This window comes from Hyla sarda, chromosome 4 (assembly GCF_029499605.1).
Source record: "Hyla sarda isolate aHylSar1 chromosome 4, aHylSar1.hap1, whole genome shotgun sequence".
NCBI classification, from domain to species: domain Eukaryota; kingdom Metazoa; phylum Chordata; class Amphibia; order Anura; family Hylidae; genus Hyla; species Hyla sarda.
In genome coordinates this window covers 194190254-195343686 of record NC_079192.1, presented here as the reverse complement: position 1 = coordinate 195343686, position 1153433 = coordinate 194190254, and the positions used below count along the sequence as shown (strand labels likewise).

Sequence of the window (1153433 nt, the reverse complement as noted above, 5' to 3'; positions counted from 1 at the left end):
TAGCTTCAAAAATGCAAGTAAAAATGTCCCAGCAGCTCTGTGAAATAAAGTGAAAACACCTAATCTTCCAAATCCAGGACCATGGAAAGTGTCTTTTTCCCTCCCTCACGTGTCTTTTTCCCTCCCTCACGCGTCTAGAAAAAGTGTATGCGGTAGAGATTTTCCCACCTCAGCAGAGCTGCGCAAAATTAATTATCCTGCTGCACCTTCTTAACAAATAAGATGCACGCTAGTCAAACACACGTCCCAAATAAACCTGGGAAAATAGCTCTACCGTAGACATTCTTTGATAAATCTGGGCCATGGTGTATCTGAATAGTGTCTAGTTTGTCTAAGTTTAGATCCAACCATCTAAATCCATGCTCCCTTGCTGAGAAGCCGTGCCTTTTTTTTTTTTTTTATAACCAGAGTGTCAAAAAAGTAAAAAAAAAATTCCATAAGAAATGGGATAAAAATCCTGTAAGACATTTTTGGAGTGAATTGGGTCCAGATTTTTCTGCAGTTCTGCGGCATTTGCAATTGCGAATCTGGACAACTGGTCATCAGAATAAAGCTAACATACTTTTTTTACAGCAACAATGCCATGCCATTGCACCAATACATATTTGTTTTTGTTTCTTAATACATTATTTGGTAAAATAAATGGATTCCCTTAAAAAGTACAACATGTCACACAAAAAGTAAGCCCTCAAACAGCTTTGGAGTTATGTTTTTTTTAAAGGCAAGGATGTAAAAATAAGAATGAAAAATATAAATAAATACATTCTCACACAAGACAGTTGAAAAAAACTATGTGCAAATATAGCCAAATTCTAGGCACATTTTTTATGTTCTTTTTCTTTAGTATATAAAAAAAATGGGTAGAAATAAAGGAACATAAAACTGTGTGTGAACAAGGTCTGTCATGTATGATTCTCTCGCTAGAGCATTTGTGACCTTAAAGGAAAGCTGTCATATGTTTTCTCCCGCACTATACACAGGTACCGATGGATAGTGCGGGAGACGCTGAACATTTTGAGTCCTACCTTGCCCAGATGCGCTGTGCTGTTCTCCTGTTATAGCAGTTTTTCTGTATATTTAAATTAGCTGCTAACTGGCATGGGCAGGGTTACTGCCTTCATCTTGCACTGTGACTTAACTGCCGCCCGGCCCGCAGCACCGCCCGGCTAATGAATATTCATATAATGTCTTACACTCTCCTTCTCATCCTGGCCGATACTGCGCATGTGCGGGATTTCCTACTGTACCCGGAAGCAGTCTTCAGCGCTGCTTCATTAGTATGGAGCAGCGTTGGAGTAAAGTTGTAGGCATGTTCATGCCTACCATCTATTAGCTTGTTTTTGTAATGATATCAATCATTTCACCCAAAAATGTATGGCAAAACCAACATAAAATTATTTGTGGGGCAAAATTGGAAAAAAATATGCAATTTTGTAGCTTTTGGGGGGCTTCCAATTCTATGCAGTGTGCTTGACACCATACATTTTTTTTCTGTAAGTCCATACGGTTAAAATTATACCCAATTTATATAGGTTTTTATTTTATTTTACTACTTAAACTTAAACTAAAAATTATAACTACATGCCCCAAAATTTGTATGTTTAAAATTGTCATCTTCTGATCCCTACAACTTTTATTTTTCCGTATACGGGGTTGTTTGAGGGCTCCTTTTTTGTGCCGTGATCTGAAGTTTTTATTGGTACTATAATTGTTTGATGGGACTTTTTGACCGCTTTTTATAAAAAAAAATTTAGGGTATTCAAAGGGACCAAAAATACGCAATTTTGGACTTTGAATTTTTTTTTTACGTGTACGCCATTGACCGTGAAGTTCTATTAACATTATATTTTTATAGTTCGGACATTTATGCACGTGGCGATACCACATATGTTCATTTTTATTCTTGTTTACATATCTATTTTTTTTCAATGAGAAGAGGGTGGTTCAAACTTTTATTCATAAAGGGGTTAAATGACATTTACTCACTTTTTTAAAAACTTTTTATACACATTTTTTAGCCCCCATAGGAGACTATTACATACAATCCTTTGATACAGTCCTCTAAGCTGTTCAGGATGCCACGATTTCCCTGCGGCGGTTTTAGCCATGGGTCCTGGATTTTTTCTCAAACGTCATTGACCACGCAGTTTAATTAATGATATATTTTTATAGTTTGGACATTTTCACATGCAGCAATATCACATATGTTTATTTTTATTTACACCGTTTTTTTAAATAGGAAAAGGGGGGTAATTCTTACTTTTCTTAGGGAAGGGGTTAAGTGATCTTTAATAACTTTTTTCACACTTTTTGTTTTGCAATTTTTTTGCCCCCCACTAGTGGCTATGGCACTGCACATACTGATCTTATACACAGATCACCCCTATGCATTAACCTGGAGATGATCAGTGTTATCGGCGGTCGATTGCGATTTCACCGCCATGGTCCCGATCAGTTTGACTGAGCTGCCGGGAGTGTATTATTGTTACTTTAGATGCGGCGGTCAGCTTTGAACGCCGCGTCTAAAGGGTTAATAGCATGCGGCACAACTATTGGTGCCGTACGCTATTAGCCCAAGGTCCTGGCCTTCATTAGCGTGACCCCGTGTTATAAACCTACACAGCCCTGCATCCTTAAAAGGTTAAAATACTAGCTCTCTTGTAGTTTCTCACAGATAGGTGCTAAGGGAGATGCAAAGCAACTAACAACAGGTATACACAAGAATTAATGTGGGAGTTATAAAAGATATGGGAGAGAGATGATAAAAAGGAAAGTGCAGAAATTATGAAGCCCAGGATGTCCTTTCAGACTCCTGTCTCAAAATCATATTTTCCTAAGAAATTAAATGTGAAACCTATATTTACTTCAAGGCTATTGGCTCCTATATGTAGCCATCTTTTGTTTAAAAGGAAAAAGTTTTTTTTTTTTTTTTTAATATACTGGCAGTTATATAGTGCAATGTGTGTAACCAGTCATTTTTCAGATAAGTACCATTGAATGCAATAACTTGAAAAAAGACAGCTGTCTTTTGTACCATACAATGGTAAAATAACAGCCTTTTTTGGAGATAAAACAAGCATGTCAACTTTATTTTGTGGGTCAGTACAATAACAGTGATAACCAATTTATATACTTTTTATGTGTTTCAATACTTACAAGAAATGAAAAATATATAAAAAAAAATGTAATCTAACATTTTGCAAGATGATTTGTAGTTTTTATTGCCAGCATTTTGGGGTAGATGAGACAAGCTCTGTAATCAGTGTTTTTTTTTTTTTCAGTTTGAGTGTTTTATATTCCATCTTTTCTGGGATACAAAGTGGGCCTTTTTTTTTAATTCAGAGCATTTCAATTTTTAATAAATGAGTGAAATATATTACGATGGCAATAAAAATCATTCAATACACAAAAGAAATTAGTAAAAAAAATATATATATAAAAATACAGTATAAACAGCAATAATTTTAGAGCAAAAAAAAATCTAAAACATCTCTATAATGAGACTAAGTACTATAAATGGCCAATGGATAATGGAGGTGTCAATAAATTCTGGGTCACAGCAGGCATAATATTTTGGTTTTCAGGCATATTTTTTAGTTTCCTAATGGTGTTAACAATGGAGTGGATAATTAGCTGACTAGTAACCCAGGGGTTAGATGACGTGACTTTGCTTCACTGCCCTCTAAATTAAGGGAAAAAGCTGCTGCATATTAGTAAGCAACAAAGGTAATGCCTTATGAATTGCTAATGTTGTTGTCTAATTCATGCACAGCCAGAATTACTATAAAGTAAAAAAAAAAAAAAAAAAAAAATCAGCTTTTAATACTAGAAATACCAAATGAAAACTGTATGTAACATTTCTGACATTTTTACTTTATATAAACATTTTTATATTTTGTAAGGGTTACGTATAGCTTGGTGGAGGTGGCTAAATCACATTAAACAGCACTCAGAGACAGTGACACAGAAGTAGAGTTTAATCAGGGCTTCTCCTGTCTTTATTTTTGCTTGATATAATGACCATACAACCTTCTTCTTTAGGAAAAAAAAAAAAAAGGGAAACTAAATCCCTGCTTGTCTGAGTGCTAACATACAGGACAGCATCCCTAACTAACAATTTGAGCCAAGCGCTCAGCGCCTATATGTCTCACATAGACTTGGAACTTTTGGTTCCTACAGGCTTAGCAAAGACTGTCTCACTAGACTGGAAGTCATCACTTGGGGAGGTCTTAAAACTCTAAGGCTGGGTTTGTCTCAGAATTTCTGAGATTCTGAGTGTGGCCCCCTAGACAGCAATGTCTGCGGAGAGGATTCCGCTAGAAGAATGAACAAGTTCTGGGCTATAATGAAACAAAGCTAAAGTGGAAGATGCCCTTCTCTCCTGAAATCCAGCTCTTGTTTTTGGAATATATATTCACCACGAAACATGAAACAGCTGTCTTCAGATGGGTAGAAACTTCCCTTTTGGGGAGTAGTCTGGCTTGGCATAAAATCCCGATCAGCTTTTCATATTCCTTAACAGGAGCTAAGCTGATGCCAGGGAACATTACCTGAAAAGGTGATGTAATGAGCTGCTTTGCATATTCCCCTACCCAGAATGCCCACGGAGCACGGAGTGCTTAATGGCCTTCTGAAGTTCCGTTACACCAGGAGTGGTGGCCTCACCCTGAGGCAAATACTCATCCCCTTTATATATATATATATATATATATATATATATATATACACATACAGTGGAGCAAAAAAGTATTTAGTCAACCACCAATTGTGCAAGTTCTCCCACTTGAAAAGATGAGAGAGGCCTGTAATTTTCATCATAGGTATACCGGAACTATGAGACATAATGAGAATAAAAAATCCATAAAATCACATTGTCTGATTTTTAAAGAATTTGTTTGCAAATCATGGTGGAAAATAAGTATTTGGGCAATACCAAAAGTTCATCTCAATACTTTGTTATATACCCTTTGTTGGCAATGACAGAGGTCAAATGTTTTCTGTAAGTCTTCAAAAGGTTTTCACACATTGTTGCTGGTATTTTGGCCCATTCCTCCATGCAGATCTCCTCTAGAGCAGTGATGTTTTTGGGCTGTCACTGGGCAACACATACTTTCAACTCCCTCCAAAGGTTTTCTATGGGATTGAAATCTGGAGACGGGCTAGGCCACTCCAGGACCTTGAAATACTCCTTACAAAGCCACTCCTTCATTGCCCAGGCGGTGTGTTTGGGATCATTGTCATGCTGAAAGACCTAGCCATGCCCTTGATTGAAGGATAGAGATGAAAATCTCATTATACATGGCCCCATTTCGTCTTTCCTTTACACAGATCAGTCGTCCTCGTCCCTTTGCTGAAAAACAGCCCTAAAGCATGAGGTTTCCACCCCCATACTTCACAGTAGGTATGGTGTTCTTTGGATGAAACTCAGCATTCTTTCTCTTCGACAAGTTGAGTTTTTACCAGAAAGTTCTACTTTGGTTTCATCTGACCATATGACATTCTCCCAATTCTCTTCTGGCTCATCCAAATGCTCTCTAGCAAACTTCAGATGGACCAGGACATGTACTGGCTTAAGCAGAGGGACACATCTGGCACTACATGATTTGAGTCCCTGGTGTGTAACTGATGGTAGCCTTAGTTACTTTGATCTCAACTCTCAGCAGGTCATTCACTAGGTCCCCCTGTGTGCTTCTGGGATTTTTGATCACCATTCTTGTGATCATTTTAATACCACAGGGTTAGATCTTGCGTGGAGCCCCAGATCAAGGGAGATTATCAGTGGTCTCGTGTCTTCCATTTTCTAATAATTGCTCCGACAGTTGATTTCTTCACGCCAAGCTGCTTGCCTATTGCAGATTCAGTCTTCCCAGCCTGGTGCAGGTCTAAAATGTTGTTTCTGGTGTCCTTTGACAGCTCTTTGGTCTTGGCCATAGGGAAGTTTGGAGTGTGACTGTTTGAGGTTGTGGACATGTGTCTTTTATACTAATGACAAGTTCAAACAGGTGCCATTAATACAGGTAACAAGTAGAGGACAGAGGAGACTCTAAAAGAAGAAGTTACAGGTCTGTGAGAGCCAGAAATCTTGCTTGTTTGTAGGTGACCAAGTAATTATTTTCCATCATAATTTGCAAATAAATTCTTAAAAAATCAGACAATGTGATTTTATTTTTTATTTTTATTTCAATGGGATTTTTTTTTTCTCATCATGTCTCTCATAGTTGAGGTATTACAGGCCTCTCTCATCTTTTTAAGTGGGAGAACATACAGAATTGGTGGCTGACTAATATAACTTATTTTTGTGCTGGAGCTTTAAATTTAGTGCAGGCAAAAAGTGAAGAACATTCAATTATTCTTAAACTGCAAGGTACAGGGTAAGTCTGCTGGCTAAGACTGTGTTGTAAAAAATCTGTTAACTATGTCAGACTGTGTGATTATGATAAAGTGCTGCATTGTATACTGCAATGCTGATCTGTTAGGTGGAATCATAACAAACACAATGTACATACACTTAAAGGGAGAGAGAGTCACTTTAACCTGAACAAGCTATGGTTATCATCCTTAACCTACAAGTATACAGTACATATCACCAATTTGATAAATCAATATGATAATAAACTGTCCAGCAGTGGCAGTTATAATACGGGCATTGCCATCCTTGGATCTATACATACTGCAAAATCACTCAAACCATGGTCCTTGTGCCTAGGTGCTTTGTCATTCAGATACACATTGTAGTAATTTTTTTATGTATGTTTATATTTATCTCTCCTTTGCAGATCACCAGAGGTTGCTAATGATGTAAACATATAACAGGCAATTTAACCCCTGTAAAAAGCCTTCTAAAAGCCATTTATTTTTTTGGTGCCCTATTTAATTTTGCAGGACAAGTTTTACTTTTTGTCAGCCCCATTTACTGTACTATTGAATTTGTAAAGAAGGAAAAATATGTATTTGAAAGTTGAGAGTTGAAAAGGAAAAAAATTGAATTTTTGTTTTGTTTTTTCTTGTTTTAAATTATATAAAGAATCTGTCAACTGTAATTGCTGATAAGAGCTGCATGCATCAATGAATAACTGTTGGGGTATAAAAGCAAGCAATACCTTTCCTGGAGCTGATGGTGTATGCTGCAATTAAAAAAGTCGCCTTTCTATCCCTGTCAAGTTTAAGGAGGCCGAGCCGCTTAAGCACCCCAGCCTGGCACATCTCCTCATTTGCCCCCACTTCCAAGCACCTCCTTAACTGCCCTAACTGCTGTACTGCCCACACACACACAGGGCTGAGCTGAGTGGGCTGGGAAGTAGTGGAGGCTTCACTCAGAGGGCAGGGCTACAGCTAGGAGACAAGATCCAGCCATTCCTTCTGGGATATCAAAGGGTAATGCTTCATCTTGGAAGAGAGGGAAGAGCCAGAGAGATGTTGATACAACACCATACTCAAATTGGAGGGCTAGCACAACTCTCTGTCAGGGTTATTTCACGTAAAAACATGCTGGTGCCAGAACAATTTGTAACAACACTATATTACTAAGTTATATATCTTGGGACTTTATTTAAATACAATTTTCTGATACCACAATACCCCTTTAACCCCTTAAGGACGCAGGACGTAAATGTACGTCCTGGTGAGGTGGTACTTAACGCACCAGGACAAACATTTACGTCCTGTGCATAACCGCGGGCATCGGAGCGATGCCCGTGTCATGCGCGGCTGATCCCGGCTGCTGATCGCAGCCAGGGACCCGCCGGCAATGGCCGACGCCCGCGATCTCGCGGGCGTCCGCCATTAACCCCTCAGGTGCCGGGATCAATACAGATCCCGGCATCTGCGGTAGTTCGCGATTTAAATGAACGATCGGATCGCCCGCAGCGCTGCTGCGGGGATCCGATCATTTAGAACGCCGGACAGAGGTCCCCTCTCCTTCCTCCATCCGGCTCCCGGCGTCTCCTGCTCTGGTCTGTGATCGAGCAGACCAGAGCAGGAGATGACCGATAATACTGATCTGTTCTATGTCCTAAACATAGAACAGATCAGTATTAGCAATCATGGTATTGCTATGAATAGTCCCCTATGGGGACTATTCAAGTGTAAAAAAAAATGTAAAAAAATGTAAAAGTAAAAGTAAAAAAAAAGTGAAAAATCCCCTCCCCCAATAAAAAAGTAAAACGTCCGTTTTTTCCTATTTTACCCCCAAAAAACGTAAAAAACATTTTTTATAGACATATTTGGTATTGCCGCGTGTGTAAATGTCCGAACTATTAAAATAAAATTTTAATGATGCCGTACGGTGAACGGCGTGAACGAAAAAAAAAAAGTCCAAAATTCCTACTTTTTTAATACATTTTATTAAAAAAAAAATGATAAAAAATGTATTAAAAGTTTTTTATATGCAAATGTGGTATCAAAAAAAAGTACAGATTATGGTGCAAAAAATGAGCCCCCATACCGCCGCTTATACAGAAAAATAAAAAAGTTAGAGGTCATCAAAATAAAGGGATTATAAACGTACTAATTTGGTTAAAAAGTTTGTGATTTTTTTTAAGCGCAACAATAATATAAAAGTATATAATAATGGGTATCATTTTAATCGTATTGACCCTCAGAATAAAGAACACATGTCATTTTTACCATAAATTGTACGGCGTGAAAACAAAACCTTCCAAAATTAGCAAAATTGCGTTTTTCGTTTTAATTTCCCCACAAAAATAGTGTTTTTTGGTTGCGCCATACATTTTATGATATAATGAGTGATGTCATTACAAAGGACAACTGGTCGCGCAAAAAACAAGCCCTCATACTAGTCTGTGGATGAAAATATAAAAGAGTTATGATTTTTAGAAGGCGAGGAGGAAAAAATGAAAACGTAAAAATTAAATTGTCTGAGTCCTTAAGGCCAAAATGGCCTGAGTCCTTAAGGGGTTAAAATATATGAAATCAGCAGTCAGCTGTTGTCTTAAAGGGGTACTCCGGTGCTTAGACATCTTATCCCCTATCCAAAGTCATAGTTATCACGCCTCCTCCCGTAGGCTTGCATTGAGGGGCGGAGCCTGACGTCACACGCCGCCAGCCCTGCGGTCGACCGTAATCAGACCCGGAGCGAACACGCTCCTGGGACTGATTACAAACGGGGTGCCGCGAGCATGATCCCGGGGGTCCCCAGCAGTGGGACTCCCTCAATCAGGCATCTTATCCCCTATCCTTTGGATAGGGGATAAGATGTCTATGCACCGGAGTACCCCTTTAATTATATTATTATAAAAAAAACACTTGCATTAAAGGGTTAAAAATATTAACATAGCACTACTATTCAATGAAATGATGTTGAATATGAAAACTTCCCTATATATTTTCTCTGTTTCATGATACCCTGCTATGACTTCTTTGATTACCGGATATGACATAATAATTTGGAACCTATCTCCACAATAATATAATACATGGTGATCTGCATCTCTACACTTTCTCAACTAACATCCCTTTTATTATTGAGTCCTCTATCTATGACCATTTTTCTTCATATTTCTACATCTAATTTAACCCATTAGGTGCAAAACAACTTAGGTAAATATCTAATAACTCTCTCTACTGCATAACAACAAAAAAAGAGGAGCAGTTGCCTTTAGCTGGGACCTTTCTAATATTTTAGAGCTTAGAGCAAAGTGTTGATAACAGGGGGTATACATAATAACTTGTGTGATCTGTGACAATATTATTTCAAGGTTTTGCTTTATTTTTAGCATGTATAGGATGGATTTCATCTAATCTATTATCTGTTTGTTTGTTTTTTTTACTAACATCTCATGGTGTTTAAAGTGAAACTACACCATCAAAGCTAAAAGTGTTGCACAACACATAAAACATATCTTGCTTTAGCAACAATGCTCCTATACCAAATAGCAATAGAAAGAATAATGTCTGTATGTTAAAGTGCAACTGTCACCTCCACACAAGGTACACCTTAACAGTTAGGGAAAAAGGGATAAAACAGACGGTACTTTTTTTTTTTTGTGTGGCCACAATTTTTTATATTATATTGCAATTTTTGATGTCATCTAAAGCTCAGATTATATTGGACACTTGCTGGCAACTTACAATATATATTTAAATAGGCACTGGCATTTCAACAAATTACATAAATCCATAGTGCAAGCGAAGATAGGAAATTTTGCAATATATTTTGTCAAACAAAAATGCTTCTTTCTCCTATTATCAAGCATCATTCCTCACTTATTCCCACCTCTGCTAAACTGCCATTGACTTTGGAAAAATCAGGCATCAAATTGCAGGCAATACAAGTCTATGGATGGGTAAGAAGGGAAGAGAGAAATGGAAGGGGGATTGCCTAGTAACACACACAAACAAGATATCTTTACCCAAGGCTTTATAAACAGGGAGAACTGAAATCTATTAAAAAAAAAAAAAAAAAAGGCTAAGGTCATGTCATTTAATTTTCAGAAATAGTGCTGATTCTCTTGTACACACAAAGGACAACTGAACCTGAAAAATCATTATACCTATAACTGATCATACACCAACATTTCTAGTATTGTCTAATTGTACAAAAAAAAAAAAAAAACAAAGAGCCACCCACCAGCACACGAATATAACACTCTAATAAAAAAAAAATGGTGGGGACCAACTAGCTGTTGCTAGCACCATTTTCTTTGCAGTTTGTGAGGTTTTTTTTTTCATGGAAAGCTCATGTTTATGTGTTGAGTAGTGTTGAGCGGCATATGCCATATTCGAATTTGCGATATTTCGCGAATATATGGACGAATATTTGTCATCTATTTGCTAAATTCGCATATTCGTAATAATCGCGTTTTATTTTCACATATGCGAAAATTCGCGTATGCCAAAATTTGCATAAGTGAAAATTAGCATATACAAAAATTAGAATAAGTGAAAATTTGCATATGTGAAAAATTTGCATATGTAAAAAAAATGAATATTCGTAATTACGAATATATAGTGCTATATTCCCGAATATGCGATATTCGCGAATAAAATTTGCATTGCGAATATTCACAAGTAACACTAGTGTTGAGAGGGAGGACTCTCTTTTTGTATAATTATACAATAAAGGATTATGTTGTTATGAAAATTGTGGTGTGTAAGCAGTTGTAGGTATATTGCATTTGTAGTATTTTGGTTGCACAATATACTGTGGTATTGCTTGGGGAAATGTGGGTTCTTCATTAGAGTTGAGCAAACTTTTCAAAGTTTTCAAAATTTTGTTTTTGCATTGACAAATTTTCTAAAAAAAGTTTCTACGAATCGGCAATGAATATGAGTGACATAACATCACTAATTCAACAGTTGTCCTTACTGACAAATCTTGTTGCCTCTTCAAAAGGCTTGAACATGTGACATGTATCTCTAATAAGCTGTCAATTCCCAAGATGAAAGTCATACTGGTTCCAAAAATTGTCTGTCTGCTGTATTAGGAAATCTATCACCTATTTGTGCTGCTGGTACAGCAATTCAACATGTTTTATATTGAGTTTCACCATGTTGGAACGCTGCAAATAAGGCAGTGTTGATGAAAATCCATTTTGGTTCTGTAGGTCAAGGAGGGCATATTTAAAAGCAAAAGAATGGCTTTACTGAACACATTTTTTCTTACACATAGCCAGCACATCACTAAGACTGCCACAATATCACAAGAAATGTTTAATGAAAAGATTTAGTATGTGTGCCATACAGGGAGAGTGGGTCATGCCACCTAGATGCATTGTTTTTATGATGTTTGTGTCATTATTGGCAACTACATTTCCTATTGTCAGATAGCAAGTAGAGCCAGTGTGTAACTGCAAACTTGCAAGGTATTCTGCATCTGGTAAGGTAGAAAATACATTTCATACAGCAGAATACTGGGCAGGGACAGCACCATCTAACTGGGCACCTCCTCTGGAATTTTTTTGTTATTCAAACCTAAAGATGCAGCAGAGTCACTGTAACCTGAGCTGATCAGGTTATCAGGAAGTGGTATGCAGCAAGGAACCATACACAACAAAAATGGCAGCAGTGGTGGATAGTGCAGCTGACTTTTTTTTTAAGCCACCCTTAAATCACAAATTCCTTTCCCTAGACAATCTCTTTTAAAGGAAATTCCCAAGTGATAGCATATAACTAGGGACATAGGATAGTGTGGTGACACGGGGGTGCAAGATATACTTGTCAAATTGTGACGCCAAGGTGGTGGCAGCTTCTTCTGGGCCAGGCAAGGGGCAATAAACACACCAATGTCAGGTTATGGATAACTGTCTTTTTACTGAGTCAGGAGCAGATGGTAGAATACTCACAGTACAGAGCAGAGTAGAAGAGAGGCAGTATAACCTGTGGGAGCCCTGTGGCCTTGCTTGGACTTATGGTGCTTTTCACCCACTTGAATTGAATTAGATAGGACAGACTTGAGACTTGGAGATAGTCCACGCTGACTAGGGTTCTGCTCAGGTCCAATTTACTCACACCAACAGGGTATGAACTCACCAACTCCTGTGCGGGGAACACTTGCAGAATGGCGGGTTTGATTGGATAAGAGATTTTTTTTCAGGCTTCCCTTGGCATCACCTAACGATTCTTCTGACTCCATTCCACGTTGCAGCTCACATGGAGCTCTGCACAGAGCAGAAACTGAAACCAGTCTGAAGCTAGGCCAAAACTGAACTAAATAACTCCTCCCTCTACACAATATGCAGGGCAATTTGGGGGTTCCCATTGGGCAATCAGGGTCACATGGGTATTCTGCATCATACCTCCTCACAAATATCCTGAACATTCCTTAACCCCTTAAGGACTCAGGGTTTTTCAGTTTTTGCACTTTTGTTTTTTCCTCCTTACCTTTAAAAAATCATAACCCTTTCAATTTTCCACCTAAAAATCCATATTATGGCTTATTTTTTGCGTCGCCAATTCTACTTAGTCATCTTACCCAAAAATGCACGGCGAAACGGAAAAAAAAAATCATTGTGCGACAAAATCGAAGAAAAAACGCCATTTTGTAACTTTTGGGGGCTTCCGTTTCTACGCAGTGCATATTTCGGTAAAAATTACACATTATCATTATTCTGTAGGTCCATACGGTTAAAATGATACCCTACTTTTATAGGTTTGATTTTGTCGCACTTCTGGAAAAAATCATAACTACATGCAGGAAAATTTATACGTTAAAAAATGTCATCTTCTGACCCCTATAACTTTTTTATTTTTCACGTACAGGACGGTATGAGGACTTATTTTTTGCGCCGTGATCTGAAGTTTTTATCGGTATGATTTTTGTTTTGATCGGACTTTTTGATCACTTTTTATTCATTTTTTAATGGTATAAAAAGTGACCAAAAATGCGCTTTTTTTGACTTTGGAATTTTTTGCGCGTACGCCATTGACCATGCAGTTTAATTAATTATATATTTTTTATAGTTCGGACATTTACGCACGCGGCGATACCACATATGTTTATTTAAATTTTTTTTTGCACTGTTTTATTTTTTTAATGGGAAAAGGGGGGTGATTCAAACTTTTATTAGGGAAGGGGTTAAATGTCTTTTATTAACACTTTTTTTAAACTTTTTTTTTTGCAGTGTTATAGGTCCCATAGGGACCTATAACACTGCACACACTGATCTCTCATCCTGATCACAGGCGTGTATTAACATGCCTGTGATCAGTGTTATCGGCGCTTGACTGCTCCTGCCTGGATATCAGGCACGGAGCAGTCATTCGCCGATCGGACACCGAGGAGGCAGGTAAGGGCCCTCCCGGTGTCCTGCAAGCTGTTCGGGATGCCGCGATTTCACCGCGGCGGTCCCGAACAGCCCGACTGAGCAGCCGGGTCACGTTCACTTTCACTTCTAAAGGGTTAATATCGCACATCGCCGCGATCGGCGATGTGTGGTATTAGCCGCGGGTCCCGGCCGTTGATGTGCGCCGGGACGGACGCGATATGATGCAGGATCGCGGCGCGATCAGCTTCATATCGCGGGAGCCGGCGTAAATATACGTCCTGCGTCGTTAAGGGGTTAAAGACACAGTGTGACATAATATAAATTAATAGAACAAATATTAAAAGGAATATCACAGCATCACCTGATCAGCAGGGCCCACCCCAGGCACCTGAAGCAATGTTTACCTGACAGGACGCACTCTGGTACTGGGATACCACAATAGCCTCTTTACAAGTGCTTACTGAATACTTGACAATAATTTCTGTAATGCATTGTAAACAAGGTATTTTTGAAATTATGTAGATGTTGTGATAAATATAGTTTTTGCCACACTGTTATGCATATTGTAAAATGATACGTCAAAAGTATACATATTTTTAGACAAAGCAAATGTGTTGCCTTGGAAACTTGCTTTTTACTTACATTTAATTAACAAATTATATTTTAGTCATTTTGCTACATAGCATATGTTCCTTCTTTTCTTTTTAGTGGTGACTATATTATGTCATGTATGAGAACATATATCATGTATCATATGTGAAACAGCATTGGAATTATATAGTCGATAACGAGGTTAATTATTGACATGTAATTAAAACAAATGACTAAACTTGCCTTAATGTTATTTAAAAATGATATTAATTATATTATTGTATACTGTAATTATGACAACTGTGTAGTGAGGCCATTTAAGCAAAGTTTTGATGTATTCAGAATTGTAAGTTGAAAGCTTATTTCAAGTAAAGGAAAAAAAAATCTTTAATTGAAGAAGTAAAGGAAATGAGGATAAAATAAGAAAAAAAAAGGATATCCTTAGTTTCTCTTTACTTCTATTTGTCTACATTCTGGATTGGAGATGACTGCTGTAGATTTTGCTACCCATTGGGGAAGATTTATCAAAATCTGTCCAGAGGAAAAATTGCTGAGTTGCCCATAGCAACCAATCAGATCGCTTCTTTCATTTTGCAGAGGCCTTGTTAAAAATGAAAGAAGCGATCTGATTGGTTAATATGGGCAACTCAACAACTTTTCCTCTGGACAGGTTTTGATAAATCTCCCCCATTGACTTCAAATTCTTTGAAATGCATACTATGATAGTGGAGACAGAGTTAAAACGGAGATACATTTGATTCAGAGTACTGTTCATGGACACCATGCAATCTATAGACAATAGAAACATTATGTGAAAAATGGCAAACATTTCCACAAAAAATCCTGTCCACTGAGACTATGTTCACACCTTATTATTTAGCCATTTTTTTAGCAGTAAAAAAGTTTTGCTTTTTATTTAACCTGTTAAGGACCAAGGACATATTGGTACATCCTGAGTCTTTTCCCTTCCTATAACGCATGGCCACAGCGGGTCGTTCCCAGCCTCTAACAATGGCCGGGACCCGTGGCTAATAGTGCGCGGCACTGATCGCGGTGGTGCACGTTATTAACCCTTTAGATGCTGCGTTCAAAGTTGAATGCTGCGTCTAAACTGAAAGAAACACAATCCCGGTTAGCTCAGGGGGCTGTTCGGGATGTCCTCTGTGAAATTGCGGCATCCTGAACAGCTGTGACACAGCAGGAGGGTCCCTTACCTTGCCTCCTGGTGTCCGATCACCGAATGACTGCTCAGTACCTGAGATCCAGGCATGAGCAGTCAAGCGGCAGAATCATCGATCAATGGTTTCCTATGAGAAACCATTTATCAATGTAAAAGATCAGTATGCACCCACTTATCCCATCGTAGAAGGAATTGCAATTCCTTTCCCATACGGGAAGCCACCAGCCTTTCCATAGAGCAGGAGAAGTCCACCTTAGTTAGCAGTAGTGAAAAGTCCGGGACATCAATAGATTGCCATAATGAGGCTATGAGGAGTCTTGCAGAGGTGAACATATGGAAGGCTATAGTGCAAGAGTCCTCAGGTAGATCACTAAGATTCAGAGAGATCAATGCCATGCCTGGTTGAGTTGGTATTGGAAAGTGAAGGAGCTGTGAGAGAACATCAAAGACCTTTTTCCAAAATAAGGTGAGTGCAGGACAGGACCACCAAATATGGAAGTAAGTCCCCTTATGCAAGTTGCATCGCCAGCATCATTGGTTAACAGTAGGGTACATATGAGACAAACGGTCAGGGGTGTAGTACCATCTTACGTGATGATTCTACATGGTTGGTACATTTGGATAACTGATACGGTAGAGTATATAGAGAGGCCCATTTATCAGTACTAATCGGAGTGCCTAAATCCGCTTCCCATGCCGACTGGAAGGGAAATGGGCCGTGAGGTAAGGTGTGCTGTAGGGAGCGATAGGCTGCTGACATTCCCCCTCTAGTGTCCCTATGTGTGTTGAAATATGCAGTATATAACACATCACCCTCAACTGCAGGCCATGTATGGTAAGAGAGGAGGTGGCGTAATTGCAGATATTTGTAAAAGTCTCGGGCAGGTATAGGATATTTAGCCCGAATGTCTTCAAATGTGAGGAGAATCCCGTCTGCACAGATATCCCCCAGGAAAGAGACACCTTTATCAATCCACTCAGTAAAGGATACATGGGGGAGTAGGAGGGAGAGTACAGAGAGAGGGGTTTTAGAAAAGGAGATCAGTGAGAGAAGACAAGAGGAGAGAACAAACAGCCAGACATCCTGACAGGCAGAGATGGAGGGACTAAACGTGATAGCGGGAGCTCTAGTAATAGCCACCTTCCAAAGGAGTTGTTGTAGTGAAGGGACCCCCGAAATGCGTGTTCCCATATCCAACCATCTATTGTCCGACTCCGAACCCCACCATTGTTGAAGACCCACAAGGTGGGCGGCTCTGTAATAATTTAGTAGGTCAGGGCACCCCAGACCCCCCAGATTGGTAGGTAAATACAATAATTTAGCAGAAACTCTCGCTCTCCTACCTTGCCAGATAAATCACATCAGCTGTGACTGGAGGCGTTCAATAACAGCAGTAGGGAATTTAACAGGTAAGTTGCGAAACAGATACAAAATACCAGGGAGGAGGAACATCTTCACTACCGCAATGCGTCCCGCCCAGGATAGGGGAAATTTAGAATATCTCGAAATATCAGTAGAAAGTTGTGAGCATAGTTTAGTGACATTAGCAGACACCAAGGCAGTCGATGAGGGGGTGAGGAGGATTCCCAGATAAGTAATGTGAGAGGTAGCCCATTGAAAGGGGTAACGGGAGGAAATAATTTGAGTATCAGAAGAGGGGAGGTGCAGAGGGAGGATGATGGATTTACAGAGGTTAAGTTTATAAAGACTAGCAGAACTGAAGATGTTGATAATAGTAAGAACATGAGGCAGGGAGTTGAGGTGATAGGACAGTGCGATCAGGACGTCGTCAGCAAACAGGCTAAGTTTATGCTCTACCCCTCCAACCAGAATCCCCTGGACCATAGAAGTGTTTCTAATTCTTTCAGCAAAGGGTTCCATAACTAGGGTGAATAACAGGGGGGAGAGGGGGCAGCCCTGTCTCGTGCCATTCGTGATGAAAAATGGTTGAGATACTACCCCAGACGTAAAAATTCTTGCAGAAGGAGAAGAGTACAGGGACATCAGAGCTAAAATGATGGGGGGAGGAAAGCCGAATTTATGCAAGACGCCGCATAAAAAGCCCCAATGCACTCAGTCGAACGCCTTCTCCGCATCCAACGAGAGGAGCAGAGAAGGCGTCCGAACACAACGTGCCGCCGCAATAATGTTCAAAACCCGCCGGGTGCCATCAGCGGACTGACGGCCCTTAACAAAGCCCACCTGGTCTCCATGTACCAGGGTGGGTAAAATGTCAGCAATGCGATTGGCCCACAGTTTAGCGTACAGTTTGATATCTGTATTGAGGAGGGATATTGGGCGGAAGTTTGAAGGTATAGTGGGGGGTTTGCCCGGTTTCGGGAGGGTGACAATAACAGCCTCCAGCATCTCCGATGGGACGGAACCGGTGGAAGCAATATGATTAAAGAGTGCTGTAAGGTGGGGGGCAAGTAGGGGGGCATGTAACTTGTAGAAGTTGTTAACTAAACTATCCTGTCCAGGGGATTTGGCATTTTTCAACACCCCTATCGCTCCTAGAACCTCCTCCAAAGAAAAAGGGTCAGAGAGGGAGGCAATTGCAGCAGAAGACAAAGTTGGGAGAGAGACTGAAGAAAGAAAATCAGAGATAGAAGCAGGGGTAGGCAGGTCAGAAGAACCAGAGGAGGAAAGGTTATATAGAGAGGAGTAATAGGAGGCAAAGGCATTAGCAATAGTTTGCGAGTCCAAGGCTTTAGATCCATCGGGCAGGTCAAGGTAAGTAATCTTATGTTTAGCTTCTTGAACTCTGACCTGTCTGGCTAGCGCCTTGCCAGGTTTATTAGCCATCCAGTAGGAGTTCAAACGCAGGCACCGAAGCGCCAGATCAAATTTGAAGCGATCCAATGTATGTAAGGATTGAGTGAGTGCAGAGATGCGGGTTGCAGTAGTTTGGGAGAAAACTGCCTTATTACACCTGTGCAGGTCAGCGAGCTCCTGTAGAATTGCCAAGCGTTTCTTTCTCACTTGTTTTCTGTGGTGGGCAGATTGGCTAATAAGGAGTCCTCTAACAGTCGGTTTGAAAGCGCACCATACAGTGGAAAATTTGTCAACTGAACCTATGTTATGAGTGAAGAAGGACTGAATAGCTTCTATTAATTTAGGCTGATAAGTCGGATGTTGTAGGACATACGGGCTTGCACGCCACAAAGATGTCCGGGGAGATTGAGATTGGTCATGAATAATGATAGAGATGGGCGCATGGTCAGACCAGGCAATGGTGTGAATCTAGGCATTAGAAGTGCAGCGGAGTAGTAAGCTATTAACTAAAAAGAAATCTATGCGTGTGTAAATAGAGTGAGGGTGTGAAAAATAAGTGAAATCATGACTGCGTGAGTTATGGATCCTCCACACATCAAACAGTGCCTTGCGAGAGACTCTCTGGAAAATAGGGGTAGGTTCTGGAAGACGTGAGGAGGATGTGGAATCCATAGAGGGTCACAAGGTTGCATTAAAATCGCCCACCACTAGAAACCTGGGGGCAACACTGGAGCTCGCCACCTTTTTGAGCACATGTTTAAGTAAAGCGTGCTGTTTCCTATTTGGGGCATAGACAACAACTAAAGTATAAGCTACAGTATTTAAAGAACAATTAACAATAATATATCTACTGCCGCTGTCTGCCTCCACCACCACATCAGAAACCGCCAAAGTATTTTTAAAAGCAATGGCAACACCCCATTTTTTATGAACAGCGTGGGCATAGAAAATATGGGGAAAGGCCTTACGGCTCAGTCTGATGGAGTCGGACTCTGAGAGATGCATCTCTTGCATGCAGAGAATGTCTGCGTCCAACCTCTTAGCCTCGGCCCAAACAAGTGAACGTTTAAAAGGAGAATTTAGACCCCTAACATTTAAGGAGACAATTTGTATTCCCATAATGCGGTGATAGGTGACAGCGGCGGCCGATTGCTTACTATAATTACAGGGGCACTGTGGCACAGTGGCAAAATCAAACCATCATCGATAAATAGGCCACAGGATGTACAAAATAATAGCATATCCATAGTGACTCGTGGAGAGAGCCACCCGGGGGGGGGGGGGGAGTATGGAAACGAAAATATCACCATATTGTAACATGAACCTGTCCGGTACAAAAGCAAGACAGTATACCCTTAAAGCATTCAAGGAACGGATTTGCGCTTCCCGTATCTTACCACCGACCAGTCATCTGAGAGCCTCCGAGGCGAATGGCGGGGTAAGTCCGAAGATTCCGGGGATGGAGAGATCTAGCAGACCCTGCGGTGTGGAGGCCACATGTTTAGCCCCTCCATGTGTAATAATAACTTTGGTGGGGAATCCCCACTTGTAGGGGATACCCTGAGCCCTCAAGATCGCTGTGCCTTTGGAAAATTCCCGGCTTCTTGAGAGCGTTGCGGCGGACAGATCCGCGAAGATGGAGAGGCCAGAGAAACGGTCCGGTAAATCTGGCGGGTTTCTAGCAGCCAAAGATATCTTCTCCTTGACATGGAAAAAGTAGACCCGAAGAATAACATCACGGGGAGAAGTAGCAGGTACCAACTTAGGCTTGGGGAGACGGTGTACCCGGTCCAGAAGCAGGTCTTGCGCAGAAGCTGTGTGTAGAAGTACCGCAAAGTAATCCATCACAAAGCCAGCCAATTCATCAGTTTTGACATCTTCAGGGACCCCTCAGATGCGGAGGTTGTTCCTCCGGGAACGATCTTCCATGTCAGCCAGTTTTGACCGGAAGGCATCCACCTCTTCTTCAAGTGCAGAGACGCTGTCCCCCACTGTGTTGTGGACCGAGGTGAGTTCGCCCATCTTGGACTCGACATGCGAGGTACGGGAGCCATGAGAGGCCAGCTCCTGCTGAATGCTAGCTACCGCTGTTCTGGTTTCGCTCCGGATGGTGGAGGTGAGATCTGCAGCCACAGCCAGCAAGGCCGCTTCAGTGAGGACCGGAGAGGGACTCCGAGGCTGCTTTCCCGTAGCTACTGCAGAGCGCTGGGGAGTTAAGGCAGGTAAGTCCACCGACTGAGTCAGAGAGCAGTGCTGAGCAGAGGTGGTAAAGGCCGATCCGGCAGAGCCCGGAAAGGAAGACCCGCTAGGAGAGTCCTCCGTCCCTGCCCGAGGGGAGCTTCCAGAAGCAGGAGTAGATTTTGTGCCAGAAGCAGGCAGGCCGCCGGCGCCATCTTGAGAGTCCGCAGCAGGGAAGAATTGGGTTAGTTTCATCAGGCTTTTCTTTCCTTTTTTGCCATGGGCCATCCCGCAACCCTTGCAGGAGCAGTCAGGAAGTGAATGGAGGTGATCAGGGCAAATGATAGCCGGTGTGTGCCGCTAAAGGACCGGTGTCGGACGGAGCTAAAAAATTAGCAAAAAATTTGCCCTCAAACCGCCCCATACACAGAAAAATAAAAAATTTATAGGAGTCAGAAGATGACAACTTTAAATGTATACATTTTCCTGCATGTAATTATGACTTTTTCCAGAAGTACAACAAAATCAAACTTATATAAGTAAGGTAAAATTTTAATCATATGGACCTACAGAATAAAAAGAAGGTGTAATTTTTACCAAAAAATTTACTGCGTAGAAACGGAAGCATCCAAAAGTTACAAAATGGTGTTTTTTCTTTAATTTTGTCGCACAATGATGTTTTTTTCCATTTCATCGTAGATTTTTGGGTAAAATGACTGATGTCATTACAAAGTAGAATTGGTGACGCAAACAATAAGCCATCATTTGGATTTTTAGGTGCAAAATTGAGAGTTATGATTTTACTAAAGGTAAGGAGGAAAAAAAGAAAGTGCAAAAACAGAAAAACCCCTGGTCCTTAAGGGATTAAAGCATTTTGTCCAAATTATTGTCCCTTTTTATTTATTGAAGGCATTATTTGAACCATACAGTAACATGTTGGACCCAAATACTTGGCAAAAAAGCCTGTTATAAAAGGCGCTACCCACCATATAAAATTCCAATGATAAAGGGGCTAAAAAATAAAAATAAAACATTTATTAAGCCAAACACAGACGCGTTTCAATACTGCCACGTATCTTTCTCAATGTGGTAAATGGCATGATACAGACAGTGATACAAACAACTTCCCTAAGACTTGTGATGAATGGGGCCAATACAGATGACACGATCCCACCAACGCAGGAAAATGATGTTATACACTGAAAAAAAATAACTAAAGGATTTCCCTGGAGTTATAGACACTATTAGGAAAAGTGCTACATACAAATGGCATATGAATGAAAAGTAAGGAACATATTATATCGATACATTTTTATAAAAACACTCAGGCCGGTGGGCTGGTACATACAAAACAACCTGAAAAGGAGCCTCCTGGTGTACCTGTTGCTCCCGATCCTTGATGAAGTGATGGGCAGAATCATAACTGTTATATGAATAAAATCGAGTGCGTGGAGATGGCAAGAGATATGTAAAGGGCGTTGGATGATGCATGTGCATGTGACCTGATTGTCAAGTGGAGGTGAAGCTCTACTGCTCCTTTATAAAAGCAGTGAAAACGGGTAGAGAGTGTATTAGGTTAAATGCGTAAACTAGCGTATGCACACTAGGAGAAACAAACAGCCTGAGGAATCTAGATGCCTCTGTTCTTCATGGACCATCTGAATGTCATATTGGCTGGAAAGGAAATGGATGTTGGACATCTGTAGGTGAGTGGAAGTGTGCTCTAACACATGCATTAATATTGCAGTTGCTCTGACATATATAGCAATATTTATAGCAACATTACTAGTTGGATTAGGATGGATTAAAGATAGCATAGATGTTGTTTGGGTTTTAACCTAGGTTTATAGAATTTCACAAAATCTACACAAGTAATATAGAGCAATATAGAAAAATTGTTGATCCAGATAATGAGCTGGAGGCATATAAAGGGACTTTTTTTTAGATGATTTCTATGTTTTTATTAAGACCAAAATGTTTATTATACGTCCCAGGACGTATGCATACGTCCAAGTTGCTAGCTAGTTAGGGCAACTGGAAGTATGCATACGTCCTGGCGATCTCCTGCTCAGCTCAATGCACTGCAGGAGGTCACCAGCAGGACCCAGCTTTCACTCCCAGCTGGGGTCCCGCTGCAGCTGTCGAGACCGGGATTGTGGCAATTTTGGCAGCATTAACCCCATAGATGCTGTGATCAGTCCTGATCACTTAATCTATGGTGTTGACAGGGGGAGGGGGCTCGCAATCAGGGGATCCTGTTGGTTGCCATGGCAGCAGGAGACCATCTGATGGCCTCCTGTCTGCCCAGTACGACAGCCTGTGAGGTCTAGCCATAGGCTGAATCCCATAGACTGATAGTCAGTGTGTAACTGAAAGTTATATTGTGCTGCAGTAAAGATGTACTGCAGCATAATATAACAAATAAATAGTGAAAAGTAAAACAATTAAAAGGTTTTAAATAAATTAATAGTGTAAAAAAATAAGTTAATACCCCTTTCCCAATAAAACCATATATTATCACCCCCCCCCAAAAAAAAATGCCCAAACCTATATGTAATAGGTATTGCTACGTCCATAATAACATGCAAAATAAATTGATAATTGTATCTATCCTGCACGGTGAACGCCGTAAAAAACAGCAGCAAAAAAAAAAAAAAAACACTAATTTTTGTCCAAAATGTGGAATAAAAAAGATCAAACGGTAGAATGAATCTAAACAATTGTACCAATAAAAGGTACAGATTGTCCCGCAAAATATAAGCCCTGACACAATGGAGTTGTCTGAAAAATTTTAAGGTTATGGCTGTCAGAACATGACAACACAAAAAAGGGGAAAAAAAGGATTTTGTTGAGAAAAGGGAAAAAGAACATAAAAAAGGCTATATAAATTGGGTAAATAAATTTTTCACAATATTTTGGAGCTTTTCACATAAAATGCTGCATGAGTCAACATAGATTTACCACTGATTTAAAGTATAATATGTCACAAAAACTCTCAGAATCGCGTCGCAAAGTAAAAGCATGTCAGAGGTGTTATCACTTAAAGAGGCACAAGACAGATTTGAAAAATTGGGCCTGGTCATTAACCCCTTAAGGACGCCGGGCGTATCCATATGCCCCCGTTTTAAAGTCCTTAAGGACTGAGGGCGTATGGATACGCCCGTGGGAATTCCGGTCCCCGTCGCCGGGTGGGGACCGGACTGGGGTGACTGCTGATATCTATCAACAGGCACCCCGTGCAAACTCCTGGCACCCCGTGCAAATCGTCGGTCAATTCAGACCAATGATTTGTGGCTTTTCCGGGTCAATCGGGTCTCTGGTGACCCAGTGACCCGGAAAAAAGGGTGAATGGGGCTGTCTGAGACAGCCCCATTCACCCTTACCCAACAGGAGTGAGGTGGCACAGGTGCCGCCTCACGATCACGTGATTGATCGGTCGGAACGACTGATCAAGCACGACCCTGCTGGGGGGTGATCGGGGATGGCGGAGATCGGCATCGGCGGGGGTCTACTACCTTGCTCTGGTCCGGCAGGGTGCCCTCGGGATCGGTGGCGGCGACAGGAGCAGCAGGATCAGCGGCAGCAACGGTGGCGATCCCAGCAGAAGGATACAGCAGGAGGTGAGGCCTGATCACTTCCTGCTGTTGCTTAGCAACAAATCGCAGCATGCACAGGCAAAGGGCATGCTGGGAGTTGTAGTTTTGCAACAGCTGGAGTTCCAAATACAACTCCCAGCATGCCCTTTGGTAGTCTGTGCATGCTGGGGGAAACAGAGTGTCTCCAGCTGTTGCAAAACTCCCAGCATGCCATTGACTGTCAAGGCATCCTGGGAGTTTTGCAACAGCTGGAGACACCCTGTTTGGGAAACACTGCCGTAGGGTATTTATGTGGTGGATTCAAATACCCTATTTAGTCCTCAAATGCGCATGGCGCTCTCTCACTCCGGTGCCCTGTTGTATTTCAAGGAAAGAGTTTAGGGCCACATTGGGTATCTCCGTACTTGGGAGAAATTATGTTATAAATTTTGGGGGGCTTTTTCTCCTTTTACCCCTTATGAAAAGGAAAAGTTGGGGTCTACACCAGCATGTTAGTGTAAAAAAAATTGTTTTTTTTACACTAACATGCTGGTGTTGCCCCATACTTTTAATTACAGTACAGAACTACCCCATATGTGGGCGTTAAGTGCTCTGCGAGCGCACAATACTTAACATCCATATATGGGGTATTTCCATACTCAGAAGAAATGGGGTTACAAATTTTGGGGGGCATTTTCTCCTATAACCCCTTGTAAAAATTTAAAAGTTGGGGGAAAACCAGCATTTTAGTGAAAAAAAATTAAAATTAATTTACACATCCAACTTTAACGAAAAGTCATCAAACACATTTGGGGTGTTAAGGCTCACTGGACCCCTTGTTACGTGCCTTGAGGGGTGTAGTTTCCAAAATGGTATGCCATGTGGGGTTTTCTGCTGTTCTGGCACCATAGGGGCTTCCTAAATGTGACATGCCCCCCAAAAAAAATTTCAGCAAAATTCACTCTCCAAAATCCCATTGTTGCTCCTTCCCTTCTGAGCCCTCTACTGCGCCCGCCGAACACTTGACATACACATATGAAGTATTTCCTTACTCAAGAGAAATTGGGTTACAAATTTTGGGATCTTTTTCTTCTTTTAACCCTTGTAAAATTTGAAAAACTGGGTCTACAAGAACATGCGAGTATACGAAATTAAGATTTTGAATTTTCTCCTGTACCTTGCTGCTATTCCTGTGAAACACCTAAAGGGGTTAACACACTTTCTGAATGTCATTTTGAATATTCAGAGGGGTGCAGTTTTTATAATGGGATCATTTGTGGGCTATTTCTAATATGAAGACCCCTCAAATCCACTTCGAAACTGAACTGGTCCCTAATGAATTCCGATTTTGAAAATGTTGTGAAAAATTGGAAAATTGCTGCTGAACTTTGAAGCCCTCTGATGTCTTCCAATAGTAAAAACATGTCAACTTTATGATTCCAACATAAAGTAGACATATTGTATTTGTGAATCAATATATAATTTATTTGAAATATTCATATTTTTTACAAGCAGAGTTTCATAGTTAGAAAAATGCTAAATTTTCAAACATTTTATGAAATTTGGGGATTTTTCACCAAGAAAGGATGCAAGTAACAACGAAAATTTACCACTGTGTTAAAGTAAAGAATATGTCACGAAAAAACAATCTCGGAATCAAAACAATCGGTAAAATCGTCCCAGAGTTATTAATGCTTAAAGTGACAGTGGTCAGAATTGCAAAAAAGGGCTCAGTCCTTAAGGTGAAAAAAGGCTCAGTCCTTAAGGGGTTAAGGTAAAAAAAATGTGGCGTCCTTAAGAGGCTAAGTCTGTCAAATCTGTCTTCCATCTCTGGATGTTATCATGTCTTTTACACAACTCTGAAAGGTGAGCAACACCATTTGAATCTTATTTAATACCTGAACGTTATTACCCTATTGGAAACTTTGCTGTAATTTTATTATTTTGGTACTATATTATTTGACCCATAACTGACAATTTTTTCACTCACGTCTGCACTAATGATTGATTTTCAACTGACAACAATGGGACACCTTATTGTAAGAAACTCAGTTTGTAGCTGATTTTTAACCGTAAAACCCCAATTTTAGGCTATGTTTACACTGTGTATTTTCATGCATATTGGGCCTCATTTACTAAGAGTTTCGGGTTTTCACTAGTGGGAAAAGTTGTTTCAGACGTAGGATTCCTCTCTATTTGCTATTGGGAAAAGTCAGGAACATTTTCTGACCAGCTTTTTCTAGGTCGATATTTCCAGCTATTTACCCACAGGCAGGGGCGTAGCTAGAAACCACAGGGCCCCGGTGCAAAAATTTGCCCAGGGCCGCCCTATCACCTGACAACCCGCTTCCTCAATCCCAGATGACCCCTTACTCGGCCGCTCAAAGATATCAGTGACTACAGCACTGATGGGACACAGTCAGGAGAATACACAACGATATAAGTGACTGACAGGCAGGGCCAGACAAAACATAGGCCCGGGCATTTAAGAATAAGCAGCCCATTTTTCTACTGGGGGTGCAACTGCTGGGACCCCCACCAATCACCTTGGTTCCAGTTGCTCTCCAGCTGTTATAAAGCTATAACTCCCATCTTGTCTGGAGAGCATCAGGCATTATGGGAGTTGTAGTTTTGCAACAGATGGAGAGCCACAGATTAGGGTACAGCGTCACCTATCATCACTGCAGAACTAACAAGTGACTACAGCTCTGATGGGACAGTCAGGAGAATACACAGTGATATCTGTGACCTGATTGACGTCTTCTCTGTTGTCTTTTCTTTTCTTCTCCAACTGGTTCAGACACTAGGACGTCTTCCAGCACCATCTTCTCTGCAGAGTCTGATACCCGGACATCATTAACTCCTCACTATGTCAGTAGATCCTCATCCTCTGTATGAAGATATGAATCATTATTATTCTGCTAAATACTGTACCCCTGAATATAATACTGCCACCCACTGTACCCCCTGAATATAATACTGCCACACACTGTACCCCCTGAATAAAATACTGCCACCTACTGTTCCCCCTGAATATAAAATTGCCACCTCCTGTTCCCCCTGAATAAAATATTGCCCCCTACGGTTACCCCTGAATATAATCCTGCCACACACTGTGCTCTCTGAATATAAAACTACCACACACCATACCCTCTGAATATAAAACTACCACACGGTGCCCATGAACGTAATACTGCCACCCACTGTACCCCTGAATATAATAATACTTCCACACACTGTGCCCCTGAATATAAACCCTCAAAAATAACGATGCTATACGATGTACCCTCTGAATATAACCCTGCCACACACTACCTTCCAATTATAATAATCCCTCCAAAACAATAATACTAATATTGTTACACACTGTTTCTTCTAAGTTTAGCTGAATCACACCTGTCCTCCTCCAGACCCCTCTGTCCTCCTCCTAGCTCCTCTGTTCCAAACCCCCTTTCCTCCCAGACCCATGAGTCGTCCTACATGCTCCTCTTCCCCCCTCCCTAGACCACTAAGTCCTCTCCAGGCTCCTCTGCCCCCTCCCCAGACCCCAGAATTCTGCTCTAGACTCCCCTGCCAAACTCTCCAGACCCCAAAGTCAGACCCATACCCAATCACCTCCTGTCCCCCCACATTGATGAACAGTATATGTATTTATGTATGATAGATGTGTATGAGACTGGTGTATGTATGGTAGATGTATGGTTATGATATTTGCGTGTATGATAGATGTATGATACATATACACAGCATACACCCATCTATCATACATACACACACCTATCATTCATACGTACATCTATCATCCACACATCCATCATACATTCACATACATCATACATCAACACATCATAGATACATCCATCTAGCTTACACACATCTATCATACATACACACATCACAAATACACACACATGTACGCACACATCTAGCTTACACATATCTATGAAACATACACACATCATACAAACACACGCCCGGCGCCTCCCTCCTACACCCACCCACCCCACACACACATGCATAATACATACATATACATGCACATCATACACACACATACATTATACATAAACACATATCATACATACACCTGCCGCCTCCAGATCTCCCCGCATAATACATCTCCACACATCATACATAAATTCTTCTACCTTACACACATCTCCACACATCATACATACATCTTGCTTACACACATCTATCATTCATACACACACCATTCATGCACACACATCATTCATACATCTTACATACAGTATATACACACACATCATTCATACATCATACATACAGTACATACACACATCATACATACACACTAGCCGCCTCCCCCCCACATGCATAATGCATACATACACACACATCATACATACACACATCATTCATATACACACCCGCCGCCTCCAGATCCCCTAGCATAATATATCTCCACACATCATATATACATCCTTCTAGCTTACACACATCTCTACACATCATACATACATACATACATGTTGCTTACACAAATCATTCATACACCATACACACATCATACATACACCTTACATACAGTACATACACACACATCATACATACACCATACATACAGTACATACACACATCATACATACACCTTACATACAGTACATGCACACACATCACACATACACCATACATACAGTACATATACACATCATACATACACCATACATACAGTACATGTACACACATCATACATACACCATACATACAGTACATTTACACACACCATACACACACCATACATACAGTACATACACACACATCATACATACACCATACATACAGTACATACACACACATCATACATACACCATACATACAGTACATTTACACACACCATACACACACCATACATACAGTACATACACACACATCATACATACACCATACATACAGTACATACGCACACATCATACATACACCATACATACAGTACATATACACACATCATACATACACCATACATACAGTACATACACACACACACCATACATACAGTACATTTACAAACACCATACAAACACCATACATACAGTACATACACACATCATACATACACCATACATACAGTACATACACACACATCATACATACACCATAAATACAGTACATATACACACATCATACATACACCATACATACAGTACATATACACACATCATACATACACCATACATACAGTACATACACACACGTCATACATACACCATACATACAGTACATACACACACATCATACCTACACCATACATACAGTACATACACACATCATACATACACCATACATACAGTCAGGGACGTGCACAGACATTTTGAGGGGCAGGGGCTCAAGTAAAAAAAGAGTGCGCTTTTCATAATTTAAAAAACGTCTGCCAGACTTAATGGGCAGATGTGCTGCGGCCCAGGGATACAGTGGACTCCCACCGGGCCTCCTCAACATTCCTATCCCCCATAAAAGCTGGTGTTTTTGTAAAATCGAATCAAGAACAGTTTATCTGAGGTCTGTCATGTGTATATACACTTTGGCTGTGTGAAAGCTGCCCTATAATATATTGTATAATAGAGGAGATCCATCAAAACCTGTGCAGAGAAAGAGTGGTGCAGTTGTCCATAGCAACCAATCAGATCGTTTTCCAGAAGGATTTTCCTCTGCAAAGGTTTTAATAAATCTCCCCCTATATGCCCGGTCTGACCTCTATATGACAGAACCCATCACCAATCACCCAGCACCCATCACCAATCACCCAGCACCCATCACCAATCACCCATCACCAATCACCCATCACCAATCACCCAGCACCAATCACCCAGAACCCATCACCAATCACCCATCCCCAATCACCCATCCCCAATCACCCAGCACCCATCACCAATCCTCCATCCCCAATCACCCAGCACCAATCACCCAGCACCCAGCACCCATCACCCAATCACCCATCCCCAATCACCCATCCCCAATCACCCATCCCCAATCACCCATCCCCAATCACCCAGCACCAATCACCTAGCACCATTACCTAGCACCAATCACCCAGCACCCATCACCAATCACCCATCCCCCATCACCCAGCACCAATCACCCAGCACCAATCACCCAGCACCCACCTTATGCAGGAATTTCCACACAGCCCTGGTTCTTACACTGAAGAGATGTACACCACACTAATATATGCTTACATGCTGCAATATACAAGAGTTGGCAAAAAAAAAAGAATTATAAATATACAAAGACGGCCAGGCATAGCACAGCATACAGGATGGAGGCAGTATGCGAATTGCTAGTATGCGAATTCAGTCTTGTGCACAATGGAAGCTCCGCCTCCATTGTGCACAAGACTGAATTCGCATACTAGCAATGTGGGGCAATACCTAGAAAATGGAAAGACCAATTTTTGTATACATGCACTGTAACCTAGTGTATTGGGTTTAGTGCGATTAAACAGCCTGTCAGTTTCCCTTTAATTATATACCGTACCCCCCTTAATTCCCTATATACTGTGCCACCATTCATCTATTAATTCCCTATATACTGTGCCACCATTCATCTATTAATTCCCTATATACTGTGCCACCATTCATCTATTAATTCCCTATATACTGTGCCACCATTCATCTATTAATTCCCTATATAATGTGCCACCATTAATGAACTATATACTGTGCCACCATTAATGAACTACATACTGTGCCACCATTAATGAACTATATACTGTGCCACCATTCATCTATTAATTCCCTATATACTGTGCCACCATTCATCTATTAATTTCCTATATACTGTGCCACCATTCAACTATTAATTCCCTATATACTGTGCCACCATTCATCTATTAATTCCCTATATACTGTGCCACCATTCAGCTATTAATTCCCTGTATACTGTGCCCCATTAATTATCTATATACTGTGCCACCATTCATCTATTAATTCCCAATATACTGTGCCACCATTAATGATCTATATACTGTGCCACCATTCATCTATTAATTCCCTATATACTGTGCCACCATTCATCTATTAATTCCCTATATACTGTGCCACCATTAATGAACTATATACTGTGCCACTATTATGTAACTATACTGTGCCACCACTAAGGGTGCGTTCACACGTGCGGAACCTGGGGCTGTGCCTGGGGGCCCGACCTGCGGCCGTAGCATAGTATAGTGGCAGGGGGGCCATGCGGGCCCCCTGTGCTGAGGGGCCTGGCCGCAATGGCGACCTTTGCGACCTCTATAGCTACGCCACTGCCGACAGGATTTTCTGTGAATTCCTTAGTAAATCGGTCGGTTGTGAAACCACGCCCCTTTTGAACGGTCACCGCCCCCTTTTGTGACAGACCACGCCCCCTTTTCGGGTTTGTTGGATTTTTCAGGCGCACACTGTCGAACACTGGCACACACTGGTGCAGACATGTCTCAGACAAAATAACCAGACAAAAACTGGTTGGTTTCAGCTTAGTAAATGAGGCCCATTTTGTTTTAAGAAAATTAGTCTGTAAAATTGTGAAAAGTCTCCATCCATTTTTGCTAAATTAATATGCTCTATGTAAATCTATAGGAATCTGGTTGTCTGTGCACACCTGATTTACTAAGAGTGGAGTGGAGTTTTCTTTGTAGGTTTTAATTCCCTAAAAAAAATTTCGATGACATTTACTAAGGTTTCCCTACATTTTGCTCTTTTCCCTACATTTTACCTTTTTTTTTTTACACATGCTCTGATCTGTAGGGTTTTCCTCAGCTCAAATCCACCAAATTTTTTGTGGAAACCTCAGTAAATATGTTGGTTTTTTGTGAAAATGTTGGGGACACGCCCCTTTTTTGGGTTTCGCAGTAAAATGGAGAGTTGGTTGTTTTTTTTTCAATTTTGGCACAAATTCTGGCACACATTCTCAGAATCTGGCGCACAACCAAACAAGACATGTCTGGTTTACAATAGTAAATCAGGGTCAATGTATATAAAATAAAAAACTGACATATTTTTTTCCTTCTGTGTAAATAAGGAACATGTCAATTAAAGAGCATGGAAGAAAAAGTAGTACATTTCAGGAGCCAGCTATAGGTATAGAAAAATACCAAAAATCTTCAAAAATGTATTTGCTGCATATGTAATAAATCTGTAGCTGCTAATGCAATATCATTTATTAACATAAACGTTTTTTGGACCCTGTTATGGACGCATGTTATATTTGAATGTCGCTCTAAAGCTCTTTAAAGACCTATTTTTTAGGGTGCATTAACATCTTGGATTTGTGGATCCGGCAAAACCATCCCCTGCTGCACTGCTGTTGGATCCACACCATTCCCCATAGATTTCAATAAGCTGCTGGAGTCAGGAAATGTCAATGGTTGGCTCTTTTCAGACTGTGTACATTTTTTTAACTGGACTGAAACTGTGGCCTGCTACGCTTTTCAGTCTGGTTTAAAAGCAGAATACAGTAGAAACATTAGCAAACTAGAGATACTTTCTTACTCTGGGCAGCTCATTGAAATCAATGAGGTATGACGTGGATCCGGCAGGAAGTTGTTTTCAACTTCTTCTGCCATATCATTCTGCTGGATCCACAGAAGTGAATGCACCCTTAAAGAATATATTACTAGACTATTAAAGGGGTATTCCAGGAATAAAACTTTTTTTTATATATCAACTGGCTCCAGAAAGTTAAACAGATTATTAAATGACTTCTATAAAAAAAAAAATCTTAATCCTTCCAATAATCATCAGCTGCTGAAGTTGAGTTGTTCTTTTTGGTCTGACAACAGTGCTCTCTGCTGACACCTCTGCCTGTCTCGGGAACTGGAATTGGAGAATTGGAGATTTTTTCTATGGGGATTTGCTTCTACTCCTTACAGTTCCCGTCACAGGTGTCATCAGAGAGCACTTAGACAGAAAAGAACGACTCAACTTCAGCAGCTCATAAGTACTGAAAGGATTAAGATTTTTTAATAGAAGTAATTTACAAATCTGTTTAACTTTCTGGAGCTGGTTGATATATATAAAAAAGTTTTTTTTTCCTGGATAACTCCTTTAACTGTTTTAACCTATGAAACATATACTCTGCTTATACTTTGTGTGCTTTTATTTACCAAATTAAGCTTTGTTTATATTTAGCAATCACGTAGCTTCAATGCAGAATAATTATATAATTTTGTAAATTGTATCTAGAATGGATAATTATTATATTTATAGATGCTGCATGTCATAACAATGCTTAATGGGGCAACTAGCATAAATTATAATGTTTTTAGCTCAGGAAAGGAAGCATTTTAACCACACATAAATATGGTCATAATTATACAGAGGAAATTTACACTCTTTAAAAGACAGTTTACTTTATGCATGATATAACCCTTCTTTTTTCTTTTTTTTTTCTCTCTATTTAGGTGCAAATTAAGGAAAGAGGAAGGGGGAGAGGGAAGAGTAATGCAGGTTTATTAATACAAAAAGTATGTATGAATGTGGGGGACAGGGGTTGGACAGGGCACTTGACCCAAATTTGCTAGTTCTAAAGGTTTTTTTATATTTTTTTCAATAATGTGTGAAGATAATGGTGGTCATATTGGTGGTAATTATACAATGAATTAATAATTATTGTAATTGAGATATAAATAAATATTTTAAAAAATATATATAGCCCCTTCTTGTTTTGAAATTTCCTTCTGCATGCGTCGTGTGTACTTAGATACAAATAAATATATAGTCTTTCAAAATGTTCATAAATTCTATAAATGCATTAATCTTTTCACAGAGCAATATGTTTAGTCAGTGTTCAACTTATTTGTAATTTATTTTATCTCAAAGAGTTTTGCTATGTTTACCTGAAGCTTGGCCTATAAGATGGGCATGTAACGTGAGAGCTAATAATTTTATACTACAGTAATATATTGTTTCTATGTGTGTACTTTAAGCACATGCTTGACAGGTTTACATCTGGATATCATGGCTTCCTTTTTTTCAATAAAAGCCAATAGACATATGGATTATAATGTATGGCATATGGTTGCATATATTTACAAGAAAATAAGCTAAAATTTAAAAAAAATCTTCACTTTCTCTTTTTTTTTTATTATGAAGCTGTTATGGCTTACATTTGGTTTTGTTGAGATTTGCTGCATTTTAAATGTCATGCAGAAAGTGGCAACAGGCTGAACATATACTTTGCATGGATCTGAATGTATAGCAAATGTACAAATGCATCCCTATAAAATACAAAATTAAAGTATATTTCAATTGTATTACAAAAATTTGATGTAAACAGTTGCAATAACCAGGTTCAAAATCAACAGTACATGATGGAGCACAAGCTCCATGGTATGTTTAGTCTTACATTCTTTGTGCTGATACAGTTAGAGAAATGTGTTAAGGCTAAATGTAATATGATTGTATCACCCATAGAAGCTGTTTTTTTATATTAAAAACAGCTTTCTCGGGTTAAAGCTGAAGCCAACTATAATATTATTGTCTTATGGCTCTCTTTGTCTGACCTAACAATTTGTTATGGGTAGGGGGAGGGAGGCTTTAGATTTTCCAGACTCATTATGAGGTGCACATTTGTTACTGCCTTTAAAGGGGTTATCCAACATAACTTTAGTATTTAAGTGTCATACAGTAATGGACATGTTTACCAAGGATCTGTGCTTTTGTTGGTGGAAAATAGCTGTGTCCTGTGTCCCCATCACACTGCTGCTGGCTTGTTTTTTTTTAAATTGGCTACTTCCTGTTTATGTGGCCCCCTTCAGACTTCAATCCCCCGGATCCTTTGTTTCAAGATGTGAGGTGACTTATTTCCCTCCTACACATCGGTCTCCCCACATGTTGCCACACAGTCATGCTCCCTTTGATCACATAACTTTCCCAACATCACCTGACATACAAGCTGTGTATTTGTGTGATAATAAATACAGGCACGTGTGTACCAGTAACATCATCAGGGGGATGGCTTCACACGCAACAGACAAAGTAACCAAGCCCCCTTTAAGCACCTGACTTGTAACGTATTGTCTAGGGATGCAAATTACTCAAAAAAAGGGACCCAAATGAGGGGTGGACTAACTAATTAATATATCTGCAACTCACCCTTAAGTAGACCAAGTTAAAATGTCCACTTTTATCCCTCACTGTAAATAAATAAAACTTAACTTTTATTCCAGTATATTAAATTGTGAGTAACAAAATTTGGATAGTAGGTTAAAAACCCAGCACATGCTACACCAATTAACTACATGTTGTCTTTTGCTCTATAAGCATACTCTATCAGAGGAGTTCACAAGACATACCTGCAGTGTATGCCTCAGTTTTGGTGTTAGTGCTGACTTTAAAAACACTATAGGGGGCTACTGTTATAGTGCTTTCAAAGTCAGCACTAACACCAAAACCTAGGCATACACTGCAGGTATACCTGGTGAACTCCTCTGATAGAGTATGCTTATAGAGCAACAGACAACATGTAGTGAATTGGTGTAGCATCTGGTGGGTTTTTAACCTACACTCAAAATTGTGTTACTCATAATTTAACATACTGGAATAAAAGTTTTATTTATTTACAGTTAGGGATAAAAGTGGACATTTTTACTCGGTCTCCTTAAGGCTGAGTTGCAGATGTATTGTCTAGGGCCGCACAGCAAGCTGGGAAAGGTCCAAGAAATTCATTTTGTAGGCTGCAGAAAATGTACTTCTGGGGAAAATATAGACAAAGGGGGAGATTTATCAAAACCTGCCCAGAGGAAAATTTGCCCAGTTGCCCATAGCAACCAATCAGATCGCTTCTTTAATTTTTGAAAAGGCCTCAGGAAAATGAAAGAAGCAATCTGATTGGTTGCTATGGGCAAATGGGCAACTTTTCCTTTGCACAGGTTTTGATAAATCTCCCCCAAAGAGATTTGATACCAGCCACCAAATTCTACTTTGTAATGACATCAGTCATTTTACTCAAAAATCCACGACGAAACAGAAAAAAAATCATTGAAGACAAAACACCATTTTGTAACTTTTGCGTTTCTACGCAGTACATTTTTTGGTAAAAAGTACACCTTCTCTTTATTCTATAGGTCCATGGGATTAAAATGATATTCTACTTATATAGGTTTGATTTTGTCGTACTTCTGGAGAAAATCATAACTACAGGCAGGAAAATGTATACGTTTAAAATTGTCATTGTCATTTTCTGACCCCTATAAGTTTCTTATTTTTCTGCGTATGGGGTGGTATGAGGGCTCATTTTTTTGCGCTGTGATGTGAAGTTTTTAGTGGTGCTATTTATGTATTGATCGGACTTTATGATCACTTTTTTTTTTAAGTAAAGTTTTATTAAAGTTTTGCAATAACACAGGTATACGTATACCAAGTACAGATAACCTTGATAATAGTAGAATACAACACATCCCTAATGTACTATGACGGGGGACAATGCAGAAAAAAGGTCACTCTCAGGCGTTGGTGACACCGAGGTAGAGCGCGAACACATGGAGAGTAGAAGGATGTGAAGTTAGCACAAGGTCCACCTCACGTGACATTGATAACAACAGGGGGAAAAGAGAAACAGAGGTAACATGTATCATTGAGCACTGTTATGGGAGGGCGTTAGGAGTCGAACATCAGTACCTGGGAGGAGTTGAGAAATAGAGAGCTAGGGGGTGGGGGACAAGGGTGGAGGCAAAGGGGGTCAGAGAGACGGTGGAGAAAGAGGGACGGGGCGGGAGAGGGGGGGAAGATAAGAGAAGAAGAGAGAAGGAAAAGAAAAACAGGCAGGGTAGAAGACAGAGCGTTTACAGTAGTGTACATACCTCTCGAGCCTGGACACCCACTCCAACCCCTGTGGTGAATCACTTCGGTACGCCCCGAGTCCGAAACTCCGGAGAGGATAAGAATTGTAGCCACGGAGACCAGACCGATTGGAATTTAAGGAGCTGACTCTGTGAATCCGCTAGCAGTTCTTTCATGCGACACACCTGAGAAACTTCCTTGAGCTAAGCCGAGTACGTTGGGGGAGTAGAGGATTTCAACAATCGCGGTATGACCGCTCTTGCGGACAACAGGAGGAAGTGAGTTAATTTCGCGGCTGGAGGGGGTATCGCAGGAGGAAGGATAGAAAGCAGTAGTGCGGATGGGCATTTCGAGAGTGAGAAGGAAGTGAGTGCATGTATCGTGTGGAGGATTGATGACCAGTAACCATCAAGATCCGGGCAGGTCAGCCAAATGTGTGCCATGGTCCCTCCCACATGTCCGCATCTCCAACAAGTGTCTTGGACCAAAGGATATATGAGTGAGAGAAGAGCAGGTACCCGATACCATTGTGATATGATTTTATAGTTGGTTTCGTGGGCGCGATAAGAAATAGAGGACTTATGACAGAATCTAAAGACGCGCGTCCACTCACCGTCCGATAGTGTACAACCCAACTCCCTCTCCCAGGCAGCGCGGAAGGGGAGTGGGGTAGAGGAGTTTGCGTCCAGGAGTAAGGAGTATGAGACTCTGACTGTATGCGGGACCACCGAGTCCGTAATACAGAGGTTCTCAAACAGGGTGAGGGGGCGGTGTAAAAGGAGGGAGCCCTTATGGGCAGCATAGAAGTGGCTTAGCTGTTTGTATTGGAACGAATGCATTATGGAGTGGGGGGAATCCCTCAGGATGTCAGGGAGTGATTTCAGGCCATCGACTAGAAGTAACGATTGAAACGTAGATCCATCCATCCGTTTCAGGGTAAGGAATGTAGGGGCAGAGAGGGCAGGGGGGAAAGATTTATTGCCAAACAGGGGGACCAGAGGACCGTCCGGGGAGAGCAAAGGTAGTCTCGCCAGGTACATTGAGTAACTATTGGCGATCGAGTCCATAACCGGGGGGCAGAGTGGTGGAAGGACGCATGTTGGAGAGGGTATCAGGCAGTCATAGCAGGTTTCTGGGGGTCAGGCCACATGACTGGCTCTCCAGTGTCCCCCACTGCTTTCCATTGTGGAGTCGAAAGCTATCCAGGATGCGTACCAAGACCGTCGCTAGATAGTAAGAGAGCCCCCCCCTCCGCCTTACGTCTATACAAGAATTTCCTAGCTATCCTCGGACGGCCGTTGGCCCAAAAAAAGCCCGACTGGAGCGCAGACACCTCTCGGAAGAAGGTGCGGGGCACACGTGTGGGGACACAGGCAAAGAGATATGAGAGGCGTGGGAGCACGTTCATCTTGAAGATATTAATACGGCCCAGCCAGGAGAAGTCCCTGCGCTCCCATCTGGTCAAGTCTGAGTGCAACGCATGTAACGGGGGGGAAAGTTGACTCGGAACGCGACTGTTAAAACGGCGGAAGCGTGAACGCCTAGGTACTTAAGAGAGACCGGTTGCCACCTAAAGGGATACTGAGACTTGAGGGATTGGACCACATGAGAGTCGAGGGTAATGTTCAGGGCTTCACTCTTAGAGGGGTTTAACTTATAGTTACTGTAGTTGGAGAAAGCTGAGATAGTAGCGAGCAAGGACGGTAGGGAGGTGAGCAGGGAGGACAGGAATAGGAGTACATCATCATGCCGAGCATTTACAATGGGCACGAGGCACGGGCAAGCCCCTGATATCTGGATTATTGCGGATGGCAGTGAGTAGGTGCTCCATGCAGAGTACATATAGGAGAGGTGAGAGGGGGCACCCCTGTCTCGTGCCATTGCAAATCTCAAAGGGTTCGGACAGTTGGCCATTAATACGAATTTGAGCTAGGGGGATCTATATAGGGCCATGATACGTTGCGTCATTAAGGAGCCCAAGCCAATTTGAGACAGGGTGGCCACTAGGACTCCCAATCCACCCGGTCGAAGGCTTTCTCCGCATCGAGCGAAAGCAGGAATAGAGGTATTTTGCTATGGCGCGCATGATGTATGGCAGCGAAGGCCCGGAGAGTGTTATCTCTCGCTTCCCTACTACGAATGAATCCGACCTGGTCCGGGTTGATCAGGAATTCCATATGGCCCGCCAGTCTATCAGCTATTAGCTTTGCAAAGAGCTTGGCGTCTAAGTTCAGCAAAGAGATGGGCCTGTAACTGGGGCACAGGAGGGGATCTTTCCCTTCCTTAGGGATTACCGTAATAAAGGCCCTGAGGAAGGATTGGGGGACGGGGGAGGCGTCGGAGACAGCATTAAAGGCAGCCAGTAAGGGGGCGGTCAGTTCCTCCCTGAGGACCTTGAAAAATGTTGCTGTGTAGCCTTCCTGCCCGTGACTCTTGCCCGTAGGCATGTTGGAGGTGGCAAGGTTCAGTTCCTCAGGGGTGAACTGAGCTTTGAGCGAGACAATGACCTCTGGATCGAGGCGTGGGAGGGCAGTGTCGGCTATATATTGGGCAAGGGAGGATTGGGAGGAATGGAGACCCGAAGGTTTAGGGAGATTATAGAGGGTCGTGTAGTAGGAGCTGAAGGCTTCTAGAATTTTCAGAGTGAGATATGTGATCTGTCCATTTACAGACCGGACAGCAGGAACCTACAGGGAGGACATTTTTTCTTTTAAGGCTCTCGCCAGGAGGCGCCCTGACTTATTACCCCACGTATAGAACAGTTTACCCGTGATTTGGCGGTAGTATCTGTGCTTGGCACTAAGTAACGCCAGGAGTTCTTGGCGCACTTTGAGGAGGTTCCGAAAGGTCGCTTCCAGCCGTGACCGTTTGTGTTGAGCCTCTAAATCATGAAGTTGCTGAAGGAGAGAGTTTAACTCGTCTGAAGCTGCCCTCTTGAGCCACGCCCCATGCCTCATCAAAGTGCCACGCAGTACACATTTGAGCGCTTCACACTTAATTAAGGGGCGAGAGGCATCATGAGTATGGTCCTGAGCAAAGTGAGAAATGTCTGACTTGAGATCTCGAAGGCACAGCTCGTCAAGCAGTAAAGATTCATTTAACTTCCATGAGGCATGTGGTTTAGCGAAAGAGGGCATCGAGAAGGTGCAGGTAACTGGGGCATGATCTGAGACGGTCCCAACTCCAATCTCGGCCGAAGAGAACCTAGGCAGGAGGAAGTGTGAGCAAACAGTGTAGTGGTGGTCTTGGGGCCTCAGGGCTCTCCAGACATCTACCAATTGATGGAGATGAAGTTTGCACTTCAGAGCTCTTAGTTTGGTGTGAGATAGGTAAGTGTGGCCTGAGGAGGTGTCGTCCGCAGGGCAGAGAGGCAGGTTGAAGTCTCCGCACAGGATTATAGGGCCATCTGCAAAGTGTGTAAGTCCGTCTAGGGTCTTTATTAGAAAGGTAACCTGATCATGGTTATGGGCGTAGATAGACACAACAGTAAGGGGTGTGTCAGAGAGTGACCAGTTAGCAAAGACATAGCGCGTGTCAGGGTCCGAGACAGAGAAGCGGACCTTAATCGGGAGGGATTTGTGGAAGGCAATAGAGGTTACCTTTGTCCTGGTCTCCGGATTAACACTATGTATCCAGGTCGTGTAGTATCTATTAGTGAGTGGGGGGAGATGGCCTACTTTAAAGTGTGTCTCCTGTACAGCCAGGACATGCACCCGTTGTTTGTGAAGGGAGTATAATAACTGGGCTCGTACTTAGGTGTGTTAAAACCTTTAACGTTAAGGGTGGCGACACGTATGTCAGCTGCCATGAGTACAGTCAAAAATAGCAACAAACTCACCGAGAAGGAAAGGGGTCGGAGGGGGATCCAGTCCGAGAGGCCAACACCACATGAAGTCCAGGCATCTGTTAAACAGAGGAACAAAAGAGAAGACAGAGGGGTGAGAGAGGGCAGAAAAGAGGGAAAGCAGTAACTGCATAGGCACAGGTACAAAGGGTCTAAAGAGGGAGGCCATAAGGGCCACAGACTTATTCAGATCCAGTACGACGTCTATACTAATGTGGGCAATGCAGAAGGCACGCAAGAGCAAAAGGTGTACACAATAGTAAGTCAACATCGTACACAGCAAGCAATAAGAGGGAACTATGTGGGCCTTAAATATGACCTTGTAACATCATAGGGGGCCCGACACTAACATAAGAGTGCAGTGCGCTAATGAGTAACAGGCTATGAACTAGCAAAGAAAACTAATGGCTGGGAGGCAATATGGGCCAATTAACAAAATTAGGGTGTGGTGGTTAAGGAACAAAAAAGATACACAGTCAACCGTCAGGATTCCATCGGTCAGGGGACAGCGGACAGCCATTCAGGAGCTGCGTCTCAGCACAGGAGAGTCCAGTGATCACTTGAGAAACAGATAGGTATGGTCCGCAGCCAGATCAGATCTTGCGTTTTTGTTGTTGAGGCAGCTGGTCCGTGGTCTTCTCGATTGGTCTGGGCTGGGAGGGTCGGTAGAGTGGGGAAGAGCTTGGTGGGCCCCTTGGCATTGGGGTGAACATTAGGTCCCATTCGGGCAGGTGTATTGTAGGCAACTTGAATGTGGAGAGGAAGCCAGGCAGGTCTGCAGGACACCGGAGTGTAGCAGTCGTCGTCCCGTGGCGGGCTGACAGCGAAAAAGGATATCCCCACCTATAGACAATCTGAGCATTCTGGAGCATCTGGAGAAGTGGTTTCAGCGATGCCCGCAGGCAAAGGGTACGTAAGGACAGGTCAGGATACAGGTGGATCTGAGTCCCATTGTAGGTGACGTTCTTAATGATACGGACGCTAAGCATTATCTCATCTTTTTGTAGGAAGTGGTGCACTCGCCAGATCACGTCCCTCGGTTTCCAGGGGGTCCGGATTTTTTGCTTTAAGCGCTCTATGGGCGCGATCGAGTTCCAGTGGCGAATCTGCAAGCTTCTGTAGGATTTCGTTAAAAATCCTCTGTAGGGTGGTAGAGAGTTCTTGTGGGGGTACTGTTTTCGGTAGACCTTTAACCCTGATGTTGTTTTTGTGGTTTCTATTGTCCATATCGTCAATGTGGTCAACCGTTAGGGACTGTTGCAGGGTCAGGTTAGCTGTGGCTTCCTGCAATTGTTGTAGCTGGGAGGTAGTCTTGCAGTGCAGGTATTCAAGCTTGTGGACTCTATCCTGCAGGCAAGAGACGGCCGTCTTCACTGGCTTGAGGTCCTGCTTCCAGGCAGACCTGAGTTCCGAGGCTAGGGCATGCATATCAGCTTTGGTCGGTATTAAGGTCAGAAGAGCCTGCAGTTCTAGGTGGTCCTTAAGGACCTGAGCCGCTGCCTCAGGTGAGGAAAGCGTAGGCAAAGATAGAGCAGTGGGGTCAGCAGGATTGGCAGGCTTCAAAGGTGCAGGCTTAGTCACGATATGTTTGGGAGGAGACCCCCCAGTTGGGGTGTGCGAGTCGTCAGAGGATGAGCAGTCAGATGTGCGTCGCCGGGATAGGCTGTGTTTCAGTGGAGTCTTAAATAGCTTTTTTTTTTGCCGGCGGGCTCTCAGCCCAGTATTTTGGAACATCACTGTCAGCAGAGGAATCATGGGAGCCCTTATCAGAGCAAGAGGCGTCAGGAATCCATTTCACCCGTCCTGTCCGTTACATCCCTGGTTGGGGGTCCCCTGACTGGAGCGGGGTGTTTCAGCAGTTGTGGGGAGAGCCCCCGGGTTAAGCAGGGGTCAGAGACCGCAGGTTGCAGGGGTCCAGGCTGTCAGACAACGTTGTGCCATTGATTAGGCAGGGCAACACAGGGGTCTAGGTCAGGCACAGAGGTAGTCTGTGTCAGGGGCTGTGGATAATGGCTGACGCCGGGCATAGCAGAGCCTCCAGATGGCCGAGAGGGGTGGTTCGCTGTGGCTGGAGCAGGGAAATCTGGCACAGATCACTATTAGGCTCGGGTCCCGGCGGGGCTCAACCCGCTATAGAAAGGGAGTGGGCTGAGGGCGTATAGGTATGCCCTCGGTCCCCAAGGAGTTAAAGTTCAATCTCTGACCCTTTTTCAATACAAATGAGGTAGCATGAAATGCCATGACAAAAAATAAGTATATTTATCCCTCCGTTCATTTCTGGTCCAGCACTACCAATGCTTCAGTCAAGTGGACAACACCCCTGAGGAAGTTGCCGACGGGCAACGGAACGCGTGGGGTCTTTAGGGGGGTACTTGCCTGATAACACCTCCACTAACCGTCCTGTGTCACTTCATCATTACTTGCTACATCAGAATACAGGTTGTATATGGGCTGTTGTGATGAATATAGTGTTATGCGGTAGTTTATTTGTATGACATAGTGACGATATTGATGTACTGTAATAGGCAGGTGCCCTGGGTGGGGTTCCTTTGTTGAGGGGGCTCACCCTGTTTTGTGCTTTGGCTGCTTTAGGTCTGTTTTAAATGTTTTTAAGAACCTTGTCTGTTTTTTTGATTTATGTATTAATAAAGAGTACTTTTTGATATCTATGGGTGTGCGCTGTTTTGCGCGTTTCTTTTTCTTTTTGGATACTCAGTCAAGTGGAAGACACCACTGGGCCACTTCCATTGGGTAGTCTGGAGTGGCTGCAGCATTGACCCTGGAACCAGTAAACATAGTTTTTCTTGTCCATTTTGCCATTCCATGTAACCTGCTATTTTTTTTTTAAATGGGACAGATAACCTCTATAAAATTGTTTATTATATAGGGTCTAATGAAGATGATCCCACCACTCTAAGCAGGGAAATGTAGACTCTTCTGTAAACTATATGGTCATGTGTTCTGTGGAATCTCATCACCATGATACAATTACTTGAACTACCCATTTTAATTATTTTTGTACTAGAAATATCAGTAATTATCCAAGTTCGTTGAAATTTAGAATCTTAAAATGAATGATGACATCCAGTTATCTATTGACTTTGAAACAAATTTTACAAGTATTAACAGTAACAAATGTTATATAAAACATGACAGTGATCAGAAGTAGGGTGGGTTCACACTACATTTGTAGTGTACGGGTGCTGGATCCAGTTGGGAGGAGCGAAAATAGTCCACTCCCATATCCCAGCCGGATCCGGCCCAAACCCTTTTCATTTCAATGAGCCGACCGGAGTCAAACACTGGCTCCCGTTGGTTCATTTTTGCCCCATATACGGTTTTCTGACTGGACCAAAAACCGTGGCATACCACGGTTTTAGGTCCGGTCAGAAAACCACATACGGGGTAAAAATTAGCCAACCGGAGTCAGCCTTAATTGGAATGAATGGGGTTCGGGCCAGATCTGGCTGGAATACGGGAGCAGAAGGTTTTCTCTCCTCCCAACTGGACCCAGCACCCATACACTACAAATGTAGTGTGAACCCACCCATAGTAAAATACACTCAATGTAAAGGTTATTTTCTTATCAGCTGTGAGTAGCTGTTGGAGCTGTAACCACTATAACAATATAATACTGTATCACTATTCTTAACTGACATTGGAAACACATACAAAACACAGTATGTAAAAATTTAACTTGCCCTTTTTCTGTTTGCTTTTATCTTAGATTAGATGTATATTTATCCCAGATCCATGTAATCATCTTTATTGGTTATTTACAACCTTTTCTGTTGCAGGTTTGTTCCCAGGATCTACTACTTTTTCTGTAAAATTATCTTGTCTGATATTGCTTCTGATCATCCCCCTAACTAACCCCACGTACTTCTCCCTTGTTCTTGTATTTAGCTCCATATCATGTATGGCTGCAGATGGAGTTCCAGAGTAAGGACTGATGACACTTTAATATATGGTATGATTCCGTTCTTTAGATTCATTTTTGGCACAAAGAAAATTTCAACCAATTGACCATTTATACACTGATAGGTTGGTAAAAGTCAGTTTGGAAACCAAATGTATAAAAAATGCTTGTTATAAGATAAGAAAAGGTTGTGCAGAAGTGTCTATTTATTTTCCAAAAATTATGCTGAAATATAGGCAGAAATCCAGAACTCCTATGGCTACTCCGGGGGTTACGATGCTAAAAATATAACTTTGCATGGCCATCTTTTATTATTGCTTGATAATTTTGCACTGCAAAATATCTTCACAACATAGTGAGTCTCCCGAGTGGCTGACTGGGAAGGATTGCTTAATGCCTAGTCTGCCAGTGGCAGGAACAAATTAATACAAACAAGATACAAAGTGTGGATCCAGGGTCAGAGTTAGCCAAAAATGCCTCTTGTTATTAAGATGTAGACACTTCCAGTGTATCCAAGAATAGATTCCATTTGGGTTGACAGGCTGTTGCCATTAGAAAGCTATTATACAAAGAGCTGAGATGAAAGCACATTAACAAAAGGTATTTTTATGTCAATTATTAATGATGTGAAAGTATATGAACAGATTGCCGATAAAGATGCTGGCATCACAAGTCTTCCTCACAGGTCCACATAGCAAGTATTTGACCCATTAGCTTACTGTTTGTAAAATCAATATATTCATGAACTATTAATTCATCTGGTCAGACTATAGATTTCGGTTACTCTAATGCAGAGGGGATATTTTTGTTGTTACATTATTCAAAGCTAAAACAATCAATACTGTTCATAAAAGTACAAATGCATATCATGATGTATATACTATATGATATATGCGGAACCTGCATACAATTGCATTCAGGAAATGTAACTACTATGGGTGTATGGGGATAATAGGGGAGATTTATCAAAACCTGTGGAGGGGAAAAGTTGTCCAGTTGCCTATTGCAACCAATTAGATTGCTTCTTGCTATGGGTTGTTACGCCGAGCGCTCCGGGTCCCCGCTCCTCCCCGGAGCGCTCGCTACACTTCCCTCACTGCAGCGCCCCGGTCGGTTCCACGGACCCGGGGCGCTGCGTTACCACCTCCGGCCGGGATGCGATTCGCGATACGGGTAGCGCCCGCTCGCGATGCGCACCCCGGCTCCCGTACCTGACTCGCTCCCCGTCAGTTCTGTCCCGGCGCGCGCGGCCCCGCTCCCTAGGGCGCGCGCGCGCCGGGTCTTTGCGATTTAAAGGGCCACTGCACCGCTGATTGGTGCAGTGGTTCCAATTAGTGTTTACACCTGTGCACTTCCCTATATCACCTCACTTCCCCTTCACTCCCTCGCCGGATCTTGTTGCCCTAGTGCCAGTGAAAGCGTTCCTTGTGTGTTCCTTGCCTGTGATTCCAGACCTTCTGCCGTTGCCCCTGACTACGATCCTTGCTGCCTGCCCCGACCTTCTGCTACGTCCGACCTTGCTTCTGTCTACTCCCTTGTACCGCGCCTATCTTCAGCAGCCAGAGAGGTTGAGCCGTTGCTAGGGGATACGACCTGGTCACTACCGCCGCAGCAAGACCATCCCGCTTTGCGGCGGGCTCTGGTGAAAACCAGTAGTGACTTAGAACCGATCCTCTAGCACGGTCCACGCCAATCCCTCTCTGGCACAGAGGATCCACCACCTGCCAGCCGGCATTGTGACAGTAGATCCGGCCATGGATCCCGCTGAAGTTCCTCTGCCAGTTGTCGCTGACCTCACCACGGTGGTCGCCCAGCAGTCACAACAGATTGCGCAACAAGGCCAACAGCTGTCTCAACTGACTGTTATGCTACAACAGTTACTACCACAGCTCCAGCAATCATCTCCTCCGCCAGCTCCTGTACCTCCTCCGCAGCGAGTGGCCGCTTCTGGAATACGACTATCCTTGCCGGATAAATTTGATGGGGACTCTAAGTTTTGCCGTGGCTTTCTTTCCCAATGTTCATTACACTTGGAGATGATGTCGGACCAGTTCCCCACTGAAAGGTCTAAGGTGGCTTTCGTAGTCAGCCTGCTGTCTGGAAAAGCCCTGGCTTGGGCCACACCGCTCTGGGACCGCAATGACCCCGTCACTGCCTCTGTACACTCCTTCTTCTCGGAAATTCGAAGTGTCTTTGAGGAACCTGCCCGAGCCTCTTCTGCTGAGACTGCCCTGTTGAACCTGGTCCAGGGTAATTCTTCCGTTGGCGAGTATGCCGTACAGTTCCGTACCCTTGCTTCAGAATTATCCTGGAATAATGAGGCACTCTGCGCGACCTTTAAAAAAGGCCTATCCAGCAACATTAAAGATGTTCTGGCCGCACGAGAAATCCCTGCTAACCTACATGAACTCATCCATCTTGCCACTCGCATTGACATGCGTTTTTCCGAACGGCGTCAGGAGCTCCGCCAGGATATGGACTCTGTTCGCACGAGGCGTTTCTTCTCCCCGGCTCCTCTCTCCTCTGGTCCCCTGCAACCTGTTCCTGTGCCTCCCGCCGTGGAGGCTATGCAGGTCGACCGGTCTCGCCTGACACCCCAAGAGAGGACACGACGCCACATGGAGAATCTCTGCCTGTACTGTGCTAGTACCGAACACTTCCTGAAGGATTGTCCTATCCGTCCTCCCCGCCTGGAAAGACGTCCGCTGACTCCGCACAAAGGTGAGACAGTCCTTGATGTCTACTCTGCTTCTCCACGTCTTACTGTGCCTGTGCGGATGTCTGCCTCTGCCTTCTCCTTCTCTGCTGTGGCCTTCTTGGACTCTGGATCTGCAGGAAATTTTATCTTGGCCTCTCTCGTCAACAGGTTCAACATCCCGGTGACCAGTCTCGCCAGACCCCTCTACATCAATTGTGTAAACAATGAAAGATTGGACTGTACTATACGTTTCCGCACGGAGCCCCTTCTAATGCGCATCGGATCTCATCACGAGAGGATTGAACTGTTGGTCCTCCCCAATTGCACTTCTGAAATCCTTCTTGGACTTCCCTGGCTTCAACTCCATTCCCCAATCCTGGATTGGTCCACTGGGGAGATCAAGAGTTGGGGTCCCTCTTGTTCCAAGGACTGCTTAAAACCGGTTCCCAGTAAACCTTGCCGTGTCCCTGTGCTTCCTCATGTAACCGGTCTCCCTAAGGCCTATATGGACTTTGCGGACGTTTTTTGCAAAAAACAAGCTGAGACTCTACCTCCTCACAGGCCTTATGATTGTCCCATTGACCTCCTCCCGGGCACTACTCCACCCCGGGGCAGAATCTATCCTCTGTCCGTCCCAGAGACTCTTGCCATGTCTGAATACGTCCAAGAAAATTTAAAAAAGGGCTTTATCCGTAAATCCTCCTCTCCTGCCGGAGCCGGATTTTTCTTTGTGTCCAAAAAAGATGGCTCTCTACGTCCTTGCATTGACTACCGCGGTCTTAATAAAATCACGGTTAAGAACCGCTACCCCCTACCCCTCATCTCTGAACTCTTTGATCGTCTCCAAGGTGCCCATATTTTTACCAAACTGGACTTAAGAGGTGCTTATAATCTCATCCGCATCAGAGAGGGGGATGAATGGAAAACGGCATTTAACACCAGAGATGGACACTTTGAGTATCTGGTCATGCCCTTTGGTCTATGCAACGCCCCTGCCGTCTTCCAAGACTTTGTTAATGAAATTTTTCGTGATCTCCTATACTCCTGTGTTGTTGTATATCTGGACGATATCCTGATTTTTTCTGCCAATCTTGAAGAACACCGCCAGCATGTCCGTATGGTTCTTCAGAGACTTCGTGATAATCAACTCTATGCCAAAATAGAGAAATGTCTGTTTGAATGCCAATCTCTTCCTTTTCTAGGATACTTGGTCTCTGGCCAGGGACTACAAATGGACCCAGATAAACTCTCTGCCGTCTTAGATTGGCCACGCCCCTCCGGACTCCGTGCCATCCAACGTTTTTTGGGGTTCGCCAATTATTACAGGCAATTTATTCCACATTTTTCTACCATTGTGGCTCCTATTGTGGCTTTAACAAAAAAAAATGCCGATCCCAAGTCTTGGCCTCCTCAAGCGGAAGACGCCTTTAAACGACTCAAGTCTGCCTTTTCTTCGGCTCCCGTGCTCTCCAGACCTGACCCATCTAAACCCTTCCTATTGGAGGTTGATGCCTCCTCAGTGGGAGCTGGAGCTGTCCTTCTACAAAAAAACTCTTCCGGGCATGCTGTTACTTGTGGTTTTTTTTCCAGGACCTTCTCTCCGGCGGAGAGGAACTACTCCATCGGGGATCGAGAGCTTCTAGCCATTAAATTAGCACTTGAGGAATGGAGGCATCTGCTGGAGGGATCAAGATTTCCAGTTATTATTTACACCGATCACAAGAACCTCTCCTACCTCCAGTCTGCCCAACGGCTGAATCCTCGTCAGGCCAGGTGGTCTCTGTTCTTTGCCCGATTTAATTTTGAAATTCACTTTCGGCCTGCTGATAAGAACATTAGGGCCGATGCTCTCTCTCGTTCCTCAGATGCCTCTGAAATTGAACTCTCTCCTCAACACATCATTCCTCCTGACTGCCTGATTTCCACTTCTCCAGCCTCCATCAGACAAACTCCTCCAGGAAAGACCTTTGTTTCTCCACGCCAACGCCTTGGGATCCTCAAATGGGGTCACTCCTCCCATCTCGCAGGTCATGCGGGCATTAAGAAATCTGTGCAACTCATCTCTCGCTTCTATTGGTGGCCGACTCTAGAGACTGATGTGGTGGACTTTGTGCGAGCCTGCACTATCTGTGCCCGGGATAAGACTCCTCGCCAGAAGCCCGCTGGTTTTCTTCATCCTCTACCTGTCCCCGAACAACCTTGGTCTCTGATTGGTATGGATTTTATTACTGACTTACCCCCATCCCATGGCAACACTGTTATTTGGGTGGTCGTTGATCGATTCTCCAAAATGGCACATTTCATCCCTCTTCCTGGTCTTCCTTCAGCGCCTCAGTTGGCTAAACAATTTTTTGTACACATTTTTCGTCTTCACGGGTTGCCTACACAGATCGTCTCGGATAGAGGCGTCCAATTTGTGTCTAAATTCTGGAGGGCTCTCTGTAAACAACTCAAGATTAAATTAAATTTTTCTTCTGCATACCATCCTCAATCCAATGGACAAGTAGAGAGAATTAACCAGATCTTGGGTGACTATTTACGACATTTTGTTTCCTCCCGCCAGGATGACTGGGCAGATCTTCTACCTTGGGCCGAATTCTCGTATAATTTCAGAATCTCTGAATCTTCCTCCAAATCTCCGTTTTTCGTGGTGTACGGCCGTCACCCTCTTCCCCCCCTCCCTACCCCCTTGCCCTCTGGTCTGCCCGCTGTGGATGAAATTTCTCGTGATCTTTCCACCATATGGAAAGAGACCCAAAATTCTCTCTTACAGGCTTCTTCTCGCATGAAGAGATTCGCAGATAAGAAAAGAAGAGCTCCTCCCATTTTTTCCCCTGGAGACAAGGTATGGCTCTCCGCTAAATATGTCCGTTTCCGTGTCCCGAGCTATAAGTTGGGACCACGCTATCTTGGTCCTTTTAAAGTTTTGTCTCAAATTAATCCTGTCTCTTACAAACTTCTTCTTCCTCCTTCTCTTCGTATCCCTAATGCCTTTCACGTCTCTCTTCTTAAACCTCTCATCCTCAACCGTTTTTCTCCTAAATCTGTTCCTCCCACTCCTGTTTCCGGCTCCTCGGACATCTTCTCTGTCAAAGAAATCTTGGCCTCTAAAAAAGTCAGAGGAAAAACTTTTTTTTTAGTGGATTGGGAGGGTTGTGGTCCAGAAGAGAGGTCCTGGGAACCTGAGGACAATATCCTGGACAAAAGTCTGATCCTCAGGTTCTCAGGCCCCAAGAAGAGGGGGAGACCCAAGGGGGGGGGTACTGTTACGCCGAGCGCTCCGGGTCCCCGCTCCTCCCCGGAGCGCTCGCTACACTTCCCTCACTGCAGCGCCCCGGTCGGTTCCACGGACCCGGGGCGCTGCGTTACCACCTCCGGCCGGGATGCGATTCGCGATACGGGTAGCGCCCGCTCGCGATGCGCACCCCGGCTCCCGTACCTGACTCGCTCCCCGTCAGTTCTGTCCCGGCGCGCGCGGCCCCGCTCCCTAGGGCGCGCGCGCGCCGGGTCTTTGCGATTTAAAGGGCCACTGCACCGCTGATTGGTGCAGTGGTTCCAATTAGTGTTTACACCTGTGCACTTCCCTATATCACCTCACTTCCCCTTCACTCCCTCGCCGGATCTTGTTGCCCTAGTGCCAGTGAAAGCGTTCCTTGTGTGTTCCTTGCCTGTGATTCCAGACCTTCTGCCGTTGCCCCTGACTACGATCCTTGCTGCCTGCCCCGACCTTCTGCTACGTCCGACCTTGCTTCTGTCTACTCCCTTGTACCGCGCCTATCTTCAGCAGCCAGAGAGGTTGAGCCGTTGCTAGGGGATACGACCTGGTCACTACCGCCGCAGCAAGACCATCCCGCTTTGCGGCGGGCTCTGGTGAAAACCAGTAGTGACTTAGAACCGATCCTCTAGCACGGTCCACGCCAATCCCTCTCTGGCACAGAGGATCCACCACCTGCCAGCCGGCATCGTGACATGGGTAACTGGTCAGCTTTTCATCTGCACAAGTTTTGATAAATCTGTGTGTTTAATTCCATTGGTGAGAATTTACCTGTTTGTTTGATGAAGAGGGCATTTCTTTTGGAATGTCTGGAGAAAGCTTAGTAATGCTTGGAGTAATGGGTGGTAGGATACATTCTTTAAGCTACCTAAATGAAATAATATTATGTACAAGTTACAGTATAAGTAATATCTTCTGTGCATTGTGATTTTTTGTTTCCCTGTGGGTATATAAGGAATAAATATTATTGGAAAAATTGTAATTTTTTTCATGACCCTCCCATGACCCCGACATGTCATACTGTCATTTAGCTAATGACTGGTCTAGGTGGGTCATCGCCGCAGACAGCAATTAACTAAGCGACAGTGTGAAACCAATACTGGGGGCACCAGGGGAGCAGTGAAAATGTAGTCAATGATTATTTATTTAATTGTGCAAGACCGGGAACATAGAGAGGAAAACATTTATTTCTGGAGTACCCCTTAAAAATTTGGTTTTGCATCACTTCACTGAAAATGGCTGATACACGGTTGAGGCTTAGTTCACATCTGAGTCAGAGCTCCACTCGGGGGCTCCATTGCAAATTCTGTTTAAAAAGCAGGACCTAAGCTGGCAAAAAATGCTTCACGTAGTGTTTTTTTTTCAGATCTTGCTAAATAGGATCCAAGGGGTAGCAAATTCAGTAATAATAACTATGACAAAATCTTTTGTTCAATAGCTAAACATTCTTGTTTCTTGAAATACACCTAAAAAAATTAAAGTTATTTTAATGTCCTATATCTTCAGATGAAATTGTTGAATGTTGAGGAACAAATTGCAGTTTGTACTTTCTGGCTCCCCCTAATGAGGTTTGAATAAGTAGGGGAATGGACATCACCACTGAAAAGTACTATTCTACATGAATATGGTGGGCTCTGGTGTTATTTGTGCTGGATGTGGTTATGGGTGACAATTGACACAGTTTGTGATACCAGGGTAGCGTTACTCACCACATTCCAAAGGTTGCAGTCCTCCTGAGCCAAGCATTGAGGTAATAAGTACTCCAGATGCAGAGTTACAGAAAGCTGCATTTACTGAGCATCAGGACAGATGTTACAATCCTTGACAATACAGATCAAAGCAAGGGAAATGCAGGATAACCCAATTAATCCTTTTGTCCTGCTGGGGCTTGTGGTAGACTTTTTTATCTGACTTTTCATCGCACTGACTTTAGTTACTTTAGACTTTGACTGGTGACTTAAGACAACCCATAGTATTTTTCTTAACATTAAGTATTCCATTACTTTGTTATCTGCATGATCAAGAAAAGCATATGCCATAAATTAAAATAAAGTACTGTCACCAGTTTATAGAAAAACTGACAGCTAGTTCACCCACACTGAACCCACTATACTTAATAGCTGTAAAATGTGTCATGTCTGGTTAGGGAAGGAGTACACACTGTTCTTGCCCACTCCCCTGTCCCTGCCTACTTACATACCTGCCCTAGACAACAGGTCCGTAACCACGGTGACAGTCCCTTCCTAATTAAGTAAGGGACAGTCAAAAAGTCAAAACAATAAACTACAAAACACACAAAAGGTCGGGAAAGGCTGGAGGTACACGACTAAAAGAAAACAAACCCAAACACACACACACACACATAAATACATAGTCAGAAGGCCAAGTCTAAACCTGGAGAGCACGAGGTACAATAACAGAGTATCAAAGGGAAGTCAAAAGCCAAGCCAAAAGTCACAAAACCAGAATAAACAGAATGAGTACAGAGATAGCTAGGTAAGTTACTAAGAACTATCACAAGCAGAGAATGACTGAAAAGGGCCTACTTATATATGCCTAAGATGCAACCAGGAGGACTCTAATTGGCTCAGCAAGCTTAACCACACCCAGGAGCACAGAGGCGTCGTCCCAGCAACCAAAACAAACAACAGGGCTAGAAATCATTAACCCTATGGGTTTTGGCAGAACCAGTCATCATAGTACCCCCCCTTTTATGAGGGGCCTCTGGACCCTTACAGATCTTAGAGGGTCGAGAGACAGACGGACCATCGATCTCTTCTATCATGTCCTCATTCTCCATATTACACCATTCATTAGTGTCATCTGGCTAAATATTATCCTCACCACAGTCCTCCGACACAGGTTCAACATGAACAATTTTAGCTGGCTTCTTAGAACTCCCAGAAGAAACATTAGTTGATACAACAGGCATATCAACTCCCCCCAGAGACAAATTGTCAGGTTTACATTTTTGGGAATCGGAAAATGCCTTTGCGCCCAAGTGACCGCCACAATGACCACTTGGATGCGGATGCTTGGCCCCAGTACTGATGAAATGAATATCCTCTCCACAATAGAAACACAGGCCATTGAGATACCGGAACCTTTTACGCTTTTCTGGAGTAGATATGGAGCCAAGCTGCATGGGTTCCTCCTCAGACACCGGTTGATGATTGAAAACAGAAGATGAGACAGGCAAAAATGGAGAGACAGAGGAGGAAAAACATTCTCATCTGCGTTCACGCAAACGTCTATCCAAACGTACCACTAAAGTCATAGCTTGGTCTAAGGTGTCAGGAGAGGGGTAGGTCACCAGCATGTCCTTTAGGGGGCCAGATAACCCCAGTCTGAACTGGCAAATCAAAGCTGGGGTGTTCCATTTGGAAGCCACACACCACTTCCTAAAATCTGTGCAATACTCCTCGACAGGTCTACGTCCCTGTTTTAATGTATGCAGCTGAGACTCAGCATACGCAGCTCGGTCAGGTTCTGCATACAGAAGAACCAAACCAGCAAACAGAGCAAACAGAGAGTCCACAGAGGACAACTCAGGGGCATCAGGATCAAGAGAAAATACCCACTCTTGGGGACCTCCTTGCAAAAGAGACATAATAATACCAACTTTTTGGGCCTCAGTACCAGATGAATGGGGTCTTAACCAAAAGTATAGCTTGCAACTTTCACAAAACGTTTTAAAAGCTGTTCGGTTCCCTGATTAACGCTCAGGAAGACTAACCTGAGGTTCCAAAGGAGATGAAAGAGAAGTATGAACAATTGAGTGTGAAGACTCAAGCTCCAAGATTCTGGACAACAATCACTGATTCTGATGCTCTTGATGTTGAAGCCTCTCAATCAAGTCCTGGTTTATTCTAGACTGAGATTGAGACAACTCTTGCCACTGTACCTTCTCAGCTAAATCCTGGACCAACTGAGTTAGGTTCTTCATCTGACCAACAAGAGCTGTCATGGGGTCCATGATAAACAACAAAAACAGATGCAGTAGTTGGACTTGTGGACGTCTGGACAGGAAAGGAGTGCACACTATTCTTGCCCACTCCCCTTTCCCTCTCTTCTTACATACCTGCCCTAGACGACAGGTCCATAACCACGGTGACTGTCCCTTCCTAAATAAGTGAGGGGCAGTCAAAAAGTCAAAACAATAAACTTCAAAACTGACAAAAGGTCGGGAAAGGCTTGAGGTACACGACTAACAGAAAACAAACCTAAACACGCACACACAAAAATATGTAGTCAGAGGGCCGAGTCTAAACCTGGAGAGCACAAAGTACAGTAACAGAGTATCAAAGGGAAGTCAAAAGAATAAACAGAATGAGTACAGAGATAGCTAGGTATGTTACTAAGAACTATCACAAGCAGAGAATGACTGAAAACGGCCTCCTTATATCTGCCTGAGCAGCAACCAGCAAGCTTAACCACACTTGGGAGCACAGAGGTGTCATCCCAGCAACCAAAACAAACAACAAGTCTAGAATTCATTAACCCTATGTGTTCTGGTAGAACCAGTCATCACAAAAAGAAGGGTTACTAACATATTTAGGTGCAGTACCTCCTGTTCTCCCTGTTTCTAATTCCATAGCTATTGCACTGCTTTGCGCAATGAAGGTGGGAAGCTGGCTCACCCAGCTTCCCTGCCTCCTCAATATTCACTCCTTGGCCCATTCCCTTCCTAAACATGCTAATATCTTTACTCTTGTGTCTGTGAAGTGAGAGCCTGCAGGGGGCTACTCTGCTCTTTGCTACACCTGACTTTCAGCTGTAGAAAAGCAGCGGCGCCTACCCTCATCTTTCAAAGCAGAGCACTCTTTCCTCCCACAGGTTCTCACTGCAGGGATGTGAGCGTGTTAGCATATTCAGGAAGGGGGTGGGCCGAGGAGTAAATATTGAAGTGAAAGGGGAGCTGGGTGAGCCGGCTCCCCGATACTTGTTCAAAGCTGCACAATAATTGTGGAATTAGGAACAGGCAGAACTCAGAAGATACTTCAACTTAATGTGTGTGTAACCCTTCTTTTTACAGCTATTCATCTGCACTATAACCCAGTATATGTGGTTTAATGTGGGTGAACTAGCTGTCAGTTTCTCTTTAGAGTATCATAAGGTCAGAATTTTCAGCGATTAACACCTTCAGTCCGATCTCAGCAGCTGCTGGTGGGTGTCGGCTGTAATAAACAGTCAGCACCTGTTCCTGCTTTAAATGTCCCCTCCCATGAATTATGTACATGCATGTGATAATGCATAAGGGAGTATAAAATATTGTTATCTGAACTAGTGTCATGGAAAAATGCAACTTATCCTACAAGAAGAAAAAAAAAAAACAAGCCCTCATCTAATTATGGCTCTCGGAGGGGGGGGAGTGACTATCCACTAACTGTAGCAGTTCCTAATGTATGTCACTCTTTTTGTTTACTTTAATGTTTTTGCTCTGCAGATCTATAAGAAATATGGGAACTCAGTAGTGTGGGGAAATGAGTACCATTAAAGCAACACAACAATGTGATCTTACTTGCAGCATGCATATATTTTAAGCAGTTGGATCATTTACCACAAATGGTCCATTCAGTCATGCCTCCATAACTACAATTACACTTTTTTTGGGGGGAAAATAATAATTTTTTTTCTTGACCCTCTAAAGTCTTCAGATTTCAAGAAAATGCTTTCCCGTTCCTTGTAATAAACATAGATCAACTTATCTTGCATGATAAAAGCCCATTAGGCAATATAATTAACTTTGTAGAATATGGAGTTTATAAATCACAATAGGGTGCATTTGAATAATGTATTGTTTTATTTTCAGCTATTGTAAATTTAAACTGTGAACTGAGTCAGCGCCGGCTCTGAGGTCTGTTGTATAAATCTTTGGCACTGCACTATAAGCAAGAAATTAATGGCACGTGGCTAGAACTAATGGTGTGCGACTCCGAACATTCCTCTAGAACCTTACGGTAACACACTGAAAATAAGATTGTTTGCCACTGAGATGATGAGAAAACTAGGCTCATTCTGGCACTTCAAATGGAACAAACTGTATTTATCAGTTTAAAGCAGACAACATTAGAGTGTAAAGTAAATAGAAAGTAAACAACATTTTAGTATATTCTCTCTCTCCATCTCACTATATGTATATATATATATATATATATATATATATATATATATATGTGTGTGTGTGTGTGTGTGTGTGTGTGTGTGTAACCAAACTATAGTGGTACTGTCCACTTTCAGAGGTTAGGTCTCCCAGAACATGTGAAAAAATAAAGAAATATAATAGGGAACCTTTAAAACATTTAATGTTTTATTCCATCCTTCTTAAAATTTATCATAGAAAAAATAGTGATAAACAATTAAACAATGACCGCCACCAGTGTCATGGAGTAGTATACTCCGCAAACGCAACAATTTGTTGCAAACTTCAATACTTCAAAGTTCATATATGACAAAATATCCAGTTAGCCCTTGTTTCTGTCACCTTTTTCGTTTGTATAGAGATTCATGCTTTTTTGCGCACTGTTCACATTGATGCTTCGTTACTTATACATGGAAGTCCATTTTAACAGTGTCTAACCGTTGGTGCACAATGTATCCAATAGTATCCTTATACCAATGTCAAATATATCCAGGTCATCAAAGTTGCTGTGATAAATGTCCACACATGCCGATTTCAGTACTAGTTTGTTGTAATTATTATTGTGCTGGTTTTTCTAAGTTTTGTGACATTATTTCACTCGCATATTTCAACATCCATTATATAGTGACCTTTCCAGGCAAGAAATTACATTAACATTCAGGTAGATGAGTTCGTAGACAATGTTTATTATTCCAGGAAATTGACACTGCTTTGCTTAACCCCTTAAGGACCGGAGGTTTTTCCGTTTTTGCATTTTCGTTTTTTTGCTCCTTGCCTTTAAAAAATCATAACTCTTTCAAATTTACACCTAAAAATCCATATGATGGCTTATTTTTTGCGCCACCAATTCTACTTTGTAATGACGTCAGTCATTTTGCCCAAAAATCTATGGTGAAGCGGGAAAAAAAATCATTGTGCGACAAAATTGAAAAAAAAACGCTGTTTTGTAACTTTTGGGGGCTTCCGTTTCTACGTAGTAAATTTTTCGGTAAAAATTACACCTGATATGTATTCTGTAGGTCCATATGATTAAAATGATACCCTACTTATATAGGTTCGATTTTGTCGGACTTCTGGAAAAAATCATAACTACATGCAGGAAAATTAATACGTTTAAAATTGTCATCTTCTGACCCCTATAACTTTTTTATTTTTCCGTGTATGGGGCGGTATGAGGGCTCATTTTTTGCGCCGTGATCTCAAGTTTTTAACGGTACCATTTTTGCATTGATAGGACTTATTGATCACTTTTTATTCATTTTTAAATGATATAAAAAGTGACCAAAAATGCACTATTTTGGACTTTGGAATTTTTTTGCGCGCACGCCATTGACCGAGCGGTTTAATTAATGATATATTTTTATAATTCGGACATTTCCGCACGCGGTGATACCACATATGTTTATTTTAATTTTTATTTACACTGTTTTTTTTTTTTATTGGAAAAGGGGGGTGATTCAAACTTTTAATAGGGGAGGAGTTAAATGATCTTTATTCACTTTTTTTTTCACTTTTTTTGTGCAGTGTTATAGGTCCCATAGGGACCTATAACACTGCACACACTGATCTTCTATGTTGATCACTGGTTTCTCATAAGAAACCAGTGATCAACGATTCTGCCGCATGACTGCTCATGCCTGGATCTCAGGCACTGAGCAGTCATTTGGCGATCGGAGAGCGAGGAGGCAGGTAGGGGCCCTCCCGCTGTCCTGTCAGCTGTTCGGGATGCCGCGATTAGCCGCGGCTATCCCGAACAGCCCGACTGAGCTAGCCGGGAACTTTCACTTTCACTTTTAGCCGCGCGGCTCAGCTTTGAGCGCGCGGCTAAAGGGTTAATAGCGCGCGGCGCCGCGATCGGCGCTGCGCGCTATTAGAGGCGGGTCCCGGCTTCACTATGACGCCGGGCCCGCCATGATATGACGCGGGGTTACTGTGTAACCCCGCGTTATATCAGAAGAGCAGGACCAAGGACGTACCGGTACGTCCTTGGTCCTTAAGGGGTTAAGTCTTTATTCAGACCGTATCACTTAGGTGATGCGTGTATTCTTTATTACACCTACCAATTTCCAACATGTAGCATAGACTCCTGAGTTGGTCTCTACATCACCGTGCACATTGATGTAAATTATTGGAGCGTTATTTAAGCTTATTGAGGTCGGACCGTCACTACTGCATAAAATGACCGCCATCAGTGTCAGACATCAAAGCCTAAAGATCCCCATAAACAAGCCTGTAAATGGTTCCTGAGGATTTGGCAAAGGAAACGCGTTGAACCGGAGTGTAACCAAGATCTACAATACACCTGGGATCACCATCAGGTTTTATTTTATGCATACTTGATGGCTACCACACACAATACAACTATGTTGGACTGTGTTAACTTGAGCAGCATATTATATGGCTATAAGATGGGACCTATAAACTGAACATGTTTTTGAACCATGCATTGTGGATAAGAAACTGACATTCTGACTGTTACCTTACAATATGGAACAATAAGTTGGAAAGTGATATATAGGTTGATACAACATGGGACTATGTAAAATCTGAAGATTGTTCCTCTAGACGTATATAGGACTTAGGATTCTAACTCAAACATTGTTCCTTTAAACGTTTATAGGATGATGAACAAAAATCTATTTGTCTACTAACTAACATTATCTATTGAAATAAGTTATAACACAAAAAATGCGGGTCAGCATGCAATTATGTTAAAATTATGGTTATATGAACAATTGACTTATTTCATACCTTTAAGTGACCCAGCAAAAATTAAATTCGATATAAACAGAAATAAAGCATAAAAGCACTAAAAAACGCACCCACAGTCTGAATATAGCCCTAATGAATTAGAGGCAAGCCCTCACCAAGATAATACTAACTAAAATTTAAGAAAATACTTACAAACTAAGGGCACAACAAGAAAGTGAGCGGTTAACTTGAGTAACCGAAAGATAAGCAGAAATAAAAATAATACAAAGCTTGTGCAAATATAACTGTGTGAATTAAGGAATGCAAGTGTGTGATACAAATGTGAGTAAATACAACTCTCCATTGCAACATGGTTGCACATGCCAAAATAAACTCGCTATTGTAACAATGTTGCAAACTACACCATAGGCAAATACTATGTGGGTTGTGCCACGGTGATATAAATCAATAAACTTGACACAACTTAAATACAGTAATATTACGATTGATATAACTGTAGATTGTCCCAACTCCATTACATGAATGTATGAATGAATATGTACATATTGGTTGTATGGCTTTAATAGTTTAACTAAGTTGCAGTAGTGACGGTCCGACCTCAATAAGCTTAAATAACGCACCAATAATTTACATCAATGTGCACGGTGATGTAGAGACCGCACTGAGTCAACTCAGGAGTCCATACTACATGTTGGAAATTGGTGGGCGTAAGAAAGAATAAATGCATCACCCGAGTGATACGGTCTGAAGAAAGACTTAAGCAAAGCAGTGTCAATTTCCTGGAAGAATAAACATTGTCTACAAACTCATCTACCTGAATGTCAATGTTATTTCATGCCTGGAAAGATCACTATATAATGAATGTTGAAATATGCGAGTGAAATAATGTCACAAAACTTAGAAAAACCAGGACAATAATAATTGCAACAAACTAGTACTGAAATCAGGCTGTGTGGACATTTATCACAGCAACTTTGATGACCATGATATATTTGACATTGGTATAAGGATACTATTGGATACATTGTGCACCAACGGGTAGACACTGTTAAAATGGACTTCCATATATAGGTAACGGAGCATCAATGTGAACAGTGCGCAAACAAGCATGAATCTCTATACAGATGACTAAAGGTGACAGAATAAGTGGATATTTTGTCATATATGAACTTTGAAGTATTGAAATTTGCAACAAATTGTTGTGTTTGCGGAGTATAAAACTCCATGACACTGGTGGGGGGTCATTGTTTAATTGTTTATCACTGCTTTTTCTACGATAAATTTTAAGAAGGATGAAATAAAAAGTTAAAATGTTTTAAAGGGTCCCAAAAATGTTTCTTTATTAATATATATATATATATATATATATATATATATATATATATATATGTAGCTTAAGATCCCACCATCGTAAGTGGATACTGGTAGAATGGTTTTGAATCTGATATATTTGTAATTTGCTTTTGCTGAGAATAAATGTATAAATCCTAGACATGTTTTACTTTATAAGAAAAAAGAAATTCAACAGTTGTGGTTTATGTGGTTTATGTTGCAGTGGATTTGTGTTAGGTCACCTGGATGTAAAACTGGAACCCAATAGGCAATATGACCTCGAGCAATACAAAGAAGCTAAAGCAAGACATTTTGTTTTTGAGGAAGAATAACAAGATATGTAAAAATACCATATTCAGGAGCTTATATTTACTGTAAGTCTTTAAATGAAGTAGTAACTATACTTAAACAGAATGTAGATGTCAATTCAACCTCAACCCCTAATACTTAGCGCACAACAATATGCATGTATGTTGCACAGCTCCACGTTCACCACATTGCCAGACACAGTGATCGAAAACAGACGGCTGCTGTTATCAGCAGCTAAGTCTTCATGGATAATGGTAAACATCAGAGATCCTGCTGATGTCTGCCAATAACCTTTCAGATGCTATGATCAATTCTGATCATGATTCACGGCATCTGAAGTATTGTGCAGGTATACAGACGCATTCCTGACCACCCCAGGTGCAAGATGGCCGACAGAGCTCCACTCACCTGCTCTGGTTGGCTGCTGTGCTCTTCTTCTCTGATCTGACCTCAAGCAGACCAGAGAAGTAGATCGCAGATAATACTAAACAGTGCTATGCATATGCATATCAGTGTTCAGTATTTGCAATGAAAAGATTGCAATAAATATTCCTCTGTGGGTACCAAAAAAAGTGTAAAGAAAATAAGTTTAAAAAAATGTTTTAAAAAAAGTGAATAGGCCCCTCCCCCAATAAAATGTATTTCTCCTCCTTTCATATTTTACCAAACAAAATGTAAAAAATAAATGTAAAAAATCAACATATTTTGTATCTTCATGTGCGTAAATGTCCGAACTATTAAAATAAAATGTTAATGGTCCCATACGGTGAAAGACGTAAATGTAAAAAAAAAGTCCAAAATTGCTGCTTTTAGTCCCATCCTATCCCCCCAAAAATTTAAAGAAAGTGATCACAAAGTCACTGCAGATCACTGCTCAAAAAATAGCCCTCATACAGCACCAAATACCCTTGTACCAATTGTGCCATGTACAATTGGTTGCATAAACAAACAATTCCTCATTTGGGTCTGTGGATTTTAAAAAAGTGAATGGCGGCATTTATCATTGTAAGTAAGTGAAGCATTTTTCTACACCTTTTTTTGTGTGCTGGTAATGTGTAGGAGCACCAGATTTATTAAATGGCCACAGAGCATTTGATAAATTTTGTGCAGGTAAAATTTTCGGAAATTTCTCTCTTCACATATACCAAAAAGCTAAGTCTGGGCTGGGGTAGTTTTAGAGACTTTTCAGTGGCTTTGCGCCTTTTCACAAAAAGGATCAGTTCATAAAACCCTTCCATATCATGTGTTTTGCCAAAATCAGTGGCTTGCAACTCAAAATCAGAAGAAATGTGTAAACCAAAAGCGCTGCTTGCGCTTTTTTTGTGCCTTTTCTAGACACAAAAAATAGTCTAAAGACAATGATAAATGTCGGCCAATGCCTTTTAGAAGACGAGGAGGAAAAAATTAAAATGCAAAAAAATGTAAGCCATGATTAATATCTCGGCATTATCAGGATGCATAAGGCCCAAGGCCTACAGGTAGGAGCTTAGAGCATGTGTACAAACAAACACACATGTTCTTATGTATGTGTTCACACATGTATGCTATTTACTATTTGGTGATTTTAAAGCTCACATTATTAAAATGAAGTTCAGGCCCAACTGTGTATGTGTGTGTGTGTATCAGACATATCCTACACCTGTATTTATTTGGACCACATTATTTTTTAAAATTATGTATTGTTTTTATTAAAGAAAAAGTAGCTTCTACTTATCATGTGATATACATAGTGTCCACATTCCTTTTATTTAAAGGGGTACTCTGGTGAAAACCTTTTCTCTTTTAAATCAACTGGCTCCGGAAAGTTAAACAGATTTGTAAATTCCTTCTATTAAAAAATCTTATTCCTTCCTGTACTTATTAGATGCTGAATACTACAGAGGAAATTCTTTTCTTTTTGAAATGCTCTCTGATGACATCATGAGCACAGTGCTCTCTGCTGATGTTATTATAATAATAAGTCTTTATTTATTGTTGTCCTTAGTGGGATTTGAACCCAAGGCCCCAGCACTGCATGGCAGCAGTGCTAACCACTAAGCCACTGTGCTTGTGATGTCATCAGTGTTCCAAAAAGAAAGGAATTTTCTCTGCAGCATTAAGCAGCTAATAAGTACTAGAAGGATTAAGATTTTTTAATAGAAGTAATTTACAAATATGTTTAACTTTCTGGCACCAGTTGATTTAAAAGAAAAAAGGTTCTCACCGGAGTACCCCTTTAAATTTCATGGCATTTCATCATCACAATTTTTTTTTTTCAACAGAACATCAATTTTAGAAAAACACACCATTATGTAAAAGTGCAGTGAAGTTTTCACTCAATATATTGAAAAAGCTTCTATTTAAAAAAAGTGTGATTGCCATGGTGAAGAAAGATATTCCAAAATATACACAATGACATATTTTCTTCTTTTGATGGTAGGCTACCAGTTAATGGCCAATCTATGTATTTTCTGTCCAGAATATCTTAGTTTGAGAAAGGCAATATGCCAAAAAGTGATTGTTTTCAGGGGGAAAAAAAATTGGGTCTTTAATATGATTGATGGATAAAGACAAGCCATACCATTGATGTGTTTTCTGTGTTTTCTTTTTATAATTTTTTTTTTATTGGATGCCACCAAGCAGCATGAGATCAATGGTTTGATAAATGTATCACAAGCTGAAATAGCTTTACAGCAAAATGCAAAAAAAAAAAAAAAAATCTATTAGATAAAGATATGAAAAATACTGTGCAGTATGTTTTCTATTTTAGTGTTAATGGCAGCAGTGGCTGTTAGTATACATATTGTTGCCTTAAAAAAAATACATTTTGAGACCATGTTGGTACAAAAGACTCTCTGGCAACTTTAGTACCAACCAGTATGACCATATTCAGGAGTAGTGTTGCTCGCGAATATTCGCAATTCGAATATTATTCGCGAATATCGCATATTCGCGAATTCGCGAATATAGCGCTATATATTCGTAATTACGAATATTCGTTTTTTTTTTTTTTTTTTTCACAGTACACATCACAGTGATCACCCCTCTCTGCTTCCAGCTTGTGTGGTGTAAAGAAGGCTGTAATACTACTGTGTGAGACTGGCGTGCTAAAATTCGCATATGCGAAAATTCGCATATGCTACTTTTCGCATATGCGAATTTGTACGCTTGCATATACCAATATTCACATATATTAATTTTCGCATACGCGAATATTCGCATATGCGAAAATAAAACGAGAATATAACGAATATGCGAATATTCGCGAATATAAGACGAATATTCGCCCATATATTCGCGAATATTCGCGAATTCGAATATGGCCTATGCCGCTCAACACTATTCAGGAGTCATATTACATGTGTCCTGAATATGGCTGCCATAGCTTTCTTTTATACAAAAGCAAACTAGAAGAAATGCTTAATAAAAATAATACAGTGATCCCTCAACTTATGATGGCCTCAACATACAATAGTTTCAACATGCAATGGTCTTTTCTGAACCATTGTAACTTGAAACCAGACTCCACATACAATGTTACGGACAGTCCAGATCTCTGAAACGTGTCAATGGCTGGAAGAACTGACCAATCAGAATGGACATTTCAGAAGGGCATTGTCTGGTAGCACCCCCCTACAGTACAGGGAGGTATTACATGTTCTCTACTACTCTTTACCTGTGCTACTCTTTACCTGTGCCACAGTTTACCTGCTTCTTTGGACACCAGGTGAGGGCAGCTCCATTTTACTTTTTACCCCTACATAGACAGTGATTTACAGCTCCCAGCAGATCTTTTTTACTTTTATATGTAAGGACTTGCTTTATCTGTATTAGTTATCTACTTATATTTGTTTAATTCTCACTTTTTCCTATTTTTGGATGAAAATTTGGTGGCCTCAGAACCAATTACCAGGTTTCCATAGCGTTATGGTCTCAACATACAATGGTTTCAACATTCAAGGGTCGTCCTGGAACCAGTTAATATTCTAACTTGAGGGACCACTGTATAGTCCTTCCTGGAGACACAGTGCAGTGGCTATTTGGATCTATTTCCAGATAGAAAGATAGATAGAAACAAATGCAGGCAGCACACCACGATTGAAATCCAAATAGGGTGAGTTTATTCAATGATGTGAGAGAGACCTGAGAGAGAGTCTCTCTCACATCATGGAATAAACTCACCCTATTTGGATTTCAATCGTGGTGTGCTGCCTGCATTTGTTTCTGTGGATTGGAGAACCAGTGGGCCGAGGTTCAAAACATGCGTGCACCCCGATTTCCTATTTTCATTTTTCTGGATGTGCTGTTTCTATTGAACTTTTAGATAGATAGATAGATCACCAGGGTGTCCAGGAGACTTCACAGAAAAGGTAGATGTACCAGACTCCCAGAAGAAAAGACCAATCTCCTGGTAAGTGCTATCACACAAAAATTTCAAGGGTAATGGACTTTCACCATATATGTTGATATGTAAAAAAGAAGTCCATTTCAAAATTCATTGGTATCAGCCTCACATCGAGCCTCTGCAATTTACATGTACTGTAATTGCTATTAACATCATGTGATTTATTAACTGGCCAGAGTAAAAAAATGTTTGTGGGAGTGCGCCTTTAATTTTCAATACGCATTTTTTTATGCATCATAAAGGACTTATTTATCCTCTAGTTGTCATTATTTCCATCTTTCATTATGTTTTTTCAAAAAAAGACTAAAATATGAAAATTTTAATTTGTATTACTTTATCTTGAAATCATAACATGAGGCAAAAAGCTATTATACACTTGAAACATTTACGAAACTTGTGTTTGTAATCTTAACCTTGCACTTGAAGCAAATTAATTATATATACTGCAAAGATATAACTGCCACTGGCAAACAGAGGACTTTATAATGCAAATTCCATTTTACAACAATTATAGAAAAGTGTTAATTTGATCTTCAAGTGACAAAGAAACTTTCCACAGGGTTATTATCTTAAATAGCTTTTAAATAGACCTTTTGCACAGTTAAGGGCTTATGTAATTTTTTTCCCGTTGCTGCTTGCCATACACCTACAGTTATCTCCCAATTAACAGTTTGCTAAAATACTGAACATCTGATAAAGATTGTTGGAATAGATTGTTACGGGTCAAAAATAGGATCTTGTTCACTTGCTTAAGATCCTATTTTAGGATCTTGTTCACTTGTATATACACTGATCAAGTAAAAATTGGGCTTTGTCATTTATGTGGATGTTACCAGTATCAACTTCCTAAACATTGCTGCAGACCAGTACACCCCTTAATAAAAATCAATTTCCTAATGGTACTATATTCTTTAAGTCGAATAATGTGTCTTGCCACACAACAAAAATTGTCCAGGAATGCTTAAAGGAACATAACAAAGAGTTGTCTATGTCTTCAAATTCAGTGATCAGATATGCAAAATTATTTTTCCACAAAGCCTGCAAGGGGCTCTTACCTCCCAGCACTTAGAATACAGAAAGGAATCTTACTAGTGAAAAATATTTTTCACTAAAAGAAAGGGGGAGTGCTTTAAATCGTAACTTTTAATATGTTACCTAAAATCACATCTTAAATCATAATTTATATACTGATACCAACACCAAAATCATAATAAACTGTTACCAAGATTCATACCACTAGTGAGTGGATTTATTACAAACCACAGCAATTAATGCAAAATCCCTACGCGTTTCTGCTCTAATATTGAGCGTCATCAGGGGATAAATACAACTTGTGCATGTAGATAACTCAGATATTGAAGTATCATAGATTAACAAAGTGGCACCCGATACTCAGTGGTCACTATTTGTACTCAAAGTGGCACTAGTTCATAATGCTATGTACTTAAAGTTGCGACAGATATGCCAACTAGTGGTGATAGTCTGGACCTGTAAAAAAGATAAAGAAAAAACCTTTCAGCAATAGATTTCTCACTTTGTATGGTGACTCCAATCCTATTGGTACTGGGTACTGTACTTACAGTCCCAATTTACATGCCCGTCACCTAAGGGAGAAAAAACACATAGACATGCCTCTCTCCGTCTGGAGAAGGAAAGGTTTAGTCTTAAGGGGCGACACGCCTTCTTTACCGTGAGGACTGTGAATTTATGGAACGGTCTACCTCAGGAACTGGTCACAGCAGGAACAATTAACAGCTTTAAAACAGGGTTAGATACATTCCTGGAACAAAATAACATTAATGCTTATGCAGAATTATAAAACTACATCCCTTTCCCTTATCCCCTTACACCCTTCACTTCAATTCCCTGGTTGGACTTGATGGAAGTATGTCTTTTTTCAACCATACTAACTATGTAACTATGTAGCTATGCCTATTACTGTTGGGGTCCGGAATACCTGCAAAGGAATCTAGCAATACGCCGCTAGAAGGCTACTCACTGTTGTCCGTCGCATCACCGATATGGTGTCTCGGATGGGGCACAAACCCGCAGTGGCGGGGAGCCGTACTGTTAATGTCGGCTGCTCTGTGCTCACCATGTGAGACATTCCGGCGTCTGGCATCATATCCTGTTGCCCTGGCACTACGTCACTCAAGCGACGCCCTCTGCATTTTAGCGCACCAACACTGGTAGACATTATGCTACTATAATAGTAATTTTCGGGCATATGTGTGGCCCCAACTTGATAGGTAGGATTCACTATGTGGGGTGTGGTCTTATTAGGGCAACATAATTATAGGGTGTTCCATCTGGCTTCTCATAGATACCTTTCTCTTTAAAATAGTTACACTATTAATTAATATTTATGTTATTTACTATGTGGGTTGTGACTTGGAGGCTTTCTGAGACTGAGCGTGGTGACACTAAGAATGAGGGACCCAGTATCCATTTAAAGTGATAGGATATGCTGTGACTCGCTCGATAGGATTCATTCTGTCTCCAAGTTAAAGAATTATAAATTGACACACTCTAGAAAACCACAGATAATTGAGACATAATGTAACTCATGAGGACTCACCAGCTTTAATAAACATTACACTACTGGTTTGTTTATGTTTTGATACATGTAGTTGGTTATAGCAACTTAGCTAGCCGCAATCACTATAGCTATACTTCCGGTCCCTTACCAGGCACAGCGCTCGGGACTTAGCTCTGCCCTCTTTACGCGTCATCAGAGGGCGTCGCTTGAGTGACGTAGTGCCGGGGCAACAGGATATGACGCCAGAAGCCGGCATGTCTCACATGGTGAGCACAGAGCAGCTGACATTAACAGTCTGCTCCCCGCCACTGCGGGTTTGTGCCCCATCCGAGACTCCATACCGGTGATGCGACGGACAACAGTGAGTAGCCTTCTAGCGGCGTATTGCTAGATTCCTTTGCAGGCATTCCAGACCCCGAACAGTAATAGGCATGTCTATGTGTTTTTTCTCCCTTAGGTGACGGGCATGTAAATCGGGACTGTAAGTACAGTACCCAGTACCAATAGGATTGGAGTCACCATACAATGGGAGAAATCTATTGCTGAAAGGTTTTTTCTTTATCTTTTTTACAGGTCCGGACTATCACCACTAGTTGGCATATCTGTCGCATCTTTACGTACATCTGTTTTAAGTGAGCACTATGAACTAGTGCCACTTTGAGTACAAATAGTGAGCACTGAGTATCGGGTGCCACTTTGTTAATCTATGATACTTCAATATCTGAGTTATCTACATGCACAAGTTGTATTTATCCCCTGATGACGTTCAATATTAGAGCAGAAACGCGTAGGGGTTTTGCATTAATTGCTGTGGTTTGTAATAAATTCACTCACTAGTGGTATGAATCTTGGTAACAGTTTATTATGATTTTGGTGTTGGTATCAGTATATACATTATGATTTAAGATGTGATTTTAGGTAACATATTAAAAGTTACGTTTTAAAGCACTCCCCCTTTCTTTTAGTGAAATTATTTTTCACTAGTAAGATTCCTTTCTGTAGGTCTTCAAATTTTCACACACATCAGGTTCACACACATCAGGCATCCGGCCTAGTTCCCTCCAGTGTGGACAAGAAGGAAACTGATGCTAGAACTGATCCCATTCATTTGAATGGGACAGTTCACAATCATCCAGCATCTCAATTTTGACGCCGGATGGTTGGCCACACCAGAAGGCACCGGACAGGGGAACACAGCTTGCATTGCTTCTTGATGCTGTATGCCATACAACTGATGACAACTGATGCACATTGTCATCAGTTAAGGCATCAGTTGAGTCGAGATCTAGGCTGAGTTCACCTATGCTTTTGGCAGACGTATGTAACCCATACAGATCTGTAAATTACTTCTATTAAAAATCTTAAGCCTTCTAGTACTTATGAGCTGCTGTTTACTACAGAGAAAGTTGTGTAGATCTGACCACAGTGCTCCCTGCTGACAGGAACCGTTAAGAGCAGAAGAAAATCCCCATAGCACATCTCTCTAGCTCTGGACAGTTCCTGACATGGACAAAGGTGACAGCAAAGAGCACTGTGGTCAGACTAAATAGAACTAGCAACTTCCTCTGTGGCATACAGCAGCTAAGTACTGGAAGGCTTGAGATTTTTTTAAAAAGAAGTAATTTACAAATCTGTTTTAACTTTCTGGTATCAGTTGATTTGAAAATATTTTTTCCTTCCAGAGTACCCCTTTAATTGAGCATCTGTGGTGTGTACCAGAAAAACAAATCATAGCCATAGAGGTCTCACCTTGAAACTTACAAAATATAAATTGTTTGCCCGACCATTAAAATCATATTTAATGCATAGATCATAAATAATATTTCCAATTTAAGTTCCTCTTAAACAATGATCTTTTGAATAGATATGATATTAACCTATATAACATGGAGCTATCTTAAGTTCAAAGTGTATATAAATATGCATGTCCACCTAATGGCTAGTGAGGAGGGTGACACATGCCGTGTCTCTTCATGGCTATCCTCTGTTCTCTGCAGAGCAGGCATTAAACATATCTTTCTGCCCTACCATTTATAACAGGGAAGGCCAGAGCCTTTTGCAGTAGCTTGGCTTAATAGTCTACAGGATTCACACATTTTTACTCTTTAACCTCAATACAGAGGTCTGGGATTAGTTGTGGGAAAGCCCTGGCTACTACTCTCGGAAAAGTCTCCATTGCTAACACCTGACAAGATTCTAAAGCTTGTTACCAAAGCAGAAAAAAGAAGAATTATTAGACAAGCCAAAGTCAGAGGAGAAGATGGACTGGAGGTGAGGGCAATTCTCTAGAAATGGATTATGGTCAGGACAGGCAGCAGACAGACAAATGTCATCAGGAAACAAGTCACTTCTAAAACACAGTAATCAGAGGACAGGCGATCACTTTAAGAATACCAAAAACCTTTTTAAACCTTGATATAAAGTAGCATGCAAAAAGAGGCAGAGCCTGAGAGAGGGGAAATGAATCGTGGGGGCTGAAGTCAGGGGAATAGCTGATGGGCTCGCATATAGCGCTCAGTCTAGCAAGGAGTTAAAGCATGATCTGTACTCCCGTCTGTCTAGCTGCAGACACAGCTCAGCCTCATCATTTCCAGATTTGACAAACAGTTAACCCCCTGAATTTCATAATGAATCTGGGTTCGGGGGCTTAAGCTTGCTCAACTCTAGTGTGTATGTGTATAAGTGAAGTCTTGTAGCTAGCTAGCATGTCTACTACTGCAGTAATCCCCAGAGCTGCCCTCACTATTGTGCTATTGCATCATTATTATTGGACACTTGAGTCTGGGATTGAGCACCACAAGGCTAACACTGGAGCCGGAAATTAAGGTGTGAAGCTGTGAGGGATGACTAATATTGCATTGAATATTGAAGCAAATTACTGGACTGTTCTCAAGCCTCAAAAATGCTACGTCCATAAGTTAAATGGAGTTAAATTGTGGTGGGGGCATGGCAAATAGAGTTATAGAGTTGAGCTTGAAATGGGGGCAGTAAATTGAATCATTGCCCTGGGTGCAGAAAAACCTAGCTATGTGCTTAATTTAAGTTGTGTTCTTATCACAAGCCCCGGCAAAATAAAAACAAAAGGACTGGAAAGATATTATACATATAACTTCTGAGCTAAAGTTATATCATCTGGCGATTATTTGGAGACATCTCAATACTTTCTTGTTTTTGTAAGCTCTAAAAGCTTGTTTTTGTAAGCTCTAAAAGCTCAGATACAACCGGAAAACAAGTAGGTGGATCAGGTACAGTAAAAGTAATAATCACAATGGATGTATATATAGTGAGGTCAGGACATGATGTAATATGGCTCCTATTCAATAAGAAGTAACCAGGGGTCCAGAAAGGGCCCCAGTAGTAATGAGAAGCTAACTGCTATATCACATGATTAGTATAGAGAATGGGCCCAAAGCATATCAATAATGAATAGTGAAATGAACCTCACTTACCCATAATGGAAGCCTGTAACCACCGTCCCAACGTACGTTTCGTCACCCGACTTTCTCAAGGGACGCTACCCGACTATGTACATGGCTCCCTTTTATACTGTGTTTGTTATGGATATTGCCTACCTTTTATATCATTCCTAAAATAAACAAGGATCCCCTCAATCCTCCGGGGCGCCCGATCGTGTCAGGGATTGATGGTATATGCGATCCTATATGTAAATTTATTGACTACTATCTACAACCGCTAGTAGAATGTTTACCCTCTTTCATCAAAGACACGACGGGAGCCCTGGCACGGATTGATGGAATCTCCTTGGAACCAGATATGTGTCTGGTAACTGCAGATGTGGAGAGTCTTTATACATGCATAGACCATGTGGACGGTTTGAGGGCTATCAAATTCTATCTAGACTCTGGTCCGTGGGATGCCGACACCTGCCAATTAATCCTTGAATTATTGGAGTTTGTTTTAACTCATAATTTTTTTACGTTTAAAAACCAATTTTACCTTCAGAAACGCGGCACTGCCATGGGGGCTGCCTGCGCCCCTTCGTACGCAAACCTCTTCCTAGGGTACTGGGAGAGGGGTTTGTTTCAGTGCGGATGGGCGGAGGCGGGCTCCCATGTACAGTGCTGGATTAGATATATCGATGATATTCTTTTTGTTTGGCAGGGATCGGCTTCCCAATTGAAGGACTTCATGACAATACTCAACACTAACAATATTAATGTGAAACTTACCTATAAGACAAGTAGAGAATGCGTAGAGTTTTTGGATATACTTATAAAATGTAACACCCATGGTTCTCTGTCAACAGACGTATACCGTAAGCCCACTGCCACCAACTCCCTTTTGCATGCAGCCTCCTCACATACTCCATCAACTATCAAAGCCATATCAACAGAACAATTCCTGAGAATACGTAGAATTTGCTCCTCGGATGATGATTTCAAGAAACAAAGTGCAATACTTACGGAACGTTTCCTCCAGCGTGGTTACAGCAGACGATCTCTCAAAAAGGCCTATCAGAAAGCTCAACATGTACATAGAGAGGACCTCCTACAAGATAGGAAAAAGGTCACAAATAAACAAAGTGACAATGTGAGATTTATCTCCACATATAATTGTAGGTGGGAACAAATGAGATCTTGTATTCAAAAAAATTGGGCTATCTTACAGACAGACTCTTTAGTGGCAGCGACTTTACCTCCCCGGGTCCAAATGACAGCTAGACGTAGTCGCAACTTACGCGACATGTTGGTTAGAAGTCACTATATAGCTAATACCCTCAATCTTTTTGGGTCAAAAGGACCCAGAGTTGGAAGTTATCCCTGTGGCTCCTGCCGAGCCTGTACAAACATACAGCGAGCCACAGATTTCCTGTCTGCAGATGATTCTCGTCCCTATCAAATTCGCCAGTATATCTCGTGCACCAGTACCTTTGTGATCTATTATGCCACATGTGGTTGTTCAAAAATTTATATTGGACTTACGTCCAGAGAATTACGAATAAGAACAAGGGAACATGTACGAGATATACTGGCAACAAAAGAAGAGGATGATATTACTCATCTGAAAACGCTCCCTAGGCACTTTAAGGAATTCCATAATTCAGATCCAACGACCTTGAAAATTAAAGGGATAGAAAGATTGAATATGAACATCAGAGGGGGAAACTATAAAAAACTCCTGGCTCAAAAAGAAGCCAGATGGATAGCTAAATCGGGCACAATGGTGCCCAATGGTTTAAATGAACAGCTTAGTTTTGCGCCATTTTTGTAGGATCCTCTTGTCTCTGTACCAATATTTGCCTTGATTTTAATGCTATCTTTTCTTTTTCCAAGATTTTAACAGTTGGGAATTTTTTCCATTAACATCAGTCAGCTCCCTTTATACCTCGTACAACAGCTTATGCACCTACTTCATGAAGCACTATTCTTTGGTGAAAGATGAAGCCAATAAATAGTATTATTATACAATGTTATTCTAGTTGTTATTATGAATTTGCTAATATTGTTTATGTTTTTATATCTATCCTCTGACTTATCTATATACTAATTGAGGAATATACCTATATGGCTACTAGGAGATACTTTGTATTTATGCAATATAATTAGTGCCTTTGATATACAGTGTACATGCTGCTACTATATAGGTTATTGAATAATTCCCTGCTACACCATATATGGTTACTTCCATTGTCACTTTACTTACAGTAATAATTTGTTTGTTTTTAAGTACATCCTCACTTTTTGTTATTTTTGACACTTTTTTGTTATTACCATCCCTAAGATGGTCCTAACATATTAAATTTATCCACAATTATTTTTTAATTCAATTGAGGGTCACATTATTATTATTATTATTATTATTATTATTATTATTATCACTATTTACACACTATCACTAGTGTCATTTTACCTTCACATATATATATTTATTTATATATATATATATATATATATATATATATATATATGTTTTATATATGTATTCTTTACATATATATATTTTTTAATATTTACTTATTTTTTTATTAATTCTCATTAACTTTTTCATCAATTTTTAATTTTTTGTATATCACCCTTCACTGTTACGATTATGGTAATGAGTACACTCCATCTACACTTGATGTTTTTATTATTTTTATGTTAATTCCCCAAGTGTATACACTTTAAAATAGTAACCACGTGTGGCTATATGCAGGGGCCTATAACCAATAAGTGCATATAAATTGAGCACTTTTATTCATTACTTGAATTAACGCTGTAATTATTTTCCAATCTATGCCTTATGAGTTGCTGTTTGTTATTATAAGTACATTCATCTATATGTTTATATATATATATATATATATATATATATATATATATATATCATGACTCATGTTATCGGTTGCTATGTGAGGCTAGATTGATGTCAAGATATTGATGTCATAAGGCTCGGTTAGTTATACTGCTAAGTATAGGTTCAGATAGGGTTATATACATATTGTCTATTGACTTTGTGCAATTTCTAATGCAAGGCGCCAATTTCTGATTGTGCGCATGCGCGGGGCCCTTTTCCTGGCACGGACTCCCCGGGCGTCAATAGGCCGTGCGCTCAGGTCCGGAAGTGATGCTTTCGTGACCTGCGGGTACTGGCTGTGACACGGCGGTGAGCGCCGATTCCATCCGGGTCGGGACCCTGCGCATGCGCCGCACGGCGTGCAATATCCATAACAAACACAGTATAAAAGGGAGCCATGTACATAGTCGGGTAGCGTCCCTTGAGAAAGTCGGGTGACGAAACGTACGTTGGGACGGTGGTTACAGGCTTCCATTATGGGTAAGTGAGGTTCATTTCACTATTCATTATTGATATGCTTTGGGCCCATTCTCTATACTAATCATGTGATATAGCAGTTAGCTTCTCATTACTACTGGGGCCCTTTCTGGACCCCTGGTTGCTTCTTATTGAATAGGAGCCATATTACATAATTTCCTGACCTCACTATATATACATCCATTGTGATTATTACTTTTACTGTACCTGATCCACCTACGTGTTTTCCGGTTGTATCTGAGACATCTCATTTTGTATTGCTTTATACATACACACCTGGTATTTTATCCTTATTGAAATTAGTCACAAATGTGTGACGCTTTTTAACATTTTGGATATAACAATACAATTTTGCATATTTATCAGTAGCAATTGCTCTCTGTTTGAGTTTTTTCTCTTCTTTTGCATAAAATAGTTTATGGAGCTATACTGATTTACGACTTATAGACCCCTAGCACCTAGTACATATCATGAAAAACAGAGTACAATATATACCAATTTGGTGCAGTTTATTCTTTTTGTGTTTAAATACTACAGAAAGTATATGCTGCAAGTGTTAATAAATGACTGGACAAGAGTGATAACAGCTAAGTCACTGAGGGTTGTATTAGAAGTCCTTCAATGAGAAAATGACTTGATGTATTGTAGTAGCAATCACACTCTGCACAGTGATGATTCAACTCTCATATGGTTCCTATTATAGAAGGTCAGCGGAATTGATCCTTCATATAACTGACATAACCTTTTTAGCAAAGTGATTAATGAACAGAAATGATTTAGATCAACAAAAATCTCTTATTCGTGTTGATGAGAACATGTGTGCGAGATGATAGGTAATAGTGGGTATGTGAGCATCTAAAATATGAAAATAGTCACAACACACTTCATATTTTCCTCAAATCTATAACACCTGTGAATTGATGAGCTTGCTAGCTTATCACATTCTGTATGTTTGGGACTGACTTGGCATATTAATATTAAAATATTAAATGCTACTTGGTGAAATGTTTGATGCAAAAGAATGCAAAAAAAGTGTCATGGGCATGGGCACAAAATCTGTATGGCATTGCAGTAAGTCTTAACATGGGCTTTGTACAATGCCAGACAAGCGTTACCTATCTGCATATATGACATATGCATTAAAATGCTCAGTGTCTCTGTACATATGTTTCCAATGGAGTATGAATGATTTTGACAAAAAATAAAGGTGCCATAGCACTGCATAAGAGACATAAGTCCTTAAAGGGGTACTCCACCGAAAAACATCTTATTACCTATCCAAAGGATGAAGGGTTAAGATGTCTGATCACAGGGGGTTCTGCCGTTGGGGACCACCGCAATCTCCGATGCGGCACCCTAGTCATCCGTGCACAGAGTGAACTTGCTCCGTGCCGGATGACGACTATAACTGCCACGCCCTCTCCATTCATGTCTATGGAAGGAGGCTGTCACGCCTCCTCCCATAAACATGAATGGAGGGGGCATGGCTTGCCATCACGAACAAGGAAGCTCCAAGCCTCCTTCTTCCGAACACCGCCGCTGCTAGCCCAGAGATCGTAGCGGTCCTTCGGATAGGGGATAAGATGTATTTCTGCAGAGTACCCCTTTAATCAATACATTGTAAACTTAGTGACAAACAACATAGATCTTGCATAAAAGAACCCCCCAATCCCACAATGCATGCATTGTTAAAAAAACACAAAAACATACAGTACAAGGATATTGTTACTCCAGGACTCAGAAGTTCTAGACATTTTTCCTTGTCTCTTTGCTACTTTAGTTACAGCAACATCAGCACCTTATCTGAACTTGAGTTATTAATCTCAATCTTCAAAACAGTGACTGACTCAAAGTTACAAACTCAAAGTTTTGGGAACAGCTTCTCTTTTCCCTCACTCTTACTCCTCTTGCATATATATATATATATATATATATATATATATATATATATATATATATATATACAGATAGATAAATAGATAGATAGATAGATTTCAATTCCTATGCTAGGTTTCAAAAGACATTGTTGTATTGAAGGTTAAATGTTTTCTGTGGTCCTGCTAATAATTATTCCACCAAACTGTATATAAAAACTACGCTTATCCTGTCATTTGTGCATGTTAAGTTCATTGGGAAAGAAGCTGCCAGCAGACCCCTCAAACAGTGATTTTTCTACTGTGGGAACAAAAAGATGGGTTCTTCCCCTCTCGCTGCAGAAGAAGGATCTTATGGTAAGTCTATAGAGGAAAGATAGGGAGAGCAGTGAGCCAGGGAGTGCAGCACTCAGCCATGCGCTTTTCTTGGCTTGTGTTAACAAATCGGTGGGCGTCTGAAAAACTAGTGACAGGAACACTTTAATTTCCCTCAACTGCAAAACCAAAATAAATGTACAAAAAAAGTGTAAAAAGTGCGTGCTTTTCAGAAATGACTTCAAATCAGAGATACAAAATGTGTCCAATGCAGGGAAATATACCACGCAGCATATGTTGCTCCTATGTATTCTTGGTACAATATATATTACTGCACTTTTTATTTAACACAAAATATATAGGGATGGGTGAATCAAATCGGACGAATCCGAATTCCTTAGGAATTTCAAGAAAACTTAAATTTGCAACGAATGCGAATATTGCCGCAATTCGATCGCGCAAATCGCTTCATTAAACTCCATTTAGTGCGGTCAAGGTTCCAGAGCATCTAAAATGGCAGATCCACATGTGAGGACATAAGGCAAGGAATCCTGGGAAGGCAGGAACAAGGGTAGGCAGTATGACCCTGAATCACTATCAGCAGCAAGCCACCCCTGTGATGTCACAGCCCTATATAATCGGCAGCCATCTTGTGGCCAGTCACTTCAGCCTTTTACTGCACAGAGATAGATAGGGACAGAGAGCGCTGTGTTTTGCACAGAAAAGCATTTTTCCAACAGTGATTCACCTCCCTGTCACGTCAGCGTTCTGTTGCACAGAGAGAGGGACAGAGAGCAGTGTGTGTTGATCAGAAAAGCATTTTTACAACAGCGATTCACCTCCCAGTCACTACAGCGTTCTATTACAGAAAGGGACAGAGAGTAGTGTGTTGCACAGAATAGCAGGATTCACCTCAAGGTCAAATCCTGCCTGCCTGCCTGCCTGCATACCACATACGTACATCTAAGTGGTGTACTATATTGTTCCTGTTAAAGTCTTAAGGGCCTAGATACTACAAAAGGACAGCCAAAAGTACTCACCGGCTGGTGTTGTACACAAATACTGTTTTAGGCACACTGGAGCACATTGTCCTCCCCTCATAAGTACATACCACATACATACATCTAAGTGGTGTACTATTTTGTTACATTTAAAGTCTTAACTGCCTAGATACTGTGAAAGGCCAGCCAAAAGTACAAACCGGCCGGTGTTGTAAACAAATACTGTTTTAAGCGTACTGGATCGTATTATACTCCCCTCATATACGCACTAAGTATGTCAGGTATAGAAGTGCCAGTACGTGCACAGAGGAGTGGCATAAATTCATCAGGCAGAGGTCACAGCAAACTAGGGGCAAGTGGCAGCAGGAGTCACAGCAAGGGGTCTTAGCTCCTGGAATCAGCTAGCGGTCGTGTCTCAACCAGCAACCCATCTGCTGTCATCGATTGGTTAACACAGTCATCCACTTCATCACAAGTGACATCTGATAACCCCAGTCAACAGTCGGTGGGTTCCTCAGACACTACCCTAAGTTGACATGGCCTGGGAGCAGTCCCTGTCCTCCCATTGTCTCTGTCCTATGCTGTTCCCTCCCCCACAGAAGTATCTTATGTTGTGGGTTCAGCTCCACTATTTAGTGAGGACAATCTAGAGGACAGTCAGCAGCTACTGCCCAGCCAAGAAGTGGAGGAGTCATCCGCCACTTGCTCCGCTAGGTGGGAAAATAGTGATGAGGAGAGTGGCATGGGAGGTGGTGTTGCAAGCATTCAGGGTCCAGAAGCAGAAACTAATGGGGAACCTGAGGAAGACATCAGTGACATGCAGACACAACTTGATGATGATGAAGTCGATTGCACATGGGAGCCGGGTGCAGAAGGGGCTTCATCATGATCATCATCAGGAGTAGAGGGTTGCAGGTTGCCCGTGAGGCAGAAACTGAGCCAGCAAGGTGGTAGCATGGTTGGCAGTCAGCATGGTGGCAGAAATGGAAAGTCTGGAGCCAAACATGTCTGGGGTTGACCAACTGCTTTGCGGCAACTTATTTTCCCAGGAGGTAGTGAAACAGGAGTTCCTGGAGTTAGTGGCAGTTGCAGTCAATCAGTGCGGACTGTTGGTGGGAAAATCAGTTACTTGGGTGTGTGACAGTTTTTCATCAAGCATCCCGAGGATGTTAACCTGGCCACATGCAAGATGTGTTGGCAGAATGTGAAGCATGGCCAGGGTCCCAATGTTGGCACTGCGGTCATTTCTTTGCGAAGAAGGCAGTACCAGCCCTGCATAATTTTGTGGAACAGAAGGTGGGCCAGTCCTTGAGCCTGTCGGTGTGTACTAAAGTGCATGGCAGCACCGACGTGTGGAGCTGTAACTACGGTCAGGGACAATACATGTCATTTACGGCCCACTGGGTGAATGTGGTTCCTGCACAGCCACAATAGCAACTAGGACAGGTCACGCCGCTTCCGCCTCCATGCTCTCAGGCCGTTGGTCCTATGAGAGTATACAACTCCGCCTCCTCATACTCCATCGTGTCTTCAGCCTCCACTGCACGGATAAGTTTCTGAGCCCCTCCAGCATACCATGTGTGCAGGGCACAGGGGTGTCACACTGTTCTTCACATGGTTTGCCTTGGCAGACGGAGTCACACAGGGAAGGAACTGCAAAAAGTAATTCATGAAGAAATCGAATCATGGCTTACTCTAAAACTGGAAATGGGAACCATGGTGAAAGACAACGGGAAGACCATCTTAATGTACATATTAACCACACCTCAAATATTTTACCATATCATATGGTGCATAATGATTGAAGAAAGAATGGTTAGAAAAAATGCTGAATTTTATTGCAATTTAAAAATATTTTTAAACATGCATAAAAAACAAATATACAACAATATAATGAAGAATAAAAATAAAATGAGTTAAAAGAAGCACTAATTAAATGTTCCACCACTGGGCCCTAGTGGTAGATGATATATGGTAGTGATCACTGATTTGTACCGGCACTGCAATGGTTAATCCCATAAATATCCCGATTAGGAATCCACTAGTTGCATTGGATCCAAATAGAATACAAATAGAATACAGTTCTTAAGTATGAAATAAAAGTCCTTGTATATGGGAGGACCCGTGCAGACTCACTGTTGCTGTAATTGAGACAGATATATTAACTCACCAGTGTGGTCCCATTCTGCTGTATTTTAACACTGGGATGATTGTTTGCGGAGACAGCCGGTGATGTTTTGTGTTGCCATGAGTACCGACGGCTGTTGTCACATCAGGGCTCTGGCAGGAGCAGGATAATCGTCGGACTGGGGCTCTGGCAGGAGTGTACTGTTCGCAAACCCAATCTGGCAGATAGAGAATTGAAATTTGTGGTCTCACTTGCAGCGGGTGACGTCAGCAGCTATTAGAAGCTCTGAAGATGGATGAGTCCTGGATGGCTTGAATAGTGGTTCCTCGGGAATGCCATTGGGGCTGTATATATGTTATATCTAGACACGTTTCAAGGCGCTTAAAATATCAATATGACCCCTTCCTCAGTGGATAAACTTGTATAAAGAATAGCTGGATACGGTCTCACTTAAATAGCCGGTCCACATTTGCTTGTCATTAGGCTTAATTTGGAACCTATGAAATGGACTAAAAAGAAGATGGATTCCCCAACATGCAGGGTAATATATAAGACCTGGATTGATCTATGTGTGCAACAAAATTTATAAGACACAATTCATACTAATGTAGCAGCTGAAGGAACAATTACCAGCTTTGCGCAGCATATAAATATTTAGCACAAGAGGAGGTACTTGTAACAATGAAACACCAATAATATACAAATATAGAGCGAATCTTCATTGCAGTAGACCTAAATGTAGCAAAATAATCGTCAGCCTCAGTTCACACTAATATGAAATATAGCAACTCAAACATAAGACATCCAATCACAGTATTCTGGACTCTATGGCCCACATTTATCATTGTCTTTAGACTGTTTTTTGTGTCTAAAAAAGGGGCAAAAAAGGAGCAAGTAGGGTTTTTTACGCTTTTTTTTGCCCCTTTTTGTTTACACATTTCTGCTGATTTTGAGTTGCAATTCACTGATTTTGGCAATACACATGATATGGAAGGGTTTTATCAACTGCACCTTTTTGTGAAGTCTCTAAAACTACACCAGCCCAGACATGGGGGGAGATTTATCAAAACCTGTCCAGAGGAAAAGTTGCCCAGATGCCCATAGCAACCAATCAGATCACTTATTTCATTTTTAACAAGGCCTCTGCAAAATGGAAGAAGCGATCTGATTTTTTGCTATGGGCAACTGGACAACTTTTCCTTTGCACAGGTTTTGATAAATCTCCCCCCATGTCTGGGCTGGTGTAGTTTTAGAGACTTTTCAGTAGCTTTGAGCCTTTTTGGTGCTTTTTGGTGTATGTGAAGAGAGAAATTTCAGAAAGTGTGACCTGCACAAAATTTATCATATGCTCTTTGACCATTTAATAAATGGTCATTACCAGCACACAAAAAAATAAGGTATAGAAAAATGCTTCACTTACACTACAATGATACATTTGGACCTATATGTGTAATAGAAATAATGATATTGAGGGGCATTTACTAAGGGGTTTAGTCATTTTTTTCTGACTATTTTTGGCGCAAAATTGTCGCAATTGCGCCTACCCTATAAAATGTGCGACTTTCCCTAGCAAGAGCTAGAAAGTCAAATTTTTTTTCCCGCTTAATTTACGCAAGTTTTCAGTTTTTACTTGCAGTGGTCAGGAATTTATTAACTGAGACAGTCGCAGTTGCGCAATAAACTGTCGCAACGGCCATAAAAATTGACTAAATTTACTACAGCTCCAACATGGAGCAGGAAAAGCTACTGCCGCCCGGGCTCCGACATACTTTCTCCCCGCTACCCTCACTGCGCTACCGGGACACTGCAGTGATTTACATCCCCCCCTCTCACCTGCCAGCGCCACACAGCTCCCATCTGTCTGCTGTTGCAAGACTACAAGTCCCAGCATGCCCTTACAGTGAGGACATGCTGGGAGTTGTAGTCTTGTAGCAGCGGGAGCTGAGCGGCAACATCTGGAGGCACCCTGGTTGGGAAACACTGGCCTAAAACAGTGTTTCCCAACCAGGTTGCCTACAGATGTTGCAAGACTACAACTCCCAGCATGCCTGGACAGTCAAAGGCTGTCTAGGCATGCTGGGAGTTGTAGTCTTGCAACATCTGGAGGCACCCTGGTTGGGAAACACTGTTTTAGGCCAGTGTTTCCCAACCAGGTTGCCTACAGATGTTGCAAGACTACAACTCTCAGCATGCCTGGACAGCCTTTGACTGTCCAGGCATGCTGGGACTTGTAGTTTTGCAACATCTGGAGGCACCCTGGTTGGGAAACACTGTTTTAGGCCATTGTTTCCCAACCAGGGTGCCTCCAGATGTTGCAAAACTACAAGCCCCAGCATGCCTGGACAGTCAAAGGCTGTCTAGGCATGCTGGGAGTTGTAGTTTTGCAACATCTGGAGGCAACCTGGCTGGGAAACACTGGCCTAAAACAGTGTTTCCCAACCAGGTTGCCTACAGATGTTGCAAGACTACAAGCCCCAGCATGCCTGGACAATCAAAGGCTGTCCAGGCATGCTGGGAGTTGTAGTCTTGCAACATCTGGAGGCAACCTGGTTGGGAAACACTGGCCTAAAACAGTGTTTCCCAGCCAGGTTGCCTCCAGATGTTGCAAAACTACAACTCGTAGCATGCCTAGACAGCCTTTGACTGTCCAGGCATGCTGGGACCTGTAGTTTTGCAACATCTGGAGGCACCTTGGTTGGGAAACACTGTTTTAGGCCAGTGTTTCCCAACCAGGTTGCCTACAGATATTGCAAGACTACAACTCCCAGCATGCCTGGACAGCCTTTGACTGTCCAGGCATGCTGGGGCTTGTAGTCTTGCAACATCTGTAGGCAACCTGGTTGGGAAACACTGTTTTAGGCCAGTGTTTCCCAGCCAGGTTGCCTCCAGATGTTGCAAAACTACAACTCCCAGCATGCCTAGACAGCCTTTGACTGTCCAGGCATGCTGGGGCTTGTAGTTTTGCAACATCTGGAGGCACCCTGGTTGGGAAACACTGGCCTAAAACAGTGTTTCCCAACCAGGGTGCCTCCAGATGTTGCAAAACTACAAGTCCCAGGTTGGGAAACACTGTGCCCGGCCTCCGCCCCACCTTACTGTAAGGGCATGCTGGGAGTTGTAGTCCTGCAGCTGGGGGCAGGGGACAAGCTTGTCACTTGCCCACACATCTCCTGCACCACACAACTACAACTCCCAGCATGTCCTTACTGTAAGGGCATGCTGGCAGTTGTAGTCGTGCGGGGCGGGAGATGTGTGAGCAGGTGATAATAAATGTATTAACCCATTTTTTTTGTTTTCTTCTCATTTCAGATCCGTGTATCCTGTGGACTCCTTCGGATTCGGTGGACTACTTCGATGACCAGCGTTTTTCTTTGTTTGATTTTAATAAAATGGTTAACGAGGGCTTGTGGGGGAGTGTTTTTTGTAATAATTTTTTTTTAAAACCTGTTGTGTTTTTTTCTTACTTTACTAGACAGGCTTAGTAGTGGAAGCTGTCTTATAGACAGAGTCCATTACTAACCTGGGCTTAGCGCTAGCCACAAAAACAGCTAGCGCTAACCCCCTATTATTACCCCGGTACCCAACGCCACAGGGGTGCCGGGAAGAGCCGGTACCAACAGGCCTGGAGCGTCAAAAATGGCGCTCCTGGGCCTAGGCGGTAACAGGCTGGCGTTATTTAGGCTGGGGAGGGCCAGTAACAATGGTCCTCGCCCACCCTGGGAACGTCAGGCTGTTACTGTTTGGTTGGTATTTGGCTGAGAATGAAAATAGGGGGGACCCTATGCATTTTTTTTTAAAATAAATAATAAAATATATTTAAAAAACGCATAGGGTCCCCCCTATTTTTATTCTCAGCCAAATACCAACCAAACAGTAACAGCCTGACGTTACCAGGGTGGGTGAGGACCATTGTTACTGGCCCTCCCCAACCTAAATAACGCCAGCCTGTTACCGCCTAGGCCCAGGAGCGCCATTTTTGACGCTCCGGGCCTGTTGGTACCGGCTCTTCCCGGCACCCTTGTGGTGTTGGGTACCGGGGTAATAATTGGGGGTTAGCGCTAGCTGTTTTTGTGGCTAACGCTAAGCCCAGCTTAGTAATGGACTCAGTCTATAAGACAGCTTCCACTACTAAGCCTGTCTAGTAAAGTAAAATAAAAAAAAACACAACAGGTTTAAAAAAAAAATTATTACAAAAAAACACTCCCCCACAAGCCCTCGTTAACCATTTTATTAACATCAAGCAAAGAAAAACGCTGGTCGTCGAAGTAGTCCACCGAATTCGAAGGAGTCCACAGGATACACAGATCTGTAGAAGAAGTAACCCAAAAAAAAAAGTGTAAGTACATTTAGGGAGAAAAAAACTGTGTTAAAAAAATGTAATAAACACACACACACACACACACACACTAAACACTGTTTACTACTTCTGAGCCATGACTACAATTTACAGTGATCCCTCAACTTACAATGGCCTCAACATACAATAGTTTCAACATAAAATGGTCTTTTCTGGACCATCGTAAGTTGAAACCAGACTCAACATACAATGCTACAGATAGTCCAGATCTGTGAAACGTGTCAATGGCTGGAAGAACCAACCAATCAAAATGGGCATTCACTGGTAAAACCCCTGTATTACTGAAGTGTATGCACTGACTGGTGTCTGGTATTACATGTTCTGTACTCTTTACCTGTATCAGGGTTAGCTGCTCTTTTGGACACCAGGTGAGCGCAACTCCATTACTTGTTTGGGACATTGCCTGTACTGTACAGGACCCCTGAAGACGCTCCTGTCCTCTACATAGACCAGTGTTTCCCAATCAGGGTGGCCCCATCTTTTGCAAAACTACAACTCCCAGCATGCCCGGACAGCCTTTGGCTGTCCAGGCATGCTGGGAGTTATAGTTTTGCAACTGCTGGAGGCTCCCTGCTTGGGAAACACTGACATAGACAGTAATTTACAGCTCCCAGCAGATCTTTCTTACTTTTATATGTAAGGATTTGCTTTATCTGTATTAGTTATCTACTTATTTTTCTTTGTCACTTTTTCCTATTTTGGATGACATTTTGGTGCCTTTAGAACCAATTACCACGTTTCCATAGAGTTATGGTCTCAACATACGATGGTTTCAACTTACAATGGTTGTCCTGGAACCAATTAATATTGTAACTTGAGGGACCACTGTAGTTATTGAATTATTTAGATGTGGTGAAAAAGCTAAAAAAAAAAAACTCAAAAACAAAAGATCCAGAAGGAATCCAGCAGCCAAACCTATTCAGACAGCAGGAAAAAGGAACAGACTATTTTTTCTACTACATGAAGTAAATTTCCCACTTTTGCCTATGTGTGCCAAATTTATTAATGCCGTGCAACAATTTAGTAAATTTGTCCCACATAGTCAAAAATGAAGTAGAAAAAAACAGGGTAAAAACCAGACTACATAGTAAAAGATTAGTAAATGCCCCTCATTGTGTATTGATAAAATATACAAACAGAAATAAATGAAAATAAAAATGAAAAAAAAAAGAAAGAAAAAGAAATAAACATAGCAAAATAATAATAGAAAGAAATAAAATAAATAAAAATGAAAATAAAATAAAAATTATATTGTTGTATATTAGTTTTTTATGCATGTTTAAAAAATATTTTTATATTGCAATAAAATTCTGCATTTTTTCTAACCATTCTGTCTTCAACCAATATGCACCATATGATATGATGAGATCTTTGAGGTGTGGTTAATATTTAAATTATTTATTTCCCTTTCTGGCCAGTGGGGATTGGCTTTTAACCACTTAATCTTGGATCTTTAGTTGTGAGCTGCACACATGGTTTTTGAAAGAACATCTTGTCTGCGCTGCAACAAAGAAGCCTGAGCCATGCGCCCTGCATGGCACACATATTCATTCTGGTTGTCAAGCGGTTTCTGAAGTGTTCCCCCCCCTCTGCAAGACATCCTAACAATGGGAAGGAAACTTTGCATGCACTTCAGCCACTCTTACACCGCAAACCCCTCCCTCCTTGAGCTGTAGCATCAGTACAGCATCCCCCAACATAGTCTGATTTATAACGCTTCCACACGTTGGAATTCCACCCTCCATATATTGGTCGGACTATAAGAACAGAGAAAAGCCATCACCAATTTCTTGATGATCCAAGCGGATAGGTGGACTCCCCTGTGTAACTTCAATGTCAACCAGTGGCAGCAGGGGCGGACTGACCGGCCGGTCCGATTGGACGACGTCTGAGGGCCCGGCCAGGTTAAGGGCCGCCGCCGCTGCTACTGAGGAACTGGGACATTCGTCCCAGATCCCCAGTAGACAGCCCTGCCTTCTATGGTATGTGCGATACACGCACATATAGGAGAAGGCGTCCCCTCTGTCTTAGCCGCATCTGCAGCTTAAACAGAGGAGACGTGACCTCTGCCCCCATGCAGCACGAAGTACAGGCGCCGATGACGTCACTCATCGCCGCCTGTACTGTGGAGGGGAGAAGACGTGGACCTCTGCTGCTGAGGAGATCGCTGCATGGGACATCAGGTGAGTATATTTTTTATTTTATTTTTTAGCTCTACCTATGGGGAAGGGGGGGGCTGGGAAATAGAGAGATGCTCCTGTGTTGGGCCGCCCTTTTTAGGACAAGTAACACTAGCCAAGAATGGAATTAAAATGCAAGAGTAGGGCCCTACCAGTTACAATGGACCATACGTTGTTCCCTTCCACCTTTTAGAGGTCTTTGCATCACATCAATACTTGGTGGTGTAGGTGGCACATGGTGTTTTTTTGCACACCTTTCCTTTTGTTTGATTAAAAAACAAAAATTGGGCCCATATATTTGATCCTAAGCATACAGTCATGGCCGTAATTGTTGGCACCCCTGAAATTTTTCAAGAAAATGAAGTATTTCTCATGGAAACGTTGGACCACTCTTCCTTTGCAAACTGCTCCAGAGAGATCTTATTGGAAGGGCGCCTTTTCCCAACACAATTTTAAGATCTCTCTACAGGTGTTCAATGGGATTTAGATCTGGACTCATTGCTGGCCACTTCAGAACTCTCCAGCACTTTGTTCCCATCCAATTCTGGGTGCTTTTGGACATATGTTTGGGGTCATTGTCCTGCTGCAAGACCCAAGATCTCTGATGCAAATCCAGCTTTCTGACACTGGGCTGTACAGTGCGACCAAAAATCTGTTGATTTCATGATGCCTTGCACACATTCAAGGCACCCAGTGCCAGAGGCAGCAAAACAACCCTAAAACATAATTGAACCTCCACCATATTTTACTGTAGGTACTGTGTTCTTAGGCCTCATTCCGTTTTTGGTAAATAGTAGAATGATGTGCTTTACCAAAAAGCTCTATCTTGGTCTCATCTGATGTTTTCCAGTAATGATTTTGGCTTACTCAAGTTTATTTCGGAAAAATGTAGTCTTGCTTTTTGATGTCCCTGAGTCAGAAGTCCCTGTTTCATTCAAATGTTGACAGACTGACACTGATACTTCCTGAGCCTGCAGGACAGCTTGAATATATTTGGAACTTGCTTGGGGCTGCTTATCCACCATCCGGACTATCCTGCATTGACACCTTTCATCAATTTTTCTCTTTTGTCCACACCCAGGGAGATTAGCTACAGTGCCATGGGTTGCAAACTTCTTGATAATGTTGCGTACTGTGGACAAAGGCAAATCTAGATCTCTGGAGATGGACTTGTAACCTTGATATTGTTGATATTTTTCCGCAATTTTGGTTCTCAAGCCCTCAGACAGTTCTCTTCTCCTCTTTCTGTTGTCCATGCTTAGTGTGGCACACACAGACACACAATGCAAAGACTAAGTGAACTTCTCTCCTTTTCATCTGCTGTCAGGTGGGATTTTTTATATTGCCCACCCCCTGTTACTTGCCCCAGGTGAGCTTAAAGGAGCATCACATGCTTGAAACAATCTTATTTATTCACAATTTTGAAAGGGTGCCAATAATTATGTCCAGACCATTTTTGGAGTAGGTGTGACATTATGTCCAGTTTGCATTTTTTCCTCCCTTTTTTGGTTTTGTTCCAATACACACAAAGGGAATAAACATGTGTATAACAAAACATGTGTTACTGCAATCCTTTTCTGTGAGAAATACTTTTTTTTTTTTTTTTTTTTTTTTTTTTCAGGGGTGCCAACATTTTTATATATTGCATATCCTTAATACTTACTTGTGCACACTAGCACTTTTACAAAAGAGACAGTTTTCATCTGCCTACCTGCCTCAGCTACTATTCCGATCCTGCCACCCGCCTGATGCCACACATCTGATGCCAAGTTCTCCTTTTTTCACCCACCTTCGTCACCGGGTACTGGTATTGCCACGCACTGCACCACTCTGTCACCGGGTCCCTTTCAGGACTCCTGATGCTACTGATGCCACCTCCAGGCTGTCTCATTCCGCCAGCATATGTTCTCCTCCTGTTGATGACAGCTCAAAGCTGTCTCATTCTGCCACCATATGTTCTCCTCATGCTGCTGCCACCTCCAGGCAGTGTCACTCAGCCACTATAGGGTCTCCTCATGCTGCCGCCAACTCCAGGCTGTGTCATTAAGCCACACTAAATGGTCTCCTTGTGATGCCGTCAATTCCAGGCTGTGTCTTTAAGCCACTATATGATCTCCTCATGATGCCGCCAACTCCACGCTGTGTTGTTCAGCCACTATATGGTCTCCTCACGCTTCCGCCACCTCCAGGCTGTGTCTTTCAACCACTATATGTTCTCCTCATGCTGCCGCCAACTCCAAGCTGTGTCATTTAGCCACTATATGTTCTCATCATGCTGCCGCCACCTCCATGCTGTCATTTAGCCACTATATGGTGTCCTCATGCTTCTGCCACCTCCAAGCTGTGTCATTCAGCCACTATATGGTCTCCTCATGCTTCTGCCACCTCCATGCTGTGTCATTCAGCCAGTATATGTTCTCCTCATGCTGCTGCAAAATCCAGGCTGTGTCATTCTGCCACTATATGTTGCTGCCAACTCCAGGCTGTGTCATTCAGCCACTATGTGGTCTCCTCCTGCTGCCACCAACTCAAGGCTGTGTCATTTAGCCACTTTACTTTCTTCTCATGCTGCCACCACCTCCACGCTGTGTCATTCAACCATTATATGGTCTCCTCATGCTTCCGCCACCTCCAGGCTGTGTCTTTCAACCACTATATGTTATCCTCATGCTACTGCCAACACCAGGCGGTGTCATTAAGCCACTATATGGTCTCCTCAAGCTGTCGCCAACTCCAAGCTGTGTCATTTAGCCACTATATCTTCTCCTCATTCTGCTGCCACCTCCACGCTGTGTCATTCAGCCAGTATATGGTGTCCTCATGCTGCCGCACCCTCTAAGCTGTGTCATTCAGCCACTATATGGTCTCCTCATGCTTCTGCCACCTCCAGGCTGTGTCATTCAGCCAGTATGTGTTCTCCTCATGCTGCTGCAAAATCCAGGCTGTGTCATTCTGCCACTATATGCTGCCGTCAACTCCAGGCTGTGTCATTCAGCCACTATGTGGTCTCCTCCTGCTGCCACCAACTCCAGGCTGTGTCATTTAGCCACTTTACTTTCTCCTCATGCTGCCACCACCTCCACGCTGTGTCATTCAGCCACTATATGGTCTCCTCATGTTGCCGCCATCTCCACGCTGTGTCAATCAGCCACTATATGGTCTCCTCATACTGATGCCACCTCCAGGCTCTGCCGCTCTGTGAAAGTGATTCTAATAGTGACGACTCTGATCTTCATGTCATACTGAATAACAGTATTATTTCACTAACCCAGCACACACTCTATGCGTGTTACAGCAAGTAAAAGTGTTCTATACCCCTACTGAGTCTCTCTGTAGGCCAGAAGTAGACGTTTTTATTAGTGATTCGCCACAAATAAATTCAGACCAAAACAAACATTTTTTAAATTTGTCGAATCGGCCAAATTGAATTTTTCTAAAATTTGCTCATCTCTAATAATATATAACAATACAGATGCTGACATAAATATTTAACATTACATATATTGCTTTTGGGCTATTGGAAATTCATTATCCCTTCCTTCTGAAATAGACATACTGCAATCTTTAAAAAGGCAAATGTATTCCCAGCACATGATATATTAGCTAATACTTCACAAAGTTGTTCAGCCTATATATGTTTTTTTAAACGATACTGAACTAAACTCTTCTAAAGTGTATACTTATACTGAAGAATTACATACATTTTTGCAGTAAGCTAAAGTATAGGCATTGGAAACCAGAATAACAAGTTCTAATCAAGAGGAATAAATGCATTCAGTAATTGAGACAACACACCCTCTCGCTCATCCTCTACATACTTTACATCTGTATCCCAGCCTTTAATATGTATTCTGGAGCGAAAAAAGTTTTCAACTGGTACCAGAAAGTTTTACAGATTTGTAAATTAGTACTATTACAAAGACCCTAAAGCCTTCCAGTACTTATCAACCTCTGTATACTCTGAAGTCATTTGTGTATTCTTTCCAGTCTGACCACAGTGCTCTCTGATGCAACCCCAATCCCTGTCAGGAACTGTCCAGAGCAGAAGCAAATCCCCATAGCAAATATCTAGTGTTCTGACAAAGGTGGCAGCAGGGAGCTATGTGCCTGACTGGAAAGACTACTTGACTTCCTCCAGGCCATACAGCAGCTGATAAGTAGTGATGTCGCGAACATAAAATTTTTGCTTCGCCAACCGCGAACCGCCATTGACTTCAATGGGCAGGCGAATTTTGAAACTCACAGGGACTCTTTCTGGCCACAATAGTGATTTAAAAGTTGTTTCAAGGGGCCTAACACCTGGACTGTGGCGTGCCGGAGTGGGATCCATGGCAAAACTCCCATAGAAAATTACATAGTTGATGCAGAGTCTGGTTTTAATCCATAAAGGGCATAAATCACCTATTATTCCTAAATGGTTTGGAATAATATGTTTTAGCCCCCTTTAGGCAGCACATAAAGCTCCCCTTTAGGCATCACATAGTTAGATTCCCCCCTTTAGACAGCACATAGATTCCCCCATATTAGGCAGCACATAGTTAGAGCCTCCCTTTAGGCAGCACATAGTTAGATTCCCCCTTTAGGCAGCACATAGATTCCCCCATGTTAGGCAGATCATAGTGGGATTTGAACCCAAGGCCCCAGTGCTGCAAGGCAGCAGTGCTAACCTCTGAGCCACCATGCTACCCTTAGCATGCATCTAATATCCACGGTTCCAAAAATGGACAGAGATGTCAGCAGAGAGTACCAGAAAAATTAGGCATGTACACATGACTGAAAAATTTGGTATTGTTGCAGCTGCTTCTGTAGCAGCGGCCATAAAAATTGCAGCACCATGACAATTGCAGCAGCAGAGGCCAGAAAAATTAGGCATGTACACATGGATGAAAAATTGGGTATTGTCGCAGCCGCATCTGTAGCAGCAGCCAAAAAAATTGCTCTCAAATACAGCAGCATGTGGACCATTTTTAGGCCAAGGCAGCTCATCTGATCAGGCCTTGTTCAGTCAAATGTATCGCCCAGTGTCAGTCCCTTCGGGATCCATCCCTCATTCATCTTAAGAAAGGTGAGGTAATCCAGACTTTTTTGACCAAGGCGGCTCCTCTTCTCAGTGACAATACCTTCTGCTGCACTGAAGGTCCTTTCTGACAAGACACTTGAAGCGGGACAGGCCAGAAGTTCGAGTGCAAATTTGGATAGCTCAGGCCATAGGTCAAGCCGGCACACCCAGTAGTCAAGGGGTTCATCGCTCCTCAGAGTGTCGATATCTGCGGTTAAGGCCAGGTAGTCTGCTACCTGCCGGTCAAGTCGTTCTCTGATGGTGGACCCCGAAGGGCTGTGGCGATGCGTAGGACTTAAAAAGCTCTGCATGTCCTCCATCAACAGCATGTCTGTACAGCTTCCTGTCCTTGCCAGCGAGTTTGTGGGAGGAGGAGGAGGATTACTTTCACCTCTTCCTCTGTTAGATCCCTGTTGTGCTGTGACATGACCCTTATACGCTGTGTACAGCATACTTCTTAATTTATTTTGGACCTGCTGAATCCTTTCCGCCTTGCTGTAATGCGGTAACATGTCAGGCACTTTACGTTTATACCGAGGGTCTAGTAGTGTGGGCACCCAGTACAGGTCGTTCTCCTTCATCCTTTTTATACGAGGGTCCTTCAACAGGCACGACAGCATGAAAGACCCCATTTGCACAAGGACGGATGCCGAGCTACTCATGTCCCGTTCCTCATCAGATGTCAGGGAAGGTCTAATCTTCTTCCCCCCAGCCACGTACAACACCACGGGAACCAGATAGGTGACAAGGAACACCCTGGGATGCCTGCTGTGGTTGGTCTTCCTCCTCCTCTTCAAAGCCACATTCCTCCTCTGACTCCTCTTCCTCACAATCCTCTTCCAGCGTTGCCGCAGGTCCAGCAAGCGATGCTGATAAGGCTGTTTCTGGTGGTGATGGTGTCCACAACTCTTCCTCTTCATGCTCATCTACTGCCTGATCCAGCACTCTTCGCAGGGCACGCTCCAGGAAGAAAACAAACGGTATGATGTCGCTGATGGTGCCTTCAGTGCGACTGACCAGGTTTGCCACCCCCTCAAAAGGAAGCATGAGCCTACAGCCATTGCACATGAGCCTCCAGTAATGTGGCAAAAAAATTCCCAGCTCCGCAGATGATGTCCTAGCACCCCTGTCATACAAATATTCGTTGACGGCTTTTTCTTGTTGGAGCAGGTGGTCGAACATTAGGAGTGTTGAATTCCAACGTGTCGGGCTGTCGCAAATCAAGCGCCTCACTGTCATGTTGTTTCGCCGCTGGATATCTGACAAGTGCGCCATGGCCATGTAGGAATGCCTGAAATGGCCACACACCTTCCTGGACTGCTTCAGGACATCCTGTAAGCCTAGGTACTTGAGCACAAAGTGTTGTACAATCAGATTACACACATGTGCCATGCACGGCACATGTGTCAACTTTCCCAACCTCAATGCCGCCAACAAATTTGTTCCATTGTCACAAACCACCTTGCCGGTCTCCAGTTGGTGCGGAGTCAGCCACTGGTCCACCTGTGCATTCAGGGCCGACAGGAGCGCTGGTGCGGTGTGACTCTCCGCTTTGAGGTAAGTCAACCCCAAGATGGCATGACACTGCCGTATCCGGGATGTGGAATAGCACATGGGGAGCTGGGGGGGTGCCAGTGATGTGGAGCAAGATGCAGCAGTGGAAGAGGACTCGGCCGAGGATGTTATGGAAGAGGATGGAGTAGGAGGAGTAGAGGAGGATTTGCCTGCCTGCAAGTCGTGGTGGTGTCATCAACTCCTCTGCAGAGCCACGCATTCCATGCTTGGCAGCTGTCCCCAGGTTTACCCAATGCACAGTGTAGGTGAAATACCTGCCCTGACCATGCTTTGCAGACCAGGTATCAGTGGTCAGATGGACCCTTGCCCCTACACTGTGTGCCAGATATGCCATAATTTCCTTTTTCACAATGGAGTAAAGGTTGGGGATTGCCTTTTGTGCAAAAAAAAATTTGCCCGGGTACCTTCCACTGCGGTGTCCCAATGGCTACAAATTTTTTAAAGGCCTCAGACTCCACCAGCTTGTATGGTAAAAGCTGGTGGGCTAGCAGTTCTGACAAACCAGCTGTCAGACGCCGGGCTAGAGGGTGACTTTGAGACATTGTCTTCTTGTGCTCAAACATCTCCTTGACAGACACCTGACTGTGGGCAGGTGAGCATGAACTGCTCAAGGCGAGAGACGGAGAGGCGGATGGTTGAGAGGGGGCAAGGAGGGCAGCAGTGGTTGACCAGGCTGAAGATGCTGAACCAGGAGGAGGATGGCGGCTTTGACTTGTGTGCTGCTTGTACTGACGTGTGGATCCCATAGGCGTTTGTGATGTGACATCATGTGTCTTCGCAAAGCAGTTGTGCCTAGGTGGGTGTTGGACTTCCCACGACTCACTTTCTTCTGGCACAGGTTGCAAATGGCCTCGCTGTTGTCAGAGGCAGACACGCAAAAAAAATGCCACACTGCTGAGCTCTGCGATGACGGCATTCTGGTGGTGGCAAAAGCATGCGTTGATTGGCGTCCAGTCTGGCTGACCCCGGGTGCCGTTGCATGCTGTCTGACTGTGCCACTAGCTCCTTGCGACGACCTCCCCCTGCTTCCAACTCGTCTCCTCCTCCTCTCTGTCTCCCCATCTGAACTTTCCCCCTCTTATTCTCTTCTAGCGGGCACCCACGTGGCATTCACGGACACATCGTCATCATCAACACCTTCACCGCTATTTGACACCTCAAGAAAGGAAGCAGCAGCGAGTACAACATCATCATCACACCGTACGTCCATGTGTGTAATGCTGCCTGACTGAGACATATCCCTGTTAACTACATCCTCTGGCAATAATGGTTGTGCATCTCTCATGTCTTCAAACTGATGTGCAAATAACTCTTTTGACGGATCAAGTAAAGCTGCTGTGGTGCTAGTGTTGATGGTGGCAGCAGGCGGGTAAGTGGTAGCATGAGAGGTGCCCGAAGCTAAGCTAGAGGAGAAGGACGGTGCATCAAGGTTCCGAACGTAAGCTTTAGTAATAGATTGGGTATCTTGTGATAGCCAGTCAACTAAGTCCTCAGAACTTTGGGGGTTCAGGGTACATGGCCTCTGAACACTGGCCATTCTAGGGCCAAAGGGAATCCCAGCACCACGACGGCCCCTGCGGGTTGGCCTTCCTCTGCCTGTAATTTTTTTGGTTAAATTTTCACAAATGTCACACCTAATGGGATTTGCACTAGGGTGACACAATTTGCCCTGCATGCAGGAAAAATGGCAACTGTGACGTGAACTAACAGTGACGACTGATTTTATTTAACAGCAAAAAAGGTATTTTTTTTTATTTGCACAACTGTCACACCTAATGTGATTTGCACTAGGGTAACACAATTTGCCCTGCAGGCAGGAAAACTGGCAACTGTGACGTGAACTAACAGTGACGACTGATTTTATTTAACAGCAAAAAAGGTATTTTTTTTTATTTGCACAACTGTCAAACCTAATGTGATTTGCACTAGGGTGACGCAATTTGCCCTGCAGGCAAAAAAATGGTAACTGTGACGTGAACTGACAGTGACGACTGATTTTATTTAACAGCCAAAATTTTTTTTTTTTTTATTTGCACAACTGTCCCACCTAATGTGATTTGCACTAGTGTGACAATGAGCAAAAAAACTTGCCAGCAGAGTTCCCCTTTTATGCAGTGGTCCCCCACCAGGGTGCCTCCAGCTGTTGCAAAACACACGGACTGATATCTTTCAGCCCTTTGAATACTCTAGTAGATAGTTGCTTGAAGGAACTTAAGTTTGATTCTGGAGTACCCCTTTTAGCCAACGGTTCCCTCCCCACCAGGACTGATATCTTTCAGCCCTAAAAAGGGCTTTTTTGTGTGCTGTCCTTAAAGCAGATGTTACACTAGTGCTTTAGAAGTAAACTAGACCCTGAATACACCACCTAGCAGCAACCTAGCTATTGCTTTCCCTATACAGCAGGAGCAGCTTCTCTAACCCTCCACTTCCTAAGCCTGCAGCATGCTGAATGAGGCTAAAATGGTGTCCGTGCAAGAGGTAGGAGGGTCTGGAAGGGAGGGACTGCTGCTGATTGGCTGTAATGTGTCTGCTGACTCTGACTCACAGGGTCAAAGTTAACTGCAATGTTAAAGTATAGGGGGCGGATCGAACTTCACATATGTTTGCCCGGCGATGCGAACGTGGACATGCGAAATTCGCGGGGAACTGTTTGCCAGCGAACAATTCGCGACATCTCTACTGATAAGTACTGAAAGCTTGAGGTTTGTTTTGTCTAGATTTTTTTAATTAGAAGTTATTTACACATATTTATAACTTTCTGTCACCAGTTGATGTAAAAAAAAAATTTACCCCACAAATATTATAATTTTTTTTTTTTTTTGCATTTTACCTTATATGGTAAAATGATGGGTAAAAAATACAACTTTTCATGTAAGTGTAAACCCTAATACAACTCTGTTATGTGTGGAAAAATTAAAATGTTAGGCTGGGTTCACACTGTGGAATTTCTGGGCAGAATTTCTGCCAGAGATCAAGCCGGCGGCACTAGGACTGCGCGGACTGCATTGCCGTCCCCATAGATGTCAATACATTTCTAAGCAGATCTCCCAAAAGATCTACCTAGAAATACATTGCTGTCTATGGAGACTGCAATGAAGTCCGTGAGGTCCTTATGCCGCCAGCTAAATCTCCGGCAGAAATTCTGCCCAGAGATTCCTCATTGTGAACCTAGCCTTATAGTTTTTTTTTAGGTTTTGAAATCTAAAGTTGGTGAGCAAGGAAGGGGTTAAATTAACATACATGTAATGGAAAAAACCTACCCCCCCCCCCCACTTGTTTCTCTTCTCCAGATTTTTATGTTACCTCCCTCTGCTGATCAACAATATGATTTTTTTAAATATTTTTTTTGACAAAAAAAAATCTATAAGTATATAAAAATGTGAACAAATGTATTTTATATCTAAAAAAAAAAATAGGTGACACATTCTCTTTAAACGTTCCTCCTTCTCTCTTCGGTCTTCTAGAGTACAGAAGAGATTGATATCAGCTTCCCTGAGAAGAGGCTTTTATTAGAACCTATTACAGGCTAGGGGCAAAAGAGAGTAACTAGCCAGAATCCCTGATGATCTAAGAGAAATATGAAGAAATGGCTGTAGACAGTAGTGGTCTGCAGCATAGAAAGCATTGTTATCAACATCTGTTAGGGTTAAGGGAAGGGAATGAGATTATATTGAAAACCTAGAGTCTAGTGGATTATTCCTTGTTTTAAAGGGGTACTCCACTGCTAGACATCTTATCCTTTATCCAAAGGGTATGGGATAAGTTGCCTAGTCGCGGGGGTCCTGCTGCTGGGGCCCCCTGCGATCTCCAGCAACACCTGGCATTCTAAACAAATGCCTGATTCCTGCAGCAGTGGTCGTGATAGCACGGCCACACCCCTTTTAACGGCAAGTCATGCCCCCTCCATTCATGTTTATAGGAGGGGGCATGTCAGTCGAGGGGGCGTGACGTGACGTCACAAGGGGGTTTGGCCGTGATGTCTTGATCACTGCCTCCGGCTCTGAGCATTCTGAACAAAATGTTCAGATTGCTGGAGCAGCAGAGTACCCCTTTAATCCCAGCATTGCCCCTGTAACATGAGGCTAAACAATGGTCATTCATCTTCCAGTTCCGTTCCTGCATTGATCAGCACAAGAGGGCATAGAAAGGACTCTTTGGCTAGCATTAAAGGGGTACTCCGGCTCTGTCAAGCCCCCTCCTATAGGCTTGCATTGAGGGGGCGGAGAGTGATGTCACATGGGGGCGGAGCCGTGATGTCACAATGCTCCGGCCCTGTGATCGACAGTAATCAGACCTGGATCGAACACGCTCCGGGGACTGATTTTTACGGGGTGCGGCGTGTAAGATCATGGGGGTCCCCAGCGGCGGGCCCCCCGCGATCAGGCATCTTATCACCTATCCTTTGGATAGGGGATAAGATGTCTAAGCGCTGGAGTACCCCTTTTAGAATTTAGATCCCTTCTATGGACATTTCTGAACTTTATGAGCTGCACTGTATAGGGGAAACTGTGGTCAGGATTCCTTCATCTAAACTCCAACATTAAAATAGCTATTTTGTGTTCTATTTCCCACACCACATTATCACGTGTGCTATCGGTGGTGTCAAGCTGTGCTGCACTTTATGAGGAGGTGGAGAGGAGTCATGCAGTGAGGGAAATTGTTTTTATACAGCTTGAAAAAAGTTACCTGAATGTTTTCTTACATTCATCACCAGGTGGCCCATTTTGTCAGTGAAAATTTCAAAAACATTAAAACTACACTATATTTCAGATAAATGACACATTGCTTCTGTTTACATGCTGAAACTGAAGGTGCAGAATTGTAAGGGTCAAGGCTCCATGCAGAAGAATATGTTTATATTTTAGCAGAACATTAGTGGCAAATTATTTTCACATCATCAGCTTGTGGGACTTAGTAGACCCTGGAAAAACTCTATCCTTTACTCATTGGCCCCGCGTCATAGCGGGTCGGGCCCGGCCTATAACAACGGCCAGGAACCGTGGCTAATCGCAGAAGTAAAACTAAAACGTTGCCGGTTAGCTCAGGGAGCTGTTCGGTATCAACGCTGTGAAATCGCGGCATCCTGAACAGCTTACTGGACAGACGGAGGGTCCCTACCTGCCTCCTTGCTGTCTGATCGCCGAATGACTGCTCAGTGCCTGAGATCCAGACATGAGCACTCAAGCGGCAGAATCATCGATCAATCGTTTCCTATGAGAAACCATTGAACGATGTAAAAGATCAGTGTGTGCAGTGTTATAGCTCCCTATAGGAGCCCCCTCCCATAAGCTTGCATTGAGAGGGTGGAGCATGATGTCCCACGGGGGTGGAGCCGTGACGTCACAACGCTCTGTCCCCGTGACCGACAGTAATCAGACCTGGAGTGAACATGCTCCGGGGACTGATTTTAACTGGGTGCGGCATGCAAGATCACAGGGGTCCCCAGCGGTGGGACCCCCGCAATCAGGCATCTTATCCTCTATCCTTTGGATAGGGGATAAGATGACTAAGCGCCGCAGTACCCCTTTAACCTGTTCAGGACCCATGACGTAATGTTATGTCCCGACACCCTGGGTCTTAAGGACCCATGACGTGCAGTTAAGTCATGGGCAGTTCCGGTCCCCGCCGTGCGCCGGGCGGAGATCGGACCGGGATGCCTGCTGAAATCATTCAGTAGGCATCCTGTGCAAATGCCCAGGAGGGTCATCAGACTACCCCATGTCGGCGATCGCGGTAAATCGCAAGTGAATTCAAACTTGCGATTTGCGCGATTCCGGGTCATTCCGGGTCTATAGTGACCCGGAGACCCGGAATGTAAGGGGGATCCCGGGTGTCTAAGAAACCCAGGATCCCCTGAAGCGATCCACCCTTCCTATCCCTGCTATTGGTGGTCTAGACGCGACCACCGATAGCAGATCGGGGGCGGGGGGGGGGGGGGTTACTTTCGTTTTCCCTGTCCTGCCCTCCCACAGTAAGCGGGGCAGGATGGGGAAACGACGGGGACCGGCGCCGAAGATCCACTTACCGATCCGGGCGGGCGACAGAGGCTGCGGGTGACGGAAATTGGCGGGCGGCGATGACATGCGGCTGGATCCGACGGAAGCCGGTGAGTTGCCTAGCAACATCTGGAGGGTACAGTTTGAGACCATTATACAGTGATCTCTAACTGTAGCCCTCCAGATGTTGCAAAACTACAGCTCCCAGCATGCCCAGACAGCTGTTTGGGCATGCTAGAATATGTAGTTTTGCGACAGCTGGAGGGCTACAGTTTGAGACCACTATATAGTGGTCCCTAAACTGTAGCCCTCCAGATCTTGCAAAACTACAACTCCTAGCATGCCCAAACAACTGTTTGCTGTCAGGGCATGCTGGGAATTGTAGTTTTGCAACAGCTGGAGGACCACAGTTTGGAGATCACTTTGCAGAGTTCTCTAAAACTGTAGCCCTCCAGATGTTGCAAAACTGCAAATCTCAGCATGTCCAAACAGCGATCAGCTGTCTTGTCATGCTGGGAGTTGTAGTTGCATACCTCCAGCTATTGCATAACTACATCTCCCAGCATGCCCTTTCGGCGATCAGTACATGCTGGGAGTTGTAGTTTTGCAACAACTGAGGCAGACTGGTTGGAAAATACTGAGTTAGGTAACAGAACCTAACTGAAGGTTTTCCAACCAGTGTGTCTCCAGCTGTTGCAAAAGTAAAACTCCCAGCATGCATGGTCTGTCAGTACATGCTGGGAGTTGTAGTTTTGAAACAGCTGGAGGTTTGCCCCCCCATGTGAACGTACAGGGTGCATTCACACGGGCAGGCTTACAGTAAGTTTCCTGCTTCAAGTTTGGGCTGCGGCAAATTTTTGGCTGCAGCTCAAACTCCTAGCGGGAAACTCACCATAACACGTCAGTGCGAATGACCCTAAAAACACTACACTACACTAACACATAATAAAGAGTAAAACACAACATATACAACCCCTTACACTGTCCCCCCCCCCCCCCCAATAAAAATTAAAACCGTATTGTATGGCAGCGTTTCCAAAATTGAGCCCCCAGCTGTTGCAAAACAACAACCCCCAGCATTTCCGGACAGCCACTGACTGTCCAGGCATGCTGGGAATTTAGCAACAGCTGGAAGCACCCTGTTTGGGAATCACTGGCATAGAATACCTCTATGTCCACCCCTCTGCGATCCCTAATTTAGTCCTCAAATGCGCATGGAGCTCTCTCACTTCGGAGCCCTGTCATATTTCAAGGAAACAGTTTAGGGCCACATATGGGGTATCTCCGTACTCGGGAGAAATTGCACTACACATTTTACTCCTTTTTCTCCTTTTACCCCTTATGAAAAGGAAAAGTTGGGGCTACACCAGCTTGTTAGTGTAAAAAAAAAAAATTACACTAACACGCTGGTGTTGCCCTATACTTTTTATTTTCACAAGCGTTAAATTTGTAACGCAATTTCTCCTGAGTACAGAAATACCCCATATCTAGGCGTAAAATGCTCTGCGGGCGCACAACAAGGCTCAGGAGTGAGAGCGCACCATGTACATTTGAGGCCTAAATTGGTGATTTGCACAGGGGTGGCTGATTTTACAGCGGTTCTGACATAAACGAAAAAAAATAAATACCCACATGTGATCCGATTTTGGAAACTACACCCCTCACATAATGTAATAAGGGGTGCAGTGAGCATTTATGCCCCACAGGGGTCTGGCAGATTTTTGGAACAGTGGTCCGTGAAAATGAAAAATTTAATTTTTCATTTGCACAGCCCACTGTTCCAAAGATCTGTCAAACGCCAGTGGGGTGTAAATACTCACTGCACCCCTTATTAAATTCTGTGAGGGGTGTAGTTTCCAAAATAGGGTCACATGTGGGCGGGTCCACTGTTCTGGCACCACGGGGGACTTTGTAAACGCACATGGCCCCTGACTTCCATTCCAAAATGTTTTTTCCCAAAAGCTCAATGGCGCTCATTCTCTTCTGAGCATTGTAGTGCGCCAGCAGAGCACTTGACGTCCACACATGGGGTATTTCCATACTCAGAAGAGATGGGGTTACAAATTTTGGGGGGTCTTTTCTGCTATTAACCCTTGCAAAAATTAGAAATTTGGGGGGAAGCACACATTTTAGTGAAAAAAAATTTTTTTTTTACATATGCAAAAGTCGTGAAACCCCTGTGGGGTATTCAGGCTCACTTTATTCCTTGTTGCGTTCCTCAAGGGGTCTAGTTTCCAAAATGGCATGCCTTGTGTTTTTTTTTTTTTTTGCTGTGCTGGCACCATAGGGGCTTCCTAAATGTGACATGCCCCCCGAGCAAAATTTGCTCTCAAAAAGCCAAATATGACTCCTTCTCTTCTGAGCATTGTAGTTCGCCCGTAGTGTACTTCAGATCAACTTATGGGGTACCTCCATACTCAGAAGAGATGGGGTTACAAATTTTGGGGGGTATTTTCTGCTATTAACCCCTGCAAAAATGTGAAATTTGGGGGGAAACACACATTTTAGTGAAAAAAATATCTTTTTTTTTACATATGCAAAAGTCGTGAAACACCTGTGCGGTATTAAGGCTCACTTAATTCCCTGTTACATTCCTCAAGGGGTCTAGTTTCCAAAATGGTATGCCTTGTGTTTTTTTTTTTTGCTGTGCTGGCACCATAGGGGCTTCCTAAATGCGACATGCCCCCCAAGCAAAATTTGCTCTCAAAAAGCCAAATATGACTCCTTCTCTTCTGAGCATTGTAGTTCGCCCGTAGTGTACTTCAGGGCAACTTATGGGGTACCTTCATACTCAGAAGAGATGGGGTTACAAATTTTGGGGGGTATTTTCTGCTATTAACCCCTGCAAAAATTTGAAATTTGGGGGGAAACACAATTTAGTGAAAAAAAATATCTTTTTTTTTACATATGCAAAAGTCGTGAAACACCTGTGGGGTATTAAGGCTCACTTAATTCCCTGTTACGTTCCTCAAGGGGTCTAGTTTCCAAAATGGTATGGCATGTGTTTTTTTTTTTTGCTGTTCTGGCACCATAGGGGCTTCCTAAAGGCAACATGCCCCCCAAAAACCATTTCAGAAAAACGTACTCTCCAAAACCCCCTTGTCGCTCCTTCGCTCCTGAGCCCTCTACTACGCCCGCCGAACAATTTACATAGACATTTGAGGTATGTGCTTACTTGAGAGAAATTGGGCTACAAACATAAGTATAAATTTTCTCCTTTTATCCCTTGTAAAAATTCAAAAATGTGGTCTACAAGAACATGCGAGTGTAAAAAATGAAGATTGTGAATTTTCTCCTTCACTTTGCTGCTATTCCTGTGAAATACCTAAAGGGTTAAAATGCTGACTGAATGTCATTATGAATACTTTAGGGGGTGTAGTTTTTATAATTGGGTCATTTGTGGGGTATTTCTAATATGAAGACCCTTCAAATCCACTTCAAACCTGAACTGGTCCCTGAAAAATAGTGAGTTTGAAAATTTTTTGAAAAATTGGAAAATTGCTGCTGAACTTTGAAGATCTCTGGTGTCTTCCAAAAGTAAAAACACGTCAATTTTATGATGCAAACATAAAGTAGACATATTGTATATGTGAATCAAATTTTTCTTATTTGGAATATCCATTTTACTTACAAGCAGAGAGCTTCAAAGTTAGAAAAATGCAAAATTTTCAAATTTTTCATCAAGTTTTGGGATTTTTCACCAAGAAAGGATGCAAGTTACCACAAAATGTTACCACTATGTTAATATGTCACGAAAAAAAATCTCAGAATCAGAATGAAAGGTAAAAGCCTCCCAGAGTTATTAATGCTTAAATTGACAGTGGTCAGATGTGCAAAAAATGGCCGGGTCCTACAGTGAAAATTGACTGGGTCCTTAAAGGGTTAAAGGGGTACTCTGTGAAAAACTGTGTTGTTTTTTTTGTTTAAATCAACTGGTGCCAGAAAGTTAAACAGACTTGTAAATTTCTTCTATTTAAAATTCTTAACACTTCCAGTACTCATCAGCTGCTGTATGCTCCACAGGAAGTTGTGTAATTCTGACACCTGTCAGGAACTATCCAGAGCAGGGAAAGTTTGCTATGGGGATTTGCTCCTGCTCTGGACAGTTCCTGACATGGACAGAGGGGGCAGCAGAGAGCACTGTGGTCAGACAGAAAAGAAATACACAACTTCTTCTCGCTCATACAGCAGATGATAAATACTGGAAGGGTTAAGATTTTTATATAATAGTAATTTACAAATATGTTTAACTTTCTGGCACCATTTGATTTGATTTGATTTGATTAACTAAAATGAAGGGCTAACTAGCTCTACATACTATGTCATCTGCCACTGTAATGTTGCTGTCCGACTCTATAAAACCTATCCCTCTTTGCCACTGCTTAACTTCTGCTTCACTGAAAGTTATTTCTTAGGTTAGGTTAAGACTACGGAATCTCCGGGCAGAAAATTTCCGCCCGGAGATTCCGAGTGCGGCCAGCGCTCCAATAGACTACAATAGACTACAATGTGTTCCGCGCGGATTTTCGCCTGAAGAAAGAGCAACCCCTTTCTTCAGGTGGAAATTTCCAAGCGGATTTTCCGTTCACAAATTCCGCTTCACAAATTCCGAAGTGTGAATTTGTGAATGGAAACTATACTATACACTATACATTTTAGCAAGGGGAATTTCCGTAGTCCGTAGAACCTAGCCTTAAATTGAAGAAGTTTGGAACAACAAGAACTCTTCCTAGAGCTGATGACCCCACCAAACTACTTAACTTCTTAAGGACCAAGCCCATTTAAACCTTGAGGACCCGTCAATTTTTTGAACATCTGAGCACTGTCACTTTAACCATTAATAACTCATTTTGATTCCGAGAATGTTTTTTCGTGACATATTCTACTTTATGTTAGTGGTAAATTTTCGCCAATACTTGAATCATTTCTTGGTGAAAAAATGGAAAATTTAGCATTTTTCTATCTCAAGCTCTCTGCTTGTAAGGAACACTTATGTGAGAATTTTTATTCACATATACAATATGTCTACTTTATATTTTCATCATAAAGTTGGCATGTTTTTACTTTTGGACGACGTCAGAGGGCTTCAAAGTTCAGCAGCAATTTTCCAATTTTTTACAAAATTTTCAAAATAGGAATTTTTTATGGACCAGTTCAGTTTTGATGTTGATTTGAAGGGCTTTCTTATTAAAAAAAAATACCCCATAAATGACCCCATTATAAAAACTGCACCCCCTCAAAGTATTCAAAATAACATTCAGAAAGTTTGTTAACCCTTTAGGTGTTTCACAGGAATAGCAGCAAAGTGAAGGAGAAAATTCTAAATCTTCATTTTTTACACTCGCATCTTCTTGTAGACCCAGTTTTTGAATTTTTACAAGGGAGAAAAAGCCCCCCAAAATCTGTAACCCAGTTTCTCTTGAGTAAGGAAATACCTCGTTTGTGGATGTAAAGTGTTCGGCGGGCACAGTAGAGGGCTCAGAAGGGAAGGATTGACAATGGGATTTTGGAGAGTGAATTTTGCTGAAATCATTTTTGGGGGGCATGTCCCATTTAGGAAGCCCCCATGGTGCCAGAACAGCAGAAGACCCCCACATGGCATACCATTTTGGAAACTACACCCCTCAAGGCAAGTAACAAGGGGTCCAGTGAGCCTTGACACCCCACAGGTGTTTGATGAATTTTCGAATTTGCAAATGAAAAATATATTTTTTCATTTTCATGGACCACTGTTCAAAAAATCTGTCAGACACCTGTGGGGTGTAAATGCTCACTGTACCCCTTAATACATTACATGAGGGGTGTAGTTTCAAAAATGGGGTCACATGTGGGGGGTCCATTGTTCTGGCACTGTGGGGGCTTTGTAAACACACGTGGCCTTCAATTCTGGACAAAATTTCTCTTCAAAATCCCAATGGCGCTCCTTCTCTTCTGAGCATTGTAGTTCGCCCGCAGAGCACTTTACATCCACATATGGGGTATTTTCTTACTCAGAAGAAATGGGGTTACAAATTTTGGGGGGATTTTTTCCTATTTTCCCTAGTGAAAATGAAAAATTTCCGGTAACACCAGCATTTTAGTGAAAAAATTTTTTTCTCATTTTCCCATCCAACTTTAATGAAAATTTGTCAAACAACTGTGGGGTGTTAAGGCTCACTATGGAACAGAGAAGAAATATCAAGCATCCAGGTAAGTTCCAAGGGTAAACTTTATTGGAGGTAGCAATAACACGTATATATCTCTGACGCATTTCGCGCGTTAGCGCTTAGTCATAGAGTAATAGAACAATGATACAATACACTTATAAATACTAAAACCATTTGATCACATGACCATGTTGAAAAAGAACACATAAAAGATCCGTACTGGATTCTGATAATTCTAAAACCAGAAATGGAATGACAGCTATACAATTCCTCAGTACCTGTTCACAACTGCAAATTTTAAAATGACCAGAAATTGTCTACTATATCTGAGCACGTAACAACCAGAATAGGTGGCAAAATATTCAAGGCAAGGAAAAAAAACTAATTTAATTAAACTAAACATAAACATAAAAGAATCATATCCGAAACTCTTCAGAAAAAATTATTCCCTGAGGATTCTATACTAACATGCCAAAAATATCTAACAGTGGGGAATAGTTATAATGTATATATTGATATCTGTAACTACAAAATATATCAAACAGAGGGGAGAGGATCATGTTTAATTATGATTATTGCATTACCACATCTACACATAATTATAAAACTACAAAAAAGGGGGGATAAACATACATATGTGTATATGTTTTTTTTTTATTTCTTACCCCATTGATAATTATGATGTTAATAATGTATTTTCTAAACATATATATTATTTTATATTATTAGTTGGTATTCTGTGCATATATATATCAATTTATATTATACTGTATCAATTAATATCATATATTGCAGTAACTGTACATATTAGATTAATTATGCTATGATTAATTCATTTTATGTTTATATTATACTGTAAGTTATATTATTATTCTGTTCCTATGAGTCGATCATTTTTGTGATGTAATGTATTCCAACTGAAGAATAAACAATATCCCCATAAATTTCTTAGTTTTACTTTGTTTATGATATACTTTGTTTATGATAATACATCATTTATTTTATTCTGTTGTATTCATGGATATATTTCTTAGCCCCTCAGTTATAATTAAATGCCCACAATATATATCAACTCCAAAAAAACTACTATCAATATGACATAATTAAATCTAATCTATGATCTAAACCTTGATTGTATCTCTATCTATCTCTATTGTCTCTCGGTTGAGTAATTTTCTCCTCACGTCTCCTCCTCTAGTATTACACCTAACTTTCTCTATTCCATGACACTCAGGCTACTAGTGTTTCCTGCATGTTGTTCTCTGAAGTGTCTACTCAAAGCTGATATATTGAATTTCTCCGTGCGGATATCCGAAATATGCCGTCTGATCCTCTCTTTCAGGTGATTACTCGAACAGCCAACATATTGTTGTTGGCATATATTGCATGAGGCCAAGTATATAACTGAACTTGTATTACAGTTTATATAAGATCTGACAGCATATTTCTTTTTAGTTACATAAGACATAAAATCTTTACTTATATTCATGTATGGGCATGTTATACATTTATTATGGCCACATTTCCAATTTCCCGTAGTATTCAGCCAATTCCCATAAATTTTTTTTGGGGGGTACTGCTGAATAAACTAGGGGACACTTTAGAGCCTATAGTGGGACCTTTCCTTGACACCACGTTCACACCACTCTCAATAGTTGCTTTAAGTATTGGATCCATTTCCAAGATAGGTAAATACTTGTTAATGATCCGTTTAATACGTATGAACTGATTGCTGTAGGCTGTGACAAGCGTGGGTTTCCTCCAGCCCATGTTCTCACCAGTTTTCCCTTCTCTGCGCGTTTTTAAATTTTTTCCTAAATTAATAACTGTTTTACTTTTGTCATCTCTTGGTTGATTTATCGTTTTTTCCTCTATTAGATCCTTCCTATCTATTCTATCCACTCTCTCTTCTGCCATTTGTATGTCCTGCATAGAATACCCTCTCTCATAGAAGCGTTTTCTCCATTTATTTTTCTCTTCTAGGAAGGTTTTGGAATCTGAGCAGTTACGTTTAATACGCCATATTTCGCCGAATGGTATATTTTTAACTACATGGCGTGGATGACAGGAACTAGCGAGCAATGTTGCATTGCTCGCGGTTTCCTTCCTATATGGATTAATTGTAACACCATGTTCATCTGATGAAATAGTAATATCCAAAAAGTTTACTGATTCTCTACTATAATGTGACGTGGATTTTAGATTAAATTCATTTTGGTTGATGAATTTCATGAATTCTCCAAATTCACATTCAGACCCTTTCCACAGCAGTAATAGGTCATCAATGAAATGACCTATCCACTGGATGTGGTGAGAGTATGGATTATATGAGGTGAAAATGAAACACGCTTCTCAATAAATCATATAAATATTAGCTAGCGAAGGTGAGTATTTGGAACCCATTGGTGCTCCCCTTGCTTGAAAGAAAAACTGATTATCAAACATAAAGAATTTATGCTGCAACAAAAATTCCAAAGCTATACAAATGAATTATTTCAAGCCAGGGAAATAACTACTGAAACAATCCAAACAATATTTAACTGCAACCATCCCCCTCGACCAAGATATAGATGGATATAATGCTACCACATCGCAGATAGCCCAGGACAATCCAGGCTCCAACGTGATGTGATCCAATGTATTTATGACATGTTTTGTGTCACGAGTATATGTGGGGGATCATTCTACTAATAAGTTGCAGATAGTGGTCCACCCACTCGCCTAATCTTTCCACAAGGAACAATAGGTCTAAAAGGTGGGGGGAAGGCTCCATTGTGAATTTTCGGCAGCGAGTGGAACACTGGCATAACAGGATTTTTTACATACAAATATTCCTCCAATTTGTTATCAAGTGCACCTAGTGCTACTCCTTCACTTAAAACTTTTTTAAATTTCATTTGACAAACGTGACTTTTCTATAGACATTTGTGTCTGATAACATTTCCAAGTTTAGTTTATTATATAGCCCTGAGTCTAAGACAACTATATTCCCACCCTTATCCGCATTACGAATTGTCACATAATCATTTTCTGTAAGCTGTTTTAATGCTAATTTCTCTGCTTTATTCAAATTACCACCAAAATTATTGCCACGCTGCTCATACAATTTCACTAAATCCTTCTCAACCAATTCCTGGAATTTATCCAGAGCCTCAGAACGGGAGGCTACTGGATAAAATCCAGGATTGGTTGTACAAAAATGTGTTCCCAACACCTGGTCACACGTACCATTTGAGTCATTTTCCAAAATACGTAAATTCAATAAATTGTTTTGATCAGAAAAGTCCCGACACTTTATGTTGGTTATATCATTACTGTCAATATGACTTGGAGTGTCCACCAGGGGGTCCTTTGTAGCAAAATCCCCCAAAGAAAAATTTCTCTGTAATGTCAAGTCCCGTGCAAATTTATTTATATCAAGTATAGTATTGAATAAATGAAAATTATATGATGGTACAAAATTCAACCCTTTGCTCAAAAGATTAAGTTGTGCAGCTGACAAAACACAGGCAGACAAATTCAATACAGGACTTATTTATTTGCTAGAACAGAATGTAGAGGGTACCTGTTGACATCTGTGTTTGTGGCCAGCTCGTCTGTATCTCTGTTTGGGCAGTTTTTTGGAATCGCTCCCTCATTCTGTGTGGATCTTCCACAGGTGTTAACTGACTCATTGGAGGACGCAACTGACGAAGCTGAGTTTATTTCATCTTGAGAATTATCCATGTCAGAAAAACTGACAAGGCTCACTATACCCCTTGTTACGTTCTGTGAGGGGTGTAGTTTCCAAAATGGGGTCACATGTGGGTATTTATTTTTTTGCATTTATGTCAGAAGCGCTGTAAAATCAGCCACCCCTGTGCAAATCATCAATTTAGGCCTCAAATATACACAGTGCGCGCTCACAAATGTACATGGTGAACTCCTGAGCCTTGTTGTGCATCCGCATATGGGGTATGTCTGTTTTCAGGAGAAATTGCGTTACAAATTTTGGGGGTCTTTTTTTTCTTTTACTGCTGGTGAAAATAAAAAGTATGGGGCAACACCAGTATCTTAGTGTAATTTTTTTTTTACAATAACAGGCTGATGTAGCCCCCAACTTTTCCTTTTCATAAGGGGTAAAAGGAGAAAAAGCCTCCAAAATTTGAAATGCAATTTCTCCCGAGTACGGAAATACCCCATATGTGACCCTAAACTGTTTCCTTGAAATATGACAGGGCTCTGAAATGAGACCGCACCTGCGCATTTGAGGACTACATAGGGATTGCATAGGGGTGGACATAGGGGTATTCTACGCCAGTGATTTCCAAACAGGGTACCTCCTTCTGTTGCTAAACTCCCAGCATGCCTGGACAGTCAGTGGCTGTCTGGAAATGCTGGGAGTTGTTGTTTGGCAACAGCTGGAGGCTCCGTTTTGGAAACACTGCCGTACGATACGTTTTCATTTTTATTGGGGGGGGGGACAGTGTAAGGGGGTGTATATGTAGTGTTTTACCCTTTATTATGTGTTAGTGTAGTGTAGTGTAGTGTTTTTAGGATACATTGACACTGGCGGGTGTTTATGGTGAGTTTCCCGCTTGGAGTTTGCGCTGCCGTGAAAAATTTGCCGCAGCCCAAACGTGAAGCAGAAAACTAACTGTAAACCTGCCCGTTTGAATGTACCCTGTACATTCACATGGGGGGGGGGGCAAACCTCCAGCTGTTTCAAAACTACAACTCCCAGCATTTACTGACAGACCGTGCATGCTGGGAGTTGTACTTTTGCAACAGCTGGAGGCACACTGGTTGGAAAACCTTCTGTTACCTAACTGAGTATTTTCCTACCAGTGTGCCTCCAGCTGTTGCAAAACTTCAACTCCCAGCATGTTCTGATCACCGAAGGGCATGCTGGGAGATGTAGTTATGCAACAGCTGGAGGTACGCAACTACAACAACTCCCAGCATGCCGAGACAGCTGATTGCTGTTTGGGCATGCTGGGATTTGCAGTTTTGCAACATCTGGAGGGCTACAGTGATCTCCAAACTGTGGCCCTCCAGATGTTGCAAAACTACAAATCCCAGCATGCCGAGACAGCAAACTGCTATGTGGGCATGCTAGGAGTTGTAGTTTTGCAAGATCTAGAGGGCCCCAGTTGGATCACTGCACAGTGATCTCCAAACTGTAGCGCTCCAGCTGTTGCAAAACTGCAAACCCCAGCATGCCCACACAGCAAATAGCTGTCTGGGCATGCTGGAAGTTGTCGTTTTGCAACATCTGGAGGGCTATAGTTTAGAGACCACTGTATAGTGGTCTCAGACTGTAGCCCTCCAGATGTTGCTAGGCAACTCACTGGCTTCCATAGCCGTCCTCTTCTTCCGCCGATTGTCGCCCGCTGACACCGTCGATGAGTGAGTGGACCTCGCCCTTGGTCGGTTTCCCCGTCCTGCCCCGCCTATTGTGGGTGGGCAGAACGGGGAAACCAAAAGTTAACCCCCCCCCCCGCCCCCAATCTGCTATTGGTCATCGCGTCTTGACGACCAATAGCAGGGATAGGAAGGGTGGCACCCCTGCCACCTCACTCCTATCCCTTCAGGGGGATAGTCGGTGTCATGGACAACCGCGATCCCCCTTATATTTCGGGTCACCAGGTCACCATATACCCGGAATCGGCGCAAATCACAGGTGTGAATTCACTTGCGATTTGCACCGATCGCCAACATGGGGGGGGGGTTGTTGACCCCCCTGGGCATTTGCGCCGAGTGCCTGCTGATCGATATCGGCAGTCACCCCGGTCCGATCCCCGCCTGGTGAGCGGCGGGTACCGAAATTCCCACGGTCCTTAAGTACCAGGGACCAAAGGCATACCTGTATGCCCTGGGTCCCTATGTGGTTAAAGGGGTTATCCAGCATAAGGGGATTTTAGTACATACCTGGCAGACAGTAATGGACATGCTTAGGAAGGATCTGCGCTTATCTTGGGGCTAAAGGGCTATGTTGTGAGGTTACCATAACACTCTGGCTGGCTTTTTTTGAACTGGTATTTCTTGTTTGACTTTTCTTTCTTTCACTACAAATCCCAAAATTCCATTTTCCTTCCTCCCACACATCAGCCACCCCACCCATTGAAACATAAATGAGCTGCATCCATTCAAAGACCTGTGGTTTTCAATCAGGGTGCCTACAGCTGTTGCATTAGTTGCAGATTGATCAGTCTCCCACCAAGCGATCCCTCCACCCATTGAAACAGATAGGCTCCCTGTCATCAGCTGACTAGTGAGTCAGGTCTCGGCCGCATTGCAAGCTGGAAAAAATAAATATTGAGGTGCAAATTGCATAACAATTGTGAGAAAACAGTCACACACAGGTACAGACACTATATTATGAACAACACTAACTTTACAGCCCCTGTAGCATAGTCAAATTAAAAAAAAATTCTGGAATACCCCTTTAATCAGGAGAAAAGAGTCTAGAGTGAGGTGACCAAGAATCCGGTGTGCAGGTCAGAAAAACTTCCAGAAGGTTAACCATCACTACAGCACACCACTAATTTGGACCTTATGGTAGAATGGCCAAAAAGAAGCATCTCCACAAAAGCACACCAAGAGTTTGCAAAGAAGAAGGAGTCTCCGAGTGTGAGAAACAAGCTTTTTTGGCCTGATGAAACCAAAATGTAACTGTTTGTTCTCAATTCTAAGCATCATGTTTAGAGGAAGCCAGACATTGGTCATTATCACCTGCCCAATACTGTAAAGCATAGTGGTGGCAGTAGCATCATGCTGTGGAGATGTTTTTCAGCAGCTGGGAAAAGGACTGGTTAGGATTGAAGGAAAACTAAATGAAACAAGCTATTCTTAACAAAAACCTTATTCAGAGTGCTTTGGACCTCAGATTTGGCAGAAGGTTTACTTTACAACAAGATAATGACCCTTAGCACAAAGCAGAGGCAAAACAAGTGCCTTAGGTGTGGATGTCCTTGAGTGGCCCAGCCAGAGCCTTGACTGAACCCTATTGGGCATCTCGCTCGAGACCTAAAAATTGCCTGACAAACCTGACAGAGCTTGAGAGGATCCCCAAACTGCGAATATGCAAATATTCTGGCATCATACCCATGAAGACGGCTGCAATTGCTGCCAAAGGTGCTTCAACTAAGTACTGTGTAAAAGATCTGAATGCTTATGCCAATGCAATAATTTAGGTTTTCCTTTTTAATATATAAGATTCTGTTTTCACTTTGTCATTATTGGGTATTGATTTTGAGTGCAAAATGATGGGAGGAACTTAATTTTTTTCTTTGTTTATTTTACCACAAGACTGAAACATGGCAAAATGTGATAAAAGTGAAAGGGTCTGAAGACTTTTCGAATGCATTGTACGCATGTATGTGTGCTGTTTTTTCACTGCTGGTATGTATTTATGCTTTTGGTATAGTCCCTGCTGGTGTATATTAATGTTTATATTTCAGTTTTTTCTTTGCCTTAGGCAGCAAAAAAACTAGAATTGCCCTGAAATTCAAGATATTCAACTTACATATAAAAAAAGAAATACTATACTAAAATCCTAATATGTATAGTGACTAAAGTCTATGGCCTTCAGCAGTATTTTAAAAACAACATTTGTGTAGAAAAGAAAATGCATCCGTTTTAGCCAGTTTGATAACATTTTAAATTTATATTCTCTTATGCTATGCAGCAAGAACATGTCTTTTAAAAATATATTTAACTGTTTTGGAGAGATGTGCAAGTTATAGAAATAAAGATCATGAAGAAAGTAGCAGAATGCTGACTGAGCACATTATGCCTAATGATCAAGACATTAAGCTAATGAGAGTCATTTATCAAGGTATGGAAATTGAAAATATATATATATATATTATCCTCAATTCTGGTTGTCCTATCAATCATAGCATAATTCTATGCTGCATGAGAACCATGATGAATTCAGTATAAATATTTTTCTAATTTACATAAGTTTCCGATAGCTTTCACCAGATGAAAACAATGTATGGGGGAATTTATCATTTACAGTGTTTTCTCTTTTTTTTTTTTTTGTGGGTTTTTAACCAATCCAGGACGTAAGGCCTTGCATCCTTGTAGTTAAGGACCAAGGGCATACCTGCATGCCCTGATCCAGGGTTTAAACTGTTCTCAAGAGTGGAGAACGCTTCAAACCCGGTGGGTCCTAGCAGCCAAATTCTCTCTCCAAAAGCCCTATGGCGCTCTTCCAAGAGCCCTGTTGAGCGCTCGCACAGAACTTTACATCCACATACGGGGTATTTCCTTACTCAAGAGAAATTGGGCTAGGGGGGCGTGGTTTGGCCGCTGCACTGAATGGCCGCGTGAGTGAGTAGCTCCGTTAGAGGCACCGGTAAAAGCTGATACAAATGCCTGCCAGCGACTGTTACTGCGGCTTACTGGATCACAGATCCGAGATGGCGACTTGGGGCAGGACCAGGACCGATAAACAGAGAGAAGTGAAGTCCCTAAAGCATTTTTTTTCAGCCGGACAAGTCGGGGAGGCGGCGAAATAAAGATGGCGCCGGAGCGTCTTCTCCCTCACTGACTGAGCGGGACCCGCTAGCGATTACTGCCCAACGCCATGAAGCGGAAGCAGCACATCTCCCAAAACAACAAAGGCTCAAGGTAGGATGCAATATGCCCTCCTCTAGAGCCCCTAAGTCTTGTGAACTGCCGAGAACCCATAGCTCACCTGTGTCCCTGGGGGGAGCGGACGCCCCAAAATCCAGACATGGCAGATGACACATTGCCCCTATCCCTCGCTGCTTCACTGCAGGATAGGGCGGACAGTAGCGGCAGCATCCGGGATTGTGTCCCTGGAGACAATATAGGGCACTCGCCCCAAGTTAGCCCTATTAAGCAGAAGCCCAGAATGGACTTAGACGGGGGCTGTGCAGATGGTGAGAGAGGAGACAGCAGTGCAGAGGGGGCCGAAAGAGAGTCCGACATCTTTGCAGCTTATCAAACCTCTGACAAGACAGTGTCTGAGTCAACATTGAAGGACATGCTGTTACTGCTGCGTTCATCCATCCATAAGGACTTTAACATGCTACTGCAACCAGTCCGAGCTTCCCTACAAGTAATGGACACTAAGATCCTACATGTAGAAAACAAAATGGGCTCTTTTGCTCAGGCTCATAACGAGCTAGTTGATGCTCACAACGTCTTGGACGATAAAATGGAAGCAGTACAGGCTAAACTAGTGGATGCTGAAGATAGAAATAGGAGAAATAATGTAAAGTTCCGTGGCATCCCGGAATCAATTCCTGGCTCCCAGCTTTCTCAATACATTAAAGAGTTAACCCATTCCTTACTGCCTGATTTAGATGGCTATGAATATAGCATCGACCGAGCGCATAGGATCCCTAAGCCTAAGAATCTACCTGACGATGTCCCCAGGGATGTGCTCGCTAGGTTTACTTTCTATAATACTAAAGATATGCTACTGAGATTCTCCAGAAAACACAAATCTTTGCCTGAACCATATGAAGACATCCTGATGTTTGCAGACCTGTCGGCGGCCACATTGCAGGCAAGAAGAGACTTTCACCCTTTGACACTGGAACTGCGCAGACTAGGCATCCCCTATAGATGGGGATTCCCCGCCAAGGTCCTGGTTCTGAGACAGAATAAAATGTTTGCTCTAAATTCTGTAGCAGAGGGTATGAAGACTCTCCTATCCTGGGGCCTAGCAGTCAGAGACCCTCCGGAGCCCTCTCCAGATTTGGCTCAGAGGAGCCGATCAGAACCGGCTTGACAGATGAGATGGTAACATCTGTGACTCCACTCTGACATTACTACTGGTGCCTTGGAGGTGACTTGGCATTTGTGACTGTTCTGTTGTTCATTTGACTTCTATTCTATTTTTGCTCCATGATACCCCATTTGAAGCGTACACCCACTGGCGATACACTGTGTTGATGTTATTACTGTTTTACTCTTTGAGTGATATTGTGCACTACTTCACTATTATTAGTACTTGGAACTAATTAGCTACGGGGAACCTGTTGTTATAGGTTTCTCGTTGTATGTATATTTATATATTTGTTTGTTTTATTGCTTTATTCTTCTTTCCCCCCCGTGTCCCTCCCCCCCTTCCCCCTCTCTGATATATATACAGCAGCCGCCATGAGTGTGGAGGTATTTTCCCTAAATGTAAACAGGCTAAATAGCCCCCCTAAACGTAATTTTATGTGGCGGGAGTTGACACGAGCCAAGGCAGACATAGCCTGTATACAAGAGACTCATGTAGGTGACAAAAATCCCCTTCTCTGACTCATAGGAAATATCCCACTGTCATATGCTCTTCTTTTAAAAAAAAGAAGAGGGGGGTCATGATAGCATTTAGTGATAGGATTGCACTAACTATAGAGAAACAGATTATTGACCCCCAAAGTAGATATATCATTGTGGTATGCCTTATAAACAATGTTCAGTACACGTTGGTCAATTTGTATGCCCCAAATGTACGCCAGAACCTCTTTTTAGAGAGAGTTTTCAGGAAGATGAGCGCTGTGAGGAAGGGAGCGTTAATTGTGTGTGGGGACTTTAACCACTTAAGGACCTAGGGCGTATGAATACGCCTTGACGTCCTGGTACTTAAGGACCCAGGGCGTATCCATACGCCAGTGGGAATTTCGGTCCCCGCCGCGTGCCGGGCGGGGACCGGGCCGGGGTGACTGCTGATATCAATCGGCAGGCACCCCGTGCAAATGCCCAGGGGGGTCATCAGACCCCCCACGTCGGCGATCGGCGCAAATCGCAAGTGAATTCACACTTGCGATTTGCGCCGATTCCGGGTCATACGGGTCTATTGTGACCGGAATAGAAGGGGGATCGCGGTTGTCTAAGACACCCACGATCCCCCTGTAGGCATAGGAGTGAGGTGGCAGGGTTGCCACCCCTCCTATCCCTGCTATTGGTCTGCTATTGATCGTCAGAGGCGACGACCAATAGCAGACCGGGGGCGGGGGGGGGTTAACTTTCATTTTCCCCGTCCTGCCCACCCACAATAGGCGGGGCAGAACGGGGAACCGAAGGGGACCGGGTGCCGACGTCCACTTACCCGTCCGGAGGCTGCGGCGACGGTGATCGGCGGGCGGCGTCACGTGCGTCTGAAGAGGACGGCTGCAGGGATCCTACGGAAGCCGGTAAGTAGATCTGGAGGGCTACAGTCTGAGACCGTGGTCTCTAACTGTAGCCCTCCAGATGTTGCAAAGCTACAACTCCCAGCATGCCCAGACAGCTGTTTGGGCATGCTGGAATATGTAGTTTTGCAATAGCTGGAGGGCTGCAGTTTGAGACCACTATACAGTGGTCTCTAAACTATATCCCTCCAGATGTTGCAAAACTACAACTCCTAGCATGCCCACATAGCTGTTTGTTGTCTGGACATGCTGGGAGTTGTAGTTTTGCAACATCTGGAGGTCCATAGTTTGGAGATCACTGTGCAGTGGTCTAAAAACTGTAGCTCTCCAGATGTTGCAAAACTGCAATTCCCAGCATGCCCAGAAAGCAAACAGCTGTCTCGGCATGCTGGGAGTTGTAGTTGGGTACTTACAGCTGTTGCATAACTACATCTCCCAGCATGCCCTTCGGTGATTAGTACATGCTGGGAGTTGTAGTTTTGCAACAGCTGGAGGCACACTGGTTGGAAAATATTGAGTTAGGTAATAGAACCTAACTGAAGGTTTTCCAACCAGTGTGCCTCCAGCTGTTGCAAAACTACAACTCCCAGCATGGACGGTCTGTCAGTACATGCTGCTGGGAGTTGTAGTTTTGCAACAGCTAGAGGTTTGCCCCCCCCCCCAATGTGAATGTATAGGGTACATTCACATGGGCTGATTTACAGTAAGTTTCCTGTCTCAAGTTTGAGCTGCAAAAAAATTTCCGCCGTAGTGCAAACTCCTAGCGGGAAACTCTCCGTAAATCCCTACCTGTGTGAATGTACCCTATGAACACTACACTATGCTACACTGAAAAATAATAAAGGGTAAAACACTACATATACACCCCCTTACACTGCCCCCCCCCCCAATAAACAATTTAAAACGTCTTGTACGGCAGGGTTTCCAAAACGGAGCCTCCAGCTGTTGCAAAACAACAACTCCCAGCATTTCTGTACAGCCACTGACTGTCCAGGCATGCTGGGAGTTTAGCAACAGCTGGAGTCACCCTGTTTGGGAATCACTGGCGTAGAATACCCCTATGTCCACCCCTATGCAATCCCTAATTTAGTCCTCAGATGCGCATGGTGCTCTCTTACTTCGGAGCCCTGTCGTATTTCAAGGAAACAGTTTAGGGCCACATATGGGGTATCTCCGTAGTCAGGAGAAATTACACTACAAATTTTGGGGGGCTTTTTTTCCTTTTACCGCTTGTGAAAAGGAAAAGTTGGGGGCTACACCAGCCTGTTAGTGTAAAAAAATTAAAAAATTTACACTAACATGCTGGTGTTGCCCCATACTTTTTATTTCCACAAGCGGTAAAAGGAAAAGACCCCCAAAATTTGTAACGCAATTTCTCCTGAGTACAGAAATACCCCAGATGTGGGCGTAAAATGCTCTGCGGGCACACAACAAGGCTCAGGAGTGAGAGCGCACCATGTACATTTGAGGCCTAAATTGGTGATTTGCACAGGGGTGGCTGATTTTACAGCGGTTCTGACAAACGCAAAAAAAAAATACCCACATGTGATCCCATTTTGGAAACTACACCCCTCACCGAACGTGACAAGGGGTATAGTGAGCCTGAACACCCCACAGGTGTTTGACGAATTGTCATTAAAGTTGGATGGGAAAATGAAAAAAATTATATTTTTTCACTAAAATTCTGGTGTTACCCTAAATTTTTCATTTTCACATCGGGAAATAGGAAAAAAGCCCCCCCAAATTTGTAAACCCATCTCTTCTGAGTAAGAACATATCCCATATGTGAATTTAAAGTGCTCTGGGGCAAACTACAATGCTCAGAAGAGAAGGAGCGCCATTGGGATTTTGTAGAGAAAATTTGTCCGGAATTGAAGGCCACATGTGTTTACAAAGCCCCCATAGTGCCAGAACAATGAACCCCCGACACATGTGACCCCATTTTGGAAACTACACCCCTCACGTAATGTAATAAGGGGTACATTGAGAATTTACGCCCCACAGGTGTCTGACAGATTTTTGGAACAGTGGTTCGTGAAAATGAAAAATTAAATTTTTCATTTGCACAGCCCACTGTTCCAAAGATCTGTGGGGTGTAAATACTCACTGCACCCCTTATTAAATTCTGTGAGGGGTGTAGTTTCCAAAATGGGGTCACATGTGGGGGGGTCCACTGTTCTGGCACCAGGGGGGGCTTTGTAAACGCACATGGCCCCTGACTACCATTCCAAACTAATTCTCTTTCCAAAAGCTCAATGGCGCTCCTCTTCTTCTGAGCATTGTAGTTCGCCAGCAGAGCATTTTACGTCCTAACATGGGGTATTTCCATACTCAGAAGAAATGGGGTTACACATTTTGGGGGTCATTTTCTCCTATGACCCCTTGTAAAAATGTAAAATTTAGGGGAAAAACTGCATTTTAGTAAAAAAAAAAAAAAAATTTATTTACACATCCAACTTTAACGAAAAGTCGTCAAACACCTGTGGGGTGTTAAGGCTCAGCGGACCCCTTGTTACGTTCCTTGAGGGGTGTAGTTTGCAAAATAGTATGCCATGTGGGTATTTTTTGCTGTTCTGGCACCACAGGGGCTTCCTAAATGCGACATGCCCCCAAAAAAACATTTCAGCAAAAGTTGCTTTCAAAAAGCCAAATGTGACTCCTTCTCTTATGTCCTAACATGTGGTATTTCCTTACTCAGAAGAGATGGGGTTACACATTTGGGGGGGCATTTTCTCCCATTACCCTTTGTAAAAATTGTAAATTTGGGGGAAAAACTGCACTTTAGTGAAACATTTTTTTTTTCATTTACACATCCGACTTTAACGAGAAGTCGTCAAACACCTGTGGGGTGTTATGGCTCACTGGACCCCTTGTTACATGCCTTGAGGGGTCTAGCTTCCAAAATAGTATGCCATGTTGGGGTTTTATGCTGTTCTGGCACCATAGGGGCTTCCTAAATGTGACATGCCCCCCAAAAACCATTTCAGCAAAATTCCCGCTCCAAAATCCTATTGTCGCTCCTTCCCTTCTGAGCCCTCTAGTGCACCCGCCGAACACTTGACATACACATATGAGGTATTTCCTTACTCGAGAGAAATTGGGTTACAAATTTTGGGGGGATTTTTCATCTATTACCCCTTGTAAAAATTCAAAAACTGGGTCTACAAGAACATGCGAGTGTAAAAAATGAAGATTTTGAATTTTCTCCTTCACTTTGCTGCTATTCCTGTGAAACACCTAAAGGGTTAACACACTTACTGAATGTCATTTTGAATACTTTGAGGGGTGCAGTTTTTATAATGGGGTCATTTGTGGGGTATTTCTAATATGAAGGCCCTTCAAATCCACTTCAAAACTGAACTGGTCCCTGAAAAATTCCGATTTTGAAAATTGTGAAAAATTGGAAAATTGCTGCTGAACTTTGAAGCCCTCTGATGTCTTCCAAAAATAAAAACACGTCAATTTTATGAAGCAAACATAAAGTAGACATATTGTATATGTGAATCAATGTATAATTTATTTGGAATATCCATTTTCCTTACAAGCAGTGAGCTTCAAAGTAAAAAAAAATGCAAAATTTTCAATTTTTTCATCAAATTTTTGAATTTTTCACCAAGAAATGATGCAAGTATCGACAAAATTTTACCACTAACATAAAGTAGAATATGTCACGAAAAAACATTCTCGGAATCAGAATGAAAGGTAAAAGCATCCCATAGTTATTAATGCTTGAAGTGACAGTGGTCAGATGTTCAAAAAATGGCTGGGTCCTTAAGGTATATTTGGGCTGGGTCCTTAAGGGGTTAACTCTGTGGCAAACCCTGGCTTGGACCTCTCAGCATCAACAGGTCACAGATCTTTTTATTTGACAAAGACAATTATTGAGAATGATCTATTTGATATCTGGCGCATTCAACACGCAACTGAACGAGATTATACCTACTGTTCGCCTAGATTTCACACATATTCCAGGATAGATTTAATCTTAGTTGATAGGGGTATGATAACTAAAGTACGGGACACCAACATTGGAGTACCCACGTGGTCGGATCATGCGCCTGTCAGTCTGACCATCCACTGCAATCGAGACATGCACAGCGACTTTGTGTGGAGGGCCAACTCCCACATAATAGCACACACAGACCATTCATTGACGATAGAAAAAAAAATGGAGGAATACTTTCAGCTTAATGCTACTGATGATGTGACTCCAGCTACAATCTGGCAGGCACACAAAGCGGTGATGAGAGGCTCTTTTATCCAGCTGGGTGCCACCCTGAAAAGGCGTAGACAACAAGATATGACGGAAGCCCTCAACAATATTGCCACTTTGGAGGCCTTACAGAAAAATCAATATGATCGAACTGTAGACACCCGACTCAGCTTAGTGGTGTGGATGCTGGATGACCTCGGCAAGGTGCTTGTCCAGTCCTGGTAAAAACGGCGATGCTTCTCTGGGGCGCCTCCAGATGCGTAGATGCTTCAACTCCCGACCCAGGTGGGGGTTGAAGAAGGAGGAAGATACGGGAGCAATTGAAAGTTTTTAAAAGCTTTATTCAGACGACGCGTTTCGCAAGGGGTCCCTTGCTTCATCAGGTCACGACCTGATGAAGCAAGGGACCCCTTGCGAAACGCGTCGTCTGAATAAGATCCTCTATGCCCACAACCGTCTCAATTGGCTATTAATACCTTCCTCTCCTCTCTCCATCTGCCTAAATTAGACCCGGAATCCCTCTCCTCAGGCTATCACCCCTCAGGAAATCAGGTCGGCAGTTCGCTCCCTCCCTTCACATACAGCCCCTGGCCCGGATGGACTCCCCAATGAATATTATAAACGATTTCTCCCTACACTCCTGCCCCATTTACACTTAGTTTTAAATATAGCTATGTCTACGGGTTCCTTTCCTCCTGACATGTTAGAGGCCCTAATCACAACAATCCCAAAACCAGGCAAGAATAGAGAAATAGTTTCTAATTACCGCCCAATCTCACTATTAAATAGTGACGTCAAAATTTATGCTAAAGTGCTCGCTGTGAGACTGCAAGTGCTCTTGCCCACCATTCTACACACGTACCAAGTGGGCTTCACGCTAGGCAGGCAGGCACCGGATAACACTCGCAAAGTTTTATCATTACTTCAGCATTGTGAAGTTTATAAAATTCCCTAGTTTTTTTTGGCATTAGACGCAGAAAAGGCCTTTGACAGGGTGAACTGGCAATATACGTTTTCGGCACTTGAGAGTTTTGGATTCTCTGGACCGATATTATTAGCAATAAAGGCCCTTTACTCTAACCCCGTGGCAAGAGTTTTTACTAATGGAGCACTTTCCCGCCGGTTCACCCTGTCTAACGGCACGCATCAGGGCTGCCCCCTGTCGCCCCTAATTTTCCTACTGTCTATCGAACCCCTAGCGCAGGCTATCCGCCTAAACACAGACATTATGGGAGTACAAATTAAAGCAACTGAACACAAGCTCGCACTCTTTGCGGATGACATACTCCTCTCACTTACTAATGTCCAACAATCTTTACCAGCACTGTTCCAAACTATTCACACGTTTAGCCAAATTTCATACTACAAATTGAACGTTGCCAAATCACAGATCCTTCCTGTGGGCCTTCCCCAGTTGCTGTTATCCTCCTTACAGAATACATTTACACTAGACTGGCAAGACACATCCATCACTTACTTGGGCATACAACTTACTTATCCGTCCTCACGCATGTTCCATACTAACTTTTTACCACTACTACAGTCACTGTCCATGGCTATGCAAACTTATGCGAAAGCCATTTTGTCATGGTTTGGGAGGATGGCGTCCTTCAAGATGTTCTTACTCCCCAAACTTCTATATTTATTTAGGACTCTCCCCATACACATACCTACCTCCTTCTTTAAGGACATCAATAAATTGATAAACAGCTTTGTTTGGCAGGACAAACGTCTGAGAATTCAGAAAAGAGTCATGACGCATCATAAGCTCTCTGGGGGATTAGGCTTACCTCACATAGAGGACTACTAAAAAGCGTGCATATTAGACCAATTACAGTATTGGTGGAAACCTACACCAGATAAGACATGGATATCTCTGGAACAGCAGTGCAGCCCAGACTACTCATTGAAATCAAGATTGATAGCCATTGCAGCTAACAAATCGGTTCCAAAGTCCTACTTATCTGCAGTGTCGGTGTCAGAATCTATCTGGAAAAAGGCTCTCCAACAACCCAGCCCCTTAAGTGCCTGTCAGCCTGCAGACATACCCCTTGATTTTTTGTCCCTATGCATTCCTGACTTGGATCTAATGCAGTGGATGCAGTTAGGGCTTACATCAATCGGAGACGTTCTAGAACCAGATGGGAATATACACTTTCCGTCACTTAGAGAGTAGTCGGATCCCACATAGAGAGTTTTACAAGAGCATACAAATTAGAAGTCTGATTAACACTAATATCCTCAGCACTATAAAGATTCCAACGAAACTACTGAACTATCTACACAGGGATGGTAAAATAATTAAGGGTATAACTTTCTTTTATAACTATCTTAATGACAAGCAGTTGTTGCTACATTTTGATTACATGAAAAAATGGGAAAAGGAACTAGCGACCATACTTACTGATAACCAATGGCAGCTATCATTCCGTTGGGTGAAGAAAATATTTAGGTGCACTAACCACCAAGAGGCAGTGTCTAAGACAGTGTTTAGATGGTATTACACGCCTATGAGATTACACCATGTCAACCCATCATGTTCACAAAGTTGCTAGAGGGAATGTGGAGCTTTGGGCACGCTTTCGCATGTTCTTTGGCACTGTCAAATAATACGCCCACTCTGGAGAGGTATTGAACTGAGTATTAATAGGTTACTTGGCTACCAGACTACTCTTACCCCTCAAACGGCCTTGCTACTCATTGACTTAGAGGACTTCCCAGTACCCTCCCGCACTGTGATCGCTCATCTACTCATATCCACTAAATTGTTAATTACCAGAAATTGGAAAACTATAAAATCCCCCAGCTTGACCGATGTGCTACACCATGTGAATCTAACCTGTGAATATGAACGCTCTTATGCCTTGGCCCAGCATCAATACACAAAATTTGAAGCCCAATGGAACCTGTGGCTAATTTTTCATTTTCATGTCCAACTTTAACAAAAATTCATCAAACAACTGTGGGGTGTTAAGGCTCAATGTACCCCTTGTTATGTTCCTTAAGGGGTGTAGTTTTCAGAATTGTGCAATGTTTTTTTTTTTTGTTTTGTTTTACTGTTCTGGCACCATGGGGGCTTCCTAAATGCAACAAGGCCCCCAAAAACCATTTCAGCAATATTCTCTCTCCAAAAGCCATAATATGCTTTTGAAATGGCAGTTGAGCAGTGAATCCGCTGAACCTGTGTGGATGATGACGTGGGCCGTACCAGGGAGCAGAGTCTAAGGTACCACTGGTTTTCACCAGAGCCCGCCGCAAAGTGGGATGGACTTGTTGCAGCAGGCCGCACCCAGGACGCTACCCCTGATACAACTTGTCCACACAGGCTGCTGAGGTGCTATGCGGCACAGGTAGGATGAGGCAAAAACCACAGGTAACAGTTTTGCTTTTGGAGGGTTTTTGGGTTAAGACGGCGCAAGCTCCTAAAGATGAAGCATCTACCTCCAAAAAGAAGGTTTTTTTTTAGGATCAGGTCATGAGAGGAGAAGGCCTCTTTGGCTCTAGGAGACCAAGACTTGGGATTACAGTTCTTTTTTCGGAAGAAGGCAGCATAGCCAAAACGGACGTTGGAGTGGGGGCATCCCTGTATACTTGTGGATATTATTTACACCTTGGTGGTTTTTTGTACTGCATATGTTTACATATTATGCTACCTCTTGGATACACGTGCAATATATGGCCACTTGAGCCTGTACTGTTTACTATGTCTACTACATGGTTCTGTATGCACTCTTTATAGCCAATTTACCACCTAAGATTACGGTCTATACTTGTAATGGTATTAGCCCAACTATTGTTTGATGCTGATAATCTCCTGATACATATATGTACTGATTTTAGGTCTCTTATAGACCCTATTTTTTACTTGATTAAACTAATTGTCATATATTTCTATAAGTGACCCCATGCTTCTTGGTTCTCTATTCATATCATTAGGAGTTCACCCAATGTGCTTACATACTATATTAAAGATATATGTAAGATTAAAGAAGATTAAATATAATTTTGAAATTTTAAATTGAAGATTTTAGATATATTAAAATAAAATAAAAAAATTAAGGTGCCAACAGCATAAAGAGACCATATGGTAGCACAATAACACAGCCTGGAGCTTGCAGCAGCATGACTAGACAAGAGGGCTTTACAATCCCTAAGATTAAAAGATTAATTTTAAAATTGAAATTGAAGATTTATCATAGCTAGTGCTACCATAAAATATTTTTATAAATAAAATAATGTCCCAGGCCCAGCAGCATCAGTAAACCATATAGTGGCTGAATGGTACAGCCTGGAGCTGGCGGCAGCATGAGTAGACAATAGGGCTTCACAATCCATAAGATTCAAAGAGGAATTTTAAAAGTTGAAATAAAGAGACCATATAGAGACTGAATGGCACAGCCTGGAGGTGGCAAAGCATGAGGAGACCATACAGTGTATGAATGGCACAGCTAGGAGGTGGTGAAGCATGAAGAGACAATAGTGTCTGAATGGCAAAGCCTGGAGTTGGATGAAGCATGAGGATACCATATAGTGGCTGCATGGCACAGCCTGGAGTTGGCTGAAGCATGAGGAGACCATATAGTGGCTGAATGGCACAGATTGGAGTTGGTGACAGCATGAGTAGAACGTATAGTGGCTGAATGGCACAGCCTGGAGGTAGTGAAGCATGAGGAGACCATAAAGTGTCTGAATGACACAGCCTGGTGTGGGCTGAAGCATTAGGAGACCATATAGTGGCTGATTGGCACAGCCTGGAGTTTGTGGCAGCCTGAGGAGACCATATAGTGTCTGAATAACACAGCCTGGAGTTGGCTGAAGCATGACGACACCATATAGTGGCAGAATTACACAGTCTGGAGTGGGCTGAAGCAGGAGGAGACCATATAGTGGCTGAAAAGCACAGCCTGTGGGTCATGAAGCATGAGGAGACCATATAGTGTCTGAATGGCAAAGCCTGGAATTGGCTGAAGCATGAGGAAACCATATACTGAATGTAGTGGCTGAAGCCTGTGTGGCACAGCCTGTGGGTCATGAAGCATGAGGAGACCATATAGTGTCTGAATGGCAAAGCCTGGAATTGGCTGAAGCATGAGGAAACCATATACTGAATATAGTGACTGAATGGCACAGCTGGAGTTAACTGAAGCATTAGAAGACTATATAGTGGCTGAATGGCAAAACCTGGAGTTGGCGGTAGCATGAATAGAACATAAAGTGGCTGAATGGCAAAGCCTGGAGTTGGCTGCAGCATGAGTAGAACATATAGTGGCTGATTGACACAGCCAGGAGTTTGTAGGAGCAGGAGGAGACCATACAGTGTCTGAATGGCAAAGCCTGGAGTTGTCTGAAGCATAAGGAGACCATATAGTGGCTGAATGGCACAGCCTGGAGGTGGTGAAGCATGAGGAGACTATATAGTGTCTGAATGGCACAGCCTGGCATTGACTGAAGAATGAGGAGACCATATAGTGGATGAATGGCCCAGCCTGGAGTTGGCGGCAGCATGAGTAGGGCATATAGAAGCTGATTGGCACAGCCTGGAGTTTGTGGCAGTAAGAGGAGACAATATAGTGTCTTAATGGCACAGCCCGAAGGTGGCTGAAGCATGATGAGACCATATAGTGGCTGAATGGCACAGCCTGAAGTTGGCTGAAGCATGAGGAGACCATATAGTGTCTGATTGGCACAGCCTGGAGTTGGTGACAGTACGAGTAGAACATATAGTGGCTGATTGGCACAGTTGGGAGTTTGTGGCAGCAGGAGGAGACCATGTAGTGTCTGAATGGCACAGCCTAGAGGTGGCTTAAGCATGAGGAGACCATATAGGGTCTGAATGGCACAGCCTGGAGTTGGCTGAAGCATAAGGAGACCATATAGAGACTGAATGGCACAGCCTGGAGGTGGCGAAGCATGAGGAGACCATACAGTGTCTGAATGGCACAGCCAGGAGGTGGTGAAGCATGAGGAGACCATAGTGTTTAAATGGCAAAGCCGGGAGTTGGATGAAGCATGAGGAGACCATATGGCAGCAGCATGAGTAGAGCATATAGTTGCTGATTGGCACAGTCGGGAGTTTGTGGCTGCAGGAGGAGACCATATAGTGTCTGAATGGCACAGACTGGAGGTGGTTGAAGCATGAGAAGACCATATAGTGTCTGACTGGCACAGCCTGTAGTTGGCTGAAGCTTGAGGAGACCATATAGTGGCTGAATGGCACAGCCTGGAGTTGGCTTAAGCATGAGGAGACCATATAGTGTCTGAATGGCACAGACTGGAGGTGGTGAAGCATGAGTCGACCATATAATGGCTGATTGGCACAGCCTAGAGTTTGTGGCAGCATGAGGAGACCATATAGTGTCTGAATGGCACTGCCTGGAGGTGGCTGAAGCATAAGGAGACCATATAGTGGCTGAATGGCACAGAATGGAGTTGGCTGAAGCATGAGTAGACCATGTAGTGGCTGAATGGCATAGCCTTGAGTTGGCAGCAGCATGATTAGAACATACATTGTTTCAAGATTGAGATTTCAACATTGATCTTTCAATGTAAGGGGATATGAAACCCTCGGGTGTACTGCTGTTCCTGCACCTGACTGCTCCTGTGTCTTTAAGGAATTACTTGGCTTACTGATGCATCTGGGCTTGGGCCTTACATTTTGGATGTTTAGCACGAGCTAAATATATATTTAATAGAAATTTCAACATTGATCTTTCAATGTAAGGGGTTATGAAACCCTCAGATGTACTGCTGATGCCTGCTCCTGACTGCTCCTGTGTCTTTCAGGAATTACTTGGCTTACTGATGCCTCAGGGCTTGGGCCTTACATTTTTGGATGGTAACACTAGCTAATATGCATCTTCTATAGAGATTTCAATATTCACCTTTTAACCCCTTAAGGACGCAGGACGTAAATGTATGTCCTGGTGCGGTGGTACTTAACGTTCTGTGCATAACTGCGGGCATCGGAGCGATGCCCATGTCATGCGCGGCTGATCCCGGCTGCTGGTCGCAGCCAGAGACCCGCTGGCAATGGCCGACGCCCTCGATCTCGCGGGCGTCCGCCATTAACCCCTCAGGTGCCGGGATCAATACAGATCCCGGCATCTGCGGCAGTGCGCGATTTCAATGAATGATCGGATCGCCCGTAGCGCTGCTGCGGGGATCCGATCATTCAGAACGCCGCACGGAGGCCCCCTCACCTTCCTCCTTCCGGCTTCTGGCGTCTTCTGCTCTGGTTTGAGATCCAGCAGACCAGAGCAGAAGATGACCGATAACACTGATCTGTTCTATGTCCTATACATAGAACAGATCAGTATTAGCAATCATGGTATTGCTATGAATAGTCCCCTATGGGGACTATTCAAGTGTAAAAAAAATGTAAAAAAAATTAAAAGTAAAAGTAAAAAAAAAAGTGAAAAATCCCCTCCCCCAATAAAAAGTAAAACGTCCGGTTTTTCCTATTTTACCCCCAAAAAGCGTAAAAAATTAATTTAATAGACATATTTGGTATCGCCGCGTGTGTAAATGTCCGAACTATTACAATAAAATGTTAATGATCCCGTACGGTGAACGGCGTGAACGTAAAAAAAAAAAAGTCCAAAATTGCTACTTTTTTAATACATTTTATATAAAAAAAAATATTTAAAATGTATTAAGTTTTTTTACATGCAAATGTGGTTTAAAAAAAGTACAGATCATGGTGCAAAAAATGAGCCCTCATACCGCCGCTTATACTGAAAAATAAAAAAGTTATAGGTCATCAAAATAAATGGATTATAAACGTACTAATTTGGTTAAAAAGTTTGTGATTTTTTTTAAGCACAACAATAATAGAAAAGTATGTAATATTGGGTATCTTTTTAATCGTATTGACCCTCAGAATAAATAACATACGTCATTTTTACCATAAATTGTACGGCGTGAAAACGAAACCTTCCAAAATTAGCAAAATTGCGTTTTTCTTTTTAATTTCCCCACAAAAATTGTGTTTTTTGGTTGCCCCGTACATTCTATGATATAATGAGTTATCTCATTACAAAGTACAACTGGTTTCGCAAAAAGCAAGCCCTCATACTAGTCTTTGGATGAAAATATAAAAGAGTTATGATTTTTAGAAGGCGAGGAGGAAATAATGAAAACGTAAAAATGTAATTGTCTGAGTCCTTAAGGCCAAAATGGGCTGAGTCCTTAAGGGGTTAATGTGAGGGGTTGTGAATCCCTCTAGTGTACTCATGCTGCTGCCTGCTCCTGTATGTGTCATATATCAACTACATGATTTAGTGATGCTGCTGAGCCTAGGACATTACCTAAATATGTTTATGGTAGCACTAGGTACCATACATCTTCAATTGCAATTTCAAAATTCATCTTTTATTGTTAGAGATTGTGAGGCCCTATGGCCAACTACAAGCTGTGTCATTCAGACACTATATGGTCTCTTCTTGCTTCAGCCTCATCCAAGCTGTGTCCTCCAGACAATTTATGGTCTCCTAATGCTGCCACCACCTCCACGCTGTCTCATTCAGCCACTATATGGTCTCCTCATGCTGCCAAAGCCTCCACGCTATATCATTCAGCCACTGTATGGTCTCATCGTGCTTTAGCCTCATCCAAGCTGTGTCATTCAGCCCCTATATGGTCTCTTCCTGCTGCCAACACCTCCAATCTATGTCATTCAGTCACTATATGGTCTCATCACGCTGCCAACATCTCCACGCTGTGTCATTCAGCTACTATATGGTCTCCTCATGCTGCCAACACCTCCATGCTGTGTCATTCAACCACTATATGGTCTCCTCATGCTGCCAACACCTCCACGCTGTCATTCAGTCACTATATGGTCTCCTCATGCTGCCACCACCTTGACGCTGTGTCATTCAGCCACTATATGGTCTCCTCATACTGATGCCACCTCCAGGCTCTGTCATTGTGCTGCTCTGCCTCAGTGATTCTAAAAGTGATGCCGGTAATCTGCATGTTATTTTGAATAACAGTATTATTTCACTACCCCAGCACATACCACATGCATGTTAGAACACAGCAAAGTGTTATATACCCCTATTGAGGTTCTCTGTAGGCCAGAAATAGCCATTTTTAATATAGATTCGCCGCAAATAAATTTGTATCGAAACTAATTTTTTTCGGAAAATTCATCGAATCGGCCGTATCACATTTTTAAAAAGTTTGCTCATCTCTACTCTCTCCTGTCTGATAATACTCCTCTGTGCTATCTACTGTCTGATGTCACTGCTCTGTGCTTTCTACTGTCTGATAGGACTCCAATGTGCTCTCTCCTATCTGAAAGGACTCCTATGTGCTCTCTCCTGTCTGATAGCACTCATCTGTGCTCTTTCCTGTCTGATAGCACTACTCTGTACTCTCTCTCATCTGATAGTACTCCTCTATACTCTCTCCTGTCTGATGGCCCTCCTCTGTTCTCTCTCCTGTCTGATAGGACTCCTTTGTGCTCTCTCCTGTCTGATAGCACTCCTCTGTGCTCTCTCCTGTCTGATAGTACTCCTCTATGCTCTCTCCCGTCTGATAGCACCCGTCTGTGCTCTCTCCCATCTGATAGTACTCCTCTGTGGGGGCTAAAAAAATAAATAAATAAACTGTTAAAAAAAGTTAATAAAAGTGAATTAACCCCTTCCGAATAAAAGTTTAAATCCCCCTCCCCCTTTTCCCATTTTTAAAATAAAATAATAAAATAATCACAAGTGGTACCGCGGAGTGTGTAAACTGCCGAGTATGTTTGAATTATTAAAATATAAAGTTAGCTAAACCGCACGGTCGATGGCGTACACATAAAAAAATGCCAAAGTCCAAAATTGGGCATTTTGGTCACTTTATATACCATAAATATTTTTATAAAAGCGATCAAAATGTCCCATCAAAACAAAAATGGTACCGATAAAAACTAAAGACCACGGCGCAAAAAATTTGCCCTCATATAGCCCCGTATGCAGAAAATTAAGACAGAAGACAATTTTAAACATACTAATTTTGGTAGTTATACATTTTTTTAAGTAGTAAAATAAAATAAACACCTACATAGTTTTTGGTATTGTTGTAACCGCATGGACCTATAGAATAAAAATAAGGTGTCATTTTTGCCCAAAAGTACACTGCATAAAAATGGAAGCCCACAATATTTACAAAATGACATTTTAACCCCTTGAGTACCTAGCTCATTTTGACCCTAAGGACCAGAGCATTTTTTGCAATTCTGACCAATGTCACTTTAAGCATTAAAGGGCTACTCCACCCCTAGACATCTTACCCCCTATCCAAAGGATAGGGGATAAGATGTCTGATCGCGGGGGCCCCGCCGCTGGGGACCCCCGCAATATAGCATGCAGCACCCACCTGTATCTGCTTCCGGCAGCGCTGGAGGTTCTGGCTCCCGACCAGGGGAACAGAAGATTGTGACGTCACAACTCCGCCCCATGTGATGTCACACCCCACTCCCTCAATGCAAGTCTGTGGGAGGGGGTGTAACAGCCATCACGCCCCCTCCCACTGACTTGCATTGAGGGGGCGGGGCGTGACATCACATGGAGGCAGAGTTGTTACGTCACGATCTTCTGTTCCCATGGTCGGGAGCCAGAACCTCCAGCACTGCCGGAAGCAGATACAGGTGGGTGCTGCATGCTATATTGCGGGGGTCCCCAGCGACGGGACCCCTGCGATCAGACATCTTATCCCCTATCCTTTGGATAGGGGATAAGATGTCTAGGGGTGGAGTACCCCTTTAATAACTGAGATGCTTGTACTTATGATTTGATTCAGAGATTGTTTTTTCGTGACATATTCTAATTTATGTATATGGTAAATTTTTGTCGACACTTGAATCATTTCTTGGTGAAAAATTCAAAAATTTCATAAAAAATTCATGAAAAATAAAAAAAAAAATGTGTTCCAGTGGAGTACCCCTTTAGGGGTTAAAGGGATTATCCAAGAACATAAAAACCGAGCTGATATTCCTTAAAAAAAAACTGCACCAAACCTGTCCTCAGGTTGTGTGTGGTATTACAACTTCTCCATTTACTTCAATTGAACGAAGCTGCAATACAAGACATGACTTGAAGAAGTTGGAAGAAATCATATTTGTTATTCTAATCCTGGATAACCCATTTAAGTATACCAGGTTAAGAATTAAATGTGAGCATTATTTTACAATATTGCAATGTTTACAATCTCTCAAGAACAAGAAACAATAAAAGGAAGATATTTGATATTCAAATACCCTTCAGTCAACTTAATAAAATAGCTTTTAGATCATTCTCCAAGGCGTCTGTAACATGAATCCAGTTAATGGAACTCTTAAATGAATTCCACCTGTTTGTGTGTTTGTTTTCCCTTTAATTGGTAAATATTTCCCTTTGCTTGCATATATTTCTCAAACACGAGAAAAGTCTACCAAGGGACATCATTCTCCAACATAGTCAATGTAAAAAATGAGGAGTCCATATGGAAAAGAGGATTTTAATGCACACAGTTTAAAACTGTATAAGATGTCAGATATCAAAACAAGAACAAATAAAGTAATAAAATGTATTTATATATAAAACCTCATAGTTTGAGGGTTAGGTATTTCTGCTTGGGAATAGTACAAAGACAGATTGTCAAGTAGGGGTGTTACGCCTAGCGCTCCGGGTCCCCGCTCCTCCCCGGAGCGCTCACGGCGTCTTTCTCCCTGCAGCGCCCCGGTCAGTCCCGCTGACCGGGAGCGCTGCACTGTCATGGCCGTTGGGGATGCGATTCGCACAGTGGGACGCGCCCGCTCGCGATTCGCATCCCAGGTCACTTACCCGTCCCGGTCCCCTGCTGTCATGTGCTGGCACGCGCGGCTCCGCTCTCTAGGGCGCGCGCGCGCCAGCTCTCTGAGACTTAAAGGGCCAGTGCACCAATGATTGGTGCCTGGCCCAATTAGCCTAATTGGCTTCCACCTGGTCCCTGACTATATCTGACCTCCTCCCATGCACTCCCTTGCCGGATCTTGTTGCCTTGTGCCAGTGAAAGCGTTTAGTGTGTCCAAAGCCTGTGTACCTGAACTTCTGCTACCCATCCTGACTACGAACCTTGCCGCCTGCCCCCGACCTTCTGCTACGTCTGACCTTGCCTCTGCCTAGTCCTTCTGTCCCACGCCTTCTCAGCAGTCAGCGAGGTAGAGCCGTTGCTAGTGGATACGACCTGGTTGCTACTGCCGCAGCAAGACCATCCCGCTTTGCGGCAGGCTCTGGTGAAAACCAGTAGCCTCTTAGAACCGGTCCACTAGCACGGTCCACGCCAATCCCTCGCTGACACAGAGGATCCACTACCTGGAAGCCGAATCGTGACAGTAGATCCGGCCATGGATCCCGCTGAGGTGCCGCTGCCAAGTCTCGCTGATCTTCCCACGGTGGTCGCTCAGCAATCGCAGCAGATTGCCCAACAAGGACAGCAGCTGTCGCAGTTGACCGCCATGTTACAGCAACTTCTGCCTCTGCTACAGCAGCAACCATCTCCTCCGCCAGCTCCTGCACCTCCTCCGCAGCGAGTGGCCGCTCCTAACCTACGCTTGTCCCTGCCGGACAAATTTGATGGGGACTCTAAACTCTGCCGTGGATTTTTGTCTCAGTGTTCCCTGCATATGGAGATGTTGTCGGACTTGTTTCCTACAGAACGGTCTAAGGTGGCGTTCGTAGTAAGCCTTCTTTCAGGAAAGGCCTTGTCTTGGGCCACACCGCTCTGGGACCGCAATGATCCTGCCACAGCCACAGTCCAGTCCTTCTTCGCTGAAGTCCGAAGTGTCTTCGAGGAACCTGCCCGAGCCTCTTCTGCTGAGACTGCCTTGCTGAACCTGGTCCAGGGTAATTCTTCCGTTGGCGAGTACGCCATACAATTCCGTACTCTTGCTTCTGAACTATCCTGGAATAATGAGGCTCTCTGCGCGACCTTTAAAAAAGGCCTATCCAGTCGCATCAAGGATGTGCTGGCCGCACGAGAGATTCCTGCCAACCTCCAAGAACTCATCCATTTGGCTACCCGCATTGACATGCGTTTTTCTGAGCGACACCAAGAGCTCCGCCAGGAAAAAGACTTAGATCTCTGGGCACCTCTCCCACAGCATCCTTTGCAGTCTTCGCCTGGGCCTTCCACCGAGGAGGCCATGCAAGTGGATCGGTCTCGCCTGACCCAGGAAGAGAGGAATCGCCGTAGAGAAGAAAATCTCTGTCTGTACTGTGCCAGTACTGAGCATTTCTTGGTGGATTGCCCTATCCGTCCTCCACGCCTGGGAAACGCACGCACGCACCCAGCTCACGTGGGTGTTGCATCTTTTGGTTCTAAGTCTTCTTCTCCACGTCTCACGGTGCCCGTGCGGATTTCTTCTACAGCCAACTCCTCCCTCTCAGCCGTGGCCTGCTTGGACTCTGGTGCCTCTGGGAATTTTATTTTGGAGTTGTTTGTTAATAAATTCAGCATCCCGGTGACCCGTCTCGTCAAGCCGCTCTACATTTCCGCGGTCAACGGAGCCAGATTGGACTGCACCGTGCGTTACCGCACAGATCCCCTCCTCATGTCTATTGGACCCCACCTTGAGAGGATTGAGTTCTTCATTCTCCCCAACTGTACCTCTGAGGTCCTCCTCGGTCTGCCTTGGCTCCGGCTTCATTCCCCCACCATTGATTGGACCACCGGGGAGATCAGGAACTGGGACTCTGCCTGCCACAGGAAGTGCCTCTCCCCCCCTCCCAGTCCCGTCAGGCAAGCCTCTGTGCCTCCCCATGGCCCCCGTCCTGGTGTCACACTGCCCCGTGCCAGGCCTCGCCCTCTGCCCTCCCTCCCCATTCCCACTCCTGCTGTACTGCCTGCCGTTGAGGAAACCCTCCATTCTTTCCCGGTGTCCTCATCCCAGGGGAGGCAGTTACCGGACAAAGAGAAGGGGAGACCTAAGGGGGGGGGGTACTGTTACGCCTAGCGCTCCGGGTCCCCGCTCCTCCCCGGAGCGCTCACGGCGTCTTTCTCCCTGCAGCGCCCCGGTCAGTCCCGCTGACCGGGAGCGCTGCACTGTCATGGCCGTTGGGGATGCGATTCGCACAGTGGGACGCGCCCGCTCGCGAATCGCATCCCAGGTCACTTACCCGTCCCGGTCCCCTGCTGTCATGTGCTGGCGCGCGCGGCTCCGCTCTCTAGGGCGCGCGCGCGCCAGCTCTCTGAGACTTAAAGGGCCAGTGCACCAATGATTGGTGCCTGGCCCAATTAGCCTAATTGGCTTCCACCTGGTCCCTGACTATATCTGACCTCCTCCCATGCACTCCCTTGCCGGATCTTGTTGCCTTGTGCCAGTGAAAGCGTTTAGTGTGTCCAAAGCCTGTGTACCTGAACTTCTGCTACCCATCCTGACTACGAACCTTGCCGCCTGCCCCCGACCTTCTGCTACGTCTGACCTTGCCTCTGCCTAGTCCTTCTGTCCCACGCCTTCTCAGCAGTCAGCGAGGTAGAGCCGTTGCTAGTGGATACGACCTGGTTGCTACTGCCGCAGCAAGACCATCCCGCTTTGCGGCGGGCTCTGGTGAAAACCAGTAGCCTCTTAGAACCGGTCCACTAGCACGGTCCACGCCAATCCCTCGCTGACACAGAGGATCCACTACCTGGAAGCCGAATCGTGACAAGGGGTTTCTCAAATTAACTTTCTAATAACATAGATGGACATTTATCAAGCGATTTACCCATTTTTTCCCCTAATTTGTTGCAAAAATGTTGCAATTGCGACTACGTGTTTTTTCGTGCGACTTTTCCTCGGAACATCACGAAAAGCTATTTTTTTTCTTGACTACAAAAGCATTTTTTTTTATTTTACTTAGCTTTAGTCACGAATTTACTAACTGCGACATTCGCAGAAAAGTCGCAAACACCAGAAACACTGACTAAATGTACTCTAACCCAACCCTGGCTTAGGAACCTTGAAACTTTACTACAGTCAGGTAGTGTATTATTTTTATTTGTGTTTCAACATTTATCCCTTGTCGAAATTTGATATAAACATACACATGACTAACATGATGATTTTTACATTTTAAAGAGGTTGCAAAGTTGGCCAACTTTTTAAATTAATTAAATAAAAACAAAAAACAAAAAAAACAAAACAAGGTACAGCAGATTTTTCCATTAGACTGTGTAGACCAACGGGACTTGAGCAAGTGTGAGAAGACCTGCCCGGGTGAAAGCTTGTTGCGGACTAACATGCACCCCTGCCCGAGCAGATAGTAAACAATGTCAATCTCCAAAATCGTGTTTCACACTATAGTAGTGGCTAGCTAGGTGCGGGGGCAGAATGGTGTAAGGGGGGAAAGAGGATAGAATGGGACAATGTGGGCGACGGGGTAAAAGGAGGCTGTGAGGGAGGATGAGAAAGTGACTAACAGGGAGGGGGCCTAATTAAGAAGAGGGTGGGGCAGATTGAAAAAACTGTTTTCTAGGGCTGTGGGGCCTGAATGAGTTCAGGTAGATGGACTTTGTCAAAATGTGACTAAGGGTACAAATGGGGGAAATAGGTGACAAAGGGGGGATGGCGCAGAATGTCTTGGTGCTTTGGATGTGAATAAATATGCCAAGGGGTGGCAGAAGGTTAAAAAATGTAAGGCCGCAATTATGGGTTCAGAGACTGGCAATGGGGGGGAAGGGGTAGAATTTTAAGGAGTTTGATGAATAATGTGACTGTATTATAATAAGAGACTTGTATTATGGGGGTGTCATGGCCGTTGGGGATGCGATTCGCACAGTGGGACGCGCCCGCTCGCGAATCGCATCCCAGGTCACTTACCCGTCCCGGTCCCCTGCTGTCATGTGCTGGCGCGCGCGGCTCCGCTCTCTAGGGCGCGCGCGCGCCAGCTCTCTGAGACTTAAAGGGCCAGTGCACCAATGATTGGTGCCTGGCCCAATTAGCCTAATTGGCTTCCACCTGGTCCCTGACTATATCTGACCTCCTCCCATGCACTCCCTTGCCGGATCTTGTTGCCTTGTGCCAGTGAAAGCGTTTAGTGTGTCCAAAGCCTGTGTACCTGAACTTCTGCTACCCATCCTGACTACGAACCTTGCCGCCTGCCCCCGACCTTCTGCTACGTCTGACCTTGCCTCTGCCTAGTCCTTCTGTCCCACGCCTTCTCAGCAGTCAGCGAGGTAGAGCCGTTGCTAGTGGATACGACCTGGTTGCTACTGCCGCAGCAAGACCATCCCGCTTTGCGGCGGGCTCTGGTGAAAACCAGTAGCCTCTTAGAACCGGTCCACTAGCACGGTCCACGCCAATCCCTCGCTGACACAGAGGATCCACTACCTGGAAGCCGAATCGTGACAAGGGGTTTCTCAAATTAACTTTCTAATAACATAGATGGACATTTATCAAGCGATTTACCCATTTTTTCCCCTAATTTGTTGCAAAAATGTTGCAATTGCGACTACGTGTTTTTTCGTGCGACTTTTCCTCGGAACATCACGAAAAGCTATTTTTTTTCTTGACTACAAAAGCATTTTTTTTTATTTTACTTAGCTTTAGTCACGAATTTACTAACTGCGACATTCGCAGAAAAGTCGCAAACACCAGAAACACTGACTAAATGTACTCTAACCCAACCCTGGCTTAGGAACCTTGAAACTTTACTACAGTCAGGTAGTGTATTATTTTTATTTGTGTTTCAACATTTATCCCTTGTCGAAATTTGATATAAACATACACATGACTAACATGATGATTTTTACATTTTAAAGAGGTTGCAAAGTTGGCCAACTTTTTAAATTAATTAAATAAAAACAAAAAACAAAAAAAACAAAACAAGGTACAGCAGATTTTTCCATTAGACTGTGTAGACCAACGGGACTTGAGCAAGTGTGAGAAGACCTGCCCGGGTGAAAGCTTGTTGCGGACTAACATGCACCCCTGCCCGAGCAGATAGTAAACAATGTCAATCTCCAAAATCGTGTTTCACACTATAGTAGTGGCTAGCTAGGTGCGGGGGCAGAATGGTGTAAGGGGGGAAAGAGGATAGAATGGGACAATGTGGGCGACGGGGTAAAAGGAGGCTGTGAGGGAGGATGAGAAAGTGACTAACAGGGAGGGGGCCTAATTAAGAAGAGGGTGGGGCAGATTGAAAAAACTGTTTTCTAGGGCTGTGGGGCCTGAATGAGTTCAGGTAGATGGACTTTGTCAAAATGTGACTAAGGGTACAAATGGGGGAAATAGGTGACAAAGGGGGGATGGCGCAGAATGTCTTGGTGCTTTGGATGTGAATAAATATGCCAAGGGGTGGCAGAAGGTTAAAAAATGTAAGGCCGCAATTATGGGTTCAGAGACTGGCAATGGGGGGGAAGGGGTAGAATTTTAAGGAGTTTGATGAATAATGTGACTGTATTATAATAAGAGACTTGTATTATGGGGGTGTCGCGTGACGTCACAGGTGGCGGAGCTATGACGTATTTGACCCGCTGCACCTGTGATGGTACGACACTGGCATGGAGCTCTTTGAAGCTCCATGCAACAGGTAAGAAGGGTTTCCTCGGCCGAGAGCGCGGCGGTCCCCAGCAGCGGGACCCCCCTGATCACACATCTTATCCCTTATCATTAAGATAGTTGATAAGTTGTCTAAGCGCAGGAAAACCCATTGAAAGGATTTGATCAATGGGAATGTGACAGTGGCATTGTAGGGACCCAAAGATAACAAGGGTGGCTAAGTGGGAAGTTAATTGTGAGAAAGGGTGCCTAAGGTTACAGAGTGGTGCTTGGTTGTTAATATTACCAGGGGTAGGAGGGATGAAATGTGATTGTTGTGGAATTATGTGACGGACGGGGGAAAAGGAGTTAAACAGATACTGTGGGGAATGTGGACAAATGAGAGGGAAAGGGCAATATGTGAATGTGATGGTTGAAAGGGTGCAACATTTAGAGTGTAGGCTTTAACCCCTTAAGGACCGGAGGTTTTTCCGTTTTTGCATTTTCGTTTTTTGCTCCTTGCCTTTAAAAAATCATAACTCTTTCAAATTTACACCTAAAAATCCATATGATGGCTTATTTTTTGCGCCACCAATTCTACTTTGTAATGACGTCAGTCATTTTGCCCAAAAATCTATGGTGAAGCGGGAAAAAAAATCATTGTGCGACAAAATTGAAAAAAAAAACGCTGTTTTGTAACTTTTGGGGGCTTCCGTTTCTACGTAGTACATTTTTCGGTAAAAATGACACCTGATATGTATTCTGTAGGTCCATACTATTAAAATGATACCCTACTTATATAGGTTTGGTTTTGTCGCACTTCTGGAAAAAATCATAACTACATGCAGGAAAATTAATACGTTTAAAATTGTCATCTTCTGACCCCTATAACTTTTTTATTTTTCCGTGTATGGGGTGGTATGAGGGCTCATTTTTTGCGCCGTGATCTGAAGTTTTTAACGGTACCATTTTTGCATTGATAGGACTTATTGATCACTTTTTATTCATTTTTAAATGATATAAAAAGTGACCAAAAATGCACTATTTTGGACTTTGGAATTTTTTTGCGCGCACGCCATTGACCGAGCGGTTTAATTAATGATATATTTTTATAATTCGGACATTTCCGCACGCGGTGATACCACATATGTTTATTTTTATTTTTATTTACACTGTGTTTTTTTTTTTATTGGAAAAGGGGGGTAATTCAAACTTTTAATAGGGGAGGAGTTAAATGATCTTTATTCACTTTTTTTTCCACTTTTTTTTTGGCAGTGTTATAGGTCCCATAGGGACCTATAACACTGCACACACTGATCTTCTATGTTGATCACTGGTTTCTCATAAGAAACCAGTGATCAACGATTCTGCCGCATGACTGCTCATGCCTGGATCTCAGGCATTGAGCAGTCATTCGGCGATCGGACAGCGAGGAGGCAGGTAGGGGCCCTCCCGCTGTCCTGTCAGCTGTTCGGGATGCCGCGATTAGCCGCGGCTATCCCGAACAGCCCGACTGAGCTAGCCGGGAACTTTCACTTTCACTTTTAGCCGCGCGGCTCAGCTCTGAGCGCGCGGCTAAAGGGTTAATAGCGCGCGGCGCCGCGATCGGCGCTGCGCGCTATTAGAGGCGGGTCCCGGCTTCACTATGACGCCGGGCCCGCCATGATATGACGCGGGGTTACTGTGTAACCCCGCGTTATATCAGAAGAGCAGGACCAAGGACGTACCGGTACGTCCTTGGTCCTTAAGGGGTTAAGGGGCAGTGATGTGCCAAATTCTTTGCTCCAAATTTGTCTTCGTGGGTGGTAAAATAGACAATGGCCCTCATTTACTTAGAAAATCGGGTTGTAAGTCTATCTTGCTTTCTTACCCGACTGCTTTTTTTCACTGGTATTTTTTATTATGTCGCATCCTGTTTGTCGCACGTGGGTTTTGTAGGTTTTGGTTTCCAACTCCTCTGAGTTGTCTAGAAAAAATCCACAACAATTCAACAAATTCGGGTTGGAAACCTTTATAAACACGTGGGAAAGCTCAGAAATGTTGGGTTATGCCCCTTTTTCGGGTTTGGGAGAATACACAGCGAGTCCGTCCGGAAAAAATGTTGCATCGTGTCGCAGACTGGCGCACGATGTCTGCAAAATGTCGCAGACAAAGATGCTCCAAAAAAAAACGACAAAACAAGTCGGGTTTAGAATAGTAAATGAGGGCCAATGTGGGGCAGAAGGAGACAAGGGAAGGGGCAGAATGTGAATGCTCTGGTGTTCACGTTGACGCTGGCCTGCTTGTTATACGTTTACGATGTCATTGGAGATGAAGGTGGGAAAAAGCAGAAAAGCACATAGGAGCACACTGTGGGATTCCAATCTACAGGTCGATTGTAAGTTTGGGGTGGGAAAAATCAAAGGGTAGATGCACAATGCTTGATGTGAAGCAATAACTTTATTTTTTGTGAATTGGTTTACCTATGTCCTCCAATTATGTCAAGTATACTTTGTAAAAAAAAACAATATCTCATCAGCAGCTTACGCACTATGCCTGTTACACAGGCTTGTAATGTAGGTGATGCTGATTACAATGCAAGATATTTTTTAAGAAAAATGCTGCAGTGTTTTGTGCAATGTCAGTAGAGTAGGTGTACAGTTAATCATAGTGTTTGAACTTAGTTTTGTTCCGTGGGGTGAAGCGTGGACACATCTCCCTCATTTTTGTCAGCCGAAACGGACGCCAGCCACAAGAAGCTTCCGTTCTGGCTCATCTCAGTTTGCCTTTTTTGATTTAATCACGTATGGAGGCGGACAGGCGACATGTGCGTTGCTTCTGGAAGTGCTGCTTCACAAAAGAACAAGACACAGGTGTTAGACTGTGAGGAGCCAGGCAGGCAAAATCAGGAGCCAGGCGGGCGCACAGCAATGCTAAAATGTCATAGGTAAGTCTGTTTACCATCCCACGTGACAGTTGTGATCCCCAAGGTGTGGAGTTACAGGTCACAAAATATGTAGATACCAAACAACTATTGTGGGGTAACTATACTGGCAAGTATTGTGGGGGAATATACTGTCAACTATTGTGGGGGAATATTCTGCCAAGAAATTGTGTGGTATTATACTGTCAACTCTGGTTGGGGAATACACTGCCAACTATTGTGGTTGAAGTATACTACCAACTATTGTGGTGGAGCCAGACTAATAACTATTGCAGGGGAATATACAGAAAACTATTGTAGGTGAGCAATCCTGCCAACTATTGTTTGTCAGCTATATTGCCAACTATTTTTGGGTAAACTATACTACCCACTCTTGGTGGGTGAACAAGAATAGCAACTATTGTGTGGGATCTAGACTAGCAACTATTGTATGTGAAAAAATACTACCAACCATTGTGGGGGACCTATACTACCAACTATACTAAATCCTGCCAAATATTGTGGGTAAAGTATACTACCAAGTAATGTAGGGGATCAAGACTACTAACTATTGTTGGCAAATATTCTGCAAACTATTGTGGGGGAACTATCCTGTCAAATATTGTGGGGGAACTATACTGCCAAGTATTGTAGGGGATCTATACTACCAACTATTGTGAGCGAACATACTGCAAACTCTTGTTGGGAAAGTATACTGCCAACTATTGTGGGTGAAGTATACAGGCTTTTTTTTTTTTTTTTTTTTTTAAAGGAAGTTTACTTCCGACTCTTGTGGAGGAACTCTACTGCTAACTATTGTGTGTGAACTATACTGCAAACTATGTTGGTGGAAAATATTGCCTATTATTGGGGGGGGGACTATGCTGCTTGTATCATGGGGTTACTAGACTGCAAACTATTATGTGAGAACTATACTGGTAACTCTTGTGGCGGAACTATACTGGCAACTATAGTTGTGGAACTGTACTGCCTACTAATGTGGGGGAAGCTAATGCCAACTATTGTTGGGGGAATTTCTCTAATAGGTTGCCACACATCATCAGAAAATTCATTATTTAGAGGGATTATTTGGTCCGCTGGTACTCTTAGCGTGCCAAATTTCACTCAAGGTGTACCCGCTTACATGCTCTCAACCTCAGGGACTACAGTTCTTCCAAAGTTTGAGAACCACTGCTGTGGAGCATGGTGTCCTAAACTGAGTGCCTCGAGCTGTTGCCAAACTCCAACTGCCAGCATGCCCGTGTAGCCTTTGGCTATTCGTGCATGCTGGTAGTTGTAGTTGGGCAACAGTTCAAGAGTCCAAGGGTAGGGGGAAGGGCTCTTGAGCATTGCTTTGCAATTAGAGTGCCTCCAGCTGTTGCTTAACTTCAACTCCCAGCATGTCTGGCCAGCTTTGCTCTAGACAGGCCTTATGGGCGTTGTAGTTTTGCACCATCTGAAGAGCCGCAGGTTGTGTAAAGGTACTCTAGATTTTTTCCAAATCATGGTGTTTCTAGCTGTTGCAAAACTACAATGCCCAGCATGCCTTGTCAGCCATTGTCTATCCGGCCATGCTGGGAGTTGTAGTTTTCCATCAGCTGAAGAATACCCTGGGTAGGTGAAGGTGGTCTACCTGATCTCAAAACAGCTAGAAGCATGTCCGGAGTGCCTTTGGCTATCTGGGCATGCAAGAGTTTGTAGTTTGGCACCAGCTGAGGAGCAACAGGATAGAGTAAAGTGCTCTAGAGTATTGTTTCCCATTCCGAGTGCCTCCGGCTGTTGCCAAACGGTTACTCCCAGCCTGCCCGAACAGCCTGAGGCTATCTAGGCATGCTTGGCGTTGTACTGCAGCAATAGCTGAAGAGCCACAGGGTAGAGGAAGGTGCTCAAGAGCATTGTTGGCCAATTAGAGTGCCTCCAGCTACTGCAGTATTATAACTCCCAGCATGCCCCGACAGCCTTTGGCTATCCGGACAGGCTATGAGTTTTAGTTTTGCAACAGCTGAAGAGCCTCTGGGTTGGGGAAAGTGCTCTACATTGTCTCCCAATCAGAGAGCCTCCTGATGATGCCAAACTACTACTCCCAGCATGGACGGACAGCTTTTGGCTATCCGGACATGCTGGGAGATGTAGTTTTGCTACAGCTGACGAGACCCAGGGTAGGGGGAATTGATCTAGATCATTTTGTCCCAACCGAGTGCCTCCAGCTGTTGAAAAACTACAACTCCCAGCATTCCCAGCCAGTCTTTAGTTGACTAGGCATGATGGAAGCTATAGTTTGGCAACAGCTGGAGTCACCCTCAATTTTAAACACTGGAGTAACATCCACAGTCCATTATGTTTATTTTTTATTTTTTAAATAAGCTATGTTAACATATGTGCGCAACCTTTGTGTTTTTTTTTAAATAAAGGCTGCAAAAGTGTCAAAGTTAGCCCGAAAGAAGGAAAGCCATTTCAAATGGAAAAGTAGCCATAGGATAAAGTTCATAAACGTTGGGGAAACTTTGTTAACATTTAATAAGGGAGGTGAAATTTATATTTACCTCATCCACAAGCATCTCCATCTCCTGATGGGTACAATTTTTTTTAACACTTCGTAAACGCTGCTTTGGGGGGGCAATAGTATCCCCAAGTTCCGTGTCTTCCTGAGTGGGATTTTTAAGCAACGATGGCAAGGATGGTGGATTAGCTATTGCAGCAGACATCGTTTGCAGGATTTCCTCTGCAGGTGTAGGCTGTGAAACATTTTATTTTTTTTTTTGCTCGCCCTTTTCACTCCCACTCGTGACATGACAGCAACAAGCTTTCAAGTTGTGAGGCTAAGATGGTCAGAATTTACTATATTTAGTTGAAAATTTAAGTGAGAAAACGTGGCACTGAACCTCCGTGACCCTTCTAAAACTCTGACTGGAAATTTTACTTCAGGCAGTCAAAAAAAATACGCTTTTACCTAGGTGCGACAAATTTACTAAAGCCTTGCGACATGTTAGTAAATTTGTCGCACGAATGCAAAAATGAAGTTAAAAAAAAAAAACACTAAAAAAAAGACTATGTAAGCAAACTTTGATAAATGCCCCTAATAGTCCTCAGCAATTGTACTAACATTTTCTTTGGTTGTAGGTTACAATCACAATTCAGGATGGAAATTGGCAATTATATTCACTTTAATGTAGTGTTTATCATATGTTGTGGTACATGGCTGCCATCATTATTGCTGTCCATTGGTGGACTGAAAATTGTCACAATTAGATAGGCTGAGCCCACTGACATCGCCACGGCCAGTGATACGCCAACGGCTCTGTGGCGTCCCCGTCCCCAGGAAGTGGAATGACGTCAGCACTGCCGGACTGTGAGGTCTGTGCCGGACCAACAGGGGCTCGTAGGAAGGTATGTATGAGTTTATTTTGTTTATTTTTGAGGCCCGGGCACAGGCATATATAAATGTTTACCACTGCATTTGTCCTTTAATAAGTAATAACAGCAAATCCTTTAACGAAGTCGCAATATATGCTTAGTTTTTAAGCATTTCCCATAGATGCCCAATGGAAAAGAGATCTGAGGAATTTAAAGACCAAATCAACACCCTGCATTCTTTGTAATGTTCCTCAGACCATCATGTTTCTTCAGACTCTTACCTTAACCCCTTAAGGACCAAGGGCATATGGGTACGCCCTGGCTCCCTGGAACTTAAGGTCCCAGGGAGTACCTGTACACCCGTGGGAATTTCAGCCACGCACTGGTAGGGCAAATGCTGTGCAAATGCCCAGGAGGATCCTGAGACCCCCCATGTCGGCGATAGCCGCGATCTGTGGCAATTCCGGTGCCCCGGAAAATAAGGGGGATCAGGAGTGTCCAAGATACCCACAATCCCCCTGAAGGGATAGTAGATAGGTGGAAAGGGTGCCACCCCTTCTATCCCTGCCATTGGTCGGTGAGAAGTGACCAACTAATAGCAGATCGGGGGCGGGGGGGGGGGGGTTAAGTTCGGTTCCCCCATTCTGCCCATACACAGTAGTGCGGGCAGAACGGAAGCGGGCAGCAATGACGTGTGTCTGGCTCCCTGGTGCAGAGTACGGAAGCCGGTGAGTTGCCTAACAACATCTGGAGGGATACAGTTTGGAGACCACTATACAGTGGTCTATAAACTGTAGCCCTCCAGTTGTTGCAAAACTACGACTCTCAGCATGCCCAGACAGCTGTTTGGGCATGCTGGGATTTGTAGTTTTGCAACAGCTGGAGGGCTACAGTTTGGAGATCACTGTGCAGTTGTAAAACTACAACACCCAGCATGCACACACAGCAAACGGCTGTCTCGCCATGCTGGGAGTTGTAGTTGCGAACCTCCAGCTGTTGTATAACTACATCTCCCAGCATGCCCTTTAAAGATCAGTACATTCTGGGAGTTATAGTTTTGCAAGAGCTGGAGGCACACTGGTTGGAAAACACAGAATTAGATAACAGAACTTAACTGAAGGTTTTCCAACCAGTGTGCCTCCAGCTGTTGCAAAAGTACAACTCCCAGCATACACGGTCTCTCAGTGCATGTTGGGAGTTGTAGTTTTGCAACAGCTAGAGGTTTGCCCCCCCCCCCAATGTGAATGTATAGGGTACATTCACATGGGCTGATTTACAGTAAGTTTCCTGTCTCAAGTTTGAGCTGCAAAAAAATTTCCGCCGCAGTGCAAACTCCTAGCGGGAAACTCTCCGTAAATCCCTGCCTGTGTGAATGTACCCTATGAACACTACACTATGCTACACTGAAAAATAATAAAGGGTAAAACACTACATATACACCCCCTTACACTGCCCTCCCCCCAATAAAAATGAAAAACGTATCGTACCGCAGTGTTTCCAAAACAGAGCCTCCAGCTGTTGCAAAACAACAACTCCCAGCATTTCTGGACAGCCACTGACTGTCCAGGCATGCTGGGAGTTTAGCAACAGCTTGAGGCACCCTGTTTGGGAATCACTGGCATAGAATATCCCTATGTCCACCCCTATGCAATCCCTAATTTAGTCCTCAAATGCGCATGGCGCTCTCTCACTTTGGAGCCCTGTTGTATTTCAAGGAAACAGTTTAGGGCCACATGTATTTCCATACTCAGGAGAAATTGTGTTACAAATTTTGTGGGGCTTTTTCTACTTTTACACCTAATGAAAAGGAAAAGTTGGGGTCTACACCAGCCTGTTAGTGTAAAAAATTTTTTTTACACTAACATGCTGGTGTTGCCCCATACTTCTTATTTTCACAAGAGGTAAAAAGAAAAAACGACCCCCAAAATTTATAACGTAATTTCTACTGCGTACGTAAATACCCCATATATGGGCATAAAATGCACAGCGGGCGCACAACAAGGCTCAGGAGTGAGAGCGCACTATGTACATTTGAGGCCTAAATTGGTGATTTGCACAGAGGTGGCTGATTTTACAGCGGTTCTGACATAAATGAAAAAAAACAATATCCACATGTGACTGTAACAAGGGATATAATGAGCCTTAACACCCCAGAGGTGTTTGACAAATTTTTGTTAAAGTTGGACGTGAAAACGGAAAACATTTTTTACTAAAATGCTGGTGTTACCCTAAAATTTTCATTTTCACAAGGGAAAATAGGAAAAAAAAGCCCCCCAAGGTTTGTAACCATTTCTTCTGAGTAAGAACATACCTCATATGTGTTTGTAAAGTGCTCTGCTTGCAAACTACAATGCTAGTAGAGAGGGTATGTGTCCGGAACAGAAGGGAATGTGTGTTGACAATTCCCCATAGTGCCAGAACAGTGGACACCCCACATGTGACCCCATTTTGGAAACTACATCCCTCACAGAATGTTTTAAGGGGTACAGTGAGCATTTAAGCCCCACATGTGTCTGACAGATTTTTGGAACAGTGGTCCATGAAAATGAAAAATGTAATTTTTTATTTGCTCAGCCCACTGTTTCAAATACCTGTCAAATGCCAGTGGGGTCTAAATGCTCACTGCACCCCTTATTAAATTCTGTGAGGGCTGTAGTTTCCAAAATGGGGTCACATGTGGGGGGTGCACTGTACTGGTACCACAGTGAGGCTTTGTAAACGCACAAGGCCCCCGACTTCTATTCCAACCAAATTCTCTCTCCAAAAGCTCAATGGCGCTCCTTCTCTTCTGAGCATTGTAGTGTGCCAGTGGAGCACTTGACGTCCACACATGGGGTATTTCCATACTCAGAAGAAATGGGGTTACAATATTTTTTTTCATTTACACATCCGACTTTAACGAAAAGTCGTCAAACACCTATGGGGTGTTAAGGCTCACTGTACCCCTTGTTACATTCCTTGAGGAGTGTAGTTTCCAAAATAGTATGCCATGTGTTTTTTTTTTTTGTTTGTTTGTTTTTTTTGTTTTTGTTCTGGCACCATAGGGGCCTATTAAATGTGACATGCCCCCAAAAACAATTTCAGCAAAATTTGCTTTCCAAAAGCCAAATGTGACTCCTTCTCTTCTGAGCATTATAGTACGCCGGCAGTGCACTTGACATGCACACATGGGGTATTTCCATACTCTGAAGAAATGGGTTATACATTTTGTGGGACATTTTTTCCTATTACCCCTTGTAAACATGTAAAATTTGGGTGAAAAAACTGCATTTTAGTGAAAAAAAATTATTTTACACATCCAACTTTAACAAAAAGTTGTCAAACACCCATTGGGTGTTAAGGTTCATTGGACCCCTTGTTACATTCCCTGAGGCGTGAAGTTTTCAAAATAGTATGATGTGGGTTTTTTTTTGTTTTTTTTTTTTGCTGGGGGGCTTCCTAAATGTGACATGCCCCCCAAAAACCATTTCAGAGAAACTCACTCTCCAAATCCCATTGTCACTTCCTCCCTTCTGAGCCCTCTGGTGCACCCACAGAGCACTTGACATACACATATGAGATGTTTCCTCACTCGATAGAAATTGGGTTACAAATTTTAGGGTGATTTCTCTCCTTTTACCCCTTGTAAAAATTCAAAAACTGGGTCTACAAGAACATGCGAGAGTAAAAAATGAAGATTTTGACTTTTCTCCTTCAGTTTGCTGCTATTCCTGTGAATCACCTAAAGGGTTAACACACTTACTGAATGTCATTTTGAATACTTTGAGGGGTACAGATTTTATAATGGGGTAATTTATGAGGTATTTCTAACATGAAGGCCCTTCAAATCCACTTCAAAACTGAACCGGTCCATGAAAAATTCTGATTTTGAATATTTTGTGAAAAATTGGAAAATTGCTGCTGGACTTTGAAGCCCTTTGATGTCTTCCAAAAGTAAAAACATGTCAACTTTATGATGCAATCATAAAGTAGACATATTGTATATGTGAATCAATATATCATTTATTTGGGATGCCCATTTTCCTTTAAATCAGAGAGTTTCAAAGTAAAAAAAAAAATTCTACATTTTCAGATTTTTCATAACATTTTTTAATTTTCACCCAAAAATTATGCAATTATCGATGAAATGTTGCAACTCACAAAAAAGTAGAATGTGTCACAAAAAAAAAACATTCTCAGAATCAGAATGAAAAGAAAAAGCATCTAAGAGTTATTAATGCTTAAAGTGACAGTGGTCAGATGCGCAAAACTTGCCGGGTCCTTAAGGTGAAAATGGGCTGGGTCCTTAAGGGGTTAAATAACTGACTATTCACTTGTTGCCCAATTGAGCAGTTACCTTATGTTGAGCAAATTGATTCTGATAGTACTTGGTTCTCTAAGCTCAAAAAATTCTGATTAATATTTATCCCCAATCCAAGGGATATTGTATAAGCATCTGCTCTCAGGGTTCTGACCGCTGGGACCCCTCTCGTGCACAGACTCTTCTAATGCTTGAAGTGGGGGTCGGTGCGCGCCCTCCGTGCATCTCTATGGGAGAGCCATAGAGATACACAGAGGGGGAATGTTGGCCACCCCTTTTTCCATGGTCGACACAGCTCCGTGCATGGGGAGAGCCGGGACACTGGGCAGGAGATTGTGGGGGGTCTCAGCGGTCGCACCCCTCATGATCATACACTCGTCGTTTATTCTTTGGATAGAGGATAAATGTGCCTATACTGGACCATTCTTTTAATGCAAATGTAAATGTGTGGATTCTTGTTGGGTAAATTTCAACAGGGACATGAACTCAAGTATTTCAAAATACTGTTTGTTTCAGCCCCTCAGTTAAAGTGAGTCTGTCAGCTCTGAACCTCACTTAAGCAGGAGAAGGAGGATAGAAGACCTTGTCTGATAAAGTGGGGCAAGTCATCACCACCTGACCCATGAAGTCACTTAGCATGTCTTTCAAACCTCTTCCCGGGATTCAGTGTTATCTCTCTTTCATCCCTTGTGCTATCTGTTTTGTTCTTCACTGGTTCTGTAATTCCCACTTCTTTGAAACTCACTGCTGCTGTTAGCTTATGAATGTATTTGAAGCATGTCATAAACTAATGGAGTCTAATGCCCGTGCTTTGCCAATAAGGCTTTTCTTTTTTCAGCTGCAGACTACTTTCCTACATCTATCTATTGGAGGGCACATGTTTCTTTGGGGTTATGTGCACAGGTGTGCACCCTGTCCTTGAGAGACTACTTCACCAGGGTATTCTGTTTTTTTCATTGGTCAGGGACTAGAGAAGCTGCTGAAAATGTCCTGAGGGGAAGCGCACAATGTAGCCACTGTACTGGTGTTTTTTTTCGAAAAGGTATACCTGTATGACTTTACCAGTTTGCCTTTAGTAAAAATGTGGTCAGGACATACAGTGTAAGCATCTTGAATTCCGGGACTTCTGCTTCTATATGTATTTTCTGTGGTGACCAAAGGCAATAGTGTAGGGCACTACTGAATTACATAAAAGAACAAGGACTACTGTCAAACACTTGATAAAACATTGTTTTCCTTGCTGCCCAGTTAAGAATGATCACTAAGATAAAGGACAATGCTGATACGTCACTACTCAACTTACCACTTTGGTGGGCTGAGTGCTTTGCACCCAGCCAAGCAAATATTAACAAAGCAGTGAGTAATATCAGCACCTGTATGAATCTGAATCAGCTGTCAAATCTGAATTGAATGCAACAGCCAATCAGAGTAATTCCTCCTAAAGTGCATTTCATGAGGTTCGCTCCTCTTTATTCCCACTCCTTGACAGGTGCTCACCATCACCAATTCCTGCAGTGTCATCTGCTTAGACCCAGCTCTGCTGTATTAACACATTTCACTACTGCAGCTGGGCCATGTGATGTCTGATCTGCTGCCATTTTGATTTCAGATTTAAACTGCATTTTCTCCATTTCAAATCTGCTATCAATTATCACAATCAGTACAGTATCACATGGGCAGCTAAAATCAGTACTATTTCTGCTTGCTGGGATGGCAGTGTAATAATCCTCATCTCTATATTCTCCTAAATAAGATAGCAAGGATAATAACTGCAAGGATACAGTAAGGAAAACTGAATTGTCATCAAATCCCTTATAACTGTGTAACATGAGCTGAATTATCACCATCAGTAACTCTAATGGGAGTTTTTGCCTCCCTCCTGTGGGGAAGTGGTGTAGAACAGTCCATGTAGGAAGTTCTACTGACCGAGATGGTGTCCTCTATTGAGAGCAAAAAAAAACACAAGTCATTTCAAGAAGGGGTGGAAGGGGGGCCAACCATAAAATCACACAACCAAACCACATAAAATCTATTGAATTAAAATTGTTTGCAAAATCAATGAGGATGGCACAAGTTAACAATTGAATGCTTTACTTTATTTGAGCTTTGACATATATTTTATCATCTATTTATATAATTGGAACATTGTATGCTAAATAGTGGTATTATTTGGGTACAACTTGACAGTATTATTTGGGTATTGTATAACAGATTTATTTGCTTCTTATAAAGTCTAACACCGAGCTATTTCATAATTTCTAAATGCCACAAGGGTAAATAGCAGGACAATACAATATTCTTTCTTTATATGTTAGTACTAAGTACCACTTTATATTATTATACAGACAAAGCAGCATTTGGTGAATACAGACTGACAAGTGATTTATAATGGAGGTGCTTTTGTTTTGCAATCTCTCCAAAGCTCTGTACATACAGTAACAGTGTTATTATGCAGAAAATATTTTCATGGAATAAGTGTTCTACCAATTTATAATTAGTTTTCATATTAAATAAAAAAAAAACTTACTCATATGAATATATACCCTTTTGAAGGCTAGTTTGACCCGTTTCATTCAATGCTTAATGCCTATTGTCATTTCATTGTGCTTTGTTAAATAAAAAAACATAAATCATGCTGTGTTGTTGCTTGGTAACAAACACATCTTTCAGATTCTTACTGAAATGGATTTACAGTGAAAATTCAGAGCTGCCCATAGCTAAAGATGAACGAAAAAGAATGACAATGCAAAATAAATAATGTATTAATAATGTTTAAAACAATTAAAGCAATAGTTGTCAAATTATTAAAATTAATAATAAAAAAAAAACTTGACACAGAGGAATACATGAGACTCCTTAAAGGGATACTTATCAGCTGCTGTATGCTCCAGAGCAAGTTGAATTGTTATTTTCTGTCTGACCACAGTGCTCTCTGCTGACACCTCTGTTCATGTCAGGAACTGTCCAGAGCAGGATAGGTTTGCAATGGGGATTTTCTCCTGCTCTGGACTGTTCCTGACACAGACAGAGGTGTCAGCAGAGAGCACTGTGGTCAGGCAGAAAAGAACAACTCAACTTCATCTGTAGTATACAGCAGCTGATAAGTACTGGAAGGATTAAGATTTTTTAATAGAAGTAATTTACAAATCTAAGTCTCTAGAGATTCACCTGGCACTGCTGTAGGGCGACCAGCAAATATATCTTGTGGTCGTATATTGAACGTTATTCACACTGGCATTTAGGTGGAGGTTTCTCGCTAGATAGTCACTGTATACATAAACTGCAGAGATATGAAAAAAGAAGCCGATAACTCACCACTATTACGATGTTGAGCTCTTAATTTGGATGGTAAAACTATACATGGACAGACGGTATGGCAGGGCAGGGGATCATGGGGAGCCGGGTCCGGAGTGACGGCGGCGTTTCCTCAGGCCCGGAATTGACCAAATTTACAAATCTGTTTAACTTGCTGGAGCCAGAAAAAATAGTTTTCCCCGTCAGCGCCAAGTACCCCTTTAAGGTTCTGGCATCATTCTGGAACAAATAACTTGTAATCTCTACATAACTAAAAGATATTCACACATAAGTGACTGCTGACATCACAACATCTGTCTTAACTTTTTTCTGACCTCAGAGAACGATTGTGAAGTTGTGATTCGAGTTCTCCACTTAGAAGACACAAAGACATTTAGATGCAAAGATCAGCAAATGCTTTCTTCATTTTTCAAGAGCACTTGTGGGTTGGAGTTCGCACAAAGCTTGATGGTTAGAATACAGTAGGTGGCACCAAGTCTTGAATGTAGCTGAATGTCTAGCACAAAAGTTAACAGTGACAAACTAGTACTTTAGGGAAGAGAACAGAACCGGATCCCATTTTTTTGTTAAATCTAACGGAATAAGGATTACTACTAGGGTTGTCACCTTTTTTACAAAAATAAAATCCAGTAGCAACCAAGGTACAAAAAAAAAGGGGGGGGACACGGGGGGGTGTTTGGGGGACACGGCTTAACACAGAGTATCATTTGATCTAGGTAGAGATGAGCGAACTTACAGTAATTCGATTTGTCATGAACTTCTCGGCTCGGCAGTTGCTGACTTTAGCCTGCATAACTTAATTTAGCTTTCAGGTGCTCCGGTGGGCTGGAAAAGGTGGAAACAGTCCTAAGAGAGAGTCTCCTAGGACTGAATCCACCTTTTCCAGCCAACCAAAGCACCTGAAAGCTGAACTAATTTATGCAGGCTAAAGTAATCAACTGCCAAGCCGAGAAGTTTGTGACGAATTGTATCACTGTAAGTTAGCTCACCTCTAATTATAAGTCAACACTGTATAAGCAAGTGTCTTCTCTTCACTTTACTGTACTGTACATATTATATCAAGGATAAATATCAATATTCCGACCTGACATCCTACTCAATCCAGGCCATAGTCTTGGTGACTATCATAACTATGATTCTCAGACTACTGCTTCTTTATAATGAAAACATAGACACGTGTTGGCAGAACCATTCCGCACATCTAGACATTATTGTAAATACTATCAAAAGTCCCTGGGGGGTATTCCTGAAGTGGAGTAGGTGAAAATCTTTTTATTCCATTGATTTGTGTGGTGGAAACTGTGTACCTACACCAAATTTATAACATGGTGCAGGGGATGGGATGAATCTTGTGCTGATCCCATTTCTTACATCAGTACTCCACTTTATATGGTGTTTTTCTGCGACTTTTTGGGCGACTTTTTAATCCGTGCGACGGTTATGTGACTTTGTAATTACGCTGTCCACGGTAAGTTTGTAAACTCTTTTTTATTTGTTGGTGATTTGAGCCCTTTTTGGTGGGTTGTGCCAAAGTATGCAAATTTTTTTTAACTCTCTGTTTCATAAATCCCTTACCACTACGAAAAAATCAACCAAAAACACGTCTACTAATCCAAAACACAGATAAATAAAAAAATTGCAGTAAAAGTCACAAAAAGCCCACTGCACCAAAATATTGGGACAAATTTGCAAAGAAAACAAGGGTAAAATGCTTCATAAATACCCCCCCCCCCCCCCGTCCTTATCTTATATGAAGGATAGGTGGTAGCCTATAATGAATAATGTGTAGTTATGAGCAGTAGGGGCCACATTCGAATTTGCTACATTTCGCGAATATATGGACGAATATTCATCCGATGTTTGTGAAATTCCCCTATTTGCTGTGTTCGTTCCAGTTTTTTCCATGCAAAAATCCGTAATGAAATTTGCATAATGCGTATGCGCAATTATATCTTTCACCTAAAAGAAGGGAGGGATCAGTGTCCTCTAGAAGTGCCGATATTCGCTAATATTTGTATGTTTGCATAAACGAAATATTCACGCTCCACACCGACTCACACAGTAAATAATATTGGAGCCTTCTTTGGACCACAAGCTGGAAACAGGGGGGGATGATCACTTTTGTTGTGATGTGTACTGTGAAGGGAAAAAAATGAATATTCATCATTACAAATATATATTGCTATATTCTAAATATTCTTGAAATCGCAAAGTGCCGATATTTGCGGTGAAATTTGCATTTTGAATATTCACACTCAACACTTATAATGTGGTAGCCCAAGATGACACTTTTAATTTTATTTGGGTGTAAATGGATGCAGCGGGTGCAGGTGGAGACGTGAAAAAATCTGAAAAAGGATAAATATACAGGGGAAAAGTTACAGCACATATACACAATTAAACTGAAAGGTACTACCAGTTGTAGATGCATAGATTACAATGTGCATGTGAAAGTATGGCCAGAAAAGACCACTATGGCCCTCATTTACTAAGAGTGTTGTGTAGGTTTCTTTGTGGGTTTTAATTCCCTACAATTTATTTTCCATGGTATTTACTAAGGTTTCCCTACATTTTCCACTTTCCCTACACTTTGCTTTTTTTTACACATGCTCTGATCTGTGGAGTTTTCCTCAGCTCAAATCCATCACATTTTATGTGGAAACCTTAGTAAATATGTTGTTTTTTTGTGAAAATGTTGGGGACACGCCCCTTTTTGGAGGTCAAGCCCCCTTTCCCAGCAGCCACGCCCCTTTTTCGGGTTTTCTTGGCAAAATGGAGAGTTAGTCGGGGTTTCTTCAATTCTGGCGCAAAATCTGGCGCAAATTCTGGCGCAGACAGAATTTGTGGCGCAGATTCTGGCGCAGACAGAATTGCTGGCGCAATGCGGCAGAATCTGGCGCACAACCCGACAAAACATGTCGGGTTTGCAATAGTAAATATTAATATGTTATTATGAAAATACTCATAATAACATATTAATATAATTCCATCAAGTAATTAACTAGGGTTCAACACTTTACTAAAATGAGAAATAATAGTTAAAAAGCTATTTAATAAATATATCAATAATCTACAATCATCTGATAGGGAAAGGCTTTGTTTCTACCTATCAATAGTACAATAACTTGTTATCCCAATGAAAGGTTCCTGTTAGTGATTGAGCCAATGACCCATTGGAGTATGTGAGTAGTTTGACAACCTGGATGTATGCCAGCTAACAAGATATGTGATGTAACCAAATGTGACCTAAACAATATTAAGCTATGTGTGCCTGTGCATCAGTGCCTTGCATTTATTTTAGCTCTACGATCCATCTGTTCAAGTGTGTTCATGTTTAACTAATTCCCTTAGATGAATACTATGGCTTCACATCATTTTATCTTCTTTCCTGCAAGTTTTTATGACTTTTGTGGACATGATGCATTATACCGCTTTCACTTTATTGCATAATATTCTCATTAGAACACAAATGAACCTTTCAGTGACATTGGAAAGTCTTACCATTTTGGTGTTATTATCATAGCTCACATATAGGGAAAGCTCTCATGGGTAATTGGCTGGAATGCATTTATGCATTATATTGCTTTGTTAGCATGCATTTTGGAACAAATGATTCCTTTAAGTTGTTTAATGATCGTGAAATGTGCCAGTGCAAAGACAACTGAAAATGACTTACGCCACTTACGATGTTTCCACAAATGTGCACAGTGTGTTCTGTTTTAATACCGGTTGTGCTTACTAAGGAAGAAAATGAAGCTCACTAGACGTTCTTGGGTTATATACAGTATGGAATTAACAGTTTTACAGGTCACTGTTTATTATAAGCATGGGACGTAACATGACTCCTCAATGACGTACCACTGCACACTAGCAAGAAGTACCGGCACAGTGGAGGAAGCAGAGTAACTTTTTTTTTTTTTTTTTAATAAACAGGCAAAGCTTATTATGAAGAAAAAACTCTCCCCCCTTCCCCAATCCCCCACAGTGAGATGGATGTACTTAAATTTTGGTCGACATAGATTTGAGTTTGGGACACATGGACAGCCATAGGTGCCTCTTAAATCGGTTGCATCCTATTTCAGCCTACTATACTTTAGCTTAAAGGGGTATTCCGCCCCTATACATCTTATCCCCTATCCAAAGGATAGGGAATAAGATGTCTGATCGCAGGTGATCCCAGTGTTCGGGAGAAACATATTTCTCTCTATAGACTTAACTATATTTACATCCTAAATACTAATATTGAGCAGCAATGCACGGGGTCGTATCTATAAACCAAATGTGTTCAATTTGTTCAAACTAATGTGTTTAATATTCTTCTGCTTTATTATAAAACAATCCATAATAAAGCAGAAGAATATTAATATTTTTTATTTTGTTCCAGGTTCAAATCATTTACAGAACTGTATACATAAAACAATTTATATAAAATTATTTATGTACGTTATGTACCATATATGAATTTACTTAAATTGAAGTTAAAAGGATTTTTAGTTTTATCCACACACATTCATGGTATGTACGACATGGCCGCCTGGGCCTTAGCTCACATTTATGTCCTGTAAGTGCAGGAGTTCTATGAAGCGAGTTCAGAAGCTAAGCTTGCTTCCTAGCCATTGAGCAATGACTACTATCAGCAGTCAGCACTCACCATTAATCTCTGAGACTGACATCAGCGATCACAGTCATTTAACTCCTTTAAGTTCCGCAATCAATAGTGATTGTGGCTTTTAAGAGATTGAATGACAGGTGCCACACCTGTTGGATGCTCGACTGAAACCTCAACCGGCTATAAGTCTTTCAATTTCCCATCTACAGGACTTGTTTTATGCGTGACCAATTGTAATTCTGAATTACAATATTATCTCCAAATTATATAGGTGGGTTTTATGTTACCACTTTTAAAAAATAACAATTTTAAAGAAAATCAGTATGCTCAAAATTGTCCTCTTCTGACCCCTGTAACAGTTTTATTTTTTTTTCATATATGGGGCTCTTCAAGGACTGATTTTTTTGTTGTGATCTTTACTTTTTATTAGTACCATTTTTTTATGAGATATTCTGATATCTTTTTATTAATTTTTTTTTTCAGGTTTAGGAAGTGACCAAAATCAATAATTCTAGCATTTGGTATTTGTTTACAGTGATGCCATTTACTGTGTAGTTTCATTAACATTACATTTTAATAGTTTGGAAATGAGGCTTAATAGCTGCTTTCCCCCAGATGGGTAAGTGGCAAAGGTCACTTATTCAAACAAAATTATTCAGACCAGTTTCTAGCATCATAATAATATTAAGGTGCCTACCTGTCTAAACTACTGGATCACCAGTTAGCCACTGTTACCAGTAAGGAATGTCATGGTACTGAAGCAAATAGTAGGGATACAAAACTTGTTTACAAATGATAGAGTTGGTTTATTAGCCACTTCTAAACTGGGCCAGTTTCCCCTTAGCAACCTAACTGAAAGTTTTTAAACTTATTTGAAAAAAATTAAATATGCACTGTGATCAGTTGCTATGGGCAACAAGAAAATGTATTTCATAGAGGGTCATGGTCTTCTTTTGACAACTGCAGAAAAAAATGTAGTCTAAGGTTTCTTTCACACTGCCATTCGGACACAGCAGTGTGATGTCTGTCGGGGAAGCCAGGGAGAATAGTAGGAGGAAAAATACATCATGCAACGTTTTTTCCTCCCTCTACTCCCATTGAAAAACAATGGCACCTGACGGATCCTATTATAGTAAATGGAATCTGTCAGGACCCGTTGTTCACGTCAGCGTGAAAGGGGCCTCACATGCTATCCATTTACATGTAGGTGAATTCCAGCTGAATACTCTACTTCAATCTTATTTAAAGGAACACAGAGAAAAAGCTCTCTTTTTTATATTTTTTGTAACTGTTTTTGCAAAGTGTCTTAAATCAGCTGGATTGTTGATTCTTCTGTGTTTTCAATTGTGTTTCCTCTTTACAATATGTTGTAAATGACAATAAATGAATGCATTAGTATTTCCTGGTAATATTAGAGGGGTACTCCGGCAATAAACATCTTATCTTCTATCAAAAGGACAGGGGATAAGATGTTAGATCGCACGGATGCCGCTGCTGGGGAGCACCGCGATCTCTCCTGCAGCACCCCCATTTTTCAGCTGCACAGAGCGAGGATCATGACGGCACGACACTTGCATTGAGTGGGGGGGGGGGGCTGATGTCACGAGGGGCAGACCGTGACATCACGATACTCCTTCCCCTGCACCGCCGTCATTAGCCACAGAGCGATCCTTGCTCTGTGCAGCTGAAAAACAGTGGTGCTGCAGGAGAGATCGCGGGGGTCCCCAGCGGCGAGATCCCTGCGATCTAACATCTTATTGTTATCCTTTTGATAGGGGATAAGATGTTTAGCATCGGAGTACCCCTTTAACACACTTAAGGGCAAAAAATGATCAATCTACTGTACTTTCCTAAGTATTAATGTGGCTTACTTAATTTAGCTGAACAGCTGCTCTGAGGAGAGATGCAGATTACAGTTTTGCCCACAACCATCCTCTTTCAAGAGCATGCAAACTTCTGCATTTTGAATATTAGCATCAGATCATTTAGCTCAGTGAAGTCTTAAGCCCATGAGACTGAATTCAGTGAAAGAATAGAAGTTTTTCTTCGGGAATAATGATTCCTGTGGAATTAAATGAACAAGAGTACTTCTTCTTAAACACCCAAGTGGGCTCCTTTCTAAGTAAATATTAATCATGCCTATTTCTAAATATTCCCCGGTGACCAGAAATGTTACATTTTACCTTAATTAAAAGAATCATTTTCTTCTCTTTTAGTAATTACACGGTGATGATAATTCAATGCTAATAAAGTATACATCAAACTGTCCTACAAAAAAAAAAAAAAGAGTAGTAAAAGAGATCCATCACAGATAATTGCTGCTCCAGAGGACACATCTTCTGGCTGGCATAACATCTTTGAAATGGCCTATTGCTCCCATGTAACTAAGCCTGTGTTCTTTGCATATTAATTAAATGTGGAGTAGGGTTGATGATATGTAGTGTTATTCAATAATGTCTACCTAGTGCCATACATTTACATTTACATTTTTATTTATAGTCTGATGTTGTTTAGTGAATTGTAGTTTTGCAGTCTAGCCTTGACTTATCTGTTGAACTACTGTGACTAGACTCTTGTACTAGGCAATTTACAATTAGGCCGGGTTCATGTGTAGTATTCAGGCAGTATTTTGGTAAGTTTTTTAGCTAAAACCTGAAATGGAACTAACGCGCAGAAAAAATAGAAAGATTTGTATCTTTTTATGTGTGTTTGGACCTACTCCAGGTTAAGAAGGTGAACAAATATTTTTTTACTCATGTGTCCTACCACCACCCAAAAAAACAGTAACTGTCCCCCCCCCTACTATAATTGTAAAAAAAAAAAACGGATTAGTTTTGTATTTACAAAAAAGACTCACTGATCACCGAGGAGTCAATTACATGCTGCTTAAAAAAAGAAACTAGAAGAGACAACAAGAGACCAGGCAACTTTACTGTATTAAAGATCCCCCCAGTGCTTGATTCACAGCTTAGACTGCCCAGTACTATTCTATAATGCTCTTCTTGCTTTTGCTGCTTTTAAGGGTGTGTATATAAATGGAAAAAAAAGAGCAGGATCTTGTCTTCTGTGTGTGCTGTGTTCAGAAGCCATCATAGTGTCTAGTCTGCACTTACTAGCTCAGGGACACATGAAAATTAGAGATGAAGCCTGGAGAGCACAAAATAGAAAGATGAAAAGTGCTATATGCAAGTTACAGTGTACATAATGGCCAGAAATAATGCTGCTTCTCATGTACACACACAGTGCAACTTATCCTGTATGTTCCCAGAAGAGGGTTCCAAATCCTGTTCGAGGGGCAGAACTGTCCCCCCAGGATGTTGCTTAGCTGTATGGTACAAACCGCAAAAGTGTAAAGAACATTTGCTTAGGCTAGGTTTCTTTTTCCTTTTTTTTCCCACAAAGAAATAAATAAAAAACGGCCCGAAAAAATGGAACAAATGTCAAACAGCATTTTTTGTGGTGAAATATTGCGGCGACCAGATGTTAATCAATAGGGAATTATAAAATGCCAAACCTGTGGAAGGGCAGGCTGAGATGCTGTGTATGGTGGGGCAATAATAACTTACAGCTTGTGAGGCCAGGGTAGCGTTGACCTCCATGCTCAGTTCAACAGTAGTGCAAAGTTCACAGGAGTTTTCTGCAGGGATCACAGTTGCTTCAGGGCACTATCATATAATTCTTGCTGACTAACTAGCTTATTTCTTGCTGAATTATATTTAGACTTCTCTGGTTTTGATTGTTAAGCTTGTATCAGATTTATGAGCTGACCAACACTAACTCTACTCTGCACATAGGTATCCAGAATTAGGGCTCACCGCCAGTAGAAAGCTGTAGGTTTCTGGACCAGAGTTGCCTGATGCTTTCTATCTCATGTAATCCACTTCTTTACTAATGGGGTCTGTGGGCTTTCTTGGATCTTCTCCTCACTGCAGACTTGCTTCTGACTGGAATGGATTTCCTGGTCAGTGGGTTCCTGTGTAGGAGGAGATAGTAAATAAATAAAAATATGTGTAAATTTGCCTTTTTATTTTTAATGTGCTAAAAAAAAGGTGCTAACTATATCTGTCTTTAAAGGGGTACGTTGCCCCTAGACATCTTACCCCCTATCCAAAGAATAGAAGATGAGATGTCTGATCCTGGCAATCTGGTCACTGGAACCCCACATCCCCTCCACCCGCGGTCTCCGTGCCAGCACCACGGTGTTCTGAACATTATGTGATGTCACGCCACTCCCCCTTGTGACTACACCCCACTTCCTATCCATTTATGTCTATGGGAGGGGGCATGATGGCAGTCACGCCCATTCCCATAGACATGAATGGAGGGGTGTGGCGTCACAAGGGGGTCAGCCCTTTGGATAGGGGATAAGATGTCTAGGGGCAGAGCACCAATATACAGAATACACAGTATTTCATAGGGACATCTATATTTTTGAATATGATATAAACACACAGATTGACTTCTACACTTCCAGATGAACAAAAAAATGTTATACAACTAGGGTCAGGGAACTCAACCTCCCAGAATTCCTAACTGGATTGTGCCTGTTGTCACTTGCTTTTCTTTTACTTATTCTCAAGGATTAAGTAAATTAATCATTCCTATAGGCTACAGAGAAGAAGTAAGAATTAATAGTGTTACCCAGGAAAAGCCAATGTCACTTACGGAGTCAATTCTCACATAGCTTCTTAACAACTGCCACTGACTTCTCAGACATCTTCCTTCTAATTCTTGTTCCTGTAGCCAACCCTTACCATGTAGCCAGCCTGCACCACTACTAGCATAGCCAGGCATACATTGACAGACAGTGAAAACAGATGGGGGGAAACACACCACTTCACCACAGACAGCAGGAACACAAGGCATCTCCCTTCCAAGCTGTCTTCAGAATATTAACATTTATAATCATCTGGCTTTATGACAAGTGGTCCTTTAAAATTTCTTCCTGTAAAAAAAATAAAAAAAAATAATTATGAAAAAACAAACCAAATATTGAGCCCTGGCCCATTGATAATAAATGATAGTCTTTAAAACAGTTATTGCAATAAGATATAGATGTTTACAAACAAATATGACTCCTTAACCCTTTAATGACTGCCTTCTGTCTCTTGACAGCAGGTGATGCATGTTCTCAGTCAGAAGCAATGTCTTTGGCTGCTTGAGAGTAGAGAGTGTTTTTTAACAAGTTCTCCTGCTCTAAGCTGTCATGTGTATTTATGATAGCACTAAGGTGGCCTCCATGGTGCTGTGCTTTTACTGTGTGGGTGTCCTGTGACACCTTGGAGTAGGTACTTGGCTGTCTACTGACTAAGTGCTGGGGGACTATCAGGGGTCTGATCAATGAATGGGAGAGCTCTGCGCAGTCATCACACAATGGACCCCATGGTTGCCTTTTAAAAACTATTAGGACATAGTGGGCAAGTGTTACCCTAACAGCTTCTGTCATAGTGAAACAGGGAATAATGTGTTAGCATACAAAAGTATACTTATACATTCTAATTATAAAATAAAGATATTAAATAGTGATTTCTTAATGGGATCAAAAATATGTAATAACATTTTACTAAAAAATAAAATGTGGATATCAAGATAAAATAGTTTTTTTTTTTTTTGCAAAAACTACACTTATTAAGAATACATATGACCCTTATAGCCTGGATATTCAGCATAGAATAATGAATGGCATACAAAATACAAAGTTTCAAAAGTAAAATATACATATCCCAAAACACTGGTACAAAAAATAAAATTTCAAGTACTATACCCCTGATCCTCTGCTGATCTCTGTTTCTTTAGGGTTCTGCATTGTCCCAATCACACATGATCTGATGGATAAGCTAATCAGTGACTGAGGAAGGAGACAGCACAGGCCACTGATTGGCTGAGATGGCACCACTGATTGGCTGAGATGGCACCACTGATTGGCTGAGATGGCAGGTCCTTTGGAGTCGTGACGACACAGAGCACAGAAGAAGCGGAGACCACTGGTGCACCGGAGTAGGTGAATATAGCAGCTTTATACAGTGGATTGTTGTATTTTAGAGAAACATTATGTGAAGACATGTATTCTAGGGTGATCAACAGCACAGAAGCACTACATCAAAAAAGGTATTTACTAGATAGAAACAATATGTTATTTAGAGAACAAATTGTATATATTCCTCTATAGTAATGTTACACTTTTTTATTATTAGCATTATTATCATCATTATTATAATTTTTTTGCTTTTACATGTCGTGTCAGAAGGCAATAGGATATTACCTATGAACATCATTCTTTGTATCTAAACCTCATGCAACAAATTCTTTGAACAGATGCACCTGTTGTTTCATGCTGTGTCCTCAGTATTGCATTCTGTTTACTTAGTTTATTCTTTGGAAACAGCATTCATGTCATTGGAAAAAATATAGTATACGTATTTGCAAAGGTTATTATAATCTGTTTATGTGCTAGGACTTGGTCTGTTCTCTTATGAGTTTATCTTTGAGTATGAGCACATGCTGCCATCTTTGAGCGCTCCTGTGGATCATCGCCGTCACCTTGACGCCTTCATAGGCATTTGCTGAACCTGGCTAGTGGAAACGATATGAGTACAAAAATAAATAAATAATGACTTCACTATGGCATAGATGATACTGGTATCCTACCACTGATAAGTCTTCTATCTACTATTTACCATCTGGAAAACTAATATAATATATTGGCAAGTTTTTTGAAAGAAACAATAAATATATTTTGTGTAAAGTGAAAAATAATGGAGTTTGGATTACGATCAGACCAAAACAATGAGCTCTTCCATTTTCAATGTCAAAGCTTATTTCATATAACAGAAGTTATTTGGATAGGTTTTACCAAATGATAAAAGTTATTATAGGAATACATATAGTAATAATAGGGGTAAACTGGATAGCTATTCTGCCACTCGGCCACACAACATATAGTCCTTTTAAGGTCTATAGCCATTAAAGGAGTACTCCAGCGCTTAGACATCTGATCTCCTATCCAAAGGATAGGGGATAAGATGCCTGATCATGGGGGTCCCGTCCTATAGGTCCCGAGGGGTCGCAGCGTGACATCACATGGGGGTGGAGCCGGGATGTCACAATGCTCCGGCCCCGTGATCGACAGTAATCAGACCCGGAGCGAGCACGCTCCGGGGACTGATTTTAACGGGATGCGGTGTGCAAGATCACAGGGGTCCCCAACGGTGGGACCCCCGCGATCAGGCATCTTATCCCCTATCCTTTGGATAGGGGATAAAAAATTACATTGACGTGATCTAAGGTGATACAAGGTGCTCAACCCCAAGTGCAGTTGTTCACCTACATTAGAGTGGAGGACCTGTACCTATGGATCATAATGTGGTTTCACTGCTGTGGTTAATGTAAACAATGACATTAGCTAACCCTCAAAACTGATGTAAAATTGAGACATTAGCCAGTATATCCTTATATGAAGGACACACTTGAGCCTGCAAACCACGCCACGGTTTCTCAAATGGTGCAGGACCTATCAACTAACCTACCTGGCCAGATAAATAAAACCAGGAACCAAATTACGGCAGCCATAGGTCCGACTTGCAGACTGCTCCTCAGTTACCTCCAGTGTGGACTAGACACACATACAATGGGAGGGAAGAGACAAGCTACAAGTCCCACCCTGGTTGGTTCATTTATAGCAGGCCTCACAGGTGAAACCCTAATGTTACCCAGCAAGATAAAAGGGTGCATTAGTAGAAGCCTTAAGCAAAGACATGTCGGCTAATATTTGCATGAACGTAGTTATAGTATGAAACTCAACCCCAATTGCAGTTGTGCACCTTTGCTGGGGTGGGGGTCCTGCACTTGTAAACCGTTGCTAAGGACGATCCCCAGCAAAAATTGCATACAATGGAGGATGCCTGCAGACGGTCACAAGTACCACAGTGGCATCCTGACACCAGATAAATGTGTATGTGGATGCGTTAACCATGACTAACTTTAAGCAAAAAATTACATTGACGTGATCTATGGTGATACAAGGTGCTCAACCCCAAGTGCAGTTGTGCACCTACGTTGGAGTGGAGGACCTGTACCTATGGATCATATTGTGGTTTCACTGCTGTGGTCAATGTATACAATGACATTAGCTAACCCTCAAAACTGATGTAAAATTGAGACATTAGCCAGTATATCCTTATATGAAGGACACACTTGAGCCTGCACACCACACCAAGGTTTCTCAAATGTTGCAGGACCTATCAACTAACCTACCTGGCCAGATAAATAAAACCAGGAACCAAATTACGGCAGTATAGGGGATAAGATGTCTAAGTGCTAGAGTACCCCTTTAAGAATGCAGGCAACAGACTAGTAGAAACCTTGCATTACTAATAGGGGCAAATTTGTGTTTGACGTGGAGGGAGGAAGTGGAGGGAGGAAAATTCATTAAATATATTTATATATATATATATATATATATATATATATATGTATAGCAACACCATACAGTTATCTCATGCTTACCAGTCTGTAATTCTGTAATGTGTCCTTTGTTGAAAAACAATAAAAAATAATAATTTGAATAAACTATATACATATATATATATATATATATATATATATATATATATACACACACACACATCACAAATGTTTTATAGATTTAAATATCACCATCATGTTTCTCAAAGTCTTTGACATTTTTTCCATTTTAATTCTTCAGAACTTCCATCTGTTGTATACAAGCTGAGGCGTGAATTGTTTGACAAGGAAAGCTATGCTGTCCCCTCGGGTCTACCTCAGGCACTATTTCAATCTGCAGAGCCTGGACCAAAAGGATTAGAAAAATTACTATGACATCTGAAGACCCAGACGATTGATAAGACATTGTGCATTACCTTAGGCTTTGCGCTCTGCATGTGTCTACACCAGGCTGTACCATAGTATTTTTTTATATTTTGAATAATTTTAAATGAAAAATAACTGGCAATGTAAGGCTGTATTCCATGGTGTGGAGCAAACTGGGACTTTCCCTTGGGGCACATTTTATTAGCCTTTTATTGTTAGGCCAAGATGTAAAGTATAATGCTGATTGAAAGGATCTATAGATAGGCCGAGCAACCTGAAGGAATATCAATTTGCTTTTTTAAATCCACCTCTCCTAATTGTCAGCCATGTGAAGTCATATATTATTATTTGAAGCAACCAAAAGCTGGAAATATCAATTCTTTGGTCAGTTTTTATTCTCCCTTGCAAGCTTTTTATGTCTAAAAGTTGTATGTTTTTGTACAACACTTTGTGACTTTTACAAATTTTTACTCCACTGGTTAAAATGTGAGCAGAATTTATCAGTGAGGAGTCACTGATATGTCTCTAGTAACATAAACAAGATATCTGTCTGTGAATAAACCCCCAGTAAAAATAAAAATTTCAACATATTTGGTATAGCTGTGTGTGTAAATGTCTGAACTATTAATCTGCTCGTCCTGCTCCCTTTCTATGACATGAGCTCAGGAGCTTAGCGCGGGTCATAGCGAGTCAGTCCCGTGTCTAATGCCGGACATCACCGATCGCGAAGATGCCCGGCATTAACCCCTTAGATGCGGCGATCAAAGTTGATCGCCGCATCTAAAGTGAAAGTAAATGTATCCCGGCAGCTCAGTCAGGCTGTTCGGGACTGAAATTGCGCATCCCAAATAGCTGAGAGGAGGGGTGAGAGTCCCTACCTGCCTCCATCTCCATCTGATCAGCGATCTGCTGCTCCATGCCTGCTAAGCAGGCTGGAGCAGCAAAGCACCAATAACACTGATCAATGTTATGCTATGGTATAGCATTGAACAGTGTGTTGCAGTCTAATGGTTGCATGTAACAGTTCCCTATAGTGACTGAAAAATGGTGTAAAAAAGTAGGGAAAAAGTTAATAAATGTGATTTAACCCCTTACCTAATGAAAGTTTGAAGAAGGGATAGCGAGAAAAAAGAAAAAGAGGACGACGCCTCGCGTAATTCCGTGGGCTAGAAATCCCGGAATGACCTTAGATTGGAAATATGCTCACCTTGGGTGAACCTTGGTTCATGTATTTCACCCCTTCCTGTGGGGTACAGTCGTGGGACCTCGAGCTGCAGCCTGCAGGAACGGATTGGTCTCCTCTCAGGGGTCAGTAAATAGCCAATGTGAATGAAGTAGAAAAGATGTTCTGTGGTGGCGCTGCCTCTTATGATTCACAGTCGGAGTCTGTGTAAAAAGTAACAGTGTATTTTTATTAAACACATGGAACTTTTACAAGATGTTGCAAGACGCGTTTCTAGGGTAAATTCATTCTATTTCAATTGCTAAAAAAACATCTTGTGCATTAACATGCAGTGAAGGTTTAAATATCATGAATTTAGAGCATCAAAAGAAGGGTCAGAGTTCAATGTGGGCGGTACAGAGTACCGGTAACAAAAGGGTTAAAAAGCGCTTTCAACAGAAAGATTACAATGAAATGCGAACATTTGCATAAAATAGCATGTAGTGATTAACCCCTTAAGGACGAAGACCATTTGGGCCTTAAGGACGCAGACAATTTTATTTTAATGTTTTCGTTTTTACCTCCTCGCCTTCAAAAAATCATAACTCTTTTATATTTTCATCCACAGACTAGTATAAGTGCTTGTTTTTTGCGCAACCAGTTGTCCGTTGTAATGCCATCACTCACTTTACCATAAAATGTATGGCACAACCAAAAAAACGTGCGCCGTGTTCTGTACTTTTTATTGATACCATATTTGCTTATATAAAACTTTTAATCCATTTATTATAAAAACTTTTTGGAATAAAATGTTATAAAAAAAAAGCAGCTATTTTGGACTTATTTTTTTTTTACGTTCACGCCATTCACCGTACGGTATCATTAACATTTTATTTTAATAGATCAGATATTTACGCACGCAGGGATATACAAATATGTATATAAAATATTTTTTAACACTTTTTGGGGGTGAAATAGGGAAAATGGGACAATTTACGTTTTTATTGGCAGAGGGGGTTTTTCAAATTTTTTTTACTTAATTTTTTTACTTTTATTTTTACACTTTAATAGTCCCCATTTCTCCCAATTAAGAAAATGCCCCATATGTGGACGTAAAGTGGTCTTCTGGCGTACTACAATGCTCAGAACAGAAGGAGGTTTTTGGGGGGGCATGTTGCATTTAGCAAGTCCCCGGGGTGCCAGAACAACAACAAAAAAAAAAACAACATATGGCACAATATCTGGAAAACGGCACCCCTCAAGGAATGTAACAAGGGGTACAGTGAGCCTTAACACCTCACAGGTGTTTGACAGGTTTGCGTTGAACTTGGATGAGAAAATGAAAAATGTTATTTGTAACACTAAAATAATGGTGTTTCTCCAAAGTTTTCATTTTCACACTGTGTAATAGGAGAAAATGGACCCCAACACTTGAAGCCCAATTTCTCCCGATTGAGATAACGCCCCATATGTGGATATAAAGTGCTCTGCTAGTGCACTACAGGTTTCAGAACAAAAGGAGCGCCATTGGACTTTTGGAGAGAGAATTTAGCTGGAATTGAAGTTGGGGGCCATGTGCATTTAAAAAACTCCCATGGTGCCAGAACAGCAGAAACCCCCCACATGTGACACCATTTTGGAAACTACACCCCTCCAGGAACGTAACAAGGGTTACAGTGAGTACTTACACCTCACAGTTTTTTTGAACAGTGGGCCATAAAAGTGAAAACATTTATTTTTAACACTAAAATGATGGTGTTACTCCAAATTTTTCATTTTCACATGGTGTAATAGGAGAAAATGGACCCAAAAATTTGAAGCCCAATTTCTCCCGATTAAGAATTTTCAATATTTTCACAAGTGTTCTGCTGTCAAATTACAGGTCTCAGAACAGAACGAGCACCATTTGAATTCTTGAGAGAGCATTTTGCTGGAATTGAAATCGGAGGCCTTGTGCATTTACAAACCTCCCATGGAGCCAGAACAGCAGAAACCCCCCACATGTGAAACCATTTTGGAAACTACACCCCTCAAGGAACGTAATAAGGGGTACAGTGAGTACTTACACCTCACAGGTTTTTGAACAGTGGACTGCAAAAGGTATTAATCCAAATTGTTTTAGTTTCACAAGTAGTAAATGAAAAAAAGCTCCACAAAATGTGTAGCCCAATTTCTCCAAAATAAGGAAATACCCCATATACGGTGGTAGAGCACTATGTGGGGGCAAAACAGGGTTTAGGAGTGAGACAGCACCGCTGTGATTTGAAGCCTAAAGTGGGGATTTGCACTGCAATGGTTGAAGTTCTGACATAAAATCTTTTTTTTAAAAACCCCGGTAAGTGACCACAATTTTGAAAATAAACCCTTCAAGGAAGGTAACAAGGGGTACAGTGAGTACTTACACCTCACAGGTTTTTATGAACAGTGGACCGTAAATTGAAAAATTTGATTTTTTTTCCAATAAAATGGTGGGGTTACCCAGTTTTTTACATTTTCACAAGGGGTAATGGGAGAAATTGGGTTACAAATTTTGGAGGGCTTTTTCTACTGACTATGGAAATACATTCACATATGGGGTAACATGCTGGGCTGGTGCACAACAAGGCTCAGAAGTCATAGAGGTCTGTTTGCCTTTGTGGCCTATGGCATATCAGTTGCAGACAGTTACATACATTCAGAGGAAAATACAAAAATGAAACACCCACATGTGACACCATTACAGAAAGTACCCCCCCCCCCCCCCTGAGGAATGGATATAGGTGTAAAGAGGACATTTTGAATGCACTGGTGTCTCCTAAATTTATTTTCCAGGAATGGATAAGGGTAGCTTTTGAAAATTGCTAATTTTAACCTATGCTCTGCTTCATCTTTCTGGGAACAACTAACATGTGACTCCGAATTGTCGCCTGGAAATACAACAGAGCTCATGAGGGAGAACTCTTCGGATTTAAGGGGAGATGTTTCTTACGGACCTAACTGACAGTTACATACATTCAGAGGAAAATACAATAAAGGAACACCCACATGTGAACCTATTACAAACAGTACACCCCTAGGGAAGGTGTATAGGGGTGAAGTGGACATTTGGAACAGACGGGTGTTCCCTAAATTTATTTTCCAGGAATGGATGAAGTGTAATTTGGGGGAACTGAAAATTGCAATTTTATTACTGATATGCCAATTATTTATTTATTTTTATTTGAGTATAGCCAAAAGTAAAAATTATGCCCACCCCAAACCCTATGCTCTGAATCATCATTCTAGGTATGCCGTCCCTATTCTGTTACCTCAAATGCGCACCCCGCTCAGATAAGGAGAGAGCACTGCGCATTTGAGGCAACTTGCAAACCCCCAAAGCTGTCGACTCTGTGTCCCATGACCTATTTTTTTGGGGAAAAAAACGATATCAGGGGTATTGGGAAAGAGTATTTTTCTTTATTTATTTATTTTTGTGGGGGGGGGGGGGTTTGGTTTCAAAATCTGGAAGACAATGCACTCTGGACTGGTACATTGGATAAGCCAAACAAAAACTAGACAGAAACAATTTAATAGGATGTGATAGGTGATGTAATGTGATAGGTGATGCCCAAAGATAATGCGACTCCTACCTTAACACAAAACCAGAAAAATAACAAATGGAGTAGTTGTGAAAGGATAAAACAAATGATTTATTGGTATACATTAAAAACCAAACACACTTATATGGTGAGGAAATGCGGCATTACTGGACATCCTGCACCGAAGATGTTGATCATGGGGCACAAACCATGCTGTTGTAATTTATGAATAAATGTGCATGAGCACCAGTCAAAAAATAATTACCGTATTTATCGGCGTATAACACGCACTTTTTAGGCTAAAATTTTTAGCCTAAAATCTGTGTGTGTGTTATACGCCGATACCCCCCCAGGAAAGGCAGGGGGAGAGAGGCCGTCGCTGCCCGCTTCTCTCCCCCTGCCTTTCCTGGGGTCTAGAGCGCTGCTGTCGGCCCTTTTCACCCCCTGGTTATCGGCGCCGCTGCCCGTTCTGTCCCCCTGACTATCGGTGCCGGCGCCGATAGCCAGGGGGAGAGAAGCGGCGCCGACAGCCAGGGGGAGAGAAGGGGCAGCGGCACCCATTGCCGGCGCCGCTGCCCCGTTGCCTCCCCCCATCCCCGGTGGCATAATTACCTGAGTCCGGTCCGCGCTGCTCCAGGCCTCCGTTGTGCGTCCCCGGCGTCATTGCTATGCGCTGAACGGCGCGGCGCATGACGTCAGAGCGCCGCGCCGTGCATAGCAACGACGCTGGGGATGCACGACGGAGGCCTGGAGCAGCGCGGACCCGACTCAGGTAATTATGCCACCGGGGATGGGGGGAGGCAACGGGGCAGCGGCGCCGGCAATGGGTGCCGCTGCCCCTTCTCTCCCCCTGGCTGTCGGCGCCGCTTCTCTCCCCCTGGCTATCGGCGCCGGCACCGATAGTCAGGGGGACAGAACGGGCAGCGGCGCCGATAACCAGGGGGTGAAAAGGGCCGTCAGCAGTGCTCTAGACCCCAGGAAAGGCAGGGGGAGAGAAGCGGGCAGCGACGGCCTCTCTCCCCCCTGCCTTTCCTGGGGGTATATCGGGGTATACACGCACACACACGCACCCTCATTTTTTCATGGATATTTGGGTAAAAACCTTTTTTTACCCAAATATCCTTGGTAAAATGAGGGTGCGTGTTATAGGCCGGTGCGTGGTATACCCCGATAAATACGGTATTTATCTCAATACAAACATATATATATATATATATATGTGTGAAGGAAAGAACAAGGTCCGGCACTAGGTTGCAGGTAAAAACTTCTTATTTCTTTATTTGAAGATTCTGCAGTACAGGGTAGAAATTCTGACACGTTTCGCTAAAGAGCTTAATCGTAGACGCACATAAAGTGTGTATGAGAAATAAAGTGCTACATGCTAATAATCATATAAGGTAACCAAAAAAGTGCATGGTATTATAAGTGATAATGCAACAAAAAAATTCCCACACAGGACCAAGTGGTCACTACTAGAATGCAGGGGCTGGTGATGCCGCATTTCTTGATGTATTGTTTCCTTACCAAATATGTGTGTTTAGTTTTTAATGTATACCAATAAATCATTTGTTTCATTTTTTCACAACGACTCCATTTGTTCTTTTTCTGGTTACTGGTGCATTGGAGTAGAATTCTAGGGAATTACAATGAGAGAAAAGGATTAAAAATGTAGTACTCCATGCAAATGTGAGACTCCCTGAAGCAATCTCTAATGCAGAGGCCAGGATGATCGGGGCAAGTGGTGGTGTCCTTCCAAATCCCCCTCCTGTGACACACTCTACATTTTTTCTGGGATCGTCCCTTCTTTCCAGTTTGGGGACCTCACGATCTGGGGCCCACAGTTCCAGAGGTGCTCTGGCAGTCACCAAAGATTAGGGCCTTTAAAAATTCCTCTTGAAACTGCAGGGATGTCCCTGTGTTGCGAGCGTGCTGGGACAGTACAAAAGCATTGTACATGGCAGCCTGTACCAAGAAGACCGCATACCCGTGTTTACCGCATGGCATTGTATGGCTTGAGTACTTGATCAGACAGAGCAACTCCCCTCATATACCGATTGTAGTCCAGAATACAATCGGGCTTGAGGACCGGTCCAGCGGTACCTTGCACAGGGACAGGGGTGCTGCCGTTCCCATGAATTGTGGTGAGCATAAGGACATTCCTCTTATCCTTATACCTGACCAGCAATAGATTTTCATAGAAAATGGCATGGGACTCACCCTGTGGGATAGGAGTCTGTATAGGATAGGAAGGAAGGCTTCTTTGATTCTTCCGCACTGTCCCACAAGCAACCATTGATCTGGTGGCAAGAGACTTGGAAAGAGGGATACTAGTTTAAAAGTTATCCATGTCAAGGTGGTAAACCTTATCCAGCAATGGGTGCAAAAAGTCCCAAACAATTTTATCGCTAACACCCAGAGTGGGGAGACATTCTGGGGGTTCAACACGGGAATCTCATCCCTCATACACTATAAACTTGCAAGTTTACCCTGGAGTGCTCTTGCAAAGTTTATACATCTTCACATCATACCTTGCCCGCTTGGTGGGAATGTACTGGCGGAAGATGAGTCTCCCCTTAAAGCTGATGAGAGACTCATCAATAGAGACTTCCCTTCCAGGGACATAGGCCTCCCAAAATTTGACCCCGAAGTGATGGGTTGGACATGCTGCATTATCAGCATAATGCAAACATTTCAAAATGGCCTCAAACTGAGGATGTGTCATTGCCATGCTGTAGAGCAGGGTCTGGTAGAGGACATCCCCACTCCAGTACTGCCTGACACTGTTTTTTTTTAACTAGGCCCATATGCAGCACAAGGCCCCAAAATGTCTTCTTTTTTGCTGCATTGACTGGGAACCAACTATTGGGCCTAGCTAAAATGGAGCCCGGGTCTGGGCATACAGATTCTTCTAGTTAAACATCAGATTGACAAAATCATCACTGAAATAATAACTAAAATAGTCCATTTCAGTGAACCCAATGATGTCAATCTTGATTCCTGAGTCGCCAACAAACTCCAGGAATCACGGGCTCGTGTCCAGACCAGTTCTCTGGTACAGGGCACCAGTGAACTTGGCTGAGGGGTTTGATTAATATGAGCGCCAGGGGGACTCATACTAGCATGGGGCACAGGGTCAGGAGCAGAGGAGGTTTGGTGGCTCATCATCAGAAGATGATGAGGAGGATGAGGAAGAAATAAGGAAGGTAGGGTCTTCCTCGTCGTTACTGGCACTTTCATTGTCGGAGGCAAGTAAGGCATATGCCTCCTCTGATGCAAATGCCCTGTGAGCCATTTCCCTACTCTAATGGGGGTGAAGTGTATGTATGTGTGGGGGGAAAACTTTATTGGTGTGTGTGCTGCGTGTGGTGCGATTCTTTCTACCCTAACCTGCCCGAACCTATTACCCAACCCGCCCAAAGAACAAAAATATAAAAATACAAAATAAAACGAAAAAAAAAGCCCAGCGCCCAAAAAAAAGTGTTTACCTAATCAGTGGTGTGCACACTGATTAGCGTGTGATGACAGCAGGGGGCGCAAAAGTCAGTGGGGGGGGGGGGGGGGGGTCCGGCCACCCAGCCCAGAACAGTAGCTGGTGGCACTAGCACAGACCCCCACTGACAGCAATAGGGCAGGAAGCACACAGAGGTATGATCCTTCCACACAGCACAGGCCTGCTACTGGCGTCACGGACCGACTATAGGTGCAAACAAGAAAATAATAAAAGCCGCTATAACCCCGAAAGAGCGCATGCACCACAAAAAAAATGTTGATCAGTACTACGGAACTGTTCAGTGCTGGGTGGGCTTTAGCTAACTGTGGCCGGCCACTCTTTTATATGGAAGAGGGTCAGCCACACAGTTAGCAAAAAATAAAAATAAAAAAAAGGTCTGAGGCCCCCCCCCCAAAAAAAGAAAATGTTGGGGGCAGACCGCAACAACCCTGTAGGGCCTGGGTCATGCAGCTAGAGGTGCTGCGTATCCATGGACACCTACAGACGGTATGCCACAAAAGATCTGTCCCTGCCTAACTAAACTGTCCCTAAGCTCTAATGTGCCAGGGGGCACAGAAACAATGCCAAGGGGCACTTTTTTGACTGTGAGGGGGGAGATGCAGCACGGTGCTCCATCCTGCTAAGCACCAGACACAAAATGGTGCTGAGCAGAGTGGAGCAAAGAGCTCATGCTCTCCTCCCTCCTTCCCATATGCTGTGATTGGTGAAGTCACAATGACCACTAAATCACACCTGCTCTGGGGGGGGGGGGGGGGCAGAACAGTACAGGGGATGATTGATGGTGTATATTACACCACTGATCATCTTCCTTTTCCAGGTCATCGGGTCCCCACATGTGACCCCAATGACCCAGAACCGCCGCAGATCGCCGGTCTGAATTGGCCGGCCATCTGTGGGGATTGCCAATATGGGGGGGTGTCTAAGGATCCCCCTCGGCGATATGCCGGGATGCCTGCTGAATGATTGCAACAGAAATCCTGGTCTGGTCCCCACCCGGCGAGCGGCGGAGACCGGAATTCCTACAGGCATACAGGTATGCCTGGAGTCCTTAAGTACCAGAACATCAGGGCCTACCTGTACGCCCTGCATCCTTAAGGGGCTAAAAACTCTAGCAGCAGATAACTCAATTATAATAAAATCAGCAGATAAAGGCGGAGGAATAGTGATCATGCTCAAGGAACACTATATCTTGGAGTCCAACCATCTTCTTTCGAATGAAACTTTCTACATGGTCCTTGGAAAAAATCCAGCATCCATATATTCAATAGAATTATCAGATCTCCTAGAAACTGGCCTCACCAACGGAGTATTAAGCAAACAAGATTTCAACTTAATCAAAACAACAGAACCAGACACCCCTCTGTTTTACCATTTATTAAAATTCACAAACATCCCACAAAACCTCCAGGACATCCCATCATCTCTGGAATTAACTCACTCACCTCCAACCTGTAACAGTATATAGATTCAAACCTACAAAAATATGTTTGCAAATCATCGTCATATACCAAGGACACCATAATCCATAATTGACCTTCAATGGAAAGAACATTACTAATTTCTTACATGGACATATCATCCTTGTATACGATCATCCAACATGATCAAGGAATAGCCACAGTATCCCATTACCTTGCATCAGAGGACCAAATGCCAGAACCTCAACAGAAATTACTATTGGATGCCATTAAATTCATATTAGAACACAATTTTGTTTGGGGTCAACGGCCACATATACCAGCAGCACTGTGGAACTGCAACAGGGATGCGGTTCACACCCAGTTTTGCAAAGTTATTTATGGGTGTATTTGAGGAACAACAATGCCATTACATCGACAATATCTTCATCGTCTGGGACAGTAGTACAGAAAACCTCAATGACTTCATCTCCTCTCTGAATAAAAATTCCTGGAATGTCCATTTCACACATACCCACTACAAAAATGATGCAGAATTTCTGGACGTCGTAGTGCAAGGGAAAGATAAAAACAAAAACCTTCTTTAAGAGCATCGAATGAAACAGCTATCCCGACTATACCAGCTGTCATTCAGAAGAATGGACCAAGAACATCCCCTATAGACAATATAAATGCATACGTCGCAATTGCACATCAAGTAAAGATTTCCAGATTCAGAGTGAGATCCTGGATGACAGATTCAAAATCCCTGATCCAAAATAGTAAGTAGAAAGCAAGCAGTCTGAATCAAAAGACCTGCTTACAACCAAAACCATCAGACACTCCATAGGATTTTGTGAAAGACCAACCATACTCCTAAAATTTCCTAACCACTTTCTCTACAGACCACAAAAATGTAAAATCCATCCTGCAATCACATTGGAATATCTTCCTAATGGATCAGTTTCTAAAAGATATGCTCCCAACAAGTCACTCACATTTAGGAGAAAAAAATCACTAAAAAGCATTGTAGCTCCAAGCAAACTGAAGACCATCAAGAAGCCCAATATGCTAAACAATGGAATTTGTAGGATCTTTCAAATGCTGCACAACAAATTGCAAATGTTGTTGCAACATAAAAAATCTCTGCAAATAATTTACATCGAAGATCACAATGGAACCCTGCAAGATCAAGAGTCTGATGTCCTGCAAATCCTCATACGTAATATATTTACTGGCATGCTCATGTGGCATCCAGTATATTGGAAGAACCACCCAGACTCTGAGTGCCGACTTAAAAAACATTATTCTAACATGAAAAATGGATATCAACTTCACAACGAATCAAGGCACGCATATACCAAACACAATTGTGATTTTTCCGTAGTACCAATAGTACACATTCCCACAACCAGCAACAGAAGATACACTCTACTATGCAGAAGAGAGAATTACTGTATTTTCAAGTTAAAAACCTTGATTCCGATGGGATTAAATGAATACTTTGAACACATTATCTAAAAGAATATTTACCACTGATCCGTACCACCAGATGTTATCATGTCTTCCATTCCCTGTTTCTCTTTCTCCTGAACGATGTATTACATTTTAGAATCTTGAACCATACACAGTGTCTTTGTAGGCATCACTGTGATTGGTCAATCTGGCTTCATAGAGAATCCAGCCTATTGGTTCTCCTTATGAACCAATCACACACGCAAACAATTTGACAGACTCAACACCAGAGCTGTTTTGAAACGAACCCTGGGAAACTCCTATTGGTTGATCACAGACCACGTGATTAATATGTCACACTCAAGCACCTTGCCCATTGGTCACTCCTATACATTAATGGAACAGCGCGATCCATCAAGTTCATAACACACCCCGGGAAACTACCATTGGCCACTCGCGTACCACGTGACCCGCACGGAGCTAAACATCCCTTTCCATCACAGAGTTTGACGTCCCACCAGTAAATCAAAATGATTGGTCGTTCGAGTTCATGAATGAACCAGCAGGATTTTTCAAAACAAACACTGTCTGTGGATCTCAAGCATTATTTCCAGAGACGAACATCCAAGCCCCGTTTACAACACGATACAGTAAACGCATAAAAACTCCTAAACAATACAAATAATACACTTTTGATCACTACATCCAGACTTTTGTGTGTATTTTATGCAAATGTTTGCTTTTTATTGTAATCTCTCCGTTGAAAGCACTTTTTAACCCTTTTGTTAGCAGTACTCTTTTCCGCCCACCTTGACCTCTGACCCTCTCTTTGGCACTCTTTGGCACATTATTTAAACCTTCACTGTATGCTAATTCACCAGATATTTTTTAGCAATTGAAAAAGAGGGAATTTACCCTCAAAACACATCTTGCAATGCCTTGTAAAATTTCCAAGTGATTAATAAAAATACAGTTACTTTTTACTTGGACTCAGATTGTGAATCCTAAGAGGCAGCGCCCCTGCAGAACATCTTTTCTGCTTAATTCACATTGGCTAATAAAAGTTGGAATCACTCCCCTTTTTCCCTTTAAGAAAAAAAATAAACATAAACATATGTGGTATTGCCACGTGTGTAAATGTCTGAACTATAAAATATAATGTTAATAAAACCGCATGGTCAATAGCGTACATGTAAAAAAAAATCAAATCCAGAAATTGCATATTTTTCGTCACTTTGAATACCCTAAAAAAATTATAAAAAGCGATCAAAAAGTCCCATAAAAAAAATGGTAACAATAAAAACTATTAAAGACCACGGCGCTAAAAATTAGCAAGACCACGGGGCTAAAAAGTTATTGGGGTCAGAAGATGACAGTTTTAAACATTCAAATTTTTGTAAAAAAAGTTATAATTTTTTAAAACCAGTAAAAAAAAAATCAAACCTATATGAGTTGGGTATCATTATAACCATATGGCCCTACAGAATAAATATAAGGTGCTCTGCATAGAATCAGAAGCCCCCAAAAGTTACAAAAACATTTTTTTTTCTGGTTTCGCCATAGATTTGGTGGTGAAATGATTGACCGTATTACAAAGTAAAATTTGTGAAAAAATAAGCCCTCATATAGGTCTGTAGGTGGAAAATCTAAAGCATTATGATTTTTAGAAGGGAAAAACAAAAGTGCAAAAATTAAAAAATGGCTCCAACCCCAAAAGGTTAAAATATAATGTTAATGGTTCCATACAGGAATAGCATAAACATAAAAAAAAATAGCTGATATTCGCTCACATCACATTCCAGAAAAAAAAAAGAATGAAAAGTATTCAAAAAGTCACATATACACAAAAGTGGTGCTAATAAAAACTAGAGGTCACAGAACTAAAAATGATCTCTCATACAGAAAAATAAGAAAGTTATAGACAGTGAGAATAGGGCGATTTAAAACATTCTCATTTTGTTAAAAAGTTAGAGTTTTTTTTTTAAAGTAGTGCAATAATAGAAATAGAAAAGAATTTAAAAATAGGTATCAATTTAATTCGTTTTGACCCACAAAAGAAAGAGGACATGTCAGTTCTACCTTAAAGTCCAATTTGGTAACCCCCCAAAAGACGCCAAATTTTCTTTTCAATTTCCCACCAAAAATAATATTATTTTGGTTGTGCTGTACAGGAGGAAAAACAAAAGTGCAAGAACGAAAATGTCATGTGCCCTTAACCTCCCTGGCGGTATGATTCTGTCTGGAAATTTGTACCAAAAGCGGTACAATTTTTTGCATTGAAATTCCACATCTCCCCCGTCACATTCCCCCTCCCTTGTCACATTTCCCCCCCCCATATCACATTCTCCCCCTCCTTGTCACATTCCCCCCCATCACATCCCCCCCCTTGTCACATTCTCCCCCTCCTTGTCACATTCCCCCCCCCTGTCACATTCATCCCCCCCCCTGTCACATTCTCCTCCCCTGTCACATTCATCCCCCCTGTCACATTCCCCCCCTTGTTACATCCCCCCCCCTTGTTACATTCTCCCCCCCTCCATGTTACATTCCACTCCCCCCCTGTCACATTCCTCTCCCTGTCACATCCCCCCCTTTTGTCACATTCCCCCCTCTGTCACATTCCCCCCTCTGTCACATTCCCCCCCCCCTTGTCACATTCCCCCCTATGTCACATTCCCCCCCCTTGTCACATTCCCCCCCCCTTGTTACATTCCCCCCCTATGTCACATTCCCCCCTCTGTCACCTTCTTGTCCTGCAGCAGTATACACTGGGTTTGCCGGGCAGATTTCAAACCTAGTGTATTTGCTGCAGAACAAGCCCTTTCCCCTTCAGCCAGTCACAGGCTTTACACCACTGCGGCCTGTGATTGGCTGAAAAGGGAAAGGTCCTGTAAGATGCATAGTGAAGAGATCAGGGACCAGAGCGCACGGAGGGGAACGGCATCTTCAGGGACCGGGATTAGGTGAGCAAAAGGTTTTTTTATTTTCTTCCTTTTTACTTTTACACTTAGCTCAGTGTTTTTCTCCCAGGGGGCCTCCAGCTGTTGTGAAACTACTGCTCCCAGCATGCCCGGACAGCCTTTGGCTGTCCGGGCATGCTGAGAGTTGTAGTTTTGCTACATCTGGAGGCCCCCTGGTTGAGAAACACTGACTTTTAGTATATGTCGTTACCTGCTCTGGCCGCCCCCCGCCACGGGAGTCGACCCGAGCAGATAATCACATATTTTACCGGGGGCTGCATCACTATATCGCAAAAAGCAAAAATCGCGATTCAATTGCTTTTGCGATATATCATGCAGCCCGCACAGCAACTCTGCAATTCTACCCCGAGCGTGACTCGGGGTTACCGCTTCTAGCAGTGAAAATTAACCCCGAGTCATGCTCGGGAATACCGCTAGGCTGGTTAAAGGGGTACTCCGGTGAAAAACTTTTTGTTTTTTAAATCAACTGGTGCCAGAAAGTTAAACAGATTTGTAAATTACTTCTATTAAAAAATCTTAATCCTACCTGTACTTATTAGCTTCTGAATACTACAGAGGAAATTATTTTCTTTTTGAAACACAGAGCTCTCTGCTAACATCATGAGCACAGTGCTCTCTGCTGACATCTCTGTCCATTTTATGAACTGTCCAGAACAGCATATGTTTGTTATGAGGATTTCCTTTTACTATGGACAGTTCCTAAAATGAACAAAGATGTCAGCAGAGAGCACTGTACTCGTGATGTCAGCAGACAGCTCTGTGTTTCAAACAGAACAGAAAAGAATTTCCACTGTAGTATTCATCAGCTAATAAGTTCAGGAAGGATTAAGATTTTTTAATAGAAGTAATTTACAAATCTTTAAGCCACTAGAAAGGGAGAGAGCTCACCGTGCAGCTAAACATGCAGATATACGATACCGCTGGTGTACACTGGCAGCCTCCGGACCCGATAAGTAACAACGCAGCACCTGCGGGGTGCACACACTAGATAAAGTATCAAACAATACAATGTAAAGAGCTAGCGTCCACTCGCCGTAGGTAAACAGCTGCAGGCCCGAGGTCCGGGATCACCACGACATAGACGGAGACGGTAAGGGGCGCTCTTAGCGCCCCTTACCGTCTCCGTCTATGTCGTGGTGATCCCGGACCTCGGGCCTGCAGCTGTTTACCTGCGGTGAGTGCACGCTACCTCTTTACATTGTATAATTTACAAATCTGTTTAACTTTCTGGCACCAGTTGATTAAAAAAAAAAAAAAGCTTTTCACCAGAGTACCTTTTTAAGGCCAAAATGGGCTGCATCCTGAAGGGGTTAAATTTAGTTACTGTCGATTCACCAACCACAACTGCTGGAAGTTTGTTCCGTGCAATTACTACTCTTTCAGTAAAACAATATTTTCTCATGTTGTTCTTGCACTAAAAGTCACCTTTTCCAACACAACACAGGCATACATAATATAGAGGCAAACCATGTGGTAGCTATTAGACCTTGAAGAGAGGGATCCATTCAAGGTAGGGCCCATTCTCTTTGCTGGGTGGGGAGACCTTGTGCAGGACTACCCTCTACTAAGGTACTACACTGTTGACAAACATGGAATAGGGAAATGATCAAGGTATGCAACCTGAGTTGCAAAAACTCAACTCCATAGAGGGGCCCACATCTTGACAATAATTATAGGACTCTCTCTTTTCTCTGTAATTCACTACCTATTAAAACAACTTCTTGATTCTTAGCCTTAGAATAACTACAAACGATAGTAAAAAAAGAAAAATACTATAGTAGTGACATTTACCAAAAAAGACCAAAAGTATTTAAATGAAGAGGTAAATTAACATGTGACTCTTTCATAGAATGTTCATATTTTTGCCCTCTGAGCCAGTTCTCTCTATTCTTGCTTCATGGAAGCAGATTAAATTGAACTTTAATCCGAAATATAAATTGAACTGTAAAATGTCCCAGGCAGGTGAAAATGATTTAGCTGTATATGAAATGGAATTTGTGTCTGCTACTTTGCCTTTCCCTAACAAGATTCCGACCCTCTAATGCAGTCCTTTAATCTTCTCATTGCATTCCAATTATTGTGTCCCGTAATATTTATTTAAGGTAGTTGTTGTAATATATTCTTGATAAGACTGGTCCATAATCATTTTAATTATAAAGAGAATTCCCTATGAAGAGTGTGTAAGCTTTTGTACTGCTGGATAATTAATTCCTCCATGGATATCTATTTGATGTTCTGTGGAATATAAAGCAGTTCATCTTAAATAATCCCTCAAAATTGTGCTGGCGTCTTATCCAAACACTGGATTAAACAATAGGGGTTTCTTTTTCAGCCAACTGCTTCAAAGGGTGGCTGAATTTTTTTTTCTTCTAACCTTCCTATACTTAAGTCTGTTTTTTACACCAATAAATTAATATAAGAGGCTTAACATAATGATATTGGAGACATTTTAGACTGAAACAACATTATTGTACAGGTATTACTAAATTGCATTTCAATTAATTGCTTGCTCATGTATTTAAGTGTTTACATAACTCTTAAAAAAATATGCAAATATGTCAGCAGTGGGAGGGAGCTAGTAGAGCATGTGTAGGGGAGGAGCCACAAACGACAAAAATTCCATATAAAAAAAATACACTAACTGAAAAATGGCAATGTATAATCTAGAAGCAGGACTCAATTCCAAATATAAAATCTTTTTTTTTTTTTCTGTTTCAAATTAATATTCACAACAGAAACACATATCAGAGTAGTGTTAGCTTACACATGTCAGACAACGTCCTTAAAGCGTACCTGTCATTTCAGGTCACTTTTTAGGAAAAGCTGTCCTGTATGTATACATAAGGAGAAGAATTATTTGTTCCCATTATATAACTTGTATATGGAATTTTTGGATTTCAGCTCTGCAGGCTACATCTATAATTTGCAGTTCTCCCAGAGCTGGTGAGCAGAACTCACTCCTTCTGTCTCCACAGACTTGTATTGGCTTGCCTTGCAGGCACATGACAAAGCTGAGATAATTTTCAGAATGGAATACAGTCTCACAGGAGCAGGGGAAGAGGGAAGAAGATTGATAACATGAGAAAGAAGTGTTTTTGTCTGATAAGCTATATTATATTAGGTTTCTTTTTTTCACTTGTACTATTGCTTGATGCAAAGTTTGTTCAAATGGCAGTGCCTATTTATTTCAAAAGGCTTTTTTTTAAGCATGTTGCATAATCCAAAATAACTTATCACAGACGATATTTTTAAAATGATAAAAAACACAGCTAAAGATCTTTGCTTTTGTACAATTTAACCCCTTAACGACCACGGACGCAAATATACGTCATGGCTTGGTGGTACTTTGCACACCAGAACGTACATTTACGTCCTATGTATGACCGCGAGCACCACTCCTATGTCATACACGGCAGGTGCTGATAGCAGCCGGGGGCCCGCCGGTAATGGGCAACATCCGCGATCACGTGGATGTCCGCCATTATACCCTCAGATGCCGTGATCAGTACAGATCAGGGCATCTGCGGCAATGCGCATGTTATAATAGATGATTGGATCGCCTGCAGCGCTGCCGCGGCAATCCGATCATCTGTAGTGGCGGACGGAGGTCCCCTCACCTGCCTCCGTCCGTCTCCTCGGGTCTTCTGCTCTGGTCTGAGATCGAGCAGACCAGAGCAGAAGATGACCGATAATACTGATTAGTGCTATGCTCTATGCATAGCACTGAACAGTATTGGCAATCAAATGATTGCTATAGATAGTAAAAAAAAAAAAAGGATTTCAATAGATGTTAAAAAAAAATTAAAATTGTCAGTTTTTCCCATTTTACCCCCAAAAAGCTTAATTTCTTTTTTTTATAAACATATTTGGTATTGCCTCGTGTGTAAATGTCTGAACTATCAAAATATAATATTAATGATCCCGTGCGGTGAACGGCGTAAATGTAAAAAATAAAAAAAAGTAAAAAAATGCAGCTTTTTCTTTCTTTTTCTGTCCCTGTCTATTGCCCATCTATCCCTTTTTTTTTTTCTATATTAAAAATGCTTTTTTGTCTGCCTGGTAGTGTGCTCACTACCAGGCAGACTTCCCCAACAAGAACGACGTCACTGATGCCTGCTGGGGGGGGGGGGGGGGCGACTTCTGCCCTTAGTTCATCTACACAGGGTGCCTCCAGCTGTTTCACCACTACAACTCCCAGCTTGCCCTGACATCTATTGGCTGTCAGGGCATGCTGGGAGTTGTAGTGGTGAAACAGCTGGAGGCACCCTGTGCTGAAAAGAATAAGTTAGGGCCATGACATGACCGCAACTATAGACAAAGGGAGACGGTGCTCCTAGTGTGATACCGTAAATAAATAGGATACAGTTTAAGCAATATTGCTCACCGATGTCGGTTGTACTGCGACCAAGTACAACAATGGTGTAGGCATAGACCCCATACGGGCGAAAACTCGGCAGCCACTCCTGGCAACACAACGTGAAGCAAAAACAGAACCCTCCAGGACAGCACAGGATAGAGCTGGCGCACAAGACTTCAAGGTAAAAGCAGATTTATTTTATCCGGCATGCAACGCGTTTCGCTGGATAACCAGCTTCATCAGGCATGTAGGGAAAGGGGGGAGAACTAGGGATATTTATACAAAGACATTAACCCATACATTGCTGGTATAAAACACAATGACAGGAAAAACATGTACAAATTATATAAAAAAAATAATAAATATTTAACAAGTAAAGCATATTAAAAAGTATATGGAAAACTGTTCATGCTAGCTCGCGTTCTCGATCATTTCATTTAATCCCTCTGGAAAGAGGGAACATAAAGAGAAAATCCAATAGGACTCTCTATTAATTAGTTTCTGGAAGCGGTTTTGAACGGCAGATGGTATAGCCTCAATAACTTTCAAATTTAGACAATCAAAATTCCCTGCATGTGTCTGACAAATATGACGAGAGACACTATGTAGCATGAACTGTTTCCCTACATTCGACCGATGTTTATTCATGCGGGACCGCACCGTCTGAATGGTGCGGCCCACATATTGTAGACCGCATATACAGGAGAGAAGATAAATAACATAACTGCTCTCGCAGTCGTGTAACCCATTAATAGAAAAATACTTTTTTGAAACATTAGAAACAAAATTATTACCTTTATCAATCATAGTGCAGCATTTACACCTGACTTTTCCACATACGATAGTGCCATTCTTCTGTTCTACAAATTTATAGGCATTAGAGGGGTTGTTTCTCAGACCATCACTAGGGGCAACCAAATTATGCAGGTTCTTAGACCTGCGGAATGTGACACCCAGGTGATCCGCCAGAACATCCCTCAAAATTGGGTCTCCCTTTAGAATATACCAATATTTATTCATTATTGTTTTTATTTTGGGTGCCGCACAATTAAAGTTGGTAATGAAATTATGGCTATAGCGGTTGTTATTCGGGTTATTTTTGGTCTCTTTTTTAGGTTTTAATAAATCCCCCTGTTGGTACGATTTAACTCGAATAAAAACCTTATTAAGTAAGGACTTATGATAGTGTTTTTCTTTAAAACGATTTTGTAAGATGCGAGACTGCTCATTGAAATCAAAATTGGAAGTACAATTTTTACGGATTCGCAAATATTGCCCATAGGGCACATTGTGGATCCATTTTGGGTAATGTGAACTGTTAAAATCCAACAGGCTGTTAATATCAACAGGCTTAAAAAACGTTTTAGTTTTTATATTGCCATCAGAATCCTTACTGAGTTGTAAATCCAAAAAATCAATAGAGGAAGAGGAGCAATGTAACGTTGCATGACATGACCGTGGCACTACCCCGTTCCTACACCTCCTCCCCCCCCCCCCCGTGTTGGAAACCCCGAACCGCACTTCCCCCTCCCGCACCCCCCAGCATTGGAAACCCCGATCCCTGCTCTCCCAAATAAATAAATACTGTACATAGTGCAGAGTGCAGCAGCTGCGTGCATAGGCGGCAACAGCAGCGTGTTAGGGAGGAAGGGCCGGCGTGCTAGTGTGTGAGGCCAGGGAGCCAATGTGCTCTCAACACTCGCTCCCACCTGTCTGATTGACAGGCAGGAAGCGAACGCAGGCTAAATGAATTCAGACCGATTGCCTGGCCGGCATCGGTCCAAATTCAGGCATGACGTCACGCCAGGCTGCAGCCGGCCACTAGGTGGGAGACCCACCCAAAATGCATAATTTTAATTTAAAAAAAATAATGAATGTATATTGGAGATATGTTGTAGTACATAAGTACTACAACATATAAAAAAAAGTTTGGTGAAAGTGCCCATTTAACTCCACTTTTAGTAAATCAGGGCCATTGATGGAGATTTATCAAAACCTATGCAGAGGAAAAGTTGCCTAGTTACCCATAGCAACCAATCAGATCACTTCTTTCATTTGTTATGGGCAACTAGGCAACTTTTCCTCTGCACAGGTTTTGATAAATCTTCCCGATTGTCTAAATATAAATTTTTTTTTGTGCCAATAGAAGTCTTGTAGGCTTGTTGAATCAAATAGATGCCACTGAAAGCCTAGTTGGGCAACTCACATATATTTTGTAAAAATAAAGGCATCACATTTTCAAGCAATTTTGCACATCTTATGCTTTTTTGGCCACAACTATAATAATTACTATTTATTTTAGAGCCTCATTAACAACAAAAAATATATATACTGATAATATATGCCTTATTGGATATAAAGGTGTGAGAGTGACACAGGTGATACCTGATACACCCTTGTATTTATAGGGCTTAGACAGCACATTGTCCATAGCCTTAAAAGGGGTACTCCACTGATTTTTTTTCTTCTTTTCTGCCCAGCTGCCAGAAATAAAAACCACCGGCGGACATATCACCTGTTCAGCTGGTTTGGCTGCACAGGGGCCCAGAGTGTTAGGGGGCCCACCTAGAGGCCCAGGTCACAGCCTGGGCCTCACAGTCTGGGCCCCTGCAGGGCCCCCTGCCAGTACTTCATACTATATGCTGCAGCAACAGGTCCCGGACCTGCTGCTGACAGCAGCAATTTACCTTTAAACCGGCCGTGCGAGACGGACAGGCAAGGGGCTGATGGCAACAGATGTGCCCCACGTAGGCACGCACGTCTGTTCCAAGCCCATGACGTCACATGTCATGGCCTCTGACCCCGGCAGAAGCGACAGGAGCAGCAAACCCTCCCGCCTCACACAGCCGCATCGCTGAGCAGATGAGGTGGGGAGAGCGACGATCGGGTGCAGGACGGTGGGGGGATTGTAATGATGATGAAGAGGACAGGAGGGGTGTTGAAGAGGTTGGTGGTGCAATGATAAGGAGGATTGGGGGTCTGGGAGAGCGTAGTGTGGATAAGAAGGACCATAAGGGGGGTCAGGGTGTAGTGATTAGGGGGTTTAATGTTGATGAGAAGGACCGGGGGTGTCAGGGGTGTAATAATGATGAGATGCTTAAGGTATATGAGGAGACTGAGGATGGGTTGCGTGGGGTGTATGGGGTGATGAGGAGACTGAGGATGGAGTGCGTGGGGTGTATGGGGGTGATGAGGAGACTGAGCATGGAGTGCATGGGGTGATGAGGAGACTGAGGATGGAGTGCATGGGGTGATGAGGAGACTGAGGATGGAGTGCATGGGGTGATGAGGAGACTGAGGATGGAGTGCATGGGGTGATGAGGAGACTGAGGATGGGGTGTGTGGGGTGTATGGGGTGATGAGGAGACTGAAGATGGGGTGTGTGGGGTGTGTATGGGGTGATGAGGAGACTGAGGATGGAGTGCATGGGGTGTATGGGGTGATGAGGAGACTGAAGATGGGGTGTATGGGGTGATGAGGAGACTGAGGATGGGGTGCGTGGGGTGTATGGGGTGATGAGGAGACTGACGTTGGGGTGTGTGGGCTGTATGGGGTGATGAGGAGATTGAGCATGGAGTGCATGGGGTGTATGGGGTGATGAGGAGACCGAGGATGGGTTGTGTGGGGTGTATGGGGTGATTAGACTGAAGATGGGGTGCATGGGGTGTATGGGGGGTGATGAGACTGAGGATGGGGTGCGTGGGGTGTATGGGGTGATGAGGAGACTGAGGATGGGGTATATGGGGGTGATGTGGAGACTGAAGATGGAGTGCATGGGATGATGAGGAGACCGAGGATGGAGTGTGTGGGGTGTATGGGGTGATGAGAAGACCGAGGATGGGTTGTGTGGGGTGTATGGGGTGATGAGACTGAGGATGGGGTGCGTAGGGTGTATGAGGTGATGAGGATACTGAGGATGGAGTGCGTTTGGTGTATGGGGTGATTCAGTGGTTGGTACAGTATTTGGCAGTATTTTATTCATGGAGTACAGTGGTTGGCAGTATTATATTAATGGAGTACAGTGTTGGCAGTATTATATTCAGGGGTACAGTATTTGGCAGTATTATATTTAGGGGTACATTGGTTGGCAGCATTATATTCAGTGGTATAGTATTTGGCAGTATTAAATTCATGGAGTACAGTGGTTGGCAGTTTTATATTCATGGAGTACAGTGGTTAGCAGTATTATATTCAGGGGTACAGTGGTTGGCAGTATTATATTCATGGAGTACAGTGGTTGGCAGTATTATATTAAGGGTACAGTGGTTGGCAGTATTATATTCATGTAGTACAGTGGTTGGCAGTATTATATTCAGGGGTACAGTGGTTGGCAGTATTCAGGGGGTACAGTGGTTGGCAGTATTATATTCAGGTGGTACAGTATTTGGCAAGGTTATAATGATTATTGTCATCATACAGAGAATTAAGGAACCAATGATGTCCAGGTGTCAGACTCTGCAGAGAATATGGAAGAAATCCTGGTGTCTGGACCAGATGAAGAAGAAAGGTAAAGACAACAGAGAAGACGTCACTCAGGTCAGTGATATCATTGTGCATTTTCCTAACTGTCCCATCAGAGCTGTAGTCACTGATATCATTGTGTAGTCTCCTGACTGTCCCATCAGCTGTAGTCACTTCAGACATGATGGAGGTGCAGCTTTCCAACATCTGGGGAGCCACTTGAACCAAGGTGATTGGTGGGGGTCCCATGAGTCAGACCCCAACCATAAAAATGGGCTGTTTATTTTAAAATGCCTGGGCCTATTTTTGGTCCCAGTCTGGCCCTGCCTGTAAGTCACTTCTATCACTAAGGAGCCAAGGAACCAGGGGGTGCCAAGGGGTGTCGTGCTAAGTCCAGGGGTGCGAGTGTAAAGGGGAGCACTGCCCTCTGCCTCCCAGCTAGATACGGGTCAGGCTGACCCGGGAGAGTACTCACGGGGCCTGGGCCGCACACTGAGAGGGACAGGGGTCACCCGGAGCCCACCTCAGGAGCCATTCCATCTACCCGTGGTGGATAAGGCAAGTGGCGACACTACACACGCGGGGTAAGTGGAGGCACTCCGGTGGGGTCTAGGTACATGAGGGGGCACAGTGCTGGGGGGGGGGGGGCAGGCACATTCTTTGCACATGTCTGTGTCCGCCCCTGATAAAAACGATAACAAACTTTAACTCATTGCCTACTGTTTCCCGAGTGTGCCAATAGTGCTCTCCTGTCTTCTGGGCACCGGTCTTCTTCCGCATTCTGGGGCCCGATGATGTGGCACACTGCATTGAAATTATCATCGGCCACAGTGATGTCCTGCCTCAGCAGGTGATATGCTTAGCAACAGTTTCACGTAACAGGCCTGGCCATCTTCCTAGTACTTGGGCTTGTTACATCACATTGCCGCTCAGCTTATGACCAGCCAAGACAGGATATTGCTGCAGCCTGTGTCAAGCTCAACTCAGTCTGATATGTCAGGCCCCAGAAAGTGAAGGAAGACTGGAAACTAGAAGACAGGAGAGCGATATCAGCACACCAAAGGAACAGCGGAAGGTGAGTTAAAGTTTGTTATTTTTATAAATTTTTTGGGCAGATTGGAAAAAAAAAAATATGTGAAGTACCCCTTTAATTATTAACCTGGTAGAAAAAATCATAAGTGTAATAGTTCTACTTAACAGTCCACAGCTTTCCTTTTAGATATAACCTGCAATAAAGGAACAAAAAGATTTAATCCACGGTGACCTAGTCCTCATTTTTCTTCTTCTAGATGACAGCCATTATACTCTAGGTCAGCGGAATTTATTATTGACTCATTAATTAAATGATGCTCTTCCCTGCGGATTCATTTCACCTAAGATTTTCTAATTCTCTAAAGTATGACAGTGATGAACTGAAAACACCAAACTTTAGAAAAAGGATACATTCTGTTGAGTTGTTTTCATGCTTCAGTCAATACATTTACGATGTGTGAACAAATAGACTGTAGATCAAACTTTGTTTCTCAAAAATTGATCTGAAGGGTATCAAATATTTACCCTACGCCATCACCTCATGATGAGGGGTTCAGGCTCCTAAAGAGCACTGCTAAATATATTTTCGTCATGGAACAACTTATAACAAATATGGTAACTAGAAAATGTAGCAATTATCATGGAATATCACCACCTCCTGACTGGATGTTCCTCTTTTTCACCCACAGGTGTATCTACCTTAACTGATACTACTACAACTACTACAACTCTTCTCAACATTCACTACTCCATGTACTGCTTATGTCTGTTTGTAATGAATGGTTCGATCTGGCTTCATTCTCAATCATTGAAATTATTGCCTTTCATTCTAAGCATCAAACCTAAATGTTTGGGTTACATTAATTTCCTTACTTTCTATTTCTTCTTTCACGCTTCTTCCTTGTTTCACACCTGATCACTGATTAGCTTGCACAACCACTATATATTGACCATTTTGTTACCTTGGCCATCCTGTGCTGTTAGTCTAAGTGATGTTAGTCAAATGAAGACGGCAGAATTACAACCAGTGCTGCACCAGAAAGGAGCCAACACAGAGTCAGTTTGGGTTACGTTGCAGTTTGGCAATCATGCAGTAACTCGTGTAGGTGTGATATATAGACCACCTGGCCAAGTCAAAGAAGTAGATGATCTACTAGTTGAAATATCTAAAATGACAATGAAAGGAGAAGATATCATTATGGGAGACTTCAATCTTCCGGATATAAACTGGAAAACCAAAATAGCTAGTTCTGCCAGGAGTACAGATATTCTAAATTCCCTCTTGGGATTATCTCTACAACAAGTGGTTGAAGAGCCAACCCGGAGGGAGGCCATTTTGGATTTGGTATTCACAAATGGGGATTTGGTATATGATGTTATTGTTGGCGAAAGCTTGGGATCTAGTGATCACCAGTCAGTGTGGTTTAATATAAGAACAGTGAAGGAGCCACACCACCCAAAAACAAAAGTTTTAGATTTTAGAAACTGACTTTTCAAAAATGAGATTAGTCATAAATGAGTCCCTATAATACTGGAACAAATTACATGGAGTTCAGGAGAAATTGGACTACTTAAAAGACACATTATTGAAGGCAACAGAAAATTGCATTAGACTTGTCAGTAAAAGCAGGAAAAGGAAGAGACCACTGTGGTACTCAGCTGAAGTGGCCAAAATCATAAAAAACAAAGAACGGGGGGCGGAGTCTGACCGCTGAGCTGGATGGCCGCTTAACAGAGCAGCTCTCTATAGCCACGGCCTTTACCTGCTCTTAACAACATCTCTGAGACCCCACCATGGGGAAAACTGACAAAGAACAACTGGCGAATACCTCTACCTCCACTAAGGGGCAAAAGAATCAGGCAGACATGGAGAAATTCCTAAAAAAGAAGCCGCTGAATAGCCCAGCGCGGCTCCCCAAGATGGCGCCGCCAGCCTCTGATGAAGCCGAACAGGAGAATGACACAGACAGAGAGAGCTACTGTGGTAGTCACTTCGAGTCGGGTAGTGAGGACAATAGACTCTCCTTCACTAAATCCTTCCTGCGCAAAACTGTTCAACAAGCAGTCGCTAAAGCCATGCAAGCTGCCTTCACGCCAGTGCTCCAGGAGCTGGCGGAGATCAAGGCGGAAGTGCGCGATGTTGGGACCCGCACTGACCACCTTGAATCCTCTCTAACTGAAACAGTCTCCTTCTGTGACTCTGCCTCACACCAGCTCCGACTACATGAGACTCAACAAGGCCTTTCTAATGCTGGAGGATCAAGAGAACCGGAGCAGATGTAAGAACATTAGAATAAAGGGAGTGCCGGAGTCCTATGCATGTGACTCCCTACCTGGAGTGGCGAAACAGATCTTCTCCTCATTGCTAGGCGAGGAGAGGGCGAGTGCCATCACCATCGAGCGAGTCCACAGAGCTCCACTTACCGTATGTGTGGCTCTACCCATTCGGAATCTCCATTCTGAAAGATGGAAGACGCCTCTCGATTCGGCATCCTGAAGAGTTAGAGAAAGTGTGGGAGTTTACCAGCCTCGATCCGATCCAGATCCCTTCTTGGCTCCCAGTGAATGTGTGCCACACTTTGCCACCACTTCCTAACCTTTAGCTGATTCACAAGGGGGACAAGATGAAATCCCCGAAAGCACGGAAGCAGGCTGCGAAAGCCCAGAAGCAAGTGGATGCGACCTGATTGCGGGACTCCTGGAAGTCTTTACGCTAAGTATCCACCGCCCGGTTTCTGTTTCTCATGTTGCTGGACCTATTTGTCCCGAGAATGCAGACACTATTCTTGTATGGAGATATCCTTCCTCTGTTTTTTTAATTGGGACAGTGCTTGTAAAAATTATCCCTCATCACCTCCAACCCCCCCCCCCACCTACAGTTCATGCTATACCTATTGCCTTACCATCTTGAGTATGCTGACAGTTGGTGACGTTACGGGATATATCCCTCACCCGACCACTCTTCCCCCCCCCCACCCTTCCAGGTCTCCCCATGTTTCGCACGAGTGGGATGCATTCGTTTGAGGTGCCTTTATTGACTCTACAAGCATGGGCTCCATTATGCTGGATGCCTTATGACTGGGATGCTGTGATGAACTGGGTGACTACCAATATGATACCTGGTCCTTTCACATTTCCTACCCCACTTTGATCATAGAACCATCACATGATGATCACCATGTCTTCCCCCCCCCCTTTTTAACTCTTTAACTCACCCTGTAAGCGCCATGGTATCTTCTGTTTATTGCAAAAGGATAAAGTGTCAGAGGCTTTCTTTCAAGAAACACATTTCAAAAAAGGAAGAATTCCAAAGCTACCTCTAAACTATTTTTCATCTTGGTTCCACAGCGGAAGCACTAACTCCTCCTCCTCTGAAGTCTATGACTCTGCTGATGGCCATGCACTGTTCATTAAAGGTAAGATCGGTTCTACACCATACACCCTGGCATCTCTCTATGCACCCAACAAACATCAAGTTAGGTGGCTGCTGAGAGCCTTGGAGAAATTGAGAATGTTTGCAGTGGGTCCCATTATCCTGGGGGCCGATCTCAACACCACCCTAGATCCGCTAGTCGACTCTACTACACGGAAATCATTGATTCCCTCCTTGGATCTCCGCACCCTACGCAATACTGTTACGCCGAGCACTCCGGGTCCCTGCTCCTCCCCGTAGCGCTTCTCTCTCTGCAGCGCCCCGGTCAGACCCGCTGACCGGGAGCGCTGCACTGACATTGCCGGCGGGGATGCGATTCGCATAGTGGGACGCGCCCGCTCGCGAATCGCATCCCAAGTCACTCACCTGTCCCGGTCCCCGGCTGTCTCGTCCTGGCGCGCGCGGCTCCGCTCCTTAGGGCGCGCGCGCGCCAGCTCTCTAAGATTTAAAGGGCCAGTGCACCAATGATTGGTGCCTGGCCCAATCAGTCAATTAGGCTCCACCTGCTCCCTGTCTATTTAACCTCACTTCCCCTTCACTTCCCTGCCGGATCTTGTTGCCTTTGTGCCAGAGAAAGCGTTACTGTGTTTGCCTTACCAGTGTATCTGACCTCTTGCTATTACTATTGACTACGAACCTTGCCGCCTGCCCCGACCTTCTGCTACGTCTGACCTTGCCTCTGCCTAGTCCTTCTGTCCCACGCCTTCTCAGCAGTCAGTGAGGTTGAGCCGTTGCCGGTGGATACGAACTGGTTGCTACCGCCGCAGCAAGACCATCCCGCTTTGCGGCGGGCTCTGGTGAATACCAGTAGCAACCCTAGAACCGGTCTACCGACACGGTCCACGCCAATCCCTCGCTGGCGCAGAGGATCCACATCCAGCCTGCCGAATCCTAACAGTAAATCCGGCCATGGATCCCGCTGAGGTCCCACTGCCAGTTGTCGCTGACCTTACCACGGTGGTCGCCCAGCAGTCCCAAAAGATAGAGCAACTTGGACAACAGTTCGCCCAACAAGGACAGCAGCTGTCGCAGTTGACCGCCATGCTACAGCAACTTCGGCCACAGCTACAGCAGCAACCATCTCCTCCACCAGCTCCTGCACCTCCTCCGCAGGGAGTGCCCGCTCCTGGCCTCCGCTTGTCCCTGCCAGACAAATTTGATGGGGACTCTAGACTTTGCCGTGGTTTACTGTCACAATGTTCCCTACATTTGGAGATGTTGTCGGACCAATTTCCTACATAACGGTCGAAGGTGGCTTTCGTGGTCAGTCTCCTGTCTGGGAAGGCCCTGTCATGGGCCACACCGCTCTGGGACAGCAATGATCCTGTCACTGCCTCCGTACAGTCCTTTTTCGCTGAGATTCGAAGTGTCTTTGAGGAACCAGCCGGAGCTTCCTCTGCCGAGACTGCCCTGCTGAACCTGGTCCAGGGTAAGTCTTCAGTAGGTGAGTACGCCATCCAATTTCGTACTCTCGCCTCCGAATTATCTTGGAATAACGAGGCCCTCTGCGCGACCTTTAAAAAAGGCCTATCCAGTAACATCAAAGATGTGCTGGCCGCACGAGAAATTCCTGCCAACCTGCATGAACTTATCCATTTGGCCACCCGCATTGACATGCATTTTTCTGAAAGACACCAGGAGCTCCGCCAGGAAAAAGGCCTTGATTTCTGGGCACCTCTCTCACAGTATCCTATGCAATCTACCCCTGTGCCTCCCGCCGAAGAGGCTATGCAAGTGGATCGGTCTCGCCTGACCCATGAAGAGAGGACTCGCCGCAGAGATAAAAATCTATGTTTGTACTGCACTAGTACCGAACATTTCTTGGTGCATTGCCCTATTCGTCCTCCACGTCTGGGAAACGCACGCACCCAGCTCACGTGGGAGTGGTGTCTCTTGGTCTGAAGTCTGCTTCTCCACGTCTCACTGTGCCCGTACGGATTTCTCCTTCATTCAACTCCTCCTTCTCTGCTGTGGCCTTCTTGGACTCTGGTTCTGCGGGAAATTTCATTTTGGCCTCTTTTGTTAATAAGTTCAACATCCCTGTGACCCGTCTCGCCAAGCCACTCTACATTTCCTCGGTCAACGGAGTGAAATTGGACTGCACTGTGCGTTATCGCACAGAACCCCAGCTCATGAGCATTGGACGGCATCACGAAAAAATTTAACTTTTTGTTTTGCCCAACTGCACCTCTGAAGTCCTCCTTGGTCTGCCATGGCTCCAACGCCACTCTCCTACCCTTGATTGGACCACCGGGGAGATCAAGAGCTGGGGTGCTTCTTGCCACAAAAAATGCCTCACATCTGCTCTCAGTCCTGCCAGTCAAACCCCTATGTCTCCTCCTATACCGGGTCTCCCCAAGGCCTATCAGGACTATGCCGTGCCTCCTCATAGCCCCCGTCCTGGTAACACTCTGCCCCGTGCCAAGCCTCACCCTCTGCCCCCCCTCCCCATTCCCACTCCTTCTGAACTGTCTGCCATTGATGTGCATACCCAGGACTTCACTGTCCCCCAGAAGGAGACACTACAATCGCTCCCAATGTCCTCGTCCCATGTGGAGCGACATCCGGACAAAAAGAGGGGGAGACCCGTTACGCCGAGCGCTCCTGGTCCCTGCTCCTCCCCGGAGCGCTCGCGGCGTTTCTCTCTCTGCAGCGCCCCGGTCAGACCCGCTGACCGGGAGCGCTGCATTGACATTGCCGGCAGGGAGGCGATTCGCATAGCGGGACGCGCCCGCTCGCGAATCGCATCCCAAGTCACTCACCTGTCCCGGTCCCCGGCTGTCTCGTCCTGGCGCGCGCGGCTCCGCACCTTAGGGCGCGTGCGCGCCAGCTCTCTAAGATTTAAAGGGCAAGTGCACCAATGATTTGTGCCTGGCCCAATCAGTCAATTAGCCTCCACCTGCTCCCTGTCTATTTAACCTCACTTCCCCTTCACTTCCCTGCCGGATCTTGTTGCCTTTGTGCCAGAGAAAGCGATACTGTGTTTGCCTTACCAGTGTACCTCACCTCTTGCTATTACTATTGACTACGAACCTTGCCGCCTGCCTCGACCTTCTGCTACGTCTGACCTTGCCTCTGCCTAGTCCTTCTGTCTCTCAGCAGTCAGCGAGGTTGAGCCGTTGCCGGTGGATACGACCTGGTTGCTACCGCCGCACAAGACCATCCCGCTTTGCGGCGGGCTCTGGTGAATACCAGTAGCAACCCTAGAACCGGTCCACCAACACGGTCCACGCCAATCCCTCGCTGGCACAGAGGATCCACATCCAGCCTGCCGAATCCTAACAAATACACTACAGGAACTGGGACTCAGGGATACGTGGAGACTACTGCATCCAGGGGATAACCAATATACTTTCTATTCAGCTTCACACAAATCAGCCCAGTGTCTGGACTACATTTTTTGCCATGACCGATTAGTACCCTCGATTCACTGTTCCGACATTGGGCCGAAAACATTGTCAGACCACTCCCCAGTCAGCACCACCTTCTCACTAACTCATCTCCCCAAACCAGACTGGACTTGGCGACTTAACGACACCTTACTGACTACTCAGACTCATGTCACTGACCTGACGGCTCACCTCCACACTTTCTTTGACATCAACCTGACTCCGGAGGTCTCCTGGCCGATAGTTTGGGAAACACACAAGGCCTATATGAGAGGGCTTTTAATAGCTCTAGGTTCAAGAGTCAAAAAGGAACGCAACCAGGCCGTCGCTTCTTTGTTGGCAAGGTTGACGGACCTGGAAAAGAACTGTACTACGCGTGATGGAGATCCTGTCGGTCAGGAGACCTCTTCTGTTAGGGACCAACTGAAGGATATACTCAACAAAAAACATGCTGACCAGGTTATCCGTTTCCGCCAAAAATTGTTCATGCACAGGGACAAGGGAGGGCGACTCATGTCTGCCATGATTAAAAAGCATAGAGAGAAGACTTTTATACATACTATTACAACGAAGAAAGGACTTAAAACCAATTCTCCATTCATGTGGCCGAGTCGTAGCATTACCTATCTTGGCATTGCCATGCCAGCCTTGTTGGGCGACTTATTCTTGCTCAATTACACCCCTCTACTGCAGAAGATGAGGGCTCAATTAGATTCCTACAAATTGCCTTACCTGTCATGGATTGGTAGGAGGAACCTCCTACAAACCTATATCATGCCATCAATCCTTTATGTCCTTCGAATGATCCCCATTAACCTGCCCCCTACATACCTCCTTCAATGGAGGAGACTTTTCACCCAATTCCTTTGGTCGGGGAAGAAGCCCCATATAGCTTGCTGGTCAAAACAAAAGCGACAAGGTGGCCTGTACCTCCCAGATGTGGAGCAATGGTATAGAGTGATACACCTCCAGAGGTGGGCTGAGATACTCTCTTCGACCAGCTTGCTACAGGGCAACTCTCTTGAGCTCGTGCAGTTGGCTTCACGAACAGCTGAGCGGGATCGAGCAATATGGCTTCCAACTGGACCTTGGCTGACCAAACTTACCAACCCCTTACTACGAGGCACCCCCAAACTCAAAAAGGCCTATAACCGAAGGGAACCTATACAAAAAACACCAAAACCCCTACTATCCCCGGCTCTGCCAAGCTCCTTAATACCCTGCGTCCTACAACCTGACTTACAGAACATAGATGGACTATGGACTCTACTCAGAGAGGTACCCCTGGCTGACCTCTGTCGCAATGGACAACCTCCGACCCAGACGCACCTAGCTATGCTGCTGCCGGACGTCTCACTCAACTTCCTCCAGTCATATACAGGGTGTATGGTGTAGCCGATGACCTGGCCTGGCTAGATAAACTGGCTTTTATGCACACCCCTGTTGGAACGAGACCTAAATTGGCTACGTTACATACTCATTATCTGAAGGAACTGACGTGCTCATTTCCACTCTTTCTCACCTCTTGGGAGAGGGAATTGGGTTTGTCACTCAGTAATGAAGAAAGAGATACAATTCTAATGAACTCACATGGCTTTTCACGGTGTGTGAGATTACAGGAGGGCCACTATAAATTACTAACCAGGTTTTACCGCCCTCCCAAATTGCTACGCTCCTGGGGTTTGTCACCGGATGCGCTTTGCTGGAGATGCAGGTCCGCAAAAGGGTCCATCTCCCACATTTGGTGGGACTGCACGGTCTTGTCCGCTTTTTGGAAAGACGTCAATACAGTCATTGATAGAGTGGTCGGATCTCGGGTCCTGTTGACCCCCACCCAAATTTTCTTAGGGTTATCCAACCCTACCTGTCTTCTCTCTCGGAGTACTCTGGTGTCACACCTCATAGCTGCAGCTAAGGCTCTAATCCCAATATATTGGCTTAAACCTGAACCTCCCACTGTACAAGAATGGATCATTAAAGTTTCCCCCATTTGTAGAATGGAGGAGTTGTCTAGTTGGAGCACCCACACTCATAAACAATTTCAACGTGTTTGGTCACCCTGGAGGATTTATAGAGATGCTTGAATCCGGTAATTGACGGATCTCCTAGATACGCTCCTATGATTCTACGCCCCGAACCACTACCTCTCCCCCCCCTTTTTTTCCCACCCGTGTGGACTCGCTAATTGCTGCAGTTTTAAACAAGTATAATACACTCACCAGTGTGGTCACGTTCTGCGACGGACCTTGTCAATGTATTGTTAGTAGTTTAACACTGGGAAAGTTACTCACGGAGACAGCCGATGTTACGCTGTGCTGGTTTGCACGTACTCTGATGTCAGATGTTACATTAGGGCCCCGGCAGGTGCACAATAATCATCGGGCTGAAGCTCTGGCAGGAGCATGCTGGTCACAGGTAAAGGATTGACAATTAGCGGTCTAACTTGCAGCGGGTGATGTCAGCAGATGTTGCAAGCTCTGAACAGGTACAGTAAGTCCTGGATGACTCAAATGGACAGTGGATCCTTGGGATATATGCCGTTGGTGCTGTATATATGATCAATCTAGACACGTTTCAGGGTACTTAGAATATCTATTTGACCCCTTCCTCAGTAGATGAATTTATGTAGAGAATAGCAGAAAACAGTCTTGTTTAAGTAGCCGGTCCACATTTGTTTGTCATTAGATATAACATGAATAACCTGTGGAATGGACTAAGAAGAGAATGGATTTTCCAACATACAAGGTGCTGCACAGAACCTGGATTAACCTATGTATGAAATATAGGTATATAAGACATAATCCACACTAATGTAAAGGTTCAAGCTAAATTTATAAACTTTGAGCAAAGTATATATATTTCGCACAAGATAAAATAATTATAAAAAGAAAGAGGGGACAAATATTATATAGAATAAAATAAATGTGACAGAGATCTGACAGATCTTAAAGTGCAACTGTCATGAAATCTGGGTGCAATAACCTGCAGGCTTTCTTGACCCCAAAAAAATGCTTTTGATCAAAGCCACTGACAATCGGATAGGAATGGCGCGAGTTACGCAATTCCCCGCCGCCACCACGTCCACCCCCTGTATGTCAGCGCTGGGACCGCTGTGTGATTGACACACAGGTCCCAGTGCATGCGCCCTTCAGCTAATCTAACATGCGAGAGTGAGAGAGTGCTCGCTGGGGGAGCGAGCGCTTGCTGGATGACACGCAGCGGCGCGCATGTTAGATTAGCTGAAGGGCGCATGCGCTGAGACCTGTGTATCAATCACACAGCGGTCCCAGAGCTGACATACAGGGGGTGAGCGTGGCAGCGGTAGGGCATTGCGTACCTCGCACCACGCCTATCCGACCATCAGTGGCTGTGATCAAAAGCATTTTTTGAGGTCATGAAAGCCTGCAAATATAAGGTAAAAAGTACAAAGGCTGTGTGCAGGTTATTGCACCCAGAGTTCATGACAGTTGCGCTTTAACATGATGGAATAATTATCAGCCTCAATTCACACTAGTATAACACAGAGTAGATTTAAACATAGAAATTACTAGAAGACATCTATTGCCAGTATTTTACACTCAGATGTATATAAAAATGTGATGTGTAAAAATGTATATGTGATGTGTAAAAAATATATACAAATATATGTAAAATGGCAATTAAAATATAAAAAATAATAGTAAATAATAATAGAGAATAAAAATTATAATAAAAATTTATAATAAAATTAAAAAATAAAAATAAAATAAAAGTAAAATAAACATAAATAAAAATAATAAGTGAAAAAATAAAAATAACAATGAAAAAAAATAGATATAAAAATAATAATAAAATAATATTAAATAATATTATTTTTATATCTATTTTTTTTTATTATTTTTTTTATACATTTTTATATAAATCAGAGTGTAAATTTCTGGGATTAACCATCTCAGTGCCGGTACCAACCAGGTATACTACCATATCACTATAAACTATATACCACTAGAGCCTAGTGCTAGAGCTAGAGGATTTAAAATGAGGATTTAAACTGATTTTTACTGTTTTATATTTGTGTCATATATGTTTTGTTACTTTTTACTTATATTGTAATACAAATTCTGAATTTTTTCAAACAACCCTGTTTTTTTTTAATCATTATGCACCATTATATATGGTGAGATCTTTGTGGTATGGTTAAGATTGCTATTTTTTACTTTTCTTTCTGGCCGTTGGGGATCAGCTTTTAACCACATAAACCTTATCAGCTGCTGTATACTACAGAGGAAGTTCTTTTGTTTTCAAATTTTCTTTCTGTATGTCCACAGTGCTCTCTGCTGACTTCTCTGTCAATTTTAGGAACTGTCCAGAGTAGGAGAAAATCCCCATAGCAATCCTCTCTTGCTCTGGACAGTTCCTGACATAGACAGAGGTGTCAGCAGAGAGCACTTGTGGTCAGGCAGAAAGGAAATTAAAAAAGAAAAGAACTTCCTGTGTGTAAGACTCATGGCACTAAGCAGGACTCACAGAGGTAGTAGAACCACTGGACCTATGTGGCAGATGACGCGGGCCATGCCAGGGAGTGGAGTCTAAGGTGTCGCTGGTTTTCACCAGAGCCTGCCACAAAGCAGGATGGTCTTGCTGCAGCAGGCAGCACCCAGGTGGCTACCCCAGGCACAACTCGACAACACAGGCAGCTGAGGTGATGCGAGGTACAGAAAGGCTGAGGCAAGACGTGGTCTGGATAGCGGGAGGTCAGGAACGTAGCAGAAGGTCAACAGGCAGGCGGCAAGGAGCAAGGTCAGGACACGGAATTCAAGGGTCTGGAACGCGGCAAGTCAACACAGAAAATGCTTTCACCATAACAGTACCCCCCCTTTAGTCTCCCCCTCTTTTTAAGGCTCAGAAATTTCTTGAGGAGATTACGGTCCAGGATATTCTCCTCCGGCTCCCAGGATCTCTCCTCAGGACCAAATCCCCTCCAGTCAACTAAGAAGAATTTTATTCCTCGCACAGTCTTAGTGGCTAGAAGTTCTTTCACTTGGAAGACATCAGAGGAGCCTGAAATGGGCATGGGAGCAGTATTCCTATGAGAGTAACGGTGATTACCAGAGGCTTGAGGAGAGACACATGAAAAGAGTCAGGAATGTGTAGAGAAGAAGGCAAACAGAGTTTATATGAGACTGGATTAATTTTCTGTAAGACCTCGACCGGGCCCAGGAAACGAGGACCCAACTTATAACTGGAAATCTTGAAGCAAATGTATTTGGAAGATAACCAAACCTCATCACCAGGAGAGAAAGACGGAGGAGGTCTTCTTTTCTTATCTGCCTGGGTTTTCATGCGGAAAGAGGCTAGAGATAAGGAGTGCCGAGTCTGTTGTCAAATGGAAGAGAAGTCACAGACAAGTTCATCAACAGCTGGTAGTCCTGAGGGAACTGAAACTGGAAGAGGAGAATGGAGATTATGTCCATAAGCAATAAAAAATGGAGAAGACCTCGTGGACTCAGAATCCTTATTATTATAATGGAATTCGGCTCAAGAAAGAAGATCAACCCAGTCGTCCTGAGGAGCTGAAACAAAATGGCGAAGATAAGTCTCCAAAATCTGATTTACCCTCTCCACCTGACCACTGGACTGTGGGGCGTAGGCAGAAGAGAAGTCCAGGAGGATGTCAAGATGAGTACAGAGAGCTCGCCAGAACTTGGGAACAAACTGAACTCCGCGATCCATGACAATATCACTAGGTAGACCATGTAGGCAAAACATATGTTGTAAGAAGTACTTTGCCAGCTGCGGAGCAGATGGGAGACCAGGTAGAGGGATGAAATGAGCCATCTTGGATAACCGATCAACCATGACCCAGATGACTGTGTTGTTACGGGATGGAGGCTGATTGGAAATAAAGTCCATGGCGATGTGAGACCAGGGAGTCTCTGGAAAGGGCAATGACTGTAAGAGTCCTGTTGGTTTTTGCCGAGGAGATTTGTCACAAGCACAGGTGACACAGGAACGGTCAAAATCAGGGACATCGTGTTTAAGAAGTGGGCACCAGTAATGTCGGGAAATAAGTTGAAGGGTCTTTCCTATTCCAGGGTGACTAGCCAGCAAAGAAAAATGACCCCCAATTCAGGACTTTCCGTCTCAGTTTAACAGGCACAAAGGATTTTCCGTGAGGAACTTGCTGGAGATCGGCGGGAGCTGCAGAGATCAAGCATTCAGGAGGAATAATGTGTCTGGATGTGGAGCCCAATCCTACGACATCGGAAGATCTGGAAAGAGCATCAGCTCTGATGATTTTGTCAGCAGGACGAAAGTGAATGAAGAAATTAAATCTGGAAAAGAAAAGAGACCACCTTGCCTGGCGGGGATTCAAACGTTGTGCAGACTGGAGGTATATGAGATTCTTATGGTCAGAATAGATGCTGACTGGATGAGGAGTTCTCAATCTCCAATGGAGTAGTTCTTCTCAGCAGGCGAGAAAGTCTTAGAAAATAAACCACAGGTTACTATCTTGCCCTTGGAGTTTTTCTAGGTAAGAATGGCACAGGCTCCTACAGAGGAAGCATCCACCTCCAAAGCAAAGGGTTTCTCCGCATCTGGTCTTGTGTGTACAGTGGCAGAGGCAAACACAGTCTTTAAAGGGGTACTCTAGTAGAATTTTGTCCGGTATTTTTCCCTTTTTATTTTATCATTTTTTAAGATGCCCCAATGTCTTCTAATTATTCGTTCAAACAAATGGTTTTGGTTGGAATACATTGTTATAATTGGCAGTTCGATTCTCTCTTCTCTTTATCATCCTTATTTTTGTTCTTATTTTTGAGTAGTGTTTTTATTTCTATTAGCGCCCCCTCTTTACTAGTTTGTTCAAGTATATGGTCTTCATACCCTTTATTCAAAAATGTTTGCTTTAAAGTGGTTGCCTCTAGAGATGAGCGAACTTACAGTAGATTAGATTGGTCACGAACTTCTCAGCTCGGCGGTTGCTGACTTTTCCTGCATAAATTAGTTCAGCTTTCCGGTGCTCCGGTGGGCTGGAAAAGGTGGATACAGTCCTAAGAAAGAGTCTCCTAGGACTGTATCCACCTTTTCCAGCCCACGGGAGCACCTGAAAGCTTTACAAATTTATGCAGGAAAAGTCATCAACTGCCGAGCCGAGAAGTTTGTGACTAATCAAATTTACTGTAAGTTCTCTCATCTCTAGTTGCCTCCTGTTGGTATTCTTCTATTTTTGTGCAATTTTGTTGTGCCTGGATGAACTGGCTCCGCAGAATGTTTGCTAGCCAAATCGTTAATGACAGTATGACAGCTTGTTTTCCTAATAAAGCTATTACTATCCGTTGGTTTGTGAAATATCCTAGTTTCGATCTTGTTTTCTTTAATATCAATATTCAAGTCTAAAAATGTTGTAGGTTGCAAAAAATTATAAAAATTATAAATAATTTGTATTAATATCTTTTAAAAACAGTTTTAAAAGTTCTTCTCCTCCTTTCCAGATAAACACAATGTCATCTATAAAGCATTTCCATAGGACCAAATTCACACCCAGCTCCCCCCCCCCCCCCCCTCCATGGTATATTACAAAATCTACCCAATACCCCACATATAGGTTTCAATAACTGGGTGCGAATTTGCTCCTTATCACCGTACCCCATGTCTGCACATAAAAATCTTGGTTATACTTAAAATAGTTGTGCTACAGAATGAATAAAATACAATCCCCGATGTATGCCACCTGATCCTGGGGTAGATTGGGCTCTTTACTTAGAAATAATTCTGCCGCAGTTTTTCCTTTGTCATGCTGTATGATGGTGTACATACGTGTCCAGCGTGCCCAGAATGAAATCCTCCTTCCATTCAATTTCATTTAATATTTCCAAAATGTGTGATGTGTCTTTTAAGTATGCAGGTAATTTAACCACACACTCCTGTAACATGACATCCACATAATGAAATAAATAAAATGTTTATGCCAGATACTATGGGTCTTCCTGGGGGGGTTTGCACGTCCTTGTGAATTTTAGGAATTTGGTAGAAGACCAGTACTTTTGGGTCTTCTACTACAATTTCTCCTCCTTTTTATTCACAATTTCCTTATTGAGTCCTATTTTCAATAAATTTCTCAATTCTTTTTATACTGTTCCATCTGGTTTCTGTTTAGTTTTTAATAGGTGCGAGTATCCTCTAATAGGCGCATACATTCATAATGGTATTGATCATAATTAACCCCTTAAGGACACATGACGTACTGGAACGTCATGTGTCCACTCCCGATCTATAACGCGGGGCCACGGCGTGGCCCCGCGTCATAGCGGTTCGGGCCCGGCCTCTAACAACGGCCGGGACCCGTGGCTAATAGCGCGCGGCATTGATCGCTGTGCCGCGCGCTATTAACCCTTTAGACGCGGCGTTCAAAGTTGAACGCCGCGTCTAAAGTGAAACCGAAAGCATGCCGGCTAGCTCAGTCGGCTGTTCGGGATAGCCGCGGTGAAATCGCGGCATCCCGAACAGCTGACAGGACAGCGGGAGGGCCCCTACCTGCCTCCTCGCTGTCCGATCGCCGAATGACTGCTCAGTGCCTGAGATCCAGGCATGAGCAGTCATGCGGCAGAATCATCGATCACTGGTTTCTTATGAGAAACCAGTGATCAATGTAAAAGATCAGTGTGTGCAGTGTTATAGGTCCCTATGGGACCTATAACACTGCAAAAAAAAAGTGCAAAAAAAAAGTGAATAAACATCATTTAACCCCTTCCCTATTAAAAGTTTGAATCACCCCCCTTTTCCCATAAAAGAAAAAACACAGTGTAAATAAAAATAAAAATAAACATAAATGGTATCGCCGCGTGCGGAAATGTCCGAATTATAAAAATATATCGTTAATTAAACCGCACGGTCAATGGCGTGCGCGCAAAAAAATTCCAAAGTCCAAAATAGTGCATTTTTGGTCACTTTTTATATCATGAAAAAATGAATAAAAAGCGATCAATAAGTCCTATCAATGCAAAAATGGCGCAAAAAATGAGCCCTCATACCGCCCCATACACGGAAAAATAAAAAAGTTATAGGGGTCAGAAGATGACAATTTTAAACGTATTAATTTTCCTGCATGTAGTTATGATTTTTTCCAGAAGTCCGACAAAATCAAACCTATATAAGTAGGGTATCATTTTAATCGTATGGACCTACAGAATACATATCAGGTGTCATTTTTACCGAAAAATGTACTACGTAGAAACGGAAGCCCCCAAAAGTTACAAAACAGCGTTTTTTTTTTAATTTTGTCGCACAATGATTTTTTTTCCCGCTTCACCATAGATTTTTGGGCAAAATGACTGACGTCATTACAAAGTAGAATTGGTGGCGCAAAAAATAAGCCATCATATGGATTTTTAGGTGTAAATTTGAAAGAGTTATGATTTTTTAAAGGCAAGGAGCAAAAAACGAAAATGCAAAAACGGAAAAACCTCCGGTCCTTAAGGGGTTAATACCACAATGCTGCCCCCTTTATCTGCCGGTCTCAAAGTTATGTTATTATTTGTTTGCAGTGCTTTGATGGCATTTTGCTCCACTATAATGAGGTTGCCGGAATGTTGTTTTTGGTGGGTTTTAATTTTCCTTAGGCCTTTGATGACCATATGTTCAAATGCATGTAATGATTCCGAATATTCATACTGTGGGGAAAATTGGAAACTTTTTTTAAATCAGTGTGTTCATATACCGAGGTAGAGGGTTCTGTTATTTTAATGGGGTTTTTCAGGAAATGCTTTTTTAAGGTTTGACTCCTCCTGAATTTTATGATACCAATAAAGGCCTCAAATGTATTAAATTTATTTGTGGGGGCAAATTTGAAGCCTTTTTTCTAAAAGGCTTTCTTTCTGAGATGATAAGGTGTAATTGCTCAGGTTAAAGATTTTTTGATCCTCCCCTTCCCTCAATTTAATTAATTTTACTTTTTTGTCCTCTTTTCTTGGGCGTGTTTCTCACCCCTTCGCCCTCTTTTAGAGGGGTTTGTTTGTTTTTTTTTTTACTCTTTTTTGAAAAAAAATATGGTTCACAGTTCTTCTTTCATTCGGAATGTTTTTTAGATTTTTACTTTGGTTTGCATTAAGTATTTTCATTCTTCTATTTGTTTCTCTACAGGGGTAATTTTGATCTCTCCCTTCATCCTGGGAATTCCCGGGTGTTTGTTCTTCTAACGTTGAGTATCTGTTTGTGGTCACCTTCTTGTTCCTGATTCCTCCTTGGGTGATTACTATTTGGTAGTAGTTCTCATTTCAATATGTGGGGAGAGAGGTACTGAAGTACTGGGTTCAATCTGTTCTTGATATATGGATAGTTGTTTTGATCCATAGGTTGCTCTACTATGGATTTCCCTATTATTTTGTCTATCTTGTCTGTAGCTCCTCTCCATTATCAGTCATTATGCTGATGTCTACCGGACAGTTAGATACCGCGTCTCTATGAAATTTACTTTGCTTTTTTTTATTTGATCTCCTCCTCTTTTTGATGTATTCTATGAAACTTGATGCTAGTTTATTTTTTATTTTATAATTTTTTATTTTTTTTTTAGATCTTTATATTTGTGAATGTCCTATAATAATTTTGATATAGTGTTTTTTGTATTTAGAAGACTAATTTTCCTTTTATTAATAATGAATGAGACGGTTTGTCTTGAGAAGGCATGAAACATCTGGTCCCAATTATCCAACATATTGGGATCAACCAAATCTCCTGATAATAATTTATGTACTATTAATCCTTTGGGTATTTTATCCCACTCTAGGTATTTCTCTAAGGTCGCTACCTCCCACAGGTCTTTCATCTCCGAGAGGTGTAACCTTTCAAGCTTTTTGAGATTAATTTTGGCTTTTTGGATTTCATCTCGTGTGATTTAATCTTGCATATTAATAGGGGATGCTGATGGTTTATTTGTATAATGAAAAAAATATTTTGAATATTGATCAACCTAGCTCTTCAATCCGCGCATAGATCCATTGGTGCTGCTTATGTAAAATATAGGGATAAAGCAAGTGTATAATTTTGTGTAATCACTGGCACTCCTATGGAGTGGATGGGGGGGGGGGGTTCAAAGAGAAAATTAATGTTGCTACCTGGTATAGTTATGGGTCCCTGTCACCCATATATACATAAATGAATAAATAAAATAAAAAAGTAAATATGGGCTCAACAAAGATATATAAAACTTACTGTGCTTTATTATTATTGGAAATGTATATTATTGCACAGGTAAAAGCCAAAAATATCTCCCATAGGATCACTGGGATGTGACGTAAGGTACAATAATAAAACACAGTAAGTTTTATATATTTTTGTTGCGCCAGTATTTACTTATTTTTCTATTTTACTTTGTAATGGCACTTATTTTTACCATAAAATGTAGAACGCATTTTGCAACTTTTGGGGGGTTTCCCATTTTAAAAGGATAGCAATATTTTTAAACAATAAATGACCTTGATCACCAGGTCATATTTGGGGCAGATGAATATTTCACCTTATTGTTCTTTTCAGAAATAACAGCAGGGACGGACCCAATGTCTCTCAAGGCATTGAATGTATAAGAGGACATGAGTTAAAATCTTTGCATGGCATGCACACACAGAACAAGTGTTATCTACAGACAAGCAACTAGCCCTAAGAACTTTTGGGGGTTGGTGGTGGTCTTAGATCTTTTGCTACATGTGAGGGGAGTCAATAATATAAATCATGGGTCTGTAAATCTGTAAGGATCCAGGATTGGCTGTCCAACACTCTCTTAAATGGATCTTGAAGGAGGGAGTTCCCAATGGCATTAAACAACTAAAATGAAAGATTACATGTATATGACCCATCCAAATTGCTTTATCTTCCATGACCACCCATTATCACAGAAAGGTTATTTTTCAGCCCCTCTCTGGCATATAATAGCATGGATAGACTCTTTCAGGGAGGCCTCCTCTCACTCTGAATGGATGATTTGTTATAACCTTGTGTGTCCCAGGCATGAGGTTATATGAAGGACACAAAGAAGCATAATCTGGGCAATATTTGGATTAAAATATAATTTGCAGAAGTATATTAATTATCCCGGGGGTTTACAGAAATACATCTGTGATGTTACTTATTTCTTGCTTACCCACATTTATTTTGTAGCTATTTAACCTGTCACATTCAAACAGCTCTAAAATGTACTTTCTTTTTTGGATGATTCATTATTTAGTAACTGTTACTAGAACAGTTGAAACCAACCACTATAGAAAACGGAGTATTCCTCAGCAAAAAAATGTAGGTTTATTGGTGGCAGGTTAAGAGATCATTGGTATTGTCTCAATGTCATTACAAGAGTAACATATATTTCAGATTTTATCAGTGTGTTCATATACCGAGGTAGAGGGTTCTGTTATTTTAATGGGGTTTTTCAGGAAATGCTTTTTTAAGGTTTGACTCCTCCTGAATTTTATGATACCAATAAAGGCCTCAAATGTATTAAATTTATTTGTGGGGGCAAATTTGAAGCCTTTTTTCTAAAAGGCTTTCTTTCTGAGATGATAAGGTGTAATTGCTCAGGTTAAAGATTTTTTGATCCTCCCCTTCCCTCAATTTAATTAATTTTACTTTTTTGTCCTCTTTTCTTGGGCGTGTTTCTCACCCCTTCGCCGTCTTTTAGAGGGGTTTGTTTTTTTTTTTTTTTTTACTCTTTTTTGAAAAAAATTATGGTTCACAGTTCTTCTTTCATTCGGAATGTTTTTTAGATTTTTACTTTGGTTTGCATTAAGTATTTTCATTCTTCTATTTGTTTCTCTACAGGGGTAATTTTGATCTCTCCCTTCATCCTGGGAATTCCCGGGTGTTTGTTCTTCTAACGTTGAGTATCTGTTTGTGGTCACCTTCTTGTTCCTGATTCCTCCTTGGGTGATTACTATTTGGTAGTAGTTCTCATTTCAATATGTGGGGAGAGAGGTACTGAAGTCCTGGGTTCAATCTGTTCTTGATATATGGATAGTTGTTTTGATCCATAGGTTGCTCTACTATGGATTTCCCTATTACTTTGTCTATCTTGTCTGTAGCTCCTCTCCATTATCAGTCATTATGCTGATGTCTACCGGACAGTTAGATACCGCGTCTCTATGAAATTTACTTTGCTTTTTTTTATTTGATCTCCTCCTCTTTTTGATGTATTCTATGAAACTTGATGCTAGTTTATTTTTTATTTTATAATTTTTTTTTTTTTTTATCTCCGGTAGATCTTTATATTTGTGAATGTCCTATAATAATTTTGATATAGTGTTTTTTGTATTTAGAAGACTAATTTTCCTTTTATTAATAATGAATGAGACGGCTTGTCTTGAGCAGGCATGAAACATCTGGTCCCAATTATCCAACATATTGGGATCAACCAAATATCCTGATAATAATTTATGTACTATTAATCCTTTGGGTATTTTATCCCACTCTAGGTATTTCTCTAAGGTCGCTACCTCCCACAGGTCTTTCATCTCCGAGAGGTGTAACCTTTCAAGCTTTTTGAGATTAATTTTGGCTTTTTGGATTTCATCTCGTGTGATTTAATCTTGCATATTAATAGGGGATGCTGATGGTTTATTTGTATAATGAAAAAAATATTTTGAATATCGATCAACCTAGCTCTTCAATCCGCGCATAGATCCATTGGTGCTGCTTATGTGAAATATAGGGATAAAGCAAGTGTATAATTTTGTGTAATCACTGGCACTCCTATGGAGTGGATGGGGGGGGGGGGGGGTTCAAAGAGAAAATTAATGTTGCTACCTGGTATAGTTATGGGTCCCTGTCACCCATATATACATAAATGAATAAATAAAATAAAAAAGTAAATATTGGCTCAACAAAGATATATAAAACTTACTGTGCTTTATTATTATTGGAAATGTATATTATTGCACAGGTAAAAGCCAAAAATATCTCCCATAGGATCACTGGGATGTGACGTAAGGTACAATAATAAAACACAGTAAGTTTTATATATTTTTGTTGCGCCAGTATTTACTTATTTTTCTATTTTACTTTGTAATGGCACTTATTTTTACCATAAAATGTAGAACGCATTTTGCAACTTTTGGGGGGTTTCCCATTTTAAAAGGATAGCAATATTTTTAAACAATAAATGACCTTGATCACCAGGTCATATTTGGGGCAGATGAATATTTCACCTTATTGTTCTTTTCAGAAATAACAGCAGGGACGGACCCAATGTCTCTCAAGGCATTGAATGTATAAGAGGACATGAGTTAAAATCTTTGCATGGCATGCACACACAGAACAAGTGTTATCTACAGACAAGCAACTAGCCCTAAGAACTTTTGGGGGTTGGTGGTGGTCTTAGATCTTTTGCTACATGTGAGGGGAGTCAATAATATAAATCATGGGTCTGTAAATCTGTAAGGATCCAGGATTGGCTGTCCAACACTCTCTTAAATGGATCTTGAAGGAGGGAGTTCCCAATGGCATTAAACAACTAAAATGAGAGATTACATGTATATGACCCATCCAAATTGCTTTATCTTCCATGACCACCCATTATCACAGAAAGGTTATTTTTCAGCCCCTCTCTGGTGTATAATAGCATGGATAGACTCTTTCAGGGAGGCCTCCTCTGACTCTGAATGGATGATTTGTTATAACCTTGTGTGTCCCAGGCATGAGGTTATATGAAGGACACAAAGAAGCATAATCTGGGCAATATTTGGATTAAAATATAATTTGCAGAAGTATATTAATTATTCCGGGGGTTTACAGAAATACATCTGTGATGTTACTTATTTCTTGCTTACCCACATTTATTTTGTAGCTATTTAACCTGTCACATTCAAACAGCTCTAAAATGTACTTTCTTTTTTGGATGATTCATTATTTAGTAACTGTTACTAGAACAGTTGAAACCAACCACTATAGAAAACGGAGTATTTCTCAGCAAAAAAATGTAGGGTTATTGGTGGCAGGTTAAGAGATCATTGGTATTGTCTCAATGTCATTACAAGAGTAACATATATTTCAGATTTTAAAGGGGTACTTTTTTTTTTTTTTTTCTAAATCAACTGGTGCCAGAAAGTTAAACAGATTTGTAAATTACTTCTATTAAAAATTATTAATCCTTCCAGTACTTATTAGCAGCTGTATACTACAGAGGAAATTCTTTTCTTTTGGGATTTCTTTTCTGTCACTACCACAGTGCTCTCTGCTGACACCGCTGTCCAATTAAAGGGTGAAAAACTTTTTTTTTTTAAATAAACTGGTGCCAGAAAGTTAAACAGATTTGTAAATTACTCCTATTAAAAAATCTTAATCCTTCCTGTACTTATTAGCTGCTGAATATTACAGTGGAAATTATTTTCTTTTTGAAACACAGAGCTCTCTGCTGGCATCATGAGCACAGTGCTCTCTGCTGACATCTCTGTCCATTTTAGGAACTGTCCAGAACAGCATATGTTTGCTATGGGGATTTCCTTTTACTCTGGACAGTTCCTAAAATGGACAGAGATGTCAGCAGAGAGCACTGTGCTCATGATGTCAGCAGACAGCTCTGTGTTTCAAACGGAAAAGAATTTCCACTGTAGTATTCAGCAGCTAATAAGTACAGGAAGGATTAAGAATTTTTTAATAGAAGTAATTTACAAATCTGTTTAACTTTCTGGCACCAGTTGATTTAAAAAAAAAAAAAGTTTTTCACCGGAGTACCCCTTTAAGGAACTGTCCAGAGGAGCATATGTTTGCTATGAGGATTTGCTCCTACTCTGGACAGTTCCTGACATGGACAGAGGTGTCAGCAGAGAGCACTGTAGTCATGACAGAAAAGAGATTCAAAAAGAAAAGAATTTCCTTTGTAGTATACAGCCTCTAATAAGTACTCCAAGGATTAAGATTTTTTAATAGAAGTCATTTACAAATCTGTTTAATTGGGCAACAGTTGATTTAAAAAAAAAAAAGTTTTCCACCGGAGTATCCCTTTAAGCCCCATTCTCAAAACATAGGGCACTTTTAGAATAACTATTTCCACAATGTTTAGCCATTTATAAAGTCAAAGGTTTAATGCAGAAATGGTTGCCTGTTTTTGTGTCAGGGCATGCAGAGAAGTGAGGGGTTGTAACTCTGGGCACCATCCATCTCCTAGTTTGTATATGGGAGAGATTGCTGCACAAACCTGGTTAAGTTTCAAGGACAGAGTACATGGCATGGAATGTGGTGGCACATGCACATTTGTTGGTAAGACACACCAATTCACATCATGTTTTACTGGTGCAGTTATCCCTATTACAGCACATCTCAACTGCAATCGTACTATCTGTATGTAATTTACTGTATCACATGTACTGCCTGCCAAATGCAATATAATAGTTCCAGGTCCCTACATTGAAAGACAAAATAGAAGAACACATAGTCACAGTGTCAGATTCTGCTACATATTGCAAACATACCTTGTCAGAAGTTTGTAAACACTACAGGGGTCAATATATTCAACATTTGTGTTTTACATATTTGTTTGTTTATTTCTACACATTTTAAGTCCCCCAGGGTCAGATCACGAAGGCCTTTGGCTGCCATAGTAAGCATTTAGCACCCCACAATCCCGGTGTGGGGATGTCCATTTCTTATTTAAATGCTGTGATTGCTATAAAATGTGGCAATTTAAGGTTAAATGACCGATTATAGCCTATAATTGCAGTGGATAGCAGCTGGTACTCACCGTGTACTCAAAGTGTCACTTTGTGGGAAGGGGTTTGGAACCTTCATAGGTTCCAAATGTGTTAGTCGGTTACTGGGGAAATTAGTTTCCTTTTTGGATGTAACCTTGTGTAGATTTTAATATGAACACATTGTGCTAGCCATCTTGAATGTGTGTGTGGGGGGGTGGGGGCGGATTTACTGTATTTCCTTGAACTGGGAGGCTAGTACATGACAGGGATTTAGAGAAAATTTCTGTGCCCCCTTAGACCCCACCATAGGCATAACACTGTAATTTCTAAATAGTTTATCACATTACATCATCAAGTAGAATAATCCAAATAACAAAAAATAACATATTTTTTTAAATAAACTTTATTCTATATTACAAATAGTTTTTTTTCCCGTTTGTTTTGGACTGCAAAATAGGAATGCATTATATTTACATACACAGGTATACAATTAATTATAACAAAGTTACAGAAGCTTGCCTTTACCAAGTTACAACTCTTTTTTCCAATTTAAATATTATATCTAGGATAATAAAAACCTCCTTTCTATTATGCATTTTTATCTCTTTGAGGCTCTCAGTAACACTGGGCTCTAAAGATATGATTATATAGGTGGAAACTTTATCAAAAACTTATTGTTGCCAAAGGATTTGTTGCCATGAAAAGTATTCTTTAGAATTCCTGGTCAGAAAGAGATTTTTTCTTGCATAGATAATTTGCAAGTTCAGTTTTTCAGAATTTCTGTACAATACATTACTTTCTACTGAGTACTGGAAATGAAGGCATCTTACACTGCCAATTCAATAATATTTAGATTTAATATAATATGATAGGAAGACTACGAAATTTAATAGAAGCATTTAAAATATTTTTTTGTCGTTAATATTAACTTTGGGATTTTTTTTCTTTGTTTAGCCACCTATGAACCTGGAAGACACTTAGAAGACTGATCTCAAACTGAGCACAAAAGACAAACACATTTTTGTGGTATTGAAGTATTGTGACTTAATAAGGATGAGCTGCAGTAACAGACACAACCCATGAATAGGAGAACCACCACTTCTGGACAAAAAAACAAACAAAAAAACTTAATTTTTCTTTGTAACTCTAGACATCCATTAGATCCAATAACCCCTTAAGGATGCAGGGTTTTTCCGTTTTTGTACTTTCATTTTTTTTCCTCCTTACTTTTAAAAATCATAACTCTTTCAATGTTGCACCTAAATTTTCTTATTATGCCTTTTTTTTTTTTTGCACCATCAATTCTACTGAAGAGAAAATTCAATTTTGTAACTTTTGGGAGGTTCCGTTCCTAGGCAGTGCTTTTTTTTGGGTAAAAATGACACCTTTTCTTTATTCTGTAGGTCCATGTGTTTAAGTGTTTAAAATGATACCCTACTTTTATAGACTTGATTTTGTCTTACCTCTAGACAAAAATCATAAATACATGCATGAAAATGAATATGTCCAAAATTGTTATCTTCTGACCGCTATACCTTTTTATTTTTCCGCGTATGGGCCGGTATTAGGGCTAATTTTTTTGCGCCACGATCTGAAGTTTTTATTGGTATCATTTTTGTGCTATAAAAAGTGACCAAAAATGCGCTATTTTGGACTTTGGAATTTTTTTGGCATGTACACCATTGACCTGAGGTTTAAAAAACAATATATTTTTATAGGTTGGATATTTATGCACGTGGCGATACCACATAAGTTTATTTTTATTTACACAGTTAGTTTTTTTTGAAAATGGGAAAAGGGGGGTGATTCTTACATTTATTAGAGAAGGGGTTAATTCTTCATTAGTCACTTTTCCCCCCACTTTTTTTTGCTATGTTATAGCCCCTGCTGGGGGCTATAACATGCATTACATTGATTTCTAACACTGATCAACGGCATAGAACTACAAGCGGATTAACAGTGTTATGGGGGCTTGACTTCCTCTGCTTGGATCTCAGGCATGGAAAAGTCAATTGCTGATCGGACGTGCCAAAGGCTGATAAGGTTTCACCGCAATGTTCCTGATCAGCCCGACTGAGCTGCCGGGATGCAATTTTTTCAACTTTAGACGCAGAGATCAACTTTGATCGCCACATCTAAAGGGTTAATAGTGCGCGGCAGGGTCCCGGCTTTCCTTAGCCGCCGGGACTGGCCCACTATGACGCGGAGTCATGGCGTGACGCCGCGTTATACACTGGTCGCAGGACGTACAGGTACGCCCTGCCTCCTTAAGAGGTTAAACAAGTTAATAGTATGATCACACAAAATGTAGTAGTCTGTATTCCCAAAGTGATGTCCAATGCTCTGCATCAAACATTTGAGAATAGCTTCTATTTATACATCATAATTTATTTATTCCAATATTTTATTTGAATACATATGTACAGTCTATGTTCAATTAGAAATATTATACTTTTATCTATTTTAACTAATTAATTATAATATTATTTAAGCAACTGTGACACTGAACGATGGTATATAGCCAAAAAATGTTAACTTTGAGTATACACATACATACACAAGGGGTCTATTCAGTAAAGATCTATTTTGTTCATTTTAAGATTAGTAAAAGTTACTAATGCTTTAGCATTTTCCCACTTTGCTTTTACATTGACCATATACTGTAGTCTTCAGATGTAAAACCTAGCATCTTTATAATACATTTTCATTGCCTCTATACATTTGATTTAACTGTGCATGATTTAGAAAAAAATTGCTACTGTTATTGAACGGCCTACTTGTAGCTTCATTTTGTATTGTGGCTTATGTATCGTATAAAAGAAGGACAAAATGAGAGGGGCAATGGTCTATTTCTGTTGTCAGTATTTATAAATACTTACTACTTGCATTAAAGGGGTTATCCACCAAAAGGAGATTTTAGTATGTACCTGGCGGACAATAATGGACATGCTTAGGATCTAAAGGGGGCTAAATAGCTATGTTGTGAGATTACCATAATACTGTGCCTAGCTTTTTGTGAACTCGTATTTCCTGTTTGAGTTTTCTTTTTTGCCTACAAATTCCATAATTCCATTTTCCTCTCTCCCACGCATCAGCCACCCCACCCATTGAAATATTAATGAGCTGCATCCATTCAAAAGACCTGTGGGATTTCAATCAGGGGGCCTACAGCTGTTGCATTAGTTGCAAATTGATCTCCCTCCCACCAAACGATCACTCCAACCTTTGAAGCAGACAAGTTCCCTGTCATCAGCTGACTAGTGAATCAGGTCTCGGCCACATTGCAACCTGGGAAAAATCTGAGACAACAGTCATTTTGTATGCTGTTAAAAATAAATATTGGGGTGAAAATCACATAAGAATTGTGAGAAAAATGTCACACACAGGTACAGACATAATATTATGAACTACACTAACTTTACAGCCCCCGTAGCATAGTCAAATAAAAAAAATCCTGGAATACCCCTTCTATTAGTGATCAAAGCAGCCAGTAATATTAAAGGGGTTTCCCAAAGAAGACAATTTAACACCTTACCACAGGATAGTTTAGAAGTTCTTGATACAGACTCTTTATTCTGATGATCAGTGGGGATCAAATGCTAACCAATCATGAGAACAAAGGTCCCAAGTGTCTCTTTTTAAATGGAGCAGTCATTGAGAATGCATTCTATTCAATGTCTATTGGACTGCACTAAAAAGCTGAGCAGAGTGCCTAGTTATTTCAGTCCCATATAATCTGAATTGATTGGCAGTGTGCATACCTGACCACTGGCCTATTTAAACAGGGGCACTCAGGCTCCCTGTTCTTGTGATCATTGAGGGTACCAGCAGTCAGACACCCTCCAGTCGGATACTTATTACTTATTCTGTGGATTGGTGAATGCCATCATTATGGGAGAACCCATTTTAAAGGGTTTTCTTGGATTTTAACTTGAGGACATATTCTCAGGATAGGCAATTGTTATCTAGCTACATATAGTATAATAGCCCATTCACACTTGTAAATGTATTTCAACTTTGGTATTAGATACAGGGACACGAATGTGTTTGACACTGTGTCAGTTCTGCAACAGAGAAGCCATGGCATACTGTTAACTCTTTCATTTATTTATTGTGTGGATTCTGGGATCTTCTTGCATTGATTACTTAAACTAAGGATATTAGTAAATATAAAACCCTGGAAGACCCTTTTAAATTATAATGATTCAATCAGACTTACACCTTATTCACTCAATGGTACATTTAACAGCATCCAATTTAGTAAAGTTTCACATCTTTATTAGCATGCCAATACAGAGCATGTGCAACATCTTTACCGCAGTGGGTCTTTTACAAGCACATGCTTGACAAAGATTTACTGCAGTCAAGACGTTGTGCATGCCCTGTGTTGGGTTACTAATAAAGATGTGAAACTTTACTTTGCTCGATCCTGTTGGATCTTCTATTTGTATGTATATGGCTGCCAGTTTTGGACTGTTGACATGCATCCTGATACCTCTATAAAGAAATACTAATACAATATTCGTGCTGCTGGAATACTTTTTCTTTACACCTTATTCACTGCTGGCATCACTATAAATTGATGAAACGGATATAGTTTTTGGCAGAATTATTCTATCCACTGCAGCTTTTGGACAGTTTTTAGATAGATTATTGTTTCTACATGCACAGAATAAACCTATTGAACATTTTGAGGCATTATGATATATGACACGGATACCAGATTTTAAACTTGCTGAAGCTAAATACAATTTTGATCAAAGGAGGTATTTTATTTTAAAAATATTAGATATATTTTTATTTTACCTTTAGTGAATGGTAAATCTCCTTGTCTGAATCCTTAGTGAAAACCAACTTTTCTTTTTAATTGAAAAGGACTTTGAAGCTCTTGAATTAAAACGTTAGTTTTATGACCAGGAAATACAATAGCGAATACTTTTTCATTTTCCCTGCTTTGAGGTCCACTCAGTCTCTATTTTTGTACAAAAGGCTTCAATGGTCCCCTACGCGGGAAAGAGTGGAATTGTCTTGATTTTTTTTTTTTTAACAATGCCAGTGGAGCTAATGTATTTTTTAAGTAGTCTGGATTAGGACCTCAACCCTTGTATTTCTTCATAAGCCTTATAACTTTATCTGTATTAAGGCTGAATTTGAAGCAGCAGGTTTATGGAAACTAGCATTAAACTGGTTCACCGACACTACATAGTCATTTTATAAACCTTTTCTATTTTAAAGACTTTGATAAAGTTTCCACCTTAACATTGAATATAGTCACATGACAAACCACTCAGATCAATGCTCTCAGGCAGACGAATAAAAAAAAGGAAGGAACTTAAAAGGGAAGAAAATGGAAACCACATCCACATCATCAGCAAGGCTTTAGTTTTCTTTCAGAATTAACTGTATTGACATGCGCTATTTTCAGTTTTAAGGGAAAAAAAAATTTAAAACTAAAAAGGAAAAAAAGCCCCTGAAAGCTAAGGTATGTTCCTCTGGAACTCCAGGGCCAAGACCCTACACATTCACAGCACAAATCTGGCAATTCTCAAGGCAAGAAGTTTAGAATAAGAAAACAGGAAGAGGTAAAGAAAATAAAGACAGGCAGCTTTGAAGCTCACAATGATCAACACGAAAAGTTACATTTTTCTATATGTACTTATCTTCTTTTTGTTCTGTTTTTATATATATTTGAATTGTCTGAGGTTGCCTTTTTTTGAAAAAAAAAAATGGAAAAAATATGTACCATAGAAATAAAGATTGAATGAATTAGATAGCATAGTGGTCTATTTGTATTCTTTCTGTACAGCTGTGCAAATCCAATTGTTTACGTATCATCTTCCTACATTTCATGCGAGATATCGGGACTGGAGCAGACACAAATGCATACTGGTTTGTCCTTTCCATCATTATCCTCACTAGGATGAGAAGAAAGCCTTTGAGATGTGACAATGTTGTGTCACCATAACCTTTGGTTTTGTCTACAATTCTTTGAGTGTGATGCTTCTTCTTCCCCTTGGTAAATGCAGTAGCCAGCCAAACCTTTAAGTCCAGTTAAATAGCATTTATAGTTCAGTAACCATCAATTCAAAGCAAATGCTATGAAGAGTTCAAATAAGGTGCATAAGGGATTAAGTGCTCTCAACAAAAATAGACATAAACCAATTGTTTTGTATCATTTTCCAGCTTGTTCCAAATTAAATTCATTCTAGTGTATGCCTGTAAATAAGCTGTATATATTTTATTAGTATAAAAAAAAATATGCTTACAGAATAGGAAGATTTGTATGCATTACTACTGTCCAACAACGAAAAAGTACAGTTTCACTTTGTAAAATACTGAACTGTAAATCCTGCAAAATTACAAAACAAGTTAGAGTAACCTTGGAAAAAAGTTGGAATAACCTGGAATTTCAAAGCAATAGCCTTAAAATGAGTAGCTACTTGTCACTTATGCTGGTTGCATTCACAGGCAATGCTAACCTTTTCAATTGGTGACATTCTCTTTTTTCATTCCAAATAAAAATTGTGCTGATTTTCTATTTTTATTTTTTTGCATGACTATAGTATGTTTGTGCTCCTTTTTTCCAAATGGCAGTTTCAAAACAAGCTTTTATTTTTCAAACCTTCAAGAACATGTCTAATCCTCCCAAGATTGAATGAATGAAAATGGCTTTCCCAAGCCTAAATGGATTCTAGTTTTCTCCTATAGTACATTACATCTTGGGTCTAAAGTGAATTGTGCTAATTACCTAGATCTTTTATAAGCTTCACATTGCCTGTATGTAAAACAATAGATCCAAGAGCTCAAACATACATACATTCAATTTCATCCTGTATTTTTAGAATAAGCCTTCTTAGTATATAACCTTTTATTATCATTCTACAATACAGGCAATTGACCTGGAAGCTTTGATTGTACCATTTGGAATGTGAGGATTTCACTTAAACCAACCAATTTTAATACCTGGAACATAAGATGGTGCACCTTTAACAGTAAGAAAACTATTGTTGTTTGTCTTTTCTAATGAAGATTCAAGATATACGTAAATGTAATGTTCAGATGAAACCGGGATCTGAAGTATGATGTTTTCTTATACCTAGCTGATAAGTCATTAGAATGCATATTGAAAGCCATCTGCGTGATCTTTTTGTTGCTTTATGCTTGATTTTATCAAACAATTTTAGTTTCTTGGGAACATTGAAATAAAGCAGAAGTATTAAAGAGTTTGCAGGACAAAAACTTATTTGGGTTGTTTGAATGGAGAAAATGACAAGGAAAGTTGAATAACTTCTTTCTTCTAATGGCCTCTGATAGATTAAAGGACTTTTGCATGTACTTGTTTAATGCTCCACGTTGAAGGTTAACTTGAAGACATCATGTGAGTCATGTAGCTGGGATATCAATAATGCCTTTTTTCTGCCAAAGAAGGATTCCATTTTTTATGGTTTAAAATGAATTAATACTAAGTTCACATTCCATCCATACCAAATGATGGCAGGGAAAGAAGACACAAGCAGCAGCACAGCATGTTAGACCCTCTAGCTGTCCATACTGGATAGCGTAATAGTTTATCTGTAAGCAGAGGTCTTAACTAGTATGTTTTTGTATCCCAATGTTTTCCACACTGTATGACCTCCTTTAATCCACTGGACATTTTGTATTATCCATGAGGTTCATAGAAGGAAGAAGAGGAAGCAGAAGACCCTGCGTCCAGCCAATCCGAACTTGCACTTGGTAAAGATGACAATCTTGACTGAGGCACGGCTTGGTTTATCCCTTCCAGGGTAACCTGGAAGAACAGTTTTCAGCTGTCTATACTCATCAGGGCAATGACTTGTTCTAATTTGTAGGCAAGTTTTTGCTTTCCAGCTTGGTCATCTTGATCTAAAGCTGTTAAAATCTGTAACAAGAAGATATATACACATTTTAATATATGTACAGAGGTGTGAGAGGTAAAGCAAATTTATAAAAATACAGTATCTCACATAAGTGAGTACACCTATCATATTTGTGTAAATATTTTATTATATCTTTTCATGTGACATCACTAAATAAATTACACTCTGCTACAATGTAAAACAGTGAGTGCGCAGCCTGTATAACAGTAGATAATGTTGTGTCCCATCAAAATAAATCAACACACCCTGGGAGCAAAAATGGGTACACCCTCTAAGTGGAAATGTCCACATTGAGCCCAAAGTGTAAATATTTTGTGTGGCCACCATTATTTTCAAGCACTGTCTTAAGCCTCTTGGGCATGGAGTTGCTACTGGAGTCCCCTTCTACCCCTCCATGATGACATCACAGAGCTGGAGGATGTTATTTATACCCACAGCAGCCGACCAGAGGATCAGTCTGTCTTTCTCTTTCTAAGTTGGATTACCCTGGAGTGTATTTATTTGTTGTTTAGTGTGGTCGTGGCTTATTTGCAGCACAACTCCCCCCCCCCCCCCCCCACGTGAGCACCCCCTACATTTTCGTCTATGTGACACAAATGATTGCCCTACTTTATGAGGTGCCCCTTCTTCTGTTTTTCAACATTTTCTCTGTATGTGTATATTTTTAGTCAATAATTAATGGGGAAACCCAAAACCTGTCAACTGATGACTTGTCCTCTGGTGATGTATATGCTTTTATGATGTGTTAAATATGGTAGCTTCACATTAGGCTGTTGAAGTGCTGGACATTTCTTCATTTACCTGATGTCTATAAATTGGTTTTGTTTGTAAAGCAAATAGCACAAGAAGTAAGCACTTTTAAAATAGCTATGGCAGAGAACTCATAGTGCAAAGATCTATCTGTCTTTTAGTAAAGTCATTCTGGCCTGGGCCCTGTGTTGAATTGGTTCTCTCAAGTCGGTTGTAAATAGTAATGTATCTATACCCCCATTAATGTAATTAAATCCCAATGACCCTGTGCAGAACAAAATATTTGCATTGCATTGAGTGGACCACAATACAAAAAGAAAAATAATAATAAATAAATAAATAAATAAATAAATAAACAAATACGCTTCTGTTACTAGATAATCCCCTTATCACTGGTCATGCAGTGTTAAATTGGTAGGCTGGTGAATGCCATCATCAGCCAAGGACTGCCCTCTCCACAGACGAGACTGAGCAGACATCTAATATTAGGCATCAGCTAAGTGTCTAGATGCTGTTTTAGACTTCTATCTGTGCCCCATAGGGCGGAAGTTTTGATTACTAATATGATAGCAGGCTTTTGATGCTACAGCTTTTTTTTAAATCTTTTTACAAAAATACTGCATGTTGATAAAATGATACCGGATTAAAAGTTATATTTTATCACAGTGTCTTTCCAATTTTCTAGTATACTTCGAGTTAAATATTAGTTAAACCCTCAATATTATTTCCTAGCATGTGCAGCTTTCATTGCTGTTGACTTATTTTGCAAGGCTTTGTAAATGACTTGAAATGTCCTGCAATTATCTAGTATACTTCAGGTGTTATTGCATCATTGTTTTCACGATTTCTGCTTTTTGTCAGGGAATTACAAAAGAGTTGCACCTAATGAGCCGGGCACTAGTGTTGTTTGGACAATGCAAGGCACAACACATTACCTTGGAAGATCTAGAATTCAAAGGGCAAAGCAATACTTTTTATTAAAGAATGTAAACGAAAAATGTTGTTAATAATCCTATTGACAGAGCCAAACTGAAAGACTAGGCTTCTTAGAATGTTTGTCTAGCACACGAAAATCGTCTGCCATTTGTTAAGAAATAAATCACAAGCCTGCAAGTTGTATCATTAACTTAAGCAAGTTTTCTTCTCTTCTCAAAAAACCAATTAGGATTTGGGGCGATATCAACCAGTGAAAAGCGCAGTGTGTAATGACTAATTATTTTGTGGCAAATGTCTGGCAGGAGCAGACAGCAATGCTTTCAAAAGGGAGCACAAGTGGTTCAAAAAGAGATAGAGAAGAAATGCAGTGACCTAGTTGTAATGAAATTAATTCATCAACACCCAGATAGAAGCTTTCAAACAACTCCTGCAGTACTCCGTGCAGTGGGAAAAGGAGTAAATGTAAGCAATCAAAACGCTTTACGGGTAGATGTCTGCAAAATGCATCTTCAAACACCAAATATAAACAAGACAAAATACTAGCAGATGTTTGTATTCAAATTAGTAAAAAAAAAATACACTAAAAGTTATAATTATATTTTTGGAAAACTGCAAGGCTCTTTAATTCACAAAAGATCTACAAAATATTAATTAAACCCTCAATATTATTTCCTAGCATGTGCAGCTTTCATTGCTGTTTTCTTATTTTGTCACTCAGATTGTGTGGTCATAACAATGGTTACACTCTATGAATCGAAACATAAAAAAGCAAGCTTTCTGCAGTGTCATTTCTAATTAGATTGTTACACGATGTGATAGCTTAGCAGTTATTGCTTTATAATTAACACGTCAACAATGGAATAGACCAATTTTTTTTGTTTATGAAGTTTTCAAAAAATTAGAATTCAAGTTTATAGCGATGTCACTGAAGCTGATATACTGTATGACAGTAGCTATAGCAAGTCTTGTATTATAACAACATCAGAAGTAATCATCATTATTTAAAGGAGTAGTGCAGTGAAACATAACTTATCCTCTATCCAAAGGATAGGGTAGAAGCTATAGATTGCGGGGGGGGGGGGGGGGGGTCCAACCACTGGGACCCCCTTCAATCTCCTGAACGGGGCCCTGGCAGTTTTCCGAAGGCGACCGTTCCGACCCCCCCCCCCCCCTTGCAGGAAGCGACGACTGACATGCCCCCTCTATGTATCTCTATGGGATTCTTGGAGGGAGCATGTTGTTTGCGGCTCTGTGCGGCTCAGCACGCCCCCTTCCAGCAGACTGCCAGGGGGGGTCCCAGCAGTCGAACCCCCCGCAATCTATAACTTATCCCCTATCCTTTCGATAGGGGATAAGTTATATTTCACTACAGAACTCCTTTAATGTTGATCATACCCACACTTTATCCTGAGTATATCATCTTTATGATGTAACCAAGTTTGCTATCAAAAACTTCTGAGCTAAAATGTCTAGGCCCCATGGACTCCCATCATTACAAGCGATCAATTTTTCAGCTCTGGTCTAAGGTTTCTTTTACTCTGGTAAGGCTAAACTCAAACTTTGCTCATTTCTGCACCACAACTATTAATCTGTTTATTAGACGGTCAGGGCTCAGCTTCTAGCACCAAGCTTGTTTGCAAATGTCAACCTGTGCTGTGCATGAGAACTTTGTTCCAGTGTCAAATTTGGAAACAGGGCTTGGCTTCCAGCTGACTGTTAAGGGGGGGGGGGGGGGGGGGCGAGGAGGTTTTCCAGCTCCCAGCATTTCAGGGGCTTGAGAAGTTTTTTTTGACTCTTTGCATAATATTCTATCATTTTCCTACCTTATAGAAGCACAAACTGATATAAAATAGGCCATGTGTCTCCTTGCCTTAACAGCTATCTAACCGTTCCAGTCTGGAATGGGAATTACAGCTTGTAGATTCTCTTTTATAAAAAAATAAATAAATCATATTTTAACTGATTAGAGCCACAGAAACATGTTCTTTTTTCTAATCTGTTACTATTTTCTAATTAGTAATTTTTTATTTATTTGTTTCTATATTTTTTGTTCATTATTATGGGACAGCCATAATTTACAGCATTTAGTGTGATGCTTTACAGCAGCATGAGACATTGGGCTGGAACGGACCCATTCATATCTATAGAAAAGTTTTCTAGACATGCTTTGTCATCGTACAGGGGAAGAAGAAAGAGAACTGCGATATCCCCTATTATCATTGGCTTGATCTTGTTTTATCTATTTACTGTTGTGACCTTTAATTTGAATCAGTCCTTGTTCTCTGATGACAAATTCCCCTAAAATTAAACACAGAGGAGGACATTTATCAAGGTATTTAGTTCCTTTTTTTTTTTTTTTGCGCACTCGGAGCGTGCAAAAAGTTGCATGTGGGCCTAAGAACTTTTTTTGTGTGACTTTTGTGAATAAGCAAAAAGTTACAAACATCCTTACCAAAGCAAATTTCAGTGTTTACTTTGCAGTGGTCATGAATTTATGCGAGCAAATTTAAAAAGTCTCAAAAAAAATCTCACAAAAGTCTCAGCTGCAACATTTTTGTTTTGCTTATGTGCTCCAAATTTATCAACCCCCTGTGATAGTATGATAAATATGTACCACATAAGCAAAACTAAAGCAAAAAAAAAAATGCCTGCAGAACTGGTTTACCAAAGCAAACAATGTGTGTGTGCAAACAATGTGTGTGTACCCCAATATATAACAAAGTTAGGGCCGTTACACCACCAATGGCAAAATTACTAAAAAGGCATGGGTCACTTTGGACCTGAAACACTTTACTAGTTCAAGTGTTAAACCCTATATACTGCTGAAATTGAATATGCTGGGATTCGCCTTGTTTACACATTGCTTTAGTCTTTTAGTTCTGCTTTTGGAAAAGCAGCAAAATCCCATTGGTACTATGATGGTACTGCAACACATCTATAACATGTGATCACAGCCTTAAAGTCACAACAGGAATTACTAACTCATTCTTAAATCGCCATTAACATCCACAAATTACATGTTTAACCAGAGGAATCCTTATCTTTAAAAATAGTTACAAAAAAAAAAAAAACTCGCCGATCACTGCAGCATAACCATACTTACCCAACATCATTTATAGATGCAGACATCGCCTTGGAAGAGAAAAGGATGCTATACGCAAAGTGAAACTATGCATTTTGCTCAACGATTCTCAGCTGTGGAGCTGGCAACTGATACCAGCAGCCAATTAATTTCCCTCAGCCAATAATTAAGTAAGTTTTTAATTAGAATGAAGAATTTCCTGCTAGATTTGAGATGGGCCGAGCAATGAGATGTGTTGTGCAATGAGATGTATCCTGCCATAAAGCACTGAAAGCCATTAATGCTCAGGGATTAAAACTCTCAAGTTAGATTTGACTTTGCAGGCTGTACAGGAAATCATCGCACCATATAAATTACTTAGTATCCAGGGAATCATTATCATAAAGCATACAATATGTACTATTTGTGCATGTGTCTCTTTATCAGTATGTATCCAAGTTTATTTCTGAATAGGGTCCATATGTTTTCTTAATTTCTTTGTTGATATGTCGATGACTCCCCAGATGTTCTGTGTCAGTCTCAGATGCTATACTCATCACAGAGCTGGCATCACTTCATAAGCGTTTCTTTCTTTCCAAATTCAAAGTTAACCAATAACAGACGCTCTATACACTGATCTCCTGTGTTAGCGCTCTCAGATCAGCCAATGCGTTGGATAAAGCTGTCATCTACATTAAGCTATGATATTTCCAATAGCTGTTAGCTAAATGCACTAAACACAAGAATTTAAATAAAAAAACAAATAACACAACTAAATACGAGGCAGTCCACTGGGCAAATAGCCAAAAGAGGTAATCTGACATGTTAAAAGATGTTATCTAGGATTAGATAAACACCTGTTCTTTTCCAAAAACAGCCTTAGACCTGTCCTCAGGTTGTGTGTGTGTGGTATTGCAGTTCAGTTCTGTTAAAGTCCACAGAGCTAAGTTGTAATACCACTCACATCCTGAGGACAGGTGTGGCGCTGTTTTTTTGAAAATAAAAATACCTCCTTAATACTAGACTAGAAAAAAAGTATCTCAGGTGATTGGTTATAGCCAAGCAGCTTTGTAAACGCTTTATTTTAAGTTTTCAGGTTGTTCAACTGCTTACTGTTGTTAACACCAAGTCCAAAAAGAACCATATGGGGGGGAGGGGGGCATAAATAGTGTACACCAGTTGTGATATGTCAGTTTTGGTTTAGGACTGTCTGTTTTTGCCACACTTTTGTCCAGATTTACAAAAACTAATTAGATTGTGTAAACTTAGTGGGCTTAAACAGCACCAGAATCTTGTGCCGAAATTCTTGCACACATGGCAGTGCAAATCGAGCCATGCTTTTTTATTTTTTACTGAGACCTTTCCCTTTATCCAAAGGCCCACCCCTTTATCAGACACTGGAAAATAGAGTCTAAAACTGATAAAAATGTGGCAGAAGTCATGTGAGGTAGATTTTGTCACAAATTATTCCAGAATTTGGTGCGTTCTCATAAGTAAAAATAAAAATAAACAGTAATTATATAAAGATACATGTACTAAAATGTGATCACTAAGGTAAATATTTAGCTAATTTTAAGAGTCATTAACTTATAGTCTATGTATACTATGTTACTAAAAGTAACACAAAGAGGGATAAATAGCATAACTAAAGTAAGTAAACTATGTGTGCAGGTACTTACCTCTTCACTATACTTTCCAACATATGAGTAGATCTCTGAGAGTGCACTCATGGTGTTGAACTCATTCATGTGCATACGCGATTGCTCTGCCAAGTAAGCATTCATATCTTGGTCACTGATAGCTGGCATTTTGGCAATGTCAGAATAGTACCTGGAAAAAGAATAACATCCGAAATGCATATTAATAGGATTGTCCTAACATTAACATTAAATATCATATTTATTCCATAGATCATAAAAAAATTAATTTGCTGTTTTTATGCTGTTAAAATTTTGATTCAATAAAGACTTATGACTCTTATATAGTTAGGTCCCACCAAAGGTGCAAATTATGCATGCATGTACACATCCACCTATGTGAAGGCTGAAGGACATGCATGTTTATTTACTGTCCTCACAGCTAGTTCTCTGAAGAGGGATCCTCTTTTCCTGCCATGCTTTCTGCCCTGCTTGACAGGAAGAGATCACAGCTTATGCAGCAGCATGGTATAATAGCTCTCAGGACTGAATTAGAAGTAGGACTAAAGTAAGGCTATATTGTCAGCTTCCAGAGGATGAAGGAGACTGATTCTGTCAACAGCCTACCACTGGCAGCTCAGTTTAGCTGCAGAACCAAGGGGATACATGGAAACATACAATGATAAAAATTTTATTTTTATGCCGGAAGTATTGAAAATTATGTTAAAACGTTTATCATATACCCTTTTAGTGTGCAAATGATACACAGGATTACACCTTTAATATTATACATACTTAAGGAACCCAGAAAACATAATTTTGCTTACAGAGCCATGATGTCTATTTATAATAAGTACACCCTATTTATAAAATTGTCAGTATTCACTTTTGTGACTATAAAGTGATTTTCTTATGGTTTACTATTAACTTTAGTAGACTCCTATATTGTACAAGTTTTGAGGCACCCCATTTTGGTAAGTACTTCACAGCTGTCATGGGATTTATTTTGAGGAGTCACATAAAGAGTAGTAGGTTTCTATATAACCTCTCGTGATCACTTGGTTACCTACATAGGAATGAAGATGTGTTTTGTTTTCTTTCACTTGATACATTTGCATTCATTTTGAAACTGTCAACAGTAGATAAAAGGGATCTCAGTGGTATCCTTGGGTATTAGGGATTCATTTTTATTTTATTCCCTAAAGATTCACATCTTCTGACTCATTAAGGAATGCTGTATTCTCCATGTCCTTCATCCCTCATGTAATTCCAGTATAAGCGGACGTAGTATGATGAAGGCAATCAGTCATTGCCATTCACATCTGTGCTTCGCTGTCAACTAGTTAATTAGACTCAATAATTTACATATTTAATTTCTTCATTCTGACATTCTGTGCACCAAAGAAGTCAGCAACATGATACATGATTTTATAATTAGGAGCAGAAGTCTGATACTAGAATAGCTGACAGGTGTCCTGTAGACATAACTGTGATACCTGCTGAGTACAGTGTAAAAACCTAACAAGTTCTACTGGACATGGACTCGCTAAATAATGAGTAAAGTATATTCCATAGAAGTGTATTACTTGATAGCATTTTGAGATCTTAATCAACATTTAATTCAGATAAATGTGGAATGTAACCACTGGCATATTTTAACCCCTTAAGGACTCAGGGTTTTTCCGTTTTTGCACTTTCGTTTTTTCCTCCTTACCTTTAAAAAATCATAACCCTTTCAATTTTCCACCTAAAAATCCATATTATGGCTTATTTTTTGCGTCGCCAATTCTACTTTGCAGTGAAATTAGTCATTTTACCCAAAAATGCACGGCGAAACGGAAAAAAAAATCATTGTGCGACAAAATCGAAAAAAAAACGCCATTTTGTAACTTTTGGGGGCTTTCGTTTCTACGCAGTGCATATTTCGGTAAAAATTACACCTTATCATTATTCTGTAGGTCCATACGGTTAAAATGATACCCTACTTATATAGGTTTGATTTTGTCGCACTTCTGGAAAAAATCATAACTACATGCAGGAAAATTTATACGTTTAAAAATGTCATCTTCTGACCCCTATAACTTTTTTATTTTTCCATGTATGGGGTGGTATGAGGACTCATTTTTTGCGCCGTGATCTGAAGTTTTTATCGGTATGATTTTTGTTTTGATCGGACTTTTTGATCACTTTTTATTCATTTTTTAATGATATAAAAAGTGACCAAAATACGCTTTTTTGGACTTTGGAATTTTTTTGCGCGTACGCCATTGACCGTACGGCTTAATTAATGATATATTTTTATAGTTCGGACATTTACGCACGCGGCGATACCACATATGTTTATTTTTTATTTTTTTTACACTGTTTTATTTTTTTTATGGGAAAAGGGGGGTGATTCAAACTTTTATTAGGGAAGGGGTTAAATGACCTTTATTAACACTTTTTTTTAACATTTTTTTTGCAGTGTTATAGGTCCCATAGGGACCTATAACACTGCACACACTGATCTCTAATGCTGATCACTGGCGTGCATTAACACGCCTGTGATCAGCATTATCGGCGCTTGACTGCTCCTGCCTGGATCTCAGGCACGGAGCAGTCATTCGTCGATCGGACACCGGGGAGGAAGGTAAGAGCCCTCCCGGTGTCCGATCAGCTGTTCGGGACGCCGCGATTTCACCGCGGCGGTCCCGAACAGCCCGACTGAGCAGCCGGGTCACTTTCACTTTCACTTTAGAAGCGGCGGTCAGCTTTGACCGCCGCTTCTAAAGGGTTAATACCGCACATCGCCGCGATCGGCGATGTGTGGTATTAGCCGCGGGTCCCGGCCGTTGATTAGCGCCGGGACCCACGCGATATGATGCGGGATCGCGGCGCGATCCCGCTTCATATCGCGGGAGCCGGCGCAGGACGTAAATATACGTCCTGCGTCGTTAAGGGGTTAAAGTGCAACTATTACCGTATTTTTCACCATATAAGACGCTCCGGCATATAAGACGCACCCAATTTTAAAAGAGGAAAATCTAGAAAAAAAAGATTCTGAACCAAATACAATGTAAAGTATAGGACAGTGATCTTCAACTTGCGGACCTCCAGATGTTGCAAAACTACAACTCCCGGCATGCCCGGACAGCCGTTGGCTGTCCGGGCATGCCAGGAGTTGTAGTTTTGCAACATCTGGAGGTCTGCAGTTTGAAGACCACTGGTATAGGAGGTAATACTCATGTGTCCCCGCCGCTCCGGATCCATCACCGCTTGTCACCCTGGATGTCCTATACGGCGAAAAATACGGTAAATATTTTGCTACATGTGTCTATACAGATGCAGTCAGGTTGAGTTTAACAACATTTGAACCTGGAACCATGTGATGCCATATCACAAAGCATCAGCAGTCATTCATAGGTCTGAAGACAAACCTTTCAAAAGAATCTGTCATGCCTCTTAAAAGGTAATCAATTATTGTGGCCCCTTGAGTGCAGATAATTTTTTTTACTATTTCCTATGGAATACGTTTAACAAGATCATGCTTCTAGAGCTGTTTTTATATTGTCAGCACAAGCTAGACATTGTCAGAGAGGCTAATGTTTAGGCCCCCTTGACACTGGACAGTGGAGACCACCCAGTTACATAGTTGATAAAGTTGACAAAAGACAAGGTTCAATCTAAGGCTAGGTTCAAATCATGTTTTTTTTATAGGAAGCAGCAGGAAGCTTTTTAAGGTCAGCTGTTCATTTTTTTTATTTATTTTTTATGGATCTGTTGCAAAAAAAGAAAAACTACCTTCTGTAGCGTTGTTAATGGCAACTGCAAGTTTTGATGAGAACAAATGGATGCCAAACAGAATGGAGCAATATGATGCGCTTATCCTGCAGCATCACGTTGCCATAGATTGCCAAAGGAGAAAACAATGATACAGCCTTTGTCTCTTCAGTAGAAAAGAAAGAAAAAAAAATGTATTCTGATGGAAACATGTTTGATGAAGGATGTCCCCATTGAAAACCAATGGATCCATTAATGGATCTATTTGAGAGGGGAAAAAAAGCCAATGTTTCAACAGGATAGTCATAGGTGATCAGATCCTAACTCTACAGTGCTTGATGAAATTGAAGATGGCACTCACCACAGGTAATGTGAATAAATCTTTTATTTTGCTGTAAATGGTCTAGGATACAGATGGCCAACAGGCCGTTTCACACCTTCCAGGGTGCTAAGTCGTGACCTCTCAGAGAGAGGTGAGTGCCATCTTTAATTTCTTAAAGCAGAGTACTCACTTGCTAACATTCCGTATAAACGTGTTTCCAAGGGAGCAAAGGGGTGTTGTCGTCCAATTATCCATGTGCAAGGTCTGAACAGAGGTAGTGCCGACCAAACTGATTCTCTTAATTTGGATTGCCTAACTCTACTGTGTTGATCCAGAGTAAAAAAAAAAAAAAAAAACTTATGAGGCTGATTGCCCCATACCAGAGGGAAAAAAAACCTTATTGCTTCTAAATTAAAAATTTCACCTGCATAAATCCTGTTACCCTAATATTTTTATTTTAACAAGATTTTTTTATTTGACTCATTTATAACATATTCTGATGGAAACATGTTTGATGAAGGATGTCCCCATTGAAAACCAATGGATCCATTAATGGATCTATTTGAGAGGGGAAAAAAAGCCAATGTTTCAACAGGATAGTCATAGGTGATCAGATCCTAACTCTACAGTGCTTGATGAAATTGAAGATGGCACTCACCACAGGTAATGTGAATAAATCTTTTATTTTGCTGTAAATGGTCTAGGATACAGATGGCCAACAGGCCGTTTCACACCTTCCAGGGTGCTAAGTCGTGACCTCTCAGAGAGAGGTGAGTGCCATCTTTAATTTCTTAAAGCAGAGTACTCACTTGCTAACATTCCGTATAAACGTGTTTCCAAGGGAGCAAAGGGGTGTTGTCGTCCAATTATCCATGTGCAAGGTCTGAACAGAGGTAGTGCCGACCAAACTGATTCTCTTAATTTGGATTGCCTAACTCTACTGTGTTGATCCAGAGTAAAAAAAAAAAAAAAAAAAAAAAAACTTATGAGGCTGATTGCCCCATACCAGAGGGAAAAAAAACCTTATTGCTTCTAAATTAAAAATTTCACCTGCATAAATCCTGTTACCCTAATATTTTTATTTTAACAAGATTTTTTTATTTGACTCATTTATAACATATTCTGATGGAAACATGTTTGATGAAGGATGTCCCCATTGAAAACCAATGGATCCATTAATGGATCTATTTGAGAGGGGAAAAAAAGCCAATGTTTCAACAGGATAGTCATAGGTGATCAGATCCTAACTCTACAGTGCTTGATGAAATTGAAGATGGCACTCACCACAGGTAATGTGAATAAATCTTTTATTTTGCTGTAAATGGTCTAGGATACAGATGGCCAACAGGCCGTTTCACACCTTCCAGGGTGCTAAGTCGTGACCTCTCAGAGAGAGGTGAGTGCCATCTTTAATTTCTTAAAGCAGAGTACTCACTTGCTAACATTCCGTATAAACGTGTTTCCAAGGGAGCAAAGGGGTGTTGTCGTCCAATTATCCATGTGCAAGGTCTGAACAGAGGTAGTGCCGACCAAACTGATTCTCTTAATTTGGATTGCCTAACTCTACTGTGTTGATCCAGAGTAAAAAAAAAAAAAAAAAAAAAAAAACTTATGAGGCTGATTGCCCCATACCAGAGGGAAAAAAAACCTTATTGCTTCTAAATTAAAAATTTCACCTGCATAAATCCTGTTACCCTAATATTTTTATTTTAACAAGATTTTTTTATTTGACTCATTTATAACATACCTAGCCACAAAAGTAACTATATGATTGTGGAAAAATAGAAGCAACAAATGAAAAAACAAACAAAGAAAAAAGACCAACAATAAGAACACAACAATCAATAAAAGGTTGGTGTCAGTGTTAATCCTTGGGTGAGAAGACTCGTCTTCTTTAAGCCATATGGATACCCAAAACTAGTATAAATCTCCTATGTAAACTGTAGAATACTAACATGATTCATAAATGCTCATTTAGCAATCAGAAGTCTAGGAACTCATTTAATCAGAAGTCTAGGAATTCATTATTATTCTGGAAGACACAACATCAATAAGTCCAATGCGGAATTAGTGGGCCGTAGTTTAATACTGCGATAGCTGCTACAGGTGGAAGCACAGCAGCTAGAAAAATCCCTCTTTTCTCTTTCAATGTAAGACATAATAACCGCCAGATGTGAATTCCATATTAAATGAAAAGTCACCGAGCTTTGCTAAAACTTTTTCCCCTGCGTATTAAGAACCTTAAATCTAAATGTATGGAATAAATCCATACATGTTATAGACTTGCTGAACTAAAAATGACACTGCACTCACTAGAAATGGTATGTGCCAACATGCTTGACACAGCACCAAATGTTCTCAGCATTCGCAATGTATTAGGCATACAAGAAAAGAAGGGCAAATGGGTTATCATTATGTTATCTTAAACCAGAAGTTCACAACATATGTCAAAGAGGTACATCCTTTTAATAGATCTTTAGGCATGGCAGTGTAATTCAGGAATACATGAGACTACAACATGCTATACACAGACCTTAAAGGGGTACTCCGCCCCTAGACATCTTATCCCCTATCCAAAGGATTGCTTTGAGGGGGCGTGACCGTGACTTCCGAGCGGGGCGCGGTCATGATATCACGAGCCTCTAGCACTGCACCCGACGCTCTATACGAATGCCAGATGCAACAGGGAGATCACGGGGGTTCCCAGCGGCAGGACCCCCACGATCTCCCTGCTGCACCTGGCGTTCGTTCAGAGTGTCGGGTGCAGCACCAGAGGCTGGTAACATTACGACTGTGCCCCGCTTGTGACATCACGGCCACGCCCATAGAATTGCATTGAGGGAGCGTGACCGTGACGTCACGATCCTCCGCGCCGCACCACCAGTCATCCAGCACATAGCGAAGTTCGTTCCGTGCACCATTGCACTAGGTAGAAGCACTGATGGTTTATAAAATTTATGAACAAGAATACTTCCATATTTAGAAAGCAATGAACATTATCTTGGTATTAGTTAAATGCATCTTCACTGTCTACAACTCACCTTTCTACCCAGTTTTTATAACTTGGGATGTCCTTGGCATAAAGGAGTTTGTTTGAAGGTGAGTCTTTCCCTAAGCGGTGCTCTGAAGTTGAGCATGAGTCCATAAATGTCTGTGCCACCACGGAAAGACAAGCATCTGTAATGCTATTCTTGTGGATGTCAAAGACAAACTGGGGGTTTTTGATGACATTGACCCAGAACCTCAATGGTAAGCTGCCATGAAAAAAAAAAAAAAGATATAAATAAAATATTGCCAAATGTGAACAGTAATCAATAACAATGTAATCTTTTCTTTAGGTGTATATTAAATATAAACATGTACTTTATGTGTGTAGTAAACTTGCTTTGAACATTTCTACCAGTGCTTGTAGAGAGAAATACTCATTATAAGGCTACGTACACACATTGGCCCAGATTTATCAATTCAGCTGAAACCAAAACAATCTGGTTTTGCTTATAAAAACCAATCACAGCTCAGCTTTCATTGTACCAGAGCTTGTTAAGATATGAAAGCTGAGCTGTGATTGGTTGTTTTGGGCAAAACCAGGCAGTCTTGAGCTTCAAAAATATATATATATATATATATTTTATAGGGATCAAAGCAAGAAGACAGCACTAGTATGCCGATCCAGAACCACATGTAACCATACAGTCAAGGTCACATGACAGACAGAGGCCCGAAATAATGTTCAGGCTAGGTTTTTTATTCCAATCCCCATAAGCTGTGATATAGATGATTATATACACTTGTTTTCTTTTATCAAATAATATCTAAGATGTGTTTATATATAGAAGTCTGTATACCACTTATGTTGTACTTGAGAAAGGCATTATTGCTGAAATGTTGCACCTTATGGAGAATACAATAAAGAACACAGCTTGAACACTATTCTGGCCCTCTGTGCTGTCATCTCTGTTTTGCTTTACAGGCAAACTTTCAGACATTTTTTGGCATTTCGAATTTTTTGCTCCATATTTTGCATTTGGACCAATTTTTTGTCCATATTTTTTAACTATTTTTCCATCCATTTTATGAGCTACAACAAATGTTAATATTAAATTTGCAAACCAGGTGTGGCCCAAAAAAAATGATTAAAAAAGGCTGAAAAGGTTGCATTTAAATTCTAACACAGAAACAACACAACCCTTAGCATATAATTTCACACAGATTACATTTGTTTTTAAATCAACTGGTAGCAGAATGTTAAACAGATTTGTAATTTACTTCTATTTAAAAATCTTAACTTTTCCAGTACTTATCAGCTGCTGTATGTTCCAGAGGAAGTTATTTTCTTGTTGAATTTCTTTTCTGTCACAACCACAGTGCTCTCTGCTGACACCTCTGTCCATGTCAGAAACTGTCCATAGCAGGAGAGGTTTGCTATGGGAATTTGCTCCTACTCTGGACAGTTCCTGACATGGACAGAGGTGTCAGCAGAGAGCACTGTGGTCAGACAGAAAATAAATTCAAAAGATGGGGAAATAGATGTTTTTAGATGTTTTACATCTCAGAATGAATCCCAGAATATTGTGTGTGAACACAGCCTTAATGTATAAGCAGGGATGCAGCAGGTGGGAGGAGGGTAGCTATTTTATTAATACACTGGACATTTGTACATGTACCAGCTTTGAAGAAAAATGAAAATCACAGATCTAACAATCTAATTAACTTTTCCCCTCTACACAAGATGGGGATAAGTAGCTGATTGGGGGGGGGGGAGGGGGGGGGCTGTCCGACTGATGGGACCCCCTGCAATATCCGTGACCAGAGACCCCGGCTTCTTTGGATCACATTGGTCTCTACATCTTTCTTGAATGGCACTCTCTTTTCTGTATTTAATAAGTCTAGAATTCTGAGCTGATATAGTAAAGCTCTGTTTTTTTTTTCTGATTTAGACATAGAATTACGTTCTTGCTGCCTGCAGCCAAAAATAGAGGGAGCTTAGTAGCTTCCTGCCTACTGTGTTATTATGGAGTTCAATGTATAACAGTATGACGCTGCCTCCTCAAGCTCAGAATTTGATCATTTAACTGATTGTCTATGCGGTGCATTTTGAGCTCTGCACCAGAAAAATTGAGCCCTAACTCTTATACATAAATATTAAGAAAGGCATCTGCATAAAATGTACTCTGTTCTCTATATGGTGTTAAAAGGTGGACATTTACCTAATAGATATATACATACATTTTTTTTAATTTAATCCATCAAACACAGCTGATGTTGCCAGCATTGCATTTATAAAATATCACACTGGCCGATACATGTATTAGTCAAAAGAAATCCCTACAATGCATTATGTATTTTAGCTCAGATCTGCATAATATATGAACCACAAGACCTTACAGTCGCATCCTACCATCCAACCTGTTGCTATAAACTATTATTATCAGGGACCTTTCAGATCTGTAGTGTAGAGCTAATAAGCACAAGCAGTAGTCTAGGCGTGTGGGATTCTTCCTGTCCCCGGTGACACTGAGCTGGATCTGTACACAGCAGTGACATGTACACACAGCCTGGGCACCAATAAGTGTCTGACTAATGAAGCATTAGCATATTATTAACATTATCTGCGCTTTTAATCTCAAACTGATTGCAGCCACTCAGGCTAAATGAACAGGAGGTTTATTTAAAGGGGTGGAGGGAGGGGAGAAAGGAAATGAAGAAATGATCTCCTCGCAATCAGATTAAATTAACTTGGAGTCACTTCTTACAGACCTCCTCATCAATGAGCCGGCAATCCAGGCTTCACCCAACCCTTGATCATAGGAGAAAATACGCTGTCACCCACAATCACCAAGTGACTGGTGCTGGCTGAGTGTCAGCGAGATGTAGATCTTGCATAACTTAATAGAAGCTAACAAATCGCAAGCTCCCCATCCCCAGCCATATCATATGCTTGTAAGTAAATATATGTTTAAAACAATTGTAAATGAATCAATATGTTTACAAAATGTTTATAAACAATGCTATAAACAAAAAAGTTACTCCTGTACTGTTTGATAGGAATGTGCCTGTTGCATAGAAAAGTACTGCTAGATACGCATGTGCCAGATAGATGTAAGGCTAAATCTAAAAATGAGACTCCAAAAATGAGTGAATTATAGGAGGTTTGCCGATCATTATTGGTAAGTGAAAACTGGCCTTTAATGGGAACGTATTCAGGTGTCTTGGGCAGCATAAGTTGTACATACAGCCCTGAATGAGCCCTTTCAAGTGTTAATGCTTTTTGTCTATTTATCATATCTACTATCTATTTCATATCAATCTATTATCTATCTATTTATCTATCTCATATCTACTATCTATCTATCTCATATCTATCTATCTATCTATCTATGTCATATCTATCTATCTTATCTACTACCTATCTATTTCATATCTATCTATCTCATATCTATCTATCTACTTATCTATCTATCATATCTACTATCTATCTATCTATCTATCATATCTACTATCTATCTATCTATCTCATATCTACTATCTATCTCATATCTATCTATCTATCATATCTATCTATCTCATATCTATCTATCTATCTTATCTACTACCTATCTATTTCATATCTATCTATCTATCTATCTACTTATCTATCTCATATCTATCTCTCTATCTATCTCTCTATCTATCTCTCTATCTATCTATCTATCATATCTATCTATATATTTCATATCTATCTATTTCATATCTATCTATTATCTTTCTATCTATTATCTATCTATCTGTCTATCTATCAATCTATTCATCATTGCATTTTCTTTCTTACCAATTGCTCTTCCAGGTGTGTCGCACATGGGGATCATGAATATTATGCTTGTCTGCTTGCTCATCCAGGAAATCGAACATATATTTGATGGCAAGAGGTAGAGCACTGCCTCTATGTGCTGTGCTAAATATGGTTTCAAACAAGTCATCCACAAATTTCTGTAAAGTGCCCTGTTAAGATAATAAAATGGAAGAATAAAGTAAGAGTCGTCAGTTGTTCCAGTTTTTCATTTTATGTTGTTTTTGCAGCAATATCAATAGAACTAAAACAGTTCATTACACATGGACATAATAAGTAGTGTTTATAGTAGGAATAACTGAAAATAAAATATAATGTTATATAAGGGAAATCTTTCCATGCATTACGGAACAGTAGTGTATGAGTGCCAGGAAAATGGTGGATACCAGAATGTCTGTATACAATTGTGCATTAGACCAGAGTAAGAAAAACTGTAATTGAAAGAAACAGAAAAAAGACAAATCCTTTTCAGATTTATTCTTTTTGAAGGTTACCATTATTTGCACGTGTTCTATTGTGCACTTATTGTACAGTGACAGTTTTATGCTACAGTAGCTTTTGTTGTGGTGCAAACAATGTACACAGGACACTGTATAAGCACCATAAGGGTGTCTTCTGCCTAACTAGAAAAACTAAAATAAAATTATGTACTGGCAGAAAATGGTAATCCAACTAATTCTTGGAGCAGCAAAGGAATAAATCTAATCAAAGTGGATTTGACAACACCTGCTTGCGTTATGCAAGTTTTAAGGATATGAATATTCTAGTTCTGAAGACACCTGCATTGGTGAATTCCCTTTGCATACCATCCAGCAAACAACACAAATAACTAATATCTTTAATATGCTGAAAAGTTGAATCTAGGAATATATTTAAAATAGGTCTTACCTATGTACTTCACAGTTCTATGGATTTTAGGGAACCGTTCATTATGAAGTATATGGAATAAGGTAACATACATATGCTGCAAACTAAATGCTGCAAACTACAACTTTTAGCAGATAGGTCCCTAAATTCTCACCAACATGGACTGCTAGGGGTTTAGGCACATGACATAAGAGCACTATGTTAAAGAGCCATGCCCAACATGTGTCTAGGATCGTACAATGCCTTACAGATTTACATTTACTAGACAGATTTATGGCAGCTCATGACATTGCAACGGCATTTGTTGCTATGTACTAAAAAAACTTTCAAAAAAGTTAGAGGATCACTGTAAAACAACCTAGACAGATCTTTCACTAAAGTATAGTAATGTTTGACCTTGAACCCAGAATTACACAGACTTTGACTTTTTGCAATAATTATACAGTTAAAGGGGTACTCCGGCGGAAAACATTTTTTTTTTTTTTTTTTTTTTTTTTTATCAACTGGTGCCAGAAAGTTAAATAGATTTGTAAATTACTTCCATTAAAAAAATCGTAATCCTTCCAGTACTTATTAGCTGCTGAATACTACAGAGGAAATTCTTTTCTTTTTGGAACACAGAGCTGTCTGCTGAATCACGAGCACAGTGCTCTCTGCTGACATCTCTGTCCATTTTAGGCCGAGGATTGCAGAGACAGACAATTAATGCACAACTCATTGTTCAATTCCAAAACAAATCATTTGTCCCCTTCTCTGGATTGCCAGGAAGTCTCAGTGATTGGATCCCCAACAAAATGTCACTTTCCCCCTATCCTGTGAATAGGGGATACCTGTATTAACTTGGAATAGCGCTTTAATAAAAGAGATCATAACAAATAGAGATAAATAACTTTAAGTTGATAACATTGTTTCAACATATACAGTCACAAGATATCACTGGTCAACTTGGCATTTTGATTATTGCTTCTTATATCATTAAGTTCTGCTAATGCTTTTCTATTATTACTTGACTGAGCAGAAAAGATGCATGTATGTTATTAAATATGGAAAGTAGTTACATTATGCACTGCTACATCTATCCACAATTAAATGGGCCTTCTGTACAGGTATGACCCACTGCATTTAAAGGGGTACTCAGGTGGAAAAAATAAAATGTTCAACTGGTGCCAGAAAGTTAAACAGATTTGTAAATGGCTTCTAGTACTTATCAGCTGCTCTATGCTCCACAGGAAGTTCTTTTCTTATAGAACTATACTGTGTTGCTTCTCTTGAATACCCTTTTTAAGGCTTTTTCTGAGCTCTATATTGATAATTCCCATAAGGCCTTTATTATAATGCAATGTTAAAAAGACAGCTTCTTCCTATGCAGTGTTAACTGTTCTGTGCTGAAACAATAATGTCAGGGGGTGGGACTGCTATGCAATACAAGTTCTTGGCATTTAGGTAATGAAAAGTCAACAGCATAAAGTTATGGAGCTGTCATGCAATCATTGTCCATAAAGAAATTCTTGCAGAGATAGATAAAGCTTTTTTTCCAAAAGATGCCGTTTACTTGTCTGACAGCTTTTAAAGCTTTATAAAAGGTCTCTCCCCGTCAGTCACTATTTTGTGTTATTACTTTTCAATGATGAATACTGAACTTCTTTCCTTATGGTTTCATTTTCTTTTGCACGCTAAGACATAACAAAAGAGAGCCCAAAGTAAATAGCATCAAAACCTAACAGAAACGGGAAAGTGAAAAACATTGTGATGAACAAAGGATTGCCAGTGATATAAACAATAAATAACCTGCATAGACATGGAAGAACAAGATGTAGAGCTGCATAATCAGGAAGGTTTTTTTGTGATGTAGTATAAGAATTCTAGACTATAACTCTTACAGGAATGTAAAGGAAAGGGGGTTGCCTATTGTGGAAAGTACATACAATGCATTCTGAAAGTTTATAGACTTTTTGAAACTTTTTTCCCATTTTGTTACGTTACAGCCTTTTACTAAAATATTCTGCACCCAATCTCCCACAATCACAAAGTGAAGACAGGAGGAAAAACTAAAATTTCACATGGTATTCAGTATTCGTACCCTTTGCTATTACCCTTGAAATGTAGCTCTGGGAGCCTCCACTTTCTCTCGATTATCTCTGAGATGTTTGTACACCTTGACCTGTGGTAAATTCAGGTGACCAAACAGGATTTGGAAAGACCAAGCCAAGGATAAATGAGGTCCCACAGCTGACAATGCATATTAGAGCAAAAACTAAGCCATAATGGGGGAAAGAACTGCCTGTAGAGCTCAGAGACAGAATTATGTGGAGGCAGAGATTTGGAGTAAAGCTACACTGCAAGTTCCCAAGAGCACAGTGGCTTCCATAATTCTTAACCCCTTAAGGACCAGGCCATTTTATACCTTAGGACCGGAGCGTTTTTTGAACATCTGACCACTGTCACTTTAAACATTAATAACTCTGGAATGCTTTTACCTATCATTCTGATTCCGAGATTGTTTTTTCGTGACATATTCTTCTTTATGTTATTGGTAAAATTTTGTCGATACTTGCATCGTTTCATAGTGAAAAATTTCAAAATTTGCTGAAAAAATTAAAGATTTTGCATTTTTCTAACTTTGAAGCTCTCTGCTTGTAAGGAAAATGGATATTCCAAATAAAAAAATTTTTTATTCACAAATACAATATGTCTACTTTACGTTTGCATCATAAAATTGACGTGATTTTACTTTTGGAAGACACCAGAGGGCTTCAAAGTTCAGCAGCAATTTTCCAATTTTTCACAAAATTTTCAAACTCACTATTTTTCAGGGACCAGTTCAGGTTTGAAGTGGATTTGAAGGGTTTTCATATTAGAAATACCCCACAAATGACCCCATTATAAAAACTGCACCCCCAAAGTATTCAAAATGACATTCAGTCAGCATTTTAACCCTTTAGGTGTTTCACAGGAATAGCAGCAAAGTGAAGGAGAAAATTCACCATCTTCATTTTTTACACTCGCATGTTCTTGTAGACCCAATTTTTGAATTTTTACAAGGGGTAAAAAGAGAAAATGTATACTTATATTTGTAGCCCAATTTCTCTCGAGTAAGCACATACCTCATATGTCTATGTAAAGTGTTCGGGGGGCGCAGTAGAGGGCTCAGAAGCAAAGGAGCGACAAGGGAATTTTGGAGAGTACGTTTTTCTGAAATGGCTTTTGGGGGGCATGTTGCATTTAGGAAGCCCCTATGGTACCAGAACAGCAAAAAATCCCCACATGGCATACCATTTTGGAAACTAGACCCCTTGGGGAACGTAACAAGGGGTAAAGTGAACCTTAATACCCCACAGGTGTTTCACGACTTTTGCATATGTAAAAAAAAAAAATGTGTGTTTCCCCCCAAATTTCACATTTTTGCAAGGGTTAATAGCAGAAAATACCCCCCAAAATTTGTAACCCCATCTCTTCTGAGTATGGAGGTACCCCATAAGTGGACCTGAAGTGCACTACGGGCGAACTACAATGCTCAGAAGAGAAGGAGTCATATTTGGCTTTTGGAGAGCAAATTTTGCTCGGGGGGCATGTCGCATTTAGGAAGCACATATGGTGCCAGGACAGCAAAATAACCCCCACATGGCATACCATTTTGGAAACTAGACCCCTTGAGGAACGTAACAAGGTGTACAGTGAGCATTTACCCCCCACTGGTGTCTGTCAGAACTTTGGAACAGTGGGCTGTACAAAATTTTTAATTTGCACAGCCCACTCTTCCAAAGATCTGTCAGACACCTGTGGGGTGTAAATTCTCACTGCACCCCTCATTATATTCCGTGAGGGGTGTAGTTTCCGAAATGGGGTCACATGTGGGGTTTTGTTTTTTTTGCGTTTGTCAAAACCGCTGTAACAATCAGCCACCCCTGTGCAAATCACCTCAAATGTACATGGTGCACTCTCCCTTCTGGGCCTTGTTGTGCGCCCCCAGAGAAGTTTGCGCCCACTTATGGGGTATCTCCGTACTCGGGAGAAATTGCATTACAAATTTTGGGGGGCGTTTTTCCCTTTTACCTCTTGTCAAAATGAACAGTATAGGGCAACACCAGCGTGTTAGTGTAAAAAAATTATTTTTTTACACTAACACGCTGTTGTAGACCCCAACTTCACCTTTTCATAAGGGGTTAAAGGAGAAAAATCCCCCCAAAATTTGTAACACAATTTCTCCCGAGTACGGCGATACCCCATATGTGACCCTAAACTGTTGCCTTGAAATACGACAGGGCTCCAAAGTGAGAGCGCCATTCGCATTTGAGGCCTGAATTAGGGATTTGCATAGGGGTGGACATAGGGGTATTCTACGCCAGTGATTCCCAAACAGGGTGCCTCCAGCTGTTGCAAAACTCCCAGCATGCTTGGATAGTCAACGGCTGTCCAGCAATACTGGGAGTTGTTGTTTTGCAACAGCTGGAGGCTCCATTTTGGAAACAGTGGCGTACCGGACGTTTTTCATTTTTATTGGGAGGGGAGGGGGGCTGTGTAGGGGTATGTGTATATGTAGTGTTTTTTACTTTTTATTTTATTTTGTGTTAGTGTAGTGTAGTGTTTTTAGGGTACAGTCACATGGGCCGGGGATTACAGCGAGTTCCCGCTGCGAGTTTGAGCTGCCGCGCAAAATTTGCTGCATCGCAAACTTGCAGCCTGATACTCACTGTAAGCCCCCTGCCCATGTGAATGTACCCTGTACATTCACAGGGGGGGACCTCCAGCTGTTACAAAACTACAACTCCCAGCATGCACAGTTTATCAGTGCATGCTGGTAGTTATAGTTTTGCAACAGCTGGAGGCACACGGTTGGGAAACACTGAGTTAGGATACAGACAATGTTTCCCAACCAGTGTGCCTCCAGTTGTTGCAAAACCACAACTCTCAGCATTCTCAGGCATGCTGGGAGTAGTAGTTCGGCAACATCTTTAGAGCCAGATGTTGCCGAACTACAACTCCCAGCATGCTGGGAGTTGTAGTTTTGCAACATCTGGAGGACTACAGTTTGCAGACCACTAATACAGTGGTTCCCAATCTGTGCCCTTCCAGATGTTGCAAAACTACAACTCCCAGTATGCCAAAACTGTCCAGGCATGCTGGGAGTTGTAGTTCTGCAACATCTGAAGGGCCAGATGTTACAGAACTACAACTCCCAGCATGCCTGGACAGTAAGGGCATGCTGAGGATGTGTAGTTTTGCAACATCTGGAAGGGCACAGTGGTCTCCAAACTGCGGACCTCCAGATGTTGCAAAACTGCAACTCCCAGCATGCCCAGACGCCAAGGGCTGTCTGGGCATACTGGGAGTTGTAGTTTACAGGGTCCCAATACAGCAATGCATGTCGCTTTACGGCGACGTGCATTGCTGTAAAGGGGCCGACCGCGGCTGAAGATCTACTCACCTGTCGCCGCCGCCGCCATCTTCCTCGCCGGGATCCGGGTCTTCAGGGACGAGGTAAGTACCGGGGCCGGTCCCCAGCACTCCCCCCGTCCCCCGCCGCATCCTCCGGTCTTCCTCCCGTCCTCTCCGGACTTCAAGGGGCCGGGCAGGACGGGAGGAAGTAACCGCCCCCCCTCCTGCGATTGGTCGGTTAGTTAACCGACGGATCGCAGGGGATCGGAGGAGGTGGCAGGCTTGCCACCTCGCTCCTATACTTCAGCATGGTCCTGGCTGTCTGTGACAGCCGGGATCATGCGAAATTACTGGGCGGTCGGGTCCCAGAGACCCGATCAGCCCGGTATCGCCGCAGATCGCAAGGGCGATTTCCTACATGGCCCCCCTCGGCGTTTGCCCTGGATGCCTGCTGAAGGATTTCAGCAGGCATCCAGTTCTGATCTCTGCCCGGCGAGCGGCAGAGACCGGAAATACAACAGGACGTTCTCTAATGTCCTTGGGCATTAAAGCCCAGGTAGTGAGGACGTTAGAGAACGTCCTATGTCCTTAACAGGTTAAATGGAGGATTTTTGAGCTGGATGCCCCACTAAACTAAATAATTGACAGAGAAGGGTCCTGGTAAGAGAGGTCACTCTGGCTGAGCTCCAAATATTTTGTGTGCAGATGGGAGACACTTCCAGAAGGCCAACCATCACTGCAGCACTCCACCAAACTGGGCTTCATGGTAGAGAGGCCAGAAAGAAGCATTTTTCTGTAAAATACACATTAAATCCTGTCTAGAGTTTACAAAAGTGCCTAAAGTACTCTTATACTGTAATAAACAGGATTCTCTGGTCTGATGGAACTTTTTGGCCTTAATGTCTGGAGAAAACCATCATCATCTGCCCAATACTATTCTGAAAGTACAACATAGTGGTGGCAGCATAATGCTGTGTTGTGTTTTCAGAATCTGGGACAGGGAGACTGGTCAGGGTTGAGGGAAAGCTTAATGAAGCAATGTACAGAGATAGTCTTAATGAAAACCTGTTCCAGAGTGCTCTGGACCCTAGGCTGGGCAGAAGGTTCGCCTTCTAACAAGACAATTACCCAATGTACTAGTCAGCACAAAATATTGGATATATTAATGATATGTGGACACGGATATAAAAAAAAAAGGCTGACTTTTTCTTTAAGAAAGAAAAACCCTTTAACCTGGAAATCTCATGTCATTTCAGGTGTATTGGATTTATTATTCTTTTATATCAAGGTTCCAAAGATGACTTATAGATTCACCAAACAAGGAAATGTGAAACAGATAAAATAAATACAAAATTCAATGTATATTTTCAGTTGTCTTTAGATCAATGACATTTTTAAACATACAGTAACTTACCTTGGTAGCCAACAATCTTGTCAGGTATATTTCAGATACCATTTTACTTCCTCTGTCCCCTTCTTTTTGGTCTCCATGTTCATGGTTTTTGACTAAATGCCAAACTTTAACCCCGCTCTCTAAATCTGGTGTTATCATGGGAGTACGGGAACGCAGGCTGTCAGGGCTTCCAGTATACTTGATCATATTCTCTGCAACACACACAAAAAAAAAAACTTAAACATAAGATTGCTTTTAACAATGTAGCCCACAAAAATTCCCTTAGATACAATTAACTATTTATTTACCAGATCACTATACTCTAGTAATGAAAATAAAAGGAAAAAACAAGGAACTCAACTTAGCGCTTCTCCCCAGTTGGTGGGGGTCTTACTATCTAAATGTCACTGATTAAAAGTTCCGACAGGTCTCTATGACTTGTTATAAGTATTTAATTAATGACAGTAAAGACACTGTAAAGCCTTTTTAGAAATGTTTGCCCCTTACTTGACAAGGAGTGTGCTTTAACTAAAAATTGGAGTTGCTTAAGGAAAAAGGTGCATGGATTGTGTGCGATTTTGGTCATAAAACACTGCGCCTGACTCAGCCTGATGCTACATTCTGGCAAAAAAGAAGTTACCTAATAGGTGTTCTATTTTTAGACTTGTCATTTAGACTAGTCATACATGTGCCACATTTATGAAACAGCATGAGTCACTGGGATGAACCAGGTGTATTTAGACTGTCTAGTCTAAATTTCACAAGTAAAAGGGCGATAGCTTAGAGGAAAAGGGCATTGCTTTGTGCACAAAAAAATTGTACCAAATTTTTGTACTATAGTTTGGCATCAGGTCAGGTAACTAATAGGTCTTATTCTTATACTGAAAATGACAGTCTAAAGAAGCACCGAGAGGGAGATTTATCAAAACCTCTCCAGAGGAAAAGTTGCTGAGTTGCCCATATCAACCAATCAGATCACTTCTTTCATTTTTGAAAAGTCCTCTGAAAAATGAAAGAATGATCTAATTGGTTGCTATGGGCAACTCAGCAACTTTTCCTCTGGACCGGTTTGATAAATCTCCCCCCAAATGTATCAAACAGACTGAACCACTGTTATAGCTCTGGTGCATTTGCAGACTCTTAAAGGGGTATTCCAGGCCAAAACTTTTTTTTTTATATATCAACTGGCTCCGGAAAGTTAAACAGATTTGTAAATTACTTCTATTAAAAAATCTTAATCCTTCCAATAGTTATAAGCTTCTGAAGTTGAGTTGTTTTCTGTCTAACTGCTCTCTGATGACTCACATCCCGGGAGCTGTGCAGTTCTTAGGGGGATATTAACCCATCATGCACAGCTCCCGGGATGTGACATCATCATTGAGCAGTTAGACAGAAAACTTCAGAAGCTAATAACTATTGGAAGGATTAAGATTTTTTTATAGAAGTAACTTACAAATCTGTTTAACTTTTTGGAGCCAGTTGATATATATATAAAAAAAGGTTTTGCCTGGAATACCCCTTTAAGCTCAAGTTTTCCTAAGTATTAGGCTACATTCACATGATGAATTTCCCTGTGCCAGTTTAAGCCGTGGTGGGTTTTTCATGTCGGTAAATCCGTAGCAGATTACATTGAAGTCAATGTTATCTGCTGCAGATTTTCCATTTTGAAAATTCCACAGCGGAAAATCTGCAGTAGATTACATTGACTTCAAAGTAATCTGCTGTGGATTTTCTTCTGTAGAAAACCCACCGCGGCTTAAAGGGGTTATCCAGGAAAAAAACTTTTTTTTATATATATCAACTGGCTCCAGAAAGTTAAACAGATTTGAAAATGACTGATTATTGAAAATCTAAATTTTTTCAGTACTTATGAGCTTCTGAAGTTGAGTTGTTCTTTTCTGTCTAGATTTTCTCTGATGACACGTGTCTTGGGAACCGCCCAGTTTAGAAGCAAATCCCCATAGGAAACCTATTCTACTCTGTGCAGTTCCCGAGACAAGCAGAGATGTCAGCAGAGAGCACTGTTGCCAGACAGAAAACAACAACTCAACTTCAGCAGCTGTTAATTATTGAAAGGTTTTTTAGTAGAAGTAATTTACAAATCTGTTTAACTTTCTGGAGCCAGTTGATATAAAAAAAAAAGTAGTTTTCCTGGAATACCCCTTTAAACTGGCAGCAGGAAACTTGCAGCAAATTTGTTTTTAAATCCGCCCATGTGAACATACCCTTAGACAGTATTTGTCCCAATGTACTTTAGGAGGCTTATATCTTTGTCAGTTTACCTTCTGTACCACTGGTAAAATAAGATGCAGGTTGAGATAGAAACAAAGTAAACATGAAAGATAACATTTTAAATTCATATTGTTATTTTAATATCAGCCAACTGGAAAAGATCTTGTTTATTATTTCTAAATTAATTAATAATGAATCAATAAATGGATGTATTACCCTGTTTGTATATTTGTGCACTAAGTTGTTATTTGTACCCATGAAGCAAAAGGGGTAACACAGATGCACTCATTTAACCAATGATACTCAACAATATTAAGAAAGTACTGTAGCTACTTATAAAATGATATCACAGGCTAGAGAGCCCAGTGAGTAGTAAAGTGCACAATGCAAAATACTTCATGATACTTTCAAAAATTGCTTTTGTAAAGATGTCAGATTAATATTTGTTTAATACCTATCATTAAAAGGCTGTTTAGAAAACGTGTTACAAAATATACCATCTATATACCATTTAGCTGTAAAATAACCTGAAATTGACTTCCCGAGAGTCACTAACTTCCTGAAAAGTGATCTATAAATTGTTGGCAGCCAAATTGGTTAATCAATACTAAGATTGAACAATCAATCCTCATCTTACTGTATGAAAAAAGATACAATCCTTATTTATACATTTGTTTATGAAAGCGAGAGGATAATTGACCTAAAGCCTCAAGTGATATATTCTGGTTATGTTCAATGGGAATAAAGCATGACAGACGAAAGTGATTAACTGAAAGTCAGTGTGTATAGAAGGTAATTCATAGTTCACTTGTGTGCTTATTGTCTACCTCTTAATCAGTCCTCGGGACAGAGAAATCTAGGACTATGCATCAATGCTCAAAAGTATATTGGGATTAAATAATTCTACAATGGGAGAGCAACAGTTCTAAGACACAGCACCAAAGAAACAACTTCTTACAAGAAGGCATACAAAAGATTAGACAACTAATTCATCAAAGACAAAAAGAACAACAAAAAGAGTAATTGTGAAGGGACATTGATTAGTTTACTACAGATTTACAGTCTGGCTCGCCAATATTGCCAGCCGCTTGTTTCTTTTGAGTCATTAATTTGTCGAGTGAGCTTGACATTAATACAGCTATTTACACTGCTACTGCAATACTAATTCCATTTACAGCCCATAGAGATAGTTTACTAAGGGTTGCTTTTATTGTCCACCACATCTACATCCACAGATCATGATGAACCCTCACCTTCATTCAATGTATTGATACTTTCCAATAAACTTCAAAGGGGTACTCCGCACCCCTAGACATCTTATCCCCTATCCAAAGGATAGGGGATAATACGTCAGATCGCCGGGGTCCCGCTGCTGGGGACGCCCGAGATCTCGGCTGCAGCACCCACCTGTACGGCTTCCACCTCACACCGGCAACGCTGGAGGCTTGGGATCCCAGCCACAATGGCGGACGAGCGTGATGTCATGACTCCGCCCCATGTGACGCCACGCCCCGCCCCTCAATGCAAGTCTATGGGAGGGGGCGTGATGGACCTGCCATAGACTTGCATTAAGGGGTTGGGGCATGACATCACACAGGGCAGGGTTGTGACGTCACGCTCGTCCGCCATTGTGATCGGGATCCGAAGCCTGCAGCGTTGCTGGTGTGAGGTGGAAGCTGTACAGGTGGGTGCTGCAGCCAAGATCCTGGGGGTCCCCAGCAGCGGGACCCTGATGATCTGACATCTTATCCCCTATCCTTTGGATAGGGGATAAGATGTCTAGGGGTGCGGAGTACCCCTTTAATCTGATAAATCTGAAAGCCGCAATATCACCAGGACCAACAACAAGTATTGACAACAAACTAATGTACTTTGAACTAATACGCTGAATTGAATCCTTTAGCAGCGGGATGCACCAGTTTCATTTTCTCAGTTCATATGCAAGGCAATGAGCTCCCAAAGTATCTGAGCAGATGGTTCATGAAATTGTACTTAAGGACATGAAACTACTCAAGCATGGACTGCGAATAGTACAATAGTAGAAAACCTTTGCAAAACTGCATTTTTAAAACAGATGACCATCACCTCTCCTCTGTGAATCATTCACGGAATATATGAAAGAAAAAAATTCCCTCTACTTCATTTAACAGCAGTAAAGTAAAAAGAAATTGTGTTGAATTATTTTGCTGAGCATCAGAATGACACATACATTCCCCAGGATATCTTAAGTCCAGCTTTGAACTCTGCTGTTAGAGTTCCTCAATTACTTTGGATATATTTGCCATGTGTGAAAATGTTGCTTGAGGAAATAAATGATACAAATGAATGCAGCAACATTGAAATATATTGTTTTCTCTACATGTTTTGCGTTAAAGAACGAATGTGATACCCCATCAGTGCACTATAAAGACTCCTTTATGCTGGAAACTCTTATGATGGAAGGAACAATGACTTTTAGTTAGGTGGTGGGGTCGCATTTGTATTGGTTTTCATGTTATGCTTCTATTGTTAATAAACAGAACTGTACATATTAACAAAAGGACCTCGGACACATTGAAATACCACTGTAATATTTTTGTAAACTAAAACATTGTTACCGCACTTCTGATCAATGTCCCCGTCAAGGCAAAACTTAATTAATAACTGCCTAACTGCCTAACTGCAGATAGGAAAAGAGGAGGAGATGGAAGCTGGAATCGCGCTGTCTTCAAGACTCGGACAAATCCGGGATACAGGTAAGTTACTTTATTGAAAACACACGTAACGCGTTTCAAAACACTCAGGTTTTTTCCTCAGGCGCCTTATGAAAAAAACCTGAGTGTTTTGAAACGCGTTGCACGTGTTTTAAATAAAGTAACTTACCTGTATCCCGGATTTGTCTGAGTCTTGAAGACAGCGCGATTCCAGCTTCCATCTCCTCCTCTTTTCCTCTCTGCAACAATGATAAATGTCCCCCTAGATCTTTAGTCTGCAGTGGTGTTTTTTTTTCTTTATTTTTCTTTCTTTCTTTCTAAGCATCCTACAGCTAGCAATGGCATATTCAATCAGGCAGGATACTCCTGTTTCTAAACTTTTAGGAAAAAGTATCCTCTTCCTTTGGTTTGTGCAAAAGTTTCACTATTTCTCATTCCTAGATCCTACTATACAGTACCCTTCACATCTCATCATGCCAGTCCTGTCACTTGCTCCTTTGTAGCTAAATACAGTATGTACACATCCATGGATCCATTTTTGTTGTCTAGAAGCCAACAGACCAAACTTCTTATGGTCAAAATAAAAATGAAGGGATGTGTTATATTATGCTTTGAGAAGTAGCTGCACATTTTCAATCTCCTGGAAGTTTTTAGACCCTGGCACATCAAGGATCCTGTGCAGAGAGGTTTGTCACAATATTACAAAATACAATGGTGATCTCCAATCTGGCTTTGACAAAAAAAAAAATCTCAACTTATACTTTGAAGTTAGTTTTTTTTGTCAGAATACATCAAATTTTACCATTATAATAATGTATTCCCAGTGTCATCCCTTCTTGCTTACTGAAGACAGTCTTTATAGAAAGTTTATGAACCTGTATTCGATGAGCAAGGAAAGACAATGTTGAGCACTTCTCCCCATTCATTTTAGAGATCAGTGAGTTGTTGACATCCAAACCCCAATTGATCAAAACTTCAGACACATCTCTGTGAGTACAGTTACACTTTAAGAAACAAGTTCAGAATGAACTTATGTAGAAATGCATAAAATAAAGATGCAGGACATGATAACAAAGAATCTAAATATAGAATACAGTGGGCCCTCAACATAAGATGGTAATCCGTTCCAAACGGACTATCGTTTGTTGAAACCATCGTATGTTGAGGGATCCGTGCAATGTAAAGTGTAGGACAGTGGTCTACAACCTGCGGACCTCCAGATGTTGCAAAACTACAACACCCAGCATGCCCGGACAGCCGTTGGCTGTCCAGGCATGCTGGGAGTTGTAGTTTTGCAACATTTGGAGGTCCGCAGGTTGAAGACCACTGGTAGAGGAAGTTGTATTCACCTATCCCCGCCGCTCCGGACGTCACTGCTCGTCACCGCTGCCCGGGATGTCACCTTTGATCGCTGTCGCCGAGTCCCTGTGGTGTCCCCGACGCTCCGGCAAGGCCTCTGCTTCCCCGGCATCCTCACTCTCCGTCGCCCGGTCTCCGTCGCCGCCATCACGTCGCTATGCACGCCGCTCCTATTGGATGACGGGACGTGATGACGACGATGGAGAGCGCCGACGATGCAGGGGATCCGAATAGGACGCGCCGGAGCCCCGAGGACAGGTAAGTGATCGTCAGCAGACCACACGGGGCACCGTAAACGGCTATCCGGTGGCAGCTGAAGCAGTCTGCGCTGTCGGATAGCCATCTATGCGATGGCCCCGACATACAAAAGCATCGTATGTTGATGCTGCCTTCAACATGCGATGGCCTCTGAGAGGCCATCGCATGTTGAAATTATCGTATGTCGGGGCCATTGTAGGTCGGGGGGGTCACTGTGGTAAAATAAGTTCAACTAGTAATAGATTTTACCTTAGGAGTTAAAACAATAGTACTTTGAAGCACTAGAACAAATGACAAATCCCTTTTAGAAGAAACAGAATGATGTGAGACAAGGATTCACTGTATGGATAACAGATAGCGTGGTTTGAAATGATACTGTATCATTATTATTCCCAATTGAAAAAGCATTGAACATTTCATTTAACAGCTACCTGTCACCTTTCTGACAAGAGAAAAATGTCTGCAAGAGCTTGTCAAACCTATTATAACTTTACTTAGTATTGTAGTTTTCAGCTCTGGCTCACACACTGGTTATAAGCACTTAGTATTATTTCAACCTAAAGCACACAAAGAGTATACCATAAATATCAGCATGAGGCCCAGCCCTTAAGTGAGCTGCCACGTGAAACCCCCTTTTTTGTCATGCCGTGTTCTGTTTAGAAACTCAGCTGCAATAATAAGCAAGAGTCATATAATTTTATGGTGGTTTCAATGTCAAAAACAAGTATGAAATAATTCCCAAATAATTATAGCCTAACATATAAAAGTAGTAATCATTTTCAAAGTGGTTTGCTATTGTAACATACATTATCGTTTTGTATACTATTACAGGAAAGGACACCAATTTCAAATCACTCAGTCAAAATGTGTTTGTCAGTATACATCTAGAGATACGTGCAGTATTAAAAATGCCTCAAAGTCAGAAGCTAGCGTATAACTAGGACATACTGCTGATAAATACCGTATATACTCGAGTATAAGCCGACCCGAATATAAACCGAGGCCCCTAATTTCACCCCAAAAACCCAGGAAAAGTTATTGACTCGACTATAAGCCTAGGGTGGGAAATACATCATCTCCCCCTTGTCATCATCCAGACCCCCGCAATTAACACCCTCTTCATCATCCTGTCATCATCCCCCCTTCATCATCACCGCCTGTCATATGGGGGTCTGGATGATGACGAAGGCCGCAGTGGTCTTCAACCTGCGGACCTCCAGATGTTTCAAAACTACAACTCCCAGCATGCCCGGACAGCTGATGGCTGTCCGGGCATTCTGGGAGTTGTAGTTTTGAAACATCTGGAGGTCCACAGGTTGAAGACCACTGAGGGCAGAGAGTTCACTCGAGTATAAGCCGAGGGGAGTGTTTTCAGCACGAAAAATTGTGCTGAAAAACTCGGCTTATACTCGAGTATATACGGTATATTATATAAAATTGATATATATTGGGCATTCACTTTAAGTTTCTACCCTTACCTCTCCTTTAATTTAGTTAAGGATTCCAATTTCTCGTGAAAACAATACAACACAAAATCACAACATTAAAACATGCAAAGGGCTTTGTTTACTGAAAGGGAATCTGACAGCAGTCTTGAGCTACCAAAACTGATGACAGTTCCATAATGCTGGGGGGGGGGGGGGAGTGGAGTGGAATGACACCTTTTGATTCATTATAAACATAGTTTTGTAAGTGTCAGAAAAGACAGACTTCCATGCCGAGCGCTCTTTGCATTGAGAACTTCCCTGACCCTGCTTATCATGTATAATTGACTAGAAGCACTAGAAGACCACTAGAGATGAGCGAAGTTACAGTGATTCAATTCGTCATGAACTTCTCGGCTCGGCAGTTGCAGACTTTAGACTGCATAAATTAGTTCAGCTTTCATGTGCTCCGGTGGGCTGGAAAAGGTGGATACAGTCCAAAGAGAGAGTCTCCTAGGACTGTATCCACCTTTTCCAGCCCACCAAAGCACCTGAAAGATGAACTCATTTATGCAGGCTAAAGTCAGCAATACTAGACGAGAAGTTTGTGACGAATCGAATCACTGTAACTTCGCTCATCTCTAAAGACCACTAACTCTGTTAATCTTACATGAGAAGAGGGGCCAGGGAAGCTGTCAGTGCAGAGACATCAGTTTAGTGCCAAAGCACTGAACTCCAGACAATACAGAGAACTTAAGACAGAGTGTCATTAAATAATGTTGTTGTGAAATATTGATTATTTCACACCATCCATCTTATAGATATGTTAAGAAAGGACTCATATAGGAATTTCCTAAAATGTATTCACTCCCCAGCAACCCCATCTCATATTTACCTACATTCCTACATTTCTGCATGGAAACTGAATTTTGGTTTGGATTTTAAATCTGCATTATGTTGGAGGGGTTATCCAGGAATTAAAAAAACACAGCTAATTTCTTTCTAAAACTGCCCCACATCTGTCTCCAGATTGGGTGTGGTTTTACAACCTGGCTCCATTCCCTTCAAGGGAACTGAGCTACAGATCCACACCCAAACTGAAGAAAGACAGGGAATCATTTTTAAAAGAAAGTAGCTTTGTTTTCCTAGTCCTGGATAACCCCTTTAATTTATGTTACAGAAACTGTAGCTTTGTTGTGTTGTAGTACTGTTACGCCGAGCGCTCCGGGTCCCCGCTCCTCCCCGGAGCGCTCGCTACACTTCCCTCACTGCAGCGCCCCGGTCGGTTCCACGGACCCGGGGCGCTGCGTTACCACCTCCGGCCGGGATGCGATTCGCGATGCGGGTAGCGCCCGCTCGCGATGCGCACCCCGGCTCCCGTACCTGACTCGCTCCCCGTCAGTTCTGTCCCGGCGCGCGCGGCCCCGCTCCCTAGGGCGCGCGCGCGCCGGGTCTTTGCGATTTAAAGGGCCACTGCACCGCTGATTGGTGCAGTGGTTCCAATTAGTGTTTACACCTGTGCACTTCCCTATATCACCTCACTTCCCCTTCACTCCCTCGCCGGATCTTGTTGCCCTAGTGCCAGTGAAAGCGTTCCTTGTGTGTTCCTTGCCTGTGATTCCAGACCTTCTGCCGTTGCCCCTGACTACGATCCTTGCTGCCTGCCCCGACCTTCTGCTACGTCCGACCTTGCTTCTGTCTACTCCCTTGTACCGCGCCTATCTTCAGCAGCCAGAGAGGTTGAGCCGTTGCTAGGGGATACGACCTGGTCACTACCGCCGCAGCAAGACCATCCCGCTTTGCGGCGGGCTCTGGTGAAAACCAGTAGTGACTTAGAACCGATCCTCTAGCACGGTCCACGCCAATCCCTCTCTGGCACAGAGGATCCACCACCTGCCAGCCGGCATCGTGACAGTAGATCCGGCCATGGATCCCGCTGAAGTTCCTCTGCCAGTTGTCGCTGACCTCACCACGGTGGTCGCCCAGCAGTCACAACAGATTGCGCAACAAGGCCAACAGCTGTCTCAACTGACTGTTATGCTACAACAGTTACTACCACAGCTCCAGCAATCATCTCCTCCGCCAGCTCCTGTACCTCCTCCGCAGCGAGTGGCCGCTTCTGGAATACGACTATCCTTGCCGGATAAATTTGATGGGGACTCTAAGTTTTGCCGTGGCTTTCTTTCCCAATGTTCATTACACTTGGAGATGATGTCGGACCAGTTCCCCACTGAAAGGTCTAAGGTGGCTTTCGTAGTCAGCCTGCTGTCTGGAAAAGCCCTGGCTTGGGCCACACCGCTCTGGGACCGCAATGACCCCGTCACTGCCTCTGTACACTCCTTCTTCTCGGAAATTCGAAGTGTCTTTGAGGAACCTGCCCGAGCCTCTTCTGCTGAGACTGCCCTGTTGAACCTGGTCCAGGGTAATTCTTCCGTTGGCGAGTATGCCGTACAGTTCCGTACCCTTGCTTCAGAATTATCCTGGAATAATGAGGCACTCTGCGCGACCTTTAAAAAAGGCCTATCCAGCAACATTAAAGATGTTCTGGCCGCACGAGAAATCCCTGCTAACCTACATGAACTCATCCATCTTGCCACTCGCATTGACATGCGTTTTTCCGAACGGCGTCAGGAGCTCCGCCAGGATATGGACTCTGTTCGCACGAGGCGTTTCTTCTCCCCGGCTCCTCTCTCCTCTGGTCCCCTGCAACCTGTTCCTGTGCCTCCCGCCGTGGAGGCTATGCAGGTCGACCGGTCTCGCCTGACACCCCAAGAGAGGACACGACGCCGCATGGAGAATCTCTGCCTGTACTGTGCTAGTACCGAACACTTCCTGAAGGATTGTCCTATCCGTCCTCCCCGCCTGGAAAGACGTCCGCTGACTCCGCACAAAGGTGAGACAGTCCTTGATGTCTACTCTGCTTCTCCACGTCTTACTGTGCCTGTGCGGATGTCTGCCTCTGCCTTCTCCTTCTCTGCTGTGGCCTTCTTGGACTCTGGATCTGCAGGAAATTTTATCTTGGCCTCTCTCGTCAACAGGTTCAACATCCCGGTGACCAGTCTCGCCAGACCCCTCTACATCAATTGTGTAAACAATGAAAGATTAGACTGTACTATACGTTTCCGCACGGAGCCCCTTCTAATGCGCATCGGATCTCATCACGAGAGGATTGAACTGTTGGTCCTCCCCAATTGCACTTCTGAAATCCTTCTTGGACTTCCCTGGCTTCAACTCCATTCCCCAATCCTGGATTGGTCCACTGGGGAGATCAAGAGTTGGGGGCCCTCTTGTTCCAAGGACTGCTTAAAACCGGTTCCCAGTAAACCTTGCCGTGTCCCTGTGCTTCCTCATGTAACCGGTCTCCCTAAGGCCTATATGGACTTTGCGGACGTTTTTTGCAAAAAACAAGCTGAGACTCTACCTCCTCACAGGCCTTATGATTGTCCCATTGACCTCCTCCCGGGCACTACTCCACCCCGGGGCAGAATCTATCCTCTGTCCGTCCCAGAGACTCTTGCCATGTCTGAATACGTCCAAGAAAATTTAAAAAAGGGCTTTATCCGTAAATCCTCCTCTCCTGCCGGAGCCGGATTTTTCTTTGTGTCCAAAAAAGATGGCTCTCTACGTCCTTGCATTGACTACCGCGGTCTTAATAAAATCACGGTTAAGAACCGCTACCCCCTACCCCTCATCTCTGAACTCTTTGATCGTCTCCAAGGTGCCCATATTTTTACCAAACTGGACTTAAGAGGTGCTTATAATCTCATCCGCATCAGAGAGGGGGATGAATGGAAAACGGCATTTAACACCAGAGATGGACACTTTGAGTATCTGGTCATGCCCTTTGGTCTATGCAACGCCCCTGCCGTCTTCCAAGACTTTGTTAATGAAATTTTTCGTGATCTCCTATACTCCTGTGTTGTTGTATATCTGGACGATATCCTGATTTTTTCTGCCAATCTTGAAGAACACCGCCAACATGTCCGTATGGTTCTTCAGAGACTTCGTGATAATCAACTCTATGCCAAAATAGAGAAATGTCTGTTTGAATGCCAATCTCTTCCTTTTCTAGGATACTTGGTCTCTGGCCAGGGACTACAAATGGACCCAGATAAACTCTCTGCCGTCTTAGATTGGCCACGCCCCTCCGGACTCCGTGCCATCCAACGTTTTTTGGGGTTCGCCAATTATTACAGGCAATTTATTCCACATTTTTCTACCATTGTGGCTCCTATTGTGGCTTTAACAAAAAAAAATGCCGATCCCAAGTCTTGGCCTCCTCAAGCGGAAGACGCCTTTAAACGACTCAAGTCTGCCTTTTCTTCGGCTCCCGTGCTCTCCAGACCTGACCCATCTAAACCCTTCCTATTGGAGGTTGATGCCTCCTCAGTGGGAGCTGGAGCTGTCCTTCTACAAAAAAACTCTTCCGGGCATGCTGTTACTTGTGGTTTTTTTTCCAGGACCTTCTCTCCGGCGGAGAGGAACTACTCCATCGGGGATCGAGAGCTTCTAGCCATTAAATTAGCACTTGAGGAATGGAGGCATCTGCTGGAGGGATCAAGATTTCCAGTTATTATTTACACCGATCACAAGAACCTCTCCTACCTCCAGTCTGCCCAACGGCTGAATCCTCGTCAGGCCAGGTGGTCTCTGTTCTTTGCCCGATTTAATTTTGAAATTCACTTTCGGCCTGCTGATAAGAACATTAGGGCCGATGCTCTCTCTCGTTCCTCAGATGCCTCTGAAATTGAACTCCCTCCTCAACACATCATTCCTCCTGACTGCCTGATTTCCACTTCTCCAGCCTCCATCAGGCAAACTCCTCCAGGAAAGACCTTTGTTTCTCCACGCCAACGCCTTGGGATCCTCAAATGGGGTCACTCCTCCCATCTCGCAGGTCATGCGGGCATTAAGAAATCTGTGCAACTCATCTCTCGCTTCTATTGGTGGCCGACTCTAGAGACTGATGTGGTGGACTTTGTGCGAGCCTGCACTATCTGTGCCCGGGATAAGACTCCTCGCCAGAAGCCCGCTGGTTTTCTTCATCCTCTACCTGTCCCCGAACAACCTTGGTCTCTGATTGGTATGGATTTTATTACTGACTTACCCCCATCCCATGGCAACACTGTTATTTGGGTGGTCGTTGATCGATTCTCCAAAATGGCACATTTCATCCCTCTTCCTGGTCTTCCTTCAGCGCCTCAGTTGGCTAAACAATTTTTTGTACACATTTTTCGTCTTCACGGGTTGCCTACACAGATCGTCTCGGATAGAGGCGTCCAATTTGTGTCTAAATTCTGGAGGGCTCTCTGTAAACAACTCAAGATTAAATTAAATTTTTCTTCTGCATACCATCCTCAATCCAATGGACAAGTAGAGAGAATTAACCAGATCTTGGGTGACTATTTACGACATTTTGTTTCCTCCCGCCAGGATGACTGGGCAGATCTTCTACCTTGGGCCGAATTCTCGTATAATTTCAGAATCTCTGAATCTTCCTCCAAATCTCCGTTTTTCGTGGTGTACGGCCGTCACCCTCTTCCCCCCCTCCCTACCCCCTTGCCCTCTGGTCTGCCCGCTGTGGATGAAATTTCTCGTGATCTTTCCACCATATGGAAAGAGACCCAAAATTCTCTCTTACAGGCTTCTTCTCGCATGAAGAGATTCGCAGATAAGAAAAGAAGAGCTCCTCCCATTTTTTCCCCTGGAGACAAGGTATGGCTCTCCGCTAAATATGTCCGTTTCCGTGTCCCGAGCTATAAGTTGGGACCACGCTATCTTGGTCCTTTTAAAGTTTTGTGTCAAATTAATCCTGTCTCTTACAAACTTCTTCTTCCTCCTTCTCTTCGTATCCCTAATGCCTTTCACGTCTCTCTTCTTAAACCTCTCATCCTCAACCGTTTTTCTCCTAAATCTGTTCCTCCCACTCCTGTTTCCGGCTCCTCGGACATCTTCTCTGTCAAAGAGATCTTGGCTTCTAAAAAAGTCAGAGGAAAAACTTTTTTTTTAGTGGATTGGGAGGGTTGTGGTCCAGAAGAGAGGTCCTGGGAACCTGAGGACAATATCCTGGACAAAAGTCTGATCCTCAGGTTCTCAGGCCCCAAGAAGAGGGGGAGACCCAAGGGGGGGGGTACTGTTACGCCGAGCGCTCCGGGTCCCCGCTCCTCCCCGGAGCGCTCGCTACACTTCCCTCACTGCAGCGCCCCGGTCGGTTCCACGGACCCGGGGCGCTGCGTTACCACCTCCGGCCGGGATGCGATTCGCGATGCGGGTAGCGCCCGCTCGCGATGCGCACCCCGGCTCCCGTACCTGACTCGCTCCCCGTCAGTTCTGTCCCGGCGCGCGCGGCCCCGCTCCCTAGGGCGCGCGCGCGCCGGGTCTTTGCGATTTAAAGGGCCACTGCACCGCTGATTGGTGCAGTGGTTCCAATTAGTGTTTACACCTGTGCACTTCCCTATATCACCTCACTTCCCCTTCACTCCCTCGCCGGATCTTGTTGCCCTAGTGCCAGTGAAAGCGTTCCTTGTGTGTTCCTTGCCTGTGATTCCAGACCTTCTGCCGTTGCCCCTGACTACGATCCTTGCTGCCTGCCCCGACCTTCTGCTACGTCCGACCTTGCTTCTGTCTACTCCCTTGTACCGCGCCTATCTTCAGCAGCCAGAGAGGTTGAGCCGTTGCTAGGGGATACGACCTGGTCACTACCGCCGCAGCAAGACCATCCCGCTTTGCGGCGGGCTCTGGTGAAAACCAGTAGTGACTTAGAACCGATCCTCTAGCACGGTCCACGCCAATCCCTCTCTGGCACAGAGGATCCACCACCTGCCAGCCGGCATCGTGACAAGTACCAACAAAAGAAAAAACAGGGTACCCGCACTCACCTCACCGCAGGGCTGCAGTAGCTCGACTCCTCTGGCAACAACGGATGACCTGATCTCAGACACGAAGAAGAGCGCTCAGAAGCAAGGCATCACTAGTCGAGCTACTGCAGCCCTGCGGTGAGTGCGTGTACCCTGTTTTTCTTTTGTTGGTACTTGATTTGTGAGTTTGGGCTTCTTTTTTCCCATGCACCTCCAGAATCACAGGCACTAGGACTCTCCTCCTCCCCAGGGACAGACCATCACTGACAGCTGTTCACTATTAGTGACTGCAGTCTGAGCTCTCTAGTTACAAACTACTACAGTGCCCTCTTCTCTTGTTTAGTAATTATTGTGTTGTAGTACCACAGCAAAATATGGGACTCTAGATTTAAAACAAGACAGGTTTATAAAACCATATCAACCCTTAGATGACATATGTCATATATAAATGGCACTGCCGCTTGGGCCATAGCGCACCACACTGCACCATACATTTAAGAGTTGCCATTATAGGAACCATTCCTCTCAACTGTCTGATCAGCACCCTTGTAATATGAATGTGGGGTACCGATTGGTTTCCATGCCAACTGTAGGCCTTCTGAAGGCCTCTGTGATGGTCAAAGGCAGATCAGCTATTAGAGTCTGTCTCAGGCAGACTTTACTATCAGTGCTGATGTGACTGATCAATGCTATCATAGCATTGTACTGTGTACACATATCGAATGATTGCTGATAAAAGTCCCCCTGTAGGGCTGGAGGGACATAAAAAGTATTTAAAAAAACGTTTAAGTATTAAAAAATGGCAACCTTAAGGGTAAATATATACATATATATATATATATATATATATATATATATATATATATATACACACATATTTTTTTTTTTTTTACCCATTTTGAAAAAAAAAGTTTCCACCTGTCTGACTACTGAATGAAAAATACCTATAGTCATTCTCAGGACTTATGTAGCAGAAAAGTAGCAGAAAAGTAAAAAAATTGTGTCTACCCAAGGCTATAAAATGGTACAGCACTTTTTTTTAGGCACTTACAGTATTTAAGTACAGTATTTTGGTATACACTTATACATTTATATTGATTTTTTTTTAAGCTTTGCTGTATTAATATTTTAAAAATGTGTAAAATTTTGGTATTTATATTGCTGATGATTTGGGGTTATTAAAGCATTCCTGACCCCATATAAACATATAATTTCTTTTTTGCCATAATATTAGTACTGGGGGTGGGGGGTATAGAAAAGCATACATATTTAAATGGTAACATAGACATTGTCACGATGCCGGCTGGCAGGTAGTGGACCCTCTGTGCCAGAGAGGGATTGGCGTGGACCGTGCTAGTGGACCGGTTCTAAGCCACTACTGGTTTTCACCAGAGCCCGCCGCAAAGCGGGATGGTCTTGCTGCGGCGGTAGTGACCAGGTCGTATCCACTAGCAACGGCTCACCTCTCTGGCTGCTGAAGATAGGCGCGGTACAAGGGAGTAGGCAGAAGCAAGGTCGGACGTAGCAGAAGGTCGGGGCAGGCAGCAAGGATCGTAGTCAGGGGCAACGGCAGAAGGTCTGGAAACACAGGCAAGGAACACACAAGGAACGCTTTCACTGGCACTAAGGCAACAAGATCCGGCAAGGGAGTGCAAGGGAAGTGAGGTAATATAGGGAAGTGCACAGGTGAAAACCCTAATTGGAACCACTGCGCCAATCAGCGGCGCAGTGGCCCTTTAAATCGCAGAGACCCGGCGCGCGCGCGCCCTAGGGAGCGGGGCCGCGCGCGCCGGGACAGAACAGACGGGGAGCGAGTCAGGTAGGGGAGCCGGGGTGCGCATCGCGAGCGGGCGCTACCCGCATCGCGAATCGCATCCCGGCTGGCAGCAGGATCGCAGCGCCCCGGGTCAGAGGACGTGACCGGAGCGCTGCAGCGGAGGGAGTGAAGCGAGCGCTCCGGGGAGGAGCGGGGACCCGGAGCGCTCGGCGTAACAGTACCCCCCCCCTTGGGTCTCCCCCTCTTCTTGGAGCCTGAGAACCTGAGGAGCAGACTTTTGTCAAGGATGTTGTCCTCAGGTTCCCAGGATCTCTCTTCAGGACCACAACCCTCCCAGTCTACTAAAAAAAAATTTTTCCCTCTGACCTTTTTGGCAGCCAAAATTTCCTTGACCGAGAAGACGTCCGAGGAGCCGGAAACAGGAGTGGGAGGAACAGATTTGGGAGAAAAACGGTTGAGGATGAGTGGTTTGAGAAGAGAGACGTGAAAGGCATTAGGGATACGAAGAGAAGGAGGAAGAAGAAGTTTATAAGAGACAGGATTAATTTGACACAAAATTTTGAAAGGACCAAGATAGCGTGGTCCCAACTTGTAGCTAGGGACACGGAAGCGGACATATTTAGCGGAGAGCCATACCTTGTCTCCAGGGGAAAAAACGGGGGGAGCTCTTCTTTTCTTATCCGCGAACCTCTTCATGCGTGAAGAAGCCTGTAAGAGAGAATTTTGGGTCTCTCTCCATATAATGGAAAGGTCACGAGAAATTTCATCCACAGCGGGTAGACCAGAGGGCAAGGGGGTAGGGAGGGGGGGAAGAGGGTGACGGCCGTACACCACGAAAAATGGGGATTTGGAGGAAGATTCAGAGACCCTGAAGTTATACGAAAATTCGGCCCATGGAAGGAGATCTGCCCAGTCATCCTGGCGGGAGGAAACAAAATGTCGCAAATAATCACCCAGGATCTGGTTAATTCTTTCTACTTGTCCATTGGACTGGGGATGATATGCAGAGGAAAAATTTAATTTAATCTTGAGTTGTTTACAGAGAGCCCTCCAGAATTTAGACACGAATTGGACCCCTCTATCCGAGACAATCTGCGTAGGCAACCCGTGAAGACGAAAAATGTGTACAAAAAATTGTTTAGCCAACTGAGGCGCAGAAGGAAGACCAGGAAGAGGGATGAAATGTGCCATTTTGGAGAATCGATCAACGACCACCCAAATAACGGTGTTGCCACGGGAAGGGGGTAAATCAGTAATAAAATCCATACCAATCAGAGACCAAGGCTGTTCGGGGACAGGCAGAGGATGAAGAAAACCAGCGGGCTTCTGGCGAGGAGTCTTATCCCGGGCACAGATAGTGCAGGCTCGCACAAAGTCCCCAACATCCGTCTCCAGAGTCGGCCACCAATAGAAGCGGGAGATGAGTTGCACAGATTTCTTGATGCCCGCATGACCTGCGAGATGGGAGGAGTGACCCCATTTGAGGATTCCGAGGCGTTGGCGTGGAGAAACAAAGGTCTTTCCTGGAGGAGTCTGCCTGATGGAGGCAGGAGAAGTGGAGATCAGGCAGTCAGGTGGAATGATGTGTTGCGGAGGGAGATCAACTTCTGAGGCATCCGAGGAACGAGAGAGAGCATCGGCCCTAATGTTCTTATCGGCAGGACGAAAGTGAATCTCAAAATTAAATCGGGCAAAGAACAGAGACCACCGGGCCTGGCGAGGATTCAGCCGTTGGGCCGACTGGAGGTAGGAGAGATTCTTGTGGTCGGTGTAGATAATAACAGGAAATCTTGATCCCTCCAGCAGATGCCTCCATTCCTCAAGTGCTAATTTAATGGCTAGAAGCTCTCGATCCCCGATGGAGTAGTTCCTCTCCGCTGGAGAGAAGGTCCTAGAGAAAAAACCACAAGTGACAGCATGCCCGGAAGGATTTTTTTGTAGAAGAACAGCTCCAGCTCCTACTGAGGAGGCATCAACCTCCAATAGGAAGGGTTTGGAAGGGTCAGGTCTGGAGAGCACGGGAGCCGAAGAAAAGGCAGACTTGAGTCGTTTAAAGGAGTCTTCTGCTTGAGGAGGCCAGGACTTGGGATCAGCATTTTTCTTGGTTAAAGCCACGATAGGAGCCACAATGGTAGAAAAATGTGGAATAAATTGCCTGTAATAATTGGCGAACCCCAAAAAGCGTTGGATAGCACGGAGTCCGGAGGGGCGTGGCCAATTTAAGACGGCAGAGAGTTTGTCTGGATCCATCTGTAGTCCCTGGCCAGAGACCAAATATCCTAGAAAAGGAAGAGATTGGCATTCAAACAGACATTTCTCAATTTTGGCATAGAGTTGGTTGTCACGAAGTCTCTGAAGAACCATACGGACATGCTGGCGGTGTTCTTCTAGATTGGCAGAAAAAATTAGGATATCGTCCAGATATACCACAACACAGGAGTATAACAGATCACGAAAAATTTCATTGACAAAGTCTTGGAAGACGGCAGGGGCATTGCACAGTCCAAAGGGCATGACCAGATACTCAAAGTGTCCATCTCTGGTGTTAAATGCCGTTTTCCACTCGTCCCCCTCTCTGATGCGGATGAGGTTATAGGCGCCTCTTAAGTCCAATTTAGTGAAGATGTGGGCACCTTGGAGGCGATCAAAGAGTTCAGAGATGAGGGGTAAGGGGTAGCGGTTCTTAACCGTGATTTTATTAAGACCGCGGTAGTCAATGCAAGGACGTAGGGAGCCATCTTTTTTGGACACAAAGAAAAATCCGGCTCCGGCAGGAGAGGAGGATTTACGGATAAAGCCCTTTTTTAGATTCTCCTGGACGTATTCGGACATGGCAAGAGTCTCTGGGGCAGAGAGAGGATAAATTCTGCCCCGGGGTGGAGTAGTACCCGGGAGGAGGTCGATAGGGCAATCATAAGGCCTGTGAGGAGGTAGAGTCTCAGCTTGTTTTTTGCAGAAAACATCCGCGAAGTCCATATAGGCCTTAGGGAGACCGGTTACTGGAGGAACCACAGAGTTACGGCAAGGGTTACTGGGAACCGGTTTTAGACAGTTCTTGGAACAAGAGGACCCCCAACTCTTGATCTCCCCAGTGGACCAATCCAGGGTTGGGGAATGAAGTTGAAGCCAGGGAAGTCCAAGGAGAATCTCCGAGGTGCAATTGGGGAGGACCAAAAGTTCAATCCTCTCATGATGAGATCCGATGCTCATAAGAAGGGGCTCCGTGCGGAAACGTATGGTACAGTCCAATCTTTCATTATTTACACAATTGATGTAGAGGGGTCTGGCGAGACTGGTCACTGGGATGTTGAACCTGTTGACGAGAGAGGCCAAAATAAAATTTCCTGCAGATCCAGAGTCCAAGAAGGCCACTGTAGAGAAGGAGAAGGCAGAGGCAGACATCCGCACAGGCACAGTAAGACGTGGAGAAGCAGAGTAGACATCAAGGACTGTCTCACCTTTGTGCGGAGTCAGCGTACGTCTTTCCAGGCGGGGAGGACGGATAGGACAATCCCTCAGGAAGTGTTCGGTACTAGCACAGTACAGGCAGAGGTTCTCCATACGGCGTCGTGTCCTCTCTTGAGGTGTCAGGCGAGACCGGTCGACCTGCATAGCCTCCACGGCGGGAGGCACAGGAACAGATTGCAGGGGACCAGAGGAGAGAGGAGCCGAGGAGACGAAACGCCTCGTGCGAACAGAGTCCATATCTTGGCGGAGTTCCTGACGCCTTTCAGAAAAACGCATGTCAATGCGAGTGGCTAGGTGAATAAGTTCAAGTAGATTAGCAGGAATTTCTCGTGCGGCCAGAACATCCTTAATGTTGCTGGATAGGCCTTTTTTGAAGGTCGCGCAGAGGGCCTCATTATTCCAGGACAATTCTGAAGCAAGTGTACGGAATTGTACGGCATACTCGCCAACGGAAGAATTACCCTGGACCAGGTTCAACAGGGCAGTCTCAGCAGAAGAGGCTCGGGCAGGTTCCTCAAAGACACTTCGGATTTCCGAGAAGAAGGAGTGTACAGAGGCAGTGACGGGGTCATTGCGGTCCCAGAGCGGTGTGGCCCATGACAGGGCTTTTCCGGACAGAAGACTGACTACGAAAGCCACCTTAGACCTTTCAGTGGGAAACAGGTCCGACATCATCTCCAGATGCAGGGAACATTGGGAAAGAAAGCCACGGCAAAACTTAGAGTCCCCATCAAATTTATCCGGCAAGGATAAGCGTATCCCAGGAGCGGCCACTCGCTGCGGAGGAGGTGCAGGAGCTGGCGGAGGAGATGACTGCTGAAGCTGTGGTAGCAACTGTTGTAGCATAACGGTCAGTTGAGACAGCTGTTGGCCTTGTTGCGCTATCTGTTGTGACTGCTGGGCGACCACCGTGGTGAGGTCAGCGACAACTGGCAGAGGAACTTCAGCGGGATCCATGGCCGGATCTACTGTCACGATGCCGGCTGGCAGGTAGTGGACCCTCTGTGCCAGAGAGGGATTGGCGTGGACCGTGCTAGTGGACCGGTTCTAAGCCACTACTGGTTTTCACCAGAGCCCGCCGCAAAGCGGGATGGTCTTGCTGCGGCGGTAGTGACCAGGTCGTATCCACTAGCAACGGCTCACCTCTCTGGCTGCTGAAGATAGGCGCGGTACAAGGGAGTAGGCAGAAGCAAGGTCGGACGTAGCAGAAGGTCGGGGCAGGCAGCAAGGATCGTAGTCAGGGGCAACGGCAGAAGGTCTGGAAACACAGGCAAGGAACACACAAGGAACGCTTTCACTGGCACTAAGGCAACAAGATCCGGCAAGGGAGTGCAAGGGAAGTGAGGTAATATAGGGAAGTGCACAGGTGAAAACCCTAATTGGAACCACTGCGCCAATCAGCGGCGCAGTGGCCCTTTAAATCGCAGAGACCCGGCGCGCGCGCGCCCTAGGGAGCGGGGCCGCGCGCGCCGGGACAGAACAGACGGGGAGCGAGTCAGGTAGGGGAGCCGGGGTGCGCATCGCGAGCGGGCGCTACCCGCATCGCGAATCGCATCCCGGCTGGCAGCAGGATCGCAGCGCCCCGGGTCAGAGGACGTGACCGGAGCGCTGCAGCGGAGGGAGTGAAGCGAGCGCTCCGGGGAGGAGCGGGGACCCGGAGCGCTCGGCGTAACAGACATCTTAGGGGGATTTCATTTTCATTTTAAAAAATTCTAATGTACTATATAAATGATGGTTCAGTATAATTTATAATGTTAGGTATGTGCATTTGTACTGTATTACTATGTGGTTTTGTGCTGAGGAAGCTCTATTTTACAGGGTGTAATTGCTTTGGTTTGGGCAAGATTAATGAGAACATTAACATTACTTTATAAATGTAGCACTTAGGATATGATTTTAACACCAGTGAATCTTATAACCTCTACTTTCCTTTACACCTGTTAAGCTATAGTGGCTCATAATTTTAGATAACAAGTCTTCCTTAGACCTTCAAAAGGGTAATAAAACAATAAGACATTCATAGTCTAATTGAAGTATTCACATTCTGCACACAGCATCCCAATGCAGTGAGGTCAGATCATTATGCACACCGAAAAAAATGGGGGAATACCAAGTGCTGTTCTTATGGCAATGATCCACTCAAGGAAATTAATACCGCTAATTAGATCCCTGTAAAAGTTTAACCATGTTTAATGATGTATTTTATATGGTTATTAACACACAGCAGCATTACAGATGAGTCCTGCATTGTCTGTTAATGCTTCCTGTCTTCCGTTATAATTACGGGGTAAGTGTCCTGTTCATTTACACAACAACTGCTCCAGACGGAAATTGATGACTTCTCATCCTCTAACTTTTTCCCCAACTTGGCACTAACAAGAAGTGCAAGGGGAAATATCTTGGAAAAGGTCACAGTGTCTTTCATTAATTGCAGCAACACTTCAGAAATGAATATTAATGAGTCTTCTTGGCTCACTCGCATCAGTGGATGGTGCTCCCCAGGAGATTAAGTGACTGCAGTATTTCTGTTATCTGCAGGGATGGGGGAATTTGTTCTTCTGGGTTTACTACAGATGTGATAACAATGAATCTGCAAGTACTTTGTTTGTAGCTAAACCTGAAAGGCTACAACAGTTCATTAACTCAGACATATGTACTGCAGGAAGAAATATTAAACATGTGCTAAATGTTCTCTATGGAACTTGTGCCATTATAAATTCCCAATGTTGCGAACTCACTTGTTACTCACACGGCTCCATTCTCATTGTTAAGTTGTTGTTACTGAAATCATCTAACAGCTATGTAAAACATGCTTAACTCAATATAACCTAAAGCGGAATGCAGTACAAAAATATACTGTTGCTTGTTGGTACAGTATAGTATGCATCCTGTGTGAACATACCCTTACCCTCCATTATCAGAGAGTATAAATAAAAGAATACGTAGTACTGCACCCTGTATATGACATTAGCTGCTGAATATAATAAAATCAAAACTAAAAACCTATCCCTTATCTGAAGGATAGGGGATAAGTGCCAGATCACCGGTGGTCCAACCGCAGAGACCCCCCCCCCCGCAATATCCCCTATGGTACCCCGCTCTTCTCATGAATGGAGGCATGTCAATTAATGTACTAAGCAATGGCCAACACAGCCCCACCATTTATATCTATGGGAGAGCCATAGATACAGCATTCATTCATACACACACCACTCATGCAGAGAGCCGGGAAACTGGATGGGACCAGTGGCACAATCTGACAGTTATCCTTGGTTCTGGACTACTCCTTTAAAGGAGTATTCCTACTTCATAAAGTAATGGCATATTTCTAGGCTATGTCATCAGTTTATTACAGTTAGGGGTCCAAATGCTGGGACCCCCACCAAGCATGCAGCATTGGTGTAGTGCAACCCAACTGATCATTAAGTGTCAGGTTGTTAAAGAGGTTATCTGGTGTTTGCAAAAATTCATATCAGGGGGGACAGAAAAGGACACCACTGCGGTCAGTAATTGGCTGAGCCAGAAGACCCTGCTCTGAGTGTTCATCTGAGAACAAGAAGAAGACAGAAGATAGGGGGACAGACAGGGCCGAACAGAATTTTGGGGGACCGGGGCTAGGTAAGTATAGTTTTTTTTTTTTTTTCCTAGCCAGGACATGATATTCATTTTTGCAAAAAGCCGGATAACCTCTTAAAGGCCCTAACTCCTTCTGTAATGAAGTGGTTAAGAAATCTTCAATGTAAAAAAAAAAAAAAAAGAAAGAACTCAGCTACAAGAAGAATTAATTGAGGATTTTTTTTTTTTTTAACAATGAAGGTGCCATGCAGGGATGCAACCATGAATTAATGGTGTACTATTAATTATACAATTTATTAACCTTTGAATTAGGAAACGTTAATTATTGTTGGGGGAGGAGGATGGCACTTTGGAAATATAGATTAAACCTCGGAGTGTATTTATGAGTGGGTGAAAACATAATTAACACATGCAAGAGCAAACCAGATTATGGAAAGCAATCATGTGTATTTTAATATATCTCCAACCATTTCAGTCACAGTGTTTTGCTTCTAATAGTGTATGACATTGCAATTTCATCAAAATAATATTTAACTTTTCCTTTCTGGCCATTCTTCAATGTATTAATGTATCCATATTTACATATAACATCAAATCAAGATGGGAGTTTGATTTTATTTTGTAGGCATAAAGCAACATAGTTTTCTTTCTTAGTTGTTAGTTGTTAATACAGTCACTGGATCCAGCTGGGGCATGTGAAAACCGGGCGCTCCCCTACCCCAGCCGGACACGGCCCGCATCTCATTAATTTGAATGAGCCGACCTGAGTCAGAAAGTGAGTCCGGTCGGCTAATTTTTACCCCATATCTGGTTTTGTAATCAGACTGAAAACCATGGTATACTACGGTTTTCACAAAATCGGATACGGGTCAAAAATGAGCCAACCGAAGTCAATATCTGACTCTGGATGGCTCATGCAAATGAATGAGATGTGGGTTTGGTCTGGCTGGGGTACGGGAGCACCTGGTTTTCACATCCCCCATCCATCCAGTGACCATATTAATGAATTGTGGTTCGAATGCACCCTTACTCCGATTGTTTCTGATTTCTCCCAATTGTATCTTATACTTCAGCTATCTCTTTACCAGAGCTTTTTCGGATATGAACTCTGAGCTGTGATTAGTTGTTCTGGGCCAAACCACACTTTTTGGTTTTAGGCAGATTAACAAATCTGGACCAATGTAGCGTATTTTGTGAGAATTTTAATCAACGCGTGTGATATACACTAATGTCCTCTCTGTGCACCTGTCACTTTGTAAAATAATGAATTTGCATGTTTGCAGAGAGAAAGTATCTAGCAGATTCCAATAGTACTGTAATTTTAGATACATTAAAGGATATTATAATCATTAAAGGAAAACGGTTACAGTGTGGGTGAACAGGAGACCAATGAGGGTTCAATGAGTTAAATACGAACCTTTAATCCAGAGCTGTGTCCCTCCAAAGATCCTCTTCTAACCCCGCTGAATTGCATACAGGAGGTGGGCCAGCCGGGTGAATTTTAATATTAATTTGGGCTGGTCACGTGAGTGCTCTGTAGGCAGAAGTGCTCACGTGACCAGTGCCAATGAATATTCAAATTCACCCGGCGGGCCCGCCTCCCATGCACAATTCAGCAGGGAAAGAAAATGATCTTTGGAGGGACACAGCTTCAGACTACAGGTATGTATTAAACTCATTGACCCCTCATCGGTCTCCTGTTCACCCACACTGTAACCCAGTGTATTGGGTTTAGTGTGGGTGAACAGGATGACCGATTTCCTTTAAACGTGTACTCCACTGGAAAACTTTTTTTTTTTAAATCAACTGGTGCCAGAAAGTTATACAGATTTGTAAAGTACTTCTTTATAAGTACTACTTATCATCTGCTATATGCTCCACAGGAAGTTATTTTCTTTTTGATTTTCCTTTCTGTCTGACCACTTTACTCTCTGCTGACATCTCTGTCCATTTTAGGAACTGTCCAGAGCAGGATAAGATCCTATGTTTCTTATAAGAAACTGATAATGAAATGTTCAACTTTAAAATGATGACTAAAACCCGGACTGAAACATTCTATCATGCACAAACCATTGTTGTTGATTCCGTTGAAGTAACTCATAGATTTCCACCTCAGATGTGGAAATAGAAGCTCCCAAGTAGGGAATGTGAATTTGCTAATAAAATGTTTATTCTAAGGAATCTGTGGTTTATCTTAAAAGTAAAACTAACAGGAGGATCACCTGCACTAACCTGCATATTATAGTGCGGTTTACCCTGTTTCTAATGATCTTTACCTAACAAAAATCTGTATAAATGTACATATGAAAACAAAGTAAAAATTGCCATGGGAGTGTGTTGTCATCAATTGTTACCACGCCATCTCCCTCACATCCAACATGTCCTTTCATCAATATTCGCCTCTTTCTCCTACCTACGTCTGCATGACAAGACAAATCCATGCCCGTGTCATAACTTGCATACCAGCCACAGCACGTGAGCAACATCCTACACAAGTGGGTAAAAATACAGCTTTATTACCCAAGTAAGCAGCACATGCACTGTGGCAGGTACGCAAGTGAGGACAAGGGTCCAGACTCGGCCTGTCATACAGACCTGGGGAGAGGAAGAGGTGAATATTTATGAAGGGGCGTGTTATATTGGAGGAAGTTGCAAAGTCTCAATATTCATGGTGTGGTCCCTTCTTTTTTCAAGACTTCTGTAATTTGTTCTGATATGGTGGATATCAGCTTCCTCCCATAGTATCTATCTGCATGTTCAAAATTTAATAAACAAATACTGATCACACGCCAAAAATTGTAGATTTTAAAAATACTGTTAGTAAAAAACACTGCTCATAAACAACTATATATACTACTGACCATTCTAAAGTTTAAAGTGTTTTTCCAGAATCCTAAACAGAACAGAGGTGATGTTAGAATACTGCTGTTGAAATGTTAACCAGGTCTCAAAAACACTCAGCAGCAATATTTGATAAGGCATATAAACCACTTTATTGGTGGGAAAACATTTTTTTAGCAGTTATATTTGAGATTTAGCTATTCCTTTTGAATATGTAATTTTTAATATTCTATGCCTTAGGTTCTCATTGGTATTTAGGAAGTGAGATACGTCATGTCTTCAAGTGATATCTGCTTTGTCCTCATGCTCTGCTTTTAATATGTATCATTAAAGCCTCGAAGGTTCTATAGAACAGTTTATATGTGTAGGGATACTAAAAATTGAGAAACATCGGCCTATACAACTCTAGTGGAAATTTAGGAAGGCTGTAAGAAGGTGATATCTTTTTTAATAACAGCATACATGGCAATGCAACCAATTTATAATGTGTCAAATACATTTTATTTTATGACGTTAAGAGCAATAAACTGCAGTAAGTGAAGTCATCAATATTTTGTACAGTCATGGACTTAGCAAAGAGTGAAGAAAGTATGGTTTGCTTTCAGTCGGTGGGTTAATGTACCACGGGAGATTAATAGAAAAGATCAGCCAAGCTCTCCGCTTAGCTATGTTGACATCAAAAATGCCTCATTACATTTGGTTTTGTAAGTGGCAGTCCTAGGAAAAAGGTTGGGGTTAAAAGCACAAGCTAATGATCCTTAGAATGCTTACAGACATGGCATGTCCATAATGACTAGCCTGTATGTTTTCCAGGATGTTTTTCCACAAATAATATAATAAGTTGGGGGATTGCTGTGCACAGTTTTTATGTCTTTTCAACCCCAGATCTTGACACAAATCCCTGCTCTAAAAATAATGAAATGATCAAAATCTTTATATACATATTTGTTTACAAATAATTTTCAAACCCATATGTGACCTTAAAGAAGAACTCCAGCCTAATTACAATACCTTTATATAGCTGCACATGATGAAGTTACATAACTTTGTAACATACAAGTGTAATTTTTGATGAGCCCATACTCTGTTTCTCTTAGCTTTACCTCTATGCAGGAAGTCTAGTAGTTCTTAGCCCACATGAGTTTGCTGGGCTTGGCACGTCACACTCCCTTCTCCTAAACTCAGAGAGCTAGCTCTTCAGTGTGCAGCATTTGCTTGTCCCTGATTGGCTGAGGCACACACTTCCCTCATCTATAGTCATTGCTTCTCTAACCATGTTTCAAGGCCATGTTTCAAGGCAACCCCTCCCTGCGGCTTACACAAGAAACAAGCAGGGGGCTGATGGTTTGTATTTTTTTTTTCCAGTTCTCAGCTGGATTTTCAGAAGAGGTTTATGGGGGCTGATTTTTTAACAAATCAGCTGGGATACCTTGAGGAGTCATGGTGAATATATATATATATATATATATGTGTGTGTGTGTGTGTATATATATATATATATATATATATATATCTTATTTAAGCTTTTATTTTTACCACTTTTGACTGGATATCTGCTTTAGCCCCTTGAAGATGCAGAAAACTTAGATTTTTCAACCACGCTTAATCCAATATATATGGTTGTAGTGCGGGTGAACCAGATTACAGCGAGGTATAACTTACCCCTATCTGTGGATAGGTTCCATTGGCTGTCCGGGCATGCTGGGAGTTGTAGTTTTGTAACAGCTGGAGATACACTGATAGGGAAACAGTGATCTAGATAAAACCAATGTGATCTCCCCCTGTCAGGTGTTTACTTAAAAATCCCCCTAAATCATTTATTATTGTATTTTTTTAATCCATTAGAACAATAAAAAAAATCTTAAACTAAAGGCAAACATATCCTATTGTTTTTACTAAAATTGCTTTGAATGCATATTAGTCTTTTCTGCTATATTTATGCAGGTCAGTAGTGCTCATATATTAGGAAGAAATTATAAATTCTATACATGATCTACCTGTTCCTTCTGGTCCTGCCTAACTTATCATAATTAGCTGTAGAATAGATGTACTGGAATAGTAAAAAGATTTGGCGAGATACAATGGCAATAAATTATGACACAATCTCAATGGTGTTTTTATATTTTCTGCAGTCAATCTCATTTTAGCCATGAGTTGAGAGAAGTCGTAAAACTTGTGTTCGCTATCAAAATAGGGATCTACATCAAAAGTGACATTAACTGTCCTCTGTATAAGCATTATAGTGATATGGGAAATCAAAGTAGGATAATAGCTCCTGTCATAGCCAATTAATATTCCAACAAACTGAGCTTGGCCTGGGCACTTGATGGCTATTCTCCTGGCAATAGTAGAGTACATCTTCCTGACGAATTTAATGTGGCACAGCCAGCACAACGCGAGTATGCTGACTGAATGTAAGAGATCTTACATGATCTGGGCTTGTATAAGGGCATGCTTACAACAAGACCATGCCCGATGTGTGATGCTAAGAAAAAAAGACACATTGAGTAGACTAGTAGAATAAAAGCAAGAGGGAAATGGTTTAGTGTAATACTATGTGACAATTACATTCTATCCTTATAACGGGAAATATGTTGTTACATCTTCCTCTCTAGAAATCCACATTATTTATTAACTTTATACAAAGCTGAACATATCTAAGTTGTCATAAGAAGCTGAAAACAGGCCCTTGCAAGAATGTTTTAGTAAAAAAAAGACAAAACCACAATGCTTTTCAACTGGCGACCTTCTAGTACAGCTGCTGTATGCTGCATAAAAAGTTATAAAGTTATTTCCACTCTGTCCACAATACTCTCTGCTGCCACTGGTGTCCATGTCAAGAACTATCCAGAAAAGGAGCAAAATCCCAATAGCGAACTTCTCCTGTTCTGGACAGTTCTTGACAAGATTTTTAAATAGACGTAGTTTACAAAACTGTATAATTTTCTGGCACCAGTTGATTTGACATATTTGTTTTTCTCCAGAATACCCCTTTAATTGTGTAAAATTAGACTAAAATAAGGTTGGCTTTCCAAGGCATGGATAGAATAAAAGAGGTTTTCCGGGCTTTTAAGAAAATGTAAAGGTAAGCTAGCTATTCATGAGGAATAGAATTTGGTCACAATCAATTGAATATTAGAGGCATATCCCAGGTAACCTCAGGATACACACGATATTATATTTTGCTTAAAGTAACATATCCTATTATCCGAAAGTAGTATTCTCTTTATCAAGGCAAATCTGTTCATAAGTTATAAGAGAACTATTTTTCTTCTTTTCGACTTGAGCTGTAACAATGACAGGTTGCACACAATGAACTTTTTAAAGCTAACAACTAAATTACTATATATCTTTTCTTACCATATCTACTGGCAGATGTCCTTGACACAGTAGAATTATTGACTGCATTGTAAGCCGTGACTTGTTTAGATACCAATGCTACCACTGCACCGTCTGGTACCTGTTGAGGAAAGAAAATACAATAAGTCTACAATACAATGCAATGTAAAGTGTATTACTTGTTTACCTAACAGAAATGTTATACCTGTAATTCCAAGTATGTGTTTTATTTTTATATTATTCGGGTTTGAACAGACATATAAGATGGTATATACATTGTACATAGTTATAAAAAATGATCTGTGTATAATGGGTTTTTGAAGATTTGCTAAGCTAAATGTGCCAAAATTCTGGTGTACATGCCTTAGTTTGTAGTATAGGCACTTCTTACACATTACTAAATGAGGGGAGTGACTTAGTGGAAAAAGGGGTGAGGCTCAGCTTGACTGATTGACATACAAGGCTGGTGCTGCTACAGCTCAGCAGCACCAGTTTGACCCTTCAGCCGAAAATGGCACTTTTATAACAATGGTCAGTTTTATACTCCTACTAGTTATCTACTGGGATCTGCAGCACAATGCAAAGCACAAAAGGAATTAACTGGTCACTCTGTGGCATCTAACATTTAAAACACTAACTTATGTACACCAGTCTTCTGGCATAAAAAAAGGGGAACATTTTCCCACAAGACCTGTTTTATGGACATTTTTGTTTGACTTTTTACCTATTTGCACCAGGCTCGCCTGTGGGAGGGGCTTAGCATTAAGGGAGTGTGGCTCCCAATTGCCTTGCACATTTATGATAATGACCACAAAACCCAATCTAACAAGGAGTCAGATGGCGGCACAATGACAGAGCTTAGAGGTGGCAGCAGCATGAGGAGACCATAATCTGGCAGATTGACACAGCCTGGAATTGGCGGCAGCAAGAGGAGACCATACAGTGGCTGACTGACACAGCCTGGAATTGGCGGCAGCATGAAGAGACCATAGGATCTCACAATCCCTAAGATTAAAAAATGAATTTTCAAATTTAAATTGAAGATTTATGGTAGCTACTGCTACCATAAAAATGTTTAGATAATGTGCCAGCAGCATGAGGAGACCATAGGGCCTCACAATCCCTAAGCTTGAAATATGAATTTTCTAATTTAAATTGAAGATTTATGGTTGCTAGTGCTACCATAAAAATGTTTAGGTAAGGCCCCAGCAGCATGAGGAGACCATAGGGCTTCACAATCCCCAAGATTAATTTTCAAATTTAAATTGAAGATATACGGTAGCTAATGCCAGCAGAACAATTTTTTAGGTAAGGTCCCAGCAGCATAAGGAGATCATATAGTGGCTGAATGACACAGCCTGGAGGTGGCGGAAGCATGAGGAGACCATATCGTGGCTGAATGGCACAGCCTGGAGTTGGCTGAAGCATGAGGAGAACACATAGTGGCTGAATGACACAGCGAGGAGGTGGCGGCAGCATGAGGAGACCATATAGTGGCTGAATGGCACAGCCTGGACTTGGCAGCAACATGAGAACATATAGTGGCTGAATGACACAGCGTGGAGGTGGCGGTAGCAAGAGAAGACCATATAGTGGCTGAATGGCACAGCCTGGAGTAGGTGGCAGCATGAGGAGAACATATAGTGGCTGAATGACACAGTCTGGAGTTTGCGGCAGCAAGAGGAGACCATATAGTGGCTGAATGACACAGCCTGGAGGTGGCAGGAGCATGAGGAGACTATAAAGTGGCTGAATGGCAAAGCCTGGAGTAGGTGGAAGCATGTGGAGAACATATAGTGGCGAATGACACAGCCAGGACTTTGCCCCAGCAAGAGGGGACCATATAGTGGCTGAATTACACAGCCTGGAGGTGGCGGAAGCATGAGGAGTAAATATAGTTGCTGAATTGCATAGCCTGGAGTTGGCAGCAGCATGAGGAGAATATATAGTGGTTGAATGACACAGCGTGGAGGTGGCTGCAGCATGAGGAGACCACATAATCACTGAATGGCACAGTCTGGAGGTGGCGGGAGCATCAGGAGTCCTGAAAGCGACCCAGTGACAGAGTGGTGCGGTGGGTGGCAATACCAGTTCCCCGGTGATGAAGGTGGGTGAAAAAAGGTCTGATGCGGAGGAATGTTCGTAACTGGGGAGCAGCGCCTTAAATCTGTTTGGCACTATCCATATTTGTGAAGTGCTGGTGTGGCACCATGGTCAATCTACTGCTAGTTGTGGCCACAAATCAAGTTTGGCTGCCCAGAAGTCCAGCAGATCTTCAAGGTGTGTTGGTATGGGCATCTCAAGGTATGCCACCACCTGCTGGTTCAGGTCCTGCTCCAGGTCTACCTGCTGCTGATGAGTTGCTACACTATGCAGGTGAAGAAAGGTACTCATCAGCGACAGTAGATTCATGGCAGTGGAAGGTAAGTGCATAGGGCCCTCTGTGTCAGACCTGTGAGAGGATGGATGATGGCACCGATAAGCGCCAACTGACTACATAGGATGCCTCTGTAGTAGGTCAGTTTGTCTTCCCTCTGAGTGGGTGTAAAAAAGGCCCCTATTTTGTGGAGGCAGAGAGGGTCCAATAAGGTGGAGATCCAGAAGTCATCCCGCTGCCGAATGGTGACAATTCGGCTGTGCATCGTGCCATTTGTGCAAGTGACTCGGAGGGACTCCGTGCCTCCATCTCCACTGCATACTGCCACGGTGTGTCTGGGTCCTCTGTCTTGCCTTCCTCATAACCCTCTAGCTCCTCTGGCTGCTCCTGCTCCTCCTCTCCTGTCAGATTACTAGAAGAACCGCCTATTTGGCAAAACCTAAACTGTGCTCCACTGTACCCCTCCCCTCCTCCTATTCCTCCAGTTCAGCCCCCACAGGGCTCATGTGGCCGTGAGATGTAGGCGCCATGTCTCCAGTATCCTGTGCAGCAATCTTTTCCAACACGTGATATAGGAAATGAAGCAGTGGAATGACGTCATGAATCCCGTAATCCTGGCGACTGACTAATAAAGTGGCTTCCTCAAAGGGCCTGAGCAAATGGCAGGTGTCACGTATGAGCTGCCACTGGTTGCCATTGAAGTTACACATGGGAGTCACCCTATCCACTTGGATCATCAAGAAATCGGTGATAATTTTTCATTTTAGTTTATTTTTTTAGTTTGTATAGTCGGTACAACATATGGAGGGTGGAATTCCAACGGGTGGCCACATTGCAAATCAGACTGTGTTGGTGGATACCGTTCTGATGCTGCAGCTCAAGGAGGGTGTGCTTTGCGGTGTACGAGTGGCTGGAGTGCATGCAAAGTTTCCTTCCCATTGTTAGGATGTCTTGAAAATGGGGGGGAACACTTCAGGACCCGCTTGACAACCAGATTGAACACGTATGCCATGCAGGGCGCATGGCTCAGCCTTCCTTGTCGCAGCGCAGGCAAGATGTTCTTCCTGTTGTCAATCACCATGGTGCCCATATCCAGTTTTTGTGGAGTAAGCCATGCTCTGATTTCTTGATGAATGACTTTTAGCAGTTCCTTCCCTGTGTGACTCCATTCGCCAAGGAAAACTGTGTGACACCACTGTGCCCTGCACACATGGTATGCTGAAGGGGCACTGAGACTTGTCCGTGCAGTGGAGGCTGACGAAACAGTGGAAGATGAGGAGGCACAGTCGCACACTGTCACAGGACCAAATTTCCAGAGAGCATGGAGGAGAAAATTCCCCCAGTGGGCCGTAAAGGACATGTATTGTCCCGGACCATAGGTACAGCTCCAGACGTCGGCGCTGCCACGCACTTTGGTACACACCGACAGGCTCATGGACTGGCCCACCTTTTCTTCCACAAAATTTTTGCAGGGCTGTTACTGCCTTCTTCGCAAAGAAATGATGGCTTGGGACTCTCCACCTCGGCTAAGCCATCAGTTCTTTGAAAGGTGCAGAGTCCACCACTTGAAAAGGGAGGGACTGCAGCACCATCAACTTGGACAGGAGCACATTCAGCTTTTGCGCCATTGGATGAGTGGGCGCATACTGTTGTCTCTTGGATATGGCTTCGCCGATGGATTGCTGGCGGAATGACTGACTAAAAGTAGCGGGAGAAGCGGGAGCTTCTGGAGTGAAAGAAGCAGGGTATGACACACAGCTCCGGTCGGCTGAGGAGGTGGAGCCTTGGCTGACTGAAAGAGGGAGCAGCGTGCCACTGGGTGATGCAGCAGGCTGGACCACCACATCGAAGCCAGCATATGTTGACACGGGGCCGTGGTACCAACATTGGGACCCCGGCCACACTTCACCTTCTGCCGAAACATCTTGCATGTGACTATGTTAACCTCCTCCGGATGCTTGATGAAAATCTGCCACACCTTCCACTACCTCCTGGGAAGGTAGGCTGCCACAGAGCAGGTGGTCTCCCCAGGCAAGTTTGGGTCCACAATTTCCAATTCTGCCACCATGCTGACTGCCAACCATGCTACCACCTTGCTGGCTCAGCTGCTGCCTCACGGGCAACCTGCAACCCTCTTCTCCTGATAATGATGAAGCCCCTTATGCACCCAGCTCCCAATTGCGATCGGCTTCAACATCATCAACAAGTGTCTGCACATCACTGATGTCCTCATCAGTTTCCTCAACAGTGTCTGCTTCAGGACCCTGAACTCTGGCAACACCACCTCCCAAGTCACTCTCCTCATAATTACTTGCCCGCCAAGCAGAGGAAGTGGCGGATGTCTCCTTCAATCCTTGGCTGGGCAGTAGCTGCTGACTGTCCTCTTTTAGATCGTCCTCTCTGAATAATGAAGCTGAACCCACAACATAAGATACTTCTGTAAGGGAGAGAACTGCATAGGACAGAGGCAATGGGAGGACAGGGACTGCTCCCGTGCCATGCCAACTGAGGGTTGTGTCTGAGGAACCCACCGACTGTTGACTGGGGGGCATCAGATGTCACTTGTGATGAAGTGGATGACTTTGTTAACCAATCGATGACATCAGATGGGTTACTGGTCGACACACGACCGCTAGCTGATACTGGGAGATCAGGCCTCTCGCTGCGACTCCTGCTCCCATTCGCACCTAGTCTGCTGCAACCTCTGCCTGCGCCTGATGAATTTAGGCCTCTGCCACACCTCTGTGCATGTCCTGTCACTTCTCTGCCTGACATACTTAGTGCGTATATGAGGGGAGTACTATACGCTTCACTACGCTTAAAACAGTCTTTGTCTAGAACAGCAGCAGGTATGTACTTTTGGCTGGCCTTTTACAGTAACTAGGCCCTTTGAGACTTTATCAGGAACAAAATGGTACAATACTTAGATGTACGTATGTGGTATGAACTTATGAGGGCAGAAAAATGCCCCGCAGTATGCTTAAAAAAGTAAGTGTACAACACAAGCCGGTGAGTACTTTTGGCTGTCCTTTCACAGTATCTAGGCCCTTAAGACTTTTTCAGGAACAAAATGGTACAACACTTAGATGTACGTATGTGGTATGGGCTTATGAGGGCAGAAAAATGCGCTACAGTACGCGTAAAAAAGTTTTTGCGTACAACACCAGCCGGTGAATACTTTTGGCTGTCATTTCACAGTATCTAGGCCCTTAAGACTTTTTGAGGAACAAAATGTTGCAACATGTAGATGTACACATGTGGTATGTACTTATGCAAAAAATGCGCTACAGTACGTTTAAAAAGTTTTTGTGCACAATACCAGCAGTAGACACCAGTGCTGCAGCACACAGTCGCTGTGTACTACAGCCAAAATTGCACTCTTTCTCTCAATCTCACTCTATCTATCAGTGCTTCTAGGCAGGATTTGTGCTTGAGCAGAATCGCTGCTGTTCTTCTGTGCAACACACTGCTCTCTGATCCTCTCTATAATAGAACGCTGAAGAAAGTGACTGGGAGGTGGATCGCTGCTGTTTTTCTGTGCAACACACTGCTGTCTGATCCTCTCTATAAAAGAACGCTGTAGACAGGGACTGCGAGATGGATCGGTGCATTAAGAAAGCTTTACTGTGAAAAACAAACTGCTCTCTGTCCAACAGAACGCTGACTTGACTTGGAGGTAAATCGCTGCTGGAAAAAGCTTTTCTGTGTAACACACAGCACTGTCTGTCCCTATCTATCTCTCTGCAGTGTACGGATGAAGTGACTGGCCACAATATGGCTGCTGATTATATAGGGATGTGACATCACAGGGGTGACTGGCTGCATCCGGCATGTGATTCAGGGTCATCCCGCCTACCCTTATTCCCGCCTTCACAGGATTCCTTGCCCAATGTCCTCACATGTGGATCCGCCATTTTAGATGCTCCGGAGCCTGGACCACACTAAATAGAGTTTAATTAAGCTATTCCCGCAATAGAGTCGTGGCAACATTTGCATTTGTTGCAAATCAAATTTTTCCTGAAATTCGTAACAAATTCGGATTAGTCAGATTCGATTCACTCATCTCTAGTGGAATCATCTGAATTTTACATATGGATGCTTGATAACTTTTTATATTGTATAATCTCTATACCGTCTATATTGTTTACAGAGGTGTATTCTGACAAAACCTCCCTTTAGTGATAACTATGTTTTTAAAGCAATTGAAGTTATCACCAGGCAACAGCATTTTTACTGTTTCCTCTGCAACAGAACACAGAAAATATGAATAATCAAGCAGAAACAGCCATAATGCAGAGCTATATAGGGAAATGTCTAAATAATAGGCTGCTAAAACATGTAATTTGGGTGTTATTACTGCTAAAGTGATAATCCCATCGATTGAATGCAGTAATACATTTAATCTTGCTGTACTACACTTTAGCATTAGGCCTGGCACCATAACTGGACACACAGCAGGAGGTAGCTTTTGCTACAAACACTGGAGTCCATAAAGTACTCTATGCTTATATTGTATGCATTATATAACATGCTAGCAAAGAGAATGGATAAAGAATGGATAGCAGTTTAATCTGAGCAACTAGGAATATGGCACAGAAAATGTACAGTAAAGCAAACAGTAGCCAATGCAGAAAACAAAAAAATAAAAATATATAGTTTGTAATAGTTTTTATGTTTTCAAAATCATCCATGTGAATTAACTTTTTAGACACCATTCCTTGGTTTATTTTTAGTACAACAAATATACATAAACATAATATTAATGGGATCTACAGAAAAAATCCTCCCCCCTTATTAGTGGGCTCAATTTACAGGGAGTGGTTAGGGACTCTGCCAGAAGCACCACCAAAGAGAAAGGCAGAAAGCGGGCACCCGGGGGAGGAGGAAACTGTTGCTCTAGGTTGCTCATAAGCTCACTGCCCTCTCCCAGCACCACTTTTGAGGTGAGTAGTGTGTGCGCATAATCCGTCAATGCACACGTAATCCATTCTGGGGGGGTTGGGGGGCATGGCCATAGAGACACGCTTCCCATAAAAGTTGCCTGGCCTGCCTTAATGGGAGGTACACTAATGAAACATATTCAACAATAAAAGCCAAAGCTTGTCACATAAACATATAATAAAAATATATCCAAGTATAGGTCTCCTTATGTTTTCTGCCCCTGGTATAAAATACGAGAAAAGATTTATTTATTTAGGAGATGTCTCCTGAATATCAGATAACCATAGACCTGTAAGTAAAAATAGCTGAACATGTGAGACTAAATACCAACTGAGATGCATACATCATTCAGGTATACATATTGAGGGGTATTATTATAATGGTATATTGTTCTGAAGACTGCTCGGTGAACCATGACATTGAATTTATTTGAACATTCTTATATTTTTGTAGGCATTATTATAGCCAGCTTCCTTACCAACATAATATTTGGGGAGATGAGCAGTGCACACATATTGGGGGAGATTTATCAAAGGATTTAAACAGTTTTTTCCCCATCTAAATTTGCCGCACAGAAAGTCGCAGTCTAAATATGTGCAACTTTTTTGCTTTTGAGGATTTTTAGAACATGATGCATTCTAGTTACATTGACCGAAAGTACGCTGAAATGTCAGATCATGCTGGAGCAGGTTTAAATACAGTCTAAACCATAGATCCTGAAGTCTGTGCGCAGAATTTATCAAGAGCCTTGCGACTTTTGATAAATTAAGAGCGCAATGGACCGTCCTAACCCTCTGTAGGTTGGTCTGTATTGATGCTGGAAATAGACAACTTTGATAAATCTCCCCCATTGATACAATACACTTGAATATTTTTTATAGCACTTTTGCATACTAGGATGCCAAGTACATTCTTTTCCTCATGTGTAAGCAGTTGAGCACATAGAAATAATGTCAGCCCTAACCAGTGGGACTGTTTTCCTGAAGTGTTCTAGTACCATTATTCGACAGGAGTCCCACCTTCTCTGGTATGTAACAAGGTTTTGATCTCTGGAATCATGTGTATTACTTATTGCCATTTTACATTATTTTAAATGTTTGTCTACTTTGTGCCTCTTTTTCAATAAAGATGTTATCTTTTGATTCAGATACTTTTTTTTTGGTTTGTGTTTCATATACTTCTGGACGTAGGATCATTTACTTTGGGGGTATTTTGTTGACACCGGCACCATGAAGTAAAAGAGACCATGACAATGGTGGTGAAACTATACTCCAACTAATCACAATTTATGATGGGTTGTACATGAAAATCCATGTGCTTTGTACACACACAGTATTTTGTTTGTCCTGTCCTTCAAGGCACAAATGTTTATCATATGATTTCGCCCCTGATGTAAATGACTTTCTAATCTGTTCTTTCATTCCCAGTTTATACCCCATGCCAAGAGACAACACCCTGACATTTAATTTAGTGATGGTGCCAAAACAGCACCAAGGGCTCTTTTTTTAGAGGCCATTCGGCTTATCTCCAAAATTATTTGCACATTAATGAACAAAGTGAGATTTTATCAGGCTCCTAGCTGGCAAAGGCAGCAGACAAACTACGCCAGCAGCATTTTGGAGAGAGGCTATTTGAGATGATTGGCAGCCGGACTGAGAAGGCAAGGTTTATCTCTATTATAGAGTAGGAATTGTCTGAACTCCTTTAGCCTTATCCTTTTTATGTTCAAGATTTCGCTTAGCAAATATTCTATAGGTAGTGTGAGAAGTTCCGGCAGAAACTGTTCTTGTCATGCAATACAATGATACACTGAACACAAACTGACTTTAGCAAAACACATGTTTCACTGACAGTAAATAATAAAGAAAAAGTTATTCCTACTCTTCACTATAAAACCATATTTGCATCCAGCCAATCCCTTATTCCCTAGAAATGTGTAAACTGCAATGGCCATTTTTTTATCAAAACTAAGAGTAAACCAGCATTGTTACAAAGTGCAGCTTTCATTGTTCTAGAAAGTTTAAGAAATGCAAGCTGAGCTATGATTGGTTAGATATAGGACAGATTTTCTTTGTTACCCACTAAATGTATGTCCATTAAAGGGGTACTCCATCCCTGAGACATCTTATCCCCTATCCAAAGGATAGGGGATAAGATGCCTCACCACGGGGGTCGCCACCCGGCTGTTTGTGAGCTGGCACCACGGCATGCAGCTAAAACAGGTGGGTAGTGAATACAAGATTGCGGGGGTCCCCAGCGGCGGGACCTCCGCGGTGAGACATCTTATCCACACTGAACTTTATGCTAATTTTCTATTCTCAAGTCATCTTTCCTTCCACACAGTGCCTTGGCTTCAGATGATGTTCCCTGCATTTAGGGGTGTGAATCAGGTACACTGGAACGGGGAGAGCTAGGTCAAAATTATTGTATAGATGTATAGAAGTCACATGGTATAAGCATCAATAAATGTAATTCTATGAAAATGTGGGCATTGTCTAACAACACAAAATATATGTAAGGTACCGGAGGTAATCTGTAAAGCAAAATCAACCTGACAGGTTCCCATTCAGTAAGGTGGCGCTCGAACATTCTGGAAAGTAAATGTTTGATACCACCATATTCACTATTATTTTTTTAATTATGTTACCATGTCATTGTTTCTATCCATTTTTATTATTTCAATATTTTAAAAGCCTATAGTTTTATCTTAATAGCTAATTTGTTCACATTTTTGTTCCTTTAAGTAAAATGAGCAAAAATGTGCTTTTATGTACACCTACATTATGGGGTCTAATGACATTGAATTTTCAGTGCAAGTACAAGTTAATTGCACATAATTATGACAACTTCAAACCAGGTAAATATATGATGACAGAGAGGATAAGACATTCATGCTTTCAACATCCAACTTATCAGACTGTAAAAGCATGGCTTTTAATAATCTCCTTAATGGAAACCGTAACTTTAGTTAACCATTTCAACATCAAACATTGCATAGGCCACTAGTATCATTATTTAACACTGGTAGATTCAAGATTGGAGGATGTCTAATAGACTGTCATTATTGGAACATAGATGGTCTGTGTTTTATATGGTCCATGATTATATAATTTTGCTACAATTCCCATTGAGAGCCCCATTATGTAAACAGGTTAAAATCAATAAATAATAATTAATGATATACTATATAGGATGTGTTAAATCATATTAAAAAGATCAGGTCATGTGTGTTTAAAGCCATGTATAATGTGTACGCCTGAAAATAATATTAAAATATCAATTCAATAAACAATTCTTGTCATTACATATGACACAATATACCAGATAGTTGAAGAATGGACAAATAAATAAATCCTGGAGTTCTTTAGGTATGCTAATGTAAGTTTTAAGATATGCTAATGCATAAACTATTGTCCTCCAGTTTAATATTATAATATTCCAAAAACACAACATATATATATATATATATATATATATATATATATATATATATATATCGATGGAAAGGTCAGTGGGCACTCCAGGATGTGAGAAAAGTGATATTTATCAAGCCTTGACAATGGCAACATGAGGTTGCCGAAACGTAGCACCATTTGACGTGAATGAAGATAACTTTTCTCACAACCTGGAGTGCCACTGCTCTTTCCATCGATATTATGAAGGATCCCTGACCAAGATTAACAGCAACAGGCACCCGTTCACCATTGGAGTGAGAGGCTACCAACCAACCTGATAGTGTGCGATAACATTCAGTCTCTTCCAGTCATTCTCTATTTTGGTGGTAATGTCTTCATCTTGCAAAATCATTCGAGCTCCACTTGCTTGCCTCCATTCTGAAAAAGAAAAATAGTGGGGAATAAATAAAAGCAGTGAAAACTGCTGCTAGTATTCAACCCTCTTTGCAAGTGTCTAAAACACATAGTAAACAAATCGCAACACATATACTGTACGTCTAGCACATTTGCAATAGTAAATGTGTCCTAATATATCAAGCAGAGATGATATTCAAAGGGGTCATGCATGGTGGAAAATAATTAGGTGTTTCCAATGACTACCGAGCTAGACTTATCCCAGTTCCCTTTCAACATTTATTTACTTTATTCATTTTCTATATTTTCCTTTTTTTTGTCTTTAAAGGGGTACTCAGGCCCTAAGACATCTTATCCCCTATCCAAAGGATAGGGGATAAGATGTCTGACCGCGGGGATCCTGCCGCTGGGGACCCCCGCAATCTTGCATTTGGCACCCACCTCTTTGAGCTGCACGCCGCACTGCCAGTTCACAAACTGCCTGGTGCCGACCACGGGGCCGGAGTATCGTGAAGTAATGACTCCGCCCCATGTGATGTCACCCCCGCCCCCGCTATGCAAGTCTATGGGAGGGGGCATTACGGCTGTCACTCCCTCTCCCATAGACTTGCATAGCAGGGGCGGAGTCTTGACGTCACAATATGATACTCCGGAATGCAAGATAAAATGTATTAGGGCCGGAGTACCCCTTTAACCCCTTAAGGACTCAGGGTTTTTCCATTTTTGCACTTTCGTTTTTTCCTCCTTACCTTTTAAAAATCATAACCCTTTCAATTTTCCACCTAAAAATCCATATTATGGCTTATTTTTTGCATCACCAATTCTACTTTGCAGAGAAATTAGTCATTTTACCCAAAAATGCACGGCAAAACGGAAACAAAAATCATTGTGCGACAAAATCGATGAAAAAACACCATTTTGTAACTTTTGGAGGCTTCTGTTTCTACGCAGTGCATATTTCGGTAAAAATTACACCTTATCATTATTCTGTAGGTCCATACGGTTAAAATGATACCATACTTATATAGGTTTGATTTTGTCGCACTTCTGGAAAAAATCATAACTACATGCAGGAAAATGTATACGTTTAAAAATGTAATCTTCTGACCCCTATAACTTTTTTATTTTTCCACGAACAGGGCGGTATGAGGACTCATTTTTTACGGCGTGATCTGAAGTTTTCATCGGTATGATTTTTGTTTTGATCGGACTTTTTGATCACTTTTTATTAATTTTTTAATGGTTATAAAAAGTGACCAAAAATGCGCTTTTTTTTTACTTTGGAATTTTTTTTTGCGCGTACGCCATTGACCGTACGGTTTATTTAATTATATATTTTTATAGTTTGGACATTTACGCACGCGGCGATACCACATATGTTTATTTATTTTATTTTTTTACACTGTTTTATTTTTTTATGGGAAAAGGGGGGTGATTCAAACTTTTATTAGGGAAGGGGTTAAATGACCTTTATTAACCCTTTTTTTTTTTACATTTTTTTTGCAGTGTTATAGGTCTCATAGGGACCTATAACACTGCACACACTGATCTTTTACACAGATCACAGGCGTGTATTAACACACCTGTGATCAGTGTTATCGGCGCTTGACTGCTCCTGCCTGGATCTCAGGCACGGAGCAGTCATTCGCCGATCGGACACCAAGGAGGCAGGTAAGGGCCCTCCCGATGTCCTGTCAGCTGTTCGGAACGCCGCAATTTCACCGTGGCGGTCCCGTACAGCCCGACTGAGCAGCCGGGTCACTTTCGCTTTAGAAGCGGCGGTCAGCTTTGACCGCCGCTTCTAAAGGGTTAATACCGCACATCGCCGCGATCAGCGATGTGTGGTATTAGCCGTGGGTCCCGGCCGTTGATGAGCGCCGGGACCGACGAGATATGATGCGGGATCGCGGCGCGATCCTGCTTCATATCGCGGTAGTCCGCGCAGGACGTAAATATACGTCCTGCGTCGTTAAGGGGTTAATGGCCTATTTTGGATTTGTGGGATTCATATAAAGTTAATATGAAAATAAAACAAATCTGCCACTGCTTACTGCACCAGTAACACCCTAATAGTGTCTTCACAACACAGTAAGTCAATATATGTCCAACTTCAGGTAATGCTTTTCAGTGGAGTGATAGTTCACTTAATTTTATTCCATAAAGAAGTAACAAACAAAAGCAGGAAGGAAACAACTATTTTATGCTAAATCACACTTCTGGCCTCCTGTCTCACTAGGTTTGTTGCCGTCCTATTTATATTTGTTACTGCTTTATGGAATAAAGTAAACTACCAACAATTTGGTGGGTGCCAAACTTTTCCTTTAGTTCTCATTGTAATAAAACATCACTAGTATGTCTGGTAGTCCTAATAGCCATGTTCAGGGTTTGTATTATGTTTATATTACTACTATATTATTCTAGTTGTGCTAAGAATTACTTATGCACACCATATTATATGGGCAAATGATTGTGTAGTTCCTATTTTAAGGTGACAAAGATCTAAAGAAAAAGTTAAATGTATAGTAGAAATGGTAAAATACTCTGTTAGGTTAACTTTCAAGGGTACATAGTATTTCAGACTTGATTAAAAAATATATTATTACAGCAGAACACTTAAAAGACACCTATTTTTGATAATGTCTTTCTTCCTAATGAATGATCCAATAAACTACTGAGAGAACTCAGTTAAAGGTGACCTCCACAAGATATTCATATTCACCAAGTCTAAGAACAGGAAAGTGTGTCCTATACATTGTCATCAGATCACTGAGCTCCTTTAAGCAGGAACACTAAAGACAGGCACTCTCCAATCCAATCTGTTTCAGCTCTACCTTGTAGAGAGAGGTAAGTAAAAATCCCATTATCTTTATCTCTCCTTCCAATCAGAAGTGCCGGTGAAGGCAAACTCAGAAGACAGCAGCTGTGAACTCTTTATATTTCATTCAGAAGATAGTGTATCTTTCATTGCATACATGAATTGCTGAATTTCTTTACCTCAAGTATTGCAGGAAGCTCCAATTCAGAGAATATCCTCAATAAAAGCCAAGGACAGCGCCAATAACAAGCAATTTCAGTGCTACTTACTTTGCGAGAATACAATGGGCAGCAGACATTTATTGTTTGCCATACACAGGCATTGTTCCATTAAACAAGAAATTAGAAATGTACGTTTTTAACAAAATCTATTTTGTAGTGGCAGCACGGGACCCTTGTCTTTTAGGTGCACTAGAGACTGGGTTATTCTTTATGATAACTAAAATTGAACAATGCCAAGATGCTTACGGTGGCTGCAAGGACCATCCAGAAGACTATATTGCTATACAATGTATGGTAGGCTGCTGGGAAATATATACTAAATAAGATGCTACCACCGAAAGAGACCCCAGTTATGGCTCTTATCCACATGTTAAATCAAGAAATGCCTCTCACTTGTTTTTTGCTTTGTACACAAGTGTTCACATAGGATACCTGCCTTATATTGTGAGATTAGAGCTAGTGTAATACTGTAAACTGCATGAGCAGGCAAAATGTCTTTTAATCTTTAGGGGCTCGAATGTGAGAACACTTTTCTCATTGACTACCTAAAATATCCATATTTTCTAGGCAAACTAAGAAATTTAAAAAGTGACATGAAAAGCATAGAAAGAATGATAGTCTTCTCTCTTTCTGGTCAGTGATACATAGCCATGAACTGGGCAGTCCATTGTCAAGACAATATGCAACTGATGTTTGTCTACACTTCAATGAGAGTAGTGACCATATGTACAAGAATTTGAATACATATCATTACCTTGTAAAAACTTACTATAAACAATGACCAATATACAGCAAACACAGCATCTATGTACTGTACATTACCTAAAATCGATCTATTTACCTAAGTCCATATCTGCTGCTTTAGGTCGATGCGAGCAGGGAAGGTTCTTAAAAATGGTGTCCAGAATCTTCTCCTTTACTTGAGTAATTGTGTCACAGTTGAGGATTTTCACTGGAATCATAGGACTGTTCACATTATCAGGATTAACACAATTGAGGACCTAAATATGATAAACAAAAAATAAATAAATAAAAGTAAATTAATGTTTATTCAAATGCAACTGGAATCTAAAAGAAGTGGTCTCAACAAGACGTCCCCTAATCTAAAGCAAACTGCCCATCTAATAGGTGATTTCTTCAGGCGCTCTGTGTTGGAAACTAAGGATGCAGGTACAATTTCACTGAGGTAGCCACATGCAGTAAAAATGTTGTATAACATAAACCCCTCTCATGTGTAGTTAATGGTTGCACCAGTCGAACAAAGAGATATCCCTTCCAAATACAACTATAAGAGATACTCCTTCAAAAAAGACTGTAAAATGTAAGTAAAGTTTATTTCCATACCTGAACTTACTAAGCATTGTTTGTAATTCATCTTATTCAACTGTATATTGTGATAAGATCTCAGCTGTGCTACATATCCATATAAAATGAACTGTGCACAGATTAATTGCTCTCTCACTAAATTCCAGTGTGGTACTGTAATATGCCTTTACTGCAATAAGTCAGTTCATGACATTTTTCCCCATGATTATTTGTGAATTTAAATATTAAAAACTGACAACATTTAGGAACAAAACCAACCTAGTCCTAAAATGAAGACCAAGTACAGTTACACAGCTAGGTTGCCGAATCCTGATGCAAAAAGTTTTTACAAATAATTAACATTTTACTGACTGCAGACCTCCAAACCTCATGACATTTGACATGACATTAAAACCTACACAAAAAAAGGTGCTCTAGAAGCACCTGCACGCAAGCTTTACATCCCTTTATAATTTACACCATACCAGACAATTGTATGCTTTAATCTTAATTGGAACAGTTTAAGGTAGGCACTTTTCTATTCCAGCATGACTATACCCCACTGCACAAAGCAAGGCTCCCATAGGCATGGTTAGAGTTTTTGGTGGAAGAACTTAACTTGAAGTTGTTAAAATGGCAAGGGGAGGGGGGCAATTCTATACAGATTTACAATGGGGTGTCTCAAGATCCTGTATGTGTAATGCGGAGGTGCCCCAATACCTATGTCCATATTGGATAGATAGATAGATACAATATTTCCAATATATAGTACATATTTATGCTAGAACAGGATTCAATTTACAAGACTTTGTATCTGAAAAGCTTCTTTATGGTATACTGGTTTTTGAGAATGATATTTGTGAAGAAACCTCGCTTCGAGGAACTTGTCCATTCCAACTACTTTCTGATTTATTTAAATACCAGTTGCAAAAGACATGTTAATATTTAAAAGATAGTCTGTTTTCTGGCCTGATAGCTCTGGTATTTTCTCCCTCAGGCTTCATGTGTTTTCTCTTTCATTCATTTCCATTGTAGGTGGGTATCTATCATCTACAGGAGAACATCCTATTCATCACGTCAGACACAGCCGGCTCTCTGTAATTTGACCTATTCATTTAAAGAGCCTGGTGGGATTTCAATTAGTTACTCAGACCTGTGATGTACTCTGTGCAGAATACGGTACAGAAAAACTTCTGAATATGACAAAAAAAAAACATTTGAAATGTTTTCTGCAATTGAGATGCATGGCAGGCGGCAGACTGGTGAGTTACTGTCTGATTTCACCTCAACAAACTTCTGCACAAAAGTTTGCCAGATTATTCATGAAGAGAAAACAACCTGTATTATTCCTGGCAATGTTTCAGGAAAGAAATATACATTTATCAAAGGTATTATTTATTCAAGTGGCACTCATTTCTAAATTGTACATGTTCTTACGAAGTAATCCTACTTAAAAGATTTGGTTATACAATTAAAAGTCAGTACAAGACTAAAGTGCTCTTTACTTTGGGTCACAGTATGTTCAGTATATTAACATTATATGAGTATTACTGTTCATAGGAGCACGTACATTTCTTTGTATTTTCAAAACCAGTTGGAATTATGAACTTTACATTAAGCCAGAAGTGCTTCTGGAAGGTATTAATGCATCAATCTTTTATCAACATATTTTCTAGTCTTTGCTGATGTACTCTGGTGCTGTGATGTGGTGCTCTAAGAGGCTTACTACTTTCATGGAAGAAATATCAGCATACACTGCCGTAAAATTACCTATATATCCCAGATGTCTCTAAAAGGGTGCAACTTTGTATGGCTGTAATATCCCATAGAGGAGGCAACCACTGAACTGCATTATCCCATAGCATTGTGTTCAAGACAACCAAAACAACTGACTAAACCTGTAAATAACAACAATGTTGTACTGTATATATCTTTATTGTCAACTCATTTATTTTTCATTTTTTTTATCCCTGTTGCTACCTAGTATGCAATGCAGCTAACGAGAAGCAGACATAACTAAAACAACACCTCAGAGTGATAATATTTGGTGGCTCTATGAGCTGTGGGTCCAAAGAATGGGGACAGGATTGCTAGTCACAGCAAAGACAAATACTTTGTTGGCATAGACTCCCATAAAATTGGAATAGGTCTCATGGAGATGCTTGTCTAGAATAAACTGTTCTTTAGAAGGTCTAAAATAAAATTACATGAAATAAGGAATAACTTAGATCAATAAATAACACTTAACTAAAGAATCATATCTCCATTTCGTCAGTATTACAATTAAATGGGTGTGTGGGTGTTTCCTCTTTTTAAGTTGTTTGTGACTAGCAGATTGTAAATAGGTTTTCTATTTTAGAACAACAATATTAATACACCCTATTATGGAATACTGTGAAGGAGGTCCATTACACAGCGTGAAGAGCAGTTAAAGTGGTACTCCGCTGCTCAACGTTTGGAGCAAAATGTTCCAAATTCTAAGAGCCGGTGTTGGGAGCTCGTGATGTCATAGCCCCACCCATTATGATGTTACACCCCGCCCCCTCAATGCAAGTCTATGGGAGAGGGCGTGATGGCTGTCACACCCCCTCCCATAGACTTGCATTGAGGGGGCGGATCATGACATCATGAGGGGCGGGGCTATGATGTCACGAGCTCCCGGTACTGGCTCTAAGCATTCGGAACATTTTGTTCCAAACGCTGAGCAGCGGAGTACCCCTTTAAAATGGGCTTCCCTTGCTCTGGAGAAGAAGTAGTGCATCATATCTCCTGAGGTGGCACTGCAGGAAACGTAACATTTACGGACAGGTTTCCCCATAGATTATAGCTGATTTCTGTGGTTTCCAAGAGCATTGTCAAGGGACCTAATCAGCCTATTATCAAGGGACCAAACAAGCAGGAATCATCCAAAATAGAAAACCTTTTAAGATAGACATAGCCAATATTATAATCACTGTATTTACAAATACACAATATAATATACAAATATTATACTGTATTTAGAAATACACACTATAATATACACATTAGGACATATGGATGTCATAGAGGTGGGTTCTGCACTTGAGACCTCTTCTATTAGCCATAACAGAGAGTTATCCATGTAAAACATCTGAATTGGCCGAAACACACAATTGCAATGCTTGCAATGTTATGTTTCTTTAGCTTCCCTCGGCAAACTCAACTGTTTGGTGTCTCTGTTTCCCTTTAAATCTTGCTGACAGTAACCTCTATAAATGAACAAATAGTGAAATAAAAGTTGTATTACCAGTGTCTTGTAGTCAATCTGTTGTCTGATAAGCTTGTCTTCGCTCAATGAATAGCGTGCTTCTCCTGTGATAGAATCAATGGGACCTTTTTCCATTTGTTGCTTTATGGCACAGAAGAGAGAAAACAGGGGCTCCCCTGCACATTCCTAAAAGACAACAATTTATGTTCAGTCAATGTCCTAATATAGTTACTGCAACCTGTCCGGGAATGCTGTAGGTTGCAGGTTTCCAACAGCTGAATAGATACAGGTTGTAAAGCTCGACTAATGAAAATTGGAGAAAACCGCTAACATCCATAAACAGAAACAATTTCATTTTTATATCAACATTATAAATAGCTCCTACGTCAAGCTCCATGTCTACAGACATCTACATTTACAGACAGCTGTTTTGAAATATTCTGTATGCAAACTGTCTGCTATTAGAATGGTCGATTTTTAGCAGGATAATCTGCCCAGATCTGTATGGAAATGTGGCCTGGTTATCACCTGATAATAACAGGGTGCTGACACGAATTACATGATGATTATATGTTGTACTCTGTTTACATAGGCATGAAAGCTGTAAAAATGCCCGGGCACAGTGGGACTCAGTAAACTTGTTTAAGATACATATTCCAGCTTGTGTGAGATCTGAGTTGTTTGCTGATACCCTGCTTGCAGCTAATGGCATGGAGAGCCTCTCTGACAGATATGATACACTGGCATTGCAGGTGCTGGGGGACTAATACTGTCTTGGCTTTAAGCACAGCGGTGTGAAGTGGGCTGCATGAAATTATCACATGTTCTGCACTTGTAGGATGATGTAAATAAACAACGTGCATTCACATGATTCAGTATTGCCTTCATTTGCTAAAACATCAACAACTCAGCAAGAATAGAAGGATAAGACAGTGACATTTTCCTATGCATTCAGAGTACAAGCTGTATGAGATCATCCTCCAGCTGAATGTACTGAAAAATGACCACAGCAGGGGCAATGGTTAGAATTCTGACTCATTTCGAAGTATACCATTCAATGACCATAGCCTCCTCTAAATATTGTTTTCTGCAGGATGGATAAATGGAAATCAATGTCCCAAATGACTAAAATGGCTGTAAACATTTTACATGAAATATGATTTCTTCTTCATATTCCATGAAATTAAAAAATACATTTGTGCCCGGGCATTATTTGGGAAGTGTATTGGATAAAAGAGTTGATTCAGCCTGAATAATTTGCTTGTAGAGGACATATGGAGGTCTTGGGAGCTAAAATTAAAAATGTATCTTTTTCATTCATTTTCACATTTTTGTGATTGTTCAGAATCTGAATGATCATACCCTGACAGATCAAAACTTTTCATATGTCTCTAAGACATTCGAAAATATGTACACCTGCCAGGAGTTGGCACAATAAGAGAAAAGCGAGTTGCACTAAATGTATCTTGCCACTTGCGTCATTATAATAAATTTCAGTTCACGAAAGAGAGTAACACGACACTGCATAAAGCGATGGAAGTACAGGAATATGTGCTGGATCTAGATGTAGCTGGATACGCTGATAGTGGTGCTCTGATGTAGGTAGCAATGTTCAGAAATATTCAAGAAGAAAAGGCAAACATCGGCGACTCACCGGTTCAGCTGAATGTATTCTTCTTTATTGAAGTATACTCACATATACATATTAGAAGGAAGAGGGTAGTGGGGGGACAGTGATGAGCGACCAAGCTCCGTTTCGCACGACTGGTGTGCCTCCTCCGGCCATGGCCGGAGGAAGCACGCCAGTCGTGCGAAACGGAGCTCGGTCGCTCATCACTGTCCCCCCACTACCCTCTTCCTTCTAATATGTGGATGTGAGTATTCTTCAATAAAGAAGAATACATTCAGCTGAACCGGTGAGTCGCCGATGTTTGCCTTTTCTTCTTGAATATTTATTATAATAAATGTATCAACATTTATACCATTTGCACTGACTATAAATTTATACATCTTAAGACACTGATAATTCTCCCTCAGTATTTCACGATGTTTCTAATGGAAAAATAATTGAGGTCAAATATTATTACATCAATGAAAATCCTTACCTTAAGGAACTTGTATAATAGGAATGTAAACCAGTTAGTCAACATCTTCTCTGCAACTGACTCTGTTCTAAAATAAAGAAAAAAAAATATTAAATATTATTAACAGCACAATACAACGTAAAAAATATATAGAGAAGGATAAGTAACACAATGCACTATAATGTGTTATGGATATCTTCTCATCCTTGTTCAACTCCCTGCACAGAAAGTTGAATATTGACCTTAGTGCTTCTAACACACTGGTTTCTTGTTTAAAATGATACTTTTTATACAGAAATCATTTACAAATCTGTTTAACATTCTGGCACCAGTTGATTTAAAAAAATATATATATTTCACCAGAGTACCCCTTTAAAGGTGTACTCAGGCGCTAAGACATCTTATCCCCTATCCAAAGCATAGGGGATAAGATGCCTGATGGCGGGGGTCCCGCCGCTGGGGACCCCCGTGATCTTGCACGCAGAACCCTGTTGCAATCAGTCCCCGGAGCATGTTCGCTCCGGGTCTCATTACTGGCGATCACGGGGACGTAGCTGTCACGCCCCCTCCCATAGGCTTGCATTGAAGGGGCGGAGCGTGATGTCACATGGGGTGGAGCCATAACATCACACTGCTCCGTCCCTGTGATCGCCAGCATTAGGATAAAAACTCTGGCCAACATAGCTTGAAGTCAGAAAATGTACTACAAAACACATGATAAAGAAATGGGCAGAAACAGAAGTCAATATTTGTGACAGAACCGTAAGAAATCAACTAACACGAGATCTACACATAAAAAGGCCAAACAAAATTAAACAAATAAAAACAAGGGTATAGTGGGCTACAGAGAAGTATTCATGAAGTGTGAGTGTTGATATGTCATGAAGACAGAATGTTCAACTATTACAAAAACAATTGTTACATATATATGTAAACATTTTAACGTTAAAAAAAAAAAAAAAACAACAGAATGAACATCCTCTATGTGCGGTCATTCATATATCTTCCACATCTTGGCTCAGCACAAAGGACAGCGCACTCTCTGTAAGAATACTGGGAGAATGAACCACAAGAACATTTCATAGGTAAGACAATGCTATGCTTGGGGTTTTACCCTGTGTATTTAACAAAAATATTTAAACAAAAACCACACTTTCTAGATGTTTGAATACATACTTGCCAGTATTTTTTTATCTTGGAAAATTTTTCAAAGATTGATGAAGTTTTGCAAACATGAAAGGGAAAATTTTACAAAATCCTCATTCACGCTATTGCACAGATTCAAAGGATTACTATGGTTTATCATGATAACGGTTCTATATAAATCAAGGAAAATATACAAATACTGTTTAAGACATGGGAGGGAGCTAAAAAAGTGAGAAACTATTCATATGTAAAGTAAATGGTTCCACTTTAAACACATAAATGCACTATTGTGTCATCATGGAAACCAGGCAGAAGGAAATGAAGGAAAGTGCGCACGGCACATGAATTTTGGTGGGGATGCAACAAATCAGAAATAAATCAGAAATTCAACATTTCAATCTAAACGCAACGTGTACCAATGAACCTGTCGGGTTCATTGGGAAAATGCAGTTATAGTGGCAGAATCTTTTAATTTATTTATCAAAAATGAAGCCCACAGTCATTTTGTAGTTTTTTTTAACCTGTTTTTATATGTGAAAACATCATATTTATTTCCCCAAGTGAATGTTTATCCTTTTTAGTTTAGAGAATGTGCCCTACATGCACAGAACTTTAGAATTCTGCTTCTCAGATGTGAACAGAAGGATGTAACTTTGTGTGAAAAGCCTTTAGTCATATTTACTCTTCTCCAAATTATTGTCATGAAAAAACTAAGAATTTTGAGTATACATTTAATATCAGTATGAATTATTTCTGAACTTTAAATCAATATGTTAGTATTTGAATTTTTTTTAATATACAGTAACTCATTTATTCCCCTTTTTTCTATTATTATGATTCAGTATTTGTAAGAATGTAGTACTACTTTCTAACACTAGATGTCATTGTCTCTCTTGCTGTCCATAAACACATTTATCTGATTCTTGATCCTAAAAAGTATCCCCTAACATTTTGTGGTGGGATAATAGAGGACTAGAATACCCAGCCACTACTCCTACAGTGTGTCAAAATATGACATAAATATATAAAGCAAACCAAAGCTGTAATACCACGTATTACCACCATACATAATATTATTGTACATTACCCTGTACGTTATCATACATTGAACTGGATAGGAATTACAGTCTTTATGCTGGATAACATGTAATATTTTTTTTTTGATAAAGATGTATAGTTTCTATTTTCAGAATATAGTGTGACTGGGGATGACAATCTGCTGCTTATATACATTTTTTTTAAATGAAGATTTTTTTTAAATATATGAAGCGTCTTGTGCATTTATGGTGATGATAATGAATTATTATTATTATTTTGAAATGCCAAGTGGGTTTCAGTACATAGGATAAGAAAAAAGTACAATAGGCATGAATATATAAGGAAAGGGGTCAGGAAACAGCTGAGGGTATTTATATTTTTTTCAATGGGGTACTTCGGAGCTCCAGCTCTCTGAACATTTTGTTCAGAACGCTCGGAGGCCATGATCATGATGTTACGGCCACGCCCCTCATGACGTCACGCCATGCCCCCTCCATTCATGTCTATAGGAGGGGGCGTGTCTATCGACACACCCACTCCCATAGACATGAATGGAGGGAGGGTGGAGTGACGTCACAAGGAGCGTGGCCATGACATCACAGCCACTGCCGCAGGAACCTGGCGTTTGTTTAGAACGGAACCCCAGCCATAAGATGTCTAGCAGCGGAGTACCTGTTTAACACTGTAAAATAATTATTTATAGCTAACTCTATAAACAATATTTCCCCCAGGACCTGACATGTCAGGCTGTTCTGCTCAGCTCTCTGAGATACAACAGATAGATGAAGAAGTACGTTTTTTCATCACCAGCCATGACTGTTTCCTAGTCACAGGGAAAGAAATGCAACAGCTTCTAGTCACTCCCGCTGCTCCCCCTGCTGTCAATCAGGTATAGTCAGGTATGATTGACATCCTGAATGCAGGGCTTCAATCAATACTCAGTTGTCAATCATGCCGGTCTGGGTGGCAGAGGGCACAGCTCAGTAGAAATAGCAACATCCCTATCCCGCAATTGGAAAACAGGAACAACAATTAGACTCACTTTTCAGCTCTTTGTGGTAATGCAGAAAGTTGAGAAGGGCAGCATGAGGATTCTGTTGTTCTGACCAATGGCCAGTGTGTATGGCTTTAAAGACCTAATTGGTTCTCTTTAAATATTGTCCATTTGGAGATGGTCTTTTAAATAAGGGAAAACGTTCCTATGCCGGAACTTTCTCCTTTAGTTTTTCCCTTACGTTATTTGGGTTTATTAGGCTACTGCAAAGGTCTGAAATCCTAAGTAAATTTCTACCCAAATATATCCCACTGTGCATATTAATGCCATCCTGCAGGTGACTGAGTGATTTAACACAAAGACTCCTAACATATAACACAGCGACATATTTATTCTGTTATACTGTGCCTGCCTTTAATGCTTTTAGCAATAAAAGTTTTATGAGACCGTAATTCCACTATAATTATGCTTGACAATTTGTCTTACACTAACTATACTTAATACTAACACTAACTGGTGATATGTGGTCTCACATAAAGAATAGTTTTAGATGTTAATGTTAAACCTATTAGAAGAGATATACTGAAATATTAATAATTACATTTCACATGTCAGTGATATGTTAATTTTATATAAAAATGGAAAAATAGCAAAGAAAGTGTAAATTCTTTATGCTATATATATATATATATATATATATATAAATATATATATATATATATATATATATATATATATATATATATATATATCAAATCCTGGGAAAAATAGTGTGGGAACTCACCAAAGATTTCCACTTAAAGGGCTACTCCGCCCCTAGACATCTTATCCTCTAGCCAAAGGACAGGGGATAAGATGTCTGATTGCAGTGGTCCCGCCGCTGGGGACCACTGCATTCCCCTGCTGCACCCAACATTCGTTTAGAGCATTGGGTGCAGCGCCGGAGGCTCGTGACGTCGTGGCCACAGCCCCTCAATGCAAGTCTATAGGAGGGGGCATGACGGCCGTCACTCCCATTCCTATAGACTTGCATTGAGGGGGCATGGCCGTGAAGTCACAAGCCTCTGCCCCCCTTCGCCATTCATTCGGCACGGAGCGAATGTCTGGGGTGCCTCAGCCAAGATCACTGGGGTCCCCAGCGGCGGGACCACCGGGATAAGATGTCAAGGGGCAGAGTACCCCTTTAAGGGCTGGTCCTGCAGGACTCCTGCTAATGGGAACTGCGTTCCTGCTGTGGAAGAAGTGCAGTAACTCCGTTCCCATGATTTCCTGCAGGACTTGAGCCCTGTATATAAAGGGGTAAGTCTTCTCCTTAGGGAGGAGCACCGCTTCCGGTGTAGAACGGAGATTCAAAAAGGCCATTAGCACTCCGCAGGCTTTCTGGGTAAGGAATTTGCAAAGCAGCTCATCACACCACATATAATGACTATGGGGACACAAGCAAGATAAAAAAAAGAGTACACATGTATATGTCTTGAAAAACATAATCACTAATCGTAAAGTGCTATTTTAATGACAACATTGTGTTCTGCTGATTCAGTTTAAAGAACAAAACTGATACAATGGCCCAAATTTATCAATCTACCTGAAACTAAAATGGTCTGGTTTTGCTCATAAGCATAGCAGCTCAGCTTTCATATCTTTTTGAGCTCTGGTAAAATAAAAGCTGAGCTGTGATTGGTTGTTATGGGCAAAGACAGACAGTTTTGGTTTTAGGCAGATTGATAAATCTGGATCAATGTGTTATGCCCAGTGTTCGGCCTAAGGTTGATATTTTTTTAATAGTTAATCATTAATCTTAAATTGTTAAACCCACCTGGTCATTTATTTAATTAACAATATATTTTTACAATTCGGACATTTACGCACGCGGCAACACCACATATGTTTATTTTTATTTACACAGTTTTTTTTTTTTAAATGGGAAAATGGGTGATTCTTACTTTTATTAGGGAAGGGGTTAAATGATCTTTATTAACTTTTTTTTCACTTTTTTTTGCAATGTTATAGCCCACATAGGGGACTATAAAATGCAGTACATTGATCTCTCATACTGTTCAATGCTATGCCATAACATAGCATTGATCAGTGTTTCTGCCACTTGACTGCTCATGCCTGGATCTCAGGCACAGAGCATTCATTCGGCAATCGGACACGGAGGAGCAAGGCAGGCACCCTCCTCATGTCCTCCAGCAGTTCGGGATGCCGCGATTTCACCGTGGTGGTCCCGAACAGTCCACTGAGCTAACCGGCACTTATTAGCTTTCACTTTAGATGTAGCGATGAACTTTGAACGCCGCGTCTAAAGGGTTAATATTGCGTGGCTATTAGCCATGGGTCCCGGCCGTTGCTAGGTGCCGGACCCGATCCGCTATGACGTGGGTCCACGCCATGGCCCCACATATAGAATGGGAAAGGACCCAGGATGGGAAGGGGTACTCCAGTGGACAACTTTTTTTTTTAATGAACTGGTGCCAGAAAGTTAAACAGATTTGTATATTACTTCTATTAAAAAATCTTTATCCTTCCTGTACTTATTAGCAGCTGTATGCTACAGAGGAAATTCTTTGCTTTTTGAATATCTTCTTTGTCTTGTCCACAGTGCTCTCTGCTGACACCTCTGTCCGTGTCAGGAACTGTCAAGAGTAGCATAGGTTTGCTATGAGGATTTTCTCCTGCTCTGGACAGTTCCTGATACGGGCATCAGGTGTCAGCAGAGAGCACTGTGGACAAGACAAAAAAGAAATTCAAAAAGCAAAACATTTCCTCTGTAGCATACAGCTGTTAAAAAGTACTGGAAGGATAAAGATGTTTTAATAGAAGTAACTTACAAATATGTTTAACTTTCTGGCACCAGTTGATTTAAAAAAAAAAAATGTTTTCCACCAGAGTACCCCTTTAACCTCTCTAGAAGTTTTGGCTATCCAACTGCTGCCAGTGGCCACAAGCAGGCCAGAGGGGACTGGGGGCCCTTGATCTTGAGTTTGGTACAAATTCTAGAGCTAGAGATAGAACCTTCCTTTTTTGGAGATTTATTGCATATCCAATGGACATGCTAGAAATGTACATGAAGGAATACTCCTTAAATACTCCCTGTCATTTCAAAAAACTTTTGAAATTTCAAAGAGACATGTCAAATGTTCTGACTGACCAGGGCCTCAGTGCTGAGACTCCTACAAATCAGGAGAATGAGCAGGGAGAAATGTGCAGTAGCATGCTTCACTTCCAAGCTTGCAGCCGTCTCCATCCAGCAGCCCCATAGTTTTTTTTGAATGGAAGGACACATAAAAGCCCTGTACTAGGCATCAAACAATAAATCAGATTTACCACAGTGTTCTGCAAGGATAAAAAAAAAAAAAAAAAAAAAAACAAGTGGGTATCCAATGATATAGGAAACTGTATACTTCCTGCTAAAGGGAACCTGTAACATAGAAAATGTAGTGTAATCTGCAGGGATAATTTTATATAGTAGGAGGAGCTGAGCGGATTGGTATATAGCTTTGTGGGAAAGATTCCAGAATAACTTGTCATTTATACATGTAAATCTCCTTCTGAGTTTAGTAGTCAGGTGGGCGGTCCTACTCAGTGATTGACAGCTCTATCTACATGAACACATACACATATAGCTGTCAATCACCATCCACATGAATACTCCCAAAGTGAGAGGTTTCCATGAATAAATGACAAGTTACCCTAGAACCTTCACCACCCAACTATATATCAAAGTGGTCAGCTCCTCCGGCTCTATAGCATGATACCTGCAGACTGGACTGCATTTTCAATGTGACAGGTTACCTTTAATGGCACTGAACGCAGAATCATGCAATAGGAAGTACATACTTTTTCACAAGGAGTATTTTCTTTAAATTATATACTTTTTAGACTCACCTTCTCAGCAATAATTTAGGATGATTCTTGCTTTCCAAGTTTTTATCTATAAGATCAGAGAGCAGTTGTTTCAGCACATCCGTGGCATATTCTAATTTGCTCTGCAACACTGTCATAATGAGGGAAGCCACATTGCCTCTATCACGCATGGAAAAGCTGCGCTGAGACTCAAGGGTCCGAATGAATGACAGTAAGAATACTTTGTTGTTGATCATCTGGGCAAATAGCTTCAAACCTTTCTCTACACGCTCCTGTCTGTAACCAGGGACCTGAGGAAACATGAACAAGTACAGACCTGTAAGCTAATGAAAAATAAGAATTAATATATTATATTGCATCTTTTTGCCTGTTATGTACTGTAACATCTATAGCGTTAGTTCTCCTAATATGTTTGTTTTAGTGAATACTTGTAACATTTTTCCTGCATTGCACCATTTCAGTATGGCACATCAGATGGGTATTCTTTAAAAACAGCCAACAGGGCTTGCTTACTGTGTAAAACAATACTATTCATTTCCATTTAAATTAGAAAATATGAAAATGATGTGTTCAAAACATAAGTCAAAAGTTGAAAGTGAAATCATATTGGCCAGAGCATTTATAATATTTATGGATGACCAAGCAGAATTTTGTCATGTACTCATATTTTTTTTTTTATCTATGTGTTCACGTCGGGCTCACAGATTTCCTAAAATAAAGTCATTAGACACCTATTATATTTCCTCTGTGTTTGCCAAAATGGATGTTTTTCTTCATTTTTTTACTTAGTATGTGACTTTTATAGATTAAAGAAGATGTCCAGTGGTAATAAATGTATCCCCTATAATTGTCTGATCGCAGTGGGTCCGACCGATGGGACCCTCTGTGTTCTCCCTTATGGGGCCCTGGCTCTGCTCTGTTAGAGCATGTTTCGTACCCAGCACCCAAACGCTGTGTCTCCGTCTCTTTCATACAGATGAATGGAGGAGGTGTGTTTGGATCAGCTGACCTGCTGTGGGCAAAATATCACACACAGGAGGCGAGCTGGGCCGAGCCTGAACCCTACTCGATTCAGACACTTTATACAGGTTTATTACCACTGGACATCTTCTTTAAACCACAGAAAACAAATACCATAATGCATTATTCCACTACATTCAGATGTTAATTGTGCTATGTCCATTTTTATCACACACACACACACACAAAAGGACACCAAATTTAAAATATCATGGCTAAAAGTCAATGGTTTGCCACCTATACATGTCCAAATATTAGGTCCTACAGCTCTGAATCTACATAGAGAGATTGTGTTGGTCATCCTTGACTTTTGGCATGAAGTAGATGGAGATTTAAAAATTAAGCTGATATAATATTACGTGTATGGAAAAATTTGACTCATTAATACTTTTTTAAAATAATTTTTTATATCCCATAGATATTTTAATACAAAGGCCTCTAGTTGTCTAGCTTAGCCAATTCCTTCTAGACTAGTGACCGTCATGTCTCTAAGCTCCATCAGACAACTCCAACCATCTGACCTTTGGTAAAACAGCTGTTGTCTGAACTGAATTATCTAATATGTCAGATATACATTTTTAATAAAGCAACTCTTTCAGAAAAGTGCTTAAAAGTCAAGAAAAGAATGATTCTCCTTTTAAGCCTTTTTTTTCCCCTAGGGTATATACAGTAACTGTGTAGGCTGCTCTTGAGGTTTCACTAGTAAAGAGTTGATACTAATCTTAGGCCCTTGAAATGAAATATATTTGTTCTGCTGATCATTGCCCCATGGAAACAAATGCAGGTAAACCAAGCTTGTTGGTTGGCGGATCCAATCATTTATGTATGCACCAAAATGCTTGCTGGTTGGCATATGTTATCAAAGTAATGCAAACTAGTTGATTGTTCGTCGCCCTTCCAACTGCCTGAATTGGATATTCCAATGCCTATGGCTAGCATTAGGGGTAGAACCAACTAACCAGGAGCATATTGCAAAATATTTATTTTTGCCACTAGAGGTTCACTATAGTACAGTGCTATTACTTCAGTCACCACTTTGCCAAAACAATTCTCCGTATACAAAGTATACAAAAATGAACAACGTGTATCATCTTCAACCCAGTGGACACAAGGATTTACAAAACTCATCAGAAACTTTCTCTTGTGTCATATGACTGCCAATTTCTCTGAGAAGCACATACAGATCTAGTTAATACAAATTTGTTTGAGGAATCCATGCTAATAAATATCTGCTTCACATATTAAATCTTAATTTGCCATCTGCTTTGCTTGTATTATTTTTTTTTTCTTCTGCTTGAATGTTTTCTAAAAAGCTAAAAAAGCTAAGCTAATTATGGAAAGACTTACAAAAACACCTGACAAAACTTAACTGGGATATAATAAAGGCAGGGGCATTTGTTTACCAGTAAAGGTTTCTTTCTGCACGGTGCTAGTCTGTAGTAAGCTACTGTACTGTAATTATAAAAGAAACAGAAAGTGAATGGGCCGAATAACCTATCTACATTATAAGGTGCAGAGAAGCCTTTTTCCGACAATTAACTTGAAAAGACATTCCTTCCAGGGAAGTGTTCTTGTTTCTGCTAATTACTGGGAGCCAATTAGCAGGAGACTGTAACAAAACAATTTCCATTAGACTTGTTCTATAGTATTTATAAATACAGTAGTTTCCACTATACATTCTTTTATAAAAGCCCATTATTCATATGTGATTGGAGAACGAAAAACCATTTTTTGACCTGTCGAATCCCCTGCTCTGACTGGGAAATGGGGAATTATTGACACTAACATTGACAGTCACAGCAGAGAGTATTGTTGGTATTGGTATGTTCTTGAAAAGAGTATGTTTGGATTAGTTATATGCACATATTCACATACAGATGTGTCCACACTGTCTTTGTCTATAATTTGGTTAAGCATTCCAATTTCTCATTAAACCAATTTAACGCAGTATCACGACATGCGAGATTAGAAATAAATTAAAGGGTGTGCAGGAATATCAGAGTGTGTAAAGGCGGGACAGTATTGAATTTTTAGGAGGGCAGATCATGCAGGCTGTCTACGTGTAGAGCACCCAGCACAAACTCACTGCAGGGAAGGTGGGGAAGCACATTTCTCAATACATGTCCATCCTTATGTTAAAGGGGTACTCCGGTGGAAAACTTTTTTTTTTTAAATCAACTGGTGCCAGAAAGTTAAACAGATTTGTAAATTACTTCTATTAAAAAAAAAATCTTAATCCTTCTAGTACTTATTAGCTGCTGAATACTACAGAGGAAATTATTTTCTTTTTTTTAACACAGAGCTCTCTGCTGACATCATGACCACAGTGCTCTCTGCTGACATATCTGTCCATTTTAAGAACTGTCCAGAGAAGAAGAAAATTTCCATAGCTGAACAGTTCCTTAAATGGACAGAGATGTCAGCAGAGAGCACTGTGGTCATGATGTCAGCAGAGAGCTCTGTGTTCCAAAAAGAAAATAATTTCCTCTGTCGTATTCAGCAGCTAATAAGCACTAGAAAAATTAAGATTTTTTTAATAGAAGTAATTTACAAATCTGTTTAACTTTCTGGCACCAGTTGATAAAAAAAAAAGTTTTCCACCGGAGTACCCCTTTAAAGACTAAAACACTCATGAAGTGTAAAAGGGAAATCAGTCAAGAAATAATACTACCCTGATTAAAGTGACCATGAAAAGGCAGCAGCCTTATGAAACCTATTGTATTATTACTATAATGGACTTTGCCACATCAGACAAACCAGTAACAGGTTACACACTGAGTTTCAGGATGTAATATGAAATAGCAACTTGAAATTTGGCGCAATTTTTTAATGCAAGGGAACCGCATGTATACATAATTTTTTCCCCCTGTGTGTACAAATTCTTTAAAGTTTAGAGGGAGCCTGCAGTAACTATTACCAACCTTCTTGGCCTTGATTGATCTCTTTCCATACCCAATCAGGGAGAGATCTATCAATCAAGACTGGTGGGGCGGAGAAAAGCTTCTGAGACCACCTCGATGACTTTTGGTTCAGGCAGCATGATAGTGATAACAGGTTCTTTCATGTTTATTCTTTTATTTTAATTGTATTTTTTTCATTAATGTTTCCTTCTTGGCATTTGCCATGTAAATAAGTGATATATATTATACAACATTGGTGTTTTACTCGCTTTATATATTTCTCTTTGTGTTTACTGTATATATAAAAATTCGATAAAAACTATTGAACCAGATAGCAATAAAAGGTCCACTTTAATATACTTTTAGCACATCCTTTTATAGAGTATATATGGAAATACCTCTAGGTCTCTCAATACAGGATGATCCTCAATGCCAGGGAACAACACTCTCATAGTATAGGTACGATAATCCAAGAAAGGAATGCCAGCTCCATCCAGGTCACTTGTCAGTTCATGGATATCTGTCTGTAATTCAGCAAATGCTAAAAAATAAGTAAGAAAGGTTGAAATGGTTTGAATGGTTTAAAGGAAGGTTGATTTTTCAATACTGAAATAAAATTCTTAAAGGGGTACTCCGTCCCTAATACATCTTATCCCCTATCAAAAGGATAGGGAATAAGATGTCTAGTCGTGGGGGTCCTGCCACTGGGGACCCCTGCAATCTCATTAATCACCCACCTTTGAGAGCTCTCCACAGCGCTGGAGGCTCCGAGTGTGTAGCGGAACGACCATGGGGCCGGAGAATTGTGATGTCATGACCCCGCCCCCCATATATCATGCCCCGCCCCATCAATGCAACTCTATGAGAGGAGGCATGAAAGGGGTCCGTTGGAGATCCAGTAGTTCACTGGAGTTTAGGTCTCTGAGCGCAAAAAACGAAACCCTTTATGAGACAACGCACAATTGCAATGTTAACTTAGCCCAAATAGCAGAGGTCAGACATGTACGGTACAAAAAAAAAATTCATATGGCTCTTGATACGTTCTGGTGTGATCAAGTATATATGGTTTTCCACAGGATTGCTGTGCATAGTAATAGTTATAGGGGTACTCCGGTGGAATTTTTTTTTAAATCAACTTGTGCCAGAAAGTTAAACATATTTGTAAATGACTTCTATTTAAAAATCTTAACCCTTCCAGTAATTATCAGTTACTGTATATTACAGAAAAATTTGTGAAGCTCTTTTCAGTCTGACCACAGTGCTCCTTGCTGACACCTATGTCAGGAACTTTCCAGAGCAGGAGAGGTTTTCTATGGGGATTTGCTTCTAATCTGGACAGTTCCGAACACGGACAGGCAGCAAAGAGCACTGTTGTCAGACTGGAAAGAACTGAACAATTTTCTCTGTAGTATCGGTAACATCTATAGCAGCTGTTAAGTTCTGGAAGGGTTAAGAAGTTTTAACAGAAGTTATTTACAAATCTGTTTAACTTTCTAGCACCAATTGATTTGAAAACATTTGTTTTTCACTTGTTTCCACTGGAGTTCCCCTTTAAACGACAAAGTCACTCTGCCACATCTGTATGTCAGCTGAATCCTACAATTAGAAATGTCGCAATGTAACTAAAAAAACAATAGGCAAGAACGTGTCTTTAATAATATGAGTTGATGGTATCATATTTATTAATTAAAACCAAACTAAAATAAATGATTTATCTATTTCCAAAATATTACAAATTAAATGTAATATTTTGGGGTGGTGTGGTTCAGTTTATTTTTATTATTAAAATACCACAATTTTCCATTGTTATTGACTATGTCACAGACAGGAAACTGGAGTCCAGTTTAATGGAACAGACATAAATTAAAATTTAAACGCTATTTCATGTTTAGTAAAAAATAAAGAAAAAGAAAAAAAGAGTATAAGAAAAAAACGAAAAAGGAGTAAGGTGGAATACAGAGGTTAGAACAGTGTTTTCCAAACAGGGTGCCTCCATATTTTGCAAAAATACAACTCCCAGCATGCCTTTGGCTGTCTGGGCATGCTGGAAGTTGTTGTTTAGCAACTGTTTGGAAAACACAGGACTAGAAGAATGAGAGACAAATAAGAAAGAAATAAAGCGACTAAGAAAGGACAAAAAAAAAAGAGACAAAACATGAGCAGGACGTGTGGAAAAATAAACCAGAATCCTGGGTTTAACACTTTAATCTTCACAGTGTCCATAAAGCTGTGGAAAGCTTTCCCTGCCTCCACGACACCAAGTTGTCATGACAACACATTATTGCCTGCTTTACTCTCGCCGATAACATTGAAAATAAAATTGAAAACAGGTTGAGGCATAATAATAAAATACTTTAGGTGAAACACTTAAAGGTCGTCACATTGAACCTATTTTGAAAGTATGTATTTGTTAAGCATTTCAGTTAAATGTTTTTGAGAAACTAATTTAACATGTGCCTTGACTTTACTGACATTCAATAATACCCAATCAGGCCCGGCATTGTAATATGTTTAGAACTAATAACGCACGAGTTAAAGAATGGTATGAAAACATATACTTTATTTTATGAAGGTGATTAAACTCTTAGAAAGCCTTTAAAATGTTTACAGCTGGGCACCAAACCTCCTATAAAGAAAGGAGCCCGGGGGGAGATTTACTAAGTTCAATATTTAACCAATATAAAACATATATTATATATATATATATATATATATATATATATATATATATATATATATATATATATATATATTATGGAAATCTTCAAACCATTAAAATGTTTTACATAGAGGTGATTATGGATAGTATTTTACTCTTCAATACAATGTCTATTTTGTCAATGGAGATTTCATCAAAATGAAAAAAAAATTAAATAAAAAAAATAAAAAACACAAATAATTACATTCTTTCAAATAACAGCGGAAGTATTAAGAATGAGTATGCCCCCATCCCCAAATCCTTAAGGACTCAGGGCGTACCTGTACGCCCTGGTCCTAATAATGGTGTTTAAACCCTTCTAATGAGCAGAGAACAGTTTAAACTCCATGGGTCCCGACTGTTATCAGCAGCCAGGACCCAGGGTTAATGCCGGGCACGGACGATCGGGTCGATGCACGGCTTTAAACCTTTGGACCCTGCAATCAAAGTTGATCACAGCATCCTAAACTAAGCCAAAAGTTTCTGATCGAGACTATCAAGACATAATCCCGATGTCCCGATCAGCTTACTGGACGAGGTTAACCCCTTCCCTAATAAAAGTTTAAATCACCCCACTTTTTCCCATTTTTTAAATAAAATAATGTGATAAAAAATTAAAATAATCATGTCTTACCGCCGCGTGTCCAAACTATTAAAGGAAAACAGTCAGATATTTTCTCCCGCACTATCCACTGATACTGGTGGATAGTGCGGGAGACGCTGATTAAAATGAGCCCTACCTTGATCTGATCCGCCCGGCTGTTCGCCCGCAATTGTTGTTTTTTTCTATGTGTATATCTTGCTGAATCTGGCACGGGTGGGGCTTCTGGGGGTTATCTGGCACTGACGTCAGTGCCGCTTATGAATATTCATCCCCCTCCCTCCAGTTCTCCCTCTCTTCGCCGCTCCTAACTGAAGGGAGGGGGGATGAATATTCATAAGCGGCACTGACGTCAGTGCCAGATTACCTCCAGAAGCCCCGCTTGTGCCAGTTACAGCAAGATATACACATAGAATAAAAATACAATTGCGGGCGAACGGCCAGGCGGATCAGGCCAAGGTAGGGCTCGTTTTGATCAGCATCTCCCGCACTATCCACCAGTACCAGTAGATAGTGCAGGAGAAAATATCTGACAGTTTTCCTTTAAAATATTAGGTTAGCTAAACCGCACAATTGATGGTGTATGTGTAAAAAAATACCAAAGTCCAAAATTGTGCATTTTTGGTCATTTCAAAACAAGCCCATATAAGGGTCTGTAGGTGCAAAATTGAATGTGTTATGATTTTTAGAAGGGGAGGAGGAAAAAATGAAAGTGCAAAGACGAAAAGCGAAAGTCCTTAAGGTGAAAATGGTCTAAGTCCTTAAGGGGTTAATACAGCTACTTTACTGTTTAATAACAACACATTTGTTTTGGCTTTGCAGCACCCTTGCAATCAATTTTGTTATTTGTATGTTTGAATTTTTGTTAAAGGGGTTATTCAAGATTAGAAAGACAGAGCTGATTTTTTCAAGAAATAGAACCACCCCTGTCCTCGGGTTGGGTGTGGTATTGCAGCTCAGTTCCATTAAAGTCAACAGAGATAAGTTATAATACCACAAACAGTCTGAGGACAGATATGGTGCTGTTTTTGGAAGGAATCAGCTATTGGGGAGATTTATCAAAATCTGTCCAGATGAAAAGTTGCAGAGTTGCCCATGGCAACCAATCAGATCACTTCTTTCATTTTGGAAAGGACTCTAAAAAATTAAAGAAGTTATCTGATTGGTTGCTATGGGCAACTCAGCAACTTTTCATCTGGAAAGGTTTTGATAAATCTTCCCCCTTGGGTTTGCAATCTGGAAAGGCACCGCAGAATTCTATGGTTGCTAAATTATGACTATGTACAATGCAACAAGCAGGTGGTACAGAAACATAATACAGTAGTACACATTCACCTTTACTTTCAGCAAATATTTTATAATACAGATCCCTAAAACATACAAATTCAAGTTTTTGTTTCACCAAATTTGTAAAAGTTAGAATCAAAATTTCGCTGTATTAACGGAGTTATCTCCATCTCCCCTATCCTCAATGTTTCTATTCCTAGATAACTCCTTTAATACAGTAAAACCTTGATTAAAATTTGATGAAACCTAAACTTGAATTTTTATGTTTTATGGATCTGCACTATAAAACTCAGCAGAAAGTAAAGGTGCGCACCTAGTGAGGACTGTCTAGGTAAATGGTACAAAGTAAAAGCAAATGGGTCCTTACCCTTGGGTGTTGCGCTAAGAGCACAACACCTACAGTGGTGTCTGGAATGAATGAATAGCCGGACAGCTGCCACGAGGAACTTCCCGGGGTGACGTCAGTCTCACCGGTAATGAGGCATAGATAGAAAAATTGAAAAGGTGTTCCCCTCAATGACGGTGCTAGTCCATGGATAGATAGATATACATTTATTGAAACATAAAAAGCAAAGCGTTTCAACCCCGGACAGGGGTCTTCATCAGGCATAATATGTATTACTATGCCTGATGAAGACCCCTGTCCGGGGTTGAAATGCGTTGCTTTTTATGTTTCAATAAATGCATATCTATCTATCCATGGACTAGCGTCGTCATTGAGGGGAACACCTTTTCAATTTTCTACCTATACTACTGTATTATGTTTCTGTACCACCTGCTTGTTGCATTGTACATAATTTAGCAACCATAGAAATCTGTGGTGCCTTTCCATATATATCAGACACTTAAAAATTAAGGCACACTCTCCTGCAAGTAAGGCTGCTTTAACACTATAAAAATACTTCTGTTATAAACGTCCATCATAAAAATTTAGAAAATTGTCCGTTAATCGGCCGTTAGAAAATCCCATTATAGTCTATGGGATTTTTCTAATAGCCGTTTTAACCTGTTATCGCCTGTTATTAATAATTGCCGTTATTTTTTTGAAGGGTGAATGAACGGAAGAAATAGTGCATGCACTATCTCTCCCGTTTCTTGGTACTATATAAAAAATATTATAATATAAAATAATAATAATGATAATATTACAATTATTATTATTCTCACTGGTATAACTGCTAATATCTCCAATGCCTTACATGGCTGCAGTGAAGAAGTGCTTTTCTCTCAATGCCAATGCTGCAGTCGATCACTGGCCTCAGTAGTCTTGGGAGTCTACGGATGAGGTCAGTGATTGGCTACAGTGGGGACATGAGTATATGGGCACATCATTGCTGTAGCCAAAAAAAAAACTATTGGGGGACCTAAGCAGTATAGTTTGGTTTTTACTATATCAAAATCCCGAGTGGTAAATAACAAGTTGGAAATACTTAGCTATGGTTTTTTGAAGAAAGCCAGTTAACAAGAAATGATCTGGTTGCCAATGTCTTACCTTCTTTGCACTCAAGTGCCACTCTTGATTCCAGGTTATCCATCTGCATTTGCAATCTTTTAAGAGTCAAGTCACTTTCTCTAGATTTTCGTTTGTAGGCTATGAGCACTGCCACAATGAAGATTATTAGTAGTCCACCAGCTGCTGCAATACTGACAATGGCTGGTACACTGAGAGGGCTATCAGGTGTTATGTAAACCATGCCAGGAGAAAATTCCATCCCACCAACTCGAGCCTATATGAATATTAAAAATTAGAGAATTAAGATAAAAATTATTAAAGTATATACAATGTAAAACCTAAGCCATAACAAAAAGTCATTTGTTTATAATTGTGCCACTCCATGCTTTGAAATGCTAGCCCTTATAATATAAATATTGATGATTATTATTATTATTATTATTATTATTATAATGTTGTTAAATTATATACACCAAAAGCATGTTGGAAATGCAAGGTTGAAGGTATAACCCAGAATAAAATCTAATAGCAATGCCACTTTCAGGTAGATCAGCTATAGAGTATTGGTTGGTTTATTGTAGACTATGATATGATACCAAAGCATCATGTTTGCTTGCTCCTAAGATATTCCACTGTCAGCTTAATACAAAAGATGTTATATACAAACTTTTCACCAAGTTATAGATGTTATTAATAGAGACTCTCTGACTAAGCCCCCTGCAGTCCACCAGGCGGCTAAAACCACAGGAATACAGTTATGACAAAACTATCTGCTACGTCAATAGTCCAAGCAAAATCCCTAGAGCTTAGTGAGACGTGTTAGAGATCACCTTTATTGTTCTTAGTGATAAATACATATTGGAATTTTCTGAGAGATTAAGAGACGGGTTCTGCACTTAAGGTTGCTAGACATGCAGAGATTTTTCACTTTTTCAATAAGCTAAAAAGAGTTTGTTGCTTCTTTTTAATTCTAAACAATCTTTAAGTATATACACAAAGATTTGCCACAAGCACCCAAGTGATCTAACCAATGCTTTTTAACAGTTAGACCTGAATTACCCTCTGAGCAAATAATGTATTTTCATGTCACAATTCTACAAGTGCGCTCAATTGAAGCAGAAAATGTCCAATTTATTAATAACCTCTTCAGCAAATGCAGAAAAAATTCTGAAAAAACATTTATTACACTTAGTACAGTTATCAATGAGAAAGATACTGCAATTCAAATGATCCGTGAGTATCTCTAGCAACATAAACTCGGAGAGAGAAATTTATCATTGTCTGCGCTAGACACAGACTGAAAAGTCGGAAAAGTTTGTTTAAGCTGCGATTTTGTTCCAACATTTGTAACTCTTTGAACTTTACGACTTGTGCATGAGTGGGCGGAGCTTGATGGAAAGGCAACACCAAATTAATGTAGCGTAAATTCTTGCTAAAATCTACGCTAATGCAGAGCTAGCGCAGATTTCAGAAGCACGACTCATGGACTGCTTTAGTGCTTGACTTGTGTACGTCTCTTAATAAGTCAAGGAAGTGGAGAGCAGCGCACTTTGAGGTTAAGACTGGTCTTCATAATCCTCCCCTCCCAATATCTAGCCTGAATGTATGCTATAGTATGAAAGGCTCATCGGTTCCTATACCACACTTATGTTTTTCTAGGCAAAAGTTCTTTGATTGAAAAGTATAGCCAACTACACCTTATAAAACAAGAAAAAGCGTTTTGCAGCCAGGATGGCCTACGATAAGAGGGGCTGGTGAGTATGTGCGCCAGGGCTTTTAAAGGGGGTAATCCAACGTTTTATTATTATTTATAAAAAAATAATATGGTGCTGGGCGAGGGTCTTTGGAAAATGTCCAGCAACACGGGCTCTCTCAAAAGCAGGGAAAAGATTGGGGGACTAAACAGGATAGAATGGAAGCTGCTGGGGAATGGGGCTAGGTAAGTATGTTCTTTTTTCCTAATCCCCCCACCGCCTTAGCACCAAATTATTTATTAAGCTTTTTTTTTTTGTATTATTAAACACTGGATAGCTCTCTTAATTCTATTTTGCAGTTACACCCATAGTGTGAAATGAACCCTATCTTATCCTCAGCATGTGGCTATACAACCAGTACAATCAGCAAGCCATGCTGAAAGAAAAAAACATATGCAGATGTAAATCTGAACCAGCTACTGCTTATATAGTTTGTGAGCCCCAATGGGGACAGAGACAGAAGTTATGACATTCTCTGCACAGCATCGCTAAACAAATAGGTGAAATTAAACAAGTGATACATAAATACATATTTTACTATTACTTATATACAATTAAGCATCTATATCCTCTCAGTAAATTTACCAAAGAACACAGAGAGTTAACTTTATTACAGTATTTCTATGGTAAAAGGAGACAGGCTTGAATATTTCAATAAGCATTAAAGCCTAAACAACAAAAACTGTATATAGACAACTGATAAAAATTGCAGACTATTTTATATCCAACAGAAAAGTTCAGCTGCCCTATTGCATGTCTGGGATTAAATCAGCTTTGGCCTTTGGACAATAGTAGAAAGTCATTGGGATGGATATGACAGTGTGGCTGTATATCAGAGACAAGATACAATAAGCTGAAATCTGTCCAAACTTATCTATCTTTCCTTTACCAGCATTTCTAAGTGATAACCTTGTCTCCTTTGATTTGCAGCGAACACTTTGGCACACCAATAGTTTTATGTCTACTTTAATGGCAAACCATTTAGCTCCCACTGAATGCTGGGTGTCATATTAATGAAAGCCGTTACCATGTTTAATGTTATTATCTTCATACTATGCATAATTTATTCTCAATAGGTTTTTGTATAACTTTTATTAACCTAGGGTGGATAAGGTCTTCCTACTAAATTAATAAGAAGGAAGAAGTCTCTGAAATTGGATAATAGTAATAATAACAGTAGTAGCTACAGCGAACCTCTCGCTCTCCTTAAAAAAAATTGACATTAAATGTTGAATGAATAAAAATACACAGTGTCTTCCTTTTTCCTTCTATATTTAAGTGAAATGGTGTCTTACTTCCCAGAGTACGCTATACACAGTGTACTTCAGTAGTCTGCCAAACATCCAATGATCATTGCTGGTCCATTAAAGGGGAGGAGGAGTCTTAAGACTACTGAGGCACACTGGGGCACTTAATTAAGACCGGCATTTCACATGCCGTTCTTACCTAAACCCCCACCAGTGTGACATCACATTGGATTTATCAAGAGCTACATGCTTCTCGATAAATCCAAGCACATGGTTTATTCCCCATGTTCCTGTGAATGAAATATATGCCAGATCAGGGCTGACATACCTGAAAACTAAAACTTACGCCTGTGTGCAGGCACATGTTTCAGCAAATCCAGCAGGCACGTGGGGTGTGTGCAAATCTGGATTTGCAAAATGTTTACAACTTTTTTTACACCTGAAAGCAGGCGTTAAAATCTAATAAATTTCCCTCACCGTCTAGAATAATCTAAAAGGCATGGGGGAAAAGGAAGGGAACCAAGTATTTTATCTTTACATTTATCAATTAATATATATTAAACAGTCAGTATAAGCTACTGAATGAACAACCTGAGGTGCGATAGTAAAAATAAGTATAATGCATACCTACAGGTTTCCATTCCCTTTCAAAAAGGATTACCAAAATTACAGCGCAATCGAAAAGTCTTAAGTATTTTTTTTACATTTTGTTATGTTGCAGCCTTGTGCTAAAATCAACTAAATTCAAGTTTTTCCTTTCACTCTGCATTTAATACCCCATAATAAAAATGTGAAAACATAATTCCTGACATTTTAGCAAATGTATTAAAGGGGTACTCCGGTGAATTTTATTTTTTTTTTTTAAATCAACTGGTGCCAGAAAGTTAAACAGATTTGTAAATTACTTCTATTAAAAAATCTTAATCCTTCCTGTACTTATTAGCTGCTGAATACTACAGTGGAAATTCTTTTCCGTTTGAAACACAGAGCTGTCTGCTGACATCATGAGCACAGTGCTCTCTGCTGACATCTCTGTCCATTTTAGGAACTGTCCAGGGTAAAAGGAAATCCCCATAGCAAACATGCTGTTCTGGACAGTTCATAAAATGGACAGAGATGTCAGCAGAGAGCACTGTGGTCATGATGTCAGCAGACAGTTCTGTGTTTCAAAAAGAAAAGAATTTCCGCTGTAGTATTCAGCAGCTAATAAGTACAGGAAGGATTAAGATTTTTTAATAGAAGTAATTTACAAATCTGTTTAACTTTCTGGTACCAGTTGATTTTAAAAAATAAAATAAAAAATCACCGGAGAACCCCTTTAAGGGATAACTAATATTTTGCATAGACATAAAACATATTCAGACACTTTACTCAATACTTAGTTGAAGCCCTTTTGGCAGCAGTTACAGCCTTTAGTCTTCTTGTATGATGCCACATAGTACACTTTGTTTTATATATTTTGAAAATGTGAAAAGTAACTTAATAATAATTAGTAATTATCAATAATAATGAGAAGTTATAGTTAGTTAAAAATATATTATTTCTCTTATTATATCAGTCTGAGATCTCTTTTATATATAGACTTTATAACAAATATTCTGAATTTGTTGCAATTCTTTAGGGGTCATTCAGGTGCTTACCATTACTTTGTGACGACCGGTGAGATTTGGGGACTCGCACAGAAGTTGGACATCAGACACTGTAACCGTGCATGGTTTCTCCCCAATGAACATGAAATACTTCAGTTTCATATTGCCTCCAGCAACTGGTGGAATTAAATTCTTTCCCTGCAATAAAAGGTAAAGATAAAACATAAGATGTCAGAAATTTGTACCAATAATGCTATAAAAATTTTTTAAAAAGTCCATACGATTCAAATTGCTGATTCTTTCATTTACTTTTATTTTTATTGATTGTTACTTTCTACAAAACTCCTTTACATTTTGGAAATGTGTTTGCTTTGTATTGGCAATATTTAAATTTTTACTAACTCATTTTTCTATATGAGGTCATTCATTAAAATATATATTTTTTTTATAGCCTACAGTAGGTCGTAATTATAAGATTTCCCAAAGAGAGAATGTTTTTGTGTATTGCACATAGAGTTGGGTCCCAAGCTTTTTGATATGTATATGCCCTCAAAGATTATTTGCATGCAGAGTGTCTTGAGACAATCCACAAGCTGTAATCTATTGACTCAATACTGGGGAAAAAAAGAGAAAAATATCTTGATATATATATATATATATATATATATATATATATATATATATATTAAGGTATAAAGCGATGGCTAGCCAAGAGGCCTTGTACCAATAGAACTTACTGTACATTCAGCTCAGATGTTTTAACATAGATAATAGAAACACATTTTCAAGGGCTGACAAATCACCTTACATATATTATGTTGCATATATCTACAGTCAAATATCAACCTGGTAAAATAAGGAAATCATGAGAAAATATAACCAACATTACAGCACGTATTCTAGTGAAGAGTAAACATAACACCTAATAAACAGCCTAAAGTATCTTATTAGTCATGATGTGTTAGTAATGATCTTCTATAGAACTATGGGCTAAACTGTGCTACCACTACACAAAAGATGCAGTTACCCTACCAATCTGTATCTGCTTCATTCAGGGAATACACATCTTAAGTTTAATAGTCTGGACCTCCACCGATTCAGTTACCTTTAATATAATGGGGCTTCCTGGCTTTAGTTCCATAATCCCAGAAGGGTTGAAGGATTCAAACACTGGATCTGGATAATACGTGAAATTGGTTTTATTGAGGACTAATAATGCTTGCACATTGTCCATGATGAAGCCAAACTCCTCTGGTCGCTCTGTGATATCGGGTTGGTTGTTAGAATTTACTGCCACAGCGGGAGCTTGACAGGTCATCTCTGTAGAGTTCAGCACTGTACAGTTCTGTGCAATAATAAAGAATGCATGTTAGTGAAGGTTTAAAGGGAACATGTCATCAAAAGAAAGAGCTATATTTACCTCAACTCAAATATTTAGCATCATTTTTAAGATTGTTAAATTTGTTCAATGCTATTGCCTAAATTAGAAATATATATACCGGATTCACCATTAACAAGTGATGATCACAGCTTCTACTTTCACAGACCACAGACACTATTACATATCTTTAGAAGACTTTTCGGGAGATTTATCAAAACCTGTGCAAAGGAAAAGTTAACCAGTTGCCCATAGTAACCAATCTGATTGCTTCTTTCATTTTGCAGTGGCCTTGTTAAAAATGAAAGAAGCGAGCTGATTGGTTGCTATGGTCAACTGGGCATTTTTTCCTCTGGACAGATTTTGATAAATCTCCCCCATTATCTTTATACTCATAGGGGGTTGGCACTTCTGCTATAGTTTTTGGTGCACATAAAAAGAGTAAATCCCATAGGAATCTGATATAATAAAAGCCAGTACAACATAAAAAGCAAACATGTCCAATTCAATTTGTTACAAATAGATTTTTCTTTAATTTTCATAGTTATCATACGAAAAAAAACTAAATCATATATTCAAACAAAACAGATAATCCGAATAGACAATATGATTGATAAGAAGTTAATGACTAAAATGCAGAAGACTAAAATGATGAAAAGGAAAACAAATATTTTCATGACATTTCTCCCATGCATAATGCAGAGGGAGACTGCAGACAGCGAGGATTTTGTTTATGGTTTTAGGAGGAGGCGGAGCAGATCTGATGACTGAGAGCGAGGAATTGTGGGAGATTTATCAAAACCCGTGCAGAGGAAAAGTTGACCAGTTGCCCGTAGCAACCAATCAGATTGCTTCATATATTTTTCAGTAGCCTTTTTAAAAATTAAATGAGCCATTTGGTTGGTTGCTATGGGCAGATGCTCCACTTTTCCGCTGCACAGGTTTTGATAAACCTCACCTATTGTAACTTTACCAAAAGAGCGCAGTTAAGAATGTCATATGGAACCAAAACTATATTTGACTCTATAATAATGAATACTTTATAATAACAAATTGTGTTAAAAAACGAAAGTGAAGGAACGAAAAATTCACTTAACAAGAAACTAAACTTAACAAAATGTTTCCATTGCGTGAATAACACAATGTTCAGAATACCAAATTAGGTTGAAAACCAAAAACAAGAGAGCCAATAAATGTGCTTAAGGAAAAATATACTAAACAAACAGAAACAAAAGTTTTTGATATGCACATGTCTAATAGGAAGGACTTGCTCTGACAATAGCCTTTGTCTACTTCTCTGATAGAGTTTATGAGATAAATTAACAAAGGTTAGACCTAAAATGTGTCCTTCTACCCTGACTTATCTTTTCAGATTCTTATGGGATGCACCCTTTCCACCTCTACCACAAACTATATCAGAAGGGCCGACCTCCTTTTCGTGCCACATAGTTTGCGTAGAACACTCTATCATACAGTAGAAGTCAATGGCCCTGATTTACTATTATATTAGTGTTTAAATGGGCACTCTCATTAAAACTATTTTTTGCTATTGCTCTCCTTATGGTAAATAAAAAATCTCTCTAATATATTTTGTTTAAAAAAATGAAGTTTCCATGTTTTATTTGTGTTTAACCCCTTAAGGACTCAGGGTTTTTCAGTTTTTGCACTTTCGTTTTTTCCTCCTTACCTTTTAAAAATCATAACCCTTTCAATTTTCCACCTAAAAAACCATATTATGGCTTTTTTTTTGCGTCACCAATTCTACTTTGCAGTGACATTAGTCTTTTTACCCAAAAATGCACGGCGAAACGGAAAAAAAAATCATTGTGCGACAAAATCAAAGAAAAAACGCCATTTTGTAACTTTTGGGGGCTTCCGTTTCTACGCAGTGCATATTTCGGTAAAAATTACACCTTATCATTATTCTGTAGGTCCATACGGTTAAAATGATTCCCTACTTATATAGGTTTGATTTTGTCGCACTTCTGGAAAAAATCATAACTACATGCAGGAAAATTTATACGTTTCAAAATGTCATCTTCTGACCCCTATAACATTTTTATTTTTCCACATACAGGGCGGTATGAGGACTCAATTTTTGTGCCGTGATCTGAAGTTTTTATCGGTATGATTTTTGTTTTGATCGGACTTTTTTATCACTTTTTATTCATTTTTTAATGGTATAAAAAGTGATCAAAAATTTTTTTTACTTTGGAATTTTTTTGCGCGTACGCCATTGACCGTGCGGTTTAATTAATGAAATATTTTTATAGCTCGGACATTTACGCACGCGGCGATACCACATATGTTTATTTTTATATTTTTTTACACTGTTTTATTTTTTTATGGGAAAAGGGGGGCGATTCAAACTTTTATTAGGGAAGGGGTTAAATGACCTTTATTAACACTTTTTTTAACTTTTTTTTTGCAGTGTTATAGGTCCCATAGGGACCTATAACACTGCACACACTGATCTTTTACACAGATCACAGTTGTGTATTAACACGCCTGTAATCAGTGTTATCGGCTCTTGACTGCTCCTGCCTGGATCTCAGGCACGGAGCAGTCATTCGCCGATCGGACACCGAGGAGGCAGGTAAGGGCCCTCCCGGTGTCCTGCAAGCTGTTCGGGACGCCACGATTTCACTGCGGTGGTCCCGAACAGCCCGACTGAGCAGCCGGGTCACTTTCACATTCACTTTAGAAGCGGCGGTCAGCTTTGACCGCCCCTTCTAAAGGGTTAATACCGCGATCGGTGATGTGTGATATTAGGTGTCTCCCTACCTGTCCATAGCACATTTTCCACCATCTTTTGCACAGATTTTGGACTCCTGCTGGCCTGGCAGAAGTCCAAACACAGGAAATGCAATCTGGGGTGCTGAGGGGGTGTGTCCAGCCTTATCCAATCATAGCTCCTCTCACACTTAACTGCCATTTGCTGTTGGTTGCAGATTAAGGGAGGAAGTTTTCCCCTATATGGCTTCAGGTTTATCATGATGGGGGCAGTGAACTGGGAGGATTATATCATTTATCAAGTTAATGAGAGGTACCCTTTAACCTCTGATCTAAGTAAGTCCTTCCTCATGGGCGTCTGCTAGCGAGTTTTTTATTTATGCTCTAAGGTCTCAATTTGACATCTCAAGCAAGATGGCTTCTCCTAACATCACATGCACAAAATACATCTAACTAATCTACAATCAGATAATAATAACAGATTAGGAAAAAAAGAATGTTTCCCAGTATCTGGCATTCATTAGTAAACAAAATATTGGAGATACATTGCCTTCTAGCCATCAATATATTATCTAAGACAAGCATTCAGATTTGAAGCAATTATATTATGATTTGCCTGTAGTTCATTCAATTATACTGGTATTTAGCTGCTATGATTCTTTTTGTTGTCCATGACACTAAAACCATCCCCTTTGCATAATTAATCATTTTTGTAATGGTAATACTATCCTATTTATTCTTCACACATGAAAGAAGGGACGCTTCTATATTCATAGAAACAATCTAGTTGTTGTTTTTTTTTTCTTTTTTAGTCAGTACTTTGCAATTAAAAGTAAATATACCGAAAATTGTCCTTCTCTGGCAGTCAGCACATACAATTAAACCTTCAGAATGGAAAGGTAGCCTATTGTCAGTTTATTGCTGTAAGGGGAAGATGTTATCGGCAAGGTAGCTCTCATTATAATAGTAGGTGGTGGATAAGAATGACAGAATGACAGTTCTATTGTGCTTTTGATAGGCCTAGATAACCATGGCCTAGACATACAGAAGCAATGACAAGTGGAAAAATATCAAGGTGAAAAAGGTGAGCAGTGTGTAAGAAAGTAAAAACATAGTAAGTCTACCTAACAATGCCCCCTAGGTCTGCCATCTTTGAACACTTAAGTCCTGCCAGTTGGCCATCTTTGATTTGATCATAACTGAACTTAGATGATGGCAGATGGTAGATCTAGTGATTAAAACATCCAGCAAGGTTACAAGTATATATATGATTAATGAATAGATAATATAATTATGAATACTCTTTCTTTGGCTTTTACTTTCCTTTATTTGGAGGTTGCAATGGTTTGTCAATAATGGCAGCAGAACAGGGGCTTATAGACAAGAAATTAAGTGAATTTCTTCTTATTCAACATCCTATTACACCCTTGTTGTACCTCGTATACAAAAAAGAGAGAAAGGTTGCAGCAGCACTCTTGGTCAAAAAATGGAGGCTCTTAGCACACTTTTGGATCAAAACGTGTCCCCCACCCACCGCGCGGAGGTGGCCTCATTTCGGATGGGACCCTAACACTCATTTCCCTCACCTCTGCTGGGTGACATGCAGGATCCACTACCAATTTAAAACCTCCTGTGAACAGGGAGGGGTGCAGGACCAGAGAGGGTGCCACTCCCCCTTGCTTGTAAAGCAAAAACACAAAAAAGAAAAATAGCCAGCAGAAGGTGAATTGATTTAGCGTGTTAGGGTTCCCTCCAAAATGAGGCCACCTCCGCGTGGTGGATGGAGGACACGTGTTGATCAAAAAGTGTGCTAAGAGCCTCCATTTTTTGACCAAGAGTGCTGCTGCAACCTCTCTTCTTTTTTTGTATACTCAGTATTTGCCACAGCAGCGTGCATTAGGTAGTTGTGCTGGCTATTTTTCTTTTTTGTGTTTTTGCTTTACAAGCAAGGGGGAGTGGCACCCTCTCTAGCCCTGCACCCCTCCCTGTTCACAGGAGGTTTTAAATTTGTAGTGGATCCTGCATGTCACCCAGTCAGAGGCCATATGCCCAGCAGAAGGTGAGTGAATCAGGCATGTCAGGGTCCCATCCAAAATGGGGCCACCTCATAGGAGGTTTTTAATTTTAATTTGATAGTGGATCCTGCATGTCACCCAGTCAGAGGCTATATGCCCAGCAGAATGTGAATTGATTTAACATGTTAGGGTCCCATCCGAAATGAGGCCAACTCCGCGTGGTGGATGGGGGACACGTTTTGATCAAAAAGTGCGCTAAGAGCCTCCATTTTTTTTTTTACCAAGAGTGCTGCTGCAATCTTTCTTTCTTTTTTGTATACTCAGTATTTGCCACAGTAGCATGGACCCATGTATTAGGTAGTTGTGCTGGCTATTTTTCTTTTTTTGGGATAAAATTCTTAGACCGATTGCTACTAAGTCCAAGTCATATTTGCAGGACACAAATGATTTCTTGTCTAGAATCTCTCAAGTGACACGGCCGCCAAATGTGTTGATTGCTAGCTTTGATATCGTAAGCTTGTATACGTCAATACAACACAAGAGGGGATTACAAGCTATTAGGAAATCCCTGGTAATGCTCAATTTGAATCTGAACAAATTTACCTTGTACTGGAATTACTTCTGTTTGTCTTACAGAACAATTATTTCTTATTTGATGAGAAATACTATATTCAGCTGTGTGGGACGGCCATGGGAAGTAACATGGTGCCCATGTATGCCAATATAGTAATGGCAGACTTTGAAGAAAGTCATGTCTATGTAACCCACCACTCCAGGAAGATCCTGGGATGGTGGCATTACATAGATGACATCTTCCTAATTTGGCATGGTACTGGAGGTGAATTGGTTGAATTCCAGTCCTACCTCAAACAGCATAGAGGTAGGACTAGAGGTTGCCATTGTTGAAAATAAATTGTCCACTGATTTATTTTGCAAACCAACTGATTGTAACACATTGTTAAGATATAACTCTTGTCATCCTAGGTCTATGGTTGAAACTTTGCCAGCAGGAATGTGGACACAAACGAGAAATTGTATAGGGCTATACAGAAAATGAACTCACAATTTATCTCTAGGGGTTACCCTGCTCCTTTGATTGAGAGATAGTGTCAGGGGTTGTGGCCCAGAAAGTCAGAAAACACTGGCACCTCATTAGTGATAGTTATCCTGATATTCATGAATTTAAGAATGTTACTATGTATGCTACCACTAATGACGTATTGCAGAACAAGGAATCTTAAAGATTGTCTTGTCAAAGCTGATGTGTCTAGACAGAAAGTAAGTACACAAAGATATTTGACAGTACAAACAAAAAGTTGTTTTCCTTGTAGGAGATGTTTAAATTGCAATTACCTCCAAAATGGGAACGCATTTGTACATCCGAAAACAGGTAAAACAATGCATATAAAATTCTATTTAACATGTGAAAGTGACCACGTGGTTTACATCTTATGGTGCCCCTGTAACCTCATTTATGTGGACGAGACAAACTGTGACTTTAAAACAAGACTTAACCAGCATCGCTACACCATACGCATAAACAGAGCTGACTTGCCGGGTTATGGAGGCAGGACATTCGGAACACAATTTAAAGTGCATGGCAATTGATCATATCCCCCCATTTAAGCGAGAAGTAGATAGAATCTCCATCTTAAAAAAATAAGAATTAAAGGGGCTATCCAGGAAAAAACTTTTTTTTATATATCAACTGGCTCCAGAAAGTTAAACAGATTTGTAAATTACTTCTATTAAAAAATCTTAATCCTTTCAGCAGTTATGAGCTTCTGAAGTTAAGGTTGTTCTTTTCTGTCTAAATCCTCTCTGATGACACCTGTCTCGGGAAACGCCCAGTTTAGAAGCAAATCCCCATAGCAAACCTCTTCTAAACTGGGCGTTTCCCGAGACAGGTGTCGTCAGAGAGGATTTAGACAGAAAAGAACAACCTTAAATTCGGAAGCTCATAAGTACTGAAAGGATTAAGATTTTTTAATAGAAGTAATTTACAAATCTGTTTAACTTTCTGGAGCCAGTTGATATATATAAAAAAAGTTTTTTCCTGGAATACCCCTTTAAGGTGTATTTATACCCTTGATGCTCTGAAACCAAACTGACTCAACGTAGAATTTATTGTTTCTCAAAAATTTTGATGTAATCATTTAGAATAACCCTATGAAATGACAGTGTCCAGGTAGTTATGTCTAGTCAAGTGATATTCAATTTATTTGGCTTTTTGATCTAATGATCTGCTAATATGATCTAATATGAATTTTCTGCCTAATTTCAGAAAATTTTGATCTAGTCATGATGCCATAAGAAGGAGAAAACAACCGCAGTCCTCTTCGGGATCCACAATTTTATTTCATTACATGTTATACTATTTCTTTTCTTTTTTTCTTCAGATGTGATCTATGAGACATGTCATCAGTAGCGCCACAAACATGTTTCTTACAATCCAATATAGTTATTATATGCCATGCAATGTCATGCAATATGTATTCAATAAATGGTACTGATTCATTACAGTGGGGATCAAAAGTTTGGGCACCCCAGGTAAAAATTTGTATTAATGTGCATAAAGAAGCCAAGGAAAGATCGAAAAATCTCCAAAAGGCATCAAATTACAGATTAGACATTCTTATAATATGTCAACAAAAGTTAGATTTTATTTCCATTATTTACACTTTCAAAATAACAGAAAACAAAAAAATGGCATCTGCAAAAGTTTGGGCACCCTGCAGAGTTAATATCTTGTACTGCCCCCTTTGGCAAGTATCACAGCTTGTAAACACTTTTTGTAGCCAGTCAAGAGTCTTTCAATTCTTGTTTGAGGTATCTTTGCCCATTCTTCCTTACAAAAGTCTTCCATTTCTTTGAGATTTCTGGGCTGTCTGTCACACACTGCTCTTTTAAGGTCTATCCATAGATATTCAATTATGGTGAGGTCAGGAGATTGTGAAGGCCATGGCAAAACCTTCAGTTTACGGCTTTTGATGTAATCCCCCGTGGATTTCGAGGTGTGTTTAGGATCATTATCCATTTGTAGAAGCCATCCTCTCTTTAACTTCAGCTTTTTCACAGATGGAATCATGTTAGCATCCAAAATTTGCTGAAATTTGATTGAATCCATTTTTCCTTCTACTCGTGAGATATTCCCTGTGCCACTGGCTGCAATACAACCCCAAAGCATGATTGATCCACCCCCATGCTTAACAGTTGGACAGAGGTTCTTTTGATTAAATTCTGTTCGCCTTCTTCTCCAAACGTACCTTTGCTCATTCTGGCCAAAAAGTTCAATTTTAACCTCATCGGTCCACAGAACTTGTTTCTAAAATGCATCAGGCTTGTCTATATATTCATTTGCAAAGTTCAAACGCTGGTTTTTGTGGTGAGGATGTAGAAGAGGTTTTCTTCTGATGACTCTTCCATGAAGACCATATTTGTACAAGTATCTCTTTATAGTGGAATAGTGTACCACAAGTCCAGTGTCTGCCAGATCTTTCTGGAGGGATTGTGGAGTCAAATGTGGGTTTTGAATTGTTTTTCTCACAATCCTGCGAGCTGTTCTGTATGATATTTTTCTTGGTCTTCCAGATCTTGCTTTAACTTCCACTGTTCCTGATGACTGCCATTTCTTAATTACATTCTGAACAGAGGATATTGACATCTGAAAATGTTTTGCTATCTTCTTATAGCCTTCTCCAGCTTTGTGAGTGTCGACTATTTTCAGTTTCAGATTTCTAGACAACTGCTTAGAAGAACCCATGGTGCTGATTGTTGGGGCAAGGTCAGATGAGTCTGGGCATTTAAAACCTTTGAGATTGACATCACCTGGTCTTCCCAGATGATGATTGAGAACAATCCATGACACTGGCAGGTCTCAGTTTTGCAAAGGGGGCAGTGCTTGCTATAAATTCAGCAGGGTGCCCAAACTTTTGCAGACACCATTTTTGTTTTGTTTTCTGTTATTTTGAAAGTGTAAATGATGGAAATAAAATCTAACTTTTGTTGACATATTGTAAGAATGTCTAATCTGTAATATGATACCTTTTGGAGATTTTTCCATCTTTCCTTGGCTTCTTTATGCACATTAATAAAACTTTTGATCCCCACTGTATCATTTGTTATATTATACTCCTTGTGCCTAGATGCCCCAATTTGATTGTACTCTGCATGTTAGGGAGTCTATTGTCACTTATCTTGAAATACAGGAGTGCCTAGGGATATACTCCATAGCCTGGTGGTGATTTTCATCGTACCTGGAATGGGGGTAGGTTGACAGACAGGATCTTGTATTAGACCATATCTGTCTTGCCTTAGGACACTTTCCAATAGGAAGATTGCTGTGTTTTGTCCCCATGTATGTATACAACTGAGTTTGAATGTGGGGTGGCACTCTAGGGGTTAAAGGGGTACTCCGGTGGAAAACTTTTTATTTAAAATCAACTAATGACAGAAAGTTAAACAGATTTGTAAATTACTTCTATTAGAAAATCTTAATCCTTCCAGTACTTATTAGCTGCTGAATACTAATAATTGCAGAGGGAATTCTTTTCTTTTTGGAACACATAGCTCTCTGCTGACATCATGAACACATTGCTCTCTGCTGACATCTCTGTCCATTTTAAGAACTGTGCAGAGTGGGCGAAAATCCCCATAGAAAACATATGCTGCTCTGGACAGTTCCTAAAATGGACAGATATGTCAGCAGAGAGCACTGTGCTCGTGATGTCAGCAGAGAGCTCTGTGTTCCAAATAGAAAAGATTTTCCTCTGTAGTATTCAGCAGCTAATAAGTACTGGAAGGATTAAGATTTTTTTAATGGAAGTCATTTACGAATCTATTTAACTTTCTGGCACCAGTTGATTAAAAAAAAAAAAAAGTTTTCCACCGGAGTACCCCTTTAACCTCTTCAGGACACAGGGCGTATGGATACGCCCTGCATTCCGAGTCCTTAAGGACCGAGGGCGTATCCATACGCCCGTGGGAAATCCGGTCCCCACCGCTAACCGGTTAGGGACAGGAGCCGGATGCCTGTTGAAATCATTCAGCAGGCACCCTGGCACATCGCCCAGGGGGGTCCTGAGACCCCCCCATGTCGGCGATCGGAGAAAATCGCATGTCAATTCAGACATGCGATATTCTCCAATTCCGGACTGATCGGGTCTCTGGTGACCCGATCACCCGGAAAATAGGGCTGATCGGAGTTGTCAGCAACAACCTCGATCAGCCTAAAGGATTGGAGTGAGATCGCAAAGCTGCGATCTACTCCTATCCCCTGCCATTACTCAGAACAGAGTTCTGAACAATGGCAGTGCAGGACAGGGGGTTGCCATGGCAACCCCCCATTCTGCCTGCCCCTGGATGTCGAGGGGCTCTGGGAAGAAGATGGAGGCCGTACCTGCAGGAGAAGATGCCTGGGGACCTGGGATCTTCGCTGGAGCCTGCAGGATCCTGATCAGGTAGGGAATCGACAGTGGGGGGGGGGGGAATTGAAAGTGAAAGTAAATCGATCTTTACTGTGGCAACCACTAGGGGGGCCAAACTGCAACTCCCAGCATGCCCAGACAGCCAAAGGCTGTCTGGGCATGTTGGGAGTTGTAGTTTTGCAACATCTGGAGGGTCACAGTTTGGAGACCACTGTTACAGTGGTACCCAAACAGTAGCCCCCCAGATGTTGCCAAACTACAACTCTCAGCATGCCTTGACTGCCCAGGCATGCTGGGAGTTGTAGTTCTGTAACATCTGTCCCTTCAGATTTAGCAATTTTCATGACATTTTTGAAAATTGCTGCTCTAATTTGAAGCCCTCTAATCAGAATCAGAATATTCGGTAAAAGCGTTTTCGCGTTATTAATTCGTAAAGTGACGGTGGTCATAATTGCGAAAAAGGGCTCAGTCCTTAAGGTGAAAAAGGGCTGCGTCCTTAAGGGGTTAACTATATGTGATACCACTTGATTTCCATTTCATAGAAGCTCCCCTGTATTGCATCCATATGCTTCAATATTAGAAATGGATTGCCCCTCTCTAAGATGGCGCCCGATGAGTCAATAGATGGATGTGATTTGCGCACTAAGTCAAGGCTTTTAGCCTTGAAGCACGAAGTTACGTTAGAATGATCCCCTCCTTTTTCACCATGGAAACAGTGACGCTGTGATGTAATTGGCCATAGCTCCTCTTTACCCGGAAGTGACTCTCAGTGTGCACGGCTGGAGTCCCGGGCTTGTGGACATCGTCAATCATCGCCATGAGGTTGATTGTCTTCCATTGTCATCATGTCTGGTAATGTTTTTAGTATCTGCACACTGTCATAAATGGTCACAAGAAACCGCCGATCTATGGATTGTATTATGGATCGGCGCATATGTTGCTATCCACATAGATTACATGTGACACACGTGTCTCTCATCATATGTGTATACTGCTATTGAGACTGTAATATGATTTTATGCACTTTGTTTACATTTGTATGCCTATGTATGATGTCACTAATTATGCAGATATGTATGATGTCACTAATTGGGGAAATGTGTATTTAAATCCCCTGTGTATCCCTTGTATTCACTTAAAAATGGCGATGAGAGATTGCCAAAACGTTGTCTGTTGCATCATGGAATAAAACCACAAGTTTTTTTTCACAACAATTTGGAGTGCTGCCTATATCTACTGTATCTTAAGAGGAACCGAGGCATTAAGGCTCTATTGTGCTTGCACCCAACCTTCATTTTGTCTGGATGTGCTGCTATTTATTGGATTGTATATACAGAATATATATACAGTCATGGCCATAAATGTTGGCACCCCTGACATTTTTCAAGAAAATGAAGTATTTCTCACAGAAAAGGATTGCAGTAACACATGTTTTGTGATACACATGTTTATTCCCTTGGTATGTATTGGAACTAAACCAAAAAAGGGAGGAAAAAAAGTAAATTGGACATAATGTCACACCAAACTCCAAAAATGGGCTGGACAAAATTATTGGCACCCTTCACTTAATATTTGGTTGCACACCCTTTGGAAAAAATAACTGAAATCAGTCGCTTCCTATAACCATCAATAAGCTTCTTACACCTCTCAGCCGGAATGTTGGACCACTCTTCCTTTGCAAACTGCTCCAGGTCTCTCTTATTGGAAGGGCGCCTTTTCCCAACAGAAATTTTGACCCCTTAAGAATGCAGGGTTTTTCCTCTTTTTTTCATTTTCCTTTTTTCCTCATCACCTTCTGAAATTCATAACGCTTTCAATTTTGCACCTATAATTCCATATTATGGCTTATTTTTTGCGTCACCTATTCTTCTTTGCAGTGACATTAGTCATTTTACCAAAATATCCATGGCGAAGCGGAAAACAAATTCATTGTGTGACAAAATTGAAGAAAAAATGCAATTTAGTATCTTTTGGGGGGCTTCTGTTTCTACGCAGTGAATTTTTCGGTAATACTTACATCTAATCTTTATTCTGTAGGTCCATATGGTTAAAATGATACCCTACTTATATAGGCTTGATTTTGTATTACTTCTAAAAAAAAATCATAACTACATGCAGGAAAATTTATACGTTTAAAATTGTCATTTTCTGACCCCTATAACTTTTTTATTTTTCTGCATGCGGGCCAGATTGAGGGCTCAATTTTTGCGCCATGATCTGAAGTTTTTATAGGTACAATTTTTATATTGATCTGATGACTTTTTGTTTGATTTTTATTCATTTTATCATGATATAAAAAGTGACCAAAAATACGCTATTTTGGACTTTGGAATGGTTTTGCACGTACGCCATTGACCGTGGGGTTTAATTTATTATATATTTTTATAGTTTGGACATTTCTGCATGCGGCTACCCCACATATGTTTATTTTTATTTACACAGTTTTTTTTAAATGGGAAAAGGGGGGTGATTCTTACTTTTATTAGGGAAGGGGTTAAATGATCTTTACTAACTTTTTTTTCACACTTTTTTTTTGCAGTGTAATAGCCCCCCTCCCCTTAGTAGCCATTACACTGCACATACCGATCTCATACACAGATCATTGCCGTGCATTGACACGGCAAAGACCAGTGTTTTCGGTGGTCGAATGCTCAAGCCTGTATTTCAGGCTTGGAGCAATCAACTACCGATCGGACATGACAAAGGCAGGTAAGGGGACCTTTGCTTGCGTTCTAGCTGATCGGGACATCGTGATTTCACCACGATGGTCCTGATCAGCCCTGACTGAGCTGCCAGGAAGCTTTTACTTTAATTTTAGACGCGGCAATTAACTTTGAATGCCGAGTCTGAAGGGTTAATAGCGCACGTCACAATGATCGGTGCCGCACAATATTAGTCCAGGGTCCCGGCTGTCATTAGCCGCCACGACCGACTCGGTATGACGTGCCCCCGCGTTATATACCGGGACCGGGCGCAGGGCGTTTAGGTACGCCCTGCGTCCTTAAGAGGTTAAGATCTCTCCACAGGTTTTCAATAGGATTTAGATCTGGACTCATTGCTGGCCACTTCAGAACTCTCCAGCACTTTGTTGCCATCCATTTCTGGGTGCTTTTTGCCGTATGTTTGAAGTCATTGTCCTGCTGGAAGACCCAAGATCTCAGACACAAACCCAGCCTTCTGACACTGGGCTGTACAGTATGACCCAACATCTGTTGGTAATCCTCAGATTTCATAATGCCTTGCCTACATTCAAGGCACCCAGTGCCAGAGGCAGCAGAACAACCCCAAAACATCATTGAACCTCCACCATATTTCACTGTAGGTACTGTGTTCTTTTCTTTGTAGGCCTCATTCTGTTTTTGGTAAACAGTAGAATGATGTGCTTTACCAAAAAGCTTGGTCTCATCTGTCCACAAGACGTTGTCCCAAAAGGATTTTGGCTTACTCAAGTTGATTTTGGCAAAATGTAGTCTTTCTTTTTTATATCTATGTGTAAGCAGTGGGGCCCACCAGAGTCTCCTGCCATAGCGTTTCATTTCATTTAAATGTCGACAGATAGTTTGCACTGACACTGATGCTCCCTGAGCCTGCAGGACAGCTCTAAAATTTATATTTGGAACTTGTTTGGGGCTGCTTATTCACGATCCGGACTATCCTGCGTTTACCCCATTTCATCAATTTTACTCTTCTGTCCACGCCGAGGGAGATTAGTTACAGTGCCATGGGTTGCAAACTTCTTGATAATGTTACTCACTGTGGACAAAAGCAAATCTAGATCACTGGAGATGGACTTGTAACCTTGAGATTGTTGATATTTTTCCACAATTTTGGTTCCCAAGTCCTCAGACAGTTCTCTTCTCCTCTTTCTGTTGTCCGTGCTTAGTGTGGCACACACAGACACACAATGCAAAGACTAAGTGGACTTCTCTCCCTTTTATCTGCCTTCAAGTGTGATTTTTATATTGCCCACACCTGTTACTTGCCCCAGGTGAGTTTAAAGGAGCACCACATGCTTGAAACAATCTTATTTTTCCACAATTTTGAAAGGGTGCCAATCATTTTGTCCAGCCCATTTTTGGAGTTTGGTGACATTATGTCCAATTTGCTTTTTTTCCTCCTTTTTTGGTTTAGTTCCAATACATACCAAGGGAATAAACATGTGCATAGCAAAACATTTGTCACTGCAATCCTTTTCTGTGAGAAATATTTAATTTTCTAATATAAAAAATATCATGGGTGCTAACATTTACAGCAATGACTGTATATATATATATATATATATATATATATATATATATATATATATACAGTTATGGCCATAAATATTGGCACCCCTGAAATTTTTAAAGAAAATGAAGTATTTCTCACAGAAAAGGATTGCAGTAACACATGTTTTGCTATACACATGTTTATTCCCTTTGTGTGTATTGGAACAAACCAAAAAAGTGAGGCAAAAAAGCTAATTGGACATAATGTCACACCAAACTCCAAAAATGGGCTGGACAAAATGATTGGCACCCTTTCAAAGTTGTGGATAAATAAGATTGTTTCAAGCATGTGATGCTCCTTTAAACTCACCTGGGGCAAGTAACAGGTGTGGGCAATATAAAAATCACTCCTGAAAGCAGATAAAAAGGAGAGAAGTTCACTTAATCTTTGCATTGTGTGTCTGTGTGTACCACACTAAGAATGGACAACAGAAAAAGGAGAAGCGAACTGTATGAGGACCAAAATTGTGGAAAAATATCAACGATCTGAAGGTTACTAGTCCATCTCCAGAGATCTGCCTTTGTCCACAGTGCGCAACATTATCAAGAAGTTTGCAACCCATGACACTGTAGCTGATCTCTCTGGGCCTGGACATAAGAGAAAAATTGATGAAAGGTGTCAACGCAGGATAGTACGTATGGTGGATAAGCAACCCCAAACAAGTGAACTTGATTAAGCCAAAATCCTTCTGGGAAAACGTCTTGTGGACAGATGAGACCAAGAAAGAGCTTTTTGGTAAAGCACATCATTCTACTGTTTACCAAAAACAGAAAAGAACACAGTACCTACAGTGAAATATGGTGGAGGTTCAATGATATTTTGGGGTTGTTTTGCTGCCTCTGGCACTGGGTTCCTTGAATGTGGGCAAGGCATCATGAAATCTGAGGATTACCAACAGATTTTGGGTTACACTGCAAAGCCCAGTGTCAGAAAGCTGGGTTTGCATCCGAGACACGTCAAAAACACGTCACCCCAAACATATGTCAAAAAGCACTCAGAAATGGATGGCAAGAAAGCGCTGGAGAGTTCTAAAGTGGCCAGCAATGAGTCCAGATCTAAATCCCATAGAACACCTGTGGAGAGATCTTAAAATTGCTGTTGGGAAAAGGCGTCCTTCCAATAAGAGAGACCTGGAGCTGTTTGCAAAGGAAGAGTGGTCCAACATTCCGGCTGAGAGGTGTAAGAAGCTTATTGATGGTTATAGTAAGCAACTGATTTCAGTTATTTTTTCCAAAGTTGTGCAATCAAATATTTAGTTAAGGGTGCCAATAATTTTGTTCAGCCCAATTTTTGGAGTTTGGTGTGACATTATGTCCAATTTGCTTTTTTTCCTCCCTTTTTTGGTTTAGTTCCAACACAGACAAAGGGAATAAACATGTGTATAGCAAAACATGTGTTACTGCAATCCTTTTCTGTGAGAAATACTTAATTTTCTTGAAAAAAAAAATTCTTTACCTGCCATGAAAGTGTTTTCAAACTATGACTCTCTTTAAAGAACCTGTAAAGATTGAAGGGAATCTTTGAAACACACAATAGCTTGGGCACTAAAGAGTTAACTAATTGAGATACTGTAGCCTTGTATACTCTATATGAGTATTCATACAAAATCCTTATGAAATCCTCCCCTTAAATCTTTAATCACTTGTATATATATATCCATACAACACTTCAGAGGAACGATGATGCATTATCATAAAGATGGAATCAATCTAGCACAAATCACCCTGACCATAAAGTCATTTGGTTCACATGTCAAGAGAGCGACAAGCCAGATGTGATGCACAAAGCATTGTAATGGCCTTCATTATTGTGACTATAATCCTTTGTGAGGGATAAAGAATGAGCATCTGTATATAGTTTAGGACAGCTATGGTGAAGCTTAATCAACTCTATGGTGATAGCTTATGCTACTCTTCTATGTCTATCTCTTAATTGTTAAACAATAAAATATCATAAAAATGATAATAATACTTGTGTATCCATGAGGGGTGCACTCCCCTATCTTGCAGCACTATATATATATATATATATATATATATATATATATATATATATATATATATATATATATATGTGTGTGTGTGTGTGTGTGTGGTGTGTGCGTACAGTAGCCTGTCATGCTTTGCACTAAAGGGTGGGAAATGCTTTCCTAATAATTTCAACCAGCCTCACTACAATACAACTGATGTACTATTTTAGTGTTCCTAGAAGCCAAAGTCTTGTGCTTCTGTTCTGGCTACAAAGAGTTCAAACCAGTAGCTGTAATATGCTTCCCAAGGTGACACTACAGTTACACTTTCAACAGATTTTTTTTTAAAAACGCATAGCTTGACTCTACAGTGCAGTCCTTGACTGGTGTTGGGAACTCAACTTTTGCAGGAGGTCCCACCAGGACAGGTTGCATTCACACTAAGTGACTCTAGGCAAAACAGCCTGCCACTGTAGGTCTCTTATGGGACTACATCTTGTCAAAGCATGCCCCACCTATTCACTGCAAGTAGAGACTGGGCTGGGCCTATTTCCTTTACAGAACTTGTAGCATATCCTCCTGATATATTCTAATATAATCTCCTTCTGACTTCTCTTCAGAAAAGCAACAGGCTTGGCAGTGACTCCATAGGTATTGGTCCACAGTACACACACCAGAAAAGGGGAGAAGGCAAAAACTGAGGGCAAAAAATCCCAGATCTAATAAGGGTGGTAAGTTTCACCTTCCAAGCAAGCAGAAAGGAGTTGGCTGGGACTAGAACAAAAGATGTTTAGTTACGTATAGCAGAGCTCTAATACCAGACAAAGGAGATCCTCTTTAATTAAAGGGGTATTCCGGGCAAAAACATTTTATCCCCTATCCAAAGGATAGGTGATAAAATGTCTGATCGCAGGGAGACTGGCGTACGAAATATTGCGAATTCGAATATGGCCTATGCCGCTCAACACTAGTGGTAAATAGGTTATCCAGTATTAAAGGGGTATTCCGGGCAAAAACATTTTATCCCCTATCCAAAGGATAGGGGATAAGGTGTCTGATCATGGGGGGCCCGCTGCTGAGACCCCCGCGACCTCCCTGCAGCACCCGCATTCTATGCAGGGACTGAGTCTCTAGTTTCGGAAACCTCCGGGTTTCCGGGACTGTGGACGTGACATCACGCCCCCTCCATTCATGTCTATGGGAGGGGGCGTGACAGCCGTCATGCCCTCTCCCATAGACATGAATGGAGGGGGTGTGGCGTGACATCACGTCCCCAGTCCCGGAAACCTGGAGGTTTCCAAAGCTGGAGATTCAGCCCCTGCATAGAATGCGGGTGCTGGAGGGAGATCGCGGGGGGTCTCAGCAGCGGGCCCCCCGTGATCAGACACCTTATCCCCTATCCTTTGGATAGGGGATAAAATGTTTTTGCCCGGAATACCCCTTTAATACTGGATAACCTATTTACCACTAGTGTTGAGCGGCATAGGCCATATTCGAATTCGCGATATTTCGCGAATATATGGACGAATATTCGTCATATATTCACAAAATTTGCATATTCATAATATTTGCGTTATATTTTCGCATATGCGAAAATTTTCATATGCAAAAATCAGCATATGCGAAAATTCGCACGCCAGTCTCACACAGTAGTATTAGAGTCTTCTTTACACCACACAAGCTGGAAGCAGAGAGGGGTGATCACTGTGATGTGTACTGTAAAAAAAATAAAAATAAAAATATTCGTAATTATGAATATATAGTGCTATATTCGCGAATATTTGCGAATATGCGATATTCGTGACTAAAATTTTCATTGCGAATATTCGCAAGCAACACTATTTACCACATCCCTCCCTCCAGTGCACAATAAGAAGGAAATACAATCAGCATCAATGCATTCATGTCTCTGGTACTGTAATTGGAGACTATGTTTATTTTAGACATAGTATCGCACGGAAAAAAATATTTACCATTTGAAAAAAAATGATTTTATCTATAAAGGAATACTTCTTTTTATATCAGTGGGTTTAATGGACAAAGTATGAAGGACATTTATTATAGCACAATAAAAAAAACAAAACAAAAATAAAAAAACATTTATCCCTGGCTACTCAAAAGGTAAATTCTCCTTTTAAAGTTAGTATATGATGGATACATTCCTCTATGATACAGTTGTGTTAGAAAGATAACATTTACAGAAAGTACATTCTATGGAAAATAAGTAAATGGCATCACCAAAGAGCAGAAAATAAGTAAAAAATGGAATTACATAGTAAGCAGCAGATACTGTGAAACACTTACATTGATGTGTTCTTTTCCATTAAACTTGGCTCTTATTTGGGGGTTTCTTATAATGTCCAGATTAGTGCCCCATACTGATATAGGAGTGTTCCCACTGGAAAATATATTTTTAACAGCTTTAGTGGATAGAAAAACAACAGTATAAAGTATAAAGGAGATCAATAGTATGCTGGTAACAAAGATTGCCCCTTTCTTAAAATGTGACACTGTCCATGATGATTTATTGGAATAGAGAGTGGACGAGGTATACCATATATTTCTTATGTCCATGCACTTCTAGCCTGTAGTGTCTTCATGCACTAGCTTATGTTCTAACTAATAATAGTTGGATCATGTATTAGACCATGTGATTTGCTCAGCAGGAAATAGTAAGTAAAGAACAGTGAAAGCTCTCATTTCTAATATTTGGAAGTAGCAATATGAGATAAAGAAATGTGCCTTTTGACTGTCATGATTGTTATTGTAAAATACTGTAATGATTTACAATAATGTAAATAATGTAGAAATATGAGGTCTATTGCTTTAAAGGGTTGTCTGGGATTAGGCGCTGTTCATGTCTACTTTGGAGGTGAAGTTTGGAGAAAGCTGTCAGTATGACAGAATGGCACAAACAATGGTTGTCACAGAGAACTTTGGTTATCTACAAAAGTCACAATATTAGTGTGAATATAGGGGGAGATGTATGTAGTTATGTGAACCTCTTTAAAGCAAGCTAAGTTTCTCCGTAAATCTCAATGTAATCTTCTAAATCCCATCTAAATCTTCCAAGTAATAAATAAGGAAGAAGGTCTAATATGCACTGAGTCCAGGTAAGTAATGACTAGGATCAGCAAGGCCGTCCATGCTATATGCCATTACTGCACCAGAAACTGCCATACTTCATCAGTCAGTTTTATTTTTGGCATAAAAGCACTTGGTAAAGCCAATGACATATCTCTTCTGCTTCATGATATTAGAAATGGACGTTTTTCATAAAGGAAAGCTTAAAATAAATTTGGATGGACTTCCGATTCTGGCACAGAATCTGGTCTGCAGGCGCAGGATGCCCTGAGCACTTATTCTGATTGGGTGACTGTTACTATTGGGATACCACAGGGGTCAGTCTTGGGACCTGTTCTATTTAATATATTTATTAATGACCTTGTAGAGGGGTTGAAGAGTAAAGTAGCAATCTTTACAGAAGATACTAAACTCTGTAAAACGGTAAACACTATAGAGGACAGTGCACTGTTACAGATGGATCTGGATAGGTTGGAGGTTTGGGCTGAGAAGTGGCAGATGAGGTTCAACACTGATAAATGTAAGATAATGCACATGGGGAAGAAAAATACGGGCTGGGATTATGTATTAAATGGGAGAACACTTGGGACGACTGATGTGGAAAAGGACTTAGGGGTGATAGTTAACAGTAAATTTAGTTTTAGTGACCAGTGTCAGGCAGCTGCTGTCATGGCAAATAAAATCATGGGGTGCATCAATAGGGGAATAGATGTCCACAACAAGGAAATAATTCTACTGCTGTACAAATCACTAGTCAGACCACACATAGAATACTGTGTACAGTACTGGGCACCAGTGTACAAGAAAGATATAGTGGAGCTGGAGAGGGTTCAAAAGCAGGTAACAAGGGTAATACAAGGAATGGGAAGACTACAGTACCCAGAAAGATTATCAGAATTAGGGTTATTTAGTTTAGAAAAAAGAAGGCTTAGGGGAGACCTAGTAACTATGTATAAATATATCAGGGGACCGTACAGAGACCTCTCCCATGATCTATTCATACCCAGGACTGTATCTATAACAAGGGGGCATCCTCTACGTTTAAAGGAAAGAAGGTTTCTACACCAGCACAGACGTTCTTTACTGTAAGAGCAGTGAGACTGTGGAATTCTCTGCCTGAGGAGGTGGTTATGGTTAACACGGTAAAATACAGGTTATGGATTCTAGATATATAGAGACAGAAGGTTGATCAAGGGATCTATTCTGTTTGCCATATTTGGAGTGGGGAAGGAATTTTTACCTCTATTATGAGGGTTTTTTCCTTCCTCTGGATCAACTCAGTAGGGAGTCATTAGGGTTATAGGCTGAACTTGGTGGACTCTGGTCTTTTTTCAGCCTTATGAACTATGTTACTATGTTACTCGGCGGCCTCCTTCTCCCTCTTCCCTGCGGCGGCCATCTTATACAGCCCACGCAGTGCTGCAGTGCAGACCTCCTTGAGCGCTCTCCGCATTCAGAACACAGAGCGGGTGGGATTGCATCCAGGTACCAGGGTATCCCTATTTCATGACTGTCTACACAGATACCAGCTCTGGGGCTGCTGCTCGGGGACTGCTCCGACCACGCTACAGTCGCATACAGTCTCAAAGGGACATAAAATGCGCACGGCCCCATAAGCACAGGTGCCGGATGCAGGAAGATATGCGCCATTATACAGTATAGCATGTGGGAGTGGAAGGCCCCTGTCTCTGGCCACAAGAACTACTGTTGGCCACCCAGTGACTGCTTCCTACTGTTGCCTCTGGTGACTGCTTCTCCCCCCACTTCCTAAGTTTGCTCAGGGCGCCAACATTAGTAGGGGTACCCCATCCCGCCTTTCTGGGACTTTGCAGCAGTGCCCTCTGAATAGGGAGCCATACTCCTCAGCGGTCTCTGCACCTTCTGACCCCAGTGACTATAGACCGTTATATACAGAGGGGATCCCTCAGACGGGGTTTGCTGACAGTGGCACTTTCTGTGCCTACCACAGTTGCTGCTACCACCAGAACTCTAACTACCAATTCTGTGCATCCCCAGGCAGACAGCCACCAGTCGGTGGCTATGGATGTTTCTGACAGCCAGCATCTGTTCACCCACAAAGACAGTGCCTCAGCTCAGCCTGTTCTTCCTCCGAACCCGCCATTGGCAGGGGTCGTGGAGATTTCCTTATCTCAACCTATGGATCTTTAAACACTGGCAGCTGCTCTGGTCAAATTGATCACACCTACTATTCAGCTCACCATGGAGAACCCCATGCGCTCCACCCTCACACAAATTCAATCAGACCATTGCACTCAGGGGGCCGTTTAACTGAAGCGGAACAAAGGATTATTGGTCTCGAAGATGAAAACAGCGCCCTTGCTACCCGACTCCGCCAAACTGAAACAGACCACTGCTATGTCAGCGAGAAGCCGGAGGATTTGGAAAATGGTTTCTGCCAGAACAATCTTCGCCTGGTGCAGGTAAGTGAATCTCTCAATCCCCATTGCAAACATATGCTGCTCTGGAAAGTTCCTAAAATGGACAGAGATGTTAGCAGAGAGCACTGTGGTCATGATGTCAGCAGAGAGCTCTGTGTTAAAAAAAATATATATATTTCCTTTGCAGTATTCAGCAGCTAATAAGTACTGGAAGGATTAAGATTTTTTAACAAGTAATTTATGGTCTTGCGCTCCTAGACTGAAGCATGCTGTCTCCTTTATGATGGAGCAGCGTGTAATGCTGCATTTCTTATGTGGCAGGCCTCCTGGTTAGATGGAATCGTACTGAGGCATGCAGGGTCCCCAGCATGGAAATAAAATGATGTAAACACATTCCTGGATCTCGTTTGTGCATGGTTGACTAATTGGAAGGATTTGTAGAGATGTCAGCTGTTTCAGTAGCATATTCCTCTGCTTAGATCTCCGCTTTGGCGCACAGTGCATAATACCTATTTTAGTTTGTTTTGGTGTGTAAAGGAAAGAAGTGACAGGTACTAAGTAAAAGGCTGTTTGAAACATCATAGAGTTCCCGTAATAAAATCTGTTCCTGCATTTTCCCTTCTTACCTATTCAAAGGTTTCTAAATTTAGAGCTTACCTTTTAGCCTTAATCAATGAGGTGACAAAAGCCAATAAGTACTACACTACATATGACAACATAAAAGTCTTAAAAGGTTTTTACTTGTCAATATGTCTTTTCAAGTAAACAGTCAAAATTGTACCATGGTAGCATAGCTGATTGTAGTAGATGCAATAAACTGTCTTCAAATTGCAAAACTACAACTTCCAGCATGATCGGACAGCCAACGGCTGTCCGTGCATGCTAGGAGTTGTAGTTTTGCAAGATCTCGAGGTTCACAGTTTGGGGACCATCACCATAGAACCATTTGCCCAACTTTACCATTATTACACCAGAGTTTAGTTTGGTGTACACAACGGTTTTCTATGGGCCCTTTAAAATCACCTTGACTATGTTTGTCAACAATGTGCCATAAGAGTTAAGTATTTTACCTAGCACCCTGTATATAATTTACTACAGCCTCTACCATACCTGAAAATACTCCACTCTGGTTCGATTTTCACAATTCTGGGATCTTCCACATACTCGAACTGCAGTTCTTGATTGATCTTGGCTCGGTCTATCTGAACAGTCACTTCTACCTTCTGCAGACCTTTAAGAGAAGCTGTGGTGTTACAGAAGATCTCAGTCTGGGTTCTCCTGATAATAAATGTAAAAAAAAGAATTAAAAAAATAGAATTAATCAAGCAATAAATAAATAAGCAAATAATGAATTCAAGAAAAGTTTAAACAAATGCAGTGTCTTTAATAATAGCATACGATTAAGTATAAAGAATCAATAGTAAAATAAAAACGAAACCCTGTTTATTTATTTATTTTTGGTGCTGTCCTAGGTGGCTGTTCACCATCTAAAGAATTTATTAAATATGTATATTATACAAAACATAATATGTCACAGAAAATTGTAAAAAAGAACCTGGTAAAATGGTAGAAGGGAGGTATGTATCATTAAGGCTTTTTGCCTCAGTAACGTAAGACTGGAGTTTGGGTCCAGGTTCTGGGCGTAACTGAAGGTTCTGGAGATAAAGTCACTTCCATATTCCAATTCTGGTGTTTGTGTTGCAGTCCTGAACCTGATATCACAGGTGTGTGAGCACTGCCAGAGAGCAGCAGAGAGGAGATGGTCCGAAGCTAACATCAGCTTGTCTGGGGTACAATGGATACTGCTACACTGTACTAAAAAGACTGACATTGGGACTGTACCTTCCAGATTTTGGTGAGAAGCTCATAAGTTTATGTTTCTACAGAAAACCCGATATGAAGGCCTTTACGTTTCTGTTATACTGCATGCTGCAAGCGGAACTCATTGCTGTATGTAGATTACTGCAATAAACCAAAGACTACAAAACTGTGACACCTGCCTGCTTGGGTCAGTTTGACTGTTGGAAGCTGTAGAAATGGTCCTGTCTCACAATATAAATATGATTATTACATGCATTAAGCATATTCATTAAAAGGGTTTTCTGATTTCTTTAAGAAACATTCACTCCATTCACTCTTTTTTGATAACATGCTGTCCTGCCTCTCTTGAGGATGTTCTGGACCCACCATAGCCCCATTGACTGGCCTCAGTGATTGGTTACAGTATGTGCAGGATATCATCAGGAGGGAGAGGAGAATGCATCAATCGGGTAAGTACACAGAGGGACCAGGCGGACTGGAGTGGTGGTGCTGGAGCTGGTGAGTACAGTACAGTGTATTATTTTATACCTCTATAATTCACCAATTTGCTGTTTTTTTAAAGAAATCACAGAGCCTCTTTAAAGTTCTTAGGAAGGGGATTTATTTCTTTATGGTATTTATGGTAAATATTGTAAGATCATAGAAACTGCATTCACCTTCAGGACTTTAGATATTTATGGATATTAAGGTCTATTTTACCCAAAGGTAAGACTAAATAACTATTTCTAAACAGCATTAAACATATTAATATTCTTAGTGGCTTCTTTTTATCATACAAATGAGAACCTTTTTTCATTTGCTGAGAAATTGCCTGCAACCTTAATCTGTAATTCGTATGTCGGATAATATATTCTCAGGAAAAAACTAGAAAAATAACTTTATCCAAGAAATCAGAATATTGAGAGCCAGCAAATTTATTTCTTTTAACTATTTCTGCATTACTTTACAATACATGTATAAATGGTTATACAAATGCAAAGTATGATATATACCATATTGGCACAAAGATTCACACCCGCTTTCATTTCATTTTAAAATACAAAAGACAAAAGCGCTCCCTCGTGTGACACCTTCAGCATAAGATTTAAAAATAGGTGAGCCAAGGGTTAACTCACGTAAAACGGTTGTGCAAATTCCGGCACAACACATATATGCACTTAATTTTTTAAGGCTGCTGCACATTCCTCCTCACACTTCCAAGCGTGAATAATAGATTCCAATACCACTCCAAACTCCATGAAGGATAATAGGCGCTGCCAATAAGGTGATCCAGGGGTGATGATGAAAACCTATTTTATTAAAACATGCTACGCGTTACGAAACCGGACCGGTTTCTTCTTCAGGCAAGTCCGGTTTCGTAACGCGTAGCATGTTTTAATAAAATAAGTTTTGATCATCACCCCTGGATCACCTTATTGGCAGTGCCTATTATCCCCCATGTAGTTTGAAGTGGTATTGGAATCATTTAATTTGAGAAATAATTGTCCATTGAGTTATATTTGGTTGTTATCAGTTATATGTTATGTAGGGGAGTACATATTTTTTTTCTCATTTAGCCTTTCTAAGATCCATATGAACTTCAAGGCAAGTAGAGAGTGCAAAATATCAAATAACTATGGTGGAAATTTATTAAAACCTGTGTAGAGGAAGAAAGGTGTAGTTGCCCATAGCAACCAGCTTGACGCATGAATGAATGCATTGTAGTGGTTGCTATAGGCAACTGCACCACTTTTTTCCAGACAAGTTTTGGATGGGAGGGGCATGATAGATGTCCAGGGGTGGAGTACCTCTTTTACCGAGCTCATTTACAGTTTATTATATTTATCATGATCTATAACAGGACCATCATTACCTTGAGGCCCTGTCAACTCCTGACCAAAATAATGTTTATGCAGAAAAAGGAATACCAACTGAAAAATTCTCAAACCCTCAGCCAAATGCTATAATGTAAATGTTCTAATCAATACCATAAATAAGTTAAATATTGAAAAAGTTAACATACCTGTCAAAAATACATGGCTGTTCTCCAAACATCACTTTGACGCTGCTCCCTGCATTCAAGTTTGTTCCAGTGATTGTCACCTGTGTCCCTCCTGAGACTGGTCCTTGCATGGGCTGCAGTTTGGACAATGCCAAGTTCTAGAAAACAAAATGACTGTATAAGTTTGAAGAATAACTTTTTAATGTGCTTTTTATGCATCTGCTTAGTTAATAGGAATTTACGTTTTGTATCAAGGTAGCTAAACTGAATGCTTTCTAATCTGTTAGCTACATCAAGTGTTGCTCTATATAATGGGTTAACCGTTGTCCCGTTGTGTGTACTAGTAATACCTCAAACATATATCTGCTAAAACACAAATCTGCTTGCAGCTTTGTGTAACCCTATTGTGGATTTAACCTTGCCACCATTAGCAAAACTATAAGCCTGAAGGGATTCATTTTTGTATTTATAACATGGTAACATATGATTACAACCTGATACCGAAGATCACAACAGTCCAAAAATAAACCATAAAAATGTCTATTTCAGAAATGAAAATGTAGAGTGTACACTTAGATTAGCATTTTAATGGAAAAACTCCTAAGGGCCGCAGGAGAGGAGAACATCTGTATTCAAGTGATGAGTTAGGCAGGAGTGACAGAATATTCCAAAACAATGGAGTGGCTTACTCTATGAAGGCTGAACTCGTGACGGTGAGTTACTACATACTGATCTGGGAAATATCAACTCAACTATAAATGCAAGTGGCAGTTTTAGTGCCTGTAGGTATTATATTAGTGGATAAACAAGACTGTTTCAGTTATATAAGGATCATGTTACCTAACATGACATGCAGTTGTAGTTGTCTTATCACTGAGGGGATTGAAACTTTGTTTTTCAGTTTATTTCTATCACTTTATTTCAATTGTGTTAAAATAGTGTAGACATTTGATGATCCTATAAAAATGTTTACCCGACATTCTAATGGGTTACTGTATATATCAAATTCTAAAAAAGTATAAAATGAGAACTAGTGTATCTGAGGTTATGTGAGTACAGGATAGACTACACACTGAGCTTCCAGATACATACATAATATTTCTCTTTAATCTGTGATCACCTGCCTGGGCCTGTTCCCTGGAAACAGCATATCCGCTCCTCAGAATGTGTTACATGTGCCTTAATGAGATTGCTAAAAGTCTATTTCACAATGACTCAATCCAGGGTTGCCAACCTGATTCCTTCCTTTCTTATTTTTGGGCAACTTGACAAAAAATCGCAGGCAGCTAATATTTGGATGGACAAACTGGAAAACTGTTGTAAATGTATAAATATTCTAAGGAATATACGATATCTCTGCAGCCCAGAACACTGCCATGAACACATTAGCTGCATCCACTGTGAATTGTTAAATTAAGATAATAATCTGTACAAGTTCCTCCAGCGTTAATTAAAATCTCTTATTTTTTGGACAGATCAAGAGTTTCTGAACAGTTGCCAATCCTCCTTCATTCCAAGGGTTACAAAAACTACCATATAACAAGTCATTAATACTTTTTGGGAATGCTGATTCATAGAGGTCCTTTATTTAATGTGTTACTGTCATTTCAAAAGGCTGATATGTTAAACAGACACGTCATAAGTTTTGATCAGTTGGGGTCTCAGTGCTGAGATCCCTTTCAATTTCTAGATAGAACCAAGAGTAGCACATGGCTACACACTATACTCTACTATACTATCTGTCTAATTTTAAGAGACAGGCTCCATAGACTTATAATGTAACCTGTTTCCTGCAATAAGATAGGTTGAGTGCTGAGCAGGGGACTGAAGTGTTTTTCATGGCTATATTTAGGGATTGGTGGGGTTGACAGCACTAATACCCTGAATGATTAAAACTTTTGACATGTCTGCATGACATGTCAAACGTTTTTTGAAATTGCAGTAGTGCTTTAAATTATTCTGGTTGTTTCAGGTAACTTTGAAGGATGTGTATACAAGAGTAGATGAATGAGTAGCCAGTGGGTGGAGCCTAGTCTCTATGATGTCTCCAACATACTGTACAAACACAGAAGAGGAAATCCTGCAACCCTATTTCATTATCGAAAAACTCTCAGAAGCAGCAGCAGCAGCATAGAGGACATTATAGAGCGGCACTGAGTAGTTTAAGCTGGTAATCAAGCCCTGGGGTAATATTTAATACTCACAGCAAGCTTGTATGTAGTATCTTTGCAGTATTTTTAACTTTTGTCTCTATCAGCTCACTTCCTCTCCCATCTCCCCCCTCACCCCGCCCTTTTCCACAGATTTGTATGAGCAGAATATAACTTGATTATCGGTCGATGTTTCCACAGCAAAATGTACAGCAAAGCTGATTTATTTGGGATTATACCTTCCCCAAAAGGAGTAAATCTATAATAAATCTGCAGAGTTTATGCAACTAAAATTAACATAGTGTGGGTTAAAAATCTGCAGTACAAATCAATTTCCATGCTGAATCTGCACCGATTTTTATACAGTTTGTGATGTGTTTAAACTTTTTTACATATTTGACTGGTCTTTATTGCTTTATACTTATCCAATAAAACCAGTCTACAAATTTCTATGGATGTTGGAGGTTGTACAGTTTTTCCCTTGTTGTCTTTTTCTTTTGTATTTAAATATTGTTCACTAGGGGGGGCGGAGCCTAGCCGCGGAAAGAGATGGACGCGTGAGCTCTCGGCTCTCCCGTCTGACCAGGGATTCAGCACCCTTAACTCCCTTGTTTTGCACGAAATATGGTCAAATACGGCAAGTCAGCTCCAGGAGATCCTGGGGATTCACCAAGACCTGTGAGGAGCCAGGCTGACATGGCGAAATTCTTCAAGAAGAAAGGAGGCCTCTCTCCTGCTCGCCTGCCCAAGATGGCGCAGGACGCGCACCCACTAAGAGACTCTGGAGATGAAGGCGAGCGAGAGAGCGAAACTGAAGAAGGAGCTCCGACGCAGCTCACCCAGCAGTTTTTAAAATCCTTCATGAAGAAAGCCCTGACTCAAGCTATCAAGCCGGTCCTAACGGAGCTGGCGGAAATTAAGTCGGAGGTCCAGGCCATTGGCTTCCGCACGGAAGCACTGGAGTCTGCCTGCGCGGCGTTGTCCACACACTCCTCTGCTATGGTGGACCGGGCTGCGCTAGTGGAGTCCCATCTGAACTCTGTGTATGCGCAAATCGAGGACCAAGAAAACCGAAGCCGACGCAAGAACATTCGTTTCAAAGGACTCCCTGAGACTTGGGCAAATGAAGCGCTGCCCGGAATAGCCGCTGAAATCTTCGCGGGCTTACTGGGCACAGACCGAGCCTCTAAAGTGGTCGTTGAAAGGATTCACAGAGCCCTCAGACCGAAGCCTAAGCCCACCGAGCCACCGAGAGATGTCGTTTGTGGGCTGCTATCTTTCGTTGACACAGCGGAGATCCTTCGGGCGGCAAGAGAGCAAAGACCTATTCGCTACGGGGATGTCCAAATCGCACTCTATCAGGATATAGCCCCCTCTACCTTGGCTAAACGACGCCTCCTGAAACCCTTCCTAGAAAAGCTAAGAGAGAAAGGGCTAATGTATGCTTGGCTCTATCCTTTCGGCCTATCGGTCACCTACAATGGGCGCAGAATTACCATCAGAACCCCCGCGGATCTCGACAAGGCCTGGTCAGCTCTAGATCTCCCCCCGATGGAGGTCCCTTCATGGCTCCCGATCTCAGACCTAACCCCGCTCCCCCCGCTGCCGAAGATGGACGACTGGAGAGTGGCCTCCCGCACGAAGCCCGGCAAGACCAAGAAGACCGCTGGTAAAGAAAACCCCCCGCAGCGCTGAAGTGGGGAGTGATGGAGTTCTCACTCTGCTGTCGACGGTGAACCTGCAAGCTGACAGTTGATTTATACTCTCACCTGATGCGACCAGGCGCTCCTGAGAGCCTGGATATGACTTGATGCCCAAGCGGACCCTCCTGGAGGGAAGGTACTGTACGAAATCCCTGCCCCCATCCTCCCTCTCCCCCCCTGGCCTTAGTTATGGCCCGTCTTCTTCCCATCTTCTTGACCTTGCAGCATACCCATGAACGCCCCCAAGCCCTCGCCTCTTCCCCGCAATAGCTGCAGTCCCCTACACGCAACAAGATGGACTCTCAGAACCTGGGCTTACCCCATTGATCCTACCTTAATCCTCCCGGCCCTGGGTCCTCTCTTTCGCAACTTCCAATATCAACAATTGACAGTTGACCCCTCGTTTCTATCTGAACTCATACACTCCCGGTCCCCTGGAAGATGCAGGCCTCGCTCACCTCCCCCTCTCCCCCTCCCTCCCCCCCCCCCTATCCATTAGGAGGACTGATGCTCATGACTGTTAGTTGATGGACCCCGGTCCACACACGAGCCGCCTGCCACTGAACTCATTAGACTCGACCTCGAAATAACCATGAGAAATGGCTATTACATGAAGGATCTAGGGGGGGAACCACCTCAGAGGTCCTTTGTGGGTGTTGTATCACGCTTGTGTTTTCTGTTATTGTATGCAGCGCTCTTCCATGTATTCACATCTTATATACTTGAAGCATCTTCTCCTCCCCTTTTCCCTGCGCTCCCTCTACCTCCATTTCTCCCCCCTCTTCCCTTACCTTTCCCCAAGCAGCTTACTGTCCCACTGACCCCTCCCCCCCCTCTCTATCCCACTCCCATTCTTCCCTACCTCTCCCTTCTCTTCTCTTCCCTCCCCTCCCTCATCATACCCCCCCCCTTTTTATCCCTCCACGTCCCTACCCCTGTCTCTCCCTCTCTTCTTCTCCCTTTTGCACTGGCTCCCTGCCCCCTCCCCCCCTACCTCCCATTCCCCTTCCGTCCCCTAACTTTCTCACATCTCTTATATCCTTCCCTCAACTCCCCTTTCCTTTCTCTCCTTCCACTATCGTTTGGTTAACCATCCTTTCTTCTCTCCAGCTCTGCCTTCCTTCCTCGACGGTCTGCTACTATCCTGGCTGCGGACCTGGGTTGCCTCAATTGTTCTGGCTTTACTGCCAGACCAGGCCTGGTTGCTTATTGTTATACGTGCTGATATATGCTCCTTGCTATGTTATAATTAGGTTGATCTGTATATGTATATACTAGTAGGGTGCTGTACCCTGGTGCACTCAGACTAGGATTTGTACTATGTACACCCCCCCCCCCCCCCGCTCGAATTGGTACACTGTAAGATATACCCTTTATTGAGCGATCACTATCCATTCACCCGCCCACCCTTACCTCCCCCCCACCCGATACTCCATTTCCCCACTTTAACCCTCTCACCAGACTTTCTCTCCGACCACTTTCTCCCTGCTCTATCCCCCTTCCCCCCCCCCCCCTCTACCGGTCTTCTAATTAGCTCTGCCAAAAACCGGCTATGTCAGCTGTGCATTTCGCTTCTTTTAATGTTAGAGGGCTTAATACTCCTGAAAAAAGACATCATGTGGTGGACCATCTCAAGAGTCTCGGAGTCTCTGTAGCTTTTATGCAAGAGACGCATTTCAAGAGAGATAGGATACCTAAACTGCCGATTAAGCATTTTTCACAGTGGTTTCACTCATGCCATGGCTCCTCGGCGTCGAAAGGGGTTTCTATAGCCTTTAGCTCATCCCTACCAGTTGAAGTTTTGAAACAATACGAAGACTCCGAAGGTAGGGCTTTATTTCTGCGTGTTCGCCTATTTAACTCCACCTACACACTGGCAAATATCTATGCCCCGAATCACGCCCAGGTGCCATGGCTCATCAACACACTTTCCGCCCTGAAAGCTTTCTCAGAGGGACCCATTATCCTGGGCGCAGATTTGAATGTAACCTTAAACCCCTGCCTAGACTCCACATCAATGCATGTCGGCGTCTCACAGAAACAAATTGCTAAACTTCACTCTAAACTTGCTGATCTCTCCCTAGCAGACTCCTGGCGGTTTCGGAACCCTTCCGTTCAAGATTACTCCTACTTCTCGTCACCGCACAAAACCTACCAGAGGATTGACTACATCCTAATTCACGCCTCCCTACTACCACTGGTGAGTGATGCCCGTATTGGGGTGATTGCGATCTCGGATCATGCACCTGTCTCTCTGTCTCTGTCCCTCTCCTCTTCCCCTATCTCTACTCCCACATGGAAACTGAATGAATCTATACTAGAAAATCCCGATGCTCTAGCTGACCTCACGTCCCACCTCAAGCAGTACTTTGACACTAATTGCACACCTGACCCCTCCTCCCCCTCCCCCCCTCTAATCTGGGAAGCCCATAAAGCCTACATTAGAGGCATTTTCATTTCATGGGGAGCTAGGTTAAAGAAAGTTTACAGAGAGAAGACCGACCGTCTGCTAACCGCTATCTCAAATCTAGAGAGGAAGCACAAGAGATCTTTGGTGGAGGCTACTTTGGTGGAGCTCAAGGCACTTAGGGACCAATTGCTTTCCCATCTGCACGATAGATCCTCCAAAGCTTACCTGCATCACCAGCAAAAAATATATGCACATGGAAACAAGGGAGGAAGACTAATGTCTTCTCTCTTGAAAAAAAGGAGAGCCAAACAGAAAATACATCAGATTAAGGATAGGACTGGTAAGACGCTTACGGACACCTCCCACATAGCTACAGCTTTCCATCAGTTCTACACAGACCTTTACAATCTCCCTTCGCCCCAGCTCTGTACCTCCCACCCAACTCTGCCCTCAGCCCAAGAAGCCTTTCTTGGAGACCTACAGCTCCCTCAGCTGGACTCGACCATGACCTCTGCCCTACTCTCCCCGATAACGGAACTAGAGGTCGCTAAAGTCATACAATCCTTCCCCCAGGGGAAAAGCCCGGGACCTGACGGTCTACCCCTTCGTTACTACACTAAATTCATGGACCTCCTGGTCCCACATCTTGCTAACTCTCTAAATCATCTACTGAAGGGGGGAACTATACCTCAACAAGCCTTAGAGGCCTATGTGACCCTCATTGCCAAGGAGGGGAAGGATCCGACGGAGTGTGGGAGTTATAGGCCCATCTCCTTACTGAACTTTGATCTCAAGGTATGGGCCAAACTTCTCTCACAGCGCCTCAAACCATTGCTGCCTCATCTGATAGCGCCTGAACAATCTGGTTTCGTCCCGGGGAGGGAGGGCAAAACCAACACAATCAAGCTACTTTCATGTGTGCACTACGCACACTCTCGTAATCGCCCCTTAATCCTTCTCAGTGTAGACGCCGAGAAGGCCTTCGATAGGGTTAGCTGGTCTTACATGAAGGCAGTCCTCCTCAAGTTCGGTCTCCCTCCCGCTTTCATAGACGCAATATTTTCCCTGTATTCGGATCCTTATGCCTCCCTACGCATAAATGATTCATTGTCCCACCCGTTTTCGATAGCGAATGGCACCAGGCAGGGATGTCCCTTATCACCCTCGTTGTTCATCCTGGTGATGGAGACCCTTCTCCAAAAAATCAGGCAAACGCCAGAGATCAGGGGGTTTGAAACCCCTGAGGGGGAACTCAAGACGCTAGCATTCGCTGACGACTTACTCTTCCTCCTGCCAGACCCATTAAACGGGCTTCCCTGCCTGGTGTCACTTTTCTCAGAATTCGGCATTGTGTCAAATTTTAAAGTTAACGTTCACAAATCAGAACTTAACAATATTACGCTGCCCCCCCGAATTGTTGCCACTCTGCAAAATAATACCCCTTTCCCATGGGCCCGCTCCTCCTTAAAGTACCTGGGAGTCCATATTACACCAACTATCCCTCAACTTTATAAAGCCAACTTCGAACCACTCCTCACAGAAATCCAGCAGCTTTTGACTGAATATGACAATCCCTTAATCTCATGGATAGGTAGATGCAATGTTTTGCAAACATACGTAGTTCCGAAAATAACATACAAGCTAAACATGCTGCCCATAGCCCTCCCTACATCTTTCTTCCTCTCCCTACGCAGAACGTTCTCACGATATTTATGGAAGAACAAAAAACCCCGCCTGGCGAGATCCCTGCTAGCTAGGCCTATCAACAGGGGAGGTCTGGGAATGCCAGAGATCCATGATCACTATAGAGCCATACAGTTGAGAAGATGGATCTCCTGTTATAGGTCATCTCACTCTTCTCACACTACGCAACAATTTAGGGAGGCGTTGTGGTCTCAATGGGCGTATGGCCCGGATTTTGTACATCATCTCTGGATTCCTAAACGACGAGTGTTTTCACATTCCCACCCCCAACTTCTCTTCCTAGGTCTCTTCATGGTCTGGGCTTCTCTGGCTCCTATTCTGTCTCCTTCGCTCTCTCCTCTGCTACCTGCTTCTCTCATTCCGGTGATCCTGGATCGCATGACCCCCACATACAGCTCACTCTGGTCTAAATTGGAGGGTTTCACAATCAACCAGATATTCGATAACGGAAGGGTTCCAGACATAGGGGAGATCACCTCGCTACTGCCAGCGGTGAGGTTGTCTTTTCTCCAGGTGTCCCATCTCAGATCTTGTTTCGAGGCGTTCTGGAGGGGTGTGACTCAGCTGAGAGAGCTAACTGCTTTTGAGATCGAATTAGTGTCGCCGCCGAGAGGATGGTTTCGGCTCTCGTACTCAAGGAAGTGGTGTGCCTCAAGTGGCTCAACCTCAACCCCTGGCTACCTCACCTCATGGGCGAAGGAGTTGAATGTAGTCCTCTCTGACGGTGATGTAGAATACATCCTAAGGTACTCACAAGGGTTTTCTAGATGCATAAGACTGAGGGAGATGCACTTTAAACTTTTGTCCAGATGGTACAGGACCCCGGAGTTCCTGCATGCGCATGGTCTGTCCCCTTGTAAACTGTGTTGGAGATGCAACACGCACACTGGCACCCACACGCACATCTGGTGGACCTGCCCAGGCCTGACCCCTTTCTGGACGGAGATAGAATCGAAGATAAATGAGATATTTTCCACTGATCTTAAATTGCAACCGGAGATGGTGCTGATTGGCAAACCTTCGCCCTCTTACCAGCCCCACAAAACCAAACTCCTCTCTCACCTCATATCCGCTGCTAAATCCTTAATACCCTTAAAGTGGCTTTCCCCCACACCGCCTAAGATCTCTGAGTGGGAGTCGAAGGTCCACCAGATCTGCCGATTCGAGGAGATGACAAGCAGGGTCGATCGGACACATGAAGATTTCCTTGTTACCTGGTCCCCCTGGCTGTCATACAAAAAGGGTCTATGAGACAACACCCGGTGGTAGATATGATACCTGCTACACATCCCCAGCAGAGAGGAAAACATCGCAACAAAGCTTATATGGAATTGTACTCAATTGTGGTTTTATTATTTGCACACAAATGACGTTGTCGCACTGATTCCCCCCCACCCACCCCCCCCAGGGGTATGCGCAGCCGCGCACGATACCCCCCTTCTCTCCACCCCCCCTTCTTCACTCCTGTCTCTTCTCTCCCCCCTTCTCCCCCCCCCTCCCTTTGTTGCTTCTCCCAAGCACCCTCCTTAACTCCCCCCATACCCACACACCCAGACTGCGCTTAGGCGCAGATCCTTTTCATAAGTGTTAAACTATTTGTTTATATTGCAAGGAAAGTTTATCTCTTGTATCTTCTTTATGATATCCTGATATTATGTGGATGTCTGTGTTGGAAAACCAATAAACATTTATTTGAAAAAAAAAAAAAAAAAAAATATTGTTCACTATGCTGGTACCCCAGCTTTTCAGCATACAAACCCGCCCACTCAAATCATAATGTCATCAATTACTAAAATTAGAAAGTGACTGGTTTGTACAAAATTACTCAGATACAATACAATACAAGTGCATACTCCACATGGCAAACATATCATGTATAGTGTGCAGCAAGATAATAAATGCTTGTGATTGATCGAATTTGTAATTGGAAGGTAGAAGAGTTACATACAAAGAAATATCAATTATTCAAGCCTATAGCTATGAATATTTAAATGACTATTTGCAGTATGATCAGAGAGGGAGCTATCTTGTTTAATTGTTTAATTCATGCAAACAGGAGAATACCTCAGAGAGACATAAAGAAGAATAACACTGGGAACACTTTTGTTCAATTGAAACTTTGAAAAGTTTAAGCGTTGCCGCAACCCCCTTCCTGCTCCATATTGTGGTGCAGATTTGTTGCAGATTTTCTTCTGCAAATGTTGTTGCAAAATACATAAATAGATTAAAAAAGGAAATAGAAAAAACTGAATTGGGGATAACAAGCTGATCGGTGTGTGATAAAGCATAACTTCTTCAGATGGTAATACACCTTTAAAACATCCACCATCAGTGCACAACTTCACTAAATGGGTTAGAGCTGTCATGTTTAACAAAGACCTCCTCTTATAGAAACTGTTATTACAGCAAAGAGAAAACCCATTCTATATTAATGCTTATGATTTTGGGACATAATGTAACATATAGGTCCCAAGTCAGGTCTCCATATAGATGGGTCCCATAGTTAAGGTCACTTTTCTACTTATCTATTTGTGGCAACCAATTTGACATTTTGTTTAACAATTATTAAGATTTACAATATTCATCTATATAACATTGACTTTTACATTGTATATTGACTAATTTGTGGAAAACTGATGAGCTGTCATTGCACATTTATGTTTGTATAACATTACAAAAACCTAAGGTATTGCATCTCAGTTCTGTTGTGAATGGGGCCAAGTAACAATATCAGACAGGACTTGTGGAGAGATGTGATGCTGTTTTAGCCATTTTAAAGGGGTACTCTGCCCCTAGACATCTTATCCCCTATCCAAAGGATAGGGGATAAGATGTCTGATTGCGGGGGTCCCACTGCTTGGAACCCCCAAGATCTCTCCTGCAGCACTTCCTGTCATCTGGTGCACAGAGCGAACTTCGCTCCATGCCTGATGACTGGCAATGCAGGGGCCAGAGGCTTGTTATGTCATGGCCCCGCCTCTTGTGATGTCATGCTCTGCCTCTCAATGCAATTCTATGGGTCACCACGCCCCCTTCCATAGACTTGCATTGAGGGGGCGGGTCGTGATGTCACAAGCCACCGGCCCCGGCATCGCCAGAAATTAGGCATGGATTGGGAATATGATGTCTAGGGGCCGAGTACCCCTTTAGTTCCTTTTCTATATCGTACACACAGACTCCACAGTGCTGTACAAATCAGTAGGAATTAAAAGTGTGGGGGGGGGATCCAAGCAAACATGGGGTAGAATTTGAACCTAGGACCCCAGCGCTGCAAGGCAACAACCACTGAGTCACTGTGCTGCTCAGTTTTCTTTTGAAAAACATTTTATACTGCCAATACATTTTGTTGTATTATGATGATCCTAATAAAACGTCACACAGTAAAGGAACAGATATGCTTTTGATACAAATTTTGTTGTAGCCCGCTTATATGTTAGTGTATTGTATACATGAAAGAAGCTCATTGGTTCTTTGTTTACTTAACCCTATGACTTTCGATAAATATATGTAGCAGAGTTTAATTTATTATTTACAATAATTATTTTCATAATGTCATAGCTGTGATATTACAGAAGGTTATTGACAATTGGTACTCTGCTTTATATTCATCAGTTGCCCAACTGTTAATCTCTATATACTCTGCGGCACTTGCTATGAAGGTTTCTTCTCTGGCAATGCTGTAGTTAACATGAACAGTTGATTCAGAAGAAACATTGCTGAGCTCAGCGCACGTTGGGTGCCAATCCCGCTGCTGCTTAGTAGCATTCATGAGGAAACGAATTACTCAAATCAAGTTGCATTACCCATCACCATGAAGAGGCAGAGGCAAATTCTCAAAGAGATAAACTCTCTTTCCTAATGTGCCCTTTTCAGATGAAATAATTAAGGGAAGTGTACAATGCAGTCAATTTTCAGTAACACTTCACTTCAAATGTTCCATCATTACAAACTCATTAGATGCTTGTGCAGATCTCGCATGCTTTTCCCACAGGCATTCCAATGCAATTTGGTGTTAATGAACACTTAAAAACACTTCCGGATTAAGTTGTTGCAACAATAGATGTGATGAACTATAAAGTTGCATTAAACAATCAGTCTTCCATTCAGTATGTATCTCATATGCCCAAATATGCTGCAGATTGGAAAAGCTAAGCATGCAAATCTACAGTCCCTTAGTGTTTAAAACTGCTGAGACTGCACAGATCCATGCGCTTGTAAGGCAATGCTCCTATTTATTTCACATTGGACCTCCGTTTTTCTTCAGATGTCCAGTCTCCAGTTTTCATTTTGTAAGCACTATAGCTCAACAACTATTTAATGTTATAATATGGATTTCCGAGATTAGCAGGCAAATAGCAGCAGAACAGCAGTCAGGGACAGTGCCACAGAAATCATGTTTAAATAGGGCTTCTTCTGTCTTTCTTTTCAGTCAGAAAACCAAATACTGCCTTTAACTTCAGGCATAAAAATACAAGTTTAATCCTGCTTGTCAATCACAGTATTCCCTTACTATAGAGATGACTTGCTACCAGTCACCTCATTAAAAACTATTGACAGCCAATGTGTTACTTACATAAGACTTGATGTGCTGAGTCCTATCTGACCATTGGCATAGTTTAACCAATTATTTGCTGCTGACAGATCCTTTTTTTTTTATATCAGAAAATACTGTATTTTGTACAGTAATTGCAAAAATGAAGAAAAAATCTATCAAAAAATCTAATATTTTATTTTGCGCCCCATATACTGTCTAAGCATAGACGATCTTTGAGGACCTCATAGTACTCACAGCTTGTGCAGTGTCACATTGACTCATGCAATGTGATTTATATACCACATACTGCTTTTGCTGTGATCAGCCTGATTTTTCAATGAATATTTGTGAATTATAAGCCATTTACCAGTGGGCACATTACACAGCTATTACCACATTCCTGCCTGTGAAAAGGTTTGCATTTACCATTTAATAGCAGGTAATATATATTGAGGGGCATAAGCCTTGTATTTAATGCTATTACAAGCTGCAGTTATGTTAAAGTGTATATATGTTAACTTACCACAAAGTAGTACAGCAAGGAAGATTTCACCATAAAGCCGTCTCTGCACTCTCCCACACAGACATCGACAAATCCAGCATGCTGGCTCTGCTGGGCGCTACCCATTTCACACACAATTCTGTAAATATTAAAAGGAAAATAAATGAGTGCACATTTAAGGGGGGGAGGATATGATCAATGTATATAAGTATGTAAATGGCCCATACAAAAAATATGGGGAAAACTGTCCCAAGTTAAACCCCCTCAAAGAACAAGGGAGCACTCCCTCCATCTGGAGAAGAAAAGGTTTAGTCTCAAGGGGCGACACGCACTCTTTACCATAAGAACTGTGAATTTATGGAACAGTCTACCTCAGGAACCGGTATTTTTTATGTTACAGAGATACCATATCTTTTTGTAAACTGATATGAACTTTTACATACACAAAATAATGAATGGGAAAATAGCCATGATCAGTAAATTAAAAGTTTCAGAACTGTTTTTTTTTTTTTATATATTCTATAAGAACTTTGTTTTATTAAAGCAAAGCCAAATATAACTATTGACTAAGACTTACTGCTCTGCAGGAATATATTCTTCAAACAGAGGTATACACTTGACTTCTGCAACTTTCACGTTATTCTGAATTTCCCAAAACTCCAGGCCCAAGTTTTCTCCTCGGATTGTCACTTTTGTGCCTCCCTCACGTGGACCAGTTACGGGAATAATCTAAAAGAAATAAAAGAAATCAACTTTTCATATTTGTAAAATAGATTACATGGCAGAGAAAGCTGTCAGTGAGGAACAATTCAATTTCCTATCCTGACCTAAACATGTCGGAGCTAATCATTCCGTAACCTCTGTTACCCTACAATACGAAGGAGACACAATTTACTAGACAATGGTATAATCCTTTGCAAACAGAATTAGTTACAAACGTGACATAGAAAATTAAAATTCCAATCTCATGATGCAGGAACATACTGGTGTAAGTAGAGGTTATGGAAAAGATGTAGATTTTGTAACATCATCTTTCCCTGTTGCCTTAAGCCAAACACGTACCCTTGTAGGTGTAAGCGAAGAATGCATAATTAGCTCTCTGGTGGAAGTCTGCGGCCCCTGAGACTTGTGATAAGCTTTTATTGAGCTCTGTAGCCTCCAACTCTTCTGCAAGCATTGCTAACCTTTATAGGATGTTATTGAATACACTACAATTTGATGGATTGCTTCCCTACTTATGTTTTAATTAGTACAAGAGTGATTTGCTATAGAGGAATATACCATTAGTGCCTTTTGTATGTGTAACTTTATCTCCAATATGATATCAGCCCTCATCTGAACCTCTAAATGTATTTGAATCCCTTAGGACCCTTCACGTAACAAGTGCCTAAGGAGAAGGTGGAACAGACTGAATGCATTTTAGACTAAGTACCGGTACTTTTATGGGAAGAAATTTAGACATATGTGGGTTTATAGACTAGAGTATGGCAACAGTTGTGACAATTTCTTCCTTCTGGAGTCCCTAAAGTCACATTCACGCTGGCTATATTTAAACTGTAGAGTGAGAAGAAGTCTAAAGACTTTCAGATGCAGATATCCTATATATAAAAAAAACAAAAAAAAAACCGATGGATTACACTTTCTATCCATTTCAAAGAGAATCTGCATCATTCATATCGCACATTGCGAACTATGAGAAAGGTTTTTGCCAACACAGATTTAAAATTGGTGTTGAGGCAAAAAAATTCATTTCCTATTCTTAGATGCCAAATTTGTGTGGATTCTGTGTCTAGAAGCCTGGACATTGTTAACTCCTAATGAATTGTGTCCAAAACCTTGGAAGAATCTGCAACAGTAATCCAAGGGTATTCCTTTGAATTCTGCTGCATATTCCATTATATATTATTCTAATGAAAAAATCCATTACGTTGAACTCATCCAAACAATCAAGCATATTCATCTTTGCTCCCATCAGTGTTACAGATACTGATTACAGGGCTCGATGGATTGTGTCACAAAGGACACAAACGGATCTCACTAAGTTTGAAAAGGGTCTGTCGGGTTTCCGTTAGATGTCCATTATTTCATGAAAAAATTTATTTATTCGATCTGATTTTATCCCATCATTTTAACAGATCAGAGAACGGAGCCCCTTAGGCTAATATGAATAATGCCTAACAATGACAATAAAATACACTTAATGCATGTTGCCCTACCTGGACATGTTTTATTCAGTAAAATCAGCTCTATAATTGGAAATGTTTCCAGTACCAAAATGGTGATTAAAAAGATTTTTGCTCATCTTAATGTGCATTTAGGGATAAAGTTGAATAAATGCCATTTTTGCACCCTATAACTGGCACACCATTGATCCCCTGTTTCCAATTATTTACAAGACTTTAGACCAGAAGGTCACAAGGGTGATAAGCGAGCTTTAATTGGACTACTGCATTATTGCCATTCCAGAGGTCTGTTCAGAAAGTGCAGATTAATTAAGAGGCATTTCCATGCTAATGTGTTGCGAGCCAAGTGATAATGTAGCATGTACGCTCCAGGTTAATAATTAATGGGCCATGAGGAGGCTTATCCAATATCATATATTATTCAATAAACTAATTTGATTCATTCCTAATCTATCCGAATAGGACTTTAGTTACATTAAACATTTCATAAAACACACCAGATTCCCTTATTTCATCCTATTCTAGCCCATTTTTCATGCATTTGACGGATATTAAGCCCAGTATAATTGATGGAGGCCTGTTTTAGCAAATAAACGCTAATAGAGAAATTAATTGCCATTCATTTTGTAATTATGAGTGAAGGTTGAGCAGTGATTGTACATTATTGTACTGAACATCTTACATGGAGGATTTAGTTGTACTGTAATGTATGGGGCAAATCCTTGAAGTGGTGATACTGTGAGGAAACTGACAATGCTAAATCCTAATACATAGTAACAAAGGATTAAAGTACCAGTACAGATTTGCATTTGTATGTATGTACACAATAAAATAAAGACAAGGAAGTATCTTGTATGAAATATATACTTGTCAATGTAATAAAGTGATTGATGTCCCCTAAGTTAAAGTTAATGAACAAATAAATCAGAATCTTATCACAATTATACTGAAGAGCACTGAAGGTCAAGATCTGAGAAAAAGAATTAACCTTAGGACACAGACCCTGAACATAGGTCTCAACATCCAAAATGGAGAGAAAATAACTAAACTTGCTAACAGTAAATTTTTTAGCCCCTTATTTTACTACTGCTTTAATATCTTACAAATTTACTAGATACTGTACTTAATAACTAAATCTACAGATGTAGCCAGCGATAGCGGGAATGTTACGCAACTTGCATAACTCCCATTCACTTTCATGGGAGTTAGGCAAATGGCCCAAGGAGCTATGCTGTTTATATAATGCCCAGAGTTACGTAAACAAAGTAGATAGAGGGGCCACGCCTTTTGCGCAAAACCATATTCTTGTCAGCCTTAATTAAAGAAAAAAGTAGAAGTCTAAACTACAGTTTATTTGACTTTACCTTTTTTTTATTATATGCACCATAGTTGACCATGTGGTTAAATAGAATTACATATTTCCCCAATATTTGCCCTTTTCTGTAATTAGGACCAACTGTCCACTTTCAAGGGTACTGATATTGGTCATATACAATTGAAAACTCTTCCCTTTGCGGTTGATATTCTGTTATGGACAACCCTCGTTCAATAAATCAGCCTAGAGAGGATGGTGCACTGTTTTCCCTTTTGAATGGAAAACAGAAACTATAACTTACTTAGGGTTCCAACCCCAGCCAATCCAGACAATGCTTCCAAATGTAACCATTATTATGTGCTTTTCTTTTCTTGGAAGATCTTATTTAATTGAGATAATTTCTTTCTGCTGCATCTTTTTCCATTAAAAACTATGCCTGTCCTATTAAGAAAATCTGATGATAAGATCACTAGTTAGATTTTTCTGGCCAGTCATCTGGGGTTCTAATTGGGGGAATCATATCAGTTTTACCACATTACAAAGACCAAATTTCTTAGAGGCATTAATCTTCCTAAACTTACGGTATAAAGTATTTCAGCCATTCTACACAACGCTATGGATTGGATGGGAGATAGGAAAAGATTTACCTTGATTTCTTTAGACAAGGACCTTGCCCATCTTTTGGCACTGACATTACTTTTACATTAAAAATTGCAAGAGATAGCCAGCATGCTCAAAGAGTGGGCTTTCAAGAATGCTTTGTAAATTGGATCCCTATACCTCCATCTTACTTTCCTTTAGTGGTAACCATTCACTTATTAATGGTAGACTGCCTCTAATCTATAAGGCTCTGGAACTTAAATATGTGAATAAAAAATTAGGTAACTTAAAGATGTATATACGGTATGTCTCTGACCTTCTCTCTGATAGGTTTACCTCTCTTTCCAATTGTAAAGTCTCTCACAAATTTCTTCTTCTACAAGAACACAATTTTATATACATTATATGAAGACACCAGGATGGTTTGGAAAAAATTTTTTTTTAAGAACTGGTGCCAGAAAGTTAAATAGATTTGTAATGTTTTTCTATTTAAAAACGTAATCTTTAAAAAAATATATATTTTCCACCGGAGTACCCCTTAAGCCTCATCCCATTGGACATTAGGAACGAGTCCCTTAATATTGTTTTGGCCATGGCTAAATGTATGCCCCTCTCACTTAGATCACTTTATGAACTTCTCAAACCTTCCCTGAATTGGGAGGATTCTTCTCTTTGTCCAGGTAGATGGATCTTGCCATTATTTACTTTCTCGGGACATGATCTATTGACAGCCACAATTAATTTCAATGCCATGTTACATTTTGACAGCTAAAAATCTATTGCTCTAATTTTTTTGCAGAGGGTATGCATTTGTCCTGGGTTGACAAAGATGTCAACTTCTGGTGCTTATAGTGGCCCTAAGTGCTCTATACTGGGTGCATATTGTTTCCATTGACTTTGGGGATGCCCCCACATTAAGGAGGTGGGGAACTTCCTATCTCATTATATTGAGAATACCTATGGGATAATACGGGTGAATGTTCTTCAATCAAAGAGTATATCACAATATTTTCTATTTCTATGTTCCTTTCTGGTGCTAATTTCTCTTGAATGCATACTTTTGCTAAATTTTCATCTTTTTATTCTTCAAAAAAATGGTCAGAAAACAAATGCCTTTTTTACCTGTGAACAGTTCATGTTTAAAGGTCTTAAAGGGGTACTCCGTCCCTAGACATCTTATCCCCTATCCAAAGATGTCTCAGTCCCACCACTGAGGATCCCCGCCATCTCGCTGCGGCACCCCAGACATCCCGTGCACGTAGCGAAGTCTGGGGTGCCAGATGACTGCATCAGGGCGGAGGCTCGTGATGCCACGACCACGCCCTGATCATGACATCACAACCACGCCCCCTCAATGCAAGTCTATTGGAGGGGGTGTGGCATCCTTCATGCCCCCTCCCATAGACTTGCATTGAGGGGGCATAGCTGGGACGTCACGAGCCTCCAGCACTGCACCCAGCGTTCATGATGCTCTAAATGAACGCCGGGTGCAGCAGGGAAATTGCGGGGATCCCCAGCGGTGGGACCCCTTCGATCAGGCATCTTATCCCCTATCCTTTGGATAGGGGATAAGATGTCTAGGGGCGGAGTACCCCTTTAAGGGGCCTCAGAGCTCTTAATGGTCAATGTCATGATATTCAATGAGAGCTGAGCTCTTTTATTTGTTATTAAATGCATGTTGTTTGCTTGTAATATATATCAGAAGAAGTGAATTTAGCCATGCACTTGGGAAGTATCTTGCCAGACTTTTGTTAACCTTGTTATTTGGGGTCTTAGACTTAGTTTAGGTTTACTGTTAGATATAGGCAGTTAAATATATTATGCAAGACTGATCAAAGATCAAATGTGTCATGTTTTATAGTATCAACACAGCTGCCAATAGTCTTATATACAGACTGGATATTCAGTTTCTACATTTCCTTACATTCTTCTGAACTGCATTCTAGTCACATACATTAACAATAAATGTATTTTTTGGGTTACAATTGATAAACCTTCAGTCATTTAATCGATCTTGTTTTTAGGATGAGGTATAAAAAAAAAAAAAAAATGATATCCTTGACAAGCAAGGATTAACCTGAAAGCAATAAGCTATACACACGAAGGATCAAGACAATCCTGGTAGCCTTAAAAAATCCTTCCACAAATGTACAAATAAAAAAAGAAATCCATGTGAAACATAACCCAACAAATCTGTGGCAGGTACTGTAAACAAATCAAATTACCGCTGGATGCAATGGAGATAAATGGCATTTTCTTTTGTTGCGGTACAAAGATTTCTATGCAAGGAGTATAGAAACTCCTTGGATATGGACTAAATGAAATGGCAATAGTAGTGGCAATGCTATTTAGGAATAAATTACAATTATTATAGGAAATGGAAAAAAAATGAGTTTAAATGTTCAAGCCTGTACCTTAATTGAAAGGGAATTACAGTCCAACGCAGGGTTTATGAAAGAGTAGGCGTCTACCTGCTACAATCTCTGCTGAGGTGCTGTTACTTTGAAAAAAATACACCAGATCATAACAAGCTGTCAGACTTCACACCCGCTGCTAACAGCAGAATAATGTTACAGCTTTGCATGTCATCCTCGGGAAATAGTTTGAATTTAGACAATTTTATAGTATTCTAATTTCAAAGAGTGTCAATATAAATGTAGTTATCGGTAAATAACCTCCGCTGATATTTTACTCTCCTCCCATTTCATTGCCCAACATACATCATTTCTCTTGAAGGAACCCGGTAATAATAATAATAATAATAATAATAAAATAAAAAACATAGTCGGCCTCGTTTACTATGAGTGGATTGTAGTTTACTTTGTGAGTTTTTTTTTTTTTTTTCTGACAGGTATTTTTCAAAGGTATTTACAATTGTTTCCAGTATTTGGCAATTTTCCCTACGTTTTGTTTTTTATACAACTGCTTTGAGCTGTTGGGTTTTCCAGAGCTCAAATCCAGCACATTTTCTGTGGAAACATTAATAAATTTGTAGGTTTCATAGGGAATTTTTTTTTTTTTAAACAAGCCCCTTTTCCCAGATTGGTACACCCATTTGAAGGGTTTTCTGAGCAAAGTGGAGAGTTAGTAGGGTTTTTTGGAATTTTTTTTGTTTGAAATTCTGGCGCATAACACATGTGACACAAAAAACCCTACAAAATCTATTTGGAAAAGCCTTAGTAAATGAGGCCAGGTATATTCAAGGCTTGTATACTGTAGTGCGTACAGTCGTATAGTCACTTCCATTCTAATGGTGCAGAGAACATAAACCAACATATACACCCACTTTGAAAAGCCTCAACAATTTGTTCTATATCCTTGAAGTAATGATAAAAAATTATGAAAAACATGATTCACACCACTTTTTTTCAATACAGTTCCAGTATATTTTTTCAATTCAAAAACCATACGGAACCGTATTGAAAACAGTATGAAAAACTGTATTGAAACATATACGTTTATTTTTTAACATGGGAGTCAATGGGAACCATACAGAACCGTATGTGCGTACAGTTCCATCTAGTTTTCACCATACGGTTTGTGAATTTGCACAGTTTTTTTTCTTGGAATTTCAATCAAACAAGTGAAACTTTATTCATAATGGAGTAAAAAGTTAAAAACTTATATTTTTTTTTCTTAAAAAACGGATGCAACTGGACATTATTTTTCAAACCATATACGGATTAAAATTTATACAAATTTATCAAAAACCTGATATGGGAACTGTAGTATTGCAAAAACGCAGTGTGAATCCAGCCTTATACAGATAGTCATTGTAACATGAATCACATGTACACACCTGTGTTATCCTAGGATTTTCACATTTTGCATGTGTCCCCGATAGCTCAAGCCAAGGTTTTTCTAAGGTTGAACAGTGTTGTTTGAGGGTGCACTTAGATTCTCCTGCACACCATCCACATTCAAAATCCGGATCAGCCTTTAAGCACAGGCCACAGCTGGGTCTGGTAGCACCACATTTGTACAGATGCACTAAGTTCAATAGGAAAAAAAGAAATGACATATTGTAAACCTGTTGATAGCAGTAAGAATATATTTTATTTTTTCAGCTTTGAAAAACATACATAAAGAAAAATCTAATCAAAATATGATCTGATATACAGAGGTGTCAGCAGAGAGCAATGTGGACAAGACAAAAAAGAAATTCAAAAAGTAAAGAATTTCCTCTGTAGCATACAGCTGCTAAAAAGTACTAAAAGGATTATGATTATTTAATAGACGTAATTTACAAATCTGTTTAACTTTCTGGCACCAGTTCATTTAAAAAAAAAAGTTTTCCACTGGAGTACCCCTTTACGTTCCGACATGTTTCCAGCATGGATCACACTCTGGATCATGGGTGACTAGGATTGGCCATGATTAAGAGTGCGATCCACACTTGACATGTCACAGAGACATATTAAAAGTTTTAATTGGTCTGACTCTCAATGGTGAGACCCCCATTTATAAGTAGGATGAGTAGGAAGAAGCACATACTTAACCCATTCCCACCCTATGATGTATATTTACATGATTGACAGTTATACGTTAAAGTGAACCTGTCATTACCAAAAACTTTTTATATAATTTAGATAATACCATTATATGTACATTGATTTCATTTTTTTTTTTATATTTTTGGGTTAAAACATGCTGTCTCTGCAGCTATTGCCTGTGTGTCTCTACAAGGAGTCCAAATACAGAAAGTGAGGGCAGGACAAGCCGGGCTCTGTGCAGGCTCCCGGCTTGTCAATCAGCCTGCTGTGTTAGCCGGGGGCATGTCACAGAGCCTCACTGCACAAAACCCTGCTTGTCTTCATTGCACAGAGCCCTGCTTGTCCTCAGTGTACAGGGCCTGCTTGTTCTCAGTGCCCAGATTCCTGCTTGTCCTCAGGGCCCAGAGCCCTGCTTGTCCTCAGTGTACAGAGCCCTGCTTGTCCTCAGTGTACAGAGCCCTGCTTGTCCTCAGTGTACAGAGCCCTGCTTGTCATCAGCACACAGAGCCCTGCTTGTCCTCTGCGCACAAAGCCCTGCTTGTCCTCAGTGTACAGAGCCCTGCTTGTCCTCACTGCCCAGAGCCCTGCTTGTCCTCACTGCCCAGAGCCCTGCTTGTCCTCAGAGTACAGAGCCCCGCTTGCCCTCAGTGCACAGAGCCCTGCTTGTCCTCACTGCCCAGAGCCCTGCTTGTCCTCAGTGCACAGAGCCCTGCTTGTCCTCAGTGCACAGAGCCCTGCTTGTCCTCAGTGTACGGAGCCCTGCTAATCAGTATACAGGGCCCTGCTTGTCCTCAGTGTACAGGGCCCTACTTCTCCTCAGTGCACAGAGCCTTGCTTGTCCTCAGTGTACAGAACCCTGCTTGTCCTCAGTGCACAGAACCCTGCTTGTCCACCCACACTTCCTGTGTGTGGGCTCCTCACAGAGACACACAGGTAATAGATGTAGAGACAAAATAAAACATGCTTTGTTAACCACAGGGAAAGAGAAGAACTCCAGCTCAGTTCAGGAAGATATGGCTTTATTCACATCAACGAGGCAACAGGTACAGGGAGAAAGTGACGCGTTTCGGCCAGGTGCTTGCCTTAGTCGTGCGGCTAAGGCCAGCACCTGGCCAAAACGCGTCACTTCCTCCCTGTACCTGTTGCCTCGTTGATGTGAATAAAGCCATATCTTTCTGAACTGACCTGGAGTTCTTCTCTTTCCTTGTGATTGTCACGATGCCGGCTGGCAGGTAGTGGATCCTCTGTGCCAGAGAGGGATTGGCGTGGACCGCGCTAGTGGATCGGTTCTAAGTCACTACTGGTTTTCACCAGAGCCCGCCGCAAAGCGGGATGGTCTTGCTGCGGCGGTAGTGACCAGGTCGTTTCCACTAGCAACGGCTCAACCTCTCTGGCTGCTGAAGATAGGCGCGGTACAAGGGAGTAGACAGAAGCAAGGTCGGACGTAGCAGAAGGTCGGGGCAGGCAGCAAGGATCGTAGTCAGGGGCAACGGCAGGAGGTCTGGAACACAGGCTAGGAACACACAAGGAAACGCTTTCACTGGCACGATGGCAACAAGATCCGGCGAGGGAGTGAAGGGGAAGTGAGGTGATATAGGGAAGTGCACAGGTGAAAACACTAATTGGAACCACTGCGCCAATCAGCGGCGCAGTGGCCCTTTAAATCGCAAAGACCCGGCGCGCGCGCGCCCTAGGGAGCGGGGCCGCGCGCGCCGGGACAGGACTGACGGAGAGCGAGTCAGGTACGGGAGCCGGGGTGCGCATCGCGAGCGGGCGCTACCCGCATCGCGAATCGCATCCCGGCTGGAGGCGGTATCGCAGCGCCCCGGGTCAGTGGAACTGACCGGAGCGCTGCAGTGAGGAGAGTGTAGCGAGCGCTCCGGGGAGGAGCGGGGACCCGGAGCGCTCGGCGTAACAGTACCCCCCCCCTTGGGTCTCCCCCTCTTCTTGGAGCCTGAGAACCTGAGGACCAGACTTTTGTCCAGGATATTGTCCTCAGGTTCCCAGGACCTCTCTTCTGGACCACAACCCTCCCAATCCACTAAAAAGAAGGTTTTCCCTCTGACCTTTTTTGATGCTAAAATCTCTTTGACGGAGAAGATGTCCGAGGAGCCGGAGACAGGAGTGGGAGGAACAGATTTGGGAGAGAAACGGTTAATGATAAGTGGTTTAAGAAGAGAAACGTGAAAGGCATTAGGAATACGAAGAGAAGGGGGAAGAAGAAGTTTGTAAGAGACAGGATTAATCTGGCGCAAAATTTTGAAAGGACCAAGATAGCGTGGTCCCAACTTATAGCTAGGGACACGGAAGCGGACATATTTAGCGGAGAGCCATACCTTGTCTCCAGGGGAAAAAATGGGAGGAGCTCTTCTTTTCTTATCCGCGAATTTCTTCATGCGTGAAGAAGCCTGTAAGAGAGAATTTTGGGTCTCTCTCCATATGATGGAAAGATCACGAGAAATTTCATCCACAGCGGGCAGACCAGAGGGCAAGGGGGTAGGGAGGGGAGGAAGAGGGTGACGGCCGTACACCACGAAAAATGGGGATTTGGAGGAAGATTCAGAGACTCTGAAATTATACGAGAATTCGGCCCAAGGTAGAAGATCTGCCCAGTCATCCTGGCGGGAGGAAACAAAATGTCGTAAATAATCACCCAAGACCTGGTTAATTCTTTCTACTTGTCCATTGGATTGAGGATGATATGCAGAAGAAAAATTTAATTTAATCTTGAGTTGTTTACAGAGAGCCCTCCAGAATTTAGACACGAATTGGACGCCTCTATCCGAGACGATCTGCGTAGGCAACCCGTGAAGACGAAAAATGTGTACAAAAAATTGTTTAGCCAACTGAGGCGCTGAAGGAAGACCAGGAAGAGGGATGAAATGTGCCATTTTGGAGAATCGATCAACGACCACCCAAATAACAGTGTTGCCATGGGATGGGGGTAAGTCAGTAATAAAATCCATACCAATCAGAGACCAAGGCTGTTCGGGGACAGGCAGAGGATGAAGAAAACCAGCGGGCTTCTGGCGAGGAGTCTTATCCCGGGCACAGATAGTGCAGGCTCGCACAAAGTCCACCACATCAGTCTCTAGAGTCGGCCACCAATAGAAGCGAGAGATGAGTTGCACAGATTTCTTGATGCCCGCATGACCTGCGAGATGGGAGGAGTGACCCCATTTGAGGATTCCGAGGCGTTGGCGTGGAGAAACAAAGGTCTTTCCTGGAGGAGTTTGCCTGATGGAGGCTGGAGAAGTGGAAATCAGGCAGTCAGGAGGAATGATGTGTTGAGGAGAGAGTTCAACTTCAGAAGCATCTGAGGAACGAGAGAGAGCATCGGCCCTAATGTTCTTATCGGCAGGCCGAAAGTGAATTTCAAAATTAAATCGGGCAAAGAACAGAGACCACCTGGCCTGACGAGGATTCAGCCGTTGGGCAGACTGGAGGTAGGAGAGGTTCTTGTGATCGGTGTAAATAATAACTGGAAATCTTGATCCCTCCAGCAGATGCCTCCATTCCTCAAGTGCTAATTTAATGGCTAGAAGCTCTCGATCCCCGATGGAGTAGTTCCTCTCCGCCGGAGAGAAGGTCCTAGAAAAAAAACCACAAGTAACAGCATGCCCGGAAGAGTTTTTTTGTAGAAGGACAGCTCCAGCTCCCACTGAGGAGGCATCAACCTCCAATAGGAAGGGTTTAGATGGGTCAGGTCTGGAGAGCACGGGAGCCGAAGAAAAGGCAGACTTGAGCCGTTTAAAGGCGTCTTCCGCTTGAGGAGGCCAAGACTTGGGATCGGCATTTTTTTTGGTTAAAGCCACAATAGGAGCCACAACGGTAGAAAAATGTGGAATAAATTGCCTGTAATAATTGGCGAACCCCAAAAAACGTTGGATGGCACGGAGTCCGGAGGGGCGTGGCCAATCTAAGACGGCAGAGAGTTTGTCTGGATCCATTTGTAGTCCCTGGGCAGAGACCAAGTATCCTAGGAAAGGAAGAGATTGGCATTCAAACAGACATTTCTCTATTTTGGCATAGAGTTGATTGTCACGAAGTCTCTGAAGAACCATACGGACATGCTGGCGGTGTTCTTCTAGATTGGCAGAAAAAATCAGGATATCGTCCAGATATACAACAACACAGGAGTATAGGAGATCACGAAAAATTTCATTAACAAAGTCTTGGAAGACGGCAGGGGCGTTGCACAGGCCAAAGGGCATGACCAGATACTCAAAGTGTCCATCTCTGGTGTTAAATGCCGTTTTCCATTCATCCCCCTCTCTGATGCGGATGAGATTATAAGCACCTCTTAAGTCCAGTTTGGTAAAAATGTGGGCACCTTGGAGGCGATCAAAGAGTTCAGAGATGAGGGGTAGGGGGTAGCGGTTCTTAACCGTGATTTTATTAAGACCGCGGTAGTCAATGCAAGGACGTAGAGAGCCATCTTTTTTGGACACAAAGAAAAATCCGGCTCCGGCAGGAGAGGAGGATTTACGGATAAAGCCCTTTTTTAAATTTTCCTGGACGTATTCAGACATGGCAAGAGTCTCTGGGACGGACAGAGGATAGATTCTGCCCCGGGGTGGAGTAGTGCCCGGGAGGAGGTCAATAGGACAATCATAAGGCCTGTGAGGAGGTAGAGTCTCAGCTTGTTTTTTGCAAAAAACGTCCGCAAAGTCCATATAGGCCTTAGGGAGACCGGTTACAGGAGGAACCACAGAGTCACGGCAAGGGTTACTGGGAACCGGTTTTAGGCAGTCCTTGGAACAAGAGGGCCCCCAACTCCTGATCTCCCCAGTGGACCAATCCAGGGTTGGGGAATGGAGTTGAAGCCAGGGAAGTCCAAGGAGAATTTCAGAAGTGCAATTGGGGAGGACCAAAAGTTCAATCCTCTCGTGATGAGATCCGATGCACATTAGAAGGGGCTCCGTGCGGAAACGTATGGTACAGTCCAATCTTTCATTGTTTACACAATTGATGTAGAGGGGTCTGGCGAGACTGGTCACCGGGATGTTGAACCTGTTGACGAGAGAGGCCAAAATAAAATTTCCTGCAGATCCGGAGTCCAAGAAGGCCACAGCAGAGAAGGAGAAGGCAGAGGCAGACATCCGCACAGGCACAGTAAGACGTGGAGAAGCAGAGTAGACATCAAGGACTGTCTCACCTTTGTGCGGAGTCAGCGTACGTCTTTCCAGGCGGGGAGGACGGATAGGACAATCCTTCAGGAAGTGTTCGGTACTAGCACAGTACAGGCAGAGATTCTCCATGCGGCGTCGTGTCCTCTCTTGAGGTGTCAGGCGAGACCGGTCGACCTGCATAGCCTCCACGGCGGGAGGCACAGGAACAGATTGCAGGGGACCAGAGGAGAGAGGAGCCGGGGAGAAGAAACGCCTCGTGCGAACAGAGTCCATATCCTGGCGGAGCTCCTGACGCCTTTCGGAAAAACGCATGTCAATGCGAGTGGCTAGGTGAATGAGTTCATGTAGATTAGCAAGGATTTCTCGTGCGGCCAGAACATCTTTAATGTTGCTGGATAGGCCTTTTTTAAAGGTCGCGCAGAGTGCCTCATTATTCCAGGATAATTCTGAAGCAAGAGTACGGAATTGTACGGCATACTCGCCAACGGAAGAATTACCCTGGACCAGGTTCAACAGGGCAGTCTCAGCAGAAGAGGCTCGGGCAGGTTCCTCAAAGACACTTCGAATTTCCGAGAAGAAGGAGTGTACAGAGGCAGTGACGGGGTCATTGCGGTCCCAGAGCGGTGTGGCCCAAGACAGGGCTTTTCCAGACAGAAGGCTGACTACGAAAGCCACCTTAGACCTTTCAGTGGGGAACTGGTCCGACATCATCTCCAAGTGCAATGAACATTGGGAAAGAAAGCCGCGGCAAAACTTAGAGTCCCCATCAAATTTATCCGGCAAGGATAGTCGTAGTCCAGAAGCGGCCACTCGCTGCGGAGGAGGTGCAGGAGCTGGCGGAGGAGATGATTGCTGGAGCTGTGGTAGTAACTGTTGTAGCATAACAGTCAGTTGAGACAGCTGTTGGCCTTGTTGCGCTATCTGTTGTGACTGCTGGGCGACCACCGTGGTGAGGTCAGCGACAACTGGCAGAGGAACTTCAGCGGGATCCATGGCCGGATCTACTGTCACGATGCCGGCTGGCAGGTAGTGGATCCTCTGTGCCAGAGAGGGATTGGCGTGGACCGCGCTAGTGGATCGGTTCTAAGTCACTACTGGTTTTCACCAGAGCCCGCCGCAAAGCGGGATGGTCTTGCTGCGGCGGTAGTGACCAGGTCGTTTCCACTAGCAACGGCTCAACCTCTCTGGCTGCTGAAGATAGGCGCGGTACAAGGGAGTAGACAGAAGCAAGGTCGGACGTAGCAGAAGGTCGGGGCAGGCAGCAAGGATCGTAGTCAGGGGCAACGGCAGGAGGTCTGGAACACAGGCTAGGAACACACAAGGAAACGCTTTCACTGGCACGATGGCAACAAGATCCGGCGAGGGAGTGAAGGGGAAGTGAGGTGATATAGGGAAGTGCACAGGTGAAAACACTAATTGGAACCACTGCGCCAATCAGCGGCGCAGTGGCCCTTTAAATCGCAAAGACCCGGCGCGCGCGCCCTAGGGAGCGGGGCCGCGCGCGCCGGGACAGGACTGACGGAGAGCGAGTCAGGTACGGGAGCCGGGGTGCGCATCGCGAGCGGGCGCTACCCGCATCGCGAATCGCATCCCGGCTGGAGGCGGTATCGCAGCGCCCCGGGTCAGTGGAACTGACCGGAGCGCTGCAGTGAGGAGAGTGTAGCGAGCGCTCCGGGGAGGAGCGGGGACCCGGAGCGCTCGGCGTAACAGTGATTACTCCAGGTGAGGTCCACACCCACTCCTGCCCAGTGTCCAGACCAGGGATTAAGCCGGGATACCTGCTTCTCGTATGTTTTGTTAACGACAGGTAAACTTTAAAGGAATAGTCCAGTGGAGAACAACTTATCCCCTATCCTAAGCATAGGGGATACATTACAGAACGCAGGGGGCCCGACCACTGGGTCTCCCGTGGTCTCCCGTATGGGGCCCCCTCGGTGGTCAGAGAGCGCGGCCAACCACCGCACGAAGCGGCAGCCGTCGCTCCCCCTCAATACAGTGCTATGGCAGAACCGGAGACTGCCAAAGGCAGCGCTCTGGCTCTGCCATAGCGCTGTATTGAGGGGGTGTGTCAGCCGCTGCTTCGTGCAGTAGTCGGCACGCACTCTCTGGCCAGCCAGTTGGGGCCCTGTACGGAAGATCGCAGGGGGTCTCGGCGGTCAGACCCCCCCGCAATCTGAAACTTATCCCCTATCCTTAGGCTGAACTACTCCTTTAACATAAATTGACGTTTATTGACATATTATGAACCATTAGCAGTCTATGAAGCAAGGGTAGGAGCTGTCCTCACTTACTGGGCCAGTATCAATGGTTGCTATCAGCAGCCAGCACTCGCCTCTGATGCCAGGCATTTGTGATCACAAAATGTAATGTTAAGTACTAAATAGGACAAGAAAAGTCCTCAGCCCGGATAGTAGAAGCAAATAAAATACCTTGTCTTTATTCCAGTATGGAAGGCACAAACAAGAGGATTGCCCTAACACCAATCTCAATTAAACTGCATGCAGAATGGTGTAAATGATAAAAAAAAAAAATACCCAAGTATAGAATTGCTGATTTTTGGTCACTTTGTATAACGGGAAAAAAAATGAATGAAAAGTCCCAGCAAAACAAAAATTATACTTAATAAAAGTAACATAGGGGTCAGAAGAGGACAATTTTAGGCACACTCATTTTTTTCTCTCCAAAAGTTATAATTTTTTTAAAGTAGTAAAATAAACAAAACCTATATAAATTGTGTATTATTGAAATCCTATGGACCTACAGAATAAAGATGATGGCCCTGATCTACTATTGTAAACCCGTCCTGTTTCGTCGGGTTGTCGGTAGATTCTGGTACATTGAGCCAGACTTTGTGCCAGTATTTAAAAAAAACCTGACCAACTCTCCATTTCACTGAGACAATCTCAAAAAGGGGTGTAGCAGTTGGGGAAAGGGGGCGTGGTCACTGAAGAAGGAGGCATGGTAGATTTGAACTGAAGAAAACCCACAGCTCCAAGCATTTGTAAAAAAAAAAAATATATATAGAAAAGTGTAGGGAAAAGTTAAAAATGTAGGGAAACCTTAGTAAATACCATGGAAAAATACCCTGGGAGAAGTGAACTGCAAAATTGCTTGTTCTTTTTTAATATTTGCCTCTCAACTAATTTTTTATTTTTTATTTTTTTGCCTCACCGTACATTTTGCATTTATAAAGTTCAATTGGCCCTACAAGCCTGCAAATGGCTCTGTAGGTGGAAATTTGAAAGGCCTTATGGCTATTAATAAGCAAAGAGTTAAAAAAAAAAACCTAATAATGAAAATTGCCCTATCATTAAGGCCAAAACAAGCAGCATCATTCAGGGTTGAGGTCTTCACTCCCCACAATAATCTCCATCCAGCTTCACTAGACACCCTATAGGCTTACAAGTTCCTATTGAAAAATTGCTTTATTTATAATTTAAGATGCATTGGTACAATATGTAAATTTAGTAACAGAGGCAGCATGTACCATTTCCAGTGATAGTATACTGTAGCTGCTGGCCACTGAGGTCTCTCTAATAATGTAGTTAGAAAGCAGCTAGCTAAAAGTAGCAACCAACAGGATAACAGATAAACAATAGAAAACAAAAGAAAGGAAATCTCCGATTCTTTAATAGCGATCAATACACAGTGATATGGAGACTGGAGAGGCTTATGATGAGTATTTTACTGGTACATATAAATACTGTGAGCTTATAAAGTATCACAATGGCATTTTCTATAGACATACATTTTTTTTACACACATTTATAAAAAAAATTTTTATCCTGAATATACATTAGATGATACCTGAGTATTTTGATGGTAAGTGGCTATACTAACAGTAGTCATACTAAATAAATGATATGGAAATGTGTGACTGTGGAGTTATTCAATTTCAATGAGAGTTATAAAAATGAGTAATGAAAAGGTTAGGCGTATGATACTTAACCGGAGATAAGTGATGTTGCTATGGAAACTATTTTCTAACCCAAACTGAAGTTCTACGTTACCTTTGTTCAGAGCTGGATTGTCAATGCTGAAATCCCCATTCCATACCACGGTCAGCTCCACTGGGAGACTGTCAATCTCCATGCCTTCATAGTCATACTAAATAAATAAAAAAAGGAAATTTCAAGTTAAGAGGTCCTTGAGTTGGATTTCTATCTCTCTCTTTATGTGTATCCAAAGAATACTTCATAGCGGTATAAATCTATATTTCTTGGGACATAGACCTGACATATCACCTACCAAGGACATCAGAGCTAAGAATTTAGGGATTGGTGTGAAGGATAACATTGTTAAGAGGAAAGCAATGCTGACATTAACCTCTTCACACATGAGAATGGGGCAGAATACTCCAAAACATCATAACAGGGTGAGGAGGTTTGATCAAAGACAGACTTAGCATACATAATTCTCATATAAACTGTATAAACATAGCTGAGCTACTGTATAGTAAGACAGGCACTGACTTTATATATCAACAGGTACTGTGAGTACAAAACACTTTTTCTTATGCCCGATTAAGGTGTATATATTCTGTAGCCTACAGATATACTAGAATTGGTGAATTCTGTCTTTTATTCTTTGGTTTCTGATAATTGTGTAATAAGAAAAATTAATTCATTTCCCCAGTTAAATTGATATCCCTGTGAACAACCCCACTGAAAAAAGACAAAGAACAAACATTTGTATGCCGTTTAGGGTCTGTGACAACTTCCATGATCACCTTAAAGGAAATCTGTCATCAATGTCACCTGCACTAACCTGTCCATACAGATAGGTAGTGCAGGTGACACTGATGACAACGATACTTACCTGGTCCCTTTCCGTGCTGTCATTCTCTGGCAATGCTCATCAGTATCTTCAGCTCTGGGCCTGACTTGGCGTAGCCCATGCTCCAAGTAAGGCCCAGACCTGAAGATGCCAAAGAAGATTGCCGGAGAACGACTACATGGAACGGGAAAGGTCCTGTTCCGTGCTGTCCTTCTCCAGCAATCCTCTTTGGTATCTTCAGCTCCAGGCCTGGCTTGGAGCATGAGCAGAGATCCACCCATGCTCCAAGTCAGGCCTAGAGCTGAAGATACCAAAGAGAATCCAGTTAAAGGGGTTATCAGGAATAGAAAAACAGAACTAATATTGTGTGTGATATTACAACTTGGCTCCATTCATTTCAATGGAACTGAACTGTTAAACCACATGCAACCAGAGGACATGTGTGGTGCTGTTGTTGGAAAAAACTGCCTTGTTTTTATGATCTGGGATAACCTCTTTAAAGAATTGCAAAGTATACTAGAGGCAATTTATGAATATATGCTTTGGTACTATTAATGACTGAGATATGTTTGTAGAGAAGCAGTGGGGGGAGGGAAGGGATTGGTTAGATAAACAGCATTAGGGTAGGGTCATACATAGCGAATTTTATTCTGCACAAAATCTTCTGTACAACGGGAAATAAGCAGCGCTGCGCAGCAGACTTTGTGCAGCGTTAAATACACTGCGTATACCCTACATGTGACCCTACCCTTATTGTAAAAAGTATGGATTAAGTAATATAGTGTATCAGTGCTATGTTTGTTAATGCAAAAAAGCTAAGGTTGTCATTTGTCACATTGGGGGATATTTTTCAAAACCTGTGTATAAGAAGAGTGGTGCAGTTGCCCATAGCAGCCAATAAAATAGCTTCTTTCATTTTTCACAGGCCTCTTCAAAAATTAGAGAAGCAATCTGATTGGTTGCTATGGGCAACTGCACCATTCTTCCTCTACACAGGTTTTGATAACTCTCCCCTCTTGGCCCTGATTGTCTTCTTTTTCCCATGGCAACCAATCACAGCTCAGCTTTCATATCTTAACAAGCTGTGGCAAAGTAAAAGTTGAGCTGTGATTGGTTGTTATGGGAAAAAGAAGATTAGGGTTTCAGGCTGATTGATAAATATGGGCCATTGTGTTGTGATATTGCATGTATTGTTATCGTTTACTAAGTCCGGTAATTTATTACGATGCACAGATAAAAGAGCAACATAACAAACACAGTTATGCTTTATCTATAGCTACAGTATGTAACGTAACATATGTGAGAAATCATTTTACAATATTGCAGAATATGTAATTGTTTAAAGGAGAGTTTGTGAACAAAATAATGCAAGGTTTATATAGCATTATTGCCATACATCCCAGCTATTTGTTGGCATCCTGTCAAAAAACAGAATGACAATGTATACCATGCTGGCATATAGCTGGGATATACAGCAATAATGCTTTGTAAAGCCATCCTAAGTTCAACCATTCAAGGAAATCTGTCATCAGTGTCATCTGTACTAATCTGTCAGTACAGACAGGTAGCGCAGGGGACACTGATGACAACAGTACTGTATTTACCTGGTCCCATTCCGTGCTGTCATTCTCCGGCAATCCTCTTTGGTATCTTTAGCTTCGGGCACGACTTGGAGCATGGGCCAGGTAAGTGCCATTGACATGGTCCTGTTTCATGCTGTCATTCTCCGGCAATCCGCTTCAGTATCTTCAGCATCGGGCCTGACTTGGAACATGGGTGGATCTCTGCCCATGCTCCAAGTCGGGCCCGGAGCTGAAGATACCTGTCACGATGCCGGCTGGCAGGTAGTGGATCCTCTGTGCCAGAGAGGGATTGGCGTGGACCGTGCTAGTGGACCGGTTCTAAGCCACTACTGGTTTTCACCAGAGCCCGCCGCAAAGCGGGATGGTCTTGCTGCGGCGGTAGTGACCAGGTCGTATCCACTAGCAACGGCTCACCTCTCTGGCTGCTGAAGATAGGCGCGGTACAAGGGAGTAGGCAAAAGCAAGGTCGGACGTAGCAGAAGGTCGGGGCAGGCAGCAAGGATCGTAGTCAGGGGCAACGGCAGAAGGTCTGGAAACACAGGCAAGGAACACACAAGGAACGCTTTCACTGGCACTAAGGCAACAAGATCCGGCAAGGGAGTGCAGGGGAAGTGAGGTGATATAGGGAAGTGCACAGGTGAACACACTAATTGGAACCACTGCGCCAATCAGCGGCGCAGTGGCCCTTTAAATCGCAGAGACCCGGCGCGCGCGCGCCCTAGGGAGCGGGGCCGCGCGCGCCGGGACAGAACAGACGGAGAGCGAGTCAGGTAGGGGAGCCGGGGTGCGCATCGCGAGCGGGCGCTACCCGCATCGCGAATCGCATCCCGGCTGGCAGCGGAATCGCAGCGCCCCGGGTCAGAGGACGTGACCGGAGCGCTGCAGCGGGGAGAGTGAAGCGAGCGCTCCGGGGAGGAGCGGGGACCCGGAGCGCTCGGCGTAACAGTACCCCCCCCCTTGGGTCTCCCCCTCTTCTTAGAGCCTGAGAACCTGAGGAGCAGACTTTTGTCTAGGATGTTGTCCTCAGGTTCCCAGGATCTCTCTTCAGGACCACAACCCTCCCAGTCCACTAAAAAAAAATTTTTCCCTCTGACCTTTTTGGCAGCTAAAATTTCTTTGACCGAGAAGATGTCCGAGGAGCCGGAAACAGGAGTGGGAGGAACAGATTTGGGAGAAAAACGGTTGAGGATGAGTGGTTTGAGAAGAGAGACGTGAAAAGCATTAGGGATACGAAGAGAGGGAGGAAGAAGAAGTTTATAAGAGACAGGATTAATTTGACACAAAATTTTGAAAGGACCAAGATAGCGTGGTCCCAACTTGTAGCTAGGGACACGGAAGCGGACATATTTAGCGGAGAGCCATACCTTGTCTCCAGGGGAAAAAACGGGGGGAGCTCTTCTTTTCTTATCCGCGAACTTCTTCATGCGTGATGAAGCCTGTAAGAGAGAATTTTGGGTCTCTCTCCATATGATGGAAAGGTCACGAGAAATTTCATCCACAGCGGGCAGACCAGAGGGCAAGGGAGTAGGGAGGGGGGGAAGAGGGTGACGGCCGTACACCACGAAAAATGGGGATTTGGAGGAAGATTCAGAGACTCTGAAGTTATACGAGAATTCGGCCCATGGGAGGAGATCTGCCCAGTCATCCTGGCGGGAGGAAACAAAATGTCGCAAATAATCACCCAAGATCTGGTTAATCCTTTCTACTTGTCCATTGGACTGGGGATGATATGCAGAAGAAAAATTTAATTTAATCTTGAGTTGTTTACAGAGAGCCCTCCAGAATTTAGACACGAATTGGACGCCTCTATCCGAGACAATCTGCGTAGGCAACCCGTGAAGACGAAAAATGTGTACAAAAAATTGTTTAGCCAACTGAGGCGCAGAAGGAAGACCAGGAAGAGGGATGAAATGTGCCATTTTGGAGAATCGATCAACGACCACCCAAATAACAGTGTTGCCACGGGAAAGGGGTAAATCAGTAATAAAATCCATACCAATCAGAGACCAAGGCTGTTCGGGGACAGGCAGAGGATGAAGAAAACCAGCGGGCTTCTGGCGAGGAGTCTTATCCCGGGCACAGATAGTGCAGGCTCGCACAAAGTCCACAACATCCGTCTCCAGAGTCGGCCACCAATAGAAGCGGGAGATGAGTTGCACAGATTTCTTGATACCCGCATGACCTGCGAGATGGGAGGAGTGACCCCATTTGAGGATTCCGAGGCGTTGGCGAGGAGAAACAAAGGTCTTTCCTGGAGGAGTCTGCCTGATGGAGGCAGGAGAAGTGGAGATCAGGCAGTCAGGTGGAATGATGTGTTGCGGAGAGAGTTCAACTTCTGAGGCATCCGAGGAACGAGAGAGAGCATCGGCCCTAATGTTCTTATCGGCAGGACGAAAGTGAATCTCAAAATTAAATCGGGCAAAGAACAGAGACCACCGGGCCTGGCGAGGATTCAGCCGTTGGGCAGACTGGAGGTAGGAGAGGTTCTTGTGGTCGGTGTAGATAATAACAGGAGAACTTGATCCCTCCAGCAGATGCCTCCATTCCTCAAGTGCTAATTTAATGGCTAGAAGCTCTCGATCCCCGATGGAGTAGTTCCTCTCCGCTGGAGAGAAGGTCCTAGAGAAAAAACCACAAGTGACAGCATGCCCGGAAGAATTTTTTTGTAGAAGAACAGCTCCAGCTCCCACTGAGGAGGCATCAACCTCCAATAGGAAGGGTTTGGAAGGGTCAGGTCTGGAGAGGACGGGAGCCGAAGAAAAGGCAGACTTGAGTCGTTTAAAGGCGTCTTCTGCTTGAGGAGGCCAGGACTTGGGATCAGCATTTTTTTTGGTTAAAGCCACGATAGGAGCCACAATGGTAGAAAAATGTGGAATAAATTGCCTGTAATAATTGGCGAACCCCAAAAAGCGTTGGATAGCACGGAGTCCGGAGGGGCGTGGCCAATCTAAGACGGCAGAGAGTTTGTCTGGATCCATCTGTAGTCCCTGGCCAGAGACCAAATATCCTAGAAAAGGAAGAGATTGGCATTCAAACAGACATTTCTCAATTTTGGCATAGAGTTGGTTGTCACGAAGTCTCTGAAGAACCATACGGACATGCTGGCGGTGTTCTTCTAGATTGGCAGAAAAAATTAGGATATCGTCCAGATATACAACAACACAGGAGTATAACAGATCACGAAAAATTTCATTGACAAAGTCTTGGAAGACGGCAGGGGCGTTGCACAGTCCAAAGGGCATGACCAGATACTCAAAGTGTCCATCTCTGGTGTTAAATGCCGTTTTCCACTCGTCCCCTTCTCTGATGCGGATGAGGTTATAGGCGCCTCTTAAGTCCAATTTAGTGAAGATGTGGGCACCTTGGAGGCGATCAAAGAGTTCAGAGATGAGGGGTAAGGGGTAGCGGTTCTTAACCGTGATTTTATTAAGACCGCGGTAGTCAATGCAAGGACGTAGGGAGCCATCTTTTTTGGACACAAAGAAAAATCCGGCTCCGGCAGGAGAGGAGGATTTACGGATAAAGCCCTTTTTTAGATTCTCCTGGACGTATTCGGACATGGCAAGAGTCTCTGGGGCAGAGAGAGGATAAATTCTGCCCCGGGGTGGGGTAGTGCCCGGGAGGAGGTCGATAGGGCAATCATAAGGCCTGTGAGGAGGTAGAGTCTCAGCTTGTTTTTTGCAGAAAACATCCGCGAAGTCCATATAGGCCTTAGGGAGACCGGTTACTGGAGGAACCACAGAGTTACGGCAAGGGTTACTGGGAACCGGTTTTAGACAGTTCTTGGAACAAGAGGACCCCCAACTCTTGATCTCCCCAGTGGACCAATCCAGGGTAGGGGAATGAAGTTGAAGCCAGGGAAGTCCAAGGAGAATTTCCGAGGTGCAATTGGGGAGGACCAAAAGTTCAATCCTCTCATGATGAGATCCGATGCTCATAAGAAGGGGCTCCGTGCGGAAACGTATGGTACAGTCCAATCTTTCATTATTTACACAATTGATGTAGAGGGGTCTGGCGAGACTGGTCACCGGGATGTTGAACCTGTTGACGAGAGAGGCCAAAATAAAATTTCCTGCAGATCCAGAGTCCAAGAAGGCCACTGTAGAGAAGGAGAAGGCAGAGGCAGACATCCGCACAGGCACAGTAAGACGTGGAGAAGCAGAGTAGACATCAAGGACTGTCTCACTTTTGTGCGGAGTCAGCGTACGTCTTTCCAGGCGGGGAGGACGGATAGGACAATCTCTCAGGAAGTGTTCGGTACTAGCACAGTACAGGCAGAGGTTCTCCATACGGCGTCGTGTCCTCTCTTGAGGTGTCAGGCGAGACCGGTCGACCTGCATAGCCTCCACGGCGGGAGGCACAGGAACAGATTGCAGGGGACCAGAGGAGAGAGGAGCCGAGGAGAAGAAACGCCTCGTGCGAACAGAGTCCATATCTTGGCGGAGTTCCTGACGCCTTTCGGAAAAACGCATGTCAATGCGAGTGGCTAGGTGAATAAGTTCATGTAGATTAGCAGGAATTTCTCGTGCGGCCAGAACATCTTTAATGTTGCTGGATAGGCCTTTTTTGAAGGTCGCGCAGAGGGCCTCATTATTCCAGGACAATTCTGAAGCAAGAGTACGGAATTGTACGGCATACTCGCCAACGGAAGAATTACCCTGGACCAGGTTCAACAGGGCAGTCTCAGCAGAAGAGGCTCGGGCAGGTTCCTCAAAGACACTTCGGATTTCCGAGAAGAAGGAGTGTACAGAGGCAGTGACGGGGTCATTGCGGTCCCAGAGCGGTGTGGCCCATGACAGGGCTTTTCCGGACAGAAGGCTGACTACGAAAGCCACCTTAGACCTTTCAGTGGGAAACAGGTCCGACATCATCTCCAGATGCAGGGAACATTGGGAAAGAAAGCCACGGCAAAACTTAGAGTCCCCATCAAATTTATCCGGCAAGGATAAGCGTATCCCAGGAGCGGCCACTCGCTGCGGAGGAGGTGCAGGAGCTGGCGGAGGAGATGACTGCTGAAGCTGTGGTAGTAACTGTTGTAGCATAACGGTCAGTTGAGACAGCTGTTGGCCTTGTTGCGCTATCTGTTGTGACTGCTGGGCGACCACCGTGGTGAGGTCAGCGACAACTGGCAGAGGAACTTCAGCGGGATCCATGGCCGGATCTACTGTCACGATGCCGGCTGGCAGGTAGTGGATCCTCTGTGCCAGAGAGGGATTGGCGTGGACCGTGCTAGTGGACCGGTTCTAAGCCACTACTGGTTTTCACCAGAGCCCGCCGCAAAGCGGGATGGTCTTGCTGCGGCGGTAGTGACCAGGTCGTATCCACTAGCAACGGCTCACCTCTCTGGCTGCTGAAGATAGGCGCGGTACAAGGGAGTAGGCAAAAGCAAGGTCGGACGTAGCAGAAGGTCGGGGCAGGCAGCAAGGATCGTAGTCAGGGGCAACGGCAGAAGGTCTGGAAACACAGGCAAGGAACACACAAGGAACGCTTTCACTGGCACTAAGGCAACAAGATCCGGCAAGGGAGTGCAGGGGAAGTGAGGTGATATAGGGAAGTGCACAGGTGAACACACTAATTGGAACCACTGCGCCAATCAGCGGCGCAGTGGCCCTTTAAATCGCAGAGACCCGGCGCGCGCGCGCCCTAGGGAGCGGGGCCGCGCGCGCCGGGACAGAACAGACGGAGAGCGAGTCAGGTAGGGGAGCCGGGGTGCGCATCGCGAGCGGGCGCTACCCGCATCGCGAATCGCATCCCGGCTGGCAGCGGAATCGCAGCGCCCCGGGTCAGAGGACGTGACCGGAGCGCTGCAGCGGGGAGAGTGAAGCGAGCGCTCCGGGGAGGAGCGGGGACCCGGAGCGCTCGGCGTAACAATACCAAAGAGGATTGTTGGAGAACGACAGCACAGAACAGGACCATGTCAATGGTACTTGCCTGGTCCCATTCCGTGCTGTCGTTCTCTGCCCATGCTCCAAGTAAGGTCCAGAGCTGAAGATGCCAAAGAGGATTGCCGGAGAATGAAAGCACAGAATGGGACCAGGTAAGTACCATTGACATGGTCCTGTTCCATGCTGTCTTTCTACAGCAATCCTCTTTGGTATCTTCAGCTCGGCGCCCAACTTGGAGCATGGGCAGAGATCCACCCATGCTCCAAGTCGGGCCCGGAGCTGAAGATACTGAAGAGGATTGCCGGAGAATGACAGCACGGAACAGGACCATTTAAATTCTACTTACCTGGTCCCGTTCCTTTCTCTAGTCAGCACTGGTAATACTATGTGTACACCAAAGAAGCCCTTTGTAAGTTTTTTTTCATCTAAAAAAACAAGTAAAGTTGTATATTTTTCATAACACGCTCTGGTCGATGCATTGTGGAAGGAAAACACACAAAGCATAAAAGATAAGGCTAATCTCTAGAGGAATTATTTAACAATACAAGTATTTTTACACATTTTCTATGAGTTTTTGCAAGGGCAAAATACTTGTCAAGTAAAGAAATCTGGCAACTATTGGGTTTGCAGTGAAAGCCTTTAAAAATAAATGACATCTAATACAATTATTGGCCTACATAGGAACAAGATGAACACATGTACTTCTAAAGACAAGGAGTGTGCACGCTAGTTTTTGCCGGAGGGCTGCCATTATCTGCTGCTCTGTTGTTTCATTCAGTCATTGTAAAGCCATGAAGCCAAATCAGGTCTGGAGAAAGTGACTATTTTAACCCATAGCACATATAAGCTATCAAAAGGCTGCTTAAGAATTGCATGCTAGGGAATAAATATTATTCTATCTATAACATCTAACATTTTTTATAGTCTGGAACTTAAAGATGTTGTACTTACGCTATTGAAATTAACTAGTTTCTACTATACCGCATGAGGTGCTGTTTACACTGTGTTTTATGGTAAAAACATTGCGGTTGTAGTAAGGTTGCATTCAGGTTGGCAGTATGTTGTAACTGTTTCTGAAATGCTGCTGATAACTTGCATTAATTAAGTACCTGGTAGCTTAAAGGGGTACTTTGGTGCAAAAAAATTTTTTCTAAATCAACTGGTTCCAGAAAGTTAAACATATTTGTAAATTACTTCTATTAAAAAATCTTTACCCTTCCAGTATTTTTTAGCAGCTGTATGCTACAGAGGAAATTATTTTCTTTTTGAATTTCTTTTTTGTCTTGTCCACAGTGCGCTCTGCTGAAACCTGATGTCCGTATCAGGAACTGTCCAGGGCAGGAGAAAATCCCCATAGCAAACCTATACTGCTCTGGACAGTTCCTAAAATGGATAGAGATGTTAGCAGAGAGCACTGTGGACAACACAAAAAAGAAATTCAAAAAGAAAAGAATTTCCTTCGTAGCATACAGCTGCTAAAAAGACCTGGAAGGGTAAATATTTTTTTTATAGAAGTCGTTTACAAATGTGTTTAACTTTCTGGCACCAGTTGATTTAAAAAAATGTTTTTCACCAGAGTACCCCTTTAAGCATATGTACCCTTATTACTACATAAGCAAAAGTATTAAAAAAAAACATTTGAATAACTGAATAGCAGCATTCCAGAAGCAGTTACTGCAGCACAATCGTGATACAACTGGATCATGTGTTTTAAAGGGGTATTCCAGGAAAAAAAAATGTTTTATTTATCAACTGGCTCCAGAAAGTTAAAAAGATTTGTAACTTACTTCTATTAAAAAATCTTAATCCTTTCAGTACTTATGAGCCTCTGAAGTTAAGGCTGTTCTTTTCTGTCTAAGTGCTCTCTGATGACACGTGTCTCGGGAACTGCCCAGTTTAGAAGCAAATCCCCATAGCAAACTTCTTCTAAACTGGGCAGTTCCCGAGATATGTGTCATCAGAAAGCACTGAGACAGAAAAGAACAACCTTAACTTCAGAAGCTCATAAGTACTGAAAGGATTAAGATTTTTTAATAGAAGTAATTTACAAATCTATAAGAATAAAAAAGGGGGGGTACCAAATGCCTCTAGACTAATACCATAAAATGGTACATGATGATGAAATTACAGAAAAACTAAAATAAATCGGACTGTGCTTCACTTTAAATGATGTATAAATTTAATATAGATTAATATAAAATATTACAAATGATTCATAAAATAAATAATGCAAATCTAATACATAAATGCCTCCTACCACAGGGTCCTTGTGGGGAGGTATGATATTTGAATACAAAGCATATATTAAAAGATGTTAAAAAATAGCATGTAAATTATATTCTACCGCTGTCCCAATATAATGCAAACCGACATAGTGTACTTTTGTACGGTATACTCTGTTCTCATGTGATTTAGAACAGTTCACAAAGTGATATAGTTACCAACTCCTAAAGGTAGTTTTGGCTGGACGTCCGAGAGATGGATGTGTGGAGGCTGTGTTCAGTGCTGGCATGCGCTTACGGTGACGGGCCCGGATGCCACAGGCCAAAGAAAGGATCACCGGTCACGGAATAAATGTAGGCTCGATGGCAGATGTAGTGGAGGCTGTGTCCAGCGCTGGCATGCGCTGGCGGTGACGGGCCCGGTTGCTGCAGGCCGAAGTGAAGTCACCGGTCACGGAGTAGCTCCGGAGATGGAAATGTGCTCGGAGATGGATGGAAAGGAAGGAAAGCCTTGTGGAGGATCTCTCGGCGTCTGGTGGAATGGCGGATGGAATACAGCCAGGTGTGGAAACAGCAGATGATGGAGTTGTATCGGAGGTAAATGATAGCGGTTTGTGGATTGCGGTGGTCATGCAGTAAATATTTCTTTCTCTAGATGCGTTTCAGGGTACTTTATATATGGAAAGGGTCATATATAAAGTACCCTGAAACGCGTCTAGAGAAAGAAATATTTACCGCATGACCACTACAATCCACAAACTGCTATCATTTACCTCCGATACAACTCCATCATCTGCTGTTTCCACACCTGGCTGTATTCCATCCGCCATTCCACCAGACGCCGAGAGATCCTCCACGAGGCTTTCCTTCCTTTCCATCCATCTCCGAGCACATTTCCATCTCCGGAGCTACTCCGTGACCGGTGACTTCACTTCGGCCTGCGGCAACCTGGCCCGTCACCGCAAGCGCATGCCAGCGCTGGACACAGCCTCCATTACATCTGCCATCGAGCCTACATTTATTCCGTGACCGGTGATCCTTTCTTTGGCCTGTGGCATCCGGCCCGGATGCGCATGCCAGCGCTGAACACAGCCTCCACACATCCATCTCTCGGACGTCCAGTCAAAACTACCTTTAGGAGTTGGTAACTATATCACTTTGTGAACTGTTCTAAATCACATGAGAACGGAGTATACCGTACAAAAGTACACTATGTCGGTTTGCATTATATTGGGACAGCGGTAGAATATAATTTACATGCTATTTTTTAACATCTTTTAATATATGCTTTGTATTCAAATGTCATACCTCCCCACAAGGGCCCTGTGGTAGGAGGCATTTATGTATTAGATTTGCATTATTTATTTTATGTATCATTTGTAATATTTTATATTAATCTATATTAAATTTATACATCATTTAAAGTGAAGCACAGTCCGATTTATTTTAGTTTTTCTGTAATTTCATCATCATGTACCATTTTATGGTATTAGTCTAGAGGCATTTGGTACCCCCCCTTTTTTATTCTTATATATTATTTTGTACTAGTATTTTTTGGTGTAAATACTTTCCATTTAGCCTCGACTAATTTATATTGTGAGCTGCACATACCTCAATTTCTTTCCGATTTAATTTACAAATCTGTTTGACTTTCTGAAGCCAGTTGATATATAAAAAAAAAGTTTTTGCCTGGATAACCCCTTTAACTCTAGGTTTAATGTCCACAATTAAAGGGGACCTCCGGTATTAGACATCTTATCCCCTATCCACAAATTAGGGATATGTGTCTGATTACAGGGGGTCCAGTCACTGGCAGCCCCTGCAATTTCCTGCCCGGCACCCAAGGAATTCGCATGCATGGAGCGATGTCCACTTCATGCGGGATTACTGTTGATCACAACCCCAAGCTGTGGTCAACACACCCTATATCTCTATGGGAGATCCGGAGATACATGAAAACCGTATCTCCATCTCTCTCATAAACATAAGTGGAGGGGGCGTGTCATCACATAAATGGTTGACACAAAAATGTTCAAAACACTGGGGAGATCACTGGCGTCCTAGCTGTCGATCCCCCACAATAGGGGATAAGAGGTCTAGTACCGGAGTTCCCCTTTAATAATAACTCCCCACCCCCATACAGAACATGTCCATAGGGTTCCCTAGCCAGATGGAGGAAAACAGGTTGCCCTTTTGTCCTCTTCCTATCCATTAGGCATTAGTATACAGCAAAAACATTTATGGAATAGCATAGTAGGCAATAGTGTTGAGCGGCATAGGCCATATTGGAATTCGCAATATTTCGCGAAAATATGGACGAATATTCATCATATATTCGCTAAATTTGCATATTCGTAATATTCACGTTTTATTCTCGTATATGCGAAAAAATTTTACATGCAAGAATTTGCATATCCGAAAATTCGCACGCCAGTCTCACACATACAATTATACATTTAAAGTGAATTAATATTATCCCCTAGATTTAATGATTTTTTACTGATTAAAGCCAGATACAGATGAATGCTCTTTTTTTTTAATCTTATGTGTTTTTATATTTTTTTTATTGTAAGTTATTATATTTTCATGTATTATGGGGGCAGCCATCTTACCTGAGCTGTTTGTAACAGCATTTAGGGACATATGTTATAGCAAGCCCTTTGAACAAAGGCAACAATAGTCTGAAGTGGTTCCATTACAATAAATGGAAAAGGCTGCTGGGTATTCCCTGACTGTGACCTTTTAGGGTACATTTTTATGGGGGTTGCCATTTTACCTGAGTTGTTTTTAACAGAATTTAGTAATATGATTTAAAGCAAGACCCATGGACCATAGAAAGCAATATACAGGACCTGTCCCATTCAGATGAATTTGTGACAATACTGGGCATTCTCTGTGACCATTTCACAGGTCATTTGTACAAATTTTTTTAACCAAGTTTTCCAGCCATCCATATATGGCCCTTGTCAAAGTTATACAGATCTTCATTCTTTCCCAATGTTTCTGCTTACAACACATCAACTACACTTATTTTTACCTATATCTCTGTGTCAACACAAATGCTGACTGTTTAAGGTGGTGTACAAAGTGAAACTGATGTCACCTGAACATAGACATCTCCTATGTGTACTCTTTAAGAAACTGAAAGTGATATGGATTATTTGTAAGCAGAATGAATACAGATAGTAAAAATAAATTTTTTTTGGCCACAATGCATAAAGCAAACTCCTCACAGAATCTATGTTCTTATCACATTTCAGAACAATCTTTGTATGAAGACTAAGAGATGAAAGAATGTGAGCATTGACTGTGTAGTTTTGTCGGTTCGAAGAGAGCCATATGTAACCTGCTCACAGTCTGATTTCTTGTCTTTAATGCTCACTGAGGCTTACACAGGGAATCTGCCGCCAGCTGCCTCTTTATATTAGCAAATTATTCATGTAACAAAAGGCACTTTTCAGGAGGTACAGCTGTTCAAGATGTTCAGGCAGAACCTCCAGGAGGGAACGCAGTACAGAGAGAATAACACACAGGTCGGACTTGGGTGCCATCCAAGCTCCAAATCTACCTAAGGACCTATATATGTACTGGCAAAAGATTAAGAGCGAGATTATTATTCCTGAGGGTTGTTGCTTCCCACTAACGTACATGTGTAGCAAACTGTGCTATATACTGTGTGGAAAGGATTATGTTTCATTAACTCATAGCCCTTTTCACTTGAGCCATACATTGAAACATTGCAAAAAATTTGTCTGTTGTGCTTATATTTCCTTTTATATGAGTCTACAATATGTCACCCTAAGAACTGCTTTATTGCCATGATTTACCACACCTGCCTTTTTTACATAAATCCCTTCATCCCGCTTTGGTCTTTACATATCCTTCTTGTAAAAAACATTGCTTCATGACATCCCAATCTGATTTTGTGTTGCACATTAAACCCAACACTATGTTATGTCCTGATATATTACTTAAATTGTATAGTCAGGAGAATTTTTGGGTGATGTAAGAACCCCCATGGTAAGTTAGTGGTTATGTAGTCTACAGACTTTCTAAGAGCTCGTACACCATTCACTCTACTTTATGTGCAGAACTTACCAAAAATGAAGAAAGACACTTTAAGAACGACCCTTCAGTCTAGAACACAACACGACTGTACATAGTAGCTGAACCTCAGGCCTACAGGTAACAGGACTCAACTATTATTCCTCTTAAGTCCCCATGGAACTGGTTTATCTCACAGCTCTGACTGGGCTCAGCTATAGCCATCCATAGAATGAATCTCAATTCTGTTTGCCCCTCCCTGGCTATCTTAACTAAAACCTTCCTAGATCTACCCTACCCTGGCTGACAGTACACTCAGGATATACCACTTCAGCAGTATCCTTTACTGAACATCATAGACTACCCTTCTTTAACCCCTTAAGGACTCAGGGTTTTTCAGTTTTTGCACTTTTTGCACTCGTTTTTTTCCTCCTTACCTTTTAAAAATCACAACCCTTTCAATTTTGCACCAAAAATTCAATATTAGGACTTATGTTTTGCGCCACCAATTCTACTTTGCAGTCAGTCATTTTACAAAAAAAATCCAAGGCAGAACGGAAAAAAAAACTTGATTGTGCGACAAAATTGAAGAAAAAATGCCATTTTGTAACTTTTGGAGGCTTCCGTTTCTACGCAGTGCATTTTTTCGTAAAAATTACACCTTTTCTTTATTCTGTAGGTCCATGCGATTAAAATGATTACTTCTGGAAAAAATCACAACTACATGCACGAAAAGAAATACGTTAAAAATTGTCATCTTTTTGACCCCTATAACTTTTTTTATTTTCTGCATACGGGGCACTATGATGGCTTATTGTTTGGGCCATGATCTGAAGTTTTTAGCGATACCATTTTTGTATTGATCGGACTTTTTCATCACTTTTTATCCATTTTTTCATTATATAAAAAGTGACCAAAATACGCTATTTTGGACTTTGGAAGATTTTTGCGTGTACGCCATTGACGGTGCGGTTTAATTAACAATATATTTTTATAGTTCGGACATTTGTACACGCGGCGATACCAAATGTTTATTTTTATTTACCCATTTTATTAAATGGGAAAATGGGGGTGATTCTTACTTTTATTAGGGAAGGGGTTAAATGATCTTTATTTAACTTTTTTTCGCACTTTTTTTTGCAATGTTATAGCCCCCTTTAGTGGCTATAACACTGCATACACTGCTCTTCTACACAGATGACTGCCATGCATTAACATGACAATGATCAGTGTTATCGCTGGTCGATTGCTCAAGCCTGGATTTCAGGCTTGGAGCAATGAATCACTGATCGGATGCACCGGAGGCAGGTAATGGACTCTCTGCTCGTGTTCTAGCGGATCGGGACATTGCGATTTCACCGTGATGTTCCCGATCAACCTGACTGAGCTGCCAGGAGTGTATTTTTGTTACTTTAGACACGGTGATCAACTTTGAACTCTGTGTCTAATGGGTTAATAGCGCACGGCACAACGATTTCTTTTTTGTGTTGTCCACAGTGCTCTCTGCTGACACCTGTTGCCTGTATCCGGAACTGTCCAGAGCAGGAGAAAATACCCATTGCAAACCTATGCTGCTCTGGACAGTTCCTGACATGGACAGAGGTATCGGCAGAGAGCACTGTGGACAAGACAAAAAAGAAATGCAAAAAGAAAAGAACTTCATCTGTAGCATACAGCTGCTATAAAGTACTGAAAGGGTAAAGATTTTTTAATAGTAGTCATTTACAAATCTGCTTAACTTTCTGGCACCAGTTGTTTAAAAAAAAAAATATGTTTTTCCACCGGAGTATCCCTTTAAGGACCCAGCTAAAATTACACCTTATCTTTATTCTGTAGGTCCATTTGGTTACAAGGATACTCAATTTATGTAGGTTTTATTTTATTTTAATACTTATAAAAATTATAAACTACTTGCACCAAAATTAGTGTGCTTAAAATTGGCATTTTCTGACCCCTATAACTTTTTTTATTTTTCCACATACGGGGCAGTATAGAGCTCCTTTTTACGCCATCATCTGTGGTTTTCATCGGTACGATTTTTGTTTTGATGGGACTTTTTGATTAATATTTTTATGGTATATGAAGTGACCAAAAATGCACAATTTTGGACTTTGGTATTTTTTTAAGTGTACGACCGTGTGGTTTAGCTAACCTTATGTTTTAATAGTTTGGACATTTACGCACTCAGCAATACTACATGATTATTTTTATTATTTTTTACATTATTTTATTTAAAAAATGGGAAAAGGGGGGTGATTTAAACTTTTAATAGGGAAAGGGTTAATGAACTTTTATTACAATTATTTTTTACACTTTCTTTTTTTTTAGCCCCCATAGGGGGGGCTACAATATGCAATCTTCTGATTGTTTACACTGATCAATGCCATCGCAATTTTGTCACGATAGTCCCGATCAGCTCCGCTGAGCTACCGTGATTCTTTCATGTTTGCTTTAGATGCCCCGATCAACGTTGATCGCGGCATCTAAAGGGTTAATACAGGGCATCGGTCCGATCAGACATGCCCGGCATTAGCTGTGGTCCTTGCTGCCCGTAGTAATCGTGACCCACCAGGTTTACCCGTTCTCCGCTGGTGAGAATGGTTTAAACCCAGTAAACAGGAGCAGGGAGTACAGGTACAACCTACATCCATAAGGAGCAGGGATGCAGGGCATACCTGTACGCCCTGCCTCTCCAAGAGGTTATTTTAAGTAACTGCAAATGGTATGTGTGTGTGTGTGTGTGGGAACAATTCAGGGTTAATATGGAGGTAGGGGGGAATCATCAGCCTATCTACCTGTCTAATATGGAGGATGGGGGGGGGGTTAATAGTCTATCCATCTCATATAGAGGGGGGCTAATCAGCCAATCTACCCAATATGGAGGCAGGGGATTGGTTAATAAGCCCATCTACCAATCTAATATGGAGGGGTGTAATCAGCCTATCTACCTATCTAAGAGGGCAATATTACCGCTTGGGGTACTATAAATTGTATTTTGTGTAGGTGGGGAATAGATAGGTAGAATGCTGCAAATGTGAGGAGTCTAAGATGTTTGTCTGGCAGAATCTGCAGAGACAAGTCGTGGCTGGGAGAAGTTGTCATGACATCTAATCAGAGAAGACGCCACCTGTGATTTACCTTAAGAAGACGTCATCTGTAAGTAACCTTTTATATGGTCTACAGAGCCGGTATAGAATGAATTGGTATCTAACACTATATGGGCACTTTATGGGGGAAACATTAGTTATTGTAAGATTAACGGCAGTAGGCTGTAGCACGCAGGGTAGTAGTGAATCCGCTGGACCTGTGTGGTAGATGACGTGGGGCGTGCCAGGGAGCAGAGTCTAAGGTGCTGCTGGTTTTCACCAGAGCCTGGTGCAAAGCGGGATTGTCTTGCTGCGGCAGGCGGCACCCAGGTCGCTACCCCTGGCACGACTCGACCACATAGGCGGCTGGGAAGGTACGAGGCACAGGATGGATTCGGCAGCTCATGGTCTGGAAAGCAGAAGGTCGGGGCTGGCGGCACAGATGCGTAGTCAGGAATGTAGCAGGAGGTCAAAAGACAGGCGGCAAAGAAGCAAGGTCAGGTCACGGAAGGGGTCAGGAACACGGCTAGGCAAGACACTGGATAGTTTTAACTAGGGCACAATCGCAAACAAAGATCCGGCAGGGGTTAGTGGGAGGTGCTGATACCTATAGGATAGGTGCATGTGTGGATCATAATTATGGACGCACTGGTCCTTTAAATCTTAGAGTTCTGGCGCACCCTAGGAGGTGAGGGCACACGCGCCGGGGCTACGAGAGGACCGGAGGGACAACACAGAGCGAAGGTGAGTGACGGGCTGGGATTTGCATGCGGGTGCGTCCCGCGATGCGAATCACGGCCCCGCCGGCTGAGGAGGAGAGGAAAGAAAGCGCTCACAGCCAGCATGTCCATCCGGAGCGCTGGACGTAAAAGTTATAATGGTGTTTGTATACACCTATGCCTGACTGAAAAGTGAGGGTACACCTGATTATGTAATAAAGGGGGAGATTTATCAAAACCTGTGTAGAAGAAAAGTGGTGCAGTTGCCCATAGCAACAACCAGATTACTTCTATTAGTTCTCAGATATCTTTATAAAAAATGAAAGAAGAAATCTGATTGGTTTCTATGGGCACCACAATTTGTGCACCACAATTTTTCTGCAAGATGAGATGAAAAAGTATGTGGGCTGGTTGGGTCTATGTTCCAGTGCTGTTTTTTTGTCCCAGTCTGGCCTGTCAGGAACCATAGTCCTGTTAGTCCCTGCTCCAAGAAGCCACCCAACTGGCCCTCTTCTTAGACTTGCTCCACACAATTGATGAACCTCTGCTTAGTTCTCCTTGGATCAAAATCACTCCTCTAATCTAACTAACAGGCACACCTCTCCAAACCTTTAGTTTACCAGTGCTCCCTATGACCAAGCATGCACTGGCTTCAAGCATACTGCAATCGTCCCAGGTGAAACAGCCCCAGGCCAAACTCTGGAAAACATAGTTCCAATAGGTTCATGCGCACTCTTTTTTATTGGAACCAAATCTCTATTTTATTTTCTACTAACTGCTTCTCCCAACATCCACCTTTCACCGCATAGTGGCCAGCAACACTAGGTAATTCCTGGGCCAGTCATACCATATGTACCTTCCTGTAGCTGACAACCATTAAGACTATCATTGTCAAAGCCACACAAAGTAGCACACCCCTATTTAACCCACTGTATATGCTTTTCAGTATATACATTTACAATTATATACTTATAGTATAGGGCTAAAACAATTGAACTGCCAAGAAATGTCTCAGGCAACAAATCATTTAATGAAAATCGACAAGCAACCAATAATACAGGATATAACCACAGTCTGTGTTCTGCAGAATGGGACTGTGTGCTCTAGGTTTCACGTTTTATTTAATTTAATTTTTGTGTTACGGAAGGCAAAAAGTTCATTATGTAGTTTACACGTGCCTGTTTTATAGTTCAGTTACTTCAAGGGTGATTACACATAATACTGCACAACAATGACATGTTATCAAATAGAAGGAATATTGAAGAAAATATGGCCTAGAATGTATGTCTTGATTCCAGCTGATGTTCACGGAGATAAGACATAATAAAACAATTTCATGATGAATAGGACTCCAATAAACTTTACAAACTAATCATGTAGTCTATAAAGCCCCAGTAAACTGTTCTCTCTAATCATATGTCTTGTCTCGCTATTCTATTCTGCCCAGAGGCTGCGCTATGAAAACTTTGTAATTCACTCTTAATTTTTCAATCCATAAAACCTGTGAAGTTCCACAAGATGTTCACATTCCAATAACCTGTAACAGTGGGTTTCATTTTTTTTATCAAATTCTCATTTGCATCAGCTCATAAAATTCTCCAATTGGTTTTCCATACAGATAATATATTTACAACATAGTAAATATTTTCAAATAATTGTTCATGTAATTGAAGTCAGTTTAATATTTTAGCAAATGATAAAGTGAGCTGAAACAATTGAAAAGCTAAAAAGCAATGATTAAGACCGTATGAAGAAAATAAAACCTCTGATTATATGAAGGAAATAGAATCCCATTGATACCGATAAGCTCTGTTAGCAAACAGTAGTGTCACCAGGAAGACCCTTTACATTTGTGAAAAGTACTAAAAATTCTGAATACTGCGCACAAGTACAACATCCGACATTGAGAGTCATAAATAAAGCATTACACCTATGATAATGAACATGTGTAAAGAAATTCTTTTCCTACTCAGTGACCACCATGACCTGTCACAAGTACCAGGAGAGATCAAATGACAAGCATGTAAAGTAGTCATCTGACTGTTCCTTCTGAAAGAAAGAGTCACAGCAGATTCTAGAATTAGAATTTGTTTTACCTCCTTTAAAACAGTGCAATAAGCTTAGCTGTTTTAGAGCATAAAATGGGCATAAATGCTTAAAGGGGTACTCTGCTTTTCCAAATGCTGGAGTCAGCACGGGGAGCTTGTGAGTTCATAGCCACGCCCCTTCATGACATCACACCCCACCCCCTCAATGCAAGTCTATGACAGCTGTCACGCCCCCTGCCATAGACTTGCATTGAGTGGGACATCATTTGGCATATGACGCCACAATCTCCCGTTGCAGGCTCCAGCTTTAGGAACAGTTTGTTCCAAACGCTAAGCAGTGGAGTACCCCTTTAAAGTGTCCCTGCTTCTGCAAAAACTTTTGTATAATCTAGATAATAACATTATGGGGGAAATCCATCAAGACCTGTGCTGAGGAAAAGCTAACCAGTTGCCTATAGCAACCAATCAGATGCCTTCTTTTATTTTTCAGAGGCCAAGTGATGGTCAACTTTTCCCCAGCACAGGTCTTAATAAAGCTCACCCTATGTGTATTTTTGTAATATACATCAGTTAATAAATGTGTATATTTTTGGATGAAAAAATACTGTCTTGCAGCTATTGCCTATGCGTCTCGGGTGGGACAAAACATAGGAAAAGTGGGCGGAACAAGCAGGACCCTGCGTAGGCTCCTGGCTTGTCGGTCTGCTGTGTCAGTTGGGGGTGTTTAACAAACCCTGCTTGTCTGACCACTCTTCCTGTATTTTGTCTCTGCGCAAAGACACACAGGCAATAGCTGCAGGGATAAGGCTGCATTTTTGCACCTAAAAATATGCACATTTATTTTACCAATGTATATTACAAATATAAATATAATGTTATTATCTACATTGTTTAAAAGTTTTTGCAAACAATAATTCACATTTAATGCTCTGAATACACAAGTTGGCTCTTTAAGTACCTTCTTTACACTGCACTAAATAGTTCAAACTAATTATTGAACTTGTACATATATTTAAGAACACCCAATATGACCCTCTCTTTGACAACATCTACAATGCTAACCTGTGGACTAAACCCAAAGTTTTCCTCCTCTGAAACCCAGACTCTTCAAGTACCCTCTCCAAAGCTGTATCAGTTTATAGGTCAACATACTGTCTACTTTATGGGGAAAGACAACCTTCAGGGTATATTTCAAGACACAGGGTCCCTCACAGTGATCATTCCCCAGCTCCTCCTTAGACCATTCCCCTGGTTAATACTGATTTCCAGTGGGCAGCCACTCAAACCTCCAATCCTCTGCCATCACAGCATAGACAAGTCACTACAGACACACTTTCTCTCGGGCATTAGACAGGCTCAGGTATACTTACTCTGTTGCACAGATAATTACAGGCTTGTTTTGAGTCCACATATAGGCTAACCTCATACTCCCCATGATGCCAAAGCATTATTATTTTTAAAAGTTTTTCTCTCAAACAAAGAGGCAGCACTGATGAGTATTATTACGTACCAAAAACGAGGCTTCAAGAGCCCCCACATAGCATACACACCCAACACAAAATATATAAAACCAACTTAAAAACATTTTTTAATAAAAAATTGTTGACAGTTGAACAGTATTTCAGTTACTGAATGGTTTCATTTACAGAATCACACTGGGATATTAACTAAAAAGAGTTTTAGGCTTGTATGATGTTGGACAGTATGGTTACCCCTTGAGCTAAAAAATACTGGGGATTAAATAAAAACATGAAGTTCATTTACAAGGAACCTCTAGGGCCAGTAAGTATGTACAATTCCCCCCACTAGTTTAATGATGTTACATCATCTTAAAGGGAACCAATCAGCATATTATAGCATATATTTATATAATGCTTGGCAATGAGTTATATCTGCTAAAATCATTATCCTCACCATCCCCGGGGGACGTTTGTGCCCCCAGGGATGGTGAAGATATTAAGTTATAAAGCCCCCCCGGCCGCCCGGCAAGTAATCCCACTTACCAGCTCCATTCGCTGCGACCATGGCCCCGCCCCGATGGCTTGAATGACAGCTCGGGTCATTGCTCTGCTCCCTAAGCAGACAGAGAAGAGCGGGGACGTGAGCCGTCATTCAAGCCGTCCGGGCGGGGCCACGGCCGCAGAGAACCAAGCTGGTAAGTGTAAGTCCCTGCCCAGTGGACTACTTGCCGGGTGCCTGGGGGGGGGATTTATAACTTTATATCTTTACCATTGCTGTGGGCACAAACGTCCCCCAGGGATGGTGAAGATAATGATTTTAGCAGATATAACACATTGTCAAACGTTATAAATGTTAAAATATGCTGATTGGTTCCCTTTAATGATAACCTCTTAAGCCAATCACTAGATTGTGAAACTGGACACTTCCAACTGTCAACAACTTGTGGATAATATATAGGATTTAGATAAATTACAATGACATATTTACATAGGCACAAGAAAACTTACAAGATCCACTGTACCAATTTAAAGGGGTTATCCAATATAAGGTGACTTTAGTAAACAACTGTCATACAGTAATGGACATTCTTACCAAGGATTGTGCTTGTGTTAGTGGTAAATGACCATATTATGTGCCCCCCATCAAACTGCTGGCTTGTTTTTGGGAAGCAGCTACTTCCTCTTTCTGTGGCCTTGCTCTTACTACAATCCCCAGGATCCTTTGTTTGAAGATGGGAGGTGAGTTATTTCCCTCCCACACATTGGTCGCCCTACTCATTGCTGCACAGCACAACTTGACACACTTGCTGTGGATCTGTGTGACGATAAATGCACGCATATGTGTGCCAGTAACGTCATAACAGAGGGGAGCACAAAAGAGGGGCACAACAGACAAAGCAGCCAACAGAAAAATCAACAAACCCCTCTTTTAGCACCTGACTTGTAATGTATTGTCTCAGGCCACACAGCAACTTGGGAAAGGTCCGAGACAACACTCATATTGTAGGCTGCAGGAAATGAACTTCCGGGGAAAAGAAATACAAAAAATTCAATACCAGCCACCAAACACAGGTAAGTGAAGTATATTAGTAACTAGACTGTTTGCTGCACCTGTCTCACATTCAAAGAACCATAAATCATGGAATACCCCTTTAACACTGATCTACTGTAGTACTAAATTAAGAATTATCACAACAATAAGAAGATATGAATAAAACACTTACAGAGGTATTTTGGCACTGAACACTCGAACTGTTGAACCTTAGTGCAGGGACCCTCTGCTCATCTCCTTGGATGTTCAGAATACATTCATAGCCTTTCTGACCCGACTGGGGCTGTGGTAGATTCTTTGCTTTTAAGGTGATGGGCTTAACAATATCAACTGGAATCAAGATCCTTTCAGTATGAAGAAGCTGAGGACATTCCTGGAAGAGAAGAAAAGTATATCATATTGAATGTTCTGCTTACACAATATCACATCATTTTGAATACCCCCACAGACTTTATAGCAGTGTTACCTAACTAGTGTGCCGCGATCTATCGCAAAGCTACTACCAACATGCCCGGACAGTTATACTTTTGAAACAGAGGATAACACACCCTTTTGGAATCAGTGCTTTAGGGTAGGGTCACACAAGCTGTATTTGCGGCTGCATATTTTCATTGACTTCAATGGGTAGAAAAATATGCAGCAAAATACAGCACATTTTATACTCTACTCTACTGACAGAGCAACGACAATAGAAGAAAAATCGCTATACATGAATATTATCCATTACTCTTCTGAAGTCGACATTTCCACAAAATAACATGTTGGCCATCTTCTACTACATATTGTTTTCATATAATTAAAATTTATATTCTGCCATTCTTCATAGTGAATACATCACATCCTGAACCATAATAGCTATGCTACTATATTCAATTGAGGTGTTTTTTCAGCACTATGATTAGAGGTTGATCCCTCATGGAAAACAATTATAACAAGCAAAACGAGAAGGTAATTGGAACTCGCAGCGCAACAATTATAACATTTTCACACATGTAGCCGGACCATTCAAATCTCTCTTACCTATGGAAGATGTAATTAAACAGCCTAAATGAAACATTATACCATAGGAGAATGTATTTAAAGGGGTACTACACTGGAAAACATTTTTTTAAATCATCTGGTGCCAGAAAGTTAAACAGATTTGTAAATTACTTCAATTAAAAAATCTTAATCCTTCCAGTACTTATCAGCTGCTGTTATGATCCACAAAAAGTTATTTTATTTTAGAATTTCCTTTCTGCCTGACCACAGTGCTCTCTGCTGACACATTTGTCTATTTGATGAACTATCCAGAGCAGGGTAGGTTTTCTATGGGTATTTGCTCCTACTCTGGACAGTTCATAAAATGGACAGAGGTGTCAGCAGAGAGCACTGTGGTCAGGCATAAAGGAAATTGAAAAAGAAAAGAACTTCCTGTAGTCCGAGTTAGGGGCGAGGCTAGCTGAGCATGGCGGTGGCGAGCAGCAGGCTGTAGACGCACCGCTATTCACCGGCCCTTAAACCAGCTACTAACCGGCAACGCGAATAGCCTAGACGGATACTGGAGAAGTATCGGGGACCTCTGTCTTCCAAAATCCCAGCATGATAAGAAGCAGGGCTAAGAAGAATAGCCCTGCTAAACTCACAAACTATTTTCATGCAGCAGAAGGAGGTGGGGAAACCGCAATTCGCAGACTGACGGCCAGAGACTCACCTGCCACAGCTCGTGGATCTCTCGGCGGAATCCCAAGAGCAGGAGGACTGGGTTCAATCCGAAGAGTGGAGACAGCAGAGAATCCCCGGGACGGCAGCAGAGGAAGAGGAGAAGCCGCGGAGGAGATGCGAAACCCTCGGGAGACAGAGAAGCGGAGTGCCACGATGATCCCGGAAGCGGCAACAAGCGGATCCCAGAGGGAGGCTGCACACATGACCGGGGCGCAGATGGAAGACGTCACTGCGAACGAGACGGAGGGAGACCCGGAGGCACGGACCGCGGCAGCAGCAACTACAGAGGAGGTGAGACGGAGAGACCTCCTCACTGGAGATGGAGTTGAATGGCCCTCCCTGCAAACTAGCAGCAACGGTGTAGGGGTAAGCCAGGGGAACACAACCGTGGGTGATACACAAGGAGGGAAGGACATGAATCAGGGATGGACGGGCACCCAGGGGAAGGTACCTGAGCCGAGAAGAGTTCCATCCTTGGCTACCTTGTCTGCACCGGTAGAGTTTAGCCCATATGCTAAATCCCAAATGATGTCACAAATGTCCCCTATAACTAAACCTAGCCCTGAGGGGATTAAATCATTGAACATGTCAATACCAGACAATGTAACCTCCTCGACCCCAACACCGGTCTCAGAAGAGGCAATGAAGGGAATGATAGCAGAAATGCCAGCTGCTTTTACCTCAATACAACAAACCGCAGTCCAGAAGATACAACAGGAAATGTATGAACTAGGCTCCCGCACCTCACAGGTGGAACATAATTTAGAAGAATTTAAAGAAGCCCATAACAAAACAGTGGATTCTGTTAAAACACTAGAAAATGAGGTGGAAAGTTTAAAATTGAAAATTTATGACATGGAAGACCGCTCCAGACCGAACAAATTGAGAGTAAGGGGGATACCAGAAACGGTTAAACAAGAACAGCTAATCCCTTACCTCAAAGACTTTTTCCAGTCTCTCCTTCTCCACCTAGCGGTTTTAGATCTCACCTTGGACAGAGCCCACCGCCTCGCCAAGCCCAACTTTATTGCTGCAGCTCAACCAAGGGACACAATATTACGGGTATACTTTTACCATATTAAAGAACAAATAATCGCGGCCGTTAGAAAACCCCCACCTCTCCCGGAAAAATATGCTAAGCTTCTAATCTTCCCAGATTTATCCCCAGGGACAATGCAAAAAAGGAGAGAACATGCAGAAGGCACAAAGTTATTGAGGGAAAAAGGGATTACTTACAAATGGGGGTTCCCTGTAAAACTGTTTGTTTTATACAAAGGAGAAAAATACACGGCAGCAAAGCCACAAGATTTAATAAAACTCTGTGAAGATTGGGGCCTTTACCAAGCACAACAGGCTAAGCCCCCCCCCCCCCACCAAGGACCCATTGCCAAGGTTATCACCTGAATGGACTACTGTCATGCATAAAAGAAAGGCTCGTTAAACTCCTTAGAGGGGCATGGGATTTTAGTGGGCCCTAGGACGATACGGGGGAGGGAAGAGAGAGGCGTATATGTCATATATATTGTTTTCCTACGCTTTGGCTTCCTTCTTCTCCTCCTATCCCTCTTCCATCTAGGGAGGTCTTGGTCTATTCCTTTTCTTTTCCTTTTTCACCCTTTACTACACCTCCTTCACGTAGGGTTATTGAATGTTATTATAATGCTTATATAAGCCTATATGTTATTTTTTGTTCCTGTTTCTTTCTTCGCCTTCCCTCTAGGGGTTACATAAATCTTGCAATAAAACAAGCCGGTATAGCTTGCGCAAGTAAGGCTGGGTGTCCCAGCATACCCCCTAGGAGCTTATAGTTAAGCTCACCCATAAATTATGAGTAAGTCTAAGTTTGGAAGTGTTTTTTGTGATTTTTAATTATCAGTCTCTCATGGTGGAAAGCACCGGCAGAAACTACAGAATATTAGAACAGATTCATTCGGGTACAACGCGAATTCTCAGACCAACTGCACTATGACAATAAGGTTAGTGTCACTGAACTGCAAGGGGTTGAATTCCCCATTTAAGAGGGAACTTATGTGGAGTGAGGCGATAAATTTAAAAGCAGACATCCTTTGTCTTCAGGAAACTCACCTGAAGGGAAAGGATGCACATAGATTACAGCACAAAGCTTTCCCCTTCATTACACAAGCACAAGCAGCAGGGAAGAGATCCGGAGGGGTGGCAATAGCAATAAATAATAAAGTGAAGATCGTAGTATCAGGGAGCATAGTTGACCAAGAAGGGAGATACCTCATAATTGGGTGTAAAATAGATGGAAATCCATATGTCCTGATAGGTCTTTACGCCCCCAACACAAAACAAGACACATTCCTACAGAAGGTCTTACGCAAGGCAGCATTTTCCCCAAAGGAGAGAGTAGTGGTTATGGGAGACTTCAATCATGTAATTTGGCCCTCCATTGATTCCATCTCTAAAATAATCCGATCAGAACTAACAGCAATCTCAAAGGTCATAGCTCAACACAATCTCTATGATGTATGGAGAATCCAGCACCCGTTAGAAGCGGATTACACTTTTTACTCATCACCACACAAGATTTACACATGAATAGATTACTTTTTAATTACAAACACAGTGCTTAATATATCAATATCATCTGAAATAAAAACCATTGAGTGGTCAGACCATGCGCCAATTATACTAACATTAGCAAACTCTAGTAGGGAGAGAGTGAAAAATCAATGGCGAGCTGACACCGAGACAATTTTCAACCAAGAAATGAAGGGAAAGCTTGATGCTTGGATTAAAGATTTCTATGAGACAAATAAGGGACCAGTATACTCCGAAACCACATTGTGGTGTGCCTTTAAGGCTACACTGAGAGGCCAACTCATCTCCCAAACGGCCCATATTAGAAAAGAAAAACAGCAGAAGAAAATAGAACTCCAGCTAAAACTGGCAGATCTCCATAGGCAGAATAAAACTAATTTCAACCCCTGCCTACTAGAAGCCATAAGTACCGTTACGTCAGAGCTGCATAATTTAGAATTATTCCAGTTTGATTTAGCTCTAAAAAAAATGAAGTTAGGTTTTTATTGGTTGTCAAACAAACCAGGGAAATTCCTGGCAAGTCAGATTAAAGTCAGGGAAGCCCAGAATAAAATTAACTACTTAAATCTGCCTACAGGGGAGAGGGCACAAGATCCCCAGGGAATAGTTAACGGACTAGCAGCTTACTTTCAGGGGTTATATAACTTAAGAGAAAACAACAGCATTACCCAACCATCAATGGAATCTATTAATGAATTTCTGACTAGAATACAGCTCCCATGTCTACGGGAGAGGAGGGCACAGTACTCACAACATCTTTTACACCAGCAGAAGTGGAAAAATGTATTAATACACTAAAAACTACCAAAGCACCAGGGCCAGATGGTATAATTAATGAATTTTATAAAGCACACACAAAGAGATTGTTACCACATTTAACAGAATTATTCAATTACATATTGCATTCAGGTCAAATAAGTAAGGAGATGCTGGAAGCCACGATTATAACGATTCCAAAACCAAGGAAAGACTTAAGATTTTAGACCCATCTCCTTGCTCAATAGTGATATAAAGGTACGCAAAATGAATAGCAAATAGGCTGAATGGTCTCCTCCCCTCCCGCATAAATGAGGATCAGGTCGGGTTTGTACAAGGAAGACAGGGCCTGGTTGGGACGAGACGAGTCCTGAACTTGATCTCAAAAGCAGTGTCCGATCGGGTGCCTTCTCTGCTACTATCATTGGATGCGGAGAAGGCATTTGATTGGGTACACTGGGGATACCTGGTGTTGGTGCTGAGGAAATTTAAAATATCACCCCAGCTGATTGCGGCAATAATGGCGCTCTACTCTCAACCAACAACCAGGGTAAGGTATGGAGGCGCGAGTTCATATCAAATAGAAATCACCAAAGGCACTAGACAGGGGTGCCCCCTATCGCCCCTTCTTTTTGAACCTCTAGCACAATCCATAAGAGACCAAGCAGAAATTAGAGGAATTGGACAAGATACACATAAGATTGAACTTTATGCAGACAATATCCTGCTATCCATTACAGAACCCCAGCTCTCTCTATCGCCGCTAATGAGAATCTTGGACAAATTTGCGTCAGTAAGCCACTACAAATTAAACATGTCCAAATCAATAGTTCTCCCTTTAATGTTAGATAAGGAAATGAAAGCTGAATTGATGTCAAAATTCCCTTTCCAGTGGGCAGAAGAGGCTAGTACATATTTAGGAATCAAATTATGTATCTCTCCAGGACACTTGGTAGCAATGAATATAGGGTCACTATTGGAGAGATTACAAGGAGACATTAAAAGACTCAGTAAACTACCCATTTCTGGGGTAGGTCGAATAGCCGTGATAAAAATGGTGTTATTGCCCAAAATATTGTACATGTTCTGCAACCTCCCATTGAAAATATCAAACATCTTTATAAAAAAAACTCCAATCCACCTTATGGAAATATGTTTGGGGTAATAACACCGCAAGAGTGTCAGCAGAAATTTTTAGGCAGGTTAAGGAAGGTGGACTGGGATGTCCGGAACTCGTAAGCTATTACAGAGCAGTTCACCTTACACAACTACAGAAGTGGTGGCATAATGATATAACGACAAAATGGATAAAAATAAAAACATCCTTAGTGGGAGCAAGGTCACTAAAATCAACACTATCCAGGATCTCAATAGAACAAAATACAATCCCTACAACTAGCCCAACAGCAAAAATAAGTATGGAAATGTGGAAATTTGCTTTAGCTAAAAATATCATTCACCACATCCCATACGATAATATATTCCGTTAGAGATAATAAGAGAAGCGCTCCCAAACACAGAACTCTTAGCATGGGTAAATAAAAGGTATTAGCAGCACTAAACAACTATGCCATAACGGCTTATTGTTACCTTTTGAACACATTAGGAAGCAATATGACCTCCCCTCTCAGGATTTTTTTAAATACCTACAGATTTGTCACTAATTAGGAAAATGCAAGGAAAATACGCAAATCACACCAACACCGTACGGGAAGTATTTCTTATTTAATAAGGGAGGGAGGGGAGCCATATCAAAAGCATATAAAGAATGCCAGTACACAACGCGGGGGATTTCTCTTAGTTTTCAAACAAAATGGGAAAAAGATTTGAATGTACATATCCCGCCTGAACACTGGACGAAAATCTATGCCCTACCCTCTAGATTGGCACACTGCGCCTCTCATTTAGAAAATTCACGCAAACTATTATATCGCTGGTACCTTACACCAACACGAATTAAGAAAATGTACCCGAGTGGCAATAATGCACTATGCTGGAGATGTAAGGAGGCCCCAGGCTCGTTTATGCATATCTGGTGGTTTTGTCCCCAAATCCAACCCCTTTGGAAGGAAATACATAATTTAATAATTTACATGACATGGGGAGTTTTAAAATGGGGTGCAGGAGTAGCCCTCATTAATATGGGGCTTGAAATCCTCCCCTATAAAGATAGAGTAATTTGTTTCCATCTGTTAGCTGCAGTTTGCATTGCTATAGCTAGAAATTGGAAAACCCCGGATCTTCCCAGTAGAATAGAAATTCTGAACGCCTTAAGTCATGCATGTATAATGGAAAGATTACGGTTGGACAACTTAGAAAACATGGTAAATTATAAGAGCAACTGCGAGATATGGGACCATTGGAAGGATAAAATCACGGAACTCCAAGCTTGGGTGATCTCAAGCTCTAAGAAATAGAGTACATTTAGGTCTTCAGTCTCTGCCTTTAGGTGAACCCACCCTTGAGAGAGTTAAAGAGTCGCTGGCAGTGGAATTAAGAGAAAAAACGTACATATACACGGGTGTGAATGTACCCAGGCTCTCTTCTTACCCATTCCTTTCTCAACTCTTTTCTTTAGCGTTATGAGATCTGTTTTTTTTCTTGTTGTTGTTGTGTTTATTGTATAGATGTAAATGGAAAATAAAATGTTAAAAAAAAAAAAAAGGAAAAGAAAAGAACTTCCTGTGGATCATAACAGTAGCTGATAAATACTGGAAGGATTAAGATTTTTTAATAGAAGTAATTTACAAATCTGTGATTCTAAAAAGGAAAAAAAAAAGTGGCACTGATACCTTCTAAATCCCGAGATGGATGATGGAAAAGCAGGGCAGGTAGCCAGGTACATCCAGGTGTGGTGGTGCTAGGACAACATGAATAGCAATCAGTAATACGAATGTAGAAGAAACAAACAGGTGTCCTGCACTCACCGCATAAGTACTGCTCAGTTGGCTCCCATCTCGGGCTGCTCCTCCGGATTGGTATGCAAGGTAGCGTGGGGCCCTCAGAGCAGCCCGAGATGGAAGTCGACTGAGCAGTATTTATGCGGTGAGTGCAGGATGCCTGTTTGTTTCTTCTACATTCGTATTACTAATTTACAAATCTGTTTAACTTTCTGGCACCAGTTGATTTAAAAAAATGTTTTCCAGTGGAATACCCCTTTAACAGAAGCTACCATTACACCATGGTAATAGCCAAGTATGCGATAAAAACATTAAATTATTGCAGGTTAATTTTGTAAAGAGAAAGTAAATATCGGTAGTAAAAATATGGAACACGTCTTAGTTTTACCATACACAATTTATATTGACTATAGGAACAGTGACAAAGAAAAAAAAATAAATCAATGCAATTCATAAGCTGAGAGAGAAGTAGAAAGCTAAGGAACTATGTTCAGATCAACACGTGAAAGAGGATGTGTAAGTTCTCTTGATTTTTGTGTGGGGAACTTTGGTTTAGTCAGACACCGCAGAATTATATATTGATATATTAAATGGGCACTGTCATATTCAAAAACTTATTTTGTACATCTTGGCAAAATATTAACCTTTCTAATATACTTCATAACAAATTTTTATTTGTTTTTATAAAGCTCATTGCTTGTAAAAAAAAAATCACCAGTAAGGGCTCCTATACCGTCCAGTACACAATCCTGTCCTGCTGCAGCATCATCTTTGACCCATCTGAAGCACAGGCTGAGACAAAGTCCAAGAAGTGAGGAAGAAGACTAGCACCTCTCTGTGCTCACTCCTGGCCTATTAGACTGCAGCATGAAAACAGAGAGGAAGGGTTACAGAGCACCCTGCAGTTATTGGATGAAAAAGACTCAGCACAGCAGATTTAGGGAGGAAGAAGAGTCATGCCAAGTGAGCACAGAATTGCAAACCAAGTGAGAAACAGATCGAAGGTATTTGTGAGCGAAATATAGGTGATAGACAAATAAAAATGATATGTACATTATCAGATTTTGGTACTGATTGGTGTAGCATATATTTTTTTCGTGCGATAACACAGGTATTCTTTGAACACAGAACTTTAGACAAACGCTGAGAAGAATGTGATGGACACCTCTGTGCATACATGACTTTATCACACATACCACCAAAATTATTTTAAAATAATTAGATAAATGCCAGCTAAATACCTCTGGTATTCTCTATCACCAGGGGGAAAAAATCCAGTCTTTGTGATTTTATTTGACCATTAAGTAGACGTCAGGGGACCACCTTAAAGCCTTGACAGGCAGTGGCTTGTTTGGAAGTATCTACTGACTATAGCCAGCGGCGGTTGCTTTGCAATCCAAAATAAAATTGCTTAACATCCTAAAGTGTGCTGTATTAAACAACAATTTCTTTGGTTTCATTGACTTGCTGGTTCAACAAACACCTAATAAGGAACTCAGGATAAACATTAGTATTCATGTCACAGAAGAAACCAGAAACCAACCAGTGCACCAAGTTTATCTGAATGTCAGGGGACGTTATATTGGAAAGCTGTGCAGCCTAATGAATCTGTACATTAGCTGTACATTCTTACTATGTACCCACATAACTTTTCAATTTAAATGTAATTCTCAACCTCACAGCTTGCAAGTGCACATTCTGATCCGGCTTCTTCTAAACATTATTTAATTTGCTTGAAATGTAGCTCTATGTTGATATCTTCTAACAGAAGTCTGTGATATTGAACCAACCTGGTCTTGTATCCTCTGAGAGCAATTTAAGGGAAAGAAATAGAAAGCTGGCAGGAAGTCAGGTGATGGCCAAGCTCTCAGTCATGATTAGAGCTCAATATTCCTGGAGTAAAAGCTTTTTTTCCTACAAGGCTTTGCTCTCCTTTATTGATGGATCCTTTGAGCCAATTCTTTAAACTTAAGCAAAAAAGGTTACTTCTTTTTTAACCTTTGAAATAAAAAAAAAATCATAAACCTTAAAGAAATCCGTTTTCTAAATGGCAATTTCAAGAACTAAGCAGGTAACAATGATAGTAGTCGTTTGAAAAAAATTGAAAAACATTGCCTGCTAAGTAATGATCAACACAAACGCTAATAAACTGTAGACTAAATTAAAAAACATAACATATGTTATCAGTCCAATTTAAAAGTACTTTGTATGCTATGCATCTTGTTTTACAGCTTTAAGAATGTATTTCCAGAGAAAGTTGGCATATGACAGCAATGAGGGAGTGCAAAATATACACATCACTCAAAATATGCACATCAAATAGCAAAGTTAGCAAGGCTAGACAATGTACATCCAGACTGGCGTGTTTTAGCTGGGCAGGTTGTATGCTCCTCTTGCAGATATTATTGACTTAAAAGGAGACATCAAGATTTGAGAAGCCAGTGAAGTCAGTGATTGCGTTCAGGTTTGTGGCTGAATTTTACTGTTGAGTTTGGAAACTATCAAACTGGATGGGTCAAGTTCTACCGATACAGTATCAGTAAAATGTAGTGTGATTTGAGTCATTGTAGCAGAGTGTCACCTGTAATGCTGTATGCAGCTGACACCTTATGTAATACAGACACAGACCTGCTCCTGTACCATCCCTGAGTCATTTACGATTACAGCTTGAGAAGCCACTTGCTTTGCCTTTTGCTGGTGCTAACCCAACAGAATGCCAGTATTGTAGAAGACACATTGAGAAATGGGTTAACAATTGTTTTTACACCTGATGGATAACTACTAGGGATGAGCGAATCAAATCTGACGAATCCAAATTAGATTAGAAATTTGAATATCGCCATGATTTTATCGCGTGAATCACTTCATTAAACTCCATTTAGTGCGGTCCAGGCTCCAGGGCACCTAAAATGGCAGATCCACATGTGAGGACATGGGGCAAGGAATTCTGGGAAGGCAGGAACAAGGGTAGGTGGGATGACCCTGAATCACATGCAGCATGTGTTGTACAGAACAGCAGCGATTCAGCTCAAGCGCAAATCCTGCCTAGAAGCACTGCAAGGGAAGGGAGTGAGATTGAGAGAGAAAGTGCAAATTTGGATCACTCCCCTCATAAGTGCATACCACATACGTACATCTCAGTGGTGTACTATTTTGTTCCTGTTGAAGGGGTACTCCGCCCCTAGACATCTTATCCCCTATCAAAGGATAGGGAATAAGATGTCTGATCACAGGGGTCCCGCTGCTGGGGACCCCCGCGATCTCTCCTGCCAGCCCCGAGTCATCAGCTCTCCGGAGCTAGGTTTGCTCCGTGGCTGATGACTCACAATACAGGGAACGGCGGTTTGTGATGTCATGGATCCGTCCCCCCATTACATCATGCCCTGACTTACATTAAGGGGGCATGGCATGATGTAATTAGGGGGCGGAGCCATTTTTTCACAAACCACCGACCCCTGTCATCAGCCACGGAGCAAACTGATGACTCGCGGGGCTGCAGGAGAGTTTGTGGTGGTCACCAGCAGCGGGACCCCTGCAATCAGACATCTTGGGGGTAAAAACCTCTCCTGTAAGGCCCTACTCTCACATTATTGATTCCCTTCTTTGCAAGTGCTACTCGTCATTAAAGGGCGGCCCCACAGTGGAACCTCTCCCTATTTCCCCCTACAAACACTGCCATTTCCCAGGGTTATTAGGTGGAAATAGAGAAAAAGTTTCCTGTGTGGGGCCGCCCCCTTTTTAGGGTGAGTAACACTTGCCAAGAAGGGAATTAATAGGGAGAGAGTAGGGCCTTACAGGGGAAGTTTTTATCCCCATCTGCTACAATGGACAATACGTTTTTCCCTTCCACTTTTTTGAGGAAAGTGTTACTCTTATAAAAATGGCGGCACCATACAGGAACCAATCCCTATTTCCCCCTAAAAACCCTGGGGAATGGCAATGTTTGTAAGTGGAAATAGGAAGAAGTTCCTGTGTGGGGCCGCTCTCTTTAGGGCGAGTAACACTTGCAAAGGAGGGAATTAATAATGCGAGAGTAGGGCCTTACATGGGAAGTGTTTACCCCCACCGGTTACAATGGACCATACATTGTTCCCTTTCCCCTTTAAGAGGTCTTTGCATCACATCAATACTGGTGTAGGTGTCACATGGTATTTTTTGCACACCTTTCCTTTGGTTTGATTTAAAAAAAGAATTTGGGGGCTATATATTTTATCCTACGCATTTTGTTCAAAGTCAAGTTTTACGAAATGCATATCCTCAATACTTGCACACTAACACTTTTGCAAAAGAGACCGTTTTCTTCTGCCTACCTGCCTCAGCTACTATTCTGATCCTGCCACCTGCCTGATGCCACACATCTGATGCCAAGTTCTCCTTTTTTTCACCCACCTTCGTCACCAGGTGCTAGTATTGCCACCCACCGCACCACTCTGTCACCGGGTCACTTTCAGGATTCCTGATGTTGCTGCCGTCTCATTCTGCCACCATATATTCTCCTCATGCTGATGCCAGCTCCAGGCTGTGTCATTCAGCCACTATATGTTCTCCTTATGCTACCGACACCTCCACCCTGTGTCATTCAGCCACTATATGTGCTCCTCATGCTGCTGTCACGATTCGGCTACGGGTTGTGGATCCGCTGTGTCAGCGAGGGATTGGCGTGGACCGTGCTAGTGGACCGGTTCTAAGAGGCTACTGGTTTTCACCAGAGCCCGCCGCAAAGCGGGATGGTCTTGCTGCGGCAGTAGCAACCAGGTCGTATCCACTAGCAACGGCTCAACCTCGCTGACTGCTGAGAAGGCGTGGGACAGAAGGACTAGGCAGAGGCAAGGTCAGACGTAGCAGAAGGTCGGGGCAGGCAGCAAGGATCGTAGTCAGGGGCAACGGCAGGAGGTCTGGAACACAGGCTAGGAACACACAAGGGAACGCTTTCACTAGGCACAAGGGCAACAAGATCCGGCAAGGGAGGAGATCAGATATAGCCAGGGAGCAGATGGAAGCCAATTAAGCTAATTGGACCAGGCACCAATCATTGGTGCACTGGCCCTTTAAGTCTCAGAGAACCGGCGCGCGCGCGCCCTAGAGAGCGGAGCCGCGCGCGCCAGCACAAGACAGCAGGGGACCGGGACGGGTAAGTGACCTGGGATGCGATTCGCGAGCGGGCGCGTCCCGCTGTGCGAATCGCATCCCCGACGGCCATGACAGTGCAGCGCTCCCGGTCAGCGGGAGGGAGAAAGACGCCGTGAGCGCTCCGGGGAGGAGCGGGGACCTGGAGCGCTAGGCGTAACAGTACCCCCCCCCCCTTAGGTCTCCCCTTTTATTTGTCCGGTAACTGCCTCCCCTGGGATGAGGACACCGGGAAAGAATGGAGGGTTTCCTCAACGGCAGGCAGCGCAGCAGGAGTTGGAATGGGGAGGGAGGGCAGAGGGCGAAGCTTGGCACGGGGCAGGGTGACACAAGGACGGGAGCCATGAGGAGGCACAGAGGCTTGCCTGACGGGACTGGGAGGGGGGGAGAGGCACTTCCTAAGGCAGGCAGAGTCCCAGTTCTTGATCTCCCCGGTGGTCCAATCAAGGGTGGGAGAATGAAGGCGTAGCCATGGCAGACCGAGGAGGACCTCAGAGGTACAGTTGGGGAGAACGAAGAGCTCAATCCTTTCGTGGTGGGGTCCAATACACATCAGGAGGGGCTCTGTGCGGTAACGCACGGTGCAATCCAGTCTGACTCCATTGACCGCGGAAATGTAGAGCGGCTTGACGAGACGGGTTACCGGGATGCGGAATTTATTCACAAGCGACTCCAAAATAAAATTACCAGAGGCACCAGAGTCCAAGCAGGCCACGGCTGAGAGGGAGGAGCCGGCCGAAGGAGAAATCCGCACGGGCACCGTGAGACGTGGAGAAGCAGACCTGGAACCAAGAGACGCCACACCCACGTGAGCTGGGTGCGTGCGTGCGTTTCCCAGACGTGGAGGACGGATAGGGCAATCCACCAAGAAATGCTCGGTACTGGCACAGTAAAGACAGAGATTTTCTTCCCTACGGCGATTCCTCTCTTCCTGGGTCAGGCGAGACCGATCCACTTGCATGGCCTCCTCGGCGGGAGGCCCAGGCGTAGACTGCAAAGGATGCTGTGGGAGAGGTGCCCAGAGATCTAAGTCTTTTTCCTGGCGGAGCTCTTGGTGTCGCTCAGAAAAACGCATGTCAATGCGGGTAGCCAAATGGATGAGTTCTTGGAGGTTGGCAGGAATCTCTCGTGCGGCCAGCACATCCTTGATGCGACTGGATAGGCCTTTTTTAAAGGTCGCGCAGAGAGCCTCGTTATTCCATGATAACTCGGAAGCAAGAGTACGAAATTGGATGGCGTACTCGCCCACTGAAGAATTACCCTGGACCAGGTTCAACAGGGCAGTCTCGGCAGAAGAAGCTCAGGCTGGCTCCTCGAAGACACTCCGGACTTCAGCGAAGAAGGCCTGGACTGAGGCTGTGGCAGGATCATTGCGGTCCCAGAGCGATGTGGCCCAAGACAAGGCCTTTCCTGAAAGAAGGCTTACTACAAACGCCACCTTAGACCGTTCTGTAGGAAACAAGTCCGACAACATCTCCATATGCAGGGAACACTGAGACAAAAATCCACGGCAGAGTTTAGAGTCCCCATCAAATTTGTCCGGCAGGGACAAGCGGAGGCTAGGAGCGGCCACTCGCTGCGGAGGAGGTGCAGGAGCTGGCGGAGGAGATGGTTGCTGCTGTAGCAGAGGCAGAAGTTGCTGTAACATGGCGGTCAACTGCGACAGCTGCTGTCCTTGTTGGGCAATCTGCTGCGATTGCTGAGCGACCACCGTGGGAAGATCAGCGAGACTTGGCAGCGGCACCTCAGCGGGATCCATGGCCGGATCTACTGTCACGATTCGGCTACGGGTTGTGGATCCGCTGTGTCAGCGAGGGATTGGCGTGGACCGTGCTAGTGGACCGGTTCTAAGAGGCTACTGGTTTTCACCAGAGCCCGCCGCAAAGCGGGATGGTCTTGCTGCGGCAGTAGCAACCAGGTCGTATCCACTAGCAACGGCTCAACCTCGCTGACTGCTGAGAAGGCGTGGGACAGAAGGACTAGGCAGAGGCAAGGTCAGACGTAGCAGAAGGTCGGGGCAGGCAGCAAGGATCGTAGTCAGGGGCAACGGCAGGAGGTCTGGAACACAGGCTAGGAACACACAAGGGAACGCTTTCACTAGGCACAAGGGCAACAAGATCCGGCAAGGGAGTGCAAGGGAGGAGATCAGATATAGCCAGGGAGCAGATGGAAGCCAATTAAGCTAATTGGACCAGGCACCAATCATTGGTGCACTGGCCCTTTAAGTCTCAGAGAACCGGCGCGCGCGCGCCCTAGAGAGCGGAGCCGCGCGCGCCAGCACAAGACAGCAGGGGACCGGGACGGGTAAGTGACCTGGGATGCGATTCGCGAGCGGGCGCGTCCCGCTGTGCGAATCGCATCCCCGACGGCCATGACAGTGCAGCGCTCCCGGTCAGTGGGAGGGAGAAAGACGCCGTGAGCGCTCCGGGGAGGAGCGGGGACCCGGAGCGCTAGGCGTAACAGCTGCCAACACCTCCACGCTGTGTCATTCAGCCACTATATGGTCTGCTCATGCTGCCGCCAACTCCAGGCTATGTCATTCAGCCACTATATGTTCTCCTGATGCTGTCGCAAACTCCAGGCTGTATCATTCAGCCCCTATATGTTCTCCTCATTCTGCCGCCACCTCCATGCTGTGTCATTAAGCCACTATATGGTTTCCTCATGCTGCAGCCAACTCCAGGCTGTGTCATTCAGCCACTATATGTTCGCCTCATGCTGCTGCAAACTCCCGGCTGTGTCATTCAGCCACTATGTGATCTCCTCATACTGCCGCCAACTCCAGGCTTTGTCATTCAGCAACTATATGGTCTGCTCATGCTGCCGCCAACTCCAGGCTATGTCATTCAGCCACTATATGTTCTCCTGATGCTGTTGCAGCTCCAGGCTGTGTCATTCAGCCACTATATGGTCTGCTCATGCTGCCGCCAACTCCAGGCTATGTCATTCAGTGACTATATGTTCTCCTGATGCTGTCACAAACTCCACGCTATGTCATTAAGCCACTATATGGTTTCATCATGCTACCGCCAACTCCAGGTTGTGTCATTCAGCCACTATATGTTCGCCTCATGCTGCCGCAAACTCCAGGCTGTGTCATTCAGCCACTATGTGATCTCCTCATGCTACCGCCACCTCCACGCTGTGTCATTCAGCCACTATATGGTCTGCTCATGCTGCCGCCAACTCCAGGCTATGTCATTCAGCCACTATATGTTCTCCTGATGCTGTCGCAAACTCCAGGCTGTGTCATTCAGCCACTATATGATCTCCTGATGCTGTCGCAAACTCCAGGCTGTGTCATTCAGCCACTATATGTTCTCCTCATTCTGCCACCACCTCCACGCTGTGTCATTAAGCCACTATATGGTTTCCTCATGCTGCCGCCAACTCTAGGCTGTGTCATTCAGCCATTATGTGATCTCTTCATGCTGCCACCAACTCCAGGAAGTGTCATTCAGCCACTACATGTTTTCCTCATGCTACCGCCACCTCCACGCTGTGTCATTCAGCCACTACATGTTCCCCTCATGCTGTTGCCATCTCCACTGTGTGTCATTCAGCCACTATATGTTCTCTTCATGCTGCCTCCAACTCCAGGCTGTGTCATTCAGTTACTATATGGTCTCCTCATACTGATGCCACCTCCAGGATCTTTCATTGTGCCACCATGTGACATATGAGACTCCTTGTTTGATTTGGTCTTTTGTAACCACACTATTTATTGAAAGTAAACGCCAGGGCTGGGGACATTACACTTGGTAGTGTAATCTTAAATTTTAATTTAAAAAAATCTATGTAATCTTTTCAAGGCTGAGGCCCTATGGTTGTCGACGTCATTCACCATTACTGACAATACAGATCTTTACAGTGGCAAATCCATTCACCTCAAGCCCGCATTCGTTCTGGCTAGAGAGCAGACACTGTGTAGTCACTAATCAGCGTTACTGACAATACAGATCAGCACAGGGGAAATCCATTGACCTCAAGCCCGCATCAATGCAGGCAGGCAGGCATGGAGAGTTTAGAAGTCGTTTCATAGTCTGTCAATTGAGATCATCACAGGAAGCACTCCCCATTCAAAGACTGCAAGCAACCATTGTGACACCATATGGTCTCCCAACCCTGCTGCCACATCCAGACTCTGTCATTGTGCCGCTCTGCGGCAGTGATTCTAGTATCGATGCCTGTAATCTGCATGTCATACTGAATAACAGTATTATTTCACTACCCCAGCACACTCCCTATGCGTGTCACTGCAAGGCAAAGTGTTCTACACCCCCTATTGAAGCTCTCTGTAGCCTGAAAACAGCCTTAGCCACAATATTTAAACTCAGTACTAGGGCAGTAAACTGTTTCTTTGCCCCAGATAAAACCTTTCTTTGAATAAAACTGTTATCCCCTGAGCAGAAACTGTAATAATTGGTGGCTCTATTGTTATTCACATAGTAATCTGTTCTAATAGAGCTCCACTTGTATTATATTCATTAGTATGCTTTGATTGCAAACAAACCACATTGGCATGAATAGGAAAATGTCTGAAACTCTTAAGGAGTTTGTGGTAGATAATTGAAGAGGCGAACTTCATTAAAAATGTACATTTTCATTACTTTCTAATCTGATTAACCTAATGTTCTTCTAATTAAATCTTATGGGTAACTCCTTTAGATGATTTACCGCATGACAAATTCATGGCCCTGCCCCTTTACCTTAGAGAGCTAGGGGTATGCCTTCAGCTTTCACTTCAAAGCTTACAATAATTACAATATGGTGAAATACAAAGATCTACTTTTTATACTCTTTGAAAATTGGTTTATGTTGTCGGATCTGCAGGAAAAATAACAAGACAACAATTAGTTGTTTTATTCTAATTTACAAAGTGCCTTCCAGGGAGAATAATGGTTGTTTGTTTCACATATTTCTCTACCTCACTGTTTATATGCTGACACACCTTCCATCTATTAACATTGCATAGCTTCCAGGAATAATCACACCTCCTTACATTGTAATAGCAATTATACAGACATCGATCACAATTCCTTGTTTGCTCTGTGTCAGCATCTGTGTCAGCATCTTCATCTGTTTCAGATCACAAACCACAGATTGGACCATCCTGGGGCTGTAAAATGTCAATACGATAAAGACTTATGGCTTGTGCGAGTATATATATATATATATATATATATATATATATATATATATATACACATACACAATGGGTCAAAAAAGTTAGTATTTAGTCAGTACCAATTGTGCAAGTTCTCCCACTTAAAAAGAGAGAGGCCTGTAATTTTCATCATAGGTATACCTCAACTATGAGAGACAGAATGAGAAAAAAATCCAATAAATCACATTGTCTGATTTTTAAAGAATTTATTTGCAAATTATGGTGGAATTACAAAGTTATTTACAGCAAATGGCAGGTTCTCAAGGACTTTAGAATGTGTATGGGTGTTAGGTGAATGGCTTTGAAGGTTATTTAATGCTAATGATTAGATGGTTTAAGACTTATAGGGTAAGAAAATTAAATGAATATAGTGCAGGTATTAGAAAATGTGATGTGTTGATGCAGGTGAGAAGACTATGCTTCATTACATGTCCATGGTACAAAAAAATTATTTTGAATAATACAACAGGTATAATGTAATAAAACAATAAATAAAAAGTAAGAGATTGTACAAGATCCTTGCAAACCTCTCTGTTAGGTATCAACACTATAACCACTGATTAAAAATGGAGTATGGGGTAGAGATAGTAGAGCGCTGCCCGTTTTGCAAGCACTGCAGTCCCCCAGTTCTTTGCCCACTCTGCCGATAAAGAAGTCTTTTTCTTTCAGTTTGAATTAATATGTGTGGCTTTTTGAGTGAAATGTTAAGCAAGCGCAGGTCTGGGACCGCGATAAGTGGAGAGTTCCAAGTTTGTGCAGGTTGTAGCACCAGTCTCACTTCCCCGGGACAGCGGCCGCAGTGAACGATAATGAAATGCTGGTACTATGTACCACTTACCCTTCCAGGCAATGGTCTCGGGTGAAAGAGTCCTGCGTTATCCTGATGTTAGCCGGCCTTGTGACGTAGCCTGCTTCCCGACAGACAGGTCACCCAAGTTGGAGATGCTGGTTCTGGGGATGATATCCGCAGGTCCTCGTGGGAGCGCACGCACTGGTGGTGGAAGTGACTTTCTTTGATGAGACTTTATCTTGTCAATATCGGGGTCCTTGAGCTGGGCAGTTGCACAGTGGTTGTGTAATGGTCTTTAGGTGTGGATGATCTGGATCAGACGCGTTTCGGACCCTCTAGGTCCTTCATCAGTGATCTAGTGACTTATTGTGTAGGTTCTTTTTATGAGAAAAGTTTAATAAGGAGGAAAGGGGGGAGTTTTACAAAACATGATGTACCCTGGACACGGATGCTGGTTGAGGACATAACTAAAACCTGGACCAGATTTCAGTATAGTAAGTAAAGTGAATATGTGTTTGAATAGGGCTAGATAAATGTATATATATATATATATATATATATATATATATATATATATATATATATATATAAATAAATATGTGTTTTAAGATGAATGTAGTAATAGTATAAATAGTATACAGTAATGTAAAAGAGGTGAAATTGATGGAGGAAAACATATCTTACTAGAACTACAGACATAACAAAGTTTAAAATGTACAAGAAATATATTATACAGTATATAAGTGTATATATATATATATATATATATATATATATATACACACTAGCTTTTGCCCACGGCTTCGATCGTGTTAAATTTGGGGTAACATAGATCTACTTTTTACAATCCTATAGTAATGAGGCTGCTCTGGGTAAAGTCTACGGGCATCCAAACAACCCAAATTCTATAAAGAAAAGAAAGGGGGAACCCGCCTTCTCGCGCTGCTTATATATTGTCCGGGTGCAGCGCGTGCATGTCGCATTTCTATGGGGTTGAGATCTGTAGACTTAATAGTCCACTCCAGGACCTTGAAATGCTTCTCACAAAGCCACTTCTTCGTTGGTGTGTTTGGGATCATGGTCATGCTGAAAGACCCAGCCACATTTCATCTTCAATGCCCTTGCTGATGGAAGGAGGCTTTCACTCAAAATCTCAGGATAGATTGCCCCATTCATTCTTTCCTGTACACAGATCAGTCGGCCTGGCCCCTTTGCTGCAAAAACAGCCCCAAAGCATGATGTTTCCACCCCCATGCTTCACTATGGTGTTCTTTGGATGCAACTCAGCATTCTTTCTCCTCCAAAAACGTTGGGTTGAGTTTTTACCAAAAAGTTCTACTTTGGTTTCATTTGCCATATGGCATTCTCCCAATCCTCTTCTGGATCATCCAAATGCTCTTTAGCAAACTTCAGACGGGCCCGGACATGTACTGGCTTAAGCAGGGGGACACGTCTGGCACTGCATGATTTGAGTCCCTGGTGGCATAGTGTGTTACTGATGGTAGCCTTTGTTACTTTGTTCCCAGCTCTCTGCAGGTCATTCACTAAGTTCCCCCGTGTGGTTTTGAGATTTTTGCTCACCGTTCTTGTAATAATTTTGACACTACAGGGTGAGATCTTGCGTGGAGCCCCAGATCGAGGGAGATTATTAGTGATCTTGTGTGTCTTCCATTTTCTAATAATTGCTACCTCAGTTGATTTCTAAACACCAAGCTGCTTGCCTATTACAGATTCAGTCTTCCCAGCCTGGTGCAGGTCTACAATTGTTTCTTGTGTCCTTCGACAGCTCTTTGGCCTTGGCCATAGTGGAGTTTGGAGTGTGACTGTTAGAGGTTGTGGACAGGTGTCTTTTATACTGATAACAAGTTCAAACAGGTGACATGACTACAGGTAACTAGTGGAGGACAGAGGAGACTCTTAAAGAAGAAGTTACAGGTCTGAGAGCCAGAAATATTGCTTGTTTGGTGACCTTTGGATAGGGGATAAGATGTCAAGGGGAGTAGGACCCCTTTAAGGCCAAAATGGGCCTGGTCCTTAAGGGGTTAATACTTATGTGTGAACATTTCCTTGAAATATAATGTTTCGCTACCCTAAGCTTAAAGTAATTCTACTCACAATACATGTATATGTACTTAGTAGTAATTCGGCAAAGTACCAAATAATGGGATGAAGATGAACACTCAATGCAATGGGGAAGATTTATCATTGAGTTTATCCCCTTCTCTTGCGCAGTGTCTTTCATTGCATCTTTTTTGTGCGTCTTTTTTTCTGGAAAAGCAAGCACTCTATTTTATGTGTATTGTGGAATGCATTCTACAGTGGATGCTAATTTATCATGTGCGTTTTTTTGTTTAGATGCATTTTTTTGCGCAAATACGTTTTTTTAATGCAAAAATACACCATCAAAAAGGACACATAGGAAAGTGTTCTACTGAGACAGTCGGGGAATGCAGGAGCTGTCCCTCAGCACTGCTAAACTACAACTACTCCCTTCATGGGACAGAGTCTGTCCCATGATAGGAGTAGTTGTAGTACAGCAGCGCTGAGAGATGGCATTTGCATATCCCCCCCCCCCCGGCGGGGATAGGCTGGGACAGTTAGGACTACTAGTCCCATCACGGACAGACTCTGCCCATGATGGGAGTTCAAGTCGAGGGGCTAAGGTGCAAATCGCACAGGGTCATTCTCCAGAGACCCACTGCCATCTGCATTTATTAACTGTAAAAGCCGGCGGCACATGCGGCTACACTGCGCTCCCCGCTGGCTCCTGTATACATTGTCACATTTCATAATCCCTGCCCGAGAGATGCGAGCTCTGATTGGTGAATAGCTATTCACCAATCAGAGGGATGCAAAAATAAAACTACAACCATTTCTGTGATTTCTACACTATGAAAAAGCTGGTGTGAAATTTTTCATATAAACTGGACTCTCCCGCTTTGAAAATATCCTGTAAAGCAGACAATATACGTGGACACGCCCACTTTTACAAAACCGACATGGACAGTGTAAACCACGGCAGAAAGCTCTTTGAAAATGTGGTTGATACTTTTCGCGCCAAAATTGATTTTTATTTTTTGGCGCAAAATTCTTTGAGAATCTCCCCCTCTGTGTACTTTATAAAGATTTATGATTTTACTATTGTGCAGAGTTTTGTTCGGCGCACACTGCTTCTCCAGCACTTCTAGCTATGTAAGCAGTGTACCATTGGAAAATGTCACAGCTCTGTGAAGTGTGAGGTAGAGAAGGAGTGCACGGTAGAGCGAGGGGGGGGGGGGCGTTTCTATATTTGCACAAAATTTATCAAAGGAGTGCACAACTTTAGTAAATCTTGAGTAGTAAGTAGTGTAAAGGGGTAGATCTGTGTCTACAATATACACCTAATGATAAATCTCCCCCAATGTGTATATTTAGGTACAACAAATAAATTACATTGCTTCTAATACTACATGCCAGGTGCAACTATATCCATATATACTACTATACTACACTATATAAAACTGAACAGCAATCTTCTTTTTTCTGGATGTTTGCATTATGACACCATTAATTCTCTTTGCCATAACGACACACACAAATGTACAAGTATGGCATCAGAGATGTTATTAAGTTGTAAAGCAGAACAGGTCAATGTAATCTAGGCAGAATTCCAAGCTCCATAAATTTCAGAGCATATTTGTCTCACTCCCTGATGAAATTTACATAACCGTTACAAGCTATCAAACTGCTAGGACATGCAAGTGGCCAACAAATGCAGAATGCCCCATATATTTTATCTCCCTACCTGAACTTTACTGTATCATTATATTGATAGATTGCTCACAAATCTCCTGCTTTAGCTATGGGAGGTTATGACTAGAAGCTTTTGCTAGAGAAAATCTCTGGGATTTATGGGAAGTGTGAGCTTTAGGAGAGATGAAAGCTAGTAATTGAATGGAAGTATATCCAGCATGTGACATATACAGTACTTCATTCATTGTCATGTGCTATGTTTACTGTCAGCAGGTAAGTAGCCCCCCATAGTGCATCACAAAATAATAGTTCCTGCTGCTGCAGAGCGAAGTCACAAACAAGGGACGGTATGATTTAAATGTGAAATATTTTATTTCCTACTGGGCATTGTCCTGTGGAGCTTATAAATAACCATACTGCAGGCTTTCCATTGTTTGCAAGTTACAAATTAAAAAGAAAGAAAGATCCTGAGGGGGTGTGGTCTGACACAAATGGAGGCAGAACCTCTTCGCCTTATGCTTTCACCGGGTACCCATCTCGCAAATCCATTTGAACACTTACTCCAGACCTTCCTTGCATTCCTCTACTGCCATGGGATAAACAAAGAAGGAGCCTGATGCCCTACAAAAATGAGTTCCTTTAGGCCACTAGAACGCAATATGGCACAGACAAAACTACTTTCAATATATAAGTTTCAGCAATGCCGACAAATCTAATGATGTGTAGTTACATCGTGACCTAAAGACCTTATTCACACATGAATTCTAGTAATCTAAACAAGACCTAAAGTAAATGGGTCAATCAATCCACCAAAACCATTAAAAAGGATTAACAATTTAAGTTAGAAAATCTACGGAGAAACAAAAAATATATATAATAATATTTCGGGGGCAAAATGGAAAAAAAGAAAAAAAAAAAACAATTTTGCAACTTTCAATGGCTACCGTTTCTACACTATGCACTTTTTGGTTAAAATGACATTCTGGGCCTCATTTACAAATGATTTTCCGAGTAGATTATGTAGGTTTTTTTGTGTCGTATATGTTGTGTGTCAGAATATCTGACAAAAAATCTCCCCCAAAAAACACCCTACTAACTCTCCACTTTACTCAGAAAACCCTACAAAGGGGGCGTAGCTATCAAGGAAAATGGACGTGCCTCACAAAAAAAAAAATATATATATTTTTTAAAAGAAACCTTCAAATTTTATAATGTTTCCACATTAAATGTGGTGGATTTGAGCTCTTTAAAACCTGAGAGCTTAGAGCATGTGTAAAAAGAGCAAAAATACCATGGAGAAATACCTGTCAGAAACAAAAACCCACCAAGAAAACAACACTCCACTCTTAGTAAATGAGACCCTTTTACTTTAGGCTTCTTTCACACTGCCATTGTGCGCAACCAAAATTGGACGTTAGGCTCTTTTTTTTTGCCCTTAATGGCCGTTATTGGGAAGGGGCACAACGGGTCCCAATGGATCCCATTGACTATAATGACGTCTGTCAGGCACCGTTGTTTTCTTAGTGCGAGTAGCGGGAGAAAAAGCCAGCGCATGCAGTAATTATTCTCCCCTCATTTTTTGACATTCGCTAACTGCCAGGTCACAACGGCAGTGTGAAAGAAGCCTTGTTCTGTTGGTCCATATGATTACAACAAAACCTAATTTATTAAAGTTTAAATTATTTTAATACTTTTTAAAATTATAACTTTTTGTAATAACAAAACTGCTATAACACTTTAATTTTTCCATCCATATAGGGATGCATGTGGACACATTTTTGGTGCTGTGATATGTAATTTGTATTGGTATATAATTCTGACAAAACTTTTTGATTGCTTTTTATATATTTTTTATCTATTTTATTTATTTATTTAATTTATTTATTTTATTCCGCCATTGACTGTTCAATTTCATTAACATTATATTTTAAAACTTCAGACATTTCCCATGTGATAATACCACATATGTTCATGTTTGTTTATTATAATATTATTATTTTATTTAAAAAATGTAAAATGGGTGATTCAAACTTTTATAAGGGTTATTCATATATATTAACATTAAAATTTTTTGCTACTTTTTTCCCCCCAATTTTTTTTGTCCCTATAGTGAACATGCATTGATCAGTGTTTTCGGGGCTCCATTTGTACAGGTTGCTGAGGCTGCATATAGCAGGAGTGCCAGTCGGAGAGAGCCGAGCATGGTATGGGGCCTCCGTCCAACCTTTCAGCTTATTGGGACCCTGCATTTTCTCTGCAGTGGTCCCACTCAGTTTTTCTGAGCTAACCCACAATATTTAAATACTTTTAGATGCCGCAATCAACTTGTGTCTAAATGTTGGTTAATGCTGGACATCAGCCTGATCGGTAATGTCTGGCATTAGCCATTGGATTGACCGGATATAAAGCGTGCTCAGCTCCTGGGCATGCTTCATACCCCGGGAGTCGGCACAGGTCATACATTTTTGCCCTGCGTCCTCTAGAGAATACAGTGATTTGTTGTGTGTATTTTTTGTTTATTTTGTCTTTTTAATACAAAAGATGTTTTGATTTTTTAATATAAAAGATTTAGAGGTATCACTTGAAACGTATGCAGAATCCACAACAGGGTTCCACAACTACTATGTCCTCTTGTGTGGCAGAAGAGATTGTGTGTAACTGCCACCTCTGCTCCCGACTACACATTTATTTAATTCAATAACTCATGAACACACGAATAAGCAAGTAAGAAATAAAGAAGTGACAGACTGTTGTTTGGGTATAGCTAGCATCTAAATAAAAACATCTAGACCTGGAAGATTCAGCTACTTATGCTATTCTTAATGGTAGCACTTGCTTTTCTTTGCACAAAAAGGTATTTTTTCACCCAAAAGAGAAGACATTCTTGCACACATGAGGTCTTTGGAAAATCCTTTCTGCCCATTCTAAACTTTAATAGTAATCTTTCTCCAGATAATGTCATATTCTAAGAAAGAGACAATCTGTTTCTTAAATGTGCTTTTCCATTCAAGCAAACCGTGTTTATTCAACACCCAGTATAAAAGCTGAGTACAAGAGGTTGACTTCACAAGTCTTCATGTTCGCACTCTTTCATGTTCACAGTTCTGTTTTCTTTAATGCTATTTTGTATTATTTTAAACAGCACAATATAGCCGATTCTACTCTTAAAAGTTTTACATACGAGGACATCTTCGCTAAATCCTCTTGCAGTGCTCATCCTTTTACCTGCTTTAATGTTCACCATTATACTTTATGACTGGCTTATTCCAGCCACAGGTTTGTGTCTTTGTTCTACAACTTCCTTTGATTCTTTATCCTTTCAATATGGATTAGCCATTAAATGGCTCATAATGCACCATATGTTAGCATCGTCAATTGAAAGATGCTGTGTCCAAGAGGTACAAAAAGTTCTTTTTTTGATTTATATCAATAAAGCCCTTGAGACCCCTTTACATGTTCAATGAGAGTGCTAGTCCCTCCTATAGTCCCATGGACAAAGCAGCAGGAGTGTTGTCTGTCTCAGCGGGTTGCAGAGAAATTAATCGAGGCTGCTTGTCTGCCGTCATACCTTACATGAGGAGCAGCTTTTAATCAGCCTCTTACTATCCTCAATGATGCTCAACAGGGCTCTGTAATGGAGGGGTTTCTGCCAGCAGCCCTTCATTCTAACTATTATTGAAGAGGCTCAAAGTACAGTATAACAGAATAGGCAAACAGAGCAGTGTGCATCGTGTCTTTGTGTCAGAATGTGGAAGATGATCTTGACTATGGATGGCTAGAGTGATTAAAGTCATTGACCTTCATCATCTGTTGAAACTTCAAATTCCTTTCCTAAGTTAGATCTGTAGAGTGCTAAAACATAAGTTTTATTTTTTATTTTATTTATTTTTTGTTTGTTCTATTTGTTTTTTTTTCTGTACTTCGGAAACAATAAAAAACTCAGCTTTTATTTTTTTAAAGTGCATGGAAAAATAAAACATTGATTCTGGTTGGCTGATGTTTGATATAAGACAAGTCAGTTTTTTTTTTTTACTACAGTGTCATTTTTAAGTAGTCTTCTGAAAAGTATTTCCAGTCCATTGTGCCCGGGCTGCAAAAAAAAAAAAAAAAAAAAAGAAAACAAACTTTGACCCATCCTCCTCTGTTCCCCCGTAGTGCTGCTACAGCTGTTCAGTCTTCTGGTCCAGTCTTCTTCAGTCTTCCATGTGCATGGATCATCACACTGCGCTCAGCCCATCACCGGCCAAAGCAGTACATTGCTGTGGCTGGTGATAGGCTTAGCGCAGTGTGACGATCCATGAACACAGAGGAAGGAGGAAGACCGGACCGGAGGACCAACAACTATAGCGGCACTACGGGGGAACGGAAGAAGGTGAGTTGAAGTTTTTTTTTTTTTTTTTTTGCAGTCCGGGCACAACAGACTGGTAATACTTTTCAGAAGACTACTCCTTTAATAGTATCTGCTGCCTCCCTAATAGTGGAATATATGTCAGATTGCAGGGAGTCTGACCGTTGGGACATAGAAACGTAGAATGTGTCAGCAGATAAGAACCATTTGGCCCATCTAGTCTGCCCAATAATCTTAATCCTATCAATAGCCCCTGGTCCTATCTTATATGAAGGATAGCCTTATGCTTATCCCATGCATGTTTAACTCCTTAAGGACATAGGGCGTACCTGTACACCCTACGCCCGGTCCCGGTGTTTAAAACGGGGTCACGCCGTGACCCCGCATCACACCGGGTCGGTCCCAGGTGCTAATCATAGCCGGGACCCTGGGCTAACAGCGCGCGGCACAACGATCGATCGTTGTGCCGCGTGCTGTTAACCCTTCAGACGTGGCGATCAAAGTTGACCGCCACGTCTGAAAGTGAAAGTAAACGCTTCCCGGCAGCTCAGTCGGGCTGATCAGGACATCGCGATAAAATCGTGATGTTACGATCAGCTGGGACGCAGGCAGAGGTCTCCTTACCTGACTCCGCGGCGTCCGATCGTCGATTGATTGCTCCAAGCCTGAGCTACAGGCTTGATCAATCAAGCCCCTATCTGACTGATCCGTGCAAAGCTATGGCTTATGGCTATGGCTTATGTGCAAAATTGAAAGCGTTATGATTTTTAGAATGTGATGAGGAAAAAATAAAAATGCAAAAACGGAAAAAGCCTGCGTCCTTAAGGGGTTAAACTTCTTCACTATATTTGCAGCGACTACTTCTGCAGAAAGGCTATTCCATGCATCCACTACTCTCTCAGTAAAGCAATAGTTCCTGATATTACTGCATAAACCTTTGCCCCTCTAATTTAAAACTATGTCATTGTGGTAGTTTCTCTTCTTTTAAATATGCTCTCCTCCTTTACCGTGTTAATTCCCTTTATGTATTTAAAAGTCTCTATCATATCCCCTCTGTCTCTTCTTTCTTCCAAGCTATATATGTTAAGGTCCTTTAACCTTTCCTTGGTTTATCCTGCAATCCATTTACTAGTTTAGTAGCTCTTCTCTGAACTCTCTCTAGAGAATCTATATCCTTCTGGAAATACAGCCTCCAGTACTGCACACAATGCTCCAAGTGAGGTCTCACCAGTGTTCTGTACAATGACATGAGCATTTCACTCTTTCTACTGCTTATACCTCTCCCTATACATCCTAGCATTCTGCTAGTGTTTCCTGCTGCTCTATTACATTGTATTCCTACCTTTAAATCTTCTGAAATAATTACTCCTAAATCACTATCCTCAGATACTGAGGTCAAGACTGTGTCAAAAATTCTATATTCTGCCCGAGGGTTTTTACGCCCCAGGTGCATTATCTTCTAGTTTTCCTAAATTATTTTCCATTTGACGTGTCATTCCAGGAACATCAACCCTGTTACATATCTTTGTGTCATCAGCAAAAAGACACACCTTACCACCGAGACCTTCGGAAATATCACTAATGAAGATATTTAAAAAAATAGGTCCCAGGGACCCCCGTGATTTGCCAGACGCCCGTCTTTCTGCATGAATGCAGTGTGTTGACCCCCGCAAGAAGCTGTGGCCGATAATCCCCCTTCAATGCATCTCTATGGGAGAGCCAAAGATACTGTATGCCCGGCTTTCACATAGAGATGTATGAAGGTCAACATGCCTCTATTCATGAGTAGAGCCGGGGCGCCATACAGAAGATTGCAGGGGGTCCCAGCGGTCGATCGCTCTGAGGATATGGAATATGTTTATTGATACTACATAACTGCTTGGGCAACCTGTCTGTCACCTGATTTTGGGACACAACCAGCAGCAGGTATTTATGTAATCGGTGTATATGACACCTGCCCAGTCCAGCAATGTAATACGATTTGAGATATTACCCACATGTATATCAAAGCAAGCTGTACTGCCCTCAACTTAACTGATGCAATGTGCCAGTGCCCGAAGCCTGGGATATTAGTCCAGGACTCCTTTCTTGTGAATAAAATCTCATATTGTGTAACATTATGGATCACATGGGCATCATACAACTAGTCTGCCTAAAGACTTGGGGGTTTAGAGTCCCAAAACCATGTAATAGATTGTCTTTAAAGGGGTATTCCAGGCAAAACCTTTTTTTTATATATATCAACTGGCTCCGGAAAGTTAAACAGATTTGTAAATTACTTCTATTAAAAAATCTTAATCCTTCCAATAGTTATTAGCTTCTGAAGTTTTCTGTCTAACTGCTCAATGATGATGTCACATCCCGGGAGCTGTGCATGATGGGAGAATATCCCCATAGGAACTGCACAGCTCCCGGGATGTGAGTCATCAGAGAGCAGTTAGACAGAAAACAACAACAACTCAACTTCAGAAGCTAATACCTATTGGAAGGATTAAGATTTTTTAATAGAAGTAATTTACAAATCTGTTTAACTTTCCGGAGCCAGTTGATATATAAAAAAAAGTTTCGGTATGGAATACCCCTTTAACTAAGGTAAAGGTAAGGTTGGACACATCTGTAGATCATACTTAAGTTAATACCGAACTGAAAAAAATTGAAAATCTGTACACATTCTGGTTAGAACTATTTACTTTGTGCATATGTTTTCTGTCTGCACACAATTCTATCCCTTATTTCTGTGATGGATCACTAGTTCCTCAACAATGATCTGTCTTTGCCTCCTTTAGTGCAAAAAGATCTGAGGTTTAAGGAACCTTTCCTGGAGCATAGAATAGCAGACTAGACTCCTCAGGATATTTCCTATTAGGGGGCTTAAAGGGGTAGTCCAGTGGTGAAAAACTTATCCCCTATCCTAAGGATAGGGGATAAGTTTGAGATTGCGGGGGGTCCGACCGCTGGGGCCCCCTGCGATCTCTCTGTACGGGGCCCCGGCTCTCGGCCCAGATAGCGGGTGTCGACCCCCGCACGAAGCGGCGGCCGACACGCCCCCTCAATACATCTCTATGGCAGAGCCGGAGATTGCCGAAGGCAGCGCTTCGGCTCTGCCATAGAGTTGTATTGAGGGGGCGTGTCGGCCGCCCCCTAGTGCGAAGGTCGACACGCCCCCTTCCCGCGGGCTGTCTGGGCTCCGTACAGGAGATCGCAGGGGGCCCCAGCAGTCGGACGCCCCGCTATCTGCAACTCATCCGCTATCCTTAGGATAGGGGATAAGTTGCTCACCACTGAGTCACCACTGGACTACTCCTTTAAGTAAGCTGACAAGTAAAAACATAGAATGGAAAGTTACAATAAGCAAAAAGCATATGAACTAGCCAGGCCCAGAGACGTGCATCCTGTAGCTAGTAGTCAAGCGTATAGACAAATATACACAATGATTGTAATTCTATCCATTTCTGCAGATAGGGATAATGAGCTGACTTGCTATTTATTATTTTGCTTGAATGCATCGCTAGCTATGAATTGTAAAATAACATTCACCAATTGCTATGATCGTGATAACAGACTGTAATAATAATTATGTAAATAATTGTATCCATTCAGTAAATGATTTCTAACCGGCAAATCTGGGCTGGGTTATTTTGATTATATGTGATATTGATCAATGTCTAATATTGATCAATGGTGTAGCTAAGTAGGGCTACCAGGGTATGTGCCCCAGTTAGGTGCTGTGCGATGCTAACAAGCAACTGGTAAAGGGAAGCCTAGCTATAAAGTGTCACTTTTAAAGGGGTACTCCTCTGCTTTATGCAGCATCGGCATTCAGAACTTTTTATTCTAAACACTGGGTGCGGGCGGCAGTGATCCTGATGTCATGCTATGCCCCCTTGTGATGTCACGTCACGCCACCTCCATTCATATTTATGGGAGGGGGCGTCAAGCCTCCTCCCATAGACATGATTGGAGGGGGCATGGCATGATGTCATGATCACCGCCGCCCACACGGATAAGTTCTGGATGCCAGGTGCTGCAGGGAGCAGCGGAGTACCCCTTTAAATATTTCTGACATGTCAAAGAGACAGGCCAAAAGCTTAGTTTGGGCTCCATATGTTTACTATAGTCAATCTTGAGCAGAAACATGCGTAAAGAGGTGATTAGCCACGTGTCACGGTACTGGTGGATACTGCTGAAGACCAATGGCAGAGACTAGGCCAAAATGCAGGAGACTTGCACAGGACTTGATAATCCGTCAGCAGGTACACAAGGTTAGCAGGGTAAACCGCAAGTGGAGGAACAGACCCGAGAGCAAGTTCCAGGCTAGAGGACTGTACAGGCAGGAACACAGACACAATACTCAAGCACTGAGCAACAGGCCTGAGGGGTTTATATATCAGACAGGAAGTAAGATGGCACCCAGCTGAGACACAATCCACCATCTTGACTGAGGGAAAACTTAAGGGAAAACCAGTCCAAACTAAACAGGCATAGCAGAGCTATTCCTGACACCACGTGCTTCTCTTTCCTCATTCTAGGGAGTGGTCTTAATACATAGATCCTGAACTATCATAACTTTTGACATGTCAAAACTTTTTTAAAGTGACATAGGCACTTGAAATTTGGTTGAAAATGTCCCCATAGGGTAAATATAGTCAGTATATTTTTTCTGCTCTAACAATGATTTGTTCCAATTGTAAATCTGATTGTGTAGTAGTCTTGATAGTAAAATGTAACTATGATAATCTGATAAAAAAAAACACAGAATTAAGTTTTTGTCTATTTATTTTGAATAGACATATAAAATAAGGTATTTTACTATGAAATCAGAAGAAAAAAGTTATATTATCCTGAATATACGCATAAATGTTCCTAAAGCCCATAAGACAGCTCGGCTTAACAATAGGCATGATCAGCGACAAAGCATATTGGCTCTTTGAGACGCTTTTTTTTCTTTTCTGAATCCATTTGGAAACATCACTTTCAATTTTCTTCAATTTCTGCCTGTAAATATGTCCCCAGATATAAGCCCAGGATGATTACCATCCAATTTTACCAGTGTATGTTTAAGACACTTGTATTTCTCCAATAACTTTTCATCCTTGTAGTTGTAACAGGCCTCTCACTTACAATATTACCCATCCATTTTCTCCTCCCTAAACACAGTGGGAAGTCTGCAGGTTTCCATAACAACAGCACTTCGCTCTCATCACCCCTTTTAATGATAGACAGGTGCCAACATCAATGGATAATAAACAGGGGGAAAATGAGATCTGAAGCCTCTAATATTGGCGGCACATTCATTTCCATAATGAAGAACAGTTATATTATGAACAGTGGTAGTGTGGCATTACACTAGGAGTGTCTAACAGGCTCAGCGGGGTTGTTTTATTACCTAAATCATCTGTCACGGATGATGTTTTACAAGCACCTCTCTATGTTTAACCCTGTTTGTAGGATGGATGTTGCTATCAATTGACATAGCCTATTACAAAATAATGTTTGAACGTATGTTACCTTTGTGTAGCCTTTTAGAGGTTGCTAGAAAATGATAATGCATTAAGATATTTGTTATCTTTTTCCTGGAATATATCAAGGCTTTATACACTTAGTCAACTCACACATATTTACACATTACATTCTTTTGTTTAAATATCAGTATAAATGGTATGTTATTGTAAGGGCATGCTGTAGGGCAAACAAGACAGATATTCATTCATTATGGGTAATGCAAACAAACTGGCTTCAAATACATACTGTACGTGCAATAAAATAAAGACAAATTGTTATACACAAAGGGGGAACTTTTTTTTATTTTATTTTTTTTATTTTATTTAACACCTCAACAGTACTGGTGCAAAAAGGCAACCAACATTATGGCAGCACGCATCTGGTTGGGCAAAGACTAATTCCACAGGTTGTTTGGTAAACCAAGGGTGAGTCTCTATTTGGATGGACTACGATGGACTATGATCAGGCTTATACAACACAGCCTGATAAAGGTCAACGATTGCTGGCTCCAAGAGGGTCCTTTGGTGAAGCAAGACTCTAATGCTTTGTACATCAGATGATAGATGCAAGACTCTGAAACTTACTAACTAACTTAGAACTAACTTAATCTAAGCCGTCATCTAAGAAACAAAGCACCATTTGTTTTATTTCATTATCAGCTATCTGCCCATGTCTCCATGATCTGAAAGATTCCTGTTAAGCACAGCCCTTGAATACATGTTTTGAAGGTGAAAAATAAAAGGGTTATCCAGGATTAAATAAAACAGAGCTGATTTCTTCCAAAAAACAGTACAACACCTGTCTTTAGGTGGTATTGCAGCACACTTCCATTGAAGTTAAAGGGGTTCTCCACCCCTAGACATCTTATCCCCTATCCAAAGGACAGGGGATAAGATGTCTGATTGTGGGGGTCATGCCGCTGGGGACCTCCGCGATCTCAGCTGCGGCAGCCCAGACATTCGGTGCATCAAGCAAACTTTGCTCCATGCAAGAAGACTGGCGATGCAGGACAGAGGCTCGAAACGTCACGGTCACGCCCTGTTCGTGACATCACGGCCATGCCCCCTCAATGCAAGTCTATGGGAGGGGGTGTGACAACTGCCACGCCCCCTCCCATAGACTTGCATTGAGGGGGCATGGCTGTGACATCACAAACTAGCGTCACCGTGACATCATGAGCCTCCAGAGATCGTGGGGGGCTTCAGCTGCAGAAGCCCCACGATCAGACATCTTATCCCCCATGCTTTGAATAGGAGATAAGATGTCTAGGGGCAGAGTACCCTTTAAGTTGTAATACCGCTTACAGCCTGAAAATAGGAATGATGCTGATTTTGAATTACAGGAGCAGTTTTTCTTTTCCTGAATAACCCCTTTTAAGAAGTTGTCCAGAATTAGAAAAGCTACTTTCTTCCAAAATCAGCACCACGCCCATCCACTGGTTATCTGTTACATTGCAATATCAAAAACAACCAAAGGATAAAAGTGGCACTTTTTCTCTTTTTCTGAATGCAGTCAAAATTTTCTAATCCAGAACTAGCCCTTTTAGAGTCCCCGTTTTTGACACGGATTACAGATTCATTTATGGGAAATCCTTAAATTTTAGAATGTTGAACAAGAAACATAAAATAAGAAAATAACTGTATATGTTAGTTATTTATTATTTTCCTAAACTGCGCTGATTACAATACATATAATGTACAGCTAAAATATCATTGTTAGAGTTATGCATCAAGAACATATGGGAGCTATTTACTAAGAAAATCCTGATGAGATGTTATTTAGCTAACAGCAGTACTAAAGAACTATTATAATCCTGAAAGACAAGCAATACGATTATACTGCGCGACATTGCTAGCATTGAGTCTTTATATGTATGTCAACAATTGTACAATGGAAAACATGGACTGTAAGTTGGCTACAATTTGTTGCATTGTTTTCTTATCTATCTGATCCACTTACAGCTGATAATAATAATGACACAGTGAGTCTGACCCTACCACAGGGACCATTATATCTCTGCTGAGGACCAAGGAGAGCGACAAAAAACGTTACCATGACAACTCCTTCAGGTGACAAAACTAAAAGCCACAAAGAAAGAATTAAAAGAAAAAAAAAACTGTGCTGAAAGTTGTTTTTTTTTTCTGCTTATCTTTTCTTGTGCTGCAGTTTATGACAGCAATAATAGCTTCCTCAGAGAATCATTTTAGGCAGCCATAGAGCACAACAGTGCTGTTATCACACAGATAATAGACATTTAGAACTTGGCAATATTGCGTTGCCATTATTGCACAGCACACATCTGGAGCTACGAGTCTCTGTCTGAAAATATTACCAGAACTTCTACATTTCCTGGACAAGAGAAGAAAAATAACGCTGTACCAAAAGGCAAGGAAATGGAGGCGAATCTACAACCTATGAGTCTCAGCTGACATTTTCTCCTGGTGACAAGCTGCATGTTCCTTATAGAACCTGTCTTTTTAAATATACACCATTGGCTTTCTACTATGTTTTTAGTCAATTCAAATCATTCACAAAGGCCATTTATTGCTTCGAGACATTTTCAATGTCCAATTTATCATGTGCAGTGGAGTGACACATTTGCCAATAAGAAGTATTACCAAAAATATGTCACTTTATCTAAGGCTGTGCTGACATTATCAGTTGGACATATTTATTTCTGGCTGAAACATTTATATTGCAATAGGAAAGTGTAAACCATATTTATTTATTTAACTCACAAAAAATCTAATAAAGAGTGATAGTTTATGAAATAAATGGTGTCTCGGCAGTCAGCTGATTCCAGCTTTTCTAACCCTACTGATCAGCCGGTACACTTAGGAGACGTCCTATTTGCCCATACATTACGTGTCCATTGTTACTGGAAGCCCAAGTTACTGCAGGGGAAATGTAAATAAATAGCCAAAAATGGAATGCTTAGATGGGCTTTTTCCCTTCAAAAACTTTGTGAGTGATATTTTGGTATTTCACACTGACTCATACAGAGGCACCCAAGTACAGATTATGTCTCTATGCCATATATGGATATATTAGGCTTCATTCACATTACATTTTCAGGGCTCCACTGAGTTATACACTGCTCAAAAAAATTAGGGGACACTAAAATAACACATCCTAGATCTGAATGAATGAACTAATCACATGAAATACTTTCGTCTTTACATAGTTGAATGTGCGGACAACAAAATCACACAAAAATTATCAATGGAAATCAAATTTATCAACCCATGGCATTCTGGATATGGAGTCACACTCAAAATCAAAATGGAAAACCATACTGCAGGCTGATCCAACCTTGATGTAATGTCCTTTGATGTAAGAACTGTCCAGAGTAGGAGAAAATCCCCATAGCAAACATATGCTCCTCTGGACAGATCTTAACATGGACAGAGATGTCAGCAGAGAGCACTGTGGTAATGATGTCAGCAGAGAGCTCTGTGTTCCAAAAAAAAAATCATTTCCTCTGTAGTATACAGACCCTAAAAAGTACTGGAAAAATGAAGATTTTTTAATAGAAGTAATTTACAAATCTGTTTAACTTTCTGGCACCAGTTGATAAAAAAAAATCAAGTTTTCCACGGGAGTACCACTTTAACACATAAGAACGGTTAGTATATCCACATTTATATCATCATATTATACTGTTGCAGTAAGGAATGTGAATACAGCTCTTCAGTACAATACAGACTGTAACTCAGTGCATGCATTAGCGTATTATTAATATGCAATATAAATAAAAAAATATTCAGCCTTTTATATAGATGAAGGTCTATAAACAGGAAAATAGTGTTTACAGGTGCACTTATGCTTGCAGACCAGAGTATGCAATGACCTTATAAATGGCCCTTTGCTAAAATAAAAAATGAAGTTTTCCCCCATCATTCCGCACTCAACAACCCCATAATAGAAACATGAAAACAGAATTTTTAGAAATGTATGCAAAACTACAATTCTGCATGAACATAAGTATTCAGACACTTTACTATGACACTTGAAAATTTAGCACTGGAGGCCTCCTATTTCTCTTGATCATCTCTGAGATGTTTGTACACCTAGACCTGCTGTAAATTCATTTGACTGGACAAGATTTGAATAACACATCATTGTCTATATAAGGTCTCATAGATGACAATGCATATCAGAGCAAAAACCAACCCATGAGGGGGAAAGAACTGCCTGTAGAGCACAAAGACAGGATTGTGTGGAGGCACAGATCTGGGGAATGGTACAAAAACATTTTGAGTACAAGAGTACAGTGACCTCCATAATTCCTAAATGAAAGAAGTTTGAAACAAGCAGGACTCAACTAAGTAATTGGGGGAGAATGGCCTTGGTAAAGGGTTGACAAAAACAACTATTAATTGTATATGCAAGCACGGGTATGTCTATAGACATTTTTGAGAGGCCTTTCCAAAAATGAAAGAAGCGATCTGATTGGTTGCTATGAGCAACTCAGCAACTTTTCCTCTGGACAGGTTTTGATAAATCTCCCCCATTGTGACTACTAGCAACTGTTGAATGTGAGTTAAATCCACACCGACAATGTGTATTATTTACAATGTTTATTATGTGTAAATATTTTTACATGAGGAATTGTCACTTATCCGATTGCTACAATATTATCAGCAGAGAATATGATCTGTGCTGATTTGTTTACGAGCTGATTTTCTATTTATTAAACTCTGACATCACAGACAGCTGACTGAGCGGATGGTTTATAAGCTGATTATCTATATTTATGGAGAAGTCTGACTTCTCCATATGAACTCTTTTGACTGGTCTATTGTGGTTTATGGAGTACAGTTTACGAATTGCAAAAAAGGATTTTATTAATAAGACGTATGAATTGTAATAGAGGTTTTTGTTACTGGGACTTGTAAGCATAATCTGTCATTACTTTTACTAGTGTAAATTAATTATATATTTAAATCTTGACAAATTAAGTATTTTTCTAGAGTGTTAACTTTTTAAGGAACATTTAATAAAGTTGATATTTTAATTGGGTCTTTTTCTAAGGCTTCTGTTAGTCACTTTGAATGGAGACACTGGTGTTCCTCATCTGGCTGTTTTGCAATGCAGCATAATCTCTCTATACTAACACATATTCATCTAAATTCATAAAGTGCTCTAGGATGCTAGTTGCTTGTATATACTGTATATTTTTATAAAAACAAATACATTGATGCATGCTCCTAACAGTATATATGGGGGGGGGGGTGTATATATATATATATATATATATATATATATATATATATATATATATATATATTATTATTATTATTATTTTTTTTTTATAATAATAATAATAAAAACTTAGAGATATTACTTTAATTATGTGTTAAAATGCACCTTTTCCCTTTTGTGTAGTGTGTAATTTTTAAAACCATTGTTTCTCAGAAAAAATATCTTGATAGTATATTTACAGTACAAGTAAATGGGGCCAGCTGCAGTTCCATGCACACAAGTGGCTGGTAGTGCCTCTTTGTAAAGAAGTATAGTAGTAATGGAGCTGCAACATTGCTTTTATGACATGGGAATACCCAGCACATAGCTTTACTATTTGATCCATATCCCCATGTGTTTGTTAAAGGGTACTCCGGCCCTGAGACATCTTATCCCCTATCCAAAGGAAAGGGGATAAGGTGTCTCACTGCGAGGGTCCCGCCGCTGACGACCCCCGTAATCTTGCATTCGCCACCCACCTGTTTGAGCTGAACACCGCGGTGCCAGCTCACAAACAGCCGGGTGGCGACCACGGGGCCGGAGTATCGTGACGTCACAACTCTGCCCCCGTGTGACGTCACCACACCGCTATGTGAAAGTTGCAGTTGATAAATTCATTACCACTGCACAAGACTAACCCTTAAAATCTGGCCTATACGCTCTTTTTTTTTTTTTTTTAAAAGGTGTAAGTCGAAAAGGCACAAAAATGTTCATGTTCAGGCGCAGCTCTGTGCCTAAATAGAGACAAATCTACACACAAAAACATCTCTAAAGACAATGATAAATGCCCCCACTTGTCTACCAGAAGGCAAGGTTGCCTTAGAAAATGTGAGTGATGCTGAGTTTAAAAGTGCAAAAAGAATCTAAATATAATATAATACATAGAAAGATTGTAGTTCATTACGACTCGCTTCCATATTTCATAATATTCCTTATTACTTATTGAATGTGTTATTTTTTTTTTTTTGGGGGGGGATATTTGATGTGTAATAATCATCATTTATTCTACTACAATAATTGAGAACAACTGGCACAGAACTGGGCGGGAAACAACAATGGGCATAAACTAGGGACATGGGAAAAAGGGCATTGTTAATTATGAGAGGTGATGTTATCACAGTTACACTAGCTGGTCATGTGGGGGCAGTGGAATATTATCATCCATAAAGTAGTAGAGGCTGGGGAATGATGAGTGGACAAGGCACTAGGGAAAAATACATAGAGGAGGGAACGACGGACATTTAATGTGTTTACATGTTTTGACCTATTAACTTAAAGGGGTATTCTGGTCAAAAACATTTTATCCCCATTTTATCTCCAGCGACTACAGGTTGCAACACCATATACCCTATGCTGACTTCATTGCTTATACCTCCACAGCAATATGGTCTGATGAAAGTCCAATGTGGACCGAACGTCATCATTTTTGGGATTGCAAATAAAGTTACCTTGATTCAATTGAAAAGTGGTGTGCTAAATTTTATCTACATATTGGAAAGGATTGGGATTCCTACTCCTGCACCCACAATTATTTAGAGAGTAACGTATCTCCATACAAAGATTCTTTGTTCAGCCACAAAGGCTTCCAACAGGGCAAGAGGCCAATGATGTACCTTAGACTTTTATATACCTTTAACTCCAATATTTTGTAACAATAATGTGAGCCATTCAATGGTACCCTCAAAACAAATTTAATAGTAATTGTACTTGTTACTGTTCACAGACATACGTTGTTTCCAAACTACCTGCTAGAATGAAATTAGAATTTTACAGTTTATAGTATAATATGTTTTCATATTCATCATACACAAAGTAATACAATGGAACATAAAATTATTACCTCTGGCATCTTGACTCTTCCTTCCTGAAAGGAACATGTCTGTGGGTCGTGGGTACAGACATGGCGATATTTACACCAATGGCACTGATATGGACTTTGCACACAAGAGAGGCACCTGAGAATAAAAAGGGAATATGTGAAATTAAAGTACACATGGTATAAATACAACTTTGACTTAATCAAAACCATTACTAAACAAATGTCACTGCAATTAGTAAACAATACGATCTATTAAACGGACACGGAGCAAACAAACAGTTTTAGAATGTTCTAGGTCTCTTTTATATACAGTATGTCATATACAGTGTGCAAGATTATATTGTCATTGGTGTTTTTTTTTTACTTTAAGATGCTGACTGTTCCTTTAAGATGTTGCCATAAAACTGAAATTACATGAGATCAGTTGCCATGTCATGTATAACACACACACATATGGGCCTCTTAACCTATCCAAACAGCAGTTATTGGGTATTTCATTGCATGTGGCTTTCATAGGTATAGGAGTATTGTAGCAATTTAATATAAAATACATCAAAGCAGAGTAGGTACCTCAGTCAGTAGGAGGAGGTGGAGGACACCTCCAACATAAAACATGTCTAACAGAACATAGATGCAATGGAATATTTGCTATTCAGATTGGTAACAAGCACTGATTCTCATAAATCAAATAAAAAATGTATATTGTATCACACTGTGTCAAGTCATAACAGTCTGCTTTGAATGCTTCCATTTTTTTGTAAATGTTTTTTTTTATTTCTGCCAGAGTACCTGGAAGCAGGGATATAGAACTGATTGCAATGAAATTAAATGTGGAGTAGCATATGGCAACAATATATAGATAAAATATACAAGTATTCACATCAATTCTAAACATGTAATAATGGTGGGTATGGTGTCTATAGCTATGGTAGTAAAGGTAAACTGACAGGCTGTTCACCCACACTAAATGCAATACACTGGGTTTTAGTGCAGAGGAGTAAAATGATTTATCACTTACAAAAATGTTATTTATTCTTTGGAAGTTATGGACCTTCATTATTATATTGCTAAATATCGTCTGTTCCTCCTCCCTATGCCGCGCCCCTGCCATTCCTATGCATATTCATTTTTCTTGACTCTCGTGACCTAGTGACGTGAGAGCCTGTGGCCACGTAAGTGTTCTGCTATTTTGCAGAGTGCAGGTGCCGCTCCCTCACTACACCCGAAAAACTGGCATCTGTGCTCTACTACAATAGCAGAGAACTTTTATATAATTAAAAAAAATATATAAAAAAAAAAATTGCATAGCATTATACAGTGTGATCAACACTCCACTGATACAATCTGGCTAAACAAGACTGCATCATTGGAGGGATGATCCAGCAGCCAGAGTCAAGAAATGGGACCCTCCCCCGCCATTTGAGCTCATTGGACCCCCACAATTATTTTGTGGGGGCCAATGAGCTCCCTGAGCTCATTGGCATTTATCATATATACTTTAAGATGCTGTGATCAGCATTATTCACAGTCTTAAGGGTTGATGATGGGCAGAGGTGAATCGTCCCTCTTCTTCATTAGCAGTAAGGGATATGAGCCTCCGCTTATTGACTATAAAGTGAGCACAGCTTCTGCACTAGATTCATAGTAACTTAAAGCGTACCCGCCAGATCCAACAAAAAAAACTTTTTTTAATGTATCACTCAGTACCTAATTCTTACCATGTACATCTAATTTTTATGCATCTAGCACCTTTATTTTTTTTTTTATTACACTTTTAATTTAGCTCACTAGTCTGAATTCCTCCAAAAAGAGATGGTGTGGCCTCACTGTGCAGTTCTCCGCCCCCTCCCTCAGTATGCTGTCTGCTCACATCTCCCTAGCATTAGCAAAACTACAACTCCCAGCTTGTCCTCACTGACAGTAGCGGGACACAAGCTGACAGTGGGAGGATTTTTCCTCCAGCTGTGAGCCCTGTACTCACAGCTGTCAATCAAGGAAGTGTGTCCATGACATAGGTGATGACGCATGGACACAGCAGGACTAGTGTTACGCCTAGCGCTCCGGGTCCCCGCTCCTCCCCGGAGCGCGTACGGCGTCTCTCTCTCCGCAGCGCCCCGGTCGGTCCCGCTGACCGGGAGCGCTGCCCTGTCCTGGCCGTTGGGGATGCGATTCGCACAGCGGGACGCGCCCGCTCGCGAATCGCATCCCAGGTCACTTACCCGTTCCCGTCTCCTGCTGTCATGTGCTGGCGCGCGCGGCTCCGCTCTCTAGGGCGCGCGCGCGCCAGCTCCCTGAGATTTAAAGGGCCAGTGCACCAATGATTGGTGCCTGGCCCAATTAGCTTAATTGGCCCCCACCTGTTCCCTGGCTATATCTAGTCTCCTCCCTTGCACTCCCTTGCCGGATCTTGTTGCCCTTGTGCCTAGAGAAAGCGTTTTGTGTGTTTATAGCCAGTGTACCAGATCTCCTGCTATCTCCCCTGACTACGAATCTTGCCGCCTGCCCCCGACCTTCTGCTACGTCCGACTTTGCTTCTGCCTACCCCCTTGTACCTCGCCTATCTTCTGCATCTTCAGCAGCCAGAGAGGTGAGCCGTTGCTAGTGGATACGACCTGGTCACTACCGCCGCAGCAAGACCATCCCGCTTTGCGGCGGGCTCTGGTGAAAACCTGTAGTGGCTTAGAACCGGTCCACTAGCGCGGTCCTCGCCATCCCTCTCTGGCACAGAGGATCCACTACCTGCCAGCCGGCATCGTGACAACTAGTATGTGTCCAAGCAGGCAGGGGGCAGTTATTTGACTGGCTTTTTCAGTATGAAATACTGAAAATTTTCTAATGAAAGTGATTCCTATTGGTTTTGCATGCTTTACAACATATCAAAAGTTTTTTTTTTTTATCTGACAGTGCCCATTCAACGCTCCAAGGAGTACATTTACACCCTGGTGCATTAAGTCCTAGGTGAAAAGGGGTATACTGTATGTACCCCCAATGTCATCTAGAGGTTGATACAATCTTAATGAAAAAGGAAGAATGACTTCATTTCATACAAAGGTTCATTTGGAAACACAAATCTAGCATAAATGTAGTAATGGCACCAGCAGAAAGTAAACAATTCTAATCATTCTCATTGTAGCTTAGAAAACAAAAATTCCATTGAACAATAATGTTTTCTGTGCAGAAATTTTCATTCATTCATTTTTGGACCTTCGTGTCCCAAAATGCACTTTTCTTTGTTTACAGAAGAATGTTTTGCCATTATCAGTTTTTCTCTTCATGAAACTACAAAAGCAAATGAAACACTTGTTTCAGAAATACCAGTGCTAGATGGTATACTGAATGCATTTTCCTTTTCTTCTTTATAAATGTTACTACCATAAAATATGAAATTGCCCACAAATGAGAGCAAGAACATAGATAAAGCCAATAACTACAGGTAATAGGAAAGTAGTGCAGAACAAATGCCTAATAAGTATTTATTTATTTTAACATAAAGGGTACCTGTAAAGTTGAAGGCATAGAGCAACAGAATTCATGCTAGTTGGTCAGGTTGGTGAAGCAACCATACAACACTGAAATGAGTTCCATGCACGAGCCCATTTCTAAATAAAAGTATTTCTGCACTAGGCTATTTTAATATTTACACAGGTGCTCCCTCTTCTTCCCCCTTAAACAGATGCCCCATTCTCTTTCACAGACTGCTCTCTGTGACCCTTCTCTCACAGACTGCTTTCCATTGCCTCCTCTTCCTTCACTCACTGCTCCCTGTTCTTCACGTCCCCTTACAGATTTCTACACAACCTCCTGTGGTGTCCCGACACCGTATTTCATACTGTGCCTTGGAAATTAGTCCCCAAAGTTAGAGTCACTAGGACTGTCGGGGTTCACTTTCCTCATTTAACCCCTAGTCACCCCTTAGTCAATTAATATTTGTAAATATCTATCTAAATAAATGTATATGGTAATACTCACTGTTTTAGAGTAGGACCTCCGCAGCTTACAAGACAAATTACTAGGCCCAAAGCCTTGCGGCTTAGGCCTGCGCTAGTGACGGATAGTTCTTACAATTCCCCGCTATCTCTGCAAGATCTCCGGACCTAATCCAATCCCTAAATCTGATGGATCTATTCAAATACAATCCTCAAAATCTAAAGGGAACTTTCCGGTCCTAAGCATCTGTCAATCACTGCTGTGCTGTTTGTAAAGACTATGTTATCTGGACTGTTACCGTTACTGCATATACAGAAAATCTTCAGTAAAGATTCCTGCAAGTTTTAAGTTCAGCACTGCTGTGGACAATCTATTTATTTTACACTCACCTATCGCTCTTGGGAAGGGTGGGGACAGGTCCAGCATCACTACAGTGTTTTAACTGTCACCCTGACATCACGAGTGACAAGGGTTAACAGCGCCCTTTATCATATAGAACCGCAACACCCCTTATGCCCTACAACCTCCAGGCGTACCACATTCCCGCACATACTGTTCTCCATAATGCCCTCTTTCACATACTGCTCTCCATGGCCCCTTTATTCAGACTGCTCTACATTGTTCCTCCTCTCACACAGACTGCTCTATATGCACCTTTATCGCACAGACTGCTCCTTTTACACCCTCGGCCCGCACTGACTTCTTCCTTTCCATACAGACTACTACTCTCTCTATGAACATAATGCTTCCTATGAACCCCTGCCTACTACAGTCCATAGTAGGAAGTTGAGTGCTGATTACTCAGCTGTTATTTTCCTCCATGCATTGATCATAGAGGTGAGTGCAGGGAGAAGAGAGCACTGTGTAGCTGTAACCATATGACTATAAGACAGATATCTTTATGACTGGGCTGTACTGCCATGGTGCTCACTGCTCAGCATCTTAAAGGAAACAGTACAGGTAGGACTCCTTTGGGAATAGGAGCCCTGAGCTATTACACAGTTCTCCGCCCATCCAATTCTGGCCCTGCATGCTGCTGTCTTTAACCTCATTACAGATTGTCAGAATAAAACTATAAAACATACAGTGTTACAATGTAGAAATAAAGCAATATATTTCTTCAAAAATATACATTTGAAGTAAGTGCTAAGGATATAAGCTTTATCTGTATAAAATAAGATACAAACTGCTGGGGACAACAAACATGGTTCAGAATGGTTCTCCTCCTCCAATAAAAAAAAGGCTGAGAACATGAATGGAGCAGCAGGAAGAAGAACAGTGTTCATGGCACATAGGTAGAAAGTCAGACACAACAATTCCGCTTAGGCTTCAGATTGTCATGGAAACCGAAAAATACAAGGAAAGACGCAAAATAAAAACAGTTTGAAAAAAGGATACATGAATTATGTATTGTACAACATATAAGGTACATATACATGCTCATTTACAGATTTATTGAAGATGATACTTACGAGTTGTGAACACTGCAGTTATAAAAAACAAAGTTTGTACTCGCAAATGTCATCCCAGTTTCTTTGGACTTAAGTTGGAGCTGAACAATATGATGGTCACCTAGAAAGGAAACAAATGAGTTACCACTCGAGCATACTCTAGTAGGAAACCTTTGCGCAACAATATTTAATAAACACAGAAGAAAACAAGGACTCATGTGGATGCAGTCCATCGTTTTTTAACATGAGAAAAGAAACATTTAGAAGACAACTAGGCAGCTACTAGATTAATTTCATAGCATAGCAATGCCTTACATATTGGTTGTAGACTGCTTAATACCATAAATGGGGTCTCGTAACAATGAAAAAAGCTCTAGAGGCTCCCAAAAGTACTAGGGAAAATAAAAAGCTTACATTATACTTAAAAAGGGGCATAACAGTCGGGAAAAGGGGGCATGGTTGCTGAAAAGGGGGCGTGTCCTCAATATTCTAAAACATTCTCAACATATTTACTAAGGTTTCCACGGAAAATGTGATGGATTGAAACTCTAGAAAACCCTACAGCTCAGACCATGTGTAAAAAAGCAAACCATAGGTAAAAGTGCAAAATGTAGGTAAACATAAGTAAATACCAGGGAAAAATACTTGTAGGGAATTAAAACACACAAAGAATACTACACTTCACTCTTAGTAAATCAGGGCCATTGGGGGAGATTTATCAAAACCTGTCCAGAGGAAATGTTGCCCAGCTGCCCATAGCAACCAATCAGATCGCTTCTTTCATTTTTAACAAGGCCTCGGCTAATTTTTTGCATCGCACCATGATTTGTAGTTTTTATCAGTATTATTTCTATTTTAATGGAACTTTTTGATCCCTTTCTATCTATTTTATTTTTATTTTTTTGTATATGAAGTTACCAAAAATATGCAATTCTGTTACTAAGTACTTTTTTTCCATTTATGCCATTGACTGCGCAGTTTAGTTAGCATGATATTTTAATAAGGTTCAATATTAGAAACTGCGTACGGCACTGTAGAAATAAGGAGAACTATGCGATCTCTCTGGGCAACGCTTGTTGAAGCTGTGGTGCTCTGACTAAATATAGAGTGCACCAAACGGAGCTTTGTCATCTTTGCAACCCCCCTATGTCTGTGCCCTACCCCTCTTCATATGTGAGTATTTAAATAAAGCAAGAAGATAAAGAAGATTGGTGATTGCCGGCTATTTTTCTACACCTCTTGTAACTGATTATATTTTAATAGTTCAGACACATATGGCGATAAGTTCCACATATGGCGATATCACATATGTTTATTTTTGTTTACTTTTTATTTTTTTATTTAAAAAATGTGCAAAGGGGGTTGATTTAAACTTTTTTTAGGGAAGGGATTTATTTTATAAATTTTTTTTTTCCTTTTTATACTATTTATTGGTCCCCACAGGAGACTATTACTTTGAATCTTTTAATTGCATACACTGTTTTATGCTGTGTTATAGCAGCATTACCAGTGTTATCGGTGCTCCATTAGTGCAGGCTTGTCATTTCATTTGATCAGGAACCATGGGGGAGATTTATCAAAACCTGCCCAAAGGAAAAGTTGCTGAGTTGCCCATAGCAACCAACCAGATCACTTCTTTCATTTTTGAAAAGGCCTCTGAAAAATGAAAGAAGTGATCTGATTGGTTGCTATGGGCAACTCAGCAACTTTTCCTCTGGACAGATTTTGATAAATCTATCCCAATATGAGTTACCAAAATCTGCATAATTTACATATTTTACTGCAGTATTTTTGTTTTTGTTTTACACTGTGTGAATATAGCCTTCCTGTACCAGATAATGATTTATATAGTGAATATAGCCTTCCTGTACCGGATAACAGGCTGAACAATTCACTCAATGACGTCACTATAATGAAATATGTAATATACAGTTCTGTACTTATTCCCCTTATTACCCAACATTGACCAATATCGAAGCCAGACCTTTTCTTGGTATCACAGAAGTCAAAATGACTTGTTCTTCTTCTAGTAAAATATACATTACTGTGATGTGACCAGATGATAACGTAAATGGATAGCCGCTCGACAGTAGTATACATATGTGTCCACCCTAACCTTTCCTTTAGTTTATTTAAAATATGCTATATTTCTTGACACCCATTCCCCACAATATCATTCATGACATAATATCAGAAAACTCCAAATAATTTATTTATTTATCAAGCACTGGGTGTCCACACGTATACAAAAATACAGCATATACACCAAATCACGATATTGTGAAAAGTTGGTAATCTCACACCATACAGCTCAGGATATGTTAAAGGGGTTATCCAGGAAAAAACTTTTTTAACATATCAACTGGCTCCAGAAAGTTAAACAGATTTGTAAATTACTTCTATTAAAAAATCTTAATCCTTTCAGTATTTATGAGCTACTGAAGTTGAGTTGTTCTTTTCTGTCTAAGTGCTCTCTGATTACACATGGCTCGGGAACCGCCCAATTTAGAAGCAAATCCCTATAGCAAACCTCTTCTACTCTGTGCAGTTCCTGAGACAAGCAGAGATGTCAGCAGAGAGCACTGTTGTGAGACAGAAAACAACAACTCAACTTCAGCAGCTGATAATTATTGAAAGGATTAAGATTTTTTAATAGAAGTAATTTACAAATCTGTTTAACTTTCTGGAGCTAGTTGATATTAAAAAATAAATAAATAAATAAATAAAAGTTTTTTCCTGGAATACCCCTTTAACTTTAGAGAAAAGTTGAGAAAGGGCACATCTGTAGGAACTTTCCTATAAAAATTTGATATAAATACAGTCTTTGTGAAAGTTATTCTGACTTCCTACCTTGTACGTAGTCAATTATTGCCGGCGCTTGAGTCTCTCAAAAAATAAGCAATATTGAATTTTTTATCACTAATGATAATATTCAGCTGGTATAATTGCATCCTTTTCTGCAATTTTCTCCATACAAATATATTCTCTGCATTAAGTATTTGCATATCCCCTTTCAGTGGCATACTGTATCAATGCACCTCCAGCACTCTGCTCGGAATGAAGAGATTCAATATTTTACACATTCAGCACGATCATTAACTACAACGCAAATTCACTTCAGCTGAATGCTTCATATTTTTAGAATAATTATTGCTTTGGGGAAGAGTCTCAAACTATTTATACACACAGCGGCTCATTGCTAGGTTTTACTAGAAAGCACATCACATGCTGCCAACCTCTGGATTTCATATCAAAACCATTAGAATTCAAAAACGCTAAATCATTTTTTAACTGTACTGTACTGTATGTGTTAGAATTCTTTAAAGAGGTGGTTAGGTCATTTAAAAGTTTTATAGTTCGGATCTAGTTTTTAGCTGCTATAATACCTTGGTCTTTTATGGACAATCACTTTTTTTTAGCCAGACAGTAGGGCAAGCTTGAGTTGGCTGTAGAAAGCATAACCATAATGTTCTGGCTAATAGAGGGGGACCCCCTTCTATGACACCCATATGCTCTATTTGAGTACAGTGGTCCGTCAAGTTACAATATGAATTAGTTCCAGGACAAACATTGTATATTGAAACTATTGTATCTTGAGACCACAACTCTATAGAAAACTGATAATTAGTTCCAAAGTGTCTTAACATATAAAAGAGAGAGAGAGAGAGAGGGCATGCTCCATAGTGTAGTATAGGTTAGTACAGGAGGAATAGGTTATTGAGGTAAGGGATCCGCTTACCCCAAATAGTTGTGTACCCCATACACAATGATGGAAAAGCGGGTATAAATATGAGTAGTCGTTCTGCAGCTCTTCTACCCGGCAGAAATGGAACCATATATGGACTTGCTTCAGAAAATGAAAGATATTTATGGTGCTGGAAAGACCATTAGAAAGGTAAAAGCCAACGCAGGTTTATTTTTCCCAAGATGCATTTTTCCCAAGATGCAACATGTTAATGACACGGCAGGCCGTGTCCATAGAAGTAGCTAATCCTGGCATAGGAAAAAGTAGTGCAGCACCGCATTAAACCATAGGGAGGTGCTACTAGAATGCCAGTAAGAACATGCACTTCAATAATACAGGGGCTTACCAGAGAAATGCCCATTCTGATTGGTCAGTTATTCCAGCCATTTAAACAAGCCACCGATCTGTTTCTGGCATTGTATGTTGAGTCTGGTTTTTAAGTTACAATGGTCCAGAAAAGACCATTGTATGTTGTATGTAGAAACTACCCAGGAGGAACAATGGATAAAAGCTATGTAAAATTATTCTATCCTGCTTTCAATGATAGAAAACAGTGGTTTGCAAGGCGTGGATGCTCCTTTAAGAATAATTGCAGAATAGAATGGTTACACAAATGACTATTTGCTTTACCAATGGCACAAGCTTTGATGGTTACAAAGACATGAAGTGGCACAGTAAGCTTGGTGTCTGCAGGTCACACTTGGTGGTAAGAAGAAAAAGGTTAAAATGACCTTAATCTTTATGTTCTCATCTGAATGGTCCTTATCAGGGGACCTTAAAGGGGTACTCCACTCTAAACATCTTATCCCCTGCGATCTCCCCTGCGGCCAACAGCGGCGGCGTCTGGAACACGGAAGCTTTCAGATTCTGCATTTGTGACGTCACACCATGCCCCCTCCATTCATGTCTATGGGAGAGGGCTTGATGGCTAGTACATAGCCGTCACACCTCCTCCCATAGATGTGAATGGAGGAGGCATGGCGGCTGGCATTGCCAGTCATCAGACACGGAACGGAGCTTGCTCCATGCACCGAATGACAGGGGACCGCAGTGGAGATCGTCGGGGTCCCCAGCTGCTGGTCCCCTGCAATCTAACGTCTTATCCCCTATCCTTTGGATATGGTATAAGATGCTTAGAGGGGAGTACCCCTGTAAGAATCTCTCCAGATTCACTGAAAGTCAGGTGGTTCCCCAGCAGGCTCTCAGCTTTTACATTGACATTCTAACATTGACATATATGGAAGCTAAGTCCAATGGGTACACTAGAAACAGTTTATTCCTTTTGGAGGAGAGTTACAAAATGTACATACCTTTTCCTAGGAATCATTGCCTGTAAGACTCTCTACACAGAATACAGTCACTACAATAACAGTACACCACTATTTTCTTAAGTGATTCAACTACATTGGGTAAGGAAATGTTTGCCCCTGTACCTGCTAAGTCTAGTAATATACTATAAGGGTAAAAATGGGTCTCTATATGCACATTTTGAGCACCATCTTAAAAGCATGCAGACAATTCTATTTTAAGATCTTCAACATTAACTTACCCACAAACCAGCTGAAAGGGCTATGGCTCTCCAGCTAGTTTGGCATCCCTATTATTGTTTCCCATGCACAGCTTTGTACATTTTCTAGAGGCTGTGCCTTGTAATGTCGCTCTCTGCAGCTCAGTACCATGTCATTGCATGGGACCCAGCTACAGTACCAGGCACAACCAACACATCATCTGATGTGTTCATCCTTTTTTTAATTGTCTCTAAACTCTAATGTATTTGGTGATAAATAGTGTAAATTCACCAGCTTTTCACATCAATTTTATTTGCAAAAACTTTATTATGCTTTTTGAGTGTTCAGATAGCATGTTGTGGTATTGTGTTGAAAAGGTTTTCTTAAAAGATTGGAATCCTTTACTTAACTGAAGATAGTAACTACTTGTAGGAAACAATGCCACATGTCCCTTCATATAAGACAAATCTAGGGAAACAAAAAAAACATGAAAACTGCTAAATGGGAGGGGTGTTATTTTTGGCTGAGGTGAAGTGCAGCCTTAAAGGGGTGCTCCATTGGAAACATCTTATTTTTATCCAAAGGATAGGGGATAAGATGTTAGATCGCGGGGGTCCTGCCGCTGGGATCTCCGCTGCGGCACCCCGTAATTCGGTGCAAGAAGCAAACTGGCTATGCAAGCTGCCATGCCCCTTCCATTTACTTCTATGAGAGGAGGCGTGACAGCTATGTACTAGCCATCATGCCACCTCTCGTAGACATGAATGGAGGGGGCATAGCGTGATGTCACGAATACGGAAGCTTCAAGCTTTCAAGTTTAGGACACCGCCACTGCCGACCCAGAGATCGTGGGGGTCCCCAGTGGCGGGACCCCTCGATCTAGCATCTTATCCCCTATCCTTTGGATAGGGGATAAGATGTTTTCAACGGAGTACCCCTTTAAAGAACATACAGTACTCAGATTACCATACAAGTTCTAGTTGAATTAATGTTTCAGCTTATTTGCTTGTTGTCTAATCGAGATGGTTAAACACAGAACAGACTTGCATATGGGATGCACATGGACGAATAAAAGTTTTCCTGTCATTATTTTCAGAAATAAATTTACAAAGTAGAGTGCGAATAAACACTGCACCGCATTCTCTACATGTGGGACTACTTAGCTTTCTTATTGTTAAAGAACACAAATTTAGTTTTGATGTTGTAAAATAGTTTTAAAGCCTTAAAAGTAAAGCAAAGAAATGTGATCTTTCTATTAGGTATTTTCTTTTTTATATTGCTTACATAATGTACTGATTGTAAAATAAACCCTAAAGGCCAATATATGACTCTTTCCAATCCAAGGCAATATTCAGTGGATGACAATAAAGATCTACAGACAGATCATTGACACTACAAGTCATAAAGGTAATGCTAATGGGTGTCTTGTTCCGAAGCAGGCAGCTGTATTCCAGATTTACAGCTCTGAAGGTTACCTTAAACATTAGTTAAATGGTATTGGCAAGTCAGCCCCCATATTCTGGGGCTAGAATAATGGCATTTTAGAATTAAGTAGGCAAGTTAAATGAATAAAAAGAATACATCTCTTAAGTGCGTGGTATGCGCCTATGTTTTGTCTCCAATTTATTCAGCACACATATTCTGTATGCTTTGCTTTGTGAGCAACAGCTCCTCTTACCATAGGGAACTATAACTCTGTACTTGCCAAGTTTCTGTCATTATCAGACACTGACCCTGCACTTGGTATCTCATCCCGGGAGGTTTTTCTGGATTCTTTAGAAAGACATCTTAACAAAACACTAAGGGCAGCCAAGTGTGAGACCTCCATATGATGAATAGTTATTCAGAGCCGGCACACAGTATGACTTTAAATGAATTAACCACTGCACCTAAAATGGATTTCCTGTTTCCGAGAAAGCAATTAAAGGGGACCCATATGAACACTAGGATTTCCATAAGATTCCTTAAAGGGGTACTCTGCACCTCTAGACATCTTATCCCCTATTCAAAGGATAGGGGATAAGATGTCAGATCGCCGGGGTTCCGCTGCTGGGGGCCCCCAGGATTTCGGCTGCTGCACCCACCTGTACGGCTTCCACCTCACACCGGCAACGCTGGAGGCTTCGGAGACCGACCACAATGATGGACGAGCGTGATGTCACGACTCCTCCCCGTGTGACGTCACGCCCCGCCCCCTCAATGCAAGTCTATGGGAGGGGCGTGATGGACCTCCCATAGACTAGCATTGAGGGGGCGAATCGTGATGTCACATGGGGCAGAGTCATGACATCACGCTCGTCCACCATTGTGGTCGGTCTCCGAAGCCTCCAGCGTTGCCGGTGTAAGGTGGAAGCCGTACAGGTGGGTGCAGCAGCTGAGATCCCAGGGGCCCCCAGCAGTGGGACCCCGGCGATCTGACATCTTATCCCCTATCCCTTGGATAGGGGATAAGATGTCTAGTGGTGCGGAGTACCCGTTTAAAGCGCAACTCTAATGTTGTTGTGGCAGGTGGATACACATTTTAAAACTGTCACCAACTCTGATGTTTACTGCTAAAGTGAACAGTGTACAGAATTACTATTAGTTCCATAGACATGCATAGGACTTCCGGCAAATCTCTAGATCTCTTGCTTTAGAAACAATGTCGCAGTTGTGCTTAAACTTTTACATTAATAATAAAAAAGACAGGAGATGTAACCGTGCTGCAATGTTTATCAATTTAATAAAAGGAAAATTGTCAGGACAGGTGATTGAATGACAACCAAGATCTATTCCTTTAAAAAATAAGTTTTTTTTATTTTTATTTTTTAAACAATGACATTGCCCATAGTAGTAATTTCTTACATATTTATTTCCAGTTACTTCGATTATACCATATTCTGCAGCCCTTTCCAGAGATTGCCACCATATGTATTAGTCATTCCGATTTAAACCCCCTATCTTACATTCACTAAAATTTACTTCATAAAAAAAACAAATACCTCTGGAGTTTAGGGGGAAACTGGAGAACCCAAAGTCACACTTTTTTTTTGTGCTAAGGAGGGCTTTGCACAAAAATTATGCCACTTTTTGATAATTTTCTGTGAACTCACCCAGTAGGCAGAGCTTGCAATGAAGGGGGCGAGGTTTCACTTAAAGGGAACAAGACTGCCGCAGTTCACCAAATTTAACACAGTTTACGCTTGCTAGCTCTGAGCTGACAGAGATTTCATGGAACGCGCACAGGCTGACGGATGTGTAGGGCTTTATGTAGAGGCACACACTTTTACATAAAGTGCCTTGTAAAAGTATTCACCTCCCTTTACTTTTTTCATATTTTGGTGCCTCAGAACCTGGAATTAACATGGATTGTTTGAGGGGACTTGCATTGAGGGGACGGGGCGTGACGTCACACGGGGGCGGAGTCGTGATGTCACGAACTTATGTTCCCGTGGTCGGGACCCAGACCCTCCAGCACTTCCGGACCAGAAACAGGTGGGTGCCGCATGCTATATTGCGGGGGTCCCCAGCAGCGGGACCCCCACGATCAGACATCTTATCCCCTATTCTTTGGATAGGGGATAAGATGTCTAGGGGTGGAGTACCCTTTAAAACAACACACATTGGTCAAAACCAGTACTCATGAATCCCAAAATGTAGCATCACCCTTTCTACCCCTGGCTAGGAGCCCTCTGTGCTAGATCACAGGTTCTTTTAAAGGGTAGCTCCCACCATCCTATTTTTTTTTTCTGTCCCTGCCCATTGCCAATCTATCCCTAACCCCTCCCTGCTTTTAATTTGTATTTTTACTATATTAAAAATAACTTTTTTTCTGCCTGGTAGTGTGCTCACTACCAGGCAGACTTCCCCAGCAGGCACCACGTCACTGATGCCTGCTGGGGGGGACTTCCGCCCTTAATGAATTTACATAGGGTGCCTCCAGCTGTTTCACCAATACAACTCCCAGCTTCTCCTGACATCTATTGGCTGTCAGGGCATGCTGGGAGTTGTAGTATTGAAACAGCTGGAGGCACCCTGTATGGATAAACTATTAGTAAAACATTATATATTACCCTAAAAATAATTGTTCTGACACTTACATCTTTAGGAATGCATTTTTTCTTTAGGGGGGTGCATTGAGAAGAGTGACTGTATTGCTATGCAAATTTCATGTATATTTGTGTTTGTTCCTAATCTTAATATTTAAGGATTCCATTCACATACCCCCAGCTGCAGGAATCTTTAGAGTTAATTAATGACAATAATTCTATAAAGTGGCACATGATTAAATTCAGGCTTCTGACCCCACCGACCCAAACCTCAATTATTTTCTTTCTCTTCCGAATGATTCATTAATCAATCATTTCAAATTGACCTTGACAATTAATCTATTCAGAAGAAGTTTACTGGATAAATTTACCTGTCAAAGTATTTTGCTGCAGAGGCCCATCTGCCACTTGTTGTTTTGACAACCCCGCTAAGAGGTTCTCATCTAATGGTACGGATGATTGACTACAAATATTATGTGACACAAAAGTGCAAATGAAGACTGAATATGGACTGTGTTAAATCTTGAGACACAGCTGCAAAATCTAAAACAAAAAGGAAATGCATTCTTCTTATATGTCAGAGGTTCGAGTAGTTGTGTTGTAGAAGATGTCCTATGCACATTGGGGGACCATTGTAGGTGGTGACCTGAAGATATGTAGCATAACTGTATGTTTTACTGTGTTATTGATTTTATTACAATTCTGTTTGTATTTTATGTATGTACTTAAAACTACTAGGTAGATTTTGAAATGTTTCCTCCTGTAATATAAGAGTGGAAACATTATTTCTGTAAGTAACACTGTGACTGCAACTAACATTCTATGCATCAAAGTAAAATGGAACCCAATGTCTCCTGTTACTTCATTTAATACTACGCCTAGGAATGTGGGTTGGAATAAAACAATAATTTTATAGCAATTGCGCAAGCACTAAAAATATTATGGGTGTTGGGAGAATTTTGGGCCCAAGAGAATTTAGTTTTAGAGCTAAAACGTTGTATGCCATGTGTATAACTGAACTGAGACAGTATTTTAAAAAGAACAATTCTTAACAAGTTGAACTACATATTTAATATGGCCACCTATTGGATGTCTATCCTTTTATTGCTGTTACTTATTACATCTATAGACATCAAAGAGAAGAGTGTGTAAAATATATTGGGACAGGAGCCATATTTTGCAAGAGTTACATTTGATGTTGGTCACCAACAGGTGCAAAAATATTGGGTTGTCCAACAACGTTATCACAGGCTTCTACATTTATGTTTAAAGGGTACCTCTCATCAAATAAACTTTTGATATATTTTTGATTAATGAATGTTGAATAACTTTCCAATAGCATGTTAATGAAAAATATGCTTCTTTCTATTGTATTTTTCCCGATCAGTCCTGTCAGCAAGCATTTCTGACTCATGCTGGAGTCCTAAACACTCAGAGCTGCCAGCCTGCTTTGTTCACAGCCAAACAGGCTGTGAACAAAGCAGGCTGGCAGCTCTGAGTGTTCTCCTTTGTGAACAAAGCAGACTGGCAGCTCGTAGTGTTTAGGACTCCAGCATGAGTCTGAAATGCTTGGTGCCCGGACTGGTAGGGAGACCCCTAGTGGTTATTTCTTCTAAGTGGAAAATTAAATAGAAAGAAGCATATTTTTTAATAACATGTAATTGTGAAGTTATTCTGCATACATTAATCTATAATATATCAAAAGTTTTAACCAGTGTCTAAACCAGTGTTTTCCAAAGTGGGCTATAATACATCTTGGGGCACTGAAATGATCGGGAGGGCAGGGGGGGCAGTAGTAGCCTTGGGTGCTGCAGTTAGGGGACATTGATTAAAAATAAAGGGGCTGTGGAAGACTAAAGAAGGAAGAATGTTTAGAAAGATTTTATGTAACAAAGTATAAGTTGTAACAAGTTAAACACCTGGAGGACCTTTGATGATTTTACAAGTATGCGATCAGTAACACAACTGAAAAGAAGTAAGGAAGCAAGAAAAGGTACTATTCTTTAAGCTGTGTACGTAGGTAGATGCAGGAGAGCTGTGTTAGTGTATGTGCTAGAGAGTTGTGTGTATGTGCGGCAGTGCTGTGTATTTGGGTGCAGCAGAACATTTTGTATATAAGGATGTACTTATTTATATAGATACTTCTTTCTGTTTGTTTGCCTAAATAAGGTAGATTTCCCGGTAGGAGCAGATTATTTTTTACTAAAAAATGGTGGCAGGCCAAACAAGTTTAGGAACCTCTGCTCTAGACTTTCTTTTACTTGCTCTTATACCCCACTATGTATAGGAAAGAGACAATGTATGGGCTACCTTAGGGACTTAGGCCTGGGTGCATTGGATTTTCTGCATCCCCCAGTTACTCTTTATGCTATGGTAAAGTGGTAAAGTTGCAGCAAGAGAATATAGATCAGAAGTCTGAACCAGGAGATGTGTGTTTACTCTTCCTGTAGAAAAAAAACAGTATATGGCGGTATATGCTGCTTCAGGATATAATGAGAACTCAAAAAATGTATTCTGATATGCGTCTCAAGTATAAGTTCAGCCTTAGCCTCACTCCACTTGTCATAAAACATATACAGGGTAGAGTATTGCATACAGATAATTGGGAAATGGCCAAAGCTAACATTCCGTTTTTTAGACAAGATTTCAAAGGATGAACTTCCTTCCTCAGGTCTATAACACTAAGTACAAATTCTTTACAGATGTCAGAATGAAAAAAGATGACAGTAGACAGTAAATAGGAGAGTTCTTCCTTGTTTTTAAAACACATGTTACATTAAGAAGATATGCTTTTGTTGAATTAATATACATCATTATTTAAAGCCACTCTTTAAGTTTAAGGCAATATTTTATTATTACAGTACTACAAAATGGTGATCCCACCAGTCAGAAAATAATGTCTAATGAGAGTCGTACAAGCCTGATGGTTGTGGTCACTGGTCACAAATAGTTTCTGCAAACATTTTATCAAGTATTTGAGTGTATTGAAGTTTTTGTGATAACAGTGGGGGAAGTGGCACTTCAGGAATGAGCCTGGTGGATTGTATATACTAAGGAGCTGAAGACTAATTATAATAAAATGCTTAGATAATGCTTACTTCATTTATACTTGTCAAATAAAAATAATTAGGGAGTGTTATATTTTGCATTAGGGGATTTATGTTGGACCTGAGGTGGTGAATAGTCCATTCTCTTAAAAATGTGCAGTCCTGATACTTACTAATAAAACCTTACAGAAGCAATCCAATACAATTATCTTCCTTCACTCTGCATGATCCTCCTGTATGTGCACAACTGTTCCACATACTTACCGTAGCTATTTTATATGACATTGTCTGACCCACCATAATTAGACATTTATCTGTTGGTATATTTACTTGTGTTACTAGGGAAATGTAAAGTATAACTTCAGCTAAACAAACCCAGAGCTATTAAATCTGTAGCCATCATCTTTAAAGGGGCACTCCCCTGGAAAAGATTTTTTTAAATTTTTTTTTTATCACCTGGTACCAAAAAGTTAAACAGATTTGTAAATTACTTCTATTTAAAAATCTTAATCCTTCCAGTACTTATCAGCTGCTGTATACTACAGAGGAAGTTCTTTTTTTTTTTTAATTTCCTTTCTGTCTGACCACAGTGCGCTGTCCATTTTAGGAACTATCCGGAGCAGAATAGGTTTCCTATGGGGATTTGCTCCTACTCTAGACAGTTTCTAAAATGGACAGAGGTGTCAATAGAGAGCACTGTGATCACACAGAAAGGAAATTCAAAAATTAAAGAACTTCCTCGGAATCATACAGCAGCTGATAAGTACTGGAGGGGTTAAGATTTTTAAATAGAGGTACTGTACAAATCTGTTTAACTTTCTGGCACCAGTTGATTTAAAAAAACAAACAAACATGTTTTCCAGTGGAGTACCTCTCTAAAGGGGTTATGCAGGATAGAAAGAACAGAGCCAAATTCTTTAAAAACAACAGCACCACACTTGTCCTGAGGTTGTGTGTGGTATTGCAGCTCAGTTCCATTGAAGTGAAAGTTGTAATACCACACACAACTTGAGAACAGGGGTGGTCTCTTTTTCTTTACCTGGAGGGCCTCTTTAAATGGGCACTGTCAGCTATAAAAACTTTTGATATGTTATAAAGTATTGCAAAACAATATGTTTTGCAATTGCTTTCATCAGAAAATTTTTAGGATTTCATGTAGAAAAAGTCAGTCAAAAAATTGGCCACTAGGGGGTTCCTCCTGCCTTCTGGGACACATACCAGTCAGAAACGTCCCGCTTATCACCTACGTCACGTTTTCATTGATTGCCAGCAGGTCCCACCCTCCTGTGCTCGCTCCCGGCCCTCTCACTGGCTGTGTGAGCACGTGGTCGCCAGTAGCCGAGCGCGCGCACATACATCAGCAGCATCTAGGAAAGTTTGTCAGTGCATATTTTTCATATTTGCATTTGTTGCAAGAAAGGGGGAGTCGTCCACTAGGTGCCCACAGAGGGAGTGGGCGGCTCCCCCCTGGAGTTGCCGCCCCCCCCTGGTCTTTCGGGTCCCCCGGCAGTATTGCGGCTCCCACCTGGTGTCGTGATCCAGGTCCCCCGGCGTGTGTCGCGGTCCCGATCCCCCGGCGTGTGTCGCGGTCCCCCGGCGTGTGTCACGGTCCCGGTCCCCCGGCGTGTGCCGCAGTCCCGGATTGCCTGGCGTGTGTCGCGGTCCCAGTCCCCCCGGCGTGTGTCGCGGTCGCCCGGCGGTGTTGCAGGATGAAGATGCAGAGATTCAGAGAGTGACAGGTCATGGTGAGCACTGTTTCCCAGCCAGGGTGCCTCCAGCTGTTTCAAAACTGCAACTCCCAGCATGCTGGGAGTTGTAGTTTTGCAACAGCTGGAGGCACCCTGTCAGGAAAACAGTGTTCTCCACAACCCGTCACTCTCTGAAACTACAACTCCTATCATGCACTGACAGATATACCTGTTCTCCTCAGTTATCACACTGAGGAGAACAGGGACACTCCCTCCTGTTTTTCTGGACTTGTTTTACTGTGAGCAGCATATCAAAGGGAATTCTAAGAGAAATAAAGGCTGTATATTCATAAAAATTACATATACATGATCAGGATGAGGTACTGAGCAACATAGAACATTTTTTTCTTTTTTTGGAGATCTGGCAGGTACGCTTTAATGCTTAACTGTTGATACTTCTGATCTCTTCTCGTTCCTTATTTACTAACAGGAAGGTGTTATCATTGTCCCCAACATTAAAGACTCAGTGGAGTAACACTATTACCAGACACTTGCCTAGATTTACTGAAATTGTTGAACACTTTGACATGTCTAAAAAGTGACTAAAACTCATAGAAAGGTTGTGGAAAGAATGTAAACATTTTGGCATATGTGCAATAGTAAAAACGGGCCACTGTTTCTACAAGCCTTCTTGTATAAATATATATTTCCTTTCATCTTCTCTATTAAGCCACTCACTCATTGCAATGAGAGTAGAGGCTGCTGTAATCACAGGAACAGAAAGTGTTAGTTATTTAAGCTTTATCTGTCTATCTATTTATTAATGAAAGCATGACAGCACATCCAGCACAAGACTTGGGTTGAAGTGGCTGTGACTGTTGGTTACAGGTCAAATTGTAATAGTCCGCAACAGGTACTTTGTCCTTGCTGATGTCTGCTGCAGAAGCAAATGGATAGATGGATGAATGGATAGATAGATTGTCTCCAAAAAATGCAGCACATCATTTGAAGTCCCAAATAAATAAAGTAATTTATTGTATAGTGTGTCGGCTGTCAACGTTTGAGTGGCCTCACAATTTGAAAATAGTGGCTTGACGCTACCGAAACTTTGTCAGCCTACATAATATGGAATAAATATGTTGATTTATTTGGACCTTCATCTGGCGTGCTGCATTTCTTGGAGGATTCTCTATCCATCCATCCATCCATCTATTCATTCATCTGCTGCTGCAGTGGGTATCAGCAGGGACACAGTAATGTAAAATGCTTCAGTATTCAAGTCTTGTCCACCTCTGCCCCACATTGAAATGATCAGCCAGCAAGTAAATGTAGCTAATACATAGCATAAAGCACTTATGTTTCAACTCTACATTAGAAATGGGAATTTACACAGTGATGTGCATATCCTAAGAGGCCATTAAATGGATTACCGAGGTATACTATAAGAAACTCATCATGTTATTTAAATGTGATAATGAATTTACCCTCAATACATATAATGTGACAAGACTGAAAATACTAGTGGCAAGTCTGATCACAAGTAATAATTATATTTTCACCCGTAGGGTGTAAAGAAAACAAGAATTTATGTGTGTGATATGTGATGAGAATGTTATGTCTCTAGTATAGTATATGTTCTTAAAAATGGAAACCTGTCTTGCTGTCAATGCACATGAATGCTATTTCTAATGCATATAAAATACTACATAATCAGTTAGAGCAAACCTTGTGCCGATATGATTGTTTGTCTGCCGGGTGCATTTAGTATGTATATACGACCAACTAAAAATTCATAGTAATCTGTTTGATTTTTTTCTTTCAGCCAAGCTTTATTCAAAGATGGAGCCCAGGGGGAAGATAATAAAGGATTTACTTTGTAAACTTTGATTCTAACCTCGATTAAGCGTGAATGCCCCTTCAGGGCCCAAAAACCTTTCAAGCCATTTTCTGTTCTCTGTTTTCTTTCACAGCGTGAAACCAACATATTTGCTTTCTTTACTGTTATTGACTGAAACTGACCTTTTCCTTGTTCTTAATATTTTATATCATCTTTGCTGTTCTACTTTTGTTGTAAGTCTATTGCATAGGAAGCTTTCCAGGTACTAGGTACACAAGAAAACCAACTTGAATCAATTTCATAGGAAAATAATAAGAGAAAAACTATAAAAATGCTAAAAGGGTACTTTCTTAAATCAGAGATCGTCATTGGTATGTCAATATAAAACATGCTCAATATTAACTGGTTCAAAGCAGTTATTACGAATACACCAATTAAACATCCTTTGAAAAAAGTGCATAAAATATGAAAGAATGTCTTTGTCTTTGCTGAACTTTTCTCTAAGGGGAGAAACTTTAGGCTCATCTGTGCCAGAATGGATGCATACACGACTCTAATAGCAGCAAAAGTTGGCAGCTCACCTCAGCCTGACTTTCCCATCCGCTTCCGGACTAACTGGCTGTGCCACCAGTCCAATAGGCAGAAGTAGAAGGAATGTCCAGCGCATGATAAGGTCAAACAGGAACTTTATTAGCGATCACATGGAGCACACTGAAACAACAACGCGTTTTGGGTCAAACTGGACCCTTAATCATGGCAAGATTAAGGGTCCAGTTTAACCCGAAACACGTTGGTGTTTCTGTGTGTTCCATGTGATCGCTAATAAAGTTCCTGTTTGACCTTATCCTGCGCTGGACATTCCTTCTTCTAGTTCATACACTACTCCAGGCTTCAACAGATTATAGAAAAGTAAGGAACTTGAGGAATGGTCTTACCATTTTCTGTGATGATACGTGGAACTTCCTTTTCTGCAGGGGAAATACATCGGATTTGGTTTCCAACTACAAGTCCATCCATCTCTGAGAGATCTTCAAATGTACAGTTGACGCCAGCAGACAGCTCTGGTACATTATAAGCTTCCAACACCAGCTGTAACCAATGGAATATAAACTTATTAACAACATAATTCAAATAAGATAAAAAAGAAGGAAAGAAAGGAAAGTAAAATGTTTTATCACAATGTCATCATTTATGAAAAAGGAATGGTCTATCCTCTTCAGACCTGTTTTACTTCTCTCCATTTAACTGTTTTGGCTAAGTATTGGTTTTAGACTTTTTTTTGCCTCTTTGCTAAACTCTAAGATAATTTTTGCTTCTTTTATTTTTCAGTGACAGATTTTTGATGATATGATTTTTATATATTTTTCTAGATTTGTATATGTAATTGTTTGCACAAATAAAATGTAATTTCCATCTCATAGAATGATGGCAAAGCTGTAGGGTATGCCATTACTTTATGAATGTTTAATATGGACCCAATCTCTGGGACCTTCACTTATTAGGTAAAAAAAAAAAAAGGGGGGGGGGGGGGCTGTAGCACTGTAGTGCTGCATGGCCTTAAAAAGGTAACCTAATCTGAAAGTAATTCTCTATGCACAGGATAGGGGATATCCGATCTTAAAAGCATTTGGCCACCATTCACACCAAGGACAATTCTGTCCCTTCTCTTGGTATTGGTCACCTTCTTATTCCCTATCCTTTAGCTAGGGGAAAACTTCTTCAGATGGGAATAACCCTCATTCACTTCGTTATTTGTGATGGCCCAACAGACAAAAAATAGAGCAGTGACCATGAAGACAGGGTGGGCACCATTTATCCCACTCTCAGGCTAGCAGAGGGTCGGACTCCCATTGATGTGCTTGTTATTAAAGGGGTATTCCAGGCAAAAACATTTTATCCCCTATCCAAAGGATAGGGAATAAGATGTCTGATTGCGGGGGTCCCGCTGCTGAGACCCCCCGCAATCTCCCTGCAGCACTCGCATTCTATGCAGGTGCTGAATCTCCATCATGCCCCCTCCTATAGACATGAATGGGGGGGTGTGGCGTGACGTCACGTCCCCAGTCCCGGAAACCCAGAGGTTTCCGAAACTGGAGATTCAGCATCCGCATAGAATGCGGGTGCTGCAGGGAGATCACGGGGGGGTCTCAGCAGCGGGTCCTCCGCAATCAGACATCTTATCCCCTATCCTTTGGATAGGGGATAACATTTTTTTTTGCCTGGAATACCCCTTTAAGATTCACGACATCAAAACAGGAAAAACCCTAGAAAGTTAGTGTGAATTTCCCATCAATAAATTAAAAGTTGCTACCAAAATAATAGCTCATTTCTGACAAACCCAACTGTTAAACTAATAATTTATTCTGCATCATTACATGTTGCATGTGAAGCAGGAACTATTCTGTCTCTTTCTTCTTGCTGGTGATGTGAAGGGAGGCACTGCCTTGTACATCAAGGGTGAATATATAAACATAAGTACTACTTAATACTCCCAGACCAACATGTACTACAGCATGGTTAGGTTATTGACTGGAACAGCCTTTGAAGGGAAATAAATGGAAAAGTAAGAGTTGTGTAGATAATCTGTCATTGTAAATTGTGTTGTCTAAAGTCATAGACGTCAATCAATGAATAAAATTGTGTCAACTGTGTCACATACTACGTAATTCATTGGACTTGACTTATACGCAACATATAAGACAGATGTATTCTACCTAGAGACGTACGTTGTGTTATGCGCGTACAGTATGTTGCACCAAAAAGAGGCACTAGTCAATAGTAAATTGCCACAACTGCTGTTGTTAAGTCAAGCACCACATTTTTTTCAGGTAAATGTGTTGCATTTGTTTTTGTTTTTTTATGACAATAATGCAACTTTTCTGCCTCACTGTTCTTGACAATGATCTTGAAGTTCTCTTTTTGAACTTTCAGACTCTTAAAATTCTTTTTATACACTGTGAATTAATATAATACATGAAAAATACATAGTTTTTCCATTGGAATAGTAATAAAAGATGCACAAACCGATATTCACGTTTTAAAAGAGGCAAAATTAAAATGCCTTGACAATGTTTCTGTTTAACTGCAGAGATTGTTCAATATTGCTCAATATTAAATGTGATTTTTTGTGCTAAAGAAGAGAACAGGCACAATAATATTATTTGCAAAAAGCCAATGCTTCACTCAACGTAGATACAATTGGGCCGCTCAGACCAAGAAAAGATGAGACGCTCAAAGAAATTGACGATTTCAAGGATGAGCACATTATGCTGAAATGGTATTGTTATTCCTCGCTGCTCTGAGACGAAGATCCATTCAAAATAGATCTTGTAAATCTTTAAAATAATTTTGCTGCAAATAATTACCCCAGAAGCTGCAATCATGTGCATTTTGCAAAAGAAAATCAATTACTCTTTTTAAAGCCGTAGATTCTTGAAAAACACAATTGCTAAAGGCAGAAAGACCGGTTATTACCGAGTCACTCTATTATCTTTAGTTAAATGGACTTTTCATGGAGTTTTCTGTCATTAGACGATATCCAGCATAACAGCAGTGGAGGTACACAACAAAAAACAAGTAGAAAAGAGCAGGGGTAAACTGTAAAAGATGGCTGCCACTTGTACAATATTTATAATGCGCCACGTGCCAAATATGTATCCCACATGTCATACATAGAAAACCAAAAAATGAAGAAAGAGGCACTTTATTGTTACAGGCAAAACACAAGAACAAACAAAATAAACAGTGGGATACACAAAGCGACATGTATGCATAGACTTAAAAGGGTATTCCAGGAATCTTTTTTATTTATTTATTTATTTATTTTATTTATTTGACTGTCTGTACCTGTGTGTGACGGTGGTCTCACAATTCTTCTGTGATTATCGTCCCAATATTTATTTTTAACAGCATACAAAATTAATCATGTCTCCCAGGATTTCCCAGGTGGCAGTGCATCAAGACCTGACATCACTAGTCAGGTGATCAGAGGGAGCCTGTCCTGCTTCAAATTTGCAACAGCTGTAGGCCCCCTGGTTAGAAAACACTGTGCTTCAATGGGTGGGGTGGCTGACGTGTGGGAGGAAGGAAAGTGATCTCAAACTTTCAAGCATGGAACTTTGGAATGTGTAGTTTAGAGAACAAAATCTAACAGGAAATACCCAGTTCTGGCAGGTAAGTACTAAAATCACCTTATGGTGGATAATCCCTTTAATAATGATGGTATATAGCATAAAACCTCCCTGCATAATGGTAAATACACCTGATAGGGATAATAAAGTGCATAAATGTAATGGAGATACAATGACCACACACCGCATAGAAATGCACACCATACAGTGCATGTGAATACACACAATATTTTCCTCGAAGAAGGTTTAATAATGAAACAACGTTGGGATGGTCTCATCCCATGACCTCCACCAGACTACCGTTATGGGTAATATGTTGTTTCATACCTTTGGGCATATGTCTTTACAGCTCTAGCATCACACATACCTCCTCTAGTAGATTACTGTTTACTGCCAGTTGGGATTGTGCAACAATACAGTTTCTACTGCAGCCATATTGCAATTGCACTTTCTTATTGGTATGCATTTCCATGCACTGTATGGTTGTTTGGAGTATCTCCATTACAATTATGACTTTATCATCCCTCTCTGCTCGGTGTATTTACCATTAGGTAGTGAGCTTTTGTACTATATATACCTCATTATTGAGTCTATACATAAATTTAGCAAGTGAAGCATCCTAGATGTCACTTTGTTATCCCACTGTGTGATTCTATGTTCTCCTTTTTTTTAATATTTTGTGAGTAACAATGAAGATTTGTTAATTATTTATACAAGTGTCTCTTTCTTCAATTTTGGTTTTCAGCAGTGGAGTGAAAGATAGATACTGGCATCATTCATTGATGAATTGTGGTGGTGAGGTTTGACCATTAACAATGTTAACCATCTTTTACGTAAGCAAAATGCTCATTATACTGCTTATTATAAGTACTGGTAGTTCTATTCAACAACCAGGTCATAGTATAAATAATGAGGAAACTCCATGGGGAATGGGAAAATTCATGGAAAATGTTTCCTTTTTAAGTATTCATGAAATGGGGTTTCTGGCAAGATATGATGTCAAGCACTCCTGCTGATCACTGTACAGCGAATGGGGATAGAAGCCTTGCGCTGTTAAGTTTATAGTGGTTATGCTGGGTAATTGCAGCTCATCTCCCATTCACTTCAATTGGAGGTGACCTGCAGTTACCCAGAGCCACCACCGTACAATGAACAGTGCCCTAGTTGTTGTGTAGTGTCCACAGCTAATCTGTATTGGTGCTGAGTGTTAGTACCCTGACAGTTACCAATTAATGATATCATTCCAGAAAACCCTTTCAAATAACCCTAACACTATGTCCACACAAGACAGTTTGGTGAAGTTTTTTTCACTGAGCTTAGATGGGGGATCTTGTATTTTCGTCATGCAAAGCTTGAAGAAAAATTTTAAAAAAATCTGAAGGATAATATGTGCACCGGGTCTTTTGGAAATATTCAATAATGAAGTGATCAACATAACCAATGATAGTGACGTGCCCATTGTTGGTGCATTTGGCTGTGTACATAGTCAGTTTAGACACTACAACCAGTGTACAGCAATTCTGCACATTATGTAGAAATCTGCGGGACAGAATTTGGAAGCAATTTGCATGAAAAAACTTACATGAATTGCGCTTTATTTATGATAATTTTTAGACAATGTTCCTCAATGTTAACTGTTGTAGAGCTTGGTGTGTTTTATTATACCACGCTATCAGGTTTTTATTTTATATGTAAACGGTATATTGTATTTTAAAGTGGTACTCCGCCCTTAGAAATCTTATCCCCTATCCAAAGGATAGGGGATAAGATGTCAGATCGCCGCGGTCCCGCTGCTGGGGATCCCCGGGATCCCCACTGCGGTACTGCGATATCATTACAGCACAGAGTGAGTTCGCTCTGCACGTAATGACGGGCAATACAGGGGCCGGAGCATCGTTATGTCAGAGCTCCGCCCCTTTCAATACAAGTCTATGGGAGGGCCCTGCCATAGACTTGCATTAAGGGGACAGGCCGTGATGTCACGCGGGGCAGAGCCATGACATCACACTGCTCCGTCCCCTGTATCACCCTTCATTACGCACAGAGTGAACTTGCCCTGTGCAGTAAGGATAGCGGGGTGCCGCAGCGGGGATCCCGGGGCTCCCAAGCAGCGGGACCACGGCGATCTGACATCTTATCCCTATCCTTTGGATAGGGGATAAGATGTCTAGGGACAGAGTACCCCTTTAAACTATTCTCTGCCATTCGTGAAATATTAAATTCATAAATACTGCACATCATAAAAAATCTAAAAGTGCCATCAACATTTTAAGTTACCCCATATATATATATATATATATATATATATATATATACACACAGTGGTTATACCTCAACTATGAGAGACATAAAATCACTAAGATTAAGAATTTATTAGCAAACTATGGTGGAAAATAAGTATTTGGACAATAACAAAAGTTCATCTCAATACTTTGTTATATACCCTTTGTTGGCAATGACAGAGGTTAATATTTTCTGTAAGTCTTCACAAGGTTTTCACACATTGTTGCTGGTATTTTGGCCCATTTCTCCATGCAGATTTCCTCTAGAGCTGTGATGTTTTGGGGCTGTCGCTGGACACCACAGACTTTCAACTCGCTCCAAAGGTTTTCTATGGGGTTGAGATCTGGAGACTGGCTAGGCCACTCCAGCACCTTGAAATGCTTCTTATGAAGCCACTCCCAGGCGTGTGCCCGGGCGGCGTGTTTGGGCTCATTGTCATGCTGAAAGACCCAGCCATGTTTCATCTTCAATGCCCTTGCTGGTGGAAGGTTTTCACTCAAAATCTCACGATACATGGCCCCTTTCATTCTTTCCTTTACATGGATCAGTTGCCCTGATCCCTTTGCTGAAAAACAGTCCCAAAGCATGATGTTTCCATGGATGCAACTCAGCATTCTTTCTCCTCCAAACACGATGAGTTGAGTTTTTACCAGAAAGTTCAATGTGATTTTATGGATTTTTTTTGTCATTATGCCTCTCATAGTTGAGTTATACCTATGATGACAATTACAGGCCTCTCTCATCTTTTTAAGTGGGAGAACTTGCACAATTGGTGGCTGACTAAATACTTTTTTGCCCCAAACAAGTACATTTTAGCAGTCTGTAAAAGACCCATGTTGCTAATGCAAACACTTGTCCAATGGTAATGAATTGATGTGGTGGACATGCTATGTGAAATGTAAACCTTTCTCTGCTACCAATCAAGAGTAAATGTCCTAAACCCCATGAGACTTATCTCAATTTCTAGTACAGATTGTGGCCTTAACACACAGAATGATAGGTTTCTCTTCCTACGGATTCAATTGAAAAGCAATTGCTTGACTATTAGGTAAATCTTTTTGTAAATTGCACTTATTATACCTGAAACACCAGCTAATAGGACATCTACTGTTATTGAATTATTGGCAGTGACATGGGTTGTGCACTAATGTATGTAAATTTGCAGTTCAAGAATACAGAAGGAGAATGGTTCTGTATCGGCTGCAATTCTGTACAGCTGAACTATCCATACAATTAGGAAAACCTAAAAAACATTCTCAATTTATTTATATTTCATTGTGCAGGCTGGCAAGTCTACTGTCAGAGAACCAGCACCCAACATACAGTATTAAAGGGGTATTCCGGACAAATAAGATGTCTGATCACAGGGGGCCTGCCGCTGGGACCCCCACAATCTCCATGCAGCACTCGCATTCGAGGTGGGGCTGCATCTCCAGTCTCAAAAACCTGAATCGTTTGTTTGGAGTGCTGCAATTCGCTTTTCTAACTTTTTGCAGTCTTGGAAACCCCTTTGTTTCCAGGACTGGAGATGTGATGTCACGCCACGCCCCCTCATTCATGTCTTTGGGAGGGGGCATGGTGGCTATCACGCCCCCTCCCATAGACATGAATGGAGGGGGCATGGTGTGATGCCACATCTCCAGTCCCGGAAACAAGGAGGTTTCCAAGAGTGGAGACACATCCCACATAGAAGGTGGGTGCTGCATGGTGATCGGGGGGGGGGGGGGGGGTCTCGCGATCAGATATCTTATCTCATATCCTTTGGACGGGGGATAATATTTAATTGGCTGGAATACCCCTTAAAATATGAATGACGAGTTTATTCATACCTATTATAACTTAGGTTTAAAATGTTGACTGATGTACAGACATTAAAACATATGCAATTGTTATGATAGAAACTGATCCTTACCAAGACATTGTACTGGGAGACAGATATATTGTTTGGGTGGACAGTGAGCCTGACACACTGCTTCATCTCTGATGCAAATCTTCTGGCCTCATAAGATCGCTCGCATCTCTCTTTTCTTGTACAGCTAAACAAAAAAAGAAAAATAAACTTTATCAAATGTTTAAAAATAACACCATAAAACTAAGTTGTTTAAGGACCCCTTCAAACGTTAGACATGACCTCTCGTAACATTCTCTTAGCAGTGCATGCTAATGGGTTTTTGTGGCCCTATTCACATGCAACAAAATATTTCAGTGTGAAATTTTTGGCTCCGCCACACAGAATTAGTTGTGCAGCCATAGCAGAAATGTGAGTGTCAACCTCAGATCTCTGCCAGTAGATCCTCAAGCAAATATGTGTAGGGTTAAATCTGACATACACAAGTCAATCTAAAAACTTTTTCTAGAGAACACAGTGTTGCTCACAAACCAGCCACCTCCTCCCTGTAGAATGACCTCTGTAAAGGTAACAGAGCATGCCCTGTCTCTTTCCCATTCATGAGAATGGAACAGCTTCAAGCTATTTTCAATGGGATGTGCTGTAAAGCAGTTCTGGCAAGATGGCTTCCCAATAATAGTGTACAAAATGAAAAAAATAATAATAATACAATCAGAAAATAGAAACAGATTATCTAGTTCTAATCAGTAAAATAAAATCAAGATGATACATTCTCTTTGAGCAAAGCATACATTATTTTTTTCAATATTGTTGACAGATAGATTGACAAACCTAGGCAGTGAGATCTGCTCTATAGCAATGAATGAGTTGCATACTCTTCATCATACTCTTCGTCATATAATATCAACCAGTCAGAACTTACTATACGCATATAATCCAGTCTTAAATAGTTATTAGTAAATGTCATATAAATATGAATATCTGTACATGACAATATTGCCTGTTGTTAACAAATGGTATAAAATACTGTATCATATTGATCAGTATAGAAATCCTGTATATATATAAGTGATTACTAAAGTCTCTTTCAGATGGCCCTAGTGGCACTGCATTTTAGTGTTCACAAGTTGGATTCACATAATCATGGGAAGGTCACTTAACGCAGCTATAAAATGGTTGCCAAAATGCAGCCATAATAAAGTCAGCTTTACAGGGTGATATGCTGTAATGAGAGAACAAAGCTGAGAAAATCTTAAGATCTCATTTTGAATACTCCACACTATAAAGAAGTCATAGCCGCATACAAATGAACTTTTCTCCAGCATCTAGATCTAGAAAACATGCCTTTTGCTGTATTTTATAAATATGCAAGAGTTCCTAATGGTAATTCTCAGAGGCAATGCATCCACTGTACTGGGTTAAGTGTATAAAACTCTTGCAAACCGAGGCAGATGCCGATAGTGCAGCAGGGGAGCTATTAGCCGTGAAAACAAAACCGCTCTCATCAGATCTTTCAAAGAGAAGAGGGAGCTTGGCACAGCAGAGACACCCACCGAAATCTACCAATCAGATAGGATTTAATTAGCAGAAAGTTAGAGGAATGCATTATTGGGATAGGCCTCCTCAAATGTACAACTCATTAGAAATCCCTGGTCAATTAATCTATGCTAATGGCAATGTTTATTTTATTTTATTTATTTATTTTAAAAATTTGCTTCAAGAAATTGAGATGAATGTTTCATGCTGAGGAACTCTTCAGTACAATAAGAAGCCATCTGACATCAGGGGATTTCTGTAGAACTGCTACCGCTATAAGGAAGTAAAACTAGAATATAAAGCTTGCATCTTATTACATGATAACACCTACTGTTTTATTTATTTAAGAATTATTGGTATCCAAACTATAAAAACTAAGATTTAGGTGGATCTAAGTGCTTGTTCACGCAGCTGGGCTGTGTCCCGTTCAGGGTCTGCACAGTGGCAAACAGCAATGCTGAATGGACCCTTTGCACAATGGACACCACTGCATCTCAACAGTTCCCTTTGACTTTAATGAGTTCCGGTAGGTGTCCAGAGTTTTAGAGGAGTTGAACAGAAAAAAAACTAAGAAAAAAGATTGCAGTGTTTTTTTCTCCACTCAACTCCCGTCCCCTAAATGGGATGAGCAACAGAGCTCCCTTTAGCAGAGTTCAATGGCAGTGTGAACCTAGCCTTACATGACATGGTTATGCTATGCAGGAATACCCTATACACCTTTATCTGCAAATGCTCTATACTTTACCATAAATCTTCAGTAACTCACAGAAAACTGATTTACTGAAAATTTCTGTAGATTACTGCAAATTGCCAAGGACCATGATAAGTACAAACAAAGAACAGATAAACTGGAAACAAAGCTTACAGGAAAACTTTCAGCCTGTTCACCCACATTAAAAAAATACACTAGGTTGTAGTGTGGGTGAACAGGAGTCCAATGAGGGGTCACTTACTTAAATATGTCAAGTAGGTCCTGATATGTGTGTCAGAAGATCCTCTGCTAAATTCAGTGAATCAGGGGGCGGGGCTTCACAGGCTCAATTTACATATTCATTGTGATCCTACTTCATTAGGATGTAGAGTCACAGACAATTAGTATGTAAATTTAGTTCACAAAGCCCCGCCCCTTATGATTCACTGAATTTAGCAGAGGATCTTCTGGGGGACGTATCTCAGGACCTACTGGAAATATTTAAGTAAGTGACCCCTCATTGGACTCCTGTTCACCCACACTATAACCCAGTGTATAGTGTGGGTGAACAGGCTGACAGTTTTCCTTTCAGGATGCCACATGTGTTTCCTGTGTAATATCACTCTAACATAACATAATATGATGATAATTAATATTAATATACATTTTATTTTAATAACAGTCTTATTGAACACATAATGTGTACTTTATAATAAGTAAGTACATTTCAGAATTAAGAAATTATTAAATCTGATCAATAAACTATGTTAAATATAACTTATTACCATTAAAGTGAACCTGTCAGCAGATATACACTCTCATACCTGCAATTTGTCTCTTCTAAAAACTATACTCAACTAATGGTTTTCATTGTGGCTCCCATTGGTGTCGACTCAAAAAATGATCTGACTAGAAAACCCTTGAAGCTTGAATGAAAAGCATATACTATATGCAGTAAGTGACGTGACCTTATTCTCTTCTCCTAAATTATTATAGGGAACATTTGTAACATGCCCAAGTTACTTTCCACAGAAAGTATTTTATTTATATTGGCAAATGGATTAAGTAATGTCATACAATGTGTCGCACATGTTATTAGCTCTCTACTGTCTAGTAGGTATAGCCAGAGTGAAAAGCTAGAGGGAGGGGCTGGTGAGCATGTGTCCCAAGGGTGGGAAGGGGCCAATAAACCACTTTACCTTGGATAGGGGATGTAGACAAGAGCTAGACTAGGGAAGCTTATCTTTAGTATAGACTCAAAAAAATTTGGAAAATATAGAAAAGTAGCTTGGACTGTGTAATGATCTTTAATGTTACTATGGGGTTGATACTGAGTTGCACAGCACATTCTAGCAAACAAACACAGAGTTTATCTTGTGAATGTAGACTACTTTACATTCCATTTATTTTTAGACTGTAGACTTTAATAAGCTTGATGTACACCATGCACAGATGTCAATAGGGAACACTATTTAATCTTGGTTTGCTGGTAACTGCATGCTTTTTAGGTTCCTTTCACACTGTGCTTTGTAGTGTTCCTTTAAGGTTTCTATCAAAACATACGGATATATTCATTTAATACATGCCACTTCTCTGTCATCCACTGGCTATCATGTTTAAAAAAAATAAAAATAAAGCATTAGATGGTTCTGTATGGAAGAGAACAGTCTGCTGCACTCTTCAAACAAAATGGCAACATCCTTTTGTCCCTCATCCAGTTATTCAGTTATTGGGCACCTATGGGTCTGTAAGTTGTCACGATGCCGGCTGGCAGGTAGTGGATCCTCTGTGCCAGAGAGGGATAGCGAGGACCGTGCTAGTGGACCGGTTCTAAGACACTACTGGTTTTCACCAGAGCCCGCCGCAAAGCGGGATGGTCTTGCTGCGGCGGTAGTGACCAGGTCGTATCCACTAGCAACGGCTCACCTCTCTGGCTGCTGAAGATACTGAAGATAGGCGAGGTACAAGGGAGTAGGCAGAAGCAAAGTCGGACGTAGCAGAAGGTCGGGGGCAGGCGGCAAGGTTCGTAGTCAGGGGAGATAGCAAAGTTCTGGTACACAGGGTATAAACACACAAAAACGCTTTCACTAGGCTCTAGGGCAACAAGATCCGGCAAGGGAGTGCAAGGGAGGAGACTAGATATAAGGAGGGAACAGGTGGGAACCAATTAAGCTAATTGGGCCAGGCACCAATCATTGGTGCACTGGCCCTTTAAGTCTCAGGGAGCTGGCGCGCGCGCGCCCTAGGGAGCGGAGCCGCGCGCGCCAGCACATGACCGCAGGAGACGGGAACGGGTAAGTGACCTGGGATGCGATTCGCGAGCGGGCGCGTCCCGCTGTGCGAATCGCATCCCCAACGGCCATGAGAGAGCAGCGCTCCCGGTCAGCGGGACTGACCGGGGAGCTGCAGGGAAAGAGACGCCGTGAGCGCTCCGGGGAGGAGCGGGGACCCGGAGCGCTAGGCGTAACAGTACCCCCCCCCTTAGGTCTCCCCTTCTCTTTATCGGGTAACTGCCTCCCCTGGGATGAGGACACCGGGAAAGGATGGAGGGATTCCTCAACGGCAGGCAGAACCGCAGGAGTAGGAATGGGGAGAGAGGGCAGAGGGCGGGACCTGGCACGGGGCAGTGTGACACCAGGAGGAGGGCCATGAGGGGACACAGAAGCTTGCCTGATGGAACTGGGAGGGGGGGAGGGGCATTTCCTGTGGCAGGCAGAGTCCTTAATGACCTTAGGGGGACCAGATACAGGAGGAACCACAGAGTTACGGCAAGGGTTACTGGGAACCGGTTTTAGACAGTTCTTGGAACAAGAGGACCCCCAACTCTTGATCTCCCCAGTGGACCAATCCAGGGTTGGGGAATGAAGTTGAAGCCAGGGAAGTCCAAGGAGAATTTCCGAGGTGCAATTGGGGAGGACCAAAAGTTCAATCCTCTCGTGGTGAGATCCGATGCTCATAAGAAGGGGCTCCGTGCGGAAACGTATGGTACAGTCCAACCTGGCTCCGTTGACCGCGGAGATGCGGAGTGGCTTGACAAGACGGGTCACCGGAATATGGAATTTATTCACAAAGGACTCCCGAATAAAATTTCCAGAAGCTCCAGAGTCCAGACAGGCCACGGCTGAGAGGGGAGAGCTGGCTGAAGTGGAAATCCGAACAGGTACCGTGAGACGTGGAGAAGCCGACTTGGCATCAAGAGACGCCACACCCACGAGAGCTGAGTGTGAGCGTGCGTTTCCCAGACGTGGAGGACGGATTGGGCAATCCACCAGAAAATGTTCAGTACTGGCACAGTACAAACAAAGATTCTCTTCCTTACGGCGATTCCTCTCTTCCAGGGTCAGGCGAGACCGATCCACTTGCATGGCCTCCTCGGCGGGAGGCCTAGGCGCAGATTGCAGTGGAGACTGTGGGAGAGGTGGCCAGAGATCTAAGTCTTTTTCCTGGCGGAGCTCTTGATGCCTCTCAGAAAAACGCATGTCAATGCGAGTGGCTAGATGAATGAGTTCATGCAGGCTAGCAGGAGTCTCTCGTGCGGCCAGAACATCTTTAATGTTGCTGGATAGGCCTTTTTTAAAGGTCGCGCAGAGAGCCTCATTATTCCAGGAAAGTTCAGAAGCAAGAGTACGGAATTGTATGGCGTACTCGCCAACGGAGGAATTACCCTGGACCAGGTTCAGCAGGGCAGTCTCAGCAGAAGAGGCTCGGGCAGGTTCCTCAAAGACACTTCGAATTTCCGAGAAGAAGGAGTGTACAGAGGCAGTGACGGGGTCATCACGGTCCCAGAGCGGTGTGGCCCATGACAGGGCTTTTCCAGACAGAAGGCTGACTACGAAAGCCACCTTAGACCTTTCAGTAGGAAACTGATCCGACATCATCTCCAGATGCAGGGAACATTGGGAAAGAAAGCCACGGCAAAACTTAGAGTCCCCATTAAATTTGTCCGGCAAAGACAGGCGGAGGCTAGGAGTGGCCACTCGCTGCGGAAGAGGTGCAGGAGCTGGCGGAGGAGATGGTTGCTGCTGCTGTAGCTGAGACTGAATCTGCTGTAGCTGCGACTGGAGTTGCTGAGTCATGGTGGTCAAGTACGACAGCTGGTGATCTTGTTGGGCAATCTGTCGGGCTTGCTGGGCGACCAGTGTGGGGAGGTCGGCGACAACAGGCAGAGGAACTTCAGCGGGATCCATGGCCGGATCTACTGTCACGATGCCGGCTGGCAGGTAGTGGATCCTCTGTGCCAGAGAGGGATAGCGAGGACCGTGCTAGTGGACCGGTTCTAAGACACTACTGGTTTTCACCAGAGCCCGCCGCAAAGCGGGATGGTCTTGCTGCGGCGGTAGTGACCAGGTCGTATCCACTAGCAACGGCTCACCTCTCTGGCTGCTGAAGATACTGAAGATAGGCGAGGTACAAGGGAGTAGGCAGAAGCAAAGTCGGACGTAGCAGAAGGTCGGGGGCAGGCGGCAAGGTTCGTAGTCAGGGGAGATAGCAAAGTTCTGGTACACAGGGTATAAACACACAAAAACGCTTTCACTAGGCTCTAGGGCAACAAGATCCGGCAAGGGAGTGCAAGGGAGGAGACTAGATATAAGGAGGGAACAGGTGGGAACCAATTAAGCTAATTGGGCCAGGCACCAATCATTGGTGCACTGGCCCTTTAAGTCTCAGGGAGCTGGCGCGCGCGCGCCCTAGGGAGCGGAGCCGCGCGCGCCAGCACATGACCGCAGGAGACGGGAACGGGTAAGTGACCTGGGATGCGATTCACGAGCGGGCGCGTCCCGCTGTGCGAATCGCATCCCCAACGGCCATGAGAGAGCAGCGCTCCCGGTCAGCGGGACTGACCGGGGAGCTGCAGGGAAAGAGACGCCGTGAGCGCTCCGGGGAGGAGCGGGGACCCGGAGCGCTAGGCGTAACATAAGTATTATTTATCACAAGATTTCCCAAGGCATGCTGCAACACTGTCCACTTAAGACACTGTTTAAAGAGCCTCATAAGGCTCCTATCTATAGCTCTTATTACTGCAGGTAGCTCCAGTTGTTCTATTTATCCTTAGTCAATATATAATTGGCCAGCTATACTCGATTGGGCTATTATGTAGCTCACAATACATTGGTATGTGTGCAAATGTAAGTTTGCATTCATTTTCTATACATTATTTTGAAAAATACTTGTCTCCTGGCAGGCAGGAGACAAGTTGTTTCAGGCAGCCCCTCACCGGGTACAAATGTCAAAAGTAATGAGGGCGCCTGCAGACCACCTCCAAAGACGTGAAACTTCTGCATGAACATCTTGTTTGATGACCAGAGGGGGCACTGACACATCTTAAAAGAAGAAGAATGGCCAATACAGACTGTTGTAGCCACGCTAGAACTTTTTTCAGAGCCATGTCTTATGCAGTAATGCTTTGTGCTATTGAAAGTGTTGCTATGAATTGCAGCTACACACAGATTATATCATCTGTAGTGAGTTATCTCAGCATGAACAATAAAGATCAATGATTTTGTACTATAGATAAATGACCAGAGAAAATGGGCCGAAAGAATGCAATAAAGCAGTCAGACATCTGTCTATTTTCTATCTGTTCAGGCCGGTATCAATATATTGACCACTAAGTGTTGTTATTGTAGTCTCATACTTCGAAAATATTTGTGTTCAAATTAGAGCATTGCTCAATCTGTTGATATTTTATGGCATTTATATCACCATTTTTTTGTAGACTTCAACAGGTAAATTTGTGGCATTAAAAACTCCAGTGTAGATTCTCCCATGGCTGTAGTAAGCAAAATCGCATTTATTAAAGAAAAAAGTATACAAGGCCTTATAGGGATCGTATTGTTTTATATGAGTGACTGTCAAGATGAAAACAATGCTAGTTTAGCCTAGCTTTCCATATGAATCTGATAAGGTTGGAAAGTGTTTCGGAAATAGGGTGCAGACTTCAATTTACTTTAATAGGACCTTGCAGAATAATTTTTTTTTTCTTTTAATTTAGAGTTGTGTGTTTTTTTATGGATTGTGGAACATTTATATAGCCCAACTTCAAGTGAAATGTTTTACATTTAATACTTTGGTTTATTATGTATGTTATGTGCTGTGCCGCAAAAAATTAAAAGGGATATTGCCTAAACAAATTCACATTTCACCCTTTTTAAAAACCAATAAAAAAGATACTATGTTACTATAAAACATTATTACTGTTCACTCACAGGCTTAATGACCAGATTTAGGGGCGTCTAAACTGTAAACTTCAGAACCAGAATCTCAGCATTTCACACTCTTGACTTTATGGTGACTGAAGTTAAAACGTTTCTGTACAATTTGTGTAGTACAATGTGGGTGAAACTACATTTACAAATGAAACGTCACCATGGCATTCTGGTGTTGAATAAAGCCACACCTTAACTATTATCTGGATGTGCTGCTGTGATATTTCATGCAGATATTACAGAGGCTGTTAGACCAAACCTTTCCATGCTGGCACCCTATCTGGACCTTTATTTTGTCGTGCTGCTCCTCTTCATTTTTTTTTATTAATCTATCTATCTAGAAATCCAGTAAACAGCAGCACAAAGGTTTGTGAAAAAATTGTGAAGATTTATTCCATTATTCCAGTGCAAAAAAACAGAGCAATGTTTCCGCAGCCTCCCGCTGCCTTTCTTAAGCTCCAGGGCAGTGGGAGGCTGCGGAAACGTTGCTCTGTTTTTTTTGCACTGGAATAATGGAATAAATCTTCACAATTTTCTCACAAACCTGTGAGCTGCTTTTTACTGGATTTCTATTGAGAGTGGAACCACTAACCCGGGCTCCCTTGCAGCGTGCACCTCTACCAGCGTTTATCTCTACAGGTTGTGCTGCTCTCCTTAGGATCTATCTATCTATCTATCTAGGAGAAACCAGAAGCCATAATGTACACTAAGCAGCTTGAAGAATAGACCCTTGCTGCATTTTAATGGTGGGGGTATTCTGATCCTACTTGAGGACCCATGGCTGCAATCTACGCTCAAACACTGACCAATTGGTCTCAAGGCATTCAGGGATATGATGCTCTTGGCAAAACTTCCCTATGCCAACATATGGACCAACAAAGGTGCCATGCGGGGGTGTTCTTTATTTATTCTATTGGATATACTGTAGAGTTACTTTCTGATAAGAAAAAATGGCTCATGTTGGTTCCATAAGATGGAAAATATTTAATCTGTGTATTCTATTTGTATTGGATAAGCATATCAGATGCAGGGTTGTAGAAAATGTTCATAGCTAAAGGCTTTGAATATAATTATTAACATATTGGATTGATCTGCATTTTATATACCATGGGGAGATTAATTAAAACCTGACCAGAAGAAAAGTTGTGGAGTTGCCCAAAGCAACCAACCAATCAGATCACTTCTTTCATTTTTGAAAAGGCCTCTGAAAAATTAAAGAAGTTATCTGATTGGTTGCTATGGGCAACTCAGCAATTTATCCTCTGGTCAGGTTTTGTAAATCTCCCCCCAATATACTTGGAGTTCATTTTTTGGAGACTGTACACTGTGTTTGCCAAACGTATGCCTGTTTCTGCTCCAACGTCAATATGGTGAACATTCTATAAATTCTGTACCATTTTCAATTACACAAAAACTGTCCGTGCAACAAAGCAAAGGCAAAATATTCAGCTCATGTATATATAACATCATATGTGTCTATAACTGCTAAATTCTTATTTTTAGACACACCCATTCTATGTGACTATGGGAGAGCTTTATTAAAACCTGTCCAGAGGAAAAGTTGCTGAGTTGCCCTTAGCAACCAATCAGATTGCTTCTTTCATTTTTCAGAGGCCTTTTCAAAAATGAAAGAAGCGACCTGATAGGTTGCTATGAGCAACTCAGGAACTTTCCTCTAGACAGGTTTTGCTAAATCTTCCCCACTAAAAACATATAGTGGAGATTTATCAATGTCGGTGTGAGGTAGAAATAATTAAAATCATGTATGTTTTGCATGTCTGTGCAAAATGTATCAACCGTGCGCAAGCTTGTTGATAAATTTTGCTCAAACATAGACATTCCTTCATGTTTCTACCGTATGACACATTGGTACTTGCACTTCTCAGTGTTCTATATTTGCGCAAAGTTTTAATATCTAAACAAAAAATATGCAATAGTAAATCAGTGTGTAAAGCATTTTTCTTTCTACGGTACACAAGCACGTAGAGAACATTGGGAAATATTCTACCAAAAAAGATGCACAAAAATCACGCAATGAAAGTCACTGCCAAATTTTTGCGCAAAAAAAAATACACATGAAAAAGAGGTAAACTCAATGATAAATGTCCCCCATATTTCCTATTTAGCTTACTTAGCATTATCATAACTAGTCAGCTCATGGCCATGGCTGCATTATGTATGTCCCTTTATATGCCTCTAATTTTAATATGATTGCTTTTTAGGGGATACGGTGCTGTAAGGAGGCACCATATGGCGATGTAATAGTAAGTGTATTGCACACTGATGACTAAAGACTTATACATCGTTGGTTGTTGGTTTGTTTTTTAACTGAAGTATCAGAACAGGATACAGAACCACCAATATAATAAATCAGTATATTCCCAGGTCCTTGACCTTGAGAAACAATCAGCACAGGTTCAATTCTCAATTTTAGTCTATATGTGGCTGGAACTCTTCTAGCTGTAATTTTTGATGGGTGCCACGTGCCACTCTTGGTCTGTCACTCACAGCACACAGTATCAATTCTTAAAATGACCTCTGCCCATCACTAAAATGTTCTTCTAGCAACAGCAGTAGAGGCTACAGCTTCATAATACAGAAGGATACAGCTTCATATACATAATACATAATACAGAAGGGTACAGTGCTATCTGTTTCTGTGTGCAGGAGACCTAATGCACATATACATTACGAATATAACCTATATCTAATAAGTGTATTGTGAATCATACACCAAGGACTGAAAGGGAACAAAGCATTTACATGAAAACAGAGCTAGCAAGAGAAATGTGTTCAGTGAAAGAAAATAACACTCAATGTCCGATATATTTTAATGTTTTGTTTGTTCCTAAAACTGATCTTATTGTTACCATTGATCAGTGTCTTTTCTGTAAGCCTGCCTATATTTCAGTTTACAATAGAAAAAACATATATGTAATAAGTCCCACTGGCGAGTCACAGATTTACACTATTACCAGCATATTTCATTTTTTGGAGCAAGAATTGCCTCTGAGATTATGAGCTGGATATTCCAAGTTATGGAAATCTCAAATGAGTCCCAATGGGCATATTACTGAAATCATTTTCCAGCTCATGGTCACCCAACAATGATCTGTCAGAAAAAAGTTTACTGTGCAATTCCCCATAAAACTGTAAAGTTATAAAATTATAGGTCATGATATTATTAGGAGCAAAAACCTCACCCTAAGGGCTCATGCACATGGCCATACATTGTACAGAGCCTCAGCAGGGCAACCATAGAGGTAAATGAGGCCTCTTCTGTGCCTTTTGGATTTCATTTTGGAACGTATGTAATCTCTAATATAATCTCATATTTGAAATTTATGTAATCTCTAATATAAAGTTAACATATTATTTATACTGTATAGTGAACATTATAAAAGTAAATCCCTAAAAATAATGGCATTGTTGCTGTTTGTTTTTTATCCCTTTCCCCAAATATTTAATACATTATTTGTATCCTATGCTCTGGAAAATCAAATGTTTAGCCATGAAAATTCCAGATCCTAGACTCCACCAAAAGAATAAACTTGCTTATTCTTTTGAAAAAATCTTCTCAGAAATGCATTGCCTTCTACAGAAACAGGCATTTTCGAGTGGTCAAAGTGCTGGCAGCTACTGCCCACAGAGTTTTAAAAGTGTGATCCCAAAAGTGGGAATGAGCCCTTAAATGGGCACTGTCAGATACAAAATGTTTTATATGTTGTACATCTTGGCAAAACATTAACCTTTCTAATATAATTCATAAGAAGATGTTATTTCCTTTTTATAGAAATCATGGCCTTTAAAATCATGGCTTTGTCCAAGCTGAAGCACAGGCATGGACAAAGTCCAGTAAGTGGGGGTGGGCTAGCGCTACTCTGTGCCCTCTCCTGTCTGATAGTACTCCTCTGCGTTTGATAGGACAGGAGAGAGGACAGAGGAGGGCTATCAAACAGGGGAGAGCACAGAGGAGTACTATCAGACAGGAGAGAGCACAGGGGAGTACTATTAGACAGGAGAGAGCACAGAGGAGTCCTATAAGACAGGAGAGAGCACAGAGGAGTCCCATCAGACAGGAGAGAACACAGAGGAGTAATATCAGACAGGGGAGAGCACAGAAAAGTACTATCAGACAGGGGAGAGCCCGGAGGAGTCCTATAAGACAGGAGAGAGCACAGAGGAGTGCTATCAGACAGGAGAGCACAGAGGAGTGCTATCAGACAGGAGAGAGCACAGAGGAGTCCTATTAGACAGGAGAGAGCACAGGGGAGTCCTATCAGACAGGAGACAGCACAGAGGAATACTATCAGACAGACAGGGGAGAGCACATGAGAGTACAATAAGACAGGAGAGAGCACAGAGGAGTACTATCAGACAGGAGAGAGCACAGAGGAGTGCTATCTGACAGGAGAGATCAGAAAGTAGTCCTATCCGACAGGTGAAAGCACAGAGGAATACTATCAGACAGGAGAGAACACAGAGGAGTACTATCAGACAGGAGAGAGCACAGAGGAGTACTATCAGACGGGAGAGAGCACAGATGAATACTATCAGACAGGAGAGAGCACAGAGGAGTACAATCATACAGGAGAGAGAAGAAAGGAGTCCTATCAGATAGGAGAGAGCACAGAAAAATACTATCAGACAGGAGAGAGCAGAGAGGAGTACTATCAGACAGGAGAGAGCACAGAGGAATACTATCAGACAGGAGAGAGCCCAGAGGAGTACAATCAGACAGGAGAGAGCACATAGGAGAACTATCAGACAGGAGAGAGAACAGAGGAGTACTATCTGACAGGAGAGAGCAGAAAGGAATCCTATCAGACAGGAGAGAGCACAGAAGAGTCCTATCAGACAGGAGAGAGCACAGAGGAGTGCTATCAGACAGGAGCAAGCACAGAGGAGTGCTAGTCCACCCTCACTTAGGCTGGGTTCACATATCTCAGGTGTCTGGCACACTTTCCCTCCGGCATGCACTGGAGGGAAACTAATGCTAGAACTGATCCCATTAATTTGAATGGGACAGTTCACAATCATACAGCGTCTCAATTTTTATGCTAGAAGGTTGGACACGCCGGAGGGAACCGGACAGGGGAATGCAGCTTGCGGCGCTCCGCTGTTCAGAAACAATGGACTACGGCTGCCATACAACTGATGACAACTTGTCATCAGTTGTGGTATCAGTTGAATCAAGATCTAGGCTGAGTTCAACTATGTCAGATGCCGGACATATGTGAACCCAGCCTTATTGGACTTTGTCCATGCCTGTGCTTCAGCTTGGACAAAGCCATGATTTCTATAAAAAGGAAATAAAATCTTTTCATGAAGTATATTAGAAAGATTAATGTTTTCCCAAGATGTACAACATATAAAACTTTTTTGTATATGACAGTGACCATTTAAGCTTTACTTATGCTTAAGGCTAGAATTAGTTATGTCACTAGGGAGTTAAACATACTCATTGGCCCTCATTTACTTAGAAAATCGGGTTGTAAGTCCATCTTGCTTTCTTACCCGACTGCTTTTTTCCCCTGATATTTATTATTATGTCGCATTCTGTTTGTCGCACACGGGTTTTGTTGGTTTTGGTTTCCAACTCCTCTGAGTTGTCGGGAAAAAATCCATATCAACAAATTCGGGTTGGAAACCTTTATAAATACGTGGGAAAGCTCAGAAATGTCGGGTTACGCCCCTTTTTCGGGTTTGGGAGAATCCACATCGGGTCCGTCGTGAAAAAATGTTGCATCGTGTCGCAGACTGGCGCACGATGTCTGCGACATGTCGCAGACAAAGATGCGACAAAAATCCCCGACAAAACAAGTCGGGTTTAGAATAGTAAATGAGGGCCATTGCCCCTGAATTATGCTCCAAGTATATTTAGCAGAGACGGCAATTCGAAATCTACAATAAAAAAGTCACATTTTCTTTATTTTCCAATCTTTATGTGACTGTTAAACTGAATTCACATGTGGCAGATTAGTTTCAGAAATTTCTGATACAAAAAAATTGATCCGGATGGGTCTGTTTCAGCAGCAAGCATATAGATTTCTGCAATCCCCCACATAGATGAATGGAATGGCTGCAGACATCTCTGAAACAAATCTGCCACATATGAATATACCCTGAGGGGGTTATTCCTATGGAGGCTGTGACAGGTTTGTGATTTCTAAGTAGATATTCTGTGTCTGTATAAAGCAGCCGATCTTCCTTTATTGCAGAGGTATTTTAACTTTGAAGTGTGCAAAGAAGAAGAATATTGTTGGCAAACAGCATAGTAAAGGAGACACCAGGGTACTTGGGCATCAGAAGAATAAAGGCAGCATTACTATTAAAGCACACACAGTCTCTTTGTTAGTGCAATAAACCTTTAGGAAACTGCCATTTCTCGCTGGGTTCAAAATGACACATAGGCAATAAGAAGTGACATAAAAGCAATATAAAGTCGACAGTTTAGGCTTCACTTCTATCTTATTTTTAATGGACACCTGTTTTTAAATGGTATAAAAAGGGTCTAAATGAGTGAGCTGTGGCATACAAATTGAATTCAATATACACTATAATCAGAACTAATTCTAAGTCTAAACTTAGACTAGACAGTCAAAGGCTGTTTGAAAACTAGGCACCTCTGTAGAAGGTATTGTCTGAGTTTGTAAATCTAAAAAATCTAACACTGTTATTTGCCAGCCAAAAGTCACGATAAAACCTACAAAAACTGGCACACACCCATATACTGTATGAAAATACAAAAAAAAACTTTATTGAAAATTACCCATAACCCCACCCATAAAAATACCTGCCCTTAAAGGGGTACTCCGGTGGAAAACAATTTTTTTTTAAATCAACTGGTGCCAGAAAGGTAAACAGATTTGTAAATTACTTCTATTAAAAAATCTTAATCCTTCCAGTATTTATCCGCTGCTGTTTACTACAGAGGAAGTTCTTTACTTTTTTGAATTTCTTTTCTGTCTGACCACAGTGCTCTCTGCTGACACCTCTGTCCACGTTAGGAACTGTCCAGAGTAGGAAAAATCCCCATAGCAAACCGTTGCAGCTCTGGACAGTTCCTGACATGGACAGAGGTGTCAGCAGAGAGCACTGTGGTCAGACAGTAAAGAATTACACAACTTCCTCTAAAGCACACAGCAGCTGATAAGTCCTGCAAGGATTAAGATTTTTTTTATGGTAATTTACAAATCTGTTTACCTTTCTGGCACCAGTTGATTTGAAGAAAAAAAGAAAAACTAATTTCCACCGGAGTACCCTTTTAAAAACCAACGACCCCAAAGGAATAGGAAGTCAGTAAATTTAGCAGTTTTATCAGTAATCTGCAAAAAATACCTAACTGCCTGTACACCCACATCGTGAGGGATGGGGGTGTACAGGCTAACTACATCAACTGAACACAATTACCAATCACTCTGCCAATGCATCTCGATTACAATATGGAGTAAATGTTGAGTGTCTTGGATGTGTGATGGAATCGCTGGTAGCAATGGACGGAGCAACCAATCTACATAGTGAGCCAGCCCCCGCGACTATGGGTCTGCCCGGGGGGGGGGGGGGGATGCTCAGTGACTTGTGCACTTTTGGAAGATGATACCATTTGGCTGGTTTCGGCATTCCTGGGATAAATTTTTCAGCATTTTTACTTGATAATATTCCCTTGGATACATAGCTTCTGAGAAATGATCTAAATTCTAAAGAATTTTAAATGTTGGGTCAGCAAGGAGTGCTGTGTAAGGGGCTCTTTCAGATAATTGCCTCTCGGCTTCTTCACTATAATATACTGTCTTAGACAGTACCACTACACTCCCTCCCTTGTCGGACCTAGTAACTACTATGTCGTAACGACAGAGTTTATGATGTTTCAATATATCACGTCAAGATGTGAAGATCAAGACTGGTGAGTCGCCGAATACCTTTCTGCCTGTTATTGCATATGGATTTTTGCTACGTATTTGCCAGAGCACCACCATACACTTCACCCCAGCAACCTTCATCTCTACTACCTGTCATTAGTTTGCTTTCATATACCTAGCAGTGTCGAACATTACTTCCTTTGCATCTTATTTATTTAAAGCATAGCCCACTATGATTGTTGGTATTTTGGAATACTATACGTGAAATTAATCAAGGGAATATAAGTATTAACTCCTATACTTTTGTTAAACATATACATCTCAATGACCGTTCACATAAAAAAAGTGAAAATAAACATATCGCCAATAAGGAACCCCCCCCTCCCCCCCCCACATGGAACTGCTTAAGATATCTCAAATTTACAATAGAAAAATATTTATTATGTCAAATAAGCAAAAAAGAGCATATCCTTGTTAAGGTTTTTAGCTATTGTGTACACTACAGTTCACAAAATAAATGCACCATTTTGTTATTTAATAATAATATTTACACTATACATACTTCATGTACCTATTAAGTATATAGAGTAACATTTTTTATTTAAATGGGCATCCAATAAGCCAGAAAGGCTGACAACCTGTAATTTCTTTATTTTATTTTTTTTTGTAGCCAAGACCTGCAATGTAATGTGCGATTTCAGGCCTAATAAATAAGTTCTCCCAAAGGGTGTCCTTTCTTTAAAAAGTAGGCATGTAAGACGATTAAATAGACTTCTGCTAATGTCCTCCTAACATTGTAATTTGTTCTTCTAAAATCCATGGAATCCATTTTTCTTCAGAAATAGTATTCCTGTTTATACCGCATTTCAAGCCTTGGGTGTTAACTGGTTTGGTTCTAGTACATAATGTTGTTAAGTACTATATTATATGTCCCATTTTTCATGTTTTTGAAATATAATAAGCTTTACATTCACCACTAATTTAGGATTGTTCAGCTAAAGTCACACATTAGCCATGGGAGCGTGAATAACCAGATATTGTAATGTTCCTCTAGAATTATGCAAATCCCAGGCTTCATCCACAACACATACAAATACACGGAAAGCGTGGAGCAGTTCTATTAAAAAGGGAGTTAGATTTTCTTTTCCCCAAAGCGCTACTGCCCAAGGGTCTGTGACTATAAAAGCTCTGCTCATGATGGCTGAGGATGCAATCTGATAGGTTTCTGTGTTTCAAGGAATTGTCATTTCCATTAGAGAAATTTAACCATGGCAGGTAGCGCTTCACTGCGCATTAGGAATATGTCTGACAATAGCTCACCTGGGGCTAGACTGTAAATCTCAGAACAGTCAGGGTAACTCTTAATCATTATACATATTTGCATCTTATTTCAGAAATGACAAAACTCATCTGCAGATTTTTCTGATATCTTGCTGTTTTTGCACATAAAAAATAAATATATATATATATATATATATATATATATATATATATATAGTGTTTTTTTGTTTTGTTTTTTTTTTCTCCCAAATAATAAGGAAGATTATTACGGCATCTGAAAAAAAATAGGAGCTATATTCTGATCGGCTGCTACACTGGTTTTGATTAATTGTAACTGTACATTTATTTGACTGATTTAAAGGGAACATGGGATCAATTTCCTGCTGCCTGGACTAGGATTCTTCAGGGTGGCCCCCAGTGACTGTCCTGCTAGTCTGAATTGAAATGTCTCTCTATATAACCAAACAGGAAGATCTATCGGTTATGAATGGTGGGCCGGGAAGAAGCAGTCGGGGATTGATCCCACTGGCTCGTAGTTCAGGCAGCATGAAAGTTATGACAGGTTGCCTTTAAACATATACAAGTATTCTCCTAGAAAAGAAGCCTGCACATTAAGACAAAGGGACAGATTTATGAATCTGTGAATAAAAATTACTGTCCAGGTTGCCCTTAGCAACAAATTACCTCATAGCTTTAATTTTTAAGAGCAGATTATGCATTATGATCAGTTGATATAGTCAACAGAGACAGTATTTCTTTTTTAAACACTGATTTATAAATCATGTATTATTATTACAGTACACCATTGTATAAAAGAAAAAGATAACTGTTCATCACAGTGCATCCCTCCACTATGTGTTTCCACTGCAGAGAATGAGGCTAGAGGGAAGCACTGTAGTGGGTAGAGGTGGGTATGTGGGGGCAAAGAAGGAGACTAACAGTAAGGCTGGGTTCACATCCCGTTTTAGGCAATATGGGACCGCATATGGCTGGGGGAAGCTAAAACTGGGTGCTCTAGTATACCTGCCAAATGCAGCCAGTATGTAATGTATTTCAATGAGCAGACCGAAGTGAAACACTGACTCCGGTTGACTCATTTTTGCACCATATGTGGTTTTCCCACTGGACCTAGAACCATGGTCTACCACGGTTTTAGGTCCGGTGAGAAAACCGCATGCGGGGCAAAAATGAGCCGAGCGGAGTCAGCGTTTCACTCCGGTCGGCTCATTAAAAATACATTACATATGGGCCGCATGCGGTACCGTATTGCCTAAAATGTGATATGAACCTAGCCTTATTCAGTATGGCACCAAATGATCTAATTTCCCAAGAGCGAAATACAATCTCAGAGAGAAGAAGACTAGGAACAACAGAAGGGAAAGAGGGTAGTGGGGAATTGGACACAGAGAATAGGAATGTCGGGCAGTGACGTCACAATGTAGTTCAGTGGAAGTGCTGCGTCTAGTGAAAATCTGACCCCAGGTCTGACCATAAACCCATGAACCTGAATGGTGGTCATAGTGAATAAATGGGACTGACTTCTCCGATCATCAGTGGTCAGTGGAGGGAAAAGCCAGAAAACGATGTGAATGTACACACATACCATCTGTGTTGTGTTGAGTACTGTACTATTTATACAACTCATAAAGTTAAAAGCATGCTTCTTTAATATAACATTTAATATAACGATAATAATAAAGAAGAAGAAAAGGGAAAACAGACATTTCAGTAATAGTCATAGGTAAATATCTAGTCACAGTTAAATAGCTATATTATATTGTCCAGACTAACAAAGATGACTCTATCTGAAAATACCCAGCCATATTCCAATGGCTTCTATTATCACAAATGACAAACCAGGTGAATTCAAATGTATTGCCTTATTCATTACTAGAGAAAAAGAGCACAGAGTCTTATGTGCATCGCAGCATTATTGACATTTAAAGTCATCTACAACAACCCTCTGACATTTACTGTCTTCTTGGGAAACGAGAATGGCGCCATAAATGTTGAGATACAGATATCATTAACCTTCAACTTTACGGTATAATGTGTTGAGCCCGACATATGTATTGGATGCTGTAGAACCTCAGACGCCACCTTTGTGTAGTGAAGCAGATAAAAAAAAACAGCAACCTTGCTGCAGGTATACAAATGAATCCAGTTGCTTATACCGCAAATACCTCCAGGCATCGAATTCTATAATCTGTAATTGCCCTAATATTGTCTCGGCAACAGTGAACAACAATTGACACTGCCATTGTAATCTCACAGCTCAGCGGTGGTACTCAGCACTTCATATCCCTTAAAAATGAGGCTTTACTAAGACTTTTTACACAACACTGATGATGAGCTGAGATTCTTATCCCAGAGGAAGATTGTATCGGACAGCACAAAATTATTGTCGAATCCTGGAGAAATGAGCAAATGCCGTAGATCTGCCATTTCCTGGGTTTGATTTCTTACATTCTTGCTTTGTCATTCGAGCATGTTCAGCCATCAATGGAGATAGAGTCATCTATTTACCAACTTTCAGGATCATAGTTGGGACACTACATCTTGGTTTATTCTTCAGTTTACCCCTAGTGTAATGGCAAACAAGTAAAACATTTTGAGACTGCAGATTTTTAGCAAAAAGGTCACTTTTTAACCAGTAGCCAGATAAAGCCATTGGGAAGATTTATTAATAGCATTGTGGCATTCATGTTATATTGTGCAAATTTGTACCAAATGCTGTGTATGGAATAATACATTTGGAGCAACTCGCTAGACATGTCAGTTACTATTCTTTTCTTTATGCCACCTTAAAGGAGGCGTGCAACAAAGCTGCAATTCTAAGCACAACCTCTAATAATACTAGATGCACACAATGCACTACAGGTCTATTCCAAACAGCTTATTGGTGGGTTGCGGCAAGTTTGGTCCACATTAGTCAATATTTATTGATTACAACAAAAACAGAAAGCACTTCATAATATATTACTGGGATCACAAGTAAATGCTCCAGGTGAATAGGCACGTACCCTTGGGGGTTGAGCTGGCCACGCCCAACTTTGGAATTTGTATAAGTGTGCATTGTCGCGTCTCTCTACAGCCTTCCCAACCAGTAGTATTACAATAAAGCAGACGATTCCTTCGGATGGATGATGGGTTTTGCGACAAGCGCCAAAAGAGTTTTCACACCCACCATCCATGTAGTGTGGAAGCTCTCTTGATGTCCGTTGTGATCATCTATCCGAAGGAATTGTCTGCTTTATCATAATATTGATTGATGGCCTATCCAAAGGATCTCTTACTTTTTTCTTTTTTACATGTTACTATTTTTATATTTATTTATTTATAATTTTTTTTAACTATGGGGTAAAACATAAAGGGAAACATGATCTATCTGGGGAAACATTAGATCCTGTTACCGGTGAATTGTATAAACAGACATGCATAGAAGACACAGATCTTTTCTCTAAGACTCCAAGCACAGGGAATCCCTGTAATAACATTATTGATATGACAAGGCTTCCGAACAACCATCCAAATGCTACAAAATGTTTTAGTAATGGGGAAATGATTATATCTTTACAGGTTACAAATATAGTGAATAGAAAATAACAGCCAAAAAACAAACAAACAAAAGTACTAGCTAAAAATGCATGTGTTTTAGATTCTTTTGATGGTGAAAAAGCCACAAAATCAGACTGTATGGAAGAATCTCTGTACAAGTAATATTTGCTATTACAGATTCAAATAGATCATTACAGTATGCATCTAGTATGTGACAAGGTGTCTACTTGTCTCCGTAAGTCTAGCAACCTGTAATGATGCTTTGATCAATGGCTTATATCATACCAGTAATGCTTGAGAGAGCTGACATTACATTTTCAGAAATTCTAAACTTATTAAGACGCCAATGTTTTAGCATTTCACTTGGTTGCTCTGCATCTGTTTTCTTTTTTCACAGCATTAACAAAATGAGAAGCAGCTGTTCCACCATCCTCTCTCCTTGCGGGGACATTCCACTTTGCTCAAAGGCCACCAAAGAAAAAATGGTTCTTCTTAAAATAGATGTAGCAAGAGCCAAACTAACCTTTGGTGCATATTGCTTCTTATTTACCACATAAAATGTTCTTCTGGCACTCTGCGTTGCATATGTAGCACATTAAAATCTGAGAATGGTGCGCTATGTGAATAGTTAAAAAGGTGCTTGCTATCAAACACACACACATACTGACTGTATATTAAAACAGTAAGCTAAAAACAAGGGTCATAAAATAACTACTAGAAAAGGAAGGATATTGCATATTTACACGCAATTGCTGCTTTGCCATAAATATTTTAGTTGTAAGGATAAATTGAAACGGTTTGGATTTGCTGCAGATAATTCCTGACCCACAATTCACATAAAAATCTACACAAATCATAGAGGTTTTAAAAACAAAAAAAGGCACAACACTAGCCAGGAAGACCAGAAAGTGAGAACTGAAAAACATTGTACAAACAGAGCTCCGAGGAAGTCAATCTTACACAATTCAATAAAGAACAAATGGTTCTGAAACATCTTTTGCATCATCTTACGCACATATAGTACTAGGTACTAGGCAACACACACATCATAGGTATTGGGGTTTATTTACCCCAATACCTATGATGTAGAGTATAGTTTTCTTTGTGGGTTATGATTCCCGACAGGTAGTTTCCTACGGTATTTATTGTTTTGGTATTATTCAAAACTGTCGGGGACATACCCTTTTATGTTGGGCCCCGCCCCCCTTATTCCCATGGCCATGCCCCCAGTTCAGGTTTTTCTTGTAAAATGGAGGGTTTCATCCCTTTTTTTTTGGGTCACAAATTTATGCGACACAATTTGGGCGAAAAACCAGAGAAAAAAGAGTCAGGATCATGTTAGTAAATAAACACCATTATGTACAATGGGAAAAAATATGTGGGAAAAAATAAATAGGAAGAAGAAATAGGAGTCAGTACTGCCCCATAGCTCTTGAGTGAATAGTATGTTCAATTCTGGTGTTTTGGTGTGTTGTGTGGCAAATACATGAACCACTTTCATACATCTCACAATAAAAATCTTCCCAAAAACACAAAAATAAATCTGTTGTAAATTATATGTGCAAACATTTGGGTGCAAAATCCTCCATGAAAGTGATAATTTCAATATAATAAATTGAGGCCTGAGTTTTTGACTTCCCATTGAACTCAATTGCTTATTCCCAATGATTCTGTGACATGCAATGAATTAAAAATAGAGGCAAATGTTAGCGCATTGCTCAGTGTTACACTATGCGCTCCGGCCTCACACGCTGGCCGTGAGCACATGGTCCCCTTACCTTCTGCTGCCGACGGGGCTGGGACTCGCACTGCGGGACGCACCCACATGCGAGCCCCAGTCCGTCACTCTCCGGGTGTTTCCCTGCCTCTGCTTCCACCTCTCTGCTCCGGCGCATGTGTCCCCGTCCTTTAGGGCGTGCACGCACTGGAGCTTTAAGATTTAAAGGGCCTGTACGCTCATTAGTGTAACCACCTGTGTCTTGTTTATAAATTCCTCCACCCTCCTCAGTTCTCTGCCGGATCTTTGTTGCCTTGTGCCCTAGAGAAAGCGTTCCTTTGTATTGCCTTGCCGTGTACCAGATCTCCTGCTCTTGTGACCTTGACCGCCTGCCTACTGAACTTCTGCTACATCCCGACTACGCTACTGTGCTGCCTGCCATGACCTACAGCTATCCTGACTAGAGTTGTCTCATCCCTTCTGTGCTTCGCATGTCCTCAGCCGCCTATGTGGTCGAGCCGTTGCCGGGGGTTACGACCTGGGTGTCACCTGCAGCAGAAAGCCCATCCTGCTTTGCGGTGGGCTCTGGTGAAGACCAGCGGCACCTTAGACTCCGTTCCCTCGCACGGTCCGAGTCATCTGCCCCACAGGTCCAGCGGATCCACATACACCGGAGTTCCTGTCTTCAGAAACGTGAGTGTTACACTCAGTTAAGCAAAAGTTTGCAACTATTTGGCAACTATTTGGCAGCACCAAAAGGGGCATGATGGCTCATCTGATTTAGTATGAGTTATGCCAGTGAACTGGCATAAATTATAGTGGAAATTTCATTGTAAAGCACACAGCCAAAGCTGCACAGTGGTAGATTTATTAACACCTTAATGTCACATACATTTTTCCTTTTTGTCTTCCAAGAACAGTAACAGTTTTAATTTTACACCTAAAGACCCATATGAGGATGTTTTCTTTGCGCCACCAATTCTTTTATTATATAAAGTGACCAAAAATAATCCATTCTGGTATTTTTTTACATTTACATCGCTCACCGTGTGGTTTTATTAATATTATACTTTAGTAGTTCAAACACTTCCGCACATGGTAATACCAATTATTTATTATTTATTAATTTATTTGAAAAATTGGAAAAGGGGGATGATTCAAACTTTTATTAGGAAAGGGACTTGTTTACATTTATTACCATTTCTTTTTACATTTTATTCCCTATTTCTAAGTCCCATACGGGACTATTACATGCAATCTCATAACACAACATTGACCAGTGTTATTGGCGCTCCATAAGTAAAGGCTGCTAAAGCTGCCTGCCCGTTAGAAACGCTGATCGGACAGAAAGAAGACAGGTAAGTGACTGTCTACCCTTTCAGCTAATTGGGACCCCACAATTTTGTCGTTTTGGTACTTATCTGCTCCTTGAGCTAACAGACATTAGTTTTTATCACATTTAGACACCACAATCAACTTTGATCATGGCATCTAAAGGGTTAATCCCTGACATTGGCCCAATCGGCAATGTCCGATATTAGCCGTGATAGCAGCCGGGACCCTCTGGGTATGAGAGTGCTCAGCTGCTGAGCATGCTTTAAACAGCAGGAGCAGACAATGGACGTAAATGTACATCCATTGTTGTTAAGGTATTAAGGAGATAGTGCCGCTTAATAAATCTGCCAAAATAAACAGTGACAATAATTAAGTTAACTTACTGACTTAAGACCAGCATGTGGTATGCTAGTCCCTACTATTTAATTTATTTGCAATACAAAATGTTTCATTCTGCAATTCTATGTACGATTGTGTGTATAAAACGTGTTTACAGTGTAAACGTATATATCTGTGTATGTGAATTTATGGCTATATATTTGTACCCGCAAGGCAATCTGTGTGTCTATTACTCAAGCACTGGACTGCTGTGTGCACTTAGAATTCCCCTTCTCCTACATTATTTATTCTTGTATATTATACTCGAGAGTTCCCAGTCTCAGCAAGGGATATCCATACATTTACAGGACACAACCTTCTGGTTAGAATATTTCTACAGACTAGTAATGGCTTAAGGCAAATAAAAGAATATTGTCAGGTGTCAGGACCCAGGTGTGCATGTGTGCTTAAAACAGTGTAATATGAAGGTTTTTCCACTAGCATTAAAGTTATCTGAGCTGACAGGAGTATGGCTATACAGTGCAGCTTACATTCATTGGAATATGTCATCAGAAATAGTGATAGATTAACACAGTGATCAGTTCAAGGCCCTTCCAGTCGGTACAGAATACATTATGTTGTCTGCTGGTCAAGCAATGCCAACAGTTTCATTTATATAGATACAAGTAATTTTATGAAGAGTCGCATATATTTTTCAATAGTCTCTTCCTGGACTGAAAATAAATGAAGTCATACACTATAGTGTACTGAAGATATATCAAGATTGGTGAGGCCTTGAAGAGGATGAAATGACCAACACTGCACCACACAATGAATTCAATGACCAAATTAATGGATAAAGCAACATGTGCCATAGAAAAACTTCACTGACACATGAGAATGGGGACTTGTGGGAGTGCATTAAACAGTTAGCTATTTGCAAAGATACCAGTATATATTTCCATAGCTATGATATAGAATGTATTATTTGAAGAATGATGTAGATGAGGCTGTAGACTGAAACCTTCAACCAGCACTGATGCAACAAGCATTATAGCATTGATTCCCTTTGTATACAAAGAAATCATTAAAGGTTTTCAAGGTTAAAACATTATACATGCAAATTTCTACATTCTGTAAATATACCTAGGTCTTCAGTCACTATTAAATACCAGGTCATAAGAAAGAAATGCCTATAGATGGCTCCTCAACCCTACATGCGTTGTTTCCGTTCATCCATCTTGCTTTCCTCTGACAGCAATGACAGAGTAACAACAAGGGAAAGATCAGACTGGGACCAATTTGCTTTCAGCAATTGATGTATGAACCCTTTTATTTGAGAGGTATGAATGTGGGGCACCTATAGCATGGAGTCCCAGTAAGAGCTGTCAGACTGGAGATGAATGGCATTTATACATACATCCACACATACATTATTCATCTCTGCATGCATGTCACTGATGACTTTTCACGTTGGAAAGAGCATGACTATGTTTGAATGTTTGAAATGTGTTCTCTAACAAGTCTTTACGTCTGTTTCTGGAAATGCACAGCAGGAGTCTTTAAACATCAGTGCCTGTATGTTTACCGATTCTTTTTCTTCACGTTTGGTAGCTTCCGCAACTAGACTGTTCAGTGTTGGAGAAGATGCCTATAATCTGGCATCCATGAAACAATTATGTGCTCGATTTTCAAATGTTCTGAATTACTGGGCATTCATAGAAAGTCATAATACATATAAGTAAGGGATTCCGGATGGAAGCACGAAATAAAATGTTAGAAGGATTGCCTAGTTTAGAAAACCTTTTGTCTAACAATGTTTTGGCATTATTATAAAATAGATGAATTTCTTTACTTGGGATCAGTACTCTACATGATCAGCTTGTTTTTGGGAGACCCTTTTAACCAGAATAAGGCAACACAAAGTAGACAATGACTTAAAGAAGGCTGGTGGCCAAGCCCTCCAAAAAAAAAAAAAAAAAAAAAAAATATATATATATATATATATATATATTTTTTTTTTTTATATAACATTATCATTTAATAGCTTAGAGTGCCCTGATCATACACCTTTTTACAGTTTCTCTATATTCCTTCCCTTTTCTTAGATGTGTGGGTTTATAGTTTTTCTGACAATTCAGGGAATCAGTCAGATGGACGTGAACTTAATTTAATAATGGAAGTGAATATCAGGTGATGGGTGGGGTCATACAGTCAGGGAGTGTGTATTAGGTATACAAGTGCCTTAATGTACAACATTCACCCCCTGACTGTATAATCCTGTTCATCACCTGATATTCATTCCCATTATTAAGTTCATGTCTTTGTGAGCGATTCCCTAAATTGTCAGACAAACTATAAACCCCATAAATCTTTTGAGGTTGGATTTGGCTACAGTTCCTCTTTAAACATACATTTGTAAGCCATTGGACATAAGAGTGTGTATGAATGACCACCAATCCATTCACTTCCTATGGAACTTTCAAAATTGTTCAGAGCTCAGCTGTCAGACTCCCACTGATAAACTAGTTATTATCTATCATGTGGATAGGTATAACTTTTTACCTTGGCATAGTTCCTTTAAAGGGGTACTCCTCCCCTAGACATGTTATCCCCTATCGAAAGGATCCCAGACATCATGCCCCCTCCCATAGACATGAATGGAGGGGGCATGGCTTAGCTCCACAATCACGGAAGCCCCAGGGTCAGGAGCAATTGGCTGACAGTTATCTAGTTTGTATGGCCAGCCTTAGACTGCTGTTTCGATTGTTGTGAAATGTCACTTTGTGAAGCAGTTCAGTTATAGTAGCATAGTTTGTAGTCTATGAAAGTCTAATTGTTATTAGTTTTAGAATCTGTTTCTATTGTTGTGAAATCTCACTTTGTGAAGCAGTTCAGTTATAGTAGAATAGTTTGTATTTGAAAGTCTAATTGTTATTAGTTTTAGAATCTGTTTCTATTGTTGTGAAATCTCACTTTGTAAAGCAGAAGTTCTGGTTAGAGCCAGAGGAAGCGCTATACAGCGTGAAACAATTGTCGCTCTCCTGTTTTTCCATCTCCCCCACTTCATGTCCACACCCGCACACCTTGCTCCCTATCATGTTCTGTGATGTCTGGAATGGAATAATATTTTGGGGTGAGTGCTCCATTTTTTCCTCATATCTTTCTGTGAAGATTTAGTAATAGTAGCATAGTTTGTAGTTTAAAGTCTACATGTTAATACGTTTTAGAATAAATAGAAGTTTGCTTTCCATTCTATGGTTTTTATAAAAGGAAGCTTATGACCAGAAGATCTAGAGCCATCACTGCCTGGACAACTTTCTAAGGCTGGATTCACATATGTCCGGCATCCAGCATAGGTAAACTCAGCCTAGATCTCGACGCAAGTTGTCATCAGTTGTATGGCATCCGGCATCTATTGTTTCTGGATGGCAAGCTGCGTTTCCCTGTTTGGTGCCCTCTGGCATGTCCAACCATCCAGCATCAAAATTAAGACATTGGAAGATTGTGAACTGTCCCATTCAAAAGAATAGGATCAGTTCTAGCATCAATTTCCCTCCGGTGCATGACGGACGGAAACTATGCCGGACAACTGATATATATGAATGCAGCCTAACTGCACTTAAACTCCACAGAAACATTAAGAGTGATTGACTGCATCACCAAGTTCTGGTTCGCAGGCTGTACAGAGTAGTCAATGCCCGCTCTCCTAACTAGTCAAAGGATTTCATAGATTTCAATCTCAAAATGCAATTTCCGACATCAAAGCTGGTCATATTGTTTACTTCTAAATCACATACAAAGTCTTTCAAACCATTTATTTTGTAATTGTAATACTTTGGTAGCTCGCACGCCGTTCAGCTGCATCACATCCTATATTTAATATTAAAATGTATTGATAAATACTTATTGGCAGGATACAGTGAGCCCTGCAGTACATTTGGGCTTATAAGAGCTTGGTGCAGTGAATGCTGAAGGCATAATGATCTTTATCAAATATTAATACCTAAGCATTGATTCCGTTAGAGGAAGAAAATAAGAAGATTACTTTCTATTACTTTAATGAGAGAACGCCATAGACATCCTTATAATGGACATCATTTCTTTCATATGTATTCCACATGCACTGACAGGAACATGTTATAACAGTAAATCCTCGTCATCATTACCTTGGAATGAACTGTGTTGGTTCACATTTTTACGGTTCACAAAAACAATATAATGAATTTTCAATAGATGCCTTTCTGTGGGAGCACATGTCTATTTTTGGACAGACTAGCCCTTAAAGGGGACTCCTGTGGAAAAAATTTTTTTTTTAATCAACTGGTGCCAGAAAGTTAAACAAATTTGTAAATTACTTCTATTAAAAAATCTTAATTTTTTTTAGTACTTTTTAGGGTCTGTATACTACAGAGGAAATGGTTTTCTTTTTTGGAACACAGAGCTCTCTGCTGACATCTTGACCACAGTGCTCCCTGCTGACATCTCTGTCCATTTTAGGAACTGTCCAGAGCAGAATATGTTTGCTATGGGGATTTTCTCCCACTCTGGACAGTTCTTAAAATGGACAGAGATGTCAGCAGAGAGCTCTGGGTTCCAAAAAGAAAACTATTTCCTCTTTAGTATTCAGCAGCTAATAAGTACTGGAAGGATTAAGATTTTTTAATAGAAGTAATTTACAAATCTGTTTAACTTTCTGGCACCAGTTGATTTAAAAAAAAAAAAAAAGTTTTCCACAGGAGTACCCCTTTAACCTGGTTATTTGGAGATCTAATCTTGTAACCTATCCACAGAATATGTGATGAGTGTCTGATTGGTGGTTGCTTGACCGCTGGGGTCAAGAGAACCCTGTTAATATGTGATATGTTTAGATCTTTAAATTACCTTTTTATGGTATTCCAACATCTCCTAAAAGTATCCCAGAAAACACACATAAGATAGAGCTCTAAAACCCCTGTTGCATGAAAAATTAAATGTTTTTTTTTCTTCTTAAGATCCAAAGTTACCCCCTATCCACAGGATAGGGGATAACTAGCTAATTGGTGATGTTACCACCAATCCCAAGAATGGAGGACATTTATTCCCCAAAAGAAATGGAACAGGAATCTTACAGGTGGTGTGTGAGCGGTCTCTTAGCAAGAGCACCAGGTCCACGCATCCTCCTCAATCAGAAGCTACCTCTGCTCCCAACCCCCCCCATCCACCCCCCCGAATGGAACAGGAGAGCTCCTTTAAAGGAAAACTGTCAGCCTGGCTTATAATGAGGGTAAACAGGAGTCCAACGAGAGGTCACTTACTTAAATATGTCTAGTAGGTCCTGAGATATGTCCCCCAGAAGATCCACTGCTGAATGACACTGCTTAGTGACTCCACTTTACTAGGATGTGGAGTCACAGACATTGAATATGTAAATTGAGTCGGTGAGGTCCCGCCCTATGTGAAGCCAACCCATCCCCCCCTCCCCCCCCCACTGTGTGAGGATCTTCTGGGGGACATTTCTCAGGACCTACTGGACATATTTAAGTAAGTGACCCCTCGTTGGACTCCTTTTCCCCCACACTATAAGCCAGTGTGCGGATTAACAGTCTGACAGTTTTCCTTTAATTGAGGGGACATCAGGAGGCAGTTTTCGTTTATTCTCAGACATCAGTTTAGAGTTGTTTTTTTTTTACTTTTAATTTCACTACACCTCAATTATTTCATGTGCATAAACCCTAAGGGCTTATTCACACTATGGAATCTCTGTTCTGAGAAGTCTGGGGCAGAGATTTCGTCTAGAGCTGGTGACAGTAAAAAGAAGCCGACACTAGGATTGCTCAGAAATGCGCTTTATTAATAGACATAATCCATTTCAGAGCGGATTCCATGGAAAGAATAAACACACTTATTCTTTTTGCAGTCATGGGTCCATCACAGAAATTCTGTAGTGTGAATTTTGCTTGGAAAATACGTGGTGTTTTTCGGAAAACTGCCCCTGCAGTTTATGGATAGTTTTATGGATAGTTTTTCACCTCTTGATCACCTCTTCAACATTAAGGGTACATTTACAAATAGTTGCCAACATTTGCCAACATTTTTGTTGTTCCATTCATCTAAATAAATTTTTTTGCATCTAGAAAAACTTATTCAGATGAATGAGAAAGTTGCAGAAATGTCTGCTACAAATCCATGTGTAAAATTAGGACACATAATATTCATAGATTATAAAGGACAGAATGTAATAAAATAGAATGTTCAGATCAGCAATTTGCATTTTAATAGCAGTGCAGTCACTTTAGTATTGAAACTTGTACTGGAATACATTTTATAGGTTATTGAAATCTAAGGGGGCAGACATGTCTTGTGCATGTGCCTAGACTTTGTTGTAAAGTGCACCAAAATTTGGCAAATTTCTAGTGAAAAATCTAGACACGTTTAAGAAGCAAATTTTTTTGTTTTTCACTTTTGTACTAGAAGTTTTCCATAATACTGCCATGTGTGACATCAGTCTACGTTTCCACTACGTTTCCACACTGCCTGTGTTTTTTAGCTAATGTCAGAAGTGGATCTAGTGGTAAGGAGAAGTATAAAGCCTCCCTTTATATTTCCCATTCCTTTTGGATCCACTTCTGGCGTTAGCTCAAAAACACAGGCAGTGTTGTGTAACACGAGCTTAAATAGGTACTCCAGAGGAAAGAAAATATTTGATGAGAGAAAATTATACAAAATTGTAAATTACTTCCATTTAAAAATATCAAACCTTCTCCGGAGGAAGTTGTGTAGTCTACCAGCCATTCACTGAGAATGGAGCACCTCTGCCTTTTTCATTCATTAACTGGGCAAAATATGAGCAAATGCCGCTAGCGAACATCTCAAGTGGCAGCAGGGCCCCAAATATGACTAGAAAGACCACTCAATTTCTTCCAGGGCGTACAGCAGCTTATAAGTCCTGGAAGGTCTGAAATGTTTTAAAAATAGTAATTTGCAAATTCATATCCTTTCTGTCATGAGTTGATTTGAAAACATTTTGACATGGAATATTGACGCAAAATATCAGCATCAACAAATAGTTTGTATACACAGAGAAATCTAAAGATGTGAAAAATGTATCATATAGCATGGACAAAGAATTAGTATGGCAAGGATTATTAAATCTGAATCTGCCCCAATGTTCTAATTTTTAACATCTCAGTAAAGATAACTATAGGGTGCAATTCTTGATCTTCCAAGTAAATATATCACTCTCCCAATGTTCCTTGATTCAGCATACCTATGAATGACAAGGTCTTATGAAGGTCATTACAAGTGTTTAGTCATTTACTTTGAGATTTGTTTGGAGTTGCCTTTGACATCTTTTGTCCACATTTGTCCAGATATCCTTGCTTTGTTATTCGTGTGGATCTATTTACTGGGCTATCAACATCAGGCTACAAATAGAGCAAATCAATGAGCATGCTTTGTTATGCTGCGCCTGGACTGAAAACCAATTAGCCTTCAACGCCATTCTCTCTTCTATCTCAATGGAGGAAAGTTCCAGGTAAAAAAAAAGAGATCTCTGGAGGGTCAGATGTCACAGCACTGTGGCTGAAATACATGGGCATGTATATGATGTCCAGCTGTATAGCTTTTTAGAAAACAGCTGTTTTTTTCTTATTTTTTCTTTTTGTCAAAAATGACTACTTCTTTACTTCAAAAATGTTAATAATGCATCAGTTTCTGGTTTGCCTTATATGGATTCAAGTCGTGGTCTCATATGCCTGTTAAACCACCCTATGTGCAAATTTGGTAAAAAAAAAAAAAAGTGTCTGATCATTTGCAGTAGATTGTAAAAGAGGTTACTCAAGGTTAGAAAATCAGAACTGATTTTTTCTAAAAACAGCTCAACAACTGTCTATAGGTTGTGTGTGGTTTTACAACTTTAATGAATGGAACAATGATCAAAGTGCCCCTATCTCTTTGAAAAACTTTTGGCATGTCCAAGAGACACCTTGAAAGTTTTGACTGGTCAGTGTCTGGTCAGACCTGACCAATTGTTAAAACGAGAGGGGAGAAAAGTGCAGCTGTCCAAGGCAATCCCTTAGACTTGCATTGTAAGTTTGTGTCACTTGCTGTGCTCTTCTCCCAGCTAGATCTAGCTATTGGTCAGACCCCGATCTATCAAAATTTTTGATATGTTTCTACAAGTATCAAAAGTTTTTTTTTTTTTTTTTTTATGACAGTACCCATTTAAAGGGGTTCTCCACTGGGAAACATTTTATTTGATCAACTGGTGCTAGAAAGTAAAACATATTTGTAAATTACTTTTATTTAAAAATCTTAACCTTCCAGTACTTATCATCTGCTTTGTGCTCCCCAGGAAGTTCTTTACTTTTTGAATTTCCTTTCTGTCTGACCACAGTGTTCTCTGGTGACACCTCTGTCCATGTCAGGAACTGTCCAGAGTAGGAGCAAATCCCCATAGCAAACACCTCTTTCTCTGGACAGTTCCTGACATGAACAGAGGTGTCAGGAGAGAGCACTGTGGTCAGGCAGAAAAAAAAAGAACTTCCTCTGTAGTATACAGCAGCTGATAAGTACAGGAAGGATTAAGATTTTTTTTAATAGAAGCAATTTACAAATCTAACAGAATGTAGATACAGAATCCGGCACTACTGTATATACAGCAAGTAATCAGCAACAGGTCAATGGCAGAAGCAAAAACCCAAATCTCTGTGGTGCTCAGTTCAGAGATAGTAGATACATCCAATATATGTAATAAGAATGGAGGACGGCACTCACCCAAGATGGTAGCTTCAAAAAGGTTCTTTATTACATGAACATGGTGGCGGTGTCAGAAAGGTGAATAGACAGGAACGCCGAGGCCCTCAGCGTTCCTTTCTATTCACCTGTCTGACAACGCCACCGTGTTAATGTAATAAAGAACCTTTTTGATGCTACCATCTTGGGTGAGTGCCGCCCTCCATTCCTATTACATATATTCAATTTACAAATCTGTTTAACTTTCTGGCACCAGTTGATTTAAAAGAAAATGTTTTCCAGTGGAGTAACCCCTTTAATCTCTGGGTTTACTGATAAATATTTTACCATTACAAGCTCTCCTTATTTAGATTTACAGTTAATAATGCTTTCTAGTAGGAACATAGATCTGATTTTTCTTCTCAAATAGCCCAGGTTGATAAAATGCTAAATGTTATTACTCACGTCACATGCAAGATCTAATTCTGTGTTGAATGTTAATAGTGTTCTAGATAGAGATCAACTGGAAAGCTACATGAAAATGAAGCCAAAATAACAGCAGACTTCATTTACTGCTGGAAACTACCAAGCTGGATTCATTCATTAGCCTGGCAACTCCACTGCCGCATGAATATCACGTGATACTTTACAAGCTACTTATATGAATAAATGATAGGTGACAGCAGCACAAGATGAAGATATGGAATCAGAATTTAGGTAGAGCATTCTCTTTTAAAATGTCCCTGAATTAAAAAAAAAAAAAAGCACCTTTACATGTCATAAAGTTGGAGGCTCAGTCCTGAAACCGGTAAAGAGAATGAATGGGCACAAGCATATGGTAACACACTTTTCTCCATGGATCTCAGTGATCTTTGTCTATGTTGACACAATGTATTTTGGGTCTCAAAATTTTTTTTTATTTTGTTTTGTTTTTATATTTTAAACATAACTTTGGAGCTTTTTTTGTTGTTTTTTTAAAGGGTTTTGTTTAAATAAGGTATTTTCTTGCAACTTTCCATGCTGCTACTGCTAGCTGTCAGGACATGGAGACATATGCAAGAATAGCTTTTTATATGTCTATAGTAAGAAAAATTATGTTGTGCAAAGAGCCAAAGAGGCATTCCCAAAATAAAATATATGAAACGCCATGTGTCTCCTTGTCCTAATAGCTATCTAAGGCCATGTTCACACAGCAAAATTTCCAAGCAGAATTCCACAGAAATATTCCTCTCAGAAATTTGGCTAGAGTTCCATTGATTTCAATTAGCTTAAAATCGAGTTGTTGTTTTTTGTTTTTTTTTTGTTATATTTACGTTCACTAATGATACATTAAGTTTATATTTGAGTACCATTTGCCCACTACATAGAAATACATAGAAGTTTAATCTAATATTTATTCCCACATCTCCAAGCCAACTGTCTGAACTGCTGCCTACTGATGTGTTGGAAGATTGAGTAACCTTATTGCATATTTACAGTTTACAGTATTGGTGCCAAGCCGAAGCGCCAGGAAGACACAAATGTAATAGCCTTGAGAATGAAGGCAATTAGTTTTGTTCCACCTTGGCATTTCACAGTGCCCAAGCTATCTCCTTTCTGTGCTATACTAGCGGTTCACATTGTCCAAAAAAAATATGCATCCTCTGGTTTATATTGCCCATAATGCTTTGCTATGAAATAAAAAATGTTTTCATGGAACCATTAGGTTTACTACTCTTGCAACTGCTTTAATGGGCTCATTCATGTGAGCAGTATGGTATCACATAAACAGATACAGTAATAAAATGAAAATCAGGAAATGGAAAGGAAAAGTATTGTATTTAACTACCATAAAGTGCATATTAGGTTTATACTGTTTCTGTGTGTTTTTTTTATTTTTTTTATTTATTGCTTCATAGTTTTATATTTGCTACTTTTTTGTTTACAAAATGAGCACTCTATAGTAAACATTAATAAATAATAGTTATTATCATTTACAATAGTTATTATAAGGCTGTTTGAGCCGTTCGCTCTATATAATCTCATTTAAGGGCTTCATCATGTGACTGATCTTTTCTGATGACATGAAGACTAATAAACATCTACGTAGCTCTGACTTGGCCCTCTAAATCCTCATGAATCATCAAGTACTGTCTTTTCCGTGGAAATAAAAGCCCAATGAAAAGCAGATCAAAAAGCTGAAAAATATTAACCGAGACCTGATCAAGAATGGAAATGGTGCAATTTCCTTCCATAAACTGTACAAGCTGCTACTGCTGTTTGTAATATATAAGCATGTCTGCTGCATTACCGCTGCCCATTTACCTGCACATCCAGCCAAGCCATTAATGAACGGTATGATGGAGCAGTATATTATTGGTCGTCATGACTGCCATACACACAGATTAATCCATTCACTCCATAAAAAGGCCACTAATAACCAACACCATTTCCTATCACTTCCCAGTTTACAGTAATTATCTTGATTGATTTCAATCAGGTTTTACATAACACTTTTCCTATCAACAAGACCTCACATTCTGCACTAAATCTTCTGCTGTAGGGAAACGGAGAAAACAGTCTGATGTAACACATAGCTATTAGCTAATATTAGCATGGAAGGAGTGAAGGGCCTTCTACGAAACACCTCTCCGTTGCCTAATAGGGCAGATGCATATGCTAATGACTGGAAACAAGTCGCTAGGTATGAAAAGACTGAAGCTAAAAGCTGGATAGTAGTCCAGTTATAGTCAGCATTATTACAGGTTATAACATCTAATAGGTAAGAAATGAATCAATGGCACTCACCATCCGTAATATTCAATGAGTTTAATGCATCTTCAATGTTGCACAGTGGATAAACAGTGAGAAGACAATAAAAACAAATCTCATTTAAGTTGCATCTCTCCCCCGTTTGTCTTTAGTGCCTTTCCGCTGTTTATCCACTGTGCAACATTGAAGATGCATTAAATTTGTTGAAGATTACAGATGGTCAGTGCCACTGATTCATTTCTTACCTATTGGATGTTATATATGATACCATCTGCACAATAGAGCACCACAAGTCAGTTGAAGCACATTGAACTCCTACCTGATATATCCCTCCGCTGTGTGAACTGTGCTATATTGCTCTAGCAGTGCCCAGACCTACCTACTCTTCTCACATACGATTATTACAGGTTATAGTCACTAGATTCTGAACAAGGGTTGTTGATCCAGGGATTTACACTTATTTGAAGCCAGAAAAGAAAAAAAGGGTTTCAATCACATGGAGAGTTATGTCCTACTTTAGAAGAGAGGATAAAATTATTATGGAGTTCTTATGCTCACATATAAAGGAGGGTGTGTATTTTCTAAGTAACAATCTTTTTGACATTGCAAGACTGGAGTATAGAATCTATGGGATCACCCTTAAATAGGCACCGTAATCTAAACACACTTAATAGTACAAGAGATTATAAGAAACCTTGTAATATATCTAATAAAATGCTTCTTTCTCCTGTTATCAAACTTTTTTCTAACAACCCCCCCCCTCCTGCTGCTCAAATATTCTTCTCTAAAAATCAGTTTAGATTTGTCCCATGTCTGCAAGACAAGCAATAAAAGTCTATAGAAAGGAGATGAGGTAGATAGAAGCATAAGTTCCTGTGAACATATACAGGCTGCAGAAAGACAGCACAGACAGCTTTTTAAGTAGGAGATCTCACCCCAGGGATTTATACACTGTTTAGACTGCTCTTGCTGTGGCCCTTTAGATTGTGCACGAAGTCACAAAAGGGCAGGATCTCCTCTTCGGTGTGCAGCGCATGGTAGACACCCTAGACATTAGGCTGTACCTACCAGCTCTGGGAGAACTGCAAATAAGAGATGAAGCCTGCAGAGCAGAAATTTAAATATATGAAAAATACAATATTCAAGTTATATAATGATGAGTGCTACTCCTCATGTTCACATATAAGGCAGCCTATCCTTAAAGACACCTGAAATGATGAGCACGCCTAAACCCCCACAGTAAGGTATATGGTATTTACTGCTGAAAAATTCCAAGCAAACGAGAACCAGACAAGCAATCCTAAACATGAGACAGAAGCAATATGCAGGAACAAGGCCAATGTCAGTCAGGATCAGAGACTAGACCAGAATAAGGGTCATAAAAAAATGTATAAAATTCACTCAGCAGACACTGGAAGTTGCTTGCCCTCGATATAGGCTGGCAAGCATGATGTCAATGGCAGCACTTGTTGACAACACAACACCACCAGGCAAGCATTCAACGGAATGTGTAGTAATATTGGCTCCAGGACACAGTGCATGTATTAATCATACTTTATGAGTAAAAAACTACGAGTGAGATGGTATTGAACACCAACTAAATTGGCCAAGTTTTAAGGTCCTAATTATATTTCACCATAGTGAGTAGGCAATCATTTATTTAAGGGGATTACAGTATTTTGTTATGATCTTACAGTTGTCATTGAATCTGGCTAGGGGGACGACGACTAGGAAACATTTGTTAATTTTGTCTTACTTACTCGCAACTACTCCTCTTACTGTTGTTGTTTTTTTCTAATTATTGTTGTGTAGGTGGGAAATAGGAACATGTAATCGGATTTTATTTTTGTGTCTGTACTTGACATGCTAGTTGGAACTAATAATAATATGAAAAGGCCATGTATTTCCTACATTTAACAAATAATCTAGAAACAACATGCATTAAAGCTAGCACCAAGATGGTAAATGGATTGTTTTAGTAAATATGATCCATACAGTTTCAAGTCAATTTATTCGTTCTTAAGTCTGAAACATGACATTGCCAAAACCATCACTGGGGAGGTCTAGTCCAGCAAAAAGCTGAGCTAAGCAGGAAAACAGCTGGATTTTTATAAATGCTACCAAGAAACGTATTCCATGTGTATTTAATATACCAGCTAGGAAATCAATGCCTTGAGGACTATCTTAGACTGCCTTTTACTGGCACATAACAAAAATACATTTTTCTAATGGCTGTAATATGTATATTACATGGAGGATTATCTCATTTCTGATAGTGAATAGTGTTTGGAATAGGTGCACACTACAATAATAGTTCCAACAATACTGTACTTTGAATCTGGTTAATGTTTTCTATTTCAACTGCTCAGCACAAAGAACAGTTCAGTTGAATCTGCATTTTCTACAAAGTCCCAAGACACACCTACCTGTAGCATATTAATCACATGTTAACCCAATCACAGGCAATTTGCCTTCATTCTGTTATTCTTGCTGTGCTGTTGAACTATTTTTCTCTTTTATGTAGCTCAGATTGCATGTGTCAAAATAAAGTACAGCACCTTACATCTCCATTAGGCTTTGAATAACTACTGCAACAATGCTCAAATGCCGACATGTGACTGTGTGACTAGTGAGATTATTATCTGGGAGAATATAGTGACTATAAAGAAAACAAAGCGGTTACACTTTATACGCTTTCTCAGTAATCTGGTTACTAGTGATGTCGCGAACATAACATTTTCGGTTCGCGATCCACGAACGCGAACTTCCGCAAAAGTTTGCGAACCGGCGAACCGCCATTGACTTCAATGGGCAGGCGAATTTTAAAACCCACAGGGACTCTTTCTGGCCACAATAGTGATTTAAAAGTTGTTTCAAGGGGACTAACACCTGGACTGTGGCGTGTCGGAGTGGGATCCATGGCAAAACTCCCATGGAAAATTACATAGTTGATGCAGAGTCTGGTTTAATCCATAAAGGGCACAAATCACCTATTATTCCTAAATGGTTTGGAATAATGTGCTTTAGCCCCCTTTAGGCAGCACATAGAGCCCCCTTTAGGCATCACATAGTTAGATTCCCCCTTTAAACAGCACATAGATTCCCCCATATTAGGCAGCACATAGTTAGAGCCTCCCTTTAGGCAGCACATAGTTAGATCCCCCCTTTAGGCATCACTTAGTTAGATCCTCCCTTTAGGCAGCACATATACTCCCCCATGTAATGCAGCACATAGTTAGAGCCTCCCTTTAGGCAGCACATAGTTAGATCCCCCCTTTAGGCATCACTTAGTTAGGTCCTCCCTTTAGGCAGCACATAGATTCCCCCATGTAATGCAGCACATAGTTAGAGCTCCCCTTTAGGCAGCACATAAGATTCCCCCATATTAGGCAGCACATAGTGGGATTTGAACCCAAGGCCCCAGCGCTGCAAGGCAGCAGTGCTAACCTCTGAGCCACCATGCTACCCTTAGCATACATCTAATATCCACGGTTGCTAAAATTGACAGAGATGTCAGCAGAGAGTACCAGAAAAATCAGGCATGTACACATGCCTGAAAAATTTGGTATTATTGCAGCCGCTTCTGTAGCAGCGGCCAGAAAAATTGCAGCACCATAACAAGTGCAGCAGCAGAGGCCAGAAAAATTAGGCATGTACACCTGGCTGGAAAATTTGGTATTGTCGCAGCTGTAGCAGCAGCCAGAAAAATTGCAGCACCAGAAAAAGTGCAGCAGCAGCAGAGGCCAGAAAAATTAATAATGTACTCCTGGCTGGAAAATTTGGTATTGTCGCAGCTGTAGCAGCGGCCATAAAAATTGCAGCACCATAACAAGTGCAGCAGCAGAGGCCAGAAAAATTAGGCATGTACACCAGGCTGGAAAATGTGGTATTGTCGCAGCCACTGCTGTAGCAGCGGCCAGAAAATTTCTGTTTGTTTCGCCAGGCAGAAAGTGCCCTAAAACATTGCGGCTTGAACCCTAGTTCGTGGCAGATAAGTCACGCAAGTCATCCGGGATTTAGAGTTCAAATACAGCAGCGTGTGGACCATTTTTAGCCCAAGGCAGCTCATCTGATCAGGCCTTGTTCAGGCAAATGCATCGCCCAGTGTCAGTCCCTTCGGGATCCATCCCTCATTCATCTTAAGAAAGGTGAGGTAATCCAGACTTTTTTGACCAAGGCGACTCCTCTTCTCAGTGACAATACCTCCTGCTGCACTAAAGGTCCTTTCTGACAGGACACTTGAAGCGGGACAGGCCAGATGTTCGAGCGCAAATTGGGATATCTCAGGCCACAGGTCAAGCCGGCACACCCAGTAGTCAAGGGGTTCATCGCTCCTCAGAGTGTCGATATCTGCGGTTAAGGCCAGGCAGTCTGCTACCTGTCGGTCAAGTCGTTCTCTGATGGTGGACCCCGAAGGGCTGTGGTGATGCGTAGGACTTAAAAAGCTCCGCATGTCCTCCATCAACAGCATGTCTGTACAGCTTCCTGTCCTTGCCGGCGTGTTCGTGGGAGGAGGAGGAGGATTACTTTCACCTCTTCCCCTGTTAGATCCCTGTTGTGCTGTGACATGACCCTTATACGCTGTGTACAGCATACTTCTTAATTTATTTTGAACCTGCTGAATCCTTTCCGCCTTGCTGTAATGCGGTAACATGTCAGGCATTTTATGTTTATACCGGGGGTCTAGTAGCGAGGACACCCAGTACAGGTTGTTCGCCTTCATCCTTTTTATACGAGGGTCCTTCAACAGGCACGACAGCATGAAAGACCCTATTTGCACAAGGACGGATGCCGAGCTACTCATGTCCCATTCCACGTCCTCAGTGATGTCAAGGAAGGTATAATCTTCTTCCCCCAGCCACGTACAACACCACAGGAACCAGATAGATGACAATGAGCACCCTGGGATCCCTGCTGGGGTTGGTCTTCCTCCTCCTCTTCAAAGCCACATTCCTCCTCTGACTCCTCTTCCTCACAATCCTCTTCCAGCGTTGCAGCAGGTCCAATAAGCGATGCTGATAAGGCTGTTTCTGGTGGTGATGGTGTCCACAACTCTTCCTCTTCACACTCATCTACTGCCTGATCCAGCACTCGTCGCAGGGCACGCTCCAGGAAGAAAACATGATGACCAGGTTTGTCACCTCCTCAAAAGGACCATTGAGCCTACAGGCTTTGCGCATGAGCCTCCAGTAACGTGGCAAAAAAATTCCCAGCTCCGCAGATGTCCTAGCACCCCGGTCATACAAATATTCATTGACGGCTTTTTCTTGTTGAAGCAGGTGGTCGAACATTAGGAGTGTTGAATTCCAATGTATCGAGCTGTCGCAAATCAAGCACCTCACTGGCATGTTGTTTCGCCGCTGAATATCTGACAAGTGCGCCATGGCCGTGTAGGAATGCCTGAAATGGCCACACACCTTCCTGGACTTCTTCTGGACATCCTGTAAGCCTGGGTACTTGAGCACAAAGCGTTGTACAATCAGATTACACACATGTGCCATGCACGGCACATGTGTCAACTTGCCCAACCTCAATGCCGCCAACAAATTTGTTCCATTGTCACAAACCACCTTGCCGATCTCCAGTTGGTGCGGAGTCAGCCACTGGTCCACCTGTACGTTCAGGGCCGACAGGAGCGCTGGTGCGGTGTGACTCTCCGCTTTGAGGCAACCCCAAGATGGCGTGACACTGCCGTATCTGGGATGTGGAATAGCACCTGGGGAGCTGGGGGGGGGGTGTCGGTGAGGTGGAGCAAGACGCAGCAGTGGAAGAGGACTCGGACAAGGATGTTATGGAAGAGGATGGAGTAGGAGGAGTAGAGGAGGTGGCAGCAGGCCTGCCTGCAAGTCATGGCGGTGTCACCAACTCCTCTGCAGAGCCGTGCATTCCATGCTTGCCAGCCGTCACCAGGTTTACCCAATGCGCAGTGTAGGTGATATACCTGCCCTGACCATGCTTTGCAGACCAGGTATCAGTGGTCATATGGACCCTTGCCCCTACACTGTGTGCCAGACATGCCATAATTTCCTTTTGCACAATGAAGTAAAGGTTGGGGATTGCCTTTTGTGCAAAAAAATTTCGGCCGGGTACCTTCCACTGTGGTGTCCCAATGGCTACAAATTTTTTAAAGACCTCAGACTCCACCGGCTTGTATGGTAAAAGCTGGCGGGCTAGCAGTTCCGACAAGCCAGCTGTCAGATGCCGGGCAAGGGGGTGACTTTGAGACATTGTCTTCTTGCGCTCAAACATCTCCTTGACAGACACCTGACTGTGGGCAGATGAGCAGGAATTGCTCAAGGAGAGAGACGGAGAGGTGGATGGTTGAGAGGGGGCAAGGAGGGCAGCAGTGGTTGACCTGGCTGAAGATGCTGGACCAGGATGAGGATGGCAGCTTTGACTTTGTGTGCTGCTTGTACTGACGTGTTGATTACATAGGTGTTTGTGATGTGACATCATGTGCCTTTGCAAAGCAGTTGTGCCTAGGTGGGTGTTGGACTTCCCACAACTCAGTTTCTTCTGGCACAGGTTGCAAATGGCCTTGCTGTTGTCAGAGGCTGACACACAAAAAAAATGCCACACTGCTGAGCTCTGCAATGATGGCATTCTGGTGGTGGCAACAGCATGCGTTGATTGGCTTCCTGTCTGGCTGACCCCGGGTGCCGATGCATGTTGTCTGACTGTGCCACTAGCTCCTTGCGACGACCTTCCCCTGCTTCCAACTCGTCTCTTCCTCCTCTCTGTCTCCCCATCTGAACTTTCCCCCTCTTCTTCTCTTCTAGCGGGCACCCACGTGGCATCCACGGACACATCGTCATCATCAACACCTTCACCGCTATGTGACACCTCAAGAAAGGAAGCAGCAGCGGGTACAACATCATTCTCCCACCGTACGTCCATGTGTGTAATGCTGTCTGACTGAGACATATCCCTGTTAACTACATCCTCTGGAAATAATGGTTGCGCATCACTCATGTCTTCAAACTGATGTGTAAATAACTCCTCTGACGGACCAAGTAAAGCTGCTGTGGTGCTAGTGTTGGTGGTGGCGGCAGGCGGGCAAGTGGTAGCATGAGAGGTGCCCGAAGCTAAGCTAGAGGAGGAGGATGGTGTAGTAGATTGGGTGTCTTGTGATAGCCAGTCAACTAAGTCCTCAGAATTTTGGGGGTTCAGGGTACGTGGCCTCTGAACACTGGCCATTCTAGGGCCAAAGGGAATCCCAGCACCACGACGGCCCCTGTGGGGTGGCCTTCCTCTGCCTGTCATTTTTTGTGTTAAATTTGCACAAGTGTCACACCAAATGTGATTTGCACTAGGGTGACACAATTTGCCCTGCAGGCAAAAAAAACTGGCAACTGTGACGTGAATTGACAGTGACGACTGATTTTATTCAACAGACAAAAAAGGTATTTTTTTGTTTTTTTATTTGCTCAACTGTCACACCTAATGTGATTTGCACTAGTGTGACAATGAGCAAAAAAGCTTGCTAGCGGAGTTCCCCTTTTAAGCACTGGTCCCCAACCAGGGTGCCTCCAGCTGTTGCAAAACACACGGACTGATATATTTCAGCCCTTTGAATACTGTAGTAGTTAGTTGCTTTAAAGAAAAAAAGCTTGCCAGCGGAGTTCCCCTTTTATGCAGTGGTCCCCAACCAGGGTCCCTCCAGCTGTTGCAAAACACACGGACTGATATCTTTCAGCCCTTTGAATACTGTAGTAATTAGTTGCTTGAAGGAACTTAAGTTTGATTCTGGAGTACCCCTTTTAACCAGCAGTTCCCTCCCAAACAGGGTGCCTCTAGCTGTTGCAAGACTCACGGACTGATATCTTTCAGCCCTTTGAATACTGTAGTAGTTAGTTGCTTGAAGGAACTTAAGTTTGATTCTGGAGTACCCCTTTTAACCAGCGGTTCCCTCCCAACCAGGGTGCCTCCAGCTGTTGCAAGACACACGGACTGATATCTTTCAGCCCTAAAAAGGGCTTTTTGGGTGCTGTCCTTAAAGCAGATGTTACACTAGTGCTTTAGAAGTAAACTGGACCCTTAATACAACACCTAGCAGCAACCTAGCTATCGCTTTCCCTATACAGCTGGAGCAGCTTCTATGACCCTCCACTTCCTAAGCCTGCAGCATGCTGAATGAGGGTAAACTGGCGTCCGTGCAAGAGGTAGGAGGGTCTGGAAGGGAGGGACTGATGCTGATTGGCTGTAATGTGTCTGCTGACTCTGACTCACAGGGTCAAAGTTTACTGCAATGTTAAAGTATAGGGGGCGGATCGAACTTCACATATGTTCGCCCGGCGATGCGAACGCGAACATGCTAAATTCGCCGGGAACTGTTCGCCGGCGAACAATTCGTAACATCTCTAATGAGAACATTTAATATCTGTGTTAATTGCAAAAATGATGTACATAATAGTCCTGTGAAAGGGACTTTTCCTTTAAGAGCAGTAATAATAGCTTACATTACTCTCCCATAAGTCCTTTGTGTTGCTGTAGCTACAGAAGCCCATATATAAAAGTAGTCCCCCATCTTCATGTTGGCCAAATGTATAGGCTAATGACCACCTTTCACATGATGGTGAATACACTTGGTTTAGAAGAGAATTGGAAATCTACACCACAGAAACTACAGTATATGGCACCAGTCAAAATAGAATTTTTCTATAGGCTATTTAAACCTGATATAAATGGCTCTTTGACTAAACAAAGTATATTTACTGAAAAGTGTAGAAGAATATATTGCCATCTTCACTTTTCATTTTATTTTGCTCCAACATACCTGTCCAAACAGTGTGGGCAAGAAAACACTTCTGTTTCATCTCGAATTTAATTCAAAGTTAGAAAGGAAAAATCAATTTTAAGTCATAGCCAGAAGGCAAGTACTGAAGTCCAGCATTGGGACTTTAGTCTTGTTAAAGTTTTATCTTTTATAACAAGACAAAAAGATTGGCTATCTGCCAGACTCTGTTGAGCTGGATTCATGTGGCGTTTGATCATTTAGGCTACAAGATCCTCTGTACAGGTTTCTAGAAATGTAACATAGATTGGAATTAATTGTGACTAGGTCATATTTAGAGCCGAGAGATAAAATGGAAAACATTACTTCAGATGTAGATGGTAAAAGAAATATTTAATGTGTAAATGTCATTTCAGGTAACTTTTCAGGATTGTAAACTGTCATGTGTGTACAAAAGGAATGGCACAATTTCTAACCATAATATAATTTGTATTTAGAATTTCTTACCCTCCATACTCTGAACCCCAGAATTGGTGAAGAGTTGCTGCTAAGAACTTTTCCATAGATAGAAAACACAAAAAAACTGTACATCCTGCTCTCTTGCCACTCTGTATAAAACCCTGGATGACATCAAATAGCAGTACTGAGCAGTAAAAGCTGTGAATCCAGTACTCTGGTGAGGCCATAAGCCATTCTTTCTGTTATATGTTACTCAGTACTTTATTCTGATTATGAACATATAATTTTTTATGTATCAAGCACCTATACCTTCTTTCTGTTGCTCACTTGGTTTGTCATTTTAAGCATTGGAGGGAGCATGTTTGCCCTCACTCTGCATAACTCATCTTCCTCCCTCATTCAGCTGTGCTGGGTCTTCTCATCCAATCACTGCAGGTTGTTCTGTAATAGTGTTGAGCGGCATAGGCCATATTCGAATTTGCAATATTTCGCGAATATATGGACGGATATTCGTCATATATTCGGAAAATTCACATATTTGCAATATTCGTGTCCTTTTTTACTATGCGCCATAAAATTCTCATGTGCATTCGCCATAAAATTTGTATGTGCAATATCGCATGATAAAAAAGCTAAAAGAAGGGAGGGATCAATATGCGCAAAAATTTTCATATGCGAATTTTCGGGCGCCCGCCTGACTGACACCGTAACTAGTATTGCAGCCTTGTTTATACCACAAGCTGGAAGCAGGGAGGGATGATCGCTGTAATGTGTACTGTGAAAAAAAGTGAATATTCGTAATTGCGAATACATAGCGCTATATTCGTAAAATTCGTGAATTCGTGAATATGCAATATTCGCAATAAACATTCGCATTGCGAATATTCGAGCCCAACACTATTCAGACAGAAGTGAGTACAGAGCAGTGCTAGTCCTTCCTCACTGGACTTACTGTCTATGCCTGTGCTTCAGCTGGGATAAAGATGATGCTGCAGCCAGACAGGATTATGATCTGGATGGTATGGGGACCCTCCAGTGGTCTTTTTTATAAGCCATGATTTTTTATAAAAAGGAAATAAAATGTTTTGCCAACATGTATAACACATAAAACTTTTTGAATCAGACAGTGCCCATTTAAAGCAGCTAAAAAGCCCTGCCCTATGGATTCCCCTTAACGTTTTATAAATTAGTGAACAGATATGAAAGAATGGGGAGGGAGATTAGAGCCTAATAAGTGAAGTAGGAAGCATTTTTCTTTAACAAGATATATTATAGAGGTTTTTGTTTACATTTGCTTGTACTGTGGATTTATACAAATTGCCTGCAATGACAGTTACAATTTTGTGTCAACTGTACAGCAGTATTTATAATAATTGGAAAATAATTGAAATTAATCTATTGAAAGAATTTTTAGGGTACTAAAGTCTGACTTAGCCGTCTTAAACGTAACCTGTCATCACACTGTTGCCTGACCAAAGAGTCATCAGAGTGGTTCCTGATGGCTTCTACCAGCCTCACCAGCCTTGATTGATACATTTCTCCACATATCCAAACAGGGAGAGATCTATCAATGAAGGCTTTTTGGGGTGGGCAGAAGCCACCAGGGACTGTCCCAATGACTCATGGTTCATGCAGTATGAAGGTGATGACAGGCTGCCATTAAGTTATTTGTGAAATACCAAGTAAATGTAACATATTAAGTTAGTTTGCCTGAAAAGTAGTAAAGTGTAGTTCTTTTCACACTATTCTAAGAACAATCAGCCTCAAATGGGAAGCATTTTAGCATATTCTTTATTTTCATCATTACTTGATACGAGGTACACTGGTCCCTCTGAAAGTGAAGGAAATTTGATTCACTCCAGTGCTTATCTGATTTAAAGAAAACCCATATTCCCCAAGCTATATAATTAGACTTCAATGAAACTAATTAGCTAAAACCCAATTCACACAGAAGTCCATGAAGCTGACAGACTATCCAAACAATGGCAGAAATGTGGATCAAGGCAAGGAGAATAACATTAACTGGAAAATGCCTAATGTGGTTTTGAGGTGTTTACTAAACTGCTCCAAATAATCATGTTTTGTCTTGTCAATAGAAACCTAGTAAGAGACTGATCATATTGGAAAAGTACATTCATTCACTGAATTACACGGAAGGATTCATCCAAAAAAGGCAACACAATCTTCAGTGCAACGCTGTCTTAGCATTGGAAAAATTTTGTTTTGAATGCTTGGAGCAAGCGGCGGGGGTCATGATGTCACTGCCACGCCCCCTCATGAGGTCACACAATGCCCCCTCAATGCAAGTCTATGGGAGGGGCAGCCACATGACATTCCCCACATTTTGATCAGTTGGGTGTTGATATGCCACCGTTGGCTAAAATAAATCAGAAGCACTAAATAAAGCACTGTGTCCTGTTGGTTTATGATAGGTCCTGCTTAGTTCTCCACAGATAGTCTAGCAAGAGTTACATAGTTACATAGAGTAGAGTAACTCTGTAGAGTCATAATTCATAAAGTTGAAAAAAAAGATCAGATTTCATCATGTTTAACTTATAACCGTACTGTGTTGACCCAGAGGAAGGCAAACTAAGGCTGCTGTCAACTGCCCCATACCAAAGGAGATAAATTCCTTCCTGACTTTTATGTGGCAAAATAAATCCCTGGATCAAACTTATCTACGCAACTATCCCCATAAATCTAGAACCAATAATCTGTAAAATTAGTAGAACCCATAACTTGTAAAATTAGTAAAATTATATTTTTCATGAAAAACATCCAGGCCCCCCTTGAACGTATTTAAGTCTCAGTGTTCTAGTGCTTTCCTTGAAACGTAGAGGATGCCCTCTTGTCATGGTTACCGGCCCAGGTATGAAAAGATCACTAGAAAGATCTCTGTACTGTCTATTTATATATTTGTACATTGTGATCAAATCGCCCCTAAAATGATTTTTCTCCAAACGAAATAATCCCAAGCTTGATAACCTGTTTTAGCACTGTAATTCTCCCATACCATTATTTATCTTTGTCGCCCTCCTCTGCAACCTCTCTAGTTCAGCCGTGTCCTTCTATACAGGTTGCCAGAATTGCACACAATACTCCATATATGATCTGACTAGTGATTTATATAGAGGCAAACTCTATTACTGTTTTGAGCCTCTATGCCTCTCTTGATACATCTAATAACTTTACCCAAGACCGTACTTAACTTTAAAGAGAGCCAAGAAAAGTACCGAAAAAACATTACTGTTTTTTTTTTCAGTTTTCTACTGTATTCCTACACTACAGTGTGCCATGAGAAATGCTGCAATACGTGAAGACTTAATGGTATAACCACTTCTGAAGTAGCACTCATTCTCTTTGGCCATATCAGTCAACATGCAACTATGAGAAAAAATGTCACATGTTTGAGGATTTGGTCCTTTATTACAAACTTCTAAAGCTCAAGTATCCAGCTAAGATGTTTCCTTTTTAGGCAAATTCGTAAAACATATATTTAGCCATCCTGTGGTTACATATCTGTTTCACGGCAAAAAATATAATATACAATCATACAGCCTGCCAAAAAAGCAGTTGCGACCTATCTCAGGCTCAGTAATTATCTGCTTAAAGGGGTACTCCGGTTGAAAACAATTTTTTTTCAAATCAACTGGTGCCAGAAAGTTAAACAGATTTGTAAATTACTTCTATTTAAAAATCTTAATCCTTCAATTACTTATCAGAGGCTGTATGCTCAATATGAAGTTGTATTTCTTCCTGGAATTATTTTCAGTCTGACCACAGTGCTCTCTGCTGACACATTTGTCCCTAGCAGGAACTGTCCAGAGCTTGTACTCTGGACAGTTCCTGATACAGACAGAGGTGTCAGCAGAGAGCACTGTGGTCAGACAGAAAATAATTCCAGGAATAAATACAACTTCCAGTGGAGCATACAGCCTCTGATAAGTAATGGAAGGATTAATATTTTTAAATAGAAGTAGTTTACAAATCTGTTTAACTTTCTGGCACCAGTTCATTTGAAATAATTTGTTTTCCACAGGAGTACCCCTTTAACTATGCATTAGAAATGACTTGGGGGTTTATCACTATATAGCTAGGAAGATTAGCTTTTTAGGATTCTAGGAAAGTTTTATGACAATCCTAGTACAATCTTTAATCATATTGCTTGTCATTCTGGAAACAGTCATACCTTAAGTGACTAAATAAAGGCCCAGTGCAATGGCTATAGTATTACATTGTGAATGAGCCATTTAGTTAGAGGTAAATACAGGAAAGGATCTTAAAAGGGTTGTACGGCTGAATTTTTTTTTTCTAAAAACATGCCCAGGCTGCCTTCTTAAACAAACAAAAAAAAGCTATACTAGCCTCTCACTCAGTCCCCAAAGTGTCCAGTATTGCTTCTTCTGGGCACCACCATTCTCCACTTACTGTTGCAGGGGTCAAGATGTCAAAGTGCTGCTCAGCCAATGTGAAGCATTAGGATCAGCGCAAGACATCACTGGCCACAGCAGTGTCTAGTCTCAGCCAGAGATTGGGTTAGTGGCACTCTGATGTAGTGACCCCCAGCATTAGGAAGTAAAGTGACAAGACAAGAGGCAGTGATACTGTTCTCTATGAGGAGACCAAGTGAGAGGTAAGTATTGTTTTTTTTTGTTTATGGAGGCAGCCTGGCCATGTTTTTACAAATATATACTTTTTGCCGGATAACACCTTTATTCTATCAGGCAGGATTTAATCCTGTCCTTAGCTCTAAATATATAGCTCCTGCATGAAGCTGTAATGTGGTCCCATGCACAAAGCCTTTTTTTTAACAACAGTGCAAATAACAGTGCATGTAAAGCGACTGATATTTATCTCTTGTTGTCTAGTTGTCTAGTATTTACTAAAAATGATGGTAGAATTTTTGCAATATGCCTCTTAGATTGTTTTTTCTTGGTTTAGATTTTTGCTATAGCTGTTTTACAAATATTTGTGACTCTAGTTAAAACCATTGCAAGCAAGAGGCCTGTTTCTGAGTTTCCTCTGTAAAATATATCTCCTCTTTTGTCTACATTGGACACCAAGTAGTGATGTTAAGTGGTAAATAGAAGAGATCACAGCAAAACAAGCACCGGTTCATGATCTCTCATTAATACCTGCTGTTTTATGCCTTCTCAGATTCACTTACACTAACTTCTATCGCCAATTCTACGTTATAACACGACGCCTTTAGGCTGTGCTGATCTAGAATATTGGTGATTATCTTGGGAGGAGATGAAAAAGATGGGGGGAAAAAGATGAAAATCAATACAATAGGGTCGATAGTCTCGCAGGGAGAATATTGGCTTATGCGACAAGGAAGCATATATCCAAGGAAGATTGCTTGTTCACGGCTAATGAAAGTCTGTTTTAATTAAAATACGGCCAGGACTTAATTGTCCATTCATGTCTTGTATTGTAATAAATTCCCATTGATCATAAGCTGAAATAGCTTATTGGATATGGCTATATAATTTGCTAGTAGCATAAAATGCTTTTCAAGGAGATCGAGCTTACTAGCAACTATGAAAGGAGCTGTTCAGCCTCAGTTTAACATTTCAATAAGCAATTAATGAATAAATAGACATATGTGGGAACATTTTAGAATATAGTACACTTCTCTAATTGAGAGCCTTTACTAAGTAACACCCATTTAATGGTGACACAGTGGCTTGTATATAATTATAGGAAATTAGAACAGCATTTATGAGTATTAGTGTTGGTGCACCACTGACTTATATGTCAGTATGAAATTTTTTGTAGCAATGTCATAACCCATCAAATCAAAGAATCAAAAATGCAAAAAGTGTTTTATTCCAGCTATAAATAAGACAAAGATTCTGTGGTCTCACACCACCTTTCTCAAGTCCTTGAGAAAGGTGGTGTGAGACCACAGAAACGTTGTCTTATTCATAGCTGGAATAAAACACTTTTTGCATTTTTGATACTCCGGTGTGCTGCAGCCGCTTTCTTCTTTAAAAAAAATAAAAATAAAAATATATATATATATATGTATATATATATATATATATATATATATATATATATATATATATATATATATATTTCTCATGAACCTCATAGAAAAGAAGTAAAATTCTGTAAAACCTTAACTTGCCTATCCATAAAAACCCCTTAAGAGTAAGAACATTTTTTCTACACCTCTAAATCATATGAACAGCAGATCCTATCCCAGCTGGGATCAAGTGGGTGTTAGTTGCACCAAGTAAACACCAAGTGAGGTAAAAACACACACACCCATTCATAGGATAACTCTATAATTAAAAGGACAACATGGTAAAAAAAAAGATCTCCCTTTCCAGTAGATACTTTCCTTCTTAAAAGTCTGTTTTTATGTTTTGACAGTATAAGGTCCACTTCTATCCAAGGGGGTAACCATTGCCACAAGCTTTATAACAGAGAAGCAAATTGGCTATTTTGACTAGGTACTAGGTCATAAATCTTCAGCAAGACTTGATTTATCAGTACTGATTCTGCTTATGGTATTGGTAATATGTACAGTGTTCATGTTTTGATCTTTTATTATCATCTTTCAGTATGTGAATGAAGATTTGTCCGTTGTATTAAATACCTTATTCAGTGGTAACATTTTTTAATAATTTTAAAATGTGTACATGATATGTTGTGTAGAATGCGTTTTCTTTCCTCTTTGTGTGATCATATTGTTTTAATATATTTTTTCCTAGCTTATCCCTCCTTTCTTTTTCTTCTATACTTGACAAAATGGTGCATTAGTAGTATTAGTTAACATTTTATACATCTTAAATTAAGCTATCAAGACCTGATAGGTTTCCAGCTGTAACACCTCCAGCCTTAAGCTTAAACCCCAACACCATAGGTCAGGGTGTTGGATAGGTATTTTATAAGTGACATACATTGATAAAGTGAACCGTCAAGTCAGTTCATTTTTTATATTATACAATACAAAAACATAATAATATATTCTTACCTGGTAATCTTAAAGGAGATATGCAGTGTTAGACACGTATCCCCTATCTGCAGGATAGGGGATAAGTATTTGATTGCAGGGAGTCCGAACACTAGGACCCCCTGCAATCTCCTGTATGGGGCCCGGATCTGCAGCAGCCCTCCCATGCAGGAGACGTGTCGGCCGCAGCATGGTGCCGCGGCTGACAGGTCTCCTGTATGAATCTCTATTGGAGAGGCGAGATGCTGCATTCATGCATCCCCACCTTTCTCATAGAGCTGTATGGAGGGGGCGTGGCTGACTGGTCTCCTGTATGAATCTCTATTGGAGAGGCGAGATGCTGCATTCATGCATCCCCACCTTTCTCATAGAGCTGTATGGAGGGGGCGTGGCTGACAGGTCTCCTGTATGAATCTCTACTGGAGAGGCGAGATGCCGCATTCATGCATCCCCGCCTTTCTCATAGAGCTGTATTAGCTATGCAGAGCCACGGCTATTCCAGGTCCCTGTACAGAAAATTGTGGGGGTCCCAGAGGTCGGACTCCCCTGTGATCAGACACTTATCCCCTATCCTGCAGATAGGGGATAACTGTCTAACACTGCAGTTCTCCTTTAAATCCAGAGTAGGATTTCAGGTACAGCATTAGTGACATAAAATAATACTTGTAATATATTGATATATGAATAACATTGGAACATTCTTTAAAACTTTGAGGAGGACCAATTTTGCCTCATTAAAAAGAATATGCAAAATTCATGGCATGTGTTATAAAGATAATTTCTCTTGCTTTCATTGAATTGTGCTCTCATGACCTACTTCTTTCTGCCCTTTAACACGCTTGCAATTGTGTTACCTAAAGTTTTCCTAAAAAAGAGTAAATTAAACAAGTACTACAATAAACAATATCTTATCCACTATCCGATCACCTGCATAGGGCCCTGGCAAGTCCGCATGAAGGAAGCGTTCTGTCCCCGCATGCCGTGGTGGCTGACATGCCCCTCGCCATTGGGGGGAGGGTGTCGGCCACCGAGTCATGTTGGGGACAGACATGTCCCCCAGACTGCCAGGGCCCCATAAAGGAGATAGGATATGGGATAAATTATTTTCTACTGCAGTACTCCTTAATTTAAAAGAACTCCCAATCCCATTATCTTATATGAGACAGGATATAAGAAATTGGCACATGGTACTGATAAAGACCTCAAAATCCAGCCATTTCTGCGGTTTTTGGCCAAACTGGTCAACTACCGTATATACTCGAGTATAAGCCGACCCGAATATAAGCCGAGGCCCCTAATTTCAACCCAAAAACCCAGGAAAAGTTATTGACTCGACTATAAGCCTAGGGTGGGAAATACATCATCACCGCCTGTTAATCCCTTCATCAGTGGTCTTCAACATCTGCGGACCTACAGATGTTGCAAAACTACAACTCCCAGCATGCCCAGACAGCCGATGGCTGTCCGGGCATGGTGGGAGTTGTAGTTTTGAAACCTCTGGAGGTCCGCAGGTTGAAGACCACTGCGGCCTTCATCATCATCCAGACCCCCCTTTAGTTTTCTACTCACCTCCCCTCGGTGGGAAGGAAGGGTGAGCTGGTCCGGGCCATCTATGCTGCAGGGACCGTCCGGTGGGGAGGGTTAGTCCTTCCAGGCTTTCCATCTTCACCGGGAGGCCCATCTCTTCGCCGGCCCCGGACTAGTGATGTTGCCTTGATGACGATGCACAGGGACGTTCATGCGCAGCGACCTCACAGACCAGCTCACCCTTCCTTCCGACCGAGGGGAGGTGAGTAGAAAACTAAAGGGGGGTCTGGATGATGACGAAGGCCGCAGTGGTCTACAACCTGCGGACCTCCAGATGTTTCAAAACTACAACTCCCAGCATGCCAATCGCTGTCCGGGCATGCTGGGAGCTGTAGTTTTGCAACATCTGGAGGTCCGCAGGTTGAAGACCACTGAGAAGGGATTGACAGGCGGAGAGTTCACTCGAGTATAAGCCGAGGGGGGCGTTTTCAGCACGAAAAATTGTGCTGAAAAACTAGGCTTATACTCGAGTATATATGGTATATAATGTGCATAGAGGCTAAAAGACCCTTTCCAAAAAATAATATTACAGAAGAGAAGGATCAGACATGTTGAATTTTTGCTGCCCAATCCTTTTCTTCTTAGAGAGATAAGTCACTACTAGATGAGTCTAGCAGCAACCTAACCCTCCCCTCTTTAGTCAAAATACACACATTCTTAACACTAAATTAAGATGATCACTTGTTTTCTCAAAATGTTATGTTCCAAAGATTATGAGGGGCTTGTATGAAAGATCATTGATGTGTTTTTTTTGTATAGATACTTTACATTATTATGTCGGCAGCACATCCTCTGTTTACACAAGCATGTACTGCCAACAACAACAACAATTTTTATGTCTAAATAAAAGACTTGATCAATGAATAAAAAAGCATTTGGTGGCTTAATCACTGTCCAATGAATACACAGGGCAATGATAGGGAATGAACATTTCTACAAACAATTATTTAGGCAATCATCCCTAATATGAGAAGCACATGAGTATACCAAAATTAGGCTAGAATATCAGAAGATTCATTTGACAAATATGTACCTGTTTAAGTAGGATTATTGTGCTAATATTCCTGCCCAATCTAGCATTGGCGTGCTTAGCGATAAAAGGTAAATGTATATTTCTTTTACGTTTTTTTATGCAAATATCAAAGGCTTTATACTTGACAAAAATGCCCATTTATCGCAAGCATTCTGAAGCTATTGATTCAATCTCTGCCACAGCAAAAAAGCATTGTGTGATTAAACCTCTTCTTATATCATAGTGATAATGTCATAATCATTGCAGAAGCTTTATTACCTATCCCTTCCAGCCCAATAAAGTTTCAGATCATAATGGGTTTAATAGTTACTATTATTACACATTGATTTTTCCATCTCGGCTTTACGCTTACAGCGCACTTGCCAGGTCTGCATGCTGCAATGGTTTGCTCTTCCTATTTGTTTTATCTATTTATTTTGGAGGAATGCGTTTTTTATGGTTTCATTACACATGCCAAAATCAATATTGTATTAAGTGTGCCACTCAATAAGTGAGCGCATGGTCTCTGACCTGCATCCATTCCCTTCTGTAGGGAGAGGGGACCACACAGTTGAGCTAGTTTAACCTGTTCTATGCCACAACTCTCTGTGCTGTCTAGTTGATTTTCTTTCATGAAAATGTGTAATTCTAAGATTCTATCTATATATTTATTTCTATTGTACCACATGGTAAAACTCTTCAACTTTTTGGACCTGTTGAGCCTACTTTTTTTTTCTTTTAAGCAATGGTCAGGAACCACAATTAAACTTTAAAATGAAAGAGATTTAATTTAAAGGTGGAGAAACAAAAAAAATCATGAATATGTAAACATTTGCTGGTCAAACACTATACTATAATATAACTGTCATTATGCCACCCACACTGGCATTGTTTGATGGATAGGGTTTGTATGCAATCATATATATTGCTAGTGCATCTGTAAATGACTATCATGGTGAGCCACACAACATGTTGGTGCAAGCTGCTTGTGGCTCAACTGCTGTAGAAGACCTTTTCTGTTGGTGAATACTTATCTAAACACATCCTTATAAAGTGACTGTTCTTGTTGCTGCATTAATTAAAAAGAAAATTTTACACATCATGCAAATTACCTTAACATATCCTGGTGGTGGCACTGCTTATCTGAAGAGCCATGCTAGCTAGCCCATAAACATACCCTTTCTGGCTCAGTTGGGTTCCCACAGGCTGGGATGTATGATTACAATAATTCCAGGCAGCATTCAACACAGTATGTGCCTAAGCTTTATTTGTGCATTCTTGGCCAATAGTACTGGCAGCATGGCGGCTCAGTGGTTAGCACTGTGGCCTTGCAATGCAGGGTTCAAGTCTTAAATGAAACCAAGGACAACATCTGCAAAGTGTTTGTAAGTTCTCCCTGTGTTCCCATGGGTTTACTTTAACCCTGCAAAACATATTGATGGTGAATTTGAATTTAGATTGAGAGCCCCAATGGACACAGGGACCGATCAGAGTGATGGCTCTATATAGCACTGCGAAATATATTGTGATATGTAAATAAATGAAAATATTATTATTGTTATTATTAATGATTATAATAATGCAGACCTAAGTAAACTTGTTTCAACCATCTGACGAGATGAATGGAAGAAAAAAGTTAGTGTGCCAGATTATTGCCATTGGCTAAAGCAAAGCCACATTAAAAAGCAAACCTACTCTCCGTTCCATGTTTAATCACAGTAAATAATATGCCTTCATATCTCTAATTTAGGTTTTCTCAGTTTGATTTTGCAAACCATGTAAAGGGTGTTACCATGCTAAAAAGGAATGTCTAACATAGAACAAGTTAATTAAACAGTAAAAATAGTGTTGCCGTTTTATCTAAAAGAGGATACAATAAGTGGCCCCTGTAAAATAGCTGATTTTCAAAGGTAAATGGTTGCTCTCTCCAATATGAGGAGTAAAAATGCTATGTAAATGTATGAGAGTTGATTGTAGTTTATGCTGTATATGTAATAGTGATAATGGCAAACAGTAGTGTGCCTCAGTCTGCTGTAAACAAGGGCACTTCCAGGTCTTCTCTTGTTGTGCTACTGTATGGGTTCTCTGGACACAGTTTTTCTTTTCTACAGCTTTTTCAGAGCCATGATCAGCGTGAGAGGCCTGCCCTGAAACTCCCATAGTCTTCATTGGGAGCATCAGAGAAGAACTGTATGGAAAGACGTGACATGCCACTATTATTTTGCATGGCTAACCATCTACTATTGAAATCAATGGGAGACGGGTCATGTAAGGTTGGGTTCCCATATATCAGTTGTCCGGCACAGTTTCCCTCTGGCGTGCACCAGAGGGAAACTGATTTTAGAACTTATCCCATTCATTTCAATGGGACAGTTCACAATTATCCAGCATCTCAATTTTGACGCTGGATGGTTGGACATGCCAGAGGGCACCGGTCAGCAGCCTTCCCCTGTCCGCCGTCCAGAAACAATGGATGCTGGATGCCATACAACTGATCACAACTTGTCATCAATTGTGTCATCAGTTGAGTGGAGATCTAGGCTGAGTTCACCTATGACCCGGACATACAGTTCATCCGGACATACAGTATGCGAACCCAGCCTTAGTGAGACAGCATGCTTTTTTTAGGCAAAAATAGTCATAGTTTCTGCATCAAATAACATGTTTTATTGGTCATGTGAACATGACCCAAATGTCACAGTTTTCTGAGTGGTTACTATACAAACAAAACTAATAATAATTATAATAATGATCTACTGAAAGCAATATAAATGTCAAAATAGACTTTATTTTATCTATGGTATGCAATTCTATTAGAGCAAACAGATACAAATAGATTATTTAGAGCCCAAGGACTGCAAAGGTTGGCCTGCCATACTGATTTGGTCATGAAAGGGCTGTAACAAATACTATTATAGACTCCATCTCATGTTTAGCACTGTAACAAATATTTTAACATTTCTCAATTTATTCTTTTGCTATTATGTTTCTGAATATCTCTTCACGGACATAGTTAATCCTTCTTAATCTTTATATGCTGTAATAAGGGACTACACCCTAGCAACAACAACAAAAAAAGACGTGGGTCACTAATCCTGTTTATGTAATCCTGGTTTTAGAACGTTTTTTCTTGCAACCATACTTTAAGGCCATTGTACAGAAATGTGTTGTGTTTATGTTCAATGATACATTTTACATAATACTGAAAGGTATCAACAGCCCCAGTACTTGTGTGCAACATTGGAAGCAATTATGTAACAAGCTATCAGAATGTTGCATTCAGTTTCCAAACTAATCAAGAAAAATAAAACTTGAAACCTGAATGGGTACGACAGGAAAGTCTGCAGATTTGTATTGAACTGTCTACATGCAAAGTGAAGATAAAGGAGAAGTGGAGAAGTTGCATATGAAAAATATATCTGGGATTGGTTACTATGGGAAACTGCTCAGTTTTTCCATTGCACCAATTACCATACATATTTCTTATTGTCTGCTCTTATTTTACATACACTGCTCAAAAAAATTAAGTAAACATTAAGATAACGCATCCTAGATCTGAATGAATGAACTTATAGTATGAAATACTTTCATCTTTACATAGTTGAATGTGCTGACAGCAAAATCACACAAAAACTATCAATGGAAATCAAATTTATCAATCCATGGAGTTATGGATATGGAGTCACACTCAAAATCAAAGTGGAAAACCATACTACACACGGATCCAACTTTGATGTAATATCCTTAAAACAAATCAAAATGAGGCTCAGTAGTGTGTGTGGCCTTCACGTGCCCGTATGACCTCCCTACAACGCCTGGGCATGCTCCTGATGAGGTGGCGGATGGTCTCCTAAAAGATGTCCTCCCAGACCTGGAATAAAGCATCCGCCAACTCCTGGACAGTCTGTGGTGCAAAGTGGCATTGATGGATGGAGCGAGACATGATGTCCCAGATGTGCTCAATCGGATTCAGGTCTGGGGAACAGGCGGGCCAGTCCATAGCATCAATGCCTTCCTCTTGCAGGAACTGCTGATACACTCCAGTCACATGAGGTCTAGCATTGTCTTGCATTAGTAGGAACCCAGGGCCCACCGCACCAGCCTATGGTCTCACAAGGGGTCTGAGGATTTCATCTTGGTACCTAATGGCAGTCAGGCTACCTCTGGCAAGCACATGGAGGGCTGTGCGGCCCCCCAAAGAAATGCCATCCCACACCATTACTGACCCACTGCCAAACTGGTCATGCTGGAGGATGTTGCAGGCAGCAGAACATTCTCCACGGAGTCTCCAGACTCTGTCACGTCCATCTCATGTGCTCAGTGTGAACCTGTTTTCATCTGTAAAGAGCACAGGGTGCCAGTGGCAAATTTGCCAATCTTGGTGTTCTCTGGCAAATGCCAAACGTCCTGCATGGTGTTGGGCTGTAAGCCCAACCCCCACCTGTGGAGTCGGGCCCTCATGGAGTTTCTTACTGACCGTTTGAGTGGACACATGCACATTTGTGGCCTGCTGGAGGTCCTTTTGCAGAGCTCTGGCAGTGCTTCTCCTGCTCCTCCTTGCACAAAGGCAGAGGTAGCAGTCCTGCGGCTGAGTTATTGCCCTCCTACGGCCTTCTCCACATCTCCTGATGTACTGGCCTGTCTTCTGGTAGCGCCTCCATGCGCCGGACACTACGCTGACAGACACAGCAAACCTTCTTGCCACAGCTCGCATTGATGGGCCATCCTGGATGAGCTGCACTACCTGAGCCACTTGTGTGGGTTATAGACTCCATCTCATACTACTACTAGTGTGAAAGCACTGCCAGCATTCAAAAGTGACCAAAACATCAGCCAGGAAGCATAGGAACTGAGAAGTGGTCTGTGGTCACCACCTGCAGAACCACTACTTTATTGCTAATTGCCTATAATTTCCACCTGTTGTCTGTTCCATTTGCACAACAGCATGTGAAATTGATTGCCAATCAGTGTTGCTTCCTGAGTGGACAGTGTGATTTCACAGAAGTGGGATGGGCTTGGAATTACCATTGGTTTGTTTAAGTGTTCCCTTTATTTTTTTGAGCAGTGTATTTGTAGCCCACAATGTCCAGACACTGCCACAATCATCAAGATCACAACCCAGGGACTGAATCATCAACAATAGAGAAGTAGTTCAAAGAGCTGGCATAAATAAATGGAAATTAATGGAAACCATAAAAAAAAACTTTTTACTTGAGGTTTAACTAAAGGAATTGCTAAGTGCTATTCAAGGGATATTATGTGTTTCATTTACTTGTATGAGGTACAGTATCTTAGAGCAAGTTCATTAACACAAAGTTACAACTTCTAAAGGTCAGAATCTCACAGGGTATTTCAGGATAGAAAACTATTTCCTGGAGAAATTTCTCCGAATGTTGGTACCAGGAACAGATAAATGTCAGGAACAGTAACTAAGTCCGGCCAAGACATGTATCCTGAGGGAAAGCTCATTTAATCTGCCATTTTCTCATACTGGCCAATTTGCCAGCTTCCATCTCTAGGGTGCACTTTTAAAACACATCAGGTTTTCTGGTACAACATAAGCAAAAGCAATCAGTGTAGTGTTTGTAGTTATTTTATACAGTTATGTCTGCGGTATAATTCACTTGAAAAGCCCATGATTACTGCACAAAGTTCATTCTTAAATGGGAGCCGTACTACATTTATATTTCCTACTTCATCTTTCTCTCAAGAATCAATAAGGCCGTTTCATGTCAATTTGAATTTTTTTCTGTTTCCTGAACCTAAGGGACTCTAATAAAAAGAAACTGTATTACAAATATTTATGGTATGTCCTGCGCCCCGGCCAGACACGCTGGCCATGAGCGCTTTCCAATTCTGCCTACCTTTGCCGGCAGGGCCGGGATTCGTATCACGCCCGCATGTCAATCCTTTCCCGTCACTCACCTCCCTTGTCCGTTGTCCCTCCTGTGTTCTTGCAGCGTCAGCATGCGTGCCCCTGCCTCCTAGGGCACGCGAGCACCGGTGCTCAGAGATTTAGAGGGACAGTACGCCCTTAATTATTAGTTACACCTGCACCTCAGTTATAATGCCTTGTGCCATTGTGAAAGCGTTATTCTGTGTTTGCCCAGCCGTGTTCTGACCCTTTGTTCCGTGACCTGCTCTTGCTCCTGTGCCGCCTGCCTATTGACCTTCTGCCACGTACCTGACTTTGCATCAGTGCCACCTGCCCTGATCTTCTGCTTTCCTGACAATGAGTTGCCTGCATCCTCCGGTGCCACGTATCTCCTCAGCAGCCTGTGTGGAAGAGTAGTGTCAGGGGTAGCGACCTGGGTGCTGCCTGCCAAAGCAAATCCATCCCGTTTTGCGGCGGGCTCTGGTGAAAACCAGCAACACCTTAGACTCCGCTCCCTGACATGGCCCAAGTCATCATCCACACAGGTACAGCAGATCCACTATACCATGACTGTTACAACTTAAAGGGGTACTCCGGTGGAAAAACATTTATTCAAATCAACTGGTGCCAGAAAGCTAAACAGATTTGTAACTTACTTCTATTTAAAAATCTTAATTCTTCCAGTACTTATCAGCTGCTGTATGCTCCACAGGAAGTTGTGTAGTTCTTTCCAGTCTGACCATAGTGCTCTCTGCTGACACCTCTGTCCATGGCAGGAACTTTCCAGGGCAGGAGCAAAACCCCATAGCAAACCTATCCTGCTCTTGAAAGTTCCTGACATGGACAGAGGTGTCAACAAAGAGAACTTTGGTCAGACAGAAAGGAAGTTCAAAAAGAAAATAACTTCCTGTGGAGCATACAGCAGCTAATAAGTACTGGAATGGTTACGATTTTTATATAGAAGTAATTTACTAATCTGTTTAACTTTCTGGCACTGGTTGATTTAAAGAAAAATGTTTTCCAACGGAGTACCCTTTTAAAGAAAGACTCTGGCATTTTGATAAAAACTCTTCTACTACTGAACATCTAATACACACTTGAAGATGCAAAAATATGTACTTTTATTCCAGAACCCTGAGGATCTGCTGGTCTTTTTCCTATAGAAATGCTGGTCACAGAAGTGCAAGTGGCAGGGAATGAATTAGGATACAAGTGAATAGCTATGTCCGCATAATAAGGGAATGCCAGGGTAGGGGAACAAAGTCCAAATTTAGAATCTGAAGCATGGAAAGAAATGGTCACACCAGGTGAGTAGCATAGTACAAAGTTAGCAGGCAAAGGCAAGGTCAGGTCACAAGCAGGGGTCAGAACAGCAGGATAGGTCAGGTTAGGAAACCAGGGAATACAGAGGTCAGGAACAGAACCTCAATCACTGGCACCGAACTAATATACAAGGCAGTTTAAACATGCTGCTGAGAGTTATGAACACCGGAGCTGATTGCCCCATTGCTCATTCCTCCTAATTATTGGTGATAAATGGCCCTTCAAAGTGCAGGGCTGTCACCAGGACAAAGATAAATGCCACTGAGTGCTGGAGAAAAAACTGGAGGCAGTGCTGTAACCGGGCCAGGTAAGTTCAGTACAAAGTGCGGTGCAAAGCACGTAAGCCCGTATTTTATCTCAAAATGCACCAAAATTTTTGTACAGACAGTTATAATCTACCCCAGCATTTAAGTCTAAAGAACTCCTTTAACACAAATTATTTTATTTTTTAATGGTTATCCAAATGTAATTTCATAGTTAATGCATATACAGGTTCTGAAAAGTCCAGGCTTCTTGTCCAATTTATTGCTCCAGTGATGATTTATTAAGGTTATCATTCCTATTTATACATATACTGTATGCAATGTAAATGATATTGGATAGTATAAAGCAAATCTTTAATTTGCAATTCTGTCCCATGTCAAACTATTTTTTAAAAATCTTTTTTCAACAAAAATAACATACATATAACAATATGCGCAAATTAACACAGATATTTTATTTTAAATTTCACCCCCACCCTCACTGCCTCCATATCATATGTATAAGATTAGCATTTTCCCCACTACATCGGGGTAAATTTGCATCCTGTCTTTTTCCCATCCTGAACAATCCCTATGGAGTATAACACAATCTATGAATATATTTATTTTGTGATATTTTATGATTTGTGCTAATAGATGATTTATCTATATTTCTAAATATTTCCCACCACTCCTCTTCCTCCAACACTCCTATTTCCTTCTCCCATTTTGATTTCATTATTTTAATATTTTTTTGTGCCTTGTGTTTAATTATTATCTTATAAATCTTCCCCACTTTATTCCTGGAGCTACTTTTTGTGTCTATCATAAAGTCAAACAATTTGTGATACCCAATTTCCCATCTAGGATTGTCTATATCTGCATTAAATGCATTTTTAATCTGCCTATATGCAAATTCACATCCCAAATCTAAACTATATTGGGTTTGGAAATAGTTCCAAGTAAGGAGACGCTTATTGTTCACTAACTACCCTAGCGATGCCATATTTTTCCCAGTTAACATATCCCCATAATTTATATATTCCTGTGAAAAAAACATTCCCCATATCTTCGTGAACTTCAGACTACATGGAACCCCAAAAGTCTTTTTGTAAATTTCCAAATTTTATTAATCATCTTGAAAAAGTATTTGCCAAAATAACATCAGCATGAACTATCCCTTCTAAAATTTCCCAAACCGTGTTCTTTTCCTTCCCAAACACAGCCCAAAAAACTTTTTATCACCCTTTCCTCCAGACAGAGCATATTAAGTTGTACCGTTATATAATAGATCTGAAAGTTGGGTATCGCCATGCCTCCCAACTTTACTGGGGGGGGGGGGGGGGTTTGATCATATTTTGCTTAATCCTAACGCATTTGCATCTCAAATTAGCTCATTTTTTTTTTTTTTTATACCTCTTTAAAATACTTATCCCCGATCCAGGTTGGAGCTGCTCTCAACAAATGTAATAACATGGGGAGTATAACACTTTTTATTAATACCACCCTATCTGCCATGGTTAAAGGTAATTTATTCCATATACCTATTTTACCATTAACTTTTTCTATTATTGGACAAATATTAAGCATAATATATTGTGACATGTCTCTAGAAATCTTTATTCCCAAATATTCCTGTGCCTCATTTGACTAATGAATGTTTATATTACCTATCGGAGTCTCAATATCTCTATCTAAAGGAAGAAGTCCTGATTTTGACCAGTTGATTTTGTAACCAGAATATTGCCCATATTCCTCATGAATTTCCATTATACCTGCTATTTTATCGTTTGGATTGCTTACGAAAAGTAGCACATCCTCTGCATATAATACAAAATTTTTATTTAGTACCATTAATACCAAATCCCTCAAATCTTTCTGTATTTCTAATAATGTGGTCCAAAGGCGCAATTGCTAAGGCAAATAAAATAGGGGAAAGTGGGCACCCCTGTCTTGTACCCCTTTCTAAAGCAAAGCTCTTTGAAATACTACCATTAATTTTTATCCTTGCAGTCGGGGAGTGAGATAAGGTTTTTATTGCTTTCTTTACTAACTACACAAAATTCATTTCCTCCACCACTCTCTCCAGGTATCCCCACTCCACCCTGTCAAATGCCTTATTTGCATCTAGTGACAGGATGGATTGGGGACCCCCTTCTCCAATCCGAATATTCAAAAATGTTCTCTGTATATTGACAAAAATATTTCTACCCTGGATGAAGCCTTTTTGTTCTTCCCCAATAACGCCATGTATCACCCTGTGTAGTCGCTTAGCCCATATTTTTGTAAAAATTTAGCAATCAGTATTAAGCAAAGAGATTGGTCGATACGACCCAACCTCCAACTCATCTTTACCCTTTTTAGGAATTAGGACAATACAGGCTTCTGCCATTGGTGGGGAGAGTTTGCCAGTCACTAAGCATTCATTATATGTTTCAAGTAAATATGGCAACAATACTTCTCCAAACACTTCATATACCTTGAACACTAATCCATCACTCCCTGGTGTAGAGTTCCCTGTAAATGACTTCAAATACTGTTTTAAGCTCCTCTAGACTTATCTCCTTATTTATTTCCTCTTTTTGCTCCTCAGTAATTTTTGATAATTTCAATTCACTTAAATAATTCTTGATTTCCTGATCCATTTTATTCCCTTCCTTTTTATTTAGTTCTTCATAATATTTCACAATTACTTGTTCAATTTCTTCCTTCGTATGCACAATTATCTTCTTATCATTACTCACTGCTTTGATTTCTTTATTCTCTCTCTGGTTTTTTATTCTACCCATAAGCCATTTATTTATTTTCTCTCCCTCTGTGTATTGTTTTTGTCCCTTAAAAAAAAGTGCATGTTGTGTCTTCTCCATAATGTATTCTTTATACTTATCTTGTGCCCTAACTAATTTATCCCACTCTTTAGCCTCCTTAGTTTGTGCAAATATAGTTTCTATTTCCTTAATTTCCCTTATCAATTGTTTTTCTTTTTCTCTACACTTTCTCCTAAAATGTATTATCCTTTTGGCTTTTAACGTGTGCCAAACCCTATGTAGCCCCGTGGATCCTTTATTTATCTTCCAAAATTCTACAATATGATTTTGAACCCCTTCTATTACTTCCTTAATGTGCAACCAGTGTGGAATAATATACATCTTATGTGTATTTTCCCCTTCTTCCCACTATTAATATGACCTATGACCAGGGCATGATCTGATATAGTTTTTGGTTTACTGAAGAAAGGGTTTGTACATCTACCAAAATGAAATCAATCCTAGACACTGTTTTATGTGTGGTATTAAAACACGAAATTTTTTGTTTCAATGGGTACAGATGATGCCATGTGTCTTCCCAACCTGTTTCCTGACACCATTTGTGCAGAAGTGTTTTACTAGTTCCTAACTCCCTACCTTTCCAATATAATTCTTTGTCCAAAACGCAATTAAAATCACCCAAAATATGGTTAGCTTCTGGAGGATTTCTACCAAAAATGGAGGAGGAATGTAAATTGCTGCTATTACGGTGTCAACTCACTCCCACCTACACAATGCAAACACATATCTACCCCTTGGATCTATCTCTACCACATATTCCAAATAATCAATAGCTTGATGGATTAACATTGAAACCCCTGAAGAGTAATTTGACAGTATAGAATGATATGCTACATTAACCCATTTTTTTCTTAATTAAAATTACTGTTTCTTGTGTTAAGTCGGTCTCTATTAAACACACTATAGCTGGGAGGTAGTTCACTATCCTATCAAACACAGCAAGTCTTTTCCTCTTCTCCATAATCCCCCCTAATATTCCATGTTATAATTTTATTTTCCATTTGATTTGATTTTCCCATGCTCTCCAATACCTGCTATTTGGCAACAGACTGGCATTCCCTCCCACTTGTCCCCCCCTCCCCTCTCTCTCCCATCACCTTGCCTCGCAGCCATCTTCTGCAAAACTCCCAGCCGCCCACCCCCTCATGACCACCATTAACCAGAAAAACAAAATTAAATACGAATAAACCAACCCCGGCTCAACTCCCCCCCCCCCCCCACAGACCTCTGCAGTCTAATCATTTATCTATCTCTTCCTCTGAGTAAAAGAATAATACTTGATCATTCTCACTGGAAAGAGCCGAGAAAAGGAGATCTCAACCTTTTTTTCACATTTACATCCTTTTCCTTTGGGTCTCTCTGGAAAAATCTGCAAACATCAATACTTTGGAATTACCCCTTTCTATAGCCCCCCTTTCTCTGGACAATTTCAATAGTGTCCTGATCTTGAGTTCTTGATGGGGAACCACAAAGCAAGATACGAGAAGACAGATTGCTTTATGTACTTGCCGACTCCCAGGAGGATCCCGGCCACGACCTGCAGGCTGCAGCTCCGGACCATCCACCAGTACCCCATCACAGAGGGGATATATGCATGAACCAAAGGTTCACGTAAGGTGAGCACATTACCTGCTGTGTTTCATACAATACGTGACCCATATGAATTACACAAGGCGCTGTCCTCCATTTTTTTTTTCTTGTTATTTCCATGATGGGGAACCAGGGACTGTTTATTATTTTATGCAATCCTATGTGCTCTTTCCACAGTAAAATTTACTGAAAAAGATTGTACACCAAATAATTCAATTAACTGGTCTTTCACAAGGTTAGCTTGGTCCTCCACTTCTTTTCCCTCCTGTAAACCAACAATTTGTACATTATTTCTTCTAGATCAATCTTCTAGATCAGTAAGTTTCTCTTTCAAAAAAATATTGGCCCAGATTTATCAAACTTTGTAAGAGAAAAACGGGGGTGATTTTCCAATAACAACCAATCACAGCTCAACTTTCACTTTACCACAGCTCGTTAGCTGACCTTTGATTGGTTGCTGGGGGAAAATCACTCTCAGTTTTCTCTCAAACAGTTTGATAAATCTGGGCCATTATCTCTTTTGATCTCATCTCATTCCTTACAGATTTCCCCCAAGTTCTTTTCAAGCATGGGAATGATTTTTTCTATTTGTTTAACTCTCCCTTTTATTTTATTAGTGTCCTCTCTAATGAGTGATATATCTGTGCTTATTCCTCCAACTTGAAGTGTAAAATCCTCAATGGCTTTGTTACATTTTTGCACTTCACCAAGAATTGAGGCTAGGACTTGGGTACTGCTTTCTCCTCTCTCAATCTCTTCGTTTTCCTCATCAACCAAAAGTAGATTAAACCTCAACCCTCCTGTTTGAGTTGTAGCAGTAGCATGGTGTAAAAAATTGTCATGTGAAGGGTTAAATCACAGTTTGATGTTTTTCCTCTGTTTTATCCGGTTTTTAATGTTTTCTTGCAATAACTTTAGCATTTAACTGTTATAAAAGGAGAGAGGTATTATTATGCCAGGAAAAAAAACAATATCATTTTCAACTTCATGTATTCAGAGCCTATATAGACAGTATTGTATTTTTGTAGTTAAAAAAAACAGCAGATAAATAAAAGGCTGTTTGTATAAAGAGGCTTCCTTTTTTTTCCCTCCTCTTGCAACAGCTGGGGTCCCTTTTTCGTTTCTCTTAAAACAAGTACTCAGCAAAGAAGTAGCAAGCTGGTTATATTTCTTGGTTATAAGGTTTGCTCTTTCTGAGTGTTGCTGTGTAAGAGGGGGCATGAAAGAGGAGTTTCAAAAACTGTGATTATCTGTTGTGCGGAGTGAATCTGTGGAGTGGGTGCAACTGCCTATAGCCCACATTCATATTTTGGGGGGAGGAGGAGTAGATTGGGCACAGGTGTATAAATCTTAGCTTGGGACTCTTATTGAGAGCTTGCTCTTTCTGAGTGTTGCTGTGTAAGAGGGGGCGTGAAAGAGGAGTTTCAAAAACTGGAGTTTGAAAGCAGGAGGTTGAGATCGCTGTGAGTGTTAATTTCTGAACCCACAAGGTCTACAAAAAATTTGAAGTGTAATTTTGACTGTCTGTTTTTGCCTATACATTTGTGAAATCCCCATAACTAGATGGCCTCCATGTTGGAAAATGCAGTCCAATGTACATCCTGTTCAATGTATGCAATCCTTGAACAACAGTTTGAGGGTGCACATTGTTGTGCGAGATGTGTGCTAGTTGTCCGTTTGGAAGCCCAGATCCTGCATCTAGAGGGGCGACTGGCAACAATGAGAAGCATTAACAACATGGAGAGGAGTCTCCTGCTCACTGAGCAGGCACTCTCGGGAATAGAAGTGGGGGAGGACAGTGGGACGGAGTTGCAGGACAGTCAGGCAGTTAGCTGGGTTACAGTTAGAAAGAGGGGTAGGGGAAAAAGTGTCAGGGAGGCTAGTCCTGAACTGGCACACCCCAACAAGTTTGCCCGCTTGGCAGATGAGGGGGATGCCATTACAGAGCTAGCAGAACTGCAGCAGGATACCGCCTCTGACCGCCAGGGGGGTGTCTGCTCCAGTAAGGAGGGAGGGAGGAGTACAGGGCAGGCCAGACAGGTACTAGTGGTGGGGGACTCAATTATTAGGGGGACAGACAGGGCAATCTGTCACAAAGACCGGGATCGCCGAACAGTGTGTTGTCTGCCTGGCGCACGAGTTCGGCACATCGCGGATCGGGTTGACAGGTTGTTGGGCGGGGCTGGAGAGGACCCAGCAGTCATGGTACATATTGGCACCAATGACAAAGTAAGAGGTAGGTGGAGTGTCCTTAAAAATGATTTCAGGGACTTAGGCCGCAAGCTTAAGGCAAGGACCTCCAAGGTAGTCTTTTCTGAAATACTACCAGTACCACGAGCCGCACCAGAGAGGCAGCGGGAGATTAGGGAGGTAAACAAGTGGCTCAGAAGCTGGTGTAGGAAGGAAGGGTTTGGGTTCATAGAGAACTGGGCTGACTTCGCTGTCGGTTACCGGCTCTACCGTAGGGACGGGCTGCACCTCAATGGGGAGGGTGCAGCTTTGCTTGGGGAGAAGATGGCTAGAAGGGTGGAGGAGTGTTTAAACTAGGGACTTGGGGGGAGGGAACCTACAGCAAAGAGGGGGAAGATAGTGTATATAGAGAGGTGGGAATTATAAATGTACCTGGGGGTGGAGCGGAGGGAGGGGTTAGAATAGTTAATAGGAATAGGCTTCATAGGAAAATAAAACTTACACCCTTGAATCCCATTAACCCCAATAACATAAAGGATGGAAATGTAAAGTGTATATTCACAAATGCCAGAAGCCTAGCAAATAAAATGGGGGAGCTTGAGGCCTTGATACTGGAGGAACATATTGATATAGTTGGGGTCACTGAGACATGGCTGGACACCTCGCATGACTGGGCTGTCAATCTGCAGGGGTTTACATTGTTTCGCAAGGATAGAATGAACAGAAAAGGTGGTGGAGTCTGTCTGTATGTAAGAAGTGGTATGAAAGTCAGTGTGAACGATGCCATAGTGTGTGATGATTCTGAGGATGTGGAATCATTGTGGGTAGAATTACAAAAGGAGGGAAATACTGAAAAAATAGTATTTGGTGTAATCTACAGACCCCCTAATATCACTGAAGAGATAGAAGTTCGGCTTCATAAACAAATAGAGAGGGCCGCCCGGGCAGGTACAGTGGTAATAATGGGAGATTTTAACTATCCAGATATAGATTGGGGTCCGGGGTTGGCTAAAACTACAAAGGGGCGACAATTCCTAAATTTATTGCAGGATAATTTTATGGGCCAGTTTGTGGAGGACCCAACAAGAAGTGATGCCTTGTTGGATCTGATCATTTCCAACAACGCAGAGCTGGTTGGTAATGTAACTGTGCGGGAAAACCTTGGTAATAGCGACCACAATATAGTTACTTTTGACTTAAAATGTAGAAAACAAAGACAGGCGGGGAAGGCAAAAACATATAACTTTAAAAAGGCAAATTTCCCTGGGCTGAGGACTGCACTACAGGACATAGACTGGGGGGAGGTGTTGTCAAATACTGATACAGAAGGTAAATGGGACATCTTTAAATCAACTCTAAATAACTATACAGCTAAATATATACCAAAGGGGAACAAATATAAACGATTAAAACTAAATCCTACATGGCTGACACATGATGTTAAAAGAGCAATAAACAACAAAAAAATAGCCTTCAAAAAATACAAATCTGATGGGTCAGCTATAACATTTAAACAGTACAAGGAGCTTAATAAAATCTGTAAAAATGTAATAAAAACAGCAAAAATTCAAAATGAGAGACAGGTGGCCAAAGAAAGCAAAACTAATCCTAAATATTTTTTTAGATATATAAATGCAAAAAAACCAAGGACAGAGCATGTAGGACCCCTTAATAATGATAATGGGGAGGTTGTCACAGGCGATCAAGAGAAGGCGGAGCTACTGAATGGGTTCTTTAGTTCTGTATACACTATGGAAGAAGGAGCTGACATTGGCCAGGTCAGTGCTGGTAACACATCATGTAATGTACTGAACTGGCTTAATGTAGAGATGGTACAAGGTAAGTTAAGTGATATAAATGTAAGCAAATCCCCAGGACCGGATGGACTACACCCAAGAGTTCTTAGAGAGGTAAGTTCAGTAATATCTGTACCCCTGTTCATGATATTTAGAGATTCTCTGGTGTCTGGTATTGTGCCAAGGGACTGGCGCAAGGCGAATGTGGTGCCAATCTTCAAAAAGGGCTCTAGGTCTTCCCCAGGAAACTATAGACCGGTAAGTTTAACGTGCATTGTGGGTAAATTGTTTGAAGGACTTATAAGGGATTACATACAGGAATACGTAGGGGATAATAGTATTATAAGTGATAGCCAGCATGGGTTTACTAAGGATAGAAGTTGTCAAACCATTCTAATTTGCTTTTATGAAGAGGTGAGTAGAAGCCTTGACAGAGGAATGGCTGTGGATATAGTGTTTCTGGATTTTGCTAAAGCGTTTGATACTGTCCCTCATAGACGTCTAACAGGTAAGTTAAGGTCTTTGGGTTTGGAAATTTTAATTTTGTAACTGGATTGAACACTGGCTCATGGATCGTACCCAGAGAGTGGTGGTCAATGATTCGTACTCTGATTGGTCCCCGGTTATTAGTGGTGTACCCCAAGGTTCAGTACTGGGACCGCTGTTGTTTAATTTATTTCTCAATGATATAGAGGATGGTATTAACAGCTCTATTTCTATCTTTGCAGATGACACCAAGCTTTGTAGCACGGTACAGTCTATAGAGGATGTGCATAAGTTACAAGATGACTTGGATAGACTAAGTGTCTGGGCATCCACTTGGCAAATGAGGTTCAATGTGGATAAATGTAAAGTTATGCATCTGGGTACTAATAACCTGCATGCATCGTATGTCTTAGGGGGGATTAAACTGGCAGAGTCACTGGTAGAGAAGGATCTGGGTGTACTTGTAGATCACAGACTACAGAATAGCATGCAATGTCAGGCTGCTGCTTCCAAAGCCGGCAGGATATTGTCATGTATCAAAAGAGGCATGGACTCAAGGGACAGGGACATAATACTCCCCCTTTATAAATCATTGGTACGGCCTTACCTGGAATATGCTGTTCAGTTTTGGGCACCTGTCCATAAAAGGGACATGGCGGAGTTGGAAAGGGTGCAGAGACGTGCGACTAAACTAATATGGGGCATGGAACATCTTAGCTATGAGGAGCGATTAAAGGAGTTACAATTGTTTAGTCTTGAGAAGAGACGTTTAAGGGGGGATATGATAAACGTATATAAGTATATTAATGGCCCATACAAAAAATATGGAGAAAAACTGTTCCAGGTTAAACCCCCCCAAAGGACGAGGGGGCACTCCCTCGGTCTGGAGAAGAAAAAGTTTAGTCTCAAGGGGCGACACGCCTTCTTTACCGTGAGGACTGTGAATTTATGGAACGGTCTACCTCAGGAACTGGTCACAGCAGGAACAATCAACAGCTTTAAAACAGGATTAGATACATTCCTGGAACAAAATAAGATTAATGCTTATGAAGAAATATAAAATCTCATCCCTTCCCCAATATCGCGCCACACCCCTACCCCTTAATTCCCTGGTTGAACTTGATGGACATATGTCTTTGTTCGACCGTACTAACTATGTAACTATGTAACTATGTAACTATATTGTGGGGACTCTCCCTCTTCTCTCCTCTTCCCCTTCCTTGCAACCGCTGGGGGTACATTTTACACAGAATGGGGGGGGGGATATTACAGTGTCCTTCAGTCCACATTCTCCTGCACCCCCGCCCTCTCCCAACCTCAATAACAGTCCCCTCGTTCAATGCCATAAAGCTGCATCCACTTACAGTCTGGTCACTTGATGAGGGAGAATCCTGGCACACTGCTTCATTGAGGGAGCTGACAAGGCCGTGATTAGGAGCACCCTCTCCTCTTCTTATCCATCCAAGCTACCATCTCAGTGCGCATCACCCTGTGCACGTGGCGCGTCACGTCATGCCGTCCAGGTCCCGCATCTCGTGAGATCCCGGCCTCCTCCATCACCCACCGGGACTTGCTTCCAGCCCAGGGAAGCAGCATCTTCTCCACGCCCGCCACCACTATAATCCTCTCCCCTCTCCCACAACAACCGATCGCATCCAGGGGACCAACATCAGGGGGCCCGGTGGAGCCGAGCCAGACCCATCCGTGCAGGAGCCATAGAGGTGGGCGGTCCTGGGTCCGGCACCGAAGGCTCACGTCATGCCATCACGTGTTCCGGTTCAACCCATTAACATAAATTGCTTTTACAAAGCATTTTTGCGATGCAGTACCTTTTTATTCATATCTGGGGTACAGAATGTATGTTATAAACTACTTGTTGGGTGGAAGTCACAGAAGATAGCAGGGAGGTAGCATGAGTAAAGGAAGACTGTAATGCTCCTATGCAGATAAAAGTAAATGGTAACCCAGTACTGCTCCTTTACAGTAGATTTAAGAGGACTTATTTAGCTTGCTACTATTACAAAGCTTTGCTATAGTTTGTCCCTTAGTCTTTTCTATAATGCTACCTATTGTATTTGTTTTTCTTAACATTATTAAGTATTAATGAGCTCTGCTTAAAAATGTCTGAGAAAAAAGAAAAATCACGGTGACTTACAGTATGTAACAACCAGGCTGGAAATAGATGGTCATTTTGTTCTTCTGAAGTACACACTGACATTGAGCCACAATGAGCATTTGAAGTATATATCTTGTTGCTTGTCTACCTGCTGGATTGGAAAGCTGGCCTCTAAACCCTCCCTCTTAAGAACATTAAAAGCAGACAAAGGCCTTTGTAATTCTTTCTCAGCCAATCATGCATTACATATTTCTTTTCCTCTCTGGTTCCAGCTAAGAAGTTTAGAAAGAAAAAAGGCGAAATCAAAGAAGTGCCTTTTTATGCAGGCTGAAAGTCAACCAAGCCGCATGGTTAAAAAGACAGAGTGAGATTCTATCTTACTCTCTGTAGACGTCTTGAGTTACCTGAGATCTATTAGCTATAATTCAGAAGACTTTGACTAAGAAAGGTAAACCCAGGGTCAATCAATTACACTGTGACGAGTGAATGGATTATTTTGCCTTCTACGGCCAGAAAGAGGTGGTTCTAGCTTAGCCTCATTATTAAGACATGAGGGGGTCTATTACAATATCATGTCTCCGGATACGTCAGAAATGTACAGTCCGATGTCCAGGTTTGAGGTTTAAAAAAAAAATTATAATAATCCCATTCTCTTGTGGGATTGACAACCTGACTATTAAAATCTAATCTCATATTTTTACAGACAAATAATCTATACATGATGCCCCAGACCAAATATATTATGGACACAGGTAGCTCTAGATGTATATTATATGTAGCACATCCAGAATACGTGTCCAGCATGTAGGTTTTCTGGTGATTTCCTCTCTATGCATTGTGAAAATGTATGTTTTGTGCACAGCACAGTTTCCTTACTTCCTTGTAAAAATCAATAGAGCGAAAGAGAGAAACAAATCCATGTGGAAATGTCATAATGTATGTTGCAGATTTTTAAGACCAAATCATGCTAATTTTGTTGCAGAAATCTAATAGATGTTTGCATCAATAGAAATATTCTGTTTCATTCTATTATAGATTAGATTTATAAACATACACAGAAAACATGTAGACATTGAACATGAAACATAAGGTTGCTGGAAGAATATACTGCAGTATTTCGGCAAATATGTATAGGTTAAGTATATCTATTCCAGCTACACATAAGACCTTGTTAGAATACCATTCAATCATAACCATAAAGTATCAACAAATGTCAACTTGAAGTGGACCTGCCTGAAGGAAAACAGTGGTGTAAATAAGCCTATAGCTAGATAGAGCTAGTCATCATGATTAGGAGCACATGATTTTTATATCCATAGTACTTTTCTTTACCAAGATTAAAAATAAGAAAGAAGAATAAAAGAACACTTTCGTTAATATGCAAATGAGAACAGGTAAGTCCAGGAAAGCCTAAGTACATTTTTCATGAGAATTTTTTTTAATGCTTTTTCTGTACAAAGTATAGGGCTACCACGTTACCTGAGCCACTGCTGTTCCTTGCTGAACTGTCCAGTTCAGATATTCTTTACATCAGCCAAATGGACTTATCAAAACTGTAGTCTAGAGATGACTGATTAACTTTTATGGGAAGTTTTCTGTGGCTTCTCTGTGACCTGTTCCAAAGTCATTGTGTAGGGAGGGGGAGGTGATAAATTGTGGCCATCACCTGTTAGCAATGGTGGAACCTGTGTTATCTGTATTTAGCTTTATAATAGAGGTACTGGCTCTCATTGTAACCTCTCCTTTAATGAGATGACTGCTGACAAATGATCTTTACAGTGCAGAAAAAGTCAGCCTATTCTGAAAAATGTAAAAGATGAACACAAAGCCTTGACTTTAACAATACAACATTTTCTGATTATGCATTCCCTATAATTGAGATGACTATATGTTAGTAATATTAAATCCTTTCTTATTTTCTACCTGCCATGTGATCCTATCTTGTCTCAACTGCAATGCAAAAAAAATTCAAGTAAAAATTGCAAATCATGGTTCACACCACATTTGTACAAATACTGGATACTCTTCGTGAAACTTGCCAGTTTCAAACATTGGCAAAGTTAAGTTAATTGGTTTTCATGGATGTAGGTGTATCCAAGGAGATAATCCATATCTTCCCTCTTCCTCCCAATCCTGTGCCTGGTGTTAAAACGCACAAGACTGTTAAAGGGGTACTCTGGTGAATTTTATTTTATTTTTTTAATCAACTGGTCCCAGAAAGTTAAACAGATTTGTAAATTACTTCTATTTAAAAATCTTAATCCTTATAGTACTTCTGTTGCTGTATGCTCCAGAGGAACTTGTATTTATATCTGGAGTTCTTTTCAGTCTGACCACAGTGCTCTCTCTCCAGAGCAGGAAAGGTTTGCTATGGGGATTTGCTTCTACTCTGGACAGTTCTTGACATGGACAGAGGTATCATCAGAGAGCACTGTGGTCAGACAGAAAGGAAATTCAAAAAGAAAAGAACTTCCTGTGGAGCATACAGGAGATGTTAAGAACTGCAAGGATTAAGATTTTTAAATAGAAGTAGTTTTCAAATCTGTTTAACTTTCTGGCACCAGTAGATAAAAAAAAAAAAAATATTCCACCAGAGTACCCCTTTAACGACGCAGGACGTAAATGTACGTCCTGGTGAGATAATACTTAATGCACCAGGATGTACATTTATGCCCTATACATAACCGCCAGCATGCATGGCAGGTCCCGGCTGCTGATAGCAACCAGGGACCCGCCGTAATGGCCGACATTAACCCCTCAGATGCCGTGATCAATACAGATCGGCAGATGGAGGTCCTCTCACCTACCTCCACTGCCTTCCACAGGTTTTCTGCTCTGGTCTGATATCAAGCAGACCAGAGCAGAAGATGACCAATAACACTGATCAGTGCTATGCTCTATGCATAGCACTGAACAGTATTAGCAATTGAATGATTGCTATAAATATTAAACTATTAAAGTGTAAAAATAAAAGTTAAAAAATAAAAATAAAAGTAAAAAAAATTGGAAAAATCCCCTCCCCCAATAAAAATGAAAATTGTCCGGTTTTCCCCATTTTACCCCCAAAAAGTGTAAAAAAATATGTTAATAAACATATCTGGTATCGCCGCATGCATAAATATCCAAACTATTAAAATATAATGTTAATTATCCCGTACGGTGAACTGCGTGAACATAAAAAAAAGGCCAAAATTGCTGCTTTTTTATAATATTTTATATAAGTTATAGGTCAGCAAAATAGAGGGGTTTTAAACGCACGAATTTGGTTAAAAGGTTTCCAATTTTTTTAAACAGCATAATAATAGAAAAGAAAAGAAACTGTAAAGTGTACAAAATGAGAACAAAACCTTCCAAAATTTGCAAAATTGCGGTTTTCTTATTAATTTCACCACACAAATAGTATTTTTTTTGTTGTGCCATACATTATATGGTAAAGTGAGTGATGTCCTTACAAAGGATAACTGGTCATGCAAAAAACAAGCCCTAATACTAGTCTGTGGATGAAAATATAAAAGAATTATGATTTTTAGAAGGGGAGGAGGAAAAAACGAAAAGTTAAAAATAAAATTGTCTGAGTTCTTAAGGGGTTAAGCTCAGCACCTCAGCCATTCAAGGGCCAAAAGAGATAAAGATAAAATAAATCTCCTAGTTCTGTGCAGGATTCCTACAGGACAGTTTGGTTTTCACATGTTGCGTGCAAACATCTCATGTATAGATGTGTCCTTCCTTACCTTTTCTTATGACTCAATATATCCCAAAATGTGTCTCAATAGATAACTAAAAAAAAGACACATGAGGAGTATACCGCTCACCTGTGTGAGTGCACAAACTTTAAAAAAAAAACTCCAATAGTAGAACAAAGAAAAAGGTTCAGCACTCGTTGGTCCGGACCAACGAGTGCTGAACCTTTTTCTTTGTTCTAGAAAAAACACATACCTTTGTGATATTGAGTCAGTTGATAAATATGTCATATGTGTCTATGTGTTGCCAATCTATGAAGTTCAACATGCTGAAGGTTTTTCTAGCATCGTCTCTTATGGGGAAAATGTTCTTTGGGGCCCCCTTAATCAACAAGGCCCCGATGCGACTGCTACCTCTGCACCCCTATAGCTACGCCCCTGAGCACATGGCAATTGGGGAGCCCTGTTATGGATGTTGTTTTAATACTCCATGGTAGCATTCTTCTTATATATGTTCTGAGACTTATGTGTTGCATCATAAGTATGGAAAAAATAAGGACCTCTATTTTCCAAGTGTATTATTTTATGCAACCCTTATCATACAATATGTACTTGCAGATCCTGGCACTATGGTGTCAAGTGCAAAAAACATTAATTATATTTCAACACTTGCTTTGGATTTTCCTTTCAAGGAAACCAACCTGCTCATAGCCAAAGATCTTTACAATGAATGTTGCCAAGTCTGTGTCAGAAGAAAACTTTAAAGGGGTACTCGGGTGGAAAACTTTTTTTTTTAAATCAACTGGTGCCAGAAAGTTAAACAGATTTGTAAATTACTTCTATTATAAAATCTTAATACTTCCAGTACTTATTAGCTGCTGAAAACTACAGAGGAAATTATTTTCTTTTTGGAACACAGAGCTCTCTGCTGACATCACGAGCACAGTGCTCTCTGCTGACATCTCTGTCCATTTTAAGAACTGACCAGATCCCCATAGAAAACATATACTGCTCTGGACAGTTCCTAAAATGGACAGAGATATCAGCAGAGAGCACTGTGCTTGTGGTTCAGCAGAGAGAAATGTGATCCAAAAAGATAAGCATTTCCTCTGTAGTATAATAACTAATAAGTACTGGAAGGATTAAGAATTTTTTAATATAAGTAATTTACAAATCTGTTTAACTTTCTGGCACCAGTTGATTTAAAAAAAATAATAATTTCCACCGGTGTACCCCTTTCACATTTTGTTAGTGCACTCGAGGCCAACACATTTGTTTCAAGAATGTCTAATGTCTAAAGCTTCATAAATCTATGAACATGACCAGAATCATGAAAAAAATGGGTGGTGCTCTACTGTCTTAGGGTATATGACTTACTGGTTACAACAAGGAATCACAGGGATAGTAGCCACCATTTATGAAAACATTTAGGGGGACATTTATCAAAGCATTTAGTAGTTGTTTTTTTTTGCTTAAAATTGTCGCAAATAAGTTGCACGTGCGCCTACTCTCTTTTTTCTGCAACTTTTTGCTTGTGCAGTGTCCTAAGCAAAAAATAAAAATCTTGCTTACCAAAGCAAAAAGTGATTTTTGACTTGCAGTGGTCAGAGATTTATCAAGTGCGAAAGTCGCAAAAAAGTTGCATCGCATGAAAAAATCTACAAAATTTACTCCAGCTCAGACAGAGCAGAAAAGCAGAAAAAGACACTACCAAAGCAAAAAAAGAAAAATTGCTTACGTGAAAGAAATTTATCAACAGACTGAAAGCAGTTGATAAATAAGTCGCACGTAAGCAAAAAAATTGTAAGAAAAAAATAAAAGGAATGCATAAGAAAACATTGATAAATGTACCTTTCATCAACAAAACCTTTTTATATAATGTAGATAATACCATTATTTGTATATTTGTAATATAAATTGGGTAAAAAAATTATTTTTGTTGCTACAGCTATTATCTGTGTGTCTCTGTGAGGAGTCCAAATACAGGAAGTGTGGGTGGACAAGCAGGGCTCTGTACATTGAGGACAAGCAGGGCTCTGTGCAGTGAGGACAAGCAGGGCTCTATGCACTGAGGACAAGCAGGGCTCTGTACACTGAGGACAAGCAGTCCCCTGTACACTAAGGACAAGCAGGGTTCTGTGCGCTGAGGACAAAAAAGGCTCTGTATACTGAGGAAAAGCAGGACTCTGTACACTGAGGACAAGCAGGGCTCTGTGCACTGAGGACAAGCAGGGCTCTGTGCACTGAGGACAAGCAGGGCTCTGTACACTGAGGACAAGCAGGGCTCTGCACACTGAGGATCTGTGACACGCTCCCAGCTCACACATTAGGCTGACTGACAAGCCAGAAGCCTGAGCAGAGCCCTGTTTATCCAGCCCTCACTTACTGTATTTGGTCTCCTTAAAGAGATTCACATGCAATAGCTGCCGGGACAGCATTTGTTTACCTCAAAAAATATACTTATTTTTTTATTAATTGTATGTTACAAATATACATTTAATGGTATTATCTACATCATATAAAAAGTTTTTGTTAACAAGAGGTACACTTTAGGTAACACAGCTTATCACAAGCTACTATTATCAATCTCTTTCTCATGCAGCACAACAATTCTATCCATTAGGTTAAACAGCTACCATGGGAGTCTTTATTTAACACTAAAATGAAGAACAGCAAGGCTTATTGTGCAAAGTTTTCTTACCTTCTTAAACTATCTCTATTAAAATGTTTTATATAGAAAGTTCTGAAAACATATTGTAATTTCTGGTGTTTTTTACAAGGCATATAGTAGCTCACATAAATGAGTTCACCTCTAACATTTTTGTAAATATTTTATTATTTCTTTTAATGTGACAACACTGAATACATTACACTCTGCTACAATGTGAAGTAGTGAGTGCACAACCTGTATAACAGTGTTTAATGTTGAGTCCCCTCAAAATACCAGAGCACACCGCCATTATTGTCTAAACCTTGTCAAGAAAAGTGAGTACACCCCTAAGTGGAAATGTACAAATCGGGCCAATTATCTACTTTCCCTCCTCAATGGCACATGACTCCTTAGGTTATACGGTCTCAGGTGTAAATGGGGAGCAGGTGTCTTAAATTTGGGGGTATTGCACTCACACTCTGTAATACTGGTCACTGGAAGTTCAACATGGCCATTAAAAAGAATTGTTGCTCTACATAAAGATGACAGAGGTTATAAGAAGATTACTAAGACCTTGAAACTGGCATGGTGAGCAAGACCATTCAGTGGTTTCACAAGACAGATTACACTAAGAACACACCTCGCCATGGTTGACTAAAGAAGTTGAGTGCACAAGCTCAGCGTCATATCCTAAGGTTGTTTTTTTGGAAATAGATGTGTGAGTGCTGCCAGCATTGCTGCAAAGGTTGAAGGTGTGTAGGGTCAGCCTGTTAGTGCTCAGAGCACACACTGCACACTGCATCAAATTGGTTTGATCATGCCAGAAGGAAGCCTCTTCTAAACATTAAGCAAAAGAAATCCTGCAAACAGTTTGCTGAAGACAAGCAGACAAAGAATATGAATAGCTGGAACCATGTCCTGTGGTACGATGAGACCAATAAAAACATTTGATTCAGAGGGTGTGAAGTGTGCGTGTGACAGCAACCAACTGAAGAGTACAAAGACAAATGTGTCTTGTCTACAAGCATGGTGGTGGGAGTGTCATGGTCTGGGGATGTATGAGTGCCTCTGGCACTGGGTAGCTACAGTTCATTGAGGGAACTGTAAATGGCAACACATACTGTGACACTATGAAGCAGAGCATGATCCCCTCTCTTTGGAGACTGGGCCCCAATATAGACAGTGTACCAACATGATAACAACCCTAAACAAACCTCCAAGATGACCAAGGCCTTGCTAAAGAAGCTGAGGGTAAAGGTAATGGGCTGGTCAAGCATATCTCCAGACCTAAACCTTATTGAGCATCTGTGGGGCATCCTCAAATGGAAGGTAGGAAAGTGCAAGGTCTCTAACATTCACATCCATGTTGTCATGGAGGAGTGACAGAGGACACTAGTGGCAGCTTATGAAGCTCTGGTGAACGCCATGCCCAAGAGGCTTAATGCAGTGCTGGAAATAATGATAGTCTCACAAAATATTGACACTTTGGGCTCAATTTGGATATTTTCACTAAGGAATGTACTTTCTTTTGTTGCCATGGTTTAGATATTATTAGCTGTGTTATTTTGAGGGGACACAACATTAAACACTGTTATAAGGCTGATTACTCACTACTTTACATTGTAGCAGAGTGTAATGTATTCAGTGTTGTCACATGAAAAGATATAATAAAATATTTACAAAAATTTAATGGGTGTACTCACTTATGTGAGATACTGTACATATGGCAGTTTTACCGTTCCTTATTAATTGGACAATATTAACCAATTAACTTCACTAAATGTGAAAAAAGTATGATGGGGGACATTTATCAATGTTTGCTCATGCATTCCTTTTTTTTGTTATTTTTCCTTACAATTCTTTTTGCTTACGTACGACTTATTTATTAACTGGTTGCAGCCTGTCGATAAATTTGTTGCACATAAGCAAGAAAATCTGGTAGATTTTGTCATGTGGTGCGACTTTTTTGCAACTTTCACACTTGATAAATCTCTGACTACTGCAAGTCTAAAATCACTTTTTGCTTTGGTAAGCAAGTATCTTTTCTTTTTTTTTTTTTGCCTAGTCGCACGTGCGACTTTTTTGCGACAATTTTTAGCAAAAACAAAAAAAAAGACTAAATGCTTTCATAAATGCCCACCGAAATGTTTATTAAATGATTTACAAACCCTGGCAAAAGTGATGGGCTCTCCAGAATTAGAGACAAAAGATCTGACAATTTGCTGTGCAGGCCCTAGGACATGTGGCTGAGTACCAGAGATCCATCACTTCCTACAGAGCTAAGAAGCCACTGATGTATGACTGGGTCTCTAACATGTTTCATGTCTAGATGTTGCCTGGGCAGTAGTAGACTGACAGCTTGGAAGTTGGTCCTTGACCTTCCCAGGTATGCCAGATTCTCCAAAGGCTTGAAAGCAGGTCTAAAAGATGTAACAGCTCCCTTTTACTGCTAAAAAGCACAGTTACTCTGTACAGGTTCAGGGACGGCCATAAATTGAGGCAATGGTTTGCACAGCTGGGAAGGCATCACCAAAAAACTCAGGCTCAACCAGTATTTTGGGGCCATTTGAGAGGTTGGGGTACATGTTAGCCATCTTAGGAGCATTGTAACAGCTAGGATGGCTTTTAATTCTCTGTAGCAGAATTCTAGCTAGATGTATGCTACCTTACTAGCGATGCCCCCAGGAACTCTTTTAAATCATATGTGTGTGTTTCATCTAATCTTTAGCTTCAGTTGTGCGGCATAAATCCACAGCTGGACCAATCTTTGAATGATATCTTGTCATGATAGTTCGGTAGAAAGAAATACAAGTTCCCCTTGCTTTCCTGCAAATGATAATTAAAGCATTTCATACAGTTAGGATTGTTTTTACATTTATCTTAATATTACCAAAGTATTCCTATGCACTAGGACAGTAATTTCTTGCCTGTGGGTGGCCACATGATGCCCTATGATTATTAAATGGTTCAGGTCAATAATGCACTTACCTAGAATGGAAGAGCTACCTACAGGCACTAAGCAGAAGTCTGACCAGCACAATATGATATGGGGGCCCTGGCTTTAGAACAGACTACCTTACTTACATCACCCAGATGCCCTTTCTTACCTCACTCTGCTCCCCAGGGTCAGCGGCTAATCATCCTTTTCTTCTAGAGCTTCTAACTATTACATGAATATGCACTGTTCTAGACTAGTGATGAGCGGCAGGGGCCATATTCGAATTTGCGATATTTCACGAATATATGGACGAATATTCATCCTATGTTTGCGAAATTTGCATATTAGATCCCTTTTTTTTCATGTGAAAATCGTAATGAAATTCTTATAGTGCTCATGCGCGATTTTATCTTTCAACTAACTAACACTATACCCTACACTAGAACCTATCTTCTATACTAACCTACCCTATCTAGCACTAACTATCACTTTTTTTTTTACACAGTACACATCTGTCAGGATCCGGGCTAGCGGCTGGTGATGACACTGGAGGTGGATCCCCTGTACCAGAGAGGTGATGACGCGGGCCGTACTGGGGAATCGGTTCTAAGCAGTTACTGGTGTTCACCAGAGCCCGCCGCAAAGCAGGATGGACTTGCTGCAACAGTAACTGCCAGGTCGTGTTCCCCAGTAGCGACTCGACCTCTCTGGCAGCTGAGACTGGCGCAGTACACAAGAATTAGACAGAGGCGAGGTCAGACGTAGCAGATGGTCAGGGCAGGCAGCGAGGTTCGTAGTCAGGGGCAACAGCAGAAGGTCTAGGTACACCGTCGCGCGCGTGCCCTAGGGAGCAGGACCGCGCGCGCCGGGAGGAAACAGACGGGGGTGAGAGGTAAGAGAGACGGGGCGCAATCCGAGGGCGGACACGAGCCGTGCCTCGGATCGCGTCCCCTCCGGGAACGAGAGAGCAGCGCTCGCGGTCAGCAATGCCGACCGGAGCGCTGCAGCCAGAGGAACGCCGTGAGCGCTCCGGGAAGGCAGTGGCACCCGGAGCGCTCGGCGTGACAACATCATTGTTGTGAGATGTAGTGTGAAGAAAAAAATAAGTAATATTTGTCAATACGAATATATAGCGCTATATTTTAAATATCTGTGAATTCGCAAAGTGCCGATATTCGCGGTAAAAAAATCGCATTTCGAATATTATAATATAATTCGCACTCAACACTATTCTAGACTATGGTTTTGCAGTGCGTCTTTCCCTTTTTTTTTCTCCCTTTCAGAGGTTATTCCATAAGCACACAGAAGGGCACCATCACTCTGACCCCATGGGACACTACTGAGAACTTTCTTGATTTATGCTTCTGACTTTGACATGGCAATAGCATCATTTTCTATTAACTACAATTTTGGTACACATTATTGAGCCCTATCCCTTGCTGTTCCAGGTGGTTTATCCATTGTATTTGCATTGTATATACATTTTTATTTCTTCCCCCCTAATTCCTTTGCTTTTGTAAACCCTTTTAAATGTACAAAAACTATATTCTTGTATAATAGCACAATAATGTAGAACCATGTAAATATGTATGTTGGCATGCATATGGTTTCTGCCTCCTTATCACACTCTCTTTAAACATTTTTCTTCCAAAAAACACATTATTGATTGCTCCTTTTTCCCAGCACCATTGCTCAGTATTTCTTATTCTTTCCTAGCCAGTCATAACCTTTGTGGTCAGGTTCAGTGATATACTTGTGTCATTGACGCTCACCTTGGTCTGCCAGTTGTATGTCTCATATAGGCAAAGCATCTACTTCATGCCAGCTAATGTTTAGACCTGGCAGTCTCCTGTAAATCCCAAGAGAATTTGGCAGCAGCCAAGTTCCACGATTCCATTTCACACTATCTAAATGATTTATCAGAGTCATTGTATGGGCCAGGATTCAGAACTGCTTTTTAAGGTCCTTAGAAGGGGCCTTCGGTTTGGCTAATCGTGATTATCTGTCATTTTTGCCCACATTAATAAAAGGAACAGCTTTGGCTGGAAACCTGCAGAAGACATGGAGTTACTTTGAATTAATGGACATGTACAGCACAGAGCTTTAGAGGGTGTATAGTCAATGCATCTGGAAGGATTAATCATGGAAAATAAAGGATTTGAGCCTGCTCGTGACTAAGCAATGTAATGAAAGCTGATTTTCTTTCCCTGAAAAGACGACAATGTCACAGTACATATTAGACGCTATAAAGAGAAAGGTGTTTTAGGAAGCATTGAAATGGGACTGGATTAAAAACCACATTATCAGAAAGGTTTCTTTCTTACTTTCTATTCAATAAATCATATTGTATGTTTTCATTCTAGTTTTGCCTCATTTTGCTAGGATATGACACATTCTCTATTTAGACTTTAGCCGGTCATAACAACCATGAAGTAGGGAGTAATAGATGTCCTTAAAGGAAATCTGTCAGCAGTATCACCCGTACTAAAGCTGTCTTTACAGTCTTGTAGTGCGGGTGATGCTGATCAAAACAATACTCATGGCATCCAGATTCGCCCAGCCATTCCGCCGCAATTCACCTTTTTCTTTTCATGCAAATGAGGGCATTGAAGCATGGGTGGAGCTCCGAACCGAGCTAGGGGCACGCTGACTTCATCTTCGCCGCGTGGGCATTCCTACTCATCAATATTTATAACCCCCCTCCCTGCTCTTGCACCACGTATTCGTGTACGGCGCATGCGCCGCTTCCCTCCCTGCTCTTGCGCCCCATGTCAGTGTACGGCACATTCGCCGTACACTAACACAGGGCGCAAGAGCAGTGAGGAGGGTTATGAATATTGATGAGCTGGGCAGTGTGCCCGCCCGGTGAAGATGACATCAGCATGCCCTTACCTTGGTTTGGAGCTCCGCCCATGCCCCCAAGGCCCTCATTTGCATAAAAAGAAAAAGGCAAATTGCGGCAGAAGGGCTGGGCAAATCTGGATGCCGTGAGTATCGTTTTGGTCAGCATCACCCGTGCTAAGAGCCTGTGTGACACCTTTAGTGCGGGTGATACTGCTGACAGATTTCCTTTAAACAGGTAACAGGCAACCTGTGTCTTTATTTGTCTTAAGAGATCACAAAACAGTCAAGTTCACTGTCCCATTGCTGGTAGAAGTTGAAGAAGGGTCTATAATTCTGCAGTGCGAGCTATGCATTATATAAGCTTTCTCAAAGTCCCCAAAAGGTTTGTTGAGGGGTCCCTCTGCTGGGAATCTGTGCAAACTGCTGTATCAACAGAAAAGGATAGGTGTGCTTAGATTTTTACCCATGCTTGTGGTCATCCAGAGCTGAGGGGTAGTTATTGGTGCTAACCATAAGCATTTGCTTACAGGGCAGACTGTAGGGGATGCTTAAGTCAGATAACCTCGCATTATTCCTTATTGTTCTATGATCATCTCCTATTTTTCAGCTTTTGAACATATCAGTGTACTAAAGTTATCATAGTAAAATATTATACAGTCCTATACAGGTATTTGAGCAGGTATACAAGTAAGAATCAAGTGGTATACAGTAGCTGCTTGATATTAATAAAACAAATATTCCGATATATATATATATATATATATATATATATATATATGCATTATATGTGAAAGCAGGTGAAATGAAATGATCTGCATTTTTCAGACAACTATATATAGATGTGTCATTACAGGGGGAACATGACATATGACTGAAACCAAATTTGGGACCTTAGAGATTTAGGAATGAAAGAAATAAATGTGTCCCTTCATACTCTTGTTCCTAAGTATAATGTACTATAAAGGAGTCGATACCTTCTGCTGTTTTCTTTCATTAGAGTCAGGTTTCCCATTGTAGAGTTAGGACAAGAGTAAGGTTGGTGAAAATCAATGACAGCTCCCTGGCATGGAGCCTTCACACAGAGAAGCCTGTATCACAGTTCAAATCAAAGCAGCACAGCCGTCACCAGAGTGCCCACCCTGTGCCCTCATCCTGCTGCAAAGGCACATAGCTGCAAATTAATCCAGCAGCCTCCTGGAACCAGGGAGCACAGATAGAAAAAGGAAGCTCATTGTACTTTGCAGTGGGAAAGATAATAGATTTAAGATTAAGATTTACTTTTTCCTCTTCTTGTGTTTCAGATGAAGGATTTTATGTAGCAATAGAAAATCCTGATTCAGTAGTTTACTTAGGTGTCTTTATTCCAGACGTGTATTCACACATTGACATATAGAACCATCTCTCAATGATGTACCGTACTCATCTTATGTTGTGCTCATAGAAGCCCTTGCTAACCATAAGATCATCGGTCTTGAGACCCCTTAGTTTAGTGCATCTTTCAGATACTTTATTTAAGAGCGTACTGCAACCGCTACATGGAGGTTAATATCCCATAGAGCTGCTGTTAACAGTCTTTGCAGCCTTTTGACTGAATTAATCTATTTTCTATAGTCCATGAAAACATGCTAAGTCAAAAAAAGATAAATATGGGGTTTGGGTTATATAAGGTAATTACTTAATATTCCGACTTTTAGTTTTAAATGGGTATTCCCATCTCCCCTAATGGCTTCCCTGCCCACTGGCATATACTTGGCTCCCAGAGGTGGCTGGGACGCTGAACACAGACAATGTGAGTTCTGCAATTTGCGTAAATCCTATTGACCAATCCCAAAGGAAATGTGCAAACAGTGTATCCCGGGAGCTATATAGTTATGTAAACAGCTATATGCACAAATCCTGTTAATATCAGTGGGAGTTTATGTTAATGTGTCACCTAGATTTTTTCACGGCTTAGAACCAGACAGTTATACATGTTATTTTTATTTTATTTATATATTTGTTTATTTTCTGATTGTAATTTTTTATTAACGTTTTTACTTATTTTATAATAGGGCTTTGCAAGAGCTTGTATTCTGTTAACAGCATTTAGAGACTTGCTTTACAGCAGAAAAAAAGTGACCATATGAGACAATTGTCTGGGGCTAACTCATGAGAGAGTTTTATAAGCATGCTCTTTGACCTGTGCAAAGGTCAATGTGCAGGGAGGGGGAGGTGAACTGTGACTATTACCTATTGTTAGAGGCCTGATCCTGTCTTATCTATATACTGGTTTATGTTTATTGTAATACCACATGTGACTGCTAAATTGTTTTCTCTACCAAACAAGAAGTATCACAATATTTTTTGAATAAAAACTGCAAGATTTTTGAAAATCTTACAAAGTAGAATTGGTGGCACAAAAAATAAGCCATCATATGAGTCTGTAGGTGTAAAATTGAAAGGGTTATTATTTTTAAAAGGTGAGGAGGAAAAAATGAAAGTGCAAAAACTGAAAAACACTGAGTGCCCAAGGGGTTAGCGGTGCTTGTCTCCTGATCTCAGGGCAATCTTGTAGACTAACACAATCATAGGATGTTTTTGAAGTCCTACCCAAATTCTATGGGTCTTCCTGAAATTAGAAATCGAAGCAAGTCTCAGGCTATGAGATTGCCTGGGAGCTTTGAACATATCCTGCCACTGTAGATCAGTAGACAGGCACCATTTCAACAAAAAGTTATTTTCTTTAAACCCATGGTTGAATAAATTGTAACTGTCTATATAACAGCATTTTATTTTGTTTGTTTGTTTGTTTTAATTAGACAACCCCTGATTTTATATCAATTATCTTATAATTAGGTAACGACTTGGAAAAAATGTTTTCAAAATCAGTGTAATATTAAAATACCGGTACATTGTTCTTAAGAAACAATTCAGCACATCATTTAAGCAAGTTCTGACAGGTTGCATAAAGCAAAGTATTGTATGTCACTACAGACTGGATCATGAATCAGGCGGATGAAAAAAATAAACAGTTTTTTGCATAACATCCTGAGATGGGAATGTATCTTTGATTGGTATACTCTTCTGGTATTGACAAGCTAATTGTAATGACCTTCTTATGTCAGCTCTTAATACGCCTGGAGCTCTACAGGTAGAAGTTTTCAATACACTATCATTCCATCTGGGTGAACACATTGTTTATCTATTTAGAACTATTCCGGATCTCAGACATGGAAACAATTTAGTAAAGAATGCAATATGCTTGAATGTAATTGTTAATTCAATTCATATGTATGTTGATAAGATAAACTGAGAATTGCATTTAACAATATTGCAATTGTCAGTGGTAAAGTGCAATACATATAGAATATACTTCACCAGTAATTACAGTAAATGTTATGCATTTTAACTATATAGATAGATACTGTACTGTACATATAGACACATATTCACTTTCTTGAATTTATTTTGTAATATAGTTTAAATGTTGAAAAAAGACAACGGCCCATCGGACCTAACCTATAATCCTAACATAAGAAGCCATGACAATGGCAAAAATGAAGCGGGTGCCTATTGCCGACTCTAAACACACTGTTTTAGGTGTGCTGCCATGTCCTGGCACTGAATGGCTCTTCTCTGCGTTACAGCCATGCTGCATAGTTATCTGTCAAAATTTATTATGTCTGCCCACAGTCTGTGACATATTTATTTTCTCTTCATGTCTTCCCTCCAATATGGCCACTTCCCCTGCAGACGTTCTCTTTAGGAGACTGGAAAAGCTGGGTTACCGCCAGTGGGGGGGAGCTGTGATGGCCACCAACAGGGTATAGGGAGACACATTACAATGTTTACCTTAACAAGAGCCCTCTATAGGGACTTTAAAAAAAAGTGTAAATAAAATATTTACACAAAAATAATGTTTGTTCTTTTTGTTTTTTAAATAAATAAATAAAGACCCCCCCCCCCCCCCTAATAAAAATCCAAATCACTCCCTTTTTACAATTTTGCTTCTAAAAAAGTATAGGTATTTGATATTGGTGAGTCTTAAAAGAAAATAGTATTAGTGCATTCTTAAACTAATGGTTGCGTGACTGTATCCATCTTGATAACATTTGTAGAAATGTCTGATCCCAATGGAGAAATCTTTAAGGAAACAGTTGTTTGCACCGTTCAAATACAATACAATGACATATCTAAAGCAGTAATAGATTGCTGCACTCACCGCAAATGTAGCTATTCTGTAGTCTGCGAGGGGCAGATCAAACACAACGAGAAGAGGGAGGCGGACAGCATGGGGCGCTCATGAGCACCCCACGGTGTCCGCCTCCCTGTCCTTGTTGTGTTTGTGACGGGCCTCACAGACTATGGAATAGCTACATTTGCGATGAGTGCAGGAATCCATTTCTGCTTTCGATATTTCATTGCTACATGTCTAGTGATTATCCATGCACCTCCGCAGTGCCATACAGTGCCATACTTTTATTTGCATAACTGGTGCCGCTTAATGTTTTATTTTTCTTTAGATGTCTGCCAATAAGATACAATATAAGATCTTCAGGTTAGCCTGACACTTACGTGTTATGAAGCACACACCAGCCGCAGTGGGGATCTCCAGAGCCAAGGCAATCGCTGCATGTGGTGTACTGACCACAAGACTCCACAGGGACTCTAGTAAGCTGCAGAATAAGAGGGAGAAATGAGTCACGAGAATACATTGATGCATGAAAAGTTTAGTTATGTTCAATAATTACATATAATACATGTACAAAATCTAGCTGGGTTCAGTAATCTATGATTTATACAATATAGTTAAAGTAGTGTTCCAACTTATAACACTTATCTCCTATTTACAGGATAGAGGATAAGTGTCTAATCGCTATCTGGAACATCTCCATAGGCAATGAATGGAGCAACAGTGTACATGGCTGACCCTCTGCTCCACTCCAAGGTGAGAACCCCATTCTTCAGATTGCAGGGAGTGCCAGTGGTCAGAATATAACACTCCCCCAAGCCCCCCCCCAACCTGATCGGACACTAATGCTGTGTTCGTGCCTCCCCACCTCTCCCATAGAGCTGTATTGAGGGGGGCATGTCCTTAGTGAGCCCGATGCTACGCACATTAAATGTAAATAATGTTGATGATGAGGATGACAATCACATTTGTCATCATCATCATCATCATCACATCCCTTACTAATATTAAGACACATCATTCAAAAAGAATGTTACTATTATGTTTCCAGTAACCTGACTATAGGATGTAATGCATATATAATATTGTATAGTATATGTCGGTTAAGCGATCTGTATTTGTGATATTCTCCTCACACATCTCTAATAACCAGTAATTGAACAGCAAAGTACAAGTCAGTACTGCGGCCACATTCCATATCTTTCATACTATGCCTGTCTCTCCCTATCTCTTTTACTTGAGACTAAATAATAGATGAGATTTGTGAACGACAAGTGAGAAGGCATTTTCAGGTCCCACCTTGTGCTGAAAGCAGATAGCAGGCTTTACCCACCGCCTCCGTATTGGGCTGATCTTATTACCATTACTTGGGTCTGTCTGTCTGTGTTGATTAGATTCCCTTTGGCTGAAGGCCTAGATACAATGTGGGGGATACACTGTGATCTCACATCTCGCTGTTTCTCAGCAAAATCTAATCTATGAGGAACATTTCCTTAATCAATAGTAACTTGGTTTTGGATCTGCTCTTCTTCACCATGTTTGCATCTATGCTTTTATTCAAGCAACATATCATCTGCTTTTAATGTTTAATAGGATAAACAATACTGTATCTTTTTTAATCATTCTATTCTTGGTTTTATTCCAAGTGACTGTAGATTTTATTTTAATGAACATTAGGTGACCATAGGCAGAACTATCTCTCCACCATTTGATCAGTGTTAATATATTTTCCACTGGTCTTTACCGAAATCCGTACACGTTGCTGAAAGGCACAGTAACCCTGTAGATGTAGATACATTGATTTACCATTAATTACAGCAGATTTGTTCTAAATAATGATGAAGCACAAGGATACTGCATGCGTTCACCACCCATGATGACTGCGACTCAACCACTATGCACCCTAATGTCACTAAAGTCATCACCGTGGCAATTCTCTATGGCAAATATCCTGCAATACTGTGTTAATAAAAATAAACGAAATACATGTTTTGGTGAGAACACACTGGATAATCCTAGGTGCTGCAAGGACCCAGAAGCAAAGGCATAAATTGACGCTACTGGGCCAAAATTTTAATCTATAACGGGGATCACCAAAATCCTATAATTCTGTTGTCTGGCAGATGGGCCTTTGGGCACCCTTAGGCCTCAATGGCCGGTAGTTACAGTAACCTCTGTTCCCTCTACAGTTAAAGGGGTACTCTGGTGGAAAACATTTTTTTTTTAAATCAACTGGTGCCAGAAAGTTAAACAGATTTGTAAATTACTTCTATTAAAAAATCTTTACCCTTCCAGTACTTTTAAGCATCTGTATGCTACAGAGGAAATGATTTTCTTTTGTAATTTCTTGTTTGTCTTGTCCACAGTGCTCTCTGCTGATACCTTATGCCCGCATCAGGAACTGTTTAGAGAAGCATAGGTTTGCTATGGGGATTTTCCCCTGCTCTGGACAGTTCCTGATACAGCATCAGGTGTGAGCAGAGAGCACTGTGGACAAGAAAAAAAAAAAAAAAAAAAAGAATAGAATTTCCTCTGTAGCATACAGCTGCTATAAAGTACTGGAAGGGTAAAGATTTTTTTTAATAGAAGTAATTTACAAATCTGTTTAACTTTCTGGCACCAGTTGATTTAAAAAAAAATGTTTTCCACCGGAGTACCCCTTTAAGCAGTTGTCAAGCAGTATTAGCACCAATAACAAGGCTAGAGGTAGGTGGAAGGTGTTTATTTATTTTATTTTTTTTTAAAGACTAAATGCATCTACAGCAAAAAATAAATAAATAAAATGATAAAAAAGCACCACTAATATGGACAGAGGATATCAGGTCAGCTATTTGGGTTTTCTTACAAGCCAGTATGGTATGGTTAGGTAATACTTCTAGAGACTACTGTCTAAAGTCCTCCAGTCTTATTGACTTTGTGACCTTACTGAAGATCAGAACAGAGCTGAGACTATTTCTGGATATACAATATAAAAATGTAACTTTGTTTCAAAAGGAGCCATTTTTTAGAATTCTGTTTGACTAAAAGATATGTTTGGTTTTCAGGACTTATAGTGTTCCTGTCATTAAAAAAAAAGACACTCCATCTATCACTAGAAGGAGAGGGCACGGCTGTGCATTTTATTCCCTGGGATGCAATCTCCATCCAGCTGGACTAGACAGGCTCAATTATAAGTCTATGGAACCCGTCTAGTGAAACTGGACAGAGATTGCAGTGAGCTCTCTAGTGTGTCTCCTTCTAATGATCAGTGGAGGGCTAAACACCCAGTAGAAAGGAAAAACGAAACCAGCACATTGGAGTAAAAACTCCAGGCTTATTTTATTTCATTTCAAATCATACAGGACAGCGCATCACAGTGTATCCTATTGTTTCACACGTTCCGAGCGCATGTGTGCTTTGGATCACAGTTAGTGTTAGGTGTGATCACCACCAGAGAATCTAAACAGCTGTATGTGGACAAGCCAGTAATGCTTCCCAAAACCCATAAGGAAGTCCTCCCTCCCCCATGAGGCCCTAATTTAATATAGACGTACCTCCTTTCATAGCAGCCCCTCCCCCATATAACCCCCCCTCATATAGGCATTCCTCCCTAATGTAGCTGTTCCCCCTAATGTAGCTGTTCCCCCTAATGTAGCTGTTCCCCCCTCATATAGCCACCACCCCCCATATAGCCGTTCCCCCCTCATATGAGCCATATAGTAATTCCCCTACTTTCATACCATGAAATATGGGGGATGGCTATATGAAATAGGGGGGATTAGACATGAAATGGGGGAGAGATTTCACCATTTCTTTATTATATCACAATTGCATACTGAAATCTCAATATTTATCTCCATAATCGCAATCACACATTTTCCCCATATTGTGCAGCCCTACTAAAAATCATCAATCTTATGAAGAACTAGCTCCTTTATTTCATGTTCTCTACCTCCTATAGCTGTTGCTCATGCCAGATCTAGGACCACTGTAGTGATTATAACATTTCTTTACTTAGATCCTAACCAGCTGCACAATGATGGGGGTATTTTTGCCCCTGCGAGCTAGTAGGACAGACAGAATTTTGTTTAAAAATGTTTTAATAAACCAATAATTTTTCAGTTAACCTGATAACCCCCTCACCGCCCCAAGAGGTTGTGTGTTTTTTTTTTCATCTAGTGCTCCTTGTGTCAATGAAGTCTGATTTAAACCTCCCTCTATCTTTGTGCCAGGACATGGATGTTGATATTAGGGGGCCTAAGGCATTTAAAGTGAACATGAATCTCACTAGGCCCATGAAGACGGAGTGGAAGAAGCCTGAGAAGGGTCCTGTACCAATCAAAAGATCCGAGTTTTAGGAAGATTAGCTTAGTCTTTGTGGTCCTCCCCCAAGATTGACATGGAAATTGTCAAGCTTTCTACGCACACTGTGATGCCTGTTGATGACAGATCTAACTTGCAGGACCTGATGGACAGGTATACAGAGTGTATGTTATGATGGAATTATTTTGCTGCTTCAGCCTCTGTTGCAACTGCTTCCTGAGGTCACCAATTTCCTGAGCAAATATCTCCAAATGGTCCAGAATGACATTGACTCTGGAGTGTCTTGAAATTACATCTTGACAAACTGGTCAAGTCCATTAGTCACGCAGCAGATTTCCATTGTGATGCTGCTCTCCATCATCTCAGGCTAGCAGCGAACTCCATGACAATTTCCTCGGCTAGCCGTCACCTTCTGTCGCTCAACAGTACCCCTTTATAGATGGTCTATGGATTTGTAGATGGTTGGCTCAATGGATTTCACCTGCAAGTCAGAAGGCTTTGCCGACCTTTGCGGTTCCTAAAGTAGTATTGCATAGCAGCCATTTAGATATATTGTCATCTGTATATTTACAAAGAAGGCTTAGCGCAACCAGAATGGGAGTTGCCATAATAAGTTGCCTCTCTTTTTTGATTCTAAGGACAGAGATTTTCTTCACGTGACAATTCCTTTTAATGGAAGTGCTATGTATAGTATGTACACTTACTCAACATCAATACAAGATAAGCAAATAATGCAAATTGTTTGCAAATGTATTTAATATGTGTGACATAAATGACGTAATGCTGAATCCAAGTTATAAAGCTGCATTATTATGTAACATATGAGTTATAGATTATTACATTTTGATAAGATTGTATTTTCATTGGAGGGCAATGACTGCTCATGGACTTAAGAGTTGTATATATAAAGTTTATTGGCCAATTCAAAGAGAATTTCATTCAAATATATACCAGTCAATGTGAATAGATAAATAGCATACAGAATATAATCCCCATGGGTTTTAACTGAACAAAGTGTTTTTTTTTCTGTTGAGTTATACAGTACTCCCACTCTACTCTCTTACTTGTGAGAGCATCTCACTCCTGGAGTTATGTTCCGCTATACAGCAGGTCTTTTAGCTGGGGGAAAACTAGGGTGAACAGCTGCAATTTTCTTTTCAACACTCCTACAAAGAATGTTTTCTTTTCTTGAAAAGGCATATGAGAATTTGTAAAGTAGAAAAATAACCTAAAGATATTATGTTCTACAAATGGCAATATAATAATAATAATGCATTAAATGGTATTGAGGCCCATTGTAAGAAACATTTTGTGAACATTTTAAATAGGTTTAATTAATATGGCTGTCAGGTTATATAATATGCAGTCTAACATGCTTTCACTAGAACCCCGAGAGGTAGTGGTGGTGGGGTAGCCTGTTATGTGTGAAATCAACATTATAGGCTCACGGATCAATTTGCTATTCTCATTTTCATTGCAATTACTACAAGTTACTTTTATATAAATCAATGCACGCAATTGTACGAGATGCTGCAGTATTAAATCTGTTAACAAAATGGCCAGCTTGGGAAATGCACATACATACATACATATGGTGGCCCAGCACATGCGCTGTCATCCTGTACACCTATCCGTGCTGTGTGGCAGCCTCCATTTCAGTATTCTCCTGGGTTCACATCCCTCCTATGGACTGTGAAGTGTTAATAAGTTCTTATGTTATATGCTGGTTAATCTTTTGAGGCATTTGTCTCATTAAATATTGTTGCTAAGACCTACGTTACCAAGGAAGGTGCAATGTGAACAGGTGACTTGTTGGTGACATCTCTAAATTGCTACCATATATACAAGGAAAGAGCTAGCCTAGTCAGTTGAGTGGAGAGTTCAGTTGTTAGCTGAGGTACAGTCAAGTGAAGACCTGAGCAGTTGTCTGGTGTTCCTGAGGAAGTCCAAGGCCTAACCACGCAGCCACTACCGGTAACCCCTGCAGGTGAAAGTCCAAGCCTGGCAGTAAGCATAAATACAGGGGACCAGTCTAGTCAAAATAATCAAATCTGTCAATTCCCAAAAGTCAGCGTGGGTTGCACAATTCAGTCCAAGTCTACTACAAGTCCCAGCGAGCCAACAAGCTCTCTTAAGTTCAATGAGCATCTCCTTGTACCTAGCCTGAGCTGTAAAGACTTTAACATCTGTCTGCCTCAGTAAAGTGCTGTTGTTCTGTAACCTTGCACAGGAGTGATTATTTGCCCCACGCCTGGCCCAGGAACCAGCGGCCATACCTCGGGTGGTGTAAAGGATAACCACGCCCTGGCGTCACAAACACAAAGAGTTAATGCCATCTGCCCTAAGGGTTAACAACATCTGCCCTTCCAACACCCTCACCCATGTATAATGCAGTACGATTTTTTATTTTATTTTGCAGGGTTCACTTGTGTGCAGTTTCACCAGTAGTTTAATGTAGTTCAGTAACATGGTGGTGTGGAATTACCACACTGTTTACCACACTACTGAAAAAGCAATGCAGAGTGGTTAAGGTAGGAAACCATGTAGATTAGGCAGGCGGCCAACAAAATGGGCAGGGGACCATATCAGTGTATATATTAAAGACCTGATGGTGTGAAGGGCAGATAATGCTATAGCAAAAACACTGAGCTGCTGAAGACAGCTGAATTTGTGGCACAGAGAGTCAGTATTGTTGGACACTGAGCTGCTACAAGTGACTAGTGTGCCAATATGTCTGACAGAGGGTTATTCCTGCTGGCCATGACCAGTCACCGTGAAAGAGCTGTCTGGACTGCAATAACCAAATTGGGCCACGGTGGGCAGCTTCATGGGATAAGTTCCTACTAAAGCAGGACTGCTGTTAGGGGTAGGAAAAGAAGTAGCAATTACGATAATTGAGGATATTTACCAATGAGTCTGATGACAAAAACTGCCTTTGTTTCCCATGACAACCAATCAGAGTTCACTTTCATTTTACCAGAGCAGTCTGAAAATGAAATCTGTGCTGTGATTGGTTGTTGTGGGAAAATCAGACACAAGTGTGCCTTAAATACATTGATAAATCTGGGCCTTATTTATAGCATTTTAGCAATCCTCAGTCAGGCCATAAACGTATATTGGCCCAGAGTGAAAAATGTCCAATTTGCCAATAAAAACCAATCACAGCCCAGCATTCATGTCTTACCTAGCTCAAGTAAAGTGAAAGCTGAGCTGTGATTGGTTGTTATGATTAAAACCAGACACATTTCCTCTCAAACTGATAAATCTGCACCTATGAGTGCCTCACAACTCTAAGGAAACCATCCGCCTCTTCATATCGTGTTGCTAAGAACTGTGCCTCCCTGTAAAAATGGAAGATTGTGTCTTGTAAATATTGTTAAAACTAACAAGCTTAAAGGGGTTATGAAGCTTTTAACATTAAAAAGTTCAAAAACTCTGCAACAACAACAAAGTAAAGGTTATTCACATATCTTATCCAGTATTGATCTCCCTCTACAAGCTCCCATCGGTGTGCCAGGCTCTCTTGACAAGTGGATAATCAATGGCCGCAGCGTTTATGCTCTGTACTACTCCTAGCTTCGCTGATCAGTGAAAGGAGCCAGATGCCAGGTGTATGGAATATGATCTATGTGGTCACTGATTGGCTGCAGCAGTCATGTGTCATCAGCTTGTCAAGAAAGACTGGGGTGCCAATTGGAGCTTGTACTGGGGATCACCGTTTGACAGGACAAACCATTGTTTGTTGTTTTGCAGCATATTGGTGCATTTTTTTTATATTGTTAAAAGCTGGATTAACCCTTTTATATACTCTGTAGGAGTCCAGTATCCAGTACATGTGCTGAGCAAGTTAACTGAACGATGTGGTTTCTTTTAGCTCGCTATACCTTCCCTTTATTTTTAAATCCACATTAATTTCTTACGTGGATTGTCCACTGATCTGTGGAAAGTTTTAACTCCAAATCTTCTACAAAACCTAATTGTTTTTGATTGTGTTGTGCATTATCTGAAATAAATAAATACATTTTTTTTAACAATAATACACTCATCTACCTTTGCCACTCATGCTTCCTTTGTCCCCAGCTGGCCTCTGTGTACCCAGATTATTACAAGGTGGACTGCTATAGTCAATCAAAGGCAGCAGCAGTCACATCTGTTGGTGCCTTATTGCTGAAGGCTGGTTGATCAGTAGCAAGCAAGCAGAGAAGCATTGTCATGAAGGCACCAGGGAAGGTAAACATAGTAATTTTATTTATTTATTTTGATTTTTTTATATACTGTTTTTACAAAGGAATGCTGAAACACAAATCCATGCTGAAATCCATACCATGTGTATTGTATTGTACCATGTGGTATGTATTTCACAGCGGATAGTTGCTGCAGCTATGCTGTTATGTGTCAAACTATCCAACCACCTCTCTGTAGGTAGTTTCTAGTGGTTTAGGTTTATTATGTGGTTTACCATATAGTATTCTGATATACTAAGGCTGGGTTCACATATGTCCGGTGCCCTGCTCAGCCTAAAACTTGCCGCAACTGATGCCACAACTAATAATAAAAGCGCATCAGTTGTTCAGCAACCGGTGATCATTAACCCCTTAAGGACGTAGCCCATTTGGGCCTTAAGGACACAGACAATTTTATTTTTACGTTTTTGTTTTTTCTCCTCGCCTTCAAAAGATCATAACTCTTTTATATTTTCATCCACAGACTAGTGTGAGGGCTTGTTTTTTGCATGACCAGTTGTCCGTTGTTATGCCATCACTCACTTTACCATTAAATGTATAGTGCAACCAAAAAAATACTATTTGTTTGGTGAAATTAAAAAGAAAACCACAATTTTGCTAATTTTGGAAGGTTTTGTTTTCACGCCGTGCAATTTACGGTAAAAATGACATGTGTTATTTATTCTTTGGGTTTATATGATTAAAATGATACCCATGATAACATACTTTTCTATTACTGTTGTGCTTTTAAAAAATCACAAAATTTTTAACCAAATTAGTGTGTTTAAAATCCCCCTATTTTGAAGACCTATAACTTTTTCATTTTTCCGTATAAGCGGCGGTATGAGGGCTCATTTATTGTGCCGTGATCTGTACTTTTCACTGATACCATATTTGCTTATATAGAACTTTTAATCCATATTTTATAAAAAATTTTGGGAATAAAATGTTATAAAAAAGCATCTATTTTGGACTTTTTTTTATTTTTACGTTCACACCGTTCACTGTACGGTATCATTAACATTTTATTTTAATACTTCAGATATTTACGCACGCTGTGATACCAAATATGTATATAAAATATTTTTTAACACTTTTTGGGGGGTGAAATAGGTAAAATGGGACAATTTACGTTTTTATTGGAGTAGGGTTTTTTTCACATTTTTTTTTACTTAATTTTTTTACTTTAATTTTTACACTTTAATATTCCCCATAGGTGACTATTTATATCAATCACTCGATTGCTAATCCTGTTCAGTGCTATGTATAGGACACAGCACTGATCAGGGTTATCGGTCATCTTCTGCTCTGGTCTGTGGGAAGGCAGATCAGAGTAGAAGACGCCGGGAAGGCAGAGGAGCCAGGTGAGGGGACCTCCGTTTGCCGTGCCAGATGATCGGATCGCCGCGGCAGCGCTGCGGGCGATCCGATCATCCATTTTAGTGACTGCAATGCTGCAGATGCTGTGATCTGTATTGATCACGGCATCTGAGGGGTTAATGGCGGACATCCGCGGGATCGCGGGTGTCCGCCATTACGGGTGGGTCCCTGGCTGCGATTAGCAGCCGGGACCTGCCGCGCATGATCCGGGCATCACTCCGATGCTCGTGGTTATGCTTAGGACGTAAATGTACGTCCTGGTGCGTTAACTACCACCTCGCCAGGACGTACATTTACGGCGCTCGTCGTTAAGGGGTTAATTGTGTATGCTAGACAAGGGAACGCGGCAAGATGTGTTCCCCTGTCTAGTGCCCAGGCCAAGTGTTTCACCATCCGGTGTCAAACTTGAGATGCCGGATAAATTGGAACTGTCCAATTCAAATGAAGGGGATCCATTCTAGAATTAGTTTTCCTCCAGTGATTTTCTACAGCAGCAAACGGAAACCGCTATATAGCATTTATATATTTGGAAATTATCTAATGGGTTCAAGTAGAACACCAGGCTCTGTACATTTAATTATGTTGTTATTTACCTGAAATGAAAGAAATAAAGAGCTACTTTACAGCAGGCTATATTTTTACTGTCAGTCTATAGTGTCTCTGAGGGGGGAACTATTTCCCCTGTTGCTCTTCTGCACATTTTATATACAGAATACAGATGCTGTTTATGGTAGTCTGAATTCTGTAAATAGTATTTGTACAGGCTGTCAAGTGAGCCATCCTTTAATAAAATCAAGGAATGTAGGAAGAGTCTAACCTTAGTAAGATTATTTCTTTTGTAGGAAGATATACCAACATATACTATACTGTTGCTCATTCTTTCTTATCACGGCTGATTTATTCTCCCTGAACAATTCCTTATTTCCAACCTGTTGCTCTCTAGGTGTCGTGTAACTACAACTCTCAACATTCCCAGACTGTGAGAGCATATTATGGGTTACAGTTTCAAAGCAGGCACAGGTTGAATGCAGCTGCTTTCAAAAGGGAAAAGGAAATATTCAAAATCTATTAAATAAGGAACACAGAATGAGCTGAAGTGAGAAAGGCAGTGGCTTCTAGTAACCGCAGCGAAAGGAGCCAGAAAATTCACCGGCCAGGATCCAGTTCCAACTAATTAGCTTGGCTACAGAAGGGCAGCGGCAGAGCCAGGACGGGAATTGCTACTCCCACGCATGACAAACAGGCTGTAGCCCTTCAGTATGGTGAATTCTTCAACACAGATATCAAATAGGAAAAAAGATGAAGACTGTAAGGCCAATAGACTGCAGCCTCATATGTGACATTCTAACAGAACAGCTGTATCTAGCTGGATCCTGAGCAGAATATAAAAGGAAACGTCATCTCACAATGGGTTAATCTTTTTGCTGTTTCCTGACTCCTTTCAGGAAGTTTCATTAATGTTTTATAATGTTAACATATGAGAATAATTGCTTCTCTCCCTAGAAGATATTGGCAATGATTGCCAAGAAAAATAGTGGATATAATGTCCCTTCTAGACTTCCAGACATTCCTTCTCCGGTAAGATCGTAATTTAAAGTTATAGTATTTGTTATTATCAAAATCCCTTTATTATCACCATGAAAACAGCCTGAAGCTCTACGTGTCAGTACTGCTGGAGCTGCTGTTCTGGTAGGTTAGTCAGCCCTGTTAGGATAGTATTCACTTGAGCATACAAGGTGCAGCCTGGAGAAAGATGCTGCTCTGACAGGACCAGTAGTGTGGGTGTTTGGTTCTGCACTAAAAATAAGAGAATTTGCTGAATGCACAGAAATGAGCTGATAGCGTGCATAGCTCCAAACCCGTTCAGCAATACTGACAAATAGTTATAAACTACAAATACAGTATTTAGGAAAAGCATGTGTGTCAATATTTGTAACACACATATATATCATTGTTTCTGGCTATAGTGGAGTGCTGGGGCATAAAAAATGTTGATTTCAACATCTGTAAGTTAATGTTCCCCCTCGTTTTCGAGATAAGGACAATCCACATCTTCTACTAGAGACAGGTAGTTGTACCTTAAATGAGTCTATGAAAAAAGATGGTAAAACAAGTAAGCAGTGACACGACGTCTACAACTCACTGCAGCTAAATCACACAATGCTTAATAGGCAGATTACATTCTCAATTTGTTGTTATGTCACATATAGATTGGTGACTATTAGCATGTATTTATAGTCTAAAGTAGAGTTACATGTGTTAGTTCCTTAATGAGGCTTTTATGCCCGTGAAACTGTTGTGCACCACAGTCAAGGGCACGCTAATGTGGCAACCGCCACCTCTTTAAGCAACCCCAATGCTTGAGTAGTGTACGCTAAAAATGACAGAGACTCAGGAACTGCCATCTAAAATAAGAAACTGTTACTCTCCAATATGTTTCACTACTGACACTATGGCTTTCTCGAAGGAGGACTGTGCTGTCAGTGTCAGTGGTGAAACATGATGAAGTGTGACAGTTTCTGAGTTTAGATGGCAGATTCTGAGTCTCTGCAGTTCATAGCATACACTACTCAAGCATTGGGGTTGCTTAAATAGGTGGCCGATGCCACAATAATGTGCCACTGACTGTGGTGCACAACAGTTTCTCGGGCATAAAAGGTGCATCTAATAGCCCTCATTAAGGAACTAACACGTGTAACTCTACTTTAGACCCTAAATACATGCTAATATTCACCAATATATACAAGTGACATATCAACAAATTGAGAATGTAATCTGGCTATTAAGCATCGTGTGATTGAGCTGTACTGAGATGTAGAGGTTGTGTCACTAGCAGGACCCCTAAAACTGAGAGTTGTACATAAAAAAATTGAGGCCATAGGGACTGTATTTTTAATCCCCTTATTACTCACTCACCCTATATTATTGTTTAGTGTATAATAAAAGGTTTGTTTTAATTTGACACATGATATGAGAAGGATCCATTAACCCATATGGAGTTACTTGTTGTACCATTGTAGCCCCTTCACATGTGTCAGAGGGCTTAAATTGTTGTTGGTACATATGGAGTTAGATGGAGATATCTGTATTAAGCACACATGACTTAAAGCATAACTCCAATGTTGGTCTGGAGGCAGAATACCATTTTAAAATTTCCGGCAACTTTGTAGCCTCAGACTTGCCTGCTGCTAAAGCAAGCAGGATACAAATTGGATAAAAGTCTCATAGACTTGCATGAGACTTCCATCAAATCTGTATCCTATCCACTTTAACAGTAGGCAAGTCTTGGGCTACAAAGTTACCAGAAATTTTACACTGGTATCCTACCACCAGACCAACATTGGAGTCACACTTTAACCCCTTAAGGACTCAGACCATTTTCAACTTAAGGACTCAAAACAATTTTCGTTTTGGTACTTTCGTTTTTTACTCCTCATCAATTTTGCACCTACAGACCCATATAAGGGCTTGTTTTTTTCATCACCAATTGTGCTTTGCATTGACATTACTTATTTTAAAACATAATCTGAGGCAAAACAAAAAAAACATTTTGTAGGGTGAAATGGGAAAAAAATGCAATTTTGCTAATTACACCTTAATTACACCTTATCATTATTCTGTAGGTCCAAATGGTTACAGGGATACCTAATTCATGTAGGCTTTATTTATTTAACTCCTTAAAAAAATTTAAAAACTTTATATTAAAAATATATGCACCAAAATTTTTTCTTTTTCAGAGTACAAGGCTCATTTTTTGTGCCGTAGTCTGTAGTTTTGATTGGTACCATTTTTGTTTTGATGGGACTTTTTGATCGCTTTTAATTAATATTTTTATGGTATATGAAGTGACCAAAAATGTACAATTTTGGACTTTAGTATTTTTTTACATGTATGCCATCGACCATGCGGTTTAGCTAACTTTTTCCTTTTTTTTTTTGTTTACCCCCTTAGGGGGCTCTACCATGCAATCTTATGATTGCGTACACTGATCAATCCTATGCCATATCATTGCACTGATCAGTTTTATCGGCGCTCTGTTGCTCCAGCCTGCTGAGCAGGCATGGAGCAATAGATCACCGATCGGACAACGAGGAGGCAGGTGAGGACCCTCCCGTTGTCCAGTAAGCTGATCAGGACGACGCAGTTCTGTCACGATAGTCACAATCAGCTCTGTTGATCTGCCGGGATAGTTTAACTTTCACTTTAGACGTCAAGATCAAGTATGATCGTGATGTCTAAAGGGTTAATGCTGGGCATCGGCCCGATCGGTGGTGCCCGGCATTAGACGTGGGTTCTGGCTGCCCGTAGCAACCGGGACCCACCGGGTTTAAGTGCTTAAGGACTCGGGAACAGGCGTGTACATGTACGCCCTGCGTCCTTAACTGGTTGACTAGTAGCTGTTCACTGGAACTTTTAGAAACATGACTGACATTGGCTTCAAAGTTACAGTTGCATGCACTATGACTGGAAATGGAAATTCTAAGATCTATTGTATCTACAATTTGAATTTTTATTTATTTAATATTGTATTGTCATATGTAAATGCAGCAGCATACTAGCAATCCATAGGAATTAATTTGGTAATACCTGAATAGAAATGCATTATACTGTATGTCTGCTGAAGGCAGAGATGTCAGATGTCACATGTGACTCTTCTAGAACTAAATATATGTGGTTGAGTCTGACTGTTGATTCAAAATAGATTTTGGTCTATGAAAATGTCAAACAAATTACACTGATGTTTTCCAGAAATAGGAAGAGCACCTGCACTTTAATCTGGAATACAAAAGCAGAGGCAAAAGTCACGGACCTTATACTCAGTATGGAGCAAGATGATTCAAGAAACAGAATTGCAAAGGGCACGAATGCATCCTCACCACATTTCTCTGGAGGACAACACAAGCAGGCTACATGATCCCTGTAGGTACAAAGGTTTCTTTGAAGGTGTTTTCAGTGTTTAATGTAGAGAAAACCACATTTTCAATTCAACAAATATTCCACATTACTGCTGTTGTAGTAGCATACCCAAAGGTCCGTATAAATTGATGAAATATTTCACATGCAGCTAACGTTTTTATAGATAATTACATTTATTCTTGTTTTTTGACAAAATAAATACAGAATACATGCACTCCATAAAAGCCTCCTCCTTTATACATATTGTAGTGAAATACTAGACTGCGTTGGTCGGTCAGCCCCCCTAAGGACCTGTGTTGTAGGACATGCATTTTTAATAGGGAAAACAACGCAATATCTTTTATTTAAGATGCACCGAGTCAATAGTGTATAAGATGACAATGGGAGAACCCTTGATCATCATGAGAATTATAGGAGCAATGAAAGTGATGACATAAGTAACCGGCTATTTAATATGGATTCAGGGCCGGCTTTTATTATTTATCCCAGACATTATTAAATGCTGCCTTTTTATTACTCAATCAGTACTCAACCATTCTAATATTATCTGCTTGTCTAGCTCCAAGGTTATCCAGAGTTCAGACGGGTTTGTGACACCTTTAAGAACAGTGATTATGGTGCAAATGGCAGATTTACACCTGTATGGAATTCTTTCATCCATGGCCTATAAACCCTTTACAATGAATATTATTAGATGTTACCATTGTTTCATAAAATGTAAAAAAGTGAAGAAATGATTGCTTTCTATAGTCTTATAGAAACGACAAGTCTCGGCTACCTGTCCCCACTTTTAGTGCAGCAGAGTTATACCCAGAAGTATTCCATCTCTATGAGATTGTTCTTCTATTCTCACATACATAAGCGTATAGTAATACATCCCCCATAGCCCTCTTACTCTCTAATGTCTTGATAATAAATCAATGCCAGGCAAATTAATGTACTCCCAGGTGGCATGTAGAGATTTGGGAGTTCCATTTTCTTACAGAAAAACCCACAAAGATCGTAAATCATGCTTTTTTTATGAGTGACAGGGATATCAAGAGCGATCATGGCAATTATGTGTTATATGAGATTATCTACACCCTGTTGTGTTGAACATTATGCCCAGTACACTTGGATTGCAGGTTAATAAAGAGTCAATGTACCTGAGAATTACCGCAAAAATCCTGAGCCAACATTTTATTCTTTGTAATTAAAATCATGTAATAGTTCATATTCCCTTACTACAAAAGGAAGAAGTGGATTATCGAAGATTCTTTTCATAGGGAAGACACATTAACATAGACCAAAGAATGAATATCCATTAACAAATCTGAGCAGATCATACAGAAGTGAGTTTTATAATGTTTTACGAGTATGGCGGTATAATAGGATGTGTCAGAAATCCATTATCATGGAATAGGCAAAAGAAAGAGGATGGCTCCACTGCTCTCTGGCTAGTCTTTGCACTGGACTAGTGTATTTCTTCTTTACAACTGCTAACACTCTAATATCCACACAATATTTATCAGATCCAGGGAATACACTGAGGTTACTATAATATTTAAAATGTCAGTGCATCCTATGGTTTCAATAAGTGAAAAGGACATACTATAGAAAGTGACCCTATAAAAAGAGACTTACCTAGTTCAGAATTCTACGTACTTTTCTTTATTAATTGCTTGCCCCGTGTGTCTCTGACTCTGTGGTTAGTTTGGAAGCCACTGTGTATGCTTCTCATTGAGATAGATTATCGATTTAGAGGCAACACCATGTGGTCATTTAGCAGGACCGGAATGGACTCTGAATTGGGAAATAACGCCATCTTGGGAGACAAGAATCAACCAAAATGAGCAAGTATACCACTTACTCCCAGGCAGGAAATAAAAAAATAAATAAAAAAATGATGTGTTCCTTTAAAACACAATCAAATGAGTGCCCTAGCTTTTATTATTTTTTATAGATTCTCCCAAGAAACCCAACTAAAAGCAATGCTTTTTCTTTTTTTCTGTTACTTTCTTCTTGGTCTGGCTGCACAGAAAGTGTGACTAGGGGCTTGTAAGATCTCTGTATATGTGTGTGTGTGTATATATGTATATATATATATATATATATATATATATATATATATATATATAGTATATAACTAATGTGTATAATAAGTTAAACACAGTAGTGTACCACCATTTAGGCAGGGTATACAACTGTTATGTGGCCCAGTGGAGAGGATGGCCTGGTTAGGGGCCAATTAGCTCGCCCTCAATCCACTTGACACAATGGATTATAATCTGGCCAGTTTTGGTGACCAGGAAAAGGCTTGCATTTATATTAGGGGTTTCCCCATCCTGTAAAGTTATCTCCTATTGTGGGAAAGGGGATAACTATCTGATCAGCAAGGCTCCTACCATAGTTATTTCAAAAATGGGAAGCAATGGTTCACACCCAAGCTTAATTTTATTGCTATAGTTGTAGGGGAAGTTACAAAAGAATTATTAGAAAGAACACATTAGTTGGCCTCTCCGTCTTGCAATCTGTATTTCATGGCAAGAAACAAGATGTAAATTGGGTGATCCATCACTCCAATAATCATTTTTTCCATTTGGATTACGTAAATGCACCAGTGTTTTCTCACTGTTCTTTTGTGTAAATACTGCACTATAAAGGTGCAGGTTACTTTTTATTAGCTTGATAGAAAATTAACAAGACCTCAAAGAAACATAACATAGGTAAATCCTGACGGTAGATGAAAAGGACCATTGGACTATGATCCAGAAAAAAGGCAGTTTCTCCCAATAATATAATTCAGCTTGTTCTTTAAAATGCTGTAAGGCTGTCATGTCTGTCATCAGCAATTTATTCCTTTAAAACAGTCAAATAAAAAAAGAGGCTTCTGACTGGAAAGCTTTATTACAAATCAGTAAATGCTGCTGATAAATTGTTTTCTGATGATTGCAGGGACGCTAAACTGATTTCTGCTATGAATGTGGATGAAGTTGCCCGCGTAATTTACTCTGGATTGAATTCACTTTGTAATAGCGCAAAATATTTGGGCCTAGTATAATATGCCATATAAATTACCATTTTATCACATTTTTGTTTGATAAAGCTGTATGCCCTATTTATTCCCAGATTCCCTAAATATTATGTTTATTAAAGAGTACCTCTCATGATCTTGTTAAATGTTATAATCCTCCTAGTTCACTGCCCCCATCATGATAAACGTCCCCCTGCCTATATTTTTATTATTTGTTAGTTTTTTACCTTGACATTGCTCTGTATTTTCTGCTCAGTCTCAGTCAGATTCACAGACTGGGAAGGGGCGTTACCCAGCAGGCATGACATCATCTGAAGTCATACAGGAGATAACTTCCTCCCTCACTGTGCTACACAGCCCAGAGCAGTTCAGTATGTGAGATGAGCTTTGATTGGATAAGGCTGCACACACCCCCATCAGCATTTCCTGATTTTGGACTTCTGCCAGGCCAGCAGAAGTCCAAAGTCTGTGCAACAGATGGGGGAAAATGTGCACGGACAAGTAGGGAGACATCTATTGGCAGCTTTTTTTAAACACAAATAAAACATAGAAAGCTTTATTTTCTTTGAACAAAGAACATTAGAAATATTTTTTATTTACCACAAGGAGTGTAAGCAAAAATTAGTTTTAATAAGAGTGCCCATTTAAACTTTATCAAAAAATAAACAGAAATATGTATATCTAGTAATACTATTTTAATGGTAATATAGACTACTATTGTGTAATATATACAGCAATAAAATAATAATTGATTCAATTCCTATTTTAGAATACCAACCACATCAACCACATTCATCTGTTATAACAACAATGAAGGCTGTATAAATCATTCCTTATTATTTCATGATGACCAAAGTAATATACGGCAAGATGGGCTTTGCTAAAATTGAGGCTTGTTTTGTAGAGTGGTAAATAAATAAATATTTAAAAGGTAGGAATTATATATGCTGGCACAATAAATTGTCAGCATAGTGCCCACTGAGTTTTTACAAGTTGCATGAGGATTTTTAACAGGTTGATGCATAGTCGATCACAATTAAAGACACCATATGAGAAACCAGAAAGATCTGGATGGAAAGTTAGTGTTACCTTATGCACTCTGGCCAAACACGCTGGCTGTGAGCGCATGGTCCCATGACCTGCTGCTGCCAGCAGGGCCGTGATTCGCATCGCGGGATGCGCCGCATGCAAATCCCAGCCCGTCACTCACCTGGTGCTTCTCCTGTCCCCGCCTCTGCCTCTCTGCTCCAGCACGCATGTCCCCGTCCCCTAGGGCACGCGCACGCCGGAGCTTTAATATTTAAAGGGCTAGTGCGCCCATTAGTGAAGCAACACCTGTGGCTCATTGATAAATTCCTCCACCTCCCACACTTCTCTGCTGGACCTTGGTTGCCCCAGTGCCTGTGAGAAAGAGTTCCTGAGAGTTGCCTTGCCGTGTATCATACCCTTTGTTCTGTGACCTGACCTTGCTCCTTTGCCGCCTGCCTACTGACCACTTGCTACGTTCCTGACTACACTACTGTGCCGCCAGCCCTGACCTTCTGCTATCCTTACCACAAGTTACCTTATCCCACCTGTGCCTAGAATCTCCTCAGCCGCCTGTGTGGTCGAGCCGTGCAAGGGGTAGTGACCTGGGGGCCGCCTGCCACAGCAAGTCCATCCCGCTTTCTGGCAGGCTCTGGTGAAAACCAGCGGCACCTTAGACTCTGCTCCCTCGTACGGTCCGAGTCATCTACCACACAGGTCCAGATGATCCACTATTATCAGTGTTCCAGTCTACTGAAACGTGAGTGTTATAGTTAGTTGACCTGTAAGACTGGGTTCTCATATGTCTGGCATCCGGCATAGGTGAATTAAGCCTAGATCTGGGTGCAACTGATGCCTCAACTGTTAACAAGTTGTCATCAGTTGTATGGCATCCCGCTTCCATTGTTTCTATACAGCAGACAGGGGAACGAAGCAAGCTACGTTCCCCTGTCCGGTGCTCTCTGGCGTGTCCAACCATCCGGCGTCAAAATTGAGAACGATGATTGTGAACTGTCCAATTCAAATGAATGGGATGAGTTCTAGCATCAGTTTCCCTCCAGTGCCTGCTGGAACTCAGCTGTAGAACTATATTTGAAAGGTTGGGAACTTTTGAATGCTAGAAATTACTCTCTCTGTCTTACATGGCCTTGGAACATATAAATGAGAAGATTACTGAATATAAAATTATTTTACATCTGTCAACATCTTAATTCCTTAGCAAAATAATGCAGTATTGTAATAATGTTCTTACAAATAGTTTGCCATAAACCACTCCTGTCTCCTGGTGCATTTACCAATAGCACATCCTATAGCTATGAGCAAAGTCGTTCTTCTAATCATGCTATATAGTGTCTGAATATCAGTGCCATATAGTTTGGTGCCTTATGTTCAGCAAACATCACTTTTACATACTGTCAATGCACCAAAAATCTATGTTGTACTGTTGATGCTTAAATAGCAGTACCACACAATGTCAAAGTACAACCTTATAGTGCTTAAACAATATCTACATACAGTGACCAAATAATAGCTATATAAAGTCATCTAGTAGCAGTCTAAATAATGTTGGTAAATAATAATAATAAGAACATTTGTTGTAATGATTATTATTAAGTTTTATTATTATTATTTTTATTAATAATAATAATGTTACATTAAGGGTGTCAGACTGGGGCATCAGACTCCATAGCTGAAACAATGAAGGTAAAAATTAATTAATTAATTAATTAATTACTAAATAATGACAATGATTTAATATAAAAGTCTTTGTTTATGTCACATTTTAGGGAAATAATGATTTATGCTTAATCGTGGCTTCCCGTAGAAGAATCAGGCTTGAAAAAGAATCAGCAGAATTGCACTTGGAGCCTTTATATTACTCTGCCTATGGAACTCATTACAAAACCTTCTTATCTACTTCCAGTAAAATGAAAATGGTTGCAATTCTCTAATTCTTCCATTTGCTTTCTTAGATGTTTTTGCCATCTATCCACCCTGCATACAATTTTTACAAGAGAGAGAAGGAAACTATTTATCATTTCTCCTCTCTAGGACTTGCTAGTAAGTGACGGATAATCAAAAAATCAATAAAAGCCGGTTCAAGATTTTATTGATTTCAGGGTTTTTATTCTGGAAAGCAATAGTTTGCGGAAAGTGGTCAATTTCTAGGATTTCATCAGTCCTGTTGCTGTTAGTAAAGTATTACAATATCAGTCTACCTAAATTATCAAACGGAAAGGAATGAAAAATAAAACTCAAGTACTCCTCAAATTTTAAAGGATTACTCCAGCCCTAATACATCTTATCCCCTATCCCCGTCAAGCCCCCTCCCTTAGACTTGCATTGAGGGGGCGAGGTGTGGTGTCACACGGGTGCAGAGTCGTGATGTCACAATACTCCGGACATGTGGTCATTATGCTTCACACTCGGAGCCTCCAGAGCTGTGGAGACACAAAGGTGAGTGCGCAATGAGAGATTGCGGGGGTCCCCAGTGGCAGAACCCCCGTGATTATACATCTTATCCCCTATCCTTTGGAGAGGGGATAAGATGTATTAGGGCCGGAGCACCCATTTAAAGAAAAACCTTCAGGGCTTTAAAGTGTTTTGACGATCTCTTAAGTGGAAACAATATCATGAAAAGCTATGGCTATGAGAGCTAACAAGCAGAATGGATTCAATTTTATGTTTTCAAAAATATTTTTACAACATTTTCTTATATCCTACTGTGTATCTAATAGAAAAAACAGTATAAATGAAAATATGTGAAAATATTTAAAAAATGCTATTTTTGTACAGACATAAGATCAGCCCCAAATACACCCAGACAAGAAAACAAATTCAACACATCACTGAATTTGTTTTAGTGGGGGAATTCTGAATTAGTATTTTTAAGTAATTTGAACATTTACAATTTACTGAATATAAATGAAAAACATTTTATGTTGTGGGTCTGTATCATCTAAGGGCATCTTGCAAACATTTTTTTATTTGCTAATTCCTTTATTTGAAGATAAATTAGAGCTCACTTGGAACTGACTTGGAAAAAACAACCCTGGAATAATCAGCAACATATTAATAAATAGTTCCAGAATCACTTTCAAACAACTGGAGAAATTTCAATGAAACTTGGTACTCATTTACGAAGGTTGGGGTTTTTGTCTAAAGTACCATGCAAGTCTATGGGACTTCCAATACCTTACTCCACAAACTCCGCTCTGCATCTCTTGGTGAGTATGTCAGCCCAGCTTGCAACCCACATCCTTTATGCAAGCCATGCTCCTCCTACAAGCCACACCTCTTTTATTTTCAAACTAAAAACGCTTCACAGGTCAATCAACCAAAAATTCTCATCACAGCTCAGCCTCACCTAACTCCACAAGCCTTACTTTTTTTGTAGACGTAGTCAGTTCAGCATGCAATCCATCTAAAAAGTTAATCTGGTGATGGCCAGAACTAGCAGTTTCATGAGATGACCAGCTGTAGTGAAAAACCACCTAATCCTCAGCCAGAGGATTCATAGGATTAATTTGAGAAATTCTGTGTACATCTAACTTATTAGATGTAGCCTATTCCATGACAGCTATACCAGCTAACACAGGTAAAGAGAAGGCATGAACAGTAACCGCTACATTATTCCAGTATTCTTTTTTAATAGTCTATGTTTCTCTATATAAGAACACACACACACACACATATATATATATATATATATATATATATATATATATATATATACATATCGTGTCCCTGTGTCCCCATCTGCCGGCGGGGCTGGGATTCGCATGGCAGGACGCACCCACATGCAAATCCCAGCCCGTCACTCACCACGCTCCACTGCCGCCACCTCCTCCTCTGTGTCTCAGCTCCAGCGCGCGCCTCCCCGTCTCCTAGGGCATGCGCGCTGAAGCTCTGAAATTTAAAGGGCCAGTTCACCCATAATTAGTTGTTGCACCTGACACTACATTATAATGTCCCTGCACCTCCCACACTGCCCTGCCAGATCTTCAGTGCCCCTAGCCTGAGATTAAGCATTCCATATAGCCTGTTTGCCTTACCCATGTATCCAGACCTTCCCGCTACGTTATTTGACTTCACACCTTTGCTGCCTGCCTTGACCTTCTGCTACATTTGACTGCGCTACTGCCTTATCCTTCGGTACCTCACCTTGCCCAGCTACCTGTGTGGTCGAGCTGTGTCTTGCGGCGGGCTCTGGTGAAGACCAATGGCACCTTAGACTTCGCTCCCCGATATGGTCCGAGTCATCAGCCACACAGGTTAGAGGATCCACATCCAGCTCTGTAACATATCGGAATGCTTCTTTGAGGAAGATAAGGTGCTCCTCTCTCCACATTAACACAAAAAAAGCACAGTTGGCCAACTGTGTATGTTTGCGGTGGAATTAGAAGAAATGTATTGCCGACTTTGCCTCTTTCCCGTAAAACATGTTAACTCTAATCAACCAGCCAACAGCGGGCACTATAACTCTGTGTCTATTAGTAATTATTCGGTTGACTCTTCTGTTTTCTGGCAACCAATAAGTCTCACTACCGATCGTTCTACAGAGCCACGCCTTGCTGAATATGTATATAAAGCTGCAGTGCCTATAGAGGTAACATCTTGTGGATAATCATAATATGCTCACATTCAGGATACTATATACAGGAATATCAGGAATTAATGTACACTGCTCAAAAAAAATAAAAGTAACACTAAGATAACACATCCTAAATCTGAATTAATTAACTAATTGTATGAAATACTTTCGTCTTTACATTTAGTTGAATGTGCTGACAACAAAATCACACAAAAATTATCAATGGAAATAAAATTTATCAATCCATGGAAGTCTGGATATGGAGTAACACTCAAAATCAAAGAGGAACACCACACTACAGGCTGATCCAACTTTGATGTAATCTCCTTAAAACAAGTCAAAATGAGGCCCAGTAGTGTGTGTGGCCTCCACGTGCTCATATAACCTCCCTACAACCGGCTTGCTCCTGATGAGGTGGACTAAAGCATCCACCAACTCCTGAACAGTCTGTGGTGCAACGTGGCATTGGTGGATGGAGCGAGAGATGATGTCTTAGATGTGCTCAATCGGATTCAGGTCTGGAGAATGCGCGGGCCAGTCCATACTGCTGACACAATATAGCCACATGAGGTCTAGAATTGTCTTGCATTAGGAGAAACCCAGGGTCAAACAGCATATGGTCTCACAAGGGGTCTGAGGATCTCATCTCGGTACCTAATGGTGGTCAGGCTACCTCTGGCAAGCACATGGAAGTTGTGCGGCCCCCGAAGTAATACCACCCCACACCATTACTGACTCACCGCCAAACCGGTCATGCTGGAGGATGTTGCAGGCAGCAGAACATTCTCTGCAGTGTCTACAGACTCTGTCACGTCTTTCACATGTGCTCAGTTTGAACCTGCTTTCATCTGCTAGGAGCACAGGGCGCCAGTGGCAAATTTGCCAATGTTGGTGTTCTCTGGCAAATGCCAAACGTCCTGCACGGTGTTGGGCTGTAAGCACAACTCCCACCTGTGGACTTCAGGCCCTCATACCACCCTCACGGAGTCTGTTTCTGACCGTTTGAGTGGACACATGCACATTTGTGGCTTGCTGGAGGTTATTTTGCAGAACTCTGGCAGTGCTCCTTCTTGCACAAAGGCAAAGGTAGCGGTCCTACTACTAGGTTGTTGCCCTCCACATCTCCTCATGTATTGGCTGGTCTCCTTGTAGTGCCTCCATGCTCTGGACACTATGCTGACTGACACAGCAAACCTTCTTGCCACAGCTCGCATTGATGTGTCATCCTGAATGAGCAGCTCTACCTGAGCCGCATGTGTGAGTTGTATACTCTGTCTTATGCTACCACATGAGTGAAAGCACTGCAAGCATTCTAAAGTGACCAAAACATCATCCAGGAAGCATAGGAACTGAGAAGTGGTCTGTGGTCACCACCTGCAGAACCACTCCTTTATTGGGGGTATCTTTCTTATTGTCTATACTTTCCACCTGTTGTCTGTTCCATTTGCACAACAGCATGTGAAATGTTGCTTCCTGAGTGGACAGTGGGATTTCACAGAAGTGTGATTGATTTGGAGTTACATTGTGTTGTTTAAGTGTTCCCTTAATTACTTTAAGCAGTGTATTTATGTGAAAGCTGGCATACTTGGACTTCATATTAGGTATATATACTATGAATAATGATGAGCTTTTATTGGTACTCTTTAAAACTTGCTGTCTACAACTCATTTAATAAGTGTTGAGTGTTATGAGTTGATAATGTTCACACAGGCCTGCTCCAAAGAACATCGCAAATGGCATATAGACAAACACAGAAAATATGTAATAATTCAGTATTTTGAGGTTTTTTGAATTAATTTTTTTTTTTTAATTAGTCACTTTCCTAGGAACTTTTATTAGCACTTCAGCTGAATGTTGTAGAGTGGGAGCTTTGTATAAATGGGAATCATTTATTGCTATAACCACTAAAAATGTTTCGCAGATACTTTATTGGTTAGAGTGGAGGGAAAAAATCTTATAAAAATATATGTGATTAGAATAAGTGCACTGTGACTCAGGATGGAGCATTGGTTATCGGTAAAAGCTAAGAAATTAAAGCTGATTGCTTTCAAGAACATATTTTGTGGATTGTTTCATTAGAGGATGCTTTGATAAAAGAGTGCATCCAAAGTGGTTGTCCACAAACAGGTTGGCTGGAGGAAAATTACAGAGCACTGAAGAAAACATCTCTTCCTACTAAGAGTATTAGCCATAAAAAATACTGTAATATAGCATTATACACAGATCAGCCATACCTTTAAAACCCTTAACATGTAATATGAAAAATGCTGATAATCTTGTGATATTAGGCGTTGTAATAAGGATTAGTGTTGAGCGGCATAGGCCATATTCGAATTCGCGAATATTCGCGAATATATGGACGAATATTCGTCATATATTCGCGAATATTCGCATATTCATTAAATTCTCGTTTTATTTTCGCATATGCGAACATTAGCGTATGCGAAAATTAACATATGTGAATATTAGCATATACAAAATCAGCATACGCGAACATTCGCATATGCGAAAATTAGCATATGCTAATTTTCGCATATGCGAATTTCCGCACGCCAGTCTCACACAGTAGTATTACAGCCTTCTTTACACCACACAAGCTGGAAGCAGAGAGGGGTGATCACTGTGGAAAAAAAAGAAAAAAAAAAAAAAAACAATATTCGTAATTACGAATATATAGCGCTATATTCGCGAAATTCGCGAATTCGCGAATATGCGATATTCGCGAATAATATTCGAATTGCGAATATTCGTGAGCAACACCAATAAGGATAAGGATCAGAGTTACTTTGATAAGGGCCAAATTTTGATGGCTAGGCAACAGGGTCCAAATATCTCCAAAATGGCCGGTAGATAAGCGCTTACAGGGCCTATCACACAGACTGGACATCATTTCTGGGTTGTTCTGGTAGCCCTTTTCGGCAATTATCCATGTCACCAATTGCATGAGGTGATATGCATCCAATGGCCAATCAATGTTTTGGGCCCAGAACGACATGATCAGCAGAAGAATGAGCTTTTGCTTTTTTTTTTTTTGTCAGCTGAAATTATTACTCAGAGTGATATTGGTTTGTTCAGACAATAATTGCCCCATGTAGTAGGGTCATTTAGCCATCTAATTCTGTCCCACAAAGTTGATGCTGGCAATTTAAAAAAGTGTCAGAAGGCTCAGTAAAAAACTACTTTCTGTGTATGGGGTAACATGGCCGCACGCTAGAGTGGCCATGCTGACTACTGTCCATCCTGATATGTGCCTATAAACCAGACCAAGAAGCAATGGATGAAGATGGCCTTGTCTGATGAATCACATTAACTTTTACATCGTGCATATGACTGGGAGCCATCCACATGATCACATTTACATAAGAAAGAGATGGCACCAGGATGATCTGGGCAATGTCCTGCAGAAAAAGCTTGGGTTTTAACATTTATGGGATTGTTACCACCTACCTGTTTCAGACTAAGCAACCCTACATTACCAGAAGGATATTGCACCCAGCTACAATGCAAACATTTTCAAAGTGTTGACTTGGCGACAAAATTTCCCACATTACAATCTGATCGAGCATCTGTAGGAAGTAAATTTAATCCAGGGGGAACCTTGCAATTTACTAAACATAAAGGATATGTTGCTAATATCTTGGTACCGGATACAACAGGATACCTTCAGAGGTCTTGTGGAGTCTATGTCTTGAAAAGTCAGATCTGTTTTGGTAGCACAAAGAGGATGCCCATAATATTAGGCAAAATGTTTTAATATGGCTGATTTGTATATGTTAGTGACCATAGGGGTTTACCAGGGAGGCACATCTGAAAAGGTAACAGAAAATGCTTAGAACACATTTCCAAGAGAGGCATCTCCAGATTACACATTCTTTTGGGTCATGTGACAGCTGTAAAGCAAATATTTGAACTGCTGTTAACACAACAAAGCAACATCTTAGAAAACATGACTACCCTCTTACAAAAAAAAAAAAAAAATCAGTTTCTGGTTTATTATTCAATAAATAAATAAATAAACAAATAAATAAATAAATAAATAATGCATTCCCAGAGGTGTACCTTAGACCCGGCAATCATGGAATTTAACATTGTTTTTGTTATTAATGCATAAAACATGCTCAATATTTTATTTATAAACAAAATACTCTATATTTAAGTTTGATTCTTATTCAACAAAAAGACATGATAATGTAGGAAGTAAATGCTAGTTTAAAGGCCACATATCTGCTAGAGTATTACATCTGAATGGAACAGTGTTTGACAGCACATCAATGGTGACAGTATTTATCTCACATTTATGCACTTCTTCACTAAGATAACCAAAGCTAACTTGCAAAGCTCGCCATTTCCTTTCTCATTTCCTAAATAGTGATAAAATGCAATCTCTTTTTCTACAAAGCAGAACACATTGGAATAAAACATGAATAGTTCCAAGAAGCCTGACAAGAGAATCAGCTATGACCTACTTGACTATTTCAGTAATTAAATAAAATGCACAGTATTTAGTACGGCACTAGACATATCATGTAGATACATTGGGGTCAGTGAAAAAGCACCCCTACCTTTACCAACCATACAAGGCAGTTAAATATTTCCTATTTTAAACTGTAATTCTTATTTCAAACTCGTTTTAAACTTATATTTATTCCAATGAAGAATTAAGTTGATATTTAATAGTAATATTATAAGTGGACAGCCTGCATCAATTGTTGGGGTAGCACCTAGAGTGGCAGGATCTCTGTTGGGGCAGTAAAGATTTAGGGGGAGATTTATTAAAACCTGTGCAGAAAATCAATCAGATTGCTTCTTTCATTTTTACAAAGGCTCCAGACAAAATAAAGAAGCAATCTGATTGGTTGCTATGCACAACTGCCCCAATTTTCCTCTGCACAGGTTTTTATAAACCCCCCTCATTGCCCCTGTTGCAACAGCTAGCGAATAACCATAAAGCACACATTTAAAACTTTAGTCACCAGTTACCCTACAAGTGCCAGAATACCGTATATACTCGAGTATAAGCCGACCCGAATATAAGCCGAGGCCCCCTAATTTCCCCCCAAAAACCGAGGAAAAGTTATTGACTCGACTATAAGCCTAGGGTGGGAAATACATCATCCCCCCATGTCATCATCCAGACCCCCGTCATCATCCATACCCCCCTCATCATCACCGCCTGTCAATCCCTTCATCAGTGGTCTTCAACCTGCGGACCTCCAGATGTTGCAAAACTACAACTCCCGGCATGCTGGGAGTTGTAGTTTTGAAACCTATGGAGGTCCGCAGGTTGAAGACCACTGCGGCCTTAGTCATCATCCATCATCCCCTTTTGTTTTATACTCCCCTCTGCGGGAAGTTAGGGTGAGCTGGTCCGGGCCATCTATGCTGCAGGGACCGTCCGGTGGGGATGGTTAGTCTTTGCGGGCTTTCCATTTTAACCGGGGGGCCCTCTTCTCCGTGCTTCGGGCCTGCCCTGGACTAGTGACGTTGCCTTGACGATGACACACAGGGACGTTCATGTGCAACGTCCCTGTGCGTCATTGTCAAGGCAACATCACTAGTCCACTAGTCCGGGGCCGAAGCGGTGAAGAGGCCCCCCCCCCCCCCCCCGGTGAGAATGGGCAGCCTGCAACGACTAATCCTCCCCACCGGACGGTCCCTACAGCATAGATGGCCCAGACCAGCTCACGCTAACTTCTCGCCGAGGGGAGGTGAGTACAAAACAAAAGGGGGGGGGGGGGGCTGGATGATGACGAAGGCCGCAGTGGTCTTCAACCTGCCGATGGCTGTCCAGGCATGCTGGGAGTTGTAGTTTTGCAACATCTGGAGGTCCGCAGGTTGAAGACCACTGAGAAGGGATTGACAGGCGGAGAGTTCACTCGAGTATAAGCCGAGGGGGGCATTTTCAGCACGAAAAATCATGCTGAAAAACTCGGCTTATACTCGAATATATACAGTAAGTAGTAAAAAAATTGAAAAATGATCTGAATATCTGGTATGTAAATTGAGCACAGACCCCGACAAGTAAGGGATTAATGTTTTCTGTTTACATTGTATTATTTTATTTCTATCCCAACAATCAGTATTTGACATGAGGAAAAATGACTGCTTTTGGGCACTAATACCTCTTTTAGTGGTAATAGCTTGACCACATCATTGTACGACTACGCACAAACTGTTCTAATACACCTTAATATGGCCATTTATATTGTGAATGCACAGGAATAACACAAATGCAATAGACAAAACACGAAGCGTTGCTCGGTAATGTGCAATGCAGCAAACCTCATGCCGCAATAATTTGATCACTGTATGAGTAGCAGAGCCGGGTTCATCACATCCTTATCTGGAAACAATTATCTTCAATAGAACCTGATTCTGTTTCCCCCAGGTAAAATGTTACAGAATAGAAAAAAGGCAGAAATAGCGCAACCTGTGCCTTAAAGTCTGGAGCGACACTGATTGTCCTAATAATGCCACTTTTGTAATGTGTACCTTGATTCACTTATTACTTTCTCTCTATGAATACACGCATGAATCACCTTCCTGAAAGTACATTTAAATAGACAACACAGTGAATTGTTGCTACCATTACTGCCATTGCTCTGAATACAGTGCATGACCGTGCGTAACAAAAGAATAAAGCTTTGCTTCTCTGTGTAACCTGTAAGAAGCGCGGACGGTATTGTGTTGATGTAACAATTGAATGCGGCGGCAGCAGCCAGTGTCCCTAGGGCATTTGGTTTATTTTTCAAAACAAAACAAAAAAATCTCTATTTAGTTTTTTTGTTTTTTTCACATTACATAATGTTAACTGAAAATCAATAAAAATCATTCATGAAGCATTGGGTTTCTTGCGCTTCAGACGTTTACAAGGGTACATTACTAATCAATAAAAAGACTGAATTTAGCATGTACGCTTGCGGTGGCACCAAGTTCTAAACCAGACGCTGGGTTCGTTTTACTGCAGGCATATGTCTGGGAGATGGTAGCAGGGTATTGTGATATTGAAAGTTTATAAACAAGGCTATGGTAAAAGCAAAGAGCATGGCAATATAAAAAGAGGTAACATTGCTCGCAAGAACTTACAATCTAGGAAAAGTGTTTCCAGATGGCATGGTTACTTCTAATGAATGGCATTACTGATGAGTCCCACTATGTGCATTACCAAACGGACAGTGAAATTCTGTAATAGGAAAATGCTCAGAGCACCTGCTCCTGTTCAGCTATTAGCAAATTGTGCATGAATGTTCACTGACATACCCTCTCTGCTATACTTAAAGCTCTACATATTATCCATCTCTGGGAACTAAAGCTATTTCATGTTCAGTTCTTTGGAACCACAACGCCAAACATGTTCTGGCAAAATATAAACAGAAGGAATTTATTGTTAATGTAATGGGCTAATAGATGGGCAGTATATCCAAAAGGGTGATAGGTTCACCACCAATGAGAAAGGCATACTTATTGGGGTAGAGGTCTGTCCACCCAATATTGGGCTCATACTTTATTGTGGCTTATTGTGTATTTTCCAACAAGGCCATGTGGTCGCTTAAGCTCTCTAGTAGTGTTGCTCGCGAATATTCGCAATGCAAATTTTTTTCGTGAATATCGCATATTCGCGAATTTGCGAATATAGCACTATATATTCTTAATTACGAATATTCGTTGTTTTTTTTTATTTTTTTTATTATAACAGTACCCATCCCAGTGATCATCCCTCTCTGCTTCCAGCTTGTGTGGTGTAAAGAAGGCTCTAATACTGCTGTGTGAGACTGGCGTGCGAATTTTCGCACATGCGAACATTTGCATATGCTAATTTTCACATATGCTAATTTTCGCATATGCTAATTTTCCGCATACGCGAATGTTCGCATATGCGAAAATAAAATGCGAATATTACAAATATGCGAATTTGGCGAATATATGATGAATATTCGTCCATATATTCGCGAATTCGAATATGGCCTATGCCGCTCAACACTACTCTCTAGCGCTGCAATTGTAGGTTCTTTTATGTTTATTATTGTGCCTGCAGCATTCTTCACATACTGTAGGAAAAAAGAGGGATATACACTGTCCTTTAGTCTGGTCTTAAAGAAATATTTCCGTTATTTTTTTTATTTTTTTATAGCAGTATAGAAAGAAAATATGTATTGGAATATTGTCACGATGCCGGCTGGCAGGTAGTGGATCCCCTGTGCCAGAGAGGGATGGCGTGGACCGCGCTAGTGGACCGGTTCTAAGCCACTACAGGTTTTCACCAGAGCCCGCCGCAAAGCGGGATGGTCTTGCTGCGGCGGTAGTGACCAGGTCGTATCCACTAGCAACGGCTTACCTCTCTGGCTGCTGAAGATGCTGAAGATAGGCGCGGTACAATGGAGTAGGCAGAAGCAAGGTCGGACGTAGCAGAAGGTCGGGGGCAGGCGGCAAGGATCGTAGTCAGGGGCAACGGCAGGAGGTCAGGATCACGGACTAGGAACAGACTAGGGAATGCTTTCACTAGGCACTAAGGCAACAAGATCCGGCAAGGGAGTGCAAGGGAGGAGACTAGATATAGCCAGGGAACAGGTGGGAACCAATTAGCTAATTGGGAAGATTGGGCCAGGCACCATCATTGGTGCACTGGCCCTTTAAATCGCAGAGACCCGGCGCGCGCGCGCCCTAGGGAGCGGGGCCGCGCGCGTCGGGACAGGACCGAGGGAGAGCGAGTCAGGTACGGGGACCGGGGTGCGCATCGCGAGCGGGCGCTACCCGCATCGCGAATCGCACCCCGGCTGAAGGCGGGACCGCAGCGCACCCGGTCAGTGGATCTGACCGGGGCGCTGCAACAACGAAGATGAGGCGAGCGCTCCGGGGAGGAACGGGGACCCGGAGCGCTCGGCGTAACAGTACCCCCCCCCTTGGGTCTCCCCCTCTTCTTGGGGCCAAAGAACCTGAGAAAAAAAAACTCAATTTTTCCAAGAAGAGGTCCGATGCAAATTAGGAGGGGTTCTGTGTGGAAACGTACAAGACAGTCCAATCTTTTATTGTAAAAACAATAGATGTAGAGGGGTCTGGCGAGACTGGTCACAGGAACGTAGAACCTGTTGATGAGAGAGGCCAGAAAAAATTTTCCTGCAGATCCGGAATCCAAGAAGAGCATAGTAGAGAAGGAGAAAGTAGAGGCAGATATCCGCACAGGCACAGTAAGGCGTGGAGAAGCAGAGTTGACATCAGGAACTGTGTCACCTTCGTGCGGAGTCAGCGTGCGTCTTTCCAGGCGGGGAGGACGGATAGGACAATCCTTCAGGAAGTGTTCGGTACCGGCATGGTACAGGCAAAGATTCTCCATGCGGCGTCGTGTCCTCTCTTGAGGTGTCAAGCAAGACCGGTCAACATGCATAGCCTCCGCGGCGGGAAGCACAGGAACAGATTGCAGAGGACCAGAGGAGAGAGGAGCCGGAGAGAAAAAACGCTTCGTGCGAACAAAGTCCATATCCAGGCGGAGCTCCAGACGCCATCCGGAAGAACGCATGTCAATGCGAGTGGCTAGATGAATGAGTTCATGTAGGTCAGCAGGAGTCTCTCGTGCGGCCAGAACATCTTTAATGTTGCTGGATAGGCCTTTTTTAAAGGTCGCGCAGAGAGTCTCACTATTCCAGGATAACTCGTAAGCAAGAGCACGGAACTGAATGGCGTACTCGCCAACGGAAGAAACACCCTGGGCCAGGTTCAGCAGGGCAATCTCGGCTGAAGAAGCTCGGGCAGGTTCCTCAAAGACACTTCGAATTTCCGAGAAGAAGGAGTGTACAGAGGCAGTGACGGGGTCATTGCGGTCCCAGAGCGGTGCGGCCCATGACAGGGCTTTTCCAGACAGAAGGCAGAACACGAAAGCCACCTTAGACCTTTCAGTAGGAAACTGGTCCGACATCATCTCCAAGTGCTGGGAACATTGCGAAAGAAAGCCACGGCAATACTTAGAGTCCCCATTAAATTTGTCCGGCAAGGACAGGCGGAGGCTAGGAGTGGCCACTCGCTGCGGAAGGGGTGCAGGAGCTGGCGGAGGAGATGATTGCTGAAGAAGTTGCGAATGTTGGCGCACTTCCGACAGCTGGTGGGTTAGAAGGGCGACCTGTCGGGCGATATCAGAGGCAACTGGCAGGGGATGTTGGTGCAAAATGGTGGACACTTCCGACAGCTGGTGGGTTAGATGGGCGATCTGTCGGGCGATATCAGAGACAACTGGCAGGGGAACCTCAGCGGGATCCATGGCCGGATCTACTGTCACGATGCCGGCTGGCAGGTAGTGGATCCCCTGTGCCAGAGAGGGATGGCGTGGACCGCGCTAGTGGACCGGTTCTAAGCCACTACAGGTTTTCACCAGAGCCCGCCGCAAAGCGGGATGGTCTTGCTGCGGCGGTAGTGACCAGGTCGTATCCACTAGCAACGGCTTACCTCTCTGGCTGCTGAAGATGCTGAAGATAGGCGCGGTACAATGGAGTAGGCAGAAGCAAGGTCGGACGTAGCAGAAGGTCGGGGGCAGGCGGCAAGGATCGTAGTCAGGGGCAACGGCAGGAGGTCAGGATCACGGACTAGGAACAGACTAGGGAATGCTTTCACTAGGCACTAAGGCAACAAGATCCGGCAAGGGAGTGCAAGGGAGGAGACTAGATATAGCCAGGGAACAGGTGGGAACCAATTAGCTAATTGGGAAGATTGGGCCAGGCACCATCATTGGTGCACTGGCCCTTTAAATCGCAGAGACCCGGCGCGCGCGCGCCCTAGGGAGCGGGGCCGCGCGCGTCGGGACAGGACCGAGGGAGAGCGAGTCAGGTACGGGGACCGGGGTGCGCATCGCGAGCGGGCGCTACCCGCATCGCGAATCGCACCCCGGCTGAAGGCGGGACCGCAGCGCACCCGGTCAGTGGATCTGACCGGGGCGCTGCAACAACGAAGATGAGGCGAGCGCTCCGGGGAGGAACGGGGACCCGGAGCGCTCGGCGTAACAAATATGAGCGGCAGAGGGATTACACTGCCCTCTATTCTAGTTTCTGGTTGCTGTGAGGGAAACAAAGTATATAGTATAAAAAGTATACTTAATGTCAAAGAGGGAGATTTATGAAGGGATTTAAGCAGCTTTTTTTGCTTACAAAAGTCGTACAAAAAGTCGCACATCCGCCTAAGCATTTTTTGTGCGACTTTTGTGGGTAAGCAAAAAGTACCAATCTGCCCTAACTAAGCAATTTTCAGTTTTTACTTTGCAGTGGTCCAGGATTTATCATTGCAAAAGTCACACGTAAGCAAATAAAAATCACACACCCCCTTCAAACAGTCGTAAGTGTAAGCAAGATCAGACCTGGCTTACAAACTTGCCTACGACAGCATTTTCAAAAAGTCGCATGTGAGACTTTTTGTGCAACTTTTTTAATTTCATTTTCACAGGCACGGTGGGACGAGCGGGTAGGAGATGTACAGAAGGGTGAAAAGCTTGTCACCTACCCGCACATCTCCCGCACACGCAACACTACTACAACTCCCAGCATGTCCTTACTGTAAGGACATGCTGCGAATTGTAGTTGTGTGGCACGGGGGGAGTGTGTTAAATGGGTGGGCAGATGACAAGCTTGTCACCCGCCCGCACCACATGACTACAATTCCCAGCATGTCCTTACAGTAAGGGCATGCTGGGAGTTGTAGGCATGCAGTGGAGGCAGGTGACAACCTTGTCACCCGCTTGCACATCTCCCCCCAGCCCTGCTACATGACTACAACTCCCATTATGTCCTTACTGTAAGGGCATGCTGGTAGTTATAGTCATGCGGTGCAGGCGGGAAATGTGGGTTACAATTAATGTACTAACCTATTTTCCATGTTTTGTTTTTTTTCACTTCTCATTTCAGATCTGTGTATCCTGTGGACTACGATGACCAGTGTTATTTATTTATTTTTTGTTTAATGTTAATAAAATGGTTAACGAGGGCTTGTGGGGGAGTGTTTTTTGGAATAAAAGTCTTTTAAACATGTTTTTTTTGCGTTTTTTTTTTCATTTACTTTATAGGCTTAGTAGTAGAAGCTGTCTTATAGATGGAATCCATTACTTTGCCAGGATTTAGCATTAGCACAGAAAAACAGCTAGCGCTAACCCCCAATTATTACCTCAGTACCCAACACCACAGGGGTGCCGGGAAGAACCGCTATCAACAGGCCTGGAGCATCAAATATGGTGCTCCTTGGCCTAGGCAGTAACAGGCTGGCATTATTTAGACTTGGGAGGGCCAGTAACAATGGTCCTCACCCACCCTGGTAAGGTCAGGCTGTTGCTGCTTGGTTTGTATTTGGCTGAGAATTTAAATATGGGGAACCCTATGAGTTTTTTTTTTCTTTTTTTCATTTTCATAAATAATTAAATAATGAAAGAAAAACCCTGTTCCCTGTATTTTTATTCTCAGCCAGATACCAACCAAACAGCAACACCCTAACATTGTGTTGTAGACAAATACTGTTTTAAGCGTACTGGAGCGCAATGTACTCCCCTCATAAGTGCAAACCACATACGTACATCTAAGTGGTGTACTATTTTGTTCCTGTTAAAGTCTTAAGGGCCTAGATACCTTGAAAGGCCAGCCAAAAAGTACACACATGCTGGTGTTGTAGACAAAAACTGTTTTAAGCATACTGGAGCACTTTGTCCTCCCCTCATAAGTGCATACCACATACGTACATCTAAGTGGTGTACCATTTTGTTCCTGTTGAAGTCTTAAAGGGCCTCGATATTGTGAAAAAAGTACACTTATATTATTTGGGGAATATGCAATATGTTGTATATATGAGTGTTGTACATTAATCAGAATTAAGGATTAGGATAGGGATGTTGGGTGCATAGTTTTATTATATGATTATTATGTATAGACACGGTGGTGTTATAGATGTGGTATGATGGAATAATGATAAATTATATAATTGAATACACTGGTTGTATGGTGTATGGATTAACAATCTAATAATTTTAAAATATATAATTTTTATGTATTTTCTATATAAATATATGGGTGATGTATATATGTATTTAAAAATTGTATATGGGGGAGATGAATTGTATATAATAATAATAATTTTTATGATTTCTATAGTATGCACATTGTATATATATGTCTTTGTTGATTATTGAGAATAGTTTGCACACACTCGCTTATCTTATGTTATAATACTCTAATATAAATGATGCTACCTATCATATACTGTTACAGGACTTAAACATTGTATTGTAACGCCCATGAATGCTATAATGTTATATTAATGTTTTATTATGATATCCATTCAGGTGTGCTAATGTATTTATATTTAATACTTTGTATTTTATTATTATATATTTTACCTTCGTCTGCTATAGTGTATATGTATGTAATCAGGGGCCATCTGGTGAACACTTTATGAAGGATTTTACTGTCTATTTTGAACCAACTTTATTTAAATGTCTGATCCCGGTGCGCACACATCGATGTTCTGGGCGGAAGCCCAAGCCCTATGTGTCTAGTAAGAGCGGAAGCCGTCATGGTCACATGACGGCTAAGACCCAATGACGTTTGTGCGCCGATAGGAGGGTGCAGGACATAAATAGCCTGATGAGCATAACTAACTTACCTCCTGACGAAGTGGGGTTGCCCACGAAACGATGTCCGTGGAGGGTGCACGGGGTCCCCAGATGGCCGCTGGTAATTTGCTGGGAGCAGGTTATACATTATATTGATTATGCAATTGCATTTTATTGAATTGGATTAAATCATTACCCAGATTATCATATATATGGAGGGTTGATCTTTTTCATATGTGCATATTACCTATTATTTATCTATGCTATTGTGGCAGGGGATGCTGGAGCTTTATGGGGTGCATGTTTTTTATTGGTTAGGGGTGATTGTGTTTTTTATTTTGATGTATCTTAATGACTAATAAAGAAAGTTTTTTGGATTACATGGTATTGGTATACAATTTTGTGGTAGCAAATGTAGGTTACAGACAAAAGTATACACCTGCTGGTGTTGAAGACAAATACAGTTTTTAGCATAGTGGAGCGTATTGTACTCCCCTCATATATACACACTAGGTATGTCAGGCAGAGAAGTGCCAGGACGTGCACAGAGGAGTGTCAGAGGCCTAAATTCATTAGGCAGAGGTCACAGCAGACTAGGGGCGAGTGGCAGCAGGAGTCGCAGCAAGAGGCCTGAGCTCCCGGTATCAGCTAGCTGTCCTGTCTCGACCAGCAATTGGTTGGTTACCACTGTCATCCACTTCAACACAAGTGACATCTGACACCCCCAGTCAACAGTCGGTGGGTTCCTCAGACACAATCATCAGTTGGCATGGCCCAGGATCAGTCTCTGTCCTCCCATTGCCTCTGCCCTATGCTGTTCCCTCCACCGCAGAAGTATCATGCTGTGGGTTTAGCTCCACTATTTAATGAGGATGATCTACTAGAGGACAGTCAGCAGCTACTGCCCTGCCAAGAAGTGGAGGAGACATCCACCACTTCCTCCACTTGGCAGGCAAGCAGTGATGAGGAGAGTGGCGTGGGAGGTGGAGTTGCGAGCGTTCAGGCTCCTGAAGCAGACACAGTTGAGGAACCTGAGGAGGACATCAGTTAAGTGCAGACACAAATCGATGATAACAAAGCCGATTGCACTTTGCAGCCGAGTGCAGAAGGGGCTTCATCATCATCAGGAGAAGAGGATTGCAGGTTGCCCATGAGGCAGCAGCTAAGCCAGCAAGGTGGAAGAATGGTTGGCAGTCAGCATGGTGGCAGAAGTGGAAAGTCTGGAGCCCAACATGCCCGGGGTAGACCACCTGCTTCACGGCAGCCTACTTTCCCGGAAGGTAGTGGAATAGGCTTCCTGGAGTTGGCAGCAGTAACAGTCAATCAGTGCGGACTGTTGGTGGGAAAATCAGCTACTCATGCTGCCGCCACCTCCACGCTGTGTCATTCAGCCACTAAATGGTCTCCTCATACTGATGCCACCTTCAGGCTCTGTCATTGTGCCACTCTGCGACAATGATTCTTATAGCAACGCCTCTGATCTGCATGTCATACTGAATAACAGTATTATTTAACTAACCCAGCACACACCCTATGCATGTTACAGCAAGGGAAAGTGTTCTACGCCCCTATTGAGGCTCTCTGTAGGCCAGAAATAGCCACTTTTAATAGCGATTTGCCACGAATAAATTAGGACCGAAACACATTTTTTGGGGAAAACTCTAATTGCAGCATGAAAGGAATAACAGATGATTACAGAAGTGAAAACCCAACACACAGTTTCCCTTTCACAAACAAAGCAATCCCTTTAACATGGTTCTGGCCAAGACAGAAAGACATTCTACCATCCCAAGACACACTGGAGTTAATGTACTAATGCTTAGTCTTATACTTAGAATAAACTTAGACTAAGCAGTCTGAAGAGGCACCAAGTTTTTTTTAAGTGGTTTATGCTGTTTAAGGCTGGTTTCACATACCATAAAATCAAAAGCAAAATATGTCTGTAAAACATCATAATAATGGAAGTTTTCTTAATCTAATAATGTGTACTATGAAAGTCTCTGGAAAAGTAGCCCTCGGTGCACACACTGGTTAAAAGTGCCTCTGTATTTCCATAGTCGGCCATGTTTTATACTAATTTTATTGCTCTATTATGCTTTTGATTTTACCATTGAGCAATGCACACAAAAAAGTCTTAAATGCATACTAAATGTACATAAACACCTATGGTGGTGCAAATAATGCTAGAGTTCTGGTGCATTTGGAACAGTATATCTACCTCAGTGTAAAGAAACATGACAGGAGTTCATCATAGAGGCTGTGGCAGGAGGTATGGTTTCTTCCATATATACAACTGTATGTACACACATGAAACATTCATAATGCAACCTGCACTAAATCTGCTCAGTTATTTTATTATATTTATAGAATGGAAACGTGGATGCTTTTACAATCATACAAAGGAGAGATTAACTAAGAGTTATTCATATAATTTATCATTAACTCAGTCCATAATGTTATGTTATAGATACAAGTATCCAAATGTAGAAGCAACACTGAGCAGTACTTGCAGGAGCTGTTCACATAGTAAGGTGCTGAAAGCGATTGCACATGCATTCTATGGGGGAGATTTATCAAAACCCGTACAGAGGAAAAGTTACTGAGTTGTCCATAGCAACCAATCAGATCGCTTCTTTCATTTTTAGAGGTCTTTTCAAAAATGAAAGAAGCTATCTGATTGGTTGCTATGGGCAACTCAGCAACTTTTCCTCTGGACAGGTTTTGATAAATCTCCCCAATAGTGTGTATTTGTCAGTAAGAAAGAATGCTATTTCTAATTTACTCTAGTTACTTAGTCAGTTTTGTCTTACCATTACATATGTTTTTACAAGTATATTTCAAACTACACATACATGTGACCATTGAAAAAACCTTTAAATATTCTTGTGTATAAAAATTATTAATCGTGATAAAACAGTGCTACTAGATAATTAATATATGTGCTAGCTTAATTAGTATGTTGACCATCACACTGACATGTAATAATGCTTAGGATGATAGAATTTTTCAAAAATGTTCTCTAGGGGATGCAATTCATTTTTATATTTTCTAATATATATATATATATATATATATATATATATATATATATATATATTCTGGGCTGTCTGTCACGCACTGCTCTTTTAAGGTCTATCCATAGATTTTCAATTATGTTGAGGTCAGGAGATTGTGAAGGCCATGGCAAAACCTTCAGTTTACGCCTCTTGGTGTAATCCCCTGTGGATTTCGAAGCGTGTTTAGGATCATTATCCAATTGTAGAAGCCATCCTCTCTTTAACTTCAGCTTTTTCACAGATGGCATCAAGTTAGCATCCAAAATTTGCTGAAATTTTATTGAATCAATTTTTCCATCTACTCGTGAGATGTTCCCTGTGCCATTGGCTGCAATACAACCCCAAAGCATGATTGATCCACCCCCATGCTTAACAGTTGGACAGAGGTTCTTTTCATTAAATTCTGTTCCCCTTCTTCTCCAAACGTACCTTTGCTCATTCCGGCCAGTAAGTTCAATTTTAACCTCATCGGTTCACAGAACTTGTTTCCAAAATGCATCAGGCTTGTCTATATGTTCATTTGCAAAGTTTAAACTGTGATTTTTGTGGTGAGGACGTAGAAGAGGTTTTCTTCTGATGACTCTTCCATGAAGACCATATTTGTAAAAGTATCTCTTTATGGTGGAATAGTGTACCACAACTCCAGTGTATGCCAGATCTTTCTGGAAGGATTGTGCAGTCAAACGTGGGTTTTAAATTGTTTTTCTCACAATCCTGCGACCTATCTTGTCTTATATTTTTCTTGGTCTTCCAGATCTTGCTTTAACTTCCACTGTTCCTGATGAATGCCATTTCTTAATTGCATTCCGAACAGAGGATATTGACATCTGAAAACGTTTTGCTATCTTCTTATAGCCTTCTCCAGCTTTGTGAGCGTCAACTATTTTCAGTTTCAGATTTCTAGACAACTGCTTAGAAGAACCCATGGTGCTGATTGTTTGGGCAAGGTCAGATGAGTCTGCGCATTTAAAACCTTTGAGATGGACATCACCTGGTCTTCCCAGATGATGATTGAGAACAATCCATGACACTGGCAGGTCTCAGCTTTGCAAAGGGGGCAGTGCATGCTATAAATTCTGCAGGGTGCCCAAACTTTTAAAGATGCCATTTTTTTGTTTTCTGTTATTTTGAAAGTGTAAATGATGGAAATAAAATCTAACTTTTGTTGAAATTATAAGAATGTCTAATCTGTAATTTGATGCCTTTTAGAGATTTTTCCATCTTTCCTTGGCTTCTTTATGCACATTAATGCAAATTTTTACCTGGGGTGCCCAAACTTTTGATCCCCACTGTATATGTATACGTGTTCACATTGACAAGCGCTAAAAACTAGATTGATAAGAGACCTTGTTTTCAATCCTTTGGCCTACTTATTATCCAACTTGCTTCATTGAACTGCCGCTAAATGAGATCAGATGGTTCAGTTAGTTTACAGAAGCAGCAAACAAGACAATTTGGTAGATTTGCATTTGCTTATTTATCAGAATTATGGTGCAATATATGCCAAATTTCTAGTGTGCATGTGTATTATTACACAAATATTACCTGTTTTTAGATCATTTGAATGGGTTGAACTGTTTATACTGGTTCAGATGAGTGGATGTAGCTTGGCACACAGGGGCATGGCTTGAAGTGCAACATTCTGCTCCAAGTTTTAGTGTAAAAGTTTGGTATAAAGTAAGCCAGTTTGTAGAAAGTGTAGTAGAAAGTTAGGAAATAAGGTGAAAAGATGTGCCAAAATTTTTGAATAGCATGAACCACTGTGATCAATTTGATGCAATCTTCACCTATGCATCATTGGAGAGACAATCTGGCAGCAGAAGGCAGGTGAGGGGACCCTCTGCCACCATTTTAGCTTATTGGACCCCCCCCCCCCAAATCACATTACTGGGGCTGGATAAGCTCCACTGATCTACCCTCAATAATCACTTATGCTTTAGTAGACATCCCTCATCTCCTACAAAGTAAGTGTGCAGTCACAATGTAGTGTGATAAGTCCCGAATGGTAAGGGTGTACCTGTATGCCCTGTGTCATCTAGGGGGTAAAACTGTCAAGGGTATGTTTGCTCTTTCTATCTGAACCAGACAGTTTTGCTTTCAACAGATTGATAAATCTGGGCCAAAAAGCCTTAGCCTTGTCAAAAAGGATAAAAATATTTATGCACAAAATAATAATAATAATTATATCTGGAACTAAACTTAAAGGGGTATTACCTATCCAAAGGATAGGGGAAAGGTTTCTGAATGCGAAGGGGTCAAACCACTGAGATTTCCAGAATGGTGACCAATTCTTCCAGCTTTATGGAATTATGTGGTCAGAACTGCTACATGCATTAACTATAAGGGCATTGGAAATACCCAAGTAGGTGATACTTTTTTAATGGCTGAAATTTACATACTCAACAGAAAAGTCTTACAATTGATCTACTTAGCCAACTGAATTTTACAAAAATGTAAGCCACTTAACCTTTGTTGAAATAAAAAAAAACACACAAATGGGGATTAATAGCCATATTAATTCAGTAGACATAGTAATAGTGTTATAAGTAGTAAGCTATTCCTAAAGTGACTTCACTTGTGTCTGCTGTTTCACATGTCCATTGTCCATGCTATTTCATACAGACGCTTTCCCATCAATTAAAATTCCATATCCTCGACTCTCGGTTTGCTAATAAAATGAAAAAACCCTTCTTGGAATCAATAGACATTAACATATTTCTCTGAATGGGACTGAAGCGCTGCCGCTTAATTATTAGATTTTGCCTCTACAAGATTAATCAGGCATATCTTATCACACCATGACCATTCAATATCAGATAAATCTATTCTGCAGGGCCCCTTATGATGGCTCTCTGAGGGAAACTAAAAAAGGTGAAGAGGGGAATTTTCTGCTGAGAATCGGGATTATCTCATCCTAAAACGTGTGAGGAGATAATTGTCTGCCAGAAAAAAAGAAATATGGAGGCTTGTGATATACTGTGTTAAAGTCAAATGGGTGCTAAGTAGTTGTGATGTCTATAAAGTCACAAACATGCTGTACTATCAAGGTCAACCATCTTTATGTTGTTGGAAAGACCCGACTGTTCTAGCCTGCATGAAGAAAATACAGGACATGCAACCAGGAGAACAATAAATTTGACATATGGTTACACAATAAAATGTCAAAAAGTTGGGATTTAACACAACCTTAACCTCCTGTCCCCTAATCTGCTTCATGACAAAAACATAAAGGTGGTACTACTGTATAATAAATCACTAAAGCAGTGCAGAGATTAGTTAGACAGACTTCTTGGTGGCATAAATAACAACATGTAGACCTTTCTTAACCATGTAATATTGATTATCAGACACTGAATTCTAACCTGTAGTTTGTATGGTGAATAAGGATATGTATGAGCACAGGTATACAGGCTGTATCTGTTCAAATACACTTGATCATACTTCTGTTTAGACTGTTGCTTATTTTCTTCTACTTGCCTATTGTTCTTTAAAGTTGTATTATGTGCAGTGTAGGTTCACACATCACACATAAAACTACATAAAAAATATGGTCATGAAATAGGTGTAAAAATGGTCATATTTTTTATGTAATAATGTGACAATTAAAGTATATAGAAAAGCAGCCATCATTGCACACACTGTTTTAAAAGTTTTCAAACAAATGTTAGAATTACAGATGTTTTTTATGTGTGTACTGACACATATACTTGATCACAATATTACATAAAAAATACGCCCATATTGTACAACTGTTTCATGGTCTTATTTTTCATGTAATTTTATGATGTGTGAACGCAGCCTTAGAGGCATTATGTTTTTTACTTGACACGTGAACTTTGGTTGTGTTCATACAACTGGAATTAAGTATTCACATATGCTTTTCTTTAATAATCCCTAGGCAATCTATGCAGTACTCCTGTATCTATCCTGTTACATATTGTGTACAGCCAAGTGGTTTACAATGTTGCCTTACAGGACTAAGTTCTCTGGTTTAAATCTGGGAAAATATTTGTATAAAAGCTGTGTTTAGCATATTTTTTATCCAGGTACACCAATTTTTTACTATTAAAGAGAACCTGTCATTATTTTCATGCTGCCTGAGCCACAAGCATTAAGGGCAGTCCCAAACGGCTTAACTTCTTGGAGAAATAGGGCGTACAAGTACGCCCTGCATCCCTGGTCCTTAAGGACGTAGGGCGTACCTGTATGCCTGTGGGAATTCCTGTCGCTGATCGGGGACCTGACTGGAATGCCTGCTGAAATCATTCAGCAGGCATCTCATGCAAATGACTGGGGGGGGGGGGGTCCTGAGACCGCATACAGTCTCCGGTGACCCGGAAAATACTACTGTGTGGGCATGCTGGGATTTGTAGATTTGGTGCAAGATTTGGAGGGTACAGTTTGGAGATCACTGTGCAGTCCTTAAAGGGGTACTGCGGCCCCAAGACATTTTATCCTCTATCCAAAGTATAGAGAATAAGATGTCTGATGGCGGGGTCCCGACACTGGGGACCCCTGCAATCTAGCATGCAGCACCCACCTGTAAGTACTGCCGGAAGCGCTGGAGGTTCTCAGTCTTTTGACTCCCGACCGGGTCATAATTATAACTTTTTATTGTTTTCCTTAGTGGGATTTGAACCCAAGGCCCCAGCACTGCAAAGCAGCAGTGCTGACCACTGAGCCACTATGCTGCCCTTAGCATACATCTGCTATGCACGGTTGCTAAAATGGACAGAGATGTCAGCAGAGAGCACTGTGCTCGTGATGTCATCAGTGTTCCAAAAAAAAAGGAATTTCCTCTGTAGCATTCAGCAGCTAATAAGTACTGGAAGGATTAAGATTTTTTTTATAGAAGTAATTTACAAATATGTTTAACTTTCTGGCACCAGTTGATTTAAAAGAAAAAAGGTTTTCACCGGAGTACCCCTTTAAGGTGAAATTGGGCTGAGTCCCTAAGGGGTTAAAGAGGACCTATCATCAAATAAATTGGTTCGCAAGTTTTACTTTCAATTTAGAAGAAAAATAAGTCACAATCTGGAAATGTTCTTTTTTGGGAGGCATCAACAATGGGGTGAATTTGCCGAACTAGCTAGCTGCTTGCAAATGGTTAATCTGCTAGGCTAGAACACCTGCTAAAACAACTGCTTGTAAGGGGTTAATGTAAGTCTCTGTTACACATATTTAGACTGCAGCAGACACAGCCCATTAAAGGAAATCTGTCATCAGAATCACCCGCACTAAACCTGTTACACAGGCTTGTAGTGAGGGTGATTCTGATTAAAACGCTCCTTACCTGGTTAAAAATGGTTCAGCGTTTCTTAAGATATCTATATTTTTAGTTTTCTGTTATTCCCTGGCTTGGGACTCAGTGGGAGGTCTTATTATCTCATGAATATTCATGAACTTATCTTCGTGGTCTAACTCCTTTTTCTCGGTCTGGTGGGGAGGGCCGCGCATGCGACGCGTTCCGTACACCCGGAAGCGGCGTTCTCCCCCCGGCTTCACTCGAGCTGCGGCCCTATACAAGTAAGAAGACGGGCTGCATGAGTGAAAAGCCGGGGGTGGGAGGAAGGGAGGGACGGAGGGTGTTTTTATTCACAAACTGAACGAACAAGCAGGTTATATATAGATATATTTGTGTGGATAAGTTCATGAATATTCATGAGCCGGGCGGCAGCTCCGCCCAGCTAGAATGACATGTGGCCGAGTCCCAGATGATAACACCTCCCACTAAGTCCCAAGCCAGGGAATAACAGAAAACCAAAAATATAGATATCTTAAGAATCGCTGAACCATTTTTAACCAGGTAAGGATCGTTTTAATCAGGATCACCCGCACTACAAGCCTGTGTAACAGGTTTAGTGTGGGTGATTCTGATGAAAGATTTCCTTTAAGTAAGGCTAGGATTCCACTGAGGTTTTTTCCCACCAGCAAAAACACCAGGAAAAACTGCCACAGCTATTTCCTGCGTTTTGGCAGTTTTTCTGGCGTTTTTCTTGGTGTGTGGAAACAGCCAAATTTGTACCCTGCCGCAAATTTGGCTGTTTCCACACACCAAGAAAAACACCAGAAAAACTGCCAAAACGCAGGGTACCACCCTGTGGGTCGGATGCTGAGCGCCCGGTCCACAGAGCTTAATGAGATGAGAAATGATGTATAGCATCACTACTCACCTCCTCCGGCCGTATAGTATACAGGGGGCATAGTTTACCAGTGTCTACTATACAGGAGCTGGGAATCCTGTCACTATACTGACAGGACACCCTGCTCCTATAGCCCCTTTGGGTGGTATACAGCATATACAGCTATCTATAGATAGCTGTATATAGTTTATACAGAAGACGAGGTCCGCTTACCTCCCTGTCCCCGCTGGGTCCGTGTAGCTCCACCTCCTAGTTATGGCATCAATAGGGGTGGAGCTACAGAGGGGAGCCAGGCTGGTAAGGGTGTGAGGCTCTGTTCACATTGTCTGTTTTGTATAATGTGAACAGACCCTTCTGCCAATGTCCTCCCAGACAGGGAGACTCCAGCGGTTGCTAAACTACAACTCTCAGCCAAAGGCTGTCTGGGCATGCTGGGAGTTGTAGTTTTGCAACAATTGGAGACTCTCTGTTTGGGAAGACATTGCATTATGGGCGCTCTCCCAAGCGGAGAGCTCCAAAAATGTCCTAACCAATTTTTTGTGTTAATTTTTTCTTCTCAGATCCATGTATGCAGAGGATACTGACGGATTCGGAGGATTACTGCGGATGAACTGGATTTTTTTTCTTTGGCTAACGAGGGCTGTGGGGGAGTTGTTTTTAAAATAAAATAATGTTTCCAATGTGTTTTTTTTTTATTGAATTTCCAGGCTTAGTAGTGGAAGCCGTCTTACTAACGGAATCCATTACTAAGCTGTGGCTTAGTGTTAGCCACAAAAACAGCTAGCGCTAACCCCCAATTATCACCCCATTACCCACCGCCACAAGGGTGCCAGGAAGAGCCGTACAATGTATTCCACAAATAAGACGGCTTCCACTACTAAGCCTGAAAATTCAATTTAAAAAGAAACATGACACATTGGAAAAATTATTTTATTTTAAAAACACTCCCCCACAGCCCTCGTTAGCCATTTTATTAAAAGAAACAAAATCCAGTTCATCCGCAGTAGTCCTCTGCATACAGATCTGAAACGAGAATGAAAAATAAAACACAAAAGATTGGTTAGGACATTTTTGGTGCCCAAAGGGTTAACCTACACTGTCCAGCAGTGTAAGTTAACTCTTTCTTTGCTCGGCTGGTGCATAGCGTACAGCTCAGCAAAGAGTTAAGTGAGCCAGCAATGTGTATACTGTATACACATTGCAGGCTCACTGTAAGTTCTTGCTGGGCAGCAGATATACGAGATATATCTACTGCTCAGCATCAGCTGTTCTCCCTGCTCTGTAGCTGTGAGCACAACTGAGTCCAGAAATTCACATCAGAACGATCACAACAGGTGTCAGGAGTTACACTTGCTGCGATCTGTCCCTTACTACAGGTACTACTGCTCCGGACATGAAACACACTCTGCTCCATGCTGGGAGTTGTAGTTCCTGTACTAATAGACAGATGGCCTGGGTGTCACTTCTGACACCCTTTGCGATCTGTCTATTAATGCAGGTACTAAAACTCCCAGCATTGAGCAGAGTGTGCTCCATGTTGGGAATAGTATTACCTGCAGATAAGGTCAGATCACAGCGGGTGTCACTCCTGTGAGCCTCTGGTATAAGCTAAAGAAGTGGACGGCAGCCGCACTTCTTCGCTCCACTGCCCGGCACTATACTCCACTGTGATGTGAGGTTATCTTCACATCACAGATTCGTATATGCCGCTGAGAGCTGTGAGTGGCCAACACTATCTGGCCAATCACAGCTCTCAGTGGGAAATATGAATTTGTGAAGTGAAGAGTATCACATCACAGAGGAGTATAGTGCCGGGCAGTGGAGCAGAGAAGTGCGGCTGACTCCTGCTTCTATTGCTTATACCAGAAGACTGCAGCGGGTGTCAGAAGTGACACCCACTGCGATCTGTCTATAAGTACAAGTACTACTACTCCCATCATGGAACAGTCAGTTCTATGCTGGGAGTAGTAGTACTACCTAAAAAAATCTATAAAAAAAAAAGTTTAAAACACACACATTTTAATAAACACATAATTAAAATACATTACTAATAAAAAGTTTTACAAAATTAATTATAAAAAATATATTATTTTAATAATTAAATGGTCCCTTTCTAAATTTTTTACATTGCCGGCTAGATTTTCAGTTCTCTGACCGCCCACATAAATTGATCCCTGTTTAAAAATTAATAAAAGTGTTGTTCTAAAAACTAATTTAACTAATTTCGTTAAATGCTATTTTTTCCATCACTACTGTATCTTTTATTTTTACATTTTTTTTAATGGTACCCTACAAAATTTAACAAAAAAAAGTATCGATATCACTTTTTTGAATCGCTAAAGTCAGAAAAATTCATTAAAAAAACACTTGTAAAAACACCAAAGTTAAAACCCACATGGCATTTTTCTTGCCATTTTTTCACTCCCAAGATTTTCCTGAAAAAAATGCCGTACTCTGAATTTGAAGACATTTTTGAAAACCAGCCTCTGAGCCCATAAGAGCTGAAAAACGGCCAAAGGATAAAATAAAAAAATAAAAAAACACCAAAATGAAAAACGCCAAGTGAATCTGGCATTTTGCAGTTCACTACTGACTTGCAGCTAACATCTGGCCGCGGCATTTTTTCACAGAAAAAACGCTGTGCGGCAAAATGGGCATTTTTATCGGCGTTTTTGCATGAATTCTAGCCTTAAACATAGAAGAAAGATCACACTGAAGGAAAAATTTACCTCCCACACTATGGACTCACAGGGGAAGAATTATCAATACGTGTCTGTGTGCAGCCAATTCACAGCCTTTTTTTTGCTGTGTTTTTTGGCTTAAAAAAAATAATTTTGTGCAACATTTTAGCTCATAAAATGTCAGGAAGGCAATGATAAATCTCCCCCTGTCAGCTTAGAGGAAGCAAACTAGTCAGTACAGTCAAGATAGTAATCCTTGTGCTCATGCTGGCTTTCCCTGACCATAGCCTATGTCTCTTAAAAGGCCAGTGCTTTCTAACTAGAATAAAAAGGAATTGATTCATGTTTTTTTTTCTAATAAATATATTCAGGAAAGCTGTTATTATTTCAGACTTCTAATAATTCATTATGTTTTCTAGATGATGATCTTTTTTTTTTATTTAATTTTTTTTTTTTTTTCTGCTGGACTTGATAAATATAGGTCTCTCCCAATCCACACACACAGGGAGAAATAAATCAATTGTGGCTGGTGGTGCAGGGAGAAGCTGCGAGGAACTGCCCAATGACTAGTTCAGGCAGCATGAAAGTGATATCAAGTTATCTTTTAAAAAAATATTGATTAAAGGGGTACTAAGGTGAAAAAACGTTTGTTTTTGTTTTCCAAATCAACTGGTGCCAGAAAGTTAAACAGATTTGTAAATTACTTCTATTAAAACATCTTCATACTTTCAGTACTTATCAGCTGCTGTATACTACAGAAGAAGTTGAGTTGTTCTTTTCAGTCTGACCACAGTGCTCTTTGCTGACACCACTGTTCGGCATAGGTTTGCTATGGGGATTTGCTCCTACTCTGGACAGTTCCTGATAAGTACAGAGGTGTCAGCAGAGAGCACTGTGGTGAGACTGAAAAGAACAACTCAACTTACTCTTGAACATACAGCAGCTGATAAGTACTGGAAGGATTAAGATGTTTTAATAGAAGTAATTTAAAAATCTGTTTAACTTTCTGGAACCAGTTGATTTGAAAAAAAAATTTTTTTTTAAATCCACCGGAGTACCCCTTAAGAAAATAGATTTTGAGCTCCGGCGACGACAGACACTGATATAGATGATGACAATCCATACTGAACTGTGGAATATGTTAGAGCTACTGGGAACTAACTAAATAAATAAGATTATAAGATAATCACAATGTCTTAATTTTCAAATGTTTTCTTAAATACATGTCAGGGCACAAATACCCTCTCAAATGTTTCCACCTAGGTTAGGTGCACATCTGCTGACACTCAGGATAAACCAAGCTCCAATATACACTGCTCAAAAAAATAAAGGGAACACTAAGATAACACATCCTAGATCTGAATGAATGAACTAATCATAAGAAATACTTTCGTCTTTCCATATTTGAATGTGCTGACAACAAAATCACACAAAAATTATCAATAGAAATCAAATTTATTAACCCATGAAGATCTGGATATGGAGTCACACTCAAAATCAAAGTGGAAAACCACACCACAGGCTGGTCCAACTTTGATGTAATGTCCTTAAAACAAGTCAAAATGAGGGTCAGTAGTGTGTGGCCTCCACGTGCCCATATGACCACCCTACAATGCCTGGGCATTCTCCAGATGAGGTGGTGGATGGTCTCCTAAAAGATGTCCTCCCAGACCTGGACTAAAGCATTCTCCAACTCCTGGACAGACTGTGGTGCAACGTGGCGTTGGTGGATGGAGCGAGACATGATGTCCCAGATGTGGTCAATCGGATTCAGGTCTGGGGAACGGGCGGGCCAATCCATAGCATCAATGCCTTCCTCTTGCAGGAACTGCTGACGCACTCCAGCCACATGAGATCTAGCATTGTCTTGCATTAGGAGGAACCCAGGGCCAACCGCACCAGCATATGGCCTCACAAGGAGTTTGAGGATCTCATCTCGGTACCTAATGGTAGTCAGGCTACCTCTGGCAAGCACATGGAGGGCTGTGCGGCCCCCCAAAGAAATGCCACCCTACACCATTACTGACCCACCGCCAAACCGGTCATGCTGGAGGATGCTGCAGGCAGCAGAACATTCTCTATGGCTTCTCCAGACTCTGTCACGTCTGTCACATGTGCTCAGTGTGAACCTGCTTTTATCTGTGAAGAGCACAGGGTGCCAGTGGCGAATTTGTCAATCTTGGTGTTCTCTGGCAAATGCCAAACGTCCTGCACGTAGTTGGGCTGTAAGCACAACCCCCACCTGTGGACGTCGGGCCCTCATACCACCCTCATGGAGTATGTTTCTGACCGCTTGAGTGGACACATGCACATTTGTGGCCTGCTGAAGGTCATTTTGCAGGGCTCTGACAGAGCTCCTCCTGCTCCTCCTTGCACAAAGGCAGAGGTAGCGGTCCTACTGCTGGGTTGTTGCCCTCCTACGGCCTCCTCCACGTATCCTGATGTACTGGCTGGTCTCCTGGTAGCGCCTCCATGCTCTGGACACTACACTGACAGACACAGCAAACCTTCTTGCCCCAGCTCGCATTTATGTGCCATCCTGGATGAGCTGGACTACCTGAGCCACTTGTGTGGTTTGTAGACTCCGTCTCTTGCTACCACTAGAGTGAAAGCACCGCCAGCATTCAAAAGTGACCAAAACATCAGCCAGAAACATAGGAACTAAGAAGTGGTCTGTGGTCACTACTTGCAGAATCACTCCTTTATTGGGAGTGTCTTGCTAATTTCCTATAATTTCCACCTGTTGTTTGTTCCATTTGCACAATAGCATGTGAAATTGATTGTCAATCAGTGTTTCTTCCTGAGTGGGCAGTGTGATCTCACAGAAGTGTGATTGATTTGGAGTTACAATGCGTTGTTTAAGTGTAGTGTATGTTACACACAAGGACATAATTTTATTCTACAATAGATTCCACCCTTGTCATGCTTCTCTTCTGATTATTACACATCACACATAATTATGTCAGTAATGACTGTGCAGTGTTCTTGTAGTACCGCTATTGTATGCATTATAAGAAAATTATGTACATTTTTTCAGGCCAAGATTAATGATAATAGATTGTCTCTATAACCGATAGTATGTCAAGGGAAATCAGAATTTGGTGGATATACACATTCACTGTGAAATTAATTTTAACTAAGGTGACCTTGACCTTTCCCTCAATTACCTCAACATAGATCTATGCTGGCCTTAAACACACAAATAATTATTAATATTCCTATCTTAAACAATTATTTTGGAATATAGGGTTTAGGACCCATGGAGACACTCATGCATGGTGGTAATATTGGTGAGATTACTAGGACTAGCACCTCAATTTCCCCATAGGAAAAAAATGAAATCTACAGTAGATATCATGTGTTTTACAATTGTGGACAACTCATTTGCGATGTGAGCCATGTAATGTCATGATTTTGCCATAACACCAGCTGATATTCTCTACATGCACTAAAAATAAGGGCTACATTGAGTGGTGTGGGGCTTTCACCCCAATTTACTGTATAATGAGGTGTGCTGAACAGCTGATTGACAGGGTGCCAAGTGTTGGAAACACTCTGATGAGTGATTGATGTACTATACTGTGGATAATCAATTAATCGCAAAGTCCTGAATTTTTTTTTTAAATAAAAACAATTGTTTAGTACAAAGTTTTCCATTAAAGGGGTACTCCGCTCTAAACATCTTATCCCCTATCCAAAGGATAGGCGATAAGATGTGAGGTTGCAGGGGTCCCGCCACTGGCTTGCAGCTTCTGCGTTTGTGACGTCACGCCCCCTCCATTCATGTCTACGGGACACCTGCTCCCATAGACGTGAATGGACGGGACATGGTGGCTGGCAATTTGTTGAAATTGTGCTAAGAAGCAAAGGATCAACACATAATTTAGATGTGTGGCCATGTCTTTCTCTTTAAATATCTGGTACAGTGGTTGGCATTGTTGTTATACAGCATTGGGGTCCTGGATTTAAATTTGATCAGAGGCAACATCTGCATAACGTTAATGGGGGAAATAAATAAAACTACTACTCAAAAAATACTTCTTTTGCATTGTTAATGTGCGGACACGTTATATAATTTTGTGGCTTTTGTAAGAAGTGTGTGTGTCTGTGTGCATCAATTATGGGCAGTTTTTTTTTTTTCTTTTTTTTTTTTACAAATCTCAACCAAAAACTAAGCCATCTTAAACTAGACAGTAAGAAATATGCACCAGCCTGAGGTACTTTTATAAACCAGGCACACTAGTAGACTGTCTACTTTGGTTTCCTCCCGCATTCCCAAAAAAATTAAGAAATACCGATACCATACTTTGGACATTAGACTGTGAACCCCAATAACTAATGTGAATGATGACAATCTGCGCTATATTAATGAATGACTAAATAAATAACTGAACAAAACTTAAGCTGTGATTATTATTTCTTTTTTTTGGCGAAGATGTGAATACCAGTAAGTCTTTTAATGCTCCTATATACTTATCTTTGAACACGCAGAGAACCTATAGAAAAAATAATTTCACCAATGCTTCCCAAAATCAGGAAACAAAATGTGAAAGAAAATGAAGTCAGGTGTTGTTTTGACTATGATGGCTTTTGCAGCCATATAAAATCTAAGAAGAGAGCGATGATGCACAATTTCAGATTATTAAAAATAAACAGAAAAATCGAAAGGACCTATAAAGACAAGCAAATGTTGATAGGCATCCCCTTTCCCATCCGAATAAGGACTAAAATGCTATTGCTGTACATAATAATATAAATATGAAAGCTCTTCTTCTACAAGTTTAAGCTGCGTCTACGGTTCACATATTCCTGTTCTAGTGGGATATGTCTGTGTTTCTATATTAAATATTAAAGGAGAATATTAAAGGCCATTTTGACTATAAATTGCTGCTGTCTATCTTCCCCGAGGTTTAAGAGTAAACTTTCTCAACATAGTCCTATATTTATTTATTTATTTTTTCTTTATAATACTATCTGGAACATCAACTGATCCTGAGGGCAGAACAAACAATGTCAAAGCTGATTAGTTTCTAGGATTCTGTCGGGGAAATGCCTGCTTATCTTGGACACTTATCTACGACATGAACCCATAATATAACAGGGGAAGAATAGAAATGACAATTCTTACTGTGTGGTTAGAAATTTGTTTCCTGACAGTACAAATCTAACATAAAAATCTCTAAAATAGAAAATAAGATACAGAGAAGTAGGTTCTCTGCTCCATCTCCAGCACAAATACTGTATTCTACTGAATCAATAATAGTGCACAGGTCCTATGTTTCGGTACACAATACATCAGCGTAGATTGACCTGTCAGGTTGGGATAGTAGGAGTTAAGCCAAGATATACTCTATACAGTATGGTTGACATGTCATGTACTAATAAAACTAACGGCCTCCATGTTTGGGGAAAATTATTCAATTTAAACCGTTCCATAAAGTAAAGAGTTCGCACTCAATTGGCCTTCTTAAACATTCATAGATCATACATAGGTGCTTCATGTTCCTCCAAACTTACTTTAAAAAAAAGGCAATTCAGTGACCCTTACTAACAGACCCTAAGAGATTGTAATTTTTGGCCAGACATCCTACACTAGGCTATCTCTATTAAGGAATTTATGAAGAGAAACTATAACAGGTACCTTGTCATTTTATTGTGTCAATAATAAAATTAATATTTCCTTCAGCCGCTACAGTGTTATCCAACCAGAGTGGGTCCAGCATTGGCAAATATACAACTTCCAGCATTCTCAGATAGCCTTTGGCTGTCCGGACATGCCAGGTGTTGTAGTTGTACAGCAGCTGTTGATACCTTGGTTAGTAAGCACTGCACTACTAGGTGAAACTGCATACAATTTATACAGTAAATTCAATAATAAAACAGTATGCAGTATGCTCCAATGCTTCTACTCAAGTTAAAGGCAACCACAATTTCATAAATTATTAGGTTTTCCCATATCAATAGAAGATGCAAGAAGAGACCACTGAGGCTAGTGACTGGCAAAGTGGTGACAAATTTAGGGGTGAGTAAGCTTATTTATTTGATTATTTATTTTGTCCTTGTCTCTAATTTGTATACATTTGGTTTTAAAAACTACTGGAAAGCCCAATATCCCCTATCTCCAGAATGGTCTCGAATCTCCCTAATGAACTCTCTGGCTCCCACCTTCTCAGACGTTCTCGCATCAGCAGTGACGGCCTGCTCAGCCAATCACCAAAAGCAATGGTGTCCAGCCTATGTCGGTGATTGACTGAGTGGGCCATCACTGCCGGCATGAGTATGTCTCAGAAGGTGGGGGCTAGGGAGTTCATTTTGAAGATAGGAGATAAGTTTTTAATACCTGCAAAACCTCTTTAAGCTCTTCAACATTTTGGGCTTAGAAATTGTAAATGGTGAAAATTCAATGAGAAGCATCAATATATGCAATACTAGATTTCATCACCATCTATACAGCACAGTCATCCAGATCAGCAGCTGCATTTTATAGGTTACTAGCTGAGTACCCGGCGTTGCCTGGCTTTTCCTTCCTAATCCTTGTTGGGGAGGAAAATAAACAAAGGAGGAAGCTTTTGACTTCATATCCCGTCCTCATATATTGTTGTCATATCCCGACCTCCTATCCCGTCATCATATCCCAACCTCCTATCCTGACCTCCTATCCCGACCTCCTATCCCGACCTCCTATCCCGTCCACCTATCCTGTCCTCCTTTCCCGTCCTCCTTTCCTGTCCTCCTTTCCCGACCTCCTTTCCCGACCTCCTTTCCCGACCTCCTTTCCTGACCTCCTTTCCCGACCTCCTTTCCCGTCCTCCTATCCCGTCCTCCTATCCCATCATCCTATCCCGACCTCCTATCCTGACCTCCTATCCCGTCCTCCTATCCCGTCCTCCTATCCCATCATCCTATCCCGACCTCCTATCCCGACCTCCTATCCCGTTCTCCTATCCCGACCTCCTTTCTCAACCTCCTATCCCGTCCTCCTATCTCGACCTTCTATCCCGACCTCCTATCCCGTCCTCCTATCCCGACCCGTAACATGTGTACCAGTTATTGAAATATCTCCAGCCGTACAGAAGTTATGTGGGAATATACATTTTCTATTGATTTGCATGGGACTTTAAACAAAAACCCCAACCCTCACAAATGGGGGGGTAGTTAAGGGTTAAATTAACTATCCTATATTTTAAGTGGACATATAAGTAACATGTGACCAAGTATTATTGACATATCTCCAGCCGTTTGGAAGTTATGCAGTAACATATATGTCCCATTGACTTGTATAGGAGTTTAAACATAAACCCCACCCCTGACAAATGGGGGTGAGTAAGGGTTAAATCACCTATCCTATGTTTGTTGTTGACATATAAGTAACATGTGTGCCAAGTTTCATGTTAATACCTTTAGCCGTTTGGACGTGATGCTGGAACAAACACACATACATATATACACACATTCATACACACACACGTTGAGTTTTATATATATAGATATACAGTATAACTAAAATATGCACTAAAGCTATTATATTGCAAATGACCTCAAAAAATGAATCACACCTTCACTTACTTCATTCACAGCGCATTCAGTCTAATTAACAAATTGTCAAATGTATTCTAAAATCTATATTTTGCACCTTTCATACAGTATAGACGATAACAATCCCCTGATTATTTCATTTCTCAATATTTTACATTAGCCTTAGAATTTTATCTTTGAATGCCTTTGGAATTGATGCAGAATGCTTTCCCTTCAATGAAACTAAACAGAAAAGACTTAAAACACAGAAAGAATGAAAAAGAAAAAAAAAGAATTAAAACATAAGAAATGATCAATTTGCTTTTGCAATGTTTAATGTTGTTTGCAAACTCCTAACAACATTTTTTTCCTTGATCGTGTGTGGAACGTGCTCACAGCGAGCTACCAATGCACTTTGCATATAACAGGTAGAAAAGGTCCCTTCATTATTATCAAGAGGATACGAAACATAAGCCGGAATACAGAACAGCAATTATTCCGCTCTGAGGTCCTCATTAATTTTAGAACTTCTTTGGATGCAACAAAGTCTGCTACATATCCCTACTGTTCACACCACTGTGTCCTTCCCATTCCTGACACCTCATCGTTCCTTTCACCAGATTTCATGTAGTAACCATGGCAATGCTTGAAGAGTTGTTGCTCTCATAGGAGAATCAGACATTATTGTGCACTAGGAAATAGCCTACTGAACATATGCTCTAAAAATCTCATTAGCAATAGTGTCCATAATATTCCCAAATAAGGTTCTCTGAGCTGCAGCTGAACCTGCCTGTACTGGTAGGTCATACATGTCCTACCCATCAACTTCTACCAAGGGCACCTCTTTTGGTGCACAGAGATCAGCTGTCATGTTTATTGGAAGTTTTAAGCAGATGATGGGAGTTAAACCATGTGTTTATGTCCTGGTACAGAAGGCATGACTGGAGTCTTGCCAGCTTCACACTTCCCAGAGCACATGGTGTTATGTTTTGTTTAACCACAGGCATCTGGCAAAGGACAATTTAACTACAAAAGACATATATAGGAAAGTTAAATGCATGCAGGTTATTAATAGGTAACTGCTATAATGTTAGTTTACATTTCTAGGTAAGAAGTCTAAACAATGAGGTGTCCCTCTTTTTGAGACCAATGTAATGATGGAGCTGGTTATACCTGCCAAAAGGTTTTCAGGTTTGGACAGTCCCCACTTGTTGTCACTTGACAATGTGCAAGTAGCAAAATAAACACTGACTGGGACCGTAACAATTATCTGTATTCTCTATGGAAACCTAGCAGTTTAATTTACCTGCAGCTCCTCCACAGGGGAAATTAAGCATTACATGGCCCACTTTTTAAATCAATTGGATTGTCTGTGTAATACAGACACAAAAGATCCTATAAGAATGAAAGACACTCTTTGTAACTTCTCAGTACGTTAACCAAGAGGCGAAGATCCAGAACAAAGAACCTCTCTATATTAAAGGACCTCTTTAGGCAAAAGCTATTGATGGCCTTTCCACAGGATAGACCATCAATAGCCGATCAGCACAATAGCGAACCTGAAAATAAACAATATACGGATATTGCTTGTAATGGTGGCAACAGGATATGACAATTCAGCTCTAACTTCCCTTTAACCAAGAATGGCCTAATAAGGTGCATAAAATAGACTTTCTATACCTTGATTACTGATACTAACATTGTTTTTCCAAACTATGTTTTTGAACGAAAAATAGTCTCAACAGAAACACATGTAAAAGAACAAACCTGCTTTTTTGACATAACAAAGAGCTGTTCTTCATTCTTTGTAAAGGCCATATCTCTTAAGATTGGGCCAGAGTCCACCACCTGTATAGTCTCATATTGTACCGCTCCAGTGATGGGACCATCAACTCGAATCTAAAATAAAAAATACAGATATGGTTTAGTCTAACACTAATAATGAGTTAGTAAGTTCTTAATGCAATGTTCATTAGCAATGTAACAAAACAATTTTACATTAATAGATAAAGATTATGATAATTATTGTAATAATATCTGATACAAAACACAGAACCATTATGTATTTCTTGTTTTTTTGTTAAGTGCTAAATATGCAGAATCCCTGCCTTCCAATATTAGTGCCAAATAAGCCATGTAATGTTTCTAAAGCATTGCATACATACAAATAACTATACAGTACGTACTAATAACTGTGACCAGAGATTGCGCGCGCCTGTTCCTTTATATTCTAGCCGATTAGTCATAGGAAATGAAGATATTTCATGAATGCTGAGCAGTAACACTAATCCTGCTACTTTCCTTAGTACATTTTCATTGACAATATTTTATATTAGGTGCATACATTAAACCTGATAACACTTTTAGAATATATAATAGGTACTGCATTTTACTGCAATGAGTTTGGCTTTTCTATCCTTGCGCTGGATAATGAAAGTTACTGTCATATTGACTCTTAAGAGTTACAGAGGTCACTCACTTCTTAATGTTGAAGCCAAAATAAGTTGTCAGCACTTTTAAAGGCTTGACTTGCCAAAAATGTCTCATAGTCCCTGATCAGTTTATAAAGGGGAAAAACTGAAAGTCATATAAATACATCTCAGCAGGTAAAACGGGTTGATTGACAGCAGGTTACACTATGAAATGACCCTTAAAATCCTTGTGGTCAAAGTACAAAGACGGATCCAGGCATAACAAATATTTGGTGTGTCCATTCTGCGGTGGGTGATAGTAATAATAAATCATGAAACTATGTTATGCTAGTAAAGTTAAATTCAATAAGCATATTGTGTAGAAGCTGTACAACATATGTTCAGCTATTCAACTTTTTCTAAAGAACAATGTGCAGAATGAACTTTATAATCGCATAATTAGTTAAAAAATAACAAGGAATGAAGAAACTGACATTATCTGTAGTATTAAAATAATAAGGGGAATTCACTAAGACCTGGCTCTTATGCTTTTATGTAAGGGCCCAATTACACAGGGCAATTATCAGCCAAACATGGCTAAATGGCCAGGTGTATTAGAGCCAGTGATTAGCCGATGAACGTGCAAATGCTGGTTCAATGGCTAAGCAATTTTTTTTTTTTGAGGGAAAAACCATTGTCATACGCACATCTCTCTGTGTAATAGGAGATGTGGAGAAAATGAAATATGATGAAAGCATTGGGCCACACAAACAATCCAGTGATCAGTTGAGCAGCCCTGTCTGCAAGATTGTTGAGTCTCTATAAACAGATGCTGATCTATGGGATCGGAGCTTGATTACTGCAAAAATCAGGCCATCTTATAGGGCCCTTTAGGAACAGGAGCTTTCAGCTTGCATAGATATCTGTCATAATACTTGGCATAAAGTATTGTAAATCTGCGAGGTCCTGCCAACCATGCCCCTCTCGTTAAGCCCCGGTCATTTCAAAGTGGTAAGCAATACACAAAAAGCCCACAAGTCACAAAATTGTGCACCATTAAAAATCCTTGATAAATAAACCCCTTTGAATACAAATTATGGAGCAGCCAGCACCTGGTAAAAAAAAATACTCTTCTTTATTGGAAATGAATATAAAACCAACAAGGAAATGTCTTAAAAAAAATACCATACAGAAGACAAGTTTAAAAAAAACACATGATAAACAAAAACCTGACATGTTTCAAACTGAAAAAGATAAACTCTAAAAGAAATGGCCAAAGAAGGAACTTAAGATGTTTCTTTTTTATATCCTAGCATCATGGCCAGGAAGTCAGAAGATATTAAACTGTTTTATTCACAATACAATTTATTATTTCTTTTGCATTATTTCTAAAAAAAATAAATACTAATTGTAAGTAAAATGAAGACATAAGGTTTTATTATTTAAAGCCAAACATGCTTTAACATTAAATATTAAGAGGCTCACAATTATGCTGCATGAGATATGCAGAAACAGAAATGTGAAATGTTATCTGCAGTGTAATAATACATGAAAACGACAAGCTATGTAAGCAGGTGAGAAACGCTGAAAGCTATCAAAGCAGAACAGAACGTAAGATGCCTATTGAGAGAACATCTGCTCTGCGTCTAGCTTTGTGTTCTCAAGTTGCCACTAGTCAACTTGACTTGGGTCTTTAACCCAAAAACTGTTTCAATGCTGCCAGTCTCAGCTTTGAACTGTAGCTGAGCCCAATATCTACTGGACAATAGACAATCATTCCCTCTGAAGTCTAGGATAAAGGTTCCCTTTATGCAATAGGTACAGAGCTGGAGGTGGAGGAGGTGGTTTCTAAGATATATTTAGAAGCCGCAGCATGGTTTCTGAACAATATACTTTAAACTGACAACCTGAGTTTTTGCATAAAAACTAAGTTCCATATAGGGTAGGTGAATCCAAATGTCCTAGTGTTTTATTAAATATTTGTGTTCTTTGGATAGGTAACAACTGTGTTGAAGTGTGTTCATACTTTATGTGATTACTAGGATTTTTTTTTCTAATTTAATTCTCGTAAAGTTCTATATAACCCAACCATTTACGTTGCCAAGAGGATACTATAAGGCATATGTAAACATGACTTATTTGTCTCAGGAGCATAGGTGATCGCTGATGGTCCCTTTGTTGGAACCCCACAATAACTGGTATGTTTATCCCCAGTCTTTCAGTCCTTGTAACCACAATATTCGGAGTGAAGAGGAATAGCATGGACTGATAGATATGCATGTGTGCAGCCAATCCATACCATACTCTAATAGATGAGGAAAGGTCCTATACAGAGATGTACTCATCCTGTCCTATACTTCTCAGCAGCTTGTGGTAGTAGCTGCTTTTTTTTAATTTCTTTTTTTTTTAAGTTTTTTTTTACCCCATAAAGATTACTATTTGCATTTCTAATCTTACATAACATTTGTCAGTATGCTCCAATATGTTCACCACATTTCATTCATAATAAATATAGAAATTATGTAGAGACTATGCTGAAGTGACACAGGATCAATTTGCTATATACTGATTCACTGTATATAATAAAAGTGGCAGCCAGATTTTACAGACTTTCCATAAATGAACATTTCCACCTATGAAATCACTTGACTAAGTAGTATTGCTGTTTTATAGCTATTTCAGGCTTTCAGAAAGGTTAATATGCCTGTTAATTAAATGTGTCATGATGGAAAAGGCCATTCAAAAAGTTAACAGTTCTGTCTGTCTATTTTCTAGTAATTGAACTCCAGACTTGGGACAGATAGCAGAGCTTTAATGTCAATAATTCCTTTTTTCTGTATTTATGCACTCTTGTCGCTCACAACAGTGCTCAGGAGGTATTGTGATGTAACTGCACTTATTCTTTACAATGTCCTCTAAGTGAAAAAAGGACGGGCATTTCCCATTTAATTTGTTTTTATGTCAAAGATAAGAAACCAAAGGAAATGTATAAAATAAAGAATGAGTTCTATTAAGAGGGGCACTTGTCACCTAAGTGATAAATAGAACAAAGATAAATCCGCCTACTATTTTTACAAAAACTCCTGGGAATACATTTATTTATTAAAATTATTTTATTTGATAAGCATTCAGTCTTTAACTTAAATAACTTTTCTCAAATGTTGTCCTTATGGATTTTTTTTAATTTAATTTCCTATACTAGTCCCTGGGTCCACTTATCTAGTAAGATGTCATCAACTTTGTTGACCAATTTCTATCAAGAATTTGCTAGTGGGGAAACCAGACCCTTAAACTCATTTAGACCCCAGCCAAAACCGTAATATTTAATCAGACTTAAGACAGTGGTTATAATTAATTCAGACCCCAGATCAGACCCTAGAAATTCACCAGACCACAGACCAGCCTCTAATATAAATTCAAAGGAAAGGTCGGCACTCGTTTTTTATAGTGGTGCATACGGAGAACAATATACAGGTAAAGAAAAAATCCCGGCACTCACTCCAATCTTCTACCAAAGTGCTTAGTGTTTATTTACACAGTGCTAGTTACATGTATGACGCGTTTCAGACAAAGCCTTACTCAGACTCAAAGTCTGAGTAAGGCTTTGGCTGAAACGCGTCATACTTGGAACTAGTACTGTGTATATAAACACTAAGCACTTTGTCAGAAGATTGGAGTGAGTGCCTGGATTTTTTCTTTCCCTAAAATAAATTCAGCCCCTAGAATATAAAGTATTTAGATTCCAGCCATGACCCAGAAATTAATCAGAATGCAGACTGGCCCCTAAAATAAATTCAGACCCCTTCAGAGTGCATGAAACTATTGACAGGTTCCCTTCAAGTAAGTTTCACAATAATTATGTAACATTATGCACAGTATAACTGTATCTGCAACACACAGGTATTTCTGACATATAACCTGTTAAGAAGATTCATAAAAATTATAAAACCAAAAATTCCCTGAGTATAACAAATATTTAACTCCATTGAGTCTAAAAAAAGATTAGATTTTCGAGCTTGTGGAGTCCTGATTTTAAGAAACAAGGTGACCATGGATCTTGGGCTGAAGACAGCCAATCCTGCCAACTTTGGCAGGTTGGGCTGACTATCTAAGGTGTAGAGCAGCCTCTGGTCTCCACAGCGACAGAGAATGTTAGTGGTGAGAATAGTCGGGCTTGTTGGATTCTAAACGCCCAACTCTTTTGTTCTCATAGAGAGAAACCACCCCCAGATATGTCTGTCTACAGCCTACTCTTCCCCATAGAGGAAACATAAACTTCAATTATATATGGGGGGGGGGGGGGTCCAGGAGAAATAACTATATGTCAGTTGTTGTTGTTGACAGACTGTGGTCACATAAGGGAAAGAAATGCTGGTACTAGAGTGTTTTCTATATTTCATTGCAGACACAGAGACAGTCTATCAAGAGAGATGACCTAACTAAACAACTCTTCATATCTTAGCTTTGTGAATGTGATATGATAGCATAAGGGTGCTGGGGTTATCTATAGTTAAATCTTAATTTGAGGTTTTGTGACTCTGACAAAAAAAAATATTGTGAAAGTTGTTCAGGCTATTAAAAGACAATAGCTTCTATAATGTACTTTAGCAAAAACTTTAGTCACTAACTCACACTCCAATCTTGTAGCCCAGGGTGAAGCTAAAACATTGTAAAGTTAATTACCTTCTTAAATATATTAATTTTCCAAATAATAAGACTATTATCTTGCCTCATATGTATCAGAGCAGGTGAACACCGGGCTAAGAGAAACAAAACTGTGTTCTAATCTAATGTCAGAACATTATTATTATGATGATGAATTCATGCTGTTTCATTGATTTCACTTCCATTTTCCTTTACTATTGATCCAACCATTATGCCCAATTTTCTTCCTCAGTCTTAAATTGTTATGCAAAAAGTCTGCTAAGATTATTCTGTCCAAAATGCTCTCATTTTCAGAAACAAGAGGTACCAAAAGCCAATAACTCATGAAGCTTTATGTTCCCCGTAAAGTGCTGGATTCAGTGCCAGTATTTATTACTTTCTTTCAATCACATCCATACCTCTGAATGATGATACATTTATTCACTTAGAAGTATTCTATTAAGGAACCATATTCTGCCCATTTAAGATAATTGAGGTTAATATATGGATCCATAATACGACTTTATTATCTTATATGTGCAGAGCATGGTTCTGTAATAGTAGATCTGCTAGGGGAGTGAATCACCAGCAAAGCAAATGTTCATAGTCTTATTTTAGTGAACACTTAGGGAATGCTCACATGGTCATAAACCACTTGGTTGAATCCATGCTAAAACAATAGTTTCACCTTAGGCTGTATTTTTGAATCTGGCTGGAAAAAATGGCTGTAAATAAACTGAATAAAATAAAATTTGATGGTGTGTGAACATGGCCTAAATATTACTGATTTCAATGGAAGAGGTGGAATTGTGCAGAAAATGAAGTGTACCAGTAAGTACACCCGAAAAGCAATCAATTACCAAAATAGGGTTATGTGCACTCTCAGCTATACCAATATGGACACCTTTAGAACATCTGGGTTTATGTACACTAAGGGTATGTTCACAGTACAGAGATTCCATTTGGAAATTCCGAGCTGAATCCATGTGCAGCAGCCTCCCCTTGAGGGGGAGGTGTTGGCATCGGTCAGGCACACTTTCTATCAGACACTAATCCCTATGCTGTGGATATGGGATGAGTTTTTTCTAAACCGGAGTACCCCTTTAAAGGAGTACTCCAGTGGGAGAAAAATGTTTAAATCAACTGGTTCCACAAAGTTAAACAGATTTGTAAATGAATTCTATTTAAAAATCCTTAATCCTTCCAGCACTTATCAGCTGCTGTATTCTCCACAGGAAGTTCTTTTTTTTACTTTATCCCTTTTCTGTCTAACCACAGTGCTCTCTGCTGAGACATCTGTCCATTTTAGGAACTGTCCAGAGCAGGAGAAAATCCCCACAGCAAACCTCTCCTGCTCTGGAAAGTTCCTGACATGGACAGAGGTATCAGCAGAGAGCAATGTGGTCAGACAGAAAATAAATGAATAAAGAAAAGAACTTCCTGTGGAGCATACAGCAGCTAAGTACTGGAAGGGTTCAGATTTTTAAATAGAAGTCATTAACAAATCTTTACAAAAGTTTCTGGCACCAGTTAATTTGAAAAAAAATTTTCCACTGGGGTACCCCTTTAAGCACTGATTCTGGAGGAGGCTGTTGCAATGGAGCAGAATCTTCTCAGAATTTATTTGTGGATATTCTGGGTATAATTTCTATAGTGTGAAATATGGCCTTAGTATAAGGATATGGAGAGTGACAAAAAACATGATATTTCTGGAATCTTTATAAAGAATTACAAAATTATACATAATGGCCTATAATATTAAGTAGGACAGTAACTACTAGCTACAATAGATGATGTATTAACATGTGTTTTGAAGGGCTATGTATTCTTCTTATATAGTCTATATAAAATATGACATTTAGAGGATTCTAAAGACAAACAGTACATGGATATACAATTGTATCTATCGTTGGCATGAAAAGGATGAGAGAACCTTTGTTACACCTCAAATAAAAGAAAGGTTAAATGTGATCCAATCCCCTAAAGCTGCCATGAACTGAAATAACCAGCACAAGGTAACCTATTACTATCAATAAATATCAGGTCTTGTGGAGAAGAAAGAAGATCTACTGAAGTCTACCTAACCTTTCGTTGTCTCTGCTTAGCCACTGTTAGTAAAAAGCTTATCTCTTTGCTATTGCATTTAAGACGAAAAAGACAGTTTAGCGCAAAGGGACCCAAGTCAGCCAACGTCCTCTACACCAAGCGATGTAAACTGCACAGATGAAGTGAAAGTGGGGAATTTGTGCCTGCAGCCTGTCCCTGACCCCTTATGTCTACAGATAGCTGGCTTGCTTATCGTTTAGCTCAGTGATATCGCTGGTTGAAGTGCTAAGCTTCTTCTCCGCACACAGAGAAAATGATGTAAAGGAGGCCGACAAGTGAACTGAATGAGATAATCTCCACTTCAATAAGCAATATAAGAACTGGATTTAACATGGGGACTTTCAGTAACAAGTTTAATGAATCCTTGTATTCTATGTACAGTATCACAATCATATGTAGTAAATAACAATAGGGCTATGTTCACAAGGCAAATTGATCAGTTGGAGAAATCTGCTGTAGAATAGCATCTGATTTTTATAGTGGGGTTTTCACATCATATTCTGTAAAAGTGGCTGGAGAAACCCCCTACAATAGGACTAATCTGTTTCCAAGCTATCCTCTCTGATTCCGAGTCTGGTAGATAGTGTACAGTGTATATGTCTGGTAGATAGTGTACAGTTTATATGTCCGGTAGATAGTGTACAGTGTATATGTCTGGTAGATAGTTTACAGTGTATATGTCTTGGCGATAGTGCACAGTGTATATGTCAGGTAGCTAGTGTACAGAGTATATGTCTGGTAGATAGTGTACAGTGTATATGTCTGGTAGATAGTGTACAGTTTATATGTCCGGTAGATAGTGTACAGTGTATATGTCTGGTAGATAGTTTACAGTGTATATGTCTTGGAGATAGTGCACAGTGTATATGTCTGGTAGATAGTGTACAGTGTGTATGTCTGGTAGATAGTGTACAGTGTATATGTCTGGTAGATAGTGTACAGTGTATATGTCTGGTAGATAGTGTACAGTGTATATGTCTGGGAGATAGTGTATAGTGTATATGTCTGGTAGATAGTGTATAGTGTATATGTCTGGTAGATAGTGTACAGTGTATATGTCTGGTAGATAGTGTACAGTGTATATGTCTGGTAGATAGTGTACAGTGTATATGTCTGGTAGATAGTGTATAGTGTATATGTCTGGTAGATAGTGTACAGTGTGTATGTCTGGTAGATAGTGTACAGTGTATATGTCTTGTGGCTAGTGTATAGTGTATATGTCTGGGAGATAGTGTACAGTGTATATGTCTGGTAGATAGTGTATAGTGTATATGTCTGGTAGATAGTGTACAGTGTATATGTCTCGTAGATAGTGTATAGTGTATATGTCTGGTAGATAGTGTACAGTGTGTATGTCTGGTAGATAGTGTACAGTGTATATGTCTTGTGGCTAGTGTACAGAAATAAACTGTAGTTTAAATAAATCCTGTGTAAATACGAAGATCATACCAATGTGTTGCCTTACAAATATACAGTATGTAAATGTTCTACTTTTTGGCACAGTAATATTGGATCTAGTTGGAGATCTAGTTGGAGACTATTGGAGATAGTGTACAGTGTATATGTCTGGTAGATAGTGTATAGTGTATATGTCTGGTAGATAGTGTACAGTGTATATGTCTGGTAGATAGTGTACAGTTTATATGTCCGGTAGATAGTGTACAGTGTATATGTCTGGTAGATAGTTTACAGTGTATATGTCTTGGCGATAGTGCACAGTGTATATGTCAGGTAGCTAGTGTACAGAGTATATGTCTGGTAGATAGTGTACAGTGTATATGTCTGGTAGATAGTGTACAGTTTATATGTCCGGTAGATAGTGTACAGTGTATATGTCTGGTAGATAGTTTACAGTGTATATGTCTTGGAGATAGTGCACAGTGTATATGTCTGGTAGATAGTGTACAGTGTGTATGTCTGGTAGATAGTGTACAGTGTATATGTCTGGTAGATAGTGTACAGTGTATATGTCTGGTAGATAGTGTACAGTGTATATGTCTGGGAGATAGTGTATAGTGTATATGTCTGGTAGATAGTGTATAGTGTATATGTCTGGTAGATAGTGTACAGTGTATATGTCTGGTAGATAGTATACAGTGTATATGTCTGGTAGATAGTGTATAGTGTATATGTCTGGTAGATAGTGTACAGTGTGTATGTCTGGTAGATAGTGTACAGTGTATATGTCTTGTGGCTAGTGTATAGTGTATATGTCTGGTAGATAGTATACAGTGTATATGTCTGGTAGATAGTGTATAGTGTATATGTCTGGTAGATAGTGTACAGTGTGTATGTCTGGTAGATAGTGTACAGTGTATATGTCTTGTGGCTAGTGTATAGTGTATATGTCTGGTAGATAGTATACAGTGTATATGTCTGGTAGATAGTGTATAGTGTATATGTCTGGGAGATAGTGTACAGTGTATATGTCTGGTAGATAGTGTATAGTGTATATGTCTGGTAGATAGTGTACAGTGTATATGTCTCGTAGATAGTGTATAGTGTATATGTCTGGTAGATAGTGTACAGTGTGTATGTCTGGTAGATAGTGTACAGTGTATATGTCTTGTGGCTAGTGTACAGAAATAAACTGTAGTTTAAATAAATCCTGTGTAAATACGAAGATCATACCAATGTGTTGCCTTACAAATATACAGTATGTAAATGTTCTACTTTTTGGCACAGTAATATTGGATCTTAACATTTTGTCTTTGTGTATTCAATTTGCTTTGGTGTTAGCATTTTGTTCTTGAGCTTTATTTCCCTGCAGGTCAGGGCCTGGAGAACACTGGGCATTGCTTCGGTATATTTAGAGAAAACAGCTAAAGCTTCTCATGTACTCCGCAGTTTAATTAATACCTTAGGGGTTAATTAGAAAATGTCACCTGGCTACAAAATTGGGACAAAGCTGCAAAGCTCTGAGTTCTAGAGAATGCACTTCTATTGCTCAGTACCAGGTACATCCTTTTCTAAGATAATAGTCAAACCTCAATATGCAAAAACTCCATATGCAAGATATGGCTGGAAAGCTATGTAAACAATGCTACCCCTGCAAAAAAGTGAGAAATCCAGAGCAGATAAGCTGTGTCTACCCTATAGGCATAGTAGACATGGGCTGGGATCGGTATGGGGGTAGGAGTTAGTCAGAGTCACAAGACACAATTTAAAATAAGCAATCACATAAATTATCATCACAACATCACAGTGATTGTCCGGAGCATGTTTTTAGGTATGGGACTATTTTCTTGCCAATTGCCCCAAGATACTGTATATGGCCCAAATAACATAGGAATATTATAGAAATACTTGCATTTTGTACCACTATTGACTGATTTTATCTATAGTGCTATTGTTTGTTTCTCTAATATGTCTTGTTACAGGAAATGATGTGTAAAATGACATTTGATTTGCGCATTGCTCATATATCGGGACCTATGTAACAAGGCATGGGGCATCCTTCGTTCTCTCAGCCAGCTGTGCTCAGACCGATACTTTTCTGTGGTACAGTCAGATTGGGATCATGTTCCAGTCACTCAATCCAAATCTCTAAACAAAAGACGTCTTTAGAGTCAGGCCAGCAGACGAGCGTAGTATTTCTCCCTCATTGCCCTTGTCTTTGGAAATTTATCCTAGCAGGAAAACATGATGCCACAGTGTAGTCTGGGCTAATTAATGGTGACTAAGAACCTGACTAAGAACCAAAAGAATCTCAGCTACTGCAATGTTACTGTACATTACACTATTTCATGTAAAGTCTGTTTATTTTGTATTGAGCTTGCAATGCTTTCTATATTACTGATTAGAGCTACATTCACAATAGTAAAAGGGGTTAATCAGCATTTAAAGGGGTATTCCGGCATTATACATCTTATCCCCTGTCCAAAGGAAATGACTTCTATTAAATATCTTAATCCTTTCAGTACTTATGAGCTTCTGAAGTTAAGGTTGTTCTTTTCTGTCTAAGTGCTCTCTGATGACACCTGTCTCGGGAACCGCCCAGTTTAGATGAGGTTTGCTATGGGGATTTGCTTCTAAACTGGGTGTTTCCCGAGACAGGTGTCATCAGAGAGCACTTAGAAAAGAACAACCTTAACTTCAGAAGCTCATAAGTACTGAAAGGATTAAGATTTTTTAATAGAAGTCATTTACAAATCTGTTTAACTTTCTGGAGCCAGTTGATATATAAAAAAAAAGTTTTTTCCTGGATAACCCCTTTAATCCTCACTTTTTCCTATTTTTGGATGACATTTTGGCAGCTTCAGAACCAATTGCCAGGTTTCCATAGAGTTATGGTCTCAACGTACAATGGTTTCAACATACAATGGTCGTCCTGGAACCGATTAATATTGTAACTTGAGGGACCACTGTAATAATATCCACTCATTAATTCCCATTCTACAGTAATATCAACAACAAGCAATGCGTGTTGTCTACATTTCATAGTTAATGTATAATTCTGCTAATAGCAATGTGACATTTTACACTTGCATCAATTAACTCTGCGGGAGAAAGTGTTAAATATCCTGATGCTTTCACCTTATTGCCAGTGAAGTATATGTTACAAAGTGAACTCTGGCTGAGGCAGAGATCCTCTATCAGGGAGCCGCAGTAACCCGGTCAGTGTAATTGAAGACAAAGCGGTTTCCACAGGAGGTCAGAGGCAGACAAGGCAAGGTCAGAAGTTCAGAGACAATACAAGTGTCCATTGTACAAAGACAGAGGATTGAATACACCTATCGAATGCTGCCAATGAGTGAATAGGTTCTTACACCTCATGTTACCATAGGAGACTTGCACAGCTATTTCTGGCTTTCGCAGCCTCTTTTAATTTCCCTAAAGTATATGTCGTAGTCTTTTTGAAGAGCTGTCTGTACCCTCTTTAAATACATTCAGTCTCTTACACACTGCGTACCATAAACACACTGATCCTATGCATCTTGTCACCGTAAATGTGTGTTTCAGTTGCCCCAGGCAATTTCAGCTCGAGAACACAACTTCATAAATCTACGCTTAGTGGAACATTCCAGAAGGCAGCTTTCACTTGTTGTGACTAGTAATACCTATAATCTCACATTACAGCTTTTCTCTTCTAATTTACAAAAAAAAAGGATACAAATATTCTATCAAAAATCTTACTATTATAGCATATTCTAACCACGAAATCCTCTATACACTGTACAGATTTTAAGAGGTTTTTTCTGACATTTGACAAAACTTACAAAAAAACACCCATACTCACCTTTAAATCTTCTTCTGATCCAGCACCGCTGGTCCATGATCCACCATCACTCTGTGTATACATTGCCCAAAGCTATGACATGCTGTACTGACTGCTTCAGCCAATCACAAGTCACAACAGTCATGTGTCATACTTACATCACTTTGATGCTATGTTACTATGCTGTAATAGTGCTATTTTATTTTTTATTTTTTTGTAAATCTATCAACCATATGCAGTTTCTTTTTCTAAAGGGGTACTCCCCTGGAAAACATTATTATTATTATTATTATTATTATTATTTTAAATCTACTGGTGCCAGAAGTTTGTAAATTACTTCTATTAAAAAATCTTAATCCTTCCAGTATTTATCAGCTGCTATATGCTCCACAAGAAGATCTTTTCTTTTTTAATTTCCTTTCTGTCTGACCACAGTGCTCTCTGCTGACACCTCTGTCCATTTTAGGAACTGTCAGGAGCAGAATAGGTTTTACTATGGGGATTTGCTCCAACTCTGGACAGTTGCTAAAATGGACAGTGGTGTCAGCAGAGAGCACTGTGGTCAGACAGAAAGGACATTCAAGAAGAAAAGAACTTCCTGTGGAGCATACAGGAGCTGATAAATACTCGAAGGATTAAGATTTTTAAATAGAAGTAATTTACAAATCTGTTTAACTTTCTTGCACCAGTTGATAAAAAAAAAAGTTTTCCAGGGGCGTATACATACTGTATTTCATTCTGCACATTGCACAGCAGGAAATTCGCTGCATTGTCTTCTATAAACAGACACACAGGGCTACACATGGCACCTCTGTGTGTGCCGTAAGGTTTGGAGGTAGGGCCAGTGTGCTGACATGGCTGTGACGTGTGGGCCCACCTCCAAACCTTACTGTACACAGGGATGCCCTGTTTAGCCCCATGTACCTGCTCATAAAATATGCCACATATTTCCCACTGTGCAGCAGATTTTACGCAGTGTGAAATAAGCTGTGTATACACTTTAAAGGGGAGATTTATCAAAGCCTGTGTAGAGGAAGAATGGTGCAGTTGCCCATCGCAACCAATCAGATCACTTCTTTCATTTTCAAATAGGCCTGTGAAAAATAAAAAAAAGCGAACTGATTGGTTGCTATGGACAACTGGCACCATTCATCCTCTACACAGGTTTTGATAAATCTCCCCCTAAGTGTACTTGTCATATAGAAAAATGTTTTCACATGCCCAAGGGTCATGTGTAATTCCAACGGCTATCCGGGCATGCTGGGAGTTGTCGTTTTGCAACAGCTGGAGGCACCCTGGTTATGAAACACTGCTGTAAAGATTCATATAATTTCTAGATGCCACTTGTAGTGGCTTCCTATGGACAGACTCTTTATTTCAGCTAAATGCTGAAAAATGTTTGGCGCTTTATGTGTGTCTGCAGTTTCTCGACATATGAACTAATTGATGAATACAGTAGTGCGGCTTTGACCTTAACTACATCACACATGGCCTCCCTGTGATGTGTTTCATACCTACTATACTGCTGTTTGGCACAATTCATTCATTACAGCGATCTAGAATGGATTTTACAGTACATTTATAAAGGCCTGTAAATGACATTCACTGTAACCCTTTCATTTTATCACACGACAACTGCAGATTGAAGTCTGACTATGAACGGTAAGTGATGGACGCTGACCAAGTAAGATATAATCTCATCGATGATATAAGGAAAACAGCATTCGAAAAAGGCGTAAAGAAACACTAAACCTAAATATAAGTTATAAACGTAAACAGGATTTGACCACATTGTTTGCCAGTCTGCAGAATTTTCGGCGTGTTTTACAAACAAACAGTCTAGTATTGTTTTCCTGCTGATCTGTTTCCACTTTATAAGTGAAATGTTGGTCTGGTTGCCGCTTTTCCTGCCAACATTATCAGTTTGCCAAGGTAGCTGGGAGCTGGACCCACTGTGGCTCCAATTTGAATGGGTACATGTGTGTGGATGTGTATGGAAATTCAGCAGAACCCTTGTGTTTTGTTATACTATCCAAACAATGCTGTCACTTGGTAATGTATTAAATAATATTATTTTCATCTAAAACATATTTTTCTAACAATATTGCATGTACTAAATCTATTATATCACAGTATTAGCTATATTACAGTATATTTATGAATACCTTTAATATCGCTTTCTAATTGTTTTTTAATAACACAGTAGATAAACATATCCAGAAAAGAACAATAATACAATAAGAATGTTGATTCCTAAAAGAAGCATATTGCTTTAACCTCTTAAGGACCCATGACGTACCGGTACGTCATGAGTCCCCTCCTGCTCTACAACCTTGGCGTGGCCGGGACCCGTGGCTAATAGCGCGCGGCACTGATCGCAGTGCCGAGTGTTATGAACCCTTTAGACGCAGCATTCAAAGTTGATCGCCGCATCTAAAGTGAAACTAAACTAATGCCGGTTAGCTCAGGGGGCTGTTCGGGGTCACCGCGGAGTAATCGCAACATCCCGAACAGCTATAGGACACAAGGAGGGTCCCCTTATCTGCCTCCTGGTGTCCAATCACCAAATGACTGCTCAGTGCCTGAGATCCAGGCATGAGCAGTCAAGAGGTAGAATCATTGATCAATGGTTTCCTATGAGAAGCCATTGATCAATGTAAAAGATCAGTGTGTGCAGTGTTATAGCCCCCTATGGGAGCTAAAACACTGGGGGGAAAAAAAAGTGAAAAGAAAATGTTAATAAAGATCATTTAACCCCCCTTTCCCCATAAAAAAACAGCATAAATAAAAATAAAATTAAACATATGTGGTATTGCCGCATGCAATTATAAAAATATATCATTAATTTAACCACACCGTCAATGGCGTATTTGTTAAAAAAAAACATTCCAAAGTCCAAAATAGCGTACTTTTGGTCAATTTTTATATCATGAAAAAATGAATAAAAAGAGATCAAAAAGTCTGATCAATACAAAAATGGTACCGATAAAAACTTCAGATAACGGCGCAAAAAAATGAACCCTCATACCACCCCATAAGCGGAAAAATAAAAAGGTTATAGGGGTCCGAAGATGACAATTTTGAACGTATACATTTTCCTGCATGTAGTTATGATTTTTTTCAGAAGTACGACAAAATCAAACCTACATGAGTAGGGTATCATTTTAACCATATGGACCTACAGAATAAAGATAAGGTGTCATTTTTACCGAAAAATTTACTGTGTAGAAACGGAAGCCCCCAAAATTACAAAATGTTATTTTTTCTTCAATTTTGTAGCACAATTATTTTTTTTCCATTTCGCCATACATTTTTGGGTAAAATGACCGATGTCATTACAATGTAGAATTGGTGGCGCAAAAAATAAGCTATCATATGGATTTTTAGGTGCAAAATTTTAAGAGTTATGATTTTTTAAAGGTAAGGAGGAAAAAACGAAAGTGCAAAAATTGAAAAAACCCGGGTCCTTAAGGGGTTAAACAAACGATTTAAAGGGGTACTCCAGAGGGAAAACATTTTTTTTCAACTCAAATGGTACTAGAAAGATAAACAGATTTGTAAATTAACGGTATTGAAAGTCCTTCCAGCACTTATCAGCTATTGTATTCACCAGAGGAAGTTGTGTAGTTAATTTCAGTCTGACCAAAGGGCTCTCTGCTGCTATATCTGTCCATGTCAGGAATTGTCCAGAGCAGAATCAAATCCCCATAGTGAACCTATCCTGCTCTATACAGTTCTTGACATGGAAAGGGGTGTCAGCAGAGAGCACTGTGGTCAGACTGGAAAAAACGTTACAAGTTCCTGTGGAGCATGCAGCAGCTGATAAGTACTGGAAGGATTCATATCTTTAAACAAAAGTAATTTACAAATCTCTTTAACTTTTTGGCAGGGTCTAACGGCGCATCTGCAGTGTATTTCACGCTGCAGACACACTGGCTGCAGTCACAGAAGGACTGCAGAACAAGCTCCTGGCTGTGGCCGGGTAGCTCTATGTGTCCATTCGCAGTAGTGTATTTCCCACTGTAGAAATCCGCTGCTATGAGAGGACATACAGAACTACCTGGCCGTAGCTCGGAGCTCGCTCCGCAGTCCCTCTGTCACTGTTGTTGGCACATCCACAGCGTTAAACATGCTGCGGATGCATCCTTTGTGACTCTGCCCTAAAGGAAAACTAAATGGGCTCCTGTCACGTACAAAATGTATTCCAATCTGCAGCCAGGATATTGTGAAACAGGAAGAGCTAAGTAGATTAATATGTAGTATTGCGCTAAAAATTCCAGAACAACTTATTAATTTATGTAAATATTTGCTCATTCTGGGCTAAGTAGTCATGTGGGCAGTCCTACATGGTGATTGACGTTGAAGTGTGCATATCACTGAGTAGCCCCACCCACATGAGTGTTTAGCCCTGAATGGGCATTTCCATGAATAAATGACAAGTTATTCTGGAACTTCTCCCACAAAACTACATATCAATGTGCTTGGCTACTCCTGCTCTGTATCATGATGTCTGCAGAATGGACTAGACAAAGGGTAGGCAAGAAAGCAGGGGCCTCCAGCTGCTCCACGTAGATGAATGAAAGGAGTAGATAAAACTTGACTTTTATTCTAACAGATTAAAACATCAGATATCCATGGTCATAATACACAAAAAGGAAAGGCAGCCGACGCATTTCGAGCCGAATCTGGCTCTTAGTAGTTCTCTACTGTAGAATGGACTGCATTTTTTATATAACAGACCCCTTTAATTTTCTTTTACTGTGTCCATTCCAACATCATTGTTCATAACAACGTTTTGTCTCATGTTCTTTGTGCACAAGTAAACTAATAATAGTAAAGTAAACTAGTAATATGGAAGAAATGTTGGGACTTTATCATTTCCATGATTTTATCAGTACCAGTGGGTGCCCATGAATGCTGCCTGTCATCTATGCTTCTCTGCATAACACAATGTTACTCTAAAAAACTATCTGCAATGCTTAAAATCTAATGTATTCCACATAAAAGCACTCTCACATAGAGGTTCATAAATACACTATTATATTTTGCAGGTTGAAGTGCAGAATATGAGATAGGATGTAAATGCAGGATTGTAATGGACTTACATGCTGCTCCATTCTTTGTTTATAAGGCTACAACGTGTGCTGTTCCTCTATTATAACTGAGCCTTTATATTGTATGGCATTGACATAGTTTTCGTTTAGTTACAAAATATGCGTTGGAAGTACAATTATACATGAAAATTAGAATGTGTTAAGTAGGGAAGCACCGATATATCGGCGGTCGATACATATATAGCTATTTTGGGGAAATGCCGAAACAACTAAAAATTTGCCGATAATGACCCACCTCCCCTGCCTGCCCACAGCACAAGTTACAAACACTGCCAGTGGCAGAGGCGTAGCGTGGGGTGTGCAGGGGGGGCGGCCGCACTGGGCGCAACATCTGGGGGGGCACGCTCTCCGGGATAGGAATACTTCTTTTTATGTGCCCGGGCCGGCTCCCGTGTGTGGCTGCAGGCGGGGGCCGGCCAGAGCATATAAAAACTAATACTGTATACTAAAAACCAGGGGGCCTCCAGCTGTTGTGAAACTACAACTCCCTGCATGCCCAGACCGGCAAAAGCTGTCCGAGCATGCTGGGAGTTGTAGTTTCACAACAGCTGGAGGCCCCCTGGTTTTTAGTATACAGTATTAGTTTTTATATGCTCTGGTCGGCCGCCGCCTGCAGCCACACACGGGAGCCGGCCCGGGCACATAAAAAGAAGTATTCCTATCCCGGACATCCCTGCGTCCCGAAAAATCTTTTCGGGACATAAGGATGTCCGCCGGTCACTCACCATTCCCCGGCCAGCACGCGTCCTCCTTCGGTCACTCGCTTCTCCGCCTCTATGGTTGTACTCACGGCACGGGACGTCCCGTGCGTACAACCATAGAGACGCAGGAGGACCACAGGATCGTCGCAGGAAAACGCGTGCTGGCCGGGGCCTTGTAAGTGACCGGCGGCGCCTCATCTTCTTCAGTGTTCCGGTCACCGCTCCTCCGGTCCCGGCACCTACTGCTATGGCCTATGGACCATAGCAGTAGGTGCCGGGACCGGAGGAGCGGTGACCGGATCACTGTGGGGGCAGCAGTACAGACATACAGCCTCCAGCCGTACACTGTATATGGCTGGAAGCTGTATGTCTGTGGGGTGGGGGGAAGCTGCCTACTATTGTGCGGGAACTGCTGACCTAATGTGGGGGGGAGCTGCCTACAAATGTGGGGGGAGCTGCCTAATATTGTTGGGGGGGAGCTGCCTAATATTGTGGGGGGGAGCTGCCTACAAATGTGGGGGGAGCTGTCTAATATTGTTGGGGGGAGCTGCCTAATATTGTTGGGGGAGCTGCCTACTATTGTGGGGGAACTGCCTACTATTGTGGGGAACCTGCCTACTATTGTGCAGGAACTGCTGACCTAATGTGGGGGGGGGGAGCTTCCTACAAATGTGGCGGGAGCTGCCTAATATTGTTAGGGGGAGCTGCCTAATATTGTGGGGGAACTGCCTACTATTGTGGGGAACCTGCCTACTATTGTGGGGGAAATGCTGACCTAATGTGGGGGAGCTGCCTACTATTGTTGGGGAGGTGCCTATTAAAGTGGGGGAGCTTCCTACTATTATGGGGGAGCTGCCTACTATTGTGGAGGAGTTGCCTACTATTGTTGGGGAGCTGCCTATTAATGTGGGGGAGCTGCCTACTATTGTGGGGGAGCTGCCTACTATTGTGGGAGAGCTGCCTATTAATGTGGGGGAACTCCAGACCTTATGTGGGGGAGCTGGCAATCTAATGTGGGGGAATCTAATCTGATCTAATGAGTGGAGCGCTGCACTTTACCAGAAGACGGGGAGAAGTCGGTTTCGGTATCGGTTTCGGCCGGACATTTTTTTTATTTCGGTTTCGATTCGATTCTGAAATTTCCATTTCGGTGCACCTCTAGTGTTAAGTCTGTTGCATAGTTAAATTGACATTAATTCCTAGTTCTGCCTTTCAAATGGTTATATTGTGCAACTAGAATTCACAAATGTGCTCAAAATATATACTGCACTCCCCAAACAGCCACTATGGAGGAATGCTGTGCCACCAAGCTGTTATTACACAAAAAGCCTTAGTGAAAAGTGAGCATGGCTTTACATAAAGGGGCATGACTTAAATGCGCCAAATTGCATGTTCCAAACTAAAACTACATAGTGTAAAGGTGCACCAGATTTTTAAGTAAATATTCAATAGAAAAAAGAAAATAAAACCAGGGCAACTCACCAAATACGTAAACTTCAAGCTTCTTTATTAATCCATGAAGGGTATAAACAGTGCAAGACACGGGTGGACAGAGCACAGGGGGACGTTAGTTCGGGGCCCCGAACTAACGTCCCCCTGTGCTCTGTCCACCCGTGTCTTGCACTGTTTATACCCTTCATGGATTAATAAAGAAGCTTGAAGTTTACGTATTTGGTGAGTTGCCCTGGTTTTCTTTTCTTTTTTCTATTGAATATTTGCATTGGACTTTGCTATTACCAGTGAGCACCATCAGACGTGGTTGAGCCAGCAGAGGCATTGGATGTCAGGTGCTAATAATTAGGCGAGCTGTGCCGAGTTTTTCTCTCTACTATTGAAGATTTTTAAGTAGTTAGCGTCACTTTAAAAAAAAAAACTGTTGCATTCGTAGAAAAATTACACAATTGTATTATTCCCTCAAATGTGTATAAAATACACAAAAAGGTTTGGCTACTTCTCTCCCTGGGGATGTCTACAGTCACTCAGAGACAGGAGGAGGCTTACAGATCACAGATCCTATCATTTACCTGCTGTCACATTTCCGGCTGACTCCCTTTCTTCTCCTCCACACAGGCAGAAGCAAAAGCAGCAAGTCAATGCAGCTCTCGTGTTTTGTCTCAGGCTGGATTACTATTGACAAGGTCCCAATTCTGGCTCTAGCTGCGATCTAGCCTGAGATAGAGCCAGGGTGCCTCTTAAATACACTAAGCTAGAAGAGAAGGCTATATGAGATACATCTAGGGGAATCACTTGTGGGATGCACAAGACTGAAGAAGTTGACTTGATGGGACTGGATGTAAAAGTGAAATACATGCTTACTTCTATACTTGTGGTTAGATATGGATGATCAATAGATAATGATTTCTTCAAGGATATCCATGCCACAGAGACAGGCAAAGTGTTTATAGAAGCAACACGTTCCAAATGCATCAATATAGCATTAAACCTTATAGTTGTTTTTTTTTTTGTTAATGTGTTCCATTACAGTCTTAGGAAATAATATATATATATATAAATATATATTTTTTTATTCAATAATTCCAAAGCTGGAACAATAGACCCCATTTACTAAATAAAGGTAATCTGACTTGTTTTTTCCAGTTGTGTGCCCAAATAGTGTTGCAAGTTGCATGTGCCAGATTTTGCAACCAAAATCACCAAAACCTGATCACCTCGCTATTTTACTCAAGAAAGTGTGGCCGTCAGAAAAAAAGTGGCATGGCCCCTGAAAATAAAAACCCCACAAAGAAAACTATACTCCACTCTTAGTGTACACTGTTCGTCTCTTTTCTATAGAATTTAATGGAAACACATTTACTATCTTACTCCAGTATTTTTGTCTCATTTTATACTGAGCTATTTTAGCCCATAACTATAATATATAATTCTACATTTCCAATTACAATTATAAAAAAAAAGCACCATAATAGGAGACTAAATCCATCTAAATAAAATGACTAATTTTGGAAGTTACAATGACTATAAAAGAGATAGGCAGTATTTTCTTTACTTTGACCACTAGAGGTCTCACACAAGCCAGATGTCCAAATGAAGTAAAAGGCATTTGTGCCTGTTCTATATAGTATGATGCTTTAATACATGAGATTGATAGATCTATATTATTCAGTTTTAATAGTATTTTATCCTCTGTGAAGGGGTCTGTTCAAAAAATGTGACCAGGAATTTTAAAGGTATTTTTGTATACTATTTTCACTCAATGGTTTCACAAAAAGAATACAATTCTGATACAAAATATTTTTTTGTTGCATGTATAGAATACATTTATGTATACTTTATTGTATAATATCTATCTATTTATCTGTGATCTATCTACCTATCAGCCTAAGTGTGCTCCCTAGCACAGTTAAAGTTGAGTAAAATAGTGACTGGCCACTACTGGCAACAAGCCCACTTTCTACTCCACAGAGTTTCGGTGTCCAGTATGATCTTGCTTTTCTTTGTCTAATCTTTAATCTTTGACCTTTTAACACAAAGTCCAATCGTAATTTACCATGATTCCTAGCCAGTCTAGCTTCCTGCCACAAATGTACATCTCGGGACACAAAACAATGAGGCCTTGTGGGGTTTTAATCCAGAGTATCCACTAAAAAGAAGAAATTTTGAATGAAAAAGGAATTCAATGAGATACTATATATAGCAACAAAGTAGGGTTCTTGTGCCGGAGGGAAAGAGTTACATGCCAGTAGAAAAAGAGACACTAGACTAGCACAACATAATTCTGTATAATTTCATAAATATATTCCGTAATCCTTTGGCGGTCTAAGGCCTGGTTCACACATAATATTTCAGTCCGAGATAGCAATAATGGTAAAAAGTTTTTCTCTGTGTTGACTATACTTCTGGTTTTGACTACAAATACTGACCAGAATACTGTGTGTGTGTGTGTGAACCCAGCCTTAGGGTGCATTCACACCACGTTTTTGCAATACAGTTCCCGTATACGTTTTAATTTTGAAAACCGTATGGAACCGTATTGAAAACCGTATGCATTGACTCTCCATTGAAAACCGTATGCCAAAAGATGCATCAGGTTGCATCCGTTTTGCGTCATGCGTGGTTTTGTCCATTTTTTTCCCCGTACCCAAAACCGTAGCCTACCAAGATTTTTGGTCAAGGTGAAAAATTGTATTGAAACCGTATACGTTTTTTTTTTTAAACATGGGAGTCAATGGGAACCGTACAGAAGCGTATGTGTGTATGGTTCCATCCGGTTTGCACCATACGGTTTTTGACTTTGCACAGTTTTTTTCTTGGAATTTCAATCAAACAAGTTAAACTTTATTCATAATGGAGTGAAAAGTTAAAAATGTATAAATTTTTTCTTAAAAAAAAGATGCAACCGGACATCATTTTTCAAACGGTATACGGTTTTTAACTGTATATGAATTTAAATTTGTACACACATTTTGATACAGTTTAGTCAGGTTTTGAGGAATCCATTTTTCCTCAATAACCTGATACGGGAACTGTATTGCAAAAACATGTTGTGAATGCAGTCTTAGACTTCTAAACAGACTCCATTAATATGTAATGCAGCACAGCTACAACATCTAATAGTATACATGTCCCTGAAGCAATGCTTTTTTTTTATTTAGTGCTTGATATTTGTTACTATTAGATTAACACTGCTGTGGAGGCAATAAATGGTGCAAAATGGCCTAAAGTCAGGAAGATTGGAAGCAGTATTATGCTTCCAATGCTTATCCTTCCCGACTTCAGGCCATTTTGCACCATTCATTGCCTCCATAGCCGTCTCAATCTCTGAAGAAGGTCCTTACTTGGACCAAGACGTCAGACAAATTCTGAACTTCTGGACTGCATTAATAAATATTAAAGATTCTAAAGCATTTGAGTGCAAAGTTTCTCTTTACTGGATAGGATTGGGAGCCTACTTGTGCACCACCAAGAAGAGTGCCATATATATTTTCTTTATTACTATTAGATAAGACATGAAGCCTTTTTTGACCAGCACGGGTTTCCCTTGGCGCATAAAATATAATATTAGATATCATATAATATAATAGATATTCACATGTTGTTTACACAACACACTAAATTATTTTCCCAACTAGAAAAAAAAGTCACACTAGCAAAATAAATTCAGTATATTGAGTATATATTGCTGATAGCCTATATTTTGCCTTAAATAGTCTTCCAGACACAATTTGTTTACTATACGCAGGACTGACAAAGCCCAGTCAGCCGCCATACTATTAATTGCAGACAAAAAGGTCTAAATTACCTCGGCTTTCTTTTGATACAAATAAATTGATCAAAGGCTTTGTAATTAAATTTCTTTGAAAAAGCGCACAAAAGGAATGTAAGTTATGGAAAGAGCGGCTTTGGCTGTATTGTTGCTCTCCTGCAATATTCCCATATTATTTGCAGCATCAAGAAAGATGTTAAAGAGATTTCAGCTCTGAAGCCTGAAGAATTGTGACTGCAGCTCTGACCCATAATACTGGCTGTCAGGTTATCAATGGAAGATTGATTCATAGCTTGATGGGAAAGCAATGCTATTGCAATATGCAGTGTATTTGTTGCCGCATCAACAGAGGACGTTCTAGGTTCTGATCAGTTTCAGACTTCTTTTTTCAGTTTCAGGTTCTATTTTGCATAGTCCCATAATCACATTAAACGTGGCATTCACAGACACGTAGGGATTCTAAGATATTTCAGACTAGGCGGGTGTGAATTGTACATTATATTTCCGAGCGCTACTCCATTCTTCATTATGTTCAAGTCCTCTTCACTTCATGGGAGTAATCTCCCCGGATAGCAATATTTCTGCAAGACTAGGATCCCTCAATGTGCCGGAACAATAATTAATACACTATTACAAATGTGAGGGCTCTTTGTGGCTGGCATAGCGGGCATAATCACATCCCTTTATCCCATAAGGTGAGTAAAAACTTAATACACAGTCAGCATCGAAATAAAATATCCTCTTCACTTTTCTGCCAACCCTGAAATTTATAACTTGGCATCAAAAGAGAGCTGGTGCTTGTGATATATGAGATCAGCTGACAGTGATTCAGGCTCACGCTGTGGGAACCATTTATTCACCGGTCCCATTCACTAGCCTTCTGTCCCTAACTTATCACATCCTAAGAAGAGGCGTTTGCAGCCTCCAAAGCTCATATATCATAACATCTACGAAGCTCATTTATCTCGGGGCTGTGAAAGGTATCACAAACATCGCACCATCAATTTCACATCCAAAAACCCAAAGGTTCCCACGTCATACATATTTCTTGCAAAGTTTCCGGCTTTTTCCTTTTCTACAATTTGGAAGAACAATATTAAAGCAATGATTTACATTTAAGTTCAAACGACTCTCCGCTTCAAATTTCTGCTGTGCTGTAGAATTCCCTGCACCCCCTGTGATAACTGCAGCTTCCAAAATCTAAGGGTGCGTTCACACGGCCGTCTGTCTCCGTTTTTTTTTCCCAGTTTAGGTTCCAATTGCTGCTGCTTGTGAACGGATTACAAACGGTTGTAAAATAATCCCATTGATGTCAAAAGACAGGTGCAATAGAAGAAAAAAATGGATAGAGTAAATTTAACATTGAAGTCTGTTTTTACTTCTGAGCATGCTCAGAACAAAAAAATGTTTTCTTTGTTTATTAACTGAACAACAACATATCCAAATGGATAACATCCGTTTGCATCTGTTATTGTCCGTTTTCATTTTTTAAAGTCTGTTTTTATTTTTTATGGGAGAAGAATGGGACGGGTCTAGACAGCCGTGTGAACGCAGCTCAAGTCTCTGCTTTGACATAGAACTCCTTCCCAACTGGAAGTCGGCCACCTTTGTTTCCAGAGATACATGTATGAATGGCATTAAGTGCGGGGATACGGGAATGGCACTGCGAGCGATTATTGTTGCTGCTGCTTCAGGCACATATTAAATAATAGTAATAAGACACAACCTGTAATTGCTGAAGTGCATTGCGTTTGTATTACCTACTGTTTTATAATAATGCTTTCTCCAGAAAACACCACATATGCTTCATACCTAAGAGGCATGGCGACAAATTCAGCATTATCACCTCCATTACCCACTTTAATTGATACGTTTTCCACAATATGAATGGAATGTGTAGGCTCAAACGTATAATTCATATGATCCTACAATTTGATATTCTGCACCTAAAACCTTGTTGTTTCTTTCCATACTAAACCAGCATCACTAAATAGTCCTTGTGTTGTCCTTTTCTGTCAGGTTGTTAAAATTCCATTTAGTCATTATGGCCGCCATAATAACTCCTAAAGCAGTTATCATCTATGCATCCAAGGCTACTGAATAGCAAACTGACTAGTTGCACAGTGATATGTTCCAGCTCGCCTATTGCTGCATATGTAGGTAAATGTGACACTAATAGCTGTATTGGTAGTATTAGTGAAAAGATAAGATATTGCACAGCCATCCTGGAAATATATGCACTGTAACTAATGAACACAACACAAATACAAAGTACACTTCTTACAATCTAATAGACGAACACAACTAACATTCCCAGTGTTCTGCCCTGTAACGTAGCATGTACAGATTTAGAGACTCTCTCTTAAGCAGAAGGATTGTTGGTGGGATCAATAAGATGATTTTAAAACCTCTGTTATGGATTTTTGTATTTCTTATGGCTGAAAATCACACCTAAATGTTCTAACCTGTAAGAGTTTAGCGTTTGTAGAATTGGCGGCTCTCCAGTTTCTCTTGAAGTTTCTTTGAAAAGCACATCCTTTTTCGTTTATATGTTACACGTCGAGAGAATTCTTCAGCATACATGCTCCCATCCTAAACTTAAACAGTATTCGAACCCAATTCTGATGTAAAATATCAAGTCCAGTTAACATGATCACTCCTTATATTGAGAGGAGGTTGTAAGCTACTTACAAAAAGAAAAGGGGGCACAAAAGATAGCAGGTTACTATTGCCAGTTTAAAGAATGTCATGATTGTTTACTGGACTAATACTATTTAAAGGGGTACTCCGCTGCTCAGCATTTGGAACAAACTGTTCCGAACGCTGGAGCCAGGGCCGGGAGCTCGTGATGTCATAGCCCCACCCCTCATGACATCATGCCCCGCCCCTTCAATGCAAGTCTGTTTAGTTTGTTCCAAACACTGAGCAGTGGAGTACCCCTTTAAATGGGCACTCTCGTTAAAACTACTTTTTGCTATTGCACTCCTTATGGTAAATAAAAAATCTTTCTAATACACTTTGTTTAAAAAAAAAAATTCTATGTTTTATTTGTGTTTAAAAAAGCTTCCAATAGGTGTCTCCCTACTTGCACAGAACACATTTCCCCCATCTCTTGCACAGACTTTGGACTCCTGCTGGCCTGGCAGAAGTCCATACACAGGAAATGCAGTCTGGAGTGCTGAGGGGTGTGTGTCCAGCCTTATCCAATCATAGCTCCTCTCACACTTAACTGCCGTTTGCTGTTGATTGCAGAGTAAGGGAGGAAGTTCTCCCCTGTATGGCTTCAGATGATGTCACACCTGCTGTGGATAGCCCCTTCCCAGTCTGTGAACCTGAGGCTGAGCAGAAAATACAGAGCTATATCAAGGTAGAAAACTAAAAAAATAATAACAATAAAGGCAGGGGGTGGTTTATCATGATGGGGGGGGGCAGTGAACTGGGAGGATTATAACATTTATCAAGTTAATGAGAGGTACTCTTTAACCCCTTAAGGACCAAGGACGTACCGGTACGTCCTTGGTCCTGCTCTTCTGATATCACGCGGGGTTACACAGTAACCCTGCGTCATATCACGGCAGGCCCGGCGTCATAGTGACGCCGGGACCCGCCTCTAATAGCGCGCAGCGGCTAAAAGTTGAAAGGTGAAAGTGAAAGTTCCCGGCTAGCTCAGTCGGGCTGTTCGGGATAGCCGCGGCTAATCGCGGCATCCCGAACAGCTGACAGGACAGCGGGAGGGCCCCTTCCTGCCTCCTCGCTGTCCGATCGCCGAATGACTGCTCAGTGCCTGAGATCCAGGCATGAGCAGTCATGCGGCAGAATCGTTGATCACTGGTTTCTAATGAGAAACCAGTGATCAGCATAGAAGATCAGTGTGTGCAGTGTTATAGGTCCCTATGGGACCTATAACACTGCAAAAAAAAAAGTGAAAAAAAAAAGTGAATAAAGATCATTTAACTCCTCCCCTATTAAAAGTTTGAATCACCCCCCTTTTCCAATAAAAAAAAAACACAGTGTAAATAAAAATATACATATATGGTATCACCGCGTGCGGAAATGTCCGAATTATAAAAATATATCATTAATTAAACCGCTCGGTCAATGGCGTGCGCGCAAAAAAATTCCAAAGTCCAAAATAGTGCATTTTTGGTCACTTTTTATATCATTTAAAAATGAATAAAAAGCGATCAATAAGTCCTATCAATGCAAAATTGGTACCGTTAAAAACTTTAGATCACGGCGCAAAAAATGAGTCCTCATACTGCCCCATACACGGAAAAATAAAAAAGTTATAGGGGTCAGAAGATGACAATTTTAAACGTATTAATTTTCCTGCATGTAGTTATGATTTTTTCCAGAAGTCCGACAAAATTAAACCTATATAAGTAGGGTATCATTTTAATCTTATGGACCTACAGAATAAATATCAGGTGTCATTTTTACCGAAAAATGTACTACGTAGAAACGGAAGCCCCCAAAATTTACAAAACAGCGTTTTTTTTCAATTTTGTCGCACAATGATTTTTTTTTCCGTTTCACCGTAGATTTTTGGGCAAAACAACTGATGTCATTACAAAGTAGAATTGGTGGCGCAAAAAATAAGCCATCATATGGATTTTTAGGTGCAAAATTGAAAGAGTTATGATTTTTTAAAGGCAAGGAGCAAAAAACGAAAATGCAAAAACGGAAAACCCCCCTCTCCTTAAGGGGTTAAGGGTGCATTCACACCACCTAAGATTTGTAAATCTGGCAGCTAGAGGGTGGTAGAATTTCCAAACCGCCTCCTGCCATTTCCCTTCTGGATCCATGCCGTACCCTATTGGGTTTCAATGAGCCACCCAGAGTCAGGAAGGGTTTCTGTATGGCTCATTTTCCAACCATACTCATCATTTTTTTTAACTGGACTAAAAACCGTGGTTTGCTGCACTTTTCAGTACGGTTCAAAAGCCATATATGGTCGGAAAATGAGCAAATTGTGGACCCATAGGGTACGGTGTGGATCCAGAGGGAATACTGCAAAAGGTGGTTTTAGAATTCTCCAGTTGTATCCTCTGTCCTAGAATCCTAGATACTGAATGAATGCATCATAACAATTAATGTTGTTTTGTTTTTCTCAAGTAATTCAGCACATTATTATAGATATTTTTTATCTCTGGACTGTAGCATTCACACATTGACCGGTCCCTTGTGTTTCATGAGCACATTTTAATGGGGAAGAACAAAAAGTGTAAACACAAAGAACACAGGACACTTTACTTTTTGTGAATATTAGCATAATATATAATATCTACTACTAGAACAAAGAACAAGAAAACACAGAGGTAACAGAAGAGTTTTGTGACAAAGTAAAGTCAAATGACTTAGTTTTTTACTTTATACAGTATATATTATATTGATGGCCTGAAGAATGCTGGTCCCACCAAAACCTGTCACAATGAAAATGTAGTCCATTCTGCCCACATCATGTTATAGAGCAGAAGGAGCTGAACAGGTTGATATATTGTTTTGTGGGAAAAGTTCAAAGTAAACTTTTCATTTATTAATGTAACTCTCTGCTTATTCTGGGCTAAGTAGTCATATGGGCGGTCCTATTGACAGCTTTCCCTATATGTCAATCATTGGGCAGGGCCAACCACATGACTACTTAGCCCAAAATGAGCAGAGATTTACATGAATAAATGACAAGTTATCCCGGAAATATAGAAGTAATATGCTTTAGTAAAAAGAGAAAGTATTGTTGGAATTATTCAAGTGCTTATTTATAAAGAGAAGAAGTAGTGTGTGCTGTACAATGGCTGCTTTACCATATAAATGTCAAAGTGATTATTTTTTCATAGGTCAACAAGCATGAAGAAATAGATGAGATAAATTGCCCATAATGGTTGTGAAGCTGTTGACATTAAAGACTGTATGCTACACTATCCTATGCAACAACATGTGAGTACCATGACTATATAATTACTGGAAATAGACATCAGCCTCAACCACTCTATAACTTAGCTGTTTAATTCAGAAGATATAAATGTAACTCTTAAATTGACTAAGAAAAACTGCATTCAGAAAATGATGCAGCGGTTACCTGTAGTAACCAATCATTTACCTGTTTAACAATCTCTTAGTAAATGAAGGAAATAAAATATGTTTTTTTTAACTCATTTTAATACATTTTCCCATCTTTTTACTATGGTTTTTGAGTATTAGACGTGATAAGATTAGATGCTGCCACACTGAACCTATAAAAGCCAAGGGCCTTGAAACCAGTATTGTTGAATCTAAATCCTTCGCGGAGTGTGTCATGTGATTCAAGATCATCTCCCGGTTATCCGGTCATAGGTGAATGTCAACCCTGCAGTAAACAAATCGAACTTGACACTTGATCCTCTATCTGTGCTCTTACGTTAGGCCGTGTTAACATGATAGCTTGACGGATATGTTTCCAAACTAATCCCAACGAATCCTGATGGATCTCACTGACTTATGGTTTCATCAGGATCACATTGGCCCAGCTTCATTTACAACAGACTATACTATTCTTACTAAAAAACAACAGGAACCTGACAGAATGGAGATAAAGACTCATCAATATGCTATACAGATGACGTTAAGGAACTACATGGTTATGTATGATTTTAGGTCAAATTATGTTTACATTTTAGGATTTGTGATATAGTTTATAGATTGAGTGTTTCACTTCACAGTCTACAATGTTTATGCCTTGAATGAATTAGTGAATTCCGAAATAATGTTCTCCATGCTGAATGCTACAATATGTTCCAGAATATATCCTTGAGGCAGAAGGTCAGCCAGGTCACACAGGCATAAAATTGTCCTTCCCCTCAGATTTCCAATTATAATTGGACTGCAATATTCAAAGAGAAATATTAGCCACAGGCATAGAATTATCAAAGTCAGCCACCAAAGTCCTTCTTCCTAAATCATGGCACACTTCTCCAGACTATACTACAGCCCTCTATTTCTGAAGCTTCCATGACATCATGGTTTGGTCTTTTCTTCTCACAAAGAGGGGCTTGTATAAAGGTTATGCTTAATTAAGAATTGCAGAACAACTCAGGAAGTTATCTAAGACACATATATAGATGTCGAAACTTCTTCCTATTCTAATACAATGACAGCTGGGACTATTAAAAGATAATATGAGACATTGACACAATTCTGATGCTGATTATTGTAAGCAGGATGTGCTTGGTGACCAACCGGGATTAGTGTATAACACATACAAGCACCATTACTATCATCATCCTACATTCACAAATGTGCATCAACATTTGGTAATAACTAAAAGCTTGACCACTGCCCTAGACTTGATGATGATAGAAGACGGTGGAGAAGTCAGTTGTCTATAATTCAAGCATAAAGGGGTATTCCTATCTCAGCTATCATAGCTCAAGTGTAAAGTTATTAACCTATCAAGTTCAACCTATATCCCTATTGAGTACCTGCTGAGTTGATCCAGAAGAAGCACGACTCAAGTCCTGCAGGAACTAATGGGAATGGAGTTCCTGCATTTTTTCCACAGCCGGAACACAGTTCCTATTAGCAGGAGTCCTGCAGGACCAGCCCTTAAAGGGGTACTCTGCCCCTAGACATCTTACCCCCTATCCAAAGATGTCTAGTATCCCTTTAAGTGGAAATCTTGAGTGAGTTCCCACACTTTTTTTTCCCCAGGACTTGACCCCTGAGAGGAAGGCAAAAAGCCCTCATACAAGAGGTAAACATTTCTTCAGCATGAATCCCTGGATCAACATTTTGTCCCTATAAATCTATTATCCATAACCTGTAATGTTATTACTCTCCAAAAATGCATCCAGGCCCCTTTTGAACTCTTTTGCTGAGTTCACCATGACCACCTCCTCAGGAAGAGAGTTCCAACGTCTCATTGCTTTTACAGTAAAGAATCCCTGTCTGTGCCCCTTTCCTCTAAACATAGAGGATGCCTACTTGTTATAGATACAAGTCTGGGTATATATAGGTAATGATAGAGATCTCTGTACTGCCCCCGGATATATTTATACATAGTTATTAGGTTGCCCTTAAGCCTTCTTTTTTCTAAACTAAATAACCCTAATTCTTGTAATCTTTCTTGGTACTGTAGTCCTCTCATTCCCCTTAGTACTCTGGTTACCTCTGGTTTGAAGTCCTCTACTTTGAAGATAGTTGGAAAAATTATATTTCTCATTATTCCTTAAAGGGGCATTATCATTTCTCAAGTTATCCACTATCCGACTGCCACCAATTGACAGAATAGAGGACAAACATCCGCCAAATGAATGGAATGGCACTGTGATCAGTGTTCCATGGATTTTCTATGGGGCTTCCAATATTGCTGAGCTCAGCGCTTAACAATGTTCAGAAGCCCCTCAAAGAATGAATAGAGCACTGGCTTTGCATAAATGGCAAGCTCCGGTGACACTTATCCTGTATTGGTGAGGAAGCTGTCGGTAGGGGATACTTTTCTAAAATGGGAATACTCCTTTAGCACCAATTATGGAGCAGGTTGCCACAGTTTTTGTATTAGTACTAATACTGAGGTGCAGGGCTATAAATCTGTCTAATGGGTAATACAGACTATTGTTACCTAGTCAACTAATCATAGTTAACTTTATTATAGTAATTCAATTGGTGAAAGTTGTATATAACACTTGGCACAATTTGCTCTAGCCATATCTCCATTGTCAACAAATAATGCCACTTCAACAGCATATCTCAGACCTACTTCTGCCTTTTTTAACTGATCGGAGAACTGGGGCACAAATATATTACAGGCATAACTGTAGTTGGACTGGCACAGTGCCTCCTTCATTGAGGAATTATCTAAGTCCTTATATATTATATATGTATTGTTTCTTTAGAAAAGTATAAATCCAGGACTTATCAGAGTGAAAAAGAAAATATTGCCTTGTACAATATGGCTTTCGGCGTTGCTATGTTATATCAGCGGCACTCCATATTTCTGTTTGCCTGCCCTGCGTGTGGTATAAATCAAACCTCTTCTCCTGGAGCACTGCCAGCATTTGCTATGCCTTGGCAGACTGCCAGCCAATTCTACATTGATAAAAAGTACTAGTAGAAGCCTATCATCAAACAGCGAGGAGCTCTGCACAGTCATTCCTGACCCCGCTATCTATGGAGGGTAATACTGCTATGAAATGAAAATACCTCAATCACATTACTTGAAGTCAGGTAACGTCTCAGTACCTTACTGGTGTCCCAGTGTCAATGAAAAACACAAAACATCTGTAACCAGCAGCTTGTCTAGACTTAAGTGCTGATGTCTGTGAATATTTGTTTCCTAATCATCCATTTTGATACTACAGGTAGGAATATGGGGGGGGGGGGGGGATGAGGGGCTTTATTTACTTCAAAGAAATACTTGTATACTGGTGTAGTGGAGGTGAATGTGTTATTTATGTCTTTGGGGCTCCATGGCTTGTACAGCATGACTAGGGATGAGCAAATCGAATCTGACAAATCCGAATTTGTTACGAATTTCAGGAAAAATTCTATTCATAAAAAATGCGAATATGGATGTGATTCCATCACACAAATCTCTTCATTTAAATCCATTTAGTGTGGTCCAGGCTCCTGAGGCCGGGCATCTAAAATGGCGGATCCACATGTGAGGACATGGGGCAAGGAATCCTGGGAAGGCAGGAAGGGAAGACGGATGGGCAGGATGACTCTGAATTACATGCAGCATGCATCCTATCAGCAGCCAGCCCCCCTGTGATGTCACAACCCTATATAATCGGCAGCCATCTTGCTGCCAGTCACATCAGCATTCTATTACAGAGAGAGGGACAGACAGCAGTGTGTGTTGCACAGAAAATAATTTTACAGCAGCAATTCACCTCCCAGTCACATCAGCGTTCTATTACAGAGAGAGAGGGACAGAGAGCAGTGTGTTGCACAGAAAAGCTTTTTTACAGCAGCGACTGTGTGCTGCAGAACTGGTGTGTACTACAACTGAAAAGCTAATAGTAGCGAGACAGTTAGGGTGAGCAGAGCACTAAAAGCATATTGTCCTCTATTAAGTGTAAATTGTGCGTACATCTAAGTGGTGTACCATTTTGTTCCTGTTAAAGTCTTAAGGCCTAGATACTGTGAACGGCCAGCCAAAAGTACACACCTGCTGGTGTTGTATACAAATACTATTTTTAAGCATACTGGAGCACATTGTCCTCCCCTCATAAGTGCATAGCACATACGTACATCTAATTGGTGTACCATTTTGTTCCTGTTAAAGTCTTAAGGGCCTAGATACTGTGAAAGGACAGCCAAAAGTACACATCTGCCGGTATTGTAGACAAATACTGTTTAAAGCATACTGGAGCACATTGTCCTCCCCTCATAAGTGCATACCACATAAGTAGATCTAAATGGTGTACCATTTGGTTCCTGTTAAAGTCTTAAGGGCCTAGATACTGTGAAAGGCCAGCCAAAAGTACACACCTACTGGTGGAAGTAGACAACTACAGTTTTAATAGAAGTGTAGCGTATTGTACTCCCCTCATAAACGCACTAAGTATGTCAGGCAGAGAAGTGCCAGGACGTGCACAGAGGAGTCTGTGTCATACAGGCACGTTGAGGCCACACACACTACTGAGCCTCATTTTGACTTGTTTTAAGGACATTACATCAAAGTTGGATCTGATAAATCAAAAGTTGGATTTGATTAATTTGATTTCTATTGATAATTTTTGTGTGATTTTGCTGTCGGCACATTCAACTATGTAAAGATGAAAGTATTTCATATGATTAGTTCATTCATTCAGATCTAGGATGCATTATCTTAGTGTTCCCTTTATTTTTTTGAGCACTGTATAAAAGAACAAAGGGAGGGGGGAGGAGCAGTTGAAATGTAACATTCTTACCCTGCTCTCTCTCTTTAAACATCATTTGTCAAGGAATATTCGAGAGGTCGCCATACACTTTAGACAGTTGTCTGGTCCTGCCGAAGTTGACAACTTTTGACTAAATAATATGGGGAACTTAATGTTCAAGCTGTGTATTAGGCCCTAAGCATCTGCAAGAGTTCAAGTTGTATAGTGACTTGTTCAATTCTGGATATTACAGTAATATAAAGTTATTTATATTTACATTTTTGGACAGAAAATTTCACTTTAGTTAAACATAATACTTCTTTTCTTTGCCATAACCTTATCTTTTTATGACACAAAGAACAAGCACCTAAATTAATATATATATATATATATATATATATATATATATACACACACACACAGTCATGACCGTAAATGTTGGCACCCCTGAAATTTTATCAAGAAAATGAAGTATTTCCCACAGAAAAGGATTGCAGTAACACATGTTTTGCTATATACATGTTTATTCCCTTTGTGTTGATTTGAACTTAACCGAAAAAGGGCAGAAAAAAAAGCAAATTGGACAAAATGTCACACCAAACTTTAAAAATGGTCTGGACAAAATTATTGGCACCCTTAACTTAATATTTGATTGCACACGCTTTGGAAAACATAACTGAAATCAGTCACTTCCTATAACCATGAATAAGCTACTTACACCTCTCAGCCGGATTGTTGGACCACTCTTCCTTTGCAAATTGCTCCAGGTCTCTCTTATTGGTAGGGCACCTTTTCCAAGCAGCAATTTTAAGATCTCTCCACAGGTGTTCGATGGGATTTAGATCTGGACTCATTGCTGGCCACTTCAGAACTCTCCAGTGCTTTGTTGGTATCCATTTCTGGGTGCTTTTTTTTAACATATGTTTGGGGTCATTGTCCTGCTGGAAGACCCAATATCTCGGACGCCAACGCACCTTTCTGACACTGAGCTGAACAGTGCAACCCAAAATCCATTGGTAATCCTCAAATTTCATGATGCCTTGCACACATTCAAGGCACCCAGTGCCAGAGGCAGCAAAACAATAGTGTTGAGCGGCATAGGCCATATTCGAATTCGCGAATATTCACGAATATATGGACGAATATTTGTCATATATTCGTTAACTTCGCATATTCGTAATATTCACGTTTTATTTTCGCGTATGCGAAAATTAGCATATACAAAAATTAGCATAAGCGAAAATTAGCATATGCAAATTTTCGCATGTGCGAAAATTCGCACGCCAGTCTCACACAGTAGTATTAGAGCCTTCTTTACACCCCACAAGATGGAAGCAGAGAGGGGTGATCACTGTGATGTTTACTGTGGAAAAAAAAATTACTAAAATAAAAAAACGAATATTCGTAATTACGAATAAATAGTGCTATATTCGCGAATATTCGCGAATTCGCGAATATGCGATATTCGCGAATAAAATTTGCATTGCGAATATTCGTGAGCAACACTACAAAACAACCCCAAAACATCATTGAACCTCCACCATATTTCACTGTAGGTACTATGTTCTTTTCTTTGTAGGCCTCATTCCGTTTTCAGTAAACAGTGGAATGATGTGCTTCACCAAAAAGCTCTATCTTGGTCTCATCTGTCCACAAGACGTTTTCCAAGAAGGATTTTGGCTTACTCAAGTTCATTTTGGCAAAATGTAGTCTTTCTTTTTTATGTCTCTGTGTCAGCAGTGGGTCCTCCTTGGTCTCCTGCCATAGCGTTTCATTTCATTTAAATGTTGACGGATAGTTCACGCTGACACTGATACTCCCTGAGCCTGCAGGACAGCTTGAATATCTTTGGAACTTGTTTGGGGCTGCTTATCCACCATCTGGACTATCCTGCGTTGACACCTTTCATCAATTTTTCTCTTCAGTCCACACCCAGGGAGATTAGCTTCAGTGCCATGGGTTGCAAACTTCTTGATAATGTTGTGCACTGTGGACAAAGGCAAATATAGATCTCTGGAGATGGACTTGTAACCTTAAGATTGTTGATATTTTTCCACAATTTTGGTTCTCAAGTGCTCAGACAGTTCTCTTCTCCTCTTTTTGTTGTCCATGTTTAGTGTGGCACACACAGACACACAATGCAAAGACTAAGTGAACTTCTCTCCTTTTTATCTGATTTCAGGTGGGATTTTTATATTGCCCACACCTGTTACTTGCCCCAGGTGAGTTTAAAGGAGCATCACATGCTTGAAACAATCTTATTTTTCCACAATTTTGAAAGGGTGCCAATAATTTTGTCCAGCCCATTTTTGGAGTTTGGTGTAACATTATGTCCAATTTGCTTTATTTCCTCCCTTTTTTGATTTAGTTCAAATACACACAAAGGGAATAAACATGTGTATAACTAAACAAATGTTACTGCAATCCTTTTCTGTGAGAAATACTTAATTTTCTTGAAATATTTCAGGGGTGCCAACATTTATGGCCATGACTGTATATGTCCATATGACAATTCCATAAGGATTTCGGAATGGATGTTCTTCTCTCACCACTTTTTTTTTTAAACATTTAATGGACTATGAGGGACATTTATCAATGTTTGCTTATGTATTCTTTTTTTAGTAATTTTTTCTTTACTTTTTTTTTGCTTATGTGTGACTTATTTATCAACTGGTTTCAGCCTGTTGATAATTTTCTTTCACGTAAGCAATTTTTCCTTTTTTACTTTGGTAGTAGCTTTTTCTGCTCCATGTTTGACCTGGAGTAAATTTAGTAAATTTTTAACCCTGTTGCGACTTTTTTTTGCGCAGTTGCGACTGTCGCAGTTAATAAATACCTGACTACCCGTAGTCCATTTTAAAATTATTACTACGAAGTAAATTTTTGGAAAACTTTCCAGTCAAAATGTCGCACGAAAAATCGCGTAGTCGCAGTTGCGACAATTTTGCGACAATTATAGTAAAGAAAACCTAACTAAACCCGTTGATAAATGTCACCAATTGGAGGTTTCCAACAATGTTATCCATACTAGGCTACCAATAGGAAGTTAAATTCATGCATAACAAGTAACTAACATGTATTTCAGGAATAGAGGTGTTCATTATTTTTGTTACTACAAGATTTCTTATAAAGGTGCAACACGCTAGACATTAAGCATTAGTAGTATTTGAGAGCTGTGTGACAGTAAGATCAGCCCTACATATTACAAGCTGTGAAAAACAGGATTATTCTGTAGACTGAATGTATTAATGATCGTAGTCATGTGCAGGGAATCTAAGCCTTTTTAACTATGCAGAAAACCTTAATTATAATATTTTATAACAAATAAGCCATGTTCTCCATCCCTTGACAATTATACTTATGAGACTAAGGGAATTATACAGCAGGCACTTCAGGCTGGATATGTGCAGCAGGGGTCTCTCAGGCAGTGGAATTGACCAGATTTTTTGGCATTTTCCAAAAGATTCTTCTTAACACTTTAGAATCAGTTTTTTTTTTTACACAAATAGACCTACAGCAAACTATAAATTGCACATTTTCTCATAACACAATAAACTTCTAGCACAAAATCCCTCTAATGTTGTTGTGTGTCATGGGGAAAGTTAAAGAAAAAAAAGATGTAACATTAGTTTCCCTAATGTACGACTGTAGGATGAACAAAGCATGTGTTTGCCCACAGCGGAACAGGCATTACCATTTAAATTGTAGTTGTTTCCTCCCTGCTCAAATATTTTGGAAGAATGACAATGTAAAGCATATTACACTTATCCAATGTGCCCTAGGACTGTACTGAGCTGGTGCTGTCTGCCCAGAAAGCACCCGTCTTTATGAATCTGGAAATCTACAGTAATAGATGAAATGGAACTAATCTCATAACCTCCATAATACACTTTAATTGGGTTAATTTTAAAGTGTATCAGTGAATGTTGACTGTTACACACATACGCCCACCTCCTGGAGAGTGTTCTTGATCTGGCCAACTATTGTGAAGGGGGTTTTCTTCACCAGAGAAAGAATTCTTCGGTCATCCTCCACAGTTGTTTCCCTTGGTCTTCGGGGTCTTTTGGTGTTGCTGAGCTCACCGATGCGTTCCTTCTTTTTAAAGGGGTACTCCCGTGGAAAAAAATGTTTTAAACCAACTGGTGCCAGAAAGTTAAACAGATTTGTAAATCACTTCTATTAAAAAATCTTAAGCCTTCCAGTACTTTTAGGGGCTGTATACCAAAGAGAAATGCATTTCCTCTGATGTCATGACCACAATTCTCTCTGCTGACCTTTGCTGTCCATTTTAGGAACTGTCCAGAGTAGGAGAAAATCCCAATAGCAAACATATGCTGCTTTGGACAGTTCCTAAAATGGAAAGCAGAGGTCAGCAGAGAGCACTGTGGTCATGACATCAGAGGGAATTAATTTCTTTTTTGGATTTCTCTTTAGCATACAGCCCCTAAAAAGTAGTGGAAGGATTAAGATTTTTTAATGGAAGTGATTTACAAATCTCTTTAACTTTCTGGCACCAGTTGATTTAAAAAAAAGGTTTTCCATGTGGATACCCCTTTAAGAATGTTCCTAACAGTTGTTTTGGCCACTCTTAATGTTTTGGCTATCTCTCTGATTGGTTTGTTTTGGTTTTTCAGCCTAATGATGGCTTGCTTCACTGATAGTGACAGCTCTTTGGATCTCATCTTGAAAATTGACAGCAACAGATTCCAAATGGAAATAGCACACTTGAAATTAACTTTGGACTTTTTATCTGCTCATTGCAATTGGGATAATGAGGGGAAAATACACACCTGGCCATGGAACAGCTGAGAAGTCCATTGTCTCATTACTTTTGGTCCCTTAACAAGTGGGAGGCACATATGCAAACTGTTGTGATTCCTACACCGTTCTTCTGATTTGGATGTAAATACCTTGAAATTAAAGCTGACAATCTGCAGTTAAAGCACATCTTGTTCTTTTCATTTCAAATTCATTGTGGTGGCATATAGAGCCAAAAATGTTAGAATTGTGTCGATGACCCAATATTCATGGACCTGACTGTAGTTGAGGTATATCAATGATGAAAATGACAGGCCTCTCTCTTTTTTTTTAAGTGGGTGGATTTCCACAATTAATGGCTGACTAAATACATTTTTGCCCACTGTACATGTTTTGCTGTTGATATAATGATGTGTGGACATAGCCTAAAATGGGAAAATCAATTTAAATATTATGATTAAAAAGAACAAGACATAATAGACGCACTGAAACATTTTACACAGAAGACAGCCATCTTTCTACATGTTCACAAAAAGCGTAGGAGATTTCCTTTGCTCAAATTGATGTTATTTTGTGTCTCTATTCTCTTTCTTTTGCAAACTGAATTTTAACTTTCACACTAGGGCCCTTTGCAGAAAGAAAAGGGCAGAGCACAAAGCGAGGGCATTTTACATAACAGCTTATAATACCAAAATGGTTATTGATTAACATCGACCAATGAAATGATACCAGCCATTCCCATGCAGACACAAACTCATTTTATTTTCAGCAGCCCTGTAAGGAGATACTTTTATTTCTTGTAGAAACAGCTCCTCGTAAGGCTCTACAGAATGAATATGAAATCTTTGCATCAACAACCAAATCGATAGGAGATTGGATGAACCATTTATATGTTATTAAGTTATAGATACATTTAAAATAACATAAAATCTGCAATTACATTTTGCGCAAAGTAAAAAAAAAAAACCATTTTATCACATATCACAGTCTTCACATATGTATATATTGGAATCTGGTTTGCAAGTTAGCCTTCTATAGATGTGTTTCTTTACTGTAAGATCACTAATATTTTGTACTCTATGTCACACAATGTTGTGATGATTAAATAACATCACAAGTTCAAGAAGGACTTGGATGCCTTTCTTAAAGGGGTACTCCACTGGTCAGCGTTCGGAACATTTAGTCGACCACTCCCCCTCATGATGTAAGGCAAAATCACGAGGCCATGTAAGGCCATGCCCCTGAATGCATAGCCTTACATGGGGGGGGGGGGGCGTGATGTACTTATATTAAAAGACAAGGGGAAATATTTATCATTGGTCCTTGTATGTAGCTGCTTCTCTCTGCATTGAATTTTGCGGAGGCTGTGAGAGCTTTTTTCAGATCTGTAGAGCTTTTTTCAAGACCTCTCTTTGGGGTGGTATAGATTTGCTAAAATAAAATTTTTGCTAAAACTGCTTTTCATAAAATTCACAGTTGATAAATTCATGACCATTGCCAGTACATCTGGAGAAAAACATCTAGCTAGTCATTTTTGTAGAATGCATGAAGGAGGTTGGTGTTAAAGGGGTACTCCACCTCTAGACATCTTATCCCCTATCGAAAGAATAGGGGATAAGATGTCTGATCGTGGGGGTCCCGCTGCTGGGAACACCCGCGATCTCGGTTGTGCCACCCCAGACAACCAGTGCATGGAGTGAACTTCACTCCATCTGGATGACTGGCAATGCGGGACAGAGGCTCATGATGTCACGCCCGGCTCGTGACATTACAGCTACGCCCCCTCAATGCAAGTCTATGGGAGGGGGCGTGACTGCTGTCACGCCCCCTCCCCTGAACTTGCATTGAGGGGGCATGGTCGGGACACCACGAGCGGGGTGCGGCTGTGATGTCACGCGCCTCCTGAGCTGCACCCAATGCTCTAAACGAATGCTGGGTGCAGCAGGGAGATCTCGAGGGTCCCGTTGCTGGGGTCCTTTGGATAGGGGATAAGATGTCTAGGGGCAGAGTACCCCTTTAAGAAAATTTGTGGGGGGAAAAATGCACAAAACTGCACACAAATAAAATGTCCAAAAAATATACCAAAATACTTGCTAAATATCCCCAGAGCCCTAGGAATATTTCATACATGGAATGCAGATACATGTGTAAGGTGAACAGGTTCTGCTCAATACAGCTAGTGCACTGTAAAGGAATAGAAAATCAGCTTTGTTTTCGAGGTATACAAGCAGATTTGCCTATTAGAGAAGACTGCAATGCAGCTGCTGGTGGAACCATTAATATGCAGTGACTGAACCTATAGCGTTCTGAAGCTCGTCCATCCAGGACAAGCTGGCAGTAAATGGTAAGATTTGGAGCTGAAAAGATCCTACAAATCATGAAGCAGATTGCCTACTAAACACAGCAGGCAAAGATGGCATAGCTGACACACAGGTGCACAGCTGCTATTGGCAAAGTACTTAGCATGGCACAATGGGCAGTAAACTGAAATCACACATTCAGAAAGCCAGCGAAATAGTGATAAACAGGAAAATGCTATATTCACATACAGTTCATATTCAGTGAGCTGTAACTGGAGAATGTATGTTCATGAATGACAAGACGAGAATGTTAGACACAACAATACAACCTGACCATACAGTACAGTTTTTTTTCATCCACACTGAAAACATTCAATAGGACTGTGCAAACTTCTGCCAGCTTACATACTGCAATGCAGTCCAGCAGAACTGCACCCAAAAAATCAACATGTTTATTTTTTGGGTAGACGTCCATTCTGCAGGCCGAATTCTGCTCCAGAAATATGCACAGAGCAGCAGAATCCCATTAAAAACAATGGGAATCTGCTGCATTTATATACTGCCCCCCGCAGTGCTATATATAGATATATATATATATATATATATATATATACAGTAGCTCGCAATATATATACTGCCCCCTGCAGCGCTAGGTGTCATAATGATTCTATTAGCAGGGCTCGGACCGGTCGGGTAAGTGCAATGTAGTCTGGCCAGCTTGATCCCTTGCTATTACAATCATTATGAGACATAGCGCTGGGGGGGGTATACGTATATAGCAATGCTGCAGGGAGCAAACATATTTAGCTATATGTTGCCCCCCTGCAGCGCTTCTAAATACATATAGCTTCCGCAGTGCTATGTGTCATAATGATTCTATTAGCAGGGGATCGGACCGGTGCAGCGCAATGCAGCCCCGGCCAGGACCTCTTGAAAAACATTGCAAAACGTGGGTTGAGGTTGGGGGAGGTGCCGGAGCAGACCACAATAGACATGGGTAAGCGGATTGCTGTTCCTGTTGGTATATAATCATGATAGATGGACATATAGTATAGGGATTTGTGTCTCTAGATTGAGTGATTGGCTTCCCATCCCAAAGATAAGATACACTATTATATGGAGTATTACTGATACTGATACTCATGTATGTAATGTACTAACAGGTTATACAGGTGCATGGTTTAGCACCCGGCATCCCTTCCCCTTCATGCACTTTACAGTATTGGAGTGTTGCAATAAAAGACCTAATCATGCGTAATATATGTTTTATGGAAATACAAATAAAGTAATTTGGGGAGATTTATCAAAACCTGCGAAGAGAAAAAGTTGCCCAGTTGCCCATAGCAACCAATCAGATCGCTTCTTTCATTTTTAACAAGGGCTCTGCAAAATGAAAGAAGGGATCTGATTGGTGGCTATGGGCAACTGGGCAGCTTTTCCTTTGCACAGGTTTTGATACAACTACCCCATTGTCTTTATTAGTTAAAAAGTGGTGAAGCTCTTTTTTCTTAAGTATACATATAGTGTTACGCCTAGCGCTCCGGGTCCCCGCTCCTCCCCGGAGCGCGTACGGCGTCTCTCTCTCCGCAGCGCCCCGGTCGGTCCCGCTGACCGGGAGCGCTGCACTGTCATGGCCGTCGGGGATGCGATTCGCACAGCGGGACGCGCCCGCTCGCGAATCGCATCCCAGGTCACTTACCCGTTCCCGTCCCCTGCTGTCATGTGCTGGCGCGCGCGGCTCCGCTCTCTAGGGCGCGCGCGCGCCAGCTCCCTGAGACTTAAAGGGCCAGTGCACCAATGATTGGTGCCTGGCCCAATTAGCTTAATTGGCTTCCACCTGCTCCCTGGCTATATCTGATCTCCTCCCTTGCACTCCCTTGCCGGATCTTGTTGCCTTGTGCCAGTGAAAGCGTTTTGTGTGTCCAAAGCCTGTGTACCAGAACTTCTGCTATCCACCCTGACTACGAACCTTGCCGCCTGCCCCCGACCTTCTGCTACGTCCGACCTTGCTTCTGTCTACTCCCTTGTACCGCGCCTATCTTCAGCAGTCAGAGAGGTTGAGCCGTTGCTAGTGGATACGACCTGGTCACTACCGCCGCAGCAAGACCATCCCGCTTTGCGGCGGGCTCTGGTGAAAACCAGTAGTGACTTAGAACCGGTCCACTAGCACGGTCCTCGCCAATCCCTCTCTGGCACAGAGGATCCACCTCCTGCCAGCCGGCATCGTGACAGTAGATCCGGCCATGGATCCCGCTGAGGTCCCTCTGCCTTATATCTCTGATATCACCACGGTGGTCGCCCAGCAATCCCGACAGATCGCCCATCTAACCCACCAGCTGTCGGAAGTGTCCACCATGGTGCAGCAACTTCAGTCGCAACTTCTGCCTCTGCTACAGCAGCAACCATCTCCTCCGCCAGCTCCTGCACCCCTTCCGCAGCGAGTGGCCACTCCTAGCCTCCGCCTGTCCTTGCCGGACAAATTTAATGGGGACTCTAAGTTTTGCCGTGGCTTTCTTTCGCAATGTTCCCTGCACTTGGAGATGATGTCGGACCAGTTTCCTACTGAAAGGTCTAAGGTGGCTTTCGTAGTCAGCCTTCTGTCTGGAAAAGCCCTGTCATGGGCCACACCGCTCTGGGACCGCAATGACCCCGTCACTGCCTCTGTACACTCCTTCTTCTCGGAAATTCGAAGTGTCTTTGAGGAACCTGCCCGAGCCTCTTCTGCTGAGACTGCCCTGCTGAACCTGGTCCAGGGTAATTCTTCCGTTGGCGAGTACGCCATACAATTCCGTACTCTTGCTTCTGAACTATCCTGGAATAATGAGGCCCTCTGCGCGACCTTTAAAAAAGGCCTATCCAGCAACATTAAAGATGTTCTGGCCGCACGAGAAACTCCTGCTAACCTGCATGAACTCATTCATCTAGCCACTCGCATTGACATGCGTTTTTCTGAGAGGCATCAAGAGCTCCGCCAGGAAAAAGACTTAGATCTCTGGACACCTCTCCCACAGTCTCCATTGCAATCTGCGCCTAGGCCTCCCGCCGAGGAGGCCATGCAAGTGGATCGGTCTCGCCTGACCCTGGAAGAGAGGAATCGCCGTAAGGAAGAGAATCTTTGTCTGTACTGTGCCAGTACCGAACATTTTTTGGTGGATTGCCCTATCCGTCCTCCACGTCTGGGAAACGCACGCTCGCACCCAGCTCTCGTGGGTGTGGCGTCTCTTGATGCTAAGTCGGCTTCTCCACGTCTCACGGTGCCTGTACGGATTTCTCCTTCAGCCAGCTCTTCCCTCTCAGCCGTGGCCTGCCTGGACTCTGGTGCCTCTGGGAATTTTATTCGGGAGTCCTTGGTGAATAAATTCCGCATCCCGGTGACCCGTCTCGTCAAGCCACTCCACATTTCCGCGGTCAACGGAGCCAGGTTGGATTGCACCGTGCGTTACCGCACGGAGCCCCTCCTAATGTGCATCGGAACTCATCACGAAAAAATTTAGTTTTTGGTCCTCTCCAATTGCACTTCCGAAATTCTCCTTGGACTACCCTGGCTTCAACACCATTCCCCAACCTTGGATTGATCCACAGGGGAGATCAAGAGCTGGGGTACCTCTTGCTTCAAGGACTGCCTTAAACCGGTTCCCAGTACTCCCTGCCGTGACCCTGTGGTTCCCCCTGTATCCGGTCTCCCTAAGGTCTTTATGGACTCTGCCTGCCATAAGAAGTGCCTCTCCCCCCCTCCCAGTCCAGTCAGGCAAGCCTCGGTGCCTCCTCATGGCCCTCGTCCTGGTGTCACACTGCCCCGTGCCAGGCCTCGCCCTCTGCCCTCCCTCCCCATTCCCACTCCTGCTGTACTGCCTGCCGTTGAGGAATCCCTCCATCCTTTCCCGGTGTCCTCATCCCAGGGGAGGCAGTTACCGGACAAAGAGAAGGGGAGACCTAAGGGGGGGGGGTACTGTTACGCCTAGCGCTCCGGGTCCCCGCTCCTCCCCGGAGCGCGTACGGCGTCTCTCTCTCCGCAGCGCCCCGGTCGGTCCCGCTGACCGGGAGCGCTGCACTGTCATGGCCGTCGGGGATGCGATTCGCACAGCGGGACGCGCCCGCTCGCGAATCGCATCCCAGGTCACTTACCCGTTCCCGTCCCCTGCTGTCATGTGCTGGCGCGCGCGGCTCCGCTCTCTAGGGCGCGCGCGCGCCAGCTCCCTGAGACTTAAAGGGCCAGTGCACCAATGATTGGTGCCTGGCCCAATTAGCTTAATTGGCTTCCACCTGCTCCCTGGCTATATCTGATCTCCTCCCTTGCACTCCCTTGCCGGATCTTGTTGCCTTGTGCCAGTGAAAGCGTTTTGTGTGTCCAAAGCCTGTGTACCAGAACTTCTGCTATCCACCCTGACTACGAACCTTGCCGCCTGCCCCCGACCTTCTGCTACGTCCGACCTTGCTTCTGTCTACTCCCTTGTACCGCGCCTATCTTCAGCAGTCAGAGAGGTTGAGCCGTTGCTAGTGGATACGACCTGGTCACTACCGCCGCAGCAAGACCATCCCGCTTTGCGGCGGGCTCTGGTGAAAACCAGTAGTGACTTAGAACCGGTCTCTAGCACGGTCCTCGCCAATCCCTCTCTGGCACAGAGGATCCACCTCCTGCCAGCCGGCATCGTGACATATAGTATATAATAGTAGATAAAAGAATATTAAAGGGGTACTCCGGAGGAATTTTTTTTTTTCAAAAAAACTGGTGCCAGAAAGTTAAACAGATTTGTAAATTACTGCTATTTATCTTTTCTGTCTGACCACCATGCTTTCTGCTTACACTTCTGTCCATGTCAGGAACTGTCCAGAGTAGAATCAAATCCCCATAGAAAACCTCTCCTGCTTCAGACAGTTCCTGACATGGACAGAGGTGTCACCAGAGAGCACTGTGGTCAGACTGGAAAGAACAACTCAACTTCTTGTGGAGCATACAGCAACTGATAAGTACTGTACTAGGAGATTTCTAAGGCTGCCACACAGGCTGTCACTGAAGCCCAGGATTCATTGACATGCTGACATTGAAATATCCCCTAGGTAGGAACACAGAAAGTGGGGGTGAAGAATTAGCTTGTGCTATATGCAGGAGTAAGCCTGGTGTCAATACAAGTCAGTCTACCTCCTCCTCCTACAGCTGCTACACCCCCTCCCATAGACACGAATGGAGAGGGCGTGGGGTGACGTCATGTCCCCAATCCCGGAAACCCGGAGGTTTTCAAAACTGGAGATTCAGCACCTGCATAGAATGCGGGTGCTGCAGGGAGATCGCGGGGGTCTCAGCAGCGGGCCCCCTGCGATCAGACATCTTATCCCCTATACTTTGGATAGGGGATAAAATGTTTTTGCCCGGAATACCCCTTTAAGTATAAAATATATACTGTTAGGAGACCACGTTACTATTGAAAGATACTAGGAGCAGAAGTGTTCCTTGTTGTGTTCTACATGGTGACTCTCATGAATTATTCATCATTCTTTAATATGAGGCTTCAGGTAAACCATATATAACATCGCTAAGCAATAAGTAGATTGTAAGAGAATTTCCTTTCCTCTAAGAGCTAAGTGAGCAAATGTAGCTAAACTTCCGAGGTAAATGGGATTAGTGTCTTGTATTATACTCTAGTTGTCTGCAAGGGGGAGGTAGATGCAGCATGAAAATATGAAAGGAAATGGAGTTCCCCAAGAATCATAAAACCATTCACATTGTGCCTTTCCCCCCACCAGAGTACAAGAGCTATAAATAAACTGGTGGGTCAGTATAGACAATTACTAGTGGTTTTCATCGGCGGTATATTCTATAGATGAGAAGCGTTGGCACTGTTTGTATTGTGCAGCCAAAATCAATTTGGTTTTATCTCGCAGCACGTTCCCTTGTAGAGGAAGTGGAAGCACCAACCTGCAATGAGTCTCTGCAACCTTAATTGTATCTATAAGAGGAATACAAAGGCTTTGCTGCTCTGATCTCCCTTCAGATATGTAGCTTTCCTCCTTTACCCTCTTAATATCTCACACAATGATTGTTTAGAGCTGAACCTCTCATTTCAGATGGGATTTAAGAAGGACAAGGTTGACGTTCCACAGCATACTAATGCAATATCCCTGGCTAAGTCACCCAGGATTACTGCACAACTGCAACAAGGTCACTGTTCATGAAAATCGAAGTGATCTCCAGCGCTCTTTGAAAGCCGCAGAGAAACTATTAATGTCTCTGGCTGAATATAACACTGACCCTCAGGCACACACAATCCCTAAGAGAAGCATCTGATCCGTCCCCTCAGCAGACACATGAAATTAAATCAAATCATTTATTTCATGGAAACAAATCGCCTTTTACATGTCTTTAAACCAATTAGAAGTGCCAGGAAGTCAGAAGCCTTTGATGTGTTCTGGTGATGAATATAAGAATATTACATCAGCATAGCATGACAGTGAGCATGTGCAATATTCAATAGTGCCTGTCCTGTAAATAACCCAAAGCTGGGAAAAGTCACATACAAGTCACCTGGTCTGGCGGTAGATGCCACTAGTGATGCATGCAAAGAGCAGTTGCCATATGGGCATACTGGCCAGGTGTCCTTCTTAATACACGTTAATGGCCAATGCAAAAGTCCTTCTTCTAGGATCTACCCAATGTTTGCTGTTTATTTTTACTAACTAATCTCTGTTTTTCATAAATGCAATACATGAAGGCATGTTAAGTATTTGTACCCTAAATGAGAGGTCTCAAACCCAATCCCTAAAGGGGTACTCTGCCCCTAGACATCTTATCCCCTATTCTTTGGATAGGGGATAAGATGTCTAGGGGTAGAGTACCCCTTTAAGTGGGCCTGCGATCTCCCTGCTGCACCCAGCGTCCGTTTAGATCGTTGGGTGCAGTGGCGGAGGCTCGTGACATCACAACCACGCCCTGCAGGGCTCTGTGCAGTGAGGACAAGCAGGGCTCTGTGTGCTGATGACAAGCAGGGTTCTGTGCACTGAGGACAAGAAGGGCTGTGTACACTGAGAACAAGCAGGGCTCTGTACACTGAGGACAAGCAGGGCTCTGTACACTGAGGACAAGCAGGGTTCTGTGTACTGAGGACAAGCAGGGCTCTATACACTGAGAACAAACAGGGCTCTGTGCACTGAGGACAAGCAGGGCTCTGGGCACTGATGACAAGCAGGGCTCTGTGTACTGAGGACAAGCAGGGTTCTATGCACCGAGGACAAGCAGGGCTCTGTACACTGAGGATAAGCAGGGCTCTAGGCACTGAGCACAAGCAAGGCTCTGTACACTGAGGACAAGAGGGGTTTTTTTTTCTTCCACTGAGGGCAAGCAGATCTCTGTACACTGGGGACAAGCAGGGCTCTGTACACTGAGGACAAGCAGGGCTCTGTACACTGAGGACAAGCAGGGCTCTGTACACTGAGGACAAGCATGGCTCTGTACACTGAGGACAAGCAGGGCTCTGTGCACTGAGGAAAAAGCTCTGTACACTGAGGACAAGCAGATCTCTGCACACTGGGGACAAGCAGGGCTCTATACACTGAGGACAAGCAGGGCTCTGTACAATGAGGACAAGCAGGGCTCTGTACACTGAGGACAAGCAGGGCTCTGTACACTGAGGACAAGCAGGGCTCTGTACAATGAGGACAAGCAGGGCTCTGTACACTGAGGACAAGCAGGGTTCTGTACACTGAGGACAAGCAGACATGCCCCCGGATCACACTGTAGGCTGATGGACAAGCCAGAAGCCTACACAGAGCCCTGCTTGTCCCACCCACCCTTCCTGTATTTGGTCTCCTCACAGAGACACACAGGCAATAGCTGCAGGGGAAGCATTCTTTCAACCAAAAATATGCACATTTTGTAACCAATGTATATGACAAACGTACATATAATTATTATCTACATTATAGAAATTATTTTTTTGCAAATGACAGTGGCCATTTAAGTCCTGATTGGGGAACCTCCCCATGACTTTTATATATACCATTGAATAAACACAATTATTGTTCAATTAAACTTCAAAAAGGTACAGTACAAGAACATATTGGTTCACTTTAGCAATACAACACCACTGTACAGAAAAAAGCTCCACCATTGCATTGCTCTCATCAGGAAGTGCTGTTCTAGTTTTGCTTGCGAGTGCATATTTTAATTGATACCATTTTATGACCGCAGTTGATTATATATATATATATATTTTTTTTTTTTTCTGCTGCGAACACCAAGAAGATCATGTTAACTCCCAGTGCTATATGGTAATTAAATGTCTATTGTGGAATATACTGCTGCTATTTCTATTTATGGGAATATAAAATATACCCTTAATGTGCCAGAGAATAAAGGAACTTAGTCACATAGCTACTGTCCTACATTTTTTTTTCTGCCCTCCATCTGGTTGGATAAATAATACAGAAAACCCAGTAGAGGTATATATATATATATATATATATATATATATATATATATATATATATATATATATAGATATATATATATTACCAACCAAGTCGTGCAGAATAGCTCGCTCTAGACATGGAAATAGTTAACCCAAGCTACACACATTTTCTAACACAAGATTCTGAAAATGAGAAAAGCTGGTGTATCAGGGACAGTAACACTTTTTTCCCAAAGGACCTTGACTAAGTCCATTTTCTGACTGCAGCATTAATTGAAAAGCAGGAGTGGGGAGGACTCTGAATGGTTCGGCTTTGACAATAAATCGTCCCGACAATGACAAATGCATGCATTTACTGAGCAGTACGAGGTTTCCTTACAAACACCAGAAGAAGAAGAGAACCCAATGCAACAACTGCCTACATCATCACACCTTGTTTGTTTTTTGTTTTTTCCTAGGCAGCTGCCGGATACTGAGCAGCACCTGAAGCAGAGAATGGAATTTTCTCATCTGTACCAAGTCTAATGGTGCAGCCCTAGTCAGTTTTTATTTATAACAACCAAATGTCCATGTTATTTATATAGTGTATTCGGTAAAATTGGAAAAACCTGTTTCTTAAAGATAACAATCACAATCTTCCAGCATGCCCGGACAACCGTTGGCTGTCTGTGCATGCTGGGAGTTGCAGTTTTGCAACAGCTGGAGGCACGCTGGTTTAGAAACACCGCTTCAGGATACGTTCACATGGTCGGGTTTAAAGTGAGATTCTCACTGTGCGATGGGTTGTCTGTTGAGATTTTTGCAGCAGATTACATTGACTGGGAGTTGTAGTTTTGCAACAGCTGGAGGCACGCTGGCTGGGAAATATTGCTTCAGGGTACATTCACATGGTCGGATTTATAGTGAGATTCTCACTGTGCGTCAGATTGTCCATAGTGGAATTTTGCAGTAGATTACATTGACTTCAATGGGGTTGTCTGCCGATTTTCCACAGATGACCGCCAGTTTTGCAACAGCTGGTGGCGCGCTGGCTGGGAGACACATCTTTAGGATACGATCACATGATCGTGTCTATAGGAAGTTTCCCACTGCGCGGCGGATTGTCTGTAGTGGAATTTTGCAGCAGTTGACATTGATTTTAAAGGCGTCATCTGCAGATTTTCCACCGTTGCAAAAATACGAAGGCTGTCCGGGCATGCTTGGAGTTGTAGTTTTGCAACAGCTGGAGGCACACTTGTTGTGAAACACTGCTTTAGGGTACGTTCACATGGTTGGGTATATAGTGATTTTCCACTGCGTGGTGGATTGTCTGTAGTGAAATTTTGAAGCAGATTACATTGACTTCAATGGGGTTGTCTGTGGATTTTCCGCAGATGACCCCTTGTTTCGCAACAGCTGAAGGTACACTGGTTGGGAGACACTGCTTCGATCACATGGTCAGATCTATAGTGGGTTTTCCACTGCGCGGCGGATTGTCTGTAGTAGAATTTTGCAGCAGGTGACATTGATTTCAAAGGGGTCATCTGCAGATTTTCCTGTTGCTGTTGCAAAACTATGAAGGCTGTCTGGGCATGCTGGGAGTTGTAGTTTTTAAACAGCTGGAGGCACACTTGTTGTGAAGCACTGCTTAAGGATATGGTCGAGGGTGTGAGTCCCCCACTGAGCGGCGGATTGTCTATAGTGCAATTTTGCAGCAGATCACATTGACTTCAATAGAAATGTCTGCGGATTTTCTGCAGACGACCCCTAGTCTGCAACAGCTGAAGGTACACTGGTGGGGAAACACAGTTTAAGTGTACTTTTACAAGGTTGGGTCTACATTGAGTTTCCCACTGTGTGACTGATTGTACATAGTTACATTTTGCAGCAGATCACATAGACAAACTGATTGTCCGTGAATGCTGAGAGTGGTAGCTTTGCAACAGCTGGAGGCACATTGGTTTGGAAACACTGCTTTATGGTACGTTCACATGGTCGGGTCTATTGTGAATTTACCACTGCACGGCAGATTGTCTGTAGTGGAATTTTGCAGCATACTACATTGACTTCAATGGGATCATCTGTGGATTTTCCGCTGTTGCAAAATTACCACTCCCAGCATGCCTGGACAGATAAAGGCTTTCCAGCCATGCTGAGAGCTGTAGTTTTGCAACAGCTGGGGGAACACTGGTTGGGAAACACTGCTTTTGGGTATGTTCACATGGATGGGTATATATAGTGAGTTTCCCATTGCGTGGCAGATTGTCCATATTGGAATTATGCAGCAGATTACGTTGACTTCAATGGGAACATCTGCAGATTTCCTCTGTGGAAAATTTGTCACAGAATACCCGCCATAGATCAAACTTGCCGAGGGAAACTCGCTGTAGATCCAAACTTGTGATCGTAGCCTAAGATTAGTATAGGAGATACACAAGAAAGCCAAACCTGAAAGGCCTCTATTTACTTGGATTGATAATCTGAAATATCACAAATATACAAAAAGGAAGTGACACCAGTTGGCCATATTTGGGCCATTAGAGTGAATGAGGTCCATGCCTGTATGTGAAGCTTGTACGTTAGCATTCCAGTTTAAAAGGTTGCTGATGTAAACGTGCAACGTATTGCACAACCTTAACGTGGACTGCAGCCTGTGCTGCAGCTGCTTTTCATACAATGATGCCAATAGTGAATGGTGAAAAAAGAGGCAAGCATCACCTATAGGGTTGTGGAGAAAATAAAGATATGTACGGTATACTGTACTTATTATCAAGCATAATAAAACCCACACAACCAAATGCCTTCACTATATAAATCCACTATGACTAACACCTTGCATGCAATACACATGTATCCTTCTACACAGAGCTTTTTAATGATACTTTACTGTCCCAGGTTATAGTCTATTATCTAAATTGCAAAACAGAGTAAATTATTGATAATAATAAATTAATATGTATGTAACAAAAATGAATTTCTTTATATTACATAAGACCCCATTTACATTACAGAGGGGTTAGACCTGGGTGGGTTCCCAGCTGCCTCATTACCCCATATTTATGATGCCTTCAAACACTCAGGACCATCATCTTTCTGGGTTTCTGTAATGTTGGTGTCAGACAATATGTTGCTAGAGGTGTTGTACAGCAGTTGAAATAATTTAGTAATATAGTCTGTATAGAAGGGTCTATGCCAGGCACACAATACTGTATATAGTCTGTATTACTGTACTTCAGACCCTTCACTGCTCCTCACATGAAGGAGAAACCCTCATGACTTCCATTGGGATTATTTAGAAAAAGTTCTATAGCCCCCTTATAAATCATGTTGGATCGCACTCTTTGCTAAGTGTCAGCACAATGTATTTGGGACGTTGCTGAGCAATAGACACCCGTGGGTCAGCTATTCTACTTCTTTTACTGAATGTGTTACTTGCAACAACAAACGGCTAAAGCCTGGATTGTATAAGTATATTCCCAGGGAAATCCGCAATAAAATCCATAGCATATCTTCAATGGTATGTTCACAAGTACTTAATCTGCAGCAGATTTTACACTATGTATATTGATTATATATTGCTATTTATGTATATATTGCTATTTATGTATACTGATTATTTATTTTGCTATTTATGTTTATTGTCATTATGTATATTGAGTATTTATATTGCTACTAGCTGAGTAGCCGGCGTTGCCCGGTTTTTCCTTCCTAATCCTTGTTGGAGAGGAAAATAAACAAATGAGGAAGCTTTTGACCTCATATCCCATCCTTTTATATTGTTGTCATATCCCAACCCCATATCCCGTCCTCATATCTCGACCTCATATCCCGACCTCACATCTCGACTTCCTATCCTATCCCAACCTCATATAACGTCCTCATATGCCGGTGCATTGCCGTAGAATGAGATTTGCCATGGAATGAGATGGTCCGCCTCCATCACATCCTATTGGCTCTCTCTTGTCACGTGACATATTTAAACGTCACGCATCGAAGCGCACAGTAGTGTCAGTTTGGCTATCACAGGGAGAGGATCTCCTCTCCCTGTGATAGCTGAAGCTGTACGGAGCTCTCGTGGCCTCTGTGGCCTGACAGAAGTTCACACATGTACGCAGCTCATACGGCTGCCTCATATACATTTACTGTTGATCCACAGCGCTATCGGGATCCCGATGCCCGATGGCGCTGTCATCAGTGTGCGTCCCCGCGAGTGCCCCACGCCCGCAGCTCTACTCCCCGTCCCCCGCATCTCTACTCTCCGTCCCCCGCATCTCTACTCCCCGTCCCCCACATCTCTACTCCCCGTCCTCCGCCCCCCGCAGCTCTACTCCCCGTCCCCCGCAGCTCTTCTCCCCGTCCCCCGCAGCTCTTCTCCCCGTCCTACGCAGCTCTACTCCCTGTCCCCCGCAGCTCTACTCCCCGTCCCCCGCAGCTCTACTCCCCGTCCTACGCAGCTCTACTCCCCGTCCTATGCAGCTCTACTCCCCGTCCCCTGTGAACGCTCAGGGAGCGATCCACAGTGCTATAGGGATTCCTACACCCGATGGCGCTGTCATCAGTGTGCGTCCCCGCGAGCGCCCCACGCCCGCAGCTGTACTCCCCGTCCCCCGCAGCTCTACTCCCCATCCCGTTAACGCTCAGGGAGCGGGGAACAGAAAGTAGAGCATCGGGCGCAGGTAAAGTAGTACTGCGCATGAGCAGCACTACGCGAATAACTTTACCTGCGCCCGATGCTCTACTTTCTGTTCCCCGCTCCCTGAGCGTTAACGGGACGGGGAGTAGAGCTGCGGGGGGCGGAGGACGGGGAGTAGAGCTGCGGAGGACGGGGAGTAGAGCTGCGGGGGACGGGGAGTAGAGCTGCGGGCGTGGGGCGCTCGCGGGGACGCACACTGATGACAGCGCCATCGGGCATAGGGATCCCGATAGCGCTGTGGATCAACAGTAAATGTATATGAGGCAGCCGTATGAGCTGCGTACATGTGTGAACTTCTGTCGGGCCACAGAGGCCATGAGAGCTCCGTACAGCTTCAGCTATCACGGGGTGAGGAGATCCTCTCCCTGTGATAGCCAAACTGACACTACTGTGCGCATCGATGCGTGACGTTTAAATATGTCACGTGACAAGAGAGAGCCAATAGGATGTGATGGAGGCGGACCATCTCATTCCATGGCAAATCTCATTCTACGGCAATGCACCGGCCATAGCCTGTCCCCATATCTCGACCTCATATCCCGTCCTCATATCCCATCCTTATCCAGTCCTCATATCCCATCCTCATATCCCATTATCATATCCCGGGCATCATATCCCGTCCTCCTATTCCCTCCTACCTCAACCTCATATCCCGTCCTCATATCCCGACCTCATATCCCGTCCTCACATCCCGATCTCATATCCCATCCTCATATCCCATCTTCATATCCCGTCCTCATATCCTAACCTCATATCCCGTCCTCATAAGTGTCCTCATATCCCGTCATCATATTCGGACCTCATATCCCATCCTTATGTCCCATCCTCATATCCTGTCCTCAGGTGGGGCTGATTTGTGATGATATTGTAAGCTGAAAATAGGCTTTGTGGGACTGGGCATGATTTGCAGGCCATACTGATGCACAAAAAGGGTAGATAATAAAAGAGGTAGGGCATAAACAGTGGGCGTGTCTTTGTGAGATGGGGTGTGGCTTGCAAGCCGGACCGACACATTCACCAGGAGATGCAGAGCGGAGCTTGTGGAGTAAGGTACTGGAAGTCCCATATGCTTGCATAGGACTTGAAACAAAAACCCATCTTTTATGTAATGGTGTAGGTAAGGGTTAATTTAACTATCATATCTTTTTATTTGACATATAAGTAATATGTGTACCAGGTATTATTGAAATATTTCCAGCCGTACGGAAGTTATTTGGGAACATACATTTCCCATTAATTTGCATGGGAATTTTAACAGAAACCCTGACCCTCACAAATGGGGGTAGTTAATGGTTAAATGAACTATTGTATATTTTAAGTGGACATATAAATAACATGTGACCAATTATTATTGAAATATCTCCAGACATTTGGAAGTTATGGAGTGAAATATATTTCCCTTAGACTTGTATGGGACTTTAAACAAAAACCCAGACCCTGGCAAATATGGGTGAGTAAGGGTTAAATCACCTATTCTATGTTTGTTGTTGATATATAAGTAACATGTGTGCCAAGTTTCATGTTAATATCTTTAGCTGTTTGGACGTGATGCTGGAACATACACACACATACACACACACATTGAGTTTTATATATATATATATATATATAGAGAGAGAGAGAGAGAGAGAGAGAGAGAGAGAGAGAGAGAGAGAGAGAGAGAGAGAGAGATTTATGCATATATATCGCTATCAATGTATATTATTTATATTGCTAATATGTATATATGGCTATTTATGTTTATTGATTAGATCCAAAGCATCAAATCCGTACATGGAAATGTAGCCTGAAACTGCTTCATGACTGTTTTAGGGAACCTTAGGGTATGTTTCATACTTGTCACCCTTCCAAAACATTGACCTCCGCACTACAATGCACTAGCCAAAAGGCAAGAGCCAAGTACAGAGTTAAAGAGACTAGCTCTCTCCATTGACTGGTCTCACCCTATACACACAGAGGAACAGAGCGATCAGTCTAGTCCAGCATGCGGAGAGTAGCTGGAAGAGAGTTGGCCTCCTTGACTGTATACTTGATTCCTTCATCAAACACATTATAGAGCCTTGTAATAAGGAGGTCAATGCTTGTTTCGTACTGTTTGTGTTTTGGGCAACACTGGTATCTTTCTTTCTCATATTACCTTTACAATATTTGTTCTATGCTAGATAACATTCTAAGCTAAATCATAAGGCACTAGCATCAAATGCACTGAAGTGACCATCTAAAAGAAAAAGGAAGCAGATGTCAACTAAAGACCTAGGATAAGAGCAGCATCTTTCCCTGAAACAGAATAGCTTGGAGCTAACAGAGGTCACAAAATTCCCTTCAATTATTCATCTGTAATTGTATTATGACACTAGATATTCCACAATAACTAGAGAAAAACAACTTGTATGAAACAGATATGTACATGTGTCTTCATCAAAGAAACATGGACAGTATCTATATTGATATCTATATGTGGGTTACAATTGTGGTTCTTATAAGATTGCACATAACCAATGTAGGACAGGAAACTGCTATAACAAATGGTGCTAGAATGGCCCCAAAATCCTACAAGGCTAATTCTTTCCAATCTATAGATGGGTCCATTCACCTTCACAGCACATGTGGCAATACTATAAAAGACAGTAAGGGCAAGTTAACATTAGCATTTGTTTGTTGTTTAGTTTTTTTAGCAGTACATTTTTGTAAAAACAACTATCACAATGGATTTGAATGAATGTTGCCATAGTGCAGGTGCCCCAGTCAACAAAAAGATGACTGGAAAAAAAAAAAAGCATTCTGAAACCGTAATAATCCTGAGTGTATGTACCCATACACCTTCAATACACTATTGGCTGTTTGTTCTGCCAATAGCTCTCTCCACCGAACCCTCTACAAATGGCTTGGACGAACTTCATGTATTGTCTGTGAGGAGAGGGGAGGTAAGCCAGTGTCAGTCAGTTCTGGTGAAAGCTTATCTCTACAAAAATCTAAGAATTAAGTAGTTAAAATACAACATGCCCGAGCCTTTGGCGGCAGCCATCTGTAGGGACCCTGCTATCTGTGGTATTCCTAGGGGGTCTATTGTAGAGAGTGTTTCCCCTTATGCTGATGACACACTGGTGTATTTAGCGGATGCTGGGGGTTCTCTCCTGTCCCTTATTGATCTAGTTGATCGGTTTAGTTTGATTTCCGACTTGTGGGTCAACTGGGCTAAGTCCTCCCTAATGGGGCTCTCGTCTGGAGTTCCCCTTCCCTCCTCTCTTCTGGCAGGGGTGCAAGTGGTACTTCATTTTAGATTCTTAGGGGTAGAGATAACTGCATCCCTGATGGACTATCTGTCCATGAACTTTGTGCCGCTTTTATGCTCCACTGTGGAGTGGTTGACTGCCTGGTCCTCGCTCCCTCTCTCCCTAGCTGGCAGGATCAATATATTTAAAATGATTTACCTCCCTAAATTGCTTTATCTTTCATTTAGCTCCCATGATCCCCTCCCCCCCCCCAGGAAATAATTTCATACATTATGTTGTGCTCTGGGATCCTTCTACTGGCAAGGAAAACCTCCCAGACTTGGTCGGGCTCTTCTCCAGGCTCCTAAGCGGCATGGCGGATTAGCTGCCCCTGATGTCTATAACTATTTTCTTGCCTCCCAATTGGTGAATGCAGCATGGTGGATTGATCTGGATTTGTCGAACGGTAATGGCCTTTGCTGGAGCAATTATAGGTTCCTATGAAGCTCTTGCTAATACTCTCTACAGGTATCACTCTTTCTCTTCCTTTCCTGCTCCCCATTCAAACTATAGCTAAAGTGTGGTCAGGGGTGTCGAGTGATTTCCGCAGCCTCTAGTATCTCCTAGGGCACCCTTGTGGGGAAAAGTACATTTACCTCACTTACATGGGTTACAGGAGGCCAGTTTCTGGGATTCTCATGGAGTCCAATTTGCGATCCACCTGCTTGGGGAGGACCAGATTTTCTTATCCTTCTCAGACATAAAAGAACATTATAGCATCCCTGGAAATGCCTTTTATAGGTATCTTCAGCTTCGGCACGTGGTTCAGGCGCAGTTTAGCTCCCTGATATTTACTCCTGTTTTTTCTGATGTGGAGCTTCTCCTGGGCACTACGGATTTTTCCAAACCCCTTACTCAGACCTATGCTCTCCTCCAGACACTGAGGCCTAGCCCTTTCTCACAAGCCTTTCATAAGTGGGTGGCTGATATCCCGGATTTGTCTGCATGTCAGTGGAAGGAGGTTGAAGGCTCCTATTATTCCACTATGGTTAGTAGTAAAGATATGCTCATCCAATTTAGATATGTTTTGAGGTTGTATTATACCCCTGCTAAGCTGAACCTCATTGGTGTTTCTCTGTCTGATCTGTGTTTCCGTTGCTCTTTGGAAATCGGTACCTTTTTCACATGCTGTGTGGAAGTGTCCCGTCATTGCTCTCTTCTGGAGGGAGGAGATGGGGCTTATGGCTGATAATCAGGAATTCCCTTTCTTACTCACCCCTGTGGTATGCCTGCTTGGAGTCATTAATATTAACATAGACGCTTACTAATTTACTTCCTGCCATTCTGTGACCATAAGGTGGTAGTGATGACCTGGAAGGACACCTCCCCTCCCCCGCTGTCTCGTTGGATAACTTTGGTTAATAAATATGTCCTATTATACCAGGCTCTATATGTGAGTCACAAGTGCCATTAAAAATTCGATAAGGTATGGACCCCCTGACTTTTGCCAGGATGTGTCAATGGACCACCCGACTATACTATCACAGTAGGTCTTCTTTACAGGAAGGGGCTGGGTTGGGGGAGGGTTGGGGTTACCGGGATGAGTGCTTGTGTGTGTGTGAGTGTGTCTGTCTGTGTTGGGCTTCCTATGGTTGGGTCTAAGATTTGTCCTTCTGTTTTACTGGAGCATAGTTTTGCATACTCTGAATCTCTGTTACTGTGCTAGAGCTGGTCTCTGGGACCTACTTAGTCTTTTGTATATGTTCTACCTTGTTCAACCTTGTTGGTGGTGTTTGTTAATTAAAATGCTAAACTTAAATAAATACTTTAAAATAAAATACAACATATCCAACTGTTCTTTCCTCAACAACATCTGTGGAAGAACAGTTGGGAGACCCCCGTAGAAAGAGTGTCAGCTGCTCCTGCTTAAATATGTAGGGTCGGGTACATAGGGACCTTAAGGCTATAATGAAAATACCCTATTTGCATAAAGGGTGTGGGTTTACAGGCTCTTTGTGAAGTCTTGCTTAGAGCATATTGACATGTCAAATGTTTTTTCGGTCAGAGTCTTAGTGCTGGGACATCCATTGATCAGGAGAACAAGCAGGGATAGGTGTGTGGTATCCCTCTTAACACCCTGACTCTCGTCAATCTTTGTCTGACTGCTCCATTATATGACTATGAAGCAGCGAGACAAGGCTCAGAGCTGGTGTGTAAAGCACACTACGGCACACACTACTGCACACATCCCCACTTGTTCTTTTGATCCGTGGGGGCTTTAGCAGTGAGACCCTGACTGATAAAAACATTTCACATGTCAAACATTTTTTTAAATGATGGTACACTTTGAGCCACTGGCAAGTAAACCTTAGTGTACATCTTTTCCTAAGGGCTGTGAATAAGAATAGAATAGTTAGGCAAATGAACAACATATTAAAAATGTAAGTAAAACAAACTTGCTTTTCTTCCTAAACACATCTGGCTCGGCTTACTTTAATTTATGTCAGGCTATTGTCTGGTATTTTTGAGCATCTGGTCATAAGATACTGTATTATATCCTTGTGTTTAATTGTTTTGAGACTGACTTGTTCCATTTAACCGCCCTAAATTTGCTGGAGGGAGAGAGACTACATATGTTAGTCTTAATAACCTTAAGTATTCCACACTGCTAGCGTAGGAAAAAACAATGGCAGCACATTGGAGCAAGATGTGCTCTGTCACACTCGGCAACTGGTTTGTACTTTACAGCTATATATTATCGAACAAAAAAGGATTAAAAGCATGCCTATGCTTTTATTATAATACAGTATTTTCCTATTTTTACCTCATTAAAAGGGTTCTACAGGGTTAAAAAAAAAACAGAGCTGATTTCCTTAAAAAAACATGCATCACATCTGTCCTCAGGTTATGTGTGGTATTGCAGCTCAGTTACATTGAAGTGAATGAAGAGAAAAGCTGTTTTTGAAAGAAACTAAGGCTGGGTTCATATATATCAGTTGGCCCGTACAGTTTCCCTCCGATGTGCACTGAAGGGAAACTGATGCTAGAAATGATCCTATTCATTTCAATGGGACAGTTCACAATCATCAATGTCATGACAACAGTGCTCTCTGCTGACCTCTGCTGTCCATTTTAAGAACTGTCCAGAGCAGGAGAAAATCCCCATAGCAAACATATGCTGCTTTGGACAGTTCCTAAAATGGACAGCAGAGGTCAGCAGAGAGCACTGTGGTCGAGACATCAGAGAAATCCAAAAACAGAAACATTTCCTCTGTAGTATACAGCCCATAAAATGTATTGGAAGGATTAAGATTTTGTAATAGAAGTAATCTACAAATCTGTTTAACTTTCTGGCACCAGTTGATTTAAAAAAAAAGTTTGCCATGGGAGTACCCCTTGGGTAAAGTTCTGCTTTATATTTACTGTGCTAAAAGCAGTAGAAAGGCAAAGAAAAGTCTACTTGTTGGTTTTAGATCTGCGGAGCAGGGGCAGTGCCTAACTCATAAAATGTGACATCAAGTAGGTGTGTTGTGTAAAATATGGAATAGCTGGGCACAGTTGCCACAAGACTTATAAGGAACAAACATAAAAAGCTAGGGCATAATTTATAAAAACTAGCGGAGCAGAAATGATGCCGAACAACATCTTGATGTAATTTTTCTTTAAATGTAATTGAAGCAAATAAATTATTGTCTGCACTACAATAGGAAAATCTGAAGGTTATAAAATACTGTATAGTACAATCATATTGTAATCATGAAAGGTAAAACTCTCTATATACATGTGCCAAGTGCATACAACCTCTATTGTGGGTCTTAAACTATATCCACAACAATGCAAGAATAATTTTATTGACAACTGTAATATAAGAAATAAATTACATAGTTACTGTCGGTAGTAACATAAGATCATCGGAGAACAACATTATGATAGCTCATGTCACAACACAACAGTAAAGAATGAGGTAGAGAAAGCCGATAGTTCTCCGTTTGTTAGATTTGATATCTGATATTCAACCACAAGAGCAACAGTCAAGGTTAGGGTCTCTAAGGACAGAAAGGTCAATTCATCTGCTGGTTGTTTCTGGTGCAATCCTGTGTGTATAATACGATCACACCAGTGAAATGTAGCAATTAGTATTGTGAAACTCTGAATCAAGGCCCTTTAGTTCACAAACAGTTAAATGTGTTTCATATTATCGCATCTATAAACAATTTTTATTCTCCGTTTGTGATTTCCAATGTGTTTACTCTTTTCATTATGTTTATATTTTTGCCATTTGATCTTTGTCCCAGAGGGACCGAGAAGGAACACAGAGCTGTAAACTAATGCAGTAAAAATGCAGACAGAATAAATTGTGGCAAGTTCACAAATAACTGGTCGTAGTGAAAAATGTGGAGCCATTGTGGGTGATCTGGCTCGTAATTCTTGGAGCCAAATTATCCAATGACCATATGTCTTAATAATGTAGGCTATCACATGATGTAATGTTTAAAAAGGATAAAATTATTCCAATTTACTCCCTTTTAAAACTGACATTATAAATATGACATATATTAGTCCCTGGATGTCACGGTGGACCATTAGCTGCCAACAAAAAGTTGCGGTCAATTAGGTAGACAAAGGCTTTATAATGAAGCTCTTGTATATGGAAGTGCAGAAAGTTGGGAGGTTAAAGAGGACTGGCCTTTGGCTTAGCTTCTTGAACTCCCTGATCATGTCCAATGTACGGAGCATGCTTGAGCTTATCCTTCCATGTATGTCAAGAAATAGATGTAGAAGAGCTAATAAAAATGTTTCAATATTACTGACTTGATCATAATGGCCGTATAGAATTGGTCCCTTGTACTTACCCTTATACTCTACAGTTTATGCTAAAAAGAAAATATTTATGCCTAACCAAATACAGCTCATCCTTTCAGTGTCAACAAACAGCAGCCAAGGTTTGTATATAGAAAAATCCTTCAAATAATGTTTGTTGTGTATTTCTTTTGGGATTATTCGTTCTGTACATTTTAGGTTTTTAGTTGGTAACAAACTTGAGTACCTTTCTTGACTTTGGCCGTGTTTGAGTAAGCCTAATGTCTTGCGCTCTTGCTGTGAATCTATGCGTCAATGAATAATCTGGTCCTTCCTTCTCCTCAGATGTTCTTATATGTTTTGTATTGTGACCACATTGTCTATTCAACTATACAAAGTCATGACATGACTCATGAGACATGACAATGAGGGTTATGATATTGTCAATTTCTGATGAAGAGGCCAATAAAAGTGTAGAGTCTGGCCAAAAAGCTGAAATGGAAGCGTTTGTCTAGACGTTGACTTTAATCTTCATTTCCTTCTCAGAACTTTTAAGCAGTACTATGTAAAACAACAAAGTGGTGTTCATTTAATAAAAGTATTGTTGAAGTGAATTATCATCCTCTTGTGCTTTCAGTCCTACTTTCTTGATCATATGAATTCCTCAGAGAGCTGTGTTAGAATATAGGCTCTGAATAGATGGTGGCTGTTTATTTGCTTTCTTCTTATTTCCAATGTAGGTCAAAAAAAAAAAAAAAAAAAAAAAACCTCCACAATTCTCTCCTTGCCAACTGTTCTATTTGGCTTTATAAGCAAATGTGGCTGGTTAGGAGCAGGCGTATATTATATTCCACATGCAACTCTATTTATAAATGTATATATTATTGCACATGATAAAACTACAAAATGTGCTTTGTTATTTTTAAACTGAAAACTGTAGTTTCAATCCGACATCCACCTAATAGTCTACTATAGATTACAATTCGTTCCACCATATAATTTACAAATAACAATGTCATATAATACTATCAAAATATCAGAATACAAGGCTAAGGTACCCACATAAAATAGCGTCCCCTCTTCCATTGTTATAAAATATACAATACAGATATTTCCAAAAATTTTTATTCATAATAATTCTACCTACTGTCGGTGCCTTCATCACAGTATGCGCCAAGATGCCTTATAATAATGTCCGCCAAACACACTATTTCATCATAGACGCAGCAAACTATTCCGCCCACAAAATTATATATTATGCATCCATCGCTAAAGCTGCAGCCTCTCAAGTACAGCGGCATGCCTGGCCTTCCCTCCATGTCAAAAGGGTTGGCTGCAGGGAAGAGAACATAAGAAGACCCTTTCTATACATTATACTGCTACTGAGATGACAATGTAGTAACCTCTTATCACAAAAATTCGGCTTGGGAGGGGAGAAAGGACCAGGAGCCAGGTTTAGCGCCACACATCCTCCCCCCACAGGCCCCATAGCGGTGGTGTATCCTGCCTCGATGGTAGGTATGAAAATGAATCATGTGTTGCATGCTGGGAACGGTTTACAAAAGATAAATACTACTGACATTACAAAGCTGCATCTAATTCATCTCTCTACATGTCACCACTTGGAATAATTGGACAATACGAAAAGCAGGAGAAAACATGTTGCTCTTTCAGCTCTTCTTGGTAGGCTGCAATGCTTTCGCTTTATGCCATTAATAAAAAGATTTCTAGTAAACTGTTTAGTAACCAGCATAAAATGTGACCTTGATATTTCCATGGAAACTACACACTACTATGATAATTTTACCTGGACATTTTTCAGATAAAGCAATCCAAGAACTTTTACGGCACTATTATGGGATAGCTGCCTTAGTTTAGTGGTAGTTTAAAGTGAATGACTGCCGATCCATAAATTACTCCATGCCCCATATGACAGTGAGCTTGTTTGGGTACGATTAACTAGACTTTACATAACATCAGGGAAACGTTATTAATCATAGAGAACCTATAGCAACTGCCTTCCTAGCGTCCTCATAATAGTCATCCCGGAATCAAACGAGAAATCGATACAAACTTGTATCAAGTCTGAAATACTGAGTAACCACTCAACAAGAGGATTGTTGTACATAGGAGAAGTCATACCTGTAGGATCACTGAGGTTGTAAAGAGAAGTAAAAATCGGACCATACAGGCCACCTAGTGCATTACACAGGATAACTGGAATGCATAACCACAGTTATGCAAACTGCTCTCCTGAAGCATGAATAAATTATGCATAAGACCCTTGCATTAAGGGTGATGCAGGAGGTTTCCAGGTGTACTGTTCAGCCGTAGGATGCAGATACTGGAGTGTACCAGTCCACACTGGAACATAGGTTTTAGAGGTGCTGCATCACCCACAAAACAACAAGGACCATGTTATGAGACCAATAATAATTTTATTAGATTGATAAATATCAGCATTGGTTCTATTAAAATTATCAACAAAACCAGGTTGCTTGAAATTGGATCTAAAGTTCTATCTTTGGTTTTAACCCTTTGTTGTAACTATTGGAACTCCCATGTTGGAGTCATTTTAATCAATGCAACACACCTGGAGTACCACCTATTTAGCTGTGCTGGTTACCATAGAACGTATCTTTTGACAAAGAGTGCATGCGCTTGAAACGCGTCAAGATTACACATACCTTGTGAATTGTGTGTTGCCATGCTGTATTTATAGAGGATCTAATAAAGCTGTGGATTTCGTCTAAGTGCTGGATTATTTCGTTTTCTTTTCTTCATTGGAGAACTATAATGCACCTAATGTGGGGAACTATACTGCACCTAATGTGGGGGAACTGTACTGCACCTGATGTGGGGGAACTATACTGCACCTAATGTGGGGGAACTATACTGCACCTAATGTGGGGGAACTGTACTGCACCTTAATGTGGGGGAACTGTACTGCCAACCTAATGTGGGGAACTGTACTGCCAACTTAATGTGGGGGAACTGTACTGCCTACCTAATGTGGGGGGGAACTGTACTGCCAACCTAATTTGGGGGAACTGCACTGCCAACCTAATGTGGGGGAACTGTACTGCCAACCTTATGTGGGGGAACTGTACTGCCAACCTAATGTGGGGAACTGTACTGCCAACTTAATGTGGGGGAACTGTACTGCCATCCTAATGTGGGGGAATTGTACTGCACCTAATGTGGGGGAACTGTACTGCCACCCTAATGTGGGGGAACTGTACTGCACACCTAATGTGGGGGAACTGTACTGCCATCCTAATGTGGGGGAACTGTACTGCACACCTAATGTGGGGAACTGTACTGCACACCTAATGTGGGGGAACTGTACTGCCAACCTAATGTGGGGGAACTGTACTGCACAACTAATGTGGGGGAACTGCACTGCCAACCTAATGTGCGGGGACTTATACTGCCAACCTAATGTGAGGGGACTTATACTGCCAACCTAATGTGTGGGAACTTATGCTGCCTACCTAAGTCTGATTAAGGGGGACTGGTGAAGGGGGGGAGGGTCTGATTAAGGGGTGAAGGGGGGTAGATGGTCTGATTATGAGTGACAGGGAACTGAGTAATAAGAACATGGGACTGGTAAGGGGGGGTCTGAGTCTGCTTAAGGGGGACTGGTAAAAATATTTGTTACAAAGATTTTTTCCTCTTTGTGTATGTTTATGGGGTAATAAGGGGGGCGCCACAAGGTTAGCTCGCACAGGGCGCCTGAACACCTAAGGCCGGCCCTGGCTGTAAACAACTGCTACCCCTGCACACCCTACAACTACACCATAGTACATTCAGACATAATTACTTCTACCAGTTTAACATGCACAGTAATTCCTGAAATGGTGCAGTTCTTTTAAAGAATATAATACAGTTGTGCACAATTTTGTTTTGTAACTTAGTAAAAGTTTTACTTGAACTAGGCAGTCTAAGATGGCACCAGATATTTTATCATGAATTAGGCTGTTTGAAAGCCTGGCACATCTTACACTGTCTTCACTAAGTCTGCACCCCCCTTTTAGGATGTTTAGTTAGCACCCCCTTTTAGGATGTTTAGTTAGTACCCACTTTTAGGATGTTTCGTTTTGCACAAAAAATGCCAGAAGTATTCTGCATTGGCAATAGCAAATTTGTAACATTATAGTTAATGCAAGTTTGCCTGAAAAGAGGCATCATTTAATTGCTAAATGTGTCAATTTGTGTTAAAGGGGTACTCCGGTGAAAACCTTTTTCTTTTAAATCAACTGGTGGCAGAAAGTTAAACATATTTGTAAAATACTTCTATTAAAAAATCTTAATCCTTCCTGTACTTATTAGCTGCTGAATACTACAGAGGGAATTCTTTTCTTTTTGGAATGCTCTCTGATGACATCACGAGCACAGTTCTCTCTGCTGATGTTATTATAATAATAATAACACTTTATTTATTGTTGTCCTTAGTGGGATTTGAACCCAAGTCCCCAGCACTGCAAGGCAGCAGTGCTAACCACTGAGCCACCATGCTGCTCATAACCTACAGCTGCTATGCATGGTTGCTAAAATGGACAGAGATGTCAGCAGAGAGCACTGTGCTCGTGATGTCATCAGAGTTCCAAAAAGAAAGGAATTTCCTCTGTAGCATTCAGCAGCTAATAAGTACTGGAAGGATTAAGATTTTTTAATAGAAGTAATTTACAAATATGTTTAACTTTCTGCCACCAGTTGATTTAAAAGAAAAAAGGTTTTCACTGGAGTACCCCTTTAACTGGCAAACTCAACATTAAACCTTCAGCTCAGTCACAACATGAGAATGGCGACCTTTGGACACAGCATGACAACTGGCTTATTGTCTCTCGTTTTCTGCATTGCAATATGCCAACTGTTTTTATTGCAAATTTAGCTTTTTTCATCCAAAAGGAACTAGCAATAATAGGAACAGATATGCATGTATAATTGATATTGCATATGTAACAACATCAACATTCTTGGTTTATTCTGACCTGGAATTGGCGGGTATTCTACTTTTAATCAGATGAGATCATGCATATATTGTCAGGACGGATTAACACATCGCTCAAAGACAACATAAAGGAGCAGCATTAACAATGGAAATTCATCTCCTCTCTCACCACTTGGGACTCAAACAGCTGCACTAGTGAATGGCCTATGGATAATAAACATGACCTACAGTAGCTCTCCACACAACCTGATATTATCATTAAATACAGCCCAATTCATATCAGAATCTACAGCCTGCCTTACATGTGGTAAATATTCACCCCTATGTGACATTTTTTAATATAACCATACCGGTAGTAAATCTTCCATTCCAGCATCCGCTATAATAGTCCAAAGAATGGAATACAGGATAACACTTTGTTATATGTTCCTCTTCCACTCTTCTTTTTCTTTCCATGATGAAGGCAGCCTTGTCATAGCACGTACCATATGCGCCACACTATCAGTATAGTTACTATATAGCTATAGCAAGTGAAGATGTAAATTAGATGCAAATGTATGTAAATCATCTTGATTCATAAATGTTACCCTTTCTGCGCATTTAGCTAGACAATATTACTCGTGTCAATGGTGAGAACAGATGTGGAAAATATGGAGTCAACATTGTCAAGCATTAATAAATATACCTATCTGGGTTAACTATGTCAATGCATTTAATTACTGTTTTACATGAAACATGGGTTTATTAGCATAGATATACCTGTAATATATAACGAACCTGCCTACATATAGCACAGTCATTTAATTGAATTAGTCTTTATCTGGATTCACTGCCTACAGTTAAAGACTGCTGTAGTTTCACACATGGTAAAACTGGTGCCAGTATTATAGCTAAATGTGAGCTAAAGGGGTATTGCCACATTTAAAAGCAAGCCCCTATTCATAGGATAGGGGATAACTAAGTGATCAGTGGGGATATGATGGTGGTCAGATGGAGAGAGGATAACTTGAAACTGGGGGAGTACCCCTTTAATGACCCAAGAAATAGTATAATGGGGACTTATGACCAGTCATCCTGAGAACAGATAACGAGGGGCAAGGCTTGAGGATGAAGATCTTCAAGACTGCACCTCTTCCGATGCATCCTGACCCGAGCTGCCTCCAAATTAGTCGTAGTTGTTAGTTGTTGCTTGTAGCTGCTAGTAATGCAGCTTTTTACCTCTACACATCGGGGGAGATTTATCAAAACCTGTCCAGAGGAAAAATTGCCCAGTTGCCCATAGCAACCAATCAGATTGTTTCTTTCATTTTTAACTAGGGCTCTGCAAAATTAAAGAAGGGATCTGATTGGTTGCTATGGGCAACTGGGCAACTTTTCCTTTGCACAGGTTTTGATAAATCTTCCCCATTGTGTGTACTATATATCTGTTGATGTCATCCCTGTAGTTAGTTACTATGCAAAGTACAACACATATTGTTATTATTATCATTAATCATAAATATATATATATACATATATATATATATATATATATATATATATATATATATATATAAATGTATTTTTTTATTATTATCATTATGTTTTTTTTTTTTTTTTTTTTTTTGCAGTAATGTACATTTTGTACATTTGTAAAAAATTTATGTTAAGATTTTTATTTTGCTGTAACCGGTAGTGGTGCTGGTCGAGAAGGGGGTCCCAACTTTTGCACCAGAGCCTATAAGCCTTTAGCTACACGTCTAACTATACCACCATGGTTGGTAAGCACCAATTTAAGAGCTATGAACACTCTAGCAGTAACATGGACATCAATCAATAAGGTCACTACTATATTGCAGCTTTTGGAAGCTACTAAGTGATTTTAACTATTAAGCTACAGCTGAAGTCAGAAGCAGTACATTGAGCTGGTTGTAGCTGTCACTTAATAGTTAGAATCAGTAGTGCTATAAAATGTGCTGCGCATCTCTAGCCTTAAAGGGGTACTCTGCCCCTAGACATCTTATCCCCTATCCAAAGGATAGGGGATAAGATGTCAGATCACCGCGGTCCCGCTGCTGGGGAGCCCCGGGATTGCCGCTGCGGCACTGCGCTATCATTACAGCACAGAGCGAGTTCGCTCTGCATGTAATGACGGGCGATACAGGGGCCAGAGCATCGTAACTTCACAGCTCCGCCCCTCGTGACGTCATGGCCCACCCCCACCCTCAATACAAGTCTATGGGAGGGGGCGTGGCGGTCATCACGCCCCCTGCCATAGACTTGTATTGAGGGGGGCGGGCAGTGACGTCACGAGGGGCGGAGCCGTGACGTAACGATGCTCCGGCCCCTGTATTGCCCGTCATCACGTGCAGAGCGAACTCGCTCTGTGCAGTAATGATAGCGCAGTGCCGCATAGGGGATAGGGGATAAGATGTCTAGGGGCGGAGTACCCATTTAATATCATTGATCTTCCCTTCCATTAGCTTCCTAGCTAGTTCATTTTCACATTATTGCGTAATTAAAGTACAGGATACTCTGGCAATACTAATGCATAATGGAGCTGTTCTTCCTTATAAGGGTTAGACTCTTTATTTAATCACATTGAAAACACAAGAAAACACGAAAACACACATGGGACTTACATTTTCTCTCTTTTATGTTTTTTTTTTAGTTTGTCCTTGTTTTTTGTTGCACAAAATAAAGAAAAAACCTTCAAAGGTTTGCCTTTTGACTCGAACACTGCATTCCTCATGCTGTGCAGAACAAGCCTTCTCTGTAGTCACAACTGCAGTCTTCTATGAAGTAGAAATGAAGCTATTTTTATGACAAAATGATTGATAGCTGATAAAGCAATGAATGATTTTTTAGCAATGCTCTGGACCACAAAGCTTACTATCATTCTTATTTACAGAATCCCCAGATATTCTTAAAGGAATCTTTTACCCAAGAGCACATTACAGTTCCCCTATGAGAACTTATCGATACCACCCCAATGATATTTGAAGGATTTGTTTCATACAGACAACCCCTTTCTGTCACGTATGGGCAGAGAACAGTGAAGCCCTAACTCACCCACAGCCACAGTCCCTACCTATTGCCTATCCACAATAAGTGAAGGATCGACAACCACGATGACAAACCCTCTCTGCTAAGTGCTAGGGCAGGGTTGTCAAAATAATAAAATACAAAAACAGTAGTAGGCACACAAACTAACAGAGATACACTAAGACACACACACGGTCAAATCAATGTCACTCTAGCAGAGGTTGGTACCAGGAAATAGCGGAGCACAGGAACGCAGAGCAAGAGAATAGTCAAGGGAAAATCAAAAGATCAATAAACAAGCAGGTATCCAGTAAGCAGGAGGTGTCAGCTAAGGTATAACCTTTCACAGACAATGAACTGATCACTGCTCCTAGCTTATATAGGCAGGTGATCAGGAATACACCTTTCTGATAGGTAGCAGGGCTGAGAATCACACCCAGACGACACAGGTGAGCTCCCAGCAGTTCCAGCCCAACAAGAATCATTTAACTCTTGGTGTTCGGCCAGAGCAAGATGTTACACTTTCCACATGGTTTAGTAGGACATATGGACACCATAGAGATTGCCCCCCATTCAGCTTCACTCCTCTATTAAACAGAACACAATGGCTTCTGTTTTAACGCTATAATGTGTCATGTAACTAAATGAGTTGGCACTGCCTCTCGTCCACTGGATAAATGTTTACGCTCCTGCAGCTTGGCACCTTCCTAATCCCCTAATGTCTCTACTTATGGCTGTGCTCAACCCAGGTAGAACTAAGACCAGTCTGTATGATCCAAAATAGTAAATGCATGAGTGGCACTCACCAATGGAATGGAGAGCCACTCTTCATTGGATTATAATGGCTTCCACTGGCCATAACAGCAGTAAAAATCTTTTCCCATACAAAGTATTTCCTACCTGCTATGATATTACATTGCTTACAGTTCATTAACCTGGAAATAAGTAGGAGTTTAATGATCAGAAAACAAAATATCAATTTGTACTCTAAGTGACCTATATAATGCATACCTGCTATACTCCTCTGTCCTTGTGTTCCCCTTTTAGACTCACCAAGCTTGATCGACTCTTGTTACCCTGGCGACTGACACCTTCTTACAAGAATTGTAAAAGCGGAAAAAGTTGCTGTGCACTGCCGATGTTTGCAACATTTTAATTAGTAATATTAATAACTGCACCTAGACTTAATGATACCAATTATACTATGGGAAACATTATTAAGTGTCATATGAATAGCAGAATTATCCATAAACCTTCAAGCATAATCAGATTTTAAAAACATATTATTTTAAATAAGCAGCAGTCACAGTTTATCATGAAAGGAACAACATCTAGTATTGGATTTTTAAAGATGGGAATTATTTTCCACTTATTTTTTATTTACTCATAATCTCCTGATGACATGTATTCATCTTACCCTTACGCACGGTAAGTATACAGTATTTATAGCAGTGTATCTATCCATGGAAATATTAAGTGGCTACTACAACTATTGGCACTAACATTTTTGGAAAATTCCTGTTAGCCATGTTTGTGGTTTATAACTTCTTCAAAAACAATGCCACACCTGTTCTCATGTTGTTTGTGGTATTGCAGCTCAGTTCCATTGATGTTAATGGAGCCAAGTTGTAATGCCACACACACATCTTGAAGACATTTATGTTGCTGTTTTTGGAAGAAATTATTTCTGTTTTTCTATTCCCAAATAACTTCTTTAAACTTTCCATTAATAATTACAATTAAAGAAAAATTTTACATTAAATGGGTTATCCGGCCAAAGACATCTTATCCCCTATCCAAAGGATAACTTATCCCCTATCCACACCCCCTCCATTCGTGTCTAATGGAGGGCGCGTGACGGCTGTCATGCCCCCTCTCATAGACATGAATTAAGGGGGAGTGATATTACGTCACGTCCCCAGTCCCGGAAACAAAGAGCTTTCCGAGACTGGAAACGCATCCCTGCATAGAATGCGAGTGCTGCACTTTGGCCGGATAACCCCTTTAAGGTGATAGCATACATTTTTCCACAAACTGTAAACAAGAACACACCAAAATATAGCTATAAATCCCTAAAATAGTGGCCTGTCCCTTGCTGATAACTGCTGTGTACAATGTTCTGCATATCAGTTGACAGCTTCTTAGACATCAAAGGAGACGGTGTGGATCAATTCAATAATCCCTCAAGGCTTAACAAATACAAAACCTACTATACTTTATAGCAGTAAGTACACAAACAAGCATCCTGTTTGGTGAAAAGTCCAGCAGAGTGTCATTGAAGTAATATAATTTAAAAGGCAAGGAGTTACCAATGTATTTAGTTTTGGCCCCCATATTCTTTAGTGAAAAGTAGTCCAACCCCAAGACTTTAAGTTTGTGGATTGCACTGCCAAACAGAAGGCACTGAGAAATCTTAAAGGGGTACTCCATTGGCCAGTGTTCAGAACTAAATGTTTTGAACGCTGTTTTCGCGTGGTGGTGGTCGACCACGCCCCTCGTGACATCATGGTCATGCCCCCTCAATGCAATTCCCATAGACTTGCATTGAGGGGGCATGGCCGGCCACTGCAGCGCGAAAACAGCGTTCAAAACATTTAGTTTTGAACGCTGGCTAGTGAAGTATTCCTTTAAGACTCATTAGGAGATCTGAATGTATCACTCCATTCACTTGAAGCCCTGGCAGCACACACTGAAGGAACAAGGTGCAGAGAAGGACCAAGAATTTCTAAGCCGTGTTTTTATTTTATTTTAAAATTTATAAAATGTATTGAAAACACATGAAAATGTACAAGGTGCCTACAATAGTACAAACAACCAATGAAGAAAACACAAACTTAGTAGGAACTGTCTTTTCCTATTAAAGTATGTGCTTTTTGCACCGGCCTCGAGAGGGATTCAGCTACAGACATTTTGTGCTCCCACCAGAGAGTATTATAATAAATGATGCACTATACTAGGTTAGCTTTGATATTCATAATAAAACCTTGTACCGCACACTAAAAAACCCATTTGCCATATAGATATAGATTCATCCCTGGATGAGTGGTAAATAAGAAAACATTATTCTCACCTCCACTTTCATTTTTCCACACTCCCCATGGTCAATGTTGCAGGAAATTAGAACAGATATTATGCTCTGTTATTGCTGCTATAACTATATTGCACCATTTAATTCTGGTGGCCCGGTCTCTGAGCTTCTAAAATGTTTTTCTAAATTGTTGTACAGTAAAAGACAAGAAGAAAACATGCATTTATATACTTCCATTAAGAATATTTGCTATCATTATCTATCTATCACTATCTGTCACCCAGTCAGAGGCTATATGCCCAGCAGAGGTGAGTGGATAGTTGAGTGTTAGGCTAAGAATTTGTGCTAGGTTCCCATCCTAAATGAGGCCACCTCCCTGTGGTTGATGGGGGACACGTTTTGATCAAAAAGTGCGCTAAGAGCCTACATTTTTTGACCAATGTGTGCTTCTGCAATCTTCTTTTTTTGTATATTCTGTATCTGCCACAGCAGTGTGCACCCGTGTATTAGGTTGTTGTGCTGGCTAGTTTTCTTTTTGCTTGTATTTACTACACAGGGGGAATGGCACCCTCTTCAGCTGTGCCCCCCTCCCCCTTTCTCACAGGTTGTGTTTCAAATTGTATATCGATCCAGCATCTCACCCAGTCAGATGCTATTTGCCCAGCAGAGGTAAGTTGGTATCTAAGAGTTAGGCTCAGAATTTGTGCTAGGGTCCTATTCCTAAATGAGGCCACCTCCCTGTGGTGGATGGGGGACACTTTTTGATCAAAAAGTGCACTAAGAGCCTCAATTTTTTGACCAATGTGTGTTGCTGCAATCCTCTTTTTTTGTATACTATCTATCCATCTATCTGTCTATTACCGTATATACTCGAGTATAAGCCGACCCGAATATAAGCCGAGGCCCCTAATTTCACCCCAAAAACCCAGGAAAAGTTATTGACTCAACTATAAGCCTAGGGTGGGAAATACATCATCCCCCCATGTCATCATCCCCCCCCCCTGTCATCATCCAGATCGGCTGTCCGGGCATGCCGGGAGTAGTAGTTTTGAAACATCTGGAGGTCCGCAGGTTGAAGACCACTGCGGCCTTTGTCATCATCCAGACCCCCCTTCAGTTTTCTAATCACCTCCCCTCGGTGGGAAGGAAGGGTGAGCTGGTCCGGGCCATCTATGCTGCAGGGACCGTCCGGTGGGGAGGGTTAGTCGTTCCGGGCTGTCCATTTTCACCGGGGGGGGCCCTCTTCTCCGCTCTGGGCCGGCCCTGGACTAGTGACGTTGCCTTGACAACGACGCACAGGGACGTTCATGCGCAGGGACGGATGTCATCATCAAGGCAACGTCACTAGTCCGGGGCCGGCCCGGAGCGGAGAAGAGGGCCTCCCGGTGAAAATGGACAGCCCAGAATGACTAACCCTCCCCACCGGACAGTCCGTGCAGCATACATGGCCCGGAACAGCTCACCCTTCCTTCCCACCGAGGGGAGGTGAGTAGAAAACTGAAGCCGATGGCTGTCCGGGCATGCTGGAAGTTGTAGTTTTGCAACATCTGGAGGTCCGCAGGTTGAAGACCACTGAGAAGGGATTGACAGGCGGAGAGTTAACTCGAGTATAAGCCGAGGTGGGCGTTTTCAGCACGAAAAATCTTGCTGAAAAACTCGGCTTATACTCGAGTATATACGGTAAACTCTTTTTGATAAATTTTTTTTATATTAGAACAGTTGTACATAAAATTTCAATACATTATTATATACATAATCAAAACCCAATACCACCACCCCCTTTCTCAGGACACGGAAGAAAAAGGAAAAAAAAATAACTGTACTTTATCCTGTTTTTTTTTTTTAAATTAATGGATAAAAGGCTGACAGTAGCTAATAGATATGGGAGGGGTGGTTAACCCAAGCTAGTTGTTACCAAATGGGACTATACTGTTGATAGAAGTATATAGGTTGCTATGAAAAGTAGGGTGCAATTTAACCTAAAGAGATGTACAGTACTGTACAAAACTGGTTCCTTCAAAGTGCAGTGAGTCTATCTGTACCCAAAATGTCATGGAGTTTGACAACTTACTCTTATCTCTTATTCCCATTACTGTCGGCCAGTTACAGTAACTTTATGCTGTCACTCAAAGTTATTCTATCCAGAGAAGTTTAAGTATTTATTCATACTGAAATAATGTAATTTGAGATCAAGCTTTTCACAAAATAAGAATTAGGGCTTTGACTAAATAGATATTATGTAACAGTGTTGAGCGCGAATATTGGAAATGCAAATTCTTACTGGATATATCGGCACTTCGCTATTCCGTGAATATTTAGAATATAGTGATATATATTCGTAATGACGAATATTCATTTTTTTAATGCAAATTTTTATGCACATTTTTGAGAATATTTATGCGAATATTGACACTTCCAGATTGAACACTGATCCCTCTCTTCTTTTAGGTGGAATATATAATTGCGCATGTGCATTATGCAAATTTCATTACGAACATAGCGAATTTCGTGAACATAGGACGATTATTCGTCCACATATTCACGGAATATCGCAAATTCGAATATGGCCCCTGCCACTCATCACTATTATTTAATACTGTCTGAAATGGCTGTGTGAAGGAAAGGCATAGACAGGCGAGGAAGAATGGTCGAGTGTCATTCAAAATACTAAGACATGTCATCCTTGCTGTATCTGAGTGGCGACATTATTTGCAGAAGGGCCAATCCTAGTTAATAAAAGCAGCCTCCTGGGAACACTGACCTAATCTAGATGTATAATTGTGTGTCACATGTAAATGACAACATTTATCCTACAGATGGTAATGTGTATCATTGTGGATTTACGGGCTGAGAAATTCATCACTGGAGGTTAATTATAATGTTTAACAAACACAATCCCATGAGGGCGTGCATTAAATCCACTACTTCCTATCATCTCAATGCAAAATGAAGTGATCTGGCTGGAAGGGAGCTACATGGGGAGCCGTGCTAAGTTTGTCATCTCTTTGAAATCCAGTGCGATCTTAACTTTTGACATGTCTGGATGAAATGTCAAGAGTTTGTATAAATGAAAGCACAGAAAAAACTCCCTGAAATAACTTAAAACTGACAAAAGTAATAATGAAAAAATTGTATAGAAAATTAGGTGATGAAGATCAGACATTGCTGAACTTACCCGGAACAACCCATAAACTTAATATTTTGTTGCAAACAATTTGAAGCAGTCTCTGCAATCCAGCGATGAGACTAACCTGGAGGCTTTCGGCAAGTCATGTGAGCTCTGTGTTCGCAATATTAACCCCTTAAGGACTCCTCCCCTTCAAAAAATCATAACTCTTTAAAATTTTCATCCACAGACTAGTATGAGGGCTTGTTTTTTGCGCGACCAGTTGTCTGTTGTAATGCCATCACTCACTTTACCATAAAATGTATGGCGCAACCAAAAATTACTATTTGTGTGGGAAATGAAAAAGAAAACCACAATTTAGCAAATTTTGGAAGGTTTTGTTTTCACGCCGTACAGTTTATCTTAAAAATGACACATGTTTTTTATTCTCTGGGTCAATATGATTAAAATGATACCCATTATTATATACTTTTCTATTACTGTTGCGACATAAAAAAATCGCAAACTTTTTAACCAAATTAGTACGTTTAAAATCCCCCTATTTTAAAGACCTATAACTTTTTCATTTTTCTGTATAAGCGGTGGTATGAGGGCTCATTTTTTGCGCCGTGATTTGTACTTTTTATTAATACCACATTTGCTTATACAAAACTTTTATTAAATTTTTTATTAATTTTTTTTGTGAATAAAATGTTATAAAAAAGCAGCTATTTTGGACTTTTTTTTTTTACGTTCACGCCGTTCACCGTACGGGATCATTTACATTTTATTTTAATAGTTCGCATATTTACGCACGCGGTGATACCAAATATGTATATAAAATATTTTTTTTACACTTTTTGGGGGTAAAATAGGGAAAATGGGACAATTTACGTTTTTATTGGGGGAGGGGGTTTTTCACATTTTTTTTACTTTATTTTTTTACTTTTTTTACTTTTATTTTTACACTCTTATAGTCCCCATAGGGGACTATTTATAGCAACCATTTGATTGCTAATCCTGTTCAGTGCTATGTGTAGGACATAGCACTGATAAGGGTTATCCGTCATCTTCTGCTCTGGTCTGCGGGAAGGCAGATCAGAGCAGAAGACTCCCAGAAGACAGCGGAGGCAGGTGAGGGGACCTCCCTCTGCCATGCAGGATGATCGGATCGCCGCGGCAGCGCTGTGGGCGATCCAATCATCCTGTTAAGTGACCGCTAAGCTGCAGATGCCGTGATCTGTATTGATCACGGCATCTGAGGGGCTAATGTCGGACATCTGTGGGATCGCGGGTGTACGCCATTACCGGCGGGTCCCTGGCTGCGATCCACAGCCAGGACCTGCCGCGTATGATGCCGGCATCGCTCCGATGCCCGCGGTTATGCTCAGGACGTAAATGTACGTCCTGGTGCGTTAAGTACCACATAACCAGGACGTACATTTTATTCCAGGAAAAAACTTATATATATATATATATATATATATATATATATATATATATATATATCAACTGGCTCCAGAAAGTTAAACAGATTTGTAAATTACTTCTATAAAAAAAATCTTAATCCTTTCAGTACTTATGAGCTTCTAAAGTTAAGGTTGTTCTTTCCTGTCTAAGTGCTCTCTGATGACACATGTCTCGGGAACCGCCCAGTTTAGAAGAGGTTTGCTATGGGGATTTGCTTCTAAACTGGGCGTTTCCCGAGACAGGTGTCATCAGAGAGGACTTAGACAGAAAAGAACAACCTTAACTTCAGAAGCTCATAAGTACTGAAAGGATTAAGATTTTTTAATCTGTTTAACTTTCTGGAGCCAGTTGATATATATAAAAAAAAAAAGTTTTTTCCTGGATAACCCCTTTAAGTTTATGGTTAGGTACCATAATTTTTTTCAAGACAAGTTTCATTATTTTGCTTTTCAAAGAGATTCTGTTGAACCACAATTCAAAAGCAATGTCTGATCTTTATTAGTTCCTTTTCAGTAAACTTGTATTCATTATTACTTGTGTCAGTTTCAAGTTATTTCAAGGAGAATATTGGGGCTCCTGCCTTTAACGGAAGGGTACCAACAATTTTGTGTGTGTGTGTGTGTGTATATTTCAGTGGTCCCTCAACATACGATGGTAATCCGTTCCAAACAGACCATCGTTTGTTGAAACCATCGTATGTTGAGGGATCCATGCAATGTAAAGTATAGGACAGTGGTCTACAACCTGCGGACCTCCAGATGTTGCAAAACTACAACACCCAGCAAAGCATTGTATGTTCATGCTGCCTTCAACATGCGATGGCCTCTGAGAGGCCATCGCATGTTGAAATTATCGTATGTCGGGGCCATCGTAGATCGGGGGGGTCACTGTATTCTCTTTCATTATTAGATATGCCCCCTGTATAACAGAGCACTCTTAATAGTCATAACTAATATATTACAACCTGACACACATAAAGGAATTGTTGGACATGCCTTTTACACTGGATATGTCTTATACACTGTATTGGTGGCATTTTCATCTTAAATTTACAAAAATGTGGTATTGAAAACTATGAAAACTTCCAAACAGACATTCTGATGCATGATGCTTGTATTTGCGATTTAATAGCATGATAAATTTAATTACGTGTCTCTACATAACGTTTATTCTTTTCTGTAAATAGGAACTTTAGTATCATAATTTATAGCATAGACATCCATTATGAATTACACTCCATACTATGGGCTGTGGAAAACAACCACAGTTCTAAATAATGCCCAAAGATGATCACATGATGAGTGATCTGTCTGCCGGGTAGAGATCAGGGACTTGTGCAGTCCCTGGAATGAGTCTTCTGTGTTTACTCTTCTTTGTTTGATGTTTCATTTGGAGGCTGAGTAAACAGATAAAACTTACACCACATTAATATCTCATTAGTGTGTGGACGTCATGTACTGCACACAACTACGACTGATACCATGCAATGCATGACGACACTCACACCATCTTATAGACAATGCACCTTTTTTTTTCTATATTTCAGTATTAAGCGCCACATAAAGAAATGGAAAGTGATAATAATGTGTTGTTTGCAAAGCAATACAGTTAAAGACTCTCATTATTCATTTAGGTGCAACATATACAATGACCCGAGGCAGAAAAGAAAAAAGTCCCTGTTCATCAATTCATGCTTACTTCAGTACTATTTTACTGTTTAAAGGAAGTTGCCATCCCCTGCCAGTGACATTTCAACAGCGCTGGTCCTAATGGTTAGGTTCCCATTATCCCAGCACAAAGGGTGCTTCTGCTCAGCCAATCATTGGCTGTAGTGGAAACCCACCTCAGCTAGAAAGCACTTCATTTAGAATTTTCATTCTTAAAACTAAGTCTAAGGCTGGGATCACACATTGTAAAATCATAAGAAGACTGTTGTATCAAGTGAGCACTATCAGATCCAAAAACATTTTATATGTTTCACATCTTGGCAAAACATTCACCTTTCTAATATACTTCATTATTTCCTTTTTATAGAAATCATGACTTATAAAATCATGATTTTGCCCAAGCTGACGCACAGGCATGGGCAAAGTCCAGTAAGTGAGTGTGGGCTAGCACTTCTCTGTACTCTCTCCTGTCTGACAGGACTCCTCTGTGCTCTCTCCTGTCTGACAGGACTCCTCTGAGCTCTCTCCTGTCTGATAGGACTCCTCTGTGCTCTCTCATATCGGACAGAACTCCTCTGAGCTCTCTCCTGTCTGATAGGACTCCTCTGTGCTCTCTCCTGTCTCATAGTACTCCTCTGTGCTCTAACCTGTCTGATAGTACTCCTCTGTGCTCTTTCCTGTCTGATAGGACTCCTCTGTGCTCTCTTCTGTCTGATTGTACTTCTCTGTGCTCTCTCCTGTCTGATAGTACTCCTCTGTTCTCTCCCCTGTGCTCTCTCTGGTCTGATAGGACTCCTCTGTGCTCTCTCCTGTCTCATAGTACTCCTCTGTGCTCTCTCCTGTCTGATAGTACTCCTCTGTGCTCTCTCCTGTCTGATAGGACTACTCTGTGCTCTCTTCTGTCTGATTGTACTTCTCTGTGCTCTCTCCTGTCTGATAGTACTCCTCTGTTCTCTCCCCTGTGCTCTCTCTGGTCTGATAGGACTCCTCTGTGCTCTCTCCTGTCTGACAGCACTCCTCTGTGCTCTCTCCTGTCTGATAGCACTACTCTGGGCTCTCTCCTGTCTGATAGCACTACTCTGTGCTCTCTCCTGTCATATAGTAGTCCTCTGTGCTCTCTCCTGTCTGATAGGACTCCTCTGTGCCCTCTCCTGTCTGAAAGTACTCCTCTGTGCTCTCTCCTGTCTGATAGTACTCCTCTGTGCTCTCTCCTGTCTGATAGCACTACTCTGTGCTCTCTCCTGTCTGATAGCACTCCTATGTGCTCTCTCCTGTCATATAGTAGTCCTCTGTGCTCTCTCCTGTCTGATAGGACCCCTCTGTGCTCTCTCCTGTCTGATAGTACTCCTCTGTGCTCTCTCCTGTCTGATAGGACTCCTTTGTGCTCTCTCCTGTCTGGTAGTTCTACTGTGTGCTCTCTCCTGTGTGATAGTACTCCTATGTGCTCTCTCCTGTCTGATAGTACTCCTATGTGCTCTCTCCTGTCTGATAGTACTTCTCTGTGCTCTCTCCTGACTGATAGGACTCCTCTGTGCTCTCTCCTGTCTGATAGGACTCCTCTGTTCTCTCTCCTGTCTAATAGGACTCCTCTGTGCTCTCTCCTGTCTGATAGTATTCCTCTGTGCTCTCTCCTGTCTCATAGGAATCCTCTGTGCTCTCTTCTGTATGATAGGACTCCTCTGTGCTCTCTCCTGTCTGATAGTACTTCTCTGTGCTCTCTCCTGTCTGATAGGACTCCTCTGTGCTCTCTCCTGTCTGATATGACTCCTTTGTGCTCTCTCCTGTTTGATAGCACTCCTCTGTGCTCCCTCATGTCTGATAGGACTCATCTGTGCTCTCTCCTGTCTGATAGGACTCCTCTTTGCTCTCTCCTGTCCTATCAGACACAGAGGAGTGCTAGCCCAGCCTCACTTACTGGACTTTGTCCAGGCCTGTGCTTCAGCTTGGACAAAGCAATGGATTTATAAGCCATGATTCCTATAAACAAAAAAACTGAAATACAATTTTCTTATGAAGTATATTAGAAAGGTTAATGTTTTGCCAAGATGTACAACATATAAAAGGTTTTTGGATCTGACAGTGTCCATTTAAAGGGGTACTCCGGTGGAAAACTTTTTTTTGCAAATCAACTTGTGCCAGAAAGTTAAACAGATTTGTAAATTATTTCTATTAAAAAATCTTAATCCTTCCAGTACTTATTAGCTGCTGAATACTACAGAGGAAATTATTTTCTTTTTGGAACACAGAGCTCTCTGTTGACATCACGAGAGCAGTGCTCTCTTCTGACATCTCAATCCATTTTAGGAACCTTTTCAGAGCAGCATATGTTTGCTATGGGGATTTTCTCCTACTCTGGACAGTTCTTAAAATGGACAGCGATGTCAGCAGAGAGCACTGCGCTCGTGATGTCAGCAGAGAGCTCTGTGTTCCAAAAAGAAAATAATTTCCTCTGTAGTATTTAGCAGCTAATAAGTACTGGAAGGATTAATATTATTTTTAATAGAAGTAATTTACAAATCTGTTTAACTTTCTGGCACAAGTTGATTCACAAAAAGAAAAGTTTTCCACTGGAGTACCCCTTTAAGTGTGTTCTACAAAAGTCTATGGAAAAGCCACCAATCAGTGCACAAGCTGTTTTAAAATATATTTTTTCCCCATAATTCCAATATTGAAATTACAGCAGTTTTTTCAAACATTGCGTAAACCAACGGCTGTTTTTCCATTGACGTTCATAAAGCATTTTATTAGATTAATAATAATTATTTGTTCTTCCTATTTTTTGGCTGTATTTTTCTTGTGATTTTGCCATGTGTAAACTAATTTAAGCTGAGACTTTCTGTTCCACCTGTGATGATAAGGAGGAGGCTCCTGGAAAGTGATCAGTAAAGCTTTACAATGAATGGTGACACCACTAGATACAAAATACAATATAACCTCAGCCTCCCCTTTCCTGTAGAATGACCTCTGCACAGCTCATAGAGCATGTGTCTATGTACTGTTTTTAAAAACCATACCAATAAATGTTTTTAAAAACTTCCCAGGCAAGATGGCTGCCCCCATAATAATGTAGTAAAAATTAAATAAAAATAATTACAATTAGAAAATAGAAACAACTTAAAAACATTTCAGTATCTGAAAAAAACATGAACATATTTACTTTTGATTGTGCTACTTGGTTATTCTAAGATTTATACCAAAGAGAAAAAGAAAGAGCTTTTATGTAATGCCCCAATGGGTGTGGACCCACTGTGCCACTTACCGGTTTGGCTTTGGGCCAAACTCACAAGCGGAGTCAAAGTATCTCCCAGGTCTTACTTTGTTATCCTGCTCCAGCTGCAGAAGATGGTCTTAGCTGCAGGGAGATACCAGGTCGCTACACAAGAGTGGTCCTGGTGAAGAGGCAGCTGGCCAAAGCAGGCCAGATAATCCTTAAAGGAAGGATCTGTGTTTGCAGGTGGGTGGGGCTTGCTGAGGCTGGGATGAGTAGCACAGCAGCAGGGCCAGTAGAAGCTGACCAGGCAGATGGTGTAGCAGAGCTGGAGCAGGGAATAGCAGAGCTGAGTAGCACAGGTGCTAATGGTGTTTTTAGCTCAATAGCAGGAAAAGGAGTAGTCTAGCAGTCCGAGGTCTGTACCAGGAGAGACAGGAAAGTACCAAGGGTCAGGCAAGAGACGAAGTCACAAAAAAGGCAGAAGCTCCTGATATAAATCTTGCACCATGGGTTTGGACCAGCAGGGTCCATGGCCTGAACAAATTGTAACGCCACAATGGGTGTGGACCTGCTGTGCCACTTACCGGTTTGGCTTTGGGCCAAACTCGCGAGTGGAGTCTAAGTATCTCCCAGGTCTTCAGACGGAGTCACAAAACAGGCAGAAGTCTGGAACACAGAGTCATCAGATAAGCAGCAGAACCTACGCTATGGAAAACCACAATATTGCTCAGGCACGGAAAACAGGGTGGAGTGTCCTTAAATAGGTACTGCTGAATGATGATTGGAGAGGGAGTGAATTCAGAGGCAGGCACGAACCCTTAAAGAGACAGGCTACTAGGTGCACCAGAGACAGATGCTGAATGAGTCAGTGCGGGAGCCACATTCCAAATTCTGCAATGAGGAGGGAGAGCTATGCGAGTTGTTCGGCCAAGGTAGGCAGAAGTAGATAGTACAAGATGGCGGTCACCAACCGCCATCATTATATTTTACCACTGCTTTACCAATAAAATCAATAACTTTATATTTCCATAAAAACATGATTAACTTTACATATAATACACATGATTAGGTTTTACAGTACAACAATCCAATACTTAAAGTGCATGAAGGGAGAGGGATGTCAGTCATTGAACCACTCTTTAATCTTCTATTGTCACATTAAATCATATTACCAATGGGTAAGTACACTATATGGATACAATTACCATATACTGGGAGAATGGTAGTAAATTCTTCTGCTATAGAGACCCAGAACCTAGTGCTATATTTCATCCATTTTCAAACATATCTGGCACCAAACAAGGCAGTCCACTTACCCATCACTAGTGTTTGAGAGAGGCATCATTTCAAAAAGAGAAATGGAAGGATTATTACTAACATACCCACAAATTCCAACATTTTATTTGACACCAAAGATCCACAAAAATTCCCTTAATCTGCCCGGCCTTCCAACTGTGTCAGGGATCGACGGACTATGTGATCCCATATGTAAATTTATAGATATGTATCTAAAGCCATTTGGTTGAACATCTTCCTCCATACATAAGGGACGATGGACATGCTCGGGCGGATTGATGGAATCTTTGTGGAGTCTGATATTCTGCTGGTAATGGTGGATATCGAATCCCTCTACAAATGCATTGCCCATTCAGACGGGATACAGGCAGTAAAATTCTACTTGGAAACAAGTAATGTAGAAAAAGAAATGAGTGAGTTAATTATTATTTTGCTGGAGTTTGTATTAAATCACAATTCTTTCACATTCAAAGATGGCTTCTATCTGCAAAAACGAGGGACCGCGATGGGTTCTGCCTGTGCCCCGTCTTACGCAAATATCTTTCTTGGATGTTGGGATGGAGAGGTTTTCCAGTGCGCTGGGGTACCAGGAGGCACCCAAGTGCAATGTTGGAAGCGTTATATTGATGACGCACTGTTCATAAGGCAGGTCTCTCCTAGTAGCCTGCAGAGCTTTATGACAAGACTAAACAACAATAATATTAATCTGAAGCTTACATATACTTACAGTGTCACCAAAGTCAACTTCCTGGATATCTCTATTGAAAAACAGCTTGATGGACACCTGTTGACCAATGTATACAGAAAAGAAACTGCCACTAATTCATTACTTCACTCCACATGGAGTAAACAATAAAAGCGGTTCCTACGGGTCAGTTCTTACGCGTGAAATGCATTTGTTCATCAGCTAAGATCTTTGAAGAACAAAGTCAGGAATTAAATAAGAAATTTTTAGAAAGGGGGTATAGTAGGAGAAGCATTAAAAAAAAGCATATAGGCGGGGTAAGAACACATCAAGAAAAGAACTAATACAGGTTAAACATAAAGGTGTCCAACAATATGAGAAGTGTCCTAGATTCATCTCCACATTCAACAGCCAGTGGAAAATGATGAAAAAAGTAATGGAAAAACATCTAACTGTGTTACGGATGGACCCAGTACTGGCACCAATACTCCATGAAAAACTTCCAATGACAGCAAGAAGAGGTAAACATTTTAAGAACATGTTAGTCAGGAGGCATTACATTGCACAGACTCTGAGTCTGTTTGGAGCTTCATTGGAAAGAACAGGATGCTTCCCATGTGGGGACTGTATTGCATGTAAAAACATTAGCCGTGATAAGCACTTTAAAACATAAGATGGCTTGCGGGAATTCTCTATCCACCAGTATATATCATGCACAAGCTCCAACGTGATTTATTACACGACATGCGGATGCGATAAAATTTACATTGGTCTGGCATCCAGACAACTAAAAGTGACAGTACAGGAGAACGTGAGGGATATACTGGTGGCTAGAGATATACAGGACTTTGCAGGTTTAAAAACATTCCCCTGTCATTTTAAAATGTATCATTATTGTGACCCAGAAGAGTTTTTGGTAATGAGCATTGAGTACAATGTGGAATCAGAGGTGGCAACATAAAACACATTGTAGCACAGAAAGAAACCTGCTGGATTGTTACCTTGGGGACTATGACACCAAGGGGTTTAAATGGACACCTAAGCTTTGCCCTTTATCTGTTATTTGTTTATCCTACTGTGATTTTAATGTTTCCTTCTTTTAATATTTTTTTTAGGTTCCATATAGATGAATGAATGATACTATACATAATATGAAAACAAGTGATGTGCCCCTTGGAAAAGCAGTGCTACGAGGCTGATATGGATGGGGTATCATAATGGGAGTGATGGGTCTTGTTTTAAACTGAATTTGGTACTTAGGGGGTGTGATATGTTGGGTGTGTGCAATAAATAGTTATGTAGTGTTTATTATGTGGTATGTATAGTAAAATAGTGTGATTTTTGGTGTGAGGTAATAATGGTACAAATAATTTGACACTATGATAGTGTTATAGCAATATTATAGGGGGTGCATTATAGTGCATTATAGATATATATCTATTTATGGTGAATGTTTACACAATTTCATGTCTATTTGATAAAGCACAAGCACTTTAATAATTAATATAGTGGTTAGATATAATTATTTGGGCACTTCATATAGATATTGTTATCACTTGTATAATAAAAGGTGTTTCTTCACTCATAATTATATCTTTGTATATATAATTATGTTTTTTGGCACTATCATCTTAACGGGAAAGGTACCTAAAAATTCCAGTTATTAGAATAGAAGTAACAGTTAAGACATATTATAGTGATACAAATGCGAAAAGAATATATATATATACATATATATATATATATAGAGAGAGAGAGAGAGAGAGAGAGAGAGAGAGAGAGAGAGAGAGAGATTAGATATGTTGTATTCCCATCTAAGAATAACTCAGAATGGAGAAAAGCACTTTGGCACATCAAATACATGTGATCCAAACCAAGATGCAGAGTGCACGAGATCGGTTTGACTGACAGCGCATCCTGGAGTGCCGAGAAATTGCGGTATGCATGTACGGAATATGCCGGCCCCTGACGTGCATGCTGACGAAGTGGCGCCGAGGAATGACGCAGTGCTGCATCCTGAAATTAACAGCGCCCCCACCGCGAACAGATTCTACCTGGTAAGGATCATGAACTTGTAGATATAAAGACTGGGGAGACGTGTAGTAAGCATGACCTCTTGAGAAAGATTGTGAAACGTGCATTGAGGTCGGGGGGAGGTGTCAGAATGAACCACACTAGTGATGGGTAAGTGGACTGCCTTGTTTGGTGCCAGATATGTTTGAAAACTGAGGAAATATAGCACTAGGGTCTGGGTCTCTATAGCAGAGGAATTTACTAACCTTCTCCCAGTATATGGCAATACATGGAATAATAATAGTAACCATATAGTGTACTTACCCATTGGTAATATGATGATGTGACAATAGAAGATTATAGAGTGGTTCAATGACTGCCATCCCTCTCCCTTCATGCACTTTAAATATTGGATTGTTGTACTGTAAAACCTAATCACGTGTATTATATGTAAAGTTAATCATGTTTTTTATGGAAATATAAATAAAGTTATTGATTTTATTGGTAAAGCAGTGGTAAAAGCCCTTCTTTTTCTCTTTGGTACGCATATCAGTAAAGAGCGGTATGCATATTACAATAGGATCAGTATCTGGGAACATGGCCAATAGCTATGGATATGATAATAATAGGTCCATACCCAGTAAGAACTAGTGTTGAGCAGCATAGGCCATATTCGAATTCGCGATATTTCGCGAATATATGGACGAATATTCGTCATATATTCGCTATATTCGCATATTCGTAATATTCGCATATGCGAAAATTAGCATATGCAAAAATTTGCATACGTAAAAATTTGCATAAGTGAAAATTTGTATGCCAGTCTCACACAGTAGTATTAGAGCCTTCTTTACACCACACAAGCTGGAAGCAGAGAGGGATGATAACTGTGATGTGTACTGTGAAAAAAAAACAAAAAATGAATATTCGTAATTGCGAATATATAGTGCTATATTCGCGAATTCGCGAATATGCGATATTTGCGAATAGAATTCGCATTGCGAATATTCGCGAGCAACACTAGTAAGAACTACTGTGTGTCTATTATTCTAGTATTTGTTGCCTTTAGATACATTAAAAGCATATACACACATATATATATATATATATATATATATATATATATATATACACACACACACACACACACACACACACAAAAAGCTGCATGTCCTTAGAGTCTAATTCTATTGATATTGATATCGTGGGAATGATATAGTTACATACCCTTATCTTAACATGAAAAGTTACCACTTAATTTATATGTTAATTGAAAACAATAAATCAGAAAAGAATATGCTGGAAAATGTATTTCCATGCATCACTACAGCGGATGGTTTTTCAGTATATAATGGCCATTAACCTTCCCGGTCACTATTTCATAGGAGTGGTGATTTCCAATGATCTGGCACCATAACAAAAAAAAAAAAATCATGCATTATGAGGAAATTAATAAAAAGGAATGTAATAAAAAATGCATTAAACAAAGCTAATGGGCAAATGACTTCTCCAAGAAGTGATTCATCTGGCATGTCCTATCAGTTTGCTGAGGCTGCACACCCGTTATGGCTGAGGTCATCACAACTCTATCTAGGGTACCAGCATTTCTAGGCATTTACTCCTGGAGGTTATTAAGAGTGGAGACAAGATGTACAGCAGAAGAAATGAGTTATGACATCTAGTGCCTTTAGTTATGTCACATAGGGGCACCCACATTCAAATCACTGAACATTTGAGAAGAATAGTACAAGCTGCTGGCAATGTTAATCAATATAGCCGGGAGAGACACTCATTCCTATTACAACGGGGCATTCTGCATCCTTGAATTTGGATTCAGCTGCGTACAAGGTTTAGAAGCTTGAAAAGGAGCCCAGACTTAAAGTCCTTCACCCTTAGGAAGGTCTTTTTTGGCACAGGTTGCCTTAGTTCTTTGATTACAGCTCTTGATTTTTTAGTAATATTGTAATATGATCCAACAGAACACGGTTAGTTAATGGAGGTCTTCTGGCTCCTATCGGGCACCATTTGTTGATCCAGAGGGAGAATTTTAGAGCTTTCAGTGAACACACTCGAGCCTCTTCTCTGACCCACATCATTAGACATTCTGTCACTAGACGTAATGACAGTATAATGGTTTACTTGGCTTCAAGAAGAAGGTATGACAGCGAATTTGTTGCGGATACCTAAACATCATCGCAAATCTTGTAAAGTATATACCATGTTGGTAAAGTATGGAGCTAATCTACTATCTAGAATGGAATTGCAAGTAATCATGTTGCATATACAAATATATTACCCAGTAAGAGTGCCTTCTATATAAGATTGCACTAATGATATGATATAAACCAGGTTAGTATGGAACCTAAAAGGGTACTCCAGTGGAATTTTTTTTTTTTTTAAATCAACTGGTGCCAGAAAGTTAAACAGATTTGTAAATTACTTCTATTTAAAAATCTTAATCCTTCCAGTATTTATCAGCTGCTGTATGCTTCACAGGAAGTTCTTTTCTTTTTGGATTTCCTTTCTATCTGACCACTGTGCTCTCTGCTGTCCAGAGTAGGAGCAAATCCCCATAGCAAACCTACCCAGCTCTGGACAGTTCCTGACAAGGACAGAGGTGTCAGCAGAAAGCAATGTGTCAGACAGAAAAGAAATTCAAAAAGAAAAGAACTTCCTCTGTAGCATACAGCAGCTGATAAGTACCGGAAGGATTAAGATTTTTTAATAGAAGTAATTTACAAATCTGTTTAACTTTCTGGCAACAGTTGATTTAAGATTTTTTTTTCCACCGGAGTACCCCTTTAAGGTTCCATGCTGTACTAACCTGATTGATTTAAAAAATATGCTTTCCATCGGACTACTCCATTAAGCTCAATTGCCACTAACAAATACCTCCTACAAGTAAGCACAGTTGAGCTGAGTTGCTGTGTAATGCAGCTAATTGGTGGCTTTATGTTAGTGGACTCAAACGGTCACCCTCCAAATGTTGCAAAATGTCAGCTCCGAGCATGTCCGGACAGCTGTTAGCTGTCCGGGCATGCTGGGAGTTGAAGTTTTGCAACATATGGAGGGCGACAGTTTGAGACCACTGCTTTATGTGCTTAAAAATCACTTTTGTCCGCTGTCAGGAACAGTTGGAGAGGTGTGGCCAGGGGTTTACATTGCCTCAAGGTCACAACATCTGACTCCGCCTATGTCAGTGCTTGGCCTGCTGTGTGATTGACACAAAAGGGCCTCCAAGCATGCACCATCCATCTTCTTGTACTGGGAGTCCAAGATGATTTTGTAAGCGCTTACTCCTGATGCCTCCGAGCTCAGCGCATGTGCTCAGTGATAGAGGGAGAGACCTCTCTACACTTTTATAGCCGGTGAGGTGGTGTGACCCCGGGGCATAGCAGACCCCTGTTCATGCCTCAACAACTGTCCCTGACGGCGGACAAAAGTAATATTTGAGCACATAAAGCCACCAATAAGTTGTTTTACACAGCAACACAGCTTTTTCATACCATATGTACTTGTTAGTGGCAGTTGCACTTTAAAGGGGTTCTCCGGTGCTTACACATTATATCCCCTATCCAAAGAATAGGGGATAAGATGCCTGACCGCGGGAGTCCTGCAGCTGGGGACGCCAGCGATCATGCACGTGGCACCCTGTTTGTAATCAGTCCCCGGAGACTACAGGGCCAGCGGCGTGTGACGTCATGCCCCCGCCCCGTGTGACGTCACGCTCCGCCCCTCAATGCAAGCCGACGGGAGGGGGCGTGATAGCTATCACACCCCCTCCCGTAGGCTTGCATTGAGGGGCGGAGCATGATGTCATACGGGGGTGGAGGCGTGACGTCACACGCCGCTGGCCCTGTAGTCGCCCGTAATCAGACCTTGAGCGAACATGCTCCGGGGACTGATTACAAACGGGGTGCTGCGTGCATGATCTCGGGCGTCCCCAGCTGCGGGACTCCCGCGGTCAGGCTTCTTATCCCCTATCCTTTGGATAGGGGATAAGATGTGTAAGCACCGGAGAACCCCTTTAAATCTAGTATAGAATAGCAAGTAATAATGCTGCATATACAAATACAATATCATATAACATGCACTTTTTATACGTAATAAATGAAATCCAGTGTCAAGTTAGGTAAACTTAGCGCATATGGCCAATTACATTTTGCATTGTAGGTTCTAAAAACATTGAAACTTTTTAGGATCTGACTCCAACTTGTTCCTTTTGGGAAATTGGGAGTTTAAATTATAGTAATTAACAGTAATGGGTTTGTAAGATTTAGGGCAGAAAAAAGGGGACAGCTCTGTCTTAAAAAAGACATGTGGGAGCCCTAAACATGTTTTCAGAAGGAGCTAGTAAGGAGCAATATGGTACACAGATTCTAATGAAGTGTGGCGTATTCTCTTTCTACACACACCATTATCTTTCATTTGCATAACATTAATTCTAGGGGGGGGGGGGCTGTGTTGGGGTGGCAGAACATGCACACGTAACATCAGATGCCGAAATCTGTTCTAGCACATGACACAATGCTGCTCCAAGGAAAGCAGATTCATGATTTCGAACAGACTGGGAAGACTTTACCATGCATTGACTGATCATACCAGTATGTTGTTGGATGTGCTGCTATTTATTTTATGATTTCCATTACAGTATCTATCTTTCTATCTATCTATCTATCTGTATATCTATCTATCTCATATCTATCTCATAGGCAGAGACAGCACAACCAGGTACAATCAAACAGGAGGCAGGGTGCAAGCAGGCAGTAACACAGTCCCAATCGCAGACCGTGAACGTAGATCCAAAAAGAAATAATCCTGGCGGCACTCCCATAAGGTGCAAATAGGTTTTTTATTAACCCATGTGGAAACAACAACGCTTCAGCGGCATCACACCGTCATTTTCAAGCATAATGTGAAGGTTGCATGTGCCACAATATATCAGGTGAACAATTAGTGCAATCATGAACAAGTAATCAAAATAAAATACAAATAAAATATACATGTCCATACAATAATAGTGATTATACACAGTGTCATCTACAGTGTGCCCTTTAGTGAAAAGTGGACAAGTCTTAAAAATACAAAGATCATAAAATCTAAAATGCTATTCAATGCAAATATACTTGTAGTACTAAAGTTAATATACATATAAACAAACCGACTCTGGGGTTTGCCAACGGCAGCCTACCGGCATTAGCAGCAAAACATGCTGGGGGAGATTTATCAAAACCTGTCCAGAGGAAAAGTTGCTGAGTTGCCCATAGCAACCAATCAGATCGCCTCTTTCATTTTTAAAGAGGCCTGTGAAAAATGAAAGAAGCCATCTGATTGGTTGCTATGGACAACTGTACCGCTCTTCTTCTACACAGGTTTTGATAAATCTCCCCCGCTGTCTCTATAATCCTGTAACGCCATTACCACGCGTCATCACCATGCAACACTAGTGTGGCCAATAGAGTGCGCCAATCAAGCGCATCATCTCAGTCGACTCGGCATCATTGCCCGCGCATGCGTAAATCGCATTGCGCGGCCGGTGCGGCCATAATATGTACGGGCAAGGGTATATGTAAAAATGTCTATCTAATCTATCTATTATCTATATAATTTTATTTAGGATGTGATCTAACTATTTATTATTTTAGAAGTAGGGATGGAAGTAGAGGCAGTGACATGTCCAGTTTGTTTTATGTTACAATATATTCATGTTATAATTCAGCAGCTATCTGCATTATACAGGAGGGATGAGTACTTTTGTCACTAATGTTAACACAAGTAATTCACACATAACAACATAAGGAGCTAACTACAGGTGATTTAGCACATCTGCACATATTTAAGAATTCAAAATTGACATATTTCAAGACTAAGAGCTGTGAAATGGGCTGTGGTTGAAAAAAATCCTATTTATAGTAGGACGAGGCAGTGTACAGTAAGTGCTACATTACATCTAAAATGACCAAATACAGGCATAATAATGCAATTAAAAAAAAGACAGATAAAGGAGATTTTTTACATATATTGTACTTTCTGCATGTGTAATTTACTTTGCATTCACATTATCATTAAGGGTATTCCCATTAGGATACACAAGACATCTCTTTGCTTAGTCACTTTTCTAGATGTTAGCTACTGCTATTACCCTGTATCAAATTTGTACCACAAAATGTGATGTTCTTAATGGGATTTTCCAAAGGGGACATTTATGGCATATTCACTTTTGTGTCCAATAGATGCAGAACCTCCTCCCTCTTCTGGGTCCCCCACCTATCTTGAGATTGAGGACATCTCACCACCCTTCATCCTGTGTGTAGATTGTAAAAATTCATTGTTCCTCTGTATATTTACTTTTTATAAGGTTGTGCTAGGAATTCTAGTACCTAAGTGTTCCCCTATGTATTAATCACTGGGTTATGCTGGGGGTTTCGTAGTACCTAAAGGTGTAATTTATGTGCTCCAAAGTGTATTTTTATTATTATTTGGTAATGTTGTGACTTGTAGCACCCCAGTGTTTCTATATCTAATTGTGTTTTCTTGGCTTTACAAAACTGGTGCACAGACCGTGTGTAAGGAATGTCGCCAGTTGCACCAGCTCCACCCACTTACACTTTACTGATGCTAGTTCCATGGTCAGTGTTCTTTTAATATCTCACCAGTTTCGTCTACAGATGAAAGACTGCAGTTTACAGCAGTTTGTATTCCGTAATTGTTATACACCTTATCACAAATCCCACCTACCTTTCCATATCATGCATAGTGCCCAATGTCATCCTATGAAAGGGGTATTCCAGGCAAAAACATTTTATCCACTATCCAAAGGATAGGGGATAAGATGGCTGATCACGGGGGGCCCGCTGCTGAGACCCTCCGTGATCTCCCTGCAGCACCCACATTCTATGCTGGTGCTGAATCTCCAGTTTCATAAACCTCCAGGTTTCCGGGACTGGGGACATGACGTGACGCCATGCCCCCTCCATTCATGTCTATGGGAGGGGGCCTGATGGCCGTCACGCCCCCTCCCATAGACATGAATGGAGGGGGCGTGGCTTGGCGTCACGTCTCCAGTCCTGGAAACCCGGAGGTTTCCGAAACTAGAGACGCAGTCCCCGCATAGAATGCGGGTTCTGCAGGGAGATCGCGGGGGGTCTCAGCAGCGGGCCCCCCGCGATCAGCCATCTTATCCCCTATCCTTTGGATAGGGGATAAAATGTTTTTGCCCGGAATACCCTTTTAAACTATCAAACGCCCTCCTTGCTATAGAAAAGAGGTAATGAGAACCATACTAAGATGCTGCCCTGCAGATAAACCTTGGTAGGGGGTTGCCATTAGCATATTAAGCATGGTTTTCTTCCATTGTAATAATGAAACATGTGGAGTAAACATGTTGGGTACACACAAAGCTGCTTTAAAGTCGGCGAAGAATAAAAAGAAAGCCTCCAGTTGGTCAGCAGACATCAGAAAAGCCTAACTTGGAACAGAGAAATCCTGCAAATTCCTTGACCTTTCTGTCAGCAAATATCAGCTGGAAGGTGGTTTAAATGCCATATGCCAGAGTGTGCGGAGGCCTGTTTTCATAATACTGCCATGGATTGGTGTTTAAGAATTGGCAGGCTGTTCATTTTCTGGTTGCAATGCACTATACAGTAAAATGCTCCTATAATCCAGGCAATGTGTTAACCTGTGAACAATCAAACATCAGATCTGCACTGAGACATTACAAAACACATTTTATTAGTAGATCTAGCTTTAAAAAAAATAAAGAAAATGGAAAAAAAACCTCTTTCTAAAAACAGCGTGGCCAATAATGTTAGTAATCACTCCCAGGCAGAGGAAACGGAAGACTGTAAACTACATTCTGATACCTGAGAAAGCACATGTTCTTCCAAACACTCTTAATAATGTTATTCCGTAACATTATACAAAACCAAGGCCATTTTAACCTGCATCAACACATATTTAGCTATGTTACACATCACTTTATATACAACAACTATAGGCACCGTTCAGCAACCTGCCAAGGTTACAAGAGAAATCTGCTCATATGGAAGTCACAGAATTATTTGATTGATTTCATTCTGCACGGGATAAGATGTCTGATCGCGGGTGTCCCACCGCTGGGGACCTCCGCGATCTTGGCAGCGGAGGCTCGTGACATCATGACCACGCCCCGCTTGTGACCTCACAGCCACACCCTCTCAATGCAAGTCTATGGGAGGGGGCGTGGTCATGATGTCACAATTCTCCGGTACTGCATCCGATGCTTTAAACAAATGCCGGGTGCAGCAGGGAGATTGTGGTTTCCCCAGGACCCCTGGGATCAGACTGCGACCCCTTTAAAGGAGCTTCCCAGGATATTTTTTCCTTTAGCCTGTGAACCCATGATGCCAAGTTATAATGCTGTGTAATTTGGTTCTATTGCTTCTATTACCTTAGTGTGCCACTTGGTCCAATGTTTATGCACAGGACCCACACCTGGAAGTGCTGTAGTAAAAGTTTTTATATTTTACTGTTGTCTCTGACCTTTCCCAGCATTCCATGCGGCCACAGACACATGGTGTTCAAGGGAGCATTACTTAACTAAACCCTGGGCTTTTATCTTTGGCCGCATGGAATTCTGGGAAAGGCCAACAGTCAAAATAAAAAGACTTGCGCTACAGTACTTCCAGGTGTGGGTCCCATGCATAAAAACACAACAAAGCAGTGCACGGAGGTAAAAGAAGCTTTTACACAACATTACATTTTGGCATTATGGGCTGAAGGGCTGAAAAAAGAAAAAAAAGGCTTTGGATATATTCCTTAATCTACCACTAAGCTTTCTGGAAACTTCACTAAATAAGATGTAGGTGAAGTAAGTGTTGGTGCATTGTCTTTATTAGCTTAGCCATTACTATTGCAAATGTTTACCTTTTAGGTGTATGATTGTTAGTCTGCAGGATTTACTTTGTACTCATAAATGATGAGTATTAATAGTGACTACTGACCACTTATGGGATATGATGTGGTTTATAACTTGGTGATCATTGTATACCATATATATGTACAGATGATATATATTTATGATGAGTAAGAGTTGTGTGCCATTTTAAACTACCCCTGGTTCTGTGTGTCTATTTTCAATAAGATCTGGACCAATTGCTGGCCAGGACATTGGGTTTGCAGGACATTCTTGTAGAAAAGCTTTAAAGGGGTACTCCGCTGGAAAACATTATTTTTTTTAAATCATCTGGTGCCAGAAAGTTAAACAGATTTGTAAATTAATTCTATTTCAAAATCTTAATCCTTCCAGTACTTATCAGCTGCTGTATATTACAGAGGAACTTCTTTGCTTTTTGAACTTCCTTTCGGTCGGACCACAGTGCTCTCTGCTGACACCTCTGTCCATGTCAGGAACTGTCGAGAGCAGGAGAGGTTTGCTATAAGGATTTGCTCCTGCTCTGGAGAGTTCCTGACATAGACAGAGGTGGCAGCAGAGAGCACTGTGGTCAGACAGAAAAGAAATTAAAAAAGAAATGAACTTCCTGCGGAAGATACAGCAGATCATAAGTACTGGAAGGAATAAGATTTTTAAAATAGAAGTAATTTACAAATCTGTTTAACTTTCTGGCTCCAGTTGATTTAAAAAAAATGTTTTCCACCGGAGTACCCCTTTAAGCGCTCTTTGAGCTGTATCCAGATGTATTATTATCATCCTGAAATGACTTAACCATCACCCAACCTATTTTCTATTGATCTGGAACAAAATATGCCATTTATACATCCTTAACATCCATTGTAAAACCCAAATGTTCAGCTAATAAAGCAGCTTTTTTGTACCGGCTTATCTTGTTCTCCCTTCATATTGGACTGAAATGTAAATGATATAGTGTGTGTCTGGTGAATATTTCAGGACAGGACATGTTTTAGATGTAGATGTTATTGTGTGCATATGACTATGTGACCAGTGACATGTCTGAGCCATATATACCCACAACTCAACACTAGTTACTTAAACCATTAATTCTGCCACCAGCATCCATAGCAACTCGTGTGTGACTGCGTTACGAAAGAAATGAGAAGAATATGTGCTTCTAGTTCTATGCAGGAACCATCTGTTCTATTTTTCTTAAAACTTAGCCGCAAATCTGTCAGTAAAACTGTTATCCCTTCCCGAGAGAACATTGCTTAGTTATTTCAGATGTAAGTGTGACTGTTTTCTCCTTTAAAATATGCTTTCCAAATTCAGATGGTGGATGCTTATTAAATGCACTGCAAGTCAGCGATCTCTCTGATCTTTCCTTATGTTGTCTAGTTAGTCATCCTACTAATGTTCTTACAAAATATCATTGTTCTGAAAGAATTTCCTACCAGCCACAGTAAATCAAGGATATGCTACGCTTGAAAACACACAGAGATGGATAGGCTAAAACACGGAGAACAGTACCAGAATGATAAATAATAGTATGGCTCATTGAGGATATTTGCAGGTTTTATATCCAAAGCCAAAGGAATTAAAAAGATAGTATTAAAAAATTTTCATAAATCAATATAAATGATAATAATTAGAATGCATCTTCCGCACATACTGTATCCCAAATAACATGGGCAAAATACTAGGGAAGAAAAAAGACAGCTGATCACCACAAGTCCATCGTCTCTCTCACTCAGTGATCAGTTGACCAATGGGATGTGCAGTACATTTGACAAAATCACATTTCAAAGAATGGGTGACTATGCAACACGTGGTTGTGCATGCCCATCATGGCAAGAGCCATTGGTTCTAGTGCCTTTCTGCTCTGGTTCAGGTTCATCCCACCTCTATAATAGGGCATATAGAAAAGGATTGTTCAGGGGTTTTCTTAGGGGGACCTTCAGACCCCTGCTTTAATATTCCCTAATGCCTGAGTACAGTACCAACTAAATATCGAGGCCAATGCCTAGCATTAGGATTAATAATTTTCTTTATTTTTTACCAGGGCAATTTTAGTAGTCTGATCTGAGGGCAGCATGTTGTAAAGCACAAGGGACTGAGCAGACTGACAAATTGATGTGAATTCAGTCCATGCAGAACAAAGCATGTCGGCACTGCCTCGCACTCCCGTACGAATGCAACATTACACTGCTGCAGTCCTAATTTTGCTGCCCATCTGCCATTTAAGTGGTGCTCAATCCAGGAATAAACAAGTCCAAACAAATATGAAGAAATTTAGATGGCACTCACTTATCAGCAGAGTAATCCTTTTATTTAAACAGTCAGGACGCCGATACAGGTAATGACCAATGGGCCATTTCACGCTATCCACAGTGCTAAGGACTGCGTGAAAAAGCCCATTGGCCATTACCTGTATTGGTGACCTTACTGTTTTAATAAAAGGATTACTCTGCTGACAAGTGGGTGCCATCTAAATTTCTTCAAATTTGACTGAAAAATAGCTTTGTGGCAAAAGATTTAGGCATAGAAGTCCAGTGGGTGATCCTATTAAGTAACTGACAGCTGTTTTTACTCACTGATACAGGGAAGACCATCAATCATTAGAAGTAGAACTTCCTAATGGATTTCTGGAGTCCAGTGGGTGGCTTTCCCAAAAGACTGGCACCCTTCCCTGTAATAGTAAGCATTCAGAAAGCTATCACTGATTAGGACCTCCCAATGAACTATTCAGCATAGAATGAGGAAAGGTTTAGATGAATAGTTTATGACTTCTACTGAATCTTTTATCACAAAACTATATATCAATCTTCTCAGCCTGCCCTGATCTATGGAATGCCACCCACAGATTGGATCACATTTTTAATCTGACTGGGTCCCTTTAAGGCTGTATTAAAAAAGGACCCCAGGATTTTTATTTCTTCTATAGTGCAGCATAGGCTTTTAATGTAGAGGTTCTTGTATATGTCTTCTAACAAATTCCATTTTACTGTAATTGGCCCAATTGTAGAAAAACATCTCTATTTTTACACACTGTTGGAAAAATCACGACAAAAACAGTAAACCAACACAGCTAAAACCCAAAGTCTCAGGAGAGGTATATAACTACTATATATCCTGCTCCCATAGAAATAGCAGCATCATGCAGATCTGGGAGGGGAGGTGTTTTAAAACTGGCAGGAGGTGATGATGTCATCCCATAGTTTACTGGAAGTCAGATGACCAAGGACTGACATTATCTGACACATATTAAGCCAAGCAACTTTGTGTGTGTCAGGCTGGTGACGAACAAGTTGACCAAGTGACGTTGCACAACTAGTAATGGTGAGGGTGCATTACATTAGCAAAAATAAAAATGAAAAAACAGAGTGCTTCTTTAACATGCAGTGCAGTTTTACTTTGTATTTGAAAACATAATTTTCTGTTAACTTTAAGAAAATTGAGGTGAAACACAAGAAGGGTGGTACACGAAAAAGCTGAGTTTAGAAACCCTGACCAATCCATGGTAACTTAATGTAGTAAATAACAAGTTCCCAAGTTTTATCCTTTAGGGTCTATTCACACGTACCGTATTCTGATGCACAGGATTTCAAGCTGTGGTCAGTTATTCAGTTTACATTGAAATCTGCAGCAGAAAATCCTGCGCATCAGATCTGCGCAGAATACTGTACGTGTGAATAGACCCTAAAGTGGAGAGGAATGCTATACTACTGAATTGTGCAGCTTTATGAATGGGCTTATTTCTCCCATTAGAATACTGTATCAAACATGTAATACATTTCTCCATGTGCAAATATTTTTTTTTTATTCAGTATAAAAGAAACATTTTTAGCAAGTGGGTGACAATTGAGTGCTGAAAGCGATCCCAATGTAGAACCATCTTTAAAAGGATTTTCCAAAGAAAGGAAATATTTCTCCCCAGTTTACGTCTGATACCGCTTCTTTCAACTTTTCCTTTTCTCCCTTAGGCGAAATCAGTTGCACAGACTGAACTAATCTCCACAATAAGCCACCTCTTTGATTCTAATTCCCAGTAAAGCACGACTGTGCCAGCCTGCAGGTTCATTTAAATACTTTGCCATAATGTAAACTTGCTGGCATGTCTTGGGAAAGCTTGATCCAGAGAAGCAGGAGAATGTTTTTCAAGGTCGTGATGGAGATGGAAATGAAGATAAGGTGAAGCAGCTGGATAACTTGGAAGTCCAGAAGTAGATCTTAGTGCTAATGTAGAACGCTTCATGGTATGACCATACAAATAGAAAACGCTTGCATACAATATAAACAAAGATAACATCTCTCTAACATCTGGGATGACTGTATAAAATACACGGATCACTCCTTCTAATATTTCCTGTTGCTGAAATTATAAGCAAAACGTTGGCTTTAACCCCTTAATATCCAGCCAATTCTAGATTAAGGATTCAGTATTTTCTATTATTTATTAATGTATTACTTGTTTATTCATTCATCTTATTATTAATGAAATTATTCATCATTAATTAATCTTAAGAGCTATGATATTTTTTTTTTTCCTAAGCTGGAGGAGGACTATTTTTATTTTATTTTATTTTTTGCAGGTTGATAGCCATGGCATATAAGAATAGTTACAGCAGGTTGAGTTGTATTTTTAGGTTACATAAATGCGATTCATTAACTTTTATTAACCCCTTAAGGACATAGCGTTTTTCCGTTTTTTGCACTTTTGTATTTTCCTGTTGCTGAAATTATAAGAAAAACACTGGCTTTAAAGGGGTTCTCCGGTGCCTACACATCTTATCCCCTATCCAAAGGAAAGGGGACCAGATGCCTGATCGCGGGAGTCCCGCAGCTGGGGACGCCCGTGATCATGCATGAGGCACTCCGTTTGTAATCACTCCCCGAAGCGTGTTCGCTCCAGGTCTGATTACGGGCGACTACAGGGCCGGCACTGTGTGATGTCACGGCTCCACCCCCATGTGACGTGACGCTCCGCCCCTCAATGCAAGCCTACGGGAGGGGGCGTGATAGCGAACACGCCCCCTCCCGTAGGCTTGCATTGTGGGGCGGAGCGTGACGTCACACGGGGGCGGAGGCGTGACGTCACACGCTGCCGGCCCTGTAGCCACCCGTAATCAGACCCAGAGCGAACACGCTCCGGGGACTGATTACAAACGGGGTGCCGCATGCATGATCCCGGGGGTCCCCAGCAGCCTATCCCCCGGGGGTCCCCTTATCCCCTATCCTTTGGATAGGGGATAAGATGTGTAAGCACCGGAGAACCCATTTAACCCCTTAATGTCCAGCCAATTCTAGATTAAGGATTCAGTATTTTCTATTATTTATTAATGTATTACTTGTTTATTCATTCGTCTTATTATTAATTAAATTATTCATCATTAATTAATCTTAAGAGTTTTTTGCACTTTAGTTTTTTCCTCCTTACATTTTAAAAATCATAACCCTTTCAATTTTGCACCTAAAGATTTTGCCGTAAAAATGAAACCTTATCTTTATTCTGTAGGTCCATACGATTAAAATGATACCCTACTTATATAGGTTTGATTTTGTATTACTTCTGAAAAAAATCATAACTGCATGCGGGAGAATTTATACGTTTAAAATTGTCCTCTTCTGACCCCAATAACTTTTTTATTTTTCAATGTTATAGCCACCATAGGGGACTATAACATGCAGTACACTGATTCAATACACTGAACAATGCCTTTGCATTGCAATGCATTGATCAGTGTTATCGGCGGTTGATTGCTCAAGCCTGGATTTCAGGCTTGGAGCAATCAATCGCTGATCGGACGCACTCTCCTGCTGCGTCCTAGCTGATCGGGACAACGCAATTTTACCGCGATAGTCCCGATCAGCCCGACTGAGCGTTCACTTTCACTTTAGACCTGGTGATCAACTTTGATCGCCGCGTCTAAAGAGTTAATGCTGGACATAAGCAGGAATGGCAATGTCCGTCATTAGTCACGGGTCCTGTTAGCAGCCGGGACCGTGCGGGTATGATGCAAGCTCAGCTCCTGAGCTCGCTTCATAACCCTCCCGTGCCGCAGTGCCGTATAAACCTGGCATTTTGCGGCAAGGGGTTAAAGGGGTACTCCCATGGAAAACTTTTTTTTATTTTTAAATCAACTGGTGCCAGAAAGTTAAACAGATTTGTAAATCACTTCTATTACAAAATCTTAATCCTTCGAGTACTTTTTAGGGGCTGTATACTAAAGAGAAATCCAAAAAAGAAATGCATATCGTCTGATGTCACGACCAAAGTGCTCTCTGCTGACCTCTGCTGTCCATTTCAGGAACTGTCCAGAGCAGAAGAAAATCCCCAGAGCAAACATATGCTGCTCCGGACAGTTCCTAAAATGGACAGCAGAGGTCAGCAGATCGCACTGTGGTCATGACATCAGAGGAAAAGCATTTCTTTTTTGGATTTCTCTTTAGTATACAGCCCCTAAAAAGTACTGGAAGGATTAAGATTTTTTTTAATAGAAGTGATTTACAAATCTGTTTAAATTTCTGGCACCAGTTGATTTAAAAAAAAAAAAAGTTTTCCACGGGAGTACCCTTTAATTGTTTCTGGAGGTAAAGGAAAAATATAGCTTTTTTGTGTATTACATGGTGGCATAAATGTTATATACAGGGTGGGCCATTTATATGGATACACCTTAATAAAATGGGAATGGTTGGTGATATTAACTTCCTGTTTGTGGCACATTAGTATATGTGAGGGGGGGAAACTTTTCAAGATAGGTGGTGACCATGGCGGCCATTTTGAAGTCAGTCATTTTGAATCCAACTTTTGTTTTTTCAATAGGAAGAGGGACATGTCAAACTTATTGGGAATTTAACAAGAAAAACAATGATGTAAATAACTCATGAAAGAATAAAGTTATGTTAAAACCAAGCACATCATTGTTTTTCTTGTAAAATTCCCAATAAGTTTGATGTGTCACATGACCCTCTTCTTATTGAAAAAACAAAAGTTGGATTCAAAATGGCCAACTTCAAAATGGCCACCATGGTCACCACCCATCTTGAAAAGTTTCCCCCTCCTCACGTGTACTAATGTGCCACAAGCAGGAAGTTAATATCATCAACCATTCCCATTTTATTAAGATGTATCCATATAAATGGCCCACCCTGTATATATATGGTGAATATGAATATGACGATACTAAACAATACGAGGCTTGTTTTTTTCAGGATTTTTATTGGAACCATTGGGGCATATATGATTAGCTTTTATATATATATATATATATATATATATATATATATTTTTTTTTTTTTTGTGTGTGGGTGGGGAGGGGGGGGAGTTAATAGAAAGAAAAGCAATGTAAACAAAAAGATTTTGACCGCAAAAACAGATATCAATATTTGCTATGACGCCCCCTCCCATAGGCTTGCATTGAGGGGCGGAGCGTGACGTCACACGGGGGCGGAGGCGTGACGTCACACGCCGCCGGCCCGGTGGTCGCCTGTGATCAGTCCCAGAGCGAATGCGCTCTGGGGACTGATTACAAACGGGGTGCCGTGTGCATGATCACGGGGGTCCCCAGCGGCGGGACTCCCGCGATCAGGCATCTCATCCCCTATCCTTTGGAGAAGCATCGGAGAACCCCTTTAAACAAGTGAGAGTCCGTTCCCTTCAAATACCTTATTTTTAATACTGACAATACTTCACTATTCCAAAGTCTTTTCTGAGCTCAAATGAGAAAAGTTAATTTAATTGAAAAGAATAGTAAAGATGAAGGCAAGAACTGGGAAATTTGCCTACTGTATAATATATAAAACCATAGGTAGTAAAATGGGAATCAATAAACACAAGGGTAAAGACATGAGGGAGAAGAAGCAATGGTACATGTTAAAGATAAGTACAGTTTCTAAAGATTTTTGATAGTAGAAATAAGAGTTGTATAGGAGGAAGTGCTTTGTGAAGAGTTTTTATTTTATAAAATGATGAATAAGCCATAAATAATAAATAAAAATCAAGAAATCTTAAAAACTAAGATAACTAATTTCATGAGAAATACTATATATATATATATATATATATATATATATATATATATATATGTATATATGCGCATATAACATAAGCTTATGCAAAAGGCCCATCATTGGCTATGCCTCTCTTGGTATAAGGACAAAGTAAAGGAAAAGCTGTAAAAACTTTAACTAGAAACAAATGTTTCCAAGAGGTGTAAACTATTATGAACCTTATATAAAGTGTTATTTCCCCCGAATATCACTCCACAACCACATCTGACAGCATCTATGCCGTATTATTAGCTGAAATGATTGTGTGCACTATGTAGTTTACATGTAGCATCTACTTTGATTTTCTAGCATTTTCTTCCCTGTAGTATTGTACCACTATTTAAATGTTTTATAGAGAATATGATTCACATGGACATGATTCACGTCACACAGTACACTCATTTTAAGAGTGGTATTCAAACCTAAAACAGCATAAACCAAGCAGCCATAATTGACGGTACTCAGTGCGGCTCTTCTGCGAGCTCATATCTCCGTATAAGATATTATACCTTGGGAAATTTGACGGGTAGACTTCAGTAAATAAAGAAAAGTAAGATGCTTCACATTCAATTTAACAGTGTGGAAAAGGCTATAAATGTAAATCTGGATGATGTATATACTACCTGCTTGCCTTCTACACATTTACTATGGAATCTTATTACTAGTTCTTTAATGCTCAATTCCACTAAAAAACTAAAACTGTGACAGCACTTGACCCCAATATCCCCTGCATGTCATATCTCAGGAGACTATAACATTTATTTGTGTGAAGTTCTTGAGTAGAATACTTGAGCTTCAGAATTGCTGCAGCTGTCCCCAGACTGTGACATGAAGGTTGCCCAATGGTTAGCACTGAATTTCTTTTCGTGAATTGCAGATATTTTATGGCCCAGTTGTTAGTGTTTCATATCCTGTCCATGTCCCCTCCATGCACTAGGTAGGCAAATAGAGAGTTAACAGGGTTTTCCCCCAACAACACTTGTCACCTAAACGCAGCATAGGTAATGAGTGTGTAATCACTGGATGCCCCACTGCAGGGACCTCCATCGATCAAAGCAAAGGGGGTCCTGGGTCCCTTATTTAATAGAGCAAGATGTCCCTCTATTAAAGTCTATGGGCCTGACAAAAATAGCTGAGTAGAGCACTGCATAAGATAAGTTTATTGTTCAGAAAATCCCTTTAAAGTGCCTTTGCAATCATTATACCTTAGCTTCCTAAACTTCAATAAGTATGACATGGTAGAAGGTCATAAATTACTTCAGATTCAGAAGAGTTAAAAATTTTGTCCAGCAATAAAAGCATCGATGGAAACAACTTTTAAAATGTATATATAATACATATTTACAGCTTCTTTTCAACAGATGCATCTGATTTTAGATCTTAACGTATTGGAGGAACACCATTTATCATTGTCATATAATGGGAGTAGAGCTGGTCCAAGATATCTTTACCTAGCTTAAGTTATAGGGGATGTTCCAGTGTGACTCTACAGTATACCCGTACTGGGCTTGAAGAAATAATGCCTGGACAGTTTAATACTAGGTATCTAATACCTTTCTGGAATTGTAAGCTTTCTTGGAGCCCTCAAGTGATCAATGAACTCACTATACCGGTAGTACAGAAAACCATGAAGAGAAAGTATGAAAGGTATGGAATGTAGGAAAAGTCTGCATCAATGGACACATGCCATGACGCATGTGAGAGGGAAAATATCAATGTGAGTCTGTTTGCTACAGACATGGCCGTAAATGTTGGCACCCCTGAAACTTTTCTAGAATTTCTAGAATAGTATTTCTCACAGAAAGGATTGCAGTAACACATGTTTTGCTATACACATGTTTATTCCCTTTGTGTGTATTGGAACTAAACCAAAAAAAGGGAGGAAAAAAAGCTAATTGGACATAATGTCACACCAATCTCCAAAAATGGGCTGGACAAAATTATTGGCACCCTTAACTTAATATTTGGTTGCACACCCTTGGGAAAAAATTACTGAAATCAGTTGCTTCCTATAACCATCAATAAGCTTCTTACACCTCTCAGCCGGAATGTTAGACCACTCTTCCTTTGCAAACTGTTCCAGGTCTCTCTTATTGGAAGGGCCTTTTCCCCAACGGCAATTTTAAGATCTCTCCACAGGTGTTCATAGGGATTTAGATCTGGACTCATTGCTGGCCACTTCAAAACTCTCCAGCGCTTTGTTGCCATCCATTTCTGGGTGCTTTTTGACATATGTTTGGGGTCATTGTCCTCCTGGTAGACCCAAGTTCTCAGATGCAAAACCAGCTTTCTGACCTGGGCTGTACAGTGCGACCCAAAATCCATTGGTACTCCTCAGATTTCATGATGACTTGCACACATTCAAGACAAGCAAAACAACCCCAAAACATCATTGACCCTGCACCATATTTCATTGTAGGTACTGTGTTCTTTTCTTTGTAGGCCTCATTCCGTTTTCGGTAAACAGTAGAACGATGTGCTTTACCAAAAAGCTCTATCTTGGTCTCATCTACCCACAAGACATTTTCCCAGAAGGATTTTGGCTTACTCAATTTAATTTTGGCAAAATGTAGTCTGGCTTTTTCATTTTTCCACAGCGTTTCATTTCATTTAAATGTTGACGGATAGTTTGCGCTGACACTGATGCTCCCTAAACCTGCAGGACAGCTTGAATATCTTTGGAACTTGTTTGAGGCTGCTTATCCACCATCCGGACTATCCTGCGTTGACACCTTTCATCAATTTTTCTCTTCTGTCCACGCCCAGGGAGATTAGCTACAGTGCCATGGATTGCAAACTTCTTGATAATGTTGCGCACTGTGGACAAAGGCAAATCTAGATCTCTGGAGATGGACTTGTAACCTTGAGATTGTTGATATTTTTCCAAAATTTGGGTTCTCAAGTCCTCAGACAGTTCTCTTCTCCTCTTTCTGTTTTCCATGCTTAGTGTGGCACACACAGACACACAATGCAAAGACTAAGTGAACTTATTTCCTTTTTATTTGCTTTCAGGTGTGATTTTGGGTGCCAATAATTTTGTCCAGCCCATTTTTGGAGTTTGGTGTGACATTATGTCCAATTTGCTATTTTTTCCTCCCTTTTTTGGTTTGGTTCCAATACACACAATGGGAATAAACATGTGTATAGCAAAACATGTGTTACTGCAATCCTTTTCTGTGAGAAATACTTCAGGGGTGCCAACATTTACCGCCATGACTGTAATAGGCGTATATCAGTATACAGCAAAGCCTTGCCCAATGTAAAGCAATGAGCGTTTCTGAGTATTAATTATATTGCAAAACCTCTGCAATTCAGGATTTCACATTTCACAACACTGGCTCTAGAGGGAAAAGGAAAGAAAAAGAGGGTTTGCAAAATGCATGAGTCTGGAAATTGAGGTTTTGTTGACATTCATGTTTGATGAATAGAGAACATGCAGGCAGGATTTATTCTTTAAACAAACATTGCTGCAGGCTGTATTCCACGCTTCTACCTTAAGAGAGGCTGACAAAAATTAGCTCAGAATCCCAACAGGTTGAATGTGGACGGACACAGTGGATTACAATGAAAGGTTTCCACACTGTCATACTGAATAGTCACAAAGTTGCCTTTATATTTCGAAATTATACCTTCGTTGCAGGGTAGCAAATATTTATTCAATTTTTACAACAAATGATTTTATATAAAAAACAGTATATATTTGCAGGAGCTATGGGGGGAGATTTATCAAAACCTCTCCAGAGGAAAAGTTGCTGAGTTGCCCATAGCAACCAATCAGATCACTTCTTTCATTTTCAACAAGGCCTCTGCAAAATGAAAGAAGCGATCTGATTGGTTGCTATGGGCAACTCAACAACTTTTCCTTTGCACGGGTTTTGATGAATCTCCCCCATGGTCTTACTGTATTAAGAAACTAGCAACAGAAAACATCACATTTACAAATGGACTAGAGTAGGACGATGTGTCAGCATATCGGCAGAAGCAAGGAAGCTTTTCCTGGCACCAGTTAGGTGTTGGTTTTAAATAGGCATCTAAGACTTCCATAAACTTACATGCTATGTTAAAAGAGATGCACAGAATACGTTCTTTCACTGTCTACTCTGCTGCACTATTTCATACTACAAAAAAGAGGCAAACCTAACATATATCAGCAAAAAGAAGGTCAAAATGACCTTTTTTTTGCCTATATCTAGTTAAACGGGGTCTATGGAGTTGTTCGGCACATATGACAAATGAGTCACTAAAATGCAGTGAGAAAAGAGCCTAAGAGGGAGAAAGGGAATGCTCCCTTATGACTCTTCTCTTTGTACCAAACATATGTAAAAGTCTAGGTGCATTAAGGGTCTATTCACTCGGCAGAATTTCCGCTTGTGGAATTCCGCCTCAAATTAAAGCCCATAGACTTCTATGGGATTCTGCACTTCCATTCACACTTCTGAATTTCCTCTTGCGGAATTCTGCTAGTGGAATTCCGCAAGCGGAAATTCGGAAGTGGGAATACGAGTGCGGAATTCTATAGAAGTCTATGGGCTTTAATTTGAGGAAGAATTCCGCAAGCGAAAATTCAGAAGTGTGAATAGGAGTGCTGAATTCTATAGAAGTCTATGGTCTTTAATTTGAGGCAGAATTCTGAAAGATGAAATTCACAGGTGTGAATAGGAGTGTGGAATTCTATAGAAGTCTATGGGCTTTAATTTGAGGAAAAATTCCACAAGCGGAAATTCTGAAGGGTGGACAGGAGTGCGGAATTCTATAGAAATCTATGGGCTTTAATTTGAGGCAGAATTCTGCAAGCGGAAATTCAGAAGTGTGAATGGGAGTGCGGAATTCTATAGAAGTCTATGGGCTTTAATTTGAGGCAGAATTCCACAAGCGGAAATTCTGCCATGTGAATACACCCCTAAAGTGCTATTTTCTTTGTGTTTTTTTTTGTTTACATATATATATATATATATATATATATATATATATATTTCTACTATAAAATACCAACTCTAAGATATTTGGCTGAAAAGTAAATACCGAGTAAACACAATCCAAGTAAACACAGCTGCCATAAAAGTTTAAGTCTTAAACTTGAAGAAAAAGTAATTCCATTTACTATTACTGCTATTTGACCATGTGAAACTGTATTTCATTAAATTTACATTTAAACTGCTTTTTGCTTGGCTGTGAGTCATTGCATTATACTCCCCACGCAAGTTCCAATCACTAAAATTACCCATTATTTACTGTGCAATACAATAAAACAATAAAAGCTAAACTCACATAAGCTTATTATCATGGTTATTAAATCAGGCAAGAAAACCAGAACACTTTCTAATCAATTGTACTTATCAAAATATACTTTCACTTCAGGTACTTTTTTTTTTTTAATGAATGTGAACAAAAGCTTATGAGCTAAATATGTACCAGACTGGTATACGTCTACATCACGTCAGACATCTGTTTCTACTGATACTTCGGCAAATCATGTGATGCTTTGTGCAAGAGCAATTTTTTACATGTTATAAAACAATTCAGAACATACAAGAATAATCATGTGCACCACGGTAGACGGTAAAAGACGAGAAGCTATACGCTTGCTATGATGAGGGATATATATGTAACATATATTGCTAAACACTGACTGCTGGCAGATCCTATTGAATTATCTAAAGGAGAAAAGATGTGGATATCATAAAAGAAAGCCATACAGATCCTATGGGTCACTTGAAGAAAAGAGACCAAATCATGATTGATCCTAACCCTACATCTACTGGTTGGAGATAGGGATGAACGAATCGAATCTGATGAATCCGAATTCGTCACGAACTTCAGGAAAAATTTGTTTTGCAACTAATCTGAATATCGCTGTGATTCGATTGCATGAATTGCTTCATTAAACTCCATTTAGTGCAATCCAGGCTCCAGAGCATCTAAAATGGCGGATCCACATCTGAGGACATGGGGCAAGGAACTCTGGGAAGGCGGGTAGATGGGATAACCCTGAATCACATGCAGCATGCAGACTATCAGCAGCCAGTCACCCCTGTGATGTCACAGCCCTATATAATTGGCAGCCATCTTGCGGCCAGACATTCCAGCGTTTTATTTCAGAGAGAGCATTTCATTGCAGGGAGAGATAGAGCAGTGTGTGTGTTGCAGAGAAAGCAGCGATTCAGCACAAGCCAAAATCACTGCAGAAAAGCACTGACAGGGAAGGGAGAAAGTACACTTTTGGGTGTAATACACAGCGACTCTACTGCTGCAGTGGGGTGTACAGCAACTCTAAAGCTTATAGGGGCCAGTTAGGCTGAGCACTATTAGCCATTGTCACCTGCTATTAGTGCCTAATAATACTGTACTGGGCTCTACTACACAGTGATTCTGTACTGTTGCAGTTGGGTGTACAACAACTGTAAAGCTAACAGCAGCCAGTTAGGTGAGCACGAAAAGCCATAGTCACCTGATTAAAGTGCATAATACAGGTTGCGGAGCTTATTGTCCTCTCATTAGTGTAACCTGTGCGTACATAGGTGGTGTACGGTGTTTTTTCCCTGTAAAACAAATTTGGGCCTAGTTACTGTGAAAGGCCAGCCAAAGCTACACCCTTGTTTTTGTAGACTAATACAATTTTAAGTGGAGTGTATTATCCACCTCTCATAAGTGTAAACTGTACGTACACTTACGTGGTGTATGTTTTTTTTTTTCCCCTGAAAAACTACCGTAATTTTGGCCTAGTTACTGTGAAAGGCCATGCAAAGCTACCCACTTTTTTCTGTAGCCTTATAAAGTTTGTAGTTATAAAGTAGTCCTCCTCTCATAATTTTAAACTGTACATACACCTACGTGGTGTGCTTTATATGTTTTCCTGTAAAACTAATTTGGGCCTAGTTAGTGAGAAAGGCCAGCCAAACCTACACACATGTTTTTGTAGCCTTATACAGTTTGTAGTGGAGCGTATTGTCCACCTTTCATAAGTGTAAACTGTACGTACACCTACATGGTGTCCTTTATATATTTTCTTGTTAAACTAATTTGGGCCTAGTTACTCTGAAAGGCTAGACAAAGATACACACTTGTTTCTGTAGTCTAATACAGTTTTAAGCGTAGAGGAGAGCATTGTCCTCCTCTCATAAGTGTAACACATACGCACTCAGCTAGTGTATAAGTAAGTCAGGCAGAGGCCAAAATTCATCAGGTGCAGGCAGAGGTCGCAGCAGAGTAGGAGCATGTGGCAGCAGGAGTCGCAGCAAGAGGTCTGAACTCCTGGTGTCAGCTGGCAGTCGTGTCTCAACCAGCAACCCAGCAGCCGTGATTGATTGGTTCACTCGGTCATCCACTTCATCCCAAGTGACATCCGACACCCCCAGTCAACAGTCGGTGGGTTCCTCAGACTCAACCCTCAGTTGGCATGGAACCCATGCTGCTACTGCCACCTCCAGACTCTGGGCTCTAGGCTCTGTCATTTTGCTGCCATGTGACTCCTTGTTATATTGGTTTTGTTGTCATACAGTATTAGTTCAAAGTAAACGCTTCGGGCACCCGGGTCATTAAACTAGTGAATCTAATCAAAATCTTCAATTTAAAAATAAAAAAATCTCTTAATCTTTTCAATTGTGAGGCACTTTGGTCGTCTTCATATATTACCTGTGGAATTACCACAAGAATCCAATAAAACAGGTTGGGGTGATGACAATAAACCACAACTGATTAAATGGAACATTTGCACTTTCAAAGTCGGGGGGGGGGGGGGGGTGGATGCACTGAGAGGCAGGGCCTGGAACAGGTGATAGCTCGCCTCGCAGAGGACCGCCAGCTTGGTTTTATGATACAAGTACAAGCTTTTTCACTGCAGCCACTTCTAACTTTATGTGCCCACTTATCCAACGGCACAGAAGCTCCTGTCCAAGTTGCTGGTACTGCAGTCCCTCCCTTTTCAAGTGGACACTCAGAGCATGGGGGTGCGCTGAGAGGCAAAGGTTGGGACAGGCAGAAGCAGGGAGGGTTTGTCATTGTGGTTGTCACTTAGGGTGAATAGGCAATCGGTAGGGACAGTGTCTTTGGGTGAGTTAGGGCTTCACTTTTCCCTGCCCATACGTGACACAGAGGTTCTCACTGCTCTGGATCCATGGCCAGTTTAAACATGCTCAGCAGATTTCTTTACTATGCTGGCCATCAGAGATGCAGGTCATGATTCAGCTTGGAATGGTTTTGTACATTTAATCATGTCTGGAAAAAATCTCAGCCCTGACAAGATAGTAAAGCTAAATAGCCCTCCTACAATCCACAAACATCTGGATAACAGTCAAACATCTGTCCCATGAAGTTATTCCTCTGTTTTCTTCCAAGACTACAAGTTGTCAGCATACGGCTGCAGAACATGAAAAGGAAGATACTGTAATTAAGGCTTAGTCACTGATAAGGAGGCTATTCTTCCCTGAAAAATTAAGTCACCACTGAGTGGAAAGTACATGCTTCTGTAACACCGCACACCAAAACAATTCACAGCTTCTTAATAGAGAAATACAGGAAGATAGCTACTCCTAGGTACAAAGCAAATCTGCGTGGAAAAAAAATCACTTGAAGAAAAAGAATGGAAGAGTGCATGTGTGGTAAACTTTAGTGCAGCCACTGGTTATGATAAAGACTACACTCATCTTCTGATATCGAGAGCACAACACCTTTGTAGGCCTCAATGCACACTTAGATGTTCCAGGTAATGGAACTGCTGGCACTGGTCTTCTCTGGTAGATTGTCAAGTCCATTGGTTTATTGGTACTTCTATGTACATGCCTAAATGCTGGGTCTTGGTCCCAGTTAACAAGCACTGCTCCCAGTTAACAACCATTGTAATGTTAGTTCTAAAGGCAGCATTTACTGTATGAACGAAACATAAAACAACACATGGTGGTTAAATAATCTGCCTATACCTAAAATACTTTCTGTACTGTATTTCTGTTGTTGGACTCCAATGTCCTTTATAAGCTGCAACAGTTCAATAATAGAGCAAGAATATGCAGGGAAAGCACTGTTATGAATGGAACTCTTTGCATAAAACAGGCTGCTGAAAGATTTACGCCTGCTAAAAATGTGAAAAACCTAAACCTAAAAACCCTTGTTTTGGTGGTATATGCAATACTCTGTGTATGGTAGGTTCACTTGTGGCTTACTTCTTGTGCTCATGTTTCTAGAGACCATAAGAACTCAACTGAATTGAAGTCAATGAAACGCCTGCCAGAACCCCAAAACTTCTTCAAAAGCACTATGGCTCCCTTCGCTGTAGCGATCATTGGGGGATCATTGAGTATGAATGTGCATCTGTTGCCTAGGTAAAGGGTGCATACCACTATATTGAGGATGATTATTTTGATAAAATGGACTGCAGCTTGGCTGGGGGGAACCTTGTAAAAGGGATAATGGAGATGGGAAGGGAAGGTCTGGGCAGAGGAAAAGTGAATAAATATTGTTGGGTTTGGATTTGGCAATACATTTGTTGAAATTATGTGTGACATAAGAACGCTATTAGTATACCAGGGTGATATGTGACAAGTGATTATGTATACTGTAAGGTACATTGAGATGCGGGAAATAAATGGCATAGATATTGTACCACTCTTATTTACACTGTTAGAATCTAAAACTTTTTATATGCTGTACATCTTGGCAAAATATAACCCTTTCTAATATACTTAAAAAATGCTATCTTCTTTTTATAGGCATCATGACTAGGGGCCCCCATACTATCCAGAACATAATATGTCCAGCTGTAGCATCATCTTCATCCCAGCTGGGACAAAGTCCAGTAATTGAGGTCGGGACTAGAACTCATCTGTGCTCACTCCTGTCCTGTCTATCAGACTCCTGTCTGAAAACAGAGATGAGGTGGTTATAGAGCAGCCTGCAGTGACTGGATGAAGAAACAAAGCACAGCAGACTCAGGGAGGAAGTGAATGCATGGTGAGTAATGGCAAGCTCAGTGCTTTCCTCGAACACACCCCTTGCCAAGCAGTGGATGTCAGAATGAGTGTGCAGCAGAACTGAGGGATATGTAAGCCAAATACAGAAGCAAGACACAAAAACATAGACACACAAAGAATCTGAATGACCTAGTGAGTAACATACATAGGCATATTATTTTTCTTTGATATGACAGGCACATTTTAAGCATATTGAGATGTTAGTCCACACACTACCTGTGTTGATTGGTTATTGAGCATTTAATACATTTGTGAGAAGAAACGGAGCTTCAAGCTGTGTGGAAAGTCTGTGACTCACGCTAGCCTTTGTTAAGCTTCCTAGACTTAAAAAAAATGGGCAAAAAGGTTTCCATGGAAACAGAAAACATGATGATTCTCCTTATATACAAATAATTCAATTGCAGATGTCTGCGGTTTGTTTAATTCATTACCTTGTAAAAGGATTCCCTTAAATGTTTTCAATAGAAATGTTCAATACGGATCATGACTCAACCGATACTGATCTGTAGCTTCATGCTTGGTACATGTGACTGACCACTGCCGAACCTATATACAAGGCGCACACAGCGCTCTAATGTATACTTTTCATTAATCTCGCATTCTTTACAAGGTAAAATAATAAGGATGGAGGGTAGAAAAAAAGAAAAATGTCCCACTGTTTTCCATTGGCTCTGTCAAACACAATGCAAGCTGCTATGTAAGTCTACGAAGCAGCGAATAGAGGCTGTGGCAATAAATAGCAATAAATAGCTGGTCTTTTCCCGAAAGGTTCTTAGGGAAGCTGTAGGGGGGATTCAAGTACCCAGTAGTGTTTATTGCTGATTTTCCAATGGGCTATCTGCAATCTAAATAAGTACAGTATACTTAAAAAAGGAAGCACGGAATATAAAGTCTACGACTGCCAGTGACTCAGAAAGAATATTTTAGGCTGCCAGGAGTGATAGAAAAAGATTTCCAATTGTATAGATCAGTATTTCCCAATCACTGTGCCTCCAGCTGTTGCAAAACTACAACTCCCAGAATGCCCGGGCATGCTGGGAGTTGTAGTTTTGCAACAACTGGAGGTACACTGGTTGGGAAACATTGGTATAGATACGTCTGTGAGATGTAGATTGGAGACACTGTTGGTAGCAGGTAATGTTGTAGTGCACTTGCCTGGGACACGCCCCTTCCTGAGCAGTGGATGTCAGAATGAATGAACAGAGGGATTTGTAAACCAAATACTGAAGCTAGACACGTAAAAAAAAAGATATGCAAAGAATGTGCATGACTTAGTGAGTGACATATGTATTATTTTTCTTGCATATTTTTTTTTCTGTGATACAACAGGTACGCTTTAAGTCTACTTATCTACCCTGATCCCTCTGCTGCTGCTGTTTTGCCTCTTCCTATTCTTCGTTTATCACCCCCACTTCCTGGTTGCTGTGACACATCTTCTCAGCAGGAAATGTCTGCTCAGCCTGGCAACTACAGTGTCCTGATTCAGTCAGTGGTTGGCTGAGTGGGCAGTTCCTGCTAAGTAGACAAACCGGGAAGTGATGAGTACAGACTGGGAGGCTTCAAAACGGCACCTGGGGCACTCCCAGCTATATGTAAAAAATAAATATGTCTTCAGACAACTCCTTTAAATAACTTTATGTTCTTTCCATGCAACCATAATACTCTGCTTTTCCCATATAACACCTGAGGGACTAGCAGCTAATAAGAAAGCCAGCGATATCTAATCCAGTTCATCACAGGTTGATTTTGCTCTCACTTTTCTAGTATGATTTCATTTGAGACTGTCAATAGTAATCTTCATATCTCACTGGTTACATGTTGATAAGCAAATCAGATACTGTAATGATATCACTCAGTAACATCCTAGACTTATTGATTAAAGAGGTTTATCCAAGAATAGAAAAAAAACAGAGCTACTTTCTTTCAAAAACCGTTCCCCGTCTGTCTCCATGTTGGATGTGGTTCTGTAGTTCAGTTCCATTGAAGTGAATGGAGCCAAGTTGTAAAACCACACCCAACCTGGAGACAGACATGGAGCTGTTTTTGAGAAATTAGCTGTGTTTTTCTATTCCTGGAAAACAACTTTAAGTTACATTACCATAAGCCAGCAATGACTAATAAAGAGAGTATTAAATATAAATCATAGTATTGTTATAATCAACTCTTTCTAATCACTGTAGGATTGATAGAAAGGGAATAAAACGGAAGACTGCTTGCGTTTCGGCTCTTGAATCCTGTTGCTACAAATCTCAAAATACATTTATCTACATTTTCATGCATGTATTACTGTAAGGATGTGCCTAGTTTAAACCCTTAAGGACATAGCATTTTTCCGTTGATTCCGTTACATTGATTCAATCCACTGATCAATGCCATTGGATTGCAATGCATTGATCAGTGTTATTGGCGGTTCATTGCTAAAGCCTGGATTTCAGGCTTGGAGCAATCAATCGCCGATCAGACGCACAGGAAAGGCACCCTCCTGATGCATTCTAGCTGATCGGGATATCGCGATTTTACCACGATGGTCCCAACCAACCCGACTGAGCTCCCGGGAAGATTTCACTTTAGACACCAGTTGATTGTCATGTCTAAAGAGTTAATGCCGGACATCTGCCTGAACGGCGATGTGCAGCATTAGACATGGGCCGTGGATGCTGATAGGGAAAGCTGGGACCATGCGAGTATGATGCGAGCTCAGCTCCTGAGCTCACCTTAATAACCCTCCTGTGCTGCAGCGCCATTTAGAAATGGCGTTTTGCGGCAAGGGGTTAAAGGAGTTGCGATCTCCAAAAATGGACAATGCATTACTTGTTGAAGACATGTGATATTGAAAACGTCACAAAGTTCCGTCACGAAAACCTATTTGGGAGTAATTATCCAGCACAGTAGGTGGGCTGTCACACTTTGAAAAATAACTATTTGCACAGTAAGTTCTTAGATATTTTGCCTTGCGGATGTGTCACGATTTTTGGCTTGGTAGAAGTGATACGGCCCATTAGAGTTTACTCCTGTCTGGGCAGACTGCTTCTGTGATGCGTATGAGCTCAGAGAAAGATAAATAGCAGCAAGGGCTATTTATGATGTTCAGGGTAATGTTCCTGTATAATGACTGCCTGGAAAAGTCTCAGCCTAAGTCCCACAATTCCTTTGGGTCCACTATAATTATGAATCAATCCAGAAACACATTTAGCACTCATAACCTGCATTTGCTCCAATTGTCTGTCATCTTCCTCTTTGCCAGTCCAGTATCAGTCAGTGCACACAATAGTAACCAGCAGCAGATGCCGTTCAGTTATGAAAACAGATGCAAACTAATTAACGTGTAGTAATGAAATTATTGGGCATACGAAGATAAGCAGCTGTCAATGTCCCATCACCTGTGTTATCATTTGTCACTCTGTCAGGAGAGTGTAAACAGACCACCTCCAGATGGCATCAATACCTTTAGGATATGGTGGAGAACGAATGCTATCCAGTAATGCATGGCTGTTGAGAGCATATCCCGATACAATGTAATGACCTTATTATTTTACCATAGCTATAATTTAACACTTTTTCAGAACAATATTTTACAGCAAGAATTTACGGAATGTGAGTAACACCTTGGTGGCATCCACAGTGTACGTATGGCAAATACATTCAGAAGAAATATGGCACTGGCTCAGGAGCTAAGCCAGCTCTGCAAACGGCAGGTGTTGGCTGTGTTTCACAGCTGACACCGGCCAGCAGTGGCCAGGTTTGGAAATAACTTTGAAACTTAACTCCTTAGATGATGCTATTCATTGCAACTGCAGCATCTGAAGTGTTAGAGGGAAAAGCTTTTTCCTGACACGTTGGGGGACTGAAAAAAAGTTTGAAAAGTTAGATTTAAAAAAACATAAACATACTTTTTCCCAGAAATCATATACAAACCATTCAGAAAGTCTTCAGATACTTTTTTCACATTTTCGTATTTTGTGGACTTTCAAAATAAAAGTTCTTCTCAAGCTCTGTGAGGTTGGGTGAGGGCCGTCAGTGGACAGCCATTTTTAGGTCTCTCCAGAGATGTTCCATTGGGTTCAAGTCAGGGCTCTGGCTGGGCCACTCATGGACATTCACAGAAAAAAATGAGTTCACTGGGAAAATCCTTGGGTGTAGGGAAAGTCATCAAGATTCGGAGGTGTGCAATTAATTGTGCTTTATTTTCAAATACCATGCAAGTCCCTATATTGAGAGAGTACTGATCCATCGATTGTACTTATACCAAAGGACTTGTGCCATGAACACAGTTCCCCCCCCCCCCCCCACACCTCTGTACTTGAGACCAAGACATTGCACCCATAATTACAGTGATATACAGTAATTGTAGCTTTCACACAACTGACTAAGGTAAGCATCCCCATAAAGACTTGTATGTGCTAATGCACATTTATCATGTTACAGAACAATATCCACCAATGAGGAGCTCTGCTCTCTATAATTTTTTTTCTATAGCGCTGCCACAGCTCTACAAAGAGTCCTGATTGTTCCAAATCTCTTTTATTTAAGAATTATGGGGGCCACTGTGCTCTTGAAAACTTTGTGCGGCAGAATATTTTTTATACCCTTCTCCAGACTTGTGCCTTCACACAATCCTCTCTGAGTCTTATAGGCAGTTACTTCCCCCTCATGGCTTGTTTTTTTGATCTGATATACATTGTCAGCTGTGAGACCTTATGTAGACATGGCTGTATGTTTCCTAATCATGTCCAATCACCTGAATTTACCACAGGTGACTCAATGCAAGGTGTAGAAACATTTGAAATGAGAGGCCCCAGTGCTAAAATGTAAGAGTTTTTACAAAAGGTCTGAATATTTATTCTATGCAAAATGTTAGTTTTTCTTTTTAATACACTTACAGAAATTTCTAAAAACCTTGTTTCACATTCTCATTATGGGTATTGAAAGCAGACTATCAGAGAAAAATGCTATTTTTTTTTATTTTATTTTAACACAAGGACTCAATAAGAAAAAAGTTAAAGGGTCTGAAAACTTTTCAAATGCATTGTAACATTATCTAGACACATTATCGGCATACTTAAACTGGAAGGGCAATATATATGTCATAATAAAATAAAATGTCAGGACTGTTGTTTTCTTTTACATTGAGTTCAGAAAAAAATGGCCCAAAAAGTTTTTTTTTTGTAAAGACATAACAAAAACTAGACCAGTTTTGCAATGCTGAAATCGTACTGACCTGCAGAATGAGTTTAACAGATTTCTTTAACTGCACCATAAACACTATAACAATTTTATCCCAAAAAGGAGACCAGAATTGTGTTTTTTCCATTCCACCCCATACCCCATAAAGGTATGTTTTTAAAATTAAAGTTATCCCTCCTGACCTCCTCAAATACATAAATGTTCAAAGAGACCAAACATTCATGTCTCTTATATGAGCAGGATAAGCCGCTTCCAGACAGCTGTGGCCCATTATATCATCTAGAAAAATAGGGTTGAGTGGTAAAAATCCAACTCAAACTTTCCTTTTTTTTTTTTTCCATCAGTCGGAGGAGTATCAGGAGGTTGCCAAACACTTTAGTCAAAGGTGTGTGGGTATCTTAAGTGGTCTGCATAGGCAAAATACTCTTCAGGCCAAAAGACGAGCTATCTAAGCCTATAACACATTTATTCCCATTACATTAGCTACTCACTATCAAATAATAGAAAATAAAATTCATAGAATAAAATGGTAATTAAAGCAAATAAGTGGAATCTGTAGTGCGCAGCAGTCAGGTGGCTCCAATATCTGTGGTATGGTTTCATGACTCAGATGAAATTTGAAGTTCATTTTCCCACTTATCAGGTCCTTTTCTGCAATTATGACTCTATTGTGTTCAGAAGGATGTACATTATGCGCATTGTGTGCGAAAGAACGAGTGATTCTTTAGAAAGAACAGTTTTGCATACACAGCATTGTAGAAATTGTGGCTGTTCATGCAGACTATATTCTAAAAGTATCCGTTCCCCCTGATCTTTCTAAAACTCTTCTTATAGTTTGCTGCAATAAATAGATTGAAATTATATATTACAAAGGGATGTACATTGCACTACTTTATCATTTCAAGTAGACTATTTAGCTACACAAAAGTGTCAGATGTAATTATTACATTTGTCAACAGAAAAGGCCAAGTGTAAAATACTGATATTGACCAATACATAGGGTTTATGTACCTATATACCATAAACGCAACTCATGCAACTGTAATGAGGAGAACATGTAAATGGATTTCTGGTCAATAGTAACCAACATTAGTGAACAAAGGTGTGAAGAACTAACACAAGGATCATGAATAAGATCGGGTAGGCTAGGGACTAACTATACCTTTCCAATTTGGTTATTTTATCTTTGCAAAGTTGTCCTATTGGCTTTATTCATAGTTTGCCACAGATGCAGTATGATTTATTAATAATACAAGTATATATTGCTTGACTAGTAGCATATTTGCATTTCGTACAACAGAAGGGCTTTCGACTTCTTATGTTTGTTACTTATTCTTTCTACATACTCTGTTACCACTCCATCATCCATCCATATAAGATAAAAAGCACGGCCACTGCTGCACTCCAAAACCATGTAGAAAAAGGTGCTTTATTCCATGTACAAAGGTGACGCTTCAGTCCTCTCAAGACCCTGACCGAAATGTTGCCTGAGCACATTTGATGGAATTAATTTTGGAATGTTGCTGTAAATTTGCTATTTGAAGGTCATTTGGAATTGCCTTTGGACCGGCTATTACCACTAGCTTGCACCCTGTCTGTTTTCTATCTCTATCTCGCAATTAAGATTGTTTACCTAAATATGGATATAAAATTGTGGTATATAAGGCAAATAAATATTTAGTTGTAATAATGTGTCTCCTCAGTGTGGGCAATATGCAGCAGTGTACTATATTTTGTTTCTTGACACTGTGGAACAGTATCTAAACAGTACTCAATGAGAAGGCTTTTAAGAAAATGCCCAAATGTTTTGACAAACTCACTTAATGCAAAGTAGTTCTTTCATCTTGTCAAGTGGAAGCATGATAACTATCCCTTCAAGTAGTGGATTCAGTTGGCATTTGGCATTACACAGTCAGACATTAATTTGTCTAATTACCTATGGAACTCATGGCTCCTAGACGTTCAATTAAGCTAAATCCACTACAATTAAAACCAGAAGGTCAGGGCATGAAGAGCATAGGGTTAAATCCACTTGGCGTGTCATACGCGCTGCCTGTCCTTTGCTCTTCTAAAAGTTTTTTTTTTCTTTTTATAAACCACAGCTATTAAACCTTTTACAGACAGCACTCCAGTAGAAGCCATATTGTAACCTACACATTGAGCCCATGTCCCTGGCATGCTCCCAAACGGTCTGGATCAATATTTATCCACATTCTCGTCTTATCTATTTAAGACAACTGGAGCTACAAACAACTTTTTGGTCTGAGGACCATGTACAGCACACAAAAAAAAATGGTTTTATTTCAACTGGAACTAGAACGATTTATATGTTACTAAATTGAGGAAAACTTTGTATTTGTATTATACAGTGATGTAAAATAGTATTTGCCCCTAATATTTCAACATAACTTAATTTAAAAAAAATTAACAACACGTAGTTCATGATGTTCACCAAGTACATATCTCAAAAGGACAAACCAATAATAGCCAATAAAGATCATGACATCTAAGGGGTTAATGGTGGGAATCAGCATGATAGCAGCTGGCACAGTCTATGAAGTGAGCACAGTCCCGGCGCTTACTTCATGGACGGTAAACCCGCTGCAACGTACATGTGCACTAGGGCCAGGACACAGTGACATACATGTACGTCGCGTGTCCTCTAGGGGATAAGGGTAGAAAGGGGGAAAATAGTACAATAAGCCCAATATGTATCTTTCAATGATAATGCTAATGCTTAACAAGATTGCATGCAGCCCCATCTTGGATGAAAATGCCGAGTAGCCATAAAAGTATACAGTCAAGTACTGTCATATGTTGAAATATAAGCCCACCCCAGAATTCTAAACATAAATTTGAATTCAGAAGAACTTTTGCATGAGGATTTATTTTTTTATGATATTGTTTATAGCAGTGCCTTTTCATTTTCTATGTTGTTTACCATAGTGTTTCGCTGATTTCCCTACATGCCTTCATCGTCAGTGTATTATTTACCATAGTGATTTCTTTACTGCATTGTATTTTTGTTTTAGTAGTGTTGTTTACTCATCAGCTTGACATTCATTTTGTAAACATTCAGAATGGCTGGCTTTAGCGGCGTAGTCTATAAATTGTACACAACATCCCATTACACAAGAAGACTGTAACATGTACTAGCTTCTGAGAGTGTACAATAACATATCCTAAGAGACTATGTGATGATGCTATTCACTGCCACTGTGTAATGAGCCCTTCTGGTGACTTCTCTAACAAGTGAACTGGAAAGTTGTGAACCTATTGATTTAACACATTCTTTCAACCTGGTTTCCAGCAACATAATAAGGCAACGTCCATTATGATAACAATGCATCTTATCATGGGAGATTCTAGTGATGGATGGTAATGAAAGACAATGTCCCTTATAGAATGCCTTTTAACATACAGCTTTTCAGTCCCTGGTCAATTAAAAGAAGCGGTAATGTGATTTCATCAGATCCGGTGTCAGCCTAGAACACCAAAAAGTCAATGATAATGGTCAATGAGAATTAGTCGAAAGCCAATGGAGCCTGATTTACAGGACCTCAGGTCTTTACGCTGCTTCATCCTTGGTTTGTTGCACTAATCTGAAGAGGAAACATTGATGTTCCCCTACTGGTAATGTCTTATGTCAGTGGGGTGATAACAGCAAAACAAGTCAGGCATGGTTGATGCTCTAAGTGTTCTAGTCTGTGATTTCAATTTAGAAATGTTACTGTATAAATAACCACTTTTCACAAAGCTGGAATTTTTTTTTATCTATATATGACCAATGGTTAGAAAATGCATCTGTGAAATATTAGAGACTTTTTTTCTAATATGTAAAGAAAAGAGTTGACCTTTTGCGTGCCAAAATTCACTAGGGTCTAAGTGCACGTCTACTAGAATTTGACTGTGCAAAGATACTATATGCATAAGTCTATGTATATAGCAATGAAAAACAGGCGTCCTACACTCACCATCAAACGCTGAAAGTTTGACTGCCATCTCGGGCTGCTTAAACCGGCATGGTAGACAAAGATAGCTCAGGGGGGGGGGGGCTCAGAGGCGACTGCCGTCAGTTTCACGCATACAGGTGCGCTTCTTCCGGCCTCCAAGGAGGCCGGAAGAAGCCGCTCCCCACGCTACCTTTGTCTACCATGCCGGTTTAAGCAGCCTGAGATGGGAGTCGAACTTTCAGCGTTTGGACGGTGAGTGCAGGACGTCTGTTTTTCTTTGCTATATACATTTACTTACTGGGTTTCCCATTGTCCTAGCAATGGGAAACCGCTCCCCACGCTACCTTTGTCTACCATGCCGGTTTAAGCAGCCCGAGATGGGAGTCGAACTTTCAGCGTTTGGACGGTGAGTGCAGGACGTCTGTTTTTCTTTGCTATATACATTTACTTACTGGGTTTCCCATTGTCCTAGCACCGCCGTCAGCTGATTTGATTTGGTTCGTTGCTCGAGCGTCCACATTTCCATCTCGAGGAGCTGTGTCTTCAGGTAACGGTGCCACTATTCTATCTTCTTATTGTATGCTTATGTGCATAAGTCTACTGGACCCAAATACTGTACCATGTTATTATAAAAAAAAAAAAAAATGGGGGTCCTAGACAGTAAAGTGTCTGGGCCCCTCCTTGGGCCTATTTTACTTGGCCCGGGACCCTGACGGAAGTACAGCCCTGATGGCTGCCCTAAAAATACCAGTAAATAGTTTCACATAATCTCAATAGGGGAGCTTTATCAAAACCTGTCCAGAGGAAAAGTTGCTGAGTTGTCCATAGCAACCAATCAGATCGCTTCTTTCATTTTTAAAGAGGCCTGTGAAAAATGAAAGAAGCAATCTGATTGGTTGCTATGGGCAACTCAGCAACTTTTCCTCTGGGCAGGTTTTGATAAATCTCCCCCAATGTGCTGATTGTGACCTATTGATCCTTATTACATATTATATATGTACTGTGGTCTATAAGGACAAATTCCTTGAGAAATAGGCATAACACATATTTATTCAGATCAATAATAGAGTGGAATACATGTCTGTACTTCCTAGCAATGCCCTTTTAACAAGTAATGATTGAAATGACCCTGTACAGGTAGAACTCTCCATTTTATATAATAAAGAGCTGTGCGGCACTTTCCTTCAGAGGTTTAATTTACAACCCGGTAGAAAAGATTAAGAAGGACTCAATTAATTTGAGACAGGACAATGACTGGAGATTATGGCATGCTTCCTGTCAGCACCACAGACACATGACGGATGTGAACAACAGAATCTCTATACCGCCATTGACTGCTCTAAATCCAGACTCAGTGGTGTCTCAGTAATCTAACTAAACCAACAACCTGTAGAAGTAGCAGCACCTGCTATGGATCAAAGCAACATGGAGGATTTAAATAAATGCATTTCAAATAACAAAGTCTGATTATTTCTTGTACTGTTGGGTAATAGGGAAAATTATAAGTGCCGTCTGCTATCGCTTGGCTACAGTTATTAACAGAATATTAATCATTCACTTTTCTTATATAAAACATGCTAAATGAGTTTTGGCTTAAAGGGAATCTGTCACCAGTGTCATCTGCTGGTACAGGGTAATAGTGCGGGTGATGCTGATTCCAATGCTGTTCACCTTTTTTTTCTACATGACCCCTTTGCCAAGTTAGGCCTGAAAATCCAAATATGCAAATTAAGTGCTTTGGTCCACTTGGAACTTTCCCAGTTCCTTGATGCACTCTTCTGTCCAATTCGATCAAATGATTATCATCACCATATGACCTTCAGCAATATCCTGTACCTAGTCCTATTAAGCAGATATAGAGCAGGCCCAGGTTGGGCAGTCACTGCGGTTGTATTTAGTTACTGCCCAGCCAGGAACCTTTCTGTATCTGCTACAGACTTCTTTTCCCTTGGTCGCGACCCAGACCCTCCAGCGCTTCCGGACAAGAAACAGGTGGGTGTCGCATGCTATATTGTGGGGGTCCCCAGCGGTGAGACCCCCGCGATCAGACATCTTATCTCCTATCCTTTGTATAGGGGATAAGATGTCTAGGGTTGAAGTACTCCTTTAAGGATCAGGTGAGAACCCTAAACAGAAGAAAAGGTAATCCTAAATCACATAAGGTTAATTTGAAGACTACTAAGAGGTTGACATGGGAAGGTAAAAGCTCATCAATCTTTTTTACCACCTCGACTCCCCTATTACTACTTTATATTATTATTATTGCATTAATCTAATCCATACCTATCATACCATTTTCATTTAAACTTTGCCTATTTATGTGTTAAAGCACTCACATTTCAGTGGCAGTAAAGTGCCTTTTCCTTCAGGTTTTTAGGCAAATAGGCAAAGTTTCAACGAAAATGGTATGATAGGAATGGAAAGTTAGAACCAGCTCTTATATTTTGTAAAAGGCTTTATTCTACCACAGTTTTCTAGAGTACATACACATAAAGGTTTTTTTTTTATACCTATTGCTATTAAAGACCTACATTTAGTAATTCTTTATACTGAGTAGTCTTTTATCAATGGCAGAATACATTTCAATATGGTTTGTCACCACCAGCCAGCTGCCAATGACAGATGTTAATATGAGGTCAATAGCAGTTTGACCAAGGAGGTGAATTTTTCCTGACACGTCATTTTCCTTTACCAGAACTAGTGTCAGCGAGGGCTTAATTCTATTGTTTATGCCGTGGCCTTGTGCTACCTCATTTCTATTTAGATGACTGTCTATGATTGTCACACTTACCGCCTGCTGTTTTAGCAAGTATAGTATTAGCTGCCTGTCCTATCACAATGCCTATCAAAAAGTGTGTGGGCTTCTCTACTCCGTGTGGGTTAAGTAAAGAGGTAAAATTACTATAGGTTACAAAAGAATTGGTGGCTAAGCGGTTAAAATAAAATAACTAATGGAATATCTATGGAAGGTAATATTGTACTCCAGCAGTATTTGCAACGTTGGAAGATGAAATTATAATTCTGGGCATAATAACTCCACAAAGAAAAAGAAAGAAAGCGGAGCGCTCACCGTTCCAGGGCAGACAGATCACTTCAATGGGATGATCCCAGGACTGGACATGGATCCATGCAGGGAGGCAGCAGCTGGTAACTGGGGGAGCTCAGGCGTTGGGCCACGAACCGTTCCACGCCCCTAGGCGCTCCGCTTTCTTTCTTTTTCTTTGTGGAGTTATTAGAATGACTTGGGTTTCTAGCGTGTAGCGCTCACCTGGTTGTCCATTATGTGCACCTGAGTCAGCCTTCCTGAAGGGATTTATACAGCATTTATACTACGCGGTGGTGATGGCATCTTTTTGTATTCTTTGTGAATTGAATAATTCTGTGCATGGTGTTATTAAAATGCATGAGTATAATGCAGAATGTCTCAATAGATAGTTTTAGCATAATAGCATGGATAGTCTTCTCAGGCAGGCATACTATGTGCATGCTTAAAGGGGTACTCGGGTGGAAAACTTTTTTTTTTTAAATCAACTGGTGCCAGGAAGTTAAACAGATTTGTAAATTACTTCCATTAAAAAATCTTAATCCTTCCAGTACTTATTAGCTGCTGAATACTACAGAGGAAATTATTTTCTTTTTGGAACACAGTAGCCGGCATTTATCATTGTAGGTGTAAGTGAAGCATTTTTCTACACCATTTTTTTGTGTGCTGGTAATGTGTAGGAGCACCACATTTATTGAATGGTCACACAGCATTTGATAAATTTTGTGGAGGTCACATATTCTGAAATTTCTCTCTTCACATACACCAAAAAGCTAAGCTAAGTCTGGGCTGGTGTCGTTTTAGAGACTTTTCATTGGCTTTGCGCCTTTTTTTGCACCTTTTTACAAAAATACACAGTTCATAAATCCCTTCTATATCATGTGTATTGCCAAAATCAGTGGATTGCAACTCAAAATTAGCAGAAATGTGTAAACCAAAAGGCACAAAAAAGGCACAAATAAACCCTGTTTGCGCCTTTTTTGGGCCTTTTATAGACACAAAAAACTGTCTAAAGACAATGATAAATGTCGGCCAGTGCTCTCTGCTGACATCATAACCACAGTGCTCTCTGCTGACATATCTGTCCATTTTAGGAACTGTCCAGAGCAGCATATGTTTTCTATGGGGATTTTCTCCTATTCTGGACAGTTCTTAAAATGGACAGATATGTCAGCAGAGAGCACTTTGGTCATGATGTCACCAGAGAGCTCTGTGTTCCAAAAAATAATTTCCTCTGTAGTATTCAGCAGCTAAAAAGTACTGGAAGGATTAAGATTTTTTAATAGAAGTAATTTACAAATCTGTTTAACTTAAAAAAAAAAAAGTTTTCCACCGGAGTACCCCTTTAATAGTGCCTATTCTAGATGTTACAACCAGATCCCCCATTACTTTATTGAACTGAACTATGGTTGGGTATGAGCCCCATTCCCGTTTTCAGGGCTCCAGTAGGCTGTAAGTCAGCATTCTGTCAAAAAGGGTACCAATGTGTAGCAAAAAGTGGTTGACCACATTTCTGAGACATGCACACTTAGGGGTGGAATTTATCATTAGTAGTGGAAGCCTTTTCTTTTCTATATGTAGCACAAATTTTTGCGCAGTGAATTATTTTGCGTCTTTTTTCTGCGCTTTTTTGATAGAGAAGAAAGCAAGTACTCTATTTTATGTATTGTGGAATGCATTTTGCAGTGGATACTAACTTATCATGTGCTTTTTTTTTGTTTAGACGCATATTTTTTGGGGGGCAAATACTTTTTTTTACGCATCAAAAAGTAGTGATGGGAGTAGTTGTAATATCGCAGCGCTGAGGGACGGCACTTGCACATTCCCCATCTGCGGGACTATTTTGGGACAGTTAGGACTACTACTCCCATCATGGACAGACTCTGCCCATGATGGGAGTTATATTCCAGGGGCTGAGGGGCAGATCGCACCAGGTCATTCTCCAGAGACCCGCTGCGATCTGCATTTAATAAGTTTACAAGCCGGTGACACATGCGGGAATACTGTATACTGTTACGCCGAGCGCTCCGGGTCCCCGTTCCTCCCCGGAGCGCTCGCCTCATCCCCGTTGCTGCAGCGCCCCGGTCAGATCCACTGACCGGGTGCGCTGCGGTCCCGCCTCCTGCCGGGGTGCGATTCGCGATGCGGGTGGCGCCCGCTCGCGATGCGCACCCCGGTCCCCGTACCTGACTCGCTCTCCGTCGGTCCTGTCCCGGCGCGCGCGGCCCCGCTCCCTAGGGCGCGCGCGCGCCGGGTCTCTGCAATTTAAAGGGCCAGTGCACCAATGTTGGTGCCTGGCCCAATCTTCCAATTACCTATTAGTGTGATCACCTGTGCACTTCCCTATATTACCTCACTTCCCCTGCACTCCCTGGCCGGATCTTGTTGCCTTAGTGCCTAGTGAAAGCATTCCCTAGTCTGTTCCTAGTCCGTGTTCCTGACCTCCTGCCGTTGCCCCTGACTACGATCCTTGCCGCCTGCCCCCGACCTTCTGCTACGTCCGACCTTGCTTCTGCCTACTCCATTGTACCGCGCCTATCTTCAGCATCTTCAGCAGCCAGAGAGGTAAGCCGTTGCTAGTGGATACGACCTGGTCACTACCGCCGCAGCAAGACCATCCCGCTTTGCGGCGGGCTCTGGTGAAAACCTGTAGTGGCTTAGAACCGGTCCACTAGCGCGGTCCACGCCATCCCTCTCTGGCACAGAGGATCCACTACCTGCCAGCCGGCATCGTGACAGTAGATCCGGCCATGGATCCCGCTGAAGTTCCTCTGCCAGTTGTCGCTGACCTCCCTACGCTGGTCGCCCAGCAAGCTCGTCAGATCGCCCAGCAGTCGCAACAGATAGCGCAACGAGATCAACAGCTGGCATACTTGACCTCCGAGGCACTGCGTATTCAGTCACAGATACAGCAGCTGCAGCCGCAGATACAGCAACAGCTACAGCTGCAACTACCTTCTCCGCCGCCGGCTCCTGCAACTCCTCCGCAGCAACCGGCCGTTCCTAACCCCTGCTTGTCCCTGCCGGACAAATTTGGCGGAAAGATCGCCCAACGAGATCAACAGCTGGCATACTTGATCTCCGAGACACAGCGTCTTCACTCACAGTTACAGCAGCTGCTGCCGCAGATACAGCAACTTCAGTCACAGCAGCTGCTGCCGCAGATACAGCAACTTCAGTCACAGCTACAGCTGCAACAACCATCTCCTCCGCCGGCTCCTGCAACTCCTCCGCAGCAACCGGCCGTTCCTAACCCCTGCTTGTCCCTGCCGGACAAGTTTGATGGGGACCGCAATGATTCTGCCACAGCCACAGTCCAGTCCTTCTTCGCTGAGGTCCGTGGTGTCTTCGAGGAGCCTGCCCGAGCTTCTTCTGCCGAGATTGCCCTACTGAACCTGGAACAGGGTGTTTCTTCCATTGGCGAGTACGCCATTCAGTTCCGTGCTCTTGCTTACGAGTTGTCCTGGAATAGTGAGGTTCTCTGCGCGACCTTTAAAAAAGGCCTATCCAGCAACATTAAAGATGTTCTGGCCGCACGAGAGACTCCTGCTGACCTACATGAACTCATTCATCTTGCCACTCGCATTGACATGCCTTCTTCCGGATGGCGTCTGGAGCTCCGCCTGGATATGGACTTTGTTCGCACGAAGCGTTTTTTCTCCCCGGCTCCTCTCTCCTCTGGTCCTCTGCAATCCGTTCCTGTGCTTCCCGCCGCGGAGGCTATGCAAGTTGACCGGTCTCGCTTGACACCTCAAGAGAGGACACAACGCCGCATGGAGAATCTTTGCTTGTACTATGCCAGTACCGAACACTTCCTGAAGGATTGTCCTATCCGTCCTCCCCGCCTGGAAAGACGTACGCTGACTCCGCACAAAGGTGACACAGTTCTTGATGTCAACTCTGCTTCTCCACGCCTTACTGTGTCTGTGCGGATATCTGCCTCTACCTTCTCCTTCTCTACTATGGTCCCCTTGGATTCCGGATCTGCAGGAAAATTTTTTTTTGGCCTCTCTTATCAACAGGTTCTACGTCCCTGTGACCAGTCTCATGCGTTTCCGCACAGAACCCCTCCTAATGTGCATCGGACCTCTTCACGGAAAAATTGACTTTTTTTTCCTCAGGTTCTTTGGCCCCAAGAAGAGGGGGAGACCCAAGGGGGGGGGTACTGTTACGCCGAGCGCTCCGGGTCCCCGTTCCTCCCCGGAGCGCTCGCCTCATCCCCGTTGCTGCAGCGCCCCGGTCAGATCCACTGACCGGGTGCGCTGCGGTCCCGCCTCCTGCCGGGGTGCGATTCGCGATGCGGGTGGCGCCCGCTCGCGATGCGCACCCCGGTCCCCGTACCTGACTCGCTCTCCGTCGGTCCTGTCCCGGCGCGCGCGGCCCCGCTCCCTAGGGCGCGCGCGCGCCGGGTCTCTGCAATTTAAAGGGCCAGTGCACCAATGTTGGTGCCTGGCCCAATCTTCCAATTACCTATTAGTGTGATCACCTGTGCACTTCCCTATATTACCTCACTTCCCCTGCACTCCCTGGCCGGATCTTGTTGCCTTAGTGCCTAGTGAAAGCATTCCCTAGTCTGTTCCTAGTCCGTGTTCCTGACCTCCTGCCGTTGCCCCTGACTACGATCCTTGCCGCCTGCCCCCGACCTTCTGCTACGTCCGACCTTGCTTCTGCCTACTCCATTGTACCGCGCCTATCTTCAGCATCTTCAGCAGCCAGAGAGGTAAGCCGTTGCTAGTGGATACGACCTGGTCACTACCGCCGCAGCAAGACCATCCCGCTTTGCGGCGGGCTCTGGTGAAAACCTGTAGTGGCTTAGAACCGGTCCACTAGCGCGGTCCACGCCATCCCTCTCTGGCACAGAGGATCCACTACCTGCCAGCCGGCATCGTGACATATACGTTGTCAGAATTCATAATCCCCGCCACTGGGAGACGGCAGCTCTGATTGGTGAAAAGCTATTCACCAATCAGAGCTCCCATCTCCCGGCGGCGGTGATTATGAAATGTGACAGCTGTATACAGGAGCCGGCGGGGAGCGCAGTGAAGCTTCATGTGTCGCCGGCTTGTACAGTTAATAAATGCTAATCGCAGCGGGTCTCTGGAGAATGACCTGCTGCTATTTGTCCTTCAGCTGCTGGACTATAACTCCCATCATGGACACAGTTTGTCCATGATGGGAGCAGTAGTCCTAATTGTCCCAAAAGAGTCCTGCAGCCGGGGGGATGTGCAAGTGCCATTCTTCAGCGCTACGGTACTACAACTACTCTTGCAAATGGGTGTAGTTGTAGTACCACAGCGCTGAGGGATGGCACTTGCACATCCCCGGCTGCGGGACAATTTTGGGACAGTTAGGACTCTGTCCATGATGGGAGTTATAGTCCAGGGGCTAAAGGCAGATCGCAGCAGATCATTCTCCAGAGACCCACTGCGATCCGCATTTACTAACTGTACAAGCTGGTGACACATGCGGCTCCACTGCGCTCCCTGCCGGCTCCTGTATACAGCTGTCACATAATCCCTTCCGCCGGTAGACAAGAGCTCTGATTGGTGAATAGCTTTTCACCAATCAGAGCTCCCGGTGGCGGGGATTATGAATTGTGACAGCGTATACAGTATTCTCCACCATGTTCGGCAGGGAGCGCAGTGGAGCCGCATGTGCCGCCGGCTTGTTAACTTAATATGTGCGGATCGCAGTGGGTCTCTTGAAAATGAACCTTAGCCCTTGGACTATAACTTCCATCATGGATGGACTCTGTCCATGATGGGAGTAGTAGTCCTAAAAGACCCAAAATAGTCCCACAGACGGGGATGTGCAAGTGCCATCCCTCAGCGCTGCAGCACTACAACTACTCCCATCTTGGGACAGACTCTGTCCCATGATGGGAATAGTAGTTCAGGGGCAGAGGGCAGATCAAAAGGGGGTCTCACTCCTGAGACCCCCTGAGAGCTTTACTGCTACGTCCCCCAGTGATGATGTCTGACTCTGTTCTCATTATGCATTTTGCATAATGGGAACAGAGCCTTTCTGGCAGTGTGTTCCCAAACAGGGAGACTCCAGCTGTTGCTTAACTACAGTCCCCTATGATGGGAGTATACTGCATTATATGGGCTCTCCCCAGGGGAGAGAGCAAAAAATGTACTAACCCATTTTTCGTGTTTTTCTTTTCTTCTCATTTCAGATAAGTGCATGCGGAGGACTACCTCTGATTCGGTGGACTGTGCTGATGACCAGCTATTTTTTTTATTTCAATAAAATGGTTAAAGAGGGCTGTGGGGGGTGTTTTTTCAAAAAAAAAAATTCAATTTGTCGTGTTTTTTTTATAATTGAATTTACAGGCTTAGTAGTGGAAGTCTTCTTGTAGACGGAATCAGTTACTAAGCCGGGGCTTAGTGTTAGCCCCAAAACAGCCAGCGCTAACCCCCAATTATTACCCCGGTACCCGCCACGGGGTGGCAGGAAGAGTCGGTACCAACAGGCCCAAAGCATCAAATATGGTGCTCCTGGGCCTAGGCGGTAACAAGCTGGCGTTATTTAGGCTGTGGAGGGCCAATGATCCTTGCCCACCCTGGTAACGTCAGGCTGTTGCTGCTTGATTGGTATCTGGCTGATACTGAAAATAGGGGTATCCCTATGTGTATTTTTTTTTTGTTATTTTTTTTTATAAATAAATAAAAAATGTGTGTGGTTCCCCCTATTTTCAGTATCAGCCAGATACCAACCAAGCAACAACAGCCTGACGTTACCAGGATGGGCGAGGACCATTGTTACTGGCCCTCCCCAGCATAAATATTGCCAGCCTGTTACCGCCTAGGCCCAGGAGCGGCATTTTTGAGGCTCTGGGCCTGTTGGTACCGGCTCTTCCCGGGAACCCTTGTGGCGGTGGGTAACGGGGTAATAGTTGGGGGTTAGCACTAGCTGTTTTTGGGGCTAACGCTAAGCCTCTGCTTGGTAATGGATTCCGTCTTCAAGATGGCTTCCACTGATAAGCTTGAAAATTCAATAAAAAACATGACACATTGAAAAAAAAAAAAACACTCCCCCCAGAGCCCTCATTAACCCTTTCATTAACATTAAAAAACGCTGGTTATTGTTGCAATCCACCGAATCTGACGTAGTCCTCCGCATTCACATATCTGAAAGGATAAGAAAATAAAAAAGGTTAGTACATCTTTGGCACTCTCCCCTGGGGAGTGCACCCATACTACAGTGTGTTCCTAAACAGGAAGCCTCCAATTGTTGATGTCTGCCTACTGTATCCTGTATATACAGTAATCTATAGACAGCTGTATATACAGGATAGCGCACAAAGACTTAACCCAGAACTGCTCAGCAGCAGCGTGGGTTAACGCTTTCCTTGCTGGGCTCCTGTATAGTATACATGGGTAAACTATGTACCTCTGTATACTATACAGCTGGCAGAGGTAATTAGTGATGCTCTGCACCCTGTATATGTATATGCTACACATCACTCCTTATCTCCTTACACTCAGGGCACTCTGCATCTGACCCATGGGGTGGTACCCTGAAAGCAGTGAAAAAATTGTCCACACACCAGCAAAAACACGAGAAAAACTGACAAAACCCAGGAAAAAGCTGTGACAGTTTTTTTGGGCGTTTTTGCTGGTGGACAAAAAACCTCAATGGAATTCGAGCCTCAAAGCAATAGAACAAAATCCCTGTGTCCACTTTTCCTGTGAGGTGCAGCTCAGGTGTACAAATAGAACTGTGTGGAGATTTAGAACTTTGCACAAAATTTATCATGTGCCTTGCACAAGTATGGTAAGTTTGGTGCAATTGCACCAAATTTAGACCAACCAAAATGATCTACAAAAAACTTCTACCTACACCAACATTGATAAATTTCCCCCATATTGCACCGTATTTTTCACCCTATAGGACGCACCGGCATATAAGACGCACCCAATTTTAAAGGTGCAAAATCTAGAAAAAAATTATTCTGCACCCAACAGTGATCTTCAACCTGGGGACCTCCAGATGTTGCAAAACTGGAGGTCCACAGGTTGAAGACCACTGAATAGGAGGTAATACTCACGTGTCCACGCTGCTCCGGACCAGTCACCGCTGCCCTGGATGTCGCTCCATCGCTGTCGCCACATCCCCGGGGTGTCCCCTACGCTCCAGACGTTTTCTTCCCCGGGATCCACGCTCGCTGTCATCACGTCGCCGTCATCACGTCGCTACGCACGCTGCTCTTATTGGATGACGGAACGGCGTGCGCAACGACGCAGGTAAGGTCCCTCCCGGTGACCTGTAAGCTGTTCGGGACGCCGCAATTTCACCGTGGCGGTCCCGAACAGCCCGACTGAGCAGCTGGGTTACTGTCGGGTCCCGGGTCCCGGCCGTTGATGGCCGCAGGGACCAACTCGATAGGTGTGTATTCGCCGTATAAGACGCACTAACTATTTCCCCCAAGTTTTGGGGAAGAAAAAGTGCGTCTTATACGGTGAAAAATAAGGTATATGTCCGGAAAATGGACAAAATTAAGTCACAATTAGGCTGAATTCACATCTGTGTCAGGGGGTCTGTTAAATGCCACTGGGGCCGATTCTATCCAGCTGCATCAAACTGAGCCATCTGGTCCACTGCACACCAGACACCATGGACCCCAACAGACCTGGTGACTTTAATGGGGTCCGTTAGGTTTCCATTATGGTGTCAGTTCATTTGACAAGATTAAACCAGACAAAAAGAATACTGCATCCTATACTTCTCTGTCCAGTCATTTAGATGATGGATTCTGCAAAGAAGGCCCTTAAAAGAGCCTTCAACGCTGATTTAAACCTAGACTACATTTGGTTCATTGAAGTTTATGGTAGATGGACTGCACGCCTGCATCCCTTTCCGACGGGATGCCAAAGTACAGCCTAAAAGAACCCTAAAATGTAATGTGAATAGGGGCTGACACCGAACCTAAATTCAGAATGCCAACATACAGACAGATGATGCCCTGAATGTGAGCCTGTAATGTGAATGTAGCCTAATAGAGATGTTAGCGGCCCAGTTGCTACATCTGAATTAAAGTCTTTTAAACACAGGTACAATACAATTGTCTGAATGTGGCATTTCACTAGATGCTGAAATAACGCAGAAGTAATGGAAACACAACAAATATAAAACCATATAGTTATAAAACTGCTTCTAGTATATTTTAGATATTCTGGCATGCTTCTCATTTGGGGCATTAGTGCCAGTACGACTCCATTGGTATTCACTGTTTTTAGGATGATATTACTGAACCTTTTAAGGCAAGTTAAGTACTAACGTTTTTACAACACATTTAATGTCTTGCTAGCACATTTATGCTATATGAATTGAAAACATCACTTACTGTGCAGTGTTCAACACCATAAAATGTGCTAAAGGCAAATAAAAATGTTCCTGTCTGCTAAACCTCGCCATCTCTAAAAACTCGTTCACACCCGTGCCCTTGAAATCCAAGTCTGGCAAAGACAGGCTGCAATTAACAATAAAAATGTGTGGGGACAGCTAAATATTAGCTCATTCTACTGCATTTTATATAATGACTTTCTACCACAAGATGGAGGTCAGTAGGGTCCGTTGCCTAGGAACTGGGTTTGCATTGCTGCATTAAGCTAACTGGGAGTTGGAATTCCTATATTGTTCACAACTTCTTAAAATGGACATATGCAGCAGGAATAGATCAATGTCTTTCCCTCAAGAAGGCATACTCTTCTTTTATTTAATTGATAAATAAAATATCATTATGAGAAAACACGTATCCGGCCTAAATCATCAGAAGAACTTTACACCAACTGTCCATGACTCCTTTATATGCTGTGGATCGCTCCGGCTGCTCATGATGTGAACAGGAAAGGAAGAGGTGATGACTAAAATGTCAATATGACTTGACTGAGGATAATAGAAAGACCTCACATATTTGCTATCAGAAGGATGGTATTTACTGCCTGCCTAACAACAAAAGCTGCAGAATTTCTCATCCATTTAATTTTCATTAAAAGGTACCAGAAAGATTTTTCCCCAAACCATTGTGCACTGTATTAAAGGAGTTTTATATACCGTATTTTTTGCCGTATAAGTTGCACTTTTTCTTCCCCAAAACTGCGGGGGAAAAGTTGGTGCATCTTATACGGCAAATACACATTAAAACGTATCCTATCGCGGCGGTCCCTGCAGCCATCAATGGCCGGGACCCGTGGCTAATACAGGACATCACCGATTGCGGTGATGCCCTGTATTAACCCTTCAGACGCGGCGATCAAAGCTTACCGCCGCGTCTGAAGCGAAAGTGACACTAACCCGGTTGCTCAGTCGGGCTGTTCGGGACCGCCGAATGAAATTGTGGCATCTTGAACAGCTTACAGGACATCGGGAGGGACCTTACCTGCCTCCTCGGTGTCTGCTCCGTGACGGGATCCCCTGCATGGCCGGCGCTCTCCTTCGTCGTCGCGCACGCCGTCCCGTCATCCAATAGGAGCAGCATGCGTAGCAGCGTGCGTATCGACGTGATGGGTCCGGAGCGGCGGGGACACATGAGTATTACCTCCTATACCAGTGGTCTTCAACCTGCGGACCTCCAGATGTTGCAAAACTACAACTCCTGGTTGAAGGTTCAGAATCTTTTTTTTCTAGATTTTCATGCTTTAAAACTGGGTGCGTCTTATATGCCGGAGCATCTTATATGGCAAAAAATATGGTATATATATATATATATATATATATATACACAAATCCACAACATCAACACCATAAGACTCCAAGATATAACTCTACCACTGGGTTTGTTTTACAAGAAAATGGCAAATAACGAACGTTACTATCATAAGATGACTGGAGCGAGAAACAAACACCAGACCCTCCTGTTCCAAAGCCATATTGGGGGACCCATTTTTGATCTTTGCTTTTGGGCCTCTTCTCTTCTGACTCTAACTCTAGTTATAAGGAAATATATTAAGTAGAGGGGTTCCCTAGTAGAAGGTTAAAATGGTCTGAAATGGAGAAATTAACTAAGTAAATAATAATGTACAAATGTGCAAGACGCAACATGATGTATAAGGATATAACACAATAAAGCTGTCGGGAAGGCTAAAGCCACCTCCATTACTTTACCTACAATACCTATGGGGCTTTCTGTAACAATACCATGAAACCCACTTTAAGTAACATAGAACAAATTTATTTGTTAAATGGTCTGAAGATATAGGACTGGTTTATTCATTTGACCTCTTAAAAGAGTGATAAATGGCTTACATACATAAGCTATAAAATCCCCAAAACCTGATCCATCCCACATGTCCTCCACAATTCTAATGCTTTCCACATGATCTTTCAGTCCCGTGCACCTTTTTAGCTTAGTTGTTTCATTTATGAGCTGTGTCCCCAAATGCAAGGTGAATTAACAATTTGATCACAGATGGAACGTATTTATTCAATGTGAATAGAGCCCTATAACATACACGGCTGTATTTCTTACATCATCATTTGGTAGCATGGCTTCTATAGTGGAGCTTATGGTATTTAGTCCATTCAGAATTCTATTATCTTGACATGTATTCAGACTTAAATTAAATGCACTAATTCCTTTCTTCACACCTTTCATAGAAATAGATGACACCCTCAGCTTTTGTATATAAAACCAACAAATGAAGTAATATATGTGCTTCTTGGCGAACGTGCATCCAGCAGTCTATTCAACAGATCTGTCATCTTTATAGTTCAGGGGACAATATCTTAATGTTGCCAGGGCAACCCTGGCTGGAGTAGAGTAGTCACCTGACAACTGTCATAGACACAGCAGGTTGCTATTACTTTAAGCCGTATTGCTAAGAAAAAGTAATACTGCAAACATATTCCCAGCCTGTATGCAGACAGACTCCCAATGTAATTCCTTGCCATCGTTTCACAGCTCCGAACTGTTCTTCCCATTCCTCCTGAATCTACACACTTTTCTGACTTTTCCTAATTTGCGGCACAAAAATAATTGCAGATCACATAATTGGAGTATTTCTGTTCATCAATGTTTTTTCAGCACTATTTAGAATGTATTAGAATGAAGGTTACACATTTCTATAGCTCCACGAGCGCAGTGTTATTAAAGCATCAGCCTTACAAATGCAGCTGTCACTTTGTTTTTTAATATTTTTCAACTTTTGCAACTAACAAAACAGCACAGGACTTTTTTCTTTTCTCATTTAACAAACAACAAACATGTTAAGTAAAACTGTTGAGAGTGTAAAAGTACAGCGATGGTTTCTATGAACCCCATAACAAAACCCCAAATAAAATGTTAGTATTACTAGTGTTCCCTGCAGCAGTGGGAAACCAAGGATGAAACCTGTATATTCATGAAAACTTTTGTAGGTAACGGCTATGTTACATACACTGTTCAAAAAAATTAATAAAGGGAACACTAAGATAACACATACTAGATCTGAATGAATGAATGAATGAACTAATCGTATGAAATACTTTCGTCTTTTACATAGTTGAATGAGCTGACATCAAAATCACACAAAAATTATCAAGTGGAAAACCACACTACAGGCTGATCCAACTTTGATGTAATGTCCTTAAAGAGGTTGTGCGCTGCCCTTCTTTTCGGAGCTCCGCACTCAGCGTCCGGAAGTTCATTACTCCGAACGCTGTGTGCGGGCTTCCGTGTTCGCGGCCGTCACGCCCACCCCTCTACCAAAGTCTATGGGAAGGGGGCTTGACAGCGGAACACGGAAGCCCGCACACAGCGTTCAGAGTAATGAACTTCCAGACGCTGCGTGCGGAGCTCCGAAAGGAAGGGCAGCACACAACCCCTTTAAAACAAGTCAAAATGAGGCTCAGTAGTGTGTGTGGCCTCCACGTGCCCGTATGACCTCCTTACAAAGTCTGGGCATACTCCTGATGAGGTGGCGGATGGTCTCCTGAGGGATGTCCTCCCAGACCTGGACTAAAGCATCCGCCAACTCCTGGAGAGTCTGTGGTGCAACGTGGCATTGGTGGATGGAGTGAGACATGATGTCCCAGATGTGCTCAATCGGATTCAGGTCTGGGGAATGGGCAGGCCAGTCCATAGCATCAATGCCTTCCTTTTTCAGGAACTGCTGACACACTCCAGCCACATGAGGTCTAGGATTTTCTTGCATTAAGAGGAACCCAGGGCAAACCGCACCAGCATATGGTCTCACAAGGGGTCTGATGATCCCATCTCGGTACCTAATGGCTACCTCTGGCAAGCACATGGAGGGTTGTGTGGCCCCCACACAGAAATGCCACCCCACACCATTACTGACCCACCGCCAAACCGTTCATGCTGGAGGATGTTACAGGCAGCAGAGCGTTCTCCATGGTGTCTCCAGACTCTGTCACATGTGAAACTGATTTCATCTGTGAAAAGCACAGGGCGCCAGTGGCTATTTACCAATCTTGGTGTTCTCTGGCAAATGGCAAATTTCCTGCACGGTGTTGGGCTGTAAGCACAACCCCCACCTGTGGATGTTGGGCCCTCATACCACCCTCATGGAGTCGGTTGCTGACCGTTTGAGTGAACGCATGCACATTTGTAGCCTGCCGGAGGTCATTTTGCAGGGCTCTGGCAATGCTCCTCCTGCTCCTCCTTGCACAAAGGACCGAGGTAGCCATCCTGCTGCTGGGTTGTTGCCCTCCTACCGCCTCCTTCACGTCTCCTAATGTACTGGCCTGCCTCCTGGTAGCGTCTCCATGCTCTGGACACTATGCTGACAGACACAGCAAACCTTCTTGCCACAGCTCGCATTGATGTTCCATCCTGGATGAGCTGCACTACCTGAGCCACATGTGTGGGCTGTAGACTCCGTCTCATGCTACCACTAGAGTGAAAGCCCCGCCAGCATTCAAAAGTGACCAAAACATCAGCCAGGAAGCATAGGAACTGATAAGTGGTCTGTGGTCACCACCTGCAGAACCACTACTTTATTGGGGGTGTCTTGCTAATTGCCTATAATTTCCACCTGTTGTCTGTTCCATTTGCACAACAGCATGTGAAATTGATTGTCAATCAGTGTTGCTTCCTGAGTGGACAGTGGGATTTCACAGAAGCGTGATTGACTTGGAGTTACATTGTGTTGTTTAAGTGTTCCCTTTATTTTTTGAGCAGTGTATTTACAATGTTACAGAGAACAGCTGAAAAAAGACACATCTCCTTCATATTCAACCAAAGAGGGTAATGGATAAAGGGAAGGAGTATGGGTAAAGGGACGGGATGTGATACTACATTTCTACATATGTTAATATGTAGAAATGTTCTTAATGTTTCTTTTTTTCTAGGAATGTATCTAACCCTGTTTTGAAGCCCCCAACTGTTTAAGCTGTAACTAGTTCCTCCGGTGGACTAAATTCCCTGTTCCTACAAGAAGGCCTGTCACCCCTGGAGGCTAAAACTTTTTTTTCTACAGGTGGAGTGAATGCCCCTTGTCTTTCGAGAGGATTTTTACCAGGAACCGTTTTTTCCCATATATTTTGTATAAGTTTATCATATCCCCCTTAAATTTTTTTTATTCTTTTAATCTTTCCTCACAGCTAAGATGTTTCATGTCCTTTATTAGTTTATTTGGGCATCTCTTTATCCTTTCCAGCTCTATAACAAATGAACCGATGCCCAAAACTAAACAGCATTCTCCAGGTGCAGCCATACCAATGCTTTATAAAGGGGTAGTATTGTGTTACTCTCCCAAGAGTCAATTTTTTTTATATATCTATATATATATATATATGATGATATCCTGCTGGCCTTAGAAGCAGCTGTCTGACATTGCATGCTATTCTGTAGTCTATGATGTACACACAGATTCTTCTCTACCAGTGACTTTCCCAGTTTTACTCCCCCTTGGACATATGATGCATGCAGGTTATGATTATGACTCTATAACTGGTCTATAGTTACCTGGGAAAGATCTAGAGCTCTTTGTGAAAATATTAAACCAGTATTATCAACCAAATAGGCCTATATTGTGCTGTGCTATAGACTCAACGATCAGCTGCCAAGCGAGCAAATGGCCATTCGGTGGCTGATCGCATTGTCTTGGCTGGACAAAAAATCACTGTTATCTTCTGACACATTGCCCACAATAAATTGGGGATTTTTTGTTGACAATGATGAAGACCCACACATATGATCCCGCTATCATTTATGTAGCCCTGCCTGCTTTATAGTTGAGCAATATAAGGTTCATTAAACAACCACCATCTATTACATTTGTGTTCATACAGGGAACGGGGTCAGGCTGCCTAAAAATGCCCTTAACCTAAAATTAGCTACAAAGATCAAACAATCTAGGCTGAATGGAATTATGAGTCCCCCAGTCCGTCTTTTTGGTAATATCTATTAGAGAGAAACCTTTTACCTATGGTAGACTGAGTGGCTTATGGCATAACTTGATTTTAGCATCTATTTCTGAAGCACCTGCCTATTGTAGATCAGCTGATATCTAGGCATTATATGACCTGATTTTTTATCAAGTAAGTTATTGTCACGATTCGGCTTCCAGGTAGTGGATCCTCTGTGTCAGCGAGGGATTGGCGTGGACCGTGCTAGTGGACCGGTTCTAAGAGGCTACTGGTTTTCACCAGAGCCCGCCGCAAAGCGGGATGGTCTTGCTGCGGCAGTAGCAACCAGGTCGTATCCACTAGCAACGGCTCTACCTCGCTGACTGCTGAGAAGGCGTGGGACAGAAGGACTAGACAGAGGCAAGGTCAGACGTAGCAGAAGGTCGGGGGCAGGCGGCAAGGTTCGTAGTCAGGATGGGTAGCAGAAGTTCAGGTACACAGGCTTTGGACACACTAAACGCTTTCACTGGCACAAGGCAACAAGATCCGGCAAGGGAGTGCATGGGAGGAGGTCAGATAAAGGCAGGGAGCAGGTGGAAGCCAATTAAGCTAATTGGGCCAGGCACCAATCATTGGTGCACTGGCCCTTTAAGTCTCAGAGAGCTGGCGCGCGCGCGCCCTAGAGAGCGGAGCCGCGCGCGCCAGCACATGACAGCAGGGGACCGGGACGGGTAAGTGACCTGGGATGCGATTCGCGAGCGGGCGCGTCCCGCTGTGCGAATCGCATCCCCAACGGCCATGACAGTGCAGCGCTCCCGGTCAGCGGGACCGACCGGGGCGCTGCAGGGAGAAAGACGCCGTGAGCGCTCCGGGGAGGAGCGGGGACCCGGAGCGCTAGGCGTAACAGTACCCCCCCCCTTAGGTCTCCCCTTCTCTTTGTCCGGTAACTGCCTCCCCTGGGATGAGGACACCGGGAAGGAATGGAGGGTTTCCTCAACGGCAGGCAGTACAGCAGGAGTGGGAATGGGGAGGGAGGGCAGAGGGCGAGGCCTGGCACGGGGCAGTGTGACACCAGGACGGGGGCCATGGGGAGGCACAGAGGCTTGCCTGACGGGACTGGGAGGGGGGGAGAGGCACTTCCTGTGGCAGGCAGAGTCCCAGTTCCTGATCTCCCCGGTGGTCCAATCAATGGTGGGGGAATGAAGCCGGAGCCAAGGCAGACCGAGGAGGACCTCAGAGGTACAGTTGGGGAGAATGAAGAACTCAATCCTCTCAAGGTGGGGTCCAATAGACATGAGGAGGGGCTCTGTGCGGTAACGCACGGTGCAGTCCAATCTGGCTCCGTTGACCGCGGAAATGTAGAGCGGCTTGACGAGACGGGTCACCGGGATGCTGAATTTATTAACAAACGACTCCAAAATAAAATTTCCAGAGGCACCGGAGTCCAAGCAGGCCACGGCTGAGAGGGAGGAGTTGGCTGAAGAAGAAATCCGCACGGGTACCGTGAGACGTGGAGGAGCAGACTTGGAACCAAGAGACGCCACACCCACGTGAGCTGGGTGCGTGCGTGCGTTTCCCAGGCGTGGAGGACGGATAGGGCAATCCACCAAGAAATGCTCGGTACTGGCACAGTAAAGACAGAGATTTTCTTCTCTACGGCGATTCCTCTCTTCCTGGGTCAGGCGAGACCGATCCACTTGCATGACCTCCTCGGCGGGAGGCCCAGGCGAAGACTGCAAAGGATGCTGTGGGAGAGGTGCCCAGAGATCTAAGTCTTTTTCCTGGCGGAGCTCTTGGTGTCGCTCAGAAAAACGCATGTCAATGCGGGTAGCCAAATGGATGAGTTCTTGGAGGTTGGCAGGAATCTCTCGTGCGGCCAGCACATCCTTGATGCGACTGGATAGGCCTTTTTTAAAGGTCGCGCAGAGAGCCTCATTATTCCAGGATAGTTCAGAAGCAAAAGTACGGAATTGTATGGCGTACTCGCCAACGGAAGAATTACCCTGGACCAGGTTCAACAGGGCAGTCTCGGCAGAAGAAGCTCGGGCTGGCTCCTCGAAGACACTCCGGAGTTCAGCGAAGAAGGCCTGGACTGTGGCTGTGGCAGGATCATTGCGGTCCCAGAGCGGTGTGGCCCAAGACAAGGCCTTTCCTGAAAGAAGGCTTACTACGAACGCCACCTTAGACCGTTCTGAAGGAAACAAGTCCGACAACATCTCCATATGCAGGGAACACTGAGACAAAAATCCACGGCAGAGTTTAGAGTCCCCATCAAATTTGTCCGGCAGGGACAAGCGGAGGTTAGGAGCGGCCACTCGCTGCGGAGGAGGTGCAGGAGCTGGCGGAGGAGATGGTTGCTGCTGTAGCAGAGGCAGAAGTTGCTGTAACATGGCGGTCAACTGCGACAGCTGCTGTCCTTGTTGGGCAATCTGCTGCGATTGCTGAGCGACCACCGTGGGAAGATCAGCGAGACTTGGCAGCGGCACCTCAGCGGGATCCATGGCCGGATCTACTGTCACGATTCGGCTTCCAGGTAGTGGATCCTCTGTGTCAGCGAGGGATTGGCGTGGACCGTGCTAGTGGACCGGTTCTAAGAGGCTACTGGTTTTCACCAGAGCCCGCCGCAAAGCGGGATGGTCTTGCTGCGGCAGTAGCAACCAGGTCGTATCCACTAGCAACGGCTCTACCTCGCTGACTGCTGAGAAGGCGTGGGACAGAAGGACTAGACAGAGGCAAGGTCAGACGTAGCAGAAGGTCGGGGGCAGGCGGCAAGGTTCGTAGTCAGGATGGGTAGCAGAAGTTCAGGTACACAGGCTTTGGACACACTAAACGCTTTCACTGGCACAAGGCAACAAGATCCGGCAAGGGAGTGCATGGGAGGAGGTCAGATAAAGGCAGGGAGCAGGTGGAAGCCAATTAAGCTAATTGGGCCAGGCACCAATCATTGGTGCACTGGCCCTTTAAGTCTCAGAGAGCTGGCGCGCGCGCGCCCTAGAGAGCGGAGCCGCGCGCGCCAGCACATGACAGCAGGGGACCGGGACGGGTAAGTGACCTGGGATGCGATTCGCGAGCGGGCGCGTCCCGCTGTGCGAATCGCATCCCCAACGGCCATGACAGTGCAGCGCTCCCGGTCAGCGGGACCGACCGGGGCGCTGCAGGGAGAAAGACGCCGTGAGCGCTCCGGGGAGGAGCGGGGACCCGGAGCGCTAGGCGTAACAGTTATCTTTTGAGTCTCATCCATCTGATAGTATTCACCATTAATAAAACTATCCTTAAAGGAGTAGTGTAGTGAAAGATAACTTTGGATAGGGGATAAGTTATAGATCACGGGGGGTCCGACTGCTAGGACCCCCACGATCTCCTGAACGGGGCCCCGGCAGTCTGCCGGAACCAGCCGTTCTGACCCCCTATGGGATGCATGGAGGGGGCATGTCGGCCGCCACTCCGAGCGGGGGTCGGCACGCCCCCTTTCAGCAGACTGGCAGGGCCCCGTTCAGGAGATCCCGGAACCCCCCCCCCCCCCCCCCGCGATCTATAACTTGTCTCCTAACCTTTGGATAGGGGATAAGTTATCTTCCACTACACTAAAACTTTAATGTGTTGACTGTATTATGTTTCTACAGATGATAAGCTAAGGTAATAGAAAACAATACCTGCCCTCTATGTCTAATATATGGAAAGTAAAGCAATGAAAAACAATGCACTAAATACAATTTATTCAAGTGTCTTGTTATTCATAAATAGGTACATTGGAATATAAAGTGGCTTTGAGGAAAAAAAGGCACAGGACCACATAGTGGTAGGTCATACATAAATCAGGTAATGAGAGAGTTAATATGAGAGCTTCCTCACCAGTGCAAAGGAACAGACAAAACCTTGTAAGGTGGTACAAGCAACCTACACTAGAGATGGCAGATGATAAAAAGAATAAGACCATTACCACAGCACATACAAAGCAACTAAGCCATGACATGAGCAAACGTTCCAGACAAGTGTGATCTCGTTTATCAGGTCATTTGATTGGGAGCTCGGTTGTGCAGCGCTTTTCTTTACATACATATGTAGAAATAACTGCAATCCTATCAGCTGGTTATTCAGAAAATGGCAGTTCTGAGCATATTCAACAAGCATGCAACAGCCTGAAAATATCAAAAAGCTCTCAGAGTAAAAGGTTGTGTCTTCATCACACTCTTGGAAGCCAGCAGGCTGGTACGTATCTCACTGTGCTTGAAGCGCTCCTGTGCAATATGAATCATTAAAGAGTCAGCTTAGAGGAATCAAACTGCCTGCAATTACCATATTAGCATCACTTTGCACATACCCTTACGAGCGTGGTTCTTTTTTTTTTTTTTTTCGTGGTTGCGCTCAGGCTGCTGTCACTGTTTGTCTTGTTATCAAAGACTCACCAAAGCATTGCACTGCATTTTTGATAGCTACCATTCCTGCAGCTGTTTCCTCTACACTGGAATGACAGCCGTGCTTCCTACAGTCTCTATCACAGATTTAAAGGCAAATGCACTGATAAGAAAAGATTGAGTGAAATAAGAATTAAACTTTCTAAAGTCTGGCTGTGTAATATTCACATTTAGATATGCACATATCTGCTGTTTGAAATGGTAATCTGCTGCTGGAAAAGCTATTACTTTATCTGTAATTGTGTTATGCACTTTAATATTAAAATGCTGCAGACTGCCGACGAATAGTCTATTACACAATTCTACCCGGATTGAAGGTTTTCGGAAGAAAAAGGCCTCCAGAAAAAGGAAAATATCACGGGTGAATATAAGTCTTTCATTCGTCCTCTTCTGTCACACTGTCAAGCATTCTGTTCAGCGATCTAACTTTTCCCTTTTCTAGGGAATTTGAGTGACAACTATGGCTGCCATTACCGTTCCCACAAGCTTTTCATCCAGATGGTCTAGATACCTGAACCAAAAATCTGTCTCTCTAATCTGCTATACAGATGTTAAGGATCTATAATGACCTAATAGTAATGACTTGTGGTCAAAAAGACACCCAACGCTGAGGTCATAGTCGCAATAACTCATCAATTTTAGAGGAATTAAAGAGGTTTTCCAGGATGCAGCAAAGGTGTTCTTGCTCCATGGTAATCCACTTTCACATTGCTATGGTCTTGGAGGGGATTATGGGGGGGGGGGCGGGAGGAGAGGTACTATTGTGTTGTGACACCGGTCATTGCATGCATGGACAGCTTCACCCACAAGCAATTATGATACACTTCTGTCCCCTTGTCTCTGAAGTGGAGTGTCGGGAAGCAAGGAAAGATAATACTGCTCCATCTTACGGTATTTATTGAGATAACACTAATTCATTGCTGATTCAATCATTTATGAAGGCCGAAAAATATTGTTAGTCAGCAACAAATGGCCTCATGTAAAGGGGGGGGGGGGGTACGCAGATAACAATGATGAAATTGAAGGGCCATACAAACTACAAACAATCACATGATCATTGGTGTGGCCCTGCCTGCAGTAGGATTGAGTCATGTAATAGGCTACTTAAACAATTGCCCATCTACTTGTCTGTGATCATTTACAAACATGTGTTGGCCTGTCTAGAAATGCTCTAAGTCTTGTTGCCGGCTCTCAGAATTTTCTGAATTTCTATAAATTTTAGCCATTAATCAAAAGTAAATTGATGCACTTTGCCTTGGTCTCTTTGTATGAAAAGTGAAACACTGGGCCTAATTTACTAAGCTGAAACCGACCAGTTTTTGTCGGGTTATTTTGGCGCAGAGTGTCTGAGACATGTCTGCACCGGTCTGCGCCAGTGCGCAACAGTGTGCACCAGGAAAATCTGACAAACCCGACATTGCACTGTGAAATGCCAAAAAAGGGGCATGGTCTGTCGCAAAGGGGTGTGGCCAGCTCAAAAAGGGGCATGGTTTCACAACCCGGCCTATTTACTATTGAATTCACAGAACATCCTGTGGATAAATGTCTGGGAATTTCCACCTAGAAAAAGCTGGTCAGAAAATGTTCCCAATTTTACCCCATGGTAAATAGAGAGGAATCCTGCAAGTCTGAAACAACATTTCCCACTAGTAAAACCCGACACTCTTAGTAAATGAGGCCCAATATCTCCATTATTTTATAACAACACAATGAGCTAATACAGAATCAGGTTACTACCTAAAATGTCACAGTAGTGAGCTGGCATTTCAGTGACAAGAAAGCATCTAGTAACTATTTATTTATCACGTATGTCAAACTGTGTACACGATATATAATGTCACCTAAACACTGCTAAGAAGTCTAGGAATTGGTAGTAGTATGCGAATTTAGTATAGACCCTAATATCATGTATGCATAGCATTACAAGGATGGAGTTATACAGATATACTGTATGCATAAAATGAAGTCATTACTGTAACCAGAGTATTTGTACCACTCAAAAAAAAACATTGCTATATATAATGTGTGCTCTAGTTTCAGCAGTAATAAAATGGCAGGTCTATTTTGTTTATCTTTCTTTATAAATCCGCTGATATATTTTTTTTCTAATGATTTCTCTCCCCAATAATACAACGTTTTCAATAGATTTTCAAAAGAATCGAAAGGTTCAATTAAAACAAGTTATATGGTCAAAGAAATCCACTAAGAACATTGTATTTTCTCCAGATCATTTATGTGGAATGACCTCCTAGTGTCCATAAAGAAATTTTTACCCGTTGTCTTCTGGAATATTTTGGCACATTACATGAGGCTTTATCATACTCCATAAAGTCTTGAATGTTTTACGTACCAAATATGAAGTAGTGGGACCATCCATAAAAATTGCTTTATACCCTAAGCCAACATGAACAAATTGGCTTTTAGTATTGGACATGGTGCCACTTTATTTCCCTTTGGGATGGCATAGACATAAAAATCTAAATTGATTAAAAGTCACATTAGATTTATAACCAAGAATAAGATGCCTTTTCTATAGTCTTTTATCACTTAAACATCTGAAAAGAGATTGACATTCATTAGTTAAGGGTGAGCTGTTTTTGGCACTTACTCTTCTACAGTACAGAAAGGTATTCTACTAACAGTGCTTATGGCACAGAACTACTGTAGATCACCTGTATACATACAATGAATGAGCACATGCCCCACTGCATGCCCCATTCCAACACTAAACATGAAGACCAGGGGCTCCTTCCGTCCATGGGCCTTTTGTGCCGAAAAGTTGTCCAGCCTTAATATTCTATGATGCTCTCCAACACAATGTCACATTCATAAACATCCCATAACTGTTTATTTATCATACGTTTAGCCAGCTATGTATAATGTATACATAGAATCTTGCATACACAGTTCTGACAAGTCATATCATTAAATATATTTGTGTAAATGCCAATACAGCTAGTTGTGACAGGAGAGTTTAGTTTATCAGAGGTACTCTCATACAATGAGTTTAGTCTGACTTTATTAATGTCATGTTACAGTCTACTTATGTGACAATTTCAGCAATACTGTCCATAAGGACCAGATGCCTATATTTGCCCAAACGCTGCTTGTGTTATCTGAAAACCCAAACTTTGGTGTTCTACATTGCATTCTTATATGTGCCTGTTTCATCATCTGTTTCTCCACAATCAGCATTATCCAATTGTATACATCTACAGATGAGCTGAGATCTCACTACAGCTGATGAGATCTATTAGACATCATGTTTTAGTAAGAAAAGGAAGCTCACACAGTACAGTGGTTCAGTCAGTTTAGTATGGGCAGGTCCAACATAATGAGGAAAAGATTAGTAGAGAGGGTCCAGCTCCTGGGTAGAAGTATCCAATAAAACTTAACCTTTAATGGCAACTATTAAAACATGGAAATTCGCCACTAGGTGGCAAGTGACATGTCACTTAAAACAAAAGAGGGGTGAAACACCGACGCGTTTCGAGCAGTTGCTCTTAATCATGTCCATGACTAAGAGCAACTGCTCGAAACGCATCGGCGTTTCACCCCTCTTTTGTTTTTAAGTGACATGTCACTTGCCACCTAGTGGCGAATTTCCATGCTTTAATAGTTGCCATTAAAGGTTAAGTTTTATTGGATACTTCTACCCAGGAGCTGGACCCTCTCTACTAATCTTTTCCTCAGTTCCACGGGGAGTGGCGGCTCCCTGCCTCCGTGCTCCGGGACTATTGCCTGATGCTTGACACATATGGACTTTGGTGAGCTGATCTATTTCTTTGTGTTTCTCAGGTCCAACATAATGCCAGATTACCAGATATGTGTAAATAGTATGCCTCCAGGTATTGTCTGGTCTTTACCTTCTAGTTCCATAAAGGACATAAGAGGTTGCTTCCTGTTGCCAACATAATGGCCATTGTTTACTATTGCAAACCCGACATATTTTGTTTTGCACCAGATTCTGTCACATTGTTCTGTCACAGGTTTTGCACCAGATTCTGTCACATTGCGCCAGAAATTCTGTCTGCACCAGAATTTGTGCCAGAATTGAAAAAAACCTGACGTACTTTCCATTTTACTAAGAAAACCCCAAAAGGGGCATGGCCCTTGGGTAAAGGGGGCATGGTCACTAAAAAGGGGCGTGTTCCCGAAATTTTTACTAAAGGTTTCCCCAGAAAATGTGATGGATTTGAGCTGAGGAAAACCCTACAGATCAGAGCATGTGTAAAAAAAGCAAAATGTAGGGAAAGTGGAGAATATAGAGAAACATTAGTAAATACCATGGAAAAGAAATTTAGGGAATTATAACCCACAAAGAAACCTACACAACACTCTTAGTAAATCAGGGCCAATATGTCCAATCATTTTGTTACTGTGTCTGGAAATTAAGACTATTATAGTGGAGCACTGGAGATGTTTCATATTGTAAAAACTTGTTTCCAAAAAGCCATGTATAACATAAGAATTAAATCTTTATTGGTTTAGTTTTTGGGACCCAAAGGTCATTTTGCCTGATGGGCTTTCAAAGTATTTATTTATAACATAATACATATCATATGGTGAATATAAGCATGATAAATATTTCACTGGTTTACCTTTTTAAAACAAATGTCATGACAATGGAAAACATGTTACACTACATTGATACACATGGCTTGAGACAATATATGGTTGAAATTAATCTTAACCCTATAAAATATTTCCCCACTGTGAGCCATGCAACATGTAATCCATGGGGAAAAAAATGCTTAAACTTGGATGGTCATTCGATGGTCACCCCTTTGTAAGTCACTGAAAGAGATACGTGCATCTTGTTTGTGCCTTAAATGTTTTTCCAGTCCTGCGAGCTGCAGCTGGTGCTCTTTCTACAAAACCCCAATGATCCCATGCTAAATAGGTGATGTATTAAAACACTAAACAGGAACCTAGGAACCTACTTTTTTTTATATATATCATTCTGTTTAATGGCTATGGGCACCTTTAAATGTGTTTGTATTTATTCCTGAGTTGTACTTGATTATGGTGCCTAACACTTTCACCATTATTATCAAACAGCAAAACAAGTAGAGATATAAAAAGGGAATTAAACATAAGGCATACAACATATAAAAAATATCAATAAATGTATGATTGTATTGAAATCCTTTATAATGTAGTAGTAAAATAACAATAGGTTAAAGAGAATCTGTAACATTTATAATACAGTCTAATCAGTAGACAGTTTGTTATAGAGCAGGAGAAACTGAGCAGATTGATATACTAGATAGTATATTTACAAATCTGAAAATCCTGACATGTTTGTTTCCAAAAATTTGGTTCATCAGGGGTGCAAAAAAAGTTAGGTAAGTAACTATTGCCTGGTGGTGATAACAGTCAGGACTCACCCCCAAGGCATAGATTATGACGTCTCACATGGATGGTAAGGTGTCATCATCTATGCCTCAGGGTTGCTGACTGTGATTACCAACAGGCTTTGGTTACCTATCTGATTCATTTCTGCTCCCCTGATGAAAAACCTTTAGTGGCTTCTTGCAGTATAACAATAGTGAGATAAGAAAAGTCCACAAAGATCTAAAGTTATAGCTTACAATTGAGAGACTTATAAAGGAAGAGCCAACCACAGGAAATAATATTCCTTTTACCTTCCAAGAGTTTGATGAATCTCAGTATAGTTTTGGCCTCAGTGTAGTTGTTTTCCTTGCCCATAGTTTTATAAATGTCTCCTGCTGTCCTGTCTTATTCACCTCTAATGTGTAACACTTGAAATCTGCAGCTTCATTCTACAAGAATCAGTAGTTCAGACACTTTGATACAAGAGAAGGGATCAATATGTGTAAGACGAACAGAGCACAGAATAAGTGCCTTGATGTTATTTCTATAATTAAGCTGGGGATAGTGTTGTGACTATTTATTAAGAAAAAAAGGAACCAATAAAATAAATAAATAGAGTACTGGATACAGAAAGAGGAACCAATGAACAAAAATATAAAGTTACTACTGCGTCTTGTTGCTGCAACCTAATAACTCTTCAACCATTATAAAGCATGCCATGCATTCAGAATGCCAGTCATCTATCAGTCATGTCATATAATATGGGGAGGGTTTTTATTCTAGGCCAGTTAAATGGGTACTCCGGTGGAACACTTTTTTTTTTAAATCAACTGGTGCCAGAAATTTAAACAGATTTGTAAATTACTTCTCTTAAAAAATCTTAATCCTTCCAGTACTTAGCTGCTGAATACTACAGAGGAACACAGTGCTCTCTGCTGACATCACGAGCACATTGCTCTCTGCTGACATCTCTGTCCATTTTAGGAACTGTCCAGAGCAGCTTATGTTTGCTATGGGGATTTTCTCCTACTCTGGTCAGTTCTTAAAATGGATCGATATGTCAGCAGAGAGCACTGTGTTCCAAAAAGAAAATCATTTCTTCTGTAGTATTTGGCAGCAAATAAGTACTGGAAGGATTAGGATTTTTTTAAATAGTTTTTTAAAAGTTATTTACAAATCTTACAATGAAAAAGAGTAGTGTGCACTCACCGCGGGTAAACAGCTGCAGGCCCGAAGTCCGGGATCACCGCGGCATAGACGAAGACGGTAAGGGGCGCTCAGAGGCTATGCCGGCTGTTTCGGACGTAGGAACGTCCTTCTTCCGGCCTCTACGCCGGAAGAAGGACGTTCCTACGTCCGAAACAGCCGGCGTAGCCTCTGAGCACCCCTTACCGTCTTCGTCTATGCTGCGGTGATCCCGGACCTCGGGCCTGCAGCTGTTTACCCGCGGTGAGTGCACGCTACTCTTTTTCATTGTATTGTTTGATACTTTATCTGGTGTGTGCACCCCGCAGGTGCTGCGTTGTTATTTATCGGATCCGGAGGCTGCCTGTGTATACCAGTGGTATCGTATATCTGCATGCTTAAGCTGTACGGTGTGCTCTCTCCTCCTCTAGTGGCTTAAGGTTATTTACAAATCTGTTTAACTTTCTGGCACCAGTTGATAAAAAAAAAAAAAAAATTAAGTTTTCCACCAAGTACCCCTTTAAGATCATATTCTGTAAGTGACCTGAAATATCCTGTAGATTACAAAATATGTAAAGCATCTATATACTTCCTAAAGATTACAAAAACTAACTCACAAAAAAGCCACTCCAAAAGTATTAAGAAAAGGTCCTCTGACGCAAGATGAATTGCACGCATCTCTTATCACTAATAAATTCCATGCATCACTTGCACTGTCCAGGCACCAGACCTACAAACAGATCCAATAGACAAAATAAAGCTAGATCACATAATGAAGTTTCTATTACTTCTTGCCACTGCAAATTGACAACGGTTGAATCAGCATAGAGCTCCCCTGACTATCAGGATGCTAGAGAAGTATAGGTTGTGTTAAACTGGCCAGTCAATGGGAGACCACGCTTCTCTAGCTAAGTTTGCTCACTTTTTAGCAAAGTGGGGAAGACAATGCAGAAGTTTTGCTGGTTACAGCCTTCATAAATTTCCCTTATTATGTACAACACAGAGAAAATGGATTTATAAATAGTTATTACTTTACGTATAATGCTCAAATATACTGTAAAATGAGGTGGTGCACATCAAGATTTAAGTCTACTTATTAAAATGTTAATATATATTTAACCACTAATTCTAAAAGAAAGATTAACAATCTGGATTATTTCTATAATAACAAATTGCATTGGTGCAATAAATTGTGCTTTAGACTCTTTAATAACGACAATGTTCTCTTATAGTGCAGCGAGACACAGGCCTATAAAACTGCTGCTTGATCCTGCTGACCTCCCCATCACTTACGGGGTTAATCAATGCTCGGGTGCTCATGAAGATAAATGGCTGAAGGTATGATCTTCATTGTATATCCCATCCATAAGTAGGGTGGCTTCATGTGAAGAGTTATTTCATTTTAGTTGGTAGATTATGTACATACTTTGTGATGCTTATCAAGGCTATTGATGACCGGTACAGTGAATGAACCGACTTCACGAAGAGTATCTACAAACATTTACACAGGTCAAGTTCACATAAAAGAACAATTTAGTATATGTATTTATTTCTAAAATAATTTAAAAAAAATGCCACATAAGAATAAAACTAAAAAACTGTTCATAATGTATTTTCTTTCATGATTTTCACTAAGGATTAAATACCAACAAACATCATTTTCAATGAAGATTTCATATAATAAGCAGGGGCAAAAAAAAAAAAAAAAGGATAACATTAAGGTTAGGCCAAATCCTGGACACATAGTGATGATGATACTATTATTATCCCAGCATATTAACCACCCCCTTTACCTAGTGTATGGACAGCAAATGATTCTAACAAATCTACTGACACACAAAGGTCAAGTGGAATGGGGAATGTTAACACAAAGTGAGGTTCCATTTGCAATCTCATTATGCAAATGGAGGAATAATTTCATTGTCTGGGTTACAGGGCTGTGAAGCCATGTGGAAGGAAAGTGATTGGTCTGAGTGCCATTATCATTTGACCACATTATATTCACATTTGTGCACGTTTGCGATAGAATATGATGCATAGTTTGTCTTAAACTTTGTAGTAAATATTTTTTAAGCATATAGGCCCAGATTTATCAAAGAATGTCTACGGTAGAGCTATTTTCCCAGGTTTATTTGGGAGGTGTGTTTGACTATCGTGCATCTTATTTATCAAGAAGGTGCAGCAGGATGATGAATTTTGCGCAGCTCTGCTGTGGTGGGAAAAGCTCTACCACATACACTTTTTCTAGACACTTGTGAGGGAGGGAAGTACACACTTTCCCGGGTCCTGAATTTGGCAGGTTAGGTGTTTTTACTTACTTTCACAGATCTGCCTGGATATTTTTACTTGCATTTTAGACACTACAATTAAATTTGATTGTGGTTTCTAAGGGGTTAAAGCCGGGCATCACCGTGATCGTTGATGTCTTGCATCAGAGATGGGTCCTGGTGGCAGATAGCCACCAGGACCACCCAGCTATGACCCGCGCTCAGCTCCTGATGGCGTGTTATAGAAGGGGAGTGGGACGCTGTTGTCCACAAGAGGTTAAAGGTTGAATTGTGGAAGGTAGAAATTATTCTCACGCCTACTGGTAGATGGTGTAGCTTTGCGCCTAAAAAAGTACCTTTGCGCACAAAATGGCGACTTTGACAAAAGTCGCAAATGATAAGTACGTAACCACTGCATGGGCAAAAAGAGAAAGTTCTACGGGTAGGCAAAAAGAGTAAAATTGTCTACATCAAAAGGCGCATAAAAGTCTCAAAATATGCTGCTTGCGCCTGAACTGCGCCTAATATAGACAAAATAAAATTCTAAAAGCAATGATAAACCTCCCCCATAAGGTCTTATTGCTGCTTGGGCAATGCACCAAAAACTATGATTTTACTGCAACCAGAAAACATGTTATTGGCCATAAAGCAGAATATCCTTTGTAACAGCACAGGAGAAGCTAATTTTAAATTTACCTGCTTCCTCTATGTGCAGTAGTGATGCAATTGAAAACCACTTATATTGTGATATTGCAATGAGTTGCACCAAATTACAGGCTCGGCAATTCTGCACTGAAAAATTATGCTATCCCTGAGCTAACCAGCAACATTTTTCCCATTTTAGATGCTGTGATCAACTATGATGGCGGCATCTAAAGGGCAAATACCAGACATTGATCAGATCGGTAATGTCTAGCATTAGCCGTGGGTCAGATATGAAGCGAGTCAACTCAAGAAGCAATGGGAGCAAGCACAGCAGGTACATGTACGTACTACGTATTCTAGGGGTTTAAAAAAATATACTTTTCTATAAGCTTACAAAAACATAGCAGTTTATACAGAACCAGCACCATTCCTGAACATGGACTGTGCATGGTATAGCAGATTAGCTTTATTAAATTTAAGTCAGGATATTCACAGTACTAACAACAGGATGATGTGCATTGCGGAATTATTTAAAGGTATAAACATTAAAGGAGAACTGTAGTGCAATATAACTTATCCCCTATTCGAAGGATAGGGGATAAGTTTTATTGCACTACAGTTCTCCTTTAAAGGGGTACTTCACTGGAAAACATTTTTTTTTAAATCAACTGATTCCAGAAAGTTAAACAGATTTGTAAATTACTTCTATTTAAAAAATCTTAATCCTTCCGTACTTATCAGCTGCTGTATGCGCCACAGGAACATTTTCTTTTTTAATTTCCTTACCGTCTGACCACAGTGCTCTCTGCTGACACCTCTGTCCATTTTAGGAACTGTCCAGAGCAGGATAGGTTTGCTATGGGGATTTACTCCTACTCTGGACAGTTCCTAACATGGACAGATGTGTCAGCAGAGAGCAGTGTGGTCAGACATAAAATAAATTCAAAAAGAAAAGAACTTCCTGTGGGGCAGACAGCAGCTGATAAGTACTGGAAAAAGAAGTAATTCAATACAAATCTGTTTAACTTTCTGGCACCAGTCGATTAAAAATTTTTTTTTCCAGTGAAGTACCCCTTTAATATATAATTTTTTATAATAGAAGTCAATGGCAGATGGACCCACACAAATTGGTAGGTTTAACACGTTTACATATGAATCTATCTGAAGAAGGCAAAAATGTCACTTTTTGAAAACAATAGATGTCAACTATGTACCGACTGTATAATCTAAAAAGAAGTTTACGGTTTGCATGTGTTGCATCTCTTTTCTCCAGTAACTTTTTGGGTATCCTTACATAGATGTTAGACCTAGAGTAGGAACATAATGAAATGAAGCCTTTGTAATGCCATCAGCCTTGTTTCGTGTTATTTTAATATACAACTAGGCTATTGCCCATTCATTCTGTCATAGAACCTCAATTACACAGGAGGAGTCTCAATATTCAAACATCAAACTCTCACAAAATCAAACAAGAAATTAGTATATAGATTTTCCCTGCAGCTTCAAGGCTGTTCTGTCTGTTAATTTATTGTGAACCGGCGTATTACACATTCAGACAAAATGTCTCATTTTTAACACAGCGGCATGAGCGTAGACGGCAGAAATCACTGCAAAATAAGCTGTCATGTTTTTATGTTCTGTGACGAGATATTCAGTGGCAGAACATGATCTTCAAAGTCTTCTCACCGAATGTTATGGATATTGAAATTATGTGTTTTTACACATTATATCCCTTTTAGTATACATCTCCCTAAAAGGGAGCCACAGTAGGCGCGGCTAAAGAACCTGTTTTTCCACTTTATGTGAGGAAAGTAGGTGGAGCCTAAGCCACAAGGTGGGGCATTAGGGGATAATAGTCTAGTAAATGGCTCTTTTGTGTCTTTTTGAACTTCCTGCAAGAGGGGAGCATCTGCTCCTCAACACCACAGCCTGGGATGGATGGTATATATATATATATATATATATATATATATATATATATATATATATATATATCACTCGGGTAGATTTATGCTAGTTTGCTAAACATAGAGTATGTACTATTGTATTAATTCTTGTATGTATGTTATATTTGGTTTAGCTAATTCGTGTTTTATTAAATGTTATTAGTGATTGTTAATATGGTGGGATACACTGCTGGTACAAGACATTTCTGCCAAAATACCTTGTACAATTATTTCATAGTTGTACAAAACTTAATCAGTGTTTCTGGGTGTTTGCAAACATATTTAGGCCCCATAAATTTAGCCTGTACTTCCTGCTTCCGTTTTATATAGTTGGTGGTCATTTTGGGGACTTTAACAAAGAAAGGACATGGTCGGGGAAGGGGCATGTTTTGTTGTACTCTTATCCTAAAAACTACAATTGGTGTCGTTCACGGGTTTTGTATCAATAAGTGGAGCTGCAGACAGGATTATCACCCTAGAACCCCAACACCGAAGCTCAGTGTTGTGAAACGAGCTGTGCCGGGCACCAGATCCAAAATTATCCAGCACACCAAACAGTTTTCAAACTCCACCAAACAGTTTTATGAACAAAGTTATGTATATGGGGAAGATTTATCAAAACCTATGCAGAGAAAAAGTTTCCCAGTTGCCCATAAAAACTTTTTTTTTACTTTTTTAATTTTTTAAAAGGCCTCTGCAAAATGAAAGAAAGCAATCTGATTGGTTGCTATGGGTAACAAGTCAACTTTTCGTCTGCACAGGTTTTGATAAATCTCCCCCATAGTCTTTGGGATTTTACCTGTGTCTAAAATATTAAAGAAGATTCTGTAGAGCTACAACCCTTGCATGTACAATATATGACTTGGTAAGACCATGTATATCGACACTTAATTTGAAATTCCTATGTACAAGTTGAAAAGGAGAAAAGATATCTTTCTGGTTCAGAATGGGGTCATTTATGGTTATTGTTGCTTTTAAAACTGTGGTTCACACTGTGGTTTTGTCTCCATTTTCCTGTCTCCATTACACAATGTTTGATTAATTCTAGCTGTCTACAAAAACATAGTCAACTACGCTGGTGTGTCCAGCAGAAAAGTATACTATGCAATCCATGTTTTTTATATAATGTTAGTCAATGGGAAATAGATTTTGCTGCATTGCAGCATCTGTTTTTACATATGTTACCATATACTTTTTTCCTTTTCAAGTGTATAAAATGTTAAATATGTGAAACAGAAACAAAAATGCAGTTTGAACCTACCCATGGCTTTTTAGGACCATTGAAAAGGATCCATAAGGAAGTAGGTAACAGAAGCTGTTAAAATAGATTTAACAATATAAACTCAGATATAACGCAAGCTTATGGTCGGGATCAAGAGCGTTAATAGCATCGATCACCAATGTAGTCAGGTTAGATGTTGTATATAAAGGTGTGGACAATTCTCACATGCTGAATACATACAGTGTATGTCTTTGGATCTGTATTTACTGTAGAAAAGGGCATTTCTCTGGATTTGGAAAAGGCAGACTGAGCGTCATTGTTTTTCTTACGTTGAATTAACACTCTTCACACAACAAACAAAAGCAACTTCGTCTTAAATAAAAATAGTCAATCCATGTCCTCTTACTAAAGCTAATGCTACACAATGATTTAGTTTTGTTTTATTTATCTAATTAATTTGACTTTTTAATTGTGTTCAGGTAATAATTAGAGTTACTCTGATTTGATTAGGTGTTTCTAAAATAATCATAGTATTGAAATGTCACCAGGACCTGAGCAGTCATGGGGGCAGGTCCCAATGGCTGCTCACTATACGCACTCACTTAGGTCAGCTGGGCATGCCGGAGGTGCCCAGACCGGCTCCTGGAAATAGTTACCCAGGTCTTGGTGGCATTTTTAAGCTATGAATACTGTGAAATTCCAGAACATATCAGAGTAATTCATAGTGTCCCGGCATCTGCACCAATTTTATGCTGCCCTCGGTTAAAGCAGCATTAAACTCATGACAGGTTCCCTTTAAGGTGTACCTACCATTACACCTTTTCTATTTAATACATTAGTGAAGTGAGTTTAAAGGGGTACTCCAGTAGAATTTTTTTTTAAATCAACTGGTACCAGAAAGTTAAACAGATTTCTTTTATTTTATTTTGTTACTTCTAATTTTTCCTTCTAATAAATTTTGTTACTTCTAATAAAAAATCTTAATCCTTCCAGTACTTATTATCTGCAGTATGTTCCACAGGAAGTTCTTTTCTTTTTGAATATCTTTTCTGTCTGACCACAGTGCTCTCTGCTGCCACATCTGTCTATGTCAGGAACTGTCCAGAGTAGGAGCAAATCCCTATAGCAAACCTCTCCTGCTCTGGATCTGTAGGGGAAAAAAAATTTAGAAACCGATACCGGCGCCTGGTGTACTACCCTTGGTAGGAGGAGCTAAGAGTGGTCCAGAGTTGGACAGGAACCATAAAGATGACCGCTCACCTTAGAGACGAAATAACAGGCATATAACCCCAGCAATAATGGGGTACTGAAGATGCGGAGTCGCTGACAGGCCTTCTGGGTAGCAGGAAACAGTGACACTGTCCTGGATAGACTGCAGAGGAACTTGATAAATTACCCTTAGTAGATGGCGCTGCGGCTCCTTCAGAATGACGGAATAGGACCAAAGTAAGGTTTAAATTTCACAGTGGAACCATTTTTATTGGTAAGAACAAAATAAAAAACAAGTGATGACGCGTTTCGGGAGGATCCCTCCCTTCCTCAGATCAGGATACCATTCAATGAATGAGCTTCCATATAAATACATTAAAAAATGCCAAATTACAGGTAGGGGGCAGAGCCAATGACATCATGACAAATCACAGAACCTTATGAGCATGTTAAACAAAGTGATATCACATAAATATATTCCATAAGCATAAAATCAGTCTGCCGCTCTACATTCTGTCGTAATTGTGTATGCTGTACGACCATTAATGACAGTTCTACGGGTCCTTATATTTATATTCACTTATTCATACGTATGTTTATAATCATATCTATATTTTATGCTGTTATTTATTGAAACTTCCTATATGCTCTTTGATATTTATTCATCAGGTTTTACTGAGTGTGTCACCTATAATCCCAACTATTTGCTAATTATCTGTAATATGGATATTTTAATACTGTCAGGTTTTATGGCAGATTTTAGTACATGTTTTTATGTACTGATTCTAACATTAACGTTTATGCATATTTTGTATTATCTCATGATTTTAGCATAATTTGTTAGTAATTTTGCTCAGAATGCCGTTCCTGTCCACCTATAACTATTTAGGGGTACCCTTATATCTTGCAGTATTAAACCACTGTACTTTGTGCAATATATACTACTATACAGTACCTTTACTACTGGTCCATCATATGGTATCTCTATGACTACATGATAGTGTGCATTTTCCTGACACATGTTCACCACATATACTGCCTATAAGACATGAGTCCCCCATATCTATCACAACCACGCTTTTACTCCTCACTTTCCATTATTTACTGTAGGTTTAAGCATATACCTGCGCCTCTATATTCATATGGGTTATATCTCCCAGATTATCCCCCTATTATCTACCGATACTTGGTTTTCCTATGCACCTGCAATCACACACACATTCATCCGTTCTATATTTATCATAGCTGTCCCCTTCTATACTCATTACAGTTGGCACCTTGGTACATCACATCACAACGGCTGTCAGCGCCGCTGCGATGCGCTCTCACTGATCGCATTATGTTTACTTTGTGATCGCTGAGAGCTGCTATTGGCTATGCGCAGCCACGTGACCGCCGCGCATAGCAACCCGTCCCTGGCAACATTAGCCACGGCGCTCCCGGAAGCTGCGACCTGTCAGTATTCACTGACAGGTGTGCGCTTCCGCTCCTGCACTTTATTCTAGCGCCTCGGAGCATTAATATTCTATCTATAACACAATTATATGTTTAATCCACTGACATGAGTGCTTTTTTAATGCTTATGGAATATATTTATGTGATATCACTTTGTTTAACATGCTCAGAAGGTTCTGTGATTTGTCATGATGTCATTATATCTGCCCCCTATCTGTAATTTGGCGTATTTTTTATATATTTATATGGAAGCTCATTCATTGTATGGTATCCTGATCTGAGGAAGGGAGGGATCCTCCCAAAACGCGTCATCACTTGTTTTTTATTTTGTTCTTACCAATAAAAATGGTTCCACTGTGAACCTTAAACCTTACTTTGGTCCTATTCCGTCATTCTGAAGGAGCCGCAGCACCATCTACTAAGGGTAATTTTCCAAGTTCCTCTGCAGTCTCCTGCTCTGGACAGTTCCTGACATGGACAGAGGTGTCAGCAGAGAGCACTGTGGTCAGACAGAAAATAAATTCAAAAATAAAAGAACTTCCTGTTGAACATACAGCAGATGATAAGTCCTGGGATTATTAAGAAAACAATACAGCAGATGATAAGTCCTGGGATTATTAAGAAAACAATAACAAATCTGTTTAACTTTCTGGCACCAGTTGATTTTAAAAAGAAAGTTTTCCACTGGAGAACCCCTTTAACAACTAAATCTTAACTATGGTTACATTACCAAATTGAACACACAAGCTATAGCTTGAATACATTTTGACAATCATTGTGATCTGCCAGTGTACTATTTAAGTAATAGCTCTAGAAAAAAAAATATGATTCAATAACTTACATGTGCTGCAAGCATGTTTTTTCCATATTATTACCTTTTTGGTTTGCATTTCAGAACAAATATAAAGCTATTTTGATCATTACATGCTGATAACAGCTTGGTGTGATTTATATAATACACACCAAACTAAAAATATATGGCCTTTTGATCCTACAGAAAATTTAGATCTCTTTAGTTTTACTGAACTTCAATGAAAGATCATACATGGAGAATAACATAAGAATGAACTAAGATAGCAGGCACAGCAAGTCCTCCATATTATGCTTAATATCATCCCGCTAAGCTCCGTAGATCCGGCCATGGAAAGCCTCCGCAGTGGGTATACACACAGGGATACATTGCCTACACCAAAGGCCTTTTTCAGAGTTCTCTGCCAAATGCAATGTCTGACCCAACAGAATAGCAATCTGCTGCTTGGCTGCTCATTTCTCGGTTGCCCTTCTTGTCAGCAGTCCGAAATATGAGAGCTGGTTCTCAGCCAGTTTCAGCTGGCAATCTCTCCTGCTGGACCAGACAGCCAGAAAACTACAGGAGCTGTTTCATAAAAGCATGAAGATGCTAGGAAATTGAAAAGTGCAGCATGAGATAATAAAACCAACAGAACAATGTAGGATAGGAAGAATATCTGAGGTTGTGTATTCTTTTTAAGACAATAGGGAAGGTAGTAATATTCATGAGCAAAAAAACAATCTCCCTGCATCCTAAGATATAAATTTTGTAGGTTCATTATTCTTTCAGTATCCTCCTGTAAAATGTGCGGTGTCAGTGCAAAACAATTGGCGCTTTAGGGGTTTATCTGTTAAAGTACTGCAAGAAAGAAACTCATTTCTTAATGTGTAAAATGTTTTCTGTAACATATTGTATTGCAGAAGAAACTTTTCTTTTTAACGTGAAATGGCTAAAAAACAGTGGACTGAGCCATTGGGCTTTACGTTAGTGACTAAAGCTAGATAAACATATAAAATAGATATGAGATCTAGCCACCGATCCCAATCATTCACACATTTATGGCAGCAGCCCAACTGTTCCCCAATATCTGTCACCGTAGGAAAGAAGAATCAATTCAGATGGATTATAATATGCTCAGAAGTGACTGGCAGCAAATTTTATCCTTATCTCTATTAAAATATACAAGAATGCCAACGAAAGTGCAAATATGTATGTGGAAATTGAGGAAGATAGCCGTTGGCCGAACAAATGTTTAGCTTACAGTTTTTGCATGTGCAAGCCCAGTGTTAGGCTATGCAGTCGAAGCGAGATAGACCTGATGTTTCTTGTCAATTGAATTAACAGCTTTCAGCTTTTGAGATTCAGCTACTTGATCAGCTTTATGTCTCACATTTGGTGACATCACTTTACTTGTCAGGGCAATGATACTACCCAGGGGTCCAGAACAGTCTCGCTTAACCTGGTGCCAACTCAAGTTCGTAAAGACCAGCAAAATCTATCCTAGTATTTAGGAGTTTGGAACTGTTCGGATATTCACATAAAGTGAGTACTACATATGGCCGAGGAAATAGGAATCTTATAGTCTACCAAACAAAAATTTTAAAATAAATTAACAAACAAATTGCTAAATCAATAAATAAATAAACCATCCATAAAAGACATGTTTCTTCAAGATGCAATGATATAAAAACTAAAGCATTCATTTAATTAAACTTCCCAATTGCTCTCATTCACATAGGACAAGTTAACTGATCTGTCAGACTATATGAATTCTTAGCTCCCCAGGCAAGTTTAGCGAGCCAAGTAAAAACATGGATACCTATCAGAATATTGCTAAAGGCCTGAAAGATCATTTCCCATATTAACCAGATTCAAGCCTGTAAAATGTACTTGGTATCAGCTTTCCACCTACATAAATGAATAGAAAGTAGAAGTGAATGTAGTATACTACATAAAGACATTTAGAAGCCTAACCATTATGTCTCTTTACAAAGAAAACATGTAAATGATGCCATGCAGAAAGGTAGAATGTTTATTGCTGCACATGAGAAACATCAAAGTTCAGTCTAAGGCCAGGTCATTTTGATTTATTTTGAATTGACCTTGAAATTAGCTAGTTGACCTTGAGAAGTAGAAAAGACCCTGAAAAGAATGCTTTCATCTTGTCAATGTGCTCATAGGACATTAATATCTGCAGTGATAGCTTTAGAACTTTAACATTCTCTTAAGAGTTCATAGCAAACAAATAAAGTGATGGCAATGATGACCTGTTATCTTAAAGGGGTACTCCACCCCTAGACATCTTATTCCCCTATCCAAAGGATAGGGGATAAAATGTCTGATCGCGGGGGTCCCGCCTCTGGGGAATCCTGCAATATAGCATGTGGCACCCACCTGTTTCTGCCCCAGAAGCGCTGGAGGGTCTGGGTCCCGACCACCGGAACAGAAGTCCGTGATGTCACGACTCCGACCCATGTGACGTCACGCCCCGTCCCCTCAATGCAAGTCTATGGTAGATACGGCCGTCACGCCCCCTCCCATAGACTTGCATTGAGGGGACGGGGCGTGACATCACACCGGGGCGGAGTCATGATGTCACAGACTTCCTTTCCGGTGGTCGGGACCCAGACCCTCCAGCGCATCCGGAGCAGAAACAGGTGGGTGCCGCATGCTATATTGCGGGGGTCCTCTGAGGCGGGACCCCCACGATCAGACATCTTATCCCCTATCCTTTGGATAGGGGATAAGATGTCTAGGGGTAGAGTACCCCTTTAAATAAAGGCTGTGTAAGGTAAATTATTAGAAAAAACTTTGCCTATAGTAACCTGCTAAACATGATTATAGTAAATAATTATATTAATATTATTCTATTATACTCTAATGGCACTGTCAACAGAGTACATGAAGAAATGTATTGTGTCATAAAATAGATATCTTATAGGAAAGTAAGTGCATGTTATCGTAATATTGGAAATGTCCAATTTAAGCCCATACCACTCCAATTTTAAGAATGCACCATGTGAAAAACATTGATAAATCATATATATGTACAATCTGTTTTCTCCCCTTTATAAAATTCCTGGAAATGAACCATTCATCTACACAGCCAGGTTTTCAAAACATCAAATGGTCAATGTTCCTTCCTCAAACCAGGTTGCAGCCAAGACGAGTGAATGCATAGCTTTTCTATTTGCTGTTCATTGAATAAAAGCTCCCAAAAAAGACTTTTGCTCTGCCCTTTCATGGCATTCCTTGGAACACACAATAATCTATCTTACATCTGGATACCACATCTTGAGAAAAAGCAAAGTAAGTCTTAAACCTCGGGCTGTATAATCCTTCTCTATCCAAGTCTGCAGATTTAAACCATGCCTGACAGTATGCTAATATACCGCACAACTGGCAAATGAAAACTGAAAAGTATTTCTGATTATTGAGCTAATTATTATAATGTTATGGTAAAATATAACCATACAAAACACTTGTCCCTGCGCATCAGGTGTCTAGTAACAACTTACTTGCATGCAAGCATCCTTTTCCTCAATTCTTCATTTATTCAAATTTTTCTTTAACACTCACATTTTATTACATTTTTAGCCTACCCAAAACAGACGTTGCTAAACAATGATTCAAATCTGCTTATAGTTTTGATAAAAAAAGGACATATGGTAGGACAAATCTAATAAATATCATTTTGCCATTAGCAATACCTGTAGAACCTACCTAACCATTTGTTTAACAAAAAATTATAACTATTATGTCGTTCGTCATATAGTCCTCATATGCTATTCCCCTCAAGAAGAAATCTTACCCCATTGACCCACATTAACAGGCTTCTTACCAGCCATACTAGCACACGCTGCTTTGTATTGATATAGAGGACTCACCCCAAAATAGCTGTGTGCAGTTGGGTACTCTTTTCTTATGGGGAGATTTCTGGCTTGGCATAAATTCCCAGTCAGTTTCTTAAACTCCAGAACTAGAGTGAAATACTGACCTTGAGGGATAGCTGCCTGAAAAGGTGGTGGGATTGAGCTGCTCTGAGTATCCTTTCATAGTTTACAAGTGTGTCCCATTGGTATAACCATAACATAGTCTAATAGTATAACATGGTAAAGGGGTCATCCTGGGCTACGGCCACTAATGTCAGTAAATAAATCGGGGATTGTTGCTGACAGTTCCCACACCTTAGATATTAAAAAGAAGAATAAAACATTCCTGTAAAACCTGGGACATGTTCCTGATCTTTTCCTTCCTCTACTGTTTGCTGTTTAGCTTATGATGTGACGGTAAAGCAACACAAGCCATCAGCTGCACTGTTTCAGATTCACTTTTTAGGAATGTATATTAAATACAGCATTAACCAAGCAAATGTACAACAAATGTTCCACCTTAATCATAGTATAGGTAGAAGTGTGAAACAGTGATGTGGCCTCCTGGTCTTCAAGCATTACACTTTCATAAAGCCATGTACCTGATCCATATTAAAAATAATCTGTAAGGGCGGTGGACTGCTTTTTATCCCGGCATTCTGGCACATGGATATTAACTAAGTCTACCGGTACACAAGTTCTTGCCACTATATCAATATCAAGTAATCATCCTATATCAATATCAAGTAATCATCCTATTAGGCTATGTTCACACTCATTTTATGAGCCCATTTTTAATCCTCATTTTAGTCAGTAGTTAGTGATCCAGGGTACATGGGTTTCTTACAAGCGTGGCAAATCATTGACAACAATTGTTGAGCCTGTAAAGAATACACTACAATGCTATGGCTTGCAAATACTGCAAACATTGCTGGTCCAGTAGACTAAGTTATCTTTGAAGCATCAGTCTATTTTAGTCTTTCACATGTAACAGGCTGTCAATAACCCTAAGTTGGTTCGCAGTATTTTCATCAGTATTTTTCGACAAAAAAGAGGACTGGTTTTGAAACAGAAAAAAATATGCAAATCTTTCCATTATAGTTTTTCCCTGTGTCAGTTGCACCCCTGGTTTTGGTAAAAATACTGAGGTTCTAAAAAACTGAGTGGGAACAAACCCTTGGATTATTTTGGAATAGTAAGCAGCTTTTGCTATAAAGGTTTTCTCCAACAAGTTCATTGCAAGTTGTTGTAAATGACAAAGCATTGTTATATAATGATGTATTGTAATTTTACAGCAACTAACCTCATGTTCCTCATGTGTAAATATGATGTAAGTAAACAAATATAGCAGTGTCTGCAGTTCCCTATATACACACAGGGCAGACAAACAGTACTCTTGCAATACACAAAAGGATATAGAAAGACCTTCAAGGTACAAATGTGCCATACATTAGACTCTTGGCTTTTTCCACTATTGTCAGGTCTTCCAGCTGCCATTTTTGGTTAGTGTCAGTAAAAGAGCAGGTGTCATGGACTCCTCTTGTCTTTCTTACTTCCATTTAATGGTTTGTTATCTATGTCAACATGGAAACGTGCATGGATTTACGTTTGTTGAATTCCACATTCTTCATTCTCACTTCCATGGCCAGAAAACATAAGATAATATAATAAAATGAGCTGTCTCACAGCTACTCTAATCACAGCTAACAATGCTGCTAGGAAAGAGTTCACAGCTTTCACTGCCATGAAAATTAGTTAAAGTTTTATTATTATGGATTCTTCACAGGGGAAGAGATTTTCATTTACAATTTCTGACATCCATATCTATTTCCGTCAATGCCAACAAAAGAGCAAAGCATAGAGAAGAGGCATAGGGCTTACTAATAGGCTCCTCAAACCATAATGCTTAAATAAAATGGAAACATACATTGCAATTGTCCAAATAACTTCAGGCAAATCGGGAAAAAAGAGCTATTGCTGTTATTTTGCTATGGTGTGCATATACGAGGACCCAGGAACTGTGCTGCTGATAAGGAGAACAGAGCAGAAGGTGCTATTAATCACAAGAAGTAGGTCTGGAGATATGAACTGCAGTATAGAGATCAGGTGCCGCACCTGCAAACATGCGCTGGAACACTACTCAAAGTATCGGGAACATAAGCCAGTCCTTGGATGAAGTACCAAAAGCAATAATGAAAAGGAATGTAAATATATAGCTATGTGCACAAATGTTATCCAGTACAGGGCTTACAACTAGAAAGCTTGATTGTAAAAGACAGTAAACAGCCCGTCCATAATCACTTATATTCTCTACTGTACTGTTCATTATATACTGGAGTTCATGTTTAAAGGGAACCTTTCACATTGAATAAGCAGTAAAATCTGGCGGCTTTATGTTTTAGAGCAGGATGAGCTGAGCAGATTGTTATTCTAAATAAATTCTATTTTGTTTATTAAATATCTCCTTGTTTGGGAGTCTCTACTGCGATCATGAGTTATTAGCCGGGAAATGGACGGATCTAAATGTTAAAAATGTTTCTTTTTTTTTTTTTTTTATTAATGTAACAGATTTTCTTACATATAACTATATATCAATCTGCCCAGTTTCTCCGTCTCTATAACAGTGATGCCTGTAAATTAGACATAATTTCCCTCTAAAATGGGCACTGTCAGATACAAAAACTTTTGATATGTTGTAAAGCATGTATAACCAATAGGTTTTGCAATTGCTTTCATTAGAAAATGTTCTGTATTTCATACTGAAAAAGCCAGTCAAAGACCTGTCTCCCCTCCCCCGCCTGCTTGGACACATACTAGTCCTGCTGTGTCCATGCGTCATCACCTATGTCATGGACACACTTCCTTGATTGTCAGCTTGTGTACCGCTAATGTCAGTGAGGACAAACTGTGAGTTTCAGACTAGTGAGCTAAATTAAAAGTGTAATAAATAAAATTAATAAAGGTGCTAGACACATAAAAATTAGATGTACATGGTCAGGATTAGGTACTGAGTAATTTAAAAAAAAATGTTTTTTTGTTGGACCTGAAGGGTATGCTTTAAGGTACCACAGTCAAATTACCTGTCAACCCCTGTGTTTTTGTTTTAATACAAAATATTTTTATGTTTTTAGGTACACAAAAGTAGTCCCATATACAACATATTCTACATATATAGAAGAAGGTTCGAGGTCTGACAAAGTAGGTGTTGTCCTATGAAACAGCTGCCATACCTATCATGGGATTGTTCTGGCTTCCACACCTGCTGCCGAAAGGAAGCCGAGACCCACACTGTATCACTTTATGATGCCATTGATGAACCACAATGAACCATGCACGAAAGATGCGGTGAGTGCTATCTGTCATTTCTCTTGTTTTATACATGGAAGCAGGTTGTGCCTACACATCTTTGTCTATGGCTGTCATAAAATATATAAACTCCACTCTTCAGAGTGTAGTTATTCAGCATTAGTCACTTGGATAAACATAAAGGTCCAGATTGATCAATCAGTCTCTGAGATAAAAACTGTCATAAAAATCCAAAAACATTTTGGTTTAGCCCAATCACAGCTCAGCTTTCCATTTACCAGAGCTCCTTAAGATGTTAAAACTGAGCTGTGAATGGTTCTTATAGGCAAAACCTGTCAGTTTTTGTTGACAGATTGATAAATTTGGGCCAAAGTTGCTGATGATTGAAAGGTTTTAGTCACTTCAACATACTATAGCTCCATATGATCATCTCAGGAAGCAAAAAAGATTTTCCCCATAAAGAAAGGGCAAGGTTTTCCTTCTTCTTGGACTAATGTATCTCGTATATAAAATAGACCTTTCAAAAAAACATAGGGGGAGATTCATCAAAACCTGTGTAGAGGAAAGGTTGCCCAGTTGCCCATAGCAACCAATCAGCTGGCCTCTTCCATTTTTAACAAGGCCTCTGCAAAATGAAAGAAGCAATCTGATTGGTTGCTATGGGCAACTGGGCAGCTTTCCTTTGCACAGATTTTGATAAAACTCCCCTATAGTATTTTGGTCAGTATTCAGTTATTACTTGCTCAGTATTTTTAACCAGAACTAGGATGGAAAAACTAAAATGGAAAAATGTTCTTCTTTTTCTGTGTTTTGGACCTACTCATGGTTTTGGATGAAAACACTGACCAAATGATCTCCAATATGAGAACCACATACTCAATGAAACACTATATGTGAACCCAGTTTTACTGCAAATTTATTCCGAAGTGACTTAAAAAGTAGACCCCTGAGGGTGCCCATTGTCTCCCGGTGAAACATGTGGGAAAGGGAATAAGCCCTTTTGCTGAATGCACTATATTATTTTCTATAGCCTTCTTACTATTTTTTGATCAGTTTGTATTTTTTATTACATGGTGTTATATATAACATTTTGATATTTGATATTATTAGGGTGTTTAACACCTCCTTTTTAGTTAATCTTATCATGATTCACATTGTTCTACAAACAATACAGCGCTTTTACTATTCCATGTTGGTCCAAATAAAGTGTCTTATTCATATATTTATTTGTTGGATGTGCAGTTCAGATTGCTGTGCCCAGCACCACTTCTTGTTTTCTATCGCCTTTTTTAATTTTTCCTCCTTAAATACTAAACCTAGTCTTTCCTCCTTAAATAGTAAACCCAGTATGTTGTCATAAATGCACAAACTAGCAGAAATGTTCCAAAATAAAATGATACAACTTTCAAACAAAGATTTAAAAGCTAATATCATATCTTCTTCAGAAAAATCAGTTCAACCGGCTCCAATTACAGGAGCTTACATAGAAATCCTTATGCCCTTTGTTGCTCCCATAATAATATAGAATAAGAAGCATGATTACCTTTTTATGTATTAAAATAAAATCTTTTTTTTTACATTTCATAGTGGCATATATTTACATTTTTTTTTTTTTGCAAACTATCTGTTCGCACAAAAATGTTTATCTATTTTTAAAGTGGAGCAGTTTTCCTATTACACCTGTACTCTAGCTGACCAGATTCTAGATAAGAAATGATCTCCTATAATAAAGCTGCTAGTGCCCTTAAGCCATTCAAAATTCACAAGTGGGCCCCATTCATTTTGCAATGCACTAGCTGCTCTAATGTATTGCTTTCTGCTTTTTTTTTTTTTCATCTTTTAAATCACACATACATTGTTAGTCCCCTGTGATACATTTGGATTTTAGAGTAGACCAGGCACAGTAGTGCATACATTGTACATGCAGTGCTCCACTCATATAAAACCTGTCTAGCACAATATATGCTGAAATCCTGGAAGCATAACCCTGACTGGCGGCACACAGAAGCAGATGGAAATGTCTGCTGACACTATATTGTAGCACATAGTATTTAGCATTAAACATGGTTGCAGCTTTAATTTATAGCCATTCGTGCTCTGGCACTAGAAATAATAGAGCTGTATTTTTTTTCCATCTCCACATATGCTCATAAATCCAAAGAATAAGCATTGTGTAGTACACCTGCACTCTTTTACCTTTATTGCCATCTAATAATTTTTTATATAAAGTCAAATCCTGTCATTATTATGCAGAATGGGGTATCATGTTGTTCCTATAATATACATTCCTAATGTTAAAAAAAAAAAAAGTACACTATGTTGGTGGGCAGCTCGTGTTGTGGTAGTATCAGACTGGAAGGGTTTCCAATATTTTTACCATGGGAAAAGTATTTGCCTTCTATAGATTCACTTAAAGGGGTTGTGCGCTGCCCTGTCGTCCGGAAGTTCATTACTCCGAACGCTGTGTGCGGGCTTCCGTGTTCGCGGCCGCCGGGCGTGACGTCATGCTGGCACGAAAGTCTATGGGAAAGGGGAGTTATCGCTGTCACACCCCCTTCCCATAGACTTTGGGCGTGATGTCACAAGGGGGTGGGCGAGACATCACAAAGGGGCCAGGCATGACGTCACGCTCGGCGGCCGCGAACACGGAAGCCCGCACACAGCGTTCGGAGTAATGAACTTCCGGACGCTGTGAGCGGAGCTCCGAAAGGCAGGGCAGAGCACAACCCCTGTAAGACTCCTTTGCATAGGTTGATCATGGGGGGAATGGATGCTTGTTCCCAATAATTGCCCCATGTACATAGTCCAAAGCTCAGCCGACGAATGAGAAAATGTTTGTTCATTGGCTGATCCCCTCTTTTGTCCACCAATAAAATCATTATTATAAGCCATACATCACGCTGTGTAATCCGATGCAGCCAACAATGATGAATTTAAAGGGACACATAAATGATCCAGGGATGGTGATGTACTGTATGGTTAATTGAGCCAAGTGAAGGCTAAGTAAATTCCGATCATTGAAATTGGTGCTCATTATTAGGGCCTGCTCAACCCACTTTAAAGAGTACCTCTCATGAGCTTGTTAAATTTTATAATCCTCCCAGTTCACTGCCCACATCATGATAAACCCATGATAAACCACCCCTGCCTTTAGTTTTATTATTTGTTCGTTTTCTACCTTGATAGTGCTCTGTATTTTCTACTCAGTCAGATTCACAGACTGGGAAGGGGCCTTCCCCAGTAGACATGAAATCATCTGAAGCCATACAGGGGAGAACTTCCTCCCTCACTCTGCTACACACACCCCATAGAAGTTCAATGTGAGATGAGCTATGATTGGCTAAGGCTGCACACACACCCCTCAGCATTTCCTGATTTTGGACTTCTGCCAGGCCAGCAGGAGTCCAGAGTCTGTGCAAAAGATGGGGGAAAATGTACTCTGGACAAGTAGGGAGACACCTAGTGGCAGCTTTCTTAAACACAAATAAATTACAGCAAACTTTTAAACACAAATAAAACATAGAAAACTTTTTTAAACAAAGTACATTAGAAAGATTTTTTTTATTTACCATAATGAGTGAAATAGCAAAAATTAGTTTTAATGAGAGTGCCCATTGAAAGGGCCCATACAGCTAAGTCAATCAAGCTTGAGGGGTATGAGTGAGTAAATCATTAATAATTCTTGATCACTGCCTTTTCTGGTTAAGGTTTGTTGACTGATTTACCGTTTCAAACATCTATGAATAGCTAAAATTTGAAATGCAAAACTGACAATTCTTGGTCCTTGATGTCTTTGTGGGGGCCTCCAACAAGCTTTCAAGAAACTTGGGGGCTTATATAAAACCATGGTTATAACTAATATTAGGCTTTATATAGGAGTGTGAGATTGATGACGAATAAGGGTTGACATAGGAATCACAAACAGTCCTGTTTCTTTAGTATTAGATTTAGGGAAAGGGATAGCCAAATGGTAAAATATACAGGAATAAAGAAACAGACTATCTTTATTAGAAGATCATTTCATAAATGTATTGTGGCATAGAGTCCAAATAGAGTTCAGTGCCACTCTCCTACAGTCTCATGGCTTGCACACTTCTGGCAACAACAAAAGAGCGGTATGTACATTACAGTGATCTAATGTGCTATGTATACTACATTTCACAATATCATACTGGACCAAAATGGATCAATATCTCCTTGGGCCAATTCTCTGATTAAAGTGGCATAATGCTCATTTTTTGCAGATGGCAGTAAAGGTGCTTCATCACATTCCAGCATAATACTTTTAATATAGAACAAGATATAAATCCATTTTAACAGCTCTAAATTACTAATCCTACCATAATTATAATCTCATAATTAATTCTATAATTGAGAACAACAATGGGTAAAGGGGTTAGCATATGCTTGGTGTAAAATTCTGGCATACCTACTGACTGTGCCAGCTGGCACCTGAGAGCTCATTTTAGCATCTCTACTTGTTTTACACTTGGCCCTATACATACAATTTTACACCAAGAAATGTAAAATAGATTACAATAATCTTATTTGTTGAACAAGTTCATATAATAAGCTGTATTACAAAAGATATACATACATATATAATAATAACAATGCATATACATCTATAATAATTATTATTTCTAGATAGATCCCTAAGTTGGAATACAGGGAATTGATCGATTTAAATGTCCATTAACTATTCAATAAACTTTGCATACATCAATAGTACAAGCAAATATACAGTATGACACTTTGTAATATGCTGTATTTTATTAAATAATTTAATTTATCTTAATTTCTTCCATCTGTCCTAAACTCATCATTCACTATGAAAAAAAAGGTCCCTAACATGGATAAGTTCAGCTGACCATAGAAGTCTATGGAGAGGGCGGTGTAAACTGGAAAGAGACAAACATGGAGATGCAAGGAGAGGCTCCAGCATTGTGTAGAGATATCATTACATAACCTAGTGTTGGGTTCACAGCTTATACTGTGCGTACTGTTCTACAATGTCATCTATTCTAATGCTTCTGTGGGTGTGCTGTAGAGATATCAGGGAGCAGGATTCTCTTCTACTTTGCGTGCAGTGAATGCGGAAACTGGGAAAGGTACACTGAAAATTAGGGATGAAGCCAGTAGAGCAGAAAACTGGTGAAACATGTAATGTACAAAGTAAATAATGAGCAGAAATAGTACTGCTCCTCAAGGACAACTCATCCTAAATAGTCACCTGAAAGTTCACTGCCACTGCTCACCATACAGCTTTAGGGACAGTAGCTGGTGAATATACCTGGCATGTCCATAAGCTGCAATTACTTACTATTTTCTTTTTCCTTATCCTGTTGTTTACACACTGTCAACTTGTTCCATATGACCACATCCAACCAACTTAAAATTGTGATTTGCAATATTGGATGCCTAGCCCTTTACTGTTTTCCTTTGCAATGCTTCTAATTCTACTTCCGTATTTTTAAAAATATGAACATTTTACAGTATTTCCACCATATGTGTTACGCCGAGCGCTCCCGGTCCCCGTTCCTCCCCGGAGCGCTCGCCTCATCCTCGTTGCTGCAGCGCCCCGGTCAGATCCACTGACCGGGTGCGCTGCGGTACCGCCTCCAGCCGGGATGCGATTCGCGATGCGGGTGGCGCCCGCTCGCGATGCGCACCCCGGCTCCCGTACCTGACTCGCTCTCCGTCGGTCCTGTCCCGGCGCGCGCGGCCCCGCTCCCTAGGGCGCGCGTGCGCCAGGTCTCTGCGATTTAAAGGGCCACTGCGCCGCTGATTGGCGCAGTGGTTCTAATTAGTGTGTTCACCTGTGCACTCCATATATATACCTCACTTCCCCTGCACTCCCTTGCCGGATCTTGTTGCCCTTGTGCCTAGTGAAAGCGTTCCCTTGTTGTTCCTAGCCTGTGTTCCAGACCTCCTGCCGTTGCCCCTGACTACGATCCTTGCTGCCTGCCCCGACCTTCTGCTACGTCCGACCTTGCTTCTGTCTACTCCCTTGTACCGCGCCTATCTTCAGCAGTCAGAGAGGTTGAGCCGTTGCTAGTGGATACGACCTGGTCACTACCGCCGCAGCAAGACCATCCCGCTTTGCGGCGGGCTCTGGTGAAAACCAGTAGTGACTTAGAACCGGTCCACTAGCACGGTCCACGCCAATCCCTCTCTGGCATAGAGGATCCACCTCCTACCAGCCGGGATCGTGACAGTAGATCCGGCCATGGATTCCGCTGAGGTGCCGCTGTCAAGTCTTGCCGACATTTCCACGATGATCACCCAACAAAATCACCAGCTGGCATACTTGTCCTCCGTGACACAGCAACTGAAGTCACAGTTACAGCAGATGCTGTCTCTGACACAGCAGCGGCAACTACAACAACCATCTCCTCCGCCGGCTCCTGCAACTCCTCCGCAGCGTCCGGCCGCTCCTAACCCCTGCTTGTCCCTGCCGGACAAATTTGATGGGGACTCTAGACTCTGCCGTGGTCTCCTTTCTGGAAAGGCCTTGTCTTGGGCCACACCGCTCTGCGACCACAATGATCCTGCCACAGTCACAGTCCAGTCCTTCTTCGTTGAGGTCCGTAGTGTCTTCGAGGAGCCTGCCCGAGCTTCTTCTGCCGAGACTGCCCTGCTGAACCTGGCCCAGGGTGTTTCTTCCGTTGGCGAGTACGCCATTCAGTTCCGTGCTCTTGCTTCCGAGTTGTCCTGGAATAGTGAGGTCCTCTGCGCGACCTTTAAAAAGGGCCTATCCAGCAACATTAAAGATGTTCTGGCCGCACGAGAAACTCCTGCTAACCTACATGAACTCATTCATCTTGCCACTCGCATTGACATGCGTTCTTCCGGATGGCGTCTGGAGCTCCGCCTGGATATGGACTTTGTTCGCACAAGGCGTTTTTTCCCCCCGGCTCCTCTCTCCTCTGGTCCTCTGCAATCCGTTCCTGTGCCTCCCGCCGTGGAGGCTATGCAAGTTGACCGGTCTCGCTTGACACCTCAAGATAGGACACAACGCCGCATGGAGAATCTTTGCCTGTACTATGCCGGTACCGAACACTTCCTGAAGGATTGTCCTATCCGTTCTCCCCGCCTGGAAAGACGTACGCTGACTCCGCACAAAGGTGACACAGTTCTTGATGTCAACTCTGCTTCTTCTCGTCTTACTGTGCCTGTGCGGATATCTTCCTCTACCTTCTCCTTCTCTACTATGGCCTTCTTGGATTCCGGATCTGCAGGAAATTTTTTTTTGGCCTCTCTTATCAACAGGTTCAACGTCCCTGTGACCAGTCTCGCCAGACCCCTCTACATCAATTGTGTTAACAATGAAAGATTGGACTGTGCCGTGCGTTACCGCACGGAACCCCTCCTAATGTGCATCGGACCTCATCACGAAAAAATTGAGTTCTTTGGTCCCAAGAAGAGGGGGAGACCCAAGGGGGGGGGGTACTGTTACGCCGAGCGCTCCGGGTCCCCGTTCCTCCCCGGAGCGCTCGCCTCATCCTCGTTGCTGCAGCGCCCCGGTCAGATCCACTGACCGGGTGCGCTGCGGTACCGCCTCCAGCCGGGATGCGATTCGCAATGCGGGTGGCGCCCGCTCGCGATGCGCACCCCGGCTCCCGTACCTGACTCGCTCTCCGTCGGTCCTGTCCCGGCGCGCGCGGCCCCGCTCCCTAGGGCGCGCGCGCGCCGGGTCTCTGCGATTTAAAGGGCCACTGCGCCGCTGATTGGCGCAGTGATTCTAATTAGTGTGTTCACCTGTGCACTCCATATATATACCTCACTTCCCCTGCACTCCCTTGCCGGATCTTGTTGCCCTTGTGCCTAGTGAAAGCGTTCCCTTGTTGTTCCTAGCCTGTGTTCCAGACCTCCTGCCGTTGCCCCTGACTACGATCCTTGCTGCCTGCCCCGACCTTCTGCTACGTCCGACCTTGCTTCTGTCTACTCCCTTGTACCGCGCCTATCTTCAGCAGTCAGAGAGGTTGAGCCGTTGCTAGTGGATACGACCTGGTCACTACCGCCGCAGCAAGACCATCCCGCTTTGCGGCGGGCTCTGGTGAAAACCAGTAGTGACTTAGAACCGGTCCACTAGCACGGTCCACGCCAATCCCTCTCTGGCATAGAGGATCCACCTCCTGCCAGCCGGCATCGTGACAATATGCTTGGGACTTCCCTTGTAAAATAATCAGTAATTGATACAGTACATTTATTCAATGAAACTTTTTAAGTCAACAGTATCAATAGAGCACACACAACTGACCACAGAAAAACAGAGGAGGCAGTGACTTTACATAACAATAGCAGAAATAGTATCAAAACAAATAAGGGATTGTAAATAAATATCAAGACCTGAACTTGGAAAGACATAAATCATTCTCCTGCCAGACTCCCCCTGCAGGGAACAACTCTGGTCTGCATCTATCTGGCCGAGCAGAAACGCATTGCAGCAATGGGTGTATTAATTGTCACTTTGATTTCTGCACAACACACAAAGGGGGAGGGGGGTCACTCTTATAATGATTTGATTCGTTTGCTTACAGTTTAGATCCATCTAGGGACGACAAGGAAACTAAAGAGGCTAATCTCCGAATTTACTAATCTAACCTCCTGCCCTGGAGAGGCTGTCAGGCTCTGTTGTGGGAAAATGAGAGGTTATCCAGGCCACACGCAATGTTCTGCACTGTACAACCAATCCTATAAGGACTGAGCGGATAACAGCATCATATATCATAATACCATGCCTTAATGGAGATTGGAACGATAGATAGATAGATAGATAGATAGATAGATGGATGGACATTATTGAAATGCAAATTCAATATATACAATTAACTAAATCCTTACATATTTCTTTCTAAAAGGCCTACTTACAAGGCTGAGTTAAACAACATAAAGGCACGCGATGCAGGCAGCTGTGGTATTGTAAAACCAAGTCCCAAGCTGTAGGTGAACTTGGCAAGGATGGATGTGTTTACTCGGCAGCAAACAAGAAGCAGATTTCTTTGTTTTCCTCCAGGAAATGTGACTCTCTCTGTTCATTTATCTCACATCCTTAAGGAATCAGCCATTGGGGGCCCCAGGTTGCTGTAGATACCTTCCAACAAGGCCCATTCAGCTGTGGAGACTTCACCTGTGCTCCCACAACCATAGGTAAACAGTATACAAGCCTTTAATATGCTCACTTTATATATCACAGCTTGCTGGCAGGGAAGGGGCTCTGATGACTGCTTCATACTTACAGGATGCCTTTCATCTGTTTCATGCTGGCCGAACCACAGGCAGCATGAAACACTGACAGCTTCTCTCTGCACAATATGTGATTCACTCTGCAGAGCTTCAGAATTTTAGAGGAATCATAGTAAAAAAGGCCGGACGAGAACTGAGCTATGTTTTGGGGGGTAAAGGAATATAGAGCAATGTAAATAAAGAAACAACAATAATAATAATAATAATAATTAATGCTATTATTATAATAATCATCAATATTATTATTATTTTTATTAATAATAATAAGGGCTATTGGGGTAGGTAAAAGTGACAAGGGACCACCCAGATGACTTGTAGCCACATTCCCTGCCAGTGATATAACTATGAATCCACAGAAGCACTGCAGGTAGCTGAGAATGAAGAGTTACTGTCTAGGCCTTATATTGTAGAATATCATCTACTAGCCCAGATTTAAGAAAGTTGCATCAAATTGCATTTCATGTAGGCCCAGCTGCCAGTTATTTGATGTCTGCTTACTGTATACCTTACTGAGACCTAACTAGTATCTGCCGTTATGTAAATGCTTCTGTTGTAACCCTTTACATATATTTTAGAATACATCCAATCTTCCTATATAGCTTTCAGCTGTGTGCCTCATTGTATTTTGCTGTGTGAGTCTGCGGTAACTCCAGCTCTTCCTCAATTAATATTAATCTGATGTTTCTGGGAGACATTCAGTTTTCATAATGTTGAGGCTATTTTTAGCAGCGCGTCCTGTACCTTCCTCCCTCGGTCCCAGATCACCAACAATCATTCCAAATATAACCTCAACAGAAGTCAGCAGCTGAGGGTCTCTACGAGGACAGCAGTCATGGCTCATGACACTGGCTTAAAGACAGGGCATTTTTTCCAGTAGCCTGGCAGATCATTAAACTCCCCTGGCATTTTGAATGGACAGCTGTCAGTGGGCAGGGAAGAATGCGCACATCCTCTAGACACTGTACACCTACACACTTGTTTCAGCTAGACTTGCTAACCTTTTTGTTGTTTGCGCTGTTCTTGTTTAACTTAATGGGGATCATTTAACCTGTTCTGCTGTTGCTATTTTACATTGCTGACTTCTGTCATCTCACTAGTAAACTACTGGATGTTTAGATAAGTGAAGAATAGCAAGGCCAGGTAGTTATAAAATCAACTTGAATATTTCCGTAAAAAAAAAAAAATGTGAATCTTAAAATTAGCTCCTTGCTAAAAACGTATAAAGGATGAATAAAGAAACTTGTGGGGAAGGGGAAATTTGGTATCTTTTATGCAAGCCTTAAAGAGAAACTGACAGGCTGTTTGCCCACACTAAACCCAATATATTAGGTTATAGTGCATGTGAACATCTCTAAAAAGAGGGGTCACTTACATTAATAGGTCTAGTACTTGAAGTGTTAAAGCCAGTCATTATTCTATTCCTACTGTACTGTTTAGCAAGCTCCCCTGCCTCCTCTATATTTCCTTCCCCATCCGTCCCCCTAATAATGATGCACATATATGCACTCTTACGTCACTAGGACATGACAGCCTGCTGGTGGGGTGAGCGCTCTAAGAACAACCAGACCCTACACCCGAAAGCACAGGAGTGGGCCGGGCCGGGAATATAGAAGAGGAAGGGCAGTGCAATAGGAATAGAAGAATAAAGGGCCATAACTCTTCAAGTCTTACCCCTATTAATGTAAGTAACCCCTGTCTTTAGAGCTGTTCAACCACCCCATAACCCAGTATATTGGGTTTAGTGCGAGTAAACAGCCTGTCAATTTCTATTCAAGACAAACTACTCTAAAGCACCATATGTATTAAGAGATCCACATACATTTGGTGCATCTTTGGCAGTCTGTGCACCACAAACAAAAATCTACACTATCAATTAGGCGTCTCGCTATAATTACCATAATTTATCATATTATACCAGAAAACTGAGCACAAAATTGTTAATAAATTTCCCCTGGGTTTTTAGCCTTTGAAATGTTCTCAATAGTATTGTATATTAGAATTCATGAGTGTTGTGCACTACTTCTGCTGTCTTTCCAAAAATGATGTGCATGCAGCACATTGGGAAAAGAACACCTCACCTTAAATCCAGATTGATAAGATCACTTATACACCAGATGCTTAAATAGAATTTCTGCCTAAATTTACTTTTAGAATAATCTCCTAGATACAACAAACCGAGATGGGTACAGACATGACGTTACTGCTGCCAAGTGCGTTTTCACCATCTCTGTTATCAGAATAAAGCTGATCAGTCCAGTCAGGTCTGACAGGCTGGATACTAGGGATATACTATGTAATAACCATAGTTTCTCCACTTTGGTTGTCAGATTGCACATCCCTAGCAACCTGACTTTCTAAGATTATTCAGGTTTGCAGCTGATGGATGGCAGACAATGGGCACAGAATGTTATGCTTACTCTCTGAACTTATATTAAATGAATGTCCTGTTGTATGTGGATGCCAGGTTTCAAGAAGGGACTTGGTCCTGTCATCGACCCTGAATTTTCAAAAGCAGGTTTTTTATAATACAAGTCCAGGTCAGCACAGGTGCTGAAGACAGCTTGTAAATGGGCTTAAAACTAAATGAGCGTTAGCCTTCAGGAGGGGCTGTGAGAAAACTGTACCACTAATGTGAATCAGAAGGTTTGCAACCTCAATAAGGGGACATTATACCTTGTGCAAGTAACACATTTGTTGTCTACTGTTGGATGGCTGGTAGTAAGCCACCTGTATAGACAGGGAAGAGAGCTGTATAGTTCGCACTGGATAAGTAGGATTTATTTTTGTGTTTTGTGTGAAGGCTGTATTTGTTGTTAGTGTTTAAACATTTCTCCTGTGTCTGTTATTTTGCCACTATTGACTGGTTCTACAGAGCTAAGTTGCCACTATATATATATATAGTGTGCATGTGTGTATCAATAACAACAGAAAATAAACAATCAATTATTGGAGATGCATTTACTCTTTAACCTCTCTGTCTGTAACTTTATCCTTGCCTATCAGTGTTTCCAGCCCTCAGTTTAGCTTTTGTATATCTGTCAACTGTTACCATGTTGTCTAAAAGCAATTATTTCAGTGAATCTCATTAGTGGAATGTGTTCATACAGCTAATGATGACCATGAAGAACAAATGTCTGATGAAGGACACTCAGGATCTCAAGAAGCTCAGGAATCTGTGTCTCCAAATGACATAGCAGTAAATGTCCCTACATGTCTTGATACAAGTAATGTGTATTCTTGGATCAAGAATACAGTACTATTACAGTATTATTATTGTTGTTGTTATTATTTTCATGGTGTCAACATCTCCCAAATATCTAGACACAAGTCACAACCGAAGAGAACTTACTGTTACAAAACATAGCCCTAAAGGCTCACACTTCACACTATTTGCTAAGCAGAATTCCACTCTAGAATTCCTCTGTGGAAAATATGGTGCAGCAGCCTCCTATTTTCCATGGGATTCTGCTGCACAGTTCTCTCTGAAAATTCCAGACCCCAAACTCAGCCGAAAGAATAAACATGTTCATTCTTTTGTCAGAATCCGCTCTGAATTGCATTGCCATCTATGAAGACAGAGCATTTCCAAAGGTCTGGTGGTCCGGGCGGAGATTCTGTAGTGTAAATGAACACTAACCTGAGCATACCTAACCTGTACCTTTCGGGTCTTTTATCTCTTTATAGGCTGACACAAAGAAACTATGATATGCTCCCCTTCCTACCTACTTAGGGAGACATACTGCTGTATTAGATAGATATTTACCTGGCTGGGGACGTTTCTGAATGTTTACAGACATAGATTGAAATAATTTTCCATTGATGTATTCGTATACTATATATTACTTTTCTATAGGAAAATATGGATAAGCATAGGAATAACATTGTAAAATTAGACGAATTAAATGTGAAATTGGCCAATAGACATAAAGTTATAACTAACAGGTACTGTACTATATGTGTACTCTATGGGTGTTTTTTTCTATTATTTAGAAGTTTTTCATACCTTTTTTAAGCTTGCACTAAGCTTGTGCATAATGAATTATTTTGTTGCATGCTGCATCTTAAATTTTCATGTACCTTTTTCGTCATGTGGATATTATGTGTTGTACAAAACTTTTGCAACTTTACAAAAAAGTCATATGATAAATGTGTTAAAAAAGTCACAACCATACACCTTTTCACAAACAAAAAATCACAAGCATGAATAAAAGTTTCAAAAATGGTGCAATGTCTTAAAAGTCAAAGACAGCTACCAATACTTTGTATTTTTCTTCCACTGATGTTCTACCATGGGCACGTCTGCACATGTGTTGTACTGTCAATGGTTTTTATTTTTTCAATAAAGCAAATAAAATAAAAAAGTCAAAGACAGACATAAGTGCATCAAAATCAATAAGCCCCCTCCATATTTCCATAGTAAACTTGGGCCATCAATCAATCTATTTGGCTATATGTCCTGAGCAAAATCCCAATCTTGGGTTGTCTACCCCTGCCATAGACTTCATTGACTATAGCTGAATGTGGCTGTACCACATATAATTAACTCTATTTTTTTTTTACACTTTTGACTTTTTTTTTTTTTAGTCCTCATTGAGGGCTATACCATGCATACACTGTTCAATGCTGAGCTTTGGCTCAGATTTGATCAGTGTTATCGGTGCCCTGCTACTCTAGCCTGCCATGGCTGGCAATTCTCCAATCAAATGGTCAGGAGGCAGGTAAAGGTCCTACGGCCATCCAGATCAGCTCTGTTGAGCTAGCTGGCAGGTTACCTTCCGCATTTAGACACTGCAATCAACTTTGATTAGCGATGTCCGACATTAACTGTGGGTCCTGGTTACTGATAGCAACCGGGACCCACCGAATGAATGAAGCATGCTCAACTCGTGAGCATGCTTCAAATCCTGGTAACGGGACCAAGGGCATACAGGTAAGCCCTTGGTCATTAAGCACCAGGACTCAAGGGCGTACCTGTACGCCCTTGGTCCTTTAGAGGTTAAAAATATGTAAAATTACTTTGAATAATTGTAAAACGAAGGATGCACTCAGACTACAGTTTCTTAAAAATTATAAACTAAATACAGAACACAGTCAAATCACACCTCTGCAAAAATGAGAAAGTATAATACCCTGCTTTTAGTCTCTACACATAAATCCATAAATATAGCATAGACACATATATTGTAGACACTATGCATCGTATCAATTCTTAATGGAGGTGAATTGAAATGCCCCTTCGTCGCTGGTACAAACTGCTCTTTAGAAGAGGCAATGTCTGGATTTCTGCCAGCAATTAGAACTGGACTCAGAAACCCTGCGAACGGTGGTAAATGTGGTGAAATCATTAGCCGCGGCTGGGAGGGAAAGCATATTATTCTTTTTTCTTTTAATTAGGGATCTTAGTCATCTTTAGAAGTGAGAAGCAGAACACTGCACAGGAGGAGTTTCAGAGCTGCTAAGGTTGAAACAAAAAAAAATGGACCATTGAATATACAGTCACACTAATGAACTAGGGAATGAGAAAATGCAACAGACGAGGAAAATGTATATAGCCCATTTAATGTGTATTAAAAATATCTATTTTCTGCAGTGCAGTGCACTTAAACAGGTTATCCAGGATTAGCAGAACATAGTTGCATTTTAAAGACTGCAATACAACATTGAATCTGAGAACAGAAGTGGTGCTGTTTCTGTAAAAAAGCAACTATGATAACCCCTTTAAACTCATGAATTCATACACTAATGAGAAATTCCTATCATGAGGTAAGCCTTCCTAAAATAGGTGCCAAATACAAATTCATGTAAATCTCAAAAGTTATTTTAAAATAAATATGATCATAGCTTTTCATCAGATAAAGTCTGGATGTATGCCAGACTCCTTCAAAACGAAGATTTATAACTACATATACATAGAAACATATTTTTTATGCTTTTTGTAATTTTGCAATTGGCTCCTTGTTACGCCGAGCGCTCCGGGTCCCCGCTCCTCCCCGGAGCGCTCGCTACACTTCCCTCACTGCAGCGCCCCGGTCGGTTCCACGGACCCGGGGCGCTGCGTTACCACCTCCGGCCGGGATGCGATTCGCGATGCGGGTAGCGCCCGCTCGCGATGCGCACCCCGGCTCCCGTACCTGACTCGCTCCCCGTCAGTTCTGTCCCGGCGCGCGCGGCCCCGCTCCCTAGGGCGCGCGCGCGCCGGGTCTTTGCGATTTAAAGGGCCACTGCACCGCTGATTGGTGCAGTGGTTCCAATTAGTGTTTACACCTGTGCACTTCCCTATATCACCTCACTTCCCCTTCACTCCCTCGCCGGATCTTGTTGCCCTAGTGCCAGTGAAAGCGTTCCTTGTGTGTTCCTTGCCTGTGATTCCAGACCTTCTGCCGTTGCCCCTGACTACGATCCTTGCTGCCTGCCCCGACCTTCTGCTACGTCCGACCTTGCTTCTGTCTACTCCCTTGTACCGCGCCTATCTTCAGCAGCCAGAGAGGTTGAGCCGTTGCTAGGGGATACGACCTGGTCACTACCGCCGCAGCAAGACCATCCCGCTTTGCGGCGGGCTCTGGTGAAAACCAGTAGTGACTTAGAACCGATCCTCTAGCACGGTCCACGCCAATCCCTCTCTGGCACAGAGGATCCACCACCTGCCAGCCGGCATCGTGACAGTAGATCCGGCCATGGATCCCGCTGAAGTTCCTCTGCCAGTTGTCGCTGACCTCACCACGGTGGTCGCCCAGCAGTCACAACAGATTGCGCAACAAGGCCAACAGCTGTCTCAACTGACTGTTATGCTACAACAGTTACTACCACAGCTCCAGCAATCATCTCCTCCGCCAGCTCCTGTACCTCCTCCGCAGCGAGTGGCCGCTTCTGGAATACGACTATCCTTGCCGGATAAATTTGATGGGGACTCTAAGTTTTGCCGTGGCTTTCTTTCCCAATGTTCATTACACTTGGAGATGATGTCGGACCAGTTCCCCACTGAAAGGTCTAAGGTGGCTTTCGTAGTCAGCCTGCTGTCTGGAAAAGCCCTGGCTTGGGCCACACCGCTCTGGGACCGCAATGACCCCGTCACTGCCTCTGTACACTCCTTCTTCTCGGAAATTCGAAGTGTCTTTGAGGAACCTGCCCGAGCCTCTTCTGCTGAGACTGCCCTGTTGAACCTGGTCCAGGGTAATTCTTCCGTTGGCGAGTATGCCGTACAGTTCCGTACCCTTGCTTCAGAATTATCCTGGAATAATGAGGCACTCTGCGCGACCTTTAAAAAAGGCCTATCCAGCAACATTAAAGATGTTCTGGCCGCACGAGAAATCCCTGCTAACCTACATGAACTCATCCATCTTGCCACTCGCATTGACATGCGTTTTTCCGAACGGCGTCAGGAGCTCCGCCAGGATATGGACTCTGTTCGCACGAGGCGTTTCTTCTCCCCGGCTCCTCTCTCCTCTGGTCCCCTGCAACCTGTTCCTGTGCCTCCCGCCGTGGAGGCTATGCAGGTCGACCGGTCTCGCCTGACACCCCAAGAGAGGACACGACGCCGCATGGAGAATCTCTGCCTGTACTGTGCTAGTACCGAACACTTCCTGAAGGATTGTCCTATCCGTCCTCCCCGCCTGGAAAGACGTCCGCTGACTCCGCACAAAGGTGAGACAGTCCTTGATGTCTACTCTGCTTCTCCACGTCTTACTGTGCCTGTGCGGATGTCTGCCTCTGCCTTCTCCTTCTCTGCTGTGGCCTTCTTGGACTCTGGATCTGCAGGAAATTTTATCTTGGCCTCTCTCGTCAACAGGTTCAACATCCCGGTGACCAGTCTCGCCAGACCCCTCTACATCAATTGTGTAAACAATGAAAGATTGGACTGTACTATACGTTTCCGCACGGAGCCCCTTCTAATGCGCATCGGATCTCATCACGAGAGGATTGAACTGTTGGTCCTCCCCAATTGCACTTCTGAAATCCTTCTTGGACTTCCCTGGCTTCAACTCCATTCCCCAATCCTGGATTGGTCCACTGGGGAGATCAAGAGTTGGGGGCCCTCTTGTTCCAAGGACTGCTTAAAACCGGTTCCCAGTAAACCTTGCCGTGTCCCTGTGCTTCCTCATGTAACCGGTCTCCCTAAGGCCTATATGGACTTTGCGGACGTTTTTTGCAAAAAACAAGCTGAGACTCTACCTCCTCACAGGCCTTATGATTGTCCCATTGACCTCCTCCCGGGCACTACTCCACCCCGGGGCAGAATCTATCCTCTGTCCGTCCCAGAGACTCTTGCCATGTCTGAATACGTCCAAGAAAATTTAAAAAAGGGCTTTATCCGTAAATCCTCCTCTCCTGCCGGAGCCGGATTTTTCTTTGTGTCCAAAAAAGATGGCTCTCTACGTCCTTGCATTGACTACCGCGGTCTTAATAAAATCACGGTTAAGAACCGCTACCCCCTACCCCTCATCTCTGAACTCTTTGATCGTCTCCAAGGTGCCCATATTTTTACCAAACTGGACTTAAGAGGTGCTTATAATCTCATCCGCATCAGAGAGGGGGATGAATGGAAAACGGCATTTAACACCAGAGATGGACACTTTGAGTATCTGGTCATGCCCTTTGGTCTATGCAACGCCCCTGCCGTCTTCCAAGACTTTGTTAATGAAATTTTTCGTGATCTCCTATACTCCTGTGTTGTTGTATATCTGGACGATATCCTGATTTTTTCTGCCAATCTTGAAGAACACCGCCAGCATGTCCGTATGGTTCTTCAGAGACTTCGTGATAATCAACTCTATGCCAAAATAGAGAAATGTCTGTTTGAATGCCAATCTCTTCCTTTTCTAGGATACTTGGTCTCTGGCCAGGGACTACAAATGGACCCAGATAAACTCTCTGCCGTCTTAGATTGGCCACGCCCCTCCGGACTCCGTGCCATCCAACGTTTTTTGGGGTTCGCCAATTATTACAGGCAATTTATTCCACATTTTTCTACCATTGTGGCTCCTATTGTGGCTTTAACAAAAAAAAATGCCGATCCCAAGTCTTGGCCTCCTCAAGCGGAAGACGCCTTTAAACGACTCAAGTCTGCCTTTTCTTCGGCTCCCGTGCTCTCCAGACCTGACCCATCTAAACCCTTCCTATTGGAGGTTGATGCCTCCTCAGTGGGAGCTGGAGCTGTCCTTCTACAAAAAAACTCTTCCGGGCATGCTGTTACTTGTGGTTTTTTTTCCAGGACCTTCTCTCCGGCGGAGAGGAACTACTCCATCGGGGATCGAGAGCTTCTAGCCATTAAATTAGCACTTGAGGAATGGAGGCATCTGCTGGAGGGATCAAGATTTCCAGTTATTATTTACACCGATCACAAGAACCTCTCCTACCTCCAGTCTGCCCAACGGCTGAATCCTCGTCAGGCCAGGTGGTCTCTGTTCTTTGCCCGATTTAATTTTGAAATTCACTTTCGGCCTGCTGATAAGAACATTAGGGCCGATGCTCTCTCTCGTTCCTCAGATGCCTCTGAAATTGAACTCTCTCCTCAACACATCATTCCTCCTGACTGCCTGATTTCCACTTCTCCAGCCTCCATCAGACAAACTCCTCCAGGAAAGACCTTTGTTTCTCCACGCCAACGCCTTGGGATCCTCAAATGGGGTCACTCCTCCCATCTCGCAGGTCATGCGGGCATTAAGAAATCTGTGCAACTCATCTCTCGCTTCTATTGGTGGCCGACTCTAGAGACTGATGTGGTGGACTTTGTGCGAGCCTGCACTATCTGTGCCCGGGATAAGACTCCTCGCCAGAAGCCCGCTGGTTTTCTTCATCCTCTACCTGTCCCCGAACAACCTTGGTCTCTGATTGGTATGGATTTTATTACTGACTTACCCCCATCCCATGGCAACACTGTTATTTGGGTGGTCGTTGATCGATTCTCCAAAATGGCACATTTCATCCCTCTTCCTGGTCTTCCTTCAGCGCCTCAGTTGGCTAAACAATTTTTTGTACACATTTTTCGTCTTCACGGGTTGCCTACACAGATCGTCTCGGATAGAGGCGTCCAATTTGTGTCTAAATTCTGGAGGGCTCTCTGTAAACAACTCAAGATTAAATTAAATTTTTCTTCTGCATACCATCCTCAATCCAATGGACAAGTAGAGAGAATTAACCAGATCTTGGGTGACTATTTACGACATTTTGTTTCCTCCCGCCAGGATGACTGGGCAGATCTTCTACCTTGGGCCGAATTCTCGTATAATTTCAGAATCTCTGAATCTTCCTCCAAATCTCCGTTTTTCGTGGTGTACGGCCGTCACCCTCTTCCCCCCCTCCCTACCCCCTTGCCCTCTGGTCTGCCCGCTGTGGATGAAATTTCTCGTGATCTTTCCACCATATGGAAAGAGACCCAAAATTCTCTCTTACAGGCTTCTTCTCGCATGAAGAGATTCGCAGATAAGAAAAGAAGAGCTCCTCCCATTTTTTCCCCTGGAGACAAGGTATGGCTCTCCGCTAAATATGTCCGTTTCCGTGTCCCGAGCTATAAGTTGGGACCACGCTATCTTGGTCCTTTTAAAGTTTTGTCTCAAATTAATCCTGTCTCTTACAAACTTCTTCTTCCTCCTTCTCTTCGTATCCCTAATGCCTTTCACGTCTCTCTTCTTAAACCTCTCATCCTCAACCGTTTTTCTCCTAAATCTGTTCCTCCCACTCCTGTTTCCGGCTCCTCGGACATCTTCTCTGTCAAAGAAATCTTGGCCTCTAAAAAAGTCAGAGGAAAAACTTTTTTTTTAGTGGATTGGGAGGGTTGTGGTCCAGAAGAGAGGTCCTGGGAACCTGAGGACAATATCCTGGACAAAAGTCTGATCCTCAGGTTCTCAGGCCCCAAGAAGAGGGGGAGACCCAAGGGGGGGGGTACTGTTACGCCGAGCGCTCCGGGTCCCCGCTCCTCCCCGGAGCGCTCGCTACACTTCCCTCACTGCAGCGCCCCGGTCGGTTCCACGGACCCGGGGCGCTGCGTTACCACCTCCGGCCGGGATGCGATTCGCGATGCGGGTAGCGCCCGCTCGCGATGCGCACCCCGGCTCCCGTACCTGACTCGCTCCCCGTCAGTTCTGTCCCGGCGCGCGCGGCCCCGCTCCCTAGGGCGCGCGCGCGCCGGGTCTTTGCGATTTAAAGGGCCACTGCACCGCTGATTGGTGCAGTGGTTCCAATTAGTGTTTACACCTGTGCACTTCCCTATATCACCTCACTTCCCCTTCACTCCCTCGCCGGATCTTGTTGCCCTAGTGCCAGTGAAAGCGTTCCTTGTGTGTTCCTTGCCTGTGATTCCAGACCTTCTGCCGTTGCCCCTGACTACGATCCTTGCTGCCTGCCCCGACCTTCTGCTACGTCCGACCTTGCTTCTGTCTACTCCCTTGTACCGCGCCTATCTTCAGCAGCCAGAGAGGTTGAGCCGTTGCTAGGGGATACGACCTGGTCACTACCGCCGCAGCAAGACCATCCCGCTTTGCGGCGGGCTCTGGTGAAAACCAGTAGTGACTTAGAACCGATCCTCTAGCACGGTCCACGCCAATCCCTCTCTGGCACAGAGGATCCACCACCTGCCAGCCGGCATCGTGACACTCCTAGGCCTAGTAATACATTTTTTATTATTTTTTTAAAGAAAACATATTATGTAGCCTACTGCCTCCCTGTGCATAAAAAAAAAATAAAAGCCAGCATACTAAACTTGCCTACTCCTGCAGCGCTGCAGTTGTAACATTGTCTAGTCCTTGATGCACTCCTGTTTTTTCTTTTTCCCCTGATGTCCTGTTCTTCAGTCCAGCTATATGATTGGCTGAGCAGGGAGCAGGATATTATCGGAAGAACAGCATTTCATTGAGGACCAGCAGATCTGACAGCTGCAGTGCCACAGGATATATTTTCTTGAAAACTCTCTATGCTTATACTTCTTGTTCTGTGCAGATCACTTTCTAGCAATGCCCTCTTATCCTTAAAAAAAACCCTTAGACTTCTACCCAACATCTAAAGTTTTAAACATGTTCTAAAGACACATCTCTTCAAGCAGGCATAAAATATTCCCTAACTTTTTCCTATTTTTACACCTCTGGGTCTTGGAGACATCAAAAGTGCCATATTCGGCAGTTACAGAAGCCCCCCTCCATGCTCTATGCACTATGTACATTCAAGATAAAGCTGGTTCACCCACCTTTATAAAACCTTATTTATGAAAAAAAAATGTCTGGGCTATTGCATCAAGAAAGCACTTTTGTGTTTTGTCTCAACCCCATTCTTCATAGTCGGTAAGTTCTCACGGGCAGGCCCTCACTCCTCCTGTCTGAATATTTAGTGTGATATGCTTGTCTTTATTTGTACCCCTAAAATGGTATTATTATTATTATTATTATTAATAATAATACCAAAGATAGGAATACAGTAAAAGGTGCAGAATTACACCTGCACAGGTCATAGGGCATACTCAGAAACCTCTCCCATTCATGTCACTGTGGCTAAAAATCCACATAAAAATTCAACTAAAAATAAACAATCAAAAGTTGAAACTAATTATAACAAAGTACATGTTTCAGTAGCTAACAGTAATCGAGTAAAGGGAAGTCGTCCAGCTCACCACCGCCGCCTCAGTGCACGGACTCGTGCGGACACCACAAAGACGGGTAAGTAGAAAATTGAAGAATGTCCAGCACAAAAGCACGATGCAAGAAGATGATTTATTGTGAATTCACACAGCAAACAGCAACATGGATCATGGAGTAGAGTGACGCGTTTCAGCAACCTTAGTTGCCTTAGTCGTACTGACTAAGGCGACTAAGGTCTACTAACAGTAATCGTGTACAAAAAATCTAGGCACATTGACTTTAAAGGGGTGGAAAACATTTTTTTTTATCAACTGGTGCCAGAAAGTTAAACAGATTTGTAAATTACTTCTATTACAAAATCTTTATCCTTCCAGTACTTTTTAGCAGCTGTATGCTACAGGGGAAATTCTTTCCTTTTTGAATTTCTTTTTTTTTTTTGTCTTGTCCACAGTGCTCTCTGCTGACACCTGATGCCTGTATCAGGAACTGTCCAGGGCAGGAGAAAATACTCATAGCAAACCTATGCTGCTGTGGAAAGTTCCTGACATGGACAGAGGTGTCAGCAGAGAGCACTGTGGACAAGAAAAAAAAGAAATTCAAAAAGCAAAGAATTTCCACTGTAGCATACAGCTGCTAATACTAGAATTACTAGAACTGGAAGGATAAAGATTTTTTAATAAAAGTAATTTAGGAATCTGTTTAACTTTCTGGCATCAGTTCATTTTAAAAAACAAATTCCACCAGAGTACCCCTTTAACTTCTAATTTGTTCAATTCTTAGTGACATATAGGAATTCCATTGGGAGAATATGATTTGGGTCTGCATCTCACCTAGGGAACTAGATCTCTGTTCTCTGCTAACTAGGCCTCTTCAGGGCAGCCATGTGTCACTAATACAGTTGTATTCATTTTTGGGGAGAATTAGTTTACTTATCTGCTGCCCACCAGGATAACAACTTATGGACACTGGCCAACTGTTTAAAACTTGAAACATTTGAGCACCAACGTTATTTCTCCCAAGAATTCCCACAAAATTCCCAGAAACCCCCAAACTTGGACTGTTTGTAAATTTGCAATAAGTATCCTTCATGTCATTACTTACTGCAAAAGATACCCATATGATCCATATATATATGTATAACGGTACATATACATATATATATACAGTGACCCCCTGACCTACGATGGCCCTGACATACGATCATTTCAAGATACGATGACCTCTCAGAGGCCAATGCATGTTGAAGGCAGCATCAACATACGATACTTTTGTATGTCGGGGCCATCGCATAAAAGGCTATCCGGCAGCGCAGACTGCTTCAGCTGCTGCCAGATAGCCGTTTACGGTGCGCCGTGTGCCCCGACGATCACTTACATGTCCTCGGGCTCCGGCACGTCCTGTTTGGGGTCCCCTGCTACGCCGGAGATCTCCTTCAACGTCATCACGTCGTCGTGCACACCGTCCCGTCATCCAATAGGAGCGGCGTGCATAGAGGCATGCGTAGAGGCGTGCGTAGCGGTGTGCGTAGCGGCGTGCATAGCGGCGTGATGGCAGCAAAATTCTTTTGCTGTTTAAAATGGCTCACACAGAACTCAAATGGATATTGACGTGGCATCTAAGATGCATACTATGGCCATTACAGATCAGCAAGCAGGCAGTTAATGCACATGCAGCCTGTTTGTGGCCAGAACATAAGCCGATCGCTAGGATTCTCTAACCAGATAATTAACTCGATTTCTCAAAACTGTGATTTAAAGAAAATGCTAATTATCCTTTACAAAGAAAAAAGTTTTCCCTTATTAGCGGAACTACACAACGGAAAACGCAAAGGTCAACGAAAGTGTCCTCCGTAAGCTTAATGCGGCTGATTAAACCTGCAGCTCCATTTTTAATTCAATTTTGTGCATGTAGTAAAGTCTCAAGTTGTCATCATCAATTCCTAACTAAAACACTGTCAGAGCTCAAGATAAGAGAACCTGGATCTAAGTCAGGCAGCCTCTCTGAGCGCTGGGTCACAAGGGACAAATACTGTATCATTTAGATTCACTCCAATTTCATGCTTGGAGTTTTTTCCTCTTCTGTAATTGGTGAAATTCATCAACAGAATGTAAAACTCTGATGAAGCCAAAAGGCTACTTGTTAGACAGAAAATAAAACCTAGATATTGACTACTATGTGACATAAGAACAAGGGGGAAGATTTATTAAAACTTGTGCAGACAAAAAGTTGACCAGTTGCCCATAGCAACCAATCAGATTGCTTCTTTCATTTTTCAGAGGCCAATCTGATTGGTTGCTATAAGCAACTCAGCAACTTTTCTTCTGGACTCCTAGAAACCCATTGTCAGCAAAGGTTGTCTTTGTATTAAAATGCAAAATAAATGTTCTATTCAATTTGTACACAGTACTAAGAGATTGATTCAATATACAGCAATGTACACCTTTTCAACAAATGTTTCAGAAGACACCCTTGTCAGGAATAGGTTCTACTCTCTTGTATAGGAAGTTACATAACATCATTGGCTGAAATCTCATCCAGCTTTGTCTAAGAAATATATATATATATATATATATATATATATATATATATATATATATTCATTTTAGGGAAGGAAAACCTCAGCTTCACTTGGACATCTGGCTCTTTATAGAGTTTTATAAGCTTATCCTCAGACATGGATAATAAAAGCTTGATTATCCCTTTCTTCCCTTGGCAACATGGTACCTGGCATGTGCATAATCCAAGTCATCTCTATCCAGCTCCTGTTCATTAGCACAAAAGGAAGAAAGGGTGATTGTTAAAAAAAAAAAAAAAGAGGGAAACATAAAAGGAAGGTCTCGTCTGGAATTTCAGACCTGCTTTTGTTTTATATTTTCTATTAAACGCCAGCTCCGGTGAAATTCAAGCCGCTTGTTATCGTCTATTCGTCGTTGAACACACTTCCACTGGAGTAGACGACAGCTATAAATGTTCTAGTAACCCCAGACTTGCTGCATGCAGACACAGAACAAGGAGCTTATAAGGAACCTGCTAGGCGGTTCTGGCTTACTTACTATTGTGATGAAAGTTGACATAACTATACATATATATATATATATATATATATATATATACCACTATAAATGTAACTGTTGAAAGGAGAGTAAATGCTGCAGTCTCTTTAAAGTGTTAGAGTCATGTGAAAAAACATTTTGTGCACGGCTCATTCCCCGGCTGTTACTAAAACCCTACTCATTCTCCATAGACTGTAATGCAGAAAATGTGTCACATGGAGTGGCTGGCCGAGGAGTGAAGAGTGATGTTGCACACTTAACTGGGTAATAACTCTCAATCACAGCGGGGCTCAAGAGTGAGAAAAGTTCCGATCTAAACTTTTGACAAGCCTGGACAACATGTCAAATAATTTTCCATATGACAGTAAGACTGCGTTTCCACTTGGGAGTATTTTGGAAAACTGCCACTGCAGCTTACAAGCCAAAGCCAGAAGTGGATCCATGAGGAAGGGGAGTATAAGTCCTTCCCTTATATATACCATTCCTTTGGATTTACTGCCAAGTGGAAACCACTAAAGCTTCCAATTCATCCAGATCTGTACTGTGTATGCAAAGAATACAGGTACAAGAATGCACTGTATGTGCCTAAATACATAAGGCTGCGACCTCAGTGTCACACAGTCTCCTGTATTCCTGTAGCAGAACATTAAAGAAAAGCAGAAATAATATTACAATTAAACATAAATAGCACAGATGACATCTTCAACCTCTTTACAGGTTTGACCAGGAGCTCAGTTCAGAATGCAATAAAGAGTATCTGTTATATCACAAAAAAAAAAAAAAAAAGTTACCCTTCTGTTAATGTATGGTTATACTGTACTATAATAAACTAAGGGATCTTCAGTGTCTTTATTGTATCTATTATAAATAAAGTACCATTTAGTTCATTTAAAAACTTCAACTACCACTGCTCGCAAGAGCTTACAATCTAGTAGGGCACAGGAGTGATATAAAAGGTTAATTTGTACTGTGAGAATACATAAAAGATAATCAAAAAATGAAGAAGGAAATGGAGGGGAGAGTACTCCTGGTATAGATACAGCTATTATGAAGGATACGTCTGCGAGGCAATGTAAGGATCCAGCAAGATAATTGACACCTGCGGGGTGCACGCAATAGAGCTACAGTAAATGCAATCCACCAAACAAAAGAACGATAGCATGCACTCACCACATAGACTGTGTGGTAGACCATGTAGCCTCTGAGCACTTTGGCGTCTTCCTTGATGCCTCCCAGTGACCCCGGAACTCCGGACGCTTAGACATAGTCTATGTGGTGAGTGCATGCTATCGTTCTTTTGTTTGGTGGAATACATAAAAGATACATGAGCCAGTCACCATCCAGTATCTGTATGTAGACATTTGAAGTGCATATGAGAGTATGGTCTAACAGAGATGCTTTTAGGATGAATGTTGAAAACTATATGATTGTCTCTGGTATTGCATAGGAACGAACTGGTGCGACACATAGAAAGTGTTGGTGAAAAGAGTGTGAGGTTCAGATTTTGGAGGAAGATGTTTGTCCGTGATCATTAGTAGAACATAGAGCTCAGGCAGATTGGTAGACAGAGATAAGGGAGGAGATCTAGAAAAGTGCAGCACTGTGGAGAGCTTTGTGGGTGAGGGAATAGTATTCTGGAGTGAACGGACAACAAGTACATTGACTGTCAGAGGGAAGAAGACTAGTTAAGATGGCAGGTTAACTTGATATAGTGGAATGGAGAAGTGAAGCTAGATCCAATGAAGCTGCTTTTTTTTTTTCAGCCATCATATTAGAACAATAGTATGTGTTTGGACACAGTCTAGAATACATGACTATGGTACAACAAGTTGTAGCCTCTCGAATTAGTAAAATTAACTCCTCTTTTTGCATTAGTATAGAAAGGGCTATTCTTGCTTCTTCCCACCCCATATAGAGGGTGTTTTATTGATATCCCAAGTTTTTCTTCTTAATGGACTTTGCGTCTCGAGCTCTCGGTCAGATTGATGTCCTCCTTTTGTTTCACCCTGTAACTGTACTAAACCTGTCACTTTATTTTATTTAAACAATGACTCCTATTCATCAATGCTAAATATGTTACAGGCTCCATTAAAAGAGAGAAAAAAGAATGCAGCTGCCTAGGGCTCAAGCCCAGCATTTTACTTATACACTCTACCAAAATTTACTGCCTAACAAATATCAGTCTTTTCTCCTCTTTCCTCCCCATCTCTAGAAACGTTTTTCATGACAGGTTTATTATCGTGTGAGCACTCAGATCAGTGGGTTCCTGAGTATATTTTATACAACATTTGTTACAGACAGAAAAACCAGTTTCCAATTACAATCAATATGAATGCTACTAACCCTATAGCAGTCATTATAATAAATAGCATTATAATAAATAGATCTTTATAATAGATCTGTTACAGATAACAGAAATTTGTAATATTAAAAAAATATATATATACATGTTACATGTTTTCCATTTTAGTCTTAATTTCATAAGAAGGTTGTGGCAGGTATGGAAGGTTTAGACTCCAATGATGTCATTTAGACGTAGCTCTTGTATGGTGGCTTTTCATCGTAAGAGCTTACATATCCTGTTAAATGCCACCAGGTTAGTATATTACTAATGTAAAAGGTTCATACAATGATAGTTTGCTAGCTGACTTCAACTTTGCTCTTTCCCATAACCTCTACAGCTATTGTGTTCTGCAGCAGAAGAGAACTCAATTTACTTATGCCTTTTAAACCAATTATTTAGTGTCTATTTCTTGTGAGTTGGTTCAGAGACTATCTATTATACTTTATTGGTCCTATGTCTTGAATCTGTAAAATGTATCAGTAAAATTAAAAGAAGTGTATAAGATTATAGGTTTCTTAGAATAATTTCCTATGGTAGCTGAAAGTACCTTTTTAGTTCCACTGTGGGATGTCCCTAATGGACACACAGCAGCTAGAATTTTATTTTACCTTTCCTGCTACTGGACCCACCTGTAACCACATTTAGGGTATGTTCACATGTACAGGATCCTGTGCAGATTTGATGCGCAGGATTTGTAACTGCAGATTAGAAGCTGTGCTCAGTCATTTAGTTTATATTTAAATCTGCAGCAGAAAATCCTGTGCATCAAATACCTGCGCATCAAATCTGCGTATGTGTGAACGTACCCTTAACAGATCAAATGCCCAACATACAACACCCACAAATAAGACATATTCAAATTTATTTTTTTTATTTAAGAGAAAAGTTTTGATTTTGATGGCTCATACTGCAAAGTCCTTAGGACTTGGAAATGTTGGGCACTTGCCATTAGTGTCAGCACTATAGTTGTTGGTGGCAAATAGAGAGCCGGCACTGTAGTGTACTCTAGTGGTCCTGTTTAATGCTGAAGGTAAGCTGATACAGATGGACGGGCAGTGCGGCAATGGTGTCAGGGGTGCGCTTACATGCAACATGTAGAATGACTGAATACGACAAGTAGAAAGTACATAAACGCACTCACCCGGTTTCATGCCAAAGAAAAGGTATCTTTTGTTCCAGGGGTTTGCATGGAATACAGAAATCAAGGTCGGGAAGAGGGAGGATATAGAGCTCGGCCGAGCTCGTGGAACGACAGTCCCGTTTCGCGGGTTCTCCGCTTGGTCACGCCCCGAGGGGCGTGACCAAATGGAGAACCCGCGAAACGGGACCATCGTTCCACGAGCTTGGCCGAGCTCTATTTCCTCCCTCTTCCCGACCTTGACTTCTGCATTCCATGCAAACCCCTGGAACAAAAGATACCTTTTCTTTGGCATGAAACTGGGTGAGTGCGTTTTATGTACTTTCTCCTTGTCATAGGCACTATAGTTGTGCCACATGTAATTGTCTCTCACCCGTAAAGGTTGTCTGTTGCTGACTGCATACTATAGCTCTTCAATGCAGAAACAGGGAAAGGCATTAGTATGCATAGTGTTGGCTATACTATGCAGCCAAAGAGCCTGTGGTTGCATAGGAATTAGGAGAAGCACATGGATGGAAGAGTCTGAGACCCTGGATACAGGCCCCAGCTGGGAGGACCTCACAATTTTGGGCAGACCTTATGGGTTGTTCCATTTCCTATAAACCCACAAAAATATATTGAATAAAAGAGAATAACTTTATTTAGTCATTTAGTGTTTTTTAGAAAGTGGAGATTTGAACATCGCTGTTTCTTCGGCGTTCCTCTTTCCAAGCTTTTCCTACCGGTGTGTTTATTCAGTAAATATTATGCCGCTTCTGACACTTTGTCTTCTGCCTCTCCATTAAATAACAACCTTCAAATGTCAATTTAATGTAAAACAAAGTGATGGTTGTCGCAGGATTCATTTGCCCACTCACTCTTCTATAGAAATACAAAAATGGAAACAATGTAGCGACAGGCATTACATACTAACTTACTGTGGTGGTTGTAGTTAATGGATCCTTTTGCATGTGACTTGATGGACAGCACAGCAAGATGTGAAAAGGCACCTCAAAGAATCAGAGCATTTCCTAAAGCCCAAGAAACCATACATTACAGAATGCTGCTACCTGAACGCTCACAGCGAGGGAGGAAAAATAACTGTTTAAGTGTTAAGAACATAAACTATAAAACACTGAGATACTGTCGGAATGAAAACCCTAAAATGGAAAACTATAGCTTAGCATTGCACTGATTCTGTGCTGTCAAATTGCAAAGATAATTGTGTTTTTTTTATTTATTCTAACACGTGTGGGTTTTTATTCATATATTTTTTCAAACTCCATTATAGTCCTTTATAGTAATTATATAGGTCTTCAAAAATTAACTATTTCATTGAATGAATCTACAAGTTAATTGTTAATTTATGGCATTGATTATGTAAAATACTAGATAAAAGTAGGGTTACCGTATTTTTCGCCATGTAAGACGCACTTTTTCTTCCCCAAAACTGGGGGGGGGGGGGGGGAGTTGGTGCGTCTTATACGGCGAATACACACCTTATACGGCGAATACACACCCTGCTGCCATCATCGGCCGGGACCCATGGCAAATACAGGACATCACCGATCGCGGTGACGCCCTGTATTAACCCTTCAGACGAGGCGATCAAAGCTGACTGCCGCATCTGAAGGGAAAGTGACACTAACCCGGCTGCATCGGGAGGGAACTTACCTGCCTCCTCGGTGTCTGCTCCGTGCCGGGATCCTCTGCATGGCCGGCACTCTCCTTCATCGTCATCACGTCGTCGCGCACGCCGCCCCATCATCCAATAGGAGCGGTGTACGTAGCGGTGTGCGTAGTGACGTGATGGTGGCGACGGAGAGAGCGAGGATACCGGGCAGCAGAGATGTTCCAGAGTGACGGGGACACCCTGGGGACGCGACGACAGCGATGGAGGGCGACATCTAGGGCAGTGGTGACGAGCGGTGACGGGTCCGGAACGGCGGGGACATGTGAGTATTACCTCCTATACCAGTGGTCTTCAACCTGCGGACCTCCAGATGTTGCAAAACTACAACTCCTGGCATGCCCGGACAGCCAACGGCTGTCCGGGCATGCTGGGAGTTGTAGTTTTGCAACATCTGGAGGTCCGCTGGTTGAAGATCACTGTGACCTATACTTTACATTGTATTCTAGATTTTCCTCATTTAAAATTGGGTGCGTCTTATATGCCGGAGCGTTCCAAAAGGCGAAAAATACGGTAATTGTCTTAAAGAGTCATTGACAATGGGTGTTTGTAACATGTGAAGGGTTGTATGTTGAAGCAGGAGAGATGACAATGTGTTTCCAGTTTTATTAATAGACATATGAAACCAACAAGGATTTTACTAAGCTAAAAAAGGGTCTATTCTTTCCATGATCTGCACTTGATTTTTAATGTTTAAAAAACAAAGTAATTTCCTTATAGGATAATATTGGATATCTATCTTCTATCACATGTATGGCAAATATCTAATGGCATTTCCTATATGTCCATTCATATATCTCATCTCCGGTTATAACCACCCATGACTTTATCTTTAGAAAGTAAAACAGGGGTTCTCATCCTAGTATACATCGTAGGATGCCGCTTATCCTCCAGGGTTCTGCCCTATTAAGCATGCTTATTAAAGGTGAGAAATGTACACTGCTAGCTTCTCCACTCTAACATCCCCAGAGAGCAAAGCCAGTCTGCATCAAGCACCACACAACATCCAGGCAGATGAGGTGAAAGAAAGCAAGTAAATCACTATTTTTAACTTCATACAATGCTGCCTTAGCATGGACAGACATCTGCATGAGGACATATCTCTAAAAGAAGACTAACCTTTCCAGTAAGTATAGAGCTCATTCACAACATGAAATGATGCTTCCACACAACCTATGAGATGAGTGGAGTCATAATAGAGGTCTATGGAGCCCTAATGTACCTGTGTATGTTTAAAAAAAAAAATAATAATTTTGCTATTTTTCATAGAATACCCTATTGTGCCGGTATTACAGTAACATAGAATTTGTTAGTACAGAGGCACCCAGAGTCACTGCAACGCCATACCACATATTGCCTCCATACATGTGTACAAGGTTGTAAAGTGGCCAGTAATTTATACTCATTGTGAATAAGGAGGTTAAAGCTACTGCACTCTAAAGCACATTTTTTACTTAGTCAGAATTATTAAGAGTATTCTTGCTTTGTAAGGAAGAAAGTGCTTAAGGCAGGGTAGAAATTTCATTGTTAATGCTACATTTATTTGACCAAAATTACTCTATTCCCATAGAAATTATTAGCACAACTGATCTGCTGAATACAATGTACTGTAGATGAATGCACAGAACTGTTTAACCGTAATCATACTTTTTTTAAACTCTGAAGAACAAAAATATTCATATTAGAAATTACCCATTTTTCCCTTTTGCACAGAATATATATTGAATGGGTACTCCGCACTTAGACATCTTATCCCCTACCCAAAGGATAGGGGATAAGATGTCTGATTGTGGTGGTCCCACCGCTGGGGACCCAAGCAATTTCCCTGCTGCACCTGGCGTTCCTTTAGAGCTTCAGGCGCAGCTCCAAGCCTCCGCCCCGCATCGCCAGTCATCCAGCATGTAGCGAAGTTCGCTCCGTGCACTGGATGTCTGGGGTGCCGCAGCCAAGATCGCGGGGAACACACTACATGCTGTGCGGTGAGTGTATCCTTTATTTTTACTTGACTGACATTTGGAAGCGGCTTGTGCGATACTTGGGAGAGCACCTCCGCTCATTTTGTGATCCATACTGTATGTACTATTGCAGACCTAGAAACTGGTTAGTGGTTAATGGAAAAAGCAGGCAAGGATTGTCTGGAAGTAGTGTCGAACGCAACTGTTTCTTGCTCACTGCATACTTCTGTCAATTAGATGTTTGAGCACACTACCATTTGAACCCAGAGCCTAAGTTTTGCCACACATATAGTGACAAATCATGCACAGAAACACTGATTTCCTGACAACTGAATCAGAATCCAGTGGTTCTGAACAAAGGGAAATGAGAATTAATGTCCCCTTTATCTCCACAGATGCGGTCCCTTTAGGAGGAGCAAGTGTCAAACGAAAGAAAGTGGGCTGGCGAGCTTAGGCACACAAAGCAATTCGACACCTGATAAGATTGAAACCGGATGGTCTATGGCTTCCACAGTGGTGAACCTTACGGATGTAACTCTGGACGATGCTGATATTTTACTCCTGGAAAAAGGACAGAATTTTTGCCTCACTGATAGTTTTAGTCTGTTGGACTTTGAAATTGACCTCTTCAGAAATATTCTTAAATTGAATTTGAATCTGAATACTGCTAGCAGTAAAGAAGGCGAGAATCCTATTAATATAGGGCCCTTAGGTTTTAGTCCCTTACTGGACACCAGTGAGTCAGAAGTTTATTGTCTCATGATTCTTACTGAGCTTCTGGGAGCTGATTTAAGTAAACAGGCTGTCCCCTTAGAAATGGAGTATTTTTCAGGGTGTGTGAGATCTACCTTCAATCCTCCAGTGACACAGGTAGTAATCTGGATTTGTTCCAGCATGAAGTCCTGGATGATATTAGAGCACTAAAGTATCCAGAAGATAGCTCAAATCTTACACCTACTGAGAAAAGAGACCTGAAAAAACTGAAAGCACTACTACAAATGCAGTGCTGATGTCTGATGAATACTATAGAAAGAAAGCCTTACGTCAGTTATTTGATCCCATGAATTATGAACACCTATCAACCAACCATATGAAAAAAGTGCTAGCAAAGTTACAAATATTTCTTAGACAGAGCGTAGAAAGAGGTGTCATCACTTATGCCACAGCCACTAAATTATTCCCTATCACTTATAAGTACCCTCAGTGGTACTTTTTACCCAAGATTCATAAAATGTTGGCGGCCCCACCCGGACGACCCATTGTCTCCGGAGTGGGGTCTCCAACTGAACCACTATCCAAATACATTGACTGGTTATTACATCCCCTCCTAAAGGAAATAACGGCATTAGTAAAGGACACAAATGAATCCCTTAAAGTTGTAAATGATAGAACCTGGCAACAGGGTTGCTTACTTGCCTCTATAGATATAGAGAGAGTTTGTTTACTAGTATTAACCAAGAAAAAGCATTACAGTGAATCTTAGAGCTGTGATGTGTTAACTTTGTCATTGTTAACTCAGAATGTGTTAACTTCATAATTGAAGCACTTTCTCTGGTCCTGTCCAATAATGTCTTTCAATTTAACGAAGAATGGTACTCCCAAAAAAATGGAGTTGCCATGGGAACGCCAGTGGCTTTCACCCTGGCTAATTTATATGTGGCCATGTTGGAGAGAAAAATCATATTTTCAAGCAAAAACACATTTCGGTCGCATATCTTTAAGTATGTAAGATTTGTCGATGATGTTTTAACTGTATGGACAGGACCAGAGACAGAATTAATTGCATGTGTGGATTTCCTAAATACCACCAATGACTAGTGTTGAGCAGCATAGGCCATATTCGAATTCGCTATATTTAGCGAATACATGGACGAATATTTGTCATATATTTGCTAAATTTGCATATTCATAATATTCACGTTTTATTTTCGCATATGCGAATATTCGCGTATGCGAAAAGTAGCATATGCCAAAATTAGCATAAGCGAAAATTCGAAAATTCGAAAATTAGCATATGCAAAAATTAGCATAAGAGAAAATTTGCAAATGCCTCACACAGTAGTATTTGCAAAAGTCTCACACAGTAATATTAGAGCCTTCTTTACACCACACAAGCTGGAAGCAGAGAGGAGTGATCACTGTGATGTGTACTGTGAAGAAAAAAAAAAACGAATATTCGTAATTACGAATATATAGTGCTATATTCGCGAATATTCGTGAATTCGCAAATATGCGATATTGGCGAATAAAATTTGCTTTGCGAATATTCGCGAGCAACACTACCAATGACATGAATTTGCAATTCACCTATAAAACAAGCTACACAGAGCTTGAATTCCTTGATGTTCTTGTGCAGGTCAGAGGACAATCATTACAAACCGTAGGATATAGGAAACCCACTGCAGGGAACTCATTGTTGCATTACACTAGTTATCACCCCTCACATGTAAAAAATGTAGTGCCCTATGGGCAATATTTATGCTTACGATGAATTGATAGCACTCTTGAAACCTTTGACCTGCAGGCTAGTGCTCTGACATCATGCCTGTTAGTCAGAGGATATCCTAGAGATATCTTAGATACTGCTTATTTGAGAACCAGAAGACAAGAAAGGAATACACTTATTCAGAATTCAGACAAGAAACGTCCACGCCAACAACAATCCCATAATATCACTGACAGTAGTGAACATAGATTTTGTTTTACGCTCAAACACAGTCCCATGTCAAACATCATTAAACAAGCAATCGAGAAAAATTGGTACCTGATCCTGGTCCTTGCAGAATATAGCACCAAAGGCCCTTAATTGCATTCAAGCGCATCCCCAATTTGAGTGACATTCTTACGAGAAGTAAGTATTGTAACAAAAAAAAGAAGGAAGACTGGTTAAGGAAATCTATACCAAATGGCCACCAAAAATGTGGTAGTTGTAAATGGTGTCCACAATTTCATACTGGTCTAAATTATAATCTGGCAGGCATTAACGTGACTATCAGGGACTTTAAGTGTTGCCGGACAAATTATGTTGTATACGCATTAGAATGCGATTGTAGGCAATTTTATATAGGTAGTATAAAAAGGAAGTCCATACAACATGTTAATTAAATGCACGGGGGTACTCCCTTATTCTTAAAATTCTTCGAGTTAGAAAAAATACCCATAAAAGAAGGTACAGAAAAGCTAGAAAGACATTTTTATTGCAAGCAGAAGCAGTCTGTATTTTGCGAACCATGGCCCAAGGCAATCTGGGACTTAATGACAAGATACTGTTGATCTTGGCATTTTTCTATACTTTTCTCATTTTGTAGTGCATTAGGAATATGTCATTTTTGATTGTTTTTAGTATTATGGTTTTATGTCACATGATTCACTTGGAAACACCTGACCAGGGACATGTCTACTGAAGAGTATTTACCTGCATTCACGTCACTGACAGGTGTGTGGTCTGACGAAGCCCGTATGCGCAGGTGAAATGGCTGTAACTTCCCGGCGTCTCTGGCATCCTGCACTCCCCGTCCTTCATTCCATGCTCCTGTTGTCCGTTTGGTTTCACCGGAATAAAGCTTCATTCACACTATGTGCTGTGCGGTGAGTGCATGCTTCATTCTTACTTGACTGGCATATACAAGAAAATCTTGAAATAATAACATTTCATAGCTACGATAATAATGAAGACACATTTGTGTCACAGATGGTGTGTTTTCTTACACTTCTTTTTCTCCAATGCTCAACGCAATGAACAAAAGATGTTTTTTGAATAGTGCTGGAGATTGTTAAGGGGAAAAAAATGTGAAGGAATCCAAATCATTAACACACTCAGTTATTATGTCAGCCGAGCACTTGCATCCTTCACACAATTCCTATAAGGCAATGGGTCACAGTGTTATCTGTTGTGTACTATACATCTTCAAGCAAATCACAGGCTTTGAGGACAGAAGAAGTCTTCCACTTTGTGTGCTGAAAATGCATTATTCATTGATCTAATTTGGCATAGAATGTGACTAGTAATCAAAAAGTTATCTTCCTTCTTCTCCACATATTCCATTTTAATTGGATTTTCCAACATGAATTTGTTTCTTGGCCTCTGAACTTGAAGTCAGGTCCAACCAGCTTGTATCCCGACTTTAACACCAAGATCTAAAATCTCACATTTTGCTAGCTCCATAATCAGTTCACTATATAAAACACACACATACAGTTACTGCCATAACATGACAGCTGGCCTGGCTTTGTAACCACAATACAACAAGGTCTGTCACAGAAAAGGATACCAAAGAATTATCCTGTAGGCATATGATCCTATTGAATTCAAGGTTTTCACTAAGGCTACATCAGAGCCTTAGAGCAGCATCTTACTAAGGTGGTGTCTTTGTCACATAAAAGATGAGACAATGTTCAAACTAGGGATATAAGAACTGGTCAAAATGCAGATGTAAAATGCATTGTCAGTTATTGTAAGTTATAAATCGGATGGGGAAATGTACATTGTCATCACTTGTTACATATTGTCATCTGTTTCTTGATTCGAAAGATGTTGAGAAGACAATGAGACAATGGAAGAAAAAAAAGTTTAGATATGTTAGTTATAATTTGAAATTAAGCAAAATAGATCCAAATGTTGGTAAAAATGTTTTTGTTCCAGACTAAAAAATGTTGCTTGGAGCATTTTCCTCTCCATTAATAATGATATCAGTCACCACTATGGATAATGGGAGATATTTTTTGTCCAGAATCATTACCAAATTAATATCTGTTTATAAACAAAAACAAAAAATTCTGCACCCCAATACTCATTCTTTTGGTCAACTAGTTTAGCAACTCCCATCTACCTGCACATACCTATGTATGTTCTTCAGTAGAGGCCCCAAAACTTTTAGTTTTTTACCTTGTTAGCTATATTGTACTTTAGAAGATTGTCAGAAGTCACATTAAATTAGACTAAAAACACAGAATCAAGAAAACATGAAAATACTAACATTTACAGATAATGCCTTATACATAACATAAGGCTGAGGGGATAGGAAACCACAAATGATGAATCATAGTTCAACAGTTTAGCAATATTAATAAATAAAGAATTAGAATACGAAGAGAGAGAGAGAGAAAGAGAGAGAGAGGCAGGAGATAAAATAGGCATCCCTGTTATCCTTTTATTACTTTAGGAACACATGTTCTACTATCAATTTTAAAATTGATTGTTATACAATAACCTACAATGTGCCTCCTATTCACTTCCAAAAGTTATTGATGAAAGAGAGAAGCAAGTAAATTGCAACACACTGCTCACATGATACATACTCTATATGATAGTTGAATTAATCCAACAAAGTGTTTATCATTATCGGACATAAAAAATCGAAAACAAGTAATTTACATGTTATTCTGTGATATAATATAGCATAGAATCCCCACCTAAAGCTATTTGTTTATAATGTACCCCATGCATTTGGAGCCAAAGCCATTTCTAAGACGCCCAGCACTACAACCAGAGCCCAATAGAATAAATATATACATATAAATATATGATACTTTACAACTTCAGCCACACATGTCTGATAGTTACACCTGGTCAAGAAGTAGGTATATGCCAAGAAGTACAAAGACTGGAACACCACGCAAAGCAGTAGGATTTTTATTAAAATTACAAAATCTCTCTAGGGTACAATATTAAAATTACTGTATTCAATATTTAACTCAAATTGAACTAGATATTCTTGATAATACATTTCTGTTTTAACTTTGTAGATATGTTACTAGTCATGTCATTTCAGTTGTTTAAAGGGGTACTCCGGCGCTGAGACATCTTATCCCCTTTCCAAAGGATAGGGGATAAGATGCCTGATCGCTGGGGTCCCGCCGCTGGGGACCCCCATGATCTTTCACGCAGCACCCCCTTACCATCAGCCCCCGGAGCATGTTCGCTCCGGCTGATGGCTGCTGATCACAGGGCCGGAGTATTGTGACGCCATTGCTCCGCCTCCGTGTGATGTCATGCTCTGCCCCCTCAATGCAAGACTATGGGAGGGGGCGTGGCAGCTGCCACGCCCCCTTCCCATAGGCTTTCATTGAAGGGGGGAGTGTGACGTCACATGGGTGCGGAGCTATGGCATCACAATACTCCGGCCCTGTGACCGGCAGTCATCAGATGGAGCGAACATGCTCCGGGGGCTGATTGTAAGGGGGTGCTGCGTGAAAGATCATGGGGGTCCCCAGCGGCAGGACCCCCGCGATCAGGCATCTTATCCCCTATCCTTTGGATAGGGGATAAGATGTCTTAGCGCCGGAGTACCCCTAACTCTATATGCTGCATTTTTTTGTGTATTCAAAACATAATCATCTGAATATAAATGTATCATTCAGTAAACACATTGCAGATAGTGTACTGCATTTGTTCTTCCAGAGCAAAATATTTCCATTGGTAAGTGTGCCAGTTTTTTGTTTGTGGTACACTAATAGATGGGAAAAATCACAAGAAATAAATAAAAAATAGTTGATTTAATCGCATTATCAAGCTTGGCAGTTTTTTATAGTGGCACATGAATAGGTAAAGAAAATCCCTGAACATTTCCTGAATGCGCAGATGTTAACATGAACAAATGGCAGATTATCCAAGAACTTTTCCTACAAATCTAAATATTAATCTGCTCAGCTACTCTTCTCTATAACATGGTATCTGTAGATTGGACTGCATTTCATTTTTTAATGCAACTGGTTCCTTTTAAATGGGCACTGCCAAAATCAAAAACTTTTTATATGTTGTAAATCTTGGCAAAACATTAACCTTTCTATAAAACTGCATAAAAAATGATATCTTTTTATATAAAATTCATGGCTTTAAAAGACCAATAGGAGTCCCATACCATCCAGAACATAATCCTGTCTGGCTGTAGCATCATCTTTGTCCCAGCTGCAGCACAGGCAGGGACAAAGTCCATATATAACCTACATAGACCCCGCCAAAAATTATATATAATACACGACTCAATATAACAAGAATAAATCTTTATTTATAATTCATCAAATACAACACAAATACTCCTCTATAATACATAATATCATCTAGAAATCTAAGTGGGTTAGCAGGTCTATTTTTTTATAATATGCAGCATAAAGTTTTCCAAAATCAAATAAATTGCCCCGTGCAAAAAATATTAATATTGAGCATACTCTAATGGCAAAGCCCAGTAAGCGAAAGTGGGACCAAAGAAAGTAAATGCTAATCTGTGAGGGCAGGCTCAGTGTCTATGACAAGCTCTTTCCTGGGCAGAGGATGTCAGAACAGAGAATTATGAGTCAAATACAGAAGCTAGACACATAAAAAGAATCTGCAAGATCTATCTGCATGTAACATATATAAGAATTTTTTTTTCTATGATATGACAGGTACATTCTAAGGTTAGAATTCCACTGAGGTTTTTACCCTGCGTTTTTTTTTTTTTTTTGGCTTAAAAACACCAGAAAAACTGCCACTGTTTTTCCCCTGCGTTTTGGCATTTTTTCTTCCGTTTTTACCATTGTGTGGAATTTGCCTTTTTTGGCCCCTTTGGCATTTCCTGTACAAAATTAGTTGGGTACCAAAAAAAAAAAAAAAATGCAGTAGGGATGTAAAATTTTTTATTTAACTAAATGTTATTTTTTATAACAAAATGTAATTTTTTTTTATAAAGTGTGTGTGTGTTTAACTTTTTTTTCTCTTTTTTTTTATGTAGTACTACTACTCCCAGCATGGCACACACTGTTCCATGAAGGGAGTGGTAGTACCTGTACTAATAGACATATCACCCCAGGTGTTAGTCTGACACCCGATGCGATCGTCCATAATATAGCAGAGATGTGGCTCTAAACAGCGCTCGCATTTCTCTGCACTATACTCAGAATAGAATAGAAATTCACAACATTCATTCATATTTTCCGCCCAGAGTGATGATTGGCCGGATGGTTGCAGCCAATCACAGCTCTGAGGGAAATATGAATGAGTGAGTGGTCGGCCGGAGTACAGTGCAGAGATGTGAGCACTGTATATAGCCGCTCTGCATCTCTGCTATAGACAGGACGGTCACAGAGGATGTCAGTAGTGATACCCGCTGTGATCTGTTCTTACCTGCAGTTACTACTACTTCCAAGATGGAGCACACTCTTTTCCATGCTGGGAGCTGTAGTACCTGCATTAATTGACAGATCGCAGCGAGTGTAACTTCTGACACATGATGTGACCAGTCTATTAATGCAGGTACTACAGCTTTCAGCATGGAGCAGAGTGTGCTCCATGTTGGGAGTAGTAGTACTTGTATTTAAGAACAGATCAAAGCGGGTATCACTCCTGACACCCGCTGTGATCCTCCGGTATAATGTATAGATGCGTCCGGAGTTCTTCTATGGTCCCCTGCACTGACGTATATATACACCTATTCATATTTCCCACCGAGAGCTATGATTGGCTGGAACCATCTGGCCAATCACAGCTCTCTGCGGGAAATATGAATAGGAGTATATATACAGCAGTGCAGGGGACCATAGAAGAGCAGTTGGCCGCATCTATAAATTATACAGAAGGATCGCAACAGGCGATCTGTCAATTAATACAGGTACTACTACTCCCATCATGGAACAGTGTGCTCCATGCTGGGAGTAGTAGTACTACCTAAAAAATGTTGGAAATAAAAGTGAAAAACACACTACATTTTTATTATTGTTGGCTACATTTTTAGGACTTTACCCGCCCACATAAGTTGATCCCAGTTTAAAAATTTATAAAAATTTCATAATAAAAAAGATAAATTTCGTTAAATACATTTTACATCACTACTGTATCTTTTTTATTTTATTTTTTTAATGGTACCCTACGAAATTTTAATAAAAAAACGTATCTCCATCACTTTTCTGGATCGCTAAAGTCCAAAAAAGAATAAAAACCGCCTGAAAAAAAGGCCAAACTAGGTTTTGTCGGGAGTTTTAAAAAACCAGCCTCTGAGCCCAAAATTGCTGAAAAACACCAAAAGGATAAAAAAAAGAAAAACACCAAACTGAAAAATGCCAAGTGGATCTGGCATTTTGCAGTTTACTATTGACTTGCAGCTGGACGTGGCGTTTTTTCGCAGAAAAAACGGCGTGCGGGAAAATTGGCGTTTTTACGGCGCTTTTGCAAAAAAAAAAACCTCTGTGGAATTCCAGCCTAAGTATTAAAGGGGTACTCCGGTGCTTAGACAAGATAAGATGCCTGATTGCGGGAGTCCCGCCGCTGGGGACCCCTGTGATCTTGCACGCGGCACCCCGTTTGTAATCAGTCCCCGGAGTGTGTTCCGTGTGACGTCACGCTCCGCCTCTCAATGCAAGCCTACGGGAGGGGGCGTGATAGCTGCCCCCTCCCGTAGGCTTGCATTGAGGGGCGGAGCATGACATCACACGCCGTCGGCCCCTTTGGTCGCCGGTAATCAGACCCGGAGCGAACACGCTCCGGGGACTGATTACAAATGGGGTGCCACGTGCAAGATCACTGGGGTCCCCAGCGGCGGGACTCCCGCGATCAGGCATCTTATCCCCTATCCTTTGGATAGGGGATAAGATGTCTAAGCACCGAAGTACCCCTTTAACTGAGTGTTTATCTTGAGGTAACCCCCTGAAGTGAATGACAAAAGCAGTGATGTCCTGTCTGTTTTTAGCTCTCCTCCAATAAGTTTCCCCCCCCCCCTAGTTTGATGCTGATGGGTAATTACCCTCTTAAAGGTACACCTATCCCATGACAGGTGCACTTCAATGTGTAAAGTGTATTCTTCTGTGCATGTTATAAAGCATGCCTATATTCATAAGCCAAGCAAACAAAAAAGAAGAAGCAGAGAAAATAATGCGCACATGAGAAAACAAACATAAAATAATTTGCCAGAAGTTTTGGAATCCTCATCAGATCAGCTGAGGAATTCCTCATTTGTAGATTCTCTCGGTCTGTCTTCTGGGTGAGTAAACACTCTTTCAGAACCATCTTGAGAGCTCACTCAAAGCTGGAGTCATTTCTAAGCTTTAAATGGGGAAGGTTTAGAGCAACGTGCAGTTGTTGGCTGCATTACTCATTTCTTATCTGGCATGAGCATATTGATAAAGCAGACAAAAATATAAATGTAAATATCTACTGTGGCTATCACGAGAGAGCACAATTTATTGACGCACAATAACTGCCAGTCTTCCTTTGAGCCTGCTGTTCCTAGAAGAATTGATGTGTCCATCCTATCAATTATCACAGTAACAACAAAGGAAAACAGAAGTGGCACACCTGATTTTTTGCATAGTTTATTTCCCAGAAGGATTAGGAAGACCGAATTTCCTTGGCTTGAAAACACAAACAAGACATCAGCAAGAGGTTGGAACGTTAATCTCTGAGGACAATGGATAGGATCCTGACGGACCCAAAACACGTCATTAAGCCCTTAGGGAAGGGACAGAAACATTAAGAGCTTTCAGATCTGGCATTTGTTGGATTTAATTTTGTCATGAGCTCCAGCCTTACCATCTCCCATGTGTCACAAGCATGCCCTAAATAGCTGGCTAGCCAACAAGAGATAATGTATACTGTCCCAGAGAAAACTGCATAAATCTGGCACCATACCACACAGTTGTCTTATGTTCCTGTCTTTTCCTGGGCTGCACTTGCTTTCTAATAAGGTTAAAAACAGTGCAGAGAACAATTAAGAGAAACACAAGAAATAATTACATAATTACCGTCCTCTACACGGGAAGTCTGAAAAGAAATCTGTGCTGCGATAGTGTAAAGCTTCTGTATCCACCCAGTTGGTGGAGTCAATTTTTAATCCAGTGCAGTAAACCCCTCTAGAAGATTAGGAAATCTCACTAAAATTGCTAGATACATTCAAGCAAACTGTATCTGAAAATCACATTAACATACATAATGCAAATAGTTAAAATGAGTTTAGTACTCATTTTTTTTTTGGCTTTTAAAAGATGTGTAACACAATGACGTCTACAGCAAAGATCTCATATGCACACAAAGAGCCAAGATAATCAAATACAACATCAACCATTAACTATTCACAGAATTTCCATCCAAGTATAGTATAGTATATAAAAAAAAATCTAAATATAGATCAATAATTTAAGTTTATTAGTTATATTGTTTTGCTCACTGGAGTATTTCCTATTCAGTTGTTAAAGGAGTAATTTGGTATATAACTTTATTTCTAAATGCTGGCAGTAAATTTTTAAAAAAAAAAAACTTGATTTACCTCCCAACACCATTCCAACCCCAAACTCCTCCCCTCCCAGGTCTCCAATATCCTGCTCCAGGCCGCAACAGTGATCCTCTTCCAGCGATGTCCTGCCTTGGCTGGTGATTGGCCGCTTGACATATTGGGCCCTGGCAACAGGAAGAAGAATGGGGACGGGGCCAATCACTGACCAAAGGAGGACATCAATTAGCTGAGTGCAATGTGACACATTGATATTGGAGGCACTGGGGGAGCGGTGGGAGGTAAGCGTGATGTATTAAGCCCTGGCACCAGGAAGAAAACTGGAAACGGGGCTTAAAACATCACACTGTGCCACCAATTCTACTTTGCAGTGACATCAGTCATTTAACCCAAAAATCGACAACGAAACGGGAAAAAAAATCATTGTGCGCCAAAATTGAAGAAAAAACTAAATTTTTTAACTTTTGGGGGCTTCCGTTTCTATGCAGTACATACTTCGGTAAAAATTACACCTTATGTTTATTCTGTAGGTCCATATGGTTAAAATGATACCCTACTTATATAGGTTTGATTTTGTTGTACTTCTGGAAAAAATGTCATCTTCTGACCCCTATAACTTTTTTTATTTTTTCACGTATGGGGCAGTATGAGGGCTAATTTTTTGCGCCGTGATGTGAAGTTTTAGCGGTACCATTTATGTATTGATCAGACTTTTTGATCGCTTTTCATTCATTTTTTCATGATTTAAAAAGTGACCAAAAGTATGCTATTTGGGACTTTGGAATTTTTTTGCGCATACGCCATTGACCGAGCGGTTTAATTAACAATATATTTTTATCATTTGGACATTTCCACACGCGGCAATACCACATATGTTTATTTTTATTTGCACAGTTTTTTTTTTTTAAATGGGAAAAGGGGGGTGATTCAAACTTTTATTAGGGAAGGGGTTAAATGATATTTATTCACTTTTTTTCCACTTTTTTTTTTTTTGCAATATTATAGCCCCAATAGGGGGCTATAACACTGCACACAATGATATTTTACATTGATCATTGTTATCCCATAGAATAACATTGATCAATGATTCTGCCGCTTGACTGCTCATGCCTGAATCTCAGGCACTGAGCAGTCATTCGGCGATCGGACACACAGGAGGAAGATAGGGGAACTCCTTGTGTGCTCCAGCTGTTCAGGACACTGCGATTTTGCAGCAGCGGTCCCGAACAGCCAACTGAGCTAGCCGGGCGTAGTTTCATTTCACTTAAGTCGCGGCAATCAACTTTGATGCCGCGTCTAAAAGGTTAATAGCGCAGCACCGTGATCAGTGCCGCGCGCTATTAGCCATGGGTCCAACCCGCTATGACGCGGGGCCACAGCGGACTCAGGGTGCGGACTCAGGGCGCCATTGGTCCTTAAGTGGTTAAAAGACAGTTTTACATTTTTGTGCTGTTCAATAATGCTTTGTAAGCCCCCTCTCAAAACCTGTGTGCAAATCCTATTGAGGTGTTGGATCTTGTGAGGAAAAAAGCCTCATGAAACATAGTAGAAATTGCAAAAGCCTTCGTTACCATTACATCCGTGATATAATTCAGATTGATAAATCAGGCCAATAATGATTGATAGCACAATTTGAAAGGGTTAAACAGTAAAGCTACACTTAGCCACTTTCATGCTACAACGTGTATTGTGTTTTTTGCCAAGAACTGATTAAAAGAAAGAGAAAACAGTACTGTAAAACAAAACACAAGGCCATAAAACCTGTTGCTATGACAACAATTCATTCTCACATTAACGAAGGCTTCGGCCTGCTCTGATATCTGAACTGCATTGACATTGCACTGTGATTAGTCTGTTTTCTAGCAAGCTAGTTTACGCATAATAGGATGTTATATATTTGTGGGTCTGCCAAATACTGTACATTATACAATTTTTACCACATAAAGGGATTTCTAGTGCTAGTCTTAAAGGAACACTAAACCTAAACATGAATGAGAAATTTAAACAAGAAATGTATGTGCTCTCACTGTTTGTCAATGTGCAGAATTTTCTGGATTATCCTAATCCTGCAGGGACCCCAGGGGTAATCTCCCACTAATATGTTGTATCTTTAATTTAAAGGGGTGGAGTTTAGCCAAGGGGCAGGGCTTAAATAGGCACTGTCAGATAATAAATATTTTTATATATTGTACATCTTGGCAAAACAATAGATTTTCTAATACACTTCTTCAAAAAAAAATCACATTTTATTAAGCAAACTGCCTTTGAAAATCCCACCACTAGGGGTCGCCCTACCTCCTGGTACAGTGATGAGTCCCACAGCAGCATGAGCGTGTCCAAGGGTCATGGACACGAGATGGCTGCTTGACAAGACTGCAGGAGGAACACAGCCTGCAGCAACACTGCTGTAACCAAACATGTTAATCCAGCTGTTGCAAAACCACAACTCCAAGCATGCTTGGACAGTCAAAGGAAGTCTGGGCATGCTGGGAGTTGTAGTAGGCACACAGCTGAAGGCAACACTGCTGCAAAAAAAGAGTTACCTAAACCCTGTACTTCCAACTATCCCAAAACTACCAGTCCCAGCATTACAGGACTGGCAAAAATAAAACACTGTACTTTATGCACTAAACCTAATTTAGGAAGATGTAAGTTATACACTCATCATATTGTCTTTGGTGGTAGAGTACAGACAATCTCCAAATTTCATTGTGTGTGTGTACAGCATAAAAACAGAGAGGAAAGGGTTATAGAGCAGGGCTGCCATGCCAAGTGAGTCAGCAGAGAAGGTGAGGGGGAGGAGCCATCACAGTGCAGGCAAGTAAGGGACATGCTCCTTCATTCCAGAAAGATGAAAAAGACAGTGGGCAGCTGTAATATGCAATTTAGTGAAATATTGGTGATAGATACATAAAAATTACATGTACATGATCAGGATTAGGTACCGAGTGACATACGTTTTTTTTTTTGTTTTGTTTTTTTTGTGGGATCTGACAGGAACGCTTTAATAATTATTGAGTCCTTCCAAAAAACAGTGCAGAGGGGGGAGGCTCCTGCTTCAGTTAGTTATCTTACAGCTAGACATAGGACATTGAGGAGGAGGTGAGACAAAGATTTCTTTATATATATATATTTTTTGACAGAAAATAGGATCAAAGAAAAGAAGGAGATTCATAAAAACCTGTCGGGTCCCTGACCCTCACGTACTGGCCCCAGAACCAAGTGAGGGGACCAACATTCCCATACTGTATTTGATCTATGTGGACATGTAATTTCATTGAACTGGTCAGAAAACTTGATACTTAAAACTATTATGAAATTCATATTCTATTCAACAAACAATTGGCACTAAACAGAGGGCAGAGGATGATAGTAATGTTACATGAGAAATACTGATGGACACTAGGACATAGTTTGATTATGACTGCTATACACCTTCACAGAATGGTATGTATAGCATTAAAATTGAGATATGAGCGTGAAATAGAGAGTATGAAACAACATCATTCATGTCTGAAGTACATAGTTTCAAGCTTTTTGGGCCCTTCTTTCTTCTGTATCAGATGTCACACAGTTGGTCGGCTATTTTTATGCACTAACATTTCTGAACACCCACTTCAGTTCTAGTTCCCAGCACAAGTCTGGGACTGAAACCAAATATGCCATGCTGGTGTAGAACGCAGTGCCTTAGAAACTAGAGAATCTGATTATTCCAAGCAAGGACAGACTAGATAACTATGACTATATAACTGTGACAATGTGCTTGTATATTGTTAGAATCATCAAATATTGTAAATTTTATTAATTTATTCACATGCCAACCACAGAATTCTGGTTAAACACATAAGACAAATGTGAGCCAACCAGTTTCGGCAGAATCAGACAGCCATCTAATGTGCATGAAGGCCTACGGATTCTCACAAACAGTAGACAACAGCGAGGTATGGATCAGGAAATTGGATTTTAACTGTCCAAATCATTTGTTCTACAGTAGATAAGGAAAGTAGAGAAGTTTGGCCATGGGTAGTTCAATCCTTCCCCTTCCGAGAACATAAGAAAATTTAGCCAAGCCAAAAGTGCATGTGGATAAGGGGATTGGGAAAGATAGCTGTAGGCTGAATGAGCATTTGGCCAACAGATATCTAGTGTGTAGCCATCAGATTTACTATATGTAAGGTAAACTGTTCTCTCAAACTATCCAATAATATCATTAGTACTATAGGAATACAGCATAGATTCCTAAGTCTTCCATGACTTTTCAGCTAAAGTATATTACAATTTAAAATGAACAAAGATTATATCACACATAATATTATTGAACCAATACATCTTTATATAACCTCACACAAGTAAATATTGCGAATTATACACACCATTGTAAAGTCCTTATGTGTCTCTCTAACCTCATGTTGAACTAAATGTCTAGTTTACGTGACATATCATTAGTATAACACATATCTTCAAGTACTACTACATGGTAGTATCATACAGCATGATGATATGAATTAATGTTAGACAACGGTGTTACAAGTGGCTCCGCAGCCATACATGCTGGCCACGGCACTCTTCTACCCCGCTGCCTCGTGCTGTCTCTGGCATGGGCGGACATGCTCCTGCTGCGTTCCTGGCTCCACTGTGCTCTCTCCCTGCCTGCGTGCGTCCCTGCTTCCTAGGGCTTGCGTGTGCCAACTGTCTGAGATTTTAAGGACCAGCACACCAATAATTGGGTGCTTACCATATAAGTCATTCTCACTTTCCCTTGACCCCTACCGGATCTTTGTCGCCTAGTTGCCTAAGAAAAAGCGATTTCCTGTGTCAGGCCTCGCTGTGTATCTGACCCTTGCAACGTATTCTGACCTTGCTCCTGTGCCGCCTGCCTTCTGACCTTCTTGCTACGTGACCAGACCTTGCTTTTTTGCCACCTGCCCTGAACTCCTGCCAGTCCTGACTACGCCTTTGCCTCTACCTTCCTGTGCTACATTATTCCTCGGGTGCCTGAGGGGACGAGTCGTACCAGGTGTAGCAACCTGGGTGCTGCATGCCACAACAAATCCATCCAGCTTTGCGGCGGGCTCTGGTGAAAACCAGCGGCACCTTAGACTCCACTCCCTGGTACGGCCCACGCTTTCATCCTCACAGGTCAGTAGATCCCCCTTACCACTGCCGTTACAGTTGGCTTACCCAATGCATACACAGATTATAACATAAATGGTTTAGATCACCACCAAAATTCATGGTAATTTTTATATCATTACAGTTGCTACTTAGAGTTCCTACTGGCCTACTTGGCTATCATGCAATGGATTGCATCCTATCTTTCATAGTTTTTTTTTTTTTAATCAGTTTCAATATAATTCGTAAAGTACAGTACAAACATACTTACACAGAATCATAATAAAAGAAAAGAGAATAAATAATTTAACTTGACTTAAATTTTACAAATGTAAGACAATCATATTATATAATAAACTATTACAAATGTTGGCCATCTAAAGGTTTACCACTGGCCTGCTGTTTAACATACAGACTGACAAAAGCTTACAGGGAGGAGATAAATTAAAGTAGCACACCATTCTATGTAAAGCTGAGCCCAGTCTTTGTTCCCCATGAAGTCCAAGTTTCCATCACAAAGTCAATATTATACAATACATAAATAAAACACCAGAGATGCCAGCTCACATTCAACCACCTGGGCCTATGTGTCAAGAGGCTCATTTAAACTTTGCTCAGTCGGACCATAACTTCATTCTGAGTCTGGGGCTTCCCATAAAAAACAAGATATTGCCATTGTGCCCATAGTCTAGGCATTAAACAGTATGCTTAATTTACCAGATCACAGCTGTATTGGACAGTTCATATATCAATGGTGAATAAAATGCTTCTTTTCCAAGAGCAGCTGGTGTCAACCCTTAATAAATCCACAATATATATGCAGTGCAACCCTGTAGCAAAAAAGGTACAGAGGGGTGAGCTGCAACCTTAGATCCCTGGAACAATGGTAAAGAGAAGTAATGCTTCCTAAAGTATATTCATTGTTGTATAGTCATCATTAAACTCCTAAAATTCAATGTACTGAATTATACTATGTCCCATTGGAGCATTTCAATTATATGATAGCTACAGTGTAACAAGAAAAAAGTTATTTATTGAGGCTAGACAGTACCTATTAATATATTCCTACACATTTAGAAGAAGTTACAAAGTGACAAATCACCAAAGTATGCCATTAATATAATGTGCTAACCACAACAATGCATGGGTAGTATCCAACCACGTCTTAAAGAAATAAATGACATTAGATGACTCAAACAAATACCAAAGAGGCTGCCCTTTTATAAATCAAGGAGGAGCTATGTAGAAACATGTATAACTTAAATTATTTATATATTTATGACTTGTTTTATTTATTTATTTTATGTGTTCAATTGTGTGATGCTAAAGGCTTCCAAAAGATTTGTACTTTTTCTAAGCAGCTAATCTGCCTTAAAGGGGTTGTGCGCTGCCCTTCCTTTCGGAGTCTCGCCCCCTTCCCATAGACTTTGGTAGAGGGGGCGGGCGTGACGTCACGAGGGGGCCGGGCGTGACGTCACGCCCGGTGCCCGCAAACACGGAAGCCCGCACACAGCGTTCAGAGTAATGAACTTCCGGATGCTGCGTGCGGAGCTCCGAAAGGCAGGGCAGTGCACAACCCCTTTAAATGCACATGACTATGTTGACAATTATTTCTAACATATCCCAATGGAAACAGTAGAATTTTACACAGGCTTTTCAATCCCTGACACAAAAGGCATTATGCTCTATAATTCCTTAGTACAGTGATAGCAAGGATTTCCATTGTACAAGCCAAAAAAGTAGATTTCTAGCCTATTGTTATATCTAAATATCCCAGCCAGGGAAGATTGACTTATTGGCAACCTCTCGGCAAAACACACGCCTCGCTAGCCCTCCCCTAGATATTTTATATTCACAGAGAATCCCCTCTTTAGAATATCCTTGAAGATTGTCTGAAAACCGAGGGAATGTTATGCAAGTAAAAAAATATACAGAACTTTGGTAAATTCAACATTGGTATGAATCACATTTAGTGCCATATGTATAGCATGATAGCGTTTTTACTATTGTAATTGAAAAATTATGAACTGAGAGTGGTGAAAAGTACAATATTCTAGGTAAAAAGGGTTATGTGACCCCTATCTAAAAATAGTGTTTAATTTTAAGTCCTTAGACTCCTGTAAAAGGCTGCATTCACATAAGAGCGCCCAGCTGCATTACTTTCCTCCACTAAACAGGATTTATTTATGTTTTCTGTGTGCACAAAAGAAATAAATAATTGAATATCCTGTAATAAAGTCCCCATTATTCCACAATATTTGACAAGCAATTCAATATATTACTAAGTGTACAGTAGTATTGGCAAAGAGCAATGTACACAGCATTAGCTCAATTCAATAATAAAATGATTATAATAACAGTATCACTATGATCATTTAGTAACCAATAATTCACCACAAGGAGCATTATTGTAGAGAAAAAGAATGAACTGAAGCAATGAAGAATGATGGAAAATGGTAATCACCCCCAACGTGCCTAGGAATATATTCTTCAGTGCAATTCCGGCTATAGCACAGGGAATATCATAAAGTATTTCTCTCTGCCCAGTCTGCCTGCCTCATTTCCCTTTCACTCTATCTCTTGAATGTTATTGTTATAACAACGCTCCTAGCACTTATGTTCCACAAGCCCTGGAAATAAAAGTAATAATCTGAAAAATCATATCAGCACACTCATGCACACACTGCACTATTTCCTCTCTCCAGCTCCAGGTATAGTTCAACAAATCAGATTAAATTCCTACATCCACAGGGTTCACTGAGAAATTGACACTTGCAAGATCACTTCGTAAAATTTTCCAGAAGCTGCAGAATCACTTCAATTTCTAACTGTTGTGTGTCTCTGAAAATCTACCTGTATGTTACATGCTTCACCTATACAGCAGTTATACAGGCCTTTACAATTCATGGCCTGTCAATATTAGATTTGTGGGGGTTCACCAACTAGCAATAGGTCCCGCAGCCAACAGTGTTCGGTCTGCAATCATCATACTTTTAGTAGTGGAGGTACAAGGAAATGCAGGGTTGTCAAATTTAAAGGGGTACTCTGCTCCTAAACATCTTATCCCCTATCCAAAGGATAGGGATAAGATGTCTGATTGCGGGGGTCCCACCACTCGGGACCCCTAGATTTCCCTGCTGCATCCGGCGTTCGTTTAGAGCGTCGGGTGCAGACCTGGAGGCACATAATGTCATGGCCGCGCCCCATTCGTGATGTCATCACCATGCCCCCTTCAATTCAAGTCTATAGGCTTGCATTGAGGGGGCCTGGCTGTGACATCACAAGCGGGGCATGACCGTGATGTCACAAGACTCCACCCCGCATCACCAGTCATCCAGCTGGTCACAGTGCCCTTGGAAAGAGTCATCCAGAGTTATCTCCAAGGACTATAAGAGTGATCAGGTGACTTAAATTTTCTGATACTCCTATTCTGCCTTTGTTGTGAAAACCAAAGTCAGGCATCTGGACTTTAGCAGTACAAAGCCAACATTTAACCCCTTAAGGACTCAGCCCATTTTGGCCTTAAGGACAATTTAATTTTTACGTTTTCATTTTTTCCTCCTCGCCTTCTAAAAATCATAACTCTTTTATATTTTCATCCACAGACTAGTATGAGGGCTTGTTTTTTGCGCGACCAGTTGTCCTTTGTAATGACATCACTCACTATATCATAAAATGTATGGCGCAACCAAAAAACACTATTTTTGTGGGGAAATTAAAACGAAAAACGCAATTTTGCTAATTTTGGAAGGTTTTGTTTTCACGCCGTACAATTTCTGGTAAAAATGACATGTGTTCTTTATTCTGAGGGTCAATACGATTAAAATGATACCCATTATTACGTACTTTTATATTATTGTTGCGCTTAAAAAAAATCACAAACTTTTTAACCAAATTAGTACGTTTATAATCCCTTTATTTTGATGACCTATAACTTTTTTATTTTTCCGTATAAGCGGCGGTATGGGGGCTAATTTTTTGCGCCATGATCTGTACTTTTTTTTATACCACATTTGCATATAAAAAACTTTTAATACATTTTTTATAATTTTTTTAAATAAAATGTATTAAAAAAGTAGGAATTTTGTACTTTTTAAATTTTTTTTCGTTCACGCCGTTCACCGTACGGGATCATTAACATTTTATTTTAATAGTTCGGACATTTACGCACGCGGCGATACCAAATATGTCTATAAAAAATGTTTTTTACGCTTTTTGGGGGTAAAATAGGAAAAAACGGACGTTTTACTTTTTTATTGGGGGAGGGGATTTTTCACTTTTTTTTTACTTTTACTTTTACATTTTTTAAATTTTTTTTTTACACTTGAATAGTCCCCATAGGGGACTATTCATAGCAATACCATGATTGCTAATACTGATCTGTTCTATGTATAGGACATAGAACAGATCAGTATTATCGGTCATCTCCTGCTCTGGTCTGCTCGATCACAGACCAGAGCAGGAGACGCCGGGAGCCGGACGGAGGAAGGTGAGGGGACCTCCGTGCGGCGTTATGAATGATCGGATCCCCGCAGCAGCGCTGCGGGCGATCCGATCGTTCATTTTAATCGCGAACTGCCGCAGATGCCGAGATCTGTATTGATCCCGGCACCTGAGGGGTTAATGGCGGACGCCTGCGAGATCGCGGGCGTCGGCCATTGCCGGCGGGTCCCTGGCTGCGATCAGCAGCCGGGATCAGCCGCGCATGACACGGGCATCGCTCCGATGCCCGCGGTTATGCTTAGGACGTAAATGTACGTCCTGGTGCGTTAAGTACCACCTCACCAGGACGTACATTTACGTCCTGCGTCCTTAAGGGGTTAAACCAACTTGCTGAAATAAAGTTATGAATATTCTAGCACAACTTCGATAGGTGATTGTTTCCAATTCACCATATGCTGACATATTAATCCTCAGGCTATGTTGATAATGCAGGGTGATCAGAAATGATCAAACATAAGTCACCTGGAACAGAGAGTTGATTATTGTTACATAACAAAATGCAATATTCTTCAAGAGCATTTATAGTAAGTGTGTAATGGGTAGGTTCCTTGGCAACCATCAAAAAAAAAAAAACTTTAAGGGGACTCCCAATGGTACGTCCAAGATCACTATTTTGAAGGAAGAAAATAAAATTTTATACATTCAAAACGTTTGTTTGATGATAAAAATTGTGGGGGATATATTTGTTGTAACTACAGTATTCATTCTAAATCGCTTCCTTGATGTGACTGCTGAAAATCAGAAGAAGCTTAAGTAGAGCAATAGAAAGGAGACATCATGACTATGCTCTTTGGACTACAATTTGGTCATAAAAGGGAATTACACAAAAAGATATTCTTTAATTCATTTGGCCAATTTAATGAAAGCTTGCCTTTATATAGCTGACCTGCCAAGCCTAATAATCAATTAAAGCAAAGCAAGAATGCAGATGCAGCTAACATTTATGGAGAATACAATAACATATCTAAAACACTGTGTAATCTTCCTACTGTGTGGACTGTATAAGCATTTTAATTCTATACTGATGAAAGAAAAAACTGATGTGCAGTAAGCCTATTAGTCGTGCCTTGTAATATCTCTGCTTCAGACCAGAATACAGCAAGAATAGAAATAACTGATGCTTGTGCTGGGACACATATGTGCCTCTGGCCAGCAGGGTTTTCTGTTATTATAGTAATTGCAAGAAAATCCACTGCAGCCATTTGTTCAGCTAATATTTTAGCTGTGCACCTGAGGGATGTCAGGTGTATCTCTAGGGAAGAATGAGAGATATCACTGTGGAAACAAATGAATGATACTTAACCGTAACTGTTCTACACTGCAGTTCTGCTTATATATAAGCTCTATATACAACTGGGTGGTTTCCTTGTCTAATTAAAAACATATATTCACCTTATTAGGGTAGAATGTTAAAGTGGTACTCCTAGACAGTTTATCCCCTATCCAAAGGATAGGGAATAAAATGTCTGATTGCGGGGGTCCCGCCACTGGGAACCCCAGAGATCTCAGCTGCAGCACCACAGACATCCGATGCACGGAGCAGACTTCTTTCCATGCCGGATGACTGGCGATGCGGTGCGGAGGCTTGTGACATCACAGTCATGCCCTGCTCATGATGTCATTGCCACGCCCCTTCAATACAAGTCTATTGGAGGGGGCATGACGTCCGTCACGCCCCCCTCATAGACTTGCTTTGAGGGGGCATGGCCGTGACATCACGAGCGGGGCATGGCCGTGAGACGACCCTCCAACGCTGCACCCGACGCTCTAAACGAATGTCGGGTGCTGCAGGGAGATCACGAGATAGGGGATAAGATGTCTAGGGGCGGAGTACCCCTTTAAGGACATATAAACAATAGTAAAACCATATCCTCTGCCAATGAGAAACTGGAGTATATGAACCCAAATGAATTGTGAAAGTCACCCTATATAGAAGCTATATAGAACAAATATGTATATACTCTTTATTGCATGGTAAACTCTGCTTTTATCATTTTTACAACTGCTTTTACTAAGATTATGGAATAGTAAGAAAATAATACAAAGCAGCAAGCTGCAAGTAATCCTCTCTATTGTGTTAAGAATATAAGAAATCTTCCTGTTATTTTCTTTTCTCCTGTGTATTAGTCTATTTGAGGCAACTGCTCTGAAACTGTCTCATGGTCTGATCAAGACCAATGGATTAGGTGACACTGACTGCACAACACTGGATAGTTTTGGATGGAGTTCCAGTCTCACTTTAAAGGTCCTTGGCTTCTACAGTACTTTTTGGATTATAATGTACTGTATGTAAATCTGCACAGGTGCTTCCGTATCTGCCTAGTTCTATGATCTTGTCCTTGTTACAGGTTCCTTAAATGAGCACTGTCACTTTAAAAAAAACTTTAATATATTGTAAAGACACCCACTGATCAAAACATCTGACATGTCTATAGGACATGTCAAAAGTTTTTTTAAACCATAAGTACACTTTACATATTTCTTGATTCCTGTTTTGGATTGCTCTGATATGTTATTTAGAAGTTACTGTAGTCCTGCTTAGTTTGTCTCGACACAAGTTTCAATAATTTTAGTTTTCCTCAGCTTCATGTCTCAACGTCCTTGCACCTGAATGTCCATGACATTTCTGAAAGGAGATAGGAATAGTATTTTATCTTGAGCTATTGCAGGAATATTGCACTGACAATGAGGTTGAGTCTCTGGTGTTAGCTTAGAGTTTAGGGAAAGATCAAGGAAAAGATAAGGGAGAGTTACTCAAGGCTAGTTCTTGTATTCATTCAAACTTGTTATCTTGTGTTTCCTTTCTAGCTGGGGTCATTATCATTCACTTACATGTCCAACCCATCATTTCCAATTTCAGTCATGGTTACTAATGGGTTACTAATCTTCTTACCTTCCAGTGTTGATACATGCTTATATCCTTTTCTTGAGGCTGCTTTCTGGTTATTCTGTCCTACTCCATGGAAACTTCTGATGACTGGGAACCACAAGTAGGACCCATGAAATATGACTGTTAAAGATAAATTTAAGGCTCTTTTATGGCCGAATCCTTTTATGATGCTAGAATGCTAGAATCAGGCTGACCCTATCTTATATAGTAGATGCAATAGGCACCAACCTATAGTAAAGTTCAATGGAGTCCATAAGAACTTCTAAATACTGTTGACCCAACAATTGGATGTATCCAATAATTACTTTTGTCTGAGTTGTGCTGACCCATGTGTGAACATTCAAGGCAAACTAGGATCCTGTTTTCCCTCAAAGAGCATACTCACTTGTAAAAGGTTAAATCTGTTCTTCTGCTCACATTCCCAACAAATGACTTCAGCAATTACCTGAATGAATTAATGAATTCACAAGAATAGTTTTTCAACATAATTTAATTAATTCAACAAAGATAATTTAAACAGCAAATGAACTGGGAAGTTGAGGAACATATTACTTCATCCCCATTAGAAGTGGTAACATGGAAGGGTCAGCAATGCATCATTTTAGAATGAGATATATTTGGTTATGCTCTAAAACATTATATTTTCAATGACTAGAATATCACAAAAGAGAAAGAAGTCAAAGCTATTACATGAAAACTTAATTCATCTTGTAAAAGCAATACATTTTTCACAGCATGAATCCAGATGAAATCAGTAAAATATTTCATATCCGAACTTCATTCCTTCCGCAGAGTTTTGATCACATCCTTCCTAAAACTTTGCTCCTCAGAAAGCTTCTCTCCTCATAAATGAATGATGAACTCTATTAATTGGATTCATTTAAATGCTGATCTCCGGATAAACCATCAATTTAATACAGCACTGCCATAGCATCTTACAACACAAGGAAGGAGCATGCCTGCAGCTTGTCAAATTAACATGCAATTAATTAACAAATAGATATGACAGTAAACTGCTGCCGCTCCTGAGGGTGCCCATAGGGGACCTGGCAGGCAGGAAGCTGCATGGTTAAACTGCCTTTTGTATGCTTTATTCTTTGCTATTTCTTGCACAAGATTCCATCTATCCAGCATTATTCTGTGTAATACTTTAGAAGGCACTACTTCATTGTGGGAAACTATGGGAAAATAAATGAATGCCGTCTGCCATACACCAAAGCAGCGACATTCTCATTGAAGGTATCATAGATTTATTTTTGGAGCTTCACATATCAGGAGGCAGAGATGCATGGAATCACAAGTTACAGGATTTAAATGAACACTTACACAAAACCATCTCTTTCAAAGAAAGTTTTTTAATTTTTTTAATTTTTTTTTTTACTGTAACCTGATCAAGTCTAGTTTTAAAAATAGGGCATATTACTGCATAGGTAGCTAGTGATGAGCAGCATTGGCCATATTCAAATTTGCTATATTTTGCGAAAATATAGACGAATATTCGTCCTATATTCGTGAATTTTGTGTATTTGTTATATTCGCATATGTGAATATTCGCATATTCGAGGAAGAAAACAGTGAGGGGGTGGGCAACTTTACTATTGGTTGCTAGGGATGTTGTTGATAACCTCTGACAAGTGTATTTGCATCATTCTAATTGGACCACAAGTGAAAACAAGGAATATGCACATATGCGGAAAATATATAGAATATTCGTAATTTCAAATATATTGCGAATATATTCGCAATATTCGCAAATTCGAGAATGAAATGCCAATATTGAAATGCCAATATTCACGCCCAACACTATTGGTAGCCCATCACTCCATGTACCCAGAACCTTCAGGAAAATATAATGCAAGATGAGGAGTGCATCATTGGTAAATGAACATGTGTGTTTGTGTGTTTAAAATGCATCATACATAAATTCATAGTGATTGATGACCTCTGGGCATTTGGCCGTCAATGTGATAGGACATTGTGGATGGCACTGTTTACAGGTAGGCTAAATGGCATTTGGGGGCATAGTGAATCACAATGGTTTGGCAATGACATAGGAACACTTTTTTTTAGGGAGGTTTGGTTGTTATTGTAACGGCTGTGGTGAAGTGGATCCGCTGAGCCTGTGTGGATTATGGCGTTGGTCGTAACAGGGAGCAGAGTCTAAGGTGCGGCTGGTTTTCACCAGAGCCCGTTGCAAAGCGGGATGGACTTGCTGCGGCAGGCAGCACCCAGGTTGCTACCCCTGATACAACTTGTCCACACAGAAGCGTGGTACGGGAAGGATAAGGCAAACTTGTAGTCGGGGACAGGCAGAAAGGTAAGGACAGGAGGCACTGGAGCGTGGACAGGAAACGTAGCAAGGAGGTCTGGTACACAGTAAGGCAGAACACAAGTATGATATGCTTTCTCTAAGGCTGTGGGGCACAAAGATCCGACAAGGGGAAACAGGAAGGGCTGATAGTGTCAGTGAGCAGCAGTATCCAATTAAGGGCGTACTGGCCATTTAAATCGCAGAGAGCCGGTGTGCACGCGCACCCTAGAGGGTGGGTACACACATGCCGGCGTCCTGGGACAGTGGAGAATGCAAGAGGTGAGTAATGGTCCGGTGTTCGCATGTCGGCGCATCACACGATGTGAACCGCGGCACCGCAGGAAGAGGAGGATGGGGCAGGGGAGTGCTCACAGCCATCGTGTATGGCCAGAGCACAAGTTAGAACAGTTATTGGCATGTGACTTTGCATGTCCATAAAAAAAACCATGATAATGAAACCATTATTATGGTATATAAAAAAATTGGCAAGGTTGAATAAAAACATAAGTCATATCCAGGTATGTTTAAAACTATACAGTTCTTAATCATAACTAAAACTAATAAAAGCCAATAAAGGGACTCTCCTGAGAGATAAAAAGCTTTCATAATGTTATGAAGACAGTAGCAATCGCTTTATTTTCTCACATAAAATTATATACAGTGTAATATCTCCACCATCAAGGACCACCTCTTTCAGAAGACCACTCTCTTATACAGACCAGATTTCATGTGTCAGATTTTTAGTTTCATCATACAAAATGCATCTTATTTGACAAGATCAACCCCTAGAAGACCATTTTGAATGCAATTTTGGGTGGCGCTCTTAAAGTGCGACCATCATTTGATTTAGACATGTTATTCAGTTATTGTTAAAGTTTAGATTTCACCAGGTTCCACTCCTGAGACAAACTGTGATTATAACCATCTAAAGAGCGTGGCTGCACACTCCTTAGGGAATGAGGTAAATAAGGAAAGTCCAGCTCACCTTCTTTAGCTCATGCACAGATCCTCACTTAGGCTCTGCGTGTTCAACAATAAGGAAAAGAACGAAACAACCCAGCACTAAAGAAATTCCAGCTTTATTGAATCCTCTTCAAAACCAGCATGGCAGAACACACTTGATGTAGTCTGAGCAATCTTGATGCGTTTTGAGCCATGTGCCAGAACTTATCTATCATTAGCATCAGTCCCAGAATCAAGAATCTGCACTTAAAGGGGTAGTCCAGTGGTGAAAAACTTATCCCCTATCCTAAGGATAGGGGATAAGTTTGAGATTGCGGGGGGGGGGGGGGGTGTCCGACCGCTGGGGCCCCCCGCGATCTCTCTGTATGGGGGCCAGGCTCTCCAGCTAGATAGCGGGTTTTGACCGCCGCATGAAGCGGCGGCCGACACGCCCCCTCAATACATTGCTATGGCAGAGCCGGAGATTGTCGAAGGGGATAAGTTGCTCACCACTGGACTACTCCTTTAAGATACCACATGGAACCAGTCTTTGTCCTCTTTTCCGACCTCACTGCAATGTTATAACCCATTTTTTTGTATGTACCAAACTGTTGCAGACATGTTATTTTAAGGATTTTGCTTTTACAGAGATAGGAAATGTTTGGTTCTGGTAGGCCATTGTAGCATTCATTTCTAATATAGTGGTGTTTAAATTTATAGCTTTGTTTTTACCTGCACTTTCCATTTCATAGGGATATACAGGTGTTCTCTGGGTTATTGCTGCATGAAGCTGATACATCCGCAGAAATAAATCATAAGACCCTAACAATGACAACAAGGTATATCTGCAGTGCAGCTTTTTCCAAAGGCTCCCTGTTCCTCGATCTCATGTCTCATACTCACAATAACTATAACACTAACTAAGCTCCATTTAAACCCTATGCAGCATAAATCCTAGGGCTGTGCTCATTGTAATGAACTACATTGTTATTCCACAAAAGACAATTATCAAAGCAGCTGCAGTACTGCAAGTGCTAATCACAAGGCAGCGCAAAAGCTGCAATAGTGCCAAAAGCCCACGGAGGCTTGAAGTTATATTGTGCATTGCTGAATAAAGCCATGTAAACACGGCTAGTTGGTGCAGGAATCATTTCCTTTATTTTTTAGACATTTCTGTACTAGTGGATGACAGGAATGAGAAATGACCAGATCAGCTGGTGTACGGTACCCTGCAGAATACAACATCTGCAGGGAACTGAATGTTGCTCACAGACTAGCTCAGCATATTATCCCTGCCAGATAGCCTTGAAATCTAATTGTGGAGCCTGAGATATAACATAGCTCTGATGATATCACCAGTGGAATACTCCAGTACGCTATGTGTTTACGCCTTAAAGAGGAAATACACAAAGCATGCTTCCTTATTAGACACCATCCTAACATTTAGGCTATATATAAATATAAATAAATAAATATATATATATATATATATATATATATATATATATATATCCAATAGAACACAGTGATTGTAGTCCAAGAGGTTACACAGCTTCAGGGGACTTGACTCACAGTCCCAAAGTTATCCAAGGTAAGAGTACAAGGAAGCGGCATGCATACATTGGAGTGTTTTACAGAACATAAGCATTGGGGGTTGACATGACATATTTATTCAGTATTTCACTTAAAAATTGTGTTTTTCCCACAGACATTAATAAATGGGTTCTCCAGGACTAAAAAGAATGGCTGCTTTCTTTTAAAAACAGCATCATTCTTAGTTTTGGTTTGTGTATAGTATCGCAGCTTAATTCCATTTAAGTGAATGGAGAATAGATGAAATAACACACACAACCTGCAGACAGATGTGATTGTTTCTGGGAAAAAAACAATAGGACCCATATTGACACCCAGATTTTATTTCTTTTACACAGGTCATAGTTTGTGCATAGAAAGAGCCTATACAGAATGGTCAGAAATTATTTGTTTGAATAGTTATACATATATATATATATATATATATATATATATATATATATATAAAGCCCTTTAATTTCTGAGGCTTTGTGATATTAGGGTGAAAATATTTCCAAAGCCCCATAACTAACATACAATGTTTATACTGCTGAAGTGTTTTACTGTAGTTGTCATTATAATGTGATGGTTGAACTCCGAGAACACTTTAAGAGGTTCTTGAATATCTATTGTTTTACCTTATCCTAGCTTCAGAATTTAGCGCTGCATGTAAAAAACACTGCACTTGAATAGTCTTGGAAGATGAGATTTACAAACATTTACCGTTCTATTGATTGGTGCAAAGGAACATGACTGATAAAAGACCCAATTTTACAGTGTGACATTAGGAAGGTTAAGGTCAATTTCATATCAGACAGAATAAGGAGGAATATAATCTGATGGGCCTGACATTGATGGAATTAAGGCAGATGACAAACACTATTATGGTGCTTTTACAGCTGAAAGATTAATGTGTGGAGGGATGATAACAGAGGGAGAGGCACAAGAAACACCAACATCGCATACATTTAGGAAGTCATCAAAGGAAGAAATGAAGGGCTATGGGCAGGTGGAGAAGATGTCTCTATATAGTTGATAAATGGACGGAGAAACTGGTCATCGGAAAAAATCAAGAAGATCCTGGGCAAATAGAGGCTCTTATTTCAAAGTGGTCGCCTGATGATGGATTTTCATGGAAATTTACACAATTTTTAATATGTTAGTAGTAAATAATGTAACTGTGGAAGAGTACTTTAATGTCCCATCAATTGTGTTTCATGTACCCAGATTGGAAGCAACAGAAAGTGAAGCATAACATATTATAATGCAGAGAGCCTGCTATACCTCCATTAAAAACATCTTAAAGGGTACCTATCATTTTAATAAACATATCAGGCTACATGTCATGAGTTTTGACCACAGAGACATGTCATGAGTTCTGACCACAGAGACATGTCATGAGTTTTGACCACAGAGACATGTCATGAGTTTTGACCACAGAGACATGTCATGAGTTTTGACCACAGAGACATGTCATGAGTTTTGACCACAGAGACATGTCATGAGGTTTGATTGGTAAAAGTCGAAGAGGTAAGACCCTCAAAACAAATGCGCAGCTGAATGCTGTGCTCCCCAGTTTCTGTTTGGCTCTGCTTGGCTGTGCTTGAAGAGTGTAGTGAGCCACGTACATATTTATAGAAAGTATACATACTCAATTTTTTTATGGGGAGCAGGCCAAAAACAAACAGACACATATCTGAGTGCTTTTGCCTGTTTGTTTTAGTGATCAGTAAGAGTCTTAGTACTTGGACCTTCACTGATCGTAACCTCTGGCATGTCTCTATTGAAGCGTGCCTGTCATATCCTGCAAAAAAGTTATATGTTACTCAGTTCCTAATCCTGATCATGTACATATAATTTGTATCTGTCTACCACCTATATTTCCCACAAATACATTTTTTCTGTTGCTCACTTGCTTTGTCATTCTGTGCTTTGGAGGAGGTGTATTCTCACTCGGCATGACTCAGGGTACGCGCTCTGCTGGGTCTCTTTATCAAGTCTATATGAGACCTTGTTTTAGTAGGGTGTGACTATCACTCATCTGTGCTCACTCCTGTCCTATCAGACTGCAGCAGAAAGGAGGGGGTTACAAAGCAGCCCCCTCCTTTCTGCTGCAGTCTGATAGGACAGGAGTGAGCACAGATGAGTGCTAGTCACACCCTACTAAAACAAGGTCTCATATAGCCACATATAAGAAAATAAATAAAAAGGTATGATTGTTGAGACTCCAAAGCACCAACTGTTTGGTTGAAATGCGCTATCACCTGCTAGTGAGATATACTGTATAATAAATATGAAAACTGTATTAGAAAGAGGATGGCTCTCTTCTGTCTTTATGAGAAGGCTTGCAAATGGTCCTACTTGGAGGAAACTGATGCTTTTATTTCTCATGTTGATATAATTGATTTTTATATACAGACTTTCTGTAAAACAGACTGTGTGTTTTTATACAAACAGAATCTCCCAACTGTGATTCCAAAAAACGCTATCTACCACCTCAGCCACTGCAACAACGTGAGTAACACTTCAGCATCCCTCATACAATGGTGTTAAGTGAATGTGACCTTCCTGTCTCTTATTTGTCTCATAGTCTTTATCACTTTCATGACCATCCTTTCTATTACCATTCCTCCTGTCAGCAGGACTTCTACGAATAGCTTCCATACAATAACTTTTCATTTTCCTCCTCTGTGTGGCTCTTTTTCTCCTACATTAATGCAATCTCTGAATATGTCTTTTTTAGCTTTTGTGCAAAGATTTTAAATCCAGTTCAACCAAAGCTGATAGGATTACAGCACTGCAGGCAATGGGTAGCGTGCCTATTCATAATTCACTCAAATTAGTTCAACATGGGTGTGCTTCTATTATGTAGTAACTTCTGTGTACTCGGATCTGGGCTTCTCTGAGTTTTCTGTGCTTACAGCGTGTCCGTTTATGCAAATGTTATGAGTAATTGAAGTCTTGTCTTTACATTGACTTACATTACAGCCCCTAAGCAAAACTGACATAAACATATAAACCATCTCAACTACCCAACATGTTAATACAATCTGCCAAGTACTTTACGGAGCCTTTGCTAGTTACATCCACTATCACAGAACAGTATAGATATAATAGTACAAAGATGCATCTTTAATTTATGTTATTCTAGCACTAGACTTTAACTGTATTTCCTCTTTCAGGAAACATTGAAATAATTGGGTGGGGCAGAAGTACCATGGTTAGTACAGCTACCCTGCGTACAGGAGTTTTTGGTGCAACTCTACTGAGGGAACTATCTACCCTGACTATGATCATGTAACCAGAAGTTCAGACTGAGTAATTTTTTAGTGCAATTCCCCTTAGAAATGACATTCCAGAGTTCCACAGCTATCAATTGGATTCTGCTGCACAGTACACAGTACGGAATTTCAATCGCCGCTGAAATTCCGCTGCCAAAAGAATTCTTTGAGTAGGATCGACGTTTAATAGATTGCCGTCTATAGGGACTGCACTCTCTGCATGGTCCTAGCACCTAGTGATTTAGCCGGAATCGGCCTCCCTTAAAATCTCCAGCTAGAATATTTCCATCCTGAGTTTCCTTAGGTTGAACTTAGCCTTACTCTACTGCTCTACAAGAGAATCAAATAAATGTGTTAAATCAGTAGTGGAATGACAAAATGTAAACCACTGTTATTTGTCCTTATCATTTTGATAATATGAGAACAGTTTATGTCATTTCAACTACATGTAACAGAGTTCATAAGGTTGAAGAAAGACCAGAGTCCATCAAGTTCAACCTATAACCCTAATGAGTCCCTACTGAGTTGATCCAGAGAAAGGCAAAAAAACCCTCATGCTAGAGGTAAAAATTCCTTCCCGGCTCCAAATATAGATCCCTTGATCAACCTTCTGTCCCTATAGATCTAGAATCCATAACTTGTAATGTTATTATTCTCCAAAAATGCATCCAGACACCTTTAAAATTATTTTACAGAGTTCACCATGACCACCTCCTTAGGCAGAGAATTCCATAGTCTCACTGCTACAGTAAAGAACCCCCGTCTGTGCTGGTGTAGAAACCTTCTTTCATCTAAACATAGAGGATGCCCCCTTGTTATAGATACAGTCCTGAGTATAAATAGATCATGGGAGAAATCTCTGTAAGGTCCCCTGATATATTTATACATAGTTATTAGGTCGCCCCTAAGACTTCTTTTTTCTAAACTAAATAACCCTAATTCTGATAAAAGTTATTAAAATGAAAAAATAACACATAAATAATGTTGGCTGCTTAGCATTTCAGTACATAGCAGATTTAGCTAACTACATTGTATAATTTTGCCATACCTAACTACTGTCTATCTAAACCATAATCTTAACCCCTTAAGGACACATGACGTACTGGAACGTCATGTGTCCACTCCCGATCTATAACGCGGGGCCACGGCATGGCCCCGCGTCATAGCGGTTCGGGCCCGGCCTCTAACAACGGCCGGGACCCGTGGCTAATAGCGCGCGGCATTGATCGCTGTGCCGCGCGCTATTAACCCTTTAGACGCGGCGTTCAAAGTTGAACGCCGCGTCTAAAGTGAAACCGAAAGCATGCCGGCTAGCTCAGTGGGCTGTTCGGGATAGCCGCGGTGAAATCGCGGCATCCCGAACAGCTGACAGGACAGCGGGAGGGCCCCTACCTGCCTCCTCGCTGTCCGATCGCCGAATGACTGCTCAGTGCCTGAGATCCAGGCATGAGCAGTCATGCGGCAGAATCATCGATCACTGGTTTCTTATGAGAAACCAGTGATCAATGTAAAAGATCAGTGTGTGCAGTGTTATAGGTCCCTATGGGACCTATAACACTGCAAAAAAAAAGTGCAAAAAAAAAGTGAATAAACATCATTTAACCCCTTCCCTATTAAAAGTTTGAATCACCCCCCTTTTCCCATAAAAGAAAAAACACAGTGTAAATAAAAATAAAAATAAACATAAATGGTATCGCCGCGTGCGGAAATGTCCGAATTATAAAAATATATCGTTAATTAAACCGCTCGGTCAATGGCGTGCGCGCAAAAAAATTCCAAAGTCCAAAATAGTGCATTTTTGGTCACTTTTTATATCATGAAAAAATGAATAAAAAGCGATCAATAAGTCCTATCAATGCAAAAATGATACCGTTAAAAACTTCAGATCACGGCGCAAAAAATGAGCCCTCATACCGCCCCATACACGGAAAAATAAAAAAGTTATAGGGGTCAGAAGATGACAATTTTAAACGTATAAATTTTTCTGCATGAAGTTATGATTTTTTCCAGAAGTGCGACAAATTCAAACCTGTATAAGTAGGGTATCATTTTAATCATATGGACCTACAGAATAAAGGTAAGGTGTCATTTTTACCGAAAAATTTACTACGTAGAAACGGAAGCCCCCAAAAGTTACAAAATGGCGTTTTTTTTTTCAATTTTGTCTCACAATGATTTTTTTTCCCGTTTCACCGTAGATTTTTGGGCACAATGACTGACGTCATTACAAAGTAGAATTGGTGGTGCAAAAAATAAGCCATCATATGGATTTTTAGGTGCAAAATTGAAAGAGTTATGATTTTTTAAAGGCAAGGAGCAAAAAACGAAAATGCAAAAACGGAAAAACCCCCGGTCCTTAAGGGGTTAAAGGAGATATCTGACGAAAAATGGATAGGGGATAAGTAGCTGATCGTGGGGTTCAACCGCTGGGACCCCCCATGATCTCTGGGACGGGACAAGGCGCTCAATGAGAAGCGCATGCTGAAGCCAGTACGCACTTCATTTATTCCTATGGGAGCACCACAAAGACCCGGGTACAGATCTCGGGCATAATCAATGCTCCCATAGAAATGAATGGAGTGTGTGTCGTCTACTGGTTGACGACATGTGCTCCCCACTGAGAGTCCCGTCCCAGTGATTGTGGGGGGCGCCAGCAGTCGGACACCCCACGATCAGCTACTTATCCCCTATTCTGTGGATATGGGATAAGTTTATTTTTGCCTGAGTACTCCTTTAATATGGTTGTAAAAAAACTGAAAGTAAAACTAACCTCATCCAAAGTCTTGCTTTCATGGCATGGCTGGATCAAGGCCTGTAGAATGCCCTGGGTACAACAAGTATGCAGCTAACTCTTATATTTAGTAAAATAGAAAATAATACCATCAATAAAGTGATAACAATAGTACTGATACTGTCCTAACATAATAAAGCCACACAGAAAACCTTAAAGTCAGCATGCTTTTTTATGAGTACAGAATACACATTTTCTTGCCTACAACTTTCAGCTTGTAAAATAATATCATTGCTTTAAGTGGCTAAAACGATATCAAAGACATAACATGCCCTGTCATCAATCCCATAACACCTTGCTGAGGTGACCTTACTGCCAATGTATGTTCTCATACCAACACTGTGTTTTGCTCTGGGGTTCCAGAAGATAAGTCTTTACTGCTAATCCTCAACAGCATCCAGCTGACACTCTCTTTAAAGATGGGAATCACATCAAGTGACAAGCATGTGAATTCTAGGTGACATCTAGCAGCATCTCTGCCCTGCACTCATGTGACAGCTTAACACAGGAGGCACAGCGTGATGACACCTGGGAACTGTCTCCAGCACTACCTTGTCTGCCAAGCACAGCAAAGGGATTCCTATACACAGTGGATTGCTGCCGTCAGCTTAACCCTCTCAGCCAGCATTAGGGAAATGCAAAACTGCAATTATAGCTACTACCGAAATGTAATATATGCAGATTTTTATGATTTTATAGGGTATGATGTGTCCTGAATTTCAGGAAAAATTCACAATGATTCACAACGAATGCGAATATCGCGGTCCAGGCTCCAGGGCATCTAAAATGGCGGATCCACATGTGAGGACATTTAACAATGAATCCTGGGAAGGTGGGAACAAAGGTTGGAGGGATGACCCTGAATCAAATGGAGTATGCAGCCTATCAGCAGCCAGCCAACCCTGTGATGTCACAGCCCAATATAAATCGGCAGCCATCTTGCGGCCAGTCACATCAGCATTCTACTACAGAGAGAGAGGGACAGACAGCAGTGTGTGTTGCACAGAAAAGCACTTTTACAGCAGCGATTCACCTCCCAGTCACATCAGCGTTCCATTACAGAGAGGGACAGAGAGCAGTTTGTTGCACAGAAAAGCTTTTTTACAGCAGCAATTCACCTCAAGCCCAAATCCAGCTTAGAAGCACTGATAGGGAAGGGAGTAAGATTGAGAGAGAAAGTGCAATTTTGGGTGTAGTACACAGCGACTGTGTGCTGCAGCACTGGTGTGTACAACAACAGAAAAGCTAATAGTTGCCAATCAGTTAGGGTGAGCAGAGCACTAAAAGCATATTGTCCTCTATTAAGTGTAACCTGTGCGTACATCTAAGTGGTGTACCATTTTGTTCCTGTCAAAGTCTTTAGGGCCTAGATACTATGAAAGGCCAGGCAAAAGTACACACCTGCTGGTGTTGTAGACAAATACCGTTTTAAGCATACTGGAGCACATTACCTTCCCCTCATAAGTGCATACCACATACGTACATCTAGGTGGTGTACTATTTTGTTCCTGTTAAAGTCTTAAGGTCCTAGATACTGTCAAAGGCCAGGCAAAAGTACACACATGCAGCTGTTGTAGACAAATACTGTTTTATGAGTCCTGGAGCGCATTGTCCTCCCCTCTTAAGTGTATGCCACATACATATATCTAAGTGGTGTACCATTTTGTTCCTGTTAAAGTCTTAAGGGCCTAGGTACTGTGAAAGGCCAACCAAAATTACACACCTGCTGGAGTTGTAGACAAGTTTTAAGCCCGCAGGGCTGTTTTTGTGTGAAGGGCGGAAGTAATTATCGCCTCCAGGTGGGGCTTATTGGGAACAGGTGGGGGATGTGTGTATATAAGTCCCCCCCTCTCCTACAGGGGCGGAGCACATGACGCTTTGTGGAACTCTCCCAACCCTCCCTTATTTTATTCCTTCACTATAGGGCATGCCCTCTATAGGCGTGCCCTCATAACGCGGTTATGGCACAACTCAGATCACTATACTAGAGTTAGATCTTTGTATAGGTATGTAGGATATGTTTCCTGTCACTAGTACATGGATGGAGCCTGAACACAAATACTGTTTTAAGCATAGTGGAGCGTATTGTACTCCCCTCATATACGCACTAAGTATGTCAGGCAGAGAAGTGCCAGGACGTGCACAGACGAGTGGCAGAGGCCTAAATTCATCAGGCAGAGGTTGCAGCAGACTAGGGGCAAGTGGCAGCAGGAGTCGCAGGAAGAAGCCTGAGCTCACGTTATCAGCTAGAGGTCGTGTCTTGACCAGCAACCCATCTGCCATCATCGATTGGTTAACACGGTCATCCACTTCATCACAAGTGACATCTGACACCCCCAGTCAACAGTCGGTGGGTTCCTCAGATACAACTCTCAGTTGGCATGGCCCGGGAGCAGTCCCTGTCCTCTCATTGCCTCTGTCCTATGCTGTTCCCTCCCCCACAGAATATCTTATGCTGTGGGGTCACAGGAGAACCATGTGAACCCACAGCCTGGGAGAACTGTGGCTCTGATGTGGTGGTCAATACTGCTGCATCACCCAGTGGCAGGCCGCTCCCTATTTCAGCCAGACAAAGCTCCACCACCTCAGCCGAAGGCAGTTGTGTGTCATATCCATCTTCTGTCACTCCAGATGCTCCTGCTCCACCTACTTCGAGACAGTCATTCCTCCAGCAATCCATCGGTGAAGCCATCTCCAAGAGACAACAGTATGCGCCCACTCATCCAACAGCAAGGAAGCTGAATGTGCTCTTGTCCAAGTTGCTGGTGCTGCAGACCCTCCCTTTTCAAGTGGTGGACTCTGCACCTTTAAGAGAACTGATGGCTTGTGCCGAGCCGAGGTTGAGAGTCCCAAGCCGTCATTTCTTTGCAGAGAAGGCAGTACCAGCCCTACACAATTTTGTGGAACAGAAGGTGGGCCAGTCCTTGAGCCTGTCGGTGTGTACCAAAGTGCACGGCAGCACCGACATGTGGAGCTATAACTACAGTCAGGGACAATTAATTTCCTTTACGGCCCACTGGGTGAATGTGGTTACTGCACAGCCACAACAGCAACTTGGACAGGTCACACCACTTCCGCCTCCACGCTCTCAGGCCATTTGTCCTGTGACAGTGTGCAACTCCGCCTCCTCATCCTCTACTGTGTCCTCAGCCTCCACTGCACGGACAAGTCTCAATCTGGTTGTCAAGCGGTTCCTGAAGTGTTCCCCCCATCTGCAAGACATCCTTGGAAGGAAACTTTTCATGCACTTCAGCCACTCGTAGACCGCGAAGCACACCCTCCTTGAGCAGCAGCGTCAGAACAGTATCTCCCAACATAGTCTCATTTGCGACGTTTACACACGTTGGAATTCCACTCTCAATATGGACCGACTATACGAAAATCCATCACCAATTTCTTGAAGATCCAAGCAGATAGGGTGACTCCTATGTGTAACATACGTGACACCAGCTGTTTGCACAGGTCCTTTGAGGAAGCCACATTATTTGTCAGTCACCAGGATTAATGGGATGAACAACATCATTCCAATGCTTCAATTACTAAAACACGTATTGGAAACAATGGCTGCCCAGGGCACTGGAGATGTGGCGCCTAAATCTCAAGGTCACATGAGCCCTGTGGGCGCTGAACTGGAGGAGGAGGGGCACAGTGGAGCACAGTTTAGATTTAGCGAGATGGGCTGTTTTTCTAGTCATCTGACAGGAGAGAAGGAGCAGGAGCAGCCAGAGGAGTTAGAGGGTTATGAGGAAGACGAGACAGAGGACCTAGACACACCTTGGCAGTATGCAGTGGAGATGGAGGCAGGGAGTCCCTCCGAGTCACTTGCACAAATGGTACGATGCATGCTCAATTGCTTGCTTAGTGACCGCTGAATTGTCACCATTCGGAAGCGGGATGACTTCTGGCTCTCCCCCTTATTGGACCCTCGCTACCGGCACAAAATAGTGGCTTTTATTACACCCACTGAGAGGGAGGACAAACTGACCTACTACATAGACATCCTACATTGTCAGTTGGATGATGCCTATCTGCGCCATCATCCATCCTCTCACAGGTCTGACTTGGGGGGCCCTGTGTGCTCACCTTCCACTGCCATGGCTGCTGGGGAGGGGTGGGGTGTCAGGAGCAGAACCAGCTCCATCAGCAGCAGCCTTAGTCTACAGTCGCTGATGAGTACCTTTCTTCACCCGCATAGTGAGGCAACTTTTCAGCAGCAGGTAGACCTGGAACAGGACCTGAACCAGCAGGTGGTGGCATACCTTCACATGACCACGCCAACACACCTTGAAGATCCGCTGTACTTCTGGGCAGCTAAACTTGATTTGTGGCCAAAACTAGCAGAGTTTGCCCTGGAAAAGCTGTCCTGCCCAGCCAGTAGTATGCCATCAGAGCGGGTGTTTAGTGCGGTGGGGGCAATAGTAACCCCAAGGAGAACTCGTCTGTGCACGAAAAATGTGGAGAGACTGACCTTTGTGAAGATGAATCAGGCATGGATCAAAAATTCTCTCATCTCTAATGTGTACATATAAGTACAGTATGTGTACAGGCCCATAGTGAATATAGCACAGGACTCACATATTAAGATTAAGGTCAGTAGCATTATCAAAGGCCACAATTTTCTACTATGTCTACTAGCCTATGATTCTGTCTTATTCCCAGGGTAGATAATCATAGCCACTATTTTATTTTGTATTACACAGGGTATGACAGCCATGTTGAACACACAAGTGCTTTGCTGAATTCAGCTGTCATTACTGTATACAATTATATCATAGGCTACAAAACCAATATTAACCCCTTAACGACCACAAGCGTATATTTATGTTGTTGGCCAGCTTCTAGCATGTGAAGCATGTTCAGGAGCTGAGCACGCTTCGTATCTGCAGGGTCCCGGTTGCTATCAGCAACAGGGACCCGCAGCTAATACTGGACATCGCCGATGAGGGTGATGTCCGGTATTAACACTTTAGACGCCACAATCAAAATTGATCGCGACATCTAAAAGGGGAGAATACACTGCCAGTTAGCTCAGCAGAGCTGTTCGGGAGTGAATAAATGTTATTTAACCCCTTCCCTAATAAACGTTTGAATCACCCCACTTTTCCCATAAAAAACTATGTAAATAAAAATAAATCTAAACATATGTGGTATCACCACATGCGTAAATGTCCAAACTATAAAAATATATCATTAATTAAACTGCACGGTAAATGGCGTGCCCGTAAAAAATTCCAAAGTCCAAAATAGCGTAATTTTTTGTCACTTTTTATACCATTAAAAAATGAATAAAAAGCGATCAAAAAGTCCCATCAAAATAAAAATGGTACTGATAAAAGCTTCAGATCATGGCACAAAAAATTAGCCCTTATACATCCCCATATTCGAAAAAATGAAAAAGTTATAGGGTCAGAAGGGGACAATTTTAAACATACTCATTTTGGTGCATGTAGTAAAAAAACTTTTTTAAAGTAGTAAAATAAAGAAAAACCTATATAAATGGGGTATCATTGTAACCGTATGGATCTACAGAATAAAAGTGCACTGCATAGAATCGGAAGCCCCAAAAAGTTACAAAATGGCATTTTTGTTTCATTTTTGCCCCATAAATATTTTTTTCCTGGGTTCGCCGTAAATTTTGTGGTAAATTGATTGATGTCATTACAAAGTACAATTAGTGGCGCAAAAAAAAAGCCCTCATATGAGTCTGTAGGTGCAAAATTTAAGGCGTTATGATTTTTAGAAGGTGATGAGGAAAAAACGAAAGTGCAAAAATGGAAAAACCCGTGGTCCTTAAAGGGGTACTCCGGTGGTCAACATGTTTTTCCATTTTTGACTTACCCTATTTGTTTTGTTTCATTTCTATTCTTGTTGTTTAGGCGACTCTATTTCCGTTCTTTGTTGTCTTTTCATCCTCCACTTTGTTTTCCTATTTTTGCTTCTATTTCCTGTTTCTTGCTGTGCTGAAAACTACAAATTGGGGCGGCTCCTTTTTTTTTTGTTTGTTTGTTCCACCCTTTACCCACCCTACTATTTTCCAGGGTCGTCCCCCTTATACACAGCACACTAATATAATCAGCCCTGGTTGGGATACACTGGCATACACACACAAAAGGGACTACAACTCCCAGCATGTGTCATTCAGGAGTCTTCAGTCTGTGGTATAACACCAGCATGCTGCCTCTGTAGTCTCCTGGGGGTTGTAGTTCACCACACCTCTATAGGGCATACACCAGTGTTTCCCAACCAGGGTGCCTTCAGGTGTTGCAAGACTAAAACTCCGAGCATGCCCTGACAGCCTTTGGGCATGCTAGGAGTCGTAGTTTTGCAACAGCTGGAGGCACACTGGTTGGGAAACACTTGTGTAACATGATGTGTATGCTGAATAGGCATGAACAGTGTTTCCCAACCAGTGTACCTCCAGCTGTTGCAAATCTAAAACTCCCAGCATGCCCAAAGTCTGTCCAGGCATGCTGAGAGTTGTAGTTTTGCAACAGCTGGAGGCACACTGGTTTGTAAACACTAGCATACACACACACAACAGGAACTACAACTCCCAGCATGTGTCATTCAGGAGTCCCCCCCCCCTCCCCCTTCACATAGAGATCATTCCCAGTATGAGATTTATTCCCCTGCAGTCCATACATCCCCAGCCCGTGCATCTTCTCATCCTCCCCTTCAGATAACACTTATCTTCTCTGTGAGGTCCTTCTCCTGTGCAGACCTGCATCCTTAGGATACAGAGCAGGGGGAGGGGAGGTGAGGAGCTGTGTACTCAGCTGGATGATATTCCCCTCATGCAGACAGAGAGAAAAAAAAATAAAAAGCTGTGACATCTTGTCCACAACAGACTCAGAACTGTGGACAACAGTAAAAGAAAACCCTATGAACTACAGAACTTCCTGCCCAACAAACAGGTAAGAAAAACACATACATGCTGCCAAAACATATAACACATGTATATTGCAAAAAAACTAAACTTACAAAGAAGATGCCATATAGTAAAAAAAAATGTACTACCGGAGTACCCCTTTAAGGAATTAAGTAGCAATATTAAATATAGTAAGGATAGGTTTATATAGTGTCACTGCTGTATGTCCCAGGTATATGTCTGAATATTGTCAGCTGGTAACTACATCTAGACCAGTTCCTGCTGTACTCAGTAGAGTGGTCTGCTGTGCTATTAAAGGGGTACTCCACTGGCCAGCATTCGGAACTAAATGTTCCAAACGCTGACCAGTGGAGTACCCCTTTAATTACAGCAAAATAAATACATATGTGCGAGAATTGGCCCAAACGTAGTCACCAGCTATGTTTAGGCCATTAGAGTCTAAGTCAGCATCACTTTTTTGACGTAAATAGTTATGGACATATACCTGGGAAATACAGTGCAGCATGTGCAAAGTTGCACTTTGAGGTAAAGTTGTGTAGTGCCCCAACTGGTAGAAGCGGACATCAGATGGTCATGCGTATCCATGCGTTTTATGCGGAGTATTGGAAGCATTTGCTTTAAACAAAAACATCTTTATACAGCATTGATTGTACGCTTTTATAACATGGGAGCAAATCAGAGGAAACTACCAAACATTGAGAGAAAAACTCCCTGCAGATGGGGTCTCTGGTTGGGTTCACACCCAGGACCCCCATGCTGCAAGGCAGGAGTGTCTTCTTTGAAAATGGATTTTCAGGTATGTGTGAATGGCATCAACTATGCAAATCTATGAGATCTTTTGTGTCCAGTGAGTGTAATGGTGTTTCCATGCGGCAGATCTGTGGTGGCAGGGTTAATCTTTTTACAAAACAAATCGACACTAATCAAAGGCAAAGTCTGATGGCGCCCGGGATACTGTGGCAGATGTGAGATTTGGCACTAATATCTAGCACAGTCATCCTTAAAAAACGTGTTATTCCCAAAGGCTGGATGTGCCAAACATATAACATCTACTCCACACTGCACATTACACATTCTGAGAGTTACATTTATTTAAGTATCAACTTTCTTTACATCAGATGAGTCCCCTTGTGATAGATAAAGTTATGAAATATTTCTCGTACTTGATCTCATAAGTATAGAAATAAGTTACAATTATAAAATATTCCTAGATAGCACTTAAAGGGGTACTCCGCACCTAGACATCTTATCCCCTATCCAAAGAATAGGGAATAAGATGTCGGATCATGGGGGTCCCGCTTCTGGGGACCCCGCAATCTTGGCTGCGACACCCCAGACATCCGGTGCACGGAGCGAACTTTGCTCCGTACCGGATGACTGCGATGCGGGGCAGAGGCTCGTGATGTAATGGCCCCAGTCGTGAGGTCATGACCATGCCCCCTCAATGCAAGTCTATGGGGGGGCGTGACTTGCATTGAGGAGGTGTGGTTGTGGCGTCACGAGCAGGGCATGGCCGTGACGTCACAATCCTCCGGCGCTGCACCCGATGCTCTAGACCACCATGATAAGACATCTTATCCCCTATCCTTTGGATAGGGGTTAAGATGCCTAGGGGCAGAGTACCCTTTTAAGCACAGGATCTGTTGGTCACATTATATTCCACAGAGATTCCTTTCAATGGCAGAAGTTATTGGACCCTGAAGCAAAACTGTAACCATGTCTGTATTTAGCATGTGTTATTAATATTTTAATGTGGTATATTGGCCTTTGGGCCTTCTTGGCACTCAGACTCAAGCGCAACAGCCATCCTTCTAGTCTGGATTTGTGAAAGGTAATGACCACAATGACCCATGGAGGTGCTGAGTGATCTCCCCACTTAGTGACAGGTACAACCCTGCACATGAACAGGGCACTCTATGGAAGACAGTAGCTTCTCAGAGATTTCTAGCAACATGGAAGGAAAGGCTAGGAACTGACAGGTAATATGGCACAGCATGACTGGGTATGACACCCTGTGGAGCTCAAGGTCCCTATACCCTGTAAAGCACTGTTCCAAAAAGATTGGGCTACTGATTAACCCCATGTTGCCATTTACCATACATTTATGCAAGATGGAGTATGGAGTGTATTAGGTAGCCAAAGCAGCTAAACTCCATGCAGCTGTATATTACAGCTAATACTGTAAAGTCATGACAGGAAATAACCTTGCCTGTGGCATTTAACAAGGTAGATAGAAGGAAGCGGCCATATCTGTTATCCAATGGTAAACATTATCATGGCAGCAAGTTGCTTAATTGGTTACTGTCATTAGAGAAAACTTGTGACATGTTGCCTTCATATGTCATAAGTTTTGATTGCCGGTGTCAATTATCAATTATCAGCAAGGAAAACTAGTCATCAGCCAGGGAAGCAAGCAGAAGCATGAGCTTCTCTTCCTGGCTGTCAGTCAATTCTGACCTTTTTTCTGTATAAGTCTATGCAGCAGGTATACAGAGTGAGATCCGATGCCATCAAAACTTTTAACATGGGTTGGTAACACATCAAATGGTTTTTCTAATAACAGTAAACCTTTAATGAAGGGCTGAAGGCCCCAATGTTTGCCATCTTACTACTCCTGTTAGGTTCTATTTGAGTGTGAGGGTTATAGAATAAGGCTGAAAGACACAATACACAGCAATGTAAAAGCATTGCAGTGAACTATGTAAAAAATCAATTAATCACTAGTCCCCTAGTGGGATTCAAAAACTGAAAGAAATGCAATAAAAAGTAAAAAATAAATAAATATATATATATATATATATATATATATATATATATATATACACACACACACATATACAAAAACATTAAACGCTAAAACCTCATTTATTATCTAAAAATATAAATGATAGAAAAAATAATTGGTACAATAGCTTCCAATTTTTTTTATACATTTTATAGTATATTAAACGATGCCATAAAAAATACAACTTGTTCCACAAAAAAAAAAAAAAAATCCATTACCTTATTGTAAAAGTAAAAAAAAATGACACAAAACTTGGTCCTATAACTGTAACTTGGTCCCTATATAGTGTCAGAACTGAAGAGAACAGCTCTTAAGAAAACTGTTGGTGCAGTAAATAAAAATATATGAGGAATTACCGTATTTTTCGTCCTATAGGACGCACCGACATATAAGACGGTGCCAATTTATAGGTGCAAAATCTAAAAAAATTAAGATTTTGAACCCAATAGTGGTCTTCAACCTGCAGACCTCCAGATGTTACAAAACTACAACTCCCAGCATGCCCGGACACGTGAGGAGGTAATACTCACGTGTCCCCGCCGCTCCGGACCCGTCACCGCTGCCCTGGATGTCGCTCCATCGCTGTCGCTGTGTCCCCGTCGCTCCGGAACGTCTCTGCTGCCGGCCGGGTATCCTCGCTCTCCGTCGCCGCCATCACGTCGTTACGCACGCCGACGCACGTACGCGACGACGTGATGACGAGGAAGGAGAGCGCCGGCCATAAAGGGGATCCCTGAATGGAGAAGACACCGAGGAGGCAGGTAAGGTCCCTCCCGGTGTCCTGTAAGCACTAACCCGGCTATTCAGTCGGGCTGTTCGGGACCGTCGCGGTGAAATTGCGGCGGTCCTGAACAGCCCGGTTAGTGTCACTTTCCCTTCAGACGCGGCGGTCAGCTTTGATCGCCACGTCTGAAGGGTTAATACAGGGCATCACCGCGATGGGTGATGTCCTGTATTAGCCGCGGGTCCTGGCCGTTGATGGCCGCAGGGACCGCCGCGATAGGGGTGTATTCGCCGTATAAGACACACCGACTTTTTCCCCTTCCCCCACTTTTTGGGGAAGAAAAAGTGCGTCTTATATGGCGAAAAATACGGTAACTGTCTGACAGACATATAGATATATACTTTAAAATAAATGTTAACAAGACTTTTAGTGCTGCAGTCAAAACATCTCCATCAAATCCTTATTTTTCTATTAGTATGATGTTCTCTAGACCAAAGGTTTCTCAAGAGCCCAAGTGATCCCCTGGAATATAAGCTTCTTATTGGGGTTCCTGCTTTTCATGTGTTTGGCAGAACATCACCATCCTATTTGACTGTCAGTACGGAGCTGCTATCCATTCATAGTTCGTTGTGTAGCTCCCTAGGGGCACCTCTGGTGTTGAGGTTGCAGAGTGTATATTTCATGCTGTCATAAAGAGCATCTCTGATGTTTGTTCATGGTGAGCCTGGTAGGCACCTGACATCATAACAGAGCATTTACACTAGTGACCTGTACACTCTGCAGTACGTTCAATTTTTTATGAAGAGAATAAACTCCTCCTTTCCAAGCATGAGAATTCTGCAGGACCACACTGCTCAGGGTTACACTTCTACTATTTCATGTAAAAGTAAATAGAAAAATTGTATTAAGAGTAATTTAAGACATATTATCTGACCTTAAAGGGGTATTCCGGGCAAAAACATTTTATCCCCTATCCAAAGGAGATCGTGGGGGGGTCTCAGCTGTGGGCCCCCGTGATCAGACATCTTATCCCCTATCCTTTGGATAGGAGATAAAATGTTTTTGCCCGGAATACCCCTTTAATTATACAGTCATGGCCGTAAATGTTGGTACCCCTGAAATTTTTCAAGAAAATGAACTATTTCTCACAGAAAAAGATTGCATCAAGTCCCTGGTTGGACTTGATGGACGTATGTCTTTTTTCAACCATACTAACTATGTAACTATGTTTTGCTATACACATGTTTATTCCCTTTGGGGGAAATATATCAAAACCTGTGCAGAGGTAAAGTTGCTGAGTTGCCCACAGCGACCAATCAGATCGCTTCTTTCATTTTTCATAGGACTTTTCAAAAATGAAAGAAGCGATCTGATTGGTTGCTATGGGCAGCTCAGCAACTTTACTTTATTGACAGGTTTTGATAAATCTCCCCCTTTGTGTGTATTGGAACTAAACCAAAAAAGGGAGGAAAAAAAGCAAATTGGACATAATGTCACCAAACTCCAAAAATGGGCTGGACAAAATTATTGGCACCCTTAACTCAATATTTGGTTGCACACCCTTTGGAAAAAATAACTGAAATCAGTCGCTTCCTACAATCATCAATAAGCTTCTTACACCTCTCAGCCGGAATGTTGGACCACTCTTCCTTTGCAAACTGCTCCAGGTCTCTCTTATTGGAAGGGCTTTTCCCAACAGCAATTTTAAGATCTCTCCACAGGTGTTAAATGGGATTTAGATCTGGACTCATTGCTGTTCACTTCAGAACTCTCCAGCGCTTTGTTGCCATCCATTTCTGGGTGCTTTTTGAAGTATTTTTGGGGTCATTGTCCTGCTGGAAGACCCAAGATATCAGATGCAAACCCAGCTTTCTGACACTGGGCTGTACAGTGCGACCCAAAATCTGTTGGTTTCAAGGCACCCAGTGCCAGAGTCAGCAAAACAACCCCAAAACATCATTGAACCTCCACCATATTTCCCTGTAGGTACTGTGTTCTATTCTATGTCAAGAGACCCAGGAGGACCCCACTGCTTACAGAGAGACATAAAAAAGCAAGACTACACTTTGCCAAAATGAACTTGAGTAAGCCAAAATCCTTCTGGGAAAACATCTTGTGAACAGATGAGACCAAGATAGAGCTTTTTGGTAAAGCACATATTTCTACTGTGTCACGCCCCCTCCCATAGGCTTGCATTGAGGGGGGGCGGGGTGTGATGTCACACAGAGCGGAGCCTTGACGTCACAACATTCCGTCCCCCTGATCGACAGTAATCAGACCCGGAGCAAACACGCTCCGGAGACTGATTTTAACCGGGGTGCGGCGTGCAAGATCACGGGGGTCCCCAGCGGCGGGACCCCCACGATCAGGCATCTTATCCCCTATCCTTTGGATAGGGGATAAGATGTCTAAGCGCCAGAGTACCCCTTTAAGGCCAAAATTTGCTGTGTCCTTAGAGTGTACTTGTCATATATGTTACTCACTAGATCGTAAAGATGCTGTACATGTACTCTTTATTAGTGATGTCCGGGTCATGAGTGATTCGTTCTTTTCATCCGGTTCTTTTCAATGATCCAGATGATTCAGTTCACTAGATTAAATTAATCATTTAAAATGGTTCAATCAGTAACTGCACTGGTAACCAGCCTCAGGGATCGGGTTACAGGCAGCAGCAGGGACGGACTGACAGGTCCTGAGTGGGGGCCTGCGGCTGACAGTACTTCTTTTAAAATCTTATTTAAATGCTTAAACTCCCAGCCATTGAATAGCAGCGATCTCCGCACAAAGCATAAGTACAGTGACTGCCCGAGTCAGCCCAACCAATACCTGCTCTTTACTTAGTGAATACTGTAGGACATGTGGTAATCATGTGACCAGTGGGGGTGCCTCCAGCTGTTCCAGCCAGGGTGCCTCCAGCTGTTGCAAAACTACAACTCTCAGCATGCCTGTTCAGGCATGCTGGGAGTTATAGTGTTGCAACAGCTGGAGGCACACTGTTTGAAAACACTAATGAAAGGTGATAAACGTGTTCATATTGCTGTGAGATCAATGTAATGATTGCTGAATGTTAGGGGACATGACAATGTTAGATGTTAGAGACATGACATGGAGTCAGTGAGCTGCTGCCTGGTCCTGTACTGGAGATCTGTTGTACGGTTCATGGAGTCAGTGAGCTGCTGCCTGGTCCTGTACTGGAGATCTGTTGTACGGTTCATGGAGTCAGTGAGCTGCTGCCTGGTCCTGTACTGGAGATCTGTTGTACGGTTCATGGAGTCAGTGAGCTGCTGCCTGGTCCTGTACTAGAGATCTGTTGTACGGTTCATGGAGTCAGTGAGCTGCTGCCTGGTCCTGTACTGGAGATCTGTTATACGGTTCATGGAGTCAGTGAGCTGGTCTGCACTGTCCTGTACTGGAGATCTGTTATACGGTTCATGGAGTCAGTGAGCTGCTGCCTGGTCCTGTACTGGAGATCTGTTGTACGGTTTATGGAGTCAGTGAGCTGCTGCCTGGTCCTGTACTGGAGATCTGTTGTACGGTTCATGGAGTCAGTGAGCTGCTGCCTGGTCCTGTACTGGAGATCTGTTGTACGGTTCATGGAGTCAGTGAGCTGCTGCCTGGTCCTGTACTGGAGATCTGTTGTACGGTTCATGGAGTCAGTGAGCTGCTGCCTGGTCCTGTACTGGAGATCTGTTGTACGGTTCATGGAGTCAGTGAGCTGCTGCCTGGTCCTGTACTGGAGATCTGTTGTACGGTTCATGGAGTCAGTGAGCTGCTGCCTGGTCCTGTACTGGAGATCTGTTGTACGGTTCATGGAGTCAGTGAGCTGCTGCCTGGTCCTGTACTGGAGATCTGTTGTACGGTTCATGGAGTCAGTGAGCTGCTGCCTGGTCCTGTACTGGAGATCTGTTGTACGGTTCATGGAGTCAGTGAGCTGCTGACTGGTCCTGTACTGGAGATCTGTTGAACGGTTCATGGAGTCAGTGAGCTGCTGCCTGGTCCTGTACTGGAGATCTGTTGTACGGTTCATGGAGTCAGTGAGCTGCTGCCTGGTCCTGTACTGGAGATCTGTTGTACGGTTCATAGAGTCAGTGAGCTGCTGCCTGGTCCTGTACTGGAGATCTGTTGTACGGTTCATGGAGTCAGTGAGCTGCTGCCTGGTCCTGTACTGGAGATCTGTTGTACGGTTCATGGAGTCAGTGAGCTGCTGCCTGGTCCTGTACTGGAGATCTTTTGTACGGTTCATGGAGTCAGTGAGCTGGTCTGCACTGTCCTGTACTGGAGATCTGTTGTACGGTTCATGAAGTCAGTGAGCTGCTGCCTGGTCCTGTACTGGAGATCTGTTGTACGGTTCATGGAGTCAGTGAGCTGGTCTGCACTGTCCTGTACTGGAGATCTGTTGTACGGTTCATGGAGTCAGTGAGCTGCTGCCTGGTCCTGTACTGGAGATCTGTTGAACGGTTCATAGAGTCAGTGAGCTGCTGCCTGGTCCTGTACTGGAGATCTGTTGTACGGTTCATTGAGTCAGTGAGCTGCTGCCTGGTCCTGTACTGGAGATCTGTTGTACGGTTCATGGAGTCAGTGAGCAGGTGCCTGGTCCTGTACTGGAGATCAGATCAGACGGCTCTTTGAGTCAGTGAATCAGTGATCAGGTACTGACTCGGACTGTAAGGAGTACGTGACAGTACAGGCAGATCTCTCACTCTAGGATCATATTACAAGGGGGGGGGGGATTCAGTGGATCTGTGTTATAAGAATTATATACATATGTACATTACTCTCAGAATTGGAAGTAGAATATAATAGAAAGGGGTTTGGCCAATCTTCAGCTTCGCTGAAAACTTGGGTAACTTTTACTGAAGATTTTCTGTAACATGCGAACGTAAGAACAGTCTTTGTGACAGAGTCTATGAACAGCTTAGCTGAGATTGACCGTTGGTTGGGACTTTTAGTAAGTTCTTTAGCTTGCAGGGATTTAGTATGCGCAGATCCGCTGGAATTAGGGTTAAGTCTAGGTCCTTGCCAACATTAGAGGGGAATTTAGAAGAACTCACTGTGTAATTCAGCCGAGGCCGCAAGTATTTGGCCTAGTAATTGTCGATGAAAGTTGCAGAGGTCCTACCTCATTCAGTGACAGCAACCCAAGAGAGAGAGTAATGGCCGCAGCTCACTTATATGGGCAGGGGCTGGCCGTTTTAGGATTGGTCCACGCCATCTGTCAATCAGCTTTACAAGGCATTGTGGGTATCACATGTCCCATGAACCTCCAAAGGTCCTTTTTAACTTCCATAGAGACTAGAACATCGTCACGTGACCCGCAGGTCCTGCGACGCTAGCGCAAGGTAAGTACACTTTTTATATACTTTTATTTACATTTACTCTAATAATTTATTAACTATTTAAGGGGTGACTAGGGGAGGACTAGACCTAAGGACCCCAAGGTTCCTAGGAACTCTTACTTTGGGGACCCCTACCAAGGTACGGTATGTAATACGGTACCAGGACACCACAGATAGATAGATAGAACATAAATAGATAGATAGAATAGAAATAGATAGAAGATAGATAGAATAGAAATAGATAGATAGAAGATAGAATAGAAATAAATAGATAGATAAATAGAATATATATATAGATAGATAGAATAGATATAGATAGATAGAGGATAGAGATCGATCTTCATAAAACTTTCATAATCATATGCATTTATGCAAATAGTCTGCACTATCCTTTATAGAAATAGTCCAGGTCCCGATTCTTATCCTGCTTATTTCAATTGTCTCTTGTTCCTGAAGTGCTAAGATAAAACCTCATTTGAAACATAAAAGTGATTTGATCTATGTGAAGGTTCTTTCTTTTACATACTTATATTCAATGATTATTAGAAGCTGTGGTGAGCTCTACTGAAAGATAAATCAGGGGCAGGGGGTTAAAACATAACCATGATGGATTTTATTAGTCCATCTCTCCCAGCCATGGCTGCCGGAGCTAGCGCAGATGTTACTGTATAGGCTTTTGGTTGACATGAATCTCCTAGCACCTAACCTAATTTAAGTGAAGCCTGAAAAAGCTTGCGATGTCATTTCTAGCAGGATGGATGGGGGGCACACCAAGCACTGCTGACAAAATGCTGCTGAACTTCAGTCACATGTGAGGAGAGCTGTGTTGTTTCCCGGCGCCGACTTCTTATTTAGCCATTTTTAATCCACCTCTTTTCTGTATGCTTCTTCCCAGAATCCACCGCTAACAGCAGAAGACTGTTTAGGTTACAGACTTCAGCCTCTGCAGATGCGTCTCTTTGCTTCCGTCAAATATTTATTGTCAAGGGAAACTGCACTTTAACATAAAGCACGAATCAATGTCATGTTTGAGCAAAGAATTACATGTTTCAGAAAGCATATTATGCTGACAAAATGGCATGAGGGAAGAAGCTGACTGAAGACAAGACAAGTGAATGAAGAGGAGGCATACGTTATCTTCTCAAGGAATGTAAAGTAAAAAAAAATGCCATGGAAATGTCGCTCCTAATTCATAATAAAAAGGATAAAGATAGCTGCAACATTTAAAGGAACATTTAAAGAACCAATTCTGCAAAGATGGATTTATGTAGAAGATTCACCTTGTTGGCATAACGTTGCAACAGAGATCCGAATATTGACTTTTCTGCTCCAGACAGGGTTTTATTTTCTCGCCAGTGTCTCCTAAGGTGTGTGATCTACCATTTAAAGATAAAATCTCAGACAACAGACAGAGAACCGGGGCCATTTATTGTGTGTCTGGAGTATTTGGGAGTCTCCGGCACAGCTCTAATCCCTGCCCTGGTATATCCATGCTTTCCTCATCAATATGACAAGAGCAGCAAACACACAGAGACTTCCAAATGACTGGGTCACAGCTTTAATTAGATTTCATCTGAAAGGTGCAAAAATTAATATAGGAGAGATTTCTGTTGGCCTTTCCTGTAACCTCTCAGGAGAGTGCATGTATTTCTCATTAGATGAAGTTCAACTGCTCGGAAACCAGCATCACCAAGGCCAGACATGTGCAATGGATGCAGAAATACAATTGCTGCCCACTTTTTTATTTATTTGAAGGCTTATTTTGGGGTCTCCAATACCAAGGACGGGATAGAAGCACCAACAAATATTGATCGCATGACGAGACCTCTAGGCATTTTGTGACTATGAAGTGTAGTAGAGGTAGTGACAGGCATAGACACAGGCTCAATTATTGACCGAAAAATGATTCGCACTAACATCTATAATTGGGAAAGGAGAGGATAAAAAACTGATGGAAATCAAAATCTTTTGATTGACAGGGGAACTCTGCTCATTACATTAATGGTCCTCCATCAAACAGGTTGTCCAATATACACTGTGGTGTGTACGCAGCATGGCCATAGGCTTTAATAGACCAAACATAGCATACTGGTCTTTTTCTAATCCAATACACATTTAATTTAGAAGACACAAAAGCATGATAGCTTGTGTTTGGTCTAATAAAGCCCAGGGCCACCCCATAGGTCCTCAACAAGAATATGTCAGACTATCTCTTTGATGGTACCCTAACATATACCTTTTGTGTGCAGCAAAAACACTAAGGTGGCTTCTGTTAAGATGAGTTTATTGATCGTATCATTTTTATTTTCTCAATCATTCTTGAAGACCTCAAATCGAAACCAAACAATGGTTAGTTAGATATAGTGTATTACAATCATACATAAACTGATCAGTTTTTAGATTTGGTTTAAAAACAAAAACACGGATGATAAAATACATCAGGGACAATGCTTAATGGGGTACTCCGCTGCCCCAGTGTTCGGAAGACTATGTTCTGAGTGCTTTGGAGCGGGCGGCTGGGGTTGTGACTTCACACCACACCCCCTCAATGAAAGTCTATGGGAGGGGGCATGGCGGCTGCCATGCCCCTCCCATATACTTGCATTTAGGGGTGTGTGGCATCACGAAGGGCGTGGCTGTGATGTCACTACCCCCACCACCCGCACCCAGCATTCTTAACGAAAGAGTGCTGCACAAAGATCACGGTGGTTCCAGCTGTGGCACCCCCACGATCAGACATCTTATCCCTTATCCTTTGGCTAGGGGGGTAAGATGACTAGAAGCGGAGTTCCCCTTTAAGAACTTCTTATAAGGTGAAAAGATAATATCAGGCACATTGATACATTAAAGTCTATGGCAGTAGTCTTCAAACTGGGATTTCCAGATGTTGCAAAACTACAACTCTCAGCATGCCCAGAGAATCAATAGCTGTCCAGGCATGCTGAGAGCTGAGGTCTTGGAACAGCTGAAGGTCCATAGTTTGGTGATTACTGGTCTATGGAAGCCTTATTTTTCTTACTTTGTACTTATTATGGTGCCAAAATTTTTTTTTTTATTAAAAAATGTTTTTTTTACTATTACAAACTTTAAACGGGTATGTGAGCTTTATTTTGTCTCTAGACCTGTACACAGGCTCTATGATGACTTATCCGCTCTCCTCTCTTTCTTCAGTCTGTGTAACCTGCCTGGAATGTTTCTCCAGCTTTGCTCCCCTCCCGATATCACTCACACAAAGCTAACTTCCATCTAACAGACCTACCATATATGACCTTTCTCTGCATAGCAGCTAAATGGTAGGAAATTTCTAATAAAGATGATGAATTTTGTTACTTCTTTTTGCAATCATCTATTTTAAAAATAATGCAAAATTCTAACTATGGTATGAATGTTGTGTGAGCATATTGTAATGCCTGCTAAAAATTTTTTTTAACAAATTCCCAATATAAACTAATATAAAACAAAAGCAATAAAAAGTAATAGTTTACTAGTAGAAAGGGAATCATAGCAATATTAACCTTGCCTGGAATGTTTGGAATCCTGGCAATATCAACTTTACTTTTTACTGAACAAGTAGGAAGAAAACTAAAATTATAGTATATAAACATTTTATTTTAATTTGTACGACAAAGTTTTAGGAAGAATGACAATTGCAAATAAACAAAATGCAGACAAGCACCAGAACGCCACCGATAGTTAGAATGTTCATTCATAATCTTACAGATCAGAACATCACAAGCAAAAGTCATGATTAAAACCACTAAAATGTCATTGTGAGTTAGAGTTGTCTTTTACCATCTGGCTCCCGGCAGCATGTGATCCGGTCACCACTGTCACTAATAAGTTTTAGTGCAATTCCACCATGGCACGCTCCTTAGCACAACTGACATCTGATCTATTAGCCCTATCTAATAGGGTGATAGGTCCTTCTGTTCCCACACCCTGCAGAAGGTCTGCTGTTTTATACCATTCCCTCTAATCTGATTTGCACTGTATGGGGGTGCTGAGCCATTCGTTCCTTTTTTCTTTAAGAAAAGCAGTAAAGTTGTGGTCAGGAGCATGGCTCAGGCTTTACAAAGTAACACTTTTCTACAAGCTGGCTATGGCTTCTCCCAAGAGCTCATGTGTGAAAAACTAAAAACAATGAATTTCTATCGCAGCCATGGCGTAGTGCTAAAGGAACATCTGCCAACAGCCATTCAGTCATAAAGAGACGCATTGTCTGCGTGCAATGAGATTTTACAATACTTTTAACCTTCTCTCCTTAGTGAGGGCAAAACTTTACCTTACCCTGAAATGTTATTTCTTATCTCTTGCAGGAGCACTGACAGCTGTCAAGGTTATACAGCAAAGAAGTCAAATTTACTAACACAATAAAACCTTTTAGTTGCCATAGTGGCTAGTAATCGTGAGTGACAATAAATCTAGCACACTGAATTATTTCCAAGTCCACTGTAAATGCTTTTTGTTATGTTGCATCCATTTTGACTATTTCTATACATTAGTTTGGGCATAAAAGCACTAGGCTTCACCAACCGGTATAAGGTACTTTACCATTGTGAGTCAACAGAATGATCCAGCTTCCAGCACCCAGGCTCCAACCGATCAAAAATTTTGACATGTCTGTATGACATGTCAATTTTAATCATCATTAAATTGTTATTACTGATGTTATTATGATCATTATGTGCGCTATTACATGGGACACCCTGTAGATCAGCGCTAGTGTACAGAGCCTTTACATGGCTCCAGCAGCATGCAGAGAGGGCCATACCAATGATTGCTGTATGGTTCATGTGCTGCCATCAGTCATTGGCCATATGTCCCTTATTACATGGGAAGATATGTGGGCAACAGTCAATGATTACAATCAGCCAACATGCACATGCTCATTCGTCATCATAGGAGAGATATTGGCCTATTCTGCCCAATAAACGACTTGTGTGATCTGGGCCCTCAGCTACAGTCATAAGTACACAAAAAGGCCTTAATAGTGGTGGAGTCAAATACTGGCAACAATCTACCCATAGATATTTTGTTAAACATGGGCTGGCAGTCAGACCCTCAGGAGGAAACTGAGCTCTTGCCTGCCTGCCTGCCTGCCTGCCTGCACTAGGGGTACTCCGGCGGAAAACTTTTTTTTTTTTAAATCAACTGGTGCCAGAAAGTTAAACAGATTTGTAAATTACTTCTATTAAAAAAAATCTTAATCCTGCTGAATACTACAGAGGAAATTATTTTCTTTTTGGAACACGGAGCTCTCTAGTGACATCACGATAACAGTGCTCTCTGATGACATCTCTGTCCATTTTAGGAACTGTCCAGAGTAGGAGAAAATCCCCATAGCAAACATATGCTGCTCTGGACCGTCCCTGAAATGGACAGAGATGTGGTCAAGATGGGAGCAGAGTTCCAAAAAGAAAATAATTTCCTCTGTAGTATTCAGCAGCTAATAAGTACTGGAAGGATTAAGATTTTTTTAATAGAAGTAATTTACAAATCCGTTTAACTTTCTGGTAACAGTTGATTTAGAAAAAAAAAAAAAAAACATTTTCCACCGGAGTACTCCTTTAAGTGAACTATACTAAACACTATGGGTAAAAGCTATGAAAATATAGTGGAAATCTATGTCAGCTCAAAATGTAGCACATGGACAGTAAAAGATAGTGGCTTGTACCCTTCCAAGAGGCTTAAATCCTGATCATCCTAGCCATCTAAATCTAGGCACATAATTTTGGGGCATCCCATAAACAGGTACTTCATCCCTAATATTGGATAGGAAATAAGGATAGGAAATAAGATGTCTGATTGCAGTGGGTCCAGCCGCAGGGACCCCCCCGAGATCTCAGTCCCGGCACCCAGGCATTCTAAACATTAAAGGGGTACTCCGGTGAAAACCTTTTTTCTTTAAAATCAACTGGTGGCAGAAAGTTAAACATATTTGTAAATTACTTCTATTTAAAAAAATCTTAATCCTTCCTGTACTTATTAGCTGCTGAATACTACAGAGGAAATTCTTTTCTTTTTGGAATGCTCTCTGATGACATCATGACCACAGTTCTCTCTGCTGACGTTATTATAATAATAATAACACTTTATTTATTGTTGTCCTTAGTGGGATTTGAACCCAAGTCCCCAGCACTGCAAGGCAGCAGTGCTAACCACTGAGCCACCATGCTGCCCTTAGCATACATCTGCTATGCATGGTTGCTAAAATGGACAGAGATGTCAGCAGAGAGCACTGTGTTTGTGATGTCATCAGTGTTCCAAAAAGAAAGGAATCCTCTGTAGCATTCAGCAGCTAATAAGTACTGGAAGGATTAAGATTTTTTAATAGAAGTAATTTACAAATATGTTTAACTTTCTGCCAACAGTTGATTTAAAAGAAAAAAGGTTTTCACCAGAGTACCCCTTTAATGTTTAGAACAACAGTTTTGGGTGGCTGTGGTCATGACGTCACACCCCCCTCCATTGATGTCCATGGGAAGGGGTGTGACAGTTGTGTTTCAGATATTCAGAACGCCGGGGTGCTGGTAATGAGATCATGGGGGTCCTTTAGATAGTGCACAAGATGTCTAGGGGCAGAGTACCCATTTAATCTAGCAGTGCACAAGATGTCTAGGGGCGGAGTATCCCTTTAATCTAGCTCCCTCCAATCCCACATTATACCTTTAGCATTATACTAGTATTTGTTCTGAAAACTGTGGTCCATCACAAAAGACAATTTTTTACTTTCACACAGTCATGTGGAACGTTCTACGGCTGCTTAACCACTACACATGCATCATGGTAAATATAAGACGGGGCTGCCCTTTAACTAATAACAGACCTTATACACCACTACAGTAATATACGCAACACATTATTTATATAGCATTTTGATCAATCAACCAATAAGTTTGATGTTGGAGCAACTGTTCATTAGCAACACAGCATAATATATTTTATGGTTTTGTGTTAGTTTATTAGTTCTTAGCAGGGCTAAATATTATTCTGTTTTTGCCGGTAGTAACATTGAAAAGCATTTTCTTTATCACTATTCTGTAAATCGTATAAAAAGCCATTCATTCCAATGCAGCAGCATAGGTAGCATATAGCTCATTAGAAAAAATAGTATCATGCAGATGAGAAAGTCAACAGTGAGCCAAGGATAAACAGATCAATGGATAAGAAGACATAGCAAGCTCTGGGACACAGACGTTTTATCTCTGTCTTTGTGCTATTCCGACTCGCTGATAAGTATGAAGTTTAATCAAATATGCTAATGATAGTCTATTGGGAAGATATAGACTCTGGTGCACGTCTGAGGTAGAAAAATATAGTGTTTTCAAAGCTCATTATTCACTTTGTATCATATCTGATTTACAACACATACAGTAGAGCTCATGGCATCCTGCAATAAAGAACGCTCTACCTGAAATCTCTCTTTATGTGAGCCTGAGCGTCACCAGGAATAAGTGAAGATCATAAGACGTAGTGCCCTATCAACTAAAGGACTGTCACTCCATAGAGGGCTATGGACTGTAAAAAAAACTAGAACACCATAGGGAATACACAGTGAACATCATCTGTCTAAACACCCAAAGCATTACTGATGTGTTCTGATCGGGGCCAAAGAGCTAAACTGGATGGCAATGCAATTTGGATATGCGGAAAAACATTGAATTGACTGTCCAACATGAAAGACACTGTAACCATGGATCTGGCTCTTGAATGTTACTTTGGTCTGTTTACTCTTGGAAGGGTTATTGATTTTGTGGAGGAAAAAAAATTGTAAAAAAAAAACATACGCTGAATCGGGAAAGAGAGTAGATAGACAATATCTCCAATATTGTGTAAACTATCATAATATAATACTCTCTGATTGTAAATATTGATTTAGGGTAGGGTGATACGTATTTTGTATGGTATTTTGCTGTGTATTTTGCTGTGAATTTACTTCAATGGGTAGAAAAATACACAGCAGAAAATATGCTACATGTGACCCTACCCTAAGACCTAATGCGTGTGTCGTCGACCTCACTGAAGTCAATGACATGCCCCCTCCATACAGCTCTATGGGAGAGGTGAGGATGAGGATGAGGTGAGGATACACCAATGCTGTATCGCCACCTCTCCCATAGAGATACAAGGAGGGGGCGTGTCGGCCACACCCTCATGCTGCGGCCGACACGCCTCCTGTACTGGTAAGAGTTTCTGATTAAATAAGGCAGTGTTTCCCAACCAGGGTGCATCCAGCTGTTGCACAACTACAACTCCCAGCATGTCCACACAGCCTTCGACTTCCTGGTGCAGGGAGGATGGCCATTACTAAGATCTGTAAGCTGCCCTTCTCTCAATTAGTGAGGCTAATAAGTTAACCCTTCAGGTGCTGTCCCCTCTTTTCTTCCCTGTTATCCCTTCAGTTGCTGTCCCTTCACTCTTACCTTTCTGTTAACCCTTTGGGTGCTGTCCCTTCACTCTTACCCTCTGTTAACACTTCAGGTGCTGCCCCTCTCTTTTCTCCCTGTTAACGCTTCACAATGTGGTTCCCACTTTCTCCCATCCTCCCATTAACCATTCCCTCATCCCTAATTTGTTTTTTGTTTTTTTTATTCAAATAATCGAACCAATTATCTGCTAACTAATAGATTTTTTAAAATATTTGTTGGTTGCAGTCCTAACATCAATAACAACAACAAAACCTAAGCCTGTTCGGCTCTAACTAAACATCAGGATACCTCACTATCCTACTGCAGGCCTAATGTCTGGCCCCAAAGCAAAATCACAAATTGTCCAGAGAGGAAGGTTCAGACCTGGTGGGTTTAAGCTGCAGTTCTGGCTTTGGCTGCTTCTCATCTCAGTCTCTCCTCCAGCTTCCAAACCTCAACAGCCCTTTGTTTTCAAGGCTACCTCCCCAGCAATAAACCCAGGAAGCCTCACCTGAGAACCCCTTGGAGAAGGGAAAACCCGTAGTGGACTAGAACACATCCAACCTGTCCTCCAGTCCAGGAAATCCATCCCATGTAACTTAAACAAAAGAGCCCTAGAAGACTATGGTCTGCTAAAGCAGCAAATAACCTTCTGGATTTCCTTCACCGTGCCTGACTATATATAGTCTGAAGCTAGGTGGTCTAGAATCTGCTCTCTTGGTGTATTATGGGATTAAGTAATGTACCATGTTATATTCTACTCTCCTATCGTGGTGGATTCATCTTTTCTAAAACCGTAACACAGAAATGGACCATAATACATTAAAAAATCATTATGACACAACCAAACGCTGGCAGATATTCTACAACACGCTGGCATGAATCTGCACATATACTATTTCTAAGAGACTGCATTCAATTATATTAAGGAACAATTATAGAAACCTTTACACTGTGGGCAGCTGCGGAACTAGTACACCCTGTAGTTTTTCATAAGCCGCCTTTATTAATCGAAAAATCTGATGGTTCATTTTAATATGCTCATATTATGTCTGGAAAACACATTATGAAGTCACTTCCACTGTATCTGTGGTCTCTATCACCAGCTCACAGATTGCATTCTATGCCCCTTTCATCCATCTATAGAAAGGGCTCTGTGAACGATAGCTAGAATACTATGGCACTTCCATTACCCACCCCCAGCTTTTTCTACAGGAGTGACAGTGTGTAAAAAATGAGCTCATGAAATGCTCTAATTTGTCAGAACAAGATTGCAGGTTGCAGCTAATTGCAGAGACACACGGTGATCCCTGCCTATTGAAGTGCACTGCTTGATACCTGAATATATAGAGACTTAGGAATCCTACACCTTTCACAGCTCCCATGGGGCACCTTGTGGATGACAGCTCCATGAAAGTTGTTAGCAGGAGACTTCTTAGCTCCCTCCCAGTACGACTGCTTATAAAATTCTTTATGTTTATACTGATACTGTTGCAGAGCAGTGTAGTGTATTGTTGGAACCTATAGTTCTCTCTGCGTCAACTTTTTAGCTTATGTCATTTTGCAAACTGAACTTTCCCTATATATAGATGTCCTTGGTAACATACATGTGTGTTTTGTGATCAACCTCTAGATAATATCATAGGTCGATAAGGGATGTGATGATTGAAATCAAATCAGTGTATAATGTAGTTAGTATGGCTGGACCCTTAGCTATGTGTGACCTGTGTGCTGGCAGAGTGCAATGGCCATCCTACTGCTGAGGCAATGACTACAGGATGGGTGTATGCAATTTACGTGCTACAACTTACCCATCCACAAGGTGCACTTCCAGCTGCCCCACAGGCCAAAGATAAAACTCAACAGCGCTGCCATTGCATCGGCTTCATACAGCCTGGTACATAAACATAGTCAAACAGGGCTGTATGAATTACCATTGTCATGTCTGCCTTAGACTGCATCAGGTAGAGGACACAGTGGCTCAGTGGTGGATTTTGAAGAGGTGAATTGTGTTTTTTTTTATTTTATTAAGGGGGTTTCACTATACTTTGCGACATAGAGGAGGCCTTACCTATACTATGGGGTACCGCGGGGGGAACCTACCTATATTGTGGGGGCACGAAAAGGAACTTATTAATTTAAGCCCTAAATGGGACACTACTACCATTTGGGGGCACTATAGATTTTGCCAAAACTTTTTTGGGGGCACGAAAAGGAACTTATTTGCTTTAAAGTCTAAATGGGACACTACTACCATTTAAGGGCACTATAGATTTTGCAGAAACTTTTTTTGGGGCACGAAAAGGAACTTATATGCTTTAAAGTCTAAATGGGACACTACTGCCATTTGGGGGCACTATAGATTTAGCAGAAACTTTTTTTGGGTCACGAAAAGGAACTTATTTGCTTTAAAGTCTAAATGGGACACTACTACCATTTGGGACACTACATATAAAAAAAATAATAAATAAATAAAAAACTAACCTCCTGAAGCTGATCTCACAAGTGTGTAAACACTGCCAAAGAGCAATAAAGAGGAGTCTTGGAACTTTTTGATCTACGTGTGACAAAATGGTAAAATAGCAAAAAAAGAATTTTCATGAAACGAATACTACTTGTTAAGACTAAAGGACACTTCTAACAATTTGACAGAAGAGGAAATATTTATAAAGTTATACTTTTTATTTAAGTGAACTGTAAACTCAAAATTGTTAGTGCACTAGCAGGGTCACTTTGTCACATCATTGTATAGTAAGCTAACACTGCCTTCCCTTTTCATAACCTCAGAAATCAATGTTACATGTATCTTGTTTGATTACAATAAAAGTGGTAGAAATTAAGAAACATGAACCATTCTATTCCCCAAAATCCTGCCTTCACTTCTTCAAAGAAAGTTAAAATCAACTGATAGCATAGCCGGCTACTCTTTATATGTTTGATGTAACACCTTAGATTGTACATCTGAATATTCGAAAATAATTTACGCCAGAAATAAAATTAACTTAAAAGGTGTAAATTGGCAGGAGGGTGGCCAGTGATTGTCATATATCTCATGAATATAAATTAGATTTCATGACTATGAATCAAGCAGATGATGACTAAATACTACTGAGTATTTCATTCTGCCCACATTTTGACTAGGACTAACCAGTTGGACATGCAGCCAACTTTTTGGCACAAATGACCAAATTATTTGTGAAACACATTACTACTCTCCCTTAATACAGTTCTAATACTGGCATAAAAAAATGTGGACACAGGTGTACTTGATTCGTGGTGCTCAATCAAATAGCTATATGTATACAGCAATAACCAGTCGAAAAAAAGAAGATGGCACTCACCACTTGATGAAGAAAAAAAGATCTATTTCATGCGTGCAGGTACAAACACCAGCGGCAGTCCCTGACGCTGGTGTTGGTACCTGCATGCATGAAATAAATCTATATTCTTCATCAAGTGGTGAGTGCCATCTTATCTTTTCTCTGGTTATTGCTGACCAAATTATCACAATAGTGTTGCTTCCTAGGCATGTCTTTCTGTTATAGAAGGGAGCAGCCAATATTAAAAAGCACCATATATGTGCCATATGTGCCTGTCATAGACAGGTTCATACACGAGTCTCCACACATTGTGAAATATTTGCGGTGGCTTACTGTTATTTTTATGGTAAAAGTTGTTCTTGTTCTACCTTAGGACACATTTAGCCGCCTTCTGTAGATTGCCCTTTGAATTCAAACAAAAGGAGTTGATTAGGTGAGGGACAATCATCTACAGCTTGTACAGCCACATATAATACTGCAGACTCCAGCCAGGCTGGTGAACATTATCGGCTATAAGCGTGATAAAATTTAAATCACAAAATCTGATGCTGAACAAAATGACTCAAACTTTTCTTTTAAAGGGGTATTTCCAAACTGTCTCTTTACCTGGTATGTCCTGTGGCAGGCTCTGTGCAGCTTCCTGGTTTGTCCCTGAAATGTATGGGTGGTCTCACAGAGTTCAGGGAAGTGGCAAACACACAGTCACACACACACACAATGACACCCACACACTGACAGACAGATACAATTCACTTCAATCGCTTACTAGTTCTTATCTTGCTCACGCAGCTTATTCTGATTGTGGAGGACTTTGTTCCTTAATGGACATTCTCTTTGACAGGTCACAATGGGAAACAATGGGTCCCAAAAGATCCCATTTACTACTATGGGGTCCATCGGGCGACGTTGTTTTTCGACAGGAGAAGTGGGAGAAAAAAACGTTGTATGATGTATTTTTCCTCCCGCTCTTCTCCTCTGCTTCCCCAATGAACATCACACTGTGAAAGAAGCCTAAGCCTGCTGAAACTCTCCTTATATGTGCAGAGAAAGTAAATTCTCAGCCTGGTCACTGCTTCTAGAGTACAGAGACAGCCTGTAACCTCGACCTGTAATGAGTTGTCAACAAGTGAAGGACAAAAAAAAGTCCATATATTTGAAAAAATGCCAGAAAGGTGATAACTATTTGTAAACATTTGTATTTTGCATGTGCTAGGAGGGTAAATAGGATCCTTGAGATGGGAATACCCCTTATTTTTCTCTTTTTTAGTTGATATTGAAGAAGCCCAATTGCAAGAAACATGTCCATACTTTTTTCATCTTATTTAAATAGACAAGTTGAAGGAAAATATGAAGTTGACCAGAGATCATTCAAAATTTGCTTTGCACTGCCATATTCTGCAATTCAACTTTTTTTTTCATTCATTTATTAGTACCATTTTGGAGTAGAAACAAACAGAGAATGGATGAGCGGCACCGCTGAAGACTAATGTAACTGATACTGTAGACAAATAGGAATAAGGATACACCATGTGGGTATACAGGTAAATCTCGTCCAGCGGCGGTGCTAGGATGTAAAGTGAAATAGGAATCAAAGGTATGAATGAGTAGAAACAATAGCACTCCTGCACTCACCGCAGCGGTACGAGTCAGCCGGCTCCTCTCACGGTGAGTGCAGGCGTGCTATTGTTTCTACTCATTCATACCACTTTGAAGTAGATGTGCTTTTCTTTAACTTTATTTGTAATACATGTTTTTTATTTTTTGAAAACTTTAACAGTGTTTTTAAGGGACTTGAACAAGTTTGTACAATTCAATGCAATGTTCAGTTTAAACACTTCCGTTGACAGAGTGATCTAGAAGGACTATGATAACAAGTCTGAGGCCTTCACTAGGATCCAAGCTATGATGTTAACACTTTGGTGCCCTGCAATAATTTCATGGGAGTTGGAGGAATGATTGCATGACACAGTGGCCCTCCCTTTTAAGGGTTATTCTCCAACAGCTCCGTATACAACAAGTGGAGCAGTGGCCCACAAGAGCGACTCTCTGTTCCAATCAAAACAGAGACTTGAAGCTCGTTCTCAAGATTCCAGGAGCTCCTTACAGTCAGCCTTCCCACAACTAGATATGTATCCATTCTTTGGTCTGTGGATAGGGGATAAGTGTTGCACAACTCTAAATACCCTTTTAACTGTATGTTCTCACAGGGAGTGAGGCTTAACATTTCCTATCTCCTTGGCAATCTACACTAGGCCTTCTTGACCAACCAATCCCTGTTCCTCACTGTAGAGAGACAGGCCTAGAGTAAGCTCTTCCTTTCTCCAGAAAATGTCTTAAACCAATGCATAGACATGCATGTAGCACTTAGATTAACCCATTGCTCACAGCCAAACCTGGAACTAATGCAATTACAATACAATCAGCATGAAAAATATGTCAAACAAGGCTGAATGATACACAGGGATCCCAGTGCAACATTGCATATTATTTATGCCAATGGACCTATGCATTAGCAACACCAAGGGAAAAAAGTGCATCCATCCGGAGGGTTATGAATTGGACATTTTGGATTTGTAACTACTTCCCATACAAACACCATTGTGGTTGCTGCTGAGATATGATTCATTTTTTGCAAAGTCAATTAACCTTTATACTGTGATTTTGAACAGCCTACTTGTAACATTCCCTCTGCGTCAGCATCTCTTATCACATATGACAAGAGGTCTATTATCCCGAAATCATCTACCTTCAAATGCTAATGTATTTTCTCTGAAGTACCAAAACTTTTATTACGTATGTTTTTCATAATTGGTCCAATATGAGTCATTTCCTGACACTTGGTAGCCTCATATTTTAAAGGCCAGTATGGTAAGCCTTTTGCTACTTTCATGAAGACTTTATGACCACATTTCTGTATTTTTTCCATTCTACTAGAATCAAACGTGTCCCTAAAAGCCAATTTTAGTAGAATAGACAATCTAATATATAAGAAGGTGTCATATGAAGGATTTTGCATACTGGATTTCAACACGCATGATTTTTTCTCAGGGGAGATAAGTTACCACAAGAGGTGTCTGGCAGTGACTTATTCCCCTCTCCTACAAGAGATTACATACCAAGGTGGTCATGGTATTTGGTGAATAAATGACCAACCCTCAAAACTGAATTAGATTTTCTTGATTTAAAATTTAATTTGGTTTAGAATAATAAAAGTAAATATTGAATTGGTTGAAACAGACCATGAAAAATTCCCTAAAAACAGAATTCATTAAAACATCCTATTGTATGCACAATAATAAACAGAACAGCAAGATATAACATATTCAACTCCTCTTCACATTAGACTGTAAGTTGGCGGAAAACGCATCACTGATGTATTTTTCCCTTTAGCATCAAAATAAGTGACAACAGTTGAAAGAAAGAACATTGTATACACAGGAAGGAAAGAGCAGAGAAAATTTGTTCTATTCCTCTTATTTGTGAGGCAGAAGAAATACCCATTATGACAGGAAGTAGCTCATTAGACAGCGGGTCCCGGTTTATTACAGTTATGGCTATGACGATTTGTACCAAAAGTAGGTCACAAATAAATCAGAGGCATCCAACGCTGTGGTGTACAAGAAACCATTTGCACAGACATTTACATGTTATCATTCGCAAAGCAAGCAATTTCTTGTTCAAATGCTTCTCTATTGAAATCACATGCTGTTTGTATAAAATATGCATAAAGGGTCCTCCTCGTTCTTGTGACTACTATTCTCTAATGCTGGATTAACAACTAGATATGCTACGCTTTACTGAAGTCATGTGCCTGATACACATTGCACTGCTAATGAAAACTTGGACGTCATGCCACTTATAAATAGCCACATGGCTGTAACGTCCTGTCGCCACAACCATAGGACACATATACAATATTAGTTATACAGAAAAATATGTTCTATGCATAATGAGAGGGGCTTTATACAGATCTACATCATGTCAAAGAGGTTCTCCACATGAAAAACACAGTTTTGGTTTATATAAGGTCCCAAGAAATTCATTATAGCCCATAGAGGGTCCAGACTTCATTTTCATGCTCAGGTTTCTTTAGTCTTAAAGGGGTACTCCGGCGTTAAGACATTTTATCCTCTATCCAAAGGATAGGGGATAAGATGCCTGATTGCGGGGTTCCACCGCTGGGGACCCCTGTGATCCTTCACGCAGCATCTCGTTACCATCAGCCCCCGGAGCATGTTCGCTCTGGGTCTGATGACTGCCAATCACGGGGCCAGAGTATTGTGACATCACGGCTCCGACCCGTGTGATGTCATGCCCCGCCCCCTCAATGCAAGCCTATGGGAGGGGGCGTGACAGCTGACCCATAGGCTTGCATTGAGGGGGCGGAGTGTGATGTCACACGTGGGCAGAGCCGTGACGTCACAATACTCCGGCCCCGTGATCGGCAGTCATCAAACCCGGAGCGAACATGCTCCGGGATGCTGCGTGAAAGATCACGGGGGTCCCCAGCGGCAGGACCCCGCGATCAGTCATCTAATCCCCTATCCTTTGGATAGGGGATAAGATGTCTTAGCGCTGGAGTACCCCTTTAACTGTGGAGTGTTGGGTGACATATAGGGGACCTAGTTCTAAAGAAGTTTCTAGGACTACAATGCTGGTTGCCCATCATACAACTGAAGTGGCTTTGGTGGTCTACTTATTTTATGTTTAGCAAACATATCTCCAAGCTGTAAAACAAGGTGTAGTGACCAATAGTACAGAGCCATGTCTGGTAAATAATAATAGCAATGCAGGCCGTGTTAGATCACTGCAGCCCTTCTGGTCAAACAGCAGAGGTGCTTGGTGTCAGATCCTTATTATTAATACTGTAGTCTTGGGAAAACCATCTAAACAAGAGAAGTATATGTGCAAAGCCCTACTTACATATTGCTGATAATACAAGAACCATCCTTTATAAAACCAGCATATGAAGAATCAACTTTACTAGTCCTACATTTTTTCCATTACCAGTGTCAAGAAGAAAATATATTTGTTCATTTACCACAATATTGGAATGTGGTCACACATAAGTGCAGAGTTTGAAATGAAACATTAATCAGGGCAGATCTATTACATAAATCTGTCTTCATTTCTTTCTGCCTAAACCTTGAGGCATCATGGTGGTCTCTGATGGCTTTTCCCTGCCCCACCAGCCTTGTTTGACAGAGCTTCTCTGATTGGGTATACAAAGAAATCTATCAATAAAGGCCAGCAGGGCAGATAGAAGCCATCTTGGACCACCCTGATGATTCAAGGTCCCATCCGCATGAATGTTATGACAAGTGTAATAAAAGTTAAAGCAGACAAGACAGGATACCACTTAAATACATTCCTAGGTGACCCTAGAAATATTAGACACTTTTTGTTTTTTTACACCACCTCCCAGTTGGCATACCTTAGCATACAAAAAATTTGGCACAACTTGGCTGATATTAAGTCATGCTTTTTAATAAGCCATGACCCTTTTCTAGCCAGTTTTCAAAACTGTCTAGTGAGGCATAAAAGTGTCTAAAGCACATGATAAATCTGGCAGGAAACATGTATGGTAGTTTTTCTTTTTCATAAGTTGAGTGAAAATTCTGCCACAGTTTCCCCCGTTCTTTCAATGACTGGTAATACTGCAGATCAGCAAAAAGCTACTAACATGAGGATCATTGCCCTCACGGATTCTTGCACTCTTTCACTGAAAAACATTATGCAATATCATGCACTTTATAGAGTAATGAAAGCAAACAGTAATCCTACCTTTTTGAGTTTGCCACTTTTGGTCCCCACAAATGCAAGTGAATGATTTTTATACACATAGGCTATAACTGAAGTCATCCTGTCTCGATCCTCTGTAAAGACAGGGTACCCTCGAACCATCTCAGATACTCCCAGTGGGGCATTCATGTCAAGACCACAGAAATCATCAGCAATTGTTATGAGCTGTAAAAATAGAGAATGAGAAATGCAAATTTATTATAAGACTTGTAAAATTAGCAAAATTGTGTAACATGTCTAGCTATATCTGAAAAACATTATTAGTGATGAGCGAGTCGAGCCCAGCGTACCCGGTCTTGCTCAGAACTTTGGGGTAGACGCGGCTTGCCTAACATTCAAACATTGCCAGTCTCATCTCACAATGGTACATCTATCTGAAGAAGGTTACAGTAGGCCTCTTATTTAAAACTTGTTAAAATTCATGGAGGGTTGGTTTGTATGAATATGCATAGTCTGAAGAGATTGCACTAAAGTAAAGTTAGAATGTCATTTAAAAATACCTTTATAAATATGATAATAAAAAAACAACAACCCACATCCAACTGTTATGAAGCAACTCTCCTACCACGGCTGTTTTCGGAAATATAATTTTTAATAAAATAGCAATTTCAGAGTATCTTTCCTAGAGATGTGCCATGTGGAAATGTATTAACAATTTAACTAGGTGTTACAATTCCCACTGTGAATGGGGTGTGTCCCTAAACACTGTCAAAGTAGTGCTGGCGCTATGTCAAGTCACACCTAATTGACAGTTGTCAATACAGCCATGCTATTCCAGGAGGAATAACCAAGGCGCAATGTGGATTCTTATGGAAAAAGAAAATGCCCCAGAATTTTTATGCCATGGCCTATTTAGGTGTTTACTAAAACAGACATGTCAGGAGGGCTGACAGGTCATTACTAAAATTGTGCAAACCATGATGGGTCTGAAAAACTCTGAACAAAATCTATTAAGGCAACTGTATATGTGTTCACGTGGAGTCTACAAACCACTCCCAAGCATATTGAATAGATTACTGCTTTTACAGTGGAGAGTCAGAATTGAAGTATGTTTTGTCTTTCGGGATTCTGCTGTCATTTGATTTCAAGAAATAAATAAATCAAAAGGCTGGTGAAATGCTTGTGGGATGGCAATCTTCGAGGGCAGAATACTAACAATACTGTCTTGGGATGTACAACCTGCGATATTAATGTTGTTCTGTGAGAATGCCAGGTTGATATGTAGCTTACTCTTCTATCTAAAGAACCTTTGATACATATGTTTTGTACAGTTTTCAGAGACAACCCATCTATCAGCAGATGTTCAGAAGAATATAAAGGCAGATATTACAATGAACATAGAGGGCTAGCCCAAATCAGTAACAGAGAAGATAAAATATAGGTACCATAACCGTAACAAACTAATGCTGTCATTGGGCGACTACCCTCACAGCATGTGTTTTGCCTTACTTTACTTCTTCCTACCTTTTATTGTAGAAGTTTCCAATGTAAAATAAACATAGTAAAAAAGATTTGACAATTTTCCAGTGGCTTAGAGTAGTACCTTGTAAAAACTGTCACATACATCTGAATCAGAAATGTGACTGGCTGCTTTAGTGGAATTCTAGTGCTGTATTCTCATTACTTTGACGTTCTGGAAAACAGATTGGTACAACGACTGAAAAAGTTCAAAGTTGTAGGGGCAATGAACCGCTGCTGCATAAATCTGCCCCTAGAGACTCCCACACCAAGAATATTGCCTTTACTATATGAATAACAATTGTGTTCATCTCAGCTCTTAGCCATATGCACATTTTCTTAAGCTTTTTTCCAAATGGATGTTGACATCATTTTCATGAGCTCTGTGTCTTTTATGGTTGTTGATGTGGACAGCGTAGGCAGGCTGGCATACAAATCAATGCATCCCTCTATCCCAGTGTTTCCCTAGTGTTTTTATTTTGTAATGGGGAAAGCCAGCTCGATATATATATATATATATATATATATATATATATATATATATATATATATAGAAATATATATGTATATATTGTGTTGTTATAATGTATGTGCTATACCACTAAACCTAAAGCACAAAGCCGGAAACAAGCCGTAAAATTAATTACAAGAATACTCGGAACTATATGTTTCCGGACACACCAACATTTGAAAATATATGAGATTATCCAGAGATGTGGTATTTTTTGTAATTTATTGCATTCACCATGCAAGATCAATAACTTTATATTTTATTAGTTCATACATTTCCACAAGCTGTGGTAGCAATAATTCGTTAAAGGGGTACTCCGGTGAAAAACTTTTTTTTTTATCAACTGGTGCCAGAAAGTTAAACAGATTTGTAAATTACTTCTATAAAAAAATATTAATCCTTCCAGTACTTATTAGCTGCTGAATACTACAGAGGAAATGGTTTTCTTTTTGGAACACAGAGCTCTTTGCTGACATCATGACCACAGTGCTCTCTGTCCATTTTAAGAACTGTCCAGAGTAGGAGAAAATCCCCATAGAAAACATATGCTGCTCTGGACAGTTCCTAAAATGGACAGAGATGTCAGCAGAGAATACTGTGTTCCAAAAAGAAAATAATTTCCTCTGTAGTATTCAGCAGCTAATAAGTACTGGAAGGATTAAGATTTTTTAATAGAAGTAATTTACAAATCTGATTAACTTTCTGGCACCAGTTGATAAAAAAAAAAAAAAAAAGTTTACCACTGGAGTACCCCTCTAAGTTCACACTTCTTTGAAAACTCTTGATTGGGGCTTTGTCTTAAAGGGCTACTCCGCCCCTAGCATCTTATCCCCTATCCAAAGGATAGGGGATAAGATGTCAGATCGCGGGGGTCCTGCCGCTGGGGACCCCTGAGATCTCTGCTGCAGCACCCCGCTATCATTACTGCACAGAAAAAACTCGCTTTGTGCGTAATGACGGGCAATACAGGGGCCGGAGCATCGTTACATCACTGCACAGCAGTGGCGGCACTGCACAGGCGCACTGAGCTGGTGGCAAACAATGGGAGTGAGCGCCTTCTCTCTGCCTCTAGTGAAAGCAGAAGCAGCGCGTCTCCGGAGAAGAAAGAAGAGAAGGACGGAGACGGAGACTGTATATCATAAAGGTGCACATAATATGTAAAGGCTCAGTGGAATCATGCTGGACCGTACATCATGGACATCGGGGGTGGGGACCTATGTATCAATCACACAGTGGTCCCAGTGCTCACTTACAGGGGACAGGCATGGCGGAGGTGGGGCATTACGCCTATCCGACAGTTGCTGACCGAACAATAAAACTATTTTCCTCCTGATAAAGAGCAGCCAAAGGTTTAGCTGCATTACAAGTGTCATCATCTATACTATGTTATTAGTCTGGGGGGTACAATATCCATGACAGTTGCACTTTAATTACCTATGAAACATGATAAAAAGCAATATTACAGTCAAATCACGCAGTTCCGTTTAGTCACCCCTTACCCCCCCCCATCATTTCATCCCCGTTTATACCCTGTGCCACCTTATGCCTTGTGCCAAATTATCCCCCCTTACCCCCTGTGCCACATCATTTCCCCTTGATCCCCCCTGTGCCATTTCATTCCCCCTTTATTACCCTCTGTGTAAATCCATCACCCTCCTCTTTATGAAGTGGCACAGGGGGATAAAGGGGGAATGAAATAGCACAGGGGTATCAAGAGGAAAGTATGTTGCACATGGGGTAAAAAGGGGGGTGGGGTAATTTGACAAAAGGGGAATAAAGTGGCACAGGGGGATCAGGGAAGGATGAATGGTGTGGCTGGTGGATGAAAAGAAGCATGAAACCACTGAGGTCTTCTGGGGCTGCTGCAGTGGGGGCCTGGGCCCCCTGGGAGTCTGGGCCCCTACTGGGGTATTGGCTGTACCCCCTGACAGCGACACTATGTGCAGGGTAGGGCCGGCACATAAGCCTCGTTGTTCCCTATTGGGAGTGTTTTGTCCTCTATTGGGGGTGTTTTGTCCCCTATTGTTCCCTATTGGGAGTGTTTTGTCCTCTATTGGGAGTGTTTTGTCCCCTATTAGGTTTGTCTGTGTCCACTATTGGGAATATCCACTATTCAGAGGGTTCAAATACATTAAGACTTATGGGAATTAAAAAACTGTCCGCTATTGGGAGGTGTCCCCTATTGGGAGGTGTCCACTATGGGAGATTTTACTGTATTATAATAAAATGTGAAAAGCATTATGCCTACAGTATATCAAATACAAAATTTTCCCATGTTATTCTATTGCTGTAGTTTTTGGATAGAGAACCACACATTTAGTGCTCAGGGGTGTGGTTCTGTAACTTTGCATTTGTTTTGGCTAAAATAATGAAAGGGCCCTTTAATTACGTGACAAATAACTTTGGTCCCATCCCATTTTTTGCGGCAGACTATATTTGACAGTGTTTAACCTAATTAGAGTATATAAATATATCCAAGGTTATGACAAGGATCTGGATATGAATTATTTCATACTTTTTGTTCCTAGAATAATGCAGGCAAAGAGGGCACATCCATGGTGACTATGAAAAGACAGCGTTCCTTTCAAAATACAGTAGAAGGGTGTAGCATATTTTAGTTGAATGATAATACTATAGAAAACTTTACTAAGGCCAGTTGTTTGTCATACAACCCCAACTCGGAGTCTGTACTATGACAACTGTTACGCCGAGCGCTCCGGGTCCCCGCTCCTCCCCGGAGCGCTCGCTACACTTCCCTCACTGCAGCGCCCCGGTCGGTTCCACGGACCCGGGGCGCTGCGTTACCACCTCCGGCCGGGATGCGATTCGCGATGCGGGTAGCGCCCGCTCGCGATGCGCACCCCGGCTCCCGTACCTGACTCGCTCCCCGTCAGTTCTGTCCCGGCGCGCGCGGCCCCGCTCCCTAGGGCGCGCGCGCGCCGGGTCTTTGCGATTTAAAGGGCCACTGCACCGCTGATTGGTGCAGTGGTTCCAATTAGTGTTTACACCTGTGCACTTCCCTATATCACCTCACTTCCCCTTCACTCCCTCGCCGGATCTTGTTGCCCTAGTGCCAGTGAAAGCGTTCCTTGTGTGTTCCTTGCCTGTGATTCCAGACCTTCTGCCGTTGCCCCTGACTACGATCCTTGCTGCCTGCCCCGACCTTCTGCTACGTCCGACCTTGCTTCTGTCTACTCCCTTGTACCGCGCCTATCTTCAGCAGCCAGAGAGGTTGAGCCGTTGCTAGGGGATACGACCTGGTCACTACCGCCGCAGCAAGACCATCCCGCTTTGCGGCGGGCTCTGGTGAAAACCAGTAGTGACTTAGAACCAATCCTCTAGCACGGTCCACGCCAATCCCTCTCTGGCACAGAGGATCCACCACCTGCCAGCCGGCATCGTGACAGTAGATCCGGCCATGGATCCCGCTGAAGTTCCTCTGCCAGTTGTCGCTGACCTCACCACGGTGGTCGCCCAGCAGTCACAACAGATTGCGCAACAAGGCCAACAGCTGTCTCAACTGACTGTTATGCTACAACAGTTACTACCACAGCTCCAGCAATCATCTCCTCCGCCAGCTCCTGTACCTCCTCCGCAGCGAGTGGCCGCTTCTGGAATACGACTATCCTTGCCGGATAAATTTGATGGGGACTCTAAGTTTTGCCGTGGCTTTCTTTCCCAATGTTCATTACACTTGGAGATGATGTCGGACCAGTTCCCCACTGAAAGGTCTAAGGTGGCTTTCGTAGTCAGCCTGCTGTCTGGAAAAGCCCTGGCTTGGGCCACACCGCTCTGGGACCGCAATGACCCCGTCACTGCCTCTGTACACTCCTTCTTCTCGGAAATTCGAAGTGTCTTTGAGGAACCTGCCCGAGCCTCTTCTGCTGAGACTGCCCTGTTGAACCTGGTCCAGGGTAATTCTTCCGTTGGCGAGTATGCCGTACAGTTCCGTACCCTTGCTTCAGAATTATCCTGGAATAATGAGGCACTCTGCGCGACCTTTAAAAAAGGCCTATCCAGCAACATTAAAGATGTTCTGGCCGCACGAGAAATCCCTGCTAACCTACATGAACTCATCCATCTTGCCACTCGCATTGACATGCGTTTTTCCGAACGGCGTCAGGAGCTCCGCCAGGATATGGACTCTGTTCGCACGAGGCGTTTCTTCTCCCCGGCTCCTCTCTCCTCTGGTCCCCTGCAACCTGTTCCTGTGCCTCCCGCCGTGGAGGCTATGCAGGTCGACCGGTCTCGCCTGACACCCCAAGAGAGGACACGACGCCGCATGGAGAATCTCTGCCTGTACTGTGCTAGTACCGAACACTTCCTGAAGGATTGTCCTATCCGTCCTCCCCGCCTGGAAAGACGTCCGCTGACTCCGCACAAAGGTGAGACAGTCCTTGATGTCTACTCTGCTTCTCCACGTCTTACTGTGCCTGTGCGGATGTCTGCCTCTGCCTTCTCCTTCTCTGCTGTGGCCTTCTTGGACTCTGGATCTGCAGGAAATTTTATCTTGGCCTCTCTCGTCAACAGGTTCAACATCCCGGTGACCAGTCTCGCCAGACCCCTCTACATCAATTGTGTAAACAATGAAAGATTGGACTGTACTATACGTTTCCGCACGGAGCCCCTTCTAATGCGCATCGGATCTCATCACGAGAGGATTGAACTGTTGGTCCTCCCCAATTGCACTTCTGAAATCCTTCTTGGACTTCCCTGGCTTCAACTCCATTCCCCAATCCTGGATTGGTCCACTGGGGAGATCAAGAGTTGGGGGCCCTCTTGTTCCAAGGACTGCTTAAAACCGGTTCCCAGTAAACCTTGCCGTGTCCCTGTGCTTCCTCATGTAACCGGTCTCCCTAAGGCCTATATGGACTTTGCGGACGTTTTTTGCAAAAAACAAGCTGAGACTCTACCTCCTCACAGGCCTTATGATTGTCCCATTGACCTCCTCCCGGGCACTACTCCACCCCGGGGCAGAATCTATCCTCTGTCCGTCCCAGAGACTCTTGCCATGTCTGAATACGTCCAAGAAAATTTAAAAAAGGGCTTTATCCGTAAATCCTCCTCTCCTGCCGGAGCCGGATTTTTCTTTGTGTCCAAAAAAGATGGCTCTCTACGTCCTTGCATTGACTACCGCGGTCTTAATAAAATCACGGTTAAGAACCGCTACCCCCTACCCCTCATCTCTGAACTCTTTGATCGTCTCCAAGGTGCCCATATTTTTACCAAACTGGACTTAAGAGGTGCTTATAATCTCATCCGCATCAGAGAGGGGGATGAATGGAAAACGGCATTTAACACCAGAGATGGACACTTTGAGTATCTGGTCATGCCCTTTGGTCTATGCAACGCCCCTGCCGTCTTCCAAGACTTTGTTAATGAAATTTTTCGTGATCTCCTATACTCCTGTGTTGTTGTATATCTGGACGATATCCTGATTTTTTCTGCCAATCTTGAAGAACACCGCCAGCATGTCCGTATGGTTCTTCAGAGACTTCGTGATAATCAACTCTATGCCAAAATAGAGAAATGTCTGTTTGAATGCCAATCTCTTCCTTTTCTAGGATACTTGGTCTCTGGCCAGGGACTACAAATGGACCCAGATAAACTCTCTGCCGTCTTAGATTGGCCACGCCCCTCCGGACTCCGTGCCATCCAACGTTTTTTGGGGTTCGCCAATTATTACAGGCAATTTATTCCACATTTTTCTACCATTGTGGCTCCTATTGTGGCTTTAACAAAAAAAAATGCCGATCCCAAGTCTTGGCCTCCTCAAGCGGAAGACGCCTTTAAACGACTCAAGTCTGCCTTTTCTTCGGCTCCCGTGCTCTCCAGACCTGACCCATCTAAACCCTTCCTATTGGAGGTTGATGCCTCCTCAGTGGGAGCTGGAGCTGTCCTTCTACAAAAAAACTCTTCCGGGCATGCTGTTACTTGTGGTTTTTTTTCCAGGACCTTCTCTCCGGCGGAGAGGAACTACTCCATCGGGGATCGAGAGCTTCTAGCCATTAAATTAGCACTTGAGGAATGGAGGCATCTGCTGGAGGGATCAAGATTTCCAGTTATTATTTACACCGATCACAAGAACCTCTCCTACCTCCAGTCTGCCCAACGGCTGAATCCTCGTCAGGCCAGGTGGTCTCTGTTCTTTGCCCGATTTAATTTTGAAATTCACTTTCGGCCTGCTGATAAGAACATTAGGGCCGATGCTCTCTCTCGTTCCTCAGATGCCTCTGAAATTGAACTCTCTCCTCAACACATCATTCCTCCTGACTGCCTGATTTCCACTTCTCCAGCCTCCATCAGACAAACTCCTCCAGGAAAGACCTTTGTTTCTCCACGCCAACGCCTTGGGATCCTCAAATGGGGTCACTCCTCCCATCTCGCAGGTCATGCGGGCATTAAGAAATCTGTGCAACTCATCTCTCGCTTCTATTGGTGGCCGACTCTAGAGACTGATGTGGTGGACTTTGTGCGAGCCTGCACTATCTGTGCCCGGGATAAGACTCCTCGCCAGAAGCCCGCTGGTTTTCTTCATCCTCTACCTGTCCCCGAACAACCTTGGTCTCTGATTGGTATGGATTTTATTACTGACTTACCCCCATCCCATGGCAACACTGTTATTTGGGTGGTCGTTGATCGATTCTCCAAAATGGCACATTTCATCCCTCTTCCTGGTCTTCCTTCAGCGCCTCAGTTGGCTAAACAATTTTTTGTACACATTTTTCGTCTTCACGGGTTGCCTACACAGATCGTCTCGGATAGAGGCGTCCAATTTGTGTCTAAATTCTGGAGGGCTCTCTGTAAACAACTCAAGATTAAATTAAATTTTTCTTCTGCATACCATCCTCAATCCAATGGACAAGTAGAGAGAATTAACCAGATCTTGGGTGACTATTTACGACATTTTGTTTCCTCCCGCCAGGATGACTGGGCAGATCTTCTACCTTGGGCCGAATTCTCGTATAATTTCAGAATCTCTGAATCTTCCTCCAAATCTCCGTTTTTCGTGGTGTACGGCCGTCACCCTCTTCCCCCCCTCCCTACCCCCTTGCCCTCTGGTCTGCCCGCTGTGGATGAAATTTCTCGTGATCTTTCCACCATATGGAAAGAGACCCAAAATTCTCTCTTACAGGCTTCTTCTCGCATGAAGAGATTCGCAGATAAGAAAAGAAGAGCTCCTCCCATTTTTTCCCCTGGAGACAAGGTATGGCTCTCCGCTAAATATGTCCGTTTCCGTGTCCCGAGCTATAAGTTGGGACCACGCTATCTTGGTCCTTTTAAAGTTTTGTCTCAAATTAATCCTGTCTCTTACAAACTTCTTCTTCCTCCTTCTCTTCGTATCCCTAATGCCTTTCACGTCTCTCTTCTTAAACCTCTCATCCTCAACCGTTTTTCTCCTAAATCTGTTCCTCCCACTCCTGTTTCCGGCTCCTCGGACATCTTCTCTGTCAAAGAAATCTTGGCCTCTAAAAAAGTCAGAGGAAAAACTTTTTTTTTAGTGGATTGGGAGGGTTGTGGTCCAGAAGAGAGGTCCTGGGAACCTGAGGACAATATCCTGGACAAAAGTCTGATCCTCAGGTTCTCAGGCCCCAAGAAGAGGGGGAGACCCAAGGGGGGGGGTACTGTTACGCCGAGCGCTCCGGGTCCCCGCTCCTCCCCGGAGCGCTCGCTACACTTCCCTCACTGCAGCGCCCCGGTCGGTTCCACGGACCCGGGGCGCTGCGTTACCACCTCCGGCCGGGATGCGATTCGCGATGCGGGTAGCGCCCGCTCGCGATGCGCACCCCGGCTCCCGTACCTGACTCGCTCCCCGTCAGTTCTGTCCCGGCGCGCGCGGCCCCGCTCCCTAGGGCGCGCGCGCGCCGGGTCTTTGCGATTTAAAGGGCCACTGCACCGCTGATTGGTGCAGTGGTTCCAATTAGTGTTTACACCTGTGCACTTCCCTATATCACCTCACTTCCCCTTCACTCCCTCGCCGGATCTTGTTGCCCTAGTGCCAGTGAAAGCGTTCCTTGTGTGTTCCTTGCCTGTGATTCCAGACCTTCTGCCGTTGCCCCTGACTACGATCCTTGCTGCCTGCCCCGACCTTCTGCTACGTCCGACCTTGCTTCTGTCTACTCCCTTGTACCGCGCCTATCTTCAGCAGCCAGAGAGGTTGAGCCGTTGCTAGGGGATACGACCTGGTCACTACCGCCGCAGCAAGACCATCCCGCTTTGCGGCGGGCTCTGGTGAAAACCAGTAGTGACTTAGAACCGATCCTCTAGCACGGTCCACGCCAATCCCTCTCTGGCACAGAGGATCCACCACCTGCCAGCCGGCATCGTGACAACAACACTTTCTTTCCCTGTATTGGCTCTACTGAACCAAACTTAGAGTTTTATAAAGGCTGATGTTTTTCACTATAAAATAATTTGTAGGACAAAATTAAACGGAGCAGATAGGAACCTAAAAATTCTTGTTGGTGTTTGCAGAGGACAGCATAGTGACAACACTGACAAATACTCAGCCCCATAGTGCTCGCACTATCATAGAGGGGTCATGCACCTTCTTTTCTTGACCTGTTACCCCAGTCCCACATTAGATGTCTTCATGCGGACGGTGATCACGGTACGTGGGTGGGTGGAGCTGCACTGTTATGCCTGCAATGCTGAAACACTTTGCTGCGCCCAGTGCAGAGCATCTTTTAGAGCCATCTTTTAGAGGTGCAGTTTCCGCTCCCCTTTGCTTCACCTCCATGTTCAGTGGAAGGCGTGATGGAAGCCTTGTCCACAGAGGTTATCTTTATTCTGCTAATGGAGAACAAGGGTCAAGTCTTCTGAGGTCGCCCTGCTCCATTAACACACTAAAGAAAAAGAGCAATGAACATGTATATGTATATATATATATATATATATATATATATATATATATATTGCAATGCCCTATTTTAATCAATAAATACAGTTTATCTATTTCTTAGTTTTCGTTTCCAGGCATTCATTTTGTTCAGCATTTATGTGGCTGAATCTTCATACAGTCACTGTAATGATCTGAATCCATCCTCATAAATCAACATAGAAAGAATTTATGAGGAAGCACAAGCACTTTGATTCTCCTCCTACACACGCCTGAAATGTACAAACTAATAACGTGCGGGATTTAGTCATCGGACGGAATATAAGAAGCAGCATTTCTTCCATTAATCCCAGATAGGCAGGCATTTCAATTGTCCTTTTAGTTATCTGCATTAAAGGTGTATTCCAGTGACGTATCCACTGTATACATATGCGTAAAAAAATATAGCGAGATATAGAGAGACATCTGAGACCAGAAAAGAGGGCAGATGTAGTGGACAATGGCTACTGAGTGACACTGTAGAGGTAGCCTGAGAAATAGCTGATACCATAAAAGAGGGCCGGTGTAGTGGTAGAGGGGATGTCTGCGGGGGGGGGGGGGGGGGGATGAAGCTGGAGTTATAGAGACTTTTCTGCACAGATCCACAAGCCACAAACACTACTAATGTGTATTTATCTAAGTGGCAGCCAAGATTTGTGTATTTATATAAATGTCTCATGTAACTGCCACGCTTAAAGGGGTGGACACATTTATTTTTTTTTTTAAATCAACTGGTGCCATAAAGTTAAACAGATTTATAAATTAATTCTATTAAAAAAGCTTTACCCTTCCAGTACTTTTTAGCAGTTGTATGCTACAGAGGAAATTCTATACTTTTTGAATTTCTTTTTTGTCTTGTCCACAGTGCTCTCCGCTGACACCTGCTGCCCGTGTCAGGAACTGTCCAGAGCAACATGGGTTTGCAATGGGGATTTTCTCCTGCTCTGAACAGTTCCTGACACGGGCAGCAGGTCAGCAGAGAGCACTGTGGACAAGACAAAAAAGAAAATCAAAAAGTATAGAATTTCCTCTGTAGCCTACAGCTTCTAAAAAGTACTGGAAGGGTAAAGATTTTTAATAGAAGTCATTTACAAATCTGTTTAAATTTCTTGCACCAGTTGATTTCTGGCAACCTGCAGACCTGAAGGTCCGCAGGTTGAAGACCACTGCGGCCTTCGTCATCACCCAGACCCCCCTTTAGTTTTCTACTCACCTTCCCTCGGTGGGAAGGAAGGGTGAGCTGGTCAGGGCCATCTATGCTGCAGGGACTGTCCGGTGGGGAGAGTTAGTCATTCTGGGCTGTCCATCTTCACCGGGAGGCCCTCTTCTCCGCTCCAGGCCGGCCCCGGAATAGTGACGTTGCCTTGACGACGACGCACAGGGACGTTCATGCGCAGGGATGTCACGGTCTGCTGAGCAGGGGCGTCCCAGTGCGCCATCGTCAAGGCAACGTCACTAGTCCGGGGCTGGCGGGCATGCTGGGAGTTGTAGTTGTGCAACATCTGGAGGTCCGCAGGTTGAAGACCACTGAGAAGGGACTGACAAGTGGAGAGTTTACTCGAGTATAAGCCGAGGGGGGCCAAAAAACTCGGCTTATACTCGAGTATATACGGTATATCACGTGTGAAAGACTAAGGAAATGCTGAAAGCACGACCTGTTAGGGGGACTTGAGGACCGTGCTTGAGAAACTCTGGGCTAGGTGGGCAATTTCTTTGATACAGGTACCCTGACTCTCTTTAAAAAAAAAAAAATCTTAAAGGAAATCTGTCATCAGAATCACCCGCACTAAACCTGTTACACAGGCTTGTAGTGCGGGTGATCCTGATTAAAACGCTCCTTACCTGGTTAAAAATGGTTCAGCGGTTCTTAAGATATCTATATTTTTAGTTTTCTGTTATTCCCTGGCTTGGGACTCAGTGGGAGGTGTTATCATCTCGGACTCGGCCACACGTCATTCTAGCTGGGCGGAGCTGCCGCCCGGCTCATGAATATTCATGGACTTATCCTCGTGGTCTAACTCCTTTTTCTCGGTCTGGTGGGGAGGGCCGCGCATGCGACGCGTTCCGTACACCCGGAAGCGGCGTTCTACCCCCGGCTTCACTCGAGCTGCGGCCCAATACAAGTAAGAAGACGGGCTGCATGAGTGAAAAGCCGGGGGTGGGAGGAAGGGAGGGACGGAGGGTGTTTTTATTCACAAACTGAAGGATCAAGCAGGTTATATATAGATATATTTGTGTGGATAAGTTCATGAATATTCATGAGCCGGGCAGCAGCTCCGCCCAGCTAGAATGACGTGTGGCCGAGTCCCAGATGATAACACCTCCCACTAAGTCCCAAGCCAGGGAATAACAGAAAACTAAAAATATAGATATCTTAAGAAGCGCTGAACCATTTTTAACCAGGTAAGGAGCGTTTTAATCAGGATAACCCGCACTACAAGCCTGTGTAACAGGTTTAGTGCGGGTGAATCTCATGACAGATTTCCTTTAATTCTTTAAAGAACAGCTCTTCATTACATTGGTAACAGCAAACTGATGCTCAGTTAACAACTTTGCATTTATGGCCATTACATGAGTGGGAAGCATAAATGAGTATGAGTGCACAGCCTACAGACTCATCAAATACGGAGGATCAGCAGCAAATAGTTCTTAAGTAACTGTGGAATTACACATAACTGCATGAAATGTCATCGCGCTCACTTGATGTTACCTGAGCGGCAGCTGGGATGCAAGGATGCACCACAGAACATCATCTTCTACTCCAGAGCTATTAGCTGCACTCACGTTGCAGTATTAGATTGCTCATGGAGAAGTGGTGCTATTGATTTAACACTTTCCACTACAGCATTATATACAATGGGCTCTTTCTTGAAAACCACGCTGCCACCCAAGCCTATTTAAATATGGATAGAGGCTCGATGAGTGTGGGTTTGGTTTGAGCTTTCAGTAGCGTGAATAATGCACTGGTGTTATGCTTCAGAATGACTTGTTATGTGTGATATTTGATAGAGATATCATGCAACTATATGGACATATCATGCAACTATATGGACATATCGTGCAACTATATGGACATATCATGCAACTATATGGACATATCATGCAACTATATGGACATATCATGCAACTATATAGACATATCATGCAACTTAAATCAGAACAAGACACAGCAAAGTATTTACATTCATTTTTATTGTCATTTAAAAGAAAGTGTGTTTGTTTTTTAATTTATCTGTGACAACTTCTGTCTATATGTTATTAGGGCATACAGAAGTCCTAGACGGTGGTCATTTGGGGTCCCACTTTAAAATGCTGCAGAAGAGAGATAGGGTATGTTCACACGTGCGTGTTTTCTGCTGCAGATCTGCTGCTGATTTTTTTCAGCACAGTCTGCTGCCCATTGAAGTCAATGGGCAGCAAAATCTGCAGCAGCAAATCTGCAGCAGATCTGCAGCAAAAATATGCACGTATGACTGGACCTTACTTTGTAAGGGCACATTCCCACTTGGTGTATACGCAGCGTATTTCACGCTGGGCAAAATCTGCAGCAGCGGGAAAGATGCTGCGTATCCCTCGCTCACCATACACACAAGGCTTTCTGGCAGCAGCCCTATGTGTGCAGTGAGTTTTGGAGGCGGAGTCGCGCATCACAGTCACACCAGCACACGGCCCCGTCTCCAAAACTCACTACACACATAGGGCTGCCGCCAGAAAGCCTTGTGTGTATGGTGAGTCTTTCCCGCTGCTGCAGATTTTGCCCAGCATGAAATACGCTGCATATACGCCAAGTGGGAACAAGTGTAGGAGCCCATATCAAAACCTGTGCAAAGGAAAAGTTGCTTAGTTGCCCATAGCGACCAATTAGATCGCTGCTTTCATTATGCAAAGGCCTTGTTAAAAATGAATGAAGAGATCTGATTGGTTGCAATGGGCAACTGTGCAACTTTTCCTCAGCACAGGTCTTGATAAATCTCCCCAAAGGGACTCAAACTATCCAGTGACCATATATTTTATCTTTCCCTGCTTTATTGTAGGCATATGGATGGCCACATTAGTTCTATGGCATAGAACCCTTACATGCAACTTTATATCTCAGCTTCTGGGATCCTGAACTTACCAAGGGTAAATTACAGTTAAATATCAGACTTTCAGTAGAGTTTGAATTTAGGTAATTTTGGTAAAGGCAGTAGATTGCTACAGGCACATAATATTTTATGAATTTATTTTCCAAATCTACGATTATTTTAAAACATACAGTGATCCCTCAACTTACAATGGCCTCCACATACAATAGTTTCAACATACAATGGTCTTTTCTGGACCATTGTAACTTGAAACCAGACTCAACATACAATGCTACAGACAGTCCAGATCTGTGAAACGTGTCAATGGCTGAAAGAACTGACCAATCAGAATTGGCATTTTACTGGTAAAACACCTGTATTACTAAAGTGTATGCACTGAATTTATGTCTGGTAGCGCCCCCTACAGTACAGGGAGGTATTACCTGTTCTCTACTACTCTTTACCTGTGCCAGGGATAGCTGCTCCTTTGGACACCTGGTGAGAGCGGCTCCATTTTACTTTTTTTGGGACACTGTGTTTATTGTACAGAACCCTGATGAAGCTCCTGTCCTCTACATAGACAGTGATTTACAGCTCCCAGCAGCTCTTTCTTACTTTTATATGTAAGGACTTGCTTTATCTATATTATTTATCTACTTATTTTTCTTTAATCCTCACTTTTTCCTATTTTTGGATGACATTTTGGAGCTTCAGAACCAATTATCAGGTTTCCATAGAGTTATGGTCTCAACATACAATGGTTTCAACATACAATGGTCGTCCTGGAACCAATTAATATTGTAACTTAAGGGACCACTGTACATTCCTCAAATATAGTATGTAAAGTAATTCTAGGGTGGATCGTCACCTACTTGTACTTGATCTCCGATATCAGCTGCATTACTTGATTATGCATCTAGGTCTTTGGCATGGTGAATTTATCATTGCATCTACACAGCTTTTTTGTGCACACGTGTTGCAAATATTTGTGCATATATGTTAAAAACAACAACTTGAGCAGAGATTTTGCAACATTTTCGCTTACACATCACTTTTTTAATTTCTTCCAAAACTCCTTAGGATGAAGTCAAATGATCAAATGTCGCAGGTCGCCCGATCTCACTCTAACCCCGATCACACTTTAGAACTTACTTAGATCTAAGCCATTTAGCTATGTATAAAGAATGTGCATAATTTTGACAAATAAGGTGCACATGACATACATGAAGTGCAAAATCACTTCAAATACACAATGATAAATCTCCCCTATATTCTCCTTATTTTTAATGAAAACGTCACCTCTTTGTAGCAGCAAAATATTCTTCTTGTAAACAAACAGATTTGGCTGACAGTTAATATTTATAGCATAAAATCATATGTTTGTGTTTTCGCATATAATATGTTTTCCTTTTCCATTATGCCTTAACAGAAGTCCAGAAATCCAGATGTATATAGGCATTATTGTAAATGCTGTATTTAAACATTGATGAGTCATTTAGTAATTCAATTACTGTCTCCCAAGCTTTAACTTGGAACAGTCCTTCCTTTTAACATGTTTCTATTGTTGAATTTGTGACATTGAACACAAGCCTTTAGGGAAATAATTAGAATCCGGGTGGCTGCAGCACTAAAATGATATGCTCGCCGGGCTGACCTTTCAATCAGACATTCTGATTCTTCTATGTCATTTCCTCATTAGCAGAAATAAATTGGATTTTAGGAGACCACCCTTTTCTCACTTATTATATCTGGAAAATGTTGCACATGCAAGAAATTACATTTATTTTATAATTTTTAATTTTTTTTTTGCAGAAGTCTCTTTGTTTTGGCAAACACCATATGCCGTAGAATTCCTTTCCCTCATAATAGAAAGGAGACTGTGGTTTAGTAATTTATTTTTTAATATGTATAGACATTATAGTAACCACTCCATAGACTGTGCTTTATTTACCAACATGGGAGATATTCTAAGATACAAAGATTTTGCCTGCAGACAAACTTGTAGATTCATTTTAAACTTTTTATGGCTACGCTGCTGTATATTAAAAATCTTTTTTTTATGGAACAAAAGTTTATGAGAAGTTCACTGGCTTCCAATTATGTTCTTGGACCATGAGGAGCTCTTCATGGAAATTTAAGAGCAAAACACCAAGTATACAGAGATACACATGGGAACATGAATAAAGGTTGAATTACTGACTGGGCAGTATGCCACTTTGATAGAGTGACGTGTGTGCCCTATATTCTCCAACATTGAACACATCTATAGGACAATATGGTCAGTGCCAGGTCTCCCCTGGTAAAGTTTACAGTCACTTTTTGAAGTAAGTGTTTAAGAACATTTGGTAAATCGGTCATTCCGCTTATCCCTACTCAAAAGGAAAAGTTGTTTATGATTGGAAAGTGACAAGGGGACTGTTATATATATTTTTTATATATAATTGCGCCTGTTGTCAACTGTCATTGTCATGTCTGTCTTGGTCTGTGTTCTCCCACAGCTTATTGGATCTGGTTGTGTTTGAACAGTTATATGTTCCCGGTCAGGGAATAGTTAAAGCCTTTGGCTTTCTATCCAATAGCTCTTAAGGTGTGTCTACTTAAGGTGATCTTTAATGCAAGCTCAGTTCCTGCTTCAGAGCTGGTGATTACATATGGACTTCCTGATGTCTTGCTGCTAACATGCTGGACATGCTGCTATAGAGCTTTAGGTGAAACACTCCTTGTTTGAGCTTGTAATCTACTATCTCTGTTTTAGCATGCACTTTGCATTTATCTTTGATATATATTCTGGGCTTTTACCCATGGTTAGCATGCTTTTAGTAGATTTTAATCTGTGTTTGTATAGTCAGTTTTAGGATTTGTAAGTCCTTTCTGCTATGTATCTGTTCACACTGTGTTTTCGTGTATCCGTTTTCGTGTGTTTCTATAACTAGATATCCCTGTTACCTGTCTATGGGGACTCTGTGTCTACTGGAGGTTTTCTGAGGGATTGTGATTCCTGTCTTGTGTTCAGTGTGAACAGTGTTCTATAATGATATCCTATTGTATCCGTTTTTCTGAGTTGTAACTAGGTATCCCTGTTACCTGTCCATGGGGACTCCGTGTCTCCTGGAGGTGTTCTGAGGGATTGCGATTATTCTTGTTTAGCGATAGATCCATGTTATCGGTCCATGGGGACTTTGTGTCTACTGGAGGTTCTGGGGGATTATGCTATATTCCTGTCTGTTTCTGGAGTCTGTTTAGATTCATCCATTTTCCTGTTTTGCATTTTGAACTCTATGGGGGACATTTATGAATGATTGCTATGTATTCCTTTTTTTAGTAAATTCTTACAATTTTTTTGCTTATGTGTGACTTATTTATCAACTGCTTTCAGCCTGTTGATAAATTTCTTTCACGTAAGCAAGTTTTCTTTTTTTGCTTTGCTAGTGGCTTTTTCTGCTCCATGTCTGAGCTGGAATAAATTTAGTAGTTTTTTTCATGAGATGCAACTTTTTTGCGACTTTGGCACTTGATCAATCTCTGACCACTGCATGTCAAAAATCACTTTTTGCTTTAGTAAGCAAAATTTTTATTTTTTGCTTAGGACACTGCACAATCAAAAATTAGCAGAAAAAAGAGAGTAGTCGCGCGTGTGACTTTTTTGCTACAATTTTAAGCAAAAGAAATCTACTAAATGCTTTGATAAATGTCCCCCTATATGTTTATTAGTTCTTTTTTCAGATCTTTGGAGTTTTTGTACATGCACTGATCATAGAGTACATGATCACTTAGCTAGTGTTCTCCTCTGTGCTTTACCATTGGTCTTTAGTGTCCCCTATGCGGCTCACTGATTTGTGTCCTCTGAACTTAATACTATAGAGTTCTATTTTCCTGTTATGTTTCTGGCTTGTGACTGACTGTTTATTAGTATGTGTTTTTAAAACCACTGCACTTTAGCTCAGGGAGGGACCAGCGCCCAGTTGTCGATCCACCGTTTAGGGGGAATGGTCAAGTAGGCAGGGAGAGTAGTTTTAGAGTCAGTTTAGGGCTCACTCTCCCTGTTCCCTCGGTTGTTCCCTGACCGTCATCACATCATTACTTATCAGTATATTTTACACATGCGTAATATTTTCACTTCTTCACACATTGAAAGAATTTGCTAATACAGTATCCTCAAAACAGATTTAGAGAGGCTATCCAGGAATAGAAAAACACAGCTAATTTATTTTAAAAACCACTCCATGTCTGTCTACAGGTTGGGTGGGGTATACAACTTGGCTACATTCATTTCAATGTAACTGAGCTGCAGAACCACACCCAACCCAGAGACTGATGTGTTTTTTTTTATAGAAAGTAGCTTTGTTTTTCTATTCCTGGATAACCTCTTTAATGCAAGTTTTACAGTGAACATCTCTATTGGTGTACCATAAGAAAGAAGCAGTCTCTGAGAGAATTTTAAGTGTCCCTGACATTTGCAAAAACCTTTGACATATCACACAGGCATGTGGTGGCTTTGCTAGAACCTATAAAGATCAGAGGTACAAGCCCCAATCATGTATTTGGGATTCATCTCCTGCAGTGAAAGGGAAAAGGCAACTAGCCAGGAAGTGAAGCACTCAGGTGCACACTTCTCCAAGCTCTTTCTAAAGATCAGTGGGGGTTTATGTACCCAGACCCTGACCAATCAAAACCTTTGACATGTCAAAAGTATTTGCAAATGACAGGGACACGTTAAAGGATGCCTGTATTGTAACGCGTAGACCCACTTGTGAATAAGAGCATGCAGTATCAGTTTTATTTATATGTTCAGAAAAAATATAGACTATCATATGGATTTGATTTCAGACAAGAAACCAACAACCTGGAATGTGTATATTCGTCCTATGTAAGTTTCTCCTCAACACTTCTTTTTCCAAAACTCATTGGTAAAGGTAGTTGACATGAAGATTGATCTTAGCATGTGTGTTTCTACAAGCACCTAATGTAAAGAAAACTCCATTGAGCTGGGGTCAATATAAATGGATACATCCTCTGTCCACAGCCGCAGAACATGGTGAATGAATAAAACTATAATAGTAAAGGCACACTGTTATTTGTCATCCCTATGCTTCAATGAGTATTACTTTCTCCCCTTTCACCTGGAAATCATAATTTACGAGAAACAAACTTCCCCCTATACTGTCTACTTTGCAGCTTGACTGTCTTCTACTCTTTTCCTATGTCCTTTATTGTTTTTTTTTTCTTGTGCTTTTCATTTAGTCAACCACGGCTCTATATTTTTTTCAGCATTCGAGAAAACAGGAAAGGCTTGAATATAGTAATTTAATTGTCAAAATCTGATCCCTTGCTGGAAAAGTAGGAACAGTGCACTCGTTGTACAATTTTTTTGAGCCGACGTGCGATTCATTCAGACAAGGCATCATTAGAGAATACTGTTAGCAAGCAAAAAGGTGACACCTTTTCATCTTAAAACTCAACTCTCCGTTAAATTATATTATACTCTATGTATCTTTCTTCTAAAGAACAATTTTCTATTTTTCCAACGGCTCTCAAAGCACTTTTTGCTCCGATATCTAATGCTACCCATGCCTGACTAGTAAATGGAGTTTTGTGTCTTATGTTGGAACAGAATAACAAGTTTAATTCACATAGATTTGTTAATTTCACAGAACGTTGGCATAATAGAGCTACGGTATATAATGATTTCACCTGGTCTGCCATTATCCAGGCACCATGTAAAATGAGTAAATTGGTAGAATTTATGTTACACAGCCATCTGCTGCACAGTTCTGGCTGCCATTGGAACAGTCAATTTAGGTTATTGTACTTTTATAACATATTTAATGTATGTGATATGGCCTAGGCATGACATCACTTACATAGCATAAGCTTAATTTCAGCAAAAGTTCCATAATTAAATTTACAAAGTAACAAAGTGAAAAAAAAGTACACCGATACATAAAAAAAAAAAATGACTATGTTTTACCTGTGTATCCTATTACTTACACTATCCCCTATTATATATGTGTGTTCAAGGGCAAAGCAAGTAACCTTGAGGAGCCAAAGGCAAACTTGAAATGAGGTCCTAATCCCACATATTCACTTTCAGAAGCCAGTGAATAAAAAAACATATCCTCTTTCTCTCTTGACTATTTTCCTGTTTCTTATCCTCCTTTGGGTTGTCTTTTAGTTTCCCATTGCCCTGTTCATTCCCCTGTTTGTCAATGCTTATCTGTGAGCAGAAGTTAGTCTATCTGTGAGCGGAGGTTAGTCTATCGGTGAGCAGAAGTTAGTCTATCTGTGAGCGGAGGTTAGTCTATCTGTGAGCGGAGGTTAGTCTATCTGTGAGCGGAGGTTACTCTATCTGTGAGCGGAGGTTACTCTATCGGTGAGCAGAGGTTACTCTATCTGTGAGCGGAGGTTACTCTATCTGTGAGCAGAGGTTAGTCTATCTGTGAGCGGAGGTTAGTCTATCTGTGAGCAGAAGTTACTCTATCTGTGAGCGAAGGTTACTCTATCTGTGAGCAGAGGTTACTCTATCTGTGAGCGGAGGTTACTCTATCTGTGAGCAGAGGTTACTCTATCTGTGAGCAGAGGTTACTCTATCTGTGAGCGGAGGTTACTCTATCTGTGAGCGGAGGTTAGTCTATCTGTGAGCGGAGGTTACTCTATCTGTGAGCGGAGGTTACTCTATCTGTGAGCGGAGGTTACTCTATCTGTGAGCGGAGGTTACTCTATCTGTGAGCGGAGGTTACTCTATCTGTGAGCGGAGGTTACTCTATCTGTGAGCAGAGGTTACTCTATCTGTGAGCGGAGGTTACTCTATCTGTGAGCGGAGGTTACTCTATCTGTGAGCATAGGTTAGTCTATCTGTGAGCGGAGGTTACTCTATCTGTGAGCATAGGTTACTCTATCTGTGAGCGGAGGTTACTCTATCTGTGAGCGGAGGTTACTCTATCTGTGAGCGGAGGTTACTCTATCTGTGAGTAGAGGTTACTCTATCTGTGAGCGGAGGTTACTCTATCTGTGAGCGGAGGTTACTCTATCTGTGAGCATAGGTTAGTCTATCTGTGAGCGGAGGTTACTCTATCTGTGAGCGGAGATTACTCTATCTGTGAGCGGAGGTTACTCTATCTGTGAGCGGAGGTTACTCTATCTGTGAGCGGAGGTTACTCTATCTGTGAGCGGAGGTTACTCTATCTGTGAGCGTAGGTTACTCTATCTGTGAGCGGAGGTTACTCTATCTGTGAGCGTAGGTTACTCTATCTGTGAGTGGAGGTTACTCTATCTGTGAGCGGAGGTTACTCTATCTGTGAGTGGAGGTTACTCTATCTGTGAGCGTAGGTTACTCTATCTGTGAGGGGAGGTTACTCTATCTGTGAGCGTAGGTTACTCTATCTGTGAGCGGAGGTTACTCTATCTGTGAGCAGAGGTTAGTCTATCTGTGAGCGGAGGTTACTCTATCTGTGAGCGGAGGTTACTCTATCTGTGAGTGTAGGTTACTCTATCTGTGAGCGGAGGTTAGTCTATCTGTGAGCGGAGGTTAGTCTATCTGTGAGCGGAGGTTACTCTATCTGTGAGCGGAGGTTACTCTATCTGTGAGAGGAGGTTACTCTATCTGTGAGCGTAGGTTACTCTATCTATGAGTGGAGGTTACTCTATCTGTGAGGGGAGGTTACTCTATCTGTTAGCAAAGGTTAGACTTGTGCATCCCATGGCATCCGCAATGCCTACTATCTTGGTAGGTATGCTGTCATTTTGTGCATAATAGTATACATGGTTCTAAAGTTCTTTTTCATTGTTCACTTTCTTTAAATACTGAAATGACCATAGCATTTATAACACTCAGCAAATAACTTTTATTTTCTTCATAAAAATGTAATTATGCTGAGTAGTTACAGGATACTTAAGCATTATCCTAAATGATTGAAGGACAGCTTAGAGGGACAGTGCGCTTAATGTTTGCAGAATAAACTTAAAGGGGTACTCTGCCCCTACACATCTTATCCCCTATCCAAAGGATAGGGGATAAGATGTCTGATCGCAGGGGTCCAGCCAAAGGGGACTCCTGCAATCTCCCTGCTGCACCCGGCATTCTTTTAGAGCGTCGGGTGCAGTACTGGAGGCTCATGACGTCATGGCCATGCCCCCTCAATGCAAGTCTCCCATAGACTTGCATTGAGGGTGCGTGGCCGTGACATCACGAGCTTCTGCTGCCCCGCATCACCAGTCAACCGGCAGGTAGCGAAGTTCGCTCCATCCACCGGATGTCTGAGGTGCTGCAGCTGAGATCGTGGGTGTCCCAAGAGGCAGGACCCCCGTGATCAGAAATCTTATCCAAGATATACAAAACTTCCAATCAGGGGTAATTTAAGCCAAACCATGCTGAAGCCAGTACAATTTGTGACATCACTACATAAGTATGACATATATCTTGAGGTGACAGTTGTATTTAAATATAATTTCCTGATACAAGAATATATTTTTAAGGCTGACATATGGTCAGTATTTTTAGCCAAAACCAGGAGTGAAACGGATGAGAAAAACATTAATGCAAAGATTTTAACTCACTGCTGATTTTGGCAAAAAGACTAACCAAAACATTGACCACTGTGAACCCCGCCTAAAGGGCAACTGTAATTTCTGACACCTAACACTTGATCTGTGAGGGTCTAGCTGCTGTGTTCCTCACAATCACTGAAATACAGGGGCTATGATTGTGTTCCTTCAGCTGTGATAGACTTTTTTTGAAGAGGGTGGGCTTAACAGTGTAGAGATTCATAGACTTACCATGAGTCTGTATGTGTTGGTCTTGCCTCTCTGAGAAAAAGCAAACAGAGCTTAAAGGGGTACTCTGCTGCTCAGCGTTTGGAACAAACTGTTCCGAACCCTGGAGCCGGTACCGGGAGCTCGTGATATCATAGCCCCATCTCCTCATGACTTTTGTAACTTTATAGCCCCGCCTCCTCAATGCAAGTCTATGGGAGGGGGCGCTGTCACGCCCCATCCCATAGACTTGCATTGAGGGGCGGGGCTATGACATCACGAGCTCCCGGAGCTGGCTCCAGGCTGTCCTGCCCCTTCCCATAGACTTGCATTGAGGGGGCGGGGCGTGATGTCATGAGGGGACGGGGCTATGACGTCACAAGCTCCTGGTGCCGTCTCCAAGGTTCGGAACAGTTTGTTCCAAACGCTGAGCAGTGGAGTACCCCTTTAAGGGGCATAGGGCTCAGTTGAGCAATTCCTCCCCTTTGCTGCAGCAATCAATTGGGATTTCAGTACCCCAGACGCACAGCGCCCAAAACTTCACAAATTGTCTGAATCAACAATTTACATCAAGACAACACTATAGTATTATAGGGACAATGATATCTATCACCATCCCAATATCCGCCAGATGACACTCAATCCAACCTTAAATCTGCCCTGCTCATTATCTAGTAAGAACTTATTTGAAAAGAAGTGAAATATGAAGTAAATATGTTTCCTGCTATCACGCCAAGACTTATTTTAACAGGTCTATAACACCAGCCTCTTTTGCCTTCCACTTACAGAGCATTATGGGTCATTATAATCATTATCTGCATTCAGCTTACCATCATTAGCGCTACATCAGTGTCAAAGCAGAAAGAAATATTAACATTTTTCGTGCTTCCTGGGCTGTTGTGAAATAGCTTTCCATCAATGTGGAGCTTAGCTTATCCCTTCATTATTATTATGTGAGGTGTATGGTCAGATATCTTTAGCAAATCTTCAGCCTGATGTGACCTTGATAACCCTCGGGCAGCACAGCAGCCAGAGGTGATAATCTGATCACCAGAAAATTGGCAGCAGATAAACTAAACAGAGTCCAACTATCCTAAATGGAGATCCCCCTTCCAGCCAGAGGGGACTCTTGGGAGCCTAACTCTTCCTGTGAAGTAATAATATAACCTCCCTGCTTCATTATATGGACAGTAACACTAGAAAATTATCTTTGATTTCTTACTTACCATATATACTTGAGTATAAGCCAACCCGAATATAAGCCGAGGCCCCTAATTTCACCCCAAAAACCCAGGAAAAGTTATTGACTCGAGTATAAGCCTAGGGTGGGAAATACATCATCCCCTTGTCATCATCCAGACCCCCGTCATTAACACCCTCATCATCATCACCCTGTCATCATCATCACCTGTCATAATCCCCCCCTTCATCATTACCCTGTCATCATTACCCTGTCATCATCCCCCCCTTCATCATTACCCTGTCATCATTACCCTGTCATCATCCCCCCTTCATCATTACCCTGTCATCATCCCACACCACCCCCTTCATCATCACCGCTTGTCAATGTCTGATTTAACAGTGGTCTTCAACCTGCGGACCTCCAGATGTTTCAAAACTACAACTCCCAGCATGCCCGGACAGCCATCGGCGTTCCGGGCATGCTGGGAGTTGTAGTTTTGAAACATCTGGAGGTCCGCAGGTTGAAGACCACTGCCCGGGCCTTCATTGTCATCCAGACCCCCTCCCCCCTTTAGTTCTGGACTCACCTCCTCTCGGCAGGACGTTCGGGTGAGCTGGTCCGGGCAGGACCGTCCGGAATAATGACGTTGCCTGGATAACGACGCACAGGGACGTTCAACGTCAACGTCCCTGTGTGTCGTCGTCAAGGCAACGTCATTATTCCGGGGCCGGGCGCGAAGCGCGGAGAAGAGGCCCACCCGGGGAAGATGGACAGCCCGGAATGACTATCCCTCCCCACTGGACGGTCCTGCAGCACAGATGGCCCGGACCAGCTCACCCGAACAACCCGCCGAGCGGAGGTGAGTACAAAACTAAAGGGGGAGGGGGTCTGGATGACGACGAAGGCCTGGGCAGTGGTCTTCAACCTGCGGACCTCCATATGTTTCAAAACTACAACTCCCAGCATGCCCGGACAGCCGATGGCTGTCCGGGCATGCTGGGAGTTGTAGTTTTGAAACATCTGGAGGTCCGCAGGTTGAAGACCACTGAGGGCGAAGAGTTCACTCGAGTATAAGCCGAGGGGGGTGTTTTCAGCACGAAAAATTGTGCTGAAAAATTCGGCTTATACTCGAGTATATACGGTATGCATGTTATATTCTGTAAGTAAACCTCATGCAATCGTCTGCTTGGCTTACTCTTCTTCTTGGTTTCTATCTCTGCTTCCGATCATTATGTCCCATGGCTTGTTAGACAAGACCCATACTGATTGTTTTACTTTCCCCTCTCTTTATTCCTAAATAGCTCCAAAATGGAGAATTTCATGGCTATATGGTTGCAGGAATTGTTCATAATTGTGAAAGTAATGGAGGCATTGTTTAAAGTGAACAATATATTACATTACATTAAAAGCAAAGGTATTCCTATGCAGTGCAACAGATAGTAGAGTGCCACTGCCAAATGATACATTCATCTTTGCTCAGCTACACCTATACATTTACACAATTCTACTGTACTGTATATACATTACCTATATACTATAGAAGAAATGTAATTAATTTACTGACCCCAAAAAGGCTCAAAATGTAACTACTATGATGAATATCATTTTATTTTTAGGTCACAAGTTTTATGCTGACGTATTTCATGATATATATTTACAGGGCTCGGAGATTTGTCTTTGTCAGACAGCTTGCATTCCTTTACCAGGTACATAGGTACAATTACAGGTGAAAACATAATAAGCTACCTGAGATGTCAGCGCTCAAGTCTTCTAGATTGTGCAGCATTCTGCTCTAGTTTGACAGGGTTTTTGAAGGAATTTGCTATGAAAACTTCCAATGCCCATGTGAACAAAACCCATAGATTTAACTGGAAAGGATAGGGGATAAGATGTCTGATCGCGGGGGGGGGGGGGGGGGGGGGGGCCCCCGCTGGGGCCCCCGTGATCTCCCTGCAGCAGCCCGCATTCTATGCAGACGCAGCTACGCATAGAATGAGGGCTGCTGCAGGGAGATCGTGGGGGGATAAGATGTTTTTGCCCGGAATACCCCTTTAATGATTACAATCCGGACATCTAACCAATGTTGTATTTTGGCACGTCTCTAGGACTCTCCTGTTAATTTGAATCCTTGCTATACTAATATTCTTTTACTTGCATCTTACACAGTCCATCACAGGTATAAATTAGGGGATTTCCTGGTGTATACATTCAGTAAACATCTCTGATGAATTCTTCAGAGTGGCATCTATTATACATAGAATATGAAGTAGAAATGGCAACCTTAGAGGCCCAAATGACACACTGTTGTCCTCCTTTGGGTAAAAGGGAGCTTTTTGAGATACTGTGTCAAAAGCCATGGCTTCAAAAATGGGAAAATAGTCTTAAAAGGATTGTTGTTGAGTGAAAAAAGCAACCTGTGTATAGTGTCAAAAAGCATAATAAAGCAACTTACTAATATAATGTTAGCACAGATTTCTTCATACCAGCTTTGCTCTTTCCCTTGTAGCTAAGACATTACAGCTCCCATACCTGCTCCCCCTCCTCTCCTGTCTGCTCAGTGAAAGACCAACAATGTAAACAGGGAAGCTCATATTATTGCTCATTGGATGTAATGTAAAGGCAGAAGAAAATGTTCATGTTCTTAAAAAACAGTAGGGGAACAGGGAGCTTTTAGAGAGTGTGAGAGATGTCACAACTACAAGCCAAACAGCTCAGCTGATAATGTAAGATATGTGTAGTATGACTAATAATATTATATTAGTAAGTTGCTTTCTTATACTTTTTGACACCATACATACATTGATCCTTTTGTCTATTTCCTGAATTTTTTTTAGAAATTCTTCCATTTCCATTTGGAAACTGTAAACATTATAAATCATTAGGACCTGCATTTAAATGGGTTATTAATACATTATTTCTATTTTTTGTAAGCTTTAAAGATTGAATTACAGTACTATTTCTGCACTTAACCACCAAAAAGATACATTTTAAAGGGTTACTCGCCCCTAAACAAAGGATAGGGGATGACATGTCTGTGTCCAGCAACAGGGACCACCCGCGATCTCCGCCAGGGGCTTCCGTAATCGTGTTGTCATGCCACGCTCCCTCCATTCATGTCTATCTTCCATGTCCTCTTCCCATAGGCATGAATGGAGGGGTGTGGCAGCTGTGTTCACCAGTCATCTGGCATGGAGCGGCATTCGCTCCATGCACCGAATGACTGGGGTGCCACTGCAGAGATCTCGGAGGTCCCCAGGTGCCGGACCCCCGCAATCAGACATGTTATCCCTTATCCTTTGGATAGGGGATAATATGTCTAGCGACAGAGTACCCCTTTAAAGAAAAACAAGTGTTCCACCGTATATTTTGTGGACTATTGGCTGACAAAAGTATTCATGCAAAGTAATTGGAACAATCAATTTGACTTACCGCATTACTGCAAGGAATGTCCTTCACTTTCAGCCATGCAAGATCTAAAGTGCCTTCACCCTTATAGCAAGATTGTAGTCTTTCTTTAATTCTATCATTAATCTGTTTAAGAGCAAACACACACAAGGCAGACTCATCCAGTGATTTTGTTCGCCTCTTCTGACCCTTAGAAAAGATGGTAAATAGAACATCATCGCCAGGTTTAATTCCTAAAGACCTTGCAAGAATGGATCCAGCTTTGGACAAATAAGCTGCCTGAAGAAGCCTGTACTCCACTCCATTCTTTTCACACCCAATGGGAACCTCAACATATGAATTAAAAGCTGTGTCCTCTTTGCACAAGCGTACTAACTTGGATGTATAGACCTGCTCTTTTGTAGTGGAACCAGGTGGAGATGTCATCTCTGGTTGAAGCGTCAAGAAGTAAACAAAGTTTGCACTGCTAAAGCCATATATATAGTAAATATCAAAGTCTGGAATCACATTAAATGTATCTGAGGGTATTTTTATCATTGACGCCACAAATTCATCATGGAACACATATGCAAACATCCCATCAGCTTCTGAGTTCCTGGTAAGTTTTCTACTGGAGATGGTAGGAAAATACTCTGGTTTCCCATCGACAGATGTGGCGATAAACAATTTATCATCTAAGTTGTTGTTCGAAACAATAACTCCAAAAACAGAGCCACTCTCATTAACCCCTGAAAGGTAATGTTCTTTTTTATGAAAAGGCTCGCCAAGTTTAAAGAGGTCTTCCAATCTGAGAAGCTTACAGATACCCTGATAAAGACTGCCACAGGCTATTAACCTATTTTCTTTATAGTCAATTAGCAGCATTTTGTTGACATTGTTAGTAAATACCAACGGCTCATTGCAAGGCTGGACTATCCTAGGAGGATAACACTTTGGGTTGTCTTCATCTGGTCCAGTCTGGTGGGTCAGTAAGACCTTCAAATCTTCAGAAAGTTTATAGATTCTGTTAATAGCTCCTAGGTAAATGTGTCCAGTTCTTTCATCCACAACCAAGTGATTGAAAGTCCAGTCAGCTTGTTCAGCATAGAAAGTTGTGAAGTTTCTTTTTGTCTGTGAAGTCTTTTGGGAAATAGCTGACACAGTGGCTAATAACATAAAGTGGAAAATGGTGCAAATCCAGCTCCACCTCACAGATGCCATATTTGTAAGCAAATGTTATTTTGTGATCTTCAGTATAATACGTTTGCTCCCTTTGGTCCTGTAAAGAAATAAATACACATGTCAATAGATGGTCCAATGAATAGTATTTTATATCATATAGTAAGAGAATATTTTGAAAGACAGATTCCTGAAGTAAACTAATCCTTATTGGAACATAACTTATTGGAAATTCTTTAATAGGTATAAATTAATTTCAGCAAATGCTATAAACAGTATAATACATAATTTAAATTGAATAATTTTCATGTTTTCTTTTTTGTTTTGTATTTCATTTAAGTGCCGAAGCAATAAAGCATTGATTTGATAACGTTTACCTTCCTATATCAGTGTCTCTTTAAGCCTCTCTTGTCTTACAACTGGATGCCTTTTATGCTAAAAGAGCACCATGTAGATGGGATGTGAGTAGCATGCAACAGCAAACTCCTTAGATCCTGCTTTTCTATAATACTTCCAATCCCATTTCCCCCAGTAAAAGCTACAACAATAACTTGAAGGAGCATCATCAGAGGAAACAACATCTCAGTTAGGCTGGGTTCACATATATCCATCGTCCGGCATAGTTTCTCTCTGGCGTGCACCGGAGGGAAACTGATGCTAGAACTGGTCCCATTCATTTGAATGGGACAGTTCACATTCATCCAGGGTCTCAATTTTGATGCCAGATGGTTGGACACGCCGGACGGCACAGGGCAATTTGCTGCGTTCCCCAGTCCGGTGTCTAGAAACAATGGATGCCAGATGCAACACATCTGATGGTAAGTGATGCACGTTGTCATCAGTAATGGCATCAGTTGCGTCAAGATCTTGTCTGAGTTCACCTATGCCGGACATATGTGTATCCAGCTGTACTGGTCCTCACCACTATTTGCCTAATAATGTTTCATACATATTTTTTTTTCTTCAAAACTAAAGGCTACAATGTGTAAGGAAAGCTTTCCTATGCATGCGCCAAAGCATAACAAAGGGGCTCCATAGTGCAACTGGACGGAGATCGAAATGAGCCTGGGAGTGAAGCGTACACCGGGGCATCTCTCTACTTGTTCTGATGATTCTGGGTTGTGAAAACTCAGACTCTGAAAGATCAAAACTTTTGAAATGTCTCTATGACATGTCAAAAGTTTTCTTAATAGGGGTACTCCCGTGGAATTTTTTATTTTTTTTTAAATCAACTGGTGCCAGAAAGTTAAACATATTTGTAAATTACTTCTATTAAAAAATCTAAATCCTTCCAATACATTTTTATGGGCTGCATACTACTGAGGAAATGCTTTTCTTTTTGGATTTCTCTGATGTCATGACCACAGTGCTCTCTGCTGACCTCTGCTGTCCATTTTAGGAACTGTCCAGAGCAGCATATGTTTGCTATGGGGATTTTCTCCTGCTCTGGACAGTTTCAAAAATGGACAGCAGAGGTCAGCAGAGAGCACTGTGGTCGTGACATCAGAGAAATAAAAAAAAAAAGCATTTCTTCTGTAGTATACAGCCCCTAAAAAGTACTGGAGTGATCAAGATTTTTTAATAGAAGTAATTTTCGAATCTGTTTAACTTTCTGGCACCAGTTGATAAAAAAAAAAAAAAAAAAGTTTTCCACTGGAAAATCAACTGATGCCAGAAAGTTAAACAGATTTGTAAATTACTTCTATTTAAAAATCTTAATCCTTCCAGTACTTAGCTGCTATATGCTCCACAGGAAGTTATTGAATATCCTTTCTGTCTGACCACAGTGCTCTCTGCTGACACCTCTGTCCATGTCAGAAACTGTCTGGAGCAGGATAGGTTTACTATGGGGATTTGCTGCTACTCTGGACAGTTCCTAAAATGGACAGAGGTGTCAGCAGAAAACGCTGTGGTCAGACAAAAAGGAAATTAAAAAATAAAAGAACTTCCTGTGGAGCAAATAGCAGCTGATAAAGCATTAAGATTTTTAAATAGAAGTAATTTACAAATCTTTTTAACTTTCTGGCACCAGTTGATTTAAAAAAAAAATGTTTTCCAGGGGAGTACCCCTTTAAATGGCCCTTAATATCAATAGTAAACAAACTAAAAAAAAAAAAAAACAATATTGGTACAAAACTATTCATAGTTTTCCCGATTATTTCTAGGGATAAGACATATAAGAACACAGTGTGGAATAGAGAAAGGACGCCATAAGGCCACAGTGAAATACCCGGTAGGAATTTTTCCGCTCGGTGTACAGATAATCAGGTCATTCTAGTACACTTCAATTTCAATGGCAATTAGGAAATAAAAGAACAGAAGGAAACAAAGTCTTGGTCCATTTCTGAGTCATGGTATAAATCCTATCTTCAATGGTCTCATATCATTTTACTAGTGGAATGAGAGCAATGTGTTTAATGAACAGACTTGCTATAAACACTTCTGGTAATGATTCTTCTACATACTAATTCACAATAAATTAATGCTGGTAAATTAAAATGGTCTTAATATTCAGCTTCATCGTGGTTTTCACTTTGCCCTAACATGAATGATTCATTTGTCAGACACTTGCTGTAAAGAAGAAGAAAAAACAGTTTCCAGAATATCCCTTTTAATGTCAACTCATTTTTCTACATTTATTAAATGGCTAAAATTCAATTTAATGTTTTTATTGAAAACTAATGATAACTTTACTTAAATACCCAATGCATATAATATTTCTAACTGGAAAAAAACAGAAAGAATTAGTTGTGTGAATTAAGACATTATTAATCTTGTTAACCTCTTTTCTCCTGGACAAACCCTGCCCATTAATCTGGAACCAGATGGTAACACTACTGTATTTAACAGACCAGGCAAGATTAATATCCTCTGTTGCCAAGCAACTTCACACAGATGCTATGGGCAATGTAGGGGTGAAAGGGTTAGAGTGCCATGCTAAGGCTATGTATCACTGAAAGGATCCCTCCGGCATTGTTGTTTTGTTGTCGAAACAGCTCTCTAGTCTGTAAAATCTCTCTGTATTCTGCGATTATAAGGATTGAAAATGACTCTGGGTCACAAACCAGATCTCTAATGGGTGTAACACCTTATCACAGCCAACAAAACGCCCTTCTATGCAACCATTCAAGAAGGCGTCTTATTCAAGAACAGTGGCTGAGATTTTGCAATATGTGTGAAACCAAATAAATGGTGCTTTGCCTTTAACAACCACTTATAGCTCAAAATATAATAAATATAAAATATGAAAGCGGAGCTGTGATTGGTTGTTATGGGCAAATCCCTCCAGTTTTTGTGTTTTTATGGCACTTAAGAATGCTACATGGATGTCTGTGCCAGCTGTAGAGGATGCCCACCTATTAACAGATGAGCTCCTGCCCTGAAGAGCTAAATGTAAGGACCCCCCAACCCATTTAGTTAAAGTGACATTTATCATAATTTTATCATATTATCATATATTTGTTAGGAAAACTACACAGTTCCTTCAAACTGGCATAAATGTTTGGCATGGTAATGGCACAGGTACTTGCAGGAGCTGCTGCAGGCTGTATTGTACATGAATTAACTCTAATATTGGGTTTTTAACCTTCTAGGTGCCACAATACATGATGATTGCAACATCAAAATGGGAAGAGAGGATCCCCTCTGTTAATTCATCACTCATGATACAATCACAAGGTTCCAATGGGTTATCATGGCAGCTGAGGGGGCCATTGAAGGCCCCAAAGGTCTGCCATCTTATTACACCAATTAGGCCCTAAGACACCTGTCAGTCTTACGCTGATGGCCATAGAACACTGGAATACTATTACTGCACTGTATTATATGAAAGAAAAAAATGCCAGAATTTCAGTTTTTTTTTTTTATCCCAACAAAACTAGTAGGGAGTCATATTTACCCTGAAAATTGTACTAATGAAAACTTCAACACATCCAACAAATAACAAGCACTAAAATAGCTTCATCGGTGCATAAGTAGTAGAATATAAAATAAACAACAGAATAACAATAATATGTCATTGATAATGCTGAGTAAACACAAAAACAAAAACCCCAAATGCATTGCATTGTGGTCAAAAAAAGTTTGTTGGTTTTACATTTTGCTGGTGAAGTTTGTTCAGCGCCAGGAGTATCCTGCTATGCTACCTAGAACTGGAGCAGGATGGCTGCATATCGACCATTATTTGCCATACACACCATTCCTTTGTTGTGTATGGTTCACACAACCAGCTGGGGTAAGTGGATTTTATCTCTGTTTTTGTTCACCCTTTTCTAACATAATACACTTTAATTTTAGACTTTTCAAAAGTGGCATGATAGGTGCAAATGAGAATTAATGTGCCTTAGGGATTCATAAATTGGCATAAGATAAGGTGCAAACTCAAAAATAGCTTCAAAGTAGACAAAAAAGTGACTCCATAATAAATTACGCCCTGTATTTTTCAATACTATATTTCCCAAAATTGTATTATTGCCAATGCAACCTGTCCTACAAAAAACGAGCCATTAAAAAGCTATATTAACAGAAGAAAAAGGTTTGGTCATGGAAGAAAGATTAAAAAAAAAAGGAAAACAATTGCCACGGCCAGAAAGAGTTAAGGTATCAGAACATTGTTTCCCAACCAGTGTGACTCCAGCTGTTGCAAAACTATAACTCCCAAGAAGGCCCAGACAGCCTTTGGCTGTCCAGGCATCCTGGGTGTTATAGTTTTTCGAGACACATTCATTGGAAAACACTGCATTAGAATCAAATCAAGTAAAGAAGAGATGGGTTATGAAGGTTAGATTCTTAAAGAGTACCTGTCATGATCTTGTTAAATTTCCTAATCCTCCCAGTTCACTGCCCCCATCATGATAAACCACTCCCTGCCTTTATTTTTTTGTTTTCTATCTTGAAATGTCTCTGTATTTTCTGCTCAGTCAGATTCACAGAATGGGAAGGGGCGTAACCCAGCAGGCGTAACATCATCTGAAGCCATACAGGGGAGAACTTCCTCCCTCACTCTGCTAAACACAGCCCAGAGCAGTTCAGTGTGAGATTAGCTGTGATTGGCTAAGGCTGCACACACACCCCCCTCAGCACTCCAGACTGCATTTCCTGATTTTGGTTTTCTTCCAGGCCAGCAGGAGTGCAAAGTCTGTGTAAGAGATGGGGGGGGGAAACGTGCTCTGGACAAGCATAATATTTTTATTTTATTTTTTACCATAAGGAGTGCAATAGCAAAATTTTATTTTAATGACAGTGCCCATTTAAACACTTGTCAGATTCTTCAAAGATTGAAGAAGAGACAATAAAATGAAATCAAAGTGTATGTTGTTGCACACAGTGCATGTGTATGTGACTGCGAACACCAATAATGGCATTAATATGTATAGATAACACACATTTTCCCTTAAACACAAAACATGAAACAAAGACACACATCCATAGAATGTAGCCCGCTTTCTGGAAGATCATTTCAAATGTGTGTATTCCTAATCCCAGGATTCGCCGATATTTAATGAAGTCGTTGGGTCACATTGAACATTAAGCTGTATTCAGTTTGGGGAATAAAAACCCTGATGCTAAGACACCAAACGTTGTAATCGCTCGATTGTATCCAGTTTGCATTTGGAAAAAAGCAATGCCAGAAAGTGCCCAGCTGTTCCTGGGAAAGCACACCAAGCATCAGTTTCAGATCACTTCCAGCAAGCAATGAAGAAGGAGCTTAGTGACTCTGCCAGAGGACACCTAAGGCAAGAGCTATGAAGTAAATAAAACCCAGCAGTATGCCTACTGCTAATCTGCCAGTGCATTATAGTGTTTATTTTCACCCTCTGCTTGCATAGCTATGTAGTTTCCTGGGACACAGGAGGCTGTGAATGGATGATAGCGGAGCCGACCTCTGTCCCAGCTGCAATGCAAACTTTCAATGCTAACATAACTTGGGGGACATTGACATCTCGGCTGTTTATCTTACCTTCCCCTGGTAAGATTTGTTGGCATTATTATGCACTTTGTTAAGTGAAGAAACAATATGGGCTTAAAGGGGTACTCCAAAAACATTATTTTTTAACAGAAGTAATTTATAAACAGATTTGTAAATTACTTCTATGAAACATTTTTTAAATCCTTTCAGTACTTATCAGCTGCTGTATGTTACAGAGGAAGTTGAGTTATTCTCTTCAGTCTGACCACAGTGCTCTCTGCTGTCCATGTCAGGAACTGTCCAGAGCAGGAGCAAATCCCCAAAGCAAACCTATCCTGCTCAGGACAGTTTCTGACATGGACAGAGGTGCCAGCAGAGAGCACTGTGGTCAGACAGAAAGGAAATTCAAAAAGAAAAGAACTTCAGCAGCTGATAAGTACTAGAAGGATTACGATTTTTAAATAGAAGTCATTTACAAATCTGTTTAACTTTCTGACATCAGTTGATGTTTTCCAGCGGAGTACCCCTTTAACATATTGTAACCACTGGATACATTTTTACATGTGCATGTTTGTGCGAACAAAATGGCATTACACAGTATCCACCGCATTTAAGAAGGGACCTAATCTATATGAGAGATACATTTCCAAAGTAGTTTATTAAAATGAATGGTCAATGGAACGTTCTTGCCACAAGAAAAACTTTCTATCTGGATCAGTAGAGCAAACAGTTCAGTTGTTAACTCTATATATGTGGAACACACTGAAGGTGTCAAAAGTGTCACAGAATGTATCATTTGTAGCACAAATGAGTTACATATAATAGCTTTAGGGGAACTTGTTAGGCTAAAATTACATATGTCTGGTGACCAGTAGTGATGAGCGGCATTGCCCATATTCAAATTCGAGATATTTCGCAAATATATAGACAAATATTCGTCCTATATTCTCGAATTTAGCGTATTCATTATATTCGCATATGCGAATATTCGCTTATTCGAGGAAGAAAACAGTGAGGGGGTGGGCAACTTTACTATTGGTTGCTAGGGATGTTGTTGATAACCTCTGACAAGTGTATTTGCATCATTCAAATTGGTCTACAAGTGAGAAGAAGGAATATGCGAATATGCGGGAAATAAGTGAATATTCGTAATTTCGAATATATAGCGAATATATTTGCAATATTTGCAATATAAATTCGAAATGAGAATATTCGGGCCCAACACTAGTGTCCAGCTCAGCCAAAACAAAACGCAACTGATGCCACAACAGATGCATCAGTTGTGCATTAGTTGTCATCAGTTGTTTAGGATTCAGTGTTTATACTCGCGCATGCCGGACATGGGAACACAGCAAGATGCGTTCCCCTGTCCAGAGCCCATGGGCCGTTTTCCATCATCTGGCCTCCAACTTGAGATAAATGTGAACTGTCCTATACAAATGAATGGGATCAGTTCTGCAATCAGTTTCCCTCTGGTATGAGTGGGAGAAAAACGCCAATGGACAACTGACATATGTAATTCCAGCCTTAGAAATATTCTACACTCTTTCTCAGAGGTCATGATAAGTATACAGGCAAGCCAGTACACGGAGAAAAAATAAGGTGTAATCTCTGGCACTGACACTATGTCAATAATGTGGCCTTTGTGTCCACAGTCCACAGTTCAGATTTCAGAAATAGTATTAAACTTTGAAAAACACATAAGTAGAGACAGGCTCTAGACTCTCAAATTATTTATTCATATTTTATAAACAAATATTATCCTGAAGAATCTATTTCAATGGATGAATGTCCATGACAATGCCTGTCCTCGTTTCAGTCTGACAGATTATTGTGTTTATAAATATTAATCCATTACATATGAGATGTCAGATACTTTATAAAATGATTTCACCTCTCTCCATATTTTTACTGAAAGGAAAGCAAATGCTGTTCTTCCTGTTATTTAGCAGATCAGTGTAATGACATGATCATTTTGTTACAATAAACTATGTATGATGTGCAATGTCCAGTAAAAGACTTTAGAGTTTATTGTCGGGCAATTCATGGCATTTTTATTTATATGCCTATGTTTTCACACCAGGTTGGATCTCTCTATCTAAGCACAGAACATTACATGAACTCATAGTTCTAGGCTGCAGATGTTTAAATCGATTCCATACTTTGTAATAAACATCATAATGAAGCACTTACCGTATATACTCGAGTATAAGCTGAGTTCTTCAGCACGATTTTTCGTGCTGAAAACGCCCCCCTCAGTTTATACTGGAGTGAGCAAAGAAAAACGTTTCTGGCTTTATCTGTGAGGGGATGGTCCCGGCCGTCCATCTCTGCCTGTCAATCCCTTCTCAGTGGTCTTCAACCTGCGAACCTCCAGATGTTGCAAAACTACAACTCCCAGGATGCCCGGACAGTTGTGGTTTTGAAACATCTGGAGGTCCGCAGGTTGAAGACCACTGCCGGGCCTTCGTCATCATCCAGACCCCCCTTTTGTTTTCTACTCACCTCCCTTCGGTGGGAAGGCAGGGTGAGGTGGTCCGGACCCTCCATATTCGACCACCTATGCTGCAGGGACCGTCCGGTGAGGAGGGTTAGGCGTTCCGGGCTGTCCATCTTCACCGGGAGGCCCTCTTCTCCGCTCCGGGCCTGCCCTGGACTAGTGGCGTTGCCTTGACAACTACGCACAGGGACGTTCATGCGCAGGGATGTCACTGCGTGTCGTCGTCAAGGCCACGTCACTAGTCCGGGACCGGCCCGGGGCAGAGAAGAGGGCCTCCCGGTGAAGATGGACAGCCCAAACGACTAACCCTTCCCACCGGACGGTCCCTGCAGAATAGGTGGTCGAATATGGACGGCCCGGACCAGCTCACCCTTCCTTCCCACCGAGAAACTGGGGAGGTGAGTAGAACACAAAAGGGGGGTCTGGATGATGACAAAGGTCTGGCAGTGGTCTTCAACCTGCGGGACCTCCAGATGTTTCAAAACTACAACTCCCAGCATGCCCGGACAGCCGATGGCTGGAGGTCCGCAGGTTGAAGACCACTGAGAAGGGATTGACAGGCGGTGATGATGACGGGGGTGTTAATGATGGGGGGGGATGATGACGGGGGGGGTGTGTTAATGACAGGGGTGTTAATGACGGGGGTGTGGATGATGACAGGGGGGGGGATGATGTGTTTCCCACCCTAGGCTTATAGTCGAGTCAATAACTTTTCCTGGGTTTTTGGGGCGAAATTAGGGGCATCGGCTTATAATCGGGACGGCTTATACTCGAGTATATACAGTATAGTTCTCATACATTGTAATATACTGTACTCTATTCTAAAATTTAAGGTACCCATACACAGACGAATTAGGCTGATAGGTATCTCTCTATATTCCTCTATAGTGTCCTAGTTTTTCCTATCTCCCAGCTGCTGTAGTCTAAGGGTCCGTTCACACTGGATAAGGAATAAACACTGTCCCATTGACTGCAATGCTCTGGCAGATTCTGCCGGAAGATTGAACATATCCAATTCCTTGTCAGAATTCTGCTACAGAACTTTTAGCATGTTAACTAAGCATCAGAATTCCACTGAAATCAATCAGAACAGAATGTCCGTAGTATGTATGGGGCCTAAAGGTAGTCATGTGACCGTGGAGTCGCTAAAGATCCTGAATCTTGTATGGGTATTGTAAGTGTGGTATTAGGGTGTGCAAGAGTTAAAGTTTCAGTCCCTACTTGGTGAATATAAAGTACAAATTGTCTAGGTCAGTGGTGGTCATATATGTAGACCATGACTTCATCAAAGGGCTGCACACCACATTCAACAAGGGCTTGGTCAAGGGGTAAGTGCACAAATATGACATTTACTGTATATAAATCTGGATCTGACACATAAGGGCCACAGATCAGTGAAATCAGGGCCACATGTAGGTCCAAGGTCTTCAGTTGCTGGCCGTTTTGACCACTGATTAGAAATGCTCCCTCCTTCTAACATCCTATACTGTGTTAAAGGGGCACTCTGCTGCTCAGCGTTTGGAACAAACTGTTCCAAACGCTGCAGCCGGCAACGGGAGCTCGTGACATCATAGCCCTGCCCCCTCTTGAGATCACACCCCGTCCCCTCAATGCAAGTCTATAGGACAGCTGCCACGCCCCCTCCCATAGACTTGCATTGAGGGACAGGGTGTGACGTAACCAGCTCCAGTGTTCATAACAGTTTGTTCCAAACGCTGAGCAGCGGAGTACCCCTTTAAAAAAAGGGATGGATGCCACCAAATGCAGTAGAGTGACCTCAAGCTTTTCATGCCCTGTTTATATGTTTATTTTTTAACTGCATGGAGCACAATACAACACTTTAAGAATAAAGTGTTAAACGGGTACTCCCATGGAAAACTTTTTTTTTTTAATCAACTGGTGCCATAAAGTTAAACAGATTTGTAAATCACTTCAATTAAAAAATCTTAATCCTTCCAGTACTTTTTAGGGGCTGTATACTAAAGAGAAATCCAAAAAGAAATGCATTTCCTGTGATGTCCTGACCAAAGTGCTCTCTGCTGACCTCTGCTGTCCATTTTAGGAACTGGAGAAAATCCCCATAGCAAACATATGCTTCTCTGGACAGTTCCTAAAATGGACAGCAGAGGACAGCAGAGAGCACTGTGGTCAGGACATCACAGGAAATGCATTTATGTTTGGATTTCTCTTTAGTATACAGCCCCTAAAAAGTACTGGAAGGATTAAGATTTTTTAATAGAAGTAATTTACAAATATGTTTAACTTTCTGGCACCAGTTGATTTAAAAAAAAAAAAAAAAGTTTTCCAAAGGAGTACCCCTTTAATGGAGATCCAGAAACCCAGAAATCTACTGATTGTCAAATTTGAAGTTGGAATCAATTTATGGTTTCTGCCTTCTTCTGGATCAACACTGCAGGAGAATAGGTTGGACTGGAAGAAATCATGTGTTTTATTATTGTCCCCTTCCTGCCCTCTGCAGTCAATCCAACAACAACAACAATAATAATAATAATAATAATAAATAAATGTAAATTATATGTATTTGTTATGGTGCCATAGGTTCTATGACTAGCTGGGGCCACAATTATATATTTTGTCGGATGGTCAAGTCACTTACTATGTATAGGAAATCTAGTTTATATAGAATGTTCCACTGGGGTATAATTTATGGGAATATTTTATCTATTTGGGATTCCTTTAGTGCTGTCAGGTATATGGCACATCAAATCAACCCTCAGATTTGTTACATCTGCTCTAGTGTTAAGCAACATATGGCTGAAGAATAATACAGTCTTCTAGCTATTCATCTGCAGTCTGAACATATACAGCTGCAAATATCACTTTTCACCTACAGAATAATTTAACATTTGCATATTTTTTTCTATATACTTACGTATCAAATCTGCAAATCTAATTCTGTCTAAGGAACATCCAGACACAACACCTTTCATTGGTGTCTGGAATTCGCTTCTTGCAGCTACTGTTAAGGTTTTCCAATTGTCCGGTTGATGGGTATACAGCGGTGTATAGGCTGACTATATTGTCACAGTTCTGTGAATGGGAAATTCAAGGCAGAACTTTTTTATCTGGATCAAGCCATTCTCTCAGTCACATCTCACTCTACCAATTTCACACAGAAATGCACAGGCGGGTACCTCCATGCAATATAACAAAAGAGCCTTCATATCTTTTCTGCCATCATTTATCAAGCCAGTGAAGAGAGAAATCCCGGCAAGAAAAGGAAGATGCTTCTCTTTATTTTCATCACAATCAGGAGGGCAGTGCTAAAAATCGGAGGAAAGGAACATGAATACTAATATTGGATGTCACTAATTCAAGGGAATCGTAATAGATGGAATGTAATGTTACATTATTCCAATACTGTAAACATACATAAACTTACAATTTTCCTTAGGCTCCTTTCACACTATATGTTGCTCCATTTTAAAGACCCGTTACAATGTCCCATTAAGAAAACCCTTAAAAAACGGCCGTTAAACGGCCGTTACAAAATCCCATTCAAGTCTATGGGATTTTTTAATTATCCGTTCTCACCCGTTATAAATAATGGATGTTATTTGTGACGGGATAAAAAATTTTACATGCACAAATTTTTCTCCCGTCACAAATAACATTCGTTATTCATAACGTGCTATAAAGGGTGATAACGGATAATCAAAAAATCCCATAGACTTACTTAAATGCGATTTTTTTAATGGCCATTTTTAAGGGTTTTCTTAAAGGGACATTGTAACGGGTCTTTAAAAGGGACCAACATATAGTGTGAAAGGAGCCTAACATGACTTAAAGGGGTACTCTGGGAAAACAAGAGGAAAACAAAGTTTTCAATTCAACTAGTACCAGAAAGTTAAACAAATTTGTAAAAATCTTAATCTTTCCAGTACCTATTAGCTGCTGTATGCTCCAGAGGAAGTTTTGTAGTTCTTTCCAGTCTGACCACAGTGCTCTCTGTCCATGTTAGGAACTGTCCAGAGTAGAAGCAAATAGCAAATAGCAATAGCAAGCCCATAGCAAACCTCTCCTGCACAGAACAGTTCCTGACACAAACAGAGGTGGCAGCAGAGAGTACTTTGGTTATAATGGAAAGAACTACAAAACTTTTTCTGGAGCATACAGCACCTTATACACAATTATGACTCAAATTAGTTCATCTATAAACAGTTACTTATCCTATTGCCATCCCATAGGTTCAAGTAATAGACAAGACTGAATAAATTCTAATTATACAGGATAAAACCTACAAAAAGTACAGGCAGATCACAAGACAGACAGGACAAGGCTAAAAACTAGACAAACATGTAAGAACTACAAAGCCAAGGCACAATAAAACTAACAAGTTAGAACTAAAACAGACAGGAATAAAATCAAGACAAAGCTAAAATCAAGCAAGTCAATAGCAAAGTCAGAAGGCTGGGAGGAATATAAATAACCTACCTCAGCTTCTGATTGGCCCAGGCCTGTAACTCCTAACTGACCAGAGCATAGCATGCAAAGCCTGGCGAGGTGCAATCATTACACCTGTGTTATTTGGGATGGCATTTGGGCTCAAATATCCAGAAGCTGATCTGAGTTTTTAAAATGCCACAGCATCAATTGTGTCTTGGTATACCCTATACATATATACAATGTTTCCGAAAATAAGACATAGCCATAAAATAAGCCATGCCAGGAGTTTTACGTCTTTAATCTATATAAGCTATACCCCCGAAAATAAGCCACAGTGGTAGGTGTGGCTTATTGAAGTTAATAAAGATGGCCACCCCCTACTCATCTGCCAGAGGTACCATAGGGATGTCCCGATCCTGTGCAGCAGCGGCTTCAGTGAGGTGGCTGTGGCGGGTCCTGTGTCCCAGCTGATGAGAGTGGGGACAGCACCTTCAGTGCGGCGGCGTGTCCCGTGTCTCAGCTGATGTGGCGGCTGCCAATTCCCTGCGGTTGCTTAGCACTGGGAGAAAGTTAAAGCCACTTCCTCGCAGTACTCTATGGTGCATCCGCATGGGAAGGAGAGGCCAGGTATGGTTCATGAAATTCAGTTAGTTTCTCTCCATTTCATATTCAAACAGTTAACATAAAAAGAGGGGAGGGGGGGGGAGTGGGCATATAAGACATCCCCTGAAAATAAGCCATGGTGTGTCTTTTTGAGAAAAAATAAACATAAGAAGGTGTCTTATTTTCGGTGAAACGCGGTATATATATATATATATATATATATATATATATATATATATATTGGGCTTAGTTTTAGGTACCAAATTCCAAGTGCTCTGCATGCTGCATACAGTGGCACACTCATGGGATTTGGAGAAATGGCTTGGATCTATAAGTTATGTACGCAATCATGTAGGGGAGGAAATATTAAGAGGCACTTCACCAGCTTGGCCTCACCTTCTAGACACTTGAGCCCAGGGGAAATACATGATTTTATATGTTTTCCAAATTCCATCACATGTAGCACAGGTATGTTTGATTTCATTGCTACGTCTCCTGTTTGCTCATGTTTGCAGCTCATAAAAATATAAGCTGACAGGTTCCCTTTAGGCTACTGATTAACTTTCACCCTCATGAGTCATTGACACCATGATTTGGGCCACATGCAATCGGCAATCTGTTATAATATTCCCCAACATAAACAGAGATGTGTTCCTATAATAGGTCAAACGTGGTCTAATGGCTAATAGGTTACATTCCATCCCTAATATATACTTTGTGTGAGACTCAAAGGGGGACAAAAATTGTAGCAGACCACACTAGACTGGACTAGACGTGGTCACTAATAGATTCAGTTTGTCCTAGTAAGGGTCTATTCACACGTACATTATTCTGCGCAGATTTGATGCGCAGGATTTCAAGCTGTGGTCAGTTATTCAGTTTACATTGAAATCTGCAGCAGAAAATCCTGCGCATCAAATCTGCACAGAATACTGTATGTGTGAATAGACCCTAAAGTGGGAAGGCATGCTGAAAACACACAGTACACATCAGCCTTTTTAAAAGGTTGCAAACGTGTTGTCTGAACATGGTGTGAGTGGCCCTTATCCATTCCACAGCATAATCTTGCTGTATACAAAAACATAAAAATTAAGGGTTTAACATATGATATACCCTGCTGGTTTTATATCTATAAGGTTTGTTTACGGAGATGCTTAAAGGGGTACTCCGCTGCTCAGCATTTGGAACAAACTGTTTCGAATGCTGAGGCCGGCGCCAGAAGCTTGTGGTGTCATAGCACCTCCCGTCATGATGTCATGCCCCGCCTCCTCAATGCAAGTCTATGGGAGGGGGCGTGTCGACTGTCACGCCCCCTCCCATAGTCTTGTATTGAGGGGGTGGGACTTCATGAGGGGGCTCGGCTATGACATCACGAGCTCCCAGGGCCAGCTCCAGCATTCGGAACAGTTTGTTCCAAACGCTGAGCAGCGGAGTACCCTTTTAAAGGTCCCTAATAACATTTTTGCTAATTTTTCACTTAGGTATCCTGGAATGTTAACTATATACTGTATACATTGTGTACTTTGGCATTTGCCTACTCAAAACTTGACTTTTATGACCAGGCTGGTCTGGTTAATATAATGCATAAATAAGGTGTCAGACAAGGTTAAACCAAATAATTCAAAATCTGAGATAAAAAAAACACTTCAGTTAAACTAATAGATCTGAATAGTTCACTGAAGCAGAGACTTCACTTTGTGTTGTTCACAACCAATTGGAACACCACTTCAAATAGTCACATGCTTAACCAAAGAAGATAAGAGCAACACATGAGCTCCAGGATGAAAAAGACACTTCACACTTAATATGATGCAAATGTCATGGTATGCCGCAGCAACCTAGGAGAACAATGCGCCGACATATACCACAGCTTACAGCTGCAGGGTCCATTCATTTCTAAAAATGATTATGTGGTATATGTCTCATTATTTTCATGGGTTGATTAAAGGGGTACTCCGCCCCTAGACATCTTATCCCCTATCCAAAGGATAGAGGATAAGATGTCTAATTGTGGGGGTTCTGCCACTGGGGACCCCCACTATCTCCCTACTGCACCTAGCGTTTTTTTTTAGAGCGTTGGGTGCAGTGCAGGAGGCTCGTGACACTCGTGACTATCGATTACAAGACCTCAGCGGTATTATGAATAATATTCCCTGGCCCTTAACTCCTTTTAGGTATCTAACCTCATATATGTCTATTGCATGTATAGAACTATTAAGGTTTATCTGGTACATAGAAACTAATAATGCAGTGCAATTGATAAATACACACATGCAAATAGATCACTGTCCCCCTATGTTGCCAGGCGGTAACTACTATTAGTAATCTCGAATTGGGTTAGTGGTGCTCTTGCTTGTTACGCCGAGCGCTCCGGGTCCCCGTTCCTCCCCGGAGCGCTCGCCTCATCCTCGTTGTTGCAGCGCCCCGGTCAGATCCACTGACCGGGTGCGCTGCGGTCCCGCCTCCAGCCGGGATGCGATTCGCGATGCGGGTGGCGCCCGCTCGCGATGCGCACCCCGGTCCCCGTACCTGACTCGCTCTCCGTCGGTCCTGTCCCGGCGCGCGCGGCCCCGCTCCCTAGGGCGCGCGCGCGCCGGGTCTCTGCGATTTAAAGGGCCAGTGCACCAATGATGGTGCCTGGCCCAATCTTCCCAATTAGCTTAATTAGTTTCCACCTATGCACTCCCTACTTATACCTCACTTCCCCTGCACTCCCTTGCCGGATCTTGTTGCCCTTGTGCCTAGTGAAAGCGTTCCCTTGTTTGTTCCTAGCCCGTGTTCCAGACCTCCTGCCGTTGCCCCTGACTACGATCCTTGCTGCCTGCCCCGACCTTCTGCTACGTCCGACCTTGCCTTTGTCTACTCCCTTGTACCGCGCCTATCTTCAGCAGTCAGAGAGGTTGAGCCGTTGCTAGTGGATACGACCTGGTCACTACCGCCGCAGCAAGACCATCCCGCTTTGCGGCGGGCTCTGGTGAAAACCTGTAGTGACTTAGAACCGGTCCACTAGCACGGTCCTCGCCAATCCCTCTCTGGCACAGAGGATCCACCTCCTACCAGCCGGGATCGTGACAGTAGATCCGGCCATGGATTCCGCTGAGGTGCCGCTGTCAAGTCTTGCCGACATTTTCACGATGATCACCCAACAAAATCACCAGCTGGCATACTTGTCCTCCGTGAAACAGCAACTGAAGTCACAGTTACAGCAGCTGCTGCCACTGACACAGCAGCTGCAACTGCAACAACCATCTCCTCCGCCGTCTCCTGCAACTCCTCCGCAGCGTCCGGCCATGGATTCCACTGAGGTGCCGCTGTCAAGTCTTGCCGACATTTCCACAATGATCACCCAACAAAATCACCAGCTGGCATACTTGTCCACCGTGACACAGCAACTGAAGTCACAGTTACAGCAGCTGCAACTGCAACAACCATCTCCTCCGCCGGCTCCTGCAACTCCTCCGCAGCAACCGGCCGCTCCTAACCCCTGCTTGTCCCTGCCGGACAAATTTGATGAGGACTCTAGACTCTGCCGTGGTCTCCTTTCTGGAAAGGCCTTGTCTGGGGCCACACCACTCTGGGACCGCAATGATCCTGCCACAGCCACAGTCCAGTCCTTCTTCGCTGAGGTCCGTGGTGTCTTCGAGGAGCCTGCCCGAGCTTCTTCTGCCGAGACTGCCCTGCTGAACCTGGCCCAGGGTGTTTCTTCCGTTGGCGAGTACGCCATTCAGTTCCGTGCTCTTGCTTCCGAGTTGTCCTGGAATAGTGAGGCTCTCTGCGCGACCTTTAAAAAAGGCCTATCCAGCAACATTAAAGATGTTCTGGCCGCACGAGAGACTCCTGCTAACCTACATGAACTCATTTATCTTGCCACTCGCATTGACATGCGTTCTTCCGGATGGCGTCTGGAGCTCCGCCTGGATATGGACTTTGTTCGCACGAGGCGTTTTTTCTCCCCGGCTCCTCTCTCCTCTGGTCCTCTGCAATCCGTTCCTGTGCTTCCCGCCGCGGAGGCTATGCAAGTTGACCGGTCTCGCTTGACACCTCTAGAGAGGACACGACGCCGCATGGAGAATCTTTGCCTGTACTATGCCGGTACCGAACACTTCCTGAAGGATTGTCCTATCCGTCCTCCCCGCCTGGAAAGACGTACGCTGACTCCGCACAAAGGTGACACAGCTCTTGATGTCAACTCTGCTTCTCCACGCCTTACTGTGCCTGTGCGGATATCTGCCTCTACCTTCTCTACTATGGCCTTCTTGGATTCCGGATCTGCAGGAAATTTTTTTTTGGCCTCTCTTATCAACAGGTTCAACGTCCCTGTGACCAGTCTCGCCAGACCCCTCTACATCAATTGTGTTTACAATGAAAGATTGGACTGTCTCGTGCGTTACCGCACGGAACCCCTCCTAATGTGCATCGGACCTCATCACGGAAAAATTGAGTTTTTTTTCCTCAGGTTCTTTGGCCCCAAGAAGAGGGGGAGACCCAAGGGGGGGGGTACTGTTACGCCGAGCGCTCCGGGTCCCCGTTCCTCCCCGGAGCGCTCGCCTCATCCTCGTTGTTGCAGCGCCCCGGTCAGATCCACTGACCGGGTGCGCTGCGGTCCCGCCTCCAGCCGGGATGCGATTCGCGATGCGGGTGGCGCCCGCTCGCGATGCGCACCCCGGTCCCCGTACCTGACTCGCTCTCCGTCGGTCCTGTCCCGGCGCGCGCGGCCCCGCTCCCTAGGGCGCGCGCGCGCCGGGTCTCTGCGATTTAAAGGGCCAGTGCACCAATGATGGTGCCTGGCCCAATCTTCCCAATTAGCTTAATTAGTTTCCACCTATGCACTCCCTACTTATACCTCACTTCCCCTGCACTCCCTTGCCGGATCTTGTTGCCCTTGTGCCTAGTGAAAGCGTTCCCTTGTTTGTTCCTAGCCCGTGTTCCAGACCTCCTGCCGTTGCCCCTGACTACGATCCTTGCTGCCTGCCCCGACCTTCTGCTACGTCCGACCTTGCCTTTGTCTACTCCCTTGTACCGCGCCTATCTTCAGCAGTCAGAGAGGTTGAGCCGTTGCTAGTGGATACGACCTGGTCACTACCGCCGCAGCAAGACCATCCCGCTTTGCGGCGGGCTCTGGTGAAAACCTGTAGTGACTTAGAACCGGTCCACTAGCACGGTCCTCGCCAATCCCTCTCTGGCACAGAGGATCCACCTCCTACCAGCCGGGATCGTGACATTGCTGCGCAGTCGTGCGATAACATATAGTGATTGAATTGTGTATCACAGTCTTTATAACTAGAGTTATGTGCGAACCATAATGTAATGAAGGCAGAAATCGGCTAAGTGCCGGCGCATATGTTTTCGCGCAGCTCCTCGGTTTGGTGGCTGTAACTGACTAAGTACTCGCGCACGTCCCTTTGAGCATCCGGACTGCGCATGCGCCCGAACCGGATGTTTGGGAGTCTATCAGTTAGCGCAGGAGTAATGGCGCACATACGTGGACACTTCCGGCACCAATAAGGAGTTTAGAAGTATGAATGGATTCTGCTGGTTGGTCAAGAATGCTGTCAATCAACATTCAATATAGCAAGATGCATCCTGGTCTAAATTCTATTGGCCAGGAAGCGATCAATCAATAGTTTGCATGGGATTGTGACCAATTAGATGTCATGATTATACAGGAAGTGACATGTTTCGATGATGTCAGAGACAGGAGGTTATATAAACCCCTGCAAGGCTTGTTTGCACGCCATTTGCCTCTTAGCCCTTGATAAAGCCACAGCTTGTGGCGAAACGTCGGGCGGGCAATGTGTTAGATTTTTAATTGTCTCACACTATAGATTGTGGACTGCAGCCACAATCTATCTTTTCAATTCAATTAAGATAGCATGCAGTGTCATGCCAATCAATGGATTATGGATCAATATGTGTGAGGTTATTTTAATCTTGGCTCAATAAACGTTAAGTTTTATATTGGGTGGGAAATATAGGGTCTTAGTGACCGCTTAGCGGTCAAGTGTTAATAATAGAGGCTCGTGACATCACGGTCACACCCCCTAAATGCAAGTCTATGGCAGGGGGAGTGGTGGATGTCACGCCCCCTCCCATAGATTTGCATTGAGGGGGCATGGCCTTGACATCATGAGCGGGGCATGACCATGATGTCACGAGCCTCCGCCCCACATTGCCAGTCAGAGAGAAGTTCTGGCAACAAAGTATTCATTAAAAAGAGATCACAAAATGACAGCACATGTCCATAATCATATATTATACATGGCACGATCACCCAATAACATGCCGCATAGGCATAGGAGGTGAAAGATATATATATATATATATATATATATATATATATCTACAGGCTTCAATATACAATCAAAAGACAATATAAGGTGCTAATGTTAATCCCTCCACATTGGAGATAACAACCAAATGCCCTGTGCACATAACTTATGGCCATAATCAAGATGCCCCTATAGCCAATGCCAGATCCCAAAGGGTCCCCACACAACACTCACCCATTTTGCAGGAAAGTTGAAGACGTGCTGTGGCTCATAACGCCTGAACATTTTAGCAGTCACAGGTATTGTGGTTAATGACTCGTTGTGGGGTATACAACTATAATCTATTCCTAACCTTTAGACAGAGAGACAGTGAGATTTAGGTTGGTTGGTGTATGTTTAATGTATTTAATATATAATTTATGTAATACTGCCGAAATATTGACCACATTGCCAATATGACTTGCTTTTTTTTTTTTAACTTTCTCCTGTAACTGCCTCAGTCATAAGAAATAAAAGTTGGCATTTTTTGTTATTTCCCCTTGCCTTATACCCTGGATGGGGCTGATGGATGATATTACCACTTATCAACGTTGGGGGCCATTGGCAAAGCTTCTCAACTAATTGAAGTATAATTAGCTTCTCTGCTTCAACAGTGTTAGAGCTTTTTACCAGCTATAACCTTTCCAGGTGGCTGAGGGGAAGAAGAAACAATTCAAGCTATGCCGAGAAAACAGAGGTGGCCAATTTCTGCTGTTCGAATAAAGACGTCGGTCTCACATCATTCATCTCAGAAACAGTTCGACCTCTGGTTTCTATAAATAAGTGACACCATAGCAGGTCTAGTTGTGGCATTTTTGTTTATTCTCTTTACTTTTAAACAGTCCCAGCTAATTTTGGGCAAAAAGCAAATTGCTGCTAAAGGCTGAATTGGCAATGGGAGCGGGTATTCTTTGTAGAATAAAATACAGCTGGCATGGGGACAGGTAAACATTTCATGTAGCCCTGGCATACTTGGCATGTGACAACAGCTATCTGTTGGCTCACCTGTCTGTGCCTTATCAAACCTTCAATTGAGGGATTTAACAATTAGCAAATGCTTTTAATAAAATGACAACCAGTGTGCAAAAAGTAGCAATTTTTGGCAGGAATTCCAATATTTCTAGATGAGAGGAATGTAGATTTCACAATGAAGTCAAAGAAACTGAACATAAAGGAAATGATGGAAAATACATTATCCCCTTAAAAACATGGGGGATTATACCTTTACTTAACAGCTCATTTACTAACAAAGCATTTAAGTGCAGTAAGTACAATCAGCACTTAAGAGGAAGGTAATATCAAGAGTTGTTATGCCTCGCTGTCAAAGGCGAAATAATGACTTTATTTTAGCTAATAGTATTGAATCTAGCAACAATGATATCAGCAGCTTTTCTTCTACTATTATTAATAGAACCATTGTACATAAATACAGTCATGGCCGTAAGTGTTGGCACCCCTGAAATTTTTCTAGAAAGTGAAGTATTTCTCACAGAAAAGGATTGCAGTAACACATGTTTTGCTATACACATGTTTATTCCCTTTGTGTGTATTGGAACTAAACCAAAAAAAGGAGGGGAAAAAAAAGCAAATTGGACATGATGTCACACCAAACTCCAAAAATGGGCTGGACAAAATTACTGGTACCCTTTCAAAATTGTGGAAAAATAAGTTTGTTTCAAGCATGTGATGCTCCTTTAAACTCACCTGGGGCAAGTAACAAGTGTGAGCAATATAAAAATCACACCTGAAAGCAGATAAAAAGGAGAGAAGTTCACTTAGTCTTTGCATTGTGTGTCTGTGTGTCACACTAAGCATGGACAACAGAAAGAGGAGAAAAGAACTGTCTGATGACTTGAGAACCAACATTGTGGATAAATATCAACAATCTCAAGGTTACAAGTCCATCTCCAGAGATCTAGATTTGCCTTTGTCCACAGTGCGCAACATTATCAAGAAGTTTGCAACCCATGGCAATGTAGCTAATCTCCCTGGGTGTGGACAGAAGAGAAAAATTTATGAAAAGGTGTCAACGCAGGATAGTCCGGATGGTGGATAAGCAGCCCCAAACAAGTTCCAAAGATATTCAAGCTGTCCTGCAGGCTCAGGGAGCATCAGTGTCAGCGCAACTTATCCATCGACATTTAAATGAAATGAAACGCTATGGCATGAGACCCAGGAGGACCTCATTGCTGACACAGAGACATAAAAAAGCAAGACTACATTTTGCCAAAATTAACTTGAGTAAGCCAAAATCCTTCTGGGAAAACGTCTTGTGAACAGATGAGATGAAGATAGAGCTTTTTAGTAAAGCACATCATTGTACTGTTTACCAAAAACAGAATGAGGCCTACAAAGAAAAGAACACAGTACCTACCGTGAAATATGGGGGAGGTTCAATGATGTTTTGGGGTTGTGGTGCTGCCTCTGGCACTGGGTTCCTTGAATGGGTGCAAAGCATCATGAAATCTGAGGATTACGAAGGGATTTTGGGTCACACTGTACAGCCCAGTGTCAGAAAGCTGGGTTTGTTACCGAGATCTTGGGTTTTCCAGCAGGATAATGACCCCAAACATATGTCAAAAAGCACCCAGAAATGGATGGCAACAAAGCGCTGGAGAGTTCTGAAGGGGCCAGCAATGAGTCCAGATCTAAATCCCATTGAACACCTGTGAAGAGGTCTTAAAATTGCTGTTGGGAAAAGGCGCCCTTCCAATAAGAGAGACCTGGAGCAGTTTGCAAAGGATGAGTGGTCCAACATTCCGGCTGAGAGGTGTAAGAAGCTTATTGATGGTTATAGGAAGCGACTGATTTCAGTTATTGTTTTTCAAAGGGTGTGCAACCAAATATTAAGTTAAGGGTGCCAATAATTTTGTCCAGACCATTTTTGGAGTTTGGTGTGACATTATATTCAATTTGCTTTTTTTCCTCCCTTTTTTGATTGGGAATAATAAACATGTGTGTGTAGAAAAACATGTGTTACTGCAATCCTTTTCTGTGAGAAATACTTCCTTTTCTTGAAAAAAAATTCTGGGGTGCCAACATTTACAGACATGACTGTATATGTGACATTTTCATCAATATTTCTAGTGATCACTACACTAATGGATGCTGTCACTACTTGTGTGGCAGAAGTAGCTGCTTGGTAATTGGGCACTGGTGGGCACCATCTGATATGTCCTAGATTCTAAAAATATAAGTGCTATCTTTCTGTATCACCGACAGGAATCTATAGTTGCGTTAACTCATATGACGTACAGCACATCTGATATCTGACTATAATAAAACTGAAGCAATTGCAGGAAACAAAGTTTACCACTTATGTTTGTTTAGCTTATAGCAATATGTAACCTCTTAGCAACCAGGCCAATCAAGTCTGTATGTTATTATTTATTGACCTTGTTGTGTTTGTTTGTTTTTTAATTTGTGTGTTTGTTTTATGTGAATCACTGCCTTTAAATGGCCATATCTTATTTTTTTCTATGAATGTAGACTTATAAAAGTTTGTTTTTTTTTGCAGAAAGAGTTAATTGAATTTTTCCGTTACACCATGTTTTGATGCATATAATTTATTATTTATTTATTTATTTCAATATTTGGTAGTTTAAAGAAAAAACAAAAAACAGTGTATTATGGAAAAAATATATTTCTCTGTAACCAAATAAAGCTTTTTTTTGTTTTTGCAGACAGGGTTGTGGGAATCTTTTTTGCAATCAGTGTCCATAAAATTTATTGTCTAATTTTTAGTATTTTTTTGAAGGTGGAAAATGGGGTAAAAATGCAAATCCAACTTTTTTTTTGGGTAACAAATGATGGGGATTACATAATAATTTCTCTTTAATCCCTTGGCCGTTAAAATAGCAGCAGTATAAAACATATGAATCTTTTTTCTGGGGAGGTGGAGATTTTTTGTGAGTGTGTTTGTCTGTTTATTTGCCCCATTAGGGGACTAGAAGCAGCGACCATCTGATCACTATGACAATGCTTTACAATACATTGGGGTTAATCTTCTTTATTCAGTTGTGACAGTTATTTATCCACAATGACAACAGGAAGTACAGCCATGTTGGTTGACACCTGGTATGAGATTCTCAGAAGCAGGCAGTAAAATATGACTTTGCTGACCAAGTTTCAGTAGATCTGCAGTTTCTGTGAAGCTGACTCAATGCTAACAACCAATATGACTGTATTTCCTATGGTCTCTTTTGAAAAAAAAAAAAAAAAATGCCCACAACAATTGAATAGAAAATGTAAATGGCATGAACTTTCATTTAAGAAGGATGCCAATAGATAATTACCTACTGGCATCAATCTTAGAGGAGATCAGATTCCATACAGAACAGCCCTACTAATTTATTTTTATCTCTAATCATTAATCAGAAAAATTCTGACACAATTTCATAAAATGCAGTTCTACGAATATTTTGCCAAGCCACTTCCTGTAGATGTGATCAGAGCTTTATATATCTGCACTTTACCACTGCCCAGCTCTATTATCAATATTGTTCTATAGGAGTTTTATAAGAACTCTATTAAGAACAAAATGAGATTATTAATGAAGATTATGTCATTTATTGGGTCCTAATGTGCATCTCTACAACCCACAGGTAGAATAACCTTACGAGATGTAACTATTCTATATACAGATATATGTGAATGTTTTTTTTTGGGTTCTGAAATATGCCACATCAAGGTCTGAAATCACACTTCGATGATGATATCATTACTCTTTCAAGAATACATTTTGCATTACAGGCTCATGAAGGGCAGTAGTAAGCTGTAATGGTTACTGTAATACATCAAGTAACGCATAACTATTCTTGGAAACATTTACAGAAATTGCTGATAGTAGCAATGATCAACCATTAAAAGAACCACAGATACGTCCAAGGAAATGACCAGACGTGTATCTAAATCACTACTGCATCACTAACATCCTACTAATATACTGGTTATCTAACCAAGAAAAATGTGCACCTATTAATGGAGCTGCTACAGGGAGTGTGGGATGAGTTCAGTATGGAGGATGTTCACCACTTTATGGAATCTGTTCCTAGATGTCAGCAAAACGTGATCACCCAAAAAGGTGGAACAACCCTTCATTGAGTGGGGGTTCCTTATGCAGTGTTCATTCTGTGCACATTCTGTACACATTCAGAATATATATGAGAGTTTTCTTTATAAAAGAACCATATTATCAGCTGTATATGTAAATTGATCTATACATGGATGCAAAGCTGTCCGGCACTACGGGGTTGAGAGAAGATGGAAAGTGGAGGTGGATATGTACTGTAGTGCGTGTGTGTGGTAGGGATCTGGTTAACATAGAAATGCAATCTTCATAACCAAGCAAAGGTAACGAAAATCAGGCGACTCACCGAGATCACGTCTTCTGACTTCTTTATTGAAGGTAATACTCACAAAAGATTATAGGGAGGGGTCATGTACAGCGGGGTACCAACAGGCGACAAGCTCCGTTTCACACTGATCAGTGGTTCATCTGGCCATATGGGCAGATGAAGCACTGATCGGTGCTAAACGGAGCTTGTCGCCTGTTGGTACCCCGCTGTACATGACCCCTCCCTATAATCTTTTGTGAGTATTACCTTCAATAAAGAAGTCGGAAGACGTGAACTCGGTGAGTCGCCGTTTTTTCTTTACCTTTGCTTGGTTATAATCTATACATGGACTGAACTAACCCCCAACTGAAATTTTTTTCAGTTTCCTGTAGGAAAGATTTGGCAGTAGTGTCAAATATCATTCACAATATAAAAGAAGAAGGCTCTTTTTCGTTGCTGCTTTATGGCAATACAGCTACCCACACATTAAGCCTTTACTGCTGAAAATAAAACGATAGGGAAGTCACATAGCAAGCAGACTTGACACCATGCTGAGTTTTACAGTAAGAAAAGAGACTGTCTATAGCATCCAAACGAGGTGGCTCTTTCAGGACTGGAGGACAGCGGTGAGGGCTGATCTTAGTCATTTTGTGTCTTTAGGTCATTCTGGAACTGAAAGAGTCTGGCAGCTGCATGTTGCTGAAAATGAAATCTCTCCATGTACCCGAGGCACTACCTTGTTAAGTGAGTGCCCATCACTGTCTGAGGAGCCAAACAAGCAGTCTCAGCACTGATGCAAATCACAAACAATCAGTGTCACCGCATTTATCTGCTGAGCAGTGAGCAAGAAAAGAAAATCGAAAGGATCATTAAAAAATGAATTGTGAAGTCGTCAATGAAAGGAATAATTTCTTCTGTCTTTTTGTCTCTATCCACCACAAGTCCTTCTTATTATTAGCAATAATGAACCATTTTTTTCGTATAGACCAGTGACACTTTTGTCTGATCAGTAGTTATGGTGAAAGAAAAAGGATGAATCAATGTTGTGTTAAGTGTCAAACTTCATTTAATTGACTCTAATGAAGGCAACTTGAGTAGTTTCTCTGTGTGAAGGTTTATTAGTGGCAATTCTCCACAGACTCCAGCGTTTGTAAGGTAGTGTTGTTTACAGAAGCAGGGCCATTGTCTATGTCTGAAAGTGTGACTGTGGTGGGGTGAATCTTCTCTCTTTCCGGAACATAACTGAGTAGAGATTCTCTCTAGTGCCAACGCTCCTGTAATGTCCATGGTGCTGGGATGCTGCACCATAGGACTCAGCTCTGATGTCCAGATGACCACGCTACTCTATAGGATCTAGACCAGTGGTTCTTAACCTTGTTGGAGGGACTGAACCCCACCAGTTTCATATGCGCATTCACCGAACCCCTCTTAAGTGGAAAAATAAAATATGATTTTTTTCAAATTCAAAACATAGGAGGTATATATTTAAGTATATATTTATACATAGGTGCACAAAATGAACAAAACCATTAAAGAACAAAACCATTAAGACACATTAGGCGCAGGCAGTGTTCCCCCACACATTAGGCGCAGGCAGTGTTCCCCCACATTAGGCAGGCAGTGTTCCCCCACATTAGGAGAGCAGTGTTCCCCCACATTAGGCAGGCCGTGTTCCCCAACATTAGGCAGGCAGTGTTCCCTCACATTGGGCAGGCAGTGTTCCCCTACATTAGGCAGGCAGTGTTCCCCCACATTAGGCAGGCAGTGTTCCCCCACATTAGGCAGTAGTGTTGAGCGGCATAGGCCATATTCGAATTCGCGAATATTCGCGAATATATGGACGAATATTCGTCATATTCGCGAATATTCGCATATTCGTAATATTCTCGTTTTATTTTCGCACATGCGAATATTCGCGCGTGCGAAAATTACCATATGCGAAAATTTGTATATACAAAATTAACATAAACGTAAATTCGCATATGCGAAAATTAGCATATGTAAATTTTCGCATATGCGAAACTTCGCACACCAGTCTCACACAGTAGTATTAGAGCCTTCTTACACCACACAAGCTGGAAGCAGAGAGGGATGATCACTGTGATGTGTACTGTGAAAAAAAAAAAAAAAACGAATATTCGTAATTACGAATATATAGCGCTATATTCGCGAATATTCGCGAATTCGCGAATATGCGATATTCGCTAATTAAATTCGAATTGCGAATATTCGCGAGCAACACTATTAGGCAGGCAGTGTTCCCCCACATTAGGCAGGCAGTGTTTCCCCACATTAGGCAGGCAGTGTTCCCCCACATTAGGCAGGCAGTGTTCCCCCACATTAGGCAGGCAGTGTTCCCCCACATTAGGCAGGCAGTGTTCCCCCACATTAGGCAGGCAGTGTTCGCCCACATTAGGCAGGCAGTTTTCCCCCTCATTATGTAGGCGAGTGGTCTTCAACCTGCGGACCTCCAGATGTTGCAAAACTACAACTCCTAGCATGCTGGGAATTGTAGTTTTGCAACATCTGGAGGTCCACAGGTTGAAGACCACTGATGTAGGCAGTGTTCCCCCACAGACATACAGTGCATATGGCTGGAGGCTGTATGCCTGTGTACTGCCCACTTCAGTGCTCTGACCACCGCTCCAGCTATAGCAGTAGGTCTCGGGACCGGTGGTCGGAGCACCGAAGACGGCGTGCTGCTGGTCATTTACCAAGCTGGCCAGTGCGCATCTTCCTCCTTCTCTATCCTCCGGTCCTCGGCGCCTTCGTTTCCATGGGCACACGCACAGGACGTCAGTGACGTCCCGGCGTGCGCTATGTCCTGGTGGCCCTGCGTTTTTAAACTTAACACGGGGCCGCAGGGAGTTAATAGTGATGGGGGGAATTGCCCTGTCACTACAGGACGGGCAAACACTGTCTCTGCTCGGGGCCCCGGGCCAGCTCGGGGCCCCAAGAAATTGCTTGGTTTGCCTGTCCTGTTGTGACCTTCCCCGCCGAACCCCCGGGACTGACTCACCGAACCCCTGAGGTTCGATCGAACCCAGGTTAAGAACCACTGATCTAGACTCTAGTTATGGCAGTGGAACAGTCTCTCTGGCTATGGATCAGTCACAGGTTATCCTCCTAAAAATGATCAGTGCCAAATGTTTCTCTGCACTTCTTTTTTGGGCCATTTAGAGTAGCGTCACATTTGTCGTATATTGATGCATATTTGCTGCGTAGAAAAACACAGAGCTGATTTTGCTACCCATTGACTTCAATAGGTAGGAAAATATGCAGAAGCAAATACGCAGCAAAATAAAGCATATGCGACCCTACCCTTAGGGTTCAGGAAGAGAGAGCAGTCAGCAAGTACATGAAAGCAAAGTTTCAGCATCTTGCATGTTCTGCTTTAAGAGGCAAAGCAGGAAGCAAGTTATTTCATTTGCAGCCTCCTGAGATGAAAATGAACCACAACATGCCGGAAAACTATTTTCAGAAAGTATTGACAGGCGCTATAATCCAGGGTTGTGATAAGTGAAATATGATTACCAATAGGAATATTTACTATTTACTATGATTATTACTATAAGTGTGTGGTTATTAAATATGACACCCAGTAAGTGTAAAATATTGCAACTATACACATAGTGGGTGTGACGTATAAAAATCACAAGCCTGGGCTTAGTACTTTTGGTCTTGTAAATTAACGTTCTTACAAAGATGAGAGAATCTGTCGAAATTCCTTTTTTACTAGGACAGGTACGGAGTTCCCACCGCATTTAAAGTCTGCCTTCGACAAGAGTCCCTGTTCATGTACATTTTTTTTTGGTGGTGTCCAACGCTATCAGTGTAGGGCATCACATAAAGTACATACAGAGGCAGGGACTCTTGTCAAAAGGTACACTGAGTGGTGAGACATAGACTGTATGACTTTCCAATCAGTTACCATTTAGTGGACTGGGTGAAGTCTGTAGTAAGTGTTGGGCAATGCATAAGGTACACACAGAAGCATGGACTCTTGTCAAAGCAGGAGAACACTGAGTTAAGAGGCAGAGACTATATGAATTGCCAATCAGTTATCATTCAGTGGGCTGGGTGCAGTCTGTAGTCAGTGTGGGGCAATGAATGAAGTATTGGTACTTATCTCCAGTTAATGTTTATCTCACATTAATGTTAAATGAGCAGGACAGCATCCAGTGTCTGCTTTATCACTCAGTATAGAGCAGCAGGGACACCTGCAATTCACAAGAGTCACTGCTACTTCAATTTGCCCATAACAAATCCCCAAAAATTGTGATTTCTCCAGAAATTTGAAGTCAATTGGATACTTCTAACCATAAACTTTCCTAACACCCACAATGCATAAGCCAGGTAACAAAATGCTTTTAGCTGTTTTTGTATGGCTACCACATTACCAGTTACCGTATATACTCGAGTATAAGCCGAGTTTTTCAGCACGATTTTTCGTGCTGAAAACGCCTCCTCGGCTTATACTCGAGTGAACTCTCCGCCTGTCAATCCCTTCTCAGTGGTCTTCAACCTGTGGACCTCCAGAGGTTGCAAAACTACAACACCCAGCATGCTCGGACAGCCGATGGCTGTCCAGGCATGCTGGGTGTTGTAGTTTTGAAACATCTGGAGGTCTGCAGGTTGAAGACCACTGCGGCCTTCGTCATCATCCCCTCGGCGGGAAGGAAGGGTGAGCTGTTCCGGGCCATCTATGCTGCAGGGACTGTCTGGTGGGGAGGGTTAGTCGTTGCAGGCTGTCCCCGGAGTAGTGACGTTACCTTGACGACGACGAACAGGGACGTTCATGCGCTATTTTAATATAGGTAATGCCATCTCAATAGATAATCGATAGGTACTTTTTCCTGGTTGAATCATCCCTTCCAAACCATGTACAATGCAATCAGGAAGATTTATGGGTATTAAATGTGCACAACATCTCCAACTGATAAAAACTGTCAGTCACTACCTTCAGCCCAAAACATATAATGACAGCTGTCAGAGAGATCTATTAGCATGAATTAAAACCGTAGTGTGAGAATTTGTGTTAAAAATCACATGTGAGTAAAGCTGTGTAGACAGATTAAACAAAAATTATCAATTAATTCCATAAGCAGAAGGTGCAATATTCTCTAAAGCTAGAAGTGTAGAAGACCTTTTGTGGATATAAGCATATCAATTTCCATTCATAGGGAGGGGAACTGACTGCTAGACACTTGTTATAGGCAAGGCATCTATAGCTGTCAACAGAGAACTACAGTGTATCCAGTAGCATTGCCAGGGAGGTGCGGGGGGTGCGGGCCGCATTGGGGGACACCCGCAATGAGTAATGGACATGCTGGGAGTTGTAGTTTTGCTATTTGTGTAGGCCCTCTGCTTGGGAAACACTGCCATACACTGAGCGATCTCGGCCTCCAGCTCAGCCCCTCCCCCTGCTGGTCATGTGATCACAGACTCATGCGGAGGCCTGCTGGGGTCAGAGGAAGGACCAGAGTGCAGGACAACAGTGGAGGATGGCATGGCTGGCAGGTTACACAGGTAACACTTGAAATGCTGTGCCCTGACCATTGCCAGTCCTCATTACCCCCCACCCATTGTGAATTATATCCCTATACTGTTCTGTGATTGCATATTAACCCTGTACTGTGTATTATCCTTTTACTGTGACATCACTGTGTATTATCCCTATACTGTGGCATCATTGCGTATTACCCCTATATTGTGTCATCACTGCGTATTATCCCTGTTCTGTGACATCATTGCATATTACCCCTGTATTGTGACATGACTGCATTTTATCCCTGTACTGTGACATCATTTGGTGTATTATCCCTGTTCTGTGACATCACTGGGCATTGTTATATTTTATACGTAGGGTGCACAGGACAGGGGGCATTATTACTATATGTCAGGGGCACTGAATGTTTTGCATTTCAGAGGTATGGTGTATATTATAAAGGAGTTTCCGGGGTGGTACAGTTTTTATGCACCACAATATGTTGCAGTATTGCATTCAGAGGGTGCACTGTATGGCAAGGTTATATTCAGAGGCGCAGTGTGCAGTAGTATTATATTCAAAGAGCACAGTGTGTGGTGGTGTTTTATTTGGAGAGTGCAGTGTGTGGTAGTATTATATACAGAGGATACAATGTGTGACATTATTATACTCAGAGGGTACAGTGTGTGGTAGTATTATACTCAGAGGGTACAGTGTGTGGTAGTATTATGTTCAGAGGGCACAGTGTATGGTAGCATTATATTCCGAGGGTACAGTGCGTGGTAGCATTATATTCCAAGGGTACAGTGTGTGGTAGTATTATATTCAGAAGGTACAGTGTGTGGTAGTATTATATTCCAAGGGTACAGTGTGTGGTAGTATTATATTCAGAGGGTACAGTGTGTGGTAGTATCATATTGAGAGAGTGTAGTATGCAGTAGTATTATATTCAGAGAGTGCATTGTGCAGGAGTTGTATATTCAGAGGGTACAGTGTGCGTCAGGTTTATATTCAGAGAGCACTGTGTTTGGCAGTATTGTATTTACAGAATAAAGTGTCTGGCAGTATTATATTCAGAGGATACAGTGTCTGGCAGTATTATATTCAGAGGATACAGCGTCTGGCAACATTATATAAATTATCGTTTTCATATAGAGGATCAGACTCTGCTGACAGAGTGAGGAGCCATCTGGGCGTCAAGTTCTACCGAGAGAAGATTTTGCTGGCTGAAGTCCTGGCAGTATGTACCAGCTGAATTATATAAAGAAAGACTATGGAGAAGACGTCACCTGTAATCACTGATATTATTGTGTATTCTCCTCACTATAGAGAAGACGTCACCTGTAGTCACTGATATTATTGTGTATTCTCCTCACTATAGAGAAGACGTCACCTGTAGTCAGTGATATAATTGTGTATTCTCCTCACTATAGAGAAGTCACTTGTAATCACTGATATCATTCTGTATTCTCCTCACTATAGAGAAGACGTCACCTGTAATCACTGATATTATTGTGTATTCTCCTCACTATAGAGAAGACATCACCTGTAGTCACTGATATTATTGTGTATTCTCCTCACTATGTCCTATCAGAGCTGGAGTCACATGTAAGTTATGATGGATGAAACAACAACTCCCAGCATAACCTTACCGCTGTTTAGGTGATACTGGGAGCTGTATTTTTACATGGTAAAAACATCTTTAGCACTTTCCCATTATGTGGCAATTGGTATATTTAATTATTATTCTAGAATACAATTTCCGCAACGCGCTACAGCACTGGCATCCATCACAACAAGCTATAAGATTACTTCGGGGGGACGTTGTAAAGGGTGACACCATTTTCTACCGCACCGGGTGACACCAACCCTAGCAACGCCACTGTGTGTATCTCTTATTTTTCAGCCAATGCAGCAAATGAAAGGGTAATAGGTGCATTACTTAGCATTACTTTTCTGTTACATCCTTTTGGAATCATATGTTCATGTGTAGAAATTTTGTCACATTAAAACTGACAAATATTTGATTCTTTAAGTTGCCATAGGGTAGACATAAACCGTTATCTACTAACCATGAATGAGATAATCTACATCTATATCTTCAAGAAGATCTATTGCAAACTATTCATAACTAGGAATTCATGAATTACTGCCATCTCTTTACTGCAGACCTTCGAGATCTGTGATGGCGAGATCTGTTTGTATTGTGTTTTGCGGACTTTTATGCATCTGTAAATAGATAAGTCAATAGAAATAAAAAAAAAAGAGTTGTGAGGATTCAAGGACATCAGAGACAGAACATAAGGAACAAATATACTACTCAACTGTCTTCTGACTGTTCAGACCAGTCCTCCCTGCTGCCTGTGTTTACTCCCATTGATGAGACACGCTACCTGCTCTCCTTATAACAATCCGAGTACCATGACGCTTATTACTGGCATCACCATCACTAGACCACAGATGACCATAGTGTATTTTGCTCTTTTAGAACATTTGTGCCATTTCAGAGAAATCATAGTTGAATCTTCATTCAGAAACAGGGCTCAGAGCCATTAGGGCCACAGAGAGACAGATCTCTCCTTATTTGAAAAAAGCCAGGGATTACCCTGATGATCTCTGCATCGTTCCCAGACCAGGATACAACTATTTAGAGCGAATGATACATTCCCTGTGCTAGGGAAGACTGTCAGTAATTCACTCTACCTGTGGTTCAGGCAGCATGCAACTAATGACAGGTTCACTTTAAGCTCAAACTAACATCTGCAAATGTCTAGGGCAGTTTATAATAATCCTAAAAAACTTAAAGGATATTTGTAAATTACGTCTATTAAAAAATCTTAAACTTTCCAGTACTTTTTAGGGTTTGTATACTACAGAGGACATTATTTTCTTTTTGGAACACAGAGCTCTCTGCTGACATCACGAGCACAGTGCTCTCTGCTGACAGCTCTGTCCATTTTAAGAACTGTCCAGAGCAGCATATGTTTTCTATGGGGATTTTCTCCTACTAAGAACTGTCCAGAGTAGGAGAAAATCCCCATAGAAAACATATGCTGCTCTGGACAGTTCTTAAAATGGACAGAGATGTCAGCAGAGAGCATGGTGGTCATGATGTCAGCAGAGAGCTCTGTGTTCCAAAAAAGAAAACCATTTTCTCTGTAGTATTCAGCAGCTAATAAGTACTGAAAGGATTAAGATTTTTTAATAGAAGTAATTTACAAATCTGTTTAACTTTTTGGCACCAGTTGATTTAAAAAAAAAAAAGTTTTCCATGGGAGTACCCCTTTAACCCCTTAAAGGAGTAGTCCAGTGGTGAACCCAGTGGTGAAAAACTTATCCCCTATCCTAAGGATAGGGGATAAGTTGCAGATCGCGGGGGGTCCAACCGCTGGGGCCCCCTGCGATCTCCTGTACGGAGCCCCGACAGCCCGCGGGAAGGGGGCGTGTTGACCTCTGCACGAAGCGGCGGCCGACACGCCCCCTCAATACAACTCTATGGCAGAGCCGAAGCGCTGCCTTCGGCAATCTCCGGCTTTGCCATAGAGATGTATTGAGGGGGCGTGTCGGCCGCCGCTTCGCGCGGAGGTCGACACCCACTATCTGGCCGGAGAGCCTGGCCCCCGTACAGAGAGATCGCAGGGGGCCCCAGCGGTTGGACCCGCCGCGATCTCAAACTTATTCCCTATCCTTAGGATAGGGGATAAGTTTTTCACCACTGGACTACCCCTTAAATGTATGAGGCTTCAGCGAGTAACTTCAGACACAGTGCCATAAATTTACAGCGCAGCTATTAAGCATGCACAGGTGAGCTCCAGCTGTTATCAGCAGCCGGGGACTCATAATAGTGTGATAACAGATGTCCACCACCAACCCTTTAAAAGTCTTGATCAATGTCGATCATGGCATGTCTAGTAAAAATGGAGATTTTGTGGAGGATACACATTTGTGGAGGATACACATTTGTGGAGGATACACATTTTCTGAAATTTCACTCTTTACATACACAAAAAAGCTATGCTAGGTCTAGGCTGGTGTAGAACTGCACCTTATTAGTGGGTTTTGCGACTGTTTTGTGACTGTGTCGCAGTTGATAAATTAATTACCACTGCACAAGACTAACCCTTAACCTCTGGCCTGTACGCTCTTTAAAAAAAAAAAAAGTGTAAATGGAAAGGGCGCAAAAAATAGCCTGTGGCGCAGCGCTGCGCCTAAATACAGACAAACCTACACACAAAAACAGCTCTAAAGACAATGATAAATGCCCCCAAATGTTTTGATCTTTACAGTATGATTTGCATATATAATGCTCCACTGGAAGAAGTTTATTTGTTTTACAATTAAACAGAACTACAGTAGGTCAGAGGTGCCAAGAGTATCATTAACTGTGCACGGCAAACAAAAGAAGCGAGGAGATGCTGCAGAGATGTGGCTGCTGCGTCTAGTCTGCAGACTGCTCGGAGCGAGTTCCTTTCACTGCCAATGAACGTCCTGGCTCTCAGCCACTCACATATTTACTAAGCTGTCTATATTTTAATGGTTTACGAATCTGAAAAGATCATTTATCTTCAGTGATAAATACATCTATCTATGCGGTGAGATCTCTACATTGTTGGAACATTATCTAGAAACCACTTTACTTCGATGCAGGTCATGAAAATATTATACAGAAATGAGGCTTGGGAGACATTTTATATCCAACAAATACAAACAAAAAGGAATCAAGGCCAACTTCCCGGCATTGGCATCGTGTTCAGGGTGCTACGGCGCTGTCTTTTCACTATATCACAAACCATGGGCTACATATAAAATATGAACTAGCTTTTTAATCTTCATTTTTTTCTGGATAGGTGCAGTAATATAGAAAAACTGATATAGAAAATAAAATGGACATTATGGACGAGATTTATAAAAATCTGTCCAGAGGAAAGGTTGCTGAGTTGCCCATAGCAACCAATCAGATTGCTTCTTTCATTTTTCAGAGGCCTTTTCAAAAATGAAAGAAGTGATCTGATTGGTTGCTATGGGCAACTCAGCAACTTTTCCTCCGGACAGGTTCTTATAAATCTTCCCCTGTCACGAAAAAAGTAGACACATTTCATAGACATTTTGGAAGACATTTATCAAAGCCTGTGCAGAGAAAAATTTCACCAATTGCCCATAGCAACCAATCAGATTGTTTCTTTCATTTTGAAAAGGCCTCTGAAAAATAACAGAACAATCTGATTGGTTGTTATGGGCAACTGGTCCACTTTCCCTCTGCACAGATTTGGATAAATCTTCCCCTTTATGCCACATATTTTTCGCCATATAAGACGCTCCGCCATATAAGAAGCACCCAATTTAAAAGGATGAAAATCTAGAAAAAAAAATATTCTGAACTAAATACAATGTAAAGTATAGGACAGTGATCTTCAACCAGCTGACCTCCAGATGTTGAAAAACTACAACTCCCAGCATGCCCGGACAGCCGTTGGCTGTCCGGGCATGCCAGGAGTTGTAGTTTTGCAATATCTGGAGGTCTGCAGGTTGAAGAGCACTGGTATAGGAGGTAATACTCACGTGTCCCCGCCGCTCCGGACCGTCACCGCTCGTCACCGCTGCCCTGGATGTTGCCCTCCATCGCTGTCGCCGCGTCCCGAGGGTGTCCCCGTCACTCCGGAACGTCTCTGCTGCCCGGTATCCTCGCTCTCCTTCGCCGCCATCACGTCGCTACGCACGCCGCTACGCACGCCGCTCCTATTGGATGACGGGACGGCGTGCGTGATGACGTGATGATGACAAAGGAGAGTGCCGGCCATGCAGGGGATCCAGGCACGGAGCAGACACCGAGGAGGAAGGTAAGGTCCCTCCAAGTGTCCTGTAAGTTGTTCGGGACGCCGCGATTTCACCGCGGCGGTCCTGAACAGCCCGACTGAGCAGCCGGGTTAGTGTCACTTTCGCTTCAGACGCGGACACGTCAGCTTTGATCGCCGCGTCTGAAGGGTTAATACAGGGCATCACCGCGATCGGTGATGTCCTTTATTAGCCGCAGGTCCCAGCCGTTGATGGCCACAGGGACCGACCCGATAGGACAGGGTCTTAATGTGTATTTGCCATATAAGACGCACCAACTTTTCCCCCCCAGTTTTGGGGAAGAAAAAGTGCGTCTTATACGGCAAAACATTCGGTAGGTGTCTGCAGTGTTCAAAAATGTTAAGGCATTTACAATTAAAAAAAAAAAATGTGCTCAAGTACACATCAAAACCAGGTACTAATGCATTTTTTACATTTACAACAGCCATAAAAAAGTACAAGTGACCTGTCAAGTGGTTTCTCATTGTATTCAATATAATTCAATGAAAGAAAAAAACAGGCACAAAGAAGACATTTTTGGAATCGTAAAATGGCCATTTCATGTCCAAAATACAAACCGAAAATCTATGTGTGGACATAACCTGACTGGTTTGCTGGTTTCTAAAAGTTTTCCATAAAAACAAAAAGTGAATACAAACAGTCCAAAAAGGCAAAACAAAACAAAAAAAAAAGCAGTCTCAACATTGTTTGAACATACTGTACCTTTACTGTTAACAGCTATTCGGCAATTCTGGGAGTTGTAGTTTTACAACTGCTAGAGACACATTGTTGCTGAGTTGCCCATAGCAACCAATCAGCTTGCTTCTTTCATTTCTGAAAAGGCCTGTAAAAAATGAAAGAAGCAATCTGATTGGTTGCTATGGGCAACTCAGCATCTTTTCCTCTGGACAGGTTTTGATAAATCTCCCCAATGTTTGGAAAACCTTGATATCGACAGATCCCTAAATCACATACCTAAATGATGTGGACAGAACATTTACAGGATCTAATTTAAATCTGGGGATATTTATCAAAACCTGTGCAGAGGAAAAGATAACCAGTTGCCCATATCAACCAATCAGATTGCTTCTTTCATTTTTAAAAAGGCTTCTGAAAAATAAGCAATCTGATTGGTAACTATTGGCAACTGGTTCACTTGTTTTCTGCACTAGTTTTTCAAAATATCCCCCAATGTTTTTTTCAGGCCTATTTCATTGTAAAAAAAAAAAAGTGTCCATAAAATTACAGAAATTTTACCACCGTAATTTTTACATCAAAGGGTTCTATGCAAGCCTATAAAAGAGTGGTTAACCTAGAAATTTTGGATGCAAACTAAGCCAACCAATAGGTGGTGTCTAGGCAGACTAAAGTGTCGAGATGTGCCAAATGTATTAAAGAGGTACTACTGTGCTGACAACTTATCCCCTATCTAAAGGATCGGGGATAAGTTGCCTGATCGCCTGGCGGGGTCCCGCCGTTAAGGACCCCCGCGATATCGCACGCAGCACCCCACTCTCATCAGGCCCCAAAGCAAACATCAGCTCCGGGTCTGATGATGGGGTCGGTGATCGTGACATCACAGCTCCACCCCCGTGTGAGGTCACGCTCCGCCCCCTCAATGCAAGTCTATGGCAGGGGCGAGACAGCTGTCATAGTCTTACATTGAGGGGGCAGAGCATGATGTCACATGGGGGCGGAGCCGTGACGTCATGATACTCCAGCCCCATGATCGGCAGTCATCAGACCCGGAGCGATGTTCGCTCCAGGGCCTGATGAGAGTGGGGTGCTGCGTGCGAGATCGTGGGGGTCCCCAGCGGCGGGACCCTGCGCAATCAGGCAACTTATCCCCTATCCTTTAGATAGGGGATAAGTTGTCCGCACAGTAGTACCACATTAAACATAGCCACTGTCATAGATTTGGCCATTTTTAAACAGTCTTGTCTTTGGCAATTTTATTACCATGACTATAAGACGGCAACAATAAATCTACCTTCCTTTGTTTTGTTTTTGAAATAAAAAATGTTGTATTAAAACTCATTTGAATGGGCACAATCAGATTCAGAAACTTTTTACATGTTGTACATCTTGGTAAAACATTAATATGTTCTAATATACTTCATAAGAAAATGTAACTTCCTTTCTATAGTATTTTGGCTTATTAAAAAAAAAGACAAATAGGGGACCCCATACCATCCAGCACATAATACTGTCTGGCTGCAGCATCATCTTTGTCCCAGATGAAGCACAATAGATGGGATCAGCTTCAGCAGAGACGCCGGCTCAGCGTGGCGCCGACGAGACTCAGGTACGCACAGCAAGGATAAATGAAAGAAAGCTTTAATACCAACATGCAACGCGTTTCACTGCGCATGCGCAGCTTTTTCAGGCATGACAAATGAAGGTAAGGTGCAGTTAATTCATTCATTACCAATACAAAGTGAGTTAACTCATTATTGTCTAGCAAAAGATTACAGTAAAAATACATGGAATCCGTACAAGTAATCCTATATAACAACTACTAACTGAGTAGCAGAGGTACATATCAATACAACGATTGTATAAAAGAACATATATATAAAATCTATACAAACTATATTATACTTAAATCATTTTAATGCTGTGCGTACAAGGGGGAAACATACATATTATACAAATACAAAAACTAACGAACATTCTCTATGGTCTCATTCAGACCCTGGGGTACCAATGTAGCAAGCTTAAATATCCAAAAAGACTCATGGCTTATAAGTCGCTGATAGCGATTTGGTGTATCTTCCGGTATAGTTTCCAATATGATTAAATGCATGGATGTAATATTATTATTATGTGTCATAGAAAAATGTCTTGAGAAACTGGGGGAGATTTATCAAAACCTGTGCAGAGGAAAACTTGCCCAGTTGCCCATAGCAACCAATCAGATCGCTTCTTTCATTTTTATGAAGGCCTGTGAAAAAGGAAAGAAGCAATCTGATTGGTTGCTATGGGCAACTGGGCAAGTTTACCTCTGCACAGGTTTTGATAAATCTCCCCCACTATGTATCTCCTTTATGAGTATGCATATGTCATGCCTGAAGAAGCTGCGCATGCGCAGTGAAACACGGTGCATCTTGGTATTAAAGCTTTGTTTCATTTATCCTTGCTGTGCGTACCTGAGTCTCGTCAGCGCCACGCTGAGCCAGCATCTCTGCTGATGCCGCTCCCATTCATTACAGTATTCCAGCTTGAGGGCAGCAGACGACTCTATTCTACTTACACACGGTTACCATTGTTGTGTATGATGTTACACAACTTCTCAGGGTAAGCAGCTATTATGCATTCTCCCTATTTCCTACCCTTTTAATGTGAATTATATTATGCTCTAGCCTACATTTCCAGATGAAGCATAGGCAGCAAAATCAGAGAGTAGCAGATTACAGAGGAGCCTGCAGTGATTGGATGAATTGACCCAGCACAGTACAACAGACTCAGGGAGGAAAATGTATCAAGTAGAGTGTGGGCGGGCTCAGTGCTTGCCTTGGACATGCCCCTTCCTGAGCAGTAGGTGTCAAAATGAGTGTGCAGCAGAACTTAGAGATTTGTAAGCCAAATAAGAAGCTAGACACATAAAAAACATAAAGCATCTTCATGACCTAATGAGTAACAAATATTAGCATAATTATTTTCTGTGATATGACAGGTACGCTTTAAAAAAGTTTTCTATCCTAGTTTTTGCTCTTTAAGGGGATGGTTCAACGAGTTTTGTATACTACTTTTTACCACCCGTTGTCAATCTGTGTCACAATGTTGCATGTTATTGTTATGCTTAGCATACTACTTATACATAACCTTATTATTATTGTAACGCCATTGTTATTAATGTATTGTTAGTTATATGAAAAGAAATTTCTATCACCACTTAAAAACGTATTAGTGCTTCGCCTAGTGTTCTTGCACTCCCCCAATCCTGTGTCCACCTGACCACATGCTCTGAGGAGGTCACATATGTGCCAATTCTGTGCCCCTGTGGTCTGTGCAGCGATCTCTACTCTGCTGAACCGGCTGCGCCACAATCTGCAGTATCTTCTGGTCACCAGGAAGAATTATTTTCTTTGACAGTGTTTTTACTGCAGCTAGAGCCTCAATACTGCTCAATGCAGTTCTCTAAATTCATGTCATGTATCAGAAGAAATATAGATCTTCCTCATGAATGGAATGTATTTTTACTTGAATCTCATGAGAGAAATTGAGATAACAGAGAAGAGGGGGTCACGTAGGATGGTGCTGCTGCCTGCTCACACTATACCAAGAGAGGATAGAATCTGATGTTATATATTTTTTTTTTCATTTAAAGTATAATGTTTCCTTACAATGTGAATACCTCTACCAAATAAGTAGGTTTGTGGCATAACCCATTTCATGACTGTGAATAGTTGCCTATACAGCAATGACATCTGGCAATGAAAGGAAGTATTGGCAATAGACAAGAATTTCCAATCAGAGTGCCTCCAGAAATGCTGAGAGTTGTAGTTTTGCAACAGCTAGAGGCACTCCAGTTGGGAAAGCACTGCCATAGACAGATTTAGCACATGCCAACGTTATCACATTGGCATGACATCTAGTTAACACGGCACATGGGCAGGCTGTGTTTATTTTAAGCAGAGTAGGTTGAGCAGCAATGTATACATTCTTCATGCCGGGTGATCTCGGCAGGGCACAGGGCTAACTAGATGTCTCCCACAAGGATAACATTAGTGTGCACTATGGCCGACATTTATCATTGTCTTTAGACTGTTTTTTTGTGTCTAGAAAAGGCGCAAAAAAGGCGCAAGCAGGGTTTATTTGTGCCTTTTTTGCTCCTTTTGGTTTACACATTTCTGCAGATTTTGAGTTGTAATCCACTGATTTTGGCAATACACATGATATGGAAGGGTTTTATGAACTGCGCCATTTTGTGAAAACCACACCAGCACAGACTTAGCTTTTTGGTGTATGTGAAGAGAGAAATTTCAGAAAATGTGACTGGCCCAAAATTTATGAAATGCTCTGTGACCATTTAATAAATTTGGATCTCCTACACATTACCAGCACACAAAAAAAAAAAGTGTAGAATAATGCATCACTTACAACTTCAATGATAAATCCCGGGCTATATCTCTATACTAGATGCATGGAGAGATATAGAGTCAAAGGCATGGCTTGTAAATTCCTGGTCCTGAGGCAAAATCTGCAACAGGGTTCCGTGTGTCAATTATAATACTCGTCTATTATGGGGCAGATGTGTTTTGGGGCACCCCATGGCACCAGAACCCTGAAGCATCTGCTATCTCTGCATCCCCAATAGCTATGCCCCTGAGTGTAGTCAATTTTATCTGCTGTATGGCATTTACACAGTCCATACAATATAAGGGAAATGCACATAAGGAAACGTTCGTTTTCCCACTGTCTTATAGTGCTCATTCCAGGATCTATATATATACATAGGATCAGCAATAAAACTTTAAGATCAAATGCTTTTATCATCAAAACCCATCTGTTTTTCTATGCAGATTGCATCATCTATAAACCGGTGACATCACTATGAGATGTAAATCTTTTCATATATTCCTCTGGAATAAAAGCCCCAAGGATAATAAATACTCGTTCAGTAAGCAAAAAAGTTATCTAATGAATAAAGCAACTCTGAAATGATTCCCATTTGCTGCAGAAACACACACAATGAATGCTTCTATGGAGAGTGTCCAGACAAGAAATAGTTAAATGTTGGAGCCAAGAATCTAGGCACAGCACATAATACTTGGAAATTATGCATATTTGCCATTTTATCTCCTTATATTTGAACAAAAATGATAAATATACATTAGCTGCGAGTGTGTCTCCTTTATTAACATTGCTTCAAGCACAGTGTTTATCAAGCCAGGGAGCTCTGCCATTAGGACAGGGAGAAATACAATTAGTTCAGACTGCAAATGTTTGACATTTTAGCGTCTCTGTAAGGGCGGTAGAAGAGATTGTCAAAGTGCCCCTTTTTATAAAGTCGCGCAAGTAGTCTTTAGCAAAACTAATGCTAAAATGATTGTCTATAATTTTCTGCTATTTGTCAGAGGACTTGATACATTTAAGAGATGCCACCTTTAATTTCAAGAAAATAAAGTTCAATATTCGGAGAGTTTTAATGACTTTTATCTTAGGTACCTCAGATAAAGCATTTGTTTGGTGTGACCAAGGACTTTAAATGATTGTACCCTTCATAACGTAACCATAAGCATCCATAGTAAATTATGTGTGCAATCATAGTTATACTGTATATATAAAGTGCACATCATCTATGTATGCGGCACAAGAAGGATTGCATATCCACATCTGATGCCGGTCAGTCACGAAACTACTTACAGGTGACTAATCCCTATGGCTAGCCTACACAAGTGATAGCACAAGGTCCCATTAAGGGATCCATTAGCAATGACATCTCTGTGATGGCTCCTGATTCCACTCTGGGGCTGAATCTCATCTTTGAGGACTCTAGGATCACCTCTTTACTGCTAACAGAAGGCCGTGTGATGTTATGTGCTGTAGTACTTCTGACAAGATCATACTACTGAAGGTGCCCTGACACTGTCTGTGTTGACTGAATAGTATAATAGTAGCATAGGTTCATGCCCCCATGACACTGGGCTGTGCAGTCTACCCAGTTCTCAGTCTATTTATCCAATAACATATTGTAAATGGATAGCAGCATCTGTTTTTATCACCCATTAACATATACATTTTTTTAATCCCCTTAAAGTATAAAATTAAAAAAATATATAATAATAATAATAAACGTAAACACAAGCACAGTGTAAACCCAGGCTTAGTTTTACACGTCAGCAGCCTCATACACTGAATATTTAAGCTTCTCCTCCCAGTGTGTTGACATACTCACTGATCCATTCTTACTCTCTGCTAAGGGTTAGTCTGTAGGTCCCCTTGTCATCTACATCTCAGGTAGAGTTCTCCCCTGCCCTTCTGTGTTAGGACAACAATACCATGATGCACATTGCTCAAATAGCTGCTGCCCTATTGGTGCCATGCTCAACCCATGCTTAAGCAGCACAGAAGGATGATCAACAGGATGCAGTAAGATCCGGACAACCAATAGACAAAGAGGGTTCACAAGAATATACCATCCAAGGGCTACATAGACCCAAAGATGGCTCTGTTTTCTTTGATCCAATAAGGGTTTACCATAGCAGATTTACTGCCCAGTTGTAAAGTGTTTTGCCAAACATTACACAGTGGTCCCTGGACTTGCATATAGGGAACAAGAGGGGTCCACTATGGGCAGCAGAGGCACTATGGTTAGACTGGAAAGACTACACAACTTCCTCTGTAGCAAGTATTACGATTAACTGGATAGCACCAGTTGATTTGAAAACATTTGTTTTCCACTGAAGTACCCCTTTACGTATTGCAGCCATTGGAGTGATTTATAACCATCTTGTGCAGGTTTTCTGGTGAAAAATATTTAAATTTGGCAAATAAATAATTTGAGATAAAAATGTTGGGGAGGGGAGTCTTAGCATAAGGGTGGAGTCTCCACTATCTGACAGATTCACCCATATTAATGCCAAAACAAAGGTAAAATATAGGTACCCTAAATATGTTTGTAGATTTTTTTTGTGGCCTCCAGGCTGCCAAAGTTGCACCATATATATTAAGATGTGTACATATCCTAAAGCACTTGAAGCATCTTAGTGCATCGATCTACAGCTTATGACTTCAGAATAAATTACCAATCTTAATGAATCTGCTACAATATCTTTTCATTTGGAGTGTCATGGTGGATCCTAATGCAGAATTCATCTTATTGGGCACTGACCCACATTAAATGAAACTACCATACCTAGCCACATTCTAGTGGCATCCCTGATGTCTATTTCTTTGTGCTGCCAATGGTATCACTCAACTGTATTGGCTGCCAGCCCCACTGACAGCAAGACAGGACAGACACCTGGGATATTCCGCGTTGTCTGTACCAGGGCCCAAGACTGAAGTTTATACTGTCCCTTACATTTCTGAGCTTTACTGTTTGTACCCTCGGATTCTGACTTCTGCCTAACTTTGTAAACAATATCTATTGCATTCTGACCTCTTGTTTTAACCCTGCTTCCTTTTTGGTAGGATGGTTTAGGATTCTGACTTGATTCTGACGTGCCCATTGGTTCTGATGCCTGGATTGTTTCTGTTTTTTGCCCTGTGACTCCAAATCTGACATAGACTTGCTTGTTTGGGTCTGACCTGGTCCATTTGGCACCTTTTTGTAAGGCTTGTTTGCTTAATCATTGTAGGGACTGTCGCACAGTTGAGAGCCTCTAGTTAGGGTGTATCATCAAAGAAGGTAGGGACAGTGGGTTAGTTTCAGCTTCGGGATGCACTGCCCCCCTACTCCAAACACATGGACTGTGCAGAGGTTTGCTATGGGGAATTGTTCCTGCTCTGGACAGTTCCCTGACATGGAAATAGGTGTCAGAAGAGAGCACTGTGGTCAGACAGAAAATACATTTACAACTTCCTCTGTATTATACAGCAGCTGATAAGTACTGGAAGGATTAAGATTTTTTAATAGAAATAATTTACAAATCTGTTTAACTTTCCGTCACCAGTTGATTAAAAAAAAAAAAATGTTTTCCACTGGAGTACCTCTTTAAAACTGTAGTAGAGGGAGGAAAACTTACGCTATCAAATATTTATGTGCCAAATTTTCAACATAGACCATTTTATGACTCTCTGCTGGCACTAATAACTGAAATACAGGAAGGCCCACTGATAATTGGATTTTAGTATGGTTATGAATCCTGTTATAGACAGATCGACAACAGCAGCAAGGAGCTATGAAAGGGGTGGTAACCCATTGACGCAATTCACTTCCCAATTAGATGTGGTAAACTGTTGGAGATTGTTATATTCTTTAGAAAGGCAATATATATGTGATTCTTATCCACATAAAACACTTTCTAGAATAGCTTTTTTTCCCCCTCTGACTTGGCAGGAAGGATTGGTATCATGGAAACAGAGTTATCTCTTATTCTAGGTCTGTAAAATCTAGAAAGCACACAATAAATACCTCACAAATATTTAGAGAATTTTTTCCAAATTAAAATTACATATCACAGGGTATTTTAATCCTTCTCCTGTGATTTAGATGTAACGGTTGTCTTCAATCTCCAACCAAGTCTTAGGCAAATCCATGTGCTATATGAAAGCCTTTCTATTTGTACCTACTTGGTACTGTTTATAATATTTTTATTTGTTCTTTTGAGTTGGGGTAAATATACATATAACAAACTAACCAGTCTTGTACTTAAAAAATAAATAAATAGGGTGATCGCCCTCATAAGTCTCTCCCTATGTTGGAATCTGCTCCTAGTTTACCCTGTTGGGCCCTATGGTTTTTTTTTTTTCCAGGATTATATCAGAATTCTTTAGAGGAGCTTTGTCAACATGAATTTAGGTAGTCAGACTTTCCACAAGTTAAAGGGGTACTCCGGTGAAAACCTTTTTTCTTTTAAATCAACTGGTGGCAGAAAGTTAAACATATTTATAAATTACTTCTATTAAAGAATCTTAATCCTTCCTGTACTTATTAGCTGCTGAATACTACAGAGGAAATTCTTTTCTTTTTGGAATGCTCTCTGATGACATCACAAGCACAGTTCTCTCTGCTGACGTTATTATAATAATAATAAAGCTTTATTTATTGTTGTCCTTAGTGGGATTTGAACCCAAGTCCCCAGCACTGCAAGGAAGCAGTGCTAACCACTGAGCCACCATGCTGCCCTTAGCATACATCTGCTATGCATCTGCTATGCATGGTTGCTAAAATGGACAGAGATGTCAGCAGAGAGCACTGTGCTCGTGATGTCATCAGTGTTCCAAAAAGAAAGGAATTTCCTCTGTAGCATTCAGCAGCTAATAAGTACTGGAAGGATTAAAGGGGTACTCTGGTGAAAAATTTTTTCTTTTAAATCAACTGGTGCCAGAAAGTTAAACATATTTGTAAATGACTTCTATTAAAAAAATCTTAATCCTTCCTGTACTTATTAGCTGCTGAATGCAACAGAGGAAATTCCTTTCTTTTTGGAACACTGATGACATCACGAGCACAGTGCTCTCTGCTGACATCTCTGTCCATTTTAGAAACCCTGCATAGCAGATGTATGCTAAGGGCAGCATGGTGGCTCAGTGGTTAGCACTGCTGCCTTGTAGTGCAGGGGCCTTGGGTTCAACTCCGACTAAGGACAACAATAAATAAAGCATTAATGTTATTATAATGACGTCAGCAAAGAGCACTGTGCTCGTGATGTCATCAGAGAGAATTCCAAAAAGAAAAGAATTTCCTCTGTAGTATTCAGCAGCTAATAAGTACAGGAAGGATTAAGATTTTTAATAGAAGTAATTTGCAAGCCTACTGAGGAAAGGGCCGTGTATAAAGCACATGTGAGCCCAGAAACGCGTCTAGGTATAAGAATATTATACATCACTACTACCTGACTATTCAAAGGTGAACTCCGATCCAGTTCTGCTAAGCAATACACCATTCCCGGAATCATCTTCCAGGCAGCATTGCCCAAGCGCCTGTGACGTCACCCACCATCGAGTTACCTAGAAGTCCGCACCTGCTTCATCGTGTGGTTACCATCTGCAGCGAAACATCAGCAAGCGGTTATTATTACAGCTGGTCTGTGGCAGGCAGACCGCCGCGAGGACGCATGCCAGCGTCTGGTACCACCTAACCGTGCGGACTCCACATTTTCAACTCAAGGTGACTTTCTATCGGGATGTATTGCAGACTGGTAACTATAATTTACCTATTCTACGTTTAAAAATTGGAATCTATCCTATATGGGACTTTACCTTACGTATAATTGGAATCCATACCTTTTAAGGGACATTTAACCCATTTGAAATATCGGAGGCCGGATTTAAAGTACTATTGCATTGTTAAAAAATTCTCAAAAAATTCTCAATGCTAGCTATTGGTGTGTGTATAAGTTTTATAAGTTTTATATTGTAATTTTCCTCGGCACAAGGGCCCTTGTGTTTTGAGGAGTTATTGTTTATATTTTATATGTATTTTATATTGTGTAATAAATTTGCACTTTCATATTATAATTGAAGCACGATCCAGTCATCATTTTTACCATTACATCACTGTATCAGGCAACTGATGCTAGCCTAGAGGGGTTGGCTACTTTTTTAGTTTTTGTTTCCCTTATCACAACACCAGGTGTAGGTGTACAGCCCTCTTACCTCGGCTAGTTAATTGTGAGCTGCACATCCCCAGTAATTTACAAATATGTTTAACTTTCTGCCACCAGTTGATTTAAAAGAAAAAAGATTTTCACCGGAGTACCCCTTTAAGTTACTTGCTTGGTAAGTCGTAAATTAAAGGAGCCAGGATACTTGTAGTTACAAACAGACTGCTTGTCTAAACTTTATAGGGAAGCTGGCCACCTAGCATTGCCAATACTGGAAAAATTTAGAAAGATTGCAACAACAAGTTACTTTCTAGGTTACGATGCAAATATCAAAGCAAATATCTAACAAATGCTCTTTTAAATGTAAGATAAATACTAGATAGGGTGGTAATATTCCAGCCTGAAATCTTTGGGGAAATGTATTATTGATATATGGCAAGTGTTTTGCTTTGATTTGTCAAAAATTTGTAAGCAGCCCCCAAACTGTGTGACTTTTTAGAGATATACATGCCTTCTGCTGACCTTAGAAAGGGTCTATATTTTGTGCTGAATTTATTAAATGTGACATTCTGACGCAGCACAGGGGGTGGTCAGGGGGTGGTTTATTTTAAAGATGAATTTTATAGTGTAGTTTACTTTATAGTTTATGTACTATCGGTGCACAGGCCACGAAATAGACAAGGCATCCAACTAGTGATAAATTACACACTGGGAAAACCAGTCTATCAATAGCTTAAGCAACATACACATAGTGCATGAAACTAAGCAAAGGATAAATCTCCCCTCCCCCTCATTGAGTGCCGTTGCCTGATATTAGAGAGACTTATATGAAGGTTTTGCAGAATTTTTTTAGGGAGACATGGGGTACAGTTTTTACAAGAAATCCAGACACCCAGATTAAAACAGAAACAAAGGGAAAGCTTTATGGCCGAGGTGTCAGAGGAAGAATTAAACATTGCTATAAAAGAAAATCTGTCACCAAGTCTATGCTGCCTTATCTGATGACAGCAGAAATTTGTGACAAAGACCTTGTGACAAAGATGTCATAGCCCCGCCCCCTCATGATGTCACGACCAACCCCCTCAATGCAAGTCTATGGAAGGGGGCGTGAAAGCTGCCATGCCCCCTCCCATAGACTTGCATTGATGGGGCGGGTGTGATGTCATGAGTGGGTGGGGCTATGACATCACGAGCTCCCGGCACCGGCTCCAGCGTTCAGAACAGTTTGTTCCAAACGCTGAGCAGCGGAGTACCCCTTTAAGGATAAGTTAATAAAATTGCAGTTTAAAGAACAAAGAAACAATAGTATTTACTGGATGTCAGTAAACTTACACTTTTGTTTATAATCATCTTGAAGGAGTGTTACCACAAATTAATGCTGCCCTTACAATTTCTTAAAGGGGTTGTATGGGGATAGGATTCTTTTTCAATATTTTGCTAAGGGCATACATATAAAAAAAGAAGATATACTCAACCCACCCCAATCTTGGTCTGATGTCTCCTGTTCCCTGCTCATTACTGTTAGTTCCTGTTGAAGTGTCATCTTAGCAGGAAGTGCCTAATCGCTGACTGAGATGAGGCACTGCTGCGGCCACTGGTTGGCTGAGAAGATTGTTCCTGCTGAGACGACACTTACCACAGTAAGCTTATTTAAATAAAGCAAACATATATCTACCCTAATCTAAAAATAAAAATGAAATAATATAAGGGCAGACTAGTTCAACCAGTCTTCTTTCTCTGCCCGTAATCTTCTATGTTTCTGCTGAGACGTCAGTCCAGGAGCTAGAGAAGATCAGATTAGGTGAGTAAAACTTCTTTTGTGTGTTTAACATGTCCCCAAGAAAATATTTAAAATGTAAAATTACTTTATTTCTGTAAATAAAACATTGAAATGATTCTGACACATACTAGGAAAAAGAATAACAATTATAGCAATCTTTAGGGATATAAAATCCCTAGAACAGCAATTATTTGATACAGCCAGGAGGACCAAAACTGAAAAATAAGCAGAAAAAAATTTAGCGTTATTTGCAAGGTGGATTGGGTCATTCCACAGCCCATGTAAAGGGAACGTTGTAAAATTATTGCACATTCTGTATCTGACTCCTCTATGTTCCAGTTTGGGAAAGTTAAGCTGGAAAAATGATTGATAATCACCATGTGAATAAATTGTACAATAAACTACCCTGATCATTTTATGAGCTGGTTGTAAAAAAAATCTGAATTACAACTCAAGAGAACCGTAGAACAGTTTACAGTGCTTAAAACAACATTAAAAGTTTGATGCAAATGACACAATAAAAGTATGCCTTGGGTAATGCACAAGAAGGAATACAATAAACACTAAATACATCTCCCTATATTTAAAATACATGAATTTCTATATGCTTCACTCTGGACTTGGCCTTTGCTTGTTAAAATAATGAGTATATTCGGGGTTCTCTTTTTGTATGGTAAATAAAACTTAAATTTTTTATCAAAATATAACAAAATAAAATTGCAATAATGAATAAAATAATGGCAATCAAGTTAAAATTTTAAAGGTTAAAAAACTGTGGGGCAGACTGTATGGCAGCATTTAATGTACAATTTCTTAAAGGGGTTAAATAAGGAATGTATATGCTAACTTCTATCCTAGGACTGAGGCAATTTAGACATGGCTATAGTGGTCACATAAGAAGGAAGAATAGATATGGCATTGGAATCTTGGTATCTGGTCATGCATAGGATAACTATTGGCTCATTCAGATGCAGCTATCTCCCATGATTCACGGATACCGATGCATGTTCTAAATGGGGAGAGGAAAGAAAGCCTTGATAAATAATTGTTAAAATATATTTTTTTTTTTAATTACTACCGGTGTTAGGTATATAGGCCCACCCCTGCATTGTGCAACTCAAAAACTAAAGGTTTGAATAAGCTTAACTTCTTTAGGCCAGGTTTTAACTAGGACTAACTGTAATTCCATCTATGAATATATGGACTAAATTATACAGTTAAGCAAATAATGAGATGATAACAAATAATAAGGAATGTATATGCTAACTTCTATCCTAGCTTTAGAATAAAAATACCAATGTTCTGATCAAAGACTGAAACACATTTCGGAATTTCTTACAGTTGCGACTTATAAAAATAGAAAGTGAGGAGCACAAAATTTGCAGTACATTCAAGCTTCTTCCAGCTTGATGTTGTTTTTCCCCTCATGCTGCTACACTCCATCTGTTTCTTACCGTTTCATGAGTGTAAAAATGTTCTGTTTATATAACATAAAATGGTAGGGCACCATCTTGAAGAGAGGATGCAGATCTGCGCATAAATCCATATTATGATATCTTATACCCATTACACACATGTTGTTTTGTCCAACATATATATTATTTATCTATCTATCTATCTATCTATCTATATATATATATATATATATATATATATATTTCTCAAACCCCTAGATTTATGTGTTACATTGATATTCCTGCCTTCATTAAAGTAGATGGACTGTTCTTTTTATTGTTTGTCTTTGTTGTTCTAAGATTTGTGTTGAATTCCTTCGCTGAGCCCATTCCTGTATTGGCAACCAAGCCATCGATACATGTAATAAGCACAATCTGTGGTCACTTGTTATGTCATTTGGTATAGTTTAGTACATAGCTAGCTTTGGCCCTTTGGAGGACCATATCTCCACAACTCTGATGCAGAGACATAACTGAAAAGTCAATTTCCTTGGCCACACTTACTCTGGTGTTTACTTATGTGTTACAGGCATCATTGGGTCCCCTTGGGTTTCAGGGCTAGGAGTAACTGATACCTCTGCACCCCGTATAAAAAATGCCCTGCTAAGGTTATAAGATGAAATCTTTATAAGGCTGGGTTCACATATGTCCAGCGAGAACGAGAATGCAGCCTTAAACTCAACGCAATGGATGAGTTGTCCTTAGTTGTTTAGCATCCGACAGGCATTATTTCTGAATGTCGGATGGGAGATGCGTTCCCCCATCCAGCGTGTCTATCCATCCGGTGTCCAACTTGAGATGTCAGATAAATGTGAACTTTGCCATTTAAAGTATTGGGTTAAGTTCTAGCATCCATTTTCCTCTGTTGCTTTTTAGCAACCAATGGAGGAAAAAGATGTGGACAAGCCCTAAAATATGTGGACGAGCCCTAATACCGAACCTACACTGTAACATAATGTAGCTATTGTAAATTATAGTCCATTATTTGACCTCTTGAAATGTTGATATCCTTTTGAGGGGATTTTCTACTGGTTGGAACCTCTAGGATTAAAGAGTTTATAAGTGAAGTAGTTTAATGCAGTATTAAATATTTCATATTTGGTGTTATATCTCACTAAATAAATTGTCACAGCAAATGAATGCATAATGGTTTTGTTAATGCCCATGATTCCTTTATGGCTATTATTAGCATGGTAATGTTGTTATGCTTTATCATTTTGTGACTGTGTTCCCTGGGAGAGTGAATTATTTCTCTCTATCTCTGAAGCCTCTGAATGTGAGATCAGAGAGCTCCTCCTCTATTCATTCTCTATAGCCATCTGCTCCCGTGACAGATCATTTTAAAAATACATATTGAGTGCTCCCAGTGGTCAAACAACTCTTCTTCTTTCCAGAGAGACAGAAACATATGCAGAAAGAACCACGCTAGAGTGTCTGTGAACTTGTATTTCTATGTACAGGAGCAGGTGGAAGTGTCTGCTGTTCTAAGTGAGCAGATATGTGAAACATATATCATTATGATGTGAATAAAAGGTGAAGTAACAAAGACACTGACTTGTGTCCTGGTCCAGATGGCAACACACATCTCCTAAAGCAATACAAACGATGCTTAATCTAATGTTCTCATCAGGCCAAGGTATCAGATAGCAATAAAATGCATGAAGTATTGGGAGGCAGGGTATTCTACACCAGAGGCAACTCCAGGCAGACTCTTCATAATCTCATTATCATCACCCACATCCAGACGGTTTATGCAGCATTCACTTCAATGCACAAAGCACTGATGAAGCCACACAGTCAAGCGTACAACAATTCGGCTTTTTTCTATTTAGGCTTAATTGCCTAGCAAAACTTAGTAGGTCTTAAGGAAATCAACATTACGTAAAAAAAATAGAAGTTCATTTACAGTCATATACAGTATATCTCCCTTAGAGGACACTAATGGACGCCACCCAATAGCAGACAGTTTTTTTCATTCCTGGTATAGTCCCATAATATTTGCACCCTCCAAATAGCAGACACTCCCAATAGCAGATGTTGACACACCTATGCAGATGCGTAAACTTCCCAAAAGTGGACAACCATTCTTATCTGACAGCCCTACCAGGCCATATCTTGTGCCCTGCTACACTAAAATGAACCTGTACATGGAAATGGAGTAGCCTTCTAAAGGGGTGTTGGGGAGCCAGCAGCAACGTTAGAGAGAGGAGAGGAGATGAAATAACCATGGCATAATGGGAAAGAAGGGAGATTTTGGGGAAGAGACACTGAAAGCTCAGTGTGCGCGCAAATGATGTGTTTCGCTTGCAGTAGTATTCGCATCAACAATCGGAAAAGGATGAAAAACAAAGGCCTCCCACAAAATCGACTAATGCTGAAGGATAATGTGAACATTATTCGAGAAAATATAGATGCAGGCTTAAATTGTTGAGGTTTTATTGGGAGAGTCCACTGTATTAAGAACTATAGCCTAGGTGTCACATATGGGCAGAGAACAGTGAAGCCCTAACTCACCCACAGCCGCTGTCCAAGTGACAGATCGACAACCACGATGACAAACCCTCCCTAATAAGTGCTGGGGCAGTGTTGTCAAAATAATAAAATACAAAACAGTCGGAGAACAGCTGGAGGCACACAAACTAACAGAGATACACTAAGACACACACAGTCAAGCCAATGTCAGTCTAGCCGACGTCAGTACCAGAAGATAGAGGAGTACAGGAAAGAAGAGCAAGAGAAGTGTCAGGGGAAAAGCCAAAGATCAATAAACAAGCAGGTATCCAGTAAGCAGGAGGTGTCAGCTAAGGTATAACCTTTCACAGACAATGAACTGATCACTACTCCTGGCTTACATAGATAGGTGATCAGGGATACACCTTCTTGATAGGTAGCAGAGCTGAGAACCACACATAGACGACACAGATGAGCTCCAAGCAGCTCCAGCCCAACTAGAGTCATTTAACTCTTCATGTACGGCCAGAGCCAGATGTTACAATAGGTATTTAAACTGTGGACATAGGTCTAGCCTAGGTCTTCAAGCTGTGACTTATCCTATAGATTAGTAGTATCAAACTGTGGACCTCCAGATGCCAACGGCTGCCCGGGAATGCTTGAAGTTGAAGTTTTGCAACATATGGAAGTCCACAGTTTGGAGACCACTGATCTTTAGAATAAGTCATAAAAAAACTGATGATTATAAGAGGTTGGTTCCAAATTTAGGCCACTTTTAGTCCTGTTTGCTGGAAGACAGGAACGTGCAAATGCTATTTTTTCCTTATTGAAATCAATAGTGGTCTTGTGATCAAGTGAAAGAAAGCATCATACAATATTAAGTTGGGAAACCTCATTAAAGAGTATAGCTTTTAATGTCTTTGAAAGATATATAAGCCTGAATATATAATGCGATGAACAGAGAAGTCATACAGGTCTTTGTATCCCGAAGGAGCTAAAGTGTGCGCTGAAAGAGCCCTTGCACACTTTAATTTGTTCCCAAAGGAGAGCTGGGTCCTTTATTGAGCACATGTTATTTTAAAGTGTTTGTCTAATTGTAGATAGAATCTCTTTATTATTTAAATACATCCAACATTGTGTCTATGCTCATTCATTTTCGATACAGAGCTACATATTGTTTGCATAGACTAATGGTGAAATGATAAAGTTATTTGTGGCCACCACTGGAGGGCACCCCAGTCATCCGGTGCACAGAGCAAACTCCGCTCCGTGCCAAATGACTGATGACTACAGCCGCCATGCCCCCTCCATTCATGTCTATGTGACGGCTATGCACAAGCCATCATGCCCCCTCCTATAGACATGAATGTAGGGGGCATGGCGTGACATCACGAACATGGAAGCTCTAAGCTACCAGCCTGGAAATCATGGGGGTCCCCAGCGGCAGGACCCCCATGATCAGACATTGTATCCACTATCCTTTGGATAGGGGATAAGATGTTTTCCGGTGGAGTACCCCTTTAAGGAGACCAATAAGGAGATCATCACCACCAAAACAAATTATACAATTTGCAGCCAAAAATAAATAGCTATTTTTCTTTTCTTATTCTCATAAAAAATGGCATAAAATGGGTATACAAGTTATAGCATATTATTGACCTATCTTCAGGATAAATTATCAATTTTAAATTGTTGGGGTGCCAAGCCATACAAATAAATACAAATATACAGAGCCGGAAGCAGATGTTACAGAATTACACACAAATTATTCAAGAAGAGTGATGGCCCTGCTCACAAGAGCTTACCGTCTATAAGGAAGTAGGGTGGAGAAAGAAGGGCATGAAACGTTTTATTTATATAATGGTCCAGCCATCATATATAAATAGAAAAAGGGTAGTGAATAAAAAGGTGAAGTCACTAGCTAATCTCTGTAGGTACAGATGCAAAATGTGTTAAGCATAAGGGGACACTACTGGGAGTGGTACTCAGGTGGAAATGACTTGTGGGGTGAGGCAAAGTAGGGGAAACAGATTAGGTTTAAAGGCAATTCCTAAAAAAAGGTTCAATTTCTAGTTGAAACTATACCATCATGAAATTTGTCAAAAGGCTGGGGTCAAATGTAGCTAGTATGCTGCGTGGCAAAACCGCACACATTTTTCAGTGAACTGTCATGGTTTAAAGGGTACTCCCATGGAAAACTTTTTTTTTTTATCAAGTGGTGCCAGAAAGTTAAGCAGATTTGTAAATTATTTTTATTAAAAAATCTTAATCCTTCCAGTACTTTTTAGGGGCTGTATACTACAGAGGATATGTTTTTATTTTTGGATATCTCTTATGTCACGACCACAGTGCTCTCTGCTGACCTCTGCTGTCCGTTTTAGGAACTGTCCAGAGCAGCATATGTTTGCTACAGGGATTTTCTCCTGCTCTGGACAATTCCTAAAATGGACAGCAGAGGTCAGCAGAGAGCACTGTGGTTGTGACACAAGAGAAATCCAAAAAGAAAAACATTTCCTCTGTAGTATACAGCCCCTAAAAAGTACTGGAAGGATTAAGATTTTTGTTATAGAAGTAATTTACAAATCTGTTTTACTTTCTGGCACCAGTTGATCAAAGAAAAAAAAAAAAGTTTTCCACCGTAGTACCCCTTTCAGGTATGTTTTTTTTTAGCAGCATTATACTTTTACATATTAAACCATGGCAATAACCAATAACCTGCATGGCTAATAAAAAAATGGCAAATTCACGGTAAACACATGTGGTTTTGCCTCAGGTTAATTGGCCACATGGCACACTATCGCTACATGTCAGTCCAGTCTTTGGAGTCTTTGACTTGCATATTGTGTAAGCCTAGGCCTTTCAAATGATATGTTGAAAAGCGTTTTCATGGGAAGGTTCCTCTCTTCACATTAACCATCTACAAAGTTGGCACGACACCCATTGGGATGCTGTGTATTACTAGTATGCAAAACATGAAATAAATGTGCAGCAAGGAAAGACGTAGATCTGATATAAAATACTGAAGGCTCGGATATTTCATGTGTGGAGTCATATGCCACAGGTGTAAAGTACATTCCCAGTGTTCAGATCATTGCACAAGAGGGAGGGGCCTGTATGTAAATCTACAATTTATTAATCATGTTTTTCACCTAGATGATAGGATATAATCAGCCTAAATCTTGTGCTCGTCAATTAATCAACAGGGGAGCGAGCACTGAAGAGATAAGGACAATTAGCGCCTTTAATCTACAAACACTGCATATTTAAAAGGATTTAGGAAATAATTTGTAGAATAGTTATAATTAGTCGCCCTTACTTCTGATCTCCCAGGATTACATAGTAGAGAGGGAAGATTAGCTACCAGAAGAATAATCATTGTCCTCTAGGTCATACAGTTTGTTTGTTTCTGTGTTATCCTGTTCAGTGAATAAATTAAGTCTCAAACCAATCTTCCTGATCAATATGGGATTGATTGAAATTGCGCACAGCCTGAATGCACAGGGTACGAAAGAGCCAAGCTTTGATATCGAACTTTTATAGAGAGAACTCAGATTTGTCATTGTGTAATGAATGCACTGCTGCACAACACACTTCAACCGGAGCTGACAATTCAAATTAGCACAAGCTGGATTAAGAACACATACATTACAGATAGATAGAAACATTTTCCCAGAAAAGTGTCCTTTTAGAGGACTTGAAGTATTTGGTTTAAAAATAGCAGAAATCATCCTGCTATTCGCTCTCCTCCTCAATCTACGGCCTTGTCCACACGGCAGAATTCCGCAATTTGACACAAATTTCTTGCGAAACAGAATTGCAGAATTCCACTTGAATTCTGTCAAATTCTGTGTTCTCTAAACGTAGAATTCAGCTAAAATTTATGCCCAACTGAGTTCAATGGGATTCCACCCACAGATCTGTAAAATTTAAGACTTTCCGCTGCTCAATTGCTGACGAAGAAATTCTGCTGTATGAATAGGACAGCGGATTCCCATTGAAGTAAATGGGCAGTAAATTTTGGCAAAATTCCTGGCAAAACTCGTAGCGGAATTCTGCTTGGAAATTCTGCTGTGTGAACATGGCCTAAGGTAGTTGCTATACAATGGATCAAGAATTCTTTATTGTTTATAGTCCCATTAGTTAGACTTAAAAAGATCCATGTGCCTGTGCACTTTTATGCAGACTTTAGCCTATGCCATATTAGTCAGTCCAAGTGTTTTTTACATTTCTCTTTTGCCATGTTTTTGTCCTTGTTCCTAGCTCCTTAGTTTCTGTTTGTGTTATTCTAATGTTTGTGTTTGGAATTCACTGCGGTCTTGTTAGGTTTGTCTTGTTGAATATGTCCTGTTTTGTTACTCTGAGTTCTAGAGCTTTCCTGTTGTTTCTGCTAGGGATAGTTTATAGTCTAGGGCTAAAGCAGGATAATTGCAGGGACAGTCAGCCTTAGTGTTAAGTGTTAGTTTAGAGCAGTGTTTTCCAAACAGCGTGCCCCCAGCTATAGCAAATCGACAACTGCCAGCATGCCAATGCATGGCAGTTGCATAGGTATATATACACACTAGGCCCAATCTCATAACAAAAAAACAAAACAAAAAAAAACTGAAGTTAAGATTTTTCAGACCTGGTTGGGTTGAGAAACACTGCTAGAAGATTCCAGGAAAGATAAGGACAGTTAAGACAAGTATTTGCCTCTGCTTTGTCATCTTTAATTCAATTCCTGGTTATCCTTATCTTCATCATTTACTTGCATGATCATTCAATCTATTATCTTCAGGTTTACTCATCAAAGTGTCAAACCTCATTTTTGCAATATTGATACATGCTACCTGCCTGTCATTCACTTCTGCAAGTCCTGGGAGTATTTGATTACTAGGAATCTGAAACAAAAAAGACAACAGCTAAAGGTGAAGACGAGATCTGCTGCCAACATTGTTACTTTATATACTCGAGTATAAGCCGACCCGAATATAAGCCGAGGCCCCTAATTTCACCCCAAAAACCCAGGAAAAGATATTGACTCGACTATAAGCCTAGGGTAGGAAATTCATCATCCCCCCCTGTCATCATCCAGACCCCTGTCATTAATAGTGTTGCTCATGAATATTCGCAATGCGAATATTCGTCGCGAATATAGGATATTCGAGAATTCGCAAATATTTAGAATATTCGTTTTTTCCCAAACTTGTTTAAACATAGATCACATTATAGTGATCTCCATCGACGGATAAATGCATTGCTGGTATGATTAGAGACCCTGGGGCGAGAATCTGAGGCAATTAGTTTGTGCATGCGAATATTCGCATTGCGAATATTCGTATTGCGAATATTCGCGAATATTTTCCACGCCCTTCTTATGCCTCTGAGCCAATGAGAGTTCTGCAACCACAGTTGTCAGAGGTTAGCAACCTCCCTAGTAACCAATAGAAATTTGCTAGCACGACCAGTATATAAGATCACTCCCAGCAGTATTTGCTTGCAGATTCACATGGTGGTTTTGAGAGTGGAGTGCTTCTGTCATTTTTCCAGTGTCCTTTGAGATTTGAGCTTTGTGCTTCATAGTACTACCTTAGACCCAACTGCTTTTTTCAAAGCAAAGATCTGTGTACAGATATTGTAGTTGATGTGAACTGCAGTCCTATGTAACACCACAGATAACACAGTGATTATTCTCTGAGTACAGATATTGTAGTTGATGTGAACTGCAGTCCTATGTAACACCACAGATAACACTGTGATAACTCTCTGAGTACAATGTTAAAGGGGTATTCCAGGCCAAAACTTTTATATATATATATATCAACTGGCTCCAGAAAGTTAAACAGATTTGTAAATTACTTCTATTAAAAAATCTTAATCCTTCCAATAGTTATTAGCTTCTGAAGTTGAGATGTTGTTTTCTGTCTAACTGCTCTCTGATGACTCACGTCCTGGGAGCTGTGCAGTTCCTATGGGGATATTCTCCCATCATGCACAGCTCCCGTGACGTGACATCATCATTGAGCAGTTAGACAGAAAACTTCAGAAGCTAATAACTATTGGAAGGATTAAGATTTTTTAATAGAAGTAATTTACAAATCTGTTTATCTTTCCGGAGCCATTTGATATATATAGAAAAAGGTTTTGCCTGGAATACCCCTTTAATTATGCTAAATAGCATGGAAAGTGGCGACCCTACCTAAACCCTACCAACCAGGGCCTCCTGGTGAAAATGGACAGCCCGGAACGACTAACCCTCCCCACTGGACGGTGCCTGCCGCATAGATGGCCTGGACCAGCTCATCCTTCCTTTCCACCGAAGGGAGGTGAGTAGAAAACTAAAGGGGGGCCTGAATGATGACAAAGGCCGCAGTGGTCTTCAACCTGTGGACCTCCAGCCGATGGCGGTCTGGGCATGCTGGGAGTTGTAGTTTTGCCACATCTGGAGGTCCGTAGGTTGAAGACCACTGAAGAAGGGATTGACAGGCTGAGAGTTCACTCGAGTATAAGCCGAGGGGGGGCTTTTTTAGCACGAAAAATCGTGCAGAAAAACTCGGCTTATACTCGAGTATATATGGTACATCTATGTTGGCAGCAGAATGTTGGTTGCATTTGTCTTTGTTCTACTTTATTATGTTTACTTTACAATACAATAAAGAAACATTTAATAAATATATACCTTATTCTAAATTCACCATTGTGCATCAGTCTAATTTATCATAAGAAATTGTGTTGACAGTACTTTCTCTTTGACATATGAGTATAATAAATCATTCTGCACAAACAATGCCTAATTTCTTTGAATAATGTCATTTACATACAACAATATAACTTTGGCAGGAATTTTATTGGTTTATTAAAACCGACTACCCCTATATAATGGCATTATCCTGAATTTGGTCTTTGTATCAGTGGAGCAGGTGGAACAATTTTCAGAATTAGCTGTTTAACATGGCTGTCAGCCCCATCATCAATATACTGAAACAATTTTGAATGCATTAGGATACGTTGCTAAAATCTGGTAAAAAAAATTATTAAAAAATAAAGACTGCACTGCCACAAAGCAACCCAACTAGAACAAGGACGCTGCTACTATAACATGTCCACTTCTTTCATGGGGTCATGTGACTCAAATGGACAGACTTTCTACTGACTTAAAGGGGTACTCCGGTGGAAAACTTTTTTTTTTTTTTATCAACTGGTGCCAGAAAGTTAAACAGATTTGTAAATTACTTCTATTAAAAATATCTTAATTCTTCCAGTACTTATTAGCTGCTGAATACTACAAAGGAAATGATTTTCTTTTTGGAACACAGAGCTCTCTGCTGACATCATGACCACAGTGCTCTCTGCTGAACCCTCTGTCTATTTTAAGAACTGTTCAGAGTAGGAGAAAATCCCCATAGCAAACATATGCTGCTCTGAAGAGTTCCTAAAATGAACAGAGATGTCAGCAGAGAGCACTGTGGTCATGATATCAGCAGAGAGCACTGTGTTCCAAAAAGAAAATAATTTCCTCTATAGTATTCAGCAGCTAATAAGTACTTGAAGGATTAAGATTTTTTAATAGAAGTAAGTTACAAATCTGTTTAACTTTCAGACACCAGATGATTTAACCCCTTAAGAACGCAGGGTTTTTCAGTTTTTGCATTTTCATTTTTTCCTCATCATCTTCTAAAAATAATAACACTTTCAATTTTGCACATAAAATTCCATATGATAGCTTATTTTTTGTGCCACCAATTCTACTTTGCAGTCATTGTGCGAAAAAATTGAAGAAAAAATGCCATTTTGTAACTTTAGGGAGCTTCCGTTTCTACGCAGTACATTTTTCGGTAAAAATTATACCTTAAAATGATACCCTACTTATGTAGGTTTGATTTTGTCGTACTTCTGAAAAAAATCATAACTACATGCAGGAAAATTTATGTGCAAAAAATTCTCATCTTCTGACCGCTATAACTTTTTTTACTTTTCTGCGTACGGGCCGGTATTAGGCTAGGTTTCCACTTGGTATTTTTCTGGCAGTTCTTTGGAATACTGCCACTGCAGTTTTTGAGCCAAAGCAAGAAATGGATTCAAAAGGAATAGGACATATAAAGGAAGGACTTATACTTCTCCTCCCTTATGGATCCTCTTCTGATTTTGGCTCAAAAACTGCCAGAAAAAAACCCAAGTGGAAACTTAGCCTTAGGGCTAATTTTTTGCGCCCTAATCTGAAGTTTTTATCTGTACCACTTTTTTTATTGATCTGACTTTTTGATCCCTTTGATTCATTTTTTCATGATATAAAAAGTGACCAAAAATACGCTATTTTGAACTTTTGAATTTTTTTGCGCGTACGCCATTGACCGTGCGGTTTAATTAACTATATATATTTTTATAATTCAGACATTTCTGCATGCGGCGATACCACATATGTTTATTTTTATTTACACAGTTTTTTTTATGGGAAAAGGGGGGTGATTCAAACTTTTCTTAGGGAAGGGGTTAAATGACTTTTATTAAAATTTTTCACTTTTTTTTTGCAGTGTTATAGCTCCCATATGGGGGCTATAACCCTTCACACACTGATCTTTTACACTGTTCACTGCAAAGCCATAGCTTTGCATTGATCAGTGTTATAGGCGGTCGATTGCTCAAACCTGTATCTCAGGCTTGGAGCAATAAATCGCCGATCAGACACAATGGAGCAAGGTAAGGGGACCTCCGCTCGCGTGCTAGCTGATCGGGACATCGCAATTTTACCGCGATGGTCCCGATCAGCCCGACTGAGCTGCTGGGAAGCTTTCATTTCAATTTAGATGCGGCGATCAACTTTGATCAGCGCATCTAAAGGGTTAATAGTGCGCGGCACAATGATCGGTGCCGCACGCTATTAGCCCAGGGTCCCGGCTATCATTAGCCGCCGGGACCGACCCGGTATGATATTTACCGGGACCGGAAGTGGGGGGCTTACAGGTATGCCCTATGTCCTTAAGAGTTTTAAAAAAAAGTTTTCCACCGGAGTACCCCTTTAAATGCTAACTTAAATGGTGGAAGAAATCAGCATAACAATGTTTTTGTTTTGCTCATACTGTGGTAGATGTCCATGCATTTGTCCTTGTTAGGTGATGTAAGGGGTTATCCACCGTAAGGTGACTTTAGCAAATACCAGCCAGACAGTAATGGACATGCTTAGGAAGGATCTGTGCTTGTCTAGGGATTAAATGGCTATGTTGTGTCCATCATAACACTGCTGCTTTCTTTTTGTGAACTGTCTGTTTCCTGTTGAAGTTCCTTCCCTCAAAGTTCCAGGATCCCTTGTTTGTAAGTGTGATGTCACTTTTTTCCTCCCACACATCAGCCACCCCACCCATTGCAGCATAGTTGAGCTGTCTTGAGCTGCGCTATGCTTGAAACCACAATTCCCTGCAGCCCTGTGGAGAGTGATTCCCTCCCACTCAGTGGTCACTTCCATTAAAGCAGACAGGTTCCCTCTGAACACCTGGCACCTAGTGATGTCATGTCTCGGGCCACACTGTAACCTTGGAAAAGCTGAGACAATACTAATTTTATATGCTGCTAAAAATGAACATTGCAAGAATTGCAAGACCAACCATCAAACACAGGTACAAACATTATATTATGAACTATACTAACTTTCCAGCCACTGTAGCATAGTCAAATAAGAAAAAATTGCAACATATCCCTTTAGATGGTTATCTCATAAAGGCAGCCTTTCTCCACATGTCTTAAAAGGACATGGAAACAGAACCCTTTGCTGCTATTTTGAATGTCAGTCATGTAATACTACAACTGCAAGGAAAATATACAACCTCAGTGATCAACTCTTCATCAGGCCAGCTTCTATTTAAGTCTTTTTATGAGGCAAGTCCTTCATGGTTGGGTTAACATGTGGAGTTTTAATGCTTTTTTTTGTGCAGTTTTATTAACCAAATCCACAAGTTGATCATAAAAGGATACAAAGTATAAATAAGGTATTTCTTTGTTTCATTATTGTTGCTAGTTAAAAAAAAAAAAAAAAAAAACAGCCAAAAACTGAATTTGGGAATTCACCCTAAAACTGTTTAAATTCATTTAAGTCACTGATAAATGCTTAAAAACTAAGAGTACATTATAATATGATAAAATAAGTGCAAAGTGGATAGAGGAGCACCCTTCCATTGCAGGACTCTTTGGCCTTTCTATAAACTAAGCTTTTTAAAGGCATAATTAAAGACAAGCCATGTTAATCTAGGCATGATGGGCACTGCCCTATTATTGACCCTGCAATGTGTCAAATGCTTTAGAGATAGTGATATCAATTTGAAAAGTAGAATCGTAAGGGTTAAGGACTATGCCCTAAGAAAGCTCTGTATTAGAGCAGATAAAGAATTTATTCACTAACCAAAAGCCAAGATTGCAGACATGCATTATTTATTTTCTCTATGTGTTGAATGCCAAGGACAGACTATCTGGTTGGCTATTTAATAGCTGTAACAATATAATTGTCACATTGATTTAGAAGATAACAAATGGAACAGCGGAGCTGATGCACCGTTCTTCAACTTAGTAGGATTTCAGCCAAGGGGATAGAATCCTTTTCACCTGTAATTTTTTAACTGCTGAATTTAAGAGAACATGACAAAACATTGTATGTCATCTCACGCGCTGTATCAACCTTACTAAATGCACGATAATCTCCGGGAATGAAGACATAACTCCCGTAGCAGCCAAAACGAGAGAAACTCGGAGACACAAAGTAACTTTTTTGCTATCCTGAAAAAAAATATTTTAATGAGTGTTTTTTAAATAAGAACTTGCAGAATTTTAATTCATTTATACAGTTATAACCAGGGCTCAAGTCCAGCAGGAACGCATGGGCACTGAGTTCCTGCACTTTTTCCACAGCAGGAACACTTTTCCGATTAGCAGGACCAGCCCTTGCATGGAAATCTTGGGTGAGATCACACATTTTTTTTTTCCAGGACTTGATTCCTGGTTATAACTATATTCTTACATCAGTGTGTAGGAGAGAGTATAGTAAGGCACCAAATGTCTATGGAGACTCTGGGGTTAATGATGTCAGCGAGACGGGTATAGCAAAGCGAGACGGGTATAGCAAAGCGAGACCGACCAAATAGAAATTTGCCGGGCGGTGGTGCTAGGATAAAGATGAAACATAGACTTGTAATACGTTATATAGCAGGAAAAAAAAAGTATATCCATACTCGACAGCGGGATCGGCTGTCCTAAGTAGAGTAATCCACGGGACCGATACTGCAGAGACGTTGTTTGCGCTCAGAGGCTATAACCGGTTATTTTGCACATTCGCGAATGCGCGAAATAACCGGTTATAGCCTCTGAGCGCAAACAACGTCTCTGCAGTCTCGGTCCCGTGGATTACTCTATTTAGGAGCGCTGACAGCCGATCCCGGTGGTGATTGCGGATATACTTTTTTTCTTCTGCTACATAATATATTCTTACATCAATGCAACAAGTAGGGTAGCTCTACATGTCTTAGATAGGAGGAACCACAATGTTCTTTCTACCACATCACATATTGGAGAACCCTTTTACAGATTCGAGGCCCAATAGCTGATTAACAGCTATATGTTACCCTAAGTTTCACTGCAGGTTCATTGGAGTCTTAGGCTAAATATAGGCTTTACAAAATGGCACCCTGGAGTTTGTTGCTGAGCCTGTGGCCAACTTGGGACACTAGGGGTTGGCATAAAAAAAAAAAATGTCATACTACATCATGCAAGAATTGATCCTACGTCTTTTTCTTGTAATTGCATTTCAAATCAAATAGAAGGAAAGTTTGATCGCAAGAAAATGTGTCCTTTCATGTAACACTTCACAATAATACACAAAATGTTCAGTCATATGGAAGCAATGACAAATAATATGGTAAAAAGGCAAGATGTTCTGCTAAGTACAGTAATGATAACTTACACAAGGCAATTAAAATCAGCGCTGAACACCAAATCCATACAAAACAGCCCCCGGCAGCCGTGTGATGTCATAAAATTAGACAGACAGTTCGACAAGGAAGAAATAACAGAGCAACATGAATGTTTTTATGCAAAATTTCACGCTGCTGCACTCGCATTCTTATAATAAAACAAACAGTTTGGCGTGATTTTTATAGGGATGGCTGGGCAGGCAGAAATTACAGAGGATCAGGACAAGGCTAGGCTCTATGCATTAATCTCTTATTTCTGGACATCTCATCAGTGGCTTTAAGATCCTGATAATCATGCTGGGATATATATAGTTTAACAACATCTGGAGTGTACATAGGCTTCTAATTTCCGTTCTAGAGTTCAGTTTAATCCCTGATTTGAATAGTAAGAAATTTACCGGCCGTAGGCCGTATATAACAATTACATGAAAACCGAGGTTAAAAACAAAAGAAAAGAAGCTGAAGGTTTGGCTTCAAGATGTAAAAGTATATAAACATAAAGTGTATTCACATATACAGCGTCCTGTGCATATTTGATGCCCAGGATTTGCAGCTGCAGATGTGTTGTGTTGCAGATTTCATTGTAAACTAAATGACTGGGCACAGCTTCAAATCCTGGGCATTAAATATGCGCAGGACACTGTATGTGTAAATACACCCTTAATGAGGTTATATAAAGGTGTACTCCGGCCCTAGACATCTTATCCCCTATCGAAAGGATAGGGGATAAGATGTCAGATCGTGGGGGTCCAGCCGCTGGGGACCCCCGGGATCTCAGCTGCAGCACCCACCTGTTGCGGCTTCTGGAAACGCTGGAGGCCTCGGCTCCCGACCATGGTGACGTGAGATTGTGACGTCACGAATCCGCCCCGTGTGATGTCACGCCCCGCCCATCAATGCAAGTCTATGGACGGCTGTCACGCCCCCTCCCATAAACTTGCATTGAGGGGGTCTATGCATCACGATCTCACGTCGCCGTGGTCGGGAGCCGAAGCCTCCAGCATTTCCGGAAGCCGAAACAGGTGGGTGCTGCAGCCGAGATCCCGGGGGTCCCCAGCGGCGTGAACCCCGCGATCTGACATCTTATCCCCTATCCTTTCGATAGGGGATAAGATGTCTAGGGGCGGAGTACCCCTTTAATACTGAAAAATGGATTGCCTTTCCTTAGTGCTTCTCTTCACAGTCACAGCATAATATGACAGTGGCTGTGTCAGGTATTACAGCTCACTATTCTGCTACATGTAGAATGAATAGACGGCACTCACCACTACATGATATGATGCTTTATTCTGATAAAAGTGTTTGGCAGGAGTACATACAGGTGTGTTAAAGAATAGAAGCAGCAATTGTTTCACGCTAATGCGTGCTTCCTCCCGGCTTACGCTTCTGTGTAAGCCGAGGAGAAACGCTTCTAATTGCAAAACAATTGTTGCTTCAATTCTTTAATACACCTGTATGTACTCCTGCCAAACACCTTTATCGGAATAAAGCGTTATATCAAGTACTGGTCCATTCTACATGCAGCTGGATTTACTTATGTCTTTGGACTTTGGGACTGAGCACCACTATAAGACGTGCCTCCTTAAAGAAGACTGTGCCTTTCCGCATTGCCTAACCAGATCCAACAAGCACCGGTAGTAAAGCTCAGCGGGGCCAACTTGGAATTTTCTTTGTTTTAAATTATTACAGCTCACTATATTTTTGTCCCATTCAAGCGAAAGGGACTGAGCTATAACAACAGACACATTCCCTAAGTAAGGAGCTGTATTAAAGGGGTACTCCCATGGAAAACTTTTTTTTTTTAAATCAACTGGTGCCAGAAAATTAAACAGATTTGTAAATTACTTCTATTAAAAAAATCTTAATCTTTCCAGTACTTTTTTGGGTCTGTATGCTACAGACGAAAGGGTTTTCTTTTTGGAACACAGAGCTCTCTGCTGACATCACGAGCACAGTGCTCTCTGCTGACATCTCTCTCCATTTTAAGCACTGTCCAGAGCAGCATATGTTTGCTATGGGGTTTTTCTCCTGCTCTGGACAGTTCCTAAAATGAACAGAGATGTCAGCAGAGAGCACTGTGCTCGTGATGTCAGCAGAGAGCTTTTTTTTCCAAAAAGAAAACCATTTCCTCTGTAGTATTCAGCAGCTAATAAGTATTGGAAGGATTACAATTTTTTAATAGAAGTAATTTTTACAAATCTGTTTAACTTCCTGCCACCAGTTGATTTAAAAAAAAAAAAAAGTTTTCCACGGGAGTAACCCTTTAAAGAATATAGGGGAAGTGGCAATCTTCAGTGCGCCATTGAACATTCAATGAGCTGTTCAGATGGAGTGCTGTGAGTTAGATCTCCATAAATGTATCATGAGACTCGACCATCCATTGTGAATCTCCAGATAACAACTTGAAACCATTTCATGCCCTAATAATACTTAGAGTACCCCAAACAGCATTTGGGGTTAGTTTGTCAATTGGGTGTCTCCTTATATGTTATGATTATGACTGCAATGTCTGAACAGTGTTGGACTATGTAGGGACACTACTCTTCGACAAGGAAAACGGTAACCCTCAATTTTGACCATATTCATATATTTTCAGGAGGGGTAAAATAAGAAAACCCCATGTGAACTAAGAAAGGTGCTGAAGCATTGTTATGCTATGGGAAATACAAATATTTAATAAAACAAACACGCAGGGCAGTTGACAGATCCTCCTTAGCAGATCTGCAACATACAGTATTAAAATACAGTAAAAAAAAAAAATCTGCATTGTTGTAGTATATTGAGTGACAAGAGCTTGCACTGGACCAGACCCTGCAGCATAGTGAATAAAAATCTGTTGTCCCTGTATAACTGATCTGGAAGATTAATCATAATGTTGTTTATGGGAATAGAAAAGATTGGAAATGTGTGTAAGCTGGCAGCATCTCAGATAAATGTGTGCCATCTTCAGGAGTAACACTGTGAAATACTAGAACAGGTTGCATTTGCTTAGCTACATCTCCTAAATAGATGCAAGGAGACTATAAAATGTGTTTCGCAGCAACCAAATAATGACCAGGGCTCTTTAAAAGAACACTTAGCCTAGACACAAAAAATTATTTTGGATTTATTTTACTATATTCCTCTTCCTTCATTTCACAATTTAATGAATACACAAAAAAATAAAGTCACTATGTGTTACAAGAGATCAACCAAGTCCCCGTTCTTCCTCATTGTCCTGCGTGTGGTTGTAAGACAACTGGCTGCAGCAGGAGCCTCCCCCCCCTCTGCATTGTGTACAGTATGACAAAAAGTATGCTATATCCTTGAAAATCCCCCACCCCTTCATCAAGACCCAGAAAAAGAATGGAAGAGATTAGCACCTGTCCCCTGCAGGGTTTCTACAAGAATGTTACATGAATATACAGACAAGGCTGCAGAATAACAAACAAAAGAGGAAGAACTATATTCTCTTTACATTTTCCAGATTTTATCAAGGTTTCATGTTTCTTCAGTACAATATATCTATGCATGCTTGCTTTAAACCTTCTTTCCATGGAGGGGGCCACAACGGTAGGTGTCACATAACTTTTTGTTTTTTAATATAAAAAGAGAATTTATTGGGAACAACTGTGGAGTGTTTGAGATACAAAGGCAGCCTTTTCATGTTGGGTGATGAGAATATCATTGTCTATTCTTCACAGACACAATTGGATAATTATTGTCCATCGCTACAGGCAAAGTAGCGAATGTAGAACATATTCTTTGCACTATAAAATCTAGACAGAGAACTCTATTCATATCAATTATATTCCAATTATGTTGGACAATTAAGAAAACGGTCATTATCAATAGATTTTGTGTATTTGGTGACAGTGGAACAAAAACACTAAATACAGGAATTCATATATCAAGAGACAACGTTTGATAAATGAGTGTAAGAAATCATGTAACCAATTCTGAGAATTAAAGGAGTTTTTCAGGCTTAACCAAAAATTGCTAAGGGGCAGGGACATAGAGGGGAAAACACTCACTACTCCAATCAGTATACTTAGTGGTCACATGCATTTGTTGCACATGACCACCAAGGTCAGTGATTGGCTGTAACATCCCATGCATAGTGTATGGTGACAATGCCGAGGCACTTTCACTAGGTACTTCAGAGCAGTAATGACGCTAGACTCCCAATTCCCTACCCCTGGCAATTCTTTGTTCAAATTTGGGGAAAAAACTTTGAGGCAGATTTACTAAACTGCTCCAGTTGTGTAGATTCCCACATGTCACTCATTTTTGCACACAAATGGTGATTTTAAGGCAAAATCACCAAATATGTGCAAAATAAGTAACAGTTGGTGCATTCACTCTGCCCCCGCACCAAGGGGGCATGAAGAAGGGATGAAGGTGGCTGGAAGGGGGCTTGGCAAGTGCCTCTTAATAAATCCTGCAGACTGAAAATAGGCAGAGCTTTACTAACTTCCAACATACTAAAACACATAAGTTAGTAAATCTACAGTTTTAGTATAACCAAAGATCCCATCTTCAGTTGTAAGAGGAGCAGGATTCTATATCGACTGCAAATAGACAAGAGAACAGAGGTAAACAGAGTAAGATACTGTCTTAAAAATGGAATAAATCAATATGACACAGGTAGTAGGTGGAACTCAAAGGTATAAAGCATATTAGACATTTGATGGGTGAATCATTTTTACCAGGACCATCCCATTCTCTAATGTGTATGGTGACCTCCTGACTCTTCCTTATAGTCTGTGTAAAGGATTAGCATACTGTATTTCAGCTGCCCAAGAGTAATTTTCATATGGATGTCTGCTATCTTATGCATATGTCCACCTTGAAGAGGTTTTCCCATATGGATATTCATGGCATATTCACAGGATATTCCACATCTGAAAGATGTGGGTCTGCCTCTGAAACCTGCACCAATCTCAAGATCGAGGGCCCTGACCACTTTCGGCCCGGTTACTTGAAGTGCTGAGATTACTCAAACAACTGTATAAAATGTCTGACTCGGTTGTCTTCAGCTTCCTATCAACCTTAGTCAGCTGCAAGCAAGCAGGAGGGGACCAGGAGGTGCTTGATATGGGTGTCCCAAATGTTCCAGATAGAAATATCCCTGCAACTGTAAGATCCTGGGTCCAATGCAAAAATGTTACAGGGCCTTCCAGTTGCTATTTAAAAAGTATCCGTGGTCAGACCAAAAAAATCTGAGTAGTTTTACTATTATGTTGAATATCTGTACTTTTCAATTAATGGTCAAATGGGTGGGAACTTTATGCAGGAAGGAGTGTAAATACAAGGGGTGTAATTAGGAAGTTGAGGCGGTGAGAATCTTGTTGGGTGGGGAATATGGCACCAAAGTGCACATGTGACTGACACCTCTGTATCCCCTATAGCTACTTACCTGGTTCAGTTGCTGTAGTATAGTTGTTTAAGATTATTTGTAAATAATATTAGAATATTCATTGCTGTAGCTGATACATTCAGATCCATGAAATGTAAAAAGCTGGTTGGTTACTTCCTTCAGTCTAGAAATTATGGTGGTAATGATAACAATAATAAGGCATTGATGATGTTCTGGGTTGAGCAATTAAGAGTTTAGTCCCCCTCCCACCCTGCTATTTTGTTCATCCCTGTTTTTTGGCTCTTGCACTCGATGCAGTGGTTATTCAATGCTCCATACACTGTCTGAAAATTGAGAAGGTCAGCATGAGTAACAAAGTTTCAGATTGTGGCATCTTTCTAATGAGAAATAATAACCACAAAGTTAAAATGCATCCAAGCTATTTGCTCTACTTTCGCATACAAATTTTATGAATTCTTTCGTTTTAGTCTTTAAAATGTTGGCGACATTCCTCTAAAAGTTTGATTGCTTGTATAATATATATGTATGTGTATATATATATATATATATATATATATGTATATATAAATAGTAATGAGGTATATATATATATATATATATATATATATATATATATACCATATTTTCCGTCATATAAGAAGCTCCGGCATATAAGACGCACCCAATTTTAAAGGATAAAAATCCAGAAAATAAAGATTCTGAACCAAATACAATGTAAAGTATAGGACAGTGATCTTCAACCTGCGGACCTTCAGATGTTGCACAACTACAACTCCCAGCATGCCCGGACAGCCGTAGGCTGTCCGGGCATGTTGGGAGTTGTAGCTTTGCAACATCTGGAGGTCCGCAGGTTGAAGACCACTGGTATAGGAGGTAATACTCATGTGTCCCCCCTGCTCCGGACCCGTCACCGATCGTCACCGCTCCCCTGGATGTCGCCCTCCATCGCTGTCGCCGCCTCCCCGGGGTGTCCCCCGTCACTCCGGAACATCGCTGCTGCCCGGTATCCTCTCTCTCTACCGCCGCCATCACGTTGCTACGCACGCCGCTCCTATTGAATGACGGGACGGCGTACGTGACGACGTGATGACGACGAAGGAGAGCGCCGGCCATGCAAGGGATTCCAGCACGGAGCAGACACTGAGGAGGCAGGTAAGGTCCCTCCCGGTGTCCTGTAAGCTGTTCGGGATGCAGCGATTTCACTACGGCGGTCCCGAACAGCCCGACTGAGCAGCCGGGTTAGTGTCACTTTTGCTTCAGATGCGGCGGTCAACTTTGATCGCTGCATTTGAAGGGCTAATACAGGGCATCACCGCGATCGGTGATGTCCTGTATTAGCCGTGGGTCCCGAGCGTTGATGGCTGCAGGGACCGCCGCGATAGGACAGGGTTTTAATGTGTATTTGCTGTATAAGGCGCACCAACTTTTCCCCGACAGTTTTGGGGAAGAAAAAGTGCGTCTTATACGGCGAAAAATACGTTTTATATATATATATATATATATATATATATATATATATATTATTTTTTTTTTTTTTTGTTTGTTTGTTTATTATTTTTCTATATTACTCTTCTTCAATGAAAAGAATCTAGATAGGTTGGGTATCTAAGAAGAATTTTTTTTGAAATGAGGTTCAGCATGGAGCATTCAGGCAATGCTAGGCCTGTACATAGAGAGAGAGGCATTCAATCTTTACTACATGTACTGTCATCCATGCCTGTGAGACAGAGCGAGAAATCACAGGATCCAACTGAGCTCTAAAAGGTCACAGATAAATAATATAAACACTGTTCCAGCACTTGAAGCAAGAACAGAAAGAAATCCATTTTATGAGAAGCCTGCAGTACCTGAAGCAGTGGAGGCGAAACGTATTAATCTATGGTAAGTCTCCGCTGCTCTAGGCACCTTTCAGAGAACACATGGCCTTGAGCATCATGGCCCTAGGATTAGTGGCATTCGTCAGTTTGAAGTAAGCTTCTAGAAAGCAAAGAAAGGGGCTATCTAGACATTTTACCAATGCAAATAATGAAGCGGCATTACCCCTTTACGGATCACTGATGGAGTGTCATTATAGATACTGTGTCAATGCCATTTCTGGAAGTCATACCACTAAACAAATTACAAAGAGTAGAAGTAGTTAGCAGAATGACAGGCAGCCAATGCATTTTTAATCACTAGGTATTTCCACAAGGAGTTAAGTAATGATATAAAGGCTTCTTATTGTTACAGAATAATATACAATGTTATAATGTGTGTATTGTTATTTGGTTATAGAGTCTCCCTATTAATTTACCATCTACCTGATACAATGTGTTCAGGGACAACCATACTTTTTTGAACCAGAACTAAATGTTTAATAAAGAAAAGACAACAATTACACAATAATTAGACTAGATTACCAGTTATATTATTCCACAAAAAACCTAAAGGATTAACTCAGAGCAAGAAAGGTATTACCTTTCCTCATTCCCTGGAGCTTTACGTCCGCCTCCCTCTTGTGTAAAGTATAACTTCTGAGACAGGAGGGAGGTACTGTACTGAAATTATATTATATACAATGTTGCAGATGGTACTGTACCCAGCTCTGTGGCTCAGAAGTTATACCTCTGAGATAAGATGGAAGTGGAGTAATTGTACAGTGAATAAAGGCAATACCTTTTTACATTCATATAAAAAAAAAAAAAAATATATATATATATATATATATATATATATACAGTATATATATATATATATATATATATATATATATATATATCTATCACAATTTGTCTGTGTGTGTGTATGTGTGTATGTTCCAGCATCACATCCAAACGGCTAAAGATATCAACATAAAACTTGGCACACATGTTACTTATATATATGTAAATATTATACTTATACATGTAAACATTATAAAAAGTGCAAAAAAGAGGCAACAGGTAAACTGTGCATATTAATACAAGGACAGCAATCTCAAAGTGCATAAAATACAGTACCAACCTCAAAGCAAAATAAAGTGCAGAAGTGCAGCAGGAGTAGTGCCACCCCAACGTACGTTTCGGCGATATCCTTTGTCCTGGGGGTAAAACAGCTATCTACTAATGGTTCTTCACCTTCTAATATCCCCAGTGATGTTTCATACATTGTATATGATATGAACATTGAATTACAGGGTGGCTACCTATAGGTGGCATCTGAGAGTAGGTTTTCTCTCTTCCGGAGCAGAGCTAATTTGCCAACTTGGGCCCCATTTGCATACTGACAATAAGGCTTGTGATCCTGACCTAAAAAATTATCCAAACACTACATATGAACCTTATACCACCACTTAATGAATGATTCCTTAAATATACTTCCCGAAAATGTTTTAGAGAGTACTTGGGTGTATATGGTTTGGCATTGTAAAAAAGCACCTGCAAATAATGTATGATTATAATTATCTGTTCATGGCATGTGATCACTATAGTTGCCAACCCTAACATGTGTAAATTGAAAAATTACGAAGGTGTGTTAGTGTAAAACTTCCTGAATAATGTGGATTTCTTGGGAAAGGATCAAGTTCTGCAAAAATATGTAAACCATTGCCAGGCAAGTGAAACAAACTTTATATGGAAACCTAGGTTACAATTGATCATGTCTTGTTGTCTGTTTATTGCCACATCATTATTGCTGAGGAAATCGATGCTATGCGGGTTGTCTGGCAGTTAGAGGACTCTAATAGGTGTGCAAGTTTAAACATACATTTAATCGCAGAAAACACACAAGACATGGCAAGCTCCGGCATTGCCAGCAGTTACTAAGGCAATAAATAAACCTGCAGAAGAGAATATCAAGTGGAATATCACATGCAGATTACAGGAGCCAGTGCCAGGATTATGATTGAGATACTGAACCATATCACCCCTCTGTTTGCTAGTGTTGTGTACAGAAGCAGCTTATTGTCTCCCATGTGGGCGTCATTATCAGCGATATTCTGACTTCCTCCCATTTATCAGATCAGATTTTATAGTGTTCAATGATATTTGTTTTAATATTGTAATGTGCAGGATAAAGACACAGCTACTCTCAGACAGTTGTATGTGCGTAAATTTATTAATACTAAATATTATTCAATGGCCCAGATTTAAAGGGTTTATCCACCAAAAGGTGACTTTAGCACGTACCTGCCAGACAGTAATGGACATGTTTAGGAAGGATCTGCGCTTGTTTTGGGGCTAAATGACTATGTTGTGAGATGACCATAACGTTGTGGCTAGCTTTCTGTGAACTGGCTAATTCCTGTTGTAGTTCGTTTACTTAAACTACAAATCCCATGATTCCTTGTTGTAAGTGTGAGGTAATTTTTCTTCCTCCCACACATCAGCCACCCCACCCCACCTGTTGCAAAACTACAATTCTTCTCTCTCTCACCCAGTGGTCACTCCACCCATTGAAGAAAAGACAGGCTGCCTCTGAACAAATGACTAGTGATGTAATTTCTCGAGCCACACTGCAACCTGGGAAAACCTGAGACGAAGAGTAATTTTGTATGCTGTTGTATGCTGTTAAAATAAACTTTAGCGCAAAGATCACAGAAGAATTGCAAGACCATGAAACACAGGTTTTCCGGAAGGCCCCTTTAAAGTGTCTGATTTATGTCTCAGACAGAGAACAACCAATCACAGATTATTGTGAAGTAAAGAAGAGCTGGGATTGGTTGCTATATGTCTGAGAAAAAAATCTGACACATTTTTGTCTTAGGCTCCTTTCACACTGCCTTAGTGACACGTCAGTGTGACGCGTGTCAGGGAAGCCGGAGAGAATAGCGGGAGAAAAAATACTGTTTGCACCGTCTTTTTCTCCCGATATTCCCGTAAAAAAACTATGGAGCCCAACGGACCCCATAAGAGTGAAGGGGAGCCGTCGAGACCCGTTGTTGCCTGCTGTAATCTGTCACGAGAACGGCCATTAAAGGCACAAAAAAAAAGAGAGACTTTCAACGGCCGTTCTTGACAGGGCACAATAGCAGTGTGAAAGGGGACTTATACTGATGTATCCAGGCCATTGATACTCGTGCACCAAAATAATGCATCAAAGCTCACAATATGAATATACTCCTTACACACAAACTTCCTTTTATGCCTCCTAACAATAACAGGTGGTTTAAAAATCTGGAGTTTTTTTTTTTTTTTCAAACCTAGCCCCCTTACCTCTTGACCTGAAGTCCTTTCATCATCAATTGTAGTGCACCAAACACTATTTTGCTAGTTTTAGACAATACTAGCATCCTGTATCTGTAACTAGCAGTATGGAAGAATATTTTATAGAAGAATAGCAAAACTATACCAGCCCAACTAAAAAAGGATATCAGTCCTTACTCATCACTATTCAGGGTTTAGCATTGTGTATAAGACCTATACAAATTCTCACAGCCATACTTTGACCACTAGCTGCCTTTCAAGTCCCACTTATTCCTCTCTATTTCAGAAGCCTATATTACTAGGCATCTGACTGGGTTTACAGCAAATTGTTAGATCAGTGTACATGATATAACTCCATATAACTATGTTATCCTATTACTCTTCTACTTGAGTCCAAGACAGTTTCATCTCTGGAGATTAGCTGAATTACAGGATATTCTAAGGCCCCACCTCTAATCCACCGGGGAACACCTACAAATTCACCTAAATACACCTTGCATAAGCCATGCCTTCTCTGTTACCCATTTAGTAGGAAAATTCTATAGAAAAAGAAATAAATCCCCCCTTATATAAAACAGATAAAGCAAACAAGTCATCTGCATGAAATCAAATGCAAAGGTGATAAAAATAAAAATAATTTAGTATCAAATACCCTAATAACAAACATGTAATTTAAATGAAATAAAATCCTCAGATATATCTATATGCATCTATATATATATATATATACAGTGACCCCTCGACCTACGATGGCCCCGTCATACGATCATTTCAACATACGATGGCCTCGCAGAGGCCATCGCATGTTGAAGGCAGCTTCAACATACGATGCTTTTGTATGTCGCGGCCATCTCATAAACGGCTATTCGGAAGCGCAGACTGCTTCAGCTGCCGCCAGATAGCCGTTTACGGTGCCCCGTGTGGTCCGGTGACGATCACTCACCTGTCCTCGGGGCTTCGGCGCATCCTCTTCCGGATCCCCTCCATCGCCGGCGCTCTCCACCATCATCATCACGTCGCTGCGCACACCGTCCCGTCATCCAATAGGAGCGGCGTGCGTAGCGACGTGATGGCGGCGACGGAGAGCGAGGATGACGGGGAAGCAGAGGCCTTGCCGGAGCGTCGGAGACCCCCGGGGACGCGGCGACAGCGATGGAGGGCGACATCCAGGGCAGCGGTGACGAGCAGTGACGGCCGTTTGGCTGTCCGGGCATGCTGGGTGTTGTAGTTTTGCAACATCTGGAGGTCCGCAGGTTGTAGACCACTGCCCTATACTTTACATTGCACGGATCCCTCAATATACGATGGTTTCAACAAAGGATGGTCCGTTTGGAACGGATTACCATCGTATGTTGAGGGACCACTGTATGTATATATATATATATATATATATATATGTATATATTGAAGCAAAGACATTTTAGGCAAAGACAATAAATCCTATAAAACTTAGAGTTGTTACTGTTGTACCTAGAGGGTGGAAAAGAGGAGAATCCTAATCTAAATAATGTCTTAAAAATGCTCAAGGAATATTCTAAGTTTCTTCAAGAAAAGCGAAGCTGGACTTCTGAGCTGACAAGTCCTGTGAGGCCTCTCTGAGAAGTCTGCAGCTGGAAGCACTTATCACTATTGTATCAATTCCCAATATTATTTGGACTGTAAGCTCAAGAGACCTGAAGATGTTCTACCACTGTCTCTCAAAGGAAATACAATTATTGTGAAGCCGATGTTTTGGAGATTCATGTCCCAATGTACTACGCTGAGAATGTATTTTTAATCATATTTATCTAAGCTATTTTATCATATTTTGACTGCACAATAATTTGAGAAGATACTATTTCAGCTGTATCTGAGCCACAGAATCCAAAGTTGACTGGGCAGGGCACTTCACATTGGCACCGACTAGGTAAATGTACTCAAAAAAGCCTTAAAGAGGGCTTATCATCTTTAATGACTTACGTTTCAGTAAATAATTATATTACCCATAATATTACAGTGGTAGATTATATTTTCTTATATCTTTCTGTTACGGTATTTGTATTGGTACTAGAAACATAAAAATGAATTGACAGCTGGGTGTTACTAGTTGGGGGTGTCCATGGCTCCCTACACAGTCTAGCATTGTCCGTTCAATGTCGACAGTACAGTACTGAGTAAGAATATACCCCTTCAACAATAAGAATGGTAAAACCCAGGTGTCAGAATTTTCATACATTTCTAGGAGGAGGTGACTAAACACAGAGTCTAAATAAAAGGGTCATATCATTTCATATAAAAGTAAGAATTTACTAACACAAACGTATCTGGAGTGGGGTTAGGTCCACTATACAGTGGTATTTGCACAATACACATAATAGGAGCCATTAATAAGGGCCCACTGTTTAGACCCCATGATGTCTTGTATAAAGCTACTCTTCCCATAGGTAACATACAATAACATGGCCACTCGGTTTCCTACTATATATACATACTATAGACACCATTTCACAGTCTATGACAGGTACACTGTCAGTTTAAAGGGGTACTTCGCCCCTAGACAGCCGTCACACTCCCTGCCATAGACTTGCATTGAGGGGCGGGACGTGATGTCACACGGGGGCGGAATCGTCACGTTACGCTCTTCCGCTCGCGTGGTCGGGATCCGAAGCCTCCAGCGTTGCCGGAAGCCATTGAGGTGGGTGCTGCAGCCAGGAGGTCCCCAGCAGTGGGACCCCCGCGATCTGACATCTTATCCCCTATCCTTTGGATAGGGGATAAGATGTCTCGGGGCAGAGTACTCCTTTAACCTGTTAAGGACATAGGACGTTCTCTAACGTCCCCACTACCTGGGCTTTAATGCCCAAGGACGTTAGAGAACGTCCTGTTGTATTTCCGATCTCTGCCGCTCGCCGGGCAGAGATCGGAACTGGATGCCTGCTGAAATCCTTCAGCAGGCATCCAGGGCAAACGCCGAGGGGGGCCATGTAGGCAAGGGAAATCGCCCTTGCGATCTGCGGCGATACCGGGCTGATCGGGTCTCTGGGACCCGACCGCCCGGTAATTTCGCATGATCCCGGCTGTCACAGACAGCCAGGACCATGCTGGAGCCTAGGAGCGAGGTGGCAAGCCTGCCACCTCCTCCGATCCCCTGCGATCCGTCGGTTAGTTAACCGACCAATCGCAGGAGGGGGGGCGGTTACTTCCTCCCGTCCTGCCCGGCCCCTGGAAGTCCGGAGAGGACGGGAGGAAGACCAGAGGACGCGGCGGGGGACGGGGGAGTGCTGGAGACCAGCCCCGGTACTTACCTCGTCCCTGAAGACCCGGATCCCGGCGGCGGAGACGGCGGCGGCGGCGACAGGTGAGTAGATCTTCAGCCGCGATCGGGCCCTTTACAGCAATGCACGTCGCCGTAAAGCGACACGCATTGCTGTAATTGGAAGCTGTAAACTACAACTCCCAGCATGCCCAGACAGCCCTTGGTGTCTGGGCATGCTTGGAGTTGTAGTTTTGCAACATCTGGAGGTCCACAGTTTAGAGACCACTGTGCCCTTCCAGATGTTGCAAAACTACACATCCTCAGCATGCCCTTACTGTCCAGGCATGCTGGGAGTTGTAGTTCTGTAACATCTGGCCCTTCAGATGTTGCAGAACTACAACTCCCAGCATGCCTGGACAGTTTTGGCATACTGGGAGTTGTAGTTTTGCAACATCTGGAAGGGCACAGATTGGGAACCACTGTATTAGTGGTCTGCAAACTGTAGTCCTCCAGATGTTGCAAAACTACAACTCCCAGCATGCTAGGAGTTGTAGTTCGGCAACATCTTTAGAGCCAGATGTTGCCGAACTACTACTCCCAGCATGCCTGAGAATGCTGGGAGTTGTGGTTTTGCAACAACTGGAGGCACACTGGTTGGGAAACATTGTCTGTTTCCTAACTCAGTGTTTCCCAACCGTGTGCCTCCAGCTGTTGCAAAACTATAACTACCAGCATGCACTGATAGACTGTGCATGCTGGGAGTTGTAGTTTTGCAACAGCTGGAGGTCCCCCCCCCCCCTTGTGAATGTACAGGGTACATTCACATGGGCAGGGGGCTTACAGTGAGTATCAGGCTGCAAGTTTGCGATGCAGCAAATTTTGCGCGGCAGCTCAAACTCGCAGCGGGAACTCGCTGTAATCCCCCGCCCGTGTGACTGTACCCTAAAAACACTACACTACACTACACTAACACAAAATAAAAAAAAAAGTAAAAAACACTACATATACACATACCCCTACACAGCCCCCCTCCCCTCCCCAATAAAAATGAAAAACGTCCGGTACGCCACTGTTTCCAAAATGGAGCCTCCAGCTGTTGCAAAACAACAACTCCCAGTATTGCTGGACAGCCGTTGACTGTCCAAGCATGCTGGGAGTTTTGCAACAGCTGGAGGCACCCTGTTTGGGAATCACTGGCGTAGAATACCCCTATATCCACCCCTATGCAAATCCCTAATTCAGGCCTCAAATGCGCATGGCGCTCTTACTTTGGAGCCCTGTCGTATTTCAAGGCAACATAATAGGGTCACATATGGGGTATCGCTGTACTCGGGAGAAATTGTGTTACAAATTTTGGGGGGCTTTTTCTCCTTTAACCCCTTATGAAAAGGTGAAGTTGGGGTCTACAACAGCATGTTAGTGTAAAAAAATAAATTTTTTACACTAACACGCTGGTGTTGCCCTATACTGTTCATTTTGACAAGAGGTAAAAGGGAAAAATGCCCCCCAAAATTTGTAATGCAATTTCTCCCGACTACCGAGATACCCCATAAGTGGGCGCAAAGTTCTCTGGGGGCGCACAACAAGGCCCAGAAGGGAGAGTGCACCATGTACATTTGAGGTGATTTGCACAGGGGTGGCTGATTGTTACAGCGGTTTTGACAGACGCAAAAAAAAAAAAAAACCACATGTGACCCCATTTCGGAAACTACACCCCTCACGGAATGTAATGAGGGGTGCAGTGAGAATTTACACCCCACTGGTGTCTGACAGATGTTTGGAACAGTGGGCTGTGCAAATTAAACATTTTGTACAGCCCACTGTTCCAAAGTTCTGACAGACACCAGTGGGGGGTAAATGCTCACTGTACCCCTTGTTACGTTCCTCAAGGGGTCTTGTTTCCAAAATGGTATGCCATGTGGGGGTTATTTTGCTGTCCTGGCACCATAGGGGCTTCCTAAATGCGACATGCCCCCCGAGCAAAATTTGCTCTCCAAAAGCCAAATATGACTCCTTCTCTTCTGAGCATTGTAGTTCGCCCGTAGTGCACTTCAGGTCCACTTATGGGGTACCTTCATACTCAGAAGAGATGGGGTTACAAATTTTGGTGGGTATTTTCTGCTGTTAACCCTTGCAAAAATGTGAAATTTTGGGGGAAAAACACACTTTAGTGAAAAAATATATATTTTTTTTTACATATGCAAAAGTCTTGAAACCCCTGTGGGGTATTAAGGCTCACTTTTTTCCTTGTTACGTTCCTCAAGGGGTCTAGTTTCCAAAATGGTATGCCATGTGAGGGTTTTTTGCTGTTGTGGCACCATAGGGGCTTCCTAAATGCGACATGCCCCCCGACCAAAATTTGCTTTCCAAAAGCCAAATATGACTCCTTCTCTTCTGAGCATTGTAGTTCACCCGTAGTGCACTTCAGGTCCACTTATTGGGTACCTTCATACTCAGAAGAGATGGGGTTACAAATTTTGGGGGGTATTTTCTGCTATTAACCCTTGCAAAAATGTGAAATTTGGGGGGAAACACACATTTTAGTGAAATTTTTTTTTTTTTTTTACATATGCAAAAGTTGTGAAACACCTGTGGGGTATTAAGGTTCACTTTACCCCTTGTTACGTTCCTGAAGGGGTCTAGTTTCCAAAATGGTATGCCATGTGGGGATTTTTTGCTATTCTGGTACCATAGGGGCTTCCTAAATGCAACATGCCCCCCAAAAACCATTTCAGAAAAACGTACTCTTCAAAATCCCCTTGTCGCTCCTTCGCTTCTGAGCCCTCTGCTGCGCCCGCCGAACACTTTACATAGACATATGAGGTATGTCCTTACTCGAGAGAAATTGGGCTACAAATATAAGTATAAATTTTCTCTTTTTACCCCTTGTAAAAATTCAAAAATTGGGTCTACAAGAACATGCGAGTGTAAAAAATGAAGATGGTGAATTTTCTCCTTCACTTTGCTGCTATTCCTGTGAAACACCTAAAGGGTTAAAACACTGACTGAATGTCATTTTGAATACTTTGGGGGGTGCAGTTTTTATAATGGGGTCATTTGTGGGGTATTTCTAATATGAAGACCCTTCAAATCCACTTCAAACCTGAACTGGTCCCTGAAAAATATTGAGTTTGAAAATTTTGTGAAAAATTGGAAAATTGCTTCTGAACTTTGAAGCCCTCTGGTGTCTTCCAAAAGTAAAAACTCGTCCCTTTTATGATGCAAACATAAAGTAGACATATTGTATTTGTGAATACATTTTTTTTTTATTTGGAATATCCATTTTACTTACAAGCAGAGAGCTTCAAAGTTAGAAAAATGCAAAATTTTAAATTTTTTAAGCAAATTTTGAAATTTTTCACTAAGAAACGATGCAAGTATCGACAAAATTTTACCAATAACATAAAGTAGAATATGTCACGAAAAAACAATCTCGGAATCAGAATGATAGGTAAAAGCATTCCAGAGTTATTAATGTTTAAAGTGACAATGGTCAGATGTTCAAAAAACGCTCCGGTCCTAAGGTGTAAAATGGCCTGGTCCTTAAGGGGTTAAAGGATAATGGGCTTCAACCTTGTTTCCTATAATAACCAACCGGATCAATTCAATTCAAAAGAATTTTGGACTATAGAATCTGAACTGTGATTTGATAGACACAGTCAATTTCCTTTGAGGCAGTTTTAGATACAGCAGGGCCCAACGGGTCTCATGTCTAAAAATTAACACATATAAATAATATAATTTAATAACACCATTACAAGGGGAAATGGACACATAATTCCGTGCACTAGTTTTATACATGAAATCCGCTATTTCTTTTTCTCTAGTAGTACTTATATGGGCCGAGATGAGTATTCTACAATTAACACTGGGCTTTATATTGCAAAAGTTAAAGGGGTACTCTGCCGTTAAGACATCTTATCCCCTATCCAAAGGGTAGGGGATAAGATGCCTGATCTCGGGGGTCCCGCCACTGAGGACCCCCATGATCTTGCACACCGCACCCTGTTAAAATTAGTCCCCGGAGCGTGTTCGCTCCGGGTCTGATTACCGTCGATGACGTTATGGCTCCGCCCCTGTGACCCCCGCGATCAGGCATCTTATACACTATCCTTTGGATAGGGGATAAGATGTCTAAGCGCCGAAGTACCCCTTTAAATGTGTATGAATGAAAATTTGGCAAGATATATAAATAGCCTTCAATTACTTACTGCTAAACCCTTAGATGACATTTTTACTACAGTTGGCCAGATATATTTCAACATACAAAATAAGGTTCTCGTTGGGTTTGAGATTTAACAATAAGTAAATGGAGGTGTTAACAAATTCTAAGGCTTCAATGTGAGATGAATAAAAATAATAATACAAGGGTAAAAAGATTTGGCTGCCACAAACAGTTTGCAACATATAGCAACAAAACTTAAAATGTTAAAATTCTCATTTTTATTCCAGATATTACCAAAGTATACTTTATCCTAACTTGTGTACTAAGTCTAGAGAGTTAGGATAAAGTCACTCATGCATAGTATCCAATGTCCATTGTCAGTGTCCGATTCCCAGTGAACAGCCCCTGTGTTTAATATAAGTGTTTGTGGGTTACCAAAAGATTAGCAGTCAGCCCAGATGGTGCGGGAGTCTCTTCTGCCTCTCTCACTCAATATAGTAAAGCTCACAGTCATAGAGCAGTGAAAGGATTATTTAATTATTTAGTGTCTTCTATTCTCTCCCTAAGGGGGAGGCCACGTTTCCTCTAAAAGCCTCGTTTACTCAGAGGTCTCCTGGGACGCAGAGGGCAGAAGTAGTATGGTTGTTTCGGAGGAATCCCAGACAAGTGTGTGTTAGCAAAAAAATTAGGCTGCTCAACATTAACCCATTCCCTCACATGACAGAAAGTGATTACTAATACATCTGCTGTATTATAGCACTGGGACTTATATAATGGAAGGCCATAGGATTACTGACTGAGATGCCTGACCCCTCAATAAATCACCCTTGAGGACTCTTGTGCAGGTAAAAAGCAATGGTAATGGACACCAGATCCAGCGCAGCTGAGCATGGATTTGTGTTTATGGGATAGAGGCAACCAAAACTACTTAGTGGATGTTAGCATTATAGCAGTCAGAAAGAACACTCATCAGAACAGATATAAATCATTAAGAACAACATAAAGGGAATCTAAAAAGTATACATTCCACAGAAAAATATTAAAACAACTTACTTTTGTTTATCAAATAATTAAAAATGTATCTGTCTGGAGTTGGTATGCTCATAAGATTTATCATATTTGATACTTAGAGGTTACAGGGATTTTCATATTGAACGTTGAAAATTCAAAATGTTGAAAATGTGACTCTTGTGCGGGTAAAAAGAAAAGGGAATGGACGCCAGATTTACAGAATTAGCTGTGAGATTTATTTTACAGTAATCATCATGTAGTATTACATGATGATTGCAGCCATTAGAGATAAACAAATTTTTGAAAAATTTGATTTGGCCGATTCTCCGGAATTTACCGAAAAAATTTGGTTCGGTACAAACTTATTTGCGGCAAATCTATATTAAAAATGGCTATTTCTGGGCTCTAGAGAGCCTCAAGAGGGGTGTAGAACACTTTGACTTGCTTTAACACGTATAGGGTATGTGCTGGGTTAGTGAAATAATACTGTTATTCACTATGACATGCAGATTAGAGGCGTCGCTATTAGAATCACTGTCGCAGAGCGGCACAATAACAGAGCCTGGAGGTGGCATCAGTATGAAGAGACCATATAGTGGCTGAATGACACAGCGCGGAGGTGGCGGCAACATGAGGAGACCATATAGTGGCTGAATGACCCAGCCTGGAGGTGCCAAAAGCCTGACGAGACCATAGAGCCTCACAATTGAAAAGATTAAAGATATTTTTTAACATTTTTATTGAAAATTTCAAATAGATGAACCTAAAAAGTTTTATTTAATGTGCCAGCAGCATCAGGAGACCACATGGCGGTATAGTGACACAGTCTGGAGGTGGTGGAAGCATGAGAAGACCATATAGTGGCTGAATGACACAGGCTGTAGTTGGCAGCAGCATGAGGAGACCATATAGTGGCTGAATGACACAGCCTGGATGTGGCAGCAGCATGAGGAGAACATATGGTGGCCGAATGAGACAGCCTGGAGCTGGCATCAGCATGAGTAGAACATATGGTGGCAGTATGAGACAGACTGGAGGTGGCATCAGGAGTCCTGAAAGTGACCCAGTGACATAGTGGGGCGGTGGGTGGCAATACTAGTACCTGGTGACGAAGGTGGGGGAAAAAAGGAGAACTTGGCATCAGATGTGTGGCATCAGGCGGGTGGCAGGATCAACATAGAAGCTGAGACAGGTAGGCAGAAGAAAACGGTCTCTTTTGTAAAAGTGTTAGTGTGCACAAGTAAGTATTGATGATATGCAATACCTAAAACGTAACTTTTAATAATATTCTTAGGATAAAATATATGTACCCAAAGTTTTGAAATCAAACAAAAGGAAAAGTGTGCATGCCAACTACACCACCAAGTATTGATGTAATGCAAAGACCTCTAAAAGGTGGAAGGGAACAACGTATGGTTCATTGTAACCGGTGGGGGTAAAAACTTCCCCTGTAAGGCCCAACTCTCGCATTATTAATTCCTTTCGCCCTAAAAAGGGTGGCCCCACACAGGAACCTCTCCCAAGTAACACTTGCCAAGAAGGGAATTAATAATGCAAGAGTAGGGCCTTATAGGGGAAGTTTTTACCCCCACCGGTTACAAATTTATTATTTCTGTCACATTTGCTTGGGCGCAATTACCCTATTACCGTGTATTATGCATCTCAGCATAATTCTGACATGCATAACATCAGGCCTTGTTTTTGGACTATGTCAGCTGTTTCAAGTGGTTAAACTTACTGCAGTACATGTAATAAAAAGCGGGTGGTTGCTGCTATTTTTTATCTGCAGTAATGATGTGCCATATATCCGCATGACAGCAGCACCCCCTTCCCTCTATCCTCAACAGTCTTATGACATACATGCCAACATCCCTGGTGCAGTGGTCAATTGGGTATACAGTATTTCATCAGTGAAGCAATAGTGATAAAAAAAAATGGCCTGCACCACTGGATCACAAGCTCTGAAGCTGCAGGGAATTCAACAAGTGTGTAACTATTTATTTATTTATTGTATAATATTTACTGCAATTAGTTTAATTTGCAAAACTCTCAGACTTCCCTTTAATATTCTGTTAACTCTATTTTACATATTGTTTCAATCCTAGTCCTTGCAAATCTTTAGAATCCATGTGTATATATATATATATATATATATATATATATATATATTTATAGTGACCCCTCGACCTACGATGGCCCCGACATAGATAATTTCAACATGCGATGGCCTTCGCATGTTGAAGGCAGCATCAACATATAATGCTTTTTTATGTCGGGGCCATCGCATAAATGGCTATCCGGCAGCGCTGACTGCTTCAGCTCTGTTGATGTCTCTTACCTGTCCTTGGGGCTCCAGCGCGTCCTCTTCGGGATCCTCTGCATCGTCGGCGCTCTCCATCGACGTCATCACGTTGCTGCGCACGCCGTCCCGTCATCCAATAGGAGCGGCGTGCGTAGCGACGTGATGGCGGCAATGGAGATCGCGGATGCCAGGGAAGCAGAGGCCTTGCCGGAGCGTCGGGGACGCCTCGGGGACGCGGCGACAGCGATGGACAGCGACATCCCGGGCAGTGGTGACGGTCCGGAGCGGCGGGGACAGGTGAGTGCAACTTCCTCTAACAGTGGTCTACAACCTGCGCACCTCCAGATGTTGCAAAACTACAACACCCAGCATGCCCGGACAGCCAACGGCTGTCCGTGTATGCTGGGTGTTGTAGTTTTGCAACATCTGGAGGTCCGCAGGTTGTAGACCACTGTCCTATACTTTACATTGCATGGATCCCTCAACATGCGATGGTTTCAACAAAGGATGGTCTGTTTATAAATATATATATATATATATTTACCATACAAAAATGTCTATAGATCTAATACAGATGCTTCTATTTTAGAATCCCCGTATTAATGCAATATGAAGCAACCTGCAGCACGATCCAGAGATAAAAGATAACAGAGCACAATGTAGCACGGCAATGTTTACTTACAATGTGGACTCATAAAATAATGGATAAGAAGTAATTTCACAACACAAGTAATGTTAATCCGGGGAGAAATCACTTGTTGGGAGTAAGAAATAACTTTGCCCCCTTGAGGCAACGGTGAAAATTGTTTTTCCTTTTGGAACCATATTTCGTTAGAGAGTAAAATATTCATTTGAGAATTAAACTTGGTCTATTCCCCGTTATTGTAGTTGTGGAAAGTCAGAAACCAAGGATACAGAGATAATATATTTATCAAATATAGATGAATTCAAATACCCTGTGTCCTCATATGGCACAATAGGTGACATACAGAGTGTCTGTGCCTATAAGACCTATAAGAGCTTTGTATGTCGCAGTACAGGTTCTATAGATTTCCAAGCTTTGTAGTGTGCATGGGCCCTACAGGAGTAAACTGTATTCTCTCCATTCACAGACTACGGGCACTGCAAACAATGGCGGAGATTATTTGCGGCCAAAAAAAAAATCTACCTTGCTCCAAAAATTTTTCACAAAAACCATCAACCACATTTTCAGAGAGCTTTGTGCCACGGTTTACACTGTTCACGTCAGTTTTGTAAAAGTGGGCGTGTCCACGTATATTGTCTGCTTTACATGATATTTTCAAAGGGGTGAGAGTAGAGATAAGCGAACTTACAGTAAATTTGATTTGTCACGAACTTCTCGGCTCGGCGGATGCTGACTTTTCCTGCATAAATGAGTTCAGCTTTCCGGTGCTCCGGTGGGCTGGAAAAGGTGGATACAGTCCTAGGAAAGAGTCTCCGAGGTCTGTATCCACCTTTTCCAGCCCACGGGAGCACCTGAAAGATGAACTCATTTAGGCAGGAAAAGTCATCAACTGCCGAGCCAAGAAGTTTGTGACGAATCAAATTTACTGTAAGTTCGCTCATCTCTAGGTGAGAGTCCAGTTTACATCAAAAATTTCACACCAGCTTTTTGATCACAGAAATGGTTGTAGTTTTATTGTTTGTTTTGTTTTTTTTGAAAAGGTGTTAAGTAAGTATTAAAAAACGAAATAATTATTATTGAAAAATTTTATTAAAATGTATATATATATATATATATATATATGTATATATATATATATATATATATATATATATAAAAAAAAAATTTTCTTTGTCACTGCACCTGCACTCACATCTAAGCTCAGAAATGTTTTATTTTTACACTTATCGCTTATCTGGGCACTAGTAACTATGGAATATTTTGATATTTGAGATGTTTCCGCAAGAATATTCTGGGATGTAAAATTTGATGCAAAAATCGGCAATTCTGAAAGGTAAACTCAGCAATTTTGGAGCAAAAAAAAATCCAATATGGCTGCAAAAAAAAAAAAAAATAGCTGCAAGAAAAAAAATTGGCTCAAAAATTAATAAACATTTTTTTTACATATTTTCATATTTTCAAAGCAGCACTAGACACCTTTGAAAATTGAGAGGGGAAAAAAATGTGAATAATATCGCTGGAACAGAAATGACAGTAGTTTTTGAGAATCTCCCCCAATATGTATTCTGCTGATTATCTGAATATCCTGCATATGCCATGGATTATTCATAAACTGTTCCGCACATGGGAACTATTTAGGGAATATATGTTGTAGAAAACTGCTGACTGTGCACCTCCCTAATATAAAGCTCAAAGTTGGAGTTTCCATTTAGCTGTAATGAACATACACTGCTCAAAAAAATAAAGGGAACACTTAGACAACACAATGGAACTCCAAGTCAATCACACTTTGACTGTGAAATCACACTGTCCACTCAGGAAGCAACTCTGATTGACAATCAATTTCACATGCTCTTGTGCAAATGGAACAGACAACAGGTGGAAATTATAGGCAATTAGCAAGACACCCCCAATAAAGGAGTGGTTCTGCAGGTGGTTACCACAGACCACTTCTCAGTTCCTATGCTTCCTGGCTGACATTTTGGTCACTGGCGGTGCTTTCACTCTAGTGGTAGCATGAGACGGAGTCTACAGCCCACACAAGTGGCTCAGGTAGTGCAGCTCATCCAGGATGGCACACCAATGCGAGCTGTGGCAAGAAGGTTTGCTGTGCTTGTTAGCGTAGTGTCCAGAGCATGGAGGCACTACCAGGAGACAGGCCAGTACATCAGGAGACATGGAGGAGGTTGAAGGAGGGAAACAACCCAGCAGCAGGACCGCTACCTCCGTTCTTGTGCAAGAAGAAGCAGGAGGAGCACTGCCAGAGCCCTGCAAATGTGCATGTGTCCACTCAAACTGTTAGAAACAGATTCCATGTGGGTGGTATGAGGGCCCGACATCCACAGGTGGGGGTTGTGCTTACAGCCCAACACCGTGCAGGACATTTGGCATTTGCCAGAGAAGACCAAGATTGGCAAATTCACTACTGGCGCCCTGTGCTCTTCACAGATGAAAGCAGGTTTACACTGAGCACATGTGACAGACGTGACAGAGTCTGGAGACTTCGTGGAGAACTTTCTGCTGCCTGCAACACCCTCCAGCATGACCAGTTTGGTGGTGGGTCAGTAATGGTGAGGGATGGCATTTCTTTGGGGGGCCACACAGCCCTCCATGTGCCTGCCAGAGATAGCCTGACTGCCATTAGGTACAGAGATGAGATCCTCAGACCCCTTGTGAGACCATGTGTTGGTGCAGTTGGCCCTGAGTTCCTCCTAATGCAAGACAATGCTAGATCTCATGTGGCTGGAGTGTGTCAGCAGTTCCTGTGATGCTATGGACTGGCCCGCCTGTTCCCCAGAACTGAATCCGATTGAGCACATCTGGGACATCAGGTCTCGATCCATCCACCAATGCCACGTTGCACCACAGACTGTCCAGGAGTTGGCGGATGCTTTAGTCCAGGTCTGGGAGGACATCCTTCAGGAGACCATCCGCCACCTCATCAGGAGCATGCCCAGACGTTGTAGGGAGGTCATACGGGCACGTGAAGGCCACACACACTACTGTGCCTCATTTTGACTTGCTTTAAGGACACTACATCAAAGTTGGATCAGCCTGTAGTGTGGTTTTCCACTTTTATTTTGAGTGTGACTCCATATCTAGATGCCCATGGATTGATAAATTTGATTTCCATTGATAATTTTTGTGTGATTTTGTTGTCAGCACATTCAACTATGTAAAGACGAAAGTATTTCATACGATTAGTTCATTTATTCAGATCTAGGATGTGTCATCTTAGTGTTCCCTTTATTTTTTTGAGTAGTGTATATTGAGATGTGAATTTGGTGGATTTATACTATCATATACTGTAATAGATAGAGAGGGCACAGGTGGACTGCTATACGTAAATTGTGCCATTTAGCTGGTATAACAGAATTTTTTTTTAATGGTCATTTCCTAATAATAGAACAGATCAATCATTAGCAGTGTCACCATTTGCTTTGAGAGCAGCTACTTAGCGGAAGCCAAGCGCCAGGACCTGAGTTATGTTCTCTTCGGCCCTGCCAGATATTTTTAATTTACAATAAACTGCTCCTGTTCTCATTACATCAGCTGGGACTTGATTCACTGCTAATTCATTGCCCTGCATCCCTTCCTTCTGAACGCCACAAACAGTTTAATGTCGATAAAATCACTGGTGTCATCATTTATGATGTTCTGCCTGCATAGCCTTATGTAACCACTATACTGTATGCGCAATACCTTCATGTAACAGCTATGGCTACTAAGATCATTGGAGGCCGCACTGCTATTACTAGTATGGGTGCACCCAGGCCTCCATGCCTTTTTACCTGCATATTCAAATGCTACTTTTTTTTTTCATAAGGTCATTTATCAAGCTGTTTTATTGTAAGATCCTTTAGTGATAATATTCCTGTAGATCCCTGAGTCCAAGTTGAAGGTAATATTGATTTACATTGTACGTGGATGTCTAAGATGGGATATAGCTAATATTCCTGGAGGTCTAGGATGGTTCAGTGTTAGCATTAAATGGGCACTGTCAGATATAAAAACTTTTTATATTTTTTATATATGGTACTTCTTGGCAAAACAATAGTTCTTCTAATATACTTCTTTAAAAATAATTTCACATTTTATTAAAGAAAAGTGCTTCTGAAAATACCACCACTAGGGGTCCCCATACCTCCTGGGACACTGATGAGTCCCACAGTAGTATGAGCATGTCCAAGGGTCATGGACACGTGATGGCTGATTGACAAGACTGCAGTAGGAACACAGCTTGCAGCAACACTGCTGTAACACACAGTTTTACCAAACATGTGCCTCCAGCTGTTGCAAAACACCAAAACACAAGCATGCCTACACAGTCAAAGGGTGTCTGGGCCTGCTGCAAGTTGTAGTTTTGCAAAAGCTGAAGGCAACACTGCTGTAAAGTTAAAAATAGAATTACTTCTATTAAAAAATCTTAATCCTTCCAGTACTTATTAGCTGCTGAATACTACAGAGGAAATTATTTTCTTTTTGCAACACAGAGCTCTATGCTGACATCACGAGCACAGTGCTCTATTGTCACGATGCCGGCTGGCAGGTAGTGGACCCTCTGTGCCAGAGAGGGATTGGCGTGGACCGTGCTAGTGGACCGGTTCTAAGCCACTACTGGTTTTCACCAGAGCCCGCCGCAAAGCGGGATGGTCTTGCTGCGGCGGTAGTGACCAGGTCGTATCCACTAGCAACGGCTCACCTCTCTGGCTGCTGAAGATAGGCGCGGTACAAGGGAGTAGGCAGAAGCAAGGTCGGACGTAGCAGAAGGTCGGGGCAGGCAGCAAGGATCGTAGTCAGGGGCAACGGCAGAAGGTCTGGAAACACAGGCAAGGAACACACAAGGAACGCTTTCACTGGCACTAAGGCAACAAGATCCGGCAAGGGAGTGCAAGGGAAGTGAGGTAATATAGGGAAGTGCACAGGTGAAAACCCTAATTGGAACCACTGCGCCAATCAGCGGCGCAGTGGCCCTTTAAATCGCAGAGACCCGGCGCGCGCGCGCCCTAGGGAGCGGGGCCGCGCGCGCCGGGACAGAACAGACGGGGAGCGAGTCAGGTAGGGGAGCCGGGGTGCGCATCGCGAGCGGGCGCTACCCGCATCGCGAATCGCATCCCGGCTGGCAGCAGGATCGCAGCGCCCCGGGTCAGAGGACGTGACCGGAGCGCTGCAGCGGAGGGAGTGAAGCGAGCGCTCCGGGGAGGAGCGGGGACCCGGAGCGCTCGGCGTAACAGTACCCCCCCCCTTGGGTCTCCCCCTCTTCTTGGAGCCTGAGAACCTGAGGAGCAGACTTTTGTCAAGGATGTTGTCCTCAGGTTCCCAGGATCTCTCTTCAGGACCACAACCCTCCCAGTCTACTAAAAAAAAATTTTTCCCTCTGACCTTTTTGGCAGCCAAAATTTCCTTGACCGAGAAGACGTCCGAGGAGCCGGAAACAGGAGTGGGAGGAACAGATTTGGGAGAAAAACGGTTGAGGATGAGTGGTTTGAGAAGAGAGACGTGAAAGGCATTAGGGATACGAAGAGAAGGAGGAAGAAGAAGTTTATAAGAGACAGGATTAATTTGACACAAAATTTTGAAAGGACCAAGATAGCGTGGTCCCAACTTGTAGCTAGGGACACGGAAGCGGACATATTTAGCGGAGAGCCATACCTTGTCTCCAGGGGAAAAAACGGGGGGAGCTCTTCTTTTCTTATCCGCGAACCTCTTCATGCGTGAAGAAGCCTGTAAGAGAGAATTTTGGGTCTCTCTCCATATAATGGAAAGGTCACGAGAAATTTCATCCACAGCGGGCAGACCAGAGGGCAAGGGGGTAGGGAGGGGGGGAAGAGGGTGACGGCCGTACACCACAAAAAATGGGGATTTGGAGGAAGATTCAGAGACCCTGAAGTTATACGAAAATTCGGCCCATGGAAGGAGATCTGCCCAGTCATCCTGGCGGGAGGAAACAAAATGTCGCAAATAATCACCCAGGATCTGGTTAATTCTTTCTACTTGTCCATTGGACTGGGGATGATATGCAGAGGAAAAATTTAATTTAATCTTGAGTTGTTTACAGAGAGCCCTCCAGAATTTAGACACGAATTGGACCCCTCTATCCGAGACAATCTGCGTAGGCAACCCGTGAAGACGAAAAATGTGTACAAAAAATTGTTTAGCCAACTGAGGCGCAGAAGGAAGACCAGGAAGAGGGATGAAATGTGCCATTTTGGAGAATCGATCAACGACCACCCAAATAACGGTGTTGCCACGGGAAGGGGGTAAATCAGTAATAAAATCCATACCAATCAGAGACCAAGGCTGTTCGGGGACAGGCAGAGGATGAAGAAAACCAGCGGGCTTCTGGCGAGGAGTCTTATCCCGGGCACAGATAGTGCAGGCTCGCACAAAGTCCCCAACATCCGTCTCCAGAGTCGGCCACCAATAGAAGCGGGAGATGAGTTGCACAGATTTCTTGATGCCCGCATGACCTGCGAGATGGGAGGAGTGACCCCATTTGAGGATTCCGAGGCGTTGGCGTGGAGAAACAAAGGTCTTTCCTGGAGGAGTCTGCCTGATGGAGGCAGGAGAAGTGGAGATCAGGCAGTCAGGTGGAATGATGTGTTGCGGAGGGAGATCAACTTCTGAGGCATCCGAGGAACGAGAGAGAGCATCGGCCCTAATGTTCTTATCGGCAGGACGAAAGTGAATCTCAAAATTAAATCGGGCAAAGAACAGAGACCACCGGGCCTGGCGAGGATTCAGCCGTTGGGCCGACTGGAGGTAGGAGAGGTTCTTGTGGTCGGTGTAGATAATAACAGGAAATCTTGATCCCTCCAGCAGATGCCTCCATTCCTCAAGTGCTAATTTAATGGCTAGAAGCTCTCGATCCCCGATGGAGTAGTTCCTCTCCGCTGGAGAGAAGGTCCTAGAGAAAAAACCACAAGTGACAGCATGCCCGGAAGGATTTTTTTGTAGAAGAACAGCTCCAGCTCCTACTGAGGAGGCATCAACCTCCAATAGGAAGGGTTTGGAAGGGTCAGGCCTGGAGAGCACGGGAGCCGAAGAAAAGGCAGACTTGAGTCGTTTAAAGGAGTCTTCTGCTTGAGGAGGCCAGGACTTGGGATCAGCATTTTTCTTGGTTAAAGCCACGATAGGAGCCACAATGGTAGAAAAATGTGGAATAAATTGCCTGTAATAATTGGCGAACCCCAAAAAGCGTTGGATAGCACGGAGTCCGGAGGGGCGTGGCCAATTTAAGACGGCAGAGAGTTTGTCTGGATCCATCTGTAGTCCCTGGCCAGAGACCAAATATCCTAGAAAAGGAAGAGATTGGCATTCAAACAGACATTTCTCAATTTTGGCATAGAGTTGGTTGTCACGAAGTCTCTGAAGAACCATACGGACATGCTGGCGGTGTTCTTCTAGATTGGCAGAAAAAATTAGGATATCGTCCAGATATACCACAACACAGGAGTATAACAGATCACGAAAAATTTCATTGACAAAGTCTTGGAAGACGGCAGGGGCATTGCACAGTCCAAAGGGCATGACCAGATACTCAAAGTGTCCATCTCTGGTGTTAAATGCCGTTTTCCACTCGTCCCCCTCTCTGATGCGGATGAGGTTATAGGCGCCTCTTAAGTCCAATTTAGTGAAGATGTGGGCACCTTGGAGGCGATCAAAGAGTTCAGAGATGAGGGGTAAGGGGTAGCGGTTCTTAACCGTGATTTTATTAAGACCGCGGTAGTCAATGCAAGGACGTAGGGAGCCATCTTTTTTGGACACAAAGAAAAATCCGGCTCCGGCAGGAGAGGAGGATTTACGGATAAAGCCCTTTTTTAGATTCTCCTGGACGTATTCGGACATGGCAAGAGTCTCTGGGGCAGAGAGAGGATAAATTCTGCCCCGGGGTGGAGTGGTACCCGGGAGGAGGTCGATAGGGCAATCATAAGGCCTGTGAGGAGGTAGAGTCTCAGCTTGTTTTTTGCAGAAAACATCCGCGAAGTCCATATAGGCCTTAGGGAGACCGGTTACTGGAGGAACCACAGAGTTACGGCAAGGGTTACTGGGAACCGGTTTTAGACAGTTCTTGGAACAAGAGGACCCCCAACTCTTGATCTCCCCAGTGGACCAATCCAGGGTTGGGGAATGAAGTTGAAGCCAGGGAAGTCCAAGGAGAATCTCCGAGGTGCAATTGGGGAGGACCAAAAGTTCAATCCTCTCATGATGAGATCCGATGCTCATAAGAAGGGGCTCCGTGCGGAAACGTATGGTACAGTCCAATCTTTCATTATTTACACAATTGATGTAGAGGGGTCTGGCGAGACTGGTCACTGGGATGTTGAACCTGTTGACGAGAGAGGCCAAAATAAAATTTCCTGCAGATCCAGAGTCCAAGAAGGCCACTGTAGAGAAGGAGAAGGCAGAGGCAGACATCCGCACAGGCACAGTAAGACGTGGAGAAGCAGAGTAGACATCAAGGACTGTCTCACCTTTGTGCGGAGTCAGCGTACGTCTTTCCAGGCGGGGAGGACGGATAGGACAATCCCTCAGGAAGTGTTCGGTACTAGCACAGTACAGGCAGAGGTTCTCCATACGGCGTCGTGTCCTCTCTTGAGGTGTCAGGCGAGACCGGTCGACCTGCATAGCCTCCACGGCGGGAGGCACAGGAACAGATTGCAGGGGACCAGAGGAGAGAGGAGCCGAGGAGACGAAACGCCTCGTGCGAACAGAGTCCATATCTTGGCGGAGTTCCTGACGCCTTTCAGAAAAACGCATGTCAATGCGAGTGGCTAGGTGAATAAGTTCATGTAGATTAGCAGGAATTTCTCGTGCGGCCAGAACATCTTTAATGTTGCTGGATAGGCCTTTTTTGAAGGTCGCGCAGAGGGCCTCATTATTCCAGGACAATTCTGAAGCAAGTGTACGGAATTGTACGGCATACTCGCCAACGGAAGAATTACCCTGGACCAGGTTCAACAGGGCAGTCTCAGCAGAAGAGGCTCGGGCAGGTTCCTCAAAGACACTTCGGATTTCCGAGAAGAAGGAGTGTACAGAGGCAGTGACGGGGTCATTGCGGTCCCAGAGCGGTGTGGCCCATGACAGGGCTTTTCCGGACAGAAGACTGACTACGAAAGCCACCTTAGACCTTTCAGTGGGAAACAGGTCCGACATCATCTCCAGATGCAGGGAACATTGGGAAAGAAAGCCACGGCAAAACTTAGAGTCCCCATCAAATTTATCCGGCAAGGATAAGCGTATCCCAGGAGCGGCCACTCGCTGCGGAGGAGGTGCAGGAGCTGGCGGAGGAGATGACTGCTGAAGCTGTGGTAGCAACTGTTGTAGCATAACGGTCAGTTGAGACAGCTGTTGGCCTTGTTGCGCTATCTGTTGTGACTGCTGGGCGACCACCGTGGTGAGGTCAGCGACAACTGGCAGAGGAACTTCAGCGGGATCCATGGCCGGATCTACTGTCACGATGCCGGCTGGCAGGTAGTGGACCCTCTGTGCCAGAGAGGGATTGGCGTGGACCGTGCTAGTGGACCGGTTCTAAGCCACTACTGGTTTTCACCAGAGCCCGCCGCAAAGCGGGATGGTCTTGCTGCGGCGGTAGTGACCAGGTCGTATCCACTAGCAACGGCTCACCTCTCTGGCTGCTGAAGATAGGCGCGGTACAAGGGAGTAGGCAGAAGCAAGGTCGGACGTAGCAGAAGGTCGGGGCAGGCAGCAAGGATCGTAGTCAGGGGCAACGGCAGAAGGTCTGGAAACACAGGCAAGGAACACACAAGGAACGCTTTCACTGGCACTAAGGCAACAAGATCCGGCAAGGGAGTGCAAGGGAAGTGAGGTAATATAGGGAAGTGCACAGGTGAAAACCCTAATTGGAACCACTGCGCCAATCAGCGGCGCAGTGGCCCTTTAAATCGCAGAGACCCGGCGCGCGCGCGCCCTAGGGAGCGGGGCCGCGCGCGCCGGGACAGAACAGACGGGGAGCGAGTCAGGTAGGGGAGCCGGGGTGCGCATCGCGAGCGGGCGCTACCCGCATCGCGAATCGCATCCCGGCTGGCAGCAGGATCGCAGCGCCCCGGGTCAGAGGACGTGACCGGAGCGCTGCAGCGGAGGGAGTGAAGCGAGCGCTCCGGGGAGGAGCGGGGACCCGGAGCGCTCGGCGTAACATCTATGCTGACATTTCTGTCCATTTTAAGAACTGTCCAGAGTAGAGAGAAAATCCCCATAGAAAACACATGCTGCTCTGGACAGTTCCTAAAATGGACAGAGATGTCAGCAGAGAGCACTGTGCTCGTGATGTCAGCATAGAGCTCTGTGTTCCAAAAAGAAAATAATTTCCTCTGTAGTATTCAGCAGCTAATAAGTACTGGAAGGATTAAGATTTTTTTTATAGAAGTAATTTACAAATCTGTTTAACTTTCTGGCACCAGTTGATAGAGAAAAAAAAAGTTTTCCACCGGAGTACCCCTTTAATATCAAGTTTACATCCATCTGACTATTCAAGGAAATATGCAAATATTGAATCTCAATATCTTAGGTATGTTGGCATAAGGGCACTATGGCCATACCATGGTTTAAAAGAAATTATTTGATTTCTGACCACAGTTCCTCTTTAAGATGGTGAAAGGATTATGGTGATCGTCTAGAACAGAAAAATGTAGCTGAAAAATGACTTTTTTTTTTTGCAATTTTCTCTATTTGAGTGGAATATTAGAACAAGCAGTTTTCTTAGCTTTAAGACTAAATGGCACAACTATATTTTTGTGTTAAGTCCAATGAAAGGTAGCTCGGAACTACTAGATTGTATCCGCTAGATAGGAAACCCGTAGGCACCTGGTAATTCCCCTTGCAACTGCTGGAGGTACTTGGACGGTGCTACCACGCTTAAAGAGACAGAATCTCATATATCCACAGAAGAAAAAGAAATCAGAGCACTCACCAACATCCTCTCTTGCAAGCAGCTTTTATTTCGGCGTGCAGATTACAACAATCGGGGTTAGTACAGACAGGGGAGTGCGACTGTATAAGCTTATATTACTTGTTGTACACCTGGGTAGCCTAACCAATAGCGCGGCACATACCTACAGCGTCAGAGCTACCTTGTTCACATAAAGCACACCTTTTCCTGTGACCTCATCATTCCCGGTCTGGAGAAGTGCTTTGACGCCCAACGGTCCGTCACCTAGAGGATACCCCCCGCGTCTCACAGTCGCACTCGCCTGTCTGTACTTCCACGATGTGTACCTGATTGTTGTAATCTGCACGCCGAAATAAAAGCTGCTTGCAAGAGAGGACGTTGGTGAGTGCTCTGCTTTCTTTTTCTTCTGTGGATATATTTTTGTGTTGTTTCATAAATAGCAGATAAAAAAGAACATAAGACAACTCATATTACTGGTAAAGAGAGGTGGTAAATACAGTGATACAGAGGACTCATAACTACTGTATGAGCCCCCTGTATTCTTTCTTAACAGCGCTATAGTTTTTGTGCCAATTGGCAGAATAGCTCAGAAAACCTGTCAGATCTGCTTTGATAAGTAATCCTCCTATGATCTAATGCAAACTGTAGGCTAAAAGTGGCCTTCTACCAGCATTATACAAACACTTGGAATTGGTTCATTGGTCATAATCTGATATAAATGCCCTTTTGGGCAATGTTCTAGCACAATAACAACTCAGTTATTGAGAATCCACAATTCTTATTCCCAGTATACCAGTTAACAGAATAACTGATTATTCGGATTCTAAGTCTAGTATATACTATTTCTTTTCCAGCAGCATTATTCAATTTGTTAAAGAACTGTATATAATACGAGACAATTAGGGTCAGGTGTGTGCAATGGGAACATAGGTGGGAAAAGCCGAGGTTGAGTACTATATTTCTGTCAATGACTCCATTTGTGGGTACGTGCTTATTGTTCTTGCTGGCAAATCTAAGCGGCCCAGCATGCTATGTTCTTTAATGTATTTAATAAGGAAGAAGATGGCAATTCTCTTCCATAGACGTGCCATAAGCTTGAATTTAACTCCATGTGTGCTTCACCTGTATGGTAAGTGTATGTTAATCGATATGCCTGCCCCTACTGTTATTATAAGCGTCCTAGCCGGCAGTTCTCCTAATCTTTGATTCTCATGCTGTTTGACAATAGAATAGAGGTTGGTCATACTGTCATGTACATTTTCTTTATTTGAGCATTTTTAACTCTGTCCCTAAGCAGGTGCATCTCATCGGCAGAGTCTCAGGCAGTTCTAACTATGAAAGGTTTTAGGAAACTATAATCTTCATGAGCAGGATGACACTGAGGGAAAGACCTGAAAGCTACCTGTAAACAGTGTCCCTGGAAAGATACAATTCTATTATGTTGTTAATCATTTCCAGGTTCATTCTGCTCTCATTATGTTTTTCACTACATTATACTCCGTTTCCATTGTATATAATTAATCATGGGATTCCATCTATATACACACAAATTCCTCCTCTCTCTCTGATTCCCTACACTGCTCTAAATGGGATGTATAATGTGCCTAAAAATGGTAATGTCCAGAGGAACAAAAATATTTCCTAAATATAGACTCCCTGAATTAAAGGGGTACTCCGCTGCCCTGCTTCCGGAGCTCCGCTCCCCAGCGTCCGGAAGTTTATGGTTCCGAACGCTGTGTGCGGGGCCGCCCCTCGAGACTTCACCCCCGCCCCCTCGTTGTGCCCCCTTCCCATAGACTTTCGTTGAGGGGGCCGGCGTGACGTCACGAGGGGCGGCCCTGAACATGGAAGTCCGCACACAGCGTTTGGAGCAATAAACTTCCGGAGGCTGGGGAGCGAAGCTGCGGAAGCAGGGCAGCGGAATACCCCTTTAATCCAGACACTACACCAGACCCCCTAGAGAAATACAGAACCCAGACCAGATCATCTAAATAGCAACAGACCCCAAATCTGTTGCAATCCCAGATTATACATCCTAAACTAGTAAAGACGCCTGAATAATGAAGACACAGACCACCGCTATACACTTAAACACAGTAGCTCAGACTTGCAGCCATGCAATGTGCTTTCAGGACCTTCACTCAAAAGGACATGACTGTGCAGGTCCATCTACACTTACTGGTCCTGGACATATTTGTAACGCCAAGGATCATTGCACATTGCAATTTTTATCACAGTTTAAGGACAAATGTTTGTTAAACCCCAAAGCTCTAATTTACTATTGTAAACACGACATGTTTTTTTGGGTTTTGCGCCAGATTCTGGCGCATTGCGCCAGAAAACCTGTTTGCACCCGAATTTGTGCCAGAGTTGAAAAAAAAAAAAAAACTCTCCATTTAACTTAGATAACCCCAAAAGAGGGTGTGACCATCGGAAAAATGGTACGTGGTCACCAAAAAAGGGTGTCCCTGACATTTTCACAGAAAAACAACATATTTATTAAGGTTTCCACAGAAAACGTGGTGGGTTTGAGCTGAGGAAAACCAGACAGATCAGAACATGTGTAAAAGAAGGAAAATGTAGGGAAAAGTGCAAAATGTAGGGAAACCTTAGTAAATACCATGGAAAAAAATTTGTAGGGAAACACCCACAAAGAAAACTACACAGCACTCTTAGTAAATAAGGGCCATAATGTACCAGTTCCTTCTGTTTGGGTCCTAAAGGTCGCATTACCACTTACCTCATACACAAGGTCTGGGACCGTTATATTGATTTTCTCACCAACAGCCTCCGCAGCAATCCGGTCTAAGGAAGGTCTATTGTGACTAACGCTACTTTTTATTTGTGACTGCTTGCCTCAATAAACATATCAATTCTCACTAAAGTGAAGTGCCTAGCTATCTATCTTGTTGGTCATACAACCCCCCATGCTGGAAAGAGCATTCATAGAGAGCGTATTGGTGAGAAAAGGGTCACATTTTTGATCAAGCCAGACACTTGCCCCAAAATTTGTGACTATTTCACGTCTGACCTTGATTGTGACCCTATAATTTTGTTAGCCAGTGTATCCGTATTCTAGCAAAAATAACAAGTCTATTGATCAGACACCTAAAATAGCTGTTTATAATTCCTTTCAAAACTTAATATTTAATTGAGAAAGTGAATAGTGACTGATAAAATACTTTAGGCCTCTTGTACTCAGGAAGACATTTGTCTGCGTAGAAAATTTTCAGTGACACACTTTCTGAGATCCCTGGGGGAGATTTATTAAAACCTGTCCAGAGGAAAAGTTGCCCAGTTGCCCATAGCAACCAATCAGATCGCTTCTTTCATTTTGCACAGGCCTTGTTAAAAATGAAAGAAGCAATCTAATTGGTTGCTATGGGCAACTGGACAACTTTCCCTCTGCACAGGTTTTCATAAATCTCCCCCCCTATCTTTATAAGATCTCCATGAAAACACAATGGAGGAGATTTATCAAAACCTGTCTAGAGAAAAAGTTGACCAGTTGCCCATAGCAACCAATCAGATCAGTTATTTTTAGAGGTCTTTTCAAAAATGAAAGAAACTATCTGATTGGTTGCTATGGGCAACTCAGCATCTTTACCTCTGGACAGGTTTTGATACATTTCCCTCAATATTGTTAGCACAGAAGTGAGGAATATTGTATTCCATTATATATACAGTGGTCCCTCAACATACGATGGTAATTCGTTCCAAATGAACGATCGTTAGTTGAAACCATCGTATGTTGAGGAATCCGTGCAATGTAAAGTATAGGACAGTGATCTTCAACCTGCGGACCTTCAGATGTTGCTAAACTACAACTCCCAGCATGCCCGGACAGCCAACGGCTGTCCGGGCATGCTGGGAGTTGTAGTTTGGCAACATCTGGCGGTCTGCAGGTTGAAGACCACTGGTATAGGAGGTTATACAGTACTCACTTTTCCCCGCCGCTCACCGCTGCCCTGGATGTCGCCCTCCATCGCTGTCGCCGCGTCCCCGGACCGTCTCTGCTGCGTCTCTTCATCGCCATCATCACGTCGCTGCACACGCCGCTCCTATTGGATGATGGGACGGCGCGCGCAATGACGTGATGACGACGATGGAGAGCGCCAGCGATGCAGGGGATCCCGAAGAGGACGGTCCGGAGCGCCGATGCAGGTGAATGACACCCACCGGACCACACGAGGCACCTTAAACGGCTATCCGGCAGCAGCTGAAGCAGTCTGCGCTACCGGATAGCCGTTTATGCGATAGCCCCGACATAAAAAAGCATTGTATGTTGATGCTGCCTTCAACATGTGATGCGTATCGTAGGTCGTAGGTCGGGGGGGTCACTGTATATATATATATATATATATATATATATATATATATATATATATATTACTTTACCTAAAACTATTATACTTTGCCTCTGAGTGGAGACAGATGCTGATTAAAATACCATTGAGAGTTTATTGCAGCATTCCCCAGCAGCAGAGGATTCTATTTCCATGTATAGGAGAAATAATCGAGACGAGTTAACTATTCTTCAATGGTTATAATGTTTAATATAAAAAAGTTCATCCAACTCATGGAAATAACTATGCTATCAACTAAATGTGATAATTCTTACATGCAAACTTTCTAAAACAGAAACAGCTGCCTCAAAATTCATCTTTCTAAGCTGCGGATTTCAGATTTGAAGCTCTGTATAATGGAATAAAAAGGATATTTTAAATGACCAATGTGCGCTCACAGCTCCTGCCTCCTTTGATGTTAACCAACAGGCTTAGCCAGCTGGTGGGATGCCGGTTAGTCCCTTCTGCAACAAAATATCTCATTGCTCGCCTATTAGATTATTTTAGCAGTGGGAAATATGATAAATTAGGTTGTGAAATATGTATCAGGAAATAATCAGCTTTTAGTGAGTGGAGCTGAGGAATACAGGAAAAAGCTGTTCCATGGATAAGACTGCAGTTACACTGATTATTTATAACAAGGGAAATTGGGGAACTAAGTATGATCAGTTTATTCTCCATTACCAGCAGTTATATGATGTCATCCCATGGGGCAACTGGATAAACTCATCTGAGCAGACTTATTAAATAAAACCACCTGTTCACAGACATCTTTGGGTTGACCTCTACTATCAAGTTGTTAGAAAATCCGCACAAGGTATTTCCTGGATGTGCCATAAACCAAATTTCCATTGGTTTTCACCCCTTTGAGCGGCAAGTCTTCTTGGTTTATCAAGGATATAGGAGTGAGGAATGTATTACTGAATTATACAGATTATTTAAATGTTAAATGTTACTCACTAGATACTGCAGATGCTTTACATGTCTTTTTTATGTGTCTAGCTTCTGTATTTGGTTTGCAAATCCCTCTATTCTGCTGCTCACTCACACTGAAATCCACTGCTAAGGAAGGGGTGTGTCAGAGGCAAGCAATGAGCCCGCCCTCACTCATCATACATTCCCTTCCTTTCTGAGACTGCTTTTCTGGGTCTCTTCATCCAATTATTGAAGGCTGCTCTGTAACCCCCTTCTCTAGACAGGACAGGAGTGAGTAAAGGGGAGAGCAGCTGGATTATGTTCTGGATGGTATGAGGACCTCTAGTGGTCTTTTTTATAAGCCATGATTTCTATACAAAAGGATCATATTTTATGAAGTAGATTAGAAAGTTTAAAGTGTACCTGTCTTTTACAAAAACGTTTTATATAATGTAGATAACAACAATATCATTGTTTGCTTTGGTAAGAGAGTTCTGCAGGCATTTTTTTTGCTTTGGTTTTGTTATGTGTGCCATATTTATCACACTATCACAGGGGGCTGATAAATTTGGCTCACATAAGCAAAAAAACTATCAAATCACTTTGGAATACCATTTTCTTAGCACACATAAGCAAAAAAATGTATGTGTGTTTATTACATTTGTTCACAACTTTTTTCCCCCAAAATTTACCTTTTTTTTTTTTGTTTGTTTAATATTAACAACATTTTGTAACGAGGGCTTGTGGCAAGTGTTTTTTGGAATAAAAGTTTTTTAAATGTGTTTTTTTTTTACTTTACAGTCTTAGTAGTGGAAGGCGTCTTATAGACGGAGTCCATTACTAAGTCGGAGCTTAGCATTAGCCCCAAAACCAGCTAGCGATATTCCCCGATTATTACCACAGTACCCACTGCCACAGGGGTGTCGGAAGAGCTGGTACCAACAGGCCCAGAGCATCAAAAATGGTGCTCCTGGGCCTAGGCAGTAACAGGCTGGCATTATTTAGGCAGGGGTGGGCCAGTAACAATGGTCCTTACCCACCCTAGTAAAATTAGGATGTTGCTGTTTGGTTGGTATCTGGCTGAGAATAAAAATGCAGGGAATACTATGCATTTAATTATTTTATATTTATGAAAAAAAAACAAAAATGCATAGGGTTCCCCATTGTTTCATTCTCAGCCAAATACCAACCAAGCAGCAACAGCCTGATGTTACCAGGGTGGGCGAGGACCATTGTTACTGGCCCTTCCCAGCCTAAATAATGCCCGCCTGTTACCGCCTAGGCCCAGGAGTGCCATATTTGATGCTCCGGGCCTGTTGGTAGTGGCTCTTCCCTGTGGTGGTGGGTACAAGGGTAATAATCGGGGGTTAGTGCTAGCTGTTTTTCGTGCTAATGCTAACCCCTGGCTTAATAATGGATTTTGTCTATAAGACAGCTTCCACTATTAAGCCTTTCATTCCATAAAACTACAATTTACAGGATGCCTGGACAGCTTTTGGCTGTCTGGGCATGCTGGGAGATGTTGTTTTGCGACAGCTGGAGGCACACTGGCTGGGAAACACTGGCATAGAGCAAACTTGAGTGAAAATGTTCTTTAACTGTTCGTGAAATAACTTTGCATTCCCATTAATTGCTTGTATTGAAAGAACGAGTAAGTTCATCATAGGTCAGCCATGATATTTCAATTTAACTTTCGGATAAAAGATGTGGTTCTTTAGAAGGAAGGGACATAGTTGACATAGTTCCAGACAATATAATGATGAAAAAACAGACATCGTATAATCCTAACAATTATTTCAAAATGTCCCGGTGACGAGTATTTAAATAAAGCCACCTAATAAAGAGAGTTTTCCATCTTCTGATCCTGGAAATATTGGCTGGAAGGGGCTGTTAGTGTGTTGAATACACATCCACCCATTGTTTTGTAATGAGCCCATTAAACGCCGCTCTCTGATTCCAGGCTGCATATAACACTGCGCTGCTCTTTTTGACATGCAGATTATGACAATATTTATGACAGAAAAAAAAACTGTAAAACTATCTCCATGTCAAGTCATAATGCAAAATAACCACCCCCATCAAATTATGCTACACACTCAGCAAACTACCGAAAAGAAACGGGTAGAAACTTGGTACATGGTATTAGGAATGAGGTAACCTCGAATGAGCCGTTATACGTTTACATACAGTATCCCCTCCCCTCACATTTTTGTAAATATTTTATTTTATCTTTTCATGTGACAACGCAGAAGAAATGACTGCTACAATGTAAAGTAGTGAGTGCACAGCCTATATAATAGTGTATAATGTTGTGTTCCCTCACAATAACTCAGCACACAGTATTAATGTCTAAACCTTGGCTACAAAAATTTGCCAATTTGCCATTTCCGCTCCTCATGTGACTCGTTAGTGTTACAAGGTCTCAGATGCAAATGGGCAGTAAGTGTCTTAAATTTGGTGTTATCGCTCTTACGCTCTTTAATACTGATTACTAGAAGTTCAACATGGCATCTCAAGAACTCTCTGAGGATGGGAAAAAAATAATTTTCATTCTACATAAAGATGGCCTAGGCTGTAAGAAAATTGCCAAGACCCTGAAACTGAGCTGTTTCACATGAAAGGTTCTACTCGGCACTATGGTTGAACAAAGAAGTTGAGTGCACATACTCAGTGTCATATTTAGAGGTTGACTATGGAAAATAAACATATGAGTGCTACTAGCCTTCCTGCATAGGTTAAAGGGGTGGGGGTTATTCTGTCAGTGCTCAGATCATATGCCGTATCAGGCCTACAACAAAGCTATGACTTCCTGATCTCTACAGATTACTTTACAGAAGTATTCTTTATATCAACATAGACAAGATTAGGTGTGTTATGGGAAAATAGAAGTGTACCTGCTTTTAATATATATCTAGCGCTATGCATCTAATGCTTTTATAATGTATCTAATGCTTAAATTTCCTCTGAATGCTTAAATTGTATTACAGCACGTATAATGGTGTTTGTATCATGTGCACACCCAATTTGCTTAAAACTAAGACATTCCACAACTTGTACAGGGTCCACTGTGATTGGCAATAAAGTTTAAATACCTCATAAGCTAAGTGGACTCTAACCAATTAGGCAATGTTTGTGAAAAGGTAATAAAAAGAACGGACATCCCTTTCTAGGGATGAGTCTCTCTACCTTTCTTGGAATGTAAGGATTCTCATCCTTGTACATCGATGTATTCGTAATAAACTACCATAACAACATGATACTTGGGTGTTGACTGATCTTAGGAGAAGGGAATTTGCTATCAAATAAAACACCAGTAGATAGATTACAGAGGCACACACAATAGCTGTTGTTCACAGATCAGTCTTCCCCTCTCTCTAAAATGACCTATGTAAAGGTCACAGAGCACTTCCAGTAACCTTTCTCTAACATATCAAAGGGACAGCTTCAGTCTATTGCTGCATATGTCCATGGGGCTTGCTGTAGAGTATATCTCTAAATGCTGTGAAAAAGACAGCTCAGGGATGATGACAGTCTCCACAATATTGGACAAAATATGATATAAAAAAAATTACAATCAGAAAATAGAAACATAGTAGAAAAAAATATTCAGTATTTGGCTCTAATCAATAAAGGAGATGCATTCCCTTTAATCAATAAGTGACAAGAAGCAGGGAAAACCAGAAGATCGCTGAGCGACCATGGAAGAAGGTAAGAGACTTAGGGACTTTTGTGGAGTGAGGTTCTACTGTTCTTCATGCTAAGGGTTTCTTTGTTTGCACTGAACTGGGTCTCTGCAACCATATTCCGATAGGTAAACAACATCACCCCCTACTGGTAAACCACCAAGAAAAAAGCATTAGTTATCTCTTTATTTTTACTTGCCACAGCCTCATAGATTATGATGACTTTTAAAAGCCTTTGCAAATGTATTGTTTAAAAATGGAACAGAATAGAGGTTTTTGTCCTCATGTACCGGGAAATGTTATTGTGATACTTAAAAATGCTATGACATAAGGCTTATTTCTTGGGTGGTACACTATTTAAAATATTGATGTATCATAAAGTGATAATACTTTTTTTTGTAAGATATACAGTATCAATCATTTGAACTGTCCCCCATTTGCCACACACATAGATCTCCTGTGGAACTAATGTACTAAAGCTCCATGATGCTTGATTTCTATCTTGCCTTTCCGAGCTAAGCACTGAGTTTATATTCAGCTGATAATAAAAACCGTGAGAACTCATATAAGGGAATAGGTCTGTTTTACATTGGCAGGATTATCTGTGCACTGCTGCTGGATTGGAAAATAAGTCCCAAGGTATGTCCCATCATTAAAATAAATGTGAATGTCTTCGGAAATAGTAATATGGTCACCTCATCATGTCAGTTAGCACAGGAATTAACTGCATCAAGCTTTTTATGATTTATCTAGTGTACTTCCCTTTACTGTAGAAGAAAGGCATTACCAGGAAATGATCTGTACGAAACAGGAAGTCTCAGCTTAGTTTAAGGCCTAGTGGCCAGAATGGAAACTGCAAGATTTCAGTGTTATTATAAAATGTACATTATAAAATGGGAACTTATAAGAAAAATAAAAAAAAAATTGCTAAAATTATTTAAAAATATGGTAAAAGGGGTATTCCGGGATCTAACATCTAACATCGAAAGGATAGTGGGGATAGTGGATAAGATGTTTGATTGTGGGGGGGGGTGCCGCTGGGACCACCCGCGATCTCCCTGCAGCACCCGCATTGTATGCAGGGCTGCAGCTCCGGTATAAGAAACCTTCGGTTTCCGGGACTGGAGACATGACGTAACACCATGCCCCCTTGTGTCGTCATACAACACCCCCTCCATTTATGTCTATGGGAGGGCTGTTACACCCCCTCCCATGAACATAAATGGAGGGAACGTGGCGTGACATCACAAAGGGCCGTGGCGTTACATCACATCTCCAGTCCCGGAAACCGGAGGTTTACGAAACTGGAGACACAGCCCTGCATACAAAGCGGGTGCTGCAGGGAGATCGCAGCGGGTCCCAGTGGCGGGCCCCAATGGCGGGCCCCCATCGATCAGAGATCTTATCCCCTATCCTTTGGATAGGGGAAAAAATATTAGATCCCAGAATACCCCTTTAACATAAAAATCTGATTTAAACAATAGGTCATTTTCTGATGACAAATTCCCTTTAAGCCATGATTGATATAGACCAGGAGCCCACTGTGGCACTTTTGCAGAAGGGCTCACATAAACTTGAAGCCTACACTGACTGGAGTCCTGGATTCAAGTCAAACAATGGTCAAGGGCCATGTAATTTATCTCTAAATAATGGGCTCAGTTTTGGGACTTGTTAGAAGATCAGCATTCCATATTTAACAATGCTGCTCAGTTAGCTAACTTCATATTAGCTATGTCATTGTTTTTGTAAATAGGTATAGCCTTTGTGATTCTTTGTTTGAAGGTAATGTTTAAAGGGGTACTCTGGTGAAAAACTATATTTTTTTTAATCAACTGGTGCCAAAATGTTAAACAAATTTGTAAATTACTGCCATATAAAAATCTTAAACCTTCCAGTACTTAGCTGCTGTATGCCCCACAGGAAGTTCTTTTCTTTTCAAATTTCTTGTCTGTCTGACCACAGTGCTCTCTGCTGACACCTCTGTCTGTCTCAGGAACTGTCAAGAGCAGGCGCAAATGCCCATAGCAAACCTCTCCTGCTCTTGACAGCAAAGAGCACTGTGGTCAGACAGAAAGGAAATTCAAAAAGCATACAGCAGCTGATAAGTACTAGAAGGATTAAGATTTTTTTAATAGAAGCAATTTACAAATCAGTTTAACATTCTGGCACCAAGTTGATTTAAAAAAAATTGGATTACAAAAAAAGAAAATGTATATACCCTACGTGATCAATTCTACATTGAGACCTGGGAAGCTAAAGCTATTTGTGCCAGCATTGCTCCAATGTCACCAGTTTTTGTAAATAATGTTGGTGACACAATCAGATGCCCCATGGTTGGTTAAAAACTGGTATCGGTATTGAAATCTCTCCTATACATTATAAGTATTTATACTGACCCTCAGCGTCGCCTTATCAGAATAAGAACATCTGAAAGAAATGCACAATGTATTAACCTTGAGTTTTTGTAAGGTTACAGAATGCTTCTCAAGCTCAGGGAATCCCCTAGTCTCCAAGGTGTATGACAAACAGTGACAATGTGCAGCTCCTATTCATGCCAATAGTACATTAAATGTCACCTGACAAGAAATGACCTCTGCTACGTACACATCCTACTGTATGCAAACTGCCCCCCAACTCCTTTATCACAATAAACTGTCACCAGAAAACCAAATGGACCCTCATTATTTATGGGATTACTTGCACCCAATGCTAATGTGAAACTCTACATTAGAATGCAATAAACATTTACAACGAAGGGTTTCCATTATCCTGTTAAATGATCCTAGGACCTATCACTCACACACAGACAAAGCCAATTTTATTGCACTAGTTAATGCAATGAACATGAAACATGATGCGTTAACATTTACGCTGTATTCATCACAGTGTTGACACGTGAACCAGAAAATAACATTTCGTTTTTCTCTATGCTATACATATGCATAGCACATGTATTATTTACCACATCTATTAGATTTACTGATATATTATACAAGTCTAATGAACAAAACCAAACCTGGTGGGTAAATACAGTGGCCCCCCCGACATACGATGGCCCCGACATGCGATCATTTCAACATACGATGGCCTCTCAGAGGCCATCGCATGTTGGAGGCAGCATCAACATACGATGCTTTTGTATGTCGGGGCCATCGCATAAATGGCTATCCGGCGGCGCAGACTGCATCAGCTGCCACCGGATAGCCGTTTACGGTGCCCCGTGTGGTCCGCTGACGATGAGTTACCTGTCCTCGGGGCTCCAGAGCGTCCTCTTCAGGATCCCCTGCATCGTCGACGCTCTCCATCGTCGTCATCACGTTGCTGCGCACGCTGTCCCGTCATCCAACAGGAGCGGCGTGTGTAGCGACGTGATGGAGGCGACGGAGATCGAGGATGCCGGGGAAGCAGAGGCCTTGCCGGAGCGTCGGGGACACCCCGGGGACGCGGTGACAGCAATGGAAGGTGACATCCAGGGCAGCGGTGACGAGCGGTGACGGTCCGGAGCGGCGGGGACACGTGAGTATAACCTCCAATGCCAGTGGTCTTCAACCATGGACCTCCAGCCGTTGGCTGTCCGGGCATGCTGGGAGTTGTAGTTTTGCAACATCTGGAGGTCCGCAGGTTGTAGACCAATGTCCTATACTTTACATTGCACGGATCCCTCAACATATGATGGTTTCAACAAACGATGGTCCATTTGGAACGGATTACCATCGTATGTTGAGGGACCACTGTATCTCATTGCATCCCTTGACTTATTTCCTCATGGGATACTTACCATGAATAGTTTTCATCCAAGCTCAGCTGGAGGAACAGGAGAATCCCCAGGGGGTGCTGCAGCAGACCCAAAAGACCACCACTAGTTTTGGACCATTGCACAACCAAGCCATGTTAGAGCACTAGACTACTAAGGATTAAAGGCTTTATTGTGTCTGACAGCATTACACTAGGAAATGCCAATTTCTTCATTTTATTGCTGATTTACTTAAAGGTTTCTTAATGCAATACTCAACAATCGAAGGTAGAGAATTACCTGCGCTTATAAAACATAAAGGACATATGACACAGAGAATATAGTTTTACTCCCAATTACTACTATGTGAGTCTATTTAAAAATGATGATAACCTAACATAAAAGACCATAATACCAGCTATTTTCCCTGAACTGCATACAATACTGTATGTTATTATTACAATTCTTGGCTAGATGAATTGTTACGACTGGCAAAAAGTTAGGTTTCCGCAGTTATCAATGCAGTCAACAGCGTGAACACCATCACCTCGATCACTCACCTATACATGTCCACTAAAATCTAAGTGACCGAAGTATATTCACCAAACATTCAACCGACTTTGAATACTCATTTATTATTGGTATTTTCAGGTACAGTTTTGCAATACTATTTGGGCAACACAAACAATGACCCTGTAGTTAGTAGAACTTCGAATTCGACCATGGACAACATCTCCAGGGTGTTTATGTATTCGTCTTTTTGACTGTGTTGACCAGCTCTGGGCATCCCAGTTTCCTCCCATAGTAAAATACTTAAAGGGGTACTCTGCCCCTAGACATCGTATCCAAAGGATAAGAGATAATATGTCTGATCGCAGGGGTCCCCCATGATCTCGGCTGCAGCACCCCAGACATCCGATGCACGGAGCAAACTTTGCTCCGTGCCAGATGACTGGCGATGTGGGAGGGTGGTGGTGCACGTGATGTCACGGCCATGCCTCCTCAATGAAAGTCTATGGGAGGGGGAGTGACGGACATCATGCCCCCTCCCATAGACTTGCATTGAGGGGGCATGGCCGTGATGTCACGAGCCTCCGGCACTGCACCAGGTGCTGTAAATGAACGCCGGGTGCAGCAGGGAGATCGTGGGAGTCCCCAGCGTCGGGACTAGGGATCCACCGATATTGTTTTTTTTAGGGCCGATACCGATAATCTGTGGCCTTTCAGGCCGATAGCCGATAACTTATACCGATATTCCGGTATAAATTATCGGCTATTTCTCCACCCCCCTGGTCCCGAAAAAGCGGCTGCAGATGATTGATTTAAAGTAGGTGCTTTAAAAGGTAATTGCCGATACCAATAACGTCCAAAATCGTGAATATTGGCCGATGATATCGGCCTAACCGATAATCGGTCGATCCCTAGACGGGACCCCTGCGATCAGACATCTTATCCCCTATCCTTTGGGGGATCAGATGTCTGGGGGGGGAAGTACCCCTTTAAAGCTTAAAAGGGTTAACCAGGATTACAAAAACATAGCTGCTTTCTAGCAAAAAAATAACACAACTCTTGTACTCAGTTTCTGCATGGGTACAGCACCTCAGTTCTATTTAATGTTTAGAAAACAATTGTAATACTACATATAACCTAAGGACAGGTGTGGCACTGTTCCTGGAAGAAGCAACTATGTTTTTCCAATCCTAGATAACCCCTTTAATTGTTTTTCTATAATGCTGATGACATAGGGTTAACAGTGAGAGAAAGGGGTTTATAAGAGGGCTTTCAGTCACTAAATGCTATTTGGGGGAAGTAAGTTCCAAAAAGCATGACTGTTGAGAACTATCCCTAGATATGGCAGAAGGCAGAATGGGAATACATGATGAAAGGCAGCAGTAGATATCATACTACAAAATAATATGCAATACAACTAATGTGCACTAAAGATCCTTCCAGAAGACAAGTTAGCATTCTACGGATGTGACCACCATGAAGATATCACCTAGAGCTTAAACAGTAATAAGAATCACTCAAATATTGTAGCAGGGAAACTGGATGTTGATTTTTTCATTGCAAATTCCGAAAACAATAAGGATGATATTTTAAGCACAGCTTATTATATAAACATGAATGTATAATGATCATTCAAATTGGCATCACATATCAAAATACAACCAGAGAAAACAACATCATCATCTCCTTCAGTTCTCTATGGTAAGAGAGAGAGAGGCGCCGGCACAGGAAATCCCCGTACAGCTCTGAGCATTGCTTTTGGTGAAGTCTTTTGAGTGTACGCTGGTTGTCAAGAAAAGAAAAGTGGTCCGGCCTAGTTTCCATTGGAAGCCAAACTAAATCTATCATACTGCGGGTATGTCATGAGAAAGCAAAGCTTATGAGAAAAGACAAATATGCTTGAAGGAGTTAAAAGTAAAATGTAAAACGAATTTATTAAGTATAACAGGGAAACTTACAACAATATAGATGGATACAATCAATGACAGAAATAATGAATATGCCATTAAGAAGCCTGAAGACCCAAACAAAAGACTATAGCTACTCACATGGTTGAATGCAATGGGTATTGACTTGATGGCACTTAAAGGGAAACTGAAAGGAGGTTCACTGCACTAAACCCAATACACAGGGTTATAGCACGGGTGAACCAAATTACAATGAGGTATCACTTACCCCGATGTGTAGTCTGCTTCTGGAGATACAGGGATATGCCCACCCCCCTCGTGCTCACATGGGCAAAGGAGTCCCATGAATATTCATAAGCTGTGTGGGCATATCGGTGCAGAAGGGAATAATGCAGGGATCCTGGGTATGCTGGGTACTGCTTCATTTTTTTGTCATACTGCTTTCTATGAACTCCTTTTGAGCACCTTAAGCGTAGGCACGGCTTCAAAGCAATCCATGTGTGTAGCAGACTACAATCCTCATCAAGCATTTCTGACATCTACTCCAAGCTATGTTCCTATTTTATATCTACTCCAGGCTATTCTCCTCTTCTACATCTACTCCAGGCTATTCTCCTCTTCTACATCTACTCCAGGCTATGCTCCTCTTCTACATCTACTCCAGGCTATGTTCCTCTTCTACATCTACTCCAGGCTATGCTCCTCTTCTACATCTACTCCAGGCTATGCTCCTCTTCTACATCTACTCCAGGCTATGCTCCTCTTCTACATCTACTCCAGGCTATGCTCCTCTTCTACATCTACTCCAAGCTATGTTCCTATTTTATATCTACTCCAGGCTATTCTCCTCTTCTACATCTACTCCAGGCTATGCTCCTCTTCTACATCTACTCCAGGCTATGTTCCTCTTCTACATCTACTCCAGGCTATGCTCCTCTTCTACATCTACTCCAGGCTATGCTCCTCTTCTACATCTACTCCAGGCTATGCTCCTCTTCTACATCTACTCCAGGCTATGTTCCTATTTTATATCTACTCCAGGCTATTCTCCTCTTCTACATCTACTCCAGGCTATGCTCCTCTTCTACATCTACTCCAGGCTATGCTCCTCTTCTACATCTACTTCAGACTATGCTCCTCTTCTACATCTACTCCAGGCTATGCTCCTCTTCTACATCTACTCCAGGCTATGCTCCTCTTCTACATCTACTCCAGGCTATGCTCCTCTTCTACATCTACTTCAGACTATGCTCCACTTCTACATCTACTTCATGCTATCCCTCTTTTCTACATTTACTCCAGGCTATGCTCCTCTTCCACATCTACTCCAGGCTATGCTCCTCTTCTACATCTACTCCAGGCTATGCTCCTCTTCTACATCTACTTCAGACTATGCTCCACTTCTACATCTACTTCACGCTATCCCTCTGTTCTACATTTACTCCAGGCTATGCTCCTCTTCTACATCTACTCCAGGCTATGCTCCTCTTCTACATCTACTCCAGGCTATGCTCCTCTTCTACATCTACTCCAGGCTATGTTCCTCTTCTACATCTACTTCAGACTATGCTCCACTTCTACATCTACTTCAGGCTATCCCTCTTTTCTACATTTACTCCAGGCTATGGTCCTCTTCTACATCTACCCCAGGATATCCTTCTCTTCTACATCTACTCCAGGCTATGCTCCTCTTCTACATCTACTCCAGGCTATGCTCCTCTTCTACATCTACTCCAGGCTATGCTCCTCTTCTACATCTACTCCAGGCTATGCTCCTCTTCTACATCTGCTCCAGGCTATGCTCCTCTTCTACATCTACTCCAGGCTATGCTCCACTTTTATCTGTATTCCGATTACTACAATGCAAGTCTTCACCCTCTTGGGCAGTTCCCATTGTGCACCCTCACTACTGAGTATCCTGCATCAGTTCCTATCATCTGCCATGTCATAGACAAATAACTTGTGTTGCAACTGAGCATATGCGACCAGCAAGCAAAAGCTTAATTATAGGCTGTAACCCTAGGCAACAAGCTATAAACGTCACATTTTGGACCAGTAAGCAATACATTTTAAGTGGGAAATCACTAAAAAGACTATATATATTGAAAACTTTTAATAGAGCCAGGTTTCCCACACAGGAATACCCATTTAGCACAACCACTGCACATATTAATGCCTATGGTCATCATCAAGGGGGTCCCCTAGCATAGAACCCTACTCTATGACCCAGAGGGGTGAGCCAATAACAAGTAACATTTGACACCCCAGCATGAATTGGCCACAGGTTCCCCCAATAGTATTGGTGCCTACAGGGGGATATCTGAAGTTGAATACCTGTGGACTGTCCCCAGTTGTAAAAGGGGTCATTGTTACGAGTCAGTCCTTAACAATAATGATGATACTATTAGTAATAATAAGAATATAATAGTACATGAAACAACAGGCTTGTCTGTATCACACACCTCTATAACTATTGTAAAATAACTCATTATTGGTATTGAATATTTCAGAATGTGTACTGGCACCATATTCATGGCAACTGTTACTGCCATCAGTATGCAAAAGGCGATGGAGGAGTTCATAGGAAACATAGCCCCCTACCACCACCCTATGCAGTAGTACCTCTAAAAGCTAAATGTAAATTCCTTTTATTTCAAGTCTCCCTGGAAAATCCCTATAAAAGCGACATGCCAGGTCCACATGGGTGTAGTGTCTGTGGCCAAAGGTAGCTGCCATGTCTTTGTTTTCAACAGACGTCATACAGGTATATGAAAGTGTTTTACTGCAGTCATAGTGACCATTTTCCCCGACAGCATGCAGGGGAGACAGTGCCTCTGCTAAACTGCGGCTGTTGGCCGAGCACATTCTAGTCTTGAGGAAAACTCATAACCTGCGTTCCCGAGACAATGTGACTGTATCCAGCTCTGCGGTATATACACAAATGCTGCCTTACTATGCACCAGCGTCTATGTTATCTGAAGCACATGGCGTTATTTCATCAGCAATGCAGTTCTGTATTGTGCTAAGGCATTGTTGCCCAACCAGTGTGCCTCCAGCTGTTGCAAAACTACAACTCCCAGCATGCCCGGACAGCCGAAGGCTGTCCGGGCATGCTGGGAGTTGTAGTTTTGCAACAGCTGGAGGCACACTGGTTGGGGATAATATGGTTCTAAATGATACATGAGCTTTAATAACATAATAAATGAAAAAAGTATACATTAAATACATGGTTAAGTTTGTAGTAGACACTGACACATTTTGCTTATGTTGCATATGCATCCATTATAGATTATTTTTGTTTCATTGTATAGTCATAAGGTGATGACCGACTTGCTCTTTGTAAGTTCTACCAATTCCTATGGCACATCGGGCACTAAAACATTTTCATTAGATAAATAACATGACTGAAATGCAGTGAGAAATCATGTTTTAATGGCAATATTATAGATGCAATATGATGACCATTAATCCAAATCAGGGACGTGCACTGACATTTTGGGGGTTAGGGGCTGGACTAAAAAAAAAAAAAAAAAAAAGGGCACTTCTTATAATTATCTATATAAATGCCCACATAATGATGCCAGGCTGCCCTTATAGGAGGAACATCAAAAGGGCAGGGGCTCAGGGGGGGTGGGGGGTTCACAGTTAACCTGTGCCCGTCCCTGGTCCAAATGATACAGCACAAAAGACACATGGAGCAGAGACTACTTAGCATCCACTTTATATATGGGGCGCCTATCTCCTCCAGCACAAGCCACTTATCATGCATGCTGTAAATTGTGAGGCTAGGAGGTTTGCTGAAGCATGTCCAGGAGTACAAATGCAATGAATAGCGAGAGCCATCTATTAGAGAGGCTCTCACCAACAAACAGGCACATCTGTACCTCTTAAACCTTTACATTACATCTCTCTAATAATTCAACTTGAGTGCTAAGAGGTGACTGGGGGGTGGACTGTGGGTATACACACCGCTGAGTCCCTGGCACAAATCCTGGCACTTAGAAAGGGGTCTTGAGCCCTTGCCCTTTTGATGTGCCTCCTAATAGTGCCCTGGGCAGTGTGACATTATTATGTGGACATATTTTATATAAATAATTATAAGAAGTGCCCCTTTTTTTCTGTTCACCTCCTGCCCCCCAAAATATCTGTGCACGTCCCTACTTAAAACCTTGATCCACATGATGCTAAAGTGTAAACTGAACTAATCTGTAACCAGGATGTACTCCGCAACCATGCTTATCTATAAAACATCAGCTGAGTGGAATAGCCAACGATTGCTTTACAGAGGGAGAGGTGGAAGATGCCAACACCTCGCAAAAATAAAGGGGCCTTCTCCTATTACTGGCAGCAGGGCCCACAGTCCAGGGGTCAGTATATGATGCCATAGAGAAGGCACAGGTCTGGAGAATTCATTGGATCTTCAATACACAGAAGGAGCAGTGCCGGCTAATGGGAATGGAAGTGGCTGTGCTCTACACATTGCTCTTTAAATCATAATTGGCTTTCATTGCTGTAATCTATGACAACATCAGCATAAAGCAGATTGTACGCTGCAATAAATATAAAGCTAGGCCATACATCACTCTTCACACTCCGGTACAGAGAAGGATGGGAGGAAGCTGAGAGCAGGGAAAGCTGTCTTCAGCACCAGTGCTGCACAAGGGGTTCTGCTAGTAGGCACAGATCTATGGGATGTTCCAATGTGCCAGCCCATATCCAGGGAGCATGCTGCAGTATAAGCAGGATACAGAGCCTGTACATAGACACCCGCAGCACTTTCCTGGGATTGGGGAATGAACAGAAGCCAATATAAAACTGGATACTGCTTCCTGCACTAACATGCATAGCCCAATCTGTGTACATAAGCCATGTCTCTGGAGGAGATCTTTACCAGAGGCTTATACACAGCATTCATTTGGGAGGTTTACTATATACTGTGAGAAGTGGCTATAGCCTTAGATGTCAAACAGATAGATAGATAGATAGATAGATAGATGATACTAGATAGATTGTAAATAAATACATTGATAGATATATGATAGATAGATGATGGATAGATAGAATAGATATAGATAGATAGATAGATAGATAGATAGATAGATAGAATAGATAGACTAGATATAGATAGATAGATGATATATAGAATAGATATAGATAGATAGACTGTAAATAAATAAATTGATAGATATATGATAGATAGATGATAGATAGATAGATAGATAGATAGATAGATAGATAGATAGACAGATAGATGATAGATACATAGATTAGATAGATAGATAGATAGATATGAGATAGATAGAAAGATAGACAGATATGAGATAGATAGACAGACAGATAGATGATAGATACATAGATTAGATAGATAGATATGAGATAGAAAGATAGATAGATAGATAGATATGAGATAGATATGAGATAGATAGATATGAGATAGATAGAGAGAGAGAGATAGATATGAGATAGATAGATAGATAGATAGATAGATAAGGATAGATAGATATGAGATAGATATCAGATAGATATGAGATAGAGATAGATAGATAAGTAGATAGATATGGGCTAGATAAATAGATAGATAGATGCATGCCTTGGTGAATAAACCACTGGTAACTATATATCGTACAATTATAGAACTGATAGAATAGATGGACACTTGTATTGGTGTAATACTAAATATGCATGTGATAACACAGCCAGTGATGCTGAAATATTCCTCAGTATAAGTGTGATCCTGGCGGATCAGTGTGGATGGCTACGCTCATCAGGATTAGTGTGGATGGCTATGCTCATCAGGATCAGTGTGGATGGCTATGCTCATCAGGATCAGTGTGGATGGCTATGCTCATCAGGATCAGTGTGGATGGCTATGCTCATCAGGATCAGTGTTGATGGCTATGCTCATCAGGATCAGTGTGGATGGCTATGCTCCTCAGGATCAGTGTGGATGGCTATGCTCATCAGGATCAGTGTGGATGGCTATGCTCATCAGGATCAGTGTGGATGGCTATGCTCATCAGGATCAGTGTGGATGGCCATGCTCATCAGGATCAGTGTGGATGGCCATGCTCATCAGGATCAGTGTGGATGGCTATGCTCATCAGGATCAGTGTGGATGGCCATGCTCATCAGGATCAGTGTGGATGGCTATGCTCATCAGGATCAGTGTGGATGGCTATGCTCATCAGGATCAGTGTGGATGGCTATGCTCATCTACAGTATCCTTTGTATTCTATGCACAGTGCTGATCTCAAACATGTGATTCTCCCAGTGTTGAAGGATTAGAATATGAAACTTCTCTCCCTGGTGGACTGGCAGTATTAGATCTCAGGAGCAGGAGGCAGGGGTCTCTCCTGTATGGCGCACGTGTCACATTTATACTAGAACATTTGAATATACATATATTTCACTATCCTGCCCTAGGGACACATTGAAGTGGGGTCAGGAGCCAAAGTTGTTTTCTGGGTCTTATAGCACATGTTGCCCTATTAGAATATAGAGTGCACATGTGTAGATAGTAAAGCATTACCCTGGATATCTTATTTATGTACTATGAGGTTTGTGAGAGACAGCTTTCCAAGCCCCTACTGCTGAGCCTAGGTCACATACAATGATGGTGTAAATGCACTGGTATAGTCCAGAGGACCACCATAGTATATAATAGTATAGAAGTACTAAAGGCTGAGGCTGGCAGAGGAAGTGGTTATGGCTGTACCCACTGCAGAGAGTAGCCCTACAATGGGTGCATACTGTACCCCTGGGATCAGATCTATCAGACCCTGCAATGTAGTGACATAGGGCACTGGAGCAATGGGCACTAATGGCAGCATACAGCCCCTGCAGTGGGGTGCAGGCATTTAATGTGAAGGACATTAGGGACAGTAGTAGCCTGTACCTCTCTACAGCCTCTTCACCAGACATCCAGGCTGGTTACTGTGTGGCATGGTGCAGCAGTGATGCCCATGTTCTAGGGTAATACCGCAATACTCCAGTGCCCTGGAAAGCTCATCCATTCCCATTACAGCAGACGAGCGATCGGTGCGATCCCCTAGAAAGCAGCCAGGTGCACAGGAGTCGCCAGGGCAACGTGCAGGTGCATATGCCCCCTGGCATCTGATGAGGCTAAATATATACCGAGAAGCGCTCTCTCTATGGCAGCCTCCTCCGCCGGGCACCTTCTACCTTACCTGGGAGATGAGCTTGTGCTTTTAGTGCAGCCGCATTGACACTGCAGATGGTCCCTTCCCCAACATCACAATCCACAGATATTCCAAGAATTGGGCTCCAGATGTGTCCAGCAGCGGCGGCAGGTAGGTAGATCCTATGCAGCAGCAGCACACACCTTTATGGATACATGGAGGGAGCCGCTTCCTGACGATCCATCCAGCAGCTGCCGGGCTGAGCTGCAAACTTGCTTCCTATTTCAGCTCTACGAAGCTTTCCGAAGCCAGAGCAGTGGAGAGGGCAGAGCGAAGACGGAGCAGGGGAGAGAGGAGGGACACGCCCCCTCAACTCAGCGACACGCCCCCTCAACTCCCCTCCCTCAGCTCTGCTTCTCTCAACGGGAGGATGACAAACTGCACGGGCCGGGGATGGATACACTGCACCGGCCGGGGATGGATACACTACAGGGCTGGGAATGGATACACTGCAGGGGCCGGGGATGGATACACTACAGGGCTGGGAATGGATACACTGCAGGGGCCGGGGATGGATACACTACAGGGCTGGGAATGGATACACTGCACCGGCCGGGGATGGATACACTACAGGGCTGGGAATGGATACACTGCAGGGGCCGGGGATGGATACACTACAGGGCTGGGAATGGATACACTGCAGGGGCCGGGGATGGATACACTACAGGGCTGGGAATGGAAACACTGCAGGGGCCGGGGATGGATACACTGCACGGGCTGGGGATGGATACACTGCACGGGCCGGGGATGGATACACTGCATGGGCCGGGGATGGATACACTGCACTGGCCGGGGATGTATACACTGTACGGGCCGGGGATAGATACATTGTACTGGCTGGATTTGGATACGCTACATGGACTGGTGATGGATACACTGCATGGGCTGGAAATGGATACACTGCACAGGCCAGGGATGGATACATTGCATGGGCTGGGAATGGATACATTGCACGGGCTGGGGATGGATACACTGCACAGGCCGGGGATGGATACAATGTAGGGTCTGGGAATGGATACACTGCACGGGCAGGGGATGGATACATTGCACGGGCTGGGGATGGATACACTGCACAGGCCGGGGATGGATACAATGTAGGGTCTGGGGATGGATACACTGCACGGGCAGGGGATGGATACACTGCACGGGCTGGGGATGGATACACTGCATGGGCCGGGGATGGATACACTGCACAGGATGGGGCTGGATACACTGCACGGGCCGGGGATGGATACATTGTACTGGCTGGGTTCGGATACACTGCACAGGCCAGGGATTGATATGCTGCACGGACTGGGGATGGATACACTGCACAGACCAGGGATGGATACATTGTAGGGTCCAGGGATGGATACACTGCATGGACCGGGGATGGATACATTGAATGTGCTGGAGATGGATACACTGCACGGGCTGGGGATGGATACACTGCACGGGCAGGGGATGGATACACTGCACGGGCCCAGGATGGAAACACTGCACGGGCCCGGGATGGATGCACTGCACGGACCGGGGATAGATACATTGTACTGGCTTGATTTGGATACGCTACACGGACTGGTGATGGATACACTGCACGGGCTGGGGATGGATACATTGCACGGGCTGGGTATGGATACATTGCACGGACTGGGGATGGATACACTGCATGGGCCGGGGATGGATACAATGTAGGGTCCGGGGATGGATACACTGCACGGGCAGGGGATGGAAACACTGCTGGAGCTGGGGATGGATACACTGCACGGGCCGGGGATGGATACACTGCACGGACGGGGATGGATACACTGCACGGACCGGGGATGGATACACTTCACGGGCCGGGGATGGATACACTGCACGGGCAGGGGATGGATACACTGCACGGGCCGGGGATGGATACACGGCACGGGCCGGGGATTGATACACTGCACGGACCGGGGATGGATACACTGCACAGACCGGGGATGGATACACTGCACTGGCCGGGGATGGATACACTGCACGGGCTGGGAATGGATACATTGTACTGGCTGGGTTTGGATACACTGCACAGGCTGGGGATTGATATGCTGCACGGATCGGGGATGGATACACTGCACGGGCTGGGAATGGATACACTGCACGGGCCAGGGATGGATACATTGCACGAGCCGGGGATGGATACACTGCACGGACCAGGGATGGATACATTATAGGGTCCAGGGATGGATACACTGCACGGACCAGGGAAGGATACACTGCACGGGCGCAGGTATGGATACACTCCACGGGCCGGGGATGGATACACTGCACGGGCCGGAGATGGATACACTGCACGGGCCGGGGATGGATACACGGCACGGGCCGGGGATTGATACACTGCACGGACCGGGGATGGATACACTGCACAGACCGGGGATGGATACACTGCACTGGCCGGGGATGGATACACTGCACGGGCTGGGAATGGATACATTGTACTGGCTGGGTTTGGATACACTGCACAGGCTGGGGATTGATATGCTGCACGGATCGGGGATGGATACACTGCACGGGCTGGGAATGGATACACTGCATGGGCCAGGGATGGATACATTGCACGGGCTGGGGATGGATACACTGCACGGACCAGGGATGGATACATTATAGGGTCCAGGGATGGATACACTGCACGGACCAGGGAAGGATACACTGCATGGGCGCAGGTATGGATACACTCCACGGGCCGGGGATGGATACACTGCACGGGCCGGAGATGGATACACTGCACGGGCCGGGGATGGATACACTGCACAGGCCCGGGGATGGATACACTGCACGGATGGGGATGGATTCACTGCACGGGCCGGGATGGATACATTGTTTGGGCTGGGGATGGATACATTGTTCGGGCTGGGGATGGATACATTGTTCGGGCTGGGGATGGATACATTGTACGGGCTAAGGATGCATACATTGCTTGGGCCGGGGATGGATACATTGTACGGGCTGGGAATGGATACACTGCACGGGCCGGTGATGGATACATTGTACGGGCTGGGGATGGATACACTGCATGGGCCGGGGATGGATTCACTGCATGTGCCGGGGATGGATACACTGCAGGAGCCTGGGGATGGATACCCTGCAGCCCGTACAATGTATCCATCCCCAGCCCGTACAATGTATCCATCTCCAGTCCGAACAATGTATCCATCCCGGCCCGTACATTGTATCCATCCCCGGTCCATGCAGGGTATCCATCCCCGGCCCGTGCAGTGGATACACTGCACGGGCCGGGGATGGATACCCTGCATGGACCGGGGATGGATACAATGTACGGGCCGGGATGGATACATTGTTCGGACTGGAGATGGATACATTGTACGGGCTGGGGATGGATACATTGTACGGGCTGCGGATGGATACATTGTACGGGCTGGGGATGGATACACTGCACGCACTGGGGATGGATACATTGTACAGGCTGGGGATGGATAGATGGATACACTGCACGGGCTTGGGATGGATATACTGCACGGACTGGGGATGGATACATTGTACAGGCTGGGGATGGATAGATGGATACACTGCACGTGCTGGGGATGGATATACTGCACGGGCTGGGGATGGATACCCTGCACGGGCTGGGGATGGATTCACTGCACGGGCCGGGTATGGATACACTGCACGGGCCGGGGATGGATACACTGCACGGGCCGGGGATTGATACATTGTTCGGGCTGGGGATGGATACATTGTACGGGCTGGGGATGGATACATTGTACGGGCTGGGGATGGATACATTGTACGGGCTGGGGATGGATACATTGTACGGGCTGGGGATGGATACATTGTACGGGCTGGGGATGAATACATTGTACGGGCTGGGGATGGATACACTGCACACATCGGGGATGGATACATTGTACAGGCTGGGGATGGATAGATGGATATACTGCATGGGCTTGGGATGGATATACTGCATGGACTGGGGATGGATACCCTGCACGGGCTGGGGATGGATTCACTGCACGGGCCGGGGATGGATACACTGCACGGGCCGGGGATGGATACACTGCACGGGCCGGGGATGGACACATTGTATGAGCCAGGGATGGATACACTGCACGGGCCGGGGATGGATACACTGTGCGGGTTGGGAATGTATACACTGCACGGGCTGGGGATGGATACACTGCACGTGCTGGGGATAGATACATTCTACAGGCCGGGGATGGATACACTGCACGGCTGGGGATGGATACACTGCACGGGCTGGGGATGGATACACTGCACGGGCTGGGGATGGATACATTGTACGGGCCGGGAATGGATACACTGCATGGGCCGGGGATGGATACATTGTATGGGCTGGGGATGGATACATTGTACGGGCTGGGGATGGATACACTGCACAGGCCGTGTATGGATACATTTTTCAGGCTGGGGATGGATACACTGCACGGGCTGGGGATGGATACATTGAACGGGCTGGGGATGGATACACTGCACGGGCCGGGGATGGATACACTGCACGGGCTTGGGATGAATACATTGTATGGGCCGGGTTTGTACAGGACATGAACAACTGGAGGCACACAACTCACAGTATGCCCTTCAGCTGGGAGTTGTAGTTTTGTAACAGCTGGAGGCACACTGGTGAGGAAATACTGAGTTAGGGTCTGTTACCAAACCCAGTGTTTCACAACCAGCGTGACTCCAGCCGTTGCAAAACTACAACTCCCAGCATGCACTGACTGACCATGCATGCTCCGAATTGTAGTTCTGCAACAGCTGGATGTTCAAATTCCCAGTGGCAAACTCGCTGTAAACCCGCCCATGTGAATGTACCCTAAAAACACTACACAAAATAAAGAGTAAAACACTACATATAAAGAGCCTCCAGCTGTTGCAAAACAACCACTCCCAGTATTGCCGTACAGCCATTGACTGTCTAGGCATGCTGGGAGTTTTTCAACAGCTGGAGGCACCCTGTTTGGGAAACACTTCTGTAGGGTATTTTGGGTGGAAGAGGCAAGCACCATGCTTGCGTCCGGGTCCGTCCCTATGCAAATCCCTAATTTTGTCCTCAAATGCACATTGCGCTCTCTCACGTATTTCAAGGCAACAGTTTAGGGCCACATATGGGCTATTTCCGTACTCAGGAAAAATTTGTTGCAAATTTTAGGGGGCCTTTTCTCCTTATACCCCTTATGAGAAGAAAAAGTAGAGCCTACACCAACCAGCATGTTAGGTAAAAAAGACCCCCAAAATTAGTAACACAAAAAAATTTGGAATTGAAGGCCATGTGCATATACAAAGCCCCCATGGTGCCAGAACAGTGGACTCCCCCACAGGTGACCCCATTTTAGAAACTACACCCCTCATGTAATGTTAGAAGGGGTAGAGTGAGCATTTATACCCCACAGGTGTCTGACAGATTTTTGGAACAGTGGTCCATGAAAATGAAAAATAAGAATTTTAATTTGCACACCCAACTGTTCCAAAAGATCTGTCCAACCCCAGTGGGGTGTAAATGCTCACTGCACCCCTTATTACATTTTTTGAGGGGTGTAGTTTCCAAAATGGGGTCACATATGGGGGGGGGGGGGTCCACTGTTTTGGCAGCATGGAGGCTTTTTAAATGCACATGGCCTTCAATTCCAGCCAAATTCTCTCTCCAAAGACCAAATTTTGCTCATTCTCTTCTGAGCCTTGTGCGCCCGCAGAGCACTTTGTCCATATATGAGGTATTTCCATACTCAGGAGAAATTGTGTTACACATTTTTGGGTGTAAATGAAAAGTATGGGGCAATACCAGCATGTTAGTGTAAAAAATTGAACATTTTTACACTAACATTCTGGTGTAGCCCCTACTTTTCCTTTAAAATTTGTAACACAATTTCTCCCGAGTATGGAAATACCCCCTATGTGGCCCTAAACTGTTGCCTTAAAATACGACAGGGCTCTGAACTGAGAGAGTGCCATGCGCATTTGAGGCCTAAATTAGGGATTCGCATAGGAACGGATCCGGATGCAAGCATGGCGTTTTCCTCCTCCACTAAAAATACCCTACGGCAGTGTTTCCCAAACAGGATGCCTCCAGCTGTTTAAAAACTTCAGCATGCCTGGACAGTCAATGGCTGTCTGGCAATGCTGGGAGTTGTTGTTTTACAACAGCTGGAGGCTCAGTTTAGGAAACAGTGGCGTACAAGAAGTTTTTCAATTTTATTAGGGGGGGGGGGTTGTTGGGGGTAACTGTGTAAGGGTGTGTTTATATGTAGTGTTTTACTCTTTATTTTGTGTAGTGTAGTGTTTTCAGGGTACAGGCAAGTTTCCTGCTGGTATTTTGAACATCCAGCTGTTGCAAAACTACAACTCCCAGCATGCACTGACAGGCCATGCATGCTGGGAGTTGTAGTTTTACAACAGCTGCAGGCACACTGGTGGGGAAACTCCTAGTAAGGGTCTGTTACCTAACTCAGTGTTTCTCCACCAATGTGTCTCCACCTGTTATCCTTAAAAATGATTTCAGGGACTTAGGCCACAAGCTTAAGGCAAGGACCTCCAAGGTAATATATTCTGAAATATTACCTGTACCACGAGCCACACCAGAGAGGCAGCCGAAGATTAGGGAGGTAAACAAGTGGCTCAGAAGCTGGTGTAGGAAGGAGGGGTTTGGGTTCATGGAGAACTGGGCCGATTTCGCTGTCGGCTACTGGCTCTACCATACGGACGGGCTTCACCTCAATGGGGAGGGTGCAGCTGTGCTTGGGGAGAAGATGGCTATAAGGGTGGATGAGTGTTTAAACTAGGGACTGGGGGTGGGAGTTGACAACAGAGGGGGCAGATAGTGTAGATAGAGCAATGGGAATTATTAATGTACCTGGGAGTGGAGCGGAGGGAGGGGTTAGAATAGTTAATAGGGATAGGCTCCATAGGAGAAAAAAAATACACCTTTGAATTACATGTTGACTAATTCCACAAGCCTGACAAATAAAACTGATGAACTGGGGTTGATAATGCCTGAGGAGGATTATGACATAGTGGGTATAACAGAGACTTGGTTGGATGATACCTGTGACTGAGCGGTCAACATACAGGGTTATAGTCTATTCAGGAAGGATCAGACAAAACTGAAAGGGTGAGGAGTTTGTCTTTATGTGAAATCGAGTCCGAAGGCTGCACTGCGGGAGGATATACGTGAGGGAAACGATATTGTGGCTAGAAATTATGAGTAGAAATACATGGAGATAAAAATAAAAATAAATTCTGAAAATTGCTATAAGCCACCAAACATAATGGAGGAGCCAGAAGATCAATTACTGAGGCAAATAAACAAGGTAGCAAATCAGAATGATGTCATAATAATTGGGGGACTTTAACTATCCTGATATAAACTTGGAGACTGAGACCTGTGAATCTCATAAAGGAAACAGGTTTCTGACTATAGCTAAAGACAATTATCTGTCCCAAATGGTGCAGGGCCTGACCAGAGGGGGCGCCCTACTGGACTTAATATTAAAGTAGTACTCCGGGATGTTAAAATTGCCCGTTATACTGCCGGCAGTAAAAAAAGTAAAGAGATACATACCTTAAGTTGCTCCCCCGGTGCCTCCGGTAACCCGCTCCACCAGCGCAACGATCCTCTTCCTGGTTGCCAGTGGTCGGCGAGTCATACTGCACTCAGCCAATCACCAGCCGCAGAAGTCCCACCTCGGCCGGCGATAGGCTGGGCGGCAGTGTGATGTTTTCAGAGGGACTTCGTTGCGGCCTGTGATTGGCTGAGTGCAGTATGAGTCGCCGACCACTGGCAACCAGGAAGAGGATCGCAGAGGAGGCCGGTGCGGGTTACCGGAGGCATCGGGGGAGCAACGGAAGGTATGTAACTCTTTATTTTTTTTACTGCCAACAGTATGACAGGCAATTTTCACATCCTGGAGTACTCCTTTAACCAACAGACCTGACAGAGTAACTAATGTGCAAGTAGAAGGACACCTAGAAAATAGTGATCATAATATAATACATTATAACTTGTTCTTCAATAAGGGAATCTCTCGAGGGGCCACAAAAACAATGAACTTTAGGAAGGCAAAGTTTGATCAACTCAGAGGAGCCCTTAACAATATAAAATGTCCTCAAAAACAAGAATACTGACACTAAATGGGAGACTTAAAAATATCTTAAATTCTCACTGTAAGATGTATATACCTTAATGGAATAAAAGGGTCAGAAATAAAAGAAAAACAATATGGATGAATAAAAATGTTAAGGGGGCAATACATGACAAAAATAAAGCATATACACTACTAAAACAGGATGGCAGTGAAGAAGCATTAAAAAGACATGGAGAAAAATGTAAAATGTAAAAAAAACAGATAAAAGCTACAAAAATAGAGACATAAAGACTCATTGCCAAAGAGAGTAAAACTAACCCCAAAATGTTTATTAACTAAATAAATAGCAAAAAGCTTAAAAATGAAAGTGTTGAATAACCTGATGAAAACAATAAATAAAACAGTTACGGTATATAAAAAAAATGAAAGTGTTGGCCCTTTAAAAAAAAAATTATGAGGAAGAAATTATAAACAGGGATCAGGTAAAAGCAAATATATTAAACAAATTCTTCTCCACTGTATTCACCGAGGAAAATGAAATTCCAGGTGGAATACAGCGAGATAAGGTAAACTCCCCAGTACAGGTCACCTGTCTAACCCAGGAAGAAGTACAGTGCCGCCTACAAAAAATGAAAATAGACAAATCACCAGGTCCAGATGGCATTCACCCCCGTGTTCTAAAGGAATTAAGTAATGTAATAGACGGACCCCTATGTTTAATGACAGGGACTGTTCCCAAGGACTGGCAAAAGGTGACCCCAGGAATTATAGGCCTGTTAGTTTAACCTCCGTTGTATGTAAATTGTTTGAGGGTTTTCTAAGAGATGCTATTTTGGAATATCTTCATAAAAATAAATGTATGACACCATATCAGCATGGCTTTATGAGGCATCGGTCCTGTTAAACTAACCTGATCAGCTTTTATGAGGAGGTGAGCTCCAGATTGGACCAGGGGGAATCGCTGGATGTCGTATATCTGGATTTTTCCAAAGCATTTGATACGGTGCCACATAAACGGTTGGTGCATAAAATGAGAAGGATGGGGCTGGGGGAAAATGCGTGTAAGTGGGTAAGTAACTGGCTCAGTGATAGGAAACAGAGGGTGGTTATTAATGGTACTGATTCTGATTGGGTGACTGATACTAGTGGGGTACCACAGGGGTCAGTATTGGGTCCTGTCCTATTTAATATATTCATTAATGACCTTGTAGAGGGGTTGAATAGTAAAGTAGCAATCTTTGCAGAACTCTGTAAAGATACCAAACTCTGTAAAGTGGTAAACACTAAAGAGGACAGTGCATTGTTACAAATGGATCTGCATAGGTTAGAGGCTTGGGCTGGGAAGTGGCAGATGAGGTTCAACACTGATAAATGTAAGGTTATGCACATGGGGAAGAAAAATCTGGGCTGAGATTATGTATTAAATGGGAGAACACTTGGGACGACTGATGTGGAAAAGGACATGGGAGTCTTAGTTAACAGTAAATTTAGCTGTAGTGACCAGTGTCGGGCAGCTGCTGCCAAGGCAAATAAAATCATGGGGTGCATCAATAGGGGTATAGATGCCCACGACAAGGAAATAATTCTATCGCTGTACAAATCACTAGTCAGGCCACACATAGAATACTGTGTACAGTACTGGGCACCAGTGTACAAGAAAGACACAGTGGAGCTGGAGAGGTTTCAAAGACGGGCAACCAGAGTAATACGGGGAATGGGAGGACTACAGTACCCAGAAAGATTATCAGAATTAGGGTTATTTAGTTTAGAAAAAAGAAGGCTTAGGGGCGACCTAATAACTATGTATAAATATATCAGGGGACCATACAGAGATCTCTCCCATGATCTATTTATACCCAGGACTGTATCTATAACAAGGGGGCATCCTCTACGTCTTGAGGAAAGAAGGTTTCAACACCAGCACAGACAGGGATTCTTTACTGTAAGAGCAGTGAGACTATGGAATTCTCTGCCTGAGGAAGTGGTCATGGTGAACTCTGTAAAAAATTTAAAAGGGGTCTGGATGCATTTTTTGAGAATAATATTGATAATAACAGCTGGTTTTGTATACTAGATTTATAGGGACAGAAGGTTGATCCTGGGATCTATTCACCAGTGTGCCTCCAGCTGTTGCAAAACTACAACTCCCAGCATGCACTGACAATTGAAGGGCATACTGGGAGTTGTGTGTCTCCAGTTGTTGTAACCTACAACTCCCAGCATACACTCCGGCTTTCAGGCTATATTGCAACAGTTAGAGCACAAGGGTGAGTTTACATTACGTTTCTCGCTCCAAGTTTAAGTTGCAGAAGATCTGCCGTGGCTCAAACTTGCAGCGGGAAACTTGCTGTAAACCCAACTGCTTTATTACATACAAAAAAATAAAAAATAAAATACACCTACAAGTATTTAGGCTTCAAATGCGCATGGTGCTCTCTTACCCCAGAGCCATGCTGTATTTCAAGGCAACAGTTTAGGGACACATAAGGGGCCACATTGCGTACTCGGGAGAAAGTGGGTTATACACTTTTTTTTGCTCCTTTACCCCTTATGAAAAGGAAAAGTTTGGGGCTACACCAGCATGTTAGTATTAAAATAATTAGATTTTTTAATTGTTAACACAATTTCTCCGGAGCACGGAAATACACTATATGTGGATGTAAACTGTTGTGCAGGCAAGTGTAGATTTCATCTAGTGCCCACCGCCAAAATCCTTTGTCAGTAGGACCGCACGGCCCTGCACTGTCACCGTTGACGGCAATGCATTGGTTGCAGAATTCAACATGAAGAACAAACAGGTTCATTCTTTGTGCAGATCAATTTCTCCTGGATGACAAGATACATACTACTGGGTTATTTCTCCTGTACATCCCTCCTGACATGATTTTCTCTTGGAGCTGCTGTACAATGAACGCTGATATGAAGACCACTGTAAAAACCCTGTGCATTTCTACATCCCTGTATGGTCCACGTGCATTTCTATGTCCCTGTATGAACCCCATGCATTTCTACGTCCCTGTATGAACCACGTGCATTTCTATGTCCCTGTATAAACCCTGTGCATTTCAACATCCCTGTAAGAACCCTGTGCATTTATATGCCCCTGTATGAACCCCATGCATTTCTATGTCCCGTATGAACCCCATGCATTTCAATGTCCCTGTATGGTCCACGTACATTTCTATGTCCCTGTATGAACCCCGTACATTTCTATGTCCCTGTATGAACCCCATGCATTTCTACATCCCTGTATGAACCCCGTGCATTTCTACATCCCTGTATGAACCCACGTGCATTTCTACGTCACTGTATGAGCCCTGTGCATTTCCACGTCCCTGTATTAACCCCATGCATTTCTACGTAACTGTATGAGCCCTGTGCATTTCTACATCCCTGTATGAACCCAGTGCATTTCTACGTCACTGTATGAGCCCTGTGCATTTCTACATCCCTGTATGAACCCTGTGCATTTCTACGTCCCTGTATAAACCCTGTGCATTTCTACATCCCTGTATGAACCCTGTACATTTCTACATCCCTGTAAGAACCCTGTGCATTTCTACGCCCCTGTATGAACCCCATGCATTTCTATGTCCTTGTATGGTCCACGTGCATTTCTATGTCCCTGTATGAACCCTGTGCATTTTTACGTCCCTGTATGAACCCTGTGCATTTCTATGTCCCTGTATGAACCCTGTGCATTTATATTCCCCTGTATGAACCCCATGCATTTCTATGTCCCATATAAACCCCATGCATTTCAATGTCCCTGTATGGTCCACGTACATTTCTATGTCCCTGTATGAACCCCGTGCATTTCTATGTCCCTGTATGAACCCCATGCATTTCTACATCCCTGTATGAACCCCGTGCATTTCTACGTCCCTGTATGAACCCACGTGCATTTCTACGTCACTGTATGAGCCCTGTGCATTTCCACGTCCCTGTATTAACCCCATGCATTTCTATGTAACTGTATGAGCCCTGTGCATTTCTACATCCCTGTATGAACCCAGTGCATTTCTACGTCACTGTATGAGCCCTGTGCATTTCTACATCCCTGTATGAACCCTGTGCATTTCTACGTCCCTGTATAAACCCTGTGCATTTCTACATCCCTGTATGAACCCTGTGCATTTCTACATCCCTGTAAGAACCCTGTGCATTTCTACGCCCCTGTATGAACCCAATGCATTTCTATGTCCCTGTATGGTCCACGTGCATTTCTATGTCCCTGTATGAACCCTGTGCATTTCTACGTCCCTGTATGAACCCCGTGCATTTCTATGTCACTGTATGAGCCCTGTGCATTTCTACGTCCCTGTATGAACCCAGTGCATTTCTACATCACTGTATGAGATCTGTGCCATTTCTACATCCCTGTATGAACCTTGTGCATTTCTACGTCCCTGTATGAACCCCATGCATTTCTACGTCACTGTATGAGCCCTGTGCGTTTCTACGTCCCTGTATGAACCCAGTGCATTTCTACGTCACTGTATGAGCTCTGTGCATTTCTATGTCCCTGTATGAACCCTGTGCATTTCTACATCCCTGTATGAACCCCGTGCATTTATACATCCCTGTATGAACCACGTGCATTTCTATGTCCCTGTATAAACCCTGTGCATTTCTACATCCCTGTATAAACCCTGTGCATTTCTATGCTCCTGTATGAACCCCATGCATTTCTACGTCCTTGTATGAACCACGTGCATTTCTATGTCCCTGTATAAACCCTGTGCATTTCTACATCCCTGTAAGAACCCTGTGCATTTATATGCCCCTGTATGAACCCCTTGCATTTCTATGTCCCGTATGAACCCCATGCATTTCAATGTCCCTGTATGGTCCACGTACATTTCTATGTCCCTGTATGAACCCCATGCATTTCTATGTCCCTGTATGAACCCTGTGCATTTCTACATCCCTGTATGAACCCCGTGCATTTCTACGTCCCTGTATGAACCCACGTGCATTTCTACGTCACTGTATGAGCCCTGTGCATTTCTACGTCCCTGTATTAACCCCATGCATTTCTACGTAACTGTATGAGCCCTGTGCATTTCTACATCCCTGTATGAACCCAGTGCATTTCTACGTCACTGTATGAGCCCTGTGCATTTCTACGTCCCTGTATGAACCCTGTGCATTTCTACGTCCCTGTATGAACCCTGTGCATTTCTACGTCCCTGTATAAACCCTGTGCATTTCTACAGCCCTGTATGAACCCTGTGCATTTCTACGTCCCTGTAAGAACCCTGTGCATTTCTACGCCCCTGTATGAACCCCATGCATTTCTATGTCCCTGTATGGTCCACGTGCATTTCTATGTCCCCTGTGCATTTTTACGTCCCTGTATGAACCCTGTGCATTTCTATGTCCCTGTATGAACCCCGTGCATTTCTACGTCTACGGGGAATTTAAAAATGAAAGTAAAATACACCGTACATCGCAGGGGAGTGGAGGATGCCGCCTGCTCCCCTGTTTAATAAATTCTAATTGCATCTGGTCTCAGAAGTGAGACCCAGTGCTATCAATCCCTCAGCCCCTGTACTACAACCCCCATCATGTTACAGAGTCTGTTCCATGATGGGGGTTGTAGTACAAACACTAATGTAGCCTCGGCAGACTCCCGCAGCCAGGGAATTACTACTCCCATGATGGAAACAAGTCTGTTCCATGATGGGAGTAGTAGTGGTCCCTCAGCACTGCAGGAGCCTATTGATATCACCTCTTCTGAGCATGCTCAGAAGTAATAACGGATATTATAAACCAGGTGCAAATGGATGACACAAAGGCTCATCTGTTTGCCATAGACTTCAATGTTAAAAATTACGGCCATTAATTTACCTGTTTCTTGTGACGGAAGAAAAATCAGTGCATGTGCCGTTTTTTCTTCCGTCACAAATAACATCCGTTATCCATGACGGGCTATAACGGGTCATAACGGATAATCAAAAAATCCCATAGACTTTAATAGGATTTTGTTACGGGTGTTTAACATCCGTTTTTAAGGCTTTTCTAATGGAAGTTTATAACAGGTCTTTTAACGGAGCAATTTTATAGTGTGAATGGGGCCTAAACAAACTACTCTATACAAGATACACCCACCACACAGCCTACATAGGATCTGATCTGGGGTCTCAAAAAATATAGCTATATATTAAGGCCTTTTACCTACATGACACACTGCTGGATTTCTATAGGTCAGTGACAGGCTGATGTAACTGGCATGTAAGCTACATTATCTAGAGCCATACAGTCTACAATTACTTTCAACTCACTCACCTTGCAGCGATCCAACAAACAAGCTCTGGTGGTGTCTTGGTCTTTCTTTACCAGTATCCAGTATGCGGCCTCATCGGTCTACTTCACTGAGTGGTGATGTCGGTAGTTCAGCATTTGTGAAGCCACTGATTGGCTATTTAGAAAGAAAGACCAGGTTGCCCACCCGAGCTTGCATGGTGGATCACAGAGGATGGGAGACAGGAGAGGAAAGTTACAACTTTATTACATATGGGGCTCTTTTTAATTTTTTTTTAAACATAGATAACCCCTTTAACACATGTACTTACACGCCTACATACACACAAGGTAGAAAATATTTTAGAGATGGGAGGAATTTTCTTTGTACTGGTCATTTAGGGAAAACTTATCATTTGTCATAGGGATATATTTAAAAGGTTTGATCGGTCAGGGTTTGAGTGTTTAGAGTCTCACCAATCATGCGAAGGTGCTAGGAGAAGTATGTGCTTAGTGCATCCTCCCCCAGATCTGTGTCACATGACCTGAACAGACTTGCACTGCAAGTCTATGGGGCCATCTAGGTCCAGAGCAGAGTACACAGCCATGCGCCTTTCGCCCAACTCATTCACAACATTATTCGGGGTATGAACACTCAGACCCTGGCCACTTAAAACTTTTAACATGTCCCTAGGACATGTCATTTGTTTCTTTTTTTTTTTTACAGGTACGGTTTAAGTTTAGTGTAGCCTCTCTTTGGGAGAGGACCTGCAGAGTACGCTTTATGCCCAGGACACACTGGGGATTTTCCTAATTCCTGCAAAAAAAACCTTGTCCTGGAGAGTATCTTTTTCTAATGCCTCCCGAGAGCAATTCCAAGAGAAAGAGAGTAAGCAGAGAACAGTCTGTAATGAGAAGGTGGACAAGAGCCCCATAGTATAACCCTAAGTACTTTTTGGGTAAATGTCTACCCCAGGACCAAGAAGCTGCCAAGCTACAAACTTTAGAGACCTGTACCACACAGTTGTGAATTGCATCTTAAGTGGGAGTAGAGACTTTCTGGTAGGAACTGGGAGTCAACCAGCTTTCACATCAGGTAAGAAACACAGGGATAATGTCATAACATGTTTTTTATTGGAATTTACAAGTTTCACCCCCTTATGCTTCCTTTTGTTGGCTACTTGAGCTCCAGGCAGTCCTGCTACTGCACTATATAAAAGCCTGTGCCTCCATTTTGGAAGACTCTGTCTAATGTAAATGTTCTTTCTACAGATTCTATAGTATCTGGCTGCATTCCATACTCAGAGTTAGTGTAATTTCAGATGGAACCCTAACACTCACTCTGGTCAATCTTCTTTTAGTGTTTTTTACTTACCACAGTAGCATGTACCCATGTATTTGGTTGTTGTTTTGGCTATCTCTGTGATTTTTACATTGCGTTGAATACCTCATTGTTGACCCCAAAGTTCCCATTGATATTCTTAATATACCAGCCTCATAGGCTAGCCATAAAAGCATTTGTCAGTCACTTGTGCCCTGCTTTGCAACCTGGGACAGCCACGATTGTTGCTTTCTTTACAGCCTGCAGCATAGATAGATGTCCTTATAAATGTAAGACATGCTGTGGGAATGGGATCAGGTGACTATAAGTTTTTTGGGGGGACACAAAGTAGGCACTGTTACTGTGTGTTATTTGTACTGTTACTGTTTCTGACAAAAAAGGGCCACTATTGCCATCTGTGGCAGTATTATCATGTGGGGCACCTACTCTGTGGGGCACTGTGGATGGGGATATTGTGTAGAGGTGTGTAAGGGTGTGCATAACAAGAGAGGAGTCAAATATATCTAGCCAGTAAATTGTGCAGAAAGGAGTTGTGGTAAGAAGAATCTGTCATTATGGACTTGGCCAAATGAAGAATACATGAAAAGTGAACAACTTTATTCATAAAGGATGTCACCTGTGAGCCACTGGATGTAGCTAAACAGTAATTATTTATACGATCTGCAGAGTCTATGTACAACTGGCAAATATCACTATATGGTCCTTTTATGATGGTTATATTGGTCTTCTTTGTAAAGAGGCATTTTATTTAGTACTATACCCCATCTTCGTACCTAAAACTTGCGGGAGAGGAAAACAACAAGAGCATACATTCATAAATACATACATTGATATATATATATCAATATCATTGTATGATAAATGTGGTGATGGTATGGCAATATTAGTTGGCTTCAAAATATTTGTTCAGCAGTATAGTAGTAATATGTATGGTGATATTATTTGCCCCTAGTATAGTGGTATCATTTGGCAACTACAGACTGCATTATTCAGAGGTATACTGTTCTGCATTGTAGCTTGTGAAGTGGCAAATTATTTGTAGGCCCCACAGCTCTTTTTTATTATACAGTTTATCCAGGGGTACCTCACTTCAGCTCTGCTGGCCTGGCACACAGTGTCCTAATGTGTGCTAATGTAGGAATATAAAGTTTTGGAGGTTTGATCATTTTGGGGTCTGGTTTGAGGTCTGAATTAATTTAGGGGACTGGTCTGGGCTAGAGAATATATATAGAATGAATGAAGGGTGTCAATGGATGCACGCCCTACTTTATTTATTTGGGCATATATTTTCATTTCGTTCTTAGGATAAGTGGGCTCTCAGCAGTTTGACCCCCACCGATCGCCGGTTATCTCTATCTTGTGGATGGGAGGAACTTACTTGCCCAAATGGGAAAACCCTTAAACTGTTTATTGCTGTTCTTGAGCCAGTAACAGCCCACTTGAAGGCAAGGAAGACTTTTACAATACATTCACATTACCTCTTTGCTCGTGCCTCATGCCTCACATTACCTCATGCTTTTTACGATCCAATAATTAGCACTATGACTATCTCACCTCTTTTGCCCTAATTTCAGCTTTCCAGACGTACTTCAGGTGGCATATACAGTATATATACAGTCATATGTTGGACTTTTGGTCTTTTGTAATAAATAGGATAGTCTGAAATTAGTTTTTAACCAAGCATTATACATCTGGCAAAATATGTCCATGTATTGTGGCAGTTTTCTCTATTTGTATATGCAGATAGATCATCTAGTTAGCCATGAATAGGAAAATAGGTTGGGGAAAATATTATATATCAACTGATGAAACTTTTTGTAATGATTACCTAGATTTTTACCTGTACTAAGCTACAGTTTATGCAGCAACGTAACAAAATTACTACTAATGCATGTAAATAAAGTTGTAGATTATTCTTTACCCAATATTCAGCTTAAAATCTGTCATGTGTGGGCTTTTGAATAAAATACATTACTGTATATTGTAAAAATAACAGGTCATTGCTGATGAATGACTGCACCTTGTACTACATGTATTCATACTTACAGGATGTGACACATACCCTCCTCTATTGTAGGATGAACTTATTAAGATATTTAATTCAGAGGAGACCAGACCCCTTCATTTCCATCTGAACTAGCTCATACAATTAGCAGGTAATTTTATTACCCAAAATTCATACTATTAAATTTTCTATTACTCATTCCCCCAAGAGTATTTGCATTTCAGGCCAGCTCATGCATAAAATGGGCAAAAAGACAATGCCATTGGGTAACCATAAACTCAATACGGAGGAGATGTGCCTGGTTAGAATTTATAGAATTTAGGACTTTATCTTCCGCAGCGAGACTGGGTCATTATAAAAGCCGTCTGTGCACAGTGTAACTGATGAGAGCGATCCAAGTATATATAGTTTACTATCACTGCTAGCTAGATGTCCTTCAATATTCTATATCTATAGGTACTGTACTTAGTTAATTCTGTGTTCTCATGTGTGTTCAGCTGACACTGTTTATAACCATCAATGATCTGTTAGAAATAGCTAATAAAATAGAAGGAGGAAGAGAGTGAAGGAAGAAAGGGAGGAAGGAAGAGAATGAAGGAAGGAAAGAAGAAAGGAAGAGATTCATTATACTGTACAGTGCACAACTTCCCCAGACCACCAAGACCAGAATATGGTTTAACAAACCTGGTTGAGTATGCCTGAAAGATGTACAGTAGAAGAAGCCCTCATTTAGATAGTAGCAGCAGCTCCCCTAGGATGTAGTAGTAGCAGCCCACTTTAGGTAGGTATAGTAGCAGCCCACTTTAGGTAGGTGTAGTAGAAGCACACTTTAGGTAGGATTAGGTTAGGTATTAGTAGTAGCAGAAACACCTTTTAGGTACACACACACACACCATATACACACACACATTATAAATTCATACACATCCACTATAAATACACACACATCATACATACACAAACACACGGCTTCTCCAGACGTCCCCCCCGCACAATACATACACACAAATTATTCATGCATTACATACATACACATCATACATACGTACACACATCTAGCTTACACACATCTATCATGCATACACACATCCTACTGTAACACTCACGTTTCAGAAGACAGGAACTCCGGTGGATGTGGATCCGCTGGACCTGTGCGGCAGATGACTCGGACTGTAGCAGGGAGCGGAGTCTAAGGTTCCACTGATTTTCACCAGAGCCCGCCACAAAGCGGGATAGACTTGCTGCGGCAGGCGGCACCCAGGTCTCTACCCCTGGCACAGCTCGAACACACAGGTGGCTGAGGAGATGCGAGGCACAGGAGGCATAAGGCAGCTCATAGTCAGGATAGCAGAAGGTCAAGGCAGGCGGCAAAGTAGCGTAGTCAGGACATAGCAGGAGGTCAGTAGGCAGTCGGCAGAGGAACAAGGTCAAGTTCCATAGCAAAGGATCAGATACACGGTAAGGCAACACTCAGAATGCTTTTTCTCAGGCACAAGGCAACAAAGATCCAGCAGGGAAGTGAGGAGGGTGGAGGAATTTATCAATGAGCCACAGGTGAATTACACTAATGAGTGCACTGGCTCTTTAAATCTTAAAGCTCCGGCACGCACGCCCTAGGGGATGGGGACACGTGCTCCAGAGCAGAGAGGCAGAGGCTGGGGCAGGAGAGGCACCAGGTGAGTGATGGACTGGACTCACATGCAGGCAAGTCCCGCGATGTGAGTCCCAGCCCCACCGACAGCAGCAGGTAAGGGGACCCTGTGCTCACGGCCAGCCTGTCCGGCCGGATCACGTAACGTAACAGTACCCCCCCCCTTTGGTCTCCTGAGAAGGTCACAGTCCAGAATATTCTCCTCAGGCTCCCAAGATCTCTCCTCAGGACCGTAACCCTCCCAGTCGACCCAAAAAATTGATTACCTCTCACAATTTTTGAAGGAGAGAAGAACGGAGGTGGTCTCCTACTTTTATCCACTCACGCGTTCATATGTAAAGAAGTCTGGGATAACGACTGTTGGGTCTGTTGCTATATGGTAGAGAAGTCACCGACCAGCTCATCAACAGCAGCCACACCGGAGGAGACTGGGAGAGGAAGAGGATATCCAGTCGGTTACAAAGGGCTCACCAGAACTTAGAGGCAAACTGCACACCTCGATCCGAAACGATATGCTGAGGAAGACCATGTAAACGAAAGACATCCACATACACAAACTTACATGAAAAGAGATTCAGTACGGAAGTGAACCACAGTCCAGATTTTGTCCATCAACAGAGGAGAGGAACAAGGGCTTGGCAAGCCGAGTGACAGGAAGATGATATTTGTGGACCAAAGAACCATCAATAAAGTAACCTGCTGATCCAGAAATGCTGTAGCACTGAAAGAAGACTTGGTGGAAGCGAAAACTTGTACAGAAATAGTTAAGCGAGGAGAGGTGGTATTCACACCTAGGGACACCTCTTCTATGTGCCCTAGGTGTAAGCATTTTCCCGGATACTGCGGACAAACAGAACAGTCTTTGAGGAAGTGTTTGGGGCTAGCAAAATACAAGCACAAATCCTCACTGCATCGTCGTGGTCTCTCCTGTTGCGTAAGATGGGAAGGATCCACTTGCATAGCCTCTTCGGCAAGAGGCGCAGTAAACTGTAGAGGTGGAAGTTGAAACACAGGTGCCAGGTGAGAATATCTCCGTGTTCGGGCAGGTTCCCTCTCTAAGCGCAGTTCTTCCTGCCTTTCAGCAAAATGCACATCAATACGAGTGGCCAAGTGGATAAGTTCAGTCAAAGAAGATGGAGGATCACGTGCAGCAAGGGCATCTTTAATCCTGCTATACAGTCCTTTTTTGAATGTGGCACACAAGGCCCCATCATTCCATGCTAGTTTTGAGGCTAGAGTGTGGAATTGAAGCGCCTAGTCACCAACGAAAGAATTCCCTTGACATAGGTTCAGCAAAGCCGTCTCAGCAGAAGAGGGACGTGCGGGTTCCTCGAAGACACATTAAAATTCTGCCAGAAAAGCCATCAAATTGGAAGCTACTGGATCCCCGCACTCCCAAAGGGGTGTAGCCCAGGCAAGGGCTTTGCCGGACAGTAGGCTAATGACAAAGGCCACCTTCGCACGTTCCGTCGGAAACAGTTCAGACGTGAGTTCCAAGTGCATGGAGCACTGTGTAAGGAAGCCTCTGTATGACTTGGAATCCACATCATACTTGAAAGGTAAAGGCAGACATCGCTGGGAGCCAGAAGACACTGCAAGAGCTGGTGGTGGGAGTGGGCCAGGTTGCGGTACGTGCTGCTGTTGCAAGGCCAAAAGCTGTTGCATCATAGCTGAAAGTTGAGAAAGTTTCTGCACCTGTCGGGCCAACTGATGTGATTGACGTACCACAATGGAGGGAAGATCCTTGACTTCAGGCAGGGGTATCTCAGTGGGATCCATGGCCGGATATTACTGTAACACTTACGTTTCTGAAGACAGGAACTCCGGTGGATGTGGATCTGCTGGACCTGTGTGGCAGATGACTTGGACCGTACCAGGGAGCAGAGTCTAAGGTGCCGCTGGTTTTCACCAGAGCCCGCCGCAAAGCGGGATGGACTTGCTGCGGCAGGCGTCACCCAGGTTGCTACCCCTGGCACGGCTCAACCACACAGGCGGCTAAGGAGATGCGAGGCACAGGAGGGATGAGGCAGCTCGTAGTCAGGATAGCAGAAGGTCAAGGCAGGCGGCAAAGTAGCTTAGTCAGGACGTAGCAGGAGGTTAGCAGGCAAGCGGCATAAGATCAAGGTCAAGTCACAGAGCAAAGGATCAGATACACGATAAGGCAACTCTCAGGAATGCTTTCTCTTATGCATAAGGCAACAAAGATCCGGCAGGGAAGTGAGGAGGGTGGAGGAATTTATCAATGAGCCCTTTAAATCTTAAAGCTCCGGCACTCGCGACCTAGGGGACGGGGACACGTGCGCCGGAGCAGAGAGGCAAAGGCTGGGGCAGGAGAAGCACCAGGTGAGTGACGGACTGGGGCTAGCATGCGGGTGCATCCCGTGATGCGAGTCCCAGCCCCGCCGGCAGCAGTTGGTAATGGGACCATGCACTCACAGCCAGCGTGTGCGGCCGGTGCGCATAACTTAACACCTACATTCACACACATCCATCATACATACACCTGCTGCTTCTGGACCCCCCACATATAATACATAATACACATGATACATACACACACATACATGCACTCACACACATCATACATACACCCGGCACCTATGGACCCCCCCTTCACACGCATAATACATACACACCATACATATACACACAACCATACATACACGTACGTCATACATGCACACAAAATCATACATACACAAACATTATACCTCTCCCACCCTCCATGACCTCTCGTACATCATACACACACGTACATCACACAAACACACAATATACACATCCCTTTCTGCATCGTCCTCCTCACCTTCGGCCACCATGAAGGGGGATCAGCACTGAGGCCTGTAGCTGATCAGGTCCTGGGTCCCAGTGTTGGAGGCAGCGCTCACAGATTTCCTGTATCCCCAGCTCCCGCAATGCCCATCTCTGCAGGCACTAAGAGAAGACCTAGGTGCCTGCACAGGGGAAGGGAGGGTGGTGGATAATGTCAGCAGGCCACAGCTAGTGCCAGGCCTGCTGACAGTAGTGGGAGGGGCTGCAATAACTTTCTTGCCACTGCTTCTTCTCCCGTTCCTGTGTTTATTGTGGCGCAGTGCTTCTAATGCAGGCCGTACGCGATGATGTCATCTCATTGTGTACGGCCTGCATTAGAAGCACTGCGCTGCAATAAACACAGGACCAGGAGAAAAAGCAGAGGCGGTAGTAAAGTAGAGGAGCTGAGTGACAATGTGTACATTGTGTGTTTTGTCACTCATGCTATTTTATCGGGAGGGAGAGTTAGGTGGCTGCAAGGCCCTTGCCAGTTCGAGACCTTAGGCGGGCGCCTAACTCTCCTAATGGTAGGGCCGCCTCTGGAAGGAAGGAAGGAAGAAAGAAAGGGAAGGAGGGAACAAGGAAAGGAGGGAAGGAGGAAAGGAGTGAAAGAAGATAGGGAGGGAGGGAAGGTAGCAGGGGTGCATAGATGCATGGAAGAATGGAAGGGAAAACATACATTCCCTAGTATGTTTGTCCATTCCATAGATGATCCAAATAGGTTATCTGTAGCCAACCCATTAGCTCATTGTTTATGTTATGATGATAATTCTTTTAAAGATAAGATACAGAAAGGAACCATATATATTAGAACCAAAAGTTAGGCTGGGTTAACCTCTTCAGGACACAGGGCGTATGGATACACCCTGCATTCCGAGTCCTTAAGGACACAGGGCGTATCCATACGCCCGTGGGAAATCAGGTCCCCACCGCTAGCCGGTTGGGGACCGGAGCCGGATGCCTGCTGAAATCGTTCAGCAGGCATCGCGGCATATCGCCCAGGGGGGTCATTATGTCCCCCCATGTCGGCGATGGCCGCAGATCGCTGGACAATTCAGTCCAGCGATCTGCGGCGGATTCCGGGTCAATCGGGTCTCCATTGACCTGGTGACCCAGAATTACAGGCTGTTCGGGGCCGTCTCTGACGGCCCCGAACAGCCATTGCCAGCAGGGGTGAGGTGGCACTGGTGCCACCTCACGATCACCCTGATTCGTCGGCCGGTTTACCGGCCGACCAATCAGGGCACCTGCTGCGGGTGTCACTCCCGTGACCCGCTCCACCCCTCTTCCGGAGGACGTGAGCGGGTGCGGGAAGAAGACCCCGGGAGCTGGGGCCCCGATCCCCGGCATCCCTGTTGGGATCGGGGCCCCAGGAGCGGCAGCGGCGGCGAGGGACTGACCTGGGGAGCAGCGGTTGGAGCTGAGTGACAGCCCCTGCTGTTGCTTAGCAACAGCTCCCAGCATGCAAAAAGGGCATGCTGGGAGCTGTAGTTATGCAACAGCAGGAGGCAGACCACCACAACTCCCAGTATTCCCTTATGGGCATGCTGGGACTTATAGTTTTGCAACAGCTGGAGGCACATTTTTTCTATGGAAAAGTGTACCTTCAGCTGTTGTATAACTACAACTCCCAGCTTACACAAACAGCTAAAGTGCATGCTGGGAGTTGTAGTGGTGCATCTGCTGGTTGCATAACTACAACTCCCAGCATGCCCGTTGGCTGTCGGTGACTGCTGAGAGTTGTAGTTTTGCAACAGCTGAAGGCCCACTGGTTGTGAAACTCAGTTTTTTTTACCTAACTCAGTGTTTCACGACCGGTGTGCCTCCAGCTGTTGCAAACTACAACTCCCCGCATGCACCGTACATGCTGGGAGTTGTAGTTTTGCAACAGCTAGAGGCACACTGGTTGTGAAACACTGAGTTAGGTAAAAAAAACGGAGTTTCACAACCAGTGGGCCTTCAGCTGTTGCAAAACTAAAACTCTCAGCATGTACAGTCTGTCAGCGCATGCTGGGAGTTGTAGTTTTGCAACAGCTGGATGTTCCCCCCCAATGTGAATGTACAGGGTACACTCACATGGGCGGAGGTTTGCGGCAAATTTTCTGCCGCAGCTCAAACTGCCAGCGAGAAACTACTGTGAACCCCCGCCCGTGTGACTGTACCATAAAAACACTACACTACACTACACTACACTAACATAAAATAAAATAAAGTAAAAAACACTACATATACACATACCCCTACATGAAAAACGTCTGGTACGCCACTGTTTCTAAAACGGAGCCTCCAGCTGTTGCAAAACAACTACTCCCAGTATTACCAGACAACCACTGACTGTCCAGGCATGCTGGGAGTTTTACAACAGGTGGAGGCACCCTGTTTAGGAATCACTGGCGTGGAATACCCCTATGCAAGTCCCTAATTTTGGCCTCAAATGGGCATGGCTCTCTTACTTTGGAGCCCTGTCGTATTTCAAGGCAACAGTTTAGGGTCACATATGGGGTATCGCCGTACTCGGGAGAAATTGGGCTTAACATTTTGGGGGGTATTTTCTGCTTTTACCCTTTTTAAAAATTTAAAATTTTTGGGAAAACAAGCATTTTAGGTAAAATTTTTTTTTTTTACATATGCAAGAGTCGTGAAACACCTGTGGGGTATAAAGGTTCACTTAACCCCTTGTTACGTTCCCTGAGGGGTCTAGTCTCCTAAATAGTATGCCATGTGTTGTTTTTTTTTTTTTTGCTGTCCTGGCACCATAGGGGCTTCCCAAATGCGGCATGCCCGCAGAGCAAAATTTGCTTCCAAAAAGCCAAATGTGACTACTCCTCTGCTGAGACCTGTAGTGGGCCAGCAGAGCACATTTCACCCCCATATGGGGTGTTTTCTGAATCGGGAGAAATTGGGCTTCAAATTTTGGGGGGTATTTTCTGCTATTACCCTTTTTAAAATGTAAAAATTTTGGGAAAACAAGCATTTTAGGTCAAATTTCTTTTTTCTTTTACATTTGCAAAAGTCATGAAACACCTGTGGGGTATTAAGGCTCACTTTATCCCATGTTACATTCCCCGAGGGGTCTAGTTTCCAAAATGGTATGCCATCTGTTTTTTTATTTGCTGTTTTGACACCCTAGGGGCTTCCTAAAGGTGACATGCCCCCCCAAAACCATTTCAGAAAAGTGTTCTCTCCAAAATCCCCTTGTTGCTCCTTCCCTTTTGAGCCCTCTACTGCGCCCGCCGAACACTTCACATAGACATATGAGGTATGTGCTTACTCGAGAGAAATTGGGCTACAAATACAAGTAAACATTTTCTCCTTTTACCACTTGCAAAAATTCAAAAATTGGGTCTACAAGAACATGTGAGTGTTAAAAATGAAGATTTTGAATTTTCTCCTTCACTTTGCTGCTATTCCTGTGAAACACCTAAAGAGTTAAAACACTGACTGAATGTCATTTTGAATACTTTGGGAGGTGTAGTTTTTATAATGGGGTCATTTATGGGGTATTTATAATATGAAGACCCTTCAAATCCACTTCAAAACTGAACTGGTCCCTGAAAAATATTGAGTTTGAAAATTTTGTGAAAAATTGGAAAATTGCTGCTGAACTTTGAAGCCCTCTGGTGTCTTCCAAAAGTAAAAACTCATCAATTTTATGATGCAAACACAAAGTAGACATATTGTATATGTGAATCAAATTTTTTTTTATTTGGAATATCCATTTTCCTTACAAGCAGAAAGCTTCAAAGTTAGAAAATGCTAAATTTTCAAATTTTTAAGTGTAGTGGAGCGTATTGTCCTCCCCTCATAAGTGCATACCACGTACGTACATCTACGTGGTGTACCATTTTGTTCCTCTTATAGTCCTAAGGGCCTAGTTACTGTGAAAGGAAAGCCAAAAGTACACACCTGCTGTTCTAGACAAATACTGTTTTAAGCATAGTGGAGCGTATTGTCCTCCCCTCATAAACGCACTAAGTTTGTTAGGCAGAGAAGTGCCAGGATGTGCACAGAGGAGTGGTAGGGGCCTAAATTCATCAGGCACAGACAGAGGTCGCAGCAGACTAGGGGCGAGTGGCAGCAGGAGTCGCAGCGAGAGGCATGAGCTCCCGTTATCAGCTAGTGGTCGTGTCTCGTCGAGCAACCCATCTGCCTTCATCGATTGGTTACCATGGTCATCACAAGTGATATCTGATACCTCCAGTCGGTGGGTTCCTCAGACACAGACGGTTACAATGGACCATATGTTGTTCCCTTCCACCTTTAAGAGGTCTTTGCATCACATCAGTACTTGGTGGTGTAGGTGGCACATGGTGTTTATTGCACACCTTTCCTTTTGTTTGATTGCCCAAAAATTTTGGGCTCATATATTTTATCCTGAGAATATTATTAAACGTTACGTTTTACATAATGCATATCCTCAATACTTACTTGTGCACACTAACCATTTTCTTCTGCCTATCTGCCTCAGCTACTATTCTGATCCTGCCACCAGCCTGATACCACACATCTGATGCCATGTTCTCCTTTTTTCACCCACCTTCGTCACCAGGTACTGGTGTTGCCACCCACCGCCCCACTCTGTCACCAGGTCACTTTCAGGAGTCATGATGCTTCTGCTGCCACCTCCAGGCTGTCTCATTCTGCCACCAAATGTTCTACTAATGCTGATGCCAGATCAAGGCTGTGTCATTCTGCCACCATATGTTCTCCTCATGCTGATGCCAGCTCCAGGTTGTCTCATTCTGCCACCATATTCTCTCGTCATGCTGATGCCAGCTCCAGGCTGTCTCATACTGCCACCATATGTTCTCCTCATGCTGATGCCAGCTCCAGACTGTGTCATTCTGTCACCATATGTTCTCCTCATGCTACTGCCAGCTCCAGGCTGTCTCATACTGCTTCCATATGTTCTCCTCATGCTGATGCCAGTCTCAGGCTTTCTCATACTTCCACCATATGTTCTCCTCATGCTGATGCCAGCTCCAGGCTGTGTCATTCTGCCTCCATATGTTCTCCTCATGCTGATTCCAGCTCCAGGCTGTTTCATACTGCCACCATATGTTCTCCTCATGCTGATGCCAGCTCCAGGCTGTGTCATTCAGCCACTATATGGTCTCCTCTTGCTGCCGCCAACTCCAGGCTGTGTCATTCAGCCACTATATGGTGTCCTCATGCTTCTGCCACTTCCAGGCTGTGTCATTCAACCACTATGTGGTCTTCTCTTGCTGCCGCCAACTCCAGGCTGTGCCATTCGGACACTATATGGTCTCCTCTTGCTGCTGCCAACTCCAGATTGTGTAATTCAGCTACTGTATGGTCTCATCTTGCTGCTGCCACCTCCAGGCTGTGCCACTGTACCACCATGTGGTCTTCTCATTCTGCTGGCACAGTTTTCTCCTCCATGCTGGGTCATTCAGTCACTATATGGTCTTCTCATGCTGCCGCCACCTCCACACTATGTCATTCGGCCACTATTTGATCTCCTCATACTGATGCCACCTCCAAATGCCAAATGTCATTGTGCCGCTATGCAACAGGTATTCTAAAAGTCTGAATAACAGTATTATTTCACTAACCCAGTACACTCACTATGTGTGTTCCAGCAAGTCAAAGTGTTCTACACCCCTATTGACGCTCTCTGTAGGCCAGAAATAGCAGTTTTTAATAACAATTTGCCGCAAATACATTCGGAAAAAAAAATTTGGTTGAAAAATTCGGTGAATCTGCCGAATCGAATTTTTCAAAAATTCGCTCATCTCTTATGCTATCCGGTTAAAAATCTAAAAACAAGAGTGATAGCGCTCCATAGTGTAATTCAGAAGATATTAATAGATAATAAGGGAAACGCATGAAAGCCGCTCACCCAGAAATGATTTTCACATACACAACAATGGTAACAACATGTAGAGATAATATAGAGATTATCCGGCTCAGATACAAGTGTAGATAAGAATGGCTTCAATGGGAATGCCGGCTCAACTTGGTGCAGGAACGACTCAATGCACAGCAAAAGTTAAAATGTGAAAATCTTTTTGAGCCGGTGTTCCCATTGAAGCCATTCCTATATATCCTGTTAAAAAGGTATGCTGACATATACCATGGTATAATGGCTGTACCTCATTCTGTGGTAGACAACAGTGAAATGCACGCTGGCGGTGATTTTGGGTGACAAAATGTACAGTTTGTGATGCCAGGGTAGTGTTAACCTCCACGCTATAAAGTCAGACGGTTCTACTGGGCCAATCACTGGGGCAATAACAACCACAGGTGCAGGGTTACGGAAAACTATCTTTTACTGAGGCTAAGATAGATGTAATCCTTTAGTACAGATCAGAGCAGGGGGAATGCAGAGTAACCCCTGTGAGCCTTTTGCCTTGCTGGGACTTGTGGTACCTTTCACTTGACTTCTAGTTACTGCAGACTTTAGACTTTTCATTTTAGACTTGTGCATTTACACAGCCCCCCGTGGTGCCAGAACAGTGGACCCCGCCACATGTGACCCCATTTTGGAAACTACATCCCCACAGAATTTAATAAGGGGGTCAGTGAGCATTTACACCCCACTGGCTTTTGACAGATCCTTGGAACAGTGGGCTGTGCAAATGAAAAATTAATTTTTCAATTTTCACGGACCACTGTTCCAAAAATCTGTCAGACACCTGTGGCGCATAAAAGCTCACTGCACCCCTTATTACATTCCGTGAGGTGTGTAGTTTCCAAAATGGGGTCACATGTGGGGGGTCCATTGTTCTGGCACTATGGGGGTTTTGTAAACACACGTGGCCTTGAATTCCGGACAAATTTTCTCTCCAGAATCCCAATGGCGCTCTTTCTCTTCTGAGCATTGTAGTTCGCCCACAGAGCACTTTCCATCCACATATGGGGTATGTTCTTACTCAGAAGAAATGGGGTTACAAATTGTGGGGGGCTTTTTTCCTATTTTCCCTTGTGAAAATGAAAAATTTTGGGTAACCAGCATTTTTGTGAAAAAAAGTATTTTCTTAATTTTCCCATCAAATTCGTAAAACACCTGTGGGGTGTAAAAGCACGCTGGCGGTGATTTTGGGTGACAAAATGTACAGTTTGTGATGCCAGGGTAGTGTTAACCTCCCCGCTATAAAGTCAGACGGTTCTACTGGGCCAATCACTGGGGCAATAACAACCACAGGTGCAGGGTTACTGAAAACTATCTTTTACTGAGGCTAAGATAGATGTAATCCTTTAGTACAGATCAGAGCAGGGGGAATGCAGAGTAACCCCTGGGAGCCTTTTGCCTTGCTGGGACTTGTGGTACCTTTCACTTGACTTCTAGTTACTGCAGACTTTAGACTTTTCATTTTAGACTTGAGACCAAGAGTTGCCTGAGGTTTTCTATCTACTGCTATGCGAGACTTCCAGACTGGACCTGTGCGGTGGGGTGCTTGTAAATGCGTGGTTACTGACTTTCAACTCCTCCAGAGGACTCCTTCAGGTTTCCACAAACATCTCCTACCTCCTCTTTACACTGCTTCCTCAGCTCAACCCCACTCCTGAAAACTAACTAGCTTCTCTTCTCTTTACTATTAAAGAACTAAGCAAGGGGGCATCCCATTGGGCATCAGGATAACATATGCATCTGACTGCCAGACATGGATAACAAAATCAAAGATAAACCTCAATGCAGATGTATACATGAGATGATGCATAATAAATAAATGTCAATAGCCCCTGCAACTGGCCATCACTGATATATAACTACAAACTGTAGAATGCCATATGAAGAAATGACCAGGGACACCCTCACCAACAGGGGGGACACAAAAGCTCCACGCATTCTGCTGCCCTTGACGGCAGCTTCTTCAGGAGTTTTTTTTTTTTCTATGTCGGATGTTGTACATATGTGAATCCAGCCTTACACACACATATTTAATTTAACTGGTCTAAACGCATCCTGTGTGGCCCTTTTGAGTCCTGCAAAACAAAAAGACAAACAGGAATGTAGTCCCTAGTTGATTGGCTGAATTATGGTGACCCAGTACAGGATGATGTCCTGTCAGGTAAATGTTGTGTCAGGCACTGTTGGTGTCTCTGTTCTGGGCTCACTAACCCCCACTGATTTTGCTGTGTAAATTATTTTCAGTGTTATTTTTCCTTTAACCCCTTAAGGACTCATTTTCACCTTATGGACGCAGGCCTTTTTTGCAAATCTGACCACTGTCACTTTAAGCATTAATAACTCTGGGATGCTTTTACCTTTCATTCTGATTACGAGATTGTTTTTTCGTGACATATTCTACTTTATGTTAGTGGTAAAATTTCGTCGATACTTGCATAATTTCTTGGTGAAAAATTCCAAAATTTCATGAAAAATTTTGCATTTTTTTTAACTTTGAAACTCTGCTTATAAGGAAAATGGAAATCCCAAATAAATTATAAATTGATTCACATATACAATATGTCTACTTTATGTTTGCATCATTAAGTTGACAATGTTGTTACTTTTGGAAGACATCAGAGGGCTTCAAAGTATAGCCAATTTTTCACAACATTTTCAAAATCAGAATTTTTAAGGGACCAGTTCAGTTTTGAAGTGAATTTGAGGGGTCTTCATATTAGAAATACCCCACAAATGACCCCATTATAAAAACTGCACCCATCAAAGTATTCAAAATGACATTCAGTAAGTGTGTTAACCCTTTAGGTGTTTCACAGGCATAGCAGCAAAGTGAAGGAGAAAATTCAAAATCTTCCTTTTTTCCGCTCGCATGTTCTTGTAGACCTAGTTTTTGAATTTTTACAAGGGGTAAAAGGAGAAAAATCTTCCTAAATTTGTAACCCAATTTCTCTCGAGTAAGAAAATACCTCATATGTATATGTCAAGTGTTCTGTGGGTGCACTAGAGGGCTCAGAAGGGAAGGAGCGACAATAGGATTTTGGAGAGTGAATTTTTCTGAAATGGTTTTTGGGGGGCATGTCACATTTAGGAAGCCCCTATGGTGCCAGAACAGCAAGAAAACCCCCACATGGCATACTATTTTGGAAACTACACCCCTCAAGGAACATAACAAGGGGTCCAGTGAGCCTTAACACCCCACAGGTGTTTGACGACTTTTCATTAAAGTTGGAAGTGTACAATAATTTTTTTTTCTCACTAAAATGCTGGTTTTTCCCCAAATTTTACATTTCTACAAGGGGTAATAGGAGAAAATGCCTCCCAAAATTTGTAACCCCATTTCGTCTGAGTATGGAAATACCCCATGTGTGGCCTAAATGTGCTCTGCTGGAGCATTACAATGCTCAGAAGAGAAGGAGCGCCATTGAGCTTATGGAGAGAGAATTTGGTTGGAATAGAAGTCGGGGGCCTTGTGCATTTACACAGCCCCCCGTGGTGCCAGAACAGTGGACCCCGCCACATGTGACCCCATTTTGGAAACTACACCCCCACAGAATTTAATAAGGGGGTCAGTGAGCATTTACACCCCACTGGCTTTTGACAGATCCTTGGAACAGTGGGCTGTGCAAATGAAAAATTAATTATTCCATTTTCACGGACCACTGTTCCAAAAATCTGTCAGACACCTGTGGCGCGTAAAAGCTCACTGCACCCCTTATTACATTCCGTGAGGTGTGTAGTTTCCAAAATGGGGTCACATGTGGGGGGGGGGGGTCCATTGTTCTGGCACTATGGGGGTTTTGTAAACACACGTGGTCTGAATTCCGGACAAATTTTCTCTCCAAAATCCCAATGGCGCTCTTTCTCTTCTGAGCATTGTAGTTCGCCCACAGAGCACTTTCCATCCACATATGGGGTATGTTCTTACTCAGAAGAAATGGGGTTACAAATTGTGGGGGGCTTTTTTCCTATTTTCCCTTGTGAAAATGAAAAATTTAGGGTAACATCAGCATTTTTGTGAAAAAAAGTATTTTCTTCATTTTCCCATCAAATTCGTAAAACACCTGTGGGGTGTAAAAGCTCACTATACCCCTTGCTACGTTCCGTGAGGGGTGCAGTTTCCAAAATGGGGTCACATGTGGGTATTTATTTTTTTGCGTTTATGTCAGAACCGCTGTAAAATCAGCCACCCCTGTGCAAATCACCAATTTTGTCCTCAAATCTACATAGTGCGCTCTCACTCCTGAGCCTTGTTGTGCACCTGCAGAGCATTTTACGCCCACCTATGGGGTATTTCCATACTCAGGAGAAATTGCGTTACAAATTTTGGAGGTCTTTTTTTCCTTTTAACGCTTGTGAAAATAAAAAGTATGGGGCAACACCAGTATGTTAGTGTAAATTTTTTTATTTCTTTACACTAACAAGCTGGTGTAGCCCCCAACTTTTCCTTTTCATAAGGGGTAAAAGGAGAAAAAGCCCCCCACAATTTGTAGTGCAATTTCTCCCGAGTACGGAAATACCCCATATGTGTCCCTAAACTGTTTCCTACAAATACGACAGGGCTCCGAAGTGAGAGAGCGCCATGCGCATTTGAGGACTAAATTAGGGATTGCATAGGGATGGACATAGGGGTATTCTACGCCAGTGATTCCCAAACAGGGTGCCTCCAGCTGTTGCTAAACTCCCAGCATGCCTGAACAGTCAGTGGCTGTCCAGAAATGCTGGGAGTTGTTGTTTTGCAACAGCTGGAGGCTCTGTTTTGGAAACACTGCTGTACGATATATTTTTTCTTTTTATTGGGGGGACAGTGTAAGGGGGTGTATATGTTGTGTTTTACCCTTTATTTTGTGTTAATGTAGTGTAGTGTTTTTGGGGGAACATTCGCACTGACGGGTTTACAGTGAGTTTCTCACTAGGAGTTTGCGCCGCGGCAGAAAATTTGCCGCAGCTCAAACTTGAAGCTGGAAACTTACTGTAAACCTGCCCGTGTGAATGTACCCTGTACATTCACATGGGGAGGCAAACCTCCAGCTGTTTCAAAACTACTTTTACAACAGCTGGAGGCACACTGGTTGGAAAACCTTCAGTTAGGTTCTGTTACCTGATTCAGTATTTTCCAACAAGGGTGCCTCCAGCTGTTGCAAAACTAACACTCCCAGCATGTACTGATTGCCGAAGGGCATGCTGGGAGATGTAGTTATGCAACAGCTGGAGGTACGCAACTACAACTCCCAGCATGCCGAGACAGCTTTTTGGGCATGCTGGGATTTGCAGTTTTGCAACATCTGGAGGGCTACAGTTTAGAGACTACTGCACACTGATCTCCAAACTGTGGCCCTCCAGATGTTGCAAAACTACAAATCCCAGCGTGCCCAGACAGCAATTGGCTGTCTGGGCATGCTGGGAGATGTAGTTTTGCAACAGCTGTAGACATACAACTACAACTCCTAACATGCCCAGACAGCCGTTTGCAGCCGGGCATGCTGGAAGTTGTAGTTTTGCAACATCTGGAGAACCACTGTTTGGAGACCACTGGATAGTGGTCTCCAAACTGTGATCCTCTAGATCTTGCAAAACTACAACTCCCGGCATGCCTAGACAGGCATTGGCTCTCTGAGCATGCTGGGAGTTGTAGTTTTGCAACATCTGAAGGATCACAGTTTGGCGACCACTACACTGTGGTCTCCAAACAATGGTTCTCCAGATGTTGCAAAACTACAACTCCCAGCATGTCCAGACAGTCTTGGCATACTGGGAGTTGTAGTTTTGCAACATCTGGAGCATCACTGACCGGCCAGTCAGATCCCGCCGCAGCCTGCAGGATCCGCCACCGGGTAAGCAAGGACTTATTCCCTCTGTGCCCCGCTCTCCCCGGACTAACACATGTGGGTGGAGGTCTGGCAGCGGCGATGGCGGGTGTGTGGCGATGGCGGGGCCGCTGCCAGACCTCCGGATCGCCGCTGCCGGACACTCGGATCACCGCACAATCGCTGATCGGGTTAATCAAATGGGGTCGCGGGGTGTCAGGCGGGAGTGGTCTCCTGCCGGACACCCCGGGACTTTAGCTAATTAACTCGATCAGCGCCTTTATACGGCGGAATGTGCGAAGGTATCGCGTTATCCGCCATATAAATGCGGCATCCAGTGCGACGGGGGTTAAGCTGAACTTCTCACCTGCCGGAGACAACCGAAGATGAAAAGTTCAGCCCCCTGGATGCAGCAGCAGCTGCAATTATGTGAATGATGGGTATACCCGTCGCTCTGCGCGAATGCACTTCAGCAGCGGACGGGTATACCCATCATTCTGCGTTAAGGGGTTAAGGGAGCTAATGCAGAGTGAACCATGTGATATATTACCCTTGATAACATTCCAGGGACCCTCACATTAGGTCCATTGTGCCCACTGGGGGGGGGGGGGTTGGTGTAGAGTAGGATTATAATCCTTCACCATGTTTTTTGCACGTTTTTAAGTGGTTTTGAATGTTTGTACTACAATTGGTGTGTACAGTATAAATAAAGATTATCATTTTGTACTTTGTATACTGTGGTGTGTGTCATTATATAGTGGCTAACTTTCTCTCTTGCTTTTTACGACATCCGGCATAGGTGAACTCAGTCTAAATCTCGACGCAACTGATGCCACAACTGATGAGAACTTGTCATCGGTTGTATGGCATCTGGCGTCCATTGTTTCTGGGCAAGCTGCTTTCCCCTGTTTGGTGCCCTCCAACGTGTCCAACCATCCAGCATCAAAACTGAGATGCTGGATGTTTGTGAACTGTCCCATTCAAATGAATGGGATCAGTTCTAGCATCAGTTTCACTCTGGTGAACGCATTTATGAATGACTACATTTAGGCCAAAACTGTATTGGTTTCTTGCTGGTACGTTATGATATGTGGTCATGTTATATGGTCAGCATACCTTTTAACAGAATGCTATGATGTACTGTGAATGTGTGAACCCAGTTATAAAGAAATACTTTTGTTCTATATGTATTTCTGTTAGTAAAGGGAATTTTTCTGTTTTGCTCAGGTAGCTTATTTCCCAAAAAGTGACAATAGGAAATGCAGGCATTAATGGTTGTCATGCTTGAATAAGCTAGTAAAGATGATAAAACTGGCACATTGTAAATGAATGAACATGCTGACAGAATGACAATTTACCATCAATTTCTGAGAACCTAATTGAAAGGTAATTGCCTCAAGGCGATCAGCCAACCAGCAGGGTGACTTGCTTAAAAAAGTGGTTGTTGTGTAGACGCAACAGTCAAACTTGTTCATGGAGACTCTAGTAGGGCAGAACTAGTGGCTCTGCCAAATGAGCTGAATGAAGCCATATGTCAGTCCATCACTGGATCACGCTTTAGCAAAAAAAAAAAATAGGAGTTGCCTGTAAGGTAAAAATGTGGGAGTCATATACATATAAATAAAGGGTGTTTTCATACAGGCACTGTGGATATATTCTTTTGCATTATATTTTAAAGAAGCTCTCCAGAAATGACATTTTTTTTTTCAATTACATATAGTGCAGCACATGCTATTATTAGAGAATATTGTAGTGGTTCTTGAGTATGCCGTGTGCTTATCTGTTTGAGCTGATGTGTTAGGCATGTGTTTTCAGCCACACTGACTTTTTTTTTTCCACTATAACTTTCTACTGCTGCCTACATTTCCCATGAATCCTCTGGCTTTGCAGAGAGAGGGGTTAGAGTCTCATCATTTACTTTAATGAGATCAACCGAATTGGCTACACTCCAGCAACCAACAACTATAACTCATAAGTGTCCGTTCACATTACATGCAGTTTTTTGTTTTCTTATTGAAAGCGTGTTCTTGAGAGAAATATTGGCAGAAGGAGAAAGTGATTTGACCTGCAATCACAAATGCTAAGTTTTATGAAGATTTGAACTCTTCAGGCTATGTATACAATATAAATAAATAAATAAATAGATATTAAAGCTTTTCCCAAATAGGGTGCCTCCAGCTGTTGCAAAACTACAACTCCCAGCATGCCCACACAGCCAAAGACATGCTGGGAGTTGTAGTTTTGCAACAGCTGAGTGCACCCTGGTTGATAAACAATGAGATGGAGGTAAATAGTCACTATCTCATTGTTTTTCAACCAATGTGCCTCTAGCTGTTGCATGAGATATTGCCTATTTATCTCCTACTAATCCCCAAATTACAAACTCCCAACCCCCCTTCCTTAGGCATGGGACGTCTTCCAATTACCAGTGGCAACCGAGTGTCAGGGTCTTGGAGAAGGAAAAACAAATCATGTGATCCTGCTCCACCAATAGTGTGAGGGGAGGGGCGTCCTCTCTGCTCTCCTTCTCTGCTCTCGTTACAGATAGTCAGCGCAACGTCGGCCCCTGCGCTGATATTACAGGTTCAACATGCCACAGATTTTAAGAAAAAAATGTCTCTGGTAGCAGCGGGCCTCCTCTGTTTGCCTCTGGAAGCAGGAGACCGCTTTAAACAGCAGTCTCCTGCTTCTGTACTGGGACTGCAGGCTGCTGAAGGGGGATGCAGCTGGGGCCCGGGCCCCTGGGAGCTCGGGCCCCTTACTGGAGTACTGGCTGTACCCCCCCTGATGGCGGCCCTGTAAAGGTTTAAACTCAAGCCATGTACGTCAAGCGGTATTGAAATGGGTTATGCCATGGTTAGCTGAGGCAATTGATATTTCCATTAAACAATTAGAATGGGTTTCATTAATAATATGTTTCCAATTCGGTAGTTCTCTAGTTTTCCACTTGTATGCAATTTTAGACATAGCAACTGATAGAAAATGAACTAATAAAGTTTTAGTTGATACATTCTCATCGTCTCTATCTATATGTAGTAATGCTATTTCTGGTCCCCAGCAAAATGGGCCCTTTATAATTGTACAAAATAGTGTATATACCTGGTTCCAGAATGGTTGAATAGCATCGCACTCCCACCATAAGTAGAGAAGAGTGCCAACCTTCTGGTTGAATTTCCAACATAAATCTGAATGCCCCGGGTACATTTTAGAGAGTTTATATGGAGTAACATACCAATAGTATAGCAACTTCCTTGATGTCTCTAAGTGAGAGATACGAGACACGTTTGAACTAAGTCTATATGCTTTTTCCCATTGGACAAGAGAAAAGGTTCTGCCAAAGTCTGATTCCCATTTATGGCAGTATGGAAGAGTGTCAGTGTTGGGAGTAAGAGCTATATGTGCTCTTGAGATACCTCTTTTAGAGAGATGTGAGAACAGGAACCAGGTGCTAAATAAGGGACAAGTAGTCACAGACGGAGAATTAATATAATGCCTTATTTGCAGGTATTTATAGAATTTAGTACGTGGTAGACTGAAATTGGCTGCAATGGTAGAAAAAGGTAGTATGCCAGAAGAGTCAGATGTGTCGGAATATTTTAATATACCACTATGTTGCCATCTGGAGAAGTTTAAATCAGGGATTAGAGTCTGAATTACTTTGATGGGTAAGGTGGAGAGGTGATAACCGTTCTGCTATATTAGGAAGAGTCCAAACTTTTAAGGCAGCTTCAACTGTGGGAAGTGGGCACTTGTTACACACTTGTTACACACTGCCGCAAGCACTGGCCGTGAGCGCAGTGTCCCTGTGCGCCCGACCGCCGGCGGGGCCGGGATTCGCATCGCCGGATGCTCCCGCATGCGAATCCTGGCCCGTCTCTCACCACGCTCCATTCCTGCAGCTCTTTCTGCCTCTCAGCTCCGTCCCTTAGGGCGCACGTGTGCCAAAGCTCTGAAATTTAAGGGGCCAGTACGCCCATAATTAGTGAATACACCTGACACCACATTATAAGTTGTTTGCACCTCTAACACTTCCCTGCCAGATCTTCAGTGCCTATTGCCTGAGAGAAAGCGTTCCTAATGACTGTTGCCATACTTGTGTATCCAGACCTTCCTGCTAAGTTTTTTGACTACGAACCTTTTCCGCCTGCCTTGACCTTCTGCTACGTTGACTACGCTACTGCCTCTTCCTTCGGTACCTCGCCTTGCCCAGTTACCTGTGTGGTCGAGCCGTGTCCAGGGTAGCAACCTGGGTGTTGCCTGCCGCAGCAAGCCCATCCTGCCTTGCGGCGGTCTCTAGTGAAGACCAGCTGCACCTTAGACTCCACTCCCCGATACGGTCCGAGTCATCAGCCACACAAGTAGAGGATCCACATCCAGCTTTGTTACCATAAGATCTAGGCCATGGATCCCACTTGGGTTCCTCTGCCTGACAACATGGATCTTGCTTCTATTGTGGTGCTTCAGTCACAGCAGTTGGCCCTGCAGGCACAGCAGCTGAACCAACTATCCACCATGATGCAGCAGTTGCTATCTGCTGAGCAGCAACCGCCACAGCCTCCTCCAGCTCCAGTACAGCCTCCCGCTGCAGCAGTTTCCTCCAGAACCAAACTCCGTTTATTGCTTCCAGAAAGGTTTGAGGAGCATCCCAAGTCCTGTCGTGGTTTCGTGATGCAGTGCTCCATGCACATTGAACTCATGGTGGACCAGTTCTCCATGGAATGAGCAAAGGTCACCTTCGTCATCATTCTCCTATCTGGAAGGGCCTTGGCCTGGGCAACTCCACTGTGGGAGTTCACTACCAATCTCCAGGCGTTCTTGACGGAATTTTGCAGTGTCTTCGAAGAACCTGCTCTAGCTTCCTCCGCTAAGACGGCTTTGCTGAGTCTTTCTCAGGGCAACTCCACTGTGGGCGAGTACGCCATCCGGTTCCGGACCCTGGCGTTGGAGTTGTCTTGGATTAATGAAGCTCTCTGTGCTATTTTCAAGAGAGGATTATCAAGCCAAATTAACGATGTCCTTGCTGCCCGGGAATTGCCATCTAACTTGAATGAACTTATACAATTGGCATCCTGGATCGATATCCGTTTCTCTGAGCGACGAGAGGAACTATGAAAAGAAAGGGAATCTGCACGACCTTGGCACTTTCCTCGTCTGGCACCAGTCTTCCAGAAACCACCGCAACCTTCTATGTCTCATCCCGCAGTGGAGGCTATGCAAGTGGGTCGGTCTCGCCTGACCCTGCAGGAAAGAACTCGCCGACAAACCAAAAATCTATGCCTATATTGCGCCAGTGCAGACAACTTCTTTAAGGATTGTCCTCTGCGTCCACAGCCACAGGGAAACGCTTGCACCTAGGGTTCGTGGGAGAGGCCTCCCTAGGTGGGAATTCCACCTCTCCACGCTTAAATTTGATGGTCCAGATCATCTCCGTTCTGGCTTTCCTGGACTCTGGTTCAGCGGGGAACTTTATTGATGCCTCTCTAGTGCATGTGTATCATCTGCCAGTGTCTCGCCTCTTAAAACCACTGTACATCTCTACGGTCAATGGAGTAAGACTGAGCTGTACCGTGCTATATTGCAAAGAACCCCTGTTGATGCAGATCAGGTTCCTGCATAAGGAGAATTTGTCCATCTACATACTCCCACACTGTACTTCTACTCGATTGCTTGGCCTACCTTGGTTGCAGCTTCATGCCCCACAGCTGGATTGGAAAACTGGAGTAGTTCTTCGCTGGGGTCCGTACTGCAACAACCACTGTAATCGTATACGTGTAACCAAGTTGAAATCATCGTCTAGTCCTCTGCCCGGTTTACCTTCGTTCCTCCAAAACTTTGCTAATGTCTTCAGTGAAAAGCAAGCTGAAGTCTTGCCTCCACATCGTCCATATGATTGTCCCATTGATATACTGCCTAGCACCACACCTCCCAGGGGCTTAATCTACCCCTTGTCTATTCCTGAAACCCATTCCATGTCAACCTACATCCAGGAGAACCTTCAGAAGGGATTTATCAGGAAATCCTCTTCTCCTGCCGGAGCCGGGTTCTTCTCCATGGAAAAAAAAAATGGGCCATTGTGTCCTTGCATCGACTACCGAGGACTGAATAAAATTACAGTAAAAAAACAATATCCCCTTCCTTTACTCTCGGAGTTGTTTGATCATCTGCGAGGTGCCAGGATTTTCTCCAAACTGGATCTTCGTGGTGCCCATAACTTGATTCGTATAAGAGAAGGGGACGAGCGGAAGACTGCGTTCAATATTCGAGACGCACACTTTGAGTACCTTGTAATGCCATTCGGTCTATGTAATGCTCCAGCAGTCTTCCAGGAGTTTGTCAATGATATTTTTTGGGACCTTCTCTAATCCTGTGTTGTTGTCTATTTGGATGACATTCTCATCTATTCGCCCAATCTCCACATTCATCATCTCCATCTCCGTCAGGTTTTACAGCATCTCCAAGACAACCAACTCTATGCAAAACTTGAAAAGTATACCTTTGAAAAAATCAGTCTCCTGTTTTTGGGGAATATTGTTACCATTCGAGGACTAAAAATGGATCCTAACAAAATAACCGCTGTACTGGAGTGGCCTCAATCTTCTGGTCTGAAAGCGATTCAGTGCTTCCTTGGCTTTGCCAATTATTATCGGCAATTTATTCTTCACTATTCCACCTTGGTTGCCCCCTTCGTATCTCTTACAAAAAAAAAACTGCCAATCTGAAAGTCTGCCTTCGCTTCTGCTCCGGTATTGTCAAGACCTGATCCGGACAAGCCATTTACTTTAGAGGTGGATGCGTCAGTTGGTGCAGGAGCAGTGTTGACACAAAGATCTTCCAAGGGAAGGACTGTGACTTGCAGATTTTTCTCTAAGACCTTCTCTCCAGCGGAGAGAAATTATACTATAGGAGATTGTGAACTCCTGGCTATTAAGTTGGCCTTGGAAGAATGGCGACATCTCTTGGAGGGCTCAGTGCATCCAATAACTATCTATACGGATCACAAAAACTTTCTCCATATTCAGTCTGGCCATCGTCTCAACCCTCGACTGGCTCGCTGGTCCCTGTTCTTCTCCAGATTTAACTTTTTTATTCAGGTTTAGAGGAGGAAAAAATGAAAATGCAAATATTTAAATTTCTTAAATGGGCACTGTCATATACAAAAACTTTTTATATGTTGTACATCTTTGCAAAACATTAACCTTTCTAATATACTTCATAAGAAAATTGTATTTTATTTTTATAGAAATCATTGCTTTGTCCAAGCTGAAGCCCATGCATCGACAAAGCCCAGTAAGTGAGGGTGGGCTAGCACTCCTCTTTGCTCTCTCCTGTCTGATAGCACTCCTCTGTGCTCTCTCCTGTCTGATAGCACTCCTCTGTGCTCTCTCCTGTCTGATAGGACTCCTCTGTGTGCTCTCCTGTCTGATAGGACTCCTCTATGCTCTCTCCTGTCTGATAGGACTTTAAAGCAATGATTTCTTTAAAAAGGAAATAAAATTTTCTTATGAATTATATTAGAAAGGTTAATGTTTTGCCTAGATGTACAACACATAAAAGTTTTTGTGTCTGACAGTGCCCATTTAAGGCCAAAATGGGCTGAGTCCTTAAGAGATTAAGAACCAAGGTCCATTTTTCAAATCTGACCTGTCTCAATTCATATATGCCCATATCCAAGTGATTCTGCAATTTTCTTTTCATGACACATTGTATTTTACGTTAGTAGTAAACTTTGGTTGATACCTTGTTACGCCGAGCACTCCGGGTCCCCGCTCCTCCCCGGAGCGCTCGCTTCACTCTCGCTACCGCAGCGCTCCGGGCAGCTCCACTGACCCGGTGCGCTGCGATACCGTCTCCAGCCGGGATGCGATTCGCGATGCGGGTGGCGCCCGCTCGCGATGCGCATCCCGGCTCCCGTACCTGACTCGCTCTCCGTCTGTCCTGTCCCGGCGCACGCGGCCCCGCTCCCTAGGGCGCGCGCGCGCCGGGTCTCTGCGATTTAAAGGGCCACTGCGCCGCTGATTGGCGCAGTGGTTCCAATTAGTGTGTTCACCTGTGCACTCCCTATTTATACCTCACTTCCCCTTCACTCCCTCGCCGGATCTTGTTGCCATTGTGCCAGTGAAAGCGTTTCCTTGTGTGTTCCTAGCCTGTGTTCCAGACCTCCTGCCGTTGCCCCTGACTACGATCCTTGCTGCCTGCCCCGACCTTCTGCTACGTCCGACCTTGCTTCTGTCTACTCCCTTGTACCGCGCCTATCTTCAGCAGCCAGAGAGGTTGAGCCGTTGCTAGTGGATACGACCTGGTCACTACCGCCGCAGCAAGACCATCCCGCTTTGCGGCGGGCTCTGGTGAAAACCAGTAGTGACTTAGAACCGGTCCACTAGCACGGTCCACGCCAATCCCTCTCTGGCACAGAGGATCCACCTCCTGCCAGCCGGCATCGTGACAGTAGATCCGGCCATGGATCCCGCTGAAGTTCCTCTGCCAGTTGTCGCCGACCTCACCACGGTGGTCGCCCAGCAGTCACAACAGATAGCGCAACAAGGCCACCAGCTGTCTCAACTGACCGTGATGCTACAGCAGCTACTACCACAGCTTCAGCAATCATCTCCTCCGCCAGCTCCTGCACCTCCTCCGCAGCGAGTGGCCGCTTCAGGCCTACGACTATCCTTGCCGGATAAATTTGATGGGGACTCTAAATTTTGCCGTGGCTTCCTTTCTCAATGTTCCCTGCACTTGGAGATGATGTCGGACCAGTTTCCCACTGAAAGGTCTAAGGTGGCTTTCGTAGTCAGCCTTCTGTCTGGAAAAGCTCTGTCATGGGCTACACCGCTCTGGGACCGCAATGACCCCGTCACTGCCTCTGTACACTCCTTCTTCTCGGAAATTCGAAGTGTTTTTGAGGAACCTGCCCGAGCCTCTTCTGCTGAGACTGTCCTGTTGAACCTGGTCCAGGGTAATTCTTCCGTTGGCGAGTACGCCGTACAATTCCGTACTCTTGCTTCAGAACTATCCTGGAATAATGAGGCCCTCTGCGCGACCTTTAAAAAAGGCCTATCCAGCAACATTAAAGATGTTCTGGCCGCACGAGAAATCCCTGCTAACCTACATGAACTCATTCATCTAGCCACTCGCATTGACATGCGTTTTTCCGAAAGGCGTCAGGAGCTCCGCCAGGATATGGACTTTGTTCGCACAAGGCGTTTTTTCTCCCCGGCTCCTCTCTCCTCTGGTCCCCTGCAATCCGTTCCTGTGCCTCCCGCCGTGGAGGCTATGCAGGTTGACCGGTCTCGCCTGACACCTCAAGAGAGGACACGACGCCGCATGGAGAATCTCTGCCTGTACTGTGCCGGTACCGAACACTTCCTGAAGGATTGTCCTATCCGTCCTCCCCGCCTGGAAAGACGTACGCTGACCCCGCACAAAGGTGAGACAGCCCTTGATGTCAACTCTGCTTCTCCACGTCTTACTGTGCCTGTGCGGGTATCCGCCTCTACCTTCTCCTTCTCTACTATGGCCTTCTTGGATTCCGGATCTGCAGGAAATTTTATTTTGGCCTCTCTCACCAACAGGTTCAACATCCCGCTGACCAGTCTCGCCAGACCTCTCTACATCAATTGTGTTAACAATGAAAGATTGGACTGTACCATACGTTTCCGCACGGAGCCCCTCCTAATGTGCATCGGATCTCACCATGAAAAAATTGAGTTTTTGGTCCTCCCCAATTGCACTTCCGAAATTCTCCTTGGACTACCCTGGCTTCAACACCACTCCCCTACCCTGGATTGGTCCACTGGGGAGATGAAGAGTTGGGGCCCCTCTTGTTCCAAGGACTGTCTTAAACCGGTTCCCAGTACTCCCTGCCGTGACCCTGTGGTGCCTCCTGTAACCGGTCTCCCTAAGGCCTATATGGACTTTGCGGATGTTTTTTGCAAAAAACAAGCTGAGACTTTACCTCCTCACAGGCCTTATGACTGTCCCATTGACCTCCTCCCGGGTACTACTCCACCCCGGGGCAGAATTTATCCTCTCTCTGTCCCAGAGACTCTTGCTATGTCTGAGTATATCCAGGAAAATTTAAAGAAGGGCTTTATCCGCAAATCTTCCTCTCCTGCCGGAGCCGGATTTTTCTTTGGGTCCAAAAAAGATGGCTCTCTACGTCCTTGCATTGACTACCGCGGTCTTAATAAAATCACTGTAAAAAACCGCTACCCCCTACCTCTCATCTCTGAACTCTTTGATCGCCTCCAAGGTGCCCACATCTTTACCAAACTGGACTTAAGAGGTGCCTATAATCTCATTCGCATCAGAGAGGGGGATGAATGGAAAACGGCATTTAACACCAGAGATGGACACTTTGAGTATCTGGTCATGCCCTTTGGCCTGTGCAACGCCCCTGCCGTCTTCCAAGACTTTGTTAATGAAATCTTTCGTGATCTCTTATATTCCTGTGTTGTTGTATATCTGGACGATATCCTGATTTTTTCTGCCAACCTAGAAGAACACCGCCAGCATGTCCGCATGGTTCTTCAGAGACTTCGTGACAATCAACTGTATGCCAAAATGGAGAAATGTCTGTTTGAATGTCAATCTCTTCCTTTCCTAGGATACTTGGTCTCTGGCCAGGGACTACAAATGGATCCAGACAAACTCTCTGCCGTCTTAGATTGGCCACGCCCCTCCGGACTTCGTGCTATCCAACGTTTTTTGGGGTTCGCCAATTATTACAGACAATTCATTCCACATTTTTCCACCATTGTGGCTCCTATCGTGGCTTTAACCAAAAAGAATGCCAATCCTAAGTCATGGCCTCCTCAAGCGGAAGACGCCTTTAAACAGCTCAAGTCTGCCTTTTCTTCGGCTCCCGTGCTCTCCAGACCTGACCCATCTAAACCCTTCCTATTGGAGGTTGATGCCTCCTCTGTAGGAGCTGGAGCGGTCCTTCTACAGAAAAATTCTTCCGGGCATGCTGTTACTTGTGGGTTTTTTTCTAGGACCTTCTCTCCAGCTGAGAGGAACTACTCCATCGGGGACCGAGAGCTTCTAGCCATTAAATTAGCACTTGAGGAATGGAGGCATCTGTTGGAGGGATCAAGATTTCCAGTTATTATTTACACCGATCACAAGAACCTCTCCTATCTCCAGTCTGCCCAACGGCTGAATCCTCGCCAGGCCAGGTGGTCTCTGTTCTTTGCCCGATTTAATTTTGAAATTCACTTTCGGCCTGCCGATAAGAACATTAGGGCCGATGCTCTCTCTCGTTCCTCGGATGCCTCGGAAGTAGAGCTCTCTCCGCAACACATCATCCCCCCTGACTGCCTGATCTCCACTTCTCCAGCCTCCATCAGGCAAACTCCTCCAGGGAAGACCTTCGTTTCTCCACGCCAACGCCTCGGAATCCTCAAATGGGGTCACTCCTCCCATCTCGCAGGTCATGCGGATATCAAGAAATCCGTGCAACTCATCTCTCGTTTCTATTGGTGGCCGACTCTGGAGACGGATGTTGTGGATTTTGTACGAGCCTGCACTGTTTGTGCCCGGGATAAGACTCCTCGCCAGAAGCCCGCTGGTCTTCTTCATCCTCTGCCTGTCCCCGAACAGCCTTGGTCTCTGATTGGTATGGACTTTATTACGGACTTACCCCCATCCCGTGGCAACACTGTTGTTTGGGTGGTCGTTGATCGATTCTCCAAGATGGCACATTTCATCCCTCTTCCTGGTCTTCCTTCAGCGCCTCAGTTGGCAAAACAATTGTTTGTACACATTTTTCGTCTTCACGGGTTGCCCACGCAGATCGTCTCGGATAGAGACATCCAATTCGTGTCAAAATTCTGGAGGGCTCTCTGTAAACAACTCAAGATTAAATTAAACTTTTCCTCTGCATATCATCCTCAATCCAATGGGCAAGTAGAAAGAATTAACCAGGTCCTGGGTGATTATTTACGCCATTTTGTTTCCTCCCGCCAGGATGACTGGGCAGATCTTCTACCATGGGCCGAATTTTCGTATAACTTCAGAATCTCTGAATCCTCCTCCAAATCCCCATTTTTTGTGGTGTACGGCCGTCACCCTCTTCCCCCCCTCCCTACTCCCTTGCCCTCTGGTTTGCCCGCTGTGGATGAAATATCTCGTGATCTTTCCACCATATGGAAAGAGACCCAAAATTCTCTTTTACAGGCCTCATCACGCATGAAGAAGTTTGCTGATAGAAAAAGAAGAGCTCCCCCCATTTTTTCTCCTGGAGACAAGGTATGGCTCTCCGCTAAATATGTCCGCTTCCGTGTCCCTAGCTACAAATTGGGACCACGCTATCTTGGTCCTTTCAAAATCTTGTGCCAGATTAATCCTGTCTCTTACAAACTTCTTCTTCCTCCTTCTCTTCGAATTCCTAATGCCTTTCACGTTTCTCTTCTTAAACCACTTATCATCAACCGTTTCTCTCCTAAGTTTGTTTCTCCCACTCCTGTTTCCGGCTCCTCGGACATCTTCTCCGTTAAAGAAATACTGGCCTCCAAGAAGGTCAGAGGGAAAACCTTTTTCCTGGTCGATTGGGAGGGTTGTGGTCCTGAAGAGAGATCCTGGGAACCTGAGGACAATATCCTAGACAAAAGTCTGCTCCTCAGGTTCTCAGGCTCTAAGAAGAGGGGGAGACCCAAGGGGGGGGGTACTGTTACGCCGAGCGCTCCGGGTCCCCGCTCCTCCCCGGAGCGCTCGCTTCACTCTCGCTACCGCAGCGCTCCGGGCAGCTCCACTGACCCGGTGCGCTGCGATACCGTCTCCAGCCGGGATGCGATTCGCGATGCGGGTGGCGCCCGCTCGCGATGCGCATCCCGGCTCCCGTACCTGACTCGCTCTCCGTCTGTCCTGTCCCGGCGCGCGCGGCCCCGCTCCCTAGGGCGCGCGCGCGCCGGGTCTCTGCGATTTAAAGGGCCACTGCGCCGCTGATTGGCGCAGTGGTTCCAATTAGTGTGTTCACCTGTGCACTCCCTATTTATACCTCACTTCCCCTTCACTCCCTCGCCGGATCTTGTTGCCATTGTGCCAGTGAAAGCGTTTCCTTGTGTGTTCCTAGCCTGTGTTCCAGACCTCCTGCCGTTGCCCCTGACTACGATCCTTGCTGCCTGCCCCGACCTTCTGCTATGTCCGACCTTGCTTCTGTCTACTCCCTTGTACCGCGCCTATCTTCAGCAGCCAGAGAGGTTGAGCCGTTGCTAGTGGATACGACCTGGTCACTACCGCCGCAGCAAGACCATCCCGCTTTGCGGCGGGCTCTGGTGAAAACCAGTAGTGACTTAGAACCGGTCCACTAGCACGGTCCACGCCAATCCCTCTCTGGCACAGAGGATCCACCTCCTGCCAGCCGGCATCGTGACATACCTTGAGTGATTATTTATGAAAAGCAAATTTAGTAAAAATTTGAAAAAAATTGGGATTTTTAAAAAGTTTAATTCTTTGTAAGACAGTCATGGCAAATATTATGTTGGCATCATTTAGTAAATGACATTTTATCTTTGGCGTAAAGGGGCTTAGAAATGTAGTTGAAAATCTTCAGATTTTCATTAAAATTTCCATAATTTACTTTTTTAGGCACAAATTCATTTCTGAAGTGGATTTGAGTGGTTTTTATGCTAAAAAACAACATAAATCATCCAAATTAAAAACTGCTCTCTTTGAGGAATACACAACAGGATTTAGAAACTTTGTTTACCCTTTACACTGGAGATCAAAATTAGAGAACAATTTATGAACACTTGATTTTTTCAGAAATAATGTAATCTTGTAATCATTTGAAGGACTTTTTTGTAAGGGGTACACCATGCCATTAGAACAGTATTTCTTTTTTTAAATAACCAAAGTATATCAACATAAAACCTTTATTTTTCAAAAAACTTGATCATAATTAGAGAACATCAATGACTGTAGCACAGAGAAAGCTTGTAAGTAAATTTTCTGAAGGTTACAACAGTCACCAATAATTACAGGCCTTTGCTTTGAATGACTTCAGCACATCTGCGCCCCCCCCCCCCCTAGTCTCTCACACTGGTCAACCACACTGTCACCCACTAGTCTCTCACACTGTTTGGGTGGGATTTTGGTCCACTCTTCTTCCAGTCTCTTCCACAGTTCTGTGACTGTTGTGGGTTTCTTGGCCATAACTTTGTCCTCAAGGATTTTCCAGAGGTTTTCTATTGGGTTTAGATCAGGAATCTGGGCTGGCCATTTCATTGTTTCAAAGTTTTCAGTTTCAAGGCTTTATCTGTTTTGTTGTGTGACAGGGGGCATTGTCCTGCATGAACATTGCTGGCTGATTGAGTGATGAACGCAATGAAGGAACCAGGTGTTGTTGAAGAAGGTTCTGATACACACTTGCATTCACTCTGCCATGTAGCTGTATGAGAGATCCAACTCCTGCTGCAGAAAACATTCCCCAAACCATGAAACTTCCTCCTCCACCTTTCACTGACTTCTTTACACACTTTGGGTTCAGTCTTTCCCCAGTTTGTCGACGAACATAATGTTTCCAATCATACTCAAATAAATTAAACTTGCTTTCATCACTAAAATGAACTCTGGACCACTTCTCCTCTGTCCACATTGTTTTGGATGTGTTCCAAGTGACCGCTCTAGGTTGATGTCCTGAGCTAAGTTTGATAATAAGTGCACGGAGAGAAAAAACTCATACTGAAACACACTAGGTCAAAATGGTTCTCTGATTTATTGTACAGCGTACACACAAGATATATCCTTCAATAGGGCGTAGCACATTGTGTAAGCATTCCAATTGGCTAGGAGACTACTTTACGTAAGCATTGCATCTTATTCTCTCTGTGCCAAAAGGGGATGGTCACACAGGGCGTGAAACAGGATGTAACCTCCATTTTAGAAGAATGATCATCATTTTATATCTATTATCCTTAACAGCCCCCCCCCCCCCTCCGGAGATCATTATTCATTACCTATTCCTAACAGATCCTCCAGTATACCCTTTGCAATCCTCTTCTCCTATGGGGGCAATGGCACATTCTTTACTTGTGCTGCCCTGGTCACAGGAATTTTGGTATACCAGAGGATTTACCTGTCCTTACCTATGTTTAAAGAACTGTAAAAATAGGAAAGATAGATTCAATCCCCACTTTCACCTGATCCCGGGCTTTAAACGCGTCAGGACCCCCTCAGGACTCAAATATATATGTGTGTGTCTGTGTGGATCGGAAGAACCTGGAATTGCCAAGTTCATAAAGGGAGATGATGTGGAAGGGCATGACAGCTTTTGTCAGGACACATTGACCTGTCCAACTGGATTCCAGCCTGGTTCTAAGTTTGAAGTCCCCATATACAAAATAAACATCCTATATCATTTATGGCGTGAGTTAGTGACACCCACATAGTACACAGACCACTTATGTAGTGGTACCCTTAGGACAGGTCCTGACCTGACATACATCGAAATCCCAGGTGGCTATGGGAGAGGAGGTATTTACCCAAAACACATAGGGTGAGGACTGCACAGCTACCAGCTGTAACCCCAGTAATCACACAAATAACATGGTAAATGTATTGTTCTGGTACCAGGTTACTTCTTGAACCTCTTGCAATGAGATGCATGGATCCAGGTGGGCTTCTCTTCCAGCTTGACTGAGGTGGGCGTGGTTAACAGAACCTAGTATGGACCACCATATCTGGGTTCAAGAGTGTTCCTGATGTGTTTCTTTGTTGAGACCCAGTCGCCAAGCTTGAGGGAAGGTGAGCCTTCGATGAGATCAGGGTCTGGAAGGGAAGCAAATACTCGACTTTGTATGTTAGACAGTTGTTTGTTCATTTCAGCAACATATTTGGCCATTGACTCATATTTCAACTGCATTTGTTGTGGGTAATAGACCCCTAGTCTAGGATTGGGCCCGAACAGTATCTCATATGGAGTTAACTTGTTTGGGGGCTTGGAGGTATGCCTTACACTTAACAGGGCTATTGGTAGACTCTGAACCTAATTCGTGCAAGTGTCTCTCATCATTTTGAGTAGTTTTGATTTTAGAATTCCATTTAGTCTTGCTACCTTGCCACTGCTCTGAGGTCTGTAGGGAGTATGGAAGGCTAAGTGAGACCCTAGTAGTTTCTATACAGTGGGAGTTGGTTCAGTTCTTCCTGGGTTGCATTCTGCACAGAGACAGGCTTGACAGTACTTGACCAGGGCTGGTGTGATTCCTTGAGTAATCCACAATTTGCTTATCAGATCCTTCATGATGGTTTTGGACTGATGAGTGGGTCCATGACCCAGGGCTGCAATCATTGGATACAATGTTTGGGTAGGCACACTTTCTTCTCTTGAGTCCATAATCCAGATCCTTCTTGAGATGCTCCTCTCTTTTGCCACATTTCCTTTTCCTCCTGACTTGATTGTTCTTGCATCTTCATCAATAGGTCCCATGAGACTTGCTGTGGATCCTCTTGTCGGGTTGCCATCAAACAGACAGCAGTCTCTTCCTTTCCTTCCCCTCCCATTCTTTCTCTCCCACTGCCGCCTTCTTTGTTGCCTGATCTGCCAGTGCATTCCCTCTTGCCTCAGTGGTGTTTTTTCTGGTATGGGCCTTGACCTTGATCACCACCACCTGTTTTGGCAGTAGTACTGCTGACATTAATTCTGCTACCACTTGCGTGCATCCTGCGCCATGTTGCAAGCTTGTGTCAAAGCCCGTAATTCAGCCTCATGAACAGACTGATCTGGCTCTAACTGTTCCATCTGTAACACTTAGTGCTCTGACGTTACTGCAAAGCCAGAAGGGTTCCTACCCTTGTCATCCGCAAACCGGGAACCATCTACAAACAACACGTGGTCTGGGTTGTCCAAGGGTGTATCTTGCATGATAGGAAGTGGTCCGACTACAGCGTCCATCAATGTGAGGCAGTCATGTGGTTCCCCACCATAAAGGGATTCTGTGGAAGCCCAGAGGCCTTGTTCTTGAAGTTCTTCTTCTGCCGTAAGGTCAATTGTTTTTTATTTTTTTCTTCTCCATCCTCCAGCTCATACTCCCCTCTTGGGAGAGGAAGAAGTGCAGCTGGATGGAGGATGTGACAGCGTTTAATTTTGATGTTGTCTGGGAGCAGTAAGCTTCACTGGAGCCATAGGTGATGGGCAGCAGTGAGGTACCATGGTTGAATCTGCTGGAGAATGGCTGAGATGTCATCTGGAGCCAGAACTGTAAGAGGGTGTCCAAGCACTATGTCAGAGCTAGCATCCAGGAGAGAACTGGTTGAGTGCACAGCTCTAACACAAGAAGGGGTCACTCAGGTTACAGAGTCCAAACGTTGGAAGTAGTCTCCCAAGGGCTTATTCTGGCCTCCGTGAGCTTGGGTGAGGACACCTGTGGTGTGGCCTTGTCGTTCTGTAACATAGAGCCGGAATGGAAGGGCATAATTGGGGATGCCCAGTGCTGATGCATAGGAAATGGAGTGAGTGAAAGGACAGCAGCTGCAGTGAGTAAGAAGGGTGTTAGAGGACCCCTGGAAATGCAGTCATACAATGGTTGCATGAGGAGGGAGGCATCCTGTATCCATGGGCGACAGTAGGAGACAAGGCCCAAGAAAGTTTGAAGCTGTGGTGATGTAACCGGAGGAGTTGTGATGAACAGTCCCCTCAAGCCCTGTACAAGGAAGCTACATATCAGTAAGCCAGGAGGGAGGTATGGCCTGATCACGTGGAATGCTGCTTGCTGCACCAGTGTTGACCAGGAAGGGAAGTTCCCGCCCTCCCACTGAGTGTTACTTGTGGGGTTGGGCCGGCAGGAGGAGTTTTTAGGGCCATACACACAGTTTCCCCTCCTGTCACTGGCTTGTCGGCTTTCTATGCTGTTGTGGAGGGAGGTGTCTGTTTGTTGGACTCATCCTGTGCAGCTTTGTGGGTGGCCCATAGGTGACGACTGCAGCAGTTCCTCTTCATGTGGCCAGTTTTGCTGCAACCATAACAGCATCTAGCTGGGCGGATCCTCAGGACTTCTAGTCATGACTTCCAGCACAGCCACCTTTTGCTTCTTAATGGAGACTTTCAATCCCTTTGCTATCTGAACCAGGGCTTGCATATCTAGCATTCTCCATTCAGGGCAGAAAGATGTCAGGATTTATTACAGGGCAGAGAGAGATTGGATTGATGGGGGTGTTTGGCTCAAGGGAGAGTAAGGGACCAGCCTGGGGCGCTGGCTGGGGACTAGTTGACGCTGTGCCAGGGACAGGGGCAGTACTCATTATAGTGTGGCAATGTGGGGTGGAGCAAGTCTCTCGGAGGGAGGGATTCTGTTGGTCATATACACTACACACCTATCCCTTCTCTTCTTTGCCAGCGCCATTAAAGGGCTTTAGCTGCCCGTGCCCTGACTAATAACATTTACATTCTTCATCATAAATTTGCTAAACATGTCTAATAAATCATCATCCTCTAGTTTGCCTCACTTATCTTGGAGGAGACTCTGCCATGTAACTAAATTGAGTATTCCTCCCTTAATTATTTCATAGCTCTTTTACAATTTAGGAATTTGTTTTACATGTCCGCTACATACTGCACGGGAGTATAGTATATATAGTATAATATAGCACATTTAATTTATTGCCCATTTCTCGTACCTACTGGGGACTTCTCTCTCAGCTCCCCATGTGTATTGAAACTGCGATTTCACTGTGAGACAGACACCTTCTGCTATCTCTACTGCTGCTGCTTTCTCCCCCTTCTGTACTTGAATCAGACAATGGGCTGACTTCAATACAGGAATATGAGAAGCACCTCACATCTCAGAAGTTGCAATATCACAAGGGAATGAGATTTCACCGACAAAAACACAACATGCTCCTCAGCCTTTTGATTCTTTCTGCTAATGAAAGGTTTGGTCACTGCATAGTGGGCTTTCAGTCCAAATGCTCTTAAATGTCGAGCCACTGTATGACTATACAAATCCTTACCCTGTTCAGTGCTGGACTGGCGAGCAATTCCAGCTGCAGTGTTGAAACGATTACCCATGGAGATTCTCTGCACTTTCCTGTCCTCTTTTGCATTTGTCTTTCGAGGGCGACCAGCCTTCTTGGGGGACTTGCATGAGTTTGTGATGTTGTAAAGATGCAATATTCTAGAAATCACAGACTTGGAACGACCAACTTCTCTTGCTATAGCGTATAGGGTCAACCCTTTGGCTTTTATCTGGACAACCTGTTGCCCAAGGGTTTCAGTCACTTTGGAACGGCACACCATTTTGGCAAAGTCAGTAAAAACTGGAGAGTTAGGCTGCCAGTTAAATAGGGTTTGTCATTAAGGAAATTAGCACCAGTTTCCAGATTAACACCAATAACTTGCAGGTATCTGAAAGTGTTCTGTAATTTTGATCAGTGTTCTTTCATAATTATCTCATTTACATTTTAATCTGTGCCTTAGAATAAATACAATTTATGAAATAACCTACAAATACTGCTATTTTACTCATGTTAGGATATGTTTCCATAGGACTACACTATGACCTTGACATTTAGGAAATTGTTTGTTGTTCTCTAATTTTGTTCTCCAGTGTAAGTAGCTCACAGGAAGAAAAGCACCTTGTGGATTTTTTAAAGGAGCACCTTGTATCCCCATTTTATTAGGGTGTTTTTGAGGTTACAAACACCCTACAAAGTATCCCATTCTAAATACGTCACCCCTTCCAAGAGTTTCTGTAGGGATTGAGTGTGCTTTTTACCCCTACAGATGTTTCATAAATTTATTAGAATTAGGCCATAAAATAAGAAGAAAAGCAAAACTGCTGCTCTATTCACAAAAGGGAACTCAGGACTCCAATTTTTGCGATCTGTTGGGTCATCGTGGTTGGACCAACACTCATCATGTATCTTGTCGATATGCCATGCATAGTCATTTTGAAATAACACCTTAAAAAAAATCTGTTTTGTGTTGCTATATTCTGATAACATAACTTTTTTATTTTTCTGTTGAAGGAGCTGTGTGAGAGCTCCGTTTTTTCATTTTTCACCCAACAAAGTTGTGCAAGGGCATGCTTTTTGCAGAATGAACTAGTTTTTATTGGCATAACTATTGAAGCAAGGTGATAAAAAGCATCAATTACATAGACATTTTATAGTATGGGTCATTTATATTATGTATTGTTATAGTTTGTTATATTTATTTATTTGTTAATTTATATGAATAGCTTTATGTATTTTTTTCTATATGAAAAAAAACCCCTTTTTTTGGCCTCCAGCGATCGACTGATCGCTTGCATAGTACACAGCAGTACATCTGTACTTCTGTGTACTCTACACTATTAGTTACATTACACCAAAAAGAATCAAACAAAAGGGGGTTGATCGGCTGCTGGGAACCTAGCCCGGCCATTTATGTTCAGAACGTTTTGACCAGCCGTGGTCGTGACATCATTGCCCACCCCCTCCATTAATGTCTATTCTGAACATAAATGTGTCAGAAAGCCTCGATGCTGGGCAAAAAACAAAACAGGAGCACTCCCATGTGCAGGACCAATGAGTGGATAACTATGTGAAGACAGGTGAGTAATATGCTCACCTTGATATGTTGTGCAATGTCCGATGCACAACGCTCATATAGCATAGCAACATAAGTGCATATGAATGCAGACTGGCTGCCGAAGGCTTCCCACAATGGAATGGCATGCAGGGAATACAAGGACGGGCACAATAGGTAATGGAAGTAAATCCACGCTGCCAGTCGTCAAGGAATCAGGTCGGAGCAAAGGGTATTCATAAACGTCTGATTTATTAACACACACAACACATTTCAAGGCTGGAATTACCTTTTCATCAGGCATGGATGCTGGGCCAGAGATAGCAGGGGGTCACAACAGCCTGCCCCTCTGCAATCAGACATCTTATCCTCTATCCTTTGGATAGAGAATAAGATGTCTAGGGATAGAGTAGCCCTTTAAAAGAAAGAAATATGTAAAAGGAGCTGTTTGAAGTAATGTAAGATAGTGGAGTGGGCGACCTGCACTTCAACTTGAGTGAACTCCAAACAGTCCTGGCCACAACCAAAATTATCACCTCTGGGATGGACTGAAATGAACATTGACCTAAGCCTTTTTACCCAACATCAGTAAATTCATAGAGTTGGTAACTACCCTTTAGGAACGATAAAATATAACTTTTCATTATAAAGTTAAGGCGCCTGCACTACAGCATCATACAGTGGTGCTTGCTCCCCTCCGGCACCTGGAACACATAGCGTTCCACGGCCAGGATTCCAGTAATCAGTATTTGTCCTGGTCCCCTTCTCTATCTTATTATTATTGACACGCATAAGCGCTCTACAGACTGGAACTTGTCATTATGGGGCACGCAGGTATTGACACGCAGATGCGCTCCACAGACCGGAACCTGTCACTATGTGACACATAGTGCACTTGCCCAGCACATGTGCAGCGTCCAAGAAGCGGCTCACTGGCGCTCATCCAGTACCTCCTGCGTCCATTAGGTAATCACTATATACAGCTACATTTTACCATTCATTGTGTCAGCGGTGCCATCTCTCACTGCTGAACACCTGCCTTGCTGCATTCTATGGCTGCTGTCCGGGCTATTACATCTGCTTATCCACACCAAAGGCTAGCTAAGTATCCCCTTTGGTCTGATTGTATCACATTTTTGTATGTTTGGGACTTTACTATGATCCAGTATGGGTCTATCTTAAGCTTACTGGGGATACTGTATAGTGCTCTGCTTTTTTATACTATCTTGTACTTAATGCATATTTATGTCAGAAATATTGGGCTGTATATGTTATGACCTGATTGTTACCTAGTGTATCTTACGCTTACTTTCAACTTGGTTTAGGTCGGATTTATTTTGGTTGTACCACTGCCTCACTGCTTTGTATCAACCTAATATGAGGTTGTCAATATCTTGATTGTTTAGCTATTGCCTGCTTATCATTCTATCAGGGTGCTATTGTGAAATATATCTGTTTCTGCAGGATTTTTTAATGTATTAATAATTCTGGCATACTTAATACATCTATTATTTAGTGTATTGTATCATTGTATACTGACTACCTAAGCCATCCACAGCCCGGATACTGCTGCCTTACTTTTTTGCCCATTCCCATAGTGCATAATTGGTGGTTCTCTGGGTAATATAACAGTTTTTTCATCCAGATTTAACACTGTGTACTTATATCCCTATCCCTGATGAACCAGCTCTCTATCTGAATGGTAGAAACGCATCAGCTTTTTTTCATGGCTATCTAAAACAATGTTAATAAGGGATACATATTTTTTTTACCTTGGTTGTACCCAATATCTATCGAGGTTACACAACCGTTTTTATACAGCAATCTGTCTTCATTTTTTTTTCCACTTGTTTTTGACACAATATATGTTTGCTTTATCTCATGAAGGTCTGATCTATTTTTTTCCATGACACAGATGGTATATACTATCTCCAGTGAGTGCATTCAATCACAACCCACTCTGCCCCCCATCTCCTCTCCCGCCCCCACTTTATTATTTTTTCCTGTTCACTTTAGAGTCAAGGAGGGAACATCACCGTGGTTGAGGTGATTAAGGAGATGGGTCCCTCAAAAGGCAGGGTCAGTGTCATGGTGGGCTATAGCTTTTAGGATGGGCACTTACATCCTTCCCACCCCTCAGTATTCCACCCATACTTTGTGGATTACAGTATGCAAACTGTGCTAGTCCCCATCTATTTTTATAACTTTTAGGGTGGGTGCTTACATCTAGTCCCTCCACTTATTTCTCTACCCACATTTGTGGTTCACAGTCTACAGGCTGCGCAAGTTAACTTCTATCCATACAAATTCATACCTTCACAGCACATCACCCAGACAACACATATATTTTGACTTTAGTAGTTTGTTTCTACTTTAGTTTGAAACATATGGTACCTTTTTAATTTTATAATTAAAAGTTATAGTTTTCTCATTCCTAAAAGGTAGTTACCCACTCTGTGAATTTAGTAATCGGTGTGATTAGCAATGCACTACTATGGGATTTTTTTTACTACTTCAGTTTGCGGATACTGATTAATGAAAAACAGTTTTTAATTGACTCTTACCCAACATCAGTGTCCAAACTAACTAATCCTCATGTGGCCAAATTCCTGCAACCCCTACAATGATGTTGAAAGTCAGTGAAAAACCTACTTAATAGTAGAAGCTATTGTTGTTGAAAAGTGAGGCATGAGCAACTTTATTATACAGTTCTTTTGGGAATATTTCTGAAGTTGTGTAAAGACAGACTATCTCTATTGCCCACAGAAACCAATCACAGTTTTCATTTCATATTCTGTTCTTAAAAAATGAAAGCTGTTCTGTGATTGGTTGCTACAAAGACAGCGTCATAAATCTGCCCCCTTGTTTCTATGGCTTTGGAAAGCGAAGTTATGCATATATTGTTGTCTTTTGTAGGTGTGTTTATATGTTTAACTATATTGAATATGTATAATATTAGGCCCTTCAAGATGACCATTTCCACTCAGAACAAAATGCTCTTTTCTCAACTTTCCCCTTAATTTGTCGGTGTGGGGAGCGGTGGAGAATCAATTACGGTAATTGATGTGATAGGTGCCTTGAACATCAGTTCATTAATTCAGCACAGTTACTTGTATCTGCAATAGCAAATAACTGGGAAGCTCAGGAGCAGAACGATTCTAACAAGCAAAAGAGGTCATGTCAGAACATTTGAATATCTACCAGGACATGAATTATAATACGTGCACTACAAAGCCACATGGGTGCAGATTTACTGCTGTTACTGTCATAATTTTGTGGCAAATCAAATTAGACAAATGTATCAACAAAATCTATTTACAATAATCAATCAATGCTCAACACTGATTTTAAGATTTACAAGTGGTCATGGTTATCTCATGTCTATGTTTTAGACACTTTTATTGTAATTAAAACCACTGGCACTAAATTCAGGAGCAAATAATACGAGTCCCTGTCATGGTCACACCCTATCGGTCCAGCTGAGACACTGGAGAGAGTGTGATAGTGGAAGAGTTAAAGCCACCAGTTCTCTGAGTACCTGTTGCTAATCCCAGCAAGTCACTAAATTAACCCCTTTTAAACGTGTTCTAACTGAGCTTTCTTCAGAAGGGTGAGCTTCTATCTAGTGTTCAAAGACCAGAGTGGATTTAATTAAACATTTAATCTGAAAAAAGGTATCACAGTGCAATGTACAAAAATACAGAAAGAAATGACATACAGGTTACAAAAAGATAAGAAGAAGTGCAAGAAGCCTGTTTAGGAAACTGGGATAAACACAAGATAGTCCTTACATATGATTATTGGTGCATAGAAGTCCTCGTGAGAGATCTTTGACCAGTTGTCAAGATGTAGGATGTAACAGAGTTGTAACCGAAAGTTCTAAATCAAATCATCACCTATATTTTATAGCGGAATCCAGAGGGTCAACCCCCCCCCTCTTCCCCACTGGGTTGGTCAGGTGGGGACTGGACCATCATACGTTGGGCCACAATCTTAACAGAAACCTCTTTATTCTGCCCATATCACAAGCAGCATAAAACAGGGATAGGATTTTCTTTTCTAATGATTTATAATTTACTCAGGAGCACTGCAGAGCTTCAGATGAATCATGGTTATAACTTTGGCTTGAAATGGGGCTCAAAATCATCATAGCTGTCACTGTTTTATTTCTTGCCAGTTCAGATTGATAGATATCTCCCTATTTGCATAAATAGAGGGTTCTATCAATTCAGGCCAGAGTGGAAAGAGAAACCAATGGGGACTGCCCAAGTGACTGAGAGCTCTGTTCCCGGGCAGTGTTATGACTAGGATTGCACTGAAACTCCTCAGCATTTCACATTAATATAATATGGGATGCTTTGCCTCTTTGATGCTGCATGGGGCTCTGGCAACATGAAACTGATGACAGGTTCCCTTTAAATCTTAGTAAATCATGGACATATGAGCCTAAAAGCTAAACATCACAAACTAATGCATTTTCCCCCAAGATTTTTTTTTAGCATTTTACACATAGAGAAAATTTTGCACTTTATTTGTATGTAAATGAATGCATTATAAAGTTTTGGCAGTACATTGATCATCATACAAATTGTATGGAAGAATATCCTAACCCAGCATGCAGAGTTTATTTATTTAAAGGGGTACTCTGCTGAAAACATCATATCCCCTATCGAAAGGATCCTACTGCTGGGGACCCCTGCAATCTCCGGGTCGGCAGTGGCGGCGTCCGGAACACGGAAGCTTGGAGCTTCCACATTCATGATGTCATGCCACGCCCCCTCCATTCATGTCTATGGGAGGGGCCATACCAGCTAGTACGTAGCCGTCACACTTCCTCCCATAAACATGAATGGAGGGGCATGGCGGCAGTGTTCACCAGTCATCAGGCATGGAGCGGAGTTCGCTCTGAGGACCAAATGATAGGGGTGCTGCAGCAAAGATCGTGTGGGTCCCAAGCGTCAGAACCCCCGCGATTAGACATCTTATCCCCTATCCTTTGCATAGGGGATAAGATGTTTTCAGCGGAGTACCCCTTTAAGCGGTGAGCAGACATAAGCAAAACTTTGAAAATCTGGTTTACTAGTTTGGGATCCAACGTTTGTTTCCAGTAATTTACATATCATACTCTATGATTTGGGTAATTTCAAACTTACAAGTCATATCTAGAGTCAGCTGTTAATTAAGTATGGTAGGGAAAGGGAAAATACAGTTTAAGTGAAGTCTGGATAACATTTTTTGGGGTCAGTTCTCCAGACAGATCTAATTTAAACTAAAAATCTGAAGTAAACTAAAACAATTATGCAGAAATATCTATCTGAAAATGATCCATATCCCTGTAGGCACCACTACAGGTGACCACATTTATAGGTGACTTTGCTAGAAAAATCTCTATTGTGAAATCCGCTATTGTGGATCTGCAGTAGATCCCGTGTGCGTGAATACACCCTTATATCGGTTGACTGGAAATAGTTAAAACATGCACTCAAACCTGTCATTGGAAAAAAATGTAATACAATTTTATGTCACTTTGTCAAGTATCCAAATTTCTTTCCAATCAGTGAACAAAATGCATTTGTTCTTAATCATAGCAGCAATCTCACTAACCTGACAACTGTGATAACCTCTACCCGCAGCAAGGACCACTTGACCTAAATTGTCTACTCGGTAAAAAAAAGTTTTTTTTCAGTTAGATTACATTTACCAATTTTATTTAGGTCTTACCAAGAAATGGTGCTTGTTATATTACAATGATCAGCTATTATGGCTTTTACAACCCTTTCATGATGTCCCCAACCCTCTGACACAAAGTTAATACTTCCTAAGATTTAGTCTCTTGTTCACTGTATTGTTTTTGATATATGTTTTTGATTTTAGTTTTGGTGTATAAAATAAATGTAACATAAATTTCTAAGATTTAAATCATACTACGGGAAAAATACTTAAATAGCAGGTACTTTGTAAGGGTGAGGCGTTAAGGAGAGTTCTATAAATAATACACGTATGTTACTTGAAGAGTTGTTGTGTGCCGAGAAAAGTCGTTCTCTGTGCAAATTATTATAGTGCATTACTTGATGTTGTTTGGACATGAGAGTGATTTTCAATGATTACCCTAAAAACATACAAGATCCCCACATGATGTTGTTGTTGTGGTTGTAGTGGTGTGTAACCGATCAAGCTGTGTTGTGCTATGCTGAGATCAGTTGTGACCAGCAAGCAGAGTTTAATGTCGTGACCTGGTGCATACAGTGTACAGAGCTATAAGCCAGTGCAGACAACTACTAGTGTAGCTGAGAGTATTTCCGTGTTGGGCCTGGATTATAAAGATGACACATGATTCCTATAGAAGAAAAACTAATCAGAAAGTCTCTGGAGCAAGTGTAAATGTGTAACAGCAGAGCAGTGGGGGTAGAGAAGTGTGCCTAACCTGAAAGAGTAAGCAAAAGAAAAGAGAAAAGGCCCAAGGAGGCGCCTAGTGCATTACCCTAAAAATTATTTCAAAAACCCACGTAAAGTGGGGACAAGTAAGGGGTCTAATGGATGGCCGCTTACCTGGAGCGTATAGTATAAACGCATATAACCTCAGTCTGAGGTAATAGTAGAGGAATCCGTGCAAGCCTACAGGTCTTCAGGATGGATCCAAAGGGAGATCGTGTTGGTGAACTTGGTAATGGAAAAAATGACCTTTCATCAGGCGCTCGGGGGTCCAAGGAAATCTCACAACCAGGTCATGGAGGTGGACAGGAATTCAAGCTTTATTGGTATACAACAACGCGTTTCGGGGTTAGCATACCCCTTCTTCAGATTGACAGATTTGTTGACAAATATGCACATACACGGATGACAGGTAACTATTTTTACGCAGGGACTGAACTGCAGGTGTAAAACCAAAGGATTGTAATAGTTGCAGTTAATCATGGCTACAACAATGATCTTATGATGAGCTATTCGGATCGGGAAAGTGCAAACTACCCTTTGGCTTCCATCCTCATCACAATCAATTGTGTGGCGGACTAGATGTGCACTTCAACTTGTAGTGTACTAGACGGATGAATATGCATCAATTCCTTCTAGATACCAAAATAAACCAATTAGTATTTGTGTCCAGTGTTGTGAGGATCCTAATGTTATATATCAGTATTAAGAACAACAAGATTACACATTATGCAGTGTTTTGGATATTCTTCATGTGCAGTAGGTAAATCAAAGACTAAAAATATCCATCGTGGGCCAAAACGAATCAGACATATCTTTCATTTGTTAAACTATAGAAGAGTAAAGAAAAATAGATACTACACGGTGCAAGGAATCTGGCACTTTGATGCCATTTCTTCAAGAGGTTCTAAATAGCTAAACCACATTTGATACTTATTCCTTAACCCCTTAAGGACTCAGGTTTTTTCCGTTTTTGCCCTTTCGTTTTTTCCTCCTTACCTTAAAAAAATCATAATTTTTTCAATTTTCCACCTAAAAATCCATATTATGGCTTATTTGTTTGCACAGCCAATTCTACTTTGTAATGACATCAGTCATTTTACCCAAAAATCTACGGCGAAGCTGGAAAAAAAAATCATTGTGCGACAAAATTATAGAAAAAACTCTGTTTGGTAAAAATGACACCTTCTCTTTATTCTGTAGGTCCATACGATTAAAATGATACCCTACTTATATAGGTTTGACTTTGTATTATTTCTGGAAAAAAAATCATAATTACATGCACGAAAATTAATACGTTTAAAATTGTCATCTTCTAACACCTATAACTTTTAAATTTTTCCACGTATGGGGCAGTATGAGGGCTAATTTTTTGCGCCGTGATTTGAAGTTTTTATCGGTACCATTTTGATCAGACTATTAGATCGCTTTTTATTCATTTTTTCATGATATAAAAAGCAACCAAAAATACGCTATTTTGGGCTTTAGAAGTTTTCTGCGTGTACACCATTGACCGTGCGGTTTAAATAATTATATATTTTTATAATTCAGCATTTCCGTATGCGGCGATACCACATATGTTTATTTTTATTTACACACTTTTTTTTTATGGGAAAAGGGGGGTGATTCAAACTTTTATTAGGGAAGGGGTTAAATGATCTTTATTGACTTTTTTTTTCACTTTTTTTTTGCAATGTTATAGCTCCCATAGGGGGCTATAACACTGCCCACACTGATCTTTTACGTTGATCATTGTTGTCCCATAGGATAACATTGATAAATATTTCTGCAGCTTGACTGCTCATGACTGGATCTCAGGCACTGACCAGTCGGACACGCAGGAGGAAGAAAGTCGCAGCGGTCCAGAACAGCCGACTGAGCTAGCCGGGAGTAGTTTACTTTCACTTTAGATGCGGCTATCCACTTTGAAAACCGCATTTAAAGGGTTAATAGCGCGCGGCACCGCAATCAGTTTCGCGCGCAATTAGCCACGGGTCCCGGCCGTTGTTAGGTGCCATGGCGCCGCGTTATAGAAAGGGAGTGGACTCAGAATGTTAAGTGACCACATCTGCTCAAAAAGGTTTCATTTTGAACCATCAATAATAGCCACCTGACTTTTTCTTTCATTTTTCTGCACATACAGTCATGGCCGTAAATGTCGGCACCCCTGAAATTTTTCTAGAAAATGAAGTATTTCTCACAGAAAAGGATTGCAGTAACACATGTTTTGCTATACACATGTTTATTCCCTTTGTGTGTATTGGAACTAAACCAAAAAAGGGAGGGGAAAAAAAGCAAATTGGACATAATATCACACCAAAAATGGTCTGGACAAAATTATTGGCACCCTTTCAAAATTGTGGATAAATAAGATTATTTCAAGCATGTGATGCTCTTTTAAACTCACCTGGGGCAAGTAACAGATGTGGGTAATATAAAAATCACATCTGAAAGCAGATAAAAAGGAGAGAAGTTCACTTAGTCTTGGCAGTATGTCTGTGGTGCCACGCTAAGCATGGACAACAGAAAGAGGAGAAGAGAACTGTTTGAGGCATTGAGAACCAAAATTATGGAAAAATATCAGCAATCTCAAGGTTACAAGTCCATCTCCAGAGATCTAGATTTGCCTTTGTCCAGAGTGCGCATTATCAAGAAGTTTGCAACCCATGGCACTGTAGCTAATCTCCCTGGGCGTGGATGGAAGAGAAAAATTGAAGAAAGGTGTCAACGCAGGATAGTCCAGATGGTAGATAAGCAGCCCCAAACAAGTTCCAAAGATATTCAAGCTGTCCTGCAGGCTCAGGGAGCATCAGTGTCAGCGTGAACTATTCATCGACATTTAAATGAAATTAAACGCTATGGCAGGAGACCCAGGAGGACCCCACTGCTGACACAGAGACATAAAAAAGCAACATTACATTTTGCCAAAATGAACTTGAGTAAACCAAAATCCTTCTGGGAAAACGTCTTGTGGACAGATGAGTCCAAGAAAGAGATTTTTGGTAAAGCACATCATTCTACTGTTTACCGGAAATGGAATGAGGCCTGCAAAGAAAAGAACACAGTACCTACAGTGAAATATGGTGGAGGTTCAATGATGTTTTGGAGTTGCTTTGCTGCCTCTGACACTGGGTGCCATGAATGTGTGCAAGGCATCTCGAAATCTGAAGATTACCAACGGATTTTGGGTTCGCACTGTACAGCCTAGTGTCAGAAAGCTGGGTTTGTGTTTCCAGCAGGACAATGAACATATGTCAAAGCACCCAGAAATGTTTGGCAACAAAGCGCTGGAGAGTTCTGAAGTGGCCAGAAATTAGCCCAGATCTAAATCCCTGTGATCACCTGTGGAGAGATCTTAAAATTGCTGTTGGGAAAAGGCGCCACTGGCCATGATTAAGCGCATGTGAGCCAGAAACGGCCCGACGGCCACAGTTGTATCCATAACCTGAGGAATAAAAATTCAAGTAACTGCAATTCCAGTGCCTCTTCTACTTCTTCTTCTAGTGGAATTTTTGCCTCTTTTAATTCCGAGGAAAGAGCACGGAAAACGTTACCTTTAAAGTGCCCAGGTGTTAACCTGTACTACAGGACAGGAACCAGCTCGAGTTTAAGGTATGCTGCAGTGGCAGTGCCGTACTTTCTATTTTCTCCTGTATGCCCTTCCAATAAGAGAGACCTGGAGCTGTTTGAAAAGGAAAAGTGGTCCAATATTCCGGCTGAGAGGTGTAAGAAGCTTATTGATGGTTGTAGGAAGCAACTGATTTCAGTTATTTTTTCCAAAAGGTGTGCAACCAAATATTAAGTTAAGGGTGCCAATAATTTTTTCCAGCCCGTTTTTGGAGTTTGGTGACATTATGTCCAATTTGCTTTTTTTCCTCCCTTTTTTGGTTTAGTTCCAATACGCACAAAGGGAATAAACATGTGTATAGCAAAACATGTGTTACTGCAATCCTTTTCTGTGAGAAATACTTCATTTTCTAGAAAAATTTCAGGGGTGCCAACATTTATGGCCATGATTGTATATCTCTATTCAGTTGGGATGCAATCTGTTAGTGTCAGAATGTTGTAGCAGTAATTGTATTCATCACTTATTTAAAGAACTTGGCTTCTTCAGTATATTCGTTTGTTCTTAGTGTTGACCTGATGCTTTCACGGAGATACCTGCTCATTTTTAGGATTTATTTCAGTCTACATTTTAAGATCAAACTTAATGAAGCAATACTAAATAAAGCTGTAATTGATGGTTTTCAAGTTCTCAGTGTTTTTACTAATACCCCTGCTATAATTTCGATGCAGTCTTCGGTAGTTATATAGACTAATGTTCGTTTTTAAGCATATCTTCTTTTCTTAGCAAAACTCAATCACACAGATGAATAACATCGATGTGACTTGAAAATAGCTTTTCTTGTTTTATTTATCTGTCAAACCTTTCTACTGTTGAGCTGTATATTTTTCAAGTATAAAAATCATCAATTTTATGATTACCAACAAACAACCTCATTTCGACAGAAGGTTTGGAAAAATACTGTAGATTTGGCTTGGAATGCTTTTGTGTCAAGATTGGGAGGCAACTTGCCACCAAAAACCTTGCCCAACTGCAGACCATGGAATACATAACAACTCATATCTACCGTATTTATCGGGGTATACCACGCACCGGCCTATAACACGCACCCTCATTTTACCAAGGATATTTGGGTAAAAAAAGTTTTTTACCCAAATATCCTTGGTAAAATGAGGGTGCGTGTGTGTGCATGCGTATACCCTGATACACTGTCGCTGCCGGCTTCTCTCCCCCTGCCTTTCCTGGGGTCTAGAACCCTGCTGCCGCTTCTCTCCTGCTGGCTATCTGCACCGCTGCCCGTTCTCTGACCCCTGACTATCGGGTCCGCGCTGCTTTAGGCCTCCGGTGTGCGTCCCCTGTGACGTTGCTATGGACTGCACGGTGCAGCGCAATGACGAGTGATGTTATTGCATCTCACAGCGCATAGCAACGACGCAGGGGATACACAACGGAGGCCTGAAACAGCGCGGACCCGACCCCGGCAACAGGTAATTATACAACCGGGGATGGAGGAGGCAACGGGGCAGCGGCGCCAGCAATGGGTGCCGCTGCCCCTTCTCTCCCCCTGTCTGTCGGCACTGCTGCCCCATTGCCGGCACCGCTTCTCTCCCCCTGGCTATCGGCGCTGGCAATGGGGCAGCGGCACCGATAGCCAGGGGGAAAGAAGGGGCAGCGGCGCCGATAGTCAGGGGGAGAGAACGGGCAGCGGCACCGATAGCCAGGGGGAGAGAAGGGCCGGCAGCAGGGCTCTAGACCCCAGGACAGGCAGGGGCAGAGAAGCCGGCAGCGGTGGCAGTCTCTGCACCTGCAAAGCTGCTGCAGTTCATTGATTTAAAGCGCCCGCTTTAAATCATTGAACTGCAGCGGCGTATCGGTGTATAACACGCAGGTAGACTTTAGGCAAAAAATTTTAGCCTAAAAAGTGCATGTTACATATAAATACCGATTATACTGTAGATATCCTGTGTTCCTCTGGAACTTAGAATAGATCACATTTCAAAAATTTCAAATTACCATCCAATGGGATAATGTCGGGAGCTTTTGAACAGTTTAGGGTGTGCAGGGATGAACCCCAGTAACAAGGCTAATGATAACACGTAGTTGTCAATTTATTCCTAAGTTTCTAGAGGGAGTAAAAAAGGAACAGCACATGCTCAGATTTGAATTAATCTTATTCTGTTTTTACTTAATCATATTGAAAGCACAAGAATGGAGTGTAGGCCATTGTAGAGACAAACTTGGCTGGCCCTACCATTAGATAGGGTAACATTCACACTTAAAAGATGTACAGCCCATACCAGAGTATATGCACATGCTTCGAATAGAGCCTCTGTTAACCCCTTAAGGACTCAGGATGTAAATGTACGTCCTGGTGCGGTGGTACTTAACGCACCAGGACGTACATTTACGTCCTGTGCATAAGCGCGGGCATCGGAGCGATGCCCGTGTCATGCGCAGCTGATCCCGGCTGCAGACCGCAGCCAGGGACCCGTCGGCAATGGCCGACGCCCGCGATCTCGCGGGCGTCCGCCATTAACCCCTCAGGTGCCGGGATCAATACAGATCCCGGCATCTGCGGCAGTGCGCGATTTGAATGAATGATCGGATCGCCCGCAGCGCTGCTGCAGGGATCTGATCATTCAGAACGCCGCACGGAGGTCCCCTCACCTTCCTCTGTACGGCTCCCGGCGTCTCCTGCTCTGGTCTGAGATCGAGCAGACCAGAGCAGAAGATCGCCGATAACACTGATCTGTTCTATGTCCTATACATAGAACAGATCAGTATTAGCAATCATGGTATTGCTATGAATAGTCCCCTATGGGGACTATTCAAGTGTAAAAAAATTGAAAAAAATGGAAAAGTAAAAGTAAAAAAAAAGTGAAAAATCCCCTCCCCCAATAAAAAAGTAAAACGTCCGTTTTTTCCTATTTTACCCCCAAAAAGCGTAAAAAATAAATTTTATAGACAGACATATTTGGTATCGCTGCGTGCATAAATGTCCGAACTATTAAAATAAAATGTTAATGATCCCGTACGGTGAACGGCGTGAACGAAAAAAAAAAAAAAAAGTCCAAAATTGCTACTTTTTTAATACATTTTATTTAAAAAAAATTACAAAAAATGTATTAAAAGTTTTTTATATGCAAATGTGGTATAAAAAAAGTACAGATCATGGTGCAAAAATTAGCCCCCATACCGCCACTTATACGGAAAAAGAAAAAAGTTAGAGGTCATCAAAATAAAGGGATTATAAACGTACTAATTTGTCGCAACAATAATAGAAAAGTATTCAATAATGGTATCATTTTAATCGTATTGACCCTCAGAATAAAGAACACACGTCATTTTTACCATAAATTGTACGGTGTGAAAACGAAACCTTCCAAAATTAGCAAAATTGCGTTTTTCATTTTAATTTCCCCACAATAATAGTGTTTTTTGGTTGCGCCATACATTTTATGATACAATGAGTTATGTCATTACAAAGGACAACTGGTCGCGCAAAAAACAAGCCCTCATACTAGTCTGTGGATGAAAATATAAAAGAGTTATGATTTTTAGAAGGCGAGGAGGAAAAAATGAAAACGTAAAAATTAAATTGTCTGAGTCCTTAAGGCCAAAATGGGCTGAGTCCTTAAGGGGTTAAAGTGGTCATCCAGGAACAGAAAAACAGATCAGATTTCTTCCAAAAACAGCGCCACGTCTCTCCCCAGGTTGTGTGTGGTACTGCATCTTAATTCCATTGAAGTGAATGGTGCCAAGTTGTAATACCACACACAACCTGGGGAAAGACATGGCACTGTTTTGGGAAGAAATTAGCTCGGTTTTTCTATTCCTGGATAACCCCTTTAAAGGTACAGTCACTGGTATAGTATCTCTTAGAAGACAAAATGAAAAACAACACTCACCATCCGTAGAACTTCTGTAAATGTTATTATCTTCTGTACATTACAAAAACTGCAGCAGGGAGCTGCGTGAAGGCAGGCCTGTCTTCACGCAGCTTTCTGCTACAGTCTTTGTAATGCACAGAAGATAATAAAATTTACGGAAGCTCTATGGATGGTGAGTGCCATTTTTAATTTTCTCTTACATGAGATACAAGAATGGAGGGTTTCTGTTTTTGTTAATGTTCAGGACAAAGAAATATTTTATGAAAAAGTATAGTTGACTAGACTTTCACCCCTTCTGCTAAATAACTCTACTTTTACTCAAATATCTACTCTTACTCACAGATTAACATCAGTTTCAACCTAAACTTCCATTGTGTCCATCAGCACTGCTATAGCGGGGGAATTACCAGTCATTCTCCTTTGGGAGGTCTACCCTGCTTTGCAGAACTTAGGGGGAGATGTATCAATGTTGTTTTTGATAGACGTTTTTTGTAGATCATTTTGGTTGGTCTAAATTTGGAGCAATTTCTCCAAATTTATCAAACTTGTGCAAGCCCCATGATAAATTTCGTGCAATGGTCTAAATCTCCACAAAGTTCTATTTGTAGACCTGTTCTACACCTCACAGGAAAAGTGGTGTATCCTGGACGCTGGGCTTTTGTTCTATTGTTTTTCATGATTCCACTGAGGTTTTTTTTTTGTCCACCAGCAAAAACGCCTGAAAAACGGTCCCAGCTTTTCCTGCATTTTGGTAATTTTTCTTGGGGGAGATTTATCAAAAACTGTACAGAGGAAGAATAGTGCAGTTGCCCATGGCAACCAATCAGATTGCTTCTTTACAAAAATGAAAGGAGCAATCTGATAGGTTGCTATGGGCAACTGCACCGCTCTTCCCCTACATAGGTTTTGATTAATCTCTCCCCTTGTGTTTTTTCTTGCATTTTTGCTGGTGCATTTTTGTACCCTGTGTGCATTTTTTTCACTGCAGGTACTACTCCATGGGTCGGATGCAGAGCGCCCGCCCCACGGAGTGTAAGGAGGTAAGGAGTGATGTATAGCATATACATATACAGGGTGCAGAGCATCACTACTTACCTCCGCCCGCTGTATAGTATACAGGGGGCATAGTGTATCCATGTATACTATACAGGAGCCCAGCAAGGAAAGAGTTAACCCACACTGCAGCTCTGAGTTAAATCTTTGTGCGCTCTCCTGTATATACAGCCATCTATAGATGACTGTATATACAGGATACAGTAGGCAGACAAGAACAATTGGAGGCTCCCTGTTACACACTGCAGTATGGGCGCACTCACCAGGTGAGATCGCAAATGATGTCCTAACCTTTTTTTTTTCTCATTTCAGATACGTGAATGGGGAGGACTACGTCAGATTCAGTGTATTGCGATGATGACCAGCTTTTTTTTAATGTCAATAAAAGGTTTAATGAGGGCTGTGTGGGGAGTGTTTTTTTTTTTTTAAATACATTTTTTTTTCAATGCCGGGCTTAGCGTTAGCCACAAAAACAGCTAGCGCTAACCCCCAATTATGACCCCGTTACCCACCGCCACAGGGTTGCTGGGAAGAGCCAGTACCAACAGGCCTGGAGTGTCAAAAATAGCGCTCCTGGCTGGGGTTAGTTAGGTTGGGGAGAGCCAGTAACAATGGTCCTCGCCCACCCTGGTAACGTCAGGCTGTTGCTGATTGGTTGGTATCTGACTGACACTGAAAATATGGGGAACCACACACTTTTTTTTATTACAAAAAAAAACAACACATAGGCTTCCCCATATTTTCAGTTCAATCAGACACCAACCAATCAGCAACAGCCTGACATTACCAGGATGGGCGAGGACCATTGTTACTGGCCCTCCCCAGCCTAAATAACCCCAGCCTGTTACCGCCTAGGCCAAGGAGCGCTATTTTTGATGCTCCGGGCCTGTTGGTAACGGCTCTTCCCGGCACCCCTGTAGCGGTGAGTACCGGGGTAATAATTGGGGGTTAGCGCTAGCTGTTTTCGGGGCTAACGCTAAGCCCAGCTTAGTAATAGATTCCGTCTACAAGACGGCTTCCACTACTAAGCCTGAAATTTCAATTATAAAAAACACAACACATGAAATAAAAAATGGATTTAAAAAAACACTCCCCCACAGCCCTCGTTAACCCTTTTATTGACATTAAAAAAAATGCTAGTCATCGTCACACTCCACCGAATCTCAGGTAGTCCTCTGCATTCACTTATCTGAAATGACAAGAAAATAAAAACACGAAAAATGGGTCAGTACATTTTTGGCGCTCTCCCCTGGGTAGAGCGCACATAATGCAGTGTGTTCCTAAAGAGGGAGCCTCCAATTGTTGCTAAACTACAACTCCCATCATGGGGGCTGTAGGTAAACAACAGCTGGAGTCTCCCTGTTTGGGAACACACTGCCAAAAAGGCTCTGTTCCCATTATGCAAAACGCATAATGAGAACAGAGCCATACTTACCACCCTGGCTTCAGGCCTGGACTGTGAAGCTCCGCCCCCTAATGATGTCATCACTAGGGGGCAGGGGCGGAGAAGTTGCAAGGGGTCTCAAGAGTGAGACCCCTGAGATCCGTCAGTCTGCCCTTGGACTACTACTCCCATCATGGGAAATTTTGTGTCCCATGATGGGAGTAGTTGTAGTACCGCAGTGCTGAGGGATGGCTCTTACACATCCCCCAGCTGCGAAACTGTATTGTGACTGTTAGGACTACTACTCCCATCATGGACAGACTCTGTCCATGATGGGAGTTGTAGTCCTCGGGCTGAAGGACAGATCGCAGCAGGTCATTCTCCAGAGACCCGCTGCGATCTGCATTTATTAACTTAAAAAGCCAGCGGCAACACTGCACTCCCCTCCCCCCCCCTCCTCCTGTATACAGATGTCACGATTCATAATCCCCGCCGCCGGGAGAGGGGAGCTCTGATTGGTGGAAAGCTATTCACCACTATACACCAATCAGAGCTCCTGTCTTCTGGTGGGGATTATGAATTGTGACAGGTCTATACAGGGGAGCGAGTGGAGCCGCTTCTACAGTATATAATTGTTAGGTGTACTGTACCCCCCCCCCCAGACTAATATTGACCCCTTCTATAGTGAGCGCTGGGACCGCTGTGTGATTGAAAGGTCCCCAGCGCAAGTGTCCGGCCCCACTGACCTTTACATGTTATAAATCTTTATGATACACACTGCCCGTCCTCCTCTTCATTCTTCTGATACCGGAGATGCGCGGCTTCTGTATCATAGTCTATAGACAGAGCGCCCCCTCCCTGCCTCCACACTGCACGGGGCTGGGGCCAGACAACGGCAGGGGGCGCTCTGACTATAGTGAAAGCAGAAGCCGCGCGACTCCGGTATGAGAAGAATGAAGAGGAGGACGGGCAGTGTGTATCATAAAGATTTATAACATATAAAGGTCAGTGGGGCCGGACACTTGCCAATCACACAGCGGTCCCAGCGCTCACTATAGAAGGGGTCAGTATTAGTCTGGGGGGGGGGTACAATACACATAACAATTATATTCTGTAGAAGCGGCTCCACTCGCTCCCCTGTATAGACCTGTCACAATTCATAATCCCCACCAGAAGACAGGAGCTCTGATTGGCTAATACTGGTGAACAGCTTTCCACCAATCAGAGCTCCCCTCTCCCGGAGGCGGGGATTATGAATCGTGACATCTGCATACGGGAGGCGGCGGCAGCGCAGTGGAGCCGCATGTACCGCCGGCTTTTTAAGTTAATAAATGCAGATCGCAGCGGGTCTCTGGAGAATGACCTGCTGCGATCTGTCCTTCAGCCCAAGGACTACAACTCCCATCATGGACAGAGTCTGTCCATGATGGGAGTAGTAGTCCTAACAGTCACAATATAGTCCCGCAGACGGGGGATGTGCGTCTCTCAGCGCTCCGGTACTACAACTACTCCCATTATGGGACAGATTCTGTCCCATGATGGGAGTAGTTGTAGTACTGCAGTGCTGAGAGACGGCTCCTGCATCCTCCACCTGCATCTTCCACCGTCTGCCATTTTCTACGAGTCCTTGCTAGCACTCTTAGGTTTAGACTACTTTTCTTGCAAAAAAGCGCAATTGCGCAAAAAAAAAACATCTACTTTTTTTTTGCGCAATTGATAAATACCAGTCCACTGGATTAGGTGGTGTACGGTAGACCAAACTGGTGACAACTTTAGAAAACTGTCCACCAAAAAAAACGCAGCTCTATGCAAAAAAAGCGCAATTGCGCAAAATTTGTAGACGTGAAAAATGGTCTAAATGCAATGATACATGTCCCCCTTAGAGTTGACAGCACAAAGTCAGTTTCAGGAACTCCAGTTTCCAGCTGTCACGCCCCCTCCCATAGACTTGCATTGAGGGGCTGGGTGTGACGTCACACGGGGGCGGAGTCGTGATGGACTCAGCCTGAGGACCTCCAGCAGTTCCGGAAGCCGCTACAGGTGGGTGCTGCATGGTAGATCCAGGGGGTCCCCAGCAGCAGGACCCAGGCGATCTGACATCTTATCCCCTATCCTTTGGATAGGGGATAAGATGTCTAGGGGCGGAGTACCCCTTTAATGAAACTTGTGTATTCCTGCATTTTAGTGTGGAGGGATTTAAGAGTTTTAATTGTTTTTATACAATAGGCTTTGTTTTTATCTTATCAGTATCATTGATCTGTGTGATACCTTACTGTGGATATATTCAGAGGTCTTTTGTTTGTTTTCATTTTTCTATGTCGAACTAAATAAAGGTGCATTGTATAGTCAGATGTGTGGCTCATTTCTATGCATGGATTTTTTTGTTTGTGGTTTATGTAGTAAGATTTAACTCTTTATACTTGTTCCCTAGGGGGGTTAGGGTACTAATCTGCCTTCATCAGAAAATGTATACAGTCTTCCCCACATTCTTCCTTTGGAAGTGTCCAAAATTTTGGGGGGATGTAAAATGACTACTCTTCTTTTTTTTTTTTTTTTACAGTCATGTCATAAACGGAATCACAGATTTTATCATCATCATGACAGCTTTCTTTTAATTACACGATTATAAAATTCTGTTTAAAATGAACCTGTTCGAATAGTAGTGTTGAGCGGCCCAGGCCATATTCGAATTTGCGAATATTCGCGAATATATGGACGAATATTCGTCATATATTCGCGAATATTCGCATATTCGTAATATTCTCGTTTATTTTCGTATATGCAAACATTCGCGTATGCGAAAAAAGAACATATGCGAAAATTAACACATGCAAAATTAACATAAGCAATAATTCGCATATGCGAACTTTGCATATGTTAATTTTCGCATATGCGTAAATTCGCACACCAGTCTCACACAGTAGTATTAGAGCCTTCTTACACCACACAAGCTGGAAGCAGAGAGGGGTGATCACTGTGATGTGTACTGTGAAAAAAAAAAATAAAAAAAAAACAATTTTCGTAATTACGAATATATAGCGCTATATTCGCGAATATTCGCGAATTCGCGAATATTCGCGAATTCGCGAATATGCGATATTCGCGAATTCGCGAATATGCGATATTCGCGAATAAAATTCGTATTGCGAATATTCGCGAGCAACACTATCCAATAGTTATAAAAGGTTTTTAATTAATTAAAAGAAACTGCATTCTTTTAAGATTAACTCTACAGAGTATTAACAGTGTGATTTTAGTGCTCAGACTGCCGTTATTTAGCCCTTATGAGTCCCAAATATGGTGCACAGCTATTTCTCATTCTCTCCATTTCAGAGGATGAGGCCAGAGCTTGGCTGCTTGCCAGTAGTACACATACATTCTTTCACTTTCTTTCCCCCTACTTCCCTGGCCAATAACAATACAGTACAGGACCTACTGCTCTCTATATGGCATGACACAAAGCTGGGGAAAGTGCATCTAACAGGCTAGCACTATGCTCAGCTGATAAGTAACACAGTACACTACTGCAGATTTTATGTAGAGGAAGAATAGGTTATTGATGCACTGGGTTGGCAGGCTGCTGCTAATTATGGTGATGAAGACTTGCTAAAGGGAAGGAGATTACACTGCAGCACTGTGAATATTCTGCAGTGGCTATGCTGGTATTCCCAAAAGGATAGCTGGCAAGACCTTTATGGTGGTGAGAGATAAGAGTGGAAGCTTGATTTACCTTTAGGAATAGTGTAGTTAATCTGCAGCAGGTACACAGACCAGGCTTTCTGGGCTGTGCTCCTGCACACAGCACATGCTAAGCCCCACCCTCACATTCAATATTCTGTTCTGATCGAGCTATTACTAGAGACAGAATTTACTTAACAACAGGCAGTGGACAGCACATTACGGGGAAGTGGGAAACCTAGTGGCCGAGGGATAAGGAGACATTTCTGGTAAATGAAGGGATTTATAAATATAAATATGCTAGGAATGAGAGGGCGGGAAGTCATTTAAAACAACAGTCATGACCTTTCCTGGGACACTTTATTAATGCAGCCAGAGCTTGTATAACATCTCTATGGACTTCTAGAATACCACTATGGACTTCTAGAACACCACCTCCCCTATCCTGAAAACTTTGGGTCCAAAGACATTGAAAATTTGAGGAGAATTGAAGACCTGATAGCACAGCTCTATAAATGGTGCTTTTTGCATGATAACTACAACACACTCTGGTGGTTTGATAGACACTCTATAACTCAGATAGTTCCACTATCTTAGGTGAGACTCATGAGAAAAACTAAAAACTGTCTATAAATAGTACAAATTCCTGTTTCAAATCTTTAAAATATTTCTTGAGAGGTCAGAGGTGCCACATAGCCTTAAAGAGAATCTCAGCTGTTGACAGTAGTAATCCCAAGAATCTTAATAGAGTCCTTAATGAGACCTGGCAAGGAATTTTTAAAGGACTTAAGTTGTATAACCTCCATGAGAAAGAAGAAAGGGGAAGCATAATCAAAATCTTTAGATATCTTACAGGATGAAATAAGGTTCAACAGAAAGTTGTTTTAATTAGAAACTGGACAGAAGAAGGAGGGGACACAATCTGAGATTAGTTTTTGCGAACATCAGAAACAACATCTTAAATGAATATATTACAGAAAGGGAAGTGGATGCTTCTAATGAACTTCCAGCAAATGTCATTGGAAAATCAACAATACGTTAATTTGTACATGTCTGAGATAAACATATATCTATGTATAAATGCTAAATGGCAAAGCTATGAATTTGAGATGGATAAGCCTATCTTGATTCTGGACTGCTATGTTCAGGTTCTTCTATATGACTAACATATTAGGATCAGAAGTGTAACTTGAACCCTCTGGGCCCCAATGCGAAATCTGCAACAGGGCCATATGTGCCATTTATAATACTGGTCTCTTATGGGATAGATGTGCCGTGGGGCCCACTTAGGCACTAGGGCCCTGGTGTGACTGCTACCTTATGCCCTGATTCGGATGTGATAATAGGTGCAGACTAGAGCAAACTAAAATAGGAGTTGTATAGATTTGCATTAGTAAAGGTGAATGAATTATTCAATGAGAGGAGACTCTCAAGTCTTTCTCCTGTCCATTTATACATTTATGTGACCCAAAGTTGAGGAATAGCATGAATTTCTGTGCATGTTATTAACTCCCCTCCCCGCCCCCTGCCCCGATTTATTAGAAAACATAGTCTATGTCCCATCCGTGCATTGTGCCTAATAGGGCTGTTTATTGACACCATGACCTTGATGCTTACTGGCGTCTTGATAACAGCATCAGATATGTCACATAAATCATTTAGACCACACACAAACATCAATAAAGAGTATATATTTAATTCCGTCCTGTTCATACATGATCTTTAGTGTAAAATCTGCTGACAGCCTAATGATAGGGGTTACACACTCTAGCCGTTTCCATAATGATTAACAGTAAAGAAGAATGCCTGATATATTTCTAGAAGATGGAACAGACTTCTGTCAGTCAGAAATGACATTTACCTCCAATATCTCTCACCATAAAAATGTTTTCACTTAGTTCAACAGAAAATTGGTATTAGCATTACATTGGGCCAAGTTTATGGATTTGTGATTATTGATTAGGGTTAAAGTTCGTATGGAGAATAGGAATTCATATATATATATAGAGAGAGAGAGAGAGAGAGAGAGAGAGAGAGAGAGCGCTCTAGTCTCAAATAAACTTTAATGGAAAAGATGGTTGGAACATTTTTGCAGTAAAGATCTTTCTTTAACACATGTAGATGTGTGAAATGATTTTTTGCAGAATATATTTTGTTTGCATAAAGTTTCCCTTTGAGGAAAGGTTGTAGTAGATGGATGCTTGGATTAATTATTGGGTTAAATTTTTAAACATGACATGCTTTTTTTCTTCAGGTGTGCACTATATATTTTTATAACATTATGGATAAATGCCAAAAATTCCATGGCCTCTGTTTCATTTTTTAAAGCATGTATAGCTTTGTTCAATAGTAAAGCCAGCTCCCTACTGAGTCAGAGAACATGGCTGGTTTAGCTATTGACTATTGACACTAGACAAGTGACTATTGACACTAGACAAGTGCCAACCCAGAGAGTAAAGAGGGCTCCCTTTCTGTGTTGGAGAAAAACATTCCAGTGGTTTCTCTTGTACCACCTCATAATCTATAGCTCACTTTTGATGCCAGCCAACAGCTTGTCTTTGGGACACAGGTTACACATGTAAAAAAAGAAAAAACTGTAATAAAGTATGTAGCATTCTCACAGCTTGTAGATATGCTGTCGGGCATTTGGTTTATCCATGGCTCTCCTGTTATCATTGCACAACAGGTGTGATTGGAGAAATATTAATTTCCCAAAAGCATGTTTCCCTCAAAACTAGATGTACACTTTAAGCATGGGGTATGTCTATTTTATTTGTAGTTCTGCCATTTGAGTACATTTGTTAGATAAATCAGAGATTTACATAACTAAATGGGGCCCATGGTATCTACCAATATTAGACATCCAGCCCAGTTTGCATCCAGTTTGCATATGCAAGGTATCATTTGGAGTCTTCATCACATATTTTATCATATTTGAAGAAAAGAAAAGCATGCCACACTATGCTTACTGACAAAATAACAAACACTAACATGGAACCCCACAGACCATATTAAAATGCAGGAGTACTCTGCACCCTAAATATAATATTGCTGTGGTGAGCCACAGTGAATTGTGGGACCACGGGGTGTAGCGGTGTAGGTGGAAGGGGCAAATGGTATTAACCCCAGGAGCAAGGTGTTATTCACCCCTAATGTTCATGACGCCAGAGTGTTTTTTGGGTTATCGCAAACCACCCAAACGATATCTCAGCTATCCCAATGGCTAGGCAGTGAAATGAAAGTCTACGACCAGGTTATGGTTTAACGGAGGCTTTACTGAGGTCAGACAGTTGTTATAGTTTCTACAGCTCGGCCAGAATCCCAGAGAGGTTGCCCGGGACACAGAAGGACCTACCAGCTTGCTGGGATCAATTATACTTGTAATGGACTTTAGATCATTGACTTTAGGCAGACATAGACTTGACATAATGGAAGTGACGATAGATTTGAGGCCTTCCAGGTAGCTGGACACTAGCACTGAGACATCTGGTCTTGATTGTACCCCAGTAGAAAGAGAGCCAAAAGAGTGAGAGCTATTGCTCACCTCGCTTCCTTATAAAGGGGGACTGAACTAGAAGCCCATAGGTCAAGCTGCGGGTCAAGTGTTAAGCTGGTGACTGTCTGGGTAACATAAACATAACATGTGACATCTCAAAGGTTTAGACAACTACATTAGTCCTCCAAATGTCCTTTATACTGTCAATACATTAGCATACTGACTATATACCTATTACAATAAATAACATTGTACTAACAGCAGGGGAGACACTGCAGGAGGGCCCCCCCCCAGGTCACTGAGGGACTCAACCTGACAGGGCCTAAGTGTAGTAGAAGACTATGTTCTGTATTGGGACATTACAAACCCCCTGTCACGATGCCGGCTGGCGGGTAGTGGATCCTCTGTGCCAGAGAGGGATTGGCGTGGACCGTGCTAGTGGATCGGTTCTAAGTCACTACTGGTTTTCACCAGAGCCCGCCGCAAAGCGGGATGGTCTTGCTGCGGCGGTAGTGACCAGGTCGTATCCACTAGCAACGGCTCAACCTCTCTGGCTGCTGAAGATAGGCGCGGTACAAGGGAGTAGACAGAAGCAAGGTCGGACGTAGCAGAAGGTCGGGGCAGGCAGCAAGGATCGTAGTCAGGGGCAACGGCAGGAGGTCTGGAACACAGGCTAGGAACATACAAGGAACGCTTTCACTGGCACAATGGCAACAAGATCCGGCAGGGAAGTGCAGGGGAAGTGAGGTGATATAGGGAAGTGCACAGGTGAAGACACTAATTGGAATCACTGCGCCAATCAGCGGCGCAGTGGCCCTTTAAATCGCAAAGACCCGGCGCGCGCGCGCCCTAGGGAGCGGGGCCGCGCGCGCCGGGACAGGACCGAGGGAGAGCGAGTCAGGTACGGGAGCCGGGGTGCGCATCGCGAGCGGGCGCTACCCGCATCGCGAATCGCATCCCGGCTGGAAGCAGAATCGCAGCGCCCCGGGTCAGTGGATCTGACCGGAGCGCTGCAGCGGAGAGAGTGTAGCGAGCGCTCCGGGGAGGAGCGGGGACCCGGAGCGCTCGGCGTAACACCCCCCTACTTAACATAAGTCACCCTCGACGACAGGTCCTGTCAGGATTGAGGGTTGAACGGGCCTGGGGCCGGATGCAGTCCTGGGGCATTTTTGCAAATAAATGTCAATTTCCAGGCTTGTATTTGATTTGGAAAACTGACAACATAAGAGTCTCTGTATAATTGTCCATAATGTCGATACATGCTCTGATGAATTTTTTTTTCCAACTTAGAACAGGATTAATAAGGACTATGATTAGTACTGATAACTTTACTTAAGGGTCTATAACTATGCATTTGATGATACTTGACTATGCATAATAATTGACTATACAATGCAAAACATTTTGACTATGCATATAATATTCTATACATGACTAGACTTAATACTTGGCATGAGACATTTTTTGGATTGGGTTGCCCGAGGCTTTCTGCCCAATGCCTTGGCTAATGGGGTCCCTTGGCATTTAAGCACTTCTCCCCAGAACACTGTATTAGTTTTATGCTAGACATTTTTATGCTAGACATTCTGTAGATAACATTTTACATTTCTGTTACCTTATGCTTGACTACGTGCATTATTGAGCATCAGGAGTACCTTCTGGCCAGGAAAGTATCCTGTGCACGAACACAAAACCATATGATATTAGACATTATTAACATATGACATTGGAGTGGGCTGTATAATTTTGAGTGATACAGTCCTACAGTATGTGACTTGATGTGTATATGACTTGTACGTGTACATTATGTGTACTTTATGTGTACACTAGCTGAGTACCCGGCGTTGCCCGGTTTTTCCTTCCTAATCCTTGTTGGGGAGGAAAATAAACAAAGGAGGAAGCTTTTGACTTCATATCCCGTCCTCATATATTGTTGTCATATCACGACCTCCTATCCCGTCATCATATCCCGTCCTCCTTTCCCGTCCTCATATCTCAACCTCCTTTCTTGTCTTCCTTTCCCGTCCTCCTTTCCCGTCCTCCTTTCCCGTCCTCCTATCCAGTGCTCCTATCCCGTCCTCCTATCCAGTCCATCTATCCCATCCTCTTATCCCGTCCTCCTATCCCGACCTCCTATCCCGACCTCCTATCCCGACCTCCTATCCCGTCCTCCTATCGCATCCTCCTATGGCGTCCTCCTATCCTGACCTCCTATTCCGATCCTCCTATCCCGGTCCTCCTATCCCGGTCCTCCTATCGCGTCCTCCTGTCCCGTCCTCCTATCCCGTTCTCCTATCCCATTCTCCTATCCTGACCTCCTATGTCAACCTCTTATGTCGACCTCCTATCCCGACCCGTAATATGTGTACCAGGTATTGAAATATCTCCAGCCGTACGGAAGTTATGTGGGAACATACATTTCCCATTGATTTGCATGGGACTTTAAACAAAACCTCTGACCCTCACAAATGGGGGTAGTTAAGGGTGAAAAAAACTATCCTATATTTTAAGTGGACATATAAGTAACATGTGACCAAGTATTATCGAAATATCTCAAGCCGTTTGGAAGTTATGCAGTAACATCTATTTCCCATTGACTTGTATGGGACTTTAAACATAAACACCGCCCCTGGCAAATGGGGGTGAGTAAGGGTTAAATCACCTATCCTATGTTTGTTGTTGACATATAAGTAACATGTGTGCCAAGTTTCATGTTAATATCTTTAGCCGTTTGGATGTGATGCTGGAACATACACACATACATACATACATACACACACACACACACACACGTTGAGTTTTATATATATATATAGATTATGTGTATTACACTACTTTACTGTTTACTGTATAAGATGCTGGTGGTGGGGTGACATGTTGCTTGTCCTGAGTGGCCCAGGACAAACCCCTTTAGGAATACAACCAGACATCCGAGAAACACCGTACACTGTGACCTTTGGTGTACAATAACTTATATACATTTTATTAGACCTTAGCAAATATGATACAGGAACATAAACATTTCAGTGTACCTCTGTAACCTTTTTAATGGAACAAAATATATTCCTATGGGTATTTACATTATTGTCCATGTACTGCTCAGTAGTCCATGTACATAAAAGAGTCCGTTACTAGGAGCAGGTCAGGGTCCCCTCCTGACTTACTTGCCTATATAAAGCTAATATCGGATCTCCTCAACCAAGGAGTCTCTCAGCCAAAGCCGGACACAATACTTACTAGTCTTGGTTGCAGTGAAACTTTTCTTGACAAGTCTGTCAGGCACAATACTGACAGACTGATTAGGCCACACCTCCTCAATGGCAGGAGCAGGTCTGGGTACATCAGTTGGTGCCCGATGATCATCCGCTATGCCATTGGCTAGGCAGTGAAAAGTCCATGACCAGGTTATGGTTTAACGGAGGCTTTACTGAAGTCAGACAGTTACTATAGTCTCTACAGTTCGGACAGAATCCCAGAGAGGTGGCCAGGAATACAGAATTAAATTAAACTTGTAATGGACTTTAGATCATTAACTTTAGGCTTGATTGGACTGTAGGTGGCAACAGCAGACACAGACTTGACCTATTGGAAGTGACGGTAGATTTGAGGCCTTCCAGGTAGCTGGACACTAGCACTGAGACATCTGGTCTCGACTGTACCCCAGTAGAAAGAAAGCCAAAAGAGCGAGAGCTATTGCAGCACCTCCCTAAACTAGAAGCCCACAGGTCAAGCTGCAGGTCATGTGTTAAGCTGATGACTCTCTGGGTAACATAAACATAACATATGACATCTCAAAGGTCCTTTAGACAATTACATTAGTCCTCCAAAGGTCTTTTATTCTGTCTATACATTAGCATTCTGACTATATACCTTTTACAATAAATAACAGCAGGGGAGACACTGCAGGAGAGCCCCCAGGTCACTGAGGGACTCAACCTGACAGTGCCTAAGAGTAATACAGGACTATGTTCTGTACTGGGACATTACATTGCCAAGCACTGTGCCCTGTACCAAATATTGATATAATATTATAATATTTATATAACATCATAACATTTATGCCACTGTGCCGCATCCCTAATATACTGTGCCACTGTGCCCCTCTAATGTACTGTGCAACTGTGCCCCCTTAATGAACAATCACACTGTACCACCCTAGTGTAATGTGTCCCCTAGTGTACTGTGCTACTGTCCCCTCCAATGTACAGTTCCTCCGAATGTACTGTATCACTGTGCAGTTAAATCATTGTTTCCTAACCTGCGACTTTCCAGCTGTTGCAAACTACAACTCCCATGACAGAAGGTCATGATGTGCGTTTTAGATCCACTGGAGAGCCACAGGTGGGAGAACACAACTGTTCACTTGAGAATGCTTCCCTGTTACAGGTCCCATGCTAATCCGCTGCTTTGACCTCTTCTAGTTAGGCCTGACCAGAGCAAAATGATGCAGGCAGCATTAATCGCACAGCCTGCATCATAGAGAAAGTGCCGGCAGCTGGACAGGGAGACACTGTTACAAATGAATGCATGGAGAATAGATGCCTATTCTTGCTGGTTCCCTGAACCAGATGGAGATCCAGACAATTAATGGTAGCGGTCTGGATCTAGACCACAGCCCGACAGTTGAGAACTGCTGTTATAATGCAATGGTATCAATCAGGGCTGGTCCAAGACATTGTGCAGCCTGGGTCCAAGAATGAAATGCTGTACCCCCCCCCCCCCCCCCCCAAAAAAAAAAAAATAACAATAATAATAATGCAATTTTATGGGGCAGTTTTCAACAATACAACTTTTGTGAATCTATGACTTTTTGATCACTTTTTATAACTTATTTTCTGTGATGTGTCAAAAAATCATCAATTTTGATGTTCCAAATTTATCGCAATTAGACCAATCATCATGCACAATCAGGAATGCCATAATGTAATAGTTCAGACAATTACATACTCAGGGATACCAAATGTGTTTTTAATATTTTTTTTTACAGTGTTTTATTGGGAAAAGTAGGGTTATTTAAACTTTTATGGGGGGGGGGGGTGTATATTTTTAAAAACACTTTATAGGAAAAAAAACTTTTTTTAAAACACTTTTTATGCCCCCCTTCCCCATCAGTAGGGAGAGTATATTGACCCATGTAATGCTTTTGCATTACATTGATCTATGTTCTGGTACTCTACTGATTAGGGCTGCCTAAGGCATCCTTAAGCAATTGCTGATCCTTGGAGCATCAGGAAGGACGAGGAGCTGCAGATGGGTCCACTAGACCCCATGGATTACCAACATTTAATCGCTATTGATCACAGCATTTAACCATTTCAATGACAGACATCGGAGCCAGCTTTGATGTCCATCATTACCAACAGATATCTGCTGCTGATAGCAGTGGGGATCTTCCGGTTATAAAGCGGTCCAGACCCACAGGCCCGCGTCATATTCCCCACCCCCGACCCATGATGTACTGGTACATCATGGGTCGGGAAGAGGTTAAAAATCTTCTCAAGGTAGCAATTTGTCACCCCTGTGAAGGTGCCACCTGGGTCCAATGGACCCAGCCGGACCTATTGTAGGGTCAGCCCTGGTATTAGTCGTGCACCACTGGTGTTCATCATGTACTCCATCATTTAAATTTTTCTGTTCCTATGACGGAACAGAAAAAAATGGAATTGACAATAAATTCGGAATAAAACAATTTGTGTACAAATATATTAAGATGCAGGAGGCACATTTATAAATCAGCTAAACAAATCTTCAAGCCACTGGGTATTATAAAGTATAATCTATTCAAATGTTTGAATGATTCTTGAAAGCGGCATATACAGGACTATCAATTCTGAATGTATCTCCTTGCACGATACAATTCAAGCAGATAACTTAAGGTTAACAATCCATCATTATAGAGAAAAGTTAATATAGAACAGAGTAGAATTGTGGATGAAGAATTAGACTGTTGAACAGCTCAGAGATAATCAGGATTTCAGTGGATACTGAAATGATCAGATTAAAGAGAGGTTATCGGCTCGGTTAGTTTAAGAGCTGATTTCTTAGGAGATTATGTCATCAGCACACTAGATTTAGGAATTGCATATTTATGCTTAGATTAGAAAGAAATTTAGGAGGTTTTATATATAAATTCTAATACTAAGAAGAGTTGAAGTATACAGGTTTGCATTAAAAAAAATAGCTGAACTAGAAGCAATCACTGAGTGTATCGGCAATGTAAGTTTACATGTAATACATTACCCTGTACAAATACTCTCAGAAATACATTTGTAATACGCAGTCACATCATGCTTTTTTAGATGTTGTTGGTTAAAACCGTATACAGTGACAAGGGATGCACAAATTCATTTTCTGTAGCTATTTTGAATACAGCGTAGACCATATCCATCAATTTGTGGCATGCATAGGCTTCTGAGATGTCTATACCTCTAAGGTTAATATACTTTTATATTGTATACTGTACTATGTTAGATCACACATGGAATTTTCAGTAGAGTTATTAAACCCAAAGCCAAGAATTCATCCAAAAGGAGTATAAAGACGTCTACTTCACTTCTTTTTGGTATTCACTGTTGTGTTTGGCTCTAAAACAGCAGAGTAAGTGCAATAAATATTTTACTTGTGTAAGATTTTTTGCATACATTTTAGAGGTTGCCGAAATCTTTTTAACATATCTATTTACCCAAAGGCAGGATTTATGGCAAAAAAAAAAGATGGGGGATAAGATGTCTGATCGCAGGTGGTCCGGCCCCTGGAACCTACCACACTCTGTGGCCTAGCACCCCGGCGTTCAAAACATTTATGTTTCAAACGCCAGCTGTGCTAGGCTTCAGGCAGCCGTGCTCATCATGACCCCTCCATTAATGTCTATTGGAGATAAATGGAGGGGGCGTGGTCTCTCGTAGTTTGACACAAAGCAGAGTTCACTCCATGCATGCAAATGACTGGGGTGCTGGGCTGGGGATCGCAGGGGGGTCCCAGCAGCTGGACCCCTCGCGATCAGACATCTTATCCTCTATCCTGTGGATTGGGGATAAGATTTGTAGGAGCGGAGTACCCCTTTAGGCATATACAGGTTTCTCATCCTTAACACCTTCCTGAAAAATCAGGTACATGTACGTGATGATTAGGGATGATTTCCCGCATCACCACGTACATGTACCTGATGAGGATAAACTGTCACAGCGCCGCTGGGTGCTGTGACAGTTTATTGAGCTCGACTGTGCTGCACAGCGATCGCTGCTATTGGTCCATCAGTACAGAGGGACCAATAGCAGTGATCTGGTGCGGGTCTAATCCTTCCCCCTCTCCTACTGTGTGAAGCGATCGGTAGTCAGGGGGGCCACATCGGAGGAGGCCACCCACGAGCACTCAGGATCAGAGCTGCGCTCCAATCCTGGGTTGACCCTGTAGACGTTGCGGTCACTGAGAACGCAGCATCTATTAGGGTAACAGAGGAAGGGAGCTCCCTCTGTCACTGATCAGCACTCTGCACAGTGGCTGCAGAGCGCTGATGGTTGCCATGGCAACTGTAGGCCTTACTCTGGCCTCCTTTGCCATTTCAACATAGGCGATCAGTCCCTACCTAAGGTAGGAACTGATCTATCCTATGCCTGTCAGTACTGACATGGTCATAATTCAATGAAGTAATTCAATAGTCAAAATTCAAATAGTCATAATTCAAAAAGTGTGAAAAAGTGGAAAAAATAAATAATGAGGTCTGGATTTATTCTCTATACTATTTTTGCCTTTAAAAACATGTCGGTGATGGCATGGATCCTCAAACAGAGCACTGCCGTGGTGCTACCATTACACATCAGACTTGAAGATTATGATTGTCAACTACTTTTCATTGACACATATAAAATAAAAGGTCTATATCTGGCAAGATACATTTCGAGAGCTAATGCCCCCTTTTTTGCAGAGAAAGCTTGCAATCATGAACTCCTTCACTGCTCTAGGTCACCAGGGATGCAGACATGAACCCCTTAATTACCCTAGACCACCATAAATACTGATATTAACTCCTTCGCTACTCTAGACCACCAGGGATGCAGACATGAACTCCTTCATTACTGTAGACCACCAAAAGATACAGACATGAACTCATTCACTTCCCTAGATCACCAGGGATATAGTCATAAACTCCTTCACTGCCCTAGATCACCAGGGATACAGACATAAATGCCTTCACTGCCCTAGATCACCAGGGATACAGACATAAACTCCTTTACTGCCCTAGATCACCAGTGATACAGACATAAACTCCTTCACTGCCCTAGACCACCAGGGATGCAAACATTAACTTCTCCACTGCATTAGACACCAGGAATGCAAATAGTAGACTTCACTGCTCTCGAACAGCATGCAGATTGATACTATTTGTCTGAACACAGTGTGGCCCTGTACATCTGGCCATGTTATAGCTAATATTTAAATCACTGTACATTCACCAACTAAAAATGTTTTGAAGGAATATTGATGCAGCTAAGAGCTATAGATGGTCCATAGTGAGTGGCTGTGGAGAGGAGTTGCTTGGGAAAAAAAGGGGAGAGCAAGTAAAATCATACCTGTCAGATCCCACAAAAAAATTTATATGTCACGCAATACATAATCCTGACCATGTTATCTAATTAAAAAAAAAAGGCTTATTTTCATTAGCTCACAGTGTGAGAATTCTTCTCAGGGAAAAGGGACGTGCGCCTCCTTATGTTGGTAGGAGGTGATTGGTATGTCTGCTCATGGAGCCTTGTCCAAAATTTACCTCTTGTCCATGACATGGACAAGCCTGATGCTGCTGCTGGTTAGTGTCCCAGTAGGTATGGGGAACCCCAAGTGGGGGGATTTTCAAGAGACATTTTCTTTTTTAAATATAAAATTTTTCATAAACAACCATATTACATATCAGTAGCAACATATAAAAAGTTTTTGTATCTGACAGTGCCCATTTAACTTTTAAACCAGGGCCAGTAAGTGTTTAGCTATGCCCCTGCTGCTAGGAGAAGAGAGGGGCACTATATACTGTGAGATCTGGCATGCTCGGATTAGTGATTCCACAAATGGCAGTGATAAATATATATATATATATATATATATATATATATATATATATAGCCCAATGTATATATAGCCCAAAAAGAACAAAAAGAAACAATGCAGCACTACCTATTACAAAGGTGGCTGGTGCCAGCGCTCAGACTCGATCACATTCCTAAAAGTAAAGGAAATGTATAAGTGCAGCTCACAATTTATGGTTGACACGATCCGAGGTCAAACAGGGCATGACCGGTCATCGCCTGTGGACTTATGTTTAACAACTGATCCAGTCCTGCACAGCTTTGGTCTTGATTTTGCTACCTCGGCCACAGCATCCGCTGACGTCACACGCCGGTAACACGAGGTGAGACCTCCATGCACAGTGTGAGGTTAATAGTCGCATCCCAGCGAGCAAATGGCTCCAAAGTCCAGCGGTGAGGAAATCCATCATCCAAAGCGCCTGCCAGCGTTAAGGGGCTCCCGATTTCCTGGAACATCAGCGCATGCCAGCGCTCATCTGGAAAATTCACGCTCGCCAGCACTCTTTGTTTGAGACTTTCATCACTGCTGAATACCAGGACTCCGCCTGTTCAAGGTACCAGCACTACCCTACACCACTCCACAAAGGACTTTGTGCCACTCATAATCTCAGCACCCAATCAACGGCATTTATCTCCCAGCGCAAGCTGTTCGAGCCGAGTGAACTGCTGCTAAATCATACAGGACCGGTAATATTGTATCACACACGCTACGAACTGTTTATTATAGATACATTTTATCTAAACATATAACAAGATGATTATTGTCTATTTCTACCTCCACCTTTAGAGTTATACCAGTGTTATATATTTATTTATATTTTACTTTTTGATTGCCTTTATTATATGTGTTCTTCTCACAAGGGCCCTGTGAGGTGTAACTTATTTTATACTATGATATTTTAATAAAACAATTGCAGCACAACCTTAGTGACCGATTCTGGTATAGAGGTTACAATTATAATTATTTACACTTTCCTGGAAGGTCCGGGCAAATTTTCTACTCGATCACATTCCTCCCAATGTAGACAACACAATTGCGCGGCATTCCTCCATAAAGTGAAAAAAGTGGGTTTATTGGCTCACAGCAAAGCAACGTTTATGTCCTACTATAGGACCAATTTCAAATTTGGTCCTATAGTACGTTGCTTTGCTGTGAGCCAATAAACCCACTTTTTTCACTTTATGGAGGAATGCTGCGCAATTGTGTTATATATATATATATATATATATATATATATGTGGTGTCAGGGTGTGAGGTGTAAGGTAGATGCAGGGCAGATGTTATGGCCCAAGGGGCAGATGGTATTAACCCTTTCTCATTGTGATGACAGGGCGTGGTTCAGCCTAAAACCACCCGAAAGGTTGTACCACTGATCCTAGGCTAGGCTGGGGCAATAAAGAGTCCAAGGTCAGGTTAAGGATAACGGTAGTTTTACTGAGGTAGACAGACGGTACAGTCTATGCAGTTCAGACAATATCCCAGAGAGGTGGCCAGTGACACAGGGGGACCTCGCAGGCTTGCTGGGACTTGCAGTGACTTGACAGACTATGATGCAGGCAACGCTGACTATAGATGACTTAACTTGAGATGGTGACAGATAACAAGGATGACTTGACTTACTCAGGATCGACTGGTGGCTGCAGTAATTTAGGTTTGAGGCCTCCAATGCTCTGGACATAGACACTGGAACACTTGACTGCACTGGACCTCAGCAGGAACCCTTGTTAAAAGGGGGCTGTAAAAGGAGCCTATAGGTCACTTAGGAAGTCACCTGGTCATTGGAGGGATTCTCTGGGTAACAATCATCTGATACAAAATCTTAAGGGTACATTACACCTATTAGTGTTGCTCGCGAATATTCGCAATTCGAATATTATTCGCGAATATCGCATATTCGCGAATTCGCAAATTTCGCGAATATAGCGCTGTATATTCGTAATTACGAATATTCGTTTTTTTTTTCTTCACAGTACACATCACAGTGATCACCCCTCTCTGCTTCCAGCTTGTGTGGTGTAAAGAAGGCTGTAATACTACTGTGTGAGACTTGTGTGCGAAAATTCGCATATGCGAAAATCACATATGTTTATTTTCGCATACGCGTATTTCCACACACGCGAAAATAAAACGAGAATATAACGAATATGCGAATATTCGCGAATATATGACGAATATTCGTCCATATATTCGCAAATATTCGCGAATTCGAATATGGCCTATGCCGCTCAACACTAACACCTATAACACATAACTACACAATACAATGGGGTTTGCTGCAGAAGAACGCCGGGGACATGCAGGGACTCTGCCTGACAGGGCAGAAGTACAATACGGAGCCACATCCTGTACTGTGACATGACATACATGATATATGTTATATTTCTGTATACTGAGAAGGACTTGCATTTTTGTATATCATTACTGTCAGTTGGCAGATTGCTGTCATCCTTAAACAAGTGATACATTCACATCTGCCTAGATCATTCAGAAATGTCCAAAACACCTTTTAGGCTTTAAATTGTACCTTTATTTTTAGAGTTCTCTAAAATGATAGGGATTAGGGAATTTCATTATGTTCAATTCCGTAGTATTCCCTAGCCAAACATAGACCAGAAAAACTGCCGAGATTTCATAGTGCCTATGTTTACCCTTAGATCATGCTAGCTAAACAATCCTATTTATGGAGGTAAATAATTCACAGGACATGATGATGAGAAGCGAGGAGTTCTCTGCTCTATGATCAAATCATTTTAGCTAGAATAACATAATAATAGAATTCGCTTTTAATGGGGACGGCTTTCCACACTAATGGCAGCGCAAATTCTGTTGCATTGTGCTCAGCATGTTTGTGGCTCCTATTTGTCATATAAAAAATGGGGGAGGGACAGATAACAATTGTATCAATGTATATCAAGTGCCATCATATTAGTCAGCAATTACCTGAATTTTGTTCTATACAATGATAAGAGATTTCTTTCTTTCTGTTACCAATAAATTTCCCACATTCTTCAGTCTTCAGATAATCAATAATCTGCCCTAATGTAAAAAGAAGCAGCTTTTGTTTTATAGCCACACCATGCCCATTGCTGTATAGGCTTTAGTGCTAAATCTACAGTAAAACAGTACATTAAAGTGTCCAGTTTTGTACAGTGTGAAGATAATATATCTATGAAAACACAAGTAAAACCTCTTTATCACAACTACTTAGGGTCCTGTTATTTCATTGAAACAATTCACTTTTTATCTTTACTATCTATCTATATGTTGGGCCTACAACACAGGGAATATATTACAGTCATTCAAAGTTCCCCACTTATGTATTTTTCATAATGTAATCCACAAATGAACAGCATGGTGGCTGAATGGTCAACACCCATGCCTTGTAGCATTAATGTTGATGGCTTTGTTTGTAGTAAGTAAAAAGATTTCCTTCTACGCTTCTTACTATGGATGTCTCCATTTGTGAACGGCATTGAAATATTAATGTGTTTTTTAGAATGCATTTAGAAGATTTTTTGCTGTATAGAATAACGCATTTGTCTGTGCTAATGTGTCCAGTATATATATATATATATATATATATATATAAATGTATACATATATATATATATATATATATATATATATACAATAGACACCTGTGTTATGGTTTCTGTGTTCAACAAAAAAAATGCAGGAACGTTTCCTATACCTGTGAACAGTGAGGAGATATGGTACTATCACTGTACCACTTGCATACAAAGAAGGTACTGTATTTTGCACTACCATCAGTCCCCTGCTCCATGAAATGGTATTTCTCGGTGGTGTACGGTACATCTAACCAGGTTGATCAGCATGCTGAACAGGCTGAATGGCAATTTAATCACCCAAGCTGTAAAACCTCTTCAGTGCAATTGAAGGGGTTTTTCCTCACTACAGGTTTTACATAGCTTGTACTTAATAAATCTACCGCACCGATGATTTAAGCTGGAAAATTCTAACTCATTTTTATTCTCAGCCCTCAATTCACATTATGGTGATTTATAAGAATTTCTCTGCTACCTTCGGGAGGATATACAGGCACTGATTTACTGTAAAGACCAATTCCCATTTATTTACCCACACAGAACAATAGTGACTGGTGGAGTATGTCCCCCGTACATGGAAGATTACCTTTAACATCTACACAACAGATACATTTTAATTAGGAATCTCTCTTCAATGGCAGAATCAAAACATTTTTAAATGTGGTAAATTTAGAAAATTGTTATCCTTTCTAATATACTTCATAACATTATATCTCCCTGTATAAAAACTATGGCCTATAAAAAATGACCACTAGGGGTCCCTACATAATCCTGTGCAGGTAAAGCATCATTTTTGTCCTAGATAAAGGACAGGTTGGGACACAGCCCAGTATATGAGGGTGGGACTAGCACTTCTCTGAGCTCACCCTGCAGGGATTGGATGAAAAGTCCCAACACAGCAGAGAGGAGTTAAATGTGTGACAGAAGCTAGACACATAAAGCAAGACATGTAAGCATCTGCATGACCAAGTGAGTAACTTTTTTTAAGCATTATTTTTCTGTGATATGACAGGTACTCTTTAATTTAAATCCTAATTAAGTAGCAAAACATCACTAGCGAGATTTATAATAATAAAAATAAAAAAATAAACTGGCAGAGGAAAAATTGCCTAGTTGCCCATAACAGCCAATTGGATTGCTTCTTTCATTTTTCAGAGGTCTCTTTAAAAATGAAAGAAGCAAGCTGATTGGTTGCTATGGGCAACTGGTCAACTTTTCTCTGCACAGGTTCTGATAAATCTCCCCTCATGTGCGTTACAGATAGGATACAAAATGACATGTAATTTGTTATAAATAAATGTGTCACCAAAGATATATATAACCCTACATATTTAGTAGGTAAGGGTACGTATTTAAACCTCTAACACCAAAAAGAGAACCATACCACAAAAAAGTAAAAAAGTAATAGGATGTAAAAAATTAACTTTATTAATGCAATTTGATAAAAAAAAAAAAAAATTAAAACAAAGAAGTAGTAGCAATAAATAGGCACTAGTAGACATACAAAGATATAGGACAATGGTAGGACCCAAATACATCAAAATATACAAGTATAAAGAGTAAATGCCACAGTAGCTGGTAGGATACAAGAATAATACCTGCCAAAAGTATACAATAAAGGGTGCCAAACCATACCTACACCTGAACCCCAACGATCGTTTCGCTATTATGCTGCTTCTTCAGGGGGCGTCAAATAAATGTGTGCCTCCAATTTCTATGCTCCCCCATATTTGTGTTAATAGAATGATATCACTTCCTGTCTCTGACTATGGAGTCTCATTTCTAAATAGACATGACTGTTCATTTGACAATGATTCCAGTAGAGCCTATAAAAGAACAAAGAGTTCTACCAACAAAACTAGGAGAAGTTACTGGAGAAAGGACACATACTGTATCTAGGGGCTGTCGTACAGATAAACGAAGTAAATATACATTATATTAAAGGTGTTGGAGGAGAGAAGGCTTTGACATGTTGAATTTTAACTACTGTTCTTAGAGACATAAGCCAGTGTTAGAGGTTCCCGGTAGAAGTTTACCCCTGCTCTCTCCGCTAAGAACATATGAACATTCAACCAATCTAAATGTTCAAGTGCAGTGTTGAATTGAAGGTGTATACTACTTTAACAGAGATATTCTTATATTGTAAAACAATGGCATATTTCTAGGATATGCAGTCACATGATGATCTATAGTGGTCCACATCACTGGTGTAGCGCTGGATGTTTTTTCCTAGCACAGCAAACTATGCTCTTTAGACAACTGTAGCAGAGCCCAATTCATATGAGTGGGGCCCATTGTACAGCCAGATGGCAAGAAGCCCTATTGACCATACCGTTGTAATATGCCATCACTTTATAAGATGGTGATACGCCTTTTAGTCTTTTAAAGATGTGTAAAAGACTACCTGAAACTTGACGGAACCTCTTGTTGAGTAACCTGTTTATTTTAAAAGCTATGGCTAAATAGATTCCATATACAAAACCGTTTCCTTCCAGATAAATAGGTGGGTAGAAATGTACAAAACCATGTGTGAAGAGTAGAGTGAAGGGAGGATGAAAAGCCAGGTACATAAAATATAACCCAGGAAATTTACATTACTCATATGGTAACAGCTGGACTGCTCTGGGCTTCCAGATCATTCTATAATAGCTTTAGCTCAAGGGCCCTTCCTCTTATAGATGCAATGTAAATACTGGGGACCCAGGTAATAACACTCTGTATGGGATGATGGCTTCAATCTTTTGTTCACCGACCACCTACCTAGCTGTTTGAAGACCCAATTTCCTGAGATCATTCCACCGTGAGAGAGTTACCAAAGTAGTAGTAAGCAGATGTCCTTACTGTTTTATTATTACATAAAGAGCAAAGTAAAGCATGTTGTAAAATGTAGAGATTCTATACATGACCTGTATTGTTGGAATGTGTAGCCATTTAAGGTTAGGTTTACACTACCATTAGGAGCCACCTTGTTATTAAGCAATAACGGATCATGCAAAAATGTTCCTTATTTCCATGGATATTCTGCTAAAATAATGGACGTTGCATCAGATACTTTCACTTATTTCATCCGTTAATAAACTTTATTGTCCGTAAAATGTAACCCCTTAAGGACCGGGGGGTTTTCCGTTTTGCATTTTCGTTTTTTGCTCCTTGCCTTTAAAAAATCATAACTCTTTCAATTTTGCACCTAAAAATCCAGATGATTGCTTATGTTTTGCGCCAACAATTCTAATTTGTAGTTACGTCAGTCATTTTGCCCAAAAATCTACGGTGAAACGGAAAAAAAAATCATTGTGCGACAAAATTGAAAAAAAACGCCGTTTTGTAATTTTGGGGGCTTCCGTTTCTACGTAGTACATTTTTTGGTAAAAATGACAGCTTATCTTTATTCCGTAGGTCCATATGATTAAAAGGATACCCTACTTATATAGGTTTGATTTTGTCGTACTTCTGGAAAAAATCATAACCACATGCAGGAAAATTAATATGTTTAAAATTGTCATCTTCTGACCCCTATAACTTTTTTATTTTTCCGTGTATGGAGCGGTATGAGGGCTCATTTTTTGCGCCATGTTCTGAAGTTTTTAACGGTACCATTTTTGCAACGATAGGACTTATTGATCGCTTTTTATTCATTTTTAAATTACATAAAAAGTGACCAAAAATGCACTATTTTGGACTTTGGAATTTTTTTGCGCGTACGTCATTGACCGAGCGGTTTAATTAACAATATATTTTTATAACTCGGACATTTCCACACGCGACGATACCATATATGTTTATTTTTATTTACACTGTGTTTTTTTATGGGAAAAGGGGGGTGATTCAAACTTTTAATAGGGGATGGGTTAAATGATATTAATTCACTTTTTTTTCACTTGTTTTTTTTTTGCAATGTTATAGCTCCCATAGGGACCTATAACACTGCACACACTGATCTTTATCATTAATCTCATAGGAAACCAGTGATCGATGATTCTGCCGCTTGACTGCTCATGCCTGGATCTCAGGCACTGAGCAGTCATTCGGCGATCGGACAGCGAGGAGGCAGGTAGGGGCCCTCCCGCTGTCCTGTAAGCTGTTCGGGATGCCGTGATTTCGCAGCGGCTATCCCGAACAGCCCCCTGAGTTAACCGGCACTTTTTACTTTCACTTTTAGCTGCGTGGCTCAGCTCTGGGGATTAATTAACTAAGGGGTTAATAGCGCGCCGCGATCGGTGCTGCGCGCTATTAGTGGCGGGTCCCAGCTTCACTATGACGCCAGGCCCGCCGTGATATGATGCGGGGTTACCGTGTAACCCCGCGTTATATCACGGGAGCAGGACCAAGGACGTACCTGTACGTCCTTGGTCCTTAAGGGGTTAACTCCTTTTTACCCCTTCTTTTCCCTATGGAACTTCCTGGTTGTGAGACTTTACTTAGCATGCTCAGTAGCAATAACAGATCATGACGGAATATGAAAATAACGGAGCATAATGGATGTAGTTGTCTGTCAACCATAGACTTTAATGTTAAATTTATAATGGCCATTATTCGTCCATTATTTTTGAGAGGGAAAAAATTAGCACAAACACCGTTATGTCTTCTGTCACAATAATGTACAAAACCAATAACTGACAGTAACTGATGATAAAGGATGCAAAAAGGAACCCATTGAAATGAACAGAGTCCTTTATGACCTGTTATCAGGAGTTCATGACGGGAGAGCATAATGGGCATGATTCAGAGGATATAAACTGTAGTGTGAATGAGCCCTAAGGCATATTACATGTGATATGATACATATAGATAGTAAACTGTATGAGAAGTCACATTTTGACATTATCTAAATTGCTTAATTGTTCTTGCCCATGTCAGATATGCTATACTTTCAGTCTTTTCTCTTGCTTAATAAAGAAATAAAGATTCAATGTGAAAAACATGGCACGGAGGCAATGGCTGAGTATCTGAATCAATGAAGGAGGGTTTAACTGATTTACAGTGTATATGGTTGTATACTGTTCTGTGAGGTCAAATCAGCAAATGGAATTTTGAAAGATTAACAATTTAAGGACTGAAGAATCTGTATTTCATGCTAAAGAAGGACCCATGTCATTAAAAAATCACTTGATGTTGTTGCTTCTTAAAAGGGTATTCTGGCATTTGACTCCTTGCTGGGACCTTAAAATACAGAAGAAGAAAAAAGAAAAAAAGCTATAGATACCTACCCCTGGTCCCCTTTAGCTCCTGTCCAGCTTCTTCCAGTCCCCTGATGCTTCCTGCTTCTGAGAATCTACCTGCTGAGCCAATTACTGGCCACAGTGATGTCCTATCTTGGTCATTGATTGGCTAAGTGGACAGGTCCTGCTCTGTGCACTCCTCTCAGAAGAAGACAAAAGCATTGGGGGCCAAAGGAAGGAAACAAATGAGAGTTGTGGGAGATCAGCGGGACAGAAATTACAACAACTTTAAGATCAACTTGCTTGCACCTTGGACTTTTTTTTTTTTTACTCTTATAATGATATATTTGTTGCACATCAGTTGCCACAAATATGGTCTTTCTTTCAATTGGGCAAATTAATAAATCTGCCTGAAACCCAAATTGTCTATTTTTTCCCATTTCAACCAATCACAGCTCAGCTTTCATTTTACCAGAGCTCATTAAAATATTAAAGCTGAGCTGTGATTGGTTGCTATAGGCAAAACACAACAGCTTTGGTTTTCAGGCAGATTGATGAATCTGACCCATATGCAGAAATAGCTGCAATTGCTACTGTTTATTTGTGGCCTGTTTGTTTATTTTTCCTTCTGTCTTTTCCTTATAATTATTGTGTACTGATTTTTGCACTTTGGTCACTAACTTTAAAAACTGCTACTAAAATAAAAATATTTATAATAAGCAAACTTGTGTTTTACTTTTCCTATTTCTCTAGGCTTTTCACTTTCTGTATTACTTATAGAAAAAAATCTCAATAAACTCGATATGTCTTCTTTTTAATGAGCTTTGTGAAGCTTCAATAAACTGCATTTACCCGGGTTTTCAGAATAGAAATGTTTGTCAATAAACATCTCCCTTTGTTTTGTTTCTGATATACTGTAATAAGAAAGAACTGTATGCCCCAGGACTATTTCTATGATGTACACTCAGAAGAAACACACAGTTTAGTTTGCAGATAAATGCCATACATTGAGTGGCACAGAAGAGTCTTGCCCATTTCTGGTTACATTTTGTTTAATTACTTGGTAAGAATAGGCTAAAGATACAATGTATTCACTTTTTGTTTACATTTTGTTATGTTGCGGCCCTGTGCTAAAATAAAAGATTAAAAAAAAAGAGATAATTTTTCCCACTCATTCTGCACTCTATAATTCATAGTGAGAATGTGAAACAAAATTTTTAGATATTTTTGTTATTTTTTTTTTCAGGAAAAATTATTATTTAGAATGGACACAGGTATCCCTTTGGTCAACAATCCCTGTATCTTTATGTTGGCTTTTTGGTTAAGTGGCCAGAAAGAAGCCTCTATATTTACCCGGCAGAATTTCCGCTTGCAGAATTCCGCCTCAAATTAAAGGGGTACTCCGCCCCTAGACATCTAGATATAACATGTCAGATCGCGGGGGTCCAGCCGCTGGGGACTCCCGGGATCTCGGCTGCAGCACCCACCTGTTGTGGCTTCCGGAAACGCCGGAGGCTTCGGCTCCCGACCACGGTGACGTGAGATCGTGAGATCATGACCCCGCCCCCATGTGACGTCACACACCCCACCCCTCAATGCAAGTCTATGGGAGTCACGCCCCCACGGGGGCGGAGTCGTGACGTCACAATCTCCCGTCACCGCGGTCGTGAGGCGTTAGGATGAGAGATTCCAGCGCTGCCGGAAGCCGCAACAGGTGGGTGGTGTAGCCAAGATCCCAGCGGCGTGGCCTTAATTTTAATTGTCATTTCTGAAGGAAACCAGGTAATGCTCATCCCCTGCCCAATACCATGGGGTAGCAGCATCATGCAGTGGTGGTGTTTTTCAGTGGCTAAGACAGAGAAACTGGTCAGGTTTAGGGGAATGCTAAATAAAGCAAAGTACAGAGATATTTTTAATGAAAACCTGATCCAGCATGCTTTAAACCTCAGACTAAGATGAAGTTTCCCCTTCTGACAAGACAATGATCCTAAGCACACAGCCAAGACAACACAGTAGTGGCTTAGGGACAACTATGTGAATGTCCTTGAGTGGCCCAGCCAGAGCTCTGACATGAACCCAATGGAACATCTGGAGAGAACTGAAAATGTCTTCCACCGCCGGTCACCATCCAACCTGACAGAGCTCGAGAGGATCTGCAGAGAAAAATGTGCAAACCTTTTGGCATCATAACCAGGAAGACTAAAGACTGTAATTGCTGCCTAAAGTGCTTCAACTAAGTAAAGGGTCTAAATATTTAGGTCAATTCTATATTTTAGTTTTTCCGTTTTAATAAATTAGCAAAGATTTCTAATATTCTGTTTTCCCTTTGTCATTATGGGGAACTGGATGTAGAATGATGGGGGAAAGTCCTCAATATAACAAAATGTGAAAGGGTCTGAAAACTTTCTGAATGCATTGTAAGGTTTGTTTTCTCCCTGTGCATTGTTATCCATATACATGAGGGCAGTGCAGCGCACATCATTCATTATACAATTTTACCTTGGGTTACAGCTCATAAAATTACATTTTCATAGTTTGTGTCTCAATTATGCCTAATTGCTGGGTGTAGGAGTCAATTCACAAAGCAACAACAAGTTTGGCTTTTCTGAACTAACAGGGCTGGAAAGTGAGCTACTATTTAGACGGGTTACAGGCATTGTTTGCTTGTTAAAATCAAATTGTTGTCGTTTGTGCGGAAAAGCTAACTGGTACATTACTCGTACGCCTTGACAGCATTCCTGCAGTCTAATATTCTGAAATCCTACATCCTAGTGCCACCTACAGGATCACTGCTATTTCATGAAATAATACTGGTTCTGTATGAAGCAGAAACATTTCATATGGATAGTTGTAGGGTGAGGATTTACAGTTTATTAAGGTAAACACTATACAGCCAGCCTTATTGACAAAGAAAACAGCATGCATTCTTATTTTCATTCTCTAGTGATATTTAGCTAATCGTCATTTATCCCAACGCAGATTTCATTTCATAGTATCCAGTTGCATGGCTTTAAAGCCGAGCTCATTGATAAAACTCTATGAAGTGACATTTACTAAGAAAAGATATCTCATGAAAGATGACTGCAGAAAATATGGTTGTACACTGTAGCAATATGTATTTTTAGTCAAGTGATAATATAGTTAAAGGAGTAATCTGCCCCTAGACATCTTATTCCCCATCCAAAGGATAGGGGATAAGATGTCTGATCCCGCCGCTGGGGACCCCCGCAACCTCGGCTGTGGCACCCCCAGACATCTGATGCACGGAGCGAACTTTGCTCCATGCCGGATGACTGGTCATGTGGGGCAAAGGCTCGTGACATCACGGCCACACCCCAATCATGACATCACTGCCACGCCCCCTCAATGCAAGTCTATGGGAGGGGGCGTGATGGCCATTACGCCCCCTCCATAGACTTGCATTGAGGGGGCGTATCTGTGACATCACAAGCCTCAGTCGCTGCACGCGACGTTCCAAACAAACGCCAGGTGCAGCAGGGAGATCCCTGCAGTGGGACGCCTGCGATCAGACATCTTATCCCCTATCCTATGAATAGGGGATAAGATGTCTAGGGGCGGAGTACCCCTTCAAGCTATTGGTCTTTGGAGAAACATCTCCTATAATTTGTACTGTATATACCGATCAGTTAAAACATGAAAACCCCTGACAAGTGAAGTTAATAACAGTGGTTATCTCCATACAATGGCACTAGTCCATGGATGAGTTATCAGTTAAAGAATTTAATGTGTTAGAAGACAAAGCAGAGGGCAAGCATACAGATCTGAGACATTTTGACAAATTATTATTCCAAGGTGGTCAAACTGTGTCACATCATTGCCAAAATGTGTTCATTATGATTAGTGTGCTACCTAATAAAAATAGTACATGGAAGGAGAATTATCTGATGACAGGGTTATGGGCACCTAAGGCTTATTGACGTGTGAGAAGCAAAAAATGACTTTCTTGGTCTCATAACAGAAGATCTACTGTAATAAAATAGCTAAAAAAGTTAATGCTGGCTAAGATAGAAATGTGTTAGAACACACAGGGCATCACATCTTGCTGAGTTTGCTGCATTTACAAACTGGTAACTAACTGTAGTACCCATGCTCACCCCTGCATCACCAAACATGCTTACAATGGGCATCAGGACTGGACCATGGAGCAATGGAAGAAGGTGACCTGTTTGATTAGATTACTTTTTCTTTTACAGCATGTGAATATATGGGTGCATGTGTCATTTGCCTATGGAAGAGATGACACCAGAATAAACTATGGGAAGAAGGCAAGCTGGAAGCTTCGGGTTCTGGCATGCAAGTTGATGTTGTTCCTTTACACACATTATCTACCTACACATTGTTGCAGACCAAGTACACCTTCATGGCTACAGTATTACAGAAAGGCAGTCTGCCAATACTACAAAATGTATTCAGGGTTTGAGGAACATAACAAAGAGTTCAAGATGTTAACTTGGCCTCCAAAATCTGGGGGATGTGCCATAAAAGACCCATCCATACCTTACAACTTGCAGGATTTACAAGCTCTTGGTGCTAGATGGCACAGTACACCTTTAGTAATCTTGTAAAGTGTATGCCTCAATGGGTCAGAGCTGTTTTGGTGTCACAAGGGGAACTACAAAATACATATGTAATGGCAGCCAATACAATAAGTGGGTTTAACTGCTCGGTTTTCATGGCACACAACAATATTTGTGTAGCACACTATGGACTATATGTACATTAACAGAAACTCCTGTTTCTTCCAGGATCCCCAGGTCCTGTAATTGAACAGTGATCCACAGTATGCATCATTGCTTACTTCATTTTTAGCGACGGGTGCTCTTGCACCTAGCCCAGCAAATGTATGGTAGTGAGCAATGATGTATGCAGTAATAAATGCACTTTCACTTACTTAAAGGGGTATTCCAGGCAAAAACTTTTTTTTTTATATATCAACTGGCTCCGGATAGTTAAACAGATTTGTAAATAAAAAAAACTGAAAAAGTAGCCAACCCCTCTAGGCTAGCATCAGTTGCCTGATACAATGATGTAATGGTAAAAATGATGACTGGATCGTGCTTCAATTATAATATGAAAGTGCGAATTTATTACACAATATAAAATACATAAAAGATATTTTGTAAACAGTAAATCCTCGAAACACAAGGGCCTTTGTGCCGAGGAAAACTACAATATAAAACTTATACAAACACCGATAGCTATCATTAAGAATTTTAGCAATGCAATGTTACTTTAAATCCGGCCTTATTTTGTATAAGTTTTATATTGTAATTTTCCTCGGCACAAGGGCCCTTGTGTTTCGAGGATTTACTGTTTACAAAATATCTTTTATGTATTTTATATTGTGTAATAAATTTGCACTTTCATATTATAATTGAAGCACGATCCAGTCATCATTTTTACCATTACATCATTGTATCAGGCAACTGATGCTAGCCTAGAGGGGTTGGCTACTTTTTCAGTTTTGTTTCCCCTATTATAACACCAGGTGTAGGTGTATAGCCCTCTTACCTCGGCTAGTTAATTGTGAGCTGCACATCCCCAGTTTTTTACAGATTTGTAAATGACTTCTATTAAAAAATCTTAATCCTTCCAATAGTTATTAGCTTCTGAAGTTGAGTTGTTGTTTTCTGTCTAACTGCTCAATGATGACTCACGTCCCGGGAGCTGTGCAGTTCCTATGGGGAAATTTTCCCATCATCCACAGCTCCCGGGACGTGACATCATCATAGAGCAGTTAGACAGAAAACTTCAGAAGCTAATAACTATTGGAAGGATTAAAGGAGTACTCCGGTGCACACTTTTTTCATGTTATCCCGTCCGGGCTGCAAAATAAAAGAAAACGCACTTTACCTTACCTGCCAACGAGCCCCCGGAGCTCCGGTACAGGTGTTCGGTCCCCGGGCTGTATTCTTCTTACTTCGAGTTAGCCCGGCACATCACACGGAGCTTCAGCCTATCACTGGCCACAGCGATGTCCCGCCTCGGCCGGTGATAGGCTGAAGCTCCTTGTGACGTGCCGGGCTAACCGGAAGTAAGAAGAATACAGCCCGGGGACCGAACACCTGTACCGGAGCTCCGGGGGCTCGTTGGCAGGTAAGATAAAGTGCGTTTTCTTTTATTTTGCAGCCCGGACGGGATAAGATGAAAAAAGTGTGCACCGGAGTACTCCTTTAAGATTTTTTAATAGAAGTAATTTACAAATCTGTTTAACTTTCTGGAGTCAGTTGATATATATAACAAAGTTTTTGCATGCAATACCCCTTTAAAGCCTACCTATCACAAGATTTAAATGAAATTCTCATATGGCTCCTAATTCCCTTTATATTGCTTACCCTGCATGCAGTTTATTGAGAAGGAGGGTGCATTTCCTTGGGCAAGCATGCCCTCAAATCTCATGTGGGAATTTTCTCTCACATTTCTCAGAGCTGACAACTGACTGTTCTGAGCATTGATGCTCTGTGACACACCACCAGCTCACAGAGCAGGCTGATTGATAAGATGAGAACATATACAAAGCTAGGCTTGTCCTACCCACACTTCTTGTATTTTGTCCCAGTCGAGACACACAGGCAATATCTGCAGGACAAGATAGTGGAGGAACAGTGGAGGGACCCTAAGTGGTAAGAAGTATGGAGAATTTATTTACCCAAAACGATACCCATTTTTTAACCAATGTTTATTACGAATATACATATAATGTTATTATCTACATTATATAAAACATTTTTGCTAATTACAGAAGACCCAGCCCTGAAAATGGACACTTAGTGAGCAGTTATATATACATTATTGCCCCTCACCTAACATCAGCCCTGTTTTGACTCTAATGCTCTATTGCCACAATTACATTGGCTTGTACATCTATACAAGACCGGTTGCTCTAATGTTATGGCTGATCAGTGAACATGAAATGTAGTTTGTTTTGCTTAATGAAAACATAGTTCCAGCCTAAATGCTATAACAAATATAGGGTAATAGTCAATAAAATGGTAATTCTCAACTGCTACACATAAAATCAACACATGAAAATGCTAAAAGATCACTATACGGAGGGGTATGGGGATGGGTTACTACATGTAGTCATATTACACTCAAGATAATCTTATCAACTCCGCTCTGTTAGTAAGATGATATCTGATGAAAATGTCATTCTTAGTTATACTGTACAGGGAGACATTTAGGTTACAAGTAGTGGTATTAGGTAATTTCTTCCTCATGTGCGTTCAGTTTAAAAAATTTTTATCTCTTTTCAAGACCACATACAGTAAGGCAGTCTTCCTTTCTCACAACTCTGAGGCTTTTTCTGCTATCTATAACTGAAGACTTAATGTACAGAAATTGCCATAGAGCATCCTGTCATTGCTTATCATACTAAACACAATGTAATTGTATTGCCAATGTTATTGCCAGTAGTTACTGTCCTGTTATATTAGCTAAATGAAAAGATGACATAACACAATGGAGTTGACCTAGCAGGACCCCCATTTGGATTTATAAGCTATAAACACTATTACAACTAATTACTTTTTGCTTCAATGAATCTAAATAAAAAATACCATTTGCATATACTGTAGTCATGAGTAAAGACATTTGACCATTTTGTTTATACAGGGCCAATGTACACAGAAATACAGCTAAAGCAACCATGTATGTGGTCTAAGCCTATAGTTATGTGTTACTCCAGTTCTTTCCCCCTTCTTCTTCCGAACTGAAAAAGTTAAAATGAGTTAAAAAGCTAAAATTATAAACAAGACAGTGGACATGTTGGCATACCAAAAAGTTGCAGTTGGTAAATCTACCCCGTTACGTTTACCCCTATGGCATATATTTGCGAAGGAGTTTAATTTACTCCAGAATTTGATTTTGTGTTTTAAAATTCTGCAGACTTAGTTGATGCCTCAGCCAAGGGATAATAGATTCTTCAAAGATTCACTGATCAATGGAGAATTAAAAATAATTTGCCACGTTTCAAATTTGCAGTAAATCACTTTCTGAGAATCAATGAAGAAACCGTAGTATTTTTAAAGATTTACTATTCCACTATATAGTATATACTATAAGAAATGTGTGAATGGAAGTAATAGTTGTGTTTGGCTTTACAGCATATGAGCATCCAAAAAAGAACACTAAAGTAGGGTATGCACTATGGAAGTGGCTGAAGCTTCTTTCCTTTCATTTCAAACTAAAACTTTGACTTTATAAGAACACAAAAGTTGATGACTTGAATAATGATTTTATCATCACTCAAGGCTTTCTTTTTTTTTTACTGGGGATGATATGAATTTTTTTATAATTTGGATTTCAAAGAAGAAAACAGGGTAGGGTAGCAATAGTTGAAATTATGAGCTCTAACATGAATCATCTTTCAGATATTTCAGTGGTCATAAAATCCTGCTTTGACTTGTATCCAAAAAACATAGAATACTTGCTTGGTTCTAGAAGCCATGCATATTTAAAGGGGTACTCCGGTGGAAAACTTTTTTTTTTTTTTTAATGAACTGCCAAAAAGTTAAACAGATTTGTAAATTACTTCTATTAAAAAATCTTCATCCTTCCAGTACTTATTAGCAGCTGTATACTGCAGAGGAAATTCTTTGCTTTTTGAATTTCTTTTTTGCCTTGACCACAGTGCTCTCTGCTGACACCTCTGTCCGTGTCAGGAACTGTCCAGAGCAGCATAGCTTTGCAATGGGCACTTTCCCCTGCTCTGAACAGTTCCTGATACGGGCATCGGGTGTCAGTAGAGAGCACTGTGGACAAGACAAAAAATAAATTAAAAAAGAAAAGAATTTCCTCTGTAGCATACAGCTGCTAAAAAGTACTGGAAGGGTAAAGACTTTTTAATAGAAGTAATTTACAAATCTGTTTAACTTTCTGGCACCAGTTTATTAAAAAAAAAAAAATTCCACCAGAGTACCCCTTTAAAGGTTATCACAGTTGTCAAGCTGTTGATGTTGTTTTGTGCTTCCCACAATTTATACTCCATGTTACACACACGAGTACAGTGAATCTAGAAACAAGCGTGCAATAAACAAAGAAATATTTGCTACTGTTTTGCCAGCTCCTCTCTTAGATATTCCGCATGTATTTTTCAGTTTTTGCAGGCTTAGCTGAATAGCTGTCAGCACATGTATACAAGCAGTTCTGCAGAGAGGAACACTAAAACTGATGTGAAACTTCACCTTTGGAGTCACTTTAAAGAAAAGGAAATGTCACACGTGGCCCTTCAGTACATAAATGATTATGTCTCCTAGTGGAAATGATCAAATAAGAATCTACAAGAATCAACATGTTTGGTAAAAATCTAAATTGTCAGATCCCTATCGAGTGTTTAAGGGTCTGTGTAACACTTTAAGGGGTTTCCGGCCTTAGACATCTCATCCCCTATGCAAAGGATAGGGGGTAAGATGTCTGATCGTGGGGGTCCCGCCGCTGGGACCCCCTGCAATGTCTGTGTAGCACCCGGCATTCTGTACCAGGTGCTGCTCCCGAGATGGAGACGTTATTTATTGTAGCAGAGCAATGCTTGAAATTGTATCACAATGTTTTATATGCACATGTGCATAAGTCTACAAGTACTCCTATGAATATAAAATCATGACAGAAAAAAAAGAAAAGGGAATGTAAGCCATGTATGACCTTTTAATAAAAAAGGGCACTGTCTCAGTCTAAACACCCAGACCCCGACTTGTCAGAAATGTTATTTAAAGTGGCAGGTACACTTTAATCCCTTACTCCGGTGGAAAACAATTGTTTTCAAATCAACTGCTGCCAGAAAGTTTAACAGATTTGTAAATTACTTCTATTAAAAAATCTTAATCCTTCCAGTACTTATCAGCTGCTGTATGCTCCTGAGGAAGTTGTGTAGTTCATTCCAGTCTGACCACAGTGCTCTCTGCTTACACCTCTGTTTGTGTCAGGAACTGTCCAGAGTAGAAGCAAATCCCCTTAGCAAACCTCTCCTGCTCTGGATAGTTCCTGACACGCATTTGTTGTGGGGAGAATAAAGTAATCCAGTTTTTCAAGATCCATGACCTGGCTGGTGCTGTGATTTTGGGACTTAAACTACATTGACCCGGGGCTGGCTGCCTGGGTGTTCACGGGCACAGAGGTCGATCCCTGGTGCTGTCTCACACTCCTGTCTTCTATCTAGTTCCCTACACGGACAGAGGTGTCAGCAGAGAGCACTGTGGTCCAACTGAAAAGGATTACACAACTTTCTCTGTAGTGTACAGCAGCTGATAAGTACCAGAAGGATTAAGATTCTTAAATAGAAGTAATTTACAAATCTGTTGAACTTTCTGGAGCTAGTTGATTAGAAAACATTTGTTTTTCACTGGAGTAATCCTTTAAAGGGGTATTCCAGGCAAAAACTTTTTTTTATATATCAACTGACTCCGGAAAGTTAAACAGATTTGTAAATTACTTCTATTAAAAAAGCTTAATCCTTCCAATAGTTATTAGCTTCTGAAGTTGAGTTGCTGTTTTCTGTCTAACTGCTCTCTGATGACTCCCGTCCCGAAAGCTGTGCAGTTCCTATGGGGATATTTTCCCATCATGCACAGCTCCCGGGACGTGACATCATAATTGAGCAGTTAGACAGAAAACTTCAGAAGCTAATAACTATTGGAAGGATTAAGATTTTTTAATAGAAGTCATTTACAAATCTGTTTAACTTTCCGGAGCCAGTTGATATATAAAAAAAAGTTTTTGCCTGGAATACCCCTTTAAGGACAAAGCCAATTTTCATTTTTTTACAACAAGCACTGAGCCCTGACAAGAGGTTATCACTTCCTGTTCTGTAGAGATCTCTTTTTAATTGTCAATATCGTTTTATTTTATATAAATTGCATAACTTTGCTGACCACCTACTGACTTAACATCCGGGTCACCGGCAATTATCGTCACAATGACATTTTAAAGCATCCTTGCAGAGTATTTAGTGGCACAGACATTGTGCTGCTGCAAGAGTGGAGACCTGGCAAGGCTGGCTGCTGTGTGTGTGTCAAGGAAAAATCTACATTTAAATAAATATATTTGTTTAAAATAAAACAAAATAAAATGTCTCTTAGAACTTTTTGGGGAGGCACAATATGTAAAATAACAAAATACAAATGCATAAAAGTAAATAAAAGATTAGAATTTCAGTTTTTCATGTACTGTATTAATGAAAAATGTATTACAACTTTGATAATTAAAACATGTCTGGTCAGGAAGATTGGAAAATAACATATTGGGCCATAGTCTGCATTTTGCTTATAAAATGCATGGTTTTTATGTTTTATTTATTTTTTCTTATAATGCTGTAAATAAGATCTTACATGAGCATTAAAGCATACCTGTACATCTTCCCTCAGATATACCATGTCATAGTAAGTGCCCTGGATTGAATAATAGTGAACAGGCTGGCAATGTGCTGCAGGAGGATTTACAGTACATAGCTATAGATTGTGTGTGAGTTGTGGGGGAGGGGATTGTAACGCACTGGGGTTGCAACATGCAATGTGGGCAGAAAAGAAACAAACAGCAGGGTCATGGCAAGGAAGGGGTTACATCATAAAAGAACCCATGGTGTAGGAAACATAAAGTACATAGTAAGAACACAAGTATTTACTGGAGATGAGCGAACTTACAGTAAATTCGATTCCTCACGAACTTCTCGGCTCGGCAGTTGATGACTTATCCTGCATAAATGAGTTCAGCTTTCAGGTGCTCCGGTGGGCTGGAAAAGGTGGATACAGTCCTAGGAAAGAGTCTCCGAGGTCTGTATCCACCTTTTCCAGCCCACGGGAGCACCTGAAAGCTGAACTAATTTATGCAGGAAAAGTCATCAACTGCCGAGCCGAGAAGTTCGTGACGAATCAAACTTACTGTAAGTTCGCTCATCTCTAGTATTTACACACAGCACAATTGCTTACATTTTATAATATCTTATAATACAAGATAAGGATCCTCTGGAGAAGGCAGTCTAGGTTTTCTACCCAACATCACACTAAGTTATGCTCTCTATTACTGGGTCTCCTCTTAAAGGGGTACTCCCGTGGAAAACTTTTTTTTTAGATCAACTGGTGCCAGAAAGTTAAACAGATTTATAAATCACTTCTATTAAAAAATCTTAATCATTCCAGTATTTATTAACGGCTGTATACTACAGAGGAAGTGTTTTTCTTTTTGGATTTCTCTTATGTCACGACCACAGTGCTCTCTGCTGACCTCTGCTGTCCATTTTAGGAACTGTCCAAAGCAGCTCATGCTATGGGGATGGACAGCAGAAGTCAGCAGAGAGCACTGTGGTCGTGACATAAGAGAAATCCAAAAAGAAAAAGAAAAACATTTCCTCTGTAGTATACATCCCCTAAAAAGTACTGGAAGGATTAGGATTTTTTAATAGAAGTCATTTACAAATCTGTTTAACTTTCTGGCAACAGTTGGTTAAAAAAGAAAAAGTTTTCCACGGGAGTACCCCTTTAATCTCTCTGCTACTAGAGATGGAATTCCTCTTACAACTGGCAGCAGATATCGGTTTGCAAGGAAGTAGGTGTCAGGAATGGGCAGGGAAGGAGTGCACACAACACTCGCCCCCTCCCCTGTCCCTGCCTACTTACGTACCTGCCCTAAACGACAGGTCCGCAACCACAAAGACAGTCCTTTCCTATATATGTGAGGGGCGTATTTCTTAAAATAATAAACTACAATAACAGACGCAAGTCAGGGGACAGTAGGATACAGACAGACTAACAAAGAAAGACTAAACACTCACACAATAACACAATAAGTCCAATGTCAACTATCTGCGTCAGAAGCCAGGAGATGTCACAGTACAAAATCGCTAATACCAGAGAGAATAGTCAGAGAGAGGAGCCGAAGGTTCAAAAAGCCAGATATAACAAATTCAGAAGAACGCTAGCTAGAGTACAAACTGAGATCTATAGCAAGCACTGACTGGAAGAAAAGTGCCAGCTTATATGGAGCCAGAACAGGTACTCCAATCAAGGTCAGCTGACCAGTCCAGTCGGGCGTAACCCAGCAACAAAAAACAACAAAGAACCTGTCAGAACCTTTGAACCCTATAGGTTTTGACAGTAGGATTCCTAGTGGTACTCTGCCCCTAGACATCTTAGGATGTCTGATCGCGTGGGTCCCCCCGCTGGGGACCCCCCGTGATCTCTCTTGCAGCACCCCAGTTTCTCAAATGCACAGAGCGAGGATTGCTCTGTGGCTGATGACGGGCAATACAGGGGACGGAGTATTGTAGCGTCATTGTTCCACCCCCTTGTGATGTCATGCCCCATCCCCTCAATGCAAGTCTACAGGAGGGGACATGACAGAGGTGTCATTTGGATCATCATGTAATTAAGATGTGATTTTAATACATTTTTGATAAATGGTCATGGCCACTAGGGCTCCATGCTGTCCATCCAGGTCATGGTACTTGCTCCAGGCACCAGTAAGTTAAAGCTTCTGCTTGTAAGAAACAGTTAATTGACTAATTTGCCCAGAATGAGCAAAGTAGACAAGCGGGCGGTTCTGATTGGTAGCTACCTCTATATGCACACTTACACTCAGATAGCAGTCAATCACAGAACAAGGCCGCCCACTTGATTTCTTAGCTCAGAATGAGCAATGATTTACATGAATAAATGACAAGCTATCCCAAAACTTTTCCTACAAAACTTTACATCAATCTAATGCAGATTGGACAAGTAACATCTATATAAAACATATAATATACAACTATTACTGTGCTTATTTTTTATTTATTTTTTGCATTTTGTTGTTTTGCTTGTTATATAGCCATTACAGAAGAGCTGAAATAAGCAACTAGTGAACTACAGTTTACTAAACAATAATGCCACAATTTTATGTGCTAAAATTGCCAACCATTCGCATGGTTAGACAGCATTTATTTATTAATTTTTTATTCCAGTGATTGCTGTAAACAATTCCTCACCTATATATTCAGCATTACATGACTTGGCTTATGTAGAGAACATTGTTCAAGCTTTCCTCCCGTGAAATGGAATTTCAAAACTGCTGCCTGTGGAACTATTTTGAGTGGCCCTGGGTCACCACCAATGAAAGGACCTTAAATTAACCATATTTCTCCCATCGTGATAATGCTACCCTGCTTTCAACCTTATCTATGATTTTACTTCTTGAGTGATGGGAAGGCAGAGAACAATTTAATAATAAGAGGAATTTATCACAGTAATAATTGTAGTGGTCTCCATGTTTTCATTCTTTAAAGATCAGAAGGCCTTTCATCGCCCATTACTTATTGGTTAGTCGTAAAACATAAAACGGCATATTCTTCCTGCATTCTGTGTTGTGTACCAGGCCAGCATATAGACGTTAGTTGCTAAGTTTCGGCCTATGGAAGAGAAATACAATATCATTATTCTTTGTGCTAAGAAATTCAATATCCGATAAGATATGTTAGTAAACAACACTTGAGGACATCATTTCGAAAATCATTTTCACCATTTTATATAGAACAAAAACAAGTGATGTATACATAGAGATGACCTCCAAACCAGGAACAGGATGTATATAAGTAGAGAATCAGTATAATGAATGTGCCTAACATATGGTATTGAAGCTTCTGTTATTTTCCTTTTATTTTCCAGAAAGCTTTTATTGAAACACCTGGTGATAAGACCCAAGCTGACCTGTTTTTACACATTGTGTGTCTTACACTTTGTGTTGTATGCTTGTGTTAGTCAGCTGCGTGCACTATACTATTTTATGTAAAATATATATTAGTTATTCATATTCTCATAGAACTGCTTCTTGTATATATATCCATCCTGTAAGGTCTTGTGGTCCAGAACTACCTGTAGTGATATCAATTATTGTATAATATGATTTTAAAAGAGAGAAATCACCATGCCAGTAAAAATGTGAACAAAAAGGTTTACAGAATATGTCCCTACCCACTTAAGTGTCTGATCGCGGGGGGTCCAACCACTGGGATATCCTGGCTCGACCCCGGCTCTACTTCAGGAAATGATGTTTAACACCGAGCATGTCAGCTGGTTGAAACACGCCCCCTCTATTCATCTCTATGGGAGAGGCGGAGACACAGCCTTTCCAATAGAGATGAATGAAGGGCACATGTTTCTACCAGCTGACGTGCTGGGTATGAAACGTGCATTAGCAGAGCATAGCTGGACCCAGAGCCCCCTGCGGATAGAGGATACATTTTGTTTCTCTAGACAGCTTCTTCTCATTTTTCAGTTGGAAACAAAGCAAGTGAGCCTGACAACCGTAAGTGTCAATGTCAGTAAACAATTTAAAGGGGTTGTGCGCTGCCCTGCCTTTCAGAGCTCCGCTCGCAGTGTCTGGAAGTTCATTACTCCGAACGCTGTGTGCGGGCTTCCGTGTACATGGCCGCCCCCTCGTGACGTTGAGCGGTCGCGCCTCCTTCCCATAGACTTTCGTTGAGGGGGCGGGCGTGACGTCACGAGGGGCTGGGCGTGATGTCACGAGGGGGCGGCCGCGAACACGGAAGCCCGCACACAGCGTTCGGAGTAATGAACTTCCGGATGCTGCGAGCGGAGCTCCAAAATGCAGGGCAGCGCACAACCCCTTTAAATCAGAAATATGTAACATTTTACTTTACAATACTGCTCTACCTGTGATTTTTTTTTTCCTGTGATGTCACATTTGCTCTAACTTCCTGATACTACCAGTAATGTCACAAGAGTCATCAGGTAGGCGAGGAGAGGATCAGAGGCTAATACCTTGCTTGTGGGCGGCATGGGGGTGCAGGGGCTAGCACTGCTGCCTAGCAGTTCTGAGGTCCTAGAATTAAAGCTTACCTAGGAAAACATTGTTTCTATGTTTTCCCTATGGCTACTTGGGTTTTAACTCACACTGAAAACATAGTGATAGGAATATTTGAAGTTTAAATTGTGAGCATCATTGGGGACAGGAACAAATGTGGGTGATAGCAATCTCTATACAGCTTTGTGGAAGTTAGCAGTATATAAATAAAGGAGTTGTTATGATTATTGTATTATAAAGATCTACAGTAAGAGGATTACCCCTTTTTGTGATATGGATAGTAGAGAGGTTACTTCGGCTCTCTGCTTGTGAGTAGTACATATTACAATTCTCTCTTTTACAGTGAAGGAAAAAAATATTTGTAATTTTGCCCACTGACCAAAAATGATCAGTCTATAATATTAATGGTAGGTTTATTTGAACAGTAAGAGACAAAATAACAACAAAAAATCCAGAAAAATGCATTTTAAATAAGTCATAAATTGATTTGCAATAAAATAAGTATTTAATCCCCTTTCAATCAGCGAGATTTTTTTTAAATCCAAAATTACAACAGGGGGGAGGAAATTATTTTCTAAATTTTCAAAGCAACAGTCCCAGAGAGGTGATCTCTCCCAAATTCTTTGCATATTGGTAAATCTTTTTAATGATCTTTTAGTATCTTTTAGTTCATACTGTCTGACCTTCTTCACTAGATTAAGCCAGGCCTCATAGCTCAGACTTTTTCCCGACAGCCAAATTCACAAAAATAATTTTGCCGTTAATACACCCACATTCCCACCAATAATATTAGTGGCTTGCAGGTGGTTTTTTGACAGGTAACAAGCTAAGATAAGGAGCACTCTCTTGAAGGGAGTGCTCCTAATCTCTTCTTATCATCTGTATAAAAGACACAGGTCCACAGACGCAATCAGATTCTAAACTCTCCACCACGGCCAAGATCAAAGAGCTGTGCAAGGATGTAAGGGACAAGATTGTAGACCTACACAAAGCTGGAATAGGCTACAAGACCATCACAAGCAGCTTAGTGAGTGCGATTTTTGGCAAATATAAGAAAGACACAATAACTATCAACCACCCTCGGCCGTGGGGCTCCGTGCAAGATCTTACCACGTGGAGTTTAAATGATCATGAGAACAGCAAGAAATAAGCCCATAACTACATACGAGGATCTTGTCAATGATTCCAAGGCAGCTGGGACCTTTGTCACCAAGGCAACAATTGGTAACTTACTACGCAGTGAAGGACTGAAATCCTGCAGTGCCTGCAAGCTCCCCCTACTCAAAAAAAGGACATGTACAGGCCCATCTGAAATTAAAGGCTGATTGTTTCTTTGTCAGTGTACAAAATCAGCAGGGGATCACATTTTTGTCTTCACTGTAACTGCTAAGGTAAACTTGAGACAGAATCTCAGGTCTTTTAAAGGGGTACTCCGCCCCTGGCATCTTATCCCCTATCCAAAGGATAGGGGATAAGATGTTAGACCGCGCGGGCCCGCTGCTGGGGACCCCGGGATCGCCGCTGCGGCACCCCGCTATCATTACTGCGCAGAGCGAGTTCGCTCTGTGCGTAATGACGGGCGATACAGGGGCCGGTGCGGCGTGACATCATGGCTCCGCCCCTCGTGACATCACGGCCCGTCCCCTTAATGCAAGTATATGGCAGGGAGCGTGCCATAGACTTGTATTGACGGGGGCGGGCCGTGACGCAACGATGCTCCGGCCCCTCTATTGCCCGTCATTACGTGCAGAGCGATCTCGCTCTGCGCAGTAATGATAGCGGGGTGCTGCAGCAGCGATCCCCGGGGTCCCCAGCAGCGGGACCCCGGCGATCTGACATCTTATCCCCTATCCTTTGGATAGGGGATAAGATGTCTAGGGGCGGAGTACCCCTTTAAGCCCTTCCTGTGGACCACTGAAACTACACCAACCTCTGGGTTGTCCCCACCCATTTCCAGGACTGTTGACAACTTTGGCTGAGGTCAGTAATGTGTAGGAGGCTGTACAGTGGTCTCATCCCTGTGCTCCAGCATTGCAGGTTGCTTATTTGGTATAGTGTGCTTGTATTTCAGGACTACAACTCCTAGTATGCACAGGGTAGGGGTTGTAGTCCTAGAACAGCTTAAAGATGCAGTATTCAGATACATTTCAGATCACAGCATGTGGCAGTAATGTATTTAGGGTACAGTGTGTGGCAATATAATATTAAGATATGCAGTGTATTAGGTACACAGTGTAACAATATTTGGTGCTAGTATAAGTGAGTGAAGATCCAAATATCTATGAATAGCAAACTACGGTAGTAGAGACATAGTTGGAAGATGAAGGTGGAGGATGAAGGTCTGGTCCAAATGAAAAAGAAAAGGGAAAGTGAACAACTCTGAGAGTTACTAGATGCAAATGTTTATTTCCTCTCTGACTGTGTCTGATGAATGTTGAAGTCCTTTTATGAGATGATATTGGTCACATTGCTAGTTCTTGAAGCTATATCTCCCAGCATATCCCTACATTGTTCTGGTCACACTGGAAACTGTAGATTTACACACCTGAGTAGCATGTTTCACCCTTTGACCCATTATTGGTGTATAATGTTCCGCAACATGATGTAATAAATAATGTTCAGCAACAGACAGCATCTCTTTTATGCATAGCAGTGTGTCTGGCCGTTGTAAACTTAGCGATTAGCTGGAACATTCACCTGAAGGTGGATTTGGATAAGTGGACCTTAAAGGGGTACTCCAGTGGAAAGATTATTTTTTTTAATCAACTGGTGCCAGAAAGTTAAACATATTTGTAAATTACTTCTATTTAAAAATCTTAATCCTTCCAGTACTTATCAGCAGCTGTTATGATCCACAGGAAGTTTTTTTCTTTTTGAATTTCTGCCTGACCACAGTGCTGACACCTCTGCCCATTTTAGGTACTGTCCAGAGCAGGATAAGTTTGCTATGAGGATTTTCTTCTACTCTGGAAAGTTCCTAAAATGGACAGAGGTGTCAGCAGAGAGCACTGTGGTCAGGCAGAAAGGAAATGCAAAAAGAAAACCACTTCTTCTGTATTTTACAGCAGCTGATAAGTACTGGAAGGATTAAGATTTTTTAATAGAAGTAATTAGCAAATCTGTTTAACTTTCTGGCACCAGTTGATTTTAAATGTTTTCCAGTGGAGGATCCCTTTAAGAGTGTTATTAGTGAATACAGATTGGTGACATTGTGAGGACAACCCCTTTAATCTCCCATAACCATGACAACTATATTAGGTATTTAAAACTGGTCAAGTCCTTGCCAATCGGACATGTATTAATAAATGCACGTGGAGAAGATACGAAACATAGATCAGTTTTGAAACTGATCACACCTAAATGAGGCTGGGTTCACACCACGCTTTTGCAATACAGTTCCCGTATCAGGTTTTTGATAAAAAGAACAGATTCCTCAAAACCTCACTAAACTGTATCAAAATGTGTGTACAAATCTTCATCTGTATACGCTTTGAAAAATTATGTCTGGTTGCATCAGTTTTTTAAGAAAAAAAGTATACGTTTTTAACTTTTCATTCCATTATGAATAAAGTTTCACTTGTTTGATTGAAATTCCAAGAAAAAAACCTGGGCAATGTCAAAAACCGTATGGTGAAAACCAGATGGAACCGTATGCATATACGGTTCTGTATGGTTCCGATTGACTCCAATGTTTAAAAAAAAAAAAAGTATACGTTTCAATACAGTTTTTCACCAAAAACCGTGGTAGGCTATGGTTTTGGGTACAGGAAAAAAATGGACAAAACTGTACAGGATGCAAAATGGACACAGCCTGCATCTTTTGGCATACGGTTTTCAATGGAGAGTCAATGCATACGGTTTTCAATGGAGAGTCAATGCATACGGTTTTCAATGGAGAGTCAATGCATACGGTTTTCAATGGAGAGTCAATGCATACGGTTTTCAATACGGTTCCGTACAGTTTTCAAATTGAAAACTTATATGGGAACTGTTTTGCATAAACATGGTGTGAACCCAGCCTGATTTGGCAGCTTCTAATATCCATTATTCCATAGGATTAACATTTAATTAATTCATTGAGACATTTTACATGTTTGTCTTATTCCAAGTCTAAGGTTGTGTAAATCCACCAATTTGTTTTCTGTAAGGACAGTCAACTGTTCCCCAACGTCTGCTATCTGGAGTAGCAGTGATTGTCTAACGTGTCCTACAGTGATAGATTATGGGGTGGTCTACAGCTAGGATCCCAGCAATTCATTGTCATATGTGAGGGAACTTGGTAGCATGTGTCCAATAATCCTGCTGCACATGTAATATCTGAAATTACCAGACCTGTTATTTGTAACTGCACCCTAATCTCAGTAAGAGATGCCCTGAATCCCATTTATTAAAGGGGTTCTCCGGTGCTTAAACATCTTATCCCCTATCCAAAGGATAGGGGATAAGATGCCTGATCGCGGGAGTCCCGCCGCTGGGGACCCCCGGGATCATGCACGCGGCACCCCGTTTGTAATCACTCCTCGGAGCGTGTTCGCTCCGGGACCGGTTACCGGCGACTACAGGGCGGGTGGCGTGTGACGTCACGCCTGCGCCAGCGTGTGACATCACACTGCGCCCCTCAATGCAAGCCTACGGGAGGGGGCGTGATAGCTATCACGCCCCCTCCCGTAGGCTTGCATTGCGGGGTGGAGTGTGACGTCACACGCCGGCGCAGGTGTGACGTCAAACGCCGCCCGCCCTGTAGTCGCCCGTAATCAGACCCGGAGCGAACACGCTCCTGGGACTGATTACAAACGGGGTTCCGTGTGCATGATCCCGGGGGTCCCCAGTGGTGGGACTTTGGATAGGGGATAAGATGTTTAAGCACCGGAGAACCCCTTTAACTCTTAAGTATTTAAAAAAAAAATTTTTTGTCATTTGATAAAAGGAGCAATGGCTAAATGGCTTAATTATTGTCAGTGTGAGGTAGCAGGAGTGAGCTGATCATTTGTGTGGCTCTTTCCTTACAGATGTGCTGCTGGCAAGCAATTATTATCCGTACTGCAATAATACATTCCATTTTATTATTTTCCATTGTCCTTTATCTGTGTATTCCTGTTGCCACCAGTTGGCACAATATAGTATCCATCTTCTTGTGCATCTTGTGGGTGCTCTCCAGCTTCAGGCTTAACCTTTAGCAGTTTCCTTTTTTTTGGTCCTTAAAATAGTGTCTAGTATTCAGATGCCCCCAGGACTTCTAGTAGGGCAGATTAATGTGTCCAGTCAGCAGTTGCATAAAATAATCATACAAGCACATATCAATGTCAGAAGAATTAACACAAAATGGCAACTCACTATTTAATGACAGTAAGTGATGGTAGTACAATGCAAGAACAGCACTGTCTAATGGGAAACAAGCAGAGAGCATTAGGGACAGTGAACTAAATAAATAATAACCCATGATTGATACTTTCCAAGTAAAAGTTACTCACATTCAAATACCATGCATTGGACTGCACAACATCAAACTGATAGAAAACCAATCAGAAACAGAGCCATGGGCAGAAGTAAGACTATAAACTGTTCCTAAAATTCAAGTGGATCCTCAAATAGCCTGAGGAAGCAGGAGCAACACATCAAAGCCAGACCAAAACAAACACCAGGCATGGATCCATGAACAAAAACCTCTGCCAGCAACTGACTCCACAATAAAAAGCAGAAGATGACATGGCAGGAGTTCTCATTCAATGTATAACAGGCAGTCTCCTCAGTTGGCGATCTTTTATATGTTTGCTTTTCTGCAACCTCCCTCTTTGCTTTTCTGCCCTCCTGCAGTAGGATACACACTGACCATAAGTACTTGTAGGAAATTGCTCCTATCGCTACGTAACGGTACGTTTTCAATATTGCAGTTTCTCCTAGAGAATCAGCCAACCTTAAATGTAATTGACATAATAGTCTATGCATTCTGGAGACTTAAAGCTTGTGATATTCAGCTTTTTTCACAGTGCTTGTTTTTCTATGTGCCACTTGAATGCTTTGTTTTAATGCATTTAGTTGCTTTTTAATTTTTTTGTAAATGTTTTCTTAATATTTTTATGTTAAAGTGCCCCTGTCATTTGAAAAACATTTTTTAAAGTTTTGATCGGTTGACGTTTTAGTGCTGAGACCCCCCATGATAAGTTAAATGAGTAAGAAGGTTGTGGTCACACTTCACTACCTGGCTTGCAGCGACTATTAGTCTATGAGGCCATCCAGTTCTAATGATTGTGGGCATCTCGTAACTGAGCCCCAATCGATCAAAACTTGACAAAATGTTTTTTTTTTTAAATGACAGGGGTACTTTAATGGAAACATATACCATGATATACCAGTGAACCAAGATTCACTGAGGTTCTCCCCAGCGCCTTCTCCCCACCCATCAGCTTTGATTGATAGATCTTATCAGGGGCGGACACAGACAGCAGAGGGCCCCTGTGCAAAGAATGTGCCTGCCCCCCCCCCCCATATGTCTATTGTTCAGGAACCCCCCCCCCCCCCCACTGCTACTAACCCCTGCTCTCATTACCCCCCCCCCCCCTGCTTCCATTAACCCCCTGCTCCTTGCATTCACCTCATCCTGCCCCTCCTTCCATTCACCCTCCACTTCTATTACCCCCCCTCATGCTTCCATTCCCCCCCCCTCACTGCTTCCATTGACCTCCCTGCTCTTTCTTCCATTCACCCCTCCTGCCCCTGCTTCCATTCACCCCCCACTTCCATTACTTCCATTATCTCCTGCTCCTTCCATTCTCCCCATCCTGCCCCTCCTTCCATTCACCCCCATGCTTCCACTACCCCCCTGCACCCATTAACCCCTCCTGCTCCTTCCATTCTCCCCATCCTGCCCCTCCTTCCATTCACCCCCATGCTTCCACTACCGCCCTGCACCCATTAACCCCTCCTGCTCCTTCCATTCTCCCCATCCTGCCCCTCCTTCCATTCACCCCCATGCTTCCACTACCCCCCTGCACCCATTAACCCCTCCTGCTCCTTCCATTCTCCCCATCCTGCCCCTCCTTCCATTCACCCCCATGCTTCCACTACACCCCTGCACCCATTAACCCCTCCTGCTCCTTCCATTCACCCCATCCTGCCCCTCCTTCCCCCCCCTGAGCTTCCATTCCCCCCACTGCGCTTCCATTAACCCCCCCTGCTTCTTTCATTCACCCCATCCTGCCCCCATTCCATTACCCTCCCTGCTTCCATTAACCCCCCTCCCTGCTTCCATTAAGGCCCCTCCACCGCTTCCATTAACCCCCTGCTTCCAGTAACCCCCTCCCCCTGCTTCCATTAACCCCCTCCCCATGCTTCCATTACATATACACCCCCCACTTCCCTTAACCCCCCTGCTTCCATTAAACCCCCCCCCCTGCTCATTCCATTCACCCCATCCTGCCCCTCTTTCCATTCTCTCCCCCTGCGCTTCCATTACACACACACACACACATTTCCATTAATCCCCCCTGCTTTCATTACAATCAGGTAGATAGATAGATAGAT

General features: G+C 41.7%; 1 protein-coding gene and 3 long non-coding RNA genes across 11 annotated transcripts; 2 read left to right on the top strand and 2 right to left on the bottom strand.

Moving 5' to 3' along the window:
* The first annotated feature begins 68208 nt into the window (after positions 1-68208).
* On the top strand, positions 68209-68800 carry LOC130366961 (uncharacterized). Its single transcript, XR_008892013.1, has 3 exons — positions 68209-68320; positions 68417-68440; positions 68533-68800. It is a non-coding gene; the product is annotated as an uncharacterized LOC130366961 (long non-coding RNA).
* A 144460-nt stretch (positions 68801-213260) lies between these two features.
* PLXNA4 (plexin A4) lies at positions 213261-1034782 on the bottom strand. Of its 8 annotated transcripts, XM_056573184.1 has the most exons (34): positions 927412-927651; positions 925779-925907; positions 925517-925674; positions 913082-914315; positions 884793-884975; positions 615868-615999; positions 558064-558164; positions 468286-468409; positions 460896-461049; positions 444129-444228; positions 438751-438865; positions 399248-399448; positions 375711-375807; positions 365875-366065; positions 358555-358706; positions 357999-358116; positions 344996-345132; positions 342283-342450; positions 337994-338087; positions 319005-319244; positions 317951-318097; positions 313349-313583; positions 307669-307811; positions 303372-303640; positions 296327-296393; positions 294261-294407; positions 290529-290688; positions 286572-286675; positions 275546-275645; positions 245722-245912; positions 238047-238216; positions 234280-234492; positions 227200-227350; positions 213261-220775 (listed from the first exon to the last, which is right to left on the bottom strand). In XM_056573184.1, the coding sequence occupies exons 4-34, from the start codon at positions 914255-914257 to the stop codon at positions 220680-220682; spliced, it is 5676 nt and encodes a 1891-aa protein (XP_056429159.1). In that variant the 5' UTR covers positions 914258-914315; positions 925517-925674; positions 925779-925907; positions 927412-927651; the 3' UTR covers positions 213261-220679. The 8 variants fall into 8 exon arrangements, with proteins under 8 accessions (XP_056429159.1, XP_056429160.1, XP_056429158.1 ...); XM_056573185.1 differs by lacking the exon at positions 925517-925674 and having other exon boundaries at positions 927429-927651; XM_056573183.1 differs by lacking the exons at positions 925517-925674; positions 925779-925907; positions 927412-927651 and adding an exon at positions 1034496-1034776.
* On the top strand, positions 570150-573820 carry LOC130368866 (uncharacterized). The gene is made up of 3 exons (XR_008892591.1): positions 570150-570243; positions 572335-572505; positions 573735-573820. It is a non-coding gene; the product is annotated as an uncharacterized LOC130368866 (long non-coding RNA).
* LOC130368865 (uncharacterized) lies at positions 761005-762252 on the bottom strand. Its single transcript, XR_008892590.1, has 3 exons — positions 762051-762252; positions 761651-761847; positions 761005-761567 (listed from the first exon to the last, which is right to left on the bottom strand). It is a non-coding gene; the product is annotated as an uncharacterized LOC130368865 (long non-coding RNA).
* Positions 1034783-1153433: the final 118651 nt, after the last annotated feature.

What these genes read in the sequence shown, in the direction of transcription:
- PLXNA4 (XM_056573183.1), bottom strand. Translation starts at nt 914,257, where the DNA reads ATGGCATCTGTGAGGTGGAGCTGGATTTGCACCATTTTCCACTTTATG. An exon ending in CAGCCATGTATTTTTGACAG is followed by an intron (nt 342,451 to 344,995) that starts GTATGTTAACTT and finishes ATTTATTATCAG; the next exon opens with GAGAACCCAGACTGAGATCT. An exon ending in TTGGAAAGTATAGTGAAGAG is followed by an intron (nt 220,776 to 227,199) that starts GTAAGTACCTGC and finishes TTCTTGTTACAG; the next exon opens with ATTTTAACAGCTTTAGATCA.